The 1153433-nt window shown below is 36.2% G+C and overlaps 6 protein-coding genes across 10 annotated transcripts in view; 3 read left to right on the forward strand and 3 right to left on the reverse strand.

Moving 5' to 3' along the window:
- The window catches only part of LOC150106484 (golgin subfamily A member 7), a 174310-nt gene extending 73665 nt beyond the window's left edge, over positions 1-100645 (forward strand). Inside the window, exons 3-6 of the mRNA XM_090392472.1 lie at positions 37892-38020; positions 58953-59105; positions 82632-82733; positions 99065-100645. Coding sequence (XP_090248598.1) covers positions 37892-38020; positions 58953-59105; positions 82632-82733; positions 99065-99106 — 426 coding nt within the window. The 3' untranslated portion in view covers positions 99107-100645. The remainder of the gene's footprint in view (positions 1-37891; positions 38021-58952; positions 59106-82631; positions 82734-99064) is intronic.
- Positions 100646-138053: 37408 nt separating this feature from the next.
- On the reverse strand, positions 138054-309856 carry LOC150106485 (pyridoxal phosphate homeostasis protein). 3 transcript variants are annotated; one of them, XM_090392473.1, is made up of 7 exons: positions 309609-309856; positions 269416-269523; positions 243116-243151; positions 210498-210573; positions 210234-210368; positions 192915-193156; positions 138054-138267 (listed from the first exon to the last, which is right to left on the reverse strand). In XM_090392473.1, the coding sequence occupies exons 1-7, from the start codon at positions 309681-309683 to the stop codon at positions 138124-138126; spliced, it is 816 nt and encodes a 271-aa protein (XP_090248599.1). In that variant the 5' UTR covers positions 309684-309856; the 3' UTR covers positions 138054-138123. The 3 variants fall into 3 exon arrangements, with proteins under 3 accessions (XP_090248599.1, XP_090248600.1, XP_090248601.1); XM_090392474.1 differs by lacking the exon at positions 309609-309856 and adding an exon at positions 301179-301418; XM_090392475.1 differs by lacking the exon at positions 269416-269523.
- A 65537-nt stretch (positions 309857-375393) lies between these two features.
- Positions 375394-409772, reverse strand: LOC150106486 (uncharacterized). The gene is made up of 3 exons (XM_090392476.1): positions 409398-409772; positions 398984-399165; positions 375394-376268 (listed from the first exon to the last, which is right to left on the reverse strand). The coding sequence occupies exons 1-3, from the start codon at positions 409592-409594 to the stop codon at positions 376087-376089; spliced, it is 561 nt and encodes a 186-aa protein (XP_090248602.1). The 5' UTR covers positions 409595-409772; the 3' UTR covers positions 375394-376086.
- Positions 409773-410186: 414 nt separating this feature from the next.
- 5PtaseI (inositol polyphosphate-5-phosphatase A) lies at positions 410187-868468 on the forward strand. The gene is made up of 18 exons (XM_090393013.1): positions 410187-410289; positions 437733-437774; positions 458002-458102; positions 476131-476218; positions 486132-486195; positions 504987-505090; positions 549048-549164; positions 563529-563584; positions 595401-595485; positions 659670-659765; positions 675471-675548; positions 732621-732694; positions 743287-743398; positions 797097-797171; positions 828178-828722; positions 848873-849050; positions 849375-849894; positions 868287-868468. The coding sequence occupies exons 1-18, from the start codon at positions 410227-410229 to the stop codon at positions 868466-868468; spliced, it is 2580 nt and encodes an 859-aa protein (XP_090249139.1). The 5' UTR covers positions 410187-410226.
- Positions 868469-957354: 88886 nt separating this feature from the next.
- LOC150106488 (leucine zipper putative tumor suppressor 2 homolog) lies at positions 957355-1112721 on the reverse strand. Of its 2 annotated transcripts, none has more exons than XM_090392478.1 (5): positions 1112396-1112721; positions 1083515-1083767; positions 1043195-1043463; positions 1005311-1005847; positions 957355-958663 (listed from the first exon to the last, which is right to left on the reverse strand). In XM_090392478.1, exons 3-5 carry the CDS (start codon positions 1043438-1043440, stop codon positions 958031-958033), a joined length of 1416 nt encoding a protein of 471 aa, XP_090248604.1. In that variant the 5' UTR covers positions 1043441-1043463; positions 1083515-1083767; positions 1112396-1112721; the 3' UTR covers positions 957355-958030. The 2 variants fall into 2 exon arrangements, with proteins under 2 accessions (XP_090248604.1, XP_090248603.1); XM_090392477.1 differs by having other exon boundaries at positions 1112392-1112721.
- Positions 1112722-1135756: 23035 nt separating this feature from the next.
- LOC150106489 (uncharacterized) lies at positions 1135757-1147386 on the forward strand. Of its 2 annotated transcripts, none has more exons than XM_090392479.1 (2): positions 1135757-1135838; positions 1145826-1147386. In XM_090392479.1, the coding sequence occupies exon 2, from the start codon at positions 1145900-1145902 to the stop codon at positions 1147337-1147339; it is 1440 nt and encodes a 479-aa protein (XP_090248605.1). In that variant the 5' UTR covers positions 1135757-1135838; positions 1145826-1145899; the 3' UTR covers positions 1147340-1147386. The 2 variants fall into 2 exon arrangements, with proteins under 2 accessions (XP_090248605.1, XP_090248606.1); XM_090392480.1 differs by having other exon boundaries at positions 1135778-1135813.
- The last annotated feature ends 6047 nt before the right edge of the window (positions 1147387-1153433 follow it).

The following is a 1153433-nucleotide window of genomic DNA, read 5'->3' on the forward strand; positions in this document are numbered from 1 at the left end:
AACTGTACCATGAGTAGGATCTCATTAACAAAGCAGAAGTGTAGGAGAAAGTACATGAATCTATCTGGCATGAACTAGAGGTGACCCACATGACAAAATATAAGTGGTTTCTTCTCTAGGCTAGTAGGTGTAAAGGAAGATGTGGATGACATGCGTCAGAATAGTCAGAGTGCACAAGGAGTATTTAATTATTATTGGGGGGAGTGGGGATTTCAGCTGTGAAAACATGGATTTGGAAGGTGTGATTTGATGTTTGAGTGGTTAAATCCAGGGATAGCACTAAAAGATTTGTCTCTACCACTTTCTGTCTAATTAGAGTTTGTGCTGTTGACCTGGGAGTGGCTAAACATGCAAAATGTTTGTTTAGAAAGGGTATATGGAACTAGTCAGTGATTATGACAAACTTAGGAGACACCTTAAAGGAGCAGGGCAATGGAAAATGGTCAAGTGTGTGTGTGTGGGGGGGGGTTGATAAGGTGCTGCAAAAAAAAAAAATTGAAGGAAGTAATCTAAAATAAAATAGAAATGTAATCAACAAGCTTATGAGAGTACAGAGGGATAGAGAGTACAGAGCAAGAAGGATAATCAGTGTGATAAGGAAAGCAAAATCAGATTATAAGACTTGTTTAAGTTAAGGGATATTACATCCTATATCGTTTCTTAGCCGAATAAGAAACTCAAAGAGTTTCATGCTGAATATAGTAGAAACTATATAAAGTTCGGCGATTTCAAGCGTAAGCAAATACTTGGATACTGCAGCAACTGACCCTAAAGGTAGTGCGAGCTGAGGCAACTCATGTCTAAGGTGGAGCAAGCTCCGATCACTATTCTTGATATTTACCCATAATGTGAACTTAGCTCCTAGGAGCTGTATTTCTGTTCAACATTATGAGAGAAGGTCACTACCCAGACCGGTTTCGACCTTTATTGAGGTCTCATCAGTGAGTAGGTAGACCTAGTTAATATCAAGTTAGTAGTGAACAGAACTTACAACCCTTCTATGAGTATTGCCGAGAGGTGTCCTAATAAATTATTAGATATATGAAGAGCCAAAGGCTTCAATTCGGTGACATATGACTTGTTTCAGTTTAAGCTCAGATTATAAGGAAAAAAAAAAAAAAAAAACAGACAGTAGTCCTGCCTTATCCACGGGGGATATGTTCCAAGACCTCCAGTTGATACTTTAAACTGTGGATAGTACCGAACTCTATATATACTGTGTTCTTTCCTATACATACACATCTATGATAAAATTTAATTTGTAAATTAGGCAGTAGGAGATTAACAACAATAACTAATAATAAAATAGAACAATTATAAGAATATACTGTAATAAAAGTTATGTTAATAGAATCTTATGGAAGGGGGGGGGAGGGATTTTAAGATAAAGAAAATGACTACACAGCAACAATACTGTTGGACCTTTCAGAACTATTTGATAGCATATTGCATGAACTTTTTACATAAATTCACCAAATGGAGATATGAAGCTGGTGATGTAGTTGGGGGGGGGGGTTGACAGATTTGATGTGAAAGTAGTATATGGTGGAGTAGATGATCGGGCTCTGTACTTAGCTGCTATTGTTTAATTTGCACATTAATGATATTCAGAATTTTTGTGGGAAATATCTTGTTTGCTTATAATGTCAACTGGTAAGATGGTTGTTAAAAATGTAGAACCCGCAGGATACTCTTAATACCCGGACATTGTGGGCAAAGGATAATTGTTTAATATGGCAGAGTATAAAGCTTATGTATGCTTTCTAGGCTGAAAAAGATTACAAGCCATGTACTAGATTGATAGAATGGGAGAAGAAAGCAGGTTTCTGCCATATATTCGACTGCAGAAATTTGAGGCTAGAGATTTGTAGTGAGTTTGAAGTTCAGATGGCATATTGCAAAAATGGATAGAATAGCTCATAGGATTATTTGGATTGAAGAACATACTGACAAGTAATGATGTAGAGGATTCAGAAGCAACTGATCAAAATGGTGACCAGTCTGTGGAATGCTTCTTATTATGATGGACTGAAGGATTCTGCATTACAGAAATTGATAGGGGGAAAAGAGAGGATGCAATAGAAACTTAAGCTTTTAAAGGGATTTTTGTAGGAGCGATGGAAAAAACTTTTTAATACATGACAAGGGAGAGAAAGCAAGTCACTCTTAGATATTGTTGATGGCAAGAGCATGAATATGTTTTTTTGCTTGGAGAGTAGTTAATTGAGTAGATCAGTTCCAAGAGGCAACGATTTGTCATGAATAAGTTCAAGGAGAAGTGTGATAGGTATTGTGTGAAGATTGGTTAGTATATTCTTATCTTGCTGAGTCTTTAGACTATGAAGATGCTTGTATAATAGTAATCTTTAATTCCACTAGGAATTAAAGATTACTATTATCCTCTGCATTTTATTCCCTGAAGGAGTAGGCAGTGCTCCACTAGCCAAGACTCACTTTAAGATTAGTGGACTGCCAGACGACATCCTTCAAGCATTTATTGATGGCAAGCCTGAACTGTCAATAAATCAAAGCTTTTCAAAGGGGTATTGGGGGGGGGGGAGAGAGAGAGATAGTAAATGGCAGACAAATTCTGTCATTTTGGATTATAAAACCCAAGCTTCCAGTAGGAAAAATCCTATTTGTCCTTGCCACAAATTAACTTGAGAACCAGTCAAAGAAAGGCTTAGAGAAAGTTTCTCTAGTTAGCAACTTGAATTGAACTTAGAACAGTCATTCTTTTGGCAGTCTAGTACTATGGATGCAAATTGCATTTCCACAAATCTACACAGGCACCTACTGTGAATGCTGCAACTAGTAATTTAGTGGACTAATGTACACATTATTTTTCATACTAGATTTTAGGATTTAAAAAATACTTCGGCGACTCACTCCTCTCTTAGCTCTTAATAACTGTGGTGATATATCCAAAATTTGGAACGCAATTTTTATATTTTCAGGTTTTGGTCACTATTCCATTATTATTATTATGTAATACCTCCAAGGACCCATCTAGGGAAGGCACTTTACAACTTGGTTCCCATCATTTAATCCACCAACTAAACACAGAACTGCTACTACCATCTCCACACAACACCACCTACTGCCTATCACCACCACTGGTTTTTTTTTTTTTTTTTTTTTTGTCTGTAAATTGTGTGTGTTCTTAAGGCTGATTTTCCTGTATGCAGGATTAAAAACCTGAGTTCTCTGGGAGAAAAATCCTGCTACCTCCATATGAGATCGGCTAATTCACCTTCAATTGCAAAAACCCATATAAAAATTCTTGTCATGATGAGAATTGAACTTAAGCCTTTTCTAACTGAAGGGGGAAATGTACCGTTGTTCTTCCATTTGCGTTACAGAGGCACTTACTCCATTCATTTGTATGCATATTGTGGAAATAGGTCATCTTCCTTCGAATCACTTGTTATTCCTTAAGAATTCATTAATTTGGTATGGATACAGATACAATGCCAATTACATATTTTTGCTTTACAATACTGATTATAGACGTTTTGCTTCATGATACTCATTACACATATATTTGCTTGGAGGAAGAAACAGATGTCTTGCAATAATTAAAATTTGCATTAAATTAACTGATTTTTCTTCTGGAATATTCCGCAGCACCTAGCCTAATTTGAATAAATTTGGTTGCCTTACTTTTTTCCAAAGTCTGTGCGGCTGTCATCATGAGACTGTTGGATGAATAATGAAGATCATTCAGCTGACATTCTTCTCATTGCACTAGTTAGGACCGTAGAATTATGCCATTTTGAATGCAGTCCGTATTTGCTTTCCTACAGTTGTGCCTGTGGGCATGTGAATATCAATATTTGTCGATATTAAATCGATATTAAATTGTAATAATTTAATAAAAATGTTATTTAATTATTATCCCTAGATAATGTCTTCCTTGGAACATAAATAGGAGATTCTTGGAAATGATGTCATGAATAGCTCTGACCAATTTGATTCCCCTTTCTCTGATATTTATATGATGAATACATAGAATATAGTACACTGATGCTAACAAACTTCTTTCATTACTATCAGACCTTGCTCAGTACGTAGAATATTTTTGTTGTAATTGCTTAGTTCTTTCATTTTTCAGAAAATTAACTGAAAAATAACTTTATAATAAATAGACTGTTCTGTTAATTACATTAATATCCTCAATTTTCTTCACCCTTACATAATATAGTAGACAGCTACATTCCTAACTAACTCATTAAATGCTAACTTTAAGTGTTAGAAACATACATTAAGGGAAATATTTTAATCATTGTGTCAGTTGGCCAAGTGGTTAGTGTATCTGCTCTCCAACCAAAAGGCTGTGGGTTCGAATCCTGCCACGGCATGGATGTTTGTGATTGTATGTGAAAATGCCAGTGGTGGTGGGCAGTAGATGGTGTTGGTGTAGATAATACGGTTGGTAGATGAGTGGTGGAGACGGAGAGTTGTAGAGTAGGTGCTCTCCCTCGATGAGTCTTGAACTCCCTGGAGGTGTCAAATACTAATAATATGGAAATTATGTACAGGCTGGGTTGACAATGTATAGTTGCAACATCTTATTCCAGGAGTCACTTGACATGTTAATCTAGTGGTGATGAACCTATGGCTTACACACACAGTAATGTTTATTCCATTTTCCACTAAAATGTCTTAAGATATATATCCTATATCTGGAATAAACTTATGTTTATAAGAAAAACAACCTGTTATATTTGTTTGTAAACAAAGAATGCTTTCTCACCTAATAGTTATATTCCAGTTCAGTCAGGCCACACTTGGACTATTGTGCTCTGTTTCAGTCACCCAGTTTTCATGGTGATATGGAAATATTAGTAAGGGTTCCGAGATGGATGACTGTGGCAATATCAGGGCTCTGGAATGGTAGTTATGGAGAGAGGTTCAAGGAATTTAAATTGCAGAGTTTGATAAATAAGCTGAAAAGAGGTGATATTATAAATATTTAAGTTAGGAGATTTTATCCGATTAATACAGAGGGGGAATTGTAAAAAGAGCAGAAGGTGAGAGGGGAAGAACAAAGCTCATCCCTGGAATTTTATAAAGGTGTAATGAAGAAGGTACGTGAGGAGCAATTTTTTACATAGAAAATTGTGGCCGAGTGAAACACATTACCAGAATGCATTGTGTGAATGCTGGGAGTGGTAAGGATTTCAAGGTTCCATATAATAAATGTTATTGGTTGAGTGAACTTCCCACAATGATTCTGTTGACTTCATGGAGGTTGTTGACATGATAGTAACAACATCTGGCATAGTAATATATTAATAGTTATATTGTCAGAACATTCTATCCATTGACATAGCCCAAAGTGTAGCATGATAATTTCTTGAGATATCCATATAATAACCATATATTTAGGAAATTTTGGTTCTATTATAATACATATTTTACTGATTACTACTATTTGCAATAAATAGTAATCAGGGAAATATGTATCACAATTGCCTAGTCTTAAGTTTTTATTCCAAGTATAGTAAGTTGTATAAAGAATAAAAGGTCTGAGGAGACAGCTGATGCTCCCAATCTCAAAAATAACTGCTTCAAATTATACAGGACCTAAACATTATCTCTGAACAATAGTGCAAATTTTAGTTTATATTTGTAATTAGCTTTACTTAGAACAATAGCCCCCTTCAAATACGTAAATTCTAAAAAAGTTCATTCTGCAGATGCTAACCAATAATGTTAAAAGTACCTTGCATTTCAATGCATATATTAGCAGCATGAACAGTAGTTGGTTGTCTTTTGTTAAAAATAATTGCTTACACTGTTATGACTTGTTTTTAATTTTGTTGTTTGAGAAAGACCTGTCTTTGTGTTCAAAATTAAAAAATGTGCCTATTAAATTCTTATTGGTTTTATTATATTTGCATAGTAAAATAGTCTTTATAGGAAAGTCTTTAATCTTTAAATCATACTGCATTTTTTTGGCACTTAGGGGGACACTTTCTCCACTCTGTATTCCAAATTAATGAAGGCTTAAGTTAAATTAGTAGCTGGAATATTTGTATTTAAATTTATGAACTTATAAATCGATTTTTAAAGAATCCAAAAAGTTCGGTCTTGACAAATATGACGATATTGGAGTTCTAAAAGACAGTAGATTAATTTGGAGGAAAATTGTTAATAGGAAGTCAGTAATGATATAAAATTTTTCATGTAACTATTATAGTATCCTGTACATCCTTTGAAGGTACACATCAGGAATTTTATTATGATTCCATCAATGAAGGACTGAAAGCCTAGAGTATCTTAGTACCACACATTTGGGAAGAGCATTCAATTTTGTCTTCGACAACTTTGAAAGCTTTAAAAAAAAGTCTGTGGTGTAATGCTATTCTGTATATTCTTAATCAGCAGCCCATTATTTTGAATTGTCTCTCAAGAATGCGACATAATATAAAAGGGACATCTGCATTGGATTTTCAAAGCTGTTGGCATATGAAATTTGCTTGCTTTGGACAGAGAATGCTGGAAGGCTGCTATACACGTGGGGCTCAACCTGTCTTGAAGATAGTATCTTTTCTTTGCTTATTTTTCTGAACAAACACAAACCAGGAAGAGATTTTGAATAACACAGTTGAAAACATGCAACAAAATATTAAGTAGCTGGTCCAGTGGATAGTGTTATTTCTTACCACCAAACAAGTTGTAGTTGTATAGTCTCTGGTATGAATATTTATTCAAAGTTTATAGGTAGTAATTCATTTGCTTTGCCCATTGTAAGATCACTTAGCTTAATGGAGGCTTGAAGTGATATGAAAAAGACTTTTGGTCTCTTGAATGCTCTTCCCAAATGATTACGCTTAGCCTATGAGTAATCACTAAGATACTTTAGGCTTTTAGTCCTTCATTGATGGGATCATCATAAAATTCCTGATGTGTACCCTCAAAGTTTGTATAGGATACTATAATAGCTGCAGGCACTGTTGGTGCTAGGTTATTTTGCACCCTAGGTGCGGCGCTTATTTCATAAACTAAAATAGGTAAATTAATAGAGCTTTTTTTTTCTTTTTTAATTAATTTGAAAATTCTCTGTTATAATTCATTTACAAAAAAAAAGTTGTATAAAATACCGAAATTTAATATTTTAAAATGTTAACGTTTTAAAATATTTATCTTAACTGAATTTTAAATAGTGGTAAGTTCAAATCATTTATGTAAGGAAAAAAAAAGAACCAAGAATTAAATAGTCAAGTAGTTAGTGTGATGTGTGAGGGATAAGGAAAAAGAATCGATACCTAAATCATATATCACTGTTTAATTTTGATATTTTAGTAAAGTATGAATAAAGCATAGTTTGAAGTTTTGCATCCCTTCATGGCTTGCGCCCTAGGCAGTTGCCTAGTTTGCGTAAATGGTAGCACTGGCCCTGGCTGCAGGAAAAGTTTATATCATTACTGATTTCCTATCAACAATTTTCTTCCAAATTAATTTGTCCTTTAGGACTCCAGTATTGTCATATCTTAAATTTTGGTCTTTTCCTGCTATCCTGCAAAAAAAAAAAAAAAAAAAAAAAAAAAAAGCACTTATTTTGCTAACTTTTCCTCTCCGATTCTGTTTAAGTGACCTTACTGTGTGATCAAAGAATGACTCTGCTGACACATCATTAAACCCATTCATATCAGGAGTTTAACACTACTTTCTTTCATAATGTGAACCATGTAGATAATGCAAATAGTGTGCACCCTTGTCTTGCACCTGAATTTATGTTAACTTGTCTTCCTGTATCTCCTTTGATTCTAACTGCTGACTCACAACTTAAATAGACTGTGTATTGCTCTATACAGCTTCCCATTTACACCATATAATTATAGCATTTTTAAAAGCTTTTCTCTGGGCACCATGTTGTATACCTTTACCAGATCTACAAAACTTAAGTAAGGATGCTTGTTATATTCCCATGATTTCTCAACTAGTTTTCATAGTGTGAAAATCTGATCTTGACAACCTCTATTTGGCTTGAATCCAGCTTGTTCTAGTTTCTCTTTCAGAATTTTTTTTTTTTTTTTACCATTTTCTGAAGAATGTTTGCATAAATCTTACCTGGAACACTCAATAGGAAAATTTCTCTGTAACTCTTCCATTGTTTTATTTCCTTTTTTATAGATGGATACTATGAGAGAGCTCCACTCCACTCATCACAATTTGCCTTTCTAACCATGCCTTCTGAATTTTGTAGTATAGCCACTGAAAACTTTTATACTTCTATAAAAGCATTTCTGGTTGAATATCAACTATCTGCCTTTCCACATTTGAGGTTTTTGATGACTTTTTTTCCCCTACCTGAAATACTCTTGACTTTATTCCTCTTGAATGTTTCTATACCAGGGGTGGCCACAGTGTGGCTCTCAAGCTGCATAACTAAAATAATTGTTTTTCGACTTTAAAATTATTTTAATTGTTCAAAGTAGACTTCATTTAATGTGTTTCGAATTAAACTTTTTTATTGCAGTAATTTTTATTGACCCTGTTTTTCTCTCTCTCTCCTCTTTTTATTTTATTCCTCTTTTTCTGTTGTCTCCTCTTCTCTTTTTGTTTATTTTTTCCTGGTAGATTGTGAAGAGCTGTGTGGACACGAGCTGCATGCCATGCTGTGGCCACCCCTGGTATAGACTTGCCCACCTACAAATTAGCCAAACATTTAGTCATAGTGCTTTCTCATACTACTGGCAATACCTTCTCACATATAAAAAAACTCAGCCCATTTTAAGTCCAGTATGCAAGATCTCACACTCTGCAACACTGATCTAATGGTCAGTTTCCATGTTTCCTTATTCACAAATGTCCCACTTAAGGACACCTTTGCTCTCATCCAAGTAGAATTTCCTGCTGATAATATCTCCTTCCATTTCAGTTCATGATGAACTCAGGCTATTTTGTTTGGCAAGGAAGATTCTACAAACAAACAGGGGAAACAGCTGGGGCTCCCCTCGTTCTCATCCCTTTGAAAAGAATGCCCTAAATTCCTCTCCCCCTTAAACCTACCATTTGGCTGCACTATGTGAACAATGTGTTTGCAATTTGACCACATGGCCTTGGACACCTTACACACTTTCTGATCTCATTTGAACAACCAACATCCAGGATCCAATTCACAATAGAAATAGAAAGTAATAACAGTCTGCCCTTCCTAGACATCCTAGTTACAAGACTACGAAATGGATCTCAGACCTTTATTGTCTACAGAAAACCCACACATTCACTTTTTTTAGCCAGTGGCTACACCTCACACCAAATAAAGAGAATTCTAACACCATGTACCCACAGCCCCCCCCCCCCTTTCCAAATATAGATTACACTAAATCCATCACTATTCCTTGTATTCATGGCATTTCAGAAAAGGTGGCAAAGATTTTAAAAAAGCACAATCTTGTGACCACTTACAAAGTGCACAGAAAGCTAGCAGTCCTTATCTGCTCCTCCCAAAGACCAGCTACAGCCTCTTGATTTACCTGGAGTGTAACCGGTACCCTGCAGCTGCAACTGTTTGTACTATGGCCAGACAAGCAGGACAGCCAACATCTGCATATCAGAGCACCAAGATTACATCTGTTTCCACCACTATGTCTGCTCAGGATTAGCAGACCATGCATTGGATACCTGGCACAGGATCTTTTGGAAAAAAGCCTCCTTACTCCACTGAAGCAAATTTCAATTTGAGAGGCTTTTCCTTGAATCTGCTGCAGCTCTAACCAACTGTCCCGGCCTAAACAAATATGATTGTATCAAACTGCCTCTCATATGGGAAACCCTCATCTGCAGTCAGCCCAACACCCAACCAAAGCCAATAGGTGGCATAATTATAGGACTTTAGGTCATCCTCTATCTCTCTCCTGTTCCATCTTTGTTACTAAAGTGTGCCTAACTATAGAATAACATATATGCCACAGTCAATAACTTTTTTTTTTGTTATGTAAATAATGTACCATTAACGTCTTATGTACCACAAGACATCATCAGTACAAATAACGAACAATGATAGGAATTGAATTCAAAAAACAGTAGTGCACATGCTTAAATTGAAATCCCTCCATATATACATTTGTGTGTTCATGGATTAAAAACTACTTGGCTGAAATTAAAATTACTCAAACTAAATTAAAATATAGCAGATAAATTATTGAATACAATTGACAATAACAATTTCCCGTTGTTGTTCATTAGTTGTACTGATAATGTCATATGCTTATTATCTAGTGTACATTGTCAGTTTCTTGAAACAACACAATGCATGAGAATCTACATATAGGCCTCTACAAATGAGTATTCCAAACTTTTCTTTCTTTTTCTCTCTAATGCACATAATGATAATTTCCAGTGATAGCATTTTATTGCCTGTTGGACTTCATGGAGCAACCTCATCCTCTGCCTTAGGTTTTTGATATTAGATAGTATAATAAATAATTGTTTCATTAAGTAAAAGGGGGAACAGATAGCATCAATGGCAGAATCATATCAAAAATGAAGATATGAGAAAGGAACTTGACATAGCATTAAAGAATGTCTGAGCAGAGATAATCAAAAGTGGTATGGTCTCTCCCATTCTTAATCAGATTGGGAGAGGAATGTTAACAAAATTGCTATTGTGCCAAGATAGGAGGAAAAACACTTGATCTAAGTACACCTAGAAGAACAAGATCTAGATGGACTGATGCTGTTAGAAGTATCCTTCCTGGAAGACCAAAATGTAAGATCTGACAGTATAGGAGTCCTGTCAAATAACAGATTAAAGAAAAACTGTTGATAGGAGGTTATTAATAATGTAAATATAGCACTAGTACTATAATAGTACATGATTATAATAGAAGCACCTTGAAGGTGCTTCTATGATAGCATAGTTGGAAGAATGATGGGACATTGCTCCTTAAAATTGGAAAAGACAGAAGTTTGATTCTCGTTATGAACAGAGGAATCTTTGTGATTTTCATTGGGGAGTTAACTACTGATCTTATATGAAGGAAGATGGGAGTTTCATCCCACATACAGTAAAATTGGTCATAAAATCACATGCAGTTGACATAAATAGGGAGAGAGAGAGAGAGAGATGGTTTGGTTGTATACCCCCCCCCCCCCCATGAAGTTACATATGAAGGTGTGCTGAAAAGTAGTGATAATCATCATGAAGGAATTGAGGTAGAACCATATAACTTACAAATTATTCTACATATTCCCCAAAAAGTGTTATACACTTGTTACAATGCTGTTGCATCATTTACAATCCTCTGATAAAAAAGTCTTTCCCTTGTTGCAGATATGACTTCATTATCTGTGGTAAATTTTGTTCCTTTCAAGTGTTTCCTTAAATTTGGGAATAGGAAATAGTCAGATGTGGACAAATCTGGCGAAGAGGGTGGGTGAGGCAGATATTGAAAGCCCAAGTTCTGTTGGGTTTCATGAACAGCATTAGCAGATGTGTTCTCCTGCCTCTGCTCAGTTTCCCACAGCATTTTTCCTTCAGAGCTGTTGAATAAACTGTTGCTGTAACTGTTTCACCTTTTTTTGAGGTACTTGATAAGGATTACACCATCCATATCCCAAAAGACAATGGCAAGAATTTCCCCCACTGACTTTTGGGTTCAGAACTTCTTTGGCCATGGGGAACCTTTGTGTCCCTACTGCATTGACTGTTGTTTGGTCTCTGGGTCATAGTGATGAAGCCATGTTTCATGATGGCCCACACCTCTGTGTCTTTGAATTTCTTCAAAAATTCTTACATGTCTTCTTATATATATCCTAAAAGTAAAAGAACAAATTATTGCAATTTGATGAAACGAGGATGTTAAAAGGTTTTAAGATATGTTCTTTCTTGTGGTTATATCGGTTGCTTTAATATCATTTTGGTTCTAGGTGTTTATCAGAACTTTTCAGTTCTGATAAATACATAGGTAAACATCTGATAACCCCCCCCCCCCCGTATCAGGAATTTGATAGTATAAACAAGCTGTAATGTCCTCTGCAGATAACTCAGCGAAAGGTTATAGCTTTTCATGAGCTGAGAACTGTCTTGCAGAATACAAAAATTTTCAGTGGTAAAAAACGAATTGTAAAATTGTTGTTCATTGACAAATTATGTAGAGCAAATAACTGTTCATTTCATTTTATATTTTTTGATATAATTTTGTGTAGAAATCAAGAATGGTCCATTCGATATGTTTCTATAATCTCATTTGACTGGAGTTTCTTTGGCTGTAGATGCACATGGTTAAAGAAATTTTAAATAACTTATGTAATGGCAAACTTTTTTTTTCACTATAAGACATCTCTTCTGTTCTACTGATTGCAGTTGTTTGCAATATTTTTGGTTTTAGTGTTGTTAGGAGTTATTTACCTTTTTGATTTTATATTCATATTGCAAAATTTCCAAAATTATTTAAACCATTTTTATATTTTCTTTTGTTACAAAGGTTTTTCAGTTTATCTTTTCTCCATGAGGGAATATTTTCTCAATTCCAAGAATTTGATCAAGTATGTTAGTTCTAAAAATTAAGTAGAAGATAATTTGTTCTTTTTGAAATATTTTTTATAGTTTTTACATACCTGACCAAACTGTTACTTAACTTTTCTATTAAGAAGTTAGACTGCTTACTCTTCAAATGGAAGAATTTTGAAATTATTCCCACTGCTGTAATTTCAACCATTGCTCATGTATATTATTGACATAAAGCCAAGAGGATAATATATCTGGTTTGAATCCTATTGTAGGCATGAATGTTTTTTTTTTAAAAAAATCAAAAAACCTGCTCTGGACGAGCTTGTATACTCCTTGAATATTTGACTTTTCTTTTTAATGCTGTATATTGCAATTTCTCTTGTAATTTGTTTGAAAGCAGTAATGACAATTCATTTAATGTCAATAATTGATGCTAAACTATGACATTTTTGTTTTGTAATCTTCTTGCCAAAATATCATTACTCATTTATTGAAAAGATATAATGCAAGATATGCTTGCCTGCCAAACAAGTGCAGTGTGTAATCTGCATGATGTCCATCTGAGTCCAAGAAGTTCATATTTTAATAATTTTCAGTTTCAGGATTTTCTGCTGTACATTTTAATTTATACTGAGTTTCATTTGTTGTGGTATACATATCATATCTAAAGTTTCGCATTTAATTTATGATATCATTGAACTTATCTAACAGAACCTGTAGTATGGGTACAACAATGCTAGATAATTACATTCGGAAAATCTTGTACAAGTCTGGTTACTACCCCACACGACACCTGGCATAACATCAGAACCACCTCATAACACAAATTTTTGACCAATATTTTTTGAAGAATGTGTTATTTTCCATGTGTTTCATATGAAAGCTCACAAAATGTGAAAGTCACCATAACAACTGAGGAAGCATCAACTATTGCTTGCTAAAGTGTTCTAATTTATGTTAAACATGAAATGAACACATGCAGTGAATATGTACATTACACATATTCTAATTTTACAATGAACCAATATTTTTTGAAGAATGTGTTATTTTCCATGCGTTTGATATGAAAGCTCACAAAATGTGAAAGTCACCATAACAACTGAGGAAGCATCAACTATTGCTTGCTAAAGTGTTCTAATTTACGTTAAAATGAAATGAACACATGCAGTGAATATGTACATTGCACATTTTCATTGTAAAATTATTCTAATTTATGTTAAATGCAAAATGAACACATGCAGTGAACATGTTCATTGCACATTTTCATTGTAGAACGAAAATGTACAATGAACATGTTCACTGCATGTGTTCATTTCACATTTAACGTAAATTAGAACACTTGTGCAAGCAATAGTTGATGTTTCCTCAGTTGTTATGCTGACTTTTGCATTTTCATTTCTATTTTTTCACTTTTGTATCCTTGATAGTGGCATGGCTGTTGGCAATTCCAATAGAAATCAATCTTCCTTATTTAATTTTTATAGCTATAAAATTTAAATAAGGAAGGTTACATTAGCCTGTTTCTATTTACCAACTGTTAAACTGTATTTAATTATTTTTTTTACTTTGGTTTCAATTTTTTGGTTAACTTCTTACTCATTCTATAATAAAAGCTTTCAAATAGTGACTTGATATGAAATATTCAGATTTTTCTTTGAAGAAATTTACCTTAATGCTTTTGAATTTCCATTGCATTCAACATCATTATTTACAGTAGTTTTGGAAAGTCATGGAATGTAGCAATTTCTACACCTAAATACCAGAGTTATCCAAGAATTATCCAAGTGTGCTTGGTTTCTAGTGCACTTGGATAATTCTGAACTAAGTACCTTTTATAGTATGGGAGTTTCAGTAATTGGTAAAATATCCTACCCTTTCTACTCTCTGACACCAGTGCCCATGACAACTGCCTCAATGCTGAAGCATCCTACATAAGTTGTGACCTTTGCACATATTGAACAACCAAATTTTCCCCTATTAATGATCAGTGTACATTTTTCTTGAAAATCTTCAAATTGATTTTTGTACTAGCAATCAGGACTATTAGACAAAATTGAGTACTGTTGATGTTGCAGTTCTTCCTATTATGTTTTCATCTGTGTTATTACTTATTTTCTTGCTTTTAATAAACAACATACCACACATTTTTACAAAGTGGAAATTAAAAATACATAGAAAAATTCTCACAATCTACATTCCACGTTCCTAATATCGTTAATGCTCTCCTTTGTGCCTTCTCCACTCCATCACCTCAGAAACCAGGAGACCAGACCTGCATGCAATAGTCCAGATGAAATCATATCAAATCCCTTTTAAAGAGACAAAATAACTTATCCTTTCATGTCAATGTTCATTTCAGCATTGCAATTATTCTCTGACTTGTATTTGTAATCTTTGCCACACGATCCCTGAACTTCAGCTTCCTTTCTACTAAAACTGCAAGAAAACTATCCTTGTCAGTTTCTTCTAGAATTTGCCAATATAATATGCCATTGGAAATCTCGTTACACCGAAATGCACAACTTTACATTTGCCAACACTGAACTTACAGCCAGATATCGGCTACGAAAAGGAGAGAGAGAGGGGGGGGGAGAGAAAGAAAGAAAGATCAGCTTCAAGATGGAAAAACCAGTGAAACTGGAACAGGCAGATGCCTAATCCTTGAAGAGAATTTGTAGCCATTTTCACATTCTCACGTTTCCAACTTATTCAAATAATTCAGCATATACTATATGTCAGTTACATGCCCATTATCCCTGTCTATCTTTTGCATCCTCCGTAAGTAACAACATAGACACAGTTGAAAATATTTAATTAAGATTGATTAATTACAAATATTTCGGTTCACATATCGTGGATCATCGTCAGTATAAAAAAAAAATCTCCTTATATGGAGTTGCCAGACAGCTAGATAAAAAAAACAGTACTATTAGGATCATTTGAAGTGTGTTTGCATGTGATTATTTATTTATATACAGTTGACCCTTGAACAACGTGTAGATTAATGGTGCCGACTCCCTGCGTTGTTCAAAAATCCGCATATAACCTTTGACTCCCCAAAAACTTAACTAATAATAGCCTTCTGTTGACCAGAAGCCTTGCCGATAACATAAACAGTTGATTAACACACATTTTGTATGGTATGTATGTATTATATACTATATTCTTATGATAAAGATAGAGAAAAGAAAATGATAAGGAAGTGTAAATACATTTACAGTACTATATTTATCAGTACCATAAGCTTACTAGATGAATTATGTCTGTCAGCATCTACATTAATATTGTCTTATATGATAACACTGTAGGTGTTATACGTATTACTAACACTAGATATCAAAAATGAAAAGATAATGTGAAAAATAATTATTCATATTTTTTTACTAGTATAACGATTTTCTACTAGTATAACGATTCATGTATTGATAACAAAGAAGCAGCAGTATGATTGCTTCACCTAGCCCAATGATGGCGAACCTATGACACGTGTCAGCACTGACACACTTGAGGGTTTCAGGTGACACACCTTGGATGTTGAAAAATATTGGTATTCTGATGAAAAAACTGTGATAAATTGTGTAAGATCGCTCTCAGTTAAGGCGAAGGTAGGTTTGTTCATTGAAAGAACTTTCTACCAGTAGTCAGCAACAGAAAAGTCATTAATGTAATGTAAGTTTGTAATTTCAGTTTATTAAATTAATTGTATAATATGAATTCATAGATTTTATATCTATGTCCTATTAAATAAATAGCCTAATATGATATGTATAAGTCACTATCTATGATTATGTAGTTACATTTATAATGTATGTATGCAAGTGGCACATCAACAACGTCAATATTTAAAATAAAAAAAAAAGTTTGACACACCTGGGTAAAAAGGTTCGCCATCACTGACCTAGTCTATATACTAATGAATGAGTCATTATAAAAATTTTATACTAATTAAACTAATTAATAACGGTTAATTTTATGCAGTTATGATTTAATACTGCATCTTTACGTTTGTTTACATTTCTCTCAACAGTGAATTAACTTTTAGCAACTTGCATAGGTAAAGTTGATAAGGCTCTGTATTACTAAAACCTATTTAGGGTCTAGCTACTCACTGAGGAGACCTCAAAAAAGGTTGAAACCAGTCTGGGTAGTGACCCCACCCATAATGTATTGCAGTATACATCTTTTATTGAGATGTGCTTTACATTATGGGAAAATACTAAGAATAGTGATCAGAGCTTTACCCATCTTTACAATGAGTTGCCCTGGTGTTGTACCATCTTTAGACTTGAACTATGTTTCAGGCGCAAACTTAATTGTTTGCTTACTTGGGATTAGGAGTTAAATAACCAAGCTTATAAAATTACTTGGTAACCATAATATATATATATATATATATATATAATCATGCCAAATCTGTTATTAAACTTCATAAGAAAAGTGAAAAATTTCCAATAAATTGAGGAATGAAATGTGTACATCTCTCAAATTCTTTATATCTGTCTTAGAGGAAGTTTTTCATGAATTGAACTGGAAGAATGGATGATTTAAAATTAGAGGAGCAGGCAGGATTTAGATGGAAAGATTTTAACTCATCTATGTTTTATTGATGATATAGTATAGCTGAAGACTTGGGAAGAAAATTAAAAGAATTAACTCAGGTGTCCAGTCAAATTGAGTTGAAGATGAAGTTAAACAAAAGTAATGATGAATGACAGTTTAACACTAAAAAGAATTACACTGATAAGTGTAGATTCATATTCTTATCTGGGGGATGAGTCATAAAATTAGAAATAAAATAGAAGAAATAAAAAGGATACAGCTAGGTTTTGGATGGCTTTTGAACAGATGAAATATCTTCAAAGGTGATATTCCTGTTGATTGGCATTGATTGATGCTGTCTAGATTCTTTCTTCTGTTGAACAGGTGTTCAGTAATGATCTTTCTGCATCTTGCAGAATTTGTGACAGTAGCATACATATCATTTATAATTTTGTTTGCATCTAATCTTTGGTCTACAAGTAGTCTTTTTTGAAATCTTGTGGGAAAGAAATTTTTCACGATAAAGTGCTTATGTATCTTAGGAATGCAATTTATGATTTCAAAATTTTAATTTTAATTAGAAATCCACACCTGTGCTCTGTAGATTGTACAATAACATTATTTATATATATATATATACTGGGAGGGGCTCCCCCAAATTCTGGACTGGTAGGCCGGTTCTCCTTGAATTTTGAAGACTCAAAAGGGGGTTCTTCCCACCCCCAAAGTTCCAGACTGGCAGGCCAGTTCTCAAGGAGAACTGGCCTGCCAGTCCGGTTTCAAAATGTTTCAAAAAATGTGACATAAAAAGGCATATCATTTTATATATATAGGGTAGATATATATATATATATATTTATTTTTTTTTCTTCTTCTAGAGTTGAGTTAATAATTTGAATTTATTTGTTTGTAAATATATTTCACAGGCATGACACTAATTGATTTACAGTTTAAGCTGGGTTAGAAAACAAGTATAATAATTTCAAATTATAATGACATTGGTTTAAAATTATAATGTGATTGTTCAGGTGTATTTGTAATTTGTCCTTTGTGTAAATGTAAACTATCTGCAGGATATTACTTGTAGATTTCATAAGAAACAAAATTTCTGCATGTTTTACTGTAAATGATTAAAACCTTGTCAGGAAGATAAACATATTATTATTACAGGCTACTCCATTGATTCCTTAGACTCATCGAGGGAGGCCTTAAACATCATGCCATCCACAACAGACTCTGGCAACCTATTCCACTTAATCACCACTCTCTAAGCAAAAAATCTACTTCTAACACTGTTGCTCAGTTTCCAAAAATGGGCCCTAGTTCTCCCACCACCTTTACAGAACACCTGTTCTGTAAAATTTCCTCTGAGTTAATCTTGTAAAAACGCTTCAGTCATTTGTATGTCTCAATTTTATCACCCCTTTTTTGCCTATCAACCAGTTTCTGTAACCCACAAATCTTCAACCTGTTCTTGTAAGGTTCATTCCATAGGCCTGCTACCATCTTGGTCACTTGCCTCTGGATCCTCTTCCTCATTGCCAAGAAACTTTGGCGCCCAATCTGTGTGCACTAGTCAAGATGGGTCTTATCGAGGTTCGATAAAGAGGAACAATAACCTGCTTGTCAAAGTATTCTTCAGTAACCAAGTAATTTGATGAACTACTTTAGCCACTTTTGCTGTGCTCCCTATCCGATACAACTCCCAAATCTCTGGCTTTTTTTCTATTTCTAGAAGTATTTCTTCTAGAAACTGTACTTCTAGAAGTACAGTTCCACCAATGTAGTATACAGCTGGTAATCTTTTCACCCCAAAATGCATAACCTTACGCTTTGCCACATTAAACTGACATCCATTCCCCTTTGTCCAGACTGCCAGTCTGTCCAAATAATCCTGCAAAATTTTAACATAATCTGTATTAGCTATTGCTCTACCCAACTTTGCTTCTTTGTCAAACAATTGAACGTTCTTCTAAGATCCTTTCCTATATCGTTAATGTACAAATTAAACAGTAGCAGTCCAAGAAAAAAACCCTGCACCCACACCACTAGTCACAGGCCTTCTTTTGAACTCTACTCCTGAATAAATGACTCTCTACTATCTCTCCATCACCCACCCCGTTATCCACTTCACCAACCCTATATCCATCTCCATATGCTGCAGTTTACTGATTCCATGTGGTATCCTGTAAAAGGCTTTTTCAAAGCCCAGCAGTATCACTGTAAACCCATTACCTTTATCCAACTCAGCTGTCACTGTATTATAAAATGTGAGCAAGTTACTGAGGCATGCCTGTCACAAAATCATGTTGTCCTCTTTACAGTATCCCATTTTCATCTATATTCCTTCTTTTGGACTTCTTTTCTTCTTACCACACTGGTTACCCTTCTGGGCTGTGCTTGGTCACCTTTCTCCTTGAATTCCTTGAAATAAAAACAAATTTTTATTTTTTTTTGTAGCTTCAGCTTAATGATGATATTCATTCAGTCCACTTGATTTACTTTCCTGACTCTAGGTCAGTGATGGCAAACCTTTTTACCCAGGTGTGTGTGTCAAACATCTTTTTTTTTTAAATATTGACATTGTTGATATGCTACTTGCATACATGCATTATAAATTTAACTACTTAATCATGGATGGTGACTTATACATATCATATTAGGCTATTTATTTAATAGGATATTGATATACAATCTATGAATTCATATTATACAATTAATTTAATAAACTGAAATTACTGAAATTAGTTTTTTCATCAGAATACCAATATTTTTCAACATCCAAGGTGTGTCACTGAAACCCTCAAGTGTGTCAGTGCTGACATGCATGTCATAGGTTCGTCATCACTGCTCTAGGTTGATTCCTTCAAACATTCCTTAACCACTTTCCATGAACTATCAACATCCAACCCATGCAGTTTCACATGCCATGGCACTGATTCAAGCAATCTCCTATGCTTGTCATACTTACCAGCCCTGTAATTCCAAATATACTTCTGAACTGAAAATTCCACACAATTAGCAACCTCCCAGATCAAGACTATGTGATCACTTTCACCAATTGGCAGCAACATGGTCATATTGGTTATAGACAAATTCTCAGTTGCAGTTACTAGATCTAGCACTCTCAAACCCCCTTGTATATTTCCTTTCTCCAATGTGTCCTCTCCTCCTCCCAGTCTATGTTCCCACAGTTGAAATCCCCAATAATAATTACTCGTCCTCCACTCATTGAGCTTATTTGCCATTGCATACTATCCCCATCATCCTTTCCATTCTCTGGTCTATAGGAGCACGCAACTGTATATTTTGTTCTGCTGGCCTCTGTCTCACATCAGATAGCCTCAAATGTGGTATTTTCGCTTGACTGCAGTTGAACTTCTACTCTCTTTGGTTGCAGTTCATCGGCTATCATCAATATAACACTCCTCCCTCCATTCTTTTCTCTATATTCCCTGAATATCCCACTAACTATATCATCTTCTGTCAGCCATATCTCCCTAATGCCAATAACCTTTGGTGGGATGAACTAACCAATGCCAGAAACTCCTCCCCTTTGTTCTGAATGTTCCTGCATTAGTGTACATAAAGGGCAAAAAACTCTTAGACCCACCACTATCCTGAATGCTTTATACTATCCCATCTGGTTTGTTACCAGTGGTACAGGCATTTTATGCACATTCTTACTCAACTGTCTCACTTATATCTGCATATCCACTCAACAGCTTCCCCCTAAAAGCTCTAGTTTCCCTGATTTTGTACATCCACTTTCACTTTATTCAACAACACTTTTTTCCAAACTCTGAACATCAAATCCATTCAGATGCAAACCATCCTTCTTGTATAAGTCGTTTTGTCCATCAAACTCATCCACACATCTACAAACTCCACATTATTTCTCCTGCATAACCTATGCATTGTCATTTGCTATTATGCCTTCCTTCTTGGCTATACTCTCTCATACTGCAGCAAGAAATTCACTGTCTTAACTTTCTCACTCTTTTCTTTTGCTATGTTCAGTAATTCTTTCATATCCTCCCTCACACTATACTTTTCTCCTTTCAAATCATTCATTCCACCAATGTAGTATACAGCTGGTAATCTTTTCACCCCAAAATGCATAATCTTAGTAAGCCAAAACGATCAACTCTTTCACTTTACCCTTTTGCCCTGTAATAGCCTTACTTCTTCTTATTGTGCTATCTTCTATCGAAGGTCAGCGACCATCTTGGCAAACAAACTGCGCTCTTGTGTTAATCTGAGCAGTTGTGCACTGCTCTTTCCTGTCCACGTCTTGATGTTGTCAAACCATGATATTCTTTTTCTTCCTCTAGTTCCTTTGCCATCAGTTCTTCCTATCAAAACAGTTTGTAGAAGTTGGTATTTGCTGTTTCTCATGATGTGGCCAAGATATGATGTGTTTCGTTTCTTTATTATTTGTACAAGATGTTTAGCTTTGCCAATGGATAAGACATCTTCATTGGTAATTTTTTCTGTCCATGATATCTTTAGCATTCTTCTGTATAGCCACATCTCAAAGGCTTCGATTTTCTTGATGGTTGTCGCCTTCAATGTCCATGTTTCAACTCCATAGAGCAGAATAGACCACACGTAGCATTTCAGCATTCGGCATCTGACTTCCATGTTTAGGTCTTTATTGCAGAATAGTGTTCTCATTTTCATGAAGGACTGCCGTGCAACTTCAATCCTTGTCTTTATATCTATTTCTGGATCCCACCGTTCATTAAGCCAGCAACCGAGATATTTATATCTTGACACTTAATCAATAAGAGCCTGTGTAGCTCAGTGGATGTGGCGTTTGCACACCATCGCGCTAGGCCGCACGAAGGAAGTCTTGGTTTCGAGTCTAGTCGGCGACTAGAGGAAATTTTTCTAAGCCTTTTTTCGACCGGTTCCCGAGTTAGTCGATCTCTGGCACGGGCAAGCAGGTTTTTCCTCCCGGAAACTCGGGTTTTTCGTCCTGTAAACTCAAGAAAATCGACCGTAGAACCCACATTATTTCAGACATTAAATATATTGTGTTAGGGTTAGTCACCACGAGATGGCGGCACATTTGAGCCGTCTCTCTTCACTGCGTACCGCTTAATTAGTGATAGGCTTGGGCCATCTGTCTCTGATTGGGTACCAGTGGAGATTGAACTGCCCACTCAGTCTCCAAAAGTTAGATAGGGCTAAATGGCCTCGCCTACTCCCGTATATACGGGAATAAAAAGGCGTTAGCTGATTTTTTTTTTTTTTTTTTTTTTTTTTTTTTTTTCACTTAATCAATATTTTTCCCATTGAGTTTCATTTCCTCATCAGTTTCATTGATGAGGCTGGATATTTGCTGATGATCATGTATTTTGTCTTGTTGATGTTTATATTTATTCCCATTCTTTGGCTTTCTATGTCAATGAGTTTTTGGAGATCCATAATATTATCTGCAATTAGCATGGTGTCATCTGCATATCGTAGGTTGTTAACAGTCTTTCCATTTATTGTGATTCCCTCTGGACATTCTTCCAATGCTTTTTTAAAGATTACCTCTGCATATATGTTGAACAGGAGTGGTGAGAGTACACATCCTTGTCTCACTCCTCTTTTGATGTTAATATCACTGGTGGTAATGATGTCTAATTGAACGGTAGCTGACTGATTCCAATACAGATTTGTTATTAGTCTTATGTCTTGTTCGTCTAACCTTATTTGTTGAAGGACTTCTATTAAGTTAGTGTGTCTGACTTTTGTCGAATGCTTTTTCAAAATCTATGAAACACATAAAGACAGATTTCTGTTTTTCTATGCATTTTTGTATCAATATTTGGGTAGTACAGAAAAGGGCCTCTCTAGTACCAAAACCATCCCGAAAGCTGAATTGTGTTTCACTTAGAGTTCCTTCACTTTTTCTATAAATACGATTCTGAATTACTTTCAAAAATATTTTTAATGTTTGGCTCATTAGACTAATCAGTCGGAAGTCACCACAAGAATTCGCTTTGGGTTTCATCACTTTCATATATTTTATTAAATAGTTTTTCAAGAAGTTTGATGTTATCTGGTTCTATTAATTTTAAAAATTCTGTTTGCACACCAATCTGGTCCACTGGCTTTTCCTGTTTTACTTGTTTGTATAGCATTGTCTATTTCGCATTTCATGATTGCTGGTCCTTGAATGTTATCTTTTATATTTATAGGCTTCTGTCTAGTATCATTGAAAGTTCTGTTACATATTTTATCCAAATCTGTGCTTTATTCTCTTCTTCTAGAACTATTTTTCCATTTTCGTCTCTTAGAGACACTTTGCTTTTTCCTCAGTTTTCCAGAAATTTCGTTGATTTTCTTATACAGATTGAAATTATCATGTTTCTTCTGAAGCAGTTCAATTTCAGTACATAAATTTTTCATCCAATTTTCCTTGGCTTCTTTTATTTTTTTCTTGATGATGTTATGTGTTTCTGTATACCTGGCAAGGTCTTTGCTTTTGTACATTCTTCTTGTATCAATAAGAGAAAGAATCTCATCTGTCATCCATTTCTGTTGTTTTATATTATTCACATAACCTACTTCTTCAATACTTGTTGTTACGATGGCATTCTTTAAGCTATTCCAAAGAGATTCCACACTTTTATTTTCTTCTATGTTAATCTGTTGTAATCGCAGGTTAAGCTGTGTCTTGGCACTTTTATTTATGTTCGGGTCTTTCAGTTTTTCTACATCAATTTTCTTTTTCTTCTTTTGTGATTTTTTAGCTGATTTTAATCTAAGACGTACTTCTGCAACTATGGGATTGTGATCTGATGAGATATCTGCTCCAGGATAAGTCTTTGCACTCTTTATACTACTGTGGAATCTTTTATTTATCAGTATATAATCAATTTGATTTCTGACAATGTTATGTTGGTTATCTTGAGGCGATTTCCAAGTGTACAGTCTTCTGGGTGGAAGTTTAAACCAGGTATTTGCTATTGTTAGATCTTCTTCCTGACAGAACTGGACTAGGCGATCTCCTCTGTCATTTCTGGTGCCTAAGCCCTGTTCGCCAACAATTTCTCCATCACCCCCTCTTCCCACTTTTGCATTGAAGTCACCCATCACTATGTTTATATCATGTTTCTTTGTTAGGTTTTTAATCTCTTTTAGGTGTTCATAAAACTCTTCAACATCTTCACTTTTGTCAACTGTGGGTGCATATAATAGCCTCACTAACATCATTAATTTTTGACCTGGGATTTTTGTGTATTAGAGAATACCCAAAAAAACTGAACACTTCCTAACAACAGTTGATTTTGAAGTGTGTAACATTAATATTATAACAAAAACAGATTAGTCATGTCATTTTGTACAGGAAGCATGAACTGTTCATTTGTGCACCAAGTCTTTAGATGGTTATTGGTATAGTTTGAGATCTTGTAGGTTGCAAAGATATATCGGAGACATTCCAAACGTTAACAAAGAATGAGGCTCTGGTTCCTGTTAAAGGTGCCATGTGATCTTTACACCTCCAAGGATTCCCTGAATATCTTTGAAATGTCATCTAGATAAGGCATTGAGACAGAAGGCCAATCTGGTTCATGATGTTCTGAGAAAATGTGTACAGTGAGGCCACTTTTTTCTTTTTATGTTGAACATTATCTCTGTTTTTTTTTTTTTTAATGTTACATGTTTTAAAAACAACTATTGTTAGAAGTTTTAGATTTTTTTGCAATATCTCTAATATGTTTATCTTCCTGATAAAGCTGTTAGTTGGTTATAGCAAAACACATATAAGTTTTGTTTCTTACTATACCAAATCTACAAGTAAAATCTTGCAAATATATGTTGTATAATCTACTGTCCTTTTAGTTGTTTCGGTTGCCATAGGTGTGTGTTTCCAAAAACTTTCCCATAAGATTTAAAATGCTTTATTACTTGCTTGTAGTTCACCAGTAAATTTAACTAATATGATTAGAGCAAGACAGATGCCATCCTATAGGAACAATTATAAAGTGATAGTATAAAAAAAACCAAAAAAAAAAAAAAACCATATTAATGATTTTAATAGAGGCGGGGGGGGGGGTGTCATCTTTTCTCCCACAATGACGAATCGGCTTGAGAGAGGATTGGCAATAACTCATCTAACTAGTGTGAACATCATCGTTGATGTTATCACTCTTGCCGTTCAAAAGAGGGAAGTTAGCCAGCCTCTGTCTTTACCCAGCCTACACTGCTCTGCTTCAGAATATGTCCGAGTGACCAAGTAAGTTCTATAGGCAGCTGTCTCCACCCTGAGGGATAGCAGATCAATACATCATTGAAATATGCAAATGATATTGTAGTAATAGCAAACAACAAAAAAGAATTAGAAGAGATGATATATGAATTAAATACAAGGGTGGTCTGAAAAGTTCTCGGCCTAACAATGAAAAAACAAATTTATAATTTCAAAATTACTTTTATTTTTCAACATAATCTCCCTTAAGACTAATACATTTATTCCAGTGATGCTCCAGCACTATTATCCTGTCCCTGTAGTGGTTCTCAGTATGATCTGCAAAATACCCCTCTACAGCTGCAATCACCTCTTGATTTGAAGAAAAACAATGACCAGTGAGGAAGAGTTTTAGTTTTGGGAAGAGATAAAATTCAGAGGGAGCCAAATCTGGGGAATAGGGTGGATGTTCCAACAATTCATAGTGCAGATCCCTTAATTTTCCCATTGCCAAAACACATTTGTGGGGAGGTGTATTGATCTGATGAGAGATGATTTTTTTCTTCTGCAAACTGGGTCTTTTCTCTCGAATTTTTTCATCTAGTCTGGTTAAAAGATCGGAATAATATTCCCCGATTATTGTTTTACCATTTTCAAGATAATAAACAGAATGTCTTTAGCATCCGAAAACACTGATGGCAAGACCTTTCCTGCTGATGTAACCGACTTTCTCTTCTTTGGCTCTAATCAACCAGCTTCTGTCCACTGTTTTGACTGCTGTTTGGATTTTGGTGTGTAATGGTGAATCCAAGTCTCATCCATAGTAATAAATTGACACACAAAATCAGTTTTATTCTTGTTAAAACACTCCAAGCACTGTTCAGATTTCATGCGAGTATGGTTTTGATCTGCTGTGAGCAAGCGCGGCACCCATATTGCTCAAAGCTTTTTCATTTGCAATTCTTCGTGCAAAATATATCCTACACATTCTTTTGAAATGCCTATAGTCTCAGCAATTTTGTGCACTCTGACTCGCCGGTCATCCAATACCATATCATGCACTTGATCAATGATTTCTGGTGTTGTTACATTTTTTGGATGTCCTTCACGTGGTCATCATCAAGGCTGGTACGACCATGTTTAAACTCGACAGCCCATTTCTTAATTGTCGAAAACAAAGGAGAAGAGTGCCCATCAACTTTTATGAACTTCAAGTGAATTTCTTTTGGCATTAAACCTTTTACAAAGAATTTTATAACCGCACAATATTCCATTTTATCCATTTCAAGGGATACAGGCAGCTCTTTTGCTTCAGACAGCTGTATAAAACAAACTACTTGATAGAATTACTTGCAATTTCACATGGATGCTTATGACAGATGTACCAACTTAGAAAAAAAAATCTTGTCGATAGTGTTGCCATTTATGGTCAAGGCTGAAAACTTTTCAGACCATCTTTGTACAGTATCAAATAAAGCAAGATTATGCATAAACTACAAAAATACTAAAATAATGACAAATATTGAAGGAAACCAGATAATAGGAAATAATAAGACAGTAACAAAATAGAGCAAGTACAAGAATGGTTATACCTAGGAAGAACTTTTATATTAGCAAAAAGAAGCATCAATCAGAAATAAAGAGAAGAATTAACCAGACTTAGGTGACTTTTGTTAAACTGAAAATATTCCTGTGCAATAAAAAAAAAAATAGAGCCAAACTTTTCAACTGGTGTATCATCCTGGTTATGATTTATGGATCAGAGAAGTGGCCAGTAACCAAATTCTGAACAGAATGAGGAAAACTGAACGTAGAATGGAAAGAGCTATTCTAAACATCAGACTGCAAGACAAAATAAGCAATGGCAATATAAGAAAAATTTCTGTTAAGAAAATTATTGCATGGGTGAAAAGTGCTAGATGGACAATGGCAGTCACCCAGTGGCATCCATATGAAGGAAGACGAATGCCTGGTCAACCAGATGAAAGAATGATCTAGTGGAGATGGCTGGAGAATGCTGGCATACGAAAGCCTTCAACAGAGAAAGGTGAAAACAAATGGAGGAGGCCTATAACTTGAAATGGTTATATAAAGGACTTAGAAGTTAAAAAAATCAATTTTTATGAAGATATTTTCATTATAAAACTAATTTTCCAGTTATAGTTGTCTATCTTCTTGAAGAAATTTTTATTGCTTTTCTGTAGCAAAATATAAGCAAGAAGCAAGTATGTGCCTGCATTGTTAGAGTGGATAGCATTCTCTCCCCAACTAACACCCTGTGAGTTTGAATCTTGCCATAGGCTTGGATGTTGTAATTGTCTCATATTGATCTATCTATATGTTCACTGGTCATCCACAGATGCGATATGGTCACTCCGATGCTCGGTGATGTGCTACTAGGCCTCACCATGTAGTCCTGTTGTTTGCTTTGCTGGAGGCATCAACTCTCTGAAGATTAGTCGCTCCACACACACCATCCATCCATCTCATTGATGGATGGGGTGTGTGTGTGGAACCATGTGTTCATACTGATAGATGAATTTTATCATGTTAAGCAAAACCAGCACTGTTTATTGAAAGCTTAAAAAAAAGTTCTGTGCTTGGTTGGTTTGTGTTTAAAGTAAGGTTCCCAGATAGGCTCACCCTTTCTTATATTTTATTATTATTACATGACACCTCCAGGTAGTCCAAAGACTCATCGAGGGAGGGCACCTACAACTGTCTCCACTACTCATTTCACTGACTACAGTGAACTGCATCACATACACCAATGCCATCTACTGCCAACCACCACCACCACTTTCACAGACAATCGTAAACATGTCCATGGCAGGATTAGAACCACCTTTTGACTGGAGAGTGGATACACTCGACCAACAGCGAAAGATAAGTAATAAAATATTCCCTTAAAAAAAAAAAAATCATGGCACCTTTGTAAATAGCCAATCAACAATGACTTGTTTATTTTTCACATTTAAAAGGGTACTATAAATTAAGAACCATGATTATTATTATTGTATGGGTACCTCCATTGGAATCCAAAGACTCATCACAGGAGACCCAATCTATCATACTTCTCCTTGAACCCCTTAACAGACAAAGCAGTCACAACTGACTCTGGCAACCCATTCCACTCATTCACTATTCTCTAAGCAAAAAACACTATACAGTGGTATCTTGCTAATCTGAACTAATAAAAACCGTGCTCGTTTGGATTAGAGAATTTACCCCCAAGAGACAACGATAACTAGCGTTTAAGACAAAAATAATCAGATTCTAATGATACGTCAATTTAATTCTGTAAATAAATGAAGTAATTAATAGAAAAAAAAGCTACTGTACTGTAATGTAAAAATTTAGTTTGTATGTACTGTATTGTTGAGGATTCTGATTTAATAAAATTGCATAGTTCAGTACATAATTTAATTTGCGTAAAAAATATCACTTTCTTGTACAGAACACAAAAATAAGTTTCACAAAATAACACAAAGTTTTTTTTATTTCTTTGTAAAAAAGTCACCGATTTTCTTTTGCTTCTTGGAAGCTAAACTTTTTTTGAATGCTTCTTCTCGGAGCTGCATTAGCAACAAAATTTTGTGGAATGGCATATCATTCTGCTTAGCCCATTCTATACACATATTGAAACTGTCAACTGCCTCTCCGTGTTTTACTTTTTTTTCTTCGAGTTCTTCATCGTCATCATCATCTTCTAATTCATTCTGTAGCGTCATATTTATAATTTCAGCATCTGATTTGATTTCGAATTCACTTTCGGTTCTACCTGTAATCCATTCCTTAACATCTGTTTGTGAAATATGAACATCTGGATTTATATTTTTAACTAAATTACTCACGTTTTGAATTTCTTCTATTTTTGTGTATCACCATAGTTATCTTGGTAAATTCTAGAAGGCCACAGATTTTTCCATGATGCTCGAATTGCTTCAGGTTCGACGGCTTCCCAAGTAGCAGCAACTGAGAATGCTACATCTTTCAAATTTATATTTTTTATCAATGTGGTAACATCATAATTTTGGGAAATTACATTTAAAAGCAGGTTTTTACGATATTTTAATTTAATGGATTGTATTATGTTTTGATCCATTGGTTACAACATTGGAGTACAGTTTGGAGGCAAAAACATAACCGTAAAATTTCCATCCTTACTAATCAATTCATCTGCCGGAGGATGTCCAGGACAGTTATCCAATAATAAAAGTGCTTTCTGTTCCAAATTCTGGGATTTTGAATAAGTTTTAACAGACGGTACAAAATTGTTGTGAAACCAGTTTGAAAAAAGTTCGATGTTCATCCATCCTTTACGTTGACTTCGGTACAAAACCAGAAGGCAGCAGTTCTTAAATGGTCTTGGGTTTCTTGATTTTCCAATCATAAGTAACTTTAATTTATGTTTTCCTGAGGCATTTGCATAAGGCATTATCGTGACACGCTCTTTGTACATTTTTCGACCAGGTGCTGAGGCTTCATTTCTGTGAACTAGAGTTTTCTCTGGTAACGACCTCCAACAAAGACCACTTTCGTCTGCATTATAAATTTGATCATCGGTTAAATTTAATTCAAGAATTTTTTCTAAAAAAGCTTTTTGGAATGGTTCTATGGCGAAAAAGTCACTAGACAGTTTTTCCCCTGATATTGATAGATACCGAATACCGTGGCGTGTCCTAAATTTTTTTAGCCAACCATCACTTTCTTTGAATTTCTGATCCGGGTAAATTTGTGAATGGAAATGCTTAGCTTTCTGTTTTAAAATGTCTCCGGAGATGGGGAGTATGATGACTTCTTTCTTGATGAAACCACGTGTAAACAGCAGAATCAAGTAAAGAAAAATCACTTGTTTTCAGAGTTTGTCTCTTGCTTGGTCCTTCTTCTGTGGTTTAAACATAAGTTAAAATCCTATCTTTGTTTTTTTTTTATGTCACTAATTGTAGATTTGCCGGCATTGTATTTAGTAGCAAGTTGTATGGCTGCTTCACCCTTTTCCAGACACTGAATTATTTTACACTTATCCGACAATGATAATGTTACTTGTTTTCTTTTGTTAGGCTTCGACCCAGTAGCCATTTAACGAAATAAATTTTAGTGTTAAAAACAGTAAAATAAAAAATGAAGTTAATAAACAAAACTGTCACTTTTAAAATTTATCTGAAAAATATAATCACTTACTAAAACAATCGATAATGATTCACTGAAAACTTACGAAAACACAAAACAATAAATGACAACTCAGACAACGTTTCATTTCAATAACCAAAGAAAAACTGAGTGTTATATACAACCAGGCTTTAGGCTAAGTCGTTGTTATTGAAGGAACGTAAAGATAAACAAACACTGTGCAATAGTGGTGACTAATCAGTTCACTAGGACAGTGGTGATACATGCCGACAATACGGTACGTAATGTACAGTATAATAAAGCAAACGTGAACACACAATAAATCAAAATAGGTCTACAGTATAACCGTACAATCGACAGTATGAAAAAAATACTGTACTGTAATAATAATAATTATTAAATAAAAATAATACTACATAAAATAATAATACGTAATAAATAAAACTTTTTTTTTCTTTCAAACTGCAGTTTGGATTACTGGAGGGTTTGGACTAAAGAGGTTCGGATTAGCGAGATACCACTGTACTTGATGACCCACATACCTTCATAGTAGTGTTCTATGCTATCTCTCTAAAAAGCCTTAGCAAAATCTAAAAGTATCATGGTGTGTCCATTTCTCTTTTTTGATTCAGCAGTAGCATTATTATGTGATCTTCCCTTTGTAAACCCATGCCATTCATTGCAAAGTATAGATTCTCTCTCCTCATTTCTGCATATGAACTATTACTAACTTTTTCAAAGTCTTCACTATTCTAGAGATACTGATAGGTAAGTAGTTGGACACATCAAACTTTTCACCACCCTTGTGCAATGGGATTATCATTCATTCTTTCCACTCCTGTGAAATCTTTCCTGTTCTCTGAGGCTTCAATTATATAGTCTGGTTGAAGGAATAGCCACTTCGGCTGAATCCTCTTTTAGCATCAACGCTGATATCCCATCAGCCCATATTGCCAAATTCTTATTCAGTTTGTGCAACAGCTCTAGTCCCCACCCCCCCACACATCTGAGTTTTTTCATCCAGTGAAGAGTTTTTTTTTTATGGGGAAACCTGTAGAGAGAATTAATTACCCTATAGTACACTAGAATTGTGGATAGTAGTGAGCTCAGTGTTACATAAGTTGACCATATTTTGAGTTTTCCAAATTGGGACGCTTCTATACAAAACAATAACATGTATGACAAATATATTAATATTGACTTTTAGCTTTAAATTGTTTAATTGGCATCAAAATAATTGTACATTTAAGCACGGTTCTTCCAGGAAAAGCAAACCAAACAGGTTTACTGTTAACTTTAAAAAAAATTAAAAGTATTTTATTAATTATGTATGTTTTTTGGAATAAAACTGTTAAACTTTAAAAATAGTTTTTAGTCTATGAATGTTGATGAGATTAATGATTATTTTAAACAATGTTCGTAATTTTTTTATCCATTGCCTTTATTCCTTCTGAGCTCTAGTATACCACTTGTATTTATCACTTGAGTGAACCTTCTTTAAAAATTGTGTGTTGTTTTTTATTTTGTCGTAGAACTGTGTGCATAAACTAAAGCAAAACACTCTCGGCACATGTCAAGTTCACGTTGTGAACAGCATTTGAATCACTACTAGAATGGACGAGCAGCATTGTAAACATGCATGACGCTATATCATGGATATGTGATTTGCACGCCTGTATAGATACTGCGTGCGCACAGTTTCATAGTTAGTAGTGGTCTAGCCACAATTGAAGTGGCCTTGATGCAGATCGATTACACATATTCTAGAGTTTAGCGTAGCATTGCTATTTTTACTTCCTTCCCATTCATGATAATGTACAATAGCAATAGTAATAATATGTAATATTATGTTTTCCTGGGACATTTCACAAATCGGCCCGGACAGGACCTTCAAACCGGGACCATCCTGGTCAAATTGGGACATATGGTCAGCCTAGTGTGATAAATGCAAGTTGGTAGCTTTTAGCAAAATGAGCACTAATTAGCTTGAACAATCACTTCTGCATTTATCACATGCCTACCATCTACATTCAGTAGAGTTATTCTTTGATGCTCATTCTTTCTTATACTTGGAACATAACAATAAAATTCTTTTTGGTTGTCTTTAGCATGTAGAGAGAGTTTCTTTCCATACTCAGACTTAGCTTTCCATACAACAGTTGTAACTCTTCTGTCCTGCTCCTTATAATTTTCATAACTGACATCATCCTTAACCACGTGGTATTCCTTCCACATAATCTCTTTCTTGCAAATCTCTTGTTTAATAAGATTATACATACATTTTACTCCTATACTATTTATTTTTTGAACATTAGGGAACATTCTGATATTGCATGATTTAAGTATTTTTAAATGCATTCTATACACTGCCAATATCCTTCCATCTAGCAAACAATGGACAGAATATAGCATACTCATCAGTTGGTCATAATTTCTTGCTTTGTAGTTCAGCATGCAACCTTTTCTGAATGGAACATCCATAAATTAACTGCTTCCCAGGTCAGTGTAGTGTGATCACTATCACCAACCAGAGGCAGAACTCCCTCTGTCATTATAATTGGATTTATTTATACTCTATAATAAATTCCATACATGTCATCAGGATTCCTTAACTAAATTGAATTACTGCTATAAGAAATTGAGCATGAAAATCATCAATAAAAATTCAGCTGCATGCTGAATGGGAAACTACAGAACAAGTAAAATTGAACAATTTCCTCTATTTAGATGCAATTTTTAGTTAAGATGTTAAATTAAATCTGGAAATAGACAACACAGCAAAGCTGGTCATGGTAAGTCAGCTGCGAGAAGTGGACAAGGGCTACTGCATCAAGGGTGGGTGCGGTTAAAGAAGCGAGCCCAGCAAGTGGAGAGAATGTTGCAAGTGGAAACATTGAATGTTGGAAGCATGACTGGAAGGGGGAAGAGAGATGGCAGACATGATGAGGAAGAGGAAGTTGGACATTTTATGTGTGCAGGAGACAAGGTGGAAAGGGGAAATGGCAAAGGAACTAGGAGACGGGTATAAATTGTTCTACTCTGAAGCGAATAAAGAGGGAAGAAATGGTGTCAAAATTGTGGTGTGTGGCAGAATGAAGGGCGAAGTACTGGAAGTGGGTAGGAGGAATGATCATGCGAATGAAACTGGGTCTTGGAGAAGAGCAACTGGTCATCTTATGTGTATATGTCCCACAAGTTGGCTGTATAGCAGAAGAGAAAGATGAATTCTGGAACATGCTAGATGAAGAAATGAGGGAACTGGAAGAAAACAAGATGGTGATTGTCGGAGGAGACTTGAACGAACATACAGGGAGACAGAATAGGGACTGTGAAAGGGTGCATTGATGGCCATGGAGTGGGAAGGATGAACCAGGAAGGAGAGAGGATTTTGGACTTCGCAGTAGCGTTTGATCTGGCAATTGTGAACTCCTTTTTCTGTAAGAGGGAAGAACATTTGATAACATTTAGACGTGGCAACAACAATTCACAGATTGACTACATTTTGACTAGAAGAAAACATCTTAAGGCAGTAACAAATTGTAAGGTAATCCCAACAGATCAAGTGGCACAGCAATACTGGCTGCTCTGCACAGACTTTAAAATAAGATCGAAGATAAGAACCTTTGGAAGCCATGGGAGGAATTAAGTGGTTTCGCTTAAAAGAAGAGAGTGTGAGGAACCATTTTAGGGAGAAGGTGTTAGAGAGGATTTCGGATGGACTAGAAAGTGTACAAGATTGGTGGAGACATAATTTGAAAGCAGTTCTAAGCTGTGCAATTGAGGTGCTTGGTGAAACATCCAGAAAGATTAGAAAGCAGAAGGAGGGTTGGTGGTGGAATAATAATGTAGAAGAAGCAGTGATGGCTAAGAGGAAGGCAAAGCAGAAGTAGGACGAGTCAGGAGTGGAAGAGGACAGAGAGGAGTGCAGAAAGAAAAAGCTAGAAGCCAAGGGAGTTGTTGTACAGGCAAAGGCCATGGCATATCAAGACCTTTATGATCAGTTAGAAACAAAGGAAGGAGAGAAAGATTTATCGATTGGCAAAATGTAGAAATAAGGCATCAAAGGACATCTTACATATGAGGCAGATCAAAGACTGGAGGAAGGGTATTAAGGAGGGATGTGGATATAAGAAACAGATGGAGAATATACTTTGAAGGGTGCTTTTGAATGAAGAAAATGCAAGGACTAACAGAGAAGATGGGGAGCCTTATGAGGTGATGGTGCAGAACATTAGTAGAGTGGAAGTGAAGGAGGCTATAAAGAGATGAAGAATGGAAAATCGGTGGGCCCTGACAGGGTCCCAGTGGAGGCATGGAAGGCGCTGGGGGGGAAGAGGGAATTGACCTGCTGTGGGACCTGTTAATAAAAGTTTATAAAGGAAAATATACCCTAGGAATGGAGGGTAAGTACTCTTGTTCTCATCTATAAGAGTAAAGGGGATGCACAAGACTAAGAATTACAGAGGAATAAAGTTGATGTCTCACACAATGAAAATCCTAGAGAGGGTTCTTGATGAAAGACTGAGGAAGGAGGTGGAGATTGCAAAGGAGCAATTTGGCTTCATGCCTGGTCGAATGATGACAGATACTGTCTTTGGGTTATGGCAGATGATGGAAAAGTTTCAAGAGAAGCAAAGGGAACTACATCTGGTATTTATTGATCTGGAGAAAGCGTATGATAAGAGTGCAAAAGGCAAGAAGTCTGGAGGTGTCTGAGGGAGAAGAAGGTACCGGAGAAATATGTCAGGTTGGTGCAGGAGATGTACAGAAATGTGACAACAAGAGTTCGGACCTGTTTGGGAGAGACAGAAAGTTTTCCAATGACAGTTGGCTTGCATCAAGGGTCAGCATTAAGTCTGTTCCTGTTTAATATTGTGATGGAGGAGACGTGCCTTGGACTATGTTGTATGCAGATGACATCGTGCTGTGTGCAGAATCAACAGAAGTGGCAGCTAAATTGGAAAGTTGGAGGAAGGTATTGGAAGAGATGAGACTGAGCAGAAGTAAGACAGAATATATGTGTTGTAAAGTGGATGGCAGCCAGGAGACAGATCTGGAGCTGGAAGGAAATGCCATCAGGAAGGTCAGTGACTTTAGATACTTAGGTTCAACAATGAAAGGTGAGGCTGAGAAGGAAGTGGGATGCAGGATACAAGCAGGGTGGAGGAAATGGAGAGAGATGGCTGGAGTGCTATGCGATAAGAGGGTGCCGATCAATCTAAAAGTCAAAACCTACAGGACATTGGTGAGACCAGCTATGATGTATGCTATGGAAACCATGGCCCTGAGGAAAAATAACAGCAGGATGGAGGTATCGGAGATGAGAATGCTTAGGTGGATGTTTGGTTTGACCAGAAAGGATTGTCTGAGAATTGACTATGTAAGGGGAAATGTGAAAGTTACGAACTTAGGAGCAAAGATACAGGAGGCAAGGTTGAGATGGTTTGGTCATGTGATGAGGAGGGAGAAAGAGTATGGGGAAGAAAAGTCGTGCAGATGGATATGCAGGGGAGGAGGAAGTGTAGGTAGCCAAAGAAGAGATGGTGGAGGAGGACTTGAGGATGAAGAACTTGGATGTGGCTACAGCCCAAGACAGGAGGTTGTGGAGGAGACTCCACAACCTCTTGCCTTATTACGTGACCCCCCCCCCTCAAGGACTCATCATGGGACCTATAATTAGAAACCTATGTACAAGACAGTTCTCTGCCCAATTTTAACTTATGGATTTGAGATTTCAGTTAGAATACCGTACACCCCTTGAGGGTGCATATCAGGAATTTGATGATGATAAAACATCTGATGAAAGACTAGAGCTCAAAGATAAAAGTTGAGAAAAATTAAGGGAATTAAGAGATTACAATAATAGCTGAACCAATGAAGATATTATAAAGAATTTTACTTTTTTTCTTTTTTTCTTTTTTAACCACTCCTACACATTAGAGGCTGCAAAATCTATATTAAATCACTGTTGTGTGGGCATTGATGTATTCATTTCTGAGGTAACCATACTAGTTTATTATGTTCTAATATTTTCAAGAACTCGTTAACATTTGGTTGTAGCTTATTAGTGCCGAACATGAATACAGTAAATTTCCTTTCACAATACAGTAAACCCTCGATTTAATGGACTAATAGGTGCTAAGGTGTCTGTTAAATCGCAAATTTTTTAAAATAAAAATATCTGTAACATTATACTGCAATTTTATCTATATTAGCACTGTAATGACAAAATTGTTTTACACACAATTTTCACTTTTAGATAAGTTAATGTTCGATGTTCAGGCTCTTGGTTTAGGTAATCCTGCTTTGAAAAAATTCGTTTTTTTTTTTTTTTTTGAACTTTTGAATTCCTTTTTTTTTTTTATAATTAACTCCCTAAGATTACAAAAATGTGTGTAATAAAACTGCCGCAGAAAGTCATGCCACTTGACAAAAGAAACCAATTTCAGTGCAATTGGTGTGATCATGTCCTAATCGTTTGCCAAACATGTTTTATGAGCAGCGACTCATTTATGTCTGCTAAATTACTAGTGTTTTTCCAACATATGATGGCCTATTCACCAAAATTTGTTAAAAATAACAGGAAATTAATAACAAAAAATAACCTGTTAATTTAATTATAAGCAAATCTTGGTTAAAAGCATTTTAAAATTAACAGGATGTTAATTTTCACATGTGACATACGGACTGGAAATTTTGTCCGTTAAATCCGAAGTCCATTAAATTGAGGGTTTACTGTATATATAAAATGTTCAAAAACAATGCAAGTTGGTTCCTTTCAGTGCATGTGTCTCCAGCTGACTTCTGCGCATACTACTTCATGTCTTTTCAAATGATTTACAAATAGATGAAACTAGTAATTGAATATTATTGTTATTTGAATGATTACATGAGGAATGCTGTGTGATAATGCTGATAAATATTATGCAAATTGGGGAATACAATAGAAACAAGGATTAGTAATGAATATTTGTATTCATTAAATAACAGTGTCATCTACTGAGATGGTTTGGCCACACTACGCATGGATGCAGACAGACTTCCTAACATCCTAATCAATACTTTTCCAACTGAAAAAAAAAAGACCTGGAAGACCAAGAATTATCTGGCTGAAATTAATAAAGAACATTTCTGAATGCAGAACATATAAGGAACTTTTTCGAACAGCAAGGAATAGAATAGACTCGAAGATCCTGCTCAAGAGAAGACTCAACCCGTCTTAGATGGAAGAGAAGAAGAAGATCATCTGACCACATAGCAATCTCTGTGACCTTTGTACTAAATGTACATTACCTAAAAGTCATATACCTTTTTTCTTTTCTTCTGTATAGAAGAAAATACGTAAAGTGTTTAAATATTTGAAATAGTAAGGTGTAGCATTTCATGAATGATTTATAACTATAAGAATTAAAAATCTATGGTATCCAAGATTTGATTTCATCCAAATCACTGACAAAACAAAATGATTTTTATCCATTTATCACAAAATTATCAATCCCAAATAACTTAAGTTTTGCATTAACATAAATTTTCATTTTGTTTAAATTATATCAATTTCTCTGTAGAATCATACATCCACTGGTGAAAGGGGTGCTCCGCCTACTGGCTGTCGAAAAGTGTTTGTTCAGAGAGATTATTCTGATGGTACAGCAGTCAGATTTCAAACAAAGTTTCCACCAGAATTGGAGGGATTAGTAAGTCAATATTTATTACTGATTAGTATTATGCAAGAGTGCCAAGTTTTTTATTTTTCTATAATGTTACAGAGGCATGCAGTTGATTCTTTTGAAAATTCAGAAATTTCTATTTGAATCATTTGACAATCACATGGTTATTGGCAACTTTAGCAGCACTGTCAAAATTTTATCACAAACATATCGCTGCATTCAAAATCACTATCTGAACCTTAATTATTTACTTCTGAATCAGAATAGTCATAATGTGACTCAAGTCCAGTCAAAATATGATAAATTTCCTTGGCGGTATGTTTTGACTGACAGTTTTCTGACTTGTGACTATTTTCACAGTCAGTAAGAAGACTGTTTTACTTGAATATGCTGTATAATGTACTGGATATTGTGAATACTGTGATTAAATGTAGCTTAAGAGATGGCAATTCCTCCCTATTGAAGCTCAAGAACAACCAACGTAAATTTGGCTCTACTACAATAGTTAAAAGTTGAATGTATTTCTCTATACAGTGGCACCATTTTGGATAGAAGCTTGGTGAATGTATAGTATTATTGCTCAAAGATAGCTCAGACCCTTAAGTAACCCTGGTGTCAGGAGGATAAATTAGGTAGGAGTTAAAAGGATGAAGTAGCATCACTGAGCTGGAGGAAAAGGGGCATTGTGTGTGTGTGTGTGTGTGTGTGTGTGTGTGTGTGTGTGTGTGTGTGTGTGTGAGGGTTGTTTGAAAAGTTAGGTAAATTTCCTATAGACAGTGACACAATTCGTTCATTCATACCAGTGTTGGCACGCATCGTCTTTTTTTTCATGACCACTGGCAAAATTTGAGCATTTTTCATAAAAATGGAGAAAAACGAGTTTTGTGCAGTGATAAAACACTTTTATTTGAAGAAGCGGATGGCTGCGCAGATGAAATCCAAGTTAGATGCAATTCATGGGGACTCTGCACCAGCATTAAAGACTTTATTTTTGGATAAATGAGTTTAAACGCGATTGTAAGTCCATCGAAGATGAAGCGTGCTCTGGATGCCCGACTGAGATCACTACGAAGGAAATGATTGACAAAATCCATGGTATCATTATAGGAGACTGCCGAGTGAAAGAGCATGAGATTGCTGAGATTGTAGGCATCTTAACTGAACAGGTGTATGATATCCTGCATGAAAAATTGCATGAAAATGCTGTATGTGATGGGTGCCTTGATAGTTGACTGTCGATCAAAAACGCATGTGAAAAAATATTTCAATGCAGTGTTTGCCATTGTTTAATCACAATTCCCAGGATTTTTTGCTTTAATTCGTGGCAGTAGATGAAACTTGGATCCACCACTACACACCTGAGTTAAAGCAGCAGTCAAAACAGTGGACAATGCCCAGTGAAAGAGCACCAAAAAAAGCAAAGACCGTTTTGTCAGCTGGGAAGGTGATGGCAACTGTTTTTTTGTTCATTCCCAAGGAATTATCATGATAGACGATTTGGAAAAGGGTAAGACAATAACAGGAGTCTATTATACATCATTGCTGGACCGTTTAAAAAACATCCAAGATTGGCACACAAAAAAAGTGCTCTTTCATCAAGACAGTGCACAGTCTCACACATCGGCCATCGCAATGGCAAAGTTGCATGAATTGAGGTTTGAATTGGTTAAACATCCACCGTATTATCCGGACTTGTCCCATGTGACTTCTTGTTCCCAAACTTAAAAATTTTCTTTGAACTAGGATGTCATCAAGACTGTCAATAACTATTTTGTACAATTTGATAAATCCTACTTTTTAGATGGGATGAAAAAATTGGAAACTCACTGAACCAAATGTGTAGACCTTGACGGATACTATGTTGAGAAATAAAGGTGATTTTTTCCAAAAAAAATGTGCTTTATTTTTTTACCAAACTTTTCAAACAACCCTTATATATATATTGAGAGAGAGAGAGACTGGTCACCTTTTGTATAGTGTATATACAAAAGGTAGCCAGCATTCATGAGTAGTATAAGATACATGCTGGGAGAATGACCAGCATAAAAAAGGCAAAATCAGATTATAAGGGGAAATTGAGCAGGCCAGTTAAAATCCCAAGGAGCACATTTTGCTACATGATTAGTAAAGGATGTTGAGAGTTTATTTTACACTTGGTTAGACTATAATAAGTTTAGTTTAATCTTTTATCTAATTGTGAGCAAACAAAGTTTGCACCTGAAAGTATCTTCAGGACTGGGGTTAGGTAGTGCAACACCAGGCAACTCATTGCAAAGGTGGAGAAAGTTCTCATCACTCCTATCTCAGTATCTCCCATAATGCAAAGCACATCTCCTTGCAGATATGTGTAATGCTATGCATTAAGGCAAGGGCCACTATCCATACCGGTTTCAACCTTTATTGAGGTCTTGTCAGTGGGAGCCAGGCCCAGTAGTGGAGATACAAAGGCAGAAGCAATGAGAGGTCATCCTAACCTATAGGAGTTGTCAAAGGGTGTGCAACCTTATTATTAAATTACTCCAGATTCAGAGAAAGATGTTGAGAGTTTATTTTACACTTGGTTAGACTATAATAAGTTCAGTTTAATCCTTTATCCAAGTGTGAGCAAACAAAGTTTGCACCTGAAAGTATCTTCAGGACTTGCTTACTTGAGGCAGAAATACTTTAACATTCTGTTACTCTTACAATTTTACATCAGAATTTAATATTAAATCAATGTAATGTACAATTTGAACCGTTTACAATACTCCCATATTGACGAGACCTCAATAAAGGTCAAAACCGATATGGGTAGTGGCCCTTGCCTTAATGCATAGCATTACACATATCTGCAAGGAGATGTGCTCTGCATTATGGGAGATACTCAGATAGGAGAGATGAGATCTTTCTCCACCTTTGCAACGAGTTGCCTGGTATTGCACTACCTTAGCCCAGTCCTGAAGATACTTTCAGGTGCAAACTTTGTTTGCTCACACTTGGATAAAGGATTAAACTAAACTTATTATAGTCTAACCAAGTGTAAAATAAACTCTCAACATCTTTCTCTGAATCCAGAGTAATTTAATAATAAGGTTGCACACCCTTTGACAACTCCTATAGGTTAGGATGACCTCTCATTGCTTCTGCCTTTGTATCGCCACTACTGGGCCTGGCTCCCACTGACGAGAACTCAATAAAGGTCGAAACCAGTATGGTTAGTGGCCCTTGCCTTAATGCATAGCATTACACATATCTGCAAGGAGATGTGCTTTGCATTATGGGAGATACCGAGATAGGAGTGATGAGAGCTCTTTCCAACGAGTTGCCTGGTGTTGCACTACCTTACCCAAGTCCTGAAGATACTTTCAGGCGCAAACTTTGTTTGCTCACACTTGGATAAAGGATTAAACTAAACTTATTATGATTAGTAAAGGAAGAATGATTATCGAATGATAACTTATGAATTCTGATTACAGGAAGGTGATGGAAGCAAAAGAAATAGTTGAATTACTTGAATGATCACTTTGGAGTATGTATCAACCTGGTCGATATAATCTTATGGTGTGATAAGTATTGATATGAGAACGGAGGTAAATTAAATGGTGGTGTTTAGGGTATTAAGAAATACTCTGGGGTTGCTTAAGGGTCAAAGCTATATAACTGAGAGGAGACCTCCACATAGCCTTTAAAGGAATGCAGAGAACCGACCAGGGCTTCTGACCTAATGTCCAATCCTCACCTTCTCATGGTGGTGTACCCTGTTTAGGTATCTACCTGGATACTGAACGAACGAGGATGGGCTGCAATTTGGGATTTAGCCGACCAAATTGTATTCTTATTGGCTTAAACCAAAATATAAAATGATGGTAACACATGATAGAATTTCATGCTGGCTCGGAGTCACATGGTAAAACAAGGCCCCCATTGTTTTCAACAGGAAACCAGGGCAAACGGCGGAAAGTCAGCTACTGGAAGAAATCTTAAAACACATCCCAACTCGAAATCACCAGAGTTAAAGATCGGTACTATCAACATAAGAAGCCTGAATTGCAAAGAAATGGAGCTAGCTGAGGAATCGGATGAATTGGATAAGTACCAGTTCGACATAATAGGGATGACTGAAACAAAAAAGACAAAAACTGGTGAGATCTTTCTGAGCAATAAATACAAAATGTTATATTCAGGCAATGGCAATCAAGGAAAAGGAGTAGCTGTAGTATTCAACAATAAATGCAAGGCTAATCTTTTTGAATGGCAGGTAGTCTCAAGTAGAGTGATGTGGGCAAATAAGAGAATGGGGAACTGGACAGTGAGACATTTGTGCCTATGGTCCCACAGAAGGTTCTACTAAGATAGAAGTGGAGGAATTTTTTGATGCTTTAGAGTAGGTGTGGCCAACTTCATTCTATATGAAGGCCAATATATGATGAGTGGTAGCGTCACGGGCCACATACTTTTAGACAGAACTTACCGTAAATAAAAATAAATTCTGCATTTTTTCAAGGCAATAGTTATATGTATTGAATTACTATATTTGTTAAATCATTTTACTACTGGGAGAACAATATAAAATACGTGATCGATTTAAATATAAGTTGTTAAATCAAATTTAATTACATATTTGTTTTTTTACATGTAACACAACTTAATGAGAACACTGTGGGTGTTCATGTGCGGCAACAACTTCATCAAAGACGATTTTCAACGATAACTAATAGCTAAATTAATAATACATATAATTTAATATAATTTTTATCCTGCTGGTGGCCGCAAACGGCCTGTGGGCCTGCTGTTGGCCATCTATGATTTAGAGAAAGCAACTGACACAATGAAAAAGGAAAAGTTGGTCCTTGTTGGGGATCTAAATAGCAGAGTAGGAAATGATTGTCAGACATACAAAAATATTTTGGGAAAATTTGGAGAAAAGAGTAAAGCTAATAATAATGGCAAATACCTGTTGGATTTCTGCTCAGGACATGGACTGGTTATTACTAACACCATGTTCCAACATAAAAATGTGCACAAATTCACATGGAGAGAAGAGGCAAGGAATAAGAAAAGTCTCTTTGTCTGTGTTATTGTTGATAGTGATGTTTTTTCCCTGGTGCAGGACACCAGACTGTACAGAGGATTTGAAATCAGTAAAAAAGTTGGTAACATGTAAGAAAGTTTTAAAGCGAATAAAAGTTGAGCAGCTCTCAGATGTGAACTGTAGACTAAAATACACAAAGATTATTGAAGAATAAATGAAAGAGTTTGAGAACACGAACCAAACCTTGGAGATTCGTGGCAAGCCTTGAAGCAAACCATGAATGATTCAGCCAGAGAGGCATGTGGTGAGGTTGTCTGCAAGGATAGAAAAATCAGAACTCCATGGTGGACACAGGAAGTTAAAGAGAAAGTGAAGGAAAAGAAGAAAGCATATCAAAAGTTCATGGCAAGTAAGTCAGCTTGTGCTTTTAGAGAATACAGAGACAAATGTAAGAAAGCTAAACACTGTGTAAAACTAGTTAAACAATAGTCATGGGAGGACTTTGGCAAGAACATAGAAAGTAAATATCAAGAAGGTGGTAAAATATTCTGGAGGTTGTTGAAGAAGCTTAGAAATGGAGGAAAGAGTGCTGTAAAAGGAGTTAGAGATGATAAAGATGACATGAAAAGAGGAGAAAAAGATATGCTTGAAGTATGGAGTAATTACTTCGAAAAATTGCTAAATGAAACATTTATAATGTAATTCATAATGTAATCCATATAGATAATGAATAACAGAATAATATACATCCTGGTCTGACACCAGATTTAACATTAAACCATCTTCCTGTACTTCCTTCAATTCTAACTGCTGATTACAACTCAAATAAAGACTGAGTATTGCTTGATATAATGCCCCATTGACACCATATAACTGTAGCGTATTGAATAGCTTCTCTCTTGGCACCTTGTCACATGCATTTTTCCAGCTCGACAAAACTTAAATACAGATCTTTGTTATATTCCCATGATTTCTTGACTATTTGTCATAAAGTGAAGATCTGATCCTGACAGCCTCTATTTGGCTTGAATCCAGCTTGTTCTTCACCAAGCTTTTCTTCCATAATTCTTCTCAACCATTTCTCAAGTATACTTGCATAAATCTTGCCAGGAACACCAAGTAGGGAAATACCTCTGTAATTCTCACATTGTGAATCGAAATTGTGACCACGTGACTCACCGCACTTTCACGTGGTCACAATTTCGCCCTAGCTCCTAAAAGGATACCTGCTGAAGAAATCATGATCCAAATAGAGCGTGGAATTCGCAACCTGCCTAACCATATCGCCAACAACGTGAGACTGGATGTAGTCGGTGTTCTCACTAAAGCCAAACCTCCAAAATCCAACTTATCCAAAAACGAATATACAGCCCTACAAGAATTAAAAAACAACAAAAAAATAATTATCACCAAAGCTGATAAGGGAAGCGCCACTGTGGTACTCAATCAAAAAGACTACAAAGGTAAGCTAAATTCTTTAATACGAGACCGTACTACTTACCTCCCCATCAAATATAATCCGACCAGCTCTCAGATTAGAACTATCCACAGACTCCTTAAGAAAGTCACTTCTTGGCCTGTGGAAGTCACCAACAAACTTAAACCTTATAACTCTAGACCCCCCCCGATTATATGGACTCCCAAAAATACATAAACAAAATGTGCCATTGCGTCCCATAGTGGATGGCATTGATTCCCCCACATATAAATTAGCCAAACATTTAGCCAAAACGCTCACACACTACACTGGCAACACACCATCACACATAAAAAACTCGGCCCACTTTAAAGCCAGTATAGAAAACCTCACACTCCAACACACTGACATAATGGTCAGTTTTGACGTCTCCTCCCTATTCACTAATGTCCCACTCAAAGAAACCCTTGAGCTCATCCAAGCCAAGTTTCCTCCCGATATCTCAGCCCTATTTCAGTTCACAATGAACTCAGGCTATTTCGTTTGGCAAGGAAAGTTCTACAAACAGATAGAGGGGACAGCCATGGGTTCACCACTTTCCCCACCCTTGGCCAATTTCTTTATGGAGACATTTGAAGAGAAAGCCTTAAACTCCGCCCCACAAAAACCCACTATTTGGCTTCGTTATGTGGATGATGTGTTTGCTATTTGGCCACATGGCTCAAACACACTCCACTCCTTCCTAACACACTTAAACAACCAACATCCCAGAATCCAGTTCACCTTAGAAAAAGAGGAAAACAACACCCTCCCCTTCCTAGACACTTTAATCACCCGCCAGCTTGATGGATCATTGGTTTTCTCTGTTTACAGAAAACCCACCCACACTGGCAGATACATTCACCAGCAATCCCACCACCACCCCTCACAACAATATGGGGTGATAAAAACACTATATAACAGGGCAAAATTAATCTGCTCAGATGACAAGGCCCTGACTATGGAACTAAACCACATCCTCAACACTTTCTTAGCCAATGGCTATAACCCCAAAAAAATCCAAAAAATACTAAAACCTGTAAACCACAACCCTCCTCCCCCCCTCCACAATAAAGACTACACCAAGTCTATCACTATCCCCTACATCCAGGGCACCTCTGAAAAAATAACTAATATCCTCCAAAAATATGACCTTACTTCCTGTTACAGACCATATAAAAAGTTGGCATCCCTTATCCTCTCTACCAAAGACCAACCACTTCCCCTAGACCTACCTGGTGTATACCAGGTCCCTTGCAGCTGCAAATTGTCCTACTTTGGCCAAACAGGCAGAACAACAAATATCAGGATTTCAGAACACCAGGACTACATCCGGTTTCACCAGTACAGCCGCTCTGGACTGGCAGACCATGCCTTAGATACCCACCATAAAATTCGTTGGAAGAAAACAAAAATAATCCATCGCAGCAAGTTTAAATACGAAAGATTATTCAAAGAATCTTCAGCAGCTCTAAAAAACGTTCCTAACCTCAACAAATTTGGGTGCATGAAACTGCCCCAAATTTGGGAGACTTTCATTATGAGAACTTCAGCCCAACTGCCAAGACTACCAAATTAGCCCGCAAGAGGGCACCATTAGGACTTTAGGAACAAAATTAGTTTCTTACTTTCTTCCTCATTTGCTTTGTTAGTTCCTTAGTGCACATACCATATCGTTATGTTCCTGAAGATGGCAATGTGACATTGCCGAAATATAGAAGTGATTCATTAAAGTTATCTTTAATTAATATACTTCATATGCGTTGTTATTTCTGTAAATTAATTACCAGTTATGTCTAACCAACGTATAAGTCTTACTACTAGAATCAAAGACAATGAAAATAGGCAGAATCATTGAAAATGCCAACTGTGTTGTGAACAGAGAACTTGTGGAACAAGTAAAACATTTCAGCTACTTAGGCACGATTTTTAGTGAAGATGGCAAATTAAATATGGAAATAGACAACAGAATCAACAAAGCTGGTATGGTAGGAAGTCAATTGAATAAATTCATATGGAATAAGAGAGAAATTAGTTGGAGCACTGAATTAGCTGTATACAAGACAGTGTTCACACCAGTTTTAACTTGTGGATCTGAGAGCTGGGTCAGAAGTAAAACACTTGACCAAGAGACTGCAGATATGAGAGTCCTGAGAAAGATCAGAAGCGTTAACAGATGGCATCAATGGCAATATCATATTAAAAAACGAGGATATTAGGAAAGAACTTGACATTGTCAGAATCCAGTAATGCATTAGCAGAGCTAATCTAAGGTGGTATGGTCACTTAAATAGAATGAGCGAGGAAAGATTAGTAAAAGTGTTTTCTGCCAGGTTGGCAGGAAAACGACCCAGAGGAAGACCAAGATATAGGTGAATCGATACTGTACAAAGTGCCTTAGACGAGAGAAATATAAGATTGATAATGTTGGTGTCTTGACAAGTAACAGACTGATTTGGTGGAAAATTGTAGATAGATAGGAAATTAGTAATAATGTAAATTTTTAATGTAGTACTATCCTATCCTGTATACACCTCCATGAGGGTACATGGCAGGAATTTGATGATGAGAAATACTCTAATGATAAGTGACACTGGGTTTGATAATTTGTGATAATACAGAAAGTTAAACCGAACCCAGTGTCAGTTATCATTGTTTGGTTGAACAATCTACATACTCATTAAGAAATACTCTGTTAGGCAGATCATATGGGCATAAGTGAAGGGTGAGTGATTTAATAGACTCCCTGTTCCTCGGGTTCATTTGCCAGATAAGTTGGGCACATGAATAAATAAAATTGACATGTATGATGTCACGTACGTTTGAAGCTAAACGCACATAAACAAAGGATTTTGTGAATGTGTGTGTGTCATGAATTTTATGATTGCTCAGTTTATTTCTGTTATTATTTTTCCTGTTCTTTCTCATTAAAAGTGGTTGCTAGCATAGATGAAGCCAAAAATTTAAGCATTTATAGTTGGTTGAAGGAGGAACATATAGGTATATAAGGTAAGGGATGTTGTATTTTCAGGAAAGGTTAAATAATGGGAAGGAATATTTCTAATTATAGCAAAATTGCAACCAGCAAGAATATAACTTAAGAAGAAAGGTAAGTGTGGATTTGAAGCTATCTAATTTGAGATAAAAGACAACAGGACAAAATGTATAGTAGGTTGCTACTATAAGAAAGGGAAGCATGCAAAAGGAGATGAATATGCCCTACATTGGCAGACTTCAATTATGCAGACATAGAATGGAAGTAGGAAAAGTCTCATGGGGTAGAGGAAATGGAATATGTTATTATGGGACACCCTCAAAGTCTCATCACAGAAAAGCACTCTACATTATCTACATACTACATAATCTTACCATTCACACCATGCAATTCACTGTTCACCAATATGATACATGATCAACCACCTGCATGCCAAACATCTACTGCTACTAATTATATTTTTGTTAATTGTATCTGTTCTCTGGCCATTTACCTGTATGTCTATATGTGGGATGAAAAAAAAGTCCTCTCATCATGATAAAAAGATTAGAACTTGAGTCTCTTCCATTTGAAGGTTGCATTGTCCTGTTGTTCTTCCAGCTGTATACTGTGGAGGCAGGTGTTTAGAGATAATTACTTAAAACAGCATTTAATGAACAGGTTTGAATGTAAGAATTTTTTCCATAAAGGTAATCACATTTTCTTTGACTCCTCAGAGTGATCATGCAAACTTGACATGGAAGATTGCCAAGTATTACAAACACACGAGCCATCTTGGAGCACTGCCTTTTCATAAAAAACTGAGACAACTTTCCTATTTGTACTGAAAAATTTTTCAAAACTATAAGAAATAGATGAGGCTAGGCATTTAGAATGATGGAGTTTTGAGAATATATTGCAAAAGTGGACAGAATAGTTTAAAGGATAAATTGGATGTTAAGAAACATACTAACAAGCAGAGATAAGCAAGTTATCTCTTTATAAGGTATTGACATCATACTACGTATGGATTATTATGCACAGATTTGTTTGCTTGTATATCATGAGGATGTGGAAGTGATGGTGAGGATCTAGAGGTAAGTGGTCAGAATAGTTACTAGTCTGTGGAGTGCTGCTTACCAAATTTAGCTAGTGGAAGTGAGAGAATATGAAAATCATGTAAGTTACTACATGATTTTCATAGTTTATAGATAGATTCTGAAGAAATTTTTCGATACATCACGGAATGGCAGAGAAACAAAAAGAGGAACAAAAATCTAATTCTCATCCTTATTAAACACATTCTTGGAAGGGCATGGTAAGCAAAGGTGGGGATTTGATTTTTTTTCTTAGAGTGTGGCGAATGAGTGGAAATGGTTTACTAGAGGCATACATAAGGTGTTTTGTCAGTGACCGTTATTAAGGAGAAAGAGATGTGATAGTTATGAGTCTTCTCATGATAAGTCTTCAGACTTCATGGGATGTGTGTCAGTGTAATAATAAACTTATTTAGTATAAGTTGCTAGGTAGTGAGACAAAACTAACATATATGCATTATCACTTTGCATTTGTTTTTGCTATTTTTGGAAATCAGAAAGGTCTCATGTGTATTGCTATCTTTCTCCCTTCCCATATTCTCTGAGTTCTACTCGGCAAGCAGAAAAAAAACTAATTAGTTCTTTGTGAACCTTCTGATCTAAGGGATTTATGCAAACATACAGATTTAATAAATGAGATTTATCAAATATCACAAACCAAAGTCGTGCAGTTGCCTTCATAGCTTTAAGTATAAAAGGCTAGTAAAAGCTACTTTTTAAGATTATGAAACAATAGATGTGCCATTTTTGCAGAAAAAAATCAAACCTCATTCCATATTTTTAGTAATTTGGATGAAAAGATGCTTCAAAAAATAAAGTACATCCATCCTAAATAGGAAGAACATTTATTTCGACAACTATGCCATGTGGATTAAAGCTTACTTTAATTATGAATGAATCTTTTATTAGTTTGGCTAATTCCATTTCCAGTATTATAAACAAATGATAAGAATTGATTACCCTTGGTGGATAACCAATAATTACTGAATACAATAAAAGCATTTCTTTTATTTAATTTTAATAAGTAATTTTTTTTATATAATGGTGTTGTGACAGACATGTTGTGTAATATTTACAGAGAAGAATAATAAAATCCTCAAAAATAATGTATTACCATACCCACCCAAACAACATTGTTACTTTATAATTAAATATTAATTATAAAATGTGAAATTAATAAAATAGCACTTGTTAATTATGCTGTTATTGCTGCTCTTCATTTCTGTTCTAGGTGTTTATCAGAATTTTCCAGTCCCCTCCCTCCATACTTGAAACAAATTGTTATCACATCCTCTAAAGAAATATGGAAGTAACTTTGCCATATTTCAATTATTCTAACAGTAACTGGGAAACAGTGCAAGAAAGCCAATAGCAATAACCTTTCTGGCATGAGACTTTAATTTTCCATAATGGATTTGTTAATGGCTGCTCTCTTAATGATCATTGGAACAATTTTCACTGCATTTTATGTTAATTTATTATACAAATAACACTGAAGCTACAAGATATTTGGTAAAATATCTTGTAGAAAAACTGCTTGGTTATATTTCATTAGTGCTTAGTTTTTTAAGCAGAAAACAGTCATTTTTAGAATTTTTTTTTTCTCCCTAAAAATAACCTTATAAGAAAATGTTGTATTTTAAATATAATAAAAAATGAGGATATTTGGAAAGTACTTGCCATTGTTAGCATTCAGGAATATGTTAGGAGCTAACTCAGGTGGTATGGTCACTTAAATAGAATGGGAGAGGAAAGATTAGCAAAATAAGTGTTCTTTGGTAGGTTGACAGGAAAAAGACCTAGAGGAAGACCAAGATCATTGTTTCCACCTCTCTCATCTATCCAATTGTACCATTACCTAGAAATGAAGCTAACCTTAAATTCTTTCCTCCATTTTCTGTATGTAAATGAAAAGTCAAATCATTCTTCCTCTAGCCTCACCAGAAAGCCATCAGAGTAATCCTAAAATGTAAAGATGAATGTTTTAAAGTATTGATTTACAGTCACTGAGAGAAGGTCATTTAGATGTAAGGAGTACTAGTTTGGAAAAGGTGTATAATTGTGAAGTACTCCAGGATTCATTGGAAAATCTGAAGGAAGCTGATTTTCATGAAAAGTGGCAACATTGGCCAAGTGGGAAGGTTCGCCTTAGTGTAGTGAATATCATTGTCTCATATGAAATCATCTTGTTTATTTAATCCTTGAAATAGCTCGGAAAAATACTTTTAACATATCTTTGGAGTGGTGTTTCCAGATTACCTAGTCCTTGGCACATTTTTTTTTTTTTTTGTGAATTGCAGACTGGTATGTGCAAAAAAAAAATTAAAAAATCCTACTTGCACAAAAGCACTGTGGGTGAGGTAAGGAGCAGTTAATCTTGAAACTTTGCTTTAAAAATCATATAGAACTTTTCAAGCCACTTAAGCCTTTTAATAAGCAAGGGCAGTTTATTATCATGCACTAGATCAGGGGTATCAAACTGGTGGCCTGCGACGTCTCAAGGAAAGATACAAGAAAAAGGATGGTTCTTTTTATTATAAAACAGAAATATCGATTTGACCATTCAGTTCATTCGTTTTCATATGTCATTTATAGTTACAATGTGGATGCAACGACCTGCTATAATAAAATTTCAATAATAAAAATTTATATCACAATTTTAATGTTAGATCCCATCCTAATCAATTGTAAACTATATTTATTCTTTCATTAGTAATTTATAGCATACTATGGGTAGCACGCTGAAAAAAATTGAATTCTATTAGCTAGCTGTTCACATGACCAAAGTGGCGTGCAGCATATGCATCCATGTGAATCTAGGCTGTGCAAGTTTATAATTGCCTGCTTCGGTCAGTCAGAATGACACAAGCAATGTAATCTAGCTGTGAGAGAATCCCTTTTTTTTTATTATTTTTTATTTGCAATATTATCATGCACTAGTCTACAGTTTTGTGTTTTTATTCAATAAATTTAGTTTTAATGTAAGTAATTATATAAATACATTTTTATAAAATGTATAAATACATTTTTTTAAAATATTTATATGAATTATACATTTATATGCCGGCCTGACTGCCGACTGGTTAGCATATCCGCTCTTCAGCCAAAAGGCTGTGGGTTCAAATCCCACTGAGGACGTGGATGTTTGTGATTGTCTGTGAAAATACCAGTGGTTTGATGGTGGGCAGTAGATGCCGTTGGTGTAAATGATGATGGTAATTGCGGTTTGTTGTAGTTGGTGGATTTAAGTGGTGGAGACAGAGTTGTAAAGTAGGTGCCCTCCCTCCCTTGGACTCCATGGAGGTGTCATGTAATAATGATAAAAATTGTTATTAATAATATATTTATTTACCCAGACAATGTTGCTTTCTAAGACAACAAAAAAAAGAAGAAAAATTGCTGATGAGGGAAGAAAATTCCAAGAAAAATGGGAATTGAATTACTTCTGCACTGAAACAAAGGACAAAATTGTGTGCATTATTTGTAACGAAACAATTAGTGTCAGTATGAAGAATTCACTTCAAAGTCAAGAAGTATTTTCAAAAATTATGAAAAACAGTAATTCAGCAGTGAGAACCAGTTATGAAATCAGCTATTTATTGGCGAAACATTCCAAACTTTTTAGTGACAGTTCCTTGGTTAGGGAGTGTATGATAAAAGCAGCTGAAAACATCTGTCCCAAAATGTGCAAGTATTTACGATATTTCGTTGTCCAGAAATACTGTGGTCGAAAGAATAACGGAAACAGCGGATAATTTTTGTGACTAGTTGCAAGAAATATCTGCAAATGTACAGTGCTTTTCAGTTGCACTTGACAAAAGTTTCGATATTCACGGCATGGCTCAAGTTGCTCTATTTCTTTGGGCTTACGATGACAATATCAATATTACTGAAGAGTTCTTGGAAATGATTCCCATCCATGGACCACTACTGGAGAAGTCATTTTTGATGCCATGTGGAGAATTTTGGAAAAATACCAACTTCCTCTGAACAGGCTTGTAGCTCTGACCACTGATGGTGCTCCAACAATGACAGGGAAAAATAAAGGATTTGTACCAAGACTTGCAGCAAAGTTAAAGGGAATGTATCCAGACATTCCAAAACTGCAATCTTTCCACTGCATTATTCATCAGCAGGTCCTGTGCTCCAAAGTATTGGAAATGAACAGTGTACTCAAGGCTGTGACAAATACTGTGAACTTCATCTGATCCAGAGGCCTCAATCACCACCAGTTTGCACGATTTCTTAAAGACTTGGGGAGTGAATTTGAAGGGTCACCTTATTACACAGAAATTCGTTGGTGGTGGTGGTTGTTGTTGTCTTGTCCTTTGAAGAGTTGATATCTTCAAAGGACAAGATATTAGATGTTTTCATGTGCTTCTTGAACTGTTTTGGCTCTGTCGATGATATTGTTTGTATAGAGCTGTTGTTCAGGATTAGTGTCTATTGCTTGCAAGGCTGCTGTAATTGCTGGACAGGTAAAAATGTGAGTGGGTGTCAGTTCAGTATTAGGACAGTTATTGCAGTTTCTATATGTTCTCATATCATCCGTATTGATCTTTATTCCTCTAAATGTCCTCTTCAGAGTCTTGCTATTGTTGTGTAGACCTTTTGTCAGCATTGATTTCAGGAATTTGGTGTTGTATCCCTGATTTTAGTGGAATTAGTTTAGATTTTGCTGGTGTGTTATCATCAGCAAGAGTTATCATGTCAGTTTCTTGGTCGAGTTCTCTGGCCTCTTTTGCTAATTTATCAACTGCTGCATTGTAATGAATGTCTACGTGAGCAGGAATCCACTGTAAAATGCAACTTTTTCCCAAACGCTTTAGTTGGTTTAAGAGTTTATAGATGTGTTGTGTGAGCTTAGTATTGCCATTTTTGTGATTGCCTCCATAGCTGATCTTGAATCACTGTAAATTATAATTCTCCCTGATTGTCAACAATAAAATTATCATCTCAAGATGATAATTTTAAGTAGGCTTCAAGTGCTTTATTTATTGCACAAATTTTGCTGGTAAAATTGGAAGCAATTCTCCCAGATCCAACTTTTATTGAAAGTTTTTCACCTTTCGGGAGTAGAAGGAGAGCAGCAGTGCCTCCATTAATCGTATTGGTGTTTGACGATCCATCATTATAACAAATAACTTGCGACTCTTCTTTCTGTGACTCTTCATTTTTTAAATTTGTTGGTTATCTTGTCATAAGGTTCTAAAAAGCTGTTTTTTTTTTTTTTTTTTTTTACTTTTAGAGTAGATAAAATTGTTCCTAGAAATGAAAAAATCTCAATGTTGCATTTCGTAATGATCAGACATGGGTACAGGATCTAGTTCTTAGTTGATATTACAGGACATTTGAATGATTTAAATGTCAAACTTCAGGGGAAAGATCAGTTAATAACACACATGTATGATGCACTGGCAAGTTTTAGATGTAAATTGGTTTTGTTTCAAAAGCATTTAAAAGAAAATATTTTAAATTACTTTCCTATGTGTGAACAGCTGAACAATAAGAATCAGTTTTACCTTTTCTCACTATTGTCCCAAACTAGAAAAGATTAAAGAATTTGATAGGCGATTTTAAGGAGCAAGAATTGTTTTTGCTTTTTACTGGTCCTTTTCCCTTTAATTTTGAAAAAGCAATTTATATTCAAATGGAACTTAATAATTTTCAAACTGATTCCATTCTAAAAGAGAAATACCAGGAAATCAGTGTTACAAAAATATATACTTATTTAAGTAAAAAATATCCGAAAATAAAAAAGTTTGCAGCAAATATTCTATGTTATTTTGGAAGCACAACAAGCCAAAAAATGGCTTGTATGAAAGGTAACAAAACAGCCCACAGATCAAGACTAACCGATGTCAATCTTTCTGCCATAATGAAGGTTGTATGCTCTCAACCTTTGAGTTCAAATTTTGGCAAGCTGGTTAACAATAAACGTTGTCAAGTGTCGAGAAAGAAAAAAAAATAAAAACTACAATTAAATTACTTAAAATTATTATAATATGAAAGTACAGTAAAACCCCGAAGTTACGTGTTAGGTAGGGCCAACAAAAAGCGCTTAAGTCAAATTCGCATAACTCTGGGTATAATTTTGCATGTAATTTATATATACAAACATACAAAATATTAGTTAATTGGAACCAAAGGTTTACAGAAACACCTATATTTTTTAAGAGATACTGTATAATCATAATTGTAGTTTTTCTTACATAAAAAAAGAAAGTTATTTTGATGTTGATGGTTTCATAAAATCTAATAGATTCGTCTGACAGCATAATGTCGTTTTCTTGTCACGCAAAATTTCTTCATAGCAAGCCAGTGATTTTTTTATTCCTTGCCTTGTGGCTACAGTTCATTCCTCATTAGAATCTATGTCTTCCAAAATCTGTAAACCTTTCTTAATTAAGCTGAGGCCTTCTGTTAATTTTGCAATTGTCATGTACTTTTCTGGTAGAACAGGATCTGAGGTTTTGGTCTCTTCAGTAGTGCTTTGCTCACGCATCTCTATGAGCTCGTCGATTGTAAGCTCCTTGTTATGCGAGTCTAACAGCTTGCTAACATCTTCACTGTCGACTTCTAAATCTAATTGCCTGGCAAGGTTGACAACTTCTTCTATTGCTTCAGCAACTTGATCAGTTTCTGGCAACGTTTCCATTTCACATTTAAAAAAGGATGGACAAAGTTTTTTCCAGACACCATTCAAGGTTTTTTGGGAAATTTCATCCCAAGAATCTCCGATAATTCTTATAGCATCTAAAACATTAAACTGTTTCCAAAGCTCTTTAACAGACAGTTGCTCATTTTGCCTCATAGCTTCATTCAGACTTGCAAACGAACGCCATGTGTAGTACGCTTTGAATGTTTTGATAACTCCTTGGTCCATCGGTTGAAGTAAGCTGGTTGTATTTGGAGGCAAGAAAACAACTTTTACATATGGATCAAAATCAATTAAAGTTGCAGGAGGGTGACCAGGTGCATTATCAATAATGAGCATAACTTTAAACAGAATTTTTTAAACTGGCAATAACATTCAACTTCAGGTATGAAGTGGTGACCAAACCAGTCTTAAAAATAGAAGCTTTCACCCAAGCTTTAGAATTTGACTTCCAAATCACTGGCAAGCCAGCTTTAGATTTTTTTTTAGAGCTCGTGGATTTTCGGAGCAATAAATTAAGAGAGGTTTTAACATGCAATCACCAGCTGCATTTGCATCAAGCATTACTGTCAACCAGTCTTTGGAAGCCTTAAAGCCAGGAAACGTTTTTTCTTCACGTGCAATGAAAGTTCTCTTAGGCATCTTTTTCCAGAACAAGCCAGTCTCGTCTACATTAAATATGGTTTGACTGGTATAGCTACCTTCCTCCATTCCTCCATTCGACTGGTATAGCTACCTTCCTACCTTCCTTTTTTGAGCCTGTGGCCTGTGTGTTGGGCAAAGGTACGTCAACCACTGAGCCAAACAGAGTGGATGATAGCCTTAAGTGCCTCAGGAAAAGAAGACGCAGCCTCTTTATCAGCACTTGCCGCCTCTCCGTGATGCTGTACCAGTTACAGCGATTTTTAAATCGGTTGAACCAACCATTTTTGGCCACGAAATTTTATTCTTTGGCTGCTTGTCCAGCTTCTAATTTTAGCCTCTCAAAAATCAGCTTGGCTTGGCTACATATTGTCATTTGATCAACTGGACAATTTTTTACTCTCACTTGATTATCACACCATAATTTAAGCATTGTTTCCATCTCACCAATAATCCCATGACATTTAAGAATTATGCTTGAATTCATGATTGGGCATTTTTCACAGCAGCGAGAATTCTTTCTTTATCTTTTATGATTGTTCTTACTGTGGATTCCTGTAGATCGAATCAAACTTCTTTACTAGCTCACAAATTTTCATTCCGCCTTCAAAATCCTTAATAATGTTGAGTTTTGTTTCCAAAGTCAATGTTTTTCTTTTCTTGCTAGCTGTAGAAGAATCGAACTTGCTTCTTTTGGACGACAATATTGTTTTTTATGTGATAAAATTTTTATCAAGAACATAACATTAAACAATCGCAAGGTTTGTAGACTATAAAAATTGTGTATGAATGGAGACCGTGTGAAACACGTCAGTGCTTGTTCACAGCATGTGCGACACTGGCGAATGCGGCTGGCACCGGAAAGATACAACTAGTGGTGAGGCGTGAAGTGGGATGGGAACACGTACATGTAAGAAACTGCGTAACTCCGGATTCACGTAAGTCGGGGTATTACTATATATATATTTTTACTCCAAAATATTATCATTGACATTTAGAAAATTTCCCAAAATATAGACATTTTTTCCCTCAAAAATAGAAGTATTTTATTTCAACACAAACAAAAAAAATTTCATACTGACAGGAGGCTCTGTAAATTTTTGTGATGGTTATTAATTAGACTTTATACTTTTTTTTTTAGACTGTATGAATATTTGATTTGTTCAAATAATATTTTAATTTAGGTTTAATTTGGCTTAAATGATATATATTGTAAATATTAGTATAAAAAAAAATTCTTTATTTTTTGGAGTTGTCATAATCATTATACTATTTTAATATGTCTTGTAATGACTTAGAATAAATTAAATTTTCATTATTAATTTTCCAATTTATTTATACTCATTCTTTCACTTCCCTTCGATTCTAATTAGTGCAGCTTTTTTTTAGTCAAAATTTTTTGCGGTGTACTTGAGATACACTTTTATAGCAAATGGCTTGCGGTCCAATTGAGTTTGACACTCCTGCACTAGATGGTTAAATTCATCTGATCACCCTAAAGACATTCACAATTAGCCATGTCCAAAGTAGGATTTGAGCCTGTAGCCTGTGTGTTGGGCAAAGGTACGTCAACTACTGAGCCAAACAGAGTGGATGGCAGTTTCGGTGGTCATTTTGATCAGAGTGGATCAAAATGAAGGGATTTTGTTTATTTTTCTCTGGTATAGGATGTTTTGATTTCACAAATGTGCAGTGCCAGCCTGGTGGGATTGGGTGGATAGTGTTTCCTTCTAACTGTAAGCAAAACATGGTGTGTCCTGGATGTTTGTGAACTTTCTTGAAATGGTAGATGTGATGTTCATTGCCAGGCTCAAGATCATCCTGTTTATTTGCAGGCCTCAAGTTACTTAGAAGAGTTTTGCGTTTGATCTCTAGCTCTATAAGAATTCCTAGATTTACTTTTTATAATCATCATTCACATAAAAAACTTGTGGTGGAAGATCATTCCAGGTGTGTTGAACAAGTTGCTGCTTTTAGTTGAGGTTCTGTTAGAAGGTTGGATTCCTGTTATTGTGGAGGTGTGAAAGTGTTTTTTTGTATGAATTTTTATTTATTTATTTACTTAATGATTTTGTGGATAGTATTGGAGGAAGTGAAGAGTTGAATAGGGATACTTATTGAGAAGTGAAAGACTTGTGAATATATCTTTTGTTCAGTTAATCCTGTCTCCTGACTGATATGTTCTCAATAGTTCATGCATATATACTATAACTGTTATACTTGGTCTCCTCAGGTATGATCTAGTAGAATATGTGGACAGCCTGTAGAACTGCAGTATTGCTCTGCTCTCAAACTGGAGATTTTCTGGATCTCTGCAGCATATTTGGTACACTGATTGCATGAAGAGATGAGGGGAACATGTTCAGTCCTAACATGGAGAAGATATTTCAAATCTATAAAATGAGAGTGGTATTTCAGTGGGTGAGGTATTTTATGTTGAGTGATTTTAGCATGTTTTATTTACTTTGCTTGATGCTGTATTATCCAGTTGGGTATATATGGATCATTTGTACTTAGTTTACAAGAATGGAAGATAAATAATAATGCAAATGAACAGCTTCAAGAAAGACATACATACAGATGAAGACAGCATCTGTATTATACTTCCAAATAGGCTAGCTATTTTAGAAGTATAACTGCTACATCAGTAGAAAATCTCATCTTTTTGGAATATGACTTCCGAACAGAGAACATTGCTTGTTCACCTTTGAAATATTGTTTAGGAATAGAACATATCAGTGATTATACTAATGTCTTCAGTTAGTGTTTAGTTGCTGCCATAACAGACTGTGATGGGAGGATTAGCAGTTGCTCGAGAGAGAGAGGGATCTTAGTATTAAAGATAATTTTGTGAATGTTACTCTGTTTTGTACAGACAGTTATCTCTCACTATGCAAAAACAAATTTAGTGAACTTGCTCACTGTATCCAACTACAAAAAACTTCATGGCATCAGCTGTTGTAAAGAAAATCCACTATTAAACCTTTCACAATATCAAACTACTATCTGTTGGTCTCTGAGCTCAGCATAGTGAGGGTTTGACTGTATTAGGCCACAATACATATTAAGTATATATTAAATATTGAAAACTGTTACAAGTTTATTTTCTTTTCCATTATAGATTGAAAGGCAATCTTTTGAGCACACTATCAACACTTTAAATGCAATTTATACTGATGCAGAAAAGTTTAGCAGCAGAACTTGTTGTGAAGGTTGCTTGGCATGTCTGACTGCATACACTGTCTATCTTTGTATGGAAACATATTATGAAAAGGTATTTTTACAATAAAATTATTGAACATTGTTATTTTAAAATGTTTACTTATGCTAAAGAAACTTGGCCATCTATTTGCTTAAGATTTCCTCCCTCTTCAAAAGTGGCATTTTAGTTTTCAGTATACCCTGAAATGAATGATAGAATTTTACTGAAATATAATTTTCTTTTTACTTTGTATACTTTTTTTTTTTTTTTTTCATGAAACCACACATTCCTTGTATTTTTGTAGTTATGGAATAGGTCCATTTTCTGGGCATGCTGGCCTCCACCAAATTTCAGTTATAATTTTTCCAGACATTCTTGAAAAAAATAATCCTTTTTTTTAATTTTTTTTTTCTTGGATGTATGTTGCTCAAGTGAGACAATTAACAGTTTCCATAATAATTGATTTAACTTGTTGCATATGCGAATGGAATTGTACATAAGAAATTTTTCATGTTTTTTTTGTTTGAATATCAAACAGACATGCCATGAATTGCATATTTATCAGCACTTAAATACTGGGTGGGGATTGAATTTGTTGGTTTCCAGATATTTATTTTTTATAATTAAGAAGTTCTACAGTTGGATAAGGGTTGAATGATTACTCATGAAACCATAATCTAGGGACAAGAATCTTATGTGCATGAGTGGTGAACAGTGGCACTCAGGATTTAACCTTGGGGGGGGATGAGCTGAGTAGACGATTTGCAAATTCACACTACGCATCGCATGCGACCTATGACTGAGCATCTGCAGTGATCGCTAATTCATAAGTAGTAAAGAAATAGAAGACACGACACAACATAAATAAAAAATGAATTTTAATTAGGAAAAGATTTTTGGAAAATTTTCTAGTGTTTTTTCCTTTTCTTTGGGGGTGCCCAGGCCTCTTGCCGCACCCCCCCCCCCTATGGGTGCACTGCTGGTGGTGAATGTAAGTTAGAAAAAAGTAAGAGAATGAGTCATTATTATTAAAAAAAAAAAAAGAGATCTCTCTATGTAGTAAGGGGGACACAGATTACTAAGGGTTGGAACATATTATAAACATAATAAATAAACACATTTATTATGACCCTTCCAGATCAGAAAGTATAAAGAGAGAGAGGGATTAATTATGCAAGCAAAAAAAAAAGTATCCGTATTCGCAACTTAGTATATTGACCACAGGAAGATGCAAACCTGTGCATGTGTGCATCTCCATAGTGTGTATATTTTCAGATAGCTGTATTGAATGGATGCTGATAAGAATGGAACCTGCAGTTTAATGTTGACTAACATTCAACAGCTTATACAAAAAAAAAAAAAAAAAAAAAGAGAGAGAAATAAAACTGATTGCTACAATTGTTTGTTTCCTCGTATTGAGTTTGATCACTATATAATATCAGTTTTGCTTCACATAGATAAATATCTTCATAAGTTACAAAAACAGATTCCATTATTTGTAATGTAACATTACTTTTATGTTAATCTACAGTAAAATTGTATCATTGCAATATAGTGATATAATTTTATCATAAAATCATTTTACAAAAATTCTACTAGAAATAAGTGAAACCGGCATTCTGGGAATGTTGAATTTCCAATCTGTATACACTGATTGAGCTGTGATCTAGTACTTGGAATAAGATTGCCAATGGAAATCAGGCAGACTAGTATAGTCAATATCCTGTTTTAAGGACAATGTTTTTATTCAGATTGGGTTGGTGTAGTGATAAAAAGTACATTCTCATTGCAGGTAAGCTCTTTGCATTTATTCTGAGCCAACTACCATGGCTTTCCAATGTACTACTCGTTGTGTTTAGCCTTGAGATGAGCTTTGATTTGAAGAATTTTATTATTTAATTTGAAATGGTTTCTTTCAACACTAAACACAGTGGAGATTGGAGTTTTCTTTATCTTGTCCAGGAAAATCCCAGTTTTTTTAAAAAAATGGTATTTTCTTTTTACTCTCTTGTTTTTCTTTTCAATTTTCATTTTACTATCTTGGTGATCACTGCAACGCTTAAGTCAAGAATTTCTTCAGTCTTCATTTTTGTAAATAGGAATAAGACTGTTCATTGTTTTTTTTAAGCATTTTTTATATTGATATTTTCACAAACTTTCTTAGTTTTGTGTTTCAAAGCACCAATTTTAATCCAGCATTCCATATTATTCCTACGAAGTATATTTTAAACTGACCACCCTTGTATGCCAGTTAATCAGACTAATAAGTAAAAATATACTCTCTCTCTCTCTTTATATAAGTTTATGTAAGTTATAAATTATTATGGTGATTGTACACATGGAAACTTCCTCTCAAAAATCAGATGACCATTCCAGATTATACTTCACAACACACAGATAGCAATGTGGACCATGCATTTCTCAGAGTACAGTGGCAGCAGAGTAGCTGATTTTATGCACCGCTATACACACATGTGTATAGTGGTGCATAAAATATACAGTTGTGTCAAAATATGTATATTATTATGCTGAAATTAGACAAATTATGTAAAAACTCTTAATGGATTTTTCATCATCATCATCATGCGTATCAAGGATTTAGGCCTAGCATGGCCTGTTCCGGCCTTAGAAGTTATCATTGAATCGTTTAAGAGGATGTCCTGGTTTTCTTTTTCCTAATGGTTTGTACTTTAAGGCTTGCTTTGGTAATCTTTCTGTTTTCATTCTTAGAACACGTTCCATCCATTTATGTTTATATTTTTAATTTTTTCTATTACTGGTTCTTGGTTTAATTCTTTCATAATTTCTAATAGGATTTTTAATATGTTGTATTCTAAACTGTATCTGAAAATTTTCAAACTAAGATAAAAAAAAAAATATATATATATATATATATATATTTACTAATAAAATACTCTTACGATCCACACTTTGAGAAAGGCTGCCTTAGAAGACTGAAACATGACATCTGACAATAATGAAGCCCTTACAAGTGACAGGCTAATTTCTAGGAAAATCGTTGATAGAAGATTAGTAATAATGTAAAATTAATCATGTAGCACTATAATAACAATATCTTGCATACCTTCTTTTGAGGGTACATCTAGGAATTTGATGATCATATTCCTATTTAACTGAATTTTTAATTCTTCCTTCAGATTCTGATGGTATTACAGACTGGGCTGCTCTTAGTTATAGGAAAGACACATTCTTTGCATGTGTCCTTCAAAACAATAAGTATGGTCAGTCAGCAAACCCTGACTGACCATACTTATGATGACTGATGAATTTTTTATGTTCTTCTAGGCAGATGTTAGATCTTCCAGTTTGACCATAATAATAAAATTGATAGAAGTTTTTTCACTTGGCTATGCTACCAATTATATATTTGGTTTAATCCTTTATCCAAGTTAGAAAAGACTTAGATAAAGGAGATAAAGGATTAAATCAAATATATAATTGGCATAATAATAAAAGTTGAAAGAACAAGAAACTTTATAAATACCTGAAACTGATTAAAAAAAAAAAAAAAAAAAAAAAAACAACAGGTAGAGGATTCTTGTGAGAGTAATGAGGAAAAGCCAGCTTTAGATAAGGTTAGAATGCCATGCAGAGATTATGCTTTTTTTTTTTCTGAAGTGCCACTGATATAAGGTACAATGATAGCATTATTACAGTCAGTGTATTGAAAGGGATGCAAGGAACAATTAATTTGTTGATCTTTTTGATATTAAAGCCAGTGGACAGGAAAGTCTGGTGAATAAAGGAGAGTTCAGCAGGAATCAGCCTCAACAGAACAGAGATTGGAGGCTCTATTAACAAGAGTTTCGATGCAACCATATTGTTGGGGGGGGGGCAGTGATGGGAAATTTTGTGTATGTATCTAACTGTGTGGAGAGGTTTTCTGTAAACTAAGGAAGAAAGGGTGCCATTGGGAAGACATGTAATTAGAGTATCTAGAAAAGGTAGCCTATAATTATTTTCTCTTTCTATAGTGAACTGGATTGTTCTATGTCTATAGTGCTGTCTGTTGAGATGGAGGAGGGAGGGAGTCTAATGTGTTTGAGCCATGTGGCCAAATAAAGAACACATTATCAATGTATCTTAGCCAGACAGAAGGTTTGAGAATAACAGTATCAAGAACACGTTTTTCAAAATGCTCCATATAATAATTAGTTAGAGGGGGGAGAGCCTATGGCTATATCCTCAGTTTGTTTAAAAATAGTATCTTTTGAAGTGAAATATCCAGAGTGAATGGTAAAATTAAAAAAGATCAATGATATCTTGGGGGGTGAGGGGCATTTTTTTAATAAATTTAGTTTCAAAAAGAAGGAAACAGGTAAAAACGGACGTAACACCAAAGCTTATATTATTGTCTAAAACTAAATTTTGGTTTAAATATTTGAAATTAGTGGAATTTTTATTATATGAAGAAGAATGATTTGTGAGTGGGGTTAAGGATTTAGCTAACTCCCTCCTTCTGAAATTAAATTTACTAAAATATGTTTTCCTCCCAGATATCATTTATCTATTTTACCATTCATTCTGGCTACTTCATTTTGAAAGATACTATTTTTGAACAGATTGAGGATATAGCCATGGGCTCTTCCCCTCTAACTAATTATTATATGGAGTATTCTGAAAAACATGTTCTTGATACTGCTATTCTCAAACCTATCTTACTAAGATACATTAATAATGTATTCTCTATTTGGCTACATGATACAGACATATTACACTCCTTCTTCTTCCATCTCAATAGACAGCATTCCAGAATCCATTTCACTATAGAAAGAGAAAATAATAACAGCTTACCTTTTCTAGATGCTCTAATTACACATCTTCCCAATAGCACCTTTTCTTCACTATGAATGCTGACCACCATGAAACCTTAAAGAAAGAAAAATATCTATGGTATGCTTTCAAGGGATAGACAAATATTTAGAATTAGCCTCACTGAAGAGCTTGTTTAGGGAGAAACATTTGGACATTAGGCTCCACGTACAGTCAATATTATGGACTTACTGATATAACAATGAAGTACCTACTGCCTCACCTTGTAATTGTGAAGTTGAGTTTTAATGCTACTTTGTTGGGATGGGGGGGAGCTAAATGTGGAGCTGGAACAAACCCTAGCTTATATCTGACATATGTTTAATGGTGCCTAAAAGAAGCCAGTGCGATTCTTCTCATTAATATATTTAATATATTTCTTACTTTTTTTTAAATATACACTTAATTCTGGGAATGCTTGAACTTAAACAATACTTTACATGTTCTCACTTTTTGGTATAATTCACAATATATCTCATTCCTATTATAATTCTCTTCCAACTTCATTTTCCACTGAAAAATATTAAGATCGTGTGTTATGCCAACTACTCCACAATTTTGCATGTAGGATGTGGTATATGATGGCTCACCTCTAGTGGTAAAATATAACCCATTGGTAATGTGTGGAGGTATTGGAGGTGGGGCAGTAGGCCACTGAGTTGTATGCTTTGTGCAAGTGGACTGTAGCTAGGAAAGTGTTCTAAGGCACTTTTTCTGACTGCATCAGTCCACCTCTAAATCTTGGTCTTTACCTGGCATCAACACACTTGTTTTGTTAACCTTTCCCTTTTTGTTTATATGACCGAGATTAGCTTTGTTCACACATTCTTGAATGATAAGTGTCAGGTTCCTTCCTAATATCTTCATTTTTAATGATTCTTCCATTGATGCCATCTGTTTAAGACAGTGTTATAAAAGTTCATAAGTATCGGGAGGGAAGGATTTTGAAAAAATAATTGGTTTGTCTATTGGAACATATGTAAAAAGGGATGACACATAAAACCCACTAAACAATCATTCTCTAATTGAAGGCTCTATATAATAGTTTTAAAATGTGTGAAGTTTTCATATGTATGACAATGTCTTGTTGACATTAAGTCTAGATGCCAAATGCTTGGCAAGTTTATAGATGAGGCAATTTACAGCATCCTCATTAAAATGCAAAGTAGGGCTCCAGATTTGTGGAACTTAGTGGCCCATTATAGCCTTGGTTTGTGTTGGACATGATTTCAGTTCAGCCAACTTGTAATATTATCTAAAACTTAAGGTTTTATTTCTTATTGATACCGCAGAGTTCAAGTTCTTCATTATTGACATATCAGATAATTCTTTTAATTTTACATTATTAACATTTTACATTATAAGTTACCATTGTGGTTAAGATTGCAATGTGGTCATTACATCAAAATTTGATTTTATTTAATATCTAAGATTGACATTCAACTCTCCAATGCACAGTTGTTCTGCAGATCTGGGTTGTATATCATATTTCTAATTTTGCTAGGCAACTATTCTGCAGATGCATTTTTTCTCATTCTTTGATTAGACTTGAATTAGACTTGTGGTTCATTGACATCTCTCAGATGCAACCTAATCATTAATATATTTGTCGATGATTAGGCATAAGTATGGATACCTTGAATGATGCCTATTTTGGGGTCACACAAACACTGAGGAAGATATGTTGGACTGTGGGCTGGGAAATAAATACAGCCATTTGTTCTGGTTAAATTCCATGGTCAGCTATTCTATAGCTTTTCATCTGTAAACTTGCATGAGGTGGGACAAGGCATGGGTGCCCATCATTGATCCAGCAACTGCTATTCTGCTCAGTATCCTGCTTTTCATTCTTTGAAATACAAAGTACAGCAGTCTTCAAACAGCCTAAAATATTGAACAGTTTCCTCGATTACTGCCACCCTTCAACCAGCCCATGTTAATTGGTAACCGTTAAACAGTACATCACACACCTCCAATATCATGTATGTTGGTTTTTACTGCTATATCAATGCTATCTGGTGACGTAGAATGGGCAATTGTGAAAAAATGGTGGGTGGTCATAATATTTTGGCTGGACTGTATATGTTTGTATACGTCTTCATAAAACATAGTTCTCTTTTTTTTTTTTTTTTTTATCTGAAAGGTAATTTTTTTCTCCTGTGCTATATACTTTGAACAGTTATTTAATATTTTCACATTATTCTTTACAACAGCTCTCTCTCTCTGCCTTCTCCCGCCATTTCTGATGGGAGAAGGCAGACAAGATTCCTGACAAGATGTCAGGAATTCATCATGTGCATACATACAGGCACTTTATACGTGTGCTTGCCACTGTCACTGTCATTAACATGTGGCATTGTTCATTTCATGAAGTTCTGACATGTTAGAATTCCCTGGGGGGGGGATAAAGCTAAAATTATGTATTTTTTTCCTGTTTCTTTTGCCTTGTCATATCTGACTTGAGCAATAACAGAATCAGATATGTGCAGTAAAAAAAAAAAGCCCCTCTAGTCTTAGCTCAGTCTGTTACAGTGTTGCAAACATTAGGTGTAGATATAAGTAGTATTCAACTTTAATTCTTGGCCAATTTTATATTAACTTTAGACAGTGTTAACTAAATATACATGCTATATATACAGGGTGTTCGGGATAAATTTGACATATTTATAATTAATTATATTTTTCCGTAAGTTACATGTATTACCACACACTTCTCTTCATTTAAAAGTTTGGACCCTTCTTCATTCATATACAAGATGTCAGAAAGGATGGATAGCTGGAACCCACCTGAATCATGGAAGAGAATAACTTGTATCATGATGATTCGTGCCCGCCATCAAAATAAGGATATTATGACTGCTGCCCAATGCTCCCTGAATACAGTAAAAACAATCAGGCATGAACTAGAAACTTGCAATGGTGACTACGAGGATGTAGCAAGAAGAAAGATCCCTAGCAGACGATCTGATTGCGTTCGTACAGCAGAATTCCTCGCAAATCTGCAGGAACAGGTGTTGAAGAACCCTGGCATTGGAATTCGGGCTTTGTTCGTGGAGTTGCTAACTGTAGTCAAGCCCTGGATAACAAGGGTAGCCAATGGTAGGCCGTATGTATGGCAGCAGGATTCGGCCCCTTGCCACACCTCTGGGAAAAGTCAAAAATGGTTGTCTGAAAATTTCTACGACTTCACCAGTCCAAATGTTTGGCCTCCAAACTCCCCAGACCTTAACCCCATGGATTATTTTGTATGGGGCGCAGTTGAAAAAGACACCAATCGCACTTCCAGTAATACAAAAGCCCAGTTAATGGATAAAATTAAAACAGTTTTTGCGGCCCTTCCCAGGGAGACTGTAGCATCAGCTTGTTCGAGGTTCCGAAGCAGAATTGAAGCTGTGATCGATGCTAATGGTGGTTATTTTGAGTAAATCTTGTTGATAGTATTGTAATTAACTCTGCCTGTAATGTTTTTTTGTCAATTCATTAAATTTAATAGATACAAAGAAGATTTTCTTTTTCCTTACGAAACTGTCAAATTTATCCCGAACACCCTGTATATATATATATATATATATATATATATATATATATAATGATCTGTAATATTAACTCGGAATTGGGACATGTTCATATTTATATATACTGACTTAGATCCGAAAAAACAATTTGTTTTTTCCAGTTTTCTTAGATTGTTCTCAGTTTGTTCCCAGATAAGATTTGTAGATCACATATTTCTTATCTAGCAACACTGCACTGATGATAACCTTCAGTCTTTTTTATATCATTTAAACAACTTCCACCAAGACATCAAATTAACAATGGAGGTTGAAGAAAACGGATCTCTTCCCTTCCTGGATGTAAGACTTACTAAGACATCTGATTCTGTAAAAATCTCAATCTTTAGAAAATCTACACACACAGATAGATCCTGCACAGAAAGTGGGTATCATCTCAATTCCAGCATATCGTGCCAGATCTGTACTGTCAGATGATGAACTAAAAAATGAACTACAACATCTACAAAGAACCTTCACAAGTAATGGCTACTCGTCGAAAACTATTAATAAGCATCTATACCCGCCATCAAAACAACTCGGAAACACAAGATAACCCCAAAGATTATATCTCCTTACCATACATCAGCTCGCTCTCCACGAAACTAAGAAGAATTTTACGAAAGTTCAACAAAAAAACCTGCTTCTCTACTCTTCCTAAACTAAGATCAATTTTAAGCAAATACAAACAAGTTCACAACCATCTACAATTCCCAGGAGTGTACAAAATCACATGTGATTGCGGGAAACAATACTATATCAAACTGAAAAATCCATCCTCCTACGTCTGGAAGAACACCAGAGAGACATTGCCTACAAAAGAACTAGAGCAAGTGCCCTATCAAGCCATGTACTGTTTTCAGTAAACACAAATGATGAAGGCCGTCAACATGAGATAAACTGGACAACAACTTCAAACCTTCATATATGCCATGACGAAGTAGAACGCCGCATTGTCGAATCTAAGGAAATTGTTATGGACCCTCATCATATAAATAATAACCTTAGTTATAATCTACCAGACTCTTTCAGCTCTGCTATCCGATATTGGCACACTCTTGAAGTCAGATGCCCAGCAATAGAACTTCAACACGGACTGTAGCTATAGTTCAAAACTAACTGAATTTTATAATAGTCGTTTTTATAGTGATACAATGTTTCTTATAGTGTTTTTTATTTGCTTTCTATGTTCTCACGCCTGAAGAAGTCGGACAATCCGATGAAACATGTTTCGTTTTGAATAAATTTAATTGTTTTTTCCAGTTCTCGGATCTAAGTGTATATATAAATATGAATATATATATATATATATATACACACACACACACCTTTTAGCGCAAAGATGGTGAAAGAATCATACATAGTGCAATTTGTTATGGTAGACAATACAACACAGTTATGGATAGACTGTGTTTGTTGTATTGGATTTCTGTCACAAATAGGTTTGGTCTAAATGTGATGTACATCAACATTTTTATTGGAGTTCAAGTGTTTTTATAAATTTACAAAATTTATAAAAACACTTAAAAACACTAGGCACTCTCTTCAAACAAAGCTTATTCAATTTCCATACCCAGTAAGGACAAATTAAAGGAAAAAAAATTCAATTAAAGAAAAAGCAGTTACCCTACAAACAAGTTCATGATCAATGCATCTTCAGATGTGCTCACAAACACTAAACTTAACACCTTGTTCAAAAGTTTGAGTTTTGTCTTATCTCTGTCTAATATTCACATAAAGGCAGCTGAATTAGAAACTTTTATTTAATACCATGTTGCAGGGGTTGGCCACCCTGCTCGGCCCGCAGGCCGCATTTGGCCCAAACGTGAATTTTGGTGGCCCATAAAAGGTTGACCATATTTACATGGCATGTGGTCAGTAAAATTTTATCATCAAGAAAAGATGTTATGGACATTTCAAGAGGACGTTATCTACTGGTCAAGTGTTAGATTTTTAAGTAGAGGTGTTGTGCTAAAAATATTTTTAATTATGTGAAGAAATGGATATTTTCATGATGGAATACAAAAATACTGTCCCACAGCTATTGGATATTTGAATATATGATGGAAGAAAATTACATGATTGCAAATCAGCATCTACAGTTGGATAGCAAACACAAAAGAAACTTTTGTTGGTATTATTGAAGATTTACAAAATGGAATTTTCAATAAGATTTGTGGATATAGAATCCTTTTAATGTCAACATTGACGTACCAAACCGACTACTGATGGAAGTTTTGGAATTGCAGCACAATGAAATATTAAAGAATGCATTTTCGTTGGAAAATATCCAAAAAAATTTATCGATGCTTACCATCGATGCAAAGAAGACGATAGTCGCATTTGGAAGCACATATATTTGTGAACAAGTATTTTCTGCCATGAGTTTTAGAAAAAATAAATTTTCTTCTCAACTAACTGATGAACATTTGCATGCTTCGATTTGAATTTATATCTCAGGTTATAAAGTGGATATAAATATAGATAATTTGGCTAAGGGAAAACAATCACAAAAGTCACATTAAGTAGGAAGACATACATATTGATGCATAAAACTATATTACTTTGTTTTTACATGATAATTTTTCATCGAGTTTCATTTTAATGCTTGTTTCATATCTCGTATTCTTTAAATATTTCTGTGTTTTTTTTTAAGATTGATATAATAAAAATTATCCCCATGGGGCTTGCAACTTGCAGGCACAGGCATGTATAACAACCCGGGATCCCAGAGCTAAGTATGATCTATTTCAAAACTTTTGGTCATACTTTTCTCTAACTCTTCCACTTCCTGCTTCTACCCTCATACTAACATTCTTCCGAATGAGTATTCTTTACTTCAGGGGTGGGGAATCCCTCGCCCGCAAGTCTATTTCAATTCACCCCTTTGCTGTCTTTGCTTAGATCTGAAATGGGCAACCTCACTTACAATGGGGTCACCCATCCAGAATCTAACAGAATATGCCCCACTAAGAGAGCATACTTGTCCTTTCAACAATTAAGTTCATGTCATAGAAGAATTAATATCATGATCAATAAGATGAAAGAAATATTTAGTATAAGTTTTGATAGATCTAAATTAGAATTGTAAATGTAAAATAATCAAAGAATATGTGTAAAGATAATTACTAGTGATTTATAACTACACATGCAAGAATGTCAGTACACTGCTAAGAAAGGGCAAAGGTCGCTCAAATGCCACCGTAATATTGTAAGCGCCCGTGGGTGCTAGTTCGTGGAAAATATCCAAAAGCACGCGTTCCCGAAAATGGAAAGCCCTGTATGGCGGTGCAATGAGGTCACCCAGTTGGGGACGAATCGAAAGATCAAATATGCAAAATCTAACTCGAAAAGAGGGTGCTGGAAAGGGAGAATATATGCAGCAACACAGGATCCCTCCCATTTGTTTTGTTCCAGTTTTCTCTCCTTGTGCTCCTCAGTGGTCAACGATGTCCAACTCCGTTCCCGGAGTTGACTACCATAAGTCCCGGCAAGACATCGCAGAGTACGGCAGATAAAAATGCGGGCCATCGGCAAAGAAAGTGCGCTGATGTAATTCTTGAAGAAGCGAGCACCAAACTCGAAGAATACATGTGATTCCCACGTAGCAGCAGACCTTGAACAACAAAGTTTTTCACTAGGAAGGAAGGAAGGAACCTCCGAAAACCAGTGCAGAGTAGATAAGTACATATTACATATTCTACCTTACATATTCTTTGTTCCTTAAACATTAGGATGATTGTGAACGGAAGAAATTTTGTGTTTCAGAATGAAAAGTGAACTTTGGAGATTTAGCAGATTATGGAACATTTTGAATCTCATTAGACTGACTGTCCAAGAATTGTGAATTTGTTAAGAACCGTTTTAACCCATACGAAAAAGAAACAAGATGTGTTATGTGCCTAACGAGCACCTGATCAATTGTATATAGTATTTCAACCATTTGAAGGAAACATTCTATGTAAATGAGAAATTGTATATTTAAAGTATGAGAGAGAGAGTGAAACCTTAGATGATTTTAACTTAGTGTTGCTTACATTATGTTTATGTCTTGTATTACTTATGAATTCATTAAATATGTTTTATAGTATCGTATGTGTGTGATCTGACCATGTAGACTGACTCTTACCAGTCATAAAAATTACGAACCTGTTTATCTGTATATGCACATGGGGATACCCAGAGTAAGTTAAGAAGGAAGGGCTACGACTGCAAGATTAGAACACCTACGGCCTCTGATTTAGCTGTAACCACATTAGTGGCATCTAATTTCTGTGACCCTCCCTAGGTTAAGATATTCTCTGCACCTAAGCTCAGGCTGGCGCAGTATATAAATTCGTCTGAGAAAAACGGGGGATGCCTCACACAAGTTAGAGAGTAAGTAATCTAAGGGCCCTACATAGTAATTGATAGACAAAGTTTAGAAAGAAAAAATAGGAAGGGAATTAGAGTGAAGGGCCACGAACGAACATCGACCATAGCAATGGCAACATAGAAAAAACAGACATAACAGCTGATGTACTCGTATGTACATGTAAATAAAATTTTATAATAATTTAAATTTATTTAAATTTAAATAATTAAATATACAAAACCAAAAATAGCTATATTACATATAATATGATTGTCATACGTCTGGTAAGATATATATTGCACACTACATACACTATGTATAAGAGATAAAATTTACCAGTCACCCGTGGAAGTTTTTAAATTAGCAATTTTTGCCCTTGATACTAAAAAGGTTCCCCACCCCTGCTTTACTTAAAACTTTCTGTCTGTCTCTTTTCTTGCTTACTAACCCCAGGAGAAGGTCCTCCATTCTCCCTGAAGCTATTAGAGTATTCGAGGGCTAGGGGTGTTTCCTCCTCTTTCAACTAACCACTAATAGTTATAGTAGTGGGCCGCAGTGCTACTTGTACTTTCAAGTAGCATACATGTTACAATACTGCAATGTGGAAGGCAAGGGGAAACCACTACATTACATTCCCAAGTAAAAGCAGCAATGGAAGTTAAAAATGAAGTCAAGATTGGCGATGGAGCCTTCACTGAAGGAGAAGTTGCAGGAGAAGTTACCAGGCTTTTCAGGTCGACAGCCAATGAAATCCTGGTACTTATTAAAAAATGAAGACAAGAAATAAGCTGAACATGGAATGCAAGAACACTGCTAGAACCAGGTAAAATAGAAAATGTGAAAAAAGAAATGGAAAGACTTGAAATAGACATTCTGGGCATTAGTGAGACGAGATGGGAGGGACAGGGTGATTTCTGGAGTGGAGAATTTCGGATAATATATTCAGGACAAAAGAAGGGCGAGTCAGGTGTTGCAATAATGCTTCATAAAAAAGTTGGAAAGTTAATCACTACAATAATTAACCACAGTGACAGAATCATGGCGATAAGCATTCAGAATGAACCGGTAAACCTCAATATTATAATGGTCTACATGCCAACATTACAACATAGCGATGAAGAAATAGAAGAAATTTATGAACAAATAGAAGAAATCTTGAGCAGCTTTAAAGACAGAGACAATACAATAATAATGGGAGATTGGAATGCTATAGTGGGAGAAGAGAACAATGATAATGTTTCAGGAAGATTTGGTCTTGGACGTAGGTATGAAAGAGGAAAGCAATTAATAGAATTTTGTACACAAAAACAGTTAGTTATAGCATATACACTATTTCAAGATCTAAAAAGAAGAAGATACACCTGGAAAGCACCTGGGGATTCAAAGAGATTATATATTGGTCAAGAAAAGATACAGAAACCAAATAAAAAATTGCAAAAGCTATCCAGGTGTCGACATTAGTAGTGACCATAACCTTGTCTTAATAAAAACAGAACTGAAACATAGGAAACAAATCCAAAGATACAAACCAATAAGATGGAACCTTGAAAAATTAGAGTAAAGAAGTAAAGAGAGGATACCAAGAGGCAACTGATCATAACATTCCAGAAAACATAAATAGTCAGAATAATATTGAAAACCAATGGAATATGATTAAAAAGTTAATTACAAATTCATCAAATCAATTATTGAAAAATGCAGAAAAAGAAAAAAGAAAACATTGGATAACAGATGAAATACTTGGCCTTATGGATGAAAGAAGAAAATATAAAAATGCTGTTAAAGAAGAAGATGTGGCCAAATACAATTATCTTAAAAATCAATACAAGAAAAATGTAGACAAGCCAAAAAACAATACCTAGAAGAACAGTGTAATAACATAGATGAATTATTTAAAAAATAAAACATAAGAAAGCCTATAAAGAAATTAACAAACTGACTTTCAAATTTAATAAGAACAGCAAAAATAATGCCATCAAAGATGAAAATGGAAAATTACTAATAGAATCTGAGGATATATTAATGGAATGGAAGAATTATCTTGAAAATCTCTATAATGGCAACGAACTTGATGTTGATATCAGCATAGAAAATCAAAATGAAGATAATGTAGGACCCCCAATAATGAGAGAAGAATTTGATAAAGCACTGTCTTAAATCAGTAAGGGAAAAAGTCCAGGTGTAGACAAAATTCCTATAGAACTGCTACAAAATCTAGGTGAATGAGACAAAAACCTTACTCTATCAATTAATAGCCCAAATCTATGATAGAGGAGAAATACCGAAGGAGTTTATGAAATCAACCATAATACCAATACTAAAAAAGAATAATGCAAACAAATGCAGCCAATTTACAACAACAGCTTTCATACCACATGTTAGCAAAATTCTGCTAAAAATTATTCAAAATAGAATTTATTCAAAAATAGATTGTCTATTGGATGAAGACCAATTTGGATTCAGAAAGAATAAAGGAACAAGAGAGGCAATACTCTATTTAAAAACAATAATAAAGAGAAGATTAGACCTTAGTCAAAATACTTACATTTGCTTCCTTGATTTAGAGAAAGCGGCAAATACTCCTTAACTGTCTAACTAATATCGGCATAGATTTGAGGGATAGGAAAATAATTTATCAAATTTACAAAAATCAAAATGGACGGATTAAAATCAATGATAAGGAGAAAATAATAAATATAAATATAAAGAGTGGAGTAAGACAAGGATGTATACTTTCACCACTTTTATTTAATTTATATATTGAAAAGGCCATTCAGGAAACTAAAGATAAAATAAAATAGTGGCATAAAGATAAATGGTGAGCAAGTCATGTGTATAAGATTTGCTGATGACATAGCCCTTGTAGCAGAAAACAGAAGAACATTAAAAACAATGCTAGAATTACTAAATAATAACTTTGAAAAATATAAAATGAAAATCAACATAGATAAAGCTAAAATTATTGTTACAGGCAAAATCCCTATCAATATAGAGCATATAGACATCAGTGGGAGACAAAACAAGTGAAAAGCTTTAAATATTTAGGAAGCCTAATAACAGAATATGTCAGAACAAGAGAAGACATAAGATCAAGAATAAACAATGCAAAAGCCCAATTCTCTAAAATGAAAAGCATTTTAAACCTCAACTGTATGGATGTGAAACCTGGATTCTAGGCAGAGAAGATGTAAGAAGATTGGAGGGTTTTGAAATGTGGTGCTGGCGCCGCATGAACAAAATAAAATGGACAGGAAAAAAAATCAAACCAAGTCCTGAGAGAGATGAACGAAACAAGAACTCTAATTAAATCGATCAAAATTAGAAGGGATAGGTGGTTTGGACATATACTTCGACATGATGGACTCGTGAAAAGAATGACTGAAGGCAAAATAGAGGGGAAAAGAAGAAGAGGCAGACCCAAGGAAAAGCTTTCTTGACCAAGTCAAAGACAAACATGGGTTTGAGGAGTTACTAGGAAGTTAAGAAGAAAGCCAATGACAGAGCAGAATGGAGGAAATTGCTGCTGAGCTACCAGTCCCGAGACTGACAAATAATGATGATGACGATAAAAATTGATACCTTGAGTATTTTTTCCACTCATTATTTTCTATTAATTAAACCCTTGCGGCCCAATTATAAAAAATAAAAGTTGTATTTTGCCCTCAAGTCTGAAAAGGTTGCCGACCCCCTGCCATGTTGAATCTTATTCAGACCAAATTACAGCACAAATGCAGTTTGTCATAGATTCCACAAAGTATTGGATTGTCTGTCTTCAACGTACCAGGCATTCACCAGATAGTCCTTTAATTTATTAGATTTGATGGAAGCAGACTTTGCTCCCAGATCTGTTTTTCTACATGTCCTATACATTCTTAATGGAGTTCAGATCCAGGCTTTTTTGTGGCCAGGGAATATGATGGAAATCACTGTCATGCTCGCTGAACAATTCGTGAATGGACAGTAGCATTGTTGTCCACGAAACAACTGTCACCTGGTGGATAAAAAAAAAGTCAGCATTGTATGATGGGCTTGATTGGCAGCAATGTTCAGATATTCCTTAGAGAACACCTGACTTTCCAGCAATATCAGGGGACCCATTCTATACCAACAGAACATGCTCCACGCCATGACACCACTCCAGAACCTTGAGTTGTGTTTACAGGGCAAACTGGGTTCATTGCTTCATGGGGCTCCTGCCAAACTCTGCTATCGTTCATAGAGAACCAGGTGTACCATGACTTTTCAGACAACATTACTTGTGTTTCAGTGTCCAGTCAAGGTATTCCTGTCAGCACTGTAGGCAAAATTTACAGTTCTTTGCAGAAATCCTGGTTTCTGTATAGTCATGCAACTGCCAATACCTATCCTCTTCAATTCACTGTACATAGTTCAGTGAGATATAGGAAGAGCTTTCGTTAAAGCTTTTCCTGTGTGCAGCAATTGACTGAAGCATCAGTCAATTGCCTGCACACAGGAAGTTCTGTTTGTCTGTACAAGTCTTTTCAAACAATGGCAATCTCGATCCTGAGCGACTGTCTTAGGACCACAGTTATGCCTCTTAGAGAAGCAGTGGGGTTATTTTTCCACTGATTAAACACTCAGGATATAATACCTTTTGAGAAACCAGTCAGCTCTGCTGTTTTCAAAATCATGGCTACAGCCAGATGGAAACCCCATAATAAGCCCTTTATTGAACTCCCAAAGATAGTTTGTTTTTCCCATTGTGATCAAAATTGTGTTCTAGGCAACTATTTAAGATTACTGACCAGCAGCATTCTTAAATAGTTGCCTAGAACACGTGGTGATGCGTGTGACCAAATATTTTGCATATACGCTGTGTAAGTGACATTAACATACATCTGCATAAAGGTTTCTAATTCAGTGTGGCAGGTATTGTGTACATCCAAGATTGACATCATTGGTAATGTAGAAAAGAGACTGAGAAAATGACCAAAGGATACTGCTGATTTAATCTGCTTCTAAATAGCAGCCATACCTCTTAAAGCTAAACAGCTACATCATAAAATATCATAAAAATGGAACGGTCAGTACTCCAAAAAAATAAGAACATTGTAGTACTAAAAGTGGACAAAGGTGATGCATAGTAGTCATGAGCATGGAGAAATGTGTTTAAAAAAGGCAAAACTTGCTCGGTAACACCACCAACACCTAAAATTTATTTGACTATGATCTCACTTGGCGCACTCACAGCATGACAAACAGTTTCATTAGAGATCTTGTCAAGTGGCCTGACGATACTGAGAAACATCTCAAGTTCCCAGAATTTACAGCGCTTCTAAGGTACATAAGCAAGAAATATCACTGTTGCACAATAGTGCACTTGGTATTCATCCACCTCTCTTTTCCTGTAAATATCTCGCATAGCTGATAATTACCTATAGGCAAGATGGATATCTATATCAAACATAGGGCACTTTATTTTAAAAAAAAAATTAAGGATATCATAATAGAATCTTCTGACCTACTGGTAAATCTAAATAGTGTTAACCTGTTCACCAGTGTGTGCCTCAAACAGAAACCATAGGACTACAAGAACTGTTCCCACATACACTGTAAAGTAATTTGAACATCGTATCGACAACACATCCTTCCAATTCCAGGACAAATCCTATGAACAGAAAAAAACAAAAACAAAGGCCTAGCAATGAGCTGCCACTTTCTCCACTTTTAGCTAACTTCTTTAACCTCTTCATGGAATTGTTTGAAAAGTAGATCCTGGGGAAATTACAAATCATAACCTGAACTATGGCTATGATATGTGGATGAGGTGAAAAAAGCCTCTGCTCATCTTAACAACATTCATCCATACATTCAGTTAATTCAACAGATCCCTGCCTTTTTTTAGATGCCTTGGAAGTCTCTGCAAAAAATAAACTTGGCTATTCAGTCTTTTGGTATTATAAAAACCCTTTGACACAGGGTATATAACATTTCCAGTATGGTGAAGAAAATCCATGAACTTGAATATCACAGTCTAATCCTTCCAAAAAATGGTTATGATAAAATGGTTGAGAATATTCTAATAAGAAGCACCTCTTAAGAAACACAGCTGGACATAAAAAAAAAACAAGAATATAGGAGAGTAGTACTCCTCCCTTACATATCTGTCACAGATTCTTAAGATATAGCAAGGGTATTGTGAACAAGAAATAAAAGTTGCTTTCTTCATGCCAAACCAAATCTCAAGTCTCCTTCAACCTCCAAAATCTTCTCATTCAGTGTGTGTGTGTGTGTGTGTGTGTGTGTGTATGCACAAAACAGGTATACAAGATTACTTGTTCTTGTGGAATTTGCTATATGAGATAGATGGGCTGGTTAGGAGAGAGATGTATATCAGAGCATATCGGGGTTCTGCAGGAGGGGGGGGAAAGTAAGTCAGGACTAGTAGCACATACAAGACACAAAATATCACAAAAATGACCTACATTGACTACAGTTTCTTCATCAGAGAATTGAGAGAATCTTTGAAAATTTGAAAAAAAAAAAAAAAAATCGGTCGACAAGAAACAGTGATCTGACACGTGGATTTTCGGGTGCTCTTCTCATTACATTTTCAAAGATTCTCTCAATTCTCTTTTCATAAATATGTGATAAGTGTATACTCATCATTGTTAGTCTTTTTTTTCAAATATTCGGTGTGTGTTATTGTTTCCATTAATTTGCCTGTTAACTCAGTCGTATTTTTTATTTTGCTCCCTGTGATGAGTACATACTGCAATGTATGTGAAAGTAGTCAGTAAAATTTGTCATCAGTCATCATCATCATCATCATCAAATTCCTGCTATGTATCCTCAAGCAGTGTACAGGATATGATAGTACTACATGAAAAATTTACATCATTACTAACTTCCTATCTACAATTTTCCTCCAAATCAGTCTGTTACTTGTCAAGACTCCAACATTATCACATCTTATATTTATATCGTCTAAGGCACTTTGTACAGTATCAATCCACCTATATCTTGGTCTTCCTCTGGGTCATTTTCCTGCCAACCTGGCAGAGAACACTTGGTTTTCTAATCTTTCATTGCCCATTCTGTTTAAGTGACCAGACCTACTGAGATTAGCTCTGCTAACATTCCTGGATGCTGACAATATCAATTTCTTTCCTAATATCCTCGTTTTTAATATGATATTGCCATTGATGCCATCTGTTCACACCTCTAATCTTTCTCTGGATTCTCATATCTGCAGTCTCTAGTCTTTGGTCGAGTGTTCTACTTCTGACCCAGCTCTCAGATCCATAAGTTAAAACTGGTTTGAACACTGTCTTGTATACAGCTGATTTAGTGTTCTGACTAATTTCTCTCTTATTCCATATGAATTTATTCAATTGACTTCCTACCATACCAGCTTTGTTGATTCTGTTGTCTATTTCCATATTTAATTTACCATCTTCAGTAAAAATCATGCCTAAGTAGCTGAAATGTTTTATTTGTTCCACAGGTTCTCCGTTAACAACGCAGTTGATATTTTCAATGATTCTGCCTATTTCCATTGTCTTTGTCTTTTTATTGCTGACCTTCATACCATATCTATTACAACAATTATTCAATTTAGTCAGGAAATCTTGCAGACTTGTAGCGGATTTATTTAGAAGTATAACATGATCCGCATACAGCAAAGAGCTGACATTAACACTGCCAATTTTGATATCATGTTTAATACCACTTTCCTTCATAATGTGATCCATATAGATAATGAATAACAGAGGGGATAATGTACATCCTTGTCTCACACCAGATTTAACATTAAACCATCTTCCTGTATTTCCTTCAATTCTAACTGCCGACGTACAACTCAAATGAAGACTAAGTATTGCTTGATATAATGTCCCATTGACACCATATAACTGTATCGTATTGAATAGCTTCTCTCTTGGCACCTTTTCATATGCCTTTTCCAGATCGACCAAACTTAAATACAATCATACCCGGAGTTACGCGGTTTCTTATATGTACATATTCCCATCCCGTTTCACGCCTCACCACTAGTCATATCTTTCAGGCGCGCCGCATTCACCAGTGTCACACATGCTGTGAACAAGCACTGACGTGTTTCACACGGTCTCCATTCATACACGATTTTTATAGTCTACAAACCTTGCGATTGTTTAATGTTATGTTCTTGATAAAAATTTTATCACATAAAAAATAATAATGTCATCCAAAAGAAGCAAGTCCGATTCTTCTACAGCTAGCAAGAAAAGAAAAACATTGAATTTGGAAACAAAACTCAACATTATTAAGGATTTTGAAGGCGGAATGAAAATTTGTGAGCTATCATAAAAGAAAGGTTTACAGATTTTGGAGTACATAGATTCTAATGAGGAATGAATTGTAGCCGCAAGGAATAAAAAAATCATTAGCTTGCTATGAAGAAATTTTGCATGACAAGAAAAAGACATTATGCCATCAGACGAATCTATTAGATTTTATGAAACCATCGACATCGAAATAACTTTCTTTTTTTTATGTACGAAAAACTACAATTATGATCATATTTCTTAAAAAATATAGGTGTTTTTGTAAACCTTTGGTCCCAATTGTATGTTTGTATATATAAATTACATGCAAAATTATACCCCGAGTTATGCGAATTCGTAATCCATAACTTCGGGGTTTTACTGTATAGATTTTGTTATATTCCCATGCTTTCTCAACTATTTGTCGTAAAGTGAAGATCTGATCCTGACAGCCTCTATTTGGCCTGAATCCAGCTTGTTCTTCACCAAGCTTTTCTTCCACAATTCTTCTCAACCATTTCTCAAGTATACTTGCATAAATCTTGCCAGGAATACTCAGTGGGGAAATACTCTGTAATTCTCACATTCAGTTTTATTTCCGTTTCTGTGATGCATCAGTGCATATGTATGTGAATCAGAAAATTGAAAATCCAACCAAAGAAATGAGGCCTAGAAGTTACAAATATTTTTCTCATTTACATGGTGATCAGTATTCATCGTGTAGAAATTATGGAGACAAAAATACACATTAGAACAATTTCTTCATTTACATCTAAGAAATGTAACTCTTGCCATTTCAATCCCTATATCAAGGTCATAATCAAGATTACTAAAATACAAGTTACATTGCAATACACATAAGCTGTATTATAACTGCTTTGTTAACCATTCACACTATCCTGATCTCCGGTGAGGGGAAGAAGGAACTAAATCAATTGCTACTTGTAAACTTCTCTACAGTGCTGTTATTTTTAGATTCTGTGTGTGTGTGTGTTGGGATTCTGCCATCTTGTTCTGAATGTTCTTTACTTGAATTCTATATGGGTTGTAGTTAGATCTTCTAGACTCTTGGAATTGTTAATCCATAATTCTTGTTGAGATTAGAATGAAGAATCTGCATCTCACAAGCATCTTTGAATTTTCTTTCTAACCAAGTTTTGGTACAGTGTGACTTTCCAATTAATTCTGAAGTTTTCAATAATACAAGATTGGAAAGGCCTGTTCTACCGTAATGAAGGAATTTAATATCTTTTATGTTCTTCTTCTTTTCTTGCTGTAATTGTTCATCCTGTTTTTGCCCTGTGTAGGGCATGTTATAGGTGCGCTGGATTTTGTAAAACCTTAGGTGTGCAATTTAAGGAAAGGGGATCTTTAGATGAGTAAAGGATGCATTTTAATTTGGTAGGTAGTATGAATATCACCCTAATATTGTATCCATGTAGTGTGCTATATATTTTTTCTGATATTCTCCTAATGTATAAGGTATGGCTACATTTTTTTTTTTTTAGTAGCATTATTGTGAAGGATCCTGTAAATAGTTTTTGTTGTAGCTATTCTTTATAAATTACAAAGATTGACACCCACTTGGCATTCTCTTATACTGTGATGAACATCACAATACTTAGGGATCAATAGTGAGGAAGAGATCTAAATTTGTAGAGGGTGATCAGGGTTATCTGGTATTTTAGTAGCCATGTGAACAATTTTGAGAGATCACTGGCGAATGTTCCAGTAAAGATCTCTTTACTGGAACATTGCAAATGAGAAAGGAAACCATTTGGAGGTGTGAACATTCAAATCTCTGAGAAAGGTGACTTCACTACTAGGAAAGTGAACTGGTGAAAATTAACAGGATTGATTTCCCCACCATCCTTGTAGGCTGTGCAGAGGTCTCCGTTATCTAGCTTCTCTAAAGTGTTGATAGAAGCTAGATAACTAAATAGAGAAAGTAAGCTTATTCTGACTATGAGCTTAATTAAAACAACTTATGTAATTGAAATTTTAACTAGTAGGGAATATTAAGATGTAGAGCTAACAGCAAAGTGTTAAGCTGAAGATAGACCTAAGAGCTAGTTGAACAGTCATTTGTTAAGAGGGAGGTTAGATAAAACCTAACTTGTTATAATATAATATTGCAGAGCATTGTGATATTTCATTCTGTACTCATGTTATTTATGATGAAAAAAAATTATATATCACTTTATACGATCCTTGTTTTAACTAAGCTGCCCTTTGTAAATTACAAACTAGTATTATATATCTTAGATGAACATAGTTTTAAAGAACTTCTTGTGTTTCATATATGGTTTGTTCTGTGCACTTATTTTTATCTTTATATACTCTTACTTCTTTGCATTATATTGGCTGTTGCAGACAGTTATCTCACATTGCTAGAAATTATCTTCTTACATTTTAGTGTATAATAAGTTTTATACCTAAAAAAATACTGATAAGATGAACTTGCAATATTGAGTTTGAGTCATTTTCTTGCACACTATTAAAAAAAAAAAGTGAATATTAATTAGTTTGAAGTGGAAACTTTTGAAAAGATTTTTATTTATAGACATTAATTCAACTTATTTTCCATTAACAGTCGCTGAAAAGGATAGCATCTTTTATAGATGAGCAAAATGAGACAGTTTGGCTTCCCCGTGGCCTTCTCCTAACAGATCCAGTTGAGAGGGGATTAAGAGTTGTATCCTTTTCTTTTGGAATGTAAAATATTTTATTTTACTTGAACTCTGATTTTAATTGTTAAGGATTTAAATTCACCTTTAGTAACAAAACGAGACACATTTTCACTGTGAAATTTATTTCTAAATTCACTCACAATATCAAAGGTAAATGACTAAAAATTGATAACTTAAACATACCCGATTCTCACTCACTGTTTCTGAACATTGACACTACAAAATTAGTTTGAGATGAAAAAATATCATGCAGTGGACTTTGGTAGACATTTTAGTCTGCCAAGGTCCACTGCATTTTTTGCAAATTAGTAACTAGTTCTAATATGTCAGTCTTATAAAAGTAAAAAAACTAGTGCTCATTAAGAAATGAGTTGTAAAGCGTAATAAACTATTGCAAATATTGTTTGCTGCTATATCTTGGATTTCTACAGAATCATCTAATAGTTTTTAAGATAAACTAGGAAACTTAATCACCCAGTCATTATCTTGTCTGTCTGGTGCCAGCTTCTGTGACCAGTAACAATGAATTAGTGATAAATGTTATGATTATGCATTCATGTCTAAAATAATACCAGCTACGGATATCTTCTTTTTGATTGATAGAAGCTTATATAACATCATTCTTCATGACCACCAAAAAAATTCAGTTTGAAACTTATCAGATTTTATCTTATGGATTGTAACTTAAATATATAACTTAATATAAATTCTTAATTTGAACAAACTATTCTAAAGCTTCAGGATTATAATCTTAGCGAAGAAACAAGAAATACATGAAAAAGCATTAAAGTTGAAGTTAAAACAACTTCCAGAACAGAATTAAAGAAAAAATAGAGGCTGAAAATATAGATATAGAACAGGATGCAGAAAGAAGCTGGATATACATTAAACAGTGGATCCTGAATACTGCAGAAGAAACTCTAGGATGCAAAAAGAAACAGATTGATTTGATTAAGAATGTGCTCAAACAGAAATAAAAAGAAATAAAGCATGCAAAGAATATACTGCAAGACCAATTAGGATTATAGAAGGAAAAATATAAAGAACTGGGATGAGAGGCATCCCAGAAAGAAAGAAAAGACAAGCCCTTAATGAAAATGATATGCACAGCAAAACAAGAAATGAAGAACAAGGGCAAGTTTAGACAAGCTTATAATACAAATAAGCAAATTAAAGGAGGATATAATCTTGGGCTAGATATATTAAAGATGGAAAAGGAAACATGTTAACAAAGAAAAAAGTGAAAAACAGATGGAGAGAACATTTCCATGAATTGCTGAATAAGGATGTTAGCTCGGCAACTCAGAATTATATACCAACTAGTATTGAAGGAGATGATTTTTTTTTTAGAGCTACCATCAAGGCAAGGCATAATGATATAATACATCAAATCCCCAGAAATAGATAAAATCCCTGCAGGAAGTGAAGTAATAAAATCCGTGAAGGAAAACCAGGCTTCTCTGTCTTATCCTAATTGATGGATCTCTGATGCAGAGAAGTAGGGGGAAACGGGGAGAATATTGTTGATGTATGTTCCTGTATCAGTTAACCGATACAAGTGCGAAAATTGGGAACCTCGAAATAGCCAAAAAAAATGGGAAAATTTAAATAAATATTTAGGCATTAATGATCACTAGCCAACCAAATGAGATGGTGGAAATGCAGAATCGAATAAAGAGGGAGTAATCAAGCTTTCTATTCTCTCTTATGGGTACTCAGTTTCAAAAAATATTCATTGGAAAATTAAACTAAAACTATATAAATCAATAACATCCAGTTGTTACCTATGGATGAGAAACATGGGTATTTACATTCAAGGTGGAGAATTTGATTTCAGTTTTTGAAAGGAAAAATCCTTAGAAAAATATTTGGCCCAGTGAATGATAATGGTCTTTGTAGTAATTCATATCAATCCCAGAAAGTTGCAGTGGGCAGAAAATGTTTTTTGTTATGGAACATGACAGTTTTTAATAAGACATTAAATAGTAAAATTCTTTGCAAAAAACCAAAAGGAAAACCTAGAACAAGATGGATGGATAAACACAATTAGTGAAGCTAGCAACAACATATTACAATGTACTGTAGAAGTAAAGTTTTGGACAGATAGGGTTGGAGGCAATAAATTTAAGTGGTCAAGGCTTGATTTGGGCTATACAGCCATAAGGATTAATCTAAATAATAAATTATTTAAATTATCAGCCCAGTACCATTCTTTCTTTTCTTTTCAGCCATTTTCTGTCCACTGCTAGATGAAGGCCTCCTCCATCTCTTTCCACCTTTCTCTGTTCTTGGCAATGGTTGACCAATTTTCCCCAACAAAATTTGACAATTCCTCACTCCACCTTCTTTTAGGACGTTCTCGGCCTCGTTTTCCTTCTTTTGGAATCCAGTTTGTTAGTATGGTGGTTCATCTCATCTTCTCTTCTGATAGATGTCCAGCCCATTTCCATTTTAGTTGCTTATGGTGAAGAACGATGTCATTGATATGAGTCTGGCTTCTTATCCAGGTGTTTCGCTTCTTATCTTTTAATGTGATGCCTAGCATCAACCTCTCCATTTTTCTTTGAGTTGTTGCTAATTTATTTGCTAGTGCTTTTGTTAGAGACCAAGTTTCACAACCATGTGTGATGACTGGAAGTATACACTGGTTAAATGTCTTCCTTTTTAAACAAAGTGAGACACGAGTGATTCATTGTTTTGAGAAATGCTTTTCAATTTTCTGAATGCACCCCAGACAAGTTGAACTCTCCTATTTATTTCCTTTTGGAGTCCACAGTTTAGATCAATGAGATGACCTAAGTATGTATATGAAGAGAGACTTTCCAAGAAATTATTTTCTGTTATTATGTTTTTTAGCCTTAAATCATTAAAGCCTTAAATCGAGACGGTGTTCTCTGGCTGACTCGAGTGTGTCAGGCTGCTTGGATATCTGGGCGAGCACCAAAGCAATGGCAGACAGGCATAATAATACCAGTCTTTAAGAAGGGAGACCAGAAGGATTGCAGTAACTATCGTGGCATCTCTCTGCTCAGCCTGCCTGGGAAAGTGTATGCTAAGTGCTTGGAAAGACGGTGCAGGAGCATAGTTGAGTCAAAGTTCCAGGAAGAACAATGTGGCTTTCATCCTGGTAGAAGCACAACTGACCAAATCTTCACTTTAAGGCAAGTCTTTGAGAAATCTTGGGAATATGCCAAGAATGTCTACACATGTTTTGTGGACTTGGAGAAGGCATATGACCGGGTTCCTTGGGATAAGCTTTGGCAAGTAGTACAGGAGTATGGAGTGGATGGTCAACTATTAGCTGCCATCAAGTCCCTGTATGAATGCCCAGAGTTTTGTGTCAGGGTAAACAGCACAAAGTCTGAACCTTTCACAGTTTCTGTTGGCCTCTGCCAAGGGTGTGTTCTGTCACCCCTCCTTTTCATAATATTTATGGACTGGATTGACAGGCACAGCCGAGGCAGTGAGTGTGTCAGAATTGGAAAATGTAGCATTGGACGTCTGCTTTTTGCAGATGACCTAGTTCTGCTTAGCTCTTCCACAGATGACCTCCAGCGGACCCTGGATAGGTTTGTAGCTGTTTGTGCAGACGCCGGAATGAAGATCAGTGTGGTCTCAAGACAACCATCCCAGTGCACTCTAAATGTAAGTGGAGTCCCAATGAGACAGGTGGAGAAGTTTAAATACCTTGGGTCCATATTCACGGATGATGGAAAATGGGACGTAGAGCTAGATACTTGAATTGGCTTAGCAAGCTCAATATTGCGGGAGCTTGGCCATTCGGTAGTATTGAAGCGGGAGTTAAGCCAGAGGTCAAAGTTGGCTGTCTTCAATACAGTCTATGTCCCCATCCTCACCTATGGTCACAAGAGTTGGGTAATGACCGAAAGAATGCGGACACGAATCCAAGCCCCACAACCCCTCGAAGGAACCTGAAATGAGGTTCCTTCGAGGGGTTGTGGGGCTGACAATACTCGACAGAGTCAGAAGCTCTGCAATTCGGGAAACCCTCAATACTCAACCGCTGCTTCTCCGTGTTGAGAGATCACAGTTACGCTGGTACGGGCACCTGGTCAGAATGCCACAAGAGAGACTCCCTCAGCAGGCCCTCTTTGCCAAGCCAGAGGGTGGGAGGCCATGTGGAAGGCCAAGGACTCGCTGGATAGATTATATCCAAAACCTTGGTTGGACACGTTTGGGAATCCCACCAGAACACCTGAGCTTGGTGGCAGAGGATCGTGACCATTGGAAGTTCTTCTTGCAGCTGTTGCCCCCACAACTCAATTAGGAAGAGTGGGCCTTGAAGAGATATGTATGTATGCATGTATTATGTTTTTTAGTATTACAAAATGATTAAACACGATTTTCATTTTTCTCTGTTTATTTTTAGACCGACTTTTCTGCTTTCATGATATAGGTCTTCTATCATTATATTAAGGTTTTCTGGAGTGTTTGTAAAAATTATGATATCATCTGCATATCTTAGGTGTGTTAAGTTTCTGTTATAAATTTTTATACCAAGGTTTGTCCAATTTATATTATTAAATATTTCTTGAAGGACTGCTGTTAAGATTTTGGGTGATAGTCTCCTTGTCGGACACCTTTTTCAATTGATATGTTATTTCTACTCGTGTGATGTTGGATTATTGCTGTTGCAGTGTGGTATATTTCCTGGAGGAGGTCTATATATTCTCCAGGAACTCCCTTATTCTGAAGTGTTTTGATTATTGCATGATGGAATCAAATGCTTTTTCATAATCAATAAAGACTAAACAGAGAAGCAATTGGTTTTCTTCTGCTTTTTCTATTATTTGTTTTACTGCATGAATATGATCAATTGTGTTAAAGCCTTTACGAATCTTTCTTGTTCTACTAGTTGATTTGCGACTAGAAGAGGGGTTAACCTGTTTGTTATAACTTTTGTGAGAATTTTGTTCAGATTGGAGAGAATACTAATTGGTCTGTAGTTCTTTACTTCTTCTTTGTCCACTTTTTTAATTACCACTATCAGAGTAGCATTTTTCCAGTTTTCTGGTATCTTCCACTCTTCTAGGCATAGATTTAGTAAGTTTGTGACATGGTGAATTGTGTTGTTTCCTCTACATTTAATTAACTCTGTGATTTAGGTCTTCACCAGGACATTTTCCATTTTTCATTTGTTTTATTTCATCTGAAGTAAATGGAAGGGATGAATTCTATATGCAATGGAGAAGAGTTATTTATATTTGATTTATCTATTAAAGGATCGCTATAGAGTTCTTCATAAAATTCTTCTAGCCTGCTTAGGATTTGTTCTTGGTTCCATATTGTAGTTCCATTCTTATCTTTTATTGCAGTTATTTGACTTTTGCCAACTGATAAATGTTTTCTTAGTATTTTCATATTTTTATTGTTTTCAATTGTTTCTTTTATTTTTGTAGTGTTATAAGATCTTATTTCATTTCTCATCTTTTTCCTTATTGTTTTGCATAGTTCTGGATATTCTATTTTAGAAGTTAAGTTTTTGTCTTGTTTCATATTTCATTTCGTTTTTAGTAGTTGGAAAGTTTCCTCTGAAAGTTTATGGTCTTTTTGTTGTTTGTTGCTTTGAATTCATTGGCTGCTGAGATTACTTCCATTAGATTTTTGCTTATTTTATTTATGTCGTCTTCAAATATATTAAGTCTAGTTTTTGATTGAGTTTTTCTTCATAATCCTTCTTATTTTTTTTCCAGTAGGTTTTAAGTCAAAACTTCTTGGTTTTTTTTGTTGTTTTTAGCCATTTTATTGTTTCCAATTTGGGGTTTATTTTAATTTTGGCTCTCACCAGTCAGTGGTCACGTCCGTTTTCTCTTGATTTAGTACTGAGGTGTCTTGAACTATTTCTTTATTATTACACAGTATATAATCTATTTAACTTTTTATTTTGAGGGCTTTCTTAAAAAATGCATTCATAATGTAAAGTTTGTTACTGATAGAAAATTCTGAAAGAGCCATTCCTGAGTTGCTGCTTATACCATATATGTATGGTCCTATTGTGTCTATTTGGTGAATAGGATGACCTACTTTGGCATTAAAATTTCCCATTACAATAAAGTTTTGATTACTATTTATTTATTTATTTATTTATTTATTTATTTTTATTTTTATTTATTTATTTATTTTTTTTTGTCTAGAGTGTGCTGCAGTGAGTCATAAAATGCTTCTATCTCTTCATCATTTGGGATGAGGTGGGAGCATATATTTGGATGATCCTGATTTTAAGTTTGGAGATTAAGTTGTGATTTCTATTATTCTTTCATCTCATCATCATCATCAAATTCCTGACATGTACCCTCAAGGGGTGTACAGGATATGACAGTACTACGTGAAAAAATTACATCATTACTAACTTCCTATCTACAATTTTCCTTCAAATCGGTCTGTTACGTGTCAAGACTTCAACATTATCAGATCTTATATTTCTATCGTCTAAGGCACTTTGTACCATATCAATCCACTTATATCTTGGTCTTCCTCTGGGTCGTTTTCCTGCCAACCTGGCAGAGAACACTCGTTTTGCTAATCTTTCCTCTCCCATTCTATTTAAGTCTGTATAATTAAATTCTTGTATGAGGTGTGTAATTGTTTTCGTAATTAGAAATCCAACTCCGTATTATCCTTTAGTTTTCCCATAATAGTATAAATGGTCTCCATTTCTTAGTTTTATTAAATGTTCATCCTGCCTGCGAATTTCACTTAAACCAGTGATGTCCCATTTAACGTTCCTGCTGTAAGATGATAAGGTCTTCCTCTTCTTTAAGTGTCTGACAATTAAATGTTCCTATATAGACTAAAAGAGGATTGCATTGATTACTGTTATATTTATCATTAATGACTGTTAATTTATTTGATAATAATTTCACTGTCTTTCCCTTGAATTCTAAACGAGTTTAAGATGTTGCATTTAATGTGTATTATAACACTGGTTTTGAGTTATTCTGTTTTATTTTGACTCTTTAACTGCATGTACTAAAAAGATCTTGAAATAAGACCAAAAGTTTTACTCATATTATATCTTACTTCCTTATAGTTAAGTCTGTGACTAAGTGAAGTACCTATTTGACAAACCTTGCAGTGCTTGAAACATTCTAACAAGTGTCAAAGTCTTACACCATTCTTTGATGAGATAAGAATAGCCTGGTCACCTTCACTGCCACCAAAACACAATTCTGAGAGGGAAGAGGGTTTTCTTTTTTTTTTCCACAAAAAAAAAAAAAAAAAACGATCTCAGGTCACATTCCCTTTTCTCTGATAATATGTACACCACCAGACAAGATATTTCTTTTTTTGACTGGCATTTATCTCTATGCTTTACTAGCATAAACACATCATATCAACTGCTTCCTCACCCTCCAAAAACAAGGCATCCTTTTCTGCTCAAGTACTAATTTTTGCCTGTCCCAACTGCTAACGCTTTATAACTCCCAAATCTACCAAACTTAAAATACTGTTTGCATGTTGGGTACAGTGTGCCAAGCCTTAAAGATTCATGCTGTGTAGAGGAGTGTGGTCTGGCTTAACTAATGATCATCTCACAAATAGTCTGATTAAGTCTTGTCTTCATGAACTTCCATAGGTGCTCTTCTGAACTCCACTTTCCACTAAGCCCATTAATGTACAAGCAGCAGTTTCCCAACATTCTTTTATAGGATGTTGGGAAACATCCTGTAAAAGGATGTTTCCAATTTCAAACCCACCGAATGCTGCTACTCTTCCTTTTTCATTCATCTACCGTTGATCTTTGGAACAGCCTTCTTAATGAATGTTCCCCAACAACTTCAGCCTCTAGCATTTTTTAAGAAAAAATGCCATTAAGTTCTTATTTCCTTTACTCTTTGATCCCTGTACACATATCAATGTGCTATAGGTTCTTCTGCTTATTGTGTATGTGTTAAACTTGAGTCACTGGTTACCCTTGTTACAAGAATTGTTGGTAGGTCCATTGATCTGCTCTAACTCTTATTGACTGGCTTAGGTGCTGTGGATGTTATTCATAACTTACTTTAACGGTATTACAACAACAAAACAAAACACATTTTAATAGGATGTTTGTTGGTTAGCTTATATTTCAGTGTTTCAAACGAATATCCTCAGAACAGAAAGTGTTGTACAGTTTATGTGCAACACTGAGTAAGTCAAATAATTCAAATCGTTACAGACAAAACATCGTCAATTTCCTGATATGTGTGTGTGTGTGTGTGTGTACACAACACACACACACACACACACACACACACACACACACACCTCCAAGGAGTGTTCAGGTTACTATGACAGCATGTTAGAGATTTAATGGAATATTAACAGCACTGGCACTGAGAAAGGATTAAAACTAATTTTAATACTTCCAATATTTCGTCTCCGTCACAGAGACATCTTCGGGGATTACAAAAACTTTTTGTAACAACACACACCCACAAATACAATACAAAGTGAAACTAAAGTCCTATCTAGGTGGTGTGCCCTCTATGGGCATTTGCAGATTGCCTGGGATGTAAAGAGGGATCTCTGATAATTAAAGTTTCCCAAATTTTGGGAAGTTTAATGCAACCATATTTGTTTAAATTAGGTTGATTCCTAAGTGCAGATGCAGATTCAAAGAATAGTCTTTCTTTTTTGAATTCACTATGGTGGAGCATGGTAGTTTTTTTCCAGGAGATCCTGTGGAATGTATCCAAAACATGGTCTGCAAGGCCAGATTGACCATAATCGTGTTTGCAGATGTAAGAACTGTGTTCTTCTAACTGGATGGATGCTGACCTGCCTGTTTGTCCGAAGTAGGCAAGTTTACAGGAACAAGGTACTCTATATACACCAGGCACTGAAAGAGGAGGGAGCGGTCTTTAGTGGAGAAGATAAGGGTAGCAAGTTTACGGTGGGGCTTAAAAGCTATATGGAGGTTGTACTTTTTTAATGATCTGGCTATTTTTTCTGAAGAACCACGGATGTAAGGAATGGTGATGGCATTTCTGAAGTCCTTCTAAAGAGATGGTCAGGGAATGGGGAAGGACTTGATTATTTTTTTAATCCTGTAGTCATTATAGCCATTGGAAAAGGAGGTGTTGTGTATCTGTTTGAGTTCGGTTGAAAGGGCAGTTTTACTGGAACAAAGATTGTGGGCTCTATTGGTCAGAGTTCTAATAATGCCATGTTGATGGGAGGGGTGGTAGTGGGAGAGTTTATAAATGTATCTGCCTGTATGAGTAGGTTTTCTATATACAGAGAAAAAAAGGTTGCCATTAGGAAGGCATGTTACTAAGGTGTCTAAGAAGGGTAAACTATTGTTATTTTCCTTTTCCATCGTAAACTGGATTCTTGGATGTAGACTATTGAGGTGACTGAGGAAGGAATCTAATGTGTCTGGGCCATGAGGCCAAATAGAGAACACATCATCTACATATCTTAGCCAGATAGAAGGTTTTAGAGGGGAAGAGTCAATGGCTTGTTTTTCAAAATTTTCCATGTAATAATTGGCAAGAGGGGGCGAGAGGGGAGAACCCATAGCAGTTACCTCTATCTGTTTGTAGATTTTGTTCTTCCAAGAAAAATAACCAGAGTTGATGGCAAAGGAAAAGAGCTCTAAGATATCAGAAAGAAAAACGTTTTTTTAAGAGTGTTAAGGTGTCAATTAGGGGAATAATTGTAAACAAAGAGATGATGTCAAAGCTGACCGATATATCTGTATTATTTAAAGTAAGATTTTCAATTAAGTTTTTAAAATGGGTGGAGTTTTTTACATAAGATGAGGTAAGACCAGTGAGGGGGATCAAAGAGTTACTAACTGCTTTGATAATTTGCAGCAAGGTGCATTGGTGGCATCTACTATAGGTCTTAGAGAATTAAGTTTGTGAATTTTGGGTAAGCCGTATATCCAAGGGGGGGGGGACGAGAACCGAATAGTTTGAGTTATTTTTGTAATGTCAGGAGGCCAGGAAGAAACTTTTTTAAGTAGGTTTTTTAACTTGAGTTTTTGTGGGATTATCTTCCAGTGGTGTGTAGGTAGCATGATCATGGAGAATAATATCCATTTTCCGATTACATTTTGAGGTGTTGAGAACAACAGTGGCATTACCCTTATCAGCTCTGGTGATGACAATACTTTTTTCTTTCCGTAATTTTTTTGAGGGCAGAGAGTTGACTGGAAGATAAATTAACTTTAGGAGGTGAAGAACGGGAGAGAATGTTAGCTATGTCAATTCTGATGTTATTGGCTGTTTCTAGAACTAAGTGACAGATTCAGTGTTCGATGTTGTACATAACATCCAATACCGGAACTTCAGTAGGTGCGACGGCAAAATTGTGCCAGATGCTTAGGGCACTAACGGCATCTTTGCTAAGATAGGTTGACTAATGTATGGAGCGGTTGAACTTCAGGTAGCAGTTTAGATTTGCAAAGGTTATTTAACTTGCATCCCACAGGATCTCCTGGAAAAAAAACTACCATGCTCCGCCATAGTAAATTCAAAAAAGAAAGACTATTCTTTGAATCTGCACTCAGGATTCAACCTAATTTAAACAAATACGGTTGCATTAAACTTCCCAAAATTTGGGAAACTTTAATTATCAGAGATCCCTCTTTACATCCCAGGCCACCTGCAAATGCCCACAGAGGGCGCACCACCTAGATAGGACTTTAGTTTCACTTTGTATTGTATTTGTGTGTTGTTACAAAAAGTTTTTGTAATCCCCGAAGATGTCTCTGTGACGGAGATGAAATATTGGAAGTATTAAAATTGGTTTTAATCCTTTCTCAGTGCCAGTGCTGTTAATATTCCATTAAACCTCTAAAATGAATTCTTCATAGCACTTAAGTCTCAACACACGTATTCTGACCATTCATGGTGATGAAATAGCACGCAAAGTAAAACAATACGGTAAGTCGAAACTACGCTTATTGAGACTATTAAATCGGCTGGCTGTTTTAAAAAAGATGTCAGGAGTCGAGAGTTATTCCTAACCGTGTTAGGCTTAAAACCAAATTTAAATCTAATAAAGACCTTTGGATATATAAACGTGCTAGTCTAGAACAGATTACTGAAACTCGTGCCAGCCTCGCTACAACAAACGCCACCATTGTCTTATTACAGACAGAGCTCTCTGCTATACTCAATCCTGAACTTTGGTCTATTCTCCTTAGCATCTCAGAAGCTTCCTCCCAAAAAGAATTCCAGAAAATAAAAAAATAAGCACATAAAAAAATTCAATAACCTTTGCAAATCTAAACCGCTCCATACAGTAGTCAACCTATCTTCGAAAAGACTTAGCAAAGATACTGTTAGTGCCCTAAGCCTCGTACACAATTTTGCCGTCGCACCTATTGAAGTTCTGGTATTGGATATTATGTAGAATATTGAACGCGGAATCTGTCACTTAGCTCCAGAAACAGCCAATAACATCAAACTTGATAGCTAACATTCTCTCCCGTTCTTCACCGCCTAAAGTTAATTTATCTTCCAGTCAATTCTCTGCCCTCAAAAAATTACAGAAAGAAAAAGTATTGTCATCACCAGAGCTGATAAAGATATTGCCACTGTTGTTCTCAACACCTCAGAATATAATCGGAAAATGGATATTATTCTTTGTGATCGCGCTACCTACATACCACTGGAACACAATCCCACAAAAACTCAAGTTAAAAAATTAAAAAAACCTCTGCTAACACATTTCTGGATGCTGACAATGTCGTTCTTTCCTAATATCCTCGTTTTTAATATGATATTGCCATTGATGCCATCTGTTCACGCCGCTAATCTTTCTCAGGATTCTCATATCTGCGGTCTCTAGTCTTTGGTCAAGTGTTTTACTTCTGACCCAGCCCTCGGATCCACAAGTTAAAACTGGTTTGAACACAGTCTTGTATACAGCTAATTAGTGTTCTGACTAATTTCTCTCTTATCCCATATGAATTTATTCAATTGACTTCCTACCATACCAGCTTTGTTGATTCTGTTGTCTATTTCCATATTTAATTTACCATCTTCAGTAAAAATCGTGCCTAAGTAGCTGAAATGTTTTATTTGTTGCACAGGTTCTCCGTTAACAATGCAGTTGATATTTTCAATGATTCTGCCTATTTCCATTGTCTTTGTCTTTTTATTGCTGACCTTCATACCATATCTATTACAACAGTTATTCAATTTAGTCAGGGAATCTTGCAGACTTATAGCAGATTTAGTTAGAAGTATAACATCATCTGCATAAAGCAAAGAGCTGAGATTAACATCTCCAATTTTGATATCAGGTTTAATACCACTTTCCTTCATAATGCAATCCATATAGATAATGAATAACGGAGGGGATAATATACATCCTTGTCTCACGCCAGATTTAACAGTAACCATCTTCCTGTACTTCCTTCAATTCTAACTGCTGACTTGCAACTCAAATAAAGACTAAATATTGCTTGATATAATGTCCCATTGACACCATATAACTGTAGTGTATTGAATAGCTTCTCTCTTGGCACCTTGTCGTATGCCTTTTCCAGATCGACAAAACTTAAATACAGATCTTTGTTATATTCCCATGCTTTCTCAACTATTTGTCGTAAAGTGAAGATCTGATCCTGACAACCTCTATTTGCCCAGAATCCAGCTTGTTCTTCACCAAGTTTATTCTCCACAATCCTTCTCAACCGTTTCTCAAGTATACTTGCATATATCTTACCAGGAACAAACACTCAGTAGAGAAATATCTCTGTAATTCTCACATTCAGTTTTATATATGGGTACTATTAGAGCTCTACTCCAATCATCAGGAATTTGCCCCTCTGTCCAGGCCTTCTGAACAATGTAGTGCAGCCACTGTAAGACTTTTATACAACCATACTTCAGCATTTCTGAAGTATGGTGGTATAAAGGTTGGATATCATCTACTAGAAAAGGTCGAATATCATCTACTCCTGCTGCCTTTGATGAGTTTTTCTACTTCAAGTATGGATATGTATTCCTGACTGTATGCCTGTTGAGTGTTTTTTACCACTGTGCTTTCACTGCTTGTTTCATTTCCCAATTTTTCAAAGTAATTACTCCATACTTCAAGGATATCTTTTTCTCCCGTTTTCATTTCACCTTTATCATCTCTAACTTCTTTTACAGCACTGTTTTCTTCATTTCTAAGCTTCTTCAACAACCTCCAGAATATTTTACCACCTTCTTGATATTTATTTTCTATGTTCTTGCCAAAGTCCTCCCATGACTTTTGTTTAGCTAGTTTTACACAGTGTTTAGCTTTCTTACATTTGTCTCTGTATTTTCTAAGAGCAAAAGCTGACTTATTCGACAGGAACTTTTGTTATGCTTCTTCTTTTCCTTCACTGCCTCTTTAACTTCCTGTGTCCACATGGAGTTCTGATTTTTCTATCCTTGCAGACAACCTCACCACATGCCTCTCTGGATGAATCAATCAGGGTTTTCTTCAATGTTTGGTTCTTGTTCTCAAACTCTTTCATTTTTTTCTTCAATAATCTTTGTGTATTTTAGTCTACAGTTCACATCTAGAGCTGCTCAACTTTTATTCGCTTTAAAACTTTCATACATGTTATTCTTTTCAATATGAAATTCAGTTTTATCCTGCTCAAGGCTAAATAGTGATTGCTTCCAATTTCAAATCCTCTGTACACTGGTGTCCTACACCAGGGGAAAAACATCACTATTCACAATAACATAGTCAATGAGACTTTTCTTATTCCTTGCCTCTTCTTTCCATGTGAATTTATTCACATATTTATGTTGGAACATGGTGTTAGTAATAACCAGTTCATGTCCTGAGCAGAAATGCAACAGGTATTTGCCATTATTATTAGATTTGCTCTTTTCTCCAAATTTTCCAAAAATATTTTTGTATGTCTGACAATCACTTCCTACTCTACTATTTAGATCCCCAACAAGGACCAACTTTTCCTTTTTCATTGTGTGAGTAGCTTTCTCTAGAGCCTCAAAAATTCTTCGATTAGTAGAGCCTTCTAGACCATAGGCACAAATAAATCTCATTGTTCAGTTCTCCATTCTGATATTTGCCCACATCACTCTACTTGAGACTGCGTGCCATTCAAGAAGATTAGCCTCGTATTTAGTGTTCAATACTATGGCTACCCCTTCTTTTCCTTGATGGTCATTGCCTGAATATAGCATTTTGTATTTATTGCTCAGAAAGATCTCACCAGTTTTTGTCTTTTTTGTTTCAGTCACCCCTATTAAGTCGATCTGGTACTTATCTAATTCCTCAGCTAGCGCCATTTCTTTGCCATTCAGGCTTCTAATGTTAATAGTATCGATCTTTAACTCTGGTGATGTTGAGTTGGGGAGTGAGTGCTTTCAGATTTGTTCCAGTAGCTGACTTTTCGCTGTTGCCCTGGCAAAAACAATGGGAGGCGTGTTTAACTGGGCAAAGCCCTGGCCAGCATGAAATTTTTGTCATATTGTGCTATCATTTTGTATATTGGTTTAAGCCAATAAGAATACAATTTGGTCTGCTAAATCCCAAATTGCCAGCCCATCCTCATTCGTTCAGTATCCAGGTAGATACTCAACAGGGTGCACCACGAGGAGGGGAGGATTGGACATTAGGTCAGAATCTGTGGTCGGTTCTCCGCATTCCTTTAAAGGCTATGTGGAGATCTCCTCTCAGTTATACAGCTTTGACCCTTAAGCATCCTATTTTCAGACTTATATAGTATTAGTTGTACAGGTAAGTAGTCTTGAACAGAAAAGGACGCCAATCTCTTGGTGGCTGAGAAGTCATCCCAAGAAGAGAAATATAAGCTTGACTGAAGATCTGAATATTATCAAAAGCAAGGGGGGGGGAGGCTGAAGTGAGATTTTTACAAGAAATAGGATTTGGTAGCAATGAAGTTCAATAGATTATACTTACCCACTAGAGTAAGTATAATATTAGTGACTAATATCTTTACTGGTGAAGATATTAGCCAATAGTGATCCTCTCCACTTTCATAAATTGAGGTGATAGATTGATGGTGACATCATTTTTAGGGCAGGACTTTGATATAGCTATACTTCCAGGCTGTTGGGTAGGTGCCAGATGAGTTTGCCAGTCCTATATCTTCTATATCTTGAATAGAAATATAGGATTGGTGTTGTTAATTCTGAAGTGCAAATTTTGAATATAGTTTTGGAGAGGCTATCTGGGCCTGGTAACCTATTGATAGTCACGCTGATAATGACTTTCATGATGTCATTCTGTCAACATGCAGTGAGCTGTTCAGTATAATGGAAGGCAGTTTGATGTACAGAATAAGACTGGAAGAGGAGATTGATGAATGACATGTGAGCCTTATCCTTAGGTAATGTTACCAGGTTCTATCAGAATGTGTGTGTGCGAATGTTTCTTAGGGGTGGGAAGTATTTTTCTTTATTTCCTTCCAAATGGTTTGACTTTTTAAATTGAAAATAAAAGGGGAAAGAAACATATGAAGTTAAACTGCAAATCATCTTGCATACAAATTCATGTCTCACATATTAACTTGTTCTCTTAAATTAACCCACTACCATTTTACACATTAAGAGATTGAATCTTTAGACACTTATAACCAGAAGAAAGATGTCTTTAATTTACATACACATGCATTGTATACAATTAAAATCGATATAAATAAACTATACAATTGCTAATGTATTTTCTAAATCACAACTTTAAACAACATGAAAAAAGTCATCCATACAGCCTCCTTTCAATTATATAAGTTAACAGTTATCCTTTATGGACAGAACTTCTGAAATTTTAGTTTCTTGCTGAACTTTCTCTTTGATTTATACAGGATTTAAATTACTATGTCACTGTTTCATTAAACCTATACACTGCACTTGAACTTGAGAACAGTAAAGAATTCAGGAGCTAGAGTAAAGAAGTGAGTTGCAAATGATGAAATCAAAGCAGAAAAGGGGGAAAAAATTCTAATCCACCTGTATGTAGACATTATTGTAAGTAGATGAGCTTAAAAAATTATACTAAATCTATGAGGAAGGAATTAAACTAATTTCCTTCATGAGTCACACAACAGATAATTTCACAAAATTGCCAGTTGTGTAATCTAAGACTTTCAGTAAAAATTTTAGAGCAAACCACTAGATGTTATTTTGGGGGTGTTGGGAGAAATTATTCAGTATTTTTGTGTGTAAAACTGGTTTTATTCGTTTTCTTACATTTTAGTTATCATTATAAACTGATATTAGGCTGTGGAAGAACCTGAATTCAGCTTTGCTGAATAATAGGTCTTTTTTACTAATACTTTTATTTGTAAAAATGGTTTTGAATGTTCTGTTATTTCCCTGTTATTACTTTCTTAATATCATATTAGATTGAGATTGCAGTTTTAAATGATCCCACCTCCAGATCTTGATGCTTTTAGCTAAATTCTATATTGTATGGACCAACAATGGAATCTCTCTCATAATTATGAATATTATAAGAGACTGTAATTTCATCAGAAAGCTACATATATATACTTAAGTGCAACACAGTACACAAGAAAATCTAAAAGGATCAATTCTTAATGGGATAAAGCTTTGCTTGCAAGAACAACATATGACTGGCCCAGCAGAAATGAAAAGTGAACCGCAAATTTTAACCATATAAATATAAAGTACATCTTGCTTGTTGATATCCACTGATTTGTTTGGTATTTTGTGCTGAATTGCTATGTATTGTATTTTCTTTATCAAAGTATTTTAACTTTGTAACTAAAAATATTTTGCAACCATATGATCTGTTAAGAACATTGTTATGCATATATTACAAGAGCCTTGAATTTTAATTATAAAGGAATTTTATGCAGTTAAGCAAGGAAGGCTTCTTCTGTTTTCCTAATTTATATGTAAATTTTTAGTGAACTTATTTGAAAACTATGGCTAACCAAATACAGTTCTTTTTTTAATATTTAAAATATTGGTGGAGTAACTTTTGTGGATTAAATTATTACAAATCAGAGACGAGTAATTTCACTGAATTCATACTATAAATATTATCTAGTTTATTCTTTTATGCCATTTATATTTAATTTACATTTGCCACTTCTTTTTTACTTCACTGTTTGCAGGCAACAAATGGTGTATTTCTGAAGCATACCAGTAATGTATTATTTGACTGGTAATAATGGTTATGATAAATATGCCTAAAAATTTAAACAGCTGGATCTGGCACAGTCTTGCATTATTTGCATATATAATGCAAGAAAGATAAACAATTAATAAATGAAGTCTTTGCTCATTATGTTTATAATTTCCAAATAAAATATGGTCATTAAAAACATTCTTCCACACATTTGCCAGAAATTGCTTATCAATTGAATTAAGATGTTTTAAAAGTAAAATATCTTTTTAGTCATTGGTCTACTTTTTTTTTTTTTTCATATTCATATTTCATTTTCATGGTTCCTTAATTACAGCTGATATATGTTGGTTATTAGTTAAAATATTATCAAAGATCGACTTCCTTCATAACAAATTGAATCTTTGCTGAAATGCATTCTTTTTTTTTTTTATTATTATTACTCTGATATTTACTTGCCTCATGTTTAATTTGTGTACATCTAAAGAAATAAATAGTATATATGTGTACTTTTAAAGACAATTAAATGGAAATTATATAAATACTAACTTGTTAGTTCATAATTCTTATCAAAATAGTTTATTTTACATGAACTCTTGAATAAATTTTTCTTGGTGTACTGTGGTCAAAATCTGTGAATTAGATAAGTATATATTTTAGTAGGAATGTGAAAGAAATTAGACTTTTATCCATAATTTTTTTAAAAAAGAGCTGTTTTTTATGAAGACTAAATGTGTTTACAGTAACACTGATTAAGAGATTGTAAAATCACTTTCTTCACAGAGCTACTAGCTCATGGTATTTGAAAATGATAATAAAAATGCAATAAATATATGGTCTCAGCGTTTAATTTTAGATTCAAAACACGTTTGAGCTTGGATGACGTCTTTGTTGTCTCATCTGATTTCACAGATGCAGTTAACCTCCGATTTACATGGATTCCCTTCATGCAGTTTTTTTCTGCCACTGTCTATATGTTGCTATGCACTTGTGCGTACATCACCTCATCTGCAAATTCAAAATTTGTTGCATTACACATGAATGGAAATTAAGCGAGTGAACAATCTTTAAAGATAAGGATAAAATTAAGCAGGTGAAATGTTACTCCATTCTTGCCAAAGAAAATCTCCCATTCTCAGAGTGAAACTCTCCAAAAGTTGGAAAAACTTGTGAATTGAAGATTTAAATTAAAAATTGCTACATGTCAACATGCAAATAACAAATAAGGTCTGCCCATAAAAATGAGAAAAAATCAATAAAAAGAATGAAAACTATCCCCCGTTTTACATGGATTTTTTGGAACACATCTCCCACACAAAACAGGGTTACCATCATCAAATTCCTGATATATATATATATATATATACACACACACCCTCAGGGAGTGTACAGGATAATTATGATAGTACTCCATGAAAAAGTTACACCATTACAAACTTCTGATCAATTATTTTCCTCCAAATTAATCTTTTATCTGTCAAGACTCCAATATTATCATATATTTCTGTCTGTCTTTTAAGGTACTTTTTACTGTATCAATCAATCTACATCTTGGTCTTCCTCTTCCTTGGGGTCTTTGCCAACCTGGCAAAGAACATTTGTTTTGCTAATCTTTCCCTTACCCATTCTGTTTAAGTGACCATAACACCTGAGATTAGCTCTACTAACGCATGCTAACTATGGCGAGTTCTTTCCTAATGATCTAATTTTTGATATGATACTGCCACTGATCCCAGTTGTTCACTCCACTAATCTTTCTCAGAACTCATATCAGAGGTCTCTAGTCGTTGATCAAGCGTTTTATTTCTTACCCAACTCTCAGATCCGTAAGTTAAAATTGGTTTAAAGACTGTCTTGTATGCAGCTAATTTAGTATTTTGACTAATTCTGCTGTCTATTTCTATATATATATACAGGGTGTTCGGGATAAATTTGACAGTTTCGTAAGGAAAAAGAAAATCTTCTTTGTATCTATTAAATTTAATGAATTGACAAAAAAACATTACAGGCAGAGTTAATTACAATACTATCAACAAGATTTACTCAAAATAACCACCATTAGCATCGATCACAGCTTCAATTCTGCTTCGGAACCTCGAACAAGCTGATGCTACAGTCTCCCTGGGAAGGGCCGCAAAAACTGTTTTAATTTTATCCATTAACTGGGCTTTTGTATTACTGGAAGTGCGATTGGTGTCTTTTTCAACTGCGCCCCATACAAAATAATCCATGGGGTTAAGGTCTGGGGAGTTTGGAGGCCAAACATTTGGACTGGTGAAGTCGTAGAAATTTTCAGACAACCATTTTTGACTTTTCCCAGAGGTGTGGCAAGGGGCCGAATCCTGCTGGCATACATACGGCCTACCATTGGCTACCCTTGTTATCCAGGGCTTGACTACAGTTAGCAACTCCACGAACAAAGCCCGAATACCAATGCCAGGGTTCTTCAACACCTGTTCCTGCAGATTTGCGAGGAATTCTGCTGTACGAACGCAATCAGATCGTCTGCTAGGGATCTTTCTTCTTGCTACATCCTCGTAGTCACCATTGCAAGTCTCTAGTTCATGCCTGATTGTTTTTACTGTATTCAGGGAGCATTGGGCAGCAGTCGTAATATCCTTACTTTGATGGCGGGCACGAATCATCATGATACAAGTTATTCTCTTCCATGATTCAGGTGGGTTCCAGCTATCCATCCTTTCTGACATCTTGTATATGAATGAAGAAGGGTCCAAACTTTTAAATGAAGAGAAATGTTTGTTAATACATGTAACTTACGGAAAAATATAATTAATTATAAATATGTCAAATTTATCCCGAACACCCTGTATATATATCATCATCATCATCATCAAATTCCTGCCATGTACCCTCAAGGGGTGTACAGGATATGACAGTACTACATGAAAAAATTACATCATTACTAACTTCCTATCTACAATTTTCCTCCAAATCAGTCTGTTACTTGTCAAGACTCCAACATTATCAGATCTTATATTTCTATCGTCTAAGGCACTTTGTACCGTATCAATCCACCTATATCTTGGTCTTCCTCTGGGTCGTTTTCCTGCCAACCTGGCAGAGAACACTTGTTTTGCTAATCTTTCCTCTCCCATTCTATTTAAGTGACCATACCATCTGAGATTAGCTCTGCTAACGCATTCCTGGATGCTGACAATGTCAAGTTCTTTCCTAATATCCTCATTTTCAATATGATATTGCCATTGATGCAATCTGTTCACGCCTATAATCTTTCTCAGGACTCTCATATCTGCGGTCTCTAGTCTTTGGTCAAGTGTTTTACTTCTGACCCAGCTCTCAGATCCATAAGTTAAAATTGGTTTGAACACAGTCTTGTATACAGCTAATTTAGTGTTCCGACTAATTTCTTTCTTATTCCATATGAATTTATTCAATTGACTTCCCACGATACCAGCTTTGCTGATTCTGTTGTCTATTTCTATATTTAGTTTACCATCTTCAGTAAAAATTGTGCCTAAGTAGCTGAAATGTTTTACTTGTTCCACAGGTCTTTATTTGAGTCTCTCCATTCACAACACAGTTGACATTTTCAATGATTCTGCCTATTTTCATTGTCTTTGTCTTTTTATTGCTGACCTTCATACCATATCTATTACAACAGCTATTCAATTTAGTCAGAGAATCTTGCAGACTTGTAGCGGATTTATTCAGAAGTATAACATCATCCGCATAAAGCAAAGAGCTGACATTAACATCTCCAATTTTGATATCAGGTTTAATACCACATTCCTTCATAATGTGATCCATATAGATAATGAATAACAGAGGGGATAATGTACATCCTTGTCTCACACCAGATTTAACATTAAACCATCTTCCTGTACTTCCTTCAATTCTAACTGCTGACTCACAACTCAAATAAAGACTAAGTATTGCTTGATATAATGCCCCATTGACACCATATAACTGCAGCGTATTGAATAGCTTCTCTCTTGGCACCTTGTCATATGCCTTTTCCAAATCGACAAAACTTAAATACAGATCTTTGTTATATTCTCATGCTTTCTCAACTATTTGTCTTAAAATGAAGATCTGATCCTGACAGCCTCTATTTGGCCTGAATCCAGCTTGTTCTTCACCAAGCTTTTCTTCCACAATTCTTCTCAACCGTTTCTCAAGTATACTTGCATAGATCTTGCCAGGAACACTCAGTAGGGAAATACCTCTGTAATTCTCACATGCAGTTTTATTTCCCTTTTTATATATGGGTACTATGAGAGCTCTACTCCAATCATCGGGAATTCGTCCCTCTGTCCAGGCTTTCTGAACTATGCAGTGCAGCCACTGTAAGACTCTTATACCACCATACTTCAGCATTTCTGGTCGAATATCATCTACTCCTGCTGCCTTTCCACATTTCAAGCCTTTGATGGCTTTTTCTACTTCAAGTATGGATATGTATTCCTGACTGCATGCCTGGTCAGTGTTTTTTATCACTGTGCTGTCATCACTGCTTGTTTCATTTAGCAGTTTTTCAAAGTAATTACTCCATACTTCAAGGATATCTTTTTCTCCTGTTTTCATTTCACCTTTATCATCTCTAATTCCTTTTCCAGCACTCTTTCCTCCATTCCTAAGCTTCTTGAACAACCTCCAGAATATTTTGCCACCTTCTTGATATTTATTTTCTATATTCTTGCCAAAGTCCTCCCATGACTTTTGTTTAGCTAGTTTTACACACTGTTTAGCTTTCTTACATTTGTCTCTGTATTCTGTAAGAGTAAAAGCTGACTTATTTGCCAGGAACTTTTGATATGCTTTCTTCTTTTCCTTCACTGCCTCTTTAACTTCCTGTGTCCACCAGGGAGTTCTGATTTTTTTATCTTTGCACACAACCTCACCACATGCCTCTCTGGCAGAATCAATCAATGTTTCCTTCAGAGTTTGCCACTGAATCTCCAAGGTTTGATTCCTGTTCTCAAACTCTTTCATTTTCTTTTCAATAATATTTCTGTATTTTAGTCTACAGTTTACATCTGAGAGCTGCTCAACTTTTATCCGCTTTAAAACTTTCTTACATGTTATTCTTTTCAATATGAAATTCAATTTTATCCTGCTCAAGACTAAATAGTGATCGCTTCCAATTTCAAATCCTCTGTACACTCTGGTGTCCTGCACCAGGGAGAAAACATCACTATCAACAATAACATAGTCAATGAGACTTTTCTTATTCCTAGCCTCTTCTCTCCATGTGAATTTGTGCACATTTTTATGTTGGAACATGGTGTTAGTAATAACCAGTCCATGTCCTGAGCAGAAATCCAACAGATATTTGCCATTATTATTAGCTTTGCTCTTTTCTCCAAATTTTCCCAAAATATTTTTGTATGTCTCACAATCATTTCCTACTCTACTATTTAGATCCCCAACAAGGACCAACTTTTCCTTTTTCGTTGTGTCAGTTGCTTTTTCTAAAGCCTCAAAAAATTCCTCCACTTCTACCTTAGTAGAACCTTCTGTGGGACCATAGGCACAAATAAGTCTCATTGTCCAGTTCCCCATTCTCATATTTGCCCACATTACTCTACTTGAGACTGACTGCCATTCAAGAAGATTAGCCTCGTATTTTGTGTTGAATACTATGGCTACCCCTTCTTTTCCTTGATTGTTATTGCCTGAATATAACATTTTGTATTTATTGCTCAGAAAGATCTCACCAGTTTTGGTCTTTTTTGTTTCAGTCACCCCTATTATGTCGATCTGGTACTTATCTAATTCCTCAGCTAGCTCCATTTCTTTGCCATTCAGGCTTCTTACATTGATAGTACCGATCTTTAACTCTGGTGATGTTGAGTTGGGGTTTGTTTTCAGATTTGTTCCAGTAGCTGACTTTTCGCTGTTCGCCCTGGTTCCCTGGCGAAAACAACGGGGGCCTTGTTTAACCGGGCGACGCCCCAGCCAGCATGAAATTTTGTCATGTTGTACCATCGTTTTTTATTTTGGTTTAACCAATAAGAATACAATTTGGTCGGCTAAATCCCAAATTGCCAGCCCATCCTCGTTCGTTCAGTATCAAAGTAGATACCCAAAAGGGTGCACCACGAGAAGGTGAGGATTGGACATTAGGTCAGAAGCCCTGGTCGGTTCTCCGCATTCCTTTAAAGGCTATGTGGAGGTCTCCTCTCAGTTATACAGCTTTGACCCTTAAGCACCCCCTGTATATACAGGGTGTTCGGGATAAATTTGACAGTTTCGTAAGGAAAAAGAAAATCTTCTTTGTATCTATTAAATTTAATGAATTGACAAAAAAACATTACAGGCAGAGTTAATTACAATACTATCAACAAGATTTACTCAAAATAACCACCATTAGCATCGATCACAGCTTCAATTCTGCTTCGGAACCTCGAACAAGCTGATGCTACAGTCTCCCTGGGAAGGGCCGCAAAAACTGTTTTAATTTTATCCATTAACTGGGCTTTTGTATTACTGGAAGTGTGATTGGTGTCTTTTTCAACTGCGCCCCATACAAAATAATCCATGGGGTTAAGGTCTGGGGAGTTTGGAGGCCAAACATTTGGACTGGTGAAGTCGTAGAAATTTTCAGACAACCATTTTTGACTTTTCCCAGAGGTGTGGCAAGGGGCCGAATCCTGCTGCCATACATACGGCCTACCATTGGCTACCCTTGTTATCCAGGGCTTGACTACAGTTAGCAACTCCACGAACAAAGCCCGAATTCCAATGCCAGGGTTCTTCAACACCTGTTCCTGCAGATTTGCGAGGAATTCTGCTGTATGAACGCAATCAGATCGTCTGCTAGGGATCTTTCTTCTTGCTACATCCTCGTAGTCACCATTGCAAGTCTCTAGTTCATGCCTGATTGTTTTTACTGTATTCAGGGAGCATTGGGCAGCAGTCGTAATATCCTTATTTTGATAATGCGGGCACGAATCATCATGATACAAGTTATTCTCTTCCATGATTCAGGTGGGTTCCAGCTATCCATCCTTTCTGACATCTTGTATATGAATGAAGAAGGGTCCAAACTTTTAAATGAAGAGAAGTGTGTGTTAATACATGTAACTTACGGAAAAATATAATTAATTATAAATATGTCAAATTTATCCCGAACACCCTGTATATATATATATTTAATTTACTATTTTCGCTAAATATTGTCCTAAAGAGCTGAAATGTTTTAATTGTTTTGTATATATATATATTTAATTTACTATTTTCACTAAATATTGTCCTAAAGAGCTGAAATGTTTTAATTGTTTTGTAGGTTCAACGTTCAGGAAACCATTGATGTTTTCAATGGTTCTGCTTATATTCATTGTATTACTGATTTTCAGTCAGTAATAAAAATTTTGTAGACTTGTACTGGATTTATTCAGAAGTATAACATGGTCTGAATAAAGTAAAGATCTAAGATTAACATTACCAATTCTGATATCAGATTTAATACCACTTTCCTTCATAATGTGATCCATGTAGATAATGAATAACAGTGGAGATAATGCGCACTCTTGTCACATACTTGATTTTACTTCAATCCCTCTTCTCGTACCTCCTTTAAATCAAACTGCTGACTTACAGCTTAAATAGAGTATGTATTGCTTGATATAATATCCCATTTACACCATATAACTGGAGCGTTGTGAACAGCCTTCCTCTTGGCACCTTGTCATATGTCTAGAGATCAATGAAGCTTAAATAAAAATCCTTGTTATATTTCCAAGATTTCTCAACTGTTTGTCTTATAGTGAAAGTCTGATCTTGGCAACCTCTATTTAGCTTGAATGCAGCTTGTTCTATAAGCTTTTCCCTTCCACAATTTTTCTCAGCCGTTTCTCAAGTATACTTGTATAAATCCCAGGAACACTCAGCAGGGAAATACCTCTGTAATTCTCACATTGTTTTATTTCTCTTTTTATAGTTGGGTACTATGAGAGCTCTTCTCCAATCATCTGGAATTCAACCCTCCAACCAGGCCTGAATTATGCAATACCACCACTTTAAAACTTTTATACATCAATATTTTCTTCAGGATCTCCAAGGTTTGGTTCTTGTTTTCAAATATTTTTTCTTTAATGATGTTTGTGTATTTGAATCTACAGTTCACCTCTGAAAGCTGCTCAACCTTTACCTGTACAAGAAATATTACAGGGTTACCTGTATTTAATATTTCTTGTCAGTGCTTTTATAATATAAGCAGTATAAAAACACTGTATGGACACTATTTAATATCATTAGATTAAAAGGCCATATACTGTTCTCATCACATAGGTTCTTCAAATCACTGTTGTGATTTATCACGTCAAGGACATTTTAAGATTAAAAAAAAAATGCATGGACCTTTCATTAACCCTTTTGAGTAGTGAATTAAATATATATCACCTTCTGTAGTATACAAATATGTGGAAAAAGGGAAAATAATTGCTAAGAGATTGCAGCATCTCTCTGCTAAAACTCTATATAAATTTATGGCTTTATTATAGTTAAAACTGAACCTGTATAAATTGATCCTGTTTGGATAGAGGCATGGTCATGTATTGGGCTTTGCTGCTCAAAGGGTAAAAAAAAAAAATTATGAATTCTCAAAGAAACAATAGTGAGCAGATCTCCCATTGGAGTATAATTTATTTCACATCTAAGATTGTAACTAATAACATTATACTACATCCACAATATCCTGGTTTTGTGTGTAATAATAATTGAATGAAATGCTCACCTTAATTTCTGATGGTCGGAAACAATCTTCTGATAAAACTTGAACTTATATTTAAAATATATATATATCTGTTATTGCTTTATAGCCGAGTAGCAAAACAATGTTTGCTTTTGAAACAAATGTTCAACTGCAGAATAAGTATTATAGTTGAATACCAAGGAATTTTTTTTTTCTTAAAAGAAAAATTCTGAACAGAAGCTTGTGTGCGTGTCCTTTCCTATATCATTAATGAACAAATTAAACAGCAGTGGTCCAAGAACAGATCCTTGTGGCACACCACTAGTCACAGGCTGTCTTGTGGACTCTACTCCTGAATAAACCACTCTCTGATATCTCTCCGACAACCACCTCCCTATCCATCTCACCAACCCTATATCCATCCCCATATGCTGCATTTTACTGATTAGAATTCCATGTGGTATCCTGTCAAAGGCATTAGCAAAGTCCAGTAGAATCACTGTAAACCCATTACCCTTATCCAGTTCAGCCGTCACCGTGTTATAATACGTGAGCAAATTACTGAGGCATGACTTACCCTTCACAAAACTATGCTGTCCCCGATACAGTATCCCATTTTCATCTATCCAATCTTGTATTTTCCTCTTGACTATTTTCTCCAAGACCTTGATAACGATTCCTGTTATGCTGATTGGCCGGTAATTTTCAACAGCAGCCTTGGAACCACCTTTATGCAGCGGAATTATTTAACCCTCTTTCCACCCCCTTGGGACTGACCCAGATCCGAGGCTCAAATTAAACAAAATGGTCAAGGGCACTGACAATTCTTTAGCCACTTCACGTACGACACAAGCTGGTATACCATCCAATCCCACAGATGTATTGACATTGAGGTTCTGTAATAGACTATTTACCTCTACTTCATTCATCAAAATTCCAGTATAAGCTGTTGGTTCTTTCATTCCTGCAATGTCACCACCTGGATGATATACTCTTGCAAAGTGCTCGCTCAGTAATTCCATTATATCGACTGATTCGGTTACCTCCCTACCATCAGCAATTTTTAAAATCATTCTGCCATGAACATTTTTCCTTTTACTTGAAACACATTGAAAAAACTGTTTGGGATTCTCTTTAGCCTGCATGGCCAATTTTCTTTCGTAATCTGCTTTTGCTTTTCTTACCACCCTTGTTACCTGGCCTGAGCTTTATGCTGTTCCTGCACCTGCTGGTCACCTTTCTCCTTAAATTTCCTCCACAGTTGTTTCTTTTTTTTTTGCAGCTCAGGCTTAATAGTGTTATTCATCCATTAAACCCCTACTTGATTTATTATTTGGACTCTTGGTATACAGTCAACCATTGCCTCCTGCAAACACTTCTTAACCATCTCCCATGCACTATCAACATCCAGCCCTTGCAGTTTTACATGCCATGGCACTGAGCCAAGCACACTCCTAAGCTTGTCATACTTACCATCCCGGTAATTCTACATGTACCCTGTCTTACTTGTAAATTCCACTCCTTTAGCCACTTCTCGTCATGACCTTATGATCACTCTCACCAATTGGTGGCAACATGGTCATGTTCGTTACAGCCACATTCGCAGATGCAATTACTAGGTCAAGCACTCTCTTCCCCCTAGTATTTTCCACTACATGCTGTTGCAGATAGTTGTCCCTTAATAACCGCATAAAATCCAATTCCTTCCTTCCATGTGCCCTCTCCTCTTTCCGGTCAATGTTACCATAACTGAAATCACCCATAATAATTACCCTCCTTCCACTCATTTCTTCTATTTGCCTATGCATACTATCCCCACCATCTATTCCATCACCTGGTCTATAGCAGCACCCAATTGTATATTTAGTTCTGCTAGCCACAATCTCACACCAAATGGCCTCAAATGTGCTCTTTTCTCTATCCCGAGTTCAACTTCTATACTCCTTGGCTGCAACTCATCAGCTATCATCAATAACACTCCTCCCCCCTTTTTATTCTCCCTGTCACTGCTGAACACGCTATACCTGTCACATTCAATCCCACTAGCTTTATCATCTTCTGTCAGCCATGTTTCACTAATACCAACAACCTGCGGCCTGGAAGTGCCAACCAAGGCCAAAAACTCTTCCTTCTTGTTCCTAATACTCCTGGCATTAGCATACATGAATTGCAGAAGCCCATTAGTCCCATCCCTACTTTGATGCCTTATACTAACCATCCCATTCTGATTTGTTGTCCTTCGTACTCGCTCATGCATAACCATCCCATTCTGATTTGTTGTCCTTCGTACTCGCTCATGCATAACCATCCCATTCTGATTTGTTGTCCTTCGTACTTGCTCATGCATATTATACTCATACATACACTCAACTGCCTCCCTAAAGTCTGCAATCTACTTCCCCTCCCCTAATAAATCTAGTTTCCCCCAGTCTGTACTTCCACTTCATTCATCAACACTTTTTCAAGCCTCCGTACACCAAATCCATTCAAATGTAATATAAATCCTTTCTCCTTTCGACCATCGAACTCACTCCACACATCCACAAATTCCACGCCACTCTGCATGTGTAACCCACGCATTAAGTCATTGGCAATTATGGCCCTCCTTCTAAACACTTCACTGTCATATCGCGACAAAATACTCACCATTCTAACTCTCTCACTCTTCTCTTTTGCTACCTCAAGTAATTCCCTCACATCCTCTATCATTTCCATTTTGTCTTCTTTCATATCATTTGTTCCTGCCACATCTATCATTTCTTTCAACCTCTGTTTTTGCACTCGAATAGACTCGCTGACGTCCTTTATGTTCGCACCCGGTTGGTACTATTTCGTCAAACTGTCAACTATCACGCCTCTTAATAACGAATCTCCATACAGCACTCGCTCCTTCATTTTATTGATGTTTACGAACATTCTCTTATTTTTCATATCAGACTTTCACCGTTTATTAGTCAGTACATTCGGTACACATTTTTCCATATGCTCCAGTTGCCAGTTTGCTCTGTGTATCGCTCCACTCAACCGTGCGATTTCACTACTGCATCTATCTCGCCATTTTCATTATCATTTAAATCATCCATTTGTTCTGTATTTCTACCTTCGTTTACACTTTCAACGACGCTCTCACACCTTAGTTATACTAAGAACTTCACCGGTAATTTTTTAATATCTAATTAAAGATGTGAGAAGCAGGCAAAATAAGTTCCACACTATCAGAAATTGTGAATATCTTGAAAAGTAGTACAGTTTTATGAACTGGACTTTGTACTGCTGTTTTTAACAGCACCGAGTTCTCCAATAGTTCACATAATGATAATTATGTGCTGAATGGCTGGTCCAGAACACTCCACTTATTTGAGTAAACATAAGAAAATACCCAAATTTGTGTACTACAGAATATTTGGGAATGCACAAACCCAGTATGTGTGTGTGTATATATATATGAAACATCAAATTTGGGCATCTTGTGATGAGTGAGAGTTCTTGGGAGGGACTTGTCACACATTTGATTCAGCTCATTCCACACATTTACGGGTTTAAACACATTTAATATGTGCATTATTCTGCCAAAGGATTCTTCAGACAATATCCTTTTCCAGTTTTTTTTTTTTTGCATTATCTCACCTTGTGCCATACTCACCTCCTGTCCAAATGCCGGTCACTCCTGGTCTCTTTACAAGGCCACTGGGTGCAACTTTTTTCTACCACTCTCACATCCTGATGATATTGTAATTACCTCACCTAAAAACAAGGCCAACTTACTGGCCTCACTCTTCTCTTCCAATTCCTGCTTTGATGACCTGGGCAAAGTTTCCCTGCACTCTGCTAAGAATGGTTCTCTTTTAGTCTTCTGCCAGAAAGAAATCTGACGTGAAGAATCCTTAATAACCTGAACACAAATAAGGCATCTGGTCCTGGCAGTATCCCACCTATTGTGTTAAAAATTGTGCCCCAGAATTAACACCTATCCTTTATCGCTTCTTCAGTCTATCCTATTCAACTAGCATCTACTCTACACATAAAAACAGGCCCACATCCAGCCCAATCCAAAGAAAGGTGATAAAAGTCAAACAACGTACTACTGTCCAGTTTCTCTCACTTCTATCTAAAATTATGGAGAAGATCATCAACAACCACCTAGAGACCTGCCAATTAGTGACTACAGGATGGATTCTGCCACTTACAATCTACAGCTGATCTTGTTTTCACCATCCACATCTGTACCCAAGCCACAGAAAAATCAGGAGAAACTCGCATCGTTGCCCTCGGCATTTCATCGGGTTTGGCACAGGGATCTACTTAGCAAATTGCATCATCAACTTTCTCACTGGTTGCTGTGTCATGGTGGGCAGTATCCTCTCAGATTTCCCCACCAATGTAGGAGTACCCCAGGGTTCTGTTCTTTCACCCCACTCTTGTTCTCTTATATATATATATATATAAATGACCTGCTCTCACAGACATACAATCCTATCGATAGCTTTGCTGATGACAGCACCCTCCATTCTTCCTTTTCATTTGACAAACCTTGTAGTTCTCAAGTATTAGAATCCTCAAGATCCACCTCGACTAGTGACCTGAACTCTGATTTCCTCGTTATATCCCAATGGGGCAAGGACAAACTTGTAGACTTTAATTCATCAAAACTCAGTTCCTGTCCGATCTCTTGCAAGAAAGAGCTCACATCCCCCCCCCCCTTACCTTTAGCAATACTGAAATATCCAAATATGATCAGATTTTCCTTCTTGGACTGACCTATATCTCTGATCTTTCCTGGCACAGACATATTTCAACTACAGCCTTTGCAGCAGCCAAAAAAACTTCGTCTACTTTTTCACACAAGACACTACTTTATAACTGCAAATTTCAAATCTGCCTGACCATGAAATATTGCATCCATATTTGGAGCCATGCACCAAAATCCTCTCTAAGATTAATGATTCCTCTCATATCCACTTCAATCCCTCTCTCACAGATGTTCAGTTTCTGCCTCTTCTACAGATACTTTCATGGACAGTGCTCTGCTGAATTGGCCACTATCTTTCCTCCAAAGTCATTAGAACAAGTCAATAACCAACACCCTTTTACAGTCCATCTTGAGACTCACCATACCAACTTCACTGCCTCCTCTTTCATTTTATGTACAGTGTACAGTACTTTTGTTTTGTGGAACAGTCTTCCTCAAAAAATGCAACATTCAGCTATTCAAAATGTGAAAATTCCTCCTTCTGTTTCTTTTGCCTACATATGCACTAATATGCTTATAGGTCTTGTAGCCTTTGTGTGGATCAGATATTTAAAAAAAAAAAAATACTATCTCTGGTATGGTTCAGGGTACTGTGCATTCCAGTAGGCTTCTTGCAAACCAATGTATTGTGTTTTCTTTTGACTTGATTATGGCCCATCTATTAGATTATGATTCTTATAATCTGGCAGCCTTGTTTATCAATAAATTGGCTCTGGCCACAGAACTATCAATACCTGGATGTTTCACTGGTTGTTAGATCTTTTTTCACTATACTTCAGACATTTCGTACATGCATGCATGCTGAATCAGGATAGGTTTCCTTGATACTTGAACTGGCTGCCTTGGGCTGACCATGCCACTATCATGTTCATTTACATTAGCATTTCTCAAACTTTTCCTATGACGGAACATTTCACAAATCCTGAAATTTTAATGGAACACCTTTGTTAGAGTCGAGTATCATCAGTCTTGCATTCAATGTAAAGCTAAGTGCACACTATCGCCACAGCAGACTGTATCGCATCACATCGCAAAAATGCGACAGCGCACACTACAGACATGCCGGGCGCCGCATCACATTGCTCGTGACCACACGTTTTCTAGAATAGGTACCTCCGCACTTCAATGTACTTGGAGGTGTTAACAACCGTGGGCAGCTGAGTCAAGGCCAACGTGTGCTGGCCTTAATAGCACAATCCACACACAAAATGAGGAGCACCTGATTTTCAAACATGTTTCAAACTTCTTGCAGCAGTTATTTAAAACCATTCCAGGCTCATATTAATTTTGATAATTTTTAACGGAACACTTATTCACTTTCCGTGGGACACTGGTGTTTTGCGGAAGACAGTTTGGGAAACCCTGATTTACATCATGGTACTGGCCCATTATTGTGCTGAATTGTTGCACATACTATACTATATCTTGGTATGCTGCCTGCAAGTCAACAGTTATCCCTGGTGAAAATAATAACAGCTGTCTATCTTTTGTAATTACATTATTTTTGCTTGAAGTTGATAATACTTCCAGATAAATTTCATTTGAAACCATTCATCATATGACCATCCCTTACATGAAATAAACCTTAATGAAGTTTCAGGAGGTTTAATTATTTAATTTGCTTGTTCCTGTCTATTAAAGGTAAGCTGGAAGGACCTAGATTTGAATCCTGTAGAGGACAAAGAATTTTTTTTAAGAGCTCTTCAACCGAAAATGATTGGAAGTGGAAGGGTTTTTCCCTAAAAAATTAATTTTTTCCATCCTGAAAAGAAAGCAAACCAGGCAGTACACATGCTTTTAACAGACATAATATAGTGGCCTCATAGTTCCTTTGACTATTTCAAAACAACTGCTAAGATCAAGAGCCATCCATGGTCGCTTCTGAATAGTAACATTATTTCTTATTCATATAATATAATATGAATTATATAATAAATTATTCTGTAGAAAAAGAACATGTGAAATATATAGTTCTAACCAATATGAGAAAATTAGGACTTGTGGACCACATGATTATGTTGAAACACGTGACCCTGGTGTATCATAGTGCATATTTTTCTAAAGAATAGTGTTAAGCCTTTCTAGAAACCAAAAAAAGATTCAAAGTTCAGTCCAGCTGCAGTCATCTTTTGCTTTGATAGAATGAAATTTGAATATTCACTTAGCTACCAATATTTTGCTTCTTATTACTAATGTATGGTTTGTTCCTGTTTATTTAATATGATGAAATCTTCAGGAATGTAAGCTACTATTATTTGTAGTGTAGCCTTGTTAGAGAATATTTTCTCCCCTCCTTCAAGGACATACTTTAATGGTGAAACAGTTTAGCATACATTCTAATTCCACCCATTTTCTATACTTAATTATAATGATCTGCTACTAATATAACTTGTTTTATGGGCAGACAGTTAAGCAGATCAGCAGCAAAAAAAAAAAAAAAAAAAGCTACATAATTACAAATCAGTATGTATAAAGCAGTTCTGGGTGCCATTTACTCAACACTCCCTGCAATAAAATGGAGACAAACACTTTTGAAGTAGCTTCCATTTTAAGTTATTAAACATATCTGTGACTGGACATATACTTTACAGAAATATTACAGAAAATTTAAATAAATTTAGTGAAAAATAAAAATGCAAAAATAGAGTAGTGTGCCCTCCCACGATGAGTCTTTGGACTCCCTGGAGGTGTTGCATAATAATAAATAAAAAGAATTGAGAGACTCATTCTCAACCAAAAGCAACATCAAAACTTGTCACTCTTGGGCACATTTAATCGTGGTCTTAATTTTGCAGTTTTCTGAGCGTCAGCCTTGACACTCAAATTCTGACAGCGTGAGTTAAAAGACAACAAGAGGCATACAAATTGTCTTTCTTAGCTTACTGAGTTAGTAGGATTGTTTGGTGCACAGACCTCAAATCATGTAAAAATAATTCACTGGATTGCTTAAAGATCAAAGCAGTGAGGAATATTATTATACAAATACACCCCAATATTAGTTATTCACTTGCAGGCTGAACAAATGAGGGTAGGCTAGCGGTATGGGATGTAATCTTCCAAATAGCATGGCAGGCTACATCAGAATGTTGTGTATTTCAAATGAAGCTGAAGTATGAAAAAAAATTAAAATATTTACTGTAAACATTAGTAAAAATTTACTATATGTGTATACACACACACTATATGTACACACACACACGAGAGTGTGCTTTATAATAATCACCATGAAGGAACTCAGATAGAACCATGTAACTTAGACATTATGCTACATATTCCCCACAAAGTGTTATACACCTGTTACAACACTGCTGCATCATTTGCAATTATCTGAGATAAAAATCTTTTCCTTGTTACACAAACAAGTCCTCAGCTGCAGATATGACTTCATCATCTGTGATAAACTTTGTTCCTTTCTCAAGTGTTTCTTTACATTTGGGAAGAGGAAAATAGTCAGATGGGGCCAGGTCTGGCCCCATCTGACTATTTTCAAATAGGGTGGGTGAAGCAGACATTGAAAGTCCAAGATGATCTATTGGATTTCATGAGCAGTGTGAGCTGGTGCATTGTTCTGCAAAAGCAACATGCCTCTGCTACTGTAACAGTTTCTCCTTTTTTGATGAACTTGGTAAGGATTACACCATCCACATCCTAAAAGACAATGACTTCCTTGCTGACTTTTGGGTTTGGAACTTCTTTGGCTGTGGAGAACCTTTGTATCTCCACTCCATTGACTGTTGTTTAGTCTCTAGGCCATAGGTGATGAAGCCATTTAATCAACAGTCACAACACAAGGCAAAAAAATTTGCACTCGATTTCTCAAAATGATCTGTTTTTTTTTTTTTCTTCCCATTTAATAATAAAACTATTATTAAATGAAAAAGAACAGATAAATAGATGGGTGGAATTCTTCTCGTCAGAGAAATTTTAACAAATGATTGATGGTGACCAGAGCCTAGAATTAAATGAACAAAATGCATCATTGGATATAAATTTGAACAAAATAACAAAATTAGAAATTACAAAAGCAATAACTCAGATCAAAACAGGTAAAGCACCAGGAGCAGACAACACACCAGGTGATATACTAAAAGCAAATCCAAAACTTATAGCAGAGATATTATATCCTTTACTAAATAAGATATGGCAGAGAGAAGAGTGGCCTAAGGAATGGAATACTGGGTTACTGGTTAAATTACCCCAAAACGGGAACCTATCTGAATGCAAAAATTGGAGAGGTATAACATTGCTGAATGTTATAAGTAAAATACTAGCAAGGATAATACTAGAAAGAATCAAAATAGAAATAGAAAAACAACTAAGACCAGAACAGGCAGGATTTAGAGCCAATAGATCATGCACCGACCACATTGCTACTTTAAATTATCATAGAACAATCATTGGAATGGCAGGCAAGCTTATATTTAAATTTTATTGATTTTGAACAAGCTTTCAACAGTATAAACATATTTTCCCTATGGAAATTACTTAGACATTATGGACTCCCAGAAAAAATAATAAGAATAATTAAAAAAATGTATGAAGATTTTGAAATTAAAGTAATACATGGAAATACCATCTCAGAACCATTTAAAACAAAGACAGGAGTAAGGCATGGTTGTATACTCTCCCATACTGTTTTTAATTGTCATAGACTAGGTGATGAGAAAAGTATCTCATGGAAACACAGGATTACAATGGCTACTTCAAAATCAACTCGATGATCTAGATTTTGCAGATATCTGCTTACTTTCACATATGAAAAAACAACAACACTTGTATAAACAGCCAAAAAAGTTGGTCTTAGGATAAATAAAAATAAAACAATGTTGATGAAAATAAATGCAAAGCAAAATAAACAACAACAGAAGAAACACCGCTTAAAGAAGTAGAATAGTTTATATACCTTGGTTCAATAGTATCAATAAAAGGAGGAACTACTGAAGATATAAATAGAAGGAAACAGCTGGCTAACTCAACTTTCAACCAAGTTAGAAATATTTGGAAAAACAAAAATTTGTCAATAAAAACTAAAATGAGAATATTTAACTCAAATGTAAAGGCAATACTACTGTATGGATCAGAAACGTGGATGTTAAACAAAAAGATAGTTAACAATGTCCAGGTCTTCCTAAACAAGTGTTTAAGAATGATACTGGGAATTTATTAGCCAAATCAAATAACAAACGAAGAACTATGGCAGAGAACAAACCAGAAACCCATGTTGAAAAAGTATCAGATTGACATAATACGGGTGACTGAAACAAAAAAGACAAAACTGGTGAGAACTTTCTGAGCAATAAATACAAAATGTTATATACTCAGGCAATGACAATCAAGGAAACAAAGGAGTATCCATAATATTCAACACTAAATATGAGGCTAATCTGTTTGAATGGTAGGGGATATCAAGTACAGTGATGTGGGCAAATATCAGAATGAGGGAACTGGGCAATGAGACTAACCTAACCTAACCTATGGTCCCACAGAAGGTTCTAGTAAGGTAGAAGTGGAAGAATTTTTTGAGACTATAGAGAAAGTGACTGACACAATGAAAAAGGAAAAGATCCTTGTTGGGGATCTAAATAGCAGAGTAGGACGTGATTATGAGACATACAAAAATAATTTGGGAAAATTTGGAGAAAAGAGCAAAGCTAATAATAATCACAAATACCTGTTGGATTTCTGCTCAGGACATGGACTGGTTATTACTAACACAATGTTCCAACATAAAAATGTGCACAAATTCACATGGAGAGAAGAGTCAAGGAATAAGAAAAGTCTCATTGACTGTGTTATTGTTGATAGTGATATCTTCTCCCTGGTGCAGAACATTAGATTGTACAGAGAATTTGAAATTGGAAGTGATCACCATTTAGTCGTGAGCGGGATAAAATTGAATTTCATATCAAGAAGAAGAACATGTAAGAAAGTTTTAAAGCGAATAAAAGTTGAGCAGCTCTCAGATGTGAACTGTAGACTAAAATACACAAACATTATTCAAGAAAAAATGAAACAGTTTGAGAACAGGAACCAAACCTTGGAGATTCAGTGGCAAGCCCTGAAGAAAATATTGGTTGATTTAGCCAGAGAGGCATGTCGTGAAGTTATCTGCAAAGACAGAAAAATAAGAACTCCAAGTGGACCCAGGAAGTTATAGAGGCAGTGAAGGAAAAGAAGAAAGCATATCAAAAGTTCATGGCAAGTAAGTCAGCTTGTGCTCTTAGAGAATACAGAGACAAATGTAAGAAATGTAAACACTATGTAAAACTAGCTAAACAAAAGTCATGGGAAGACTTTGGTAAGAACATAGAAAATAAATATCAAGAAGGTGGCAAGATATTCTGCAGGATGTTGAAGCAGCTCAGAAATGAAAGAGTGCTGTAAAAGGAATTAGAGATGATAAAGGTGATATGAAAACTGAAGAAAAAAATATCCTTGAAGTATGCAGTAATTATTTCGAAAAATTGCTAAATGAAGCAAGTAGTGACAGCACAGTGGTAAAATACACTGACCATGCATGCAATCAGGAATACTTTTCTATACTTGAAGTAAAAAATGCCATTAAAAGCCTGAAATATGGAAAGGCAGCTGGAATAGATGATATTCGACCAGAAATGCTCATGTATGGAGGTATAAAAGTCTTACAGTGGCTGCACTGCATAGTTCAGAATGCCTGGACAGAGGGACGAATTCCCAGATGATTGGGTAGAGTTCTAATGGGTACTACATATAAAAAGGGAAATAAAATCGAATGTGATAATTACAGAGGTATTTCTCTACTGAGTGTTCCTGGTAGGATTTATGCCAGTATACTAGAGAAATGGTTGAGAGGGATTGTGGAAGAGAAGCTGAGTGAAGACAAGCTGGATTCAGGCCAAATAGAGGCTGTCAGGATCAGATCTTCACTTTATGACAAATAGTCGAGAAAGCATGGGAATATAACAAAGACCTGTATTTAAGTTTTATCGATTTGGAAAAGGCATATGACAAGGTGCCAAGAGAGAAGCTATTCAACACGCTACAGTTATATGGTGTCAATGGGGCATTATATCAAGCAATACATAGTCTTTATTTGAGTTGTAAGTCAGCAGTTAGAATTCAAGGAAGTACAGGAAGATGATTTAATGTTAAATCTGGTGTTAGACAAGGTTGTACATTATCCCCTCTGTTATTCATTATCTATATGGATCACATTATGAAGGAAAGTGGTATTAAACATGAGATTAAAATTGGAGATGTTTATGTCAGCTCTTTGCTTTATGCGGATGATGTTATACTTCTAAATAAATCCACTACAAGTCTGCAAGATTCTCTGACTAAATTGAATAACTGTTGTAATAGATATGGTATGAAGGTCAGCAATAAAAAGACAAAGACAATGAAAATAGGCAGACTCGTTGAAAATGTCAACTGTGTTGTGAATGGAGAACCTATAGAACAAGTAAAAATTTCAGCTACTTAGGCATGATTTTTAGTGACGATGGTAAATTAAATATGGAAATAGACAACGGAATCAACAAAGCTGGCATGGCAGGAAGTCAAATGAATAAATTTATTTGGAATAAGAGAGAAATTAGTCGGAACACTAAATTAGCTGTATACAAGACAGTGTTCAAACCAGTTTTAACTTATGGATCTGAGAGCTGGATCAGAAGTAAAACACTTAACCAAAGACTGGAGACCACAGATATGAGAGTCCTGAGAAAGATTAGAGGCATGAACAGATGACATCAATGGCAATATCATATTAAAAACGAGGAAATTAGGAAAGAACTTGACATTGTTAGCATCCAGGAATGCGTTAGCAGAGCTAATCTCAGGTGGTATGGTCACTTAAACAGAATGGGCGAGGAAAGATTAGTAAAACAAATGTTCTCTGCCATGTTGGTAGGAAAACGACCAAGAGGAAGACCAAGATATAGGTGGTTTGATACGTTAAAAAGTGCCTTAGAAGATAAAAATATAAGATCTGACAATGTTTGGGTCTTGACAGGTAACAGATTGATTTGGAGGAAAATTGTAGATAGGAAGTTAGTAGTGATGTAAATTTTTCATTTAGTAATATCATATCCTGTACACCCCATGAGGGTATATGTCAGGAATTTGATGATGATGATGATTATTAAGTAATCATAAAGTGTCATGCCTTATTAGTAAAATACTCTAGATTAGATAAAGATGTTTGAAAGTTTTTTTCACTTGCTTATACTATAAATTAAAGATCCCAAGAAATTATACTCTTGCTTAAGTATAAAGAGCTAATAAGCTTCATTTCGGCAATGAAAACATTACTTAAATTAAGGGGATATTAAATCCCGCATAGTTTTAAAACCGAATAAGAAACTCAAAGATCGGAATCAGAGAGTTTCTTGCCGAATATAGTAAACTATAAAGTATCGGCGGCACTAGCGTTAGCCAATGCAAGTGATCCTAGTACGTAGTACAATACCAGGGCAACTCGTTGCAAAGGTGGAGAAAGTTCAGATCGCTATTCTTAGGTATTTTCCATAATGTAAAAACACATTTCCTAGGAAATGTATGCTGTTATTACATTATGGAGGGAGGTCACTACCCAGACTGGTTTCAGCCTTTTTTGAGGCTTCATCAGTGAGTAGCTAGACCTAATACCAAAGTGTATAGCGAAAAGAACTTATGTACTCTGCGAACGAGTTTTCCAAACAGGTGCAACCATTAAGTTACTTAAGTATAAAGAGCTAATGAAGCTTATTAGCTCTTTATACTTATATAATTAATGAAGCTTATTAGCTCTTTAAAAAAAAAAAAAAAATCAGCTAACGCCTTTTTATTCCCGTATACGAGAGTAGGCGAGGCCATTTAGCCCTATCTAACTTTTGGAGACTGAGTGGGCAGTTCAATCTCCACTGGTACCCAATCAGAGACAGATGGCCCAAGGCTATCACTAATTAAGCGGTACGCAGTGAAGAGAGACGGCTCAAATGTGCCGCCATCTCGTGGTCCCTAATCCTACCACAATATATTTAATGTCTGAAATAATGTGGGTTCTACGGTCGATTTTCTTGAGTTTACAGGACGAAAAACCCGAGTTTCGGGGAGGAAAAACCTGCTTGCCCGTGCCAGAGATCGACTAACTCGGGAACCGGTCGAAAAAAGGCTTAGAAAAATTTCCTCTAGTCGCCGACTAGACTCGAAACCAAACCTTCCTTCGTGCGGCCAAGCGCAGTGGTATGCAAACGCCACATCCACTGAGCTACACAGGCTCCTATTAGCTCTTTATACTTATATAATTAATGAAAGTTATTAGCTCTTTATACTTAAGTAACTTAATGGTTGCACCTGTTTGGAAAACTCGTTCGCAGAGTACATAAGTTCTTTTCGCTATACACTTTGGTATTAGGTCTAGCTACTCACTGATGAAGCCTCAAAAAAGGCTGAAACGGGTCTGGGTAGTGACCTCCCTCCATAATGTAATAACAGCATACATTTCCTAGGAAATGTGTTTTTACATTATGGAAAATACCTAAGAATAGCGATCTGAACACTCTCCACCTTTGCAACGAGTTGCCCTGGTATTGTACTACGTACTAGGATCACTTGCATTGGCTAACGCTAGTGTCACCGATACTTTATAGTTTACTATATTCGGCAAGAAACTCTCTGATTCCGATCTTTGAGTTTCTTATTCGGTTTTAAAACTATGCGGGATTTAATATCCCCTTAATTTAAGTAATTATATTCTTGGTTTAAAGAAGAAAAAACAATGACAAAATAAGAGAATCGAAACCAAAGAAAATCTGGGTAATATTAGTTTGTAATGGAGGAAGACATCTGAATGGGATATTTAGATGATTTGAAGGACTAAAAAACTTTATTTATGAAATTTTAATTTTGATTTAGAATTCTAACTTCTGATGATTATGTAATACATATAAAGATCAGACACTTAAGACAAAATCTGAATGAGCTTCTGATTATGTTGAATCATACCATTGCAAGATTCTGATATTATTATTATTGTATGGGTACCTCTATGGAATCCAAAGACTTATCATGGGAGGCCCAATCACACAATCAATCATAATTCTCTTTGAATCTATTAACATACAAAGTGCTAACAACTGACACTGGTAACCCACTCCAATCATAAACAACTCTCCAAGCGACAAATCTAGTCCTCACACCCTACTAACTATGCTTTTAATTAACTTCAAAAATGACCCCTTGTTCTGTCCTTGCATTACCCTTTAGCCAAGTGCTGAAACCTTTCCCCTGCTCTAATCCTATAAAGCCCTTTGTCAATGTGGTACCGAGCTTGTAATCCATTTATCCCAAAATGCATAACTTTACATTTTTCCACATTAAACCGATACCCATTATCTTTTGCCATACTGACAACCTATCGAAATAATCCTACAAACTCTTTGAATTACCTTGATTCGCTATTGCTCTACCTAATTTTGCATCATCAGCAAATAACTGAATATTTCCTTTCATATTATTTCCTATATCATTTATGTACAAATTAAACAATAGTAGTCCTAGCACTGAACCTTGTGGCACAGCATTAGTCACTGCTTTCACCTAAACTCTGCTCCTCCATATACCACTTTCTGACCAGCAGCCATCCTCTTATCCACATAACTAGCGTAATATTCATCTCCATTGGTTCTAATTTGCATTACAGAGTTCCATGTAGTATTCTAAAATGCCTTTACAAAATCCAGAAGAATCATTGTGTAGCCATTTCCTTTATCCAACTCAGCTGTCACTCTGTTATAAAAAAGTTAGTGAATTACTAAGGCATGACCTACCCGTCACAAAGCCATGCTGCTCCTCATAGATTATCATTTTCTTATCCACTCATTCTTGAATTTTCTTTTTTGCCAATTTTTCCAGTACTTTCAAAACCACTCCTGAGATACTGATTGGTCTATAATTTTCTAATGCAGTCTTAGAGCTTGCCTTATGCAAGGGAATTATTTTGATTCTTTTCACTCCTTTGGAATTCTTCCAGAGCTGAGACTTAGAGAGCCTAGCCAGAGGCATTACTGATTCCCTTGCACAATCCTGCAAAACACGAGCTGATACCCGATCTAATCCCATAGCTATATTTACATTGAGATTCCGCAATATTTTAAGAATCTCCGATTCATCCATCTCTGTTTCCACATAAGTCTCTGTCACATGTGTCAGAGCATCAACCTCACTTGAATTATATACCCTGTCAAAGTGGTCTGCTTCTGTCACCTCATAACCATAAGGCACTCATTAAGGTTATGCATTTATAGCCATTCTTCCTCTTGCCATATAACAAAAGAACTCTTTGGGATTTCCTTTGGCCTGCTTATTCTAGTTTCTTCTCAGAATCTGATTTTGCCTTCCTTACCATACTGTTCACCTTTCTTGTCTGACCCTTGTACTGTTCATGAGTTTGCTGTTTCTGCAGCTCATGCTTCATGATATTACTCATTCATCTAACTCCTGCCTGATTAGCCCTCCTTATCTTATGTATACAATTTAATAATGCTTCCTCTGGATGCCCCTTAACTATCTCCCATGCACTACTAACATTTTTTCCCTTGCAGGATTTTAATGTGTTGCACAGCTTGTCATAATCACCTGCCTTGCGGTTCCACATAATACCTCTTCTTGACAGAATATTCCTCATGTTTTACAATCTCCCAAGTTTGCATGGTCACATTTCCCAATCAGAGTCAATGTGGCCACCTTGATTATGTATGGTGGCCACAATCCTCACCCCAAGTCCTCTCCATCATATGCTGCCTCAAATAATTATCTCTCAATAGGTGTATAAATTCCATTTCCTTCCTTGCAATCTATATATCCATAGTTAAAGTCCTCCATAATGATCACTCGAACTGCACTCATTCTACTAATTTGCTAATGTGAATCTTCCAGATCATCCCTGGAATCTCTGACCTATAGAAGCAATCAATGTATAATTTGTCTTATTGGTCTTGATCTCACACCAAACTGCCTCAAATCAACAACCAACCTCTTGCTTATTTCCTATTCTTTTTGGCTGCAATTCATCTGCTATCATTAGCAGTACTCCCCCACCTATCTTCTTTATCTTTCCTGAAAATACAAACCCTTCACATTCTATTCCTGTAACTACATCTCTCTCTGCTGTTAGCCATGTCTCACTAATGCCTGTACCTTTTGATGAGTTTGCACTAACAACCAATGCCAAAAACTCCTCCCTCTTGTTCCTGAAACTTCTGGCATTAGTATATAAAACTGCAGCATCCTTTAGGCCCCAATCACCTTTACTTTACTTTCTGAATTGACTACCCTATTCAATATTTTTGCTTGAACGACTAGATTCTGCACTTGTTTATCATTCTCACACTTACTCGCCTCAAGAGTGCCTTCACACACACACACATTCACCTGCATACCCTAATTGCTTAAATTTTTTTCAGTATATAAAACTCTCTCTCTCTCTAGACACCTAACACTAAAACCATTTAGGTACAATCCATCGGCATTATATAAATCCTTCTTTCCATCACACTCAAACCATAGGTCTGCAAATCCACATCATTCCTTCTGCATAACCTGTGTATTGATTCATTTACCATCAATGCTATCCTCTTCAATTTGCCTCGATCATGGTGCTACAAAGGACAATCCTCACCTTGCTGCTCTTAATTTTTGCTCTGTCCAACAACTCCTTTATATCCTCTCTGAAATAATACTTTTCATCTCTCAGATCATTAGTGCCAACCAAGACAATTAGTTTTTTTGCCCCTGGATGGCAGAACTAATATCATTAATTTTAGCACCAGGGAAACATGATTTTGTTATACTTTTGTTAAGTATTCCTCTGATCCTAGCATTCCCATACATAATTTTCTCCTTACCTTGTTTTTCTTGTTTGTTGACATGATCTGGATTTTTACCTCGGATCATCTGTTACTTTCCCATCTAAGTTCTGCTAATCTCTTTCTGCTTCTAGAAGTTTTCAATTTTGCACACTGTCCTGTGAAGGATAACATGTAATCTTTCTATTTCCTTATTTAGGTCTATTTCAATCTCCTGTATTTCCATCAATGCATATTCAATATTAATTCAACATTAACATTTTATATTCTATCATCGATACTGTCTACTCTACTAACAATCAGCTCATTCTCACTACCTAACTGGTATTCACTGTTGTAACACTTAATACACACTTGTACACCAGTTTCACTCTCCTTCCATGAATCCTTTAATTTTTGCAACAAATACATCACACACACTGCACTGTACAAAATCATGTATGTTCAAATTACCCAACAATGATGTCTTTACTGCTATTGTTCTACCATGCATCGACATCATTGTATTTAAACAAAAAATACAAGGTCTACTTCCAAACTAAATAACTCAGATCAATTAATGTTTGCAAGGGATGCATCATAATCTCAGTGTAATTTGCATACATAATACCTGTGAATGCCTGCACATAGGCAATAAATATAGTACTACTTCATTTATTTTAATATATATTGTCCGACCACAGATTCGAGACCCTAGTCTGGCAACTTGCCAAAAAGAGTCAATTCATGTTGAAGGGAAAAAAGAAATAAGCTGATGTACGAATTGGTCACCAACACGCAAAATCCCACACTTTATACGTAAAATTTTCCAACTGTTATACAGGTAAAATAGTTACCAATTTAAAAACTACAATGTTCATAAAAGAAAAGTTAATTTTCAGACGTGTAATAATAAACAACTTATCCCACAAGATGGATTGATTACCCTATTATCAAAATGGATTCTCCTTCTTCTGACATGCACAGAAGTATCGAAGGGTCTCGTATCTATGGGCATACAGTAGATGATATTATTACACAATAGTTACTGTTAATCAAATGTTGTAAATTACTAATAATATAAAACTGGCCCAGAATAATATGTATGGAAATATTTAGTGTTACAGCATTATGTAATTGATGCTAGGCAAGCTTATGCTGTTGATATCATTGCAGAACAGTTACAAAACCCAAACTAATTTCCATAGTGTATATAGGATTCTTGGATACATGCATAAGAAAATGCTGAAGAAAAGTGCAAATAATAAGATTTCAGTGAAGTTTTTAGAAGATATTTACCTTTGAACAAGGGCATATGATGAGTGATATTGCCAAGCACAGAGTGAGGAACCCAGATAGCCAACACAATCCAAGACATCACATAGTGTTTGTTTTGGTTAGCAACAGAGAATGCCAGAAAATAACAGATGAGGAGTTGTGAAGGAAAGCATAACTAAAGAGAGAGGGGAAAATTTGAAGCTATGAGACAATGCGCATCCAGAATTTCCATAAATTTAAGGAATAAAACAGAGGTTCTATTTAAGAAGTGCAGGGACATACAGTCCGTTAACGACAACTGATATATATATATACTGATATTTTCAAAGTATCTCTTACAGAAATCTGTTCAACTGATGAAAAGGAACAGAACAAAGTAATATATGTACTTCCATTATGTTATGTAAGAACTTGTATTCTTCATTCTGAATAGAAGCATTGTTATTTGTAATTCTCTCAACTACTGAAAGGTAGGACTATTTCGTATCTTCAGTTAAAAAATTCTCCTGCCTCATGTTAAAAGTGGAATGGATGGTTACTAATAATAAACTCTGAACTGAAAATGTAATATATATATATATATATATATATTATTATTATTATTCGTGACACCTCCAAGGAGTCCGAAGACTCATCGCGGGAGGACACCTACTGTACAACTCTCTGTCTCCACTACTACACAGAACCTCTACTACCAATCACCTACATCAACGCCATCTACTGCCCACAATCACCACCACCACCGCAGCTAGTATTTTTGGTCTGTAAATTGCGTGTGTTCTGAAGGGCCGATCTGTCTATATGCGGGATGAAAAACCCGAGTTTCCAGGAGAAAAAACCCTGCTACCTCCGTATGAGATCAGATAACTCACCTTCAATTGAAAAAGTTCATATGAAGATTCCTCCCGTCATGATGAGAATCGAATTTCTCTAATCGAAGAGCGCAACATACCGTCGTTCTTCTAATTGCACTATGAAGGCACTTAATGTGCAAATCCTCATGCAAGATCATTTATGCCATGTAACAAGTCACATGTTTGTAGCCAGTATAAATTGAGGAATATGATTGCAGGAAATGACCACTGATGCTCTCAAGTCAATGCAACTGTTTCCACGTGAAATAGCTATGAGAAGGGAACTGACAGAGTTTGAGAGGGGTTTATAGGATGCCGTGTTACAGACCTGTCTGTTCAGCAAATTATTGACAAACTGGGCCATCATTCCTCAACAATCAGTGATACCATAGTGAGATGAATATGCAGGGAGTAAACTGCAAGTGCTACCTGCAGTGGACGACCCACCACACTCACTGAATGTGAATGTAGGGTGCTACAAAGGAAAATATCATTCGTTGCCCATTCTCTAATAATATCTAAAACTGCCATTCTCTGAATGTGGAGTTCTGGGCAACAGCTGAACATGAATCTGCATGTTCAGATTCATACTCAGAACTGAGGGTCACAACATGGGTTATTATTAGTAGTAGTAGTACGGGCAACTCCAAGGAGTCCTTAGACTCATCGAGGGAGGACCTAACATCATGTCAAGAACAAGTATTCGTCTTTCACACAGTATCTATCATACCTTGCCTTAAACTCATTCACGGTCATAGCACCCACAACAGACACTGGCAGCTTATTCCACTCATTTACCACTCTCCAAGTAAAGAACCTAGCTCTAACACCCCTGTTAACCACATTTTTTCCCAGCTTCCATGTATGGCCCCTAGTCCTCCCACCACCAGTCCTATTCTCAAAAATATCTTCTGAATTAATCTTATAGAAACCCTTCAGTAATTTGCATGTCTCAATCATATCACCCCTTTTCTGCCTATCACCCAATTTCTGTAACCCACAAATCTTCAACCTGTTCTCATAAGGTTCATTCCATAGACCTGCTATCATCTTGGTCACTCGTCTCTGGATCCTCTCCACCTCCTCCCTATCAAGAAGAAACCCTGGCGCCTAAATTTGGGTACAGAAGTCTAGGTGGGAGTCTTATTAAAGCTCGATACAGAGGAACAATAACCTGTTTGTCTCTGCTCGGCAAAGTATTTTTCAGCAATCAAGTGATATGATGAGCTGATTTAGCCACTTTTGCAATGTGCCCCCCTAAACTTCAACTCCCTAGCCACCAACACTCCCAAATCCCTGGACTCGTCAATCTCCTGGAGTACAGTTCCACCAATGTGGTATACTGCTACTAATCTTTTCACCCCAAAATGCATAACCTTACATTTTGCCACATTAAATTGAGATCCATTCTCCTTAGCCCAGCCCTCCAAACCATGCAAATCATCCTGCAAAATTTTGACATCCTGCGCATTCACTATTGTCTACCCAACTTTGCATCATCAGCAAACAAATGAACAGTTCCTCTCAGATCCTTTCCTATATCGTTAATGAACAAATTTAACAGTAGTGATCCAAGAACAGAACCCTGCAGCACACCACTAGTCACAAGTCATCTTTTGGACTCTACTCCTGAATAAACCACTCTTTGATATCTCTCCACGAACCACCCTCCTATTCATCTCACCAACCCTATATCCGTCTCCATATGCTGCAGTTTACTGATTAAAATTCCATGTAGTATCCTGTCAAAGGCCTTGGCAATGTCCAGTAGGATCACTGTAAATCCATTACCCTTATCCACTTCAGCCATCACTGTGTTATAAAACGTGAGCAGGTTACTGCGACATGATCTACCCGTCACAAAACCATGCTGTCCCCCATACAGTATCCCATTTTCATCTATCCATTCCTGTATTCTCCACTTCACTATTTTCTCCAAGACCTTGACAACGATTCCTGATATGCTGATCGGTCGGTAATTTACAACAGAGTCTTGGAACCTCCTTTATGCAGTGGTACTATTTTCCCCTCTTTCCACCGCTTCGAGATTAACCCAGACACGAGACTCAAATTAAACAAAATGATCAAGGGCACTGACAATTCTTTAGCTGCTTCACGTACGACACAAGCTGGTATACCATCCAATCCCACAGATGTATTGACATTGAGGTTTTGTAATAGACCATTCACCTCCACTTCATTCATAACCATTCCCGTATAAGCTGTTGGTTCCTCATTCCTGCAATGTCACCACCTGGATGATATATTCTTGCAAAGTGCTCGCTCAGTAATTCCACTATATCAACTGATTTGGTTACCTCCCTACCATCAGCATTGTTTAAAATCATTCTGCCGTATACATTTTTTTTTATTTTACTTGCAACATATCGAAAAAACTGTTTAGGATTCTCTTTAGCCTGCACGGCTAATTTTCTTTCATAATCCGCTTTTGCTTTTCTTACCATACTCGTTACCCTTCTGGCCTGCGCTTTATACTGTTCATGTGCCTGCAGGTCACCTTTCTTCCTTAAATTCCCTCACAGTTGTTTCTTTTTTTTGTAGCTCAAGCTTAACCTTCCAACCGGCCGGTGTGGATGAAATATTCAACACTCCCTAGCTTTTTTCATGGATCAAAACTTTGTCGGCATTCTACCTTTTATCATGCCATTACCTTCCTCAGCCATTAATCTCGTTACGGCTATTCCATAGCCATTAGTGGATTAACTGTTGCTGAGTGAACTTTGTGTCCCCTTCCCCTGTCTTTACGTCTATTGTGTTGCTTAGAATTTCATTTACTGTCCTAAGTTATTTGACCTTTCTTGCTTCTAAAATGATTTATTGTATCTCTTCTCAAAAATTGAAACGAATTTCACATATGCGAAAAAAATCGATCCTGAAATGACTGCTGGTCAGCTTTTGCAATGAATCTATTTAGTGATAGTAAATTTGGTGTATTTTATTCTACAAATCAGTGCACCGGAAGAGTTGCACTCATTGTTCTTTCACTTTACATATAATAATTGAATAATTTTTTTTCAAATTTTCGAATTTTCAAATGTTTGCTTTGAAAATATTATGTCAAATATTTATATTTTTAAATAATATTTATTGAAATAAATATGTCCTTTTTCTTTCGTTTCTAGCCAAATAGCATTACATGGATCATCACATTTCAGATTTAGATACAATCGTATCTAAATCTGAAATGTGTTATTCATAAAGACAAAATAAAAAAAAAATGTTAAAATGCTAAATTGCATTACTCGGTTTCCGATCGTGTCTTTTTGGTATCAAAATTTATATCCAATGATATTTTAGCAGTAATACTTCGCCTTCGTCATTTATTTATTTATTTGTATTATGTATATTACGATAATATCTAGTGCATAACCTCGTAGATATGTTGAAAATATAATGTGAAAAATATCATATACGGAATGATTCAACATTTTTGCTCATTTTGAAGATTTTCTAATGCTTCCCCCCCCCTCCTTATTCTCTCAAGGAATCCAATTGCATAACTACTCTAAATTTCTATACAGGTTTGAAAGCTTTTCTAGACAGCATTCAAAATCAATTACTTCATTTTACATTTTGACAAAAGATATACGGCAATCAGATTATATCGTGAAGCTTCTAATTCTGTTCTATTTATTTGCAATTTAAAACCAGCTGTTCTACTGTCTGCTGAAATTATGTGAAATTTTAGAAATAATATGCTATATTTTCACCATGCAAAATTGTTCATATGGATACCACACAAAAGAAAGTTCAGTAGTATTATTTGTGTTTGTTTTTCTCTAAAAACATCTAGATATTACTTCTTCTGCTGCTGGAAGCTATTTCTGAAATAATCTACGTCTTCTAAATACTTGGTAATATCCTCTTAGCTGGAGGAAAAGCTGAAGGCTTATTACTCTCAGTGCTATTGAGAAGAAAGGGGAGAACATTAAAGTGCCTCAGGCTGTAGTGCAGAATGTGTCAAGAATGTCTTGTTTCCTTCTCGATTGTTGATTACCTATATCCTAACAGAAATAACTGATATTTCGTTTACATGCTTATACATTATTTATGCCAAAATAATTGCTTAATTTATAATGATCAGTTTAACTTTTATTATCAAAAATTAGAAATTAAATCATACAATTATCTTGAAAAAGAGGATTTGAATTATTTTCAAAGAAGAGGTGCATATGCGTTTCATAATCTTTTTTTTTGGGTGGGGGGGGTATAGACCTAATCACTCTGTGGATATTTCAGATAATTTATTTCATAAATCGTTCGCAAGACAGCTGTTACAAACATAAATCACTTGGGGAACATACCATTCATTTTAGTGTAAAATAGTAGCAAATGGTCAGTTACTTTAGATATCTAATCTAGAAGAAAATGTTATGTCTGCTGAGATTAGAATCTTACGTGAATAATTTTTCTGACATGATTTCTCTATTCGTTATAATGTAACCAATTTCCAGATTTTTTTCCCTCCTGCAGACTTCATGTTATATGCAGTGATTTCTTCTTTGTACTACAAGAAAAAAAAATCAGATAACAGGAGAAAAATATGTAGTATTTTCTTTTCCACTGGCTGAATTTACAATGTTCTTTCTTTGTGTTTTGAAGAGAAAGTGCAAATGACTTTTTTCTTACTATTTTTGCCATTATAACATCTCATATAATTATAAGAGTGACATTTTACCGTTTTTCTCCCACACGAGAAACAGAAATAAGGTAGTAATAATATTGTTGATTCTGCCAAACTTCATTGTAGCAGAAATTTTTATTACAAAACTTTGTAATATATACAGGGTGTTCGGGATAAATTTCACATATTTATAATTAATTATATTTTTCCGTAAGTTACATGTATTAACACACACTTCTCTTCATTTAAAAGTTTGGACCCTTCTTCATTCATATACAAGATGTCAGAAAGGATGGATAGCTGGAACCCACCTGAATCATGGAAGAGAATAACTTTTATCATGATGATTCGTGCCCGCCATCAAAATAAGGATATTACGACTGCTGCCCAATGCTCCCTGAATACAGTAAAAACAATCAGGCATGAACTAGAGACTTGCAATGGTGACTACGAGGATGTAGCAAGAAGAAAGATCCCTAGCAGACGATCTGATTGCGTTCGTACAGCAGAATTCCTCGCAAATCTGCAGGAACAGGTGTTGAAGAACCCTGGCATTGGAATTCGGGCTTTGTTCGTGGAGTTGCTAACTGTAGTCAAGCCCTGGATAACAAGGGTAGCCAATGGTAGGCCGTATGTATGGCAGCAGGATTCGGCCCCTTGCCACACCTCTGGGAAAAGTCAAAAATGGTTGTCTGAAAATTTCTACAACTTCACCAGTCCAAATGTTTGGCCTCCAAACTCCCCAGACCTTAACCCCATGGATTATTTTGTATGGGGCGCAGTTGAAAAAGACACCAATCGCACTTCCAGTAATACAAAAGCCCAGTTAATGGATAAAATTAAAACAGTTTTTGCGGCCCTTCCCAGGGAGATTGTAGCATCAGCTTGTTCGAGGTTCCGAAGCAGAATTGAAGCTGTGATCGATGCTAATGGTGGTTATTTTGAGTAAATCTTGTTGATAGTATTGTAATTAACTCTGCCTGTAATGTTTTTTTGTCAATTCATTAAATTTAATAGATACAAAGAAGATTTTCTTTTTCCTTACGAAACTGTCAAATTTATCCCGAACACCCTGTATATATATATCTCCAAAACAAGAAATTTGGAACTCATATCACATCAATGTTGAGTGTTGGCAAGGTGAAAATGTTCCCATTATTATTTATATATTTCATTTATTAACTAGGGGGGGGGGGGCTATGCCCAACCCCCCGTGTTCCGGTATGGTAGACCAGTTCTCCTTCAATTGTGATAACTTGAAAGGGGGTTCTGCCCCTGAATTCTGATGACTCGAATTTTGAAGACTTGACACTCAGGGTAGCCCCTGAGTTTCAAAACGTTTCAATAAACATGACATAAAAAGGCTTATCATTTTATATATATATATATATATATATATATATATATATATATATATATATAGGGTAGATTTTATTTCATTATTTTTTATTGTTTTGATGAAATACTTTACCTGGAATACTCTTTCCAGTTTCTCTGTGTCATAAAAAGAACTTAAAAATTAGTCTTCAAGATGAAAAAGAAACAGTGCATTCGGGTATCCCTCTATCAATATTTGTAGTCCTGAAAAGGACTGTTTTGATGGTCTTGAAAACAAACATTTTTTATTTCATATACTGTTCAGAATTTAAAATTCTTGAACAGCATGGAACACCTTGAAGCAAGGGTAAACACACAAAGCAGTTTTACACTCAGGGCATCAGATTTTTGTTTCCTTTCTGATATTTTTTTTATTACATACATAATATTTGCGTGCAGTTTTTTTTTTTTTATTAGCCATTGGTGGTAGATTTTCGGGATAATGGTTGGAGTTAGCAGCGTTCAACCTCAGATGTCTGGCAGGATTTCCTGTTTTTCTGCTTGCTGAAGAAGGTGCATGTGCATGCAGCAATGCTTTCGCAATTTCTATTCTGTATTCTAGATATGTTATGGTAGACAAACATTTTTTTTTGTACAGGAGGAAACTGTTCCAAATAACAAAATCCAATACATGTCCAAACACTTTTTTTGTAATTTTATGCTGTTTCCTCATTACAGAGTAGAATGATAGCTACTGATCGCACCTGTCGACTCCACCCATAGTGTCGTTGTATGCACACACAGCAATGGGTTTTTCTTTCTTCAAACCATGCTTCTCCACGGATTCTGTTGATGGATTGTGCAGGGAAGACAGCAGAAAAACATCATTTTTGTCTTTCCAACATAGTGCAAAGACTTTCCCTCGCTGATAAGTTTGGATTTCCCCCTTTGGTAGCTTTCCTGAAGCCAGATCTGGAGGCATATCTCGCCTTTTTGCATTTACAGTACCATAACTATCTGTATGATGCTGTAAAAGCAAATCAGTGAGTTCAGGACACACACACACATATATATATATATATAGTAATTATCCATTATAATGCAGTAACCTTTCCCAGTAAAGGGTCTAGTAACTGCATTACTGCATGCATCGACAAGGGAAGATCCAAATATTTATCATGCTCGATTACAGTTTGCTTTCCTGTATAAGGTTTGAAATCCCAAAGATATCCACTTTCCGATTTGCAAAGCATAAAAAATTTTACTCCATACTTCGCTTTCTTTTTGGGAATATACTGCTTACATTTCAATCTACCTTTGAATGGCATAAGGCTTTCATCTATACTCAAGTCTCTCTCAGGAATGTAGAGTGATCTACATTTCTGATGGATTTTCATCAGAAAATCATAAATTTTGCTGAGGACTGGGTAAGGATGTGTTGCCTGATCGTATTCCTCATTATTCTGAAAATACAAATACTTCATGATGAGACTGAATTGTTTTTCAGTCATAACATCACGAAACATTGGCATGTTCAGAATCCAGTCTGTAGACCAATACATTTTGAGAGCGGGTTTTCTAAATGTATTTCGAAACTTCGGGTTTTCCACTTTCTTTATTATGATATTTCATTTGAAGGATGACAGTGATTTTAAATATTAATTTCACCTATATCCGAATATATCACATAATTTCCTGATTTATAATAATCAGGAAATATGTGTATTGTCTGATTTATAATTTGCTAATTTATAATAGTCACCACATAGTTTCAGTATCGAAAAATTAAAGTTATGTGGAACAATTACTAGAGAAAAATAACGAATTAAATAAAAACTGTACCTATGTTTCATAACAGTTTTTGGGTGTGTGATAGTAATGCAACGGGGGGGGTTTAAACTATCAGAGGGAAATAAAGTTCAATTCTATTGTAAAAATATGGAAATGAAATTTCACATTTGATATACATATTTTGAATGATAAAAATAAGCAAATATATCGCTTACTTTAAAAATTGCAGAATAAAATATCTGAATTATGCAGAAAATATAAATTAAAATCATAACTGTTAATTTCATTTTGAAATGACCAATTATACAAGGAAACCAAAAAACTGAAAGTACAGATTACTATACAACATGAAGAAAAAATTTAGTAATATGATTAAAGAATTTCATGTTATTCTCTAAAAAGCAAATTTACTCAAGCGTGTCCTAAAGGAAATCTGTGAAGTATTATTCGATTGCGATGGTTTTGTACAAAAATAAAAATAATATAAACTGGAACGTCGGCAGCCGGTTTTCTTTTCTTTTTTTAAAAGAATATTTCAAATAATTATCGTGAATTAATTTCTTCGAGAACAAAGAAAAATCTTTTGTCTAGTAAGCGATTAGAAAAAAATTAGCGCAGAAAAATAAAAAATTAAATTGGTTCTCCAAGGTAAGGCAATATTTAAGTGAAGAAATTATTCAAGACCTTTATTTTGTCCAGAAATTAAAACTGTATTATACAATAAAAAGAGAAAACAAAAATATAAATAGTGTTGAAATTTTTCTTGACAATTATTCATAAGACTATTACACTTTTTTTATAATCTTTGTCAAGTAGCTTTATTTTATCCTCCTACACGTTTCGCCAATCATTTTCTATTGGCATCCTCAGGGAATACAAACTAGTAAGCTAAAATGAAGGTTACAGACTAGGTTATAACTGATAATTCTAATTCATACAAAAAATTGGTATTGTGTAGGAGGATAAAATAAAGCTACTTGACAAAGATTATAAAAAAAAGTGTAATAGTCTTAAAAATATAAATAATTTCTCTATTTTTAGTCTATTCTATATAACTAAAATCCAGTCAACCAAGCATGGAACAAGAAAGTCCGTTTCTTGTTATAGGCAACTGAGAGGCAGCTACGAAAGGGAGATAACCCGATTAACCGTTCTCTTCAGCGTGAGGGTTTATCACACCTTCTAATGGATATGACAGTCAAATTGCACTTCTTATCCAGGTTCTTTAAACAGGTGGGCTGAAACATATCCAGATTTAGTTGGACGTCTATAGACGTCTTAGCCGGTAGGGAGGTTAATGGTGTTATTTATTCATTTAACCCCTACTTGATTTACTATTCAGACTTTAGGTATACAGTCAGCCATTGCCTCCTGCAAACACTCCTTAACCACACTCCCTCCCATGCACTATCAACATCCAGCCCTTGCAGTTTTACATGCCATGGCACTGAACCAAGCAAACTCCTAAGCTTGTCATACTTACCAACCCAGTAATTTCACATGCACCTGTCTTAATTGAAAATTCCACACATTTAACCACCTCCCAAATCAAGACCCTATGATCACCCTCACCAATTGGTGGCAACGTGGTCATATTCGTTGCAGCCAAATTCTCAGATGCAATTACTAGGTCAAGCACTCTCTGACCCCTAGTATTTTCCATTACATGCTGTCGCAGATAGTTATCCCTTAATAACTGCATAAAATCCAATTTCTTCCTCCCATGTGTCCTCTCCTCCTTCCAATCAATGTTATCATAGTTGAAACCATGGAAACCAATGTTACCATGGGTTTCCATGGTAGGACTGCAATATGCAAGTCCACATTACCCAAACTACCATGCAGCACAGTCTTCAGGTCACTGCAGCAAAAGGAGGTCCTACATCTTATTAAAGTGGATGCCATGGTTGTTTGTTTTTCACACCATGGTGTGTCTCCGTTGGCTTCTTTCCAAGCAGCATATATACACATGCCTAAAGATTCAAACTGTAATGTTCTAGAGCACACACTGTTGCCATGTAACAAAAATTTCATAAGTACAATATTATGTGTATAAAATGCATACATTGTTCACTACTAAATTTTGTATTAAAATGTATTAGTGCAGATTAAAAAGTAGAAGTGAAAATAAATAAATAATATTTATTATTGATTTAGTATATTAAAGAATATTGCTAATATACAGTTTATTTTTATTTACAGTCTTTACAAGCCACTTTGGATTGGTCATTGGTAACATCCTTGCTTTCAGTTCTTTCTTTAGTAGACTTAGTAGCATAATTTCGTGCTCCAAATATAGTACTACCTACTCTCACATTAGTGCTGCCAACTTCTACCTGCAAAGAAAAAATCCATGATGGATTTGTAATAATAATCATCTCTTAATATTAAAAAAATTAAATAAAATATAATTCTATCATTTCTCTCTGAACAAATATTACTTCAAATCATCCTTAGTTGTTTGCTCTCTCTCTCTCTCTCTCTCTCTCTCTCTCTCTGTGTGTGTGTGTGTGTGTGTGTGTGTGTGTGTGTGTGTGTGTGTGTGTGTGTGTGTGTGTGTGTGTGTGTGTGTGTGTGTGTGTGTGTGTGTGTGTGTGTGTGTGTGTGTGTGCTGTTTATTATTATTGTGGGCATTTCCATGGAGTCCAGACTCAAGGCAGAAGACCAAAACCATCCACACAATCTATCATACCACTCCTTGAACCCGTTTACAGATGAAGTGCTCATGACTGACTCTGGCAACCCATTCTCTTCATTCACAACTCTCAAAGCAAAAAATTTAGTCCTCACATCCCTACTAAGGAGTGTAAGGACCATGTTTTTACTCAATTTCCAGGGATAACTTCTTCTAGTCAAGTACTGGAACATTTCTCCTGTATCAATCCTATAAAACTCTTTAATTAACTTAAATATTTCTATCATATCCCCTCTTCTTTGCCTATCAATCAGCTTCTAAAATTCACACACACACACACACACACACACACACACACACACACACACACACACACACACACACACACACACATTCAATCTTTCCTCATGGGACACACTCCATCATCTTGGTTGCTTACCTCTGAATCCTCTCCACCACTTCCTTATTCCTAAGAAACCAATGAAGACCAGACCTGAGCACAATAATTCAGATGTGGATATATCAAGGCCTTATAAAGAGGAATTACAACTTCCTTATTTCTACTTAATAATTTTAATGGGACATATGCACTCAACATTATAAAGTAACTTTGCAAATTCCACATGTACAAAAAAATTATATAGAATTTTATTTAAAAACTCCAATATATTTCATCCAATGTTCGTCAGGTTAACAGAACATTAACTACAACCAAAAGATGAATCACAGAAGTGAGTCATAATTCAAGTGCACATTCATTCACTCGTGTCTCAATTGCAAAATTACACTATTAGAGTTCAAAGGAACAATTGTAAAAAGTTGCGTAGATTAAAAAAAAAAAAAACTTATGAACATTTAATAGTGATCACTTCCCAAAACCTGGATATCTGCAGACAGTCTAATCGGTTCAGGTTTGGATGATTTCATAGAGTTTCGCATTTCTAGGAAACTTCAACTGCTAGAATGAAGAACTTTAGCTTCACTCTGTGCCTAGCTTCACTAGTATGCACAGCAAGGACTTGCCGGATTCCAGAAATCTAATATAGTCTTGATGTTCTTCCATTCTAATCAATGCAAAATGGCCAATCTGTCCAAAATAACAAAGGTGGCATGAGCAGGATACTTGTTAGATAGTAGTCAGGAAAGAGGTGGTCATGTATCCTTTGTGGATGGTAGAAAGGAAGACAGTTTCCAAGCTGGTTTGAAGGCAGTGTATCGATTAAATTTTCAAAGAAATCTTGCTATTTGTTCCCGGGTTCCTTTGGGGTGGGGTCTTGAAATTCTTTTCACATTAGACTGTAGTCTGGTGGAAGGATGATAATTATCAATAATTTTTTTGAATGTAGTCTTGTTGTATCCATTACATATCAGAATTACGTATTAGAATCCTTTAAGGTAGGGGATTGAAATTCTGCTCACATCAGATTGTAGTCTAGTGGAAGCATGGAAACAAGACTACCATTTGCAAGAATGGTAGTCTTGTTGTATCCATTACATATCAGAATTCTGAGCATGCAAAGCAAGGACTTGTCGGATTCCAGAAATTTAATATAGTCTTAATGTTCTTCAATTCTAATCAATGCAGAATGGCCAATCTGTCCAAAATAACAAAGATGGCACAAGTAGGGTACTTGATAGACACCTGGTAAGGAAAGAGGTGGTAATGTATCCTTTGTGAATGGTAGACAGTATCCGAGCTGGTTTGAAGGAAGTGTATAAATTGAATTTTTGAAAAATTATTCTGTTTTTCCAAAGTTCCTTTAATGTAGGGAAATGAAATTCTATTCACATCAGATTGTAGTCTAGTGGAAGGATAATATAAATTTTTTGCATGGTAGTTTTCTTGTATCCATTATGTATCAGATTGCTTTTCATTTTATTCAGTTCATCTAACAAAAGAGGATCAGAAAATAAGATCATATGAGCTCTATGTTTAAGACTCTTGATAATACCCATTTTTTGTGGTGAATGATAGTGGGAAGATGAGTGAATGTATCTGCCAGTAAAGCTTGGCTTAAGATAAACTGAAAATTCAACATGACCTGTGAGATTATGAATAATTAAGGTATCCAAAAAAAGTATAGTTGGTTATTGGACTCACGTTCAATAGTGAACTTGATGCAGGAGTACAAAGAGTTTATTTTCTCTAGAAACTGGAATAATTCTGAATTAGTGTAGGACCAGATTGCAAATTTATCATCAACAAAAACATAACCATACAAGAAACTGATGGAATATAGTAACAAAAGTTCTTTTTCTAGATGTTCCATAAAATAATCTGTTAATGCTGGTGAGATAGGACTGCCCATAGCTGTTCCTTCTGTTTGCTTGAACAACTTATTCCACTTCAAGTGGTGATCTCTTCCTTCTAATATTTCAAATTTATGAATTAATCTACGTTTATAGTTGAAATGTGCTTGTCTGGCTGAGGATAGCGAAATACAAAAAAATTAATTTAAAATGGTCTTGACTGAGAATGTCTTTAAAATTATTTTCCAGAAACTGAGCATTATTTAAATAAAACTGTTTCTTCATTTGCTAATAAGGTATTATTAGCAAAAATAATTTAAATGGCATTATACCCCTCTATTTATATAAATAGAAGGGTATATTCTTCTTTATTATATACATTTCTCCAAAGTGCAAGTTCTACATTCCCTTCGCAAGAACACCAATAGTGTCATTTTGAAGGCTGACAAAAGTAACGAAACTGTCGTTACAAATACCACAGAATATAATGGTAAAATTAATGTCTTACTAAGAGATAGATCAATATACAGTGTTATCAGCACAGATCCAACAAAAAGTCAAATGAATAAATTAAACAAATTATTAGACAATTTACAATCATGGGATGCCACTTCTACTGAGAGACTACGAATTCATCAAGCCCCGTCTGCCTCTTCTCTATGGTCTTCCAAAAATATGTAAGAATGAAAACCAACTACGCCCTATAGTGGACTGTATTGGATCTCCTACTTACCACATTGCAAAATGTCTCTCTCTCGTCATCTTCGGAATCTCAATGGACATACTAGTTCTTATATCAAAAACAGTCTTGACTTTAAAGACAAAATAAAATATTTACATCTCTCTGATAATGAGATAGTAGCTTCTTTTGATTTAGTCTCACTTTTCACCAACATTCCTCTAAAAGAGACTCTTTGGTTTTTAGAATCTGATTTCCCAGAGGATATTATTAACCTATTTAAATTCACCATCAATGCAGGCTATTTTAAAAGGAATAATGAGTCGTTCAAGCAAATAGAGGGAATAGTGGGCAGTCCTATCTCACCAGCTTTAGAAGATTATATTATGGAACATCTAGAAAAAGAACTCTTTGATACCATATTCCCTCAGCCTTGTATATGGTTATGTTTTGTTGATGACATATTTGCAATCTGGTCCCACATTGATTCATTACTTCAGCTTCTAGAGAAAATAAACTCCTTGTACTCCCACATCAAGTTCACTGTTGAACATAAGTCCAATAACCAACTACCCTTTTTTGGATGCCTTAATTATTCATAATCTCACCAGGATTGTTGAATTTTCAGTTTATCTTAAGCCAAGCTTTACTGGCAGATACATTCACTCATCCTCCCACAATCATTTATCACAAAAAATGAGTATTTTCTCAAGAGTCTTATACATAGAGCTCGTATGATCTGCTCTTCTGATCACCTTTTGTTAGATGAACTGAATAAAATTCACGAACTGATACATATTGGATACAACAAAACTACCATTAAAAAAATCATAAAAAATATTATCATCCTTCCACCAGACAACAATTTAATGTGAAAAGAATTTCAATACCCCACCCTAAAGGAACCTGGGAACAAATAATAAGGATTCTTTGAAAATTCAATCAATACACTAATGTAAAATCACTTGCGGTGAAAAATAGAAATATTTTTCACCTATATCGATTTTACATAGGCCATTAAAATACATATAATTAGAAATGCATGTAACCTGTTTAACGTATAATAATTTTGTAATATAATGTTAGAATAACTGAATGTAGAACCACAAGCAATTGTAACTAAAAAGCTCAGGCAGGATTAGGCTAGTAAACTGAAGGTCAACAACAGTCTCAAAAGTCACCAGACTATGAGTTTTGCCACCAAAACCTACTATAAACATTGGTGATAAGGATGCTACCAGTAAATCCGGGAATTTTTTTTGGTTATGATATAAAAGGTGGAGAATGAAGCTTGAGGGCTCTCTTAATTTTTGTTCCTTTGGCAAGCTTTTCAAGGATGGGAAGAGTCGCAATCCCACAAGCAGTAGTTTCTGGAGATAATGGGGAGTTTGCTAGCAGTATTACATGATATCCTTCCATGAAATTCTTCGAAGAATGTACCAATCCATGTGCATGCTGATTTGTAGCAGCTGACGAAGTTCCTAACATCGATGAAAAAATGCATTAAAGTTACAAGGAAGGAATCTGCAAGACGATAACCACCGGATAGTGCCCGATCACAGTCATTGCTCAAGAAAAAGAAAGGAGCCAGAGGAATTCACCCTTAACCTTTTTTTGGATTCAGGACTGTACAATGATATAGTGAGCTTGTAAGTTGCTTTATGTTAATAGCCTAGATTGTGTGTCCAGAAGAGATAGATGTTGATTCTGTTTAACTAATGGTATAATGTTTTTGAAGAGTTCAGAAAGCCGAATGTCAGTTTGAATGTGTATAATAGAATATTGTAATCTTGAATAGTGCTTGTGTTATATAATGCTCAGAATGTGTATAGTATAATTTTGCATTATATTAGTTATAATGAGAGTAAGGTTACATGTGCTAAAATACATCCATGTGTTTAATAAGTTGAGTGTGAATAATTTCTTTGTCTAATGCTTTAAGTGATTTGTTTAATGAATGTGTGCAGAAGCAGACAACATGATATGTTCTATTTACTTTTATATATTAACTGTCTAAGTTAGAATAAACATGTTTGGTTTTGTTAATAGCTTGCCTGATCTTTGATAGCCAATGCACTGTCTCATAAAACAAATCGAACCTGTGTGACCTAAGTAAAGTTACAGCCACGACTGAGTAATTCAGAGTTGCTTGAGATATTGATTTGATTTGATTTAATTTTTGAATTTAATGATTGAATTGATTTAAGAGTTATTCCACGTGCTTAGCTAAAATATTCTCTTGTATGTAAAGGAAAGATAGAAAATTCGTTTACACGATCCTTAATGGCGCAGTCATTAACAAAAATAAATTTTTAAAGATTAATACATTTGAATTTATAGCAATGTAGATTAAGGATTTGGTCCCAGCCAGAGGCTTTTCCTAAGTCTACGATACTAGCACGTGTGAGACTATACTTTGCGGCCTTAAAAGGGGGGGGGAGGAGGAGAAAGCTAAGTAGATTATGGAAGGACTAAATAAATAATAGTATTATACGTGAGTTACAGATTAGAGCACATAGGCATACTGTGCAAGCTCAAGCAACCACAAAAATAATGAAGAGGGGAAACACACAGAGAAAATGAGTAAAGAAAAAGAACAATATATTTTTAACATAATAAACATAAAACACAATATAAACATAAAATATAAATTACTAAAACATTACAAATGGCGCAGCCGACAGGATGTAAATCCACTTAAATAACACCAAGAATAGTGTGGATTTTGAGACAGCTTTGGCTAAAGGAACAGGTAGTTAGAATTTAAGCAATTGAAAATTTGTATAAAAATAAGTACTGACAAGACTAATTGTGAACTAGCATGGCCACTTTAGTGGAAGTAAAGAAGGAAATGGAGGAATTTTTCTCCATGGTCTTCCAACACTTCCCAGTGTTCTTCACAGAAGAAATCACCTCCTTGTCTTGCACAGATCTAATCGAGCATGCTGTCCAAATCACCTCAACTTCCGCTGTCCATGTGAAGCAGTATCAAACTCCCATGAAACACATGGAGCAACTGCAGAAACTATTGCAGGACTACAAGAAGGCAGGGATCATTGAGAGATCAAGCTCTCAATGGAACAGTCCATTTATATTAGTGGAAAAGCCCAAATGGGAGTTTGAGATTCGTGCTGGATCTAACGGAAGTAAGCAAGGTCACAAAATCAACTGACTTCCCCTATGTAAAATTGAGGAGCTGTTGATAGGTCTAGGGGATGCTAAATACTTTTCTAAATTGGATCTAAACTTGGGCTATTTTCAAATCCCCCTAAGAAAGGAATACAGGAAGTACTTTGCTTTTACGACAAGGTGGCAAAAATATCAACTTTGTAGACTTCTTCAAGGCACGAGAAACTCCGCCATATCTTTCCAATCTCTAATGAACACTGTTCTTTCTGACATGCTAGGGAATCTGCTTTCAGTATAATCTGCTAATATACTCACTGGATATAAGAACACACAAGGAGATTCTAATGTGTGTGTCTTAACAAAGTTAGACAGAGCAAAGCTCTCATTAAAATGTTCGAAGTGTCAGTTCTTCCTGAGAGAGGTAGAGTGCTTGGGTCACAAAGTCAGTGAGGCTGGGATAGTCCCCACCCAGACGAACGTGAGAGCAATTCTTAAGGCCAGAGTCCCAAGGACTGTAAGGCATGTTTGTTGATATATCGGGATGATAAACTTTTATAGGAAGTTCATTCCGAATTGTTCAAGGTTGATGGAACCTATAGTTAAGTTAACAAAAAAAGGGACAAAGTTTAGATGGGGAGATGAGCAGCAGAGTGCATATGATTCCTTAAACCTTGCTCTGACTAAGTCTCCAGTACTTGCCTATCCTAGGTTCGGGGAAAAGTTCTTCCTCTTTGCTGATACCTCTCATGACACTATAGCCTCTGTGCTGGAGCAGAAAGAGGGAGATGACTTCTGATCAATAGATTTTATCAGTAGGAAGCTTTCATCCTCAGAAATAAATTATTCTGTCATTGAAAAGGAAGCATTAGCGATAGTGTTCTCCCTTAGAAAACTTAAATATTTGCTACTGGGGCAGCACATCCTGATATCAGACCACCAACCTCTATCTTTCTTGTCATCAATGAGGGATAAGGACCAAAGAATAATTAGATGGACACTAGAGCTGCAGGAGTACAATATTGACATTAAGTACATCCCTGAAAAAAAAAAATGTAGTTGCTGACTACTTGTCAAGATCCTTAGACTCAGACCAAGAGGAGGAGAATCTTCTGAGAGAGGAAAATATTACTTTTGTCAATAAGATAAAAGATATAGAGAGAAATAGGAATAAGCCTCCTCATCTTCAGAACTGGGAAAAACCCCTTATTACTGAAGCTCAGAAAGTGAACCCTGTGTGGAAGAATGTGTATGATAGAATAAAAAAGAGGTGAAACGCTTTCTGAAGAGTATTTATTCCTCAAAACATTACACATTAGAGATGGATTACTGTTGTCCAGACAGGACATCATAGGGAGGTGGAAAGACAAAATCCTGGTCCCTGCAGTCATGATACCATGGGTACTTTACACCTTTCCATGACTTAGACCTGGCAAGACATCAAGGATTTAGTTGAACATGGCAACAAGTAAGTGACAGGTATCTGTGGAAAGGTATGAGAGGCGACGTTTCCTCTTATGTGTCCTCTTGTCACTTGTGCCAAAAGAAATCTGACTTTGGGGGAAGGCACCGTTACAACCCTTCCCCCCCTCCCGATCCGTCCTTTTCAAGCAGTGGCTATTGACATTGTTGGGCCCCTACCTACTACCTCGCGAGGAAACAAGTACATACTTGCAATTATAGACATATTTTCTAGATTTCCTGAGGCAATGGCAATGAAGGATCAGACTGCAAGAACGGTAGCCAACAAATTTTTTAAGCTGGTGATATCCAAATATGGGACACTCCAGACACTTTTGTCGGATCAAGGTGCAAACTTTACAGCTGAGATTATGTTGCAGCTATGCAAGCTGCTAAAGATAAAAAAAAATTGTTTACCACACCCTATCACCCCAAGGGAAACAGGATGTGTGAAAGGCTAAATAGGACACTAAAACATACTCTCGCCAAATTAGAAGACAGCCAGATATAGAATTGGGATGCATACTTATCTCACACACCCTATGCGCTTGCACAATGGCTATTCCCTCTGCAATCAGAGAGGCACCTGCTGTCATCCTATATGGGTTTGAGCCAATGTTCCCCAGTGAGTTTAGGAGCTCTCGCATCAACACTGGATTCACCGACATTGATGGGTATTTAAATAACTTAATTGAGGGAAACAAAGTGACTCACAAGATAATTGCGGAATCCAGTAGGAACAGCTCTCAAAGGACGAGAGTGTATGTAAATAAACTGAGAAAATATGAAGACTTAAGACCAGGGAATTTACAGGGAACAAAAGACAACAAAAAAAGAGGAGGGAAATTGGGAAGAAATGCTTCGGGCCCGTATGAGATTCTTGAAAAACTTTCCCTGGTAAACTTTAAAATTCGGGATAAAAAGGATCCAAAAAAGATACTTATGGTGCACTCTGATAGAATAAAACTGTATAAAAGTAGAAATGACAAATTAATATGCCTGGGAGACTCCTTGGAAAGGGTGCTGGGGGGAAGGAGGCAACCCCTCCGAAATAAATCTAGAGCTAATGGAGATTGTACAAAAAAAATGTTGCAAGTTTATTTTCCACTTGGTTAGACTATAATAAATTTAGTTTAATCCTTTATCCAAGTGTGAGCAAACAAAGTTTGCACCTGACAATATCTTCAGGAGTGAGGTAAGGAAAATACAACACTGGGCAACTCGCAGCAAAGGTGGATCAAGCTCTCAACTCCTTGTCTTAGTATCTCCCATAATGCACAGCACATCTCCTTGCAGACATGTATACTGCTATGCATTAAGGGAAGGAGGGGGGGGCACTAGCCATACCAGTTTCGACCTTCATTGAGGTCTCATCAGTGGGAGCCAGGATCAGAGTGGAGTACACCTTTGTTTGCTCACACTTGAATAAAGAATTAAACTAAATTTATTATAGTCTAACCAACTGGAAAATAAACTTTCAACATCTTTCTCTAAATCCAGAGTAATTTAATAATAAGGTGGCACACCTTTTGGCAACTCCTATAGGTAAGGATGACCTTTCCTATTGCTTCTGCCTTAGTATCTCCACTCTGGACCTGGCTCCCACTGACAAGACCTCAATAAAGGTCGAAACCGGTATGGGTAGTGTCCCTCCCCCTCTCCCTTAATGCATAGCAGCATACATGTCCACAAGGAGATGTGCTGTGAATTATGGGAGATACTAAGACAAGGAGTTGAGAGCTTGATCCACCTTTGCTGCAAGTTGCCTGATGTTGTACTATCTTATCTCAGTCCTGAAGATATTTTCAGGTGCAAACTTTGTTTGCTCACACTTGGATAAAGGATTAAACTAAATTTATTTTAATACAAAAAAAATCCCCACTGCAAAAATGCCGACTACTCTAGGAATCAGAGTGTGAGAGACTCTAGGCAGAATAATGATGGAGTGAGAAGTCCTGTACACCGAAGGAAGAATTATGAAAGAGGATGCGCCAACAACCTGGATGGAGGGAATAACATATCCCTAGAGGAAGTAACTGCGAAGTACCATAGGTTCACGGATCATGACTTCCAGGATGTCAGAATTAGGGATTCCCTTGAAATATCAAGCGAGAGAAGAAATAAGTTAAATGATGAAAATAGAGAACATGTTCAAACGCGATACAACTTGAGGTCAAGGAAAAACTAAAAAGCTGAAATAAGTCATGTCTTCTCCAGAAAATGTGAAGACACTAGGTCAAGAAAAAATTTTTTTGAGAGAGGGTAGGCCTTTATAAAATCTCTTGTGCTGAAAAATAGAAATTACTAAAACATTATATTAACTTTAAACCAGCTCGGAAACTGTCTACCATCCACAAAGAATGCATTACCACCTCTTTCCTTACTAGGTGTCTATTATGTATCCTGGTTATGTCATCTTTGTTATTTTGGACAGATTGGCCATTCTGCATTGATTAGAACTGAAGAACATCAAGACTCTATTAGATTTCTGGAATCCAACAAGTCCTTGCTTTGCAAACTAGTGAAGCTAAGCACAAAGTTCTTTGGAACCAAAGTAAACTTCTTCATTCCAGGAAATTCAAATCCGATTATCTTTTCCTAGAAACATATGAAACTCTATAAAATCGTCCAAACCTGAACCGATCAGACTGCATGCAGATATCCATGTTTTGGGAAGTGATCACTATTAGCTGTTCATGAAGTTACCTTTCTCTACTTGTTAGTGTGTTCATCAAAAGCCAAGTAATCTTATGAGCTACCTTGACAACCTTAGCAATATGCCCTCTAAACTTCAACTTTCTGTCTACCACCACCACCTCCAAATCTGTAGCTTCATCTATTTCCTGGAGTACAATTACATCAATTACAGCTTGTAATCGATTTATCCCAAAGTGCATAACTTTACATTTCTCCACATTAAACTTAAACTATTGAACTATTCTACTGTAGACCATCCTGTATTATACAATATGCTGATTTATTAGATACTGTGCGATTATTTGCCATTTAATTAATTTTCATTCTCAGCAATAAACTTAAAGATTTAAATGCAGTCAGATTTATTTAAGAAATCCTTCAAATTATTTAAGTTACAGAGAAATGACTAATATGACAAGTTGAACAGCAACTTCAAGACCTTGAACATAAACTGAATATCATCCTTAATATCTTATCAATTTAAGTCCAAAGGGTAATGCTGCATCTACAATGTTGCTTAAAGAGGCATAATGTTATTTAAGGGAGCAAGAGTTGGGACCATAGTATAAAAGGTAAGACAAGAGTTAGTGAAAATGAAAGATGAAATGAAACATCCGGAAGAGGGTATTAAACAACTAAAGAAGAGATTGACCAATGAAAATGAAGAAGAGGAAATTAGTATTACGAAGAAAGAGTCAAAGGATAGTCATATATCGATGTATGGGAACTCGATCATTAGAGGTGTGATAACTAATAAAGTGCACAAAACATGCTTTCCTGGTGGAACAATGAAGCAAATAACTGATGCATTGCAGAAAAGGAAGGAGTGGGCATAAAAATTAGTGGTAGTTGGGGAAAAAAAAGAATTTTGACACAGACTTGAAAAAGTTGTTGCAGCAGGTAAATGATAATAGTGTTGTTGGAAAAGTGTTAACATGTTACCTAAATATGACAATAGTGAATTGAGGAGAGCAGAAATATGAATAGTAAGATGACTGAGTTGTATGAAAGGGAGTTCAATTTGTAAATCTGTGGAGTGAATTTGAAGGGAAGTTGAAATGGTTTAAAGTTGATGGATTGCATTTGATTGGGTTTGGTGTTGGGCAGTTAGAAAGGCTATTGTTTCCTGAATAGGCACAGAGTCAAGAAATTAATGTATTTATTTAATATAATACAATAGTAAATGATCAGAGTCCACTTGTGAAACAGGATAGCACAACTAAATGGATTGTACAACAGAAGGAAGATAGATACGAGGTTGAAGCAGCACAAGGTGATGGAATGTATAAGGGTGAGGATCAGAGTCAGCATCAGGGAAACAGGAGTGGTCAGACTGAAGAGCGAGGTGTGACATAGCAGCTAGAATAGAGAATGTTGGTGTTGGTAGAATGGTCTCAAAAACACAGGGATTGTTATGTTATGTACACAAATGTTATGTTATGCACACAAGTGTAAGGAGTATTTGGAATAAGAGAGCTGAGTTTATTGCACTGATTGAGTAAGTATGTCCAAAGATAATTGAAATAAGTGAAACTTGGTAGTCTTAGGAGGATATGACGTCGGGAATAGAAGTGGAATGATATATAATTTTCTGGAAGGATAGGAATGTGAAAAGAAGAGGAGGAAGAAGTGCTGTCAATGATTGCAGACGAATTGTGTCCACAAAGTGTGGAAGCTGATAGTGTTTGCACAGAATTTGAATCTGTGTGGCATGAAGTTGAAATTAACAGGCTAGTATATCTCATAGGATGCTGTTATAGGCCAGGGAATGTAGAGAATACTGATTGTAAAATGTTTAGGCAAATTGGTTGGGCATGTAAAAAGAAGGTGATCCTGGTGGGAGACTTTAATTACAAGAATATAGAATGGAAAGAGGAGATAATGTATGGGAATAAGGAGAGTAAGTTTGATGAATTTCTGAGAAAGAAATATCTTAAGCAGTATATCACTGAAGCAACAAGCTTTAATGTTTTGGATTTGGTGATAATTTAACAAGATGTAGTTTTTAACGACGTGCTGACACTGCTACTGGTTAGTGAGAGTGATCATGAAGTACTTGTTTGGGAAGTGGTGAAACAAGAAAAGGTTACTGCCAAAAATGGATATACGTGGAAGTATAAAGCAGGTGATTATGGGAAGCTTTGTAGTCAGTTAACATCAGTATGTTAGTAGATGAGCTGAGCAGAAAAGATTTTGACAGTGCATGGAAATTCACAAGGCAGTATCTAACACAATAACGCAAAAGTTAGATGAGCAAATAAAGTAGGAGTGAAATGGATGAACAGCAAAATCAAGCAAGCTGTGCTGGAAAAGAAAATCTTATGGAGGAGGTACAAGATAGTTGGTGGTTATCAGATCCATGAAGAGTATAAAGTGCAGACTAGGAAGGTGATGAGCATAGTAAAGAAAGAAAAGATGCAGTTTGAGAGGAGATTGGCTGATCAGGCCAAGGTTAACTCAAGGGAATTTTTCTGCTATACAGCAGGCAAGAGAAAGAATAATTATGGCAGGTTAACACTGGCGGATAGTCATGGCAGCAGAATAACAGTTGCAAAGGTGCAATTCATCCAGAGAGGCTTGGATATCCAAGAATAGAAAAATCAGTACTCCATGGTGGCCTCAGGACGTTTTAGAGGCAGTAACGGAAAAGAAGAGAAAACCGTAAGAAAGAGAAGCACTCTGTAAAACTAGCTAAACAAAATCAGGAATAATAAAGGTGACATGAATACTGAAGATAAAGATATGCTAGGTTTGGAGTAATTACTTTGAAAGATTGCTCAATGAAACAAGCAGTGATAGTATGCTGGTAGAAAATATTCAAGAGGAATACAATCAGGAGTATATATATCAATACTTGAGGTAGAAAAAGCTATCAAAAATCTAAAATATGGAAAGACAGCTGAAGTAGATGATATTCAACCAGAAATGCTCAAATATGGAAGGATAAAGCATAATTTAGAAGACAGGGATCAAATTCCAGATGACTGGAGTAGAGCTTTCATAGTATCAGTCTATAACAAGGGAAATGTGAATGTAAAAAAGGGGAATGTGAGAATTACATAGGAATTTCCCTACTGAGTGTTCCAGGTAAGATTGATGCAAGTATATTTGAGAAAAGGACAAGAAAAACTGTGGAAGGGAAGCATGAAGAAGAACAAGCTGTTTTCAAGCCAAATAGATGTTGTCAGGATAAAATTTTCACTTTAAGACCAAGAGTTGAGAAATCATGATAATATATCAAGGATCTGTATTTAAGTTTTGTAGATTTGAAGAAGGAATATGACAAGGCACAAATACAAGCTCTTTCTTCCAAGATTATACAGTGATCAACATTCATAAGGTAAAAATTATGGAGACAATCACACAGAGCAATTACTTTACTTAAAACTAACCATTGATGTTTTCACCTCTATATGAAGGTCATCATCAAGAATACATATACCTCAACTTACGATGTAGTTCCATTCAGATGATCCAATTGTAAGTGGAAATGGTCATAATCAGAAATCACTATATGAACCATAATAATATATTAATAATTAGAAACCTAAACTAAAATGTGCAGGTCTTATTATGAGACACTTATCATGAATTGTTTCAAGCTTTCTTTCTGTTGTGTCCATTTTCCAGAAGAAAGTTTCATCAATCAGGAAAGACACTGTGCTAGGCTGTCCATGCACTTTCTGAGATTTCTGATGGAAAGGAGATACAGAGGATAAAAAAATGGTAGGGGGTGCTCAGGAATTTGAGTGCCAACTCATTGATCTTGGTTGATCTTAGCAATGTGCCCTCTGAACTTCATCTCCCTATCCACCAACACCTCCCAAGTCCCTAGCCTCATCAATCTCTTGGAGTACTGTTCCATCAATGTGGTACACAGCTGGTAATCTTTTAATCCCAAAATCACACAGAAGGCTATTTTTCTTTTCCATGATGATGGGAGTTTACTCAATAGAAGTGCTGAAACTGCACTTCAGAGCTTCAAGTGGTATGTCTGTTATAGTGTGGCTCAACGCACTCTGTTGCCACCATCTTTGCTTTGCTACCATGCCGATAAGAAATATTTTGGTGATTTGTACAGCACATAGGTTTGAGTCAGATTGCCAGAATAGTAATGGCCAAGGAAATGAGACAGAGAAACTGCAAAAATCCCCCCCACTTGGCTTTCTTATAATGCTATATAATGCATAGATGTGAGTGGTTGAGTACAGGTTTACAAGCTGGTTATTAGTAGAATTTCATTTTTCACTAGTATTCCTTTATTCTTTTTTTTTTCTTTAATAGTTGATTGTCCATGCTTCATATCCACTTTGATGTTTTCCTTCCAGCTCTTGTCATAGTTGCTGACCCTGTTCCAGCTGCATATCTGTGAGATCTGGCCAGGCTCATACACGTAACAGGAGGGAGGTGCCTTCTAACTTATTCATGGACCAATATGAACGTAGATCCAATTGTCAGGATACCAACTTTTAACATAAGTTGATTCTCTGTGTAATTATGGGTCTGAAGCAGTGACTCAATTTTCTTGGGTTAATGTTACATTGTTCAGTGAGCCTGAAAATGTGATCATTTAGAGTTGTACATTTCTGAAATAAATTCAGGATGATGGCATTATACTTTTCATTTTTCTGCCTGAATCATGTGCTGAACTAATGAGGCAGTAAGGTTGTTGAGCTGGTTGAGCTTGTTGGCGGCAGGCATGCTACCATCAAGGTACTTATTGTGTATTGCTTCAAACTTTCATTCTGTTGTGTTCATTTTTCAGAAGAAAGTTTCATCAATCATGAAAGGCACTGTGCTAGGCTGTCCACCCACTTTCCAAGATTTAGGAATTGGAACTGTTTAATGGAAAGGAGGCACAGAGGATAACAAAAATCACATAGGCTATTTTTTTCCCATTATAATGGGAGTTTACTCGATAGAAGTGCCGAAGCTCTGAAGTGCAGCTTCAGCACTTCAGAGCTTCAAGTGATCTGTCTGCAGTAGTGTGACTGAAAGTACTCAGTTGTCACTTTGTTGCCACCATCTTTGCTTTGTGCTGTAGGCATGGCTATACATTACGCTAGGATTAGAAAACAGCAGAAATATTTTTTTGGAAATGCTAAGGATAATTATTGTTGTTGGTATAGCATTCCTCAGTCTCTGAGAAAGCTACTGCTTACTTTCATTTGAAATGGAAGATTGGGTAAAATCACTTAAAATGATAAAATAAGAGCACAATTTCCAAGAAATACGATCCAAAATGTCACTTAAGGATCCTTTATCTAACACTCTGGAAAGAAAAAAAAAAGATACTTGGACACATCACTTACCTGTTTAAGTGATGTATCCAAGTATCTATTTTTTTTAATGGTAATTATGCACATAAAAAAAAGTTGTTCAACCAATAGCTGACTGATACTATGAATAGACAGACATTTGAGTAGAAAGTAGAAGCAGCTTGTTAACAATTGATTGAAACTTGCAGATTATACTCTTTAGGGATGACAAAGGAGAGAAAACAGTTCCAAAAAGACAGCAACAAAAGGAATGTATGAAGTTGGTTTAGAGATGAATTTTTATGAAGTTGGTTGTTAGTATACTGGATACCCCTTTATATACTTGTTTTAATCCTTTCTGTCAGGATAGAGATTATGTGTATAGTGGATGGATTTTTATCTTCAAACACTGAAACTAATGATAGCATTCCACTGCATTAAAATACACTGTTTTTCTGAAAAGGGAATGCTGCAGTCTCCTTTTTCATATGACAAACTCTGCACTTTATACAGCACCAAAACTTTCAAAATACGAACCTCTCAACTTCTATACTCTTAAATTTTGATCTCTATACCATTTTTCTAGAGTTTTGATAACTGTTAACTTTAAAAATATTAACACCCAGTTCTGTATTATATCTTGCAAAAAAAAAATAATAATTTTTTTGACAACATGCAAATCCATGATGATGAAAAGAATTATTGTAATCTCACATCTCCCTTGGCAAAAACATATTACAAGTATTGTTTCTTCAGCATTAAAAAATAACAACAATAAAATAAATAAAAATTAGGTTTCTGCTTTTGCTCAAGGCATTATTTTACCTCTGAACAATAACTATTAAGTTTCTGTACAAATCACAAATCCCATCTAACCACTGAATACTGTCCTAACATTTGGGAACAGTTAGTACCCAAAGAGTTTCCTAAAATATAGAATAGAACAATTAAGTCAATTAGACCCATCTTTCACAACTTTACTTCATTTATTATTATTATTATGGGTATCTTCATGGAGTAGGTAGCCTCACTGCTGGAGACCCAAACTATCAAAACAATATCTATCATACCTCCTCTTGAATTCATTTACAGACGAAGAACTCACAACTGAGTCAGGCAATGTTCTACTCGTTCACCACCCTCCATGTGAAAAATCTAGTTCTCATACCCTTGTTAACCACACTTTTCCTTAATTTCCAGGGATGACCTCTTGTTCTTCCACCACTACAACACAGCTGAAATATTTCCCTTGCATGAATCTTATAAAAACCTTTTAGTAAATTAAATGTTTCTATCATATCTCCTCTTTTCTGCCTATCAACCAGTCTCTGCAATTCACAAGCTCTCAATCTATCAATGTAGGGAGCATTTTTTTACATCACTCACGCTCCTCTGAACCCTCTCCACAATCTCCTCATCTCCAAGGAACCCAGGTGACCAGACTTGAGCGCAGTAATCCAAATGTGGAAGTATCAACGCCTTATGAAGGGGAATAATAGCCTCTTTATCTGTGGATGTTAGTGTGTTCTTCAATAACCAAGTAATTCTATGTGCAATCTTGGACACCTTAGCAATGTGCCCTCTGAACTTCATCTCCCTATCCACCAACACCTCCCAAGTCCCTAGCCTCATCAATCTCTTGGAGTACTGTTCCATCAATGTGGTACATAGCTGGTAATCTTTTAATCCCAAAATGCATAACGTTACACTTTTCCACATTGAACTGACATTCGTTACCTTTTGCCCATTTTGCTAGCTTATTTAAATCATCCTGCAAACTCTCAACATCAGCTTGATTTTTTATTGCACTACCCAACTTTGCATCATCAGCAAACAACTGAATATCTCCCTTCAAGCCATTTCCTATATCATTCATGTACAAATTAAACAATAATGGCCCAAGCACAGAGCTCTGAGGCACACCACTGGTCACCTGCCTCATCCTGGATTCTGCTCATCCATGCACCACTTTCTAGCATCTCTCCCTGAGCCATTCTCTTATCCATATCACCAGTTTAGTATCCATCCCAATCTGCTCTAATTTGCACGACAGTATTCCATGGGGGGGGGGGGGTATCCTGTCAAAATCCAGAAGTGTGATTGTGTAGCCATTTCCCTTGTCCAACTCAGATGTCATTCTATTATAAAAAGTTAATAAATTGCTAAGGCAGGATCAACCTTTAACAAAACTATGTTGGCCCCTATAGAGTATCATGTTCTGATCCACCTATCCTTGAATTCGGTTTTAACCAACTTTTCCAATACTTTTACCACCACTCCTGAGATGGTGAGTGGTCTGTAATTCTGCAGTCTTAGAGCCACCTCTATGCAAAGGAACCACTTTGCCTTCCTTCCACTCCCTAGAGACCATACCGGAGTTCAAACTTAAGTTAAATAACCAAGTAAGAGGCGTTGACAATTCCTTTGCACATTCATGCAACACCCAAGCTGATATTCCATCTAAACCTACAGTAATGTTTGCATTTAAATTCTGCAATATACTAAGTACCTCTGATTTATTAACTTCAATTCTCACATTAGTTATTGCTACAGGTACAGAGATATCCTCACTTCCGTGACAGACCTTTGAAAAGTGATCACTCAGTAACTCTACTATTACATCTGAATTGGTCACCTCAATATCATCCGCACCCACTAAGGTTATCCTTCCAAAGTCATTCTTCCTTTTACTTGTCACATAGCAGAAAAACTCTTTGGGATTACCCTTGATCTCCTTGGCTAAGGTCTTCATATTATTTCACAAATAATTTGGTTTCTGCTGCTTGCATTTTCTACAAATATTTCTATGATCCTGTTCATCAGAAATGGCATCAATAATTGTTAGCATGGGAGTTATGTCCAGACGTCCCTAAAAATATACAATAGATCAATTAGACCTATCTTCTGCTAATTTATTTAATTTTCTTTCAAAAATTCATTCATTTTCTGCTGCTTTCATTTTCTACAAATATTTCTATGATCATCTGAACTGGCATCAATACTTAATGGCATGGGATTTATGTCTAAGCAAGGTGGATATGGAAGGAGGAATGATGTCAGTAGTTTTGAGACAGTGTGGTTTGAGGTAGAGGATGAAATATTTAGTTGTATGTTATTGTAGACCAGACAATGTGGAGGGTAGTGACAAGGAAATGTATAGGTAAATTAGCATGGCAAATAAGAAAAGGTTGATCACTGTGATAATTTTAATTATGGAAATACAGAAAGGAATGAAGAAGTGGCATCCAAGGGATGGACAGAAAGCAATATTTAGTTGGGAGTTGCTGTAGACCAGACAATGTATAGACAAATTAGCCTAGAAAATAAGAAAAGAATGATTATTATGGATATTTCAATTATGGTAATATAGACTGGAATCAAGAGGTGAAAGGGCAAAAAATAACGAATTTCTCAAGTTTCTGAGGGACAACAGTTTAGTATGTAACACAAGGCACACAAGGATCGATAGTCCTGGATTTGATCCTCTCATCAGAGGATATTACTGTAAATAAGGTGTCAAATTCCCTCCAGTTAGAGTGACCATGAGGTGATCACCTAAGCTGTCGCCAACTTCACAGAGGTTAAGACTTCTGTGAGGAAAAAATGTATGCGAAATTACAAGGATGGTGATTATGAAAAGCTCAGAAAGCAGCTTGGAGCTATATCATGGAATTAGGAGTTGCTTAGAAAGCAGATCAATGTGTTTGGGCACCACTCAAGAGCAATTTAGCAGATGCAATTTCTGTATGTATTCTAAGGATCAGGTGGTTAAATACGGCAGGTTTGAAATGGATGAATTAAGAGATTAAGCATGCAATCTGAAACAAGAAGGCATTATACATGAGATGAGTGTAATAATTAGTTGCATGAGGAATATAGAGAGCAGGCAAGGATAACAAAAGTGCAGCAATTAGCTAATGATTTAAAAAGAAATCCCACAATTCTTTTGATGTGATCAGTAGAAGGATGATATTGGTTGGTGAAAATGATAAAATAATAACTTGGGAAAATAGAATGAGCAATTCATAAAGATATTTCATCTTCAGGAATAGTAGGAAAGGAGGAGGTGTTAATGGTGAGTGAGCAGGAAGTATATTGAGAATTGAATATGTTAATAAGGCAGTAAGACATTAATTGCATCTAACAGATAAGCTTAGGCGTTGATGGTTATTCATGACTTATTTTTCACGGTATTAACAACACCACAAACACTTTTATCAACAAGGATGTTTTATTAATGCTAATATTTCGCTGATTTTCAACTCAGCATCATCAGAGCACAACACACATGTAAACACGACAGTGAGTGAGTGAAACAATATAATTGCAAAAGACAAAAGATCTAAAGTCCTATTTTTGGCGCCCTCTAATGAAAAAAAAAAAAAAAAAAAGCAGCAGTTATCCAGGAGTTTTTCTTAGGATAACCGTCTTCCAAATTTTTGGCAAATTAATGCAACCATACTTGTTAAGGTTGGGAGAATTCTTCAAAGCCATTGCTGACTCAAAAAATAATCTTTCAGATCTATAACGACTCCTAAATAGCACATTCGTTTTCCTCCATCTAATCCTGTGTGAAGGAGTGTCCAAAGCGTGGTCTGCCAGTCCCGACTTGCCATAGTAATAGTAGCGAATGTATCTTTCATGTTCTTCCAGGCGGATGTTCACTGATCTTCCTGTTTGCCCATAATAGGCCAAGTCACAGTCACATGGAACTTCATACACTCCTGGGTGTGCTAAAGGGTGAAGTTTATCCTTTGGCGAGCGGATCAGAGTTGCCAGCTTGACATGAGGCTTGAAGGTGGTGCGAAGGCCATGTTTCAACAATACTTTGGCTATCTTTTCTGATGTACCTCTGATGAATAGAAATGGTCATGTTGTATTCTTGTGTATTGGGGGGGGGGCAGAGTAATGGGCCTATGTAGTATTTTTTCTATTTTGTAGGGATTGTAGCCGTTGGCTAAGAACGTATGGCGCAGGTACTGGAGTTCAGTGGTCAGAGCTGTATCGTTAGAACAAATGGCTCTGGCTCTGTGTGTAAGTGTTTTTAAAATGCTGTACTGTTGGACTGGATGATGATGTGATTGTTTATGTAGGTATCTTCCTGTGTATGTAGGCTTCCTGTAAATAGAAAAAGATAGTGATCCATCTGAAAGGCGGGTGACTAATGTGTCAAGAAATGGTAAACAGTTATTTGATTCTTTTTCTACTGTGAAGTGAATTTTGGGGTGTTGGCTGTTTAGGTAGGTGACAAAAGCATCCAAAGTGTCTTGTCCGTGGGGCCAGATGGCAAACACATCATCTACATAGCGCAACCACACTAGTGGCTTGTATGTAGCTGTGGTAAGTACTTTGTTTTCAAAGTGTTCCATGTAAAAATTTGCTAATGGGGGGGGAGAGGGGGGAACCCATAGCAGTACCATTAATCTGTTTGTAGAATTTCCCCCCCCCCCCCATGTAAAGTAACCTGCATTCATGTAAACTGAAATAATTCAAAAATATCTGGGGGAAATTTAGACTTGATTAAATCAACAGTGTCTATAAGTGGTACATTGGTAAATAGGGAGGTGACATCGAAACTAACCATTATGTCTGAATTTTTTAGGATTAGATTTTTAACCAGTGTTTTGAAATGGATTGAATTTTTTACAAAAGTAGAGGAGTTGCCAGTAAGAGGGGGCAAGCGACTTAGCTAAATGCCGGGCCAGTTTATATGTGGGACTATCTATGCTATCAACTATGGGGCGTAGGGGAACCTTAGTTTTGTGGATTTTTGGTAATCCATAAATACGGGGTGTTTTAACATGAATTGGTTTTATTTTCCTGATGATTTCTTTGGGCCATGATGTCACTTTTTTTAGTAATTTTCGGACTTTTTTCTTTTGCGACATTGTAGGGTCTTGATGTATAATTTGATACGTGGAACTGTCACATATGAGATCTTGCATTTTTTTGTTATACTTTTCTGCAACAGTTATCATGAATAACGATTTACATACATACACAATGTCATTACAATTTTCTCTAACCTATTCTTTGTTCTAAGTTGATTCACAATCTAATATAACATTACTTGAATATAGGACATACCTTGGATAAGCCTAATTCACCATTAACATACAATATCTCACAAACATAAACATATACGTCAGTATTACTTTTACTTACAATATTTGTTCAGCAGACAGTCTCTCACATCAAACTTTTGTACACACATAAGTCTTCTTCTTGTCTTTCTTTCTGCTTACTGACACGTTCCTGTTTTCCCGATAATATTTCTTCCTTGTTTGAGTAGTCGACTGTGCCTTTTCTCATTGGATCCTTAACACAACAATGATGTACAGCTACTTCCTTTCACGACAACTAGATGCAGTAGTTCGCACGTCGTGGCAATCCAGGTAGAAGACTTCAGAACTCACAATGCTTCTCTTTAGATTTCTGACAGCGATCTTGGTGTGACAGGGTCTCAGGTAAGAGGAAGCTTAGAAAACCCCAAGAACAAAATTCCTTCCTGAAGGATTATTTTATATAGGCCCTGACCTCCATTGTGCTCATGCACGTGTCTCTTGAAATTTTCTTTGAAATTCTATGTCCATGGCAACTATGATCATGTATTGACCTCTGGACACGATGTCATTCTTTGCAGGTCTTTGGAAATTTTCATCTATGGCAATTCTCAGAATTTTCTCACTAATCTTAGCATTAGACTAACTGATTTAACGTTACTTAATACTTTGCATGATGGTGATGTCATGCGCCACATTATTTTTAACAAAGACTGAATACAATAATATTACAGAAAATATAATTTCAGTCAAACTTTAACAATTTTATGAGTGCATTCTCCTAAAATTAAAAACATGTAAAACCGAACATGATAAGTTACAAAGCCACTACTTATCATGAGAGATTTTACACTATGATGAGTAGAGCAGATGTACAACTTAGAACAAGAGGACTTAAATAGACTATGTGAGTGGGACTGTCAGTACTGTGTTGCAAAGGGTAAAGTTTTAAAATTTGAGAAACGGATGCAAAACATCGGTAATGGTATCTTAGAGGAGGTAGAGGAGATAAGTGATCTCAGGTGATTGCAGAAAAGGACCCAAAATTTAGGGAACACATTGCTACTGACATGAAGTATGTATGTTACGATTTCCTTGTATAAGATCCTGATCAGGTCAAATGGATTACTTTGAGCAGATCTGGTCATCTGGTTTTCAAATAGATGATGATGATATATTGGAAAAGGCCCAAAAATGATCGACTAAGAGGGTTTTCAAGATCTCTAAAATGCTCAGTACGATGAAGATTGAGGAAATGAAATTTTCAGAGTCTAAGGGATGGGAGAATGTATGGGGTTGAATTTTATTCAGGCACATAAGTTGGTAAAGGATTTTACCAGATTAATGTAAAAGAGATTTTTTATAGGATGGGAGAGAACAAGATTCCCAGAAGCTATATAAAGGAAGGTACAAGCAGGAGATTTTTAAATGCAGAGAGTGGTAGGTGAGTGGAATATAATACGTTACCTAAGTTTGTGATGGGTGCACAGACAGTGAATGAATTTAAGGCAGATGTTTATGGAAATATGACTTCGGCATTACTTTAACCTTGGTATTACTTTTGGGTTTGGCTCCCACTGATGAGACCTCAATAAAGGTTGAAACCAGTCTAAAATAGTGGCCTTCCCATAATGCATAGCATTATACTTGTTCATAAAAATATGTGCTTTGCATTATGGGATACTAAGCAACTGACATGAAGTCATTAGCCTTTATATACAAGTAGCCCAGTCATTAAGTTACTTCACAACAAACTTTGTTTGCTTATATATTGAATGAGGGATGAAACCAAAAAGATAATTTCTTGGCATCTTTAATTTATAAACTTAAGGCAGAGTTGGTTGAGCTGTGTGTGTGACAGTGGGACCTCGCATGAGGAAACTTTTGACTCTATAAAGTTCTGATGACGATATTAATAATTCTAAACCTCAAAATCTGTCAAAATCTATTAAATCAGCAGCTATTTAATACTCCTTCACAGTTCAATTTCACAGAACAAATTTTTCTCTGACTTCACTCATTCCTTCCTTCTACTATGGTCATTTGCATCAGTTTCCCCTTCTTAAATATTTCATGCTCTAATGTTGACAAGTTTCTTCTTTCTCTGGAACTCTTTTTGCACATCCACAGAACTAGTACACAATTTAGGGAACATTCATTCGACAGCCTCTCATTTAGGGCATTACCATAAAAAAAAGGTATAATAGAGTCGATAATTCATTTTTTATTATGCTCTAAGGCTATCACTAAATGAAACATTTAAACCTTTTGCTTTCATCCTCTATAATTATATAACTATTGTCTGAAAAACATTGATCTCCCTGCCATTTTCCATTGGGATGAGGGAAAATTTTCAACTTCACTGCTATCAATAACACATTTCATGCAACGAAAATCTCACTTCATCTCTTCTTATCTTTGGTAAGAAGATCAGGAAAATCATATTTCTCTTACTGGGCTGAAATTACACCTTTAACCTTATTTAGAGAAAGATATTCCATCTATGGTGTGATGCCAGTGCATGCCTTCCATGCAAAGCTGCACTTATTGCCCTTCTCACTATGCCACTCAGCAAGCATGTCTTGTTCCCACGTTCATTTGCCACATCTCTAATAATTAAATCATCCTATGCTGCTCTTTCGACACGTTTCATACCAACCTTCAGTCTTTCACTTTTGTCTACCAATCACTTCATCACCCAAATTCTTCTCCCATTCACTTAATTCAGACCAACTCTCACTTAATTTCTTTTGACTGTACTCATTATTGCTATTTCCAATAATGAGTACAGTATTTATTTCCAACCTTTCTTTGTTCAATAAGCTACATTCTTCACATACACACTCTCTCTTTCTCTCTCTCTCTTTTTCTGCATCCTCTTCATTTAATTGTCAGCCTTCTCTCAATGCTCTAACTCCTTCATTTCTCACATTCATCTTTTATGATCTTAGATACAACATACAGTAACATCCAATTCAATTCACATGGTATGAACCAGCCTAAAACTTCATCCATCTATTCATTGGATATCTTCATTTTCCAATGAAGCCTCCAGAAAAGCATGCAACATGTATGCTTTTCTGGAGGCTTCAACTCCCTGAAGATAAGTCACTCCAGACACACCATCCATTCTCAATCACAGTCTATCCCTCACTCTTTTTCCCAGGAACTTTACTTTCTATTACTGTTTTGAGAAATCTTCCTTCCATCCATTCAATGTGTCCAAAGTATTTTATTTCAACTTTCCTCTGTCAATATCCTTAAGATTTTTGGACTATTAACTTATACGAAACGGGCATTTAAAGTAACGCCCACCATCACTAATCATTAAATCCTATACAAATTTATCAAATAAAGCTATTTCTAAGAGGTATTACTAAACAGTAAGCAAAATAACACAAATAATTACAATAAAACATTTGCTGTTTTACTCTACTTATTTGTGAACCATTTCCAAAACATTTAAAAAAAACCTGTACATTTTCAAGACGTTCAAACCAGTTTTAACTTATGAGAGAGCTGGGTCAGAAGTAAAACACTTGACCAAAGACCACAGATATAAGAGTCCTGAGAAAGATTGGAGGCATGAACAGATGGCATCAATGGCAATATCATATTAAAAACGAGGATATTAGGAAAGAACTTGACATTGTCAACATCCAGTAATGCATTAGCAGAGCTAATCTCAGGAGGTATGGTCACTTAAACAGAATGGGCAAAGAAAGATTAGCAAAACAAGTGTTCTCTGCCAGGTTGGCAGCAAAATGACCCAGAGGAAGCCCAAGATATAGGTGGATTGATACGGTACAAAGTGCCTTAGACGATAGAAATATAAGATCTGATAATGTTGGAGTCTTGACAAGTGACAGACTAATTTGGAGGAAAATTGTAGATAGGAAGTTAGTAATGATGTAATTTTTTTCATGTAGTACTATCATATCCTGTACACCCCTTGAGGGTACATGGCAAGAATTTGATGATGATGATGATGATATATATTTTTTATGGTTTTAAACAATACAAAATACAATCTAGTTGGCCTATTTTTGACCTATTTTCATAAGGTTAGTCAATCCTGTTTTATTCAGTAACTAAGAGAATAATTACAAGAGCTAAGATTAGTAAAACAACTGAGGCTATACGTAAGGAAGAAGAATAAGTACACGATATGACTGTCTTATAGAATATTTTAATGTTGGGTTGCAAAGTATATTGTAACCCCATTATAACTATTAGTAACTATTGTATACTTGACAAGAGATTATTGGATAAGGGATTAAACAAGAATATAATTTCTTGTCAAATATCATATAATAAGATGGTCTTCATTGGAATAAATGACTTGAAAGAGCTGTTCAGTGAGTCAAGAAGAAGAGCAAAAGAGTCAAGATTGTAGGTCTGCTACCATGGTATGAGAGGAGTCAGTTTAGTTGGAGAGCTGTGATTGTGAATGATTTAGCAAGTAGAATATGTTGAAGATGGTATACAGTATTATTAGAACCTAGTCAATAACAGCTAAATCTCTATCAGAAAGTTCAACCAAAATCCAAAATTTAGGATGACATAATACTATTATATAGCCCTCTACATGTAGAAAAAGAGAGAATAAAAAGGGGATGGAGAGCAATGAAGATGGGGGATGTCAGACTAATATTACAGTAGCATATCATAGTAAAGAGAAGAGATGTCATACACAAAAGAGGACAGTGTACACAAGTGGTGTAAGTAAGTGAATACTGGAAGTTGAAGTGAATAAGCAATAGGCTGACTATGTCCTTCCAGTATTCCTCAATAAAAAGTGAAATCTTAAACTTGACTAAAGACAACACAGAAGCCTATATAACAATGGTGGCCACAACATGGCTAAACAAGCCATGCTTATTTTCTCAACATGCCACAACAAGGGTTGCCACAATGTGGATGGGAGCTGCATGCAGCTCTCATCCACACGTCTTCATGCTCTACCATAATAATAAACAAAATAAACAAAAAGAGAAGAGGAGACAACAAAAAAGAGGAACAAAATAAAAAGAAAGAGAGAAGCGAGAGATTAAAACAGAGTTAATAAAAATTACTGCAATAAAAAAAGTTTAATTCAAAACACATTAAATGAAGTTTACTTTGAACAATTAGAATAATTTTAAAGTCGAAAAACACAACAATTTTAGTTACTTATTTACTAGTAGAGGCCTTCCTTGTATCCATTTTCTTAGTAAGCTCCTTAAAATTAGATGTGTAATTAGTCAAAGCAGTTCTTACAAGCTCGTTCAAATGTTTATAATTTAAAACAGATCTATATTTAGATTTAATAAATTTAAGAGTAGAATATATAGTGGTCCCAAAAAACGGAGATCAGTTTTCTGGCACACGTTGCTTAAGTGTTGGATAACGTTAGTCTGGAACTTACTTCCAAAACTCAAGTACGGAACAACCACTTTGCTTCACTATCTTCAGTCCTTTGTCCTCTTCAAGTTCCAAAAACTCCAGTTCTGCAACTGCGACATCTATCACAATTGGTTTTTAAATAGGACAACAGCGCTCAAGCACGTTTGTGAGGAAAGGATTTTCCAAAAAAGCAAATGTTGGCTTAAGTTCTTGAAGGTTGCAAAATCAATTGTTGAGTTCTTCGGCCAGATAATTTAATTTGCTAACATAAGATCCCATTTCTAATTCCACTCCTTGCAAATTTGTCAGTATTTTCTTCAGACAAATGAAGTGATTGAAAGTTTTATTCTCCAAGTCTATCTGGAAATGTTGCAGTTTGCTTTGGAAGCTTAGCACAGTCTGTGTGAGATCAGTTGTTAGTTTTTCTTTCCTTTGAAGTGAATCGTTCAATATCTGTAGACGCGGGAAAACATTGGTGAAAAATGGCATGTCTAACAGCCAGTAAATGTCTTCAAGATGAGGAAAAAATTTCTCCTTCTCTCTAAGAAACTGTTTGATTGGGTCTAACAACAACAACAAAAAAAAAAAAAAACATTGCTAACTGAGAGCCACCTTACCAAGCAAAACCATGATACGTCATTAAGAATTTTATCACATTCAACTCATTGAGAAAGCTTTTAAATTGTCAGTGTGTTTTAGCACTTGAATAAATAAAACTGAAAATTCTTAGAACTACTTCCATTACGTGTTCAAATTTAAAACACTTGGCAACTAGATGTTCCCTGTGAATAATGCAATGTAGAGGTAGGAAAGCAGGATATGACTGATCGTTCTCAAGGAGCCCCATGAGCCCTTTAGTTTTACCCCTCATAGCTGGAGCACCATCGGTTGCAATGCTGACAATTTTTTCATGTAGCTAGTTGTGGTTTGTCCTTAATATCTGTAGATTCATCCAAAGCCAGACTAAATGCAGCACAGTTTTTCAAGTTATCGTGTAAGTTATTTACAATGTCAGCATTGATCGTGAAATTCTCCTTTCAAATGTATGCCTGGAGACTGGAAGCTGTTCAATCAGTTTGAGTAGTTTTTTTAATTATCTGGGTCTAAAACTGAAATTATTTGTGCAATATTCTTCTTGACAAATTCTCCTTCTTACGGACGTTTTGCATGTGCAAGATTAAATGCTAAAATAAAACAAGCCTTGGTAGTAACATTAGCCTCTTTAAGTAAACATGGATATCAATTTACTCTGACCATGGAGTTGTTCTTTCAAAGATGAAAGTTTAGTTAGCCTCAGATCAGAACCAAGAGGAAATTCTTTACTAAAATTACTGTGATGTGTGTCATAATGACACTTGAGATTGCTGGATTTGAACTACGCAAGTGTTATTTGGCATATGGCACACATTGGTTTACTTTGTTGCTTGGCAAAAAGAAACTCCTCTTCCCACTCTGGCCTAAAACTTGTGTTCCTCTTCATATTTACATTTTTTATGTGACATTTCTAAGCACTTGAAAAAGAGTACAACAATAACAAGCACTGTCAATGGACTCATGCAACAATATGTTGAACGATACCGATAGATGAGTGCCGGAAGTACATCTAACATGTTGTGGCGGGCAGGCATAGCTTCATCCCCACCCTGGCATGCTTGCACTCAATCACTCCTGTAACATCGCATTAGTCAAAGGTTGTGGCTCTTCTAAGTCTTACTGGAATTATTTTGGCTCCAAAAGGAAGCATAGTTGGCTACCTCCCCCCTGCAATATAACAAGAGAGGGGAGGAGTCAAAGAAAAGTATTTTATGAATAATTCTTGTTTCCAGAAGTGATTTAAGAAAGACTTAATTCCCTTTAAATAATAACTGCCTACTGACAGTTATTTAAAGACAGGAAGGAGTGAAGTACTTTCCCAATTATGTCTTACTAGAGGTAGGATGAGAGAGATAAATTCATGTAGAATAACTTAAAGAAGAAACACCTTGTTAAGAAAGAAATATACATAAAAATTGTAGTGCGCATAGAAATTTTCTGAAAATTGTAAATACATGTAAATACTTTATATATATATATAAACATACCATCGACATAACCCAGAAGAAACACCTTGTTAAGAAAGAAATATACATAAAAATTGTAGTGCGCATAGAAATTTTCTGAAAATTGTAAATACATGTAAATACTTTATATATATATATAAACATACCATCGACATAACCTAGTCATTTATCTTTATAATTATGAAGCATGTTAATTAAAGTCTTTAACATTACAAATTGTTCCTATTGAATCTGCCTCACACCTCAGTACCAATATTCAGAATCTCAAAAAAAAAGTAAAACGCCCTTTATAATCAGGATACAAAACCTGTGTTCCTACCACTTGCCCCTCTCCTGTGGGGATGTGTAGCATCCCTTAAAGGAATGAAACAAGTATGCAGGTGTAAGGGGTAATTCTGATAGTCAAAAGCATTTGTACTTGCAGGATGGATTACATTTGGATGAGTGGCGTCAGATGCCAGGAGAAATTGTTGTTGTTTGGTGAAACAGGTGAATGATAGCCAAGGAAACTAGATGTGTCTTCAGAGTCACATGAAAAGTCACACAGAGAGAGAGAGAGATGACAGCAAGTTAAGAATGACCCCAGGAATGGTAGAATTAGTTGGGTCAGGAAAAAAGAAGAGTTAAAAACTGAAGAAATCAGGGAAATTTGATTGAGGTATCACTATTTGATCCTGTCATATTTTAAATGTTACCATAATTCTCATCAGTTTGGTGATTTTCTACCATACATATACACTACTGTAAGAAACAGAAATAAGTGCAAGGAGTTCTTTGCACTGAGAAACATAGTGGGACCAAAATTTATTAGCAATAATTTCCAATTATTACCAATACAGAAACAGAATGTGATGGATTTAGTACATTCAGGAAGGAGACAGACATGATAGAAAGGGCATGAAGAGTATTTAAATGACTACAGAGGAGTTAAATCCAACCCAAGTAGCAATCTGCAAAATGGTGGTAATATGAGTAAATAGAGGCAATGGGTTTTGAGGCTGTTTGGTGTGAGATAGAGGTTAAAAGAAAATACACAATTTGGTGCTACTACAGACTAAGTTTCATTAGAAGAGTGTTGTAGACTACATAGATAGATAAATCTTATGGATACAAGGAGGACTATGTTATGGGTGATTTCAATTATCTGGATGGATATATATATATATTATTATTATGGGCAACTCCAGGGAGTCCTTAGACTCATCGAGGGAGGCCCCAAATCATGTTCATCACAACTATTCGACATTCATACAGTATTTATCATACCTCACTTTAAACTCGTTCACTGTCACAGCATCCACCACAGACTCTGGCAGCCCATTCCACTCATTCACCACTCTAAAAGTAAACAACCCAGCTCTAACACCCTTACTAACCACACTTTTGCCCAGTTTCCATGGATATCCCCTAGTCATCCCACAACCAGCCCTGTTCTCAAAAATATCTTCTGAATTAATTTTATAGAAACCCTTCAATAATTTGAATGTCTCAATCATATCGCCCCTCCTCCTCCCATCAACCAATTTTTGCAACCCACAAAACCTCAACCTGTTCTCATAAGGTTCATTCCACAGACCTGCTATCATCTTGGTCACTCGCCTCTGGATCCTCTCAACCTCCTCCCCATCAAGAAGAAACCTAGGTGACCAAATCTGGGCACTGTAGTCGAGATGGGGGTCTTATCAAATCTCGATACAGAGGAACAATAACCTGCTTGTCAATGTATTCTTCAGCAACCAAGTGATTTGATGAGCTGATTTGGCCACTTTGGCAATGTGCCCCCTAAACTTCAACTCCCTATCCACCAACATTCCTAAATCTCGTGCCTCATCAATTTCCTGGAGTACAGTTCCACCAATGTAGTAAACTGCTGCTAATCTTTTCACCACAAAATGTAACCTTACATTTTGCCACATTAAATTGACAAACATTCTCCTTAACCCAGACCTCCAATCTAACCAAATCATCCTGGAAAATTTTGACATCATCGGCATTCACTATTGCACTACCCAACTTTGCATCATCCGCAAACAAATGAACTGTTCCTCTTAGATCCTTTCCTATATCATTAATGAACAAATTAAACAGCAGTAGTCCAAGAACAGATCCTTGTGGCACACCACTAGTCACAAGCCATCTTGTGGACTCTACTCCTGAATAAACCACTCTCTGATATCTCTCCGTCAACCACCCTCCTATCCATCTCGCCAACCCTATATCCATCCCCATATGCTGCATTTTACTGATTAGAATTCCATGTGGTATCCTGTCAAAGGCCTTAGCAAGGTCCAGTAGAATCACTGTAAACCCATTACCCTTATCCATTTCAACCATCACTGTGTTATAATACGTGAGCAAGTTACTGAGGCATGATCTACCCTTCACAAAACCATGCTGTCCCCGATGCAGTATCCCATTTTCATCTATCCAATCTTGTATTTTCCTCTTGACTATTTTCTCCAAGACCTTGATAATGATTCCTGTTATGCTGATTAGCCGGTAATTTTCAACAGCAGCCTTGGAACCACCTTTATGCAGCGGAACTATTTTCCCCTCTTTCCACCCCCTTGGGACTGACCCAGACCCGAGGCTCAAATTAAACAAAATGGTCAAGGGCACTGACAATTCTTTAGCCGCTTCACGTACGACACGAGCTGGTATACCACCCAATCCCACAGATGTATTGACATTGAGGTTCTGTAATAGACTATTTACCTCTACTTCATTCATCACAATTCCAGTATAAGCTGTTGGTACTTCCATTCCTGCAATGTCACCACCTGGATGATATACTCTTGCAAAGTGCTCGCTCAGTAATTCCACTATATCGACTGAATCGGTTACCTCCCTATCCTCAGCATTTTTTAAAATCATTCTGCCATGAACATTTTGCCTTTTACTTGCAACATACTGAAAAAAACTGTTTGGGATTCTCTTTAGCCTGCATGGCCAATTTTCTTTCGTAATCCGCTTTAGCTTTTCTTACCACCCTTGTTACTATACTGGCCTGAGCTTTATACTGTTCCTGCGCCTGCTGGTCACCTTTCCCCTTAAATTCCCTCCATAATTGTTTCTTTTTTTGCAGCTCAAGCTTAATAGTGTTATTCATCCATTAAACCCCTACTTTGTTTATTATTCGGACTCTTGGTATACAGTCAACCATTGCCTCCTGCAAACACTTCTTAACCACCTCCCATGCACTATCAACATCCAGCCCTTGCAGTTTTACATGCCATGGCACTGAACCAAGCACACTCCTAAACTTGTATACTTACCAGCCCAGCCCGGTAATTCCACATGTACCCTGTCTTAATTGTAAATTCCACTCCTTTAGCTACCTCCCAAGTCATGAGCTTATGATCACTCTCACCAATTGGTGGCAATATGGTCATGTTCGTTACAGCCACATTCTCAGATGCAATTACTAGGTCAAGCACTCTCTGCCCCATGGTATTTTCTACTACATGCTGTCGCAGATAGTTGTCCCTTAATAACCGCATAAAATCCAATTCCTTCCTTCCATGTGCCCTCTCCTCTTTCCGGTCAATGTTACCATAATTGAAATCACCCATAATAATTACCCTCCTTCCACTCATTTCTTCTATTTGCCTATGCATACTATCCCTACCATCTATTCCATCAGCTGGTCTATAGCTGCACCCAATTGTCTATTTTGTTCTGCTAGACTCTATCTCACACCAAACAGCCTCAAATGTGCTCTTTTCTCTATCCTGCAGTTCAACTTCTATACTCCTTGGCTGCAACTCATCAGCTATCATCAATAACACTCCTCCCTCCTTTTTATTCACCCTGTCACTCCTGAACACACTATACCCGTCGCATTCAATCCCACTAGCTTTATCATCTTCTGTCAGCCATGTTTCACTAATACCAACAACCTGTGGTCTGGAAGTGCCAACCAAGGCCAAAAATTCTTCCTTCTTGTTCCTAATACTCCTGGCATTAGTGTACATGAATTGCTGAAGCCCATTAGTCCCATCCCTACTTTGATGCCTTATACTAACTATCCCATTCTGATTTGTTGTCCTTCGTACTTGCTCGGGCATATTATACTCATTCATACACTCAACTTCCTCCCTAAAGTCTGCATATCTACTCCCCCCCCCTCCCCTTAATAAATCTAGTTTCCCTGAGTCTGTACATCCACTTCATTCATCAAATCTTTTTCAAGACTCCATACACCATATCCATTCAAATGTAACCCATCCATCTTATATAAATCCTTTTGCCCATCGAACTCACTCCACAAATTCCACACCACTCTGCATGTGTAACCCACGCATAAAGTCATTGGTAATTATGGCCCTCCTTCTAAACACTTCACTGTCATACCGTGGCAAAATACTCACCATCCTAACTCTCTCGCTCTTCTCTTTTGTTACCTCAAGTAATTCCCTCACATCCTGTATGATTTCCATTTTGTCTTCTTTCAAATCATTTGTTCCTGCCACGATTATCATCTCTTTCACCCTCTGTTTTTGCGCTGACGTCCTTTATGTTCGCACCCAGCTGGTACAATTTCGTCAAACTCTCAACTATCACACCTCTTAATAGCAAATCTCCATATATATATATATATATATATATCCATCCAGATAATTAAAATCACCCATATGAGTTGCCACAAAACTTTCTACATCTTTCTCTCATCCGGAGATTTTTATTTAATAAGGTCGAAGCACCTTGTGGCAACTCGTATAAGTAAATATAAATTCTGCATTTTTTTATTTTATTTTTTTTATGTTGGGCCCATATATAGGAGGTTGGCTGGTCAACCTATAGTACGTTAGTACTGTATATGGTTAATGGGTTGTGAAAGGAGACACTTGTTTACATTTGATTTGAATGCCTGTATATTGTATTCCTTGGGAAATACGTCAGGGGGAAGACTGTTCCACAGTACTGCAGTAGCAGGGATGAATGAGGAGGAGAAGAAACTTGTTCTGTGGGTTTTGAGGTGTACTGTAAAAGGATGCTGGGTGGCAGCTGTACGTGTTCCAATGGGCGTACAGGGTGGGGGAATTACTAATGCTGTTTCAGATGAACCTTTCCTGTGAAAGTATTTATAGAATATACAGATTGCAGAGACCAAGTGTCTATGTGAAAGTGGGGGGAGTGAGTTGGTGAGAGATGGGTCATTTATTTATCTGATTGAGTCAATATTGAGTCAAATATTTTGAGGGAGCTTTTTGGAGCCCCCACTCTGGATGTGAGAGCTGGGCGGGTTTGTGACTTGTATAGTGTTAACAGCTATTTAGAGGTGAAGCAGCGTCTTGAGCGAAAGAGAAAAACCTAGTTTTTTGGAAGCTGAGGATGCAATGGTTGTGATGTGCTTATGCCAGGAGAGGCTTGATGTCAAGATAATTCTGAGAAGAGAAATTTCGTCTTGTCTGTGAATTTGAGTGTTATCGAAAACAGTGCTGGGGGAAAATGGTTCTTTTTTGTGAGAAATAAGACAGAACTGGGTTTTACTAGCACTGAAGTTGACAAGGTTGTCTGAGCCCCATCGAAGGATGGTTTGGAGGTCGGAATTAAGGGCAGTGGTGGTTGATGTTCTGTGGGTTGAAGTGAGTTGTGTAGGGTAGGGTTTGTCAAATGAAAGGGAGGAATGTAGTGTGCTGTCATCTGCAAAACTGTGTATTGGGTTAGAGGTCAACTGAAGTAGGTCACTGATATATAGAAGGAAGAGGGTCGGTGAGAGAACTCAGCCTTGAGGGACCTCGGCATTAGTTGGATGGTGAGAGGATAGGGAGCAGCCTACCATCACACATAGTGTGCATCCAGACAGGAAGCTGGTAATTCATCTGCAGGTCCTGAGGCAGTCCAAATGATGGGAGTTGGCTTAGTAAGCCTTTGTGCCAGACTCGGCCAAAGGCTTTGGAGATATCAAGTGCAACTACTTGGGATTCGCTGAATTTCTCCATAGCGTCGGTCCAGTGATGGGTGATGTATGCGAGTAGATCTCCTGTTGAACGGCTTTGGCAGAATCTGTACTGGTACTTAATAGCCGGGTACGTTCAAGGTAGATTAGGATTTGAGAGTTGATGATTTTCTCCATTACTTTAGATAGGACTGAAGTGAGTGAGATAGGGCGGTAGTTAGATGGCAGTGATTTGTCACCCTTTTTAGGAATGGATTGAATATAGGCCAGTTTCCAGGTTTTGAAATATATACCAGTGGAGTAAGAGAGTGTGTACAGGTGACATAGGAGATGGTTCAGATGCACAGACCATCAGGATAATTAGAGGAATTCCGTCAGGGCCAGGAGACTTTTTTGTGTCTAATTTAGACAGCAGGTTTGTGATGTCTTTTTGGCAAACGGATATAGGGAGCATTGTATGTCGGGCAGTTGGAATGACTGGAGGGCATTTGCCATTGTCAGTTATGTGTCACTGGAGGCAAAGTGTGATGCCAGGAGGTTAGCTTTTTCTATGGGTGATGTTGCAAATGAGCCATCTGGGTATGATAGAGGTGGGAATAGTGTAGGGCAAAAGTTACGGTCAATTGCCTTGGCAACGGACCAAAAGGCACAGCTGCCGTTTGGACAGGCTGCAAGTTTCCTGCTTTTTGCTCATTCAAAATCTGTTTTGGAAGTATTGATAGTTTTCTTGCATTTGTTTCGGGCTTCAGTGTAGGCATTGAATGAGGATGGGGTTCTTGATTTGAGCCAGTTGTAGTATGCCTGATTTTTCATTTGTACAGCCTTGGCACAATTTTTGGAGAACCAGGGTTTAGTTAGGGGATGGCAGGTCTGAGTAGTGTGAGGAATATATGCTTTCATGCCAGCAAGGATCACTTTGGTGATGTGTTCGGTGCATATGTCTGGACTGGAAGACCGGAAACAATAGTCTAACCATGGGAATGAAACATAGTAGTCTCGGAGACTGTACCATTTGGCACTATTATAATGCCAAAATACTCTTATATGGGAGTAACTGTGTAGGTGTTGTTGCATGGGGGAGGAGATAAGCACTACGTTGTGGTCAGAATTACTCAGGGGGGGCCTTACTACATTCACTGAATATTTGGAGGGGTCATTAGTAAGGAAGAGATCTAGGGTATTTGGGGAGTAGTTTGAGTTATCTGGTATTCTGGTTAGTTTTTGAACAAGTTGCGTGAGGTCATTAGTGACTGCAAATGTTTCAGAATCTCTGCATGAGGATCTGTATGACTGGAAGAGGAAAGCCAATTGGTGTTATGGATGTTGAAATTACTCAGGAGGATGATTTCGCTGTTTGGGGAATGGGACTGGAGAAAATCAACTTTTAAGCATTACTTAAACTTCAACCTTGGTATCACCACCTCTGGGTTTGGCTCCCACTAACAAGACCTCAATAAAGGTCGAAACCGGTCTAGGTAGTGACCCTTCCCATAATACATAGCATTATACATGTACATAAGGATATGTGCTTTGTATTATGGGATACTAAAGCAAGTGATCAGAGCTTATGCCACATTGCCATGAGTTGCCTCAGACCTGAAAATACTTCAGGAGCAAACTTAGCTTACTTGCTTGTTTGCTTACTTGGGAAAAAAGAATTAAAACCAAGTTTATAAAATTTCTTGGTATCTTTAACATATATATATATATATATACTGCAGAAGCAGAATTCATGAAAGATAAAGGAAAAAGAATTTATCAAGTTACTGAGGGATATCTACCTTAAACAGAATGTCATGGAAAAGATGCAGGGCATGTCATCTCATTATATACCCTGCATTTATGCCTTCAATTGGAAAGTAATTTTTTGACTTGGAAGGTAAAAATTTATACAAAAACTTTCACCAAGATAAAGCATATTTGGAACTAACTACAAAGCAAGTAATTACAATAAACTGAGGAGTCAGCTTAAAGCAGTGTCTTGGCATGAGGAATTTCAAGCTAGAGGACACAGCAATGCATGAGAAATATTCAAAGGATGTCTGAAAGAAGTTATATATCGGAATGCATCTCCCAGAGTTATTGACCTATTGAAGTCCTATGTGAATAAATCACATAGGACTTCAATAGGTCAATAGCACTTTAAAGAAGGAGATGCACAAAATGAGAAAGGTGTGGATCCAATATTGTAATAAGAATGATGAGGTTCATGTGCAGTATAATGTGCAAGCCAGGAAAGTGATGGCTATGGTGAGAAAGGCAAAATCAATTATGAAAAGAAGTTAATGAACTGACCAAGAGAAAATCCAAGATAATTTTATAACTGTATGGCAAGTAAAAGATAGAAAAAACCATGTGATTTGGATAGTAGGAAAGTATTAGATGTACTAAAAATAGTTGTTGGTAAGGTTATCTGTAACAGTGATTCATAGTATGAACACCACTAAGATGGGGTGCTTAAGGGTCAAAGCTGTATAACTGAGAGGAGACCTCCACATAGCCTTTAAAGGAATGCGGAGCATTGACCAGGGCTTCTGACTTAATGTCCAATCCTCACCTTCTCGTGGTGCATCCTGTTGGGTATCTACTTGGATACTGAATGAACGAGGATGGGCTGGCAATTTGGGATTTAGCCGACCAAATGGTATTCTTACTGGTTAAACCAAAATAAAAAATGATGGTGCAACATGACAAAATTTCATGCCGGCTGGGGCTTCGCCCGGTTAAACAAGGCCCCCGTTGTTTTCACCAGGAAACCAGGATGAACAGTGAAAAGTTAGCTACTGTAACAAATCTGAAAATACACCCCAACTCAACATCACCAGATTTAGATCGGTACTATCAACATAAGCCTCAAGGGCAAAGAAATGGAGCTAGCTGAGAAATTAGATAAGTACCAGATTGACATAATAGGGGTGACTGAAACAAAAAAGACAAAAACTGGTGAGGTCTTTCTGAGCAATAAATACAAAATGTTATATTCAGGCAATGACAATTAAGGAAAAGAAGGAGTAGCCATAGTATTCAACACAAAATACGAGGCTAATCTTCTTGAATGGCAGTAATTTTCAAGTAGAGTAATGGGGGCAAATATGAGAATGGGGAACTGAACAATGAGACTTATTTGTGCCTATGGTCCCACAGAAGGTTCTACTAAGGTAGAAGTAGGGGAATTTTTTGAGGCTTTAGAAAAAGCAACTGACACAATGAAAAAGGAAAAGTTGGTCCTTGTTGGGGATCTAAACAGCAGAGTAGGAAATGATTGTCAGACATACAAAAATATTTTGGGTAAATTTGGAGAAAAGAGCAAAGCTAATAGTAATGGCAAATACCTGTTGGATTTCTGCTCTGGACATGAACTGGTTATTACTAACACCACGTTCAAACATAAAAATGTGCACAAATTCACATGGAGAGAAGAGGCTAGGAATAAGAAAAGTCTCATTGACTATGTTATTGTTGTTGTGATGTTTTCTCCCTGGTGCAGGACACCAGCGTGTACAGAGGATTTGAAATTGGAAGTGATCACTATTTAGTCTTCAGCAGGATAAAATTGTTCATATTGAAAAGAATAACATGTAAGAAAGTTTTAAAGTGAATAAAAGTTGAGCAGCTCTCAAATATGAACTGTAGACTAAAATACACAATGATTATTGAAGAAAAAATGAAAGAGTTTGAGAACAGGAATCAAACCTGGGAGATTCGGTGGCAAGCCTTGAAAAAAGCCGTGATTGATTCAGCTAGAAAGCATGTGGTGAAGTTGTCTGCAAGGATAGAAAAATTAAAACTCCATGGTAGACACAGGAAGTTAAGATGCAGTGAAGGAAAAGAAGAAAGCATATCAAAAGTTCTTGGCAAATAAATCAGCTTGTGCTCATAGAGAATACAGAGACAATTGCAAGAACGCTAAACACTGTGGTAAAACTAGCTAAACAAAAGTAATGGGAAGACTTTGGCAAGAATATAGAAAATAAATATCAAGAAGATGGCAAAATATTCTGGAGGTTGTTGAAGAAGCTTAGGAATGGAGGAAAGAGTGCTGTAAAAGGTGTTAGAGATGATAAAGGTGACATGAAAGCGGGAGAAAAAGATATCCTTGAAGTATGGAGTAATTACTTTAAAAATTACTAAATGAAAGAAGCATTGATGACAGCACAGCGGTAAAAAAAACACTGACCAGGCATGCAGTCAGGAATACATATCCATACTTGAAGTAGAAAAAGCCATCAAAGGCTTGAAATGTGGAAAGGCAGCAGGAATAAATGATATTCGACCAGAAATGCTGAAGTATGGTGGTATAAAAGTCTTAGAGTGGCTGCACTGCATAGTTCAGAAAGCCTGGACAGAGGGACGAATTCCCGATGATTGGAGTACAGCTCTCATAGTACCCATATATAAAAAGGGAAATAAAACTGAATGTGAGAATTACAGAGGTATTTCCCTACTGAGTTTTCCTAGCAAGATCTATGCAAGTATACTTGAGAAATGATCGAGAAGAATTGTGGATTTTTTTTTTTTTTTCACTTTATAATTTAAGGAAATTACAACTACTAGGTATACATTAAAATAAATTTTAATATATTTCAATATTTCGGCAACGTGATGTTGCCATTTTCAAGAACTGAAGTACAAGACACGTGCACGCAGGCACAACAAAACAAGTAAGTGAGGAAGAAGTAGGAAGCTATTATTTCTCCTAAAGTCCTTATTGTGCCCTCTAGCGGGCAATGTTGGTGTTCTTGGGTGATTGGGCTGAAGGTTTTCTGATGTAGGTTTCCCAAATTTGAGGAAGTCTCGTGCAGCCAAATTTGTTGAGGTTTGGATCGTTTCTTAGGTCTGAAGCTGATTCCATGAAAAGCCTTTCATATCTGTATTTGCTACAGTGTATTATCCTGGCTTTCTTCCACCGTATTCTATGGCAGGTATCCAGCGCATGGTCAGCAAGACCAGAGTGGCTGTATTGGTGAAAACGGATGTAGTCCTTGTGTACTGAAATTCTGATATTTGCTGTCCTGCCTGTTTGGCCAAAGTAGGACGGCTAAAATTGAAAAAAAATATTGAAACCAGTAAACCACAACCTCCCCCTCCCCTCACAACAAGGATTATTCTAAATCCATCACCATACCCTACATCCGAGGCACCTCGGAATAAATCACAAAAATCTTAAAAAAACATAACTTCTTGTTACAGACCATATAAAAAATTGGCATCATTTATCCGCTCTACTAAAGATCAACATCCCCCCCGCAGACCTACCTGGTGTATACCAGGTCCCTTGCAGCTGTAAGCTGTCCTACTTTGGCCAAACAGGCAGGACAGCAATATCAGAATTTCAGAACACAAGGACTACATCCATTTTCACCAATACAGCCACTCTGGTCTTGCTGACCATGCACTGGATACCTGCCACAGAATACTGTGGAAGGAAGCCAGGATAATACACCGTAGCAAATACAGATATGAAAGGCTTTTCATGGAATCAGCTTCAGCCCTAAGAAACGAACCAAACCTCAACAAATTTGGCTGCATGAGACTTCCTCAAATTTGGGAAACCTACATCAGAAGACCTTCAGCAAAATCGCCCAAGAATACCAACATTGCCCGCTAGAGGGCACAATCAGAACTTTAGGAGAAATAATAGCTTCCTACTTCTTCCTCACTTACTTGTTTTGTTGTGCCTGCGTGCACGTATCTTGTACTTAAGTTCTTGAAAATGGCAATGTGACGTTGCCGAAATATTGAAATATATTAAAATTTATTTTAATATATATCCTAGTACGTTGTAATTTCCTTAAATTATATAGTGAAAATGCATAACCAACGTCTAAGCCCTTCCACGAGAAGAGGAATTGTGGAAGAAAAGCTGGGTGAAGAACAAGCTGGATTCAGGCCAAATACAGGCTGTCAGGATCAGATCTTCATTTTATGACAAATAGTCGAGAAAGCATGGGAATATAACAAAGACCTGTAATTAAGTTTTGCCGATTTGGAAAAGGCATATGACAACGTGCCAAGAGAGAAGCTATTCAACACGCTACAGTTATATGGTGTCAATCGGGCATTATATCAAGCAATACTTAGTCTTTATTTGAGTTGTAAGTCAGCAGTTAGAATTCAAGGAAGTACAGGAAGATGGTTTAATGTTAAATCTGGTGTGAGACAAGGATGTACATTATCCCCTCTGTTATTCATTATCTATATGCATCACATTATGAAGGAAAGTGGTATTAAACATATGATCAAAATTGGAGATGTTAATGTCAGCTCTTTGCTTTATGCAGATGATGTTATACTTCTAAATAAATCCACTACAAGTCTGCAAGATTCTCTGACTAAATTGAATAACTGTTCTAATAGATATGGTATGAAGGTCAGCAATAAAAAGACAATGAAAATAGGCAGAATCATTGAAAATGCCAACTGTGTTGTGAATGGAGAACCTGTGGAAACAAGTAAAACATTTCAGCTACTTAGGCACGATTTTTGGTGAAGATGGTAAATTAAATATAGAAATAGACAACAGAATCAGCAAAGCTGGTATGGTGGGAAGTCAATTGAATAAATTCATATGGAATAAGAGAGAAATTAGTCGGAACGCTAAATTAGTTGTATACAAGACAGTGTGTTCAAACCAATTTTAACTTATGGATCTGAGAGCTGGGTCAGAAGTAAAACACTTGACCAAAGACTAGAGACCGTAGATATGAGAGTTCTGAGAAAGATTATAGGCATGAACAGATGGCATCAATGGCAATATCATGTTAAAAACGAGGATATTAGGAAAGAACTTGACATTGTCAGCATCTTGGAATCCGTTAGCAGAGCTAATCTCGGGTGGTATGGTCACTTAAACGGAATGGGCGAGGAAAGATTAGCAAAACAAGTGTTATCTGCCAGGTTGGCAGCAATACGATCCAGAGGAAGACCAAGATATAGGTGGATTGATACGATACAAAATGCCTTAGATGATAGAAATATAAGATCTGACAACGTTGAAGTCTTGACAAGTAACAGACTGATTTGGAGGAAAATTGTAGGTAGGAAGTTAGTAATGATGTAATTTTTTTCATGTAGTACTATCATATCCTGTATACCCCTTGAGGGTATGGCAGGAATTTGATGATGATATTATATATATACACACACAGGCGGTCCCTGGATTACGGACAACCTGATTTACGCTGTTCTGTACTTATGAATGGGCTCCCCATAAGAATAATTATTAATTAAATAAGTAAATTAATAATTCAGGAACTAGTGTCTTTTGAGCATGTAAACAAACCTGCACTTCGCTGCATTATTAAAGCAGCTCTTCTCGTTATTATAAGATTAGTTCTTGAACTGTTTTATTCCTGCTGTGGAACATTATTGTTCGGAAAAGAAAATTCCCTTTAAAATTCTGCTCTCGTTGGACAACCAACATCTTTAGATGACCTGAACCATAATGTAAAGGTCGTGTTTTTACCACCCAACACTACATCGTTACTACAGTCAATGGACCAGGGAGTCATTTCTGCATGTAAAGCTTATTACTTATGGCATGCATTTCTGCAAGTAGTCAGGGCTACCGAAGGTGATGTGATGACCTTGAGAGAGTTCTGAAAGAATTACAATATCCATGATGCCATCAAACACATTGCTGATTCTTCGAAGGAATGAAGCAATCAACAATTAAAGGAGTGTGGAACAAACTGTGCCTTCAATTCTGTGATGATTTTCGTGACTTCACATAAGAAGACATCGTCGAAACCAGAAAGGCTGTGGTGGATAGTGGCAATGCGCTGCAATTGGACATCAATGAAAATGATGTCATTGACTTACTAGAATTCCAATTAACCTGTAAAATTCGATGCAGTAGGAATTTTTTTCTTAACTTTGCATTTATTTCTTAACTACTTTTAAAGAGGCCACAAATATTGTATATAGAAGGATGTTGTAATTTAACACTGATTGTGGATTTTTGTTATTATGAATTTTGTATATAAGGTTTATATTAACTCTGTAGTAATAATAATTTTTGTGATTTGAAAAACCATGCAAGTATATATTGAAACGATAGGAATATTAAACTGTATATTTCAAGGGCAATGACTTAGAAAGCGGCCTTGCATTTGAAGTGGTTCCGATTTCAAAGAAATAGCTTAGAAGCTTTGTTTATAAAATGTAAAGTGCCTTCAATTGGTTGAGCTTAACCTAATGCATATCTCAAGAACAGTGCAACAAGAGGCGGTGAACATCTAAGGATTGCCCAAGGTTGGTAAATAAGATTGTTTTCTGTGTTTTGTGGGAAACAGAAGTAATCAACAACTCTGAAGGTCACATCCCCTTTTGCACAGAAATTTTAGGGATTCTCAACCCTTAATCCAGGGGCCGGAAGAGGAAGTATAAGAAAGGATCAAGAAAAACTCGAGGGGAATCCAGAGGCAGCAGATGCAGTATGTAGTAGGCGGAGGCAGTATGCAGCAATGCAATGGCAGTATGCTGGTATGCGGAGGAAGAAACAAGGAAGGAAGCAGGTATGCAGAAACGCAATCTCCTCTTGTAGTGTCTTAGGATCCAGGATCACGGGTGTGGGTCCATTGGATGTCCGGAGAGAAGTAGAGAGGTGTCGAAGGAGAAATCTAACCATAATATGCATCAAGTCCCAGGAACCCTCCACGATGCGATGCTACCAAAGATTAGGAAGCCCGTACGAATGTTGGGACACAAGACAGAAAAGCAGTCAGTATCGGTGTAATATGCTCCAAGCCCCAGAAACCTTCCACGATGCAATGCCACTAAAGAAAAGACAGCCCGCATGAGTGCTGAGACCCAGGATGGAAAAGAAGTCAGTGGAACCAGATAAGAGATGAAAGAGCCAGTTCAGATATATGTGCCAAGAGAGAAGAACTGTGAGTAAAACCTTTATGTGTATGTTTAACATTGCGGAAGATTGACTGATATTCGGCAGGACATTTACAAAGTTAAATTATGATTATTTGTTCCGGACTAAGAGGTTGAGGAATAATTGGTATAATTTAGATATGAGAAACTTGTTGATTGAAGTATATATATATATATATTGCATGAACAAATCAGTATTGGGATGAGATTATAGATTGGTGTATGATGGAATTGGTGCATGTTTTAATGTGTGCACAATTATTGAGATATCATAATTCTTAGCTTTAGATTTTTTTTGTTTAATAAGAGTCAATTCGTTTATGACACTGTGTAGTTGCATCCTACTTTAATAAATTTGTTATGTTACAGAATGTGTATTCACTGGTCCTTAATCCAATGCACTGTTTCTAAATAAAATGCAAACTTGTGAGCGAAGTTAAATAAGAGTAGCCACAACTGTCAATAGTCTGCGCGGTTAGCCTAGTGGCTATGCGCTTCGCAACCATATGCCTGGGGAAGGAGTGTCCTAGGTTCGATTCCTGTCGGTGACATGAGGAGCTGAAGGATCTTCCTCAGCCATAGCCAAGTTAGCCAGTCTTGGGCGTGGACAGCAGGGTTTTTTCCCCAGTTTATTCTGGGGTTTTTCATCCCGCAAAGCAGGCAAACTGGCCTCGAGAACTCAACACTACAGGCCATAGGATACACCGGGGCATAAGGCTGACCACCTTATCCTGTAAACGGAGTGAGGTCCGATGATCAATGGACCCTCGACACCGCAAGGTAAAAGAGGGTATAAGGAAGATGAGATGAGATGAGACAACTGTCAATAAAGCCTGAGATAGATCTAGAGCAGGGATGCACAAACTTGTTAAGGCCGAGGGCCGCATAGTTACTTATGGGAGGGCTGCCAAAAAAACTTGAAAGTTATCTACCATATATTGTTTATTTTATTTATACCTATCATAATTGTTACAAAAAAGGTAATAAAAAGTAAGTGAATTTAATTCGATGTGTGACATTGCATTGATTTTACAACTGTTTTGATATTTGGTTCGAGTTTTGTAGTAGCCAACCGCAAAATTGATTCTAAATTTTCGGTCAAGCGGTTCCTATTTTTCGATTTGTTGATATTCATGACTGAAAAAGTTTGTTCACAAATATATGTTAAGCCAAAGAGGCCTGCACATTTTAATGCATTATCTAGCAACCATTTATATTTGTTTTTATCGACACAATGATAGAAGTTAAATTGCCTTCATTAAATTTATTCGCAGGCTCTCATCGTTTTGAATGTCGATGAGTTCAAGCTGTGCTGATTCGGGTGCATTTTCGGGCAAAATGGCAAAAGGATTGCTAAATAAATCTAGCAACGGTTTTTTAAAATCAGAAAACCGATCCTTGAAGGCTGATATCAAGTTATCAATCTTTTCAACATACACAGTTTTGAAGTTGACACTGAACTTTTCAGAAACTTTCTTATAATTCCCTGACTTCAGTTGGATTTGAAATAGATTTAACTTGCACTGAAAAGACAAAATGTGGCCATAAAGTTGAGTAACCAATTGATCTTTGCCCTGACGTCACGTATTTAACGTATTTAAATGATTAGTAATGTCAACCAGAAAGGCTAAGTCATATAACCAATCCAGATTTTTTATGTCAGGGACGTTTTTGTTTTTTTCAGTCATGAAGATTTCAATTTCATCAATTAAATTTAGGAACCACTCCAATGTTTGTCCACAACTTAGCCAACTCACTTCTGTGTAAAAAATTAAGTCCCCTTATTCACTTTCAATAAGAAACTTTTTAAAATTGTCGGTGATTAAGGCCACGGGATTTTATAAAATTAATCATTGAAACACAACTTTCATGACATGTTCAAATCCAAGCTTCTTAGGGCACAAGCTCTCCTGGTGGATTATACAGTGGAATTGTATCAACTCATCATCGTGCCATCCCAAATGCTGTTTCAATAATATTACCAATCCAGAATTAGCTCCTATCATGGAAGGAGCTCCATCAGTCGTGATACCTGATAATTTTGCCAGATCTAAATCAATTTGGAACACTGTTCCAAAAGCCCAGTGAACATGTCATTACCTTTCATTTGATCTGACAATGAACACATTCCAATCAGCTCCTCACTTACCTCAAACTCTTGCGTTATTCCACGTGCAAATATTAACAACTGAACTGTGGAAGTAATGTCAGTTGATTCATCAATAGCTAATGAAAAATAGGCAAATTTCTTTGAATAAGATTAGTCCCTTACATTTTCCGACACTGCAGTAATTCTTCTTTGCACAGTCATCCTGTTTAACTGAATTTTCTCAACATTTTTGGCTGATTCAGGACAAATTTTTTTAGCAGCTATCTCAAGGCAATCTTTAACGAAATCTCCTTCTGTAAATAGTCGGCACCTTTTTGCTATAAGGCGAGATATTTCAAAACTTATTTCTGTTGCGATTTCTGAATCTTGAATAGGTTTTGTAAACATCACTTGATGACCTGTCAATTCTCATTTTAAAGATGAAATTTTTTGTTTACGTAGTTCTTAGGGTAGATTCGAAAATGTAGAATGCCGACTTTCATAGTGTCTCCTTATATTGTATTCTTTTGGTATGGCTACAGCACTTTTGCAAATGAAGCACACGATATTATTAAACGACTGCACAAAACCATATTTTTCGGTCCAGCTATCCTGAAACTGCCATTTTTCATCCTGTAGTTTGCGTTTCCTACTTGGTCCTGGCTTTATCCATTGTAAAATTTATTTTTTACCATTTTCTAGGGGTGATAATTAATTGTAACAACCGCACCTATGAAAACAAAATACTCCTATGACAAATAGACGAATTATAAAATTTGTTAACATTATTACTAACCAATTATCATAAGTAGACAGGCAATCGTGACGTCACAGCTACTTTGCTTTGTGCATGTACTATTTTTAAAAATTACCTATCATGTAACTTGTTAAAGTTAAAATAATACACGGTGAGGTGGGCCGCCAGCAAATCAATGGAGGGCTGCGGTCTGTGCATCCCTAATCTAGAGAGATACTGCAGGTAATCGTAATTATATTTAATACTTATAAAGGGGAGTCTTGGTGGCACAGTCGTAATATTAAATAAATTTTCCAAGGTTCCTAAGGTATTAGAATTTAGATAATCTGTAGTAACTTAAGTAAAAGTGTAAAGCGTAAAATTAGAGTATAAAGCAAATTAAAGTAAATAACAGTGTAATATATAGAAGGAGCCAACAGACAAAATGTTTACAAACCAATGGAGATAGAGAAGCAGCTGATAGAAACACAAGAACACAAAGAATCAGAAGATCCAGAACCGAAAAAGTTTACGACAAAAGAATTAGCTTAAGTCTTTCTTCTCATTGAAGCAGGATTTGCTAAGCTTGAAGAGCAAGATCCTAACACTGAGCGGCTTACCATGCAGTTAGTGAGAACATTAACTACTACATGACCAAAAAAAAAAAAAAATCAGTTAACGCCTATTTGTTCCCGTATAGGGAGTAGGCGGAGCCGTTTACCCTATCTAACTTTTTGGAGACTGAGTGGCAGTTCAATCTCCACTGGCAACCAATCAGAGAGATAGCTGGCCCAAGGCTATCACTGATTCATTGGTATGCAGTGAAGGCAGCGGCAAGCTAGTGCCGCCATCTCGTTGTCCCTAACCCTAACACAATATTTTTAATGTCTGAAAATAGTGTGGATTTGACGGTCGATTTTCTTGAGTTTACGGGACAAAAAAAACCTGAGTTTCCGGGAGAAAAAACCCGCTAGCCTGTGCCAGAGATCGACTAACTCGGGAACCGGTCAATAAAAGGCTTCGAAAAATTTCCTCTAGTCGGCGACTAGATTTGAACCACCAACTCCTTTCTTTGTGCAGTCAAGTGCCGTAGAGTGTAAATGCCACTTCTACTTTGCTACATGCTACAAGACCATTTATAATAAAAAAAAAAGAAAGAAAAACGCTGTGCAAACAACTCTATATATCTTTTTCAAGAAATCAACTTCAGTGTTAAGCTCCCCTCCTCCAGCAATAAAATCAAAATCTGATTCTATTCATCCGCTTCACCCACTTCATCTTCCGATTAATGTTAGCCTACCATCTTGCCTCAAAAATGTCCCTTCCAGTAAGCAAGACATTAATGCAACATCAAGGACTGTTAACCATTAATATTCGTTTTTAAAATTTCTATTCCTATTTAAACTTTTTGTATGACTGTTTTCACATTCTGTTTGTTTGAATTATAGTTTCTGTAACTTATTATTACAGTACAGGGGTATTATTATTATTAGTTTTACACTGTATTATTATTGCTACATATGAGCAATTATAGTATTACTATTACCATTTATGTGCTATTCATCAGGGATCCGAATTGCATACAAATCCAACTTAAAGATGTTCCCAGAAACGTATCTCTTTCTTAACCTGGGGACTGCCTGTATATAATTTATTAAAATTAGTAATATTTTGCTGGTTTCTATCCAGTATCTTCAGAGCACAAACTGCAATTGTGACAGTACACAGCACTCAACTAGATCATTACAGAAACAATTCAAATTGCAACTAAAAAAAAAAGAACTAATGTCCATGGAACCTCTCTAGGAGCCAGATAACCATAAAGTTAATTTTGAAATACAGGCTATTGGGTCTCAGAAAGACTGTCTCCCAGAACTTTGGCAGAAATTTAGTAGTGATTGGGGGAGTATACCTCATAACCAATGCCGATTCTAAAATAGTCTCTTAGACCTACAGCAATGTCTAATGTAGTAAAGGCATCTTCTTTCATTTAATCCTGTGTGAAGGAACATCTGGACCAGTCTGTCAGTCTTGACTTGCCATATAGATGGTCACAGATATAATTTTTGTGTTCTTCAAGGCAGATGTTTACCAATCGACAAGTTTGATCGGTAAACAAGCACAAGAAACTCCATACACTCCAAGGTACGCAAGAGGATGAAGTTGGTCCTTAGAAGAAATAATGAAGGTAGCCAGCTGAATGAAGAGTTTGAAAGTGCCATGGAGATTTTGAATAAAATAAAAGAGATTATCCAATTCGACTTGTCATTTGGTAAAGCATTCTTTTCAGACAGATCCATTATCCCTGTGGATGCTGATGGGTGGGAACTAGATGAAAAAAAAATATATATATAGATGAGTTTAGCATATTCAAGTTATTGCAAGAGCTTGATTTAAACACTGTAGTGAAGTTGGATGGTATAACAGTATGGGTACTGAAGGAATGCATGAGAGAAACAGCAAAATACTCCTGACCTGGTTACTCAACTGAGTCTCAGCATGATGATGATTAATAATTACTAATAAATGAAATGTGAGTGAGACAGAGTTGGGAATGGTGATGCAGCGAATTATAGTAAATTTAGTTTAATCCTTTATCCAAGTGTGAGCAAACAAAGCTTGCACTTGAAAGTATCTTCAGGACTGGGGTAAGGTAGTGCAACACCAGGACAACTCTTTGGCAACTCCTATAGGTGGAGATGACTTTACTAATGCTTCTGGCTGGTATCTCCACTTGGGCCTGGCTCCCACTGAAGAGACCTCAATAAAGGTCGAAACTAGTCTGGGTAGCGGCCCTTCCCTTGATGCATAACATTAGACATATCCGCAAGGAGATGGGTTTTGCATTATCGGAAATACTGAGATAGGAGTGTTAGTAGCTTGCTCCACCTTTGCAAGGAGTCATCCTGGTGTTGCACTACCTTACCCCAGTCCTGAAGATACTTTCAGGCGCAAACTTTGTTTGCTCACACTTGGATAAAGGATTAAACTAAATTTATTATATTCTAACGAAGTGAAAAATTAACTTTCAACAGCAAATTATAGATCAATCAATATCTCTGGTGTGGTCATCAAGGTATTAGAAAGAAAGGTTAGAATTGCATCCAAAGATAGAAAGACAGCACTATGATCCACTAGATAGGCAGAATGATTTTTTTGTTAAGGGTGGTTCTTGCTTTAGCAATCTGTTTGCATTCTAGAATAGAGTAAGTAACAGATCTAGATAAGAGAAATGGATATACTATGTTATCTTTGGATTTTGCCAAGGCATTTGGCAGGATTCCATATTCAAGGTTCTGCATGTAAGATATTTATAGTTTAACTTGTATATTAATGATAATGGGGATGGTCTAGAGCAGGAGTCAGCAGCCCACATGCAGCCCATATAAAGTTGACCATACTTATATAGCATGTGGCCCGTATGTTGAATTATTTAAATAATACATTTTATAATATGAATAATAAATTAAAAATAATTTTATACCTATACTTCGTGATATCACCTGTGCAACTTGGAAATACAAACAAAAGGAAACTTTTGTTGGTATTGTTGAAGATTTACAAACGGAAGTTTCAACAAGATTTGTTGATTTTCACAAAAATAGCATCGAAATGCGATTATTTTTGAACATTTTTAATGTTGACATTGATGACGTACCAAACCAACTATAGATGGCAGTTTTGGAATTACAGCACAATGAAGCATTAAAGAACACATTTTCGTTAGAAAATATCCAAAAATTTTATCAATACTTACTAAAAAATATGTGAAGTATTAATTAATTTTGAAGTATTAACAGTTTCACAAAGAAGATGATAGTCGCATTTGGAAGCACATACATTTGTGAATAAGCATTGTTTTAGAAAAAATATATTTTCTTCTTGAACTGACTAATGAACTTTGCATGCTTCGATTCGAATTTGCACCTCAGGTTGTAAAGTGGATCTAGATAATCTGGCTAAGGGAAAACAATCACAAAAGTCACATTAAGCAAGGAGACACACATATTGTGATGCATAAACTATATTACTTTGTTTTTACGTGATAATTTTTCATTGAATTTCATTTTCATGCTTGTTTCATATCTCGTACTTTAAATATTTTTGTGTTTTTTAAAATTGATATAATAAAAATTGATAACTTAAGTATTTTTTCACTCCCTATTTTCTCTTAATTAAATGCTTGCGGCCCGATTATTAAAAATAAAAGTTGAATGTGGCCGCGAGTCTGAAAAGGTTGCCGATCCCTGGTCTAGAGGATGATATTCAGTTATTTCCTAATGACACTGAATCTGATGAGTGATAAGGAAAATATCTGATACAGAATCTAATGCCTGACTTGAGCACACAAATTCTATGGATATACGTTAATGATGGTCAGTTTAATGTTTCTGAGTGCAAGGTAATGCATTTTGGAATGAGGATATTGCAAGAGAATATTACATTAATGAGAACTTACTACAGTTGAAGAGAATGCTAATTTGTAATAAAAAGTTATTCTCCATTTTACCACATCTGAACTATTGTGCACATATGGTCACTTGGGTTCCAAAGACATGAGGAAACAACTCATAAGATGCAGTGATGCAGTGTCATGTAACCAACATGAAAACTGCCCTATGAAATTGGACCTATGAGGAGACTAAGGGAATGTGGTTTTCGTTGTTTGAGGAATAGACAGAGGAGATCTGGCAGAAACATACAAGTTAATAAGGGAATCAATCATCATCATCATCATCAAATTCCTGCCATGTACCCTCAAGGGGTGTACAGGATATGATAGTACTACATGAAAAAAATTACATCATTACTAACTTCCTATCTACATTTTTCCTCCAAATCAGTCTGTTACTTGTCAAGACTCCAACATTATCAGATCTTATATTTCTATCGTCTAAGGCACTTTGTACCGTATCAATCCTGGATGCTGACAATGTCAAGTTCTTTCCTAATATCCTCGTTTTTAATATAATATTGCCATTGATGCCATCTGTTCATGCCTCTAATCTTTCTCAGGACTCCTTGTCACCTCGGTTCCTTCTTGATGGGGAGGAGGTTGAGAGGATCCAGAGGCGAGTGACTAAGATGATAGCAGGTCTATGGAATGAACCATATGAGAACAGGTTGAAGATTTGTGGGTTGCAGAAACTAGTTGATAGGCGAAAAAGGGGAGATATGATTGAGACATTCAAATTGCTAAAAGGATTCTATAGGATTAATTCAGATGATATTTTTGATATCAGGACTGGTGGTGGGAGAACTAGGGGACACCCATGGAAGCTGGGCAAGAGCGTGGTTAGCAGGGGTGTTAGAGCTGGGTTCTTTACTTTTAGAGTGGTAAATGAGTGGAATAAGCTGCCAGAGTCTGTTGTGGGTGCTATGACAGTGAGCGAGTTCAAGGCAAGGTATGATAGATACTGTGAGAATGTTGAACAGCTGTGTGAACATGATGTTTAGGGCCTCCCTCGATGAGTCTAAGGACTCCTGGAGTAGCCCGTGGTAATAATAATAATAATAATAATAATCCACCTATATCTTGGTCTTCCTCTGGGTCCTTTTGCTGCAAACCTGGCAGAGAACACTTGCTTTGCTAATCTTTCCTCGCCCATTCTGTTTAAGTGACCATACCACCTGAGATTAGCTCTGCTAATGCATTCCTGGATGCTGACAATGTCAAGTTCTTTCCTAATATCCTCGTTTTTAATATAATATTGCCATTGATGCCATCTGTTCATGCCTCTAATCTTTCTCAAGACTCTCATATCTGTGGTCTCCAGTCTTTGGTCAAGTGTTTTACTTCTGACCCAGCTCTCAGATCCATAAGTTAAAACTGGTTTGAACACTGTCTTGTATACAGCTAATTTAGTGTTCCGACTAATTTCTCTCTTATTCCATACAAATTTATTCAAGTGACTTCCCACCATACCAGCTTTGCTGATTCTGTTGTCTATTTCTATATTTAATTTACCATCTTCAGTAAAAATCGTGCCTAAGTAGCTGAAATGTTTTACTTGTTCCACAGGTTCTCCATTCACAACACAGTTGACATTTTCAATGATTCTGCCTATTTTCATTGTCTTTGTATTTTTATTGCTGACCTTCATACCATATCTATTACAACAACTATTCAATTTAGTCAGAGAATCTTGCAGACTTGTAGCGGATTTATTTAGAAGTATAACATCATCTGCATAAAGCAAAGAGCTGACGTTAACATCTCCAATTCCGATATCATGTTTAATACTACTTTCCTTCATAATGTGATCCATATAGATAATAAATAACAGAGGGGATAATGTACATCCTTGTCTCACACCAGATTTAACATTAAACCATCTTCCTGTACTTCCTTCAATTCTAACTACTGATTTACAACTCAAATAAAGACTAAGTATTGCTTGATATAATGCCCCATCGACACCATATAACTGCAGCGTATTGAATAGCTTCTCTCTTGGCACCTTGTCATATGCCTTTTCCAAATCGACAAAACTTAAATACAGATCCTTGTTATATTCCTATGCTTTCTTGACTATTTGTCGTAAAGTGAAGATCTGATCCTGACAGCCTCTATTTGGCCTGAATCCAGCTTGTTCTTCACCAAGCTTTTCTTCCACAATTCTTCTCAACCGTTTCTCAAGTATACTTGCATAGATCTTGCCAGGAACACTCAGTAGGGAAATACCTCTGTAATTCTCACATTCAGTTTTATTTCCCTTTTTTATATATGGGTACTATGAGAGCTGTACTCCACTCATCGGGAATTCGTTCCTCTGTCCAGGCTTTCTGAACTATGCAGTACAGCCACTGTAACGCTCTTATACCACCATACTTCAGCATTTCTGGTCTAATATCATCTACTCCTGCTGCCTTTCCACATTTCAAGCCTTTGATGGCTTTTTCTACTTCCAGTATGGATATGTATTCCTGACTGCATGCCTGGTCAGTGTTTTTTACCACTGTGCTGTCAGCACTGCTTGTTTAATTTAGCAGTTTTTCAAAGTAATTACTCCATAAGAGAATCAATATGATACAAATTCAGGTGCAATTTTGCAGCTTATGGCTGGTGTGTGTGTGGGGGGGGATAGACCTCAGGTTCATCTCTAGAGTGGTTAGGTTTTCTCATGGTGTGTGTTTGTGTATGTGAAATAGACTACCATTAGATACTACAAGCATTGAGAGAGAGTGAGATGATGATAGGTATTTAGATAGACTACAAAGGGCTCTTCTTAGTGAGTCCTCAAACTCTGGAGGAACCAGGATAATAATAATAATTACAGAATGTCATCCTAACATTATCATACCTTTAAAATTTCAAAGTTTAAAACTTAAATCAGTAGCATTCTAACAGTAGTGATTAAAACGTAGAATTTTTACAATTTTTTAACGTCTCTCTCACCCATGAAAGTTATAAAATAGTACATTAGTAATATGGGTAGGCTAACAATATATTTATTCATTTTTAAATTATTTTTATTTATTTTTTAAATAAATAAATATCTGCAAAACACCAGAGACCAAACATGACACATTATTAAGCCACTTCAGACCTCCAATAAGCAGGGGGTTGATAGTCTCACACTGGATGATGAAATTCATCTCCAAATTTGATTACCAAATCAAAGCAGTTTAAAATTTCTTATTACAATTCATGATCCATATGATTTTGTGCATAAGGTATTCCATACATTTTGATAATGCTCAAAGTGCATATAAATTTTAAAATATTTTAAGAATATATGATTTTACAGAATACTTACTGCATGCTCAAAGTCACTTGACATCCCCATGCTTAGTTCTACATCCTCAACTGCTAATCCTATAGTTGTGCATATTTGCTGTCGGCATTCTATAAGACTCTGAAAATCTGGATTAGGTCCCAAATTAAGATCATGGTCTAATCTACCTATTGTCATCAATCCTGAAAACTTCAAGTGTGGACATTTTTCAATAATGTAGTTTATTAAACTGTTAGCCTCCTCTGGAAGTATGCCACTTTTATCTAAGAAGTAAACCATTCAACAAATAAATAGGAATGTTTCAGAATAAAAACTTTAAAAAAGTTGTTTTCAATTGTTTGAAATATACACTTTAATTTACAGTGTAAAAATGGCTATTATCACAGCAATGGCAAACCTTTCCAGATATGTGCAAACAATTTTATACTCCAGCATATATGAAACTACATTACTGTGTATATAACATATAACAGATTTTTATTCCTTTTTTTGTTTATTCTCAGATTTTTTAAATGCAATTCTAAGTAATTCGTCTTTTCCATGTTGATTTTTTTTGTCATTGGTTTTATTCGTGTGTTTTGTTTATCGGAATGCATTTCTGCACTCAATTGTCATTATCTTGTGCTCCAACTTTTAGTTGCATACCATCATGACTCTGATGATCAAGTCTTTTGCCAAGTTTTTTACCATCTTTACCTTCAAAAATTTTCACAGGTACTGTAAATTAATATCCTTTAATTAAAACCTCATTTCATTTTATCTTTTTAACTTAGTTGTTATAAAAGGGACTGCTCCATTACAAAAAAATTAGTTTTTTTCCAACTTTTATCCGATTCTAAACAATTGTAGGAGCATTGTGATTTTTCAGTATTCAAAATTATTAAAATGTTTATGTTTTATATATTTTAAGTTCAATATGATAAGTTAAAAGCTTAAATAAGAAAGAAAACTTTGAATGATTCAGTATTATTTATAAAATTTGTGAAAATTTATTAATATTATAAATATTACAATTATTAAGATTTGCAATTTACGGATTATGTAATTCAAAAATATTGGATTTCTAATGGGAAGTATTTTTTAATCGATATAAAATGGGGAGGGGGACATATTGAGTGCTTGGCATTGCATTTATCATTATGATAGCATTTCCAGGGAGTCCAAGGACTCATCAAGAGAGGGCCCTTTTTTAGTCACCCATGCATAAACACCTCTCTCTCTCTCTCTTTCAATATATTAACTAAAGATACTCTCATAACATCTAACAGTAGCCTACACAACACAAGAAGAACCTCACATGCTTCCTGACCACATCTTTAGACAGTTTCAAGGTCTACTTGTCCCAAGTTCTCTCCCACATGCAATAAGCTGCAAAATCAGACTTGTATGTACAAAAATATGATTTATGTTTCTTTTAGATCACTTCTCTGTTGATTCCTCAAACTCTAAACAACATTCTTTCAATCTGTCCTCATATGGGAATATTTCATAGGTCAGTAATCATCTTGGTCAGCTAATGCTGAATCATTTCAAGTCTCTCCAAATACTCAGACCAAGATGACTATATCTGCACAGAGTAGTTCACGTGATCATATCAAAGTCTTGTAAAGTAGGAAAATAAGTTTTTTATTTATTTTATTTTTTTACAAGTTCACGTTCTTTTCAACATTTTAATCATCCAATGTGATGCCTTAACCACCTTAGAAGTGTGACCTTAAGCTGCAATTCTCTGTCCACCAAAACCCTTCTTCTTCTTCCCTCATCCAAATCACTAACTTCACTGAAAATTTGCAGCAATTTCCCATTAATATAAAACTGTTTGATATGTCCTCAGTCCAAAATGCACAACCATACACTTAGAAACATTAACTTGACATGCACATGCCCATAGAATTAGCCTGTTCAAGTCAGTCTGCACGGGTACTCGATTAGATATGTCTCTTATCACTTGTAATAACTTGTACAATCAGCAAGTAAATGGATATCAAACTCAAGACCCTCCTCAAAATTGTTAATATACAAGTTAAACAACAATGGCTCAAGCATAGAGCCCAGCATTGACATGCACATGCCCATGGAATTAGCCTGTTCAAGTCAGTCTACATGGGTACTCGATTAGATATGTCTCTTATCACTTGTAATAACTTGTATAATCAGCAAGTAAATGGATATCAAACTCAAGACCCTCCTCAAAATTGTTAATATACAGGTTAAACAACAATGGCTCAAGCATAGAGCCCAGCATGATCACCCTATTTTTCATAGTCTCAGCAACTACCATACATCACTTTTTTGATACCTATTAGTCAGCTAACCATGTCACAAGTCTCTTTTGCACATCTATCCCTCTGACTTTGTATCATAATCTCACATTTAGAATCCTATCAAAAACCTTAACATAATCCAGAAGTGTCATAGTATCATGGCATATCCATTTCTGATATCACCCTATTAGGGACCATGAGCAGACTGCTAAAACAAGATCCATTTTAACCTCCCTTCCGGCCGAGGTGGATGAAATAGCGAGACCAAATTGCACTTCTATTCCATGTTATTCAATGGGTGTTACAGAATCATATTCAGATTTAGCTGGACGTTTATAGATATCATGGCGGTTGGGGGGGGGGTGTTAACAAAACTATGCTGTCCTCTACAGGATCACTGTGTTATCTACCCACATTTGGATGTAATTCCTAATCAGCCTTTCAAATATAAACACACCAGAAATACTAATTGGTCTGTAATGCATTGAATCAGTCAGCTCCACCCTTCTATAATGGAATTAACTTGCTTGCTTTCCATTCATTAGGAATCATCATGTATGTGCTGAAACTCAAATTGAATAACCAGGTTCAGGGGTATTGCTATCTCTTGAACTCCTTTAGTACCCATGCCAGTAATATATCTAATCCCACTGCTTGTTAAAATCCAGCTCTTGCAATTGATTTAATACTTTTAATACATTTATTTTTTCACCCACTTTTCTCCTCAGCATCCACTTAAATTGAACACTTAACTCAGATATTTCTAGTGCATCTGACACTTTCCTATCATTACAAATTCATGAAGGCTATTTTTCCATTGTCATTGTTTTTTTTTCTTGTTACACAGCATTAAATTTCTTGGATTTCTCTCGGTCTGTTTAGCTAACTTCCTTTCATAATCTTTGCCTCCCATAGTCACAGAGTTTATCCCTGAATCTCATCATTATACCTCTCATAATATGGGATCCACAATATTCTTTTCTTTATGCAGCTCCTGCTTTTTAAAATGCTATTCATTCATTTAAATGTCAGATGATTTATTCTGCTAATTCACTAATCTATATTAGAAATAGATTTTTAATTTATTTTTTGAATAAATATTTAGTAACATTTACCCAACACTTAGTTATCAATTTATGTGTGTATTATGTAAGACTCAACTAAGAGAGATATCTTATCTCTTCTGAGCTGCATCCCAGAACTCCCCCCCCACCACCACCAGCTTCCTATTTCATGTGAAATAGGTAGCAGGAGATAGGGCAGAAGATAGTTCTATTTGGTATACAGAAAAAATTGTCCTTCGGAAAGATGTGAAACTGAGATATTACTGTATCAAATGCCATATGCCAATATTTCTTTGTTCAAACATTGATCTTGGTATGGCACATATCTATGTGCAAAATATGCATGTTTATTCAGAAGACAGAATTTAGATTCTTTATATTTCAGCATGAAAATGTCTCGTATACCATACAGGCTCAATAACATCATCACATAAATTAAAGATGCCAGGAACTTATATTCTTGGTTTAATCCCTTATCTAAGTGTAAGCAAACAAAGTTTGCATGTTAAGAAACTACACAACTGAGCAACTCATATATAACTTTCAACATCTATTTCTAATCCAGAGTATTTTAGTAATAACGTGTAACACCTTTTGGCTACTTGTATATGGAAATATGACTTCTGCGTTACTTCAACCTTGGTATCACTTCTGGGTCTATGCAAAACCAGTCTGGGTAGTGACTCTGTTGCATAATGCTGTGCATCATGGGAAGAGTCACTACCCAGACTGGTTTTGCATAGACCCAGAAGTGATACCAAGGTTGAAATAATGCAGAAGTCATATTTCCATATACAAGTAGCCAAAAGGTGTTATTACTAAACGTTATTACTAAAATACTCTGGATTAGAAATAGATGTTGAAAGTTATATATGAGTTGCTCAGTTGTGTAGTTTCTTAACATGCAAACTTTGTTTGCTTACACTTAGATAAAGGATTAAACCAAGAATATAAGTTCCTGGCATCTTTAATTTATGTGATGATGTTATTGCGCCTGAAAATCATCTAGTCGATATGCTCACTGGGTGGGTTGGCTGAGTGAACATGTCCACTCTTTAACCAACAGACTATTATATTTTGAATCCTGAAATAGTCATCGATGTTTGTGATCATCTTTAGGCAGAGATGAATTTAATGCCAGTGTTAGACCTCTTATCCCGTTTATTGGAGATTCAAAAAAGTTCCAGTTTGAGTTCTACAGAGGGATTTCTGGATTTTTTTTCAAAATAATAAAAAAAAACCTTAGCTCACCCACAGTACTAATGAACAGGTTTACAACCTTCTGTGAGTGGGAGCTACATAAATAACACCTGGCAAACCAGACAATCTTAAAGAATGTTGGACCATTCTTCCTTAATCATGAGTTTGTATCATTGTCTCCTAACTTTAAAATTAGGACAATGATAGTCAGACAAAGCATTCTCGCCCAGAGTGCAATGTGATTTATCACTCTAGTGCTTCCAATCCTCTGTGTTCTGGCTGCAACATTCTGTACATAAGCATGACCTGTACTATTTATGCCCTGAATGATGTTTGGATTATGTGTAGCTACCTTTCGGTAAAGCTTGATATTTCTACACTATCCTTTGGAGTATACATTGATCACTTGGTATTACCTTTCTAGGTGTTCCTCTGTGCTTGCTAGCTAATAGGTGGCACCCTCACATTTCTATCAGCTATCTGCAATTGATTTTCATGAGAGAGGACTTGAAAGTATTGTTAAAGGTAGAGAAAGAAAAGAGTGACAGAGTTAGAATGGTGAGTCTGTTGCCGCGGTATGACAGAGAGGAGTTTAGAAGGAGGACCGTAATCACAAATGACATTATGCGCAGGTTATGCATATGATGTGGTGTTGAATGCATGGACGTGTGGAATGAGTTTGATGGGTGAAAAGATTTATACAAGATGGATGAGCTGCATTTGAATGGGTTTGGTGTGCGGAGACTGGAAAAACTGTTGCTGAATGAAGTGAAAATGGATGTGCAGAACCAGGGAAACTAGAACTACCAAGGAGGGGGGGGGGGGGAGAGAGTGGATATGCGGACATCAGTGAGACAGTTGAGTGTAAGAATGTATATAATGTACCCGAGCCAGTACTAAGGACAAAAAATGGGAATGGGATATTTAGAATAATGTATCAAGATAGGGGTGGGACAAAGGGATCAATGCATTTCATGTATACTAATGCCAGGAGTAGTAGGAACAAGAAGGAAGAATTTTTGGCCTTGATTGGCTCTTCCTGGCCACAGGTTATTGGCATCAGTGAAACATGGCTGAGATGATATAGTTAGTGGGATAGAATGTGTAGGTTATGGTGTGTTTAGGAAGGACAGAGAGAATAAAATGGGGGCAGGGGTGCTATTGATGATAGCTCATGAACTGCAGCCTAGGAGAATTGTAATTGTATCGCAGGATAGTGAAAAGAGCTCATTTGAGGCTATTTGGTGTGAGATTGAGACTGGCAGAATAAAATATATAGTTGGGTGCTGCTATAGACCAGGTGATGGAATAGATGGTGGAGATAGTATGCATAAACAAATTGATGAAATGAGTGGAAGGAGGGTAATTATTATGGGAGATTTTGATTATGGTAACATTGATTGGAAGGATGAGAGGACACATGTGAAGAAGGAAATGAATTTTATTCAATTATTAAGGGATAACTATCTGAGACAGCATGTAATTGAAACTGCTAGGGGTGTGAGAGTGCTTGACCTGGTAATAACATCTCAGAATTTGACCGTAATGAATATGACCATGTTGCCACCTATTGGTGAGAGTGATCATAAGGTCTTGACCTGGGAGGTGGCTAAAGGTGTGGAATTTTCGATTAAGACAGAGTATATGTGGAATTACCGTGCTGGCAAGTATGGCAAGCTTAGGAGATTGCTTGGATCAGTGCCATGGCATGTACAACTGCAAGGGCTGGATGTCGATAGCGCATGGGAAGTGGTCAAGGATCATTTACAGGAGGTTATGGCTGATTGTATACCTAGGGTACAAATAGTAAAACAAGTAGGGGTTAATTGGATGAATAACACCATTAAGCTTGAGCTGCAAAAAAAGAAACAACTGTGGAGGGAATTTAAAGAAAGGGGGTGACCTGCAGGCACACAAACGGTATAAAGTGCAGGCCAGAAGGGTAACGAGTGTGGTAAAAAAAAGCAAAAGCGGATTATGAAAGGAAACTAGTTATGCAAGCTAAAGAAAATCCAAAACAGTTCTTTCAATATGCTGCAAGCAAGAAAAAATCTGTACACAGCAAAATGATTTTAAGGAATGATGATGGAAGTCACTGAATCAGTCGATATAGTAGAGTTACTGAGCGAGCACTTTACAAGAGTATATCATTCAGGTGGTCACATTGAAAAATGAAGGAACCATTAGTTTATATGGGAATTGTGATGAATGAAGTGGAGGTGAATAGTCTATTACAGAACCTTAACGTGAATACATCTGTGGGATTGGATGGTATACCGGCACCGGTCTTACATGAAGTGGCTAAGGAATTATCAGTGCCCTTGACCATGTTGTTTAATCCGAGTCTCGGGTCTGGTTTAGTCCCGAAGGTGTGGAAAGAGGGGAAAATAGTTTCACTGCGTAAAGGAGGATCCAAGACTACGGTTGCAAATTACCGACTGATCAGCATATCAGGAGTCGTTGTCAAGGTCTTGGAGAAAGTAGTCAAGGGAAAATTACAGGAATGGATTGATGAAAATGAGATACTGTACGGAGGACAGCATGGCTTTGTGAAGGGTAGATCATGTCTCAGTAACTTGCTCAAGTTTTATAACAAGGTGATGGCTGAATTGGATATGGGTAATGGGTTTACAGTGATACTGCTGGACCTGGCAAAGGCGTTTGACAGGATACCACATGGAATTCTAATCCGTAAACTACAACATATGGGAATGGATTATAGGGTTTGTGAGATAGATAGGTGGGTGGTTGATGGAGAGATATCAAAGAGTTGTTTATTCAGGAGAAGAGTCCAAAAGACGGCCTGTGACTAGTGGTGTGCTGCAGGGTTCTGTTCTTGGACCACTGCTGTTTAATTTGTTCGCTAACGATATAGGGAAGGATCTAAGAGGAACAGTTCATTTGTTCGCTGATGATGCAAAGTTGGGTAGGGCGATAGTGAATGCAGATGTCAAAATTTTGCAGGATGATTTGCATGGTTTGGAGGGCTGGGCTAAGGAGAATGGATGTCAATTTAATGTGGCAAAATGTAAGGTTATGTATTTTGGGGTTAAAAGATTAGCAGCAGTATACCACATTGGTGGAACTGTACTCCAGGAAATTGATGAGGCACGAGATTTAGTAGTGTGTTGGTGGATAGGGAGTTGAAGTTTAGGGGGCACATTGCCAAAGTGGCCAAATCAGCTCATCAAATCACTTGGTTGCTGAAGAATACCTTGACGAGCAGAGACAAGCAAGTTATTGTACTTCTGTACCGAGCCTTGATAAGACCTCATCTCGACTACTGTGCCCAGATTTGGTCACCTAGGTTCCTTCTTGATGGGGAGGAGGTGGAGAGGATCCAGAGGCGAGTGACTAAGATGACAGTGGGTCTATGGAATGAACCATATGAGAACAGGTTGAAGATTTGTGGATTGCAGAAATTAGTTGATAGATGGAAAAGGGGAGATATGATTGAGACTTTCAAATTGCTAAAGGGTTTCTATAGGATTAATTCAGAGGATATTTTTGAGATCAGGACTGGTGGTGGGAGAACTAGGGGGACACCTATTGAAGCTGGGTTTCTATACAGGGGTGTTAGAACTGGGTTCTTTACTTTTAGAGTGGTAAATGAGTGGAATAAGCTGCTAGAGTCTGTTGTGTGTGCTATGACGGTGAGTGAGTTCAAGGCAAGGTATGATAGGTACTGTGAGAATGTCATATAGTTGTGTGGACATGATGTTTAGGGCCTCCCTCGATGAGTGTAAGGACTCCCTGGAGTCGCGCGTAATAATAATAATTTTAAGTAATGCACTCTTTTAACTATATCGTGAACAAAGGACACAGATATGACATTATATGATAACACCTCTTTTAAAATCATACATTCTTTTTAATGTGCCACTGACAGCATATATAGTCAACTCTAGAAGTACCGTATATTATCGTATATAATGCGATCCACGTATAATGCGAACTAGAAATTTTGTTTGAAAACTAGCCCTAAAATGCCATGTCCACGTATAATGCGATCTGTTAATCTTGTTCCATAACATTATAAATAATACAATACGAATTAACGAAAGAAATATTTATTTTAAAATAAAATGTCAAAATCCTTTAAATTCATCTTCATCTTTTGAGTTATCAAACATTTCATTTATAAATTCATTTGTAGGGATTGTGTCATCAGTGTAGCAGTTGTCATCGTCTTCATGCTCTCCATTTTGTTGTGCATCATCCTCGCTTTCGTATGTGATGTGATCTTCGGATCCATCCATTGAATTACTTATTCCACATTTAAGAAATGAGCGTTGAATTATTTCAGCTTTCAATCGAATCCCATGCTTCTTTAACCCAGCTAGTGACTAGGGTGATCTCAGGCTTCTGAAAATTCCCATCCTTTGTCATCTTCACCAAACCAGATGACATCCATTCTCTCCATTTTTCACGTAAGTGATCTTTAAACGGCTTATTCAAGCTGACATCAAGCCGCTGCAAAACGGAAGTTAGACCACCCGGTATGACTGCTAGGTCTGTATGTAGCTCACATGCTTTCTCTTTGCTTGCCTCCGTTAAATGCACCCAGAACATATCCCAGACTAGCATGCTTTGTTGACGTAACAAGCTACCTGGACTTCCATACTTGATCCAGACACAATTGTACACCTTCTTCATCCATCCAACCTTTCTGATTGGCACAAACAATTACACCTGGTGGAAATTTCATATGCTTTGGAATTTTCTTCCTTTTAAATATCACTGTCGGCTTTAATTTGGTTCCGTCTGCCATACATACTAGGACAACGGTAAAATGTGTTTTTTCATGTCCCATTGTTTTTATGAAGACATCCCTTTCACCAACTGAGTTTACTGTTCGATTCCCAGGCATATCAAAGAACATGGGCATCTCATCCATATCCATGACACTTCCGTAATTTTATGATAAATTTATGGAAGGACAGCACTTTTTCTTCAAGCTGCTTTGGTAACTTCTGCGCAATTTTTGTTTGGTGTCGTAATGTTAATCTTTGCATTCCATAAATCTGTCGCACCACCCAGGCGAAGCAAGAAAAGATGAAATACCTGGTGTGTCTTTGAATTTACCATTCTTGAGTTGTAGAGCTTGAAAATGAATTGCAGTTCTTGTTACTATAATGACATCTTGTCGTTGCGTCAAAATCCATTCATTTAGCTCTTCTTCGAGTTCTGGAAAGGATGCTACATCTTCATGACAGGCACGTTTCGTTTTGGGGATTTTTTTCAAGACTGTCTTTTTGCTTACGTCAAAGTCTAATACTACTCTCTGCTACACCAAATTCTCTCATAGCAATACTGTTATTATGTTCTTCTGCAAACTGCATGACTCGCAATTTAAATCCTCCTTCAAAAGATGAACGTTTACGTTTCTGTTGGTTCATTTTCAGGCTAGGTTTGTTTAACGAATAATATTTAAAATAAACTGTGGTTAAACTGATATACCTAACTGTGCTCTATTATTCAGCAACCGAGCGAGTATCGTATCTGCACATAAAGCCAGTAATGTAAGTAGCTTTATGCACAGATACTATGCACGCTTAGTCACAGAATGCGAGTGGGTCAAGTAGATTTGGTTGCATAGGCATTGGGTAGTATATATTATGTGTGTAAGTCTAATAAGATGTTATATTTTTTAGGATCTGCATATAATGCGAACCCCTAACTTTAAGTAGTATTTTTTACCATACATTTTTCTCATTATACACGATAATATACGGTATATCTTTTTGCTTTATACAGCACTATATACCACGTGTGACAATAAGAATACAGATATCATATATTTCATTATAAAGCTGTGGAGTGTTGCAATACTTATTTTAGAATGATATATATATATGTATACCATTCAAAAACTCTCCTCATATAACACTGAGGAGAGTGATATCAACTAATTTAATAGATGTTGAAAGTCTCTCCACTTGGTTATACTTGGCATCTTTATAAATTAAAGATGCCAAGAAATTATATTCTTGGTTTAATCCTTTACCAAATGTAAGCAAACAAGGTTTGCACGTAAAGTAACTTCACGACTGGGCGACTCATATATAGAAGCTAATGACTTCACATTACTTGCCTTAGTATCCTGCAATATAAAGCACATATCTTTACAGACATGTATAATGCTATGCATTATGGGTATGGTCACTACCCAGACCAGTTTTGATAAGTTAAGGCAAGTGATGTGAAGTCATTAGTTTCTATATACAAGTTGCCCAGTTGTGAAGTTATTTCACATGCAAACTTTCTTTGCTTATACTTGGATAAAGAATTAAACCAAGAATATACCGTATTTGCCGGCGTATAAGATGCACTTTTTTTCTTTGAAAATAGGTCTGAAAAACAGGGTGTATCTTATATGCCGATACTCAGTTTTTTTTATTACTTTCATTTCTGGAAATTTTCTCTGTTCTGAGTTACGCGATTTTTCTTGCTTCCTTGCGATGTGTGAGAGCATTCCAGTTACGTAGAGTTCAGTGGATGCGCATGTTGTTGCGGTTGTTGTGAATGGTGATAAATTTCTGTCATTAAATTGTCTCTAAATTTCTTGGCAAATTACGGCTGAAAAATGTTGGTATTGCATACAAGCTATTTGTGATTGCGTATGCTAAAGAACATGGAAACAGGGCTGCAGAGAAGCATTTCGGGCCACTCCCAACTGAAAAAATAATAAGAACTTGGTGGAATCAGAAAGAGGATCTAAGAAAAGCAACTGACATTGAGGCAGAATTGAATACTTGGATTTTAGACCACATAAAAAAGGGACTTTCAGTGTCTACGAAAATGATTATTCATCAAGTGAAAGCGATAGCCACTAACAGAGGGATCGTCAACTTTACTGGATCAACATCATGGTGTTCAAGATTCATGAAGAGAAACCAGCTATGTATGCAGACTAAAACAAAAATATCACAAAAGATGCTAGCTGAATACGAAGAAAAAATTATTGAATTTCATCGATTCGTCATTAATGCAAGGGAACAAGAAAATTTTGAACTTGCGCAAATAGGAAACATGGACGAGGTTCAGTTGACGTTTGATATGCCCTCAAACAAAACTGCGGATTCCAAGAGCACAAAAGGCGTTGCTGTTAAAACTTTGGGACACGAAAAAACTCACTACGTTGTTTATCCTGCTGTGCTGATTGAACAAAATTTCCGCCACTATTCATTTTAAAAGGAAGATACTACCCAAAGAAAAACTGCTTAAAGGAGTGTTTGTACATGTTCACGAAAAAGGCTGGATGGATGGAGGAGGAATGAAGTTCATCATCATCATCATCAAATTCCTGCCATGTACCCTCAAGGGGTGTACAGGATATGATAGTACTACATGAAAAAAATTACATCATTATTAATTTCCTATCTACAATTTTCCTCCAAATCAGTCTGTTACTTGTCAAGACTCCAACATTATCAGATCTTATATTTCTATCGTCTAAGGCACTTTGTACCATATCAATCCACCTATATCTTGGTCTTCCTCTAGGTCCTTTTGCTGCCAACCTGGCAGAGAACACTTGCTTTGCTAATCTTTCCTCGCCCATTCTGTTTAAGTGATCATACCACCTGAGATTAGCTCTGCTAACACATTCCTGGATGTTGACAATGCTAAGTTCTTTCCTAATATCCTCGTTTTTAATATGATATTGCCATTGATGCAATCTGTTCACGCCTATAATCTTTCTCAGGACACTCATATCTGTGGTCTCTAGTCTTTGGTCAAGTGTTTTACTTCTGACCCAGCGCTCAGATCCATAAGTTAAAATTGGTTTGAACACTGTCTTGTATACAACTAATTTAGTGTTCCGACTAATTTCTCTCTTATTCCATATGAATTTATTCAATTGACTTCCCACCGTACCAGCTTTGCTGATTCTGTTGTCTATTTCTATATTTAATTTACCATCTTCAGTAAAAATCGTGCCTAAATAGCTGAAATGTTTTATTTGTTCCACAGGTTCTCCATTCACAACACAGTTGACATTTTCAATGATTCTGCCTATTTTCATTGTCTTTGTCTTTTTATTGCTGACCTTCATACCACATCTATTACAACAGCTATTCAATTTAGTCAGAGAATCTTGCAGACTTATAGCAGATTTATTTAGAAGTATAACATCATCCGCATAAAGCAAAGAGCTGACATTAACATCTCCAATTTTGATATCATGTTTAATACCACTTTCCTTCATAATGTGATCCATATAGATAACGAATAACAGAGGGGATAATGTACATCCTTGTCTCACACCAGATTTAACATTAAACTATCTTCCTGTACTTCCTTCAATTCTAACTGCTGACTTACAACTCAAATAAAGACTAAGTATTGCTTGATATAATGCCCGATTGACACCATATAACTGCAGAGTATTGAATAGCTTCTATCTTGGCACCTTGTCATATGCCTTTTCCAAATCGACAAAACTTAAGTACAGATCTTTGTTATATTCCCATGCTTTCTCAACTATTTGTTGTAAACTGTAGATCTGATCCTGACAGCCTCTATTTGGCCTGAATCCAGCTTGTTCTTCACCAAGCTTTTCTTCCACAATTCTTCTCAACTGTTTCTCAAGTATACTTGTATAGATCTTGCTAGGAACACTCAGTAGGGAAATACCTCTGTAATTCTCACATTCAGTTTTATTACCCTTTTTTATATATGGGTAACATGAGAGCTGTACTCCAATCATCGGGAATTCGTCCCTCTGTCCAGGCTTTCTGAACTATGCAGTGCAGCCACTGTAAGACTCTTATACCACCATACTTCAGCATTTCTGGTCAAATATCATCTACTCCTGCTGCCTTTCCACATTTCAGGCCTTTGATGGCTTTTTTTCTACTTCAAGTATGGATATGTATTCCTGACTGCATGCCTGGGCAGTGTTTTTTACCACTGTGCTGTCATCACTGCTTGTTTAATTTAGCAGTTTTTCAAAGTAATTACTCCATACTTCAAGGATATTTTTTCTCCCGTTTTCATGTCACCTTTAACATCTCTAATTCTTTTTACAGCACTCTTTCCTCCATTTCTATGCTTCTTCAACAACCTCCAGAATATTTTGACACCTTCTTGATATTTATTTTCTATATTCTTGCCAAAGTCCTCCCATGACTTTTGTTTAGCTAGTTTTACACAGTGTTTAGCATTCTTGCATTTGTCTCTATATTCTCCAAGAGCACAAGCTGACTTATTTGCCAGGAACTTTTGATATGCTTTCTTCTTTTCCTTCACTGCCTCTTTAACTTCCTGTGTCCACCAGGGAGTTCTGAATTTTTTATCCTTACAGACAACCTCACCACATGCCTCTCTGGCAGAATCATTCAATGTTTTCTTCAGAGTTTGCCACTGAATCTCCAAGGTTTGATTCCTGTTCTCAAACTCTTTCATTTTTTCTTTAATAATCTTTGTGTATTTTAGTCTACAGTTCACATCTGAGAGCTGCTCAACTTTTATTCGCTTTAAAACTTCTTTCTTACATGTTATTCTTTTCAATATGAAATTCAATTTTATCTTGCTCAAGACTAAATAGTGATCACTTCCAATTTCAAATCCTCTGTACACTCTGGTGTCCTGCACCAGGGAGAAAACATCACTATCAACAATAACATAGTCAATGAGACTTTTCTTATTCCTAGCCTCTTCTCTCCATGTGAATTTGTGCACATTTTTATGTTGAAACAATAACCAGTCCATGTCCTAAGCAGAAATCCAACAGGTATTTGCCATTATTATTAGCTTTGCTCTTTTCTCCAAATTTTCCCAAAATATTTTTGTATGTCTCACAATCATTTCCTACTCTGCTATTTAGATTGCCAACAAGGACCAACTTTTTATTTTTCATTGTGTCAGTTGCTTTTTCTAAAGCCTCAAAAAATTCCTCCACTTCTACCTTAATAGAACCTTCTGTGGGACCATAGTCCAGTTCCCCATTCTCATATTTGCCCCCATTACTCTACTTGAGAATTACTGCCATTCAAGAAGATTAGCCTCGTATTTGTGTTGAATACTATGGCTACTCCTTCTTTTCCTTGATTGACATTGCCTGAATATAACATTTTGTATTTATTGCTCAGAAAGATCTCACCAGTTTTTGTCTTTTTTGTTTCAGTCACCCCTATTATGTCGATCTGGTACTTATCTAATTCCTCAGCTAGCTCCATTTCTTTGCTATTCAGGCTTCTTACGTTGATAGTACTGATCTTTAACTCTGGTGATGTTGAGTTGGGGTTTGTTTTCAGATTTGTTCCAGTAACTGACTTTTCACTGTTTGCCCTGGTTCCCTGGCGAAAACAATGGGGGCCTTGTTTAACCGGGTAACGCCCCAGCCGGCATGAAATTTTGTCATGTTGTGCCATCATTTTTTATTTTGGTTTAACCAATAAGAATACAATTTGGTCGGCTAAATCCCAAATTGCCAGTCCATCCTCATTCATTCAGTATCCAAGTAGATACCCAACATGGTGCACCACGAGAAGGTGAGGATTGGACATTAGGTCAGAAGCCCTGGTCAGTTCTCCGCATTCCTTTAAAGGCTATGTATAGACCTCCTGGAATTACAGCTAATTGAGTTTTCAATTCCATGAGTTTATTTTTAACATCTTCTGTTCTGTGAGAACGAAACTGATCCCATACTAGCAGGGCAGGCTTCTTCGACAGTCTGCCAGGGCGCCTAGACAAATTTTGGGTGCTTAAGGGTCTAAGCTGTATAACTGAGAGGAGACCATTACATAGCCTTTAAAGGAATGCTTTATTACTTTATATATAAAATAATAAAGTAAATAAAGGAATGCTTTATTTACTTTACTACTTATTACTTTATATTTGAAATACTGTAAATTCATTATTATATTCAGCGATAAATTTTTTTTCCTAAAAAATGTGTACAAAAAAGGAGGTGCGTCTTATAGGTCAGTGCGTCTAATTTCTTGGCATCTTTAATTTATAGTATAACCAAGTGGAAAAACTTTCAACAACTATCTCTAATCCAGAGTGTTTTAGCAATAATGTGTGATACCTTTTTGGCTACATTTGACACCTTTCTTGTATATGGAAATATGACTTCTGCATTACTTCAACCTTGGTATCACTTCTGGATCCGGCTCCCACTGATAGGACCTCAATAGAGGCCAAAACCAGTCTGGGCAATGGCCCTTCACATAATGCATAGTATTATACTTGTTTGTAAGGATATGTGCTTTGCATTATGGGATACTAAGGCAAGTTTTTGTTTTATACAATGAAACCTGTGGTGAATTCATCACTAAAAAACACACGTACTAACCACAGTGATAAGTTTTAATACGTAAATATTTCATCCCAAGTATCTTGGGACATCCTCAGTACAGTAATTCAAACAATACTAGGAATAACATACAGTTAGGGTGCATTATTATAATGGAATCCCAATATGCGTGCAGTAGCATGTTATAGAAATAAATTAAAACATAACTGGAAAAAAAAAAAAAAAAAGATAACATATATAAAGAGATTATTTTACACAATTTTGTATTACAATTTCCCATACTTTAGGAATAGCAAGAACATCATTACAGTTTAAATTTGGTCTGTGTAGTAGGGCTTCAGCACTTTCTTTATACAAACGTTCATATTTATATAAAGATCTATGTAAAAGTTTTATCTTTTTCCAATGGATCCTATGGTTTGGGTTTTCAACTCCATGTTGAGCGAGGCCAGATTTCTACAGTTTGAAAAGACGAATGTGATCCTGATGTTCCAAAATGCATTTCGGAACATCAGGATCTTCTATGGACAGATCTACCTGTCTGTCCATAGTAAGACAACTTGCAGGAACATGGGACATCATACACACACACCAGGTAACATCAGAGGTGAGAGTTTGTGTCTTTAGGAGAAGGTAACAAGTTATAGATCTGGTTGATGGGTTTGTAGGTAGTGGCAAGATTGTATTTCTTCATAATTTTTGAAAGACGTTCGGAGATGCCTTTGACATAAGGTATGGGAATCCTATGGGCTTCTTCTTGTCTAGGTTGATGTGTGGGGAAGTGACTGATGATTTTTTGAGTTGTTTTAAGATTGTATCCATTTAGTATGGCTGTATTTTTGATTATTTCTAATTCTTGGTTTAGAGATTCTTCAGAGGAGCAGAATCTGTGTGCTCTGGTAACTAATGATTTAATGATGCTAAATTTTTGAGATGGATGATGAGCAGAAGAATTGTGAATGTAGTGACCTGAAAATGTAGGCTTGCGATAGACAAACATGGCGATGGAACCATCTTCTTTTCTTTGAATGTGTAAATCCAGAAAGGAGATACCCTGTGGAGATTCTTTTTCTAGCGTAAAGTTGATGTGAGGGTGAAGGAGGTTTATTTTATCTAGAAACAAGTGTAATTCTTGTTCGTAATGATCCCAGACTGCAAAGACGTCGTCGACATATCATAGCAAAATTTTTGGTTTGGGTTCGAATGTGAAAATTTTTTCTTCAGGGTGTTCTAGAAACTAGTTTGACCCCAAGTGATGTGAAATCATTAGCTTCTATGTACAAGTTACCCAGTCGTGAAGTTACTTCATGTGTGAAGTTTGTTTACTTACACTTGATTAAACGAATAATATAATTTCTTGGCATATTTAATTTATAACTTAATAGATGAGTATTTGTCTAATATTATGTAATGCTGTGCAACAATATTAAAGCATTATGGCAAAATATATTTTTCAGAACAAATCATACCACATAGATCTTTTTTTTTCATTTTTATTTTAAGACTGCCATAGCATACATAAAACATACAAAAGTTAAAAACTCACTTTCTTCTTTACTTGTATTTATTTGAACCATCACTTTTAGCTTTTCTTCTTTATTCAAGTTTTTCCAGGCGTTTTCAATTGTATAAGCCAACTTTTCTGAATCCACTGTTTCCACCATATACAAATTTGGAGCAGCTTAAAAGAAAAATAAATTATTATAATTATTAAAGGTATTAAGGTTATTACAGTGAAAAAAATGTGACATACTATGTGAATTCTTTACCTTAGTATCATATCTCAAACAACCAAAATTATTAGACTTACTTATTAGTTTATTTACTTTGTTCCGCTGAAGGTGACCTATGAAATGCCAATGTATATCTTTACAATGTTCCAAAATCTATATAAACATTAAAAAAAAAATCTTATCTCTTTTCTGTCTACAAAAATTTAAAAATACTTTAAAAATACACATTAAAAAGAGCAATGTTAAAAAATAAAATAACTTACATGCTAAACTTTTTTCATGTAAATGAAGCTGTCTTAAAATAGCATATCATTTGAAAATCAATTATGATTGCACAGAAACCTCCATGATGTCCAAGGGCTCATTGCAGGAGAAGCATACTGTTCATACCTCTCCTTAAATGCAATGACCAACAAAGCACTCCTGGCAACCCATTCTACTCATTCACCATTCTATGCAAAAAAAAAAAATAGTCTTCACACATTTGTAGACCACACTTTTACTCAATTTCTAGGTATAATCCCATGTTCTGCCCAAACTAGTCAAGTGCTGAAATATTTCTTGTGCATCAATCATTTCGTAACTAAAATGTTTCTATCATATTCCCTCTTTTCTGCACATCAACCATTTGAAAAATCAATCTATCATCATAGAAAGCATTTCTTAGAACCACTAGCCATCACTCACCTCTGGATCCTCTCCACCACTTCCTACCCAAGAATCCCAGGTGACCAGACCTGTATTACACTAATTCGGATGTAACCATATCAGGACCTTATGAAGAGGAATGATAACTTCCTTATCTCTTTTCAGTACTGCAGTCTTCAATAATCAAGTAATCCTATGAGCTGTCTTGGCTACCTTAGCAATTTGCATTCTGAACTTCCACTCTCTGTCTGCCAGCACCTTCAAATCCTTAGCTTCATCAGTTTTTTGGAGCACAGCTCCATTGATGCTGTGAACCGCATGTAATATTTTTATCCCAAAATGCATAACTTTGCACTTTTCCACATTAAAACAGCATCTATTATCTTTTGCCCATACTGTCAGCCTACTGAAATCATCCTGCAAGCTCTTTACATTACCTTTGTAAACTATCACACACACCCATTTTGCATCATCAGCAAATGACTGAATATTTTCCTTCAAATCATTTCCTATAGCATTTATGTGCAAATCAAACAGCTGCAGTACAAAACTGAGACTTGCAGTATAGTGCTGGTCACCTGCTTCCTCTACATACTACTCTTTGGTCAGCGACTCTCATATCCATATCAAAAATTGGAATTCAGAAAAGAGTAGATATTTCGTTATGGGGGGGGAGCATGATTTTGTAAGTCATGCCATTTACTTAAAAAGTTAGTAATTTACTAACTTTTTAAAAACAGAGCGATTGATTAATTAGATACAGTGAATTGATATAGTTTTAATTGTAACAATTTCATTAGCACTATTCCTTTTCTAATTGTATTCTCTGTATCCTCTCTGTAAATTCTATATCCCCCCCCCTCACATTCTATATCTGTAACTACATTATCTGCTCTCAGCCAAGTTTCAGTAATGCCTATAACTTTTGGCAAGGTTTCACCAAGAAATGCCAAAAACTCTTCTCTTATTTCTGATACTACTAGCATTAGTATACATAAACTGTATCATACCTTTAGACCAGTGTTTCTCAAAGTGTGGTACACGTACCCCTGGGGGTAAGTGAAAGGTCTTCAGGCGGTACGTGGCAATTTTCGGTTATGCCTCTTTAATGCATGGAATCATTATTAAGGAAAAAAGAATTATTTTAAAAGTATATATTTCTCAATAAATTATATATTATGTATGAATTCTCCTATTCAAATTGTGATAACTGCTTCATTTGAATAGTTTGCAAATTCGCAGGCGATCACTCGTGAATCTTCGTTCAGCTTCGTATATGAACGTACACTGCGAGCCTGCAACAACACAAAGAGCGTACGATAGCGATTGATAAAAAAGTAATTATATGAATCATTAGTAGATGTAATTAAGACAGTTAAGCAGATTGTGCGTCATTATTTGATCATATTAAAAATTTGTTGTTAGTTAAAATAACGATTAATAGGTTTGTACTACTTTTACAGTGATAGCTTTAATGATATACGGAAGTTATAATACCTATAATAAATATTATAATTTTTTACAAATACAGAATGAATTTCCTGAATTAACAGATAAAGCTCTAAAGTTCATTTATCCATTTCCAAGTTCATAGCTCTGTGAAGTTGGATTTTCAGCCCTTGTATATAGATGGATGTCAAACCGCATCTGAGATTGAAATTAATACTTATAGAGCCAAATTTTGCTGAAATTTTATCCCACCATAAGAAATTTCACTCCTTTCATTGATAAATTATTTAAATTAAGTAAAAATTTATAGTATCTTTATAAATTTTGTTCTATTAAAAAAAAAATCATATTTTTTGTTTACATCTAAATTCAAATAAAATAGACATTTACAATGAAATATACTTATTTATTTATTATTATTATTTTGATAAGAAGTCTTCTTCTTTCACTCTGCCTTATCCCATGTTAAACGGGGTCGGCGCACGAATCTTTAACCTTCCTCTTCCAAGTTCTCCGGTCCAGGGCATCCTTCGGACTCCATCCTTTCTCCCTACGATCCTCTGTCATCTTATCCCTCCACCTGAGCTTAGGCCTGCCTCTATTCCTCCTTCCCTCCAACTCCATATACTCCACTCGTTTACCAACATACTCCTCACCCTTCCTCTCAACATGTCCAAACCACATCAGCCTACTTCCTTGTATCTTCTTGCCAATTGGTCCCACCTTAACCGTCCCTCTGATGTAGTCATTCCTTATCCTGTCCTTCTTTGTCACACCACTCATCCATCTCAACATCCGCATCTCCGCTATCTCCATCTTCCTCTCCTGTGCCTTGGTTATAGGCCACGTCTCTGCACCATGGAGCATCGCCGGCCTCACCACCATCTTATAGAGCTTTCCTTTCCTCTTACAACTCACTCTCTTGTCGCACAGGACCCCGCTCATCTTCCTCCAATTCATCCAACCGCATGTTATTCGATGCTGTATTTCCTCATCCAGGTCACCATTACTCTTGACAACCAACCCAAGGTACTTGAATTTCTTCCCTAAAATTAGCCTTTCACCCTGGAGTACTTGGTAAGGAGTACTTGGTAATAATGAAAATTTAAGAAGGTGTACACAAATATCTGAAGTTTGAGAAACACTGATTTAAACATCAACTACCTTTACAGCTTTACTGACTATCCTGTCATTCAATTTTGTCACTTGAAAGACTAGAATCCACATATTTAGGTCATACTCATTCACCTCATGAGTGCCTTTCACACACACACACACATGTGCAAGCACACAACACACCTGCATCCACCTTAACAGCTGTAGCTTTCTTGACCTTGCACTTCTTGAGACACTTAACACTGAATTTAAATGTAATCCAACAGCATTATATAAATCCTTCTGCTAACCTTTCCTCTCAAATTCAGTCCACCACCAGCACTAATTTCCTAATCATCATAAGTGCCCAAGGATCAAAGGCTTGTTAGTGTCTGCAGCTTGTTTCACCATTGTTTGCCATTTCTTTCTGTCCATTGCCAGGTGACTCAACTCCTGCAAACTCTTTCTGCACCACTCCTTCGAATCATCTACCCACTCTCACCTTAGCTGCCCTGTTTTGTTCATACCATTGTACCAAGCATCAAGGTTGCGATCTTTCTACTGTTATACATTCTGTACTAACAGTTCATTTGTTATCTTTTTTTAGCCATCCAAATTCACAGAATATTTCTATAATATGTGCTTTTGAAAGCTGATATTTGTACAGTACCACATGAATAAGTCTGCATTATCACTACTCTCCTGTCAACAATTTTTCCTCAAATTAGTCTATCAATACTCCAATACTGTCAGTGCTTATATTTCTATCTTCTAGAGCACTACTGACTACACCAATTCACCTAGATATAAGTCTTTCTCTGAGTCTTTTGCCTACCATTCTGGCATCAAACACCTGTTCTACTAACCCTTCCTCTCTTCTGTTTAAGTGACTATACCAACTTAGATTGGTTGTGCTCACACATCCTTGAATGTTAACAATGTCAATCTCTTTTAATATCTTTCTACCATTGATGCCATTTCTTCACCTCCCCCATCGCAATTTTTCTTACAACTCTCAAATCAGTATTCTCAAGATGAAGTGCTTTATTTATAACCCAACTCTCAGATCCACAAAATTGGTTTGAATGCTGTTTTGTATACTGCTAGTTTAGAGTTTTGGCTAAATTCTCTCTTATAGCACAAATTTATTCGGTTGATTCCTTACTACAATCTCTCTCTGCCAGTTCTGTTGTCTATTTAATTCTCCATCTTCACTAAAAACTGTGCCTAAATAGATGAAATGTTTTACTTGTTATATAGATATTCCATTTAATGTGCAGCTGATGAACTTCCAAAGTTCCTGCTTATTTTCACAATCTTCATTTTTTTTTTCTTAATTGCTAATTTTCATACTAAGTTTGTTACAGTAGATATTCAATTTAATTAAATCTGAAGACTTGTGCGGGATACATTTAGTAGAACATCATCATCAGAATAAAATAAAGAGCTGAGATTAACATCTTCGAGTTTGATATCAGGCCAAATACACTTTTTTCATAATGTGATCCGTGTAGATAAATATGAAGATAAAGTGCATCCTTGTTTACACCTGATTTTTCATTAAAATAAATTCCTTTAATTCTAACTGCTGATTTACGCTTTAAATATAAATTACATATTCTTCTATATAATGTTCCATTCACTCTATAACTGTAGTGTTCTGAAGAGCTTTTTTTCTTAGTACCATGTACAGATCCTGGCTACATTATCCAAATTTCTCAACCATTTGTTGTAATGTGAAAACCTGATTCTGATAACTCTAAATGGCTTGAACCCAGCTTGTTGTTCTCCAAGTTTCTCTTCTACAATTTTTCTTAGACTCTTCTGAAGTATTTATTATCTTCAAGCAGCCTTAAAGTCATAGACTCATACAATGGTCCCTCTGTCTCTTTCACTCTCTCTCTCTCACACACACACACACACACACACAGCTCATCTTACTGTGCCTTAAATACATTCATATTCTCTACAGTTCCCACATTTTCAAGCAATGCATTCCAATCATTCACTACTCTCCAAGCAAAAAACCTGCTTTTCACTTCCTTGATCACAACCTCCTTATACAGCTTCTACAGATGACTACTTGTTCTCCCCAATTTCCCACCCTTCGATGAAAAACCTCTTCAACATTAATCTGATAAAAACGAAATGCCACCAGATTCTGAAAATGGCATTTTCTCAACTTTTCTTCAGACTCAATATGTTTCTCTAAATTTTAGGTTTTATCCACCATCATCTCTAGGTCTCTTATTTTCTTCTCCCCATCCACCCAACTGTATACTTGGCATCCCATCTTTCTTTTCCAAATTATAAAACCTTATACACTACACACTGCAATAAGTCTTATCACAGCCATGAATCCCCTGGACCATTCTCTTCCTTCTTTTGAAAACCAGGTGACCAAATCTGTGCACAGCAGTTCATATGTGACCTAATCAAGGCCTTATACAATGGAATCATAATCTCCTTTCTTATGCAAGTCACTGTCCTATGCATCACAGCCAAAATTCATTGCACTTTTCTCACAATTTTAGCAATGTATTCTCTAAATTTTAGGTCTATCCACCATCAACCCTAGATCTCTTATTTTCGCCTCCTCCTCCACTATATCCTAACCAACTGTATACTTGGCATCCCATCCTTCTTTTCAAATTATAAAACCTTATGCACCACACACGCAACATTCAATTGAGAACCTCACAGCCATCCCCATTTACAAGAAGACTTGAACAGACTGAGTGAAGCCACAACATCTTCTCTACACGTCACAGCTCTTCCCAACTTCCATTATCTGCAAACAATTGAATATCTCCAGTTTAAACCTTCCCCAATATCATTAACATACAAGTTAAACAGCAATGGCCCTAACACAGACCCCTGATGCACACCAAGTCACTTTCCTCTTACGGGATACTGCTTTCCCATCACAACTTACTGATATCCATTAGACAGCCAATCTCCAATCCAATGCACTAATCAATTATACAACCTCATATGTTCCAATTTAACTATCAACTTATCATGTGGCAATCTATCAAAAGCCTTTGTAAAATCCAAGTACACTAGTGTGTATGTGTATCCTTATCCAATATGCCTGTCACCTTATTATAATAAAATCCTGGTGCGACCATAAAGGATGTAACTAACACAGACCCCTGATGCACACCAAGTCACTTTCCTCTTATGGGATACTGCTTTCCCATCACAACTTACTGATATCCATTAGACAGCCAATCTCCAATCCAATGCACTAATCAATTATACAACCTCATATGTTCCAATTTAACTATCAACTTATTATGTGGCAATCTATCAAAAGCCTTTGCAAAATCCAAGTACACTAGTGTGTATGTGTATCCTTATCCAATACGCCTGTCACCTTATTATAATAAAATCCTGGTGCGACCATAAAGGATGTAACTGAGTCTATTAGAGAGCAAAAGGAAAGGGTAAAAGAAATGATTGTTGTGGCAGGTATGAATGATTTGAAAGGAGATAAAATGGAAATGATAGAAGACCTGAATGAATTGTTTGAGGTAGCAAAAGAAAAGAGTAAGAGAGTTAGAATGATTAGTCTTTTGCCACGGTATGACAGTGAAATGTTTTAAAGGAGAGCCATAATTGCGAATGACTTTATGCGTGGGTTATGTATGACGAGTGGTGTGGAATTTGTGGACGTGTGGAGTGAGTTTGATGGGCGAAAGGATCTATATAAGATGGATGGCTTGCATTTGAATGGTTATGGTGTAAGGAGACTTGAGAAAGTGTTGCTGAATGTAGTGGATGTGCAAATTCAGGGAAACTAGATTTGTTAAGGGGGGGGGAGTAGATATACAGTCCTTAGGGAGGCAGTTGAATGTAAGAATGAATATAATATGCTAGAGCAAATAAGGACAACAAACCAGAGTGGGATAGTTAATATAAGGCATCAAGGTAGGGTTGGGGCTAATGGGGGTCTTAATAGAAGGAAGAGTTTTTGGCCATGGTTGGCACTTCCAGACCACAGGTTATTGGTATTAGTGAAACATGGCTGACTGTAGATGATATAGCTAGTGGGATTGAATGTGATGGGTATAGTGTGTTCAGGAATGACAGAGAGAATAAAATGCGGGGAGGAGTATTGTTGATGATAGCTGATGAGCTACAGCCAAGGAGAATAGAAGTTGAATTGCAGGATAGAGAAAAGAGCACATTTGAGGCCATTTGGTGTGAGAATGTGGCTAGCAGAACTAAATATACAATTGGGTGCTGCTATAGACCAGGTGATGGAAAAGATGGTGGTGACAGTATGCACAAGCAAATAGAAGAAATGAGTGGAAGGAGGGTGATTATTATGGGAGATTTCAACTATGGTCGCATTGATTGGAGTGAGGAGAGGACACACATGAGGAAGGAATTGGATTTTATGCGGTTATTAAGGGATAACTATCTGCGACAGCATGTAATGGAAAATACTAGGGGTCAGAGAGTGCTTGACCTAGTAATTACATCTGAAGATTTGGCTATAACAAATATGACCACATTGCCACCAATCGGTGAGAGTGATCATAGGGTCTTGACTTGGGAGGTGGCTAAAGGTGTAGAATTTTCAATTAAGACAGGGTACATGTGGAATTATCGGGCTGGAAAGTATGACAAGCTTAGGAGTTTGATTGGCTCAGTGCCATGGCATGTAAAACTGCAAGGACTAGAAGTTGATAGTGCATGGGAGGTAGTTAAGAAGTGCTTGCATGAAGCAATGGCTGACTGTATACCTAGAGTCCGAATAATAAATCAAGTAGGGGTTAAATGGATGAATAACACCATTAAGCTTGAGCTGCAAAAAAAGAAACAACTATGGAGGGAATTTAAGGAGAAAGGTGACCGGCAGGCACATGAACTGTATAAAGCGCAGGCCAGAAGGGTGACGAGTGTGGTAAGAAAAGCAAAAAAGGATTAAGAAAGAACATTGGCCATGCAGGCTAAAGAGAATCCTAAACAGTTTTTTAGATATGTAGCAAGTAAAAGGAAAAATGTACATGGCAGAATGATTTTAAAGAATGCCGATGGTAGGGAGGTAACTGAATCAGTTGAGATAGCTGAGTACCGAGTGAGCACTTTGCAAGAATATATCATCCAGGTGGTGACATTGCAGAAACGAATAAACCAGTAGATTATACGGGAATTGTGGTGAATGAAGTGGAGGTGAGCAGTCTATTGCATAACCTCAATGTCAATACATCTGTGGGATTGGATGGTATACCAGCTCGTGTAGTAAGAGAAGCAGCTAAAGAATTGTCAGTACCCTTGACCATTTTGTTTAATTTGAGTCTGGGTTAGTCCCGAGCGGGTGGAAGGAGGGGAAAATAGTTCCACTGCACAAAGGTGGTTCCAAGACTGCTGTTGTAAATTACCGACCGATTAGCATATCAGGAATCATTGTCAAGGTCTTAGAGAAATTAGTCAAGAAAAGAATACAGGATTGGATAGATGAAAATGGGATATTGTACGGGGGACAACATAGTTTTGTGAAGGGTAGATCATGCCTCAGTAACTTGCTCACGTTTTATAACACAGTGACGGCTGAACTGGATAGGGGTAATGGGTTTACAGTGATACTACTGGACCTTACCAAGGCCTTTGACAGGATACCACATGGAACCCTAATCAGTAAACTGGAGCAGATGGGGATAGATATAGGGTTGGTAAGATGGATAGGAGGGTGGTTGAAGGAGAGATACCAGTGAGTGGTTTATTCAGGAGTGGAGTCAAAAAGACGTCTTGTGACTAGTGGAGTGCTGCAGGGCTCTGTTCTTGGACCACTGCTTTTCAATTTGTTCATCAACGATATTGGAAAGGATTTGAGAGGAAGTGTTCACTTGTTTGCTGATGATGCAAAGTTGGGTAGAGCAATTGTGAGTGCACAGGATGTCAAAATTTTACAGGATGATTTGGATAGTTTGGAGGACTGGGCTAGGAAAAATGGATGTCAGTTTAATGTGACAAAGTGTAAGGTTATGCACTTTGGGGTGAAAAGAACAGCAGCAGTATATCGCATTGGTGGAACCGTACTCCAGGAGATTGATGAGGCCAGGGATTTGGGAGTGCTGGTGGATAGGGAGTTGAAGTTTAGGGGGCACATTGCAAAAGTGACTAAAACAGCTCACCAAATCACTTGGCTTATGAAAAATACTTTAACATGCAGAGACAAACAAGTTGTTGTTCCTCTGTATCGAGCCTTGATAAGACCCCATCTGGACTTCTGTGCCGAGTTATGGGCACCAGGGTTTCTTCGTGATGGGGAGGAAGTGGAGAAGGTCCAGAAACGAGTGACCAAGATGATAGCAAGTCTGTGGAATGAACCTTATGAGAATAGGTTGAAGATTTGTGGGTTGCAGAAATTGGACGATAGGCGAAGGAGGGGTGATATGATTGAGACATTCAAATTACTGAAGGGTTTTTATAAAATTGATCCAGAAGATATTTTTGAAAATATGACTGGTGGTGGGAGGACTAGGGGCCATGCATGGAAGCTGGGCAAGAGCGTGGTTGACAAGGGTGTTAGAGCTAGGTTTTTTACTTGGAGAGTGGTGAATGAGTGGAATAAGCTTCCAGAGTCTGTTGTGGGTGCTACGACCATGAATGAGTTCAAGGCAAGATATGATAGATACTGTGTGAATGTTGAATAGTTGTTCCAGACATGATGTCAGGGCCTCCCTCGATGAGTCTGTCGACTCCTTGGAGTTTCCCGGAACAATAATAATAATAAGTGGATTACTAAAATGATCTTCTTTTAGTATCCCATGGTGTCCATCAAAGAGAATACCCCTGTTGTTACCCCAATTCTGGATCATGTTCCTCACTAACCCTCTGCAAAACTTTAATCACAACCAGACACACACATATTGGTTGACCTATAATTTGTAGTTGAGTCTTATCACTTTCCTTATGAAGCAGTACAATCTTGCCTTCCTTCCACTCCCTTTGGAACCTGACCAAAAGTAAGACTCATAAACAAGTATGTCAAGGCAGATGACAATGACCTAAGACACATGGTGATATATCAAGTCTGGCATCTCTATTGTTACATCTCTGTATATACGTGTCTCTTATTCTTTTATTATTATCATTTACTTTTATTCTATGCTTTACTTATCTCTCATGCATATCAGTTATTTTATTGCTGACAAATTTATATTTTTTGAATAACTGTGCCAGCTGGCAACTAAATTCTGATACTCAAACAAATAACATTAATTTATTAGGGATCACGTGATGTGCAGTCATGGTTCCCCCCCCCCCCTTTTCTTTCTTACATGAATTGCTTCCCCCTTCACTCACACAGGTCTGAAAGTTTTATAAGTGATAATTCAGTCTCAGAAAATCAGAACTCATGAACTTTGATATAAAAGAATACATTTATTAAACCACTAATATAGATACACTTTAAGTAACAATTTGAATGCTAGGTTACCTTCCTTGAATTAAATTCAGAGTCTGAACTCCCCCCCCCCTTTTTAGATTAAGATATCCAAAATTACAATCTCTTTGCTTAAGTAATGCAAATCCTATATCTCGGTCATATTATTAAACTCAGGCTCGACTTATCCATACAGGGTTACTCAATGCTCATTTCTTAGGCACAATTAGATATAAACTTTATACATGGCATATCAAACTCATTCTAACTTATATTTTAACATGGAATACAAATTCTAATTCTGCAATATCTCTATCCCCCAACATTTAAGTGAAATTTAGGCTAATATCTAACACTACAGCAAATAGCTTCTTCCTGACAAACAGTTCAAAGATCAAGTTCCCTTCTCGGCACAAGCTTGGAATGGCACCAGCTTACTTGACATAGACAATTAGTCCAAACAGTCATTAAGGCACTATGGGTAAGTTAATGTGTGGAGCTCCTCAAATCCTTGGCTCCTATTCCTCTTTACGTCTACAATTCTATAATATGTATGAAAAGGTTGTACATTACTATCTTGTCTTTGTTCAAGGAGTTTCCGTTACCCCCCCCACGCTTTCACTTCCAATATGGCAAGACTTCTGTACTTCTGAGCCACGTGTTTCTATGGCCTCTGCGACTTACTTATACTTTCTTAGAAGGTTGCCCTTCGCTGACTATACATTGGCGTGGTTCACCAACGGCTCTTTACTGGAATTCTGACTTCATTTCTTAGGTGTCTTTATTCGACATGGTACAACAGCATCCGGGAGATTGTTGGGAGACAAGCTTCCTCAGCTATCCGGGATTGGACGGGAACAGAAAACAAGAGAGCGTTTGAGTCTCGTGCGGCACCTTATATTTGCCTTCCGAGTGCCCTCTCTCGTTGACTACGTCATATACTTAGCTACGGTCGATTGGTCACCCTAACTCTGAACTATTCTAACATGGTTCTAATACACAGATCTCTTAAGCACATTAAACAACAACAATTTTGGTCCTGTAACACAGTTTTCCTTTGCTTATTTTACAGAAATAATATTAGTTTTAAACACAGATTTCCTTAGCTTACTCAGTATTAATAATTTCAGTCAAGTTGATATACCTCTGAATGCATATATATACAATACTCCCTTAGCCCTGTCCTTGGAAGTATAAGCATGTCCTTATCCTTAGGTTTTCATTGTCTCTGTGTTGGGTTGGAAACAAAATGGCTTACAAATAGTGAGTCAGCCCTTTTTCCAACACAACACTATTAACATCATTTACTGAATTCCATATACCTCCTTATCACTCATATTCACCCCCTCCTCCTCCTCTTCTGTTTTCAACTACATGTTATCACATTCATGAGGATGAAATACTTTTATGAACTACTCAGTTAATATCTCAACTATATCTTCTATAAACAACAAATTACACGATAACCACAGTAATTAACTTTAATAAAATGAAAAGTTAATCACTGTGGTTATCATGTAATTTGTTGTTTATAGTTATGCCACAGGTACTTTTAAAAACTGAACTATATCCTCTGTAGTAGTTATCCTTTTACCATTTTCACCAACCAATATCATCTTACATATCAAAATAACTCCATAGGTTTGTTTTTTCTTTTCCCTCAATAGCTAACTGTTGCTACCCTTATTAACAAAGTCACCTTCCTTGCCTGTTCTTTGTACAACTCAGTATCTGATTATTGCTACTCAATTTATGCTTCTCCATAATGCCTTTTCTTATTCCAGGTTGCATGTTTGATCTCTTCATTCATTCATTTCACACTTACCTCATTTAACCTTCTGATCCTTGGGATACATTTAGACATTGCTTCTGTTAGATAGTTCTTGATCACTCAACCAGCATTGTCTCCTTTATGCCCAATTCCTCATTCCATGATAAAGCTGCAAGCTCTCTCCATAATTCTTAGCCTTGTAGTTTCAGATATATCTCTTCCTTACAGAAGTCCTCATATAGTTGACAACCACCTAATCACTTTATGGTCACTCTCACCACCCAGAGAGAGAGATGTGACACCTTATTTATAATGACATCTTCTGATGAGATGATCAAATCCAACCTCACATGTCCTCTGTCGCATACTGTCTGAGGTAGTTGTCCCTCAAAAACTCAAGAAATTAATTTTCTTTACTTCCGGTTGCTATCTCGTCATTTCAATCTATATTGCCATAATTAAAATCAGCCATAATGATCACCTGTTTTCTATTTGGTTGGCTAATTTGCTTATACATTTCACTGTCACCACCCTCCACATTACCAGGTCTATGGCAACATTGAACCAAGTATCTATCCAGCTCACACCATACTGCCTCAAATCACTACCATTATTTCCCCCTTGCATGGACACAAATCCCTTTCTATCATTAATAGCACTCCACCTCCCTTTTTTGCCTTTTCTATCTTTAAAAACATAAAACCAGCATTTAAACTGGATCATGGAACTATACTTAATACCCTTTGTTTACAGTTAATCAAATAATCATAGCAAGAAGTGAAGATGAACTCCAGAGTTCAATACACTCCTTAAAGATAACTTCTAAAAAATTTGGAATGCAAATATCAACAGACTAAACATAAATCATGACTTTTAAAGGACCACTGCTAGTCATAAGTAAAATCATGATTGAAAATAAAATTTACTTTTGACCAGCAGTGGCTTTAAAAGCCATGATTTCTGTTTTGTCTGTTAATTTGCATTCCAAATTTTTTTTGCAGTTATGTTTAAGGAGTGTATTGTTCTCTGGAGTTCATCTTCACTTCTTGCTATGATTATTTGATTAACTGTAAATAAAGGGTATGAAGTATAGTTCCATGATCCAGTGCAGAAGAAGTTGTTTGATATCAAAATTTCAAACTTCCTAAAGATAACAGGTATGATTAATAATATTTTCAAACCTAACCAAGTTCAAAAACATACAAGAATAAGAGTTTATAAAAACGTTTCGGCAAGACCTTCTCTAATGTACAGAAGTGAATTATGAACCATAAAAACTACAGAAGAAAAAAGAATAGAAACTGGAGAAATCAAATTCCTATAAATGACAGCAGATTATACTCTCTGGAATAAAAAAAAAAAAAAGAAGCACAGAAATATGTAAAGAACTAAAAATACATTTGGTATTGGATAAAATATATGAATACCAAACGAAGTGGATCAAACATAATGAAAGAATGGATAATTTAAGACTGCCCAAAAAGATACATTGATACCACCCAGTTGGAAGATAAGTCAGGGACCAAGGAAAAGATGAAATGAGACCGGAACAGGCCATTGGGCCTAAATCCCTGTAAGGATGATGATGACAAAAAACATTACCCTTCCATCTCTAGTTCTGCCAGGAGGTTATCCAACCACATCTCACTTATTCCAACAATTTTTGTGTGAATGAACTCAATCAATGCAACAGTTTTGTTCCCCCTTATTTCTGATACTTCTAGCATTTGTATAACATAACAGCTCATTTCTGGGTATATAACAAGTTCCAATGATGGTATCTCTTATATGTGACTCCCCCATGCCTTCCCCCCAGTCATCTCTCTCTCTCTCATTACCTGTCCTAGAACCTTCTTATTGAGATCCAAATACTCCTTGCACATCCCAGGCCAGCTGATTCCTTTCTTGTGTACTCACACACATTAACTTCCGGCATCGCCCTTTCTCGTGCTATATCCCCCAGTCCCCCTGACTTTGCTGTTTCTTGTCTGTCTGTCTGTCTTGTAATCCTGTTCTTTCATCCTACCCACTTCTCCATTCATAAACAGTCCTTCAATCCAGCTCTCCTTACTCTTCTGCTCTTAAATGTCACTTCTTACTAGCTCAGATTCATTCATTCTCTGCAATCATTATCCTCCCCTTCCAGCAGCAGTCTTTCCAGATGATTCACACTAAAACCATTCAAATATAGTCCATAACTCCTATACAGTTCCATTCATATTTCAAACTCATCCCACACATTCACAAACTGCAATCTTTTCTCTTTGCACATTTTCACTAACATATCATTCATGATCTTTGCTCTCCACTTCAACTCGTCTATGTCATACCTGGGCAACACACTTTCCTACTGTTGTGTCCTGAATAATCAAAAATTGGGAAAAAAGATTAATTCTATTCAGGAACAACTATCTTTGATTGTAGGCAGAGAATGTTGTGCTTTGGCAAGGAAATAAAAATGTACATTATAACTTTATGGCAAAACTGAAGAAATGTTTAGCATAAGAAATGTGAGATTTAACCTGTTTGTATAGAGTCAAATAGAGAAATTTATATAATATTATAATTTAATTAGAGTATCCCATTTTATGTATTGTATGAATGCAAGTTGAATGTAAGCCAAAGTCCAAGGATCACACTTTAGCCGTCTAGAATAGCGTATGGCCTAAAGGAAAGAGAAATTATAAGGAAAACGAAGTGAGAACGCATTCTCGGAAGAGCGCCAGCACACGTGGGTGAGTGCTGTGCGGTAAAAAAAAATGTAGCTAAGTGCGAGAATCTCCGAGAAAAAAGGGGAAGAATATAAGGGTCAAGCTCCCCCACACGAGGCTTTTTTGGTTCCTGTTTCCTGCGCTCGTGGATGTTGGCCAGCGCCAACGTGAAGATTCTGAGTCAGCCGTAGAAGTCGTGTGAGGCCTATTGATGTTTGCGAGGAAAGGTTAGCTATCTCTTCATAACAGAGTAGCTATGCCATATCGAGTGACCGGTAATCCAGATGTGTGCCCGCGGTACCAGAGAAAGTCCAGAGCGGCACATCACCTTATCGACTCGGGGAACCAGGCCGTGCTGTTATCGTAAGTGACCTGGAGAATCGCAGAACAAAGGTGCCTTGATGTCCAGACAAGGCTGATGATAGAACAGAAAGTCATTCCATGGGACGGTAATGTAAAAAAAATGTTAAAGTATCTGAATTCCTATTAAAGATTTGTGTGAACTCTATATATTAATTTGTGTATGGACATGCTGTAGAGAACTTTAGAGATTATCCCAATTTGGCAGTGACCTGTCCCTGTTTTGAAGAATGTCTCCCAGAAGGGATCTGTGTTTGAGATAACTGAGACATATTGTGAGATATGAGTAGTGATCAGAGAGTGATTGAAGATAATGGAAAATTAAGCCAGAAGTTTGTGTGTTTATAGAAAAACTCTTTGGGATCTAGTTATTATGCATGTATTCTTGGGTTAGTAATGATATCAGAATTTTACTAGGAAAGTGATTATATTAACCATGTACTTTAATTTTCTCATGAATATCTTTTAAACCTAAATAAATATGTTTTATAGCATTCGCCTGAATCTAGCCTGACTTGTGAATTCAAATAGCCACTCATAAAATTATTATCAAACCTAGCAGGAGGGATATATGAACACAATTTGATTCTCCAGACCATGACTGCATGCAAAAACAATGCGAAGTGAAATTAGTTGAATTAGTGTTAGAAAGTTTATTACTGTGTATTACTCTGAGCGAGCCACCTTGGATAAGAGTCTCATCTATCCTATATATTGGCTGGCGCAGTAAAATATAAATTCGTCAATATTTAACAGGCGACTGTCTCAGAGGGTAGATTTTAAGGCCTTGTCCCATACTTAGACAAAACCCTTATGAGTGAAAGAATTACACGTGACTAAACTTAAGAGCAGCCTAAATTTTAGTTTGTTTAAGGATAGAAGGGTGATAGCTGATTTGCTAGACTTATTGGAAAATTATTACAAAAGGATAGAAGGGAAATAACTGTGTATGAGTGAGTAGTGGAACATTCAAATATATATAGATAGTAAAAGGTAATAATAAACAAGAAAAGGGTACACAACAAATGGCACAGCTGATAGGATAATGATAGAAGAGATTGAAGTAAGAAAGGATATAACTGAATATAGAGCATCGACATAATAGCAATAAACAACACACAACACTACTATCTACTACAAATACCTTTCCTAACAAACTATTATATTATTCTTCTCAACAACCACCTGATGTCCATTCTTTCATTCTCCTTCTTTCCAGTCAAGTCATTCATTCATACCACCACTAACAACTCTTTTGCTTATCTCTCATATCCAATATCTTATCTCAATCAGTCTACTCATCCTATCTCCAGGAAAACAAACCTTCTGCATCCTCTTGTTCATCACACTTCTAATAATCAAATCTCCATACAACATATATCTGTCATTTTCCTCTTTCATATAGCCATCATTCATTCCAGTCTTCTTTGCTCTTTCATATATATCTACAATTCTCTTTATTCCATTCTGCATATGCTTCATCTCTTGCCTCCTCTTTAATACTTCTGCTTTCAGAATGATAAATGCACATAAACACAAGAAAGATATTTAATTAACCAAATATTTCAGTCTGGAAATAGCAGACCATCTTCAGTGGTATTACAAGAACAGTTTTAAAAAATACAAGCTAGAATACTAACAATAGATCGTTAAAAATAGAACACGCCGCATGATGTTATATCACTAAGTATTAAGTATAAAATGGAACATTTTGAAGTAGAGACATGATTGAAAAAAAAAAAGAAAAAAATTAATGAGTAATCTTGATTAGACTTTCCCAGATTTTTGATATAGATATACAGTCATTACGATTCAGGTTGGGAGGATGGGTTAACGCCTCCACGCTTTCCTTGAACAAACATTCGAACCTATAACGGGATCTATGTAAGAGGCGAGTCCTGGACCAAAAGATGCTGTGGTCGGTTTCAATCCCGTGTTGAGCCAATCCAGACTTTTCAGGTTTGTTGTGAAGAATGGAGGATTGATGTTCTTGGATTCTTTTTTCAAGAGAACGTCCAGTCTGTCCACAATAGGAAAGATCACAGTTGCAAGGAATTTGATAACCTCCAGGAAGAGATAAAGTTGAGTGTTTGTCTTTAGGAGAAGGAAAATGAGAAGACAATTTGTTAATAGGTGAATACGTAGTTGTTAAATCATATTTCTTTAAAATTCTTGCGATAGGTTCTGAAATACCGGAGATATAAGGAATAGGCACTCGACGTATTGAAACTTTGTTGTTTTGTGGAGGATTATAAGAATTGAGAAGATCTTGAGTACTTTTTTTAGAAAAGCCATTGAGTTTCATGTGTTGTTGGATAGTAGAAAGTTCTTTCTGTAGATGATCAAAAGTAGAACAATTAGTTTTGGCTCTTCTGATGAGGCATTTTATAATTCCTGTTTTTTGACAAGGATGATGGGCTGATTCTTTAAAAATATAACAACCTGTGAACGTTGGTTTCCTGTATACTGTAGTTGTAAGAATATTTGAAGGTGACCGCATAAGGAGAACATCTAAAAAAGATAACCGGTTGTTTTCTTCTATTTCCATAGTAAACTTTATATGATGATGCAAGAAATTAATACTGTTTAAAAAAGAAGGTAAAGAGTTTTTGCTGTGAGGCCAAATAGTAAAGATGTCATCTATATATCTTACCCAAAAGGATGGTTGATCTCAATCATCTAACTAGTGATGAAGCTAATGCTCTTCGCCTAGAAGTCGCTTCTTCTCTACTTAAGGCCAAACTTCCTCCTTCCAACATATCTCATTCTGAAATGAAATCTTTACAGTCCTTGAGAAAAAATAATAACCTCATTATCACCAAAGCTGACAAGGGAAAAGCAACAGTAGTTATGGACGCAGCAAATTACAGAAGAAAACTTTCTCTTTTGCTTCGAGATCGCTCCACATATCAAGAAATTGATTATAATCCAACCAACAGACAACTAAAGAAATTAAATTCTCTCTTAGATGAAGTCATCAGTTTAGATAAAGACAGGATTGAAAGACTTAAAACTCATTTTGCAAGACCTCCTAGATTTCTTGGCCTTCCAAAAATCCATGATTGACTATCCTCTTCGTCCAATAGTAGATTGTATTGATTCTCCTACTTACCGTATAGCCAAATATCTAGCTAAATTATTGAAATCTTACATTGACAACTCTAATTCTTTTTTAAAAAAACTCCTCAGATTTCTTAGAAAAACTAAAAAATATCTCATTACAACTACAGATCTTATGGTTAGCTTTGATATAGAATCTTTATATACCAATGTACCTCTCAAGGAAACTTTAAAATTACTTGCTGACTCTTTCCTCAAGACATTATAAAACTATTTGATTTCGTAATACATTCTGGATATTTCATATGTCAAAATAAATTTTACAGCCAAGTAGAAGGAATGGCCATGGGAAGGCCTCTTTCTCCTGCTTTAGCCAACTTTTATTTGGAACATTTAGAAAAAGTCCTCTTCTCATCTATTTTCCCTCAACCATCCTTTTGGGTAAGATATATAGATGACATCTTTACTATTTGGCCTCACAGCAAAAACTCTTTACCTTCTTTTTTAAACAGTATTAATTCCTTGCATCATCGTATAAAGTTTACTATGGAAATAGAAGAAAACAACCAGTTATCTTTTTTAGATGCTCTCCTCATGCGATCACCTTCAAATATTCTTACAACTACAGTATACAGGAAGCCAACGTTCACAGGTCGTTATATTTTTAAAGAATCAGCCCATCATCCTTGTCAAAAAACAGGAATTATAAAATGCCTCATCAGAAGAGCCAAAACTAATTGTTCTACTTTTGATTATCTACAGAAAGAACTTTCTACTATCCAACAACACATGAAACTCAATGGCTTTTCTAAAAAAAGTACTCAAGATCTTCTCAATTTTTATAATCCTCCATAAAACAACAAAGTTTCAATACGTCGAGTGCCTATTCCTTATATCTCCGGCATTTCAGAACTTATCGCAAGAATTTTAAAGAAATATGATTTAACAACTACGTATTCACCTATTAACAAATTGTCTTCTCATTTTCCTTCTCCTAAAGACAAACACTCAACTTTATCTCTTCCTGGAGGTTATCAAATTCCTTGCAACTGTGATCTTTCCTATTGTGGACAGACTGGACGTTCTCTTGAAAAAAGAATCCAAGAACATCAATCCTCCATTCTTCACAACAAACCTGAAAAGTCTGGATTGGCTCAACACGGGATTGAAACCGACCACAGCATCTTTTGGTCCAGGACTCGCCTCTTACATAGATCCCGTTATAGGTTCGAATGTTTGTTCAAGGAAAGCGTGGAGGCGTTAACCCATCCTCCCAACCTGAATCGTAATGACTGTATATCTATATCAAAAATCTGGGAAAGTCTAATCAAGATTACTCATTAATTTTTTTCTTTTTTTTTTTCAATCATGTCTCTACTTCAAAATGTTCCATTTTATACTTAATACTTAGTGATATAACATCATGCGGCGTGTTCTATTTTTAACGATCTATTGTTAGTATTCTAGCTTGTATTTTTTAAAACTGTTCTTGTAATACCACTGAAGATGGTCTGCTATTTCCAGACCGAAATATTTGGTTAATTAAATATCTTTCTTGTGTTTACGTGCATTTATCATTCAGTCTTATGTCACAAGTATCCTTAAAACAGCAAACTTCTGCTTTCAAATCTTGCATCACTTTTTCACTATCACTTGCCATCTGGTAGTCCAAAAAAGTATTATTATTATTATTATACAAGCACCTCCATGCAGTCTGAAGACTCATGTGGGAGGTCCAAACTATCCACATAATGCCTATCATACCTCTGTTTGAACCCACTCTCACTCTCTTACTATCTATCACACGTGCTAGTTTGTTGTCAGCCATGCTTGTTATCTTACTGTTAATTGCACGTCCTGGTTTTCACCATCAGTCTCACACAATTTCTTATCATCATTTTAGTCCATCAGTATGTGAGATTTCCCACATACCTATTGCTGATACCTCTTATTCACCCACTCCACATAAACTTCTGCAACATCTTCCAATGCACACATTACACTCAAGGCACTGTACCATTCTCAAAAAATAAACACCATTCACTTTATATGTTTTTCACACCAATCTACACAACGATATTCCTCTCACCACCTTTTGTCCCCAGAGCGCTAAACAAAAAACAAAGAATTAAAGCAAAATCTAAAAAATTAAAAAAAAAACACCATATACCATCACAAACATCACACAGCAATACTCAATCTAAAAATTACATAATACCAGATCACACAATAAATATAAACTTAATATCATGCTGCAGCCCTAACTATGCCAATGTTGACTGACTTGCCACCTTGTGGCCCAAAAAAGTATTATTATTATTATTATTGTATGGACATCTCCATGGAGTCAGAAGACTCATCATGGGAAACTCAAACTATCTATACAATATCTATTGTATGGGGGGGGGGGGGGTATCCAAAAAAAAATGGAATCTGTTTCAATAAGGAAATACCGTGAGTAGACATAGGAATAAAAAAATTATAATAACAGAATTAACTCACGTAAAATACTATTTATTAGTATAATTTTCGCCTTTGTATCACAGGCATCTTCAGTACATTTATAAAGCTAATTAAACAATAGCTGACAATTCCAAAAGGCGCACCTAAGTAGCTAATGTAAGATAATTAAAAAGGTCAATAAATTTCCTAACTAAAAAAAAAAAATATATATATATATATATATCATCATCATCAAATTCCTGCCATGTACCCTCAAGGGGTGTACAGGATATGACAGTACTACATGAAAAATTTACATCATTACTAACTTCCTATCTACAATTTTCCTCCAAATCAGTCTGTTACTTGTCAAGACTCCAACATTATCAGATCTTATATTTCTATCATCTAAAGCACTTTGTACCGTATCAATCCACCTATATCTTGGTCTTCCTCTGGGTCGTTTTCCTGCCAACCTGACAGAGAACACTTGTTTTGCTAATCTTTCCTCTCCCATTCTATTTAAGTGACCATACCACCTGAGATTAGCTCTGCTAACGCATTCCTGGATGCTGACAATGTCAAGTTCTTTCCTAATATCCTCATTTTTAATATGATATTGCCATTGATGCCATCTGTTCACGCCTCTAATCTTTCTCAGGAATCTCATATCTGCAGTCTCTAGTCTTTGATCAAGTGTTTTACTTCTGATCCAGCTCTCAGATCCATAAGTTAAAACTGGTTTGAACACTGTCTTGTATACAGCTAATTTAGTGTTCCGACTAATTTCTCTCTTATTCCATATGAATTTATTCAATTGACTTCCCACGATACCAGCTTTGCTGATTCTGTTGTCTATTTCTATATTTAATTTACCATCTTCAGTAAAAATCGTGCCTAAGTAGCTGAAATGTTTTACTTGTTCCACAGGTTCTCCATTCACAACACAGTTGACATTTTCAATGATTCTGCCTATTTTCATTGTCTTTGTCTTTTTATTGCTGACCTTCATACTATATCTATTACAACAGCAATTGAATTTAGTCAGAGAATCTTGCAGACTTGTAGCGGATTTATTTAGAAGTATAACATCATCCGCATAAAGCAAAGAGCTGACATTAACATCTCCAATTTTGATATCAGGTTTAAAACCACTTTCCTTCATAATGTGATCCATATAGATAATGAATAACAAAGGAGATAATGTACATCCTTGTCTCACACCTGATTTAACATTAAACCATCTTCCTGTACTTCCTTCAATTCTAACTGCTGACTTACAACTCAAATAAAGACTAAGTATTGCTTGATATAATGCCCCATTGACACCATATAACTGCAGCGTATCGAATAGCTTCTCTCTTGGCACCTTGTCATATGCCTTTTCCAAATCGACAAAACTTAAATACAGATCTTTGTTATATTCCCATGCTTTCTCGACTATTTGTCGTAAAGTGAAGATCTGATCCTGACAGCCTCTATTTGGCCTGAATCCAGCTCGTTCTTCACCAAGCTTTTCTTCCACAATTCTTCTCAACCGTTTCTCAAGTATACTTGCATAGATCTTGCCAGGAACACTCAGTAGGGAAATACCTCTGTAATTCTCACATTCAGTTTTATTTCCCTTTTTATATATGGGTACTATGAGAGCTCTACTCCAATCATCGGGAATTCGTCCCTCTGTCCAGGCTTTCTGAACTATGCAGTGCAGCCACTGTAAGACTTTTATACCACCATACTTCAGCATTTCTGGTCGAATATCATCTACTCCTGCTGCCTTTCCACATTTCAAGCCTTTGATGGCTTTTTCTACTTCAAGTATGGATATGTATTCCTGACTGCATGCCTGGTCAGTGTTTTTTATCACTGTGCTGTCATCACTGCTTGTTTCATTTAGCAGTTTTTCAAAGTAATTACTCCATACTTCAAGGATATCTTTTTCTCCTGTTTTCATGTCACCTTTATCATCTCTAACTCCTTTTACAACACCCTTTCCTCCATTCCTAAGCTTCTTCAACAACCTCCAGAATATTTTGCCACCTTCTTGATATTTATTTTCTATATTCTTGCCAAAGTCCTCCCATGACTTTTGTTTAGCCAGTTTTACACACTCTTTAGTTTTCTTACATTTATCTCTGTATTCTGTAAGAGTAAAAGCTGACTTATTTGCCAGGAACTTTTGATATGCTTTCTTCTTTTCCTTCACTGCCTCTTTAACTTCCTGTGTCCACCAGGGAGTTTTGATTTTTTTATCCTTGCACACAACCTCACCACATGCCTCTCTGGCAGAATCAATCAATGTTTTCTTCAGAGTTTGCCACTGAATCTCCAAGGTTTGATTCCTGTTCTCAAACTCTTTCATTTTCTTTTCAATAATCTTTCTGTATTTTAGTCTACAGTTCACATCTGAGAGCTGCTCAACTTTTATTCGCTTTAAAACTTTCTTACATTTATTCTTTTCAATATGAAATTCAATTTTATCTTGCTCAAGACTAAATAGTGATCACTTCCAATTTCAAATCCTCTGTACACTCTGGTGTCCTGCACCAGGGAGAAAACATCACTATCAACAATAACATAGTCAATGAGACTTTTCTTATTCCTAGCGTCTTCTCTCCATGTGAATTTGTGCACATTTTTATGTTGGAACATGGTGTTAGTAATAACCAGTCCATGTCCTGAGCAGAAATCCAACAGATATTTGCCATTATTATTAGCTTTGCTCTTTTCTCCAAATTTTCCCAAAATATTTTTATATGTCTCACAATCATTTCCTACTCTGCTATTTAGATCCCCAACAAGGACCAACTTTTCCTTTTTCATTGTGTCAGTTGCTTTTTCTAAAGCGTCAAAAAATTCCTCCACTTCTACCTTAGTAGAACCTTCTGTGGGACCATAGGCACAAATAAGTCTCATTGTCCAGTTCCCCATTCTCATATTTGCCCACATTACTCGACTTGAGACTGACTGCCATTCAAGAAGATTAGCCTCATATTTTGTGTTGAATACTATGGCTACTCCTCCTTTTCCTTGATTGTCATTGCCTGAATATAACATTTTGTATTTATTGCTCAGAAAGATCTCACCAGTTTTGGTCTTTTTTGTTTCAGTCACCCCTATTATGTCGATCTGGTACTTATCTAATTCCTCAGCTAGCTCCATTTTTTTGCCATTCAGGCTTCTTACGTTGATAGTACCGATCTTTAACTCTGGTGATGTTGAGTTGGGGTTTGTTTTCAGATTTGTTCCAGTAGCTGACTTTTCGCTGTTCGCTCTGGTTCCCTGGCGAAAACAAAGGGGGCCTTGTTTAACCGGGCGACGCCCCAGCCGGCATGAAATTTTGTCATGTTGTACCATCATTTTTTATTTTGGTTTAACCAATAAGAATAGAATTTGGTCGGCTAAATCCCAAATTGCCAGCCCATCCTCATTCGTTCAGTATCAAAGTAGATACCCAACAGGGTGTACCACGAGAAGGTGAGGATTGGACATTAGGTCAGAAGCCCTGGTCGGTTCTCCGCATTCCTTTAAAGGCTATGTGGAGGTCTCCTCTCAGTTATACAGCTTTGACCCTTAAGCAAACTGAGTTGACATGAACTGAATGTAATACTAATCAAAATGATAATTTTAAGTAGTTTTGTTAACTAAAATGGTTTGTTCTGATGAGTTTTTGGAACAAGACTATGGGAGCTTCATAGTAACATGTCCACACTCAAAATGTGGCATCATAAGATGTTTTCTGGTAGAGAGATACCCAAAGGTGATACTGAGGAAATCTTTTTGGTTGATCAATAATTTTTTTTTTAATGTAATTCAAATATAGTAAAAGTAAAAAATAATTATGGCAAAATCATATATAAGAAAACTTACACCCAAAGATTTTTTCTTCTTCTTCTTGTCTTTATGTTTTGGGGAACAGAATTCTCCTTCCATTTTAAAAAATAATAATTATATTGACTAGGAACACCGAGAAAGGTATGATAAAAACTTTAATCAAACACAACTAGTTTCGTCGGAATGCCGACTTCTTCAGGTGTGTAAATAACTACAAAAGAACTGGAAAAAAAAAACAACTTAAAAAACATGGACTTCTCATATAAAACAAATTGGGAATAGTAGCAGTCAAATTTGAACTGGTGTCTGCATGGCAGATCTAGCGTGAGGCATACGTGAGTGGCTACTGACTCGAGAGCACCAGAATTGAATCGTTGCGCTGTGAGAGTCAGGCAAGCTGTAGCTTAAATTATTGTTCATGTGTGATAGGTCCAGAACTATTTCTTTTGATTCTAAGATATGCCTCTCTAGTTCGTCACCGCATTTATGGATAGTGGTCGTAAGGTTCCAGTCTATCTGGTGTTGGCACTCTTCTAGATTGGAGTTAGCAGAGAAAAGAACATGACTGGAGAGGTTGCTCACACAGGTTCTCTTGTAAGAGATGTCACGTTGATGCTCCTCAAGACGTAGTGAGGCAGACTTATCTGTTTGTCCATAATAAGGTTTACAGCAGCTGCAGATGATTTTGTAAACTCCTGGAAATTGAAGTTGGTTGTATTTTTGTTTGGGTTGACTCAGGAAAGAACGAAGTTTTGGTAGGGTGGTGAAGTAAGTTCTAATGTTGAATTTCTTCATAATTTTTGCCAGTTTTGGTGATAGAGAGTTTACAAATGGCAATTGAATGTATGTAATAGGATTGAAGTTATCTTCTTGCTGAGGTTGAGGACGTGGATACAGATGTTTAGTTATGCTTCGAGATGAATAGCCGTTGTTTAAGAATGTGCTTTTGAGGTGGTCAAGTTCTATTTGAAGATCTTCTTCTTCTGAAATAAGAGATCTCGTCCAATGGGCCACAGTGGAAATAATACCAAGTTTCTGTGGTGGGAAGTGATGATGAGAAGAGGCATGTAAGTATCTGTCTGTTTTATGAAAAATCAAAAATCTGAGACAATCAGGCAACCTAGTGATCTTTAAATCCAAAAAGGTGAGTATGCTGTTTCTCGAATTCTGATGTGAATTTGATGTTCTGGTGACGATTATTCAAATGATCTAAGAAAGATTGTAACTCCTTTAGATCATACTTCCAGATGAGGAAGATATCATTCATGTATCGTAACCACAGTTAAGGTTTTAAAGTTGCGCTTGAAATAGCTCTTTCTTCAAAGTCTTCTAGAAATATACTGGCTAACACCGGAGAGCTAGGCCACTTGTTTGTTTATATATTTTATTTTCAAATGAGAAATAGCTAGAGTTTATGCAATGCAGTAATAGGGCAAAAAGTTTTTTAGAAACTTTGTTTTTCAGTAGATTGAGGACTTCTTCTGTGGGCATATTTGTGAAGAGAGAGACAATATCAAAACTAACCATTCTGTTAGAATCCTTGAGTTTTAAATTTTTTATCTTAGATGCGAAATCTTCAGAGTTTTTGATATATGAGGAGGAATTACCAATGAGATGTTTTAAGGAAGAGGCAAGGTATTTGGACAGATTGTAAGTGGGAGAGTCAATACCTTCAACAATCGGTCTTAAAGGAGTGTCTGCCTTGTGGATCTTCGGGAGGCCGTACAAATGGGGAATTAGGGGATGAAGAGAGCAGAGAGAGCCTGATGTGTCTAGGAAGTTCTGAAGTGGATTTCAGAAGGTTGCTGGTTCGGTTATGAAGTTCTCTCGTAGGGTCACTTAGTAAGAGAGAGTTAAGTATCAGATGATAATAAATCCTCGATCTTGGTATGGTAATCAGATCTGTTTAGCATCACAGTTGCATTACCTTTATCCGCTGGTAGAATAATGATTTCGTTGTTATTACAAAGGTGGTGGATAGCTTTTCTTTCAGCACAGGATAAATTATCTACAGGTTGACGACTGTTGTTTATTGTAAAAATAGCTTCCATTCCGAGTAGGTTTGCTGTTTGTTTTGGTAGATGTGAGGCAACTTTTTCTACCTTGGTTAGAAAGAATTCTTTAGGAATAAAGGTGGGGGACGGTACAAAGTTGAGACCTTTAGACAGTACGCTAATTTCTGTGGAGAAAAGGGTATATGAGGATTTGTTTATGAAAACATTTTTTAGGTCTTGCAAACCAATAGGAGATTGATAAGTTTGGTCCTGTTCGAGGCAATTAAATTTCCTAATGAGAGTTAATTTATTGATGTCTTGGGATCTAGAAGCATGGTGAGAGCTGATGTTTTTAACCTCATTCCAAGAACTGTTGTCTAAAGAAGAACCCAGGCTATTTTCTAATGCATCTTTTTTTAGTGAAAGCTGAAGCTGGAATAGATTTAGTGTTTGCGATACTTTCATTTAACAGATCCAGTTTTGCTTTACGGTAGATATTACGTGCATATTTTGTGCAAATAGATTCCTTAAAATCTAAGAACTTAGGATGATAGAGTGGAACTTGCATCTTTTCAAAAAGACTAATCTGTTAATGAAAAGTCTAATCTTTTCCAGAATCTTTTGATATGCCTTAATGCATTGTAGAGTAACCTCGTCAGAAGGTAGATAGATATTACTCGGCTTGTAGACATTTTAAAAAATAATAATTATACTGACTAGGAACACCGAGAAAGGTATGATAAAAACTTTAATCAAACACCACTAGTTTCGTCGGAATGCTGACTTCTTCAGGTGTGTAAATAACTACAAAAGAACTGGAAAAAATGGCAAGTTAAAAAACATGGACTTCTCATATAGAACAAATTGGGAATAGTAGCAGTCAAATTTGAACTGGTGTCCGCGTGGCAGGTCTAGCGTGAGCCATACATGAGTGGCTACTGACTTGAGAGCACCAGAATTTGAATAATCGTCACCAGAATTAGAATCAAATTCACATTAGAACTCGAGATGAACAGCATACTCGCCTTTTTGGATTTAAAGATCACTAGGTTGCCCAAATGTCTCAAATTTTTGATTTTTCGTAAAACAACTCACACAGACAGATACTTACATGCCTCCTCTCATCACTTCCCTCTGCAGAAACTTGGTATTATTTTTCACTCTGGCCCATCAGGTGAGATCTCTTATTTCAGAAGAAGAAGATCTTCAAATAGAACTTGACCACCTCAAAAGCACATTCTTAAACAACGGCTATTCATCTCGAAGCATAACTAAACGTCTATATCTATGTCCTCAACCTCAGCAAGAAGATAACTTCAATTCTATTACACACATTCAATTGCCGTTTGTAAGCTCTCTATTGCCAAAACTAGCAAAAATTATGAAGAAATTCAACATTAGAACTTACTCCACCACCCTACCAAAACTTCGTTCTTTCCTGAGTCAACCCAAACAAAAATACAACCAACTTCAATTTCCAGGAGTTTACAAACTCATCTGCAGCTGCGGTAAACCTTATTATGGACAAACAGATAAGTCTGTCTCACTACGTCTTGAGGAGCATCAACGTGGCATCTCTTACAAGAGACACCCTCTCCAGTCATGTTCTTTTCTATGCTAACGCCAATCTAGAAGAGCACCAACACCAGATAGACTGGAACCTTACGACCACTATCCATCACACGTGAACAATCATTTAAGCTACAGCTTGCTTGACTCTCACAGTGCAACGATTCAATTCTGGCACTCTCGAGTCAGTAGCCACTCACATATGGCTCATGCTAGACCTGCCATGCAGACACCAGTTCAAATTTGACTGCTACTATTCCGAATTTGTTTTATATGAGAAGTCCATGTTTTTTAACTTGTTATTTTTTCCAGTTCTTTTGTAGTTATTTACACACCTGAAGAAGTCTGCGTTCTGACGAAACCAGTCGTGTTTGATTGATTAAAGTTTTTATCATACCTTTCTTGGTGTTCCTTGTCAGTATAATTATTATTTTTAAAAATGTCTACAAGCCGAGTAAATAGAAGCTATAATATATATATACAATTAAAAAGTTAGGAAAGATTAGCTGATTTATTATATCCCATAAAAGGGATAGACGTAAACCATCAGATCTGTTTAAGTTAGGAGAGTGAAGTAAAGTTTCACGTTTCTTTATGAAACCATTCCATGAAGAACCGACTTTTGTGAAGGACTCTATCTTGTTCCAATGAACTATGTCTAGTGATGATGGCATGTTCTGCAAGTCCAGACTGTTCAGGTTCAAGGTATTGAAGATAAGACTGGTGTTTTTCCAGCCGAATAGAGGCAGATCTTTCTGTTTGTCTGAAATAAATGCCTCTATTCGGCTAGAAGAACACGTCTTATATTCAATACCTTGAACTTGAACAGTCTGATAAACTGGGGAGAAAAACTCTGCTGTCTATGCTCAAGACTGTTTAACTTGGCTATGTCTGAGAAAGATCCTTAAGCTCATCACATCGGCAACAGGAATCGAACCAAGGACACTCCTTTCCCAGGCATATGGTTGTGAATCACGTAGCCACTAGGCTAACCGTGCAGACTATAGAATAGTGTATTACGGAAATCTATTGTTCACTCTGTCAATTATTTAAGCTTAGAAGCACTTTTGACCATGTTTAGCATGTGAAACTGTAGGAAGTAATGAAAAGAATGGGTTTTTCCTCAACACGCTATCAGACTGATAGCTAACTTGTACAGGGAACAAGAAGCCATGGTAGGAACAGGTGTTGGATTAACCAATTGACTTCAGGTTGGAAAGGAATTTAGGCAAGGATGTCTACTTTCTCCTCAATTGTTTAGTGTCTCTATGCTGAGGACATCATGCACGTAGCCAATAATACTATAATATATACTCTAAATAATAGTCCAGAGGACTACTTCAGCTCAATTCTAGCAAGAAAAAGATTATGGTTTTCAAGGGAAATACAGAAAGGGAAGCTCCTGAGAAACAAGTGTACCTTAATGGAGAAAGAATTGAGGAAGTCAGAAAGTTCGAGCACCTGGGATCCATTATTAATGTGAAGAATTACTGTTCAGAAGATTAGGAATGGCTAAAACAACATTTAGGCTTGTTTAAAATCTGGAAGAATGGATTTATCTCCATGGGAACAAAGTTGAGGATTTCTGCTGAAGCTGTTTTTCCAACAGTGACTTATGGATGTGAGACCTGGAACCTAAAGAAGTCTAATAGGAAAAGAATAGCTGCTTTTGAGATGTGGTATTACAGAAGGCTGTTGAGGATATCATATACTGAAAGGCAGACAAATAGATAGGTCTAGAAAGATCAGTAGAACTTTAAGGCTCATTAAGGATATTGACAGAAGAAAGTTGAAATACTTTAAACGCATTGAAAAAATGAAAGGAGGGCATCTCTGAACAGTAGTAATAAAAAGCAAAGTTCCAGGAAAAATAGGAAGGGTAGACCATCAACGAGGATGAATGGATGGTGTATCTGAAGTGACTTATCTTCAGAGAGTTGAAGTATCCATAAAAGCATACATCAGAACCACATGGCAAGGACTGGTGTGGCACATCACCAAGCATCTGAGTGACCATATGGAATCTGTTGATGTCCAATGAACATATGATGATAAGCATTTTTGGTGAGGTGGGAGCTGCAGACTATAATGTAATATTCAGAACAGAAAGATAAAATTCTGCCTATTCTTATTATGAAAGATTTTTCATATTGCTCCAGCTTCTTAGTTCACCATGGTATTAAAGTCAACCATAGGATGCCAGGGAAACAGTTCCAGGAAGTAAAGGCCAACTCAAGGTAGTTAACTCAGTAAAGGACAATTAACAAAGTCAATCATTCTTATGGTACCATTGCCCTTGGTAATCATTGGTAATCTTGTGGTATTTGGTTACAGTTATAAGTTTTTTGGTTGTTCAGCTGAGTGATCCTGATAAAAAAATAAACAAAAGACAGCTTTTGACTGTATGACAATATAAAAGTACTGAGACCTTTTCTCTACCTCCAACTTTTCATTTATCTCATCTTTCCCCTAATACTATCATACTCCAATATTTCTGTATCTTGGATTCATTGTACAGATCATTAGCAAGAACCAGCTTTATTTATTTTGTCAGCACCCCTCTCTAACAATTTTGAGGTACCATAAATCTATTTTAGTCTAAAGAGAATACACTCCTCCTTCTCAATGTCTGTGGATTTTATATAATCTAACCCATTTTATCCCAGCGTACTCATTTGAGTACAGTACCTAAAATGGCCTAGTGGTGACATCTCTTGCATGACAGTCAAACATCGGGGAAGGTTACGGTTTTAGCAAGCCCTATTCTGCCACATTTTTGCAAATTAAAAGTTAGGTGATGCTGTAGTCATACTTTTTCAGTACATATTCTAAAACTGACCTGTCAATTCCTGTATGATAATTCAAGTGCTTTATTTCTTGTAGTTTTTTCGAATATTTTTTCGTTGTGCTGACTTTATGTGTTACAAAGGTAAGTACTAAATACATTTTTTTATATATCAGCACCTCTGTTTTTTGTCTGTCTGGTTGAGAACGCATACAAAATGGACCTGTACTCATTTGAGAACGGTGGACTTATAAGGAGCCAATATATATATTTTTTTTGTTCTAGGTTTAGTACCTATGAAAAAATGGACCCTGATGAATTTCAGCCAATAAGTCCAGTTCAGTTTTATAGAAAGCATTACGGAACACTTGGGTTAGCTGTGGACAACGTAGCAAATTCCAATCACCAAGATATATCTGTAGTTATCATTCCTCCCGATGTTGATTATCAAACGGATAATGAGGATATTGATGATGATGATCTTCAGCCTGACCACCTTCCCAATGACATTCCAGGGTAAATAGAGCTTCATTATGCAAGTGACGAATCAGACAGTGATGATGATGATCTTCCTCTAGCCACGATAAGACAATGTTGCTTAGCTGCGCAAGGTAAAGTAAACCAATGAGCCTGTATGGAGAGAAAGATATTGCTGTGGCAGTAACTACAGGGTATATGGACCGTCTGAGTAATGTGAAGGACAAAATCCAAAATAAAACTCCAGTTGAAATATTTACCGTTATTATTGAACAGACCGATTTGTACGCTACGCAGAACAATAATCATGTATTTCAAGTAACTGAAGAAGACATCAAGGTATTCATCGCAATTCTACTTTTGAGTGGATATCACAGGTTGCCAAGAGAGCATCACTATTGATGTTTAGATGAGGATCTCCTGGTTCCCCCAGTGGCCAACAGTATGTCAAGGAACCGTTTTCAAGAAATATCTACATTTGGCTGATAATTCACAAATAGATAAAAATGATAAAATGTATAAAATAAGACCTCTAATGGATAAACTAAATAAAAAATTTCAACTGTTTGGCATATTCAACAAACGTCTCTCAATCGATGAAGTCATGATCAAGTATTTTGAGTGTCACTCTGCTAAGCAGTTTGTTAATTTTGATACCTGATCTGTCCATTGTACTCATACAAGTATACATTTTTTTTTTTTTAAATTATGCTTCTTTTTTTTTTTTTTAACTATCAGTATAGTTTAACATTTTGACACATTTTCAACTAAATAATATGAAAAAAAATGCCTTTTTAAAAAAAAAAAATTCTTGGGATCAAATGGGTTAAACTTGGATATAATCTATCCACATGTGTCTGTTTGACAGTAAATGGTTCAGCTAAACATCCTACTACCTTACTAGAAGTCCCCTTATAATAGGGTGCTTAGTATATTCCATCAGCTGCTTAAACACTAGAGATTCATTTCCTCTTTTGATGAGTAAAGATCAGTAATAGTTTATATTATTATCAACATGATTTGCTTGCATCAAAAAACATTTACATAATGTGTGATGAAAGAGAGAAAAGAAAACTAAATATCTGAATAAAAATTCTGTACCTCACAATCTGTTGCCTTTTCAACAAGTTCTTGAACCTATAAAACATTATCATATAATTATTCTTTGGTTTATTTTTGGTAAGTTGCTTTTAAATAGCCTAGTTTTAATTATAATTACTCCTAATTAATAAATTATCATTTATGATAAATAACTATTATTACTTAATCTCTCTATTTATTCACAACTCAATGCATGGTGTGAGACCACTTCCTGGCTTACTGGAGGCCTGAAGTGGCCTTGAAATTGAAAAATCCATGTCTGTCTCTAATGCAGTTTCCAAGATTACGCATGCTCTATTTGTTTTGAGGATATTTGGCAAATGACATCAGTTCATAATGCTGCAGAAAGATAAGCAAGTTTTTTCAAATTTTTACTAATAATATTCAGTTCATTGATCGTATTTATTTGTTTTCTAAGCACGCAAGATAAAGTAAGTTATTTAGATGTAAGTAAAATGTGTGTATTTCCTTAAAACTATATATTGCTAGAATTATATAGTGTAGCAGAACAATGGTGGCCAAGACGTCTTTGTTGGGAAAACTATATTTTGTGATTTTGTCTGGCATAAAGTTTGTGAGATGCATTCATCAGAAAGTTGAAAGATTTGTGGAAGGAGAGCAAAACTAATGAGCAATTGTGTAATAAATGTTTTGAGAGTGAATGTGGATATAACAAATTACAGACCAAAAAATGTAAATATTGGTGATAACACTGACAATGCAGTAGCAGAAGTTCAGGAGAACATAGAAGACCTGAATAAAGAAATAGTGTGCTTTCAATCTTGCCCCTTTGCAAGATTGAAAGGCTGCAGAAACAGCAAGAGATCAGTCGAACTAAGAACAATAAAAAAGGTCTGAAGCCAAAAAGAAAATTGTAAGAATAAATAAGAGAAAGATCATAAGCTGATACTTTTTTATGGCAATTCCAAAAAGGGGAGTACTTCATGAAAGCACTACAAAATCTAGTTTTTCTGGTGCAAAAATTAATAATATTACCAATGCTGTGAGAATGCAGAAAGGAAAGGTGAAAGAACTGGCTGTTTTGGCTGGAACCAATGACCTGAGAGGTGAGGAGTATTGTATGAGGGAGGATATGAAAGAGGTACAGGAAGAAGCAAAAAAGAAAAGCAAGAGTGTGAAGTTTGTGAGTCTGCAGTGATGCTATGACTGAGAAGAAGCAATGATATTTAATGAATCGATATGCAGGCTGTGCAAAAGGAATGATGACGAGTTTGTGGACAGAAAGATTTGTACAATGCTGATGGACTGCACTTAAATGGATTCAGAGTTCAGTGTCTAGAGAGAGCTTTGTTCACTGAGAGTGTGGAAGCACAAAGTCAGGAAAACTAAAGAAATTAGGGCAGATGCAGACAAGTGTATGTTTGCCTGCATGTGAAGGCACCCCATGAAGTGAATGAATAAAAAATGAGAAATCTAGTCGCTAAGGCAACAATATCGCATAGGAGTAGTCAATTCAGGATGTAAAGGTGGTTGGAGGCCCAAGGGGATACTAGTTTCTATATACTAATGTTAGAAGCATCAGGAATAAGAGGGAAGAGTTTTTGGCATTGCTTAGTGCAATCTCACCAAAAGCTTTAGGCATGAGACTTTCCTAACAGCAGATGACACAGAGGGATAGAATGTGATGGATTTAATATTTTCATAAAGGATAGAATAGACAGGAGAGGGGGGGGGGTATTGCTGATGATAAAGAAAATTGCAGCCAACAAGAGTAGGGGTCAGTCAGTCAGATGGCAGTTCTTTTGGGTCAATCTGGTGTGATATTGAGGCCAACAAGACAAAACATAAAATTGGTTGCTGCTATAGGCTGGAGAGTGCCAGGTGTGATCCAGAAGACATGCATCAGCAGATTAGTACAATGAGTGCAAGTCGAGTAATTATTATGAGGGACTTCAACTTCAGGAACATAGACTGGAAGGAGGAAAGATCACATGGCAGGAAGGAAATGGAATTTATGCATTACTGAGAGATAATTACTTGAGGCAGAATATGATAGAGGGGATTCAGATTATGAGAGTGTTGGATCTTGTTATAGGATCAAAAGACCTGGCCATGACTAAGGTGGCAATATTGCCTCCAATTGCGAAAAGGGATAATGCAGCTTGATTTGGGAAGTAGCAAAACATGGAAATTCCAGTTAAGAAGTATATGTGAAACTACAACGCAGGTAATTATGATCACTCACTTAGGAGCCAGCTTGAAGCAGCACTACGGTATATAGATCAGCAAGGAAAGGAGGATGTTCAAAGGGTATCTGGAGGAAGCAATATCACACTGTATAACCAAAGTCAGGAAGGAAGCTCGGATAGGAGTTAGATGGTGGATGAGTAGTATTATTAAACATGAGCTGCAAAAAAAAAAAAAATTGTTGTGAGGGGTATATAAGAAGAAAGGTGACTAACTCATGAAAAGTATACAGATCAAGCAAGAAAAGTGACCAGCATGGTGAGGAATGCAAAATTAGATTATGAGAAGAAAGTAGCAGAGCAGGCAAAAGGAAATCTCAAAATGTTTTTTCGTTATGTGGCAAGTAGGAGGAAAATGACTATGGGAGGAAAACTTGAATGAATGCATATGGCAGAAAGGTAACAGAGGCAGATGAAATTGTTAAGCTACTGAGATACGGAGATATGTTGACAATATCTTCATTATATGGCAAGACAGCGTAGAAAACCTAAAATCATTTGTGGATAAAATCAACTCAATACATAACAAGATAAAATTCACAACAACCAACTGCATTTTTTAGACATCTTGATAAAGAAACAATCAAATAGTGTCAAATTATCTATTTACAGAAAGCCCACAGATACTGGAAGATATCTTCATTATACTTCAAACCATCACAAGACACACAAACTGAGCATTATCCACATGTTGAAATATAGGGCCAGAAAGTTTATATCAGAAGAGGAGGATACCCAGACTGAACTCTCACTAATAGCCAACACATTATCACAAAATGGATATCCTCAAGACATCATCAAAAAAATATCTATATGGTGACAACCCCAGACAAGAAGAATCATGCTCCCAGCACATTTCGACTGTAGTGATCCCTTTCATCAAGTCAATTTCTTATCAAATAGCCAGAATACTAAGAGCCTACAACATCAGAGTGGTCTTCAAACCAACCACCAGCATCAGACAAGTTTTAGGATCCCCAAAAGATAAGGTGCCTTTCTACAAATATTCAGGAGTATATTACATTCTTTGCTCCTGTGGTCTTGCCTACATCGAACAAACTTCACAGAGTTTAGAAATCAGACAAAAAGAACATGTTGGTGATGTAAACCACAACAGAAGTATCTCTTCCGGCTTAGCACATCATTTCTCTACATCTAACCACATGATAGAGTGGCAAAACAGCTCCATGCCATATCTGGATGACGACTACAGACATTGTTTATTCAAGGAAGCCACAATAGTGTTAATAACCTGTGGAAACCTCAACAGAAATCAGGGTGCAATCCTAAACAGTTCGTGGAAAAACCTGATCCTCTCTCTAAATCAATCTGAACTACAGCTAGCCAGTAATCACATTACGCGTTTACAAAAAACACGCATGCGTGATAATAAATAAGAACAATAAGTCCTCTCTGTCACGCAAATGTGTAACCTGAGCTACTAGTTGGTTTACAACATTTTTTATGTTCCTTTCAATTTACATTTACTAGTTTTCATGTCTCTGTAAATGCCTTGAAAAAGCCAGACAGTTTGCTGGCAAAACTGGTAGGCTCTAATGTAGTTTTGTTTTTCGTAAATGGTCAGTAATTAATAAATAAGTTTGTATTTGAATTATATAAACGACCAAATATGTTTAGTTTAAGAAGAGGGGTTTATGAATTTGAGGTACTTAGGATATTGCAGAATCTGAATGCAATACAGCTGTGGAATTAGATGGAATATTGGCTCGTGTTTTAAGAGAATGTGCAAGAGGTGATGCCTTTGATTAGGCTGTTTAATTTAAATCTCAGCTCTGGCAAAGTCTGGAGTGAAAGGACAAAATAATTCCTTTGCATAAAGAAGGAGCTAAGGCTGTGGTAGCAAATTATAGAGCAATCAGTATCTCAGGAATGGTGGTAAAAGTACTGGAAAAGTTGGCCAAAAAGAGAATTCAGGAATGCTGGATAAGAATATGATCCTCCATGAGGAGCAGCATAGCTTTGTGAGGGGTCATGCCTCAGTAATCTACTAACATTTTATAATAGAGCAAAAGCTGATTTGGATTAAGGGATGGCTACACAATGATACTGTTGGAATTTGCAAAGGCATTTGACAGAATATCACATAGAAATCTGTGTACACAAACTGCAACAAATAGGGATGGATATGAAACCAGTGATATGGATAAAAGGGTGGCTGATGAACAGATACCAAAAAGTAGTATATGGAAGAGCAGAATCCAGGAGAAGGCAGTTGACCTGTGATGTGCCAATGGACTATGTGATTGGACCATTCCTGTTTAATTTGTACATGAATGATATAGGAAATAATCTGAAGGGAGATATTCAGTTGTTTGCCAATGATGCAAAGTTTGGTAGGGTAATAGTAGTTAATAAGAGTGATATAGAGTGAGATAGAGTGATATATGCCAGTCTATCTAAATCATCCTTGCAGGATGATTTAGATAGACTGGCAGTATGGGCAAAGGAGAATCAATGTCAATTTAATGTAGAAAAGTGTCAAGTTATGCATTTTGTGATACAAAGATTACAAGCTATGTACCAAATTGAGAGAAATGTACCCCAGGAAACTGATGAAGCCAGAGATTTGGGGGTAATAGTAGACAGAGAGTTGAAGTTTAGAGTGCATATTGCTAAAGTAGCCAGGGTAGCTCACAGGATTACTTGGCTATTGGAGAACACACTTAAAAGCAGAGATAAGGGAGTTATCATTTCATTTTATTGAGGCTTGATATGATCACATCTGAATTGCTATGCTCAGGTCTGGTCACTGGATTTCGTTTTGGGGATGAGGAAGTGGTGGAAAGGGATTCAGAGGCAAATGACCAAGATGGTGAATAGTCTGTAAAATGCTGCCTGTGAGGACAGATTGTGGGTTTGTGGATTGCAAAAGTTGGTTGATAAATGAAAAAAGGGAGACAGGATAGAAACATTTAAGTCATTTAAAGGATTTTATAGGATTAATGCAGGGGATATGTTTCAACACTTGGCTAGAGGAGGTAGAACATGAGGTCATCCCTGGAAGTTGGATAAGATTGTGGTTAGCAAACATGTGAGAACTAGATTTTTCACTTGAGAGTGGTAAATGAATGAATGGAATGGATTGCACGAGTAGTTGTAAGTGCTTTGTTTGTTAATGATTTCAAGGAAAGGTACGATAGATATTGTGTTGATTGTTTGGGTCTTTCACGATGAGTCTTAGTACTCCATGGAGGTGCCTATGCAATAATATTTATGCATACATGTTATATGTAGATTCAAAATTGATATTTAGCCATCTTCAATGTGCAAGCTCCATTTAAAGTTATGCACTTAAGAACATTTAATAAAAATATGGTAAACAACTTGAGAAAGGGTAAGCCAGTCAAACACATTATTCATCCTTCATTCTGTATCTGCGTAATCTGCCCTCTGGATTTCTTTATCACAAAATCATTCACTTCTATACTGCCTGCTTCACAACATGAATCTCCAGCCATCTTGAGTCACATTCAGGTGATATGTTACCCTCAAACCTTATAAAATTGATGATGACGATAATAAGATGATGATCCTATCCCCAGACATCAATTATAGAGGTTTCTCTTTGTTTGAATAAAAGTTTTACAAGAAAAGTTTACACTTTATATTGTTTTCTGTACTTAACATTAATAAGGAAAAATGTTTGTTATTAACTGTATGTGTAATATAATCAAGAAGAGCAAAAAGTTATTACAAATCTGAAATGTGGAAATGCAGATAGAGTAGATGATATTCAACCAGAAAAACTAAAATATGGAGGTATAAAAGTTTTACAGTAGCTACACTGCATAATTCAGAAAGCCTGTCAGAGGGTCGAGTTATTATTATTATTAACAATTGACCTCCATAGAGTCAGAGACTCATCATGGGAGGTGCACACTATTACACACAATGTTCATCCAACTGTGCCTTAAACAGATTCAATGTGTCTGCATTCACAACACACAATCGGGCAATGCATTCCACTCACCAACCACTCTCCATGCAAAGAACCGGCTCCTGCCTCTCTGTTCACACCTTCTTTATACAGTTTCCATCGATGACTTCTTGCTCTACCTCCCACTCTCCCATTCTATGAAAAATCTCTTCCATGTAAATCTGATAACAATCACTGACTAGCTTATGTCTCCCCTCTTCCTCTATTAACAAGGCTTTGCAACATACATTTTCTCAATCTGTCCTTATACTCCACATACCAAAGACCGCTGACAAAATTTGTGAATCTTCTCTGGACCCTTTCCAACATATCCTTATCACCATGAAAAATCCAGTGACCAAATGTGTGCCCAATAATCCATATGAGGCCTAATCAACCTTATAGAATGGCATCATAACCTCTTTCTTTCTGCATGTCAGGATCCTCTGCATCATTGTCATTATCTGATATGCCATTCTATGAAAAATCTCTTCCATGTAAATCTGATAACAATCACTGACTAGCTTATGTCTCCCCTCTTCCTCTATTCACAAGGCTTTGCAACATACATTTTCTCAATCTGTCCTTATACTCCACATACCAAAGACCGCTGACAAAATTTGTGAATCTTCTCTGGACCCTTTCCAACATATCCTTATCACCATGAAAAATCCAGTGACCAAATGTGTGCCCAATAATCCATATGAGGCCTAATCAACCTTATAGAATGGCATCATAACCTCTTTATTTCTGCATGTCAGGATCCTCTGCATCATTGTCATTATCTGATATGATGTCTTCACAACTTGTGAAATGTGGCCTCTGAATTTCAGGTCCGTGTCCACCACAATTCCCAAATATCTCATTTCCTCTACTTCTTCTAAAGTTTCTAAACTAAATGTATACTTTGTATCCTATTGTTGCTTACCAAATCTCAAAACCTTCACTTTGCAACATTAAACTGATAATTGCACTTACCTGCCATTCATGCAATCTATTCAAGTCCTCCTCTAAGGTCATATCATCAGATTGAGTTTGAATTGCTCTCCCCAATTTTGTATCATCTGCAAACAGCTGCATATCACTAGTTAAATCTATCCCAATATCATTAACATACAAATTGAACAACAATGGTCCCAAAACTGACCCCTAGAGTATACACCACTGGTGACCTTCCTCTTTTGGGATACTGTACCCCATTATACAACTTTCAGATATCTATCTGACAGCCAGTCACTGATCCAACTCAGAAATCTATTATCCAATTCCATCTGTTTCAATTTATATAACAGCTTGTTGTGTGACAGTCTATCAAAAGCTTTTGCAAAAATCCAAGTACACCACTGTATATGAATGTCCCCTGTCTAAGGTATTTGTCACTTTGTAATAGTACATAAGTAAGTTAGTAAAACATGATCTCCCTTTAACAAATCCATGCTGATAACCACAGAGAATACTGCTACTATAACCCATTTCTGTATCCTACTTCTCACCAATCTCCAGTAACTTCACCATTACTCCAGATATACAGATTGGCCGATAATTTGGAGCCACAGCCTTTTCATCACCTGTATGCAGTAGAACAATTTTACCTTCTTTCCACTCCCTTGGAACCTGTGCTGTTGTAAGACTCTTAATAAACAGCCATGCCAATGTTACTGCCAATTCCTTGGAACATTCCCTTAAGATGCATGGTGATATCTCATCAAATCAAATTGACTTTATTGACATCAAGGCTATTTATTTCCTCAAATACCTCCTGCTTACTCACAATTAAGCCATCCTCTCTTATGTCCTCTAAACTTAAGTTCCTCATGATTCCACTCTGATCAGGATGAAACACCCTTATAAATTAATCAATAAATATCTCAACAATGTGTTCTGTTACCATTCTACCATTTTCATCATCTTACCATGATCATTCTTCCTTCTACTCGCCACATATCTAAAACTCTCTAGGGTTTTTCTTTGCCTGATTTGCCAATTTCTGCTCATACTGCACTTTTGTTCTCCTGGCTTGTTCTTTATACTCTTCATGTAACTGATTATTACCATTATTCATCTTGCACTGCCTCCAAAGTACCTTCTCCCAGATTTCATGCTTAAGCTCCTCATTCATCCATTTTACACCATTAATATGTGAATGGACATGTTGATGCTGTAATGTATTTCTTTGTTAGTTCTCAAGCAATATTTATTTCCTTACCACTGAACTCCTCATTTCCTGCTATAGCCAAGCTGTCTTCTAACACCAGCCTTATAATTCCACATATATCCTTTCCTCACAAACGTCTGCATATGGCTAGCCACTACCCAAGTGATCACTTCATGATCACTCTCACCAACTGGAGGAAAGTGTGAACCATCACTCACAATTACATTCTCTGATAAATGATCAGTTTTTATACTCTCAATCCTTGCGTGCCTTCCTTTATATGCTGCCTGAGATAGTTATCTTTCAAGAACTCAAGAAATTCATTTTTCTTATTCCTAAATACTATCTCTTCATTCCAACCTATACTGCCATAATTAAAATCACACATAATAATTGTCCTTTCTTTCTTCCCTAATCCAAATTGTTTATACATTTCTCAAGATGATTGGAGTAGAGTGCTCTCATAGTACCTATCTATAAAAAAGGAAATAAAGCTGAATATAAGAATTACAGAGAAATTTCTCTACTGACTTTTCCTAGTAGGATTTATACAAGTATTCTTGAGAAGCAGCTAAGAAATATTGTAGAGGAGAAGCTTGGAGAAAAATAAGCTGGGTTCAGGCCAAACAAAGGTTCTCAGGATCAGATTTTGGCTTTAAGACAAATAGCTGAGAAATCTTGAGATCTGTATTATAACAACAATCTGTATTTAAGTTTTGTAATCTGGAAAAGCCATATGACAAGGTGAAGAGGAAAGCTGTTCAAAACTCACCATATAACTGGTGAGTTATGAAGATTGGTTTGATGTTAAGTAAGGTATGTGAGAAGGGTGTACATTATCTTCACTGTTATTCATTATCTATATGGATCACATTAAGAAGGAAAGCAGTATTAAACCTGAAAGAAACATTGGAGATGTTATGTCAGCACTTTACTTTATGCAGATGATATTATATTCCTAAATAAATCCACGTCAAGTCTGCTGGATTTCCTAACCAAATTGAATAACTGCTGTAATAAATTTGGTATGAAAGTCAGCATTAAAAAGAGAAAAACAATCAAAATAGGCAGAAACACTCAAAACATTGATTGCATCCTGAATGGAGAAATCTATAGAACAAGTGAAACATTTCAGCTATTTAGGCACACTTTTTAGTGAAGATGGCAAATTAAATTTGGAAATAGATAGTAAAATTAGCAAAGCTGGTATGGTAGGAAGTCAACTGAATAAATTTATAGAGAGAGAGAGAGAGATTAGTCAAAACACTAAGCAGGTTGTATACAAGACAGTGTACTAACCAATTTTAACTTATGGATCTGACAGATGGGTTAGAAATAAAACTCACAATCAAAGACTGGAGATCACAGATATGAGAGTCCTGAGAAAGATTAGGATACTGAACAGATGTCATCAATGGCAATATTATATTAAAAATCAGGATATTAGGAAAGAACTTGACATTGTTAGCAGAGCTAATCTCAGGTGGTATGGCACTTAAAACAGAATGGGAGAGGAAAGATTAGCTAAACAAGTGTTCTTTGCCAGGCTCAGAGGAAGACCAAGATGTAAGTGGATTGATACAGTAAAAAAGTGCCTTAGAGGACAGAAATACAAAATCTGATATTATTGAAATGTTAATAGGTAACAGACTAATCTGGAGAAAAATTAGTGATAGGAAGTTCATATTGATGTAACTTTTCATGTAGCACTATCATAATATCTTGCCCCCCGCCTCCAGATTTATCCATATGTCTGATATAAGACAATCCATATGAGCAAGGGAGCTAAAATTTTCCTGACAAGGAGAAATGAATCAATGATGATGTGGACAAGCTCAGAACTTTAGCAACACATTCAGATATTTCTATGACATAAGTATCTGCAAGATTTCTTCCTGAGACACAGAGATTGGAAGCCTAAAGCTGTTAAATGCTTTGACAATAAAGGACTGGTCAAAACTATTTTTTAGAAAGGCTGATTTGATTCAATTCTTTTCTTGGAGTAATAGGTCCTCTGAAGAATAAAAAGTACAAGTATGGTGTACTTAAGCCTTGATGGTTGATTTTTTGACTTCGATAATGATGATGTGATGTAGCATGGATGTAATGATTAGTATGCACTTCCTTACTTCTTGCCAGTCTGGTTGGTGAGTGGTTAGCATATCTGCTCTCCAACGAAAAGGGTGCGGGTTCGAATCTCACTGTGGGCATGGATGTTTGTGGTGGGCAGTAGATGGAATTGGTGCAGTTGCAGTTAGTGGACCGAGTGGTGAAGACAGAGAGTTGTAAAGTAGGTGCCCTCCCTTGATGAGTCTCTGGACTCCCTGGAGGTGTCACATAATAATAATTTACCCTCAAGAGCTCACTTTAGTGAGTACAGGAGTGTCGAATCCAAGGTACCTGATGCTGGACAATGCCTTATTTCATGTAATATACATCTGTTATAATATAAAATATCTATAGAATGGTAGAAGAGGAGGAGGAAGACCACAAAAGAGTTGAATGGACAACATAAAAGAACTTACTAACTTGAACTTACAATTACTGAAAAAAAGTACAAGAGGCCAAGTGGGATGGAGAGCCTTTGTTCACAAGATCACCAAGAGTCGAAAACAACTGGCTGGCACATAACAACAACAACATGCACTAAGAAATGTAACGTACCATCTGACTGATGAAAAATCAAGAAATCTAGAAAAGTTAGCTTGTCATTTTTCTCCTCCTCTAGAATCAAATTGATATAATTTATCTTAAACACTAAATTAACTAGAAAGGTAAACATAGTTGAAAAGTTTGACAACATCAGGAGGAAAATCATGTTTAAATAAATAAACAAACAAATAGCATATCAAATGAACGTAAGTGAAAAGAGATACTATATCTCTTTTCAGCAGAGACTGTGAGCTAAGCTAACCACAATATCTGATGGACCTAAATGAAGAGCACACATTTTATTTATACAGTACAAAGGGTTCTTAAAATACATGAAGCATGTTTTCCAATGGAGGTAGTTATAGTAACATGGACAGGTACCAAGAGACTTTATATATGAGACAGCCAATGCAATCAACTATGGGTCTGTAAAGAATGACAAGTTTATGGATCTTTGGAATACCATATAATCTGGGAGGATAGGCATAACAGATCATGCATTTTTTTTTCCCTTTAATTCTTCATCCCAACTTAGATATTTATCAATTTATTAATTTTATTAATCCGGTTAATAGTAGAATCAGACTAGATAGAACAGTAAGCAGAAAAATAATGAAGCATTAAGGTAATCTTCCCAAAGTATTCTTTCCTATTTTGTACAAGTAATAATGAGATCATTATTTTTCTTTAGAGATTTCAATTTTGGAAGTTAGATCTGAATTGACAATTTTGCTTTGAAGAGAATCATGGCAGATTGAAAGCAGACTCTGCTGGTAGTCATCTGAAGCAACTTACACATTATTTGTTCAAGTTTCTTGGAAAAGCTGCATAGTCATAACCTGTAGATAATACAGAAATTTCATCCTGAACGAAAGGAAATCCAGATATATTAAACACTAAATTATCCATGTTGTTCATAATATTACAAGATTAGTCCTAGATTGACTGATGAGTTAGTGAACTTCTGGTTAACACTATCACAAGTTAAATCTGTTTATAATCTGATGAAATACGGAAAATAATTTTAAAAAACTTGTGGATAACAGTTCAGAAAGACTCCTTAAGGGAACAGATTTCCATGCTTAAAAGGGCCAGGATTTTTTTGCTTCCTTGAGTTGTAATGTTAACAGAGATTATGGTAGTTTACAATTCTCAGTATTTCAAAAAGAAATGGACCTATTACTCCAAGAATTGAATTATATCATATCAGCCATTCTAAAAAATCGTTTCAATAAGCCCTTTATTACCAAAGCATTTGACAGTTTAGACTCCAAGTCTGTATGCCTCAGGAAGCAATCTCTTGTATTCCTCTCCCTTATGTTACAAAAAATAACTACCACTGGGTTTAATAGGTCCAATAGATATTTAATCAAACCTACTAGTTTTGCCACATATGCTAGTGGCTTCTTCTGGGTTAGGAAGAACAAACAAATGCACAATAAGCAAAAAACATGAACCATTACATAACTAAAAGCTGAATATGTAGAAACTGTTACACAAAAATAAAAAGCAGAAACACTCGGAGCATGGAAGCTGTCACGGGTCAGTCATTATTCAGCAGGCATGTGCACAACAGTTGGCAGAGAAGTTAGTCTGATATGTTGAAATATCTAATAAGTGACTTCCAAATGTCATATAAAATCATTTCTTGGTTTCTGTTGAGTGACTTATGAGTGGATTACCATCATAGCCTCTTCTATGCTGTGGGAGCTGAAGTTGTCTTCTATGTCAGTGCTTCCCAAACTTATGGATGCCAAGAACCTCCTTTGGTAAAATTTAAATATTCCCCCCCCCATCGAAAAAAAAATCGTAATATACACATACGAGGTGGTATCAAAAAGTTTTCGAGACTAGGTTTGTAACACGCCAACAGATGGCAGCACAAGGCTGAATGTAGAGTCACAGGGAGCATCTACCTTCATAAGTCAGTGTGCCAAAAGACATCGTCCTGTGTACATCTGGAGCTGTGCAACTGATGCTATTCTGACCACCTGCATTACCACATCTGCGATTTCATCATGGACAGCAAGTTAGAACAAAGAGCAAACATGAAATTCTGCATGAAATTGGGCAAATCTGCCACAGAGACGTTTGACATAATTCAGCAAGTTTACGACGATGCTGCAACGAGTCGTTTGAGGTGTTTTGAGTGGCACGCATGCTTCAAGAGCGGAAGAACATCACTGGAAGACGATGAGAGATCAGGAAGACCTTCAACGAGCTCAACCTCCAAAAATGTCGAAACCATTCAGCAACTTGTGCATGAGGATCGTTGGAGAACACTCCACAACATTGCTGCCATTGTCGGTGTGTCATACGGAACAGTCCAGGCAATCCTCACATGTGATTTGAACATGCGCCGTGTTGCTGCCAAGTTCGTTCCCAGGCAGCTGACCCAGGAGCAGAAGGAACACTGCGTCAAATTCTGCCAAGAACTCAGTCAGCAAGCCGTGGATGACCCTTCCTTCATGTCGAGGATCATTACCGGTGATAAAAATTGGGTGTACAGGTACGACCCTGAGACGATGCAACAGTCTTCACACTGGAAGAACCCATCATCTCCATGACTGAAAAAAGGCGAGGCAGGTCCACAGCTCAACCAAGTGCATGCTCATCATCTTTTTCGACATTGGGCATCGAGAATTCATCCTCAGGGGCCAGACCATCAATAGCGAGTTCTACTGCCAGGTTTTAAGGCATCTGAGGGAGGACATTCGGCAAAAGCGACCAGATCTGTGGCAGGCGAAAAACTGGATGCTCCACGATGACAATGCACCCTGTCGCCGAGCTCTCCTCACACGAGTTTCTCGCCAGAAATAACATAATCTCTCTTCTGCACCCACCCTACTCGCCAGATTTGGCTCCTGCAGGCTGCCCTCTTCCCGAAGATGAAGATCCAGCTCAAAGGTCACCGTTTTGACACCATTGTGGAGATCCAGCGTGAATCGCAAAAGGTGTTTGACATGCTTCGAAAAGAAGACTTCCAGGATGCATTCCAGAAGTGGCAAGAATGCTGGGAGTGCTGTATTGATATGCAAGGGGACTATTTTGAAGGTGATAGCGTGTAAACGTAGATAAATAAAGTAATTTCTCGTAAACAGAGCTAGTCTCGAAACTTTTTGATACACCTCGTATATTATTATAATATTTATTGTATTTATATTCAAGATTTTGCTTTTGTAATCTTTTTTTATGTTTCTTATCAATACCTTTGAAATATGTGCTTATATGAATAAGCACATATTTACTAATATTCATTAATCACCGAAATACGCAAGAAGCAAAATTTATGAACCAACACCAATGTGTGATTTTTTCCATAAAAAGATAAAAAAGAACAAAAAAGAAATAATAAATAATAAAAATTAAATACGTTTCTTTTAAGATTAAAAAAAAAATCTACTTAGTCTTAAAACATTTTAAATTTGTTTTCATTATTTCATGGCCCCCTCAACAAAACTTATGGTCCCCAGTTTGGGAAGCGCTGTTCTATGTAAGGCATAGGGTGTGGGAGAAATGGAACACCAGGCTTGAACTATCTTCTCCATTATAGAAAGTTTTTTTACCTTGGTATCTTTAACATACGTTAAAGATATACAAGTAGAAAAAAGGTGTTTGACCTTCTTAATAATAATCTCTCGATGAGATAAAGATATAGAAAGTGTTTTACCTTGGGTGTAATATATGTTAAAGATACCAAGAAATTTTATAAACTTGGTTTTAATCCTTTTCCCAAGTAAGCAAAACAATTGGTATCTTTAACGTATATTACACCCAAGGTAAAACACTATCTATATCTTTCTTTCATCCAGAGATTTTTATTAAGGTCAAGCACCTTTTGTCTACTTGTATATGAGATATATGACTTCTGCATTACTTCAACCTTGGTATCTCCCAGTCTGGCTCCCACTGAAGAGACCTCAATAAAGGTCGAAACCGGTCTGGGTAGCGGCCCTTCCCATTATGCATTGTATTATACATGCCTGAAAGGGGGTGTGCTTTGCATTATGGGATATATACTAAGGCAAGTGAGATGAAGTCATTAGTATACAAGTAGCTCTGACATGAATATATTTCACATGCAAAACTTTGTTTTGCTTACTTGGGAAAAGGATTAAAACCAAGTATATAAAACTTCTGGGTATCTTTAATGTCTTCTCCATTGTTACTGATATCTCCAATATGCTCCTGCCTAATTTCCAAACTTCTAGATGTTTTCCCTATGTAAGCAAGGCCACAAGAACATGGAATATTGTAAACTCTAGGATGTTTGAGAAAAGGGTTGTGGTCCTTAGGTGAATGTAACAGAGCTCATATAGTCACAATGGGTTTGAAGGTTACTCTTATGTCATGAGATTTCAGGAGACTGCCGATTTTGAGAGAAAGTTTGTCAATATAAGGGATGGAAACCGAGGCTCTGTAGCAAATGTCACTGATCTGTTGTGGATTAGGAGTAGAGAATAGTATTTTATCTCCTCCATTTTCTTAGAATATCGATTGCTCTCACCAATAGTTGGAGAAGAGAATGTAATTCTTCTATTAGTGCTCCTTCACTAAAAAAAAAATAGTACTCAAGGTTGATAAAGGCAATTCAACTGTTATTTTGAATACAACTGATTATATGTCCAAAATTTCAATTCTATTTTCTAACACCTCTACTTACACTCCATTAGATTATGACCCTATTTTGACAAACCATGAAACTAATAACCTTTTATGCAACATGACAACGGATCTTAAATAAAAAGATTGAAATCTATGCATCCCTTAACTCCACGATTATATGGAATGCCCAAGGTACACACGACTAATATCCCTCTTTGGCCTATTGTAGATGGTATTAGCTTGCCTAATTATTTATTATCTAAACATCTGGGTAATCTTCTAAAGGAGCACATCAGAAACTAATAACCTTTTATGCAACATGACAACGGATCTTAAAAAAAAGATTGAAATCTATGCATCCCTTAACTCCACGATTATATGGAATGCCCAAGGTACACACGACTAATATCCCTCTTTGGCCTATTGTAGATGGTATTAGCTTGCCTAATTATTTATTATCTAAACATCTGGGTAATCTTCTAAAGGAGCACATCAGACACATGGATGCCTACATCAAAAATTCATAACACTTTGTAGAAAAATTAAGAGAAATTTCTATCTGACCAACGGACATTCTAGCTAGTCTGAATATAGTATCGTTGATCACAAATTTACTTCAAGCGTTCACTTTAGTGAGTACGGGCATGGCAAACCCGATGTACCTAATGCTGGACCATGCCTTACTTCATGTAATATACATCTGTTATATTATTTGTAGACTGGTCCCTACCTTTTTTTTTTTTTTTTTTTCCTTTCCTTCTTTCTTATCTTCTTGCTCCTTCCCCCAATGCTATTAGAGTATTCGAGGGCTAGGGGTGAATCTTTCCTATTTTGCTATTTCATCTTATGTGGAAAGGGCCTCTGCAACTCTACCACTTTCTTCTTGCAGTGACTTCACTCCAAAATGCTAATATGGTTGTGCCTAATAATGCATCTCATGCTCATGCTGCATCGGCTGTCGCACAGAATAATCAGAGCCGCGTTCAGGGCTTAGGCAGAGGGTCCTGTTCTGTTCGAGAAGTATATTACAGTCTCCATCAAAAATCAGTGATACTGTGAATGAGCAACACAGAAGGTATAGGATTAATCTTAGAAAGGAATTTTACATAGGCACATGGAATGTCTGGAGTCTACAGATGGGTACTCTTGAGATTGTCTGTAAAGAGATGGATAGGTATAGAATTGACATCCTGGGAATTACACAGACACAGACTAGTTATTTACTCAGGTGGTGACTCAAAACATCATGGGGTAGCTGTGATACTGAAGACAGCTCAGGCAAGAAGCCTTCTTGGTTATAACCCCATTAATGATAGGATACTCTCTATTAGACTTAAGGCTCAGCCTACCAATGTATCAATTGTGGTAGTTTATGCACCCCACGCGGATAGGCCTGAAGAAGAGAGTGTGGAATTCTATGAAAACTTTCAAACTGTTTTGGACTGCCTACCAAGGAGAGACATACTGTATATCTTAGGGGACTTAAATGCAAAAGTGGGAAAGAGTATGAGAGTCAGGCCGGAGTGTGGCATGTTTGGTCTGGGTGTATGTCACACCCACGGCGAAAGACTGTTGGAATTTGCCCATGCTAACAGATTAGTTATTACCAATACTTGCTTCCAGAAACATCCACAACGGACCTATACTTGGACATCTAACATTGATAGGTCAAGGCACCAGATTGATTACATCCTGGCTCTCCAGCGATGGAAGACAAGCATCTCTGATGTGCACACTTGTCCTGGAGCAGACTGTGGTACAGACCATCAGCTAGTAAGAGCCAAAGTAAGACTAAGACTCCGAAAACTTCCAGGTCAGGCACATCCCACTAGATTGGACGTTAGAGTAATTGCTAGTGGATTCACAGAAGAAACATCAACTCGGTTGGATGATTTTTCGTAGACCAATGAAGAGAACTCACCAGAAAAGCTTTGGGAAGGAGTCAAGCTGATAATACAGGATACAGCGAAGAAGTATCTCAGCCCAATAAGAAGACCAAGAGACCCATGGATATCAGATTCAACATGGGAACTAATCAAAAGAAGGTGATTGGAAAAACAAAAAGACACAGGGACTGAAGAATACAAGAGATTGCACAGAGAAGTCAGAAGAGCCATCAAGCAGGACAAGGAAAAGTTCTATACTAACAAATGTGAAGAAATAGAGTTCCAGATGAGAAGGCACAATTATAAAAGGATGTTTCATTTAGTTCGTGACTTAAAGCACAAGTTTAAGCTTAAATTGAATGTCATCAAAGACAGGAATGGATCATTACTAACAGAAGAGTTGGAAATCAAAAACAAATGGAAAGAATACTGTGAGGAACTGTACAGCAGAGTGGATAAAGAAAATCTGGAGCCCTCCCACCAGGAAAATTTTGCTTTGGAACCTTCTCCACTTAGGCATGAAGTTGAAAGAGCAGTTAAACAGCTCAAAAGCAATAAGGCCCCAGGTGCAGATGAAATCCCAGCAGAGTTAATTAAGGCCACAGGGGATGGAGGGATAAGAGCGTTTCATAGATTGATTACAAGGATATGGGAGACAGGATCATGGCCTAGAGACTGGAAGAAGTCAGTTTTCATACCACTACATAAGAAAGGTGATATAAAGGCATGCAAGAATTATAGAACTATTAGTTTGATATCTCATGCAAGCAAAATTTTATTGAAGATCATGCTAAATAGGATTGGGGCCAAAGTTGAGGCAGAGATGCCCAAGGAACAAGCTGGTTTTAGGAAAGGTAAGGGCACCAGAGATAAGATCCTTTGCCTTAGACAGATCATAGAAAAATATAAAGAATTCAGACTCCCTCTGGTAATCTGTTTCTTAGACTACTCTAAAGCTTTTGACTGTGTTGAGCATGTGAAACTGTGTGAAGTAATGAAAAGAATGGGTTTTCCTCAACACACTATCAGGTTGATAGCCAACTTGTATAAGGAGCAACAACAGGTGTTGGATTGACTGACTGGCTTCAAGTTGGAAAAGGAGTTAGGCAAGGATGTTTACTTTCTCCTCACTTGTTTAGTATATATGCGGAGGACATCATGCATGAAGCATTGGATGAGCTCAGGGCAGGAATTAGGATAGGAGGTAGATTGATCAGTAATCTGAGGTATACTGATGATACGGTACTCCTTTGTAATGACATGGAAGAACTAGGACTAATTCTTGACAAAGTTAACAAGATCAGTAATAACAGAAGACTTCAACTCAATCCTAGCAAGACAAAGATTATGGTTCTCAAAGGAAATACAAACAGAGAAGCTCTTGAAAAACAAGTATACCTTAATGGAGAAAGACTTGAGGAAGTCAGCAAGTTTGAGTACCTGTGATCCATTATTAATGTGAAGAATTGCTGTTCAGAAGACGTCAGAAAAAGATTAGGAATGGCTAAAACAACAGTCAGAGACCTATCTAAAATCTGCAAGGATGGATCTATCTCCATGGAAACAAAGTTGAGGATTTTGGATGCAATAGTTTTTTCCAACAGCGACTTATGGATGTGAAACTTGAAACCTAAAGAAGTCAGATAAGAAACAGATATCTGCTTTTGAGATGTGGTGTTACAGAAGGTTATCATATACTGAAAGGTGTACAAATGAATGGGTGTTAGAAAAGATCAGCAGAACTTTAAGGCTTCTTAAGGATATTGACAGAAGAAAGTTAAAATATTTTGGACACATAGAAAAGATTAAAGGGGGACTGACTTCTCAGGACAGTAATAGAAGGTAAAGTTCCTGAAAAAAGAGGCAGGGGTAGACCATCAATGAGATGGATGGCATGTGTGGAGTGACTGATCTTCAGAGAGTTGAGCCTGCCAGAAAAGCAAACAGGACTACATGGCGAGGCCTGGTGTCGCACATCACCAAGCATTGGAGTGACCATACGGCATCTGTAGATACCCAGTGAAGTGAAGAAGAAGAAGATCACAAATTCATGTAGATGGAGTTATGGCACTTGTAGATAATCTGTTCCCTCAGGACGTCTCCCAACTATTTAGACATTGTCTTAACTCATATTTTTTCTGATGAAATGGGAAAATCTACAAGAAACTATCTGGCCTTGCAATGGGAAGCCCTCTATCTCCTCCATGTGCTGACTTATTCATGGAAATCTTTGAAAAAAGATGTCTTGCTATCTACAAATCCTAAACTGTTGCTTTGGTGGAGATACATATATGACATATTTATAATAAGGAAATACAGTGTAGCTGAGTTATGCAATTTTCTTTCATCAATTAACTCCTTCCCCTATAAAATTAAATTCAGTTTAGAACTTGCAAATGAAGGAAAATTACCTTTCCTAGATGTTCTAATTTTGAAAAAAGCAGGAGGCATCTCTCTTAGTGTATACTATAAGCCCACTCATACAGGTTGTTACCTACATTTCTCTTTGTTGCACCATATATCGCAAAAATTAGATATTCTACATATGCTGAAAAAAAAAAAAAAAACCAATCTCTATTACAAGAGATGAAGGAACACTAAAAGAAAAATTACATTCTCTTCTCCAACTACTGGGGAGCAATGAATACTCTAAGAAAATGGTACAAAGAATACTATTCTCTACTCCTTCTCCACAACAGATCAATGACATTTGCTACAGAGCCTCGGTTTCCATCCCTTATATCGGCAAACTTTCTCTCAATATCGCCAATCTCCTCAAAATCTCACAACATAACAGTACATATTCAGCTTTTAGTTATGCAATGGTTCATGTTTTTCGCTTATTGTATATTTGTTTGTTCCTCCTAACCCAGAAGCCACTAGCATATGTAGCGAAACTAGTAGGTTTGATTAAATATCTATTACAACCTATTAAACCCAGTGTTAGTTATTTTTTGTAATATTTTTTTTTTTGGTCAATAAAATAAACATATTCATCTTCTCTCTTATGTTCAAAAAATATCTAATGTTGCTAAAGCTCCAAGGATTCTCAACATCATAGTTTCCTTTCATCCTGGCAGGAAAATTTCAACATTCCATTACTAACATCTTTACCAAAAGACAAGCTTCCATCACTTCACTATCCTGGTGTCTATCAGATTCCTTGCTCATGTAACTTGTCTTATTTCACACAATCAGATAGATCTGCTGCTCTTTGCCATAAAGAACATAAATTTTACATTCAGTACCATCAACATGAGAAATCTGGCTTAGCTGAACATGTCACCTCTACTTAGCACAGAGTGCTTTGGAAGAAAACTAAATTCTTACACAAGAGAAGATTCCTTATGGAACGTTTATAGAATGAAAGTTGTGAAAACTTTTTTTTTTCCATCGTTCACGTTTGAATAGATCTGATGGCCTTCAGTTATTTCCTCTATGGAAATAATGTATCAATCCTCTGTTAATTCTTAATTAATTATGATTTTTATAATGCATTTAGATTTTTTTAAATTCATTTAAAATGTTATTGACCAGTTGTCTTTCATAAGTTATGATGGTACTTTTAAAACTCTTCTGTTATTTGATTTTAAGTGTGTTCTACTACTTGTTGCTGAAGACATTTTTGACACTAAGGTGAAAATTATACATTAATTAAATAGTTTCACATAAGTTTTTCATCTCATATTTTTTCTATGATTATGTCAACAACTGACATACTTTTCTTAGACAATTACTCTGGAGTTATAAAAAAAGAGCAGCGATGTGGCTGCTCTTTTTTATAACTCCAGATATTAACTGGATATTAACATAATATCCAGTTAACTGGATATTATGTTAATATCCAGTTAACAGTGTTCTATAGGGATTCTATCAAGAATGTATCCTTTCTTCTCAATATATTTGATTTTTATGTAATCTAATCTAAACTCTGAGATGATCCATCTACATTGGTCTCTTCATTGGCAAATGGTCCTTCGAGCATCCTACTAGGTATGCCCTGTATCTCTGAAAACTGAGAGAGCATCTAAACAGAAATGAATGTATAAGGCTCTCCCATAACTCTATATCACTGTTACCTTTATTTTTTTAATGAATTTTTAATTATTTTATTCTAACTTAAGTCTGCTGGACTTTAATGATAAACCAGACAGATTGCATCTGAACTTCACACATATTACAACTTACTGAAAATATTCCATAAGTTGTGCTCTGTTAAATATTTCTGTTTACAATGGAGTTAATAATATGAACTAGGAAAACTAAACTTGTTAGAAAGAAAATATTGCAGGAATGGCATTAGATGGAGATGATGGTTGTGTGAGACGTTTGGATAGCAGACTGCAAGATACATTAAACTAGGAAAAGAAATAATGCATATGGGACTCATGCATTCTGCAATGTACTACTCTACTTATATACAAAAGCCAGAAGCATTAAACATATACAGTTGAGTGAAAATATTATGACTATCCCATCCTGCAGGTGGCATTCATATCATGATGAATGCATTATACCTCATATTGGCAGTGTTCTGTTCATTTGAATTTGCTGAATGACACAAGCAAGGGATGTGATCTGATAGACTTTTGTTTCTGGTTCCCTTGTATAAGGCCTTGATTAGGCCTCATATGGATTATTTACACAGATTTAGTTCCTTGTTTTTATGGCGATGAGGATATGTTGGAAAGAGTCCATAAAATACTGAAAGTTGTAATTGGTCTTTGGGACACAGAATATGAGGATAGATTGAGGGAATACAGTTTGCAAAACCTCGTGAAAGTGAGGAGGATATGACTGAGACATTTAAGTTGGTAAAGGGTTGTTACCAGGTTAATGCAGAAGAAATTTTTAGTAGAATGGGGGAAGGAGGTAGAACAAGAGGACATGTCTGGAAGCTGTATAAGGAGGGTGTGAGCAGGGGTATAAAGTGTAGGTTTTTGCAAGGAGATTGGTTGATGAGTGGAATGTATTGCCTGACATTGTAGTGAATACAGATACATTAAATGAGTTTAAAGAACAGTTTGATGGGCTTTGTGTGTAATAGTGTGTGTGCCTCCTGTGATGGGTCTTTTGATTCCATGGAGGTCTAGTGTTAATAATATTTATTTCATATTATTATTATTATTATTATTAAAACAAGACCTCATGGAGTCAAAGACTCATCTAGGAGGTCCTTTTATCTCACACACATCTCATCATACCGGGTCTTAAACACATTCAAACTCCTTGCAGACACCACACTCTCAGGCAAGGCATTCCAATCATTCACAACTCTGCACAAAAAAAACCTGCCTCTCACTCCCCTACTCACACCCTCTTTATACAGTTTCCAGGTATGACCTCTGGTTCTCCCCTGATCTCCCACTATTCTCTGTAGAACTTCTCCACCATTGATCCTATAACAACCCCTTACCAACTTGTAGGTCTCTATCATATCTCCCCTCTTCCTTCTCTCCACTAGACTCTGCAAATTACATCTTTTCAATCTTTCCTCATACTCGACATTCCAGAGGTCAGAAACTACCTTAGTCAGTCGCCTTTGCACCCTTTCCAACATCTCTTCATCCTTCTGAAAACCAGGTGACCAAATCTGGGCACAATAGTCCATGTGTGGCCTAATCAAAGCCTTATACAATGGAACAAGAATCTCCCTACTTCTACACGTCAGTGTCTTCCTCATCATTCCCAGAAGTCTTTGTGTTGTCTTCACAATTTTGGTGATGTGTCCCCTAAATTTTAGATCCTTATCCACTATCACTCCCAGATCTCTTATTTCCTCTACTTCCAACAATATATTCTCACCAAGCATAAATTCTGCATCCCATCTTTGTTTTCCAAATTTTAAAACCTTACATTTTGCAACATTGAACTCGCATCCCCATTTGCTTGCCCAATCACTCAATTTATTCAAGTCTTCTTGCAAGGCCACAACATCTTCACTACTCTTTATGGTTCGTCCCAACTTTGCATCATCTGCAAACAACTGAATATCTCCATCCAAATCTTCGCCAATATCATTAATATACAAGTTAAATAGTAATGGCCCTAAAACAGATCCCTGAGGCACTCCACTAGTGACTTTCCTTTTCCTGGATATTGCACCCCCATACACAACTTGTTGATACCTATCAGATAGCCAGTCTCCAATTCAATGCACTAATCTAATATCCAACCCCATCTGCTCTAGTTTGACTGTCAACTTATCATGAGGTACTCTATCAAAAGCTTTTGCAAAATCCAAGTATATTACTGTGTATCCTTCTCCTCTGTCCAAGGAAGCAGTCACTTTATTGTAATAAGTAAGTAGATTACTAAAACACGACCTCCCTTTGGCAAATCCATGCTGTCCATCAAAGATTATACCATTGTTGTCAACCCAACTCTGGATCCTAGTTCTCACAAGCTTCTCCAACAACTTAACCACAACACCTGACACACAGATAGGCCTATAGTTTGATGCTTGAGTTCGATCACCTCCTTGATGAAGTGGCACAATCTTGCCCTCCTTCCACTCTTTAGGGACTTGACCAAGTGCAAGACTCGTATTAAAAAAATATGTCAAGGCAGGTGTCAACACTCTGGCACATTCCTTCAGAATACGCGGTGATATATTATCAAGTCCCACAGCCTTATTTACATCTAGTTTACTCAACTCCCCAAACACCTCTTGCTCACTTACAATCAGTCTCTCCTCCCCATCATCAACTGCTCTTAATCTCTCCATGAAGTCACATTCACAAGATTGAAAGATCTTTATGAACTGCTCATTAAGTATCTCCACCACACATTCTGCAACAGCTGCCTTTATACCATTTCCTCCAATTTATATTTATACCATTTATACCATATTCATTTGGAAGTGCAAAACCAGGGAAACTAGAGATATTGGGAGAGGATAAAATCAAGCATGTGTCTGGCCACCTCTGTGATAATGAGTATGCCGAATGGGATTTCACAGGTTTCTGATTTGAATGGGTTGGTAATGACATTACACAAAGGTAACTATGGGTACAAAAGAACGTTGAAATGCATATACACAAATGCAAATACAAAGCATCAGGAATAAGGGTGAGGAGTTTTTGGCATTGGTCAGCTCAACTTGGCTAAAAATTACAGGCATCAGTGAGACCTGGTTGGCTGAAAATGATATAGTTACAGGGATAAAATATAAAAGGTTTTGTATTTTCATGGAAGATAGAGGGAACAGGATAGTAGGTGGGGTACTGCTGATAATAGCTGAAGAACTACAACCAACAAAATTAGAAATTAAAGAGGATTTTAGGTGTGGGGAGATGGTTCATTTGAGCCTGTATAGTGTGAAACAGGGGCCAATAGCACAAAATATATTGCTGTTTGCTGCTATAGATCAGGAGGTCCACAAGAAGATGTAGATACCATGAACTAGCAGATTAGCATGGGTGCAGACCGAACAATTATGAGAAATTTCAACCATTGGGACATAGATTGGAGGGAGGAAAGGGGGGCATGGCAAGATTGAAATGGAATTTATACAGTTTCTAAGAGATAATTACCTGAAACAAAATATTATAGAGGGGACCAGGGATTTGAGAGTGCTAGATCTGGTAACAGTATCAGAAGATATATATCCATAACCAAAATAGGCTTGCTACCTCCAATCGAGAAGAGTGATCATGCAGTCTTGTTCTGGGAAGTTGCTAAACTTGTGGAATTCTCTATCAAGAAAGAGTTTATACTGAACTATAAAGCTGGTAATTATGTCAGACTTAGAAGACATCTTGGAGAAGTGCCATGGCTTGAGAAGCTACAAGGAAAGAATGTCAGTAGTACATAGAAAGTAGTCAGAGACTATTTGAAAGAAACAATATCAGACTACATATCAAAGGTCAGGAAAATAAACCAAGTCAGGATTAAGTGGATGAGTAGAGATATAAAGCAAGAGCTGCAAAAAAAGAAAACATTGTAGGGGAAATATAAAGAAAAAAGTAATCAGCATATTCATAAGCAGTACAAAGTGCAAGCAAGAAAGATGACTATTATGATAAGAAAGGCCAAATCAGATTATGAGAAAAATTAGCTAAGTGGGCCAAAATATATCCAAAAGAGTTTTTTCATTATGTAGCAAGTTAGAGGGAAATAACTATGGTAGGATGGAGACAGAAGCAAAAGAAACATTGAGTTACAGAGTGATCATTTTGTTAGTTAAATTAGAACAAATGAGGATGGATATGATGAGCTGCTAAGAGGATGGCTGAAAGATAAACATCAAAGACACAGTACATGGTAGAGCAAAATTAAGAAGGATATAACTGAACAGCAGCATTCCTCAAAGTTCTATGCTTATAGTGTTGGTGTTTCATTACTGATATCTGCATATTACTGATATCAAGGATGATTTTTGAAGTAGAGTATCCAGTTGTCTGCTATATCTCTTATATATTTCAATCTCACACCAAAGAACTTCAGAGCCATTAGATATATTGACTTCTTTTACTTCAAGTTTCAGCAGGCATAATTTCATTACTATCATACACTTCCTACTCTGTCTATATCCTTCTAATTCTGTTTTTATCAGTATATCATCCTTACTTAACTAACCTTCACATATACCAACAATTATTTGGTAAAATGATTCGATCAGAGATCATCAACTTTATTTCTGATACTTCTTCTTGGTAAATAACAATAACAGTTCATTTAAATACAAGGCAAACATATAAATGCAGAACAGATACACATTAGAAGAATGAAATAAGGCCCCAGAGCTCTATTCTCAATTCTATTATCAAAAAATACATAGAATTAGATTCATCCAAAGTTTCAGCAGAGGTAAGCTGAATCTAACAGTATGAAATCAGTGATAAAAATTAAATTACATAATTTTCACCAAAGTGCCTCTGTCTATATTTATAAGCTTCTATTATTGCTTCTTTTGGTTTTGTCTTGCTCACAGCCACGAGTCGTGGTTCTTGCTTCCTTAGTTCCTATTATAATGACAAAATTAAAATTTATTAATTACATAAAAGAAAAAGTTCTATTTCTCATTACTACATATATAAGTATGCATGCATGTGTGTATATATATATATATATATATATATATATATATGTAAAAAGTTTTATCACTTGGTCACAAATTAAATTAAACTTGTCATGAAATTATATTCTGTTCAATCCTTTACCCAAGTATAACCAAACAATGTTTGCAAGTGAAATATCTTCACAACTAGGCTACTTGCAAATCAAGGCTGATGACTGTACATCAATTGCCTTAGTATCCCATAATACAAAGCATACTTTCATTATGGGAGAGCTACTAACCAGACTGGTTTCAACCTTTACTGAGGTTTCATCAGTGGGAGCCAGATCCACAAGAGATACCAAGGTTAAATTAATGCAGTGGTCATATATTTCCCATATATAAATAGAAAAAAAGTTACGAAGATATTTCATGCACAACCTTTGTTTGCTTACATTTGGATAAAGGATTAAACAATATAATTTCTTGACAAGTAGAAGCTATAGCACATTAGAGTCACACAGGCTAGAGATTGAGAACAGAGAACAAACTTGATGTTTTTATTGATCGGGTAACATGCCATCATAACTGAAAAGGCAGTTGAAGAAGAGTGTGCGAATGTTCAAAATGTGTGTGGAAGCAATAGTGAAGAAAAGAGTTCTACTGACGATAAAGCAAGTGATAATTATATTGAAAAACAGACTGCAATTAACTGAAAAGTGGCGAGTGAGGTTGATGGTGAATAAATGTGCGACTAGAAATAAAATAGTAAGAGTGAATGATAGTGAAAAAATGATGCAAGATTTGAAAGCTGAGTTGGTGAAGATGAGGCAGATGTGGAATGAAATTAAGAGAATTGTAGATATGTAAAGAAGAGTGAAAAAAATGAAAATGAATGATGTTGGTATGAAAAGGCAACAAAAGAACCCGCGAATGGCACTGTTTGGGGATTCAATTATCAGAGGTGTGGTAAATGCAAAGATGCACAAGGTCTATTTTCCAGGAAAAAGAGTTATGTCCATACAAGGTAGAAATGCAGGGAAAATAATGGCAGTGGTTTTGAGGCAGTATAGCGTGAGATAGAGGTGAACAGAATGAAATACTTAGTTGGATGTTCCTATAGACCTGGTATTGTGGAGTGTAATGACTATGAAATGTATAAGGAAATAGGAAAAGGATGATAATTACGGGTGATTTTAATTATGGCAATATAGATTGGGATGATGAGATAGCAACCAGAAGTCAAGAAAATTAATTTCTTGAGTTTTTGAGGGACAACCGCATCAGACAGCATGTAACAGAGGGTGCACGAACATCGAGGATCAAGGATTTGATCCTCTCATCAGAGGATGTCATAAATAAGGTGTCAAATCTTCCTCCAGTTGGTAAGCGTGAACATGAAGTGATTACGCTTACCAACTGGAGGAAGCGTGAACATGAAGTGATTATCTGGGTGGTTGCCAGTCTGTGAGGAAAGGGTATTTGTGGAACCACAAGGCTGGTAATTATGAGAAGCTCAGGAGACAGCATGCAGCTGTAGCATGGAATGAGTAGTCGGATGGAAAGGAGAAAATCTTGTTGTTTGGGTGCTTTTTAAGAACTATCTAACAGACACAATGTCTAAATGTATTTCCAAGGATCAGAAGGTTAAATAAAGTGGATGTAAACTGGATAAATGAAGAGATTAAGCATGCAATACAGAGATTATGGAAGCAACATGAGTGGTAATAATCAATTCCATGAGGAGTATAAAGAACAGGCAAGGAGGGCGACTCAGTTAGAAAGTGTCGTTATACCACTTTCTCCAAATGGAGAAAGTGGTATAACGACAACTGCTGCTGATGATATAGTTGAGATATTTAATAAGCAGCTCATAAAGATTTTTTCTTCCTGTGAATGTGACATCATGGAGAGTTTGAGAGTAGTTGGATGATGAGAACAAGAGGACTAACTGTGAGTGAGCATTAGGTATAAGGGAAGATGTTGGAAGTTTTTTTTTTGTCTGAAGTCCTGAAGATACTTCAGGTGCAAACTTTGTTTGCTTACACTTGGATAAAGGATTAAACTAAATTTATTATAGGTATAAGGGAAAATGAGCAAACTTGTTGTTTGCTCATTCAGGGACTTGATATATCACCACACCTTGACATATTCGTTTAATATGAGTTTTACATTGGGTGAAGTTCCAAATGAGTGGAAGGAAGGCAAGAGATTACTGCTTAATAAGGGAGGTGACAGAACTCAAGCATAAAATTATAGGCCAATCTGTGTGTCAGGTGTGGTGGCTAAAAGTGTTGGAGAGGCTAGTGAGAACCAGGACCCAGAATTGGGTTGACAACAGCGGTATTATCTTTGATGGACAGCACGGATGTTTTAGTAATCTACTTACTTATTCCAATAAAGTGACAACTGCAGTGGATGAGGGAGACAGATATACAGTAGTATACTTAGATTTTGCAAAGGCTTTTGATAGATAACATGATAAGTTGATGGTCAAACTAGAATGGATGGGGTTGGATATTAGACTCGTGCACTGGACTGGAGATTGGCTATCTGATAAATGTCAGAAAGTTGTGTATGGGGGAGCAATATCCCGGAAGCGGAAAGTCACTAGGGGTTTGCCTCACTGCTCTGTTTTAGGGGCTATTGCTGTTTAACCTGTATGTTAATAATATTGGGAAAGACTTGAATGGGGATATTCAGTTGTTTGCAGATGATGCAAAGTTGGGACCAACTATGAGAAGTAGAGTAGATGTTGTGGCCTTGCAAGAAGACAGAGTGAATGAGCATGGCAGTGGGGATGCTATTGCTAAATGTAAGGGTTTTAAATTTGGAAAATGAAGATGGGATGCATGGTGAGGATATATTGTGGAGGTGAATGAAAGAAGAGATCTTAGCAGTGATGGTGATTAAGGATCTAAAATTTAGAGGACAAATTGCCAAAACTGTGAGGACAACACAATAAATTCTGGCAATGATGTGGAGGCTACTGACTTCTAGAAGTAAGGAAATTCTGGTTCCATTACATAAGGCCTTGATTAGGCCATATATGGACTACTGTGCACAGATATGGTTACCTAGTTTTCAAAAGGATGGAGAGATATTGGAAATGGCAGAGTGATTGACTAAGGTAGTTTCTGATCTCTAAAATGTTAAACATGAAGAAAAGGGTGACAAGATGCAATTTACAGTCTAGCAGATAGAATGAAGAGGGGCAATATGATAGAGACATACAAGTTGGTAAGGGCTTGTTATAGGATTAACGCTGAAGAGATTTTTCATAAAATGATAGGAAATGGGGAGAGTCTAATTAAATAATGAGCTTTCAAGCAGTGAAGAAAATGACTATTTATGATATCATCTGTTATTTTATAGAAAAATAGAGGTGAAGGCATTGGGTTCATGGTCTTCCTTTTTTGAAATGGGGTGAATAATAGGCTTATTTCCTGGGAAGGGATACCAGTCAAATATGAAAAAGTTTGGAGATGTTATAGGATGAACACAAGTTTTGATCACAGGAGAATAAGATGATAGTGGTGACAGGTATGAATGACTTGAGATACAGCATGAATTAAGTGCTGAGAGATTTACAGTTAATGTTAGAGGTTGTGCAGTATAAGAATATGAGAGGGAAGATAGTCAGCTGTTCACCCAGATATGATAATAGAGATTTCAAAAGAAGAGCAGAAATGATGAATGGCATAATAGCAGGAATGTGTTGAAAGACAGGCAAGGATTATGTGGATGCCTGCAGTTCATTTGATGACAGGAACTATATGCGAGATGTGTTACATTTGAACATGAAAGGATGCAGGCATCTGGAGAGATTATTGTTTTCTGAGTAAGTGAAAATATTAGGGCAAGGAAGTTGGTAGCAGGGATGGCATCTTGTAGGGATTAGTCACTTGAGAGATCAGAGAATGTATGGTATACTACAGAATCAAATGGAGGTTGGAGGGAATAAACAGTACATATAGCAATAGCGACAATGCAATGCAATGCAATGATGCTTCTCTACACAAACGTCAGGAGTATTAGGAATCAAGGGAATGAATTGCTTGCATTAACAGCCCCACCATGTCAAAAGATTGTTGGGATCACTGAAACATGGTTAACAGAAGAGAATGTCCTAAAAGAACAGAAATAGACAGATTTTTTTCATATTTCTGCAGGATAGAAAAAAGTAAATGGGATGGTGGAGTACTGCTTATGATAAATTATTATTATTGGATGTGTCTATGGAGCCAATGACTCATCACAGGAGATCCTGTGATGAGTCATTGGGGGGGGGGGGAGTACTAACGGTTTTGAGTTTATGGTGTAAGGTGTGGAAATGGACAGAGCAGTTCAGAGGGAGAAGGAACAGGTGTTCAAGCAGTTAAGTTTGACAAGTGAAAAATGAGTGGAAGATGTGCGAGATTTTAACTACAGCAGTATAAATAGGGAAGAGGAAATAACATGTAGCAGTAAGGGAACAGAATTTCTAGAATTAATGACGTGCAAATGTCTTAGACAACATGTAGTAGACGAAATGTGAGGTCCGAGCATATATTGCTTGATTTTTTCAGCAGGTTCACATTTGAATGTCTTTTCCTTGAAACATGTGAAATACAACAAAATCATCCAAACCTTAACCACTCAAACTGCATGCCAATCTCCAAGTTTTATGAAGTGATTACTATTAACTGTTCATTTTTTTTTTTAACTGCACAAACTTTTTACAATTGTTCCTTTGAACTCTAATAGTGTAATCTGTCAACTCAGTTGAGACCAAGACACAAGCTAGTAAGCACATACTATGTGATTCATTCTTATGATTCATGTTTTGAATGTAATTACCAGTCTTTCTTCCTGATGATGTCCATGTTACATTGGATGAAATACATCAGAGTTTGTGAATAAAATTCTATAATTTTCTACATGTGTAACAGTATGTGGGGAGGGTTAGTGCATGAAGAGAATGTGTTTTGAATAATAAGCAATCTGAAATGTCAATAAGGCAATAGGACTAGATGCAATGTTGCCATATGTTTTAAGAGAATGTGATAAGGAACTAATAACTCCAATGATCTGAACTTTTCAATGAAAGTCTGGCAATGGAAGGTGCATAAGGAGGGGGGGAAAGGAGTGAGATAGTGCCATTGAATAAGGGTGGTGCAAAGGAGATAATGAACTATAGGCCAGTTTATATTTCTTCTGTAGTTGTTAACATTTTGGAGAAATTAGTGAGATCATATATAGTATCGAGAAGATGAAGATTATGTATCTGAGATGGTCAGAATAGATTTGTTAAGGTATTCTAGTTTCAGTAATTTGCTTGCTTTCACAATAAGGTAACAGCAGCTATTGATGAGAAAGGCATATACTGTCATTTTTTTTGGGATTTTACAAAGGCATCTGACAGGGTCTAATATGATCAGCTGATATTTAAGTTATAACATATTGATTTAGATATTAGGTTGGTGAACTGGATTGGAGACTGGCTCACTGACAGATACCAGAGTTGTGTACAAGAGAGCAGCATTAAGATAACAGAAGGTAAGTAGGGTACCATAATGCTCAGTATGGGACCTTCTGTTTAACCTTTATGACTGTATCAGTGGATTGCAAGGGGATATTCAATTGCCTGCAGATAATGAAGCTGGGAATGCTCATTAGTAATAGTGCCAATGCCAGGGTACACAATGAAATTGTGAAAAGCTCTGATCAGACCACATCTGGAGTACTGTCCTCAGGTCTGATTGGCGATTGGTATTTAAAGAGGATAAATTATCCTTGCAGAAGGCACAGAGGCAGATACCAAAAATTATATCAGGACTGTATAATGTTAGTTATGAGGACAGACTGAGCCTGAGACTGGAAGCAGAAGGGGTCAGGAATGCCAGTGAGAGAAGAATGAATGGAGCTGTAAGGAATGCAATTATAGAGATTCAATGGTTTAGAGTGTGCAGAGTAGAGTGCTAAAGGAGTGCTTGCCTGGAGGAATGAGAAAGGGTATGGCAATGAAGTGACATAAAAACATGGAAAAGATGATAGTTATGGTTGGTATGAATGACTTGAATGTAGTGGGAAATATGTAGCAAGAGATTTGAGAATGATGTTGGGAACTGTGCAGCAGAAATGTGCGAGAGGGAAGATAGAATATGTGTTGCCTCGGTATGATAATGCAGAGTGGAGGAGAAAAGCATTGATAATTATTATTTCATGGAAATTCTTTGGAGTCCGTAGACTCATCAAAGGAGGCTCTAAACATCAGCCAAGCACTATCCAACTTGCCTCTGGATTCACTCTGCCTCCTTCTCATCCCCAAGAAACCCAGGTGACCAGACCTGTACATATTAGTCCAGATGGCGTCTTACTAAGGCTCTATAAAGAGGTATGATAACGTGCTTGTCAGGGTATTCTTCAGTAGCAAAGTAATCCAATGAGCTGCTTTAACCACTTTTGCAATATGCCCTCTAAACTAACTCCCTAATCATGAACACCCCCAAATCCCTGGCTTCATTAATTTCCTGGAGTACAGTTCCATTGATGCGGTACACAGCTGGTAATCTTTTTACCTCAAAATGCATAACCTTACACTTTGCCACATCAAACTGACATCCATTCTCCTTTGCTCATACTGCCAGTTTATCTAAATCATCCTGCAAAATTTTAATATCATCTCTGTTAACTATTGCTCTATGCAATTTTGCATCATTGACAAGCAACCAAATATTTCCTCTCAGATCCTTTCCTATATCGTTAATGTACAAATTAAATAGTAGCACCCCAAGAACAGAGCCCTATGGCACACCACTAGTCACATGCCTTCTACTGGACTCTACTCCTGAATAAACTACAGTCTGGTATCTCTCCATCAACCACCCTCTTATTCACTCCACCAACTTTAAATTCATTCCCATGAGAAGCAATTTATTAATTAGAATTTCATGCAGTATTCTGTAAAAAGCCTTTGCAAAGTACAGCATAGCAGTGTAAACCCATTACCTCTACCCAATTCAGCAAGTTACTGAGCCCAAACCTACAATTCACAAAACCATGTTGGTCCCCATTTAGTATTCCATCTGTGTATTTTGCTCTTGATCAATCTTCAATACCTTGACTACAACTCCTGATATGCTGATCAGTCAGTAATTTGCTATATCAATCTTGGCGCTTCCTTTATGCAATGGAAGTATTTTTCCCCCTCTTTCTATCCCTTGGGACTAACCAAGCGCTGATATTTAGATTAAACAACACAGCCAAAGGCACTAGCACTACCAAATTCCCTAGCACCAACTTGTAAAATTGAAGCTGGTATACTATCTCCCATAGCTGTATTCACATCAATGTTCCCTAATAGGCTTATGCACCTTCAGTTCACTTACTTTAGTTTCCGCAATAATGAGAGAGGCCTTTGCCTCTCTCGTTATTGCAATATATGCTCAGCCTGGATGACATACTGTTACGTCGTTACTTTCTACTAAATTTCTATCTGTACTGTCTCTATAATCACTATTATCTACTTTACTAATGAGCCTAAGGAATTTCTATCTAGGGTTATTTCCTTTTCAGATACTGGCAAAATTTGTATTATGCTGCGCCAGCCAGTATCCTACAGTAGATAAGATTCTTGCTCAGGGAAACAATCCTAGATCTTAAGGCATACACACATCATTATGCACTTCGTTACGGTCGTATAGATTTCTGGTATTGGCAGTCGTCACCTGTAATCTATCTTTATATACCTTCTAATTCTTCCCGCTAAGGTTCTATTTTATAAGTGGTAATTTGATCTCGTACTCAGGCTTAAGTAAAAAAACATGTTTATTGAAATTTTAAGACATGTACAACTAAGATGAATCATATATTCAAAAAAATCTCAATTTCATAATAGATAAAGTTATAGTTAATGCTAAGGAAGTTAATACATTCTAAGTTAGTCAAACACACTTAGTTAGTTTGTTAGTTTCCAAATTATTAATCAAACTAGATAAGGTAGAAAGCAAACACAATACCACATAAACTTATGATCCCCTTCTACATGCCACTCATTAATTACATATTATACATTCTGGCATTACTCAATTAAAGGCTATCTGCCATCTTAATTTCCTTATCAAACTCAGTAATACTCAAATATGAGAATAGCTTCCGAACAATTCTTTTGTTCAACGGAAACTAGCTATTCCAAATAAGTGTTCTCACTAAAGTTCTCTAATAAATTGTCCACATTTTATAATTACACACAATTTTCTTTCTTCTAATACTTCCGAAGCATATAATAAAGTTCTCTACGTTACCGAGTTCTTTCTGGAGGTCTAGTCGCTACCACATGTTGGTTCTAGTTACCTTCCGATTAGGCTGTCTCTGCGTCTGGTGTTGTGGCTACGTCGTCCTTGACCTACTGCCAGACATGAACGTGTTTCTGCCGTGTCTAAGGAGACTTTCTCCGCTCCTTCCGATGGGACATTCAGCAATGGCACGATTCTGCAAAGGCCAATAATTCATGAACAGCTCCATGTGGAATCTCTTAGGCATTGCCAGGAAAAGGCCCGCTGTCCGACATCGCAGCACCCATGCTCCTCACTCTCACGAACCACCCATCAAAACTCACCAAGCAGGAACCAGAAAAAAGAGAGAAGAGACTTCAATATGGCACGTATCACCTTATATTCTACTCTCATGCACCCCCTTTTTGCTGGGTCTTTTTCCACACGACCCTTATTGTTTATGCCCTCAAGTCGATCCCTTACTCTCCCTTTGCTCTTAGGTCGCTGTTTTCATGGAAAACGTGCTACCATCACCTTCCACATAAGCCACTGCCTCCGGCACTATGATCGACTTGTATGGTTCACATGCGATCTTTGGACTGCTACTTATTACCTGTCTGGTGATTTACAGTATACTAGATAGCTTAATGAGACCAATAATAAGACAACATTTCTCTTTATATAAATTCTCTAATTTGATTTTCTGTTAGACAGCAATAAATTTCTATACATCATATAAAAGGAATACATATTCTCACATATATTAAACAAGTTTTCTTTATTTTCTGCTGGTGTGCAGGTATTTCCTTAAGTAGTTAGATTTTGCATGTTAAATCCTGAATGAACAATTCCTTTGCAAAAATTTCTCCATTCAGGATCTAACAATACTCTTGCAAAGTGTTTGCTTAATAATTCTCTATTTCAACTCATTCAGTTACCTCCCTGCTACTGGCATTCATTAAAATTATTCTTCCATAATCATTCTTCCTTTTACTTTCAACATATAGAAAGAACTCTTTGAGATTATCTTGGGCCTGTACTTCTAATTTCATTTCATACTCTGATTTTGCCTTATTTACCATACCGGTTACCCTTTTAGCCTGTGCTTTGTACTGCTCATGTGTCTGTTCGTCTCTTTCTCCTTGAATTCCTTCCCAATTTTTTCTTTTTTTGTAGCTCCTGATTAATGATGATATTTATCCATTTAACTTCCACCTGATTTATTCTCCTGACTATAGATATGCAGTCAGTTATTACTTCCCTCAAACACTCCTTTACCATGCACTATCAACATCCAATCTTTGTAGTTTATGTGCCATGGCACTGATCCAAGCAATCTCCTAAGTTTGTCATACTTACCAGCCCTGTAATTCCATATATACACCCTCTTAACTGAAAATTCCACACATTTAGCAACCTCCCAGGTCAAGACCATGTGATGACTCTCATTAATTGGTGGCAATATGGTCATATTAGTTATAGACAAAATTTCTGGTGCAATTACTAGATCTAGCACTCTCAATTCCCTAGTACAGTGGTGGCAAACTTGTGGCATGCCTGAGAATTTTGCTGGCACATCAACGATGTACATATGATATCCTTTTATACGCTTATAAATTATTCCACTTTTTTTTAATTGTTACAATACGTACAAGTTAAATTTTGTTTTACAGGAGAGAGCAGCTATGAAGACATGAATTTGATTGGCGCAGTATTAACAAAAGATCACGCGACCCAAAGACAAATGGAACCGACAATTTTTGAGTTGAAATGCTAATTCTCTTCAACTGAATTCCATAACATCTGCAACTGTCATAACAACATTCACAACAGGGTGTTGTTTATTGTTCCAACAGAACTTCTCATTATCGGTGGGCTCAACTCATACAAAGTTTCAACCCTTGGTTGATTTTTATTGCCTTGTTTGCATTTGAGCTGGAAGGGGAACTCACACAAGCATTATTTATCGTTCCAACAGAACTTCTCATTATCGGCAGGCTCAACTCACACAAAGTTTCAACCCTTGGTTGATTTTTATTGCCTTGTTTGCATTTGAGCTGGAAGGGGAACTCACACAAGCATTATATGGCATGTTTCAATTCATGGTAGAATTTTATTTGAAGTTAGCCTTTGTGATCTGTCATAATGACATCGAGAATTTGAAATGCAATGAACCAAACACTTATTTCATGTAATTGAAAAATTGGACAATAATTTTAGTTAGATACTGTTTCCAGTGCAATATATGGTTTTGCAGGGTTTCTGTGAGAGGGGTACATGTGATTTATTAGTTTTTATTCCAGCAGTCTCTAATTGCACTATTTGTTGAGAAATATATCACACAGACAAGCCTCTGTACCTTATTCAGGGATACAATAAAACAATTTTTTTTTCTTGCATCTACAGTATATAATTGCTGTTGGGGAGGGAATGTTGTTTTTTTTTGTGGGAGGTACATATACATATATGCAAAACCTTTTAATGTCTTTTTTCATTAAAAGCGAAATCAGGGATGCCAGTTATACGCGAAGGCAAGTTATATTCGACGGTAAGCGTTTGCCGACTAGTCGACATCCTTCAGCTGCTTCCCCTGCTCCGCTGACTTCTATGGTGAGTTACAACTCATAAATATATTTCTTACTACCTTTTTTTTTTTTTTCAAACCATCATTAAAATCAATTTAATAATACAATAATCAGTTTTTTCACTGAATAATATTATAAATTATTTATAGAATATTATAAATAAATATATATATTATAAATTAATTAATTAATTACTTAAGTTAGATTCATTTTCTATTAATTTTTCCCCTATTAAAAACTGCCCGGCACATCAGCAACTCGACTGGTAAATTTTTGGCAAGCGCCGGCACGTCAGCAACTCGATTTGTAAATTTTTGGCACGCACACATAAAAAGGTTCACCACCACTGCCCTAGTACATCCATCACATGCTGCCTCAGTAATTATTCCTTAGTAACTGCATAAATTATATTTCCTTCCTCCCAGGTGCCCTTTCCTCCTTCCAATCTATGTTCCCATAGTTGAAGTTCTCCATAATAATAATTACCTGCTTTCTACTTACTGCTATTTTGTGTACTCCTTTAACAGATGCCCTCTAAAAGTTTTAGTTCCCTGATTTTGCACATTACTTTCACTTCATTCAACAACACTTTTTCTAGGCTCTGAATGCCAAATCCATTCAGATGCAAACCATCTTTCTTGTATAAGTCCTTTTGTCTGTCAAATTCACTCCACACATCCACAAATATTATTCCTCCAAATATTATACATAACCCACACATCAACTCATTCACTATTATAGCCCTCCTTCTCAGCTCAATATCATATTGCAGCAACAGACTCACTATCTTTACTCTCTAACTCTTTTCTTTTGCTATTTTCAGTAACTCTTTCATGTTCTCCTTCATACCATACTTTTCTCCTTTCAAACCATTCATTCCGGACAAAACAAATAACTCTTTCACTTTATCCTTTTGCATTCTAATATAATAGCCTCAATAACATCATTCATTTTTGCACCTGGGAAGCACAATTTTGTCACTCCCTCATCAAGCACACCTCTTATGATAGAATCGCTATACAAGGCTCTCTGCTTAATTTTTCCTTCTCTCTCTTAGTCAAGTATTCCTATTTTCTTGCACTTCTTTGTTTGTTCTCAGCTGAACCATTGTGAGAAATCTCTGCATTTGCTGCAGTTAAAACTTCATCCTGTGTATTACTCCATGTAATCACACTATCCCCCTCATTCTTTACATCTGTCATACTACTATTCTTTTTGATCATCACTTTTACCCCCTCTCTCTCAATCGTGTCACTTTTAATCTCTCTTCCAATCCTCTCTTCTGCTCCACCATTACTACTACTATCATTACATACTACTATTCTTTTGATCATCACTTTTACCCCCCCCCCTATCTCTCTCTCTCTTTCTCTCAATCATGTCACTTTTAATCTCTCTTCCAATCCTCTCTTCTGCTCCATCACACACATCTTCAAGTGTATTCTCTGTTACATCTGCTGCTTCAATCTGTCGACCTGACCTGCACTTCTGAGACTCACCTCATAGCAGTTTCAGCACAATATTCCACCACTCTTGCTTTCAAATCAAAGTTCATTCACTTTGGTAATGAGTATGTCTCACAGACATTACACTGAATGATGTCCTGGTTGAATTCATTAAACAATGATGCAGTGAATGCTACTGTTCTGCTTCACATCGGTGCTATGTGCAATGCTATGTAACTTACTATGAGGAATGACTTATTATTATTCAGGCCTCCATGGAGTCAAAAGACTCATCGTGGGAGGTCCTTCCTAAGAAACAAAGTCTATCATACCACTCCTTGAACTCATTGACCGTTCTCGCTCTCACCACTCCATCAGGCAATGCATTCAATGGTTCAACCACCCTCCATGCAAAGAACCAATATATTTAATATTTATATTTAACTATATTTAAATAAACAGTTTAACTTAAACCTAATTAACACCATGATACAATTAGTTCTAAAACAGTTTTTAACTAATATTGCTATATTTTCTAAACTAAACAACTTAGCTTTCCGAGCTTTCTAAACACAGGTCTGCTATAAAACACCACCTAAATGAGATGAGGGCGAGAATGTGTAGGGCATGGATGCTTAGAGTACACATGAGGAAAGAAGGATGCAGCTGTTTGAAGAAAGCAAGAGAGAGAGACTACTGTTTTCTGGGCAAGTGAGTGTATTAGGGCAGGGAACCCAGAATTGCAAGAGTGAAAGGTAACAGGAATGTCCTCATGTGAGGTAGTGGCTTGAGAAATTAGAGTGTATACTATATTGCAGAGATGAGTGGAGTCTGTGTAGAATAATAATAGCTATGTGAATAATGACAATGTACTGGTTTTTCTATATACAAATACCAGGAATACAGGGAATGAGTTTGTGACAATTACTGATTCAGTCTCTCCCAAGATTATTATTATTATTGGTATCAATGAAACTTTGTTGACTAAAGAGGATGTTCCTGACAGAGATAGAAACTGAAAGATACAGCATATGTTGTTAAGTTAGGAAAGGTAAATGGAGTGATGGAATGTTACTTATGGTGAAAGATAAACTGTGCTCTCTCTCAGGGAAGAAAATTAGAGGGTAGATGACGCTAATGGCTTTGAAATATATGTTGTGAGGTAGAAGTAGATATTAAGAAGTAGGACAAGATATTTAGTGGGAGGTTGCTATAGACCAAGGAATATAGACGGTGATTAGCAGGAAATGCTGATGCTAATGAGTATGGCAAGAGTAAAGTGAATATTCATTATGGAGGACTTTAGCAATATAAACTGAATTATTGGACTTCTTCAGGGACAACTGTCTTTGGCAACATGTGGTGGAGAGAACATGAGAATTAACAGTTCCAACCTTTTGCTATGTGGCAAGTAGAGGAAAAAATGATTGTGGATAGATTCCTTGTTGGATGAAAATGATGGCTGGGTGGCCAAAGCAAATGACATATTTTAGCTACTTTATTAAGGTGCTCCATCTTGATAAAGCTGGCTTTATTCTTAGAGGAATAAGGAGGGATTACGTTGGAATGCATTGCCTGATAGAGTGGTGAGAGTGTGAACGGTCAATGAGTTTAAGGAGTGGTATGATAGGCTTTGTGTTTCCTAGAAGGGACCTCCTGCGGGGAGTCTTGATAGACTTTGTTTCCTAGGAAGGACCTCTCACGATGAGTCTTTTGACTCCATGGAGGCCTGAATAATGATAATGATGATAATTACAAGTGAATAAAGAGAAATAATAAGCATTCTAGATGTCATTCTGACATCTAGAATGATTTCACTTGTTTTAAAGGAATGCACTAAGGAACTGATTATGGCATTAATCCAGCTGTTTAATGAAAGAGCCTGGAAATGGACAGCACAAGTTCTTGAGCAATGGAAAGAGGGTGAGATACTGCCATTGTATAAGGGTGGTGGTGGTGGTGGTAAAACTGACGTATCAAACTATAGACCAGTTAGTATTTCTTCTGTAGTTTGAGGAAAATTGGTAAGAACTCATATATAGAATTGGGTAGATGGTGGTAATATTAATTATAAAGGCCAGCATGGATCTGTTGATGGCTGATCTTGTTTTAATAATCTGGTTGCATTTGATAATAGACAAGAGCAAGGTGAGGTTTCTGTTTTGGATTTTGCAAAGGCATTTGATAGGGTGTCACATTACAAGCTGGTATTTAATTTGCAACATATTAATATGGATATCAGGTTAGCGGAACAGATTGGTAACTAGCTTTCTGAAAAACGTCATACAGTTGTATATGGAGAGAGCAGTATCAGGGAGTATGAATGTCACAAGTGAAGTTTTATAGAGTTCAGTACTAGAGCATTACTGTTCAGTCTTCATGTCAATATTGCCAATGGATTACAGATAGATAACTAAGTTGTCTGTGAAAGATGTGAAGCTCAGGAGGGTTATTAGTAACAGTTATGATGCTGAGACTCTTTGAGAGGATAAGTTGGAAAGATGGATAAGTGAATGGGAATATCAGTTTAATACAGCTAAATGTAAGGTTCTGAAATTTGGGATTCATAGATGAGATGCTTTGCACTCACTTGTGATGTGAGTACAAATCATTCCATCTGTACCATCACTGCAAGAAAGAACTATTTGTCATCTTGGGGATGGCAGATAGAATTTCAAAGTTTTCAGAGGACATACTGCAAAGTTTGTGAAGACAATCCAGAGAACTGCTGCAATATTGAGGAGGATGTTCTCCAGAAGAGATAAAAAAGTGGTGGTTCCATTGTATAAAGCTCTGATCAAACTACATCTGTAATAATGTGCTCAGATCTGGTCAGTGTGATTTGAAGGAGATGAAGTAACATTGGAGAGGATGGAAGCAGATACCAAAAATAACATCGACAATATACAATGCTGGTTAAGAAGACGGTGGGCATGCAAACTACAGAGTTTGGTGGATAGAAGATGAAGGGATGATGTGACTTAGATATTTAAGCTAATGAAAGGTAATCACCGAACTGACACTTGGAAGATTTTTCATCATCATCATCATCAAATTCCTGATATATACCTTCGGGGGGGGGGGGGGCGTACAGGATATGATGGTACTATATGAAAAACTACATCGTTACTAACTTCCTATCTACCATTTTCCTCAAAATCAGTCTGTTACCTGTCAAGACTCCAACATTATCAGATCTCATATTTCTATCTTCTAAGGCACTTTTTACTGTATCAATCCACCTATATCTTGGTCTTCCTTGAGTCTTTTTCCTGACAACCTAGCAGAGAACACCTGTTTAGATAATCTTTCCTCTCCCATTCTGTTTAAGTGTCCATACCACCTGAGATTAGCTCTGCTAATGATGCTGACAATGTCAAGTTCTTTCCTATATCCTCGTTTTTTAATATGATATTGCCATTGGTGCCATCTGTTCATGCCTCTAATCTTTCTCAGAACTCTCATATCTGCGGTCTCTAGTCTTTGGTCAAGTGTTTTACTTCTGACCCAGCTCTCAGATCCAAAAGTTAAAATTGGCTTGAATACTGTCTTGTATACAGCTAATTTAGTGTTTTGACTAATTTCTCTCTTATTCCATATAAATTTATTCAGTTGACTTCCTACCACACCAGCTTTGTTGATTCTGTTGTCGATTTCCATATTTAAAAATCGTGCCTAAGTAGCTGAAATGTTTTACTTGTTCTATAGGCTCTCCATTCACAATGCGGTTGATATTTTCATTATCTTTGTTTTTTTAATGCTGACATTCATACCATATCTATTACAACAATTATTCACTTTAGTCAGGGAATCTTGCAAACTTGTAGCGGATTTATTTAGAAGTATAACATCATCAACATAAAGCAAAGAGCTGAGATTAACATCTCCAATTCTGATATCAGGTTTAATACCACTTTCCTTCATAATATGATTCATATAGATAATGAATAACAGAGGGGATAATGTACATACTTGTCTGACACTAGATTTAACATTAAACCACCTATTGCTTGATATAATGCCCCATTGACACCATATAACTGTAACGTATTGAATAGCTTCTCTCTTGGCACCTTGTCATATGCCTTTTTCAGATCGACAAAACTTAAATACGGATCTTTGTTATATTCCCATGATTTCTTAACTATTCTGTCGTAAAGTGAAAATCAGATCCTGAAAGCCTCTATTTGGCCTGAATCCAGCTTGTTCTTCACCAAGCTTCTTTTCCACAATTCTTCTCAGGTATACTTGCATATATCTTACCATGAAAACTCAGTAGAAAAATAACTCTGTAATTCTCACATTCAGTTTTATTTCCCATTTTATATATGGGCACTACTCTAATCATCTGGAATTTGTCCCTCTGTCCAGGCTTTCTGAACTATGCAGTGCAGCCACTGTAACACTTTTATACTTCCATATTTGAGCATTTCTAGTCAAACATCATCTACTCCTGCTGCCTTTCCACATTTCAGGCTTTTGATGGCGTTTTCTACTTCAAATATGAATATGTATTCCTGACTGCATGCCTGGTCATTGTTTTTACCACCGTGCTTTCATCTAGCAATTTTTTGAAGTAATTACTCCATGCTTCAAGAATATCTTTTTCTCCTGTTTTCATGTCACCATTATCATCTCTAATTCCTTTTACAGCACTCTTTCCTCCATTTCTGAGCTTTTTCAACAACCTCCAGAATATTTTGACACCTTCTTGATATTTATTTTCTATATTCTTGCCAAAGTCCTCCCATGACTTTTGTTTAGCTAGTTGTACACAGTGTTTAGCATTCTTGCATTTGTCTCTATATTCTCTAAGAGCACAAGCTGACTTATTTGCCAGGAACTTTTGATATGCTTTCTTCTTTTCCTTCACTGCCTCTTTAACTTCCTGTGTCCACCAGGGAGTTCTGATTTTTTTATCCTTACAGACAACCTCACCACATGCCTCTCTGGCAGAATCAATCAATGTTTTCTTCAGAGTTTGCCACTGAATCTCCAAGGTTTGATTCCTGTTCTCAAACTCTTTCATTTTCAACTTTTATTCGCTTTAAAACTTTCTTACATGTTATTCTTTTCAATATGAAATTCAATTTTATCTTGCTCAAGACTAAATAGTGATCACTTCCAATTTCAAATCCTCTGTACACTCTGGTGTCCTGCACCAGGGAGAAAACATCACTATCAACAATAACATAGTCAATGAGACTTTTCTTATTCCTTGCCTCTTCTCTCCGTGTGAATTTGTGCATATTTTTATGTTGGAACATTGTGTTAGTAATAACCAGTCCATGTCCTGAGCAGAAATCCAACAGGTGTTTGTCATTATTAGCAGCTTTGCTCTTTTCTCCAAATTTTTCCAATATATTTTTGTGTCTGACAATCATTTCCTACTCTGCTATTTAGATCCCCAACAAGGACCAACTTTTCCTTTTTCATTGTGTCAGTTGCTTTCTCTAAAGCCTTAAAAAATTCCTCCACTTCTACCTTAGTAGAACTGTCTGTGGGACCATAGGTACAAATAAGTCTCATTGTCCAGTTTTCCATTCTTGTATTTGCCCATATCACCCTACTTGAGACTGCCTGCCATTCAAGAAGATTATCCTCGTATTTAGTGTTGAATACTATGGTTACTCCTTCTTTTCCTTGATTGTCATTGCCTGAATATAACATTTTGTATTTATTGCTCAGAAAGATCTCACCAGTTATTGCCTTTTTTTGTTTCAGTCACCCCTATTATGGTCAATCTGATACTCATCCAATTCCTCAGCTGGCTCCATTTCTTTGCCATTCAGGCTACTTATGTTAATAGTACCGATCTTGAACTCTGGTGATGTTGAGTTGGGGTGGATTTTAGAATTTGTTCCAGTAGCTGAATTTTCACTGTTTGCCCTGGTTCCCTGGCAAAAACAATGGGAGCCTTGTTTAACTGAACGATGCCCAAGCCAGCATGAAATTTTGTCATGTTATCATTCTATATTTTGGTTTAAGCCAATAAGAATAGAATTTGGTTGGCTAAATCCCAAATTGCCAACCCATCCTCGTTCGTTCAGTATCCAGGTAGATACCTAAACAGGGTGCATCATGAGAAGATGGACTATTGGACATTAGGTCAGAAGCCCTGATCGGTTTTCTGCATTTCTTTAGAAACTATATGGAGGTCTGCTCTCAGTTATGTAGCTTTGACCCTTAAGCACCCCATATGAAGATTTTCCATATGATGGGAATTAGGAAAAAAAAAAAGGACAAGAAACAAATCCCTGGAAGTTCCAAAAGGAAGTAGTAAATAAGAGGATAAGACAAAAGTTTTCAGCATGGAGAAATACATGGCGGATTTCGCACGATAAGTCTAATAACTCCACAGAGGTTCAGAATAAATATTTTTGTAGAAAAAAAGATTCAAAATTTCTGGTAAAAAACTGAGGATAACTATATGCAAATTATAGTAAAGATATTTTAAAATTATTTAAAAATGTAAATAAAGATATTTAAAACAATAACATGGAAGCTTTGAGGGCAAAGAAGCCAATAATATATAGGAAATAATCTTTTGACTAAAATATAAGTTAATGGGTACAAAGGAAAGTCACAAAAGAGGCCTATCCTATGAAGGTATTGTCATTAATTTCTCTATATACCACAAAAAAAAAAAAAAACAGAGCATGCTGTCAAAAGATTTTTCGATTTCACATTAGCTCTCCAAAACATTCCTAAGGTGAACGTAATAACCAATATTAGAGGAAAATCTGAAGAGGCCCATGAAATTTAGCAGATTCTATTTGCATACAAACTACAGTTATTTTAACTCAATGACAAAACAGAGGCTCTCAAAATATACACAATAATAAGGACATCATAATCCTTAAAGCCAATAAAGGAAATGTCATGGTGATTTTAGATATGAATACCAATATATATATCAAAGATAGATAACTTATTAAAGGAGTAAAATACACACATGGAGTGAAAGTGAACCATACATAGATCACAAATAAAATAAACAGTATGATAAATGAGCTCTGTTAACTAGCCCAAAGAAATTAAGGATATTAGTTAAATAACTTCAAAAACACCCAGTGGTCCTATGGATTTATAGAATCTATAGTTCACAAACCTCGGTGCATTTATGCCCAATCACAGATGCCATAGATTCTCCAATATACAACCTGTCAAAATGTTTATCCTAGCTGCTGGGGAAAATACATACTGGGAAAAACAAACTCATATCAAAAATTCCAGATTTTATAGATAAAAGGTATAATCCTGGAACCTATGGATCTTTTAGCAAGTCTAAACATGGTCAACCTATTTAGTAATGTTCCCTAAGGATGAAACCTTATTAGTGATACAAGAACTCTTCCCATCAAACATGGTTCATCATACAAGAATTGTTCAAACGTATATTCTTTCAACATGCAAGAATTTTTATGAAGAGAAAGGTGTAGTTATAGATTAATCAATTTCACCATAACTACCAATAATTACGTGGAGTCCTTTGAAAGTTGGGCTAAAGACAGTCAGTTAATATATAACACAAAATATGGTTTCAATACGCAGAGATATTTTCCTCATTTGGCTTGACCAGAAGAACCAGTTGAGTTCACCTCTTACCTGGGTTAAACTACCACAAAAGTTTTACACTTGAGATGGAAGAGAACAGATTACTTCCACTTGGACATATTGATCTTAATGTCAAGCTAGAATGCTGGCCTGATATCAGCTGAGTGGTTAGCATATCTGCTCTCCAGCCAAAAGGCTGCGGGATGTTTGTGATTGTATGTGAAAATACTAGTGGGCAGTAGATGGCATTGGTATACATGATGATGGTAGTTGTGGTTGTAGTTGGTGGATTAAGTGATGGAGACAGAGAGGTAGAGTAAGTGCTTTCACTCGATGAGTCTTTGGACTCCCTGGAGGTGTCACATAATAATAATAATAATAGCTAACCAATGTCATCATATACAGGAAGAAATCTAACACAAGTAGATACCTATGTACTACCTCACAATGCCATTCAGCACAAAAATTGGGTATCATCAGAATTTTAAGAGACAGAGAACATATCATATCAAGTGACAAAGAAAAGAAGAGACAAGAAACCTAGGGAAGATCCTAATAAAAAAAAAATGACTACAGTGAAAGGACAGTTAATGAGATCCTAAGATATATGAAGAAAAGCAAAATTACAATGGGATATCCACTCTACCTTACATCAAATATGTAACAAATAGAACAGACTTGATTCTGAACAAGCATAACTTGAAATGCTTTACACCACTCTTACAATCACCCAAGTGTCTACAAATGTTCTGTTCTTGTGTAATCTGTTATGTAGAACAGTTCTGGGAAGATTCACATGAGAAAAGTTTTTTTTTTTTTTTTAAAATCAATCCTGTATGAGACTCAAGATCCATAACACAGCAGCACTGTGGGGGGGGGGGGGAAGTGACTGGAGAGATAGAAGAAACAAATCTATTAAGTTGCTTACTTAAGAGTTGTAGTTTGTATTCACAGAGAAAAATGGTATGAGAAAGATTGTTCCAAAGGACAGATATATATATATATATAAAATGAAGGAAGAGAATGAAAAGTTTGTTTGGTGCCAAACCATACACTGGATGTTGACCACATAGAGGATGTATGGAGGGAGGGAGGAGACACACTAGTAAGATCTGACTTTCCATACAAGAAGTGAAGGACAAGAAGTTGTTTCGCAACAAACAAAAAATACTATACATTGAATTTAGCAGTTACGTTCGTAAATTTAATAAAGTCTCAGTGATGATTCAATGCTCAATACAACACAAAAGAAATTAAGGTCTTATTCACAACCACTTACAGTCCTCTCCTATAAGACATCTGAAATTCAGAGTAAGGATACGATATGCAATATTCTAACCAGCTCAACAAAGTAACTTGCATGTGTTATTGGATGTACGATATTGATGTGATTTTTTTTATCATTAGATGCCTTTAATTTTTTTAAACCTTTGTAAAATGTAGTTTGTTCAGTTATCAACCATCCTTTCAGTATTTTGTTTATTTCTATTGCTCAATAAAGTCTAAGAAAGTAATTAAATTAATAAAATAGTTTTTATGCAAGTGAATTAAACAGATATTACTTCAAGTATGAACGCCGATTACAGAAAATCTTTGTGATATCACAATCAAAAGATGTTTATGAAGAGTAATGTTACACTATATTATAAATGGCAAATATGACAATGGTAATCAATTGTTTTAAGGGATGATGTGTATATACTAGACATATTTATAGATACTTATACAGTTTACATATGTAGAAAAAATTGAAAATTTCATTCCAAAATCCCAATAAATTTCATCCAATGTAACATTGTCAGAGAGAAAGACCAGTAATTACATTCAAAACATGAATCATAAAAATTAGTTATGTAATGTGCAGTGATGTAGCTAGAGCTTTTGCTGCCTGGGGCAGTTCCTGAGTTTGCTGCCCCTCTCAATACACACCAAAAATACTACAAAAAGTCAAAACGATGTACAAGGAAATAAATTAAAACACTATGTTTATTTTAGTTGTAAGTATAGTTGTTAAAAACTAATTATTAAGTAATAAAAATTGCTAAGTTAATATAAATAAAATAATCATTGAAAAATAAAATTGTGTCACGTGAAAAGTGCCACCCAGGGTGGACCCCCCCACACACACTCCCAGCTATGCCACTGGTAACGTACTTATTAGCTCATGTCTCAGTCACAGCTGAGTTAACAGGATTAAACTATTAGAGTTCAAAGACACAATTCTAAAGTCTTAACTAAAAAAAAAAAAGTAAATAAATAAAAATATGAAAACAGTTAATAGTAATCACTTCCCAAAATGTGAAGATTGGCATACAGTCAGAGTTGTTAAGGTTCTGATGATTTTGCAGCATTTCACAAGTTTGCAGGGAAAGACAATCAAATTTGAACCTCCTAGAATGAAGAATCTTTCTGGTTCCAAAGAACTCTGCCTAGGTGTCAATAGCATGAAAAGCAAGGAACCATAATTAAAATCAGCAATGATTTTAATTATGAAATAGAGAACAAAATAAAAAAACTGAATTAGAGCAAAGTAAAATGAATTTCTTGTGTTTCTGATCGATGACTACATTATGCGGTACACAATAGATGATCAATGAAAGAAATTACATTTTGGAGAAGTGATTAATGTATCTGTCGATATTATTATGAAGAGTGTTGAATTCTGTCTCAAACAATTGGCTGTGACTATCATGTGCTTGCCTAGATGGTGACCACAATTTGATTAAGGAATTGCAAGGGATTTGTTTGCATTACAGCGAATATAATTAACATTATGTGGCTAGTATATTGGTATCCTGATATGTACTCTCAAGGGTGTGTGGATGTGTGGAGTGAGTTTGAGGGAAGATTGGATTTGTATAAGAGAGATGGCTTACATCTGAATGCATTTGGTATCAGGAGTCTTGAAAAACTAATAACTGGTATGAGACCTAATACAGAAAGTCAGGGAAACTAAATTATAAAGGGAGTAAATTAAGGGGATATTAGATCCCACATTGTTTTAAAACCGAATAAGAAACTCAAAGATTGGAATCAGAGAGTTTCATGCCGAATATAGTATAAAAAACTATAAAAGTATCAGCGAATACTAGCGTGAGCTGAATGCAAGTAGTCCTAGAATGTAGTACAAACACGGGCAACTTGTTGCAAAGGTGGGGAAAGTTCTGATCACTATTCTTTGGTATTTACCATAATGTAATAACAGCATACATTTCCTAGGAAATGTATGCTGTTATTACATTATGGTAGGGAGGTCACTACCCAGACCGGTTTCAGCCTTTATTGAGGCTTCATCAGTGAGTAGCTAGACCAAATTATTAACAGCAAAGGGTTTAGCAAAAAGAACATATATACTCCGCAGAGTATATGAGTTTCTTATTCGGTTTTAAAACAATGTGGGATCTAATATCCCCTTAATTTAATTAATGTTTATATCGCCGAAATGAAGCCTGTTGGCTCTTTATATTTTAAAATATAAAGGGAGGAATGGTGAGAATGCGAGTGTAAGAGCAAAAATATTATATGACTGTGTTAATAACAGGAATGGGCTTTATCATGGAAATGTTGACGAGAGAATAATTTCAACATTGTGTTCATCTGGTTCGGACCCATCAAACATGTGCAAAGATGTCTACATATATAAGGCACTAAAGAAGTATAGAGATCTGCAAGTTGTCCAACTGTGTTATGCAGACAAGAGAATACAAAAGAACATGCAGGTAGATTATTATGTCTGTACACGAATGCTAGGAGTATCAGAAACAAAGGGGTAGAGTTTGTTGCCTTGGTCAATATGTTGGGACCTCAGATGATTGCAGATATTAGTGAAACCTGGCTATCAGAATCAGGCACACTAACTGGTATCAAGTGTAACGGGTACAGGATTTTTAGGAAAGATAGAGAGCATGGGGTGTGCTGAATGATATTAGATGATTTGAATCCAGTTGAACTTATCATTGTAGTACTACTATCAACAGTATTGTGACAGTGAGTTCGAAGCCATCTGGTGTGATGTGGAATCTAACAAGACGAATTACATAGTGGAGTGTTGTTACAGACCTAGTGGATCGGTTGTTAGCGATGAAGAAATGCATCGTCAAATCGAAAAGATGAGTGCAAAAAGAGTAGTCATAACTTTAATTATCCAAATATTGATTGGGTAGCAGTAGAATCTTATGAGAAGAATGAAAATCAATTTACTGAGCTGTTGCAGGGCAACTTCCTCAAGCAGGATGTGACAGAAGGAACTCAAGGTCAAAGAGTGTTAATTTTGATTATAGCGTCAGAGTGTGTTTCAGTTAAAGATGTAATTATTATGCCTCCGGTTGGTGACAGTGATCATGCAGTACTCAATTGGGAAGGGACCAAGTTTATGAATATTCCATTCAGGAAAGTTACATGCTGAACTACAAAGCAAGAAATTATGACCAGCTGAGGAGTATACTGAGTTCAGTGGAATGGGATCGGTTGCTGGATGAGAAGAATATTGACAGTGCACGGGAAACATTTAAACAATACTTAACCCTTTAACTGCTGGCTTTATATTCTATTGACATTGTCCCATGTGCTGAATTAATTTTGCAAAAAATTTATAAATAAAATCAATTAAAATTCTTACAAGTAAGAAATCCGGATAGCATCATTACATTCTTGATATACACTTGTTCACTCACAAAAATGACAATAATAGTGTTTTATAAAATTTACATAATCTACAAAGGGTGTCCACTTGAGGGCGTCATTTTTTTCCACACTCAAGTTAACTCGACCATAGCAGTTAAAGGGTTAAATGATGTGATATCAGAATGTGTCCTGAGAGTTCGAAGAATAAATAGGGTAGGAGTCAAATGGATGTGTAATCTTATTAAGCAAAAGATTTGTAAAAAAAGGATGATGTGGAAGGAATACCGTGTGCATAAGAATGATGTCCATTATGAAAGTTATGAGCAGCAAGCTAGAATAGTCACAACTGTTATATGGAAAGAAAAGTCTGAGAATGAAAAGAAACTGGCTCTGTGTGCTAAAGACAACGCACAAGAATTCTATCAATATGCTGCAAGTAAAAGAATGAATGAATATGAAAGAATAACTCTGATAAATGCAGATGGCATGAGGGTAACAGATGCAGAAGAGGTTCAACTAATGAGTGCTCATTTTGTTAAAAGCTATCAACCTAGTGTACACAACACTGAGCTCAATACTACCTCTTCACTGGATAAAGAAACCCATGTGTATGAGGACGAGGTATTAAAGCTGTTGCATAAAACTGAATAAGAATTAAACAATAGGGACAGATGGATATCAGCATGTGCACTATGTTCAACCGAACTTTCTATTCCTTTGACCAGGCAGTTTAATATGAGTCACAGAACAGGAAAGATTCCACAGGAATGTAAAGAATGTATGGTAATTCCATTGCATAAGGGTTCTGAAAATACCGATGTATCCAACTATCGACCAATTAGTAGCTTAGGGATGGGCGGTGAAGATTATGGAAAAATTGCTTGGGGCTCATATTCAGAAATGGGTTGACAGTGAATCTCTACTTTGCAATGAGCAACATGGGTTTACTAAGGGAAGATCATGTTTTAGCAACTTGCTCACATTCTAAGACAATGTTACCATTGAACTATACAATGGAAATGAATACCTCATGATACTTATGGATTTTAGACTATGGCTTTTGATAGAATACAGCATGGTAGACTGTTGCATGAATTGGAGAATATGGGTTTGGATTATAGAATATTAGCATGGATAAGAGGATGGCTGACTGAAAGATATCAAAATGTTGTATACAGCAGATGTGAGTGTGCAAGATTTAAGGTAACTAGTGGTGTACCACAAGGATCAGTGCTTGGTCAACTGTTATTCACTCTGTACAGTAATGATGTTGGGAAGATTTGACAAGTGACATACGGCTATTTGCTGATGATGCAAAGACAGGTAGGGTAATCAGGAATGCTGCTGATATGCAGTACTTGCAGAATGATTTGAATAGGCTGGAATTGTGGGCATGGGAAAATGGGTGTCAGTTCAATGTCAGTAAATGTAAAGTCATTGACTTGGGCATGATTAGATATCCAATGTCATATTGTATTTGTGGGATTATTATTATTACGGGCAACTCCAAGGACTCCTCAGACTCATCGAGGGAGGCCCCAAATCATATTCATCACAACTATTCGACATTCATACAGTATCTATCATACCTTGCCTTAAACTCATTCACTGTCACAGCATCCACCACAGACTCTGGCAGTCCATTCCACTCATTCACCACTCTAAAAGTAAAGAACCCAGCTCTAACACCCTTACTCACAACACTTTTGCCCAGTTTCCATGGATGTCCCCTAGTCCTCCCACAACCAGCTCTGTTCTCAAAAATATCTTCTGAATTAATTTTATAGAAACCCTTCAATAATTTGAATGTCTCAATCATATCTCCCCTCCTCCACCTATCAATCAATTTTTGCAACCCACAAATCCTCAATCTGTTCTCATAAGGTTCATTCCACAGACCTGCTATCATCTTGGTCACTCACCTTTGGATCCTCTCAACCTCCTCCCCCATCAAGAAGAAACCTAGGTGACCAAATCTGGGTACAGTAGTTGAGATGGGGTCTTATCAAGGCTCGATACAGAGGAACAATAACCTGCTTGTCTCTGCTTGTCAACGTATTCTTCAGCAACCAAGTGATTTGATGAGCTGATTTGGCTACTTTTCCAATGTGCCTCCTAAACTTCAACTCCTTATCCATCAACACTCATAAATCTCGTGATGTATGCTAGAATAAACTGATGAGGCCAGGGATCTTGGAGTGTTAGTAGATAGGAAGTTGAAGTTCAGGGCCATGTAGCAAAGATTAGTATTCTCAAAATATAACTCAAAAGATAATTGCAATGCTGAAACGAACTTTCACATGTAAAGATAAGGATGTCGTTTTGCCTCTTAACAGGCCTTGATAAGACCTCACTTGCACTATTGTGCACAGGTCTGGTCTCCTAGTTTCCATTGTGATTCTGATATAGTGGAGAGAGTGCAAAGGAGTGTGTTAAAAATGATATCAGGATTGTGGAATGATTATGAAGATGGATTGAGAATTTGTAGACTGCAGACACTAGCAAACAGGAGAAAGAGGGATGATATGAATGAGACAAACTTCTGAAAGGGTCCTACAAGATTTCAGTTCATGGAATTTTTCAATTTATGGAGCGTGGGGAAAAGACAAGAGGGCATCCTTGGAAGATGAATGCTACTAAGAAGGGGATGGGCTAGATTTTTCTCTCATAGGGAGAGAGTGTGATTGGAATGGATTGCCATTGGATGTTGTAAGTGCAAGCAGTGTGAATTCAAGAATAAGTATGACAGCTGGTGCTTGTAGTATGTGGCCTCCCTCAATGAGTCCCTGACTCTCTGGAGGTCTCTCTTAATAATAATAATAATTACTCTACATATAAAATATCCTGATCATCAGTTTTAATGTCACCTTTATGATACGATATCTTTTACTGTACTCTTTGCTCCATTTCTAAGTTTTTTCAATAGCCTCCAAATATTTTGCCACCTTCTTGATATTTATCTTTATATTCTTTTCCCATGACTTTTGTTTAGTTAGTTTTACATATAGTTTTTCTTTCTTATATTTTTCTCTATATGATCTCAGAGTATAGCTGCCTTATTTGCCAGGAAACTTTCAATATGCTTCCTTTTCCTTGACTACCTCTTTAACTTTCCAAGTCCACCATGGGGTTCTGATTTTTTCTATACTTGCAGACAACCTCACCACACCTCTTTGACTGAATCAAGCAATGTTTTCTTCAGGGTCAGCAACTAAATCTTCAAGGTTTTGGAAAAATTTTTAGGAGGATAAATCAGATAAGAGTTAGAAGAATGAGTATTATCATTAAGCAGAAGCTGTAAAACATGAAAATGCTACAGAGCAGTGTTTCCCAAATTTTTCCTACGACGGAACACTTCACACATCCTGAAATTTTAACGGAACACCTTGGTTAGAGTCGAGTATTGTCGGTCTCACATTCAATGTAAAGCTAAACACGCACTATTGCCGAAGTAGGCTGTATCGCATCACAAAAATGCAACAGTGCACACAGCATGCTGGGCCAGATCATATCACATTGACCTTGCTTGTGACTGCATGTTTCTTAGAATAGATACCTCCATACTTCATTTGTACTCGGATTTGTCGACAATCGTGGGGCTGTCAGCCAGCAGCTGAGTAAAGGCCAGCGCACGCTAGCCTTAATAGCATAATCCACATGCAAAATAAGGAGCGCCTGATTTTCAAACATGTTTGAACTTGTCGCTGCATTTAAAATCATTCCAGGCTCATATTAATTTTGATAATTTTTCACGGAACACTTATTCACTTTCCAGAGAACACCAGTGTTTCACAGTTTGGGAAACCCTGCTATAGAGGATGTACATAAGGAGAACACAAGGCTCATTAGCAGTACAAATTGCAAGCAAAAAGGGTAACAAGCACAGTGAGGAAAATAAAATGAAACTATGAGAAGAAATTAACCATGCAGGCCAAAGCCAATTGCAAAGGGTTTTTTTTTTGTTGTTGTTGCTCACTCTTGGTCAGATCCTGGAGTGGGAGAGAGAGAGCTATAGTTAATAAAGGTACTGCAGAAACATTTCAGGACAATGTAAATAAATTAGTGGTTTGGGCAACAGATGACTGTCAATTCAGTGTGTCAAAGTACAAAGTTAGTGACTTGGAGATTTCAGAACTACAGGTTATGAATTGCATAAATGGAAATGGGATGCAAAAAAATTAATGGTGGACAGGGAGTTGAAGTTCACTGAACATATTGCAAAAGTGGGAAAATATTTCAAAAGATCGTTTGGATGTAACATTAAGTTAATATTGATCTTTATAAGGCTTCTGTGTGTTCACTTCTGGACTACTGTGCACGATCTGGATGCCTAGGTTTCTTAGGGATGTGGAAATGGTGAAGAAGATTCATTCTGGAATACTGTTTTCGATCTAGATGCCTGGGTTTCTTAGGGATGTGGAAATGGTGAAGAAGATTCATTCTGGACTACTGTTTTTGATCTAGATGCCTGGATTACTTAGGGATGTGGAAATGGTGAAGAAGATTCATAGGCAAGTGACCAAAATAGTGACTGAATTGGGGAGTGCTCCCTATGATAGGCTGAAGGTTTATTTCATATGTTACAAAATTTAGCTGATAGGAGGAAAAGAGAGGATATGATAAAAACATATAAGTTACTAAAGTAATTGGAAATTATAAAGTAGAAACTAAAGAAATTTTACAATACATTACTGGATAAGAGAGAATAAGGTGTAAGGACTAATATTATTCTTGGACAGTGGTAAATGATTGGAATGAGTGTTCAGAGGCAGTCAAGCACTTTGTCAGTGAATGACTTTAAAGAGAGGTATGATAAGCATTGTGTCAATAATGGTTAGTTCAGCCCATCCCATGAATCTTCTTAGAGATGCTCATGAAACAACAAAACAAATTTAGTAAACATCTAGATCACAATTAAGATTACCATGCATGGAATGACTTGAAAGAATCACAGAAAAAAAAAAATCCTTTTCTTCACAAGGACGTCTATACAACCATGGAAGCCACAGCCTACTGAAGGAACACACCATCATCTATTCATACGCTGCTGTAAAGTCACAAAATTTTGCATGATATCTAACAGTGACATAACATCTAAAATGAAAATGGTGGCAATAGGGCTCAATTTTTTTTTTTTTTTGAAAATAATTTCCAATTAATAAAGTAAATACATAAAATACTAGTCCACACGGTTAGCCCAGTGGCTATGTGCTTCGCAACCATATGTCTGGGGAAGGAGTGTCCTAGGTTCGATTCCCATCTACGACGTGAGGAGCTTAAGGATCTTTCTCAGCCATAGCCAAGTTAGCCGGTCTTGGGCATGGACAGCAGGGTTTTCCCCCCAGTTTATCTGGGGTTTATCATCCCGCAAGCAGGCAAACCGGCCCCGTGAACACACGCTGCTACAGTCAAAAAATACATCCCCCCCTGCGGTAGGCTCGGGGACAGGCCAGTTGGGGGTTGTACTAACAAAAAAAAAAAGTCACATCAAAAATGTAACACGTGGATACTGCATTGGAAGTGGGATAAATGCGCAGAGGAAAAAGAAGAAATACAGATTTATAAGATGTATTTTATACTTTTCAGTTACTCAATTCATTTTAACTGTTTTTTTTTTTTGTTGTTTTTTGTGTGTATGTGTGTTAACTTTCATAGCAGGTAAAATATCAGACATGAAAAATATACTTATTTTTCATAAACTTCCCAAGAAATATTCTTGTTTAATTCTTTACCAAAGCATAAGCAAACAAAGTTTGCACATGAAGTATCTTCATGACTGGGCTACAGAGGCTAACAACTTCACATCAATTGCCTTAGTATCCCATAGTGCAAAGCACACCTTCATTGGAATGTGAATAATGCTGTGAATTATGGGAAAAGCCACTATCCAGACCAGTTTTGACCTTTATCGAGGTCTTATCATCAGTAGGAGCCAAACCCAGAAGAGATACACTAAGATTTAATTAATGCAGAAGTCATTTCCCATATAGAAGCAGTAAAAAGGTGTATCATCTTATTATTAAAGGAAAAGGAACATGTGCCTTTGTTAAAAAGATTGGATTCAAATCTTGTCATAACAGAAGAAACCTTTATAAGGACAAGCGAAGGCTAATTAGCTGTTACATGACATGCAGTATTTTACTGCCTTATTTGCCACATAAATATATATATACTTAAAATTTTTAGCATTCCCTGACACTAAGAAGAACTTTACACAATTTACCTGTAAACTTTATGGCAGTTGTCACAACTGTTGCTTAACAGAAGACAGTGCTGCCACAGATTATTATTATTATTACATGACAGCTCCAAGGAGTCCTAAGACTCATCGAGGGAGGGCACCTACTACAACTCTCTGTCTCCAACTACTTAATTCACTAACTATAACAAACTGTAACTACCACCATCATCTACACCAGGGTTTCTCAAACTTTTCCTATGATGGAACACTTCGCAAATCTTGAAATTTTAACGGAACGCCTTGGTTAGAGTCGAGTATCGTCGGTCTTGTATTCAACGTAAAGCTAAGTGCACACTATCGCCAGAGCAGGCTGTGTCGCATTGCAAAAATGTGACGGCGCACACTACAGGCATGCAGGGAATTGTGCTATTAAGGCCAGCGCGAACTGGCCTTAATAGCACAATCCACATGCAAAGTGAGGAGCATCTGATTTTCAAACAGGTTTGAACTTGTCACAGCATTTAAAACCATAGTTTGTACAACGCTGATCTACACCATGCCATCTACAGCTGACCACCACCAATAGTATTTTTTGTCTGTAAATTGGGTGTGTTCTCAAGACTGATTTGTCAGTATGCGAGATGAAAAAAACAAAGTTTCCAGGAGAAAAACCCTGCTACCTCCATATGAGATCGACTAACTCACCTTCAATGGAAAAGTGGGGAAAAAAAAAAAAAGATTCCTCTCGTCATGACAAGAATCGAACTTAGGCCTTTTCCGATGGAAAGAAAATTTTAAGATTGTCTTTTAACTATTAAAGATAACTTTTCTTTCTTTCAAGTCTTAAGTATATCATTAAACTACACAGGATAACATATTGAGAATTATTTTTTACACACTGTGTATCTAAACAAATTTCTGCCTTTAACATTAATAGTAAATTTATGATATTTGCAATTTGATATTAAGCTTACACTAGAATATAAAAGCTTTTGGTCCATCTAAATTGAAATTATGAGAATCTTCATAAGAATAGCAAACTCATGCATCACAAAATTTATTGTTTGTATAGGTCTCTTGCACACGTACTCCACTTGCAAACTTTCATAAATGCTGTTCCACAGAACTATAATCCATCATTCCTGCACTTCATTGCCTATATGAACATGAGCAGCAGCTGCTCAACATCCATTTTTTAGCCAAACTGCAAATTGGTAAATTTACTTAAGTTAAGGGATATTACATCCCATATTGTTTCTTAGCCGAATAAGAAACTCAAAGAGTTTCATGCCGAATATAAAAACTATATAAAGTTCGGCGATTCCAAGCATAAGCAAATACCTGGATAGTGCAGCACCTGACTCATTTGGTAGTGCAAACTGAGGCAACTCATAGTAAGGGTGGAGAAAGCTCCGATCACTATTCTTGGTATTTACCCATAATGTGAACTTAGCTCCTAGGAGCTGTATTACTGTTCTACATTATGAGGGAAGGTCACTACCCAGACCGGTTTCAACCTTTATTGAGGTCTCGTCAGTAAGTAGGTAGACTTAGTTAATACTAAGTTTGTAGCGAACAGAACTTACATCCCTTCTATGAGAATTGCCAAGAAGGTGTCCTAATAAATTACTAATTATATGAAGAGCCGTTTGCTGCAAACTTGGTATTAACTAGGTCTACCTACTCACTGAAGAGACCTCAATAAAGGTTAAAACCGGTCTGGGTAGTGACCTTCTCTCATAATGTAGAACAGTAATACAGCTCCTAGGAGCTAAGTTCACATTATGGGTAAATACCAAGAATAGTGATCGGAGCTTGCTCCACCCTTACTATGAGTTGCCTCAGTTTGCACTACCAAATAGGTCAGGTGCTGCACTATCCAGATATTTGCTTACGCTTGGAATCGCCGAACTTTATATAGTTTTTATATTTGGCATGAAACTCTTTGAGTTTCTTATTCGGCTAAGAAACAATATGGGATGTAATATCCCTTAACTTAAATAACTTCATGTCGCCAAATTAGTAATTGCTAAATTTACTTTTTATGCTTCTCCTCTCGCATTTCATGTCTATCTGTGTTTGTTGGAAGAACAGCTATCCTCACCAAATATTTGCAAGGACCACAACTTCCAGCTATTCAAAATGAACAATAGGGTTTCTACACACTGTTCCAAATTTGAACCAAACAAAAACAATTTTCAAGATATTTTGACATCATGTAACCACTTACTATACTATATAACTTTACTATTAAAAATCATTTATAACATAATAACTTCTCACATATTCTACTTTCCTTAATTTCACTGTCATCTATAGTAGCTTTATTTATGAATTAATGTTATGATCAGTAGTAAAGTTTGGATCAGCATCATACTTGTCTAGAGCAATGAAATTACTTTTATTTTCTTCTGACTTTCTTGCAACAGTTTCCTCAAAATGTGATTAATATTATTATTATTATGGGCAACTCCAGGGAGTCGACAGACTCATCAAGGGAAGCCCTAACATCATGTCAAGAACAACTATTCTTGACATGATGGGCCCCTAGTCCTCTCACCACCAGTCCTATTTTCAAAAATATCTTCTGAATTAATCCTATAGAAACCCTTCAGTAATTTGAATGTCTCAATCATATCACCCCTTTCTGCCCATCAACCAATTTCTGCAACCCACAAATCTTCAACCTGTTCTCATAAGGATCATTCCACAGACCTGCTATCATCTTGATTACTCGTCTCTGGATCCTCTCCACCTCCTCCCCATCAAGAAGAAACCCTGGCACCCATATCTGGGCAGAGTAGTCTAGATGGGGTCTTGTCAAGGCTCAATTTTAATATACATAAAAGTTAATGAATAAACCAAAATCCCAAATGTTTGTGATTAGAACAAAAGTGATGAGTAAGAATCTAATAGACACTATGAGAAGTGCAAAAACAAATTTTTGCTATGTTACATAGCTTACCAGGTAACTCTATATTTTGGTTGTGGAAGTTGTTATTCTGAATTATAGTCAAAGCAACTTAAACTATGAACAAGCAATTGGAACTGTATCATGTCTATTAATTGCACATTTTTCTGATTGCTTTGCATGATGAAAATGCTGAGTTCCTAGGAAGAAAAACTTCCTACCTCCATACATGACTGGCCAGGTTAGGTGAGGTTTATAGTTTATTTGGCACAAAAACAACACAGGTCATACTGTGCCATACTAAAGGTTACAACTATATATAAGCAGTTACAGGAAAATTGTAAACAGTATGTCTGTACAAGAATCTAGTTCCACAATGCATCTACAGATAAACAGAACTGCTGCAGAGGGCACAGCAACACACAAGGTCAGAGGTTATTACAGTAGTGCAAAAACAGTTAACAATATAAGTTAATACATAAAATACGCAACACTACAAAGCCAAGGAATGCAGTATCTACATATATGTAAAATTATACCAGATGCTTTTACAGCAGTACAAAAATAGGCAAAAAGGAATTATTATACAATATTCATGGATAAAAATTAAATTTGGCAATGTAGTATAAACAGAATTTAGCAATACATATAAACAGAATTACTAGAAGGTTCACAAATAGACAAGGTGTCCTACAGCACTACATGATTAGTAGAAAAATAAATTAGTAAATAAAATGCACACACAAAATTTATGTTAAGCAATGCAGTATCTATATATAAACAAAATTACTGCAGAGGTTTCAGCAGTACATAAATAGATAACAGTACAGGTTAACAAAACAATATGTATATACAAAACAAGTCAAGGAAAGCTGTATCTACATATAGTATGATTACAACAAACATTATTATACTAATACTTAAAGAGTCAGAAAGGAATTATTATACAGCATATATGCATAAAATTTAAGTTTAGCATTATGGCATTTACATATTAACAAAATTACAACAGGGTGACACAAATATACAAGAGTATACAAATTGTCAGTCTGGTTGGTTAGCATATCCACTCTCCAGCCAAAAGGCTGTGGGTTCGAATCCCATGTGGGCATGGATGTTTGTGATCGTCTGTGAAAGTACCAGTGGTGGTAGGCAGCGGTAAATGGCGTTGGTGTAAGATTATGAAGGTTGGTGGAGTAGTGAGACACAAAGTTGTAGAGTAGATGCCCTCCATCGATGAGTCTTTGGACTCCCTGGAGGTGTGATGTAATAATAATTGGTCAAATTTAACCTAATGAATAATATGTATGTATGAAAGTTAAGCAAAACAGTATTTGCATAAAAACAAATTTACAGTGAAATGTGTTTGAATAAATTAATTCCTTCTAAAAAATTAAAAACATCATACAATTTGCCTGAGTCTGCTAGCATTTCCCTGAGTGTATATGGCTTGGTTAGATAAGTGAAAATTTCATTCCTCTCTCATGTAAATTGTTGACACTCTATCAGAATATGATAAATAGTGAGATGTGTGTTGCATTTTTCACATATGGGAGGGGCATCAGCTCTCAGTAAATAAGAATGCATAAGGTGACTACAACTTATGCAGAGCCTAGCAAGAACAACCTCCTCCTTTCTCTTTGTATGTTGACTAGAATGCCAGTGTTTAATTTCAGGTTTAATGTCATATATTTTGTTTGTTAATGCTTCCTGCCATGTTGACTCCCACTGAGCAATTAGCTTTGATCTTATAAGCTGTTTGTAGTCTGTATATAGAACTGTCAAACAGTATATAGAGAAGGTATGACTAATTTAGCAGCTGCATCTGCAGGCCTCATTTCCCTTAATTCTGATGTGGCTGGGAATCCAGCAGAACTGAACATCAAAATTAAGGGTTTTCATTTTGTGAAACAGGTGTAGCACCTCATAAAGTATTGGGTGTGGATTATACATAGGAGAGGAGATAGCCTGTAAAGAGCTCAACGAGTCTGTATAAATTATACACTTTTGGTAGCAGTTTTCTTTTATATGCACAAGTGCAAGCTGAATGGCATGTAACTCTGCTGTATAATTACTGTAGTCTGGTGGGATCTGATTTGAGATAATAACGTCAGGAAACACAGTAGCACAGCCAACAGAGGTATTAGTTCTTTAACCACTGGTATCGATGGGTAAGAAATCAGCATGTGCTGCTCTGTGTACATTAAACAATTGCAGGTAGATGGATGATGGAGTATAAGATTTCTGTAGCTGACAAAGTGAGAGGTTGCAGGATGGTGTATAAACCTGCCATGGAGAAATGCTGTTATGTTTAGTGTAGCCAATGCAGAGAGAAGATACTAGTCCATGTAGGATGATCTGGGAGAGATTTTATTTTTAGAGCGTAATTAAGTGATAGAGCCGGTTCATTTGCTTCAACATAGAGACTTTGAGTCGGTGATGTGCGAAACGCACCGGTAGCTATCCGTATACCCTGATGATGGATGGAATCTGACCAGCATGAAGCTCGATCAGCACCCCACTCAGTAGAGGATTGAGTGCAAAGGCGGTTCAAAGTTCTTTTGCACTTTTCTCTTAGTTGACGAATGTGTGCTAGAAATGTAAGTTTTCTGCCAAAGATGGGTCCCAAGATCTTGGTTTCTGTAGCTACTGGAATAACAGTATGTCCCATTCTTAGTTCAGGATCTGGGTGATGAGTGCGTTTTCGACAGAAGTGTACACAGACACTTTTTTCTGTTGAAAACCTAAATCCATTATTAAGAGCCCACAGAGAGACATGATCAATTGTTTGCTGAAGTTGTCTTTCAGTTACTCTCATGTTACATGAATGACAGTAAATTGTGAAGTCATCAACATACAGAGCATTTAGCCAAATCACCTTCAGTTGAAAGGCCTATGTTTTAGAAAAGGAAGGCAATCAACATAATATAAATATTTGGCAATATACTATGTAACTAGTTAAGAGTTAATTTGGTCAGTTGTGTAATAGCATTTTTTATATGGTAAACACATTCATTATCATGACAAATGCACAGTCTGATTTAAATAATTCATTATATAATTATTAACAATAGCACCTCCATAATGCAAATAAAAAAACAAGGAGGCATTGTACCTTTGTACTGAAAAAAGACCCAAGTTTGATTTTAATCATGATGAGAAGAATCATTATATGGGCTTTTCAACTGAAGGTGGGTCAACCAATCTCATACAGAGGCAGTAGTTTTATCTGCCAAAAGTCGTATTTTTCATTTGCATATAAGCAATATGCCAGAGACTTGCAATTTACTGACAAATACTACTGGTGGATGGTATGTAAATAGTGAATAATGCCACTAAGTGATAGAAGATTAAGCAGTGGAGACAGCAAGTGGAATGTCCTCTTGCCACGAGTCCTTGGAGATGTCATGTAATAATAACATTTTGTATAACTGAGGTACTAAAAACTACCCAACTAAAATATGTCTGCTATAGTAAACATCTCTTATACAAATTTCATCAGAATTCTTCAGACTACAGAGATGATTTTATATAATATGCATGCATACGAAATATCAAAAGCAATTATAACATATGCATAAACAACCACTGCAAAACCATCAAATTTTATGGTTGGAGCTTTTTTTTTTCAACAAACATATCATAAAATGATGTTTTATATACAACCACTTTCACCATCAACCAGAGTACCACTAAACTCAACAATGCAAACATGGAATGAAAGCTTATCAAAGAAATTTTATGCATGTGTGTGTGTGTGTGTAGTGGGGAGGGTAACATAATCATCAAAATGCTAATTATGGGTACAGACCATATTTGTCTATTCTGATCTCATTATCCATCTAATATTCTTTTTTGAGGTCTACCCTTCCTTCTCTTTCCAATTGACTTATATTTCAGTATTTGTTTAGGATATCGGGTGTTGGCCATTTGGTTTACATGTTCTATCCATTTTTGTTTATAATTGTTTAGTTTTCCTTCTACTGATTTTGTTTTTAGTTCTTTTAAGATGGCTTTGTTCCTTTTTTGGTCTAATAATGTGTATTTTGCAGTTCCTCTCATAAATCTCATTTCACTTGTTTTTATTCTTTATCTTGTTTGTTTATTGCCCAAATTTCACTGCCATATTATAATATGGGCACTGCTAAAGTATTGTATATTTTCAAGTGTGTTTCTTCTTGTACTATATTTGAACTGAGCGTTCTACAATATTTATCACACCTATAATCGGTAAAAATTTTGAAGTTTTTAATTTTATGTCTTTTTCTCTGTCATGATATTTCACATCCAAGATACTGAAAGTATTTATCTGTTCTATTATTTTATTATTAATAACTATTTTACTTCTAACTGGAGTTTGTCCATAAAATGCCATGGTTTTAGTTTTATCTATGTGAATTTTCATTCCAAACTGTTCTACTATAACATTTAAATTATATATTGCTCTTTGTAAATTGTCTTCCTTATCTAATATTACCATCATCTGCAAATTATAGCATATTTATTCTGTTATTCCAGGAAATTTCTAAACCTGGATTGTTTAAGGTATTAATCCACTGTATTAATATTTTATTAATGTAAATATTGAAAAGTGTTGAAAACAGAGGGCATCCTTGTCTTACTCCTTGGTTTATATTGTTTTTCAGACATTTTTTTTTCATTTCTTTTTATTTTATTATCTTTATATATATTTAATATTGCATGCAGTAAAATATTAGGTATATTTATTACTTGTAATATATCAAACAGTATACAACTTTTTACTTTGTCAACTGCTTTTTCATAATCTATAAACAAAAGATAAGTTTCTAAATTAAATTCTCTTCTTTTTTCTATAAGTAGTTTTAAACAGAAAGTTGTATCCATTGTAGAGGATCCTTTTCTAAATCTATTTTGACATTCTAATATTTTTTCATTGTATATTTTCAGTTTTTCATTAAGTATTCTACTATATATTTTGTAGCATGTATTCAATAAACAAATACCTCTGTAATTAGCTGGTTTTGTTTTATCCCCTTTTTTAAATATAGATATTACTATACTTGTATTCCATATTACTGTACTTGTATTTCATTGACATTTATCAATTTATATATTTTATTTAAAAATTTTAATAATCTTTGATGAAATTTTTTTCCAGTAAATTTATACAGTTTGGAGTTTATCCTATCTTCTCCTGCTGATTTGTCATTTTTTAAAAATTTTATTTAGGTTGTCCATTAATTCTTTCATAGATATTATATCATTTAATAATAAATTTAGTTTAATCCTTTATCTAAGTGTAAGCAAACAAAGTTTGCGCCTGAAGTATCTTCAGGACTGAGGTAACTCATGGTAAAGGTGGACCAAGCTCCACCTTTGCCACGAGTACCTCAGTCCTGAAGATACTTTGTTTGCTTACACTTGGATAAAGGATTAAACTAAATTTATTATAGTCTAACCAAGTGGAAAAAATACTTCCAATATTTTTCTCTAAATCCATAGTAATTTAATAATAAGGTGATAACACTTTTGGCAACTCATATAGGGAAATATGACTTCTCCATTGCTTCTGCCTCAGTATCACTACCTCTGGGTCGGGCTCCCACTGACAAGACCTCAATAAATGTCGAAACCGGTCTAGATAGTGGCCCTTAATGAATAGCATTATACACGTCTGCAAGGAGATGTGCTTTGCATTATGGAAGATACTGAGACAAGGAGTGATGAGAGCTTGGTCCACCTTAACCACGAGTTGCCTCAGTCCTGAAGATACTTCAAGTGCAAACTATGTTTGCTTACACTAGGATAAAGGATTAAACTAAATTTATTATAGTCTAACAAGTGGAAAAAATACTTCCAATATATCATTTAATATCGAATTGAAGAAAGAATATGTGAGAAGCTATTATGTTATAAATGATTTTTAATAGTAAAGTTATATAGCATAGTAAGTAAGTAAACATAAATATAGTAAGTGGTTACTTGATGTCAAAATATCTTGAAAATTGTTTTTGTTAGGTTCAAATTTGGAACAGCAGTGTAGAAACCCTGTTGTTCATTTTGAATAGCTGAAAGTTGTGGTCCTTGGCAAATATTTGGTGAGGACAGCTGTTCTTTCAACAAACACAGATAGACATGAATAAAATATTATCGAAGACCTTTGAAATTTTATGCGTGTGTGTGGGGGGAGATAACATGAGTTATTGTGCTCCAATAAAGCTTCTTACAGAAAATGCGAAACAATCGAAGCTTTGACATTACTATTAGGAAATTCCAAAAGGAAGGGATGTGTAAGCCACACTAATGATTACCTAAACCAGAGCGCCCTTCCCACTAGAATGTTTCGGTAACTCGGTTAAGCTGGCAAAAGAAACAAGCAGAATCCTTAAAACGTTGAATCTGTTTACAGAAAAAAAAAAAAAAAACGATAAACTACCACCAGCATTTCGAAATGGAACGAAAAGGATAAGATTACACCGTTTACTTATCATAACTAATATATGATACATACTAATGGTCGTTTAAGAAAAGCTGTATGGATTTTTTCTTGAACTGACTCTAGCGCATGCTGAATACTATCTTCCATTGCTCTTCGTAATGAACAACCGTCAGTTCAACCGAACAGAATTTCGCATCCAAAGTAAAAGATATTGAAGAAGCAGTTCGTATTTCATTAACATTATATTATGAGTTTAGAATCGTCATCCCCTGTAATACGCTTATACACAAATAAAACCCCTCCAAATTACATTACACGGAACCGTTGAATCTCTAGGAAATTAAACAGTTAGGAGGCGCAGCGCCTCTAAATCACTTCAAAAAACGTGATAAATATTATTTTAATACATGAAAGAAAGCCAAATATATTACGTTACTAAATAATAAAATTTTATTAACTCTTGTTATTAAAAAAAACAATGAAAAATAAAATAAAAACCTCTCTAACGCCAGGGAGTAAGAAGAATTCCTTTTTCATGACCACTTTTGGGAGATAAGGATGGCCGGGTTGGCCAAGTGGTTAGCGTATCTGCTCTCCGGCCAACAGGCTGCGGGTTCGAATCCTGCCGTGGGATTCGAACAATGATATCACATACACCTGGAAAGAAGGGGGGGAAGGAAGAGAAGTATAGACAAATGCTGTTATTTCATAATCCTAGCAGGAATATATTAGTCTGAAACAGCGTGAGTTGAATAGTCGATTTTTGAGTTGCAAGGCTAAAGCCCAATGAATAATGTAATAAGGGCCTCCAGCGTCGGTACATTGCGCCCTTCGATTGGAATAGGCCTAAGTTCGATTCTCGTCGCGACGGGAAGAATCTATCTGGACGATTTTCAATCGAAGGTGAGTTAGCCGATCTCATATGGTGGTAGCAGGGATTTTTCTCCCGGAAACTCGGGTTTTTCATCCCGCATACAGACAAATCAGCCCTTCAGAACACACGCAATTTACAGACATAGTATACCAGTTGTGGTGGCGATGGGCGGTAGATGGCGTTGATAGAGATGATTCATAGTAGAGGTTTGGTGTAGTGGTTGAGACAGTGGTATCAGTTGTAGATGTCCTCCCACGATGAGTCTTCGGACTCCTTGGAGGTGTCAGGAATAATAATAATAATAATAATAATAATAATAATAATAATAGTAATAATAATAATAATAATAATGTATAATAATAAAAAAACACTAATGCCTTTTATGCACAAAAGGGAGTAGAACCAATTTGCCCTTAATACACACATACCGGCTGCTGAATTAGAAACTTTTATTTAATATCATGCTGGTCCTCCTTTATCCCAAATTACAGTACATATGCGATTTGGCATAGATTACACAAAGTGTTCGATTGCATCTACAACATATCAAGAGTTCAGTTGATGATCCTTTTAACTTGATCAGATTTGACAGATGAGCATTTTACTACCCAATATGTTTTTTAAAACATGCCCCATACATTCTCAATAGGGCACAGATCCTGGGTTTCGCTGACCAAGTAAAATGGTGGAAGTCGCTCTCATGTTCGCTGAACCACTGTTGAACAATTCTAGCATGAAGGACAGTAGTTTGTCATGCATGAAACAGCTGTCACCTGCTTTATAAAAAAAAAAGTCAACAAAGCAGAATGGGCTTAATCGGCAAAATATGGTCAGATATTTCTTAGAGGACACCCAACCTTCCACATTATCAGAGGATTCGGACCGTACTAACAGAACATGCCTCAAACCATGACACCACCTGCAGATCCTTGCATTGTGTTTACAAAGCAAGCTGGATTCATTGCTTCATGGTGTTCCAGCCGAACTCACTGGCTACTCTTGGTGCAGAACTAGGTATACGTGATTCGTTACACCACATAAGCCCAGTCACAGTGTTCCTAATACCACTGTAGATGAACTTTCCAGTTCTTCGAAGTGGATTTCCATAACTCTATGGAAATCAGTGGTTTCCATAGAGTTATGTCACTGCCAATAGCGATCCTCTTCATATCCCCGTGCATAGTTCTGTGAGATATGAGTCGATAACAGCCGTCACTAAATGTTTCAGTCCAGTGGCGAACTCAGGATATAATCTTGGGGGGGGGGGGGACGAGCACTCAAGATTTAATCTTGGGGCAGGGGCGAGTTGAGTAGACAATTTGAGAATACACACTATGCAGTGCATACGAGCTATGACTGAGCATCTGCAGTGATCGCCAATACATGATACCAGTGATCTCCTCTGGTCCAGCTAGGGCAAACGAAGTAGCGCCCGAGCACTGCTTCATTCGCTTTGCGTTCATAGCGGCCAGTATTCCCAAGTGCTGTAGGGCATTCCGACCTTATGTGATCGCTAATTCATAAGTAGCATAGAAATAGAAGACACAACATAAATTTAAAAATAAAAAAATTTAATTAGAAAAATATTTTTGGAAATTTTTCTGTTTTTTTTTTCCTTTTTCTTTTTTTTGGGGGGGGACCCTTGGTCCCCCTCCTTGGGTGCGCCAATGTTTCAGTCAATTGCTGCACACAAGAAGTTCTGTTTATTCGTAGAAACCTTTTCAGACAACGAAGATCTCGGTCTTGATAGACTGTTCTACGATCGCAGTTACGTTCCGGAGATCCGATATATCCAGAAATGGTCAGAGAAATTTTTAATAACGGTCGTCTAGTTAGGGAATAGAATCCAACATAGAACCGTCCTTCTTTGGGCTTCATATCGCAATGAATCCACGTGGCATTTCCACTGTGTTACACAGGCTTTCTATTTCTGTTCTTTTTCTTTACTGAGCGTTCACATTCTTCAGTGAACCATTTTTACGCGACATTTACTTGGAATTCCAATTCATTTTTCTTTTATGCTATCATTGATATGAACCAGATCTTTTCGCTATTTTCATTCTCTTCTGGTTGCAAATTTTTCAATTTCTGTTTTAATTCACACGAATATTTTCTTCTTTCTTCTGTTGTGTAAAGTTTGTTAAAATTGTATCTAAGTTGATGTGTGTGTTGAAAAATATTGCCTGTTTAATAAGAATTATCAACACGTTAGCACGAGGATATTTTAATATTTGCCAAATATTTCAGTCTTAAATTAACAGATTATGATCAGTGGCTAGATAGGAACCGTTTTTGCAAGGTGGAATACAAACAACTGATCATGCAAAAGTAGAACGAGCCGCGTGATGTTACATTGTTAAGCATCAAAGAGAGGAAAAATTCATCAGAGTGATGAATAAATTATAGATATTAAATCGCAATTTCATATAACAATCTTAATTTATAAATATATAATTAAAGATAACATTAGACTAATGTAAGAATTAGGTCTCAATTGAAAAAGAAAACTTAGTGTGTTATCTGAATTAAACTTTCCCATATTTTTGACAAGGATAGGCAATCATTTCGATTCAAGTTAGGGCGTTGAAGTAAGGCATCAACACTCTCTTTGAATAGGCGTTCGAATTTATAGCCATTTGTGTAGAAGGCGAGTCCTGGACCAGAGAATGTTGTGGCTTGTCTCTATCTCGTGTTGTGCCAATCCAGACTTATCGCATTTGTTGTGAAGAATGTACGATTGATGTTCTTGTAGTCTGTTAATTTCAGATTGAAATATTTGCAAATATTAAAATATTCTTGTGCTAACATGTTGATAAGTCTTAATTTCATGTCACAAGTGTCTCTCAAGAACAGAATTGCCTCTTCAATTTCACCTTAAGAATAGCACCAATTACGAAATGGTCGTTATCATACTCGGCTCATGTGAAGCTCTGGATATTCCGAATGAAATTCCTGTCTTTCACTGATAATGATATGGTCTATTTGTTTGAATGTATGACCATCAGGAGATTTCCATGTTTGTTTGTATATACGAGCTCGTATACGTTCTCTAATCATAATCCAACTTATTATTAAATTTCTGGATGCATCCAAATTAATTCATCTTTCTCCATTATTATTCGTCTCTTCACAAAGGCTTTGGTTTCGAATATTTATTTATTTATTTTATTCTATTTTTAAGAAGGCCTGTGCTTTCACCCTCTGCGCTGAACCAAATAAAGATAGACTTTAGTTCAAATCTAGTCACCGAGTGAAAGAACTTTTTCTAAAAACCTTTCTCCGACTGGTTCCCGAGTTAAACAATTTCTGGCATGGGCAAACGGTTTTTTTTTTTTTCCGGAAACTCGTGGTTTTTCGTAACATATACGAAGATGATCGACTGCAGAACCCAAAATATTTCAGACAGTAACACATCCTGTTAGTTGTAGGGACCAGAAGATGACATCACATATATATATTATTTATTTATTTATTCTTCTTTCCCATTTTTGGATAGAAATCGTCTGATAATATGATGATATCCTTCCAGTGAAATTTTTCAACGATTGATTTTAGTTTTTCATAGAACTTATTTTTAATTTCCTCTTCTACATCTGTAGGTTCAGCAATCAACAACAACCATGGGTTCATCGCCCGTGTGTTTGATGCCATCCTGATATGATTTTTCCGTTGCATTCTATTGCAAGAAGACTCAGTTTGTGTATAGAGTTTTCGCAACATTTGACGATGACATCGCCCATTTTTGTCTTGTCTTCCTCTTTTATTCTTTCCTTCACTCGTTCCAAACAGCAGAGTTTTTAATTTTCTCTCATCGTTCATTCTATATACTGTATATGACTAGGCTTACCATATTTCCTTGAGACAAAAACAGGACATTGGGATGGCATAAACGGGACGGTGGTTATCATATTCTGTATTCATGAAAAAGTAAGACGATAAAAAAAGTTTTATTACATAAACATATTTAGCCCACTCAGTCTCCAAAAGTTAGATAGGGCTAAATGGCCTTGCCTACTCCCCGTATACGGGAATAAAAAGGCGTTAGCTGATTTTGAAACATATTTAGCTTAACATTATTCTTCAGTGATAGAATCCATACAAAAATTTAGTTAGACGTAGACGGGGACTGTATATCACCACGATCGTACCATGAATATTTCTCCGATGAAGTGATCTTACACATAAAATTTCGGTCTTTCAACACCTTATCATAAAACTTCTCACACTACATGACACATTTTTTATCTTAAACTAACATAGCCCCCCAATGTTTCAACACTTAATCGTGCGATAATTTCTCAAAGGAGAAATTATCGCACGTCTAGAAACAGAAGAAGCTCGTGTATTCGTTCAGTGGACGCTCATAAAATCTAGAATTGTGAGGCAGTTGGATACATGGAATAAAGAAAACATTCCTGTATCTGATAGATGGGTACAAATTTTTTTCGGAAATGAGCGAAAAACGCCTGGACTTTATTCTTTGACTTTCAGGAAGTACAGCACTTTTTGAGAGAATATTTTCATAACATAAAAAATTTGTACCCATCTATCAGATACAGGAATGTTTTCTTTATTCCATGTATCCAACTGCCTCACAATTCTAGATTTTATGAGCGTTCACTAAACAAATACACGAGCTTCTTCTGTTTCTAGACGTGCGATAAGTTCCTCGTTCAGGCTGTCCTGTATATCTTTCCATTCAGGCATCTCCCTTAGTAAAACCCACTTGAAAAAATTCTCAGTGTTTCCTAAACTGCATTTCCACTTTTTGACATATTCTAAGCTGATTTCATAGAAATTCTCGAACACCTCAAAAAATTCAGCCTCAATCATTTCTCCGGAATCTACTATCATTTTCAGTTTTTTTTTTTTTTTTTTTTTTTTTTGACATCAGTAGTTACAAACCCAACTTTTTAAGGGACTCTAAACATAACAGAAAGAAACTAAGAACGGGGCTCATCAAACATGGTTAAAATTCGATCAATTGATGGACCCAAGGACAAAAATCTTTTTTCCATGCTCTAATAATTTAGCGTAATTGTTCTTGCAAAGTCACAAAAGTTTTTCAGTTCTACAATTCTGACTGTGTATATATTGAAGTATTTGTATACTTTCACTGCAAAACAAATCAATATCAATTAGTAAACAGCAGAACAACACACTGGAGACAATTATGTATAATGCATGCCCCACAACCAATACCCATTGTCTGTCTCTTCAGTTCAATTTCAAGATTTTTCCAAGTCTTGCAATTACTTCCTTCAACATAGCACACTGTAGGTCGAATGTTTCACCAAGTAAGGAAATAAAGTTTATAATTTGGTCTTGAAACACAACTATTTGGCAAAAAGTACCGCACAACAATTGGAAAAATTTTGATGTCATTTTTGTTTGATGCATCTAAACTGACTATAATGTCTTTTATTTTATTCAAATCCTCTATTACTTAGCCCAATTTGTATGTGATAAAACGTTGGTAATTTGGTACGTAGTCATATGCGCGAAAACTTTGACCGTGACGCACAGTATGATAAGGAACAAGAGCTTCACTAGCTCAATTTTATCGCTTTCACTATCACCATCACGTCTCACCATAAACGAGTTGATGCTTTTAACTGAAACCAAATTCTTTTCAGCATCGTTATGTTTCTGGCTACATAGATGTCGCTTCTGCCTCCATGAACAACAGGAAAAGGACATCACAGTATTGGCATATCACTTTTGTTCCATCAATACACAGCTTGTCCAGTTTAATAAATTTGAATTCATTCTGGAGATCGTCATTAAAACTGCAGTTTCGCCACTTTGACATTTAAACCATCGGCTCTGAATAACAAAGCCATCAGTTAGCATACAGACAAAAAAAAAAAAAAAAACTAACGCTGCAGCAGAGAGCCTGTGTAGCTCAGTGGGTGTGGCGTTTGCATACCACCGCGCTTGGCCGCACGAAGGAAGGCTTGGTTTCGAGTCTAGTCGGCGACTAGAGGAAATTTTTATAAGCCTTTTTTCGACCGGTTCCCGAGTTAGTCGTTCTCTGGCACGGGCAAGCAGGTTTTTCCTCCCGGAAACTCGGGTTTTTCGTCCTGTAAACTCAAGAAAATCGACCGTAGAACCCACATTATTTCAGACATTAAATATATTGTGTTAGGGTTAGGGACCACGAGATGGCGGCACATTTGAGCCATCTCTCTTCACTGCGTACCGCTTAATTAGTGATAGCCTTGGGCCATCTATCTCTGATTGGGTACCAGTGGAGATTGAACTGCCCACTCAGTCTCCAAAAGTTAGATAGGGCAAATGGCCTCGCCTACTCCCGTATACGGGAATAAAAAGGCGTTAGCTGATTTTTTTTTTTTGACGCTGCAGCAGAAGACGCGCAGTGTTACCAACATGTATTTTTTATTTTCTTTGAATAAATCACTGCAGATATCGATATTTAGTATCGAACATTGCGACTCCATGGTTATACAAATTACTGGTATCCATGATGTTGATATACAATTATCAGTTATGAATAATAATTTATGATTGACCAATATTAAAGTATATTGATAGTTTTTATTAAAAACGAGACAAAATTGACATTTTCCTTAAAACGACGGGACGGCCGGGAAATATGAAAAAAAAAAAAAAAACGGTACTCTCCCGATCAAAACGGAACATATCTATGGTCAGACTATATATGATCAAACAGATGTGGTTTCATTTTGATTATTTTCTGGATCATGTTTTCTTTTGGTTGTATTCGTCTATATATATTTTCTCATTGTTCACTTTCTGGATCCAAATAATTCTCAAGATCTTTCTATAGCACTTCCTCTCGAATGCTAATGTCCTCCTTTCGGATTCTCTTAGGAGTACCCAGCCCTCACATCTATAGTGAATGCTGCTGAAAATGCGGGTTTCCGCAATAGGCGGTTTAGTGTGTATCTTTATACCTCGGTTCTTTCATATTTTGTACATACCTTTTAAGATAGCTGCTGCTCTGGCGATTCTAATTTTTATCTCTTTTTTGGGGGGAGGGGAAAAGCCATACATCATGTGGCCTCCAAGATATGTGAAATGTTCCACATTTTCCAGTTGAAATCCTTGTATGGTAATTTTATTCAGTAACTCCTGTTGTCCGAATATCATTGTTTTAGTTTTTTCAAAGTTGACATTTAATCCATATCTTTTTCCTTCTACATACAGTGTTTGCAGCCTTGCTGCGACTTCTTCAACCAAAATGATGTCATATGCAAAGCAGAGGTAGTTTATTCTCATGCCATTTGTTGAAATGCCTCCACCTTCTTCTTTAATCTTTTCTGGTGTTCTTCCCAGATGTGTGATGATGATGACTGGTGATATTGGGTCCCCTTGTCCTGTGCCTTGACTACTGGCAAACCAGTCTCCATTCACACCAGCTATCCTGACTGTTGCTTGTGGTTGGCTGTTTATATCTTTCGACAGGCAGATCAGTTTATTGTCCACACATCACAGGATTCCAAGATTGCCCATGTTATGTTTTGGACAATATCATGAAAAGCTTTTTTTGGAAGTTCACGAAAGAGCAGTACTTCGTTTTGTTCTTTCTTCGAGCTCTCTCTGCTATTAGTGTTAGTGAGAGTATTTGATATACTGTACTTCAATCTTTTGGAAATCCTGCTGGCTCATCAGCAAGATGTGCCTCCATATGACCCTTCAGTTGTTATATAAGTATTTTCATCAGCACTTTGTCAAGATATCTCATAAGTGCAACAGTTCTGTAATTGGTGTATTTTTAAGCATTGCCCTTCTTATGAAGAACAACCAAGACCGATTATTTCCATTCTCCGGGGGCATATCCTGATCTCCATATTTTATTACATAGCTTATGCATTTGTTTTACAACCAATTCTCCCCCATATTTTAGCATCTCTCCTATCATATTGTCATTTCTAGGACTTTCGTAATAATATATATCTGCTGGTGGTGAGTTTGCTTTTAGTTCTTTGATTACTTCTGCTGCATTATGATTTAGTTGATTTTTATATAGTTTGCACATCGACGCTTATCTGACAAACCGTCGGTCTTCCTTGAAGAGCTTGGGAAAGATGTAAGAAGGAGCAGATAAGTTATGTTTAGGCTTAGGGAAGTCTACGCTCGCCTTGACGCATTACAATCATTGAACTTCTGTGGTATTTTATGGAGTTATTTTAGTTGTCCACTAACCCACCACGTCCTGTTAGTATTGCCGCTAATTGTCCAGAACTGCCTATTAGCTATTCGCTGCTAGCCACCATCTTTGGTGGCTCTTCCCCTATCCGCAACCTGGGAGCCCGTCTGGTAGCATGCAGGTTTGCCCAGGGGGGGGGGGGAAGATCGAAGACCGGATGTAGGTGTTATGCATTAATAAAAGATATTTTGAGCCATTTTGCTTGAACCCTTAGCTTGCTTATTCTTTCATTAAAAGCTTCAAACTCGATCAGTGATTACCACAATTTTACCCTAATGATGAAACCTGTTCCAAATTAATGTTTATCAGAGTCGTTTCCACCATAAAACAGCAAAAGGTTCTATTGCTATTTTTGGATTTCCTTCTTCTCTCCATCGTACCTCTTGTATTGCGACTATATCTATTTAATTCATGTATGGTTTTTCTTGAAATGCTGCAACTGTGTAGATGCTTGTCAGATTCCATGAACTTCTTCGTAAACTATTATTCCAAGGCTCAGGTCGATATCCACTGAAGTCTGACCACTGAAGATTACTTGATACTTGTTTCCAGACTAGCTGATTTTTATGAGATGGGGTTGTCGGCCACATGCACAACCCCCTAACCTGCAGAATCAAAGCAACTATCTTTGTCTGATCCCTCAAGTGGGACCCGTCTGGCTTGGGTAAACGTGCTGGTAGGAACGCTACCGCCGGTATGGTTCACAAGTTCATTGGAATTGGCAAGCCCTCCCCCCTTCCTCCAACACAACAAGGGGAAGACATCATCGGTGTAGGTTTTGTGCACAGCTGATTTTTTTAAATTTAAAATATAGTATTTTCATTTACAAGGCAAAGTGATATCCAACATCACTTTAAATGCAACAAAAAGTGTAATTTAGCACAATAAATATCGAAATCGGATTATAAAAGAACATAAATTTATAAAGTGTTTATAATTCAAAGATTTTGCCCTTTATCAAAGAGGAGAATGCCTCGTGTTATTACCACAGTTCATAGAAATAAAGTAACAAGCACAGTAGGGTGAAGATTCTACATTCTTGTATAACTTATAAGTTGAGTTTGTACTTAGCGCTGTCCAAAGATGTTTTGTCCAACCATGGGGCATCTCAAGAGTAGAGGAAAATAAATCGATAGAAATGTTTCTGAGTAAGAAATAATAGTGTGATGCACATCGTTGTCAGTTTCTGCTAGACTCGGACATAGCTGGTTCATCAGAATACTTCTTCAGTGGCCCAAAGAAATGAAATCAAATGCAGAAACACAGTACAGCAAATCCCGACTCTCAAAACTATTCGCATAAATGACTGATGATGATGATGATGATGATGTGTGTATGTGTAGTAAAATCTTATCAGGTTTGTTCTGAGAAGGCATAATAACGCTTAATGAGAGCAAACCTGAGCGTTCTCAGCTATTGGGGAACAATTGATATTAGCATTTTGCATACACAGTGTCACCTCTCTTAAGAAACTTCATAAGAAGCATTTGCGTAAAATCTCAAAATGTTACTTCCACGACCATCTGCACTAATGAAGTCTCTTTGATTTTTATTTTTTTTTTTCATTTTTAGGACGATATAATGCACTTAAGGCCTATGTAGCTCAGTGGATACGACGCTTGTCTCCTCTATGCTAGGTCGCCCGAAGAGAGACTTATAGTTCAAGTGTAGTCGCCATCTGAAGGAACTTTTTCCAAGCATTTCTTCGACCGGTTCCCGAGTTAGTCGATATCTGGCAAGTGCAAACGGCTTTTTCCTCAGGAAACTCGTGTTTTTCGTCAATAAAATCGACCATAGAACCCATATTATTTCAGACAGTGACATATCTTGAGAGGGTTAGGTACCAAGAGATGGCATCACTTGTTTGGCGATCACTTCGCCGTTCGCCGCCTATAATTAGTGATAGACATAGGCCAGCTATCTGTAATTGGCCACCGGTGGAAACTGAATTGCCTACTCAGTCTCCAAAGGCTAGATTGGGCTAAAAGTCTTTGCTTAATCCCTATAAGAAAATAAAAGGGATTAGCTTATTATTATTGGTGCACTTAGGTTTTATCTCCTATACAGATTCATTGTTAGAGTACATGCATCCTCTAGGACCTAGATGGTGAACCTATGGAACATTTGCCAGATGTGGCACGTTCGAGAATTTTGCTGGCACATTAACGATTTACAGGTTAGTAATTTATACGCTTATAAATTATTCAATTTTTTTTAATTATTAGAATAAGTACAAGTTATTTTTGTTTTACATGAGAGAGCAGCTATGAAATCGTGCATATGATTGGTGCGGCATTAACAAAAGATCACGCGACCCAAAGACAAAGGCAACAGACAAATTGTTGAGTTCAAATGCTAATATTGTTCAACCGAATTCCATAATATCTGAAACTGTCATAACATTCACTATATATTTCCTAGTTTTAACACATTCACGACGGGGTGTCGTTTATCGTTCCGAAGGAACTTCTCATTACCAGCGTGCTCAACTCACACACAGTTTCAACCAAGGGTTGAAACTGTGTTAGAAACTTGGTTAGACCTTTTCTGAATAATTAATTATATGCTGGAATGGTTTCCCCTGAAACACACACACACACACTTACGTTTCTTGTCAATAGATGAGTATGGAAATTATTAGTTTAGAGTCAAGAGAGATGGTGGCAGCATTTAGACATTTTCTGAATAATTAATTATATGCTGGTGTTCCCTCAATTACACACATTTAAACATGAAAACTCGCTAATGTACCCCATAGTGATACTCTCTAATGTATGTATCCTATGATTATTCTTATGAAAAACTGTTCAGAATTAGAATTGCACTTACCAAAACATATGAGCAGTGAGTTTTAAAAGAGGTATACCGTAAGTAGACATATCGATACAAAATTAATAACGGAAAAAACTCACGTACAAAGATTATTTAATAGTATAATTTTTGCCCGTGTGTAACAGGCATCTTCAGTACATTAAGCTCAAATTAAACAATAACTGACATAGCTGGTGTAAGATAACTAAAAAGGTCAATAACTTTCCTAAAAAAATAAATAAATAAAATAAAATAAAAAAAAAATAAAATAAAAAAATAAATAAATAAAAAAATTTTAAAAATTAAAAAAAAAATCAATACAATAAAAAGTTAGGAAAGATTAGCTGATTTGTAAAGTACTATCTCCCACATCTTAATCATCCAGGTGTCTACCAGATTCCGTGCTCCTGTGGATTATCTTATTTCGGACAAACGGGAAGATCTGCCTCTATTCGGCTAGAAGAACACCAATCTTATATTGAATACTTTAAACCTGAAAAGTCTGGACTTGCAGAACATGCCATCTTCACTAGACACAGAGTTCATTGGAGAAAGACAAGAGTTCTTCACAAAAGTCAGTTTCTCATGGAACTCCTGTATAAAGAAACATGTGAAACTCTACTTCATTCTCCTAACTTAAACAGATCCGATGGCTTACGTCTATCCCCTTTATGGGAGATAGTACTTTACAAAATCAGCTAATCTTTCCTAACTTTTTATTGTATCGATATGAGCAGTGGTCATCGAAATCACACATACCACTTGTTATGTTTAAGTTAAACAAGAAAGATTAACTTTCATGCTTTTCAGAATCGGGCATCTTGGAACTTGCGAGGTTTTCTGAATGCCAATAGATATTCCAAAATAGTAGAATTATAACCATATATCCACAGCACAATGCACACAAGACACGAGTGTTGAAAGAACGAACGTTCTGGAAATCACCTGAAAAGCCAGTTGACTTTTGTTCCCTTAGAATTTCTGTCTGTTTGTTACTCTTCGTTAATTTCCTTCGCACTGGGATCATGCTATGTTTTTTTTTTTTTTTTCGAACGGTAGTGAGAATAAACTCAATGTGTCTTTTTTATCAGTAATATCTGCAAGCTACCGGTAACTTCACATCTCTCAATGTGGAGTTTTTGATATGGCTCTGTCTATATATATATATATATTTTTCAAATTGCTTGGTTATTTTTCTCTATTTTACTTTTAAAATTTAGTTTAACTACATATTCTAACAGAATAACTGAGCAAAATTAATAAATAAATAAACTGTATGTGAATTTTTTTTCCCACACTATAGATTTTTCATTAGTCTTGTCTTAAAGATATGTCTCATATCCGGTCGAAAGTGTTGTATATAGGTGAGAAATCGTTTGTTTGGGTTGGAACTCTTTGTTAGCGTTTTCTTATATTTCAAATGAATATCAGCTCTGTATTATACTTTGTTAATTTCTATGTTAACTTTTATTTGACTGAAATATTATTTACAATATTGTATTTCTGAATCTAACATACAGAAATTAAATAAAATGAAAAAGACACAATTTTTTTAATTTTATTTTTACTTTATGGGATACACCCACCCACAGACCTTTTTTTTTCTTTCTATCATATTCACATTTTCTAAAATAATTAACTACTGGAATATCAGTTTTTACTGATTTTTTTTCTTTCATGTAATTTTCCCCAATGTGACACACACACACACACACACACACACACACACACACACACACACACACACACACACACACACACACACACACACACCTGTGAAACTTTATTACTTCTGCTCGTGTTACTGTAGTAAAATTAATGCTTACATTTTTTAAACCAATACATATAATTCAAATCAGAATAACTGAGCAAAAAAAAAAATAATAATAATAACTGATTGTCCTCTGAGTATTAATTTTACCTTCGATTCTTTGTGCTCCTAACCTACTTCTGTAACTGAAATTTATTTATTAATTTTTCTTTAGAATTAGTAAGTTTAAGTAACGGAAATGAGACAAACAAGGTTTTGAACTCTCCGTTAGCATTTTCTTTCAGAATATTCTTTTGCCAGCACAACAAATAAATAATTATTTCTTATTATTTCAAATGAATATTAGCTCTGTAGTATACTTTTTAATTAGTTTAATATCCATGTTACCAAGTTCCAAAAATACATATTCTAATTGGATTAACTGAGCAAAATAAATAAATTGTGTGTGAATTTTTTCCCCGCCACTGTAGATTTTTCATTAGTCATATCTTGAAGATTGAAGATGACTCATTTGCTGTGACTACTTGTGACAACCTCTGCCACTTGCACTTCTGTCTTATCAATGTGCGACATTCTCTGATTAGTTTGGAACTCCTCATTAGCATTTTCTTATATTTCAAATGAATATTAGTTCTGTACTATACTTTGTAATTTCTATGCTACCTTTTACTTGACTGAAATATTATTTACAAATTGCTTTTACTTAATCTAACTTACATTAATTAAATAAAGTGAAAAAGACACTATTTTTCTTCTTTCTTTCTTATTCTTCTGATTTAACATTTGCAGTGATTTTTATAGTGTATGATTTGGCACGGGTGCGTATGTGAAATTCACGTGATTTTTCTCCATGTGACATTTCAAAACAAAATGAACTATAGTTTTTACAGGAGAAGTAGCAATTTCCATCATCTCCATTGTTTGACTCATTTCCGTTAGTCCCAATTGAGTGTTGTCCTCTCAGCCCGGCATTTATTTCACAATAGGGATATTTATATTTTAACACAGGTATTATATTAAGGTATTTTTTCCAACACAAATAAATAATTATTTATTCTTATTTCTCAGTAGTATACTTAATTAATTTCTATGTTACCAAATTCCAAACTTAAATTTGCATAACACATCAATGACACACAGTTGTTCATTTAAGTTTACACATTTTATTTGACTGAAATATTATTTACAATGTTACCTTTTTTTTTTTAATCTAACATTCAGAAATTAAATAAAGTGAAAAGTGCATTTTACTTTTGTTCCTTACTATTATTGTAACATTAGCAGTCATAGGGTATGATTTTCCAAGCTTGTGCAAAAGTTTTTTCATTTCTGTTCTTGGGAACTTGTTACTGTAGTAAAATTAAGTGTTACATTATTATTTTTTTTAAACCAATAAAAAGGCGTTAGCTGATTTTTTTTTTTTTTTTTTTAACCAATATGTATATTTTTGAGCATTGTTATAAGCACAGAATCTTTCGTTATGCTTTCAAAAACATAAAAATACACTGAATTTTTTCACGTTTCGGACACCCCAGATCATTTAAATCCACAGCAGGTCTGCCTATTAAAACTGTTAATGTTTTTGATTTTTCTCTTCCTTAGGTGAGCAATATTTGATATTTGCATTTTGATTCTATTATCCAATCTATTAGTTTGTCGAGAGATAGTGAACCAATTTCCCACTTCAGTTGACGATTATATTTTTTTAACCAAGAATTCTGTTTTTTTAACTCTTTCAGGTAATTCATTCCTACTACATGGTGATTCTGTCAATGCATAATTTACAATAATTATATTAGAAATACAAATTTCTTTAGGAAATAAATTTAAAGTCTTATTCAAAAGAAATTGTACATTAATTATACCAATGATAACTGAAAATTCGTATTTTTCACCCACTGTAGATTTTTCATATTCGTTTTCCTTCATTCTTCTTACATTACTTCATTTAGCACCACAAATAAATAGTTATTTATTATTATTTTACTGATTATTAGCTCTGATCTTATATTTTATATTAACTTTCTGTTACAAAATTCTAAACAATTAGAACTTTTCACAAAGACACTTTCAAAGAATTTTGTGGCTCACACATCATTTTTACATTACCGGACACAAAACAGCACAACACAATACAATAGCTGTAGTGGATGAACGATTGCCTTTAGTCCAAAGTCACTTGACTCAATTGTTGTTCCTTATAGTACTGGTTACCCTTACCCTAACCATTCCTTCAAAAATGAAACATCCACGCAGATGACTCACAGATCGGTAACTTCACATCTGCAAAGTTACTGGTCGCTGGCAGATATTACTAATGAAAAAGACACATTGGGTTTACATTCACTACCGTGCGAAAAAAACATAGCATGATCCCAGTGCGAAGGAAATTAATGAAGAGTAACAAACGGACAAAAAATCTAAGGGAACAAAAGTCAACTGGCTTTTCAGGTGATTTACAGAACTTTCGTTCTCTCAACACTCGTGTTTTGTGTTGTGCTGTGGATATATGGCGATAATTTACTATTTTGGAATATCTATTGGCATTCAGAAAACCTTCGCTAGTTCCAAGATGCCCGATTCTGGAAAGAATGTAAGTTAATCTTTCTTGTTTAACTTAAACATAACAGGTGATATTTGTAATTTCAATGACCACTGCTAGTATATTTTGGTAAGCGCAATTCTAATTCTAATACTGAATAGTTTTTCATAAGAGTAATCATAGGGTATGTATATTACAGGGTATCACTATGGGATACATTAGCGAGTTTTCATGTTTAAATGTATAATTGAATTGACCAGCATATAATTAATTATTGAGAAAATGTTTAAATGCTGCCACCATCTCTCTTGACTCTAAACTAAAACTTTCCATACTCATCTATTGACAAGAAGCGTAAGTGTGTGTGTGTGTTTCAGGAGATACCAGCATATAATTAATTATTCAGAAAAGGTCTAAATCATGTCACCATTTCGACACTAAATAAGAATTCCCATAATCATTAACAGGAAAGAAATATCACACACGTATTGGAAACGTCGTGCCGCCACCTATAGACAATCATTGACAAAACCTGACAACGACAGATGTGTGTCATCCTGGGAAATTCCTAGATATCGTATCTCTAAATATCACCCACAATTCCATAGGCAAACCAAAACACCATGTGATGTAACTGATACACATGTTCCCCAGAAATTTCCAAACTCATAACATCACGATTCCTTATCTCTAAACTTACCCACAAGGTCTACCGTGAACCAAACACACCATGTGATATCTCTGACAGGTGGGGCTCCCAGCGAAATTCCAAACTCTATCTTATATCTACCATCATCCACAATGCCATATGCAAACCATTTACTTATCTACAGTTCATAACAGCACACATCCTTGACACTGACGTCGCTTCCAACAATCACCCTACCCCTATTTGGTTCAGAGTGTCCCATCAATCAGGACACGAATCCTTATCCACTAATATATCTACCTTTTCTATTCAAAACAATAACGTCACTTTTTTACAACTAACAAATTATGTTACTTATCTATATCTGATAACAACACACACATCCAGGTCACAATAATAAATTTTACACTGAATATAAATTTATATCATCAAAATCATCAGCTAACGCCTTTTAATCCCTTATCACGCATAATGGTACTGACTTGATGGGTGAAGCATAAATGCTTTTCATATTCCCCTCCATCTGAAAAGGAAAGTTCTTTGGGTGGAGAATTATTGAACTTTAAGCTCGTCCTGAAAGGGCAGTGAGATTAACTGTGTTCAGTTGAGCATAGAATTGACTTGGGTGTCTTGAATTTGCAGAAATCTGCTTCATTATAGTCTGAAGCTTGGTTGATCAGTGGGTTCGGATGATTGTCTTATTGAAGAACTTTTCAGCTATGTCATGAAGAAGAGATGTGATGTAGGGAATGCTGACGTCTCTGTGAATTTGGTAGTTTCTGATAAACCATGGATCATCTAAACTAATTCTCAGACATTTGTTTTGTATTCTCTGCAGCTTCTGAATATTTGTTTTCGAAGTATGACTCCATGCAGGAGATGCATAAGTTATGACTGGGCGTATTACCATCTTGTATATGAGCAGTTTGTCTGAGTATCGAATTTTCTTTTTCTGTTGATCATGGGGTAGAGCTGTGCTATTGCTTTGGATGTCTGAACTTATGTGTTCTATATGGTTGGTGAATTGTAGTTTTTTTTTCCAGAATTACTCCAAGATATTTGACTGTATTCTGCCATGGGATTTTAACACCTAGTAAATGTATATTTTCCTTGATTTGTGGCTTTTTTCTAGTGAACAGTATGGCTGAGCTCTTCTGTGGATTGGTTTGAATTTTTCAGTCCATTCACATGGCTGGAAAGCGTGTGAATGCTGCTTTGGAGTTTCTAATTAGCTAGTTTGGAGCTGAGAGATTTTGCTAATAATGCAGTGTCATCAGCATATAATACAGTGATTGTTGAGCTTGGTTTTGAGGGATATCAGTAATATAGATAGAAAACAGCAAGGGGACCAAGAGTGAGCCGTGTGGCACTCCCGCCGGAGCCTTGCATCTGGTTGATACAGTTTCATTTATTTTGACTTGCATGTATCTGTCTCTGAGGTAAGAGTGAATTATTTTAAATAGATTAGTAGGCATATTGAATGTGATGAGCTTATAGAGAAGACTTTGATGCCACAGCTTATCAAAAGCCTTTGCAGCATCTAAAAAGACTACAGCTGTATGAAGGTTCCGGTTGAAGCCTTCGGATATGTATTCGATCAGCCTGTGGATCTGCTGAACGGTGGAGTGATTTTTTCTGAATCCAATTTGCTCATTTGGGATTATATGTAGTTGATCCGTTTGTGATTGAAGCCTAGTAAGGAATACTTTTTCTGCAATCTTTCAAAGGTTAGACAGAAGACTGATAGGTCTGTAGTTTTCAGGGAGTTGAGCGTTTTTTCCCATCTTTTTTATTGGTGTGACATCTGCTATTTTCCATGTTAAAGGGAAATACTGGAATCTGAGGATGGCATTAATTATGTTGACTAGATGTACAATAGCTTTTCTGGGGATAGATTAATTATTTTGTTTGTAATTCCATCTGAGCCTGGAGCTTTATTGTTGTTCAGATGGGATATAATGTTCATAACTTCTGTTGGAGAAGTAAGTGTGAGAGGGTCTAGGTCATCTTTTTGTTGTGTTATGTCCTGCCTAACTCGGCGGTGAATCTTGTAGATAAGATTGATGTTCAAAATTTCATATGAGGGGTTGCATTGACTTTCCAAGCTGTCGGCCAGAGCCTCTACCTTTTCTTTATCAGTGTGAGCTATTCCTTTCGAGGTTTGAACTGGGGGTAAAAGTTGTCTTTTTGTGCGGAAGGTTCTCAGAAACTTCTATATGGAGTTGTCCTCAGGGTTTAATTTTGTTAGCTTAGATTCCCATTCTTGTGTTTCGATGTTTTTGGAGGGCTTCACGTACTTGTCTGTTTAATTTATTCAAATTTGCTTTATCTTGAGAGGCTCTTGTGTTATGATACCTCTTTCTGCTTTTGTTTTTCAGTGTAATTAAATCCATAATTTCCTCGGGGATCCGTCAACTAGGGTGAAAAACTGTAGTTTGGGTAATTGACTTTATTGCATTTTTGATTTGACTGGTAAAGTTGTTTGCAGCCATTTCTATCTCCTCTTTAGTGTGAATAGTAGGGACTGGGCCAATGTGATCAGGTAGGATTCTAGAGAGTTTGTCCCAAGATATGAAAGAGTGGGGAAGGGAGAATTGTTCTTGTGTTCCAAGTTGAAGCAGAATAGGGTTGTGATCTGATGAAAGTTCATTTATTGTTTCCAGCTGATATTGGTATCTGATGTTTTTGAGGATAACTATGTCAAGTACATCTGAACTTCCAGTTGAGCTGTGATGAGTGGGCTCTGTGGGTCCGGTTACAACAATAGAATTTTGTGTTGAGTAATGATTTAAAATTCGACCTTTGTCGTTGATTGTGGAGCTATACCAGGCTGTATGTTTGGCATTGAAGTCACCAGCTATGATGATGGAGTCACTGACGCCGAGAATGGAGTCCAAGTCAGATACCAACAATGGAATACTGGGTGGATTATATACAGCATAGATTTTGATATTGCCAGAATTGTTGGTATTAACTTCAATGCCTGTTATCTCTAGGTTCTTGGTTTGGGGATTGGTCAGAACATTGTGGCTTAGGTAGTTTTTAATGTATATAGCTGTTTCTCCTCCGCTGCTGCTAGTGAGTCTATCTGTTTTGTACGTAGTATAGTTCCGTAATTTGGGATTATTACCTGGTCTGAGATGTGTTTCGTATAATAGAATAATATCAGGAGTGTATCTGTGAGTGATTTCTTGTAGTTCTAGAATTTTGTTTTTGAGTCCGTTGGCATTCCATGCAGTGATCATGAGAGAGTTGAGATGGAATTTTCTTCTATTCATTGTTGAGGGCTGTGAAAATTGAGTGGGTACCTTGTAGGAATATTTTCGTGGAGGACGGCGAAGGATTCGTCATACTGAATTCTTGTGACATGGTAGCTAGTAGGCACTTAGTACTGATGTTAGATTTGAGTCTATATGGTCATGAGATGGAGTAGCCTTTGTTCCTGCTGACTCTGGATAAGTTTTAGGCATTTGTTTCCTTTCTTGAGTTGTTGAGCTAAAGATAGTTTGGGCCGGGGTGTGACTAGCACGGCTGTCTTGAGCATCGCAGAATTGTGTTGGAAGGGTAGTTTTTTGTAACCCTCAGTTATTTCGGTGTGTAATGCATCCCTTGTAGTTTGCGGGGTGGGTGAGGTCCTCCACAATTGGCGCATTTAGCTGGAGTGGATCTTGGTTTTGTATACATGACGGTCTGGTGGCCCTCACCACATTTTAAACACCTGTAATTTGCCTTGCAAAGTTTTTGGGCATGGCCAAACCTTTGGCACCTATGGCACTGCCCAGCTGTTGACTTCTTCCTTAGTGGTTCAGTAGAAATTCTGAGGCCACATATCGTTAATTCATAAATCTCTTTCTGTGTCTTATCAGTTTCTACGAGTATCCGTGGCATTGGCGTTTATCTGCCCTGAGCATCCTGCTCACTTTCACTGGCATTAGGTTCCAACTCATATCAGTGGTGACTTCTTCACATGTGACACCCTCGGTCACTCCGCGAAGCACAACCTTGAGATTTTTCTCACTGGGTAAAGCAAAAGTATGATATGGAAGACTTGTTATCCATTAATCTTGTCAGCTGTCTGTAGTCAGTGACTGAGGCTGGTTGGATTTTGACCCCTTCATCTTGATATTTTGCCCAGGAATATGCAATTTTGTTCCCTAAGGGCTGTTGTGACAGTGGTCCATTTGTCCTTGTCCCTTAGTATTACTGGTGGAACCTTTTCGGTGTTCCTTGGGACTTCTAATGTTGGTGTGTCTTCATCCATCTGGTCTTCTACGGTTCTTCTTTTGTTAGAGTGCTCCCGTTGAAAGATGTTTTAACAGGGGGATTTTGGTGACAGAGCAGCAATGAGATCTCATTCTCCTCCTCCTCCTCTCCATCATTAGAGTGAATATTCTCTTTTATAAATCCTGGTCAGTCGGTTTCTAATTTTCTTATTATAAGTTTGAGTACCTCTAGAGACCGCTCCTTGTTAAGGATATGGATGTGATCTTTGGTGTTGTCCATATCAAAGTGGCAATTTCCTGGCAGCATAAATGGGTTAAAAGCAGTATAATAATCCCGCAGGGCCAGGGCCTGCCAGCAAAGTATCCTGTAGACCTAAACGGACTACTAGCAATGTATTATCCCACAGGGTCTGAAGCCTGCCAGCAAATGTCCTGTAGACTGAGTTAGTCTACTAGCAAAGTCTTCTTAGAACCTACTAATTTGGGAAAAGGAGAATCAATATCTCACTTGTCCACAGTTAGAAACCTACCTCCATATAACACCTTAATACCACCACTGGTCCTCATTGCGGGTGGGGCCTGCCAGCCATTTGACCTCTTGCACATTTCGTGCAGAGGGGGAGACAGAAGGAATCACACTGTGTTAGCACCAGTGTAATGTGAGATTACTGAGACACCTTGTATGCAATGTAATCAGGCTCAGTCTAAAGTAACACGTCCGTTCTCATCAAAATCGCCACTCCATCCATCCCTTCATTCATTCATCTACTTGACCATACTTCTCACTAATTAACAACACAATGACTCATGATCCAATCTCTTATAGGGAGTAGTCAAAGCCTTTATACCCTATCTAGCTTTTGGAGACTGAAGGGGCAGTTCAATCTCCACCGGTAGCCAATCAGAGATAGCTTGCCCATGTCGATCACTATTTATAACAGCAGCCGATGAATAGTTTGGCAAACAAGTGCTGCCATCTCTTGGTACCTAACCCTAACAAGATGTCACTGTCTGAAATAATGCTACTACTGTCGATTTTCTTTAGTTTATGGAATGAAAAACAAGAGATTCCGGGAGGAAAACCCGCTTACCTATGCCAGAGATCCACTAACTCGGGAACCGGTCGAAGAAAGGCTTAGAAAAAGTTCCTTCAGTGGGCGACTAGACTTGAAGTTAAGTTAAACTTCGAGAGCGCCACTTCTACTGAACTACACAGGCCTTTATATATAAATATTATAAATAAAATAAAACTTATAAAATTATAAATCATTATTTATAAAGTATTACATATTATTATAAATTAATAATTTTTCTATTCATTTTTCCCATACTAAAAACTGCCCGACATGTCATCAACTTGATTTGTAAATTTTTGGCATGCAATGGCACGTCAGCAACTCGATTTGTAAACTTTTGGCATGCGCACATAAAATGGTTTGCCACCACTGCTCTAGGCTGATGCCCCTAACTTGAAGAAAATAAAGAAAATTATAAATAAATAGATTGACAAGCGTTTTTATGGTTGAGATACCATTTTGCTGATTTTTAATTTCCTCCAAGCATGCTGCTGTTTAAAAGTTCCTTAGTTATTAAGTGAGCTATGACAGCTCTACCCCTAGTAAAAAAAGGGTTCCTTCATTATGTTAGCGAATGAAATGCATAGCAGAGAGCCTTCCATTTAAAGTTTTCTAAACTTATGTATTTTTTTTTTGTTTCAACCAAATACAACAAACTTTTTTGGGATAAAGTTACAGATGAAAGTGCATATTACCCAGTGGTATGCTAATTTCTGCAATATCAAGCATTTTAATACATCAATCTTTCCTACTAATGCATATGTGATAAATACGTTGTTTTGCTGAAACAGGCACATTTTTAGACGAATGGATTATTGCTCGCTTTGCACATCAGCCCTTGTTTCTGCAAAGACATTACATCAAACTAAACATTTCCAGTGACAGTACCACTGTTACATACACTGCTACCAACTGACAAGGAATATCAACAGTTGCAGACCATTTAACATGCATAAATTAAATTCTACTGTGGACATCCAGATATTATTGATCTTCCGGTCATCATGCTATAACGGATATAAAAAAATGAACTAACGCCTTTTGTTCCATTATAGAGAGTAAAGGCCATTTCAGCCATAACTTTTGGAGACTGAGTGGGTAGTTCAGTCTCCACTGGTAGCTAATCAGAGATAGCTGGCCAAATGCTATCACTAATTAAGTGGCATCCAGTGAAGGGAAGGCTAACAAGTGCCGCTATCTCGTGGAACCTAGCCGTAACAAATATTTTTAATGTCTGAAAACAGTGTGGATTCTGTGGTCCATTTTGTTGAATTTACAGGACAAAAAAACCGAGTTTCCAGGAGAAAAATCCGCTTGCTGTGCCAGAGATCAACTAACTTGGGGTCGAAAAAAATGGTTAGAATAGATCCTCTAGTCGGCAATTAGAATCGAACTCGTAACGCTGTTTCTTCAGGCGGTTTAGCGCTGAGTGGTGAGGCCAAATGTTATGGGCATGGCATATACCTGCACCGAAACCATATCCTAGTCATATGCGAAAATCCTTCTTGAGTAATACATTTCACATATATTGTGCTGTTATTTTATGTTGAGAAACCATCATTATCAATTTCCTAATAGTACACGATTAATTCTCATTTTACCAATCTTCAATCAAAAATCCGAAAACGGAAAAATCAGCTAATGCCTTTTACTGTCTTGAAGTAGGTGAGGAAGTTTTCATTAGTTCAATCTAACTTTTGGAGATTGAGTAGCCAGTTGTCTCCACTGGTAGCAATGGAAAATAGGTGGATGAAGACTATCACTCATTTTAAGCATCATACATAAGAGACGGATAACAAGTGCCGCCATCTCATTGTCCTTAAACGATCGATTTTCTTGAGTTTATGGGACGAAAAACCCACTTGCTCGTGCTACAGATGGACTAACTCGGGAACTGATCGAAGGCTTCCTCTAGTCGCCAACTATAATCGCACTAAGAACGCTCTTTCTTCGGGCGGTCTAGTACTACCCTTAGGAGCTACACTGGCTCATTCCAATCAACAATTTTATTCCAAATCAGTCTATTACCTATAAGCACTCCAATGTGACGATATATATACAGGTATCTCTCGATTAACGCGGTTAATTAATCCCTCGATGTTACCGAGGGATTAATTATATCAAAATTGCGGTAATCAAATCTAATGATCAACGGTAAAAAGTACAATTCGTCCCTGACCGATTACTGTACTAATAGTTCGTTTTATATGGTACGCTATTAGGAAAGATAAAAAATGAATGCAAAGTAAATGTTTATTAAATACTTGTACCTACATTAGTTACTACAATTTTTTTTAATCAAAAGAAATTATAATGAGTCGTTTGAACAGTTTTAGTTTTTTTTCTTATCGGCATAAATTCTACGATAACAAGAAAAATGACTCTCCAGACCTCGGCAAACGAGCATTTTTCGATTAACATCTGGATCCATATCCATTACTTGCTGCTTAAGCGATTCTAAACTGCGAAATATTCCATCCGGTTCTTTGACTGTTATTTCCTTTGGAACCTCATCTTCACATTCCATTTGTTCGTTGTCTTCATATGTGCGTTGTTCAATTTCAAGAAGATCGTTGTCACTGAAATCTTTTGAATTTGAATCCAATAATTCTAACATTTTCTGCATCAACACCATCAAAACAGAGATCTTCACCAATTGCAACGATTTCTTTCACCACGTTGTTCACAGGATTTTGAAAAGAACTTAAGTCATTAGCGCATTCTGGCAGGTTTTACCAAACAGCTTTCATGCAACTAGAAGACACTTGCTCCCACGAGTCACGAATGTTCTCAATTGCGTTTTTAATGTTAAATTTTTTCCAAAATTCGTGGAGCGTAATCGCATTTTCTCCCGTTATTGCTTCTACTTTGGTTAACCCAAGCCTTCTGATTCGCCCGCCAAATTACAGGCAAAGAGTTCTTGTTACATCCTTTTAAAGCTTTTGGGTTCTGAGTTCGATAGACAAGCAGCGGCTTCAATTTAAAATCTCCATTAGCATTCCCTCCAAGCATAAGAGTTAAGCGATCTTTTGATACTTTATAGCCAGGTTGCGCTGCTTTTTATATATATATATATATAAAAGTTCTAGATGGCATTTTTTCCCAATAGTCCAGTTTCATCTACACTGAAATTTGGCGGTAATCGTAATCATTTTCTTCGATAATTTTCTGCAGCTCAGCAGGAAATGTGGAAGCAGCATCTTCATCTGTTATTTTCACATTCTTTAGTCCAGCTCTACATTTAAAAATTTCAAGCCAGCCTTTGCTAGCTGCGAATTTTGAATTGTCTTCTTTATATTTAGTCTCTTTAAGTCTTGAAAACAGACTTAGAGCTTTGGCTCTGATATTATAGGCACTCATTGGAATTCTCTTTTGATTACAGTCTTCCAGCCAAATAATCAACAGATCTTCCATTTCAACCATTTACGTGTGCGTGTTACGTTTACGTCTCCGGTTACGTGTGCATTGCATACTTGCAGATGTAGATGCCACTTTACTTTGCTCGCAATGCTCATCAGCTTTGGATAAAATAGTCCGTATTGTAGACTCGTTAAAACCAAATTCGCATCCGATCTTACTTTTACTTTCACCACGTTTAAATCTTTTAATTATATCAAGTTTTGTATCTAAATTACCTTCCTCTTCCTTTTTTTTTTTTCACTTAATGATCCGACTGTAGGATTGCTCTTATTCTTCGACATGATCAATGGGCTGTAAAATTTACGAAGAACGTAATTTGTAAATACGTACACAGAACAACTGGAGCTTATAATGCACCAACTCTTAATGCTAGCAGAGAAGTAACTGGCTGGCACTCAGCCTAGTGGCGTGATTTTCTCGGGATTTTCCCATCCTCGTAGCGTGATTTTCATGATTTCCACCCGTTCAACAGCCTTTGAGAATGTCTTTTTAAGAAAATAGGCTTTGAAAGTTGCAATGACTCCCATATTTATAGGTTGTAACAATGATGTTATATTTGGTGGGAAAATAAAACTTTCACATTCTCACATAGATCATTAAGAGAATTTGGATGACCACGAAGCTAGCAGCTTTAAGGCATGAGAATGATTTTGCGTGGTAAATTTAAAGGCGCGTTAATCAAAACTCTTGCCGCGTATATCAAGGGATTGCCGCAATTAATTTCATTAATTTTGCCGCGATAATCAAATCCGCGTTAAGCACGGGATACCAGTGTGTGTGTGTGTGTGTGTGTGTGTGTATATATATATATATATATATATATATATATACACACACACACACACACACAGGTAACCCTCGTACACACACACACAGGTAACCCTCGTATAACGCAGATGTTAGGTTCCGCAGAAATGTCGCGTTATGCGAGACACAGATCACATAGAAAAAGTAGGGTTATGCTCCGAAATCGTTTTTTTTTTAAATTATATAAACAACAATGACATATCCAACAAAAAAATATATTATTTAATTAAAGTAACTCATGTAAATTAAGAAAACATAAAACTATGAAACAAATACATAGCATAAAATTATAAAAATTAAAAATTATATGTAAACTTCTCTGCACATAATGCATAAATGTTTTAGGCAAAATAAAACAAAGCACATATTTTAATCACATCCTCATCGCACGAGGATCAGTTAATAAACATTGGTTTTGTCATGTAATCACATTGTGCATTACTACAAAACATCAGAGTAATTCTATCTTTGAAAACTTTGAATCCAGGAGCTGATCTTTCATTTTTCGAAATATAGGTGCGTTTTTGCATTTTCCCCCCAATATGACCCGGATTCATCCACATTGAAAACCTGGTCTGCACTATAAATGTTTATAAACTTTGAGAGCTTTTTGTTAAATCAGATTTCCATCCAAAGGAATTTTCTTTGGAGTGCAATCTTCTACCCAAATCATTAGATTTCGCCATTTTTTTCTATTAGAATATCGTGTACACGAGCAACGCGCTTTGCACTTATCGTTTACCCAGCACTAAACACTTTTTCGGATTTTATGTTTATTTTGTTTGATTGTTCGAATTGCTGATTCATTTAAATTCAAAATCCTTGCAACAACTAGTTTTTCTCCAATTTTCAGCCGATCCATGATTTTAATTTTTTCTTGGAGAAAAATGAATTTTTGTTTCAATGTTGGTTTTTCCCTTTCGTTGCAGTTTGTGGCCATTACAATGAAAAAAAAATTTTTACATGAAAAATGCATTACATATTATGTATGTAACTCACCAGAAAATAAAGTGTTCTCAGCTTGAGATTAACACACTTATAATTTTTAACGCGCCTTCCTAGTAACAAACGAAGACAATTTTCAACAATAAACACTTTATATGGTAAACAATTGACGTAAATACGTGCTAAAGGGTATTTCCCCTAAAATATAAATTCGCTGCTTATAACTACCTACGCGATACCGGCAAACGCAAATTTAAAGAAGATAAAATTTGATTTTCAAGTCGCACGGTGAAAAACATATGAAAAGATAAAGGGTTACTACAATTTTAGACCGTGTTTTCATCGAAACCGCGTTGAACAAGGGTTACTACAATTTGTAGACCGCATTATATCGAAATCGCGTTGTATAAGTACCGCGCTATACGAGGGTTACCTATATATATATATATATATTTTTTTTTTTTTCTAGAACACCTTTGAATCAATTCAACCTTAGATATTGGGTTCTCACTGGATCTTTTTACTGCTCCTACAATCAAGCACATTTGCTAACCATTATTTGAATGTTTCATTGAACATACCATCTTATTATGCTGTGCTAACACATTATTGACATGTACACTGACAGTTTAGTGTTTGGGCTAATTTTCTCTTGTTCCATATAAATATATTTAACCTCCTCCCCATCACACCAGCTTTGCTTATTCTATTGCATATTTACTTTTCCAACGTCACTGAACACTGTCTAAATTGGTGAAATATTCAACTTCCATAGATTCTCATTGATAATGGAACTGAAGATTAACATGTTCCTGAGTATTTTCATAGTTCTGGTCTTTTCATTGCTAATTTTCATGCTAAATTTGTCACTACTGCAAATTTAGTTAGAAATCTCTGGAGACTTGTACTGGGTGTGTTTAGGATTATATCATCTGCATAAAGCTAAGCGATGCCTGATAAATCATATCCTCGTATCCGATTTAATACCACTATCTTCCTTAATGTGATTCATATAGATGAGAATATGCGTGGAGATAGTGTGCAGCATTATCTTACACCTGATTTTACACAAAATTATCCTCTTGAATTTCCAATTTCTGACTCCTGATTTACAAACTCTGTATAATGTTCCATTTACTTCTTATACTTGTAGTGCTTTGAAAAGATTTTTCAGGGCACTTGTCATGCCATTTTCAGATCTGCAACAGTTAAGTACAGATCATTGTTTTATTCCCATGATCGGAGGCGTTGCTAGAGCTTTTGCCGCACATGGAGCGATCCATGCGTTTGCTGCCTCTCTCAATACACAGAAAAATACTATAAAAAGTGAAAACGACGTATAGGGTAAGGTTCAAAGTGCTGCCCGCCCCCTCTAGCTACACCACTGTCCATGATTTCTCAATAATTTATTGTAAAGTTGACAATCTCTATTTAGTCTGAACCCAACATGTTCTTCTCCACTTCTTTTTCCAGCAGATTTCCACAGCCTTTCTTCGAGGCTGAGAGAAATTAATTTGCACAAAATGGAACTGGAACCGTTGGTAGAGAAATTACTCTGATTCTCACATTCACATTTATTTCATTATTTATATAAAGATGGGTACTGTGAGAGTACTACACAAATAATCTGTAATTCAACCTTCTTACTAGGCTCTCTAAATTATGGTGCATAGCAAGTGCAAAACTTATATACCTCTATATTTAAACATTTCTGGACAAAGGTCATCTACTCGAACTGAATTTCCACATTTCAGGTTTCTGATAGCTTTTTCCTACAAGTATTGATATATAAATATACTCCAAACTCAATTTTTTTCTATTTTCTACAGTTCTGTAACTGAACGCCTGTTTAGGTCTGTGAACACGACAGTTGTATTCTATGAGTTAGGTCGCCTAAAAACTCTTTCTATATTCAAAACCCATCTCCCCCACGAGGAATTTTTTCTAACTCTTTCTGCGACCGGTTCTCGAGTTAGTCAATGTCAGTCATGGGAAAGCTGGTTTTTTTCTCCTGGAAAATCTAGTTTATCTTTCCCTAAAGTCTAGATCAATGACCACAAAACCACATTTCACACAATAATATACTGCTTTAAAGTTAAGGAACACATTATGGTAACACTTGTCTCCCTTCACTGGGTGCCCTTATACTTACATGGTGATAGTCTGCAGCTGGTTTTCTGCCAGTTGAAAATGAACTGCTAACTTAATCTCTGGAAGTAACAAAGGGCTAATACGGCCTTGCATACTCCCTATTTTAAAAAATTCAGCAAACACATTTTATTCCCTTATAGGGAGTAGGAGAGGCCTTTAAATTTTATGTAGTTTTGGAGACTGAGTGGAGAGTTCAATCTTCACTGGTAGCTAATCAGAAATATCTGGCCTATGTCTATAACTAATTATAGGCAGCATCGATGAAGAGACAGGCAAACAAGTGGTACCATCTCTTTGTACCTAACTTTAACAGGACATGCCATCATCATCATCATCATCATGCATATCAAGGATTAGGCCTAGCATGGCCTGTTCCAGCCATAGACGTCATCGTTTAAGAGGACGTCCTGATTTTCTTTTACCAAATGGCTTGTTTTGGTAATCTTTCTGTTATCATTCTTTGAACATCTTCATCCATTTGTTTATATTTTTTAATTTTTTCTATTACTGGTTCTTGATTTAATTCTTTCATAATTTCTTTGTTTCTTTTGTGATCAAATAGGGTATACTTTGCAGTTTTTCTCATAAACTTTACTTCTGCTGTTATTAATCTTTGTCATTTTGTTTTGTCCAGATTTCACTTCCATACATTAAGACTGGTAGGGCTAATGTATACTGTATACTTTTAGTCTGGTTTGTTTTTGAAATAGGTTTGGTTTAAATATAGAGTTAATTACACCTGTTATTTTTAAATATTGTGCAATTTTTACATTTATATCTTTTTCATTTTCATATGTGATCATACATCCTAGGTAGTTAAATGAATTCACCTGTTCTAAGATCTTGTTATCTATTACTATTTTAGTTCTTGCTGGATCTTGTCCTTTAAAGGCCATAGTTTTTGATTTTTCTGTTGATATTATCATACCATAATCTTTGGATATCTTATTTAGATCTAAAATAGCTTTCTGTAGTTTATCTTCAGAATTTGTGATTATTATTTGGTCGTCGGCAAAGAGGAGAGTGTTTAAGTTTACTGTAGAAGAAAGTTTAATTCCTTGATGTAAATGTTTATTCCATCATCATCAAATTCCTGCCATGTACCCTCAAGGGGTGTACAGGATATGATAGTACTACATGAAAAAAATTACATCATTACTAACTTCTTATCTACAATTTTCCTTCAAATCAGTCTGTTACTAGTCAAGACTCCAACATTATCAGATCTCATATTTCTATCGTCTAAGGCACATTGTACCGTATCAATCCACCTATATCTTGGTCTTCCTCTGGGTCAATTTCCTGCCAACCGGGCAGAGAACACTTGTTTTGCTAATCTTTCTTCACCCATTCTGTTTAGGTGACCATACCACTTGAGATTAGCTCTACTAATGCATTCCTGGATGTTGACAATGTTAAGTTCTTTCCTAATATCCTCGTTTTTAATATGATATTGCCATTGATGCCATCTGTTCATGCCTATAATCTTTCTCAGAATTCTCATATCTACGGTCTCTAGTCTTTGGTCAAGTGTTTTACTTCTGACCCAGCTCTCAGATCCACAAGTTAAAATGGATCCGAGAGCTGGTTTGACCACTGTCTTGTATACAGCTAATTTAGTGTTCCTACTAATTTATCTCTTATTCCATATGAATTTATTCAATTGACTTCCTACCATACCAGCTTTGCTGATTCTGTTGTCTATTTCTATATTTAATTTACCATCTTCAGTAAAAATCGTGCCTAAGTAACTGAAATGTTTCACTTGTTCCACAGGTTCTCCATTCACAACACAGTTGACATTTTCAATGATTCTGCCTATTTTCATTGTCTTTGTCTTTTTATTGCTGACCTTCATGCCATATCTCTTACAACAGCTATTCAATTTAGTCAGAGAATCTTGCAGACTTGTAGTGGATTTATTTAGAAGTATAACATCATCCGCATAAAGCAAAGCGCTGACATTTTTTTTCTGACATGTTTATTCCATTTTATTATTATTTCATTTAAGTAGATATTAAAAAAGAGTTGCTGAGAGGGAACATCCCTGTCAGACCCCTTGGTTTATCTCTCTCGTATATGATAGCTCGTGATTTAATCTTATTTGTATTTGATTAGTTTCATATATACTTGTGATAGCTTTTAGGATATTATTTGGTATTTGTCTTTCTTTTAATATGTTAAATAATATGTTTCTTTTAACTTTGTCCAATGCTTTTTCAAAGTCTTTTTCAAAAGCTGTAGCCCATGAAGTTAACTGACGCACGGCTGTTGCTGTTTAACCTCAGATGACATATGAGCAGGTCTGCTCAGCGGTGGGGTGAGCCTTCCACGGGATAGAGCCAACGCTGAGAGTTCTTCGTGGCAGGGTGAGTCTGTTACTGAAAGGAACAACGCTGAGTTTTTGAAGTTTGACCTGTACTTGAACATTCAATAAAGGTCAAAACTGGTCTGGGTAGTGGTCCTTCCCTTAATGCAAAGCATTATACATGTCCACAAGGAGATGTGCTTTGCATTATGGAAGATACTAAGATAAGGAATGAATGACGAGAGCTTGGTCTACCTTTACCACGAGCTGCCTCAGTCCTGAAGATACTTCAGATGCAAACTTTGTTTGCTTAAACTTAGATAAAGGATTAAACTAAATTTATTATTATTACTTGCCAAAAGTAATATGGATGCATGACACTTCACTGACAGCAGTTAATGTATTTAGACAAACAGAATATGATGAATATAGTATTTTCAAGAAGGATACAGAGAAGATAGAAATGGGGCTGGGTAAGTACTGTTAATAACAGCAGAAATAGAGCTCAAAACAGTCTGAGTTCAGTAGAGGGTGCATTGGCAGTTTTGTGTGACAGGGCAACATGTTGGCTGCCACCACACAGAAAGTAAGTGTAAGGAAGAAAGGGAAGACATAAATCAGCAAGTTAGCACAATGAGTTCTCAAGTAGGGGTAACTATAACTGGTGACCTCAATTACAGAAATAGAATTGTATGGAGAAAGATCACAATGGCAGGAAGGATAAAGAATTCATACCCCTACTAAGAGATAATTACTTGAAACAACATGTGACAGAGGGGCATGAACGTGCTAGATGTAGTTACAGGATCAGATCTGTCCATAATCAGTCTTGACTTGGTTGGTAGTGAACGTGGAATTTTCAGTTAAGGAGGGGATATGTGGAACTACTGGGAAAGTGATTATGGCAAGCTTCAGAGGCAACATGAATCACTATTATGGCATGATAATTTGCAAAGGAAGGATGTCAGCAGAATGTGGAATATAGTCAAGGGGGGGTATTGAAGGAAGCAATATTAGAGTGTACAAGCTCAGGAGGATGAATCAATTAGGAGTTCAAAGAATAAACAGTATCACTAAGCAGGAATTTCAAAAAAAAAAAACCTAAATAAATAAATAAAAGCAATGAAAAAAGGTGATCAGAAAGCTCATGATCAGTAAAATACTCAGGCAAGAAAGGTGACCAACATAGTAAGGAATGCAAAAATCCAATTGTGATAAGAAATTAGTCCAGCAGGCAAAAAAGAAATCTAAAGGTGTGCTTTCACTATGTAGAGAGAAAGCAGAATGATTATGGAAGGATAACTTTAAAAATGACAAATGGGAGCAAGGTGACAGAGGCAAGAATAAATGGTAGATATTGTGACTACTATGCAAGGGTTGAGTTTATGGGATGAAAACCAGTGGCAGCCCGGACATAAGCACTGCGACACTTCAGCACCCCAAGAAAAAAATGAAAAAATTAAATTTTGTTTGTGTTTATAAATAATAACAATGCTTACAACATGTTAAAGGTTACAGCTTATGTTTTGACATTGATTGAATAGTTAATAATTGGAATTGTTCGATTAACGCTTTAGATTACGAAGCAAATGCACTGCGATCTTATGCCGATATTTGTTTGCTCTTGTCATTGCACCTTACGTCATTCCCAACTGTAAGTGTTCAAACGGCAGTGTATTTTTAGTATGATTACAAGCCTTATTTCTGTGAGAAATGAAACGTTTATTATTGGTGCATGTGCCTGGTGAACTATTTTTTGTAAATCTTATTTTATTTTGGTAAAATAACATAATTATTTATTTATTATAGATACAAGGCTGAATTATGAAGAGTGTCACTGTTGAAAATATGAAATGAATATTTTTTCAATTCTGTTACACGAAACAAATGCACTGTGATCTAACGCCGATATTCGTTTGCTGTCGTTGCATGTTACGTCATTAGATACACTGCTGCTTGGGCAGTGTATCTTATGACTGCGCGTTTTATTTCTGTGAGATATGAAACATTTATTATTGGCATGTGTTCGTGGTGAACTATTTTTTTTGTAAATCTTACTTTGTTAAAATAAGATATAATTATTTATTTATTATAGATACAAGGTTGAATTATGATGAGTTTCACTGTTGAAAATATGAAAAGAATTATTTTTTCAATTATCATTACACGAAACAAATGCACTGCAATCTAACACTCATATTAGTTTGCACTTGTAATTGTTATGAAACTTTTATTATTGGTGTTTGTTCATGGTGAGGATGAAATATTTTTAATATGTAAATTTATTTATTAATAAATTCGTTACTGATTAGGAAAAAAGTGTTTTTTTTTTTTTGGTATATGCAGCACCCCCGCTTAAAATTTTCACCGGCCATTGATGAAAACCCAGTCTCCAGGATTAAAAACACCCTTGCCCATGCCATAGATTGACTAACTCAGAAAGCTCTTGGAAACAAAGGCTTAGAAATATTTCCTCTAGTCAACAACAGAACTGAACTTAGAACACTCATTTCAGGCAGCCTGAAACTGTGGATGCAAACTATTTCCAGAGGGAAAGAGTTTGCATCCACACACAGAACTCAAACTATTTCATACAAAAAAAAAAAAAAAAAAAAATATATATATATATACAGGGTGTTCGGGATAAATTTGACAGTTTCGTAAGGAAAAAGAAAATCTTCTTTGTATCTATTAAATTTAATGAATTGACAAAAAAACATTACAGGCAGAGTTAATTACAATACTATCAACAAGATTTACTCAAAATAACCACCATTAGCATCGATCACAGCTTCAATTCTGCTTCGGAACCTCGAACAAGCTGATGCTACAGTCTCCCTGGGAAGGGCCGCAAAAACTGTTTTAATTTTATCCATTAACTGGGCTTTTGTATTACTGGAAGTGCGATTGGTGTCTTTTTCAACTGCGCCCCATACAAAATAATCCATGGGGTTAAGGTCTGGGGAGTTTGGAGGTCAAACATTTGGACTGGTGAAGTCGTAGAAATTTTCAGACAACCATTTTTGACTTTTCCCAGAGGTGTGGCAAGGGGCCGAATCCTGCTGCCATACATACGGCCTACCATTGGCTACCCTTGTTATCCAGGGCTTGACTACAGTTAGCAACTCCACGAACAAAGCCCGAATTCCAATGCCAGGGTTCTTCAACACCTGTTCCTGCAGATTTGCGAGGAATTCTGCTGTACGAACGCAATCAGATCGTCTGCTAGGGATCTTTCTTCTTGCTACATCCTCGTAGTCACCATTGCAAGTCTCTAGTTCATGCCTGATTGTTTTTACTGTATTCAGGGAGCATTGGGCAGCAGTCGTAATATCCTTATTTTGATGGCGGGCACGAATCATCATGATACAAGTTATTCTCTTCCATGATTCAGGTGGGTTCCAGCTATCCATCCTTTCTGACATCTTGTATATGAATGAAGAAGGGTCCAAACTTTTAAATGAAGAGAAGTGTGTGTTAATACATGTAACTTACAGAAAAATATAATTAATTATAAATATGTCAAATTTATCCCGAACACCCTGTATATATAGGGTTAGGATTAGGGATCACAAGATGGCAGCACTTGCCTGCATTACTAAACTCACCAGGTGCCAATTAAATTCAATAATAATCGTGATCTAGCTATTGTGGTTGGCTAAGAGGGAGGCTAGCAGGCCACCAGTCTTCAAAAGTTAGTTAGGGCTAAATAGCTTTGCTTACTTGGGAATAAAAGGCATTAGTGGAGTGGATTTGCAAGGGTCAATCATCCAAGTGAGGAAAGTGCTGTGACATATGCAATGGAAACTGATGTATGAATAGAGGTTAATGACTGGCGAGTATTTAAAATATTGCAGAATCTCAATGCAAATATGGCCATAGTATTAAATAGAATACCAGCTCGTGTATTATGAAAGTGCATACAGGAATTGTGATAGTCTCTGATTAGGCTATTTAAGTATCAGATCTTGTAAAGTACCAAGAGAGTAGAAGCAGGGCAAAATAGTTCTGGTGTATAAAGATGGATCCAAGACTGTGGTAGCAAATTATTACTCAGTATCCCAGGAGTAGTATGGTGATAAAGGTATTAGAAAAGCTGTCAAGGAAGAAATTCAGGAATGGGTGAATATGATACTTTGATACTACAGAGCATTCTCTTACACAAATTGGAATGAATATGAAACTAGTGATGGACATGAGTGGCTGGTCGTCGACAGATACCAAAAAGTAGCGTATGGAGGGGCAGAATACAGGAGAAAGCGCAGGTAACTAGTAGTTAACTGTTAGGCCCATTACTGTATATAATCATACATAAATGATATAGGAAATATTCAGTTATTTGCTGCTAAAATGATGCAAAACTGGGCTGTAATTATTAATCAAGGCAATGTAGAAAGCTTGTAAGATGATTTAAACAGGCTGACAGTATGGAAAATATAACGGATGCCATTTTAATATGGAAAAAGTGTAAATCATGTATTATGGGATGAAAATATTATATACTGTGTGTTATATATTATATTATATACAATATGTACCACATTGATGGAACCGTACTCCATGAACTTGATGAAGTAAAGGATTTGAGGGGTGGTAATATATATATATAGAGAGAGAATTATGGTTCAGAAGACCGCTAAGGTGGCTTAAGGCAGCTTACAGAATTATTTGGTAATTGGAGAATACACTGGGAATTAGAGATAGAGAATTCTTCTTTATAAGGCCTTGATATGACCTCATCTGGATTACTATGTTCAGGTCTGGTCACAAAGGTTTCTTGGGGATGAGGAAGTGGTGGAGAAAATCTATAGGTGGCTAAGATGGTGAGTAGCTGTGGAATGCCCTATATGATGATAGACTGAGGTTTGTGGGTTGCAAATGTTGATTGATAGGCGAAAGAGAGGAGAAGGATTGAAACATTTAAGTTGCTAAAAATGTTTTATAGGATTGATGCAGAGGAAATATTTCAACACTTGGCTAGACAAAAGGTAAGAGTGTGGGCAGTAAGGATGTGAAAATTTTTGCACTATAATATTATAGATTTGGAGAGTCATGAATGAGAAGAATGGACTGCAAGTTCTCTGTCAATGAGTTCAACTAGAGCTAAGATAGATACTGTGTGAATAGTTTGGGATTCTCATGATGAGTCAACAGACTTTGCATAGGTGCCCATGCAACAACAATAAAGCGAACCCAGACTTTGTGCTAATGTTGGGCATCACAGAAATCAATGTTTTATATTCTGCAAGCATAGCATACTGTTTTAATCAATGCTTGTGGTTATTATTTTTAAAATTCTGTTTGGTGGTAGATGAATTTCATTGTGTGGTGTGAGACCACCTTTCCCACTTACTGGAGGTCAGAAGTAGACTGAAAAAGTTCCATTTTGGTATCCAGAGCAGGGTTTCTTAGCAGGTAAAAAGTGAATAAAAAAAGATCCTTAGCTTGCCCATGATACTGATGTATTATAAGTTAACAACCTTTCAGATGGCTATAAAAAAGAGATGGTAACACGAAATAGCAGCAACATATATCATTTCTCTTATCACCTGTAAGAATACAAATTGTTGATAGAAGTAAACTTGATTACCAATCAAGAAAACTGGTCATCTATCTCAAAAGGAGGTAGAATGTTTCACTTAAATTATCTCAACAATTTTGTTATTGCTTTACAATAAATAAATAAATGTTTCAGGGTCTTTCACTAGCTGCAGAGATGGAAGATTGGGAAAAACCCTGACAACAAATAAATCTTGTACCAGTGGTTTTAGTATAAGCATCCCTCTCACATGGAACTATTGCCATTTGCCAATCTGCAGTGGGCCAGCATGGTGAATCATGGCCCAAATTTCACGGATGAATTGGATAAGAATAAAATGACCCCGATTCTCTAGAAGACAGATTGTTACTATCTACAGCAACAGGTAATTAAACATGAAGATAAACAGTAGCAAGAATCTGTAGGTAACCAAGATCATACTACCATTAGAAACTGAAGCCTTTGAACTGTAGAACTTCCAGCAGTGAAGCATGGCTAATCAAACTAACAAAAAAGTTAAAGCGAATGAAAAATGGCACATTCTTGGATTGTGAGTCAAGATAAGGAAGAATCAATAAAGTCGGATTCCTGATTAAAAAAATTGAAGATCAGCATCACAGAAATTGATAATTTTTCTATTTATAGCATATGTTATTATCGTCATCTAAAAAAAAAAAAAAAAACTTATCCGAGTCAATGCACCAATAAAAAGTCATGTTGATAAAGATCTGCATTATGATATATCACAACTTTGCAATAAAAGAAAACAAAATAAATAAATCCACTAACACCTTTTATTTATTTAGAGAGTTATGGGAATGAGAGAAGAGGAAAGAATAGGAACAATAGTAGAGGAGAGTGATTGGGAGAGAGTTATGGGAATGGCACAAGAAGAGAGAATAGGAACAGTATAAGAGGGAATGAGAGTTATGGGAATGATAGAGGAGAGAATGGGAACAGCAAAAGAGAGGGAATGAGAGAGAGTTGTATGAATGACAGAAGAGGTGAGAATAGGATAAGTGGAAGAGAGGGAATGAGTGTCAGATATAGGAATGATAGAAGAGGAAAGAATGGAAACAGCAGGAGAGAAGGAATGCAAGGGAGCACAGGGACTAGAGATAGAGTGATGTCAGGAAGGCATGTAAGTAGGGGAGCACAGAGAGAAACTGTTACAAGAGAGAGAGAGAGAGTGAGGGATGCATGTGAGCAATCGAGGAATATGGTGGTAAGAGGTGTAATATATGGGGACTCAATGATCCGTGGTGTTCAAGATAGGATGCGTGAGGAGTGTTTGCCAGGAGGAACGATAGAAAGTGTGGCTCTGGCAATTAAGAGAGGTGAAAGGGTGGATGAGATGCTTGTGATGGTGGGAACAAATGACTTGAGTGGTGGTGTAAATAGGGCAGCGAGAGATACGAGATTCTTGCTCGAGGCTGTACGAAAGAAGACACAAAGAGGAAAGATAGTGTGTGTGTGTGTGTGTGTTGCCTAGGTATAATGTCGAGCTGAGCAAAAGAGCGGTGATATTGAATGGCATAAAACGAGAATGTGTCAGAAGAGAGGATTCGAATATGTGGATGCTTGGAGTGCATTTGAGAGCAGAGAGGAATTGTATGCGAGAGACTGCCTGTATTTGAATGAGGAATGATGTAGGCATCTGAAGAGATTGCTGTTTAGAACGAGTCAGTGTGTCCCAGTCTGGATGGCAGCAGGGGTGGCCTTTTGTGGGAATGGGTACTTGGGAGAAGGGGGAAGACATCAGGTAATGCTGCGTCCAGTGGAGTCTAGAGGGGATAATGCTGGGTATAGAAACAATGGCATTTTTATGCTTTATACCAATGCCAGGAGTATTCGGAATAAGGGAGAGGAATTGGTGGAACTGATAGCATCAGCATGGCCAAAGATTATTGGGATCACAGAGACGTGGTTGACAGAAGAGGATATAATAACAGGAACAGAAGTTGCTGGGTACAGCATTTTTTGGCAGGATAGGAAGGGAAAATGTGGTGGTGGAGTACTGCTTATGATAAGTGATGACCTATGTCCTCCAAGAGTGGAGGCTTTGGAAGGCTGTGACACTAATGATTTTGAAAGCATATGGTGTGAAGTGGAGGTGGGTAAGACAGGATATTTAGTGGGTGTTGCTACAAATCAAGGAGCACAGAGGGCGGGGACGAGGAGATGTTGAGACAGTTGAGCGTGGCAAGTGCAAGAAGAACGATTGTTATGGGAGATTTTAACTACAGCAGTATAGATTGAGGAAAGGATGCTACGATGCATGTAGCAATAAAGGAATGGAATTTCTAGAATTCTTGAGGGACAAATGTCTTAGGCAACATGTAACAGAGGGAACAAGAGGTACAAGAGTTTTGGATTTGGTTATAGCATCAGAAGAGCTGATAATAACTGAGATGACATCTCTCCCACCAGTTAGAGAGAGTGATCATATGGTTTTGACTTGGAAAATGAATAGACATGCAGGAGTATCAAAGAGACAGGAACGTATGTGGAATTATAAAGCAGGCGATTATAATAGTCTTAGACGTCAACTTGGGGAAGTTTCGTGGAGGGAGAAATTGGAAGCCCAGGATATCATTAGTGCAGGAGAAATTGAGAAGGAATATTTGTTAGTAGCAATGGCAAGCTGTATTCCATGAGTGAAGAAGAGGACACAATTTGGAGTAAAGTGGATGACAAACAATATTAAACAGGAGCTACATGGGAAAAAGAGGCTACGGAAGAGATATAAGGAGACGAGTGAAGAGAAGATTCATGAAGAATATAAGACATAGGCCAGAAGAGTGACTAGTATGGTAAAGAAGGCAAATCTGGAATATGAGAAAAGATTGGCCTGTAGATCCAAGGAAAATCCTAGGGAATTTTTTAGCTATGTGGCCAGTAGGAGGAGAAATGACTGTGGAAGAATGACATTGTCTAAATCACTTAGGGAATTGAACAACGTAGATCCGAATATAAATTAAATTATACTTTAATAAATATCTCCGATATTTCGGCAACGTCAAGTTGCCATTTTCAAAAGGAACTTACAAAAAAGGCACGTGCACTACAACACAGTAACTGAGAATGAAGTGATGAAGCTATCGTTCTCCTAGAAGTCCTGATAGTGCCCTATAGCAGGCTAAGTAGGTGTTCTTGGCCATTGGGCTGAAGGTCTGCTGATGTATGCCTCCCAAATTTGGGGCAGTCGCATACAACCAAATTTGTTGAGGTTTGGGGAGTTTCTTAAGGCTGAGGCTGATTCCATAAATAGTCTTTCGAATTTGTATTTGCTATGGTGTATTACTGTAGCTTTCTTCCACCGTATTCTGTGGCGTGTATCCAGAGCATGGTCTGCAAGACCAGAATGGCTGTATTTGTGAAACCGGATGTAGTCCTTGTGTTCAGAAATTCTGATATTCGCTGTCCTGCCTGTTTGGCCAAAGTACGACATTTACCACTGCAAGGGACCTGGTATACACCAGGTAGGTCTAAGTGAAGTGGTTGGTCTTTGGTGGAGTGGATAAGGGATGCCAATTTTCTGTAGGGCCTGTAACAGGAGATGAGGTCATGTTTTTTTAAAATTTTTGTAAATTTTTCCGAGGTGCCTCGGATGTAGGGAATGGTGATGGATTTAGAGTAATCTTTGTTGTGGAAGGGGTAGCCATTGGCTGAGAAGGTGTTGAGATGTGATTTAGTTATTCAGTGTTTAGGGCCATGTCATTAGAACAGATTAGTTTAGCCCTGTTGTATAGTGTTTTCACCACTCCATATTGTTGTGCGTGGGGGGGGATTGCTGGTGAATGAAATCTGCCTGTATGGGTGGGTTTTCTGTAAACTGAGAAAACCAAGGTTTCATCAGGCTGGCGGGTGACTAGTGTGTCTAGGAAAGGGAGGCTGTTGTTTTCCTCTTTTTCCAGGGTGAACTTGATTCTGGAGTGTTGGTTGTTTAAGTGTGTAAGGAAGGAGAGGAGTGTTTCAGAGCCATGTGGCCAAATAGTGAACACATCATCAACGTAGCGGAGCCATATGGTCGGTTTTTGTGGGGCAGAGGTTAAGGCTTTTTCTTCAAAGGTCTCCATAAAGAAATTGGCCAAGGGTGGGGAGAGTGGTGAACCCATGGCTGTCCCCTCTATTTGTTTGTAGAAATTTCCCTGCCAAACGAAATAGCCTGAGTTCATTGTGAACTGAAATAGGACTGAGATATCAGGAGAAAATTTAGCTTGGATTAGCTCTAAAGTTTCCTTGAGTGGGACATTTGTGAATAAGGAGGAGACGTCAAAGCCGACCATTATGTCAGTATATTGGAGTGTAAGGTTTTCTATGCTGGCTTTGAAGTGGGCTGAGTTTTTTATGTGTGGCGGTGTGTTGCCAGTATAGTGCGTGAGCTCTTTGGCCAAATGTTTAGCTAATTTGTATGTGGGGGAATCAATGACATCCACTATGGGATGTAATGGCACATTTTCTTTATGTATTTTTGGGAGTCCGTAAATACGAGGGGGGGGTATAGAGTTAAACGGCTTTAATCTGTTGGTAACTTCTACAGGCCAAGAAGTAACTTTCTTAAGGAGCCTGTGAAGTTTTCTGATTTGTGAGATTATATTTGATAGGGAAGTAAGTAGCCCGATCTAATAGAAGAGCATTGAGCTTACCTTTGTAGTCCTTTTGGTTAAGTACTACAGTTGCATTTCCCTTATCCGCTTTGGTGATAACTAATTCTTTATTGTTCTTCATTTCCTGTAGAGCTTTAAATTCCTTGTTGGATATGTTGGTTTTTGGTGGTCTTGCTTTGGAAAGGACACAAGCTACATCCAGTCTTACACTGTTGGCAATTTGATGTGGAAGGTGGCAGATTCCCCTTTCGATCTGGATCATAATATCCTCACTGGGTATTATTGTGGGAGCAATGGCGAAGTTGTGGCCACATGCAAGCGCGTTGAGTGCTTCAGGATTCAGGCTGACTGAAGAAAGTTTGATTACGGTGTTGTTAGCATGTTTTGGATTGACGGTAAAATTCTTTTTTAATTTTTCGAATTTTTTCAAATTCTTTGTCTGCAGCGGTACACGAGATGTCATGTAAAATAGACCACAGTTCGTGATTTGAAGTGCACGAAAGTTCATCTTCGAAGGCACGAATAGCTTCGTGAATTTCCGCTAAGAGAAACCGCGTGGCGGTGATTTGTTCGTGAAGCAACGCGTAGCTAGCGCGGTTATATATACGGAGAGCTTTTTGTGAGACAAAACGGTGCTTGAATTTTACACAGTTCGGGATTACTTTATTATCCCGGCAGCGTTTCAGGAAAGTTAGACGATTTAATTGTCTAGACAGCTTCAACTTCATTTTACCATATTGGCGGGCTCTCCGTGCAATAGTATCTCCTTGGATGATGTTGATTCTCGTAGACAGGCTTATACATTGGTTATGCATTTCTAAATCACTTAGGGAATTGAACAACGTAGATCCGAATATAAATTAAATTATACTTATAACGACAACGTGACGTTGCCGAAATATCGGAGATATTTATTAAAGTATAATTTAATTTATATTCGGATCTACGTTGTTCAATTCCCTAAGTGATTTAGAAATGCATAACCAACGTATAAGCCAGTCTATGAGAAATGACATTGTGAGATATAAATGGGAATAGAGTGACTGATGCAGAGGACATAGTGGAATTTTCAATGAATACTGTATTGGAGTATTTCATCCTGGAGGAGTCAATTTGAATACTAGCGGGATAGAGCAGGTTCAGGGTTTAGAGGTGCAGAAGGAGAGTGTGTTCCACATACTGAGTACTCTGGATGTTAGTCAAGCTGTGGGATTGGATGGTATTTCACCACGAGTTTTGAGAGAATGTGCTAAGGAACTGCCGGTGCCCTTGACCTGGCTTTTCAATGAAAGTCTGGCAACAGGAAAGGTGCCCATGGAATGGAAGGAAGGTAAGATAGTGCCATTGCATAAGGGAGGTAGCAGACTGGAAGTGTCTAATTATAGGCCAGTTTGTGTGTCATCAGTAGTTAGTAAGATATTGGAGAAAGTAGTGAGGGACCATTATACAGCATTGGGCAGATGAGGGTAATGTTATCAGTGAGAGTCAACATGGATTTGTGAAGGGGCGCTCTTGTTTTAGCAATATGCTAGCCTTTTATGATAAAGTTACAAGAGCATTAGATGAGGGAAAGGCATATACTGCCATTTTTTCTAGACTTAGCAAAAGGCATTTGACAGGGTGCCACGTGATAAGCTGATATTGAAGTTGCAGCACATGGGTAGGGTTCATATATTTTTGAAAAAAAAATACGGGACATTTTCAGTTTGAATAAACCAACAAAATTTTTTTGCTTTTCTTACTTACATCAGCAAAGGGAAAAGAATTTCATTAATTATAGCAATCTTAAAATTGAACTTTAAACAATACGGCACACTCTCCCTCGATGAGTCTTTGGACTCCTTGGAGGTGTCACATAATAATAATAAATCATTGATCTTTGCCTGTGATATACTTCTCAGATGACTGTATTTTCTCAAGTAAAGAATGATTATGTTTTACCAAGTTATGAAATTCCACACAGTCCTTATTGAAAAACACTTTAACAATGAGCATAGCTTTCAGAGTTTCTACAGATAACCTATTATTTTCGTTTGTCCATAAGGAGTTCATCCAGGAAAACAGTCTTTCAATACTGGCATTTGTGCCAGGAATGCAGTAGAAGAACTCAACAATCTTCTTCAAATTTATTACCGTATTTGCCGGCATATAAGACGCACTTTTTTCTTTGAAAACAAGTCTGAAACACAGGGTGCGTCTTATACGCCGATACTCAGTTTTTTATTATTTTAATTTCTGGACATTTTTGCTGTTCTGAGTTACGCTATTTCTTTATTGCTTCCTTGCAGTGTGTGTGAGAGCATTCCAGTTACATAGAGCAGTGTTTCTCAAACTTCAGACATCTGCATTCATATGATTGGTTCGGTATTAACAAAAGATTGTGCTACTAAATGACAAAGACAAGCTGACAGTTGAGTTGAAATGCTAATTCTTTTCAACAGAATTCCTTATATAATATCTGAAACACATTCACTATATTCATATTTATGAATTTAGGGACGCAAAACACACGTGTTGAAAAAATTATTTTACTGATTAATAATAAAATAACTTTACGTTTCGACCCCTGTATTGAGGCTATCTTCAGAATGATACATGTGTATAAGAACAAGTTACATGCTGTTGCACTCTATACAAGTAAATTACACCTACGTTGTCAGCTAATCTTTTATCTTAGCCTGCCCTCTAGTGGGAAAAAAATTAAATAAAATAAAATTAAACTAAAAACTACAATAAACTCTGCTAAAGTCCTCATGTACTAGGATTCTTCTGGAATTATACAGTTTATATTGTTATATTACGATTATCTTCTGAATTTGTACAGTACAGGTTGCTATTGAATGTTCAGGAAGAAAAAAAAAAAAAAAACTTCAAGTCTTCTTGTATTGAGATTTTTCTTCGTGGTTATTATGAAGGTTGTAGATGGGTCCTCCACATTCTTGGAATTGTTAGACCATCATTTTTATTCAGATTCGGATCATGTTTGAGCATTTCACATTTTTGTGATATTTTTGCCATTTGGCCCCACGGCCACCAAGCACTAGTTACATTCTTCAGCCACCTGAACAAAACAAACACATCCAATTCACTATTGAAATTGAAAAAAACAACTCTCTTCCGTTCCTAGACACACCTGTCACACATGTTCCTTCAGGCTGTCTCTCCTTCTCAGTTTACCGCAAACCTACACACACAGGCCAGTACATAAACAAAACTTCTTATCACCACCCAACACAAAAACTAGGGGTCATAAGCACCCTTAAACATAGAGCTCAAACCATTTGTTCAAATGAACAAGCTCTTAACCATGAACATGAGACCATCAAACATACCTTTATAAAAAATGGATACAGTATAAAATCCATTCACAAGATCCTCCACAAAGATACCACTAAAAACAAAGAAAGATTTCAAGAATGCTATTGCTATACCATATGTTAGAGGCATTTCAGAAAAAATAGACAGAAAATAGACAAATACAACATCAAAACCACCTTTAAACCCCTGACAAAATTAAGACACCTACTCAGTTCTTCCAAGGATCCCCTGCCACACTTAGCCCACCCAGTGGTTTACAAAATAGACTGCACATGTAACATACCATACATAGGGGAAACAGGACAAACCATCTCAATCAGAAAGGATGAACACAAATGTCACATAAAACACCACCATTTTGGAAAAACCGGCCTTTCTGACCACGCACTCCAAACATACCACAGAATTGACTGGAAAGGTACGAAGTCCCTACACCCCACCAGAACCTGGTTCGAGCGGAAATTCAAGGAAGCATGTGAAATGCTCAAACATGATCTGAATAAAAATGATGGTCTAACAATTCCAAGAATGTGGAGGACCCATCTACAACCTTCATAGCAACCACGAAGAAGAATCTCAATACAAGAACACTTAGTGAAGTGTTTTTTTTTTTCCTCCTGAACAATCAATAGCAACCACTGTACAAATCCAGAAGATAATTGTAATATAACAATATAAACTGTATAATTCCAGAAGAATCCTAGTACATGAGGACTTAAAAAGTCCTCACGTACTAGGATTTATTGTTTATTGTATGATAAAAGAGTTTATTGTAGTTTTTATTTTTATTTTGTTTATTTAATTTAATTTATTCATTTAATTCTTTTTTTTTTCACTAGAGGGCAGGCTAAGAAAATAGATTAGTTAACAACGTAGATGTAATTTACTTGTATAGAGTGCAAAAGTATGTAGCTTGTTCTTATACACATGTATCCTTCTGAAGATGACCTCAATACAGGGGTCGAAATGTAAAGTTAATATTTTATTATTAATCAGTAAAATAATCTTTTCAACACGTGTGTTTTGTGTCCCTAAATTCATAAATATGAATGCTGATCACCACGTACCTTAAAAGAAAGAGATATTCACTATATATTTCTTTGTTTTAACACGTTCACTCAAACAAAACCATATCTTGCACAGGCAACATATGGTTTTGCTTGAGTCATACAGCATTTTCTGTGGGATGGGAGAAATGCGATTCATTAGTTAGTGCTGTTTTTATCCCAGTTGTCTCTAATTGCACTGTTTATTGAGAAGCATATTGCACAGCCTGCAGATGTCTCTGTACCTTATTCAGTGATACAATAGGAACGTTTTATGATCTCAAACTTCACGGATACATTGAATTTTATTCTATGCGTTAATGATGCATAGACGAAAATTGCCACGGACCCCCGAGGGTATGCGTACCACACTTTGAGAAACAATGACATAGAGTTCAGTGAATGCACAGTCATCGACGATCACAGCTGTGTCCTGTTCGTTTAAACTTTCCAACTGCTGTCGCAGTTGTGAACGGTGATAAATTTCTGCCGTTAAATTTTCTCTAAATTTCTTGGCAAATTATGGCTGAAAAACGTCGGCATTGTTACAATATTGCATACAAGCTATGTGTGATTGCGTATGCTAAAGAACATGGAAACGAAGCTGCAGAGAGGCATTTCGGACCACCCCCAACTGAGAAAATGATAAGAACTTGGCAGAATCAGGAAGAGGATTTAAAAAAAGCAACTCACAGTAAACATAACCTAAGAAGTGGAACTGCAAAATGGCCAGAACTTGAGGAAGAACTGAATACTTGGATTTTAGACCACAGAAAATCGGGATTTTCAGTGTCTACAAAAATGATTATTCATCAAGCAAAAGCAATAGCCACTAACAGAGGGATTGCCAACTTTACTGGATCAACATCATTGTGCTCAAGATTCATGAAGGGAAATCAGCTATGTATGCTGACTAAAACAAAAATATCACAAAAGATGCCAGCTGAATACAAAGAAAAAATGATTGAATTTCATCGATTTGTCATTAACGCAAGGAAACGAGAAAATTTTGAACTTGCGCAAATAGGAAACATGGACGAGGTTCCACTGACTTTTGATGTGCCCTCAAACAAAACTGTAGATTCCAAGGGCACTAAAAGTATTACTATTAAAACTTTGGGGCACAAAAAAAATCACCACGGTTGTTTTATTCTGCTGTGCTGATTGGACAAAATTGCCGTCACTACTGATTTTTAAAAGGAAGACGTTACCCAAAGAAAAACTGCTTAAAGGAGTGTTTGTACATGTTCACGCAAAAGGCCGGATAAATGGAGGAGGAATGAAGTTATGGATAGATAAAAGTTGGTCTAGGCACCCAGGTGGACTGTTGAAGAAACATGCCATGCTAGTATGGGATCAGTTTCGTTCTCACAGAACAGACGATGTTAGAAATAAACTCAAGGAATTGAAAACTCAGTTAGCTGTAATTCCAGGAGGTCTAACTAGTCAGCTTCAACCTTTAGATGTCTGTATTAATGAACCATTTAAGGGATTTATGAAGGAGAAGTAGAACAGCTGGATGCATTCTTCAGATTTTAAGGTTATGCCATCAGGAAGAGGCCTAGCATTTCACAAGTTTGTGAGTGGGTCAAAGCTTCATGGGATGCTGTGAAAACTGAGACAGTGGTTAAATCATTTAAGAAGTGTGGAATTAGTAATGCACTGGATGGTACAGAGGACAAAGACTCTTCCTTTAGCTCTGGAGATGAATTTCTGGGTTTTGACGATTAAAAGGTGGGTACTCTTTCCTAGTTAGATTAGGTATTTGTTGAAAGTAGACCTATTTATTACTTTATATTTTATCAATGATAAAGTTTTTTTTCTTAAAAAATTTGTACAAAAAAAGGGGGCATCTTATACGCCGGCAAATACGGTAATTCATCTACTCCAACACTGTTGAATAATTCACACCAAATTTCTCCTGTAGATTTTGCTTTAATTTCTTCTTTCTTCTCTGTAATTGCTGTTTTCAAGATCATCACCTCATCAAACAGTTCAGTTTCATTGATTTTTGGGTTTGGGCAGACCTCTTCAATAGTTGTTACACTTTTCCGCACACTTTTCCAACAGAGACTGGCTTCTGGATTCTTCAATAAAATTCAAGACAAACTTTCAAAAGTAAGAGTGTCAGAAGACCATTCTTGTATGTATTCTATACAGGTGTTATAAAATTCATTTTTATAATTACCATAATTCTTCTCAGTGATGAGTCCATCTTCAATTAATGCCTTCAGTAAGGATCGTTCTTTCCTTGTTGCAAAATCATTATCTCGGCACTGCTAAAGTTTCTCTAAGAGGCTTTCAATAATGGATTTTGCTTCAGCAAGAATGACTTTCTCACCATCAATTGCACAAATTGTTGCATGAAACATTTCAGATCGGCATTCTAGAAAAGTGGCTATTAGCTCTGAAACTGGATTACTAAAGAAATTTTTTAGAAGCAATGGTGGTTTATCAAATGAAAGAATATATGATTTGAGAACTTTGTACATCTCATTCATCCTTTTGAGAACAGGCTACAGAGACAACCATCGTGTTTTTGAGTGCCCTAACACTGTCTTGTACTCAGTATTTAAAAAGTCACAAAAACCTTTGAGTGTATGCACTCTAACAGTATAGATATAAAAATGCTGATATAATTTTTCAATGACGGCTTGAACGTCCATGGGCAATGTATCAGCTGCACATTGTATAGCATTATTTATGATATGGGATGAAGAACCAACTCCTATCAATTTACGATTCAATTTATGAAAAACATTGTTCTTTCCTCTTCTGAAACTTCCACCAAAATTTGTATTAGTATTATCTGCTGACAAGGAAACAACTTTCTTTTCAATATTCCACTTTGTCACTAGTTGCCATACACATTCTGTAAGTTGGTCTGCAGTTTCTGGTATGAAGTATCGAACTAGAACTGGAACTATTTTCAAAGCACCGTGGTTAGAACTGTCTATCATTATTGACACATAATTAGCTTTCAAGTTCATTTCTGAAAAAAAAAACAGCCATTGCATAAGGTGCTAATACACTCACAATTATAGCTTCAGTCTTCTTTTGACTGCAAGTGAACTTTTTGTCATATAGTTTCCAGATTATTTTCGATGTGCAGTCCATCGAACTGAAATTCTGGTTGTGCATGCATACATGATATGCAAATGTAGCTTCATCAGCTGTAAGATTTCTTTCCATTTCACCCATTGTTTTTCTGACACTTTACTACTTACACTTGCATTTTCTGCTAATTTGTGTCTCTTCGTAGTGATTTGCTGCATGATGTCTGACTGATCGCCATGTTGTATGCTGAATATTGCATTACATTGTGTACATTTCACTTTCTCGTCGACTTTGCAATCACAATTACAGTATAATAAAAGGGTATTCAGTCCTTAGCTTTTCTGTGAGAACACACTTTCTCTTCAGCATTTTAAAGGCACATAAAATAATAAAACTAATTACGTTTCATAACAGATCTGTGTCACATCAAATAAGCAGTGCTTAGTTATTACAACATCCGCTAGTTGCACTATTCTCGCAACATGTCAGTACTGTCAATTGATAAGACAATTTTATGATCAATAACTAATATCAGTTTCTTGTCAATTACATGTTTTATGTTTAAGAATGGGAATGTTAAACACAAATCCACAAATTATGGGTCAATTCTGCATCCCGAAGAGTTTTATTGGGATGCCAGGACACAAACTTGTAATAAGGGATGTATATGAACCCTACACATGGGTCTGGATGTCAGATTGGTCAACTGGATTCAGGATTCTGTCTGATAGGTATCAGAGAATTGTGTATGGTGGAGCAATATCAAAGAGGCAGAAGGTTACAAGTGGGGTTCCACAGGACTCAGTACTGGGACCTATATTGTTTAACCTTTATATCAATAACATTATCTGTGGATTGCAAGGGGATATGCGGTTGTTTGCGGATGATGCGAAGCTGGGAAGGGTTGTTAGTAATAGTGCAGATGTGGTAGCCCTGCAAGAGAATTTGAATAAGCTAGATAGATGGGCAAATGAATGGGGGTCGGTTTAATGCAGCAAAACGTAAGGTCTTGAGGTTTGGGAAACATCAATGGGACGCTGCATACTCTATGGAGTGTCCCATCAATGCATTAAACCGACACTCCCATTCATTTGCTCATCTAGCTAGCTTATTCAAATTCTCTTGCAGGGCTACCACATCTGCACAACCCTTCCCGGCTTCGCATCATCCGCAAACAACCGAATATCCCTTTGCAATCCACAGACAATGTCATTGATATAAAGGTTAAACAAGTATGAGAGACAAGAGATCTGGGTTTGATGATTGATAGAAACCTGAAATTAAGGAGACATATCAAAAGGTAGTGAAGGTAATGCAGAGGATTGCTGCAATAATGAGGACACTGACCTGCAGAGATAAAATGGTTATCATTCTGTTGTATAAGACTCTGATCAGACCACACTTAGACTATTGTTCTCAGATCTGGTCCCCAGGAATTGAAGGGGATAAATTAACTGTGGAAAGAGTACAAAGGTGGATAACAAAGATGGTGTTGGGACTGTACAATGTTAGTTATGAGGATCGGCTGAGGGAGTGTGGACTGCAGAGTTTGGTGAATAGAAGGAGGAGGGGTGATATGATTGAGACTTTTAAACTGTTGAGAGATGGTTACAGGGCTGACACTGGGGAGTTCTTTCACTTGGTTGAACAGCGGGAAGAAGTCATGACAAGGGACCATCCCTGGAAGTTACGAAAGGAAACTGTGAGAAGGAGGATAAGGAGTGGTTTCTTTGCATGGAGGGTGGTTGAACCATGGAATGCATTGCCTGATGGAGTGGTGAGAGTGAGAACGGTCAATGCATTTAAGGAGTGGTATGATAGACTTTGTGTTTCCTAGGAGGGACCTCCCTCGATGAGTCTTGATAGACTTGTGTTTCTTAGAAAGCACCTCCCACGATGAGTCTTTTAACTCCATGGAGGGCTGAACAATAATAATTCCTGAAATGGAGTAGGTGAGACCAATATAGCCCTAACTTTGAAGAATAGTGGGCAGCTGGTTTCTGCCCTTAGCCAGTCATAGAATAACTGACCTGAGATTTTAATAGGCATCAAGGATAGAGAGTATAGGAGACAACTGATAGCATCTCGTGGTACTCAACCATAGAACTAGCACTGTTTGAAACAATGCTAGTTCTATGATCGATTTTCTTCAGTTGACAGGATGAAAAACTCGTTTCCAGGAGGGAAAAATAATTTGTTTTGCAAGAGATTAACTCAGAAACCAGTCAAAGAAAGGATCAAAAAAGTTCCTCTCGTTAATGACCAGAACTGAACTTAGAACAGTCTTTATACTTCCCAAGAAATTTTATTCTTTAATCCTTCATCCAAGTGTAAGCAAACAAAGCTTCCATGCGAGTATCATCGCAACTAAGCTACTTGTATATAAAGACTGTTAACTTTGCATCAATTGCCTTAGTCCTTAGTATCCCATCTTGGATAAATGATTAAACAAGAAAATAATTTCTTGGCAAGTGTAATATATTTTGTAACCAAGTGAAAACACTTAACTATCTCTTAGAACAGTCTTTCTTCAGGCTACATAGTAATATGGATGAAAATGGCATTTCCACAAGACCATGCAGGCCTTCAAAGGAAAAAAAAATTCAAAATTGTCATGGACACTTTAATATTGGAATTAGTACACAGTACTTAGATGAAACCTTGGGATATTTTGGGTAAGGCTACAGAGATAACAGAGGTGCAATATTAATAGAATTTGCTGAAAAAGAAAATCTCTACATAATGAATTCTTTTTACAAGGAAAAAACCTTAGAGTGGACATGAGTCAATCCAAATGAAAAAACAACTAGTGACTTTATCCTGAGTAAAAGAAAAATATTTCACACTGTTTGATTAACAGTACCTTCAGCAAAGTGACCACTGTATGATAAGCAGTAAAATTTAAATAAACTGTCAAAAAAGAAAGAAGAAAATTGCAAGGATCAAAAAGCATAAATGCACAAAAACTTGACATAAAAAATGAAACATTCCAACTTGAATTAAACAAAACATTTTAATATTGATGACAATACTAACCTATCACCAATAATATTAACTAGAATCTTCTGCAATGTTCACTTGAAATACTGTAGCTCATACCACAGAACAGAAACAAGACAAAATTTCTGAGGAATTAAGACGTGTTATGAAGAAACAAAAAGAAATAACACAAACTGGAAGTATACTGAATGAAATTAATTATGCAAAACAATCAGAAAATATATCAAGGAAGAAATATGAAAATTCATTTAACAAATGATTGAAGCAGCTTCAAAAAAATCAAAGCAGCAATAATTAATGGCTGCAAACTACAAGATTGGATCAAGCAGAAATGAATATGCTAAAGCAAAAACATTTAAAAAATTTTACCCATTATCGGGATGACAAAACAAATGAAAAAACAACTGGTGTCACAAATTCTACCAGAAAAAGTTAATATCTTCAGAGCATCCAAAGCATGATAAATGAAAAGCTGCAAGAGAGAATATGAGGCCATAACTGAACTTCTAAAAGCAGGCAGGGACGTAAACTACAAAATTTTGATCAAACTTTTTCCTTTATGTCTGAAGAAAAATGATGTACTGAGAGCACAGAAAAAGGCTATTATTCTGACACACAAAATTATTAAGTAGATGAAATGAAGAACTATCATTCCATTATCAATGAAACAAGTCTCAGCTCATAGGCTTAATGCAATTCTAGACTATGCACAACCAGGCAGGCTTTAAAAGTGGCTTCAACAGAATGACTCATATTCTAGTTGTCCAACAGATTACTGAATGGCACAATGAATACCAACAACTCTTATTCCATCCATGTTTTATTTGTTATTAGGTAGTTTTTGATTCAGTAAAATTTTGCAATAGTTAAGCCACTACGAAATGAACAATATGTATGAACCATCACACTTCTTGACTGGAAAGGGAAAAAAAAAAAAAAAGGCTCTAGTAGCAAATGGTGGAAAAATCTGATGAAAGGAAACCATCCACTATAACATGCAATGAACAACTAGAAAGGAAGATTGCAATTCAATCACAAGGTCCAAGAGGAAGACCATAACTAGACAGCTGGTGAGAAGGCCACAATGCCAAACTTGATCCAATGCCTTGGAATGGTCGATTGGTAGAGCCTCTGCTACTAATGGCTTAAGCAAGTTTGAGTGCAGTTAGTAGCTGGATGGGATCAATTGTTCGATGCTGTTGCCACGCTCTCCCTCAATGAGTCTTTGGACTCCCTGGAGGTGTCACATAATAATAATAAAATGTCAGGAGTAATCACGTGTTTATCCAAATGTTTGTGGTTTGTATTCAAATCTTTATTTATTGAAAAATCCACAACAGATCTCCTATCTAATTTTGTTTAGATTTGGATACAAGCCATGGAAACATTTGGAGAAACTCGTGATTGCTCTTGCCATTTCCAAACTCAATAAAATGTCTTGGAAATGTCAAGAGCAATCAAGTTTCTCCAAAGACTTCCATGGCTTGTGTCCAAATCTAAGCAAGATTAGCTAGGAGATCTGTTGTTGACTCTTCAGTAAAGAAATCTATTTATTGGAAATTTTATTAATGTTAAAAAAAAAAACCAACTCTCTGAGTGATAACATGCTTCCATGTTACAGGACAACAGTTTGGATTGTTTAAAATTGTTCTTACTTCCTGGTGTGAATCGTATTGGATCCGTAATTATGGTGAAACTACGATACCGGTGCATAACGTCTCTTAATCACGTGGGTGTTAATTTAGGTGGCATAATAACATATCTAAAAGACAAAGATATAGTGAAAAAATAAATACCATTTAGAAAATCCATGGAACAATTAAAAGGACAATGAACAAAAAAGCAAGACAACAAGCACAATTAAATTTTATAAAGTAATGAACATGCTCACAATTATATGGTTTAGAAATATGGGCTATTAAAAAGAAAGTAAAATACAGGCAGCAGGAATGAAATTTTTAAGAAAAATTAAAGGATGTACAAAATTATATAATATAAAAAATGGAGATATTAGAAGAGAGTAGACATCAGTCTACTAATATAACAAAAGTGAAAAGAGTCTTTATAGAGGATTGAAAGATACAGCAGTGTACTAAAAGCAGTGGATAAAATATAAACCAAAAGGAAGTAAGGAGAGGAGAAAATTAATTGCAAGATGGAAAGACTAATGTAGCCAGTAAAGGCGCGCGCGCACACACACACACACACACACATATATATATATATATACACACACACACACACACACCTTATTCCTGATGAGAAAAAAAAATGTATCCTCCCGCTGAAAGATGAAAAACATAGCAGTTATATGTGATACTAATAAATACCAATGATGTTATAAACAAGGATGATGGAGAAATGTTTGGTGTAATTTAAAGTTATATTTTCTTTTTTTATAAACATTGTTAATCCTCTGAAAATATGAGAATTATGATGAGCCCTGGTCCCTGGAGGTCTCTCTTAATAATAATGGCAACTGTTAGGTGCATTTCAAAGAAACATGCAAGCACCTATTACATTCTTTGTCTGTACATTTATACACAATTCTGCTATTGCAGTATAGATTTTGATTAAATTTTGTATATTCACTAAAATTTGTCGAGTTATCTCAACATCTATAGAGTGAGAAAGTGAAAATCGTTAGTATTTTACCTCGCTATGATAAAAATGAATTAAAAAGGACTATGAATGCAAACGATTCAATGCATAGGCTATGTAGAAGAAATGTGTGGAGTGAGTTTAAGAGAAGATTGGATTTGTATAAGAGGGATTATTATTATTATTTTACACCTCCAGGGAGTCCAAAGACTCATCGAGGGAGAGTGTGCCAACAGCATCAAACGAGTGGCTCCCCCTTCCAATTACTAACCGCGCTCAAACTTACTTAACTGAGCCATTAGTAGCAGAGGCTCTACCAATCGACCAACATGGCCTACACCTGAATGCATTTGGTATCAGGAGTCTGGAAAAACTAATAACTGGTATGAGACCTAACACAGAGAGTCAGGGAAACTAAATTATAAAGGGAGGAATGGTGTGAATGTGAGTGTAAAAGCGACAATGATATATAACTGTGTTAATGATGGGAATGGGCTTTGTCATGGAAATGTTGACGAGGCGAGAACGATTTCGGGTTTGTATTCATCCGGTTCGGACCCATCATATGTGTGCCAAGATATCTACATGTGTAAGGCATTACAGAAGAATAGAGATCTGCAAGTTGTCCAACTGTGTCAGACAGACTGCAAACAAGAATATACAAAAGAACATGCAGGTAGATTATTATGTCTGTACACGAATGCTAGGAGTATCAGAAACAAAGGAGGTAGAGTTTGTTGCCTTAGTCAATATGTTGCAACCTCCAATTGAAGGAATTAGTGAGACCTGGCTATCAGAATCAGACATGTTAACTGGTATCGAGTGTCATGGGTACAGTATTTTTAGGAAGGATAGAGTGGATAGGAGGGGGCATGCTGCAAATGATATTGGATGACTTAAATCCAGTTAGGGTTGAGACCTATGATTGTAGTAATACTACTAACAATATTTCATGTGGCAGTGAGTTTGAAGCCATCTGGTGTGAGGTGGAATCTAACAAGACAAATTAGATAGTGGGGTGTTGTTACAGACCTGTGGATCAGTAGCTGGTGATAAAGAAATGCATCACCAAATAGAAAAGGTGAGCAGGACAAGAGTAATCATAATGGGAGACTTTAATTATCCATATATTGATTGGATAGCAGTAGAATCTCATGAGAAGAATGAAAATGCATTTATTGAGCTGTTGCGGGACAACTTCCTCAAGCAGCATATGACAGAGGGAACTCGAGGTCAAACAGTGTTAGATTTGATTATAGTGTCAAAGGGCATTTTAGTTAAAGACATAACTATTCTGCCTCCAGTTGGTGACAGTGATCATGCGGTACTTACTTGAGAAGCGACTAAGTTTATGAATGTTCCATTTAGAAAAGGTTACATGATGAACTATAAAGCAGGAAATTATGACCAACTGAGGAGTATACTGAGTTCAGTAGAATGCGATCAGTTGCTGGATGGAAAGAATATCGACAGTGCATGGGAAGCATTTAAACAATACTTAAATGATGCGATATCAGAATGTCCCAATAGTTCAAAGAATAAATAGAGTAGGAGTCAAATGGATGTGTAATCGTATTAAGCAAGAGATTCGTAAGAAAAGGATTATGTGGAAGAAATACAATTTGCATAAGGATGATGTCCATTATGAATGTTAAAAGAAGCAGGCTAGAATACTCACAACTGTTGTAAGGAAAGCAAAGTCTGATTATGAAAAGAAACTGGCTCTGCATGCTAAAGACAACCCACAAGAATCCTATCGATATGCTGCAAGTAAAAGAAAGAACGAATATGAAAGAATAACTCTTCTTAATCCAGATGGCGTGAGGGTTACAGATGCAGAAGTGTTGTTCAGTTGAGTGCTCATTTCGTTAAAAGCTATCAACCTGGCGAACGCAACATTGAGCTCACTATTACCTCTTCACTAGATGAAGAAATGCAGGTGTGCGACGTCGAGTATTAGAGGTGTTGCACAAACTAAATAAGAATTCAGCAATAGGGACTGATGGAATATCAGCATGTGTGCTAAAAGTGTTCAGCTGAACGGGCCATTCCTTTGACCAGGATGTTTAATGAGTCTCAGAACAGGGAAGATCCAGCAGGAATGGAAGGAATGTATGGTAATTCCATTGCACAAGGGTGGTGCAAAGACTGTTGTATCCAACTATCGACCAATTAGTATCTCATGAGGGTGGTGAAGATTTTGGAAAAATTGGTTAGGGCTCACATTCAGAAATGGGTTGACAGTGAATCTCTACTTTGCAATGAACAACATACGTTTACTAAGGGAAGGTCATGTTTTAGCAACTTGCTCACATTCTATAACAATGTTACCATTGAATTAGACAGGGGGAATGGATACATCATGATACTTTTGGATTTTTGCCGAGGATTTTTTTGATTTTGTAGATGATCCTCCTCTTCCAGAATATAACCATCAGATTCTTAAATATCTCATCCAAACTCACTTTCTGGGAATGGATATCACAGATCAGTTGAATGACTACCTCCACGCTGAATTCTCTGAACACTTCATGCCTCGTCAACATCAGCCTACATCTCATTCTACAATGACTTTGTCAAATAGGAAGCTGAGGAAGAGGGTCTATGCAGCTATGCAGGCCCTCTATAAAAAGAATAGAAGGCAATATGCCAAAACCATCCTTGACGGTGCTTCCCCTCCACCTCTAGCAGACTTACATGATGATTTTGTCAAATTCTGGAGTACAGTCTTTTCTGCTCCACCTCCACACTTCCCTGATTATGATGACTAACCTACGATATTGAGGTCCATTCCTGCCCTTCAAATATACCAGCCTGTCTCCACCCAGGAGATTAAAGCAGCTCTTCCATCTAATTTCTCTGCCTCAGGACCTGATGGCTTTCCTGCGTCTAGGCTTAGGAAGGTGCCGTTGAAGATTCTTCAAGACTTAGTGAACATTCTCCTTTCCAGTAAAGTAATACCACCATACTTACATGCTCAAGAACTATCTTCATTCCAAAAAAAGAAACTTCAAGCTGTGCATCAGACTTTAGACCTATTACCATCTCCCCTGTGTTACTTAGATTCTATATCATAAAACATACAGGGTGTTCGGGATAAATTTGACAGTTTCGTAAGGAAAAAGAAAATCTTCTTTGTATCTATTAAATTTAATGAATTGACAAAAAAACATTACAGGCAGAGTTAATTACAATACTATCAACAAGATTTACTCAAAATAACCACCATTAGCATCGATCACAGCTTCAATTCTGCTTCGGAACCTCGAACAAGCTGATGCTACAGTCTCCCTGGGAAGGGCCGCAAAAACTGTTTTAATTTTATCCATTAACTGGGCTTTTGTATTACTGGAAGTGCGATTGGTGTCTTTTTCAACTGCGCCCCATACAAAATAATCCATGGGGTTAAGGTCTGGGGAGTTTGGAGGCCAAACATTTGGACTGGTGAAGTCGTAGAAATTTTCAGACAACCATTTTTGACTTTTCCCAGAGGTGTGGCAAGGGGCCGAATCCTGCTGCCATACATACGGCCTACCATTGGCTACCCTTGTTATCCAGGGCTTGACTACAGTTAGCAACTCCACGAACAAAGCCCGAATTCCAATGCCAGGGTTCTTCAACACCTGTTCCTGCAGATTTGCGAGGAATTCTGCTGTACGAACGCAATCAGATCGTCTGCTAGGGATCTTTCTTCTTGCTACATCCTCGTAGTCACCATTGCAAGTCTCTAGTTCATGCCTGATTGTTTTTACTGTATTCAGGGAGCATTGGGCAGCAGTCGTAATATCCTTATTTTGATGGCGGGCACGAATCATCATGATACAAGTTATTCTCTTCCATGATTCAGGTGGGTTCCAGCTATCCATCCTTTCTGACATCTTGTATATGAATGAAGAAGGGTCCAAACTTTTAAATGAAGAGAAGTGTGTGTTAATACATGTAACTTACGGAAAAATATAATTAATTATAAATATGTCAAATTTATCCCGAACACCCTGTATATAGCATGATTATAGACAGAGAGCTTTTGTCCCTTTAGCTGGCTGTGCCGAGAATATATATCTTCTTCCTTCTCTTCTCTCTAATTCCCGACGTCACCTTAAGCCTCTATATATGGCGTCAATGGACTTCCAAAATGCCTTTGATAGCATCTCCCTTCCTGCTCTCCTTCAAGTGCAGTCTATTGCTGGATGTCCAGAACCCTTTCTTTCCTATGTTATAGAGCTATACTTGGGTAGCTCCATCACTATCACTACAGGGTCCCGTGCAACTTCTATTCCCGCAGTGCGGGGTGTTCGCCAGGGTGATCCTCTGTCTCCCCTTTTCTTTAACTGTGTCATAGATGAGTTTCTTCATTCTCTTCCTAGCCATATAGGCTACTCTCTAGGCGCTTCTTCCTTTAATGCTATGGCCTTTGCAGACGATCTTATTCTTGTAGCTTCCTTGGCTGGGCAATTGACTTCGTCTCTAATTCGAGGCCTTTCTATTAATGTAGAGAAGTCCTGCTCTTTAGCTCTTGTCCCCTCTGGTCGTGACAAGAAGCTTAAGGTCGAGACTATAGAGTTTTCCCTGCACGGGAGGCCGTTGCATGCTTTCACTATCCTGGAAGAGTGGAGATACCTCGGTATCATGTTCACCCCAAAGGGAAGATCTTCTGTCCCTTCTATCCTAGAAGCTGGGATCGCTTCTTTGAGGAAAGCTCCTCTCAAGCACCAGCAAAGACTGTTTCTCCTTTCCCACTATCTCCTACCTGTAGTAAAAGTTGGTGCTTGGTAGGACATATATCTCGATACAGTCCCAAATGGACAGGGCTATCCATTCAGCCATGAGATCATGGCTCCAACTGCCGCCTGACACTCCTACTGCTTATTTCCATACGAGGGTGAAGGATGGTGGGCTTGGGGTTCCATTACTTAGATGGCTGATCCCACGCCTGCGGCTATCAAGAATCGCGCAGTTATCACCTTCTTTCCCTATCTGCAGAGAGGCTTTCTATAGCCCATTAATACAAGAAGACTTTAGGCAGGCTAAAGGCTGGTCCCATTATCAAGGTACTTTAATCGAGTCAGCACCCGCAGAACACAAGAGATGGGCATTTCTGTTGCACTGCACTGTATATGGTGCTCCTTTAAAAGTCATATCTGGTGCCTCCCTAGCATGACTGGGTAAGGGATAGCACCACACTCCTCCCTGGGTTCGAGTATATTGACCTTATCAGGACGAGGATCAATGCCCTGCCTACTCGACCCCGCACAGCTCGTAGGGTAGTAACGACTCCAACTGTAGGGCTGGCTGCCACTAGTATGAGACAATGTTTCACTCTAGTGGCAGCCAGCCCAGTGTTGCTTCCGCAGCCATGGAGTCCACGTGAGGAGGCATGATGCCGTGGTCTCCATTCTGAACAACCGCTTTAAGAACGAAGGTTGGGAGACTGCGGTGGAACCACATTATAGGACCTCCGTGAGTTTGTGTAAGCCAGACTTATGATTACAGGGCGCCCACTAGCCTACAGCCATAATAATACAGTAAATCATTATAAAAATAACCAAGATCTAGTTAATAAGATACAGGAGGAGCATGGGACAATTCCGAGGTTTATTAGCGCAACCATCTCTTTACAGGGCGTATGGAGTGCAGATAGTTATAAGGACTTAAAAACGGCTTGGGCTTATGCAGAAGGATATAAAAGTTCTTTCCTTGAGGGCCCTACAGGGCACACTGGTGACATGGCGTTGCCACCAGAGAATGCCTACAATGATAACTAGAACAGGCATAGGGTAAAACACTTGTCAAGGCTTAGGCCTATATCAAGTCTGGACATGATGTAAGGTTAGTACTGCCCATAACCAGTACAAAGATTAATTAAAAAAAAACAAACAACAAGTGGTGTACCACAAGGATCAGTGCTTGGTCCACTGTTATTCAATCTGTACATTAATGATATTGGGAAGGATTTGAAAAGCGACATACAGTTATTTACTGATGATGCAAAATAGGTAGGGTAATCAGGATGCTGCTGATATGCAGTCTTTGCAGAATAATTTGAATAGGCTGGAATTGTGGGCATGGGAAAATGGGTGCCAGTTCAATGTCAGTAAATGTAGTCATTCACTTCAGCATGATTAGATATCCAATGTTGTATTATATTGGTAGGATTAGGCTAGAAGAAACTGATGCGGCTAGGGATCTTGGAGGGTTAATAGACAGGAAGTTGAAGTTTAGGGGCCATGTGGCAAAGATTGCAAATACAACTCAAAAGATAATTGCAATGCTGAAACGAACGTTCACATGTAAAGATAAGGATGTTATTTTGGCTCTTTACAAGGCCTTGATAAGACCTCACTTGGACTATGTGCGCAGGTGTGGTCTCCTGGTTTCTGTTGCGATTCTGATATATTGGAGAGAGTACAAAGGAGTGTTAAAAATGATATCAGGATTGTGGAATACTGATTATGAAGACATATTGAGAATTTGTAGACTGCAGACACTAGCAAATAGCAGAAAGAGGGGTGATATGATTGAGACTTACAAACTTCTAAAAAGGGTCATACAGGATTTCAATTGATGGAATTTTTCATTTATGGAGGCTGGGGAAAGGATGAGAGGGCATCCTTGGAAGCTGAGAATGAAGGCTGTCAAGAAGGTTCGAGGGCTAGATTTTTCTTTCAGAGGGTGGTGCATGCTTTGAATGGATTGCCATTGGATGTTGTGAGTGCAAGCAGTGTGAATGAACTCAAGAATAAGTATGATAGCTGGTGTGTGTAATATGTGGCCTCCCTCAATGATTCTCTGACTCCCTGGAGGTCTCTCTTTAATCTCTGCAGTGGTTCAAAATGGCCATTTCTGTCCCAAAATTAAGCATGCCAGTTCATAATGAAACACAATCATATGTTATAACTTAACAACTGGATTTCCATTATGCACAGGACGAGTGGCAGCCCGTACATAAGCACTGCAGCTAACCCAAGGAAAAAATTAAAATTTTGTTTGTGTTTATAAATAATAACAATGCTTACAACATTATATAAATGCAATACAACATGTTATTTATATAAATAACATGTTGTATTGTTAACATGCACTACGATCTAACGCCGATATTCGTTTGCACTTGTCAATGCACGTTACGTCATTCCGACACTGCCCAAATGGCAGTGTATCTTTAGTATGCTTTTGTATGTTATTTCTGTGAGATATGAAACGTTTATTATTGGTGCGTGTGCGCGTCAACTATTTTTTGTAAATCATATTTTATTTTGTTAAAATAACACATAATTATTATTATAGATACAAGGCTGAATTATGACGAGTGTCACTGTTGAAAATATGAATTATATTTTTTCAATTATCATTACACGAAACAAATGCACTGCGAGCTAACGACGATATTTGTTTGCACTTGTCATTGCACGTTACGTCATTCCCACACTGCCCAAACGGCAGTGTATCTTTAGTACGCTTATGCACGTTATTTCTGTGAGATATGAAATGTTTATTATTGGTACGTGTTGAACTATTTTTTGTAAATCTTATTTTATTTTGTTAAAATAACATATTTATTTATTATAGATACAAGACTGAATTATGGAGAGTGTTACTGTTGAAAATATGAAAAGAATTATTTTTTTTTTATTATCATTACACGAACCAAATGGACTGCGATCTAACGCCGATATTCGTTTGCGCTTGTCATTGCTATTGATAGGAAACTTTTATTGTTGGTGTTTGTTCGTGGTGAGGATGAAATATTTTTAATAAAGTAATTTTAAATATGTAAATTTATTTATTAATAAATAAATAAAATTAATAAATAAAAAAAAGGCACCAGAAACGACAGAGGAGATCGCCTAGTCCAGTTCTGTCAGGAAGAAGATCTAACAATAGCAAATACCTGGTTTAAACTTCCACCCAGAAGACTGTACACTTGGAAATCGCCTCAAGATAACCAACACAACATTGTCAGAAATCAAATTGATTATAAACTGATAAATAAAAGATTCCACAGTAGTATAAAGAGTGCAAAGACTTATCCTGGAGCAGATATCTCATCAGACCACAATCCCATAGTTGCAGAAGTACCTCTTAGATTAAAATCAGCTAAAAAATCACAAAAGAAGAAAAAGAAAATTGATGTAGAAAAACTGAAAGACCCGAACATAAATAAAAGTGCCAAGACACAGCTTAACCTGCGATTACAACAGATTGACATAGAAGAAAATAAAAGTGTGGAATCTCTTTGGAATAGCTTAAAGAATGCCATCGTAACAACAAGTATTGAAGAAGTAGGTTATGTGAATAATATAAAACAACAGGAATGGATGACAGATGAGATTCTTTCTCTTATTGATACAAGAATGTACAAAAACAAAGACCTTGCCAGGTATACAGAAACATATAACATCATCAAGAAAAAAAATAAAAGAAGCCAAGGAAAATTGGATGAAAAATTTATGTATTGAAATTGAACTGCTTCAGAAGAAACATGATAATTTCAATCTGTATAAGAAAATCAACGCAATTTCTGGAAAACTGAGGAAAAAGCAAATAGTGTCTCTAAGAGACGAAAATGGAAAAATAGTTCTAGAAGAAGAGAATAAAGCACAGATTTGGATAAAATATGTAACAGAACTTTTCAATGATACTAGACAGAAGCCTATAAATATAAAAGATAACATTCAAGGACCAGCAATCATGAAATGCGAAATAGAGAATGCTACACGAACAAGTAAAACAGGAAAAGCCAGTGGACCAGATGGTGTGCACACAGAATTTTTAAAATTAATAGAACCAGATAACATCAAACTTCTTGAAAAACTATTCAATAAAATATATGAAAGTGATGAATTTCCATCAGATTGGCTCAAATCTACATTTATCACTGTCCCAAAGAAACCCAAAGCGAATTCCTGTGGTGACTTCCTATTAGTCTAATGAGCCAAACATTAAAAATATTTTTGAAAGTAATTCAGAATCGTATTTATAGAAAACGTGAAGAAACTCAAAGTGAAACACAATTCGGCTTTCGGAATGGTTTTGGTACTAGAGAGGCACTTTTCTGTACTCAATATTTGGGTACAGAAAAGGGCCTCTCTAGTACCATGATACAAAAATGCATAGAAAAACAGAAATCTGTCTTTATGTGTTTCATAGATTTTGAAAAGCATTCGACAAAGTCAGACACACTAACTTAATAGAAGTCCTTCAACAAATAAGGCTAGACAAACAAGACATAAGACTAATAACAAATCTGTATTGGAATCAGTCAGCTACCGTTCAATTAGACAACATTACCACCAGTGATATTAACATCAAAAGAGGAGTGAGACAAGGATGTGTGCTCTCACCACTCCTGTTCAACATATATGCAGAGGCAATCTTTAAAAAAGCATTGGAAGAATGTTCAGAGGGAATCACAATAAATGGAAAGATTGTTAACAACCTTCGATATGCAGATGACACCGTGTTAATTACAGATAATATTATGGATCTCCAAAAACTCACTGACAGAGTATACATAGAAAGCCAAAGAATGGGAATAAATATAAACATCAACAAGACAAAATACACGATCATCAGCAAACATCCAGCCTCATCAATGAAACTGACACTCAATGGGAAAAATATTGATCAAGTGTCAAGATATAAATATCTTGGTTGCTGGCTTAATGAACGGTGGGATCCAGAAATAGATATAAAGACAAGGATTGAAGTTGCACGGCAGTCTTTCATGAAAATGAGAACACTATTCTGCAATAAAGACCTAAACATAGAAGTCAGATGCCGAATGCTGAAATGCTACGTGTGGTCTATTCTGCTCTATTGAGTTGAAACATGGACATTGAAGGCGACAACCATCAAGAAAATTGAAGCCTTTGAGATGTGGCTATACAGAAGAATGCTAAAGATATCATGGACAGAAAAAATTACCAATGAAGATGTCTTAAAATCCATTGGCAAAGCTAAACATCTTGTACAAATAATCAAGAAACGAAAAACATCATATCTTGGCCACATCATGAGAAACAGCAAATACCAACTTCTACAAACTATTTTGATAGAAAGAATTGGTGGCAAAGGAACTAGAGGAAGAAAAAGAATATCATGGTTTGACAACATCAAGACGTGGACAGTAAAGAGCAGTGCACAACTGCTCAGATTAGCACAACAGCGCAGTTTGTTCGCCAAGATGGTCGCTGACCTTCGATAGAAGATAGCACAATAAGAAGAAGATTTATTAATAAATTCATTACTGATTAGGGAAAAAAAAGTTTTTTTGTTGGTATATGAAGCACTCCCACTTAAAATTTTCACCGGCCGCCACTGCACAGGACAAAATTTAATTGACGAATTAAATCAATGATAAGCATTAGATAAGTACCATGTTATAAAGAGATTGGAGACATTAGTTACTTGAAGAGTAAGCAAGGTCCGCACAGTTAGCCTAGTGGCTGTGCACTTCACAACCATATGCCTGGGGAAGGATTGTCCTAGGTTCGATTCCTGTCGGTGACAGGAGCTGAAGGATCTTCCTCAGCCAGAGCCAAGTTAGCCGTCTTGGACGTGGACAGTCAGTTTTTTCCCCCAGTTTATCCTGGGTTTTTCATCCCGCAAAGCAGGCAAATTGGCCTTGAGAACTCAACACTATGGACATAGTATACACCGGAGCATAGGGCTGACCACCTTATCCTGTGAACGGTTTGAGGTCCGATGATTAATGAACCCTCGACACTAAGGTAAAAGAGGGGGGGGGGGAGAAGATGATGAGATGAGACTAAGCAAGGTCTTTGTCAGCTGCTTGTATTTTCTCAGGTATAGGCTCAAAATGCATCCTTTTCATGATTCTCTTGTATTATTTTCTCTCTCTTTAGGAGAACAGAATGAAAGGAGCTTGTGTTTACAAATAATATACCGGTAATACATATAATATATGTTTTATTTTTATGAAAATTACACAAGGTAAGTCAGTTATTTATAAAATATTACAATATGACACAGAAAACAAGGAATATATATTATAAATTAAACTGAAATATATATTGATTTTTAATTGACCAGTGATTTATAAACATACAACACCAACAAGTTTCACCAACAGGGCTGTTCTGCTTCTAACAGTAAGAGAAAACTCAAAGTGTTACTCCATTTTCTCTAATACAGAGAAAATGGAGTAACACTATCATATAAATTAAAACAGACACATAACATTATACACATGGAGCGTATTGCATTAGTCACTGTTGTGTAAGCATGCTCTGTAGTTTTGAGTGAAATTAAATTCTGGCAGACTGAGCGATCTTATTAAGGTTTTCCCATATGTCAGCTATTATCATTTTAATTTATACGATAGTGTTACTCCATTTTCTCTGTACTTGCCACTTTGAGTTTTCTCTTACTGTTATAAGCCCTGAAGAAGCCGAACAGCTCCGTTGGCGAAACTTGCTGGCGTTGTATGTTTATAAATCACTGGTCAATTAAAAATCAATATAATATATATTTCAGTTTAATTTATCTAATTCAGTGACCTAATATAGCTTAACAATGAATATATATTATATAAAATGCTAAAAAAATGAAGAGCAAAATGATGCAAAAATAACAGATGAAGGAATTATCTTGTCTCTAAATAATGTTTAATATTCTTCAGACGAGTTAAATGAGTTTCAACTATTGCTTGAATATTTATGATCCATGACAATAATTTAGGAGCATGGACAAGGAGAATTTCATGGATCTCAGTATCTTCTTTTCCATCACTATATGATGAGAATGTCATGGTACTATTAGTAAGTACTGAAAACAAAAATAAATGCGCTGTCGGAAAAATATTTATTTTGAAGTCATACTTAATGAAATAATATATACATTAGCATGTCCAAATAAAAATACAGTACACATCAGTTAATAATCTAAGAACTCAAAGATTCAAATTATAACCTGATATGAAAAAAAAAGTAATAAATAAAATATATATAAACATGAAAACCGTTTTCTCAATGGTACTAAAATTCTGAATTTTATGAGGAGGAAAAAAAAAAAAGATAAATTAATCAAACATACTGATGTGCAGTGGTTTGATCGGTTTCTGAAGGGGGGGGGAATCACCAGTGCTAGACTGGTCTGGAGTCAGTTTATTTATGGCAATTTCAGATTGCATTCCTAAAGTTTAGGAGAATAAATAAAGTAGAGATAAAATGAAAGAATTATACAGGAGCTTCTGAGAAAGAGGATGTTATTGTAAGAATCCAGCAGCACAAAGAGAATAAGATGCATGCTAAGAAGGTGACAAATATAATGAGGAAAGAGAAATTGGCATATGCAAGGAGACTGGCTGAAGCAATAAAGCAAAATCTAGAGAATTCTGCTGTTATGGTACTAGCAGAAAAAAGAGAGGTGAATATGAAAGACTGATTTTATTTGGTTTAGATGGAACACAAGTCACATCTGCTGAAGATATAGTGGAAATGTTTCAATGATCATTCTGCTAGTGTATTTCACGTACGGGATTAGGAGCAGTGTTGAATAACAACAGGAAGGAGAACAGAAGACAGTTCAAGAATAGGAAGTGTTTGGAATATTAAATAACCTTGAGGTTAATAAGACTGTGGGACTAGACAGGATATCACCATGTATATTATGGCAATGTGTGAAAGAGCTTCATTGCCTTTCACTTAGTTGTTTAACAGAACTCTGGCAACAAGAACAGTCCAAGATGAATGAAAAGAAGAAAAAAAATAGTGCCACTGCTTAAGGGAGAATCCAAGCCATGTCACCATGTCAAATGATTTTGGGTTTTGCTAGAGCATCTGATCAATGCTAAGCTACTGTTGAAACTGTATATAAAAAATGAAATATGTATGTATGTATGTATATTATATGTTTGCCAGCCTGGTTGGCTGAGTGGTTAGCATATCCGCTCTCCAGCCAAAAGGCTGCGGGTTCAAATCCCGCTGTGGGCATGGATGTTTGTGATTGTCTGTGAAAATACTAGTGGTGGTGGGCAGTAGATGGCACTGGTGTAAATGATGATGGCAGTTGCAGTAGTTAGTGAATTGAGTGATGGAGTTATGGAGCAGGTGCCCACGCTTGATGAGTCCTTGGAGGTTTCATGTAATAATAATATCAATGATATATATCAGAGTGTCAGAAGAGATATTCAACTGTTTACTGATGATGCTGAATTAGGAAGCACAATGTTAGGAAGTTCTGATGTATGTTGTTTTAAGAGGATTTGAACAGGTTGGTCTTAGACTGAAGAACGGAATTAACATATTTCAATTTTAGTAATGTACAGTTATGTACATTACTAAAATTATGTAGAGGATAGAACTAGGTTTTTCTTATTGGAGGGAACATTGCTTCAGGAGGATGCAAGAGATCTGGCAATCTTGGTAGATAAGGAAATAAAGTTCAGGGAACACAACACAAAAGTTGTAAGAGTCATCCAGCAAAGTACTGCTATAACACAAAAAATGCTGTGTAGATAGAGATTTATGTGTACTGATCTGGTCACATGGCTATATTGGCAATAAAGAAACATTGGGGAGTGTAGAGGAAAATAACAGACTCTTGGAACTTTGGAATATCAAGTATGAGAAGGATTGAGGAAATGTAGTCTTCAGAGCTTGGCAGATAGATAAGTTGGTGAGAGGAGCCAATAGACAGATACAGAGGAATTATTGCATGGGATAATGAGCACAAGAATGAGAGATCATATCTGGAAGCTGTATAGAGATAAACTGAATGAGGAAGTGAAAAGAAGATTTTTGTTTGGCAGGTAGTGAATGGGTGATGAGTGCTGCAACACTGACTGTATTCAAAGCAAGGTACAATAGTAACTGTGGTGTGTGTGAGTGTTTGACGTCCTGAGATGAGTCTTTGGATTATATGCATGCTCAGACAAAATTTTTTCATGTGAAAGACATTTTCACAAGAATATCAACAATTAGCAACTTATATATATTAAGGGGTCATTTTTTCTTCTTAATTCAAATGTCCTAGTGATAGACAAAAAGGTTTCAAAATAGAAAATAGAGAATATGATCAGAAAGAGGGAATTAAATGTTTTAAAGTTAGCACCAGCCTGGTTTGCCAAGTGGATAGCATATCCACTCTGCCAACAAGATGTAGATTTGAATCTCACTATAGCCATGAATGTGACCAGTGTGGTCACATTCATCATCAATTTCATGATATGAACCAACAAGGTGTGTTCAGGTTACTATGACAGCATTATATTATTAAGTTTACATTATAATTACATCATGAAAATTATGGAAACAACTACCGTGTTAGAGTAAAACTTTAGTTTAATATAAACCAAAATAAACACTCAACGTTTCAACCTTCACATTAAGGTCATCATCTGGAGTATACACATACAAAGAAATAAGCTGCACTACAATCTATATGGTATGCTAAAGTTACTGATCAACCATTAAAACTATTAGACTGACTTCTGGTAAGAAAAAAAACTATTACATCAAAGCTAGAGTCCTGTTATTATTATTATCTATTAGGTTACAAAATTAAATTAAGCTGGAGAGCAACATGTTCACACACACACACACACACACACACACACACACACACACACACACACACACACACACACACACACACACACACACACACACAAAAAATTGCTCATATAAGTATACATATAAATTACAATAAACCAGAATGGATAGTGGACAATAAAAGCTGAAAAACTGCTTAGAGTCCTAAGTCAGGGTTTACTGGAAAATTAAGTGGGCTGAATGTGTGCCATCCAAATTCTTGGGATTTTTATGCCACCATTATTGTTAAGATTAGGGTTAATCAAAATTTCACAGACTTCTTTAAATTTCCGTTCATACCAAGTTTTTGTATGATGTAAAGAACAAGTACTTTTCCAATCAATTTGGTGTAGGGTGTTAAGAGCATGATCTGAGAGGCCTGCTTTAGCAAAATTGTTAAATTTAATGTACTATTTGTGTTCTTCTTCTTCTTCTTTTTTTTTTTTTTTTTTTAATTTTACGGATAGGGACTATAAGGTAAGTTACAGGTGCAATAGATGCAGTAAACTCCACGAGGAGTTTAATGAGTTTAGAGGAGATGAATGTTTTTTTAATTTTAAAGGTGGCTTAAAAGTAGCATTAAGATTATTCTATAATTCTGTAAATTTCTACAATTCTTTTATTAAACATATAACATTATTATATTATAATATTATTTGTATATAATAATGTTATATTCTTATAACATAAGAATATAACATTATTATATTCTATTATAAATTCTATAAATATTTAAATTCTATAAATTTTTTCTGATAACCCTTTGATGTATGGGACAGCTATGGTTTTACTATAATCTCTATTATTTTTTGATGAAGTTTTATGAAGAACTTTATTAATAGTATTTTTGCTATAGCCATTATTTATAAATGTATTGCTAATAATTTGTAATTCTTGTTTAAGAGCTTGTTCATTAGAGCAAACTGTTATAGCTCTGATGAGAGAAGAATTAGCTCTAAATTTCTTCTCTTATAGAATAAATTTCCACCCAACATTATGACTCTCTTTGCCCACATACTACATTCCGGTTACTTCATGTGGCAAAATAATTTTTACAAAAAAGAAGGTACGGTCATGGACTCACCACTATCTCCCCATTTGCTAACTTTTATATGGAAGCTTTTGAGCAATGTGCTCTAGATTCCTTTAGAACAATAGCTTTAATTCCACATTAGCAAAATTCTGCTAAAAATTATTTAAAACAGAATTTATTCAAAAATAGATTGTCTACTGGATGAAGACCAATTTGGATTCAGAAAGATCTGAATAAAAAAACAAGAGAGGCAATACTCTGTTTAAGAACAATAATTGAGAGAAGAATAGACTTAAGTAAAAATACTTACATTTATTTCCTTGATTTAGAGAAAGCATTCGATAAAGTAAACCAGCAAATACTCCTAAATTGTCTAACTAATATTGGCATAGACTTGAGGGATAGGAAAATAATTTATCAAATTTAAAAAATCAAAATGGACTGATTAAAATCAATGACAAGGAAAAAATAATAAATATAAGGAGTGGAGTAAGACTAGGATGTATACTTTAACCACTTTTATTTAATTTATATATTGAAAATGCCATTCAGGAAACTAAAGATAAAATAAATAGTGGCATAAAGATAAATGGTGACCAAGTCGTGTATGAGATTTGCCAATGACATAGCCCTTGTAGCAGAAAACAGAAGAACATTAAAAATACTAGGATTACTAAATAATAATCTTGAAAAATATAAAATGAAAATCAACACAGATAAGACTAAAATCCTTGTTACAGGCAAACCCCTATCAATATAGAGCATATAGACATCAGAGGAAACAAATAAAACAAATAAAAAGCTTTAAATACTTAGGAAGTCTAATAACAGAAGACATAATATCAAGAATAAACAATGTAAAAGCCCAATCAATTCTTTAATATGAAAAGCATTTTAATAAGAAACTTTAACCTACGATTGAAAAAAAAAAAATCAATAAAGACATTGATATGGAGCATCACACTATATGGATTCTAGGCAGAGAAGATGCAAGAAGATTGGAGGCTTTTGAAATGTGGTGCTGGTGGCACACGAACAAAATAAAATGGACAGGAAAAAAAAAAAAAAAATCAAACAAACAAGTCCTGAGAGACATAAGCGAAACAAGTAGTCTAATTAGATCAATCCAAATTAGAAGGGATATGTGGTATGGAGATATATTTCAGCATCATGGACTTGTGAAAAGAATAACTGAAGGCAAAATAGAGAGGAAAAGAAAAAGAAGAGCCAGACCAAGGAAAAACTTTGATGAAGTCAAAGAAAGCATGGGTTTGAAGAGTTACCAAGAGATTAAGAAGAAAGCCAATGACAGAGCAGAATGGAAGAAATTGCTGCTGAGCTACCAGTCCCAAGACTGATGCAAATGATGAGTACCATCTGAATGTGACATCTCTCTCTCTTTTTATCTATCATTCTGTCCTGCTTGGTGCAGTGTCTGCATTTTCCCCCCCCTTTTTCCATTGTATTGTGACGATTGTGATTGTGAAAGACAATCACAATCGTCAATGCCCTAGGCAGGATTCGAACATGCAGCCTCTTGGGTGGAGAGCAGATACACTAGCCACACAGCCAACCAGGCCATGTCTCTCTCTCTAAATATATTTTTTTTAAAATATAGATTAAATGACTATAAGCCAAGAGATAAAAATAGAAACACTATTTTAATTAAGTATACTGCACAACTATCTTCGTCTTCTTAGAAGACTTCTTCATGTGTATAACATGAGGGAACTACCTACCAATAAACATTGCAAAAAAAAAATCTATACATTAAAGCATTAGTGTATTAACGTTTGAAGCTGTTCTGTGTATCTCTTTATTGTTGATCATGCACATGCGTTCAAGGTCTTGTGAATGCTAAAGTTGGATAGCAGTGCAATGACAGTCTGAGAGATTATAGCTGAGGTTAGTGTTGAGATGTACTGGATGGAGGACAATTTCTTTAGATTCTACAATTCTTCTTTCCAATTCATCATAGCATTGAAAGATATTTTTCAATTTGTCCCATAAGACTGGATGAATGATACTGTTTTCATTGTTAGCATCAGCAGAATTCAGAACATGGTTCGACAGAGCACTTGCTCTGGTTCTGCCATATGTGACATGTTTTATGTTATTCTCGAATGTAATTATCCATCTGGCCAAAATAAGGCATGTCACAGTTGCACCAAATACGGTAAAAGCTAGGATATTTCAGGTTGTTATGTTTTTGCTTGGGCATACTGAACAAGGAATGGAGTTTAAGTAGAGGAGTGAAAGAAGTCCAGATGTTATACTTTTTATGAACTTTTGCCAATTTTGGCAAAACAGAACTGATATATGGTAGGGATATGTAGCCTTTTTCACTATTTCTATATTCAATATGGCAAGGAGGTGGTTTAAATAGTAGCTTATTAACTGTTTGTTTTCAATAACATTTTACTGAAAGGTTGTAAGAAGAAATTGAAGTTCTTTGTTAATATCTTCTTCTTCACAGAGGAGGGAGTGAGCACATTTGCCTTGCATAGAAATAATGCCAAGTTCTTGAGGTGGATAGTGATGGAGTTATCTATTGGTATGAGTTGGTTTACTGTAAATAGATTTTTAATTTCTCAGATATACAAGTGGGTCTGATATCCAGAAATGTATGAGAGCCATCAATCTCTAATTCTGCAGTAATTTGGATTTTGGGATGTTGACTGTCGAGGTGGTCAAAGAAAGTCTTTAAAGACTCAGGTCTGTGACTCCAAATTAGGAAGATGTCATCAATATATCTTTTCCACAATCTTGGTTTCAATGGGCAAAACACCCAAGCAAAAACATAACTTGAAATATCCCAGTGTTCACCGTATCTGGTGCAACTGCAACATGTCTTATTTTGGCCAGACCGAAAACTCCATCGAATTACATCTAGAGGAACATAAACGAGACGTCACACATGGCAGAACCAAAGCAAGTGCTATGTTGAACCATGTCCAGAATTCTACTGACACTAATGATGAAAACTATCATTCATCCAGTCTTATGGGACAAATCAGAAAATATTTTTCGATGCTATGATGAACTGGAAAGAAGAATTGTAAAATCTAAAGAAATCATCCTCCATTCAGTACATCTCAACACTCTTGGCTTATAGTCGTTTAATCTATATTTTAAAAAATAAGTCTTTCAGCCAAGTAAAGATGAATTCAGCAGGCTTGATAAAGTAACAGAAGGTTCAGTTGCTGTTTGAGTAGGTATCTGGTTTCTTGCATTTGACTTTTTCCACATCGGATTTGGATTTTACAGTTTTTTTTTTTTTTTTTTTTCTAATTAACAGATATGGTGGCTGTACTATAGGCTGAATGTAAAATAGGTTTTTGACTCGAAATGCCAAATTTTTATCTTGAAGTTCTTTGACATTCTTGATAAAGATAAAATGCTTGGATAGTGGTCATGTGTTTTGCATGGAGATAGTGGAGGAAATCTCTCATTTGAGTAAGGATTGCTTCATTTATTTGGAAAGAGCAAATGCTTGGATAGGAAGAACAAAACAGTACCCGTACCATGGAAAAGAGGAGAAGATATCAGTGATATCATTCCATCTGGAATGATTATCCAGCTTAATTTCTTCAAAATAAAAGATCGATGCATGGCAATCCAATCAATTTATCTTCTATACTAACAATATGATAAAATCAACAGCCATTTTTTTCCCTTTAAGGAAGTTCACTCAACTAGCATGTCCTGTGAAGAGCAAAGTTACAGCTTTTATTCCTGTTGGCATAACAATATCTATTCTGTGACACAGGTGTTGTGCTAGCAAACTTACTGGACTGATGATTGGAAAAAAAATAAAAAAATACTGTATTAACTTGAATATAACTCGCCCTTGTATATATATCTTGCACCCATAATTTTACAAAAAAAGAAGTTAAAAAGTTGTGTATACACCTTGCACATAAAAAAAGTTTAAAACTTTAAGAAATAGATAGTGAATGTTGTTATGCAGTTTCAGATATTTTGGAATTAGGCTGAAGAAAATCAGCATTTCAGCTAAACAGCGTTTCCCAAACTTTTCTGACGGAACACTTCACAAATCCTGAAATTTTCACGGAACATCTTGGTTATTCAGTAATGTATTAATTAATAATTAATTGTTAATTTAGCTGATTTTTATTATTAATTAATAATTAATTAAACACCAATTAAACAAAACATCATTAAATTAATTTGTGCTGATTTTCATTGACATATCCCATTCTGATCACCAAAAATTTATGATATTATTAAGGTACTTATGAATGGATGCAGACTTTTTCTCCTGTGTGCTGGTACTTTTCCCCTCCTTTTGTACATCCTGGAGATCGCTTTGTAGGCTGGTGGTAGATGACTCGCTATTTGTTGCATCACAAACACCTTCAATAAGAGATTTCTTAATACCAAAATTAAACAAAGTCCCTTGTCTCTTATTCATATTAAAATTTAAATCTGCAGGCCTATTACTTTTAAAAAATCACAGCACTACGGTTTCAAAACTTTCACCCTACAACACGAACTTGCGAAGAAAGTATTCAGTATTATTAGATTTGAGAACCGGATACAGACTACTTGATCTTCAATTTTAGTGGAAAAATTTTCTTTATACTTCCTTGCTGACTGTTCACTAACATTTGCAACACAGATATTATTTCTTTCAGTTTTGAAAACAGAGGATACGCTGCCCATTGTAATCGGCAATTTTTATGACTGGTCATAAACAGCAGTATTCCCTTTCCCAAATGTTGCAAGGTTTCGATGCGTGAAAATTAACAATAATTCATGAATACTTCCATGTTTAAAAATACACGCCTTGATCACTAACATTTGTTACACAGATGTTATTAGGCGTTCTGGGTCTGAGCTTTTCGACATATTCAAGAATATTATTCTCCTCAGAATATTTCCACTATAAAATATTTATTCATGAAAAATGCTCAGAAAACTAAAATGACAAATTCCAGGAGAACTTCTCGCGTAACACTGGTGTTCTGCAGAACACAGTTTGGGAAACCCTGAGCTAAACATTTAGGCTTGCCTTTGTTGTTAATACCACACAAATCACATGCATAGAGATGGAAGTAACCACTAGAGGAAATATGGGAATGAGAGAATTGACTTCTACTCGGTGTTGGATTGCACAGGGATGGATTAAGAGACTATCATTAGAACTGTTGCAACTGGATTTTGAGAGTTTCGGAATGATTTTGTAAGAAATAATTAATTAGAGAAGCATTGTTGCTAAAAGCTTCAAATATATCGCGTGATGAAGGTGAGCAGCTGATCACGTAAATAACATTGATAATAAAAATTTAAAAGCATTCATTTTATAAATAATGTGTGCAATTATAAATTATAATGAATACTGGGGGTTTAATTATAAATGTCAATTTAGTTTTTTCCTTATTTTTGAGTAAATATGGTGGTAATAATTTACATTCAGCAAGTGTCAAGACCTTCACACCACCTTTAAGGAACGAAGAGAACAGATGATTTTGACTTCTGAACTAATCTACAATTCTCACCTTCATGTAGTGCACCTTATTAGTATGTATCCACTAGGTACTGAAAGAACAGGCATGGGTTGGCAATTTGGAACTTAGCTGACCAAATTGTATTCTATTGGCTTAAACCACAAGTAACATGAGAGTGCAACATATGCCAGCTGGAGTGTCGATCGGTTAACCAAGGCCCCTGTTTCTTTCATCAGGGAACCAGGGCAAATAGTGAAAAATCAACTACTGGAACAAACCCAGTATCAGAAGAACTGAAGATAGCAACCATCAATATAAGGAGTATTAATGGAAAGAAAATCAAGTTTGCTGAAGAACTAGAAAAGTATGCAGATATAATTGGCAACACTGAATAATAATGATAAACTAAATAATAAACTTTTTGATTGAAAGGATTTTTCAAAACACTAAAATTATATAGGGTAAATGGAACATTGTATAGGGCAATACAGTCTATATTTAATTTGAAGTCAGCAGTCAGAATTGAAAGGAACACACATGAAGATGATTTGATGTAAAATCAGGTGTAAGACAAGAATGCACATTATCTCCACTCTTATTCATCATCCATATGGATCACATTATGAAATAAAGTGGCATTAACCAGATATTAGAACTGGAGATATCAAATTTGACTCTTTACTTTATGTAGCTGATGTACTCCTAATCACACCTGGTGCTAGTCTTATTCTCTAACTAAACCAAATAACAGCTGTAACAAATTTGGCATGAAAATCAACAATAAAAAAGACCAACTATGAAAATTTCAGCTGCATTCTGAATGGAGAGCTTATAGAAAAGTAAAATATTTCAAATATTAAATTAAATTAAATCTTAGAATAAGCAAAGCTGGTATGGTGGGAAGCCAGTTGAATAAATTTATACAGAATAAGAGAGAAATTAGCCAAAACACTAAACTAGCAGGATAGTGTTCAAACCAGTTTTAAGTTAAAGATCTGAGAGTTGGGTTAGAAATAAAGCACTTGATGAATAATTTATGAGACCACAAATATGAGTGTTCTTAGAAAAATTACAGGCCTGAACAGATGGCATCACTGGAAGAATCATTAAAAATGAAGACATTAGGAAGAAACTTGACAGTTTGCAGAGCAGGTCTAATCTAAGGTGGTATGGCCACTTAAATAGAATGGGAGAGGAAAGGTTAGCAAAACCTGTTTGATGCCAAGATCACAGGAAAAACAAAGTCTATTGATCGACTGAGTCAGAAGTGATTTAGAAGAACAAAATGTTTGATATGATAATATTGGAATTCTGACAAGTAACAAACAAATTTGGAGAAAAACTGCTGTAGGAGATTATTTTAATCATATAGTGCTGTCATAGCAGTATGAACACCCCCCCTTGAGAGCACACATCAGGAAATTGATGATGATACATTCAGCATGAATGATTCTGATCACCAGTTTGTAAATACAGTTCAAATTCACTTTAGTTAATTCAGAATAGCATCACAGAATAACACAGTTATTGAGTTTGTTCCGGACTTTTCAGTACAGGAAAAATTCGCTTAACATGAGTTCGATATGTGTGATAAACAGTTAACGCAATTGAGTGAAATGATACTATTTCCCACTTTAAGCGAGTGATTAATCACGTTAACGGAAATTTTTTTACGTTACATAAAATTTTTTGTCACCAATCTGCAGTGAGCAGAAAAGCTGGAAGTCATTAAAAGACATGAGAGTGACACTAGTAATACAATGATTGTGCAAGACCTGGCATACGGCGAGTCTACAATTTGGACTATATTAAATAAGAGTAAAGAATGCAAAGAACAAGGAAAAATTGCTACTGCTTCTTTAAGCATACAGATCACCCAAAATAGAAGACATTTAATGATCGAGATGGAGCGTCTTCTATTACTCTGGATTGAGGATTTTAACCAAAAAAGAATACCTCTTAGTACAGGGAATATTCAGGCAAAAGTTCTCAATATTTTTACCTCGTTGAAAGAAACCAAATCAAATTTCAAGAGGAATGTGAAAGCTTTACTGCGAGTTTAGGATGATTTGACTGTTTTAAAAAATTTAACTAAACTGCATAACGTAAGAATAACTGGGGAATCTGGTAGTGCTGATAAAGATTCTGCGGCCAAGTTTCCTGAAGAATTGCAAAGGATAATTCAAGAGGATGATTGGCAAATATTCAACATTGACGAAATTGGTCTCTTTTGGAAGTGTATGCCAACAAAAACTTTCCTACAGAAGGTGACTTTAAACTCAAGCCTATGTTAGTTAATTGTGCACAAAATCCAAGATCTAACATTATTGAAGAAATCAGTACAATTGTAAAAGAACTTGGATTTAATGAACTGGATAATGAAGATGTGAGAAACTTGCTCGATTCCCATTCAGCACATTTAAGCGAGAATGATCTCTTTTGACTATATATTTGGCTCAATCCTTTATCCAAGTGTAAGCAAACAAAGTTTTCGGCTGAAGTATTTCCAGGACAGGGGCAACTCATGGTAAAGGTGGTATAAGTTCTCATCACTTGCCTTAGTATTTCCCATAATGCAAAACATCTCCTTGTGAGAGATGTATAATGCTATGCATTAAGGGAAAGGGCCATTACCCAGATGGGTTTCGACCATTTTTGAGGTCTCATCAGTGGGAGCTAGACCCAGAGGTGGTGATACTAAGGTGGAAGTAATGGAGAAGTCATATTTACCTATACCAGTTGCCAAAAAGTGTCACACCTTATTATTAAAATTCTCTGGATTAGAGATGAGTTGATGGAAGTTTTTTCACTTGGCTATGCTACCAATCATATATTTGGTTTAATCCTTTATCCAAGTGTAAGCAAACAAAGTTTGTACCTGAAGTATTTTCCTTGGACTGGGGCAATTCGTGGTAAAAGTCCTCATCCCTTGCCTTAGTATCTCCCATAATGCAAAGCACATCTCCTTGCGGACATGTATAATGCTATGCATTAAGGGAAGGGCCACTACCCAGACCAGTTTCGACCATTGAGGTCTCATCAGTGGGAGCCAGACCCAGAGGTGGTGATACTAAGGTGGAAGTAATGGAGAAGTCATATTTACCTATACCAGTTGCCAAAAGGTATCACACCTTATTATTAAAATTCTCTGGATTAGAGACGAGTTGATAAAGCAAGTGATGAGAACTTATACCACCCTTTACCACGAGTTGCCACGCAAACTTTGTTTGCTTACACTTGGATAAAGGATTAAAACAAATATATAATTGGTAGCATAGCCAAGTGAAAAAACTTCCATCATTTCCTTCAACTAGAAGAACAGCATGCATATGAAGAAAAAGATAAGGAGTGTGAACAAGAAGAGAATGTTACGACTAAGAAGCTAACTGCAAAAGAACTTTAGCTAGTTTTCATATATATTGAGTATTCTAAGGAAATTTTATTTGATGCTGATCCTGATTGGAACAAAGGCTTCGAAGCCTGCCAAAATCTTGATAAAACGATTGCCAGCTATCACAAATTGCACGACAAGATGAAAAGGTTGAACACGATTCAACATCTTTACTTAACTTTTTTTTTGCAGAAAAGTAGCTCAATCAAATGATTAGACATTAAATAAAAATTTAAGCAACTGATTTTTATTAACTTTGATGTTTTTATCCTCTAATATAGCTCATGCCGTAATTTTTTTTCCCAAATTTACGCTAACTGATGGATGAATTATAATTATTCCGGTTGTTTATTGTATTCGCTTAACGTGATTTTGCTTGGCTTGCATTAATTGATGGATTAATTAATCACATTAAGCGAGGTTTTCCTGTCCTTTGTGAAAATGTACAAATTTACAAAATTTGCAAATTTACTTTTATTATAGCATGCATGCATATTCTTCCATTTACTATTATAAGAAATATTTTATCAAAATGGTTGATAATTATTCAAAATTAAACAATTATGAAAATGTATGTACTCCAAACAAATAAATAAAATAGAGAGAGAGAGAGAGAGAGAAAGAGAGATTTTTTATTCCTTCACAATTTTTGTTGATTGCTCCCTCTTATTGTGCACCTGAAGAAGTCTTCTATGAAGACGAAACTAGTTGTGCTTAATTAAACATCATTTTCTACTTTTTATCTCTCGGCTTTCAGTCATTTAATCTTTTAAAAAAATATATCTATCAGTCGAGTAAATACGTTATGTCACACACGCACACAACCAATCCACAAAATCTTGATATAGCTAATTTCGATATCCAGGGATTTATCATTTATGGTGCAATTGCCTGTCATCTTACTATGGACAGACAGTAAAATCAATTGAACTACGTATTGAAGAACATGCATGAGATATTGAATACCGTAGGAGTGAAGTCTCAGCTTTGTCATCATATGTACTCTCTTCAGCTGATCTGCAAGATGCTTTGCAAATGAGATATCAGGTGTTATGGGATAAATCCAAACTATTACACCATTGCTATGACACAACAGAGAGAAAAATCTGACCAAAATATTATCGTCTAATGCCATGGAAATGGGATTAGATCCTAAACATCTAAATATTAACCCAAGTATCAACTTGTTTGAATACATCCTAGCCATCATTAGCCAAACATGTGTTCGCCAATATGTAAACACGCCCAACGTAATGAACAATGCAACAGACAATCAGAAATATTTTAAAATAACATCAGTCTCTTCTACAACTACATAATGGTTGTTATGTTGCCTTTGTTGGTCTTTACTGCTTTGTTTGCTACTTTATGCTTTTACACCTAAAGAAATCCTGTGCAATTAGGATGAACTGCCATGTTGTTAATTAAAATAAATGAATGTTAAATAAAATAAAATTACAATAAATAAATATAAACTCTCAGTTATATATATTACACGATAAGTCTTCTGATTCCATGGAGACATTTTATAATATCATCTTAACCACCTTACCGGCCGTTGTGGATCAAATACGTATCCGCATACGCTTCGTATCCATCATATATTTCATTGTTACAACAATGGTATTAAAATTTTAATAAGCACTTCGCATCCATGATAAAGTGAACGTCTATAGACGTCTTGGCCGGTAGCGTGGTTAATCATAAAATTCCTGACATGCCCTAAAGGGAAGTACAGGATATTATGAAAGCAAGAGCTTAGATCATTACTAACTTCGAATCAACAATTTAACTCCAAATCAATCTGTTATTTGTCAAGACTCCAACGTTCTATCGATATGCTGCAAGTAAAAGAAAGAATGAATAAGAAAGAATAGGTGTGAGGGTTACACATGCAGAAGAGGTTGTTCATTTAATGAGTACCCAGTTAATTAAAAGCTATCAACCTGGTAAACGTAACATTGAGTTCACTTTTACCTCTTCACTAGATGAAGAAACGTAGGTGTGTGAGTCCGAGGTATTAGAGTTGTTGCACAAAGTGAATAAGAATTCAGCAAAACAGAGACTGATGGAATATCAGCATGTGTGCTAAAAGAGTGTTCAGCTGAACTAGACCTTCCTTTGACCGGGATGTTTAATATGAGTCTCAGAACAGGGAAGATTCTGCAGGAATGGAAGGAATGTATGGTAATTCCATTGCACAAGGGTGGTGCAAAGACCGATGTATCCAACTATCACCAATTAGTATCTCAAGAGTGGTGGTGAAGATTTTGAAAAAATTGGTTAGGGTCGACATTCAGAAATGGGTTGACAGTGAATCTGTACTTTGCAATGAACAACATGGATTTACTAAGGGAAGGTCATGTTTTAGCAACTTGCTCACATTCTATAACAACGTTACCATTGAACTAGACAAGGGGAATGGATACACCACGACACTTCTGGATTTTGCTAAAGCTTTTGACAGAATACAGCACAGCAGACTGCTGCATAAATTGGAGAATATCATCATCAAATTCCTGACATGAACCTTCAAGGGGTGTACAGGATATGATAGTACTACATGAAAATTTACATCATGAATAACTTCCCATCTACAATTTTTCTCCAGTCTGTTATTTGTCAAGACTCCAACGTTATCAGATCTTATATTTCTATCATCTAAGGAACTTTGAACCGTATCAATGTTGTTAATTTTAATATCTTAGTCAACCTCTGGGTCATTATGCTGCCAACATGGCAGAGAACACTTGCTTTGCTAATTTTTCCTCGTTCATTCTGTTTAAGTGACCATACCACCTGAGATTAAGTCTGTTAACGCATTCCTGGATGCTAACAATGTCTAGTTCTTTCCTAATATCCTCGTTTTTAATATGATATTGCCATTGATGCCATCTGTTCATGACTATCTGCAGTCTCTAGTCTTTGGTTAAGTGTTTTACTTCTGACCCAGTTCCCAGATCCATAAGTTAAAACTGATTTGAACACTGTCTTGTATACAGCTAATTTGGTGTTCTGAATAATTTCTCTCTTATTCCATATAAATTTATTCAATTGACTTCCTATTGTACCAGTTTTGTTGATTCTGTTGCCTATTTCCATATTTAATTTACCATCTTCACTAAAAATGTGCCTAAATAGCTAAAATGTTTTATTGTTCCACAGGTTCTAGATTCACAACACAGTTGACATTTTCAAAGATTCTACCTATTTTCATTGTCTTTGTCTGTTTATTGCTGACCTTCATACCATATCTCTTACAACAGTTATTCAATTTAGTCAGGGAATCTTGCAAACTTCTAACGGATTTATTTAGATGTATAACATCGTCCGCATAAAGCAAAGAACATACTTTAACATCTCCAATTCTGATATCATGTTTAATACCACTTTCCTTCATAATGTGATCGTAAAAGAGGGGATAATGTACATCCTTGTCTCACACCAGATTTAACATTAAACCATCTTCCTGTGCTTCCTTCAATTCTAACTGCTGACTTACAACTCAAATAAAGACAAAGTATTGCTTGATATAATGCCCCATTGACACCATATAACTGTAGCACATTGAATAGCTTCTCTCTTGGCACCTTGTCATATGCCTTTTCCAAATTGACAAAACTTAAATACAGATCCTTGTTATATTCCCATGCTTTCTCCACTGTTTGTCGTAAATTGAAGATCTGATCCTGACAGCCTCTATTTGAACTGAATCCTGCTTGTTCTTCACCAACATTCTCTTCCACAATTCTTCTCAACCATTTCTCAAGTATACTTGCATATATCTTACCAGGAACGCTGAGTAGAGAAATACCTCTGTAATTCTCACATTCACTTTTATTTCCTTTTTTATATATGGGTGCTATGAGAGCTCTACTCCAATCATCAGGAATTCATCGCTCTGTCCAGGCCTTCTGAACTATGCAATGCAGCCACTGTAAGACTTTTATAGCCCCATACTTCAGCATTTCTGGTTGAATATCATCTACTCCTGTTGCCTTTCCAAATTTCAAGCCTTTGATGGCTTTTTCTACTTTAAGTATGTATATGTATTCCTGACTGTATGCCTGCCGAGTGTTTTTTACCACTGTGCTATCACTGCTTGTTTCATTTAGCAATTTTTCGAAATAATTACTCTATACTTCGAGGATATCTTTTTCTCCCATTTTCATGTCACCTTTATAATCTCTAACTCCTTTTACAGCACTCTTTCCTCCATTTCTAAGCTTCTTCAACAACCTCCAGAATATCTTACCATCTTCTTGATTTTATTTTCTATGTTCTTGCGAAAGTCCTCCCATGACTTTTGTTTAGCTAGTTTTACACAGTGTTTAGCTTTCTTACATTTGTCTCTGTATTCTCTAAGAGCACAAGCTGACTTATTTGCCAGAAACTTTTGATATGCTTTCTTCTTTTCCTTCACTGCCTCTTTAACTTCCTGTGTCCACCATGGAGTTCTGATTTTTCTATCCTTGCAGATAACCTCACCACATGCCTCTCTGGCTGAATCAATCAGAGTTTTCTCCAAGGTTTGGTTCCTGTTCTCAAACTCTTTCATTTTTTCTTCAATAATCTTTGTATATTTTAGTCTACAGTTCACATCTGAGAGCTGCTCAACATTTATTCGATTTAAAAATTTCTTACATGTTATTCTTTTCAATATGAAATTCAATTTTATCCTGCTCAAGACTAAATATTGATCACTTCCAATTTCAAATCCTCTGTACACTCTGGTGTCCTGCACCAGAGAGAAAACGTCACTATCAACAATAATATAGTCAATGGGACTTTTCTTATTCCTTGCCTCCTCTCTCCATGTGAATTTGTGCACATTTTTATGTTGGAACATGGTGTTAGTAATAACTAGTCCATGTCCTGAGCAGACATCCAACAGGTATTTGCCATTATTATTAGCTTTGCTCTTTTCTCCAAATTTTCCCAAAATATTTTTGTATGTCTGACAATCATTTCCTACTCTGCTATTCAGATCACCAACAAGGACCAACTTTTCCTTTTTAATTGCATCAGTTGCTTTCTCTAAAGCATCAAAAAATTCCTCCACTTCTACCTTAGTAGAACCTTCTGTGGGACCATACGCACAAATAAGTTTCATTGTCCAATTCCCCATTCTAATATTTGTCCACATAATTCTACTTGAGACTGCCTGCCATTCAAGAAGATTAGCCTCATAGTTTGTGTTGAATACTATGGCTACTCCTTCTTTTCCTTGATTGTCATTGCCAGAATATAACATTTTGTATTTATTGCTCAGAAAGATCTCACCAGTTTTTGTCTTTTTTGTTTCAGTCATTCCTATTATGTTGTAATTATCTAATTCCTCAGCTAGCTCCATTTCTTTGCCATTGAGGCTTCTTATGTTGATAGTATCGATCTTTAGCTCCGGTGATATTGAGTTGGAGTGTGCTTTCCGATTTGTTCCAGTAGCTGACTTTTCACTGTTCACCCTGGTTCCCTGGCAAAAACAATGGGGCCTTGTTTAACCTGGCGACGCCTCAGCCGGCATGAAAATTTGTCATGTTGTACCATCATTTTGTATATTGGTTTAAGCCAGTAAGGATACAATTTGGTCGGCTAAATCCCAAATTGCCAGCCCATCCTCGTTCGTTCAGTATCCAGGTAGATACCCAACAGGGTGCACCATGAGAGGGAGATGATTCGACTTTAGGTCAGAAGCATTCGTCGGTTTTCTGCATTCCTTTAAAGGCTATGTGGAGGTCTCCTCTCAGTTTTGACCCTTAAGCACCCCATTGGAGAATATTGGTTTGGGTTATACAATATTAGCATGGATAAGAGGAGGGATGACTGATGGATATCAAAAAGTGGTATATGGGGGAGCTGAGTCTTCAAGGTTTAAGGCTTAGGTCTATATCAAGTCTGGACATGATGTAAGGGTAGTACTGCCCATAACCAGTACAAAGATTTAAAAAAAAAAAAGAAAAAAAAGTGGTGTACCACAAGGATCAGTGCTTGGTCCACTGTTATTCAATCTGTACATTAATGATATTGGAAAGATTTGACAAGCGACATACAGTTATTTGCTGATGATGATGCAAAGATAGGTAGAGTAATTAGGAATGCTGCTGATATGCAGTCTTTCCAGAATGATTTGAATAGGCTGGAATTGTGGGCATGGGAAAATGGGTGTCAGTCAGTTCAATGTCAGTAAATGTAGTCATTCACTTCAGCATGATTAGATATCCAATGTCGTATTATATTGGTAGGATTAGGCTAGAAGAAACTGATGAGGCTAGGGATCTTGGAAGGTTAATAGACAGGAAGTTGAAGTTTAGGGCCATGTGGCGAAGATTGCAAATACAACTCAAAAGATAATTGCAATGCTGAAACGAATGTTCACATGTAAAGATAAGGATGTTATTTTGCCTCTTTACAAGGCCTTCATAAGATCTCTCTCTTGGACCACTGTGCGCAGATCTGGTCTCCTGGTTTCTGTTGTGATTCTGATATATATTGGAGAGAGTACAAAGGAGAGTGTTAAAAATGATATCAGGATTGTGGAATACTGATTATGAAGACAGATTGAGAGTTTGTAGACTGCAGACACTAGCAAATAGCAGAAAGAGGGGTGATATGATTGAGACTTACAAACTTCTAAAAAGGGTCATAAAGGATTTCAATTGATGGAATTTTTCAATTTATGAAGGCTGGGGAAAGGATGAGAGGGCATCCTTGGAAGCTGTGAATGAAGGCCGTCAAGAAGGTTGTGAGGGCTAGATATTTCTCTCAGAGGGTGGTGCATGCTTGGAATGGATTGCCATCGGATGTTGTGAGTGCAAGCAGTGTGAATGAATTCAAGAATAAGTATGATAGCTGGTGTGTATAGCATGTGGCCTCCCTCGATGAGTCTCTGACTCCCTGGAAGTCTCTCTTAATAATAATCAGATGTTATATTTCTATCTTTTAAGATCTGCCAGGTTGGCAGGATCTTTTTCCTGCCAACGTGGCAGAGAGCACATGTTTTAATATTTTCTCTCCCATTCATTTAAGGGACCATTACCACTTGAGATTAGCTCTGCTAACACATCCTTGGATGCTTACAATGTCAAGTTATATCCTCATTTTTAATGTGACACTGCGATTGATGCCATCTGTTCACACCCTTGATTTTCTCAGAACTTTCACGTCTCTGCAGTCTCTAGTCTTTGGTCAAGCGTTTTATTTCTAGCCTAGCTCTCAGATCCATAAGTTAAAATTGGATTAAACACCGTCTTGTATACAGCTAATTCAGTGTTTTGACTAATTTTTCTCTTATTCCATATAAATTTATTCAGTTGACTTCCTACCATAATGGCATTATTGATTCTATTTTCTATTTCCATATTTAATTTACCATCTTCACTAAAAATTGTGCCTATGTAGCTGATATGTTTTACTTGTTCTATAAGTTATCCATTCACAATACAGTTGATATTTTGAACTGTATTATGAATATCAATATTTTTCTGCATATTTTCATTGTCTTTGTCCCGTTATAGCTAACTTTCATACCAGTCTTGTACTGCGTTTATTTAAAAGTATAACATCACCTGAAAAAATAAAGAGCTGAGATTAACATCTCCAATTTTGACATCAGGTTTAATAAGACTTTCCTTCATAATGTGATTGATATAGATAATGAATAACAGAGGGGAATAATGTTCATCCTTGTCTGACACCAGATTTAACATCAAACATCTTCCTGTACTTCTTTCAATTTTAGCTGTGGACTTACAACTCAAATAAAGACAAATTATTGCTAAATATAATGCTTCACTGACACCATATAACTGTAGAGCTTTGAATACTTTTTTCTCTTGCACCTTGTCATATGTCTTTTGCAGGTTTACAAAACTTAAGTACAGATCTTTGTTATATTCTCATGATTTCTCAACTCTTTGTTATAACGTGAAAATCTGATGCTGACAGCCTCTATTTGGCCCTGAATCCAGCTAGTTCTTCACCAAGCTTCCTTTCCACAATCCTTCTCAACTGTTTCTCAAGTATACTTCCATAAATTTTACCAGCAACATTCAGTAAGGAAATACCTCTGCAATTCTCACATTCAGTTTTATTTCCCTTATTGTATATGGGTACTATGAGAGCTCTACTCCAATCATCTGGAATTCGTCCCTCTGTCCTGGCCTTCTGAACTATGCAGTGCAGCCACTGCAAAACATTTATACCTCCATACTTGAGCATTTCTGGACGAATATCATCTACTCCTGCTGTCTCTCCACATTTCAGACTTTTGATGGCTACTTCAAGTATAGATATGTATCCCTGAATGCATGCCCGCTGAGTTTTTTTTTTACCACAGTGCTATCACTCCTTGTTTCATTTAGCAATTTTTTGAAGTAATTATTCCATACCAAGGATATCTTTTTCTCCAGTTTTCATGTCACCTTTATCATATTTAATTCCTTTTACAGCACTCTTTTCTCCATTTCTGAGCTTTTTTCAATAGCCTCCAGAATATTTTGTTACCTTCCAGATGTTCTTACAAAGTCTTTCCATGACTTTTGTTTAGCTAGTTTTACACAGTGTTTAGCTTTCTTACATTTGTCTCTGTATTCTCTAAGAGCAAAGCTGACTTATTTGCCAGGAAATTTCAATATGCTTTCTTCTTTTTCTTCACTGCCTGTGTCCACCATGGAGTTCTGACTTTTCTATTTTTACAGACAACCTTACCACATGCCTCTCTGGCTGAATCAATCAATGTTCAATGTTTCAGGGCTTGCTACTTAATATCCAAGTTTTGGATATAAGTTCTCGAATAATGTTTGTCTACAGTTCACATCTGAGAGCTGCTCAACTTTTTATTCACTTTAAAACTTTCTTTACATGCTCTTCTTTTTTAATATGAAATTCAATTATATCCTGCTCAAGACTAAATGGTGATCACTTCCATTTTCAAATCCTCTGTACACTCTAGTGTCCCTCACCATCAACAATAACATAGTCAATGAGACTTTTCTTATTCCTTGCCTCTTCTCGCCATGTAAATTTAAGCACAATATTATGTTGGAACATTGTGTTAGTAATAACTAGTCCATGTTCTGAACATAAATCCAACAGGTATTTGCTATTATTAGCTTTTCTCTTTTCTCTAAATGTTCCCAAAATATTTCTGTATGTCTGACAATCATTTCCTACTCTGCTATTTAGATCCCAACTTTTCCTTTTTCATTGGCAGTTGTTTTCTCTAAAACCTTAAAAAAATTCTTCCACTTCTATCTTAGCAGAACTTTCTGTGGAACCATAGGCACAAATAAGTCTCAGTTTCCAGTTCCTTATTTTGATATTTACCTACATCACTCTACATGATATTGCCTGCCATTCAAGAAGATTAGCCTCGTATTTAGTGTTCAATACTATAGCTGCTCCTTTTTTTCCCTGATTGTTATTGCCTGAATATAACATTTTGTATTTATTGCTTAGAAAGATCTTACTAGTTTTTGTCTTTCAGTCATCCCTATTATGTCAATTTGGTGATGTTGAGTTGGGATGTGTTTGGATTTGTTTCAGTAGCTAACTTTTTGCCGTTCGTCCTGATTCCCTTACGAAAACAACAGGGAGCCTTGTTTAACCAGGCAAAGTCCTAGCCGGCATGAAATTCTGTCATGTTGTGCCATACACACACACACTAAATAAAACATAAAAATCAAACAGTAGAGTAAATAAACATGTGATGATTGGTTTAACCAACCTTCTGACCAAAAGATTGCACATTTGAATCCTTCCATGAACATGCTTAATAATGTAATTGCCTAGTGTGAGACCAGTGCTTTACTTACTGGAAGCCTGCAATAGCTCTTGAAAAACTTCCATGTTTAGTATTCCCAGATAACATTTAAAAATTCAATTTACTTTCAGTGAATTTAAGAATGTTTCAGATTTAATTGGGCTTCCAATCTCTGATCATGTTTATGCTAAACTATCCTGTAACAATAATGCATGAAGTTAAAAACCTCGTCCATATTCAACTTTTCATTTTCAATAAAAATTAATAGTAGCCAAAATTTCTATTTAAAACTTACCACATAATAAGAACACACAAGTTCTATATGATGTGCTTATGAGAAAGCTTCCCTCCATTGGCTTAACAGTTACATCAGCTGTAGTATCCACCTTTCCAACAACAGGAAGTTCCTCTGATAAGACTGCACTATATTCCCACACAGGGTAGATTCCACTATCCGACACAATGTTGATATGCTTTCTGCAGGATAAGTAGACAAATTATTACACATCAGTGCGTTACAATGACAGGATAAAAAAAAAAAAAAAAGAAAAGAATGATTTTGATCATCAGCTTACATTTACAAGCTGATGATCCAGTAATGCCAGTTACCTCATAAAATCCTAAATAATTCTACAGTCGAAATTCTAAAGCTCTCAGTCATCTCTCCATTAAAATTATTCTTGTATGATACTTCTGATATGATTCTGCTATTGCTATGATTATTTTCAAGGATATGCCATGACAACTGTTTTGAATTTTGAACATACTTTGCCTATCAACTGAATCAGAGGCTTTTGAAAAATCTATAAAGTTTAAGATCAAAGGAAGGTTTTATCTCTTTTTCCTTCTATCAACATACTACAGCAATGGATGTGTTTAACAGTGCTTCTGTTTTTCAAGAAACATTTTTGTTTTCCTAGTAGAAGAGTTATATATGGTGTATTACACATGATTCAACTCAGTTTAGAAGCATCCTGTTATAGATTTTCAACATGATCGGATGCAATATGATTCCTCTGTAATTTTCTGGGTTGTATTAAATTGTTTTTTTTAGTATTGGTATTATTAGGCCTTCTCCTCATTATGATGGAATGCTAGATGTAGCTAGAACTGTATTATATATATTTAATAGTATGTTTCCAAAACTCTTATCTCCCTTGTTAAATAGCCTATATTATCATACCTTCCAATCTAAGTACTTTCTCATTCTTTAAATTTTTAGTGGGGTTTCAAATTCTTACATTCTAAAATTGTTATACAACCATCATCATCATCAAATTCCTGATATATACCCTCAAGGGGTGTGCAGGATATGATAGTATTACATGAAAAATTACATCGTTACTAACTTCATATCTACAATTTTCCTCCAAATCAGTCTGTTATCTGTCAAGACTCCAACATTATAAGATCTTATATTTCTATCTTCTAAGGTACTTTTCACTGTATCAAACCACCTATATCTTGGTCTTCCTCTGGGTCTTTTTCCTGCCAACCTGGCAGAGAGCACTTGATTTGCTAATCTTTTCTCTCCCATTCTGTTTAAATTACCATACCACATTGAGATTAGTTCTGCTAATGCATTCCTGGATGCTAACAATATCAAGTTCTTTCCTAATATCCTCATTTTTAATAAGACATTGCCATTGATACCATCTATTCATGTCGCTAATCTTTCTCAGGACTCTCATATCTGCGGTCTCTAGTCTTTGGTCAAGTGTTTTACTTCTGACCCAGCTCTCAGATTCATAAGTTAAAATTGGCTTGAATACCGTCTTGTATACAGCTAATTTCTCTCTTATTCCATATAAATTTATTCAATTGACTTCCTACCATACCAGCTTTGTTGATTCTATTGTCTATTTCCATATTCATACCATCTTCACTAAAAATCGCACCCAAGTAGCTAAAATATTTTACTTGCTCTATAGGTTCTCCATTCACAATGCAGTTGATATTTTCAGTGCTTCTGCCTATTGTCATTGTCTTGTTATTGCTGACCTTCATTCCATATCTATTACAATTATTCAATTTAGTCAGGGAATATTGCAGACTTATAGCAGATTTATTTAGAAGTATAACATCATCCACATAAAGCAAAGAGCTGACATTAGCATATCAAATTTTGATATCAGGTTTAATACCACTTTCCTTCATAATGTGATCGATATAGATAATGAATAACAGAGGGGATAATGTATATCTTTGTGTTACACCAGATTTAACATTAACCCATCTTCCTGTACTTCCTTCAATTCTAACTGCTGACTTACAACTCAAATAAAGACTAAGTATTGCTTGATATAATGCCCCAATGACACCATATAACTGTAGCATTTCGAATAGCTTCTCTCTTGGCACCTTGTCATATGCCTTTTCAAGAACTACAAAACTTAAATACAGATCTCTGTTATATTCCCATGATTTCTCAACTATCTGTCATAAAGTGAAAATCTGATCCTGACAGCCTCTATTTGGCCTTAATCCAGCTTGTTCTTCACCAAGCTTCTCTTCCACAATTCTTCTCAAACGTTTCTCAAGTATACTTGCATATATCTTATCAGGAACGCTGAGTAGAGAAATACCTCTGTAATTCTCACATTCAGCTTTATTTCCTTTTTTATATATGGGTGCTATGAGAGCTCTACTCCAATCATCTGTAATTTGTCCCTCTGCCCAGGCCTTCTGAACTATGCAGTGCAGCCACTGTAAGATTTTTATACCTCCATACTTGAGCATTTATGATGGAATATCATAAATTTCCACATTTCAGGCTTTTGATGGCTACTTCAAGTATGGATATGTATTCCTGGCTGATTGCCTGTTGAGTGTATTTTACCATGCTGTCATCACTGCTTGTTCATTTAGCAATTTTATAAATATAAAATGAAATTAAAAAAAAAATTATATGAAAGTATAATACTACCAACAGCTCTCTATGAGGAAGAAACTTGGACCTTAAAAAAAAGGAGAGAGAGGAAACTGTTGACTTTTGAAATGAAATGGGGAAATAAACAAAACTCATTAGACAGAATATACGACTAAGTCACAAGAGCTACAATATTTGAATATTCCTAAATCAACAATTCTTCCTTCTATATGTTCACTCGGCATCCACAGATGCTGTATGGTCACTCCGATGCTCAGTGATGTGCCACACCAGGCCTCACAATATAGTTCTGCTGTATGCTTTTCTGGCAGTGTCAACTCTCTGAAGATCAGTGACACACACACCATCCATCCTAACAGTTAAAAAGCATGAACTCCACTGTTTTGTCGCACTGTGTGAATGGAATCAGATATCCTTGCCTGGTATTTGAGGGCCCTATGGAGAATAAAAGATCATTAGGAAGACCAAAATGAATTGCATAAGGCCATTAGAACTGCACTGGACTTTCGACGCTGTTGGCTCTTTCATATGCCAAGACTCAATCTGTCTTGAGGATGAAAGAGAAGAACACCAGATCTCTGGAGTCAAAACTCATCATGGGAGGTACACACTGTCACAAACAAATCTCAAACTTTTTTTTATGTCTGATCCATACACAAAAGGCCACAAGACCTATAGCACATTAGTGCCATATGTAGGTAAGAGAAATAGAAGACAGGAGGAGTCTGTTCACATTTTGTTTGAACAACTGAGGGTTGTAATCTTTGGGGAAGGTAGTGTGTGTGTGTGTGTGTGTGTGTGTGTGAGGGGGGGGGAGACTGTTCCAAAGGACAGAAGTAGATGAAAGAGGAGGTAGCAAAGTTGGTTTGGTGATTTAAGGACTGTAAAAGGGTGTTGGTTAGCAGTGGCTCTTGTTTTAATGATTTTGAAGGAGGGTTGAGATAAAAGAGTGGCCAATTAAGCAGAGCACTGTCCATGAAAGTATCTGTAGAGAAAGATTTAAATTTATTCAATGTATTTACATTCACCACACTGACACGTAACACATTCCACTCACCATACAATTTGCTCCTTATACAGTTTCCGGAAATGGCCTGTTGCTCTACCACACCTTTCTCATTCTATGGAAAATTTCTTCCGGATGAATCTGGTTACAAACTTAAATGTCTCAACCCCACAGGACAAATACCAGTTACCACCATATACAATCTTTGCTGAACCATTCTAATATATTCTCATCAACATGAAAACAAGGTGACCAAATTTGTGCACAATAATCCATATGAAATTTGATCAAGGCCTTATATAGAACCATAACCTCTATTTCTGCACATTAAGGTTCTCTGCATCACTGCTGAACTACAGGTCCTTGTCTACCACCATTCACTCCCGGATCTCGTCTCCTCTTTGTTCAAAATTTTCCCATCAAGTGAATATTTTGCATCCCATTATTGCCAACCAAATGTCAGAAACTTATGCTTTGTAACACTGAACTGAGAGTTCCACTTACTTGCTCAATCATAATTCTTGTAGAGAGGCTTATATGCTGGTTAAACATGATAACTAATAATTAAGGAATTGACAGCATACACTAGAAATATAAATTAAACTTTAATATATACTTTCCGATATTTCGGCAAACGTCACGTTGCCATCTTCTTGGGAACTTTAGACAAGTGCACGCAAATACTACATAACAGCAAATGAGAACCGAAGCTAGGAAGCTAACATTTTCCTAAAGTCCTAATGGTGCCCCCTGGCAGGCTATATTGGTAGTTCTTGGCCTTTGGGCTGAAGTTCTTCTGATAAATGTTTCCCAAATTTGGGGCAGTCTCATGCATCCAAATTTGTTGAGGTTTGGCATGTTCCTAAGGGCTGAGGCTGATTCCATGAATAGTCTTTCATATTTGAACTTGCTGCGGTGTATTACTGTGGCTTTCTTCCATCTTATTCTGTGGCGAGTATCCAGAGCATAGTCTGCAAGCCCAGAGTGGCTGTACTGGTGAAATCGGATGTAATCCTTGTGTTCTGAGATTCTGATATTTGCTGTCCTGCCTGTTTGGCCAAAGTTGGACAATTTACAGCTGCAAGGGACCTGGTATACACCAGGTAGGTCTAGGGGAAGTGGTTGGTCTTTAGTGGAGTGGATAAGGGATGCCAATTTTCTATATGGTCTGTAACAAGTGGTCAAGTCATGTTTTTTTTAAGATTTTGTTGATTTTTTCCAAGGTGCCTCGGATGTAGGGAATAGTGATGGATTTAGAGTAATCTTTTTTGTGAAAGGGGGGGGGAAGGTGGGTTGTGGATAACTGGTTTAAGTATTTTTTGGATTCTTTTGTGGGGGTAGCCATTGGCTGAGAAAGTGTCACAGCTGAGAAAGTGCCACGGATATGATTTAGTTCAGTGGTTAGGGCTTGATCATTTGAACAGATTATTTTTGTCCTGTTGAATAGTGTCTTAATAACTCCATATTGTTGTGGGGGGGGGTGATGGGATTGTTGGTGAATGTATCTGCCTGTATGGGTGGGTTATCTATAAACTGAGAAAACCAAGGTTCCATCAGGTTGGTGGGTGACTAGTGTGTCTAGGAAGGGGAGGTTATTGTTTTCCTCTTTTTCCAGGGTGAACTTGATTCTAGGGTGTTGGTTGTTTAAGTGTGTTAGGAAGGAGAGGAGTGAATCTGGGCCATGTGGCCAAATAGCGAACACATCAACATAGCAAAGCCATATGGTAGGTTTTTGTAGGGCTGAGTTTAAGGCTTTCTCTTCAAAAGTCTCCATAAAGAAATTGGCCAAGGGTGGGGAAAGTGGTGAACCCATGGCTGTCCCCTCTATCTGTTTGAAGAATTTTTCCTGCCAAATGAAACAGCCTGAGTTCATTGTAAACTGAAATAGGGCAGAGATATCGGGAGGAAATTTAGCTTGGATTAGCTCTAAGGTTTATTTGAGGGGGACATTCGTGAATAAGGAGGAGACGTCAAAACTGACTATTATGTCATTATGTTGGAGTGCAAGGTTTTCTATACTGGCTTTGAAGTGGGCTGAATTTTTTTATGTGTGATGGTGTGTTGCCAGTATAGTGTGAGAGCTCTTTGGCTAAATGCTTGGCTAGTTTGTAAGTGGGGGAATCAATGCCATCCACTATGGGACGTAATGGCACATTTTCTTTATGTATTTTTGGAAGCCCATATATGCAGGGGGGGGTCTAGAGTTATATGGTTTTAGTCTGTTGGTAATCTCCACAGGCCAAGAAGTGACCTTCTTAAGAAGCCTATGGAGTTTTCTAATTTGAGAGTTGGTGGGATTGTATTCAATAGGGAGGTAAGTAGCTCGATCTAATAGTAAAGCCTTAAGCTTACCTGCGTAGTCATGAACAAAGAAATAGTGATCACCAAAGTGGTCAAGGGGAACGCCACTGTGGTACTCGATCTTAATGACTACACAGGTAAGCTTAAGGCTTTACTATTAGATCGAGCCACTTACCTCCCTATTGATTCAATCCCACCAACTCTCAAATTAGAAAACTCCATAGGCTCCTTAAGAAGGTCACTTCTTGGCCTGTGGAGATTACCAACAGACTAAAACCATATAACTCTAGACCCTCCCCCCTGCATATATGGGCTAATTGATGACAGAAGTGCATATACCATGATTTTTCTGGATTTTACAAAAGGCAATTGACAGGATGTCACACAAGTTAAGTTGCAGCATAAGGATTTAGATATCAGATTAGTGGTGTATATTGGGAATTTGTTGCCTGACAGATATCAGTGTATTTTCTCCATACATGGTATGAGAAGGAAAGTTACCAGTGGGATTTCACTGGACTCTGCACCAAGATCAGTACTGTTCAACCTTTACATCAACAATACTGTTACTGGACTGCAGGGAGACATTCGGCTGTTAGCAGAAGATGTGAAGCATCACTAGGTGTAACTAGGAAGATCTGAAAAAACTGGAAAGGTTGGTAAATGACTGAGGGGGGGGTAACCAGTTTTAATGCTGCTTAACGTAAGGTTTTGAACTTAAAGAATCCACACATGGGAGGCTACATACTTTATTTGTGGAACTATATTGGAGGAACTAGAGGAGTATTAGAATGTTGGGATGATGGATAAGTTGAAATTCAAGGGGCATATTGCAAAGGTGGTAAAGATAACTCAGACTGTTGCTGCAATGTCAAGAAGAATGCTGATCAGCAGAGATAAAATGGTAGCAGTACTGTTGTATATGGCCCTGATCCAAATGAAACAAATTTGGAGAAGTGCAGAAGTGGCTGAAAAAAATTTTTGGACTGTGGAAAGTTAGCTATGAGGATAAACTAAAAATTATGTAATCTGGAGTTTGGCAGATAAAAGTAAAAAGGGATATGACTGACATATTTCGAGGTTGAGAAATTTTTTTTTTACACTGATCCTACGTACAAGAGTTTGAAGTACCTATAAGCAGATCTGTGCCATGTGTGAGGTGTGCATTAACATTTTTTATTCAAGAGGTGAAGTATTCCTAAACAACTATAACCTGCATAAGGTAGATGGAATAAAAGAGGAGAAGCTTGTTCGGTGTGTTTATAGTTGGAATGAAAAGAAATGCTTGGCAGCTGCTTCTCTTTGTTTTAACAGCCCCCAACAGAAAGGTTATCGGTTTAGTAGAGCAGTAACCATGGAAGTACTTGTGGAAGATACACTGTATCCATGAGACAGAGATTTAAGTCAGTCTGCAAGAGATCCCTGGGCAATGTTCTCTCTAAGCCGCATGGACACAGTTACTGAGATACTCCTCTGCACCCTGAATTGTTGCATGCAGCTGCCAGTGGACTTGGTCCCCCCCCACCCCCATCTACATGAAGCCATATAGAGATGACATTGTATGTAATAGTGGATTTTTTTTCATTATTTAAAACAAAAACCAGGATTCATATTGTTAGAGCATCTTAACGAGAAAGTCATAGTGTAGAGATGTTTTTGTTTAAGAAAAAGGAATAACAAAAGTGACTATTTTAATGTCAAGAAACAATGTAAAGGGAGTAGTTCAGCACTTTTAAGTGCCATGCTGTCATGTAAAAATTTTCCGTGCAGCCAAAAAAAAGTTAAAGGAAGCACTGTCCGTTAGCTGAAATGATCTCCTCAGGACAGCATCGAAAATTTTTATAGCGATTTTAAATGCAGCATTCTAAACACGTGAGCTGTATTCCAAGGATGGGCAGATTTGGAATTTGTATAGAGTTCATAGCTAGGTGAGTGAAAAACAGAATCTCAAATGGAAGATCATGCCTAGTTTAGAATGGTGAGGAAGCCATTAATGATGTGTTTATGCCAGGAGAGGCTGGAGATAAACATTAGTCTAAGCAAAGAGATCTGATCCTGTCAGGCGATTTGTGTATTAGTGAAAGTAAGAGTAGGCAAGCTAAGATCCCTTTTGTGAAAAAAAGGCAAACCAACATTTTGGTGGCATTAAAGGTGACTAGATTATCCTTGCCCCACTGAAGATTTTGAAGCTTGGGATGTCTGATCACTGCATGGTTTGTCAAATGAGTAGGATGAATGGATAATAATTATCATTGGCAAAACTAACAGGATTGAGAGTAGATCATTTATGTACAGGAGACTCTCTTTGAGCTTCACCACCATGACATGCGGTAAATGACCAGAGAAAAGCTGGCTATCCAATTACAGAGTGGCTGGTAGACCAAAGAATGACAATTTGTCCATCAGACCTTGATGCCAGATACAGTCAAAAGCTCTAGAAGTATGAAGAGTGACAGAACATTTCTCTGAACTTCTCATGGCAAGTGTCAGGTGATGGGCGAGCAAGAGGGTAGAGTGTGGATCTCAAATGGCAGAATCAATATTGGTGGTTGCTGATTAATTGGTGGGACTCTAGGCAACAGAGAAGTTAGCCATTGATGACTTTCTCTCTCCATTATTTTGGAGAGGATTGAGTTGATGGCAACTGGTTGGTAGACTTCTATCTCCCTTTTTTTGGAATAGGCTGGATATATGATTGCTTCCAAGCATTGGGAAAGTACCAGCTAAGCATATACATGATTGTAGAGACAATACACAATAGGAGTTAGCTCTGGAGCAAAATGTTTGAGTGCAATTGAAGAGATGCACAGGACCAGAAGACGAGAATCTGATATCTGAGTTTAGTCATTTTTTGATGTCTTTTTGTTGAAAAACCACAAGAGGCATATGGTGCTGAGATGCTGATATGGAAAGAGGCGATTTGCCTTGGTGAATTATGCAGAAGTAGAGGAAAAGACTGATCCTTTGAGATTAGTTTTTATCATTGGGTGTGAGGGATGGAAGTGCAGATATGCAGAAGTCGCATCTGATGGCCTCTGCATGGGACTAGATGGCAGAGCTTCCATTTAGACAAGAGGTAAGTCTCCTACTTTTGATTTGCATGCTTCAGCATAGGCTGAGTATCAAGCTGGGTTCTTGATACAAGTCTCCCAATTTATGTACAGCTGATATATACGGGTGTCCCAAAATTCATGCAAGATTTAAATTTAGTGCCATTTGTGCAGTAAAGTGTTGCCAACGAGAAAAAAAAAGACAGCGTGACAGCTGACAATTTATTAAAAATGACTACACACAGCAAAGAGAGTTCGTTGAATGGATTATGGAACAACAACAAGTGGATGCTTATTTTTCGAACAAAATCATCTTCAGCGATGAAGCTCATTTTCATCTCGATGGCCTCGTTAATCGACAAAATTGTCGCATTTGGGGTTCAGAAAATCCACGAGTGATTGTTGAGAAACAAATGCATCCACAACGTGTCACTGTTTGGTGCGGATTTTGGGCTGGAGGCATCATCGGTCCATTCTTCTTCGAAAATGCAGCTGGTAAGGCAATAACAGTTAATGGTGCTCACTATTGCGACATGATAATCCAGTTTTTTGTGCCTAAATTGGAAGATATGGATGTGGACGACATGTGGTTTCAACAAGACGGTGCCACATGCCATACAGCCGGAGAAACAATTCAATTACTGCATGAGTCATTTCCTGGTTGTGTAATTTCCCATTTTGATGATCAGAATTGGCTGCCCAGGTCATGTGACTTTAACACCATTGGACTTTTTTTGGGGGGGGGGGGGTTGAAGTCTAAGGTTTATGCCAACAAGCCCACGACCACCCAAGCCTTGAAGGAGGAAATTGAACGCTGTATCAACGAAATTCAGCCACATTTATGCAAAACGGTCATGGAAAATTTCGACAAAAGAGTGCGTATGTGCCAGCAAAGCCGTGGAGGCCATTTACCTGATATGCTATTCCATGCATAACCCTATACTGTATACTTTATGAATCAATAAGAAATTACAATTTTTAATTAAAAACCTGTTTTCTATCAAAATTACTTCTTGCATGAATTTTGGGACACACTGTGTGTGTATATATATATATATTTTTTTAAACTGGTCTGGTACACATTCTGTTGAACCGGGCTTGGAAACTGGACGAGAGTCTTGTATAGAATGGGGAATGCCTTCATGCGAGCAAGGATAATTTCTGCGAATTGCCCGGAGCAGCAGCAATAGTCAGGCCATGGAAAATAGAGGTAGGTGATAAAAATATCACATAATTTATTATCTTCATTAATTAATTAATAAGGACAATAAAACAGTGAAATAATCGGATGGCCAAACAATAGTCGACTTTGAAGATGAAAAGTTGCAGAATCTACTGAATTATTACTGCTGCGCGTAGGTTTTCTAAAATTCGACAGAACGATGGAATATTCATATTCTAATTACTACTTAAATGGAAACACGTATTTTAAAACATTTTCAATTCACTATATATCACTCACAAAAATGGATTCGTAATTCTAAGATGGTTGAGATCCGCAACATAATCCCACACCGTGCGTGCGGATTGTCGTTTAACAGTTACGATATATTCCCTATGGGAGTAAAATGATGGTCTAACACTAACAAACAATAGTAAGGCAATTGCACCAAAGCACATGCTTCGCTTCCCAACTCGTTGAAAAATGGAAGACCTCATTATACAGCAGCAATATAAGTGATATTAGAATGCAAAACTTCATAAGTAGCTAACAAAGTGGATACCGAATGAATATTTAATCAGCCATTAAAAAGTAGCGGGTATTGTTAAACACTAGCACATAACCCAGACATAGACGAAAATCTTAATTCATAACCATTCGTAATACAATCATTCATAATTGTTGAAGCATTCCCATGATACTGTTCGCAAGTTACATGGAGATACCAAAATAACGGAATTAAAATATTAAAGCCAAATTGCTTATTAAGACGTTAACCTTTTCCTTCTCTGAATAGCATATGAACCACATGAAAATTTTAGCACATAATATTTTTCTGTGATTTATTTAAAAATTGATAGCAAACATAGTTGCAATAATAATTTACCTAGCGTGTACTGCATCAGGATTTAAGATTGATGTGACGTCATACTGGTGGGCGTGGCAAATGGCAGTTACGACGAAAGTTGCACGATTTTGCCGTGAGCTTTGATTTTTACCGACAGGACAAGCTTACGCTGTGCGCTAAGTGAAATTGCTAACTTCTGTGTAGTGATGAAACTGGCTAACCTTTAATACTGTTTTTGCGCTTGTTGCCTGGGCTACAGGAGTGCGTTGCTTTTGGCAAGACATGGAAGAGAAATTTACGCCAGTGATGTTGGTGACAGCCAATGTGGGATCCATCTTTGAGGACGTAAGTAGATCCTCAAAATCTGAATTTCCTTGTTTAGTATATAACTTTAATAGACCAATGAGGGGAAAAAAATAGTTTCCTGATCTTTTACATTTTTGTTAATTCATCTTAGAAAGTAGACGTCATTCAGTTGGAGTATTTTAAGGTTTATTTATATCACTAACTAGTCTCTTCTAAGTTGATATCATATGATGATATTAGATCTCCAGACTAAATTTGATGGTTTATTTGATAAACTATGCCAAAAGGTGTTATACTGAACGTAGTGGTGGTGCTCTTGGCCACGTTTTCCGATTAAAAAAAAAAAAAATCAATAGCGTTTTCTGCCGGAAAGAAACCTAAACCAATTTAGAATTGCTGAGCTCGCAGCTAATACAATTATAAGAAGACTTTCGCTTTATTCTTGATTATAAGTCAAATGATTATAACTAATATAAAATGTACCTAGTAATAAATTGTTTTTCAGTTTAAAATTGTCGCAATTCAGAGAATTTTTTTAAGGAAAATTTGGAAATTTTGAACATTGTACTAATGCATTGTAATAAAGTGCACTGCAGCAGTATGACACGTAATTGAAGAATGGAAGATCTCATTATACAGCAGCAATGTAAGTGAATATTAGAATGCAAAACTTCATAAGTAGCTGACAGAGTGGATACCAACTGGATATTTAATTAGCCATTAAAAAGTAGCGGGTATTGTTAAACACTAGCACACAACCCAGACAGACAAAAATCCTAATTCATAACCATTCGTAATACAATCATTCATAATTGTTGAAGCATCCCATGATACTCTTTGCAAGTTACATGGAGATACCATATATATATATATATATATATATATTTATTTATTTATTTATTTTTATTTTTATTTTTTTTTTAAAGAAAAAAAAACTTCGGGACTTTGCCAAAACTGAGACTTAAATTAAACAGCTTAGTCAAAGGCATTACCAGTTTTCCTGAACATTCACTTAAAATGTGAGCCAATATCCCATCCAATTCAACAGCTGTATTTGAATTCAGATTCTGCAACATCCTAAGTACCTCTAATTCATCAACCTCTGTTCTCACATCAGACCCTGTCACCTCTGCCATAACAATATTTTTGCTTGGATAATATAACCTTGTAAAAGGTTATTCAGTAACTCAATAATTTCATCTTCCCCTGTTACCTCTTTGCCATCTGCACTCATTAAAGTTATCCTCCATAGTCATTCTTCCTCCTACTAGCAACATAACAAAAAAGATCTAAGGGATTTCCTTTCACTTGTTTGGCTCATTTCTTCTCATAATGATTGCTGATGTTGCAAAGTTTGGGAGAATTATAAGTAGCACTGCTGATGTTAATTCCCTTCAGGAAGATTTGAATAGACTTTTGGCTTGGACAAAAGAGCGGGGTTGTAGTTTTAATATTAATAAGTGAAGGTGTTGCATTTTGAAGTGCAGAAATATAAGACTGTGTGATATATTGATAGAGCTGTACTGTAGGAAGTGGATGAGATTTGGGAGTGATGGTTGGCACTAGACTGAAGTTTAGAGGGCATACTGAAAGTGTTGCAAAGATGCACATTAGCTGCTATGATAAGAAGTACCCTAACATGAAGGGATAAGGAACTGGTTGTGCTGCTGTATAAAGCACTAGTCAGACCACACTTGGACTGTTGTGTAAATTTGGTCACCTGGTTTTCAGTTTGATGTTTAAACATTGGAGAGGGTCCAGAGATGAGTAACTAAGACAATATCAGGACTTTGGAATGCTGGCTATGGAGAGAGGTTGAAGAAATGTGGTTGCAGAGTTTAGTAGATAGGAGAAAAATAGACGATGTGATAGATGTTTAAGTTAGAGGATTTTATCGGATTAATCCAGATGGGATTATAAAATGAGTAGAGGGTGACAGGGGAAAAACCGGAGGTCATTCCTGGAAGTGATGTAAGAATGTGGTGAAGATGGGTGTGAGAAGTAGATTTTTTTACATGGAGAATTGTCAGTGAATGGAATACATTACCAGAGTGTCTTGTTAATGCAAGGAGTATTAAGGATTTTAAGATTTGTATGATAAATATGTTGTCAGTTGAATGACCCTTCCACAGTGGACTTGCCAACTCTATGGAAAGTGTTATTTCCATAGAATCTATCTTATTCCTGGAAAAAAAATATATATAATAATAATAATAATAATAATAATAATAATAATCTGATTTTGCCTTCCTTACTATGCTAGTCATTTTATAATCCCATCATCATCATCATAATCACCTGCTTTGTAGTTCCACTCCATCACATTCTCCTTCCAATCCATGTCTCCATAATTGAAGTTCCCCATAATAATTACTCGACTTGCATTCATTGTGCTAATCTGCTGATGCACATCATCCCCCCCCCCCCGAATGTAAGAGCAACCAATTTTATATTTTGTCCTATTGGTCTTAATCTTACCTGGAATTTCCACATTTTGCTACCTCCCAATCCAAGACTACATGATTACTTTCCCCAGTTGGAGGCAACGTTCCCATCTTAGTTATGAACAGGTCCATAGACCTGTGCATAACTAACATCCAACAATTTCATACCCCAAATCCACTGTCACATTTTCCTTCCAATCTAGGTCTCCAAAGTTGAAGTCACCCATGTGTAGTGAAGATGTTGTGGCCTTACAAGAAGACTTGAATAGATTGAGTGATTGGGCACGGAAATTGGGATGCGAGTTCAATGTTGAAAAATGTAAGGTTTTAAAATTTGGAAAACAAAGATGGGATGCAGAATTTATGCTTGGTGAGAATATATTATTGGAGGTAGAGGAAATAAGAGATCTGGGGGTGATAGCGGATAAGGATCTAAAATTTAGGGGGACACATTGCCAAAATTGTGAAGACAACACAAAGGCTTCTGGGAATGATGCGGAGAACACTGATGTGTAGAAGTAGGGAGATTCTTGTTCCATTGTATAAGGCTTTGATTAGGCCACACATGGACTATTGTGCCCAGATTTGGTCACCAGGTTTTCAGAAGGATGAAGAGATGTTGGAAAGGGTCCAAAGGAGACTGACTAAGGTAGTTTCTGACCTCTGGAATGTTGAGTATGAGGAAAGATTGAGAAAATGTAATTTGCAGAGTCTGGTGGACAGGAGGAAGGGGGGATATGATAGAGACCTACAAGTTGGTAAGGGGGTTGTTATAAGATCAATGCTGGAGAAGTTTTACAGAGAATAGTGGGAGATCAGGGGAGAACCAGAGGTCATCCCTGGAAACTGTATAAAGAGGGTGTGAGTAGGGGAGTGAGAGGCAGGTTTTTTCGTGCTGAGTTGTGAATGATTGGAATGCCTTGCCTGAGAATGTGGTGTCTGCCAGGAGTTTGAATGTGTTTAAAACACGGTATGATGAGATGTGTGTGTTTGATAAAAGGACCTCCCAGATGAGTCTTTAACTCCATGAGGTCTTGGGGTGGTAATAATAATAATAATTACTTGACTTGCACTCATTGTACTAATCTGCTGATGCACAACTTCTCCATCATTCATACCACTCCTTGCCTATAGCTGCAACCAATTTTATATTTTATCCTATTGGCCTCGATCTCATTTTGATTGATTGATTTAAAAGAACTGCTATCTGTCCGATTGACTCTTAATCTTGTTGACTACAAAGAATTTCAGATGAATCTACCATCAGGGGTATCCTACTCCCTGTTCTGTATACTCTATCCACCCTGAAAATAATCGCCTACCTTAACATTTGGTGAGGTTGCACTAACCAATGCCAAAAACTCTTCCCTCTTATTCTTGATACTTCTAGCATTAGTATATAGGCAACTAACCCATCATTATTGTTGCCTAAGACAGTGCTTCCCAAACTTTTAGATGTAATGGCCCCCTTGGAAAAATTAAAATATTTCACATCCCCAGTCAAAAAAAAAGAAATTCGTATTACAGACATATATTATTATAATATTTGTTGTATTTATATTCAATACAAAACATATACAGCGAATATTGCAAAAATCAAATGCAAATATTACATTTTTAGCATCTTACAGACACATTTGACATGGCACACTTAGTCTTAAAACATTTTAAATTTGTTTTCATTATTTCACGGGCCCCCTCAACAAAACTAATGGCCCCCCCCAAGGGGGCCGCTGCCCATAGTTTGGGAAGCGGCCTAAGAGACTAGATTCCACATTTTTTGTTCATTCACACACACACACACACTCATCTGCATCTGTCCAACTGCTTTAGTTTTCCTGACTTTGCACTTCCACACACTGAATGAATATATATAATTCTCTCCAGACACTTAATCTGAATCCATTTAAGTGCAGTCCATCAGTATATCCATCAGTCCACCCCATATCTGGGATGCATTCATTCTGAGACCAGATAGCCTGACTTCTGCAAATTAACTTTACAATTATCTCAAAGAGGATACCATGTTTGGACATTAGTCTGTGTTAGATACAAATTGTTTCTAATGATTTTAGTATACTACCTGTGCATGTCACAGTTATAAGTTGTGCTCTGAAAAAGACAGATAAAAAATCAGCCAAATATTTATATAAGTTCATGTTGTAATAGATTTAACGGTATTGATATGAACACAGATGGATAAGAAAACAATTATTTATTAACTTAAAAGCTAATATTTCGTTGGTATTATATCCAGCATCTTCAGAGCACACAACACAAAGTTTGTTACAAATGCAAGACATCCACAATTTGGTGTAACAGTGGGGATAGTATAAGTAATTGCAGCGTGCAACACAAGACTAAAGTCCTAATAGGGTGCCATCTAGTTTAAAAAAAAAAAGTTCAAAGTTTTGAAATAATAGTCCAAATAATAGTCTTAGAAAGTTTGAAAAAAATAAAATAAAAGTAATAAATATTAATTTGGTCTTAAGATGACTGTCTCCCAAATCTTTGGTAGATTTATACAGCCATACTTGTTAAGGTTTGGAGTATGTTTTAAAGCTTCTGTTGATTCCAGAAACAACCTCTCTGACTTGTAGAAGCTTCTGTGCATCACTTTTGTTTTTTTCCAATTGATCCTGTATGCTGGGGTATCCAAAGCATGGCCAGATCTGACTTGCCATAGCAAAAGCAGTTCTTCCTGTCTGTCCGTAGTAGGCATGATGGCAAGAACAGGGCACTTCATAGATTCCTGGATGTGATAAAGGAGTGCATTTGTCCTTAGGTGAACGGATGAGAGTTGCTAATTTCACATAAGATTTAAATATGGTGTGCAGTTGGTGTTTGTTAAGCACCCTAGATATCTTTTCAGATGTACCTTTAATGTATGGGATGGTGATAGTTTTGTTGTAGTTTTCTGTGGTAGATAGAGGGGATTTCTGAGTAGCATTTAATGTTATCTATCTTATGGGGATTATAACCATTGGTTAAGAAGGTGCGACGTTGGTAAGAAAGTTCAGCAATGAGAGCAATGTCATTGGAACAGATTGCTCTAGCTCTATGGGTTAGTGGGTTAGTGTTTTTAAGATACCATATTATTATTATTATTATTATTCGTGACACCTCGCGGGAGGACACCTACTATACAACACTCTATCTCCACTACTACACCGAACCTGTACTACCAATCACCTACATCAACGCCATCTACTGCCGACAACCACCACCACAGCTAGTATTTTTGTCTGTAAATTGCATGTGTTCTAAAGCAGTGCTTCCCAAATTTATGGATGTAAAGGTCCCCTTGGAAAAATTAAAATATTTCACGGCCCCATCGGAAAAAAAAAATCGTAATACAGGCATGTTATAATATTTATTGTATTTATATTCAATACAAAACATACACAGAGAATATTACAAAAATCCAATATTATATTTTTAGCATCTTACATACACATTTGACATGGCACACACTTAGTCTTAAAACTTTTTAAATTTGTTTTCATTATTCCACGGCCCCCCTCAACAAAACTAACGTCTCCCAAGGGGGCCTCACCCCACAGTTTGGGAAGCGCTGTTCTAAAGGACTGATTTGTCTGTGTGCAGGATGAAAAACCCGAGTTTCCGGGAGAAAAAACCCTGCTACCTCCGTATGAGATTGACTAACTCACCTTCAGTTGAAAAAGTCCATATAAAGATTCCTCCTGTCATGACAGGAATCGAACTGTTGTTGAGAAGGGTGATGGTGTGATTGTTTGTGTAAGTATCTCCCTGTATATGTGGGTTTTCTATAAACCAAAAATGAAAAAAATGAATTTTTTTTTTTTTTATAATCTAGATGGTGTCCTATTAGGACTTTAGTCTTGTGTTGCACGCTGCAATTACTTACACTAGCCCCACTGTTACACCGGATTGTGGTTGTCTTGCATTTGTAACAAACTTTGTGTCATGTGCTCTGAAGATGCTGGATATAATACCAGCGAAATATTAGCTTTTAAGTTAATAAATAGTTATTTTCTTATTTATCTGTGTTCATATCAATACCGTTAAATCTATTACAACATGTCTGACAAACACGTAAGCCTATCGACACATTGATAAGTTCATTAAATTAATTTATTTTTTCCTCTCCTGGTATTGTTTATACTGTGATGCACTATTATGAATAATCAATACCACCTTAGTCTTCCAATACATACATAACTACAAGGAATGGCCTACTTAAGTATTTCCAGAACACCACTCTGTTTCATGACAGGCCTATAACATTGAATAAATAAAAGCCTTTAAAAGCTGCAAAGAGGCAAAGCTCCTTGCTAATATCTCAGTGTTCATTAACAGCTAAGGCTTCACCTGTGTATTTGATGCTCCAGCATAACAAGGCTGTTCTAACATCTCTCACATTCCAACATGCCCTTCACAATGGGACCCCCCCAATAAAAATGAAAGCTGTTTAACATGTATTATTAGCTGGCCAAAAATTATTTCCTCTCTTTTAAATACAGTGGAGTTTTTTTCATGTATTAATCTATCTATGTGTTGTGTGTATACACATATATACATATAGCTTTTTATATTGTTGAATTGTGAATGAAGATATTCTATATATTATAATACTTCATTCATAATTAACATGATCCACCATGTCATAAGCAAGACTTGTAAATATTATTTGTTGTTAATCTCTTGCTTGTAATATGTTATTCATATAAATGCTTGTTTTGTTTGTTATTTATTAATTGTATAACCTTAGGATATGTAATAGTAATAAAAAGACTATATAAAAATGACATTCATTTTATTTACTTTATTCAATTTTATTAAATTTATTATAAGAAACTGTGTGTATATAAATTTAAATGTACCTTATGTGAACCGTGATATATATATATATTTTGTTATTTCTTTAAGTAAAGGTAATTTTATGGAATTCTACTGATGGGATTTGATTGGCTACTGACGGAGAAACGGAGTTTATTTTAGTTAGCTCGTACTGAGAGCGTGAGCTACTGTGTATAAAGAGAAAAGCCAGTTGATAAGCTGAATGGGTTAAAACCGGATTTTGGCAGGAAAAGAAGAATGTAGTTGATTGGAAAACAAAAGTAAAAAGAGAGAAGCCCTAGAGACAGCATAGAGATCAGTAGTGAGTAGCAGAAGGGGAATTGATATATGCCGAAAACCGACTAGGAAGGAACAAGGAATTAATAGGCATTTTGTATTACTTCTATAGGAGTTCTGATACTACAATAATTTCCTAATGGTTAGTGGAAGAATAGTACAGAACTTAAGTTAATACATAGAAGAAAATAAGGAATTAGTAAATAACTTAAACCACGTGCATCAAGACTTGTGTATTTCTGTGACTATAATTCAGTTATTATAGTGGAAGATTTCTTTTGAATTGTGTTGCCATAAAGTAAAAGTCAACAAGATATTCAAATGTGCCTATGCGAATTCGATGCTTAGAAGCGGTAACCCAGTAAGAGTTGTCCTTTCTATGACTTGTGAAGCAATATCAGTTAATTCCGTCAGATATATTTTGACCTTAGCTGTATGGTCGGATGTTAGATGTACTGAAGTACTTTCTCCTCGAAACAGTAAGTGTTATGTTGTTCTATTAAGTGTTAGCTGACTGAGAAAGAATATAGTGCAGCCTGTCATAAGATTATTATTATTATTATTATTCAGGCCTCCATGGAGTCAAAAGACTCATCGTGGGAGGTCCTTCCTAAGAACATAAAGTCTGTCAAGACTCATTGAGGGAAGATCCCCCCCTAAGAAACACAAATTCTATCATACCACTCCTTAAACTCATTGACCGTTCTCGCTCTCACCACTCCATCAGGCAATGCATTCCACAGTTCAACCATCCTCCACACAAAGAAACCACTCCTCATCCTCTTGCTCACAGTTTCCTTTCGTAACTTCCAGGGATGGCTTCTTGTCATCACTCCTTCCCGCTGTTCAACCAAGCGAAAGAACTCCCCAGTGTCAACCCTGTAACCACCTCTCAACAGTTTAAAAGTCTCAATCATATCACCTCTCCTTCTTCTATCCACCAAACTCTGCAGTCTACATTCCCTCAGCCGATCCTCATAACCATCCTTGTACAGTCCTGAAACCATCTTTGTCATCCGTCTTTGTATCCTTTCCACAGTTAATTTATCCCCTTCAAATCCTGGAGACCAAATCTGAGAACAATGGTCCAAGTGTGGTCTGATCAGGGTCTTATACAATGGAATGATAACTGTTTTATCTCTGCAGGTCGGTGTCCTTCTCATTATTGCAGCAATCCAGTGTGTTACCTTCACCACCTTTGCAATATGTCCCCTAAATTTCAAGTTTCTATCAATCATCAATCCTAGATCTCTTGTCTCCCCTACTTCCTCCAGTATAACTCCTCCCATAGAGTATGCAGTGTCCCATCGATGTTTCCCAAACTTCAAGACCTTACATTTTGCTGCATTAAACCGACACCTCCATTCATTTGCCCATCTATCTAGCTTATTCAAATCCTCTTACAGGGCTACCACATCTGCACTATTACTAATAATCCTTCCTAGCTTTGCATTATCCGCAAACAACTGAATATCCCCTTGCAATCCACTGGCAATGTCATTGATATAAGGTTAAACAATATAGATATACAGGTTAAACAATAAAGGTTAAACAATATCTAATCTAAACAAGATTAGATATTGTAACATGTAACATTTGGAAGCCTTAAACTTTAAGAACTAATCTCAACTTGATTGACTGAGCATAAAGATCTGAAATATGAATGTTTGATAGTTAATGGATTGTAATTATTCTGAATACTTTAAACTGAGCTAATATATTTATGATATGATTCATCCAATTGGATAGAGAGAACTATGTGAAAGAAATACTAAAGCTTTAGAATTAAGAAATGTGATCATTAGTCATAATCCACAAGCCTAACCTAGAAGTTACTAATATCTGGATGTGAATTCTTGTAAATTCTTAATCGGATAACTTTTTGCAGATAGTTATACTTGTTTGTTTATGTTGTACCATTCCACATTAAATGTTTTCTATTGTTGAGTTAAACTTGCTGTTTGCCTGATTTTCTTTCATTGCACCGCTCATAAAATTAATCAGACCTTTGCGGAAGCCTTAAATGCTATTAACAACCTCGGCCTGAAAATGAAGTGATAATATAAATATAGTTGATGATTGATTCTTCTAAATTATTTAGACTAATCTGAATATAGGGTGGCTCAGTATAATATAAATTTCTTTATATTCAGATGAGCATCAATCAACAACTAACGAAGAAAAACGGAATTTAAAGAGGTAAGAATAAGTTTAACAAACCAACATAATTGGAACAGTCAGTTAGGTGGGACGTTCCAACAATATGAATCCCACCCACAAAACAGTTGTAAAACTATTGTATATCAGTATCATGGGTTTCAACCAGAGAAGAAACCTCAAATTACTCATATTATCATGTTAATGGTGATATGAGTATACAGGTAATGAGTTAAATCTGTTTCATGTGAAATAGAAGTTAACAGAGCAAAGTTTATAGCTAGATGTTGCTACATATTGTATCATCTGGATACCATAAACTGCAGTGACATCATGTGCCCATTTCGGTTGGGTGGGCTTATGCAAGGAAACTGGCAGTGCTTCTGACTAAGCTCTTTAATTTAAGTCTCAGCTCTGACAGAGTTCAAAGGAACCGGAAAAAGTGCAAAATAATTCCATTGCATAAGGGAGGTTCTAAGACCACAGTAGCAAATTAAACCAATCGGTATCTCAGGTATGGTAGTAAAATTACTGGAAAAATTGGTGAAAAAGAGAATTCAAGAATAGGTAGATAAAAATATGATATTGTATGAGGGTCAACATGGCTTTGTGAAGGGTCAGTCATGCCTTAGTAATTTACTAAGTTTTTATAATAGAGTAACAGCTGAATTGGATAAAGGAAATGGCTACATGATGATTTTGCAAAGGCATTTAACAGAATACTGCATGGAACTTTGCTATGCAAATAGAACAAATGGGGATGGACATGACACTGGTTAAGTGGATAAAAGGGTGGCTGCTGGACATATATCAAAAAGTGGTATATGAAGAGGCAGAATTGAGGCAAAAATGCAACTAGTGGTGTGCTGCAAGGTTCAGTGCTAGGACTATTGCTGCTTAATTTGTACACAAATGATACTAGAAATAACTTAAAAGGAAATATTCAGTTGTTTGCTGATGATGCAAAATTAAGCAGAGTAATAGTTAATCCATGTGGAGAACTTGCAGGATGATTTAAATAGGCTGTTAGTATGGGCAAAAGATAATGGGTGTCAGTTTAATGCATTTTGGGAAAAATAGATTACAAGCTGTGTATTATATTGATGGCACTGTATTCCAGGAAATAGATGCTAGAGATTTAGGGGTGGCAGTGGTGAACAGAGTTAAAATTTAGAGGAAGTATTGCTGAGGTTGCCCATAAGATTACTTGGCCATTGAAGAACATATTAGCATGTAGAGACAAGGAAGTTGTTATTCCTCTTTATAAGGCCTTCATACACCCACATCTGGATTACTGTGCTCAAGTCCTGGTCCCCTGGGTTTCTTGGGAGTGAGGAAGTATTGGAGAAGATTCAGAGGTGAGTGGCTTGTGGAATGTTCCCTATGAAGATAGAATGAAGGTGTGTGTGGATTGCAGAAGTTGGTTGATAGGAGAAAAAGAGAGGATTTGATAGAAACATTTAAGTTGCTTAAAGGGTTTATATAATAGGATTGATGCAGGGGAAATGTTTCAGCACTTGGCTAGAGGGTCCAGAACAAGGGGGTCATCCCTGGAAGTTGAATAAAGGTGTGGTTAGTAGGGGTGTGAGGAGTAGATTTTTTTGCTTGAAGAGTTGTGAATGACTGGAATGGTGTTGCCAGAGTCAGTTGTGCGTGCTTCGTCTGCTGGTGGGTTCAAGGAGAGGTATGATAGATTGTGTGTATAGATTGGGTCTCCTGCGATGAGTCTTCGGACTCCATGGATGTGCCCATATAATAACAACAATAAACCCCTTTTCAATAATATGGTGTCATCAAAATCTTTGTCAACAGAGCCTCCAGCCTCTGTTCCATCCAAGCTTCCCTTACAGTGAAACGCCTTTATTCACCAAACTTTCCTGACCAATGGTTACAATGCCAAAAAGTCTACAAATTATCTGTCCCTTCCACCTTCTCACATCCCTCTCAACATAAAGACTACAGTAATGCAATTAGTATTCCCAATAACCAGGGCACCTCAGAAGAAATAGCCAAAACTTTAAAGAAATATAATCTCTGCACTGCTTCCAAACCTCATTTGAAGCTGGCTTCCCTTTTCTGCTCTCCTAAGGATCCACTTCCTCCTCTGTCTGCTAAAGGTGTTTACCAGAGTCCTTGTTCTTGCAACTTATATTATGGTCGCACTGGTATATTTTCTAACATCTACCTAGATGAACACAAAAAATATATCCGTTGCTGCAGCTATGATGAGTCAGGTTTAGCACCACCATACTTTGCAAAGAATCAGATAGAATAGACAATTAGGCTACATCACAGTAAATACAAACTTGAAAGACTCTTTGTGGAATCAATAGCAAATTTTAAAAATCAAACTTAATCTTAATAAATATGGTTGTATTAAACTTCCCATCATTTGGAAATTGTAATGCTTTGGCCTCCCATCTGACATCTAAGGCTAGCCAACAGCATCCATACAGAACACCCTTCATAAGACTAGTCTTTATATAGACTAATTTCATTTCTTCCACTTACTGTTTCTTGTGTGTTATTACAATTTTAACATCGTATTCCTGAAGATGTCTGTTTGAAATGATTAAACTCACTATTTAATTATTGTGCAGCTACTATTCCATTAAATTGTATCATAAACTGTCACTTAAGCCTAAACTCATGTAAGCAAAGATAGTTTACACTTAAAGTATCTACATGACCAGGCTACTTGTATATCGTGGCTAATGACTTCATATTAATTGCCTTAGTATCCCATAATGCCAAGTATGTATAATGGTGTGTATTATATATGTGTAGTGTAATGCTATGTATTATGCGAAGGGTCACTACTCAGACCTGATAAGGTCGAAACTAGTCTGGGGAGTGGCCCTTCCTATAATGCAGAGCATTATATGCACCTGAAAGAATATATGCTTCACATTTGGGATATTAAGGCAATTAATGTGAAAGTCATTAGCAATTATATACGAGTCGCTTAGTTGTGAAGATACCTCATGTTCAAACTATGTTTACTTACATTTGTATCTCATCAGAGGATGTAATGATAAATGAGGTGATTACCTGGGTGGTTGCCAGCAGTGCAAGGACCCCTGTGAAAAAAGGGTATATGTGGAACTACAAGGGGGATGATTATGAAGAGCTCAGGAGACAGCTTGCAGGTGTAGCATGGAATGAGGAGTTAGTTGGAAAAGAGATCAATGCAGCTTGGGGTATTTTCAAAAACTATTTAGTATATGCAATGTCTAAATGTATTCCACGGGTGAGAAGGTTAAATAAGGTAGGTGTGAGATGGATGAATAAAGAGATTAAGCATGCGATCCAGAGAAAAAGGGCATTGTGGAGGCAGCATAAGAGAAGTGGAAGTAACCAATTTCATGAGGTCTACAAAGACCAGGCAAGGAGGGTGACTTGGTTGGTGAGAGTAGCTAAAGAGAGGTATGAACAGCAGTTAGCTAAAGAAGCCAAAAAGAATCCTAGGGAGTTCTTTCGCTATGTAGCCAGCAAAAGAAAGAATGATTATGGAAGGATGACATTGATTGGAGGAAATGGTATAAAGACAGCTGTTGCAGAATGTGTGGTGGAGATACTTAATGAGCAGTTCATAAAGATCTTTCAATCTTGTGAATGTGACTTCATGGAGAGATTGAGAGCAGTTGATGATGGGGAGGAGAGACTGACTGTAGGTGAGCAAGAGGTGTATGGGGAGTTGAGTAAACTAGATATAAATAAGGCTGTGGGACTTGATAATATATCACCGTGTATTCTGAAGGAATGTGCCAGAGAGTTGACACCTGCCTTGACATATTTTTTTTAATACGAGTCTTGCACTTGGTCAAGTTCCTAAAGAGTGGAAGGAGGGCAAGATTGTGCCACTTCATGAAGGAGGTGATCGAACTCAAGCATCAAACTATAGGCCTATCTGTGTGTCAGGTGTTGTGGTTAAGTTGTTGGAGAAGCTTGTGAGAACTAGGATCCAGAGTTGGGTTGACAACAATGGTATAATCTTTGATGGACAGTATGGATTTGCTAAAGGGAGGTCATGTTTTAGTAATCTACTTAGTTATTACAATAAAGTGACTGCTTCCTTGTACAGAAGAGAAGGATACACAGTAATATACTTGGATTTCGCAAAAGCTTTTGATAGAGTACCTCATGATAAGTTGACAGTCAAACTAGAGCAGATGGGGTTGGATATTAGATTAGTGCATTGGATTGGAGACTGGCTATCTGATAGGTATCAACAAGTTGTGTATGGGGGTGCAATATCCAGGAAAAGGAAAGTCACTAGTGGAGTGCCTCAGGGGTCTGTTTTAGGGCCATTACTATTTAACTTGTATATTAATGATATTCACGAAAATTTATGGAGATATTCAGTTGTTTGCAGATGATGCAAAGTTGGGATGAACCATAAAGAGTAGTGAAGATGTTGTGGCCTTGCAAGAAGACTTGAATAAATTGAGTGATTGGGCAAGCAAATGGGGATGTGATTTCAATGTTGCAAAATGTAAGGTTTTAAAATTTGGAAAACAAAGATGGGATGCAGAATTTATTTTTGGTGAGAATATATTGTTGGAAGTAGAGGAAATAAGAGATCTGGGGGATAGTGGATAAGGATCTAAAATTTAGGGGACATATCGCCAAAATTGTGAAGACAACACAAAGACTTCTGGGAATGATGCGGAGAACACTGATGTGTAGAAGTAGGGAGATTCTTGTTCCATTGTATAAGGCTTTGATTAGGCCACACATGGACTATTGTGCCCAGATTTGGTCACGAGGTTTTCAGAAGGATGAAGAGATGTTGGAAAGGGTCCAAAGGCGACTGACTAAGGTAGTTTCTGACCTCTGGAATGTTGAGTATGAGGAAAGATTGAGAAGATGTAATTTGCAGAGTCTGGTGGAGAGAAGGAAGAGGGGAGATATGATAGAGACCTATAAGTTGGTAAGGGGTTGTTATAAGATCAATGGTGGAGAAGTTCTACAGAGAATAGTGGGAGATCAGGGGAGAACCAGAGGTCATCCCTGGAAACTGTATAAAGAAGGTGTGAGTAGGGGAGTGAGAAGCAGGTTTTTTCGTGCAGAGTTGTGAATGATTGGAATGCCTTGCCTGAGAGTGTGGTGTCTGCAAGGAGTTTGAGTGTGTTTAAGACACGGTATGATGAAATGTGTATGTGATAAAAGGACCTCCCAGATGAGTCTTTGACTCCATGAGGTCTTGTTTAATAATAATAATAAATTAAACATGAATATAATTTCTTGGCAAGTATAATTTACTTAAAGTTCGTCCTTGTTGAAGACTGAAACAGCAGAGCAATAAAGACAAGATTTACAGAATGTGTTGGGAAAATTTGAAGAAAAGAGCTAAGCTTATAATAATGGTAAATATGTGCCATATTTCTAGATGAATGAGTCATCACTGATACCATATACCGACATAAAGATATGCACAAATTCAAATGGACAGAAGATGAGGAATACGAAAAGTCTCATTGACTACATAATTCCTGACAGTAATATCTTTGTACTGGATTACTGTAAGAGATAATAAATAGAAAGTCTTTACCATTTAGTTTTCCACAGAATAAAAATTAATATTGTACTGAAAAGAATAAAATATTTAAGAAAGTTTTAAGAATCACAGCAGAGAGGCTTTCAGAAATAAAGCTGTTGACTAAAATATACAAATATTATTCAAGAAAGAAATAAAGGGTGTGGTATTTTTTCTCGACTATTATGTATATAAACTATTACACTTTTTTTATAATGTTAGTCAAGTGGCTTTAATTTATCGTCCTACATGTTTCGCCAATTTTTCTATCGGCATCTTCAGGGAATACAAAAATAGTAAGCTATATGAAGGTAACAGACTAGGTTATAATTGATGGTTCTAATTCATACAAAAATTAGTATTGTGCAAGACAATGCGCGTGTCTCGGGAACATGATTTATTTGTTATGACTCATGATGTAATTGTCATGAAAGTTCATTTCTTTGATGTTTAATGATCTAATTAAGGCTTTCCAAATTTCTGGTAAGTTTAGATTATTGTTTAGGTTTTCAGTTGTGTGGGCAACTGTAGCTGCTTCCTTGAAGGTTCTTGAATGGTAGTTATCTTCTATATAGGGCATAAGGCTCTTATCCCACTTAATGTGATGGTTGGTAGAGGCAAAGTGGCAAGAAAGCCTGAAATGTCTTGTCTGTTGTTTCAGACACCCTATGTGTTCTTTCTTTCTTGTTTCGAAGCTTCTAAAGGTCTGACCTATGTAACTAATACCACATGAGCAAGGTATATTATATATTCCAGAGTACTTGTAGAATGGATCAGGGTCTTTCGGTGATCTTAAAAATTTTCGAATAGTGTTGACTGGCTTGAATGCTACTCTGATATTATGTGGTTTTAGAAGGTTAGCAAATTTTTTGGAAATGCTGCTTACAAATGGAATAGTAATAGTACTTATGTATTGGACGTCATCATGTTGTCTATGTGGTATATCAGTCAAGAGAATCTTGTTGTAGAGTCTTTTTGGATAACCATTTAAAGATAGCTCTCTGGATATTGTAGTTAATTCCGTTTGTAGGTATCTTGGTCTGTTGTGTACTGTATAGCTCTTTTCTTGAGAATATGGATAATGCTAAGTTTCTGAGATATATGATGAGACGAGTTGAAATGGAGGTAATGTCCAGTATTTGTAGGTTTTCTATACACAGATAGGTTGATACTATTATTGGTTTGTTTCTTTATTAGGATGTCTAGGAATGGCAGTTTTCCATCTTTTTCAATTTCTAAGGTGAATTTGATGGTATGATAGAAACTATTGATTTGGTTGAGGTAATTCATTAGTTCTTCTTTCGTATGATCCCAAATGAGAAAGATATCATCAACATATCTGTACCAAATTTTCTGTTTTGGAATGATCTGGGAAAAGATTTTATCCTCTAGATCTTCCATGAATAAGTCAGCACAAGGAGGAGAGGCTACCCATGGCTAATCCAGTGAGTTGTTTGTAGACAGTTTTTTGCCAAATAAAATAGAAGTTAAACAGTGATTGAACAAAGTAGTGATGTTTCTTGGGAACAATTGTTTAAGATGTTGATGACTTCAACCACTGGAATGTTTGTAAACAGAGATGTAATGTCCAGACTTGCTAGTATATCATCTTCATAGATAGGGATGTTTTTTAATTTATCTATAAAATGTTGTGAGTTTTTAATATAAATATTCGAGACGTGAATGTGTTGTAAAATCTTTGCAAGGTACTTGGACAGTTGGTAAGTAAGAGAATAGATTCCATCAACTATTGGACGTAATGGTATACCTTCTTTATGAATTTTAGGAACGGCATACAATCTTGGAGTTAGCAGGTGCATTGATTTTAGCTTTCTTATTACTTCTATAGGCCAGTTAGTCATTCCACGTAATAGTTCATTGGTGTCGTTATGGTTTTTTAGGGTAGGATCCGTACTGAGAACTTCATAGTCAGACGTGTCAGATAATAGATTTTTAATTTTTTCTTCATAATCTTTAGTATTTAATATAACTGTATTATTGCCTTTGTTGGCTTTAAGTATGATTATGTCTTTGTTATTCTTTAATTTGAGAAGCGTTTTTCTTTCCATTTGGTTAGAGTTGGTGTTAGGAGATCTTGATGGAGCTGAAAGGATTATGTTGCTTTTTAAATGCAAGTCATTAGCTATTGGAAGTGGTAGCAATGAGAAGGCTTTTTCTAAGTTGCAGATGAAGTCTATTTTAGGAATGGCAGTGGGTTTTAAGGCAAAATTGAATCCTCTTTTGAGAATTGAGATCTCAGGTTTTGTTAAAACGTGTTTAGATAGGTTAATTATCACTTGGTTATCTGGTAGAGACGGTATGTAGTTGATATGATTATCATTCAGCATGTTGAATTTATCAATTGGTGTCTTTTTGCTGTGGTTAAAGGTTTTGGTAAAACTGTTGCTAATCATATTATCTAATAGTTGCCATGTCTCTGCGTCAAGGTTATTAGAGATATCTGTGAATAAATTATAGCCCTGTGAGTCTATTTTGCTAAGCAAGAATCTCGAATGCAAATTCTTTCAGTGAGAAGTGCAAACGAAGTTCATTGGTAAATCATGTCAGCTTTTTTAATTTTATAATATTGCTTTAGATGAAGAAATTTTGGGATCACGCTATTGTCTCTATATCTTTTTAAAAAAGTCAGATGGTTTAAATACCTAGCTTTTTTGCATATTAAACCTTCGAGATTGCGTACTTTTCTTTTGGTGATCTCGTTGATCCTTTTCATTGTGTGGTATTTTTTCTTGACTATTATGTATATAAACTATTACACTTTTTTTTATAATGTTAGTCAAGTGGCTTTAATTTATCGTCCTACATGTTTCGCCAATTTTTGTATTGGCATCTTCAGGGAATACAAAATTAGTAAGTTATATGGAGGTAACAGACTAGGTTATAACTGATGGTTCTAATTCATACAAAAATTAGTATAGAAATGAGAAAGAAAGAACACTTAGTGTATGCCTGAAACAACAGACAAGACATTTCAGACCTTTCTTGCCACTTTGCCTCTACCAACCATCACATTGAGTGGGATAAGAGCCTTCTGCCCTATATAGAAGATAACTAACATTCAAGAACCTTCAAGGGAGCAGCTATCTCTAGCACAACTGAAAACCTAAACAAGAATCAAGGTCTAACCTTACCAGAAATTTGGAAAGCTTTAATTAGATCATTAAACATCAAAGAAATGAACTTTCATGACAATTACATCTTGAGTCATAATAAATAAATCACATTCCCAAGACATGCACATTGTCTCGCACAATACTAATTTTTGTATGAATTAGAACCATCAGTTATAACCTAGTCTGTTACCTTCATATAGCTTACTAATTTTGTATTTCGTATCGCAAATTCTCATTGAAAGAATTTGCCATACGAGATTCTTGCTTAGCAAAATAGACTCACAGTGCTATAACTTATTCACAGATATCTCTAATAACCTTGATGCAGAGACATGGCAACTATTAGATAATATGATTAGCAACAGTTTTACCAAAACCTTTAACCACAGCAAAAAGACACCAATTGATAAATTCAACATGCTGAATGATAATCATATCAACTACATACTGTCTCTACAAGATAACCAAGTGATAATTAACCTATCTAAACACGTTTTAACAAAACCTGAGATCTCAATTCTCAAAAAAGGATTCAATTTTACCTTAAAACCCACTGCCATTCCTAAAATAGACTTCATCTGCAACTTAGAAAAAGCCTTCTCATTGCTACCACTTCCAATAGCTAATGACTTGCGTTTAAAAAGCAACATAATCCTTTCAGCTCCATCAAGATCTCCTAACACCAACTCCAACCAAATGGAAAGAAAAACGCTTCTCAAATTAAAGAATAACAAAGACATAATCATACTTAAAGCCAACAAAGGCAATAATACAGTTATATTAAATACTAAAGATTATGAAGAAAAAATTAAAAATCTATTATCTGACACGTCTGACTATGAAGTTCTCAGTACGGATCCTACCCTAAAAAACCATAACGACACCAATGAACTATTACGTGGAATGACTAACTGGCCTATAGAAGTAATAAGAAAGCTAAAATCAATGCACCTGCTAACTCCAAGATTGTATGGCGTTCCTAAAATTCATAAAGAAGTTATACCATTACGTCCAATAGTTGATGGAATCTATTCTCTTACTTACCAACTGTCCAAGTACCTTGCAAAGATTTTACAACACATTCACGTCTCGGATACTTATATTAAAAACTCACAACATTTTATAGATAAATTAAAAAACATCCCTATCTATGAAGATGATATACTAGCTCGTCTGAACATTACATCTCTGTTTACAAACATTCCAGTGGTTGAAGTCATCAACATCTTAGACAACTTGTTCCCAAGAAACATAACTATTTTGTTCAATCACTGTATAACTTCTAACTATTTTATTTGGCAAAAAACTGTCTACAAACAACTCACTGGATTAGCCATGGGTAGCCTCTCCTCCTTGTGCTGACTTATTTATGGAAGATCTAGAGGATAAAATCTAATCCCAGATCATTCCAAAACTGAAAATTTGGTACAGATATGTTGATGATATCTTTCTCATTTGGGATCATACGAAAGAAGAACTAATGAATTACCTCAACCAAATCAATAGTTTCCACCATACCATCAAATTCACCTTAGAAATTGAAAAAGATGGAAAACTGCCATTCCTAGACATCCTAATAAAGAAACAAACCAATAATAGTATCAATCTATCTGTGTATAGATAACCTACAAATACTGGACGTTACCTCCATTTCAACTCGTCTCATCATATATCTCAGAAACTTAGCATTATCCATATGCTCAAGAAAAGTGCTATACAGTACACAATAGACCAAGATGACCTAAACAAACAGAATTAACTACGATATCCAGAGAGCTATCTTTAAATGGTTATCCAAAAAGACTCTACAACAAGATTCTCTTGACTGATATACCACATAGACAACGTGATGACGTCCAATACATCAGTACTATTACTATTCCATTTGTAAGCAGCATTTCCAAAAAATTTGCTAACCTTCTAAAACCACATAATATCAGAGTAGCATTCAAGCCAGTCAACACTATTTGGAAATTTTTAAGATCACCGAAAGACCCTCATCCATTCTACAAGTACTCTGGAGTATATAATATACCTTGCTCATGTGGTATTAGTTACATAGGTCAGACCTTTAGAAGCTTCGAAACAAGAAAGAAAGAACACATAGGATGTCTGAAACAACAGACAAGACATTTCAGGCCTTTCTTGCCACTTTGCCTCTACCAACCATCACATTGAGTCGGATAAGAGCCTTATGCCCTATATAGAAAATAACTACCATTCAAGAACCTTCAAGGAAGCAGCTGCAGTTGTCCACACAACTGAAAACCTAAACAATAATCAAGGTCTAACCTTACCAGAAATTTGGAAAGCTTTAATTAGATCATTAAACATCAAAGAAATGAATTTTCATGACAATTACATCATGAGTCATAACAAATAAATCACGTTCCCGAGACACGCGCATTGTCTCGCACAATACTAATTTTTGTATGAATTAGAACCATCAGTTATAACCTAGTCTGTTACTTTCATATAGCTTACTAATTTTGTATTCCCTGAAGATGCCGATAGAAAAATTGGTGAAACATGTAGGACAATAAATTAAAGCCACTTGACTAACATTATAAAAAAATGTTATAGTTTATATAGAAATAAAGGGTGTTTGAAAATAGCAACGAAACAAAGACTCAGTGGCAGACTCTGAAGAAAACATTAATGAATTCAGCGAGAGATAACTGTCGAAAGTTGGGTGAAATCTGAACTCCGTGGTGTACTCAGGACGTCAGAGGCAGTCATGGAAAAGAAGAAAATGTATTGAAAGTTTCTAGCAAGTATTTCCACATGTACTTTAAGAGAGGGAGAAAATAGGAACTCAAAGGATTGTGTAAAAGTCAGTAAACAAAGTAAATATACAGGGTGTCTGGTCTAGAGATATCCAAAAATAATGGCTTATAATGCGAGAATCGCACATTATATTTTCTTAAACTAAAATTCAGTTGATAGGAAATTTCTCCAAAATTTGTTCATGCACAAACGTAGTTGCACATGCACAAAAATAGCATAAGAACAGCTGTTGTCTCAGGTAGCCAGGCCCAACTGCTTGGCCATCTAGATCTCAAGATATGACTCCATTGGACTTTTTTGCATGAGGCTTTATTAAAGATTGTGTGTGTTCCAGAGAAAAGTTAGAGATTTAGACAATTTGAAACAATGTATCATTGCAACAGTTGCTCTAATAATGCCTCAGCTGCTGGAAAACACTTGGCAAGATCTTAAGTATTGTTTTGACATCTGTCGAGCTACAAAAGGTTCTCACATTGACTTTGCTAACCTTCATTAAAACTTGGTGAGTTACTCTGTATAATAACAAAAAATTATTTTAATAAACCTTAAACACGCTGGGATATTTGTGTGTATTTTTCGATACTTCTAGTGCAGACACGCTGTACATTGATGTATTCTGGCTGAATCCATAATCCATCAATTATTATTACCTACATGGAACATCACTACTCATCGAGAAGTTAATATCATCAATAGTTTTGGGACAACATCCCTTCAAATAATACTAGGACATATATGGCAGGATCAATACGTACTACTGTCATTATAGAAGAAAGCCAGCAAAGACCCCTAATAGAAACAATTCAAAAAAATCAACTGAGATGGTTGGGACACCAGCTTAGATATCCACTTTCACCTACGTTCAGTTGTCGTGCTCTCTACAGGCCAACTAATGGACACAAAGGAAGATTAAGAAAACAGTTTTGGCAATAAGACATAAGCAATGTTCTTTTTGAAGTTGAGGCTCATGAACCATCTGACATTTCACATTTGACACAAAACAGAACAACTTGGCTCACTTTCATCTAATAGATTTTATCTGCATGAGTTTGTTATATGAATATTTCTGTATATATTTCCCTATTTGTAAAGGAATAAATGATGATGTTTATTATTAACATCTGGCCACCATAGAGTCAAAGGACTTATCACAAGAGGGTCCATACTCTCTCATGCAAAAAAATCATTGTTGCAAAAAGATCATTATACTGTGTTTTAAACCCATTTGAGTTTCCACACTTTCAGGCAACACATTCCACTGGCCAATCATGCAACCTGCTTCTCACTCCTCCTTATAGAGATTTCAGGGATGGCCTCTAGTCTTACTCTTTCCTCCTCCTACTCTATGAATAATCTTCTTCAGATTAATCTGGTAACAACCTACCATCCACTTATGTCTCAATCATATTGACTCTTCTTCTATTCAAAAGGTTCTGCAAGTTGCATTCCTTCAATCTTTCTTCATATCTGACATTCCATAGACCTGATGCTGACTTAGTAAACCTTCTCTGCATCCTCTCCTTGAACGCTAGGTGACCAAATTTGCTCACAGTAGTCCATATGTAGACTGATCAAAGCCATATACAAGGGAACCATAACTTTCTGTTTCTGCATGTCAGTGTTTTCCTCAGTTTAGCAATGTGAATCCTAAACTTCAAGTTGCTGTTCACCAATCACTATAAAAGATAAATATGAGGAGAATAGCAAAATATTCTAGAGGTTATTGGAAACACTCAGAAATGAAGGAAAGAATGGTGTAAAAGGAATCAGAAATGATAAAGATGATATGAAAACTAATATAAAGATATCCTATGTAAAGATGATTGGAATAATTACTTTGAAAGGCTGTTAAACAAAACAAGAATGGATAGCAGAATGGTGGTACAAAATATTCAGCAGGAATGCCATCTGGAGTTCATTCAATATTTCTCAAAGAAAAGCCATTCAAAAACCTGAAATGTGGGAAAGGCAACTGGAGAAGACAAAATTCAACCACAAATGCTTAAATATGGTGATATAAAAATTTTTGCAGTGGTCCACTGAATGATTCTTAAAACAGGTTATAGAGCTGTAGCATCCATCTGTAAGAAAGGAAATTAAAGTGAACGTGAGAATTGTTGAGGAATTTCTACTGAGTGTTTGAGATCAGATTTATACAAGATTAGTTGAGAAAAGGCTAATAAAAATTATGTATGAAAACCTGGAGAAGACAAACTAGGTTCAAGCCAAATATGGGTTGCGAGGAAAATATTTTCAGGAATTTCATTTAAGTTTTATGGATCTGGAAAACGCACATGACAAGGTGCAAAGAGAAAAGCTGTTCAAAACACTACAGTTATAGGTATAAATGATTATAGGTGTGTGTATATAATTGAGTTGTAAGTCAGCAGGAAGATGATCTGATGTAATATTAGGTGCAAGGCAAAGGTGCACACTGCCCTCCACCTTAATTATTATTATTATAAACAAGAGGTCATCCCTGGAAATTAAGAAAAAGTGTGGTTAACAAGGGTGTGAGAACGAGGTTTTTTGCCTGGAAGGTGGTGAATGAGTGGAATGCATTCCCTGACTCAGGTGAGTTCTTTGTCTGTAAATGAATTCAAGAACAGATATGATAGATATTGTTTTGATAGTTTGGGTCTCCCGTGATGAGTCTACTGACTCCATGGAGATACCCATAATAATAATTATTATTTCCGGCATCTCCATGGAGTCCAGAGATTCATTGCTGGAGACCCAAATCAACCATTACTCACACACACAAATTTTATCATACCTCTCCTCGAATCCATTCACCATCAGAAAAATCGCAACCCAATCCGACAATCCACTCACTCACCATTCTCCATGCAAACGTACACCCCTACTAACCACACTCTTACACAACTTCCACAGATGGCTCCCCAGTTCTCTGACTATTTGTCATATATTGAAAAATTTTACTTGCATCAATTTTATAAAACCCTTTTAATATCTTAAATGTTTCTATAATGTCCCCTCTTTTCCACCTATCAACGAAACTTTGTAACCCACAAACCTTCAACCTATCGTTGTAGGAAGTATTCCACAGACCTGTCACCATTTTGGCCGAATCATAGTCTTATTACCTTGATGGACCTGTCCTCTCCAGTTTTCATAACCTTATAAAGAGGGTTAATAACGTCCTTATATTTGTGTGTTTTTCAACATCCAAGTAATTCGTTGAACTATTTAACCAACTTTTGCAATATGTCCTCTGAACTGTTTGTCCACCATTATCCTCAAGTCCCTAGCATCATCAATTTCCTGCAAACCAATACCATTAATAACCTTACATTTTGCAACATTAAATTCATAATCATTATCCTTTGCCCACAATGCCAATTTATTTGTATCATCATCATCATCATAACACTAATTATGGGTATAGACCATATTGGTCTGTTCCAGTCTCATTATCCATCCAATATCTTTTTTTGAGGTCTACCCTGTCTTCTCTTTCCAATTGGCATATATTTTAGTATTTGTTTAGGGTGTTGGGCCATTCAGTTTACATGTTCAATCCATTTTTGTTTATAATTGTTTAGTTTTTCTTCTATTGATTTTGTTTTTAGTTCTTTTAAAATGTCTTCGTTCCTTTTTCGATCTAATAATATGTATTTTGCAGTTCCTCTCATAAATCTCATTTCACTTGTTTTTATTCTTTGTTTACATTTATATCATCCTGCAGGATATCTACATCACCTTTATCAACTATTGCTCTTTCCAGTTTTGTATCATCAGCAAACAAATGCATATCCCCTCTTAAATCTTTCTTTATGCCTCTGATATGCAAATTAAAGAGTAGTGGCCATATTACAAAAACCTGAGGTACTCACTAGTCACCATTATTCTCCTAGACTCCATTCCACCATATACTACTCTGGTGTCTGTCCTTCAGCTAACCCCCTGTCCATGCTCCTAGCCTCATATCCATTCTCATCCTCATCAGTTTTTGTAACAGCTTTCCATGTGGTATTTTGTCAAATACCTTGGCAAAGTCAAGCAGTATCATGGTGTAGCTACACCATGATACTGCTTGACTTTGCCAAGGAGGCAAAATGGCTTTGTGAAAGGTAGGTCATACCTTAGTAATCTGAATGTTTCAAGTAGTATTTTTTATAATAGGGTGACAGCTGAGTTGGATAAATGGAATGGCTGCATGATGATACTGCTAGATTTTGCAAAGCTGTTTGATAGAATACCACATGAAACTCTATTACGCAAACTACAACAAATGGGTATGGATATGAAACAGGTGATATGGATAAAGGGTGGCTCATGGACAGATACCAGAAAGTAGTATATGGAGTAGCAGAGTCCAGGAGAAGGCAGGTGACTAGTGGTGTGCTGCAGGAAATTATCAAGCTTATTTATATTTTATATAAATATAAATAAGCTTGATAAATATAAATATGACCACATCTAGATTACTGTGCTCAGGTCTGGTCACCTGGGTTTCTTGGGGATCAGGGAGTGGGGAAGAAGATCCAGAGACAAGTGACAAGAATGGTGAGTGGTATCAGAGTATTTTAGTAATAAGGTGTAATGACACCTTTTGGCTATATGGATATATGCTTGTATATGACAATATGACTTCTGCATTACTTCACCCTTGGTATCACTTCTGGGTCTAGCTCCCACTGATGAAACCTCAATAAAAGTCAAAACCAGTCTGGGTAGTGACCCCTTCCCATAATGCATAGCATTATACATGTCTGTAAGGATATGTGCAAGTGATGTGAAGTCATTAGCCTCTATATATGAGTTGCCCAGTAATGAAGTTACTTCACGTGCAAACTTTGTTTGCTTATACTTGAATAAAGAATTGAACCAAGAATATAATTTCTTGACATCTTTATTTTATTTCTACTTCTTTACATATTAATAAACCAGCATAGCTTCCTTTTTACAGGTGTTGCCTTTGGTGATAGCTTCTGTTCTTCCTCATTGGAGGAGGCATAGCTCTGTTTTGAAGTAGACCCATTTTCAGTTGGTGGAGTTCCATATTGGCCATAGGTGTCGAGTTATTCTTTAAATAACTGAGGAAAGTTTCCTGGTCTCCATGTTCCTGAGCTAGCTCTTTCCTCTTCCTTGATGTTATTTTCTTGTGTTAAGTTGACATGGTGAACACACTTAATCACACTTTGCAGGCTAGTAGATATGTGCTACTGAACCATTTCAAGTGATTTCTCTACATTGGGGTTTTTTCTTCTGTGCATGTCCATTAGGTCCATATTCCTGAAGCATATTTTAAGCTTCCTAATACCAGTGTTATCCATTGCAGGAGCTTTTCCCCTATTTTATCATACTGCAGTTCTATGCATTTCCAATTCCCATGCTGTAAGCACCATATTGATAGGATTCAATGGATTTCAGAAAAGTTATTCACTCTCCAGAGTTGTAAGGAATGGACCTCAGTGAGTCAAATGGTTTTCTACTTCAATCTCCAGTTGATTTCAATTATGCACTCTACTGCACATATCTTTAGATGTTTATAGGAATCACCAAGAATTGGGAAATGGACTATAATGTCAACTCCTCTTGTGCTTTCCGTAAATGACCAGAGAGGTTATCAGAAATTTCATATAGAAGATATCCACTTTTGAGACAGCAGAAAAAGGGTTTCTTGAATGATGATAACATTCATGTTGTCTATATATGGAAGTTAATATTAAGAATATTAACTTCCATATGTAGTACTGTTGATTTGAAACCTCTGAAATTGAAGGTTTCAATCTTGACCATTAGAGCTTTGTTCTTGTACTGATGCTTCTCTGTACAGGTTTGTCATTTTTTCACATGTCTGTTTTCAATTGATATTGCTTAAGGCAATTTTAAAGGCCATGACTTGTTATTGAGGTCTGAGATTTGTTCTTCTCCCTACTTGAAGTCAGTTGCTTGTTCTTGTAGGTCCTTACCTTCATTGATGCAGAACTGTAGTTTTCCTAGTTCTTCCTTTACAGTAGTTATGTTTAAGTGATTGGCTTAAGAATGACTTCTGAGCTTTTGATGGTTTAGACAGGGCAAAAAGTATTTTTGTAAGATTTCACAGTTGATTTCGCAATCGACTTAAAGAATATAAATTTGTCGGCAATGGAAGAGCTGAAAATAGATAAGATAAGCGAATAATATAAAATAATAAATAACAGGAAGAACTAGATGTAACACCATCTCCCACTCAATTAAGAAATTCGCCGGTAAAATAGCCTTTCGGATTATTATCTTTGTAATATACTATTTTTGTTTTATAAGATTTCTTTCTGATATGATTTATTTTTACAGCCTCATACTTTACTAAAAATTTGGATGAAGGAGTTCTTGGTGGTAAGTTATTTTTATTGAATTTGAATTTTAAATATAATTAAAAACACACACAAATTTCATATAAATTATTTGCATCTTGTGATAGAGCTATAGAATCACTGCTCTCAAAATCAAGTTCTAAAGAATGAGTTCATTATCTTCACTAAATATCAATAAGGAAATTTTCACATTTTTTAGTTTATTTATTTCTAAAATTATCAGCCTTTGCCATTCTGCAGTTAACTCATTCATTTTAGTTTCTCTGTAAAGATTAAGTTTACATCAGTGTTTTATATGATTTGCATTATGCTCCATAATAACTAATATTTAAGGAATTGACAGCGTATACTAGAAATATAGATTAAATAAACTTTAATATATACTTTCCGATATTTCGGCGAACGTCACGTTGCCATCTTCTTGGGAACTTACTAAAAGACACGTGCACACAAGTACTAATAACAGCAAATGAGACTGAAGCTAGGAAGCTAGCGTTTCCTAAAGTCCTGATGGTGCCCCCTGGCGGGCTATATTGGTAGTTCTTGGCCTTTGGGCTGAAGTTCTTCTGATAAAAGTTTCCCAAATTTGGGGCAGTTTCATGCATCCAAATTTGTTGAGGTTTGGCATGTTCCTAAGGGCCGAGGCTGATTCCATGAATAGTCTTTCATACTTGAACTTGCTGTGGTGTATTATTGTGGCTTTCTTCCATCTTATTCTGTGGCGAGTATCCAGAGCATGGTCTGCAAGCCCAGAGTGGCTGTACTGGTAAAATCGGATGTAATCCTTGTGTTCTGAGATTCTGATATTTGCTGTCCTGCCTGTTTGGCCAAAGTAGGACAGTTTACAGCTGCAAGGGACCTGGTATACACCAGGTAGGTCTAGGGGAAGTGGTTGGTCTTTGGTGGAGCGTATAAGGGATGCCAGTTTTCTATGTGGTCTGTAACAAGTGGTCAAGTCATGTTTTTTTAGGATTTTTTTGATTTTTTCCAAGGTGCTTCTGATGTAGGGAATCGTGATAGATTTAGAGTAATCTTTTTTGTGAAGGGGAGGGGGTGGTGGGTTGTGGATAACTGGGTTAAGTATTTTTTGGATTTTTTGGAGGGGGTAGCCGTTGGCTGAGAAAGTGTCACGGATGTGATTTAGTTCAGTGGTTAGGGCTTGATCATTAGAACAGATTATTTTTGCCCTGTTGAATAATGTTTTAATAACTCCATATTGTTGTGAGGGGGGGGTGGTGGGATTGTTGGTGAATGTATCTGCCTGTATGGGTGGGTTTTCTATAAACTGAGAAAACCAAGGTTACATCAGGTTGGCGGGTGACTAGTGTGTCTAGGAAGGGGAGGTTATTGTTTTCCTCTTTTTCCAGGGTGTTGGTTGTTCAAGTGTGTTAGGAAGGAGAGGAGTGAATCCGGGCCATGTGGCCAAATAGCGAAAACATCATCAACGTAGCGAAGCCATATGGTAGGTTTTTGTGGGGCTGAGTTTAAGGCTTTCTCTTCAAACATCTCCATGAAGAAGTTGGCCAAGGGTGGGGAAAGTGGTGAACCCATGGCTGTCCCCTCTATCTGTTTGTAGAATTTTTCCTGCCAAATGAAATAGCCTGAGTTCATTGTAAACTGAAATTTGTTCATTGTAAATTTCCTCCCGATATCTCAGCCCTATTTGGGTCTTACGTGAAACGGCTAAAGAATTGTCAGTGCCCTTGACCATTTTGTTTAATTTGAGTCTCCGGTCTGGGTTAGTCCTGAGGGTGTGGAAAGAGGAGAAAAATAGTTCCACTGCATAAAGGCGGTTCCATGACTGCTGTTTCAAATTACTGACCAATCAGCATATCAGGAGTCGTTGTCAAGATTTTGGAATAAGTAGTCAAGAGAAAAATACAGGAATGGATAGATGAAGATGCGATACTGTATGGGGGACAGCATGGTTTTGTGAAGGGTAGATCATGCCTCAGTAAGTAACTTGCTCATGTTTTATAACACAGTGACAGCTGAACTGGATAAGGGTAATGGGTTTACAGTGATACTGCCGGACCTTGCTAAGGCCTTTGATAGGATACCACATGAAATTCTAATCAGTAAACTGCAACATATATATGGATGGACATAGGGTTGGTGAGATGGATAGGAGGGTGGTTGATGGAGAGATATCAGAGAGTAGTTTATTCAGGAGTAGAGTCCAAAAGACAGCCTGTGACTGGTGGTGTGCCACAGGGTTCTTTTCTTGGACCACTACTATTTAATTTTTTCATTAAATAGTAGTGGTATCTGAGAGGAAACTGTTCATTTGTTTGCCGATGATGCAAAGTTGGGTAGAGCAATAGTGAATGCACATGATGTCAAAATTTCGCAGGATGATTTGGATAGATTGGAGGACTAGGCTAAGGAGAATGGATGTCAATTTAATGTGGCAAAGTGTAAGGTTATGCATTTTGGGGTGAAAAGATTAGCAGCAGTATACCACATTGGTGGAACTGTACTCCAGGATATTGACGAGGCCACAGATTTGGGAGTGTTGGTGTATAGGGAGTTGAAGGTTAGGGGGCACATTGCAAAAGTGGCTAAATCAGCTCATCAAATCACTTGGTTACTGAAGAATACTTTGACAAGCAGAGAGAAGCAAGTTATTGTTCCTCTGTATCGAGCCTTGATAAGACCCCCATCTTGACTACTGTGCCCAGATCTGGGTGCCAGGGTTTCTTCTTGATGGGGAGGAGGTAGAGAGGATCCAGAGGCGAGTGACTAAGATGATAGCTGGTCTATGAAATGAACCTTACGAGAACAGGTTGAAGATTTTTGGGTTGCACAAATTGGTTGATAGGCGGAAAAGGAGTGATATGATTGAGACATTCAAATTACTGAATGGTTTCTATAAGATTAATTCAGAGGATATTTTTCAGAACAGGACTGGTGGTGGGAGGACTAGGGGACAACATGAGTCTAAGGGCTCCTTGGAGTTGTCCGTAATAATAATCAGCTACTGAATAATCTTGTTGCCATTGTTTGGCCAGTGTGTGTCTGGAGGGTTACTAAATAGTCGTATAGGGTGAGAGGGACATTGCTGAGGGCCGTGCATTGTAGATGAGTTTGGTAAAAATTCTCCTTATGTGTATATAGTTTGGAAAAGAATCCATTACTGCATATTCCCCATCCCTTTTAACTAAAAACATAAAATGCATCTAATCAGCTTTATTTTATTATTACAGTAATACCCCGACTTAGGCGGTTTCTTATATGTACGTATTCCTGTCACGCCTCACCACTAGTAGTATCTTTCCATGCCAGCCACATTCGCCAGTGTCGCACATGCTGTGAACAAGCACTGACATGTTTGTTCTGCATTCATACATGATTTTTATAATCTACAAAATCACATAAAAAATAATAATGTTGTCCAAAAGAAGCAAGTTCGATTCTTCTACAGCTAGCAAGAAAAGAAAAACATTGACTTTGGAAACAAAACTCAACATTATTAAGGATTTTGAAGGCAGAATGAAAATTTGTGAGCTATCAAAGAAGTTGGATCTACAGGAATCCACAGTAAGAACAATCATGAAAGATAAAGAAAGAATTCTCGCTGCTCTGAAAAATGCCCAAAATCATTGAATTCAAGCATAATTCGTAAACGTCATGGGATTATTGACGAGATGGAAACGATGTTTAAATTATGGTGTGATAATCAAGTGAGAGTAAAAAATTGCCCAGTTGATCAAACGATGATATGTAGCTAAGCCAAGCTGATTTTTGAGAGGCTAAACGTAGAAGCTGGTGAAGCGGCCAAAGAAAGAAAATTTCGTGGCCAGTAATGGTTGGTTCAACCGATTTAAAAATTGCTGTAACTGGCACAGCATCGTGGAGAGTGGAGAGGCGGCAAGTGCCGATAAATAGGTTCGTCTGCTTTTCCTGAGACACATAAGGCTATCATCGAGGAAGGTAGCTATAGCAGTCAAACTATTAATGTAGACGAGACCAGCTTATTCTGGAAAAAGATGCCTAAGAGAACTTTCATCACATGTGAAAAAAAAAAACGTTTCCTGGCTTTAAGGCTTCCAAAGACCAGTTGACAGTAATGCTTAATGGAAATGCAGCTGGTGATTGCAAATTAAAACCTATCTTAATTTATCGCTCCGAAAATCCAAGAGCTCTGAAAAAAAATCTAAAGCCGGCTTTGCCAGTGATTTGGAAATCAAATTCTAAAGCTTGTGTGACAGCTTCTATTTTTGAAGACTGGTTTGGTCACCACTTCATACCTGAAGTTGAACGTTATTGCCAGTTTAAAAACATTCCGTTTAAAGTTATGCTCATTATTGATAATGCACCTGGTCACCCTCCTGCAACTTTAATTGATTTTGATCCACGTGTAAAAGCTGTTTTCTTGCCTCCAAATACAACCAGCTTACTTCAACCGATGGACCAAAGAGTTATCAAAACATTCAAAGCGTACTACACACGCCGTTCATTTGCAAGTCTGAATGAAGCTATGAAGCAAAATGAGCAACTATCTGTTAAATAGTTTTGGAAACAGTTTAATGTCTTAGATGCTGTAAGGATTATCGGAGATTCTTGGGGTGAAATTTCCCACAAAACCTTGAATGGTGTCTGGAAAAAACTTTGTCCATCCTTTTTTAAATGTGAAACGGAAATGTTGCCAGAAATTAATCAAGTTGCTGAGGCAATAGAAGAAGTTGTCAACCTTGCCAGGCAATTAGATTTAGAAGTCGACAGTGAAGATGTCAGCTAGCTGTTAGACTCACATAACAAGGAGCTTACAATCGACAAGCTCATAGAGATGCGCAAGCAAAGCGCTACTGAAGAGACCGAAACCTCAGATCCAGTTTTACCAAAAAAAGCACATGACAGTTGCAAAATTAACAGAAAGTCTCAGCTTAATTAAGAAAGGTTTACAGATTTTGGAGGACATAGATTCTAACGAGGAACGAACTGTAGCCACAAGGTAAGGAATAAAAAAATCACTGGCTTGCTATGAAGAAATTTTGCGTGACAAGAAAAAGACATTATGCTGCCAGATGAATCCCTTAGATTTTATGAAACCATCGACATCGAAATAACTTGATTACTGTATATTTCTTTAAAAATATAGCTGTTTTTATAAACCTTTGGTCCCAATTGTATGTTTGTCTATATAAATTACATGCAAAATTATACCCCGAGTTACGCGAATTCGACTTATGCGCTTTTCGTTGGTCCCACCTACCGTGTAACTTCGGGGTATCACTGTATTATTATTATTACAGCAACCTTAATGGAGTCAATAGACTCATTGTGGGAAATCCACTTGACATCATGTCTATCATATTGAACCTTGAAATCATTTACACACTCACCAGTCATTCTCCATGCAAACTCATCACACCTGGCTTTACCACATACACATGCTTAAATACATCACTCCCACTAATATCTCTAATTTCCCTGGTTTTTCATTTCAACACTCTCAATAAAGAATACTTTCTCCAAACATCTAACTCCAAAACTATTCAAATGTAGTCCATCAATCATATATATAAGTACTTTTGTCCATCAAATTCATATTTCATGCACTCCATACCTCTATAAACTGCACATCATTCCTCCTGCACAATCTTCTCATTGACTCATAGCAGTCATGACACCTCTTCTCAACTATGTTCTATTATACCGAGGCAGTGGACTCGATCTTTACTTCCTTACTCTCCATTTTTGTTTCTTTCAACAACATTTCATATTTCTCCTCTTTCAAATAATTTTTTTCCTGCAAAACAATCAGCTTTTTCATTTCTTGCTTTTGCAGACTAACAGCTTCTCTAACATCCTCGATCTTCACACCTGGGAAATATGTTTTTGTGACTTTCTCATTGAGTATACCTCTTATCTGAATCTCCTTAAAATACCTTCTTATTTCCAATTCCTTGCACTTTTGTACTTTCCCCATTTACTTTTCTTTCATTCTTCTATCTGGTTTACTACAATCATTTCTCCAGTGACTCGAGCTCCCATTTTGTCCTGTGAAGAAACCATTCAAACATGCTGTTTCATTCCTTACTGTCAACTCATCGTCCATATTACTTTCAGCCACTACTTTCATGCTTTCATTCATATTTTGCAAACTATCATTCAATACTTTCACAATCTCAAGAACACTTTCACTATCTTTCCTTACATCATTAATATTCATCACTTCATTTTTCCATTTCCACATGACTTGCATTTCTTGTACTTACACACAAAAAACATCCACAACACATTCTCTCACCACTCTCACTTTCGTTCTGTAACTCATTCCCTTTGGCAATGGATATATAGAACATACACTACATTATACAAAATCCTTCATGTTAAACTTGGTGAGCAAGGAAGCCTTGGCTCCATTTTCCTTGTATGCATCAGTGCCTTGGAAAAAGGCTTTCTAAACGATATTCAATATGAAATTTCACACACACACACACACACACACACACACACACACACACACACACACACACACACACACACACACACACACACACACACAAAACTTTACTGTCTAAAGTAAGATATAACCAGAAATAATTACTAATATTTCTTATATTCATAAATTAAAAGACTTATTATCTGTAGGATATGTACGTTATGGAATTAGAATTTTATTATTATTACTTGACACCTCCAGGGAGTCCAAAGATTTATCGAGGGAGGGCACCAACTCCACAACTCTCTGTCTCCACCACTAAATCCACCAACTACAACGAACCGCAACTACTTTCATCATCTACACCAGTGCCGACCACCACCACTAGTATTTTCACAGACAATCACAAACACCCATCCCCATGGTGGGATTTGAACCTGCAGCCTTTTGGCTGGAGAGTGAATATGCTAACCACTTGGCCAACCAAGCCGGCAATAGCCTTTTTCTTTTTCGGTCTGTGATGAGAACCAACCAGTTTGAAACAAGTTGTCAGGCTAGTGAAATGTTAATCAAAAGCACTACTAAAGTTGTATATGAACACCTGGGTAGCACTCATGTTTGAGTGCTGATTGGAGGAAGATATCAGAAGCTGACAAAAATAATTGAACTACTGAATGACCATTTTGCTAGGCTACAACATTCAGTTTGAGATATTGTAGTGCCAGATGCACATTGACTGATATGAGAAGTGAATTATATGAATGGAAGGTGCTTCGAATATAGCAAATCTTTAATGCAGATATAGTCATGGGATATCAACCCATGTTTTATGAGAATATGCAAGGGAATTGACAGCTCCTTTGACTGAGCTGTTTAATTGAAGTGTCCACTCTGGGAAATAGCCAAGAGAGTGAAATTAGACAAAATAGTTGCATTGCATAAAGGTGGTTGCAATACAGAGATGGCAAATTTCAGAGCTTAACCAGTATCTCAGGAATTATGATATTAGAGAAGTTGGTAAATAGCAGAATTTGGAAATGGACAGGAACATAATATTCAATGTGGGGAAGCTTGGTTTTGTAAAGAGTAAGTTTTGCCTTAATAATTTTCTTTCTTTTAAATCAGCCAAAGTTTTTTATTTCCTTATGGGGAGTAAGCAGGGACTTTTAACCCTATCTACCTTTTGGAGACTGAGTGGGCAGTTCAGTTTCCACCGGTAGCCAATCAGATATAGCTGTCATGGAGGTGACACTTGCATCCTCTGTGCTAGGCTGCCCAAAGATAGACTTAAGTTTAAGTCTAGTTACTGACTGAAGGAAGTTTTTCTAAGCCTTTCTTTGACCGGTTCCTGAGTTAGCCCATCTCTGACATGGACAAGCAGGTTTTTCCCAGAAACTTGGGTTTTTCATCCCATAAACTCAGGAAAATTGACCGTAGAACCCACATTATTTCAGACAAGAATCCTCTTAAGGTTAGGGTTAGATACCAAGAAATGGCAACACTTGTTTGCCAGTCTCTTCATTGGTTGCTGCTTATAATTGGTGGTAGTCTTGGGCCTGCTATCTCTGATTGGTTACCTGTGAAGATTGAACTGCCCACTCAGTCTCCAAAAGGTAGATGCCGTTAAAAGACTTTTCCTTCTCCTTATAAGAGAATAAAAGACATTCGCTGATTTATTTTCTTACTTTTTATAATAAAGTTATAGTTAATTTGGATAAAGGTTCTGGACTTTGTGAAAGCATTTGATAGGCTATAACGTGAAATATGTAACTTGGTTCTGTTACATAAGATAGAAAACTGAAATTCAGGGAGCATATTGCAAAGGGGGTGAGGGTAACTCAGAGGATTGCTGCAATACTGAGAGGGACGCTGACCTGCACAGATAAGAGTTATCATTCTGATGTATAAGACCCTGATCAGACCACACTTACACTATTGTTCTCAGATTTGGTCCCTAGGATTTGAAGGGGATAAATTGACTGTGGAAAGGGTACAGAGGCAGATAACAAAGATAGTTTCAGGACTGTACAATATGAGTTATGAGGATCGACTGAGGGAATGTGGATTGCAGAGTTTGGTGGATAGAAGGAGAGGTGATATGATCAAGACTTTTTTAAACTGTTGAGAGGCAGTTACAGAGTAGACATTGGAGAGTTCTTTCACTTGGTGGAATGGCAGGAAGGAGCGATGACAAGGGACCATCCCTGGAAGTTACGAAAGGAGGCTGTGCGCGAGAGGGTGAGGAGTGGTTTCTTTGCGTGGAGGGTGGTTGAACCTTGGAATGCATTGCCTGAGAAAGTGGTTGGAGCGGGAAGAGTCAATGGGTTCAAGGAGTGGTATGATAAACTTTGTGTTTCCTAAAAACGACCCCCCACGATGAATCTTTTGACTCCATAGAGGCCTGGATGATAATAATAATAATAATAAATTGGAGCAAATGGGATGGATATGAAGCATGATACGGATAAGAGAGCAGCTGATGGGCAGACATCAAAAAGCAGTATACACCAGATTAAATCCTGGGGAATTAAATCTGTACTTGAACTACTGCTATTTAATTTATATATCAGTGATATAAGAAATGATTTAAGGAGAAATATCCAGTTGTCTGATGATGCAAAACTGGGAAGAGTGCTACTAGTCAATGAAGATGATATAAAGATCCTGCAAATTATTTAAATAGACTGGCAGCATGAGAAGGATTAACAACTGCCAGTTTAATGTGGCAAAGTGTCAGATCATGCACTTTGGGATAAAGAGATCACAATCTGTGTACTACATTGATGGAACTGTGCTGTACTGCAGGAAATTAATGATGTCTTAGATTAGGTCCAGGAATTTGAAGTTTAGAGAGCATATTGCAAAGATAGCTAAAATTGTTCATCAGATTACTTAATGTTGAAGAGCCCACTGACAGGTAAGGATAGGGAGATTATTATTCCCTTAAATGAGGAAATGAGTCCACACCTGGACTAGTGTGCATTGATCTGATTGACTGGATTCCTTCGGGATGAGGAATTGGTGAGATGATCTTGAATTGAAAGAAAAAGATTGTGACAGGTAATGAATGCTCCCTATAAGGATAAATGAAGGTGTGTGGATTGATCAATTGGCAGAAAATAGGGAATGTTGATAGAAACTTATGAGTAATTAAAGGTTTTTATACAAGGTATGGCTATTAAATAACAAGACTGGTTGCAAAAATGTGGTTTATTATTACAATTGTACAACTTAATTGTACAATTGTAATAATTTTCTCCTTTACCTCATCCACTGACTGAAAATGGGTGCCCTTCAATGCGGATTTCAACTTTGGAAAAAGGTAAAAGTCACATGGAGCTAAGTCCTGCGAGTAAGGGTGGATGGTCCAACATTGGGATCTTCTTATCACCCAGATACTGTTTTGCAGACAGTGCACTCTGTGCTGGAGCGTTGTCCTGATGGAGAATCCAAGCATTGTTCTTCCACAGGTCGGGTTTCTTCTTCCTCACTCGTTCTCTCAGCTTGTCCAGAACCTCAAGGCAATAATTTTTGGTAAACTGTCTGATCCTCTGGTACTCATTCAACCATTACCACGCCGTTAATATAAAAAAAAACGATCAGCATTGCCTTCAGTTTTGACTTGCTCATTCTTTCTTTTTTCATTCTCGGTGACATGGGAGTTGTTCCAGTGCATCGATTGTCTCTTTATTTCTGGATCATACTGGAAAATCTGCATCTCATCACATGTGATGAACTTCTCCTGCAAGTTCAGTATCCGCTGTCAGAACGGCCGGCTCTGCTGTCGGCCGTTCCATGATGTCAGTGCAAATTTTTTTCCAGACGTCTTTCTGCTCCTGACACAAGTTTTTGAGAACCATTTTGCACAGACTTTGTTCATGTTCAATTGCTCATGCAAAATTTGTTGTACAGTCTCCTTATCAATGTGCACCATATCTACTATCATCCGAATGCTTAATCGGCGATCATTGCAGACAATTTCATTAATTTCACAATGTTTTGTTCGGTTCCTGTAGTGACAGGGCAACCCGGTTGCTCGTCATCTTTAACATTTTCTCGACCTTCAGCAAAGCATTTGTGCCATTCAAACATTCGTGCACGTGACATTACATTATCACTATACACCTCTTGCAACAGTTTCAAATGCTCGGTCTGCGATTTTTTCAATTTCACAAGGAATTTGAGATTAATGTGCTACTCGAGTTTAACATCAATGTCACAATCATAAAAAATGAAAATAGGAAGGTGTTTATTTGTTAGAATATCTGAGCCAAGCTAACCTGAGTGGTATGGTCACTTAATCTGAATGGGAGATGAAACATTATTCCAGCAAAGCAACTTCACATGTCTTTCTTTTATAACTGTCTGCAGACTAACTACGACTGGCAGCGAACAATGCCCATCTCAACTGTTTCTAGAACTTCAACGTCATTCACGGCTTAAGTGCATCCTACTGCTACGACTACACAATTCAAGTGAAATGCACTGCAAGTCACCCACCTTCCCCTGGTTTCAGGTTTCCCTTTGATGTTTGTCCATCAGTCAATTCCATGTCATCAACTTCATATCCATCTTCATTTGCTCTAGTTTGTGTAAGAGAGTTCCATGTGATATCTCCCATTGAATGCCTTTGCAAAGTACAGCAGTAGCATCACATAGCCATTTTCTTTGTCCATCTCAACTGTCACTTTATTGTAAAAAAAAAAGTTACTAAAGCTGTAACATGCTCAAAGATTAGAGACCACAAATAGTTTTGAGAAAAATTAGATGATTAAACAGATGGCATCGATGTCACAATCATAAAAAATGAAAATAGGAAAGTGCTTAATTGTTAGAATATCTGAGCCAAGCTAACTTAAGTGGTATGGTCACTTAATCTGAATGGGAGATGAAACATAAGCAGAACTGACATTTGATGCTAGAAGATGGCAGAAAGGGATGCAAAGAATGATATAGGTGGATTGACTAGAGGTGCCTTAGAGAGAGGATCAGAAATTAAAATCTGACAATAAATTCTGCCGATAAGAATAATTCAAAAGAAAATGGTTGATCGGAAGTCAGTAATTATGTAAACTTAATAATGTAGTACTGTCACGGTATCCTATATTTCCATTATCACATTGTCTTTCATGATTCATTTCATTTTAAGTTGCTTGTTCAGTGTGGATAAAACAAGGTCATTCCTTGATCTTTCTTTAATTCAGAATGCCTATCATCCCTGCTGCTCTTCTTTAAATTTTCTTATATAGGTGTTGTATTATGTTTCTCCTTTTTAGGAGAGAATGCTAATTCTGACTTTTTTTACTCCCCCTTCAACATTTTTGTGTTCACTTCTCTGAATTTTTTCCAAATTGCATATTTGTCACATGTAATACTTGCTACATGCACAGTAAGTTTCTTAATTGGTATGAGTGGTGGTTTCCAGGATCTAAGAAGGAAATTTTTTTTTTTTTAGATCTAAGATATCCACATGCAGAATTACATCATCTTACATAGAAGGCAGTGTTATATATAGCCCTATCTACCTTTTGGAGACTGAAGGAAGAGTTCAATCTCCACTGTAGCCAGTCAGAGATAGCTTGCCCTAAACCATCACTAATTAGTGAAGGGATGAATGACAAGTGCTGCATCTTGTAGTTCCCTAATCCTAACACTATATTTGCCTGAAATAGTATTAGTTTATGGGACGAAACACCTAAGTTTGCTGAAGTAAAAACCTGCTTGCCTGTGCCAGAGATTGACTAACTCATGAACTGGATGACGAAAGGCATGGAAAAAGTTCCTCTAGTTGACAACTAGAATTGAACTTAGCTCTTTCTTCAGGTGGCTTAGAGCTGTGAATGCAAGTGCCACTTCCACTGAGCTATGCACTTTTTTTTTAATGGAAACCCATCCATGAAAAGTTATGAACCTATGCTACGTTGATATTGTGGGTGGACCAAGGATTAGATAATTCAAAAACTCCACTATAGATATCAAACACGGTACCCCTTCCACCCACTTCAGGCTTCTGATAAACAAGTCAATGACTTCATATTTGCTGGCCTGGTTGGCCGAGTAGTTGGCATATCCACTCTCCAGCTGAAAGGCTGAGAGTTCGATTCCTGCCATGGTGTGGATGTTTGTAATTGTCTGTGAAAATATTAGTGGTGATAGTGGGAAGTAGATGGCATTGGTGTAGTTGCGGTTCGTTGTGGTTAGTGGAATGAGTGGTGGAGACAGAGAATTGTAGAGTAGGTGGCCTCCCTCGATGAGTCTTTGGACTCACTGGAGGTGTCACATAATAATAATAATGAATAATAATATTGGAAATCAAAATTCTTCTGCTAGTGTAAAGAAGTTACTGTAAATGAATTTCTCTGTTACTTTAGAGAGCACTGAATCTTATGTGTTTATATGCTTTAACTCTTTTGAGAAAGAGAGGTGACAGAAAGAATGGTGGTGATTTTACACACACTCACACACACATATTCTGACACCATATAATATGAATCAGGTGATAACTTTATTAGTTTTCATTAATCAAGCATTTTAATATAGATGAAATGAATTATGAGAGACTACATGTGAAATTTAATTCCTAATAGTATGCAACATGTGAATGTTGAGTACTTTCAGACATTAGCTGTCAAATTATTCTTGTTACCTTCCTTCTGGTCTTATATATGTTTTCATGTTGTTTTATTTAAATGATAGATATAGTTTTGTACACAGTATATTCTCAGTTTTCACCTGATGACACTGTAATCAAATCCTGAATAAGCTGTGGATCTTAAAAATCTGAATATTTTATGTGGGTATTGTGAACATTATATCATCACAGTGTGATGCTAGTGAAAGAAAGCAGTTTATGTATAGGAGAAAGGTATGGGTAATAGAACCTTGGGATTTTTTTGCATTCTCTGAACAGAGAAGCTATCTGTCATAATATACATGGATGGTCAGAGAGAAAACTAGCTCCCCAGTTACAAAGGGTTCGAGACAACTATAAGATAGCAATTTGCTGAGTAGCTCTGTATGGTAAATTCAATCACATGCATCATAAATGTCAAGTAAAACAGCATAGGTTTCTCCAAACATTTGCATTGCATATGTCTAGAAGTGAGTAATGTATGCTAGGTGGGTATTGCAAAGAGGTTATTGTGAATGAACCTCTTATTTTACAGAGGAACAGGGTTGAAGGTAATGGTCTATTTACAGAATCAGCTGAATACATATGCTTGTTTCCATTTCATTGGATAGATGCCAGATTAAGTATAAAGGATATAGAGATAGGATTGGTGTTAGTTCTGAAACACAAGCTCTCAAGTACAATTGGAGTGGAGCACCATCAGAACTAGATGATTCAGTATTCTTGCAATGCCTTTATGGCAAAAGATCACAGAATGAGGTTTCTAACATGGTAGGAGGAAGTGGCTGTCTATGGGAGTTGGAGGGGAATGATGCTGGGTCTTCCTTTGTCTATAGGTGTAACTGATTTGCATGACTTTTTTTGAACAAATGTGATAACCAGGTTTTAACTCGGATATGTTTTTTTATTTATACTAGATGTATTTCCTCTACATGTTTTGCTGTCTATATGACTAACAGCATTATCAGGAGATTGCTTAACATAAAGAAACACTGACAAAAATGAAACTTTTTCCAACATCGTTTAATATCTATAAATTGAAAAGATTGGAATGATATCTAAGCACAAGTGTCATTACGCATATTATGTGCAGTTTCTACATTGTTATGTAAACTGTATGTGATTGCTGGCATAGGACAGTTTTTAATGTTACATATGTTAATTAATGACTTCCAGATGCGGTGAAGGATCATTCTTTAATTTCTATTTATTGTGCCTTTTGAGCGAATGATTTTGCAAGACTCCTTGAACAGCATGTCGAAGTAATTTTCTTCTAAATAGGTCATGGAGGATACTTGCCAATTTATGTGATGGTTCTTTCAGGATGTGTGCTATGAGTCTGGTTTTTTCTTTCCTTTTGTTTTCAATGTCACCTATACATACTTTGTTGCTGGTTTCAAAACTTCTCCCAGTCTGACCTACATATATCTTTCCACAAGAGCGCAGAATCTTGTATACACCTGGATGTTGATAAACTGGAACTTTGTGATTGGGGGGGGGGAGCATAGAAAGTTTTGTAAGGTATTGAAGTTTGAAGTTTCTGATGTTGACTGCCTTAATTATTTTGGCTATTTTTCTTGATACATTGCCAATGTACGGAACAGATACTGTGCCTTTGTAATTAATTTCTGGATTATTACAGGATGGTTCATCATAAAATAAAAGTTTCTTTTAATACCATTTTAGTATCCATTTTGGAGGAACTGATTAAATAGGATTTGGAGTTCTTGTTTTCATTTGATTTCATCATTTTTAGTATGTTTAAAGCCCTGTTTCCTCAAGATTTTGATTATACCTCATTTTTGTTGGGGGCAATGGAATGAGATTACTTGTAGGTACTTGCCTGTGTTGGATTCTTTCTTATAGACTTCTAATGATAATCCTCTAGCAATGTTTTTGTTGACAAGGATGTTTAGGAATGGTAATTTTCCTTTCTTTTCTACTTTGAATGCCGATTATTCAGAGATATATGTCTATTTCCAGATGATAAAAGATGTCATCCACATATTTCCACCATACACGTGGTTTTAAGTTTGCCTGCGCTATAGCTGATTCTTCAAATTTTTCTATGTATAAGTTGGCAATTGGAGGTGATAGAGGTAAGCCCATTGTTGGACCATATATTTTGTAGTAAAATTTCCTTTCGAAGAAGAATGAAGTTTTTTGGCAACATTGGGAAGAGACATGTGATGTCCAGAGGAAATAAGTTTTCAAGTATATTTGTTGATTTTTCAACAGAGACATTGGTAAATAATGAAACTAATCTAAACTGGTTAGTATATTTGATTGGGAAATTTGAATGTTTCAAAGTTTATCTACAAATTGCATTGAGTTTTTTTAATTAGGAGTCTATGTCCGATATGAGGCTTGAAGATGTTAGATAAGTGTTTAGAAAGCTATGTTGGAGAGCTTCTGCCATCAACTATCTTATAAGCTGTCTTATGAACTTCAGACACATGCCTTATAATCTTGGAGTGATCGAGTGTCTGTATTTCAGTTGTTTTTTTAAGGCTTTTTGTAAATTCAAAAGTACTGGAGATTAGATCATTCATTTTTAAATATGATGACCAAGTGGGATCATTGTCCATTTCCAAATATGTGGAAGAGTCTGATAACATGGAGGTGATCTTAATGTCATAGTCTGCACTATTTAAAACAACTGTTGAATTCCCTTTATCTGCCTTAAATGATTTCATCGTTATTACATAAACTTCTCAAACCTTCTTTCTCTAAAACTGTGAAATTATTTTTTGGCATGCAACTGTTTAATAAAACTGAAGCACTAAGTAATCTTGTGGATATCGCCTTGTCATAAGATGACAGAAATTTGCTTTTTCAACACTGGCCATAATGTCTACTTGGAGTGATAGCTTAACTGAAGTTTTTGTTTTAAACTGAAGTTTCTATATTAGTAAGATCAGAATTTGAAAAATTTAATACATATTTATCAGAATTCTGAAAGTTCAGTGTATGTGAACTGTATTGTATAGACACTTGAATTTTTCTGACAATCTCTGTCTATTCCTGTGACCTTCTTCGAATGTATCTATGTCATTCCATATATTTTGGGATATTGAATTGGTCAGAGTACAATGTATATGATATGGTTTTTTGCTCAGTTGAGAATAAGTCTGATCTAGTTTTTTGTATTTGTAATCACAAAAGAAAAACCGTGTGCTTTGTATAGCCTCTGAACTTTGGAAGAATGTATATTTTCTTTGATTCTTAAAAAGGCAGGGATTATGAGGTTATCTCATATTTAAGTTTTTCTTGTATTAGCTTTTCTAAGGAATGTATCTGTTTCTTTGCCTCCCTATCAAGATGATATGTTTTATGTAATTTACTATGAGTAGATTTGCTTGAATACTAAATTACAGGTTTTAACTCATATACTTTACCTAATACCTCCTCTTCTACCTTTTACGGTGTTGAGGTTTATTCTTAAACTTTGCAACCGCATCTTGAGGATAAGGTAGTTAGCCCTATGCCTCCCAGTATGTCTTATATCTATAAATGCCTGTGTTCATGGGGCCAGCATGCGTGTTCTGGAGACAAAAAGAACAGAGTTTCTGGGTGAAAAAACCCCCCTACCTTTGTATGAGACCGGCGGACTCGCTTTCTTTGAAAGAGACCAGGTAAAGGTTCCTCACGTCACTGAGAGGAATCGAAACCAGGTCTTTTCAACCAAGGGCTTTGTTTATATCGACTAATCTATGGAGGCCCTTTTAACTCCTTTTACTTATGTTAAGCAATCTCTTGCTGTTAGCCATGGAGACAAAGCCATATATACATCTAACAAAAATTAAATGTTTTCAAATGGCAATTAATATCTATAAGTTGAAATGACTGAAATGATAGTTTAATCATGAGCATCCTTAGACATGTTACATGCAGTCTCTACGTTGTTGTATAAACTCTGTATATAATTGCTGGTGTAGGAGAGGTCTTTTCATGTTATCTTAATGAAAGATTGAAAGTACAGTAAAAAGAAGTTGTGTCATTGCCGTTTACAAGAAACTAGAGGATATAACTACCACTTTTTTTAACCCCATACATACAAGAGATTACAAGACGTATAAAATGATAGTCCTATGTGAGGGTAAGTGATTACAGAGTAGAAAGGAATTTGTTCATGTGTTTATTTGAGTTATATGTTGTATTTGGTTGAGAAAATAATACAGGGAAGACTGTTTCAAATGACAGCAGTATATGGAATGGAGGTAGAGTATCAGAAGTTTAGAGAGTTTTGAGCAGAACATCATGTAGATGTTGAACAGTAGCTACCTATGGTCATACATAATTAAGGAAAATGAAGGAATGGAGATGCCCAGTTCAGTGGAGCAGAGTCCATGAAAATACCCATATAAAAATGCAGCATTCTGAGGGTTCTTAGTCAGAGGGCTGAAGACGCCATGTATGTGACATGCTTATGCTATGAAAGCTAGATGCAGGGGCGCGCCAGCAATATGTGCAATGTGTGCAACACACACACAAGTGCCAGGATAGTAAAGGCACCATATATTTCAGGTGAGGAGGAAAAGCTTTAAAAAAAATATTATTCATTAATTATATCAAAAAGAAATTACATTTTTGTTTAAATTTTAATTATATTTTATAGATTGTCTTAAACAAATTATTTATAATCACTTATTTGTTATTATTCTTTAAGATCTTATTTTATTCTGATCCTAGTTCTAACAAGTAGTTTAGCGTAAACAATTAAAAACTTGAACTTGCATGAGTTTACTGTTTACAAGATGACGGGCGTTTGAATTTGTTTAATCTTGTTCACACTCTCATTTGCTCTAAACATATATAAGAAAAGTGCTGTGGTTTTTTTAACTTTATTCTATATTCTGCTGTTATCAGCAGAATATAGGCAACGTCTTGCAATGTACCTGAATCGTCATGAGAAAAATTTAAATCATTTGAACAATTACAAAAAATGGACAGAATTAATTACATCCTTAAAAAATAAAACTTGTATTTAAATATAAAGAGCTAATAAGCTTCATTTCGGCGATATAAACATTATTTAAATTAAGGGGATATTAAATCCCACATTGTTTTAAAACTGAATAAGAAACTCAAAGATTGGAATCAGAGAGTTTCATGCCGAATATAGTAAACTATAAAGTATCGGCGACCGCTAGCGTGAGCTAATGCAAGTGACCCTAGTACGTAGTACAATACTGGAGAACTCACAGCAAAGTCGGTAAAGCTCTGATCGCTATTCTTAGGTATTTTCCATAATGTAAAAACACATTTCCTAGGAAATGTATGCTGTTATTACATTATGGTGGGAGGTCACTACCCAGACCGGTTTCAGCCTTTTTTGAGGCTTCATCAATGAGTAGCTCAACCAAATTAATACCAAAGTGTATAGCGAAAGAGTATATAAGTTCTTTTCGCTATACACTTTGGTATTAATTTGGTCTCTTCATTCCCAGTTACTGTGTTGTAGTGCCTTTTTTTTTGTAAGTTCCTTTAGAACATGGCAACATGACGTTGCCGAAATATCGGAAATATTTATTAAAGTATAATTTAATTTATATTCTTAACTACGTTGTTCAATTCCTTAAGTGTTTTAATAATATCAACCAATTATAATGAGAACATTTAATAACAGCCTTGAAATTTCTCAGTTGAATTTTCATTCTAACATACTAAAATTATATACCTGTTTCAAAGTAATTGTGTGGTTTCTTTAGTATCTTCTTCTTCTCTCCCGTAGTCCTAAATGGACCATTGGGTCATTCATGGCTGGTAGGTGATATTCTTTGTTAGCCTCCTCCAATCATCTCGATCTCTTGTTCTTGATGTCAGTTGAGAAAGGGAGGAATTTGTCCATTTTTTGATATTATCAGTCTATTTTAATCGAGGTTGGCTCCTGACCCTTGGTCCCAGAACGATTCCTTCTAGTGTTTGCTTTGGAATGCCATTAGCCCCTCTCCACATGTCCAAACCATTTCATCTGTCTTCTTCTGATGACTGTCAGAATATTTTTCCTTCTTCTCCCGTCTATTGAATCAATCAGTTTTCGGACATTTTCACTGGTTTCGTGAGTGGTATAGGGAATTCTCAAAAGTCTTCTGTAAGTTTTCATTTCAAAAGACAGGCGTCTCCTCTCATCTTTCCTCAATAAAGTCCAGGCCTCACAACCATACAAGAGTATAGAATTCACCAAGGTGTCAATTAGTCTTAGTCTGGTTGTGATTACTATTCTGTTATCTTCCCGCAATGGTTTTAGCTTCTGTAGGGCCACGATTGCCTTAGCAATTTGGTATTTAATGTCGGTTTTTGAATGACCTTCTTGACTCAATGTGCTTCCTAGATAAGTGAACTCATTTACATTCTCAATTTGTTTATTTCCAATTTGTATCTTTAAGAATTCAGTGTCTGATTTTGAGGTGATTATTGTTTTTGTTTTTTGTAGGTTTATGTATAATCCATATTTTTTTAATGTTCCGAAAAATCGGCTGGTTATCTCTTGTAATTCTTCTTCACTTTCTGCCAGAAGATCGATATCGTCTGCAAAACGTAAGTTATTTATTCTTATTCCACGACTACTATTCCAGTGTGATATTCATTAAGAGCTTCATCTATGACATATTCCAGAAAACAATTAAAAAGAAGACGAGACAAGATGCATCCCTGTCTTACCCCCCCCCCCCCCCATTCTTCCCAGAAACGGTTCACTGCTGTAATTTTTAATTTCAATTCTCATATCAGATGAGGAATAAAGAGATTTAATAATCCTAATGATTTTGTTGTCAATACCATAATGTTCTAAAATTTTCCATAATGGCTCATGCCATATTTTTAGACCTTCAAAAGCTTTTTGAAGGTCTAAAAAGTTGACAGATTATTTTGTTATGCTCTATGTATTTTTCGCCTAGTATGTGTATTGTAAAAATATATTGTCGATTGTACTTCTGGACTTCCGAAAACTCTTCTTTAGTATACCTTTGAGAAAATCAAATGTTTGGTCTTCACGAAAATGGTTTTTTCTTATAGTTTTCAGTAGCTCAGTTGAAAGTCATCTTTGTAGTTTGATTTAGAAAATCTATGTCCCGTGATTTCTTACAATCTCTCTTCTTCCCCATTCCTCTCCAGTCTTCTTTCTATAAATTGTTGATCTATAATAGGAGTTGGTGATTTTCATTTAAAAGCTAACATAAAATAATTTTTAAAGTAATTTTTAGTCTAAAATTACTTGATTCTGTTTAGACAGTAAAGCACCTCCAGCCCAAGTTTCTAGCAGTACACTGCCAAGAAGTGGGTGGAAAAAATTATGAAGAGTCTATGAGGCATGTTGAAGACTTTGTGAGGTGAGACTATTATTTCTTTTCCATTGAATGTTCATTAGCAGTTGCATTTCAACAAAATGAATTGATCTGATATATCAGACAGCTTTTGTAATGCTATAGGTTATATTCACTATATGCCAGTTCATTTACACACTTTAATTGCTCTTTATCATTAAGACATAACATCCCATTTTTCTACTTTGTCCTTTTTCATGGTACTACTGCCTATATATTCATTCCTACTCATTCTCAAGGGAAATTCAGACAAAAACAAGATTTAGGCTGTCCAAATGCTACATATGGTCAATACTGCTATATGGAGCAGAAACCTGGACAATATCAATATATTGTGAAAATAAACTAAAAACCCTTGAGATGTGGATCCTCAGAAGAATTCTTAGAGTACAATGAACTGCCAAAAAAACTAATTTAGAAATATTAGAGATGATTGAAGAAGATAGGAATCTGTTGAAAACCATTAAGAAAAGGAAACCCACCTACCTTTGTCACATACTAATGCATGAATTCCTACAAAAACCACTTCTAGAAGGAATGATACAAGGAAAAAGAAGAAGAGGAAGACAAAGAACAGATTGGATGGGAAATATTAAGGACTGGACCTTTTTGTCCTATGAAGAATGCAAAAGAGAAGCACAAAACCGAACATGGTGGAAGCTCATGGTAGTCAACCTCCTGGTAGGAGATGACATCTGACAAGACAAGATTCAATTATCTTGCATATATAATCATTCCATTAGTTTGAAGGAGAGCATTTCCTTTTTTTTCCAGTACCGACATTAGCTTCGCTCCCATTTATCTCTTTCATTGTAATTGTAATTCATCTGCCTATATAACTACACTGGTGTCCAAAACCTAAGGATAAGCACTATTTCTAAAGATTACAACCACAAATGCAGATGAATCAGCTAGTGATAATTTGTATAACCAATTTCAAATAGAAAGCATGATGATTTGAAATAAAAGGCAAAAGGCTGTGCTAAGAAAATTGTGTTTGAAGAAATAAAGTTGCAAACTTAAATATTTTATAATATCTCAAAGATATCATCTAGATGATTTCACTCAGGGCAGAATTATTGAAAAGCTTGAAGACAGTTGCAGAATTACTGATATTGCCAGAGAGTTTGGAATTTGACATAGCATTGCATCCAGGCTCTGGGCAGCATTTCAAACCAGTAAATGTGTTCCAGACATTTGCTAAGAGATCACCCTCGCTCTACCACAGCGCATGAAGAGAGATTTTTGGTTATAACAGTAAAACATAATCGACACACCACAGCGGGTCAGCTTGCAAGTTGACGCCATTCAAACAGTAGTAAGACATCTGCGACAAGTAAGCCTGTACACTCAAAGGCCTGTAGCCTGCATCCCTTTATCTATAGCTCATTAGAGCACATTTTCTGTGATGTAGCTATAAAAATTGGATGAGACACCAATGGACTAATGTACTTTTTACAGATGAGTCATTTTAGTCTTTCCTCCAATTCTAGACGACACTTGATCTGGTGTGAAAGTGGTACTGCTTACAATTGCGATAATGTTCTTGAAAGGGAGAGATACAGCAGTGCTTGGATCATGGTGTGGGGAAGGCATTATTTTTAATGGATGCATCGAGCTACAAGTGCTGAAAAAGGGACTATGCTTGGTGAACAATATTGCAAATTTTCTTCAATGTCACATTTAATTGTTCCATGGTGCTGTAGGCAAAGAATTCATATTTATGGATGACGATGCCACCACATTGTACACGAGAAGTGGAAATACTTCTGGAGATCGAGGATATTAGTTGAATTGAGCGGCCAGCACACTCCCCCCAGATCTCAATCCCATAGAACACATTTGGGATGCAATAGGAAGACACATTGCTGCTTGAAATTCCCCTCCAGAAAACAAACAAGGCCTTATCCTTGCTCTGATGCTCTGAAGGAAAAGTGGGCCGGTTTGCCTCAAGAACTTCCGAATCACTTGGTGCCAAGCATGGTTCGACATGAGAGCTGCATTGTAGTTTGGGATGAACGTATTCCATACTGAAGTGTCTCTCCGCATAGCTTTCTGTAAGTACTCTACATTAACTTTAACTACATTCATAGGAAATTAGTAACTTTTGCCAAAAACGTGTGCCAATTTAATTTGTATGAAATTTATAACACGTTTTTTGTGTAATATAATTTATTAGTATGCTCGCAATACTAATATATATATATATTAGTATTGCCATATATATAAATATATATGTCTATATTTGGCTGTACTCACAAAAATTTTTTCATATACAAGTAAAAATGTAGTTCATGCTTAACTTTTGAACAAAAGTGTATTATGCATAAGGAATATTAAAATAATTTTCTCAAGTTTGGGAATAGAACTTCTTTAATGCTTTAGTTACTATACAGATTTATACTATAATCCTAAAATGGGGTGTAATTTGAGTATCACTGTGTATTGGCAAATAGTTATCACTCCATTTCCTGGTATTCTCAGATCAAGCTAGTAGTATTTTTGCTTCCACAAAGCAGGAAATCCATCTGGTGAATGTATTCATATGACATACACTGCTTGTAAAGAAGTCCATGGGCAAGGTGCATAGTGCCATGTAATGGTACTCTTCACCAAATCAGTACAACTGTGTCTGGGTGAAATAGCTGCGAGAAGGGAACTGACAGAGTTTGAAGGAGGCATTGTGATAGGATGCCATGTTCCAGGCAAACTGTTCACAAATTGAGCTATCCCAGCTCAACTATCAGTGACGCCATACTGTGACTGTGTGTGTGTGTGTGGGGGGGGTGCTACGAAAGATAATATGTTAAAACCGCCATTCTTTGGTTGATGTGTGGAATGCAGTGTTCCAAGCTTCGACTGGAAGATGAATCTGTACAAAAACATTTAGAAAAGAGGCTCACAACATGGGTTTCCATAGTACGACCACAATATGCAAGCCCCATGTTACCCAAAGCAACATGCTGCGTTATCTTCAGCGATACAAAGAGCATGTACAGTGGAACATGGAAAGCTGTGTTAAGAAGCAGTAAATCATGCTACACCCTCTGCTGAGCAGATGGACAGGTGTAGGTGTGACAGATGCCTGATGAATGTCTTTTACCAGAGTGTAACCGCAACTATGAAATTTGGAGGTGGAGTTGTGATAGTACAACCATGTTTTTCCTGGTTTGACCTTGTCCCTCTGTTTGTGGTGCCAGGAATATTGAACTTCAAGTAGTATCTGAACGTTCTGGACAATGCAATGCTACCTACTTTGTGGCATTTATACAAAACTGATTATTGTCTCTTTCAGAAAGATAATGCACTGTGTCATAAGGCTGCTGCTGTAACTGCGTGGTTTGTGGACATGAATGTCACCACATTTGATTGACCTTCAAAGAGCCGTGATCTCAACCCTATTGAACATCTGTGGGATGAACTGGAGCATCAGTGAGGTCAAGGAACATCCACCCCACAACAGCTCATACCTCAAGTGATATGTGGTATATCTAGCCATCTATGACTTCTTTTATTTTATTTCAGTGATCATAAACATGAAACATTCTTTAATTTGCAGTACACTAGAGATTAAGCAACGAACGGATAGCAACTGGTGATGTGTCTTGATAATTTAAAAATCAACAACTTAGACTAATCTGATGATCAACAGCCACAAAAAAGGTTTTTATCTAAATTATTACCAAAGCATTACATAAACATGTACATACTTGTTGCTTTTAATTAAAATAACACCAGGAATGAAAGAGAATGTAATTCACAGGACATTGAAGAAATCTGAGTATTCTGCAGTTGTTCAGCTTGGTTATAGAGATGAATGTTATTTTCTGAGTAGAGAAATGAGATCTAGTGGTCTGTGTACAAGCGAAATCAATCTCAGCAAAGATGATCAGCTTGCTTTACTGTATTTGATAGGCTTTGGGCTATGTCATACAACTCTAGCCAATTTAAGGTGGAGGAAGTTGATTCATACATGTGGTTGATCGCAGATTTTTATTGTGAAAGTTGTAAAAAAACAAAAAATTGGAAGAAACCAGACAGAATTGAAGTTTAAAAATGTTTAGCTGCAGTAGTTGCCAGTATAAATCCATTGTTGCTACCAATGGAATGATGATGCACCAGTGTTTTTATCATTAAAACTTCTAAATCATTTCCCCTCCCCATGGAGCACCTGTTTGTGGTGGAGGGGACCTCCCAGTGATGATACTGGCCCTTTTCATTCTTTCCCTTTTTCTTTACTTTTCTTCCCATATTCTTTGCTCTACTTCTCCTGAGTCTCTTTTCACTATTCCTTTCTTTCAGACTACCATCAGTGAGATTTAACGGCTTGTTTGCTGTGCAGCTCAACCCATGGACGCCCCCCAGAAAAGGGGATCCTCATAGTCTTGCACCGCTTTGGCCTCTACTTTGGCAAGATGGGTAGTCCTGAATATCCCGGCCATGATCAGTCGGCTAGCGGGCTTACCCACAAGGGTCAACAGTGTTGTAGTAACTTTCTCATCCCATGGTCCAAGGTCTGGATCCAAGGCTTGCTGTGCTGCTGGTATAGCATCCGGAGTAACTCTGGTGTTCCATTCCCGAGCACAGTCTTTGCTTGCCAGTCATTGGGCATCCATGTGTGGCTCCATGGTGGGTGAGGAGCTCTGGTGCTAAACCAAAAATCTTTTGAGCATGAATTCTTCATCCTTTGCTAGGGCCCCCTTTCAGGGGGCCCTAGCAAAGTCCCAACCAAATATGGTAGTACTTGGTTGGGACTTTGCAGAATTTCTTACAGGAGTAAGAAAAAAAAGATATACGATACTAGTATAAATGTACTAATGTTTTTGATCATCCACACGACAGGTGAAAAGCCTGTAGGGAAAATGTCACCCTTCTTTATTCAAAAGGATTTAGAAGAACTGGCAGGTGATATCCTTATGGGAACATCGTGTCAGCAACATTCCGAGAAACTACTGGGAGCAACATCAATGGGTGGAATATCAGTCACAGTAGCACCTCATAAAACACTCAACTGTTGTAAAGGAGTGATATCAGAATGGAATCTCCTTGATGTTCAGAGCTTAATGATCAGGGAGTGACAGATACATAGGGATATTCACCTGTTTCCGACCAGGAACATTAGTAAAGAGCATGATGACAAATCTTGCTCTGAAAAAAAGTTAAATCTGCCAACTGTCAGGGAGATCATGCAGCTTACTCTTGTACATGTCAGAAGTGGAAAGATGAAAAAGAAATACAAAGAATTAAAACGGAACACAGTATATCCTATCAGGATGCAAAAAAGGAAATTAACCACTGTTACACCTGTTCTGATGACCTCTTATGCTGAGAAAGTGGTAGCTAAGAAAATGTCAACAGTATCTTAAACATGTATGTCTATTCCACCATCTTATAATTTCACATACCTGAACTTTATGATCATGAGTTGAGCACATCAATTGCATGACATATGGTCTTACTCCAGAGACAACTCCAAAAATAGTTCCATTCAATGAGAACCCACTTGTCAAAAAATTATGGCAAAGATATCACTTGAAAATAAACCATCAGACACCCCCCCCCCCACAGAAAACATGGATACTGTTTTCCATGTTTTCTGTGAAAGTAAATTAAACTTGCCAGTTGACCCTGACACATCAGATGTATTGAATATTTTACCAGAAGAAGAGATGGACACTGACCATCCACACTTCGCAAAAATAATTGATAAATATAAACCTGACAAAGGTAAGCCCTCAACATTCCAAAAACCAGACAAGTCTTATTAAAGCCAAAACAATAGGAAAATTTTTTACAATGGAACTGTAATGGGTTTTACCAGAATAACGATATCAAGATTTTGCTGCAGAAACACAAACCTTTCTGTTTCTGTCTGCAGGATATTCCTTAAGACCTAATGAGGATCCTATCTGAAGGAATGTCACTATTGTACACAAAGACAGAACCTGAGGTGGTTCTGCTCAAGGAGGAGTGGCTGTCCTAGTGAGCAGTCATATTCCTTTTCATCATGTCCAGACTAATACTGCTCTGGAAGCAGTAGTGATTTCCTTATCCATGGGATTTCTTATTACAATATGTTCAATTTATTTACCACCAAGTGCTGAGTTAAACGAAATAGATCTTAATAATCTTATCTTGCAACTGCCTGAACCTATACTTCTTACGAGTGACTTTAATGGTAACAATACTCTATGGGGTAGTACCAACACAAATAGATGAGGCTGTATCATTGAATGAATCCTTGATAATAATGACCTCTCCCTTTTGAAATAATAGATTCAATACTTTCTTCCATATGCCTATCCACTCATATTCTATGATTGATCTTACAATCTGCTTCTCTTCCATTCTTCCACTGCATGAGCAGTGGAAGAATGGAATTTTTTCTTTTTTATTTATTTACATGGCTAATCAAACATTCACAACACTGAAATTCTAAAAATAAACCCAAGACATGTTCTTACAATCACGAACATGTGGAAATGTATGAAAACTGTGGTGCTGTCATGAAAACACTGTCAAAAACAATGAAATACCAAGTGACAGTTCTGATGTATTATTGAATATAAGGAGAGAACCAAAGAACCATTATATCTACAAGAACCGAGCAACAGTCTTAAACCTAATATAAATATCAAAAAAGAACCAAAGCATTTAGTTTCTTTTTGATTTTTAGGTAATCTGAGATAGCCTATGAAGGAGTTTGGTTCATCAACATTTCATTATGAAACAGGTCAGCTAACATTTTGGTTCTAATTGCAAAATTTTTTTTATTATTCTGATGTCACTTAGTCCCTTTCTGATAAATATGGTCCATTTAGAATGTTTACTAAAAATTGACTGAGTTTTGTTTTCAGCTGGACTATTTTTAGTACCAAAGTTTGGCATGATAGTTCAAAATGATACAAAGGTAATAACTCAAATGGGATTTGTGTTATTACCTCAAATTGGTATTTGAGGAATTTCAAATGTTTGTCAGAATGATTTCAAATAATACAAATTATATATGTTGCATGTTACTTCCTGTTCTTTGCGCAATGTCTTCGCAGGAACCATGTTCTCCTACATGGATTCCCATATGAAAAATGGATTAGGCTGACTGGAACAATTCTCATCTTGCAAAATTTAATGTTGATACAGTCAGTTAAACACCAATCACTGAAGCAGTCAAGTATGTAACAGATTGCATTGTCCAAGCAGCCTCCGTTCCAAGAACATCATCTCGATTTCCACTCTATCCAAAACCTTGGTTGAACCTAGAATGCCAGACAACCAAAAAAGATCAACACAGAGCATGGGGTATATTTTGTACGTGGGCTGTTCAATAAGTAATAAGACTAATTTTACTGTGGCGAAACCACTCATCACAATATTAATTTCTGTGGAATAAAGAAATGTTGCTGTATGTATTAACAAAAGAGGTTGATAGATGGCGTATATGGGCTGATGTGCCAGAGTGTCACGTGACTAAATGCAAGTGCTGATTGGCACGCCTACGAGGTGCGACCAGTCTTCGAAATGGAAACGTCCTTGGAACAGGACGATGAAACAATGTCGAGGTCAAGTGTTTTTCGCTGGGATAAAACTTTTAAGGAAGGAAGGCAAAATGTGGACGATCTTGAACGTGAGGAAAGACCTTCAACGTCCATCACAGAGACAATGATCAACACAGCAGCACAGCACGTTAAAAGGAAGCATCCATTGCTGAAGAATGGCTTCTTATTGCACCACGATAATGCAAGGTCACATATTGCTGGTTGTGTAGTGGACGTTTTGCAGAAGAACAACACAGATATCCTACCACACCTGCCATACAGTCCTGATCTCGCATCGTGCGATTTCTGGTGCAGTCAAGAGCAATCTTGAATCCAATTTACCTCATCAATTAATCAAATGACCAGTTCAAATATTATAGGGTAAAATCCAGAAAATGGAAGGTAGATATACACCCTGTGTCCAAAAAGAAACCCAACTTTTGATAGAAAATAAGACACAGGCCAATTATAATTATTCAGATCATTTATTTCAATCAATATACTCTCCCTCAGCTTTGATACAGCGTTTGGCATGGTCAATTAATTTGTTAAATGAGTTTTTTATATCGGGTTTTTGGGATACTGTTGAGGATCGTGGTTACTGCAGCTTGAACATTTTCAATGGTGTCTTATCGCTTTCCTTTCATCAGCAAATGAAGTTGGGGGAAGAGAAAGAAGTCACAGGGTGCTAAATCAGGTGAATACTGTGAGTGATCCAACACACAAACTTGGTTTTTGCTCAAAAACTGTTTCACAATGTTTGAATGATGAGATGGTGCCTTATCGTGCAAAAGTGACCAGCTGCCTGCATCACGATATTCATCCCATATGTGATGAATTCTCGCTATCAGTCACTTCAAAACTTTGAGATAAAACTCACCATTGAACTTTTGGCCAGGCGGAACGAATTCTTTGTGGATAATGCCCTTGGAATCGCAGAAGCAAATCAGCATTGTCTTTACTTTTGACTTCTCCAAGCGACTTTTTTTTCAGATGCCCTTCTTCTGTGGTCTCCACTCAGCACTCTGGTGCTTTGTTTCGGGCTCATACTCAAAACACCACATTTCGTTACCAGTAACGATCATTTCAATTAAGTTTTTATGAGCGGTTTTAATGAGGTCCTTGCAGTGTTCAATTCGATACATTTTTAGGTCATTGATCAACTTGTGAGGAACAAATCGCGAATTCAATTTATGAAGGCCTAAACTCTCGGTCAAAATGTTGTGCACAATTGCTTTTGGAATCCCCAATTCATCTTTAATCAATCTCATGGACGATTTCGGGTTTTCTTTGATGAAATCACACACTTTTTGGATGTTAACTTCGCTCAGTCCAATTTTTGGATGACCCGGCTTTTTGTTGTCCTGAAGTGTCTTGTGACCACTTTGAAATCGCTTAAACCACTCGTAAACTTGAGTACAGGATAATCATTCATCACCGTATGCTTTTTGAAGCATTTGATGCATTTCGGTAAAACCTTTACCAAGTTTAACACAAAAGTCAATTACAACTCTCTGTTTGAAACTCATTTTACGACCGTTCGTCAAAACACACTGTCACTCTTGGCACTATAACTCAGCATCTAATGAAACAAATGTCATAAACAGTTGACACAACACTAATGAAGGTTGCTGCTTTCAACAACAAAAAGAAACAACAGGTGGCGCCACTAGTTTCTTCTATTTTCTAAAAGTTTGGTTTCTTTTTGGACATAGGGTGTAGAACACACCATTCTACTTTAGACCATATTGGAAGTGTTATTGCTGATTGCAAAGCTATTGCAGACACTTTGGGAGAAAATTTTGTCAGAATCTCAGTAAGAGCTTCATATCCTCCTGAATTTTTAATATTGAAAGAGCAGCAAGAGAAACAAAGGGTAAATTTTTCTACTAATGGGCTTGATCCATACAGTTAGCCATTTGTTAAGGAGGAACTAAAAAGAACCCTTTAACTGTCTCACCCTAGTAAAGTAAGGCCTGATGACATCCATTATGAAATAATGAAATGTCTGCCATCATTTTCTATGGATCTCCTTTGCTTAACAGACAACAGAATACTTGCAGAGGAAGAATTTTTGGATTTTTGGCATAAGTCAGTTGTCATAGCTATCCCAAAACCAGAAATGGTTCCAACACCAGAAGATAATTATTGACCTATTGCTCTGACCAGCAGTCTTTGTACGATATTAGATAAAATGGTTAATGCCAGACTTCTCTGGTATTTAGAAAGCAACGATCTTCTCTCCAATACACAATGTGGCTTTCATGCACATCGTTCAACTTTATACCATTTGGTCTGTTTAGAATCTCATATAAGAGATGCATTCCTGAAGCAAGAACATGCCAAAGAAAACTGGTTTCAGTTTTCTTTGGCATGGAAAAAAAACTTATGATACAGCTTGGAGATATGGCATATTAAAAGACCTCTATAACTAAGTCTCAGAAGACACCTTCCTGTATTTATTAAAAAATTTCTGTCCAGGTGAAACTTTTAAGTTAGAGTGGGAACTATGCTATCTCAGTCATATCATCAAGAATAGGGTGTTCCTCAAGTCTCTGTCTTAAGTGTTGCACTTTTTGTTATCAAAGTTAACTCCGTCACTTAATAGCTTCTTCTCACTGGAGACAATACTTTACATGTTGGATGACTTCACAATTTACTGTGACTCTCATAACATCAGGGTAATTGCAAGACAACTTCAGCTAGCAGTTTATCATGTTTCTCTATGGGCTTTTAGTAATGAGTTCAGTTTTCAACAGAAAAATGTCTCTGTGCACACTTCTGTCGAAAATGCACCCTTCACCCACATCCTGAATTAAGAATGGGACAACTATTATTTCAGTATCAACAGAAGTCAAGTTCTTGGGAACTCATCTTTGATAGAAAACTTACATTCCTTGCACACATTTGTCAACTAAGAGAAAAGTGCAACAGAGCATTGAATCTCCTTTTCACTCTCTCTCAACTCTATTGAATGGAGTGCCAATCAATCTTCATTGCTTCATCTTTATATGCACTTATACATTCAATGCTGAATTATGGGTCTCAAGTCTATGGTTCTGCAAGGCAGTATAACCTGCAATATGGTTGGATCCAGTAGCACACGCAGGATTTAATCTTGTAGGGGGGGGGGGCTGAGTTGAGTAGATGATTTTTGAATACACACTACGCATCGCATACGACCTATGACTGAGCATCTGCAATGATCGGTAATTCATAAGCAGTGTAGAAATAGAAGACATGACACAACAAAAATAAAAAAATCAAGTTTAATTAGGAAGAGATTTTTGGAAAATTTTCTAGTGTTTTTTCCTCTTTCTTTGGGGAGAGGGCAGGGTCCCCCTTGATCCCCTCCCCCTGTGGGTGCACCACTGGTTGGATCCCATTCATCTTCAGAATATACAGATAGCTACTGGTACCATTCACACATTACTCACATAAACTCTGTTGAAGCAAATGAACTAGCTTTACCACTTAGATGGTAACAGTTGTCTTTTAATTACGCCTTAAAGATAGTCTCTTCCAGATCATCCTACATGGACTAGTCTCTTTTCTCTGCATTGGGAAGCTCAATGTCACATACGTCAAACTGCCATATATTCTTTTGGTATGTGTATTAAAGAGACTATGCAAGCTGTTAGCATGAATGTTGACAACATTGCTTACATTAAACATAACAGTATCCTTCCATGGTAGGTTTGCACTCCATCCTACAAGCTCTCACTTTGTCAACTGTAGAAGTCTCATATTCCATCATCTGTTTACCTGCAATTGTTTAATGCACACAGAGCAGCCCACTCTGATTTCTTACCCATCGATACTGATGGCTCAAGAGATGAAACCTGTATTGACTGTGCTTCCTGCCATTACTATCTCCAACAAGATCTCACCTAATTCATGATTTAGCTTGCACTCGTGCACTTAAAAATAAAACTCCTACGAAAAGTGTTAATTTATTCAGACTCTTTGAGCTCTTTACAGGCTATCTTCTCTTCTATGCATAATACACATCCAGTGCTGTGCAAGGTGATACACCTGTTGTACAAAACGAAAACCCGTAATTTTGATTTTTGATTGGATTGGATTTTCAGCCACATTGGAATTAAGGTAAATGATACTGCACATGCAGCTGTTAGATCATCTCATACTTTTTCCATGTACTGTTTGATACCATATACAGACTACAGACAGTTTATAAGATCAAAACTAATTGTTCAATCGCAGTCATAATGGCAGGAAGCATTGACAAACAAATTACATGACATTAAGCCTGAAATTAAGCAAAGGCCATCCCTGGAAACTGCATAAGCAGGATGTGAGCAAGGAGTCATGGCAGGTTCTTTGCATGAACAGTGGTTGGTGATATTGGAATGCATTGCCTGAACATGTCTTGCGTGTAGATACATTGGATGAGTCTGAAGTATAGTTCAATGAGCTTTTTGTGTGACAGTTTATACCTCCTGCGATGAGTTTTTTTGGCTCCATGCAGGTGTGGTGTTAATAATATAGTAACATGCAACTGTTTGCTGATGATGCTGACTTGGGAGAACTAAGGAGTAGCACAAATATTGTGGTCTTGCAGGAAGATCTCAATAGACTCTGTTCATGGGGCAAGTGAGAGCTATTGGTTTAATGTTACAAAATGTAAAGTCTTGAAATTTGGTAGACAAGGTTGGGATGCAGAATATTTTACAGTTAATGATGAAATTTTGAAGGGGAAAGAAGAGATGAATAATCTGGGAGTAATAGTGGACAGAGACTGATTTGAAGTTTAAAGTTCACATTATTCAAGTTATAAGAGGATCACTAGCGATTAATGCAATGATGAGGAGGACTTAGACATTAAGTAGCAAAGAGGTTATGGCTCCTTGTATAAGGCTATATATGGACTGCTGTGCAGATTTGGTTGCTTGCTTTTCAAGGAGATGAGGATATCTTAGAAATTGTGCAGAGAAGGTTCACTAAGTTGGTGTTAAGTCTTTGGAATATGAGGACAGATTGAGAGAATGTAACTTAGAGCCTTGTGCATAGAAGGAGAGGGAGGGATATGATTCAAATATAAAGTTGGTGTGTGGTTGCTATCAGATTAATGTGGGGGAGATTTTTCATAGAGTAGAGGGCGAGAAGAGTAGAACAAGTGGCCATCCCTGGAAGCTCTATAAGGAGGTTGTAAGCAAGGGAATAAGGAGCAGGCTATTTGTAATAGAGAGTAGTTGGTTGAGTGGAATGCATTGTTTGAAAGTGTAGTGAGTGCAGAAACTGTGAATGGGTTTAAGCATGGTTTGATGATCTTTTTGCATGAAAGTGTAGACCTCCCATGATGAGTTTTTGACTCTCCAGAGGTCTGATATTAATAATAATAGTGATGAATACAAACCTTCATTGTATGGTTGTCCTGGTACTGTACAACATAAAAGGCAACACAAGAAGCCATTTTTGTTAGCATTTCAGTGGTTTTATGGATATGACAGCTGCCGTGAAATTTTGGTTTTCATCAGCATCAGAGACAAGAAATCCAGAATATCATAGCAGCTCATGTTTGAAACTTGTGTTATTTATTTATTTTTTTTTTATGTAAACTCTGTATCAGTATGTAAATCATTGCCATTGAAGAAAAGAACCTAAGAGTGCAGCTTAGTACATTAAAAATTAATACGTATTTTTTTATGATTATGTGCAATCTTTTCTTTACTTGATTTCATCATAAGGATATATGATGATATAAGTTTTGTAAGTGATCACAATGTTACAAAAATACAAACCTGTTTATCACAAGTAGTAATGTATAAGATTGTTACAAGGTGATTGACATTATGGCAGAAGTTTGGAGACTGTTGTTATGCTGGAGTAAATAACTTTAAAATAACATAATTAGCTGAAGTTTTGAACTTCATTTTAGTCGTCATCATCTGAAATACACAAAGAAATCCAACTGCATTACAATTCCCCACAATATACTACAGCATTACTAATTTAGCTAACCATTGACCCTGGTCTAACCTCTGAGAGAACAATAAATTGTTATTAAATTATATCAGTAGTTGTTGGCTGTAGTTTAATTACCTACACTCCTGTTATTTTAAGATAGCTGGTTCTGATTTATAGGATACTGATTTAATGCAAGCATCATTTCAACATAGTGATGGTGTATAGTCCTATTCTTGCTAGGTATCAGCACCCATCTTTGTAATTTTATATATTATATCCCCTCCCCCCCCTCACCAGAGATCACGCTATGGTCATCAGTTAGCTAAATTAGTAATGCTGTTATACAGGGTAATTGTAAAGCCTTTATACAACTTGAATAACTTTGGATGCACACATGATAGAAATACATTATAAATGGCACTTAAAGGTCCATTAAAATGAGTCGGCAATTTTTTGTTGATTAATTTATTTTCAACTCCTTTAACTGATTGAAAATGACAACAGTGGAAGAAAAGGTTACTATGTTATGGCTTGCAGAACTGAAGTTCATACTAGCCATGAGAAGAAGATTCATGCTTATTACACCACATTAGAACCCAGTTAACAATTGGATGAAAAAGTTTAGGGAAACTAGGTCAGTGAGTGACATTGTGATCCTGAAGGTCAGTGAGGAGGCTGTGGCTATGGTTCAGGAAGCAGCTGGAAGGACTCCTTAAAAATCGATGCAGGTTGCATCTTCTAACTAAATGTTACTCCATCAACAGAGTGCAAAATTCTGAAAGTGAAATTGCATTATTGTGCTTACAAGTTTCAGATGGTTCAGATGTTATAGAAAGAAGGGACTACTATATCAGACTGGATTTCTCTCAACATATGTCAAAAATTACTAGTGTTTTTAACTGTTAATATTTTCTGAAAAGACAATTTTCCACATCAGTGGTAAAGTCAACCACCAGAATTGCTGCATTTGGGGGAAGAGGGAGACCTCAAGAAGTCTGACAGCATGAAAGAGACTTAACATTTTTTTATTTATTTCGTATCCAAACACAAGTGATAAGTAGTTTGTACAACATTATTTACAGCAAATTAAGATACATTACAAAAGAGGACAACTTAAATTTAATAGATAAATTATACAGGTAATAATAGATAAAATATGAAGGAAAAAGAAATTATATACAGTAAATATGGCCATATGTTTCTCTATTATCTTGTGCAATCAACTGCTCTTTTTGTGCAGGATGTGAGGTTCTCTTTTGTGCAAGGTGATTGAAGAAGGCAATTTCAAAAAATTAGTCTGGTACACCTGTAACTAAAATTTCTGCTGATATTATATAATAATATTTTTGAACATGTCATTCTGTAATTTAATTTTATATCGTCTTCTTACATGTGAATTTTTTTTTGTCAGTATTAGCATATAATACACTGACTATGAGGCCCTTAATGGCAGGTACAGCACCATCTTATTAAACCACTATAATTGCCATTGTTATCTTGTAATTTTGTGTTTGTAAATTGCAAGTAAGCTAATCTCTGGCTGTTTTTTTCTCTGTTTTAAGATGAAAAACGGTAGTTCTTGGGAGGAAAAATCCTTCCCCTTTGGACTGGTGTAGCCACCTTTAGTTGAAAAGACCTTATAAAGATTCTTCATGTCCTAGATGATCTTCGAACCCAAGTCTTTCCAGCTGAAGGGCAATGTTGTTAATGACTGAGATATGAAGGTTCTTTAAATCACAAGGATGAAAAGCATTTAAAAGACTTGAACTTGGTATTGAAAATTATCAAAAGAAAGGCTAATAAATGCAGTGATGCTTTTGCACTGATTATAATGCAATATTAGAGAAACTCGTATTTATATTTTCATAAGCTGTAAATCATTTTTAAAGCTTTAAAGGACAAATATTTTCTTTTCTCAGTCTAAAAATCATGATTGTCATTCAGTATTCATCCTTTTAATAATTTTCTGATGACCAGATAAAGGTCTATAGCAGTATGCTTTTAATTATCACTTTACTACATGAATTATGTATTTTAAGTATTTTCACAATGGCATGAGACCGGAACAGGCCACATGACCTATATTCCATGATAGGAAGAAGAAGAAGTTATGGAACTTTTTGTGAGTTTCTAAAGAGGAATTTTGGAGGTTCTGCAACCAAGCATTCATTTTATGAGAAAAGGTGTAAACCAGACAACTGGATACAGTTATTTGGTTTACATCTTAAGAACTGAAATGTCACATCTTACTAGCTTAAGCATAATATAGTTTTAGCATACATATATACATACTACTAGAAACATGATCCTTGATTACTTTTATGGCTATTTAGCCTATTTTTGTTTAAGAGGGCCCTTTTTATAATGTCATTGGCTTTTACTAAAATTTTAGGGTATTACTGATGTTTTATTTAGATAGATATATGAAGAATATATCTTGTCCTATCCCATCCTAATTTACACTAACATGTAGACCTACACTTTTACCGTGTAGGCATTCAAAACCAAGAATACGTAGGTTACTCCTTGTTCCAGGAATGACTTATGACTAGCCATGTATGTTCACAGGGCCAGTTTGCCTATTCTCGGGGACGAAAAACCAGAGTTTCTGGGAGAAAAAAATCCTCTACCTCCATGTGAAACCGGCTAACTCACCTTTAGGCGAAAGAGACCAGATAAAGTTTCCTCACATCACTGAATGGGAATCAAACCCAGGTCCTTCAGACCAAAGGGCTTCTTCTATACTGACTGAGCTACGGAGGCTCGAAGAATATATAAGAGGAATAATCCAGACATACCTTTATATTCTTATTCAGCAGCATCCCAGTGTGTGGCAATATGCATTCATCTGCTGTTAAAAGGAACGGGGGTTGGAAAATGTGAGGATAGAAAGATGTGGGAGAATAATTGGTGAGGCAAGGGGTATGTGAACTTTTTGAAAAATCCAGGTTTTTTTTTATGTTATTAAAGGTGGGTAGAGAATACTTTGGGAGGGGGTGAAAAATAGAAATTTTTGGGGAAGGAGATGGATATGATGGGATAAGATCAGGAGTGGGAGTAACAGGGTGTGAGCTGTTTCGACAGTGGATCATCTTAGGAGCTTTTGGGGGAAGTGGAGGCTATGTCATGCTAGCTTGGTGTTTCTGTCTTTAGTGTATCCATATTGTTTCCTATTGGTTGGAGTCGTGACCTAATTTTTATGTTATGGAGCTTTCAACTCTTAGAGATTATCTAGGGCCAATGGACGTTTAGTGAGTTTTTGTCACATTTAATGGTTATCATTTCCGATATTCTAAGCATTGTGTCATTTTCTTGTATATCAATTATTATGGCCTTGTCGATTTGTGGGGTATATTTATGTTCAAGTGCATGGACTGCTATTTCTATTTTTCTTATATTTTGTGTTCTGTTTTTCTTTTGTTGGTTTTTTTTATTGTTTAAATGTTCTGGAATTGGGATGGTGCAGTCACAGAAGTGTTCTTGTTGTCTTGCCCATAAAGATCTGATAGTAGAACCTGTGTAGATGACATCACAATCTTGTTGGGAAGGAAATTTGTAAACCACATTGTGGTGTTCTAATATTTCTTTGTGTGTGTGAGATTTTGTAGGCTTTAGAGTTGTTGCCAATTTTTGGTTCATGGTGAACAATTCAAAATCTCACATACACAAAGAACACCACATTGTGATTTACAAATTTCCTTGCCAACAAGATTGTGATGCCACCTACACAGGTTCTACTATCAGATCTTTATGGGCAAATAACAGTCCACTCACTTGAACAGAAACATACCCAACAAATCGACAAGGCCATAATAATTGATATACAAGAAAATGAAACAATGCTTAGAATATCGGAAACGATAACCATAAAATGTGACAGAAACTCAATAAACATCCATTGGCCCTACATAATCTCTAAGAGTTGGTAGCTCCATAACATAAAAATTAGGTCACGACTCCAACCAATAGGAAACAATGCAGATACACCAAAGACAGAAACACCAAGCTAGCATGACATAGCCTCCACTTCCCTCAAAAGCTCCTAAGATGATCCATTGTCGAAACAGCTCACCTGTTACTCCCACCCCTGATCTTCTCAAATCATATCCATCTCCTTCCCCAAAAATTTCTCTGCACACCTTTAATAACATAAAAAAACTTGAGTTTTTCAAAGCGTTCATACCTCATACCTCACCAACAATTCTCCCACATCTCTCTCTACCTCCACATTTTCCAATCCCTTTTCCTTTCAATCATACTTCCTCCTTTTAACAGCAGATGAATTTTATTACCATATGCTGAGATGCCACTGAATAAGAAGATGGCCAGCAACATCCTACAAAGGTATGTCTGAATTATTTCTCCTATATATTCTTCATATATATGTCTATATAAAACATCAGTAATGCTCTAAAATTTGAGTAAAAAGCCAATGACATTATAAAAAGGGGCACTCCTAAACAAAAATAGGCTAAATAGCCATAAAAGTAATATTTTCTTAGAAGAGTAACATGGGAATTTTCCCAGAAATAATACTTATATGATCCTTGATTACTGGAGTTCATTTTTAGGATGCTGATGGCAAGTGAGGAATTGTTAAACTTTGGCCAGGTACGAGTATACCTTGATGAAGACTTCACATGTACAGAAAAGTTTACAGTAAGTTATTTGAAATAAAATTAATTACTCTTATTTGATCTTTTGAACTCTGCAAAAGATTCTAATCATATTTTTCTTATATATTTATATATTTAGAGATACCTTTTTTGATTATTTATGTCGCATGTTGTCTATTCATCTGAAATTTTCGCCATCTGGAACTTTGTTTCCAGTTTTCTATCTCAAACATTTTCAGGAACTGTTTTCTTTTAGTAATACTTTCAAAATAGATTATGTATAATGATCTCTTCAAGTTATTGTTATTGGTATAGTATAATCCCAGCACATCACCATATGGAGCACAAAAAATTATGCTGACTGGGTTATTATGTAACCTAAGGATGACAAAAAATTTTAATACTTGCTTTGCATATAGATTAGATTTTCTTTTATACAAATGAATAAATTAAAGATACCAAGAAATTATATACTTGGTTTAATCCTTTATCCAAGTGTAAGCAAACAAGTTTGTATCTGAACTATTTTCAGGACTGGGGCAACTCATATAAAGACGCTAATGACTTCATCACTTGCCTCAGTACTTAGTAATTAAACCAAGTATATAATTTCTTGGTATCTTTAATTTATAGTATAACCAAGTGGAAAAACATACAAATGAATGTTTACTATGCTACAATACATTACTGCAAATGTTTATTAAACTATACATAGACTAAAGCTTAAAATTTTATTATTGAGAGCATAGTAATAAACTAGTACTGTCCAACATTTATAGAGCTGCAGGCCAAGGTTTTTTTAAAAGAGATAGAGATGATTTTTTTTTTTATATATGTATGAGAGTGGAAAAGCAGAAAAGTTCTGATAAACATGTAGAACAAAAATGATATTAGAGCAACTTATAACCACAAGAAAAAACATATCTACAACTCCGTTAACTACCATGTTTCATCAAATTGTAATAATTTGTTCTTTTTCTTTTAAGATATATAAGGAGACATGCCAGAGGTTTTGAAGAAATTCAAAGACACAGAAGTGTGGGCCATCATCAAGTTTTTTGTGCTGCATGAAAAGTCTGCAACTGAGATTCATTAACTTTGCATGAGATTTTATGGGATTGTACCCCCATCATATCCAACAGTTGCCAGATAGTAGCCAAGTTTAAAACTGGGCATCCTGAGATAACAGATGCCTCCAGGTCAGGAAGACCTTCCACAGTGATCACACTTGAAAACATCGATGCAGCGCATGCCATAATCCTTGATGATTATCAAATACCAGCCAGAAACATTGCAAAGACTCTGGGGATATCCAGGGAATGAGTTGGAGTCATTATCCACCAACATCTGGACATCAGAGGCTCTCACTGAAGTTGGCCCCACAAATGTTTGAATGCTGACCAAAAGAGAGTACATGTCATCTCAAAGGATTTTAGATCATTTTGAGAAATCAGGTGCAAATTTTTTAGCTCATATTGTGACTGTTGATGAAACGTGGCTTCATCAATATGACCCAGAGACCAAACAACAGTCAGTGGAGTGGAGACACAAAGGTTTTCCATGGTTAAAGAAGTTCCGAACCCAAAAGTCAGTGGGGAAAATTCTTGCCAGTGTCTTTTGGGATATGGATGATGTAATCCTTATCAAGTACCTCAAAAAAGGTGAAACAGTCACAGCACAGTTTATTCAACAGCTCTGAAGGAAAAATGCTGTGGGGAAACTTGAGCAGAGGCAGGTTGCTTTTTCAGGAGAACACACCTGTTAATGCTGTTCATGAAACCCAGCAAACAATACACAACTCGGGCTTTCAATGTCTGCCTCACCCACCCTATTCTCCAGATTTGTTCGCATCTGACTATTTCCTATTCCCAAATTTAAAGAAGCACTTGAAAAGAACAAAATTTACCAGAGATAATGAAGTCATATCTGCAGCTGAGGACTGGTTTGTGCAACAAGGTAAAGACCTTTTTCTCAGAGGATTGCAAATGATGCAGCAATGTTGTAGCAAGTGTATAACACTTTGTGGCGAATATGTCAGTTACATGGTTCTACCTCAATTCCGTCATGGTGATTATTGCAACTTTTCAGCACACACACACTCATGTATAATTTTATGCAAATATAAAGATGTCCTTCTTACTTAGTTTACTAAACCTCTAAGCTCTTTTAGGGAGCTTAAAGATTTGAATTTAACCTCCCTACCGACAAGATGGATGAAATAGTGAGACCAAATTGCACTTCTTATATATGTTATTCAGTAGGTGTTACAGAATCGTATCCAGATTTAGCTGGACATCTGTAGACGTCATGGCCGGTTAGGGGGGGTTAATATGTGCACTCTGAACAATTAAACTCCTAAAAGTTGTTGCATGTCCAGTTGCTTGTTATTGAAAGTGTGATATAAAAGTTGCGATAATCACCATGACGGAATTGAAGTAATTGTTCAGCAGTAGCATTATTAATACTGTTCCTGCGTTTTGATTTTGCATACTTTATCATCATCATTATCAAATTCTTGGCATATACCCTCGTGAGGGGGGGGGGGAGACATAAGGACATATGTCATGTCAGAAAATGCCCTTTGCATAGTATTAGTACTTCCAAACATGGAATAATATTTTTTTTAATCCCACATCTCTTAAATATGCGTATTTCACTGTGGAAAAAAGTTTAAATAATTCTTCAGTTTCTGTTCGAGCTCTATTCAAGTCATCTGTTTGAAGTCCACTTAATTCCACTTGATAAATGAGATTTATGCTTTTGGTATCAATATTCAGTGGATTGCTGAACATATTTTTGCTTAGTTTGAGTTTATCGAATTGTTTATATCCATCATTAAAAATCTTAATATGAATGTCAAGCTGAAAAATGAATACTTTAAAATCTATAGTTTTACCAATCTAACAGATAAGCTTAGGTGTTGACAGTTATTCATGTCTTGTTTTTTGATGGTATTAACAACACCAAATAATTTTATTAAAAGATGTTTTATTAACTGTTTATATTTCATTGAATTTCAAATCAGTATCATCAGAGCACAACACCACGTGTATATGCAACAATGAGTAAGTGAAACAATACAAGTGAAACAATACAACAATACAATTCATGGACAAAAGATCTAAATTAGATCTTTTGTCCATGAATTTTTTACAATATTAGAGGGTGCCAAAATAGGCACCCTCTAATATTGTAAAAAAAAAAAAACAAAAAAAAAAAACATTACAGCTATGTGGGAGTTGCTTAAGATAAGTCTCCCAAATTTTTGGTAAATTCATACAACCATACTTCTTCAGGTTAGGAGAATTCTTCATAGCCATGGCTGACTCAAAAAATAATCTTTTAGATCTGTAACAACTTTTAAATAGAACATTCGTTTTTCTTCCATCTAATCCTGTGTGAAGGGGTGTCCACGGCAGACCATGCTTTGGAAGAAGAAGAAGAGCAATAAACTTCTACCTCCAACCAGACAATACATACACTGTATTTATATCTTATTTTAATGATATTAAGAACACTAAACAAACTAATTTATAAAAAAAAAAGTTTATTAACTGCATTATATTTCACTCAATTTCAAACCAGCATCTTCAGAGCACAAAAAGAGCATGTTATAATTAAGATGAAAAGCCAAATGGCTATTTTTTTCTGGCAAGGTTGATAAGTTAAGGGGGATAAAAATCCCTTATTGTTTTTCAGCCAGTAAGCGAAACTAAGATTGAAAACTACGATCTGAACGTTTCGTGCTGACGAACTGTCGGCGGATCCAAGCGTAAGTGACCACTTGGTAGTGCCAAACCAAGGCAACTCGTTGCAAAGGTGGAGCAAGATCCCTCACTTTTCACTTAAACTCTGATATTCTAGGTCTAATTACTCACTGATGAGCCCTCAAAAAAGGTTGAAACCGGTCTGGGTAGTGACCTCTCCTCATAATGTAAAACAGTACTACATCTCCTAGGAGCTGTGTGTTTTTACATTATGAGAAAATATCAAGAATAGTGAGGGAGCTTGCTCCACCTTTGCAACGAGTTGCCTTGGTGTGGCACTACCAAGTGGTCACTTACACTTGGATCCGCCGACAGTTCGTCGGCATGAAACATTCAGATCGTAGTTTTCAATCTTAGTTTCGCTTACTGGCTGAAAAACAATAAGGGATTTTTATCCCCCTTAACTTAGAGCATGTTATAGTTTACGTGCAGCCATGATTAAGTCAGACAATTCAAATTGCAGTGGACAAAAGATGTACAGTCCTAATATGGCACCTTCTAATGTTGTTAAAAAAATAATAAAAAAAAGTGTTACAGCCATATAGGAGTTGATCTTAAGATAAGTCTCCCAACTTTTTTGGCAAATTCATGCAACCATACTTGTTCAGGTTAGGAGAATTCTTCATAGCCATGGCTGACTCTAAAAATAATAATTGCTATCAGCAACGACCTTACACAAATAGTTCACAAGCCGACCAGAATACCAGATAACTCAAATCACTCGCCAAATACCCTAGATCTCTTCCTTACCAATGACCCTTCCAAATATAAATTGAATGTAGTGAGCCTCCTGGGTAATTCTGACCACAATGCTCATCTCCTGTCCCATGCAACAGCGCTTACACAGTCACACCTGCATAAGAGTAGTCTGGCACTATATCAGTGCCAAATGGGACAGCCTCCGAGACTACTATGCTTCATTCCCATGGGTGGACTATTGTTTGCAGTTTTCCAATCCAAACACTGAACACATCACCAAAAGTAATCCTCACTGGCATTATAAAATACATTCTCCACACCACTCTGAACTGCTTCCCCCTATCCAAACTCTGGTTCTCCAAAAGATGTGCCAAGGCTGTACTAATGAAAAACCAGGCATACCACAACTGGCTCAAATTAAGAACTCTATCATCCTTCAATGCCTATACTGAAGCCTGAAACAGATGCAAAAAAAATCATCAATGAGTCCAAAACAGAATTTGACCGAGCAAAAAGCAAGAAACTTGCAGCCTGTCATAGCGGCAGCCATGCCTTTTGGTCTCTTGCCAAAGCAATTGGTCGCAAATTTTGCCCTACACTACTCCCACCTCTATCATACCCAGATGGCTCAATTGCAACATCACCTACAGAAAAAGTTAATCTCCTGGTTTCATTGCACTCCTCCCTTTCATTTGAAAAACCTTACCCTACACAACTCACTTCAACCCACAGAGAATCAACGACACCTTCCCTTAACGCAGACCTCCAAAACATCCTCCGATGGGGCTCAGGTAACCTCGTCAACTTCAACTCTAGTAAAACCCAGTTCTGGCTTATTTCCCACAAAAAAGAACCATTTTCCCCCAGTATTATTTTTGATAACACTCAAATCCCCAGACAAGATGAAATTTCTCTTCTCGGAATTACCATGACATCAGGCCTCTCCTGGCATAAACACATCACAACCATTGCATCCTCAGCTTCCAAAAAACTTGGCTTTCTCTTTCGCTCAAGACATTACTTCACTTCAAAGCAGGTTTAACCTTATACAAATTGCAAATCTGCCCAGCTGTCGAATACTGCTCTCACATTTGGAGCAGGGCTCCTAAAAGCTCCCTCAAAATGCTTGACTCAATACAGAGGAGAGCATTTAGACTGATAAATGATCCATCTCTTACCGACCCCCCCCCCCACACTTTCACATAGATGCTTAGTCTCTTCAATTTTTATATTCTACAAATATTTTCATGGAAAATACTCATCTGAAACAACATCAATAATTCCCCCACTCTGTACTAAACCCATTGGAACATGTACAGCCACCTCCCAACATCCCTTCACAGTACACCTTGAAACCCACAGAACAAGTTTCTTTTCCTCCTCCTTCATCTCTGCTACTGCTATACTGTGGAACAGTATCCCCCCCCCCCCCCCCCCCCCGAGGTATTTCCAAAGGAATACGATATACAGGCTTTCAAATCGAATGTTAACGAGTTCCTCCTTCCCCAACCCACTACTCATATATGGTACTTAATACTATAGGTTGACCAGCCAACCTCTCTTATATGGGCCCAACATAAAAAAAAAAAAAAAAAAACTACTACTAAATAGCACATTTTTTTTTTTTTCCATCTAATCCTATGTGAAGGGGGTGTCCAAAGCATGGTCTGCCAGTCCTGACTTGCCGTAATAATGGTAGCGAATGTATTTTTTCTCCTCAGAGACAGTTAACAGATCTTCCTTTCTGCCAATAGCAGGCCAAGTAACCGTCACAAAGAACCTCATACTTTCCAGGATAGTGGATGGAATTTATCCTTAGGAGAGCAGATCAGAGTTGCTAATTTAACATGTGGCATAGACCATGTTTTATTAGTACTTTGAGTGTATTTTCTGATGTTCCTCTGATAGGGAATCAGAATAGTGATGTTTTGTTCGTGTGTGTTAGAGGAGGAAGAAGTAATGGGCTATGTAGTATTTTATCTATTTTTGTGTGAATTATAGCTGTTGGCCAGGAAAGTGTGGCACAAATATTTAAGTATCTTGTCCATGGGCCATACATGGATATACACATGGTCATACAAAAGTGCAATAGATAAATTGAGCTTCTTCCTAAAACAGCATAGAATTAGAACAGTATACAAGCCTCTGAATGAATTTCTGCCTTCCTGAGACAAATCAAGAATTGCCAGGATTATTTTCCACACAAAGATAGAGAATCCTGGCAATACTGGATGGTGTCCTTGGGGGATACTGTAGATACCCTTACCTGGATGGTGTTGTGGAACTCAGTATTTTAGAGAGACAGGATGGGACTACCTTGGTCAGAAATGAAAGAACATAAAATACATCTGATATGGACAACCAAAAAAATGGATTAGCATAATATGCCCTAGAGGCAGGCAATTTCATCACATGGAAATAAGCTTTATTATTTTACAAATTTCATTTAAATCAGAGAAATTATTGTTGATCTTGCATAGATTTTGGCACATTGCTCTAGCTTCCCATCAATATTAATAACAGAAATTACCTCAAAGAGCACCACCGTTACCCTCAAGTACATGACTGTCCTCATTATTATCGAGGTCATTTCATTCCCTGTCTTCACTGACTGTGTATTGTTAAAGTGTTGAAATTGTCAGCTTGTATGTAAGTAATTTATTCATTAAATTGTTTATTTGCATTCTGATGTCACTTAGTTTTTGTTTCACAAACTTCAACATAAATCATTAAGTCTATGAAACTAAATAATTTTCAATAAATAAAACATCAGTTATTTATTGAAAATTTATAATTTTCAATAAATAAAACATCAATCCCACGAAACTAAAAGCTTGCCATATATTCATATGCCCAATTTTAATTTTTGCTTTACTTATTCTTGGGAATTTGTCATTTAAATGTCAGAAATCATTATTATTCTTATTTGGAACCTTAATAGTTTTCATTAAACCAAGTTGTACATGGGGGCAGTGACAAGAGAATTTTTTTCAGTCTTCATATTTGGAGGATGCCAAACCTGGCACTGAACTCTGTTGAAGTAGTCCTTTTTGCTTTATAATAATGCAGTTATAAATATAAAAGTAATACTATTTTGTGATGCTAGTCTGCATGCCCATTTTAAGTGCTATCACTTTGAGGTTGCTGTAGATGTTCTGCAGAGGCTTATTATTTTTTAATTTAAATTATAAAAGCAAATTTGCAAAAAAAAAAAAAAAAATCAGAGTAGAGTTGGGCTGACTTCTGTTTTCTCAGCAGTGAAAAAGTTAAGGAGAAACAAAGCCATATTCTTAGGGATTCCTTCATATGAATATAATATGTTACTGGAAAAGAGGAATACTTATTTCTATCATAACTTTGTTTGAAGGCTGTGGAATCATGGCCTTCAAACTAAGCTATGATGCATTTGTAATCGAATGCATTCATCTGATCTTCCTCTTCTCTGATTTTCTCCCCATTGTTTCCATTATTCTGTTCACATTAATTTAAGCAGTACTTTTAAATCAGGCAATGCTTCTGCCCTTTTGGAGGAGGTTTCAACCTTGCAGTCTATATCATAAGATTTTTTATCTTCTGATCTCTCACAATATGATTCAGCTTGGTTTGGGTTATCAAATGAGGTACTTGCATAACTGACAGCCAAAAATGTCGATCTGATTAATGAGAACACGATGCCTCAATTTCAGGATCCATTAGATTTGTCTCATATGGGTATATTATTACATGTTTTGACTTTTCAGAAAAGCTAGAAATGTTCATTACACAGAATAAATAGCAGTGGTGTCTAGGCTCTTTCTGTGTTGTGATCAGATAGCAAATAGTATTAGTGAATATGCATATTTTCTCATAAAATACTCTGAACATCTGATTCAACAGATGTTGGGAAACCCATGTCTCAGTTTCCCATTTCACAACTAAAGAGATAAAAGTTATTTGCTGAAGTGGTATAATATAGTAACTATAAGGTAAGTTTTTATTTATTTATATGGGATTACCCCATTCCTCCACTGGTTGAGCCCTCCTAATGAGGGAGTAAGTATGTATTTTATGATTGTAGATGTGTGTGTGTGTGTTCATTTGTTCGTGTTCACTGGCTGGTTTGCGTGTTCTGAGGGATGAACAACCCAAGTTTCTAGGTGAAAAAAACTTCTACCTCCATATGAGACCAGCTAACTCACCTTTAGTTGAAAGAGACCAAATAAAGGCTCCTTTCCTCACATCATGGACAGGAATCAAACCCAGGTCTTTCTGACCAAAGGGCTTTGTCTATATCAACTGAGCTACAGAGGCTCTATAAGGTTGGTATAAATATACGATAAAAAAGTACCATTTACAGTTAATAAGAATTGACGTTCCCTAATTTTTGATAAGTAAACAATCATTCTGGTTAAAGTTAGGGTAATGTAGTAGTCCTTCATTACTCTCTTTTAATATTTGTTCAAATTTTCAAATTTTCAAGATTTATTCAATGTTTATTATTATGCTTAAGCACTTCTATTACTACTGCATTGCCTTAACTGGAATGGCTGTATTTCCTTTCCAAAAATTTGAGAATGTCTGATTCTTATGTACTGTAAACTATATATATATATATATTTTTTTTTTTTTTATTTTATTTATTTATTTATTTTTAATTGTATATTTGTATCAACCTTATATCTGTTGTACTATATTGTTGTAGCATGCAGTTCATATCTATTTTTGTTATTCTACCATTTGAATTATCAGTTATATCAAAGAAGTTTTAGATTGAAATATTTATTTATATACCTTATTCATAATCTTTATTTATAGACTTATTCAATTGAAAGTGGTCCCATCTCATATAGAGGTAGCAGGATTTTTTTCTCCCAGAAATTGTTTTCATCTGTTACAAATGCCTTTAAAAATTCATTTGGAAGAGGGGGGGGGGTCTAAATGGAATCATTAGGAATTTTAGTTTGCATGGAAAACAGCCAGCCTGTTTGGCTGAGTGGTTAACGTACCCACTTCCCAACCAACAGGACACAAGTTCAAATTCTGCTGCTGCATTGATGTGTGTGATTGTCTTACCTTGTGTACCACAGTATGACCTTAGCTGTCCTTGTGCCATTAAAATCATAATCATCATCACCACCTTGCATGGAACTGTTTTACCTCCCACAGAACAGCAAACTGGTTTGAGAACATGCACATTTACTAATTTAATGAATAAATATATCCATTGCCCCTAAATTTTGATTCAGTGTTTCATTTGGAGCAGATGATTTGTTAATGGTGAGTTATTCCATTGATTTCTGTGATGATCTTTTATACTTCAACAAGGATGTATTTTGTTTGATTTCTAGTATAGCAGATAATTTATCTTTCTTAATGGTTACCTAATAAGACATATATATTGAGATGAAGCTTAAAAACTTTCATTATACTGTTTTTTTTTTTTTTTTTTTTTTATCAAAGTTTTTTTACTCTTAAAATAAGAAGATTCCTTACTAAATTGTATGATTTTAGGCGCTTGGAAATTTGTACTTCGTACATAATTCTCTGAAGAATGTACAAATTTGGGACTTCAAAGGTGAGAAATCATTTCTTTAAATACTTTCACGTTTTGGATTATATTCAGAAAGAAAAGTTTATATTTTGTAACTTATTACTCATATTGTTTATTAAGGGATAAAAACGATTATAATTAAATATTTATGTAGCTACAAATATCTCTACATATTTCACAAAAAGACTGCAAAATCGGGATCAGTTAAAATAAGCTTCATAATTCTGGCTGTGTTTTAGTCAGAATTAAGAAGAATACCAGGCTAAAAACTAACAGAATTTCAAGGTTAGACTTCTCTTAATGATAGTGGAATGAAGTTGATCCTTTGAAGAGAAGATAAGTGTAGCTATTGGCTAGTGGTTGCCATATTGTTGGGAAGGTGGATGGTGCAATTGTTTTTGGATGTATCTGCTTGTGTATTGTGTGTTCTGTATGTAAATAGATGCGTTGGATTGTCCTGGATATGTCATAGGACAACATATTCAAATTTTAATTGTCGTACTAAAAAAAAAATGTGAGAAAAACAACTTGATTTGAACTACAATAGTTAAACTATACTTCAAAAAAAAAAAAAGTGTTGTAAACTTGCAAGTTTAGGCAATTGCATTTTATTATTACATTTTATTACATTGCATTTTAGGCAATGATGATTTTTCTTGGTTCTGTTGTAAAGTGTGTTAAAATATATATATATATATATATATATATATATATATATATATCTTAGGTTCAGTGAGTGAGATCGTGTTATTGAGCGGAGTGATACAAAGAGCAAAGCAGCAGCTAGAGCGTCTGAACAAAAGTCGACTGAGTGTACCAGCCAATAATAAAAAGTATGATAGGAAAAATATGCGTATGAGTGTGAACGTAAACAAAATGAAGGAGAGAGTGCTGTATGGAGACTCGTTAGTACGAGGTGTGTTAGTAGAGGATTTGACAAAATCGTACCAACCTGGTGAGACCATAAAGGATGTTACTGAGTCTATTAGAGAGCAAAAGGATAGGATGAAAGAAATCATTGTTGTGGCAGGTACGAATGATTTGAAAGGCGATAAAATGGAAATGATAGAGGACCTGAATGAATTGTTTGAGGTAGCAAAAGAAAAGAGTGAGAGAGTTAGGATGATTAGTCTTTTGCCGCGGTATGACAGTGAAATGTTTAAAAGCAGGGCCATAATTTCAAATGACTTTATGCGTGGGTTATGTATGACGAGTGGCGTGGAATTTGTGGACGTGTGGAGTGAGTTCGATGGGCGAAAGAATCTATATAAGATGGATGGCTTGCATTTGAATGGATACGGTGTAAGGAGACTTGAAAAAGTGTTGCTGAATGTAGTGGATGTGCAAAATCAGGGAAACTAGATTTGTTAAGGGGGGGGGGTAGTAGATATACAGACCTTAGGGAGGCAGTTGAATGTATGAATGAGTATAATATGCCCGGACGAATAAGGACAACAAATCAGAATGGGATAGTTAATATAAGGCATCAAGGTAGGGATGGGGCTAATGGGGGTCTTAAATTCATGTACACTAATGCTAGGAGTATTAGGAACAAGAAGGAAGAGTTTTTGGCCATGGTTGGCACTTCCAGACCACAGGTTATTGGCATTAGTGAATCATGGCCAACTGTAGATGATATAGCTAGTGGGATTGAATGTGATGGGTAGATTGTGTTCAGGAATGACAGTGAGAATAAAATGGGGAGAGGAGTATTGTTGATGATAGCTGATGAGCTGCAGCCAAGGAGAATAGAAGTTGAATTGCAGGATAGAGAAAAGAGCACATTTGAGGCCATTTGGTGTGAGATTGTGGCTAGCAGAACAAAATATACAATTGGGTGCTGCTATAGACCAGGTGATGGAAAAGATGGTGGAGACAGTATGCACAAGCAAATAGAAGAAATGAGTGGAAGGAGGGTAATTATTATGGGAGATTTCAACTATGGTTGTATTGATTGCAGTGAGGAGAGGACACACATGAGGAAGGAATTGGATTTTATGTGGTTATTAAGGGATAACTATCTGCAACAGCATGTAATGGAAAATACTAGGGATCAGAGAGTGCTTGACCTAGTAATTACATCTGAGGATTTGGCTATAACAAATATGACCACATTGCCACCAGTTGGTGAGAGTGATCATAGGGTCTTGACTTGGGAGGTGGCTAAAGGTGTGGAATTTACAATTAAGACAGGGTACATGTGGAATTATCGGGCTAGAAAGTATGACAAGCTTAGGAGTTTGATTGGTTCAGTGCCATGGCATGTACAACTGCAAGGACTAGAAGTTGATAGTGCATGGGAAGCAGTTAAGAAGTGTTTGCATGAAGTAATGGCTGACCTGTATACCTAGAGTCCGAATAATAAATCAAGTAGGGGTTAAATGGATGAATAACACCATTAAGCTTGAGCTGCAAAAAAAGAAACAACTATGGAGGGAATTTAAGGAGAAAGGTGACCGGCAGGCACATGAACGATATAAAGCGCAGCCCAGAAGGGTAACGAATGTGGTAAGAAAAGCAAAAAAGGATTACGAAAGAGCATTGGCCATGCAGGCTAAAGAGAATCCTAAACAGTTTTTTAGATATGTAGCAAGTAAAAGGAAAAATGTACATGGCATAATGATTTTAAAGAATGCCAATGGTAGGGAGGTAACTGAATCAGTTGATATAGTTGAGTTACTGAGTGAGCACTTTGCGAGAATATATCATCCAGGTGGTGACATTGCAGAAATGAATGAACCAGTAGATTATATGGGAATTGTGGTGAATGAAGTGGAGGTGAGTAGTCTATTGCATAATCTCAATGTCAATACATCTGTGGGATTGGATGGTATACCAGCTCGTGTTGTACGAGAAGCAGCTAAAGAATTGTCAGTACCCTTGACCATTAGTTTAATTCGAGTCTCGGGTCTGGGTTAGTCCCGAGGGGGTGGAAAGAAAGGAAAATAGTTCCACTGCATAAAGGTGGTGCCACGACTGCTGTTGTAAATTACCGACCGATTAGCATTTCAGGAATAGTTGTCAAGGTCTTAGAGAAATTAGTCAAGAAAAGAATACAGGATTGGATAGATGAAAATGGGATATTGTATGGGGGACAACATGGTTTTGTGAAGGGTAGATCATGCCTCAGTTACTTGCTTACGTTTTATAACACAGTGACGGCTGAACAGGATAAGGGTAATGGGTTTACAGTGATTCTACTGGACCCTTGCCAAGGTCTTTGACAGGATACCACATGGAACCCTAATCAGTAAACTGGAGCAGATGGGGATGGATATAGGGTTGGTGAGATGGATAGGAGAGTGGTTGATGGAGAGATACCAGAGAGTGGTTTATTCAGGAGTGGAGTCTAAAAGACGGCTTGTGACTAGTGGTGTGCTGCAGGGCTCTGTTCTTGGACCACTACTTTTCAATTTATTCATCAATGATATAGGAAAGGATCTGAGAGGAAGTGTTCACTTGTTTGCTGATGATGCAAAGTTGGGTAGAGCAATTGTGAGTGCACAGCATGTCAAAATTTTACAGTTTGATTTGGATAGTTTGGAGGACTGGGCTAGGAAAAATAAAATGGATGTCAATTTAATGTTGCAAAGCCTAAGGTTATGCATTTTGGGGTGAAAAGAATAGCAGCAGTATATCACATTGGTGGAACCGTACCCCAGGAGATTGATGAGGCCAGGGATTTTGGAGTGTTGGTGGATAGGAAATTGAGGTTTAGGGGGCACATTGCAAAAGTGGCTAAATCATTTCATCAAATCACTTGGCTTCTGAAAAATACTTTAACATGCAGGGACAAACAAGTTATTGTTCCTCTGTATCGAGCCTTGATAAGACCATATCTGGACTACTGTGCCCAGTTATGGGTGCCAGGGGGTTTCTTCATGATGGGGAGGAAGTGGAGAGGATCTAGAGATGAGTGACCAAGATGATAGTAGGTCTGTGGAATGAACCTTATGAGAATAAGGTTCATTCCACAATCTATATGGTCGATAGGCAGAAAAGGGGTGATATGATTGAGACATTCAAATTACTGAAGGGTTACTATAAGATTAATCCAGAAGATATTTTTGAAAATAGGACTGGTGGTGGGAGGATTAGGGGGCCATGCATGGAAGCTGGGCAAGAATGTGGTTAACAAGGGCGTTAGAGCTAGGTTTTTTGCTTGGAGAGTGGTGAATGAGTGGAATAAGCTGCCAGAGTCTGTGGTGGGTGCTACGACCGTGAATGAGTTCAAGGTGAGGTATGATAGATACTGTGTGAATGTCAAATAGTTGTTCTTGACATGATGTTAGCGCCTCCCTCGATGAGTCTGTTGACTCCTTGGAGTTGCCCGGAATAATAATAGAATAATAATAATATACATTTTTTTTTTTTTTGTCTCCCATCCATGAAAGGTTTATTTGTAAACCTATGATACATTCATACCATGAACGGACTAAAGATTTTTTTTTTTTTCATTTTTATTTATTTTATTTAATTTTATGTTTTATTTATTTTTTTCCATAGTCCAGAAATCCTGCTCTAGAGACCAAACATGGAATGTTTCCAAGATTCTCATTACAGTTTAATGTGAATTTTGCACATTTATAGGTTTTTTCCAAGTATGATAAACTGTAAATCAAAAAGATGTTCTTTTTTCTTTTGGGAAATATCATGTAGTACACCAACCAATATCCTGATTTGTTATATGACAAAGAATAAATGTCGGAATGAATTAAAATTCTTTGCAATACTGCTTCTTAGTATCCAGAAACCCCTCTACATAGAGTTAAGCTAGTATGGGTAGGCATTAAGCATACCATAATAATAGACATTGAGGCGTCCCTGAATCAGACTAGAGAATGTGAAGTTATTATGCCGAACAAAGTGTGAACAACAATGCAGAGTGTAAGAATGTGATTAGCAAACAGAAAGCATTGGTGTGAATGACAGTGATAAAATAATGCACGACTTGAAAGCAGAATTAGCGAAGATGAGGCAAGAGATGACATTTTTGTAGAGTAAATGAATTGGATTGTAGATATGCATGGAATAATGAAGAGGAATGAATGGAAGATAATTTGCAAGTGAGACTATGAAATTCAGTTATTAGAGAAGAGGTATGGTGAATGAGAGGGTGCACAAGGTTTGTTGTCCTGGAAGTAGAATGATGAGTAAGTGAGCAAAAAGAGTTAGAGTAGTAGAAATAAATGATTTTATTGGAAACAAGGAGAATGGATATCACGAAGTATGAAGAGAGGAAAATTTTTTAATAATAGAATAGTAGGAAAGGTAGTCAGTGTGTTGCTCATGTATACTAGTGCTAGTTAAGATGATGAGCAGTTCCTGTGAATTGAATGGAACTGTTTTAAATAAGGAAATAAAGGAGACATGCGTGGATGAGGATGGCATCTTGACAGGGATAGAGATGGAAGGGTATAATGTTTTGGAGAAAAATAGAAAGGGCAAGAAGGGAGAGGGAATTCTGTTGATAATCGCAGAGGACTTATGCCCATGCAAAGAGAAAGTAGCAGTATCAGTTTTGATGCAGTATGGTGTGAGGTGGATATGGACAAGAAAATATTTAATTAGATGTTTCTGTAGATATGATAATGCAAAGGACATTGAGAAAGAATTATATAAGCAATTAAGAAAAGGGTGCTTTTCATTTTGCTAGTATAGATTGGAAGGAAGAAATGGTGTCCTGGGACAAAGAGAACAAAATTTTTGAGGTTCAGCTGTCTTAATACAGCACATAATAGAAGACATGAGGGTTGATGATCTTGAATTTGATCATTTCATCAAAATATGTTATTGTAATTGGAGGTGTCTAATCACTTTCCAGTTGGTGAGAGTGATCAGAATTCATTGCATAGATTGTCAATCAGTCAGTCATATGATGATTTCTCTAGGGCAAGAATATATGCGAAACTACAAGGCTGATGAATATGAAAACCTCATGAGGGAACTTGGAGCTATATGCGATCAGCAATTGGATGGGAGGGGAGGGAAAGGTGATCACTGCTGCTTGGGCACTATTCAAGGAATGTTTAGTAGAAACAATGTCTGATGTATTCCAAGGATCAGGAGGTCAAATAAGAGAAGTGTGAAATGGTTGAACGAAGAAGTTAAGCATGTATTCTGCAAGAAGGCATTATGGTGGTAACATAAAATAAGAGTAATAATCAGTTCTATGAGTAGTGCAGAGAGCAAGCCAGGAAGTTGATTCACTTGGTAAGGATAGCAAAAAGTACAGTTTGAACAGCAACAATTAGCTAATGAGAAAAAAAAAAATCGAGAGAGTTCTTTCAATATGCTTGGCCAGTAAAAGAAAGAATGATTATGGAAGTATAATATTGGTCAGTGAAAATAGTGGAATGATAACCATTAGAAAGGATATAGTTGAGATATTAGATGAGCAATTCATAAAGATATTTTATCTGTATGAGTGTGACATATGAAGCTTGAGTACTGCAGGAAAGAAGGAAGAGGGACTGATGGTGAGCAAGCAAGAATATGGGGAATAAACTAAACTTGATGTTAATAAAGTGGTTGAGATTGATAACATCACTGAATATTTAGAGGGAATGTTCCAGTGAGGTGACATCTGTCTTAATGTACTGATTCATTATCTGTCTTGTAGTGGGCCAAGTTAAAAAGAAGTGGAAAGAGGACATAATTGTTCTGCATTATGAAGAAGGTGATAAGACAGAGGCTTCAAGTTATAGAGCAGTTTGTGGAATTGTGGTAGTGTTGGAAATGATTGGTGCCAAGATTCAGAATTCGGGTGATAGTAGTAGCAGCATTCTCCTTGATGAACAGCATTGGGTTTGTTAAAAGGAGATCATGTTTTACATCTACTTACTTAATCCAACAATATGAGTAATGCATTGGACAAGTGAGAGTGCATATACAGTGGTATATTTAGATTTTGCAGAACCTTTTGATAGACTGCAGCATAACAAGTTGATATAGTGCACTGGATTGGAGATTGGCTGTCTGATAGGTATCAGTGAGTTGTGTATGGGAGAGCAATATCCTGACTGAGGAAAGTCACTAGTGGTATGCCACAAGAATCTGTTTTGGGGCCATTGGTGTTTAATTTGCATGCTAGTGATATTGGGAAGGATTTGAATGGGAATGTGGAGTTCTTTGTAGATGATGCAAAGTTGGGAAACCTATGAGAAGTAGAGCAGATATAGCTTTACAAGAGGACTTGAATAGACAAGGTGAGTGGACAACTGAATGGGGTCACCAGTTCACTGTTGCAATGTGCAAAGTTTTAAAATTCAGGAAACAGAGATGGGATGCAGAGTATAAAACTAGTGGAGATATATAGAAGGTGGAGGGGATAAGAGATCTGAGGGTAATGGTGGATAAGGACCTAAAATTTAGGTGTTACATTACTAAAATTGTCAGGATGTCGTAGGATTATTGCAATGATGGAGAGATATTGGCAGTAGAAGTAAGGATGTTATGGTTCTATTGTGATAAGGCTGTGATCAGGCCACATGTGGATTATTATACACAGATTTGATGACCTAGCAGAAGGGAGACGATATATTGGAAAGGGTAGGTTAACTAAGGTGGTTTTTGGAATGTTGGATATGAAGAAAGATTGAAGAAATGTAATTTGCAGAACCTAGTAGATAGGAGGAGGAAAGAGGGAAGTGTGTGATTGAGACATATATGTTGGTAAAGGGTTATTACCATATTAAAGTACAAGAGATTTTTGATAGAACCAGCGAGAACAAGAGGCCATTCTGTAAGATGCATAAGGAGTGGGTGAGCAAAGCAGCAGGTTTTTGCCATGGTCATTGGTGGGTGATTGTAATGCATTGCCTGAGAGTGTGGTGCATGCTGAGATGATGAATGAGTTTAAGGCATGGTTTAGTGAGTTTTTTATGTTACAGTAGGACCTCCTGCAATAAGTCTTTTGACTCCATGTAGGTCTCATGATGATAACAATAAATTGCAGTCAAGATTTGTAAAGAGTTGTGGTCTGCATCTACCCTTGAAACCTCACATCAAGTTGAAAGTTTATTTTTCACTTGGTTAGAGTATAATAAAATTAGTTTAATCCTTTATCCAAGTGTGAGCAAACAAAGTTTGCGCCTGAAAGTATCTTCAGGACTAGGGTAAGGTGGTACAACACCAGGGCAACTCGTTGCAAAGGTGGAGCAAGGTACCAACACTCCTATCTCAGTATCTCCCATAATGCAAAACACATCTCCTTGCGGATATGTCTAATGTTATGCATTAAGGGAAGGGCCACTACCCAGACTAGTTTCGACCTTTATTGAGGTAGAATGGGAGTTCATGTCTTTCATCATCAGCCTTTGGAGTATAAAGATTGCTGAGGGTCAGCCGGTAGTAATAGGGGAAGTTAAAGAAAGGTAGAGTAGGATAGTAGGAGGTAAAAAGAGGCCTCAGTCAACCTGTTTAGCTGTATAACCCAGAGGTTGTGGCTAAAAGGTCTGTAAAACATAATCTCCTTGCACCTGTTCGAAAAAAAAAACTTAAAATTTACATTTCATTTTACCCGAAAAAACATAACTTTCGATTACATTAATCTAGGTGTCTGGAGACGTCATCTCGTAACCCCTAAAAAAATAAAGAAAAATGTTTGTTAAAATTTGGAACTTAGATTATTCTTAGACTATGCCTTACAACTGAAAAAAATAAAATAAAATAAAAAAATAAAACTGCGATAACGGGATCCGTATTGAGGTGGATTTTATCACCCAGAGAACCGAGAGTTGGGGGAAGAGCCCGGCCCGAGTGATGCAGCCCACAAGGAGCTGCACCGCCTCGCTGTAGGCCTTCGCAGCTCGGGTTCTCAGGTCTACCCCCTCCTATGTGGACTAAGTGTGGATACACAGAAACAAAACCAAAAGAAAAAAACTTAGAAGGGGCTTTTTTTTTTTTTCTTTTAGGTCATATTTGCCCTCCAATTTTTAATCGCTATCTCAAAGTCTTTTACTACGTTTTCCATCACTGTGAGTACTTGTACTGACTCTTCATCATTTAGTTTCCATATTCTCTTCAAGCTTTCATTCCATTTCGTTCGGTGGTAATTGAAGTTATCCCACTTCATCCATATACTAAGACTATCTAGCTTGCCTTTACATTGCAAACAAGCGTCTCCTTTTTCCTCTATAGCTGTGTGGACTTTGTGCCTTATCTCGGGTTTGTCCCTAAGATCGAGTAGGATTCGTCTTGTTATATTCGAATTTTCGTATGGGGGATTTTCTCCTTCTACCGGTTTTGTAATGGGGTGAGAAGAACCGGTATTTGTATCTTCTGGTTTTGGATCGTTTCCTTGCTCTGTGAAACCTCATCAGAAACCTCTTCTGATGAGGTTTCTTCCTCATTTTCTTGTTGTTTCGTGTTATTATCTCATTTCCTTCCTCATCTTCTTCCGAACTTGAGGCTTCTATTTGGCTTTCAATGTCTTGTTTATTTCGTTTCATTTCTCCTTCTTCTGGCGTGATGGGTCGTTTTGTTGAACTGGTATTGATTTCCATTTCCTCTGTTTCTGTGCTGTTATTGTTGCTTTCCATTTCAATGGTGTGAGATTTCTTAGCGTTTCGTTTCTTTTTCTTCCTAGTGTTTCCTACTGCGTTGTTCCCGCTTATTGCATGGTTTCCTAACGTAGGCGTCGCGTTAGCTGGGGGTTGTAGGGCTGGAAACTCTTCTGATTCAGTTGTTTGTGGTTCGTTTACTGTTTAGCCTGTAGCTTGAGAGTCCTGTGTTGTGAGCTTAGGATTGATTACTGGAATGGCTACTGCCGCAGGTGTTATGGCACCTCCTGCTCTTTCTGCAAGGGTCCTGTTAGGACAAACGTCTATTTCATGGGATGTGTTCCCACATTTACGGCACGGTGACTCACATTGATTCAGTGTGTGTTCTGTCGATAAGCAGTAGCGGCATGTTGTTTTTCGGGCAGTGAGCGCTAAGGTGGCCCAAAGCGGTGCACTGAAAACATTGTTTTCTTACACCTGGATAATTGACTATTACTCTTGCTGAGCCTAAAAAAATCAAGTTAGAGACCTCTGTTTTCATCTCGATTGAAATGCTCACTTCCCCTGATTTCCACTCTGGGATATCTGCGTCTTATCCGATTGTTACGTTTCAGACAGTCCCCCACTTGGAGAAAATGGTTTTAATGATTTCCTCCCCTTTCTCTAGATATTCTAGAGGAAACCTGTCAATTTTTACGGATTTTAAAATACTCCCGACTAGGAAGGGTAGGTATTTTTTCCCTTCACATTCTACGCCTTTAAGGAGCGTTTCTCTTGTCTCTATGTTGTTCGTTACTATTTGGAATCGTCCCCCCCCCCTGTAAGGGGTAAGCCCGTAAATGCTTTCTGCTTTTGTGACGTTGAGAAGAGCTCTCACAAACGTCGCTTTCTCTATGCTTGGGTCAATTTCAATCCCGAGAGTACGAACTCTTGGTAAGAATTTAGACATTGTTTAAAGGCAAATATTTTTCCCACAGTAAAAGAAAGTTGAGTCCCCGAAAAGGGAAGACCTTAAGACAGGCCTGTACCGTTTGGCACGAAGCCACAATGAAAACCAACGAAAGAAAAACTGTATGGGTTCTTACCAAAAGATACTGCAATAGGACCTCTCTCTCGGGATCTTGTAAATGGCAACTGGAATCCACAGCAATGGCACCTTTGTTGTAACAGGACTGGAATAGGAGCTCTCTCGGGTTCTGGTAACTGGCAGGTCTCTTCATTGGGAGCCAGGCCCAAGTGGAGATACCAGGCAGAAGCATTAGCAGGTCATCTCTACCTATAGGAGTTGCCAAATGGTGTGGCACCCTTTTTTAATAAATTACTCTGGATTTAGAGAAAGATGTTGAAAGTTTATTTTTCACTTGGTTAGAGTATAATAAAATTAGTTTAATCCTTTATCCAAGCGTGAGCAAACAAAGTTTGCGCCTGAAAGTATCTTCAGGACTGGGGTAAGGTGGTACAACACCAGGGCAACTCCTTGCAAAGGTGGAACAAGCTACCAACACTCCTATCTCAGTGTCTCCCATAATGCAAAACACATCTCCTTGCAGATTTGTCTAATGTTATGCATTAAGGGAAGGGCCACTACCCAGACTAGTTTCGACATTTATTGAGGTCTCTTCAGTGGGAGCCAGGCCCAAGTGGAGATACCAGGCAGAAGCATTAGCAGGTCGTCTCTACCTATGGGAGTTGCCAAATGGTGTGCCACCCTTTTTTAATAAATTATGTTGGTAGCTTGCTCCACCTTTGCAACGAGTTGCCCTGGTGTTGTACCACCTTACCCCAGTCCTGAAGCTACTTTCAAGCACAAACTTTGTTTGCTCACGCTTGGATAAAGGATTAAACTAATTTTATTATACTCTAACCAAGTGAAAAATAAACTTTCAACATCTTTCTCTAAATCCAGAGAATTTATTAAAAAAAGGGTGGCACACCATTTGGCAACTCCTATAGGTAGAGATGACCTGCTAATGCTTCTGCCTGGTATCTCCACTTGGGCCTGGCTCCCACTGAAGAGACCTCAATAAAGGTCGAAACTAGTCTGGGTAGTGGCCCTTCCCTTAATGCATAACATTAGACATATCCGTAAGGAGATGTGTTTTGCATTATGGGAGATACTGAGATAGGAGTGTTGGTAGCTTGCTCCACCTTTGCAACGAGTTGTCCTGGTGTTGTACCACCTTACCCCAGTCCTGAAGATACTTTCAGGTGCAAACTTTGTTTGCTCACGCTTGGATAAAGGATTAAACTAATTTTATTATACTCACATCAAGTTAGCTGCTCTTATCTGCTTTCCAGAAGTTAGTAACTTCTTTGGCTCCAGGAGTTGACAGTTTTATGCATGACTGTAGGCCTAGTTACTATCTTAGAACGTTATGCTATTCATTTCTGTTTTGTGTTTTCTGACATATACCTTGTGGTTTTGCTTATATATCTCTTGATAGAGATGAAATGTCAGAATTATTAAATGAGAGTTTAATTATATTCCTTCTAAATTTAAGAAATGAATTAAAATTTCTTGGTAAAGGGGGTGGGGAATCATGATAGTGAGTCTTAAATTTCCTTTATTCCGTTGAAGAATTATGTGTTGTCATGCATCAGTATGCAAAGTTGAAGAACCTGAAAGGAGTTATTCTTACGAGGGAAAATTCTTAAACCTAATTTTTTCCCTTCTATATATATATATATATATATTAGTGATCTGCTTTTGACTGAAAAACCCATTTAGAATCTTTCGGCTGATAGTCTATGCTATCTACAGGTAGTTTTCTCATTGACATGTAGATTTTTAGAAGAATCAGTATCAATAACTTAAGTCTTAACCAAAACTTCAGACTGTCGTATCACTAATGAAGTGAGTTTTTGATTTTTCAGCAGTATTGGTTTCACTCCAGAGGCATCTTTATTTATGTTAAAAAATTTTTACCCATTGATATATTTTGTCATTGGGATGTTTCACCTGTTATATCATTGTTTTTGTATAAATGATGAATCAATTTTCCTGTAAGCTGTGTTTCTTATTATGTATGATTTACCAAACCTTGTGGTTCTAATTACAGGGTGTTCGGGATAAATTTGACATATTTATAATTAATTATATTTTTCCGTAAGTTACATGTATTAACACACACTTCTCTTCATTTAAAAGTTTGGACCCTTCTTCATTCATATACAAGATGTCAGAAAGGATGGATAGCTGGAACCCACCTGAATCATGGAAGAGAATAACTTGTATCATGATGATTCGTGCCCGCCATCAAAATAAGGATATTACGACTGCTGCCCAATGCTCCCTGAATACAGTAAAAACAATCAGGCATGAACTAGAGACTTGCAATGGTGACTACGAGGATGTAGCAAGAAGAAAGATCCCTAGCAGACGATCTGATTGCGTTCGTACAGCAGAATTCCTCGCAAATCTGCAGGAACAGGTGTTGAAGAACCCTGGCATTGGAATTCGGGCTTTGTTCGTGGAGTTGCTAACTGTAGTCAAGCCCTGGATAACAAGGGTAGCCAATGGTAGGCCGTATGTATGGCAGCAGGATTCGGCCCCTTGCCACACCTCTGGGAAAAGTCAAAAATGGTTGTCTGAAAATTTCTACGACTTCACCAGTCCAAATGTTTGGCCTCCAAACTCCCCAGACCTTAACCCCATGGATTATTTTGTATGGGGCGCAGTTGAAAAAGACACCAATCGCACTTCCAGTAATACAAAAGCCCAGTTAATGGATAAAATTAAAACAGTTTTTGCGGCCCTTCCCAGGGAGACTGTAGCATCAGCTTGTTCGAGGTTCCGAAGCAGAATTGAAGCTGTGATCGATGCTAATGGTGGTTATTTTGAGTAAATCTTGTTGATAGTATTGTAATTAACTCTGCCTGTAATGTTTTTTTGTCAATTCATTAAATTTAATAGATACAAAGAAGATTTTCTTTTTCCTTACGAAACTGTCAAATTTATCCCGAACACCCTGTATATATTTTTATTAGTGATCTCACAAATGTATGCTTTATATTACACACACTACATTTAGCCAAGTATTTTATTTGTGTATTTTTCCCTCTTAATAATAATAGTAATAATAAAAACTGCTTTTGAGCAGTTTTTATTAACAGTCATTTCTATCTTGAATTCAGCTGAGTAGGTTAACTGCAAAAACTACATTTCTTCTCTGTTTCTATAGTGTTATCATGTATTCTGTACACTACAGTTTAAACTGTAGTGTACAGAATCTTGGAGAAGACTCATAACTCATGATGAGTTTCATTAGCTGTAATTCAGAAGTAGAAGAAACAGAACTTAAGATGACATAACTTCAGTCTCTCTCTTTTACACATTCATGATATGTGTGTGTGTAAAAGAGAGAGACTGAAGTGTGCTTACGTGCATGCAGCAGCCACAAGAATATTTTATATCCACCAATTGACAGAGATATAACATCTTCCATACATTTTTCTTCATCCATTCCATGCTCTTTGGAATAATCTGCTTTCCTAAGTGTATTTCCAATGTCCAATTAACAGTACTCAAAAATATTAATTAGATTTCATATTCCACTCAACCACAGTAGTATACTGTAGTTTAAAAAAGCATGTTTTGGATTACTGTAATTAAAACTAATTCTACTGTTGGCTGCAGTTTCACTTACGTAGCACTTATGTTAATGAAACATAAAAAAAATATTAACCTCTTCTTTCAATAACACAGACTAACAGGAAACATTTAGACCATTCACGACATCATCGGTTAGTTATATTAGGAGAATGTTTGAAAAAAAAAAAAAAAATACTCTATAGATACCAATTACATTGAATCCACCTTCCTATAAGGTGGTATTCACACTAGCTTTCCTTATCCTAAAGATGAAATCCACCCTCAGTTCCAGTACACATAATACACTGATGATGTAAACTTCTCTGTTATAAATACTGTGCAAAATCTGCAGTAAAATAAGAATACCAAAATTATTTATGAATCAATCCAGAAAAGCAGATCAACAGATCTTGTGCATTGACACCCTTCATGTAATCAGCTGGAGATAAAACACTTAATAAAAGTATACTGCCTCAGAATTAGATGAACGGCTTTTCTAAGAATCAACAATACATTCCTGAATTTAATAATTCATGGATGGGGTGCTTAAGGGTCAAAGCTGTATTACTGAGAGGAGACTTCCACATAGCCTTTAAAGGAATGCAGAGAACTGACCAGGGCTTCTGACCTAATGTCCAATCCTCACCTTCTCGTGGTGCACCCAATTGGGTATCTACCTGGATACTGAACAAACGAGAATGGGCTGGCAATTTGAGATTTAGCCAACCAAATTGTATTCTTATTGGCTTAAACCAAAATACAAAATTATGGTACAACATGACAAAATTGAAGATCAGTACTATCAACATAAGAAGCCTGAATGGCAAAGAAATGGAGCTAGTGGAGGAATTAGATAAGTACCAGATTGACATAATAGGGGTGACTGAAACAAAAAAGACAAAAATTGGTGAGATCTTTCTGAGCAATAAATACAAAATGTTATATTCAGGCAATGACAATTAAGGAAAAGAAGGAGTAGCTATATTCAACACAAAATACGAGGCTCATCTTCTTGAATGGCAGGCAGTCTCAAGTAGAGTGATTTGGGCAAATATCAGAATGGGGGAACTGGACAGTGAGACTTATTTGTGCCTATGGTCCCACAGAAGGCTCTACTAAGGTAGTAGTGGAAGAATTTTTTGAGGCTCTAGAGAAAGCTACTGACACAGTGAAAAAGGAAAAGTTGGTGTCCTTGTTGGGGATCTAAATAGCAGAGTAGGAAGTGATTATGAGACATACAAAAATATTTTGCAAAAATGTGGAGAAAAGTGCAAAGCTAATAATGATGGCAAATACCTGTTGGATTTTTGCTCAGGACATGGACTGGTTATTACTAACACCATGTTCCAACATAAAAATGTGCACAAATTCACATGGAGAGAAGAGGCAATGAATAAGAAAAGTCTCATTGACTATGTTATTGTTGATAGTGATGTTTTCTCCCTGGTGCACTACACCAGAGTGTACAGAGGATTTGAAATTGGAAGTGATCACTATTTAGTCTTGAGATAAAATTGAATTTCATATTGAAAAGAATAGCATGTAAGAAAGTTTTAAAGCGAATAAAAGTTGAGCAGCTCTCAGATGTGAACTGTAGACTAAAATACACAAAAATTATTGAAGAAAAAATGAAAGAGTTTGAGAACAGCAACCAAACCTTGGAGATTCATTCGCAAACCTTGAAGAAAACACTGATTGATTCAGCCAGAGAGGCATGTGGTGATGTTGTCTGCAACGATAGAAAAATCAGAACTCCATGGTGGACACAAGAAGGAAAAGAAGAATGCATATCAAAAGTTCCTGGCAAATAAGTCAGCTTTTGCTCTTAGAGAATACAGAGACAAATGTAGGAAAGCTAAACATTGTGTAAAACTAGCTAAACAAAAGTCATGGCAAGAACTTTGGCATGAACTTAGAAAATAAATATCAAGAAGGTGACAAAATATTCTGGAGGTTGTTGAAGAAGCTCAGAATTGGGAAAATAGTGCTGTAAAAGGAGAAAAAGATATCCTTGAAGAATGGAGTAATTACTATGAAAAATTGATAAATGAAACAAGCAGTGATAGCACAGTGGTAAAAAACACTCAACAGGCATACAGTCGGGAATACATATCCATACTTGAAGTAGAAAAAGCCATCAAAGGCTTGAAATGTGAAAAGGCAGCAGGAGTAGATGATATTCGACCAGAATTGCTTAAGTAGGGTGGTATAAAAGTCTTACAGTGGCTGCACTGCATAGTTCAGAAGGTGTGGACAGAGGGACGAATTCCCAATAATTGGAGTAGAGCTCTCATAGTACCCATATATAAAAAAGGAAATAAAACTGAATGTGAGAATTACACAGGCATTTTCCTGCTAAGTTTTATGCTAGTATACTTGAGAAACGGTTGAGAAGAATTGTGGAAGAAAAGCTTGGTAAAGAACAAGCTGGATTCGGGCCAAATAGAGGCTGTCAGGATCAGATCTTCGCTCTACGACAAATAGTCGAGAAATCATGGGAATATAACAAAGATCTGTATTTAAGTTTTGTCGATCTGGAAAAGGCATATGACAAGATGCCAAGAGAGAAGCTATTCAATACGCTACAGTTATATGGTGTCAATGAGACATTATATCAAGCAATAATAAATTTAGTTTAATCCTTTATCCAAGTGTATGCAAACAAAGTTTGTGCCTGAAAGTATCTTCAGGACTGGGGTAAAGGCGTACAACACCGGGCGACTCTTTGCAAAGGTGGAGCAAGCTACCAACACTCCTATCTCAGTATCTCCCATAATGTAAAACACATCTCCTTGCGGATATGTATAATGTTATGCATTAAGGGAAGGGACACTACCCAGACTAGTTTCGACATTTATTGAGGTCTCTTCAGTGGGAGCCAGGCCCAAGTGGAGATACCAAGGCAGAAGCATTAGCAAAGTCATCTCCTCCTATAGGAGCTGCCAAACCGTGTGCCACCTTTTTATTAAATTACTCTGGATTTAGAGAAAGATCTTGAAAGTTTAAACTTGCTCTCCACCTTTGCAAGGAGTCGCCCAGTGTTGTACCACTTTACCCCAGTCCTGAAGATACTTTCAGGCACAAACTTTGTTTGCAAACACTTGGATAACGGATTAAACTAAATTTATTATAGTCTGACCAAGTGAAAAATAAACTTTCTATATCAAGCAATACTTAGTCTTTATTTGCGTTATAAATCAGTAGTTAGAATTGAAGGAAGTACAGGAAGATGGATTAATGTTAAATCTGGTGTGAGACAAGGATGTACATTATCCCGTCTGTTATTCATTATCTATGTGGATCATATTATGAAAGAAAGTGGTATTGGACCTGTTATTAAAATTGGAAATAGAAGTCTGCAAGATTCTCTGAGTAAATTGAATAACTGTTGTAATAGATATGTTATGAAAGTCAGCAATAAAAATACAATGAAAATAGGCAGAATCGTTGAAAATGTCAACTGCGTTGTGAACGGAAAATTTGTGGAACAAGTAAAACATTTCAGCTACTTAGGCACGATTTAGTGAAGATGGTAAATTAAATATGGAAATTGCAAAAGAATCAACAAAGCTGGTATGGTAGGAAGTCAATTGAATAAATTCATATGGAATAAGAGAGAAATTAGTCGGAACACTAAATTAGCTATATACGAGACAGTGTTCAAACCAGTTTTAACTTCTGGATCTGAGAGCTGGGGCAGAAGTAAAATACTTGACCAAAGACTAGAGACCACGGATATGAGAGTCCTGAGGAAGATTAGAGACGTGAACAGATGGCATCAATTGCAATACCATATTAAAAACAAGGATATTAGGAAAGAACTTGACATTGTCAGTCCATGAATGTGTTAGCAGAGCTAATCTCAGGTGGTTTGGTCACTTAAACAGGATGGGCGATGAAAGATTAGCAAAACAAGTGTTCTCTGCCAGGTTGGCAGCATAACGATCCAGAGGAAGACCAATGTATAGGTGGATTGATATGGTACAAAGTGCCTTAGACGATAGAAATATAAGATCTTATAATGTTGGAGTCTTGACAAGTAACAGACTGATTTGGAGGAAAATTGTAGGTAGTGAGTTAGTAATGATGTAAATTTTTCATGTAGTACTATCATATCCTGTACACCCCTTGAGGGTTCATGACAGGAATTCGATGATGATAATGATGGTTGATGAATAAAAAAAAAAACTGCCAAAGATTTTGGAGACTATCATTCTCTGACAAAAAAGACTAGAAAACTGACCACTCTTGACTGCATTCAGACTGCATAGAAAACATTAGGATTGCTCAATCAAATATTGTAATTGAGTAATCATTGGCAAACGCACTTGCTCGCGTGCATGCACACACACACATTCTGACCGATTGTTCAATTCCAATGTGTGATTGGGTAATCCTAATGTTCTTCATGAATTGTATTTTGTTTGTACAAAACCTGGTTAGCTATAAAAGAAAGTTTTATGACTTGTTATCCAGTTCAAATTTGTTTTGGTAAAAACAAATACTTTCAGTGAATTTTAATTAAAAAAAAATTAGAACAGTTGCATGAACACTGTACACAGAGTAATGAATAATCCAAGAAATATATTAGGACTTATGTGATTCTTCATAGTGTTTTATAACTAAAATAATGTAGTAATCACAGCTGTTGTTTTTGTATTATACACCTAAAAAGTAACTTGGAAATGTTTTCATCTAGATAACATTTATAACAATTTCAGATCACGAGTTTTCCCCAGTTGAGGGGAAAGAAGTGCATTCTGGAAATATTGAAAGAGTTACAACTAAAGAAAAGGCAAAGTTTCCTCAGGATGTCTTTCCAGAGGTACATTTCCTTAAATTTATTTTGTGATGCAGTTGATTCTTGCTACAGCATAATGCTTTATACAGAGACCATAGTAATACTGGATAGTTTGCTGTAATGAATTTTTTTTAGAATGGTATTGTGTCACTGGATCTTTTGTGGACTTTTCAGTAGTTTGTTATGGTGAATTTGTTATAAGCATGTTTGCTATAGTGAAAGTCAGCTGCATATGCAGTTAAAGTGCTTCTCTGATACCATACTTGTGACATGGGAATAAGACATATACACAAGAATTAAAGCAAAATTATTTATTTCTAAATATTTCAACCTGAATATTACAGGTCATCATCATTCTACTAAGTTCTGTTACAAGATTATTAAAAATTACAAGAACACCAGTTTTACATCATTAACAAGAAAACCGAGAATAGCATGAATAGCGAGAATAGTCACTTCTGGTCTAAGCTCCACTGTTGCCACTTCAAGTGTGAACATTTATTTACAGAGTGCCAAAGCCCTGTTCTATTTTCTTAACCTGAATTATTTGCTTTCTTTTAGTGTTGCACGGTAATCAGCATTCATTTTAGAAATTATGGACTTTACAACTGTATTATAAATAACTATTTTAATTTCCCGGCATTTCGACCTTCCTATTAAGGTCATCTGGAGTATATACAGATATACAAGGACAAGCTTAGTTGCATTTCACACAATATGCTGAAGAAACGATGATTTGATCACTGGTTATTTTACTGGCATGACCTGTAGTGAAAGAAGAAAAAAAAATAATAATAATATATATATATATATATAGGGTGGTTCAAAAATTCCACATACAAACTTTGAGGAGAGGTAGAGAACATCAAAATCAACCATATTCACATAGAAAAGCATGACCGGAATCACCACCGGAAGGTACTAACAGAGACACAAAGATAGAGAAATAACACAAGGCAGCAAGTAGTGTAAAAAACTTTATTAGGTGTAACCGAACAGTTCAATAGTAGTTGGATACATAATATGGTTTCACTTCAGGTCCTCAAAGTTATGACCATTAGCTGTGATGCATGCCTGACTCTGACGACGCATTGATTGCCGTACATTTTCGAAAATACCTGGAGTTTCACGGATATTAGCAGTGGCGATGCCGATTCTTACCACGAGGTCCATGTCAGTGGCAACAGGCGTTTCATACACCATGGCTTTAAGGATCCCCCACAGAAAGAAATGAATGCTCGATAAATCAGGTGAGCGTTGGGGCCATGCCATGGGTCCATCAAGCCCCAAAGGACCTGTCCAAATACCGACGCACAGAAATGCCAAAATGGGCTGGAGCCCCGTCGTGTTTGAACCATATCTGCCGATGCACAGTCATTGGAACATTGTTCAGTAAATCCGGCAGAACTTCTTCCAGAAAGGTCTGATACTTGTGGGTGTCCAGTTGGAACATTGTTCAGTAAATCCGGCAGAACTTCTTCCATAAAGGTTCGATACTTCTGGGTTTCCAGTTGGGATGGTAACAGGTGTGGGCTGACTAAACAGTCAGCAACGATACCTGCCCATACGTTAATGACGAAGCGTTGTTGTTGTGCAGCATGTGATCACACAGCGTGTGGGTTCTTATGGGCCCACACATGAGCATTGTGGTGATTGAAGACCCCTTCGCGGGTAAATGAAGCTTCATCCACGAACAAAACACAAGTTGGAAAATTGGGGTCTACGGCACTTTTCTTCAGAAACCACTGCACGAATTCCACACGTCTAGGATAATCTTCAGCCATCAGTAACTGGACCTATTGCAGATGAAATGGATGTAAGGACTCAGAGTGCAAAATGCGCAATACACTGAATCTAGATACTCATATAGCAGAGGCAATGGCACGTGTTTTCTTGTCTCTGGATTATTGTCCATCACATGCAACACTTCCTCTTCCATAGCAGGATTTCGTGTCGATCGTGGCTGCCCAATATCATGCCTGCAATCCCTGAATGATACATAGTCACACCAATTCTGATGCAAATGCACAAACATTTGGTGATGCAGTACATATCTGTTTGGGTACCTTTCACGATACATTCATACAGTGGCTCATCCATTACCTTCAGCTACTCCGTAAACCAGGCACATGTCTGCCATCTCAGCGTTTGTGAAACGATGCATGTTCTTCGTATGATGTCGAAAGGTTGAATGAAGAAGCCCCAATTGCTCACCTGGAACGCTGGCAAACAGCGCCACCTATCACTTTCCGGTGGCATTTCCAATCATGCTTTACTATGTGAATATGGTTAATTTTGATGTTTTCTACCTCCCCTCAAAGTTTGTACGTGGAATTTTGAACCACCCTATACACACACACATAAAATTAATTAATTATTTAGAAACTACATGAAAGCTAAATTCTATTTAAGATAACATAAGAGAAACATTCTTTCATATAGATAGTTTTCTTACAGTTACAATGATGTCCTATTTTTAACATGACGATTGTTATATTAGATTTAAGATTCTGGATTATTTACAGTCCTGTTTATAGTTAACTCTTAGGGAGAAAGGTTCCGTTTGTAGAATATGTGCCTTCCATATGCTTGGGATTTTTAGACCATCATTATTGTTCAGATTGGGATGGTTGATAAGAATCTCACAGGCTTCCTTAAATATACGTTCATATCATGTTTTGGTCAGTATTATGGAGGGATGTGGGCATAAGAAACAGATGGAAAATATACTTTGAGGGACTTGAATGAGGAAAATGCAAGGACTCACAGAGAAGATGGGTAGCCTTCTGAGGGGATGGTGCAGAACATCAGTAGAGTGGAAGTGACGGAGGCCATGAAGAGGATGAGGAATGGAAAATCGGTGGGCCCCGACAGGATTCCAGTGGAGGCATGGAAAGCACTGGGGGAAGAGGGAATTGACCTGCTGTGGGACCTGTTCATGAAAGTTTTCCAACAGGAAAATATACCCGAGGAATGGAGGGAGAGTACTCTTGTCCCCATCTACAAGGGTAAAGGGGATGCACAAGACTGTGAAAATTATAGAGGAATAAAGTTGATGTCCCACACAATGAAAGTCCTAGAAAAGGTTCTTGATAGAAGATTGAGGAAGGAGGTGGAGATTTCAAAGGAACAATTTGGCTTCATGCCTGGTAGATCAACAACAGATGCTATCTTTGGGTTACGGTAGATGATGGAAAAGTTTCGAGAGAAAGAACCTGAGCTACATCTGGCATTTATTGATCTGGAGAAAGCATACGATAGAGCGCCAAGGCAAGAAGTCTGGAGGTGTCTGAGGAAGAAGAAGAAGGTTCCGGAGAAATATGTCAGCTTGGTGCAGGAGATGTATAGAAATGTGAAGACAAGTGTTCGGACCTGTCTAGGACAGACAGAAAGTTTTCAAGTAACAGTTGGCTTGCATCAAGGGTCAGCATTTAGTCTGTTTCAGTTTATTATTGTGATGGAGGTGGTGACGGAGGAGGTGAGAGAAGATGTGCCTTGGACAATGTTGTATGCAGATAACATCTTGCTGTGTGCAGATTCAAGAGAAGAAGTGGGAACTAAACTGGAAAGATGGAGAAAAGTACTGGAAGAGAGAGATATGAGACTGAGCAGAAGTAAGACAGCATATATGTGTTGCACAGTGGGTGGCGGCCAGAAGACAGATCTGGAGCTGGAAGGAAATGTCATCAGGAAGGTGAGGGACTTTAGATACTTAGGTTCAACAGTGGAAGAAGATGGAGGAGCTGAGAAGGAAGTGGGATGCAGGGTACAAGCGGGTTGGAGGAACTGGAGGGAGATGGCTGGAGTGTTATGCTATAAGAGGATGCCGATCAAGCTGAAAGGCAAAATCTATAGGACCGTAGTGAGGCCAGCCATGACGTATGCTATAGAAACTGTGGCCCTGAGGAAAAATAACATCAGCAGGATGGAAGTAGCAGAGATGAGAATGCTTAGGTGGATGTGCAGTGTGACCAGAAAGGATCGTCTAAGAAATGACTATGTGAGGGGAACAGTGAAAGTTACGAACTTAGGAGCGAAGATATAGAAGGCAAGGTTGAGATGGTTTGGTCACGTGATGAGGAAGGAGGATGAATATGTGGGAAGAAGAGTCATGCAGTTGGATGTGCAAGGAAGGAGGAAGCATGGGCGGCCAAAGAAGAGATGGAGGGCTTGGATGTGGTGACAGCCCAAGACAGGAGGATGTGGAGGAGACTCATCATCAACACCAGTGACCCCACTTAAGTGGGAGAAGCTGCAGAAGATCATGTTTTGGTGTGATGTAAACATCTGGTGCTTTTCCAGTCAATTCTATGTAAAGTGTTCAGGGCATGATCAGAAAGGCCAGCTTCACCATAGTTATTATATTTAATGTGTCGTTTATGTTCCTTTTGTCTGATAGGAATTGTGCGTCCTGTTTCCTCTATATATGGTAGATTACAGGTGCAATAAATTCAGTATAATCCAGGGTGGGCCAGCAGATGGAGTGGGTCTTTGGGTTGAGTAAGCTTTTTAATTTTGCAGGAGATTTAAAGGTGGCTTTGAGGTTGTATTTCTGTAGTATTCTGTTTATTTTATCTGATGTCCCTTTAATGTAAGGAATGGTTATAGTTTTATTGTAGTCTGGTTTATCTTTGTTTATTATTAAGGTCTTGTAGAGAATTTTGTTAATAGTGTTTTGGCTGTAACCATTTTTTAGAAAAGTATTGCTGATAACTTTAAATTCGTCTTTCAGTGCTTGTTCGTTGGAGCAGATCTTCAAAGCCCTGTTTTTAGAGTATTAATGACACCTAGCTTTTGTGTTGGGTGGTGGTGGTAGGAGTTTATGTGTATATATTGGCCAGTATGTGTCAGTTTCTGGTAAACAGTGAAGGAGACTGCTAGAAGGAAGATGTGTGACAAGTGTATCTAGAAACGGAAGTGAGTTCTGTTTTTCAATCTCAATTGTGAACTGTATGCATTTGTGTTGTTTGTTTAGGTGGCTAAGGAAAGTGTCTAGCAGCCATGGGGCCAGATCGTGAAAACATCGTCAACGTATCTAAGCCAGACTTTGGGTTTTAAAGGAGAGGAATCTAGAGCATGTTGCTCAAAATGTTCCATATAAAAGTTAGCAATAGGGAGGATAATGGCAAGCTCATGGTTGTGCCTTCTTTTTGTAGGTAGAAAGTGTTTTGCCATACAAAATAACCAGAACGTAATACATGTGCAAAGAATGCCGTGATATCGGAATGAATTTGTTCTGTAAAAGAAGGATTGTGTCGTTGATTGGGACATTTGTAAAGAGGGCAGAGACATCAAAACTGACTAATAAATCATCTTTTTCTAATGTAATGTCTTTGATTATGTTTATGAAGTGTTGTGTGTTTCTGATATAGGAGGGGGAATGACCTACCAACTCCTTGAGTGTTGCCGCTAATTTCTTAGCTAGGTGTATACTTTAGATGATGACCTTAATATGAAGGTCAAAACGTCTGGAAATTAAAATAGTTATTTATAACATGGTTGTGAAGTCCATAATTTCTAAAATGAATTAACCTGAATTGTATTTACTGAATATCTTTACCAAAATTCTGGGAAAGTCAGATTCTCATCAGTGGCTTTTAGATTGCTACATTATGTCCACATTGCATTGTTCCTTATGCCATCACGCAGCTCTTATGTTTAAAATAGTTCTGCATTTTACTTGTTAGCCTAACAACCACTAATGATGACCTCTAATATTTGTATTGGAATATTTGTAAATAAATAATTTTACTTTAATTTCTTGTATACATGTAATATTGTCTTATGATGCCATAGCTAATTCAAGTATTAATGATCCCTATAAATAAAAGTTTGTAATCTAACATTAAATGTTTATTGATATGTTTAGTTAGTATTTATAATGGTGTATTTTATCTGGTTGTATAGTATCGTTTATCCTTTTTGTTACTCCTACCCAAGAAACGTCTGTTTAAAATATCTGTTTAAAATCAATACTGTAGATGGGATAAGGTTTGTTCTTTTCTTTTTCTTTATATAATTCACAAACTGCTCTAGATAAAAAAACATGAAACTTTTTTTGAAACCACTTCAGGTCTGTGGTAATTAGGGTAGGTCTCACACTAGGTGATGAAATTTATCTCCCACCTAAAGACATTTGCAAACATTTATGCCAGTAGTGGGATTCAAACCACAACTACTTGGTTGAAGAGTGGAGACACTATCCATTCTACCAACCAAGCTAGCAATAATCATCATGTTTGTTAATGAATGCATCCAGTTTTGTAAAATAAGTGGACCAGACTTTGTAACATAAATTATACAATCTCTTTTATTATAATAATTACTTAGAGTAAGATCCATTCAGTGTTACCATTGTCACTGATTATGCATAAATAGTACTTCAGTATTTTGTTGTACATGATGAGAACATCAGCTCAGTGAGTGCATATATCATAATGGGAAGAAGGTGCTTCAGAATGCCGCACTTTGTCAACCTAAACTGTACCCGAAGTTGCCAGATACCACTCATTAGGTCAACAACCACGCAGCATAGATAGTCAATATCTACTATAGCAATAAATCCTACACTACTTATTCCAACTTAAGATACTTAAATTAAATGCCATTTGAAAAATATGTGTTCAGCACAGTGCAAATATTATATGCAGGTGTTCTGAAAAGTTCTCAGCCCAAGAATGAAAAAATGAATTTATAATTTTAAAATTATTTTTATTTTTCAACATAATCTCCCTTAAGACTAATACATTTATTCCAGCGATGCTCCAGCACTTATCCCATCCCTGTAGTGATTCTCAGTAAGATCTGCAAAATATCCCTCTACAGCTGTAATCACCTCTTGATTCGAAGAAAAACGCTGAAGAGTTTTAGTTTTGGAAAGAGATAGAAGTCAGAGGGAGCCAAATCTGGGGAATAGCTTGGATGTTCCAACAATTCATAGTGAAGATCCCTTAATTTTCCCATTGCCAAAACACCTTTGTGGGCAGGTGCATTGTCCTGATGAAAGATGATTTTTTTCTACTATAAACCAGGTCTTTTCTCACGAATTTTTTCATCTAGTCTGGTTAAAAGATCGAATAATATTCCCTGGTTATTGTTTTATCCTTTTCAAGATAATTAATAAACATAATGCCTTTAGCATCTCAAAACACTGATGCCATGACCTTTCCTGCTGATGGAACTGACTTTATCTTCTTTGGTGCTGAACAACCGACTTCTGTCTGCTGTTTGGATTCTGGTGTGTGTAATGGTGAATCCAAGTCTCATCCATAGTAATAAATTGACGCACAAAATCAGTTTTGTTCTTGTTAAAACACTCCAAGCACTGCTCAGAGATTTTCATGCGAGTGCGTTTCTGATCTGCTGTGAGCAAGAATGGCACCCATCCTGCACAAAGCTTTTTCATTTGCAATTCTTCATGAAAAATATATCCTACATGTTCTTTTGAAATGTCTATAGTCTCAGCAATTTCATGCACTTTAACTCGCCGGCATTCAATACCATATTGTATATTTGATCAATGATTTCTGGGGTGTTACACTTTTTTGGACGTCCTTCACTTGGATCATCTTCAAGGCTAGTACGGCCACATTTAAACTCGGCAGCCCATTTCTTAATTGTCGAAAATGAAGGAGAAGAGTGCTCATAGACTTTCATGAACTTCGAATGAATTTCTTTTGCCGTTAAACCTTCTTTCACAAAGAATTTTATGACTGCACGATACACAATTTTATCCATGTCAAGGGATACAGACAACGCTTTTGCTTCAGACAGCTGTATAAAGCACACTACTTGATAGAATGACTTGCAATTTCACACGGATGCTTATGACAGATGTACCAACTTAGAAAAAAAATTGTGTCGATAGTGTTGCGATCTGTGATTGAGGCCAAGGACTTTTCAGACCACTCTTGCATATCTAGCAGATGTAGGATTAAATGGAATCTTGGCTAATTAACTGGTTTGCTCTTAACTTTCCTGCCTTCCAGGCAGGAAAATTAAGGCTTCATCATCAAATTTCTGATATATGCCCACATGGGGTGTACAGAGTAATTATGATAGTACCACATGAAGAAGTTACACCACTACTAACTTCCGGTCAACAATTTTCTTCCGAATTAATCTGTTATCTGTCAAGACTCCAACATTATCAGATCTTATATTTCTGTCTTTTAAAGAACTTTTTACTGTATCAATCCACCTACATTTTGGTCTTCCTCTAGATCTTTTTCTGCCAACCTGACAAAGAACACTTATTTTGCTAATCTTTCCTCTCCCATTCTGTTTAAGTGACCATGCCATCTGAGATTAGCTAACACATTCCTGATTGCTAACAATGGCAAGTTCTTTCCTAATATCCTCATTAGGAAAGAACTTGAGAATTAGAAAGAATTGAGGTTCACTCCACTAATCTTTCTCATATCAGAAGTCTCCAGTCTGAAAGTATTTTATTTCTTACCCAACTCTCAGATCCATAAGTTAAAATTGGTTTGAATACTGTGTTCTGTACAGCTAATTTACTGTTTTGACTAATTTATTTCTTATTCCATATAAATTTATTCAGCTGACTTCCTACCATACCGTTAAAACGCCATCATTGTTATATATTTATCTTTATGGTTCTTATCTTATTTCTCATGGAAACTCCTCTTTTATATACTTCTTTATGTGTGCCTAACTCGACCCTACCTAGGAATGATTCCTTTTCAGACACCGGCAAATTTATATTTTTATGCTGCGCCAGCCAGTGTCCTATAACATGAGTTTATTCAGGTTTAGGGAATATTCCTAGATTGGTTGGCATTCACTCTAACACACTTTAAATAGATATCGGTACTAATTGCAATCGTCACCAATGATCTATTACTTAAACACATTCATCAAAATTCCCTCCCGTATGGTTCTAATTTTTGCAAGTGGTAATTTGAAATCTCGAAGTCAGGCATGAGTCAGGTATATGTAACAAAACATGTTTATTGGAACAAATGACAATTACAATTAAAATTGGATTAAAATACTAAACTTCCAAATCTCTCACTAGGTTAATATCTCATGCTACGCTAGTTACACAGTGCTAAACTTATCAAAATATACTCAGATCACAATACTAATCATACAAAAAATAGAATTAAATGATGATATTACTCTAAATCAATTCTCTTATGCATGCTACTCTTAAAGACATCTTATACAACTTGTTACTATCTGATAAAGGTCATCCACTAAATACAAATACACATATAATTTCAGTCACATGCAACCATATAGATTCATTCCAGACATTTCTTTGTTCAACAGAATTATGCGATCTCAAATTACGAATTCTTATCAGAGTCCTCTATGGATTGTCCACATAACTTAATCTAACATTAATTTCTATCTCTTTCAAAACATACAGTAAAGGTCTTTACATTACCCAGTTCTCTCCGAAGGTCTGTTAACTGCCATGTGTTGTTCGGGTCATCCTTCGATCTGTTGTCTCGGCGCCTGGCTTATGGCTACGTCGTCCCTTCTACATTTTTTGAACTCGAACTTATTACTGCCTCGACTGAGGGTTATCTCCACTGCTTATTGAATGAGACATCCAACGACTGGCACATTTTCTCCATAGGCCGATGATTCGTGAGCGGCTCGTTGTGGGATCTTGTTCAGCATACTCAGAACGACTGCCCGCTATCCAACATCATAGGACCGTGGCTTGTTCTTTTTCCGTCCACTGGTCAGGAATCCTTGAGGAGGTCAGGAACAAAAAGCCCCGCAATATCATGCGTATTGCGTTATATTTTGCCTTATATTCTCTCTCTTCTTTTGTGCACGACCTGTAATTTTTATGCCCTCAAGATGATCCTCAATTTCCTTACTGCCGTTAGGTGCTTTCTTCTAGGGAAATGTACTTGCGTCATCTTCCATGTATGCAGTACCCTGCGGTGTTACGGCCGACACGTGCGTTTCAGATGCGACCTTTACACTGATGCTCTTTACTGTCTGGCGATTTTACGAAGTTCCAGACAGCTTAATAGGACAAAATTTAACTACTATTTCCCTCTTACAAAAATTTCATAAATCTGATAATTCTCCAGTTTAGTTTTCAACTATAAATATTTTTGATACAATTCATATACTATTACACAATTTCCTATACAACAATTCAGAACTTTTTGCTGATGAGCAGGTATTATCTAAGTTAGCTGGAATTCTCATGTTAGATTCTGAATGAATAACTTCTTTAAATTCATCCATTCAGGATCTAACAAAACCAGTTTTTCTAATTCTGTTGTTTATTTCCATATTTAATTTACCATCTTCACTAAAAATTGTGCCTAAATATCTGAAATTGCTTCTATAGACTTGCCATTCAGGATACAGTTGATGTTTTCAATGTGTCCGCCAATTTTTCATTCCAAATTTATTACAACAGTTATTCAATTTAGTCAGGGAATCTTGCGCACTTGTAGTAGATTTATTTAGAAGTATAACATATATGCATAAAGTAAAGAGCTGAGATTAAAATCTCCAATTTTGATATCAGGTTTAATGCCACATTTCCTTCACAATGTGATCTATATGATAATGAATAACAGTAAAGATAATCTGCACCCTTGTTGCATACCCGATTTAACATTAAATCATATTTCTGTACTCAAATTCTACTATGGTGTGTGTGTGTGTCGGAGGGGGGGGGATTTTCTAGACTTTTATGAAACATTAAAATTAGTTTTACATGGAGGCAAAGGATATTCTTTTCTCTTTCTCTCAACTTCTCTCTCTCTCTGTCCTAGTGACTCAATGTTTCCGCATAACAATGAAAACTTGATGTCTAAATCTGACCATGGTGTCTATGTATGTTCCGATCAATGCTTTATATAGTGGTCAACCATCTCCTTATCATAGCAGCATGTGTTGAATACAGATTAGAAAAGTAGATAGTTAGTAATAAAAATAATAATAATAAAGTTTAGTTATATAAATCAAAAGTGGTTCAGTATACACCATAAACATATTACTTCATTTAAGACATTTAATTATTACTACATTTAATTCTTCAACTTCAATAAACTAAATTCTCCAGTAACCTTCAGAAACATTTGTCCAGAGGCTTTTATTATTTCTCTTTTTGTTTGTTTATCAATCTCAGATACTAAGATTGATCTTCTTCTTCTTTCACTGTGCGTTATTCCCGCTTCCTATGCAGGATCCGCGTGTTACTTAGATGCAACTTCTTGTTAGTACTACTCCCAACCGACTGGTCGCCTGGTCTGCCACTGTGTGTGGGGGGTATATTTTTGACTGTAGAGGCGTATGTTCATGGGGCCAGTTTGCCTGCTTGCGGGATGAAAAACGCCAGATAAACTGGCGGGAAAAAACCCTACTGTGCATGCCCAAGACTGGCTAACTTGGCTCTGCCTGAGGAAGATCCTGAAATTCCTCACATCTACGACAGGAATTGAACCTGGGACACTCCTTTCCCAGGCATATGGTTGTGGAGCGCAAAGTCACTAGGCTAACCGCGCGGACTCAGCTACTAAGATTGATTAACAACATATTTACAATTAAATTTAGTGATTGTCCGTACAAGAATACCTTGAGTGTTTTTGTTCATCTATCCATTCCTGTAAATTTTATGGCCTGTTGGCAAAGAAGAGTATTCTCTTGCAAACTAAAGTATTCTTTAGCAACTTGCATGATCAGCAAAAATGGAAACATTAACAAGGCCAGTGTATGTTTACCTAGGGACTTCTTGTATCTTAAGAATTCATCATTCCTTGTTAGAAATTTTTACTGATTCTTAGAAATTAGATTTTGAAAAAGAAGTGTGGTTCTTTTTTTATGTGGAAAACATTGAGCACATTCATTACAGCATTTTCACTTAAACACAACTCTGCTGAACTCCTGCTATAGCAGACTCACAGGAACCAGAGGAATAGTTTGTTATAGAAAATTTGCAGTATTCTGAAACTGACTTTTCTGTAGTTTATTAGAAAATCACTTGTGGAGAACAATATAGAGTAATGGATAGTTTTATGCCTGGGCCACATGTGATCTACAAATGTTAGGTAGTCTTCATTTTTTGTATGGTAATCTTGATTTGAAGATGTTGGCTGATAATCAGCATCATCAGTCAAAAAGGCAGTTAAGATTTTTATTTCCATGACAAATGGTGAAGACTTCCCCTGTCACTAGGTGGCAAGTTTTGTGTTTTAGATGATAACCAGAATTTGTATTCCAACTCTTCCATGAAGTAGTTTGAATAATGGAAAACTGAATAGCAAGGATGTACTTTCTAGAAATCTATTTATAAAATTTCTTGCCATATCAAGAGGCTGAATGAATTGCACCACCACCACCCCCATTTTTTTTGGCTTATATGCTAAAGAGATATTAGACACTACGATAGCACAGTTACTATGCCATTACAAGTTTCTTAACAATGAGTCCCTTTTTACTTCTAAAGCACCTAATTGCATCAATCCATCAGTGTCTTGGTCTTCCTCTAGGTCTCTCTTGCCATTTTTATGAAACCGGACACCTGTTTTGACAATTATTCATACCTCATTCTGTTATGACTGTACCAGTATAGATAAATTCTGCTTTCAATTCTTGAATGTTAAGTCGAATTCATTTCTAACTTCATTCTTAATGTGGTTTTGCCATTATGCCATCTGTGGAGTCCAGTCTTTGATGAAGTATTTTATTTCTAATCCAGCTCTTAGATCCTTATGATAAAACTGATTTGAGAAATTTTATGTATGAACTTGGTGTTGGGCTGGTTTTTCTCTTATCTTTATTTAATTACAAATGGTATAGTGAACTCCCTCTTACTCACTGTATCACTCCGTAGCACAGATGTTAGTATTCGCTCTTCATTTGGAAAGACCCAGATAGGATTCAAGGAACCTTTATATGTGCATTTTTCAAATGAAGGTGGATCAAGTAGTTTCATGTGGATGCAGAAAGGTGTTCCTGGCTGGAAATTTGGGCTTTTATTCCTGAAAACAAAAACCTGCTAGAAGGCAAGAATTCGACAGGCATACTATAATGGCTTATAGTCTTAGTTGCTTTGGCTATAATTCCAAACAATGATGATACTAGCTAACTTCTCTTAATTTGAATTCTGTCTAGTACTTGACCGTACTAGACAGAATTCAAACTCAGGTCTTTCCAATCCAAAGGGACCTCTGAGCTATAGAGAGAAGACTAGGTTTAATTATCACTTTTCTTCATAATATAGTTCATATACACTATAAATAACAGGAAAAATAATGTACATCCATACAGCTGATTGAACATCAAACCATCTTCCTGTGTATCTATCAGGTTACTCTCTATATAGTTCCATTTAAAACCTTGAAGTTTTAATGTTACAATCAGTTTCTAACTTGATTCCTTATCATATGATTTTTTGATATCAAGAAACTTAGAAATCCATGTTATAATCCCATGATTATATTCACCAATGTTTATTATTATTTTCCTGACCTCCATGGAGTCTTAAGACTCATCAGTCTATCATACACATTCCTTAAACTCATCCACAGTCTGCAAGTTTACCACCCTCTCAAGCAATGCATTCCATGCTCCTATCACTCTCCATGCAAAAAACTTACTACTTTTATCATTTTACTCATCATCTTCTGTTGTAACTTCCAGGGATGGCCCCTTTTCTTGTTCCTTTCCCATGTTCTTCCATACGAAAAATCTCCTAACTGTTAATACTATAATAATCCTTCATCAGTTTAAATTTTTCGATCATATACCTCTGCCCATTGGCATGCCTTCAGTCTCTCTATAATCAACATTGTACAGTCCTGATATCATTTTTGTTATCTGTCTCTGCATCGTTCCCCAATGTTACTTCATCCCCCTTCAAATCCCACTGACCAGATCTGAGCAAAAAATCCAGATGTGGTTTTATCTAAGCTTTATACAATGGAACCAGCACACTTTTATCTCTTGTGGTCATGTTCTCCTTAACATTGCTGCAATTCTCTGAGATGTCTTCACAACTTTGCAGTATGTCCTCGGAACTTCAAATCTCTATCCACAGTCACTCTAAGATCTCTTGCTTCCTCTACTTATTCCAGTTAATTTCCCTCAATTGAGTATGAAGCATCCCATTTGTGGAACCCAAATTTTAAAACCTTACATTTAGTTGTATTAAACTGAAATCCCCATGCCTTTACCCACTTTTCCACTTATTCAAATCCTCTTGAGGAGCCAAAACATCAGCACTATTACTAATAACCCTCCCAAGCTTTACATCATCTGTAAAAAAATGAACATGTCCCTGTAGTCCTGTGACAATTCCTCCTAGTGAAGGATCAATTATATATTTTATGAACTAGATCAGTGTATGTGGTCTTGGGCTGGTTTGCCTGTTCTGAGGGACAAAAAACTCAAGTTTCTGGGTGAAAAAAAACCCCTCTTTCCCCATATTATACCAGCTAACTCATCTTTAGTTGAAAGAGACCAGATAAAGGTTACTCAACATCATGGATGGGTATCGAAACCCAGGTCTTTCCAACCAAAGGGCTTTGTCTATACCAACTGAGCTACAGAGGCTCTAAGCCTGTAGTACCAGGATGGAACACTCTAATAAAGTTTCCATTAAATAGCTCCACAATGTCATTTGCTATGATTGCCTGATTCCCATCTCCACCCCTACAAGATAATTTGGCCACTATCATTTTTCCTCCTTCTTGCTACATAGCAAAAATCTCCTTGGATTGCAGTGCCGGTCTCCTCTCACATTCTAATTTTTCTCTCCTTACAGTACTAGTCTATTTCTTAGCCTGATCCTTATATTCCTCATGCAACTGCTCTCTACCTTTCTCTCTCTCTCTTTATATGCCTTCCATAATCTCTTTTTCTTCTGCAATTGCTCTTTTATTCCTTTTGTCATCCATTTGACTCCAAATTGCTTTATCTTTTCACTCAAGGTATACAATCTGTCATTACTGTCAACAATTTTCTTAAGCATCTCCCATGCACTAACGACCCCCCCTTCTGATTCTTTCATGCATTGTACTACTGCAAGCTGATTCACATAAATTCCTTCTGTTTTGATACTTTCACATGCATATTCATCCTCCAAGTCAGGACTACATAGTTATTCCCACCAATGGAGACAAGTATACCATCTCAGCCACAGTCAGGTCCTCTGATGCTATGACCAAATCCCAAACTCTTGATTCTCGTGTTTTCTCCACATGCTGCCTAAGTCAGTTGTCCCTCAAGAAATCTAAAAATTCGGTTCCCTTATTACTGCATGCTGTCTCCTCTTCCTAGTTTATATTGCTATAGTTGAAATCCCTCATAATGATCCCTCACTTTGCACTTGCCAAACTAATTTATTTAAAGATTTCCTTCTCATCACCATCTATATTCCCTGGTCTGTAGCAACATCCCACACAGTATCTTGTTCTATAAGCATCTATCTCACACCATAATTTCCAAAGCCATTGGTGTTATTTTCACTGAGATTCTCCACCCTGAAAGTGCACAGTTAATCTTTTATCATGAGTAACACTCCACTATATTTACCTTCCCTATCCTGCTGTAATATGCTATACCCTTTGATTTCTATCTCTGTTAGAACATTCTCCTCAGTTAGCCAAGTTTCACTGATACCAACAACTTTGGAGAGATTGAGTCAATCAATGGCACAAACTCATTCCCTTTATTCTTAATGCTCCTAGCATTTAGGAATAAAGGGAATGTGTTTGTCTTTTAGTTCCTGAAAATTTCATACCCTTCTGCATTCAAATGTAATCAATCTCTTGCATACAGCTCTCTTCTATTATCAGATGTACTCCACACATCTACATATTCCAGACCTCTTTTTCTGCATGTTCTCACTATCATCTTATTTGTCATCACTGCTCTTCTCCTTCATTCTGCATTATCATACCAGGACATGCTCACTATCTTTCTTTAGGCACTTTTCTGCTGCATAATCTCTAACATCAACCTCAAATCTCACACTACACAATTCACACTACCTCTCAGGTCATTCATTCCAACCATTACTATCATCTCCTCTACATTATCATCCCTCTTTGCTACCACCATTGTGACACTGTCATTCCACTAAGCAAGCACTCCTTTGGTACTCTGCACGCCCAAATCATAGAATCTCTTCATAATGACACTCTGAACAGATTCATTAATCCTTCTCTCATTGGTATCTCCAAATCTTAAAACTTTCACTCTCTCTCATCTCTCTATCCTTTGCTTCCGCATTCTGTCAGTTTTCTGCAATTTTCTATCTTTAACTGTCTCTTCCATTTTCTTGCCTTCCTTTCTCCCTTTCTCAGCAGTTCTCTTTCTCTCTCTCCACACATTCTGCTTTCAGTTTACATTTGTGCACACAATCATGGCCATCAGACAAACCCATCTGCATCTGCTAAACTGTCCAATGCTAAATCCATATGTACAGCTTTAAAAATTTTCCACCCTCCAACACATTACTGGCATCCACAAACTGAAAATCACCTGTTTCTGAAGCACTATCTCCATTGCCTCTAAATCCAGAGAATAAGACACTTATGCCTCCCAGCACCTGCCACTTCCTATCCTGCCAAATTTTTAAACAATAGGATGCATGCATACTGCATGTGTGGTGAGCTACAAAATCAACTGTGTTACAAATAAACATAGTCTTTAAATGCTGGGGTGCTAGGTGTAGTTCTAAAACTGGCAGCCACCATGTTGAGTACAATTGATACATGTGGAGATGAAAATCCTAACAAAATACCATACATTCATTCAAAGAAATCATTAATTTGAATAGCATTAACTGAGAAACCAGTATTATTATGAAATAAATACAACAATGTCTTTCCTTACTACTAATACTTACCTTTTTTTTAACAGCTTGTGTCACATGTTGAATCCATCTTTGTGCACTAGCAATGCCCTTCACCTTTTCAGCACCCTTTTCCCCTTTCACTAGTATTTTCTCAAGTATACTTGAATACATTTTTCTTGGAACACACAAGAGGAAAATGCATCTATTGTTGTTTTCTAATTTTATGTAGGTATTTTCCTTTTTTTTTTTTTTAATAAATTGTTACAATGTGAGTCTACTCTAATCATGTAGGACCTAATTTTTTAATAAGCCTTCTGATTATGCAGATTAGCCACTATAAAACGTTTATCCTTTCTTGTTTAAGCATTTCAGGTTGGATGCCATCTACTCCAACTGCATTTCCAGTTTGTAATTTCTTTCTCTCTAGGTGAAATATACTCATGATTATATTCCTTTTGGATGTTTGCCATCATGATTTTGCCAGTTACCTCATACATTAATTTTTCAAAGTAGTTGTTCCAGAAATCAAACATTCTTATGTTTAAAGAGAGTATCATCATCTTGGAAAGAATCAAAGAGTTACCTTTGATTTAACTTCCTTGTCGACTACTGAGATCTCATTTTTCAGTCCTTCCACATAACTTTGCATTTCTCTGGCAGAGTCATTCATTGTTATCTTTAAATATTCAGTTTCTGAAGTCTTCTTTTGTTTTAAGCTCCTTCAATTTTTTCACAATCATGTTTGTATATCTGAAGCTACAGTTCACATCTGAAAGATGTTCATTTTTGATATTTTTCAAACCTTTATTATTTCTTTTCATTGTACTTCTAATTTTTGTCCTGCTCAAAACTAGATAGTGATCACTGTATTTCAGATATTCATGGGTCAGTTGGAAGATATCACTATCCTAATTAACATTCCATGTTCCACCACCAAAATGTGTTTGAACATGGTATTAATTATGATGGGCACAGGTCCTCATTAGAAATATAATGGGAACTTATCATTACAATTTGCCGTGGCCTCTTTAAATTGTTCCAGGATGTATTTTTGTCATTTCCTGATTTGCTGTTTAGGTTTCCAAGAAAACACAGCTTTTCTTTTTCTTTTTTGAATAAAAAGAAAAAATTAGAATAAAAATTCCTCTTCTTCTTCTTTTGTAATGACATCTTCAATTAGTTCATTACCACAAAGTTAGCCTTTAGTGGACAACTGAAGTGCATTTTTCCTCCAACCAGTGTTGATTCAAATCCCATAGTGGATATGAATTCTCATAGAAAGGCTTATACGTTGGTTATACATGATTACTTAAAAACTTAAGGAATTCACAACGTACACTAGAATATAAATTCAATTAAACTTTAATATATATTTCCAATATTTCGGCAACGTCACATTGCCATCTTCGAAGGAGCTTAAGATAAAGACGTGCATGCAGGCACTATACACAGTAAATGAGATGAATTTTTATTCTAATGTACGTTGTGAATTCCATAAATTATTTAGTAATCAGGATATGAATATATGTGAATGTCTGTAGGTAGCAGATGAATTTCATTGCCCATTTTGAGACATTCACATATATTCATATCCTGATTACTAAATAATTTATGGAATTCACAACGCCTGTATACAATCTTTTCTGGGTGGGATTACATTAAAAAGAGTAGTTATATTTCCTTGTAGGCCATTTTGATTGTCGACATGATATGTATAGGATGTCTACTTTGAATGACTTCTGCAAATTCTTAAAAACAGAAGAGTAGAAGACCAAATGGGAAAAAAGAAAATGGAAAGAAAACATCAACAAGAAAACAGGAGTGAGCTTTGACAGAAATCCTAAATAACATGACCTGCAGATATACTGGACTGAAAAAATGTTGTTCATGGTAGCCACAGCCTGACTTTAGGCAGATGAGGATAATGATGACCTACTGTCAAATATTATAACTACTTCCTCTTTCCTGAGCCTTGTTGAGTAAATAAATAATCTTTTACTTATTATTTAGAAAGAAGTGTCATCTGTTTAGTGTTCTGCATCTCATTAACTGGTCATGTCACCGTGTAATCTCTCTGCTAGCCACCTCTCTTTTCCATTAATCTTTCTTTTGTTAATTGCCCTGTCCTCAGTTTTGTTGATGTTGAATTTATACTATAGGATAAATTTAAATTAGCAGCATCCTTGTAGAACAGGGCAGCGAGGCAGTTTGCACAATTATAATATAATTATTTCATTTCATTGATAATAATAATAGAGGAAATTCCTTTTCTTTATTACATATGGTTTCTTTAAATGGAAGAGTTTTTTGTAAATATGGATTAAAATGACAAAACTAGTCACAAGATCATTACTGTTCATGATAAATGATTTTATTCCAGTCAGTGATATTTTTAGTATAGGAAGTTTTGGAGTTGGAGGAAGATTTATATTATGTAGTTAAGGAATCAGTTTCAGTCAGTCACACTCAACTGTGACTGGCTGAAAGCCTATTTGGGTGTGTGTGTGGGGGGGGGGGGAGGTGTTACTATTTACAAAATAGCCCACTATCCACTTCACTATGGAAGCAGAAAAAGGACAGTAAATTAGTCTTCTTGTACATCTTACTTTCCCATTCTCCTTCTAGTTCCATTTATTACAAACCTCCCTTCACTGGCTGCTACATACAGAAGGAGGAAACATACAGAGGTGGAAAGTATTTTCCTGAGGAAAACACCTGCCACCTCTGTATGCAACTATCTAACTCACCTTCATTTGAAAAGCCTTCATAAAATTTCTTTGCATCCTAGACATGAATAACCATTATCTAGTTTCTTAGATGGGATTCGAGCCCATGTTTTTATAGCTAAAGTGCTTCATCTATACTATCTGAGCTACCGATGCTTTGAGTGGCTTATACTCTAAAATATTTTGTGAATGGGAGTGTTCCATGCCAAGACATGTTTTAATGTGTTTTGAATTGCACCAGAAACAGATATCTTTAATGGAAAAAAATGCATGCTCTGCAACACACAAAATAGATATATTACACAACAGAGTTTTTTCTTATTCATAAAGTTTAAAACGGGTCGTAAAGTCACTAATGAAGAAGTGACCCATGGTAAATGAAAATGGTGAAAAGGTAAGAAATTGAGTTTTAATAAATGCTTAACTATATGATTAATATTTAGAGAAAGAGAGATTAAATAAAGAACCAGGCAAAAATTTTGCTAGAAAAATTGAACATAAGAACAACTTTTTATTCTAATCGACTTTTCACCTTGCATCAAAAGTCACTTATCTCATTGCTTTATAGCAAAGCCTTGTCATCATCCTCAATTTCTGACATACGTCAAGGAACACATGATACCATTGATGATCAAACATGATTAAGATTTCATACTAATTTCTTATCAACTACAGCACATCCCATTTAATTTGAACTCTGAATTGATCATCTCCTTGAATCCCAACAGCTCTAATTTTATGCCAACTGTGATTGTATCCTTTTCAGTTTATTTCAAAATATGCTTAATTTTTAATCTGAATACAGACTTGCAGGCTTATTGACTATGTAGTTTTAATTAATTTGAAGTTCATATCAGGGATAACTAGAAAGTAGAATGTTTATTATTAGCGTAAACTCCATGGAGTCATTAGACTCATCACAGGAGGCCCTCTCGACCAGCAACATGTCTATCATAATGAACTTTGAAATTATTTACACTCCCTGCACCCACAACACATCATGTCAATGCATTCCATTCACTAACAGCTCTTCATGTAAAAAATCTATTCTCACACCCTTCTTCACTACTTACAGGAATGGCCTCTCATTCTTCCTGTTTTAACCTCCACTCTATTTATAATTCCTTCTGTATTAGTCTGGTAGAATTCCATTAACTAAATTGAAGGTCTTTATCATATCTCCTCTTTTCTCTCCTATCCACCAAATTCTGTAATTCATATTCCCTCATCTGCTCTCCATAACCAAAACTCCAGAGTCCTGATATTGCTTTGGTCATTCATCTTTGGACCTCTCTAGTGTTTCCAAATCACAGTGCAAACTAGGAGACCAAATACGAGTACAGTAGTCCATGTGTAGTCAGACCAGTGCCTTATATAGAACCACTACCACCACCTTATCCCCACATGTCAATGTACTTTTTCTATCATGGCAGTAATATGATTTATGTCTTTGCAACACTTGCAATGTGGCCTCGGAACTTTAGTCCACTGTCTACTATCATCCTAAGATCCTGAATGTTATCCATTTCCTGAAGTACAGTTCTATCAATACAGTATATAGCCTTATATCTCTGCATCTCAGAGTGTAACGCCTTGTATTTATTAATATTAAAACTACAATCCCACTTATCTGTCCAAGCAAAAAGTCTCTTCACATCTTCCTGTAAATAATTAACATTAGCAACACTCCTGATAATGTTTTCTATCATCAGTAAACATTTCAAGATTCCTGATCAGCCCACCTGAAATACTATTAACAAATAAGTTGAACAGTAGGATCCCAAGAACCCTGAGGAATGTCCCTGGTCACCTTCCTTTTCTGAGACACTGCTGATACACAACTTGCTGGTGTCTTTCAGAAAGCCAATCTTCAATCCTTCTAACAATCTGTTATCTAATCCCATCTTCTGCAGCGTATATACCAGTTTGTCATATGGTAATTTATCATATGCCTTTGCAAAGTCAAGAACATCACTGTGTATCAATCTCTCTTATCCATTCGTCACTTTATCATAAAATGTAAGCAGATTTGCTAAAACAAGACCTGTCCACCACAAACCCATAGTGACCATCATAGAGAATCTTATGTCCATCAACTCAGTCCTGTATTCTATTCCTAACTAATTTCTCCAACACTCTTACCATAACTGCTGATTTACAGACTGGTCTATAATTGGAAACTTCTGTCCTAGAACCATGCTTGTGGAGAGTTACTAGCCTTCCTTTTTTCCACTCCGTAGGAACTTCCTCATTACAAGGCTTTCATTAAATAACCAGGTCAAGGGCATGGCTAACTCTTTTGCACAATCCTTAAAAATACGTGGTGATATGCCATCCATTCCCACAGCCTTATTAACATCTAATGCAAGCACCACTTGATACACATTTGATTCTTTTATCTTTAATTCTCCTAATACCTGCCTCCCTTCTATATGTTGCACAATATCATTCACAAACTGATACAGTGTTCATTAAATAATTCCACTATATCATTTGCTGTGGTAGCAGAGTTATTCAGCAGTGTCGTGACGGGTTCTCTTGACGTTCGAATCTGCCATCTTGCTAAAAGTCACTTTCTTAAAATAAAGGAAAACTAATTGCAAATTAATCACTGATCTAAGGGTAGAGAAATTTCTATTATACTGCGCCACTCTATCCTTAGATAAGTCTATATGAATTAGTAGGATTAATTCAAAATTAGTTAGCAGTCTATTCATTCATTCAGGCCGAAGTATTTATTTTCCTTCTGGGATTCCTGCTAGATTCGAATTTTTGTGAACGGTGCAGTAAAAGGAAATTCAGGCAAATACAATAGTTAGATTAACAAATGAAACATTTAATATAGGTTGCATAACACATACATAAATATTACTTCTAATTTTTATAGCAGAAACAGTCAAACATTAAGTCAAGTTAATCGCATTAGCACAATCTTCTAAGTCTTCACATGCACATTTTCAGCTTCTGGCTTACAAAGTTTCTACACTTAAATTAAACAAGCAGAATATCCAATCTAGTCAGTTTTCACGCAATTCTCAGTCATGCTATAAGTTCAAAATATTACAGGATCTAATAGCTGAAAATAATCTTTCAAACAATTCCTATCTCCAACTCTCAATCACGAAGGGTTTCCACAGTTAAAGTTAACAATTCACTATGATAGACCTTACCCGAAATGGTTCCTAGAACATCTATTATGTTGTGAGCAAACGTCTGGAATTCACTTATCACACTTAAAGAATAAAAACACATTTACAAAAACTTATCCGCAGTTATACTTAAAGCACTATCAATTACGCTTCAGAGTTCTTGACATCAATTAGGGCACTTCAACTATCGTTATTACCACTCATAAATTAATTAAAACACTCTGAGGTTCTCTTTAGGGCAAATCGGAAATAAGCTGCAATACTAGATCAGCTGGGTTTATTCAGAATTCTTCCTTGAATGTTCAGCTTTTTACTTTATCTGATTGTAGCTTTAAATTTCCTTCTATTACTACTGCTGATTTCAATTTCAGCTAACTATAAAATTCATTACGTTCTTGCTCACTTATAAAAATTATCCACTTAACTTCTACCCTTAAGAACCTTTTATTTACTTCTACTTCTCTAGTTTTCTTCCTTGTTACCTTTTAGTTCCAAAGTTCCGTTCCGACTTCCCTACTACGTATCTATTTTCTCTTCTTATTCTCTACAAACGCTCCCCTTCACACGCGCTCGTTTATTTCCACACGTCTCTATGACAACGGATAGACGTAAACATTCTCACGAATGTTACATTAGGCTATACAAGTACATTGAGTTATTACATAACATTAAGCTTTTACAAAAAGAATAAATAGAATAATCGCATTTCAACAAATGCGTAGTTAAATTACAAATATAAGACTTTATAATATTGACATAAGAACAAATAAAACAGCTTATTAATATATAATACAGAACCTCTTTATCTTTAACACTTTCTTTTGATCAAATAATTAAAAACTTGATATAATTAGGGCAGTTATATGATATCAATTATAATTTACGCTATTTACATTAAATAATATTTACAAATATAGTTCTTGTGACGGAAAATCATGTTGGATTCTGAATCAAACAACATTTATTCTAATTTCTACATAATTAGAATCCAACAGCAGTGTTAACCTGCCATAATTATTTTTCCTCTAGTTTGCCACATAGCAGAAAAATTCCGTTGAATTAACTTTGATCTGACTGGTTAATCTCCTTTTAATTAAAAAATTAATTTTACTTAATTGGTTAATAGGATTGCATTTTATATTGAACTACAGTTGATTCTTGAACAGTGCAGAGGTCCGCTTTCCCCCACAGTTGAAAATCTGCATATAACTTTTTACTTCCCAAAAACTTAATTACTAATATCCTACTGGTGACTGGAAGCCTTACGAATAACATAAACAGTTGATTAACACATATTTTGTATGTTATATGTATTCTATACTGTATTCAATAAAGTAAACTAGAGAAAAGAAAATGTTATCAAGAAAATCATAATGAAGAGAAATACATTTACAGTACTGTACTGTACTTGTCGATACTGTCATCTCTATACAAGGTTTGTCATCTCTATACAAGGTAAATCATCTGTCTATCAGTGCCTACATCAATATTGTCTTATACGATACAAAACGCTGTACATGTTATATGTGTTACTAACACTAGACATCAAAAATGAAAAAAGATAACTTGAAATTTCAAGTATAATGATTCATGCAATGATAACGAAGAAGCAGCAATATGATTGCTTTATGGTAGCCTAGCCTATACACTAATGAATTAATCATTATAAAGTTTTTATTTTATGCTAATTAATTAATTAAATGTAACTAATTAATAACAGTTAATTTTATGTAGTTATGATTTAATACTGCATCATTGTTTGTTTACGTTTCTCTTGACTGCGAATTGTGCCGTGTATAGTCTTAAGTGTTTGTGTGCATATGTTTTGATAAATTTAAAATTTTTATAATAGATTTGGGTATATTTTATGATAGTAAATGATAAAATAGACTATTATCTATATATATTTTATGCATCCATGACATATCTAACTTTTTCTTAATTTTTTCGATATTTCTAAGCTACACAGTTCATCTGCATGTTTGTTTTATTCAAATTGTTGCAAATCTCGAAAAAAAATTTCAATTTATTTATTGGAAAAAATCTGCATATAATTGGACCGGTGCAATTCAAACTCGTGTTGTTCAAGGGTCAGCTGTAATTGTTTAATAGGATTGTAGGTGTTTTGATTCATGTGAATGTGTCTTTGAAGTAAATATACCCCTGAATAGTATGTTCAATATTCAACACTATACCAATGCATTTAGTTGATGTAAACAGGAAATTTTCTTCCTGTGGGTATGTACACCTACACATGTATATAAGGCAATTTTTTTCATAAAATAATAATTTTCTTTAAATATGTATTATAATGTGTTCATTTGTAAAAGAAAATTGAAAAATTTAGAAAAATTTCAGTAAAGAAGCAATATTTGTAATCCTATAAAGAACCTTTATAAGGACTGTTAACTTAAAAATGCATTCTCTTATGGAGTGGAAAGGTCGCCTCATCCTGGCTCAGTTTTTTTTCCCCTCTTGCAAACTAGACAGTCTGACTGGAGAAGACACACAATTAACAGAAATAATAGATTGGACTCATATTCAACTTAAATCTAACCACTGCCAACAGTCTGTATTAGAACAGCTAGTCATTTTGGACCATTCATAATAAACCTTTATAAACACTGTATCAACACAAATTACTTGAAACAAAAGGATAATATGTATTAAATCACACAAATATGGACTAACAATGGAGTGGAAAGGTCCCCTCATCCTGGCTCAGTGTTTTTCCCCTCTTGCAAACTAGACCGTCCAATCTATTATTTCTGTTAATGTTACACAATTAACAGAAATAATAGATTGGACTCATATTCAACTTAAATCTAACCACTGCCAACAATCTGTATTAGAGCAGCTAGTCATCTTGGAACATCCATAATAAACCTTTATAAACATTGTATCAACACAAATTTCTTGAAAGGAAAGGATAATATGTATTAAATCACACAAATATGGACTAACAATGTTACATTATCATATTACCATTATCACAGCTAGTAGACCTATATATGTACATAATTTTGAACAATTATGCTTTAGTTGCTGCCAATTGCAAGGCAGCACATTAGTTAATAAAATGTAATTGATACACTAATCAATAATACCTCAAAAATTCATGTCTTACTGACAAACAAGTTATCCTAGTAATTTACCATAATGATCTTACATTAAACATCATGTATTGCAAACCATCATAGACAAGAAGGTACATATGTGTCATCTCCTACAACCATCCCATGAAAAAGAAAATTATAAAAAAATGTTACAGCAATGCACTAAGCTGATACAAGGAAGACAAGTAGAAAAACAAACTGAATTTCATCTCACAGCAAGTACTTCTCAGTGGCTACAATAAAAAAGTTTTTAAATAAAGATGCTTTTTAAATTATCATCCTTGATTAGAATCCCACACATATAGAGGAATAGCTGTAATTCCTATATGTCACAATATAGTTTGAAGCAGTACAGTTTCAAACTGTATTGCCACGTTTAAACCCATCATGATATTCTAGTTACTGTTGTGATCACCTAAAGGCCCATGGTTACCAATGAAATTAACACACATGACCACACATAACTGTAAAAAGCCTAAGTAAGATCATTTGAGTGAATGCATAAGGATGTTGTAAATATCATTAAAGAAAAGAAGAAACAAGCCTTGTAGAAGGACACGAAATGGACTGACATTACATTACATTTAGGAACAGTATATTATTATGAATATGTGTCAAAGAGTCAACAGAAGCTGATACAAGGAAGGTCAATGGTTTGTTAATGGTTTGTAAAACCATGTTTTTGGCAACTTTCTGTGTAATTTTCACAATCCATAAGATCAGTAAATATGACAAAATGTATGTAGACACATATTTAATGGAATTCTTAACATGAGTTAGTGCTAGAGTTATACATTTTAGTTTTTTTTAGATTCCATCCAACTATTAAAAGTGTGAGCCAACAAAGTTTGCGCCTGAAAGTATCTTCAGGACTGGGGTAAGGACTGGGGTCTTCTCTCCAGCTCATCATAGCATCTTAAAACGGTTTCTGATTTGTTCCAGGTTACTGGATGAGTGATAAAATCTTGATAATTAGGGGTTAGCTGTAGTGCTGGCTCTAATTCTGCCATATGTAATGTCTCTCACATGTTCTTGCATATGCAACTCAATGGATTTCTCTGTTTGACTGAAATGGGCACATTGCAGTTACACCAAAGATGATAAACTCCTGGATATTTTAGACTATCATATTTCAGTTTAGGTGGACCAAGTAAAGAAGTAGAGGAGAAAAAAAAAAGTGCGAATTTTTAATTTCTTGAAGTTTAGCTAACTTACGTGAAATGGAGCTGATATACAAGTGTGTAAAATATTTTGCCAGTTATGTTATTATTATTTTTTATATCAATGTCGGTTAATTTTAATTATTTTCTATGTCTACTTTAACTTCAAACTCTCTGTTCTTTACCTTATTCTATTCTAACCTAATTAACTTTGTTCCCGCTTACAATCCTTTATACTTCCTACAAGTGTTAGCGCTGTTTGCGAAAGGGTCTCTGAAATAGGCATTTCACGGTTACTGTTAATTACATCCCATGCTATGTAACTCAAGAAAAATTTATTTTTTTTGTCGGCTACACCATCCCAAATTAATTTTATAGCACGAGAAGATTAGTTATAACACTTATAGAATAGATCATAATAAATTTAGTTTAATCTTTTATCCAAGTGTAAGCGAACAAAGTTTGTGCCTGAAAATATCTTCAGGACTGAGGTAAGGTGGTACAACACACTGGCAACTTCTAGCAAAGATGGACCAAGCTCTCATCACTCCTTGTCTCAGTATCTCTCACAGTGCAAAGCACATCTCCTTGCAGACATTTATAACGCTATGCATTAAGGGAAGAGCCACTACCCAGACTGGTTTCGACCTTTATTGAGGTCTCGTCAGTGGGAGGCAGACCCAGAAGTGGTGATGCTAAGGCAGAAGCAATGGAGAGGTCATATTTATCTATACAAGTTGCCAATAAGGTGTACCACCTTATTATTAAATTACTCTGGATTTAGAGAAAGATGTTGGAAGGTTATTTTGCACTTGGTTAGACTATAATAAATTTAGTTTAATCCTTTATCCAAATGTAAGCAAACAAAGTTTGCCCCTGAAAATATCTTCAGGACTTGCTTACTTGAGGCAGAAATACTTTAACATTCTGTTACTCTTACAATTTTACAATTTGAACCTTTTATAATATTTTATAACTTATGAACAGTTCTATATCATTCTTTCAATCACTTACCTTTACAAGTTTACAATCAGTATTTAACTGTTAGAATACAGTAATGTACAGTTTGTTCTTTCCACATGATTTATGACCTATGTAAAATTGATGTCGGAAAATTTTAACAAAATTTCACCGTATCGAATTTTACAAAGGCCCACTCTTTCTCAAAAAAAAAAAAGAAAAAAAAAAGACACAACTGTGGATTTTTTTTTTTTTTTCGTGTAGTCACTGCCTGTTCTCTGGAGAGGACATGAATCAGTTTAGTTTTCATACCCTGACCTTAGAATTTATCCTGTCTGAATGTGTTCTTTCCAATGAACTGGTTTGACATTCTAGTCCTGGGAATACTGAACTCTTCATGATCGCACCAGTTGTTCACCTTCAATCTCACCCTGTGTCTTTCACTTTCATTAAGTATTATTATGTCTCCCTCCTTCCATTACTATAATAATTTCTCCACACACGTTTTCTCCTGTGTGTTGTAAAAGCATGTGGCTTTTCACAAACTTGACAGTGAGGATATCTGTTGTTGATTCTTTCTTTTTTCTCAATTGTATGTACCCCGAATTCGTTATCATTGTTTCCCTCAACTGGTTTTCTCTCTTCTTGTAGACCGTCTGCTATTTTGACACTCTAGATTAAATAATCTCCATTTAATGTTTCGTCATGGTGAACTTCTTCTACCGTGGAATCGGATATAGTGCTAGACTGGTCAATGTGACACACATCTCTACTTTCTTTTGCTTGTTTATCACTTCTACTATTGCTGTTGTTCACTTGTTCCCTTCTATTATTAGTTTTTCTTGTCTGAACCTTTTGTATGTTGCCCCCTTCTATTCCAATGTCTAATTCAGGGAAACTTCTTTAGTGCTAAAATTTCAGGAGAATTTGTATCTTTCTAAGAAGTCAGTTCCTAATATCACCTGAATGCTTGGGTGAGATCTCTGGGAGAATCAATAACTCTTGTGAGATGCTAAGACAAAAATCAGGTAATCTCATACTGACTCATCTTCCTCGGAGCATACATCGTGGGATTTTAAATTCCTGTTAACTTGATTGGTCTCCTTAGCTTAGTCACACAATTCGAAACACAGGAGCTTATTTTCTTTTGAAAAATGTCCCGGTTATTATGGATACTTGGGAACCAGTGTCGAACACATTACAAGATACTCCCTTAATTTTGCTTCAAATTATCATCATGGATTTTGTAGGTAGTGCTCTGATTTCCTTCCTTATTTTCCTTGGTCTGTTTACAGGACAGCAGTGAGTAAACAACATTACTCATACCATGTATCTCTAGTGGAGAGTCTCCTATTTCTGAAGCAGTTCCGAGCAATATGCCCATATCTGTTACAAATGGAACACTCGTGGGGGGGGGGGGGGGGCTCTTTCCCTCATTATTCTCTCGTCCCTGACATGAGGTGTCCTTCGAGGTTTTTGCCTTGAGTTCTTCCAGCTGCTTCTGCTTTATAACTGAATCAAGCCATTCAATCATAGGCCGATTTGATCTTTCCACCTCCTGTTTAATTAGTGATCGCAATTCCCCCCCCCCCCCCCATGCCAGTGGAGTCTTAACTTTGTTATGGTTAGTTTTTCGTCCTCTAATTTGTTAACATTAAATGAATTGTCTCAGTCCTCATTTTTCTCCCTTCAATCTTTATTGGACTTTCCCTTTGAAGTATCTGGGTCCTTCTCGCACTTAGTGTCACAGTTAGAATCATTTTCTTTCTTTATAGCATGCACTTGACTGGTGTTAGAGGTGGGATGGAGGTCGCCTAGCCTCTCCTCTCTTTCTTTTACTGCATGGTAGCACTCTTCTAGATTCCTAATCGTTTATTTGTACGCAGCAGTGGCAGCAGGTGAAATTTTAAGTGGGGGTGCTGTCTATACAAAATAAAAAAAAAATTATTTTTTTTTTCCTAATCAGTAACCAATTTATTAATAAATAAATCTACATATTTATTTATTAATAAATTGGTTACTAATTAGGAAAAATATAAAAATTTTTTATTTTATTTTGTATAGGCAGCACCCCCACTTAAAATTTCACTGTCCGCCACTGGTATGCAGTCTCCCTAAGCTCTTCTCTTCTCTTACTCTTAACCTGAATTGTTGGAATACAGCCCAGTCAAGATGGGGTTTTTCTTTCTTGGAGATGCTCAGACCATTTGCCAGGTTTAATAACCGATTGTAAAATTCTGAGACAGTCTCCTTCCTTTCCTGAGCACATTTTTGTAGTTTCTATAAGTTAGGACTCATGTTTCGTACCTTGGAAAACTGGGAAATCAGGGTGTCCTTGAACTTAATGTATTCTGATGTGTCTCGGAGAATAGGAGACGAATGCAAAAAGTTCATGGCCATTCTGACCAGTTTATTCTGCCACAGAATCAGAAGTTGAAAGTTCGACCAGTTTCCTAAATTCCTTAACTCTTCAACGATTGTAAAATTGAAAAAAGATTAAACGTCATTATTGTCGTCTCCAGAGATTGTGGGATGATGAGGTGAGGATTAACAGTTCTGAAGAACTCCCTATCACCCATCGTGGCAGTACTATTAGAGTCAGAGTTCAACCTATCGACATTCATGTTTTAAAAAAAAATTACAATTTCTAAATATCTTACACTTCTAACGCCTTGATCTTTATCCAAAACTGTCTCAATCCACAATTGTACAATTTAATTAGTGTGGATTACATCCTGCTGACTAAGCCATTGTAAAATAATTTTGGTTGCACCATTGTAATATTTTGGGTTATGTTATTATGTTATTTTTCTTCTTTGTCGGCCGGCTGCTGTGCCTTTGTATTATTTTTACGCTTTTGTCGTTATCCTTTCTATGTCTACTCTAACTTTAAACTCTGTTAAGTTCTCTTTATCTTATTCTAATCCAACCCAATTAACTTTGTCCCCACTTACAATCCCTTATACTACCTACAAGTGTTAACACTGTTAGAAAAAGGGCCTCTGAAATAGGCAATTCATGGTTACAGTTAACTATCTCCCATGCTATGTAACTCATGAAAAATGTATTGTTTGTCGACCGAGAGTCTCAATAGATCACAGTATGGTGGCTGCTCTTCTAAGCACGACACCCAAACCAGTACCTAGGTTATCTGCGATTTGGTGCCTGCACATCACACCCAAATAGTGCGGTGTAGGAAGCAACTGCCACTTAGTCTCAACAGCTGCTTCGATGCTTCCATTCTAGTGGCCTCATCACCAGAGCGATTGCACCGTAACAGTATGAAAGCAACTCCGGCTAGCGCTGCCTTTTAACATGCCTTATTGCCACTTCAATTTGCACCACAATATTCTCAAATATTTGACCAGCACATGATTTCTTGTTCCCAACTTAATCTAACTTACACACTAGCTTACATCTAGGAACTAAATTCCCACCTACTCCTATCAGAGAACTTCAAATACAACACATTCATTTTACAGAGTAATTCATTATTGGGTCTGCCGACTCACCAAGTCCCATGATCTACAAAATTTTGTTCTTTCCATATGATTTATGACCTCTGTAAAATTGATGTCGGAAAATTTTAACAAAATTTCACTGCATCGAATTTTACAGTAAAGATATAAAACCTTTTACTTCACTACAATAAACAGGCAGATTAAATAGCAGCTTATTAATACATAACGTTCTCTTGATTCTGCCAGTCTCAAACTGTCTGTTTGGTTAATTATTATTGTTATGATTATGTGACACCTCCAGAGAATCCAAAGACTCATCGCGGGAGGGCACCTACTCTACAACTCTCTGTTTCCACTACCTACAATGAACTGCAACTATACTGTCACCATCTACCGTCCACCACCACCACTAGTATTTTTACAGACAATCACAAACATTCATGCCCACGCATAGATTCGAACCCACAACCTTTCTGCTGGAGAGCAGATATGCTAACCGCTCGGCCAACCAGGCCAGCAATGATATATTGATATGTTATATACATGGCTCATACACATTAGACTCTTTCTTCCTTCACCTCAACAGTCAATACCCCAGAATCCAGTTTACTATTGCAAAAGAAAACAACAGCTTGCCTTTTTTAGATACTCTAATCATGCATCTGCCCAATGGCATCCTTTTGTAGTTTACAGAAAACCTACCCACACAGGTAGCTATATACATAAACTTTCTCAATAATATGGTGTCATCAAAATCTTGTCAGGAGCTCCAACCTCTGTTCCACTAAAACTTCTCTTCCTCTGAAACTTGCCTTTATTTGCCAAATCTTCCTGCCCAATGGTTTCAACACCAAAAAGATCTACAAATTATCTGTCCCTTCCACCCACCTCCTCACATCCTTCTCAACATAAAGATGGCATTAATGCCATTACTATTCCCAAAATCTGAGACATTTCAGAAAAATTAGCCAGAATTTTAGAGAAATATAATCTCTGTACTGCTTTCAAACCTCATTTGAAGCTGGCTTCCCCTGTCTGATCTCCTAAGGATCTCGTGCCTCCTCTCTTTATTCCAGATGTTTACAAGGTTCCTTGTAAAACTGCGATATCTGCTAACATCCAAATAAAAGAACACAAAAAAAAATGCATCTATTGCCACTATGGTCAGTTATTTCAGGCAGACCATGCCTTTGGATACCTTAGATCAGGGGTCAGGGAACTTTTTTACCTATTACCCCAAAATATCTTTATTTACGTCGATGTTACCCCCCCTTGATTTGAAAGGGAGAATCATAGATTATTTAAATTCAAAAGGTTTATTGAATCTATTTATACGGAGAATGCAATTATAAATATAAAAAGTATAAAATAAATGCGATAAAATAAATTAATATCCTCATTATAAAACAAAAGGATTTCTTTGAAAACTTTTTCACTTCAGGTTTTGGAGAAATGATGTTGTTTCATTTTTGATACAATAACATCAAAATTGGGGCATTTTGATGTCAGAGCAATTTGGATACTGTCTCCGGGGTCTAATCGATTTCTCTGCTTAGTTTTCATGTTCATTAGAGTGGAAAATCCTAGTTCGCAAAGGTAGGTTGTTGCAAAAGGCAGCAACTTTTTGACTGCCTCCTCATGTGCAATTTTGAAAGCCTTTGCAGCTATTGATATCCAAAAATATGACAGATCTGCTTTGTTTTCAAATTCAACATGTGCTTCATTATTGGATCAAAGTGCCTCTGCCAACCCTTGAGGCTCTTCTGGTACATCAGCAATTTCACATTTAAAGGGATCTACAACCCAACTGGCAGTATGTGAATCAAGATCTGAAAGTAATCAGAGAACCGCTCTTTGAGTTTGGTAAGATGCCTTATAACTGTATCCTTGATGTCATCAAAAGTAATATTTTCACAATCTTCCAAAAACAAAGCTAACTTTGAAAAGGCAGCTATCTTGTTTTGTTCTGCTTTCTGTCTCCAATATAAAAGCTTTGATCCAAATCTGAAATCTTTTCTCTGGTTGAAATTATATCGATGTTTTTTCCTTGCAATTCTTTGTTCAATGCATTCACATACTTAAAAATATCAGCTAAATATGTGAGATGTGCAACCCACGAGGAGTTTGTAAACTTATCTGCAAGAACATGCTTTTGATCAACCATAAAAATTTCAAGTTCAGTTTTGAGAGACCACACTCTGTTCAGAACATTTCCATGTGAGAGCCACCTCACTTCTCTATGATAGGTCTGTATATTCAGCCTCACTATCTTTACATAATTCACGAAATAGTCGCATGTTTATTGCAACCTTGATACATCATGCGTGACGGCTTCCAGTGCAGGTTCCAAATGTTTCACAAGCAGTGCCTGGCAGTGGATCATACAGTGGTTAACTTCAATTTTTGGATTGTTCTCTCTTGCCAAGCTGAAAAACCACTTACATGACCCAACATAGCTAGAGCTCCATCAACAGACACAGCAATGCAGTCTTCCCACTTTAAATTAACGTTATTAAAGTATTCATTAACTTTATTGAAGACATCACTTCCATGAGATCGCAACTCGAGAGGAGAAGAAAACAACAATTCCTCTTCAGTTGCATGTAAACCTTTGTAGCAAACATACACCATTAGCTGCGAATTACTACTGACATCTGTAGACTCATCAAGCTGAATAGCAAAGCATTTACTCTCTTTTATTGAAGAAATAACTTGTTCCCTCACATTTTCTGCTAAAATAGAAATTCTTTCTTTCACAACTTTTGCAGACAAGGGCACTGAATTTAGTTTCATGGCTTCTTTCTAACTACACATAATCTCTGCCATTTTCAAAGCTGCTGGTTTAACCAATTCCTCACCAATAGTATATGGTTTCTTGTTTCGGGCAATCAACCAGGCCACTTCAAAGCCAGCCTTTGATGCTGAATGTTGATCGAACGTACCTCTCAAGTTGCTGTCCAGTTTTTTGTAACTTTGGAAATGTCTTTGTCTTTTGACAGACATTTCCAAAGTTACAAAATATTCCTGCAGTTTGGAAGACAGATGTGGGTGCAAATTATCAAAGTGTTTCTTCAATTGACTCTTTTTGAAAGATTCTGCAGTCAGTACTTTCAAACAGACAACACACTGTGGTTTCATTATTCCTTTGTCTTCTATTTGTGTAAACCCATAATTGAGGAACTCTTCCTGGTATATTCTTTTTCTATTTGATGTCATCTGAAGGGTAAAAAAATACAGTGCTTGAATTTAATTTTTTTAAAGTTCATTTAAATTTACAATAATTTAATTGGTAAACATGGCACTAAGCCATGTCCTCAAGATGATAATGGTGTTTAATTATTTTATTGACCATCGAAAATTAATCGAGCAAGGAGAAAATATATTAATCAAATTATCGTGAAAATCTTACACTTAAAATAGAAAACTATTGAAATAAATTAAATTAAATAACTGCTTAAATCAACTTAAACTAAGCAAAAACACGTGTCAAAAAATAAGTTTAAGGCGATTAATAGTCAACTGACAAATAATATCTGTTTAGCCACTTGACAATGCCTTAGCAACCAAATTGTTTGGAGTACAACTTGGCATGACGTCTCCTAAACACGTATATTACATTGGCCAGATGCAGTGTTACCAGAAGAAAAATTTCTGTTGTAACAAGGAACGTGCTTTTTATATAATTTTATTTATGTCTATTGAGTCCTCATTACCCCCAAGAATTTCATTTTTGCCCCACTTGGGGTAATTTACCCCGGTTTGCTGACCCCTGCCTTAGATAAACATATTTATCTTAAAATGAGAGGAGACCTCCACATAACCTTTAAAGGAATGCAGAGAACCGACCAGGGCTTCTGACCTAATGACCACTCCTCACCTTCTCGTGGTGAGGAGTGGACTGTATCTACCTGGATACTGAACGAATGAGGATGGGCTGGCAATTTTGGATTTAGCCGACCAAATTGTATTCTTATTGGTTTAAACCAATATACAAAATGATGGTACAATGTGACAAAATTTCATGCCAGCAGAGTCGTCCCCCCAGTTAAACAAGGCCCCTGTTGTTTTTGGCAGGGAACCAAGGTGAACAGCGAAAAGTCAGCTACTGGAACAATCTGAAAGCACACCCCAACTCAACATCACCAGAATTAATGATCAGTACTATCAACATAAGATGCCTGAATGCCAAAGAAATGGAGCTAGCTGAGGAATTAGATAAGTGCCAGATTGATATAATAGGGGTGACTGAAACAAAAAAGACAAAAACCGGTGAGACCTTTCTAAGCAATAAATACAAAATGTTATATTCAGGCAATGAAAATCAAGGAAAAGGAGTAGCCATAGTATTCAACACTAAGTACGAGGCTAATATTCTTGAATGGCAGGCAGTCTCAAGTAGAATGATATGGGCAAATATCAAAATGGGGAACTGGACAATGAGACTTATTTGTGCCTGTGGTCCCACAGAAGGCTCTACTAAGGTAGAAGTGGAAGAATGTTTTGAGGCTCTAGAGAAAGCTACTGACACAATGAAAAAGGAAAAGCTGGTCCTTGTTGGGGATCTTAATAGCAGAGTAGGAAGTGATTGTCAGACATACAAAAATATTTTGGGAAAATTTGGAGAAAAGAGCAAAGCTAATAATAATGACAAATACCTTTTGGATTTCTTCTCAGGACATGGACTGGTTATTATTAAGACCATGTTCCAACATAAAAATGTGCACAAATTCACATGGAGAGAAGAGGCAAGGAATAAAAAAATCTCATTGACTATGTTATTGTTGATTGTGATGTTTTCTCCCTTGCTCAGGACACCAGAGTGTACAGAGGATTTGAAATTGGAAGTGATCACTATTTAGTCTTGAGCAGGATAAAATTAAATTTCATATTGAAAAGAATAACATGTAAGAAATTTTTAAAGCGAGTAAAAGTTGAGCAGCTCTCAGATGTGAACTGTAGACTAAAATACACAAAGATTATTGAAGAAAAATGAAGGAGTTTGAGAACAGGAACCAATCCTTGGAGATTCAGTGGCAAGCCTTGAAGAAAGCCATGATTGAGTCAGCCAGAAAGGCATGTGGTTGAGGTTGTCTCTAAGGATAGAGAAATCAGAACTCCATGGTGGACACAGGAAGTTAAAGAGGCAGTGAAGGAAAAGAAGAAAGCATATCAAAAGTTCTTGGCAAATAAGTCAGCTTGTGCACTTAGAGAATACAGAGACACATCTAAGAAAGCTAAACACTGTGTAAAAACTAGCTAAACAAAAGTCATTGGAGGACTTTGGCAAGAACATAGAAAATAAATATTAAGAAGGTGGCAAAATATTCTGGAGATTGTTGAAGAAGCTTTGGAATGGAGGAAAGAGTGCTGTAAAAGGAGTTAGAGATGATAAAGATGACATGAAAACGGGAGAAAAAGTTATCCTTGAAGTATGGAGTAATTACTTTGAAAAACTGCTAAATGAAACAAGCAGTGATGACAGCACAGTGGTAAAAAACACTGACCAGGCATGCAGTCAGGAATACATATCCATACTTGAAGTAGAAAAAGCCATCAAAGGCTTAAAATGTGGAAAGGCAGCAGGAGTAGATGATATTCGACCAGAAATGCTGAAATATGATGGTATAAAAGTCTTACATGACTTTTATACTGATATATGGTGGTATAAAAGTCTTAAATGGCTGCACTGCATAGTTCAGAATGCCTGGACAGAGGGACAAATTCCAAATGATTGGAGTAGAGCTCTCATAGTACCCATATATAAAAAGGGAAATAAAACTGAATGTGAGAATTACAGACGTATTTCCCTACTGAGTGTTCCTGGCAAGATTTACGCAAGCATACTTGAGAAACAGTTGAGAAAAATTGTGGAAGAAAAGCTTGGTGAAGAACAAGCAGGATTCAGGCCAAATAAAGGCTGTCAGGATCAGATCTTCACTTTACGATAAATAGCTGAGAAAGCATGGGAATATAACAAAGATCTATATTTAAGTTTTGTCGATCTGGAAAAGACATATGACAAGGTGCCAAGAGATTAGCTATTCAATACGCTACAGTTATATGGTGTCAATGATGCATTATATCAAGCAATACTTTAGCAAAACGAGGATATTAGGAAAGAACTTGACATTGTCAGCATCCAGGAATGCATTAGCAGAGCTAATCTCAGGTGGTATGGTCACATAAACAGAATGGAAAGATTAGCAAAACAAGTGTTCTCTGCCAGGTTGGCAGGAGAACCACCCAGAGGAAGACCAAGATATAGATGGATTGATACGGTACAAAGTGCCTTAGACGATAGATATATGAGATCTGATAATGTTGGATTCTTGACAAGTAACAGACTGATTTTGAGTAAAATTGTAGATAGGAAGTTAGTAATGATGTAAACTTTTCATGTAGTACTATCATATCCTATACATCCCTTGAAGGTACATGTCAGGAATTTGATGATGATGATCTTAAAATGCTCTTTTTGGAATCAGTGGCAAATTTGAACAACCAGCCTAAGCTTAATAAATATGGGTATATTAAGTTTTCCAAGATTTAGAAAACTCTAATTCTTAGACTTCCCTCACAACTTCTAAAGCTAGCCAACAGCACTCATAGAGGGTGTCGCTCATAGACTTTAGTCTTCATTTTGTCCAATTTTATTTCTTCCATTTATTGCTTTTGTGTGTGTTATTACAATTTTAAGTACAATTTAACATTTTAACCTGGAAATGTCTCTGTGATAGGGACAAAATATTGAAACAAGCCTGCTGTTTAATTATTTCTCTTTGTGCTATAATTATTTCATTAAACTGTATCATGAGTGTAAACCAGTAGCTTATTCTAAATGCTCATTTAAATATTCTTATATTATGTATCGAACAGAAGAACATTAATAGATTGACTTTTATAGTTTGATATAGGGATAATGATATTATACCAAAGAAGTTTGTTAGACTTAAACACACATTCCATTCCATTCAGCCAAAGAAGAAAGAATTATAATAGAAAAGAAATAGCACTTTTTAAAGAGAGAGCTGCAGCTACTAGATTAGAATTTTCAAATATTGTTCAGGATACATTAAATGCATACACAGAATTAGCAATGTTATTACTAGCAGAATTATAAGACTTTATTAGATGCTCTTGCATCCAATAAAGCCTAGTCTTTTTTTTTTTTTTCAATAGGAAGAAATATAATTTCAACAAAAATTTCATCTAACTATGACAGCGAAAAACACAAAAACACAGAAAATAACCTTTTAGCTAGAGGTTTTAACTTTGCATTAAACATTGTAGCACACAGAGATGGAGTTACTCCATCTTCCAAGAAATTTTGCAGCCTTTATTGACATTCAGACCATCAAGAAATATCCCCAAATCAGAATTAAGGGCTCTCAAAGAATTGCAACAAAAATATTGTGATAGTTAAACAAGATAAAGGAAATGCAACAGTGGTGATGAACTCAAATCAAATAAAAAATAAACAACCTGCTAGAAGATACCAATACCTACACGACCTTAGATTGAGATTCACATGGCATATACATAATGAAACCAATGAGTTAATTAAAAAGTTATTCATTTGGCCAGAAATACTGAAGAAATCTCCATATAAACATCCTGTACGTCCAAGAATTTATGCAGCACCACTAAAAAATTCCATAAACCAGATATTCAATTACATCCTATCATAAACGCGAGATTTCCCAACCTGAAACTTAGCAAAATATCTGCCAGGGCTTGTAGCTCCAGACATAGGGATAGAATCATATGTGAAGAATAGCTTACATTTTATGGAAAGTTTACAGGATTTAAATATAGAACTCTCAGATATTCCAGCAAGTTTAGATGTAGTCAGTCTGTTTACTGATGTCCCTAGGGACAACACAGTGAATTTTCTTAAGAAACTTTTTCTTTCAGACACAGGTATTATTCAGGCATTGCATGGAAAACACATTCATTACATTTCAGGTTAAATGATGGGAATAAACAGGGCTTGCTATCTGAACCCATTTGTCATCAGTCCTGGTAAATCTCTTTATGGAAAACTTTGAAAAATAATGCTATTGAAAAATATCATAAAAAACCAAAAAGTTTTGTGTGTTTTGTTGATGGCATTTTCATTATTTAGTTAGGAACAATGGAAGAATTAAAGCAACTTACACAGTATCTGAATAGCTTGTACCCAAACATAAAATTCGCTCTTGAACTGAAGATCACAGAAAATTACCATTCTTTGGCATACTTCTCAAAGTATCTGAGAAAGAAGGGTTGATTTTTTTTTTTCTTTTTTTTTCTTTTCAATATACAGAGAATCAATCGCAACTGGAACATTTTCCATGCTACTTCACATCACTGTCCTTCACAAATGATAGGCATGAATATAAACAATATGGAACAGAGCCTACGACATTTCCAGTACTTCAGGGGGAAAAAAGGAATGAAGAACGTTGTTGTCTTAGGCATACTCTCTTTTTCAATGGGTACAAACCTAAGACCATCATCAAATTTTAGACATGCCTCTGTGTAATGAACAAGATTTAAAAAATGCAATTGCATTAAATTCCTCGATTAAAGGTACTATGAGTTGATTACCTTACATCAAGAATGTTACAGACAAAGTTGTAGCATTGTTTCGCAATTACTTTACCACCAAAACCTCCACTTCCTCATGCAAATTTTTTACCTTTGGGGCATTTGCTATATGTAGGCTAGATTGCAGGGATGGTTAGGAGAGATCTGCATGCCTGAACACACAAAGTATATCAAGAAGAAAAGAAAGCACAGATTAGGATTATCCTCCCACACAACAGATATAGTCCAAGTATTTTGACAAAAATTAGAAATGCCATATATTGATCATAACCATTTAATAGAGAAATTTAGAAAAACCCTCAGAAATGTTCCATACTCTCACATACTATAACAAAAACTAAGGTTCAGTCCTACACCAAGTTTGGTCTGCATTCATCAAAAATCTAACTACTGTGAAACATGAATATCAAATTCTTTATGCCAGAGAAAATGACAGCAATAAATTAGTTTTATTTGAATGCTTGCACGTTAGTTACTCTAGCAGTTTTTTGCCATCATTCTGTTTGTCTACTGGTTTTTGTTGAAGTTTGTGAAACATCTGTTGTAATTATTTTTACTAGAGTTTTTCTAAATACAAATCTTTTATCCATGTTGATGTAAGTCCAACAACTTGTGAAACTTATTGTTTCACAATTGTTCAGTGATATTGTTTATTTTAATAAAATATATTCTTGTTTAGAAACATGTGGTCTCCATACTGAAAATTAAATAGAAATAAATACTCTTGTTTAATCCTTTACCCAAGTGTAAGCAAACACTTGGGTAAAGGATCAAACAAGAATATTTAGCAGAATGCAAAATGATCCTTTCTCAGGAACAACGAGTTGTTATTTTGGAATTTTATTTTGCCTATCGCTTTTACACAAATGTTCTGGAGGAATTTCACCATAAGTATCCTGACTCTGTTGTTCCTCAAAATTTGAGAGTTACAAGATTAATCAAATGCTTCTGGGGGAAACGGTATCAATTGCAGACAAACAGCGGTGTGGAGGACCTTCCATTTTGATTGAGATTAAAGTGACTGCATACACAACGTTGCAATGTTCACCTTCAAAGAGGCTTAGAAAACAAAGATTGCACAAGAAGTATTTTCATATCTGAGCTGCTTGTATATAGAGGTTCTTGCCTTCACATCAATTGTCTCAGTATCCCATAGCCAGCCTGGCTGGCCGAGTGGTTAGTGTATCCACTCCCCAGCCAAAAGGCTGTGGGTTCGAATCCTGCTGTGGGCATGGATGTTTGTGATTGTCTGTGGAAATACTAGTGGTGGTCATCAGGGATAGATGGCATTGGTGTAGTTGAGCTCAGTTGGTGGATTGTGAGTGGTGGAGACAAAGTTGTAGAATAGATGCCCTCCCTCGATGAGTCTTTGTACTCCTTGGAGGTGACTAATAATAATAATAATAATGCAAAGCACACTTTCTTTCGGACCTGTATGTTGCTATGCATTATGGGAAGGATCACTACCCAGACCAGTTTCAGCCTTCATTGAATATTTCATTAGTTTAATATCCTCAGGATTCCAAAAACCCAGAAGCAACCTAGAGACTACTCTCTCATATAGCTCAAAACAAAAATATCCATTCATCTCTTAACTTGGCCTGAAATGTTGTGCTGAACCTCAGACCTGTAGCTATTGGCAGAGCTTGCTGCCATGCCAAGCCCCAGCACTATGCAATAACTGACTACAGTCCAAGCATCTGCTCCACATAGTAAAAACAAAGCCTGCCAATGCACAAAGGCCTATTGCTCTACTAGAGAATGAGAGGGCAGCTCCTAAATGGACATGTGAATGTCATCAATGGGAATCAGACCCAGGAAGATACCAAAGTTGAATTAATGCAGAAATCATATATTATCCATGTACATGTAGCAAAAACATGTATCACCTTATTATTAATATACTCTGGATCAGAGTTAGTTGTAGAAAGTGTTTTCACTTGGTTACAGAGTAAATTATACTTGCCAAGAAATTGTAGACTTGTTTAATCCTTTAACACTTTTGAGTCCTATCGATGTAAATATACGTTGATCGCGCATGAACCCAGAATCCTATTGATGTATATTTACATCGTTAAATTAAAAATTCTGAAAATAATAATATATGCTTGAAATTCATTATCAGACTGTATACTGTAGTTAAATTTGAATTTCAGCTTCATTATCCATGAGGATGGTTGACTTTTATCAATTAAAAAGAAGTATTTATATTAGTATATTGTAACTCCTACCCATCGGCTGTGTCATGTATGATTGCATGTGTTCACATTTATATTATATCGCAGCATCATAACTCTGGCTTCTCCGATCTAAACAATATAAGGGATTCACGACACTCTTCTTGTGACCTGAGCGATCAGTTTGAATTTCTCTGTCACCATGGGTGCTAGGGTCAGGAGGAGAGTAATCTGTTGATATTCTTCTTAAACAGTTGGATGTTGTTGTCCTTTGGAAATACTTTATGGACAAGCTGTTTCCACAGAAATGAAGTGGATTGAATGAAATGGAATGGAAAAAATGACAGAGCATAGGTTTGGTGAGTATGCTGTTGAGTTTGGTGATATGGATAACTTGTAGAACAGCAGTTCATTTTTCAACTTGGCTTCATAAGTTCAAGAATAGTGTATGAAAGATTTTTATACTGTTTTGAATAATTTGGAATAATATATGGTATGAGCTAATATATAGAGTATGGGCTGCATAAAACCTGCATGCAATACTACAAATTCCTTTGCATTCACCCAAAGTTACTGTCTGGTGTGGATTTACAGCTTCATTTATCATTGGACCATTCTTCTTTGAGGACATTCACCAATTAGGTCCTGTGACTTGCTCAGTTACTGCTGAGAGGTATCATGATATGATAAAAAATTTTGTTGTGTCACAGCTACAGTAGTGCCTGTACATGGATTCAGTCATTTTCATGCAGCATAACTGTGCCTCCACACATCAGTCGATCCATACAGAAGGTTCTTCGAGAACATTTCATGGAAGCCAGAGTGATCAGCTGTGCATTTCCCACTGCATGATGTTGGAGGCTTAATGGATTTTTTACACCACTCAAAAAGAATTAAAATAGAATTTAATACTTCCTATATTTCGTCCTAGTCACTAGGACATCTACGGGGATTACAAAAACAATTAATGTAACATATACACAAATAACAAACAATACTAAGCCCAACCACGTGGGTGACACTAAAGTCCTATCTAGGTAGAGCGCCCTCTAAGGGCAGTAGTAGGTAGCCCGGAAACCCAGGCCACCTACTACTGCTCAATAAATTCAGTTTCACTCTTCTCATGAGATTTTACTGCTAGCCAATCAATATTTGATTATTAAAGTCTCCCATTATGATTACTTTTTTTCATTTGGTCACTGCCATACCTTGGTAACACGAACAGCCTTTCCAATCGTACTGTTATCTTTCATTCTCCTTAACAACTTGCTGATGTCCATCCTCACTTTCTTATGTCCAACCAAGCCATTTGTCCCATCAACCACTAAATCACTTTCTTGGCAGCTTCTCATATCCAACACATCAATTATCCTGCTGATTCTCCCTTCCTGAAAATGAAATTCCATACACCTTATGGAATCTCATTTATTGCTATTCTCGAGTTATTTGTCATGACTTTTCTCCACTTTCCTTCATCCTAACCTTCTGCACTCTTTCATTCTTATCCACCATATAACTGCTCTTCATGGTGTCACTTGAATCATAAATGTTGTCATTTCATTCAGTATCAGATGGCTATATGCCTGAGAATTTGTTGGTATTGAATAATAAAATAATTACCATGGAAGTAGTGTTATGAAATGACTAATTCCAGAATTGGATCTTGAATAGTACTTATATGTTTTAATGCATTTCTTAGGGTTATTAATATAATGTAAGCAATGCTTTAGTTTTAATTAATATAAACATAATTAATATTAATATTGATATTTTGGTATTATTTGATAATATTGATATTAATATTTTGATTAATAATAATATACTTTTTGTTGCTAGTGTAAATGGTCAAGGAAAGGTTTTATGAGGACAAGATGGAACATTAATGGAACTACTTTTGACCTTGTCAACATTCATTTGTTTCATGATGCTTCCAACTTTATTGCAATGGAATCAGTAAGTGTTACAAAAATTATTTTTATTCATTTAAATATTAATGTTTTTACTTAATTTGATTTTTTTTAGATCACAAGGTGGAAATACTCTGAATGAATTTAATTTAGAGCTAGCAGAGCTAATTACAGAGTAACCTGTACAGTTACTCTGGTCAAACTAGGCAGAAGGCATAGCATTATCTCCATTTTAATTATTCCTCAGTGAAGAACATAAGAAATTGATAAGACTTTACAGAAATCCTTTGATGTCTTTATTTATATAAGTATAGAAAGTGTATCAGTACATTGAGATTTCATTGCTTATATAATAGAGGTTTAATTCTCATGAGTGGGAGTCACAAAAAATAAATAAACTAACTAAAATGATAAATAGGATTAATAATAGCAACAAATCTTCTATTTTGTTATTTCCCAAAAGGAATATTTGGCTTTTAGCCTAAACTTTTGAAAATCAATTGGCAATCCAGTATCCACCTTCAGCTTTGTCAGAGGGGGTAACTGCATTTCCAACCATTGAGAATAGGCTGGTTGACAGATATATGGTAAACAACATGTCAATATCTTGTTTTCCTCATTATAATTGGGAACACAAGATATTGACATGTATGTTCCACATTCAGTTTCTGGATACTCATCATAGCGAATAAGCTATTCATAATCTTTCATTTGTTTCATTGAGCTTTTTCCTCAGCTTAACACAAATTTGATGCTCGCACATTGTTTCATTGGGCTTCAAATAATACAAGATAAACAAAAGCATGTGTATATGAAAGAGCAGTGCATCCAGACTGTGATGATAAGCATTCTGCTTATCATCACAGTTATAATGTTGGAGGTTTAATGGAGTTTTTACAACACTCAGAAAGGATTAAAAAGAATTTAATACTTCCTATATTTCATCCTAGTCACTAGGACATCTACGGGGATTACAAAAATAACTAATGTAACATAACACAAATATCATACAATACTAAGCCCAACCACGTGGGTGACACTAAAGTCCTATCTAGGTGGAGCGCCCTCTAAGGGGGGTTGTAGGTGACCTGGAATATAAAGTAGGATCTCTGGTGATCAGTGTTTCCCAAATTTTCGGAAGCTTAATGCAACCGTATTTATTAAGATTTGGTTGATTTCTAAGAGCTGCTGCTGCTTCTAAGAATAGTCTCTCTTTCTTGAATTTGCTGTGATGGAGCATGGTGGTTTTCTTCCATGATACTCTTTGGGTGGTGTCCAAGACATGGTCAGCCAAGCCTGAATGACCATAGTTGTGTTTACAGATGTAAGACTTGTGTTCCTCTAAGCGGATGGATGCTGATCTGCCTGTCTGTCCAAAGTACGCCAGCTTACAGGAACAGGGTACTTTGTAAACTCCAGGCAGAGAGAGAGGAGGGAGCTGATCTTTTGTAGAACGGATAAGGGTAGCAAGTTTGCGGTGGGGTTTATATGCTGTGTGTAGGTTGTACTTTTTTAGAATCTTGGCTGTTTTTCGGATGTGCCATGGATGTAGGGTATGGTGATGGCATTTTTAAATTCTTGTTGACGAGAAGGACCGGGAATGGGAGAGGAACTAATTATTTTTTTGATACTGTGATCGCTGTAGCCATTGGAGAGGAAAGTGTTATGTATGTAGTTAAGCTCAGTAGTGAGGGCGGTTCCACTGGAACAAAGATTGTGGGCTCTCTTGATAAGAGTTTTAATAATGGCATATTGTTGAGAGGGGTGGTGGTGTGAGAGTTTGTGAATGTATCTGCCTGTGTGTGTGGGTTTTCTGTATACAGTGAAGGCAAGTGTATCATTAGGCAGGTGTGTGACTAAGGTGTCTAGGAAGGGTAAACAATTGTTCTTTTCCTTTTCCCTAGTAAACTGGATTCTTGGATGTAGGCTATTGAGATGACTGAGGAAGGAGTCTAATGTGTCTGGGCCATGAGGCCATATAGAGAACATATCATCTACGTATCTTAGCCAGATAGAAGGTTTGAGTGGGGCTGAGTCTATGGCTCGTTTTTCACTAACACGAACTTCACAGCACTTAAGCCTCTATACACGAATATCATCACAGTTGTCATAATCATATTTAAGTGTATCAGTAGTTGTCACTTTCAGAATGATACTCATTATTCATATTTGTTGTCTTGTTCCTTGTCATATGAGAAAATTATCTTCATATGTGGTGTTGAATATTATAGCTAATCCTTCATTTTTTTTATCGTTCTAATCTAAAAACAACATTCTATAGTTGAAGAATTGCACCTGTGGTTGTGTTTTTTGTTTCAGTAGCATCAGTTATGTTGAATTGTATCTGACAGTTTCACTTCTTTTCCATTAATGCTTCTTATGTTGATTGTACCTGTTTAAATTCTATTGATGTTTACTTTTAGTTTTCTCTTTTAGCTGACTTTTCACTGTTTACTCTGATTCTCAGACTTAAACAACAAGGGCCTTAATCAACTGAGTAATATCCCAGCTTACATGACATCATTATGCTGTGCCATTGCTGTCTTTTGGTTTAAGTCAGTGCAGAATATAACTTAGTTTGCTAAATCCCAAATTGCTAGGTCATCTAGCAATTTGGGATTTAGTGTTCAGGTATACCTGCTTATGAGGATGCATCATGAGGTAATCCTGAATGGCAGGCAATTTCATGTAGAATGATGTGGGCTCAAATGGGGAACTGAACAAGGAAAATTACTTGTGTGCATAGTCCACCAAGAAAGAAGTGGAAAAATTGTCCAAGTCATTAGAGAAGCCACAGCTGACATAAGGGGGGGGAAAAGTTGGTCCTTGATATTTCAACAGCAGATAGGAAATGAATACTGACATTTAGAAATCTCTTGGAAAAATTTGGAGGAAAGAGCCAAGCTGATAATGGTAAGTACCTGTTGGATTTCTTTTTAGGACATGGACTACTCATCACTAACACCATGTTGCAACATAAAAATGCATACAAATTCATATGGAACTGAAGACCCAAGAAAGCCAAGATGCATTAACTCTGTTATTGTTAATTGTGATATCTTAAATCTGGTTCATGATAAAAGACTATACAGGAGATTTGAAATAGGAAGTTACCATAAAATTGTTTTGAGCAGGATAAAAATGAATATCATATTGAAATGAAGAGGTCACTTGTTTTCATTGTGATGTGGAAATACTAGAGAGGGTCCAAAGATGAATAACCAAAGTGTGTTGGTTATGAAGAGCGTTTGAGAAAATGTGGATTACAGAGATTGGTGGATAGCAGGAAAAGAGGAACTTTGTTATAGAGACCTTCAAGTTAGTTAAGGGATTCTGTTGCATTAATACAGAAGAAATTATAAAAAGAGTGGCTGTTAAGATGGGAAGAACAAGAGGTTATCCCTGGAAATTGTATAAAGATGTGGTGAAAAAGGGTGTGAGGAGTAATTTTTTTACATGGAGAGTTGTTCGTGAGTGGGATGCATTGCCCTGAGTACGTTGTGAGTGCAGGTAGTGTAAATAGCTTCGAAGCTCATTATGATAGACATTGCTGATTGAGTGGGCCTCCCATGATGAGTCTGTTGACTCCATGGAGATTACCAAATAATAATAATTTCAAGAAGGTCTGAAAATAATTAAAGTTGAGCAACTTTCAGTGGTGAACTGTACATTCAAATGTATAAATATTGTTAAAAAAAAAAATGAGAGTTTGAAAACTAGCTCTAAGGAAAACATTGAGTGATTGATTAAGGCAGGGAGGAATGTGATAAAATTGTTTCAAGATAGAAAAATCAGAACTCCATGGTGGACTCAAAAGTTAATAGTTAAAAGAGGCACTACTGAAAAAGGAGAAAAGAGCATGTCAGAAGGTTCTATCAAGTAAATCAGCATGTGTTCTGAGAAAATACAGAGAAAAAATAAGGATGTGAAGCAACGTTTAGAAGTAGCTAAACAAAAGTAATAAGAAAATTGGTAATATAGATTATAAATATCAAAATTATGGGAAATGTTCTTAGAAATGGAAGAAAAGTAATGTAAAAGAAATTTGAGATGATAAGGGTGATACAGATATTCTGGATGTCTGGACTGATTATTTCGTAATGTTAAATGAAGCAAGAAGTAATAAAATGGAGATACAAAATATCAAGAGAAATGCAGTCAGGAGCACATATCACTACTTGAGGTAAAGGGGGGAATCTGATATATACCGTAGAAAGATAGTTGGAGTAGCTGATTGTTCAGAAATGCTAAAATATCATTATTATTATTAAGAGAGACCTCCTGGGAGTCAGTGACTCATTGAGAGGAGGCCACATACTGCATGCACCAGCTAATCATACTTTATTCATGAATTTGTTCACACTGCCTTCACACACAACATCCAGTGGCAATCCATTCCAGTCAGGTACCACTCTATAAGGGAAAAATCTAGATCTCACCCCTTCTTAGTTGCATCCATTCTCAGCTTCCAAGAATGACCTCTTGTCCTTTCCCCACCCTCTATAAAATAAAAAATTACATCAATTGAAATCCTGTAGGACTATTTCAGAAGTTTATAAGTCTCGATCATATCAGCTCCTCTTTCTCCTAACTGGTAATTAGTTTACGGAATTAACAACGCAAATGAAGTATATTAATTAAAGGTAACTTTAATGAATCACTTCTATATTTCGGCAACGTCACATTGCCATCTTCAGGAACATAAAGATATGGTATGTGCACTCAGGAACTAACACAAAGCAAATGAGGAAGAAAGCAAGAAACTAATATTCAGCAGCTCTAAAAAACGTTCCTAACCTCAACAAATTTGGGTGCATGAAACTGCCCCAAATTTGGGAGACTTTCATTATGAGAACTTCAGCCCAACTGCCAAGACTACCAAATTAGCCCGCAAGAGGGCACCATTAGGACTTTAGGAACAATATTAGTTTCTTGCTTTCTTCCTCATTTGCTTTGTGTTTAGTTCCTGAATGCACATACTATATCTTTATGTTCCTGAAGATGGCAATGTGACGTTGCCGAAATATAGAAGTGATTCATTAAAGTTACCTTTAATTAATATACTTCATTTGCGTTGTTAATTCCGTAAACTAATTACCAGTTATGTCTAACCAACGTATAAACCTTGCTACTAGAATCCTCTTTCTCCTGTTTGCTAGTCTCTGCAGTCTACGAATTCTCAATATGTCTATGAATACTGATTATAAAGACAGATTGAGAATTTATGAAAATCAGTATCCTGATATCGTTTTTAACACTCTACTTTGCATTCTCTCTACTGTTCAGAATCGCAACAAAACCAGACCTGCACACAATAGTCCAAGTGAGATCTTATCAAGGCATTGTAAACAGACAAAATGACATCCTTATCTTTACATGCCAAAGTTCGTTTCAGCATTGCAATTATCTTTTGAGTTATATTTGCAATCTTTGCTACATTACCTCCGAACTTCAACTTGCTATCTACTAACACATACATGGGTGGTCTGAAAAGATCTCTGCCCAAGAATGAAAAAACGAATTTATAATTTCAAAATTATTTTTATTTTTCAACATAATCTTCCTTAAGACTAATACATTTATTCCAGCAATATCCCATCCCTGTAGTGGTTCTCAGTAAGATCTGAAAAATACTCCTCTACAGCTGCAATCACCTCTTGATTCAAAGAAAAACACTGAAGAGTTTTAGTTTTGGGAAGAGATAGAAATCAGAGGGAGACAAATCTGGGAAATAGCTTGGATGTTCTAACAATTCATAGTGTAGATCCCTTAATTTTCCCATTACCAAAACACCTTTGTGGGCAGGTGCATTGTCCTGATGAAAGATGATTTTTTGCTTCTGCAAACTGGGTCTTTTCTCACGAATTTTTTCATCTAGTATGGTTAAAAGATCGGAATAATATTCCCCGGTTATTGTTTTACAATATTCAAGATAATTAATAAACAAAATACCTTCAGCATCTCAAAACACTGATGCCATAACCTTTCCTGTTGATGGAACCAACTTTGTCTTCTTTGGCGCTGAACAACTGGCTTCTGTCCACTGTTTGGATTCTGGTGGGTAATGGTGAATACAAGTCTCATCCATAGTAATAAATCGACGCACAAAATCAATTTTATTCTTGTTAAAAGGGTCCAAGCACTGTTCAGAGATTTTCATGCAAATGCGTTTTTGATGTGCTGTGAGCAAGAGCAGCACCCATCTTGCGCAAAGCTTGTTCATTTGCAATTCTTCATGCAAAATATATCCTACATGTTCTTTTGAAATGCCTATAGTCTCAGCAATTTCATGCACTTTGACTCTCCGGTCATCCAATACCATATCGATGATTTCTGGTGTTGTTACACTTTTTTGGATATTCTTCACATAGATCATCTTCAAGGCTGGTACAGCCACGTTTAAACTCGGTAGCCCATTTCTTAATTGTCAAAAATGAAGGAGAAGAATGCCCGTAAACTTTTATGAACTTCTAATGAATTTCTTTTCCCGTTAAACCTTCTTTTACTAAGAATTTTATAACAGCACGATACTCAATTTTATCCATTTCAAGAGATACAGACAACACTTTTGCTTCAGACAGCTGTATAAAAAAAACGAATTGATAGCATGACTTGTGTTTTCACATGGATGCTTATGACAGATGTACCAACTTAGAAAAAAAAATCTTGCTAATAGTGTTGCCATCTATGATTGAGGGCGAGAACTTTTCCGACTACATTCATATTTGTATAGTTGTGAGTGCTGGGTAAAGATATGAAATGAATTTTTTATTCATTTCATATCTTAAAAAAACACGGATCTAAACAATGTACATCCTTTTTTGGACAATATTCTGGAATTTGTCTGTTTCCAATAACTTTCACTCTATTGATTTTTCATAGGAGGAAAATTAAACGCTGAAACATCTGCTATCTGATTATTAGCAATGTAAATGAGTTTTTTCTGTATCTCTAATCACGAATGAATTTACTTTCTATATGAAACTCTCAGCATCATCATCATCAAATTCCTGCCATGTACCCTCAAGGGGTGTACAGGATATGAGAGTACTATATGAAAAATTTACATCATTACTAACTTCCAGTCTACAATTTTCCTCCAAATCAGTCTGTTACTTGTCAAGACTCCAACATTATAAGATCTTATATTTCTATCGTCTAAGGCACTTTGTACTGTATCAATCCACCTATGACTTGGTCTTCCTCTGGGTCGTTTTCCTGCAAACCTGGCAGAGAACACTTGTTTTGCAAATCTTTCTTCGCCCATTCTGTTTAAGTGACCATACCACCTGAGATTAGCTCTGCTAATGCATTCCTGGATGCTGACAATGTCAAGTTCTTTCCTAATATCCTCATTTTTAATATGATATTGCCATTGATGCCATCTGTTCACACCTCTGATCTTTCTCAGGACTCTCATATCCGCGGTCTCAAGTCTTTGGTCAACTGTTTTACTTCTGACCCAGCTCTCAGATCCATAAGTTAAAACTGGTTTGAATACTGTCTTGTATAAAGCTAATTTAATGTTCCGGCTAATTTCTCTCTTATTCCATATGAATTTATTCAATTGACTTCCTACCATACCAGCTTTGTTGATTCTGTTGTGTATTTCCGTATTTAATTTACCATCTTCACTAAAAATCGTGCCAAAGTAGTTGAAATGTTTTACTTCTACCACAGGTTCTCCTTTCACAACACGGTTGACATTTTCAGTGATTCTGCCTATTTTCATTGTCTTTGTCTTTTTATTGCTAACCTTCATACCATATCTATTACAACAGTTATTCAATTTAGTCAGTGAATCTTGCAGATTTGTAGCAGATTTGTTTAGAGATATAACATCATCCGCATAAAGCAAAGAGCTGACATTAACATCTCCAATTTTGATATCATGTTTAGTACCGCTTTACTTCATAATGTGATCCATATAGATAATGAATAACAGAGGGGATAATGTACATCCTTGTCTCACACCAGAATTAACATTAAACCATCTTCCTGTCCTTCCTTCAATTCTAACTGCTGACTTACAACTCAAATAAAGACTAAGTATTGCTTCATATAATGCCCCATTGACACCATATAACTGTAGCACATTGAATAGCTTCTCTCTTGGCACCTTGTCATATGCCTTTTCCAAATTGACAAAACTTAAATACAGATCCTTGTTATATTCCCATGCTTTCTCCACTGTTTGTCGTAAATTGAAGATCTGATCCTGACAGCCTCTATTTGAACTGAATCCTGCTTGTTCTTCACCAAGCTTTTCTTCCACAATTCTTCTCAACCGTTTCTCAAGTATACTTGCATATATCTTACCGGGAACACTCAGTAGGGAAATACCTGTGTAATTCTCACATTCAGTTTTATTTCCCTTTTTATATATGGGTACTATGAGAACTATACTCCAATCGTTGGGAATTCATACCCTCTGTCCAGGCATTCTGAACTATGCAGTGCAGCCACTGTAAGACTTTTATACCACCATACTTTAGCATTTCTGGTCAAATATCATCTGATATTTTGACCATCAAAAATCATGCTGCCTTTCCACATTTCAAGCCTTTGATAGCGTTTTCTACTTCAAGTATGGTTATGTATTTCTGACTGCATGCCTGGTTAGTGTTTTTTACCACTGTGCTGTCATCACTGCAAGTTTCATTTAGCAATTTTTTAAAGTAATTACTCCATACTTCAAGGATATCTTTTTCTCCCGTTTTCATGTCACCTTTATTATCTCTAACTCCTTTTACAGTACTCTTTCATCTATTTCTAAGCTTATTCAACAACCTCCAGAATATTTTGCCGCCTTCTTGATATTTATTTTCTATGTTCTTGCCAAAGTTCTCCCATGACTTTTTTTTAGCTAGTTTTACACAGTGTTTAGCTTTCTTACATTTTGTCTCTGTATTCTCTAAGAGTACAAGCTGACTTATTTGCCAGAAACTTTTGATATGCTTTCTTCTTTTCCTTCACTGCCTCTTTAACTTCCTGTGTCCACCATGGAGTTCTAATTTTTCTATCCTTGCAGACAACTTCACCACCTGCCTCTCTAGCTGAATCAATCAGGGTTTTCTTCAAGTCTTGCCACTGAATCTCCAAGGTTTGTTTCCTGTTCTCAAACTCTTTCTTTTTTTCTTCAATAATCTTTGTGTATTTTAGTCTACAGTTCACATCTGAGAGCTGCTCAACTTTTATTCGTTTTAGAACTTTCTTACATGTTATTCTTTTCAATATGAAATTCAATTTTATCCTGCTCAAGACTAAATAGTGATCACTTCCAATTTCAAATCCTCTGTACACTCTGGTGTCCTGCACCAGGGAGAAAACAGCACTATCAACAATAACATAATGAGACTTTTCTTATTCCTTGCCTCTTCTCTCCATGTGAATTTTTGCACATTTTTATGTTGGAACATGGTCTTAGTAATAACCAGTCCATGTCCTGAGCAGAAATCTAAGCAAATACCTGCTCAGAAATCCTGAGCAGGTATTTGCCGTTATTATTAGCTTTGCTCTTTTCTCCAAATTTTCCCAAAATATTTTTGTATGTCTGACAATCACTTCCTACTCTGCTATTTAGATCCCCAACAAGGAACAACTTTTCCTTTTTCATTGTGTTAGTTGCTTTTTCTAAAGCCTCAAAAAATTCCTCCACTTCTACCTTAGTAGAACCTTCTGTGGGACCATAGGCACAAATAAGTCTAATTGTCCAGTTCCCCATTCTGATATTTGACACATCACTCTACTTGAGACTGCCTGCCATTCAAGATTAATTGCCTCGTATTTTGTGTTGAATACTATGGCTTCTCCTTCTTTTCCTTGATTGTCATTGTCTGAATATAACATTTTGTATTTACTGCTCAGAAAGATCTCACCAGTTTTTGTCTTTTTTGTTTCAGTCACCCCTATTATATCAATCTGGTACTTATCTAATTACTTAGCTAGCTCCATTTCTTTGCCATTCAGGCTTCTTATGTTGATAGTACTGATCTTTAACTCCGGTGATGTTGAGTTGGGGTGTGTTTTCAGATTTGTTCCAGTAGCTGACTTTTCGCTGTTTGCCCTGGTTCCCTGGTGAAAACAACGGGGGCCTTTGTTTAACCGGGCGATGCCCCAGCCAGCATGAAATTTTGTCTTGTTGTACCATCATTCTGTCTCAGCATACTTTGCTTAAGAAATAATAAGAATTACCTCCTAGATGAGTCTTTGACTCCATGGGATCTTGGGATAATAATAATATATCAACAGTTTCAAATCATTTTTCAGTCTGAGAATGTTTAAACAGCTACTAAAGTTCATAAGTGGCAAAGTAAACTTTACTCAGCTTGTTTCTATTCCTTAAGTTTATTTTAACTGAAGATGCCATTCATTGAAAAACAGCTATAATAAACTTCAGAGCTGTATTTTTTATCTGCTTGCATCAGATCATTGCACTGAGAGAACCTGTAAGAAAAAGAAAGTTATTCTCCAAATTTACAAGACTTTATAGTAATCCTGACAATATCTGGATAACTAGCACAGAAATGGTCACTTGATTCTGAGGAAATGAGAAAGACAGTTAAGAAAATCCAAATTTGTGTTTTGATTAAAATTTTAATTGGCTTATGGAATTGCACATGTGAAGACAGATTAGAAGAATGTGGTCTTCAAAGTCTCACAAATAGACAGATGAGAGGAAACTGATACAAATGAGTTAATGTTTGTAAGAGGATCTTATAGATTTGAATGAGATTTAGCAGCTTATGACTGGTGCCGATAGAACTTGATATCACTCTTGGAAACTGTCTAAGAATGTGCCTGAGAAGCATGTACGGTTCTTGCTCCTCTTCTGAGCCTTTTTCCTGGCATCAAACACCTGTGTTGCTAAACTTTCCTCTCCCATTCTATTTATGTGACCATACCACCTTAGATTAGCCCTTCTCACACATTCATGAATGCAAACAATGTCAGGTTCCTTCGTTATGTCTTCATTTTTAATATGATCCTGCCATGAATGTCATCTGATCACTCCATTAATTTTTCTTAGAACTCAGAACCTGTCTCGTTTTTGATCAAGTGTTTTATTTCTAACTTAACACTCAGATCCATAACTTAAAACTGATTTGAACACTGTCTTATATACTTCTAGTTTAGTGTTTGGGCTGATTTCTCTCTTATTCTATATAAATTTATTCAGCTGGCAACCCACATACCAGCTTTGCTTGTTCTGTTGTCTATTTCCAAATTTAATTTGCCATCTTCACTAAAAACTGTGCCTAAATAGTTGAAATATAGTAGTGGTTCTGTAGATTCTCCATGGAGAATGCAGCTGACATTTTTTTCCCTGTCTATTTTCATAGTTTTGTTCTTTTTATTGCTGATTTTCATGTCAAATTTGTTACAGCTGTTATTCAATTTAGTTAGAAAATCCTGGAGACTTGCACTAAATAGATTTAGAGTACATCTGTATAAAGCAAAAAACTAAATTTGATATCTCCAATCATGTCATCAGTTGTATTCCACTTTCTTTCATAATATGACCCATATAGATGATGAATAATGGTAGATATAATGTGTATCCTTGTCTTACATCTTTATTTTGTCTAAAGCAGCTTGTTCTTTTCCCAGTTTCTGCCCCACATTTTTTTTTCTCAGTCTCTTTTCAAGCTTTCTCGATAAATTGCACTTGGAACACTTAATAGAGAAATTCCTCTGTAATTCTCACATTCAGCTTTATTACCCTTTTTTATATTTGGGAACCATGAAAGCTCTCTGCTCATCTTCTGGAATACTACAATCCTAACCATGCCCTCTGAACCACACAGTGTAGCTACTTCAAAACGTTTATGCTTCCATATTTGAACATTTCTGGTGATACTCCAGCTATCTTTCCACATTTCAAGTGTTTGACTGCTTTTTCTACCTCAAGTATTTTTCTGAGCCTCTTTTCAAGCATGCTTGACATTTCTAAGCTTGAAAAGAGGCTGAGAAAAATACATTTCATTTAACAGTCTTTCAATGTAATTACTTCAGCCATCTAAGATATCCTTATCTTCATTTTTTGTGTTAACTTCTTCATCTTTGATTCCTTTTACAGTTCTTCCCTCCATTTCTAAGCTTTTTCAATAGCCTCCAGAACATTTTGTCATCTTCCTGATATTTATCTTCTATATTCTTATCAGTCTTCTCATGACTTTTGTTTAGCTACTTTCACATAGCTTGGCTGTTTTACATTTTTCTATGTCTTCTTCTAGTACATGTGCTGATTTATTTGTAGGAACTTTCACTATGTTTTCTTCTTGTCTGAGATTTCTTCTTTAACTTCTTGTGTCAACCATGGCATTATTTTTCTATCCTTGCAGCTAACTTCACCACATGCTTCCCAAGCTGAATCAATTGCTGTTTTCTTCAGAGTTTGCCACTCCAGGGTTTGGTTCTTGTTTTTGAAGTGCTTCATTCTTTCTTTAGTAATGTTTGTATAGTTGCTGATCAACTTTAATTCATTTTTAAAACTTTCTTACATGTTGTTCTTTTCAATGTGATATTCATTTTTATCCTACTTAAAACTAAGTGATGGTCACTTCCAGTTTCAAACCCTCTGTACAATTTTGTATCCTAAGCTAGCATGAAGATATTGCTATCAACAACAGCAACAACATAGTCATTGAGGCGGCCTTCTTAATTCTTGTGTTATCTCTCCATGTGAGCTTGCCTTGCCCTTTTCACCAAATTTTCCCAAAACATTTCTATATGCCTGGTGGGATTCACTTCCCACTCTACTGTTTAGATCTCCAACAAGGACCACTTTTTCCATTTTTTTTATGTCAGCTGTCTGCTCTAATGACTCAAAAAATTCGCCTACTTCTTCCTTAGGATAACCTTCTGTGGAACCATATGCACAAATAAGTTTCATTGCCTATTTCCTTTTTTGCAGTTTGCCCACATAACTTTGCTTGAAACTGCCTTCCAATCAGGAAGTTATCTTCATGTTTGGTGTTGAATGCTATTGCTATTTCTTCCTTTCCTTGATCATTATTGCCCGAATATAACACCTTGTACTTATTATTTAGTAAGATCGCATTTGTTTTTATCTTCTTTATTTCATTGATGCCCATTATATCTGCATTTTACTTTTCCAGTTCTTCAACAAACTTGATTTCCTTTATATTAATATTCCTTATATTGATGGTTGCTATCTTAATTTCTACTGATATTGGGTTTATTCTTCTTCTAGATGGTGAACTTGAGTCTGTTCCAATAGCTGACTTTTCACTGTTTGCCTTGGTTCCCTACGAAAACAGTGGGGACCTTGTTAAACCTGTTGATGCCCAAGCCAGCATGCAATCTCACCATATTATTTGTGCTTTAAGCCAGTAGAGAGGACAGTTTGGTTGGCTAAATCCCAAATTGCCAGCCTATTCCCATTCGTCCAGTACCCTGTGGATATCTATTAATAGGAGGCACCAGCTGAAGGTGAGGATGGGATATAAGGTCAGACGCCCCCCGTTGGTTCTCTGCATTCCTTAAATGGTGATGTGGAGATCTCCTTCCAGTTTGACTTTGACCCTCAAGAGCAACCCAAAGATGATAACTGGTTTATGATGCACATGTGAAGGGATATTGAAGGCATGTGGTCTTCAGAGTGTGAAAATAGATGAGTGAGAAGAAATATAATAAAAACATACAAGTTAGTAAGGAAAACACAGTACAGGTGTGTGTGTGTGTGTGTAAATCTTGCATTAGTAACAATGTTGTGGTCAAAGAGAATACTTCCAGAGTGCAGCTCATGCATGTGATACTGATACCTGTTAAAGTCCGACCACAGAAGAGAGAGCTGTCGTTGGCAGACTGCCAAGAAGAGTCAGTTCTTGTTGAAGGGAAGAAAGAAATAAGGTGATGTATGAATTGGTCACCAACACGCGAAATTATGTGCTTTATACGTAAAATTTTCCAAATGTTATACAAGCAAAATAATTACCACTTTAAAATCACAGTGATCATAAAAGAAAAGTTTAATTTTCCGACGTGTAATAATAAACACTCATCCCATAATACGGATTGATTACCCTATTATCGGAATGGATTCTCCTTCTTTTGACATGCACAGAAGTGTCGAAGGTTCTCATATCTGTGGGCCTACTATAACCATGAAGAATGTAAACACCATCTCATATAGCAGAACAGTAGCATAAGTCCAATAAAACAATGAAGTGGATGAGCTGAAAGAACAGTATAAACCTATTTTGCTATTATTCAAAATTATACATGGTTAAAGTGGTAACAATTACAAAATATGAAAGATCGGTTATTCTAATTTTTCATAGAAAAAAAAAATTAAACTATAAATTATATGAATGATTTTGTTCATTGAATATGTTTTTCAGATTTATATGCAGTATTGAATTAATTAAAAACTCTCTTTGTTTAGTTCCCTTCAGCATATACCAAGAACAGACAACATGCGTTAGACTACACTTTGCATAGGTAAGTCTTTTAAGCTTTGTGTAGATATTTTCAAGTGGATGAGATATATCATAGCTCTTTTACTTATCCATGCCAATAAGATATACTTTGAATTAATACTTAATTCTCTTTTGTTAAAATCAGAATCACCAAAGATGTTTTATTATTATTATTAATAATAAAATGTGTGTCTGTCCAGACCTCCATGGAGTCTAAAGCCTCATCGTGGAAGGCAAACATTGTTTCAACAAAGCCCATCAAACTGTGCTTTAAACTCATTCAATGTATCTGTATTCACCACAATATCAGACAAAGCATTCCACTTACTCACCACTCTCCATGCAAAGATACTACTTATGCCCCTGCTCACACTCTCTATATACAACTTCCAGATATGTCCCCCTTGTTCTTCTACCTCCTTCCCCATTATACGAAGAATTTCTTCACATTACCCTGGTAACAACTCGTTACCAACTTAAGTGTCTCAATCATAACCCCACTCTTCTTCCTCTTCACAAGGCTTTGCAAACTGCATTCCCTCAATATCTCCTCATATTCCACATCCCAAAGTCCAATTATGATCTTAGTGTCAGTCTTCTCTGGACCCTTGTCAACATGCCCTTTGCCTCGTATGGATTGCTGTGCACAGATTTGGTTCCCTAGTTTTCATGGTGACCAAATCTGTGCATAGCAATTCATATGAGGCTTGATCAGTGCCTTATACAATGTAACCAGAGCCTCTTTGTTTCTACAAGTTAAGGTCCTCCGCATCATTGCCACAATCTGATGTGATGTCTTCACAACTTGTGCATTGTGACCTATGAACTTCCAATCTTTGTCTACCACCACTCCAAGATCTTTTATCTCCTCAATGTCCTCTAAAATTTCCAAATTTTGGTAATTTCCAGAATTTCCAAACACCACCAAGTGTGTGTGTTTGGCAATTTTGCATCCTGTTATTGCCTACCAAATTTCAGATCTTTACACTTGGCAACATTGAATTGATAGCTCCATATTGTTGCCCACTCGTACAATCTATTCAAGTCCTCCTGTAAGGCCACATCTACTTGATTCTTCATCACTCTCCCTTGTTTTGCATCATATGCAAACAGTTGTATGTCACCAGTTAAACTCATCCTTATATAATTAATATACAAATATGCATCTCCCTTGTTCAATAGATTTATTACCTTGTTATAGTATATAAGCAAGTTTGTAAAACAAGATCTCCCTTTAACAAACCCATGCTGACAAGTGCGAAGAATATCACTGTTATCAACCCACTTTTGTATCCTATATCTCACAACCTCTCCAAAATCTAACTACAACTCCAGATATACTGATCAGCCTATAATTTGTTGCCTTAGCCTTATCGAAACCTTTGTGAAGTAGCACAATTTTGCTTTCCTGCTTTTCCACTCCTTTAGGACTTGTGATGTTGCAAGACTTGTTATATTCCTTCTCTACATTTCCTTCTCCACACTTGAGCTTCTGATTTCACACTAAGAATGAAACACCTTGATGAACTGCTCACTGACACCTCAATTATGTCCTCTGCAGCAGTCACCAATCTCCTACTTTTATCCATTAACTGCATCTTACCATGATCATCCTTCCTCCTACTTGCCACATATCCGAAAGACTCTTGAAGGTTTTCTTTGCCTGATTTGATAATTTCTGCTCATATTGCACTGTTGTTGTCCTTACTAACTGAGTCACTCTCCTGGCCTGCTGTTTATCTCTTTGTGCAACCATTATTCATCTTGTGCTGCCTCCTAAACGTCTTTCAGATTTCATGCTGAATCCCCTCATTCATCCATTTTACACCTATCTTATTTAGCCTTTTCACCTTCAGAATACATTCGCACATTGATGCTGTTATGTATTTCTTTGTCATTTCCCAAGCAGCATTTATTTCCTTACCACTCAATTCCTCTTTCCATGTTATAGCTCCAAAATGTCACCTAAGCTTTTCATAATCACCTGCCTTTTACTTCCACACATAATTTCCTCACAGAAGTCTTCATATTGCTATCTGTAACCCATGTGATCACTTCACGATCACTCCCACCAACTGGAGGGTAGTGCAAAATCCCACTCATAATTACATCCTCTGATGAAATGATCAGATCTAAAACTCTCATTCCTTGCCATCTCTCCTTTACATACCCCCTGCGATAGTTGTCTCTCAAGAACTTGAGAAATTAATTTTCCTTATTTCCAAATACTATCTCTTCATTCCAGTCTATAACCACCATAATTAAAATCATCCATAATAATCACCCTTTCCTTGTCACTAACTGAAGTTGCCTATATATTTCTTTATCACCACCCTACACATTCCCTGGCCTATAATAGCAACATCCAACTAAAAATCTCTTCCTGTCAACTTCCACCTCATATCACCCTTCCTCAAAACTATTGCCACTATTTCTCTCATTCGTGTCTACCTTTTGTAGATATAATTTCCCTGCTATCATCAGCAACACTCCACCTCCCTTCTTGTCCTCTATATCTTCATGAAAAACAGTGCACCCTTCCATTTCTGTTCCTGTTAGGATATCATCTTTATTCCAGTGGTTTTGGAGCAAATAAACTCAATCAGTGAAACAATTTCATCTGTAACTGTAACACATCAGTTCACTTTTAGGTCTATAACCAGTCCTACCCAAGCCACTTTGTTGGCTGTGATTTCCCCACCACATTTGCCCTTGCCCAATTACCTTTATTACCACTTACTACATATATCTACTCAGTCTCAACTACTCCACTCACATCCTGATCTATTTGATTTCTATGCCGATCATCCCCATACATACATTCACTACTACTGCTACTTCCAACATCCACTTACCCTATTCCATATCTCCCTGTCCACCTAGTTTCCTTGTTCCTCCTGCATTCCCATTCTCTTTTCATCTCTCACACTACTACTGTTTTCATTGCCAAGCACTCCAGTCTCTTCATTACCACTCTCCTGAACTTTCACTTCACATCTTACTTCAGATCTCTTGCTTTCATCACACACTGCACTTCCATCTAGCAAGTTTCTCTAGTTTACTCACTGAGAAGCCATTCAAATGCAATCCACCATGTCTTTATAATTCTATTCTTCCCTCAAATACTTGCCATATGTCCACAAACTGCCAATCCCTTCTCCTCAGACAGCTCTGCCAGTATACCATTTATGATTCTCTCTCCCTGTCTCAAATCATCATTGTCATACCTCAGAACACACTGAAAACCTTCACTATACTGTTATCTTTCACTCTCCTCAAAAACCTCCTGATGTCTGCCCTGACATTGTCCTTATGTCCACTTAAATCATCGGTCCTCACAACTACACTAATTCTCTTGCTCATTTCCTCCTCATGTCCAATGAAAGCATAAATTGTCTTGCTTATTCTCCTTCCTGGATTACAGACTTTATGGACTCTCTCATTAACCAATTTTCTAACATAGGACTCCATATCCTGCTATTCTTAAATCACTCATCACCTCTTTTACCCTTTTTTCTTTCATGCTATTCTTTTGAACACTTTCACTTGCTTTCATTAAATATATAATATTACTTATCATATTCCTCATTTCATTTTTTCCTTTGAAAATAACTCTTTGTTCATATCTTGCATTCTAGCAATTTCAATCTCTTTTGCTCCCAGTCTCGCTACCTCTCTTTCTGCCACACCTTACTTCTGTTTCATCATTCATACTTCCTTTTGCTCCCTTATCACATACTTTCTTTTCTTCATTCTTGTGTTCTTTCATTCTCTCAGGCCACAATAGCTTTCGTTCCATTTCCCTTTCTTTCATTTATGCTAATTTTCATTCCTTCAGTGTGTTAAACATTCATTAACTCATAGGCTAACAAAATATCGCACTTTCTACAAAGCTATACTTTCTCTCATCTCCTGTTCAGCCTCTCCACAAACACATCATCAAACTCCTGACATGTACCCTCAAGGGGTGTACAGGATATGATAGTATTACATAAAAAACTTATATCACCACTAACTTCCTATCTACAATTTTCTTCCAAATCAATCTGTTACCAATCACGACTCCAACATTATCAGATCTTATATTTCTGTCTTCTAAGGCAATTTTTACTCTATCAGTCCACCTGTATCAGGGTCCTCCTCTGCTTCTTTTTCCAGCTAACCTCGCAGAGAACGCTCGTTTTGCTAATCTTGGCTCTTCCATTCTGTTTTAAGTGATCATACCACCTGAGATTAGCTATGCTAATACATTCCTGTATGCTGACAATGTCAAGTTCTTTCCTAATATCCTTGTTTTTAATATGATATTGCCATTGATGCTATCTGTTCACATCACTAATCTTTCTCAGGACTCTCATATGTGTGGTCACTAGTATTTGGTCAAGTGTTTTATTTCTTACCCATCTCTCAGATCCATAAGTTAAAATTGGCTTGAACATTGTCATGTATTCAGCTAATTTAGTGTTTTGATTAATTTCGTTCTTATTCGTTATAAATTTATTCAGTTGACTTCCTACCATACCACCTTTGTTGATTCTGTTGTCTATTTCCATATTTAATTTGCCATCTTCACTTAAAATCATGCCTAAGTAGCAGAAATGTTTTACTTTAACTATTTTCTGCTACTTAGTAGCAGAAATATTTTCAATGCTTCTGCCTATTCGCATTGTCTTTGACTTGTTATTGCTGACCTTCATACCATATCTATTACAACAGTTATTCAATTTAGTCAGGGAATCTTGGAGACTTGTAGTGGATTTAGTTAGAAGTATAACTTCATCTGCATAAAGTAAAGAACTGAGATTAACATCTCCAATTCTGATATCAGGTTTAATACCACTTTCCTTCATAATGTGATCAATATAGATAATGAATAACACAGGGGATAATGTACATTCTTGTCTCACACCAGATTTAACATTAAACCATCTTTCTGTATTTCCTTCAGTTTTGACTGCTGACTTACAACTCAAATAAAGACTAAGTATTGCTTGCTATAATGCCCGATGGACACCATACAACTGTAGTTTTTAATAGCTTTTCTCTTGGCACCTTGTCATATGCCTTTTCCAGATCTACAAAAATTAAATACAGATCTTTGTTATATTCCCATGATTTCTCAACTATTTGTCGTATTGCGAAAATCTGATCCTGACAGCCTTTATTTGACCTGAATCCAGCTTGTTCTTCACCAAGCTTGAGCAGCATATTTGAGCATTTCTGTTCGAATATCATCTACTCCTGCTGCCTTGCCACATTCCAGGATTTTGATGGCTTTTTCTACTTCAAGTATGGATATGTATTCTTGATTGCATGCCTGTTGAGGGTTTTTTACCACTGTGCTGTTATTGATCGTTTCATGGTGCAATTTTTTGAAGTAATTGCTTCATACATCAAGGATATCTTTTTCTCCAGTTTTCATGTCACCTCATCTCTGATTCCTTTTACAGCACTCTTTCCTCCATTTCTGAGCTTTTTCAACAACCACCAGAATATCCTGCCACCTTCTCTTGATATTTATTTTCTAAGTTCTTACCAAAGTATCCCCATGACTTTTGTTTAGCTGGTTTTACACAGTGTTTAGCTTTCTTACATTTGTGTCTGTATTCTTTAAGAACACAAGTTGACTTATTTGCCAGGAACTTTTGAAATGCTTTCTTCTGTTCCTTCGCTGCCTCTTTATCTTCCTGTGTCCACCATTTTTCTATCCTTGCAGACAACCTCACCAAATGCCTCTCTGGCTCAGTCATGTTTTCTTCAGGATTTGCCTCTGAACCTCCAAGATTTGGTTCCTGTTCTCAAACGCTTCCATTTTTTCTTGAATAATATTTGTATATTTTAGCCTACAGTTCACATCTGAGAGCTGCTCAACTTTTATTTGCTTTAAAACTTTCTTACATGTTCTTATTTTTATTTTTTATTATGAAATTCAATTTTATCGTGCTCAGGACTAAATGGTGATCAGTTCCAATTTCAAATCCTCTGTACACTCTAGTATCCTGCACCAGTGAGAAAATGTCACTATCAAGAAAAACATAAATTAGTCAATATGATTTTTCTTATTCCTTGTCTCTTCTCTCCATATGAATTTGTGCACATTTTTATGTTAGAACATTGTTAGTAATAACCAGTCCATGTACTGAGCAGAAATCTTACAGGTATTTGCCATTATTAGCTTTGCTCTTTTCACCAAATTTTCAAAACATATTTTTGTATATCTGACAGTCATTTCCTACTCTGCTATTTTGATCCTCAACAAGGACCAACTTTTCCTTTTTCATTGTGTGAATTGCTTTCTCTAAAGCCTCAAAAAATTTCTCCACTTCTACCTTAGTAGAACCTTATGTGAGATCATGGGCACAAATAAGTCTCATTGTGCATTTCCCCATTCTGATATTTGTCCACATCACTCTACTTGAGACTGCCTGCTGTTCTAGAAGATTAACCTTGTATTTAGTGTTGAATACTATAACTACTCCTTATTTTACTTGATTGTCATTGCCTGAATATAGCATTTTGTATTTATTGCTCTGGAAGATCTCACCAGTTTTTGTCTTTTTTGTTTGTCACTCCTCTTATGTTGATCTGGTAGTTCCATTTTTTTGCCATTCAGGCTTCTTATGTTGATAGTACCAATCTTGAACTCCGGTGATGTCGAGTTGTTCCAGTAGCTGACTTTTTTGTTGTTTGCCCTGGTTCCCTGGCAAAAACAATGGACACCCTGTTTAACCAGGTGGTGCCCCATCCTGCATGAAATTCTGTCATGTTGTACCATCATTTTATGTTGTGGTTTAAACCGATAAGAATACAATTTAGTCAGCTAAATCCCAGTTGCCAACCCATCCTCTTTCGTTCATTATCCAGGTAGATACTTAACAGAGTGCACAATTAGAAGTTGAGGATTGTACATTTGGTCAGAAGCACTGGTCGGTTCTCCACATTCCTTAAAAGGCTATATGATGGTCTCTTCTGAGTTATACAGCTTTGACCCTTAAGCAGCCTGCTCTGCAAACACATTTTTCACATTTCGCCATGCTTAATTTGCACTCACAACATTGAATCATTTTTGAAAAATGTATATGCCATTAATGGCATTTGATTTTCACCACTTGCCCAGTTGACCTTGTGCATAATGCCATTGTTCCATTCAAGGCAAGATGAAAAAAAGTCGGTAACAAATCTGTTTTAAATTGTAATTATTCAGTCTGCTTCTGGGGCCATCAGATATCATCTAGTTAATCACAGCTGCATACAAAACTGAAAGTCAAAAAAAATATCACATTGTTGAAAGTATGGTGGATTCATGATTAACCAATGTTATATTTTAACCACTGTGAAAGTTAGAATGGTATCATAGTCTTCTTGTACAGTAATGCAAAAGGAGTAGCTATTCAATTAGTATTGCTAGAAATAAAGCTTGAAAACAAGGTAATCAAATTTCTCATTTACCCTTAGGGGTTATACAGGATATTATGATAGTATTATATGAAAAAATATTAGATCATTACTAACTTCCTACCAGAAAGTTTCCTCCACATTAATCTGTTATCTGCCAAGACTCCGACATTATCAGATCTTATATTTCTGTCTTCTAAAGCTCTTCTTACTGTATTGCTATGTACAGCAAGATTCCGCACATTATCCATCTCAAAAAACAGGCAAATCTTGTCTCAGCTGAGCACATGTTATCTGTTTCAATTCCCAACCCCCCCCCCCCACACACACAACAAGAATTTTGCACCATCCACTGCATCTTACTACTGAATGGTTTCACCTCAAGGAAGCTTAAATGCATCTTAGTCCTTTACAAACCCATCACCAAGAACCCTGAACCTGTGTGGCAAGTCCCTATTCCATTCATCACTGGTACTGGCATCTCTGAGATGAATGTTACTAAGATCCTGTAAAAGATTCAGTTTAGTTCCTACATTTCTCCCTATCAACAAAATCTGCTCATGGTTACCATCCACAAAAGTTTAAGCCCTCCTCCCTTATGTACCAAGTTTAATGTGAGTGCTTCTGCTCATATTTTGAACGTTCTGCACTTTTACACTACCCCAGTAAATTGGAATGACTGCTTCTCTATTGCCAAGATTTGGGAGAGTGTCATCCTCATAAATGGCAAGCAATACTGAGGTTTCCCCCCCCCCCCCATTCTAATTACTTTTTTTTAAATTAAATTTTAAATTTGGGCCTTAATTGTATTACGGATAAAAAAAACAAAACAGCAACTCTACTCTGTAGATCAAATACAGAAATAATCACTTTTGGCCTCTAATTGAAAAGATGGCAGTATATTACTGGGTCATGAAAGACTTCTGCTACTTAGACAGAGTAGGCGTTTGTGTCAGAGGGACACTTCATAAACATAACAGTAAGTATAACCACCCACTAGATGTCATCTGGCATGTGACTAAGCTGTGTAAATAGGATTAACATTCTTTGTTCTATCTTCATCTTGTGATTTTGCTAATGCATTGATGATAACCAGTTAGTTTTTGAAAACTAACTGGTTATGGAAAACTAACTTTTGAAACATTTGCAGTAATAAAATTATTATATTCTTGTGAATACATATGTCTAATAAACATTATTATGCCACAAGTGGCGTTAAAAATTTGAGTACTATTAAGTGGCTGGCCTGCAAAAGTAATTCTTTATTGTTCCCTCAAATGAGAACGGTACTGGCTCCATTAATTATGGCGTGTAGGGTACAGCCTTTTGAAGGGTGTTATGGGTGAGGTGGAGGAGAACAACAACAAAAAAGCAGCATCTCTACTCTGTATATCAAATACAGAAGTAACCACTTTGGGCCTCTAAAAAAAAGATGGCAGTATATCACTAGGTCATGAAAGACTTCTGCTACTTAGACAGAGTAGATGTTTGTGACAGAGGGACACTTAATAAGTATAACAGGTATGGTTAATGATAGGAATATGTTAATTTGTGGAAGATGTAATGATATTATTATGGACCTCTTACTTCTTTAAAAGATGGGAATTTTAATATAGAGAATGCAACAGAAAATTCAATGGTTAGTACAGTTTTGGATAACTTTGTGGTTATCCGAAGTAACATGTACTTGAACTTGCCAAAAGGAAATGGCATCTTAGATTTTGTAATAATATCAAAGTAATTTCATTTGTAAAGGATCAGATTGATTACTTGAAGTTTTAATGTGAGTGGTCATTTGGCCTTGGAAGGTGAAATTAAGAACTGAGCAAGGAAATGAAAGTTAAGAATTATTAATTAGTAAGCATTATTTAATGTGACTTAATGCAAATTTCTAATGTTGAAATTTATAATTTATTTACATAATTTGATATTTAACCTTATTCCAAGAAGTAAATTTCATAATAAATATGTAGTCATTTGAATTATTAATCAACTTTTCAAGAAAAGAAAAAAAAGGGATTAGCAGGAAAAGAGATGCATTTATGTATCTCTTCAGCTATATAGTCATAAGTTATTTTCCTCGTACTTCTTTAAAAGGTGGGAATTTTAATAATGTTAGGCCTCTTCCTTCTTCCTGAAAATATGAAGACTGCATCCAGCTGTTCCACTTCTCCTTCATAAATCCCTTAAAGGGTTTATTAATACAGACATCTAAAGGTTAAAGCCAACTAGTTAGACCTCCTGGAATTACAGCTAACGGAGTTTTCAATTCCTTGAATTTATTTTTAACATCTTCTGTTCTGTGAGAATGAAACCGATTCCATACTAGCAGGGCAGGCTTCTTCAACAGTCTGCCAGGGCGACTAGACCAAAGTTTATCTATCCATAACTTCATCTCTCCTCCATCCACAGCTTTTGCGTGAACATGTACAAACACTCCTTTAAGCAGTTTTAAGCACATCCACTGAACTCTACATAATTGGAATGCTCTCACACACCGCAAGGAAGCAAGAAAGAAATCGCATAACTCGGAACTGAGAAAATTTCCAGAATTGAAAGTAATAAAAAACTTAGTATCGGCGTATAAGACGCATCCTGTTTTTCAGACCTGTTTTCAAAGAAAAAAAGTGCGTCTTATATGCCGGCAAATACTGTATATATATAAACAAAGGACATTTTTCTGTTATTATTAAATGTACTTAAACAGTAAAAATATTGATATCATCTTAATTACATGTCTTTATCATTTTACCTATATATGTCATTTTTTTAAAATTTTATGTTGACATTTGTAATTTATTGAAAATATTCTAGCTTACAATTTTGCATTTCAAATGACATCATTTGGTTTGAAGCAAATAGTTGAAAGGAAGTGGATTCATATCTATTTCAAAATGCAAGGTCAAGTGTACCATTTGGCTGGAAGTTTGTTGCCAGTTGAACCAAATGATCATAAATTTTTACAAGTTTATTTCATTTCAAACCTACACAAAGAAGTAACTTTCCATTGTAGACAGATCACAGGGTTGAACTCAGAAATTGTATTCGATTTACAAAGAATGTTACATTCACATAACATATGTATACAAACGTTTAAGTTGGCTATAGAGAATGCTAACAATGTGCAAGAACTAAGACTGGCTATACATGCAAACCAAGTACCAACAGGATATCATGCAGACAGATTCATTGCACCTACAGCTAATGAAGTAGCAGTTGTCATTGCTGGGTAAGAATTTAACTGCAGAGACATAATCTTATGTGTCATGATGATAGACTGAAATGGATATGTGAGACTCATAGAGCCTACGATGTACTCCACTATCCACTTTTTTTTTTTTTTTTGCAAAGGAGAAGATGGATATTGCATGGATTTACCACAAATGAATCCAGGAAGTGGAGAACCTACAAGTATAAAAAAAAAGCCATTTCAGCAATGAATTTTTATGCTTATCACATGATGGTATGGATGAAAAGACAAGCACAACATCATTGCAGGAGTTTTTCATAGCAAGCTGAAGAAATTGATGAATCTCATCACAAAGAATGGCAAAAAAGGGGATTGCCACATGCTCACGTAATGATTTGGCTCAAAGATAAAATCGAGTCATGAAATCGATTCTATTGTAAGCACCAAGATACCTTTTCCTCAATGTTACAAAGAACTGTTCAATATCATAACAAAACATAGTGCACAGTCTATGTGGACCTGTTAATCCATGCTCAATGTGCATGAAGTTAGGAAAGAGCACGAAGAGATATCCAAGAACCTTTATTATTATTATTATCTAAGACCTCCAGGGAGTCAAGAACTCATCGAGGAAGGCTATAAATCAACCAAACCAGCTGTTATACCATTCCTTAAATTCATTCACATGAGATGCACTCACTATCCCTAAACACAAACTATTCCACTCATTCACTGCTCTGTGAGAGAAAAACCTAGATCTTGTCCCTTTCTTGACTGTGAATAAATTTATCTTCCATGGATGCCCCTGTGTTCTCTCCCCACCTTCCATATAATGAAAAATTTCATCTGACGCTATCCTGTAATACCCATTCAAAAGTTTATAGACCCTATCATATCACCCCTCTTTTTCCTGTTAACCAGAGTCTATAATCCACATACTCATTATCTGTCCTCATAATTTAAATAGCATAATCCAGATATAATCTTCGTAACTCTTCTTTGCACCCTTTCCACAGCTTCTTTATCCCCTTGGAATCTGGGAGATCAAATCTGCTCACAATAATCCATGTGTGGTCTTATAAAAGCCTTAAAAGGGGCAAAACGACTTCCATATCCTTACATGTTAAAGTTTGCTTCAACATCATAATTGTCCTCCGAGTTGTATTTGCAACTTTTGCTATGTAACCTTCGAACTTCAAATTCCTATGCCAAGATCCCTTACCTCCTCAGTTTCTTGTAGCATAATCCCACTAACATAATATGGTGTTGGAAATGTAATCATAATCAATGTAATCAGAGTACATAACTTTACACATACTAACATTAAAACCGACAGCCATTTTCGTTTGCCCAAATTTCCAGCTGAATATCAGTAGCATTCCTGATTGCCATGCCAATCTTTGCATCATCGGCAAACAGTTGCACATCTGATGTTAGATCCTGCCTAATGTCATTAATGTATAGATTGAAAAATAATGGCCCAAGGTCTGAACCTTGAGGTACACCACTGGTCACCTTAAATCTGGCAGTTTCACACCCACTGTATACCACTTTTTGATATCTGATCCAAGTCAAGAGTTTATATTCCATTCCCATATTCTACAGTTTATACAACAGCTTTTTGTGTGGTATCCTATCAAATGCCTTAGCAAAATCCAAAATTATCATAGCGTATTCATTCCCTTTATCCAACTCACCCATAACATTGTTATAAAATATGAGCAGATTGCTAACACGTGACCTTCCTGTAGTAAACCCATGCTGCTCCTTGCAGAGTATAGTTTGTTTGTTTATTAATTTCTGTATGCAAGTTCTTACTGACTTCTCTATAATTTTCACTACCACACCAGAGATATTGATAGGTCGTTAGTTAGACACATCAGTTTTTGCACCAGTCTTGTACGTTGGAACTGTCACACATTCCTTCCATTCCTCCGGTATCACTTCTGAGCTGAGACTTAAGTTTTACAAACATGTGAAAGGCTTAGCCAATTCGGCTGACATTCCCTTAGCAAACAGGCTGATGTTCTATCTGTCTCTTTTGACAAATTCTTATCCAGCTTATGTAACAGCTCTTCAACCTCATTTTCACAAATCTCTAACTCTTCATCCAATGTAACAGTAGCACTGTACACCATGTTACATACATCTGGTTGATATATTTTAGCAAAATGAGCACTCATTGATTGAACAATCTCATTAGCTTCCGACACTCGAGTACCATCTGCATTCAATAAAGTTATTCTTTCACATCCATTCTTTCTTTTGCTTGCAGCATAATGATTCAATTCTTTTGAATTGCCTTTAGCTTTCATGACCAATTTCTTTGCATACTCCTATTTAGTTGTCTGCACAATACCCATCACTTTTCTGGCCTGAGCTTTATATATTTCATAACTCCTCACTGTTATTCTCATGATATTCTTTCCACATCATCTTCTTCTTGTGGATCTCTTGCTTAATAAGGTTGCACATCCATTTCGTTTCCAACCTATTTATTCTTCGAACACTAGGAATACATTCAGATCATTTAATTACTTTTTCAAAGATTTCCATGCATTGTTGACATTTCTTCCATTCAGTAACTGGTACAATGGGACCAAAGGTAGTTATCTTCCAAGTTGATCATAATTTCCAGCTTTGTAGTTCAGCATGTAACCTGTTCTAATCAGCACATCAATACAATTCGATACTTCCCATGAAAGCACAGCTTGATCGCTGTCACCAACTGGTGGTAAAATAGCCATATTCTTGACAGAGATCCCTTCGGGCGCTATGATCAAATCCAGCACTCTTTGACCTCGAGTTCCTTCTTTCACATGCTGCTTGAGAAAGTTGTCTGACAACAATTCGGTAAATTCCTCTTCTTTCTTATCATGAGTGAGATTTCTCTTCTATGCAATCAATGTTTGGAAAATTAAAGTCATCCATAATGATCATTCATTTGGTACCCATAAGGACAAAGAAATGTATAACCAATTTAGCCTTATGGCTAAATTGGCTATATATTTCTTTGTCCCCTGAAACTGAGCTGCCAAGTGTTGCAACATCCCACCATATACAGGTAATTCTCTTTTTACATGGGCTTTTTTTACAAATTTTGAAATAACACAGTTTAAAAAACTAGCAATTCTATTTTTACTTGGCATATTTTGATTTTGCATGGTTCATCATCATAATCATCAAATTCCTGCCATGTACCCTCAAGGGTGTATAGGATATGATAGTACTACATGAAAATTTTACATCATTACTAACTTCCTATCTACAATTTTCCTCCAAATCAGTCTGTTACTTGTCAAGACTCCAACATTATCAGATCTTATATTTCTGTCGTCTAAGGCACTTTGTACCATATCAATCCACCTATATCTTCGTCTTCCTCTGGGTCGTTTTCCTGCCAACTTGGCAGAGAACACTTGTTTTGCTAATCTTTCCTTGCCCATTCTGTTTAAGTGACAATACCACCTGAGATTTGCTCTGCTAATGCATTCCTGGATGCTGACAATGTCAAGTTCTTTACTAATATCCTCATTTTTAATATGATATTGCCATTGATGCCATCTGTTTATGCCTCTAATCTTTCTCAGGACTTATATCTGTGGTGTCTAGTCTTTGGTCAAGTGTTTTACTTCTCACCTAGCTCTCAGCTCCATAGGTTAAAACTGGTTTGAACACTGTCTTGTATACAGCTAATTTACTATTCCGACTAATTACTCTCTTATTCCATATGAATTTATTCAATTGACTTCCTACCATACCAGTGTAAAAATAATCATAATTTAAAATTCTGAATATTTTTACAAGTTGTTTATGTTAGAATGTTTATTAGTTTTGGTTTCATAACATGCATTGTCGGCACTTGCAATATGCCCATTATTGAAATTGTTTTGTCAAAGTGATATATAAAGCATTTAAAAAATTTATGTATTTACTGGATTTGAATAGCTGCATTACTTTAAAAAATTTTATAGTAGTTTAAAATATTAAGTGTTATGTTTTGAAGAAACATCCTCTTTATGCTAATGTGATCTACTTGTCAGCCATTATACCTAACTTCTTGCTTGCCAGTTTCATGGAGTGCACATGCTCACCGAGAAGTTTGATGTGTGTTTGACAGCTGACAAAGAGGGTATTCGGTATCAGAGTAACGGGTGTAAACAAGACAGCATGCAGGAAGAAATAAGAACACAGGCTGCAGATATTTAGATTCGGAGGAACTTAAGTTTTTTTTTGTGACAGTCGGAGGAAAATTAATAGTATATTCCGAAAAAGGAATCGTGGAACTATGAAGTTTCAAAGTGGAATAAGTATTGATAAATAAAAAGAAAATATTGCCATAGATGTTTTAAAAGGAATATTTGAGGAAACGCTAATTGGAAGATTAGTAGATTAGTAGAATTAATAGTAGATTCCGAAAAGGGAAAAGTAGAACTGTGAATTTTTTAAAGTGGAAGAGTTAAGACTGTCAATAAGCATTAGTGAATAAAAGAAGAAATTGCTATTTATGTTCTAAAGGATTGTTCGAGAAAACTCTGATTAGGAAGTTTCATCTGTCTTAAGGATGCCGGATCTAACTATTATTTCTACTAAAAAGAGAGTGATAAGAAAGGATCCTGTGAAAATGAAGAATAAAGTTATATATCTTCGGAAAAGGACCTTGACAGAGAGAGAGAGAGAAACTGGCTATAAACATTTTGTCATTGTGAAAACAAAGTGTTTAGTCTAGTCTAGTCTTAAGTGTAAGTTTATTTTTAAAAAGGCCTTGGATCCAATTAAATTTGTAGTTATGTAATATTGTTTGAAGTGTATATATATTGTTTTTGTTTTATTAAATGTGTTTATTTTGTATTTTGCTCGAGTCAGTGATTTTTTTGGATTCTGAAAGAAACAGTAAAAAAAAGAGGTCATTGCACCATCGGATGAGTCCTTGTGCAAATAAATAAATAAATAAAAGCACTCAGAATTAAAAAAATAATTGTTAGAAATAAAGAGATCAAATAATAATAACAATGGTGCAGTCTAAAGGATTAAATAATTTAAAAATCTCTAAACTTTTTTTACACCAGCTTTGTTGATTTACATGGTTCAAATGGTGCTAATTTTTAAAATTTCTGTTTGAATTCAGTTCTGTTAAAAAGGGTATTTCCATTATAATTACCATTTCCTAGAATGGTACATATGTACTTAAACTTGAATTCTGGTGAACCCCGTTGATGTTTTAAATATCAGGGATTACTCTATACTAAGAATGTAGACAATTGTTGGCAATGAAAAAAATCAGTTTTTTTGTAATTACGATTCCCCCGAAGTTAAGCCGACAGATTATCCGTTATATTCACTTGCCGTTGGTTCTTGGAAGCAGAAGGGTGCTATGCTGTGATTCCTTGAAGTTAAGTTGGTCTGTTACCAGAGGCCCGTGTATATAAGGCTACTTGGAAGGAGTTAAGCTGTTTGCTAAACAATAATTTCTTATTTACAATTCAAAACATTTACATGTCTTGTGTTTTGTTCATGAAAGTGTTGTTCATGCAATAAAGTTATACAGGTATATTTTAAATTTTGAAGTTTTGTATGCATAACATCAAATTAGTAAAATTATTGTTTATTTTCAAATATTTTTGTAACATTACCCCATTAATCACAATGTCAGATAATTCAGTTAGAAGAAGAAAAGAAAAGCTATTTCTTTAGAAATTGAGATCCAAATTTTAGATCGTTTAGCAGCTGGAAAAGGTTCAACATCCTTAGGGAAATATTTTGGACTGAACGAAGCTACCATGAGAACGATTAAGAAAAATGAAGAGGCCATTAGAAAATCTGTTCTTTATGGAAGAAACTTAGGTGCCAAGTCGTCATTGTATATGAGAGACATTATAGAAATGAAGATGGTAAAGGCCCTAGTGATGTGAATAGAAGATTGCTCACAAAAAGGGAATACCTTTAGATGAAAATGTCATCAAACAGAAAGCATTACGGTTGTACAAACCAATTCAGGAAAAGGAGCCAACAACATCAATCAACAATTGTGATTTTTCTACAAGCACAGGTTGGTTTACAAAATTTTTCAAAAGATACATGTTTCATAATGTAAAAATAAAAGAAGCCACTTCAGATGAGCTGACAGCTAGGGAATTTCTTTCAAAACTGTCCAAAATTATTTAAAATGGTGGCTACATTCCTGATCAAGTTTGGAATACAGATGAGACCGGCCTTTTTTAGAAAAAAATGCCGTGTAGAACTTATATAGCAAAATCACAAAAAAAGTGTTGGTGGCTTTAAAGCAGCTGAGGATCGTGTGACTTATTTTGCAGCAATGCTTCAGGAGATCGTATGTTAAAACCATTACTCATTAATTGATCCCTAAGACCGTAAGTAATGAAGAGTGTGGATTTTAACATGTTACCAGTGCACTGGAAGGCAAACAAAAAAAGGTTGGGTTACAAAAGAAATTTTTAATGAATGGTTCCATCATTGTTTTGTTCCTTAAACTCTATTTGATGGAAAAAATCTGGACTTAAAAGTTTTATTGATTATAGACAATGCATTTGGCCATCCTGTTTTAGAACACCTGAATGTGGAATCTTGTTTTCTGCCACCTAATACAACATCCTTAATACAACCACTAGACTAGGATGTGATCGCTACTTTCAAAACTTACTACATAAGAACATTCCAATACATTTTGGATAAATTAGATAAGGATAATTTACTAATGGTTATTGATGTATGGAAGAAATTTTCTATTTTGGATTGCACCAAACTTGCTAAGTTGGCATTATCAGAATTGAAACCATCAACTTTAAATGCATGCTGGAAAGCTACTTGGCCAGAATATGTGAAAAAGAAAAACCCTGTGCCTTTGCATACAACTAAATATCCCAATATCATCAGATTAGCACATGCAGTTGGCAAAGAAGGATTTGATGATTTTTTCATCTGCAGATATTGAAGAATTAATGGCTGACAGTGCTGTTAGTGATGACGAAATAATAGAAGCTGTCCTTGAGAATCTCGATGGAAAAGAAAAAAGTGATGATGATGAAGAGATTCCACTCGCTGCAGGATTACTTAAAGAAGGGCTTCAAATATCTGGTAAATTGCAAAGTCATTTTCTTACACATGATCCAAATACTGAGCTAGCTGAACAGTTTAAACGTGACCTGAAGTCATGTATGGTGCGATATTAAGAATTATACAAAGATCTAGTCAAAACAAGATCTCAACGATTAACCTGTCATTAGTAAGGTGGGGTGTCACAGACCCCAAAGATATAGAAAGAAATAACTGTGACACCGTCGCCACCTTACTAATGCAAATTTAATTACAGATTTTGTGGTAAAAAAAAAAAATAAAAATAAAAAAATAACCTTCAGAATTATTGGAAATTAGTGCTAATTTAGTTCCTTTTACTGAAGAAAACATTTCGCCATTGCAGTATGAACAAGAAGGCCGAAGTGTTTCAAGTGATGGAAGTGATTTAATTCCAGTCTCACACAAAAGAATACGGCTACTGTCAGAAAGTGATGGTGAATAAAATTTAACTAATAACCATATGTGCCGTGTATGTGAGCCTTTGCGAATTTCTGTTTTTTTAGTGACACACTATTTTCTTTAAAAAAGATACATATGTATATACTTTAAATAAGTATTTAAAATAAAAAAAATATTCCATTAAAATTAAATAGAGTTTTATTCAACGATTTTTCAATATTTTGTTTGAAAATAACTTATTGTTTGTATCGGGTTTTCACATCTGGAACCATTCTTTTATTTTTTTTCATGTTCACTATATTCTTTTTTACGTGGTTTTCATATGCATGGTTTTTTCTGGAACCAATCTACCATGTAAAAGGAGAATTGAGTGTATTTCATTCTCTTAACCTCTCCTTCACACCAGATAGACTCAAACTCACTACTGCATGGGACATTGTTACCGTGATTGTTTTCTTGTGTTTCTATTCTCACTGGACTTAAGTCATCTGATATCATTCATAGTACTCCTCCTCCTCCTCTCCTATCTCTTCTGTCATTCCTAAAAATAGTATACCCATTACACTCAATCTCATTTCAACAATCTTAGGCAACATCATATTCAATAAAACAATGAACTCGACCCCCCTTTGGTTCTGATACTCCTGGTAGTTGTGTATAGACATAATAAATTACCACCTAGCCTATTCTTATAATTAGATATGCAATCTATTTGGGGATGGAGGGATAAGAGAGTTTCATAGATTTATTACAAGGATATGGGAGACAGGATCATTGCCTAGAGACTGGAAGAAGTGAGTTTTCATACCACTACATAAGAAAGGTGATATGAAGGTGTGCAAGAATTATAGAACTATTAGTTTGTTATCTCATGCAAGCAAAATTTTATTGAAGATCATGCTAAGTAGGATTGAGGCCAAAGTTGAGGCAGAGATGCCCGAGGAACAAGCAGGTTTTTGGAAAGGTAAGGGCACCAGAGATCAGATCCTTTGCCTTAGACAGATCATAGAAAAATATAAAGAATTCAGCCTCCCTCTGGTAATGTGTTCCTTAGACTACTCTATAGCTTTTGACTGTGTTGAGCATGTGAAACTGTGGGAAGTAATGAAAAGAATGGGTTTTTCTCAACACACTATCAGGTTGATAGCCAACTTGTATAAGGAGCAAGAAGCCATGGTAAGAACAGGTCTCGGATTGACTGACTGGCTTCAAGTTGGAAAAGGAGTTAGGCAAGGATGTTTACTTTCTCCTCACTTGTTTAGTATATATGCGAAGGACATCATGCATGAAGCATTGGATGAGTCAGGACAGGAATTAGGATAGGAGGTAGATTGATCAGTAATCTGAGGTATGCTGATGATACAGTACTCCTTTATAATGACATGGAAGAACTAGGACTAATTCTTGACAAAGTTAACAAGATCAGTAATAACAGAGGACTTCAACTCAATCCTAGCAAGACAAAGATTATGGTTTTCAAAGGAAATACAAACAGAGAAGCTCTTGAGAAACAAGTATACCTTAATGGAGAAAGAATTGAGGAAGTCAGCAAGTTCAAGTACCTGGGATCCATTATTAATGTGAAGAATTGCTGTTCAGAAGACGTCAGAAAAAGGTTAGGAATGGCTAAAACAACAGTCAGAGACCTGCCTAAAATCTGGAAGGATGGATCTATCTCCATGGGAACAAAGTTGAGAAATTTCGATGCAGTTGTTTTTTCAACAGCGACTGATGGATGTGAGACTTGGAACCTAAAGATGTCAGATAAGAAACTGATATCTGCTTTTGAGATGTGGTGTTACAGAAGGCTGTTGAGGATATCATACACTGAAAGGCATATAATTGAATGGGTGTTAGAAAAGATCAGTAGAACTTTAAGGCTCTTTAAGGATATTGTAGAAGAAAGTTAAAATATTTTGGACACACAGAAAGGATGGAAGAAGGGACTTCTCAGAACAGTAATAGAAGGTAAAGTTCCTGGAAAAAGAAGAAGGGGTAGACCATCAATGAGATGGATGGATAGATGGTGTGTGTGTGTGTGTGTGTGTGTGTGTGTGTGTGTGTGTGTGTGTGTGTGTGTGTGTGTGTTGGAGGGACTGATCTTCAGAGAGTTGAGGATGCCAGAAAAGCAAACGACAAGACTACATGGCGAGGCCTGGGTGGCACATCACCGAGCATCAGAGTGACTATACGGCATCTGTAGATGCCCAGTGAACATAGAGAGGAAGAGAGAGAGAGATCTATTTGGTCTTGTTCTAGAACTTATCAATGAAACTCAAACAGGTGAGGATGGATATGCACGATATCGTTGATATACTCCTTCAGGTGGTGGCTGAATTGCTACCATACATGATCGCCAAGAAACTTTTGAAATTGATAATCACTATATATAGTGTCTTATAATTCAGTTTTGTTGGGAACCTTTAATGCACACATGTATGTTGAAATTTGCAATTTCGTGAAATTTATCAAATATATCAAGTATATCAACAAGGGCTCAGACAAAGCTACGTTTTGTTTTCAAAATAAATGTAGTGAAGCAGATCTATACCAAAATAGACGATACATCAGTACCTCTGATGCTATTTTGCCAATTTTATCTTTTGATTTTTGTAAGTACCATCCAACCATAGTTCATCTCGAAAATGGTCAAAGAGAATTACTTTCTGTGAAGTATACTCTGACTATTTTCGAGATAGTGGAGTCACCAAGGGACACAACATTAACAGTCTTTTTTAAAGCTATGAATTGAAGATATTTTTCCCAAACACTGACCTATAACGTGGTACCTACATACTACACCTGGCATCAAATTAAATTGCAGTGAAGAAGAAGACAGGGTGCCACCGTTATCCTGGTGTGAAAAACAGCATTACTCTAGGCTGTGTTTATAGTGTACATCCCAATAATGCTGAATGCTTTTATTTACGAGTGCTCTTGATGAGTACTAAGGACCAAAATCGTTTTGTGACCTAAGAACAGTAAATGGTGTAGTACATCCAACATACCAGGATGCTTTGAATTTGATAGAAGATGCTTCTCACTGGTCCGTCCAATTGTCTTGGTGATGCAATAATTTCAAACTCGCTATCATCTTTTCACCTTTTGTTCGCTGTAATGTCAGTTCACTACAACATGACTGATCCTCTATCACTATAGTCAACTTACAAAAATAATTTTTTGGAAGATATCTTACACCAAGAACATTCTACTCATTCTTATGCTCAGTATAATGAGGCAATACTAAGACTTGAATGAATTCTTAAGTCAGTAAGTGACAAAGGTGTTAAAGATTACCATCTTCTGATTCCGAACAATCCTTTACCTCTAGATGCAGATTTAATCTGGGAAACCTCATAATATTTCAATGAACCTCAGGATTTATTAAGTCGGCATGAACAATCACTAACTTCAGTTCAATCACAATGTGTGAATGTTGTGTGAAGTTTTTCACAATGTGTGAAAAACATATTGTGGAAACACATTTTTTTTTGTTTTATGTGTTTCATGTGTTTTACACTAAATATGTAAAACATATTTAGTGTAAACCTAAATGTGTTTTACACATTTAGGTTTCTCTAAATCTATCAGCTATTTGTCATAATTCCAATATTATCATCATCATCATCAAATTCCTGCCATGTACCCTCAAGGGGTGTACAGGATATGATAGTACTACATGAAAAAATTTACATCATTATTAATTTCCTATCTACAATTTTCCTCCAAATTCAGTCTGTTACTTGTCAAGACTCCAACATTATCAGATCTTATATTTCTATCGTCTGAGGCACTTTGTACCGTATCAATCCACCTATATCTTTGTCTTCCTCTGGGTCGTTTATTATTTTAATGGTATAATAGAACACAGAAACTAAGTAAATAATTAATTTATTAACTTGATGCTGATATTTCGCTGGTATTATAACCAGCATCTTCAGAGCACAAAAACACTGTTTGTCACAATACGCGAGACTAAAACAACATGGTGTACTTAAACAAAATTGTAGCAGCAACACAAAGACTAAAGTCCTGATTTTGGCACCCTCTATCTGAAAAAAAAAAAAAAAAACAACTATCATATATTACTAGAGTCCTAGAAAAGTGCTAGTTTTTTCTTAATATGACTGTCTCCCAGATCTTCGGCAAGTTAATACAGCCATATTTGTTGAGATTTGGAGTGTGTTTTAGGGCTTCTGTCGCCTCTAAGAACAATCTAATCTTACCTCTAAGTGACGATAGATTCACGACGACGAGGTCTTGTTGTAATTGTGGTCGTTGTATGGTGTTCCGTTGTTGTAGATTTTCGAACTTATTTTGGTGCCGGTTTTTGACTCTGTCGAATTCTTTTTTTGCCGTTGCGTCGGTGATGTACTCTAAGATCTGCCAAAGTTCCGTATTTAGAATATTATGCAGTGATTCTCGCAATGCGCTGATGGTTGTATTTGCTTGTGCTAATTCCTGGCGAGTGGTGTCTATCGTCACTCACCTTAAGCAAAGAGGCCACGACTGCTTAAGTCGAGGGCACAACTTTGCCATAACTCCCAAGCAAGTTCCAAAAGCCGAAATAATGGCGTCCATCGAACGAGGAATATACGACCTGCCTCCAACAATAGCTAACAACATACGTTTAGATGTAGCCAACATCCTAATCAAGTCCAAGCCTCCCAAAAATAATATCCCACATAAGGAATTCATTGCTATAAAAGAGTTACACAACAACAGTCAGATTACCATAACAAAAGCAGACAAAGGAAATGCAACCGTTCTGATGGACACAACTGAATATGAAAACAAAATGCACACACTATTACAAGATCAGTCAACATACAAAATTATAGATCGCAATCCCACCAACACACAAAAGAATAAGGCACGAAAATTATTAAAAAAAGTCATTTCCTGGCCCAAAGACACAGTTAACAAACTCAAACCCTTCCATGTTAAAACACCGAGGATCTATGGATCACCAAAAATTCACAAACCAGGCACACCCCTACGCCCAATTGTGGACAGTATAAATAGTCCCACATACAAACTGGCTAAACATTTAGCGAAGCTACTAGCCACTCTCACTAACAATTCTCCCTCCTTTGTCAAAAATTCAGCACACCTAAAAAGCATCTTACAACACCTTACCCTAAAAAGCTCAGACTTAATAGTAAGCTTTGACATCACTTCACTATTCACAAATGTACCACTAATAGAAACCCTCAATCTACTGAAGTCACACTTCCCCCCTGATATATTTGAACTATTCAAATTCACAATACATGCAGGATATTTCACATGGAAAGGGAAAATATACAAACAAATTGATGGGACAGCCATGGGCTCCCCCCTTTCCCTCCCAGCCAACTTCTACATAGAACACCTGGAAAAACAAGCAATCAATACAGCCACTCTCAAACCAAAACTTTGGCTATGCTATGTTGATGATGATGTGTTTGCTATTTGGCCACATGGCCCTGAGACATTGAAAACATTCTTAGCACATTTAAATAACCAACATCCAAAAATCCACTTTACTATGGAACTGGAAGCCAACAACTGTCTGCCCTTCCTGGATACACTCATCACACGTCTCCCAGATGGTTCCTTATCATTTTCAGTTTTTAGAAATCCCACACATACAGGCAGATACTTACACAAACAATCACACCGTCATCCTTCTCAACAATATGGCATATTAAAAACGCTAACCCATAGAGCGAGAGCAATCTGTTCCAATGACAAGGCTCTTACTACTGAACTGACTCACTTACGCCACACCTTCTTGGCCAACGGCTACAATCCACATAAAATAAACAAAATACTAAACACTCCTAAGAAACCCCTCCCACCATCCACCACAGAGAACTACAACAAAACAGTCACCATCCCTTACATTAAAGGCACATCCGAAAAGATCTCAAGAATTCTCAATAAACATAAACTACGCACTACATTCAGACCATGTAGCATATTAGCCACCCTCATCCGCTCACCCAAGGACAGCATTCCTCCTTTATCACATCCAGGAGTCTACCAAGTACCCTGCTCATGCAATCAAGCCTACTACAGTCAAACAGGAAGAACTGTGAATATCCGCATCAGCGAACATAAACGATACGTCCGGAATTATCATTATGGGAAGTCGGGCCTAGCAGACCATGCTCTGGATACCCCTGCACACAGGATCAACTCGAAAAACACAAAAGTACTACACAGAAACCTGTATAAATCAGAGAGATTGTTCTTAGAGGCGACAGAAGCCCTAAAACACACTCCAAATCTCAACAAATATGGCTGTATTAACTTGCCGAAGATCTGGGAGACAGTCATATTAAGAAAAAACTAGCACTTTTCTAGGACTCTAGTAATATATGATGGTTTTTTTTTTTTTTTTCAGATAGAGGGCGCCAAAATCAGGACTTTAGTCTTTGTGTTGCTGCTACAATTTTGTTTAAGTACACCATGTTGTTTTAGTCTCGCGTATTGTGACAAACAGTGTTTTTGTGCTCTGAAGATGCTGGTTATAATACCAGCGAAATATCAGCATCAAGTTAATAAATTAATTATTTACTTAGTTTCTGTGTTCTATTATACCGTTAAAATAATAAACAACATGTTCGACGAACACATAAGTCTGTCCACACGTTCCTCTGGGTCGTTTTGCTGCCAACCTGGCAGAGAACACTTGTTTTGCTAATCTTTCCTTGTCCATTCTGTTTAAGTGACCATACCACCTGAGATTAGCTCTGCTAATGCATTCCTGGATGCTGACAATGTCAAGTTCTTTCCTAATATCCTCGTTTTTAATATGATATTGTGATGCCATCTGTTCAAGCCTCTAATCTTTCTCAGGACTCTCATATCTGCGGTCTCTAGTCTTTGGTCAAGTGTTTTACTTCTGACCCAGCTCTCAGATCCATAAGTTAAAACTGGTTTGAACACTGTCTTGTATACAGCTAATTTAATATTCCGACTAATTTCTCTCTTATTCCATATGAATTTATTCAATTGACTTCTCACCATACCAGCTTTGCTGATTCTGTTGTCTATTTCTATATTTAATTTACCATCTTCAGTAAAAATCGTGCCTAAATAGCTGAAATGTTTTACTTGTTCCACAGGTTCTCCATTCACAACACAGTTGACATTTTCAATGATTCTGCCTGTTTTCATTGTCTTTGTCTTTTTATTGCTGACCTTCATACCATATCTATTACAACAGCTATTCAATTTAGTCAGAGAATCTTGCAGACTTGTAGCGGATTTATTTAGAAGTATAACATCATCTGCATAAAGCAAAGAGCTGACATTAACATCTCCAGTTTTGATATAATCTCCAATTTTGATATCAATTATATTTTAGTCTTCTAGAGATCTTCTACCTGTATTATATGTATAGAAAGGCTTAGGTGTCATTGATGATTCATAATAATGCTTTAGAGTATAAACAACACCAAGAGCGGGGAAAATATTCATTAAGCTCACTAATATTTTGCGGTGTTTTTAACTAGCATCATGAGACCACAGTTATGTAATTGAGGAAAACAGTTTAAATTATAACAATAGAAGTAATGTCCTTACATAGTGCCCTGTATGGGTTGGATAACCATGAAGTTAATTTAGACAAGTCAGGCTATTAGGTCTTAAAATGATAGTCACCCAGATCTTTGATAAATTAATGCAAACTTACTTGTGTTGAGGTTGGGAAGATGCTTTATACCCGATGCTGATTTTATAAATGGTCTCTCAGACCTTTAATGACTTCTGTGTAATAATAATAATGATGTTTTCCTCCATCTGATCCTATGTGAAGGAGTATTCAGAGTATGATTTGCCAATCCTAACTTACCATACAGATGATTGTGGATATAATTTTTGTGTGTTCTTCAAGGCAGATGTTAACAGATCGAATAAATCTGAAAATATCAACATCCTCTTGAACATCCTGAAGTGTGTATAAAGTTCCCTGTGCCTGCATTCTTATCCTGTTCATAACTAAACAGCGAGCTCTTCTTATTTCAAATCCACTGTATACCCTTGTTCTGAACCATGGTGAAGATATCACTATTTACAATAACATAATCAATTGACTCTCTATGTGAATTTGTGAACATCTTTATGTTGGAACATGGTGCTAGTGATGACTAGTCTGACTCTGTATCCCAAACAACAATCTAGGTATGTCCTGTTATTATTAGGTTTGCAATTTTCTTCAAATTTTTCTGTATGCCCTATATTCATTTCTTGCTCTGCTGTTTAAATTTCCAAAAATAGCACTTTTTATTATTATTATTATTTTTTTTTTTAGCCCATAAGCACAAATAAGTTTCATTATCCAGTTCCCCATTTTGAAATGCACCCATATCACTACTTAAAATTGGTGAGTGGTAGAATGGTGTTATGTGTTGATGGTAGTAATCATTAGTGGTGTGGTTGTGTAGGTGGAGGATTGAGTACAGGAGATGATGAGTTGTGTAGAAGAGTAGTGTGCTCTCCCATGATGAATCCTTAGACTCCTTGGAGGTACCATACATGACCAATCTCAAATTGCTGGACGCCTCCACACTGTTATCTTTTATTCCAGCCTTTCTCTCTCTTCCATACATACCTGTTATTTTCCTCATTTCAATCTGCGTTTGCTTCATCTCTTGCCTCATCTTCACCAACTCTGCTTTCATATCCTGAATCACTTTCTCACTGCTCTTTGCTGTCTCTACCAGGTTGGTCACACTTTCATCATCGCTATCTATCATGCTCACTTTCTTACAGTCCATTTGTTTAACTTTCTTATATCTTACCACTACTTTCAGGCACCTCATTTATATTCTCTTTCACTATCATTTAAACCTGGAACTCCATTCACTACAACACTTTCAATTTCACAGCTTTCAGCATTAACTTCAGTTACTTCATTTTCCCATTTCCAACAGGTCTCTCATTTTAATTAAAGTATTATTACTTGTCTGTAAGCTCATGTTCATGCTATCATTCATTCTGTTCTTCTAAGGTACTTCGAACTGTACCATCTAGATCTTGATCACCTGCCTTTTTCCAGCCATCAAACTTGTTTTTAACCTTTCTTTCCCTTTTTGTTTAACCATAACCAATCTTATTTTAACATTGCTTTATTTTTGACTGCTAACAATGTCAAGTTCCTTTCTGATATCTTCATTTTTATATGATGTTGCCACTGATGCAGTCTGTTCACTTCCTTAATTTTTCTCAAAAGCTAAAATTGGTGTGAACAATTCCATGTGAATTTATTCAGTTGATTCTCTACCATACAAGCTTTTATTTTGTTAACTGTTTCCATGTTTAATTTCATATCTTCATTAAAAATGGTGTCACTCATTCTGAAATAATTTATTTGTTCTACAGGTTCTCCATTCATGATGCAACCGATTTTCAATGTGCCTGATTATTTTCATAGTTCTTTCTTTTTATTTTATCAGTGATAAAAATATAAGAACAATGTTACAGTTCTTGTATTTTTATTACTGATTACCATGTCAAATTTGTTACATCAGTTATTCAATTTAGTTACAGAATCGTGCACACTTGTACTAGATTTATTTAAGAGTATAAGATTATCTACAGGGATGCTTAAGCGTCAAAGCCATATAACTGAGAGGAGACCTCCACGTAGCCTTCAAAGAAATGCAGAGAAATCGACCAAGACTTCTGACCTAATGTTCAATCCTCACCTTCTCGTAGTGCACCCTGTTAGGTATCTACCTGGATACTGAACGAATGAGGATGGGCTGGCAATTTGAGATTTAGCCAAACATATTGTATTCTTCTTGGCTTAAACCAAAATTTCAACTCATGGTACAACATGACAGAATTTCATGCCAGCTGGAGCGTTGCCCGGTTAAACAAGGCCTCTGTTGTTTTCGCCAGGGAACCAGGGCAAACAGTGAAAAGTCAGTTACTGGAACAAATCCTAAAACTTGCCCCAACTCAACATCACCAGAGTTCAAGATTGGTACTATCAACATAAGAAGCCTGAATAGCAAAGAAATGGAGCTAGCTGAAGAATTAGATATGTACCAGATCGACATAATAGGGGTGACTGAAACATAAAAAGACCAAAACTGGTGACCCTTTCTGAGCAATAAATACAAAATGTTATATTCAGGCAATGACAATTAAGGAAAAGAAGGAGTAGCCATAGTATTCAACACTAAATATAAGGCTAATCTTCTTGAATGGCAGGCAATTTCAAGTAGAGTGATGTGGGTAAATATCAGAATGGGGAACTGGACAATGAGACTTATTTGTGCCTATGGTCCCACAAAAGGTTCTACAAAGGTAGAAGTGAAGGAATTTTTTTGAGGCTTTAGAGAAAGCAACTGATACAATGAAAAAGAAAAAGTTGGTGCTTGTGGGGATCTACATAGCAGAGTAGGAAATGATTGTCAGACATATAAAAATATTTTGGGAAAATTTGGAGAAAAGAGCAAAGTTAATAATAATCACAAATACCTGTTGGATTTCTGCTCAGGACATGGACTGGTTATTACTAACACAATTTTCCAACATAAAAATGTGCACAAATTCACATGGAGAAAGAAGGCAAGGAATAAGAAAAGTCTCATTGACTGTGTTATTGTTGATAGTGATGTTTTCCCACTGGTGCAGGACACCAGAGTGTACAGAGGATTTGAAATTGGAAGTGATTACCATTTAGTCTTGAGCAGGATAAAATTGAATTTCATATTGAAAAGAAGAACATGTAAGAAAGTTTTAAAGAGAACAGAAGTTGAGCAGCTCTCAGATGTGAACTGTAGACTAAAATACACAAATATTATGTATTCAAGAAAAAATTAAATAGTTGGAGAGCAGGAACCAAACCTTGGAGATTCAGGGGCAAACACTGAAGAAAACACTGATTGATTCAGCCAGAGAGGCATGTGGTGAGGTTGTGTGCAAGGTTAGAAAAATCAGAACTCCATGGTGGACACAGGAAGTTAAAGAGGCAGTGAAGAAAAAGAAGAAAGCATATCAAAAGTTCTTGGCAAGTAAGTCAGCTTGTGTTCTTAGAGAATACAGAGACAAATGTAAGAAAGCTAAACACTGTGTAAAATTGGCTCAACAAAAGTCATGGGAAGCACTTTGGCAAGAACACAGATAATAAATATCAAGAAGGTAGCAGGAGGTTGAAGAAGCCTAGAAATTGAGGAAAGAGTGCTGTAAAAGGAAATAGAGATGATAAAGGTGAAATGACAAACGGGAGAAAAAGATATCCTTGAAGTATGGAGAAATTACTTCGAAATATTGCTAAATGACACAAGCAGTGATAGCACAGTAGTAAAAAACACTCATCAGGCATACAGTCAGGAATACATATCCATATTTGAAGTAGAAAAAGCCATCATAGGCTTGAAATGTGGAAAGACAGCAGGAGTAGATGATATTCGACCAGAAATGCTCAAGTATGGAGGTATAAAAGTTGTACAGTGTCTGCACTGCATAGTTCAGAAGGCCTGGACAGAGGGACGAATTCCAGATGATTGGAGTAGAGCTCTTATAGTACCCATATATCAAAAGAGAAATAAAACTGAATGTGAGAATTGGAGAGGCCTTTCATTACTGAATGTTCCTGGTAAGATATATGCAAGTATACTTGAGAAACGGTTGAGAAGGATTGTGGAAGAGAAGCTTGTAGAAGAACAAGCTGAATTCAGGCCAAATAGAGGCTGTCAGGTTCAGATTTTCACTTTACGACAAATAGTTGAGAAACCATAGGAATATAACAAAGATCTGTATTTAAGTTTTGTAGATCTGGAAAAGGCGTATTACAAGGTGGAATATAATGCCCCATTAAAACCATATAACGCTACAGTTATATGGTGTTAATGGGGCATTATATTAAGCAATACTTAGTGTTTATTTCAGTTGTAAGTCAGCAGTTAGAATTGAAGGAAGTACAGGAAGATGGTTCAATGTTAAATCTAGTGTCAGACAGGGATGTACATTATCCCCTCTGTTATTCATTATCTATATGGATCACATTATGAAGGAAAGTGGTATGAAACCTGATATCAAAATTGGTTTTGATATCAGGTTGCTCTTTTCTTTATGTGGATGATGTTATACTTCTAAATAAATTTGCTAGAAGACTGCAAGATTCCCCTGACTAAATTGAATGACTGTTGTAATAGATATGGTATGAACGTCAGCATTAAAAAGACAAAGACAATGAAAATAGGCAGAAACATGGAAAATATCAATTGCATTATGAATGGAGAAATTATAGAACAAGTAAAACATTTCAGCTACTTAGGCACAATTTTTAGTGAAGACGGTAAATTAAATATGGAAATGGACAACAGAATCAACAAAGCTGGTATGGTAGAAAGTCAATTGAATAAATTCATATGGAATAAGAGAGAAATTAGTCGGAATATTAAATTAGCTGTATACAAGACAGTGTTCAAACCAGTTTTAACTTATGGATCTGAGAGCTGGGTCAGAAGTAAAACACTTGACCAAAGACTAGAGACCGCAGATATGAGAGTCCTGAGAAAGATTAGAGGCTTGAACAGATGGCATCACAATATCATATTAAAAACGAGGATATTAGGAAAGATCTTGACATTGTCAGCATCCAGGAATGCATTAGCAGAGCTAATCTCAGGTGGTATGGTCACTTAAACAGAATGGGCGAGGAAAGATTAGCAAAACAAGTCTTCTCTGCCTGGTAGGCAGGAAACGACCCAGAGGAAGTCCAAGATATAGGTGGATTGATACGGTATAAAGGTGCCTTAAATGATAGAAATATAAGATCTGATAATGTTGGAGTCTTGACAAGTAACAGACTGATTTGGAGGAAAATTGTAGATAGGAAGTTAGTAATGATGTAAATTTTTCATGTTGTACTATCATATCCTGTACACCCCTTGAGGGTATATATTAGGAATTTGATGATAAGATCATCTGCATCAAGTAAAGAGTTAAGATAGTGTGCTCTCCCATGATAAGTCATTGGTCTCCTTGAAGGAGGTGTTACATAATAATAAATTGCTTGCCAATCAAGTAGTTTATCCTCATATTTAATGTTGAATACTGTAACTACTTTTCTTTCCCTCATCACTTTTGCACAAATATGACATCTTATATTCATTATTTAACAGGATCTCACTTTTTGGTCTTTTTCCTTAATCACACCATTTATGTCGATGTGGTACTCCACTAGTGTTTTTCTGCCAGTTCATATTTTCTATTAATAGTTATATGAGCTTTTATATAAGCTCATATATGACAATGCATATTTTCAGCTCTGCTGATGTCCAGTTTGTTCTGGTAGTTGACTTTTCACTGTTTGTCCTAGTTCCTTCTTGAAAACATCAAGAGATCTTGTTTAACCAAGCATGCCCCCCCCCCTTTCCCCCACTGGTGTGAAAGACTGGCTCATTCATCATAATGAATGACAGTCCATCCTCATTCATTTAGTATCCAGGATATTAATGGAGCACACCATGTGAAAGTGAGGATTGGACATTATGTCAGAGACTTTGGTCAGATCTCTACATTAGTTAAGGGTTATGTGAAGGTCTCCTTCCAGTTATCTAGCTTTGAGTTGTAAGCAGTTATTCTATGTAATTGAAATAGCAAGTGCTCAAAGTACAATGAAAAGCACGTGTGTTAATGGAATCATTACAAGCTTCATAAATCTTTTTAAAAAACTTAACTGTGTCCTATTTAAGAGTATTTATGTCATAAGTGTATGCTATATATATTCATATATTCTGAAATATTTCAGGTTTCAAACGGACGAATATGACAAAGTTCCATTTTTCATATTTGGAGATTTTAACTTTAGGCTTGACACACAGGGAGTTATTCAGGTAAAGTTTTTAAATTTGTTGTGTTAATAATAATTCATGTTGCAGAATGTTAGTGTGTAATATACGTTTCAAACATTCTTGCTTGCCATGGGAATCATCCATTTGTGAGTATCATGGCATCTCTCTGCTTACCTGATCATAAAAAGATTAAAGAAATTATTTTCAGCATTCCTTTAATCTTTTTATTGCTTATTTTCATCCCAAATTTATTATAGAGTAGTTAAAGAATACTGAAGATGTAATCATTTGCTGCTCCTTATAGCACCTATGGGACTTCTTGGTAGTTTGTTGTAGTGAGGGAGTAAGTTTGTTATAATGGCATGTGCTGTAATACAAGTCTGGATTTATTAATTAAGTATAACATCTACATAAAGTGAAGAGCTGATTGAATATTTCTGATTTTGATATCAGGTTTAATGCTACTCTCCTTCATAATGTGATTTATATAGATGATGAAGAATAATGGAGAGAGTGGGCATTTTTCTTACACCTGATATCTCCAATATCTTCCAATATTTCCTTCAATTCTATCAATTTATTTACAACTTAAGTACAGGTTGTATATTATTTTGTATACTGACTCATTTATACTATATAATTATAGTGTTTTTAACATCTTTTATAATCAACTTCTTATCCCTCCAGATCTACAAAAGCTAAATATAGGCTGTTATTATCCCAGATTTCTTGACCACTTATCTTAATGTAAAAATCATCATGACAACTCCTATTTCACCTGAACCCAGATTGTTCTTTTCCAGGATTTTCTTTGTTTTTCTTAGCCTCTTCTGATGTATTCTTGCATAAATATTATCTGAAACACTGAATAGAAAAGTTCCTCTGTAATTCTCCTATTCATTATTTCCCCTTTCTATATACACTGAGTTAGCTTAATAATGCTTCGGTCCTCTCTGTACAATTGCGGATCACAGACGCCTAGGAACAGAATATAATCTTCATTTTTTTAATCCACAAGGTGTCAAACATCCTCCATGTGTAATTCAACTCATGTCCACTGCAGCAACTCTATCAGTTCAGAGTATTACCATTCATGTGTTGTCTCCTATTTAGGTGGTTGACTACCATGATGTGACTCATGGTTAACTACGGGCATGATGTGGTGAGAACCCTATCTCTTCCACATATTGTCATAAGTATTCATGACTGTTATCCATGTGTGTTCACGGGGCTGGTTTGTGTGTTCTGAGGGACAAATTTTTATCCCTCAGAACAAAAAACTCTCTGACCAAAAAACCCAAGTTTCTGGGTGAAAAAACCTCTCTACCTCTGTATGAGACTGGCTAACTCATCTTTAGTCAAAACAGACCCAGATAAAGTTCTTCATGTAGACGGGAATCCAACCCAAGTCTTTCTGACCAAAGAGCTTCGTCTATACCAACTGAGCTACGGAGGCTCAGTTCAGAATATAAAATACATAAAAATGAATATTTTATTTTATTTTTTATTTTTTGACATCAAAATGGTTGAATAATGAATGAAATGAAAACAAAACCCACTTATTTATTCTACATTTGTAAACTGTCATTAATTAAAATGTGAACATTGTTGTATTACAATAAGTCATCATCTCTGTTATTTGTACTGCAGTTATATCCATGTAAACAGACTTTCATACCACACATACTGCAGGAGTGTTGTTAAAAAAAAAAAGTTGATTAATGATTGAGTTTTTTTGCACTGACATCAAATTGGTTGATTGTCAAATTACTCTATCATCAAATCAGTAGTATCAAATGGGACACGATTCCTTTATTGATGTTTTCCTAGTTTTCCAAAATCATCATTCTGTCTCTGCTTTAATTTTTTTTCCAGAAAGATCAGTCGATTTGATCCATTTAGACTATAAAAGTCTTTCTATCTAATTGTAAATTCATCTACCCATAGAATATGCTTTTTATATCTGAAAGATATCTGCTCCTAAGAGCACTCTAAAAATTCTTTATTTCTTACTGACAAGAATATCTGATGATGATTAAGAACATCATCATCATCATATTCCTGACATGTACCTCCAAGGTGGTGTCAAGGATGTGATGGTAATACATGAAAAATTTACATCATTACTAACTAGTAGCTACAATTTTCTTCCAAATCAATCTGTTACCAATCAAGACTCCAACATTATCAGATCTTATATTTCTGTCTTCTAAGGCACTTTTTACCATATCAATCCACCTATATCAATCCATCTCTGAGTCTTTTTCCTGCCAACCTGGCAGAGAACACTTGTTTTGCTAATCTTTCTTCTTCCATTCTGTTTAAGTGACCATACCACCTGAGATTAGCTCTGCTAACACATTCCTGAATGCTAACAATGTCAAGTTCTTTTCTAATATCCCTCGTTTTTAATATGATATTGCCAATTATGCCATCTATTCATGCCCCCTAATCTTTCTCAGGACTCTTATATCTGTGGTCTCTAGTCTTTGGTCAAGTGTTTTATTTCTAACACAGTTCTCAGATCCATAAGTTAAAAATGGTTTGAATACTCTCTTGTATATAGCTAATTTAGTGTTTTGACTAATTTCTCTCATATTCCATATACATTTATTCAGTTGACTTCCTACCATACCTGCCTTGTTGATTCTGTTGTCTATTTTCATATTTAATTTACCTTCACTAAGAATTGTGCCCAAGTAGCTAAAATGTTTTACTTGTTCTATAGGTTCTCCATTCAAATGCAGTTGATATTTTCACTGCTTCTGCCTATTTTCATTGTCTTTGTCTTGTTATTGCTGACCTTCATACCATATCTATTACAACAGTTATCCAATTTAATCAGGAAATCTTGGAGACTTGTAGTGGATTTATTTAGAAGTATAATGTTATCTGCATAAAGCAAAGGAATAACATTAACATCTCCAATTTTGATATCAGATTTAATACCACTTTCCTTCATAATGTAATCCATATAGATAATGAATAACAGAGGGAATAATGTACATTATTCCCTCTGTTATTCATGATACCTTAATGTTAGACTTAATGTTAAGTCTGATACCAGATTTAACATTAACCCATCTTCCTGTACTTCCATCAATTTTAACTGCTGACTTACAACTCAAATAAATACTAAATATTGCTTGATATAATGCTCCACTGACACCACACAACTGTAGCATATTGAATAGCTTCTCTCTTGTCACATTGTCATATGCGTTTTCCATATCTACAAAACTTAAATACAGACCTTGTTCTGTTCTCATGATTTCTCAACTATTTGTCGTAAAGTGAAAATCTAATCCTGACAGCCTCTGTTTGGCCTGAATCCAGCTTGTTCTTCACCAAGCTTTTCTTCCATCATCCTTAGCCATTTCTCAAGTATACTTGCATAAATCTTACCAGGAAGTAAGATTTCTCATTCAGTAGAGAAATACGTCTGTAATTCTCACATTCAGTTTTATTTCCCTTTTTACATATGGGTATTATGAGAGCCCTACTCCAATCATCTGGAATTCGTCCGTCTCTCCATGCTTTCTGAACTATGCAGTGCAGCTACTGTAAGACTTTTATACCTCCATAGCATTTCTGGTCAAATATCATATCATCTACTTCCACTGCCTTTCCACATTTCAGGCTTTTGATGGCTTTTTCTTCTTGAAGTATGGATATGTATTCTGATTACATCCTTTTCAGAAGTAAATATGACCTCTCCATTGCTTCTGGCTTAGTATCGCATCTCTGGGTCTGCGTCCCACTGATGAGACCTCAATAAAAGTCGAAACCGGTCTGGGTAGTGGCCCTTCCCTTAATATATAGCAGTATACATGTCTGCAAGGAGATGTGCTTTGCATTATAGGAGATACTGAGAAGGAATGATGAGAGCTTGATCCACCTTTGCTAAGAGTTGCCAGGGGATGTACCACCTTGCCTCAGTCCTGAAGATATTTTCAGGTGCAAACTTTGTTTGCTCACACTTGGATAAAGGATTAAACTAAATTTATTATTTTTTATGTTGGAACATTGTGTTAGTATAACTGGTAATTAGTTTACGGAATTAACAACGCATATAAAGTATATTAATTAAAGGTAACTTTAATGAATAACTTCTATATTTCGGCAATGTCACATTGCCATCTTCGGGAACATAAAGATATGGTAGTGCACTCAGGAATTTGGGTGCATGAACTGCCCCAAATTTGGGAGACTTTCATTATGAGAACTTCAGCCCAACTGCCAAGACTACCAAATTAGCCTGCAAGAGGGCACCATTAGGACTTTAGGAACAATATTAGTTTCTTGCTTTCTTCCTCATTTGCTTTGTGTTAGTTCCTGATATCTTTATGTTCCCGAAGATGGCAATGTGACATTGCCGAAATATAGAAGTTATTCATTAAAGTTACCTTTAATTAATATACTTTATATGCGTTGTTAATTCCGTAAACTAATTACCAGTTATGTCTAACCAACGTATAAGTCTTACTACTAGAATTGTGTTAGTAATAACCAGTTCTTGTCCTGAGCAGAAATCTAACAGGTATTTGCATTATTCACACCAGTTAATTCCATTTTCTTTTCACATAGATGTTCAGTTTCTGCTGCATGCATGCATTTTCTAAAAATATAGTATAATGTAAAAAAAAAAAAAACTGTTATTTTTTAACTTTTATTATTTTTACAAGTATTCGAATAACTACAGTGATATTTGTTATGGAGTAAACAAGTTAATTAACAAATAAGTCTGTATTTATACATTGTGATATGTACATCCAAAACTATCAGTGGAATTTTAGTCACATAAAGCATTAACAATGGTAGAGTACGTGATTGAAATGGGTACCTTGTCTTTCAAGACAGGCACGTGCAAAGGTTCTCCTCTGTCATCTTGGAGAATAAGAGTTGGAACATCTGCTGGACATATTGTGTTAATATGTCCAGCAGATGTCCTGGTGGGTCTTGGTGGAATGCCGTTCCTTTAACATATGCCAAACAAAGGCATCAAGTGATGTTAAATCAGGAGAACGTGAAGGATATGGGTTCTGTGAACCTAAATGAGCCTCTCAAAGTGTTTTGATAAATAAGATCTAGACCCACGCAATGTGTGTGAGGTTGCTCTGTCCTGTTGGAATATCTCTGCACAAAATGGAATTTTTTTTTCCTTGACACATCCTAGGCAAATCCTGGGCACATGGAACCAACACATTCTCGATGTAGCGTCTGCTATTTGAGGTCACAGTTACACAACTCTCTTCAATTGAGTAGGGCCTGATTATGCTGTGGCCAGAAAATGCACACGCACACGCACACACACACACACACACACACACACACACACACACACACATGGTGACCTTGAGAACCAGACATTATGGAAGAAGGACGAATCTTCATAGAGATTGGCCAGCATGTACGTATGTACAGTATTCCCACTGTGCAGCATGATTCATTGCTGGTAAACATTGACATACCTGAATGATGTACAAAAAGGCACCCAGTTCCTTAAGGATTCTCTATAGGGACTGCTTTGGTATCCCAAGTTTTACGACTGTTCTACGTTGCCTGTGTTTCGGAGACTACCACTTGCTCCAGTACATGCCTGTGATTCTCATTTGTGTTAACAGTTTGTGGTTTCCCTGAATGCCCTTTGCATTGTGGCAGAACACTCCTGGTATGTTGGAACCTCTCAATTAAGGCAATGACAACACTTGTTTAGGGCATGCTCATGGAAACGATGAACAAGAGTTGGTTCCATTGGACAGCAGTTCAATGGAACCAATTCAAGTCCAAAAAAAAAAAAAATTTAATACACCTCTTCATTGTTCTTAGTAATATACCTTTAGTGGTCCAAATACTACAGATATTACCATGTTGTCGGCTTCTTGGGCCATTTGCTCTACCAACTCCGTATGAATTAAAATAATGCTCAACAACAAACTCTTTCTTTCACTGTCAATACCATTGCTACAGCTAAATATTATGGCATAGACTCTACATCTGCTCTTCTATTAATGTGCATGCAGTGAACAGCATATGTCATACTTTGTGAACTGAAGGGGGTGTCGAAGTTCAGTACTTTTTCTTTCTTTCTTTCTTTTCTTTTTTTTTTTTTTTTTTGTGCCAAACGGAGCATTCCTTTTCAGTATGACTACAAACAGATCAGACCTGCTTCTCCTTTTCCCCATTTATTCCATATGCCTATGTCCTCTGCAACAGCCTTCTTCATAATGTGTTTCCCAACAACTTCATCCTCCAGCTATTTAAGAAGAATGTCAATAGATTTCTTCTTTCTCAATCCTTATCTGCACCTCACACATGGCACTGACGTGCTATAGGTTCTTGTATCTCTGATGCGTGGGATAAATGTAAAATATTTTTCAATACAGTCAGCTAAATGATTGGCAATTATATTTTATTAATAATAATGTGAATTAATGGATTCATAAAATTAATTAATTTCACCATACATTAATTACATCATTACCCTTTGTGACTAGAATTTATACTGAATTTATTAATTCTCCTTCTGATGGCATTTTAATCATCCTGAGCATTCAGTTATGATAACCCAATCTTTTTGTGGGCTCAAGGGAGCAGATATCAGGCAATGCACTATATGCTTATTTGGTTCTCATCAGTGGTAGATGAATTCATCACTTGGTATAAGACGGACATCCTTCTTATTTTAGATGCATGAAGTGACTTTAAGAAGTTCTATGTTTAGTCTCATGAACAAAATTATCTAGTCCTTAGGCTACCAACATACTATAGGTTTACAACCTTTCGTGGAATGGGTTTCACATAAAAAAGTAGTCAACAGTAAAATTTTTTTGTTTATTACAGCAGTTCAATGGAACCAACTCAAGTCCAAAAAAAAAAAAAAAATCTCATACTCTTCTTCATTGTTCTTAGTAATATACATTTAGTGGGGTCCAAATACTACAGATATCACCATGTTAAATGGAATCAATCAACAACTCATGACTAATAACATGGGGTAGGCATGAGCTGTAAGTAGACTGCAGACCTCTGGGTGATATTAACTATTCAACTCTATATGTGATAATGGGCAAAAGTCATGGGGTATATTAGTGGGAGCCATAGGCTGATGAGAGCATCTCAGAAACCACTGTCCTGCAAGGACAGCCACATGCATGACATACCACTTATATAAAAATAAAATCCGAATGACAGGAAAAAACAGTAGAATTGATAGGACTATGAAGTACAGCACAAATTATAATTAGTCAAATGACTGTGCATTTCAACTAAAGAGCAAAAGCTATCAGAATGCAACTTGTATTGACACTGTTCCATCTACAGCATAACAGGTTAATAATCTTGTTTGTGCTGGACAGGAGAAAACTATTAAGAGAATACAATGCCTGTCCAGCACAAACAAGCTTTGGTTAAGGTGGAGAAGAAACATCAGCAGTGGACACCAGAGGAATGGAAAACAGTCACATGAAGCGATGAGTCGCTTGTGATTTATAAGTATAATTTATAAATATAAACAAAAATGGTTAAAACATCTAAATCAAACAGACAATAGCAGACTGCCAAAAATACTATATGGATATAAATGGAAAAAGAAGAATTGAAAGACCAAGAAAGTGATAGCCTGAGACTGGAACAGACTACTTGGCCTAAAATTCATGATAGGAAGAAAAAGAAGAAGAAGACAAGTAGTAAAAAGGTGTATCACCTCATTATTAAAATACTCTGTGTTAGAGATAGTTGTAGAAAGTTTTTTCACTTGGTTAACATTATATGCAAGCATTATCATTATCAGTTGCATTATATCATATCATATCATATGAGGCACTGAGGTAATTGATGTGAAGTTAATAGCTTCTAGCTTTGGTCTGGATAGTAGCCGTTCTCATGATACACAGCAATACACACTTTTAAAAGGAAGTGTATTTTTACATTATGAGCTAATGAGACAACTAATGTGCAATCAATAGCTTTTATATACAAGTAGCCTGGTTATGAAGATACTCCACATATAAACTTTGCTTACACTTGGATAAAGAATTAAACAAGAACATAACTTCTTGTCAAGTTTAATTAACTTTGTAACCAAGTGAAAAAATGTTCCACTTAAATGTATAGATGGTAAATCTGGTGGAACTGAAGGAATTCATTATGTCTTCCAGGACATAGGATAACTATAGAATATTTCTGAAACCTTGTGGAGTTGATGACCTAATGTCTATCTGTTTGTCCATAGTATGAACAGTTGCAACTGTAGGGTACCTGGTACACTCCGGGGGTAAATCCAGAGATTGTAACTGGTCTTTGGGAAGCAGATGAAGGTTGCTAGTTGCTAAGGTTGCTGCTGTAAAACTTAACATCAAATATTATAGTATATTCTGTGTAATATACTATAATACAATCTTATAATGCTGTGATCAGGTAGGATAGCTGGCATATGAATGTTGGAGCACCAGGATTACACCCGTTTCCACCATTACAGCTGCTCAGGATTAGTAGACCATACCCTGGATACCTGGCACAGGATCTGTTGGAAAAAAGCCACCTTACTCCACTGAAACAAGTTTATATTTGAGAGGCTTTTCCTCGAATCTGCTGCAGCTCTTACCAACTATCCCAACCTCAACAAATATGGTTGTATCAAACTGCCGTATATGGGAAATCTTATATGGGAAATCCTCATCAGCAGACAGTCAGCCCAACAGCCAAGAAAACTTAACCAAAGCTAACAGGTGATGTAATTATAGGACTTTAGGTCATTGTGTATCTCTCCTGTTCCATCTGTATTACGGAAGTGTGCCTGCATGCACATGTTTGATACTAGTGTATTAATCCCTGAGGATGCCAATTTAACTTTGCCAAAATATAGGAAGTAATAATTAACTATTTTTAGTTATTATCTAGTCTACATTGTTAATTTCCTTAAACAACACAATGCAGTTTACAGTATAGTACATTAAAAGTCCTATTAATAAACAAATTATTTTCTTATTAATTTCTTATTTCGAATTATTATTTTATTGAAATTAAACGAATTATTTTACATAATTCATTTAATTTCAATAAAATAATATGTATTTTGCTGCATGCATATATATCTCAACATGCAAATATACATAAAATCAGCCACTATGTCACCAAAGTATGCTGAGAAATGTGCTGAGCAATGCTATCCTACTTGTCATTCGACTTAATTTTTTTGTTCCTGTGAAAAATATTAAGGTTGTATGTTGTACCAACTAACCCGGAATTTTATACTTAGGAGCTGCATACAAAAGCTCATCTCCAGTGCTAAAATATGAACTACTGTTGAAGGATGATTGGGTATGGGGACTAGTGGGCCACTAAGTAAATAAAAAAAAAAAAGTTAAGTTAAAAGAGCTTTTTTGTGTTTTTTTTTTCAAACTATTAAGCTTCCAAATAGGTGCCACGAAATGCATTTATTACCTAAAGACATTCACAAACTGTCCAAAGTTTAAGAATATTCAGGATATGCATTTACTTATTTTCTACTTGGTGCAACTGTCTGAAAATAAACAAATTCTTCATTTGAGCAATTTATTTTTATAGCTGTAAAATTTCTCCAGATATTGTTCTGCAGCATTTTAATTCAGAACATTTAGCTTAAAATAGCAGAAACCAGGTTTAATTTACAATCTTGTTTCAATTATTAGAAACAACTGATTCTTTTCAGCTATGACAAAAATACATAAAGTTTTCCCCAAAAACTTTCATGTGAAAGAATCTCTACTGTTTTTCATCTCAGTTTTATAAATCACTCTTTTCTAACAGCTGTTCCCTTCTAATTTTCTCACTTCCTATACTCTACCAATGTGGAAGTATGCAAAGTGAAATATGTACAATACTACCAGGTGCTTCAATCATTATGGTAAGTTTATATGTTTATTCAAAGCAGAATGTACAAATCAGTTAAGCCTGCAATGGAAATGAAGTTTCTCATCAACATGAGAATGAAATTCACTCCAAGTATTATGAAAGCTTCTAAAATAATACTGTAATTTCATTAACAGCTCAAGTTCTTCTTGTTAATTTCAGAAATTTTTGCAGTAAAAAAATTTTATGATGGTCTTTGAGTTATGATAAAGTATTACTTCCAAGCCTCCATGGAGTCCGAAGACTCAGCAAGAGTTTGAACACTCAAAGACCACAGTAACTGTCATACCTCACCATACATTCACTGTTGTAGTACTCATCACCCACTCTGGCAATTCATTCCTCTCATTAACTGCCTCACCCAGCAAAACAATCTCATTTTTCACTTCCTTACTCACATGACTTTTGTCCTCTCATCCTCATATTACTCATTACCCTAAATAATAATTCTCTGGCATTCCTCTCACCAACTTCTCAATCATATTACCCCCCTCCTCCTCTTGTCTGCCAAGCTGTGAATATCACATTCCTTCTGTGTGTGCCCAAAATTACACCGACTACCTCTCAAGATATATATATGAAAACTATCACTCTCATGCAAGGAGACTACAAGGTCTATGGTCATAAATGCCACTTGTGGGAAGGAGTTAAGAGCAAGGTAATCTGCTAATATTTCTCTTAGAGAGTAGAGTTTGAATTGGTAGTTCTTGGAGAATGAGGAAGGCTGTTTCACAGAACAGCGATAGATGGAATGAAAGACAACTGGGAGTAGCAGAGTAGTAGTAAGTCAACAGTTCAATAGTAAAGGGATGCTGGCACCTGTTGTTGGTGTTGCTGTAGGTTTAAGCAGAGATAGAGAACATAGATACTACTTCTGCTGAACATCGTCCATGGAAATATCTGTAAAAGAGACAGAATGTGGAAACTACCTATGAGATAGTGACTGAAGAGATCCTCTGTGAGAGAAGGATTGTCAAAGCAAACACTGAACAGCATCAAGAATTTTTAGAGAGGTTTCAGGTGCACCAAGCCCAATGGTGAGAGCAGTATTCCAAGAATGGGTGAATTTTGGATTTGTACAAAGTCAATAACTGGACAGATGAAAAGTATCATCTTGAATGACAAAGGATTCCAAGTTTTTTGGAAGCTGAGGATGCTATAGAAATGATGTGATTATGCTGGGACAGACTACTGGCATAAGAATCGGTCTGAGAAAAGAGATATGCACTTGACTGTTAAGCTGAGCATCATCAGAGTAAAGGATGGTAGAGCTGAATTTTGTTTGACACTTATTAAAGATGATTTGAGGCTTAAGATGTCTGAGACCTGCACGGTTTGTCATATGACTAGAATGAGTGGAGAGTGCTATCATCAGCAAAACTGTGAATTAGTTACTGTGAATATATGGAGTCCAAATATATCAATTTGGCATAATGAAGATATTCAAATTGAGGATATTATGTGTCTAGCCATATTTTATAGCTAAATATAAAAAGAAGCTTATTTAAGTTAAGGGATATTACTACCCATATTGTTTCATAGCCGAATAAGAAACTCAAAGAGTTTCATACCGAATATAGAAACTATATAAAATTCGGCGAGTCCAAGCATAAGCATATAATTAGTAATTTATTAGGACAGACACCTTCTTGGCAATTCTTATAGTAGAGTGTGTAAGTTCTGTTCGCTACAAACTTGGTATTATCTAGGTCTACCTACTCACTGATGAGACCTCAATAAAGGTTGAAACCGGTCTCTGTAGTGACCTTCTCTCATAATGTAGAACAGTAATACAGCTCCTAGGAGATGGGTTTCACATTATGGGTAAATACCAAGAATAGTGATTCGAGCTTGCTCCACCCTTACAATGAGTTGCCTCAGTGTTGCACTACCAAATGGTTATGTGTTGCACTATCCAGGTATTTGGACTCGCCAAACTTTATATAGTTTCTATATTCGGCATGAAACTCTTTGAGTTACTTATTCGGCTATGAAACAATATGGGATGTAATATCCCTTAACTTAAATAAGTTCATGTCGCCAAATTGAAGCCTTTGGCTCTTCATATAATTAATAAAAAGAAGCATTAAAAATTTTTTTAATTTACCCAGACAGCTTATGAGAATATAACCTTCAGCATAACAGTTGCCTTTGTATGCACTACTTGAAAGACACAAGCTCTGCCAAGGAAACTGTAGGTTTTATTAGTTCTTAAATTAGGTTTCACTGGCCTGACAGCTGTGTCAAACTGGTGGTTCTCATCAGAGACCAGGCAGAAATACAAAGAGCAGAAACTCGCTCAATACCATAGCAGTCCTATGTCAGAAAGATTCTGTTATTAATTGTTTTATACTCTAATCGTTTAGATTAACTTCTATTGCTTTATATCTTTCTTTTATCCTATCGTTTGCGCCATTTGTTATAATGTTTCCTTATATCCTATCCTCGTTCTTATAGCAAGCTCACCACTAATCTTTACTTATTTTTCCTTTCTCTCTCTCTCTCACATGTACGTAACTCTTTTTGTCTCTTATCAAATTAATATATTTCTTAGGATCTCTGCAGTCTTATTGGCCTTTCTATGCTCTAAACGTCAATTTATCACACTACAATCTGATGGAGTTCACCCTATAAGTATTAACACATTTTTTTCTTTTGCTGCGCCAGCTAATACCTAGGATAGAAAGGATTCTTGCTCAGGGTGACCCCTTCAGAGAGATAATGATAATTTGATCAAGATTAATCTTATTCCTCTGTTTGCTTATTTCTTTCTCACAGTCGTAACTCGCTTAATATATTTATACTCATGGGTTTATCCTGCTTAGTTCGTTGATGATTTTATGAGCGGTAGTTTTGAATTCATATAACATAAGCAGATCAGGCAAGTACATGAATGAAACAATTTAATGAGCTTCAAGATGATACACAATAATACAATTTAAGCAGGTTAATATGGTAGCACTCAATTTAGTTCAAAGGCTCTAATTAATTTGTACTAATCACACATACTAAATTGCAAATAACACTAATACGATCATAAAGTATAAAATTCATAGGTCATCATCATGCCATTATGATACATGTGGCCATCAGTTAACACAATAGCACAATTTACACATTAAGTTTAACATAATCAGATATCTACTCGGCCTCGTGGGCTAACAAAATTTTAACACTGCTTCGGACCTATGCCTTTGTAGGCTACTCTTACAGTCCCTTAAGTTCAGTCCAATATAAATGTCCTCACAAGGAATTCACACTCTTCTATAACTGGAATTAGTATTTCAAAAGTCTACATTACCATGTCTATCCTTGAATTCTTAAGACTTGTTCCTGCCTTGTCTGGTCATCAAGGCCTTCAATATAGTCGCTTTAGAGGATATCTTCCGAAGATCTGTGCGAGTAGAATCTCTGCGGGAAAACTGGGAGGTGGCACGGTAACATCGCCTTGAGTGGACGGCATCAATTTAGTTCCTCCGTCGCACGACAATGCACAGCTATCCTAGAGCATGGACATAGCTTGGCCCAATACGAACGCTACGACAGACGAACTAAATGCCTTCCGCGACTGGCCAGGAATCTTCCCCAACGTTGACGAGCTTGACCACTCTCCGAGAGATCAGGAACCAGGAATCCAGGAAAAAAAGATTTGGAATCGTGCTTGCAAGGCCTTTTTGTTTAACCCTTTCCTCTCGGCAAATCTCGAACTTCGCGATTCGCGCCAACGCGGTCACGTGTGCTAACGTTGATCACCTTAGCTCCCCTCTATTTATTTTCGCACGTGTGTCTGCCTTCCTTTCTTGGAAGATGCTTAGGCTTCCTTTTCCAATACTTCTCTTCCTCCCTTCTTTTCCATAATGCAGGACGGCAAAAGTGACCCTTGAACCCTGACTCATAGGCCTTGCTAATTTAGTACTAGAGACTGGCTTTTCAAATGGATTTGCCAGCTTACACGGATCTCTATATCTGGTTCACACTTAATACAGATTATATATAAAATATAAAAGCTTTCTATACAAATTCATGAAATTCCTAAATTTTAAGTGTTTTGTACTTGTAAACAGCTTACACTTATCCTATTGCCAACGTTCCATATTCTCTGCCTTAGTTGTATTTAAGGTTGTGACCTGAATATTTTATAATAAACATTTCATAGCTTATTCCGGACACAACAATTCTTCATCATAAGTGATTTCGTGATAGGTGCATAAACAAATTATTAAAATATAGAGAAAGGCTGCTTTTAGCATAATTAGGATGTTCAAATGAAAAATATTATAGAGCTTGCTATATTTCATTGCCAAATATAAAACTTTACGAAGTTTTGAAAATTTACCAGAGAGTGTATGAGAACATAACTCACATAGTATGTGAGTATTAAGTAGTGCATACAAGACAACTCTGATGCTGAAGGTTACTTTTTCATAAGTGTTCTCTGGTAAATTTTCGAAACTTTGTAAAGTCTCTTTTTATATTTGGCAAAAAAATATGGCTGGATCAATAATATTCTTCATTTGAATATCTTGAAATTGGAGAGCTTTTTTCTATATTTTAGTAATTTGTTTATGCGCTTACTGAAAGTGCACTTATGATGAATTTAACTTTCTGGTATAGGACTGCTATGATATTTAGAGAGTTTTTGCTCTCTGGGTATCTACCTGGTCTTTGCTGAGAACCAAACAATTCAAAAGAGTTGTCAGACCAGTGCCACCTAATTTAAGTACTTATAAAAGATGAACATATGGACTCTTAGACAGAGCTCATGTCTTTTTAAATGATGCATATCAAGGCAACTCCAGTGCCAAAGGTTATATTCTCATAAGCTCTAGGGTAAATTTTTGAAACTTTTTAAAGCTTCTTTTTATATTTGGCTATAAAATATGGCTGGATCATAATATCCTCCATTTGAATAATTGTGAATAAGGTTTGATAGGTCAGTGAGAGCAAGTCATTTTTGTATGTAAGGAAGAGGTAGGTAAAATAACAGGACCCTAAGGACCACTTCATTAATAGGAAAATCTGAAGATAGAACACTGTCCATTGTACATAGTGTGAATGACCTGAGCAAAAATTTTCAATTCAATTACAAATGGAGAAAATCAGTTTTCATCTCATCAAATTGACATCTTATGTCAATTTGATGAGAAGTCCTCAATGCCAAATCCTATCAAATACCTTGGAAATATCAAGTGCAACAGCAGAGCTTTCTCCAAACCTACGGCATGTATATTTATATGTAGATTTGCCGTGGATCTTAATTGGTGAAATCCATATTGATGGTCACTAATTAGATGATAGTTCTCCCAGTGTCAAAGAAGTTGACTGTCAATGACTTTCTCATTTAGGCAATGCTGAGGTGTGAGCAATATGTCAATAGTTTATGGTAGACATTATCATCTTTTTTGGAAGTGGCTGCAATGGCTTGCTTCCATGCTGTAGGATACATGCTAGCTGAGTATAATGTGGTATATAACTGATAAAGAACAAATATTAGTTCAAGAACAGATTCAAAATCCTTTTTGTATAGAGGTTAAAGATTCTTTTGATGTCTTTCTAGCAGAAGGAAATAGGATGCATGCAGCCCATCATTCCAAGTAAAGAAGGTAATCAGCTATTCAGGAGTTGGAGGAAAAGAACAATGTTAGGAGACCAACTTTGTTTTTTTAGTGATGTTGTAATTACCATTAGGATGAAAGAGAAGTGGAAGCACAGAGACAGAAGTTGAGTGATCAGAAGGCATGATGACTTCCACTGGCATAAGTGTTTAGTTTTTCTGCATTTAGCTCTTTCAAACTCAGAATTAATCTTATTTAGCTGGTATTACAGGATTCAGTGTAGGATATGAATGAAGCTCAAGTATTGTCTCGGTTTAGCCACACTTTATAAATCATGGCTTGAGTGCTTGGTGGGAATTTCGAACAGAGAGGGTAGTGAAGACCATCATTCAAACATGGATAATTTCTGTAACAAGATCTCAACAAATATATGGATCTGACCATACAAAGGAGAAGTGAAAGTCTCACACATCTTGTTTTGTTGTAGTGTCAATGTACAACCTCACATACTTTGCCACTACAACAATCCCAGGTGGGTTGTAAATGACTAAAAGGAGGATATTCCACTAGAGATGAAACATGGATGGGATTATGATCTAAATTAACAAGAGAAGTGGTCAGCCCAGCAGTGTACCTGGAAGCAGAACTGGTAAAAGATTCAGTGTTGGGTGAGTGGAGAGGGTTGTCATGAATTAGAAGATGGCAAGAAGATGAACAATTTGTTTTAGTTCACTGCTTAGAGCAAATATCTCTACTGCTTTTTCTGCATGGGTAGTTAAATTGGAAAAAAAGGGAAGAAAGTTAGGCAAAATGACTTCACCGTTAGGGAATATGGATTATAGGATATCAGACTTCAAGGATAAGAAGTCAAATAAATGAGAATATTCACAACTGTGGGAGCAGTAGAGACAGCAGTATGTAACGAGGCAAGGAAATTTTTCACTATATAAGGTGAAAAAAGGGAGATTCATTTTCTCAGATGGAAACTGGGTTTAGGATCTCAATTAAAACTCACCAATTCATCAAATTTATCACTTCATGTTTGGATTCAGCAGAACCAATCATTCACAATACAAAACAAGATTGTCTACAGAACAACCACTGAGATAATGAAGGATACCTACATAAAAACACAATCACGAGGCTCATAATTTTATGATTATTGACGAACTATTTTTTTATGTGGTTCCTGCCTAAGAAAGGTTGTAAACTTATTGTACCTTAGTACCATCAGTGTGCTAAGAAATTTTTTGTACCATTTATTTATTTTTTACATAATCCAGAAGCCTTGCTCTAGAGACCAAACATGAAACCTTTTTCAAGCAACTTATGCTAAGCAATGAAATTCTTCTCCAACTTAAAAACAGTTACTTGACTCATCAGGCTGATTTTTTAATTTATTTTTGTATTATTTATTTATTTTGTACATAATACAGAAGACCTGCTCTAGAGACCAAACGTGAAACCTTTTCAAGCCACTTTAGGACTCCAGTAAGAGCCTAGCAATGAAATTCTTTCGCAACTTAAACAGTTACGTGACTCAACACGCTGACTCAAAAATTGTGTCTAACAGGACATTTCCATACTTGTTTCATTATTATTATTTAAAACCAGTACATATCTGGTCAAAGCATACAGTATTTCACTATTGCTTTGAATACTTAAGCAAAACGAATAACTATTGGAGCAATTAAAATTTTAGTGCTTAAATTTTACCTTAGTATAGTATGAAATGATAGCAGATAATCATGAAATTGAATTTCTTAGTATTTCAAAACTCTGTCAAATCTTACTTTGTAAGATATGACAGTATAGATCTCCCAAACCTCACAGATCTCCAGCATCAGTTGCACGGATAAGGATTTATCCACCATTACACACATTATGTGCAACCATAGAGACTGGGACAATTCAATTCCAGAAGTCATAAAATGGACTGTACGATTGAAGCTAACATATTAAGATTTTGTGTCAAACATAACCAAATGCCTTACACATATGAAGAGCAATGTCAAGATTCCTGAGATTTTTTTTCACAGCATTTTTTTCCAAAGATATAGTTGACTTAATCAAGAAGATTTCTATCTGATCAACAGATGTGTTTTTAGAGGTTTTCAGATAGCTGAGAGATTTGGGTTAACTTCCAAGCTACAGACATAGCAGTAAAATACGAAAGAATAAAGAAAGAAAGCTCTGCGACATGAACCTTCAGAATATTCAGAGAAATGCCATCCAGACTAGAAGTATTCGATGATGAATGGTTAGCAGATCTTTATTTAATTTCAGGTATGACAGTCACATTTCTAACATAAATAGATTTATTAAAATAAACAATATAACCAGAAACGTTTTACAAGTTGTCAAACTTACACCATCAGGGGTATAAGACTTGGAAAAAAAAAAATTACACATAACAGATGTTATAAGAACTTCAACAGAGTTCTTATAACATCTAGTACACATGAACGGGGTGACCAAAAAAAAAACTGTCATATTAACTAATGTGCTAGTATTTGAACAATGTTAGCTTGCTGTCACATTTTATGTCATAAATCATGTCATATTCCAATACTCCAAGATTTTTGATGAATGCATAGAACAAGTTTCTTCTAATCACTTTCTTTTAAAAAATTGAAGAGGACATTGATGAGTGCAAGCCTAGAATGGCACAAGAACTTTTACCAGGACCATGAATTGAGGAAAAGTAAAAAGCAAGAAGACAGGAGATTGACTTTCTTCATGGGTAATGATCAAACAGAACCATCTGAAAGCAAATGGTTTCTAGTGCCTTACCAAAAAGATCAGAGAGCATAAATTCTATTTGGAGACATTGGATGATTCCTGTTTTGGGCCACTCATAAAGTTTAAATACTGTACATCATCATCATCAAATTCCTGCCATGTATCCTCAAGGGGTGTATACAGAATATGATAGTACTACATAAAAAATTTACATCATTACTAACTTCCTATCTACAATTTTCCTCCAAATCAGTCTGTTACCTGTCAAAACTCCAACATTATCAGATCTTATATTTCTATCTTCTAAGGCACTTTTTTTTACCATATCAATCTACCTATATCTTGGTCTTCATCTGGGTCTTTTACCTGCCAACCTAGCAGAGAACACTTGTTTTGCTAATCTTTCCTGTCCCATTTAGTTTAAGTGACCATACCACCTGAGATGAGCTCTACTAACAGATTCCTGGATGCCAACAATATCAAGTTCTTTCCTAATATCCTCATTTTTAATATAATATTGCCATTGATGCCATCTGTTCATGCCCCTAATTTTTCTCAGGACTCTCATATCTGCGGTCTCTAGTTTTTCGTCAAGTGTTTTACTTCTGACCCAGCTCTCAGATCCATAAGTTAAAATTTGTTTGAACACTGTCTTGTATACAGCTAATTTAGTGTTTTGACTAATTTCTCTCTTATTCCATATAAATTTATTCAGTTGACTTCCTACTATGCCAGCTTTGTTGATTCTGTTGTCTATTTCCATATTTAATTTACCATCTTCACTAAAAATCATGCCTAAGTAGTGTAAATGTGTTACTTGTTCTATAGGTTCTCCATTCACAATGCAGTTGGTTTCAATGTTTCTGCTTATTTTCATTGTCTTTGCTGACCTTCATACCATATTTATTACAACAGTTATTCAATTTAGTCAGGGAATCTTGCAGACTTGTAGTGGATTTATTTTGAAGTATAGCTTCTCTCTTGGCACCTTGTCATATGCCTTTTCCAGATCTATAAAACTTAAATACAGATCTTTGTTATATTCCCATGATTTCTCAACAATTTGTCGTAAGTGAAAATCTGATCCTCACAGCTTCTGTTTGGCCTGGATACAACTTGTTCTTCACCAAGCTCCTATGCATGAAGCAAAGAGCTGAGATTAAATTTCCAATTTTGATATCAGGTTTAATACCACTTTCCTTCATAATGTGATCCATATAGATAATGAATAACAGATTGGGATAATGTACATCCTTGTCTGACACCAGATTTAACATTAAACCATCTTCCTGTACTTCAATTCTAACTGCTGACTTGCAACTCAAATAAACAATAAGTATTACTTTATATAATGCCCCATTGACACCATATAACTGTAGTGTTTTAAATAGCTTCTCTCTGTCCCCTTGTCATATGCCTTTTCTAGATCTAGAAAACTTAAATACAGATCTTTATTATATTCCTATGATTTCTCAACTATTTGTCATAAAGTGAAAATCTGACCCTGACAGCCTCTATTTGGCCTGAATCCAGCTTATTCTTCACCCAACTTTTCTTTCACAATCCTTCTCAACCGCTTCTCAAGTATACTTGCATAAATCTTACCAGGAACACTCAGTAGAGTACTTTTATACCACCATACTTGAGCATTTCTGATCAAATATCATCTACTCCTGCTGCCTTTCCACATTTCAGGCCTTGGATGGCTTTTTCTACTTCACGTCTGGATATGTATTCCCGATTGCATGCCTGTTCAGTGTTTTTTACCACTGTGCAATCACTCCTTGTTTCATTTAGCAATTTTTCAAAGTAATTATTCCATACACCAAGGATATCTTTTTCTCCAGTTTTCATGTCACCTTTATCATCTTTAATTCCTTTTACAGCACTCTTTTCTCCATTTCTGAGCTTTTTCAATAGCCTTCAGAATATTTTGTTACCTTCCAGATATTTATTTTCTATGTTCTTACAAAGTCTTTCCATGACTTTTGTTTAGCTAGTTTTACAGTGTTTAGCTTTCTTACATTTGTTTCTATATTCTCTAAGAGCATGAGCTGACTTATTTGCCAGGAACTTTCAATATGCTTTCTTCTTTTCCTTTGCTGCCTGTGTCCACCATGGAGTACTGATTTTTCTATCCTTGTAGACAACCTCACCAAATTGCCTCTCTGGTTTGAATAAATCAGTGTTTTCTTCACGGCTTGCTACTGAATCGCCGAGGTTTGGTTCCTGTTCTCAAATGCTTTCATTTTTCTTCAATAATGTTTGTGTATTTTAGTCTACAGTTCACATCTGAGAGCTGCTTTTTGTGCTTTAAAACTTTCTTACATGCACTTTTTACTTTTTTCAATATGAAATTCAATTTTATCCTGGTGAAGACTAAATGGTGATCACTTTCAATTTCAAATCCTCTGTACACTCTGGTGTTCTGCATCAGAGAGAAAACATCACTATCGACAATAACATAGTCAGTGAGAGTTTTCTTATTCCTTGCCTCTTCTCTCTATGTGAATTTGTGCACATTTTTATGTTGGAACATGGTGTTAGTAATAACCAGTCCATGTCCTGAGTTGAAATCCAACAGGTATTTGCCATTATTATTAGGTTTGCTCTTTTCTCCAAATTTTCCCAAAATATTTTTGTATATCTGACATTTCCTACTCTGTTATTTAGATCCCCAACAAGGACCAACTATTCTTTTTTCATTATGTCAGTTGCTTTCTGTAAAAATAGTCTCAAAAAATTCCTCCATTATATTTCTCCATTAACCTTCTGTGGGACCATTGGCATAAATAAGTCTCATTGTGCAGTTCCCCTTTCTGATATTTGCCCACATCACTCTACTTGAAATTGCCTGCCATTCAAGAAGATTAGCCTCATATTTAGTGTTGAATACTATGGCTATTCCTTATTTTCCTTGATTGTCATTGCCTGAATATAATATTTTGTATTTATTGCTCAGAAAGATCTCACCATTTTTTTCTTTTTTTGTTTCAGTCATCCCTATTATGTTGATCTGGTACTTATCCAATTCCTCAGTTAGCTCCATTTTTTTGCCATTCAGGCTTCTTATGTTGATAGTACCAATTTTGAACTCTAGTGATGTTGAGTTGGGGTGTGTTTTATTCCAGTAGCTGACTTTTTGCTGTTGCCCTGGTTCCCTGTCGAAAACAATGGGGGCCTTGTTTAACCAGATGGGCCCCCTTCTGGAATGAAATTCTATCATGTTGTACCATCATTTTATATTTTGTTTTAAGCCAATAAGAATACAATATGGTCGGCTAAATCCCAAATTGCCAGCCCATCCTCGTTTGTTCAGTATCCAGGTAGATAACCAACAGGGTGCACTACGAGAAGGTGAAGATTGGACATTAGGTCAGAAGCCCTGGTCGGTTCTCCCTGCTTTCCTTTAAAGGCTATGTGGTGGTCTTCTCTCACATACAGCTTTGACCACCCTTAAGCACCCCTGTTTAAATATATTAATAATTTATTTGCAACTAGGCTGAGTTCTTAGTGTAAACAGAAAAGAAAGATAGAGATTTGAATAAACTGATAGATATGTTTGATAGTTCTCTTGTGAACAGCCTTGTCTCACTTGGAAGACTAAGACAAAGGAATAGAATGGGGAATGAATGTTTTTATGCTGATAAGAATTGTTTCTGTGTAAATGTTTCTTCAGAAGACTGAAATGAAACAAAGATTGTCTTACTCAAGCAATCTGTGCCTCATTTCTTTGATCAGATTTCTTATGGTGCTATACTACATGTGAATCAGAATGGTTATGTAAATATTGCTCCATGAGAGATGGAATCAACATAAGATTGTGATCTGAATAACCTAGATCAGAGATTCCCAAAGTGTGGGTCACAAGCTGATTTTGGGTGGGTCACGTTAAATATTAAAACATGAGAGTAGTTTACTTGTTCATTAGGAGAGTTTAGGAATTAAAAACAAATTTCAAAATAAACTTCAGTTATCAAACCTTGCATTTGATAACTGCAAGGTTTGACATGAAAGATATCATCAGCAAAATAGAAAACAAGCCCATTCTTCACATACACTTCACTATGTATCTGATTAATAAATTTATCTATTAATTAAGTGTATTCAATAAAAAATTTAAAAGTAGTAAAACAATATTCCCCCCCCCCCCCACACACTCTTTTATTTTTTTAAAATATGCATTATATATGAGTGGGGGTGCAAAAAATTTTCATTTTTGAAAGTGGGTTTCGATCCATAAAAGTTTGGGAAGCCCTGGCCTAGATGATGAACAACATCTACAATATACTAGTGAGGAAAAGATCTAATATGTTTAGAGAGTGATTAGGGTAATCTGATTGGTAAACATGTGAACAACTTGTGCAAGATCACTGGTGATAGTTATGTTTCACTGAAACATCTCTACCTGCTAAATCGGTGGAGTTGGAAAAGAGAATCCAGTAGAGGTTATGGAAATTAAAATATTCAAGGAAAATGATTTTGCTATTAGAAAAGTTTGACTAGAGATAAAATTATATGAAAGAAATTGAGTATGTAACTGTGAAAAAAGAAATAAGTGCTCAGAGAAGCTAAAATCTGAGCTTATGTTATAAAAAATAGTGTGGTTCTGCAGACTTGAAATAGTCATCATTAAGGCTGTATATAACACTATATACACAGTTCTTGCCATAAATACTGGTACAACTTCAGCACACCCATGTGCTGCCTACAGAATTGCACGAGCCCAGTTCTGTTAGAGGTTCTGTGAGCAGCCAACATTCACATGTTTTTCAGCAGAGAGGGAGAGAGAGAAGGGGGGGGGGGCTCTAGCTATACAGGTTAACATGCAGTGGGGAGATTATGAGAACTGTGTAGCTGTAATAGCACTTCATAAGGTTGGAATGCAGCCACCTTATTATTTTCAACATACTAAAACCACTCGGCATCAGTAGGATGTTTATGTATTGGACTATTATCTGTTATAACAATACAGAAGATGTATCTGACTGCCAAAGAATAGGCCAACCACACTGCATTAGGGCACAACAGCTTGCAAGGCAGCGAAGGCACATGTCCACATAATTCTGTGAGAATGCAGAAAGTGATGTTTCAAATGAACATTTTGCAGAGAACAGTGTCGTGTACTAACTGGTGACCTGGGGACGAGAGCCTATCTTCATTCTGCTGCACACTTCCTAAAACAACTTATGTAGCAGAGGGTGATAAAATCAAAGGCACTTCTCTTGCAGTACACAAACAACAGACATAGAGATATCCTCTTCTCAGAAGAAAAGATTTTCACCATTAAATAGTTGTTTAACCACAAAAACAGTCAGGTTGCCCCGAGTGGTCACACAGCACCTGTGATTCAGAGATGTCATCACCCAACGGCAGCGATGATTTGGTGGAGAATGATGTATCGTTTGGGGGAGGGTATTCAAGTTGCATTTCTACAAGAAAGAGGTCAAAACCAGGATGGTATCAAGACACTGTGCTGGAACCTATGGTATGGCCCCTGAACAACAGCTTATTTCATTGTAGGCAGTGGACTTTCCAACAGGACTCAGTCCCTGCACACAAGACGAAGACCACACAACAGTGGGTGGAGGCAAATGTGCCCGACCACATATCACCACCTGATTGGCCATCTGGAAGTCCCAATCTGAATCCATTAGACTTGAAATTGTAGTTGGAGCTTGAGAGTAAGTAGTGTGCAAGAAACGACACCCCAACATTGCTGGGGTACCTTTTTTTTTTGCAGGCTACTCTCTTACATATGGAGCATGAATTCCTTTGTTCCCATTTCAGCAAATATTCTCCACACTCCTGATTTTGTATAAAATTACACCACACAGTTACGTTCTGTTTGTTCTTATGCCATAGCTAGAAAGATTTATACATTTGTACTCGTTCTAACTAAAAAACTAGAAGATATAGGAATTTACTCTCATTTATATTAATTTTATTTACATACGTTGTGCTTCTAAAATTGAGTTGAGAGAGAAATTTGAGTTCTAGAATAACAACCACAGTTGGTTTTTGTCAGTGTCTCATGTCATGTCTATATCTCTGATTTGTAACCTAAGCATATGAATAATGCTTAAGAGAAAAGGCAGTACTAGCCAGCTTGCAATTATTTCATTAGTAAAGGAATTTAACTGCCAGTGCCTTATCTGGGCATTACTTATATTCTCAGATCGCAAAGTAATTTTGCAAATTAGAATATTTTAGAATCATCTATGCACTTCAACATTATACGTGAAGTTTTAGATAGTCATTGTTTGACTGGCTTGATGGCCTTTTCTCCTTGGAGAAGAATTAAATATAATAACTAAGGGTAATAATTGTAATGATTTAAGAAAACTATCTGTTAATTAGGTGGTGGATGAATTTTTTGTATAGTGGCAAGGGCATAAGACAGTAATCATGTGTGGTGGTTGCTATTCTTGATCTCTATCCACTGAATTGCTTTAAAAAAAAAAAATCTGATATCACATGCATGTATTTAAGAAATCGAGTTGAAGGTTTGAATTAGTAGAGTGAGATCGGTAGTAGCTGTGAGTAGTGCCATATAATGAGTATGTAAAGTTCACATTTCTTTCAAATTTTCACTTCCTCCATATATAAGTCAAATCACATTTTTGTATCCCATTTTTAGGAATAAATTCCTTGGCTAATATGTGAAGAATTATGGTAATTTCTTTTCTTGCAGGTAAATTATACAGTATTCTTCTTATTAATTCAGTTTACTAACAAATAATATTGCCAATAAATCCTAACATAACTGGAGGGGAAAAATAAAAAAAAAAAAGGAAAATTATATAGACTTCAGATGAACTTGATAAACTCCATTTGAAAACCATGGCATACTTTGCCATCCTTTTTCTTAAAAGATATTAACCGATATTGCTTTTCAAGTTTTTATATTTGTGACATAAAATTTTTCTTTTTTTCAGTCTGAGCCACCTTTTTTTAAAAAAAAAAATAAGAAAGATGTCTAATTTTATTTTGTAAACTTATCAGTGGTGGGCTTTAAATTTATCACCCATTTTCAAAATCATTCCTTTCAAGCTCTTGTGTTGTTTGTTATATAAACTAGTGATAATATTTTTTTCCCTTCTAGTTTTGCTAACTTCAGTGACCATTTGATTATAAAACCAAACTCCTTGATGCTAGTTCCTGGGGATTTCATGTGCATCACTGCTAATTGTGCTTTTTAGTAAACATCCAGGGATGATCTCTTGTTTTCTTCTTTATCTAAGAAGAGAACAAGAGATCAATTATTGAAGAATTTTGTCTGCTTCAATGCTATGAAATCCTTTTATCATCATTCCTCATTCCTTCAGAACCTTACCTGTTTAATCAACCTTCTTCTACCTGATGGTATAGAGCAGGCGTTCCCAACCTTATGCCGGTGGGCACCATAGTGCCCTTCGACCAATTTGTGTGTGCCTGCTGCTGTTCAACCATGTGCCGTATAGTTTGAAATAATCACGTGCACATCACGCTATATGATGCATGCGTTAATGACACATGACGAGTATTAAACGCATATAATGTAAAGTAGGCGCACATTCGAAATTGTTCATTATCTGTTTGCTTGAAATATTCAAATAAATTTGCTAAAAAATAGATGGTGCCCATTGCCCTACCGGTATTTTAGAATGTGCTCTAGGAAACAGAAAGGTTGGGAACCCCTAGTGTAGAGTATGCCACTTCTTTTGATTTGTGGCTGGTACCTTGGCATTATTCCATCCCACTCCTCTCTCTCAGTGTGTTTTGGATGCTCCTCTCCCATGGCTGCGTAGTTCTTCCTCTGGGTCTTTTCCCTCTTTGGTATTGCTTGCCAGGCTTTCTTTGAATAATCTCTCATTTTGGATTCTCTGAACTTGTCCAAACCATCTGATTTGTGTTTCCTGGATAATTGTTTTCTATTGTTTTACTTCTAAACTTATTCTTATAGTTTTGTTTCTTGTCTTTTCCTTCTCTCTTCCTTAGAAGTTACTGATCTCTTGTGGTTTGCAGTTGGCTGAATGACCATGATCCATATTTCAATAGAAATATAAACTGTGAGGGGTAAACTGACAATTTGTTTTCTTATTGATTTCCTTTTTAATTAAAAAATTCCTATTTAGCCTATTATAAACCTTCCTACTGATGCAATTCTGCTGCGGAGTTCTGACATTTTCCCTTTTTCTTAAGCAGAAACTGATCCTAAATATTTAAAGTCGCCTACTTGTTCTACAATTTTATGCTGAAAAAGCTTAATTACAATTTTTTTTTTATATCATCCTGAGCTATAATCTTTTTTTTTTTCCCCTCGCTTTGGCTAATTCTCATATTTCGAACATTTCTCCATTTCAGTTATTTAAATTACAGTGAGGGTCTCTTTCTGATTTTGCTAATAATACCACATCATCAGTGAAAGAATTCTGAGACTTCCAGAGGTTTCACCAGTCAGTTTCTTCTTTGAAATGGTCTGGTTTTTACTCTTCAAGTCATGATGATACTTCCATCAGTATAGTAAACAGTATTGGACTGAGAGTGTGTCCCTGTCTTACCCCTGTTGTTGTTACAAATTTCTCTGATTGCCAGTTCTTACATAGTCTTCACAGTTTTGGTAGGGGTTTTGAATTCCTTTCTTTCATATAGCACTTTCTGCAGTTCATTTTATACTACATTATCAGATGTTTTTTTTTTTTTTTTCAAGATCCAAAAAAACATAAGTGAGCTTCTTTCCCATATTCTATTATTTTCTTATTTATCTGCCTGAGAATTTTCTATCTCAGCTTCTGTTGGATGAGAACTCACCCTTCAGATTCTTGAAGATCAAACCCGAGTGCGTAGTAGTCTGTATGGTTTTATCAAGGACTTGTAAAGAGGCACAATGACTTCTTTATCCTTGCATATTGACATTTATTCTTCTTAGCATCAGTATTATTCTCTATATTATTTTCACCACTTTTTCAATATAGTTCCTAAAAAATTGAACAAAATGCCTAATTTCATTAATTTTGTCAATATAGTTTGCCTTCTGGAATATTTCTAACCCAACACATGATGACTTTGCATTTGAACTGGTGTGTATTATTACTTGCTCATAGAACCATGCTATCCAGATCCTTGTGCAATCATTTCATGTTGAATTACTACTTATCATCCTACCCAGCTTAGCATCATCAGCAAACAAGCAGATATCTCTATTCAAGACAGTCACAATATCATTAAAATATATGAACTGAACTGAAATAGTGTGAGAATAATCTGTGCAGTTCATCTTAGATATTTATAGTTTAATTCACAATGCAAGACCATAATAAGAAATTAAATAATATATTTATTTACTTAGTTACTGATATCTTTCTGGTTTTATGTCTAGTATCTTCAGAGAAAAACAGTTTCTCAATATGCAAACATAAACAGCAACAATTAACAGTGGGAATAGTTTAAAATTGTAATTGACAATACAATGAACTAAAGTCCTAATTGGCCACAGCTATTGTTGGATAAAGAGAGGTTTACAAGTATTAATTTGATCTTAAAATGACTGACTGTGTCCCAGATTTTTGATAAATTGATAGTTCATCTTGTGAGGTTTGAGAAATGTTTTGTAGCTGCTGATGATTTCAAAAACAGTTTCTCCAACTTGTAATGATTCTATGTAACACTTCAGCACATAGAATCACTACAAGTGCTACAACCTTTTATGAAAGGATGCCTTAATCATGGTCTGCCACTCCTAATTTGTCACAACAATGGTGGTGAATACATTGTTTATCTTCTCCAAGCCATATGTCGGCAGATCATAAGCACAGGGCACCTCCTTGTATATTTCTGGATGTTGATAAAGGATAGAGTTTGTTCTTATGCAAACAGATAAGGGTTTCTAGTTTGATATATGGTATAATGTGATGTAGAGATTATATTTATTAAGCTCTGGATAGCTTTTCAGATGAATATTGGATAGTAAGTTTTGCTGTGGTCTGGTGTTTGGTGGAAGGCATTTCATTGTTTTATCTAGTTTTTGGAGATTATAGCATTAAAAAAAAGTCTGGCAAAATAGGTGAGTTCAGTGGTAAGAGTTCTATCATTGGAACAGATAGCTCTGGTTTTGTGTGTTAGTGTTTTTAAGGATACCATAATGTTTGTCCTCCATCGCTCAGTTAGTTTCGATGATGCCCTTTGGTTGGAAAGACCTGGGTCCAAGTCCCTTCTAGGTATCAGGGCTTTTCAACTGAAATCTGAGTTAGCCAGTCTCATATGGAGGTGGGAGGGTTTTTCCTTGGAGAAACTCGGATTTTTCATCCTGCGAAATAAGCAAACATACCAGCCATTAGAACACACACACACACACACACAATTAACATACATGATACACTGGCCTCATAGCTTGAATTGCTTTGGCCTTAAATCCAGAAATATAAATAAATGTTCGGCTCAATGATGGTGTGATCAAAAAAAAAATCAAAATCATCTAACGCCTTTTTATTCCCGTATACGGGGAGTAGGCGAGGCCATTTAGCCCTATCTAACTTTTGGAGACTGAGTGGACAGTTCAATCTCCACTGACACCAATCAGAGATAGATGGCCCAAGGCTATCACTAATTAAGCAGTACGCAGTGAAGAGAGATGGCTCAAATGTGCCACCATCTCGTGGTCCCTAACACAATATATTTAATGTCTGAAATAATGTGGGTTCTACAGTCGATTTTCTTGAGTTTACGGGACGAAAAACCCGAGTTTCCAGGAGGAAAAACCGCTTGCCCGTGCCAGAGATTGACTAACTCGGGAACCGGTCGAAAAAAGGCTTAGAAAAATTTACTCTAGTCACCGACTAGACTCGAAACCAAGTCTTCCTTCGTGCGGCCAAGCACCGTGGTGTGTAAACGCCACATCCACTGAGCTATACAGGCTCAAGATGATGGTATGATTGTTCGTGTAAAAAAAAAAAAAAACTTCTAGTATGTGTTGGCTTTCTATGAATAGAAAAAAAAAAAATAATAATGAATTATTTGACAAGCATGTGACTAGTATATTTTTTTTAGGCCATGCAGTATTCATTGGTTATCCTCAATCTATTATGACTTTGTTCCCCACACTATACTCTGATACTGTTTTTTGGTAATCACTAAATCATCCTCGTATCCATGGAACTGTATTTTGTCTCACCATTGCTCTGGTTTATACAGTGTGCATTTCTTTGTGCAGGGTAAAGTGAGCAAGACAAGATAGTGTCTCAACTAAGCAATGCTTTTCCTTACATAGTATTGATACTATACATCTTTTCCCAAATTTTGACTTTATCAAATTTTTAAAACCTCAACCACCTCTACAGAGATAATTGGTTGGCTTATAATTTGTACATCTGTTTAGGCACCACGTTTTGTGCAACAAGACTAACTTTCCATTCTTCAGGATTACACATTTATTAAAACTCAAACAGCCACTTAAGGGTCATTACTAACTGGCACATATTCTCCAACATGCTGAAATCTCATCTCATCTTCCAATTTTTGCATCAGGATGTTTCTGTATTTCTTGTAGTTCACTCATTTACGTATATCCTATCATCTCTTCTACTGCCACTAGTTCCTTCCCATTTTTGTTCTGCCTGAATCACACTCCCTAACAAATTGGTTGTACAATAATTCATCTGTCTTCTGTAGTCCTCATCATTCTCTGTCCTCAGCATCCACTAGAATTATTCTTTCACAATTATCCACAAATATTCTTTCTTTTACTGAATAGCAACAGAGCTCTCGGGGATTTCCTTCAGCCCATATTCTCATTCATCATTTCTCTTGTTCTTCTTTTCAGCCATTTCTGTCCACTGCTGGACGAAGGCCTCCTCCAGTTCTTTCCACTTTTCTCTGTTCTTGGCAATGGTTGACCAATTTTCCCCAACAAAATTTGATAATTCATCACTCCACCATCTTTTAGGATGGCCTTGGCCTCTTTTCCCTTCTTTTGGAATCCAGTTTGTGAGTATGGTGGTCCATCGCTCATCTTCTGTTCTGGATAGATGTCTGGCCCATTTCCGTTTTAGTTGCTTATGGTGAACAATGATGTGAGTCTGACTTCTTATCTTTTAATATGATGCTTAGCATCAACCTCTCCATTTTTTCTTTGAGTTGTTAGTTTATTTGACAGTGCTTTTGTTAGAGACCAAGTTTCACAACCATATGTGATGATTGGAAGTATACACTGGTTAAATGTCTTCCTTTTTAAACAGAGTAGGACATCATTGTTTTGAAAAATGCTTTTCAATTATCTGAATGCACTCCGGGCAAGTTGAACTCTCCTATTTATTTCCTTTTGGAGTCCACAGTTTAGATCAATGAGATGACCTAAGTATGTATATGAAGAGACTCTTTCCAATTAATTTTCTATTATTATGTTTTTTGGTGTTACAAAATGATTAAACATGATTTTAGTTTAACTAAGATGAAAAGCCAAATGGCTATTTTTTTCTGGCGAGGTTGATAAGTTAAGGGGATAAAAATCCCTTATTGTTTTTTCAGCCAGTAAGCGAAACTAAGATCAAAAACTACGATCTGTAACGTTTCATGCCAACGAACTGTCAGCGTATCCAAGTGTAAGTGACCACTTGGTGGTGCCACACCACGGCAACTTGTTGCAAAGGTGGAGCAAGATCCCTCACTGTTCTTGATATTTTCTCATAATGTAAAACACACAGCTCTTAAGAGATGTAGTACTGTTTTACATTACGTTATAGATCGTAGTTTTCGATCTTAGTTTCGCTTACTGACTGAAAAAACAATAAGGGATTTTTATCCCCTTAACTTATGATTTTAGTTTTTTCTGTGTTTATTTTTAGACTAACTTTTCTGCTTTCATGATACATTTAGCAAGACTTAAATGAGCTTACTTTATGCACCATATTTTTTCTGTTCATGTTTTGTTGTAACCCTCTCCCTATTGTTATCTTTTTTGTCACTCTTTTCCCTAATGAGACTACCGATTCATTTAACTCCATCCTTTTTATTTGTGTAACCCTCAGAATGCAGTCGCTGCTTCCACCATACACTATTTTCACTTTTCACTATTTTCTATGCACTCTGACTTCCTTTCTCTTGCAATATTAGCCACTGCTTCAAGCTGTTTCCTGAATTTTCATAATTTTTGTCACTAAACTGCTTAGAACTATATAATCACCACTTCAGTTGTGGAAACATCCACTGATGCTGTTACAAGATTTAATTGTTTGTGACCTTAAGTCCTTCCCTTCTGCTATAAGTTGTCTAAACTAATTTAACCTCAGTAACTCTCCAAATTCTCTGTCTTCTCAATTGCTTTTTTCTTCCACTTATTCTATTATGAAAATGAAACTCCCATAATGAAAATCACTGCTATTGATTACTGGTCTTTTACACACTGTGGAAATTTACTGATATGTTTCAAAATCACTGAATTCTGATATTTCCTCTGTCTATAATAACACTTATTTATATATTTTCATCTTGTCTACTAACAGTCTAAAGGCTGCTTTCTTCTACCATGCTCTCACTGGATAACTTCCCTTGTAGGATTCAATTCCTTAACAGTGATTAGCAGCATTCTGAAAATAAGTATATTCTCATTTGCCATTTAAGTTTTGCTAATGGCAATAATTTTTTTTCTTTTTTTCTTTTCTTTTTTTTTTTTTTTTTTTTTTGATTTCTGTTAGCAAGAGCCCATGCCAGTTCTGTGGACTTGATGGATGGAGAAATCCGTGAGAAATGTATAAACTTTAAGAAAGAGAAACAGGTAAATCTTGTTTCTTCCAAGCCTTTCTGTTTTCTATATATCAGCTGTATGAATTAATTAGTAGTATGTTGAAACCTGGATTACTCACTCATTGCAGAAGTGACCAGGAAATGATTACAAAGAATAGGAAGGAGGTTGACTCAGTTTCGTAATTGTAACAAATGTGCAGTATGAGCAGCAGCTAGCTAACGAAGCTAAAAAATCCTAGGAAGTTCATTTAATATGTAGTCAGCAGAAAAAAGAATGATTATGATAGGATTGCATTTACTGGAGAAAATGAAATAAGGGTAACTGCTGCAGAGGATATAGTTGAGATGTTAAATGTGCAGTTCAGAAAGGTATTTCATCCTTGTGAATTTGACAGCATGCAGAGTTTGAGAGCAGCAGAAGAAGAGGAGAGAGACTGACTGTGAGTGAACAAGAGGTATATGTGTAATTGAGTAACCTTAATGTTAATAAGACTATGGGACTTGATGATATATCACCATGTATTTTGAAGCAATGTGCAAGGGAGTTGACATCTGTCTTGACATACTTGTTTAATATGAGTCTTACATTGAATCAAGTTCCAAAGGAGTGGAAGGAAGGTAACATTGTACTGCTTCATGAGGAAGGTGAACAGAACTCAAGCCTAAAAGTATAGGCCAAACTGTTTGCCCAGTGTGTTGATTAAAGTGTTGAAAAAGTTTAGTGAAAACCAGCATTCAGAACTGGGTTGACCACACTGATATTCTCTCTGATGGACAGCACAGATTTGGTAAATGGGGGTTATGTTTTAGTAATCTGCTTACTTCAGCTAAGTCCAGTGCAGCTGACATCTTATTACAATAAGATGGCAGCTGCACTGGACAAAGGAAATGGATGCACAGTAGTATACTTAGATTTTGCAAAGGGTTTTGATAGATTACCACATACTAAGTTGATAATTAAACTAGAATGGATAGGATTGGACATTAGATTAGTGCATTGGAAATTGGCCATTTGATAGGTATCAGCAAGTTGTGTATGGAGGAGAAGTATCTTGGAGGAATAAAGACACTAGTGATGTGCCTCAAGGGTCTGATTTAGAACTATTGCTGTTTAACCTGTATGTTAATGATACTGGACAAAGTTTGAATGAAGATATTCAGTTGTTTGCAGGTAATCAAAGGTGGGAAGAACTAGGTGTTGTGGCTTTAAAAGAAGACTTGAATAGCCTGAATTGGCACTCCATTGCCCCCTTCACTCATTGTTGCAAAGTATAAAGTTTTACTTTGCAGAATTCAGAAAAGAAAGATGGAATGTAAAGTATTATATACTTGGTTGGGATATATTGGAGGAGGTCAAGGAAATAAGAGATCTGGGAATGTTGGTAATAGGATGGCCACATTGCTAAAATTATGAAAACAGCATAATGAATTCTGGCAGTGATGCAAAGGACACTGACTTGTAGAAGGTTCTGGTTCCATTGTATAAGGCCTCGATTTTTTTAATTATTATTATTATTATTATTTTTTTTTTTATGTTCAGTCCATACACAACAGGTTCGCTGATCCGCCTGTAGTACAATAGTACCATATATGGGTTGGGAGGGGAGGAACTGGTTTACATTTGATTTAAAAGACTGTATATTGTATTCCATTGTTTTTGCCAGGAAACCAGGGCAAACTGCGAAAAGTCAGCTACTGGAACAAATCCTAAACACACCCCAACTCAACATCACCAGAGTTAAAGATCGGTACTATCAACATAAGAAGCCTGAATAGCAAAGAAATGGAGCTAGCTGAAGAATTAGATACGTACCAGATCGACATAATAGGGGTGACTGAAACATAAAAAGACCAAAACTGGTGACCCTTTCTGAGCAATAAATACAAAATGTTATATTCAGGCAATGACAATTAAGGAAAAGAAGGAGTAGCCATAGTATTCAACACTAAATATAAGGCTAATCTTCTTGAATGGCAGGCAATTTCAAGTAGAGTGATGTGGGTAAATATCAGAATGGGGAACTGGACAATGAGACTTATTTGTGCCTATGGTCCCACACAAGATTCTCCTAAGGTAGAAGTGAAGTAATTTGTTGAGGCTTTAGAAAAAGCAACTGACACAATGAAAAATGAAAAGTTAGTCCTTGTTGGGGATCTAAATAGCAGAGTAGGAAATGATTGTGAGACATACAAAAATATTTTGGGAAAATTTGGAGAAAAGAGCAAAGCTAATAATAATGGCAAATACTTGTTGGATATCTGCTCAGGACATGGACTGGTTATTACTAACACCATGTTCTGACATAAAAATGTACACAAATTCACATAGAGAGAAGAGGCAAAGAATAAGAAAAGTCTCATTGACTATATTATATGTTGATAGTGATGTTTTCTCTCTGGTGCAGGACACTAGAGTGTACAGAGGATTTGAAATTGGAAGTGATCACCATTTAGTCTTAAGCAGGATAAAATTGAATTTCATATTGAAAAGAAGAACATGTAAGAAAGTTTTAAAACGAATAAAAGTTGAGCAGCTCTCAGATGTGAACTATAGACTAAAATATACAAACATTATTCAAGAAAATATGAAAGAGTTTCAGAACATGAATCAAACCTTGGAGATTCAGTGGCAAGCTCTGAAGAAAACATTGATTGATTCTGCCAGAGAGGCATGTGGTGATTCTGTAAGGATAGAAAAATCAGAACTCCATGGTGGACACAGGAAGTTAAGGAGGCAGTGAAGGAAAAGAAGAAAGCATATTAAAAGTTCCTGGCAAATAAGTCAGTTTAGCTTTCTTACAAATGTAAGAAAGCTAAACACTGTGTAAAACTAGCTAAACAAAAGTCATGGGAAGACTTTGGTGAGAACATAGAAAATAAATATCCAGACGGTGGCAAGATATTCTGGAGTTTGTTGAAGAAGCTCAGAAATGGAGCAAAGAGAGCTGTAAAAGGAATTAGTGATGATAAAGGTGATATGAAAACAGGAGAAAAAGATATCCTTCAAGTATGGAGTAATTACTTCAAAAAATTGCTAAATGAAACTAGCAGTGATGACAGCAGAGTGATAAAAAAACACTGACCAGGCATGCAATCAGGAATACATATCTATGCTTGAAGTAGAAAAAGCCATCAAAAGTCTGAAATGTGGAAAGGCAACTGGAGTAGATGATATTAGACCGGAAATGCTCAAGTATGGAGGTATAAAACTTTTACAGTGGCTACACTGCATAGTTCAGAGGGCCTGGACAGAAGGATGAATTCCAGATGATTGAAGTAGAGCTCTCATAGTACCCATATATAAAAAGGGAAATAAAACTGATTACAGAGGTATTTCTCTACTGATTGTTCCAGGTAAGATTTATGCCAGATACTTGAGAAACGGTTGAGAAGGATTGTGGCAGAGAAGCTTGGTGAGGAACAAGCTGGATTCAGGCCAAATAGAGGCTATCAGGATCAGATATTTATGACAGTTAGTTGAAAAGTCATGGGAATATAACAAAGATCTGTATTTAAGTTTTGTAGATCTGGAAAAAGCATATGACAAGGTGCCAAGAGAGAATCTATTCAAAATTCTACAGTCGTATGATGTCAGTAGATCATTATATCAAGCAATACTTAGTCTTTATTTGAGTTGTAAGTCAGCAGTCAGAATTGAGGGAAGGACAGAGAGATGGTTTAATGTTAAATCTGATGTCAGACAAGGATGTACATTATCACCTCTGTTATTCATTATCTATATGGATTACATTATGAAGGGAAGTGGTATTAAACCTGATATCAAAATTGGAGATGTTAATGTCAACTCCTTGCTTTTTGCAGATGATGTTATACTTCTAAATAAATCCGCTACAAGTCTGCAAGATTCCCTGACTAAATTGAATAACTGTTGTGATAGATATGGTATGAAGGTCAGCAATAACAATACAAAGATAATGAAAATAGGCAGAAGCATTGAAAATATCAGCTGCATTGTGAATGGAGAACCTATAGAACAAGTAAAACATCTCAGCTACTTAGGCACAATTTTTAGTGAAGATGGTAAATTAAATATGGAAATAGACAACAGAATCAACAAAGCTGGTATGGTAGGAAATCAACTGAATAAATTTATATGGAATAAGAGAGAAATTAGTCAAAACACTAAATTAGCTGTATACAAGACAGTGTTCAAACCAATTTTAACTTATGGATCTGAGAGCTGGGTCAGAAGTAAAACATTTGACCAAAGATTGGAGACCGCAGATATGAGAGTCCTGAGAAAGATTAGGGCGGTGAACAGATGGCATCAATGGCAATATCATAATGAAAAGGAGGATATTAGGAAAGATCGACTTTGTCAGCATCCAGAAATGCATTTACAGAGCTAATCTCAGGTGGTATGGTCACTTAAACAGAATAAGCGTGGGAAAATTAGCCAAACAAGGCTAATCTTTCCTCGTTGATAGGAAAGATTATCCTTGTTGGTAGGAAAAAGACCCAGAGGAAGACCAAAATATAGGTGGATTGATATGGTAAAAAGTGCCTTAGAAGATTGATATATAAATATAAGATTGGACAATGTTATAACTTTGACAGGTAACAGATTTATTTGGCAGAAAATTGTAGGCAGGAAGTTAGTAATGATGTAAATTTTTCATGTAGTACTATCATATGCTGTACACCCCTTGAGGGTAAATATCAGGAATTTAATGATGATGATGATATATTGTATTCCTTGGGAAACACATCAAGGGGAAGACCATTCCATGATATAGCAGGGATGGGGGAGGAAGAAAAGAAACTTGATCTGTGGATTTCCAGGGGGACTGTTAAGGTATGTTGAGAAGCACCTGCATGTTACAACAAGCTTAGTAGTAAGTGGGGAATTATTGATGCTATTTTAGATGAACATTTGCCATAGAAATTTTATAGAATACACATATTGCAGAAACCAAATGTCTGCAAAAGTGGGAGTAGTAAGTTGCTAAGAAATGGATCATTAATAAGTCTAATTGCTCTCCTCTGTATTGAGTGAAGCATTTTCAGGGTGCTCTTAGGGGCACCACTCTAAATGTAAGAGCAGTATTCAATAGCTGGGTGGATTTGTGATTAGTATAATTAATATCTGTTCAGAGGTGAAGTAACGTCTTGAGCAATGGAGAAATCAGTTTTTTAGAAACTGATTATGCAATGGTTGTGATGTGTTTATGCTAGGAGGCTTATGTCGAGGTAATTCCAAGAAGAGAAATCTCATCTTGTCTGGAAATTTAGATGTCGAAAATAATACTTTGAGAAAATGGTTCTTTTTTTCTGAGAAATAAGACAGAACTGGGTTTTACTAGCATTGAAATTGACGAGATTATCTGAACACCATTGGAGGATGGCTTGGAGATCAGAATTGAGGGCAGTGGTGGTGAGTTGTGTAGAGCAAGATTTATCAAATGAACAAGAGGAGTGCAATATGCTGTCATCTGCAAAACTGTATTAGGCACAATTTTAGTCATTGGAGGTCAACTGAAGTAGGTCGTTGATATATAGCAGGAAGAGGGTTGGTGCGAGGATATGGTACCATCTACCATCACACACATAGTGTGCATCCAGACAGAAAGCTGGCAATCAAACTACAGTAGTTTTGAGACAGATGAAATGATGAAAGTTTGCTTAGTAAGTCTTTGTACCAGACTCAGTCAAAAGCTTTGGAGATAACAAGTGCAACCACTTGAGATTCACCAAAATTCTCCATAGCATTTGTCCAGAGATGGGTGACATATGTGAGCAGATCTCCTGTTGATCACCAGCAATAGAATCCATACTGGTGGTCATTTTTTTGCTGAGTGCCTTTAAGGTAGTGTAGGAGTTGGGAATTGATGATTTTTTTCCATTGCTTTAGGCCGAGGTGAGTGAGATAGGGTGGTAGTTAGATGGCAGTGATTTGTTGTCCTTCTTGGGAATGCATTGAATATAGGCCAGGGTGTGGGACAGATACCAGTGGAGTAGGAGAGTATATATATATATATATATGCGTCATAGGATAGGAGTCAGTTGTGGTGTACAAATAGCATCAGAGCCAGGAGACTTTATGTCTAATTTGGACAGTATTTTTCTGATCTTTCTGGCAAAAGGATATAGCGGGCATTGTATGTTGGGCATCTGGAATGGTTGGTGGGGAGCATTTACCATTGTCAGTTATGCGTGCATTGGAGGTGAAGTGTGAAGCCAGGAGATTGACGTTTTCTGTTGGTGATGCAAGAAGAGCCATCTTGATATGACAGGTGGGAATAGTGTTGGGCAGAAGTTATGACCAGTTGCTTTGGCGAGAGACCAAAAGGCTTGGCTACAATTTGGACACACTATCCTAAGTTTCTTTCAAACTTTGTTTTGGAAGCATTGATAGTTTTCTTGCATCTATTTCGGGCTTGAGTATAAGCACTAAAGGAGGATGTAGTTCTTGATGTGAGCCAGTTATGGTATTCTTGATTTTTCATTTATAAAGCTTTGGCACATCTTTTGGAGAACCACAGTTTAGTTAGGGTGGCAGTTCAGAGTAGTGTGGGGAATGTATGTTTCCATGCCAGTGAGGATTACTTTGGTGATAAGTTTGAGTTGGAAGGCCAGAAGCAATAGTCCAATGATGGAAATGAGGCATAGAAGTCATGGAGACTATCCCATTTGGCACTGTTATAATGTCAAAAAACTACTCTTGTATGGAGTGGCTGTGTAACGTTGTTGCATGGTGGAGGAAATGAACAATAGATTGTGGTCAGAATTATCTAGCAAGGCCCAACATTCACTGCGTATTTGGATCGGTCATTGGTGAGGAAAAGATCTAGGGTGTTTGGAGAGTGGTTCGCGTTATCTGGTATTTTGGTTGGCACATGAACAAAGTTGTGTAAGGTTGTTGGTAATGGTAAATGTTTCAGCATCTCTGCCTGCAAGATCTGTACAACTGGAGGAGGAAAGTGTCAGTTGGTGTTGTGGACATTAAAATCTCCTAGGAGGACAATTTTGCTGTTGGGAAAGCAGGACTGGAGAAAATCAGTTTTTAAGAGGAGGACATTAATGAGCTCATAGTGGTTGGGAGCAATAGAGTCAGCAAATGAATTTGATTTGACTGAGTGGTGGAGGGATATTTTCAACCAAAGAAGGTGGATGCTCTCTTTTAAGTTACATCAGAACAGATATATGCACAGATGCCTTGGAAGGTTGAGATGAATAGTGCTGGAGGTAGGTGAGGTTTGAGTTTCTGCCAAAAAAAGTAGATAGAGTTTAGTAGATTGAAGATGGTAGTGAACACTGTTAAGTTGGAATTGAGGCCGCAGATATTAGTGAAGTGGATATGCAAGGTTCTGTGGGGCATATATTTGACTGCAAGGGCGGTTCACATTTTCTGTGCAGTGCCTGCAGACTGGTTTCCATGGTGGCTACTAGTGGCATCACTTGATTTTTGCACTAATTTAGTTTGTTTGTAGTCTGTGATCCAATTGTTTTCTCCATTTTGACATTTTTCTTCTAGTTGTTTTCGAAGATGATGACTTTGTTCTCTCTGGGCAAATGTTAGGTCTGGTTCAGCACATATGCACGATTGGGACAAGTGTCCTTGAACTTGTTGTTAATTGTTGTTATTAATTTAGATATGCTTGTCACCGTGTCACACGTTACTTTTACAAGGCATGGAAAGTTCATTCCATCCTTTCTTTTATTTACGGGTCTGAAATGATGGCACCTGATGATATTTTTAGAATTGGAATCTGCTAATTTGCTGAGAAAATGCCATTTACAGAGTCTAATGATAAGAGCAGGAAGGGTGATATGATAGAGATGTACAAGTTGATAAAGAATTCTTATAAGATTAACATTGAAAAAGTTTTTCATAGAATGGTGTGAGATGGAGATAGAACAAGAGATCATTTCTGTAAGCTGTATAAGGAGGGCGCGAGGAAAGGAGTAAGAAGCAGGTTTTTATGTGAATAGTGGTGAATGATTGGAATGCATTGCTGAGAGTGTGGTGTCTGCATAGAATTTGAATGTAAATAAGTCACTGTGGTGAACTGTGTATATGATAGAGGGACCTCTCAGAATGAATCTTTGACTCTATAGAGGTCTGAGAATAATAATAATAATAATAGTAATTAGATTTTGCCAACAGTGAGCATAAAAATTTTGTTTAATGCAGCTTATAATTTGCTAACAGATGCTTATTGATTTTGATTTAATAGCAGATATTAAACAGATCTCACTTTATTGAAATGTTTAACAAAGACAACAGTAATAAAGAAGGCTGCTAATGATCATGTAAAGTTTTCATTGGTATATTACTTCATTAGTAAAGTAGAAATTAATTATATGTCTAAAAAGTTAATATTCATGTTTATAATATATTTTTTATACTTCTGTACAATGATTGAATTATTATTAGTAGTAGTATTATTATCATTATTATTATATATATATATATATATATATATATATATATATATATATATATATATATATATATATATATATATATATATATATATATATATATATATATATATATATACACATATAAGATTATCATCATCATCATCATCATCAAATTCCTGCCATGTATCCTCAAGGGGTGTACAGGATATGATAGTACTACATGAAAAAAATTACATCATTATTAATTTTCTATCTACAATTTTCCTCCAAATCAGTCTGTTACTTGTCAACACTCCAATATTATCAGCTCTTATATTTCTATTGTCTAAAGCACTTTGTACCGTATCAATCCACCTATATCTTGGTCTTCCTCTCAGTCGTTTTCCTGCCAACCTGGCAGAGAACACTTGTTTTGCTAATCTTTCCTCTCCCATTCTGTTTAAGTGACCATACCACCTGAGATTAGCTCTGCTAACGCATTCCTGGATGCTGACAATGTCAAGTTCTTTCCTAATATCCTCGTTTTTAATATGATACTGCCATTGATGCCACCTGTTCACGCCTATAATCTTTCTCAGGACTCTCATATCTGAAGTCTCTAGTCTTTGGTCAAGTGTTTTACTTCTGACCCAGCTCTCAGATCCATAAGTTAAAACTGGTTTGAACACTGTCTTGTATACAGCTAATTTAGTGTTGCGACTAATTTCTCTCTTATTCCATATGAATTTATTCAATTGACTTCCCACCATACCAGCTATGCTGATTCTGTTGTCTATTTCTATATTTAATTTACCATCTTCAGTAAAAATCGTGCCTAAATAGCTGAAATGTTTTACTTGTTCCACAGGTTCTCCATTCACAACACAGTTGACATTTTCAATGATTCTGCCTATTTTCATTGTCTTTGTCTTTTTATTGCTGACCTTCATACCATATCTATTACAAGAGCTATTCAATTTAGTCAGAGAATCTTGCAGACTTGTAGCGGATTTATTTAGAAGTATAACATCATCCACATAGAGCAAAGAGCTGACATTAACATCTCCAATTTCGATATCATGTTTAATACCACTTTCCTTCATAATGCGATCCATATAGATAATGAATAACAGAGGGGATAATGTACATCCTTGTCTCACACCAGATTTAACATTAAACCATCTTCCTGTACTTCCTTCAATTCTAACTGCTGACTTACAACTCAAATAAAGACTAAGTATTGCTTGATATAATGTCCCATTGACACCATATAACTGCAGCGTATTGAATAGCTTCTCTCTTGGCACCTTGTCATATGCCTTTTCCAGATCGACAAAACTTAAATACAGATCTTTGTTATATTCCCATGCTTTCTCGACTATTTGTCGTAAAGTGAAGATCTGATCCTGACAGCCTCTATTTTGCCTGAATCCAGCTTGTTCTTCACCAAGCTTTTCTTCCACAATTCTTCTCAACCGTTTCTCAAGTATACTTGCATAGATCTTGCTAGGAACACTCAGTAATGAATTATTATATAGATAATTATTATTATTATTAGTAGTAGTATTATCAACAGACTTCCATGGAGTAAAATGACTCATCATAGAAGGTTCCTCTCTCACAAGCACACCCCATCATTTCTCAACTTAAATGCCTTCACTGTTCCTGCACTCACCAGACTCTCAGGCAATGCATTCCAATCACCCACCGCTCTCCATGAAAAAATCTATTGCTCATACCTACCTTATACAGCTATTGTTCTCCCCCTGTCTCCAGATATTCTATGAAAAATCTCATCCATGCTAATATAGTAATTATCCCTTACCAACTTATACATCTCAATCATGTCTGCCCTCTTCCTTCTATCCACTAGGCTCTGTAATTTGCATTCTTTCAATCCATTATATTCCAGAGACTAGAAACCAAATTAGTTAATCATCTTTGGACCCTCTCCGATATCTCATCATCCTGGTGACCAAATCTGTGCACAGTAGTCCATATGTGGCCTTATCAAAGTTGTGTACAATGGAATCAACACATGATTACTTCTACATGCTAGTGTTCTCTGCAGCATTCCTATAATCCACTGTGTTGTTCTCACAATTTTAGCAAAATGGCCACAAAATTTCAAGTCCCTTTCCACCACAACTCCCAAATCTGTCATCTTTCCCTACCTCCTCTAAAATATCCCCAACAATCATATAATCTGTTTCCCATCTTTGCTTCCCAAATTTTAAAACCTTACACTTTACAACATTAAATTGTCATCCCTATGCACACACACTCTCCCATACAGACTTTGAACTTAAGTCCTCTTGCAAAGTTACAACATCTGCTCTACTTCTCATAACTCTCCCCAACTTTACATCATCAGTAAACAACTGTGTATCACCATTTAAGCCCTTTCCAATGTCATTTACATACAAATTAAACAACAAATAAAGGCAGTTAACAGTAATTAAATCTGTAGTTTTCTCTTACAATTTGTCACGTAAAGTTTTCATTGGTATATTATTTCTTTAGTAAAGTTGAAATTAATTCTCTGTTTAGAAAGTTAATAATCATATTCATAACATATTTTTTTATACTTCTGTACAATGAATTATCTAATTATAATACTACTTTGTAGTACACAATATATCTATAAATGTGGTAGTGGTCAGGGATTGTTTGAGAGAAGCAGTATCGTAGTGCATACATAGGAGGATAAACCAAGTCTGGCTTAAATGAATGGATAGTGATGTAAATCAAAACTGCCAGCAAAAAAAAAAAAAAAAAAGAGAAAACATTGTGGAGGGCATGTAATGATAAAAGTGTTTGGTATGCTCATGAGCAGTGCAAAATTCAGGCAAGAAGGGGAGTACAGTATATGATAATTATGGCTAAGTCAGATTATTGGAAAAAATTAGCTGTATAGACCAAAGTAAATCCAGAAGAGTTTTTATGCTGTGTAGTGAGTAAAAAGAAGAATGATTATGGAAGAATAACATTAATCAATGACAACAGTAGGAACAGGATAAAAAGAAAAGAAATAATTGCGCTGCTAATTGATCATCATCAAGATGGAGACCTCAGTTACTATTCTCACTGAGACTAATGTGAGAATTGAGGAAGACAAAATGGAGCTACTTAGCATATTGAAAAATATCAACATAATACAGCAGTGGGATCGGATAGCCTATTTGATGTGAAAATGTGTGGTTGAACTGTTTATGCCTCTGATGAAGGTGTTTAATCTTAGTCCGCAAGGCTTCAAGGGAGTGGCTTCATTACACAAATGTGGCTCCAAGACAGCCATAGTAAATTAAAGACCAATTAGTATCTCGGGCACAGTGGTTAAAGTTGTGAAAAAGTTGGTTAAAGGTAAAATTCAGGAACAGGTGGATAAGAATGATACTCTATGGTGGACAGCATGGCTTTGTAAAAGGTAGGTCCTACCTTAGTAATTCATTCACATTTTATAATAAAGGGACAGTGGAATTGGATAAAGGGGTTACACCATGAGTGAAATCTAGGGAAATGAGGGTGGCTAGTGGAGTGCATCAGAGCTCTGTACTAGAGCCACTACTGTTTAATTTGTATATATTATAATGATACAGGGAATGATTTAAGGCTACTATTCAGTGGTTGCTAATGATGCAAAACTGATGAAGTTGATAAAGGTGATGTGGATATCCTGCAGAATGATTTAAATCAATTGGCAGTGTGGGCGAAGGATAATGGTTATGAATTGAATATAAGATTATGTACTTTGGGATGAAAAGATTGTATACCTTGTATCATATTGATTGTACTGGATTCTAGGAAATTGATGAGCTACAGATTTGGGGGGGGGGAAGGTGAACAGAGGAGTTGAAGTTCAGAAGATTGATTCAGAATCAATTCAATCTATCTTCTGAATTCAGAAATTCAGAAGATAGATTGAAGAAGACATAAAATTACTTGGATCCTAGAGAACACATTGACAAGTAAAGATAGGGAGGTTATTATTTCTCTTTATAATGCAATGATTTTGCCACATCTTGACTGCTTTGCACAGATTTAGTCACCTGGATTTCTTTGGGATCAGCAGGTGGCAGAGAGTATCCTGAGATGAATGACCAAGCTGGTGACAGGTCAGTTTTAATGCCCTATGAGGGTTCAGGAGCAAAAGATCGGGGTCATAATTCTATAAGACTGACACAAAAGAAATTTTCTGATATGTGATGATTAGGGTGCAAACAAGAGGTCATCCTGTTAGTTGTGTTAAAGTGTGGTTAGATTTTTTAGTATAGAATGGATTTTTTGAGAGTGGTCAGTCAGTAGAATGGATTGCCAGAAGTAGTGAGTACCCTGACAAAGAATGAGTTTAAGGAGAGGTATAAAAGGTATTTTGTGAATAATAGTTAGCACGGATCTTCCACAATGAATCTTTTGACTCCATGGTAATATCTTTATATAATAATAAATATAATAAATTAAAGATCCCAAGAAATTATATTCTTGGTTTAATCCTTTATCCAAATATAAGGACACAAAGTGTGCACCTGAAGTAATTTCAAGACTGGGCAATTCGTATATAGAAGCTAATGACTTGACATCACTTGCCTTAGTATCCTATTATGCAAAGCATATACCTTACAGACGTGTATAATGCTATGCATTATGAGTTGAAGTTTCACTACCCAGACTGGTTTTTCGACCATTATTGAGGTTTCATCACTGGGAGCCAGACCTAGAGGTGATACAAAAGTTGAAATAATGCAGAAATCATGATAGACCTGAAATTACTTCAGGTGCAATCTTTGTTTGCTTACCCCCCTCCCCCCTCCGGTGCACCACTAATTAGAGCTCGAGGGCTATAGGGTGTTTCCATTTCTGGCTTATATTTATGTCCTCTCTAAAATCTACTCTTTCCCCTTTAATATGCCCCATTTCTCCTATGGGGCATATTAAAGGGGAAAGAATAGATTTTGATTAAATTTGGAAGAAGGCAAGTTCAGAAGCCTTAAGGTAGCAGTCCTACCACTGGACTATCCATCACCAGGCTAATAACCTGACACGGAGAACACTATTTATTTCTAAGCTAATAGAGAAAGGTATTTGAAATGGAAAGAAATAAGTAATATATAAAAATTGCTGATTTAAGTCATGAAAAAAAAATAAGAATAAACACAAGATTTTTGCAAAAAAAATAACTTAATCCATAAGTTGAGTAAAAATAAAAAAAGTGTGTGAAAATAAATATTTATGTTTCATCTCCAGAGAGATTGCTCACGCAATTTACATTTTTTTTAGCTGGAAATAGAAGAATAGGCCTTTTTTTTTTTTTTTTTTTGAAAGGATTGATTAACTAAAATAAATAAATAAATAACAGCCATTAACAAAAGATTGGAGCAATATGTCTTTTATATATTTGTGTTAGTGTTACTTGAGGTCAAAAATCAAACTGAGGCCATTCATTTTTTAACTTTAGATGTAAATTTGGATTCCGTCTTAGATCAAGAGAATTAATTTTAGAGTAAACTAAAATTAATTTACTCGAAATCACTCAGATGCCATGCAATCTACTACGATTTCGGGCGGGGGGGGGGCTCCCTTGTCATACCCTAAATGCCATGTATTGTATTTTTAGGTTACAAAAATTTACTGAATTTTTGTAACCTTTTAATTTTTATAAATTAATGAATTTATTAGTGAATATATCCATATATTAGGGAATAATTTTCATATTTCAATTAATAAATTTACTTACAATAAACTATACTTATACAACCTCCTGTATCAATTCAGATCACTTCCACAGATTTTTTTATTAAAAAATTTTTTTTTTTAATTATACAGTTTTTGTAGGGTAGCCTGATATGCGTGTGGTTTGGCACTACATTTTTATAAGTGAGATATAACAAACACACAACTCATAAATTATGTCAATGATGCTGAAAGCTGCCAAAAATTGGATGTCATAACTGTTGTTGTGTTTGTTAATTAGTTGCAAGTGAATATTATAAGTTACAAATCATTAATTGTTAATTATGTTACTTTGCCAACTTTTGAAAAATGCTTGATCTCCAATAAAACTAAAATTCTTATTTCAGATCACAGCATTTCACTGAAATGCTATGTGAAACAGCCATAACAGGAATATGTTGATTTCCTTAAAACCTATAGGAATTTGTAATTTTTGTGATGGTATTAGCATTTACAACACAAAGTGTATACAAGAAGTTTAGTTATCCAAAATTTGTCAGTTGAATGTTTATTTTTGCATTTCTTTAGGGACAAATTGTTTCAGCATATTTCTTAAAGTGTTAATTGTTTATAATTTATGCAGTATGACCAAATTGAGGAATAGGTTATTAACAGTTAGAGTAGGTATGAGTATTGTATTCTGAGATTTATTTACAATGTAGGAATAGATGTAGCAAGTTTTCATTTTCTTTATATTCTTGTTTATTTTTACCCAAGTGTGAGCAAACAAAAGTTTACACATGAAGCAAGTTAATAAAATCCTCACTGTGGCGCTTTGTTTAGGGCCCATACTCAAAACACCACATTTCGTCACCAGTAAACGATCGTTTTAAGGAAGTTTGAGTCCTTATGAGCAGTTTTAATGATGTCCTTGCAGTGTTAAATTGTATACTTTTTTGGTCATCAGTCAACTTGTGGGGAACAAATCACGAATTCAATTTACGTACGCCCAAACTCTCGGTCAAAATTTTGTGCACAGTTGATTTTGGAATCCCCAATTCATCTTCAATCAATCTCACGGACGATTTTGGGTTTCTTTGATGAAATCACATGCACTTTTTGGATGTTAACTTCGCCAGGCCATCTAAAAACCAGTTTTTAGATGGCCTGGCTTTTCGTCATCCTCAAACATATCACGGCCACTTTGAAATCACTTAAACCACTCGTAGACTTGAGTACGGGATAAGCATTCATCACTGTATGCTTTTTGAAGCATTTGATGCATTTTGGTAAAACTTTTACCAAGTTTAACACAAAGTTCATTGCAGCTCTCTGTTTGAAACTCATTTCCCTACCGTTCATCAAAACACACTGCCACTCTTGGCACTATAACTTGGCTTCTAATGAAACAAATAATAAATGGTTGACACAACACTAATGAAGACTGCCGCTTTTGACAAAAAAGATACAACAGGTGGTGCCACTAGTTTCTTCTGTTTTCGAAAAGTTCGGTTTATTTTTGGACAGAGGGTGTACATGTAGGTACGCACTAAGTAATGAAGCTGAAAGTAGGCCTAAAGTCCTAAATAGTACCCCCTAGTGGGTATCCTTAAGATACTACCCTGACCTCAACAAATTTGGTTGCACGAAACTGCCCCAGTGGAAGTTCTCATTTTCCATACTTCAGCCTCAACATCGAAGAGTGCCCAATTTAGCTCACTAGGTGGAGCTATTTAGGAATTTGCTTCAGCTTCATTACTTAGTGTAGCACCGGTGTGCTCATATCTTATTATATTTTGTTCCTTGATGATGGCAGTTTGACTTTGCAGAAATATTGGAAGTATTATTTAAATTTATTTTAGTTAATATATTAGTCTGTGTTATAATTTCCTTAAAAATGTACAGGTAGGAATACTGGTTATGAGCAGATCAAGGAAATGCAATCTGTAGCTACATTTAATGCAGGTAATATAATTGGTAAGTAGGATGAGAGTTTGTGATTAAGCCATGCCAGCTGTTGAGAAGTGCTCACTAAATAAATACTTCTTAGAGATTCTTCAAACAGTAAAACGGTGGGAAGTGACAATGGGTCATCCCTTAAAGTTGCTCTCGAGAGTGAGAAGTAGTTCTTTTGCATTCCTTGGAGAACACAATAGGGGGAAGACTGTTCCATAGTATAGCAGTTTCAAGGATGAAGGAGGAGAAGAAACTTGTTTTGTGGTTTCAAGGTGCACTGCTCTGTGAAGGGATGTTGAGCAGCAGCTGGACATGTTCCAACAAGCTTAGTACTAAGTGGGGGAATTATCGATGCTATTTTTGGATGAACATTTTCCATGGAAATAGTTGTAGAATACACATAGTGCAGAGACCAATCGTCTGTGCGAAAGTGTGTGTGTGTGGGGGGGAGTGAGTTCATAAGAGATGGGTCATTAATAAGTCTGATTGCTCTCCTCTGTATTGAGTCAAGCATTTTGAGGGATCTTTTGGGCCCCCCCCCCACCCATATGTGAGAGCAGTATTTCAATGGCTGGGTGGATTTGTGATTTGTATAAGGTAAACAGCTTGATGTCAGAGTAATTTCAAGAAGAGAAATCTCAAATTGTCTGGAAATATGGGTGTTGTCAAAAATGATACTGGGAGAAAATGGTTCTTTTTTATGAGGAATAAGACAGTACTGGATTTTATTAGCATTGAAATTGACTAGGTTATCTGAGCCCCATTGGAAGATGGCTTGGAGATCAGAATTGAGGGCAGTGGTGGTTGACATCCATCCATCCTGTATATGCTGTCTACCACATGTATCCAACAACATGGAAGCAAGCATCATTATCCAGTTTGTCCCTAAAGAAAAAAGGAGATAAAAGTCATCCATCAAAACTACTGTCCCATTGCTCTCACCTCAGTACTCTTGAAAGTGATGCTGATGGTCATCAAAAAACCCTTCTCTTCGCTACCTGAAGATCTGTTCATTAATTAGTGATCATCAGTATGAATTTCCTCATTCTCATTCTGCAATAGACCTCAACACTGACCTTACCCCTTTGGAGGTTGCTGCTGTTTTTTTCAGGGCATCTGAATGTGTCTGACATTCAGGACTTCTTTTTTTCCTCCTTTCAAATGTGTTTCCACTATGTAACATGTTATAGATTGAATCCTAGTGCTAAAGTATCTCCTGATGGCATTGCTGGAAGGCAATCACAATAGTTCTTCAAGCAAGATACTTCCTGTAAGGAACTTCAGTTAAGTTAAATAGAGTGTTATTGTTAGTGTCCAGTAGTAGAGTGGCAGAAAAGGTTGAATATTTTCATATACAGTAATACCTCACATAATGCAGTGTCAGACAGCCTGGATTTCCCTATAATTCAGTTTGTAATTACTGTAAAATGCATTACAGTACATTATGGTAATATCATCAGAATGTCAGTTATATTGAGTACATTTTACATTGATAGTTATTCATCATCAGAATGTCAATTATATTGAGTACATTTTATATTGATAGTTATTCATTACACTGGAACACCAGTGCGCTTAAAAGTTAAGATTGAACATGTTTCTAAGAAACTTTTCACACATTCTGTTTCCAAGCTTTCCAGAAAGTTCTTCTCACATTCTTGTTCATATTTTCTGCATTGAAATATCTAACTACAGTACAGTATTGCAGCAGCAAAAACAGGCTTTAAAAACTTTTTAAAGTCATTAGATTGTAATATTTATAAAATATTATTCATCCATATCATCCAACCATGTCTTAAACTGGAAGCCTGAAACCTCCATCATTCTTTGATTGATGTAGCAATTCCTTAGCTTCTTCCTAGATTGGCTGGACCAAACCTTTCAGAGGTTTACTGCATAGTTGTATTTCTTTGACTTCGGTGATATGTGTGGTTGACTAGGAAAGATAGTTTTAAGTGCTCTGAGTTTGGAAATAAAGTGGTTAATTTTCCATACTTTGAGCATTTGTTTTGTTGTTATTATTATTATTATTATCCCAAAACCTCCAAGTCCCTTAGTCATATGTACACAGAGCTCATTATATGCCTTAAATACACTCAAATTCTCAGCAGACACCACACTCTCATGCAATATCAAATCATTCACAACTCCATAGAAAAAACCTTCTTCTCACACCCTCCTTGTACAGCTTCGAGGAATGACCTCTTGTTCTACCCTCTCCCACAATTTTATGAAAAACCTCTTCAACGTTAATCCTATAACAACCCCTTGCCAACTTGTACATCTCTATCATATCACCCCCTCTTCTCCCCATCCACTAGACTCTGCAAGTTTCATCTTCTCAATCTTTCTTCATATTCAACATTCCAGAGATCAGAAACTACCTTATTATTAAAGATGCCAAGAAATTATATTCTTGGTTTAATCCTTTATCCGAGTGTAAGCAACCAAAGTTTGCACCTGAAGTAATTTCAGTACTGGGCAACCCGTATATAAAAACTAATGAATTCGGTGAAGTCATTAGATTCTATATATGGGTTGCCCAGTACTGAAATTACTTCAGGTGCAAACTTTGGTTGCTTACACTCGGATAAAGGATTAAACCAAGAATATAATTTCTTGGCATCTTTAATTTATAGTATCGCCAAGTGGAAAAACTTCCAAGAAACTACCTTAGTCAATCGCTTCTGTATCCTTTCCAGTATCTCTTTCCTTTTGAAAACAAGGTGACCAAATCTGTGCACAGCAGTCCATGTGTGGCCTAATCAAGGCCTTATACAATGGAACCAGAATCTCCTTACTTCTACAAGTTAATGTGCCCTACATCACTGCCCTAATTCTTACTGTTGTCCTTGCAATTTTAGCAATATGTCTTATAAATTTTACATCCTTATCCACCATTTCCCCAAGATCTCTTATTTCCCTCACCTCCAACATTATATTCCCATCAAGTATAAATGCTACATACCATCTTTGTTTTCCAAATTTTAAAACCTTACATTTCACAATATCCAACTGTTGTCCCCACTCCTGTGCCCATTCACTCAGTCTATTCAAGTCTTCTTATAAAGCCATAACATCTGCTCTACTCCTCATAGTTCTTCCCAACTTCACATCATTTGCAAACAACTGAACGTTGCCATTCAAATCTAACTCGATATCATTAACATACAGGTTAAACACCAATGTCTCTAAAACAAACTTCTGAGACACACCAGTAGTGACTTATCACCATTCGACCTCCATGGAGTCAGAGACTCATCCTGGGAGGTACTCACTATTGCATACAATGCTCATTCAACCGCATCTTAAACTGATTCAATGTGTCCACATTCACAACACACTCAGGCAATGCATTCCACTCACCAACCACCATCCATACAAAGAACCTGCTTTGCACTCCTTTGCTCACACCCTCCTTACAGTTTCCAGCAATGGCCTCTTGTTCTATTCCCCTCTCCCATTCTATGAAAAATCTCTTCCATGTATACCTGATAACAACCCCTGACTAACTTATATGTCTCAATCATATCTCCCCTCTTCCTCCTATTCACGAGGCTCTGCAACTTACATTCTCTCAATTTGTCCTCGTACTCCACATTCCAAAGACTATCTTTGTAAATCTTCTCTGTACCCTTTCCGACATATCCTCGCCACCATGAAAACCTGACAACCAAATCTGTGCACAATAATCCATATGAGACCTGATCAAGGCCTTATACAATGGAATTATACCTCTCTATTTCTGTATGTCAGGGTTCTCCGCATCATTGCCATTATTCGATGTGATGTCTTCACAACTTGTGCAATGTGGCCCCTGAATTTCATGTCCTTGTCCACCATCTCTCATCTCTCTAGAGCTCTCATCTCCTCTACTTCTGTTAAAGTTTCCCCACCAAGTATATACTTTGTATCCCATCATTGCTTACCAAATCTCAAAACTTTACACTTGGTAACATTGAACTGATAGTTCCACTTATCTGCCCATTCATGCAATCTATTCAAGTCATTGTAAGGCATTAACATCAGCCTGACTGTGCATCATCCGCAAGCAGCTGGATGTCACTACTTAAACCTGACCCAATATCATTAACATACAAATTAAACAACAATGGCCCCAAAACTGATCCCTGCGGCACACCACTGATGACCTTTCTCTTTCGAGATACTGCACCCCCCCCCCCCCCCATATACAACTTTCTGATACCTATCTGACAGCTAGTCACTGATCCAACACAGAAGTCTGTTATCCAATCCCATCTGTTTCAATTTATTTAAAAGCTTGTCATGTGGTAGTCTATCACAAGCCTTTGCAAAATCCAAATACACCACTGTGTATGTATAAGTTAGTGAAACATGATCTTCCCTTAACAAACCCATGCTGATAACCACAGAGAATACTGCTGTTATCAACCCATTTCTGTATTCCACTTCTCACCAATCTCTCCAGGACCTTCACAACTCCAGATATACAAACTGGCCTATAATTTTAAACTACAGCCTTATGCAGTGGAACAATTTTACCCTCCTTCCACTCCCTTGGAACCTGTGCTGTTGCAAAACTCTTATTAAACTGGCTTGCCAGTGCTACTGCCAGTTCCCTGGAACATTCCCTTTTGATGCGTGGTGATATGTCATGAAATCCTATCGTCTTATTAACATCAAGGTTATTTATTTCCTCAAATTTCCTGCTCACTCACAATTAAGCTATCCTCTTAACTTAAGTTCCTCATGATTCAACCCTGATCAAGATGAAACACACTTATAAATTGATCACTGAATACCTGAGCAATGTCTTCTGCAGCAGTTACCATTCTACCACTTTCATCCCTTAACTTCATCTTTCCATAATCATTCTTCCTTCTACTTGCCACATATCTAAAAAACTCTCTAGGGTTTTATTTAGCCTGATTTGCCAATTTCTGCTCATACTCTACTTTTGTTTTCCTTACTAACTGAGTCACTCTCCTGGCTTCTTTATATTCTTCGTGTGACTAATTACCATTATTCATCTTGCACTTCCTCCGAAGTACTTTCTTTTTCCAAATTTCATGCTTAAGCTCCACATTCATCCATTTTACACCTACCTTATTCAGCCTTTGGGATACATTCATACATTGATTCTTTAAAGATACTTGTAACATTAGGATTATAAAATATATACATGTTTACACAAGAATGTTATTTAATTTGATAAATATTTCAGTCTGAATATTACAGACCATCTTCAGTGGCTACATAGGAATAGTTTTAAAAACAAGGTGGAATACGAACAATTGATCATTCACAAATAGAACGAGACACATGATGTCATATTGCTAAGTATTAAAAGAGTAAAAAATTTTTATCAGAGTCATGATTAAATTAAAGATATTAATTCAGAAATTCATGTAATAATCTTAAATAACATTAGACTAATATAGGAAATTTAAAAAAAAAAATTAATGTGTTATCCTGATTAAACTTTCCCAAATTTTTGATACAGATATACAGTCATTACGATTCAAGTTAGGTCGTTGAAGTAAGCCCTCCACACTTTCTTTAAATAAACGTTCAAATTTATAGTGACATCTGTGTAGGAGGCGAGTCTTGGACTAAAGGATGTTGTGGCTTGTTTCTATTCTGTGCTGAGCTAATCCAGATTTCTCGAGTTTGTTGTGTTGAATGGATGATTGATGCTCTTGAATTCTTTTTTCTATAGAGCATCCAGTTTGTCCAAAGTAGGAAAGATTATGGTTACACAGAACTTGATATACACCAAGTAGAGACATAGTTGAGCTTTTATCTTTAGAAGAAGGAAAATGGGTGGATAATTTGTTAATAGGTGTATGGCTGTTAAATCATATTTCTTCAGAATTCTTGAAATTGGTTTTGAAATCCCGGAAATGTAAGGAATTGGAACTCAACGTATTGAATCTTTGCTGTTTTGTGTTGGATTGTAAGAATCGAAAAGATGTTGTGTACTCTTTTCAAAGAAGCCATTTAGTTTAATGTGATGTTTGATAGTCGAAAGTTCTTTCTGTAATAAACGAGAAGTTGAACAATTAGTTTTGGCTCGTCGGATTAAACATTTTATGATTCCTGTTTTTTGACAAGGATCATGGGCAATTCTTTGAGAAAATAAAGACCTGTGAAAGTTGTTTTTCTATAAACTGTTGTTATAAGAATACCTGAAGGTGAACGGATGAGGAGGACGTCTAAAAATGATAACTCGTTGTCTTTTTCAATCTCCATGGTAAACTTTATATGAGGATGTAAGGAATTGATACTGCTTAAAAAGGAAGGTAAGGAGTCTCTGTTATGAGGCCATACAGCAAAAATGCCATCTATATATCTAACCCAAAAGGATGGTTGAGGGAATATAGATGAGAACAGGACTTCTTCTAGATGTTCCAAATAAAAGTTGGCTTGAGCAGGAGAGGTGGACTTCCCATGGCTGTTCCTTCCACTTGGTTGTTGTAAAATTTGTTTTGACATAAGAAATATCCAGAGTGCATTACGAAATCAAATAACTTTATAATGTCTTGTGGGAAGATGTCAGCAAGTAATTCTAAATTCTCTTTGAGAGGTACATTTGTATATAAAGATCGTATTTCTTCAGAATTGTTGAAATTGGTTCTGAAATCCCAGAAATGTAAGGAATTTGGACTCGGCATATTGAATCTTTGCTGTTTTGTGTTGGATTGTAAGAATCGAAAAGATGTTGTGTACTCTTTTCGGAGAAGCCATTTAGCTTCATGTGATGTTTGATAGTCAAAAGTTCTTTCTGTAATAAATGAGAAGTTACAGATCTTATGGTATCAAAGCTAACCATAAGATATGTAGGTTGTAATGCAATATTTTTTTAAATTTATTTAAGAAATCCGAAGAGTTTTTCAAAAAAGAGCATGAGTTGCTTATGTGTGATTTCATTAATTTAGCTAGATATTTGGCTATGCGATAAGTAGGAGAATCAATACAATCCCTATAGTGGATTGTATTGATTCTCCTACTTATCGCATAGCCAAATATCTGTCTTATGTATTTTAGGTAGACCATAAAACCTAGGCGGCCTTGCAAAATGAGTTTTTGCCTTTGAATCATGTCTACATCCAAACTTATGACCTCATTAATTTCTTCAGTTGTCTGGTGGTTGAATCATGATTGAGTTCTTGGTATGTTGAGCGATCTCGAAGTAAAAGGGAAAGTTTTCTTCTATAGTTTGAAGAGTCCATAATTACTGTCGCTTTCCCCTTGTCAGCTTTAGTAATGATGAGGTGACTGTTGCTTCTTAAGGAATGTAGCGCTTTCTTTTTAGAAGGAGATATGTTCAAAGGAGGAAGCTTGGCTTTAAGTAGTGAAGAAGCAACTTCTAGACGGAGAGAGCATTAGCTTTTTCACTTGAAAAATGAATGAGGTTCAGTTCGATGTTAACTAGGAAATCTAGATATGGAATCTTTTTAGGGACTGTAGAGAATTCATGTCCTTTTGAGAGGATGAGTGTTTCACTATTAGTTAAAGGGTGACCAGATACTTTGACGATCCAATTATCTGGAATTTGGAATGGCTTGATTTGTCTAGAAACAAGAACACCATATTTGCAGTTTAGATGTTGATTCTGTTTTTTATATGAATGTTGTATAGAGCATTTAGCTATATTCAGAACTGTAGTTCTAAGTTTGTGAAGATATAGGTACGGAGATCAGAAACTTGATGAATGTTAATAGCAAGATCATGTTTAGCTGCTCTAAGTTGATTACGGATTAAAGATAAACTGGTGTTCCTGTAAATATTATGAGCTCCAGGAGATTTAATGGTTTCTTTAATCTTAGCGAAATTAGGAATAATTTTGTTGTCGTGGCATTTTTTTTTTTCAGAAAGATGATCCTTGCTCACAACTTACCTTGTGTTACTGATAGTTTACCTAATTTACCGTTTTTTTTGGTGAAGTTTTCCCTGTGAATGAGTAAAATTTGATTCTTTAAAGATACTTGTGACATTAGGATTATAAAATATATACACGTTTACACAAGAATATTATTTAATTTGCCAAATATTTCAGTCTGAATATTACAGACCATCTTCAGTGGCTACATAAGAATAGTTTTAAAAATCAAGGTGGAATATGGACAATTGATCATTCACAAATTTTGAATGATTGATTGACTACGCTGTTATTTTTCACTCTTCTCAATAGCCTCCAACTTTCCTCTTCTAGGACAGTACTTCCCAAACTGTAGGCTATTGCCTACAGTTTGACACACATCCTTTATGGGGGGGGGGGGGGGAAACCATGAAATAATGAAAACAAATTTAAAATGTTTTAAGACTAAGTGTGTATTGTCAAATGTATATGTAAGATGCAAAAAATGCAATATTTGCATTTGATTTTTGCAGTATTTGCTGTGTATGTTTTGTATTGAATATAATTACAATAAATATTATAATAATATATGTCTGTATTAAGATTTTTTTTTCGATGGGGGCTATGAAATATTTTAATTTTTCCAAAGGGGCCTTTACATCCATAAGTTTGGGAAGCACTGTTCTAGGATAATGCTCCCTCATACACAACTTGTTGATATCTATCAGGCAGCTAATCTCCAATCCAATGCCCTAGTCTAATATTCATCCCCATCCACTTTAGTTTAAACTATCAACTTATGTGGTAATCTATGACAAGCCTTTGTGAAACCTAAGTATATTAATATATATCCATCTCCTTTGTCCAGTGCAGCTGCCATCTTATTGTAATAAGTAAGCAGATTACTAAAACATAACCTACCTTTACCAAATCTGTACTGTCCATCAAAGATAATACCACTGTTTTTAATCCAATTCTGAATCCTGGTTCTCACTAGCCTCTCCAACACTTTAACGACAACAGCTGACACACAGATTGGAGTATAATTTGATGCGCGAGTTCTGTCACATCCCTTATCAAGCAGTATAATCTTGCCTTCCTGCACTCCTTTGGAACTTGATCCATTGTAAGATTCATATTAAATATATGCCAAGTCAGATGTCAACTCCTTGGCACATTCTTTCAAAATACATGGTGATATATCAAGTCCCACAGCCTCATTAATGTCAAGTTTGCTAACCCCCCCCACCCCATACCTTTTGCTCACTCACAGTCAGTCATCTCCTCCTATTCCACTGATCTCAAACTGTGATATCACATTCAAAAAAATGAAAGACCTTTATAAACTGCGCATTAAATTTCTTAACTATATCCACCATAGTATCCTTATGCCATTTTCTCCAATCAATGTTATTCTACTGTAATCATTATTATTATTATTATTTTTATTTATTTTTTGTGCTGGCTACATATTGAAAGAACTTCCTAGGTTTTTTTTTTATATATAATTTATTAGCTAACCACTGCTCATACTGCACTTTTGATGCCCTTAACAGCAAAGTCATCTTCCATGCCTGTCCTTTGTGACCCTCATGGAATTACGTATCGCTACTCAACTTATGTTGTCTTCTTTGTCTGTACTGCATGCTTAATCTCTTCATTCATCCATTTCACACTTATCTTATCAGCAGCTTGCAGATGTAGCAATTCCATGCTACATATGCAAGCTGTCTCCTGAGCTTATCATAATCACCAGCCTTGCAGTTACACATATGCCCTTTCTTCACAGAAGTCCTCATATGGCTGCCAACCACCGCGATAATCACTTCATGTTCACAATTACAAACTGGAGAGAGATTTGACATCTCATTTATGACATTCTCTGATAAGATGATCAAATCCAAGACCCCCAATATTCGTTTGCCCTCTGTTACATGTTGCCTGATGTAGTTGTTCCTTCAAAACCGAGAAATTAATTTTCTTTACTTCCAGGTGCTATCTAATCATCCCAACATATATTGCCATAAGTAAAATCACCCATAATGATCACCCTTTTCCTGTTTGCTTGGCTAATTTGCTTATTCATTTTATTAGTAGCAAGGCTTATACGTTGGTCATACATAACTGTTAATTAGTTTACGGAATTAACAACGCATATAAAGTATATTAATTAAAGGTAACTTTAATGAATAACTTCTATATTCTGTCCCCTCTATCTGTTTGTAGAACTTTCCTTGCCAAATGAAATAGCCTGAGTTCATTGTGAACTGAAATAGGGCTGAGATATCGGGAGGAAACTTGGCTTGGATGAGCTCTAGGTTTTCTTTGAGTTCTTCCTCTGATAGTGAATAGGGAGGAGATGTCAAAACGGACCATTATGTCAGTGTGTTGGAGTGAGAGGTTTTCTATACCGGCTTTAAAGTGGGCTGAGTTTTTTATGTGTGATGATGTGTTGCCAGTATAGTGTGTGAGCGTTTTGGCTAAATGTTTGGCTAATTTATATGTGGGGGAATCAATGCCATCCACTATGGGACGTAATGGCACATTTTGTTTATGTATTTTTGGGAGTCCATATAATCGGGGGGGTCTAGAGTTATAAGGTTTTAGTTTGTTAGTGATTTCCACAGACCAAGAAGTGACTTTCTTAAGGAGTCTGTGGAGAGTTCTAAATCTGAGAGCTGGTACGATTATATTCAATAGGGAGGTAAGTAGTACAGTCTACTACTTAAGCATTAAACTTACCTTTGTAGTCCTTTTGATTTAGTCCCACAGTGGTGTTTTCCTTATCCGCTTTGGTGATTACAATTTTTTTTTTTGTTATTCTTCATTTCTTGTAGAGCTGCATATTCGTCTTTGGATAAGTTGGTTTTTGGAGGTTTGGCTTTAATGAGAAAACCGACTACATCCAGTCTGACGTTGTTGGCGATATCGTTAGGCAAGTTGTGACTTCCACGTTCTATTTGGATCATGATTTCTTCGGCAGGTATTCTTTTAGGAGCTAGGGCGAAATTGTGACCACGTACAAGTGCGGTGAGTGCCTCAGGCTTTAAAACTACAGATGAGAGGTTGACTACTGTGTTGAGTGGCAGCTGTGGTAAGGAAGTAGAATTCTTTATCAGGTTTTTGTATTTTTTCAAGTGCCGACTTCATATTTTTTCGAACTCTTTTCTTGCCGATGCGCATGAGACGTCATAAAGGATCGTCCAAAGATCATGGTCGAGTGTATTCGAAAGTTCTTCCTCTAGCGCCCGTACGGTTTTGTTTACGTCGGCAAGGAGAACACTCGTCGCAGAAATTTGTTCTCTTAACAGGGCGAAGCTAGTGCGCTTATAAATGCACGTAGCTTTCTGTGAAGTAAAACGGTGCTTCAATTTAACACAATTAGGAATTACCTTGTTATCCCTGCAGCGTTTTAGGAACGTCAGATGATTTAGTTGTCTGGATATCTTCAACCTCATTTTGCCCTATTGACAAGCCTTTCGTGCGATGGAATCTCCGTGGATGATCAAAATTCTAGTAGCAAGGCTTATACGTTGGTCATACATAACTGGTAATTAGTTTACGGAATTAACAGTGCATATAAAGTATATTAATTAAAGGTAACTTTAATAAATAACTTCTATATTTCGGCAACGTCACATTGCCATCTTCAGGAACATAAAGATATGGTATGTGCACGCAGGCACTAACAAAAGCAAATGAGGAAGAAAGCAAGAAACTAATATTGTTCCTAAAGTCCTAATGGTGCCCTCTGGTGGGCTAATTTGGTTGACTTAGCAGTTGGGCTGAAGTTCTCAAAATGTAAGTCTCCCAAATTTGGGGTAGTTTCATGCACCCAAATTTGTTGAGGTTAGGAACGTTTTTTAGAGCTGCTGAAGATAAGGCAGACCATGTCTTAGATACCCACCATAGAATTCATTGGAAGAAAACAAAAATAATACACTGCAGCAAGTTTAAATACGAAAGATTATTCAAGGAATCTTCAGCAGCTCTAAAAAACGATCCTAACCTCGACAAATTTGGGTGCATGAAACTACCCCAAATTTGGGAGACTTACATTTTGAGAACTTCAGCCCAACTGCCAAGTCAACCAAATTAGCCCACCAGAGGGCACCATTAGGACTTTAGGAACAATATTAGTTTCTTGCGTTCTTCCTCATTTGCTTTTGTTAGTGCCTGCATGCACATACCATAGCTTTATGTTCCTGAAGATGGCAACATGTAACGTTGCCGAAATATAGAAGTTATTTATTAAAGTTACCTTTAATTAATATACTTTATATGCGTTGTTAATTCCGTAAACTAATTACCAGTTATGTATGACCGATGTATAAGCCTTGCTACTAGAATTTTGATCATCCACGGAGATTCCATCACACGAAAGGCCAGTCAATACAGCAAAATGAGGTTGAAAATATCCAGACAACTAAATCGTCTGACGTTCCTGATATGCTGCAGGGATAACAAGGTAATCACTAATTGAAGCACCGTTTTACTTCACAAAAAGCTCGCCGCATTTATAATCGCACTAGCTTCGCCCTGTTAAGAGAACAAATTACCGCGACGCGTGTTCTCCTTGCCGACGTAAACAAAACCGTATGGGCGCTAGAGGAAGAGCTTTCGAATACACTCGGCCATGATCTTTGGACGATACTTTATGACGTCTCATGCACATCGGCAAGAAAAGAGTTCGAAAAAATACGAAGTCGGCACTTGAAAAAATACAAAAACCTGATAAAGAATTCTACTTCCTTACCACAGCTGCCACTCAACACAGTAGTCAACCTCTCGTCTGTAGTTTTAAAGCCTGAGGCACTCACCGCAGTTGCACGTGGTCACAATTTCGCCCTAGCTCCTAAAAGAATACCTGCCGAAGAAATCATGATCCAAATAGAACGTGGGATTCACAACCTGCCTAACCATATCGCCAACAACGTCAGACTGGATGTAGTCGGTGTTCTCACTAAAGCCAAACTTCCAAAAACTAACTTATCCAAAGACGAATATGCAGCCCTACAAGAAATGAAGAATAACAAAAAAAATAGTAATCACCAAAGCGGATAAGGGAAACGCCACTGTGGTGCTAAATCAAAAGGACTACAAAGGTAAGCTTAATGCTTTAGTACTAGACCGTACTACTTACCTCCCTATTGAATATAATCCTACCAGCTCTCAGATTAGAACTCTCCACAGACTCCTTAAGAAAGTCACTTCTTGGCCTGTGGAAGTCACTAACAAACTAAAACCTTATAACTCTACCCCCCCCCCCCCCCCCGATTATATGGACTTCCAAAAATACATAAACAAAATGTGCCATTACGTCCCATAGTGGATGGCATTGTTTCCCCCACATATAAATTAGCCAAACATTTAGCCAAAACGCTCACACACTATACTGGCAACACACCATCACACATAAAAAACTCAGCCCACTTTAAAGCCAGTATAGAAAACCTCTCACTCCAACACACTGACATAATGGTCAGTTTTGACATCTCCTCCCTATTCACTAATGTCCCACTCAAAGAAACCCTAGAGCTCATCCAAGCCAAGTTTCCTCCCGATATCTCAGCCCTATTTCAGTTCACAATGAACTCAGGCTATTTCGTTTGGCACGGAAAGTTCTACAAAGAGATAGAGGGGACAGCCATGGGTTCACCACTTTCCCCACCCTTGGCCAATTTCTTTATGGAGACCTTTGAAGAGAACGCCTTAAACTCCGCCCCACAAAGATCCACTATTTGGCTTCGTTACGTGGATGATGTGTTCGCTATTTGGCCACATGGCTCAGACTCACTCCACTCCTTCCTAACACACTTAAACAACCAACACCCCAGAGTCCAGTTCACTTTAGAAAAAGAGGAAAACAACACCCTCCTCTTCCTAGACACTTTTAATCACCCGCCAGCTTGATGGATCTTGGTTTTCTCTGTTTACAGAAAACCCACCCATACTGGCAAATACATTCACCAGCAATTCCCCCTCCCCCTCACAACAATATGGGGTTATGAAAACACTATATAACAGGGCAAAATTAATCTGCTCAGATGGCAAGGCCCTAACTACTGAACTAAACCACATCCACAACACTTTCTTAGCCAATGGCTATAACCCCAAAAAAATCCAAAAAATACTCAAACCAGTAAACCACAACCCCCCTTCCACAATAAAGATTACACCAAATCTATCACCATCCCCTACATCCAAGGCACCTCTGAAAAAATAACCAATATCCTCAGAAAATATGACCTTACTTCTTGTTACAGACCATATAAAAAGTTGGCATCCCTTATCCGCTCTACCAAAGACCCACCACTTCCCCTAGACCTACCTGGTGTATACCAGGTCCCTTGCAGCTGCAAATTGTCCTACTTTGGTCAAACAGGCAGAACAACAAATATCAGGATTTCAGAACACAAAGACTACATCCAGTTTCACCAGTACAGCTGTTCTGGGCTGGCAGACCATGCCTTAGATACCCACCATAGAATTCGTTGGAAGAAAACAAAAATAATACACCACAGCAAGTTTAAATACGAAAGATTATTCAAGGAATCTTCAGTAGCTCTAAAAAAACGTTCCTAACCTCAACAAATTTGGGTGCGTGAAACTACCCCAAATTTGGGAGACTTACATTTTGAGAACTTCAGCCCAACTGCCAAGTCAACCAAATTAGCCCATAGGACTTTAGGAACAATATTAGTTTCTTGCTTTCTTCCTCATTTGCTTTTGTTAGTGCCTGCATGCACATACCATATCTTTATGTTCCTGAAGATGGCAACGTGACGTTGCCGAAATATAGAAGTTATTTATTAAAGTTACCTTTAATTAATGTACTTTATATGCGTTGTTAATTCCGTAAACTAATTACCAATTATATTCATTTTATGATCTCTACCCTCCACATTACCAGGCCTTTAGCAACATCCAACTCGGTATTTCATTTTGTTCACCTCTCTCACATCATTCTGCTTCAGAACAACTACCACTGTAGCCCACTTACATCTCTATCTTATATAGACATAGCTCCTTTTCTATCATTAATAGCATTCCACCACTCCCTTTCTATCTTCATGAAAACCATCATACCCTTCTACCTCTATTCCTGTCAGAACGTCATTCTCATCCAACCATGTCTGTCTCCCTTTTTCTATGTATATTTTATGTAATGAATTCTTAACTATTGGACAGATGAAAAAGGAAATTCCAAGTATGATGAGAGGCTCTTCTCTCTCTCACTCTTGTGGGATCAATCCAAAGGGAATGCTTTCAAGATTCTACCTTGAGTGAATTTTTATCTTTGTCTTGTCATCATCATCATTTGGTCCATGGAACATATTGAATTATTTTCTCTATAGTTGAGATCGTGTAATGTGGGGCACTTACACAATTCTAGGATTGTGTAAGTGCTCTACATTAACTGTATGTGGTAATTCTTTGTTTTTCCTATATGACTGATGAAATTGTTATCCTTACATGGATATGGGTTGTTGAATTCCTGGGGGAAAAAAAAAAACCTCTTGCAACCAATGCAATGAACAACAGGCTTTAAGGATAATCTTGTTTGACCCTTCTTTGTATTTTGACTGGGTTCAATGGAACTGATTGAAATAAAAGACCGGTATATTGGCATAAACTCCTTGAATGATGGATTGCAACTTTTTCACCCACCTCAGCTTATCTATCTGAGAATATGGAAGAGAAAGGGAGTGCTGGATATTGTCAAATGCTTGAATCAGATCCACTAAAATTATCTCCATTGGAGATAGTGAGGGATAAGTCAGTGGTTGAATATACCTTAGATAAGAGATAGTTAGAACATGTTTTTTTTTTTTTTTTTTTTTTTTTTTTTTTTTTTTTTTTTGCTGGATCAGGAAAAATATATGATACATACCAGAATTTATATTCTTGTATTCTTGGCTTGCATGTAGAGTTTCCTTACAACTAGAAACTTGCAACAAGTATTGCTAACCGATATTTAATGACATAATTTTCCATTTTGCTACTCATGTGAAAATATTACTTTCTACTATTGAATTCACTTACTGATGAGATCTCACTAAAAGCGAGAACTGATCTTGATAGTGTTTCTTCCCATAATTCACTGCAATATCCATGTCTGAAAGGATATGTATATTGCAGGTAATTTGCATTATGGATATACAGGAACAAGTAATTTAGTCATCATATTTCATGTGTAATCTGTTTCTCTCACTTGGGTAGAGGATGAAAAGAAGAATATAATTTCTTGTCAAGTAGATTTTGTTTTTGACCTAGCAAAATAAATAAATAAAAATAACTTACTAAAGGATATACAGGGCAATAGTTTGATTTTATATCACACTATCTTCTTTTACGTCCTTCAGTTCTAACTTCTGACTTTAAATATATATACTCCATTTACATCATATAATTGTTTGATTAATTAGTTTAATTCTTAATGATATATAATAGTAAAGAGATATATTTCATAATTTTCTCAGAAAGTGACAGACCAAGCTACTCCTATCCACATCAAGAGTGCCAAAAATGGAGAAATAGTGAAAGTTTTATACCGTGATCCTGTCAATGAGAATAAGGTGGATTTTTTATATATGTATACACATTTATGGAAATTTGCATTATTTTATTTTGTATATAATTGTTCTAAACCTAATTGCTTTAATACAGACAGAATATCAAAAAGGCTGGAACCATATTATGTAAGACAGTGTTGTTTCTTAACCTGTGGTCTTTCAGGGGCTGTGACTCTAAAGGAAATTGATTCATTTATCCCAGCATATTAATAAATATATATATATGTAAAAAGCATTTCCATTCTTCACCACCTATTTCTGAAATGTGAAAGAGCTTTTTTATGTACTTAAAAATAAATACTGAAACCACTCGAGAAATGTTGACTCTGACCCCAGAATTTAACACTGAGAAATAAAACCAAATATTAAAAAAAATTAAGTTTCTGAGGTGCAGCATTAAAATTATAAAATTCTTGTATGATTGTTATATATCTTTTGTATATTTTTTCTTTAGTGAATTAAATGTTTTATATTTTTGTTTTTATAAAAAAAAAATTTTTTTTTATAAAATTTTATATTTATTTTTATAATTTGTGTATTTGCTTGTTGCATATTTTTGTGTTATTATCCTGAGGTTCAAATTATGAAAATTATAGGGGACTGCTGCTTCCAGTAGTGATTCAGTGGGGATCCACAGAAGTCAAATAGTTAAGACCTGCTGGAATAAGATATGGATTGCATAAATTCTAAAAATAGCAAGCAATCCAGAAATAGGATAACAATGTTCCTATGTGCTCAAACTCCCCATCCCATTTCTTTTTTTTTCTGAAGTTGATTTGATGATATCACAACTGTCCCATAAATGCTGTTATTTTCTTTTTGATTTTGATTTCCAGATTTAAGCTTTCATATTTTTTATTACAGACTTGTTCCACTGCATTAAAGTGGCAATAAGACTGTAGCTTGAAATTGTAGACCAGGTCTATATATCTAGAGTTATGGTTGAAGGTACTGGAGAGATTGGTGAGAGGTAGGATACAGAAATGGGTTGATAACAGCAATATTCTCTGTGGTTATCAGCATGGGTTTGTTAAGGGGAGATTATGTTTCACTAACTTACTTATATACTATAATAAGGTGAGAAATACGGATTTTGCGAAGGCTTTTGATAGACTGCCACACGACAATCTCTTAAATAAATTGAAACAAATGGGATTAGATAACAGACTTCTGAGTTCGATCAGTAACTGGCTGTTAGTCGGATAGGTATCAGAATGTTGTGTAAATATAATCATAATTTAAAATTCTGAATATTTTTACAACTGGTTTATGTTAGTATGTTTATTAGTTTTGGTTTCATAACATGCATTGTCGGCACTTGCGATGTGCCTGTTATTGAAATTATTTTGTCAAAGTGATATGTAAAGCAGTTAAAAATTTATGTACTTACCAGATTTGAATAGTTGTGTTACTTTAAACAATTTTATTGTAGTTTAAAATATTAAGTTGTGTTTTATGAAGACATTCTCTTGTCGCTAACGGAGACAACGTGTCAGCCATTGTATTTAGTTTTTTGCTTGCCACGTTCAAGGAGTGCGCATGCTCGCTGAGAAGTTTGATGTGTCATTGACAGCTGACAAGGAGAGATTTCTGTATCGAAGTAACAGGTATTAACAAGAGACCATTTGCGAAGAAATTAGACACAGGCCGGCAGACATTTAGATTTGGAGAAAATTAAGTTTTTTTTTATGTGACAGTCGGAAGAAAATTAATAGTAGATTCCGAAAAAGGAATCGTTGAACTATGAAGTTTTAATGTGGAATAAGTATCGGTAAATAAAAGGAAAATATTGCTATAGATGTTTTAAAAGAAATATTGGAGGAATTGCTAATTGGGAGATCATTAGTAGATTCCGAAAAGGGAATCATAAAACTGTATAATTTTAAAGTGGGAGAGTTAAGACTGTCAATAAGCATTAGTGAATAAAAGAAGAAATTGCTATTTATGTTCTAAAGGAATGTTCGAGATAACTCTGATTAGGGAGTTTCATCTGTCTTAAGGACACCGGATCTAACTATTATTTCTATTGGAAAGGAGACAGAATTGAGTCATCAAGAATTAATGTGTGCTACATGAGTGATGAGAAAGGATCCTATGAAAATGAAGAATAAAGTCATATATCTTTGGAAACGGGCCTTGACATAGAGAGAGAGAGAAACTGGCTGTGAACATTTTGTCATTGTACAAACAAAGTGTTTAGTCTAGTCTTAAGTGTAAGTTTATTTTTAAAAGGCCTTGGATCCAATTAATTCTGTAGTTAGTTATACTTACGTTTATTATAATAAACGTAATATAATATTTTACGTTTATTATAATAAACGTATTATATAATTAATATATTTGTAGTTATAATATTGTTTGAAGTGTGTGTGTGTGTGTGTGTGTGTGTGTGTGTGTGTGTGTGTGTGTGTGTGTGTGTGTGTAGTTTTTGTTTTATTAAATGTGTTTATTTTGGTTTTGAGTCAGTGTTTTTTTTTTGATTCTGAAAGAAATAGTAAAAAAAGAGGTCATTGCACCAATCGGAGACCTGCAAAGAAATAATAAATAAAAGAACTCGGAATTTAAAAATAATTTTTATAGAGAAATCTTATAAAACTGAGGATTATAGATTAAAATAATAAAATATTTCAATAACAGTTGTATATGGGGGTGCAGTATCCTGAAAGAGAATGGTCACTAGTGATGTGCCGCAGGGATCAGTTTTGGGGCCATTGTTGTTTAATTTGTATGTTAATGATATTGGGATGGGTTTAATTAGTGATATACAGCTGTTTGCAGATGATGCAAAACTGGGGAGAGCAATGCAGAGTCAAGTAGATGTTATGGCCTTACAAGAGGACTTGAATAGATGGCATGAATGGGCAGGTAAGTGGAACTGTCAGTTCAGTGTTGCCAAGTGTAAGGTTTTGAGATTTGGTAAGCAATGATGGGATGCAAAGTATGCACTTGGTGGGGAAATTTTAAAGGAAGCAGAGGAGATGAGATATCTAGGACAAGGACCTGAAATTCAGGGGCTACATTGCACAAGTTGTGAAGACGTCACATCGGATAATGGCAATGATGCAGAGGGCTCTAACATGCAGAAATAGAGAGGTTATGATGCCATTATATAAGGCCTTGATCAGGTCTCATATAGATTATTGTGCACAGATTTGGTCACTGGGTTTTTGTGTGACAAGGATATCTTGGAAAGTGTCCAAAGAAGATCCACCTTTGTGGATCTTCTTTGGACACTTTCCAGAGTTTTAGAATGTGGAGTATCAGGACAGATTGAGAGAATGTAAGTTGCAGAGCCTCATGAATATTAGGAAGAGGGGAGATTTGATTGAGACATAAGTTAGTCAGGGGTTGTTATAAGGTTGACATGGAATGTGTAGAAAGGCTTATGTGTTCGTCATGCATGGTGATTAATTTTGACAGTATAGATTAGAACACAGACTGATAAGTAAATAATTAATTTATTGACGTATTGTTTATATTTTGCTGGTATTCTAACCAGCATCTTCAGAGCACTAAAAACAGTTTGTCACAGTGCACGAGACATCAACAATCTGGTGTAACAATGGAACTAGTTAGAACAATTGTAGCTACAACACAAAAGCTAAAGTCCTAATTAGGCGCCCTCTATGTTTAATTTAAAAAAAAAAACACAAGAGATAACAGGTATTAGTTATGTCTTAAGATGATTGTTAAGATGACTCCCAAATCTTAGGCAAATTTATAAAGCCATACTTGTTGAGGTTCAGAGTATGTCTCAAGGCTTCTGTTGATTCTAAGAACAATCTCTCTGACTTGTAAAAGCTTTTGTGCAGTACTTTATCTGGAGTGGTAGAACAGATTTAGTTTTCTTCCATACTGGAAGAAAGCTAAAGATTACTAAAGACTAAAGAAAACTAAAGTACCACACAGAAGTTTTACAAGTCAGAGAGAGATTGTTCTTAGAATCAACAGAAGCCTTGAAACATACTCCGAACCTCAACAAGCATGGCTGTATAAATTTGCCTATGATTTGGGAGATGGTTATCTTAAGACATAACTAATACCTGTTATCTCTCGCACTTCTTCAAAAAAATTAAACATAGAGGGCACCCAGTTAGGACTTTAGCTTTTGTGTTGTAGCTACAATTGTTCTAACCAGTCCCATCATTACATCAGATTGTTGTTGTCTCGACACCATGACAAACTGTTTATTGTGCTCTGAAGATGCTGGTTAGAATACCAGCAAAATAGCAATAAGTCAATAAATTAATTATTTACTTATCAATTTGTGTTCTAATATATACCATCAAAATTAATCAACATGGTTGACATGGAAGAGATTTTTCATAGAATGGGAAAGGGGGATAGAACAGAATGCTATCGCTGGAAACTGTATAAGGAGGGTGTGAGCAGAGGAATGAGGAGCAGGTTTTCTTTGCATGGAGAGTGGTTGGTGAGTGTGTTGCGATTGTAGACACATTGAATCAGTTTAAAGCACATTTGGATGAGCATTGTGTGCAATAGTGTGTACCTCCCATGATGAATCTCCGACTCCATGGAAGTCAGATGTTAATAATAATAATAATCATGCATGGTTTTGGTTTACAGATTAGACTCTGATTCTTTCAATTATAATACATGCTTCAGTATTTTATGCTATCAGATTTATATATTTATCAGGTCTTTTTGACAATGCAATTATGAATTTGTGTGTTTCCCGTTTCTATTACTGCAGTCTCATATCCAATGGCATAGGAACCTTTTCACAGTGGGGCGGTTGTCAGGGACGCTAGTGTTCGATGGGTGCCAGCAGCAAGATATTTTATCATTTATCGAAATTGTCACATGATTTAATGCACTTAGTTGATTTTGCCAAAAGAACTAAAATTTTAGCTATTCTGCTATTCAAGTAATCTTGATTTGCTTTTAATATAATGTTTTGGTTTATTCACAAACCTATAACAAAGTGGTTTGGAATTTTGGGAGTTTGTTCTATATGCTATAAGCCTGTTGTATTTTGAAGGGGAAAAAGAATTTATATTAAAAATCAAATTTGGGATTTGATTTGGCAATATGAATAATATTGGACAATATAATTCATAATATCCATATAGTAATTACAACAAGTGCTAAATAAAAATGGTTCAGATGGCATAGCCTTTTGATACATATATATTCAAAGTTGCAGTTAAATATTATCTGTATTAAAATACAGACCATAGCAGTTAATTGCATAAATGCCTATTTGCATAAAAAGTAAAAATTGTATACTGTTTAAAATTTCTAATTACAAATTTGTCCAGTTAATTTGGTAAGATGGTATGATGCTTGTAAGAATCATGCCAGGGCCAAGTCAAATTTCATATTTTCTAACATTTTTTAATGGTTAATTAAATACATAGGTTTTTTCCTAAAAATATGTTTGTTTTTTTTAAAAATTGACTTCAGAAATATTTCACTTTGCTGGTTAATGGAGATGTTAACACACACATGCACAGTATGACCAACATAATACAGTACAGCAGTATTCCTACTTTACATAAGTGATTGTTGTAACAAGGTTCTTCCTTATGTTGTAAAACAGCTTTGTGTAACCTAGAGTTGGTTGCACTTACTTGAATCAAAAACACTGAACACATAAATTAAAACATTTTAACTTATTCATCCATATTTTACTCAGTGATGTCACAATAGTGGAGATTTTGTCAACTTAGTTAAGTGGATAGTCAGAATTCTTGAACCAGAAGATCATTATGGGTTCGAATTCCACTCTAGGCATGGATATTTGTGAATGTTTTGGGTCTACGTTGAGAGGACAGGTAAGTGGAGTTTCCATTTCAATATTGTAAAGTCATGATCATCAGTTTCCTGATATGTACCCATAAGGGTTGTACAGGATGCTGCAACAGTACTATATGACCAAGATGGGATGCAGAGTATAAAATTGGTGGGGATATATTACAGGAGTTGAAGAAAATATATCTGAGAATGACTGTAGATAAGGAGCTAACATTTTGAGGGCACATTGCTAAAATTGTTAAAATATACAATGGATTATGGCAATGATGTAGAAGTAATGAGGTCATGGTTTCCTTGTTTAAGGTCTTGATCAGGCTGCATGTGGATTATGGTAGTCAGATTTGGCCACCAGAGAATAAGGATATATTGGAAAACATTCAGAGATGATTGGCTAAAGTGGTGTCATATCTTTACAGTTTTGCAAAGAAAATCCTGCTGTGGGCATGGATGTTTGTGTTGTCTGTGAAAATACTAGTGGCAGTAGATGGCGTTGGTGTAGTTGCAGTCAGTTGGTGGATTGAGTTGTTGAGACAGAGCTGTAGAGCAGGTGCCCTCCCTCGATGAGTCTTTGGACTCCCTGGAGGTGTCAAATAATAATAATAATTAAAAAAAAAAAGACTGTGGAAGTAAAATTACAGATTCTCATGGATAGGTAGAGGAAGAGGGGAAGATAAGATTGAGGTATATAAGTTATTAACTGATTGCTACTAGATTAATGTGGAAGGAATTAAATTATGTAGGTAAATCAAGAGACAATCCCTGAAAATTGTATAAGAAAGGCGTAAGCATGGGATTGAGCAGATTTTTTGTATTGGTGAGTGGAATGTATTGTCTGAGAGTATTGAATGTGGAAACTGCAAAGTTTTAAGTCATGATTTGATTAGCTATATACATGACTGTGGAGCCTCTCATGATGTCTTTTGACTCAGTGGAGGTCTAATGACGATGATAAAAATAATAAAAACTCACTCACTCTTCTATTTTTCTCAGCCATTTTCTGCCCACTGCTGGAGGAACCCCCCCCCCCCAAATAATAGTAATAATTCCCCACCCTTCTCTTTCTCTCTCTCTCTCTCTCTCTCTCTCTCTCTCTCTCTCTCTGTTGAGCTTTTCTATATCACTGAACCAGCCATCTCTTTATTTTTCCTACAGCTTACCATCTGGATAGCATTTTTGCTCATTTTGAGTGTTGTTTCTTGCAGTACACCTCTCCCATTGCCACTTAATCTTTTAATGGTTATTATAATATCTCTTAATCTGCCCTGACCATTAACCTAAGCATTTGATTTTCTTTCTTAAAGGATGATTTTGAACACTGATCTCTCAATTTTATTTTGAAGAACAGGAATTTAAGTAAACATGATTGCCACAATAATAAGCAATGGAGGACTTATGTGAGAGATTTTTTATTTTATGGAATTTTCACCCAGTCATGAAGGGCATCATTGGTATGAAATTTAAATTAAACAAGTATAAGTTACAAAAATGAAGATTCAACAATGAGAATGTGGGAACTACACATGAATGTGTAGTTCCTGCATAAGTTAGTCTCAAGCAGCACTCTGGAAATACAATTTAAATCTACTAGCCACAAAACAATTATACTTATCCGAGATATTTGGTCTACATTATATAAATACTGTCATAAGAGATGTTTTTAAATCTAAATGTTATGATGAGAGAACAAAGTAATATATTCTTTAATTCTCAGCTCATCACAATTCAGTTTTTATCTTTCATTTATTGTTCATAATGAAGGATAAATTTATGTGACTTCTCCATAAACAATAATTTAATAGGAAAGACAAATATTAAAATTCCTGAAAGCAAGAAAGCTACTTTGCTTTGCGCATGTACCATTTTTAAAAATTACCTATCGTATAACTTGTTAAAGTGAAAATAATACACGGTGAGGCGGGCTGCCAGCAAATCAATGGAAGGCCATGGTCTGTGCATCCCTATTCTAGAGGATCCGATACTTAGTGGAGATGGTATATTAGCCACCCAGATTGTTCAAGATCATGGGCTCTCACATTGTCAAAATGGTCATTATGACAAACAACTGTAGATATTTCAGTTTAAAAATAAGGTCTAAAAAAGAAACATGATTGACTAAGCAAACACACATAATAACCACAGTAATAAGTTTTAATAAGTAAATATTTTATCCTGAATATCTTAGGACATCGTCAGTACAGTTAATTCAAACAATACTAGGAATAACATACAGTTAGGGCACATGATTACAATGGAATCCCAATATGCATGCAGTAGCATGTTATAGAATAAATTAAAATATAACTGGAGGGGGGGGGGGAGTTACATTAAAATAAGATAACATATACAGTAAAACCCCGAAGTTACGCAGTAGGTGGGACCAACAAAAAGTGCGTAAGTCGAATTCGCGTAACTCGGGGTATAATTTTGCATGTAATTTATATATACAAACATACGATTGGGGCCAAAGGTTTACAAAAACACCTATATTTTTTAAGAAATATAATCATAATTGTAGTTTTTCGTACATAAAAAAAAAGAAAGTTATTTCGATGTCGATGGTTTCATAAAATCTAATAGATTCGTCTGACGGCATAATGTCTTTTTCTTGTCACGCAAAATTTCTTCGTAGCAAGCTAATGATTTTTTTATTCCTTGCCTTGTGGCTACAATTCATTCCTCGTTAGAATCTATGTCCTCCAAAATCTGTAAACCTTTCTTTTATGATTGTTCTTACTGTGGATTCCTTTAGATCAAACTTCTTTGCTAGCTCACAAATTTTTATTCCACCTTCAAAATCCTTAATAATGTTGAGTTTTGGTTTCAAAGTCAATGTTTTTCTTTTCTTGCTAGCTGTAGAAGAATCGGACTTGCTTCTTTTGGATGATATTATTATTTTTTAAATTTTTATCAAGAACATAACATTAAACAGTTGCACTATAAAAATCGTGTATGAATGGAGAATGCGCGAAACACATCAGTGCTTGTTCACAGCGTGTGCAACACTGGCGAATGCGGCCAGTGCCTGAAAGATACGACTAGTGGTGAAGTGGGACGGGAATACGTACATATAAGAAACTGCATAACTCCGGATTCACGGTTTCAAAGTCAATGTTTTTCTTTTCTTGCTAGCTGTAGAAGAATCGGACTTGCTTCTTTTGGATGATATTATTATTTTTTAAATTTTTATCAAGAACATAACATTAAACAGTTGCACTATAAAAATCGTGTATGAATGGAGAATGCGCGAAACACATCAGTGCTTGTTCACAGCATGTGCAACACTGGCGAATGCGGCCAGTGCCTGAAAGATACGACTAGTGGTGAAGTGGGACGGGAATACGTACATATAAGAAACTGCATAACTCCGGATTCACGTAAGTCTGGGTATAACTGTATAAAAAAATTATTTTACACAATTTTGTATGACAATTTCCCATACTTTAGGAATAGAAAGAACGTTTTAGTTTAGATTTGGTCTGTGAAGTAGGGCTTCTGCACTTTCTTTATATAAATGTTCATGTTTATATAAAGATCTGTGTAAAAGTTTCGACTTTTCTCAATGGATCCTATGGTTTGGATTTTCGATTCCACGTTGAGCGAGGCCAGATTTCTGTGGTTTGATAAGCCGGATATCGTCTTGATGTTCCGAAATGCTTTTATGAACAGATCTACCTGTCTGTCTATAGTTAGACAATTTACAGGAGCATGGAACCTCGTACACACCAGGTAGCATCAGAGGTGAGAGTTTGTCTTTAGGAGAAGGTAACAAGTTATAGATCTGGTTGATGGGTTTGTAGGTAGTAGCAAGTTTGTATTTCTTCATAATTTTTGAAAGACGTTCGGAGATGCCTTTGACATAAGGTATGGGAATCCTATGGGCTTGTTCTTGTCTAGGTTGATGTGTGGGGAAGTAACTGATGATTTTTTGAGTTTTTTTAGGATTGTATCCATTTAGTACAGCTGTATTTTTGATTATTTCCAATTCTTGGTTTAGAGATTCTTCAGAGGAGCAGAATCTGTATGCTCTGGTTACTAATGATTTAATGATGCCAAATTTTTGAGATGGATGATGAGTAGAAGAATTGTGAAGGTAGCAACCTGAAAATGTCAGCTTGTGATAGACAGAAGTGGAGATGGAACTATCTTCTTTTTTGAATGTGTAAATCTAAAAAGGAGATACCCTGTGGAGATTATTTTTCTAGCGTAAATTTGATGCGAGGGTGAAGAAGGTTTATTTTATCTAGATAACAGGTGTAATTCTTGTTCGGAATGACCCTAGAAAGCAAAGACATCATCGACATATCGTAGCCAGATTTTTAGCTTGGGTTTAAACGTGAAACTTTTTTCTTGAAGGTATTCTAGAAACAGGTTTGCTAAGTTTGGCGATAAGGGAGACCCCATTGCTGTTCCTTCCTCTTGCTTCTAAATTTTTTTCTTTCCAAGTGAAGTAACCAGACATAATAACAAATTTAAAATTCAACAATATCAGATGGAAATTTTTGAATTAACCAGTCTACCGTTTCCTTATGGGGAATATTAGTCAAGAGGGAGACAATGTCGAAGCTAATTAGCATGTCAGTTTCAAACAGTTGGATGTCTTTTATTTTTGCATGAAACTCTGTGGAATTTTTAATTGATGAGGCTGAGTGGTCTATGTGAGGACGGAGAAGATTAGATATAAATCTTGATAACTTGTAAGTCGGGCTGCTAATAGAATCCACGACAGGTCTGAGTGAAACGTTAATCTTGTGAAGCTTAGGTAAGCCACATATTTTAGGAGGTCTAGCATGGTATGTCCTGAGTTTTTTTTATTGTTTCTTCATCTAAGGAAGTGGTTTCATCAAGTAACTTGTTCAGTTTCTTGAGCTGTCTTTTTTTTTGGATCATAATCAAGTTTGGCATAAGTATTTAGATCTCAGAGAAGTAAATTCATTTTTCGGTTATATGAATTGATATCTAGAACCACAGTGGTATTTCCCTTGTCAGCTCTGGTGATGATTATGTTTTTATTACATTTTAAGAAGGTAAGAGCTTTCAATTCTGATGGGGGGGATATTTAAGTTCGAAGGTTTGGCATCATAGATTATTTTGGCTATTTCGAAACGAAGTCTGCTGGCTTCAATACGGGAAAGATGGCTGATGTTTCTTTCAACGTTGTGTATAAAATCTAAATATGGAAAGCATTTAGGTGAAATGGCAAACTTATGACCTCTTGCTAGAACATTTAATTCATCTTCTGTTAGTGGACTGTTAGATAAGTTGACAACCCATTTTTCAGTCGGTAATTTGTTGGTATTTTTCTTAGATCGATTTAACAAATTAAGCCATTTTTTTATGTAGATTAATATTACTTTTATCAAAATTTTTGAGACACTAATAATCACTTGTAGTAATACTTGATTTAACGTATTTGACAATTCTGCTTCTAATTCTGTAATTTTTAAATTATTTGTTGCCAATTCATGTTTAGAAACTCTTAACTGATTAAGCAGTAAGGAATCGCTTGCTTTCTGATAGATTTTATGAGCACTTGGTGAGGTGATTTGATAACTTCCTTTAGTTTAGCAAAAGTTACAATGAGTTTATCGCATCTGCACTTTTTTAAAAAAGAGATTCAGGCACGTAGCTTACCCTGTTTCAATTGAAGTTTGCTTAGTAAGTGCTTCTTCTGTGCTGTCAGTTCCCCATGCAGGAATAAGACTTTATTATACAATGAAACCTGTGGAGAATTCATGACTAAACAAACACATGTAATAAACCATAATAAAGTCTTATTCCTTCACGGGGAACTGACAGCACAGAAGAAGCACTTACTAGGCAAACTTCAATTGAAACAGGGTAAGCAAAGTGCCTGAATCTCTTTTTGTTACACCTGTTTCTAGATAAAATAAACCTTCTTCCTAATTCCTAAAGTATGGGAAATTGTCATACAAAATTGTGTAAAATAATTTTTTTATATATGTTATTTTAATGTAATTCCCCCCCCCCTCCAGTTATATTTTAATTTAATTCTATAACACGCTACTGCATGCATATTGGGTTTCCATTGTAATCATGCGCCCTAACTGTATGTTAATCCTAGTATTGTTTGAATTAACTGTACTGATGATGTCCTAAGATAAAATATTTACTTATTAAAAATTTGATGAAATATTTATTTTGATGAAAAATTTGATTAATATTTATGAAAAGGATGAAATATTTACTTATTAAAACCTATCACTATGGTTATTACGTGTGTTTGTTTAGTCATGAATTCTCCACAGGTTTCATTGTATAATAAAGAAATATGATTATCCTCTTTCACTTCAAGAGTGCATTGATCTTTGTAATGAAATCTTGAAACTCAAAATGAGAACCTCTATACTGCAAAAATATCATCTATATATATTGAGCAGTTGATAGAAGAGACACAAAATCCAAACTGGTTAAGAGATTAACGAGATATAGATGAAGCTCTGAAATTTTTTCTTTATATTATGAACTGTTCTTAATAAAGATGTGCTCTTACCTGTAAAGGCTAAAAAGTATATCAGACAGGCATCTAACAACTTTATAACATGGTGAAACGCTCAGCAATAGGTCATAATGAAACATTTGTTTTGGGGCCTTTGGGGAGCCAGTACAATAGGACAGTGACATAGGCTTTCAGTAGTTTCATCATCCCAGCAAGAGACACTGTTGATAAGTTTAGATCTAAGTATCGAGATGTAAGCAGACAATGTAATCATAAAATTATAGAGGAATGGAATTGACACTTAGGATAGAAAAAAATTATTTAACATTTGTAGAGTTTTTGTCTAGATTTCCTATCCATTGTCATTACAGTTTAAAAGAGATAAATATAATAAGAACAACACTTCAATTGCAAATGCATGACAATATATATGCTATAAACTGCAGAAGACTAACTCCATCCACAACTGTTAGAATTCAAGGAAATAAATCTAAATAATTACAATTTTGAGAAACACAGGAATGAGGAGTACAACAACAAGAATAACATGGTAACCACAGTAATGAATGCTAATGAATAGCACAGGCATTTTGTACTGAAAATAAGTATGTCATCAGTGTATAGTAACAACAAGCAATTCAAAGAAAAGGAAACTACATAGTAAATACAACAATCGGTTTATCAATTTAAAATGGTTGTTGCATGGTAGAAAAATACAGGTAACTCTTATTATACATGGAGAATGCACTCTCAAGAATCACCGCAGACATTGAAAATGCATGAAATGGGAGGCTTATAACATGAGATAATAGACTGTGTTCTCAAACAAGCAAGATTCCGATTCTTCAAGATTCATTTAAATGAAAATGCACCTATTTTTTGTACATATTAAGGCATAACAATAGTAAATCATATATTCAATATGTATAAACACGATTAACATGTCATAACCACAACTTAAACGCACCTTCTTTAGGTGGTATGCTCAAGTTGAAGACTCATAGGAGGTTGAAGGCTACTTTTTCAAGTATCTCTCATTGGAAACCTGACTTGCAGTTTCAACTTCTGATTGTAACACCTAAGTGTGTAACCTTCTCCTGTTTCTATCTTTGCTTTGAAAAGAAATTCATGAATTCTGTCACTGCAACCTTGCCAGTCATGTTGAGATTGTGGAATGCATAGCAACTCTTATACTGATCGAACCATCCACAACCTGCAGGTGTCAGTTACTTTTGTCATCTTTTGTCAGATCTTCATACAACTCATTCTCTTTTTCTTGTATGACAGCCCAGACAAAAGCCTGTTCTGTTGGTTATGATGCTTGATCCATATAGCCAACATCCTTTCCATTTTCTCAATTGTGCATCAGATTGAGATTTTTTTTACTCTGGTCACACTGTGATTTGCATACAGTTGAGCACTCTTGTGAACTGTATTAGCATTATCACTGTAGAATCATTTAGTCCTTTGGCCCTTTAAATGTCAGTGCTTCATTTTCCTCTATTAAGCTGATTCAGAATTTCAAAATTTACCTCTGAAGAATGGGATTTCCTAGGCCTTTTCTTCACTTGGTCTTTATTCACATTCTTCTTTTTACTCTCAGTTTCCTTTGTTTTTCTCTTGCCAGACATCTTGCTCGTAAGGCACAGAAATTATTTACAGATAAAGACAATACTGCATAGATCATTAAGGCAGTAAGGACACAAAATGAACACAGCCACTGAGCACAGTAGACCAGGGGGAAGGGGGAGGAAACAAGGTGCATGTACAGAAGCTTCCACCCTTGGATAGGAAACAGCTTAGTCCTTATGTATATAATAATGAAAAACGTGAATAACGAAATTGCATATAGCAAGAGTTACCTGTAATATTAAAAACAATAAAAATAATTAAAAACAATTTTTGAAATTTACATAAGATGGGAATCTCTCATACGTTTGGCAGGGAGAGAGAGAGAGAGAATCATTCTGATTCAGCTTAGGATAGTGTAAAATGGTTTCACAACTTTCTTTGAAAAGGCATTAATATTTAAAACTGCTTCTATGGAGAAGATGAACTTCATTCCACAGGATACTTTGTTTATTATCAATACCATGCTTGTGCCAGACCAGGCTCTTGAGATTTCATGTATTCAATGTAATATATTGACGTTCATTAATTCTATGCTTCCACAGAATGGTCTGTGTGCCCAAAGCATGTCAAATTATATTGACAAGGGATCTGATAAACACCAGATAAAGATAGAGGCAACAGTTTGTCTTTTGTAGATGGTAACAGATAAGAAATTTTGTTGATAAGAAAATATGTGGATTAAATTGATACCTCTTTAAAATTCTACCAATTGGTTCAGAGATACCAGAAATATAAAGGATCGGAACCTTGTGTCTGTCAAAGAATCTTTAATTGTTGGAAAGTAATAGTTATCTGTTGGATTTGATGAGGATTGTAACCATTTATTACTATTATTATTATTATTCATGACACCTCCAAGGAGTCTGAAGACTCATTGTGGGAGGACACCTATTGTACAACTCTCCATCTCCACCACTACACCGATCCTCTACTACCAATCATCTACATCAGCACCATCCACTGCCCACCACCACCACAGCTAGTATTTTTTTGTCTGTAAATTGCGTGTGTTCTGAAGGGCCAATTTGTCTGTATGCAGGATGAAAAACCCAAGTTTCCGGGAGAAAAAACCCTGCTACCTCCGTATGAGATCGGCTAACTCACCTTCGATTGAAAAAGTCCATATAAAGATTCCTCCTGTCATGACGAAAATAGAACTTAGGCCTTTCTCAATCGAATGGCACAACGTACCGTTGTTCTTCCAATTGCGCTATGGAGGCACATATTAATTCCATTAAAGTTTTAATAGTGAAAAGTTCTTGTTGCAAGCCTAAGGAAGAAGAGAAAACATTGTGCTCTCTATTAACTAATGACTTCACAACAGTGATTTTTTGGAAGGGTGTGATAAGCAAACTTTTGATAAATATATCTGGCAGTAAAGGTAGGTTTCCGATAAACACTGGTTGACCAAGGCTATGGAAGAAAGAAAGATGTCCAAGCAATACCAGCCTTTTCTTTCCACATAATTCATAATTTTCTCTATATAAATATTAATAGAAATTGTAGTATATAGACAAAGAAAAATATCTAGATTATTCATAATGTATAATTTCATTCACCATGGAAATAAATATTACTTCATGTATTAATTTTTTTTTTTATCTTGCATTATACTTGATCATTATGAAAATAAAATTATTTTATTATTTTTTATCAGTAGATATAGTGGTTTTCAATGTTTTAATACACTGAGAACATGGAAATGCCTAATAGCAAACATTTACAGACTTTTTTAAATTTTAATATCACTTTTCATCTCAGATTGTAAATTAATATTTCTTATTTTTAAAAAATAATTACGCTGAAAATGAATTCTGAAAGATACTTAACATTTTCTACAGGTTGTACTCACCCTGGAGAAAAAAGTATTTGATCTTGAAAACCATGAAGAGATAATTCTGAGGAATAAAGGAAAATGGGTAAGAGACTGGGTCTCATGATTGTATCAAAATCAAAGTATGATTTTAATTAGCAACAACAAACACATATTTCGCAGATTATGTTCATTCTCAGTCATGGAAAAAAGCTTTAGGATGAAATAAATAAGCACACTATATTTCATTTGAGATTTACCATTAAATAAATTGAATATATCCAGCCTTTAATTTACATTTGACTCTGATTACAGCATACTTATATGGACCACAGAAATAATTTCTTTAGATATAATACCATTAAAATCTCAGATTGTGTCCAACTATTGAAGGAAATCATTATGTTTGATGCTGTCTTGTGTTGAAGAAAAACAATCTGTGTGGGCTCTGCAGAGTTCTTTTAAATTGTTTAATTATTGAAGTGCATTTCAAGATCAAAAGGAACGACAAATCATTAGCGTGATTTGTGGTTCCTTTTCACAGCTTTTCAACCTTCCACATCCCACTGTAAATGCTCTTTACACTGAAGATGATGCTGCATGTTGGTTTGGGTGATGTAGGGTTTGCACATTGTGGAGACTGCTCCACAATATGCAAGAACTGAGACTCGCCCATGTTGCAGGCCTCAGTTCTGAATGTTTTTTGTGCAGATTTGTGTTTATGACCAGATCTCCGCATTCAGTGTGTTAGCCGACAAACAGCAGATTTTACATTTTATCCTCATAGCAGCCTATGATCACATTCGGTGAGTGTGGTGGATTGTCCACTGCAGGTAACACTTGCAGTTGACTCTCTGTGCTTCCATCTCAGTATGATATCAGTGATTGTGACCTGGAATGGCCCAATTTGGCAAAAAAAAAAAAAAAAAAAAGCCTGCAACATGGCATCCTCTAGCAATGCCTCTTTCAAATTCTGTCAGTTTTCCTCCCACAGCTATTTCACCTGGACACAGTTGCAATGACATGGGAGCATTATATTCCTCCAATTTATACCAGCTACAAACATGTGACTCGATACATGGCATAATGCATCTTGCCCATTGGGGTGTCCATTGAATTCTTTCCGAGAACACTCTCTCTCTCTGTGTGTGTGTGTGTGTGTGTGAGAGAGAGAGAGAGAGAAAATAGAATATATATATTCATAAACTGCAGGATCTCAAATAAAATGTAATAATAATAAAAAAAAATACTGAAATTATAAAGAATGGTGAAAAAAATGGGTTAAGACATTCATTCCCCATTCATATTTTTTTCCCCTTTATTCTTGGTTCTCCAAGAAGTGTGTCAAGGCTGTTGACAAAAAAGATTCAAGTATACTTTTCTTCTTTTAGTAATCTGGTTACCTTTTACAATAGAGTAACAAGAGTAAATACAATGTTATTTTTTAAATTTTTGCAAGGTAGGTTGCCACAGGACAAGTTCATTTTTAAGTTACGTTACATAGTTTGAATATCAGGTTAGTGGATTGGGTTGGTGATTAGTTCTCTTATAGATATCAGAGAGTTGTATATGGCGGAGCAGTAGGGATAGAAAGGTTACAGGTGGAGTTCCACAGGGTTCAGTCCTGGAACCATTACTGTTCAGTCCTTATGTCGATGATATTGGCACAGGAATACAGAGAGAGATGTTCAGTTGTTTGCAGATGATGTAAATTTGGTAGGATTATTAATAATAGTGCCGAGGATTTGAATAAGCTGGAAAGGTGGACAAATGGATGGGGATATCAGTTTAATGCAGCCAGTTATAAGGCTTTAAAATTTGGGATCTACAGATGAGATGCTTCATGCTCACTTGGTAGAGTTATACTGCAATAAGTGGAGGAAGCAAGGGATCTTGGGGTGATTGTGGATAGAGATTTGAAGTTCCAAGCACATACTGCAAAGGTTTTGATGACATATCAGAAAATTGCGGCAGTGTTGAAAAGAACATTGGCCATGAGAGATTAAAGTGTGTTGGTCCCATTGTATAAAGCTTTGATAAAACTACATCTGGATTTCTGTGCTCAGATCTGGTTACCGGAATTTGAAGGAGATGAAGTAACCTTGGAGCGTATGCAGAGATGAATAACCAAAAATTATATCAGGACTACAATACTGATTATGAAGACAGGCATCATGAAGAGTGCAGAGTTTGGTGGATAGAAGGCAAAGGGGGCAGGTGGTTGAGACATTTAAGCTGTTGAAGAGTTATTGTCATATTAATGCTGAGGAGATTTTTCATAATAGAATGAGGGAAAGAAGCAAGGACAAGTGGCCATTTCTGGAAGCTGCAGAAGGTGGTGAGTAAAAGGGTAAGAAGTAATTTTTTTTGCATGGAGAGAGAGTGATAGAAGCATGGTGAAATGCATTGCCTGAGAGGGTGGTGAATTTGCAAAACTGGATGAGTTTAAGGCATGGTATGATACACTTTGTGTTCACTAGTATTAACCCTCCACAATGAGTCTTATGACTCCATTGAGGTCAGAAAAATAATAATGATGTTCCATGGAGTACAAGAGCTTTAACTTAAATTTTTAACATGAGTCTTAGATTAGCCCAAGTTCAAAAGGAGTGGAAAGATGGAGAAATTGTTCTGCTTCATAAAGGGGGTGATAAGACTAAGGCTTCAAATTATAGGCCAATCTGCTTGTCTGGAGTTGTGATCAAGTTTTTCAAAGTTTTTTCCCATAGGTTATACTATAAATTAAAGATGCCAAGAAATTGTATTCTTGGTTTCATCCTTTATCCAAGTGGAAACAAAGTTTGCACCTGAAGTGACTTCACGACTTGGCTACTTGTATATAGAGGCTAAATGAAAGGCCACTACCCAGACTGGTTTCAACATTATTCCCACTTTACATTATGGGAATAATGTATAAATGCTAATCTGTAAGGGTATGTACATTGCATTATGGGATACTAAGGCAATTGTGTGAAGTCATTAGTCTCTATATACAAGTAGCCCAATCGTGATGTCCCTTCACGTGCAAACTTTGTTTGCTTACTCTTGGATAAAGGATGAAACCAAGAATATAATTTCTTGGCATCTTTAATTTATTATATTTATTATTATATAAAGATATTACGGGGTACGGGAAAACTGTCTCAATCCCCCCCCCCCAAAAAAAAAAGAAAGAATATGAACAACTAGGTTGCAACTCAACTTATGATAATGTAGTTCTTGAATGATGAAGTGAAAGCCAAAGACAAGTTTAAACTCCTTGTCTTTTTTTTTGGCTAAAACAAACAGGTACTCGTGTTTTTATGCCAAAAAAAAAAAAAAGACTGGAAGTTGAACATTAATGCATCTGATGGGAGTTTGATTGATCCACATAATTTATCATGTCCTTTCTACATTGGGCAGATACATTTTTATCATTTTAAAAAATATAATTACTTTCTGTATTTCTATATTATGTCTGCGGTTAGCTTAGTGGCTGTGCACTTCACAACCATATGCCTGAGGAAGGAGTGTCCTAGGTTCGATTCCTGTCAGTGATGTGAGGAGCTGAAGTATCTCCCTCAGCCATAGACAAGTTAGCCAGTCTTGGGCATGGACAGCAGGGTTTTTTCCCCAGTTTATCCTGGGGTTTTTCATCCTGCAAAGCAGGCAAACCGGCCTTGAGAACTCAACCCTGCAGGACATAAGATACACCAGGGAGTAGGGCTGACCACCTTATTCTGTGAATGGTTTAAGGTCTGATGATTAACAAACCCTCGACACCGCAAGGTAAAAGAGGGTAAAAGGAAGATTAGATGAGAAGAGATTTCTGTATTATTTCTTTAATTATGTTTTATTATCTTTTTTCATATTTTTATTCAATTTAAATTGAAATTAAAGTTTGAAAATATGAAAATATAGTTTGGTATCAGGAGTCTTGAGAAACTTGTAACTTGTAAAATTTAACACGTTGTCAGGGCAACTAAATTATAAAGGGAGGCATGGTGAGAATATTAGTGTAATAGCGAAGCATTATGTAACTGTGTTAATGATGAGAATGGGCAGTGTCATGGAAATGATTACGAGGAGATAATGTTTGTCCGGTTCGTTTGGGTTCATCCGGTTTGCATCCATCAAATGTGTGCAAAGATGTATACATGTATAAGACACTAGAGAGGAATAGAGATCTGCAAGTTGTCCTACTGTGTCATGCAAACAAAAGTATACAAAAGGACATGCAGGTTGATTATTTTGTCTATACATGAATGCTAGGGGTATCAGAAACAAAGGCGGAGAGTTTGTTGTCCTGGACAATATGTTGAGACATTGTATTGTAGGCATTAATTAGACGTGGCTGTCAGAATCAGATATATATACTAACTAGTATCGAGTGTAAAGGGTGCAGTATTTTTAGGAAGGGTAGACAAGATGGAGAGGAGGGTTAGGCTACTAATGATATCAGATGACTTGAATCCAGTTAGTATTGAGATCTACGATGGTAATACTAGTAACAGTTTTTCATGTGGTAGTGGAGTGTTCTCTGCATTCCTGAAAAGCGATGTGGAGGTCTCCTCTAAGTTATTTGGCTTTGACCCTTAAACAAAACTGTTTGGAATCAGAAGTCTTGGAAAACTAATAACTGGTATGAGATGCAACACAGAGTGAAGGAAACTAAATTATAATGGAAGGAATGGTGAGAATGTGTGTGTGTGTGTGTGTGTGTGTGTGTGTGTGTGTGTGTGTGTGTGTGTGTGTGTGTGTGTGTGTGTGTGTGTGTTAGTGAGTGAGAGAGAGAGAGAGAGACAATGTTATGTGGAATGGGTAATATCATGGAAATGAGTATGAGGTGAGAACAATTTCGCCTTTGTGTTTGTCTGGTTCAGACACATCAAACGTGTGCAAAGAAGTCTGCACATATAAGAGAGTGAGACACATACGTCTGCATATATCTTCTCATGCAAGTTGTCCAAATGTGTCATGCAGACTACAGACAGTATACAAAAGAATATTCAGGTAGCTTATCGTGTCTGTACACAAATGCTAGGAGTATCAGAAAACAAAGGAGTAGAGTTTGTTGCCTTGGTCAATATATTGGGACCTAAGATTTTAGGCATCATTGAAACCTAACTCTTAGAATCAGATATACTAACTGGTATCGAGTGTAAAGGGTACAGTATTTTTAGCAAGAACAGACAAGATAGGAAAGGAGGGTATGCTGCTAATGATATCAGACGACTTGAATCCAGTTAGTGTTGAGTCTATGATAGTAATACTAGTAACAGTTTTTCATGTGGCAGTGAGGTGAAATCTAACAAGATAAAATACACAATGGGGTATTGTTTGCCGCATTCCTGAAAGGTGATGAGGTCTCCTCCCAGTTATTTGGCATTGACCATTAGGTGATCCCGTTTGGAATCAGGATTCTTGAAAAACTAATAACTGGTATGAGACCCAGCACAGCATCAGGGAAACTAAATTATAATAGGAAGAAATTACACACCTGGTGGATTGGTTTCTAGTGATGAAGAAATGCATCACCAAATAAAGACGATGGGCATGAAAAGAGTAATCATAATAGGGAACTTTAATTATCCAAACATTGATTCGGTAGCAGTAAAATCTCATCACAACTTCCTCAGGCAGCATGTGACCAAACGAACTTGAGTTCAAAGAGTGTTACATTTGATTATAGCTTCAGAGGGTGTTTGAATTAAAGATTTAACTATTCTGCCTACGATCGCTGATAGTAATCATGCAGTACTGACTTGCAAAGTGGCTAAGTTTATGCATGTTCTATTCAGCAAAGATTATTGTATGCTGAACTACAAAGCAGGAAATTATGACCAACTGAGGAGTATACTGAGTTCAGCACAACGGTATCGGTTACTGGATGAAAAGAATATTGACAGTGCATGGGAGGCATTTAAAAAATACTTAAATGATGCAATATACAAATGTGTCCCAAGAGTTCAAAGTATAAATAGGGTAGGAGTCAAATGGATGTGTAATCTTATTAAGCAAGAGATTCGTAAGAAAAGGTTGGTGTGGAAGGAATACCGTGTGCATAAGGATGATGTCTGTTATGAAAATTATAAGCAGTAGGCCAGAAGATTCAAAACTGTAGTACAGAAAGCTAACTAAGCCTGAGTGAAAAGCAACTGGCAATGCAAGCTAAAGACAACCCCCAAGAATTCTATTGTTATGCTGCAAGTAAAAAAAAAAAATGAATGAATTTGAAAGAATAACTACTGAATGCAGATAGTATGATGGTGACAGATGCATTAGAGATTGTTCAACTAATGAGTACCCATTTTGCTAAAAGCTATCAACCTGGTGTATGGAACATTGAGTTCACTGCTACCTCTTCACTGGATGAAGAAACTCAAGTGTATGACGAGCAGGTATTAGAACTGTTGCGCAAACTAAATAAGAATTCAGCAATAGGGGCTATTGGAATATCAGCATGGGTACTAAAAGGGTGTTCAGCTGAACTGGCTATTCCTTTCACCAAGCAGTGTAATTTGAGTCTGAACATGGAAGATTCCACAGGAATGGAAAGAATGTATGGGAATTCTATTACAGAAGGTGTATCCAGCTATCGCCCAATCAGCATCTCAGGAGTGGTGGTAAAGATTTTGAAAAGATTAATCAGGACTCGCATAGCATTCAGAAATGGTTTGAGAATGAATCTTTGCTTTGCAATGAACTGCATGGGTTTACTAAGGGAAACAACTTGTTCATTGGCCATGCAGCGAAGATTGCAAATACTACTCAAAAGATAATTGCAATGCTGAAACGAACTTTCACTTATAAAGATAAGATGTCATTTTGACTCTTTACAAGGCCTTGATAAGACCTCATTTCGACTATTTGGCACAGGTCTGGTCTCCTGGTTTCCATTGTGATTCTGATATAGTGTTGAGAGTGCAAAGGTGAGTACTAAAAAATGATATCAGGATTGTGAAATACTGATTATGAAGACAGGTTGAGAATTTGTAGACTGCAGACACTAGCAAACAGGAGAAAGAGGGGTGATATGATTGAGACTTACAGACTTCTGAAAGAGTCATATAGGATTTCTGTTGATGGAATTTTTCAATTTATGGAGGGTGGGGAAAAGACAAGAGGGCATCCTTGGAAGCTCAGAATGAATGCAGCTAAGAAGTGGGTGAAGGCTAGAGTTTTTCTCTCATAGAGTGATGCATGATTGAAATGTGTGCAAGTAGTGTAAATGATTTCAAGAACAAATATGATAGCTGGTGTGTGTGTCGGGGGGCCCTCCCTTGATGAGTCCTCTCCCTGGAGGTCTCTCTTAATAATAATAATATTTTATTGATTATTCTGTTTTTTTTTTTTAAATGTTAATTTTTTTTTTCCTTGGATACTACTTGCTCTGATGACAGGATATTAATTTTTTACAGCCACTGAGACCACCAAATTTAAGAAAGAAAGAAAATATATATATATATATATATATATATATGTATGTATTTTTTTTTTTTTAACTGAACTAATTCAAAAGATCAGGTGCTTTCAATTATAGGATACCCATGTATTTTGGAACGGACTTCACTTTTCCTGCATAATAAAGAGATTAGGATGACTAAATTTGTTTTACAGGGCCAGTTTAAGACTTGTATATGATACAAGTTGTTGTATCATATACAAGTTATTATATTAAAGGAAATGATGTTCAAATTGCATAAATCCGTTCACTATCTGCTTAAGGCAAAATTCCTTCGAAAATTTCTAAGGTAAAATTTCTTTGAAATGAAGAAATTTTAAAATTGATATTTGGTAATATTTGTCTTATTGATTAAAAAGACAAAAATTAAATTCGTAGCTATTTAATTCTCTTGTGAGCAGTTCAAAAATAAACTGTAATTTAAAATATCTGTAGTTGATCTGGTTGGCTGAATGGTTAACATACTCACTTTCCAACCACACAGTTAATTAATTAGTTTGTGAGAATTAATTATGTATTTCTCTTTGGAAGCATGCACATATACTTTAATTGAGAAGACAATTATTTAAAATATCAATTTTAAAATTTCTTTGTGTCATATAATACTAGTATTATATGACAATAGGGAAATGAGGTGATGATGACTAGTATTTCAACAGCAGACTTTTAGCATCATTTTCTTTAATATAATTACTCAGAGGTGCACATATAAATCTTAAACTAGCCCTGTAAAATAATAATAGTCTTTATAATTTGTTTACTACACATGAAAAGTGGAGTCAGTTACAAAATACATCGGTATCTTATAATTGAAAGCACCCCATCTTCTGAATTAGTTCAGTAAAATCAGATTTGGATTCTTGTGTGCTGAAAAATAGTGAAAAGTTACAGAAGTAAATAAACATTCTTAAATTTGATGCCCTTATTCACTAATCACTTTAATGAAGTTCGTAAAAAAATTATTATCCCATCTACAGAACCTGAAGTATCTAAAAGGGAAAAAATAAAAAGATTAACATCTTGAGAAATGAATAGAAATTAGGGCACTCATCAATCAGTAAAATACAAAATATTAATTTTACTTTATATAGAATAAAAATATTATAAAAAAAAGCTAAATAAAATATAATTAAATAAATAATACAGAAAGAAACTATATTTTCTTAAATATTTCTTATTTTCCCTTTGCTTTTCATTTATATGTGTATCATTACATTATTATTTCAATTTTCTATTGAAGAATTTTCCCATAATGAACTGTGTGAAGAATTGTGTGGACATGCCAGTTCTAATTTATTTATTTTTTTGATAAAATTTTTGTGTAATAATATTTATGAATAGGGTTGTTTTCATGTTATAGAAAATATCTCAACAGTATTTTTTCATAGTTTATATATGAGGGATTTTCAAAAAGTAAGGTAACACTTTTTTTTTTTTTTTCTTGAGGATGTTTTATATTAGGAAGTTAAAATTATACACCAAGAAATAAGAAAGCAGTGAACATGCACTGCTTCTCCACAAAGTCTCTAAATTTATTGATGCACTTGGTTCAATGATGGATCAGTTTATCAATACCAGTAGTGAAGAAGTCCATGCCCACCCAGTAATCAACATTGCACTTCCTGATGAACTTCCTCATCTGTAGTGAAAGGTGTTTCTTGAAGGGACTGATCAAATGGAAGTCTGAAGTAGCTAAGTCTTGGCTGTCGGAGGGGGGGGGGGTGTTGGCAGAGTTTCCCCCAACAATTACAGTTCTACCACTCATAAGTAGTGTGCACAGTGTGTGTAAAGTAGCTTATCATGCACCAAAATCATGCCACTTATCAGGAGTCCTGGTCATTGTGTCGAATATTGGCTTTACGTTTGTTCACCGTTGCACAGTAAATCTCTGGATTGATTGTTCCTCCCTTTTGTAAGAAGTTCACCAACACAATGTGAGCCCAGAACACTGCGGCCATGCTTTTCAGACAGTGGGAACTTCTGAGATGTCCAAGAGAATGTACCAAAGTTCAAGATTGAGGATTGCTGAGAGCTCAGATTGTACTTGGACATCTCAGAAGCATCTGCACATAAAGAATTCCTAAAAATAAAAATAAAGAAGCTCATCAACACGCTTCATAGAGTAGAATCTATCTTTGAAGAGTCTCAACAAAGGTGCCATCAGCGCCCTAAGCCTGAGCCACAATTTTGCCATTGCACCAAAAGAAGTGCTGTTGCTGGAACTAATGTACAGCATAGAACGTAGAATCTTTTACTTAGCTCCCAAAATGTCCAACAACATCAGACTTGATGTTGCCAATATTCTCTCCCACTCATTGCTGCCAAAAAGTAATCTTATCTTCTGGTCAACTCGCTGCTCTCAGAAAGTTATGGAAGGATAAAAGTATTGTCATCACCAGAGCATATAAGGATAATGCCATGGAATTTAATAGAAAAATGGATATTATACTCCAAGACATCTCTACCTACATCCCACTAGATCACTCCTACAAAAACACAAGTTAAAATAATTTTAAAAACTCACTTAAAAAAGTATCTTCCTTGTCACCTGACATTACGAAAAAAACTATAACCCTTTGGTTCTTCCCTCTCCCCAACCCAAATATGTGATTTTGGGCAGAAGGAATGAGAAAACTACCCCCCCCCCCCTCTCAAGACCTATAGTAGATGCCACTGATTCTCCATGCCACAAATTGTCAAAACAGCTGGCAAATTCTCTTACCTTTCCCTCACTGGACTTACCACATCCTATATCAAAAATCTCTACCCATTTAAAACCTTAATTGAGAATCTAGCTTTAAACAATACAGATATATTGGTAAGCTTTGACATCACCTTGCTGTTTACCAGTATTTCCTTAATACCATCATTTCTGGTTATCTTTCTTGGCAGAACAAAATTTACAAACAGATGGAGGAAATTGCTATGGTCCCCCCCCCCTCCCCCCAACCACCACCAATTTTTACATGGAAAATTTTAAAAAACGAGCCATAGACTTAGCCCCTCTCAGATCTTTTATCTGACTAAGATACGTAGATGATGCATTCTCAATTTGGCCTCATGGTCCAGACAAATTAGACTCCTTCGTCAGTCACCTCAATAGTCTACAACAAATAGACTTAGCCCCTCTCAGATCTTCTATCTGACTAAGATATGTAGATGATGCATTCTTGATTTGGCCTCATGGTTTAGACAAATTAGACTCCTTCGTCAGTCACCTCAATAGTCTACATGTGAGAATCCAATTTACGATGGAACAGGAAAATGACAATAGTTTACCCTTCCTCGACACCTTAGTAACACGGCTTCCAAACGGTAACTTTTCTGTCACTGTATATAGAAAATCCACTCACTCAGGTAGATATATCCACAAACTTTAGTACCACCATCCCTCTCAACAAAATGACATCATTAAAACCCTAACTAATACGGACTATAATCTTTTTTCCCAGTGGAACCTCTCCTTCAACTGAACTCAACCGTATACACAACACCTTCCTATTGTTAGATCTTGAATGAGGACCTTTTCATCAAAAGAGTCATTCATTCAAGATTTAACAAGAATACTTGTACTATTATGAAGAAAACAAATTGTAAAAAGAGAACATATTTGATTTTACCTTAAAGGAAGTAATAAGGAGAAGAAATTTGTCTGTCTAAATAGAAATTTTGTTGTTTAAAAGCATTAGTGATTAAAATATACTCTATGCAAAATGTATGTCAAAATGCTAACAAAGGTCCAAAGGTTACGTGCAAGTTACCTACAATAGCGTACCACCCAAGGCAAAAGCATTCGTGGAAAGCGAATCGAACTCGCGTTCTACGAAAAGAGCGCTCTTCAAAGAGAAGAATTGTGACGTGAGGGTGAATAGGAAGGCGGCATCAGAAATTTCTGTAACCAAAAGAGGGTGCGACAAAGGAGAATAAATGCAGGTTCGCATGGGTTTCAGCCCCCATTTTTTCTGTTCCTGCTCTTGTTCAGAGCTGATGATACTGACCAGTGGAAGGAAGCTCTGTGATGACCGATGGCAAGCCTTTCCCTGTTGCTGACTAACTAGTATCAGACGAGCTGTACGCAAGACCAATTCGAGCCATTTGTAAAGGTTTTTTACTGGGATGAGACAGTGGAGGTTTCCCTCTGGAAGGAGATCAGGCTAACGATAGTGACCAGCGAGACAAGCATTTGCCAAGCAGAGTGCAAAAAAATGGCTATGTGTGATGAGCAACGTGACCTCCATGTGGACGCAACCCACTGAAGCAGAAAGGTATCTAAGGAAAAAGGACCGATGAAAGGGAAACAGCAACCTCAAATGGTGGTGGTAATGTACAGAAATTTCTTATTCAATTAACAATTAGCTTTAGAGGAAAAGAGTGAATGAGAAGTTAGTTGGAAAGGAAGATGGACAATTATTTAGAGAACTTTTGAGTGATTAATGCACTTAGTGATTTGTTAGTTCCATTGGACTGGTAGTCTGAAGATTTAAGATTTTGTGCGAGACCTAATTAATGTGGAGGGGCCTATGGTGGTGATTGAAGTTAGAAATTATGAACATGTATTTTATACTAAGTGTGTCTTTATTTATTTAACCTAAGGATATGAGTTGTATGTTTATTAATTAGAGTGTTCTTTCATTGTTTGTCAATTGATTTAGTAATGATAATGTGATATGCTTTTGATATGTTTAAACCTATTTGTGAACTCATTAAATTCTTAATAAACATGTGATGCTATGTAAGCCTGAGCATGAGACTAATTTTACCACTCATAAAAGTTTGAACCTATGCATAAGGGGAAGATAAGGGAATTTTAGAGTAATAACAAGGAGGAAGGACATAACCAATTTGAAGGATTGTTACGAAGCAGTGAAGGAAAGAGAACAGCTGCTTAGGGATCTTTGTCCCGCAGCCATGGTTGGATCAGTTAATGTAATCAAGGAAGGTAAAGACACTGCTAGGGATTCCAATCCTGTAAAGGAGGGCTTGGAAGGGAAAGAGAAACAGAAGGTGCAGAGAAGGATTAAGGGGAAAAAGACCGAATGAATATGTAGTGTTGCTGTTGGTGCCTGTGATTTTAGCATGGTTCACTCCTTAGTTAGGCAAGAGGTGGAGAAGTTGCAACAGCCTGTCATGGAACGTCTTGACACAGTTCTCAGTCAATTGACGTCAGGCTCTCCAAAGGATCAGGAGAATTTTTCCCTTCAAGAAGATAGGATAACAAATCTCATTCATAGAGAGGTTGAAAAGTTACAACAACCAATGTTAGAAAAGATGGACTCGTAATGCAGAAGCTGACAAAACTGTCTGCCAAGTGCAACACGAACCTCCTTTGTCCTCGGGCAGAGAAGTTAAGAGGAGTTATCGTCGAGAAATTCCTAGGTGCTACAGTTGCAACAAATGGGGGCATTTTGCCTGAGACTGTTTTGTCACACCAGGAAACTCGAGAGGAAGATATCAATTAGAAACAAGGTCACATATTTGCACTAGGCAATCTGACGAAAGGGAGCAACAGGGTCAGGGACAATTCCCTAGAATGACAGTGAATGGAAGAATTTGTGGGAGGAGTTTCAGGGCATTCATTGACACTGGTTTCCAAGCCTCCATTATCTTGGAGAAATATCTCAAGGAACTGGAGCCCTACGTAAAGAGAAGAATCAAACGTCTTAGAAGAACTACCAGACTTTTAGGGGTATCCCCTTCTACTATTCATGTATATCTCATGTATATTCATGTAGACTGAGAGTGGGACTGCCCGATTTTGGCTTGCATGTGTGGCATAACTTCATGGACCTACCCAGAAACTCTCTCTCATCTGAGGTTGATTCTAGGGGAGGACTTTTTAAGAAAGTATGGTTTCTCTTGCAACTATTCGAGAGAGGAGGTTTGTTTCCTTGGAAGAAAGAAATTTACTGTGACAGATCAAAAATCTCAAGCTCAGAGTAAGGGAGGCATACCTCTGAATAACAAGTCTCAGTGCATGAAAAGTGGATCTGACTAAGGAAAGGGAGAGTCATGTGGCATGCACTCAATCAGGATCAGATGAAACTTCCTTATCAAAGGGGGAAGAAAATCCTGATGCTGGCAACACGGAGGAAGTTAAGATACCAGAGGGTAGCGAAATCAAACGAGAAGCAGAATACCACCTACAAGGGGACAATAGAAATTAACCACATCAGCATGGGTAATATGACTAAGAGATCTTACAGCAGGATAGCTAGTGACAAGTGTATGTCTAGTGGAAAGCAATGTATTCTGGCCCAAGCGTGAGTTTGAATTAAGATCAAAGTGGAAGAGTCATCTCCAGAGAAGTGAGGAAAAACTTAGAAAAAAATTTTAGGAAATTTTTTTTTTAGTACAGGGGGGGGGGGGGGGGGGGGGCTTTTTTAGATCTTGAATGAGGATCTTTTCATCAAAAGGGTCATTCACTCAAGATTTAACAAAAATACAATACTGACCAAGAAATACTTGTATTATTATGAAGAAAACAAATTGTAAAAAGAGAACATATTTGATTTTACCTTAAAGGAAGTAATAAGGAGAAGAAATTTGTCTGTCTAAATAGAAATTTTGTTGTTTAAAAGCATTAGTGATTAAAATATACTCTATGCAAAATGTATGTCAAAATGCTAACAAAGGTCCAAAGTACGTGTGAGTTACCTACGATAGCGTACCGCCCGAGGCAAAAGCATTCGTGGAAAGCGAATTGAACTCGCATTCTACGAAAAGAGCGCTCTTCAAGGAGAAGAATTGTGACGTGAGGGCGAATAGGAAGGCGGCATCAGAAATTTCTGTAACCAAAAGAGGGCGGGACGAAGGAGAATAAATGCGGGTTTCACCCCCCCCCCCCCCCGTTTTTTCTGTTTCCGCTCTCGTTTGAAGCTACAATGCTGACCAGTGGAAGGAAGCTCTGTGATGACCGACAGCAAGCCTTTCCTCATTGCTGACTAACTAGTATCAGACGAGCTGTACACGAGATGGTGGCATCCACCAATTCGGGCCATTGGTAAAGGTTTTTACTGGGATGAGACAGTGGAGGTTTCCCTCTGGAAGGAGATCAGGCTAACGATAGTGACCAGCGAGACAAGCATTTGCCAAGCAGAGTGCAGAAAAATGGCTATGTGTGATGAGCAACGTGACCTCCATGTGGACGCAACCCACTGAAGCAGAAAGGTATCTAAGGAAAAAGGACCGATGAAAGGGAAACAGCAACCTCAAATGGTGGTGGTAATGTACAGAAATTTCTTATTCAATTAACAATTAGCTTTAGAGGAAAAGAGTGAATGAGAATTTAGTTGGAAAGGAAGATGGACAATTATTTAGAGAACTTTTGAGTGATTAATGTGCTTAGCAATTTGTTAGTTCCATTGGACTGGTAGTCTGAAGATTTAAGATTTTGTGCGAGACCTAATTAATGTGGAGGGGTCTATGTTGGCAATTGAAGTTAGGAATTATGAATACATGTATTTTATGCTAAGTGTGTATTTATTTATTTAACCTAAGGATATGAGTTGTATGTTTATTAATTAGATGTTCCTTCATTGTTTGTCAATTGATTTAGTAATGATAATGTGATATGCTTTTGATATGTTTAAACCTATTTGTAAACTCATTAGATTCTTAATAAACATGTTTTGCTATGTAAGCCAAGCATGAAACTAATTTTACCACTCATAAAAGTTTGAACCTATGCATAAGGAGAAGATAAGGGTATTTTAGAGTAACAAGGCCATGACTGCAGGCTAAGATTTCTACAGACACGTTAAACTTTTAACAAGATTAAGTAGCTCTAGAACTCTGGGAGGTTTCTCTGAGGCAAGAATTCTTCTGTCCTAGAACTCTGACTGGCGCAACTTAAACAAACAAATTTGTCAGTGTTCGAAAAGTAAACGATCTCAGAGAGATAGATTAGAGATCTCATTCTTAGTTGGCATGAATGCAAATAATAGAATAAAGTTATAAGAAAAATCAACAACGTAACACTATCCAATGGCTGCAGTGATTACAGAATTAAAAAAATAAACAGTTCCTCCCCCATTCCTCGGCCATCTGTTCATATGGATTTCAGAAATGCCATCATCATCTATGTCTGTGGCACATCAGAAAAAATAGCCAGGTTGTTAGAAAAAACCTTTACACAGCTTTTGAGCACCACAGGAAACTTGCTATCCTTATACTTTCTACCAAAAATCAGCCCCCTCCTCTCTCAGTACCTGGAGTTTATAAAGTATCCTGTTCCTGCAAGTTGGTTTATTTTGAACAGACAGATCAGCCACTGTCTGTTTATATGAACACACAAATCTTACATCTGCAATCACGACTATGGTCAATCTTGCCTTGCAGATCATGTATTGAACACAACTCACTGGATCTTCTGAAAGAAACCGCCATGCTACAACACAGTCAATTTAAGAAAGAAAGACTGCTTTTGGAATCTGCAACAGCACTCAGAAATCAACCTAATCTAATCAAATATAGATGCATAAAACTTCCCAAAACTTGGGAAACGATAATCGTAAGATGTCTCAGCTTACATCCTAGGCTGCCTACAAACATCCATAGAGGGTGCATCACCTAAATAGGACTTTAGAGTCACCCACATGTTTCATTTAGTATTGTGTTACAAGTGTTATTTGTACTCACTGAAGATATCTCAGTGACTGAGACAAAATATTGGAAGCATTAAAATTAGTTTTTAATCTTTTCTTAGTGCTGTCATTGCTCCATTAAACCTCTAACATGGAGTATTGTTTGCTTTCCTGGCTAAAGAAACAAACCCACGTTTCGCCTCCTGTGGCTAGGCAAGTGAGAAAAGTCTTGCCTTGGTTGCTGTATCGCAACAGATTCTCCAGACACATTCCCATGTGTGTTGCCTTGCACTCCTCTAACAATTGTCAGAGCACATCTTTCAAAAGCCAAGGACATTGTGAACTATTTTCGGAATCAGTGAATTTACTCACGTTCACCACTTGTGCAATTTTATGTAGCTTCACTTACCAGTCTTCAAGAATGATGCCCTCAATGCATGAAATGTTGTCTTCTGCCCGTCTCGATGAAGGCCTGCTCACCCGCCCAATGTTGATTCTTCAATATCACCACAGCTTGCTTTAAATTCATTCCACCAAAAATACAGCTGCTTCTTTGACATCACCTATCCGCCATACGCAGCAACCATTCACAGTGAATGTCACTCAGTGAAGCGACTTTTGCTTCCAAAAAATGACTACTTCATGGACATCTGTTTTGGACCACACTCACACAGTAGCTGCCATCTTGCAACTGGAATTAGCTGTGAGGTGATACCAGTGCCACACTGCAGTAGCAGTCAGTTTGAACGTTATTAATGGGCCTGTCTGTCCACTTTGCTTTATCTTATTCCCTTTCACCTGAAAAGAAAAAAAAAGTTACCTTACTTATCGGAAACCCCTCGTATTTAACACGTGCTTTTAAAATATCATGTGTACCTTAAATGGGTTCATTTCTTCAACAAGAGTATATAAATGTCTATTGCTCATCATCAAATTCCTGACATGTACCCTCAAAAGACGTACAGGATATTATGCTAGTACTACATGAAAAACATCATTACTAACTTCTTATCAACATCCTCCAAATCAATCGGTTATCTGTCAAGACTCCAACATTATCATATCTCTGTCTTCTAAGGTGCTTTTTACTGTATCAATCCACCTATATCTTGATCTTCCTCTGGTCTTTTTCCTGCCAACCTCGTGGAGAACACTTGTTTTGCTAATCTTTCCTTTCTCATTCTGTTTAAGTGACCATTACCACCTAAGATTAGTGGTACTAATATATTGCTTGATACTAACAACGTCAAGTTCTTCCTAATTTCCTCGTTTTTAATATTATATTGCCATTTGTGCCATCTATTCATGCCCCTAATCATTCTCAGGACTTTCATATTTGTGGTTTTTAGTCTTTGGTCAAGTGTTTTATTTCTAATCCAGCTCTCAGATCCATAAGTTAAAATTGGTTTGAACACTGTCTTGTATACAACTAATTTAAATGTTTTGCCTAATTTCTCTCTTATTCCATATAAATTTATTCAGTTGACTTCCTACCATACCAGCTTTGTTGATTCGGTTGTCTATTTCCATATTTAATTTACTGTCTTCACTAAAAATTGTGCCAAAGTAGCTAAAATGTTTTACTTGTTCTATAGGTTCTCCATTCACAATGCAGTTGATGTTTTCAGTGTGTCTGCCAATTTTCATTGTCTTGTTATTGATGATTTTTACACCAAATTTATTACAACAGTTATTCATTTAGTCAGGGAATCTTGCAGACTTGTACTGGATTTATTTAAAAGTGTAACTCATCTGCATTAAGCAAAGTGCTGAGATTAATATCTCCAATTTTGATATCAGGTTTAATACTGCTTTCCTTCATAATGTGATCCATATAGATAATGAATCACAGACGGAATGATATACATTTTTGGAAGTTTTTTCACTTGATTATACTATCAATTAAAGATGCCAAGAAATTATATTCTTGGTTTAATCCTTTATTCAAGTGTAAGCAAACAAAGTTTGCACCTGAAACAATTTCAGGACTGAGCAGCTCATATATAGAAGCTAATGACTTCACATCACTTGCTTTAGTATCCCATAATGCAATCTTGGTATCACCTCTGGAGCCAGATGAGGTCTCATCTGGCTCCAGAGATGAGACCTCAATAAAGGCCGAAACTGGTTTAGGTAGTGGTCCATAATGCATAGCATTACAAATGTCCGTAAGGATATATGCTTTGTATTATGGGATACTAAGCCAAGTGATGTGAAGTCGTTAGCTTCTATATACGAGTTTTCCAGTCCTGAAATTACTTGTGTAAATTTACTTTGCTTACACTTGGATAAAGGATTAAACAAAGAATATAATTTCTCGGCATCTCTAATTTAATGTACATCCTTGTCTAACACCAGATTTAACATCAAACCATCTTCCTGTACTTCAATTCTAACTGCTGACTTACAACTCAAATAAAGACTAAGTATTGCTTGATATAATGTCTCATTGATACCATATAACTGTGGCGTTTTGAATAGCTTTTCTCTTGGCACTTCGTCTTATATCTTATACCTTTTGTATGTCTACAAAACTTAAATACAGATCTTTGTTATATTCTCATGATTTCTCAACTGAATGTTGTAATGTGAAAATCTGATCCTGACAGCCTCTATTTGGCCTAAATCTAGCTTGTTCTTCACCATGCTTCCCTTCCAAAATTGTAGTCAACTGTTTCTCAAGTATACTTGCATAAATCTTACTAACTCAAAACACTCAATAGGAAAATACCTCTGTAATTCTGACATTCAGTTTTATTTCCATTTTTATATATGGCTACTATGAAAGCTCTACTCCAATCATCTGGAATTTGTCCCTCTGTCCATTCCTTCTGAACTATGCAGTGCTGCCACTGAGACTTTTATACCTCCATACTTGAGCATTTTTGGTTGAATATAATTTACTCCCACTGCCTTTCCACATTTCAAGCTTTTGATGGCTTTTTCTACTTCAAGTATGGATATGTATTCCTGACTGCATGCCTGGTCAGTGTTTTTTACCACTTTGCTATCACTGGTTGTTTCATTTAGCAATTTTTCAAAGTAATTACTCCATTCATCAAGGATATCTTTTTTTCCAGTTTTCATGTCACCTTTATCATCTCTAATTTCTTTTGCAGCTCTCTTTCCTCCATTTCTGAGCTTTTTCAATCACCACTAGAATATTTTGCCGCCTTCCTGATATTTATTTTCTATGTTCTTACCAAAGCCTTTGCATGACTTTTGTTTAGCTACTTTTACACAGTGTTAAGCTTTCTTACATTTGTCTCTGTATTCTCTAAGAACACAAGCTGACTTATTCACCAGGAACTTTTGAAATGCTTTCTTCTTTTCCTTCGCTTGCACTTTATCTTCCTGTGTCCATCATGGAGTTCTAATTTTTCTATCTTTGCAGATACCTTCACCACATGCCTCTCTGGCTGAATCAGTTTATGTTTTCTCTAGGGCTTGCTACTCAATCTCCAAGGTTTGGTTCCTGTTCTCACACGCTTTCATTTTTTCTTGAATAATGTTTGTGTATTTTAGTCTGCAGTTCACATCTGAGAGCTGCTCAACTTTTATTTCCTTTAAAACTTTCTTCCATGTTCTTCTTTTCAATACGAAGTTCAAGTTTATCCTGCTCAAAACTAAATAGCGATCACTATCAATTTCAAACCCTCTGTACACTCTAGTGTCATACACCAGTGAGAAAACATCAGTATCAACAATAACATAGTCAGTGAGACCTTTCTTATTCCTTGCCTCCTCTCTTGATGTGAATTTGTGCACATTTTTATTTTTGAACAGTGTGTGTTAGTAATAACCACCCACTCCATCTCCTTAGCAGAAATCCAACAAGTATTTGTCATTATTATTAGCTTTGCTCTTTTCGCAAAATTTTTCCAAAATGTTCTGTATGTCTGACAATCGTTTCCCACTCTTCTAGTTAGATCTCCAACAGGGACCAACTTTTCCTTTTTTGTTGTGTCAGTTACTTTCTCTGAAGCCTTGGAAAATTCCTTCTCTTGTAGAACCTTCTGTGATACCATAGGTAAAAATATGTCTCATTGTCCAGTTCTCCATTCTGATATTTGCCAATATCACCCTACTTGATATTACCTGCCATTCAAGAAGATTAGCTTTGTGTTTTGTATTGATTATCTCTCCAGTGTTGACTATATATTTAGTGTTGAATAAATATCTACTGATATTTCTGTTTTATAATTATGCTATTGCACATTACCTACAAAATCAAAAGAAAACAAAGGTAACCATAGTAATCAGTAGTTCACCCTCTAGAAATATAGTTGTTCTTGCATATGATAATATAATTGCTTTAACAAATATTTTCTACGACTTTTTTTTTTTTATTTAATGAAACATTGCTTTCAGAAAGAGAGATGTGTACTCAAATTTTGCATGTGTAATTATGAATAAATTTATTGAACTGGCAATTATTTTATATACTGGTGCTGAATATTACTGTTTGTGTAAATACTATTTCCATTCTTATTTCCCCCTCCAGTACACTCATCAGAAAAAAATGAAACACCATATAGAAAAACCTGTTGTTCCTTACATACAATATTTGTATATTTTCTTTTTTATATCATATATCATTTCAAAAAAAAAAAAAAAAAAAAAAAAAAAAAAAACTAAAAGACAGCTGACTGTATAGGAGATGTATTTCTCATATATGATATTATATTTCATGATATGATATTTCTCATATATTTCAGTCTTAAATAAAGTATCTGATACTTCAACAAGTTTGGAAATGCATATTTTGCATAAAATGTTCACAATTCTTTATTCTAACTCACATAATTTCCTAATCCAAGCATTACTAAACTTTTTATGATTAGGCAGGCTTTTCATAGATTTCTTGAAAGTAAATTTACTCCAAAAACTTAAGTGCGTAGAAAGTATTTTTAACTTGGGTATAATTATGTTAAAGATACCAAGCAATTTTTAACCTGGTTTTACTCCATTTTTCCCAAGTGAGCAAACAGACAAAATGTCAAGTTTGCGCCTGCAATTGATGCAAGACTAGCTGATCCCACAGGTAGTGCAAGACCAAGGCAACTCGTGGTAAAGGTGGAGCAAGCTCTGATCACTAATCTTAATATTTACCCTTAATGCCAAAACACATCTCCAAGAAGGGGATGTATGATGTTTTGTATTAAAGGGGGCCACTATCCAGACTGATTTCAACCTTTATTGAGGTCTCATCAGTGGGAGCCAGGCTAGAAATACCAAGATTTAGTAATGCAAAGCTTATAAGTATTTTACCAAAACAAGTTACCATAAGGTGTTTTAACCTTATTAAATAAAAATCTCAGGAGGAGATCTAAATGTTGAAAGTATTTTTAACTTGGGTATAATTATGTTAAAGATACCAAGCAATTTTTAACCTGGTTTTACTCCATTTTTCCCAAGTGAGCAAACAGACAAAATGTCAAGTTTGCGCCTGCAATTGATGCAAGACTAGCTGATCCCACAGGTAGTGCAAGACCAAGGCAACTCGTGGTAAAGGTCGACTTAAGTGCGTTTTCTTTCTTTGGGTTAAACAATAGAAGGATCAGATGTGAGATCAATTCTTTTGTTCTCACATCTTTTGAAAATTCTTTTGTAATTTTTCATTTATCCTAATCCTAACCCAGAAGAGGCCACAAGTATTATTATTATTATTTTTATTATTATGTAAACAAAGTGGATATTAGATCCAGCATTATTTCATAGCCGGATGTAGAAACTATAAAAGTTTCTACATTCGGTTTTGTACATTATGGTTTTTCATTACATTCTTTCTACATTCTGGTCAACTTACTAAATTCGTAAGTTGACCAGAGACTTGCAGGAATACATTTCTCGGCATCCCCAAGTTGCCTTAGTATGTACTACTTAAAATACATTGGCACTGCCCAAGCACCTATATATTTGCCTTTTATTAGTCCATTTTGATTAGTTTTCCATGGATGGCCCTTAGTTCTCCCACCACCAGACCCATTTTGAAATGAGTCAAAACTAGTCATTTTCATTTAATTGTTATAATAATAAGCCAAATAAGCCCAATCTTTTCCTTCTTATAAGTTTCTCTTATCCATTATTTAAAAATAGGTTTTAAGGGTATTTTACTGTTATAGTAAAACTTCTACTTTGTTTTGCTTGTGCCTGTGCAAGGTGTGGTTTGCATGTTTTGGGGTGGATTTATCTGCTATTCATAAGTTGTTCATAAACATGAAAACTTTGTAAAATGATGTATGATATACTGGTATTCAGTAAATAATTGTGGGTATAAAAGAAATTTGCATACTGCACATTTCTAGATCATAAAATTATAGATACGTGAATGAAAGAAAGTTATGTATGAATATATTACTGTGGAAAATTGTAACATAACATTATACATATTGATTTGCTCATTTAGTATAACTGATATTATGTGATCACACTTTACAATTTTATGATTTGAAAGAACACAAGAGTGCAGAGTGGTAACAGTGTCAAGTTTTCACTCCTCTTTCTCAGTCAGTCATTTGCTTAAATTAATTTAATAATGCACTCAGGTAATTCTTCTTGTCAAAAATATAGATACAAAAATCACTCAAATCAATCAAGTATTTTCAGGAATATGAATTTGAGAAAACTATGTGATCGACACTGGTAATACTAAACCAAGAAAACAAAGATTGTCACCATTGAAACTCACAAGTACTCAAAGTAACCTGATTTCTATACGTGATGTGGAAATTAATGAAAATCTACATAATACCAGCTCTGGTAATATTAAAACTTTGTATATAGAAAAGGATAAATGAAAGAATTCTTAATTAATTTTAGAGAACAAATACAAAAATATATAAACAGTATATAAGAAGATGGAAGTTTTTTCCACTTGGTTAGACTATAATAAATTTAGTTTAATCCTTTATCCAAGTGTAAGCAAACAAAGTTTGCCTGAAGTATCTTCAGGACTGAGGCAACTCGTGGTAAAGGTGGTGACCACCTGTGGGTCTGGCTCCCACTGACGAGACCTCAATAAAGGTCGAAACCGGTCTGGGTAGTGTCCCTTCCCTTAATGCATAGCATTATACATGTCCGCAAGGAGATGTGCTTTGCATTATGGGAGATACTAAGACAAGGAGTGATGAGAGCTTGGTCCACCTTTACCATGAGTTGCATCAGTCCTGAAGATACTTCAGGTGCAAACTTTGTTTGCTTACACTTGGATAAAGGATTCTAGTAGCAAGGTTTATATGTTGGTCATACATAACTGGTAATTAGCTTACGGAATTAGCTGGTGTTCTCACCAAAGCAAAACCAACTTATCCAAAGACGAATAAGAAAAACAAAAAAAATAGTAATCACCAAAGCAGATAAGGGAAATGCCACTGTGGTGCTCAATCAAAAGGACTACAAAGGTAAGCTTAATGCTTTAGTATTAGACCGTACGACCTACCTCCCTATTGAATATAATCCTACCAACTCTCAGATTAGAACTCTCCACAGACTCCTTAAGAAAGTCACTTCTTGGCCTGTGGAAGTCACTAACAAACTAAAACCTTATAACTCTAGACCCCCCCCCCCCCCGATTATATGGACAAAAAAATACATAAACAAAATGTGCCATTACATCCCATAGTGGATGGCATTGATTCCCCCCACATATAAATTAGCCAAACATTTAGCCAAAACGCTCACACACTATACTGGCAACACACACCATCACACATAAAAAACTCAGCCCACTTTAAAGCCAGTATAGAAAACCTCTCACTCCAACACACTGACATAATGGTCAATTTTGACATCTCCTCCCTATTCACTAATGTCCCACTCAAAGAAACCCTAGAGCTCATCCAAGCCAAGTTTCCTCTTGATATCTCAGCCCTATTTCAGTTCACAATGAACTCAGTATTTTGTTTGGCAAGGAAAACTCTACAAACAGATAGAGGGGACATCCGTGGGTTCACCACTTTCCCCACCCTTGACCAACTTCTTTATGGAGACCTTTGAAGATAAAGGTCTTAAATTCCCCCACAAAAATCCACTATCTGGCTTTGATACGTAGATGATGTGTTCTCTATTTGGCCACATGGCTCAGATACACTCCACTCCTTCCAACCACACTTAAACAACCAACACCCTTAGAAAAAGAGGAAATCAACACCCTCCCCTTCCTATACACTTTAATCACTCGCCAGTTTGATGGATCTTTGGTTTTCTCTGTTTACAGAAAACCCACCCATACAGGCAGATACATTCACCCCCCCCCCACAACAATATGGGGTTATGAAAACACTATATAACAGGGCAAAATTAATCTGCTCAGATGACAAGGCCCTAACCACTGAACTAAACCACATCCTCAACACTTTGTTAGCCAATGGCTATAACTCAAAAAAAATCCAAAAAATACTAAAACCAATAAACCACAACCCCCCCCCCCCCCCACAATAAAGACTACACTAAATCTATCACCATCCCTACATCCGGGGTACCTCTGAGATGATAACCAATATCCTCAGAAAATATGACCTTACTTCTTGTTACAGACCATATAAAAAGTTGGCATCCCTTATCCGCTCTACCAAAGACATACCTGGCGTATACCAGGTCCCTTGCAGCTGCAAATTGTCCTGCTTCGGCCAAACAGGCAGGACAGCAAATATCAGGATTTCAGAATGTACTGGCGAAAGCTGTACTGGTGAAATCGAAGACTACATTCGGTTTCACAAGTACAGCCACTCTGGGCTGGCAGAGCATGCCTTGAATACCTGCCATAGAATTCGTTGGAAGAAAACTAAAATAATACACTGCAGCAAGTTCAAGTACGAAAGATTATTCAAGGAATCATCAGCAGCTCTAAAAAACATCCCAAACCTCAACAAATTTGGGTGCATGAAACTACCCCAAATTTGGGAGACTTACATTATGAGAACTTCAGCCCAACAGCCAAGACAACCCAATTAGCCTGCCAGAGGGCACCATTAGGATTTTAGGAACAATATTAGTTTCTTGCCTTCTTCCTCATTTGCTTTTGTTAGTGCCTGCATGCACATACCATATTTTTATGTTCCTGAATATGGCAACGTGACGTTGCCGAAATATTGAAGTTATTCATTAAAGTTGCCTTTAATTAATATCCTTTATATGCGTTGTTAATTCCATAAGCTAATTACCAGTTATGGATAAAGGATTAAACTAAATTTATTATAGTATATAAGAAGAAAAATCAAAGGGGACAATTCCAAAATAAGGGATCAAATTAATGAAATTATAAACTCCATAGAAAACTGTTACAGAATAAAGTGGCAGCCCTAGAAGAAGAAAACAAGAAAGAAACTAGCAAAAAGAAAACAGATATTAGCCACTTTAAATTTAGGCTAAACAGCCTAGAAATATAATCTAAGGAAAGTGATATTGAAATTCTAGGCATTCTCGAAGAGCCAATGGAGAATATTCCAAGTATCCTCAATAAAATCTCCAACATCATGAAATCTTGAATAAAATCAAATCTCAATAAAATCTTGAAGATAAGAATGAAGTATTGGCTACTTACAAAGTTCCCATAATAAATAAAAACAAAATCAAGCCAGTTATTGTTGGGTTGTGCTAGACATCAGGACTAGAGACACTTGGATTAAAAAAGGCTAAGGAGTACAAAGAAACTCAGAGCTTCAGACATTAATACATATTTGAAGATATTTTAATATATTCATTAATGAGCATACAACTATTTGCTATCTTGACTTATTTTATGCTGTAAAACAATTCAAGATAGCAAACAGTTATCAGTTTGCTTGGATTAAAGTGGTAAAATGTTTTGACAAAGGAACAACACAGCTAAAATACACTCAATAAGGGCCAAAGAAGATTTGAATTATATTAGCTCTTGATGGATGAGGACACAGAAGATTTCAACAGGATGTTTAGAGGATACGAAGGACCACTTTAGAAATGAAAACCTTTATATCTGAAACTGACTAACTTTATATACTACACATAAACATTAGGAGACTAAGACAAAATCTGGATGAGATTCTGATCGTGTTGAATCATATCAATACAAGGCCTGATATGATCATGTTGTCTGAGATATGGGTCAAAGAGGAAGAGATAAAAGTATGTTTGCTATTCCTGAGCACCTCTTATTTTTTAGCTATAAAACATATAACAAATCAGGTGGTGTTTTAATTTTTTTTAATGATAATATGCAGAAATCTAACTCGTAACATGAATATGAGTGCTTACAAATGCCTGCTACATGATAAGGAGCTGCTAGGAGTATTGAAAAATATCAAACATGATACAATTTATTACCTAGAGGATGTAAACATAGACTTGCTAAAAATATACCTAAACATAATATCCCAACTAGGAAAGTGGGAAATGAAAGTTCATGTATTGAACACATCTTCATAAGAAGCACAACTGATACAATAATGAAGTCAGAATATGCACATAGCAGATCATTTCCCAATACTAATCGAAATAAACCCACTATAAAACAGGACAAAGTCAAAAACAAGACATACCTACAGAAAACAAAGACAGTAGGATAGCAATTAATTACACAAAATATGACAATAAATCAGTAGATTCACACTCAGTTATTCCTCATATGAATAAATAAATGAGAAAGAAAGAAAAAACCCTCAGAAATGCACACAATGAAATAGAATACAAATAATAATAAGTGTGAAGATTGAAATCCAAAGGAAGTATTCTTCCATCCTGAATTTTCAAACTGCAGAAATGAGCTGATAAAACAATGGAGATGCTTGGATTCCTTCTGAGTAATCAGGGTAAACAGTAAGTATTCCTTGCTTACATTACTTTGAAAACTACAGTAAATGAAATGAATTCATTCTTTATAAACAACAGTGCTCGTGTGGCAGAAAGCTCTCAAACCTTAACAGTTGGCTGTATAGGAGTGAGTGTAAACTTCATATTCCTGTCAGAAATCTCAGTACATGAACTACAATTAATCATAAGCAGGCTAAATACCAACACAGCTGTAGCACAATGGAGTAACTGTAAGAATGACACAGACATTTACTAAATACAACCTGAGATTTCTCCTTCATAAACTAATCCTTTTCAACTGGCAAATTCATAACAGACTGAAAAAAAAAAAGCAACAGTTATATCCTACTTTTGAGAGAAACTTGTGACATGCAATTACAGACAAACTAAGGATACATTGTTCCTTGTGCTAACCTGTTGATTGTTGATAATTCTTAACGGTTATATCTATTTTTAAAAAAAGGTGATATCAATAATTACACGAACTATAGACCACGCTCTGTTTTACCAGTTCTTTCAAATTAATAAGTCTCTTTGCTGTGTAAAAGACATTCATTTTCTAAATTCAATAAACTTCTTTAATAAAAATCAGATTAACAATGGTAAAATGCATTAACAATGGTAAAAAAAAAAAAAAAAAAAGAGAGAGAAGAAATTTTCATAGACATACAGATTTGACTCTGTCAATTATGCCATATTAAAAAAAAAAAAAAAAAAAAATTGCATCCTGTAGGTATTATGGGAAAGTGTAACCATGGTTTCAATCTTATTTAGAAAACTGGTTGCAACCAGTTCAAATAAATAGAACCTTGAGCAAATACTAATTCATCAAAACTGGGATTCCTCAAGGCTCAGCTCTGGAACCTATCTTATTTCTGATTTAGATAAATGACCTCTATTCATTGGAGTTGAAAGGGAACCTAATCAGCTATGTTGATGTATTGGCAGTCATTGTCTCCTCAAGCAACCTGCCAACCTTAAAGAGTAACGTGATTTATTAAGCCTGCACAGGCAGTTCAGTGAAACCAAAATCAAAAGGAACATTCAGAAAACTTAATTTATCCTATTTCAGCTGAAGGGCAGAGAAGCATCTCGCCAGTTAAATACCATTCCACTTTCTGCGATCCCAGAAGTGACTGAAGCTGTGATATTATTCAGAGGGTGCTCAACTATTAGTATCCAGGTATATATGTGGATCACAATCTGAAATGGAAAACCCATATTCGAGCAGTTATGGACAAACTAAGGATACGTTGTTCAGAATACATAACATTAAACACATAGCATCTCATAAATTTTTACAGACTCTGAATTATTCAATAGTATATTCAAGAATTTCGAATGGAATTTGTAGCTTGATGGGGGGGGGGGGTTAGAAAATATCCTCGGAAAATTACAGGATATTAAAGAAAATCTTCAATTGTAATCACACTGCAACTAACAACTCTAATTTAATCCTCCTCAATGGATTAAATTAGAATTGCAACATTACTTATAGCATACATTGAACTAAACACTGGATTATTCTCAGTGACCAGTATCCTCAGGAAAAATGGTATACTTTTCCAAGTACCTCGGGTGAAAAAACAGTATCCTGCAGCAGCACATTCCCATTAAGATGGAGCCATAAATTAAATGATGCTGAAACATTGCTCACTTTACTTAGACAAACATTAATGCCCTTCAAAATAGTGTTTTGCTAATGCTATCAATGTAAAGTAATAATATATATTCCTAATGCATAATAATTATTTCTAAACTGTACTACTTATTTTATATACTAGGTGTTTCAAATTAAAATACCCCTATTCAGAGCAATCTGTAGATTTGGTACCCACCAAATTTGATGGATAAAATACCATCAAATTTGGTGCGTACCTTAACTAGATCATGGGGAAGAGCTTTCGACAATAAAAAAAAATTAGTTCAAAAAATAGTCGGTAGGAGAAATATGGTGCTATGATTGAGAAAAGATAGTGAATTTTGCATACCACATGGGCCATAAGGCAGTATAAACAAAGGAGTGAGACTGAACCTATACTCATTTGACTTGCACGATGGGTTTTACTTTGCCTGAATGTGCCGTGCTTGTGAAGTGTTATTTCTTCATATTGTAGGAATGGAGAAAATGCTACAGCAGCACTTTAGAAGTATAATTGCCTACAGGCTCAATTTGATAATCCAACCAGGAAGAGGGCATAAATCTGAAATTCTGAAAATGATTGAAGATGTTGCAACTGAAGTTGTTGACCAGTCAAATGAGAATGTTGTAATTCATGCAGTGCACATGCTATAGCAAAACAATTAGATTTGCCATACACAATGATATGGAGAACTTAATGCATAAAGGTTTGCAATGCTACCTGTATAAACTCATCCAAGAGTTGAAATGGGAGATGTCAGTGTCCACAAAATGTTTGCATGTATGTTTCTGGAATTCGTGAAGATGGACAAGGATTGACTTTGGGGTGATGATAGCTTTGGAGTAAAGATGGATGAGGATTGGCTTCACATCCTATGGAGTGATGAAGAGCATTTTTATATTTGTGAAACAGTAGACACTTAAAACTGCTGCATCTGGGATATAGAGAATCCTCATCATTTCAACCCGTTCCCATTTGCTAAAGATCATGGTATGGATAGGATTTACAGTCAAGTTTATTATCAGGCCATTTTTCTTCAAAGACACCCATCAAACTCGACCTGTGACCTTGCATGGTAATGGCTGTGCATTATTGGAACATGTTGAGCAGTTTCATCATCCCACAACTGTAACAAAGAGGGTATCTGAACATAACAGTATTGATGCAAGATGAGCACCTCCCTACATAGGATGTGAAGTTCGACAATTATTTCATCAACATTTCACAGAGGATAGAATAATCAATTGCTCATTTTCTATGAAATGGCTGTTGCATTCACCAGATCTTAATCCCTGTGACTTTTGGCTTTGTGGTTACCTCAAAAGCATGATATATTGGGGCAAAGTTCTTCATCTGGCAGATTTAAACAACAGAATCACACATCATGCACAAAATCTTTGAACAGATCAGTTGCATTCCACTGTAAACAATGCTGTGTGGTGGTATCAACTATTGGTCCTGTACAAAGGCTAACACATTGAACTCCACCTTCATTGATTGTCTAGATCTCCTTGGCAGCTTTTTGCAGCATGTCAGCTCTATGATTTGTTTTTTGTGTTGAATCATTTTGCAATCACATGCTATCCAGTTCACATTAATGTAATTTTCCTTCACTCGCAGCACCATATTTCACCTATCAGTCATTTTTGAACCAATTTTCTTTATTTTCAAAATCTCTTCCCCATGATTTGGTTAGGGTATCCAAGTTTTGAGGGTATTTTGTTTATTGGCTCTCTCTACAAATTGTTCCAAATAAAGAGATTTAATTTGAAATACTTAGTATTAACTTACATTTCACTAAAAATATATTAAGTTAGTTGAAATGGTGACTCTAGAAGTTTGAAGTATACATAATAATACATGAATCTTGGATGGATTGTGTTGATCCCTTAGATTCATATTGTAGCGTTCTAGAGCACACCATTGCTGTCCTGTGTAATAATGCAAATCTCGCAATTACATTGATATGAGGGTGATCTGAAAAGTTCTCGGCCTCGACCATAGATAGCAACAAGAGGGCGCTCGTGAGTCAAGCACAGTGACATGTATTAGAAGAGCTCCTGATTGGGATAAGTTTTCTAGGCATAATTAAATAAATATATATGCGTAATTGTTTGAGTAAGAGAGGCTGTAAACGTTGTGCGCAACTGATTTTATTAGTGTGGTGGATTTTTTTTGCCAAAACTTAATTATGAAATCATTATTATTAGACTTAGTAACCTGCAAAAAAATGGCGGCGGCATTGTCATTCCATGACTTTAATTTAGATTTCAGTCGTTTCGTTAAGTATGAGGTCTGTTATATGTATTCTTTCGATTACATAAATGATTTGTGGATATTTGGTGAGGATGGAAGGAGGGTGTGTGCAAAGTGTGACCTGAACGAGGAATTGATGAATGCAAATATGAAATTAATGACAGAAAGTGTTAGTAGCGAGATTGTCACGGGGAAAATGAGTGCACGTTTGAAATAGGATGGTGAGAGAGAGAGGCGAAAAAATGTTAAAAAATCAGTAAAAAAGAAAAAAGAGCGATTTGAAAACCATAACGGATGTTAAAAGGGACGAAAGTGAGGTGAGAGAGTGGCTGAAGGGAATGAAACTAGAAATGGCATGACGCAGAAATCGAAAGTGAAAAAAATTGAAAGAATAGACGATAGCGAAAGTTCGATGCATGTTGGACTGAAAGTACAGAAACAAAGAAAGATGAATGAGAGTGCAAGTGAGAAGAGGGGATCGAGAGTTAGAAAGATTGAATGATAGAGAGAATGTGTTGCGAGATTCAGAAGTTGAATTGGATTAGATGAGGCAAGAAATGAAATGGATGCGGAATGAAATTAAGAAAATTCGGGTAAAAACTATTAAAATAAATAATGATGGCATGAAAGAGTTAATAAAAGATGAGCGAGTGGCATTGTATAGTGACTCCTTTATTAAAGGTGTGCTGGAGGATAGAATGCACAAGGTATGTTTTCCAGGTGCTAAAATGAGTAGAGCGATTGAGGCATTGGATGTGAGGCAGGAGCGAGCAAAAGAGTTAATAGTATTAATAGGTACAAATGATTTGAGGGAGGACAAAGAGTGTGTCAGAATGGATATCAGGAGGCTGTTTAGAAGGATAAAAGAGAATAGTGTGACAGAAAGAGTAGAGCATGTTGCCTAGGTATGACTGTGGTGAAATGAGGCGGAGAGCAAGGATTATGAATGATATGCTGGTTGAAATGTGTGAGGAGACGGGAGTACAGTTTGTTAATGTGTGGAATGAGTTTGAGGGAAGAAGTGAGCTGTATGGGAGCGATGGACTGCATTTGAGTGGTTGTGGTGTGAGTCGCTTGGAGAGACTGCTGCTGGAAGGTAGAGAAGTGAATAGAGAGAATGAATCAGATCGAGTGGGAAGTGATGTGGAAGAGCGGGAGAGTAAGACAGGAGAGATTGAAGAAGTGGTTATGAATGGGGAAGTGAGTGGTATGAGTATAGAAAATGAGAGAATGGGTGTGCAAGAGGAGCAGGGAAACAGGGAGGCTCAGGGTGGACAGGGGTACACAGCATGAGAAAGGTGGATGCTCCAAGAGGAGGTGAGTATGTGTAGGCAGGAAAGGAATGGGATGACCAGGGATCAAGAGGAAACAGTTGGAATTGAAAAGGGTTTTAAAATGAAGAAGCAGAAAGGGAAATGGCCCCAGTCGATCATGGAGAGATCACATTGAGTGAGAGATATCAGTGGAACTAGCTGTAGATCCAGAAATGAGCTGTTGTGTTTGTATACAAATGCTAGAAGTATAAGAAACAAGGCAGATGAAATGGTTGCACTAATTGCATCTGTTCACCCAAAGATTGTCGGAATAAGTGAGACATGGTTGTAAGAGGATGACATCCTGACAGGAATAGAGATGGAAGGGCATGATGTGTTTCGTGAGGACAGAAGTGGTAAAATGGGAGGGGGAGTGCTATTGATGATAGAGAAAGAGTTATGTCCATATAAAGTAGAGATGTAAGAGGGAAATAGTGCCAGTGGTTTTGAGGCAGTATGGTGTGAGATAGAGGTGAATGGAGTCAAATACTTGGTGGGATGTTGTTATAGACCAGGTAATGTGGATGGTGGTGATAATGAAATGTACAATCAAATTAGCCAAGTAAATAAGAAAAGGGTGATCATTATGGGTGATTTTGATTATGGCAATATAGACTGGAATGATGAGATCGCAACTGGAAGTAAAGAAAATGAGTTTCTTGAGTTTTTGAGGGATAACTACCTCAGACAGTATGTAACAGAGGGCACACAAGGATTGAGAGTCTTGGATTTGATCATCTCATCAGAGGGTGTAATTATAAATGAGGTGTCAAATCATCCACCAATTGGTGAGAGTGACCATGAGGTGATCACCTGGGTTGTTGCCAGCAGTGCGAGGACCTCTGTGAGAAATGGATGTATGTGGAACTACAAAGGGGTGATTATGAAGAGCTCAGACGACAGCTTGCAGGTGTAGCATGGAATGAGGAGTTAGCTGGAAAAGAGATCAGTGCAACTTTGGGGATTTTCAAAAACTTCCTAGTAGATGCAATGTCTAAATGTATTCCAAGGGTGAGAAGATTAAATAAGGTAGGTGTGAGATGGATGAATAAAGAAATTAAGCATGCAATACAGAAAAAAAGGGCATTGTGGAGGCAGCATAAGAGAAGTGGAAATAACCAATTCCATGAGGTCTACAAAGACCAAGCAAAGAGGATGACTTGGTTGGTGCGGGTAGTTAAAGAGAGGTATGAACAGCAATTAGCTAATGAAGCCAAAAAGAATCCTAAGGAGTGCTTTCGATATGTAGCCAGCAAAAGAAAGAATAATTATGGAAGGATGACATTGATTGGAGAAAATGGTATAAAGACAGCTGATGCAGAATGTGTGGTGGAGATACTCAATGAGCAGTTCATAAAGCTCTTTCAATTTTGTGAATGTGACTTCATGGAGGGATTGAGAGCAGTTGTTGATGGGGAGGAGAGACTGACTGTAGGTGAGCAAGAGGTGTATGGTGAGTTGAGTAAACTAGATGTTAATAAGACTGTGGAACTGGGACTTGATAATATATCACCATGTATTCTGAAAGAATGTGCCAGGGAGTTGACACCTGCCTTGACATTTTTTTTTAATGAGTCTTTGCACTCGGTCAAGTTCCTAATGTGTGGAAGGAGGGCAAGATTGTGTCACTTCATAAAGGAGGTGATCGAACTCTAGCATCAAACTATAGGCCTATCTGTGTGGCAAGTGTTGTGATTAAGTTGTTGGAGAAGCTTTTGAGAACTAGGATCCATAGTTGGGTTGATAACAATGGTATTATCTTTGACGGACAGCATGGATTTGCTAAAGGGAGGTCATGCTTTAGTAATCTACTTACTTATTACAATAAAGTGACTGCTTCCTTGGACAGAGGAAAAGGATACACAGTAATATACTTGGATTTTGCAAAGGCTTTTGATAGAGTACCTCACGATAGGTTGACAGTCAAACTAGAGCAGGTGGGGTTGGATATTAGATTGGTGCATTGGATTGGAGACTGGCTATCTTATAGGTATCAACAAGTTGTGTATGGGGGGAGTGATATCCAGGAAAAGGAAAGTCACTACTGGTGTGCCTCAGGGGTCTGTTTTAGGTCCATTACTGTTTAAGTTGTATATTAATGATATAGAGATAAAAATTTGGATGGAGATATTCAGTTGTTTGCAGATGATGCAAAGTTGGGACGAACCATGGAGTGTAGCGAAGATGTTGTGGCCTTACAGGAAGACTTGAATAGATTGAGTGATTGGGCATGGACATGGGATGTGAGTTCAATGTTGCAAAATGTAAGGTTTTAAAATTTGGAAAACAAAGATGGGATTCAGAATTTATGCTTGGTGAGAATATATTGTTAGAGGTAGAGGAAATAAGAGATCTGGGGGTGATAGTCGATAAGGATCTAAAATTTAGGGGACACTTCACCAAAATTCTGAAGACAACAGAAAGGCTTCTGGGAATGATGCAGAGGACACTGACGTGTAGGGAGATTCTTGTTCCATTGTATAAGGCTTTGATTAGGCCACACATGGACTATTGTGCCCAGATTTGGTCACCGGGTTTTCAGAAGGATGACGAGATGTTGGAAAGGGTCCATAGGAGACTGACTAAGGTAGTTTCTGACCTCTGGAATGTCGAGTATGAGGAAAGATTGAGAAGATGTAATTTGCAGAGTCTGGTGGACAGGAGGAAGAGGGGAGATATGATAGAGACCTACAAGTTGGTAAGGGGTTATTATAGGATCAATGGTGTAGAAGTTTTACAGAGAATAGTGGGAGATCAGGGGAGAACCAGAGATCATACCTGGAAAATGTATAAAGTGGGTGTGAGTAGGAGAGTGAGAGGCAGGTTTTTTTCGTGCAGAGTTGTGAATGATTGGAATGCCTTGCCTGAGAATGTGGTGTCTGCGAAGAGTTTGAATGTGTTTAAAACACGGTATGATGAGCTGTGTGTGTGATAAAAGGACCTCCCAGATGAGTCTTTGACTCCATGAGGTCTTGAAGTGGTAATAATAATAATAATGATTTTTTTTTTCTAAGTTGGCATATCTGTCATAATCTTTAGAGGTACTTGTGGCATAGTATATTTAATAATAAAACATGTAAATACCATAATCATAACTTTTAATTAATAAAGGTACAAATATTTTGTACTGAAATTAACAGTACATCTTCAGTGTCATACAAACAGTTAAAAGAATGGAATACAAAGTAAAGTACAGTCAGTGGATCACCAATTAACATTGTTGCTGCGTACTAGGAGATTAATTACTAAATATTATTAAATAATCCTTTAAAGATAATTAATTTTTATTGATGGTTGCATAAAATAAAAGTCTCCCAGATTTTTGAGAGAGTAAGACAGTCATTTTGATTTAGATTTGGCCGATGTAAAATAGTTCATAGCTTTCTTTAAAGAGGTGTTTGTATTTGAACCTGCATCTATGGAAGGGAAGAGCTTTATCCCACTGGATATTATGAGTAGTGTCACTGCTGGGTTGTGCTAGACCTGACTTATGAGGTTTCATGTATTCAATATAATATTGATGTTCCTTAATTCTTTTTTCCACAGAACGGCCTGTTTGTCAGCAACAAAATTTCTTATTTATTGCCTTCTACAAAAGATAAACTATCACTTCTATCTTTGGCGGATGTTTACCAAATACCATGTGAATGCAGTATATCTTATTTTGGACAAACAGGCCGTTCTGTGGAAAAAAGAATTAAGGACCATCAATATTATATTGAATACATGAAACCTCATAAGTCAGATCTAGCACAACACAGCATTGATAGTACTCATAATATCCAGTGGGATAAAACTCTTCTCCTCCATAGATGCAGGTTCAAATACGAACGCCTCTTTAAAGAAAGTTGTGAAGCTATTTTACATCGGCCGAATCTAAATCGAAATGACTGTCTCACTCTGTCTCAAAAATCTGGGAGACTTTTATTTTATGCAACCTTCAATAAAAATTAATTATCTTTAAAGGATTATTTAATAATATTTAGTAATTAATCTCCTAGTACGTGACAACAATGTTAATTGATAATCCACCAACTGTTCTTTACTTTGTATTCTTTTAACTATTTGTATGACACTGAAGATGTACTGTTAATTTCATTCTATTTTAACAAATAGTTTATTTTATACAGCTGTCTGAAGCAAAAGTGTTGTATGTATCCCTTGAAATGGATAAAATTTAGTATCGTGCAGTTATAAAATTCTTTGTAAAAGAAGGTTTAACACCAAAAGAAATTCACTCGAAGTTCATAAAAGTTTATGGGCACTCTTCTCCATCATTTTCGACAATTAAGAAAAAGGCTGCCAAGTTTAAACGTGGCCATACCAGCCTTGAAGGTGAGCCACATGAAGGATGTGCAAAAAGTGTAACACCGCCAGAAATCGTTGATCAAGTGCATGATATGGTATTGGATGACTGGCGAGTCAGAGTGCATGAAATTGCTGAGACTATAGGCATTTCAAAAGAACATGTAAGATATATTTTTGACGAAGAATTGCAAATGAAAACGTTTTGCACAAGATGGATGCCGTACTTGCTCACAGCAGATCAAAAATGCACTCGCATGAAAATTTCTGAACAGTGCTTGGAGCATTTTAACTGGAATAAAACTGATTTTGTGCATCGCTTTATTACTATGAATTAGTCTTGGATTCACCATTACACACATCACCAGAATCCAAACAGCAGTCAGAACAGTGGACAGAAGACGGTTGCTCAGCGCCAAAGAAGAGAAAGTCGATTCCATCAGCAGGAAAGGTCATGGCATTGGTGTTTTGGGATGCTAAAGGCATTTTGTTTATTAATTATTTTGAAAAGAGTAAAACAATAACCGGGAAATATTATTCTGATCTTTTAACCAGACTAGACGAAAAAATTCGTGAGAAAAGACCCGGTTTGCAGAAGAAAAAGTCATCTTTCATCAGGACAATGCACCTGCCCACAAAGGTGTTTTGGCAATGGGAAAATTAAGGGAACTGCACTATGAATTGTTGGAACATCCTCCCTATTTCCCCAGATTTGGCTCCCTCTGACTTCTATCTCCTCCCAAAACGAAAACTCTTCCTTACTGGTCAGCGTTTTTCTTAGAATCAAGAGGCAATTGCAGCTGTAGAGGAGTATTTTGCAGATCTTAGTGAGAACCAATACAGGGACAGGATAATGGCATTGGAGCATCGCTGAATAAATGTATTAGTCTTAAGGGAGATTATGTTGAAAAATAAAAATAATTTTGAAATTATAAATTCGTTTTTTCATTGTTAGGCTGAGAACTTTAGACCACCCTCGTATGTGAATATCATATCATGCAATATCCTGTGCAGAATTTTGTATTTGTAAAATGTAAAAATTTTGTATTAGTAAAATGTAAATCAAATGTTAATAAATACATAAATAATAATAATTTTCCTGTAGGCATTACTAAGCTGTTAATATACACAAAAACTATTTATTATTGGTTAGCTATTTTTTTGCAAAACAAATATCATAAAACGGCGTTCTCAAATAAAAGCCTTTCATAAATTCACTCATGCATAACACTAGAACTTATACTTCTTCTTTCCCAGATTTCATCATGAACATCAGAAGTCTGTAAATGCTTTCCATCGGTTCCTTATCCTTCTGCTGGGCTTAGAGAGTTTATATGATGACATGTAATTAGTTCCCTACCACAGTAGGGAACTGTGGTAGGTGTAGTTCCCTAACACACCAAACTACTGCTGCACCTGCCCATCCTGGATTATACCAAACTTCTTAATACAGATGTGAATATGAGTAGTTGTATGACAGCAGATGCATGCATCTACACTATTGTGCAACCACCGAAACATCTAATATTCGTAACTGTTATACTCACTCTTCCATCAAACAATTTCTTCAATCACCTAACACCAACTAGTTCATTGAGAACATCAAAATCACCCTCCATCAACTCACACACACTCCATTTCATGTACATAATCCATGCACTGAATTATTTGTAACCATAGCTATGGAATAACATGTATACCACAGTAAATAACTTATATTATTATTAAGTAAATATTTCGTTATATCCACAGTACATCAGCTCACCGTTTATCTCAAAAATATGGCATCATAAAATCATTAGTATTCAGAGTACACAAAATTTGTTCTTTGGAAGAATATCTAAAACAGAATTGGAAATGATCAAAGAAACAGACTTACTAAATGGATATAATCTAATAGTAGCCAAAAAAATAATCAACCACTCTCCTATAAATCAACCCAGACAAGAAGAAGCCTGAAAGGACTCCTATACCATATATTAAAGGCATCTCTAAATGAGTGTGGAAAAAATTATGATAAAAATATCAACCAAATTCACAACTTGCTACCTTTCTCCAAAAGACCAACTCTCACTAATGATGCTGCCATGCGAAGTACCATGTTCGTGTAACCTTGTCTTGCTATGGACAAAAAGGAAGATCTACAAATAAACGTATCTCTGAACATCAAAACCATATCTGTCTCATCAGACCTCACAAGACATCTGGCCTTGCCCAAAATGGTAATGAAAATGCTAACCACAGGATCCAGTGGCAAAACGCTATGCTACTACATAGATCCATGTATATAAACATGAACATTTATATAAAGAAAGTGCTGAAGCCTTACTTCATAGACCTAATCTTAATTGGAATGACTGTCTCACTATTCCAAATGTTTGGGAAATTGTTATCCTCAATTGTATTAAATAAATTTATCTGTTATATTTTAATTTAATTTAGTTTTATTTTCAACCCATTAGTTTTAATCCATTAACACTCAACTGTATATATATATATATATATATATATATAGAGAGAGAGAGAGAGAGAGAGAGGGATTCCAATTTAAGCATGTGCACTACTGTTTTTTAATTCATTTCCTATTGTTTGATAATTGTACTGATGATGTTTATGATACATAAGACAAAATATTTAAATAATAAAAAAAAGTTATTCACTGTGGCATATGTGTTATTCTATAGCATAGGTTCCCAAAGTGGCGGTACTGTCCCTCAGTGGGCGCTGAAGCCGTCCTGGGGGGGGGGGGGGGCTATAGTGGGATCAGAAACATTCGGGGGCGGTCTAGGGGTCGGTGGCTCTTTATAGAAGAAATTAATATATATTTAAAAATTAATTGTTTTCGTGATTTTGCGATTAGATAATCATGTAAAATTTAAATATTGCATTTTAATTCATCTTATGCCGTCTTACACGATCAATTTTTTTTATCAATTTTCTGTTTCAATTATTTAATCATTTGAAAATTTACCGTGTCAGATAGAAATAGATGTCAATTTTCTATGTCAATGAGAAAATAGAGCATGTATATATATGTGTGTATAATAGGTTATGTTTATGGTATATATTCGTTATATATTCATTATATATTCAAATATATTCGTTATATTTCATTTCAAAATATATATAAAATATATAAAACCACTTTTATATATTATACTGTTTTCTGTGGTTATGTTTTGTAGGTTTGTTGTTTATATCTTGTGTAATTATTTTATTTATTAATTATTATTTATAATTATTCGGTCAAAACATGGAAAACTGTTATAATGGGGTGGGGCGTTACAAAATTTATGTCTTGCAAAGTGGGCAGTGGCCCGAAAATGTTTGTGAATCTATGTTCTATAGCTATGGATACTCCACGGGTTTCACTATATAAGAAAATTCGTAACCATAGCTCTCTACCTCAGCTGAGTCCTGTAACACTATGGCAACAATGATACAATCTTGACTGTTTTGCTCTTCTTTTTCATTTCGTGCCAAACTTATCTCCATTTAAGTCATTTATTCCAACAAGACATTGATATCATTTACTTGTTCCTTACTTATATCTAGATTTTGTTACATTAAGCATTTTCACTCCCAGAAAATACTTGCATCACATTTCAACAAGCATGACACTAAACATTGAATTACCAGAAACCACCACTTTCTTCTTTACATCTTCTATGCTTCTTGTACCTTTTTTTACGTCACATATTTAATTTCCTATCTTTCCTGTTATTTCCAAACATTGTCCATTTAATAATGCAGAAGGATATTTAGTGAAATCATCAATACAATAGGTGGAGGAAAAGTATGAGACTAGAAGATTGTTTTTTTCTGTGGGAAACAATGCAACAGAACCATCTGTAAAAGTGACAAAAAAACCAATCCAAAGAAACTATGAGTAATTTTCTTAGTTTCTTTTTTCTTTATTATAAGAATCCATTTCATTTGAGACTGCAATTCATAATAACACAATCTCAGCCATCATCTTTGACAAGGGATTACAAAGCATGATTGTCATTTAAACATAAAACATTCCTAGATTTGATCCTTTTAAAATCATTATTGGATGTGTCAACTATTTCCAGCCTTTCATATAGGTAGAAAATATTTCAGGGTTCACACTGCTTTCCACATTTCAGGTTTCAGAAATGTGGAAAGGAAGCTGGAGTAGATGATATTGCACCAGAAATGTTCAAATATGGAGGTATGAAAGATTTACAGTGGCTGCACTGCATAATTTAGAAAGCCTGGTCAGAGGGTCGAATTCTAGATGATTGGAGAAGAGTTCTCATAATACCCATCTATAAAAAGGGAAATAAATTGAATGTGAGAATTAGAGGAATTTCCTTCCTGAGTGTTCCTGGTAAGATTTATTCAAGTATTCTTGTGAAAGAGATAAGAAACATTATGGAAGGGAAGCTTGGAGAAGAACAACTGGATTCAAGCCAAAAAGATCTTGTCAGGTTCAGATTTTTACTTTAAGGAAAATAGTTGTAAAATCATGGGAATATACAAAAGGATCTGTAGTTAAGTGTTTTAGATCTGGAAAAGGCAATTGAAGGATGGAAAATAGTTTGATGTTAATTCATGTGCAAGATAAGAATGCAGCATATTTTGACTGTTAATCATCATCTATATATGGATTGCATTATGAAGGAAAATGGTATTCAACCTTATATGAAAATTGGAGATGTTAATCTCGGCTTTATCTTATTCAGATAATGTTATACTTTTAAATTAGTCCAGTACAAGTCAGCAGGATTCCTTGACTAAATTGAATAACTGTTGTAATAAATATGATATGAAAATCAGCAATAAAAAGACAAAATAACAGAAACATTGAAAACATCTGTTGCATAATGGAGAACCTATAGAACAAGTAAAACATTTCTACTATTTAGAAACAGTTTTTAGTGGCTGAAAATTGCTATATAATAACTAGCTGTATACAAGAATCTGAGATCCATAATACAATAATTATGAATCTCAGAGATGGGTCAAAAATAAAACACTTGATTAAAAACTAGAGACCACAGATATGAGAGTCCCGAGAAAAATTAGGAGATTGATGGCATTAGTGGCAGTATCATATTAGGATAGAACTTGTTGTGAGCATTCAAGAATGTATTAGCAGAGCTAGACTCGGGTGGTGTGGGCATGTAAACAGAATGGGAGAGGAAAGGTTAGCAACACAAGTGTTCTTTACCAGGACGGCAGAAAAAAGAATGAGAGGAAGACCAAGATCTAGATCAATTGGCACAGTAAGTGCCTTGGAAGACAGAAATAATATTGGAGATCTTGATAATAATATTGGAGTCTTTATAGATAACATTAATTTGGAGGAGAAATGTTGATAGGAGGTTAGTAATAATGAGGAATTAATAATCAGGAATTAGATGATGATAATGTTTTTGTTGGAAGCCAGTTGTGAGATATTATTATCAACAGTCTTTCATGTAGTTAAGAGATTCCTGGGAGATCCCACTCTCACATGCACTTCAGGTTGTTGAAGAAGCTCAGAAATGGAGGAAAGAGTGCTGTAAAAGGAATTAGAGATGATAAAGGTGACATGGAAACAGAAGAAAAAGATATCCTTGAAGTATGGAGTAATTACTTTGAAAAACTGCTAAATGAAACAAGCAGTGATGACAGCACAGTGGTAAAAAACACTGACCAGGCATGCAGTCAGGAATACATATCCATACTTGAAGTAGAAAAAGCCATCAAAGGCTTAAAATGTGGAAAGGCAGCAGGAGTAGATGATATTCGACCAGAAATGCTGAAATATGATGGTATAAAAGTCTTACATGACTTTTATACTGATATATGGTGGTATAAAAGTCTTAAATGGCTGCACTGCATAGTTCAGAATGCCTGGACAGAGGGCAGAAACATTGAAAATATCAACTGCATTTTGAATGGAGAATCTTTAGAACAACTAAAACATTTCAGCTACTTAGGCACGATTTTTAGTGAAGATGGTAAATTAAATATGGAAATAGACAACAGAATCAACAAATCTGGTATGGTAAGAAATCAACTGAATAAATTTATATGGAATAAGAGAGAAATTAGCTGTATACAAGACAGTATTCAAGCCAATTTTGACTTATGGATCTGAAAGCTGGGTCAGAAGTAAAATACTTGACCAAAGACTAGAGACTGCAGATATGAGAGTCCTGAGAAAGATTAGGGGCATGAACAGATGGCATCTATGGCAATATCATATTAAAATTGAGGATATTAGGAACAATTAACATTGTGAGCATTCAGGAATGCGTTAGCAGAGCTAATCTCAGATGGTATGGTCACTTAAACAGAATTTGAGAGAAAAGATTTGCAAAACAAGTGTTCTCTGCCAGGTTGACAGGAAAAAGACCCAGAGGAAGACCAAGATATAGGTGGATTGATACAGTAAAAAGTGCCTTAGAAGTTAGAAATATAAAATCTGATAATGTTGGAGTCTTGACAGGTAACAGACTGATTTGGAGAAAAATTGTAGATAGGAAGTTAGTAATGATGTAATTTTTCATGTAGTACTATCATATCCTGTACACCCCCCTAGAGGTTATATATCAGGTATTTGATGATGATGACCTCCTAAAATATCTCCAACATCCCATGTTTGCTTTCCAAATTTTAAAACCTTACACTTTGCAAAATTAAATTGACATCTCCATACACACATGCACACACACACTCACCCATTCAGGTGGTCTACTTAGGTCCCTTTGCAAAGCTACAACATCTGCTGTACGTCTCATAATACTCCCCAACTTAACATCTGAAAACAACTGTATATCACCATTTAAGCCCTTTCCAATGTTATTTATATACAAATTAAATAAAAATGGTCCCAAACAGACCCCCTGAAACAAGGCATTAATGACTTTCCTCTTCTGCGATATCACTCCCCCATACACAACCTGCTGCTACCTGTCAGACAGCCAATTCCAATCCAAAGGAATAATTTACTATCCAACCCCCATCTGTTCCAATTTAACTACTAGTTTGTCATGTGGCAACCTATTGAAAGCTTTTGCAAAATCTAAACATACTACTGTTTATGCATCCCCTTGCCCAATATATTTGTTACTTTGTTACAATAAGTAAGCAGATTGCTAAAAGATGATCTTCCTTTCTTGCTTCTGTTAGATACTTCCTGGGTAGAGACCAAGCAGCATTGATTTCCTTCCCCTGCAATTTTGCATTTCATGATATCACTGCAAGCTGCCTCCTGAGCTTACCATAATCATCTGCTCTTTAGTTCTGCATATTATCCTTTCTAACAAAAGCCTGATATGGCTGGCTACCACCCAAGTGATCACTTCGCGGTTCACATTCACCAACTGGAGTAAGATGTCGTGTGTTGAGGCTTAAGTGCTGTGAGGACATCAAGTTGGAGGCTTAATGGCCCAGACACGTTAGACTCCTTCCTCAGTCATCTCAGTAGTCTACATCCAAGAATCCAGTTCACTATGGAAAAGGAAAAGAACAATTGTTTACCCTTCCTAGACACCTTAGTCACACGCCTGCCTAATGATACACTTACCTTCACCGTATACAGAAAACCCACACACACACAGGCAGATACATTCACAAACTCTTCCACCACCACCCCTCTCAACAATATGGCATTATTAAAACTCTTACCAAGAGAGCCCACAATCTTTGTTCCAGTGGAACCGTCCTCACTACTGAGCTTAACCACATACACAGCACTTTCCTCTCCAATGGCTACAGTGATCACAGTATCAAAAAAATAATCAACTCCTTCCCCATTCCCCGTCCTTCTCGTCAACAAGATTTTAAAAACGCCATCACCATACCCTACATCCGAAAAAATAGCCAAGATACTAAAACAGTACAACCTACACACAGCATATAAGCCCCACCGCAAACTTGCTACCCTTATCCGTTCTACGAAAGATCAGCTCCCTCCTTTCTCTCTGCCTGGAGTTTACAAAGTACCCTGTTCCTGTAAGCTGGCGTACTTTGGACAGACAGGCAGATCAGCATCCATCTGTCTAGCAAGTCTTACATCTTCAAACACAACTATGGCCATTCAGGCTTGGCTGACCATGTTTTGGACACCAAGCACAGGGTATCATGGAATAAAACCACCATGCTCCACCACAGCAAATTCAAGAAAGAGAGACTTTTCTTAGAAGCAGCAGCTCTCAAAAACCAACCAAATCTCAATAAATATGGTTGCATTAAGCTTCCGAAGATTTGGGAAACACTCATCACCAGAGGTCCCACCTTACATTCCAGGCCACCTACCACTGCCCTTAGAGGGCACTCCACCTAAATAGGACTTTAGTGTCACCCACGTGGTTGGGCTTAGTATTGTTTGTTATTTGTGTACATGTTACATTAATTGTTTTTGTAATCTCCATAGATGTCCTAGTGACTAGGACGAAATATAGGAAGTATTAAATTCTATTTTAATTCTTTTTGAGTGTTGTAAAAAATCCATTAAGCCTCCAACATGATGGAGTAAGATGGGACACTTCATTTACAATATCTTCTGATGAGATAATTAAATTCAATCCATGCATGTCCTCTGTTACATACTGCTTAAAGTAATTATTCCTTAACAATTCAAAAAAGTGATTATTTTTTTATTTCTAATGCCGTCTCTTCACACATCTATACTACCATAGTTGAAATTGCCCATAATGATCATCTTTTTCTTATTAGTCAGACCAATTTGTCTAAACATTTCCTTCTCACTGCTTTCCACCCTATCAGGTCTATAGCAACATCCTACTGAACATTTCATCCTGTCCACCTTCACTTCAAACTATACTGCTTCAAAACCATTCAGTGTTTGTTCCTTGCATCACACCCTAAATGGGCCCAACTCCTCTGTCATCATCAATAACACTTTTCCTTCCTTTTTGCTTTGTCTATCTTAACAATTTGTATATCCCTCCATCTCTATTCCTATCAAATTGTAATGTCATCCTCGTTCAACCATGTGTCACTTATACCAACAATTTTTAGTCAAATGAACTCTGTCAACACTACAATTTCATTCTCCTTGTTTTGAACACTTCTAGCATTTGTAAACATGATACTAGCTCATTTCTGTTTCAACAAGTCCCACTAACCCCACTTCTCAGATTTGATCCCCCCCCCCGCTGTCCATTCCTGTTTATCATCACTGATATTGCATCCCTTTCCAGACCTTAAATGTCACTCCCACATCCTTGACTATCTTAATCCTTTCTTGCACATGTTCCTGAAAAACCACCTTCTATATTTTCACGCATTGGTCCAACCTGACCCACCATTTTACTTGTCCACTCTGTGTTCATTCTCTTCACTTGTGTCACTCACCTCTGAATTCGCAAACTTGCCTACCTTATTCTCCTGCTCTTCTACAACACCTCTTGCTTCCTCAGATCTTACATTCACTTTAGTTATTCTCTTTCTTGCAGCAACAGTTTTTCCAACTGACTCACACCAAATCCATTCAAATGTAGCCCATCTCTTTTATACAGCTCTATCCACTCTTTTGAGAATCAACATGAATTTAGTCATTTTTAGAGATGACAATAGTAAAGTTGAAGTGGTTGTAATGATTATCCACTTCATCATTTTATTTTATTTTTTTGCCTGGTTAACTAAGAAATTTTTCCTGCCTTTTAGCATCAAATGCATATTTTGATAACCTTTCCTCTCTCATTCTGTTTATATTATCAAACTACCTTAGATCAGCTCTGGTCACATACTCTTGTGACCAGAGTTCCTTCCTAATATCTTCATTTTTAGTATGATACTGTTACTGATGCCAGTCTGTTCATTCTGCTGATTTTTCTCATATCAGTGTTCTTTAGTCTTTGATCAACTGCTTTATTTCTAACCTATCTCTCAGATCCATTGTTAAAATTGGCTTGGATGCTGTCTTACAGATGCTAGGTTTGGGCTAATTTCTTTTATTCCATATAAGTCTCTTCATACCAGCTCCTCACCATACCAGATTTATTTATTTATTCTATTTCCATATTTAATTTATCATGTTTGCTACTACAAAATTGTGCCTAAGTAACTGAAATATTTTACTTATATATGTTCTCTGTTGAAGATGTTGAAAATGTTCTCTGTTGAAGTGAATTTTCTTCCATGTCTCTGTCCCTGCCTCTTTTCATAGTTTTTATCTCTTTATTACAGATTTTCATATCACATTTGATAGCAATTATTTACTTTAGTTAAGGAATCCTTCAGACTTGTATTGGAATTTATTTAAAAGCATCACATCACATGATCTGCATAAAGTAAAGAGCTAAGTTGAACATTGGCAATATTAATATCAGGTATAATGCCACATTTCTTCATAATGAGATCCATATATATCCATCATGAATAATAGTGGAGACCATGTACAACCTTGTCTTACAGCTGATATTACATCTTACCTTAATCATCTCCCTTAATTCCAAATGCTGACTTTCAGCTTAAATATAGAATTGCTTCATATAATGTTCCATTTAGCCCTATAACTGTAGCGATTTTCAAAAGCTTTTCACATGGCACCTTGTCATATGCCTTTTCTAGATCTAGAAAGCCTAAAAACAGATTATTATTATATTCCCTTGATTTCACAACAGATTGTCATAAAAAGTGAAAATGTGATCTGACAACCTCTATTTGCCCTGAATTCAGCTTGTTTTTCTCCAAGAGTCTCTTCTGCAGTTTTTCATAGCCTCTTTGTGATATGCTTGCACATAAATCTTGCCTGGAATACTCAGTATGAAAATTTCCCTAGGTTTCATATTTAGCTTTATTTCCCTTTTTATATGTACTGTGAGAGTTATCCAGTAATTCACAATTCAGATCCATTCATTCTTTCTGATCTGCAGTGCAGCCAGTGTACAATGTTCATACCTCTACATTTGGATATTTTTGAATATATAATCTTCTCCAGCTTTTATTCATTTCATATGTTTTTCCTATCAACAATTTGTCTCCAAATCAATCTATTACTTATGAGCACTCCAGTATTGCCATATCAAATGTTGTGCTTCTAAGGTATTTCTGACTGAATCAATCCACCTAGACCTTGGTCTTCTTCTTGGTTTCTTTCCTGCCATCTTGGCATCAAACATGTTTGCTAACATTTCCTCATTCATTCTATTTTAGTGGCCATACCAAATTAGGTTACCTCTGCTGACACATTCTTGAATGCTAATAATGTCAAGTTCCTTTCTAATATTTTTATTTTAAATATGATTGTCCCATTGATGCCATTGGTTCACTTCCTTAATTTTTCTCAAAACCCTCAGATCTGTGCTCTCTAGTCTTTGATTAAGTGCTTTATTTCTAACCCAACACTCATATGCATAACTTAAAATTGGTTTGAACACTGCCTTGTATACTGCTAGTTTGCTGTTTTGGCTAATTTCTCTCTTATAAATTTATTCAGCTGGCTACCCACCATACCAACTTTGCTTATTCTGTTGTCTATTTCCAGGATTTAACCTGCCATCTTTACTAAAAACTCTGCCTAAATAACAAATATTTTACTTGTTCTATAGGATCTCCATTCAGAATGCAGCTGAGTCATCTATGCCCTTGCCTATTTTCATAATTTTGGTCTTTTTAATACTCATTTTCATGCCATATTTGTTACTGTTATTGAATTTAGTTAGAGAATCATGGAGACTTGCATTAGATTTGTTTAGGAGTACAACATCATCTGCATAAAGCAAAGAGCTAAGTTTGACATCTCCAATTCTAATATCAGGCTTAATGTCACTTTCTTTCTTAATGTGATCCCACATAGAGGATGAATAATCATGTAGATAATGTGCATCCTTGTCTTACCTCTGATTTTACATCAAACCATCTTCCTGTATATCCTTCAATTCTAACTGCTGACTGACAACTTAAATATAGACTGCATATTGTATAATATTTCATTCACCCCATATAATTGTAGTGTTTTGAAAAGCTTTTATCTGGGCACCTTGATCAGATCTACAAAACTTAAGTACAGATCCTTGTCATATTCCCACGATTTCTCAACTATTTGCCTTAAAGTGAAAATCTGATCTTGACAACCTCTATTTAGAACCCAGCTTGTTCTTCTCCACGTTTCTCTTCCTCAATCTTTCTCAGCCTCTTTTCAAGTATGCTTGCATATATCTTATCTGGAACACTCAGTATAGATATCCCTCTGTAATTCTCACATTCAGCTTTATTCCCTTTTTCATAGATGAGTACTATGAGAGCTCTACTCCAATCATCACGAATACAACCATCTGACCAGGCTCTCTGAATTATGCAGTATATACATACCACTGCAAAACTTTTATACCTCCATACTTAAGCATTTCTGGTCAAACATCATCTACTCCAGTTGCCTTTCCAAATTTCAAGTTTTTTAATGGCTTTTTCTACATCAAATATTGATATGTACTCCTCTTTCCATTCCTCTTGAAAATTTTCTATTATGGTTTTGTCACTGCTTGGTTGGTTTAGCAGTCTTTCTAAGTAATTACTCTAGGTATCTGGGATATTGTTATCTTTAGTTTTCATGTCATCATTATCATCTCTGATTCCTTTTACAGTACTCTTTCTGCCATTTCTAAGCTTCTGCAATAGTTACCAGAACATTTTGCTAGTTTTCTGATATTTATTTTCCGTATTCTTATCAATCTTCCCATGACTTTTGTTTAGCTACTTTTACACATAGCTTAGCTGTCTTACACTTTTCTCTGTATTCCCTTAGAGCATCTGCCAACTTATTTGCTAGGAACTTTTGGTATGCTTTCTTCTTTTCCAGGACTGCTTCTTTAACTTCTTGTATCCACCATCCAGCAGTATCACTGATTAGCCATTCCTTTTATCTGACTCAGCTGTCACACTATTATAAAAAGTTAGCTTATTAATGCATGAATCAACCCTTCACAAGCCACGCTGCCCTATATAGAATATCATATTCTTATTCATCCATTCCTGAATTCACATTTTGACCAACTTTTTCAGTACCTTTACTACCAATCCTGAGATACTGATTAGACTATAATTTGTTATCACAGACTTAGATCCTCCTTTATGCAAAGGAGTTTTTTTGCCCTCCTTCCACTTTTTTATTATTATTATTATTATTATGTGACACCTCCATGGAGTCCAAAGACTCATCAAGGGAGAATGTGCTAAAAGCATCGAACAATTGAATCCCTTCCAACTACTAACAGCACTCAAACTTGCTTAACTTTTTGCGAGCCATTAGTAACAGAGACTCTACTCTACCAATCGACCAACCTTTGCTGGCAACTTTCTTGGGACTTTTGCCAGAGCTGAGATTTAAATGAAAAGCCTAGTCAAAGGCATCGCCATTTACCCTCCACATTCTCATAAAATGTGAGGCAATATCCTATCCAACTCCACAGGTGTATTTGCATTCACATTCTGCAGTATCCTAATTACTGTACCTCCAATTCATCTACCTCTATTCCTGCATCAGTTCCTGTCACATCTTCCATAATAATATCTTCAGTTGGATGATATACATTTGCAAAATGGTCATTCAGTAGCTCAACAATTTTGTCTGCCTCTGTCACCTCTCTATCATCTGCACTCATTGAAATTATCCTTCCAGAGTCATTCTTCATCTACTTGCCACATAGCACAACTCTTTGAGATTCCCTTTCTCCTGCTTGGCTAATTTCTTCTCGTAATCTGATTTTGCCTTTCTTACCATGCTGGTTACTTTTCTTGCCAGATCTTGAGTTCATGTTCATGTGTTAGTTGTCACCTTTCTCCTTATATACCTTCCACAACATTTTTTTTCTTTTCAGCTCATGCTTTAATACTACTCATCCTTGGGTATGTGTGATATTGCTTCTTCCAGATATCCCTTGACTATCCCCATGCACTGTGACCATCCTTCTCTTGCTGATCTTTATGCCATGGTGCTGCTTCAAACTGGCTCCTAGATGTATCATAATTACCTACCTTGCAGTTCCACATATACCCCTTCTTAACTAGAATTCCCACAAGTTTGGCTACCTCCCAAATTCAAGCCCACATGATCACTTTCCCCTTCCTCCTTTCAATGTATGTCTCCAAAGTAGAAGTCCCCCATAATAATTACCCAACTTGCAGTCATTGTGCTAATCTGCTGATGCATGTCATTCACATCATCCCTGACACCCCTTGGTTGATGGTGGCAACAAATTTTATATTTTGTCCTATTGACTTCAATTGCTGCCATCTGCCCCGACTGACTACTACTCTTGTTGGCTGCAGTTCATCTGCTAATATCAGCAGTATCCCACCTTCTGTCCTTTCTACTCTATCCTCCCTGAAAATACTCCATCACATTCTATCCCTGTAACTACACCATTTGCTGTTAGCCAAGTCACACTAACGCCTATAAATTTTGCTGAGGTTGCAGTAACCAATGCTAAAAACTCTTCCCTCTTGTTTCTAATGCTTCTAGTATTAGTATATCAAAACTGTAGCATTCTCTTAAGTCCACAACTACCTTTACTTCTGAATTGACTACCCTATTTGATATAGTTGCATGTGAGACTAGATTCCACATTTTTTGGTTCATTCACATACTCATTCGTTTCATGGGTGCTTTCACACACTCATCTACATCCATCCTAATTGCTTTAGTTTTCCGATTTTGCGCTTCCACATTCTCAGTGAATAAAGCTCTCTCCAGACAACTAACTCCAAATCCATTTAAGTGCAGTCCATCAGCATTGTATAAATTTTTCCATCCATCAAACTCAGGCCATAGGTACATCATTCCTTCTGGTTGCATTAATTTTCGAAAGATCTGAGAACATTCATTTTGAGACTGGATAGCCTGACTTCTGCAAATTAACTTTATGGTTATCTGTCCATAAAGGACACTATGTGAATGATTTAGGATAGTGCTTGTCACTGGTATAATTTGTGCTCTGGAGAATACAAGTAGAAAACCAGTCAAATATTTGTAAGTTCAATAAATTAATTTATTTTTTCTTCTCTGGGTATTATCTATACTGTGAAGCGGTATTATGAATAATCAACAATACCTTAGCCTTCCGATACATAGACAACTACAAAGAATGTCCTACTTAAGTTCTTCCAGAACACCACTGTGTTTCATGACAGGCCTGTAACATCTGAAGAAATTAAAAAAAAAAAGCCTTTAAAAGCATCCTCTTAGGCTCCCAATCACCTTTTCATCCTGAATTGTCTACCCCATTGAATATTGTTGCCTGAGAGACTAGATTCCACATATTTTGTTCATTCACATGCTCATTTGCTTCATGGGTGCCTTCACACACACACACACACACACACACTAATCTGCATCCACGCTGATTTTTTTAGTTTTCCTTTGTGCTTCCACACTGCTAGTGAACAAAGCCCTCTATTTATCTATCTAGACTGCTAACTCTGAATCTGTTTAAATCCACTTTTGCACAGACATTTGGTTTCTGCAATATGTGTATTCTATAAATATTTCCAGTATAAACTGAAATAGCATCAGTAATTCTCCAATTTAGTACTAAGCTCGTTGGAACATGTGCAGCTGCTGCTCAACATCCCTTTACAGTGCACCTTGAAACCCACAGAACAAGTTTCTTTTCCTCCTCCTTCATCCCTGCTACTGCTGTATTGTGGAACAGTCTTCCCCCCTGATGTGTTTCCCAAGGAATACAATATACATTATTTTAAATCAAATGTAAACAAGTTCCTCCTTTCCCATCCCACTACCCATATATGGTACTAATGTACTATAGGTTGATCAACCAACCTCTTGTGTATGGGCTCAACATAAAAAATAAAATAAATAAAGTGCAGTCTGTCAGTATTGTATAATCTTTCCCTCCATCACACTCAGGCCAAAAATAGGTCCACAAACTCTACAGCCTGCATATTGATTCATTAGTTGTTATCACCCTCCTCCTTGGTTTGCCTCAAATTTATCTGCTTGGGCTCTTTCTCTTATTTATTCTTACAATTTTCTCTTTGTCCTTGCTTTTTTCTGTTCTTAGTTTGACTCATGTCTTGCTGTTTCTGCAGCCTTTCAATCTTGTGCTTTGTGCTGTGAAGGACTAAATGCAAGCACACTATTTCTGTATTAATGACATTCACCACACATCCTACTAAGTGTATCATAATCACTTGCCTTGTAGTTCTACATGTATCCCCTTCCCTTTCCTTTTCTTTTTTTGCTTTATGATACCTACCTATTTAACTCATACTTGGTTTATCTTCCTAACATTGGGTCTGCAATTGCACTGTTAGCATTCATCCCTTGTAGTGTCTGATGCCATGATGCTCCAAGCTGCCTTCTGAGTTTCTCATAATTGCCAACTTTGTAATTCCACATATACCCTTTCTGAACTAAGACTTCACATGTTTATTATTATTATTATTAAACAAGACCTCATGGAGTCAAAGACTCATCTAGGAGGTCCTTTTATCTCACACACATCTCATCATACCGGGTCTTAAACACATTCAAACTCCTTGCAGACACCACACTCTCAGGCAAGGCATTCCAATCATTCACAACTCTGCACGAAAAAAACCTGCCTCTCACTCCCCTACTCACACCCTCTTTATACAGTTTCCAGGGATGATCTCTGGTTCTCCCCTGATCTCCCACTATTCGCTGTAGAACTTCTCCACCATTGATCCTATAGCAACCCCTTACCAACTTGTAGGTCTCTATCATATCTCCCCTCTTCCTTCTCTCCACTAGTCTCTGCAAATTACATCTTTTCAATCTTTCCTCATACTCGACATTCCAGAGGTCAGAAATTACCTTAGTCAGTCGCCTTTGGACCCTTTCCAACATCTCTTCATCCTTCTGAAAACCAGGTGACCAAATCTGGGCACAATAGTCCATGTGTGGCCTAATCAAAGCCTTATACAATGGAACAAGAATCTCCCTACTTCTACACGTCAGTGTCCTCCTCATCATTCCCAGAAGTCTTTGTGTTGTCTTCACAATTTTGGCGATGTGACCCCTAAATTTTAGATCCTTATCCACTATCACTCCCAGATCTCTTATTTCCTCTACTTCCAACAATATATTCTCACCAAGCATAAATTCTGCATCCCATCTTTGTTTTCCAAATTTTAAAACCTTACATTTTGCAACATTGAACTCACATCCCCATTTGCTTGCCCAATCACTCAATTTATTCAAGTCTTCTTGCAAGGCCACAACATCTTCACTACTCTTTATGGTTCGTCCCAACTTTGCATCATCTGCAGTTGAGCAGTTGCCCAAGACAAGATTGCATGGCCACTTTCCCTGATCAGAAGCAGAGTGGTTTTATGCTTTATGTATCACCTTATGATGCTTTTATCAGATCTTGCACTCTCTCAAACCCCAGATTATCTCCATCACATACTATTTCAGGAAATTATCACATTGTAATTGCATAAGTTTCATTTCCATCTTGCTTATGCACTCTTTCCTTCCTCCAATCTGTGTCTCCATAATTGAGGTCCTCTGCAATAATTGCTTAGCCTGCACTAAGTTTGCTAATGCATGGCATCAACATCTTTCTATGCATTCCAACCTGGTCTCTAGCAGCAACCACCAGTATATTTTTGTGCTGTTGGTTCTATCTCTCATCATATAGCCTTAAATGAACCATCTCCTGAAGTTCTGAAATCCCTCTTCGCTTCTACTTTTGCTAATTATATTTCTTCAGCTATCATCCCAAATACATCCTCTTTGCATTATTTCATCTCTCCTCCCTTAAAAGTATACAATACCCCTTGCATTCTATCCCTATAACTATATCATTATCTTTTAACCAAGTCTAACTGATGCTGTTAATGTTTGTCCATGTTAAGCCAACCTGTGCCAAACAGTGCTCCCCGTTATTTCTGATGACACTTCTCACATTTGTATACATGTTTCAGCATCTGCTTGGACACACAATTACTCTTCTGTGATATAATTATCAAATTATTCAAATTTGGAATGTGAAACTGCACTCAGCACTGAATGATCTTGTATCCACTCATTTGGCCCAGGAGTGACTAAACACACACTTGACAGCATTCCACCTCTCCCAACACCTCTAAATTTCACTTTCAAGGATGCTGTTTCTCTGATTTTGCATTCTAATCTCGTACTGAACAACACTTTATTCTATTTTATTCAAAGAAAGTAGTTCTGAATCTTTATCCAACAAATCAGATCTCAACTGCAGTGGTGGACTTACTGTTGTAAAGTCTGGAAATAGTAAATTTTTAACTGAATTCACTTAGTTATTTTATTATTAGATTTTTTAGTGCTTTTAAATGTTTTAATCCTGTAGACTCCTAATAGTGTTGTTATTTTAACTTAAATGGAAGTATAAGAAGACATTTTATTTTGCTACCAAAAATGTGATACTTTGTCCACTTCGAGTTCCTTAAGATGGATGATTCCATGTAGAAAAATATTCTAACAACAATTAGAAATCTTATTGTATTATTTCCCATCATACATTCAATAACGATTGCAAAAGATTATGAACTCATCATCATCATGCGTATCAAGGATTTAGGCCTAGCATGGCCTGTTCCGGCCTTAGAGGTCATCATTGAATCGTTTAAGAGGACGTCCTGGTTTTCTTTTTCCTAATAGCTTGTACTTTAAGGCTTGTTTTGGTAATCTTTCTGTTTTCATTCTTTGAACGTGTTCCATCCATTTATGTTTATATTTTTTAATTTTTTCTATTACTGGTTCTTGGTTTAATTCTTTCATAATATCTTCATTTATTTTGTGATCAAATAGGGTATACTTTGCAGTTTTTCTCATAAACTTCATTTCTGCTGTTGTTAATCTTTGTTTGTCTTTTTGTTTTATTGTCCAGATTTTGCTTCCATACATTAAGACTGGTAGGGCTAATGTATTGTATACTTTTAGCCTGGTTTGTTTTTGAACTAGCTTTGGTTTAAATATAGAGTTAATTACACCTGTTATTTTTAAATATTTTGCAATTTTTACGTTTATATCTTTTTCATTTTCATATGTGATCATATATCCTATGTAGTTAAATGAATTAACCTGTTCTAAGATCTTGTTATCTCTTACTATTTTAGTTCTTGCTGGATCTTGTCCTTTAAAGGCCATAGTTTTTGATTTTTCTGTTGATATTATCATACCATAATCTTTGGCTATCTCATTTAGATCTAAAATAACTTTCTGTAAGTTATCTTCAGAATTTGTAATTATTATTTGGTCGTCGGCAAAGAGGAGTGTGTTTAAGTTAACTTTAGAAGAAAGTTTAATTCCTTGATGTAAATTTTTATTCCATTTTTTTATTATTTCATTTAAGTAGATATTAAAAAGAGTTGCTGAGAGGGGACATCCCTGTCAGACCCCTTGGTTTATCTCTCGTATATGATAGCTCATGATTTAATCTTATTTGTATTTGATTATTTTCATATATACTTGTGATAGCTTTTAGGATATTATTTGGTATTTGTCTTTCTTTTAATATGTTAAATAATATGTTTCTTTTAACTTTGTCAAATGCTTTTTCAAAGTCAATAAATGCAATATGTGTTTCTAAATTATATTCTCTTCTTTTCTCTATTATTAATTGTAGGCATAAGGCTGGGTCTATACATGATCGTCCTTTTCTTAATCCATTCTGTACTTCTAGAATAAAGTTTTCAGAATATTTCATTAGTTTGTTATTTAAGATTATGCTATATATTTTGTAACAGGAATTTAGTATACTGATACCTCTATAGTTTTCAGGGTCATCTCTATTACCTTTCTTAAAGATAGGAATCACAATTGCTTTTTTCCATTCTATTGGGGGGATACCAGTTGAGTAAATTTTATTTAAAAATAATAAGAGTCTTTCTTTGAATCTTTTTCCTGCATATTTATATAGTTCTGAACCTAGCTTATCTTCTCCAGGTGATTTTCCATTTCTTGTTTCTTTCAGGCTGATTTCTAATTCTTCTTCAGTTATTTCCTTTTCATTTTCGTTAATTGTTTGCCAGTTGTCATTTTTAAAATATTTGTCTGTTCTGTGTAGTAATTTAGAAATTCTTCTAATTTCAATTCAGTGTTTAATTTTATGTTTTCTTTGGTATCTGCATTTAAGTGTTACAAAATCTTATATACATTGGGTCTTATTTTATATAAATCATGTTCTAAATTAGAAACAAATTTATTCCATGATTCTCTGTCTTTTTCTGACTTCTCTTTTAGCTATGGCTCTTATTCTTTTATATTCTATTTCATCTTCTAATCTTTTGCTGCTTAACCATTTGTGATAGGCTTCTTTTTGATTATTTCTTTGATTGTATCATCCCAGATCTTCAGTTTTTTCTTTTATTGAATTTTTTGGTCTTTCCTAAGCTTTCATTTGCTGCTGCATTTAGTATCATTTTTTATATTAAGCCATTCTATTTCTATTTCTTCATTTTGTTTTATTTTATCTGGATATTGGTTAATTCTTTGTTCATATAGCCATTGTACATTTGTGTACAATGGCTATATGAACTTAAATTTGAATTTGTGTCATTCAATAGTCTGTATAACAAGAATAATAAGTTTTTACAAACATTTTTTATAAAATAATTTTTTATAAACAAGAAGATTATGAACTGAAAAATAATAATAAATAAAATAAAAACCTAGATAATTCTTAAATAAAAGGTGGGATGCTAAAGCTCATGTGGTTGTATTGTGATCTCTTTCTTACTATCAGAAGATACTTATATTCCTTTTTGATTTCTTTGTTGAAGAAATGTTAATTTTAGCATTGTTTCAATTCTTCAAGACATCTACTTTGCAGTACTGTATTATTTTTATGATAGTTTAATGATATTATTAGTTTTAATTTGAGTTGCATTTTATAGTTACAGGAATATGACAAAGAACTCCAAGTATTCCAAGATCGTTTATTTGAATTTGACATAGATTTTCCTCCCAGGTAAAAATGCTTTTTCCAGTTTATATAAAATTATTTTATTTTGGTAATCTAAATTATAATATATTGTCATAAGTATTTGGATAGTAATAAATGCAGACAAATTTGCTTTAAGTACTCATATTTGCTTTAAGATTTTATAGTTACAGGAATATGATAAAGAGCTTCAAGTATTCCAAATCAGTTGTTTGAATTTTACATAAATTCCTATCCTGGGTAAAAATGCTTTTTAAGAAATGTCAGAATCATATTAAAAACCAATATATTAGGAATGAACTTGATATTGTTAGCATCCTGGAGTGTGTGAGCTGAGCTAACCTCAGGTAGTATGTTCACTTAAACAGAATTTGTGAAAAATGTGTATTTTCCCAGGATGCCAAGAAAAAAACCCATTGGAAGATCAAGATTTAGGAGTTAAAAGTTCCTTAGCAAGCAGAAATATAAAATCTGATAATATAGAAATCCTGACAGATCACAGATTATTTTAGATAAAAATTATTGTTAAGAAATTAATAATAATGTAAACTTTCCATGTAGTAATATCATATTAATCTGTACCACCCTAATCCCCCCCCCCCAGAAAAAAAAACGTACTGAGGGTACATACACGGAATTTGATGATATTAAACGTTTTTTTTGTAATCTGATTTACACTATATCCTCATATGTACAAGGGTGATATGAAAAGTTCTCGGCCTAACAATGAAAAAAACAAATTTATAATTTCAAAATTATTTTTATTTTACAACATAATCTCCCTTAATACATTTATTCCAGCGATGCTCCAGCACCATTATCCCATCCCTGGAGTTTCAGTAAGATCTGCAAAATATCCTTCTAGAGCTGCAATCACCTCTTGATTCAAAGAAAAACGGTGATCAGTGAGGAAGAGCTTTAGTTTTAGGAAGAGATAGAAGTCACAGAGAGCCATATCTGGGGAATAGGGTGGATTCCAACAATTAATAGTGCAGATTCCTTAATTTTCTCATTGCCAAAACACCTTTGTTGGCAGATGCATTGTCCTGATGAAAGATGAATTTTTTCTTCTGCAAACGGGTCTTTTCTCACGAATTTTTTCATCTAATCTGGTTAAAAGATCGGAATAATATTCCCCAGTTCTTCTTTTACTCTTTTCAAGATAATTAATAAACAAATTCCCTTTAGCATCCCAAAACACCGATGCCATGACCTTTCCTGCTGATGGAATCAACTTTCTGAACAACTGGCTTCTGTCCACTGTTTTGACTTCTGTTTGGATTCTGATGTGTAACGGTGAATCCAAGTCTCATCCATAGTAATAAATTGATGCACAAAATCGGTTTTATTCTTGTTAAAACGCTTCAAGCACTGTTCAGAGATTTTCATGTGAGTGTGTTTTTGATCTACTCTGAGCAAGTGCGGCACCCATCTTGCACAAAATGTTTTCATTTGCAATTCTTCGTGCAAAATCTATCCTACACATTCCTTTGAAATGCCTATAGTTTCAGCAATTTCACGCACTTTGACTCGTCGGTCATCCAATACCATATCATGCACTTGATCAATGATTTCTGGTGGCGTTACACTTTTTGCACATCCTTCACGTGGATCATCTTCAAGGCCGGTACGGCCATGTTTAAACCCGGCAGCCCATTTCTTAATTGTCAAGAATGAAGGAGAAGAATGCCCATAATCTTTTATGAACTTCTAATGAATTTCTTTTGCCGTTAAGCCTTCTTTTCCAAAGAATTTTATAACTGCACGATACTTAATTTTATTCATTTCAAGGGATACAGACAACACTTTTGCTTCCGACAGCTATATAAAACAAACAAACTTGATAGAATGACTTGCAATTTCACATGGATGCTTACGACAGATGTACCAACTTAGAAAAAAAATCTTGCCCATAGTGTTGCCATCTATGGTCGAGACCGAGAACTTTTCAGACCATCCTCGTATTTGTATTTTTATGTATGAATATGTATATGTATTTGTATGAAATATTGATTCTTTTTCAAAACATTTTTCTATTTTGTAATAAATAACCATTTTTAATCTGCTAAAACAAGATCTGATTTTTTCCTTTTTCATCTTTGTGCACTATGTATCCTAGATCAATCTAATGATATCACTATCAATAACCAATAAGACTTTTCTTGTTTTGTATAAGTACTATCCATGTGAATTTACATAATTTTATGTTATATCATGGTGTTAATCCTAAGCAGAGATCCATTATGAACTTTTCATTCTTCTCCAGATTTTTCCATAATAATTCTGTAAGTATGGGATCTGTTTACTACGCTGATGGATTACCAACAAGAATTTCAAGTCCCCCCCCCCCACTTTTTTAAATGTCGGTTACACTTTCTAATGACTTGAAAGGTTCCACTATATAGCACCATAGGCACAAATAAGTTGCATTATCTAATTTACTATTTTGGAATTTGACAACACTAGTCTACTTAAACTGACACCTATTTAAGGAGTTTATTTTTGTGATTAATATTGAATGTTTGGCATGTCTTCCTTTCTTCAATCACTTTTGACTGAATAAATTATAAAATTACTATCTGGATCTTTCATCTATTTACACTATATCCTCATATGTATTTATATATGTGTTCTTTATCTTGGTAACACTATTTTGTCAATATGACGTGTTTGTAATTCCTCTCATAGTTCCAAAATTCTTTTTGATTGATGCTTTACACATCCTGATAACACTTACCTGCAATTCCATAGACTTTTCAACTGACTTTTTTTTTCCCTCTAAGTTTACATTTATTTTATGATAAAAACTGACAGGAAGGAAGGAATTTAGTAGTTCAGTCTCATCATAATGCAAGAATGCATGACATTAGATTATGCTGTATGTAGTTTAAGTATGTAGTATGCATTTATATATACAAATACATAGGAGGATATAGTGTAAATAGATGAAAGATCCAGATAGCAATTTTATAATTTATTCAATTAAAAGTGATGGAAGAAAGGTAGAGCAGTCAGACATTCAGTATTAATCACAAAAATATACTTCTTAAATAGGTGGCAGTTTAAGTAGACTGTTGTTATCAAATTTCGAAATATAAATTAGATAATGCAAGTTATTTGTACCTATGGTGGTATATAGTGGAACTTTTCAAGTCATTCATTAGAAAGCATTAACTGACATTTAAAAAAGTGGGGTGACTTGCAGTTCTTGTTTGTAATCCATCAGAGTATAAACAGATCCCATACTTACCAGATTATTATGGAAAAATCTGGAGAAGAATGAAAAGCCCATAATGGATCTCTAGCTCAGGATTAACACCATGATACAACATAAAATTGTGTAAATTCACATGGATAGTACTTATACAAAAACAAGAAAAATCTTATTGATTATTGATAGTGATATCATTAGATTGATCTAGGATACATAGTGTACAAAGATGAAAAAAGAAGCAATCACATTGTTTTAGCAGATTAAAAATGGTTATTACAAAAAAGAGAAATCTCTATGAAAGTTTTGAAAATAATCAAAATTTGAATATTTTTCAGATTTAAACTGCAGTTCAAATGTTATAAATGTTGCTGAATAAAAAGAAAACTATTCAAAACAAGATACAAAACTTAGAGACTGAATAGAAAAATCTGAAGGAATGACTGACAAACTCATCCAGAAGCATGTACACTAGTTTCATAAATTATGTAAACCAGTGTTAAGAATGAAAGTGACAATTAAGAAACAAAAAGAAAAATCATAACTCAAAAACTGTATGATAAATTTTTACACAATTCGGTGAAAAGCAGTGTGATATGAGATGTGAAAGAAACACCCACAAAAATTGTAAATAAATACTTTAATTCAGTAACAAATGCATGCATGAAGACAATGGTCAAAAACAAAAGGTCAAAATGAGATTGTCAAACAAGAGACATTATATTTATACAAAAACATTATATTTATACAAACATTTACTTCAGGTTAGTAATTACTTCTAATCCAGGTACTGATGAAAAGAATGGCACTTACCTGAGCTATTTATCCATTCTACTATAGATTCACTGCTTTCAACAAAAAAAAAAAAAAAAAAATTGTTTGCATATATCCCAAGTTCGGGCTTTTTTTGAACACGGCTTGTATTAAATTTGAAGTTGCTAATGTTTAAAAAATTTGGACACTCATTAACTGATTAAAGTCATTTGAATTCTGCATGGAAACTATCTGCTGTAGGATTTTTGCACTGAATTAACACAGGTAATACAGAAATTGTTTGCATCTAATACATTAAATATAATATGATTTACATATTTAATATAAATATCATAATAAATGATAGGTTTAAATAGCTAATAATATCAACAGATCTGAGAATTGTGATACAAATGGAAAGGAGTCGATGAACACCATAGTATGAGGAACAAACAGCCATGGTGCCCATCTTAATAAGATGGAGGACCCCCTTTCACTGTGATGACTACAGAAATCCTACGGGGCATACTTTCCAAAAGCGTACGATACCAATCAATGGGAAGTTTGGACCGTTCTTCCTGTAGGCATGTAGTAAGGTCCTAGACTGTTGTGGGTAGGACATCCCTTGATCTCACCGACGTTCTAGTTCATCCCACAAATGTTCAATAGGGTTGAGATTCGTGGATAGTAGAGGGATGATAATATGTCCCTGGTTCTCTCCAGATCAGAGCATGCCTGGTATTGTTTTATAGAGCAAATCATGACTCATCTGTAAACAATACTTGATCCCCCTTTGGTCTTGGATCCAGTTGATGTGGAGCCTGGCCGTTTTCTCTTGTGGCGTCGGGGAGATAGAGGCATGCAGACTACTACCATCTAGCATACAGATCACTTTTGTGAAGCCGTCTGCACACAGTAAAAGCAAATGCCATTGCTCCTGTTTTGGCAAGCAGATAATTGGAGATATCAGTCACTCTCTGTGCTTGTAGCCTATGGCCTTCCTTCACTGTATTCTCTTGGACATTGTTTGTGACTATTGAAATTGTTTCCATGGTCTGTGAACCACAGAATGACTAACATGCAACCATCTGGTTACCTCCACCTGACTTTGTCTGTCCTCTAGTCTTATGATGACTCACCACCTGAATTAATCAGTTAAATGATTGTCTTGCAACTATATTCATGAATTTTGCTATCACGAAAAGTCTTTTGCTTACTTTGAGACAGGAAATGGAAAAAATAAATTTTAAATGCCTACTTTAATGCCATGGCTCCTTTGCTTGTACCACTGACATCACCACTCATTTATATATGATAACCAGACTCATCGTCACATTTTTTCATTATGTACCTCACTTTCATGGGTTTTTTTCTTTTCCTCCCAAGTTATTGTGAATTGTTCTGTTTGTTTCTTAATTTATGGAAAACAGTGTGTAAGATTGCTTGCAATGACAGAGTAGCAAGCACAAAAATTGAAAAGTAGTTCATGAAATGAATATCATATACTGTAATATAAATCAGATATGCCTTTAGAAAAATTTAAGAAAGCAAAGTTATGCATGAAAGTAACTAAACAAAAGCTATGGAAAAATTTGGCAAGAATATAGCAAATATCATGAAGGTAGCAAAGTGTTTTAAAGACACTTTAAGAACTTTAGAAATGGAAGAAAAATTACCACAAAAGAATTCAAATGTGATAAATGTGACATAATGGTTGGCTGTGTGGTTAACATATCCACTCTCCAACCAACAGGCTAAAATCCTGTCATGGATGCTTGTGAATGTCTTTAAGTGGAAAATGAATTTCATCACCTGGTGTGAGACCTCCTCTCCATTTATTTGGAGGCATGAAGTGTCTTGAAAATGTTCCATGTTTGGTCTCTAGAGCAGGGTTTCTGGACTATGTAAAATAAATAAATAATAATGATGATGATAAACATATAAAAAACCATTAGCTTACCCACAGTATGAATGTACTATAGCTTACAAAAATCTTGCACCAGTGGGAGCCACACACACAAAAAAAAAAGTTATTGGATATCTGGAGTAATATCCAGATAGAAGAATTACAAATTGAGATAATAGGAAATAGAACAGCAGAAAAAAAATATCAGAATATTATGAATGTGATCTTGAATACAATACAGTACTGGAAGTGGAAAATAAGCAAGGCTATAGAAATCCACTCGTGCACACACAGGCAAGTAATTTTTCAACCAGATTTTAAATACATTCAAAATATATTATTTTCTTTACATAATTCATACTTTTTTGAAAACATCATATCATTCACTAACTATCAAGTTATTTGATCTTATTAAAGTTTTATTTCCAATTAGGAGATAGCACCTTATGTAATTACAAAGGAATTAACTTGCTAAATTAATTTAACTAGTATCAAAAGAAAATGTCCAATAATACCGAATAAACTCATGTAAATTATCATGTTTTTATTAGTATAATTTTTGCCTAAGTATCGAAGGCATCTTCAGTATCTTCAGTACAAGAATGTAAAAAGCTAAATGAACAATAATTGACAATTCCAAAAGATGCCACCTAAGTAGCTAATGGAAGATAACTAAAAAAGGTCATTAAATTTCCTAACTTATTAAAAAAAATAAATAAATAATAAAATAAAATTATACAATTAAATAAAAGAAAGTTAAGAAAGATTAGCTTGATGCGTTTAAATGTTAGGTCAAAGAATTGGATTAGGGATTGGCTGTCTGATAGGTATCGGAGTGTTGTGTTAGGGAGAGGTATCAAAGAAGCAGAAGTTTAGAAGTGGGGATGCCACAAGACTCAGTACTGAGGCCTGTATTGTTTAACCTCTATGTCAATGGATTGCAGGGAGATATTCAACTGTTTGCAGATGATGTGAATCTGGGAAGGATTATTAGCAATAGTGCAAATGTGGTAGACCTTCAAGAGGATTTGAATAAACTGTACAGATGGGCAAATGATTGTGGTTGTCAGTTTAATTCAATTAAATGTAAAGTCTTGAAGTTTGGGATACATCAGTGGGAGGTTGCATACTCTGTTGGTGGAACTGCACTGGAGATAGTAGGGACAGGAAAAGAGAATCTTGGAATGATGAAGATTGATAGAAATTTGAAATTCAGGAAACATTGCAAAGGTGTTGTTTTTGAAAGGAAACCAGGGAGAACAGCGAAAAGTCAGCTGCTGGAACAAATCCGAAAACACACCTCAACTCCATATCACCAGAGTTGAAGATCGGTACTATCAACATAAGAAGCCTGAATAACAAAGAAATGGAGCTAGCTAAGAAATTGGATAAATACCAGATTGACATAATAGGGTTGACTGAAACAAAAAAGACAAAAACTGGCGAGATCTTTTTGAGCAAGAAATACAAAATGTTGTATTCAGACAATGACAAGGAAAAGAAGGAGTAGCTATAGTATTCAACACTAAATGTGAGGCTAATCGTTTTGAATAGCAGGCAGTCTCAAGTAGAGTGATGTAGGCAAATATGAGAATGGGGAACTGGACAATAAGATTTATTTGTGCCTATGGTCCCACAGAAGGTTCTAATTCCTCCACTTCTACTCCATGAGTAGAAGTGGAGGAATTTTTTGAGTCTTTAGAGAAAGCAACTGACACAATGAAAAATGAAAACTTGGTCCTTTTTGGGAATCCAAATAGCAGAGTAGGAAATGATTGTCAGACATACAAAAATATTTTGGGAAAATTTGGAGAAAAGAGCAAAGCTAATAATAATGGCAAATACTTGTTGGATTTCTACTCAGGACATGATCTGATTATTACTAACACCATGTTCCAACATAAAAATGTTCACAAACTCACATGGAGAGAAGATGCAAGGAATAAGAAAATTCTCAATGACTATGTTATTGTTGATAGTGATGTTTTTTCTCTGGTGCAGGACACTAGAATGTACAGAGGATTTGAAAATGTAAGTGATTTAGTCTTGTGCAGGATAAAATTGAATTTCATATTGAAAAGAACATGTAAGAGAGTTTTAAAGCGAATAAAAGTTGAGCAGCTCTCAGATATGAACTGTAGACTAAAATATACAAACATTATTCAAGAAGAAATGAAAGAGTTTAAGAACAGGAATCAAACCTTGGAGATTCAATGGCAAGCACTGAAGAAAACATTGATTGATTCAGCAAAGCGGCATGTGGTGAAGTTGTCTGCAAGAATAGAAAAATCAGAACTCAATGGTGGACACAGGAAGTTAAGAGGCAGTGAAGGAAAAGAAGAAAGCATATCAAAAGTTCCTGCAAATAAGTCAGCTTGTGCTCTTAAAGCATACAGAGACAAATGTAAGAAAGCTAGGGTGGTTGAAGAAGAGATATCAAAGAGTGGTTTATTCAGGAGTGGAGTCTAAAAGACATCTTGTGACTAGTGGAGTGCCACAGGGCTCTGTTCTTGGACCACTGCTTTTCAATTTGTTCATCAATGATATTGGAAAGGATCTGAGAGGAAGTGTTCACTTGTTTGCTGATGATGCAAAGTTGGGTAGAGCAATTGTGAGTGCACAGGATGTCAAAATTTTACAGGATGATTTGGATAGTTTGGAGGACTGGGCTAGGAAAAATGGATGTCAATTTAATGTGGCAAAGTGTAAGGTTATGCACTTTGGGGGTGAAAAGAATAGCAGCAGTATATCGCATTGGTAGAACCATACTCCAGGAGATTGATGAGGCCAGGGATTTGGGAGTGTTGGTGGATAGGGAGTTGAAGTTTAGGGGGCACATTGCAAAAGTAACTAAAACAGCTCACCAAATCACTTGGCTTCTGAAAAATACTTTAACATGCAGAGACGAACAAGTTGTTGTTCCTCTGTATCGAGCCTTGATAAGACCCCATCTGGACTTCTGTGCCCAGCTATGGGCACCAGGGTTTCTTCGTGATGGGGAGGAAGTGGAGAGGGTCCAGAGACGAGTGACCAAGATGATAGCAGGTCTGTGGAATGAACCTTATGAGAATAGGTTGAAGATTTGTGGGTTGCAGAAATTGGACGATAGGCGAAGGAGGGGTGATATGATTGAGACATTCAAATTACTGAACGGTTTTTATAAGATTGATCCAGAAGATATTTTTGAAAATATGACTGGTGGTGGGAGGACTAGGGGCCATGCATGGAAGCTGGGCAAGAGCGTGGTTGACAAGGGTGTTAGAGCTAGGTTCTTCACTTGGAGAGTGGTAAATGAGTGGAATAAGCTTCCAGAGTCTGTTGTGGGTGCTACGACCATGAATGAGTTCAAGGCAAGGTATGATAGATACTGTGTGAATGTTGAATAGTTGTTCTTGACATGATGTTAGGGCCTCCCTCGATGAGTCTGTCGACTCCTTGGAGTTTCCCGGAACAATAATAATAATAATAAACAGTGTATAAAACTAGCTAAACAAAAGTCGTGGGAATACTTTCTAAGAAAACATAGAAAACAAATATAAAGAAAGTGGCAAGATATTTTGGAGGCCGTTGAAGAAGCTCAGAAATGGAGGAAATAGTGCTGTAAAAGGAATTAGAGATGATAAAGATGATATGAAAACTGGAGAAAAAGTTATCCTTGAATTTTGGAGTAATTACTTCGAAAAATAAATGAAACTAGCAGTGATGATAGCACAGTGATAAAAAACACTTCCCAGGCATGCAGTCAGGAATACATATCCATACTTGAAGTAGAAAAAAGCCATCAAAAGTCGGAAAGGCAGCTGGAGTAGATGATATTCGACCAGAAATGCTCAAGTATGGAGGTATAAAAGTCTTACAGTGGGTGCACTGCATATTGCAGATGGCCTGGACTTTGGGATGAATTCCAGATGATAGGAGTAGAGCTCTCATACCCACACATAAAAAGGAAATAAAACTGAATGTGAAAATTACAAAGGTATTTCAATACTGAGTGTTCCTGGTAATTTATGCCAGTATACTTGGATAATGGTTGAGAAGGATTGTGGAAGAGATGTTTGGTGAAGAACAAGCTGGATTCAGGCCAAATAAACTCAGCGACAGCCCCAGGCGGCAAAAGCTCTAGCTACACCACTGTGTCAGGATCAGATCTTCACTTTACTATAAATAGTTGAGAAATCACCTATAACAAAGATCTGTACTTAAGTTTTGTAGATCTGGAAAAAGCATATGACAAGATGCCAAGAGAGAAGTTTTTCTGAACACTACAGTTGTATGGAGTCAGTGGGCTTGTGGAGTGGTACTATTTAGCCTTCTTTCCACACTCTAAGATTCTTACCCTGCAAGACTTTCATTAAGGGTCTGAGTATATCATATCATAGCTAACTGTTGTGCACATTCCTTAAGAATACATGGTAATATGTCATCCATTCCCACAGCCTTATTAATATCTAACCCAATCAACACCTGATAAGCCTCTGATTTTTTTCACTTCCAATCTAATACATATCTCCCTTCTACATGTTGCTTGGCATCATTTATACCAGTATGATATATGCTGATAAAGTGGTCATTCAGTAATTCCACTTTCTTTTCAATGGTCACTAGAGTGACTGTTACAAAGGGCGTGTGTGTTTTTAAGGAATGTTATTTTTTTATAAAATACAAATGGTTTAAGCTTTTATGTTCAGTATAAACAGCATATGCACAATTTTTTAGTAATGAAAGGTGTATTTATATTTATTATACCAGCTATCCTTATGAAGAAGACATCGACAGCGGATGCAACTATATGAGAACAAGGTGTCCTTCATGGTGTGATCGAATCCTCCTTAGTAAATCTGCTCGATCATTAGTATGCATGGTGAGATAAGATTTTCATATCTTGACTATGTAATATATTTTACTAAGTTGCTTTCATATTTTATAATAAAAGGATCTCTTGAAATGTTTTTATTTTTATGAGGATTGGATAAAAATAATTGAAAAAAATAACTGAACTTTTATCATATCTAGAGTCCATATACCTCTCAATACATTCTCTGCTTTGACAATATAAATGGATAAAATATCTTAACAAAGTTAATCAATACTAAGTTATCCTTTGCAAAAAAAATAATAATATTACTCAGTCTGTTTTCTTAACTTATTCAAGATCTGGAAACTATTTGTATCACTTGAGTTAATACCATTCTTACTCAGTTAGAAAATTTGTTGTATTAACTCAGTTTATTAATGCTTATAAATTAACTGTCTGTGACAAAGATTTACAGCATGAAATGAATTTACTGAAATTCTTTCAAAATGAAGAATATCATAGCTGATTTGTGAGTCTCACAAAAAGCATTGCATGTGCATATGACATTCAGTGATCATTCAAATAAAGGAATTATTGACACACTTATTGTAGTTTGAATTACACTGATTCTCTAGGCTATTGGTAAGAGTCTCAGCTTTGTTTGCATCATTGTAAACCACACTACATTCACCATGGATTGGTGGGAGGGGTTTACAGTTTGTGCATAGAGCTTTGATCATTTTCCAGACCATCTGGTTCTCTCTCTAAGTTTCGTTTCTCGCTATTGATTTTGATAGTCTAAATGCATATTGAACTTCATTTGTAGTTCTATTGAGCACTTATCAGTGTTCTGGGGCCTGCATTTTATGGTATTGGTTCCTGGCTCTGTTTTTCATTGATGACGTTTTTGATCTAGTCATTTAGAGCTGGAGCGTAGTACGTTAGTGGTAGCATCTGTTATCTGCTTTCCTAAGTCCAAAATTAAGTTCTGATTGTTATTTGGTCTAGGTCTTGCCACGCTGTAGTACTGCAGGTCTCAGAATCACGATGTTCATGGTGTAAGCAATCATTGAGGATTCTGTCTTTTCAGTTTGTACTTTTGTCATGCTTGGCTTTCAGGTCCTGCTACTAGCAGTGCTTGCTTGTGGCTAATATTTCAATTAAGTCTGTTTCCAGTAACTTTTTTTGGAGATTAGAAAGAATATATTTCCAGTTGACCTACATTTGCAGTTTGGACCTCCATCCCTGTGATTTCTGTGTGGGTAGTGGCCGGATTTAAAATTCCTTTGTGTTCTATGTTGCATTTGACAATGATTCATCCCCCCCCCCCCACACACACACCTCCTGGCATTGGGCATGTCATTTCAGTATTGAACATAATTCTCAAGTCTTGGATTGTTGGCTGGTTGGAGTATGTTTCTTTTACAAGGGTTACTTCAGCACTATAGCAAGTTGTAAATTCTTGTAGTTCGCACATTTTATTTCCTAGACTGTTGACATTCCAGAACACAGTCTATAGGAAGTTAGCCCTTCTGCGTGTGTTAACTATCAATTAACATAGTAAAGATTATTTATGTATATCTCACAAGCTTATTCATGGAGTCCTGGCTGGGTTTTTTTTTGTTGAACTTGAATAGTATCTTGCTCAAAGTGGCTGCTGTGATTGCAACTTTGCTGGTTGCTGTGGTTTGGTGTTTTTCTGCTGGGGATTTATCAACAAATACTGATAACTCCTCCAGTGGAACATCACAATACTTAGGTAGCCAAGCATTGCATTCATTTCATCCTCTGTAGTTTGTGGAATGTGGTCCACTACAGTTGGCACATTTAGCTGCCGCTGTTTTTGACTTTTTTGCAGGACACCATTATGTAGTTTTCTCCACATTTAATGCAGCGGAAATCAGTCTGACAGCATTATTGTACATGGCCAAGTTTTTGACAATTGTGGCATTTTCTACTAGATGCCTTCTGTCTTAATGGTTCTGATGTTATAGCTTGGTCACAGATCTCGGTGTTGTTTGCTGATTTCCACCAGGACAAGAGGCATTGGCCGTTTATCTGCTCAGAGCATACAGCTGACTTTAACAGGATTTAATCTGTGGTTTTGGAGATGTCTACAGTGATTCCTCCATGGTTATGGATCTGTTATGCCAGTACTACCACTTGAAGTTTTTCTCACTTTCTAAAGTGAAGATGTGGTATGGGATGTTTTTATTGTTTAAGAATTTGGTGAGCACACAGTACATGTCTATCATCTCTAGCTGTATTCAGGATCCTCCTTCCCCATTTTTTCATTTTTCTGGTTTGTGTGAAATCAGTTTTGCAGATTTTGAGTGGGCTGCTGCCATCCATTGCTCCTTAGCTTACAGGTACTCTTCATTGTAGTGGTTCATTCTTGCTTCCAAGGAGTTTGCAGTTTCAATGCATGATGGTTCCTTCCATCATTTTTTTGCTGACTTCATGGAACCCATCTTGTTCACCTTTTCTGAGTCAAATCTGAGCCAGTTAGTGGTATGAATTCTTAGACTTGCATCAGTTGTCAGTGTCTAGAATGACTGTTGGCCTCCCAAACTCAACCTCCAGTCAGTTGGACCACTTCTTCTGCACAAATTCATAGAGACTTATAAACATTGTTGCATGCTTGAAATCTAGTCGTTCCCATTGAGGATTGCACATTTGGAGTCGATAATGCAGACTCATCTTCTAAAATCATGTAGATTAGCCAGTAGGTGACACTCAGTGTAATCTGAAAGAAAAGAAAAAGAAGAAAATATAGGACATAACTAACAGGTACTTACCTTACTCACTTACAGAATAATTACTGAATAAATATCTATATCAATCAATATCTGAATGAGGAATTCAGATACTGAGGTTAAATCAGTGCTGAAGTCATATGTATTTTACTGTTATTATTATCATTATTATTTGAGACCTCTGGGGAATGTAGAACTCATCAAGGGTCACCAAAACGTCACCCAAACTAGTTGTCATACCTTCCCTTAAATTCATTCACACTAGATGTGCAGTCACTATTTCAACAGGCAAACTATTCCACTCACTCAATGCTCTGTGAGAGAAAAATGTAACTCTTATGCCTTTCTTAACTGCAAACAAACTTCACTTCCATGGATGCCTCCCCGTGTTCTCTACCAACCTTCCATATAATGAATAATTTCATGAGACATTATCCTATAACACTCATTCAGATGTTTATACACCTCTATCATATCACCTCTCTTTCTCCTGTTAACCAGAGTCTGTAATCCACCTACTTGCAATCTGTCTTCATAATATAAATCCCATAATCCTGATATAATCTTTGCACCCCTTCCACATCTTTTTTTTTTTTTTATCTCCTTGGAATCCAGGAGACCAAATCTTCACACAGTAGTCAGGGTGTGGTCTTATCAAGGCTTTGTCAAGAAGCAAAATAATTTCATCCTTACATGTCAAAATTCCCTTCAACATCACAGTTGTCCTTTGAATTGTATTTGCAATTTTTGCTATGTGACCTTGAAATTTCAAATTCCTATCCACTATTACAACAAGATCCATAGCCTCTACAGTTTCTTGTATCATCACCCCACTAATATAATATGCTTCTGGAAATTTCATTGCATAAACATGTACAACTTTACAATTACTAACATTGAACTGATAACCATTTTGATTTGGCCATATTTCCAGCCTATTCAAATCATTCTGTAAAGTACTGGATATCAGTAGCATCTCTGATTGCGCTGTCTATGTTTCCACCATCAGCAAACAATTGAATACCTCCTGTGATCCTTCCTAATATCATTAATATATAGATTGAACAACAATGATCCAAAGACTGAACTCTGGAATACATTACTGGTCTCCTTAAATCTGACAGATTCACTCCCAGCCTATATCACTTTTTGATACCTGTCTTTCGACCATCCACTTAACTTCCAAACTCATATTCTCCAACGTATGTATGCTACAACCTTTCATGTGGTGTGCTATCAAATGACTTAGCAAATCCATTTGATAGCACACCACATGAAATAGTATACATACACTGGAGAATATGAATTTGGAATATGAACTTGACTGTAACATTCTTATAAATGAACAGATTGCTAGAACATGATCTCCCTTTAGTAAGCCCATGCTGTTCCTTGTAGAGTATAGCTTGTCTGTCAACCCATTTCTATATATGAGTTCTTACCAACTTTTTTAAAATCTTCACCACCACAGTAGAGATACTGATAGATCAATAGACACATCAAATTTTGCACCACCCTTCTACAACAACTATTGTATGTTCTTTCCATTCCTGTGGTAGCTTTCCTTAGCTGAGACTCAAGTTATACAAACATATCAAATGCTTAGCCAGTTCATCTGAATATGCATTTAGCATACATGCTAATATTTCATTTGTCCCTATTGTCAAATTCTTATCCAGGTTATGTGACAGCTCTTCAATTTGATTCCTACACACTTCGATCTCTTCATCCAATATAGTAGTCATAGCACTGTGCACCATGTTACATACACCTGGTTATATAACTTAACAAAGTCAGCACTCATTAATTGAACAATCTCATTAGCCCCTGACACTAGAATACCATTCAGTAAAGTTATTCCTCCACATCTTTCTTTCTTTTGCTTGTGGCATAATGATAAAATTCTTTTGGATTGCCTTTAGCATGCATAGCCAATTTCTTTCATACTCTGATTTAGCTTTCCACACAGTACTCATTACTTTTCTCACCTGCACATTTATACATTTCATAACTTCTCTCTCTCTCTCTCTCTTATTCTCATGATATTCCTTCCACATGATCTTCTTCATATGGATCTCTTGCTTAGTAAGGTTGCACATCCATTTAACTCCCACCCTATTTATTCTTCGAACTCTAGGGATACATTCAGATTTTAGAAATTTTATCTCATTTAAGCACTTTTTCATAGATTCCCATGCATTACTGATATCTTTCCCATTCATTAACTGATATCAGGGGAATCTCTAAGTTGGTCATAATTTTCAGTTTTATAGTTCAGCATGTAACTAAACTAATTGGAACCTGTTCTAATTGGAACATTTAACCGACCAAATTGTATTCTTATTGGTTAAACCAAAATAAAAAATGATGGTACAACATGACAAAATTTCATGCCGGCTGGGGCGTCGCCCGGTTAAACAAGTCCCTGTTGTTTTCGCCAGGGAACCAGGGTGAACAGCGAAAAGTCAGCTACTGGAACAAATCTGAAAACAAACCCCAACTCAACATCACCAGAGTTAAAGATCGGTACTATCAACGTAAGAAGCCTGAATGGCAAAGAAATGGAGCTAGCTGAGGAATTAGATAAGTACCAAATTGACATAATAGGGGTGACTGAAACAAAAAGACCAAAACTGGTGAGATCTTTCTGAGCAATAAATACAAAATGTTATATTCAGGCAATGACAATCAAGGAAAAGAAGGAGTAGCCATAGTATTAAACACAAAATACGAGGCTAATCTTGAATGGCAGTCAGTCTCAAGTAGAGTAATGTGGGCAAATATGAGAATGGGGAACTGGAAAATGAGACTTATTTGTGCCTATGGTCCCACAGAAGGTTCTACTAAGGTAGAAGTGGAAGAATTTTTTGATACTTCAGAAAAAGTAACTGACACAATGAAAAAGGAAAAGTTGGTCCTTGTTGGGGATCTAAATAGCAGAGTAGGAAATGATTATGAGACATACAAAAATATTTTGGGAAAATTTGGAGAAAAGAGCAAAGCGAATAATAATGGCAAATATCTGTTGAATTTCTGCTCAGGACATGGATTGTTATTACTAACACCATGTTCCAACTTAAAAATGTGCACAAATTCACATGGAGAGAAGAGGCTAGGAATAAGAAAAGTCTCATTGACTATGTTATTATTGATAGTGATGTTTTCTCCCTGATGCAGGACACCAGAGTGTACAGAGGATTTGAAATTGGAAGTGATCACTATTTATTCTTGAGCAGGATAAAATTGAATTTCATATTGAAAAAAATAACACGTAAGAAAGTTTTAAAGCGAATAAAAGTTGAACAGCTCTCAGATGTGAACTGTAGACTAAAATACACAAAGATTATTGAAGAAAAAATGAAAGAGTTTGAGAACAGGAATCAAACCTTGGAGATTCAGTGGCAAACTCTGAAGAAAACATTGATTGATTCTGCCAGAGAGGCATGTGGTGAGGTTGTGTGCAAGGATAAAAAAAATCAGAACTCCATGGTGGACACAGGAAGTTAAAGAGGCAGTGAAGGAAAAGAAGAAAGCATATCAAAAGTTCCTGGCAAATAAGTCAGCTTTTACCCTTACAGAATACAGAGACAAATGTAAGAAAGCTAAACTGTGTGTAAAACTAACTAAACAAAAGTCATGGGAGGACTTTGGCAAGAATATAGAAAATAAATATCAAGAAGGTGGCAAAATATTCTGGAGGTTGTTGAAGAAGCTTAGGAATGGAGCAAAGAGTGCTGTAAAAGGAGTTAGAGATGATAAAGGTGACATGAAAACGGTAGAAAAAGATATCCTTGAAGTATGGAGTAATTACTTTGAAAAACTGCTAAATGAAACAAGCAGTGATGACAGCACAGTGATAAAAAACACTGACCAGGCATGCAGTCAGGAATACATATCCATACTTGAAGTAGAAAAAGCCATCAAAGGCTTGAAATGTGGAAAGGCAGCAGGAGTAGATGATATTCGACCAGAAATGCTGAAGTATGGTATAAAAGTCTTATAGTGGCTGCACTGCATAATTCAGAAAGTCTGGACAGAGGGACGAATTCCCGATGATTGGAGTAGAGCTCTCATAGTACCCATATATAAAAAGGGAAATAAAACTGAATGTGAGAATTACAGAGGTATTTCCCTACTGAGTGTTCCTGGCAAGATCTATGCAAGTATACTTGAGAAACGGTTGAGAAGAATTGTGGAAGAAAAGCTTGGTGAAGAACAAGCTGGATTCAGGCCAAATAGAGGTTGTTGGGATCAGATCTTCACTTTACGACAAATAGTCGAGAAAGCATGGGAATATAACAAAGATCTGTATTTAAGTTTTGTCGATTTGGAAAAGGCATATGACAAGGTGCCAAGAGAAAAGCTATTCAATACGCTGCAGTTATATGGTGTCAATGGGGCATTATATGAAGCAATACGTAGTCTTTATTTGAGTTGTAAGTCAGCAGTTAGAATTGAAGGAAGTACAGGAAGATGGTTTAATGTTAAATCTGGTGTGAGACAAGGATGTACATTATCTCCTCTGTTATTCATTATCTATATGGATCACATTATGAAGGAAAGTGGTATTAAACATGATATCAGAATCGGAGATGTTAATGTCAGCTCTTTGCTTTATGCGGATGATGTTATACTTCTAAATAAATCCGCTACAAGTCTGCAAGATTCTCTGACTAAATTCAATTGCTGCTGTAATAGATATGGTATGAAGGTCAGCAATAAAAAGACAAAGACAATGAAAATAGGCAGAATCATTGAAAATGTCAACTGTGTTCTGAATGGAGAACCTGTGGAACAAGTAAAACATTTCAGCTACTTAGGCACGATTTTTACTGAAGATGGTAAATTAAATATAGAAATAGACAACAGAATCAGCAATATATGGAATAAGAGAGAAATTAGTCGGAACACTAAATTAGCCTGTATACAAGACAGTGTTCAAACCAATTTTAACTTATGGATCTGAGAGCTGGGTCAGAAGTTAAACACTTGACCAAAGACTAGAGACCGCAGATATGAGAGTCCTGAGAAAGATTAGAGGCGTGAACAGATGGCATCAATGGCAATATCATATTAAAAATGAGGATATTAGGAAAGAACTTAACATTGTCAGCATCCATGAATGTGTTAGCAGAGCTAATCTCAGGTGGTATGGTCACTTAAATGGAATGGGAGAGGAAAGATTAGCAAAACAAGTGTTCTCTGCCAGGTTTGTAGGAAAACGACCCAGAGGAAGACCAAGATATAGGTGGATTGATACGGTACAAAGTGCCTTAGACGATAGAAATATAAGATCTGATAATGTTGGAGTCTTGACAAGTAACAGACTGATTTGGAGGAAAATTGTAGATAGGAAGTTAGTAATGATGTAATTTTTTCATGTAGTACTGTCATATCCTGTACACCCCTTGAGATTATATGGCAGGAATTTGATGATGATATAATTATCTACTAATTTCCCATATATATGTTTAAAATGGTGTTTCACCATATTTTTAAAATATTCAAGATCCAAGATAATAGTAGGAGGTTACTTGATTATCAATGAAGTAAATTATAAGATTAAAATCCATAGACAAATTATATTCTTGTTTTAATCCTCTATGCCATCGGTTCCCAACCGTTGGTACGCATACCCCCCCCCCCCCCAGGATACGTGTTATTGACTTTAGACGTTATTGATGAGTATAAGTAAGTGTGTTACATTAAGATAGGCACTGAACAAAAGTGCCAGTATTTAAAAACAGCTATTTTAAAAACAAGGGGTACAATTTATAGAAATAGGTTTAAAAGGAGCACACAAGTGGGAAAAGGTTGGGAACCACAGTTCTATGCAAACATAAGCAAAGTTTGCACTTGAAGTGTCTTTATGTCTAGGTACTTGTATATACTTCAGTTCCAAAAACATCTTGATTACCGTGGTGTTACCCTGAACGCAAAATAGCAAAAAAACATGGAATTCAGGGCATGGCACCCTGCTATATTGTGTCTCATACCTGTTATAAAAAATGCTTTAGCCAAAGTATATTGTTAAATTTCAATAAGAACTATCTCATTCGAGATTTAACAAGTTTAGAACACAAAGGGAATATGCTTGTGTCTAGGTAAAAATTTGAATAACTTAAAAATCTGTAAAGTAACATATTTTGACAAATTTTGATAAGTATATATGTATGAAATTACTACCTAACTTTGTATATTAGCAATGGAAGAAAGTTTTTGTAAATTATGTGTAACCAAGTAGTAATACAAGTTCAAAGTTTGCAAGCCAGACACCGGGATTAGTGAAATAGCCTAAAGTAGTCACATATGCACGGGGCACGTAGCGCACGCGGGGTTCTTGGAAGACGCTACGGGAGAAAGTTAGACCCTTGCGCGGAAGAATTCATTACCGTGTGGAAATACATGATGCAAAAAGGGTGCCGTTAGGGGTAGATATATAAGAGCTGGGACCACCCAGCAAAGTTCTCTTGTTCTTGCTCTCGGGTTTGACATAGGCGCCCGTCATTCAAGGGTTGCTACCGGAGTCATTCATGACGACGAGCGGATGAAAGGTTCAACGTAGCGGTGTACAGACAGAGAAGTAGCAGCCAGGTAGCGAGGTAAATGAGTGCAGTTTCATCAGCGTGTCAAGAAAGCCTGCATAAGCTGATCAATGTGCAGTACCATGTGGACCAACCTAGGCTGAACTATTCCCATCTACACCAGAGAGGAAAGATTGTTATACCGAGATCCAATCCAGTCCCAGGAGAATCAACAGTCTGGACAACGAGTTAATATGCTGAAGACAAGAAATTAAAGGTTGAGAGAAGAGCTTGATGAAATCGCAGATCTGGTAAAGTACAAACCTTTAGTTATTTTTGTATGGAAAGAAGAATTGTTGTGTGTTAGAGAACAAGGACACTCATTAATAGAACTCTAGTTAATTTATAGGCAGGACTGTAGTATATATTCAAATAGTTGAATGCTTCAGATCTAGTAATGTGTTTCAGTGTATGTTGTGAATGTTAATTAAGTTTGATGTGTTATAGCATTGACCATAAGAACAGATAATTAATCTAATGCCTGAAGGAAATTGTAGATAAAGGAATTGAAAGGGCAAATCACTATAAAGTTTGATAGTAATGTTTCTTGATAAGGTCTTACTGTATAGATTACAGTTTATTACATGTTAATTTCTCTAGTCTCGGAATACATGAGCTTAATGAAGTGAAAATATTTTGCTGAAATGTATAATTTGAATTTTCTTAATAAACCCTTGTGCTTTTACCTAATTAGTTGCCTGATTTAATAAATCCAATGCACCACTCATAAAATTTCGAACCTAAACGGAAGTTAATTGTTTAGTTAAGACCACGACTGCAAACAAGGTTAAATACAGAAGGTATTGATATTTGGAAACTAGGTATATATGTAGAACGATTGATCAAGTGCCTGTCTGAGAGTTCACTCCTTGATTCAGAAGTTTTCCAATCTAAGGGCTCTGGGTGGCGCAGCAGAACAAATAAATTTTTCCAGGACCTTAAGAGGAGGTAACTCCAGATTTTTGCAACTAAGGAATTGGCTCTACTCAGAGACAGTCCCTTTGTTAATTTAATTCGCGCACGTGACAATCTACGTGGCAGAAGTACACATAGATCTCTATATGACTATATAACTAAATTAAAATAAAGAAGGAACAAAATAAAATAAGAAGAACAGAGATAAGAGATCATAACAATATTATATTAGACATCAGATCCAAATGGATCCATTTTGCATCATCTAAAGTTTATGGAATCTGGAGCTTGAAGACACCCTAGATTAGAGTTTTGCTAATCAGAAACTCCTTCATATCCTCAATAAACTTCTGATCATTAAACAATGACAAGAGAAAAATTAATTTAATTTCTCTTCGAATGGACTAGAGCCATATAATCAGTGATTCATTATGGAAGAACTAAAAACATCATTCTTTATCCATGTAAATATTGCAGGGGATGACTACTATGAGTATTTCTACTATTCAGATTCCATAGTTGTAGCGATTTATGCTGAAATTTTTGGAATAACACACGTAGAGACGGAAAGGAAATAACTAATTTAACATCTAAATTAAATATTTACAATCTGATGTTTCACCAAATGGAGACAGGAATTATGACCTCCAGTATAGGTACGGTGACAATAGGGCTCTCTACAGTAATGTTTTGTGATTATTGCTGATGGATAGATAGGGCTGTGCACTAAAATTTATGTAGAATTACATCACCATTTCTGTTACAATTCAACAGATTTCATAGCAATATGAGCCACTTCTAGAGAGTCTCTGTAGTTTAAATCACAGAGACCATTTCTAGAAGTGGCTCATGTTGCTACAAAATCATTGAACTGCAACAGAAATAATGGTATAATTACACACAAATTTTGATGTTTTAAATCACAGAGACTATTATGAGATGTAAACCATCTTCCATTATCTTCTGTGAATTTACTCTTTATAATGGAGTACCTACTCAGTAGCAATTTCTGGATTCATTGCAATTGGTATTGTCTTCCAAAACCAGTAATAGAAAAACCTTGCATTTATTTTTGTACACTCAATATAATAGAGCCTCTGTATCTCAGTTAGTATAGATGAAGGATTTAACCCTAGGTCTTTCAAACCAATCTAGGACATGAAGAACATTTATTAGGGCTTTTCAATTGGAGGTAAGTTAGCCAGTCTCATTTAGGGGTAGCAGGGTTTTTCCTCCTGGAAACTCAAATTTTTCATCCTGCAAAACAAGCCAGACCACATGCAATTTACAGCCATAATAGACAATGTAGATCCAATTAAGTACCCTGTCTCTTCCACATGTTGGCATAAGTATTCATGGCTGTAAATCCATGTGTGTTCATGGGACCAGTTCTGGGGGACAAAAAACCTGAGTTTCCAGGTGATAAAAAAAACCCTATGTCTGTATGGGACCGACTAACTCACCTTTAGTCTAAAGATTCTTTCTTTTAGTAGCAATTACTGGATTCATTGCAATTGGTATTGTCTCCCAAAACCAGTAATAGAAAAACCTTGCATTTATTTTTGTACACTCGTTAGTCTAAAGAGACCAGATAAAGGTTCCTCACATCATGGACAGGAACCGAAGCCAGTTCTTTCCATCCAAAGGGCTCGTCTATGCCAACTGAGCTATGGAGGCTCATATTATCTAAGAAATGTGTATTATGATGATGGTGGGCAATTGAGCTTAGCATGAAGGGGAAGATGAAGACTTGCTATAGCGAACTCATAGGGACCATAATAGGGAAACGGTAGCTTCCTTGCTTCATTTCTCATTTGCTGTTATGTAGTACTTGCATGCACGTGTCTTTATCTTAAGTTCCCATGAAGATGGCAACTTGACATTGCCGAAATATCAGGAAGTATATATTCAAGTTGATTTAATTTATATTACTAGTGTACGCTGCCAATTCCTTAAGTATTAATTATCATGTTTAACCAGCGTATAAGCCTTTCTACAAGAATTATTTTTCAGTAGTTTGTTATAGTGGTGTTTTTCTATAGTGAGAGTCTCTCTGCAACAAAAAGCTGTAAACTTATAGTGCATTTAGTGTTGTGTGTTGGCTAATAGTTAGGTATTTGGAAAATACTACTCTAGAAGCAATGAAATATTTTCAAGTCTATTCAGGCCTCCAATAAGCAGGGTGGTAGTCTCACACCAGGTGATAAAATTTACCTACACTTAACTTTACTTATAATTTATATTGCATTTTTATGGCTATTTAACCTATTTTTTCCTATTTTATTTTATTTTTATTCTATTATATCCTATTTTATTCTTTCCTATTTAGCCTATTTTCCCAGAAACAATATACCTACATTTTTATGTGTTTACATGGTTATATAATCTACAGAGTACATAGATTTAAACGATACTGATTCATATTTGGTAACCTTTATTTTCTATGCAATAAATTAGAATTGCAAATCATTCAACACATTTTCTATGATTATTCTAATTTTTTGATTCAGAGACAGTGTCAATCTATGTACATCTTTGTCTTCCATTGAGTCTTTTTCCTGCCAGGCAAAGAACACAATCTTTCCTCTCCAATTCTGTTTGATTGACCATACTACTTGAGATTAGCTCTATTAACACATTACTGAATGCTAACAGTGGCAAGTTCTTTCCTAATATCCTCATTTTTAATGTGATACTGCCATTGAATCTTTCTGAAAACTCTCATATCAGAGGGTTCCAGTCTTTGATCAAATGATTTATTTCTAATCCAGCTCTCATCTCCATAATTAAAATTGGTTTGAACACTGTGATTTATACAACTAATTTACTGTTTTGACTAATTTCTTTCTTATTCCATATAAATTTATTCAGCTCTCATCTCCATAATTAAAATTGGTTTGAACACTGTGATTTATACAACTAATTTACTGTTTTGACTAATTTCTTTCTTATTCCATATAAATTTATTCAGCTAACTTCCTACCATACCAGCTTTACTCAATCTGTTGTCTATTTCCATATTTCATTTAACAGCTTCATTAAAAATTGCCTGAATAGCTGAAATGATTTACTTGTTTTATAGGTTCACCATTCAGGATACAGTTGATATTTTCACTGTTTCTGCCTATTTTCATTGACTTTGTCTTTTTATTGTTGATTTTCATACCAAATTTATTACAACAGTTATTCAATTTAGTCAGGGAATCTTGAAAACTTCTACTGGATTTATTCAGAAGTATAACATCAGTTCATAAAGAAAAGAGCAAAGATTAACCTAACCAGTTTTGATATCAGATTTAATACCACTTTCGTATATAACACGATCCATATAGATAATGAATAACAATGGAGATAATGTGCACCCTTGTCACACCTGATTTTACCTCAAACCATCTTCCTGTACCTTCTTTAATTCTAACTGCTGTCTTACAGTTTAAACAGAGACTATGTATTGCTTGATATAATGTCCCATTTACACCATATAACTGTAGTGTTTTGAAAAACTTTCCTCTTGGCACCTTTTTGGTGCCAAGAGGAAAGCCTCATAGAGAAAAACCCAAATAGAGGAAACCCTCTATTTGGCCTGAATCCAGCTTGTTCTTCACCAAACTACCCTTCTATAATTTTTCTTAGCCATTTCTCAAGTATACATGCATAAATCTTATCAAATACATCTCTGTAATTCTCACATTCAGTTTTACATCCTTTTTTATAGATGCGTACTGTGGAAAGTCTGCTCCAATTCTGGAATTCGACCCACTGACCAGACCTTCTGAATTATACAATGCAGCCACTGTAAAGCTTTTGTATCTCAATATTTGAGCATTTATGGCCAAATTTCATCTACTCCAGCCTTTCCATATTTCAGGTTTTTGATGACTTCTTTCTACTTGAAGTATGGATGTTATTCCTGACTGCATTCCTGTTGGGAGTTTTCCCTCATGCTGACACTGCTTGTTTCATTTAGCAGTCTTTCATAGTAATTACTCCAGGCATCTCCAATGTCTTTACCTTCTGTTTTCACCTTTATCATATCTGATTTTAGTAGCTTCCAGAATATTTTGCTACCTTCCTGATATTTATTTTCTGTGTTCTTGCCAAAGTCTTCCCATGATTTTTGCTTAGCGAGTTTTACATGGTGCATTGCTTTCTTACATTTTCTCTGTATTTTCTAAGAGCACAAGCTGACTTACCAGGAAATTTCAATATGCTTTCTTCTTTTTCTTTACTGTCTCTTTAACTTCCTGAGTCGACCATGGGTTTCTGATTTTTGTGTCCTTATAACCTCACCTCTCACTGCAGACTCTCTGACTGAATCAATCAATGTTTTTTTCAGGATTTGCCATTAAATCTCCAAGGTTTGGTTCTTGTTTTAAAATTGTTTCATTTTTTCTTCAATGATGTTTGTGTATTTTAGTCTACAGTTCACATCTTAAAGCTGATCAACTTTGATTTGTTTTAAAACTTTCTTAAACATTCTTCTTTTCAATATGAAATTCAATTTTATCCTGCTCAAAATGAATAGCGATCAGTTGTAGTTTCAATTCCTCTGTATACTCTTGTGTCTTGAACCAGCAGGAAAACATTGCCATCAACTATAACATAGTCAGTGAGACTTTTCTTATTTCTTTCATCTTTTCTCCATGTGAATTTGTGCACATTTTTATGTTGGAAATGGTGTTAGTAATAATTAATCGATGTCCTGAACAAAAATCCAGCAGTTATTTACCATTATTATTAGCTTTGTACTTTTCTCTAGATTTTCCCAAAACATTTCTATATGTCTGGTAAGCATTTCTTTCTCTGCTACATAGATCTTCAACAAAGATGTCTCATTGTCCAGTTCCCCATTCTGATATTTGTCCACATCACTCTACTTGATATTGTCTGCCATTCAAGAAGATTATCCTCATATTTAGTGTTGAATATTGTAGCTACTCCCTCTTTTCTCAATTGTTATTGCCTGAATATCACATTTTTTATGTTGCTTAGAAAGATCTCACCTGTTTTTGTCTTCTTTGTTTCAGTCACACCTATTCTGTTGATCATTGCTACTTATAAATCTTCCTAACTTTGCATCATCAGCAATATTGGTTGGTCTTCTTCTTATGTTGAGGGCACTAATCTTGAACTCTGTTGATATTGAGTTGGGACCTAGGATTTGTTCCAGTAGATGACTTTTTTCTGCTTGCCTTGGTTCCCTGATGAAAACAGTGGGGTCCTTGTTTAACTCTGCAGTGTCCCAGCCAAAATGAAATTCTGTCATGTTTTACCATCAGTTTGCATTGTAGTTTAAGCCAATAAGAATATAATAAGAAGCCGACCAAGATTACTGATGATGCAAAGTTAGGAAGAATTATAAGTAGCACTGCTGATGTTAATTCCCTTCAGGAAGATTTGAAATAGACTTTTTACTTGGACAAAAGAATGGGGTTGTAGTTTTAATATCAAGGTGTTGCATTTTGGGTGCAGAAATATAAGGTTGTGCACTAGATCGAGGGTGTTGTACTGCAGGAAGTGGATGAGATTAGAGATTTGGGAGTGATGGTTGACAGTAGACTGAAGTTTAGAGGGCATATTGCTAATGTTGCAAAGGCTGCACATCATAGTGCTGCTATTATAAGAACTACTCTAACATGTAAGGATAAGGAAGTGGTTGTGCCACTGTATAAGGCACTGGTCAGACCACACTTGGACTGTTGTGCTCAGATCTGGTCACCTGGTTTTCAATGTGATGTAGACATTGGAGAGGGTCCAAAGACAAGTGACTAAGACAATATCAGGACTTTGGAATGCTCGCTATGGAGGAGAGGTTGAAGAAATGTGGAGTGCAGAGTTTCGTGGATAGGAAGAAGAGAGGTGATATGATAGAGATATTTAAGTTAGTGAGAGGATTAATCCAGAGGGGATTATAAAATGAGTAGATGGTGAGAGGGGAAGAACCAGTAGTCATTCCTGGAAGTTGTGTAAAAGTGTGATGAGGAGGGGTGTGAAGAGCAGATTTTTTATGTGGAGAATTGTCAGTGAATGGAATGCATTACCAGAATGCGTTGTTAATTCAAGGAGTGTTAAGGATTTTAAGATTCTATATGATAAATATGTTGTCAGTTTAATGACCCTCCCATGATGAGTCTGCCAACTCCATGGAGGGTGCAATAATAATAATAATAATAATAATAATAATATTTTGGTGGCTAAGCTCCCAATTGCCAGTCTGTATGTATTTATTCAGTATCCAGGTAGATACCTAACAGGGGGATGCACCATGAGAAGGTGAGGATTGAACATTAGATCAGAAACTCCAGTGGGGTCTCTGCATTCCTTAAAAGGCTACATGACGGTCTCTTCCCAGTTATACAACTTTGACCCTTAAGCATCCCTGGAATATTAGAAACCAATAATAAAGGCAATTTTATATTTGGTTTTTAATTTAAATTAAATCAAAAAGATGTAAATATGTTAACTGACAGTAACGAGACATGACTGTGTGAGAATTATTGGCAACTATAAGGAGAAAGAACAGGTATGAACAGAAATATTTTCATTAGAGACAAATTATTTACTATTAATTTACATTTGTGGTATTATATATGTGTGTGTGCATGCATGTGCGTGCTTCAATAAGTTGCTGGAATGGAGCAAATTACATGTGATCTTGTAATCTCTAGGCATGTATATTTGCATTTATCAAAAAATTTTAAAAAATCAAATTTAGAAATTAAAAAAATAATTAAAATTAAATAAAAAATTTTAAAAAAATTTGAATTTACCTGACTACCTTCTGTACAAGCTTTGCTGGTATGGGCGGGTAGCCAGCTGAATAAATTTATATGGAATAAGAGAGAAATTAACCAAAACACCAAATTAGCAGTATACAAGACAGTGTTCAAACCAATTTTAAGTTATGGATCTGAGAGTTGGATTAGAAATTAAGCGCTTAATTAAAGACTAGAGACCACAGTCAGACCACAATTAATTAAAGACATGAGTGTTCTGAGAAAAATTAGCAGAGTTAACCGATGGTATCAATGGCAGAATCATATTAAAAATTGGAGATATTAGAAAGGAACTTGACACTATTAGCATTCAAGAATGGGTAAGCAGAGCTAATCTAAGGTGTTATGGCCACTTAAATAGAATGCGTGAGGAAAGGTTAGCAAAATAGGTATTTGATTCCAAAATGGCAAGAAAAAGATCCAGAGGAAGACCAAGGTGTAGGTGAATTGATTCAGTCAGAAATGCCTTAGAAGCACGGAACATTATATGACACTATTGGAGTACTCGCGAGTAATAGGCTAATTTGGAGGAAAATTGTGGATAGGAGATTAATAATAATGGAAACTTATTCGTGTAGTGCTGTCATAGACCTGAACACCCGTTGGGTGTACATATTAGAAAACTGATGCTGATAATGATGATAATTTAAAAAAAGAAGAAAAAAAACACTTATAAAAATTTATAAAACATTTATAAAAAACACAAAATAAATAATTAACTAATGATGTTAGTTGATTCATGTAGGCATGGCAGTGTAGTGTGGGAAGTAGTATTTTTTTTACTTTTTTTGTGCATATAATCCTGTTGCACGATTAGTAAATACTTCCTGCATTCCAAGTGGTTTAGCTCTTAATTCAAAATAAAAAGAAAACAACTGTGCTAAACTAAAAATCCAACTAGCACACAGATCCATATCCTAAGATATCACTTCTTTATTAGGCTATATTACCCCAGGATTCAGAGAAGCCATCATCCCTTGTCAGTGATGTGAGACGTGACATATTGGGGTGTTCAAGTTGTATTTCTGGAAGAAAGTGGTCAAAACCTTTACCAAAATGCTGGAACCTATAGTACAGCCACCGAACAACACCTTGTTTCATGGTAGGCAGTGGACCTTCCAACAGGGTGAGGACCACACAACAGTGGTTGGAGGCAAATGCGCCCAACCACATATCACCATCTGATTGGCCATTTGGAAGTCCTGATCTGAATCCATTGAACTTCAAGTTGTGGTCAGCACTTGAGAGAGTAGCCTGCAAGAAACGACAGCCCAGCATCACCAGTCTAAAGGTGGATTTGGAGTGAGCAGTGGCAGTGTTTCTGTTGGATGTTGTGCATGCCGCCATCGATATGTGGCCTCACAGATTTTGGGTGCATGTGAAGGGTGCTAATAGGTTAAAGTTTTATTCTATATTCTAGTTGTAACAGTATTTATGGCTAGACTAGGTATATGCAGTCTCATCAATGCTTTATACAAAGGAACCATAATCTCTTTGCTTCTGTATGTCAAGGTTCTTCTCATCATTGTCATAATCATCTGTTGTGATGTTCTTGCAATTATAGCAATGTGGACCTTGAACTTGCTGTCCACCATAACTCAGAATCCTGTCAGCTGCCCCCAATTTATGTTATATCTCTGTAAAGAGATTGTTTTTACAGCACATGTCAAATAAAATATACAAGAGTTCAATCCAACTGGTGCAGTGACTTTTAACTCTATTATTTTTAGAATCCAGGAAATAATTGACTTGATTTATTATATATATATTTAATGAAACTAAATAAAACTATATTCATTGTAAATTAAATTAAATTAATAACTACAAAATTAACTGGATCCAAGACCTTCTAAATTAAATTTATACTTTAGATAATCTTTAAAGGAATATTTTCATTCTTTCACTGGCTCATGTTTTGTTTAACATGTGCTTAATCATTTAAATATTTGGACTAAACATTTTGTTTTCACAATAAATTCCTACAAACAATAAATGTTCATTAGAGTCAGTTCTTTATCAGCCCTTTATTCAAAATATAAAACTTCTTAACTTACATAGGGCTATGCACTGTGTCCTTATTTAGTTTATATTGTTCCATTCATCCTCACTTTTTAACTGAAGTAAAAATATTTTTACCTCAGGCAGTTATGTTACAAGAAGCATAAATCATAAATTCATTATTAGAGAAAAACAGTTTCCTGTACTATTTTATAAACACTGTATCAAAGTAGAACTCTTCATTAAAGCCACTTTACAGTTTAGCGTTTCTTTGAACATTGAAACAGAACATCTACTTAATATCTCATTTTATTTATTATTCACTTATTGGCAACCCCACTTTTCCAGTTAAAGGATTTACAATGCTACGATTCCTTTTTCAGAATCTTCTATTAATTTATTCCGACCGTTAAGTTTCCTTAAAAACTTCCTAAAACAAAATTCTCTGGTCTGCATTCTTAAACTTCCCTTCTCTCTTTCTTCTTGTTTTCTTCCATTACCCAGGTGCCAAACATTCTCACTGGCATCTGTCAATCACCCATCAGTTTCCTTGGTGAGCATGTGCACTTCATCTAAATGGCAAGGAAGATGTTGGATAGGTAGTAATGTCTAACATGTTGTGGTCGTTAGCAAAAATAGAATGTCTTTATGATGAATGACAGATATTACAACACTTGACAATTGTGAATTACAATAAAGAACACTGAAATTATTACAACTATCGGGTATCTGGTAAGTACAATAAATCTAATGTACTTTACATTTCATTTTAGCATAAATATCATTACTGGGCACATCACAAGTGCCGATTATACATGGTTACAAAACCGAAACTAATAAAATACTAATGTAGATAAACAATTGTAAAATGCTTCATAATTATAAATTATGAATATTTTTATGCTCTGCATCCCAACCTTGTTTGCCAAATTTCAAGACCTTGCACTTTGCAACATTAAACTAAATGCCTCTGTTCATTTGTCCACCCACACAGTATATTTTGATCCTCCTACAAGGTCAGAACTTCTAATAGTTCTTCCCAATTTGCATCATTAGCAAACAACTGCATATCTCCAGTTTGAACCTGTTCAGCAATATCATTAACATACAAGTTAAATAATAATACTTGCAAGACAGACTGCTGTAGTACGTTGCTAGTAACCTTCCTCTTTTGACATACCATTCCCCCATATACAACCTTAACTAACCTAACCTGCTGATGCATATCTGACACCGATTACCTATCCAACTCACTAGTCTCTTATCCAAACCAATCCTTTTAGTTTAGTTACCATCTTGTCATGTTGGTCTGTCAAAGGACTTTGAAAAATCAAAGTATGTCACTGCATATGCATCTTCATTATCCAGTGAATTTGTCGCCTTGTAGTATGTATATAATCAGATTGCTAAAATATGGCATCCTCCTAACAAACCCATGCTGACCATCATAAAGATGCTGCTGCTGCTATCTATCCAATTCAGAATCCTAATACTCACCACCTCTCTAAACACCCTAAAAATAACTCCAGATGCATGCACACACAGATTGGCTTGTAATTTGTAGCTTCAGTCTTATTGCCCACTTTGTGAAGTAGAACAATTTTTCCCACTTTCCACTCCTCTGGAACTTCTGCTGTTGCAAGACTCATGTTCAACAGGTGTGCCAAGGGTGCTGTTAATATACTGATTATCAAAAGAACTCACTAGGATTTTTCTAGGTTTGGCTAATTTCTACTCATACTGCTTTCTACTACTACTAATTTCTACTACTTCACCTTCTTGGCCTGCAAATTTTGCTCTTCATGCAACTGGTTATTATCAATATTCATTGTGTTGCCTCCACAGTGCCTTCTTCTTCTTCCAGATTTCATGTTTAATCTCCTTATTCATTCATTTTACTCCTATCTTATTTAGCCTTTTTGCCTTTGGAATACTCAGGAATTGCTGAGAAATTGTCAAATAGCTCTCAAGTGGCATCTTTCTCCTTTCTACTAAATTCTTGTTTCCTTACTACAAATTAAAGCAAATTGTAAGCAAACAGTATCTACTTGTGTATGGGAAATATATGACTTCTGCATTACTTCAACCTTGGTATCTCTTCTCTGGCTGCTCCCACTGATTAGACCTCAATATAGGTTGACTAGTCTGGGCAGTGGCCCTTCCCATAATGCATAGCATTATACACATCTGAAAGAGTGTGTGCTTTGCATTATGGGATACTAAGGCAATTGATGTGAAGTCATTTTAGCCTCTGTATATACAAGTAACCCAGTCATGAAGATACTTCACATGCAGACATCATATGCTTTCACTTGGATAAAAGATTAAATCAAGAATATGGTTTTTTGGCATCTATAATTTATAGTATAACCAAATGGAAAAACTTTCAGCATCTTTCCATGATATAGCTCCTAGTCGTTTCCTAAGTTTTTCATAATCACCAGCCTTATAGTTCCACATATATCCCTTCTTCACAGAAATTCTCATATGACTGACAAAATCCCTGGTGATCACTTCATGATTCATTCATTCATTCATTATGTATGGTGATTCAACAGCCATGGGCCCCTTTTACAAGAAGGTACAGCACCACCTCAAACCCCCCTATTTTTATCTGGGCTCGGGATCTGCATATCTGACAATTTAGACCTATGGCTGGAGGAATTGTCTTAAGTATTCCTGACTGTATCTGTGTGTATTCATTGGGCCAGTTTGCCTGCTTGTAGGATGAAAAACCCCAGATAAACTGGGCTATGACTGAGGAAGATCCTTAAGCTCCTCACGTCAGCGACGGGAATCGAACCTAGGACATTCCTTCCCCAGGCATATGGTTACGAAGTTCATAGCCACTAGGCTAACCACGTGGACACTTCATGATCAATGTTGTCCACTGGGGAAAGATTTGACACTCGGTACACAAGCACATTCTCTGATGATATGACCAGATCTAAGACTTTCAACCATTGCATACCCTCTGTTACATATTGCCTAAAATAGTTCTCCCCTAAGAATTCAAGAAATCCATTTTTCTTGTTCCCTGATGTTATCTCTTTATTCCAGATGATATCACCATGATCAAAATCATCCATAATAATCACTCTTTTCTTGCTTACTAAGCCTATTTAGCTACATTTCTTTGTCTCCATCCTCAATGTTCCTCAGCCTATAGTAGCACCCTACTACATATTTCATTCTGTCAACCTCCACCTCATACCATGCTGTTTTAAGACCACTCCTACTCTTTTCCCCCTTGTATCTCAACCTGCAGATATAATTCCTTGAAGAAAGAGAGTGCTAGCATCATCCTTAGTAGCAGCTGCCATACACATTTTGCTCAGTTAAGTCCTTATTTTTAGTCAATATTAGCAATATTGTTAAATATAGTTGGTGTTATTTTCTTTATTTTTGACTGTGTTGTTTAATTATGATGTGATATTATTTCAAAGGGATTCTACTTTATGACACTGATGAATACAAGAAAAATGGCAGCCAAGACGTTAACGTTGAATGACATTAATATACGGAATATTGTGCAATGTAGTGTGTGTGTTTGATGTATTTATTGCTGAGAGGGAGTGTTTGTGGTATGAGAGCAAGAATGGAGATAATGTTTGTTGGAAATGTTACATCAGCAAATGCAAGAGCTGTGAGTCATGTTGGGAGCAAAAGAATGAAGTGATTGATATTATGGATATAAGGCAGGATTATCAACGTGTTGTGGAGAATGTAGCAAAAGCACAACATACGAATGAGAGTTTAAAGAAAGCAGATGAAAGTAATAATGTGGATGATGAGATGCCAGTGTCCAAAGAAATTGCACACTTATGCAGACTTCTTCACAGGACAAAACGTGAGCTCAAGTGACTGGAGAAATGATTCGTGTGTGGTACCAGAAGGGAGAAAGAAAGAAAGAGTGAATGGGAAAAGCGTAAAAGTGCAAGAAACTGGGGGAGAGAGAGAGAGAGAAGGAATTGTATGAGAATTCAATGATAGTGAGCATGTTTCCCAAGTGCAAAGATAAAAGATATTTGTAAGGTTGTAAGTTTGCTGAACAAAGAAGTGAACTAGTTAATTGTTTTGGCAGGCACAAAGGATTTGGAAGGTAAGAACTATGCAATAAGAGAGGATATGAAAGAGTTGTTGGAAGAAATGAAAATGAAGAGTAAGAAAGTAAAAAATTGTGATTCTTCTACCTCGGTATGATAAGATAGAATTGAGAAGAAGGGCCATCGTTGCCAATGAGAAGACTGTGTTGAAGGAATGGTGTGCAGTTCATAGATATGTAGGGTGAATTGAGGGATGAAAAGACCTGTTATATGTCTAATGGATTGCATTTGAATGACTGTGGAGTTAGATGCTTGAAGAAAATATTGCTCAGTGAAAGTTTGGAAGTGCAGAACCAGGGAAACTAGAGATATTATGGGTGGAAGCAATCAAGCATGTATCTGGCCACCTCTAGGACAAATGAGTGTGTGAATGCAGTGTGGAAATAGCCACCCCTGGATTAGATGAGTATGAGTACATGAATGATTGTGAAGAGCTGAGTACAGTTTCCTGGGTTTCAAATCTGAATGGGCAAGTAATGACATTATATAAGGGTAAGTGTGGGCCCAAGGGGATGGTGAAATGCATGTACATGAATATCTGAAATATCAAATGAAGTATCAAAAATAAAAGAGAAGAGTCTTTGGCAATTGGTCAGCTCAACTTGGCCAAAAATTATTGACAACAGCAAGACCTGGCTGTCTGAGAATAATGTATTACAGGGATTGAATGTAACGGATATTGTAATTTCAGAGAAGATAGAGGAAATAGAGCAGAAGGAGGAGGAATATTATTATTGATAGCTGAAGAACTTCGACAAACAAAAATAGAAGTTAAGGAAGATTGTAGATCAGAGGGAATTGGTAAATTTGAGGCTGTCTGGTGTGAAATAGAGACCAATAGGACGAAATATATTGTTTGTTTCTGCTATAGACCGGGGGGGGGGGTTTGCAGAAGATATAGATGACATGCTATCAGCATGTGATGGAGTGTACCAGGGATTTGAGAGTGTTGGATCTTGTAATAGCATCAGAAGATTTATATAACTACAGTAGCAACATTACCTCTGATCAGGAAAAGGACCATGCAGTCTTGTCATGAAAGGTTGCTCAACATGTGGAATTATCAGTCAAGAAAGGGATATGTAGAAATACAAAGCTGGCAATTATGACGAACTTAGGAGGCAACTTGGAGTTGTGCCATGGCATAAGATGGTACGTGGATTAAATGTCATTAGTTCATGAGAACTGGTCAGGGATAGTGTGAGTTAAGGTAGTATCAGACTGCATATCCAGGGGGGGGGGGGAAAAAACTGAGAAATGAATAAGTGGGTGAGTAGCAGTGTAAAGCAGGAGCTGATAAAAAAGAAAGCTGATAGTAAAGAAAAAAGCTCATGAACAATATAAAGCATGAGAAGGGTAACATGCATGATAAGCAAGGCTAAATCAGATTTTGAGAGAAAATTTGCTAAGTAGACAAATTAGCAAAGTAAATGCAAAAGAGTTTTTTCACTATGTAGCAAGTAAGAGAAAGTATGATTATGGAAAGATAACTTTACTCAGTTCTGATGGTGAGAAAACGACAGAAGTAGAAGAAATAGTTTGGTTACTAAGTGATCACTTTGCAAGAGTATGTCCAGGTGGTGACTTTGCAATTACTAACATGACAAAGACTGATGAGAGAATTGAGGTAAATGAACAAGAGGTACTCAGTATATTGAAAAATATCAATGTGAATACAGCAGTTGGCCTGGACAGCATATCAGCTCATGTGCTACGATAATGTTCAAGTGAACTGGCAGTGTCTGTGACAAAGTTGGAAGTCTCAGCTCTGGCAAGGTTCCAAAGGAGTGGAAAGAGGGTAAGATAGTTCCTTCATAAAGGTGGCTCCAAGAGATAGAAGTAGCAAATTGCAGCCGGTTAGTATCTCTGGAGTGGTGAGTAAAGTATTAGAAAAGTTGGCTAAAAGTAAAATTCAGGAATGGTTGGATAGTAATATGATATTCTATAGGACAGTGTTTCTCAAACTTCAGATATCTGTGTATCCCTTCTTAAATTTTCATTATTACCAAGTACCCCATAATTAATTAATTAATTAAATAAATTCATTAATAAAAAACAAATTAATTTAAATTAATAAATTAATTTAAAATATTAATTAAAATTAAATATCTATTTTATTTGAATTTATATGTTCATGTAAACAAAATATATGATTTATTTTTAAATTTTGGTTCTCTAGATATGTCAGACGACACACTCATCAATTTCTTTTGATCCAGATGCAATATCATCGTTTTCTTGTTGCTTACAGCTACTTGTATTTGCTATATTGCTCTCTTTTGGGGGTTTTATAAATCCAATGATCCATACGTAAGAATTTGAAAGCTAAAAAAAAAATATATTTACTTGAATATAATAACTTTTTTCCCAAAATTAAAGCTAAAAAATCGTGTTGCGAGATACATACGGGAATTTTCGGAAACTAAAGTTTTCAAAAAAAAAACTGAAAATGGTGCGACTTACCAAGAAGCTTCTACTCGCTAATACTTTTGGCATCGAGAACAGTTTCTTTGTGTGCATCGTCAAAGTCATCTACCCAAATAGCTTCATCTTCTTTCCCATTATTTCAAGCAAAAATTACCAGTAATTTACAGGAATTGAGATACGTAGAGCAGCGAAGAACTGCATATGATTGGTGTGGTATTAACAAAAGATCGTGCGAACCAAAGACAAATTAGCATTTCGACAGTTGAGTTCAAATGCTAATTCCCTTCAGCTGAATTCCATAATATCTGAAACACATTCAGTATATATTTCTTAGTTTTAACACGTTAACGACGGGGGTGTATCAAGCAAAACCATATGTTCCACTGGCAACATATGGTTTTGCTTGGTCTATAGAGCAGTTTATGTTGGAGAGGGGATGGGATTCATTAGTTAGTGTCGTTTTATCCCGGTTGTCTCTAATTGCACTGTTTGTTGAAAAATAGAATGACTCCTATAATTATGCATAGCCGAAAGTTGCCGCGTACCCCCACCCCCCAACGACCTTTCGTGTACCCCCCAGGGGTACGCGTACCACACTTTGAGAAACACTGCTATAGGTGTAGCATAGCTTTTTAAAAGGGACATCCTGGCTCAGTAATTTATTCACATTTTATAATAAGGTGGCAGCAGAATTGAATGAAGGAAATGGCTACACTGTGATACTGCTGGACTTTGCAAAGGCATTTGATAGAAGACTGCTTGGAAAATTATTACATGAGTTGGAACAAATAGGAATGGATATGAGGTTGGTGGCATGGTAGGGGTGGCTGATAGATAGACATCAGAGAGTGTGTATGGTGACTGGAATCGAGAGGAATGAGGGTGACTAGTGGAGTGCCCCAGCGCTCTGTACTAGGACTGCTACTTTTTGATTTGTACATTAATGATATAGTAGATTTGCATGATGTTGTTTGCTGATGATGTAAAACTGAGGAGGGCAATAGTTGATAATGGTGATAGGATCTTGCAGGATGATTTAAATAAATTGACAGTGTGGACAAAAGGACAATGGTTGTCAATTTAATGTTGTAAAATGTAAAGTAATGCACTTTGGAAGGATTACATACTTTGTATCATATTGATGAAACTCAATTACAGGAAATTGATGTGGCTAAGGATCTGGGGGGTGATGGTGGATAGAGATGTGAAATTCAGAGGACACATTGCAAAATTTGGCAAAATAGCATAGAGGATTACTTGGATGCTGATGATCACGTTGGCAATTAAAGATAGGGAGGTTATTATCCCTCTTTATAAGGCTATGATTTGGTCACGTGTTGACTGCTGTGCACAGATTTGGTCACCCACATTTCTTGGGGGTCAAGAGTTCTGGAGAGGATTCAGAGATGAGTGATAAAGCTAGTGACAGGTCTGTGGAATGTTCTCTATGAGGATAGATTGAGGGTATGTGGGTTTCAGAGTTTAGCTGACAGGTTGAAGAGAGGGGATATGATAGAAACTTATAAGTTACTAAAGGAATTCTATAAGATTGACACAAAAGAAATTTTTCAACATGTGGAGAGTAGGAGGAAGGTAAGGGATTCCACTTGGAAATTGTCTAGAAGTGTGGTTAGCCAGGTTTTTTACTTGGAGAGTAGTAAATGAATGGATTGAATTGCCAGATTTAGTTGTGAGTGCTCCAATAGTGAATTAGTTTAAGGGGATGTATGATAGATATTCTGTTAATGAATAGTGTGGATCTTTCACATATATTATTTATATGGGAAGTTCTGATATAAATAATAATAATAATAATCACAAGCAAATCCCCATCTGTTCTTGCCCTTCCTATACTCCTGATAAATCATACCTTTCCACATCTATTCTCATCCAAACATATTGCACTTATTCCAACCATTTTTTGGTAAATAAACTCAATTAATGCAACAATTTCATCCTCCTTATTTCTGATACTCCTGTCATTCATCAGTAAACATAGCAATTCTCTCTCTCCTCCCTGACATCTTCATTTCCCTGTCCAAGTTGCATTCCTATTCTCATCTCTCACACTACTCTCATCTCCATTCACAATCACTTTAGTCTTGCTTAGTTCACTTTCCTATTCATTTACATCACCTCTGACTGCCACTGATATCTTGTTTGCATCACTCATTGCACTTCTTTCCACCAGCAGCCTTTCCAGATGACTCACCCCAAATTTATTCAAATGCAGTCCAATCATCACTTTTGTAGCTAATAATTTTATCTTATAAATTTTTAAATTATTGTAGGTGATGTATACATAATCCACTTTTATTTTTTTATTTCAAAATTATTAATTCTATTTGTGAAAATTATCAGATCATTATGTTGCTATGAAATGTCACTATTTGCATCACCTAATTGCAGTCAGTGTTTAAAAATATTCTTTAGTTCTTCTGAACATAAATAGTGTGTTTTCCTGCACATGCAGCTGTGAGTAGAACATGCATTATAAACACATGATCTGATGATCATGTGTTTATAATGCATGTTCTCAGAATAAACACATGATCTGATGATCATGTGTTTATTCTGAGTATTCTTTAATAATGTAGTTTTACCCAGCTTCTTAGCACATTGTCTGAAGATGCTCTTGTAATAAGCAGCAAAATAACTCAACTCTCACTATACTTGTAGGAAGCATAAGAAATGTTTGCTATAGTGAATTTCTTTTAGAATAGCATTGTACTTATTGTGCTATGGTAATGACTTTTCAGTGGTTTTTTTATAATGGTGTTTTGCTGTAGTGAGAGTCAACTATACGAACCAGTAAGTCCTAATTTTCGCATGTTAAGCAACTGTTTGTATGTTTAGTAAATCTGACACATACACATTGTGCTAACCCAGTGGTTCCCAAACTTATTTGGCTTACTGCTCCCTTTTTGCAAAAAAATTTATTTAGCACACCCCTGGAAACTACTTTCAAAGACCTGACCAGCTCTATCTGATACATATAAAAGAAAATCGGATCAGCAGTTCTCAAGTTTTAAGCGAACAAACAGATAGATACAGAAACAAATTTGCATCTTATTATGCATCTAGTAAAGATTTTTGAAGTTTGGAAATGAGATACCTTGGAACTGAAATTTTAAAACTATTTATTGAAATCAACAAAAGAAACATAAATTGCATATAAGCATAGGACAAGTTGGAGCTGAAAATCTAATAACACTGTTAAAATTAAGAAAACAAACATAAATTGCACATATGTAAAAATCACACATAAAATAGTAACTAATGATCAGTAATATTAAAATCAATCCTAATGAAGAGGATGAGCCTGGTGTGCTGCTACCAGTTCATTGATATTTGATTCTATATTTGTCAGCAGCATTCTTAAATCACTGCTATGATTGCACTGAACCTACGTTCCACTAAATATGATGGTGATTTGAAACTTTTTTACTACGGTCCACAATCCAGGATAAAGTATGGGCATCTGCTTTTGCAACCAGAACTATTGGTACTTGTTTTTGAATTTTGATTTCAGTTCCTCGTTGTTACTTTTGTCAGTTTTTCTTGTAATTGTAAAGATTCTTCTGTGTTTGTACCTTGAAAATGGGTCCAAAACCCAATCAGGTATTTTCATTTCAAGAATATCTTTAAATCGTTGGCTGAAATCACAATCGGGAGCCTCGAAGCGCTGACAGTAGTTAAGCACGTCTGCATCTCATTTTTCCACTGTTGATAGATTTGGAAACTGGTTGAATCCTCCCTGTCTTAAGTTTCGTTTATACAGGACAAGTTTTGACACAAACACAGAAGTAACAGCTTTTGTTTTTTTATTAAATTCAGCTCATCTCCTTGGAGCTGTAGATTTGTTTCATTAAATTTGTTAAACAAGTTGGTCAAATAAGCTATGTCACTTTTGAAATTAATCAAGTTGGCTCGTAAAGAATCATCTGTGTTTTCTAAAAACTGTAGCACTGAATCAAAGAGTTTATAAAATAGATTCAAACAGGCATCCTTTGATAGCCAACGAACTTCTGTATGGAGCAGCAAGCAATTGAATTCTTCATCATTTTCAGTACAAAAGTTATTCACACAATCAGTCATTCAATGAATGACTTTTGATTTTGTTGACTGCTATAATTACGTAATGTAGTGACCTGTGTACACGATCACTAAGGTATTTGTCACTGCCTCTTTGAAATATGCAATAAAACCACAATAGCGCCCTACCATTGCTGGAGCACCATTGGTAGCAACTGACAAGTTATTATTCAGAGGGATATCTTTTTCTTTAAAAAACTCTTCCAGCATGAAATATTGATTTTCCTTTAGTGTCAGTTAGCAAAATTTTAGCAAATAATAATTCTTGGAAAATTTTATCTTCTTTTATGTTTTGTACATATTCTAAAAGTAAGGCTTCATTTCCTGGTAAACTAGACTCATCAAGTTGTATAGAGAGTTGGGTTGTTTTTAAATACTCACATAATGAGTCTTCAACATCCTGGGCCATTTCATCAATTCTTCATTGCACTGTATTATTGCTCAAAGGAATTTTCTTGATAATATCAGAGGCTGGCTTGTGCAGTACAGTGCATATGGCCTCCCTAACAGCTGGTAGGATTAGTTCTTCACCATATTATGCGGTTTTCCTGATTTAGCAATCAGTAAGGAAATATTGTAAGAGGCCAGCAACCCATCATCATCTAGTTTGGATGCTGCTGAAAACATACCTGCCAGTGTTGGTTGTTTCAAAAATTTTTCTTTAAGTACTTGAAAATACGATAAATCCTTATCTTTTTTATCAATATGAACTTTGTCAAATGTTCTTCTAGTCTTGAAGGCTTTATAGATTCATTTGAAAAAACTTTTTGGCAAATCAGGCACATTGGTAATGTTTTGTTTGCAGGTGACTGAATAAAGCCGTATTTCAAACATTCAATATTATATTGTCTACATTTCTTCTTGGGTTCAGCCATATTATCTTTAAAAAAAAGTTAAATTTACAAAATTGCTAGAATGCAATTTCTCTCGTACCTAAACCAAGTTTTTTTTACAAGAAAAGGTATAAAAATACTCACGTGAAACCTGCTGTTTTATTGGAACAATAATAATTTGCTTTGTGTGTAATCCATGTAAGCAAGGTACCGACTAGGTATCGAATATGCACTACATCAAATTGCTAACTGCTTGTCACACAATTCAGAAACAATCTAAAACTGATTTCATATGTCTCACGTATTTATAGTATTATACAGCGAACAAGTCATAACATACACATGTTCCTGCCGATGCATACTGGATTTGTAAAATCCTGATCACTTGAAAGTGCATGTCCGCTAACACTTTGCTTGTTAAGACCTGTTGTCGGACTTCAACACCGATCAGCTATAATTTGCATTTTGTATGTTTCCTTGAAAAATAAAGCAAAAGCAACCATTATGACCTTTGCTTATGCTTATGTAGTTATATCATCAAAATTTTTATGATAAATTTTTTTCAGTACCTAATAATTTTTGTCCTTTATGCTTTCACTGCCCCCTTACTTCAATTCAACACCCACTTTTGCTTATGAGGCCATTACCCCCCCCCCTCGATTATTCCGGGGGGGGGGGGTAGAACCACTGTGCTAACCTATGTCACTGTCTGAACTGTCTTGTCCATAGTGATTTTTTAGATAGAGATTTTACGTTACTAGATAACTTGAAGAACTAGAACATAAGGCACTATAACTAATTAAACATAATACAGATTTCACATACGTCATTTTTATTGGCATTGAATTTACACCTCAGTATCAAAGACATCTTTAGAATAATTTTCAGATTAAACAACTAGAAAGTTGTTTAATCTGAAAATCTACCAGTTTAATCTGGTTGTTTAAACTGGTAGATTCAACAAGGAAAATGTGTGAACTACACGTACATGATATAGAAATACGTCATTTCTATATCATGTTTTTAGGTCGAAACGTCGAATTGTAAATTTTAGTAATATTAAACTAAAGTTTTTATTCAAACTCAGTAGTTGTCTCCATAATTTCCAAAAATGCATTCGGATCACCGTGCAAGCCTAAAAGAAAGGTTTCACAACTTTCTTTATATAAGCATTCCATGAGATGATTACTTTTATGTAGAACCTTAATTTTCTTTCAGAGGATTCAGTGTCTGGTGGAGATAGTGTGTTTTAACCAAACAGGCAGAACGGCAGCCATGCTTCATAATTTGTGCAACATTTTATTAATCCTACACTTTGTTTGCTGATCCTAGTTACTTCCTTGATGACTGTCCAGTCGTTCTCACTTCATCTTAAGCCTGTAATCTGTTTCTTTTTTAAATTAATTTTTTATATTGGAGGTCTTCAGTAGTTCAATATTCCAATTTTTCCTCCTTATTCTATATATTTTCTTATATTTTATTTTACATTTTGTGATAATGAGTAAGTAGTCACTCTCTATTTCAACTCCTTGGTAGCTGTATCATCACTTAAGTTGGTTTTTGTATCTCTGTGTAATCAATCTGGAATCGTGCAACATCTGGTAATTTCCATGTATAGCATTCTTGTTTTGATACTTCAATATCGTGTTACCAGCTATAAGGCCATGAAGTTTACAGACATGTAACAATTGTTCTCCTCTTGTATTTCTTTCCTAGTCCAAATTGTCCACTTTCTTCACATTCACTGTCCTCTCCAACCACTGCATTAAATTAAAGATGCCAAGAAATTATTCTTGGTTTAATCCTTTATCCAAGTGTAAGCAAACAAAGTTTACACATGAAGTAACTTCATGACTGGGAAGTCATATATAGAGGCTAATGACTTCACATCACTTGCCTTAGTATCTCATAATGCAAAAGCATATATCCTTACTGACATGTATAGTGCTATGCATTATTAAAAGGGTCACTACCCAAACTAGTTTCGACCTTTATTTAGATGAAAAATTAAATGGTGCTTATCATAGCTTAGAGTAGTTAATATAGGATGCAAGAGAAAGCCTGATAGTATTAGGAGAAAGAAAAGACAGAGTGATAGATAGTATGAGAAATAGAGAAAAGGCTTCAGCTCTTTTATATCATCATTTAGCCAAAGGCTATCAGTTTTCCTTTTTCACCAATCTCATATAGATGAATGACCAAAAGACCAATTGAAACTAAAGCACAAAGATTACTGATATCCAGGTGGTTAGCCTTCTCTGTCTGGGATTGCTCTCCAGTCATCCCTGCAATTGACTATAAGACACATTGAATTAAAAGGATGAAACTATTTAAAAAAAAATCTCTTATATCAAAAATAGACAGAATTTATCTCCCTCCCCCAGTGAATATTGCATAATGTGGGTGGTCTACATCATCTAGTGGTAAATTTGATATCTCCTAGAATATTTCTTTCTAAACACAAAAATCGTCTGACTGAACAATAAAATTTCCACAGTACGATATTATAAAGCATTTCGACATCATATTGCTGGTTTTCAAATCAATATTTCTTTCTAACCTTCCATAAATGGTATTTTAATTCAATAATTATAAAAATCAAAATTCTCTTCCCATTGATGACAGGTGGTGGGTATTGCAAAAATATAACCTGTTCTGTTACAAGTAATGGAATGCCCAACACATTACATAATCTGCTCCAAATATAGATGCTCGCATTTGATAAGGAATTGTATTGTATGTTTGGTGCGAGCATCGTACACGTTTCAAACGCATGATGACGTTAGGCAGTCACGTGGCCCAACAGTCTGCCATTTTGTCACCTTAAAGTTGGTAGTTATGATAGCGAGTGAGAAGTTTTCAAAGACTGATCGTAATTCATTGCAGTAAAGAGTTGTATACTCTTCTTCAAAAATGAACAAAGAGAAAAATAAAGCTTACAAGCAAAACTTGAGGAGGGAGTGGTTGCAAATGGGAATGTATAGTAAATGGTTGTGTGAAGTTCCTGGTGATGCTACAAAAGGGCACTGTAAGTGTTGCCAATGTGATATAGCTGCTAAATATTGTCAGCTTGTAAAACATAAGAAAACTAAGAAACATCTTGCTGCAGTTCCATATAAGGCTGTTCCTATTACAAATATGCTTGTGAAAAAGTCTGTTGAGACCGCGAACTTTGAAGGTAGGTTAGCATTATTTCTTTGTTGTCGCTCATCATTCAACAGTTGCGATCATCTAGTAGATCTTTGCAAAAATATCATCCCAGACAGTCAAATTATGCCAAAAGTAAAAATGCACCAAACTAAGTGCTCTGCAATTGTAAAGAATATTCTAAATGAGCATTTTGAAGAAGATCTAATTGCAGACATTGGAGATGAAAATTTCAGCTTGCTAATAGACAAATCGAATGAATTTGTCTATTAGCAAGTGAATAAGACTTTATTCACTTGGTAATCACAGTGAATAAGATTTTAGGAATAGCCATCATTTATTATAGCAAGAAATTCAACAAAATTATGCATACATTTCTGAGCATGGTGGTTCTAGAAAAGTGTCATGCTTGTGGTATTGTGGCTGCACTGAAAAAAGAGCTTTTGACCAAGAAACTGGACATTAAAAATCTCATTGCAATTGGTACAGACAATGCCAGTGTTATGATTGGTGTCAATAATGGTGTTTATGAACAACTGAAGGCATATATTCCATCCTTAATTTTAATTAGATGTGTATGCCATTCATTACAACTGGCAATGTCTCATATTTGTGCAGTATCTCTCCCAAGAAAATTAGAATTTTTAGTTGCCGAAATGTATAAGTGGTTTTCACATTCTTCTTCAAGACAAGCAGCATCCAAACAGCTGTATGAAACTATCAACGTAAATGATGCGCCTCTGAAAATTGTAAGCAATTATGCAACAAGGTGGTTCTCCTTTGAACCTGCAGTAGACAGAATTCTCAGTCAGTGGTTGGAATTAAAAACTCACTTTGAAGTCATGAGTGTGACTGAGAAATGTTACAAAGCTCAAATTTTGTGGGAGATGTGCAAAGATGAAAGGAATCTGTTGTACTTTTTATTTTTGCATTCTGTTCTAGTTCAGCAAGTTAACAAAATTTTCGAATCTAACAGTGCTGATAAGATGAGATTATTTGAAGACCTTTCTCGTTTGATTCGCTCTATCGGTAGCACACTCAGGATTTAATCTTGGGGGGGGTGAGTTGAATAGACGATTTGAGAATACACACTACGTATCACATACGACCTATGACTGAGCATATGCAATGATTGCTAATTCATAAGTAGTATAGAAACAGAAGACACGACACAACATAAATTTTTAAAAAATGAATTTTAATTAGAAAAAGTTTTTTGGAAAATTTTCTAGTGTTTTTTTTTTCCTTTTTCTTTTTTTTTGGGGGGGGGCAGATCCCCTTCTCCCCCTCCCCTCTGGGTGTGCCACTGTGCTCTGTTGCTAATATATTAGTGCTACCATCATTCACAGTCGACCCTCTAGAGTCAGAGATTGATGACTATTTGAATCCCAATCCAAATCTTGGTTACAGATTTGAAAGAAAAATTTCAGAGTTGATGATACAAAAGAAAATAATGCAAAATGATGAGCGAAATCTTAGAAGTAGAGCAAGACAGTTCCTTCTTGGTCTCTTCAAACAGCTTAAAGCAAAGTGTGCCTGAAAACTTGATTATTTTAAGAATGTCTTCTTTTTCCATTGACAATACCCTAAAACATAAAGAGAACCTGTTACTCCCATCTTAGAAATAATGCTGAAAACAGAAAAAGATGTTGCTGCTGCTGAATACCAGTACAAATACAGAAAACACTGAGCTATTCTGGAAGTACGAGAATATAAAGATGCATCTGGAACAAATCCATTTAAAGAAATTGCTCAGTGTGCAATAAATTTATTAATACTACCAAATTCGAATGCAGAAATTGAACGAATTTTTAGTTCCATGAATGTAGTTAAAACTAAATTAAGAAACAAGATGGAATTGCCAGATTCCATCTTGTTTCTATTTTGTCAGTCAAGTATGGCCTCAAGTGCTGTACAGACTATCATTTATTGGAACGATGGCCACATATAATAAAGCTGAAAATCTCTTATATGTGGGTGAATTAAGCACAGAAGACCACATGGAAGATGTATTTAGCCACTTATATGCAAGTATCAGCTACTACTTTCAAAATTTTAGCTTCATATTTTAAGATTTAGCTGTTTTTAGTAATTTTCATTTGGCAACACTACTAAGAAGCAAGTTTCTGCATTTTGTCCTTTCAAAATCAAATTTGGATTCATTGATTGGTGTTGTAAATCTGCTGTATACTTATGTATAGGCTGAGAATAAAACTAGTTTGCCTTGTCCCGTCATGTGGGATATGTTGAATATTTTTCTTTGATTACCTTTTCCCAATTTGCATTTGAATCTTTGTGGAAAGTTTTTTCATTTAGTTATAAATTAAGTTAAAGATGCTAAGAAATTATATTCTGGGTTTATCCTTTATCCAAGTGTAAGCAAAGTTTGCACATGAAGTATCTCATATCTCTACTTGTATATAGAAGCTGATGACCTCACATTAATTGTCTTAGTATCCCATAATGCAAAGCACACATCCTTTTGAGTATGTATAATGCTAAGCATTATGGGAAGGGCCACTATTCAAGCCGTGGTATCCTCTGGGTCTGCCTCCCACTCATGAGACCTCAATAAATGTCGAAACTGGTCTGGGTAATGACTCTTCCCATAATGCTTTGCATTATACACACCCAAAAGGATATATGCTTTGCATTATGGGATACTAAGGCAATTAATGTTGAAGCCAGGGGGAGTAGAGAAGCTCTGCTTGGTAGTGGATGTTTCCCTGTCACTGAGTGAAGCCAGTGCTGATTTTCCCATCCTGGTCTGGATTCAGGTAAGGAGTGTGAATTTGATAGTGATCCTTTAGGGTCACTCAGTGAAATTAAGAGTGATCTTGAAGATCACTCAAGAGTTTTTGGAGAGGTATACCCTGCATATTAACATTATTATTATTAAGAGAGACCTCCAGGGAGTCAGGGACTCATTGAGGGAGGCCACATACTACACGAACCAGCTATCATACTTAGTCACTCTAGCCCTCACTCCATTCTTTAGCGGCATTCATTCTTAGCTTCCGACGATGCCCTCTTGTCCTTTCCCCACCCTCAATAAATTGAAAAATTCCATCAACTGCAATCTTGTATGACCCTTTCAGATGTTTGTAAGTCTCAATCATATCACTCCTCTTTGCTACTGTCTGCAGTCTACAAATTCTCAATCTGTCTTCATAATCAGTATTCCACAATCCTGATATCATTTTTAACACTCTCCTTTGCGCCCTCTCCACTATATCAGAATCACAATGGAAAAAACAGAAGACTAAATCTGCACACAATACTCCAAGTGAGATCTTATAAAGGCCTTGTAAAGAGGCAAAATGACATTCTTATCTTGACATGTGAACATTCATTTCAGCATTGCAATTATCTTTTGAGTTGTATTTCCAGTCTTTGCTACATCACCCCCTAAACTTCAACTTCTTATCTACTAACACTCCTAGATCCCTAGCCACATCAGTTTCTTCTAGCATAATCCCACAATATAATATGACATTGGATATCTAAATACACTGAAGTGAATGGCTTTACATTGAACTGACATTCATTTTTCCCATGCCCACAATTCCAGCCTATTCAAATCATTCTGCAAATACTGCATTTCAGCAGCATTCCTGATTACCCTATCTTTGCGTTATCAGCAAATAGTTGTATGTCTCTTGTCAAATTCTTCCCAATATCATTAATATACAGATTGAATAACAGTGGACGAAGGACTGATCCTTGTGGTACACCACTGGTTACCTTAAATCTTGCTGACTCACATCCTCCATATACCACTTTTTGATATCTGTCAGTCAACCATCCTCTAATCCAGACTAATATTTTAAAATCCAAACCCATATTCTCCAGTTTATGGAACCATCCTCCATGCTGTACTCTGTCAAAAGCCTTAACAAAATCCAAAAGTATCATGGTGAATCCATTCCCCTTGTCTAGTTTAATGGTAACATTGTTATAGAATGTGAGCAAGTTGCTAAAACATGACCTTCCCTTACTAAACCCATGTTGCTCATTGAAAAGCAGAGATTCGTTGTCAACCCATTTCTGAATGCGAGTCCTAATCAATTTTTCCAAATTCTTCACCACCACCACTCTTGAGATACTGATTAGTCGATAGTTGGATACATCGGTCTTTGCACCACCCTTGTGCAATGGAATTACTATACATTCTTTCCATTCCTGTGGAATCTTCCCTGTTCTGAGACTCATATTAAACAGCCTGGACAAGGAATATCCAGTTCAGCTGAACACTCTTTTATGACTGATATCCCATCAGTCCCTATTGCTGAATTCTTATTTAGTTTGCGCAACAGCTCTAATACCTCATCCTCATACACCAGAATTTCTTCATCCAGAGAAGTGGTAGCAATGAGCTCAGTGTTGCGTACACCAGGTTGATAGCTTTTAACAAAATGGGTACTTGTTAGTTGAACAACCACTTCTGCATCCGTAACCTCATGCCATCTGCATTTAGAAGAGTTATTCTTTCAAATTCATTCTTTCTTTAACTTGCAGCATATCAATAAAATTCTTATGGATTGTCTTTAGCACATAGAGCCAGTTTCTTTTCATACTCAGACTTTGCTTTCTGTGTACAACAGCTGTGACTATTCTTGCCTGCTGCTTATAATTTTCATAACATACATCATCCTTATGTACACAGTATTTCTTCCACGTTATCCTTTTCTTATGAATATCTTGTTTAATAAGATTACACAGCCATTTGACTCCTACCCTATTTATTCTTTGAACGCTTGGGGCACATTCTGATATTGCATCATTTCATGTAAGTATTGTTTAAATACTTCCTGTGCACTGTTGATATTCTTCCCATTCCAATGAACTCAGCATACTCCTCAGTTGGTCATAATTTCCTGCTTTGTAGTTCAGCATGTAACCTTTTCTGAATGGAACATTCATAAACTTAGTCACTTTCTAAGTGAGTACCTCATGATCACTGTCATCAACCGGAGGCAGAATAGTTACATCTTTAACTGAAATGCCTTCTGACACTATAATCAAATTTAACACTCTTTGACCTCAAGTTCCTTCTGTCACATGCTGCTTGAGGAAGTTGTCCTGCAACAGCTCAATAAATTCATTTTCATTCTCATTCTTCTCATGAGATTCTACTGCTGCTCAATCAATATTTGGATAATTAAAGTCTCCCATTATGATTACTCTTATCATGCTCATCTTTTCTATTTGGTGATGCATTTCTTCATCGCTAGCAACCGATCCACCAGGTCTGTAACAACACCCTACTATGTAATTGGTCTTGTTAGATTCCACCTCACACAAGATGGCTTGAAACTCACTGCCACATGAGATACTGTAAGTAGTAGTACTACAATCATAGGTCTCAACTCTAACTGGATTCAAGTCATCTGATATCATTAGCAGCACGTTCCCTCCTTTCTTATCCTCTCTAAATTTTCAAAAAATACTCTACCCTTTGCACTTGATACCAGTTAGCATGTCTGATTATGAAGGTCAGGTTCTTACTGCCTACAATCTGAGGTCCCAACATATTGACCAAGGCAACAAACTCTATTCCTAGCATTCATGTATAGATCTAATAATCTACCTGCATGTTCTTTTGTATACTGTCATCTGCAGTATAGATCAAGCAGTGCTGAGTAGGGCCCTTCCCATAATGCTTAGGCATTATACACATGCAAAAGGATATGTGTTTTGTATTAAGGGTACTAAGGCAATTAATGTGAAGTCATCAGCTTCTATATACAAATAGCTTAGTCAGGAAGATATTTCATGTGCAAACTTTCACTTGGATAAGGGTTAAACCAAGAATAGAATTTCTTGGCATCTTTAATTTAATTTTATTTGAATATTTGTTTGTACCATGATTTTGGATAAAAGATAAGGCTGTGAAGATTGTGGTGATTAGTGCATTGCTGGTTTGTCAAATGAAGGGTAGGATTGCAATATGCTGTCATCAGCAAAACTATGTATTGGGTGGAGTAAGTCATTTATATATAGAAGGAATAAGGTGATGAGAGAACAGAGCTTTTTGGGACCCCTGTATTAGTTGTATACTTAGAAGATAAGGGATCATCCATCATCATCACCCAAAGTGAGTGTCCTGACAGAAAGCTGGCAGTCCAACTGCAGAAGTTAGGAAGAAGACCAAATAATGTTAGTTGACTGAACAGGCCTTTGTGTTCAGTCAAAAGCCCTGAAGATATCAAGGGCAACAACTTGAGACTTGCCAGACTTTCCATATATTTGTCTAGATATGGGAGATATTAGTGATTAGGTGACCTATTGGCTGACAGTGCCAGAAACCATACTGGTAGTCATTTATTTGCTGAGAAGCTTCAGGGCTAGTGCTGTTGACTGTTGATAGCTGTTTCCATTGCATTGGAAAGAGCTGGAGAAATTGGACAGTAGTTTGAGGGTATAGATTTCTCTCCTATTTTAGGGATAGGTTGAATTGAATATGGGCTAATTTCCATACTGCACTATAGATACTAGCGGAATACGAGTGTGTAGAAGACGACACAGATTGGGAGTCAGCTCTGGAGCACAGACTTTTAAGACAATTGAAGGAATGCCATCAGGCCAGGAGACTTTTTCGTATCCAGTTTGACCAAAATTCCCCTCTTTTCTTTTTTGTGAAAGGACACACTGGGTACTGAGTGTAGAGCACGTGGAATGGTTGTGGAACATTTACCAAAATCAGTGGTAAAAAAATTGGAGAAGTAGGAAGCCAAGAGATTGGCTTTTTCTATGGGTGATGCTTCAACAGTAGTGGAAGCAGTGTTGGGCAGAAGTTGTGACCAATGGCATTGGCTAGAGACCAAAATGCACAGCTGTGATTTGGACAGGATGCAAGTTTCCTTCTTATAGTTTTCTCAAAATCAGTTTTTGACGTATTGATGGTTTTCTTGCACCTATTCTGGGCTTTGGTATAAATAGTATAGGTGAATGGAGTTTTGGATGAAAGCCAGTTATAATATGCTTAATTCTTCTCTTTTATGCTTTGGCACACCTGTGGGAGAACCAAGGCTTAAATAGGAGATGGGGAACTTGGGTGGAATGGGGAATAAACGTTTCCATGCCGATAAGAATTATTTCAGTAATACATTCAGCACATAGGCTTGGATTAGATGACCCAAAAGGTTAGATAACTGGGAAACCTGAGATGAGTCATGCTTGGGGGAAATAGAAATTTGACTTTATACCAGGAAAAGTAAGTGAAGTTTTGCAGACTGGAGATAGGGATGGATATCGTTGAGGTTTGAGCAAACCTTACATATTGCTGTAGTGTATTAGGAAATTCTGCAAGATTTGCTGTTGACTACATCAGTCATGCAAGTTCTGTGTGCAGTGATAGAGTTCAAGTTTCCACCCTGAATGGTAGTAAGACTGGATTTTCACATTAGTTTTTTGTGATTAATTGTCCATGCATCGTCTCCACTTTGTCATGTTTCTTCCAGTTGTGGTTGTAATGTTCTACCTTGTTCCCCGGTACGTAAGTGAGATTTGACTAGGCTCATACACATGGCATGGTGGTGATACCTTCCGACATGTTATTCACAGCAGTTATGAATACCAATCTGCTTGCTGGCATAGGCTCTGTGTGTTCATAGACTCAAAGAAGTGATACCTGACAGTTTTTCTGGGTCAGATTTGCATATTTTGACAAGCTTACAAATGTTGTCATTTAGTGTTGTGTGTATTTTGGAATGAAGGTTCAGTATAGTGGCATTGTAAATTTTATTCTCTGCCTCCATAATGTCTTGGGCTGACATGGCAATGAGGTTATGAATTTCAGTGGTAGGCATGTTAAAGGTCAAGTCATTGATTGTGTTTTCTAAACTAATGCATCAGTTTTATGAAAGAAAGTATCATCAAGTGTAATAAGGTGCTGTATGCTGTACATGCATTTACCAAGATTTAGAAACTGTTCAATGGAATGGAGGCACAGGAGACAAAAGAATGGCTGGCTGAGGTTGGCCAGGACTCAGCTTTGTTGCTGCCATCTTTGCTTTGTACTGCAGGCATATCTATATGTAGTGCATGGGTGCTTGCTTTGGCCAATATTAAGGTAGAAAAATATCTTTTTGTTGAAAGTTTATATACTTACAGGTGGTATTGAGTTCTTCAGTTCCTTTATATCTATTGTACTGACCTTTGGGAGTTGTGTTCATCTGAGTTCATCTGGCGTGTATGTATTTGTCTGAGTTAATCACCACTGTTGAATTTCCTTTATGGACTCTGACAAAAAAATGAAATTTTTTGTCGGAGTCTCAGAAATACTTCATACCTCTCATGCAGTCTAACATAAACCAAAGCTTAATTCTACACCAGGTTTTGAGAGCATTTATTAAAAATCTAACTGCTGCAGCTATGACATGCATGATGCTACAGAATGTGACTAGTTTTGTTTTATCACATGCAGATTGTTTAATTCAGTGTTTTTTTTTCATTCTGTTATATGTACTAGACTGTTTAAGTTAGTGAAAAATCTCTCTTGGTTAATTATTCTGTGTAGTTTTACTATCATTTAATACAAGTCCTGTTCCTCTGATGTAAGTCCATTGACACACGAAATATGTCACCACCACAACTGGACAGTTAAGTCTAGCTGACCATGTTTGGACACATTACACACAATCAAATGGAAGGGGGGATTACACTACTTATGCTTCACCATGGCAATATAAACTTGGAAGACTTTTTTTTTTTTTTTTTTTTTTTTTGTTTTGGAATCAGCTGCATCTTTAAAAAACCAACCAGCTTCTAGTTAATGGATTTCCAAGTATTTTTGTCAGATTTTATTGTTATTTTAACAAAAACTAGTTCTCATTACTAAATATGTAGTCTCTATACTAGAAGTCTAATGAAAATATGCTAATCCACGGGAATATTACGTCATTAATTGACAAAGGTGGTTTCTGGTCTCTTGAATGTTGATTATGAAGAGTGATTGGGGAAATGCAATTTGCCAAGTAAATAGCAAGAGGAGGAAGATAGATGTGATTGAGACATGTAAGTTGGTAACAGGTTATTGGAAACTAGCGGATAGGTTTCATGAAGTTTTCATAACACACTGGTATCTATTTACTCTAATTTCTTAGAGTAAATGAAGTGGAATGCAAACAGTACAGTGAAATAATTAAACACAGGTTCAGTAGTTAGAATATTTCATCTATGTTATGACATCACCTGGAATGCAATATAAAAATTGTAATAAGACACACACACACACACACACACACAAAAAAAAACAATAAGCAGAAAATGTTGGACTAGAAGCCTAAAGTCCTAATAGAGATATCCTCTGTAGGTCCTAGTAGCTAGCATTGGCTGTTCCTCAAACAAACTTTCCCATAACCATATTTATTATTTAGATTTGGTTGTTTTTTTAAATATGCTGTTGGTTCCAGAATAGTCTTTCAATTTTATATTGCTGTAGTGAAATACAGTAGGTTTTGCGTGCGTGTGCACCCAAGGCATGGTCAGCTACACCTAATTGACCATGGTGGTTTGTGGAAGACAGTGCAGAAATATTTTTCTAAAGTTCTGGCTGTTTTTTCCTCTGAGATGTGCCAGATATATGGAATGGTAATAGTATTACCATAATCTGTATTGAGTAGAACATGAGGTAATGGAAGGAACAGTTATTTCATTAATCTTTTTGGAATTGTAGCCATTCAGTAAGAAGGTACAGTGAATTAAAGAGAGTTCTACTGTAAGGGAAGTCTAGTTAAAACAAAAGATGCTGACTCTGTTAACAAGGGCTTTCATGATACTGTATTGTTGGGAGGAGAGGAGGGAGGTAGAATGATGGAAATGTTTGTGTATGTATTCTGCTGGGTAGGTTTTCTGTAAACCGAGAAAGAAAGCATGCTATTGGAAGATGTGATTAGAGTGTTTAGAAAAGATAAACTGTTGTTCTTTTTTATTTCTTTAGCAAACTGGATTCTGGGATACTGGCTGTTGAGGTGGAGGAGGAATGAATCTAATATGTCTGAACTATGTAGCCAAATAGAGAACACATCATTAGTATGTCTTACCCATAAAGGTGTGAGAACAGCATCAAGATCACGTTCTTCAAAATGCTCCATTTAAAAATTGGCTAAGAAGAGAGAGGGGGGGGAGGAGGGTTGCATTTTTAAGTAAAGTTACATTTTTGTATGCATTATTATTTTTATATTGTATCCCAGATGATGTCTCTATGACAAAAACAAAATATTGGAACTATGAAACCTATGTTTAATTATTTCATTGTGCTGTTTTCATTCCATTAATGAAAACAGCACGTTTTCTTTAATGGAATGAAACAGAATAAGCAGCAGATCACCTCTAGGAGACAGAGCTTCCTTAGCTCAGTATTGAATGACAGATGACCTTGTATAATTTTTTTTTCCAGATTAGCCAGTTTTAATATAGATACGGCAGGGTTTTTTCCTCCTCCCACAAAACAGACAAAATGGTGAGACAAACACACAATTTATAAACATCTTCTCATAGCCCTAGTTGCTTCATCTGTAATTTCCCAACAATAGCTGCCTCCAAGAAATGGAATTCTTTCAAGTGTGAGTATTTGTGAATGAGCAAGTGAGATAATGACTCTTATGTTCGTCTTTTTTAATTCCTTCATTAAATCTTTGATAACTCCTCTCATACCATACATATTATTTCCTTCCAAGTCATTTGTTATTTTTTCATTTTTTCAAATTTCTTCATAATTTTCAGATGAATTTATGTTTGATTTTTTTTTAAGTTCAACAATAATCACTCATATTTCTTTCAAGAAAGAAACAGCTCTCTAAATATAATGAACTTTTTATTAAATTATTAATATTTTGCCTAGGTTATATCGTCATAGGCACAAGAAAATTGAATATGCACATGCATGCCTCACGTAGTGAGGCCAGCTATGATGTATGCTATAGAAACTGTGTCCCTGAGAAAAAATAACATCAGCAGAATGGAAGTAGCAGAGATGAAAATGCTTAGGTGGATGTGTGGTGTGACCAGAAAGGATATCGCCTGAGAAATAACTATGTAAGGGGGGGGGGGGGGAACAGTGAAAGTTACGAACTTAGGAGCGAAGATACAGGAGGCAAGATTGAGATGGTTTGGTCATGTGATGAGGAGGGAGGACGAATATGTGGAAAGAAGGATCATACAGATGGATTTGCAAGGAAGGAGGAAGCATGGACGGCCAAAGAAGAGATGCAGGGAGCTGGTAGAAGAGGACTTGAGGATGAAGAACTTGGATGTGGTGACAGCCCAAGATAGGAGGATATGGAGGAGACTCATCATCAACAGTGACCCCACTGTTGATGATGAGTGGGAGAAGCTGCAAAAGAAGATGAAGAAGAATGCTGCACAAGAAATTGACTCAGTCTCTTTCCATTCAGTTTGTAAACTTAATACCTTCTTTATCTCTCCTAAACACAAATATTCTCCTCTTTCTTATCCTGCTCTTTTGGCTTATGATATTATGGACAGACTGGTTGTTCCACACAGATTCATCTTCAAGAACATCAAAAATATAACTTAAGGAACCATGTATTATCTACAAAACACAGCATTCTGTGGAACAAAATTAAACTGTTACATAAAAGATATTTTCTTGTGGAAAGACTACAAAGAAAGCTGTGAAGCACACACATTCACAATGGAGACCTTAACAAAAATGATTGCCTTAAACCTTCTCAATTTTGGGAAGTTATACTGACTAATACTCACCATTCATGTGTCCCATAAATTGCAATTATTTGATTGTTTATATTTAAAAATATTTTATTAACTAATTTATTTTATTGTAATTATTTTTAGATATCTTTTAATGCAGATGGAGCTATTTCCCTGCAGCCGATACTGCATATAATATCATGCACTTTCAAATTTATTGATTCTCTTTTTTGCAAATTTTTTTCTTATAATTGTATTGAAAATGGCTATGAAGCATAGCTGAAAATTCTACGAATATTATCCTAAGACCCCCCATGGAGTTAAAGACTCATCCAGGAGGTCTTTGTATATACACAGCTCATCATACCATGCCTTAAACACATTCAAATTCTCTGCAGACACCATGCTCTCAGGCAATACATTCCAATCATTTACAATTTTCCATGCAAAAAACCTGCTTCTCACTCCCTTGATCATATCCTCCTTAAACAGCTTCCAGGGATGACCTTTTGTTACCCCCCCCATCTCCCACCATTTTATGAAAAAACCTCTTCAGTGTTAATCCTATAACAACCCCTTACCAACGTGTACATCTTTATTTTATCACTCCTCTTTTCCTATCCACTAGGCTCTGTAAATTGCATCTTCTCAAACTTTCTTCATATTCAACATTCCAGAGATCCTTAAACTCATCATCATCATCAAATTCCTGCCACGTATCCTCAAGGGGTGTACAGGATATGATAGTAATACATGAAAAATTACATCATTACTAACTTCCTATCTACAATTTTCTCCAAATCAGTCTGTTACTAGTCAAGACTCCAACATTATCAGATCTTATATTTCTCTCGTCTAAGGTACTTTGTACAGTATCAATCCACCTATATCTTGGTCTTCCTTTGGGTCATTTTCCTACCAACCTGGCAGAGAACACTTGCTTTGTTAATCTTTCCTTGCCCATTCTATTCAAGTGACCATACCACCTTAGATTAGCTCTGCTAATGCATTTCTGGATGCTGACAATGTCAAGTTCTTTCCTAATATCCTCGATTTTAATATGATATTGCCATTGATGCCATCTGTTCATGCCTCTAATCTTTCTCAGGACTCTCATATGTGCGGTCTCTAGTCTTTGGTCAAGTGTTTTACTTCTGACCCAGCTCTCAGATCCACAAGTTAAAACTGGTTTGAACACTGTCCTGTATACAGCTAATTTAGTGTTCTGACTAATTTCTCTCATTCCATATAAATTTATTCAGTTGACTTCCAACCATACCAACTTTGTTGATTCTGTTGTGTATTTCCATATTTAATTTACCATCTTCACTAAAAATCGTGCCTGAGTAGCTGAAATGTTTTACTTGTTCCACAGGTCCTCCGTTCATAACGCAGTTAACATTTTCAATGATTCTGCCTATTTTCATTGTCTTTGTCTTTTTATTGCTGACCTTCATACCATGCCGATTACAACAGTTATTCAATTTAGTCTTGTAATTCAATTTAGTGTTGTAATGCCTATTACAATAGTTATTCAATTTAGTCAGGGAATCTTTCAGATTTGTAGGGGATTTATTTAGAAGTATAACATCGTCAGTATAAAGCAAAGAGCTGACATTAACATCTCCAATTTTGATATCATGTTCAATACCACTTTTCTTCATAATGTGATCCATATATGTAATGAATAACAGAGCAGATAATGTACATCCTTGTCTCACACTAGATTTAACATTAAATCATCTTCCTGTACTTCAATTCTAACTGCTGATTTACAACTCAAATGAAGACTAAGTATTGCTTGATATAATGCCCCATTGACACCATATAACTGTAGCATATTGAATAGCTTCTCTCTCTATCGACAAAACTTAAATGTAGATCTTTATTATATTCCCATGCTTTCTCAACTATTTGTTGTAAAGTGAAGACCTGATCGTGACAGCCTCTATTTGGCCTGAATCAAGCTTGTTCTTCACCAAGCTTTTCTTCCACAATTCTTCTCAACTGTTTCTCAAGTATACTTGCATAAATCTTGCCAGGAACACTCAGTAGGGAAATACCTCTGTAATTCTCACATTCAGTTTTATTTTCCTTTTTATATATGGGTACTATGAGAGCTATACTCCAATCATCGGGAATTCGTCCCTCTGTCCAGGCTTTCTGAACTGTGCAGTGCAGCCACTGTAAGACTTTTATACCACCATACTTCAGCATTTCTGGTCAAATATCATCTACTCCTGCTGCCTTTCCACATTTCAAGCCTTTGATGGTTTTTCTACTTCATGCATGGATATGTATTCTTCACTGTGTGCCTGCTGAGTGTTTTTACCACTGTGCTATCACTGCTTGTTTCATTTAGCAATTTTTCGAAGTAATTACTCCATACTTCAAGGACATCTTTTTCTCCCATTTTCATGTCACCTTTATCATCTCTAACTCCTTTTACAGCTCTCTTTCCTCCATTTCTTAAGGTTCTTCAACAACCTCCAGAATATCTTACTACCTTCTTGATACTTATTTTCTATGTTCTTGCCAAAGTCCTCCCATGACTTTTTGTTTAGCTAGTTTTACACAGTGTTTTGCTTTCTTACATTTGTCTCTGTATTCTCTAAGAGCACAAGCTGACTTATTTGCCATGAACTTTTGATATGCTTATTTCTTTTCCTTCACCGCCTCTTTAATTTCCTGTGTCCACCATGGAGTTCTGATTTTTCTATCCTTGCAGACCGCACCACATGCCTCTCTAGCTGAATCAATCAGGTTTTTCTTCAAGGCTTGCCACTGAATCTCCAAGGTTTGATTCCTGTTCTCAGACTCTTTCATTTTTTCTTCAATAATCTTTGTGTATTTTAGTCTACAGTTCACATCTGAGAGCTGCTCAACTTTTATTTGCTTTAAAACTTTCTTACATGTTATTCTTTTCAATATGAAATTCAATTTTATCCTGCTCAAGGCTAAATAGTGATCACTTTCTATTTCAAATCCTCTGTACACTCTGGTGTCCTGTACCAGGGAGAAAACATCACTATCAACAATAACATAGTCAATGAGACTTTTTTTTTATTCCTTGTCTCTTTTCTCCATGTGAATTTGTGCACATTTTTATGTTGGGACATGGTGTTAGTAATAACCAATCCATGTCCTGAGCAGAAATCCAACAGGTATTTACCATTATTATTAGCTTTGCTCTTTTCTCCAAATTTTCCCAAAATATTTTTGTATGTCTGACAATCATTTCTTACTCTGCTATTTACATCCCCAACAAGGACCAACCTTCCCCTTTTCATTGTGTCAGTTGCTTTCTCTAATGCATCAAAAAATTCCTCCACTTCTACCTTAGTAGAACCTTCTTTGGGACCATAGGCACAAATAAGTCTCATTGTCCAGTTCCCCATTCTCATATTTGCCCACATCACTCTACTTGAGATTGCCTGCCATTCAAAAAGATTATCCTTGTATTTAGTGTTGAATACTATGGCGACTTCTTCTTTTCCTTGATTGTTATTGCCTGAATATAGCATTTTGTATTTATTGCTCATAAAGATCTCACTAGTAGTTGTCTTTTTTTGTTTCAGTCACCCCGATCTGGTACTTATCTAATTCCTCAGCTAGCTTCATTTCTTTTCCATTCAGGCTTCTTATGTTGATAGTACCAATGTTTAACTCTGGTGATGTTGAGTTGGGGTGTGTTTTCAGATTTGTTCCAGTAGCTGACTTTTTGCTGTTTGCCCTGGTTCCATACCAGGGTGAACAGCATGACAAAATTTCATACCAGGCGACGTCCCAGCCGGTATGAAATTTTGTCATGCTGTACCATCTATTTTGGTTTAAGCCAATAGGAATACAGTTTGGTCGGCTAAATCCCAAATTGCCAGCCCATCCTCTTTCGTCTCTCCTCATCATCCTCTGCTCTTAAACTTTCCATGATGCCACATTCAGAAAGATGAAAGTCCTTTACAAACTGCTCATTAATTATCTCAACTATATCCTCTGGTCCGCATGGTTACCCGAGTGACTATGCGCTGCACAACCATATGCCTGGGAAAGAGGGTGTCCTGGGTTTAATTCCCATCGCCAATGTGAGGAGCTTAAGGATCTTTCTCAGACATAGCCAAGTTAGCCTGTCTTGGGCATGGAGTGCAGGGTTTTTCCTCCTGCAAGCAGGCAAATCAGGCCTGTGAACACATGCATCGACAGACATTGGACACACTGGGAAGCATAGGGCTAGCCACATTATCCTTTGGACGGATACGGCTTAGAAGGGCTAAGGATAGCCCCATAATAGGCCACTTGGCCTAATACATGAAGGGAAGAAGAAGAACTATATCCTCTGTAGCAGTTGTCCTTATACCGTTTTCTCCCATTCGTGTCCTTCTACCATAATTTTTTTTTGCTGGCTACATATCGAAAGAACTCCCTAGGATATGTTTGAGCTTCATTACCTAACTCCTGCTGATACTGCACTTTTGCTACCCATACTAAATGACTCACCCTCTTTGCTTGTTCTTTGTACTCCTCAGAAGTGATTATTACCACTAGTCTTATGTTGTCTCCATGCTTAATGAATGCTTAATCTGTTCATCCATTTTTGTACCTACCTTATTTAGCCTTCTGTTTCTTGGAATACATTTTGCTTCTACCAGATAATGCCTGAATATCAGTTAAGCAACATTGATCTTCTTTCCACCCAACTCCTCATTTCCTGCTACAGCTGAAAGCTATCTCCTGAGCTTCTCCTCATAATTACCACTCTTATAGTTCCACATATACCCTTTCCTCACAGAGGTCCTCACATGGCTGGCAACCACTCAGGTAATCACTTCATGGTTACTCTCACAAACTGGAGGGAGATTTCGCACCTCATTTGTAATAACATCCTGTGATGAGATGATCAAATCAAAGAACCTCAATCATTGTGTGCCCTCTGTTACATACTGCCTGAGGTAGTTGTCCTTCAAAAACTTGAGAAACTCATTTTCTTTGTCTGTTGCTATCTTGTCATCCTTATCTATATTGCCGTAATTAAAATTACACATAATGATCACCCTTTTCCTATTTTCTTGGCTAATTTGCTTATACATTTCATGGTCATTAATTACCCTTCACATTACCAGGTCTATAGCAACATCTAACTGTTTCATTCTATTCATCTCACACCACACTGCCTCAAAACCACCTGCTACTATTTCCCCTTTGTATCTCTATTTTGTATGGACATAACTCTTTTTCTATTATCAATAGTACTCCACCTCCCTTTTTACCCTGTCTGTCTTCACAAAATATATCATACTCTTCCATCTCTGTTCCTGTCAGGGTATCATCCTCATCCAACCATGTCTCACTTATTCTAACAATTTTTGGGTGAACGAATTCAATCAATGCAACCATTTCATTTCCCTTGTGTACGAATTTGTACATATACAATTCCTTTGTGTACAAATGCCAGAAGTATTCTGGCATTCGCATACAAACATAATATCTCATTCTTGGATGAGATATTATGTTAGGTATAGAGAAGTCACATCTTATTAGATGTGACTTCTCTATACCTTCCTTGAACTGTTTCTTCTTACTCATCCCATGGGATGAGTAAGGAGATTCTTCAGACCCAATCCAAATAAAAAGGATTTGAATTAATATAAGTTACCATTATTAATTAGTTATAATGTATTCTTTCACTTACATCTCAATTTTTAAATCTGTTCAAAAACTAGTAATGTTAGGAATGTTTGTTTATGGATAGAATCAGTAATTTAGCAATATAATACAGTGCTATGCAACAATAGATTGGTCTCTGAACAGGATTGACGTTAATCAAATTCAGAATGATTGAAGATCACTGTGGTGTCACACTTAATTTTTAGTGATAATGTTATTCTTGTTCTGACATAGCTTCTCAAGTATGTTGAATTCAGGATGAGATTTTTTTCCCCCCCTCCTGTAGGGTTTGCATTTTTTTAAGGAGTTGACTGTGTAGCTAGATATTATTGGAAGTTTGGGAAAGGAAGTTATAGATGCCTTGCTCTACTGTAGACATCAATTGAGACTAATATATGGTTAACATATTGTGTCGTTATTGATCTGCTCTCTTAAAAGAGTGAAGCTGGTCCTATGGTAAATGCTTAGAGCTTGAGGAGACTTGATTTAATTTGAACACAAGTGGGAATAATACCTTGGTTACAGCATTGTTTGAAGAAGATCAGTCTCAGTCTAATTTATTGAGAAGTCTTATGAATCTGATTTTACACTTAACAAACTGATGTGCTTTTCATACTTATAACTTTCCATATAATATCATTAATGATTAGAATACTTAAATGCTGATTGTTGCCCATGTTTTTATTTCAAGGAAGAAACAGACATCTAGGGATAATGCCTTAAATTATTAACATGCATTATCCCTAGATGTCTGAAGACAATTAATTATGATTTTTTTCTGGAGGCATTTGAGGCTTTTTTTTATCTTTCTAGCCAGATTAGTAAATACTTTGATATGAAGTGTTTGCTTTTTTTGAATTCTTTTTTGCACTAAAGTGTTGAAAACATTAAATCTGAATTATCCACAAAGTTTGAGAGACCCTACATTAAAGAGCTCATCTTGGAACTTCGAGTGTTGTTAGTGTCGGATAACATGGCTTTCATGTCATCAAACTGTGTCTTATAAAAGAATGAAGCTAGTCCAATGGTAAATGCTGATCTTTTAATTAACTTTTAATAAAAGTTAATTATTATTCCTAGACACCTTCCATGAAACAAAATGAGTAATAATCAGTGTTCTAATACGTGTTCATACTATGTTAGTGATCAACCTGGTATTGCCCTTTTCTTGATCATTTCATTTTTATGGACTATATTTTATTTTACCTGTTTCATGTGAAAGCAGGAATGAATGAGCATGCCATATCAAAAACAGTTCAGTATAATGCTAAATCATCTTTGTTAAATACCAACAAATACCAACAAAATGGGTATTTATTTGTCCACACACATATGAGCAAATATTTACATCATTATATTTGTATTTTAACAATTAACAAGTGAATGATCCATCTATAATTAAAACTTTAAGAAAATGGTCCTTCATTGTTTTTTTTTTAATTTAACAAGGAATTCTAAAAAAGTTTAAACCAGTCATTTAAAATTATTTAAAATTATCATAAAAAAATATTACTATTGTACTTTTAACACTGCATTTGCATCCATCCATATGTTGTTGCTAGGTTTGCACTTATTCAAGTGTGCAGACACACACACAAACAACACAAAGAGAAATGCTTACTTGCATATGAAGCAATCTGCCCACTTTTATTTCCCATATTTTTTTTGTATATACATAAGAAACACGAACACACAGAATCATACTGTCACTGTTGGTTAATTTTTGCAAGAAAATTTACATAGGAAATCACCACAGAACAACAACAAAAAAAAATCTTGAACTATGTGCTGAATGAGCTCATGGTTGGTTTTTCCCTATCTAAAGTTTGATGAACGTCCACAAAATGTCCAGCACACCACCTTCATGCTGCTGGCTTTGTATGTATTACAAGTTTCTTTGTTCCTTTTTGTTCTTTAACTTTTTAGTTCTTAAAATTTTTAATTCTTAACTTTAAAATTGACAGTATATTGGATTCATTATCTTGTTTCATTCCATCCAATAAAATAGAAATATACATCCAATATATTTCAATTATTGGGTATATATTTCTATATGCACATTTTTCCCCCCTCCTATTCTCTGGCTCAGTAACATGCATAGCCAAATACTGTATCATCCCTTCTTTCAGAAGATACGTATCCAGGTATGTCTTTTTAACTTTTTTTAATATATAAAAATTGTAATTAATTAATGTTTGGTTTCAGCCTTAGGTCAGAATACACAAGCAGCTGTATCACTATAAAATGTTTTTTGGTTCATTGTCTGAAATAGGCGTTATATGAAAAATTGAAGAAAATCCTAACATTCACCACAGAATATTAGTAACTGCTTAGTTTTAAAAAGCTACTTTGAGTTCAAATATGATAAATATATATAACCAGCTAATAGTTACTGCTTTGTTTTGAGTTTAATATTTTTTACACTTCACAGAAATGGATAAAATGCAGACAGAGAGCTTCATATATAAGTCATGTTGTAAGATTTCTTTGTATGTGCACACACACACACACACACACACACACACACACAACACACATACCGAATGCTGGTCTGCTTGCATGTTATTATCGCCAAAACAACACAACTAAGGCTATAAAGCCAAAAGATGTTTGCACATGCTCTCTCTCTCACTTTCTGTGTGTGTGTGCGCGTGCGCATGTGTGTGCGTGTGCACACTCCTATATTCAGTAAAGATTAACTACTGCATGGAATATTTAATGGATTTATTATGATTAATGAAATCCTCTACCCATCCACTCTTTTTTTTTTTTTTTTTTTTTTATATATAGAATTCTGATAGCTGTAATCCTCCCCCAATCATATACCAGTTAATTGGAAGTGATGCTGCCATGGGAGACCACAAGGTGAATATGTTATGATTTTTTCATTATGCACTATTTTTAAAATATTCTATTTAGAAACTAGAAGTAAAACTTAGTCTAAAAATCTTATAAGATAACTATTTTGGTAAACTTGTTTTCCCTCCCCACCCTTCTACCACATACATTATCATTTATCCAATATTTTTTGAGATGTTGATTTGTTTGTTTGAAGATTTAAAGAATATTGACTTGAAGTAATACTGCATGCAATTGAGGAAAACATTGGTTGTGCTAACGAGTGTTATTTCACATTATTGTAAATTAAAATATAATCACTGAAACTTTCACTTGGTTGTTTCAATAAAAAAAAAAAAAATAGTGAATCTTTGGCATGATAGCTTTCTCACAAGCAAACAAAATAAGAGTACAATTAGTAGCTTTTTCATAACAACACACTTTGACAATGAATATGAAAAAGCTACTAAGAGTACTAATTATTATTATTAACATCTGACCTCCATGGAGTCAGAAACTCATTGTGGGAGGTACACACTGTCACACACAAAACGCATCCACCTGTGCTTTAAACTGATTCAATGCGTCTACATTCACAACACACTGAGGCAATGCATTCCACTCTCCATCTAAAGTACCTACTCCTCTGCTCTCACCGTCCTTCTATAGTTTCCAAGAATGACCTCTTGTTCCCCCCCCCCTTCCCATTCTATGAAAAATCTTGTCCTTGTCAACCTGATAAAAACCAATGACTAACTTATATGTCTCAATCATATCCCTCTCCTCCTCCTATTCAATGAGGCTTTGTAATTTACATTCTCTCAAACTGTCCTCGTACTCCACATTCCAAAGACCATTGACCACCTTTGTGAATCTTCTCTAAACCCTTTCTAACGTATCTGTGCGCAATAATCCATGAGGCCTGATCAAGGCCTTATACATAGCATCATGACCTCCTTATTTCTGCATGTTAAGGTCCTCTGCATCATTGCCATTATCTGATGTGACATCTACACAACTTATGCAATGTGTCCCTTGAATTTCAGGTCCTTGTCCACCACCACTCCCACACTTCTCATCTCCTCTACCTTCTTGAAAGATTCTCCATCAAGTGTATACTTTGCATCTCATTGTTGCTTACCAAATTTCAAAACCTTACAATTTGCAACATTAAACTGACAGTTCCATTTACCTGCCCATTCATGCAATCTATTATAGTTCTCCTGTAAAGCCATGACATCTGCTTGACTCTCCATTGCTTTCCCCAATTTTGCATCATCTGCAAACAGCTGCATATCATCAGTTAAACCTATCTCTGTATATAAATTTGTTGTTCAATTGAACAACAATGGCCCCCAATACAGACCCATGTGACTTTTCTCTATTGGGATACTGCACCCCCCATATACAACTTTCTGATATCTATCTGATAGCCAGTCACCAATGTAACTCACTAGTCTCTTATCCAATCATATCTGTTTCAGTTTATTTAACAGGGCATTTATTTATCATGTGGCAGTCTATCTATCAAAACCTTTTTTTCAAAATCGAAGTATATATACCACTGTATATGCATCTCCCTTCTTCAAGACATTTGTCACCTAAGTAAGTCAGTAAAACATGATCCCCTTTAACAAATTCTTGCTGATAACTACAGAGAACACTGCTGTTATCAATCCATTCCTATATCCTACTTCTCACCAATCTCTCTACTCCCTTCACCAGAACTCCAGATATTCCTCAAATGCCTCTCACAATTTTGCCATTCTCTCGTATGTCCTTTACACTTAAGTTTCTTATGATTTCTCCTGATGAGGATGAAACAGCCATATAAATTGATCACTGAATACCTCAACAATATGTTCTGCAGCAGTTACCTTTCTACCATTTTCATCCATTAACATCATCTTACCATAATTATTTGACCTTCTACTTGCTACCTGTTTAAAAACACTCTCTAAGGTTTTTCTTTGCCTGATTTGTCAATTTCTGGTCATACTGCGCTTTTGGTTGTCTTTACTAACTGAGTCACTTTCCTGGCTTGTTCTTTATACTCTTCATGTAACTGAGTATTACTGTTATTCATTTTGTCCTGCCTCCAAAGTGCCATCTCCTTCCAGATTTCATGCTTAAGCCCTTCATTCATCCATTTTACGCCTACCTTATTCAGTTTGACCTTCGGAATATATTCACACATTGATGCTGTTATGTATTTCTTTGTAATTTTCCAAACGTCCTCTAAGTCAACTCCTCATTCATGCTATATCTCCAAGCTGTCTTCTAAGCATGTTACAATCACCAGCCTTGTACTTCCACATATATCCTCTCCTCATAGAAGTCTACATATAGCTAGCCACAACCCCAGGTGGTTACTTCATGATCGCTCTCAACAACTGCAGGAAAGTGTGAAACCCCACTTACTGTTTCATTCTCTGATGAAATGATCAGATCTAAAACTCTCAATCCTTGCATGCCCTCCTTTACATACTGTCTGAGATAGTTATCTCTCAAGAAATTTATTGTTCTTATTCCTCATTCCAGTCTATGCTGTCATAATTAAAATCGCCCACAATAATTACCCTTCCTTTGTTCACAAACCCAGTTGTTTATGCATATCTTCGATACCACCCTCCACATTCTCTGGTCTATAGCAATATCCAACTAAATATGTCTTCCTGTCAACCTCCACTTTACACCACACTGCCTCATAACCATTGCCACTACCTTATGTGGACTTTCTTGTCTACCTTATGTGGATATAATTCCCCTACTATCATCGCAAAAAATTCTGTATCCATCCATTTGAATTCCCATTAGGATATATTCATGCAACCATGTTTCACATATTCTAATGATTTTGTGGTGAATAAACTCAATCAGTGAAACCGTTTCATCATCATTATTTCTGATATTTATAGCATTTGTAAATAAACACAGGAGTTCATTTTTAGGTCTATAACCAGTCCTACCCAAGCCACTTGTTGGTTGTGATTTCCCCACCACACCTGCCCATGCCTAATCACCTTTATTACTGCTTACCACATATATCCGTTCAGTCTCAACTATCCCACTCACATCCCAATCATTCCATTTCTGTGCTGATCATATCCATACATGCATTCACTACTATTTACAACATCCATTTCCCTATGCTATGAGAGTGCCTGGGAAGCACTCTCCCGTTTCCCTGTTTGTCCTCTATTCCTGATCTTTCACTTCATATCTTACTTCTGATCTCTTGCTTACATCACACACTGCACTTCCATTTAGCAATAGTTTCTCCAGTTCACTCACTCCATAGCCATTCAAATTCAATCTATCACATCTCTATCATTTATTCTTCCCTCAAGTACGTCATACATCCACAAACTGTGCTCCCTTCTCCTCGCACAGATCTACTAGCCCACCATTCACACTTCTGCTTCTCCATCTCAACTCATCGTTGTCATACCTCGGCAACACGCTGACAACCTTTCCCACTACACTGTTATCTCTCAAGAGAAGTATGAAGAGAGTTAATCACTACAAAATGGTAAACAAAATTCTTTAGTTTCATGTGATGCGTTTAGTTTCTAATAGAAAGCTGGTGTTTTCACTCTTTATTGCTTATAGATATCAGCTCACTTCTCTTCAGTTGGAGAATTCTAAACCTGAAAATGGTTTAATCCTCATTTATGGTAATGTCTTCCTGTGACATTACATCAGTATCCTATCCAGAGCCTCCATAGCTCAGTAGGTATAGATGAACTGTTTTGGTCAGAAAGACCTGGATTCATTTCCCGTCCATGATGTGAAGAACCTTTATCTGGTCTCTTTCCACTAAAGATGAGTTAGCCAGTCTCATATGGAGATAGAGGGTTTTTTCCATCTGGAAACTCGAGTTTTTCATCCCTCAGAACAGGCAAACCTCAGAACAGGCCCTGTGAACACACACACACGGATCTCTAATTATATTTTATGACTGTAGATCCATATAAACACACACATGGATCTACAATCAAAATATACTTAATTCCTCATTAGGTCTCAACCCATCCTAATGGATGGAGGAGGAAGGAGGGAACCCTATACAAAATAAAAAATCCTATGTGATGTATTCTGATATATATATATATAGCTTCTAAAGAATGAGAAGAAAAAGATTATAAATATGTGAGGAAAATGACAAAATAATTAGTCAGTAAACCATAATTATCCACAATTTCAGTTTTGACCATTTAGAAAATCAAAAAAATTTGAACTTACTCTGACTGAAAATCTATCATTTAATACTTTCTCATTCAACTGATTTTTTACTATTTTTTTTCTTGCTGTATCATCAAGTAATAAGATTTGGCATAACATTCAGCATTTTTCCTTCCTGCTAAAATGTTTTGCCCTTTTTATATGACATCAGGCAATAAGGCATTGAAACATGTTGATTTCAACCATGAAAAATTTCAAGTTTTTACTAGTAGCTTTTTATTTAGACTAAGATATAGACTTACTTCCTTTCTAAAATATCTTATGTTTCATAATACCGCCAAAGTAATCTCTTTGCATATCACATCCTGATGAAAAAAAAATGACTAATGTTAAAAACTACTGATATTTAGTTGCAAATTAAATGCATGCAGTATTGATACACTTCAACAGGTAGAAACCAATCAACTATATACAATAATCATCATGTAAAAGTAGAAGTTATCGGAACAGTGGTGCTTTAAACTTATGAGGCACTGTGTTATATATTGCAAGTATGAAAAAAAAAATTATGTATGTTTAGGGTTGTGGCATTTTTAAAATCAGATGTTACTAAGGATCTGTCATGTAAAATTAGAAGTTTTTACTGCATGAAAATATCACAAGCCAAAATCTGATCACCTAACCTATTATGCATAACAGTATTACAAATATTGTTATGCATAATAGGTGACCCAGTACTATTAATCTATTCTGCATTCAATATAATCAATCTGTGAATCTATTATATATTTCTGAAATGACTGTGTTTCATATTGAAATGCCAGTAATGTTCAAACGAGCTTTCTGAAAATTAACTAGTTTTGACTGGGTGAAGCATATCGTGCTGCTAAGAACTGACTACACTATAAACACAAAAGTACCCTATATAATCTCACCTTCTTGGCAATTAAATAAAATATATTATTTCTGGGTACTCTCAAAGCAACCCTGCCTCACTTAACACCTTTTTCTCATTAACCATGTGATAAGTTCAGAGCAAGTTGTCAAATTCTCTATTATCCGATGATTATTTCTTCAAAATGACTAGCACCAATATTCCTGCTAATTTTTGTCTTCCCATGTGCACATGAAAAACATTTTGTGCACATGTTTCCAGTCTTAGATTCAATGTGTGCACTAATGTAATATTTCTCATATTAATGTTGCATTTATTTTTCATCTACCTATAACCTCTAAAAATGCAGGTAGCAAATTAATTCACTTATCCACATAGCTGCAAAAACTTATCACTATTTGCACGGGTTCCAAGTTCAAGTGACTGTTCTGTCTAGACAGTACACACTCTAAACAAATATACCTCCACAGCTCAGATCTTTTTCATTTATTTATGTTTCATTCTTGCTTTTATTTACTTATTTATTGGTTCTATATCTTCATGTTATTTCATGTTGATTTCAGCAGCAGCAGCATCATATTCAGTATCAAATGTAATATCATTAGCAAGAAGTAAGTTACTGGAACATATCCTCAACATCAATAGTTCAAGATTGCTATCATCAACATAAGAAGCATCAATGGAAAGAAATGGAACTCAGAAGTCTTGGATAAGTACCAGATCGACATAATAAATGTGACTGAAACAAAGAAGACAGAAACAAAGAGGGTGCTTAAGGATTAAAGCTGTATAACTGAGAGGAGACTTCCACATAGCCTTTAAAGGAATGCGGAGAACCGACCAGGGCTTCTGACCTAATGTCCAATCCTCACCTTCTCGTGGTGCACCCTGTTGGGTATCTACTTGGATACTGAACGGACGAGGATGGGCTGGCAATTTGGGATTTAGCCGACCAAAATGTATTCTTATTGGTTAAACCAATATAAAAAATGATGGTACAACATGACAAAATTTCATGCCGACTGGGGCGTCGCCCGGTTAAACAAGGCCCCCGTTGTTTTCGCCAGGGAACCAGGGCAAACAGCGAAAAGTCAGCTACTGGAACAAATCTGAAAACAAACCCCAACTCAACATCACCAGAGTTAAACATCGGTACTATCAACTCAACATCACCAGAGTTAAAAATCGGTACTATCAACGTCAGAAGCCTGAATGGCAAAGAAATGGAGCTAGCTGAGGAATTAGATAAGTACCAGATCGACATAATAGGGGTAACTGAAACAAAAAAGACCAAAACTGGTGAGATCATTCTGAGCAATAAATACAAAATGTTATATTCAGGCAATGACAATCAACGAAAACAAGGAGTAGCCATAGTATTCAACACAAAATACGAGGCTAATCTTCTTGAATGGCAGTCAGTCTCAAGTAGAGTAATGTGGGCAAATATGAGAATGGGAAACTGGACAATGAGACTTATTTGTGCCTATGATCCCACAGAAGGTAGAAGTGGAGGAATTTTTTGAGGCTTTAGAAAAAGCAACTCGCACAATGAAAAAGGAAAAGTTGGTCCTTGTTGGGAATCTAAATAGCAGAGTAGGAAATGATTGTGAGACATACAAAAATATTTTGGGAAAATTTGGAGAAAAGAGCAAAGCTAATAATAATGGCAAATATCTGTTGGATTTCTGCTCAGGACATGGACTGGTTATGTGCACAAATTCACATGGAGAGAAGAGGCTAGGAATAAGAAAAGTCTCATTGACTATGTTATTATTGATAGTGATGTTTTCTCCCTGATGCAGGACACCAGAGTGTACAGAGGATTTGAAATTGGAAGTGATCACTATTTATTCTTGAGCAGGATAAAATTGAATTTCATATTGAAAAGAATAACACGTAAGAAAGTTTTAAAGCGAATAAAAGTTGAGCAGCTCTCAGATGTGAACTGTAGACTAAAATACAGAAAGATTATTGAAAAGAAAATGAAAGAGTTTGAGAACAGGAATCAAACCTTGGAGATTCAGTGGCAAACTCTGAAGAAAACATTGATTGATTCTGCCAGAGAGGCATGTGGTGAGGTTGTGTGCAAGGATAAAAAAAATCAGAACTCCCTGGTGGACACAGGAAGTTAAAGAGGCAGTGAAGGAAAAGAAGAAAGCATATCAAAAGTTCCTGGCAAATAAGTCAGCTTGTGTTCTTAGAGAATACAGAGACAAATGTAAGAAAGCTAAACAGTGTGTAAAACTAACTAAACAAAAGTCATGGGAGGACTTTGGCAAGAATATAGAAAATAAATATCAAGAAGGCAGCAAAATATTCTGGAGGTTGTTGAAGAAGCTTAGGAATGGAGCAAAGAGTGCTGTAAAAGGAGTTAGAGATGATAAAGGTGACATGAAAACGGTAGAAAAAGATATCCTTGAAGTATGGAGTAATTACTTTGAAAAACTGCTAAATGAAACAAGCAGTGATGACAGCACAGTGATAAAAAACACTGACCAGGCATGCAGTCAGGAATACATATCCATACTTGAAGTAGAAAAAGCCATCAAAGGCTTGAAATGTGGAAAGGCAGCAGGAGTAGATGATATTCGACCACAAATGCTAAAGTATGGTGGTATAAGAGTCTTACAGTGGCTGCACTGCATAGTTCAGAAAGCCTGGACAGAGGGACGAATTCCCGATCATTGGAGTAGAGCTCTCATGTTACCCGTATATAAAAAAGGGAAATAAAACTGCATGTGAGAATTACAGAGGTATTTCCCTACTGAGTGTTCCTGGCAAGATCTATGCAAGTATACTTGAGAAACACTTGAGAAGAATTGTGGAAGAAAAGCTTGGTGAAGAACAAGCTGGATTCAGACCAAATAGAGGCTGTCAGGATCAGATCTTCACTTTACGACAAATAGTCAAGAAAGCATGGGAATATAACAAAGATCTGTATTTAAGTTTTGTCGATTTGGAAAAGGCATATGACAAGGTGCCAAGAGAGAAGCTATTCGATACGCTGCAGTTATATGGTGTCAATGGGGCATTATATCAAGCAATACTTAGTCTTTATTTGAGTTGTAAGTCAGCAGTTAGAATTGAAGGAAGTACAGGAAGATGGTTTAATGTTAAATCTGGTGTGAGACAAGGATGTACATTATCCCCTCTGTTATTCATTATCTATATGGATCACATTATGAAGGAAAGTGATATTAAACATGATATCAAAATTGGAGATGTTAATGTCAGCTCTTTGCTTTATGCGGATGATGTTATACTTCTAAATAAATCCGCTACAAGTCTGCAAGATTCTCTGACTAAATTGAATAGCTGTTGTAATAGATATGGTCATATAGGTCATAATAGGAAGGTCAGCAATAAAAAGACAAAGACAATGAAAATATGCAGAATCATTGAAAATGTCAACTGTGTTGTGAATGGAGAACCTGTGGAACAAGTAAAACATTTCAGCTATTTAGGCATGATTTTTACTGAAGATGGTAAATTAAATATAGAAATAGACAACAGAATCAGCAAAGCTGGTATGGTGGGAAGTCAATTGAATAAATTCAGGTGGAATAAGAGAGAAATTAGTCGGAACACTAAATTAGCTGTATACAAGACAGTGTTCAAACCAGTTTTAACTTGTGGATCTGAGAGCTGGGTCAGAAGTAAAACACTTGACCAAAGACTAGAGACCGCACATATGAGGGTCCTGAGAAAGATTAGAGGCGTGAACAGATGGCATCAATGGCAATATCATATTAAAAATGAGGCTATTAGGAAAGAACTTGACATTGTCAGCATCCAGGAATGCATTAGCAGAGCTAATCTAAGGTGGTATGATCACTTAAATAGAATGGGCAAGGAAAGATTAGCAAAGCAAGTGTTCTCTGCCAGGTTGGCAGCAAAACAACCCAGAGGAAGACCAAGATATAGGTGGATTGATACGGTACAAAGTGCCTTAGATGATAGAAATATAAGATCTGATAATATTGGAGTCTTGACAAGTAACAGACTGATTTGGAGGAAAATTGTAGATAGGAAATTAATAATGATGTAATTTTTTTCATGTAGTACTATCATATCCTGTACACCCCTTGAGGGTACATGGCAGGAATTTGATGATGATGATGATGACAAAGAAGACAAAAACAGGTGAGATCTTTTAAAGTGACAACTGCAAAATGTTATATTTAGGCAATGACAATTAGGGGAAAGGAGTAGCTATAGTATTCAACACTAAATATGAGGATGATCTTGAATGCCAGGCTGTAACAAGTAGAGTGATATGGGCAGAATATCAGAATGGGGAACTGGGCAGTGAAACTTATTTGTGCATATGGTCCCACAGCAGGTTCTACTAAGGAAGAAGTGAAGAAATTTTTTGAGGCATTAGAGAAGGCAGCCGACACAATCACAATATAAAAAGGAAATGTTGAGCCTTGTTGGTGATCTAAACAGCAAAGTAGGAAATGAATTACCATACATATAGAAATGTGGAAAAATTTGGAGAAAAAAGCAAAGCTAATAATAATGGGAAGTATCTGTTGGATTCTGTTCAGTACATGGTCTAGTTATTACTAACACCTGTTCCAATAAAATTGTGCACAAATTTATATGGAGAGAAGATGCAAGAAATAAAAATGTCTCATTGACTGTGTTATTGTTGATAGTGATGTTTTCTCACTGGCTCACGACAGAAGATTTGAAATTGGAAGTGATCACCATTTAGTTTTGAGCAGGATAAAATTGAATTTTGTATTGAAAAGAAGAAGGCTTTGATTAGACCACACAGACTTTTGTGCACAGATTTGGTCACCTGGTTTTCAAAAGGATGAAGAGATGTTGGAAAGGGTCCAGAGATGACTTACTAAGGTAGTTTCTGATCTTTCTGGAATATCGAATATGAGGAAAGGTTGAGAAGATGCAATTTACAGAGTTTAGTGGATAGGAGAAAGAGTGGTGATCTGATAGACCTACAAGTTAGTAAGGAGTTGTTATAGCATCATTGTTGGAGAGGTTTTACAGCAAATGGTGGGAGATCAGGGGAGAACCAGAGGACATCCCTGGAAGCTGTATAAGGAGGGTGTGATTAGGGGAGTGAGAAGCAGGTTTTTTTTGTGCAGAGTTGTGAATGATTGGAATGCCTTGCCTGAGAGTGGTCTTCAGAGAATTTAAGTGTGTTTAAGGCATGGTATGATGAGCTGTGTGTATGACCAAAGGACCTTCCCACGGGTCTTTGACTCCATTGGGTCCTGGGATAATAATAAGAAGAAGAATGTTTAAGAAAGTTTTAAAACAAATCAAAGTTGAGCAGTTTTCAGATGTTAGCTGTAGACCAAAATGTACAAACATTATTCAAGAAAAATGAAAGAATTTTAAAACAAGAACCTAACCTTGAAGATTCAGTGAGAAACCCTGATGAAAACATTGATTGATTGATTCAGTCAAAAGGCACATAGTGAGGTTTTCTCCAAGGATAGAAAAATCAGAACTCAGTGTTGGATTCAAGAAGTAAAGATGAATGAAGGAAAAGAAGAAAGCATGTCAAAAGGTCATGGCAAGTAAGTCAGCCTGTGCTCTTAGAGAATATAGAGATAAATGTAAAAACAAAGCACTATGTAAAATTTGCTAAACAAAAGTCATGGGAAGACTTTGGTAAGAACACAGAAAATAAATAGCAAGAAAGTGGCAAAATATTCTGGAGGTTATTGAGAAAGATTAGAAATGGAGGAAAGAGTACTATGAAAGAAATTAGAGATGATAAAGGTGACAAGTAATCTGAAGATAAAGATAATCTAGATGTCTGGAGTAATTATTATTATTATTTCTGTAACCTCCATGGAGTCACCAGACTCATTGTGACAGGCCTACTCAACCATCAACATGTCTATAGTAATAAACTTTGAAGTTCTTTACACTCCCTGCATTCACAACACATTCCAGCAATGCATTCCACTCACCAATAACTGCACATAAAATGTCTACTTTTCACACCCTTCTTCACCACATCTTTATACAACTTTTAGGGAAGCCTCTCGTTCTTTCCATCATAACATCCATTCTTTTGATAATTCCTTCTGTATTAATCTAGTAAAATCCTCAACTAACTTGAAAGTCTCTATCATATCTCCTCTTTTCCTCCTATCCACTAAACTCTGCAATCCACATTCCTCAAACACTCTTCATAACCAACACTCCATCATCATCAAATTCCTGCCATGTACCCACAAGGGGTGTACAGGCAAGAGTCCTAATATCACTTTGATGATTCATCTTTGGACCTCTCTAGTGTTTCCACAACACAATTAAAATCTCTCCATTGACTCACTATTGACCATTTGGCCAGGCAGAATGAATTCTTTGTGGATAATGCCCTTGGAATCGTAGAAACAAATTAGCATTATCTTATTTATGCAACTTATATCCACAACACAATGAAAACCAGGAGATCAAATCTGAGCACTATAGTCCACGTGTGGTCAGGTCAATACCTTAAAAGGCACAACCACCACCTCCTTATCCCTACATGTCAATGTACTTTTTATCATAGCAGTAATATGATGTGCAGTCTTTGCTACAGTGTGCCCTTGGAAATTTACTCGACTATCTACCATCACACCAAGATCCCAAATTTCATCCACTTCATGAAAAACAGCTCCACCAGTACAGTATATATTAGTGGAGCTGTACAAATTACTTTGAAAGATTGCTAAGTGAAACAAGCATTGACAGCATTGTGGTAGAAAACACTCAATATGCATGCAGTCAGGAATGCATATCAATGCTTGAAGTAGAAAAAGCCATCAGAAACCTGAAATATGGAAAGCCAGCTAATCTGAAATAATGAAAGGCAGAATAAAACTAAATGTGAGAATTACAGAGGTATTTCCCTGTTGAGGTTCCTGGTAGGATTTATGCAACTATACACCCTCTGTCCAAAAAGAAACTGAACTTTTCGAAAATAGAAGAAACTAGTGGTGCCACCTGTTGTATTTTTTTGTTGTCGAAAGCAGCAACTTCATTAGTGTTGTGTCAACTGTTTATGACATTTGTTTCATTAGAAGCCGAGTTATAGTGCCAAGAGTGACAGTGTGTTTTGACGAACGGTCGGTCATCACGATATTCATGCCATACGCGACGAATTCTCACTATCAATCGCTTCAAAACTTGAGATAAAACTCACCATTGACCGTTTGCCCAGGCAGAATGAATTCTTTGTGGATAATGCTCTTGAAATCGTAGAAACAAATCAGCATTGTCTTATTTACGCATATGACTTTGTGAAACTGACAAGTGAAATGTACAATTATAATCTCCAGAAACATGATGAAAATCTTAACACGTAAAAGTCGTTACATAAAAGGCACGAACTGCATTCCAAGTCTTCCTTTTTTTAAAAAAAAAAAAAAAAAAAGCAAAAGTAATGTGTTATAATCAAGTCAGGGAAAATTATCATCCTACTGCACCAAATATGACAAGACTGCATGTTCTCTCAACGTATCACAACACAAATGTAGCTGTATCCAAGGTTTTATTAAAGAGCAGTTGTGACTATTGTGAAAACTTGATCCATTAGAGAAAAACCCATTTCACTTTGCATCATCATCTTCTAGCACGAGGAGGAGGAGTTCTGCTGATACTTTGACGAGGACTATGAGAGCAGCTATGAGAATAACATCTTCGTGGTGAACGGGACCTTGAATCGTCTATTTCCTCCATAACTACCGCCGCCAACTACAGGTCAATGTCCAGACTGGAAAACCAAACCAAGGCCTCATCCGTCACCTTGTGGATGTCCTGTAGGCCACCACCATGAAATTGGTGCCTTGGGCAATCATTCACAATATGAGTAATCGTCTGATCAACGGGAGAACAATCACAATAAGGGTGGTCACACAGCCCCCATTTATGTAGTAGGCAGCCACATCTGCCCTGGTTAGTTCTGATCCTGTTGATTGATGACCAAATCTTCCTAGGAAAAGCAAAACCAGGCTGCAGAGCACAGGGATCTTCTACCAGGAAGCTGTTTGTTGGGAGATTGTTGGAGCAGTATTCTCTCCGCATGTCAGGTGTTGATGGCAGGGTAGCTGAAAAGAGTTCGTCCATGGCCCAGAGAGGCCTTCTAGATTTTAGGCGAAGACCAGGTGGATTTATAAGAGTCTGGTGCAGGGACAGGAGTGGGTTGCTCATTGCTTTATTAAATTCTTTAAACGAGGGTTGTCTTCTCCGTATGTTAGATAGGATAGGCAGCGAGAAGAGAGGGGTGCTTCTCACTGTCCCACTAATTGTGCGCATGTTAGAGTTTAGCTGAGTTCTATAATATTAGTATGAGCACTTCTTTCTCAGACAGGGGTACAATATTCTGCTGCAGAGAATGCGAGGGCTAATTCAGACGACCTTAGGACTTCTGCACCACAACCCCAGGTTGTTCCAGTGAGCCTTGAAATGATATTGTTTCTCGTTTTAATTTTGTTGGACAGGTTGGTGATGTGTCTTTTATAGGTTAGGCTTCTGTTCCAGGCTCACTCCAAGATATTTCGGGTGGGGCTTGTGCTCTACCATTTTTCCACAGAAAGAAAGGTTGAGGTGTCGATTCACCTCTGCATTGTTCATGTGAAATACTGTGGACACAATCTTCAAGTACCATTGCTTGAAGTACTCTTCCAGGATGTTCAGGTCTGTGTTCAAGGTTGATTCCGAGGTAGATTGATGTAGGATCACTTGGTCATCAGCATACATATACTTGCTTGAGCTGGTGTGTGTGGTAAGTCGTACACGTAGATGTTAAAAAAAAGTAAAGGGGATAACACAGAGCCCTGAGGGAGACCATTGTGAAGGAATCTGGGCCTGCTCTTTTTTCTGCCAATATGGACCCAGATCTTTCTATTGGAGAGAATGGATTTAAAAAGCTGGAAAGTTTTTTTGCACCTTATAATATTTCCTAGCTTGAGGAGGAGGCTGCCTGATCCAGACTGTGTCATAAGCTGATGCTAGGTCAATGAAAGTGGCTCCAGATTTAAGTTTCTTCTGAAAGCCTGCTTCACTCTGTGTTGTCAGGGACAGGACCTGGTCACAGCAACTTCCCGTCCTGAAGCCAGCTTGTTCAATTGGGAGTGCTCTTTCGATGAGTGGTGAAATTCTTTTAAGGAGAATTCTTTCAAAGAGCTTAAAGATGGTGGAGCAAAGCAAGGAGATAAGTCGTAGATTTTTCACATCATTTGGATTTTTCCCTGGTTTGGGCACTGCAATTATTTTGGCTTCCTGCCACAGATTTGGTAATTTACCAGTCATTATAATTTCTGAGAAAAGGGCAGCCAGCCATGTTTGGCCATGTTGACCGAGATGTTTTAAAAACTCAGGGAGGATACCATCCACTCTTTCAGCCTTGCCATTCTTGGTAAGTTTTAAGGCTGCCTGTACCTCTTCCTGAGATACTGGGTGTACAAGTTCAGGAAGCTCGGGTCCTGTCTTCAGGATTTGTCTGATGGAAGATTGTACAGCAATTTTCCTGATAGAGCTGGGATGTATCTTAGATGTTTTCAATAAATGATTAGCCATTTGATCAGGCGTTATCTCTGTTGTTTTGTGTGATGTTGGTTCTGCTCCACCTAATTTTCTTAGAAGTGACCAGCTTTTCTGGCTAGGTATGATGAAATCGAGTTCATGGATGGTTGAGATCCATCTTTCCTTTCTGTTTTTATCCAGGGTTGCTATGAGCTCCTTAGCAACATTTGGGTCTTCTGTTTCCTCATATTTGGTTAAAAGTTCCTCTGTTTCTCTACTCCAGCATGGAATATATTGTTTTCTGTAGCCTCTAGGAATAGAGGCTTTGGCTGCAGTTTTAATTAGTTTAACAAATCTAGGATAGCAATTAGGAGTGGGTGGAATTGCTCTAATAGTTTGCTCGATTTGTTTCTGAAATACATTCCAGTTGGACCTATGAAGGTTCCATCTAACGATTGGTGTTCCACTGATGACTGGAATTGATGTGCCTGTTTCTATTACTGTAGGACAATGCTGACTATTAAGGAATCTATTGAGTATGGTTTGTCTTTACTTTTGACTTCTCCAAGCGACTTTTTTTCAGATGCCCCTCTTCTGGTGGTCTCCACTCAGCACTCTGGCACTTTGTTTCGTGCTCACACTCAAAACACCACGTTTTGTCACCAGTAACGATCGTTTCAAGGAAGTTTGAGTCCTTACAAGCGGTTTTAATGAGGTCCTTGCAGTGTTGGATTCGATACATTTTTTGGTTGTTGGTCAACTTGTGGAGAACAAATCGTGAATTCAATTTACGAAGGCCCAAACTCTCAAAATTTCAAAATGTTGTGCACAGTTGATTTTGGAATCCCCAATTCATCTTCAATCAATTTCACCGATGATTTTGGGTTTCTTTGGTGAAATCACGCACTTTTTGGATGTTAACTTCACTCAGTCCAGTTTTTTGGATGGCCTGGCTTTTCGTCGTCCTCAAGCATCTCACGACCGCTTTGAAATTGCTTAAACAACTCGTGAACTTGAGTACGGGATAAGCATTCATCACCGTATGCTTTTTGAAGCATTTGATGCATTTCAGTAAAACTTTTACCAAGTTTGACACAAAAGTCAATCGCAGCTCTCTGTTTGAAATTCATTTTCCTACCGTTTGTCAAAACACAGTGTCACTCTTGGCACTATAACTCGGCTTCTAATGAAACAAATGTCATAAACAGTTGACAACACTAATGAAGGTTGTCGCTTTCGACAACAAAAAGATACAACAGGTGGTGCCACTAGTTTCTTCTATTTTCGAAAAGTTCAGTTTCTTTTTGGACACAGGATGTACCTTAGAAATAACTAAGGAAAATTGTGGAAGAGAAGTTGGAGAAGAACAAATTCAGGATTCAGGCCAAATAGAGGGATCAGATTTTCACTTTAAGACAAATTTGCGAATATAACATGGATTTGTATTTTAAGTTTTGTTCATCTGGAAAAGGCATATGACAAGGTGGCAAGAGGAAAGCTCTTCAAAGCACCTCAGTTATAGGTGTGAATGAGATATTGTATCAAGCAATTCTTAGTCTATTTGAGTTCTAAGTTAGCAGTTAGAATTGTGGAGGTACGGGAAGATGGTTTGATGTTAAATCAGGTGCGAGAAAAAGATGTACATTATCTCCACTGTTATTCATCATTTATATGGATCACATTATGAAGGAAAGTGGTATTAAACCCGATATCAAAATTGGGGATGTTAACTTCAGCTTTTTACTTTATACAGATGTTGTTATACTTCTGAATAAATCCAAGTCTGCAAGATTCCCTGACTAAATTGAATAACTGTTGTAATAAATTTGGTATGAAAGTCAGCAATAACAATGAAAATAGGCAGAAACATTGAAAACATCAACTGCATCCTTTTCTACACCTACATTGCACAGTTTGTTCATCTTGCCGACTTCTTTTAGAAGAAATAAAACAAAACTCACTCTAGTCTAATAAGGCATCAGGGACTTACACACAGATGAAGATATCAAAGTATACAGTTTGAGATTGCATAGATTTTGTATAAAGCTAAACCTCCTCCTCTAAATATTTCATTACCTGAATGTCAAGCTCTCCAATTTTTATGCTGAAATACTAAGATTGCTATACCAAAAGCAAACAAAGGAAATGCAACTGTTTTGATGGATACCACTGACTATAATTGCAAAGTTAATGTTTTACTACAAGATAGATCTTCTTAGAGTGTAATCAGCAGAAATCAAAAGCTAGCTAAACAAATTAAACAATTATTAGATCTAACATACTACTTAAATGCTAATACTATTGAAAAATTTCGATTCATCTTGCTCATTCCCGACACATTTATAGCCTTCCTCACATGCACAAATCTGGTTATCCATTAGTTGATTTCATAGGATCTCCTACTTATTGTTTGACAAAATATGTTTCATGTCTTCTACAAAACTCCACTGGCAAAATCACCTGTTATATCAAAAATACTTTTGACTTCTATCACCTCGCTTTAGATGATTACTTTATGCAGTACTTAGAGGACTGAATTTCTAACACCATTTCACCTCTACCTTATATTTGGCTACATTTTGTTGATATCCAAAATTGCAATCTGGTCTCAATCTGAAAAAGAACTACGTCAGTTTTGGCACAAAATTAACTCCTTATACAGTCGCATTAAGTTCACTATTTAGTGTGAATCTAACAACAGTCTTCCCTTTCTAGATATCCATTGTGTCTCTGCTGGCAGTACTGAATTTTCCATTTACAGGCAGCTATATCCATGCAACTCCACATCATCATTATTCACAAAAAGTGGTGCACAAAATCCTCATGCACTGAGCATGCACAGTTTGTTCATCTTTCCCACTTCTTTTAGAAGAAATAAAACAAAACTCGCTCTATATGGATATAATGAAACCGTAATACAGAAAACCATTGATAATTATCACCAGACTGCAATCTTATGTTAAAAGGATTTGCATACCCTACCCTACCATAAAAGGACTTTTGAACTAACAGCAAGGACTCTTTTTGTAAATATAATCAGTTTACCACCTTCAAACCAGACTGGAAATTATCTTCTTTCTTGCCACCTGTTGAGGATAAATTATCACCTCTATACTTGCATGGTACTTATCAAACAGAGTGTTTGATAAATACCCCATAAAATCACCATCTTTGCTACTTTGGACAGACTGGCTGTTCTGCTGAGATTAGAATCCAAGAACATCACAAACATTTCTGGAATTAGAAGATTCAGGTCTTGCTTCTTATGCTATCAATATTAAAAACAGAGTTCACTGTAATCAAGCAAAGATGTTGCACTACAATATGTTTAAATTTGATCATCTCTTTCTTGAATCATGTAAAGCCCTAGCCACCATCCTAATCTTAATCAGACTGTATGCCTATCTCTAAGTTTTGAGAAGTAATTGCTATTAATTATTTATAATTTTAAATTACATAACTATACCTGTTTATCTGGAACTTGAACAGTGTTTCCTCCTACTCATACAGCTACGACCAAGACGCACAGAAGTAAGCACATGCTGTATGACCTGTTCCTGTGTTCATTATTTAAATTGTAGTCAATTTTTCTGCTTTCTCCCTGAATGATACTCATGATATATTGAGTGAAATATATAGGGATATTTAATAAATTCTAGTTTTTTTTTACATGTTCAAGACCATTATTTAAAAAAAAAAGGTATTATTATTATTAAGAGAGACCTCCAGAGAGTCAGGGTAGCCACATACTAAATGCAACAGCTATCATATTTGTTCTTGAATTCATTCACACCGCTTGCACACACACAACATCTAATGGCAGTCCATTCCAATCACACACAACTCTATGAGAGAAAAATCTAGATCTCGTCCCCTTTTTAGCAGCATTAATTCTCAGCTTCCAATGATATCCTCTTGTCCTTTCCCCACCCTCCATAAAATAAAAATTCCATTAACTGAAATCCTGTATTACCCTTTCAGATGTTTTTAAGTCTCAATCATATCAGCCATCTTTCTCCTGGTTGCTAGTGTCTGCAGTCTACAAATTCCCAAACTGTCTTCGTAATCAGTATTCCACAATCCTGATATCATTTTTAACACTCTGCTTTGCACTCTTTCCACTGTATCAGAATCACAATGAATACCAGAAGACCAGACATGCACACAAGAATCCAAATGAGATCTTATAAAGGCCTTGTAAAGAGGCAAAATGACATCCTTATATTTATATGTTAAAGTTTGTTTCAACATTGCAATTATCTTTTGAGCTGTATTATGCTAAATGACCTCTGAATTTCAACTTCCTATCTACTGACACTACAAGATCCCTAGCCTGATCAGTTTCTTCTATCATAATTCTACCAATATAATATGATATTGGATATCTAATCATGCCAAAGTGCATGACTTTACATTTACTGATACTGAACTGACATCCATTTTTCCATTCCCACAATTCCAGCCTATTAAAATCATTCTACAAGTGCTGCATATCAGCAGCATTCCCTGATTATCCTATCTTTGCATCATCATCATCAGCAAATAGCCGACGATGATGCAAATATATCACCTGTCAAATCCTTCCCACTGTCATTAATGTACAGATTGGATAACAGTGGACCAAGGACTGATCCTTGTGGTATACTACTACTTACCTTAAAGCTTGTGGACTCACATATCCCATATACCACTTTTTGATATCTGTTAGTCAACCATCCTCTTATTTACGCTAATATTTTATAATTCAATCCCATATTCTCCAATTTATGCAACGGTCTTCCATCCTGTATTCTGCCAGAAACCTTAGCAAAATCCAAAAGTATCATGGTGTATCCATTTCTCTTGTCTTATCTCAGTGGTAACATTATTATAAAATGTAAGCAAGTTGTTGAAACATGACCTTCCCTGCTGTCAACCCATACTTCAGTAAAGAGTTGACAGAGGTTCTCTGTCAATCCATTGCTGAATGCAAACTCTAATCAAATTTTCTAAAATCTTCACCATCACTCCTAAGATACTGATTAGTCGATAGTTGGATACATTAATCTTTAACTACCCTTGTGCAATGGGGATTACCATACATTCTTTCCACTCCCTGGAATCTTCCCTCTTCTGAGACTCAAATTATATAGCCTGATTAAAGGAATAGCCAGTACAGCTGAACACTCTTTTAGTGCTGATATCCCATCAGGCCCCTATTGTTGAATTCTTATTCAGTTTGTGTAACAGCTCTAATACCTCCTCATACATCTGAGTTTCTTCAAACAGTGAAGAGGTAGCAGGGAACTCAGTGTGGCATACAGTAAGTTGATAGCTTTTAGCAAAATGGGCACTCATCAGTTGAACAACCTCTTCTGCATCTGTCACCCTCACACCATCTGTATTCAGTAGGGTTATTCTTTCATATTCATTCTTTCTTTTACTCTGAATATCAATAGAATTCTTTGGGCTATCTTTAGCTTGCAGAGCCAGGTTCTTTTCATACTCAGACTTTGCTTTCCGTACAACAGCAGTGACCCCTCTGTCCTGCTTATAAATTTCATAACAGATATCATTCTTATGCACATGGTATTTTATTCTCATCATCCTTTTCTTATGAATCTCTTGCTTGATAAGATTACACATCCATTTAACTCCTACTTTATTTATTCTTCAAATTCTTAGGACAAATTCAGATATTGAATAATTTAAGTATCTTTTAAATGCTTCCCATGTAGCAACCGATGTCATTGTGCTGAACTCAGTATACTCCTCGGTTGATCATAATTTCCTGCTTTGTAGTTATGAATGATCCATTCAGCATAACCTTTGCTGAATGGATCATTCATAAACTTAGCCCCTTCCCAAGTCAGTACCGCATGATCACTGTTACCAGCCGTAGTCAGAGTAGTACATCTTTAACTAAAACCCCCTCTGATGCTATAATCAAATCTAACACTCTTTGACCTCACATTCCTTCAGTCACATGCTGCTTGAGGAAATTGTCTTGCAACAGCTCAATGAATTCAGTTTCCTTCTTCTCATGAGATTTTACTGCTACGGAATCAATGTTTGAATAATTAAAGTCTCCCATTTTGGTTACTCTTTTCATGCCCATCGTCTTTATTTAGTGATGCATTTCTTCCTCACTAGCAATCAATCCACTAGGTCTCTAATTTCCTCCCGTTCCTGCCATTATAATTTAATTTCACTGACTCTGTATTGGGTTTCATACCAGTTATTAGTTTTTCAAGACTCCTGATTCCAAACAGGGTTGCTTAAAGGTCAAAGCCAAATAACTGGGAGGAGACCTCCACATCACCTTTTAGGAATGCAGTGAACAACACCCACTGCATATTTTATTTTGTTAGATTCCACCTTACTGCCACATGAAAATAAGTTAATAAATAATTATTTACTTATTATTCTGTGTTCTAATATATACCGTTAAAAAATAAACAACATGTACGACGAACGCATAAGTCTGTCTACATGCTGTATATTGTGAAATTGGTAGTTGAATTGCAAATAAGTGAATAGGTTAAGCTTATAAGAATTTAAATGAATTAATTCAGTTCAATCATATTGCCTCTATATTGCAAAAAGATGACAGTTAAACATATTAAATGTTTTATTTTTTATAAAGTCCAAATGAACTAAAAAATGATATTTTATGACATGCTGCAAACAGTTAAGAGTCCAGTTCTTTTGATGGAGTTGAAGAATCTTATTATTTCTAGATTAGTTGATTTCATGAACAGTGTCATCTATTTCTTCACTCCAGTCTTCTTTGCTGTTTCCTTCTAATGGTGGATTTGTGGTAGTAGTTGTGGTCTTTGTTTTTCTTGGAACCTTCAAGTTCATTATCTTCTGAATCAATTATTTCCCTTACAGCCCAAATTCCTAGAGAAGATATGCCTGTTCCAGGCATACTCTTCTCTCATATGAGCTATCTAGTGCCCATATTACTATATGATAATTTATGATAATAATTATCATAAATTTGGCCTCGCCTTCTTAGAATGTTCCTTCAGAATCTGGCATTTCTTAAATCAATGTTCATTTCTATGAAGACTTTTAAGTTTCTGTTAATGTATTGTTCTGTTGGTTGGATAATGGCATTACAGTTTGTGGCAGACGTGCAAGATGAATATTCTGACTGGAAAAATTCTTAAGTTCTGGGGGTTCTGGTCTTATCAAATAATAAACTACAGTAGTGATTGTCAGAAATATAATCCTTTATTCTGGATACAAGATACAAAATCATTCATGAGCCATTCTTGCAATATCTTGTCTTCATCCATGTATTTTTTTATTTTTGTTGATGCTAAACATGATGAGGTGAGTTTTCTATAGCAACTGTTTTATTTAATTTTTTTTTTTAATGCCATTCCACCAGCAAAGGTTGTAAAACTTACAGAACATTTACCACTGTAAGTGGACTAAGGGTTAGATAATACAGACATTCTGCTTTCAGTACCAAGCTACTTGAAAATGTGGGCTACTACAGAAGAGTTTAATAATTTTTTTTTTCATTACAGTATTTACTTATATGCATATGAATTACAGGTAACCCTTGTATAATGTGGATTCGATATAACGCAGTCTACAAATTATAGTATCCCTTGTTGAACGCGGTACTTATACAACACGGTTTCGATATAAGACGGTCTTATATCGAAACTTCGTCAACTTTTCGAACTTTTCAACTCTTCATCAAATTTGCATCTGCCTGTATCGCGCACGCATGTATACGTCAATTGCTTACCACATAAAGTGTTTATTGTTGAATATTGTCTTCGTTTTCTGCCAGGAAAGCAGATTAAAAATCATGTGTGTTAATCTCAAGCTGATCACTTTATTTTTTTGTGAGTTACATACAATATGTAATGCTTTATTTTATGTGAAAAATTTATTTTTATAGTAATGGCCACTTAGAGTGCTTTTGCGATATGGTTGAAAACGAAGTTAGTGAATTAATTGATGGGGAAATAGATTTAAATGAGGAGGACTGGTACAATTAATAGATGACATCGAACCAAATGGCAGGGAAAGTTCTGCCGAAGATTCTGATCATGATGAATCCGTTAAAGAATTAAGTTTAAAGAAATTAGCAGAAGGATTGAACTTGGCAAGAAAGTTATTTTATGGATAATGATCTCTCAGTGAAGTGCTCCAGAAAATTCATGAGACAGTTGGATATTTGTTTAGCTCCGTATTATGAACTTAATAAAAAATTGCAGCATAGTGGTAAGCAAGGTCTTATTACTGACTTCTTGATAACTAAACCAACCGAAATATGCAATGAGAATTATACAAATGATGTCCAAGAGATTTCAAGTGATGGTGATGTCCGGCCACTCGTAAATAAAGAACATCTACGAAATGTTAGTTTTGAAGAAAGCGATGACGATTAAAATATATACTTTCTTTTATTTTGCCTAAAACATTTATGTTATATGCAATGAAGTTTACATACAGTTTATAATTTTATACTATGTATTTGTTTCATACTTATTAAATAGCTTAAGGAAATTATAAGGTACAATAGAATATACATTAAAATAAATTTTAATACACTTCCAATATTTCAGCAGCATCATGTTGCCATTTTCACAGGAACTTAAAAACAAGACAAGTGCACGCAAGCACAACACACAGTAAATGAGGACGAAGCAGGAAGCTATTCTTTCTCCTAAAAGTCCTGATGGTGCCCCCTAGCGGGCAATGTAGGTATTCTTGGCCATTGGGCTGAAGGTCTTCTGATGTAGGTTTCCCAAATTTGGGGTAGTTTCATGCAACCAAATTTGTTGAGGTTTAGATTGTTTCTTAGGGCTGAGGCTGATTCCATGAACAGCCTTTCTTATTTGAATTTATTACAGTGTATTATCGTGGCTTTCTTCCACCGTATTCTATGGCGGGTATCCAGAGCATGGTCTGCAAGACCAGAGTGGCTGTATTGGTGATTTTAATGTACACACACGGACAAAGAAATTAGCATACCAAGAAGGAAGCATAGGATTCAATTGAAATTTTATTGTTGTAATGATATAGGTGAGTGATGTACATGATGGCAAAAACAGAGCTGAAGGACAATTACAAAGGGATCTGTGGTACTCAATCCAGTCATCATCAATAGTGCGTTGCACCACCTCGTGCGGCATTACATGCCACAATACGGTCCGGCATGGTGGTGAACAGATGCCTGATGTTGTCCCACATGTGTTGGACGCTGTGCTCCAAATCCCGGATATTGCAGCACAGTGGGAGCTGGCATTTCAGCTGCTCCCAAACATGCTCGGTAGGGGACAAGTCTGCGGAGTGGGCAGGCCATGGAAGTGTCTGTACACGACATAGGCAGGCCTGGGAAACCCGAGGCGTGTGCCGACGGGCATTATCCTGCTGGTATAGCGCTCCTGGTATCCCGGCCAGGAATGCGAGAACGTGGGCCATAGGATGTTGTCCACATACCGCTGCCCCGTCAATGTACCAAGTACCACTACGAGGGATGATAGGCTATCGTAGGCTATGGCTCCCCACCAGACCATAATGCCTGCAGTGCAGGAGGAGTGGCGCTTGATAGCGAGGTCGGGATTGTGTTCTTGACCAAGGGTCCTCCATACCCGGACACGATGATCATCTGTCCCCAAGACGAAGCTGCACTCATCGCTGAAGACCACACATCGCCAGTCTGTGGCGTTCCACATTGCTCTCGCCTGGCACTACTGGAAACGGAGTCGGCGATGTTGCAGTGTTAATGGGAGCACGTAAACGGCGCTGGGATCGTAGATTCGCCGCCGCGAAGCATCAGGAAATGGTTCGTAGGCACACAGGAGTTCCTACATCTGCCTGTATAGTGGACGGGGTCACTGTGGGATCCCTCCGTACTTGCTGCCTGATCCGACCAGTGCCACTCTGCCGTGTGGCAGTGCCGGGACATGTCCACAGCTCCCGACACTGTTGGATGGTATGATCAGAACGGTCGTGTGCACGCCTATTCGGCGTGCTGACCACCCTTCGGTTTTCAGGCTGATGATCATGCCTCTGTCAAAGTCCGTAAGTTGCTTAAATCGACGTCTCTGGCATCTACCTGGCATTATTGTCACTCTGTACTCTAGCTTGCATCGGCCAGTGCTTTTCGCTTTAATCGGCTATCGACTACATGCCAGCTTTATAAGACTGCCGGTTCATGCTTGCAGGGTGTGTGGGCATGCACAATCACACCAAACTTGGATCATTTGCATACCACCCCGCACTCTAGCTATTTGCTTAGTTTCGCCGTTGTACCATGTTTTCTTCCAGGTGCGCTAATTTCTTTGTCCGTGTGTGTATATTCTATTGTACGTTGTAATTTCCTTAAGCTATTTAATAAGCATGTATAACCAACGTCTAAGCCTTTCCGCGAGAATTATTTGTTACATAGTTTATGTTTTCTTAACTTACATGAATTACCTGAATTAAATAAAAATATATTTTTGTTGGGTATGTCATGTTTATATAATTAAAAAAAAAAAACAATTTCGGAATATAACCTTACTTTTTCTATGTTATCTGAGTCTCACATAACGCGATTTATATAACGTGGCATTTTTATGGAACTTAACATCCGCGTTTTACCTGTACCGATTTTTAAAATTATAAAAATTCATTATGGTTATATTTTATTATTTTTTTTATAACAGGGCAGTAAATATACACTCCTTAGAAAGAAATCAATGGACACTATAATCTGAGGAATAGACAGTCATGGTGCCCACCTTAATAAAATGTAGTACCTCCTTTCACTGTGATGACTTTCCACAAGCATACGATTTGGCATACTTTCCACAAGCGTACAATAACAATCAATAGGAATTTTGGACCATTCTTCCTGTAGGCATATAATAGGATATTCGACTGTTGTGAGGGGAATGCCCATTGATCTTACCCAACCCTCCAGTTCATTCCACAGATGTTGGGTAGCATTGAGATCAGGGCTCTGTGTGGGCTAGTCAAATGTGGTGATGTTCACACCCACAAATCACGCAGTTACAGCAGCAACATTATGACATGGTATTGGTTCGCTGAAAGAGACAATGGTCAGTACTATAGAAACACCACAAAGTAGGAAGCATTGCATTATCCAGAATGTTCAGATACCTCTTGAAGTTCAATGTTTGTGGCACCACAGAGGTCTGAGGCCTAACTAGGAAAAACAGGACCATACCATCACACTGTCACCTCTGAATTTTATAGTTGGGGTTACACACTTCATAAGAGATGTTTCCCAGGCATCCACTACGCCCACACTGTCCATGTGCTCTGTGGAGGGTGTAGTGTGAGTCGTTGTTCCATAACACAGCTTTTCAAGCTTCCGCATCCCACTGTACACACTCCCACCACTGAAGATGATGTTGCATGTTGGTTCGGATAATGTGTTGCTTGCATATTGCAGTCCTACCATGGAACACTATTTGTGAGCCATGGTTCTGAATGTTTTTATGCAGATTTGTGTTTCAGTCGATCCCCAAAACTTTGCATTCAATGTTCTGCCGACGAATGGAGAGGTTGTTACATATTATCGTTCATAATACCCTACAGTTATGTTCATTGAGTGTGATGGGTCATCCATTGTAGGTATCACTTGCAGTTGACTCTCTGTGCTTCCACCTCAGTATGGTATGACTGAATGTTGACCTAGTATGGCCCAATTTGTCAACAATTTGCTGAACAGATAGGCCTGTAACATGCAATCCTATCATACCGCCTCTTTCAAAATCCATCAGTTCCCTTCTTGCAGCCATTTCACCCAGACACAGTTGCACTGACTTGGGAACATCATATTCTTCTAGTTTATACCAGCTACAAACATGTGACTCATAACATGACAAGATGCACCATGCCCATGGATTTGTTGACTAATTTCCAAGCAGTGTATAATGTGAGATCTCATAATTTTGTATTTTGCCGTTATGGCCCTTCGCTCATAAGGTTATATATAATGTATTTGTGTGTGTGTGTGGGTGTGTGTGTGTGGGTGTGTGTGTGTGTGTGTGTTGATTATCTATTGGAGGTATCTTTTTCTTGACACTTAAATCACATTTTATATTTATTATTTTTATTTATTTTATTTCTTCCTTTGTGATTTAGCTCACAAGACAGCTTGCAGGCATATTGTGGAATGAGAAGTTGGATGGAAAAGAAATCACTGTTACTTGGGTGGTATACAAGAACTGTCTAGTGAAAGCAATGTCCAAATGTATTCCACTGCTGAGAAGCTTAAATAAGGTAGTTGCGAGATGGATGAATGAAGAGATTAAGCAGAAAATGCAGAAGAAGACAACATAAGATGAGTAGTAATACTCAGTTCCATGAGGAATACAAAAAAAGTAAAGAGAGTGACTCAAGTAAGGGTAGCAAAAGTGCATTATGAGCATCAATTTGCAAAAATCCTCTAGAGAGTTCTTTCAGTGTGTTTCCGGCAGAAAACAATGATTATGATAGGATAATAATGAATGGAGAAAATGGTATAAGAATAAATTCTGCAAAGAATATAATTCAGATATTAAATGAGCAGTTCATAAAGGTTTTTCATCTTTGTGAATGTGACACATGCAGAATTTGAAAACAGTGGAATGGGAGGAAGAGGAGAGACTAAGTGAATAAAAGGTAGATCAGGAATTGAGTAAACTTAATGTTAATAAGGCTGTGGGACTTGATGATATATCACCATGTATTTTGAGGGAATGTATCAGAGAGTTGACATCTGCCTTGAACATATTGTTTAATATGAATCTTACATTGGTACAAGGTTATACCACTTCATAAAGGAGATGATGGGCCAATCTGGGTGGTTAAAGATCAGGGTGGTTAAAGTATTGGAGTGGTTAGCAAGAACTGAGATCCAGAATTGGGTTAACAACAGTGGTATTCTCTTTGATGGACAGCATGGATTTGCTAAAGAGAAGTCATGTTTTAGCAGTAATTGACTTATTACAATAAAGTGACAGGTCCGTTGGACAAGAGAGATGAATAATACACAGTGGTATGCTTTTGAAAGGTCTTTTGGTAGTTCACATGCTAAGCTGATAGTTAAACTAGAATGGATGGATGGGGGTTAGCTGTTAGATTAGAGCATTGGATTGGAGATTGGCTAGCTGATACCTGTCAGATATTGTCAGGGATTGGATGGTATACTGGCACGGGTCTTGCGTGAAGCGGCTAAGGAATTATCAGTGCCCTTGACCATGTTGTTTAATATGAGTCTCGGGTCTGGTTTAGTCCCGAAGGCGTGGAAAGAGGGGAAAATAGTTTCACTGCATAAAGGAGGATCCAACCGACTGATCAGCATATCAGGAGTCGTTGTCAAGGTCTTGGAGAAAGTAGTCAAGGGAAAAATACAGGAATGGATTGATGAAAATGAGATACTTACATGGGACAGCATGGCTTTGTGAAGGGTAGATCATGCCTCAGTAACTTGCTCAAGTTTTATAACAAGATGACGGCAGAACTGGATAAGGGAAATGGGTTTACAGTGATACTGCTGGACCCTGGCAAAAGCGTTTGACAGGATACCACATGGAATTCTAATCCATAAACTACAACATATGGGAATGGATATAGGGTTGGTGAGATGGATAGGTGGGTGGTTGATAGAGAGATATCAAAGAGTAGTTTATTCAGGAGTAAAGTCCAAAAGATGGCCTGTGACTAGTGGTGTGCCGCAGGGTTCTGTTCTTGGACCACTGCTGTTTAATCTGTTCATTAACGATATAGCGAAGGATCTAAGTGGAACAGTTCATTTGTTCGCTGATGATGCAAAGTTGGGTAGGGCGATAGTGAATGCAGAAGATGTCAAAGTCTTGCAGGATGACTTAGATAGATTGGAATTCTGGGCTAAGGAGAATGGATGTCAATTTAATGTGACAAAATGTAAGGTTATGCATTTTGGGGTGAAAAGATTAGCAGCAGTATACCACATTGGTGGAACTGTACTCCAAGAGATTGATGAGGCCAGGGATTTGGGAGTGTTGGTGGATAGGGAGATGAAGTTTAGGGGGCACATTGCAAAAGTGGCTAAATCAGTTCATCAACTCACTTGGTTGTTGAAAAAGACTATGGCGAGCAGAGACAAGCAAGTTATTGTACCTCTGTACCGAGCCTGATAAGACCTCATCTCGACTACTGTGCCCAGATTTGGTCACCTCGGTTCCTTCTTGATAGGGAGGAGGTGGAGAGGATCCAGAGGTGAGTGTCTAAGATGATAGCAGGTCTAGGGAATGAACCATATGAGAACAGGTTGAAGATTTGTGGGTTGCAGAAACTAGTTGATAGGCGGAAAAGGGGAGATATGATTGAGACATTCAAATTGCTAAAAGGATTCTATAGGATTAATTCGGAGGATATTTTTGAGATCGGGACTGGTGGTGGGAGAACTAGGGGACACCTATGGAAGCTGGGCAAGAGTGTGGTTAGCAGGGGTGTTAGAGCTGGGTTCTTAGATGTTCTTTACTTTTAGAGTGGTAAATGAGTGGAATAAGCTGCCAGAGTCTGTTGTGGGTGCTATGACAGTCAGCGAGTTCAAGGCAAGGTATGATAGATACTGTGAGAATGTCAAATAGTTGTCGATGAGTCTAAGGACTCCCTGGAGTAATCCAAAATAATAATAATATGGGGGGGGGAGAATATCCTGGAAGAAGAAAGTCATTAGTAGTGGCCTCAATGGTCTATTTTAGGGCTATTACTGTTTAACCTGTGTATTATTGTGATATTGAGGAAGGTTTGAATGGGGATATTCATTTGTTTCCAGATGATGTGAAGTTGGGAAGAACTGTGAGGAGCAGAGCAGATCGTGGCTTCACAACAGGACTTGAATAGACTGGGTGAATAGTCACAGGAGTGAAGATGCCAGTTCATTGTTGCAAAATGTAAGATTTTAAAAACAAAGATGGGATGTAGAGTTTACACTTTGTGAAGGAAATAAGAGACTGGAGGTGATGGTGAATAGGGATCTAAAATTTTAAGAACACAATGCTAAAGCTGAGAACAGCACAATGAATTCTGGCCATGATGCAGAGAACACTGACTTGTAATGAAATTCTGGTTCCATTGTATAAGGCCTTAATTAGGCCACATATAGACTATGCACAGATTTGGTCACCTGGTTTTCAAAAGGATGAGGAGATATTGAAAATGGTTTAGAGGCTAGTGACTTAAGTGGTTTCCAGTCTCTGGAAATTTGAGTATGCTGAGAAGATGCAGTTTACAAAGTCTAGTGGATAGGAGGAGGAGGAGTGATATGATAGAGATGTTCATGTTGGTAAGAAGATTAATGTTGAAGAGATTTTTCATAGAATGGTGGGTAGGGGATAAGAAGTCATCTCTGTAAGCTGTATAAGAAGGGTGTGAGCAAAGGACTGAGAAGCAGATTTTTTTGTATACAGAGTGGTGAGTGATTGGAATGCATTCCAAGAGAGTGTGGCATGTGCAGTAAATTTTAATGTATTTAAAGCACAATCGGATGAGTTGTGTGTTTGACAGAGGGACCTCCTACGATGAGTCTTTTGCTCCCTGTGGGTTTGAGGATTGTGATAATATTAATAAAATGCCTCAATTGCTGTAGACAAAATGTTAGATTAAAATGTTGAGTTTTTTTTTTTGTTTGTTTTTAAATATGTTGTGCTATTAAGCCATCAGAAGTATCTTATTAACATGTGTAACCTACATACAAGTTTAAATAGTGCTTTGATCCATATCTGGATTGATGATCTTAGACTGGGTTGTCTGTGTTTCTTGGGGATGAGGAAGTGGTGGAGACAGTTTTTCACAGGCAGATCACTCATATAGTCGCTGCTCTATGGAATGTTCCCTTTGAGAATAAAATGAAGATTTGCAGGTTACAAAAATTTGGCTGATTGGCAAAACAGAGTCATTATGATAGAAACATAAATTACTGAAGTGGTTTTTAGAATTGAAGCGAAAGAAATTTTTCATTACATTATGCAATAGGAGATGACAAGGGGGGGGGGGGGGGCATCACTGGAAATTGTTTTTGTTTAAGATTGTAGTTAGTGTGTGTGAGGACTAGACTTTTGTTTGTAGAGTGATTAATGAGTGGAATAGATTGCAAATATTAGTCTGAATAAGTTCAAAACCTGTTGATAGATATTGTGTGGATATTGGTTATTGTGGGACTCCCATGAGATAATAATAACGATGATGGTAATAGCTGATATTATTACTAATTTTACATTTCATGCTGAAGTATTGTTGTTCTGTTATGTATTATAATTTGTGGCAGTGTATTGTATCTTTAACTGCATTCTACAAACAAAGACATTTAACTTTTATTGCATTTTCTTAAGAAAATGGAATGGTATTTAAAAGAAAAAAAATTCAATTTTTATTTTCTGAAACTTATCTATATGACTTAAATAATCTTTATAATTTAAAAAATTGTACATCTGATAATTATTTTCTTTTTCTTCATTATTTCAGCCTGTTTTGCTCTGGTTCAGGCTTCTTCCACCAACAGGTAGGCACAGTATTTCCTGCTTTCCTCCCTTTACACCAGCTTCTCTGCTCTTGCAACCAACTTGTAAAATTCAAACTTCTAAATTGATCCCAAATATATTGTTTAGTAGTCAGAATGAACTGGATGACTCTGTTTATTGGACAATGAATGATATTGTATACCAGATAAATTCTCCCAAATGTGCTTCAGTGTTCAATGAAGATTTTGATTCAAACAAGCTCTCACTTAGTTGGCATTCTAGTCGACTAGTCAGTCATCACTCTTCTTCTTCTGAAGAGTGGTATTCAGATGTGCATAACTCTCAAAGTCAAAGAACTAACATTCATAGTAATAGAAATGAAAAATACAATTCTGGAAAGAGTGTGCTAGATACAGGTCAGGGCAGAAGTCCAGATTTGCTGATGAGTGTTTCTCACCAAGATATACAGAACAAGAGTACTGCAATTCAGCCAAATGACTCCTCCTTTTCTCCATCCAGCCTGGCCAGTTCAGAGAATGAAAGGACATGGTGCTGTTTGCATGAATGTGTTATATTATGACAATGGTATCCTCTGCATGCCACCTGTGAATGCCTTCCTTTTTTTTTTCCCCTCTCTTTTTTTCCCCCTCCATCTTTTGCTTTGATGGAATTTTGTTCCGGATCTACCTCTGGTAAGCATGCTTAATACTTATATTCTGTTTAGAAATTTTTGTTATTTTTGTTGCATAATAATAATATGCAACTTTAAATTTGCATGTATTTAAGATATAATGATCACAACAGTGGATACTAAAATAGTGTGATGTTAGCTGGCATCTGCATGCATGATTGTTTAATAATTTTAATTATTTTATTCTATACAGTTTTGTTGTGCTGTATACTTTTTTGTTTTTCTATATACTTTGTTTTATTGTTTCAGTTTATTATTGACTAAATTTACTGTTTATTTTATTTATTTTTTATTTTTTAAAGATTTAACCTTGTTTAATAGTCATTTATCCTCACTGTTTATTTCTGATTTCAAGGCTCACCCTATGTGAAATATGTTCAGTTTGGGATTTAAAAATAGATTCTTGAAAAATACTGTTGAGACATTTATGTGATCTGTTCTAAAAGCATAGAAAAAGAAGATGCTAAACATTACAAACATGTTGTAGTCTTAGCATAAAAGATTATGCCTATTTATCTCCAATAAGTAGATAAAGTGTAATAAATTTTATATCTATAAAATGCAAGATATTTAAATAAATTTAAATATCTTGCATTTTAATTAAGAAGGATCTGTAAAGAGGGGTTTGTAGATATTCATATACTAGATTATGGAAGAATATGCAGATTATTATGGCTAATAGAATAAACTTTAAAAGTCTGAAAAGCTGATGTAACTGATGTTCAGGCCACTTCATATTGACTATACTAAACTTAGTGGATTACAGTCAGTCTGGAGTATAAAATCTGTCTATGGCTTCAAGTTAGCATGCTTCAGTAGTTCTGGATTTGCCTCCTAGTTGAGTAGATGTTAGACCATCATTCTTGATTGAGAATAATTTCACAGAAGCAAACTAACATGGTTACAGGTAATATTTGTTGATTGACACTGATAATTTTATTATCTATGTCAGTTGTTCCCAAACTGTGCACTGCAGCTCACAGTTTGAAATCGAAAGAACAAAAAAGTACATTTTGTAAAACAAGCATTAGAAATATTAAGAAATGATTTGCTAGCATCCTACAAGTATGTGACACTGTATGACACAAAGTTTGAAAAGCCTAGAGATGCCCTGAAAAAAAAAAAAAAAAAAAAAAAGAGAAACACTAAAGGCACCGTGAACTAAGAAAATTTAGGAACCCCTGACCTATATAATACCACCAATTTGATTACTGAGGACTTGAGGTAAGCAAAATCATGTTTGAATTCAGAGCAAGGGTCACTTAAAAGCCAAAACCAGATAACTGAAAGGACACCTCTTCTTAGTTTTTAAAGGAATGTGGAAAACTAATAAAGGTTTTTGACCTAATATCCAATCCTCACCTTCTTGTGAAGCATCCAGTTAGTAGATATCTACCTGGATAATATTTGAACAAGGATGGACTGTCAGTTTGAGAATGGCTAACCAAATTGTGTTCTTATTGGTTAAAATAAATACAGAAATGATGTTAAAACATGATGGAATTTTATTCTGTCTGTAGCACCATCTGATTAAACAAGGATCCTGCTGTTTTCATCATTGAGCCCAGGCAAACAGTGAAAGTTGGCTACTGGGATAAACTCTGATCCATCCTCATCAGAATTCATGATAGCACCATTAACATAAGAAGTATTGATGGAAAAGAAGTGGTCTTGGAGAAGAATTAGAGAAATACCATGTTGGCATAATTGGGGTTATAGAAGACAAAAACAGGTGAAACTCATAAATACAAATACAATGTGTTATACTCAGGCTATAATGATTAGAGAAAAGGAGTAGCTATAATATTCAACACTAAACACAAGAATAAAATTTGAGATGTAAACAGTAGAGTGGGAAATGAATATCAGACATACATGTTTGGGGAAATGGAAAAAAGAAAGCTACTAATAATGGTAAGTACCTGCTGGATTCATTATAACACCATGTTCCAACATAAAGATATACATAAATTCATATAGAGAAATACAACAAATAAGAAGTCTCATCGACCATGCTGTTGTTGATAGTCATATCTGTCTGCTGGTTCAGGACATGAGAATGTTCAGGAGATTTGAAATAGGAAGCAATCACCATTTAGTTTTGAGCAAGATAAAAAGGAATTTCATATTGAAATGAAAATGTTTAAATAAACTTTTAAAGACTCAAAGTCAAGCATCTTTCATAGACAAACGGACTCAAATATTCAAGAAAAACATGAGAGTTTGAAAAAGAACCAAACCTTGGAGACTTGTTTTGCACACTCCAAAGAAAACATTGAGCCACATTTTCACTTTCTTATATTCTCTTATTTCTATATTCTTCCAAAACACATTCTGACTTACTTGCTAGGAACTTTTGATCTAACTTCCCCGAATCCAACGTGGCATTCTGATTTCTCTATACTTGCAGACAACTTCACTACAGGGATAGAGAAATCAGAACTCCATGAGAGAAGGTTGCACTCCATGGTGGATTCAGGAAGTTGAAGAGGCAGTCACGTAAAAGAAAAAAGCATATCAAAAGTTCCTATCAAGAAAGTTAGTATATGATTTGAGGAATGTATAAAAAAATGTACAAAAGGAGTATGTAAAGGTAGCTAAGTGGAAATCATGGGAAGATGTTAATATGAATATGGAAGGTAAATATCAAGAAGATAGCAAAATGTTCTGTAGGTTATAGAAAGCATAGAAATGGATGAGAAAGTACTGTAAAGGAATAAAAAATTATAAAGATGATATGAAGATAAAGATATTCTAGATGACCAGAGTAATTACTTTGAAAGATTGCCAAATGACACAAGAAGTGATAGAATGGTAGTAGAAAGTATTCAAGGGGAATGCAATCAGAAGTACTTGTCAATTGCTTGAGGTAAAGAAACTAGACATGTTCGGATGTGGAGGTATAAAGGTTTTACAGTGGTTGCACTGCATAATTCAAAAAGGCCTGGTCTGAAGGTCACATTCCAGATGATTAGCCAGAGTTCTCATAGTACCCATTCATAAAAAAGAAAAGTAATCTGAAAAGTATCAGATTTTCATTTTAAGACAAAGATTTAAAAATCATAGGAATATAACAAGGATCTGTATTTAAATTTCATAGGTATGACATGTGACATATGATATTCAAAGGCATATGACATGGCACCAGAAGAAAAGCTGTTCACTATGCTACACTTTTGTGGTGCAAGTGGGACATTATATCCAGCAGTACACAGTACATATTTAAGTTACAAGTCTGCAATTAGAATTGAAAGGAGTGCATGAAGATGGTTTGATGTAAAATTTAGAGTGAGACGATGGTGCATGTTAACTCCACAATTATTGATCATCTTTATGAATCACACTATGTAAGAAAGTAGCAATTAGGCATGATATCAAAATTGGAGATGTTCAACTCAACTCTTTACTTTATGCAGATGATATTATACTCTTAAACAAACTCAGTATAAGTCTGCAGGATTTCTTAACTCAATTGAATAGCTACTATGACAAATTTGGTCTGAAAACTAGCAGTAAAAAGACAAAGATTATATACAAATATGCAATGACATTGAAAACATCAGCTATATTCTGAATGGGAAACATTTCAACTATTTAGCCACAATTTTTAGAGAAGATGGAAAATTAAATATGGAAATAAACAGTAGCATAAACAAATCTGGAATGGTAGGGCATCACTTGAATAAATTTATATAGAATAAGAGAGAAATTAGCCAAAACACTAAACTAGCAGTATACTGAGAGGTGGATTGAAAATGAAACATTTAAATCAAAGACTATAGACCACAAATATGAGAGTTCTGAGAATTAGGAGCATGAACAGATGGATGGCATCAATGGGAGAATCTTATCAAAAATGAAGATATTTAGAAGGAACTTAACATTGTTAGCATTCAGCAATGTATGAGCAGAATTAATCTCAGGTCGCATAGTAATTAAACAGAATTGGAGAGGAAAAGTTATTGAAACAAGCATTTTGCAAGCATGGCAGGGGAAAAGGCCCAGAGGAAGACAGGGATCTATGTGGACTGATGCAGTTCCTTCAAAAACCAAAATATAATATATTATATTATATTTAATATAATATAATATATTATATTATAATATAATATATGACAGTATTGGAATCCTAAATTAGTCTGTTACAGATAACAGGCTAATTTAGAGGGAAATTGTTGAGAGGAAGTTAGTAATAATGTGTAAATTTTTCTTGTAGTGCTACTATAGTATCCTGTATACAGAATATACATATATCAGAAATTTGATGCCGTTTTCTTTCTCTTTTTTGTACTTCTCCAACCATGTACTATGATTAATCTGCTCATGATTATGCCATCATATGGAGTCCTTAGCAGATGTGTTTTGAATGCCTGTTCAACTAAATTGTATACTGGACAGACTGATGTGGTAATGGCCATACATTAGGAAGATTCCAGATTAGCTAGAGAAAAAAAAATAATAGTCTTGTTACTGTTCTGCCTGTTGTGCCGTGAGGTAGTCTGAATATTGTTCTTAAGAATAAGCTATCAAGACCACAACTTATAGGTAATCAGATGAATTATGCTACTTATGTATGAATTCATTTGCTACACATCCCATTTTCAGGATATTCCATTTTCCACAGGTGGATTGACACCCACACATTTGGACAGATACCATGGAAAAATTTGGGTTGTCCTTGAAAAGTCTTAGTGATTTTAACTTACCATTAATAAGGGAATAAAATCTGAAATAAGGATAGATTATCCTCTAGGCCTAACTCATATAAAGTTAAGGCACTATCACTAGTCCTTTATGGTGATTTGAATACACTGAGAATGTGGTCATAGGATAATGGTTGCATTTTAATGTGGCAAAGTGTAAGGTGGCACTTTAGGCTGAAGAGATTGCAAACTGTGTTATGGGATTGCACTGCAGGAAATTGATGGAGCTAAGAATTTTAAGATGATGGTGGTAGACAGGGGTAGTCAAAGCTCAGAGGACCTATTGCAAAAGAAGGCAAAATAGCTTAAAGCAACGGTCGGCAATCTTTTCAGACTCGCGGGCCACATTCAACTTTTCTTTTTAATAATTGGACCGCATGCGTTTAATTAAGCGAAAATAGTAAGTGAAAAAAATATTTGTGTTATCAATTTTTAGTATATCAGTCTTTAAAGACAGTGCTTCCTAAACTTATGGATGTAAAGACCTGTTTGGAAAAATTAAAATATTCCACGGCCCCCATCGAAAAAAAAATCGTAATACAGACATATTATATATTTATTGCATTTATATTCAATACAAAACATACACAGTGAGTATTGCAAAAATCAAATGCAAATATTACATTTTTAGCATCTTACATACACATTTGACATGGCACATTATCTTATATTTTTATATATACATAGATAGATAAATAGATAATATCTATCTCATTAGTCTTAAAACATTTTAAATTTGTTTTCATTATTTCACGGCCCCCTCAACAAAACTAACGGCTCTCAAGGGGGGACGCGGCCCACAGTTTGGGAAGTGCTGTTTAAAAACACAGAAATATTTAAAATACAAGATATGAAACAAGCATAAAAATGAAACTCATTGAAAAATTATTATCACGTAAAAACAAAGTAATATAGATTATGCATCACAATATATGTGTGTCTCCCTGCTGTTTTGGCAAGCATCGAAAAATATTTTGGATATTTTCTAACAAAAATGCATTCTTTAATGTGCGCCAAAATCTCGGTTGTCATCAGATGAAGTCGCCTTTGTAGATTATTTAAATAATTCAACATACAGGCCACATGCCATGTAAATAAGGTCTTTTATGGGCCACCGGTTGCCAACCCCTGGCTTAAAGGATCACTTGGATGTTATGAAACACATTAGCATACACAGATATGGAGGAGATGTTGGACAGGGAGTGTGCATAGATTTGATTGCAGAGTTTCTATATGTAGAAGTATGGAGAGGATTCAGAATTGAATGACTGGTTGGTGAAGTGCTTTTGATGAGGATAGACTGAAGGTTTGACAGTTCCAAAGTTTAGCTAATAGATGGAAAAGAGGGATATGATAGAAATATATAAGTAAGGGGTTTTATAGAGTAGATTCTAGAGGAATTTTCAATACATGTCTGGATGGGAAAGAACAAGGTATAATTGGAGGTTGTGAATTGTTTAGTTAGTAAAGCTTTTTTTTTTCTGCATGAAAAGTAGTGGATGAGTGGATGGCCTCTGGTTCCCCTCTCACCAGAAGAAAATAAATTATTTATTTTGTTCTATTAGTGTTGTTTATACCTTAAAGCACTATTATGAATAATTTTCAAACATGAATGCCATTTACATTTCATGTCAGTCACTGTACTGGTTTTCAAAAGTACTGGAAGCATCCAATAAAACTTGAAGTAGTACTTCAAGTACTGTTCAACACTGCTTGTGTGTTTTGAAGAATAATTATAAAATTGCTAATACTTTAGTATGTAATGATAAGGATTATCATGCCTTCCTTAGGCATAATTCTAATCATTTTTATTATCTCTTTTTGTTAAGTTTTTAGCTGAATGAAACCTCATAGAACGTTGTGTTTCTTTATCTAAAGAAAAAACAAATTGGTCCACTAAATCAATTTAATTTTTATAAAATAATTTAATAAAACTATCTACAAAGGTATTTCCAAAAATAAGTACTTTTATGTGAAAGACTTCATTACTGTAGAAATAAATGCACATATGACATAGGTTGACTTGAGTATGCATATTACTTTCCTGTATAGTTACCAAAGATATTTGTGCATTTGAATCACAATCTCAAGGCATCTCTCCAGATATAAGAAATTAAATATTTTTAACAAGGAAGCAACAGCATGCTGTACATAACTAATGGCTAAAAAATTGCTTGCAGCTGGATGCATACTTTTGGTTGTTCATAAAGATGGAAATCAATGGACAAGATCAGGACTGTGGTGGCAGACATTAAAAGACAATACACTGAAGTCAAATCTATTTCTGTGATATGATGTTTGTTCTACATATACTTCTAAAATACTTCCACACTATATGATGTCGATGTGATGTTGTTACCTTATTTTTTAGAATGTTCTTTTCTTTTATTCTGCCTATCTTGAATTTTAACTCCTTATTGTGCACAAAATATCAAAATTATTTTTATTTTTGACATCTTCAATTTATTTGCTTTCATTTTACTGAAAGGAAATAAATCAAGAGTCAATTCTTCATGAGTCATTTCCATCCGACAGAATTAATCCTTCTTTTGTCTGTATAACAAACAACTTTTATTATTAATAGGATAACTCAACTGGCTTTTATTGGTCGGAGTTTGATACAACTGGTAACCCACTAGTTTCACCAAGTTAACTAGTGGCGAAACTAGTTAGTTACTAGTTGTATCAAACTCCGACCAATAAAACTCAGTTAAGTTATCCTATTAAATTAATTTTGTGGTCGAAAACAACACACTGATCAACTTTTATTGTTATTATGACTGTGTGTCCGTAGTGTTGCAACTCATTATTGGAGTTTCATTCTATGAGATCCAAGTCAGTCATATAGCATCTAGTTGTTTGTGACATATGATGACCTTTTAACATAGGTTCTCTCTCTCTCTCTCTCTCTCTCTCTCTCTATATATATATATATATATATATGTCTTTTCCTTCAACCATTGTAACTTTATAGTAGTAAGTTCCTTTACACTGTTCATCACAAGTATTTTGCTATCTTCCTTTCTTATCATGCCCTCTATCTTCCATAATATAACTGCTTTTCCAGTGTTTCATCTCCTTGATGAGTATGTCTAGAATACATTAACTTCTTAGCAATCAATGCTTCCAAGGAACATTACATTTTCATGTTCTCTAAAACCTTTTTTAGTTGTATCCACAAATTACATAATTTAGATATTATTTCTGGAAATTTTCCATATTACTCCTCTAAATTAATATTAATTTTTATGGCTATTTTGCTATTTTTCTTTAAAAAGGGATACTCCTAAAGAAAAATAGCCATAAAAAAATTAACATAATTTAGTTTGTTTCCTTTTTAGTGATCCTACTTTCATATTCATACATCACCACCAGAATGATCAGGGCTCAAATTATGCAAAACCCTACTCACCAGACAAAAAATGCCCAAGATTTGCTGTCTTTTTTAATGATGTGTCCCAGTAAGAGCCACCATAGCGATGCCCTTTGATTGGAAAAACCTGAGTTCACATCCTCTCTAAGATGTGAAGAACCTTTATCAAAACTTTTCAACCTCAGTATGAAACCAACCAACTTACCTTCATAACTGAGGTAGAAGAGCTTTTCCTCTCTGAAACCTGGGTTTTTCCATCCTGCAAAGCATACAAACTGGCCAGAAGAACACATGTAATTTACATATATGGAATACTATGGAATAAGGATTAACCATCCTATTTCATCAGATCTGGTTGCAAAAACTTCATAGTTTGCGAATAAAGTAAAACAGGAAGGAAGGAAGGAAAGATCACTCAATAAATCATTAGGAATTCCACAAAATGATTAATAGTTCTGTACAGTAGTGGGAGAATTTTTTTTTATTAAATAAAAAAAATATTCTATTTTGTCCAGTGTGCAGCTGCTTGCTAGGGCTAGCAAAATGTACTCATCGTGGGTGAGTGGATTTATCGAGCCTGGGAATGACTGTTGCTTTCCACTAGTAGTGATATATGGTATGGATAAATAATTCCAGATTTTGTGGTCTCACTAACATCTTTATCTTTCATAAATTTTGTCAAAATTTAACAGTACTTTTTCTTCATAGCTATCCTTCTTTGAATTTAATTTTCACACATTCCATCATTTGTTATTCTCTCTCCCAGGAAATCATAACTTTCAGCCACTCTATTTATCTCCCTCAGTTATAAATTCATCCAAGTTTCCAGAAGCCAGCACTTTTGTCTTACTGATATTTAAATTAATCTTTCTTTTTTGCTTTCCTTCTTACCTAATGGAATCAGCCACTTCAGATATTAGTTTCTTCCATGAGGATTGAATCATATACATATTTTAGATTATTTATCTACCTTAAATCTTAATTCCTGCTAGGTCTTTATTTGAATCAGTAATTCTCATAACATATCTGCAAGATTCCAGGTAACCAGTGGTGTGTCTGAAGGATCAGTCCTTGATCCATTGTTATTCAATCTGCAGTTTGCTGCTTGTTTGCAGCTATTTACTGATCATTCAAAGATAGGTAGGGTAATCAAGAATGCTGCTGATATGCAGTACTTGCAGAATGATTTGAACATGCTGCAACTCTGAGCATGTGAAAATGGCTGTCATTTCAATGTTAATAAATGTAAGGTCATGCACTTTGATGTGATTAAATATCCAGTGTCATATTATATTGGTGGGATTATGCTTGAAGAAACTGATGAGGGATTTTGGAGGTTTTAATAGACAGGAAGTTGAAGTTCAAGGGTCTTATTGCAAAAATTGTAAATACAACACAGAGAATAATGGCAATGCTGAAATGAATCTTGACATGTAAAGATAAGGAAATCATTTTGTCTCTTTACAAGGCCTTGATAAGACCTCACCTGGACTATTGCATGCAGGTCTGGTCTGGTTTCCATGATGATTCTGATACAGTGGAGAGAGTGCAAAGGAGAGTGTCAAAAATGATATCAGGATTGAGGAATATTGATTATGAAGACATTTGTATGCTGCAGATACTAGCAAACAGGAGAAAGAGGGGTGATATGATTGAGACTTATAGTAGATAGAATTTTTTTATTTTTTGGAGGGTGTGAAAAGAATGAGAGGGCATCCATTGAAGTTGAGAATGAAGGCTGTCAAGAAGGGGGGTGTTGGGGATAGATTTTTCTCTCATAGTTTCTCTCATAGAGTAGTGCGTGATTTGGAATGGATTGCCTTGGATGTTGTGTGTGTACAAGTCATGTGAATGAATTCAAGAACCGGTATGACAGCTGGTGTGAATAGTATTTCCACCCTTGATGAGTTCCTGACTCCCTTGAGGTCTCTCTTAATAATAATAATAATAATAATAATAACTCTCAGTATTTTTTTATAAGGTTGTATTATATACCCCTCCTCATTCCTTTTCCAAAGATTGTTTTTTTCTTGTTGATAATACAGTTCTTTGATTAAGTGAATTAGATGTCCAGATATTCCATTTACTCTCATCACATTGCCTATTACAATCAACACGGTTTCTCTAAGTAGAGAAACTCGATAATTTCTCTACCTTGCCTAACACATCTCTCTTTTTCTTTTGACTTTTCTCTATTCACATATGTTTCCAGCCATTTTTGATTACTTATAATTTTACTTGCATGTATGAATTATTACAATATTACAGAATTATTGCATTGCAATAATTCTGTAATTCTCACGGTCTCGGATTTTACTCTATTGGAATTCGAATGAATCTGATGTTTTCCAGTCACAAGGTCATTATATTTTCTTCCAAATCTTTTGACAAATTTCAGTTAATATCTTTACTACTTTGTCTCCTTGACTGTTGTCAGCAGTCCACTGATGCTCTGTCAGCTGCAGGAGATTTCCCTTTTTGCCAGCTGTTCCAGAGATTTCATCATCTCTGCATCATGAAATGATGTAGAGATCATGATCATTAATCTTTACATCACTTCATGATGTAGAGATGATGAAATCTCTGAAACATGAATTATTGAGAGATCATGAAATCTCTCCTACCAAATTCTCCATCAGTGTCAATATCTTATACAATTCCTCTATGCTCTCTCTCCACTCCATGGTGAGCTTGAGATAGGAGTGTTGGTAGCTTGCTCCACCTTTGCAAGGAGTCGCTCGGTGTTGTACCACTTTACCCCAGTCCTGAAGATACTTTCAGGCACAAACTTTGTTTGCACACACTTGGATAAAGGATTAAACTAAATTTATTATTATACACATATATTACATAAAAAAAAATGAAGTATGTAATAAAAAATGCTTATATTTTGTGATGAGTGTTTCATCACATCAAAGTGAATATATACACACACACACACAAAAAAAAAATGAACAATCACATGAAGTAAGAATGGAATATAATAGCAGGTGTTAAAGAACTCTCCAGCCAGTCACATGATACTATTGGGAACCTATTGGGAAATTGTAGATATAGTTATTATCACACAACAATAAATAAATAGCCAGTGAGCAAAGACAGCTCGTTACAGAGATGAAAACTAAAATGACTTTAAAATAATGGATTTAGTAAATGCTTTCTTTCTACCCCTCTCTGGCCAGTCACTTGATACTATTAGGAATCCCATGGAAAATTGTAGATATAGTTATTAAGACACAGTAATAAATAAATAGCCAATAGACAAAGGAGCATACAGCTGTCGTTACAGAGAAGAAAACTAAAAAGACTTTAAAAGGAAGAATTTAGTAAATTAAAAATAAAATTAGATTAAAAATTAATTTATGCTATTTGCATAAAAATTGTATATCAAGTACATATACAATTAATAGATTATTCAAGTAAATCAGACACTGACTTGTAGAAGTAAGGAGATTCTAATTATGTTGTATAAGACCTTGATTAGGCCACACATGGACTACTTTGCTCAGATTTGGTCACCTGGTTTTCAAAAGGATGAAGAGATGCTGGAAAGGATCCAGAGGCAATTGACTAAGGTAATTTCTGATCTCTGGAATTTTGAATATGAAGAAAAGTTGAGAAGATACAAATTACATAATCTTGTTATTATTATTATCTCCATGGAGTCAGAAGACTCATTGCGGGAGATCCAAACTATCAAAACAATATCTATCATACCTCTTCTTGAATTCATTTACAGATGAAGAACTCACAATTGAGTCATTCCATTCATTCACCACTCTCCAAGCAAAAAAATCTAGTTCTCACACCCTTGTTAATCACATTTTTCCTTAATTTCCAGGGATGACCTCTTGCTCGTCCATCGCTATCACACAGCTGAAATATTTCCCCTTCATCAGTCTTATAAAAACCTTTTAGTAATTTAAATGTTTCTATCATATCCCCCCCCCCCCTCTTCTCTGCCTATCAACCAACCTCTGCAATCCACAAATTCTCAATCTATCAATACAGGGAGCATTTTTTAGACCACTCACCAACTTAATCATTCCCCTCTGAACCCTCTCCACCACCTCCTCATCTCTAAGGAATCCAGGCAACCAGACTTGAGCACAGTAATCCAGATGTGGAAGTATCAACACCTTAAGAGGAATAATAATCTCTTTATCTCTGGATGTTAGTGTGTTCTTCAATAACCAAGTAATCCTATGTGCTATCTTGGACACCTTAGCAATGGTCCCTCTGAATTTCAACTCCCTATCCACCAACACCCCCACGTCCCTAGCCTCATCAATCTCTTGGAGTACCATTCCATCAATGTGGTATACACCTGGTAATCTTTTAAACCCAAAATGCACAACTTTATGCTTTTCCACATTGAACTGACATCCATTACCTCTTGACCATTTTGCCAGCTTATTTAAATCATCCGGCAAACTCTCAACATCAGCTTGATTTTTTGTTCTGCTACCCAACTTTTGCATCATCAGCAAACAACTGAATATCTCCCTTCAAGGCATTTCCTATATCATTTATGTACAAATTAAATAATAACGGCCCAAGCACAGAGCCCTAAGGCACACTACTTTCTGGTATCTCTCCATGAGCCATTCTCTTATCCATATCACCAGTTCAGTGTCATCCCCATCTGCTCTAATTTGCTCAACAGTATTCCATGGGGTATCCTGTCAAAAGCCTTAGCAAAATCCAGAAGTATCACTGTGTAGCCATTCCCCTTGTCCAACTCAGATGCCATTCTATTATAAAAAGTTAATAAATTGCTAAGGCAAGACCGACCTTTAACAAAACCATGTTGACCCCTATAGAGTATCATATTCTGATCCACCCATTCTTGAATTCTGTCCTTAACCGACTTTTTCAATACTTTCACCACTACTCCTGAGATGGTGATTGGTCTGTAATTAACTTCCGCAGTCTTAGAGCCACCTTTATGCAAAGAAACCGCTTTGCCTTCCTTCCACTCCCTAGGGACTGTACCAGAATTCAAACTTAAGTTAAATAACCAGGAAAGAGGCATTGACAATTCCTTTGCACATTCGCATAACACCCATGCTGATTTTGAATTACCCTTGATCTCATTGGCTAAAGTCTTCTCATAATCTGATTTAGCTTTTCTTACTATGCTGGTAACCATCCTAGCTTGAGCCGTGTACTGATCACCTTTCTCCTTGTAAATTCTCCATAACATTTTCTTTTTTTGCTGATCGAGTGTGATACTACTACTCATCCATCTAACGCCTACCTTGTTTATCTTCCTGACCATGAGAATACATTCTGATATTGCCTTCCTCAGATACCTGCTGATTATATCCCATGCACACTAACATCTTTCCTCTACAATATTTTCTGCCATGGGACGGCTATAAGCTCACTCCGAAGCTTGTTATAATTACCTAACCTGCAATTCTGTATATATCCCTTCTTAAGAGAGAAATCCACAAATTTTGCAACCTCTCAAGTCAATACCACATGATCACTCTCACCAATCGGAGGTAACGAGGACACCTTATGCATATGTCCTCTGAACCTATGACCAGATCCAACACTCTCACACCACATGTCCCTTCAGTTATGTGCTGTTTCAAGTAATTATCTCTTAGAAGGTGTATGATTTCCATTTCTTTTTTTGCCATGTGATATTTCTTTCTTCCAATTGATATCATCATAATTAAAATCTCTCCATAATAATCACTAACCCTGCACTCATTGCTCTAATTTGCTGATGCATAAATTCAACATCACCCCTTGTGTATCCCCTGGCCTATAGCAGCAACTAGCTGTACATTTGGTTGTGTTGGTCACTATTTCACACCAGACCATCATTCACACGTCTATCCTCTTGATATACTATGTTTTTTGGCTGCAACTTATTATAAGATTAACTTCGAAGAGGTTTTTAATAAAATGGTGGGAGATTGGGAGAGAACAATAAATCATCCCTGGTAGCTGTATAAGGCGTAAGGGAGTGAGAAGCAGATTTTTTGTATGGAGAATTGTGAATGATTGAAATGCATTGCCTGAGATTGTGATGTCTACAGAGAATTTGACAGTGTTTAAGGCATAATGTGATGAGCTGTGTGTATGGCAAAGGGACCTCCTTGAGGCTTTAGGATAATAATAATAATAATTTAGTTTAATATTAAACTTACACGTGTATACATTACACACAACATATGTAATAGATAATCTATTTAAAAATAATAATAATTATACTTGTTAAAAAACGTTTAATTTTCTTGACCAAAAAAGCTCTGGAAAAACTTTTATTGGGATTATATTGATCAAGTGTATATAATAAACAACTAAGTTATACCAACTAGTTTCACCAACCAAGTCTGTTGGCATCTTAAGGGTACATAACTGATGTAAGGCACTAAAAAGTAAAAAACTGTTACAAACTAAAATCAACCGATTCCAATATTGGAAATAAATAATCGATTCCAATATTGGAATCGGTTGATTTTAGTTTGTAACAGTTTTTTACTTTTTAGTGCCTTACATCAGTTATGTACCCTTAAGATGCCAACAGACTTGGTTGGTGAAACTAGTTGGTATAACTTAGTTGTTTATTATATTCACGTGATCAATATAATCCCAATAAAAGTTTTTCCAAATAATTATACTTTCTTGCATTTATAATTTTATCAGCAAAATAAACCAATAATTATAAACAATTAAACTTGGCACATTCTAATTAAATACTGAGTATACAGCAGCGAATAAATTAATCCAAACACTCACATTTTAAACAACAATTTTAATTTCACTAGAAAATAAGTACAAAAATTAAACTCCAACTTTACCTAATAATTTATATGTTCTCCTCTGTTCTTAATAAGTTCATTAACTTGCTTAAGCATGGATTCTACCAACATAGAACACATTTTTCTTATTTCTGCATCTTGAAAACATACTTTTATAATGGATTGTATTAAGTTATCCTTTGTATTACAATTTAATTTTAAGTCTCTTTTTCACCCACAAATTTTCTATTGGATTAATGTCAGTAGAGGTTTCCTAGCCATTGAGGAACCCTTTCACTTTTTTTTTTTTTTAAGCATGGTATGGAGCGAGTTCCTGTTGGAAGATGAGTTCTTTGTCTTTCTGAACCTGTGGGACCACTTTTCTCTAATATTTTCATGCATTACTCACTTTTCATCATACCATCAACGGGCATAAGTGATCCTGGACAGTCATGTGTAAAACAATCCCAGAACATCTTTTTAGCTGGGTGTTTAAGAGCTTGTTGAAGATGGGCGGGAGAAGTTTTCCCAGCCACTGATTTGTGAACATAGAGTACTCGCTCTCCTTGGATAGAAATGGCTCTCATCTGAGACTATGACCTTTTTCCACTTCTCAACAGTCCAATCTTTGTACACTTTTGCCCACTGGAGCCCCATTTTCTGCATAGCAGAAACAGTTGTTTTCTTTTTTGGTCTGTTTGCAGGCCTCCCTGATTCCTACAATTTTCAGCAGACTGTCATGTCAGAAACATTAATTTCACTAGCTGCCAAGTCTCTATATATGCAACAGACAATCTTGGAGTCATTTTGCTTTATCTAACTAGTAAACAATCTTGGGTAAGTGTAGTTTTCCTTTTCTGTCAGGAGAAAAGATACTTGTCTCCTTAAACCCTCTTTAAAATCACATTAACAGTACCCAAACCAACACCACACTCATTGGCAATTTGTCATTGAGTTATGATGTGTGCTGAGAAAGAGTATATCTTTTTGAACACTTTCTTGGAGATGTATCCATTTTATGGCTACACAACATGAATAAAACACTATGAATGTCAACTTGTTTACACTATTAAAAATGCACAATACTATAAATAAACATCTTAGAGACAGTTAAAACATGCAACAATCAACCAAAATAGTGAACTAAAACCAAAACCGAAAATTGAAACAAAACAAAATTATTGTGAACTGAAACAAAAGCAAAACCAAAAACTTGACAAAAATTCAGCTTGTTCAGATGTACTTGTTCTCTACTATATCTATGTGACTTATTCTTTGAACACCTTTACCTCTTAAGTAGGTACGCAATTGTAATATAGTATTGTCCTAAGCTTAGTTTCACAGCTCCCAACATGAATTAGTTTAGTGTAATTAAATGCATGAAAATTTTACATAACTCAGATCCTTTTTAATACTGTTATTTAAAAAAAAATATCTTGCAAAGACAAGTCAGACAGGATCGTGTGACTGAGTGCATTGTCAAAAGTGAGTGGCTCCACATTGAGTACTACTACCTACTTTCTTGTTTTTATGAATTTTATTATTTGTCTTCTGTGTTAAATTATTGTTTGTGGATAATTTATATAAATTCACCCTTAATCATGAATTATAACAAAAGAAAAACAGAGTTGTGATGAACTGTGTCACATATATTTTAAACCCATCTTAAAGGAAAGAAAGTCTTTTTCTGTATAATTGCATGTAATGTATAGTGAGAATTAAAGAACATTATCCACTTATATTCCATGATGAGATACTCATCATGGAATATAAGTGTTTTATATTAAATACTTTTATTTTTCTTTATAAAAGTAAAATAAAATTTGTTTGTATATAAGTTAATCATGTCTGTGAATTACATTAGTCATAATAATCGTACTCTCTCCATCTGTTTTTTACTTCTGTCAAATTTTTCCCAAATTACTTTTTATGATGACTCCCAATTTCCATCAGATTAAACTTTCCTGTAACTGCATTTATCTTTCTTAAAAAAAAAAAAAAAAAAAGAAAGAAAGAAAGAAAAAAGAAAAGAGCTCTTCTCTTCTTGTGATGTTACTTTCTTTAGTTTTCTTGAATCTTTTGTTTAAATGCTTCTCTTTATCTTTCCTAGCATGTCTCTAAATATCTGCATTCAAATAGCTGTGAAAACTTTTCTTTGTTTCTCTGAAGTTTTGATTTTTTTTTCTTTGTCTGTTATTTGAATAGCCTCTTCTGATGTGCATACTTGCATTAATTAAAGTCTTTCTCATTGATTTAATTAGTCCTTCTTTGCTTCTTCTCTTAGTGTATACAGTAAAAACCTCATTTTACAGACCTACTTCGTTCCAGAAGGCTGTTCATATAATGAAAAGTTCATAATGCAAGACTCATAGTAATTAATGTAAAATAAATTAAGCCATTCCACATGAAAAATTTTCACCTATTATCATAATTAAAATAAAATAAAATAAAAATAGGAATACAACATGAACCTTACCTTTACTGAAGATATATGGAGAGGGGGAGGGAGGAAATTATTGTTTTCAAAGTGAGTCACCCTCCATAAAATGTCATGTAACTGTGTCCCTCTGGTGTCACTGCTCTTTTCTGTCTTTTTCTGAGCGTACTACATTGTGATTCTTTAGCTTTCATTACAAACTTATCTAGAGTTGTCTGGGTTTGTCTTGTTCTTAAAATTTTTTCTGAAATATGTAATATTATCATCATTAACCATGTTAACACTGTTATTAACCATAGGTACATCAGGGTGCCACTTTTCTACAGTGGTTTGAATTTTTTCACAATGGAAGCATAGCTCTTTAATTTTAGTAGTGGAAATGGTTCACTTACTGCCCCCCCCCCTCTGAAAAGTAGTTCCTTAACAACGTCCTCATGCTGCTCCTTTTGCAGTTCTTTCAGCTCCTCAGTGGTAAGTTCCCTTTGATGATCTTCCACCAACTCCTCTACATTAGCATTGTCCACTTCTAATCCCATGGATCTGCCCAGACACACAATTTCATCAACCACAGATTCTGCTGGCTCTGCAGGTAAATCTTCAAAATCTGTGCCTGTCGCACACTCAGGCCACAATTTTTTCCAGGCTGAGTTCATAGTTTTCAAAGAAACTGCCCCCCCCCCCCCCACCGCCAATGCTTTATTTATAAGCTTTAAGCAATGCAAGATGTTAAAGTGCTTTTTCCAAACATCCCTGAGGGTCAGTTGTTTGTCAGATGTCACTTCGAAGCACTTTTGAAAAAAGCCTTTGTATAAAATTTTTTGAAATTGGAAATGACCTGCTGATCCATGGATTGGATAAGAGGAGTGGTATTAGGAGGTAGAAATTTGACTTTTATAAAGTTGAGCTTGCCCAAATCATCCTCCAAGTTGGGGAGGGGGGGCATTGTGCAGCACAAGAAGTACTTTAAAAGTAGATTATTCTTTTCAAGGTAGTTTTTTTACACTGGAGACAAACAATTCATGGATCCACTCTATAAAAAACTGCCTTGTTACTCAAGACTTACTGTTAGATCTCCACATCACATCTAGTTTACTTTTTATTGCATTGTTTGATTTAAACACTCTGGGATTTTCTCAGTGAAACACTAACAATGGTTTAATTTTATAGTCACCACTAGTATTGCCACACAACAAGAGAGTTAATCGTTCCTTCATCGGTTTGTGTTCTCGCAGTGCTTTCTCTTCTCGTGTGATATAAGTTCACTTAGGCATCTTTTCCAGAAAAGTGCTATCTCATCACAATTAAACACTTGCTGAGGAATAAATCCCTCCATCCCTGAATAAGTTTTAAATTCATCCACAAATTGATTAGTAGACTCTTTTTTAGCACTGGCAAGCCTCTCCATCCCATATTACACAATGAATCCCAGTTCTCTTTTTAAAACGCTCAAACCATCCCCTACTAGCTTTAAAATCATCACTGTCAGTGCTAGATCCTGGGGTTGAATGCTTAAGGTCACTATATAGTTGCTTAGATTTTTCACAAATTATTGCCTCTGAAATACTGTCACATGCCATTTGTTTATCATTAATCCACACTAACAAAAGTTTCTCCATTTCCTCAACAACCTGAGATCTTTTAGGATACAAAGTTTTCACTCCTTTCGCCACATCAGCCTTTTTAATCACATCTCTATTTTTAATAATAGTACAGATTGTCAATTTTGCCATGTTATAATCTTTAGAAAGTTCAGAAATATGAGTTCCATTTTCTTATTTACCTAAAAGTTCTTTCTTAAGTTCAATAGTTGGTCTGGGTGCTCTCTTTTTATTTTCATCACTGCACTTTTCAGGAGCCATATTAACTAATTATTAAATAAACACAACTGAGAAAAAAAAACACTTTGAATTAGAGAGTAAATTGGTCAAAATTATGATATACACTAAAGAGTGGATTCACCACACTTGAATAGAACCAAACACACTGACACAAACCAATCAACAACTGCAAAGATAATGCCACCTCATGTGATCGTCAGTGCATTCGTAAAATGAACAACGTTCAACAATCAGTAGAATTCTATTTCAATGAAAAAGTTTGTAAACTGCTTTGTTCATAATTGGAGGTGTTCGTATAAGGAGGTTTTACCGTATTTTGTTTCTTTATGCAGTTTTTCTGAGTAACTACCCATCTTATTTAGACTTTATAAATTCATTTCAACTTCTGTTTAAATATTTTCCAATTATGTGATGTAAATAATCTCAATTTATATCATTTATATTTAGATTTATATAATTCAAATCAATATTGATTTTCCTGAAGTTAAAACATAATAACATATATGTTCTACAGTTATTAGTGTTTTTGCTGCTTTGTTATCTTCTTTTTTTGCCTAATAACAGTACAATATATCTGATTTCTGTATTCATCATTTGGTAAAGTCTGTGTTCAGTCTGCTTTTAAATTGTTGAAAGTAACTACAGTAGTTCCTTGAGATACGAGTACCCCAACATACGAGTTTTTTGAGATACGAGCCGTCACTAGGTCGATTTTTTGTCTTGAGTTACGAGCCAGAATTTGAGATACGAGCCTGCATCGGTGACGTCACAACCACCACTCTGCTCAGATTCCCGAGTCTTGTGCGTCGTTCAGTTCACATGTTTATCTCACCAAAGAAGCATTTCTGTCGTGTTGAGTTTTAATTTTGTATTTTTTTTTTTTTTTGTATGTACAGTTATTTAGCTAATTTTTTTCGTATAACTATGAGTCCAAAGAAAGTGAGTGTAAAGAACAGTGATGAGAAAAGGAAAAAGGTGATATCCATGGAATTAAAGCATGAGATAATAGACAAACATGAGCAAGGCGTAAGAGTAATAGACTTGACAACGCAGTACGATCGCACTACTTCTATGGTATGTACTATTCTGAAGCAGAAGGACTCGATAAAGGCTATAACTCCTTCTCGTCCTTGACAATGCTCCTGCCCACCCACCAAACCTTGAGGACGACATCCTCAAGGAGTTCAGCTTTATAAAGGTTCTCTACTTTCCACCCAGCACCACCCCTATCCTACAGCCCATGGACCAACAAGTGATCTCCAATTTCAAGAAACGTTTTACCAAACACATGTTCCAATGCTGCTTTGAGGTTAGAGCACAAACCTCACCCTTTGAGAGTTCTGGAAGAACCACTACGACATTGTCATATGCCTCAAAATTATTGATATGGCCTGGCAGGGTGTTACAAAAAGGATCTTGACTTCTGCATGGAAAAAGCTGTGGCCTGAGGCTGTGGTTGAAAGGGACTTTGAAGGATTTAGACCTGAACAGGAAGTGCTAGAGGAGATTGTGTCCCTCAGAAAATCTTTGGGCCTGGAGGTGGATGAGGGAGACATCGAAGACCTTGTCGCTGCACATTCCGAGGAATTGACGACGGAGGAGTTGATGGAACTACACATGCAGCAACATATGGAGGTTCTGCAGGAGATTGGTACAACCTCAGAGGCAGAGGAAGTTATCTCTTCAAGTGAGATAAAGAAAGTGTTGGCAATGTGGGAAAAAGTTTCGGACTTTATTGAAAAGAAACGCCCTGAAAAAGTTGCAACTGGTCATGCAGCGGCGCTATGTAATGACACTTGCCTAACTCATTTCAGAAACATTCTAAAAGGGAGGAAGAAACAAAGCTCCTTGGACAGGTTTCTATTGAAACACCCTGCAGATGAAAGTGATGAAAGCGTGGCAAAAAAGAAAAAAACTAGTGAAGAAGAAAATTAAGTTAAGCAAAAACTTAAGTCAGGACTCTAGCCAATCTTCAGCTAGTATTAGAAACCATTCCATACCAACTGGCTGGAATGTACATGATGTTAATATATGTATATAGATAGATACTTGTTGTTGTTGTGCCCAATGTATTTCTACAACCATAACACTAATAATAGGACTCTAGGGTTGATGTATAATTTTTTTTTTTTTTTTTTTTCACCAGAGGTCAGGCCAACAATTGTTGTAGTGGTTGGTCAGTGTCTGTAACAAGCCAGTTTGATTGTATTGTAGCTTGTTTTCTGTGTATAGTTGTATGCTCCAGAAAATGACCTTGACATAAAGGTCTAAACATCGAATGTAGATTTTAGTTATATTAAACTAAAGTTTTTATTCAAACACAGTAGTTGTCTCCATAATTTTCAAAAATGCATTCGGATCACCGTGTAAGCTTAAAAGAAAGGCTTAAGCAAAAGTGAAATGAAAGAAAAAATGAATACCATATGCTAATCGGCTCCACCAACATCTGTTTATTTCTTTAGATTCTCTTTTACATGTATGTACGTACAGTATTTGGGTTTATTTTGTTTGTATACAATATTTGTTCATTATAAATACATTATTAAAAAAAAATTGGAGTAGTTTTTTGTGGGCTGGTATGAATTAATCTCATTTTAATTAATTTCAATGGGGAAAATTGATTTGAGATATGAGCATTTTGACTTACGAGCTCGATCATGGAAGGAATTAAGCTCGTATCTCAAGGTACCACTGTGTTTGCAATAAAACTGTTTAGTTCACACCAAAAGTGTCTTCCCAATAAATAATAAAATAATAATAAATCTACCTTATCAGTACCATGCCACCTCCTATTGCGGTCTACATAATTTTTTGAGCAGTCGTTTATTTGAAATAAATAGTCATAAACTGTTACAAATATTAAGAAATTCACAGTGCAACTGTAAATCAGATAAGGCGAGCATTGCTATTGAACACATCTTGACTGGTCATTAATGAAGAGATAGTAATGTGATTCCTTATGCAGAGCCTGTGATGGAGCATCTGCATACATTTTTAATGGTTGGAGGTGAGTGGAGATTAAGTAGCACTCTTGCTGGCACATTTGTGTGGGAATAAAAGGCATTCAACAACATGGGTAGCGTAGTTCTGCTCAGGATATTACTGACAGCCAAGAAGGGAACTGCAATTAGTTATTCCTTGCAGTTTCCTGTTAGATGACTGTATTTTTTTTTTAAATAACTGACATTTATTTTTATCCTGATCGTCAACTCAAAACAGTGTTGAAGATATTTGTGCCCACCTTTTTTAAATCAAGAATATAAGGTCAAGTTAAGAATTATTAAAGATGATAAAAAAATAAATAAATGTCTGCCTCTTCCAAATTTGTACAGCGTTTACATCTTAGACACAGAGCAAAAAATTGAAGTGATGTATAAATAAAATGGCTTTTTCTTGATAAAGTAAGTTTTTTAATACAAATTTAATCAACATCATCATCATCAAATTCCTGACATCTACCTTCATAGTGAGTATAGGATGTGATAGTACTATATGAAACAATTACATCGTTACTAACATCCTGTTGACAATTTTCCTCCAAATCTGATATCTGTCAAGACTGTAGTATTATGAGTATTATTCTTATATTCTCTCTTGTAAAGCACTTTTTACTGTATCAATCCACCTAGCAAAGAACACTTGTTTTGCTAATCTTTTCTCTCCCATTCTGTTTTAAGTGGTCATACCACCTGAGATTAGCCATGCGGACGCATTCGTGAATGGTAACAATGTCAGTTCTTCCCTAATATCCTCATTTTTATGTTGATTAATTGTAACGGTATAGATGAGAACACAGACTGATAAGAAAATAACTATTTATTAACTTATTGCTGATATTTTGCTGGTATTCTATCCAGCATCTTCAGAGCACAAAAACAGCTGGTCACAGTGCGTGAGACAACCACAATCTGGTATAACAATGGGACTAGTTTGAACAATTGTAATGTACAACACAAAGACTAAAGTCATAATTATGTGCCATCTGTGTTGGGGGAAAAAAAAAAAACAGAGAGAGAGAGATAGCCAGTATTCATTTGGTCTTAAGATGACTGTCTCTCAAATTTTTGGCAAATTTATACAGCCATACTTGTTTAGGTTTGGAGTATGTTTCAAGTCTTCTGTTGATTCCAGGAACAACCTCTCAGAGTGGATTTTTGGGTGTTGGCTATTTAAATGCACTAAGAATGTATCCAATGTGTCTAGGCCATGTGGCCAAATAGCAAGCACATCATCAACATAGCATAGCCAAAGCCTTGGTTTGAGCATGGCTGTATTGGTAGCCAGCTTTTTTCAAGTGTTCTGTGTAGAAGTTGGCTGGGGGGGGGGGGATAGCTGTCCCATCTGATTGTTTGTATATTTTTCCTTTCCATGTAAAATAGCATAACCTGCTTGTACTGTGAATTTTAATAATTGAAATATATCAGGGAAATTGTGACTTTAGTAAATGAAGGGTTTCAATTAATGGTACATTTGTGAATAGTGAGGTGATATCAAAACTCACCATTATGTGTGAACTTTTTAAGGTATAGGTTTCTAAAATACTTTTTAGGTGGGTAGAATTTTTAACAAAAGAGGGAGAATTGTTTGTGAGAGTGGCTAGTAGTTTGGCTAAATGTCTAGCAAGTTTGTATGTGGGACTGTTTATACTCTCCACAATGAGGCATAAGGGGGTACCTTTTTTGTGAATTTTTGGGCTCTACCCACCTAAATGTTGTACGTTACAATTGTTCAAACTAATCCCATTGTTATACCGGATTGTGGTTGTCTCACGTACTTGGACAATCTAATTTTGTGCTCTGAAGATGCTGGATAGAATACTAGCGAAATATCAGCAATAAGGTAGTAAATAGTAATTTTCTTATCAGTCTGTGTTCTCATCTATACCGTTCAAATTAAGCAACATGTACAACTAACACATAAGCCTTTCCACACGTTTGAGGATCCTCATTTTTAATTTGATACTGCCATTGATGCTGTCTATTCAGTTTGTTAATCTTTCTTGGCAATCAAATATCTGTGATCTCCAATCTTTGATCAAGAGTTTTATTTCTAATCTAGCTCTCAGATCCATAAATTAAAATTGGTTTGAATACTGTCTTATATACAGCTGGTTTAGTGTTTTGACTAATTTCTCCTTTATTCCATATAAATTTATTCAGTTCACTTCCTATCATACCAACATTGCATTTTCTGCTGTTTATTTTCAAATCTAATTTGCTATCTTCACTAAAAATTGTACCTAAATAGCTAAAATGTTTTACTTCTTCTATAGGTTCTCCATTCAGGATGCAGTTGATGTTTTTAATGTTTATTACTATTTTCATTGTCTTTGTCTTTGTCTTTTTAATGCTGGTCAATTTAGTCAGTACTGGATTTATGTAGAAGTATAACATTATCTGCATAAAGTAAAAGAGCTAAGATTAACATTGCCAATTTTGATATCGGGTTTAATACCACTTTCCTTCATAATGCGATCCACATGATGAATAACAGTGGAGATAATATATACCTTGTCTTATACCTGATATAACATCAAATCATCTTCCTGTAACTCCTTCAATTTAACTGCTGATTTACAACTCATATATTGACTAAGTATTCCATGATATAATGCCCCATTTACAGCACATAACTGGAGCATTTTGAACAGCTTTCCTCTTGGCACTTTGTCATATGCCTTTTTGCAGATCAACAAAACTTAAATACAAATTCTTGTTATATTTGTTAAGATTTCTCAACTATTTGTCTTAAAGTCAAAATCTAGTCTGACAATCTCTTTTTGGCCTGAATCTAGTTTGATTTTCTCCAAGCTTCCCCTCCACAATTTTTCTTAGCCATATCTCAGGTATACTTGTATAAATCTTACCAGTAACACTCAGCAGGGAAATATATCTGTAATTCTCACATTCAGTTTTATTTCCCAATTTATATATGGGCACTATGAGTGGTCCACTCTAATCATCTGGAATTCGGCCTTCTCACCAGGCCTTCTAATTATTCAATGTATGCATTGTAAAACTTTTACCTCCATATATATATATTCCTGATTTCATTCCTGTCAAATGTTTTCTACCACCATCCTGACACTGCTTGTTTCATTTAGCTGTCTGTCAAAGTATTTACTCCAGACATCTAAAATATCTTTATCTTCAGTTTTCATGCCACCTTGATCATCTCTGAATTCCTTTTACAGTACTCTTTCCTCCATTTCTGAGCTTTTTTTCAATAGCTTCCAGAATATTTTCCACCTTTTTGATATTCATTTTCTATGTTCTTACCAAAGTGTTCCCATGATGACTTTTTTTAGCTAGTTTTACACAGTGCTTCACTTTCTTACATTTTTCTCTGTATTATCTAAAAGCACAAGCTGACTTATTTACCAGAAACTTTCAATATGCTTTTTTCTTTTGATGATTTTTAATAATGTTGTGTTAGAACAGCACTTCCACTGGATAATCCACTGCATGTCACTGACATGCACCCTATATGAGTGTGATGTTCACTAGATGTGCCTTTATTCTGATTTGGATTATTCTGTCAGATGCTAGATAGTATCCAGAAATGTATTTTTCATACCCTCTTATGCCTATAAATACTATTACATTTCCTTTACTTACCTTCCCATCTAAGTTCATTAATTCCTTAAATCTTAACCTGAATTATTCTAATTTCCTTATTTACTAATTCCAGTTTTCCTTGATACATACTTCATATATTCCATGTTCCTGTTTTATGTAAATCAGAAAAGCATGAGTATACTATAAAAGCATCCACTTTCTGCTTATTCATCTCTCTCTCTCTCTCTCTCTCTCAGTTAAAGCATTTCACATTCATCATTCTTTAGATAAAAAGTTACTTCTGATTCCCTTCTCAACTTTTCTCTGTGAGAAGCTGCCCCCCCCCCTTTGTATTGCTCTTTTGAAAATTTCCTGGTTTTTCATTTGGCAAATGCTTCATAACAACATATATATCTCACTCATGTTATTCCCTCTATTCCTCTCATCTGAATTCTGCAGATTACATTACTACCTCAGTTGGTAGTAATGTTATCTTTGTAATCTGCTTGTTTATTATTTCTAAAGCTCTCTCAACCTCAACTGAGCAGAACTGTCCATAGTACTCCATCTGTTCACCAGAGCTACCACAGATTAATCTCTGCTGCTCGGTGTCCTTACCATCACAGCACCACACTGAGTCGTCTTTGCCACTTTTGCATGCCATCAGAACTTCATGTCAGCCATAATCAGAATTCCTTATCTCCTCTCCCTCCAGTATAGTTTCACCCACAGAATACACAATTTTTGAATTCTAAATTTAAAATCATATAAATTGTTCTCCACACTTATTTGCCCACTTTTCCAGCTAATTCAAATTCTTCTCTTCAGCCAGTACATTAGTGGAACTTCTAATTAAAGGAGAAAATTATGTACGGAGACTCAGTGACCAGGGGAGTACTTAACGAAAGTGAGACAAAATTGCGTTTCCCATGTACAAAAATTCACGGTAAGTTGAGGGAAACGATTGTCTTGGTTGGTACAAATGATTTGAGAGGTGAGAAGGATTTTATGATGGAGGATGTAAAGGAGTTGTTAGAAGAGGCAAAACTGAAGAGCAAGAAGGTGAAGATTGTAAGCCTCCTTCCACACTATGATAGAGGCGAACTGAGGAGGAGGAGGGTGTTGGTAGCCAATAAGTCTATACATAAATTGCACAGAAGATGTAAGATTTGTTGATCTGTGGTCTGTGTTTGGTGGAAAGAAGGTTTTCTACAATGCTGATGGACTGCATCTAAATGGTTTCAGTATTAGGTGTCTGGAGAGAGAGCTTTGTTCACTAAGTGTGCTGAAGTGCAAATTCAGGAAAATTTAAGCAAGTAGGGTGGAAGCAAATGAGTTTGTGTGAAGGCACCCACGAAGCAAGTGAGTGTGAGAATGACTAAGTGAAGAATCTAGTCTCTCAAGCAAAAATATTGAATAGGTTAGTCACTTCTGAAAGAAAAGGTGGGTGGGTGCCTAAAGGGATGCTGCAGTGTCTATATACTAATGCCAGAAGCATAAATACAAGAGGAGAGAGTTTTTGTTCAACCTTTACAAAAGTTATAGGTATTAGTGAGACTTGGTTAACAGCAGATGTTGTAGTTACAGAGATTGAATGTGTATGGTGCAGTATTTTCTGGGAAGATAGAGAAGATAGGATGATGGAGTACTGATGATGATAGCAGATGAATTGCAGCCAAAATGAATAGGAGACAGGTAGGAGGTGGCTGTTCATTTGAATCAGTCTGGTGTGAAATTAAGGCCAATAAGATAAAATAAAATATGCAGTTGGTTGTTGCTATAGGCCAAGGAGTTCCACAGATGATCTGGAAGACATGCATTGCCAAATCAGTACAATGAGTACAGATTAAATGATTATTATAGGAGACTTCAACTATGGAGATATAGATGGAAGGATGAAAAATCACATCACAGGAAGGAAATATAATTTATACACCTACTAAGAGATAATTACTTAGGGCAGCATGTGATGGAGGACTAGGGGTGGGAGAGTATTGGACATAGGATCAGAAGAGCTCTCCATAACCAAGGTGACCACATTGCCTTTGATTGGTGAAAGTGACCATACGGTCTTGACTTGGAAGATTGTAAAACATGAGGAATATTCTGTCAAGAAGAGGTATATGTGGAAATACAAGGCAGGTGATTATGACAAACTTAGGAAGAAGCTTAAATCTGTGCCATGACATAAAACACTGCAGGGTAAGGATGTTAGTAGTGCATGGGATATAGTTAAGAGTCATCTAGAGGAAGTAGTATTAAATTGTATACCTAGGGTAAGGAGAGTTAATCAAGTTAGGAGTTACATGGACAAGTAATATTATTAAGCACAAGCAGAATAAGAATAATATGCTGTGGAGGGTATATAAAGACAAAGCCCAGGCAGGAAAGGTGACCAGCATGGTCAAGGAAAACAAAATCAGATTATAAGAAGAATCTAGCCGAGCAGGCCAAAGGAAATCCCAAAGAGTTCTTTCTTTATATGTCAAGTAAGAGGAAGAATGACTATGGAAGATTAACCTTAATGAGTGATTATGGTCATGGGGAGACAGAAATGGATAAAATAGTTCAGTTTCTGAGTGACCACTTTTCAAGGGCATATCATCCTAGTTCATTCATTTCGTATGGTGCTTCAATGGCCGTGAGCCCCTTTTATGGGGAGGTACGGCACAACCTCAATCCCCCCTATTTTTAACCAGGCTCAGGACCATCATAGCTGACAATTCAGACCTATGGCTGGAGGGATTGTCTTAAATATTCCTGACTGTATCCATGTGTGTGTGTGTGTTCACGGGGCCTGTTTGCCTGTAAATCTTCATGTAAATACAACTGTGCTGTTAGATGGGATATCAGCTAGTGTTTTGTGAGCATGTATAAGGGAATTGGAAATGCCTTAGACTAGGCTCTTTAATTTAAGTCTCCACTCTGGTTGAATTGCAAGAGAGTGGAAAGAGGACAAAATAATCCCCTTGCATAAGGGAGGTTCTAAGACTGCAGTAGCAAATTATAGACCAATCAGTATCTCAGGCATGGTGGTAAAAGTACTAGAAAAATTGTTCAAAAAGAGAATTCAAGAATGGGTAGATAAAAATATGATACTGTATGAGGATCAGCATGGTTTTGTGAAGGATCAGTCATGCCTTAGTAATTGACTAACTTTTTATAACAGAGTAACAGCTGAGTTGAATAAAGGAAATAGCTACACAATGATTTTGCTGGATTTTGCAAAGGCATTTGATAGAATACCACATGGAACTCTGTTATCAAATTAGAACAAATGAGGACAGATATGACACTGGTTAAGTGAATAAGAGGGTGGCTGCTGAACAGATATGAAAAATTGCTATATGAAGGGAAAGAATCGAAGCAAAAACAGGTGACTAGTGGTATGCCGCAAGGTTCAGTGCGGACCATTGTTGTTTAATTTGTATGTAAATGATATAGGAAATATTCATTTGTTTGCTGATGATGCAAAATTAGGTAGAGTAATAGTTGCTGAAGACAATGGAGGACGATTTAAATAAGCTGTTCAGTATGGGCAAAAGTTTAGGATATGGGTGTGTATGGGTATAAGTTTAATGTGGAGAAATGTAAAGTTATGCATTTGGGGATAATAGATTATAAGCAGTGCATTACATTGATGGCACTGTACTCCAGGAAATAGATGAAGCTAGAGGTTTAGGGGTGGTGGTAGACAGAGAGTTAAAGTTTAGAGAACATGTTGCTAATACAACCCATAAGATTACTTGGCTATTGAAGAAAACGTTAACAAGTAAGGCCTTGATATGCCCACATTTGGACTACTGTGCTCAAGTCTGGTCCACTGGACTTCTTGGGGATGAGGAAGTGGTGGAGAGGATTTAGAGGTGAGTGGCATGTGGAATGTTCCCTATGAGGAGAGATTGAGGGTGTGTGGATTGCAGAAGTTAGTTGATAGAAGAAAAAGAAGGGATATGATAGGGACATTTAAGTTGCTTAAAGGGTTTTATAGGGGAAATGTTTCTGCACTTGACTAGAGGGACCAGAACAAGGGGTCATCCCTGGAAGTTGAATAAAGATGTTGTTATTAGGGGTGTGAGAACTAGATTTTTTGCCTGGAGAGTGGTGAATGAGTGGAATGGGTTGCCAGAGTCAGTTGTGACTACATTTTCTGTTAATGGATTCAATGAGAGGTATGATAGATTGTGTGGATAAAGCTCACCCGCAATGAGTCTTTGGACTCCCTGAAGGTGCGCGTATAATAATAATAATAAATATTATTATTATTATTATGTGAGAAAGTGGAGAGAGAGCAAGGGATAATTTTAAGTTCATGTACAGTTGGAAAGGGGTGAGATATATATATTTTTTTTTTTCTTTCACATTGAAGAGAGCGGGTGGAACAGTTTGCTTGGTGAAGTGGTGAGTACATCCACTGTGGATGAGTTTAAGAGAAGGTTTGACATCTGGTGTTGGTGATCTATGGTCTCTCTTGATGAGTCCTTGACTCCATGAGATCTCTGTTAATAATAATTATCCTGCATGCGAGAGATAGGAGAGTCTATAAGTGCATCGTTGCTATATGTGGGGTGTAGGTGGGGGATTGAGAAAAAAGAAAAGTGTTGACTCTTTTTTGGAGAGATGGAGGTAGTAGTTGTTGAGAAACACTTCATAAGGAAGGCTGTTCCAAAGGATAGAAATAGATGGAATAAATGAGGAAGAGGAGAAGCAGGTTCACTGTGCTTGCACTTGTACTGAAAAGGATGTTGGGCAGCTACTGCTCTTATTTTAAGATCCAACAGAAGTTAAAGAATGATGGTTGCCATTTCCATGGAGTAATGACCATGGAAGTACCTTTAGAAGAGAGAGAGAGCTAAAATTGTTCATTTTTGAAATAAAGGTTGAAGTGTGTCTGTGAGAAAGAGATGGATCATCTGTGAGCCAAATAGCTCTTCTCTGGACAGCATCATGATTTTTTAGTGAGGTTTTTTTGGTGAACCACCTCATACGTTGAACAGTCCTTTCTTTCATAGTTATATGGTGATCAGTATTCATTATAAAAAAAAAAATAGGGAGACAACTACTGTGTTAGAGTATATATATAAAGAGACAAGCTATTTTATATTATGCATGGTATGCTCAAGTCACGCTAATTTGGTCAACTGTTAGCACTACTAGCCTGAATTGGTTCTGGGGGGACTGATAACTACATCGAAGCTGGCCCTGTAATCTGTTGGGCTAGAAATTACTAACAAATGAATTAACAAAAGTTAGGCTAGAGATTACTCACAGATAGATTAGAACAAAAACAGTACTGATGGCCAGTATGATATAACAGCTGAAATTATTGCTTGGAGCTCTAAAGTTTGCTGGAGAATTTGAAACAGAAGTTATATGGGCTGAATTGTGTGATATCCATATTATTAGGATTTTTTAAGCCACCATTATTGTTTAAATTAGGATGATTGGTCAAAATTTCACAGTTTTTCTATGATGTATGGAAATAAATTCTTTTCCAAACAATTTGGTGTAGTATGTTAAGTATATGTGTGAGAGAGAGAGGGGGAGGGGAGTCTGGTTTACCAGAATTGTTAAATTTGATGTGTTGTTTTGTGTTCTGTTTTACAGATTAGAATTGTGCATCCTGATGCACCAATTTGAGGTGAGTTGCAAGTGCACTGTTATTCAGTATACCAGTGCAAGTGGGGGATCCTTGGAAGAGTTAAATGTTTCTTAATTTTATAGGGAAAAATGCCTTTAATAGAAAATGGAATTTATCAGAAATAAAATGGACAGAAACCTCAAGAAAAGACTAATAAAATGTTATGTGAGGAGTGTTGCCCTCTATGCAGCTGAAACTTAGACATTGAAGAAAGAAGAAATTAAGATTTTGGAAAGCTTTGAGATGTGGATTTGGAGAAGGATGGACATATAAAATAACTAATGAAGAGGTCCTAAAAATAATAGAAGAAGAAAGAAGTCTGTTAAAGAGCATAAAAGAAGAAAGGGAAACTGGATCAGACATACTCTGAGAGGAAATGGAATCATCGGAGATACCATCGAAGGAAAAATAGACAGAAAAAGACCCAGAGGAAGAGTAAGGAAAACGATGCTAGATGACATGCTGAATGGAGAAAGGTGCACAACCTTGAAAGAGAAGGCTCAGAACAGAAGAGAGTGGAAGGAAAGTTTTTGCTACTAAGAGAAGAACCTGCTCATTTGCAGAATACTTAAAAAGAAGAAGAATTTTATAAGCAGTTTAAAAGTAGCTTAATGGTATGACATTCTATTTATTTTATCTGATATCCTTTTAATGTATGGAATATCAATGATTTTACTGTAATCTACATCATTTGTGTTATTAAGTTTAGTGTTGAGAAGAACTTATTGATTATTTTTGCTATAGCCATTGTTTATAAATGTCACTAATCTCATCTTCCTTTTACCCTCTTTTACCTTGCGTTGTTGAGGGTTTATTAATCATCGGAATGCAAACCGTTCACAGGATAAGGTAGTCAGCCCTACGCCCCGGTGTATCCTATGTCCTGTAGTGTTGAGTTCTCATGGCTGGTTTGATTGCTTTATGGGATGAAAAATCCCAGGATAAACTGGGGGGGAAACCCTACTGTCCACGCCCAAGACTGACTAACTTGATTATGGCTGAGGAAGATCCTTCAGCTCCTCACATCACCAACAGGAATCGAACCTAGGACATTCCTTCCCCAAGCATATTGTTGCGAAGCATACAGCCACTAGGCTAACCGTGTGGACAATGTTGCTATTTATTTGTAATTCTTGTATAAGAGTCTGCTCATTATAGTGTTATTGCTCTGTTTTTGAGGGTATTAATGACTCCAGGTTTTTCTGATGTGGTAGTAAGCGTTAGCATGTGTGTGTATTCCAGTGTGTGTGTGGGGGGGGGGGCTTGCAGTAGACAGAAAAAATAGACTGTTTGGGGAAGACTTGTGACAAAGTGAATTCAGAAAAGAAAGTGGGTTTTGATGTTCAATTTCAGTGGTAAATTGTATATGTTTGTGCAGGTTGCTGAGGAAAGCATTTAAAGTTTGGCTGCTGTGTGGCCAGATAATGAATACATCAGTGAGATATCTAAGCCTAACTGTAAGTTTCAAAGTAAAGGAATCTAGAGCATGTTGCTCAAGTGTCCATATAAAAGTTAGCAATAGGGAATAGTGCGCTTATTGCAGTACCTCCTTTTTCATAGGTAAAAATTATTTTACCACATGAATTAACCAGAACGTAGAATGTGGGCAAAGAGAGCCAAAATAGTAAGCAGAAATTTGTTCTGAAAAAGAATTGTGTATTATAACATTGCTTGCTTGCCTGCATGTGTGTGTGTTGTGTAATTGAAGCTGAGAGATACCAAAATAGAAAAATATTTATTATCTGAATGCACAACTAGTTTTGTCTTCTTAGACTTGATCAGATGGGGTGCATAACATGATAAGAGAAATACAAAAAATATACATCACAGGAGAACAACAGTTATAAATTAAGTTGCAAATGTATTGTTGACATTTGAAGGCATTCTGGACGCCATAGTATTATTAGACACATTCACATAGATATGATCTCGTGGGCACCAAAGTTGGATAGCTGAAGAGTGACAATCAGTTAGGTTATAGCTAAAGTTAATATTAAGATGTACTGGATTGACGACAATTTCTGTTGATTCCACAATTCTTCTCTCAAGCTCATCATAGCATCTAAAAATGTTTTCTGATTTGGTCCGGATCACTGTAAGAGTGATAGAATCTTCATCATTAGGGTATTAATCATGAAGAGTATTCTATCACTCATGAGCAGAATTAAGAACGTGATTCAATAGTGCACTGGCTCTAGTTCTGCCATACATGTTGTCTCTCACATTCTCTTCCATACACAACTCAATGGATTATTCCTTCTGACCAAAATAGGGCACATTGCAGTTACACCAAATATGGTAAACTCCAGGATACTATAGGTTGTCATGTTTCAGTTTAGATACGCTGAGTAAGGAACAGAGTTTGGATAGAAAAGTAAAAGAAGTGAGGATTTTAAATTTCTTGAGAATCTTAGCTAATTTTGGTGAAACAGAGCTAAATATGGTCAGGATATAAAGCCTTTTACAGCAATACTATCTTCAGTATAGTGAATAGGAGGATTAATTAGCAGCTTACTAACAGTCTGTTTAGGATAACTGTGTTTCTGAATGGTTGTAAAAAGAAACTGTAGTTCTTTGGTGCTCTTCTTCTTTCACTGGGGAGGGAGGGAGGGAGCACATTTACCAAATGTAGAAATGATGCCAAGCTTTTGGGACAGATAATGATGAGATTGCACATGAAGGCACATATTGGTATGAGTGTGTTTTCTATAAATAGAGATCTTCAGTTTTTCTGGCACATGAATGAGTTTGACATCCAGGAATGAGGGGGGGGGGAGAAATTCCACTTGCAAGGTAAATTGTATTCTTAGATATTGATGTTGAGATGGTTCAAAAATTTCTTTAAGGAATCTGGTCTATGGCTCCAAATTAAGAAAACATCATCATAACCTTGGCTTTAATGGGAAGAAATTGATTGCTTTTCCTCAAAGGTTTCTAAATACAAATTTGCTAATATAGGAGACAATTGGGTTGCCCATGGCCAAGTTGAAGTTCTGTTTGTAAATACTATTTTTAAAAAGAAACTAACCAGAATTTATGCAATGGGTCACGAGTGGCAACTTTTTTTGATAACTTATCTTTTAAAAGAATTAAAATCTCTTCTGTAAGCACATTAGTAAAGACAGAAATAACATCAAAACTTGCCATAATTTCGTCTTTTTGAAGATGCATGTCTTTAACATTCAAAACAAAGTGTTTAGAATTCTTGAGAAACGAGGTGGTCGAGTCTGTTAAACTTTTTAAAACATTTGGCCAAATGTTTTGAAAGGTTGTATGCAGGAGAATCAGTGTCATAGTAGATTTAGTAGAGTGTTTTCCTTATATAATTTTAGACAAACCATATAATCAGGGGATGAGCGGATGAAGTGAACAAAGAGATAATCTTAAATTTCTAGGAAATTCTGTAGTGTTCTCAGGGGAATGTGTTAATATGATTATGAAGTTCACAAGTTGGATCCCTTTCAAAAATTGAATAAGCGCCTCTTTGTAGTAGTTGTAACATTTTGTTGTTGTATTCTTCAGTATCTAGTATGAGAATCAAGTTGCCTTTGTCTGCAGGGAGAATTATAACATCTCGATTTTTCTGTAGTTTTTTTAAGGCTTAACTTGATATTCTGCCATAGTAACATTATCTTGGTGGTTTGCATTGTTGATTGTGAAGATGGATTCCATATAAAGTAAATTAGCATCTTGAGGTAGAAGGAATGAACTTGCTTTCTCTATTTTTGGAATATTCTATTAAGAATATTCTTTTCATCATCAGAAAGATGAGTAACTGGATTTGTTAATGATAATCTTATCCAGAGAGAGAGAGAGCTGAAATTTAGATTTGGATGATTTTTTTGCTGATCTGACTTGAAAGCTTCAAATTTTGTAATTAATTCAGCTTTGTTGGTGTTCTGAAAATATTAAATGCCTGTGAGAGTTGACCATATCTTTAATATGTTGCCAAGTATTGGTATCTAAAATTTGTTCAATGGCAAAAGATAAATCAGCTTTAATGGGGTATTAAATGTGCTAAAGTATGTTTAGTATCAAAAATTCTAGAAATACAGCCAGCAACACTATCTAATCACATATTTAATGTTGCTCACTCTAATGATGAAGATTCTATCACTCATCCAGTGATCTGGAGCAAATCAGAAAACATTTTTTTAGATGCTATGATGAGCTTGAGAGAAGAATTGTGGAATCAACAGAAATTGTTCTCAATCTGGTCCATCTTAATACTGACCTTAACTGTAACCTATCTGATTGTCACTCTTCAGCTATCCAACTTTGGCATACATGAGATCATGCCTGCATGAATGTGCCCAACAATACTATGGCATCCAGAATGCCTTAAAATATCAGCAGTACGCTGTTGTTCTCTTGTAAATGTATATTTTTTGTATTTCTCTTTTCATGTTATACACATGAAGTCTTCTAAAAAGACAAACCTAGTTGTGCATTCAAATAATAAATAGATTTTTCTATTTTGGTTATATCTTGCCTTCTAGTCATTAAATTTCTTCTATTATGTCATAAATCCATTGCTTCAAAGTTTGTTTGTTTGTGTTTGTTATTTGGTAACTTCCATGGAGATAACAGACTCATCATGGGAGGTGATTTGAAGGTTAAAACACAGAGTGATTATTTTGGTTTATATTATATTGTAATTGTCTTCATAATTTTTTATAATGAATACATTGAACAGTATTCTAAGGATAAGCAAATTTGGGGTTTGTGTAGTATAAGTAAGTAGCTGGGTGGATGAAAAATAACATCTTGATTTGAAAAGAATGCCTAGTTTTTTAGAGGCATCGGAAACTATTTATGTGATGTGTTTATGTTATGAAATAGCTGATCATATCCGATGATTTTGTATATTATCAAGGATAAAGGAATTGTGAGAGAGAGGGTAAGGCAAACTGCATTTTGCTGGCATTGAAGTGACCAGGTTATCCTGGCCCATTGAAGGATGTACAGAGATCAGTGTTTAAGATATTGTTGTAATGATCTTGAAGCTTCAGGTGTTTCTAAAGAGTGGGATGAATAGAGTGTACTATCAGCAGCAAAATTGTGGATAGAATTAGAGGTGATTGAGAATGAAATAGGTCATATATATATATATATAGGAGAAAGAGGGTAGGTGATAGAATAGAACACTAAGGCACTCTTGCATTGTAAGAAAGGGTGCCATCCACCATAACCCACAGTTAATGATCAGAGCTGAAGCTGTCTGCTAGAATCAGAGCTACTTTTCCTATACAAAACGGACCTATCAATCAGTTGACATAATTTACAGATACGATACATGTTACTACCCAGAGATTAGCATACCTCTTCATAATAAAGCTGCCTTGACATTATTCTGAATTATCCAAATCTTAACTGAAGAATGTTTGTAGAATTCGAGTAGCCTTATACTTGTTATTGCTTCTTCCTAATTCCAGCTCTGATAACTCAGATATCTGACATGTGATGTCCTATCCAGCCTTCCATGCTCATTGCTGTATTCTTTACCTTTCTTCTTTCCCTTATTTATCTTCAGTGCTATAATTAGATATTTTCACACTGGAAAAAAATTCAAATTAGACATTCTTACAAAAATATTACACTTGAGGTGAAATACTAATTATCTATACCCTTTCCAAATGATGGATGTCTCTCAGGTTTTAATTTTTATTTAGAGATTGTCTGTCCAATATAGTACATTAATAAATATTAATACATAAAATAACAAAATATATATATATATATATATATTTATTTATTTTTTTGCTGTATTTTTATATAAATGATTGCACTCCTGATTTCTGTGCCTGAAGTGAATGACCAGCCACTCTTATCATCTTAGTTGTAGCATTCATCTTAACCGTTAAAGAGGAGAAAGAGAGAAATGTACACTAGCACACTAAACAACATCATCTCTCTAATAGACAAAAATTTCTATAGTTATTTTTCTACACAGTATCTTCTCCATCAGTTGCATCCCAGATATTCACTTGTTTGAAAACTACCTTTTGGTATTGAGCGGGAGATGGTAAATCCCGTTTTATTTTATTTTATTTTTTGTTTTGACTGTCATATTTGTTATATACAAATATCTTCATGCTGTTTATACTCCTAAGTCATTCAGACCAATCATCAACTTCATTTCATCCACGTTTTACTATACCATCCCTCTTCATAGTAAGGTTGTGCTTGTGTAGAGGAACATGAATGTTCCTCTACACAAGCACTTCTTGGACACACTCTTCCAATCATAGAATCCTTGTGCTTTACTCTCTTATCTTGAAGATCCACTACTAACTTCTAATGCTCTCACATGAATTCATATATTCATTCTTTCCTTTAACACATTCTCTCTATTTCCCTTCACTCATTCTCTATATTTGCCTTCACATTCTTCTTTATTCATTATAACAAAGGACTAGGGATGAGATGAGATGGTGGATCTTCTGTTTGACTGTTTTAATTTCTCCATGCTAAACCAAATATATTTTTTTTTATCCTGTTTCTTGTATTTCATGTATACTGAAATACATGAAACAACTCTGCAACCATAGGATGGAGTAATCTTGTGTGAAAGATTCTTTTTTGTTTGTTTCTCCCATATTTTGATTAGTTTGTCTTTCACAAAAATATTCCAACTGTCATTTGGTGTAAATATACAGCCTTATATAAAGACATTATAAGAGTCCCAGAAGATTATGATACAATGTTAAATTATTCCTTCAATTCATATGCTTAATTATCCATAATCCTTTGAATAATTCATTATTATTATTATTATTATTATGGGTATCTCCATGGAGTCAGTAGACTCATTGCAGGAGACCCAAACTATCAAAACAATATCTATCATATCTGTTCTTGAATTCATTTACAGATGAAGAACTCGCAACTGATTCAGGCAATGCATTCCACTCATTCACCACCCTCCAGGCGAAAAACCTCGTTCTCACACCCTTGTTCCCACACTTTTCCTTAATTTCCAGGGATGACCTCTTGTTCTTCCATCACTATCACACAGCTGAAACATTTCCCCTGCATTAATCTTATAAAAATCTTTTAGTAATTTAATTGTTTCTATCATATCCTCTCTTCTCTGCCTATCAACCAACCTCTGCAATCCACAAGCTCGCATCTATCAATGTAGGGAACATTTTTTACATCACTCACCAACTTAGTTACTCTCCTCTGAATCCTTTCCACAACCTTCTCATCTCCAAGGAATCCAGGTGACCAGACCTGAGCACAGTAATCCAAACGTGGAAGTATCAACGCTTTATAAAGGGGAATAATAACCTCTTTATCTCTGGATGTTAGTGTGTTCCTCAATAACCAAGTAATCCTATATGCAATCTTGGACACCTTAGAAATGTATCCCCTGAACTTCATATCCCTATCTACCAACATCCCTAAGTTCCTAGCTTCATCAATCTCTTGGAGTACCATTCCATCAATGTAGTACACAACTGGTAATCTTTTAATCCCAAAATACATAACTTTACACTTTTCCACATTGAACTGACATCCATTTCCTTTTGCCCATTTTACCACCGTATTTAAATCATCCTGCAAACTCTCAACGTCAACTTGATTTTTTATTGCCTACCCAACTTTGCATCATCGGCAAACAACTGAATATCTCCCTTTAAGCCATTTCCTATATCATTTATGTACAAATTAAACAACAACGGCCCAAGCACAGAGCCCTGAGGCACTCCACTGGTCACCTGTCTCATCCTTTCATGCATTCGTTCATTTTGGTAAATCATCATAAAAGCAGTTTTTCCCATTTTATGTTTGTAAATATTAGGATGAATGAAAAATCTTGATATTGCTTATTATTTTGAATAATATTAAAGTTAATAATTATTAAAAATATTTTAGAAATATTTTTAAATGTTTAAAAACTCTTCATTTATATGATGACATTCAGATTTTCCTTTTAAAATGTTGCTTTATTTGGTATGGTTTTATGTGTTTAATATTACTTTTAAAGTTAACAATTTTGATTTTTAAATTTTCTCTATAAATTTAAAAAAAAAAAAGAAAAGCTGAATTGTAATAGCAAAATTTCTTGTGATACAGAAAAGAATAAAGCCCATTTTTCCTTTATAGAAATCTCCTGCCACCAGTACCAGTCATCACCCCCTCATCTACCCTGTGAAAGTCTTGACCTCAACTTGCCCCGTATCAGCCTTACCATGCCAACCAGCCCAGATTCAGCCACCTTTACCCGCTACATTCATGTTAAATACCCTGGTTCACCCGTTCGTATATTTCGTGAGACTACGGTTTAGGTGGTTCTAGTTGTTATATGTGTAGGCAGGAGCGGCTGTGTAAGAAATGCATTTGATAATTTATTTGTAAGTTATTTTGGCTGTTATTGCTCATCATTTCAGTATAAACTTTGGCAAGTAACTGCTTTGGATAGCAGATACCAATATGAAGAAATTGCTAGCATTTCATCCCAAAGTAAATTCCATCCTTGTATTCCACCTTGTTTTATAGAATCAATCTTCCATATAGGAATGTGTAAATAATTTTCATCATTCCTGTAGTTCAGTTATGTGCCAAACATTGTATATTAACTTGTATATTGTCTTGACTGGCACAGTCTATGTTTTACAGTAACCAGAAGGATCAGCCCACTGGCAAATGGGTTTGAAAGTTACCTCATTATCTCTTGGATGTGGAGAATAAGTTTACATTTATCAAGCTACCTCTTCTTGAATGTGTCAAGTTCAGATGTGGGATGAGTTTAAAAAATATCTATGAGGTTGAAATGAATGTAGCTTCACTTGTTATTTGATAAGAGTAATATTAATTCATTCATAAATTATGATACATAGTAAAATCTGTTTTTATCAGCTACAGTCTAGAATACCATAAATTATAAATTTACAGATTTACAAGTGTACTAAATTGGTCTTTATGTTTGTCATTAATTATTTCTAAGTTATAGGAAGTTTTCTATTTTTTTATATTAAGGTATGCTTTGTTAGTATTTTTTGAAAACAAAATAGTAGGCAACAGTTGCTTGCTGCAAATCATGCAGTACTGAATGCATTGTTAGCATATTTTGAAGCTGAGAAACATGCCTTCTAGTTGGTGTATTTTTCATTGTTTATAAAATCAGTATCAGTAAGTATGTCAGTAATTCAAAAGCTGACAACCAGTTCAAAGTTTTTATTGTCATCTAGAAGTTAATGCCAAATGAGAGCATTACAAGGACCATTTACAGAATTTTAATTCTGTAAATCATTGCTAAAGCAGATTATGAAACTCATTGTATGAAAAACATCTTCCAGTCATATTTTAGATACAACAAATCATTTGCTCAATTTCTTTTTAAATAATTAGTTTTGTTTTTATTTTTTTAAATAAAATGCTGAGTTTTTGTGAAAACTGCATGATTTGCAGCAAGCAACTGTTGCCTACTATTTAAAATTTGCTAAATTTTAAAAGTAAATGCAGAGAAATGAAATGATTTTTTAATTAATTGAAAATATGTTTGAATGATGCCATACTTCCAAGCAAGATGAGCACAAGCACAATGAATAGTGCAACAAGCCTATATCCACAAGAAAACCTTCCAATCATAATTTATTAAGGCATACTTAAAAGGGAATTATTTGTTCCTTTGTAGGGACTGTTCAATTATATATTTAAAGTAAGTTTTGAATATATTAGTCAATAAGAAAACATCCAATTACTTAAAAAAATTAATTTTAGAGGAATATTTTTCAATCTTTTCCTGTCCAGAGTGTTTTTTAAGCATAATAGCAGTGCCTTTTCTTAGCATATTACAATTTATTCCACTCCAACTATCAATCCTTTATCCTTTAACTTTGATCAATATGAAAAAAATCACTTTCATCACTTATTTACCAGTTGAGTCCAGTACATGCTGTTAGGTTTTGTATGTAAATATATCTTATGGAATCAGCAGTCTAATATTTATCATTATTTAAATTTTAAAAATGTTAAACATATCTTGATTGTTAATATAAAGAAGCACATTTTTTTAAAATAATTTATTATTAAAAGCATTGCTTGCATGGTTGGATGAGCATCTCCACTTGGCTGACAGTGTCTCTGCTCTCTGATCTAGAAATATGGGTTCAAATCCCATTGTAGAATGAATGTTTCTGAATATCTTTAGATATTAGATGATTTTCATCATACAGTGCATTACCCTTGTGTAGAGGCTTAAGTGCTGTGAGGACATTATGTTGGAGGTTTAATGGATTTTTTACAACACTCAAAAAGAACTAAAATAGAATTTAATACTTCCTATATTTCGTCCTAGTCACTAAGACATCTACGGGGATTACAAAAATAATTAATGTAACATGCACACAAAAACTTACAATACTAAGCCCAACCACGTGGGTGACACTAAAGTCCTATTTAGGTGGAGAGCCCTCTAAGGGCGGTGGTAGGTGGCCTGGAATGTAAGGTGGGACCTCTGGTGATGAGTGTTTCCCAAATCTTCGTAAGCTTAATGCAACCGTATTTATTAAGATTTAGTTGGTTTCTGAGAGCTGCTGCTGCTTCTAAGAAAAGTCTCTCTTTCTTGAATTTGCTGTGGTGGAGCATGGTGGTTTTCTTCCATGACCTCTGTGGGTGGTGTCCAAAACATGGTCAGCCAAGCCTGAATGGCCATAGTTGTGTTTAACGATGTACGACTTGTGTTCTTCCAGGCGGATGGATGCTGATCTGCCTGTCTGTCCAAAGTACGCAAGCGTACAAGAACAGGGTACTTTGTAAACTCCAGGCAGAGGAGGGAGCTGATCTTTTGTAGAACGGATAAAGGTAGCAAGTTTGCGGTAGGGCTTATATGCTGTGTTCAGGTTATACTTTTTTAGTATCTTGGCTATTTTTTCCGAAGTGCCACGGATGTAGGGTATGGTGATGGCATTTTTAAAATCTTGTTGACGAGAGGGACAGGGAATGGAGGAGGAATTGATTATTCCCCGTCCCTCTCGTCAACAAGATTTTAAAAATGCCATCACCATATCCTACGTACGTGGCACTTCGGAAAAAATAGCCAAGATACTAAAAAAGTATAACCTACACACAGCATATAAGCCCTACCCCAAACTTGCTACCCTTATCTGTTCTACGAAAGATCAGCTCCCTCCTCTCTCTCTGCCTGGAGTTTACAAAGTACCCTGTTCCTGTAAGCTTGCGTACTTTGGACAGACAGGCAGATCAGCATCCATCCGCCTGGAAGAACACAAGTCGTACATCGTTAAACACAACTATGGCCATTCAGGCTTGGCTGACCATGTTTTGGACACCACCCACAGAGGTCATGGAAGAAAACCACCATGCTCCACCACAGCAAATTCAAGAAAGAGAGACTTTTCTTAGAAGCAGCAGCAGCTCTCAGAAACCAACCAAATCTTAATAAATACGGTTGCATTAAGCTTACGAAGATTTGGGAAACACTCATCACCAGAGGTCCCACCTTACATTCCAGGCCACCTACCACCGCCCTTAGAGGGCGCTCCACCTAGATAGGACGATAGGACTTTAGTGTCACCCACGTGGTTGGGCTTAGTATTGTAAATTTATAGTATTGACAAAACCACACTGAAAAACACAATTCCCCGCACCACACGCACCCCTTGTATGTTCAGACAAATAAAAACCCACAAAGATGGGTACCCGATGAGACCAATAGTCTCCTACAAAAATACCACCACAGCTCCTTTATCAAAATTCGTAGCAAAACTCCTCAAACCTTTAACCACAACATCTAACTTCATGATAAAAAAACTCGGATGACCTTTTCAAAAAAATAAAAAACCTAACCCTATCCCAAGAAGACATCCTCACTTCTTTGGATGCGGCCTCTTTATACACTAACATGGACGTCCCCAGAACTTTAGACATCGTACACACACTACTCACAGAAGACCACACCCTACACTCTCGTACTAAACTAACGCCCATTGACATTATTAACTAAATAAACTAGTAATCTCGGCAAACTTCTTCAAGTTCAACAACAACATGTACATACAAATCTTCGGACTCCCCAGGGGCCAAAACATCAGTGGACAACTAGCGGAATTATTCCTGGCACATATAGAATCACTTCTACTCCACCCTTCCCTTCCCCCCGGCATCACCTTTTATGGCAGATACGTAGGCGATATTCTGTGCATTGGTAATCCCACACACATCACCACCTTAAAAACATCCCTAAACAGCTACAGCAACAGATTAAAATTCACCACAGAAACCGAACAGAACAAATCCATCAACTTCTTAAACTTGACATTAACCAGAACACGCAACAAAATAGCCACGAAAATATACCACAAACCCTCACACGTCGGAAACTACCTCCATTTTCACTCATACCATCCGTATTCTGTTAAAAAATCCGTCATCTTTTCACAATTCATAAATGCTTACAAATTTTCAACCAATCAAAATAGTCTAAACGCTGAAATAAAAAAACTAACACAGATCTTCTTAAATCGCAACTATCCTACACAACTGATTAACTACGCAAACAAGATGGCAAAAAACTGCCAAAACAACCCAATTACCAAAACGAACTTCCCTACACAAAAAATTATCAAACTACCATACACACAAAACACATACAAAGCCTATAAATACATCTTCAAACATACTGACTACAAACTGGTATTCACCACAAGCCAAAAACTGGCAAACCTCCTAAAATCCACCAAACCTCACACACAAAAAGAAATATTTGAACAGCACAATGTAGTCTATAAATTTCCCTGCCAAAAAGACTGTGACATCACCTACACAGGTTCCACCATCAGGTCTTTATGGGCAAGACTACAAGAACACTTCCGTGACTGTAACATCCCTATTCCAGAACATTTAAACACTAAAAAACGCAACATCAAAAAGAAAAATCGTATACAAAACACAGGAAAAACGGAAATAGCTGTTCACGCCCTTGAACAAAAACACACCCCGCAAATAGACAAGGCCATCATAATAGACAGACAAGACAATGAAACAATGCTCAGAATATTGGAAACAATAGCTATAAAGTGTGATGCGAACTCTATCAACGTACACAGGCCCTACATAATCTCCGAGGTTTGGAAGCTTCACAACATAAAATTGAGGTCACAACCCCGACCAATAGGAGACAACACAAACACCTCTAAAGCAGAAGCACCCACCCAACCTGACATAGCTTCCACTTTCCCAATGTGTTCAGATGACGACCACGAATAGTCGAAACGGTCCACACCCCGTCAACCACCTTTCCCCTTTCCCCTCCCTATTTTAAAAAATTAACCCTTTCACTTTTTTCCCCACCCTATATAAAAGTATATGTTTCTATATATTACGAAAAAAACCCGGGTTTTTCTAACTTATTCTACCAAACTGCCTACCCCCCCCCACACACACACACGCTGCATTTTTCGACATCGCAGATTGAGGAAAAGCCACAACACCCAGAAAAAGGTATGTGCAATTTTCTATTCCTTAGGCTACATATACTTTTTAGTACATCTACACTCATAATGCCCTAAGAATCCATGAGTAAATAGCCAATAACATTTAAACAGGGGTACTCCTAAACTGAAGCAGGCAAAATAGCTGTAATTATAATAATTAGTATCGTAAGTTTTTGTGTGCATGTTACATTAATTGTTTTTGTAATCCCCATAGATGTCCTAGTGACTAGGATGAAATATAGGAAGTATTAAATTCTATTTTAATTCTTTTTGAGTGTTGTAAAAAATCCATTAAACCTCCAACATAAAGTGCATTACCCTGCTTACCGGAGACCTGAAGTAGCTTGAAAAAATGCCATTTTTGCTAGAGCAGACCTTACAGATTATGTAACTCTTAGCCCATCCACAGTATACTAATATATATATATATATAGGTTTAGCCTTTCATGCATTGAATTAATAAGAAAAACAAAAATATTCATTACTATATTTCTTTTACAAGGCTAATCAAGGATTTAGTGTTTCTATCCCCTTGTTTAACAAACAATGTTAATACCTTAGTTTGTTTTTATGGGCGTTTTCTAATATTACTCGTGCTCGCTTCTGGCTTTCGTTTTTCTGTTTACTGCTAAGTAAACAGAATAATGTAATTAAGTAAAACCATGTGTTTTACTTAATTTTACAATATTATACCTTATAGCCATTTTGCATAATTTTTTCCTTATTATGGTTATGGCATAATAGGGAAAAAAGATATCCCTATTATGTCAAATTATACCACCTTTAGTTTTATAATGTTACAAAGTATTCTGAGTATGTTTTTTGCTGTTCTTATTTTTCTTTATCATAATATATGGTGCTCATTAATATAAAAATTTATCCTTCATTTGAACACTATAGTTATACTTTTTTGAAAAAAATAAAATAAATAAATAATCTTGTTTGAAGTACTATTCACCATTAGGATTTACAAAGCAAGGTGTGATAATTCTGATTCGTTCTTAACAATGTTTCTCATATTTATTAATATTTTCATAAGTAAATGCTGAATAATAAATAAAACCTAAAATAAAATATAAAATGTTGTTCCCCAACTTTTATTTATATTAAGCACTTGATTGAAAGAAAAATCCATAGTACATTTATCCCTAAGAATGACATGTTCCTCTGATCGGAAATGATCTTGATTGCTCTCATCATGAAGCAAGGAATCTTTATATTGGTGATTTTTTCAAGAGAAGGTGAGCTAACTATTTAGTCTCATAATGAGGTAATAGTTTTTCTCTCCTGCAAACAGGTAAAACAGCCAGAGAACACATGCAGTTAATAGACAAAAATATTGTCACAGGTTCAGTTGTATGGAATGTTGTATAATATAGTATTGAGGGGCCTCCCACAATGGGTCCTGGGACTCCATAGAGGCACCATGGAATAATGCTAAAATAAACTTACCAGACAGATATGGGTAATTTTTTCCTGAGAAGTACAGATATGAATAACTGTCAAATATTAATAATAATGTGTGAAAAACATAAGACCTTTGCAAATAATCTCCATTTGAAGATTATTAAGAAAAATTAGCAAATATAGCATGAATTAAAATATGAAATAAGAAAGAATGGGAAGGAAATTCACAATAATAATCACAATGAAATAAAATATAGCAAAGAATAATGGCACAACATAATATTATCATCAAATTCCTGGTGTGTGTGTGTGTGTATCACTAACTGCAGAAAGGAAGTATGTCCATTTTTGCCAACTTAACCTTAAAAGAACAACCAAAAACTGTATAAGTTGATTTATTGCACATTTTTGATTTTTGAACTACTTCAGTATTTTCTAGAGCCTGATATCTTTATAATCCATAGCTTTCAAAATCTGTGGTATTGTTCAAATTCAATCAGCTGATTAATTTTCTTTATGGATGTCTCCTTTCTGCAGTAACAGCAAAGTTTAATAAAGAAAACGAAAATAATTTCCCAGAATATGATATTAATTTGAACAGTTCCTTGCTTTTAATTTATGCAATATTAAATCATTATTATCATAATATCATAATCTGCCTGAAAAGGCCTGAGTTTGATTCCTGTCGTGACGGGAAGAATCTTTATATGGAATTTTTCAATTAAAGGTGAGTTAGCCGATCTCATACGGAGGCAGCAAGGGTTTTTTTTCTCCCGGAAACTCGGATTTTTTCATCCCACATACAGACAAATTGGCCCTTCAGAACACGTGCAATTCACAGACAAAAAAATACTAGCTGTAGTGGTGGTAGTGGCCAGTAGATGGCACGGATGTAGTTGATTGGTAATAGAGGTTTGGTACTGCTGGAGACGGAGAGTTGTACAGTGGGTGTCCTCCCGCGATGAGTCTTCGGACTCCTTGGAGGCATCACAAATAATAATAATTACAAACTTATTATATCAGATACAATATGACTCATGATATCTTGTTTCCCATTTAATAATTTTCTCCTAGAACCCTGAATTAATCCAGAATGTACTTGATTGTTGTTGTTTTTTTAATATTTTAAATTCTTTTTTACTGTTTATTGGCAATCTCTATGAATATGCCTTATCTGTAGAATGTCTCAAATTGCTTGTAGTGTTCCTCAATCTAAATACATCTTCTACAAAACTGATAAATTCCTTACAAATTATTTTTCTCCTATTATGAGATGCTGGTGCAGGGAAAAATAAAATATTTTCTTGTCACATTTTGGTACAGATTTTCCATAGAAGTTGTTACTCAAGCAAGATTTCTTATAATACTTTAGCCACGAGTTTTTGAAATTCCGAATTTTGGTCTATTTAATTTATTTTAACATAAAACGTTTCAGGATTTTTAGGTGCACTTGCTACAAATATGTACTCATTGAGAGTATACTTTCTTTCCTTTTTGTTGCTCTTCTTATCTAGCCAAAATCCCAGTTGCAAGTCATAAAGGAATGGCCTCTGGGGGAGGGAGGAGGGGGAGTATTATCGAATTTCCTTAAATTCACTAGATTTGACCAAGCTAATTAAGAAACATCATCATGTTATTTTTGTTTTGGCCAACATAGTTTTCACAAAAAAAATGTGCAGGCAGGCTTTTTGTATGTTGGTTAATTTTTTTCATCAAGATGGCTTTTCAAAAAAAAGCACACACTTCATTTGCTGATTTACCAGATTTCCCTTCATGATAAACATGCCATTTCAGTTTCTTTGTTTTTAAAATATATATTCTGAAAGTGCTAACTGTGAGCTTTCAAAAGTAATACATATCGTGGAGAGGTATCTGAGGTATGTCATATTATTGTTCACATGTAAAGATAAGGATATCATTTTGTTTCTTTACAAGACTTTGATAAGACCTCACATGGACTACTGTGCGCAGGTCTGGTCTCCTGATTTACATTGTGATTCTGATATATTGGAGAGAGTGCAGAGGAGAGTGTTAAAAATGATATCAGGATTATAATTTTCAGGACTTGATATCAGGATGATATCAAGACAGATTGAGAATTTGTAGACTGCAGACACTAGCAAACAGGAGAAAGACGGGTGATATTATTATTATTACATGCGACTCCAGGGAGTCCTTAGACTCATCGAGGGAGGGCCTAAACATCATGTAAACATAACTATACGACATTCTCACAGTATCTATCATACCTTGCCTTGAACTCGCTGACTGTCATAGCACCCACAACAGACTCTGGAGCTTATTCCACTCATTTACCACTCTAAAAGTAAAGAACCCAGCTCTAACACCCCTGCTAACCACACTCTTGCCCAGCTTCCATAGGTGTCCCCTAGTTCTCCCACCACCAGTCCTGATCTCAAAAATATCCTCTGAATTAATCCTATAGAATCCTTTTAGCAATTTGAATGTCTCAATCATATCTCCGCTTTTCCGCCTATCAACTAATTTCTGCAACCCACAAATCTTCAACCTGTTCTCATATGGTTCATTCCATAGACCCGCTATCATCTTAGTCACTCGCCTCTGGATCCTCTCCACCTCCTCCCCATCAAGAAAAACCTAGGTGACCAAATCTGGGCACAGTAGTCGAGATGAGGTCTTATCAAATCTCGGTACAGAGGTACAATAACTTGCTTGTCTCTGCTCGCCATAGTCTTTTTCAACAACCAAGTGAGTTGATGAGCAGATTTAGCCACTTTTGCAATGTGTCCCCTAAACTTCATCTCCTTATCCACCAACACTCCCAAGTCCCTGGTCTCATCAATCTCCTGGAGTACAGTTCCACCAATGTGGTATACTGCTGCTAATCTTTTCACCCCAAAATGCATAACCTTACATTTTGTCACATTAAATTGACATCCATTCTCCTTAGTCCAGACCTCCAATCTAATCAAGTCGTCCTGCAAGATTTTGACATCTTCTGCATTCACTATTGCCCTACCCAACTTTGCATCATCAGCGAACAAATGAACTGTTCCTCTTAGATCTTTCCCTATATTGTTAATGTACAAATTAAACAGCAGTGGTCCAAGAACAGAACCCTGCGGCACACCACTAGTCACAGGCCGTCTTTTGGACTCTACTCCTGAATAAACTACTCTCTGCTATCTCTCCATCAACCACCCACCTATCTATCACACCAACCCTATATCCATTCCCATATGTTGTAGTTTACGGATTAGAATTCCATGTGGAATCCTGTCAAATGCCTTAGCCAGGTCCAGCAGTATCACTGTAAGCCCATTACCCTTATCCAGTTCAGCCGTCACTGTGTTATAAAACTTGAGCAAGTTACTGAGGCATGATCTACCCTTCACATAGCCATGCTTCCCCCCCATACAGTATCTCATTTTCATCAATCAATTCTTGTATTTTTCCCTTGACTACTTTCTCCAAGACCTTGACAACGACTCCTGATATGCTGATTGGTCAGTAATTTGCAACAGTAGTCTTGGATCCTCCTTTATGCAGTGAAACTATTCTCCCTTCTTTCCACACCTTCGGGACTAAACCAGACCCGAGACTCAGATTATACATGGTCAAGGGCACTGATAATTCTTTAGCCACTTCACGTAAGACCCGTGCCGGTATACCATTCAATCCCACAGATGTATTCACTTTAAGGTTCTGTAATAGACTATTCTCCTCCACTTCATTCATCAAAATTCCCATATAAACTAATTGTTCCTTAATTTTTTCAATGTCACCACCTGGATGATATACTCTTGCAAAGTGCTCACTCAGGAATTCCACTATATCGACTGATTCAGTGACCTCCTTACCATCATCATTCCTTAAAATCATTCTGCTGTGTACAGTTTTTTTTTTTTTTTTTGCTTGCAGCATATTGAAAGAACTGTTTGGGATTCTCTTTAGCTTGCATAGCTAGTTTCCTTTCATAATCCGCTTTTGCTTTTTTTACCACACTCGTTACCCTTCTGGCCTGCGCTTTATACCATTCGTGTGCCTGCAGGTCACCTTTGTCTTTAAATTTCCTCCACAGTTGTTTCTTTTTTTGCAGCTCAAGCTTAATGGTGTTATTCATCCATTTAACCCCTACTTGTTTTACTATTTGTACCCTAGGTATACAATCAGCCATAACCTGTAGATGCACCTTGACCACTTCCGATGCTCTATCGACATCCAGCCCTTGCAGTTTTACATGCCATGGTACTGATCCAAGCAATCTCCTAAGCTTGTCATGCGTGCCAGCACGGTAATTCCACATATACCCTGTCTTAATCGAAAATTCCACTCCTTTAACCACCTCCCAGGTCAAGACCTTATGATCACTCTCACCAATAGGTGGCAACACGGTCATATTCATTAAAGTCAAATTCTCAGATGCTATTACCAGTTCAAGCACTCTGAAACCCCTAGTATTTTCAATTACATGCTGTCTCAGATAGTTATCCCTTAATAATTGAATAAAATCCATTTCCTTCCAATCAATGTTACCATAGTTGAAATCCCCCATAATAATTACCCTCCTTCCACTCATTTCATCAATTTGTTTATGCATATTATCTCTACCATCTATTCCATCACCTGTCTATAGCAGCACCCAACTGTATATTTTGTTCTGCCAGTCTCAATCTCAAACCAAATACCCTCAAATGAGCTCTTTTCACTATCCTGCAATACAACTTCAATTCTCCTTGGCTGCAGTTCATCAGTAACACTCCTCCCCCTATTTTATTCTCTCTGTCCCTCCTAAACACATTATAACCTACACATTCTATCCCACTAACTATATCATCTTCCATCAGCCATGTTTCACTAATGCCAATAACCTGTGGCCAGGAAGAGCCAATCAAGGCCAAAAATTCTTCCTTCTTGTTAATACTCCTGGCATTAGTATACATGAAATGCAGAGGTTCCTTTTGTCCCATCCCTATCTTGATGTGTTATTCTAACTATCCTATTTCTATTTCTTGTCCTTAGTACTGGCTCGGGTACATTATATACATTCTTACACTCAACTGTCTCACTGATATCTGCATATCCACTTTCTCCCCCTCCTTGGTAGTTCTAGTTTCCCTGGTTCTGCACATCCATTTTCACTTCATTCAGCAACACTTTTTCCAGTCTCCACACACCAAATCCATTCAAATGCAGGCCATCCATCTTGTATAAATCCTTTCGCCCATCAAACTCATTCCACACCACATCGTCTGCGTAACAGGTTGAGACTTTATGAAAGGGTCATACAAGATTTCAGTTGGAAGTTTTCAGTTTATGGAGGGTGGGAAAAGTACAAGAGGGCATCCTTGGAAGCTGAAAATGAATGCCACTAAGAAGAGGGTGAGGGCAAGTGATACATCTTTAACAGGATGTCCAATGCCTAAATTAAAATTTTCTTTCAAATATTGCAGACAAAATTTGTAAATTACTTTGCCATTTGGAAATTGTCATTTGTAATTCAGAAAAAGTTAAAACATTGTTTTGATTATTAGTTTTGCATAGAAATAATGAATTTGTTTGACTGTATAATAGGATACTTTTCTTGGAAATGACTCAATTTGAGTACATATGTCACACTATCCTGGTATAGCATTTCCACTAACATTTTTACTGTGTTTCTCATAAGCTCTTATTATCATATTAAAGCACAAAAGTCTCTCATGTTGTTTCTTTTTCACTCCATGAACTAATAAAAATCCTTGTTTACATACAATTTGCTTTCTGGCCTGTAGAACAAAATAATTCACTGAAACACCTTTGGGCTCCCAGAATCATCACAGACTCTTTTTCTACTCCTCTGAACTGGTCTTGCTCATCTTTCTTACACATCATGAAATAGCTGTAGTATTTGCATTTTCTCATTAAATTGATAAAAACTAACAATTACTTTTTCATCGAAAACAAAATGAGTAAATTGGCTAAGGCAGAAAAAATAAAATCAAAAGAAACAAACAGGAAAGAAAAGAAACTTATCCAACTCATCACTGGAAGTTTAGAAGGTACCACTTTTTCCAGCATAATTAATGTTCTCCTCTCCACACAGCTTCAAAAAAGACTCCTAACTAGAAATAGTGTTCCTACTTGCATATGTTTAAAATATATAACAGTTTTGAACTTTAAAAAAATCATTATCATACTTTTAAAATCAGAATTTCCAACATTTTTGACATGGAATATACATTGTACCTTTTAAGTCAGTCATATAACAACTTCAGAACTTTCCTTAAACAGGTATTTATGTCTAAAACTGCTTCAGAAGATGAGTTTTGTGTCTTTCCAAAGAATCCTACGCTCAAATGTCTAGTCAGGCTCGACACAATGTTGAGCCAAGCCAAATTTGTGCAGTTGACCATGTTGAGTTTACTGTGTAGTGTTGGTGTTTGCTAGTCTTCCTGTCAATAGAGCAACCAGTTTGAGCAAAATAATGAAGTTTGCACTCACATGGAACCTGATACATACTGAATAAAAAAAAAAAAAAAAAAAAAAAAAAAAAGAGGAGCTTCATGTTGAAGTTTCTGGGGCAAAAAACTATGTGGAAACTGAAATTCAAATAAATTATTATTACACGACACTCCAGGGAGTGTCCAAAGATTCATCGAGGGAGGGCACCTACTCTACAAATTTGTTTCCACCACTCATCTATCGACTGACCTCAACTACACCACAGCATTTGGAAAGGCACACTCAATATTAAGTTCAGCATGACTGAATCTTGTTTTTACATTTTTTGTTGAACTGAACTTATGGCACACATATGAGTGAAACTGCTGAAGCTCAGCTGAGAAATTAGTGTTCAAGTCCTGTATGTAAGCATCAATCAGCTTTTGACAACACTGAGAATACCTTTCAATTTCAGTAGATGATAAAGTCACTGAAGTAGCAGTGACTTTATCATAGCAGTGATATATACAAAGAAAATCTCTGATATTTCTTTGTATATATCTCTCCTCTTCTTCTCATCTCAGTTTCAAGTTTGTCAACAATTGTGTAAAAGGTGGTAATACGAAATTAACATCTGGCATTCAGATATACTTTGGAGCATCTCCTTCATTGGGTACCTTCTTTCTGATACGTTTGCGAGTTTGAACTGCCTTGTAATCAACATCTGGTAGCACTTCCTTTGTAGCTGCTTCATATCTTTCAAATTCATTTCGTGAAGTGCACAATTGGTCAGCTAATGATCATACAGATCTGCACATGTTTTTAAGTCGACATCCTCATTCTGTAGAACTTGGCTTACTCTATGAATATTTTGCAAAATCTCATCCCAAAAATTCAACATAAAAACGAATTCTAGCTCTTGCATCTTTTTGCAATATTATCTGCTTCTCTTCTAGTGTCTCCCTTTTGTGACTGGTCTTCGGCTATACAGTCTAATGCTTCTAAAATTTGAAGGAAAGATTTCAAAATTGCTGCTGCTGTTGCCATAGCATGTGCCTCCCATCTGGTATCAGAGAGGGATTTTAAGACATTTTCATTTCCAATACAACCTTTACGAATTGTCCACTGGCTGGTTGAGACTGAAAAAAAGGCATAGAGCAACCGCACTGTAGAGAAGAAGTTAACCGCCTCTTGACAGCAGTCAACAATGCTTCGGCCTACCGAATTTAGTGAAGCTGCACAGGGCACATATATAGCAAACTTGTTTGTTTCTAAATTTTTTGCTGCATCCCCTTATAATGCCCAGACATGTTAGCAGCATTGTCATAAGACAGACCCCCTACATTTTGAAAAGTTTAGCTGACAAACTTTACGTAAGTATTGCACACCTGATTTGCCATTTCCTCACTGGTATGGCTTTTCATTTCCAGAAAGGTTAAAAAGCGTTCAATAGGCTGTCCATCTTTTAAGTACCTAAGTACAACACTTAACTGGTCAATATGTGATAGATCTGGTTTTGAATCACTGACAAACTAAAATAACCAGAAGATTTTACTTCATCAACAATAAGCACGTGGACCTTTTGAGCCATCAGTTGAATGAGTTCCTGACAGGTGGCTTGGGACAGATAAGAAGGATTTCCTTTGCCACAATTTCCATATTTCGCAATGTGACCTGCTAAAAATGAATCAAACTGACTTATGAGCTCAAGCAGCCCTAAAAAGGTCCAATTTTGCAATGATCCAAATCTTTCTTCTGTTCCTCGAAAAGCCAAGCCATGTTCAGCTAATGTACGAATAACAGCTATGACATGCCTCAGGACATGTTCCCAGTAATCACACTCTTCCTGAATTTTTTTTTCCAACTGTTTTTCCAACCCAACACCTTGTCTGCGAGTTAAGTATGTTAGCATAGAGTCTCGGTGAGTAGTGCTTTTTTCATGTTGATCAATTACAATAGTATTTCACCAGTCACTGAAACCTTCTCTTATAACAAAATGTGAGAAATTTTTAGGAGCAAACAGTTTACAAACAAAACAATAAAGTGATCCCATTGATGGTGAATACAATAACCACTCTCTCTTGTATTCCTCACTTGGCTTTTGTTTCAACAAAAAGTTTCTGCGAACAGTATCTTACTGGTTTACCACTACTGAAATGTCGGTAAGATTTGTCAAATGGCCCATTGTGGTGTTGACAGTCACTGGGTCCACAAGCAGTTCAATAAGCCATGTCATCAGCAGAGAAATCAAGCTACAACCCTGGATCTATTGCTATATTTACTTCATCTTTTGCAGACTGAATCATTTCACCACCATCACCATCGCCCACTAAACTTTCATTTTCAGCAATTATTTCAACCTCAGAATATTTTGTAAAGCAACTTGCATCAACATTTGCAGTAGAGATATCAAGAGAATTTACAGACAAAGTGAGGTCAGTAGTGAGATATGTGCTAGATGAACCTGCTTGTGACACCTTGATGATTCCAACATCATCATATTTTGATTTTGAAGTGATCAAAGTGGTATTTGTGTTCACTTCTGATGACGGAGATTGGCTCTGATCAGGAATTGGTATATAATGTTGTGGAACGTGTGTGAAGAAATCAGTCAGCTTTGCAGTCTGGGAATCAAATTCCAAAGTCTCCTCTTGTTTCTTTTTTGATAGTTTCACTTTTGTGCACCACTTAACTGAACACGTTTCATCTTGGTTCTTGGGATCTGTTAAATACAGAAATAAAAAGATTATTTTGTTGAATATTAGGTGACAATCAACGCAGTTACACATATCACAGGCAAAATCATACAAACAATTTAATTAACTCTTATTTTACCGGAGTCGCACTTCTGCGACTAGGCCTTTTACCGGAGGCGCGTTTCTGAGACAATCACATGATTTGTTTTATATTTGCTTCTGGAGCCTTTTATAAGACATAATTTATTAAAACAAGACCTAAAACAGATAGGAAAATAAAAAATAAAATGGTTACGTTAATTATAAAAAATTACCTCATTTGACGCAATGGTAGTGCCAGAAAGCGTTGTGAGCGATAATACGGTGTAAACGACCCGTCATGCACGTGGTTAGAGTTTTATTAGTCCTTCTATACATCATTATTTATTGAAAAAAAAAGTAGGTAACAGTAAGAAAAGATAAAAACAATGAAAAACTAATTAAAAGTTAATTTAAAATAAATTCGTCATCTAACTAAAGCAGAAATTCTGTGGTGCCCCCCCCCCTTTCCATGATGCCCTAAGCACGTGCTTATTTTGCTTAATGGTTAATCCAGCCCTGCATTCCCCACTCAAAAAATCTAGCAAACTTTTATTAAACACACTCTTACACAACTTGCACAGGTGACCTTAGTTCTCTCATTATTTGTCAGGTATTGAAAATTTTCCATTGTGTTAATTTTATAAAAAAATTCTCACAGGGAGCATTCCACAATCCTGTCACCAACTTGGTCATTTGTCTCTGAATCCTCTCTGCCATCTCCTGATCCACAAAAAACCCAAGTGACCAAGTTTGTGCACAGTAATCAAGAAGTGGCTAAATCACAGCCTTATACAAAGGAATAATAGTCTTACTGTTTTTACTTCTTAGTGTGGGTTTCAACATCCAAAAGTAATCCTTTGAGCTATTTTACCAACTTTTGCAATTATCCCACTCTGAACTTCAACTCTTCATCCACCATTACCCTAAGTCCATAGCCTCATCAATTTCCTGCAATGTAGTACCATAAGTATGGTACACAATATCTAACCATTTCTACCTGAAGTGCATGACCCTTAGATTTTGCAACATTAAATTGTCAGTCATTATCCTTTGCCTACAATTCCAGTTTATTTAAATCATTCTGCAGGATACTACATCACCTTTATCAACTATTGCCCCTCCCAATTTTGCATCATGAGCAAACAACTGAATATCCCCCATCCTATATCATTGATATATAAATTAGAATAGTGGTCTTAGTACAGAACCCTGAGGTACTCCTCTAGTCACACTCATTCTCTTAGATTCTACTCTACCACATACTACTCTCTGGTACCTGTATGTCAGCCCCCCTCCCATGCAAACGGCTTCGTATCCATTCCCATTTGCTCCAACTTTGGTAATAGCTTTCCATACAGTATTCTGTCAAACGGCTTTGCAAAGTCCAGCAGTATCATGTAACCATTTCCTTTATCTAATTCCACTGTCAATTTATTATAAAATGTGAGTAAATTACTGAGACAGGACCTACTGTTTACAAATCCATGCTATCCATTACAAAATATTGTATCCCTATCCACCCGCTGTTGAATTTTTAACTTTAACCAACTTTTCCAGTACTTTAACAGCCACTCCTGAGATATTAGTTGGTCAGTAGTATTTCTTAGTGTCATCTTTATCTAATGGGACTATCTTCCCTTCTTTCTACTCCCTTGGAACCTTGCCAGAGACTTAGATCGAACACTGGCAGTTCTCTTGCACATTCACGTAGTATTTTGGCTGACATGCCATCATTTTTAAGATGCTGAGCACACTCCTGCTCATTTACTTCAATTTTTTTTTCACAAATGAAAAAGACACATGGATAAGACATCTTAGCAAAATGATTAATCAGCAACTCAACTGTTTCTCCTATCACCTTTTTACCATTGGCATTGATTGAAGTCATCTATTCATAGTCATTTTTCCTCTTATTTGCTAGATAAGAAAAACACTCCTTTGGACTTACTTTGGTCTACTTAGCTAATTTTCTCTCATAATCTGATTTGGCCTTTTTTTTACCAAAACTAGTCATCCTTCTCGCTTGCACTTTGTACTGCTCAAGAGTATATTAATCACCTTTTTCTCTATATGCCTTTCCCCCACAATGTTTTTTTTTCTATAACTTCTCAAGCCATGAAACTGCTCCAAGATGTGCCTCCTAAGTGTGTCATAATTATCAGTTTTATAGTTCAACATAAACCCCTTCTTGACAGAGAATTCCATATGTTTAGCAACTTCCCAGAACAAGACTTCATGGTCACTTTCCCTGATTGGAGGTGTAACATTTCAGAATGTCTATCTTGGTTATGGATATATATTTTCTGATGCTATTACCAGATTGAGGACTCTCAAACCCCTGATCCCCTCTATGACATGTTGATTCAGGTAATTATCTCTTCTTCTTATGGCGCTATCTTCTATCGAGGGTCAGTGACCATCTCAGTGAGCAAACTACGTTCTTGCATTGATGTGAGCAGTTCTACGCTGCTCTTTCCTGTCCACTTCTTGATGTGGCCAAGATTTTTTTTTTTTCCTGTTTCTTGATTGTATGAGATCATTTGCCAATGGATTTTAAGACATCTTCATTGGTTATTTTTTCTTTCCATGATATCTTTAGCATTTGTCTATATAGCCACATCTCAAAGGCTTCAATTTTCTTGATGATGGTTGCCACCTTCAGTGTCCATGTCTCAACTCCATAGTGCCAAATGGACCAGACATAACATTTCAGTATTCTGCATCTGAATTCTACGTTTAGATCTATATTGCAGAATAATGTTCTATTTTCATGAAAGACTGGTGTGCAACTTCAATCCTTGTCTTTATATCCATTTCAGGATCTCACCACCTTTCAACCAAGATATTTATACATTGACATTTGAGCAATAGTTTTCCCATTGAGTGTCAATTTCATTAATGAGGTTGGATGTTTGCTGATGACCATGTATCTTGTCTTGTTGATGTTTATATTTATTCCCATTCTTTGGCTTTCTATATATACTCTGTCAATGAGTTTTTGGAGATCTGTGATTTTATCTGTAATTAGCACAGCGTCATCTACATATTGTAGGTTGCTAACAATCTTTCCATTAATTGTGATTCCCGCTGGACATTCTTCCAGTGCCTTTTTAAAGATTACTCCTGAGTATATGTTGAACAAGATTGGTGAGAACACACACACATCCTTGTCTCACTTCTCTTTTGATTTTAATATCACTGGTGGTAATATTGTCTAATTGAATGATATGTGATTGATTCCAATACAGATTTCTTATTAGTTTTATGTTTTTTCGCCTAGCCCTATTTGTTGAAGGACTTCTATTAAGTTAGCGTGTCTGATCGTGTTGAAAGTTTTTTCAAAATCTATGAAACACGTAAAGACAGTTTTCTGTTTTTCTGTGCATTTTTGTATCATTATTTGGGTACAGAAAAAGGCCTCCTAGTACCAAAACCATTCCGAAAGCCAAACTGCATTTAACTCTGAGTTTCTTCACTTTTTCTATAGATGCAATTCTGAATTACTTTCAAAAATATTTTTAATGCCTGGTTTATTAGATTAATAAGTCGGAAGTTGCCACAAGATTTCGCTTTGGGATAGTGATAAATGTAGATTTGAGCCATTCTGGTGGAAATTTGCCACTTTCATATATTTTATTGAACAGTTTTTCAAGAAGTTTGATGTTATATGGTTCTATTAATTTTAAAAATTCTGTTTGCACACCATCTGGTCCACTGGCTTTTCCTGTTTTACCTGATCTTATAGCATTCTCTGTTTCACATTTCAGAATTGCTGGTCCTTGAATGTTATCTTTTATATTTATAAGCTTCTTTCTAGTATCATTGAAGAGTTTTGTTATATATTTTATCCAAATCTTTGCTTTTTCTGAATTTTCCGGAAATTTCGTTGATTTTCTTATACAGAGTGAAATAGTCATGTTTCTTCTGAAACAGTTCAATCTCGGTACATAAATTTTTCATCCAATTTTTCCTTTGCTTCTTTTATTTTCTTCTTGATGGTGTTATGTGTTTCTGTATATTTGGCTAGGTCCTTGTTTTTGTCCATTCTTCGTGTATCAGTAAGAGAAAGAATCTCATTTGTCATCTATTCCTGTTGTTTTAGATTATTCACATAAACTACTTCTTCAATACCTGTTGTTACAATGGTCTTCTTTAAGCTGTTCAAGAGAGATTCCACTCTTTCACTTTCTTCCATGTTTATCTGTTGTAATCACAGGTTAAGTTGTATCTTGGCTCTTTTATTTATCTTTGGATCTTTTAGTTTTTCTACATCAATATTTTTAAAATTCTTTTGTGATTTTTTGGCTGATTTTAATCTAAGATATATTTCTGCAACTATTGGATTGTGGTCTGATGAGATATCTGCACCAGGATAAGTCTTTGCACTCTTTATACTACTGTGGAATCTTTTTATCAGTATGTAGTCAATTTGATTTCTGAAAATGTTATGATGGACCGATTTCCAAGTGTACAGTCTTCTGGGTGGAAGTTTAAACCAGGTGTTTGCAATTAGATCTTCCTGGCAGAACCAGACAAGGCAATCTCCTCATTCATTTCTGGTGCCTAAGTCATACTCTCCAACAATTTCTCCATCACCTCCTTCATTAAAGTCACCCATCATAGTAATGGGTGACTTTAATGAAGTCACCTATCACTATGTTTATCTCATGTTTCTTTGTTAGGTTTTTAATCTCTTTTAAGTGTTCATAAAATTCTTCAACTTTTGTCAACTGTGGGTCCATAAGCTTGGATGATATTTATATTAACAGGATTTCCCTTAAGTTGTAATAGCATTATCCTTTCAGAAAATGGGATACAATTTATTACTGATTTATTGATTTCTTCATCTACTATTACAACTACACCATGTCGATGTTTGTTCTCATCATTCCCAGAGTAATATATTGTCATATTATCTTGTTGACACTTTCCAGATCCTGGCCATCTTGTCTTGCAAATCCCCAAAATCTGGACACCCAGTCTCTTCATTTCTCTTATGACATTTCTTAACTTACCAGCTTCATATAGAGTTCTGACATTCCAAGTTGCGATTTTAAAAATGGACACCATTTTGAATCCAGAGATTCTTTTCACCCCTTTCCCATATAAGGGATGTCAGGAACTTGGGGCCAATTTGCTTGCCATGGTGGTTGTTCTGGAGGTAAGATAGAGCAGTAGTTTCTCCATTTGCTTTCTACTCCACAGTATAACATACATAAACAATATAATCATATTGCCATCTGCAAATCTCTGATCACAAGCTTTTGGCTTCAACCTTGTGTCAGTACTGACAATGCTGCTTCCCACTGTCATGGACAGTGGCTCCAGCAGGTGGTTATTTAATGGCAGCACTACTTGCCATGTCACCGAGTTGTCATTGGGCTTTGTGAGGTTTTAAGTGAGACAGAGTTGCGACTTTTGCTCCCCAACACCATGATAGCTCAGTCGCTGTTGATCAATGGCTGCTTATTTGCCAGATTGCTCTGCTTATATCACAGCTAGCCTCCAAATCTGAAGACCATTCCTTGATCTGCCACCTAGGGACATGACCAGTAGTAGTCAGCTCTCCCCCCTCCCCCCCAGGAATTATCTCTTAGAAACTGTATAAATTCTAATTCCATCTTGCCATGCCCCCTTTTGTCTCTCCAATCTATGCCCTCATAGTTGAAGTCCCCATAATAATCGCTCAGCCTGCACTCATTGCACTAATTCACCAATGCATGGCATCTACATCCTCCTGTATACCCCCTGGTCTATAGCGGCAAACATCAATATACAGGTATTTCAAAAGGGAGTATTCAACTTTGTTTGTCAATGGAAGGTAAATGTCAATAGCTAAACAAGTTTTATTACCATGCAAATGTAGCGTAACACTTGAAGTTTCACCATGGACAGTTAAAGTTCGATATTATTGCCTCCAGTAATTCTGCAGATGTCCCATCTGTAATCAGTTTCCTCCCACATGTGGCAGAGAATATCTGCTGTAACTTTGGCAGGAGTAATATTGGAATGCATCTCATCCAAATTGGCTGGTGGTGGGGGTACAAACACTTGATCTTTCATAGAGCCCCACAAGAAAAAATCTAATGGTGTAAGGTTGGGGGAACGTGGTGGCCATGCTATAGTGACCCCTCTACCAATCCATCTGCCTGGAAAACAGGTGTCGAGGTACAACCTACCTCTTGCTGGAAATGTAAGCATCCATCATGGTCATCGTTGTCTAATTGTGGTATTAAGTACCCTTGTAGCATGTCCAGATACACATCACCAGTAACGGTAGACTCCAAAAAAAAAAGAAGGATCTATACACTTTCTTCTTGCTTATGGCACAAAAAAACGTTAGCCTTTGGGGTGTGGCGAACATTCTAGGACTAACTTCAGTTGCCTTTCTTCAGCTTCATTTGCTTAGTGTTAGTGCCTGCATGCACATATCATTGTTTTTGTGATTCCTGAAGATGGCAATGTAACACTGCTGAAATATAGGAAGGTATTGATTAAAGTTTTTAATTAATTTTCTTGTATACGTTGTCATTTCCTGAAAAAATTAAAAGTTATGCATAATCAATGTACAAGTTTATCTACAAGAATTAATGCTACATGAAGCAAGAAAGAAGTAAACAAAAGTTACAGAATGATTCTGTTTTGTCACCCTCCAGCCAATCATGTGATACTATTAGGAACTTGGAATCTGAGAACATTGGCATTAGTATGCTTATAAATAAACATAGCTGAAAAGCACAGGAGTGAAAAGTTCATTACAAGATGTAAAAGTGTATGATGCAGAGTAGATTAACAAGAAAAATCACTAAATTAAAATTAGAACTAAAATTAAATTGACATTGTCATATATAATTTCTTTATATATATATATATATATAATAAAAAAATATTATTCACTTATCAACCCTGGAAAACATGTTTATATTTAAACAGTCGGCCTGGTTGGCTGAGTGGTTAGCATATCCGCTCTCCAGCCAAAAGGCTGCCGGTTCAAATCCCACCATGGGCATGGATGTTTGTGTTTGTCCGTGAAAATACTAGTGGTGGGAGATGCTGTTGGTGTAGATCAGTGTTTCTCAAAGTGTGGTATGCATACCCCCGGGGGTACACGAAAGGTCTTTAGGGGGTGCGTGGCAATTTTCGGCTATGCATAATTAAAGGAGTCATTATATTTTTCAACAAACAGTGCAATTAGAGACAACCGGGATAAAATGACACTAACTAATGAATCCCATCCCCTCTCCAACATAAACTGCTCTATAGACCAAGCAAAACCATATGTTGCCAGTGGAACATATGGTTTTGCTTGATACACCCGCGTCGTTAACGTGTTAAAACTAAGAAATATATAGTGAATGTGTTTCAGATATTATGGAATTCGGTTGAAGGGAATTAGCATTTCAACTCAACTGTTGAAATGCTAATTTGTCTTTGGTTTGCGCGATTTTTTGTTAATACTGCACCAATCATATGCAGTTCTTCACTGCTCTACGTATCTCAAATCTTGTAAATTACTGGTAATTTTTGCTTGAAATAATGGGAAAGAAGATGACACTATTTGGGTAGGTGACTTTGACGATATGCATACAAAGAAACTGTTCTCGATGCCAAAAATAGTGATAGCGAGTAGGAGCTTCTTGGTAAGTCACGCCATTTTCAGTTTTTTTTGAAAACTTTAGTTTTCGAAAACTCCCGCACGTATCTCGCAGCACGATTTTTTAGCTTTCATTTTGGGGAAAAAGTTAGAGTTATATTCGAGTAAATACAGTATTTTTTTTTAGCTTTCAAATTCTTACGTATGGATCATTGGTTAAAGATTGGATTTATAAAACCCCCAAAATAGAGCAATATAGCAAATACAAGTAGCTGTAAGCAATAAGAAAAAGTAGATATTGCATCTGAAATTGATAAGAGTGTGTCATCTGACATCTCTAGAGAACCAGAATTTAAAAATAAGTCATTTTTTGTTTACATGAACATAATGAATTCAAATAAAATAGATATTTAATTTTAATTAATATTTTAATTAATTTATTGATTTTAATTAATTAATTTATTTATTTTTAATTAATTAATTAGGGGGTACTTGGTAATAATGAAAATATAAGAAGGGGTATGCAGATATCTGAAGTTTGAGAAACACTGGTGTAGATGATGAACGTAGTAGTGGTTGGTGGAGAATTGTAGAGTAGATGCCCTCCCTCGATGAATCTTTGGACTTCCTGGAGGTGTCATGTAATAATAATAATATGTAAAAAAAAAGTCAGGGGGTAATAATTAAGTATATAAGAAAGAATCTGTTGCATACATAGGTTGTATATAATGCAAGTTTGTTTATATATGTGTATGTAATGAACATCTTCAAAATATGTTAAAAGTATCGAGTACAATTTTCATTATCAGATTTTGGGGAAAATTGATGCTGAAAAAAAGAAGTTCTGAGTTCTGTTTTTCTTTATTAATTAATGCTTAAATTTACGACTTCATTTAAAGTGTTAATATTCATTGTTCATAATTAGTAAAATGAAAGTCTAGATCCCTTGAAAACAAAAACTATTAATTCATTAGCTTTTTGCTTTCAATGAATCTGGATTTCTGTGAGTTACTTTTCTTCAAAGATAAATTGCTAAGAAAACTAATTGGTGATCCTTGTATTTTTAGACTCTTTCCATACCTTCAAAATCAGATTTCTTGTCCAATTTCTGTTTTTCTAGGCTTTCTCTGCCTTGACAGGAGGAAAATAGAAATTAAGTAATCACTATCACACAACAGACCATATCATTAAGATCCATTGTTAATTCTGCTAATCATCATCATGCATATCAAGGATTTAGGCCTAGCATGGCCTGTTCCAGCCTTAGAAGTCATCGTTTAAGAGGACGTCCTGGTTTTCTTTTTCCTAATGCCTTGTACTTTAAGGCTTGTTTTGGTAATCTTTCTGTTTTCATTCTTTGAACGTGTTCCATCCATTTATGTTTATATTTTTCAATTTTTTCTATTACTGGTTCTTGGTTTAATTCTTTCATAATTTCTTCATTTCTTTTGCGATCAAATAGGGTATACTTTGCAGTTTTTCTCATAAACTTCATTTCTGCTGTTATTAATCTTTGTTTGTCTTTTTGTTTTATTGTCCAGACCTCGCTTCCATACATTAAGACTGGTAGGGCTAATGTATTGTATACTTTTAGTCTGGTTAGTCTAATTCTGCTAATGGTTTTGATAAATCCACAACTGTTACTTTCTCCTCTAGTGAGTTTAAAGACAACATGTTCCTTTAAAAAACTATTATGTACCTATAAGAAATTGCTGTCTAGTCTATTTATGATCATTCCATTCTCACATATCACTAGTATTAAAACTGCCCATTATTAAAAGTTTTCTTAACTCACTAAATAACTGCCCATAGTATTAACACCATCTTCTCTGCTGGTTACTGCATGCTCTCTCTCTTATTTTTTAGTTTCCATGGTTTCCTTTTTCTAATAAATTACCTTTATCAAGTCACAGATTTCCTTATGATCTGTACTGTTCACGGTATCTAATATGTTGTATCCAAAAAACAAAGTCGCAGTGCAGTCGTAATCTTTCTGTTTTCATTCTTTGAACGTGTTCCATCCATTTATGTTTATATTTTTCAATTTTTTCTATTACTGGTTCTTGGTTTAATTCTTTCATAATTTCTTCATTTCTTTTGCGATCAAATAGGGTATACTTTGCAGTTTTTCTCATAAACTTCATTTCTGCTGTTATTAATCTTTGTTTGTCTTTTTGTTTTATTGTCCAGACCTCGCTTCCATACATTAAGACTGGTAGGGCTAATGTATTGTATACTTTTAGTCTGGTTAGTCTAATTCTGCTAATGGTTTTGATAAATCCACAACTGTTACTTTCTCCTCTAGTGAGTTTAAAGACAACATGTTCCTTTAAAAAACTATTATGTACCTATAAGAAATTGCTGTCTAGTCTATTTATGATCATTCCATTCTCACATATCACTAGTATTAAAACTGCCCATTATTAAAAGTTTTCTTAACTCACTAAATAACTGCCCATAGTATTAACACCATCTTCTCTGCTGGTTACTGCATGCTCTCTCTCTTATTTTTTAGTTTCCATGGTTTCCTTTTTCTAATAAATTACCTTTATCAAGTCACAGATTTCCTTATGATCTGTACTGTTCACGGTATCTAATATGTTGTATCCAAAAAACAAAGTCGCAGTGCAGTCCAAGTTCTGACTTTCTGTGTTGGTAAAATAGTTCATAGACCATATGCTTTTTTTTTTCCCTTTTACAGAACAGGTCTGCATAGTATTTTCCTCTCTGTTTCCTTTCCATGATTAGTACTCTCATTGCATGATCTACAAGCTTCTTTACGACAACTGTCATATTGATATTACTTCCTAGCCAGTTTCCAGATATTCAGAACAACCTTTTTTTGGCTTACTTATAACTCTTTCATTTTAAATGTAAGAGTTTACAGATGTAATATTGCTCAATCCCAGATTTCTGTATTGTTTATTTTAGTTCTAGAGCTGCCATACATTGCTTGTAGGTCAGCATGGCATCTTCTTCTCTGTTCCCTTCACTGCACTTCATATGATCTTAAACTCTCTAATATGGCAATGTCATGTTGTTGTCCTTCCCATCTAGTTTCCAATCTTCAGAGCAACCTTTCTGTATTTTTGTAATTCTACTAATGTCAAGTATAATAATTTGATCAAGGTTTATTTCTTTAGGAGAAAAAAAAGATGTGAGTTTAATATTAAATTCATGTCTTAGAGTGCTGTGACTGCTGTTTGAAAATTAAAAAACAAATTTTTGTGTTAGTCTGCTGGTCGAGCTTATACACTGATTATTCATGCTGGTATTTTTAGGAAGTATATTACAATATTGAAGATATATTAATTAAAATAATTATTACTCTCATTATTTCACCAAAGTCAAATTGGCATCATGAGAGAACTGTGTACAGATAAATACAAGTGCTAAATTGAGTAAAGGAAGCTGAAACAGAGCAAACAAAAGTAGGCAGTCCTAAATAGTGCCACCAAGTGGGATAAATTGGGTGTTCTTAGTCATTGGGCTGATGGTCTGAGGATGAACATTTGCCAGATGTGAGGGATATTCCAGCAATAGTTAGTCTCTTGTATTAGCTATGAAGAAGTAATGTGGCATTTTTCCATGAAACTATATCAAATCAAAACTGCTCATCCTCAAACCATCATCCCAGTGTCCAAGAACATCCAGTCTAGCCCACTGTGTGGCACTATCTAAAACAGGGGTGGCTAACCTTTTATAGTTCATGCATCAATGTTTTCATTTTTTAGTTAAGATGCGCCATACAAACGTATACCACTTTTCAGCCCTTTTAAAATATGGTAATATGGATATATTTAACAGCTATGCATAAAATGATTTATTATATATATGGTAATATAGACACTTTTAGCAGTTTTAAATAAAAGGATTTCATATAAAGACAAGATAAACATTAATTATTTTATTGAGACTTTTGAAATTGCTTTGCTTTTGCTAAGCTTGTAATGTTTAGAGTTAAATCAGTTACAGAAAGCATGAAACAGTTTTTCAAATTTGAATCAGTCAGTCGCGACCGTAGTTTGTTCTTAATCCTTTTCATTGATAAAAATGCTTGTTCACATCTGTATGTAGTTCCAAAATGACAGATATAACTCTGAGCAAATTTTCTCAGTTCTGGAAAATATTCACAGGGCAACAATAGCCAGAAATTAATTATATCAGAAGTATCTGGGAGTGATGGAAGTTCATTAAATTTCATTTTCAATAAAGAATTGATTTTGAGGTCAATAAGTTCCATTTGTATGTTACTAGGCATCATCAAGATTTTTTGTTCAATAAGTGAAAAGGGATTTATAAATGCAAGTATGCAGTCTTCTTCTTCGGCAAAATCGCTAAAACGACTGTTAAAGGACTCTTGCAATAATCTGAGTTTCTCGGTATATTCTGTAAAGTTGCCATTATCTTTAACAGATTCACTATGTTCTTCTAAATGTGGAAATTGACTTAAATCCCCATTTTCTAACTGGTAGATGAACAGTTTTAATTTCATTTTGAATGCGCTGATGTCATTTACTAAGCTAGGAAACAATTTGTTCTTGCCCTGCAGTTTCAAATTTAGATCATTGAGGTGGCTGGTAACATCAACTAAAAATGCTAAATCAAATAGCCATTTCTCATCACACTACAGGGCTTTTTCCTCATGCAGCTCATCCTTCTCTTCCAGAAAATTACGAACACTTTCTTTCAGCTTCCAAAATCTACTGAGAATTTGTCCTTTAGAAAGCCAGCGCACCTCACAATGAAGGATGAGATCACCATATTCCATATCTAGCAGTTCACAATATTCTCTGAATTCTCTTCTGTTTAATCCTCTTGCTCTAATTTTATTCACACACTTTACAACTGGTATCATAACATGCTTCAAATTTAGAGTTTTTCCACACACAGATTGTTCATGTATAATACAGTGATACTTTAGTTGAGAACGACCTAAAAAACCTTTCAAGTAAAGTTACAGTCCCAGAAACTCTATCTACCATTGACGGTGCTCCATCAGTGCAATACTGATGAGCTTACTAGAATCTAGTTGTTGATTTTCTAGACATGACTTTACTTTGTCAAATATGTCTGACCCTCTGATTTTTCCATGAAGTGACTCAAGACAGATAAGTTCTCCAAAGATGTTAAAATTACCATGAATTCCTCTTATAAAAATGCTTAATTGGGCTACATCACATATGTCAACGGATTCGTCCAAGGCTAAAGAAAAGAAAGAACAAGCATGAACATGGTCTTTCAATTGCTCAGTAACATCATGGGAAAGTTCTTCGATGCATCTTGTAATTGTTTGCTTGGACAGAGCAATTTGGTTTACTTTTCTTTAAACATTCTTATCACCAAGAGATTTTGCAAATTTTTCAAGACAGGGCTTAACAACTTCCTCTCCATCAGAGAAAGGCTTGTGATTTTTAGTCAACACAAAGCCAATTTCATAAGACGCCTCCAGCATTGCCACACTTTCACAACTTCGTTTCACAAATATATTTTGCCTTTTTTTTATTTCTTCCTTTTTCTTAACCACATATTCTTTCCGCAACTCAGACTCAGGAACTAACTTCAGTTTTCTTCTAATTCAGCTTGATGTTTTCTATAGTGTCTGTTAAGATCATGTCTTCTATTATCTGAGAGAATGCTTTCACAAACAATGCACAACGGTTTTCCTGAAGGACCTGCAATAAATAAGAACTCACTTTCCCACAGTTCATTAAACCGGCGCTTGCTATCACCTTCTGCTTTTCTTCTGCTCATTTTCTTTTGCAAAGTAATGGGTAACTGACTGTAAAAAAAAATTTCAAAAAGTAAAGCTCATTATTAAATAATTTATTTAAATTATTTTATCGTTTTAAACATTATGAACATTCAAAAACAGTTCTACAAGTTTAAGATAAGATTCCTGTTTTTCATGAAGGCCTAATACAGTTCTATAAGTTTAAAAATCATATATATATATTTTTTCATAGAGAGTTTTCGTCTCTCTCTCTCATAATATATTATGTCCAATGAAATATGAGATTGCTTCCTGCCATAAAACAGTTGATCAGCTGGCAATCACACACACAACCCAAACATCCTCATTACGAAAGCTTTGCTGATGATCAGTTAAATTTTAGGAATAAACCTACTATACGTAAATAAAAAGGAAAGATATTGTATAAAAAAAACATAAAAACACGCACATACAAATACACCGAATAATTGCAGGTTTCAGTAATCAGCAAATTAGGGGAGTGGGCAAGAACTTGACGTATGCGTTCAAAATGAAAAAATGTAATTTTAAATTTACAGAACTATAAATAAGATGAAAAGCTATTTTTTCTGGCGAGGTTGATAAGTAAAGGGGATAAAAATCCCTTATTGTTTTTCAGCCAGTATGCGAAACTAAGATCGAAAACTTCTAAATGTTTCATGCTGACGAACTGTCGGCGGATCCAACCGTAAGTGACCATTTGGTAGTGCCACACCAAGGCAACTCAATGCAAAGGTGGAGCAAGCTCCCTCACTATCCTTGATATTTTCTCATAATGTAAAAACACACAGTTCCTAGGAGTTGTAGAACCTTCTACAACTCCTAGGAGCCTTCATGAAAACAGAAATATTATCTTAAACTTAAAGAACTGTTAATAAAAACATATACGTTCGAAAACACAGAATTGTTCACTCATATCGAATCAGAAGTTCATCGAATGTTATGACACGAGAGTCAGCTGTAAACTGATTGAGTAACTGGTGACGCATATCAGCATTTGCCGGTGCCTGTTGCTTCAAGATCAAACAGGTATAATAAGTGCACACTCTAGAATTCAGTGGTAGTTTAATTGTGTGTTTATATATATATATATATATATATATATGAATTGTATACAAATTTTTTTTTAATTTTTCTCTGGGGTTCAGTGCACCACTTCTAATCATGCAATGCGCCACTTTTGGCACATGCGCCGTAGGTTGACCACCCCTGATCTTGAACTTTGGGCCAACTTTTGTTTGCCTTCAGTTGCTGCATTGTTTATCTGATAATGTCAGGTTGACTCCCCTGAAATATTAATTAAATTATTTTAATTAGTATATCTTCTGTGTTTTGGGTTCAAGGAGTGGTATGATAAACTTTGTGTTTCCTAAAAACAGCCTCCCACGATGAGTCTTTTGACTCCATGGGGTCCTGGATAATAATAATAATAATAATAATAAATAAAAATATCAGTATAAAATTTATATGTTCCATTTGTGGATAACAGTTTCCCTATTGAGATGGATATTGAATCATTTTTGTTTAGATTCATATGGTCCATATGCTTTTTCCTTTTAATTTTTTCTATAGAATAGCCCGTCCATCCATAATAATTTAAATTGCATGAAAAGACTCCTGAAAGAGACCATGCACAACCTTATTCATAATAGAAAGAAAGAAGAGTTTTTAAACAGGAGAAAATAAAAGCAAAATAATAGATGTTAATAAGGCTGTGGGAATGGATAACATATCACCACGTATTCTTAAGGAATGTGCAAAAGAGTTAGCCATGCCCTTGTACTGGTTATTTAATGAGAGTCTTGCAGCGGGTAAGGTTCCTAAGGAATGGAAAGAAGGCAAAATAGTACCACTCCATAAGCATGGTTCGAGTTTCCAATTATAGACTAGCCTGTATAACTGCAATTATGGTCAAGGTGTTGGAGAGATTGCTTAGGAATAGAATACAAGATTGGGGTGATGGACATAGTATTCTTTATGATGGTCAGCATGGATTTGTAAAGGGTAGGTGTTGTTATAGCAATTGACTTGCATTTTATGATAAGGTAATGAGTGTCTTAGATAAGGGAAAATCATATACAATGATATTCTTGGATTTTGCAGAAGAGTTTGATAGATTACCACATAAGTTGGTGTACAAGCTGCAGAGGATCGGATTAGATAGTATATTGGTTAGATGGATCAGAGATTGGCTCTCTCTCTCTGAATGATATCAGCAAGTTATGTATAATGGAACAATGTCTCAAAAAAGGAGAGTAACCAGTAAAGGAGAGTGCCTTGCCCCAGGGTTCTGTTCTTGGGCTTGTGTTTAACCTGTTTGTAAATGATACAAGATCTTCAGTTGTTTACAGATGATGCAAAGTTGGGGAGAATTATAAATAGCACTCCTGATGTCATTTCCCTTCAAGAAGCTTTGAACAGACTTTTGACTTGAACAAAAGAGTGGAGTTGTAGTTTTAATATTAATAAGTGCAAGGTGTTGCATTTTGGAGTTCAGAAATATAAGGCTGTGTACTATATTGACAGTGCCATAAATGGCAGCAACGCAGGAAGTGAATGTGATTTGAGATTTGGGAGTGATGGTTGACAGCAGACTGAAGTTTAGAGGGCATAGTGCAAAATCTGCACATCACAGTGCTGCTATGATAAGAAGTACTCTAACATGTAGTGATAAGGAAGTATTTGGATCACTGTATAAATCACTGGTCAAACCACACTTGCATTATTATGCTCAAATTTGGTCACCTGGTTTTCAGTGTGATGTGGAAACACTGGAGAGGGTCCAGAGACGAGTGATTAAGACAATATCATGACTTTAGAATGCTGGCTATGAAGAGAGATCAAAGAAATGTGAAATGCAGAGTTTGGTGGATAGGAGGAAAAGAGGTGATATGATAAAGACATTTAAGTTGATGAGAGGATTTTATCGAATTAATCCAGATGGGATTATAAAAAGAGTAGAACGTAAGAGGGGGATAACCAGAGGCCATCACTGGAAATTATATAAGAATGTGGGGAAGAGGGGCATGAGGAGTAGAATGTTTACATGAAGAACTGTCAGTGAATGGAATGCATTACTAGAATGTGTTGTTAATGCCAGAAGTGTTAAGGTTGTTAAGATTTGGTATGATAAATATGTTGTCGGTTGAACGAACCTACCACGATCAGTTTGCTGACTCCATGGAGAGTGTAATAATAATAATAATAATAATTATTATTATTATTTTCCTGATCCCCATGTAATCACAAGACTCATTGCAGGAGGTCAACACTAGTGAACATGATGTCTATTATACCACTCCTTAAAATTATCCACAGTCTACACATTTATCACCCTCTCAGGCAATGCATTCTATGCTCCTGCCACTCTCCGTGCAAAAAACTTTTTCTTACCTTTTTACTCACTACCTCCTTTTGCAACTTTCTTGCAAGGACTAGAGGCCTTCCAGGGATGGCCTCTAGTCCTTGTTCCTTTCCTTCATTCTATCATATAAAAGATCTCCTCAGTGTAAATATGATAAATAACCCTTCAACAGCTTAAATATGTCTATCATATCCTCCCCCCTTTGTCTTCTGTTCACAAAACTCTGAGGTCTGCATTCCTTCAGTCTGTCCTCATAGTCAATGTTGCACAGTCCTAATATCGTTTTTGTTATCCATCTCTGCACTTTCTTCAAGGTTACTTCAAATCCCAATGATCAGATATTAGCACAGAAATCCAGATTGGTCTAATCAAATCTAATCACTTTATACAATGGGCCCAGCACACTTTTATCTCTCATTGTCAATGTTCTTCTCAGCATTGCCACTGTTTCCCTGAGATGTCTTCACAACCTTTGCAATATGTCCCCAAAGCTTTAAATCTCTGTCCACAATCACCCCAAGATCCCTTGCTTCCTCCACTTCCAGTATAATTTTACCAAGTGAGTATGAAGCATCACTTTCATGGATCCTAAATTTTAAAGCCTTACATTTAGTTACAGTAAACTGATGCTCCCCGTGAATTTGCCTGTTCCTCCAGCTTATTCAAATCCACTTGAAGAGCCATCCTACAAGATAATCTGGCCACTATCATTTTTCCTGTAGCAAAAAAAAACATCAATGCTATTACTAATAAATCTCCCAAGCATCACATAATGATTGACCAGCAACTGTCCCAGGACTGAACCCTGTAGAACTCCACTTGTAACCTTCCTACTCCCTGATACTGCTCACTGATATCTATCAGATAGCCAGTCACCAATCCAATCCACTACTCTGATATTCAAATCCACATGATGCAACTTAGAAATCAACTTGTCAAATGCCTTTGAAAAATCCAAAAACAAATGACTGTATGCTTTGCTTTCATTCACTATCCTTGTTACTCTATAGTAAAAGGTAACTAGATTACTAAAACAAAAGCACCCTTTAACAAATCCATTCTGGCCTGTATAAATAACATTACCCTCATATACCCAATCATAAGTTCTTATCATTCTTGCCAATTAAGAGTTCTTACCAATTTCTCCAAAATCTTAACAACCACAGGCTGAAGCCTGTGGTTGTTAAGATTTTGGAGAAATTGGTAAGTCTCAGTCTCAGCACACATTCTGATATTGCATCATTGAGGTATTTTTTTAATTACTTCCCAATACACTGCTGATATCTTTGCCATCTAGCAATGAATACCATGTGATCAAATCTAACGTTTATAGCATTCCTTGATCTGAAAAATTCTTTGATTGGGTTCAGTGGGGAAAAACTCTGAAAAAGTTTGGAAATGATAGGCATTGGAAAAGAGAAATAGTGATGAACTAGAATATGTTGATTAGTTTAAACACAATTCTTACATTTAAATAAGTAATTCAGAGTCATTTGCGTTTAATAATGGACTTCGACAAGGAAGTGTCTTTTCTCCATTGCTGTTCATTGTGGTGGTGAACAATTAGTGTTATCTATATATGTGTGTGTGTGTGTGATTAGTGACCAGAAAAGGAGAAACAGCTGACTTTACAGATCGGTGATTTGAGTACATTATGAAGAAAGCTATGGAAGAAACTCAACAAATGGAATAGTATGATATAGAAGTATCTGTTACATATTAATAGCAGTAGAAGTGAGAGCATAGTTTTAAATCGGAGAAAATATGCAAGTTAATGGTATTAGACTCAGTAGCCAAGTCTTGAAGAGTAGTAAAAACTTCAGATATTTGGGAATTGTACTTTCTAATTTCATTGGGTCGAAGGTTTTTTAAATACATTTTAGTGAGGTCCCACTAAAATGTAAACTTTTGATTAACCGAAGTTACTTTTTGCTCATTTTGTCTTATGTGGCATTTTGAGCAGTACTGGTTAACAAAAAAAAAAGAATAAGAAATATGGAAATTAGAAATGCTTTTGGACATATGATGAGAAAGAATATCATGAAGAACGTATGAAATGAAAATTGGTAGGAAGAGGCCAAGGGGAAAGAAGACCAGATAAGAGAAGATTTAGAAAAAAAAAGTAACTTGATCTGGAACAGTGTTCATGAAGAAAGAATATATGAGGATAAATAGACATGGAGAACTTTGATCTGCTTAACTTGGCAATTTCTTTCGGAGCATTTACTGATGATCTGATCTATGGACAACAAATGTTAAAAAAAAAAAAAAAAAAAAAAACGAGAATCCAACACCTTTTAGATTGTGTGTTGGTGAGTTATGACAGGAGAATTATTTTTACATGCTGAAGTGAAGAGTAACTATTGGTTTCACATGGCTTAAAAACAACTTAAACTGATTGAATTCAAATAAAGTATGTTATAAATTATACTCTCTTGGATCAGTGCATTTAATAATTTTATTAATTGGGATCGTTATTCCTGCTTGATGAAGCAAATAAGAAAATCATAAATATTAACATATAATAATAGCATTCTGTATAGGGACACCATTCATTATCACAACTCAATCTGGAACTGGTTTGTTTATACGTATTGCAGATATATTTATTTATTTTATTTAAATTTAGATTTTGTCTGATTTTGCCAATAAAAATGGTCTGATTAAAACATAAATTGCATTAAAATTCCATCCAGTCAAAAGAGACTCTTTTGTAAGATTTTTTTGAGATAGTTTGAAAACCATCTCAAAATCTAACCTGGGGACTACAGCGGATGAAGAATTAAAGTTTAGGGGATCCACATTGCTGAAGTGGCTAAGTCATCTCATTGGATAACTGCACTTTTTTGAAGAGAACACTAACTTATATGAGAACAACAAGTGAGAGAGAGAATAAGACCACATCTGGACTGTGATTAGATGTCGTCACCTGAGTCCAGAAGAGATGGAGACAGTTGAATTGATCCAACAGCTGTTAATCAAGATAACTGACCTACAGTTGTACATATGAGGACAAACTGAGAGAATGTGTTAAGGAGGATAAGTTAGTATAGATATAAGTAAGATTTTGCAATTTTTGTTAGGTGGGAGTAGATCTCTGGGTTATCACTAGATGCTAACTAAAAAGTTAGATCAAAGTTCTTCTCATGGCATATGATAAGTGTGAAATGGGATGCCGTTATGAGTACATGTTTGGTACATGTGTTTATAAAGAGATGTGATAAGTAATTAGTTATGAATGACTAAAAGAGCCCTTGCTTGATGAATTCTTGGACTGTCTGGAGGAGCCTACATAATAATAATAATAATATGCATATTATGTATATTATTTCTGGGAAAACTCCCATGTTACTCCTCTTTATAAACTATTATAATACAGCTATATTGCCTGCTTCAGTTTAGGAGTGCCCCTGTTTAAATGTCATTGGCTATTTACTCATGGGTTCTTAGGGCATTATGAGTGTAGATGTACTAAAAAGTATATGTAGCTTAAGGAATAGAAATTGCACATACCTTTTTCTGGGTGTTGTGGCTTTTCCTCTGTCTGCGATGTCGAGAACTGCAGAGTGTGTGTGTGGTGTGTGTGGGGGGGGGTAGGCAGTTTGGTAGAATAAGTTAGAAAAACCCGGGTTTTTTTCGTAATATATAGAAACATACACTTTTATATAGGGTGGGGAAAAAAGTGAAAGGGTTAATTTTTTAAAATAAGGAGGGGGAAGGGGAAAGGTGGTTGACGGGGTGTGGACCGTTTCGACTATTCGTGGTCATCATCGGAACATATTGGGAAAGTGCTAAGAACCCATGAGTAAATAGCCAATGACATTTAAACAGGGGCACTCCTAAACTGAAGCAGGCAATATAGCTGTATTATAATAATAATAATATGCAGTTATATACAATTACCAGGTGCAGATCCTTAGCTCTTGCAAGTCATTAGAGTTCTTCATAATAGGCATTACCATTTGTCTATCAGAAGTCTATGTACTTAGAACTGAAGAGGACTTACCAGTACCAGGAGTGATAATTTTGTGTAGACTAATTCATTCTCTTTATGTAGAGATCTGGATTGTCGACATCAGCCCTTTTTATTGTAGAAACCATCTGTTTAAATCTGCTTAGTAACTTCTGAAATATGGGGTTTATTATTATATGCTGCAGACAGTCCCAAAGAGAAGGCTGGCTGATGGTCTCAAATTCTAAAGAATTTAAGACCATCATTTCTGTTGAATTATCTTTCTGTTCTGTGGATGTTGTGTCCTGTTCCACTTGCATAATTTGAAAGACCAGCTTTGCCATATTGCTTACATTTTTATTCCTACAGGGATTTACTTTTTGATACTATTGGTGTTTAATGGTCACTTGTGGTTGTGGTCTTTCATAGATTGTGAATAGGTATCTGAATTGTGGGGATGTAGAGAATATATCATGGAATATCTGCACTATATTTTCAGAAATGCATGCATTGTAAGTGATGGCTGTTTGCATTTTGTATTTTAAGTTTGTGTATTCAGAATTGATGTTTATTGGGTGTTCTTATTAGCATAACCACTGTTAATGGAAAATATTATTTTATATTATATAAGTTTATGTTCAAGATGGTTGTAGTATCAATCCTTGTGTGTGTGCGCATGCGCACACACACGCATATGGGTGGACTTGGACTTACACAGTGGTTGGACATTTGGAAGATAAATGGTATGGTTCATTCCTCACATACGTTTTAACCCTGAATGGTACATGCCATTTAATACTGAAAGGAAAGGGGCATACACTGCTTCTTAGATGATCAAAGACTAGAAATCCGATGTAATGTTATATATTTGCATAATTAAAAACCAATATGAAACTCAGTATAGAGAAATATACTACTACATTATGGAGGGCTTTCAATTAATTACATTTAATTCGAAATATAGCAGACATAAGAATGATATGTTATGCTCAGTTTCTTTTAGAATAGTGTCAATGCTATATAGCTTTTAGTAGAACTTTTTGTAGTTTGTTAATAGTGGGTGGACATAGTTCTTTTTTTTATCCCACTTAATTATTTAAAAAAATAAAAATGAATACTTTCACCATAAATGAAACTCTTGAATGTTAATCCCATACATGAAAGGGTATAAATCTAGTACATTAGAACCAGGTGGATCAAGGGCTAAATAATTTGGAAACTCTACTCTGGAGATACACACATGGAATTTTTTCAAGCCATTTCACACATAGTCTGTTTTGTCAGAGTGCAGATGTGCTATTCACTCTGCCAGGCCAGGAAAATAAGTATGAGACACCTCCAACGAGTCCAAAGACTCATTGTGGGGAGGTACACAATTAGGCATACATTATCTTATCTGACTGTTACTGTATTTTTATAAATAAAAATGCAGCCAATCTGTGAAAATTTAATTTAATGATTGGCTACTGCACTTATAGGCCTAATCAGTATCGTTTCAAACAAATGCAAATTAAAAAGGGGATTTTCTATTTATTTTATATTTAGCTTGCTATATATCGCCATACTTTTTATTTTAATTTGTATGCATTCACTAATTTTATATTTATTGCTGTTAAGTGCTTTCCTGCACTATATAAACAGATGATATGTAAGTATAAAATATATAGATTATTCATTTTATTAGTAACTAAATTCACAAGGAAGTGCTAGTCTACAAATGATCAAGATGCATAAATGCAGAAATAAAATTATTAGTCACACTGCTATTATAGGGATATCGAGATGTTTTGTAATTTATACAAAAAACATTTCAGAATATGAGCATGTAAACATGGTACAGTAGTCCGACTACATGAGGAAGGTAATTTGACATTCGGATAATTGGGACACAACGTAATCTACCATTTTTCAGCCCTTCAAAACAATGATCCTTCAATTAACCAACCCATATATGTTAAGCGACTTATGGAGTACCATGTAATTGTATTTCATTTATCTGAACCTCAATTATCAGAATGCAAATTGCCTTCCCACTTTTGTCAGATAAATTGTAGCTCACAAGGTTAGATAGTTGAAGTACAATTACTTGGTGTTGTACCAGAAGTTGGTTGTAATGCAAGGGTCAGTTCATTGAAGTGTCATTGTTTTGAAGGTTGGATAAATGGTAGATTACTGTATTATCAGTAACTGAATAATTTTTTTGATGTACAACTAAACCATGGGAAGGACATTACAAGGAAAGGCAGCAGATAGAGGAAATTTTGACAATATACACTCTCTCTATCTCCCCTCCCCTCACACTCGCACACAGATGTTTCACTTTGGTGTGATATCTCTCTCACTTTTTTTTTGTGCATCATGTGTATATGGGTCAGCTATAAACCTATGCAATAGTTTAAGAGAGAGGAATTTTTCTAACAACATTTTATTGTATTTAAAATTATATGGAAGGTATTTTATTAACATGTTTTATAAACTATATTACATAAATTGGGTTCACTAGTTTAAAACAAAAAAAAATAATAATAATAACACAGAATTAGACAAAATAAAACTTTGCTGATAGTAGGAAAATACCAAATATCAGCAAAGTTATCTTCTATAATCATTCTTCCTCTTACTCACTACATAGTTAAAACTCTTTAGGATATACTTTAGCATGCTCAGCTAATTTCCTCTCATAATCTGATTTTGCCTTTCTTATTAAGCTAGTAACCCTTCTTGCCTTGTACTGCTCATGAGCTTTCTCCTTATACACCCTCCCCAACATTTGTTTTGTGGTTCCTGCTTAATGATACAACACATCAATCTAACTACCTGATTTATTTTTCTTTGACATACAGTCTGATATTACATCCTTCATTCACCCTTTAACTATCTCCCATGCACTGCTAATATCTTTCCCTTGCAAATTCTTATCTATATACTGCTTCATGCTGTGTCCTAAGCTTGTCATAATAGCCTGTCTTTTAGTTCTACATCTATTCATATCTTCCTCCCCGATCAGAGGCATTGTGGCTATCTTGGTTGTGGATAGATCTCTGGTGTCTATTACCAGATCTAGTATGCTTGGACGTTGAGTCACATGCTATTACAAGTAATTATCTCTTAATAGGTGAATAAAATCCATTTCCTTCTCACTATGTAATCTTTCCTCCTGCTAGTGTATGTCCCATAGTTGAAGTTCCCCATAATAAATTTTTAGCCTGTACTTATCATGCTATTCTTACCAGTGCATGTCATGTACATGTTGTTTCCTTGCACCCCCCCCCCTTGGCCTGTCATAGCAACCAACTGTATATTTTTTTCATTCTTTTTAAAAATAATATATGAGTATGTTTCTGCTATCTCACTTATTTAGCACTACTGTATTTTAAAGATAAGGTATTTGAGCAATGCAGAAGTTTATCAAACTATTCTTGTATGATACAAGAAGTGAAAAAATATTACAAATAATAAAGTATTGCATATATGTTAAACAAAAAATTAATTATATCCTTGAAAGTATGCCCACATTTTCCTTAATTTGTATTTTTTTTAATAATGAAGAATGAAATAAGAAACTAAGAATATGCTTTTCCTAGCTAGAATAGTTCAGTTTCAGATTAGCCAGTGGGTTGTCTTTCTGTTTTCTTTCACTTTGACCACATTTACCTCGACTTTGTGTTTGATCTCTCTCTCTATTTGTGATGTGTGAGATTTACAGAAGTGATTCTATTGTAATTTACATATAGTGATGGTTAGTTGCCTCAGAGGGTTCTTTTCTAAAGAACATTCAAATTAGATAGCAGTGTGTGTGTGTGTGTGTGTGTATATGTACATGTTTATTTTATATTGAAGAGCAGTATATGTTAAAGCTGACATAATAGTGAAAGTTTTGTGCTCTGTTATTATTCTCTTTTGTAAAATAAAGATAATATCTTTCAAAATTGTAATCACCAGATAGAAATGATAAGTACTTTAGCAAAGTTGGTTATTATTTCTAAAAAAATACAGAATATGTGTTGGAAAAATAGCAATTTTAAATCTGTATTAGTTCTGAGTATTATTGGAAAAGTAGGAATCCTGCAATTTATTATAAAATAAAATCAAAATCTCAGTCTTGTCTAATTCTGATTTATTGTCAAAAGTTGGGCCACATTTTAAGTATCTTAAATAATATAATAAACAAAATGTTTCTTTCTGGCAACTATAAGTTTTCCACAAAGTAATGTTAGTATGTATGTAAAGTTTTTCATTTTAATTAATTTAATTTTTTTTTGTTTGTTTTGTTTGATTTTGTAAATAATATTTGCAAATTTTATAAGTGGCCAGTAGTAATAAATAAACAAACCAGACTTAACTTTTTGCACTATTCTGACAAAGCAAAACCATAGGTTATTCATTTGTATAAATGTACACATTTAAATGATTTTTTGTGAATTTCCTATAATACCCAAAACCTGTTTACTTTTAATTAAACAGTTGTGTAATATAAAATGTTGTTATGGGAATACCTAGCTTGCTTAAAAGCAAATGTTCAACACATGTAAATGAAGTTATTTCATGTGTAGTTTAAAAAAAGATACCTTTATAAATAGGCTAAATGTTGTGTCCTGTCCAAACTAGACTTCGTCATTGTATTGATTTCATTAATATGAACTTTTCATGATATCATAATTTTCATTGTGAAGCAATACAGCTCTTGTATATCTAAGTATACACAGCAAGCCTCATTGATTCATCTGATATAAAAAAAAAAAAAAAGTTGATGTTTGATCTAACAATGAACATTTGAAAGGTATTTCGAAGCTTGAAGAAATGTCACCTCTATTGCTATGCATGTTTAATCTGCTGATGACTATCTGTGCCAAAATACTGTGAATTTTTGATGTGTCCTAAACTCTGTTACTTTCAGCCAATATTCATATGCTTTTAAATTGTAAATACTGCTCATCTAGTCTGACTCTGGTCATACCGTGTCTACTCCTTGTGGATGAATCCACTGAATATATGTACAGCTGTTAAAGAGTTTGTGTAGTAAATATGTTAAAAAGTTGTTTTGTTTTTAATTTGTTTGCAATAAACAACAAAAATTTAAAAACAAAATACTTGGATTATCATATATAAGCATAATAAAACATCAGTAACATTTTGATTGCACTATAGCATCTTCACTTCATCTTCAAACAAAACTGTTTATATGTGTTTGTCAGCCCTTGATTGAACAAAGATTAGTATATCTAATCTCCAACTAACAGATTTCAAGATTGAATCCCACCTTGGACATGAATATTTTGTGAATGCCTTTATGTGGAAGATGAATTTTATCACCCAGTGTGAGGTCACTGGCCTGCTTTATTTGGAGGCCTGAAGTAGCTTGAAAATATTTTGTTTGGTTGTTAGAGCAGAGTTTTGAGATTATGTTAATAAATAAATAAAAATACAGAAGTATATAAAATTAATAAAAATAAGAGGAAAAAAATTCTTACCCCACCCGCAACGTTCTATAGGTTTATAACCTTTTGTGGGTGTAATCGCATAAAAATATAGAGAGAGATTTAAGCACTAATTAGATGCTTAGATTTCAGCTTTTTTTTTTGACAACAGTGAGTGAATGAAATAGAGAGAGAAAATTTTACTTCTTATCCATATTATTCAACGGGTGTTACAGAATCATATCCAGATTTAGCTGGACATGGCCGGTTGGGGGGGGGGGTAAATCTATTTGTGCACACTAGCTTTTGAAAATAGGAGGAAGAGAATCTCCATCCATAACCAATCACACAGACAGTTTGCTCAAGACTACCAGCGATTTTAATTCACACCTGGGGAAGAGAGTACAGTAGATAACTGCTGCAATCGCATGGTCCTTAAATCAAACTATATTATTGTCTGAAATAGTGAGTGTTTATGGTCAGTTTAGTTACAGGATTAAAACCCCAAGTTTCCTAGAGAAAAATCTCTACTTACCTCCAGAAAACTTGGGGTTGTGCCAGAGATCAACTGATTCAGAAATCTGGCTGAAGTAAGGGCTTAGGAAAAGTTCCTCTAGAAATAAACTTTTTTTTAGTGGGGGGGGGGTTAACTTTGTGCTATGGATGCAAATGACATTTCTGCAGGGTTATACAGTACACATACAAACGTTTTAAGTGTGATGATCATTACAGTTTTTTTATATGAATAGGGAAAAATATATTATCTACCAATAATTATCCAGGCACTAGCAATTTACAGTTGATACCAGCAGGCAAACCCTAATATTGGGTATGTCTACCTTTGGTTTTGATCACCTCCTGCACCCTTTGAGGGAGGCTTTCCACCAATGTGTGGCCAACATCAGGTGGAATTTGTTGCCATTCCTCATCAAAGCAGCACTGAGTTCAGCGACAGACTGAGGGCATGCTGCTCTGGACCTCAGTCACCTCTCCAATTTGTCTCACATGTTCAGTGGGGGTTGAAGTTAGGGCTCTGTGCAAGTCAGGGCAGTCATTTAACATCCATCTCTTTATACCATTCCATAACAGATGCAACTTTATGGCATGAAGCATTGTCATCTTGATAATAACACAGGTCTGTTCCATAAAAACTCCATAATATAGGCAGCACCTGATTATCCAGAATATTAAGATACTGAGCTGCCCTCATGGAACAACAGACAACAACCGGTACCACTCCAAACATGCTGAATGCACCCCACACAATATCATTACTCCTACACCACCAAACTTGACTGTTGGTACAACACACTATGGTAACAAGCATTCAACAGGCTGCCATCAGACTGTAAATTTAAAGATACCAAGAAATTATATACTTGGTTTACTCCTTTATCCAAGTGTTAGCAAACAAAGTTTGCACCTGAAGTATTTTCAGGACTTGGGCAACTCGTGGTAAAGGTGGTATGACTTCACATCACTTGCATTAATATCCCATAATACAAAGCACATCTCCTTGCAAACATGTATAATGCTATGCATTATGGGAAGGGTCACTACCCAGACCGGTTTCGATCTTTATTGAGGTCTCATCATGGGAGCCATATGAAAATATGACTTCTGCATTACTTCAACCTTGATATCACCTCTGGGTCTGGCTCCCACTGATGAGACCTCAATAACGGTCAAAACCAGTCTGGATAGTGACCCTTTCCATAATTCATAACATTATACATGTCTGCAAGGAGACGTGCTTTGCATTATGAGATACTAAGGTAAGTGATGTGTAGTCATACCACCTTTACCACGAGTTGCCCCAGTCCTGAAAATACTTTAGGCTCAAATTTTGTTTGCTTACACGTGCATAAAGGATTAAACCAAGTATATAATTTCTTGGTATCTTTAAATTTATAGCATAACCAAGTGGAAAAACTTTCAACAACTACCTTTCTCTAATCCAGAGTATTTTAATAATGAGGTGTGACACCTTTTTGGCAAATCGTATATGAAAATAAGACTTCTGCATTACTTAAACCTTGGTATCACCTCTGGGTCTGGCTCCCACTGATGAGACCTCAATAAGGGTCGAAACTGGTCTGGGTAGTGATCCTTCCCATAATGCATAGCATTATACATATCCCAAGGAAATGTGCTTTGCATTATAGGATACTAAGGCAAGTGATGTGAAGTCATACCACCTTTACCACGAGTTGCCCCAGTCCTGAAAATACTTAAGGCACAAACTTTGTTTGCTTACACTTGGATAAAGGATTAAACCAAGTATATAATTTCTTGGTGTCTTTAAATTTATAGTATAACCAAGTGGAAAAACTTTCAACAACTGCCATCAGACTGGAAACAGATGAACCTTGATTCATCGCTCCAGAATACCATTTTCCATTGGTCAATTTTCCAGTTCTCACGCTCTTTGCACCAGGCCAGACAAGCCACTTTGTTCGTTGTTATGATGTTTGGCTTGTGCACTGCTTCTCTTCCATAGAAATCCAGTAATTGGAGTTCTTTTCATACAGCATTAGTGCTCACCATGGTGTTACTGGTGCTCTGGAACTCATCATGGATAGTCTGTGCCGATTGTAGTCAGTTTTTGCATGCCACCCTTTTTAACACCCTCCTGTCCCTGTCTGTCATTTTCGGTGGCCGCCTTGGGTGTTTTCCTGCACTAGTGATGCCAGGATGTCTCCATGTGTTGATCACATCGCCAGCTGTTGATTTTGGATGCTCTAATTGAGCAGGAATGGCATGTATGGACATGTCACCAATGTGACAGCCCATGATGACACCTCTCTCAAAGTCACTGAGTTTACGCCGTGTTGCCTTACAACCTGTATTCAACTACTACAATGAAATACTGCTTCCTACTATCTGTACTCTGGTTTTTATTTTATTAACATAACATAGCAACAGATCATGGAAAAATCAAGTCTGTTAAATGAAGTGGACCCACATTGGTCTATTATGTGGCAGCTATTAAATATCTGTTGGTGTATGAGTCTCATCTTCAGAAGAACTTTGCTTACATACTGTCAAAACTGCTTTTTTGGCATTGAAAAACTAAGGGCACTGAACATAGGCAAGAGTGGAAGTTGCTGTTCTAACCACCTTAGATGATTTTTCTGAATTTTTTCTATTACAGGTCTTTGGTAGCTTTCTTCAAGGATAAATGATAGTGTAGGGGAATATTGTCTTGGCAGATCAAAAGCATGTTTTCCCAAAGCTAGCAATATTAACTGCATATTGAGTAATGTTCAATGTCTGGGAACCTTAAACATGATTTGACTAGTGGTTTTTGTGAATTTTTGGTGTTTGTTGTTGAAGAGCTTAGCTTTTAAGATGTTTGTTAGACCTTTCTCAAATTAAAGAACTTTATGCTTTCTTTTCACTGTGTCAGTTATAGTATCAATGTAGGAACCAAGGTGCTGAAAATCTTCTCCTCTCTCAAGTAATGATTTTAGTATTATTGCTTTTGCCCATTAACCCAATTAATGGTGCATTTTTACACAGGTTATCTAGTTGGTTTTGAGTGATCTGAATGTTGGAGTTGATTAGCACTGCATCATCTGCAACGTACAGACAGTTTTTTGGTTTTGACTTGTCAGATTTTCTAGAGTTACTAAATACTCATTTCCTATGAGCCTGAAAATGTAGGCAACAGTACTAAAAAAAAAAGTATAGTGTTGGAGAGTCTCCCTGAGAATTTTAAACACTCTGTGTCTGTTTTATTATTATTATTATTTTCTTGACCTCCGTGGAGTCACAAGACTCATTGTTCGAGGTCAGTAGAAAGTCTATTACACCACTACTTAAACTTATTCACTATTTGCACTTTTGCCACCCTCTCAGGCCATGCATTTGATGCTCCTACTATTCTCCATGCAAAAAATTTGCTTCTTACCCTTTTACTCACCACCTTCTTTTGTAACTTCCAGGAATGGCATCTTGTCCTTGCTCCTTTCCCTTGTTCTACCATATGAAATCCATATTAGTGTTAATATGATAATAACCCTTCAACAGCTTACGAGGGTGGTCTGAAACGTTCTCAGCCTAACAATGAAGAAACGAATTTATAATTTCAAAATTATTTTTATTTTTCAACATAATCTCCCTTATACATTTATTCCAGTGCCATTATCCCGTCCCTTCAATACTGTAACTAACATTGTACAGTCCTGAAACCATCTTTGTTATCTGCATTTGTACCCTTTCCACAGTTAATTTATTTCTTTCAAATCCTGGGGACCAAATCTGAGAACAATAATCTAAGTGTGGTCTGATCAGAGACTTATACAACGGAATGATAAATCTTTTATCTCTGCAGGTCAGCATCCTTCTCATTATTGCAGCAATCCTCTGTGTTACCTTCACCACCTTTGCAATACGTCCCCTAAATTTCAGGTTTCTATCAGTCATCAACCCCAGATCGTTTGTCTCCCCTACTTCCTCCAGTATATCTATTCCAATAGAGTATACAGCGTCCCATCGATGTATCCCAAACCTCAAGACCTTACATTTTGCTGCATTAAACTGAAACCCCCATTCATTTGCCCATCTGTCTAGCTTATTCAGATCCTCTTGCAGGACTACCACATCTGCACTATTACTAATAACCCTTCCCAGCTTCGCATCATCCGCAAACAACTGAATATCCTCCTGCAGTCCACTGACAATGTCATTGATGTAAAAGTTAAACAATATAGGTCCCAGTACTGAGCCCTGTGGGACCTACTTGTAACCCTCTCCCTCCTTGAAACTGCTCTACCATACACAACTTTCTGATACCTATCGGACAGCCAATCCTGAATCCAGTTGACCAACCTGACATCCAGACCCATGTGCTGCAACTTAAATATCCGCTTATAATGTGGCACCCTGTCAAATGCCTTTGCTAAGTTCAGGAAAATGGCAGTATATGCCTTTCCCTCATCTACTGCTCTTGTAACTTTATTATATAAAAGGCTAGCATATTACTGAAACGAGCACTCCTTTACAAATCTATGTTGACTCTCACGGATAACACCACCCTCATCTGCCCAATGCTGTATATGGTCCCTCACTAATTTCTCCAAGCTTTTAACAACTACTGATGACACAGAAACTGGCCTATAATTAGACACTTCCAGTCTGCTACCACCCTTATGCAATGGCACTATCTTACCTTCCTTCCATTCCCTGGGCACCTTTCCTGTTGCCAGACTTTCATTGAAAAGCCAGATCAAAGGAGCTGTCAGTTCTTTATCACATTATCTCAAAACTCGTGGTGAAATACCATCGAGTCCCACTGCTTTACTGACATCCAGAGTACTCGGTATTTGGAACACACTCTCCTCTAAACCTCGAACCTGCCCTATCCCTCTAGTATTCAAATTTACTCCTCCAGGATGAAATACTCCAATAAAGTGTTCATTGAACAATTCCACTATGTCCTCTGCATCAGTCACTCTATTCCCATTGAGATGAAATATTAGATGTATCTAATGCTGTATTGCAGATATTTAATAATTATTTCCAAGGCTCCTCTCCTTCATATTTAATAACCACTACCATTGCACCATCCAGTCCAGGCGCTTTCTGATTCTTTTGAGTTTTATTGAGGTCATTTTTCTTAGTCTCCCTTTCCATCAATTTCATGGTAATCATGGTAATAACGTGTTGTTTAATTTTGAACGGTATATATCAGAACACAGATTTATAAGTAAATAATTATTTATTGACTTATTACTGATAATTCGCTGGCGTTATACCAGCATCTTCAGAGCACAAAAACACAGTTTGTCACAGTACGCGAGACTGTAACAACATGGTGTAAAAGGGACTAGTTTAACAAAATTGTATCAACAACACAAAGACTAAAGCCCTAATTAGGCACCCTCTATCTAAAAAATATATATATATATATATTGTAGCAACAACACAAAGACTAAAGTCCTAAAAAAACAGAGAGAGAAAGCAGGTACTAATTATGTCTTAAGATGACTGTCTCTCAAATCTTAGGCAAATTTATACAGCCATATTTATTGAGATTCAGAGTATGTTTTAAGGCTTCTGTTTCTTCTAAGAACAATCTCTCTGACTTGTAAAAGCTTCTGTGCTTTTGTTTTCTTCCAGTTGATCCTGTGTGCAGGGGTATCCAAGGAAAGGGAAAATATACAAACAATTAGATGGGACAGCTATGGAATGGATTCCCCCTTAGCCAACTTCTACATAGAACACCTGGAAAAACTAGCTATCAATACAGCCACTCGCAAACCAACACTTTGGCTACGCTATGTTGACGATGTGCTTGCTGTTTGGCTACATGGCTCAGGCACATTGGATACATTCTTAGCACATTTAAATAGCCAACATCCAAAAATCCACTTTACAATGGAACTGGAAGCTAATAACTGCCTGCCCTTCGTGGATACACTAATCACACGTTTTCCAGATGATTCCTTATCATTCTCAGTTTTTAGAAAACTCACACATACAGGGAGATATTTACAAAAACAATCACACCATCACCCTTCTCAACAGTATGGTATCTTAAAAATCTAACCCACAGAGCGAGAGCAATCTGTTCTAATGACAATGCTCTTGCCTACTGAACTGGCTCACGCCACACCTTCTTGGCCAATGGCTATAATCCGCATAAGATAAACAAAATACTAAATGTTCCTAAGAAACCCCTACCACTATCCACCACGGAGAACTATAACAAAACAGTCACCATCCCATACATTAAAGGCACATTGGAAAAAATATCTAGAATTCTCACTAAACATCAACTATGATGTACCCTGATCAAGCCTACTACGGTCAAACAGGAAGAACTGTGGACATCTGTATCGGTGAACATAAAAGATACATCTGGCACTATCACCATGGCAAGTCAGGCCTAGCAGACCATGCTTTGGATACCTCTGCACACAGAATCAACTGGAAGAAAACAAAAGTACCACACAAAAGTTCTTACAAGTCTGAGAGATTGTTCTTAGAAGCAACAGAAGCCTTAAAACATACTCCAAATCTCAACAAATATAGCTGTATAAATTTGCCTAAGATTTAGGAGACAGTCATCTTAAGACATAACTAGAACCTGCTTTCTCTCTTTGTTTTTTTAGGACTTTAGTCTTTGTGTTGTTTCTACAATTTTGTTAAACTAGTCCTTTTGTTACACCATGTTGTTTTAGTCACGTGTACTGTAACAAACTGTTTTTGTGCTCTGAAGATGCTGGTTATAACACCAGTGAAATATCAGCAGTAAGTCAATAAATAATTCATCATCATCAAGTCTTTCCCTGCCTACTGGCACATAAGGCTGCAATGCTGGTTTTCCATCTGCCCCTGTCCCTCGCAGTTGCTCTTGCTTCTGCCCAACTTGCCCATCTTGCCTCCTTCATTTTGGATTCCATCATTCTTCTCCAAGTTAATTTTGGACGACCTCTAGAACATCTTCCTTCTGGAGCCCAACTCAGTGCTACTTGGGGAATTCTGTTTATCCCCATGCAAAGAACATGTCCGGTCCATTTCCATCTTCTTAGGTGAAACTCCTCATCTATTGACTTGGAAAAGGTTTTCTTTAAAAGTTCCTCATTAGTAATTGTATTTAGCCGGAAGATTTTTAAAATTCTTCTTAAACACTTGTTTTGGAAAATGTCCAATTTATTACTTTGTGCTTTGGTAAGTTTCAGAGCCATATAGCAGTATTGCTTGCACAATAGATTTATAGACATTAATTTTCATTTTAACTATAATATTTGATGCTTTCCATAACTTGTTTAGTGACCTGAAACAATTTTGTGCCTTAGCATTTCTTTGTAAAACATCTTCGTCAATGTCCCCTTGTTTATTTATTACTGATCCAAGGTATGTAAAAGTATCAACATCTTCAATTGTTTCATTTTTTAACTTAATTTCTTTATTTGATTTTTCATTTATTTGCATGACCTTGGATGTAAAGTCCCAACAAATTCCTCTCTTGTGATGATTAATTGAATTTTTCATATTCCAATCAATTAAAATTATAAATAATAGACCAGATAACACACAGCCTTGCCTAATTCCAGTTTCAATGATAAAGAAATCTCTAAGTTTTCCATCTACTTCCAAGCAAGACTTGCTGCCATCATACATATTCTTAATAATGTTGATAAATTTATAAGGAATTCTGTATTCTTCTAATATTTTCAAAAGTTTCTCTCTATTTACTGAGTCAAATGCTTTACTGAAATCGATGAAGTTTAGGGTAAAGTGGGGCTTGAAATTCTATACATTGTTCAATTATATTTCTAAGAGGGAATATTTGTTGAATGGTTCTGCAACCAGTTCGAAAACCTGCCTGTTCTTCTCTTAGTAAATTTTCAATTTCTTTCTTTAATCTATTAATTAAAATTTTAGTAAAAACTTTTGCGGGAATTGACAGCAAACTTATTCCTCTCCAATTTTCACATTTAGTCAGATCTCCTTTTTTAGAGATATTTATAATTACTGCTTCTTTCCATTGTTCAAGAATTTTTTTTTTCTGTCTTCCATATTTCATTGTATAACCTTTGTAATTTGGCAGTAGTTGTGTTGAGGTCAGCTTTTAACATTTCGGCATTGATATTATCATTTCCACATGCTTTGTTAGATTTTAGTGCCCTCAGGGCATCTTTGGCTTCGCCCAGTGAAAGCTCGTCTTCGGAAATGTTCAACGTGGGTGTTACACCCACGTTGAACATTTCAATAAATAATTATTGAAATGTTCAGTAAATAATTATTTATTTATAATTCTGTGTTCTGATATATATATAGTACGCCCACACTTTCGAGACCTTCACTTGGTGACTTGCCAAGAATAGTCGATTCATGCTGAAGGAAAGAAAGAAATGAAAGACATATGAATTGGTCACCAACATGCAAAATCATGTGCTTTATAGGTAAAATTTTTTCAACTGTTATACAAGCAAAATAGTTACCACTTTAAAAACTACAATGATCATAAAAGAGAAGTTAATTTTCCAACATGTAATAATAAACTCATCCCACAATACCGATTGATTATCCTATTATCGGAATGGATTCTCCTTCTGTTGACATGCACAGGAGTGTTGAAGGGTCTCGTATCTGTGGGCTTACTATACCATCAAAATTAAACACTATGTATGACAAACACATAAGCCTTTGTACACATTTATGGTAATAATGTGTCTTACTACACGTTATTACCATGAATGATCTAGTGGTTAGCCAAAGTTGGAACTCCTATATAGAAACCAACACTCCAAGGCACTCCTAAATAAAGCACTCCAAGCCTTATTTATTATATTACAACATTAATGGTTTTTTTTTTTTTTTTTTTCAAATAAGGAGGAATTGTGTATGGCATTTTCTGTGAAGATGGAAAATGCCATACACAATTCTAGGAATGTTATTCTTAACATTTCTAGCATTTGTGTAAACAGCGACTCATTTTGAAGTATGTGTCCAGGTAACCAAAGCTATGCACAAGTTTGGTCACCTGGGTGTCTTGGAAATCAGAAAATACAGAAGTGAGTAACCAAGATGGTGACCTTTAGCAGAACTTAAAACCTTCATGAAGGGAATAACATCAGTTATTCCCTTCATGAAGGTTTTATATATATATAGCAGTTATAGCAGTTACAGGGTGATTTAAATAGGCTGGAAGTGTAGGCAAATGATAATGGCAATGAATTCAATATGCACTTGAGTGAGATATTCAGCAGAATATTATACTGGTGGGATTATGCTTGATGTAACTGACATGCTAAATGTCTTGGTGTTATTGTGGATAGGAAGTTGAAGTTCAAGAGTTGCATAGCAAAAATTGTAAACTCAGAGGATAATTGAACTGATGTTGAAACAAACATTGACACATGATATGGAAGTCATTTTGTTTCTTTAAAAGGCCTTGATATGAGTGAACCTGTACTACTGTGAGCAGATTTAGTCTCCTGGCTTCCAAAGGGCTAAAGAAGCTGTGGAAAGGCTGCAAAAAAGAGTAACAAAGATGATATCAGAATTATGAAATGTAAATTACTGGAATAGGTTGAGAATATGTTGGCTCCAGACACTGATAGACAGGAGAAAGAGGGGATGATATGATAGAAGTCTATAAATTCTGAGACGGTGTTATAGGATATCAGTTGATAAAATTTTTCATTATATTTTTTCACCACAGGCTTTGAGAGAGTGTGCTAAAGAGACGGCGCTGTTGGCCTGGCTTTTCAATGAAAGTCTGCCCACACTCACTCTACTCCCTGGAGGGAGGGTGGGATGGTGCCATTGTGTGGGGGCGGTGGCAGACTTGGGCCAGTTTGTGTTTCATCAGTAGTTATTGAGATCTTGGAGAGATCTCAACAACTACTGATGAATTGTAAACAACTACTGTTGTTGACAATTCATATAAGAGTCAACAGTAGTCAACAACTACTGTTGACTCGTATATCATGAGAGTCAACATGGATTTGTTAAGGGGCGCTCTTGCTTTAGTAATGTGATTGCCTTTTATAATGGGGGTGACGAGGGCAGTTGGTGAGGGAGGGGCATGTACTGCCATTTTTTTTTATTTTGTAGGGATATTTGATGGTGTGCCATGTGATGGGCTGATATTTGGGTTGCAGCACATGGGTTTGGATGTCAGGTTAGTCAAGTGGATTCAGCATTGGCTGTGTGATAGGTGTCAGAGAGTTGTGTATGGTGAGGCAGTATCGGGGAGGTAGAGAGTTGCAGGTGGGTCCCACAGGGCTCAGTGCTGGGACCTGTATTGTTTGACCTTTGTGTCAATGGATTGCAGGGGGATATTTGGTTGTTTATGCAGATGATGTGGGAGTAGGGGGTATTGGTGATAGTGCAGATGTAGCAGCCCTGCAGGAGGATTTGAATAAACTAGACAGATGGGCAAATGCAAATGAATGGGGGGTGTCAGTTTAATGCAGCAGGGTGTAAAGTCTTTGGGTTTGGGATACATCGACGGGAGGCTGCATGCTCAGTTGCAGGAGCTGTGCTGGAGAGGGGGGGGACAGGAGATCTTGGGGTGATAGAAAACTGAAATTCAATGAACGTGTTGCAGGGGTGGTGAAGGTGGCCCAGAGAATCAGACTACACTTGGACTATTGTTCTCAAATTTGGTCCCCAGGATTTGAAGGTGATAAACTGTGGAAAGGGTATAGAGGCAGATAGCAAAGATGGTTTCAGGACTGTACAATGTTAGTTATGAGGATTGGCTGAGGGAATGTGGATGCTTCTTCTATCTACCAAACTGCAGAGTTTGGTAGATAGAAGAAGGAGAGGTGATATGATTGAGACTTTTAAACTTTTGAGAGGTAGTTACTGGGTTGACACTGGGGAGTTCTTTTGCTTGGTGGAACAACGAGAAGGAGCGATGACAAGGGGCCATCCCTGGAAGTTGCAAAATGAAGCTGTGAGCTAGAGGGTGTGGAGTCGTTTCTTTACATGGAGGGTGGTTGAACCATGGAATGCATTGCCTGATAGAGTGGTGAGAGCAAGAATGGTCAATGAGTTCAAGGAGTGGTATGATAGATTTTGTGTTTCCTAGGAAAGACCTCCCACGATGAGTCTTTTGACTCTATAGAGGCTGGAATAATAATAATAATAATATGAAAGATGGAGAGAGGACTAAGGGACATCTGTGGAAGTTAAGTTTGTGTGTGGTTAAGAAAGATTGAAAACTCAATTTTTTTTTCTCTCACAGAACCATGATTTAATGGAAAAGTTTGCTTGTTGAAGTAATGAGTGCATCTAGTGTGAATGAGTTTAAGAGAAGGTATGAAAGCTGGTATGAGTGATGTACGATCTCCCTCAATAAGTTCTTGACTCCCTGTAGGTATAGTAATAATAATAAAAGCAGCAATGCATGTAAAAGCTTTCATTAAGAAGGGATATACGGGATATAAGGCAGGTGATTATGATCAACTGTGAAGGCAACTTGCAGCTGTGTCGTAGTATGAGAAACTACATGGTAGAGGAAAATAATATTAAAATTAGTTTTGTATTGTGTGGGATGTTTGAAGGCAGCTATAACTTACAGTGTGAAATGAATGACTGCTGATTTATAGCATGAGCTAGATAAAAAAAAAAACTACTATATATATATCAGGGACAAATATTCCGGGTGTGCAGCACATCCAAAAATAACAATATCACTGATATTATATTTTTGCATTTATTTCCATTAAAGACTCTCCTAATTGTTTCCTGGCTTTGCGTGATTCCTGAAATTAAACACAGTATACTAAGGTTTCATGAAGAGACACATTTTTGACTCTTAACCATTGCATCACATTCGCATTAATATCCCGATTGTGTGGTCACGAATACATACACCTTTGAGCCCTGTGAACAGGCATAACTGGTCAAATTCTTAGTGTTCCAGTGCTTTTAAGCAGCCCAGAAGGCGAGGCAGGATAAGTGCTGAGACAATAGCACCTAGTGGCTGTGATTGGATATTGTGTCTGATGCATTTCTCTCCATGCAGCATAGTCTGCTGGAGAGAAATGTTAAGTGTCTTAACAAGATCTACCTTGTTAAGGTAGATCTTGTATTACCAATCTATTCACAGTTTATAACAAAGTGATGACAGTAGATTTGGATAAGGGGAATGGATATACAATGATCCTTTTAGATTTTGCAAATAGCATTTGAGAGCATCTCATACAGGATTATTATTATACAAATCCAAATGTAAAATAGGTTTGTGGTGTGGACTGGAGCATGGTTATCTGACAGATATCAAAGAGTTATATCTGTCAGAAACGTGACTGACTAAAGTAGTTTCTGACCTCTGGAATGTCGAGTATGAGGAAAGATTGAGAAGATATAATTTGCAGAGTCTGGTGGACAGGAGTAAGAGGGGAGATATGATAGAGACCTTCAAGTTGGTAAGGAGTTGTTATAGGATCAAGGAAGTTCTGTAGAACTTCCTTGATCCCCACTTAAAATGGTGGCAGATCGGGGGAGAACCAGAAGTCATCCCTGGAAACTGTATAAAGAGGGTGTGAGTAGGAGAGTGAGAGGCAGGTTTTTTTCATTCAGAGTTGTGAATGATTGGAATGCCTTGCCTGAGAGTGTGGTGTCTGCAAGGAGTTTGAGTGTGTTTAAGGACACTGTATGATGAGCTGTGTGTGATAAAAGGACCTCTCAGATGAGTCTTTGACTCCATGAGGTCTTGGATGATAATAATAATAATAATAATAATCACACTCCAATTCATTTTGGCTGAATAAGAGTGACCTTCTAGTCATTCTCATCTAAAAGAATGAAAGTAACTAGTGAGTTACACAGAGATTTTCTCCTTGGACAATTTTTGTTTTCTTGAGTATTAATGACATAGGAATGGTCTGGAAGGAAACATTCAATTAGATGCAGATGATGCTAATTTGGATCAGGTGATAAAGAACATTTCTGATACAGAATCCTTGCAGTTGGACTGGAACAAATTAATTCTATGATTATTATTATTATTATTATTATTATTCAGGCATCCATGGAGTCAAAAGACTCATCATGGGAGGTCCTTCCTAAGAAACACAAAGTCGATCAAGACTCATCGAAGGGAGGTCCCCCCCCCCCCCGAGAAACACAAAGTCTATCATACCACTCCTTAAACTCATTGACCGTTCTCGCTCTCTCACCACTCCATCAGCCAATGCATTCCATGGTTCAACCATCCAACATGCAAAGAAACCACTCCTCGCCCTCTTGCAAACAGTTTCCTTTCGTAACTTCCAGGGATGGCCTCTTGTCATCACTCCTTCCCGCTGTTCAACCAAGCAAAATAATTCCCCAGTGTAAACCCTCTAACCACCTCTCAACAGTTTAAAAGTCTCAATCATATCACCTCTCCTTCTTCTATCCACCAAACTCGGCAGTCCACATTCCCTCAGCTGATCCTCATAACTATCCTTGTACAGTCCTGAAACCATCTTTGTCATCCGTCTTTGTATCCTTTTCACAGTTAATTTATCCCCTTCAAATCCTGGGGACCAAATCTGTGATCAGTAGTCCAAGTGTGGTCTGATCAGAGACTTAAAATGGAATGATAACCCTCTTATCTCTGCAGATCAGTGTCCTTCTCATTATTGCAGCAATCCTCTGTGTTACCTTCACCACCTTTGCAATATGTCTCCTAAATTTCAGGTTTCTATCAATCACCAATCCCAGATCTCTTGTCTCCCCTACTTCCTCCAGTATAACTCCTCCCATAGAGTATGCAGTGTCCCATCGATGTTTCCCAAACCTCCAGACTTTACATTTTGCTGCATTAAACTGAAACCCCCATTCATTTTCCCATCTATCTAGCTTATTCAAATCCTCTTGCAGGGCTACCACATCTGCACTATTACTAATAATCCTTCCCAGCTTCACATCATCTGCAAACAACTGAATGAAAAAAAGTCTTTAATATTGCTGAGTGGAAGGATATGCATTTTTGGCTGCATTGCAGACTAAGTATTATATTAATGGGAATTTGGAAGTAATTGATAAAGCTATTGACTTTGGGATAATGGTGGACACTGAGTGAAAGTTTAGAGGCCACATTTCCAAGTTGGTTAGGACCTAAAATTGGATTACTATAGTATGAACAAAAACACTAACTTATAGGAATAAGGAAGTTCTTTTCCCACTTTTCAAGGCCTTGATGAGGCCACATCTGGATTACTGTGCTCAGATATGGTCGTCTGGATTCCATGTAAAACATCCCATCCATCACTGGCTAACCAAAATTATCGCTTTTTTTATATATTATACCACACATGAAAGGTCATAAGACATATAAGGCAGATTGGTGCCATGTGTGGGCAAGAGGATAATTAGAAAGAATCTGTTCACATTTTTTTTTGAGCAGCTGAAAGGTGTATTCTTTGAGGAAGGCAAAGCAGTGGAAGAATGTTTCAAAGAACAAACAGATGGAATGAAAGAGGAGGCAGTGAATTGTTTTGGTGAGTTTCAAGATGGTGCATTTTTGAAAATATCGATGCAAAATATTCCATGGTTGGGCAGATTTGAAATTTTATAGAATTAGATATGAAGGTATGAAGTAGTGTCTTGTGTAAAAAAAGTACACCAAGTTTTTTGACAGCTGCAGAAGCTATAGTTGAAATGTGTTTGTACCAGAAAAGATTGGAGGTGTAGGTCAGTCCATGAAGGTCAGTCTGATTGTATTTGGATATTTGGGCATTGTTGAAAGGAGTAGGGATTCAAGATCTTTCTTATGAGAGATCTGAAAGGAGTGAGTTTTGTGACATTGAAGTCTACAATGTTGTCCTTGCCCCATTGGGATATAGCTAGGAGATCAGAGTTCGGGCTACTGATTGTGATAAATCTTGAGGATTCTAATACCCGAGCACTACAAGATTTGTCAAATGAAAAGGAGGAATGGAGTGTACTGTCATCAGCAAAACTATGAATAAGATTGGAAGTCAGTGAGAGCAGTTCGTTTATATACAAGGGGAAGAGAGTGGGTAAAATAATGGAACCATGGGAACTCCTGCATTGCTGGGGAAATCTGAGGAGAGGAAACCATCTGCTGTAACATGTAGTAAGCAATCAGTGAGAAAGTTGGCAATCCAGTTACAGACTGTGGAGGGTAGATCATAGGATGCCAGTTTGATAAGTATTCCCCTGTGCCAAACCTGATCAAATTCCTTTGAGATGGCAAGAGCAACCATGTGAGCTTCTCTAAATTTTTCCATGACTCATGTCCAGAGGTGGGTGGTGAAAGCTGGAAGATCAGCTGTAGATTGTGAGTGGTAGAATGAGCAAAGAAGGTGATAAAAGTCAACCGATGATTATCCATTAAGTCTAAGTGGTTCAAGAGTTAATGACCTTCTCCATAACTTAAGAGAGAATAGAAGTAAGAGCATTTGGATTATAGATCATTGGTTGACTTTTATCACCTTTCTTTGGGATGGGCTGGATGTGGGCCTGTTTCCATGTTGTAGGATAGATGCCAGTTGAATAAGATAGAGTGAAGATGTGATAGAGAATAAGTGTTAGTTCTATGGCACAAGTTTTTAACACTTGGTTCTGGTGGGATACCATCAGGACCAGATACCTTGTTTGTGTTCAAGTTATTAAGCAATCTTGAGATTTCTTTCTGGCAGAAGCCTATATATCGGTGACATGGAGTGGAGGGAACTTTCCAGGTCATTAATGCAGGAATTGGAGAGACGAGTGATGCCAGTAAGTTGGCCTTATCTTTATGACAAAGTACCATTTGAATGTGAGAGTGGTAGAAATCTGGGTGGGCAAATGTTGTGCCCAGTGACCTTAGCAAAGGGCAGGAAGTGAGTTTGCAGCATTTGGCACCCTTTCAAAGTATGATTTGGATTTGGTGATGATTCTTTTTTAGCTGTTGCAAGCTGCAGTACAGGTGGAGTGAGCAGCTGGAGTTTTGGTCTTGAGCCATTTATGGTATACAGAGTTTTTTCTTTTACTGTGTTGGCACACTTTCTTGAGAAACCATGGCTTGGATGGTGGCTGTGAATTTGGAGTGGAATAAGAGATGGACTTCATTCCTGTGAGGTTGATTTCTGTTATTCAGTGGGTCAAAAGAACTGAAGCAGTATTCAGACCCAGGGAAGGAGGAATAGAAGTCACAGAGGTCATCCCAATCCCATTTGATGCCCTTGTAGTGCCAAAAGACAAAAGACTGAGAACTAGTGAGTGAAGGTTGGTCTGTGGCAAAAGAGACTTGTATGAGGTTGTGAACTGAGTTACCAAGAGGAGAACTGATATCTACAGTATACTTGGAAGAGAAATTAGTTAGTTAGGAAGAGGTCAAGTGTATTGGCAATTCGAGGGGGCTCTCAGGTATTCTGGTAAGGAGATTGATGATCTGTAATAGCCCATTGCTAATGGCAAACACCTTGGCTTCTCTGCTTGTTTGATCAGTGAAACTAGAGAAGGGAAGCCGATGTGAGTTGTGGACATTGAAGTTCCCAAGAAGGATGACCTCACTATTAGGGTATTTCAACTGCGGAAACTTGAGCGTTGGAGAGCGAGAGAGAGAGAGAGAGATAGACATTTCAGGAGATCAGAGTGGCTGACAGAGTTTGGAGAGCAACAGAGAGAACATTTGAAAATGGCAGGCTGTTTAGGTAGGGAAATTTTGAGCCAAAACAAATCAAACAGGGGGGATTCGAGGTTTTGCAATCTCTGAAATGGCATGTCAATTCTGATGAATGCACAAGTGCTGTCCTTGTGTTGGAAAGAACTGTGTGATGTGTAGCTTGGGCATTTGAAGTGGATAGTGGTTGTGAAGTTGCTAGTTGGGGTTCTGATGAGAATAGTAATTCTGGTTTAGATTACTATTGGCAGTGCACATTATTTATGTTTAGGCCATGAATGTTGGTGAAGTAGATGCAGAACTCTTTTTTTTTTGTAAGATGATTTATTATGTTGGATTTTTTTTTGTTGGATTTTTGTCGTTTTTTATGATTTTTTGGTTAGATTTTTTCTAGAACCTCCATAGCTCAGTCGGTATAGACAAAACCCTTTGGTCAGAAAGACCTGGGTTCGATTCTGTCCAAAACATGAGGAACCTTTATCTGGTCTCTTTCGCTAAAGGTGAGTTAGCTGGTCTCATATGGAGATAGGGGGTTTTTTTTACCCGGGTCTCGGGTTGAAAAAACCCTCCAGTACAGGCACACCTACAGACATAGGACACACCAGGAGGCATAGGGCTAACCACTTTATCCTCAAAGAGGTCGTAGTTTCGAATCGTAATAGGCCATGCCTAATACGAATATAACTGGCCACTCGGCCTAAATACATGACAGGGGGATGATATTTTTAAGCTATTTTTTATGGGAGAATTTCATAATCTGCAGTAAAGTGGCATTTATTTAGGTTGTGATACAGTGTATTTGGTGAGGAATAGATAAAAAGGAAGTGATTTATGGAATGTGTACATAACGATAGGCTGAAGGAATGTGGCCCTCAACGTTTAAGAAATAGGAGAGGAAATATTCTTGAAATATACAAGCTAGTAAGAGGTTCTTATGGCATAGATACAAGGGAAATTTTGCAGTTCATGGCAGGTGGGGAGAGAACTCTGGGACAACACCAGAAACTGAGTAAGAGTGCGGTTCAGGTTCATGGTTCATTCATTTCACATTTATTTATTCACTTAACTTTTGGTGTTTAGTTATGAATTGTTTGTGTCATATGTTGCCATATCACTTTCTATGCTGTGTTAACTTCTTTTCTACATAGAAAAGTCCATCAATTACAGAGCTTCTCATACTCACCCACCTTATAATACCACACATATATCCCTTTTTTTGATATATTTTGATACAGCAACCTTTTTCCTGCTTGACCACTTCCAAAACCAGTACCTAATGATCATTCTCACCAAGTGGCAGCAATGTTGATATCTCATATCAATTACATTCTATGATAATTGATGAAAATGTGAAACGTGGGAAATTGTGAAAGAATATTTGTTAGCAGCAATGATAAGCTGTATACCACGAGTGAAGAAGAGGACACAATTTGGAGTAAAGTGGATGACAAACAATATTAAACAGGAATTGCATGCGAAAAAGAGGCTATAGAAGAGATATAAGGAGACAGGTGAAGAGAAGATGCATGAAGAATATAAGACACAGGCCAGAAAAGTGACTAGTGTGGTAAGGAAAGCGAAACTGGAATATGAGAGGAGATTGGCCCTAAGATCCAAAGAAAATCCTAGGGAATTTTTTAGCTATGTGTGCAGTAGGAGGAGAAATGACTGTGGAAGAATGATATTGTGGGATAAAAATGGGAATAGAGTGACTAATGCAGAGGACATAGTGGAATTATTCAATGAACACTTTATTGGAGTATTTCATCCTAGAGGAGTCAGTTTTAATGCTAGAGGGATAGGGCTGGTTCGAGGTTTAGAGGTACAGGAGGAGAGTGCGTTTCAGATACCGAGTACTCTGAATGTCAGTAAAGCTGTGGGACTGGATGGTATTTCACCACGAGTTTTGAGAGAATGTGCTAGGGAACTGACAGTGCCTTTAACCTGGCTTTTCAATGAAAGTCTGGCTTCGGCAAAGGTGCCCAGGAAATGGAAGGAAGGTAAGATAGTGCCATTGCATAAGGGTGGTAATAGACTGGAAGTGTCTAATTATAGGCCAGTCTGTGTGTCATCAGTAGTTGTTAAGATCTTGGAGAAAGTAGTGAGGGACCGTATACAGCACTGGGCAGATGAGGGTAATGTTATCTGTGAGAGTCAACATGGATTTGTGAAAGGGCGCTCTTGTTTTAGCAATATGCTAGCCTTTTATAATAAAGTTACAAGAACATTAGATGAGGGAAAGGCATATACTGCAATTTTCTTAGACTTAGCGAAGGCATTTGACAGGGTGCCACATGATAAGCTGATATTTAAGTTGCAGCACATGGGTCTGGATGTCAGATTGGTCAACTGGATTCAAGATTGGCTGTCTGATAGGTATCAGTGAGTTGTGTATGGTGGAGCAGTTTCAAGGAGGCAGAGGGTTACAAGTGGGGTCCCACAGGGCTCAGTACTAGGACCTATATTGTTTAACCTTTATATCAATGACATTGCCAGTGGATTGCAAGGGGATATTCAGTTGTTTGCAGATGATGCGAAGCTGGGAAGAATTATTAGTAATAGTGCAGATGTGGTAGCCCTGCAAGAGGATTTAAATAAGCTAGATAGATGGGCAAATGAATGGGGGTTTCAGTTTAATGCAGCAAAATGTAAGGTCTGGAGGTTTGGGAAACATCGATGGGACACTGCATACTCTATGGGAGGAGTTATACTGGAGGAAGTAGGGGAGACAAGAGATCTGGGATTGATGATTGATAGAAACCTGAAGTTTAGGGAACATATTGCAAAGGTGGTGAAGGTAACACAGAGGATTGCTGCAATTATGAGAAGGACAATGAACTGCAGAGATGAGGGTTATCATTCCGTTGTATACGTCTCTGATCAGACCACACTTGGACTATTGTTCTCAGATTTGGTCCCCAGGATTTGAAGGGGATAAATTAACTGTGGAAAGGATACAAAGACGGATGACAAAGATGGTTTCAGGACTATACAAGCATAGTTATGAGGATTGGCTGAGGAAATGTGCACTGCAGAGTTTGGCGGATAGAAGAAGGAGAGGTGATATGATTGAGACTTTTAAACTGTTGAGAGGTGGTTACAGGGTTGACACTGGGGAGTTCTTTCGCTTGGTTGAACAGTGGGAAGGAGTGATGACAAGAGGCCATTCCTGGAAGTTACGAAAGGAAACTGTGAGCAAGAGGGTAAGGAGTGGTTTCTTTGTGTGGTAGGTGGTTGAATCGTGGAATGTATTGCCTGATGGAGTGGTGGGAGCGAGAACGGTCAATGAGTTTAAGGAGTGGTATGATAGACTTTGTGTTTCTTAGGGGGGGGGGGGCTTCCCCTCGATGAGTCTTGACAGACTTTATGTTCTTAGGAAGGACCTCCCACGGTGAGTCTTTTGACTCCATGGAGGCCTGAATAATAATAATAATAATAATGTCACCAAATTCAACACTAAATCCTTTGGATTTAGGGTGAATAGTGGTGTTTTCCAAGATCAAACCTTGGACAATTGTTGTTCAGTCTATATATTAATGATATGTTGCTTAAGTTAGTTATCCCTCGAAAGTTCAACAAATTCACTCTCCTTGTTCCCCATAAATATTCTGAAAATTAAAATCTCCCATTAGGAGATTTTAATTTTCAGAATTAAAAATTGGTTGGACATGTAATTCTCTTTCCATGGGAAACCAACCACTTTGAGGATAAAGTGGTTAGCCCTATGCCTCCTGGTGTGTCCTATGTCTGTAGGTGTGCCTGTACTGGAGGGTTTTTTCAACCCGAGACCCGGGTAAAAAAAAACCCCTATCTCCATATGAGACCAGCTAACTCACCTTTAGCGAAAGAGACCAGATAAAGGTTCCTCATGTTTTGGACATCCATTGCAGTATACAGTGCTTATTTTTCAAATTTAAGTTTGTTAGTTGTTCATGAATTTCCTGGGTGAGTTTTGTTTTTCAATTCTTTTAATGCTTCAAGTGCAGATTTAGAGGCGCTTAGATGTAATGTTTATGACTGGATTACAGAGAGAGACACGAGGGTGGTCTGAAACGTTCTCGGCTTCGACCATAGATGGCAACACTATTGGCACGATTTTTTTTTCTTAGTTGGTACATCTGTCATAAGCATCCATGTGAAATTGCAAGTCATTCTATCAAGTAGTTTGTTTTATACAGCTGTCTGAAGCAAAAGTGTTGTGTGTATCCCTTGAAATTGATGAAATTGAGTATCGTGTGGTTATAAAATTCTTTGTAAAAGAAGGTTTAATGCCAAAAGAAATTCATTTGAAGTTCATAAAAGTTTATGGGCACCCTTCTCCTTCGTTTTCGCCAATTAATCAATGCACTGCCGAGTTTAAATGTGGCCGTACCAGCCTTGAAGATGATCCACGTGAAGGACATCCAAAAAGTGTAACAATTCCAGAAATCATTGATCAGTGCACAATATGGTATTCGATGACCGGCGAGTCAAAGTGCATGAAATTGCTGAGACGATAGGCATTACAAAAGAACATGTAGAATATATTTTTGATGAAGAATTGCAAATGAAAAAGCTTTGCACAAGATGGGTGCCACGCTTCTTCACAGCAAATCAAAAACACACTCACATGAAAATCTCTGAACAGTGCTAGGAGCGTTTTAACAAGAATAAAACTGATTTTGTGCATCGATTTATTACTATGGATGAGACTCGGATTCACCATTACACACCAGAATCCAGCAGTGAAAACAGTGGACAGAAGCCAGCTGTTTGGCACCAAAGAAGACAAAGTCAGTTCCATCAGCAAGAAAGGTCATGGCATCAGTGTTTTGGGATGCCAGAGGCATTTTGTTTATTAATTATCTTGAAAAGAATAAAACAATAACCGGGGAATATTATTCCGATCTTTTAACCAGATTAGACGAAAAAATTTGTGAGAAAAGACCCTGTTTGGAGAAGAAAAAAAATCATCTTTCATCAGGACAATGCACCTGCCCACAAAGGTGTTTTGGCAGTGGGAAAATTAAGGGATCTGCATTATGAATTGTTGGAACATCCATCCTATTCCCCAGATTTGGCTCCCTCTGATTTCTGTGTCTTCCCAATACTAAAACTCTTCCTCACTGGTCAGCATTTTTCTTCAAATCAAGAGGTGATTGCAGCCATAGAGGGTATTTTGCTTATCTTACCGAGAATCACTACAGCAGGCATGAACAACCTTTCCTAGTTCGGGGGCCAAATTATCATTCTATTTCCGAGTCAAGGGCCGGACCAAATTATTAAATAAAATAAATTAATATTAAATGAATTAAAACAAGTTGCTACTTCTTATTTCATTTATTTATAATATAATGCTTTGATATAAAGCTCTACATAAATTTTATAATATAATGAACGACATAACAATTTAATGTGAAGATTGGCCTTGTACTTCAACTACGAGACTATCAATATTGACGTTAATATTACTTAAAGATAATCACATAGAATTTTTGAGGTTTTCGTCCATTATTCTTGTCCGAATTTTTATACTGGCTACTATAACTTCCATAACATTTGTGAATTTAATCGATTTTGCACACAGATTTTGTTGGTGGATAATGCAGTGAAAATTTGTTAAATTTTCGTAATGGATCTGTAGTTCTATTGCTTTCATGAACTATTCCAATCAATCCCTTCTGTGCACCAACCATTGCAGGAGCTCCATCAGTGCATATCCCAGATAGTGAACTCCATTTAAGCCCAAATCTCTCAAAGACTGTGTTGACTGTTTCAAATATATCTTCACCGGGTTGTTCCTTTTAACGGCCGAGCACCAATAATTCTTCTGTGATGTTGAAATCCACATCAACTCCTCGAATAAATATTGCTAGTTGTGCTGTATCGGAGGCATCGGTGCTGTCATCCAAAGCAATTGAAAAATTCTCTTTTAAATCTTCTCTTTTAAACGTTTTTTGATATCATCAGCCATAATTTCTATCCGTTGGACACCGGTACGTCTCTACACACGAATATTCTTGAAGTATTTTTTCTTTTCAGGACATATTGTACTTGCAACATCCAGCAGACATTCTTTGATAAATTTTCCTTCACCAAATGACTGAGAATGCTTAGCGATTTTTTCGCTTACCACAAAGCTGGCTTTGACAATGCTGTGGTGCTGTGTTCTTTGCTTTTTGAACATTTGCTGCTGGGTATCCAAGTCCTTCTTCAACTTCTGTATTTCATCTTTTCGTAGTTGTCCATCAATTTTTGGGTGATCCACATGTCTCGAAGTAAAGTGTCTCTTCAAATTGATACGATTCGTTGCACAGCAAACATACAGGCAAACCTTTATTCAGAATAAAATAATAATCCTCTGTCCAGTGTTCTTGAAATTGACGATTCTCTGCATCTACTTTTCTTTTTTTTGCAATAACCCCTCACATTGTCCCAAATTTATAAGCGATATTCAGAACTGTCAAACAAAACTGTCTTCTACACCGCAAGCACGGAACAGAACACAACATCAATGCAGGCACCGAACAGAACATAACATCAATGGAGGTGAGTACTCTATTGCATAACCTCAATGTCAATACATCCGTGGGATTGGATGGTATACCAGCTCGTGTCATACGAGAAGCAGCTAAAGAATTGTCAGTACCCTTGACCATTTTGTTTAATTTGAGTCTCTGGTCTGGGTTAGTCCCGAGGAGGTGGAAAGAGGGGAAAATAGTTCCACTGCATAAAGGAGGTTCCAAGACTGCTGTTGTAAATTACCGACCGATTAGCATATCAGAAATCGTTGTCAAGATCTTGGAGAAATTAGTCAAGAAAAGAATACAGGATTGGATAGATGAAAATGGGATATTGTATGGGGGACAACATGGTTTTGTGAAGGGTAGATCATGCCTCAGTAACTTGCTCACGTTTTATAACACAATGACGGCTGAACTGGATAAGGGTAATGAGTTTACAGTGATTCTACTGGACCTTGCAAAGGCCTTTGACAGGATACCACATGGAACTCTAATCAGTAAACTGGAGCAGATGGGGATGGATATAGGGTTGGTGAGATGGATAGGAGGGTGGTTGATGGAGAGATACCAGAGAGTGGTTTATTCAGGAGTTGAGTCCAAAAGACGTCTTGTGACTAGTGGTGTGCCTCAGGGCTCTGTTCTTGGACCACTACTTTTCAATTTGTTCATCAATGATATAGGAAAGGATCTGAGAGGAAGTGTTCACTTGTTTGCTGATGATGTAAAGTTGGGTAGAGCAATTGTGAGTGCACAGGATGTCAAAATTTTACAGAATGATTTGGATAGTTTGGAGGACTGGGCTAGGGAAAATGGATGTCAATTTAATGTGGCAAAGTGTAAGGTTATGCATTTTGGGGTGAAAAGAATAGCAGCAGTATATCACATTGGTGGAACCGTACTCCAGAAGATTGATGAGGCTAGGGATTTGGGAGTGTTGGTGGATAGGGATTTGAAGTTTAGGGGGCACGTTGCAAAAGTGGCTAAATCAGCTCATCAAATCACTTGGCTTCTGAAAAATACTTTAACAAGCAGAGACAAACAAGTTATTGTTCCTCTGTATCGAGCCTTGATAAGACCCCATCTAGACTACTGTGCCCAGATATGGGTGCCAGGGTTTCTTCTTGATGGGAAGGAGGTGGAGAGGATCCAGAGACGAGTGACCAAGATGATAGCAGGTCTGTGGAATGAACCTTATGAGAAGAGGTTGAAGATTTGTGGGTTGCAAAAATTGGTCGATAGGCAGAAAAGGGGTGATATAATTGAGAAATTCAAATTACTGAAGGGTTTCTATAAGATTAATCCAGAAGATATTTTTGAGAATAGGACTGGTGATGGGAGGATTAGTGGCCATACATGGAAGCTGGGCAAGAATGTGGTTAGCAGGGGTGTTAGAGCTAGGTTTTTACTTGGAGAGTGGTGAATGAGTGGAATAAGCTGCCAGAGTCTGTTGTGGGTGCTACAACCGTGAATGAGTTCAAGGCGAGGTATGATAGATACTGTGTGAATGTCGAATAGTTGTTCTTGAAATGATGTTAGGGCCTCCCTTGATGAGTCTGTAGACTCCTTGGAGTTGCCCGGAATAATAATAATAATAATAATAATGCAGACACTGAACAAAGCACAACACCAACGCAAGTACCGAACTGACACATTCACACACGCCGCTAGTCAAAGTGAGAAAGAGACCTTGGTTGGAGAAAACATAGTTTGTTTTGCGCAAGTCATATGACATCAGCTTAATGTGAGTTAGTAGAACACACCGTGTTTTCTCCCACCATGATTCAGACAAACTTCGCTGAAATAGATTAGGGCCGGATCCGGCCAACAGGCGGGGGTTGCCCATATGTGCACTAAAGGGACAGGATAATGGTGCTGGAGCATCGCTGGAATAAATGTGTTAGTCTTAAGGAAGATTATGTCGAAAAATAAAAATAATTTTGAAATTATAAATTTGGTTTATCACTGTTAGGCTGAGAACTTTTCAGACCGCCCTCGTGGAACTTGAGAGCTGTTTGTATGGCTGTTAATTCACAAGTGAAGTTTGAAGCTATTTTTCAGCTGTGGTTTTGATTTGCATTTCCTTGCCTCCAGGTAGAGTTAGAAAAACCCCTGAATCTCCTTGGTTGAGTGCTTCATCAGATGATCCATCAGTGTAGGCAATGACATGGTTTAAATTATTTAAGTGATGTATAGTGTCAAGTACTTTTCTTTTATTTTCTTCTTGTGAATCCTATTTTGAACAAGGTTCTAGGAGATTTAAGTTTATCATTGTGTTTTTGTTAGAATAGTGGAAAATGGAATGGCTCTTTACTTATTTCGGTGGACAGGTGTTCTAAGTTGATCTGTTTTCTAATTTCATGATCGTATTGTAAAGTGGATGATTTCTTTAGTGTAGATTTTCTTGTCCAGGCATCGAAACTCCTGAGTGAGAAATGATCCTGTTGTTGGCTCCTGATTCTGTTAGTGAATTTAACTGTGGAGAGTTTTCTTCTGTCTTCTAATATGTGAAGTCCACACTCTTGTTGAGCTTTTAAATTATTTGTGGATGATACTGCACCTATAATAATTTTTACTGCTCTTGATTGTATGTGTCAAGTTTTACTTTTGAGAGAGTAGAAGCTGGAGCCCAGATTGATGAGGCATATTCCATAGCGAGTCATATGAGTGCAGTATGTGTGGTTTTGAGTGTCTTCAGTTTTGCACTCCACTTTGTTCCACAGAGACTTTTGATGATATTAAGCTTTTTAAGAGCTTTATTAGATATATTTGTAATATGAGTTGTAAATCTCAGTTCAGTATCTAGGGTTAGGCTTAAGTATTTTGGAGACCCTGTTTTTTCTATTTTGGTATTATATATTTTGATTTAGGGGTTTAAAATTGTGTCTATTTTTTCTATCAGAGGAGAAGATGCTCAGTTTTGTTTTTTCTGGGTTTATCTGTCATTTAAGTTCCTTTGTCCATCGTTCTAAGCCTTTTATTGAATTATTTAGGACATTTTCAGATTGTTGAGGATTACTGCTTGTGTGCCAGATTGCTATTCGTTATTCTACTTGACAAATATCAAAGAGCACACTAGGATTTGTCTAGTTGCTGTTCATACTGCACTTCTGCTGTCTTTCCCAACCAAGTCACCTTCTTGGCCTTCAATGTTTACTCTTCATGCAATTCATTATAACCAGCATTCATCTTGTGTTGCCTCTATAGTGCCTTCTTTTTTCAGATTTCATGCTTAATTCCGTCATTCATCCTACCTTTTCACCTTTGGAATATACTCAGACATTGCTGCTGTTAAATAGTTATCAGTGCCCAAACAGCATCTGTCTACTTTTCACTCAGTTCCTCTTCCATGCTATAGCTCCCAATTGCCTAAGTTTTGCATAATCACTAACCCTGTAGATCCATGTATATTGCTACTTCCTGGCAGTTCCATATGACTGGCTACAACCCAAATCATCACTTCATCACTCTCATCAACTGAAGAGAGATGGAGAAATTAGACACTCAATTTACGATCATATCTCTCTGATGATATGATCAGATCTAAGATTCTCAACCCTCATGTGCCCTCCATTACATATTGCTTATGATAATTGTCCTAAACTCAACAAATTCATTTTTTTTATTTCCCAATGCTATCTCTTCCGTCCAATCAATATTGCCATAATTTTCTGGCAGATAAACTGATTCAACACAACAATTTCATCTCCCCTATTTCTGATAATCCTGGCCTTTGTAAATGAGCACGAATTATTTGCTGGTCTATATCAGTCCTATCCATGTCACTCCTCCTCTGTGATTTCTCTGCACCTGCTCCTGTCTACTTACCCTTTGCTCATATATCTCCCCAGACTCAATTACTCCTCGAATCTTAAGCCATTCCACTCCTATACTGACCATCCTCATATATGCATTTATTACTGTTTCTATAATCTGCTTTCCTGACATTGTGTCTCACTAACCTTCTGACTCCTCCCATTTCTCTGCTCAACTTGCATTCCGTTTCTTACAGTCTTATCTCTCACAATACTTTCATCTCCATTCACAATCACTTCAGTTTCATGCAATCCACTCTCCTGCTCATTTACATTACCTCTGACTTCTGCTGATACCCTGTTCACTTCGCTCATTGGAATTACTTCTAGAAACAGTTCTCCAGTTGATTCACACCAAATCCATTTAAATATGAACCATCTCTTTTATACTATTCATGATTTTTGCTCACTGTCTCAACTCATTACTACACTGTCTCAACTCATTACCACACAACTACTCTTCCTACCACCTGTTGTCTTTCATTCTCCTCAATAATCTCCTGATATCCACTCTGACATTCTCCCTATGCCCAACCAAATCATCTGGTCTTACCACTAACTCTCTCTCACATGCTATCTTTTCATATATAGGCATCAGTCACCCTGTTCATCCTCCCTCCTGGAAAATAGACACTGTGCACCCTCTCATCCTGCACCTTTTTACAGTAGAATCTCTGAAGTACTACTCTTGAATCATTTGACACTTTGTTTTCTCCACTCTCTTTCAGATATTAATGAACTCTTATAAATTTCCCCTTGTGCAGCGGCACTATTTTTAAATTTCCACAGGAATGATCCAGACTGCATTAATACTTGATGAAGAATTGATGTAATTATTTAGAACATAGTGACTGATGTTAGTTCTTAATGTTGTTTATGTCAAGGTTGAGGAATTGGAATTATGAAACCAAAAGTAATTCCCATATTGTGTGGAAAGGTTTTGCAACAAATCACAAAAAAATGTGAAAGAAAAGTTAAAAATTATAATCTTTCAGTGTTAAGTTTTAAGAAGATTTAACTCATAAAATTTCCAAGTTTGAATCTCTAGCAAAGATATGTAGTGAAAACAAGACTAACATTTGATCTAGCAATTGGTATGATATAATTCATGTCATGTTGACTGGGAAATGGAGCACACTAATGAATAACAGAGCAAAAAGTAGTGAAAAATTCGAACATTATGGGATAATGTGGATTGAGACTTGCCATAAAATTAAGGCTGTGGAAAATGGAATTTTCATCCATAGCACTAGGCCACCTTAAGAAAGACTGTTTTAACTTCGATTCTGGTCTCAGGATTACAGGAATTCTAAGCCATTCTTCAACCAGTTCCCATAGAACTCACTGGTTCAGACAATAATATATATACTATCATGACTCTCTGGCTGAATTAATCTTTTCTTCATAGGTTAACACTAAGTCTCCACGGTTTGATTTTTGGTATCAAACTCTTTCATTTTTTCTTGAATAATATTTGTATGTTTGAGTTTTCTTAAAAGAGGCAATAATGGCAACTGTGATTCTTTTTAACACTTTTTTTACACACCTTTCTTTTCAATACGATATTCAGTGTTATCCTACTCAAAACTAAATGGCAATGACTTCCTCTTTCAAATTTCCTGTATACTCTTGTGTCCTGAACCAGCATGAAGGTATCACTATCAACAATAATGTAGTCGAGACTTATTTTTTGTCTTCTCTCCATGTGAATTTGCGTACATCTTTATGTTGGAAAATGGTGTTAGTAATGGTTATTATTATTATTATTATTATTATTATTACATGACACCTCCAGGGAGTCCATGGACTCATCGAGGGAGGACACCTGCTCTACAACTCTCTGTCTCCATATACAACAAACCGCATCTACACCAATGGCATCTATCGCCGACCAACCACTAGTATTTTCACAGACAATCACAAACATCCATGCCCACGGCGGGTTTAGAACCACAGCCTTTTGACTGGAGAGCGGATACGCTAACCACTCGGCCAGCCAGGCTGGCGATTAGTCCATGTCCTGAACAGAAATCCTGCAGGTACTTACCATTATTATTAGTTTTGCTCTTTCTTCAAATTTCCCCAAAACATTTGCGTGTGTGTGTATATATATATATATATATATGATATTTCTTTTCTACTCTGCTGTTAAGATATTCAACAAGGACCAACTTTTCCTTGTCTTTAGTACCTTCTCTACTGACTCAAAAAATTCCTCTTCTTATTATTCCTTGGTACAACTTTCCTCATGAATAATATAGCTACATCTTCCTTTTCCTGATCATTATTGCCTGGATATAAATATATTATGTTTGTTATTTAGAAGAATCTCACCTGTTTTTTTTTCTTTGTTTTTGTAGCACCAATTATGTCAACCTGATTCTTCTCCAATTCTTTTGCAGGCCCCATTTCTTATCCGTTGATGCTTCTTACATTGATGATCATCATAATCTTTAATTTTGCTGATGGTGATCTGGAGTTGTTCCAGGTGACTTTACTGTTTGTCCTGGTTCCATGAGCAAAACAGTTTTTTTTTTATGGGGGGAGGGGGGCTTGTTTAACCAGGTGACACCTCATCTGGCATGAAATTCATCATGTTTTACCATCATTTTGTTTTGGTTAAAGCCAATAAGAATAACATTTGGTATCTTAAAGAATAAATTGTCAGCTCATCCTCATTCATTCAGTATCCAGGTAGATATCTGTTAATAGAGTGCACCGCAAGAAGGTGAGGGTTGAACATTAGGTCAGAAACCCCAGTCAATTCTCCAGTGGTTAAATGGCTATTTGTATAGGTCTCCTTTCAATTATCTAGCTCTGACTGCTAGACACTGTACTTGTAAATTTGAATGTTCATTCAACGAAAGTTCTGAAGCCTTACTCTATCAGCTTAATTATTATTATTATTATTATTATAACGGTGTCTCCATGGAGTCAAAAGACTCATCGTGGGAGACCCTACATTGACACACTAACCATTATTTACACAATACCTATCATACTTCTTAAATTCATTTAAAGACGAAGCATTCACAACTACCTCTGGCAACGCATTCCACCCATTCACAACCCTCCAAGCAAAAATCTAGTCCTAACACCCTTGTTAACCACACTCTTACATAATCTCCAGGGATGGCCCCTCGTTCTCTCCCTTCCTGTACTGGTCTTAAAAATGTCATCAGTATCAATCCTATAAAATCCTTTTAATAATTTATATGCCTCTATCATATCTCCTCTCCTATGTCTATCAGCTAGTTTTTGGAGCCCACAGATCTTCAATCTATCCTCGTAGGGAACATCCCACAGACCTGCAACAATCTTTGTAACTCGCCTCTGAATTATCTCCACCATTTCTTCATCACCAAGAAATCCAGGTGACCAGATCTGCTCACAATAGTCCAAATGCGGTCTTATTAATGCCTTATAAAGTGGAACAATAACTTCCTTATCCCTGCTTGTTAGTGTGTTCTTCAGCAACCATGTAATTTGATGTGATGTTTTGACAATCTTTGCAATATGTCCTTTAAACTTAAGTTCTCTGTCCACAATAACTCCCAAGTCCCTTGCCTCATCAACTTCTTGTAGTTCAGTTCCATTAATATAGTAAACAGCATGTGATCTCATCCGCCCCTAGTGCATCACCTCACACTTAGCCACGTTAAACTGACAACCATTTACCTTAGTCCATACTGTCAGACTATTTAAGTCATCCTGCAAAATATCTACATCATCTGAATTGACTATCGCTCTTCCTAATTTTGCATCATCAGCAAACAAGTGGATATTTCCTTTCAAAGTATTCCCAATATCATTGATGTACAAATTAAACAATAGAGGATCAAGCACTGAGCCCTGAGGTACACCACTAGTCACCTGCCTTCTCCTGAACTCAGCTCCTCTATAAACCACTCTTTGATATCTATCCACCAGCCACCCTCTAATCCAAATCACCAGCTTTGGATCCATACCCATTTGCTCTAATTTATGCAACAGAGTTCCATGTGGAATCCTGTCAAATGCCTTTGCAAAGTCCAGCAGTATCACTGAGTAAGGATTTCCTTTATCCAACTCCACAGTTACTTTATTATAGAAAGTAAGCAAGTTATTGAGGCAAGACGTACCCTTCACAAAACCATGTTGCCCCTTATAAAGTATCATATTGCAGTCCACCCAGTCCTGAATTCTAATTTTTATCGATTTCTCCGAAACCTTAACCACCACTCCAGATATATTGATTGGTCTATAATTTGCAGCCTCTGTCTCAGAGCCTCACTTATGCAGAGGAATTATTTTCCCCGCTTTCCACTCTAGTGATACCTTACCAGAACTGAGCCTTAAATTAAACAGCCTGGTTAGAGGAGGTGCTTCTCTTGCACATTCTCATGACACATAGGCCAATATGCCATCTAACCCAATGGCAGTGTTAGCATTAAGGTTCTGTAATATATTAAGCACCCCTATTTTGTCTATCTCTAGACTCTCATCAGTCAACGACACATTCGACACTGCAATATCACAACCAAGATGGTACACTTTTGCAAAATGATCACTAAGCAACTCAATTATTTGATTTGCTTCTGTAATTTCCCTACCATCAACACTTTTTAAAGTAATCTTTCCATTGTTATTCTTCATTTTACTTGCCACAGCGAAAGAACTCTTTAGGGTTTTTTAGCATTCCCATGAGCAGTACCTTGTACTGCTCATGGGAACGCTCATCTCCTTTTTCTTTATACTTCCTCCACAACCTTTTCTTTATCTGCAACTCCTGCTTAATAATATTATTCATCCATCTTACTCCTACTTGATTTCTCCTTCTGACTCTGGGAATAAAGTCTGATACAGCTTTCTTTAAATACTCCTTGACAATCTCCTATGCACCATCAACATCTCTCCCCTTCAACTTCTCATGCCATAGCACTGCTGAAAGCTGACTTCTCAGCTTGTCATAATCACCAGCCTTGTAATTCTACATATAGCCCCTTCTTAACAGAATATTCAGCACATCTTACAATCTCCAAGGTCAAGACCACATGATCGCTTTCCCCAAGTGGAGACAGTGTGACTAAATTACTTATTGATATGTTCTCCGATGTTATGACCAGATCTAACACTCTTAAATCTCTTGTCCCTTCCATTATATGCTGTTTCAGGTAGTTATCTCTTAGCAACTGTATAAACTCCATTTCCTTTGTTCCTTGTGACCATTTCTTCTCCCAATCTATGTCCCTAAAGTTAAAATCCCCCATAATAATTACTCAACCTTCACTCTTCGTGCTAATTTGCCAATACATACTATCCACATTCTCCCTTATACCTCTTGGATTATAACAACTGATTACATATTTCGCCCTGTTGATCTCTATCTCACACCAAACATCTCAAATGAACTGCCCTCAACATACCTGTCACTTTGAGGCACTTCTACCTTTTTTGGCTTTAATGCTTTGTCTATCATTAGAACCCCCCCCCCCACCCCCACCCATTCTGTCATCTCTGTCCTGCTGGAAATACTGTTCCCCTTACGTTCAATCCCTATAACTATATCATTCTTAGTTAACCAAGTCTCACTAATTGCTATAATTTTTGGCCAAGTTGTACTAAGTAATGACAAAAATTCTTCACACTATTCCAAATACTTCGAGCATTAGTATACATAAAATGCAATACTCCCTTCCTTCCATAATCTCCCTGTGTATGAATTAGCCCACTCTGTGTACTGTTAATTTTCTACGAACAATTAATCTCAAATTCACAGCGATTAATGACCTTAGCACTATTTACAGCTGACTCTATCACCTGCCTCCCTAGCAAATCCCATTTCCCTGTTTTTGACCATTTGCTCTATCCTTTATCAATAAATGTTCTAAATGCCAAGTGCCCAATCCATTTAAGTGCAAACCATCTCCCTTAAATTACTGCTTTCTTTTATCAAACTCATCCCAGACATTCATAAAATGAATATTCAGTTTTACTTTTTTACTAAATAGCTTAAGGAGATTACAACGTATACTAGGACGTACATTAAAATAAATTTTAATACACTTCCAATATTTCAGCAACGTCACATTGCCATTTTCACAGGAACTTAACAGCAAGACACGTGCAAGCAAGCACAACAAACAATAAATGAGGACGCTATTCTTTCTCCTAAAAGTCCTGATGGTGTCCCCCTAGCGGGCAATGTTGGTATTCTTAGGCGATTGGGCTGAAGGTCTTCTGATGTAGGTTTCCCAAATTTGGGGCAGTCTCATGCACCCAAATTTGTTAAGGTTTGGATTGTTTCTTAGGGCTGAGGCTGACTCCATGAAAAACCTTTCATATTTGAATTTACTACGGTGTATTATCGTGGCTTTCTTCCACCATATTCTATGACGGGTATCCAGTGCATGGTCTGCAAGACCAGAGTGGCTGTATTGGTGAAACCAGATGTACTCCTTGTGTTCTGAAATTCTGATATTAGCTGTCCTGCCTGTTTGGCCAAAGCAGGACAGCTTACAGCTGCAAGGGACCTGGTATACACCAGGTAGGTCTAGGGGGGGGGGGAGGTTGGTCTTTAGTAGAGTGGATAAGGGATGCCAATTTTTTATATGGTCTGTAACAAGAAGTTAAGTCATACTTTTTTAGGATTTTTGTAATTTTTTTCCAAGGTGCCTTGGATATAGGGTATGGTGATGGATTTAGAGTAATCCTTGTGGTTTATTGGTTTCAATATTTTTTGGATTTTTTTGAGGAATATTCAGTTTCGTTTCTTTGCAAAAGCTTATACACAACCTTGACATCATTCCATTTACTATAATTGCTCTTGTGTTTAATTCATCACTATCAAATCTTGGTAGCAACTTAAATCATAATAACTGCTGTTCTGTTCCAAAAGGATGAGAAATTATCCTCAGTTGTATATATAACTTATTTTTATTCTCTCTCTCTCTCTCTGTATATATATGTATAATATAAATTAATAAATAAATCATTGACCTCCTCAAGGTTTCCATGCCCCACTTAATGACATTCATCTGCTCCAAACTCTGAAAACCACTCAAATCCCTTCACCTTCCTCTTCATGAAGCGGGACTATCTTAATTCCAGTTATAAAAACAGCGAAGTCATATTCCTAGGTGATTGGAATGTCCACAACAACTCAAACTGGCTCACCTTCTCCAACACTACTGATCAGCCTGGAATGATATAACACAAATTGCATATCTACCTACCCGAATTCCCAATAATCCCCTCTACTTCCCCAATATCCTTGATCTTTATTAACTCGTTCTCCTTCCACCACACACACACACACACACACACACACACACACACACACACACACACACACACACACACACACACACTGTACAGGTCACCTCTCCTTTCAGCAACTCAGATCTTGTACAAGTTTCCAGTCTCACACAATGCCCCCTCCTCTGATCACACCCAACCTTGTGTCCTTTTTCCTATTTTCCCCTATTTATCCTTTCCATGACTATTGCTTCTGCTACTCTGACCCAGACATGTGCACTGAGCAAGTCACAGAAATCATCCACACTGGCATGCAGGGCCCTAATCTCTCATTCCGCTTAAAAACAATTATCTCCCTTCCAAGCCAGTCCAACAGGAGATGCATGAAAGCAGATGAAGAAAAAAACTCAGCTTATGTGGCTTGCATAAAAAATCCCAGCTTCATTCTCAGCATATCCAGAAATATGCAATAGGTGTAATCAAAATCCAACTTCATAAAGACCAATAGCAGAAAACTAGTCTCTTGCCCAAATGGAAGCCATGCCCTCTGGTTCATTGCAAAAGCCATTGAATGCATCTTTTGCTCACTTGCACTTCCACCTCTCTCTCTCTTTCTTATCCACTGTTACAGCACCCAAGGGTAAAGCAAACTTGGCATCACTCTTTCTCTCTAACTCCTGCATAGATGACAAAGCAAATAAACTCCTTCCATGCCAGAAACTGAGTGCTGATATGCCTGCTCTGGTCTTTCAGCAAAAAGAGAAGAATATTAGACAACCTTTATACTACAAAGTTTTCTGGTCCCAATGGTATCTCTTCAATCTTTAATACTCAGCTGGCACCTATACCATCATATGGAAACAAGCATATGTCTAACCATTCCAAAAAAAAGGGAGAAAAAAAGCCTATCATCCAACCTACTGCCATCACCTCAATCTTCTCCAGAATAATAAAAAAAAAAAAGTTATCAAGTCAACTTCTTCACTACTAGAAGTTCACCAGTTAATCAGCAACACCAGTACTGATTTCACCAATGATCTCTTAGCCTATAATCACCCACCATTGACACATGCCATGGAAAGATTCAGAGAAACATGCTGTCAACCTTGACATTTCCAGGGGTTTCAATCATGTTTGGCATTGAGGCCTACTTTGCAAAGTGACTACTTTGGCCTCCCTACCACCTTCTGTAATTGGATAGCCAGCTTTCTTTTCGGTTGTTTGCTGCATGTCATGGTCAATGGCACCCTCTCTTCAAGCTTCTATTACTTAACCTGTTTTTCTTATACATAAATGACCTACTTTCAATCACCACCAATCCTATCCACAGCTTTGCTGATGATATCGTACTCCATTGACAAAACCATGTGGTTCTCAGACATTCTTAACATCAAGATCATCTGCAACCAGTGCCTTAAATACTGATCTCCATACCATCCTTGAGTGGGACAAGGATAATCTGGTTACCTTTGAGGAAAGGCTTGCTTCAACCTCTATCTCACAGATGTAATGTTTCAGTGTGCCTCTGTTTCTGTGCTTCTTCTACAAGTACATCCTTGATCACTGCTCCAGTGAATTGGCAAACATCTTTCCTCCACTTACTGTTGGGCCTTTTTTTTTTTTAATGTTGATCCCACCCATGAAAGGCTATTTGCAAACCTATAGTCTAGGCTATCTGGTGTCGCAACGAGAAACAAGAAGTAACATTGTTATAAAAAGTGTTTTTTTTTTTCCTAAATTATATTATGTAGATTTGTATAATAGTGCTTTTGCATGATAGTTAGACTGGCTATCACTGATATATTGGACTATCACTTATATTGGACTATTACTGATTATCATAGAAGTGCTCATTAACACTACAAAAATGTTGGCAGTAGCAGCAAAAAAGCATATGCCAGCAGCGGGAAAGGTCTCAACTCTGAGATCAAATTTTTCCCTGGACTTTTCACAGTGAACAAGATGTGACACTTGTTTCATGTATGGGTCAAAAAACGTTAATTTATGCAGTGCTAGATGGAATGATACTAAGGAACGTATTATAGCATGTGAGAAGTGCAATAAATGGCTAGGATGTTCCAAATATGAGAAAGGTGTTACCAGGAATAATCAGGAAATGAATGGGAGTACTTGTGACGTAATAATAGATGTGATGTGGAAGAGCTTAGGCAAGATATAATGAAAATGAAGAGCCAAGTTAAATGTATGTTGGAAGAAATTGAATATTTAAAGAAGAGCTTAACTGGTGTAACTGACAAGTTAATAAGAAGCAGCAAATACCTAAAGATGATAAGGTTGCTTCATATGGTGACTCAATCATTAAAGGTGTGGTAAAAAAATAAGGTGTACAAGATATGTTTTACAGGTGGTACAATAAAACAAATATCATATGCTTTGCATAGAAAGAAGGAACGGTCATCAGTATTAGTGGCGGGCACAAATTACTTGAATAGTGAGACAAAGAATGTGGAAAGGGATTTTATTATTATTATTATTATTATTATTATTATTATTATTATTATTCCTGATACCTCCAAGGAGTCCAAAGACTCATCGTGAGAAGACACCTACAACTGTTTCAACCACTACACCGGACCTCTACTACGAATCATCTCCATCAACGCCATCTACTGCCCACCGCCACCACAACTGGTATTTTTTGTCTGTAAATTGCGTGTGCACTGAAGGGCCGATTTGTCTGTATGTGGGATGAAAAACCCGAGTTTCCAGGAGAAAAAACTCTGCTACCTCCGTATGAGATCGGCTAACTCACCTTCGATTGAAATTGTACAGATAAAGATTTTGAAGAAGTTTTTGCAGGAAGTGAAGAATAATAGTGTCATTGAGAAAGTGATTTGTTGCCTAGATATGACAGTAGTGAACTGAGAAGGAAAGCAATGATACTGAATGACAAAAGGGCCGAATTGTGTCAGGCAGAGAGTGTTCAATATCATCCTCAATTAACCAAGTTTCACTTATGCCAATTATCTTTATGCATACTGATCAATCAATGCTACAAACTCAGCCCCTTTATTTCTAATATATGGACTGAATTTAAAGGGAAGTTAGAATGGTTCAAAGCTGATGGAATGCATTTGAATGGGTTTGGTATTGGTCATTTGGAGTGATTATATTGTTTAATAAGAGTGCACAGGGTTCGTATAAAATTAGTACCGCTAAGAGTCAGAGAGAGGTTGAGAAGCAGGTTGTGGAATGACAGGAAAAGGATGGATACAAAGGTGAGCAGTGATTATAGCAGAGCAAAGTGATTCAGTGCATCACTTTGCTCTGCCATCAAAGGGATGGCTCAAAGAGTAGAGAATTGTTATGCTTGTATACTAATGTATGGAGTATTAGAAATAAAGGGACTGAGTTTGTAGCATTGATTAATCAATATGCATAAAGATAATTGGCTTAGGTTAAACTTGGTTGACTGAGGATGATATACTGTCAGGACTTAAAATGGTAGGAAAAACGAGGGTATTCTGAAAAGTTGTGTTAATCACCATGAAGAAATTGAGGTAGAGCCATGTAACTTACACAGAATTCTACATATTCACCATGAAGTGTTATACTTGTTACAACGCTGCTGCATCATTTGCAATCTTCTGAGAAAAAAGTCTTTCCCTTTTTTGCACAAACTAGTCCTCAGCTGCTGATACAACTTCATCATCTGTGGTAAATTTTGTTCCTTTCAAGTGTTTCTTTAAATTTGGGAATAGGAAAGAGTCAGATTGGGCCAGGTCTGGTGAATAGGATGAGAGAGGAAGACACTGAAAGCCCAAGTATTCTTGTATTATGTTGTGTATTCTCTGTGGGTTTCGTGAGTAGGTGCATTGTCCTGCAAAAGCAACATACCTCTGCTCAGTTTCCCACAGCATTTTTCCTTCAGCACCTCCTTCAATTCCTTCAAAGCTGTTGAATAAATCGCTGCTATAACAATTCACCTTTTAATGATCACAATAATAATCATTACTTGGTAAGGATTACACCATCCATATCCCAAAAGACAATGGCAAGAACCTTCCCTGCTGACTTTTGGGTTTGGAATTTCTTTGGCCGTGAATAACCCTTGTGTATTCACTCCATTGACTGCTGTTTGTCTCTAGGTCATAGTGATGAAGTCATGTTTCATCAACAGTCACAATATGAGCCAAAAAAATTTGCATCTGATTTCTCAAAATGACCCAAAATTCCTTGAGATGACAGCATACATTCTCTCTCTCTCTTGGTCAGCATTCAAACATTAGAGGATCCACTTTGATAAGAGCTTCTGCATGTCCAGATATTGGTAGATAATGACCCTAACTCATTCCCTGGATATCCCCAGAGTCTTTACAATGTTTTTGGCTGATATTCATCTATCATCGAGGATTATGGCATGCACTGCATTGATGTTTTCAGGTGTAATTGCTGTAGAAGGTCTTCCTGACCTGTTCCAGTTTTAAACTTGGCAACTAGCAACTGTTGGATATGCTGGGGCACAGTTCCTCTAAAGTCTCACACAAAGTTTAGTAAATCTCAGCTGCAGACTTTTCTTTCTGCATGAAAAACTTGCTGACAGCCTGCACCTCTGTGTCTTTGAATTTCTGTTCTTGAGCCCCTACTGTTTAACTTGTTTGTTAATGATATTTCATGTGGATTGACTGGGAATTTTCAAATGTTTGCTGATGATGCAAAGTTAGGTAGAACTATCAAGAGTAGTGCCAATGTTAATTCTCTACAGGAAGATTTGAATAGACTTTTAGCTTGGACAAATGAGTGGGTTTGCAGTTTTATAGTTAATAAATGAAAGGTGTGTATTTCTTATACACACCTTATATCTCTGTATTCCACTTTGGGATACAGAGATATAAGGCTACGTACTGTATTGTGAAGCTGTACTTCAGAAAGGTAGATTCAGATCTTGGAGTGATGGTGTATAGTGGACTGAAGTTACAAGGGAAGATTGCACGTGTTGCAAAGTCTGCACATCGTATTGCTACTATGATAAAAAGTACATTGACATGTAGGGATAAGGTGGTGGTAGTGGTGCTCTATATAAGGCACTGGTCAGACCACATATGGATGATTGTGCTCAGATTTGGTCACCTATTTCATTGTGATGTGGACACACTAGTAGGGGGGGGGGTGTCCAAAGACGAATAACCAAAGTGATATCAGGACTCTGGAGTGTTGGTTATGAAGAGTGTTGAGAGAATGTAGATTACAGAGGTTGGTGAATAGGAGAAAAAGAGATATGATGGAGACCTATAAGTTAGTTAAGGGATTCTATCAGATAAATACAGAAGAAATTATAAAAAGCGTGGCTGTTAAGATGGGAAGAACGAGAGGTCATCCCTGAAAATTGTATAAAGATGTGGTGAAAAAGGGTGTGAGGAGTAGATTTTTTACATGGAGAGTTGTTAGTGAGTGGAATACATTGCCTGAGTGCAGGTAGTGTAAATAACTTCAAAGCTCATTATGATAGACATGTTGCTGGTTGAGTGGTCCTCCCACAATGAGTCTGTTGACTCCATGGAGGTTACCAAATAACAATAATAATAGTATAATTTGTACCATAGGTGGGCTGAGGATTGTTTTTTTTAATTTTATGAATTTTATTATTTTTTGTATTTTTAATTCATTTTATACATAGTCTGGAAAACCTGCTCTAGAGACCAAACGTGGAATTTTTTCAAGCCCCTCCAATAAACAGAGCTGAGCTGTGGTCTCACACCAGGCAATGAAATTCATCTCCTGCCTAAAGACAATCAGAAACATCCACACCCATGGCACGATTTGAATCCACAGCCTGTTAGTTAGAGAGCGGGTATGATAACCACTCAGCCAACCAGGCCAGCTGTTAAAACAAGAGCAGCAGCTGCTAACATCTCTTTTCAGTAGAAATACACACACATTAAACCTGCTTCTTCTCTTCCTCATTTGTCCCATCTACTTCTGTCCTTTGGATTGGCCTTCCTTATAATGTGTTTCCCAACAACTTCAACCTCTAGCTCTTTAAGAAAAATATCAACAGCTTTCTTCTTTTTCAATCCTTATCTGCACCTTACACACTGTACTGATGTATCATAGAATTTTGTACCTCTCGTGTGTAGGATAAAAATTAAATAAACAAAATAAATTAAGACAAAGTCTTAAGAAGCAGTTCACCCCCCCCTACACACACACGAAGTTCTCTATCGCTTTCTAACCTCTACTGAATTCTAACTCCAACATTTTCTAAGATTTTAGCAGCCATTCAGAAATACTAACTGATCTATATTTTGCTGCCTCCATTTTGCCACTGTCATACTGCATTGAAACTGTCTGACCTTCATTTCTTTGATACTGTAAAGTTGAAATGAAGTAACCGAACTACGAGGGTGGTCTGAAAAGTTCTCAGCCTAACAATGAAAAAACGAATTTAAAATTTCAAAATTATTTTTATTTTTCAACTTATTCTTCCTTAAGACTAATACATTTATTCCAGCAATGCTCCAGTGCCATTATCCCATCCCTGTTGTCGTTCTCAGTAAGATCTGCAAAATACCCCTCTACAGCTGCAATTACCTCTTGATTCAAAGAAAAACGCTGACCAGTGAGGAAGAGTTTTTAGTTTTGGGAAGAGATAGAAGTCAGAGGGAGCCAAATCTGGAGAATAAGGTGGATGTTATAACAATTCATAGTGCAGATCCCTTAATTTTTCCACTGCCAAAACACCTTTGTGGGCAGGTGCATTGTCTTGATGAAAGATGATTTTTTTTTCTTCTGCAAACAGGGTCTTTTCTCACAAATTTTTTCATCTAATTTGGTTAAAAGATCGGAATAATATTCCTTGGTTATTATTTTATCCTTTAAGATAATTAATAAACAAAATGCCTTTAGCATCCCAAAACACCGATGCCATGACCTTTCTTGCTGATGGAACTGACTTTGTTTTCTTTGACACTGAACAACTGGCTTCTGTCCACGGTTTTGACTGTTATTTGGATTCTGGTGTGTAATGGTGAATCCAAGTCTCATCCATAGTAATAAATTGATGCACAAAATCAGTTTTATTCTTGTTAAAACACTCCAAGCATTATTCAGTGATTTTCATGCAAGTGCATTATCTTGCACAAAGAAAAGCTTTTTCATTTGTAATTCTTCGTGCAAAGTATATCCTGCACATTCTTTTGAAATGCCTATAGTCTCAGCAATTTCATGCACTTTGACTCGCCGGTCATCCAATACCATATGATGCACTTGATCAATGATTTCTGGTGTTGTTACACTTTTTGGACGTCCTTCACGTGGATCATCTTCAAGGCTGGTATGGCGACGTTTAAACTCAGCAGCCCATCATCTGTCTTCTACCGATCCAGCATCTTGAAGGCTACCATGACACACTACTAGCTCATTGATGACTTTCATAGACTAATAAAATACTAGCTTGCTTATTGGAAGTATGAAGTAGTCATTCCAAACATAGGGAACCAGAATCTCTTTCCTTTGAGAGTAGAGCATGAAAGTGATTCTGTGTGACAGGTTCTAGATATGCATAGGACTGAGCCTGATGGCACCATCAGGAGGCTACCTCACAAGCTGGTGAATAAACCGGCTGCTACTTTGCAAGGTCATTCCTGGAGCATGATGGATACAAAAGGAACCAGCATGGCTAAGCAATGGAGAGATGTGGTGCTCTCTTTTTGAGACATATGCTAGCAGGTCTTTGTCCCCTACAGTTGCATATCTCTGCTATTTAATTAACTTTTCCTCAACCACACAAGGCATCATAACACTATGGATAAAAAAACCCTCCTTTAAAAAATAACACCAAATATAATTCCTAAAATAACACTTCCATATCCACTTCACCAACACTCATGGTCATAACTCCAACATAAACAATGTGCGCCACCACTTGCAGGCATTTATACCAGACACTATTTCTAAGGAACCTAAACGGATTGCCACAACAACTACTGTCAACCTCAACTTTCTGTACTACACTCTGAATGATTTTTTCCATCACAAGGATGAAAGTTGGGCATATTTCAAATCTGACATTTTCTGGCATTCTATATCAGAGATTAATCAGCCACTCTGTCTTATGTCCTTTGGCATTAAAATGGTATGACCTCCGTAAATTTTTTAATTTTTATTCCTCATTTTCTTAGATTGATTAATGTTTGTTCTGATCATACATATCTAAATGACGACCTTCATCCCCTATTCCATTAATAATTTCTGGCCACTATGCAAAACTTGGTTTTTGAACAAACATGCCAAGGTACTCCAGGAAAAAAAAAAAAAAAAAAAAAGGGGGGGGGGGGGAATGGCATATTTTGGAAATGCCTTTTTTGCTGATTATCCCACCAGATTCCAACAGAATGGTTCTTTTGGTCTACTGAGACCCCTGGAAACTACTGCCCTTCCATGTTCTCATCTCTCTCTCTCTCTCTCTCTCTCTCTCTCTCTCTCTCATATCCAGATGGTGGTACCTTCATAACATCAGAAAGATAAGGTCACCCCTGGCATCATTCTTTCTTGCATAGTTTGCATAGACAAAGTACTTTTCCCTTTACCAAGAAAAGATTGCTACATGCTTCCTGTGATCATTTGTCAGAAAGATGTCAGAAGAATTCTCGAATAGCTTTGATACCAATAAGCCTTCTGAATCTGATGATATCCCACCAGTTATGCTCAAAAACATGTGCCCCAGAATTAATGCCTATACTATTTCCAGTCTGGCTGGCCAGGTAGTTAACACACCTGCTGTCCAATCAACAGGCTGTGAGTTCAAATCCTGTTGTTAGGGAGGAATTAATCAAGGTACTCTTTCCTGGAGTACCTTGATTAGTTTGAAAACATTCCATGTTTAGTCTCTAAATCTGGGTTTCTGGACTCTGTAAAATATAAATTTTAAAAAAATGCAAGAAATAAATAAAAATTATAAAAAATAATCCTTAGCTCTGTCTATAGTACTGATGTATAGGTGTACAAATCTTTCCTGAGTTTGAGACATATTAAAAAAAATTCATCTTTACAGTTTTATTGCTTGCTTTCATGTCATCTGATATCTACCATAGAAGCAAGCATGTACTCAGCCTAATCCAAAAAATGAAGATAAAAGTCAGCCAGACTATTTTCCAATTTTCTCGAGATTTTTGAGAGATAACTCAGTTATCTCTGATAATTATCAATTATCTTGTGGTGATATTGCAAGAATAAAGGAACCAATAGCTTATACGGGAATTGTGGTGAATGAAGTGGAGGTGAATAGTCTATTACAAAACCTTAATGTGAATACATCTGTGGGATTGGATGGTATACCAGCTCGGGTCGTACGTGAAGCAGCTAAAGAATTGTCAGTGCCCTTGACCTTTTTGTTTAATTTGAGTCTCGGGTCTGGGTTAGTCTCGAGGGGGTGGAAAGAGGGGAAAATAGTTCCACTGCATAAAGGAGGTTCCAAGACTACTGTTGCAAATTACCGACCAATCAGCACATCAGGAGTCGTTGTCAAGGTCTTGGAGAAAGTAGTCAAGAGAAAAATACAGGAAAGGATAAATGAAAATGGGATACTGTATGGGGGACAGCATGGATTTGTGAAGGATAGATCATGCCTCAGTAACTTGCTCACGTTTTTCAACACAGTGACCGCTGAACTGGATAAGGGTAATGGGTTTTCAGTGATACTGCTAGACCTTGCTAATGCCTTTGACAGGATACCACATGGAATTCTAATCAGTAAACTTCAGCGTATGGGGATGGATATAGGGTTGGTGAGATGAATAGGAGGGTGGTTGATGGAGAGATATCAGAGAGTAGTTTATTGAGGAGTAGAGTCCAAAAGACGGCCTGTGACTAGTGGTGTACCACAGGGTTCTGTTCTTGTGCCACTACTATTTAATTTGTTCATTAACGATATAGGAAAGGATCTGAGAGGAACTGTTCATTTTAAGTTAAGGGAATAATAAATCCCTCATTATTTTAAAGCCGGATACGAAACTCAGAGATCGAAATCTAAGAGTTACATGCCAAAGAACTATCGGCGAGTCCAAGTGTAAGTCATCACTAGGGTAGTACAACACTATGGCAACTTGTGTCAAAGGTGGAGCAAGATCCGTCACTATCCTTAATATTTTCTCATAATGTAAAACGCAGCTCCTAGGAGGTGTATTACTGTTTTACATTATGAGGAGAGGTCATTACCCAGACCGGCTTTGACCTTTATTGAGGTCTCATCAGTGAGTAGATAGACCTGGAATACCAAGGTTTAAGTGAACTGAACTTACATATATATCCCTAATAACGAATTGCCAGACCGGTGTACCCATATATTGTTTATTATTACTACGATAAAGAGCCAAGAGGCTATTTTTCCAGCAGCGTAAATTAAGTTAAGGGGATAATTTCGATCTCCGAGTTTCATATCCGGCTTTAAAATAATGAGGGATTTATTATCCCTTTAACTTAATTTACGCCACCGTAAAAATAGCCTCTTGGCTCTTTATTGTAGAACTGTTTATTTGTTTGCTGATGATGCAAAGTTGGGTAGAGTAATAGTGAATGCACATGATGTCAAAATTTTGCAGGATGATTTGGATAGATTGGAGGACTGGGCTAAGGAGAATGGATGTCAATTTAATGTTGCAAAATGTAAGGTTATGCATTTTGGGGTGAAAAGATTAGCAGCAGTATACCATATTGGGAGAATACTCCAGGAGATTGACGAGGCCAGGGATTTGGGAGTGTTGGTGGATAGAGAGTTGAAGTTTGGGGGCACATTACAAAAGTAGCTAAATAAGCTCATCAAATCACTTGGTTACTGAAGAATACGCTGATGAGCAGAGACAAGCAAGTTATTGTTCCCCTGTATCGAGCCTTGATAAGGCCCCATCTTGATACTGTGCCCAGATTTGGGTGCTAGGGTTTCTTCTTGATGGGGAGGAGGTGGAGAGGATCCAGAGGTGAGTGACCAAGATGATAGCAGGTCTATGGAATGAACCTTATGAGAACAGGTTGAAGATTTGTGGGTTGCAGAAATTGGTCGATAGGCGAAAAAGAGGTGATATGATTGAGACATTCAAATTACTGAAGAGTTTCTATAAGATTAATTCAGAGGATATTTTTGAGAATAGGACTGGTGGTGGGAGGACTAGGGGCCATCCATGGAAATTGGGCATGAGTGTCGTTAGCAAGGGTATTAGAGCTAGGAAGGTTTTGTACTTGGAGAGTAGTAAATGAGTGGAATAAGCTACTAGAGTCTGGTGTGGGTGCCATGACTGTGAATGAGTTCAAGGCACTGTGTGAATGTTGAATAGTTATTCTTGACATGATGTTAGGGCCTCCTCGATGAGTCTAAGGACTCCTTGGAGTGGCCTGTAATAATAATAATAATAATAATAATAATCTCTCTTGAAATAATGGAGAAAGAAACTGGTAGATGATTTCGCAAACCAGAGAAGGTTCACTAATACATGGTTCAAAGATATTGGATTAAAAATGTACTAGAAAGAATCAAATTTTAGTAATAATATTTTTGGTTTACAGATCAAGTGTTGATCAATTTTATTAACTGAACCAACTAGTTTTGCTAATACTAATTTCCCTAATAACTAATTAATAAAATTGATCAACACTTGATCTGTAAACCAAAAATATTATTACTAATTCTCAGGATCAAAAAATAAACCTTCATCATGAACCAAATTTTAGTTAATGTAGCATAAATTATGTAAAATTTAGACAATATAAAAGAGATTGAAGATAAAACAATTTTTAAAATTAATAGTATTTTTGAATCCTTAAATTTTTTTCTCTGAAAGAGAATGATTACAGTTTTTTATTTAAAAAAAAAATGCGTTTATTACTTTTATGTGCTGTATCACATATTTTGTAGAATTGCTTTGAAAAAAAAAAATATAATTATAATTATTATAAATATTATTAGATTATAATTTAGTACTAAAATAAATCTGAGTTGGATATAATCAATCCTTCAACAATCAACATCTTTGCTCATATTAAGAATTTTTATCACAAGTACCGAAGAGATGGAAAATTTTGGCAATAGAAATTTATACTGTTTATTTTACATTAATACTCCTAACAAATGAGACTGAATAATTGATAAAACTGTTTAAGTATAAAATAATACAGCAGCTATTTTTTTTGAAGATTTTATATACAAAAACAGCTCATATTTTTCCCTTCCCATTATATACATAAAAAAAACAACTTTGGCACAAAGCAATTAGGAAGTTCATCCTAATTTAATTTGCTCTGCTAAAATATTATTCAGTAGGTGAAGTCCTAGGTAGCATTTTCATGTTACTACTCTTCTCTAGTTATTGTCAACATTTCATTTGTGAATTTTGGTTCATTTAATATAGTTTCTTTGGTAATGATGCTGAAAATTTGCTAAGCAGTTTATAAATGAGGAATATGCAAAAGCAGAAGATCTTTAATCTTGTCTACTATATAAAACAATCAGCTATCACTTTAATTATGTAACAGCAAATTCGTATTGACTTTTTTACACATTAGTCAGGTATCACAGGAAGAACTAGGAAAAACTGAAGAAACATTCAAAGATGAATAACACATAACAATGCAAGGAAATTGCTGTTTGATTGCAACTAATGCATTTTTCTCTTATATGGTTTTTGAAACTATCGGCTAGCAATCTTTTGCTTTTTGTTAATAGCAGATGAAAATAAGAATAACTTAGTCAAGTCACACCCCATATTTTATCACTGCTTCTGAATGATATGTTACAGTTAAGTTGAATTAATCACAAAGTTGTTCATAAACTCATCAACATTGTGACTGTTGATGAATCAGAGTTTTGAAACAGGTTTCCTCTGTATCCAATGCACATTTCTAATTGTAAACACATACACAATGCCGTCAAATCTTGATATGAAAAATATCAATTTTATTTCTTCTAGTTGCAAAAAAGAGATCTATTCACGATAATAACCTTACGCCATTAAATGTCTCTGAAATACTAACTCAGGATTCATTAGAAAAAAGTGTCATGTAATCTCTAGATATTCACTTTCAAATTTTTTGAGTTAACACTTGACTTGAAATGATTAATGGGTCACACAGTAGGAAACTTAACAGTGTGACTCATCTTCTCTCTCTTCCCGTCCACCAAGCTCGAGGGTCAGATTCTGAACTTCTGCCTCTAGTGCTCTGTTCCTCCGATACATTTGAACATAGTTAAGTTGTAGCTGTTTCTGATACCTAATCACTTTCTCCTTCTCTTCTACCCATTGCATTCGTTCTTCTTCTATTGTATCCCGAATAAGAGATAGCTCTCGTTCAGTTCGGCTGAGTTCTGACCGTAGTCGTTCTACTTCTTTCAGCTGTTCCACAATGTTTGTATCATTTTCATCTCGTGGCTCATCACATATCCAGTTATGTACATTCAGTAATATATGTCTCCGATTTTCACTATCATAATCATTCCTACTCGACAGACTTTCTCTCAGTATGTCTTGATGATCATCTAACCGGCAGTCTTTAAATTGTGTTCTAAGAATATTAAGGTCACCTCCACGTCCACAGGCATCCTTTAGCTGAGATTTCAGCAGAGTTACTTCACTTGTTTTCTGACAGAGAGTCCATTCAGATTCTTTCAGTTGATTTCGGAGAATGCTCAGCTCTTGTCGAAATTTCTCTGTTTGTTCTTCTGCTATGATCTTCTGCCTTTTGGACTCTTCTAACTTTTTTCTTTCCTGTTGCATCTAGAAAGAGACAACATCTTTAGCTTAGCATGTTTTATGTGAATATAAATAAAAGTTAATCTCTGATATTAAACCTATATTTATTTTACAGTATGTTCAACCTAGAGTGCAATAATTTACTTATGAGAAAACAAAGATAAAATTTTTCATTTCAAATTCATGCTGTTTCCAAATATCTTATTAGTAGTACTTGTGGTCACATGACTCATATAGTCATAATGAACACCTTAGCAAACACCCTAATCTGATAATCGCTGACGGTGTGTAGTAATTTCACGTTCTTAGACCTGTTCATTCTACTAGAGGTAGGGAGGAAAGCAAGTTCAAGGGAAAATTAAGAATTTGGATGACTGTAAATGCTACAGCATTAGTTATATCAGAAATCACCTATATTTCTTAAATGGATTAGGAAGATTGTTATATTGCTTTTTTGTGAGATTCTTTTCAATCTGTAGGAAAGATGTGACATAGCTTTTATGGTTTTTCAAGGTGCTGAAGGGCAGTTGTGTTTTAAGAGCTTGATTTGCTCCAAGCATGTTATTCCCATCTATATCCAACCTATATATTAAAGTCAGTTGTGGAGTAAGATAACAATATATTTTAATTTTATTTTAATTGGTTAGAATGTGTTCAGATTTGTATCTGTGATGGTGCATTGACTTTAGGATCAACATGTGTATATTCAAAGAATGAAGCTCTTGTTTATAAAAATTTAAATTGTTTACTGTAAACATAAGAGCCTCCGTAGCTCAGTCAGTACTGTCGTGGGAACATCAGCAAGTAATTCCACCGTACGTAGTATGGCTGTTGCTAAGGAGAATTCCAGCAAAATAAATGGATATAAAAAAAAATTATTGGAAAAAACTACAAGTTCTTCCATGGAAACCAATGTAGATATCATGTCATCAACAAACCTGCCTGAGGAACTGGACTGGACTAAAGCCTGCATTCTACAGTGTGACCCAGCTGGCACCCCATACACTGAGGAAGACATAATAGAAAGCCTCAAATCTAAGGTAAGAGGTTCAGATGTCTGGCACCTCGGCGTCCTCAAATATAATTATATTTTCCTTATTAGCTTTAAGACACTTGCTGTGAAAGAATCATTTGTAAATTTTAAAGAATTAGATGTATGTAAACTAAAATGCAAAATTTTACCCACATCCAAAAATCGTAAACTTGATATTATTATACACTGGTTACCCCCTAAAATCCCAAACAGACTTATGTCAATGCACTTAAATTCAGAAAGATAGAATGCATTGAACATGTCACCAGTAACACGAGGGACAAAGATTGGGCACATGTCCTTTCTAACAAAAGAAAAGTAACCATTACATTGAATGAAGGGACCAAAACTGAAGAAATACCGTATGTTATAAAAGTACAAAAAAGTGACTGGATTAGTCATCATCCCAGGACGTCCCCCTGCATGCTTTCAATGCAGGAAGATTGGCCATTTAAGAAATCGTTAATGATTGCACTGCACCGAAATGTGAGCAGTGTGATCGAATCAGTCACAACATGAAAGAATGTCCTGGGAAGACATACGCAGCTATACTAGTCAAACAAACAGCAGTAGACCAACCAAGTACCAATGAAAAGTACCTAGTACCTAGAAAAAGCAGACGATGTTCAAGATAACAACTTAGAAGAAATGCAACTGAACTCAGGAAGAATGATGAAGAAGAGCATACAAGTCCTGAAAAACTGGGGGAAAACAAAAAAAAGCCCAAATGCATTCACCCCAGTTAGAAGGAACAAAATTAAAATTACACCTAATGTAAAAGCAAAAAGAGATAAAGTAAAAACTCAGAGAGGAAAGAACTACTAATTCCAAAAATTATGAAGAAACCAATTAATATAATGAGCATTAATTGCAATGGGTTAAACAGCCAGAATCACAGAAATTATTAAGAAACACGATACATCAGAACCACACAGACATTGTAATGCTACAAGACACAAGAATACACACAGACTCAGAAACAGAAGAAAAAAAAATTCACAGAAGCCTGCAATGTCATTGCCACATTGTTGGCGACCCAGCCCAAGGTAATGGCATTGCAGGCTTATTAACACTCATAAGAAAAAAAAGCAACATACAAATAATATCCCACAGCACCATAATAGAACACAGAGTGCTCAAGGTTGAAGTGGTTTGGGGAGATCAAATAGTGTCGTTAATCAACATCTACGGCCCTACTGATCACAACAACAAAAAACACTTCTGGGAAACACTTGAAAATAGAATGCTAAACATAAAAAATATCATAGCAGCCGGGGATATGAATTTTATTGAAAACAGCAGTATAGACAGGGAAATTAAAAGCATTTCAACAAAGAACAACTTCACACACATAATACAGCGATGTCATATAAAGGGCACATTTCGCATACTATATCCTACACGGAGGGAATACACACACTTCTCCCCTACCAATGCCTCACGGCTAGACAGAATATACATAAGCCAGTATCTAAAGTCCACTGTTAAGGAAGTTTGCCATACCCCTAACCTTTAGTGACCACCATTTGGTCAAGGCTAAACTGTCCCTTCAGACCTCAGACAGCAACACATACACTAACAGAAACTACCCGCTATGGAAACTAAATAACAGCATTATTTACACAGACCAGTTTACATCAGAAATTACACAAATACTAGACAATATAAAAAAAATAACAAACGCAATGGAGGCATGGAACAAGTTTAAAATAAAAGTAAAAAAAACTTCCATCAAAATAGGGAAACATCAAAAATACAACACAAACGAAGAAAAGTTAAACATAAAGAATTAATGCAGAAGTACAACACAGACAGAACACTCCCAGAAAATAAAACAGCCATCCCATCAACGCACTCAAAGCAAAACTAACACAAAATGAAATAAAAGAGGCTGAAGGGGCCTGGGTTCGTGCTAAAATCAAAACAGTGGAACAAGATGAAGGAAGGACCAAAACTACGTGGCTCTTTGAACAACAAAAAAAAAAACAGAAAGCAACTTTTAATAAAATAAAACACGAGGGTACAGAAATCGAGGGCGATGCAAATCTCCTCCGATTCTTACAGTACACGAATACGCTCTCTGAAAAAGAAAATGACGAAACAGAAACACAAAACTTCTTGAAACAACTAACAACACTCACAGACAAGGAAGCAGAAGACATTGACTCACCAATCACACCAACCGAATGCAAGAAAATTATAAAATCTCTATCACAACACAAATCCCCAGGACCCGACAGCCTCACCGCAGAGTTTTACAAAGCGTACTACCCCCTGTTTGAGACACTATTTGTGAAAATGTGATCCAAAATACACAATTCATAGAGTATCCCAGAACATTTCAACTTCGGCTACATAGCATTAATACCAAAAAAGAAAGACACAACAAACAACGAAGAGACACAATGGAAAGGAATCACACTCCTCAATACAGACCAAAAAATTTTAACTAAAATTATTTCTGAAAGAGTACAGAAACACATAACCCAGATCATATCCAAATCCCAAACCTGCAGAATAAAAGGCCGAAAAATAGAGGACAATATCCTGCAAGTTCGATGTATATATGAGCACTAGCAGGCAACACAACAACCATGCTTACTGGTAGGTCTCGACATTGAAAAAGCCTTTGACTCAGTGAATGATCGTTACCTAAATGAAGTCATCAAAACCGCAGGTTTTGGGAAAAAACTTCAGAATCTGATTTCAAATATTTACACCAGCAGAGTCGCGCCAAATCATAAACAAGAAACTGTCTGCACCGGTCAGTACATTGCTCGGTTAGACAGGGAGACAGCCTCTCTATGATCCTCTTTGCTCTCGCATTAGAACCGGTGATATGAGAAATATCAAAACATCCCGGCATAGCGGGTACTCACATACGAGGTGAAGGAAAAACAAAAGTGCTCACATATGCTGACAATGTAACATTAACTGTAACTACAGCCAAGTCCTTCACACTCGCATACAACATACTCAAAAATTTTGAAAAAGCGTCAACACTCAAAGTAAACCTGCACAAGTGCCATGTGATGTTCGTCGGCAGGTGGGTAAAAAGGCCTACCATGCCGAACAACATAAAAATAAACAGACACCTACCACTTCTGGGGATTGTCATAGGGGAACAAATCCAACACAACACAACACACAATGGGAGCTTGCACATACAAAAATAACCAAGAAAATTTCACAGATGAGACACAGACAACTATCACTAACAAGTAAAGCTAAAATATGCAATCAATACTTACTGTCTAAGATATGGTACCTCATGAACAATACTAACTACAACAGTCAAGAAGTAGACAGAATACACAGAGAGTGCACAAAATTCATCTGGGGTTCCAAATACGAACCCATCAGAAGATCCATAATATTCTTAACTCTTTCCAGAGTGATTCGGATAACGTAAAAAAACAGTGCAAGAATGAGAGAGTTTCTGAAATGAAGGAAAGAGTGTTGTATGGTGACTTGTTATTAAGAGGGGTGATAGATGGCAGTGTAATTAAATCGTACTTACTGGGTGGGAAATTTAAGGATGTAAGTGAGAGTATTAGAATGCAAAAACAGAGGGTGAAAGAATTAATAATTGTGGTGGGTACGAATGAATTGAAAGGTGATACATTTTTTATGAGAGAGGACTTGAAAGTATTGTTAAAGGTAGCGAAAGAAAAGAGTGACAGAGTTAGAATGGTTAGTCTGTTGCCACGGTATCACAGAGAGGAGTTTAGGAGGAGGGCCATAATTGCAAATGACATTATGCGTAGGTTATGCAGACAGTGTGGTGTGGAATTCATGGACGTGTGGAATGAGTTTGAAGGGCGAAAGGACTTATACAAGATGGATGGCCTGCATTTGAATGGACTTGGTGTGCGGAGACTGGAAAGAGTGTTGCTGAATGAAGTGAAAATGGATGTGCAAAACCAGGGAAACTAGAACTACCAAGGAGGGGGAGGGAATGGATATGCAGACATCAGTGAAACAGATGAGTGTAAGAATGTATATAATGTACCCTAGCCAGCACTAAGGACAAAAAATGGGAATGGGTCATTTAGAATAACGTATCAATATAGGGGTGGGACTAAGGGATCACTGCATTTCATGTATACTAATGCCAGGAGTATTAGGAACAAGAAGGAAGAATTTTTGGCCTTGATTGGCTCTTCCTGGCCACAGGTTATTGGCATTAGTGAAACATGGCTGACCGAAGAAGATATAGTTAGTGGGATAGAATGTGTAGGTTATAGTGTGTTTAGGAGGGACAGAGAGAATAAAATGGGGGGAGGGGTATTATTGATGATAGCTGATGAACTGCAGCCAAGGAGAATTGAAGTTGTATCGCAGGATAGTGAAAGGAGCTCATTTGAGGCTATTTGGTGTGAGATTGAGACTGGCAGAATAAAATATACAGTTGGGTGCTGCTATAGACCAGGTGATGGAATAGATGGTGGAGATAGTATGCATAGGGAAATTGATGAAATGAGTGGAAGGAGGGTAATTATTATGAGGGATTTCAACTATGGTAACATTGATTGGAAGGAGGAGAGGACACATGTGAGGAAGGAAAAGGATTTTATTCAATTATTAAGGGATAACTATCTGAGACAGCATGTAATTGAAAATACTAGGGGTGTGAGAGTGCTTGACCTGGTAATAGCATCTGAGAATTTGACTGTAATGAATATGACCATGTTGCCACCTATTGGTGAGAGTGATCATAAGGTCTTGACCTGGGAGGTGGCTAAAGGTGTGGAATTTTTGATTAAGACAGGGTATATGTGGAATTACCGTGCTGGCAAGTACGACAAGCTTAGGAGATTGCTTGGATCAGTGCCATGGCATGTACAACTGCAAGGGCTGGACATCGATAGAGCATGGGAAGTGGTCAAGGAGCATTTACAGGAGGTAATGGCTGATTGTATACCTAGGGTCCGAATAATAAAACAAGTAGGGGTTAAATGGATGAATAACACCATTACGCTTGAGCTGCAAAAAAAGAAACAACTGTGGAGGGAATTTAAAGAAAGGGGTGACCTGCAGGCACACGAACGGTATAAAGTGCAGGCCAGAAAGGCAACGAGTGTGGTAAAAAAAGCAAAAGCGGATTATGAAAGGAAACTAGCTTTGCAAGCAAAAGAGAATCCAAAACAGTTGTTTCAATATGCTGCAAGCAAGAAAAAAACTGTACACGGTAAAATGATTTTAAGGAATGACGATGGTAAGGAGGTCACTGAATCAGTCGATATAGTGGAGTTACTAAGCGCGCACTTTGCAAAAGCATATCATCCAGGTGGTGACATTGAAAAAATGAAGGAACCATTAGTTTATATGGGAATAGTGATGAATGAAGTGGAGGTGACTAGTCTATTACAGAACCTTAATGTGAACACATCTGTGGGATTGGATGGTATACTGGCATGGGTCTTGCGTGAAGCGGCTAAAGAATTATCAGTGCCCTTGACCATGCTGTTTAATCTGAGTCTCAGGTCTGGCTTAGTCCCGAAAGTGTGGAAAGAGGGGAAAATAGTTTCACTGCATAAAGGAGGATCCAAGACTACGGTTACAAATTACTGACTGATCAGCATATCAGGAGTCTTTGTCAAGGTCTTAGAGAAAGTAGTCAAGGGAAAAATACAGGAATGGATTGATGAAAACGAGATACTGTACAGGGGACAGCATGGCTTTGTGAAGGGTAGATCATGCTTCAGTAACTTGCTCAAGTTTTATAACAAGGTGACGGCTGAACTGGATAAGGGAAATGGGTTTACAGTGATACTGCTGGACCCTGGCAAGAGCGTTTGACAGGATATCACATGGAATACTAATCCGTAAACTACAACATATGGGAATGGATATAGGGTTGGTGAGATGGATAGGTGGGTGGTTGATAGAGAGATATCAAAGAGTAGTTTATTCAGGAGTAGAGTCCAAAAGATGGCCTGTGACTAGTGGTGTGCCGCAGGGTTCTATTCTTGGACCACTGCTGTTTAATCTGTTCATTAACGATATAGGGAAGGATCTAAGTGGAACAATTCATTTGTTCGCTGATGATGCAAAGTTGGGTAGGGCAATAGTGAATGCAGAAGATGTCAAAGTCTTGCAGGATGACTTAGATAGATTGGAGTTCTGGGCTAAGGAGAATGGATGTCAATTTAATGTGACAAAATGTAAGGTTATGCATTTTGGGGTGAAAAGATTAGCAGCAGTATACCACATTGGTGGAACTGTACTCCAAGAGATTGATGAGGCCAGGGACTTGGGAGTGTTGGTGGATAGGGAGATGAAGTTTAGGGGACACACTGCAAAAGTAGCTAAATCAGCTCATCAACTCACTCGGTTGTTGAAAAATACCTTGACGAGCAGAGACAAGGAAGTTATTGTACCTCTGTACCGAGCCTTGATAAGACCTCATTTCGACTACTGTGCCCAGATTTGGTCACCTCGGTTCCTTCTTGATGGGGAGGAGGTGGAGAGGATCCAAAGGCGAGTGACTAAGATGATAACAGGTCTATGGAATGAACCATATGAGAACAGGTTGAAGATTTGTGGGTTGCAGAAACTAGTTGATAGGCGGAGGATGGGAGATATGATTGAGTCATTCAAATTGCTAAAGGGATTCTATAGGATTAATTCAGAGGATATTTTTGAGATCAGGACTGGTGGTGGGAGAACTAGGGGACACCTATGGAAGCTGGGCAAGAGTGTGGTTAGCAGGGGTGTTAGAGCTGGGTTCTTTACTTTTAGAGTGGTAAATGAGTGGAATAAGCTGCCAGAGTCTATTGTGGGTGCTATGACGGTGAACGAGTTCAAGACAAGGTATGATAGATACTGTGAGAATGTAATCGCATAGTTGTGTGGACATGATGTTTAGGGCCTCCCTCGATGAGTCTAAGGACTCCTGGAGTCGCCCGAAATAATAATAATAATAATAATTCCATGACATTGAGGTGGGAAGACTCGGCTTAATAAACATACCTAAAAACTCTAAGTGCGAGAGCAAAAATCATAGAAAGAGTTTACACAGAGGAAAAAGCGTGGAGCACATATATAATATATTATATGCAGAAGATAATGCCAGACAAAGTAATATGTTTCCTTCCGCATTCGAGTGGCAAAACACCAAGAATGTTCTACGATATTGCGGAAGGCTACAACTTTATCAATAAATACATAGGAATAAACGAATTCTTGAAGATGAGACCTAAAGCAGCACACATCAAACTCATGTGCACAGTTATACCACCACCACCACAACACCGGGAAATTGAAAGAGAGACATTAAGACTATCAAACGCACTAAAAAAAAGCTTTCAATCTGCCCATAAATCCAAAATTAAAAACCTTCTACTACAAAGTACACCACGCTTGTTTGCCCACCAAAATATGGTGCACAGCGAAAGGCATCCCACTTCAAGGCACCTCCAGATGTCATTTTTGCTCCCAACCAGAAACACTTTACCATTTAATGATGTTTGCTTTGTGCTGATCTTTCAAAATTAATTTCATATCCTGTTTAAAATCACTCCTTCTTTGACATTCAAATATCCACATAAGCATATTAAAGGAACTTAAGACTTTATATTTCTAATAGGATAAAGTCTTTCCTATTAGACTAATAGGATAAGACTTTATATTTCATGCAAAATATTTCAACAGTTAATTAAAATTTATTCACTCTCAAAGAAATGAAAAATTTCTCCATCAAATATAATTTTCAAGGGCGAATCCAAAAAGTATCTGGAATGATACAAATAGAAAAAGAATATGGCATTCATGCATACTAGTTTTTCCAAAATAAGGGTTTGGACTATCCTTAAAAGTAAGCACCTTTTCAAGCTACATATTGCCCATTGATTCTACCATAGTTTAAAACAAGCTTTCAAACACATTTTGAAGCTGGTAGGTTGCATTACATTTTTTTCAATTATCTCATGCTTAAAAATTTCTGTCTCTTTTCAGGATACAGTTTGATTAAGCCAGAGCTCACAGTGCTCTTTTAAATTAGATTTAATTTGTTATGTTCAGATCTGCAGACAAGATAAAATCAGATTTCTCATTATTCTTAAGGTTTTCTAATTCATTCCAAGGAGCCTTTGTAGCTCAAAGGCTCCTTGGAATGAATAGACAAAGCCTTTCATTGGAAAGACTTGGGTTCAATTCCCATCCATGATGTGAAGAACCTTTATCTCATCTCTTTTGACTAAAGATGAGTTAGCTAATCTCATACAGAAGTAGGGGGTTTTTTCCACCTGAAAACTTGAGTTTTTCATTCCCCAGAACAGGTAAACTGGCCCCGTGAACACACATGAATTTACAGCCATGAATACTTAAGACAATATGTGGAAGAGATAGGGTCCTCACCACATGTTGTAACACTTGTAGTTAATCCTCTCATGCATATGAGGACACATATATCTTCCCTCATAATAATTATTCATTCATAATTTAGTGCTACTGTATGCATGTAGTCCTCATCTGGGGAGATCAAAGTGTTCTTAGAAACCATACCAGATGGCAGGAGTTTCAACAGAGTTACAGGAATACCAATCTCTCTGCAGTGTATAGTGGTATCAAGGAGGAAGTGAAAAGCTGCTGTTCTGTTGATTTGAATTTGGTCATTTTATGAGTCTTCTGGAAAGGTTAGTATGGTTTTGTATATTGAACACCTTATAGAACACCTTGTAGATGAAGTGTGAATATTTAATTTCTTCATGTTTATTACCATATTCATAAAACGAACTTGAAAACAACCTGTCCTCACATGAGGACAATATGTTTGTAAGGTAATCTATGAGGCAAATAGTTTGAGGTTAGAAAGTTCTTGTACAATATTTTTATAATTTTATTTATTTTATTTTTGTAAACATAAATGAATAGTAAGTGTGTTAATTAACATTATCATCTCTTTTACAGATGATAACCAAAAGCCAGGTCCATCAGGCATAAAAGAGGCCTATTACCACAAGAGACTTACCGAAGAGGAGATTGAAAAACTGTTGGAGGAATCTGAAGATGGTTTGGAGCTGAGTGATTCTGATGATGATCACACATACCAGCAGCCACAAAATGATCCTACAGAGAGTGACAATTCAAGTGAAGACAGCGATGTTCATTGTTCTTCCCCTGTTGGTCAGACTCACAATGTTCAAAGTCCAGCTAGTGTGCAAAATACAACTGTTGCTGGTCATATTCCATTGCAGAGACAACCAGTGTGGTTTAGTGAGAAATATAATCCCTTTGCTGGTACTGAACCACAGTTTAGAGGAAAACACCAAGTAAATATTCACGGAGAGAGCCCTGTAGATTATTTTTCACAGCGGTTTCCAGATGAATTGATGGATGAAATTGTGAAACAAACTAATCTGTATGCATGCTCTACAAAACAAGTTGTACACCATACAAAATGAGGCATAGATAATAAGACTGTTCTATATTTACATAGCTCTACTGCAAATTCTAATTGTTCTGCTTTTTTATATGTACTAAGTAATCCAAATTTTGATCATTCATGCAGTGTTTCAGCAAAATATAAATTGTTTATAATATGTTTTGTCATACTTGTAATGTCTTTCAATGAAAATAAATTCCTTAGTAAGTTTAGTTTAATCCTTTATCCAAGTGTAAGCAAACAATGTTTGAGCCCGAAGTATCTTCAGGATTGAGGCAACTCGTGGTAAAGGTGGACTAAGCTCTTATCACTTGTCTTAGTATCTCCCATAATGCAAAGCAAATCCCCCCCACTTGCTGACATGTATAATGCTATGCATGAAGGGAAGGGCCACTACCCAGTTTCGGTTTCATCAGTGGGAGCCAGACCCAGAGGTGGTGATACTAAGGTGGAAGTAATGGAGAAGTCATATTTACCTATACGAGTTGCCAAACGGTATCTCACCTTACTATTAAATTACTCTGGATCAGAGAAAGATGTTGGAAGTTTTTTTTTCTCCCCCACTTGGTTAGACTATAATAGATTTAGTTTAATCCTTTATCCAAGTCTAAGCAAACAAAGTTTGTGCCTGAAGTATCTTCAGGACTGAGGCAACTCGTGGTAAAGGTGGACTAAGCTCTTATCACTTGTCTTAGTATCTCCCATAAGGCAAAGCACATCCCCTTGTGGACATGTATAATGCTATGCATTAAGGGAAGGGCCACTACCCAGACCGGTTTCAACCTTTATTGAGGTCTCGTCAGTGAGAACCAGACCCAGAGGTAGTGATACTAAGGTGGGAGTAATGGAGAAGTCATATTTACCTATACGAGTGATAAGTGAGTCACTTGCTATTCCCGATCTTACTCAACTTTTGGGAATGTCCTCTTTGTTTTATTCCCCACACTATGTGAAAAAAAAATCTGTCTATCCTGCGATAGGTTGTGTAAAAAAGCTCCCAGTTCAGGCAAGTTTTTTTTTTACTAATTAATTGTAAATAAGTGTATGTTTATGTGTAAGAGTTGAGTTAGAAGTTGAACTGGCAGTGTATAAGCATAAACAAACTTAAATAAACAAGTTTGTTTACAAAATCATTAAACTTAGCACACTGATACAACTTGGCAGTGAAAGGCAAGTTGCTGCGTAGGTCTGCGCAAAAGACAAATAAGGTAGATAGCATAGATTTCTCAAAGATGGTACAGTGCCATGGGTGTAATATGCATGCATGGGGAGATGTCGCAGATATTAATGTGGAGAGGCTGAATAAGAGAAAAGAATGGTTGTGGGTATCTAGAAAGTGTGATATTCTGATGGACCGTCAGGCTTGCTTAAATATGAATTCAAATACAAGTAGGGAACATGGCATCATAACTGACACAGGAGTTGAAGATTGTGCGAACGTTCAGGGAGGGGGCGAGAAATGACAGCATGAAAAAAGTTCAACTGACAATAAAGCAGGTGATAATTTATGCCACATTAAAAAGCAGAGTGAAATTAACTATAAAGTGAGCAATAATGACATCAAAAAACAAAGTGTTAACGGTAAGATGATGTCATTATTGCCCACTTTATAGTTAATTTCACTCTGCTTTTTAATGTCGTATAAATTATCACCTGCTTTATTGTCAATTGAACTTTTTTCCATGCTGTCATTTCCGCTCACTCTCTGAACGTTCACACAATAAATATGAATTCAAATACAAGTAGGGAACATGGCATCATAACTGACACAGAAGTTGAAGAAGTGCGTGTGACTGGCAATAAAATAGCAAGAGTGGATGATAGCAAAAAGAGACAAGATATGAAAGCTGAGTTGGTTAAGATGAGGCAGATGCAGAACGAAATGGAAAGAAATGTAGATATGTATGGAAGAGTGAAGAAGAATAAAATAAATGGTGTGGGTATGAAAATGGTAACCAAAGATCTGCTACTTCTGGTGAGTGGCATTGTATGGCAAGTCAATTATTAGAGAAGCTGCACAAGGTTAGTTTTCATAGAGGTAAAATCAATAGTGTGATTGAGGCATTGGATATGAGGACTAAGTGAGCAAAGGAGCTGGTAGTGGATAGTCAGTGTGTTGCCCAGGTATGACAGTGATGAGATGAGGCAGAATTCAAGAATTTGAATGATAAGTTAGCAGAAATGTGTGAAGAGAAAGGAATGCAGTTTGTTAATATGTGGAATGAGCTTGAAGGAAAGACTGAACTGTATAAGAGTGATGGCCTGCATTTGAATGGATTTGGTGCCATTTGAAGAGCCTCATACTGGAAGGTAGAGTAATGAGTGCAGAGAATGAATCTGAGCAAGTAAAAAGAGATGTGAAAGAGTGGGAGAGTGAGGAAGGAGAGATTGAAGTGGTACTTATGAATGAAGAAGTGAGTAGAATGAGTTTAGAGAATGAGAGAACAACTGTGCCAGAGAAACAGGGAAACTCAGAGTGGACAGGGGAATGAATGAGAAAGGTTGATGCTCCAAGAGGAAGTGAATGTGTTTATAGACAAAAAGTGAAGGGATGCAGGGAAAACAGTTGGATTTGAAGAGGGTTCTGTGATGAGTAAGGAGAAAAAGAAATGCCTCAAGAAAAGTATGGAGGGTGGTCACATCTAATGGGTGGTATCAGTGAAACTTGTTATAGATCCAGGAATGAGCTGCTATGTTTGTATATAAATACCAGGAGTATCAGAAACAAGGGAAATGAAATGGTTGCAATAATTGATTTTGTTCATCCAAAAATTGTTGGCATAAGTCAAACATGGTTGGATGAGAATGACATTCTGACAGGAATAGAGATGGAAGGATATGATGTATTTTATTATTATTATTATTATTATTATTATTATATGACACCTCCAGGGAGTCCAATGACTCATCGAGGGAAGGCACTACAATCCTCTGCCTCCACCACTCAAGTTCACCAACCAGCTACAATTATCATCTACACCAACGCCACCCATTTGCATCCCCTCTGCAGACACCTATGGTAGGATGGCATTGATTGGAGAAAATAGTATAAGGACAACTGTTACAGAGGATATAGTTGAGATATTTAATGAGCAGTTCATAAAGATCTTTCATCCTTGTGACTGTAAGAACATGGAGAGTTTCAGAGCAGTGGATGAGGAGGAGGAGAGAAAATGATTGAGTGAAGAAGAAGTATATGGAGAATTAAGCAAACTTGATATTAATAAGGCTGTGAGACTTAATAATACATCACTGCATATTTTGAAGAAATGTGCCAGAGAACTGACATCTGCCTTGATATAATTAACATGAGTCTTACACTGGGTCAAGTTCCAAAGGAGCCTCCGTAGCTCAGTCAGTGTAGACAAAGCCCTTTGGTCGAAAAGACCTGGGTTCGATTCCCATCCATGATGTGAGAAACCTTTATCTGGTCTCTTTCGACGAAAGGTGAGTTAGCCAGTCTCATACAGAGGAAGGGTTTTTTGCCAGCCTGGTTGGCCGAGTGGTCAGCATATCTGCTCTCCAGCCAAAAGGCTGCAGGTTTGAATCTTTGAATCTGTTAGGCATGGATGTTTGTGATTGTCTGTGAAAATACTAGTGGTGATGATGTGCAGTGGATGATGATGGTAGTTGCAGTTCATTGTAGTTGGTGGACTGAGTGGTGGAGACAGAGAGTTGTAGAGTACGTGCCCTCGTTCGATAAGTCTTTGGACTCCCTGGAAGTGTTATGTAATAATAATAATAAAGGAGGTGACAGAAGTCAAGCATCAAATTATAGACCAATCTGTGTGTCAGGTGTTGTGGTTAAAATGTTGGAAAGACTGGTGAGAATCGAGATCCAGAATTGGGTCAACAACAATGGTATTATCTTTGATGGACAGCACAGATTTGCTAAAGGGAGGTCATGTTCTAGTAATCTACTTACTTATTACAATAAGGTGACAGCAGCACTGGATGCAGGAGATGGATACACAGTAGTATACTTAGACTTTGCCAATGCTTTTGATAAATTACTGCATGACAAGTTGATAGTCAAACTAGAGCAGATGTGTTTGATATTAGACTAGTACATTGGATTGGAGATTGGCTGTCTGATAGGTATCAACAAATTGTGTATGGAAGAGCAATATCCCAATATCTGTTTCCCAATATTAGGAAAGTCACTAATGGTGCTCCTAGGGAGTCTGTTTTAGGATCACTGCTGTTTAACCTGTATGTTAATGATATTGGGGAAGATTTGAATGGGAATATTCAGTTGTTTGCAGATGATGCAAAGTTGGAACAAACTATGAGGTTGTGGCCTTACAAGAAGACTAATAGGCTCAGTGAATGGGCACTAGATTGGGGGATACCAGTTCAATGTTGAGAAATGTAAGGTTATAAAATTTGGAAAGCAAAATGGGATGTGGAATTTACTTTTGTTGGGAATATATTGTTGGAGGTGGAGGAAATAAGAGATCTTGGGGTGATGGTGGATAAGGATGTGAAATTTAGAGGACATAGTACCAAAATTGTGAGGACAACACAACAAATTTTGGGAATGATGCGGTAGACACTGATTTGCAGAAGTAAGGAAATTCTGGTTCTATTGTATAAGGCTCTAATTAGGCCATATATGGAGTACTGCACACAGATTTGGTCACCTGGTTTTCAAAAGGATGAAGAGAGATGACTGACTAAAATAGTTTCTGATCTCTGGAATGATGAATATGAAGAAGAGTTGAGACAATGCAATTTGAAGAGTCTAATGGATAGGAGGAAGAGGATGGATTGATTTCATAGAGGCATACAAGTTAGTAAGGGGGTTGCCATAGAATTAATGCTGAAGACATTTTTCATAAAATTGTGGGAGAAAAAGAGGTCATCCCCGAAAGCTATATAAGGAAGTGGTGTGAGAAGGAGCGTGAGAAGAAAGTTTTTTTGCATAGAGAGTTGTGAATGATTGGAATGCATTGCCTGAGAGAATGGTGTCTGCAGAGAATTTGAATCTGTTTAAGGCGCAGTATGATTTTGTGTGTATGACAATTGGGACCTCCTAGAAAGAAATAACTACTTTCAGAGAAATCCATAGATCTGTGAATGCATTCCTACAACCCTTTTTTTCTGTCAATATGGGCACCCATAACCACACATTACTGATGTTTCTTTCATCTCTACCTAAATAGCAATCTGTGTATGTGCTTGACAGCTTCAAACTCGCTGGTACAGGCTGAAAGTAATCCAGTACTTGAATTATAAACATGTTTAAGTCCATGAGTTCTTCTTCACTGCCGTTATGTAATGTTGCTGAAGTTAGCAATACATTAAACAAACTAAAGTTACAATAGTTATAGTACATAACATTTTACAAAATGAACTGACATAACATTAATTTTTTATTTCATTGTGGAGACAAAGGCAAGTGAATTTATTATTATTTTTAATATTATTATTATTAATATCTGACCTGCATGGAGTCCGACAAATCATGGAAAGTACACACTATCACATTACACACACAAAACTCAAACTTAATCTGATTCACTGTGTCTACATTCACAACACACTCAGGCAATGCATTCCACTCACCACTCTCCATGCAAAGAACCTGTTTCTCACTCTTCTGCTCACCCTTCTTATACAGTTTCTAGGGATGGCTCTTGTTCTATCCCCTCACCCATTCTATGAAAAATCTCCTTGTCAACCTAATAACAACCCCTAACTAACTTATATGTCTTGTTCATATCCCACCTGCTCCTCCTCCTCACAAGAATTTGCAATTTACATTATTTCGATCTGTGTTCATACTCCACATTCCAAAGACCACTGACCACCTTTGTGAATCTTCTCTGGAACCTTTGTAACATATTCTCCTTACCATGAACACCCAGTGAGCAAATCTGTGCATAATAATCCACGTGAGACCTGATCAAGGCCTCATATGGATATTATGACAGCCAGTCACCAATCCAACTCAGATGTCTGTTATCTAACCCCATCCATTTCAATTAATTTAACAGCTTATCATTAGGCAGCCTATCAAAAACTTTTGCATAATCTAAGTATACCTTCTATATATACATATGTATGCACTAAGTATAGGCATCTCCCTTCTCCAAGACATTTGTCACCTTGCTATAGTACAAAAGTTAGTAAAGTAAACATATCTCCTTTTAACAAATCCATGTTGATAACCACAGAGAATACTGCTGCTATTGACCCATTTCTGTATCCTAATTCTCACCAATCTCTCTCTAGTACCTTCATCACAACTCCAGTACAGACTGGCTATAATCTGTAGCCACAAACGTATTATCACCTTTATGTAGTGGAAACATTTTAGCTTCTTTCCACTCCTTTGGAACCTGTGCTGTTGTAAGACTCTTATTAAACAGGCATGCCAGTACTACTGCCAATTCCATGGAACATTCCCTTAATATGCCATGGTGATATGTCATCAAATCCTATCGTCCTATTTACATCAAGCTTATTCATTTCCACATATACTTCCTGCTCACTCACAATTAAGCCATCCTCCACTATGTCCTCTACACTTAAGCATCTTATAATTTCACCATGATGACGATGAAACATCCTTATAAATTGATTCACTGAATACCTCAATGATGTCTTCTGCAGCATCCATTAACATCATCTTACCATGATCATTCACCCTTCTACTTGGCACATATCTAAAAAACTCTCTAGGGTTTTTCTTCACCTGATTTGCTAATTTCTGCTCATACTGCACTTTTGTTGTCCTTATTAACTGAGTTACTCTCCTGGCTTGTTCATCTTACTCTTCATGTAACTGATTATTACCATTATTCATCTTGTACTGCCTCCAAAGTACCTTCTTCTTCTTCCAGATTTCATGCTTAAGCTCCTCATTCATCCATTTTACACCTATGTTATGTGGCCTTTTGACCTTCAGAATCCATTCACACATTGATGCTGTTATGTATTTCTTTGGCAGTTCCCAAGCAGCATTTATTTCCTTACTGCTCAACTCCTCATTCCATGTTATAGCTCCAAGCTGTCTCCAAGTTTGTCATTATCACTAGCCTTGTACTTCCACATATATCCTTTCCTCGCAGAAGTCTGAGGAAACCACGCTAACCACGATCCAGGTGATCACTTCATGAAAACTCTTACCAACTGGAGGAAACTATGAAACCCCACTTACAATTACATCCTCTGATGAAATGATCAGATCTAAAACTCTCAAACCTCATGTGCCCTCCTGTCTGAGATAGTTGTCTCTCAAGAAATTCATTTTCCTTATTCCCAAATGCTATCTCTTCATTCCAATCTATCCTGCTATAATGAAAAGCATCCATAATAATCACCCTTCCTTTATTCACTAATAAAAGTTGTTTACACATTTCTTCAACACCTCCCTCCACATTCCTGGCCTATAGCAACATCCAACTAAATGTCTTTCTGTCAACCTCCACCTCACTGCCTTAAAACTATTGGCACTGTTTCCCTCTTTCATGTCTACCTTATTATTATTACCCACAAGACCTCATGGAGTCCAAGACTCATCTGGGAGGTCCCTTGATCACACACAGAGCTCATCATACCATGTCTTAAACACACTCCTTGCAGGCACCACACTCTCAGGCAAGGCATTCCAATCATTTACAACTCTGCACGAAAAAAACCTGCCTCTCACTCCCCTACTCACACCCTCTTTATACAGTTTCCAGGGATGACCTCTGGTTCTCCCCTGATCTCCCACTATTTTCTTTAGAACTACTCCAACATTGATCCTATAACAACCCCTTACCAACTTGTAGGTCTCTATCATATCTCCCCCTCTTCCTCCTGTCCACCAGACTCTGCAAATTACATCTTCTCAATCTTTCCTTATACTCAACATTCCAGAGGTCAGAAACTACCTTAGTCAGTCACCTTTGGACCCTCTCCAACATCTCTTCATCCTTCTGAAAACCAGGTGACCAAATCTGGGCACAACAGTCCATGTGTAGCCTAATCAAAGCCTTATACAATGGAACAAGAATCTCCCTACTTCTACATGTCAGTGTCCTCCGCATCATTCCCAGAAGCCTTTGTGTAGTCATCACAATTTTGGCGATGTGTCCCCTAAATTTTAGATCCTTATCCACTATCACTCCCAGATCTCTTATTTCCTCTACTTCCAACAATATATTCTCACCAAGCATAAATTCTGCATCCCATCTTTGTTTTCCAAATTTTAAAACCTTACATTTTGCAACAATGAACTCATATCCCCATTTCTGTGCCCAATCACTCAATTTATTCAAGCCTTCTTGTAAGGCCACTACATCTTCACTACTCTTCATTGCTCGTCCCAACTTTACATCATCTGCAAACAACTGAATATCTCCATCCAAATCTTCACCAATATCATTAATATACAAGTTAAACAGTAATGGCCCTAAAACAGATCCCTGAGGCACTCCACTAGTGACTTTTCCTTTCCTTGATATTGCTCCCCATACACAACTTGTTCATACCTATCAGATAGCCAGTCTCCAATCCAATGCACTAATCTAATATCCAACCCCATCTGCTCTAGTTTGACTGGTAACTTATCATGAGGTACTCTATCAAAAGCCTTCATGAAATACAGGTATATTACTGTGTATCCTTCTCCTCTGTCTAAGGAAACAGTCACTTTATTATAATAAGTAAGTAGATTACTAAAATATGATCTCCCTTTAGCAAATCCATGCTGTCCATCAAGGATAATACCATTGTAGTCAACCCAACTCTGGATCCTAGTTCTCACAAGCTTTTCCAACAACTTAACCACAACACCTGACACACAGATAGGCCTATAGTTTGATGCTTGAGTTCGATCACCTCCTCTATGAGGATGTGAGTGGCACAATCCTGCCCTCCTTCCACTCCTTAGGAACTTGACCGAGTGAAAGACTCGTATTAAAAAAATATGTCAAGGCAGTGTCGACTCCCTGGCACATTTCTTCAGCATACGTGGTGATATATTATCAAGTCCCACAGCCTTATTAACATCTAGTTTACTCAACTCCCCATACACCTGTTGCTCACTTACAGTCAGTCTCTCTTCCCCATCATTAACTGCTCTCAATCTCTCCATGAAGTCACATTCACAAGATTGAAAGATCTTTGTGAATTGCTCATTAAGTAACTCCACCACACATTCTGCATCAGCTGTCTTTATACTATTTTCTCCAATCAATGTCATCCTTCCATAATCATTCTTTCTTTTGCTGGCTACATATCGAAAGAACTCCTTAGGATTCTCTTTGGCTTCATTAGCTAACTGCAATTCATACTTCTCTTTAGCTACCCTCACCAACCAAGTTGCCCTCCTTGCCTGGTCTTTGTAGACCTCATGAAATTGGTTATTTTCACTTCTCTTATGCTGCCTCCATAATGCCCTTTTTCTCTGTATCGCATGCTTGTTCTCTTTATTAATCCATCTCACACCTACCTAATTTAACCTTCTCACCCTTGGAATACATTTAGACAACAGTTTTTGAAAATCTTCCAAGCTGCATTGATCTCTTTTCCAGATAAGTTCCATTCTCTCTTCATCTCTCACACTACTGTTTCCATTGTCAAACACTTCAGTTTCTTCAGTATCACTCTCCTGTTCTTTCATTTCATCTCTTAATTCTGATCTCTAGCTTGCATCACACTGCACTTTCTTCTAGCAACAGTTTCTCCAATTCACTCACTCCAGAGCTATTCAAATGCAATCCATCAAGTCTATATAATTCCATTCTACCCTCAAATACATGCCATACATCACAAACTACACTTCCCTCTAATATACCATTCACAATTCTGTCTCTCTGTCTCAACTCATCATTGTTATACCTCGGCAACACAATAACAACCTTTCCCACTGTACTGTTATCTTTCATTTTAATTATAAGTTATAATGCTAAATTAAATTCTGTGACAGTGTTAAAAGAACTATTACATTACTTTAAACAGGGGGGTATTACATTTAATTAACCCAATTTCTTTTCAGTTCTTTTTTTTTATTAACACTGCATAATACATAAGTCACCTAATAAAAAATAAATAAAAATGTGAGGTATCTGAATGAAATTCACCAGATACTCTACAGTATGCAACTTTTCCACTCAAAATATAAAATCTTAAATTTGGCATCATTAAATGGGTGCATACCATACTTCTTGAGATATGGATGTGGTAAAGAGGATCCAAAGGCAATTGACAAAAAAAAAAAAAAAAAGACTAGTCTGCAAAGTGATTGTACGAGAAAAATTATTTGTGAGTTATTAGTTTAGTTGATAAGCAGGAAAGGGGGGAGGATATGATAGTAAATGATAGTAATATATCACTAACTTAAGAGTTTTAGAGAGAAAATGCAGAAAAGTCCCCAGTGCAGGATAGGGGAGAATAAGAGCATGGTTAGCAGAGGAGATTTTTTGCTTGAAGAATGGTGAACAAGAAACTACTTCTGGCAACCATTTCTCTCATTAAGGAGAAGTATGATATGCATTGTATGAGTGATGGTAAGTATGAACAACCTGTGATAAATCTTCAGATTCCATGGAGGTTACCATGTGATAATAACAATCGTTTATTTCAGCTGACCAGTCTGTTGAAGTCTTTTGAAAGGAATTTCATCAGCATAATTTTTTATCATCTTCCTCAACTTTGCATCTTCAACAAACTGGAGATTGTCCACAGACTATCATTCACATCCAAATTAGACACTAATAGCACAAATTGGGACTTTGTGGCATTTTAATGTCACCTTCATTCTCTTTGACTCTGCTGCTCCATACAACCACTCATGTTTCTGTAATACCAGTCTAGGAGCCTCTGTAGCTCAAACAGTATCAATGATGCCCTCTGGATGGAAAGACATGGATTTAAATCCCATCTGCAATGCAAAGAACCTTTATAAATGCTTTTCAACTGAAAGTGAATCAGTTGTGAAGGTGATCTAATATCGGGGTTCTGGCTCCTGAAAACTTTTCATCTCGCAAATCAGAGATAGACAATTAACAGACTATCGACATACTGGTCCCATAACCTTTTCTGTTTTTTTCTATAATTCTAAACATAAACAACTACTACCAGCCCTATTATTCATCTCACCTACTATAGGAATTCAGTCAAATGCTTTTGCAAAAGCAAAGACTATAATAGTATAAGTTATTCTTATATAATTATCATATATTGTTATAAAACATGAAAGATTTCTCAGTCAGCACCCACATTAGTTTAAAATCCTGCTGTTTGCCTTTATACAGTTCTATATTATTATTATTATTACCACCCCAAGACCTCATGGAGTCAAAGACTCATCAGGGAGGTCCTTTTATCACACACACACAGCTCATATATCTTTCTACTAATTCATGTACACCAATAAACTGTCCATGATCTTCACCACCATTCCAGAAATACTATTTTAGAAATACTGTTTTATCATAAATCACTACAACTATTTTGCATGACCCTTATTTAATTTGAATTTGTGTTTTGATCAAATAACAAAGTCAAAGGTGCTGCCAAGTAATTTGAAAATTTCTTACACTGATATTCCATTTTCTATTTACATTAAGCATCTGCATTATTCCTAAAATCCTTATTACATGTATTCTCTTAGAAATATCTACTAAGGATATGCTTTCTCTATCACTATTCCCTTCACTGAACGAGATATCATGCTATTCTTGGATGATATCCCACAAGACAGTGGTTCCCAGAGTTTGTCATTTCATGGCCTGACCCATTACCCAAAAATATTTCTGTGACCTGTCAAAAACTCCACTTCTCCCTTCTTCTCTCTCTCTCTCTCTCTCTCAAGTATGTATGTTCAAGTAAAAAAACTTTTGTTTTCATTGCAGTTCTGGATATCCTTATATCCTTATTGAATTCTTATGCAGATAGATTAAAGGTGTGCGTGTGTGTGTGTGTGGGTTACAAAGTTTAGTTGATAGCAGAAAAGAGGGATATAATAGAAATTTACAAGTTACTTTTATTTATTTATTTATTCATATGGAGTTTCCTCCCTTTTCTCCCCTGTCCCTATTGGGGAGAGTTGAGCCCCCTCATGGGGGTTAAGTATTTATGGCTGTAGATCCATAAATACTTAATGTTCATGGGGCCGTTTGCCTGCTTGAGGGATGAAAAACCCTACTGTCCACGCCCAAGACCGGCTAACTTGGCTATAGCTGAGGAAGATCCTTAAGCTCCTCACGTCGGTGACGGGAATCGAACCCAGAACACTCCTTCCCCAGGCATATGGTTGCGAAGTACAAAGCCACTAGGCTAACCATGTGGACTACAAGTTACTAAAGAGGGTTCTATAATATTGACACAAAAGAAAATTTTCAATACATGCTGAGAAAAGAGAAAACTAGGATCTCTCCTGGAAGTTGTTGTGTAAGAGTGTGGTGGTTAATAAAAGTTACAGAGTACTTTTTTTTTTTTTGCTTGGAGAGTGGTGAATGAATGAAATGGATTGTCAGAGGTAGTTGTGAGTGCCCTGACAGTGAATGAGTTTAAGGAGAGGAATGATGGGAATTGTGTGACTGGTTAGTGTGGATCTCCCATGATGAGTTTTCTGACTCGATAATAATAATAGTAATTAATAATGGAATACAAACGCAAAAGTGGAATCCAAAGGAAGAGGAGTGTTCACGATTCTTTCATTAACCAAAATATAGTCGTAACTGTGAAAGTGGACGATAAAAACCAGAAACCATATCAATAATATAATGATTAGAAAAAGATTTTGAACTAGTAGAGTGGCAAACAAAAATAAAAACTCAGACCCACATTCCAGCTGCTATAAAATTAAAGTAAGACTAAAAAAAAAACAACTAAAAGTAGAAATAAAGAATTTTATCTGGATTTTAATTACATAAAGAAAAGCATGCAACAAAATTTAGAAGTTATTTTGAATGCATCAGAAAGTTTTATTTAGAACATGAAATGCTACTGATAAGAAATGGAAGATAGAAAAAGAATGGACAAATTTCAAAGAGATTTATAAAGATGCTGCCTATGACTGGCCTGATTAGCCGAGTGGTTAGCGTATCAACTCTCGAGCCAAAAGGCTGCGGGTTCGAATCCTGCCGTGGGCATGAATGTTTGTGATTGTCTGTGAAAATACTAGTGGTAGTGGTCGGTGGTAGATGGTGGTGTAGATCTGTTGTTCCCAAAGGACGGTAAGACCCCTCATTGGAGGTGCTGGAACAATCCGGGGGAGGGGGGGTCGGTAGTGGCCTCATGAGCAAAAGGGGGCATGAAAGCATAAAGGATAAAAATTAGGTACTGAAAAAAATTTATCATAAAAAATTTTGATGATATAACTGTTTTATAACATAAGTAAAGGTCATAATGGTTGCTTTATTTTCCAAGGAAAATGTACAAAATGCAAGTTACAGCCGATTGGCATTGAAGTCCGACAACAGTCTCAACAAGTGTTGGCAGGCACACACTTTCAAGTGATGAGGATTTTACAAGTCCAGTACGCATCAGCAGGAACATCTGCCTGTTATGACTTGGTCATTGTATAATACTATAAATGAATAAGACGTATGAAATCAACTTTAGATTGTTTCTGAATTGTGTGACAAGCAGTTAGCAATTTGATATAGTGCATAAAAATTTTAGTGCATATTCGATACCTAGTCGGTACCTTACTTACACGGATTACACACAAAGCAAATTATTGTTGTTCCAATAAAACAGCAAGTTTCATGTAAGTGCTTTTATACCTTTTCTTTAAAAATAATTTGGTTTAGGTATGTGAGAAATTGCATTCTAACAATTTTGTAAATTTAACTTTTTTGTTTTACAGATAAAATCATGGCTAAACCCAAGAAGAAATGTAGACAATATAATATTGAATATTTAAAATACGGCTTTATTCAGTCACCTAAAAACAAAACATTATCAACATGCCTGATTTGCCAAAAAAAGTTTTTTTTGGCAAATCAGGCAAATCAAATTTTGGCAAATCATTTGACAAAAGTTCATACTGATAAAAAAAAAAGATAAGGATTTATCGTATTTTCAAGCACTTAAAGAAAAATTTTTGAAACAACCAACATTGGCAGGTATGTTTTCAGCAGCATCCAAACTAGATGATGATGGGTTGCTGGCCTCTTACAACATTTCCTTACTGACAGCTAAATCAGGAAAACCACATAATATGGTGAAGAACTAATCCTACCATCCTGCCAGCTGTTAGGGAGGCCATATGCACTGTACTGCACAAGCCAGCCTCTGATATTATCAAGAAAATTCCTTTGAGCAATAATACAGTGTAATGAAGAATTGATGAAATGGCCCAGGATGTTGAAGACTCATTATGTGAGTATTTAAAAACAACCCAGATACAACTTGACGAGTCCTCTTTATTTTTTGAATTATTATTGCTAAAAATTTGCTAACTGACAGTTAAGGAGAATCGATATTTCATGTATTGGAAGAGTTTTTTTTAAGAAATCCCTCTGAATAATATCTTGTCAGTTGCTACCGATGGTGCTCTAGTAATGGTAGGGCGTTATCATGGTTTTATGGCATATTTCAAAGAGGCAGTGCCAAATGTATTCACTGTACACTGTGCAATTCATCGTCAACATTTAGTTGCCAAATACCTGAGTAATCGCCTATACAGGTCATTACATTATGTAATTACAGCAGTCAACAAAATAAAGTCATTCATTGAATGACAGATTAATTTTAGGTATGTGAATAAGATTACACCAGGTTTTTTTGGACCAATAAATTTAATGAGAAATTATGCCAACAAGTTTCACCAACTGGGCTGTTTGGCTTTAGGGCATACAAACGGTAAAGACAACTCAAAGTCGCTAGTACATAGAACAAACATAAAATATAACAAAATTAAAAAGACGCGTAACATCATACACATGGAGCATGTGTTTCATTAGTTACTGCTGTGTGTGCATTCTCTGTAGTTTCCAGCAAAATTAAATTCTGGCAAGCTTAGCGATCTTATTAGGGTTTTCCATATGTCAGGCAGGATCAATCCTTGATTTCTGTTTAGGCTGCTTTCAGAATGAAGAACCACTTCTTTGAAATTGCGACATCAGAAATTTTCTTCTAGATAAGGTGTGGAACTTTTGTCCCATTCAATGGTGGCTTGTATTGAAGAAGTGGAGGACTAATCCAGAACTATCTATTCTGTTGTTTTTAACATCCCCCTATGTGTTCCTTTTTTCTTATTTCAAGACTTCTTGATGTCTGACCTATGTAGTTTAGACCACAAGAGCAAGGGATGTTGTATACTCCAGCATATTTGAAGAAGGCATTGCTGTCTTTTGGTGACCTTAATATGTTTCAGATTGTCTTGATCAGTTTGAAAGTTACTCTATTTTCAAAAGGTTTGAAGAATGTTGCAATCTTTTTTGACACTGTTCCTGCATAAGGGACAGCAATTGAGGATTTATATTGAGTCTTGGCAGATTGTTATTGTGTGGGGCTGCTATGAATAATCTTTTTAATTAAATTTCTTGGATAGCCGTTGTTTATTTACCAGGGTCTGTGATATACGAGTTAATTCGTCCTGGAGGTCTTTTTCTTCTTATATGATGCTGGTGGCTCTATTCTTGAACATGTGTATGATGCTAAGTTTTTGAGAAATGCGGTGAGTAGATGAGAAGTGGAGATAACGTCCAGTATGGGTTGGTTTACGGTGGACTTTAAGGCTGATATGTCCACCTGCTTGTTTTTTGATTAGGTATCTAAAACAGATTATAAAAAAAAATAAATTAATACCAATATTTTGTCTCTAGTTACTGAGGCATTTTTTTAGGTTCAGCATTCAAAAAGTAATTACAAACACATGCAGAAATGAGTAAAGGTAAAATATTCAAAGTAGACTGTCCCGATACCCTGACTGCACTATCTGGTGGTTGTCATGAATGGCAGTTTTTTTGTTATTTCTGGTGGAGGATGACAGTCTTCCAAATCTTTGCCAATTTCATACAGCAAAATTTGTTTAAATTCAACATATCTAGTAAAGCATATGCTGATTACCAGAATAGTCTTTCACTATGAAGCAACATGTTTTTTTTAAAGTTACAGTTTTTTTTTTCTCCAGTTGAATGACAATTACTGAAGAGATTATATGCTATGGTCTTATATGGTCATATATGGTCTTATATGGTCTTTGGTCAAGTGTTTTATTTCTAACCCAGCTTTCAGATCCATCAGTATTTGTCGAGAGCTCCTGATAAGATAAGTGTTATTTTAAGTTATCATTGACAATTTTGCTTGAATATTATGTAGTTTTGTTTTCTTTTCGTATCTTAGTGTGTCTGTGTATTTTTGGTGTTGTTTCAATTATTAATTCGATAAGATATGATAGCACATGGCTCCAGTAAGAAGAAAAATGGCGGCTAATAATAATGGTTCACTATCTTTGTTCAATAACGGTAACATAAAGGAGATTATTCAGTGTACTATCTGCGAAATGTATGTGTTGTGGAGAGCGGTTGGAGTATGGTTAGATGATGATAGTGGAGTGAATGTGTGCAGAAAATGTAAGGAAAATGAGGAATTAAAGTGTGTTTCAGGTCGTGAGTGTGATATTTTTGTCAAATTTCAGAATATAGAAAATAGCGATATGATAAGAAATTGCGAGGTTGTACCAGAGAACTGTGAGGGCGTGAATGCAGAAAGTGTGAATGAAGGTATTAATACAGAGCAAATTAATGGTTTAACAGATAATAAAAAAGATGAGATAGATGCAATGAGTGAGATCGCGCTGTTGAGTGGAGCGATACATAGAGCAAAGCGGCAGCTGGAGCATATGCACAAATGTCTACCGAGTGTACCAGCCAATAAAAAAAAGTATCATAGGAAAAATAAGAGTATGATTATGAACGTAAACAAAATGAAGGAGCGAGTGCTGTATGGAGATTCATTAGTACAAGGTGTGATAGTAGAGAATTTGACAAAATCGTACCAACCTGGCGTGACCATTAAGGACGTAAGTGAGTCTATTAGGAAGCAAAAGCAAAGAGTGAAAGAAATGATAGTGGTGGCAGGTATGAATGATTTGAAAGGAGATAAAATGGAAATGATAGAGGACCTGAATGAATTGTTTGAGGTAGCAAAAGAAAAGAGTGAGAGAGTTAGGATGATTAGTCTTTTGCCGCAGTATGACAGTGAAGAGTTTAGAAGGAGGGCCATAATTGCAAATGACTTTATGCGTGGGTTATGTATGACGAGTGATGTGGAATTTGTGGACGCGTGGAGTGAGTTCGATGGGCGAAAGGATCTATATAAGATGGATGGTTTGCATTTGAATGGATTCGGTGTAAGGAGACTTGAAAAAGTGTTGTTGAACAAAGTCGATGTGCAGAATCAGGGAAACTAGATTTATTAAGGGGTGGGGGAGGTAGATATGCAGACCTTAGGGAGGCAGTTGAGTGTATGAACGAGTATAATATGCCCGAGCGAATAAGGACAACAAATCAGAATGGGATAGTTAGTATAAGGCATCAAGGTAGGGATGGGGGCTAACGGAGGTCTGCAATTCATGTATACTGAAGATGGATAGTTGATGAGCTGCAGCCAAGGAGTACAGAAGTTGAACTGCAGGATAGAGAAAAGAGCACATTTGAGGCTATTTGGTGTGAGATAGAGTCTAGCAGAATAAAATATACAATTGGGTGCTGCTACAGACCAGGTGATAGAACAGATGGTGGGGATAGTATGCATAGGCAAATAGAAGAAATGAGTGGAAGGAGGGTAATTATTATGGGAGATTTCAACTATGGTAGCATTAATTGGAGGGAGGAGAGGACGCATGGGAGGAAGGAATTGGATTTTATGCGGTTATTAAGAGATAACTATCTGCGACAGCATGTAATGGAAAATACTAGGAGTCAGAGAGTGCTTGACCTAGTAATTGGATCTGAGGATTTGACTGTAATGAATATGACCACATTGCCACCAATTGGTGAGAGTGATCATAGGATCTTAACTTGGGAGGTGGCTAAAGGTGTGGAATTTACAATTAAGACAGGGTACATGTGGAATTATCGGGCTGGTAAGTATGACAAGCTTAGGAGTTTGATTGGTTCAGTGCCATGGCATGTAAAACTGCAAGGGCTGGATGTTGATAGTGCATGGGAGGCAGTTAAGAAGTGTTTGCAGGAGGCAATGGCTGACTGTATACCTAGAGTCCGAATAATAAATGAAGTAGGGATTAAATGGATGAATAACACCATTAAGCTTGAGCTGCAAAAAAAGAAACAACTGTGGAGGGAATTTAAGGAGAAAGGTGACGTGAAGGCACATGAACGATATAAAGCCCAGGCCACAAGGGAAACAAGTGTGGTACGAAAAGCAAAAGCGGATTATGAAAGAACATTAGCCATGCAGGCTAAAGAGAATCCCAAACAGTTTTTTTGATATGTTGCAAGTAAAAGAACAAATGTATATGACAGAATGATTTTAAAGAATGCCGATGGCAGGGAGGTAACCGAATCAGTTGATATAGTAGAATTACTGAGTGAGCACTTTGCAACAGTATATCATCCTGGTGGTGACATTGCAGAAATGGAAGAAACAACAGCTTATATGGGAATTGTGGTGAATGAAGTGGAGGTGAATAGTCTATTACAAAACCTCAATGTCAATTCATCTGTGGGATTGGATGGTATACCAGCTCGTGTTGTACGAGAAACGGCTAAAGAATTGTCAGTGCCTTTGACCAATTTGTTTGAGTCTTGGGTCTTGGTTAGTCCCAAGGAGATGGAAAGAGGGGAAAATAGTTCCACTGCATAAAGAAGGTTCCAAGGCTGCTGTTGAAAATTACTAGCCGATCAGCATATCAGGAATTGTTGTCAAGGTCTTGGAGGAAATAGTCATGAGAAAAATACAGGATTGGTAGATGAAAATGGGATACTGTATGGGGGACAACATGGTTTTGTGAAGGGTAGATCATGCCTCAGTAACTTGCTCACGTTTTATAACACAGTGACCGCTGAACTGGATAAGGGTAATGGGTTTAACAGTGATTCTACTGGACCTTGCTAAGGCCTTTGACAGGATACTTTCTCAATGTTCTTTCAGCTCTTCTTCTGCAAACATGGAATTCTAATCAGTAAACTGCAGCATATGGGAATAGATATAGGGTTGGTGAGATGGATAGGAGGGTAGTTGATGGAGAGATATCAGAGAGTGGCTCTGTTCTTGGACCACTATTTTTCAATTTGTTCATTAACGATATTGGAAAGGATCTGAGAGGAAGTGTTCACTTGTTTGCTGATGATGTGAAGTTGGGTAGAACAATAGTGAGCACACAGGATGTCAAAATTTTGCAAGATAATTTGGATAGTTTGAAGGACTGGGCTAAGGAAAATGGATGTCAATTTAATGTGGCAAAGTGTAAGGTTATGCATTTTGGGGTGAAAAGATGAGCAGCAGTATATCACATTGGTGGAACCGTACTCCGGGAGATTGATGAGGCTAGGGATTTGGGAGTGTTGGTGGATAGGGAGTTGAAGTTTAAGGGCACATTGCAAAAGTGGCTAAATCAGCTCATCAAATCACTTGGTTGCTGAAAAATACTTTCACAAGCAGAGATATACAGGTTATTGTTCCTCTGTATAGGGCCTTGATAAGACCCCATCTAGATTACTGTGCCCAGATATGGGCGCCAGGGTTTCTTTTCGACAGGGAGGAGGTGGAGAGGATCCAGAGACGAGTGACCAAGATAATAGCAGGACTATGGAATGAACCTTATGAGAACAGGTTGAAGATTTGTGGGCTACAGAAATTGGTTGACAGGCAAAAAAGGGGTGATATGATTGAGACATTCAAATTACTGAAGGGTTTCTATAAGATTAATTCAGAAGATATTTTTAAGAATAGGACTGGTAGTGGGAGGACTAGGGGCCATCCATGAAAGCTTGGTAAGAGTGTGGTTAGCAAGGGTGTTAGAGCTAGGTTTTTTACTTGGAGAGTGGTAAATGAGTGGAATAAGCTGGCAGAATCTGTTGTGGGTGCCATGACTGTAAATGAGTTCAAGGTGACGTATGATAGATACTGTGTGAATGTTGAATAGTTGTTCTTGACACGATGTTGGGCCTCCCTCGATAAGTCTAAGGACTCCTTGGAGCTGCTCGTAATAGTAATAATAATAATAGTCTTCATTTTCTAAATAAGTGCATGGATAGTTGGTTTTAGTGTTCTTTTCTTTGAGCTTCAGATCTGCCAGATTCTCCCAGAAAGCAAGTTTACACTGACAGTGGATCTTGTAATCCTACTACTGATAATGGGTGCATTCCATCTCTAGGAAACCAAATGAGGTTACACTAGTTTAAATACTGGTTTAGAGGTGGTTTGTATTTGATATATGTTAAGCATTTTGTTTATTTCTTCAGGAGTCTCCATAATATAAGGAACTACTACTGTTTGATGTTTGAAGTAGTGTATGTGTTCTGCATGTTATTAGAATATAAGATTATTCAAGTTTTTCCAGAAGAGATGAACAGGATGATTCATACTTTGGATATGAGAAGTAAACGAACAAGATAGCAGTGGGTGCGAGAACAAATAATTTGGTTGGACAGAAAGAGAATGTGATGCTGAAGAATGTGAAAGATGCAACTTGGTAGAAAAGTTGTCAGTGTGTTGGTGATGTATTATGACAACAAGTTAAGACAAGAAGAATCAGAAGAATTGAATGGCATATTGGCAGAACTGTGTGAGGAGAAAGAGGTACTTACTAATATGTAGGATACATTTGGAAAATATGGAATTGTACAAAAGTGATTGATTTCATTTAAATATATTTGGTGTGAGTCAACTGGAGGGACTGTTACTAGAAGCAAGTGTAATGGATGATGTGAACACGAGATCAGATAAAGTAAGAAGTGGTGTGAAAGATCAGGAGAATGGAATGTGCTGAGTGCTTATGAATGAAGAATAGTAATAATAGCAGTAGTAGTAGTAGCAGTAGACGTGAGGAGCTTAAGGATCTTCCTCAGCCATAGCCAAGTTAGCCGGTCTTGGGCGTGGGCAGCAGGGTTTTTTCCGCCAGTTTATCTGGGGTTTTTCATCCCGCAAGCAGGCAAACTGGCCCCGTGAACACACAGGTTACAGTCATAAATACTTACGGCAAGGAAGGCAACGGGAAACCACCTTGCTCATAATCATCTCTCCCTAGAATGGTAGCATATAGCTACCCTCCTGCGGCCGTATGGCAGATGGGAACCAGAAGAAGAAGTAGTAGTAGTTGCAAGAGAACAGGAATGCAAAATGGTGTAGAGTTCCACCTGGAGTACAGTTCCACCATTTGGTGGAATTGTATGAGTTTGAATTGTGTTGAATCTCACCATTTGGTGAGATTGATGAGGCTAGGGACTTGGGAGTGTTGGTGGATAGGGAGATGAAGTTTAGGGGGCACATTGCAAAAGTGGCTAAATCAGCTCATCAACTCACTTGGTTGTTGAAAAATACTTTGACAAGCAGAGACAAGCAAGTTATTGTACCTCTGAACCTTGATAAGACCTCATCTCGACTACTGTGCCCAGATTTGGTCACCTAGGTTTCTTCTTGATGGGGAGGAGGTAGAGAGGATCCAGAGGCGAGTGACCAAGAGATGATAGCAGGTCTATTGAATGAACCTTATGAGAACAGGTTGAAGATTTGTGGGTTGCAGAATTAGTTGATAGGCAAAAAAGGGGAGATATGATTGAGACATTCAAATTGCTAAAGGGTTCTATAGGATTAATTCAGAGGATATTTTTGAAATCAGGACTGGTGATGGGAGAACTAGGGGACATCTATGGAAGCTGGGCAAGCATGTGGTTAGCAAGGATGTTAGAGCTGGGTTCTTTACTTTTAGAGTGGTAAATTAGTGGAATAAGCTTCCAGAGTCTGTTGTGGGTGCTATGACAGCGAGTGAGTTCAAGGTAAGGTATGACAGATACTGTGAGAATGTCAAATAGTTGTGTGGACATGATGTTTAGGGCCTCCCTCGGAGGGAGGGAGGCCCTAAACATCCTCCCTCCCTTAGACTCCCTGGAGTTGCCCATAATAATAATAATAATAATAATAATAATAAATGGACAGGAAAGTTGGGGGGGGTAGGGATAGACAAGTAGGCATGGCATAAGGTGAGTATATGCTAGAAGCAATAGTAAATGTGTGTATGAGGATGGCCATCATAGTAATCAAATGGAATGTAAGAGATTTATTGGGCAACAGCTGTGATGAAGGTGAGTAGGCATGGGTGTAGACCTAAAAATAAAATGCTATTTATTTACGAATGCCAGGAGCATCAAAAATAGGCAAGACAGAACTGTTTCACTGACTGAAGTTATTTGCTGTAAAATTGTTTGGAGTAAGTGAAACATGGTTGGATGAGTATGCTATCCTGATGGGAGGGGGGGGGTGAAGAGGAAAGAAGGAATGCAATGTTTTTCGTGAGGATAGGAAGGACAGCACAAGAAGGGAGGAAGAGTACTGTTGATGATGGTATAATAATTATGCTTGCACAAGGTAGAGATGCAAGGTGGAAAACTAGCAGTGATTTTGGGGTAAGATGAAGATTAATGGATGTTACTGTAGGCCAGGGAATGTTGAGGATGGTGAAGAAATGCATAGAAAATCTGTGTTAGGGAAACAAGAGAAAGATGATCTTTATGGATGATTTTAATCAACGTTAGACAATGAGATGGTAGCATCTGGAAATAAGAAAAATGAATTTCTTAAGGAACAACTATCATATTTATTTGTTTCTAAGATTTTTTTTTCACATTCTGAAATTGAGATGCATGTTACAATTGATGGCATCTTACAGGGAAGGAGGAGTGGTCACCAGGGGAGTCTTACTCGTCTATAATCAGCTCACATAAATATTTGTTCATCCTGTTGCCACTTCAGTTGAGTGTCACATGTTGAGTTTAAAAGTCGATCTCCAAATGCTTTTTAAAATGTCTAAAAAACTTATCCTATAACACATGACACTTTATTTATTCGTATGGAGTTTCCTCCCTTTTTCTCCTCCGTCCCTATTGGGGCAAGTTGAGCCCCCTCATGGGGAACACATGGCACTGAAATATTATTATACACTATCTGATCAAAAGTATCCAGACAACCCCCTCTGTAATTCATAAACTGATTTCTAGATGTCCCTACGACCTCACTTTCTAGTATAAAAGGAGGCATGGAGCTGTGTGTTGTTCAGTGATAAGAAGTACAAGCAGAATGGGTAGGTCAAGGGAGCTCAGTGACTTCAAACGTGGGCTAGTTATTGGTTGCCACATCAGTAAGAAATCTGTCAAAGACATTTCAATCCTCCTCAAGTTGCCCAAGTCAACAGTTGATGATATGATTGTGAAGTGGAAACATGAAGGCACAACCACAACAAAACAACGGTCGGGTAGGCCAAATTTAATGACAGACAAGGGCCATCGAGCATTGAAGAAAGTGGTTCATGGAAATCGCCAGAAATCAAATGAAACAATCACCCAGGAGTTCTGCTTACTGATGTGGCAACCAATAACTAGTCCACGTTCAAAGTCATTGAGCTCCCTTGACCTACCCATTCTGCAGTGGCAATAGGATGAACTGTCCAGCCAGCACCATGACCGTGCGTCATGTTAAAAGGAATGGAGTTCCATGGTCAAGCAGCTGACCATAAACCAAGCATTTCTCCTGTGAACGCTAAGCGCCACCTGCAGTGGTGTAAAGAGTGATGTCACTGGATAGTGGACAACTGGAAATGTGTGATTTGGAGTGACGAATCGTGCTTTACCATGTGGCAGTCACTGGGAGTGTCTGGGTGGTGAATGCCTGGAGAACGATTCCTCCAAGCGTGTGTGTAGTGTCAACAGCAGTGGTGGCCTGTACATAAGCACTGCGACACTGCAGCACCCCCCAAGGAAAAAATGAAAAATTTTAATTTTGTTTGTGTTTATAAATAACAACAATGCTTACAACATTATGTAAATGCAATACAACATGTTAAAGGTTACAGCTTATGTTTCGACAGTGATTGAATAGTTAATAATTGGAATTGTTCGATTAACGCTTTAGATTACGAAACAAATATACTGCAATCTAACGCAGTGTCGATATTATCACATTACAGCCAGTCTCACCAATTGCAGCCAGACTCGCCAATATTCATTTGCACTTGTGACTGCACGTTACAAGTCATTCCGACACCGCTCGGTTGAGCAGTGTATCATATGCTTTCGCACATGATTTCTGCGAGATACAAAACTTTTATTATTGGTGCGTGTTTGTAGTGAGGGGTGAACTTTTTTTTGCAAATCTTATTTTATTCTGTTAAAATAACATATAATTATTATTTATTATAGATACAAGGCTGAATTATGACGAGTGTCACTGTTAAAAATATGAAAAGAATTATATTTTTTCAATTATCGTTACACTAAACAAATATACTGCAATCTAACAAAGTGTAAGATTTATCGCGGTTTGGCCAAACGCAGCAGGACTCGTTTGCCGATATTCGTTTGTGCTTGTGATTGCATGTTACAAGTCATTCCAACACTGCTCGGTTGAGCTGTGTATCGTATGCTTGTGCACGTTATTTCTGTGAGATATAAAACTTTTATTATTGGTGTTTGTTAGTGGTGAGGGTGAAATATTTTTAATAAAGCAATTTTTTAATATGTAAATTTATTTATTAATAAATTGATTACTGATTAGAAAAAAAATAATTAAAAAAAAAAATTTTTTTTTATATATGAAGCACCCCCAGTTAAAATTTTCACCGGCCACCACTGGCCAACAGTGAAATTTGGAGGAGGTGGCATTACAGTGTGTGGAGGTATTTTTCATGGAATGGACTTGGCTCTCTCGTAACACTACACGGAAATCTAAATGTGGAAGGGTACAAGGACATTTTGACCCGTTGCATACCGTCTATGGTAGAAGATTAATTCTGTGATGACTATTGTCTGTATCAGCATGACAATGCTACCTGCCATAAAGCAAGGTCTGTTAGGGAATGGTTTGTGGACAATAATGTTCCAGACATGAACTGGCCAGCCCAGAGTCCTGACCTGAATCCCACAGAACACTTTTGGGATGAATTAGAATGCCAAATTCGCTCCAGACCCCAATGACCCACATCACGAACTGCTCTGACTACAACACTTCAGGAAGAATGTGCTGCCAGTTCTCTAGAGACATTCCGACACCTGGTAGAAAGTCATCCAGCAGAGTTAGAGATATCATAGAAGCAAAGGGTGGACCCACCCCGTATTAATGTCCACTACTGGAAAGTGTGTCAATGGGAAAATCTGATTGCAGTTTTGAGTAGGTGTCCGGATACTTTTAATCAGATAGTGTATTGCAGAAAAATGTGTCACTAAGATCAATTTATGGACCATAAATTGATATTAGTGAAGCAAATATTCATTACTGGAGAAATTACCTCAATTCCATATTCTCTTGCAAAGCAACAACCAAGGCTTTATGGTATCTAAGAAAGGAAGATATTGACAAGCAGATGAAGTTGTGTTACATTTTGTCACCAAGACATATGCAAAGGATTGCCTATCACATGCCAAGCAGTGCTGAAGGCTTAATAAATTGTCAAATCTCTTGGAATAGATGAAAAAAATTTCAAAGCAGTAAGAGATATGGCAGACTGAGTATGGTCAATTCATGCATCATGTATGGCTGTTGTTAAGGCACTCAATGTCTAATTTTCAAAACCTTCCTGCTGCCTTTGAACAAAAGCCACTTAAATCCAGCACCGTATGATTCAACATTAACAATGCACATTTTAGAAGTACATCACTGTCCCCCAGCATTTCATCTGCATTTCCTATTGTTGTGTCAGAAATAACTGGCCCACTAAAAGTCGGCCATTTGTTTCAAACACAACATGAGAAAATAGTATCTTAACATAAAGACATGCTTAAACTCTCAAGAGTAGGGGTAGAGAGGTATTAAATAACTTGTAATTGAAAGGTATATTAACTTAATTGATAATGTAATTGTAGTGTAATCCAAATACTGTTTAGAATCATACCCAATACAGGGAAAATTATGTTAACCAATCAGCAGAAGGTCTGATCACTACGCAATAGTCCGTGACAGCAGAAAACCCGAAAAGTCATCTGGCAACACCTGCAGTAACAGTTCCGTCGAGAAGGGCCGCCGAGGAAAGGACATGACCTCATTGTTATCTGACGAATCAAAGACGGCTGAGTGAGTGATGTAGACAGAGAGTGAGGGTGCTCGCTGTTGAGATATAAGGAGCGGCGCGCACTTCAAACGCTCTCTTGTTTTCTGCATTTTTCGGTGTTCCAGTTCGAAGGCCGTGAGGGCTGAGGAAGCTTGTCGGTGGTGTCCAGCAACTTTCCACGTTGCTGTGGGACCCAGTGTGTACAGGACATCCAACTGAACAGCAGGGAAACTGCAGACAGGGCCATTGGTGAGTTTGCGGCCAATGTGACGATAGCGAAGGAGCCACATTTCGAAAAGAATGAATAAAGATAGACAGCAGAGCAACAAGGAAATCTTGCCACGTCCGAGGAAGGACCAGATCTAAAACAAAGGAACCATCTCGTTAAGGAAAATAGCCAGTAAGGTGCATATCTTTTACCATATATATATATATATATATATATATATATATATATATATATATATATATATATCAAGTGCTGTAAAAAAACCAGAGAAAGCAAAGGGAGGAGAACTTTAAGCATAGCCCTGCTCAACCCAAATAGAAGACCCGTTTTTGGACTGAACTTCTTGATAGGACTTTCCTATTGTAATATGTGATTTTGTGTTCGAGTGATACTATAATGGGACAGTTAAGAGATGATTTATTATATGAGATATAATGAGTGAAGGCACTGCTTTGTACATTAAGCCTGTGACTTGTAAAGGATTTATAGCAAGGAGTTTATTTTAACAAAAATAGTAATTGATAAAATTGAGTGAATATATCATGTGTAATCTAGTTAACTTTGTATTGCCAAAACTTGCATAACCACTGGAGTATCATTTAACCTTAACGCAAACCACAGAAATAAGATTGATTAACTGATGCTCCTGGAATATAATTGTATGAGCCTGCATATTAAAAAGTATGTGAAAGGGATTGAGTGAGCTTATTGCAGTTGCGTGAGCATTCGTGCATGAACTTATTTCTTTTATATTATTATTATTACATGATTTCCTGTATATGATTTTTAGTTGTATTAAAATGCATTATTCTAAATCAAAGTTTGTACGTTCTGTTGTTTGAGACTGACTTACCACTTATAAAAGTTTGAACCTGTGTAAATGGAGGAGAGACATTTGATGTAAGAAAGTAAAAGGGGGGAGCTGCAACTGCACGCCATGTGTTCCCAATGCTAAATAACATTGTCATATTGTCAAGATAGTTAGTAGAGTAGACTTAAGTATCAGGAACTAGTTACTGGCTGGCGCAGTCGATCTAAAGTAAATAAATTTGTCAGAAGCTAACTTCTGGTACAAGTAACCTTAAGGCATAGAACTAAAAATAGAAGTAAAGAAAAGAAAGATAGTAAAACGAAACCAAGAGGAACCATAGATGTAACACTATTAAACTATGAGGTAAGTCAAATAGGAAATGCAGATGAAACCCTGGAGGTCACTGATGTGCCTCAAAAATGTGCACTGTTAATGTTAATTACGCATGCTAAAAGTCCTAAAGAGGTCACAAGCATGGGTTATGAAGAATAGCATTCGCTGTGATGTTAACTCCTGATGACTCAAAGTTGCCTTCTTATTTAATTTTAAACTGGAAAATGATGCCTAAAAATGTATCTCCAAAAAGTTATACATGCACAAAAAATGGATGGATAACAGATGAGCTAATGGCAGACTGGCTAAAGGTTATCTGGAATAGACATCCAGGATCTCTACATAACCCACCTAGTATGTTAGTTTTCAATGCATTTCATGGATATTTATCCAAGTGGTTAAAGAAGAAGCTCAGTGAAAAGCATTCTCACGTAGTTGTTATTCCTAGTGGAATGACTAAATATGATCCTCAATGATTCAGTGAACAAACCATTTAGGAATCATTTGAGGATGGAACATGAGTCCTAGCTGTTGTCTGTAAACATTTTTTGACACCTTTTGGTAAGATAAAGAGAGTACCTGCATCAAAACTTCAAAATGGATGTCAACTGCTTAGAAGAAAATACCAAAAACATTAGTCACTCACTAATTTAAGAAATGCTGCATTAGCAGTGCTGGATTGCACAGAGAATGATATTTTGTGAGAAAATGCAGACATCAATGACTTTTGAATATAAACAAGTTTTGGTCTCTAATAGTGACACTATATAGTATATAATATGTATATGTATGGAGTGTAATATGTATATGGTTAAATATTTTCTATTGTTTAGATATTATCAATAAATTTTATTCTACTGTAATTTTTTTTTCTTTGAGTAATAATGAAAATAATGCACTCTTACACTGAATGGCATCTTACAATCAATACATAATCTGGGGCAGCATATAACAGATGCATGCATGCGGACGCACGCACACACACACAAAATGACTGAGTCAGATCTGATATCAGAGGATGTGACTGTGAATGAAGTGTCACATAATTGGCAAGTGATCATGAAGTGATCACCTGGATGGTGTTCAGCCATATGAAACCCTCTGTGAGGAGAGGATATGTTATGGAACTACAAGGCCAGTGATTATGAAAAGCTTAGGACACAGATTGGAGCTATAGCACAGAATGAGGAGTTAAGTGGAAAAGAGATAAATGCTGCTTGGACACTGATTAAGAACTGTTTAACTGCAGCAACATGTGGATGTATTCCAAAAGGTGTAAAGGGCTGAATAAAATAGTTGTAAATTGGATGAATAAAAAGATTAAGAATACAGCATGGAAAAAGAAGACACTGTGAAGGTAGCACAAGTTAAATGCTGTAATAAGCAGTTGCATGAAGAGTACAAAGAACAGGCCAGGAAGGCAACTCAGTTAGTAAGGACAGCAAAAGTGTGAACATAAACATGCCAGTCATACCAAGAAAAATCCTGGAAAGTTCTTTCAATATGGCAAGTAGAAGAGAGAATGATTCAGGTAATAAGATGTGAATGGATAAAAATGGTAGAATGGTTGTAGTTCAGAAAATCAGTAAGCATATCATTAGGGTATTTTATCCTCATAACTGTGACATCATGAAACGCTGCTTGTGTGTAGAGGAAATGGTAAAGGATTGACTGATGGTGAGTGAGCAAAGATATATATGAAGTAATAAAGTAAACTTCATGGCATATTACTGCATATCTTAAGGAAATGTTTCAGGGAATTAATTAACTCCCTGAAACATTCCCCAGGTACACCATAGTGTAACTGTTTAGATCTTGTTACAAGGAAAGTCCTGCAGGAGTGGAAAGAGGGTAAAATTGTTCCACTTCACAAAGGTGGTGATAAGATTGAGGTTACAAATTATAGGCAAATCTGTGCATCTGGAGGTATGGTTAAGGTGTTGGAGAGGTTGGCAAGTGCTAGGATACAGAATTAGGTTAATAAAAACAGTGGTCTTTGTAATGGTCAGCATGGATTTGTTAAAAGGGAGGTCATGTTTTATTAATTTACTTTTGCACACCAAGGTGACAAATGCATTGAAAAAGGAGATGCATATACATTGGTATACTTAGATTTTGCAAAGGCCTTTGACAGATTGCCACACGATGGGTTAGTAGCCAAATAGGAACAGATGGGATTAGATACTAGATTAGTAAGTTATATAGGTGATCAGCTGTCAGATAGATAGCAGCAAGTCATGTATGAGGGCATGGTATCTTTATCTTGAAATAGAAACTCACCAGTGGTGTGCTGCAGGGGTATGAACGTTTTTATGTGGCTTCCATCTCATTCATTTGTATCATGGGTGGGCTAAGGATTGTATTTTTATATTTTTTTAATCAGTTATACACATATATATTATTTATTAATTCATTTTTTTTTTGTATTATTCTATTTTTACATAGTCCGGAAACCTTGCTCTAGAGACCAAACATAGAACTTTTTCAATCCACTTCAAACTTCCAATAAGCAGTGCAGTGGTCTTACACCACTGCACCTAACGATCACAATCACAAACATCCATTCCACAGCAGGATTTGAATTCACACCCTTGGTTTGAGAGCAGATATTCTAACCACTCAGCCAACCAGGTTGACAAATTGAATATTTATGATATATTACTGAAAACAAAACCAACTCAACATCACCAGAGTTAAAGATCGGTACTATCAACGTAAGAAGCCTGAATGGCAAAGAAATGGAGCTAGCTGAGGAATTAGATAAGTACCAGATTGACATAATAGGGGTGACTGAAACAAAAAAGACCAAAACTAGTGAGATCTTTCTGAGCAATAAATACAAAATGTTATATTCAGGTAATGACAATCAAGGAAAAGGAAGGAGTAGCCATAGTATTCAACACAAAATACGAGGCTAATCATCTTGAATGTCAGTCAGTCTAAAGTAGAGTAATGTGGACAAATATAAGAATGGGGAACTGGACAATGAGACTTATTTGTGCCTATGGTCCCACAGAAGGTTCTACTAAGGTAGAAGTGGAGGAATTTTTTGAGGGTTTAGAAAAAGCAACTGACACAATGAAAAAGGAAACGTTAGTCCTTGTTGGGGATCTAAATAGCAGAGTAGGAAATGATTGTGAGACATACAAAAATATTTTGGGAAAATTTGGAGAAAAGAGCAAAGCTAATAATAATGGCAAATATCTGTTGGATTTCTGCTCAGGACATGGACTGGTTATTACTAACACCATGTTCCAACATAAAAATGTGCACAAATTCACATGGAGAGAAGAGGCTAGAAATAAGAAAAGTCTCATTGACTATGTTATTGTTGATAGTGATGTTTTCTCCCTGGTGCAGGACACCAGAGTGTACAGAGGATTTGAAATTGGAATTGATCACTATTTAGCCTTGAGCAGGATAAAAATGAATTTCATATTGAAAAGAATAACATGTAAGAAAGTTTTAAAGCGAATAAAAGTTGAGCAGCTCTCAGATGTGAACTGTAGACTAAAATACACAAAAATTATTGAAGAAAAAATGAAAGAGTTTGGGAACAGGAATCAAACCTTGGATATTCAGTGACAAACTCTGAAGAAATCATTGATTGATTCTACCAGAGAGGCATGTGGTGAGGTTGTCTGCAAGGATAAAAAAAATCAGAACTCCCTGGTGGACACAGGAAGTTAAAGAGGCAGTGAAGGAAAAGAAGAAAGCATATCAAAAGTTCCTGTCAAATAAGTCAGCTTGTGCTCTTAGAGAATATAGAGACAAATGCAAGAATGCTAAACACTGTGTAAAACTAGCTAAACAAAAGTCATGGGAGGACTTTGGCAAGAATATAGAAAATAAATATCAAGAAGGTGACAAAATATTCTGGAGGTTGTTGAAGAAGCTTAGGAATGGAGGAAAGAGTGCTGTAAAAGGAGTTAGAGATGATAAAGGTGACATGAAAACTGGAGAAAAAGATATCCTTGAAGTATGGAGTAATTACTTTGAAAAACTGCTAAATGAAACAAGCAGTGATGACAGCACAGTGGTATAAAACACTGACCAGGCATGCAGTCAGGAATACATATCCATACTTGAAGTAGAAAAAGCCATCAAATGCTTGAAATGTGGAAAGGCAGCTGGAGTAGATGATATTCGACCAGAAATGCTGAAGTATGGTGGTATAAGAGTCTTACAGTGGCTGCACTGCATAGTTCAGAAAGCCTGGACATAGGGACGAATTCGCGATGATTGGAGTAGAGCTCTCATAGTACCCATATATAAAAAGGGAAATAAAACTGGATGTGAGAATTACAGAGGTATTTCCCTACTGAGTGTTCCTGGCAAGATCTATGCAAGTATACTTGAGAAACGGTTGAGAAGAATTGTGAAAGAAAAGCTTGGTGAAGAACAAGCAGGATTCAGTTCAAATAGAGGCTGTCAGGATCAGATCTTCAATTTACGACAAACAGTGGAGAAAGCATGGGAATATAACAAGGATCTGTATTTAAGTTTTGTCAATTTGGAAAAGGCATATGATAAGGTGCCAAGAGAGAAGCTATTCAATACGCTACAATTATATGGTGTCAATGGGGCATTATATCAAGCAATACTTAGTCTTTATTTGAGTTGTAAGTCAGCAGTTAGAATTGAAGAAAGTACAGGAAGATGGTTTAATGTTAAATCGGTTGTGAGACAAGGATGTACATTATCCCCTCTGTTATTCGTTATCTATATGGATCACATTATGAAGGAAAGTGGTATTAAACATGATATCAAAATTGGAGATGTTAATGTCAGCTCTTTCCTTTATGCGGCCTGCTACAAGTCTGCAAGATTCTCTGACTAAATTGAATAGTTGTTGTAATAGATATGGTATGAAGGTCTGCAATAAAAAGACAAAGACAATGATAATGGGCAGAATCACTGAAAATGTCAACTGTGTTGTGAATGGAGAACCTGTGGAACAAGTAAAACATTTCAGCTACTTAGGCACGATTTTTACTGAAGATGGTAAATTAAATATAGAAATAGACAACAGAATCAGCAAAGCTGGTATGGTGGGAAGTCAATTGAATAAATTCATATGGAATAAGAGAGAAATTAGTCAGAACACTAAATTAGCTGTATACAAGACAGTGTTCAAACCAGTTTTAACTTATGGATCTGAGAACTGGGTCAGAAGTAAAACACTTGACCAAAGACTAGAGACCGCAGATATGAGAGTCCTGAGAAAGATTAGAGGCATGAACAGGTGGCATCAATGGCAATATCATATTAAAAACGAGGATATTAGGAAAGAACTTGATATTGTCAGCATCCGGGAATGTGTTAGCAGAGCTAATCTCAGGTGGTATGGTCACCTAAACAGAATGGGCAAGGAAAGATTAGCAAAACAAGTGTTCTCTGCCAGGTTGGCAGCAAAAGACCCAGAGGAAGACCAAGATATAGGTGGATTGATGCGGTACAAAGTGCCTTAGATGATAGAAATATAAGATCTGATAATGTTGGAGTCTTGACAAGTAACAGACTGATTTGGAGGAAAATTGTAGATAGGAAGTTAGTAATGATATAATTTTTTCATGTAGTACTATCATATCCTGTACACCCCTTGTGGGTACATGGCAGGAATTTGATGATGATGATGATGATAATCCCGTATATATTAATGATAATTAAAAGTTTTCTGAAATCTGTATGTTAATAATATTGGAACAAGTTTTAACTTTAGATATGCAGCTTTCTGCAGATGATGTAATGTTAGGTAGAACACCAAGGAGTCAAACAGATGTTATTGCCCTACAGGAGAATCTGAATAGTCAGTATGAGTGAGCAAGTGAGTGGAGCTACTAGCTCAGTGTAGCAGAGTTTAAGGTTTTGAAATTTAGTAGGTAAGGATGGAATGCAAAGTATAAAACTGGGTAGGAAATTCTGTTTCCTGGATATCAAGGAGGTGAAGGAGATAAGAGAGATCTGTGAGTGGTGGTGGTGGATAGAAACATGAAGTTTAGGAGTCACAATGCTCAAGTTATGAAATCATCACATTGGATTATGGCAGTGATGAGAAGAATCTTGATATGTAGATGTTATCAGATCTCATATGAATTACTGTGTGCAGATTTGGTCACCTGGTTTTCATGGGAATAAGCACATATTTGGAAGGATATAGAGAACATTTAATAAAGTTGTTTTCAGTCTGTGTTATATGCAGTATGAGGAGACACTCATTTGCAGAGCCTTGTGAATAGGTGGAGAAAAATGTATATGATTGAAACTTATAAGCTGGTAAAGTGTTGTTACTAGATTAATGCTGAAAAGATTTTTCATAGAATGGAGGGGGACTGGTTAGAACAAGAGGCAATCCCTGGAAATTGTAAAACAAGGGAGAGGGGAACAGCAAGTTCTTTGCATTGAGAGTTGTTGGTAAGTGGAGAATGAACTGCCTGAGCGTGTGATGAGTGTGCAAACAATGAATGTGATTAAGGCACTGAACTCTGTGTAGTAGGGGGGGGGGAACCTCCTGCAATGAGTCTTGACTCAATGGAGATCTTTTGCTAATAATAATGAATTTAGTGATCAGTATTAGAGAACTGCTATAGTAATCTTTTTTTTTTAATATTAATTACTAATGAAACTAGTTAAGAAGTATTCTAATAAGTCTCGAAGTATGTTTTTTTTTTAATTTTTATTTTAGGTTCTAAACTGTTTAAGTATGATAAAAACAGATCTAGCATGTCTAGGCCACATGGCTAGTGTATATTGTTTTACCTGCTGTAGAGTGATAAGCCATTAAATCTTCTATGTATAACCAACACATAAGTCTAAATACTTTTGAACATCATCCATAAAATCCAAGTAGGATGAAAAGCAAATATTTTAGATAAGGAGAAACTCAAGCTTGCAAATTATCTGAAATGACTTGTCTTTCTCAAAACATGCCAGGATATCAACGTGCATTAAAATGCATGCACAAGCACACTCGATCACTCACTCCTTACCAAATTAGATTGCTAAATTTTATAACAAACTGAACATTGTTAATTTATTTATTATCATTTTACTGTAGTAAGCTGAGTGATTTTTTTTTTTTTTTTTTGTCAGCTTTCTTGAAAATTGACAAAAGAGCACCTGGTACTGAAACAGGTATCTATATCATACACACATACTTTTAAAATGCTGCATATCTTTATGCTTTTCTCTTTTATATTTCATCATTTAAAATAAATAATTAGCTTAATGCTTTATTCTGAACTGATAATTATTTTAAATTTTAATTTTTCAAAGAATTTAGCCATTGTTAGAAAAAGATTTAAAAAAACTCTGCTGCTGAGTTTCCTAATAACCTTTCTGTTGTTTTTTTGCTTATAGAATACTAGAGAAATTTGATATGATCTGCCCCCACCTCCCATATTGTTGTTTAATTCTTATATTAATGATACTGGGGATGGAGTAGTAGAGCAGAGGTCAGCAAACGTTTTTGTTAGAAGGGCTAAATAGTAAATATTTTATGCTTCACAGGCCAAGAAGTAAAAGTAAGTATATCACGTACTTTTATAGAAAACAAAATTTCCCAAAATTTTTATTAACAAAATATAGAATATAATGTACAAACTGATTTTTTGTAAATTAGTGCTAAGTATGGTATTTTTTATGACACACAACTTTATAACCACATATAATTGGGATTCAAAGTTAGTGTTCCCAATCACCAAATGCTTTCTCTGAAATTTTGCTAGAAAGATATCAGAAATATACTCAGTAGCCTTAATATCAATAAGTCTCCTGGCCTTGATGTAATTCTCCAGTTGCACGGAAAGCTTGTGCTCCAGAACATGCACCTATCTTGTCTCTTCAGTCTCTTATACTCATCTTCCAATAGCTTGGAAGTAAACTTTTATCCAGGCTGTCCCCAAAAAAGGAGATAAGTCAACCATCAAACAATTGGCTTATTGCTCTGATCTCAGTACTCTCAAAAATAACGGAAAAGTCATCAATAGCCAATTAGTTCACTACTTGGAGACTAAGTGATTAATTACTTAGTGATCACCAATGTGGATTTTGCCATTCATGCTCCACAGCGGATCTCCTAGCCAACCTCGCCCACCTCTCGATGCAGGCCTTGGAAAAGCTTGGAGAAACTCGTGTAGTTGCTCTTGATATTTAGAAGGCATCTGATTGAGTTTGGCATTATCGCCTTCTTACCAAGCTACCATCTTATATATTTCTCCTTCCTTTGAGAATGGATTGCCAGCTTCCTCTCTACTTATTCACTGTAGTTCATTGCAGATCATGGTGGATAGTTTCACGATATCTCCTCTCCTCATTTTCCAAGCCTGTCTAATCTCAGCAGGTACATCAACATGATAGGTACATTGCTAGTTAAATGGGCATTCCACAATGAGTCTGCTGACTCTATGAAGGTTACTGTAATAATAATAATAACCACTATATTGTACTGTATTCAACATTTCAAGTGTGAGTATTAATGTTGTAAATAATTTTCCTCTTAAGTGATTCTAATTTAAAAGGCTATATATATATATATATTGTTACTCTAATAATATAATGGAAAACATGTACATTTCTATATCAAAATAAATACTTCTTGCAATCTTGTAACCCAAAATCTTATTTCATTATAACTGAAATATAATCAGTCATTAAATAATTTGAAATTTTACTATATGCTGCATTCTGCTTAATCTTTTTAACCTACCTGGTATGTATGAAGACTGAGCAGATTTTCTAATTTTAATAACTTCTGTTCACAGTTTCTTAGCTTCATCTCATAGTGTCCTCTGATTCTGTGTAATTCTCTCCGCCAACCTTGTTCCTTCTCTTCATACACTTTAAATATCACTTGTTCATTCTGCTCCAGTGTCTCTCGCAAGTAGGAAATTTCTGAATCCTTTTCACGCAGCATGGCTTCCAGTTCAGCCACACCACTGTCACTGGGGGAAGGAGTACCCAAATGGTCAAGATGTAAAGCAGATCCACGTCCCACATGTGATGATATACATGAGACAGAGGTATCAGAATGTCGAAGACAACTATCCACAGAATAGGTGATAGAGAGGGGATCGTCATCTCCAAGAGGATAATGACTGCATGATCGTGACTCTGACTCACATGAATATGGACTTGGTTGAGACGATCGACGACCAATACCATAAGTAGGTGTAGAATACTGAGGACTTACAAATGCAGCTGTTATAAGTGGTCTACAAGCAACAGGCCGAATAACTGTTTTTGTCTAAAAAAATCAAGCAGATAACAGAAGAAAATAAATACGGTTGTTATTAGAATTTTTTACTTTATTCTTATTTCATGCATTTAAACACATGAAGGTAATCAATAACTTCTGTCGTTTAATAATTATAGTTAATTATTAAAACTATATCCTCCAACACATCATGAATTATTAAAAGCTGTGGATAATAAAAGTTTACTTAAACACTGTATATAATTCTCAAAATTAAATTCATATACAAAAATTGTTATTCTAGAAGTTACTATACCACAGGAATAATACTTCTAGTATTCCTCTGGTATAATATTATTATTATTTATTTATTATTATATTAGTATTATTATTATACCTGAGTATCTCCAATGAATCAGAAGGCTCATCGCAAAAGACATGCATTAATCTTTATGCATATAGTACCTATCATACCTCTCCTTAAACTTATTCACTATCAGAGCACTGAACTAATTCTGGCAATTCATTCCATTCATTCACTGCTCTCCAAGCAAAAAATCTGGTGTGAATACCCTTACTAACCAAATAGTAAATAAAAAATATCATCCAGTTAAAAAAAATACATGATATAATATGTTGCCTAAAATTATGGAAAACTTGACCATTATTCCCCTCACCAAAAAAAAAAAAAAAACCGAAATTAACTGAGATGTGGTTACTCATTTTACAGACCAATTAGCTTAATGAGCAAGGCCTTAAAATAATTCCTCAGAACAATACTGGATTAATGTCAAAACTAATAAATAAAATAACAACTAGAGAACAAGAATGAATTTGAAATATCAGATTCTACACCAAAAAAAATGATATTTCACTATAGATATTGAAAAACATTTGTCCTTCTCTCTCATGATAAATTTATACCAATATTACATAACATTTGTCTGGACTCAAAAGATTTAAAGATAAAAAACATATCTTGGAATCAACACCCTGCAATAAAAATAAACAACACACTCTCGCAATGAATATATATATATATATATATATATATATATGTGTGTGTATGTGTGTGTGTGTGTGTGTGTGTGTGTGTGTATGTATACACGCTGCTTGGAAAGAAGTCAATAGACACCCATGAGCAACGTGCATCATACCATGTAATGAGTCACATGTTTGTAGCTGATGTAAATTGGAAGAATATGATGCTCCCAAGTCAGTGCACTATGTCTGGGTGAAATGGCTGTGAGAAGGGAACTGATGGAGTTTGAAAGAGGTGTTGCTATAGGATACCATGTTGCAGGCCTATCTGTTTGGCAAACTGTTGAAATTGGGCCATCCCATATCATATTGAGATAGAATTTATGACAGTATCCTTGTTGGGATGATAACAACCTAGTCAACTTCACTGCTTCCAAAATACAGCTTTACTTGTTTTCTCACAAAATATATATGGCACTGCTTAAATTTCAGAAGCCGAGCTTACTTTCGCAAAAATTGTTTTGATTTGCAACCAGCTTCCTGGGTTTTTTTTAGTAACACTTAGCTCACTGTTTTGCATATCAGATAGTTTTATGCAATATCAGACTTTTTTTTTAGACGAAATTGGCAGTTGACTGTGCCAAAATTGTCAATGGGGATCTTAAGCATGCTGACCTTGTTCAATGATAGGATGGCATATCTGCTCTCCAAGTAAAAGGCAATGGGTTCTAATCCCATGGCATTGAATGTCTGGTAGTATGTCAGTTTCATCACATAGTGTGAGATCATCACTCCTGTTCAATAGAAGCCTGAAGCAGCTTAAAAAAAAGTTCCATGTTTTGTTTCTTTAGAGCCTTATATAATATATATCAAGATAAAATATCTGTGAAGTACAATAATTCAACATCAAGCTGGAAACCAATAAATCAAGGAGTACGTCAGGGTTGCTCTCTCTCACCAATTTTATTTAATATATCTTCTTCTTATTGTGCTATCTTCTATCGAAGGTCAGCGACCATCTTGGCGAACAAACTGCGCTCTTGTGCTAATCTGAGCAGTTGTGCACTGCTCTTTCCTGTCCACGTCTTGATGTTGTCAAACCATGATATTCTTTTTCTTCCTCTAGTTCCTTTGCCATCAATTCTTCCTACCAAAATAGTTTGTAGAAGTTGGTATTTGCTGTTTCTCATGACGTGTCCAAGATATGATGTTTTTCATTTCTTGATTATTTGTACAAGATGTTTAGCTTTGCCAATGGATTTTAAGACATCTTCATTGGTAATTTTTTCTGTCCATGATATCTTTAGCATTCTTCTGTATAGCCACATCTCAAAGGCTTCGATTTTCTTGATGGTTGTCGCCTTCAATGTCCATGTTTCAACTCCATAGAGCAGAATAGACCACACGTAACATTTCAGCATTCGGCATCTGACTTCCATGTTTTAATATATACATAGATAAAATCATAAAAGAATGGAAGATAACTAATGAAGGAGGATTCAAGATAAACTGTAACACCAGATTAGCTACTCTGCTTTTTGCTGATGACCAAATAATCCTTGGAAAAAATGAAGATGAACTACAAAAATCATTTTGGAGTCTAAATAATCTGATAAAAACATATGGTATGGAAATATCAACTAACAAAACAAAAGTCATGGCCTTCAAATGTGCTAATCCAATAAGAAGCAAAATAGTAATAAACAACAAAATAATAGAGCAAGTAAATACATTCAAATATTTAGGTTGCACAATGTCATATGAAAATGAAGCTGATATAGAACCAAAGATATCAAACTTTTTAAAAGTAACAGGCATTATAAATAAAATTTTTAAACCCAATTATGTACAAAAACACATACGAATAAGAATCTACAATACAGTAGCTAAACCAACCTTACTTTATGGCAGTGAGATATGGACAATAAAAAAAGCAGATGAAAGAAGAATTGAATCATCCGAAATGAAATCTCTGCGTAGAACTGAAGGAGTCACAATAATGGACAAAATGAAAAGCAGCGAAATCAGAAAAAAACTTGGAATTACAACCTCCCTAAATGAAACAGTTATTTACTATAGAGAAAAATGGAAAGAACACATACTAAGAATGAATAGAAGCTGAATACCTAAACAAATTCTAAATTACCACCTAAAAGGTACTTGATGCAGAGGAAGACCCTTAAAAAGATGGAATTGAGTCTGGAACAGGCCACTTGGCCTATAAGCCTGGAAAGGAAGAAGAAGAAGAAGATGTTTTGTTTCTAAAGCAGGCTTTCCAGATTATCTAATCTTTAACTCAGAAATGGTGAATGTACCCAAAGTGATACCCACATTATCATGACTTTTTCTTATAGAAATGCATGTTAAATAATCATGGCTAAATCTGACTGACCATGATTTTCTACAGCGTGTAATTTTTTATTCTTCCTTTCTCCAGTAGAAATTAGCGAAATATATACACCTATTAGCAACAGTGTATGTACAGTGAATTCTTAATAATTCTTAATAATAGGCATATGAGAGTAACTTTTGCATCTTAGCTTTTCTTTGGTTGAAAGACTAGGCACTCACACCAGACAGACAGACACATATACACACACACAAAATAAAATAAAATCTGCAATTCCAATAAATGACCAATCAACAATTCAGCAAAACAAAATGAGAAAATAGCAGACTATTGAGTTTAAATTCACATTATTTAAATACCTTAAATTAAGAGGTCACTGTACTTTGGAGTGCTATAAAATAAATAAATAAATGGAAATTGCATTCAATGACCTTTTATCAAGCCTACCAAAATTTGATCCATTACTCTGTGTATTTATTTTTTGTATTTGAAACGCAAGTGTTTTGGGACCATTGTTTAACTTGTATGTTAATGATGTTGAGACAGGCTTAACTGGAGATATGTAGCTGTTTGCAGATGATGCAAAGTCAGGAAGAACTATGAGGAAGCGAGCAGATGTCGTAGCCCTGCAAGAGGATCTGAATAGGCTATGTGAGTGGATAAGTAAGTGGAGCTGCCAGTTTCATGTTGTAAAGTGTAAGGTCTTGAAATTTGGTAGGTAAGAATAGGATGCAGAGTATACAATAGAGAATTTTTGAAGGAGACAGAGGAGATGAGAGATCTGGAAGTGGTGGTAGACAAATAAATGACATTTTGGGGGAGGTCACATTGCTAAAATTGTGAGGACCTCACAACAGACACAACAGATTATGGCAATGATGAGGAGAACCTTAGCATGTATAAGTCATGTCTCTGGAATGTGAAAACAAATTGAAGGAATGCAATTTGTAGATTGCTAATTTGTAGATTGCAATTTGTTATGGTTTCCTTAACCTCACTGTTTATACAGGCAAAGAGGTTTTGACTCTCTTCTACTGTATAAGGCCTTGATCAGACCACATATAGATCAATACTGTGCACAGATCTGGTCACCTGATTTACACAGAGATGAATATCTTAGAGAGGATTCAGAGAAAATTTGTTAATTCATTGTCATGTCTCTGGAATGTGAAAACAAATTGAGGGAATGCAATTTGTAGAGCCTTGATGAATGGAGGAAGAAGAAGGAATATGATGGGAAAATAAGATGGTGAGAGGAGTTGTCATCAGATTAATTTGGAGGAGATATTTCATAGAATTGAGGGAGACATGGATAGAACAAGAGGCTATTCCTGGAAGTTGTATAAGAAGGGTGTGAGATATGAAGCGAGGAGCAGATATTTTTGCATGGAGAGTTGTTGGTGAGTGAAATACATTGCATGAGAGTGTGGTGAGTGCAGAAACTACAAAAAAGTTTAAGATGGTTCAATGATCTTTTTTGTGTAAGAGAGTGGACCTCTTGCAATGAGTCTTTGCAAGAGCTGTACATATGTGGAATAGCAAGAACCTGTGTGGGTAGCACTAAAGTGAAAAGACATGCAAGAAAACATCCACTGGTCACAGGTATCATGCACTCTCAGAATACATACAGATGTATGTTTTGTTTAGGATTTCAAAACATGAAATTTTGATTATAAAAAAAAAAAAATATATATATATATATATAGCAGCCAGATCAGTTTGAAAGCACCAGTTCTCGTCTGATCACTGAAGTTAAACAAACTGAGCTTAGTTAGTATTTGGGAGGGTGTTGAGCATGGCAAGTGCAAGAAGAATGATTGTTATAGGAGATTTTAACTACAGCAGTATAAATTGGGAAAAGGAAGATGCATGTAGCAATAAGGGAATGGAATTTCAGAATTCTTGAGGGACAAATGTCTTAGGCAACATGTAATAGAGAGAACAAAAGGATCAAGAGTCTTGGATTTGGTCATGGCATCAAAAGAGTTGATAATAACTGAGATGACATCTCTCCTACCAGTTGGAGAGAGTGACCATGTGGTTTTGACTTAGAAGATGAATAGACATGCAGGAGTATCAAAGAGATGTGAACTTATGTGGAATTATAAGATGCATGTAGCAATAAGGGAATGGAATTTATAGAATTCTTGAGGGACAAATGTCTTAGGCAACATGTAATAGAGGGAACAAAAGGTTCAAGACTCATGGATTTGGTCATGGCATCAAAAGAGTTGATAATAACAGAGATGACATCTCTCCTACCAGTTGGAGAGAGTGACCATATGGTTTTGACTTGGAAAATGAATAGACATGCAGGAGTCTCAAAGAGACTGGAACGTATGTGGAATTATAAGGCAGGTGATTATAATAGTCTAAGACGTCAACTTGGGGAAGTTTCATGGAGGGAGGAATTGGAAGGCTGGGATATCATTAGTGTGTGGGAAATTATGAAAGAATATTTTTTAGCAGCAATGGTAATTTGTATACCACGAGTGAACAAGAGGACACAATTTGGAGAAAAGTGGATGACAAACAATATTAAACAGGAATTGCATGCGAAAAAGAGGCTGTGGAAGAGATATAAGGAGACAGGAGAAGAGAAGATGCATGAAGAGTATAAGACACAGGCCAGAAGAGTGACTAGTATGGTAAGGAAGACGAAACTGGAATATGAGAGGAGATTAGCCCTAAGATCCAAAGAAAATCCTAGCGAATTTTTAGATATGTGGCCAGTAGGAGGAGAAATGATTGTTGAAGAATGACATTGTGGGATAAAAATGTGAATAGAGTGACTGACGCAGAGGATATGGTGGAATTGTTCAATGAACACTTTATTGAGTATTTCATCCTGGTTCTAGGTTTAGAGGTGCAGGAGGAGAGTGTGTTCCAAATACTCAGTACTCTGGATGTCAGTAAAGTGTGGGACTGGACAGTATTTCACCACGAGTTTTGAGAGATTTATTATGTTGGAGGTTTAATGGATTTTTTACAACACTCAAAAAGAATTAAAATAGAATTTAATACTTCCTATATTTCGTCCTGGTCACTAGGACATCTACGGGGATTACAAAGACAATTAATGTAACATGCACACAAAAACTTACAATACTAAGCCCAACCACGTGGGTGACAATAAAGTCCTATCTAGGTGGGGCAGTAGTAGGTGGCCTGGAATGTAAGGTGGGACCTCTGGTGATGACTGTTTCCCAAATCTTTGGAAACTTAATGCAACCGTATTTGTTAAGATTTGGTTGGTTTCTGAGAGCTGCTGCTGCTTCTAAGAAAAGTCTCTCTTTCTTGAATTTGCTGTGGTGGAGCATGGTGGTTTTCTTCCATGATACTCTGTGGGTGGTGTCCAAAACATGGTCAGCCAAGCCTGAATGGCCATAGTTGTGTTTAACGATGTACGACTTGTGTTCCTCCAGGCGGATGGATGCTGATCTGCCTGTCTGTCCAAACTACGCAAGCTTACAGGAACAGGGTACTTTGTAAACTCCAGGCAGAGAGAGAGGAGGGAGCTGATCTTTCGTAGAACGGATAAGGGTAGCCAGTTTGCGGTAGGGCTTATATGCTGTGTGTAGGTTATACTTTTTTAGTATCTTGGCTATTTTTTCTGAAGTGCCACGGATGTAGGGTATGGTGATGGCATTTTTAAATTCTTATTGATGAGAGGGACGGGGACTGGGGGAGGAATTGATTATTTTTTTGATGCTGTGTTCGCTGTAGCCATTGGAGAGGAAAGTTCTGTATATGTGGTTAAGCCCAGTAGTGAGGGCGGTTCCACTGGAACAAAGATTGTGGGCTCTCTTGGTAAGGGTTTTAATGATGCCATATTGTTGTGAGGGGTGGTGGTGGGAGAGTTTGTGAATGTATCTGCCTGTGCGTGTGGGTTTTACAGGTCCTATTTATACAGTGAAGGCAAGTGTATCATTAGGCAGGCGCGTGACTAAGGTGTCTAGGAAGGGTAAACAATTGTTCTTTTCCTTTTCCATAGTAAACTGGATTCTTGGATGTAGGCTATTGAGATGACCGAGGAAGGAGTCTAACGTGTCTGGGCCATGAGGCCAAATAGAGAACACATCATCTACATATCTTAGCCAGATAGAAGGTTTGAGTGGGGCTGAGTCTATGGCTCGTTTTTCGAAATCTTCCATATAGAAATTGGCAAGGGGGGGTGAGAGGGGGCAGCCCATGGCGGTTCCCTCTATCTGCTTGTAGATTTTGTTATTCCAAGCGAAATACCCAGAGTTGATGGCGAAGGAAAAGAGATCTAAGATGTCAGAGGGAAAAACGTTTTCTAAGAGAGATAAAGTGTCAGTTAAGGGAATATTGGTAAACAAGGAGGAGATATCAAAGCTTACTAATATGTCTGTATTATTCAAGGTTAAATTTTCTGTGAGGGCTTTAAAGTGGGTCGAGTTTTTTATATAGGAAGCTGAATTTCCAGTGAGGGGGGACAGAGAGTTGGCAAGCTGTTTAGACAGTCTGTAACAAGGTGCATTGGTGGCATCTACTATAGGCTTGAGTGGGGAATTAGGTTTGTGGATTTTTGGTTAACCACATACACAGAACTTTCCTCTCCAATGGCTACAGCGAACACAGCATCAAAAAAATAATCAATTCCTCCCCCAGTCCCCGTCCCTCTCATCAACAAGAATTTAAAAATGCCATCACCATACCCTACATCCGTGGCACTTCGGAAAAAATAGCCAAGATACTAAAAAAGTATAACCTACACACAGCATATAAGCCCTACCGCAAACTGGCTACCCTTATCCGTTCTACGAAAGATCAGCTCCCTCCTCTCTCTCTGCCTGGAGTTTACAAAGTACCCTGTTCCTGTAAGCTTGCATACTTTGGACAGACAGGCAGATCAGCATCCATCTGCCTGGAGGAACACAAGTCGTACATCGTTAAACACAACTATGGCCATTCAGGCTTGGCTGACCATGTTTTGGACACCACCCACAGAGTATCATGGAAGAAAACCACCATGCTCCACCACAGCAAATTCAAGAAAGAGAGACTTTTCTTAGAAGCAGCAGCAGCTCTCAGAAACCAACCAAATCTTAACAAATACGGTTGCATTAAGCTTCCGAAGATTTGGGAACCGGTCATCACCAGAGGTCCCACCTTACATTCCAGGCCACCTACTACTGCCCTTAGAGGGCGCTCCACCTAGATAGGACTTTATTGTCACCCACGTGGTTGGGCTTAGTATTGTAAGTTTTTGTGTGCATGTTACATTAATTGTCTTTGTAATCCCCGTAGATGTCCTAGTGACTAGGACGAAATATAGGAAGTATTAAATTCTATTTTAATTCTTTTTGAGTGTTGTAAAAAATCCATTAAACCTCCAACATAATGTCCTCACAGCACTTAAGCCTCTACACAAGAGTTTTGAGAGAATGTGCCTGGGAACTGACAGTGCCTTTAACCTGGCTTTTCAATGAAAGTCTGGCTACGGAAAAGGTGCCCAGGGAATGGAAGGAAGGTAAGATAGTACCATTGCATAAGGGTAAGAGATTGGAAGTGTCTAATTATAGGCCAGTTTGTGTGTCATCAGCAGCTGTTAAGATCTTGGAGAAATTAGTGAGGGACCGTATACAGCAGCGGGCATGTGACGTAATCTTATCTGTGAGAGCCAACATGGATTTATTAAGGGGTGCTCTTGTTTTAGTAATATGCTAAATTACAAGAAATTATAATAAAGTTACAAGAGCAATTGATGAGAGAAAGGCATATACTGCCATTTTCTTGGATTTAGCGAAGGCATTTGACAGGGTGCCACATGATAAACTGATATTTAAGTTGCAGCACATGGGTTTGGATGTCGGGTTGGTCAACTGGATTCAGGATTGGCTGTCCGATAGGTATCGGAGAGTTGTGTATGGTGGGCAGTTTCAAGGAGGCAGAAGTGGGGTCCTACAGTGGTCAGTACCGGGACCTATATTGTTTAATCTTTATATCAATGACAATGTTAGTGAATTGCAGGTGGGATATTCAGTTGTTTGCGGATGATGTGAAGCTGGGAAAGGTTATTACTGATAGTGCAGATGTGGTAGCCCTGCAAGAGGATTTGATAAACTAGACAGATGGACAAATGAATGGGGGTGTCGGTTTAATTCAGCAAAATGTAAGGTCTTGAGGTTTGGGACACATCGATGGGACACTTCATACTCTATTAGACTGGAGGAAGTAGGGGAGACAAGAGATCTAGGGTTGATAACTGATAGAAACCTGAAATTCGGGGGACATATTGCAAAGGTGGTGAAGGTAACACAGAGGATTGTTGCAATACTGAGGACACTGACCTGCAGAGATAAAACAGTTATCATTCCGTTGTATAAGACCCTGATCAGACCACACTTAGATTATTGTTCACTAATTCGGTCCCCAGGATTTGAAGGGGATAAATTAACTGTGGAAAGGGTACAGAGGCGGATAACAAAGATGGTTTCAGGACTATACAATGTTAGTTATGAGGATCGGCTGAGGGAATATGGATTGCAGAGTTTGGGGGATAGAAGAAGGAGAGGTGATATGATTGAGACTTTTAAGACTGTTGAAAGGAGTTTACAGGGTTTACACTGGGGAATTCTTTTGCTTGATTGAACAGCGGAAAGAAGTGATGAAAAGGGGCCATCCCTGAAAGTTATGAAAGGAAGCTGTGAGCAAGAGGGTGAGGAGTGGTTTCTTTGCATGGAGGGTGGTTGAACCGTGGAAAGCATTGCCTGATAAAGTGGTGAGAGCGAGAATGTTCAATGAGTTCAAGGAGTGGTATGATAGATATGTTTCCTAGGAGGGACCTCCCATGATGAGTCTTGATAGACTGTGTTTCCTAGGAAGGACATCCCAAGAAGAGTCTTTTGACTCCATGGAGGCCTGAATAATAATAATAATAATAATAATGATGATATAATTATATATATGCCAGCGAATCTGTTTAGAATCCATTTTTTGCATGCTGATTTGATATTTTTTCATTTAATTTTTTTTATAATTTCCAAGTTTTTATTTTAATTAAATTCAGTGGATAATTGTGTTTATAAGTATTCAATCATTTAATTACCTTTTTTTGTTTGTTTTTGAGCAGGCTTCCAAAAATATTCATTTTTTATTTAAATTTCTCATTTTTTTTATTATTATTATTAAAGTGTAATTTACAGTTGTGTTTTTATTATTATTATTATTATTATTCAGGCCTCCAAGGAGTCAAAAGACTCATCGAGCGAGGTCCTTCCTAAGACATAAAGTCTGTCAAGACTCATCGAGGGGAGATCCCCCCCCTGAGAAACACAAAGTCTATCATACCACTCTTTAAACTCACTGACCGTTCTTGCTCCCACCACTCCATCAGGCAAATGCATTCCACGGCTCAACCACCCTCCACACAAAGAAACCACTCCTTACCCTCTTGCTCACAGTTTCCTTTCGTAACTTCCAGGGATGGCCTGGAAGTTATATATTTGCATATATTTTTTCTTGAAAAAGCAACTTTTCTTATAAATCTTATATACATACATCTGTTATAAATAACAGTGACACAAAGTAACAATTTAGATAATTTTCTTGAAAGAATAAATAAATAAAATAACCAGTCATGATACTCTCGTATCATGAAATTGCTTATGGCAACCTTTTTTGGTCCCAGTTAAACACAATAAATGAATGTGTTATTTATTTTCATGGTACTGATTAAAACACAGAACGATAAGAAAATAATATTAACTGATTTGCTGATATTTCACTGGTATTATATCCAGCATCTTCAGAGCACAAAAACAGTTTGTAAGAGAATGCGAAATAACAATTTGGTATAACTTCCATGATAAGTTGACAGTCAAACTAGAGCAGATGGGGTTGGATATTAGATTAGTGCATTGGATTGGAGACTGGCTATCTGATAGGTATCAACAAGTTGTGTATGGGGGGTGCAATATCCAGAAAAAGGAAAGTCACTAGTGGAGTGCCTCAGGGGTCTGTTTTAGGGCCATTACTATTTAACTTATATATTAATGATATTGGTGAAGATTTGGATGGAGATATTCAGTTGTTTGCAGATGATGCAAAGTTGGGACGAACCATAAAGAGTAGTGAAGATGTTGTGGCCTTGCAAGAAGACTTGAATAAATTGAGTGATTGGGCAAGCAAATGGGGATGTGAGTTCAATGTTGCAAAATGTAAGGTTTTAAAATTTGGAAAACAAAGATGGGATGCAGAATTTATGCTTGGTGAGAATATATTGTTGGAAGTAGAGGGAATAAGAGATCTGGGGGTGATAGTGGATAAGGATCTAAAATTTAGGGGACACATCGCCAAAATTGTGAAGACAACACAAAGACTTCTGGGAATGATGCGGAGGACACTGACATGTAGAAGTAGGGAGATACTTGTTCCAATGTATAAGGCTTTGATTAGGCCACACTTGGACTATTGTGCCCAGATTTGGTCACCGGGTTTTCAGAAGGATGAAGAGATGTTGGAAAGGGTCCAAAGGCGACTGACTAAGGTAGTTTCTGACCTCTGGAATGTTGAGTATGAGGAAAGATTGAAAAGATGTAATTTGCAGAGTCTCGTGGAGAGAAGGAAGAGGGGAGATATGATAGAGACCTACAAGTTGGTAAGGGGTTGTTATAGGATCAATGGTGGAGAAGTTCTACAGAGAATAGTGGGAGATCAGGGGAGAACCAGAGGTCATCCCTGGAAACTGTATAAGGAGGGTGTGAGTAAGGGAGTGAGAGGCAGGTTTTTTTCGTGCAGAGTTGTGAGTGATTGGAATGCCTTGCCTGAGAGCGTGGTGTCTGCAAGTAGTTTGAATGTGTTTAAGACACGGTATGATGAGATGTGTGTGTAAGATAAAAGGACCTCCTAGATGAGTCTTTGACTCCATGAGGTCTTATTTAATAATAATAATAATAATAACAGTTGGACTAGTTTAATAAAAAATTGTAAAGACAACACAAGGAACTAAAGTCCTAATTAGGCACCATCTATGTCAAAAAAGAGAGAAAGCAAATATTTATTAGATCTTAAAATTACTGTTACCCAGATTTTTCGTTAATTTATACAGCCATACTTGTTGAGGCTTGGAGTATGTTTCGATGCTTCTGTTGATTCCAAAAACAATCTCTCTGACTTATGACTTCTATGTAGCACTTTTGTTTTCTTCCAATTGATCCGATGTGAAGTGGTATCCAAAGCATGGTCTGCTAGACCCTACTTGCCATAACAATAATGCCGGATGTATTTTTTATGTTCACCAACGTGGATGTCAATAGTTCTTCCTGTCTGTCCATAGTAAGCCTGGTCACAAGAACAGGGTCATAAACTCCTGGATGTGATAAAGAAGAGAGTTTGTCCTTAGATGAACAGATGAAAATTGCCGAATTGACATAAGGTTTAAATACGGTGTGTAGCTGATATTTATTGAGCACTCTAGACATCTTTTCAGATGTGCCTCGAATGTATAGGATGGTAACAGTTTTGTTGCAGTCTTGTGTGGCAAGCAATGGAGGAGATTATAGCCATTGGCTTAGAAGGTGTGAAGTAAGGGAATGAGTTTAGCAGTAAGAGCATTGTTATTGGAACATATAGCTCTAGCTCTTTGAGTTAGTGTTTTTAGGATACCATACTGTTCAGCTGGATGATGGTGTAACTGTTTGTGCAAATATCTCCCTGTATATGTGGGTTTTCTACAAACAAAAAAGATAAGGAACCATCTCGAAGCCATGTGATTAGTGTATCTAGGAAGGTCCCTGTGGAACAAGTAAAACATTTCAGCTACTTAGGCACGATTTTTAGTGAAAATGGTAAATTAAATATGGAAATAGACAACAGAATCAACAAAGCTGGTATGGTAGGAAGTCAATTGAATAAATTCATGTGGAATAAGAGAAAAATTAGTCGGAACACTAAATTAGCTGTATACAAGACAGTGTTCAAACCAGATTTAACTTATGGATCTGAGAGCTGGGTCAGAAGTAAAACACTTGGCCAAAGACTAGAGACCGCAGATATGAGAGTCCTGAGAAAGATTAGAGGCATGAACAGATGGCATCAATGGCAATATCATATTAAAAACAAGGATATTAGGAAAGAACTTGACATTGTCTGCATCCAGGAATGCGTTAGCAGAGCTAATCTCAGGTGGTATGGTCACTTAAACAGAATGGGCGAGGAAAGATTAGCAAAACAAGTGTTCTCTGCCAGGTTGGCAGGAAAACGACCCAGAGGAAGAGACCAAGATATAGATGGTTTGATACGGTACAATGTGCCTTAGACGATAGAAATATAAGATCTGATAATGATAATATTGGAGTCTTGACAAGTAATAGACTGATTTGGAGGAAAATTGTAGATAGGAAGTTAGTAATTATGTACATTTATCATGTAGTACTATCATATCCTGTACACCCCTTGAGGGTACATGTCAGGAATTTGATGATGATGATGAGGAAGGTCAGACAGTCAGCAGCTTCCTATTCCATTGTGAAATGGAATTTTAGGGTGTTAACTATTTAAATGCACTAAATATGTATCTAATATCTCTGGATCGTGTGCCCAAATAGCAAACACATCATCAATATAGAGTAGCCAAACCACTGGTTTGTGAGTGGCTGTATTCATAGCTAGCTTTTCCACGTGTTCTACATAGAAATTGGCTAAAGGGAGGGGGAGGGGGGGGATTGCTGCCCCATCTAGTTGTTTGTATATCTTCCCTTTCCATATAAAATAACCTGCATGTACTATAAATTTAAACAGTTCGAATATATCAGGGGGAAAATGTGACTTTAGTAAATCAAGGGTTTCAATTAACAGTACATTTGTAAATAGTGAAGTTATATAAAATCTAATCATTGCATCGGAACTTTTTAAGAAATGGTTTTCTGAAATACTTTTTAGGTGAATAGAATTTTTAACAAAGGAGGAAAAATTATTTATGAGGTTGGCTAGTAATTTAGCTAAATGTTTAGCAAGTTTGTATGTGGAACTGTTTATACTACCCACAATAGGGCCTGAGAAGGAAGAGGGGAGATATGATAGAGACCTACAAGTTGGTAAGGGGTTGTTATAGGATCAATGGTGGAGAAGTTCTACAGAGAATAGTGGGAGATCAGGGGAGAACCAGAGGTCATCCCTGGAAACTGTATAAGGAGGGTGTGAGTAAGGGAGTGAGAGGCAGGTTTTTTTCGTGCAGAGTTGTGAGTGATTGGAATGCCCTGCCTGAGAGCGTGGTGTCTGCAAGTAGTTTGAATGTGTTTAAGACACGGTATGATGAGATGTGTGTGTGTAAGATAAAAGGACCTCCTAGATGAGTCTTTGACTCCATGAGGTCTTGTTTTAATAATAATAATAATAATAATAATAATAATAATAATAATAAGTTACCTTCATAACTCTACTACTAGTATGTTCTTTCTTGTGATCATATCAGTTGTTTTAATATCATTTTTGTTCTAAGTGTTTATGAGAGCTTTCCAGACCATACCCTTGTATACTCAAAACCTGGTCAGCAGTGCTATCTATATCAAGGTTGATTTGGCTGGTTAAGTGTTTACTGACACAAGGACAGCAAAGATACTGCACCAAACCAGGGTTACAGCAGTACTCAAGGTAATAATACACAGTAATATTATTATTACTATGTATTTTTATCTTTAGTACTACTATAAGGTGATAATACACAGTAATAAACAGAAAAATTAGTAAATAGCATGATATGTAAAAAGAAAACATTTTTTTAAATGTTTATTAAGTAAAGCAGTACTATACATAAACAGAATTTTTAATGAAATGTGTTCATTATAAGTTAATTCTTTTTAAAATGTTAAAAACTTCATGGAATTTGTACAGGTCTAATAAGATCTGCCTGAGGGTATGTGGCTCAGCCAGATTTGTGAAAAATTTATTCCTTTCTCGAGTGAAGTGTTCACACTCTACCTAAACATAATAAATGGTGAGACACGTGTTGCATTCTTTACACACAGGTGGGTCATCAGCCTTCAGTAAATGCAAACGAATGACAGCTTAGCAAGAACAACTTCCTCTCCTCTATTTCTATTGACTATACTGTCAGCGTTAATTTCGAGTTTAATTTTGTACAATCTATTTTTTGTCAATCCATCCTGTCTGTCTGTGGTCTGTATACAGGACTGACAAAAAATATGTAGGAAAATTATCAGCTGATCTGGCAGATGCATCTGTGGTTTCATTTCCATCAATTCCAATGTAGGTGGGAAGGGCACCCAGTGGAAAAGCTCCACTGAAAGGGACCTCCAATATTTTTGATAATTTTTGTTGTCATCATTGCTGCTATTATTACAGGTATCCTCCATAAAAATTCCCTATTTTGAAATTTTATGTACCATAAAATGAGGAAAAAAAATTCTTCTCTTCTTCTTCCTAACACGGATGTTAGGCCAAGTGGCCTGTTCCGGTCTCATGCCATCTTTCTTGGTCTTCCGATTCATCTTTTTCCACTTATTTTGTATCTGTATAATATTTTTGGTAGTCTGCTGTTGTCCATTCGATTTAAATGTTCTAGTCAGTTTTGTTTATACTGTCTTATGTAGTAATTAATTGGTTTTATTTTTAAGGATTGTAAGATTTCTTCATTTGTTTTGTGGTTCCACTTGGTATATCCAGCTGTTTTTCTGAGGAACTTCATTTCAGCTGTTTGAATTCATTTTTCATCTTTCCTTTTTATTAAGTAAAGTAGTATGTACACATAAACAGAATTTTTAATGAAATGTGTTCATTATAAGTTAATTCTTTTTAAACGTTAAAAACTTCATGGAATTTGTTCAGGTCTAATAAAATCTGCCTGAGGATATGTGGTTCAGCCAGATTAGTGAAAAATTTATTCCTTTCTCGAGTGAAGTACTCACACTCCACCAAAACATGATGAATGGTGAGACATGGAAAAAAAAATTTAAAACCTTAAAAAAACAGAATCAAGAATTTTGTTTTAATTGTTCTTCTGTGACTTATTTGAAAGAGGAAAAAATTGTATAAACTTAGGACAGAGTATGACTGTAGAAAACAGAAATGTTATATCAATATAGCAGGTACATTAAGAGTCCTTAAATTCCTAGTCTATAGTTCCATATGGAATGAAAGTTCAAAATGGTCCTCTTCACTTGTGGAACTCCTTTACCTGTGATGCCTGGGGGCAGGGGCCCGGTGTATTTCTCCTTTTGCATGGCCTTGCCTGAAAAGGTGCCTGCATTTCAATATCTCTTAATTTTAATGAAGAAATATTAAACTCTTCTGTTAAATACTGGCAGTATTTTTCAATGAATGGTACTGGGAAAATTTCAGATGGAAGTTTAAATTCCTGATAATTAAATAAAAAATATCAGCTAAGAGCCACTTCTACCAATGTCCTGCTTTCTCAGTACCTGGGTCACTTTTTTTAGTTTATTTACTATGAGATATCACTCATTTTATTGATGAAATAGGTAAACAAGATGATTAATGGTTAAAATTTTGGATTAGTTGTCTCCTGGTGATTACTTCTTTTTGATCGACAGAGAATCATCATCATCATCATCAAATTCCTGCCATGTACCCTCAAGGGGTGTACAGGATATGATAGTACTACATGAAAAAAATTACATCATTATTAATTTCCTATCTACAATTTTCCTCCAAATCAGTCTGTTACTTGTCAACACTCCAACATTATCAGATCTTATATTTCTATTGTCTAAAGCACTTTGTACCGTATCAATCCACCTATATCTTGGTCTTCCTCTGGGTCATTTTGCTGCCAACCTGGCAGAGAACACTTGTTTTGCTAATCTTTCCTCGCCCATTCTGTTTAAGTGACCATACCACCTGAGATTAGCTCTGCTAACGCATTCCTGGATGCAGACAATGTCAAGTTCTTTCCTAATATCCTCGTTTTTAATATGATATTGCCATTGATGCCATCTGTTCATGCCTCTAATCTTTCTCAGGACTCTCATATCTGCGGTCTCTAATCTTTGGCCAAGTGTTTTACTTCTGACCCAGCTCTGATCCATAAGTTAAAACTGGTTTGAACACTGTCTTGTATACAGCTAATTTAGTGTTGCGACTAATTTCTCTCTTATTCCATATGAATTTATTCAATTGACTTCCCACCATACCAGCTTTGCTGATTCTGTTGTCTATTTCTATATTTAATTTACCATCTTCAGTAAAAATCGTACCTAAATAGCTGAAATGTTTTACTTGTTCCACAGGTTCTCCATTCACAACACAGTTGACATTTTCAATGATTCTGCCTATTTTCATTGTCTTTGTCTTTTTATTGCTGACCTTCATCCCATATCTATTACAACAACTATTCAATTTAGTCACAGAATCTTGCAGACTTGTAGCGGATTTATTTAGAAGTATAACATCATCCGCATAAAGCAAAGAGCTGACATTAACATCTCCAATTTTGATATCATGTTTAATACCACTTTCCTTCATAATGTGATCCATATAGAGAATGAATAACAGAGGGGATAATGTACATCCTTGTCTCACACCAGATTTAACATTAAACCATCTTCCTGTACTTCCTTCAATTCTAACTGCTGACTTACAACTCAAATAAAGACTAAGTATTGCTTGATATAATGCCCCATTGACACCATATAACTGCAGCGTATTGAATAGCTTCTCTCTTGGCACCTTGTTATATGCCTTTTCCAGATTGACAAAACTTAAATACAGATCTTTGTTATATTTCCATGCTTTCTCGACTATTTGTCGTAAAGTGAAGATCTGATCCTGACAGCCTCTATTTGGCCTGAATCCAGCTTGTTCTTCACCAAGCTTTTCTTCCACAATTCTTCTCAACCATTTCTCAAGTATACTTGCATAGATCTTGCCAGGAACACTCAGTAGGGAAATACCTCTGCAATTCTCACATGCAGTTTTATTTCCCTTTTTATATATGGGTACTATGAGAGCTCTACTCCAATCATTGGGAATTCGTCCCTCTGTCCAGGCTTTCTGAACTATGCAGTGCAGCCACTGTAAGACTCTTATACCACCATACTTCAGCATTTCTGGTCGAATATCATCTACTTCAGCTGCCTTTCCACATTTCAAGCATTTGATGGCTTTTTCTACTTCAAGTATGGATATGTATTCCTGACTGCATGCCTGGTCAGTGTTTTTTACCACTGTGCTGTCATCACTGCTTGTTTCATTTAGCAGTTTTTCAAAGTAATTACTCCATACTTCAAGGATATCTTTTTCTCCAGTTTTCATGTCACCTTTATCATCTCTAACTCCTTTTACAGCACTCTTTCCTCCATTCCTAAGCTTCTTCAACAACCTCCAGAATATTTTGTCACCTTCTTGATATTTATTTTCTATATTCTTGCCAAAGTCCTCCCATGACTTTTGTTTAGGTAGTTTTACACAGTGTTTAGCATTCTTGCATTTGTCTCTATATTCTCTAAGAGCACAAGCTGACTTATTTGACAGGAACTTTTGATATGCTTTCTTCTTTTCCTTCACTGCCTCTTTAACTTCCTGTGTCCACCAGGGAGTTCTGATTTTTTTTATCCTTGCAGACAATCTCACCACATGCCTCTCTGGTAGAATCAATCAATGATTTCTTCAGAGTTTGTCACTGAATATCCAAGGTTTGATTCCTGTTCCCAAACTCTTTCATTTTTTCTTCAATAATTTTTGTGTATTTTAGTCTACAGTTCACATCTGAGAGCTGCTCAACTTTTATTCGCTTTAAAACTTTCTTACATGTTATTCTTTTCAATATGAAATTCATTTTTATCCTGCTCAAGGCTAAATAGTGATCAATTCCAATTTCAAATCCTCTGTACACTCTGGTGTCCTGCACCAGGGAGAAAACATCACTATCAACAATAACATAGTCAATGAGACTTTTCTTATTTCTAGCCTCTTCTCTTCCATGTGAATTTGTGCACATTTTTATGTTGGAACATGGTGTTAGTAATAACCAGTCCATGTCCTGAGCAGAAATCCAACAGATATTTGCCATTATTATTAGCTTTGCTCTTTTCTCCAAATTTTCCCAAAATATTTTTGTATGTCTTACAATCATTTCCTACTCTGCTATTTAGATCCCCAACAAGGACCAACTTTTCATTTTTCATTGTGTCAGTTGCTTTTTCTAAACCCTCAAAAAATTCCTCCACTTCTACCTTAGTAGAACCTTCTGTGGGACCATAGGCACAAATAAGTCTCATTGTACAGTTCCCCATTCTCATATTTGCCCACATTACTCTACTTGAGACTGACTGCCATTCAAGAAGATTAGCCTCGTATTTTGTGTTGAATACTATGGCTACTCCTTCTTTTCCTTGATTGTCATTGCCTGAATATAACATTTTGTATTTATTGCTCAGAAAGATCTCACCAGTTTTGGTCTTTTTTGTTTCAGTCACCCCTATTATGTCGATCTGGTACGTATCTAATTCCTCATCTAGCTCCATTTCGTTGCCATTCAGGCTTCTTACGTTGATAGTACCGATCTTTAACTCTGGTGATGTTGAGTTGGGGTTTATTTTCAGATTTGTTCCAGTAGCTGACTTTTCGCTGTTTGCCCTGGTTCCTTTTTGCTGTTTGCCTGGAAAAAAAAGAGTGTATTTCTCCTTTTGCATGGCCTTGCCTGAAAAGGTGCCTGCATTTTAATATCTCTTAATTTTAATGAAGAAATATTAAACTCTTCTGTTAAATACTGGCAGTATTTTTCAATGAATGGTACTGGGAAAATTTCAGATAAAAGTTTAAATTCCTGATAATTAAATAAAAAATATCAGCTAAGAGCCACTTCTACCAATGTCCTGCTTTCTCAGTACCTGGGTCACTTTTTTTAGTTTATTTACTATGAGATATCCCTCATTTTATTGATGAAATAGGTAAACAAGATGATTAACTGTTGGAAATCGACCTGCAGCATTTCAGTTTCTTCTCTCTTCTTTACTAAACCCAACTCCTATTTTGTAATGGTGCTGAAACTGCATATCGTTCAATCGATTTTGACTGAACGATACGAACTCTGTGAGTGTCTGCGTATGATAAGGAGAATAAGAGAACCGACGCCTTTTGATCACTTTCTCACTATTGGGAATTTAATGGTTAAAATTTTGGATTAGTTGTCTCGTGGTGATTACTTCTTTTTGATCGACAGAGAAGACAATCGATAATGTTAACAGCTGCTGTTGTAACTGTTAATAACCAACAAACTCTAAACGTTATTTTAATATGACTAATTTTCTATTGTGAAATTCGATGGCCCAAAATAGGAGAGCTAACAACAGATGAAGGACGTTTGCTTTTTTATTCTGGATGTAACTGCAGTGGAAAAGAAGGTGTCGGGTTTTTGATACACAAATCATCACGAAATTCTGTCATGGAATTCAACCCTATCAATAGTAGAATTGCTCTAGTCTGCTTGAGAGGAAAACTACTCAATATCACTATCATACAGGTCTATGCCCCAACGACAGATAACGAGGACTCTGAAGTAGAGGAGTTTTATGGTCAACTTAATGCAACAATAACCAGAGCGAATAGAAAAGCCCTTTTAATTTTACAGGGCGATTGGAATGCCAAAATTGGAACAGACATTGGCAAGGATTATCTCCCATTTGTCGGACCGTATGCTATGGGGAGACAAATGAAAGAGGTTTTGAATTGATCAATTTTGCCTCACAAAATGAACTTATCATTACTAACACTCTATTTCCCATAAACCTTCCAGAAGATGGACATGGACTTCCCCTGATGGTAAAACACACAACCAAATTGACTTTATCCTTGTAAGCACAAGATTTAAAAACTCCATCAACCTCACAAGAACCATATCATTTCCTGGAGCCGACATTGGCAGCAAACACAACATGGTCATTGCAACTGTGAATATGAAAATGAGGGAAAGATTACCTACAAAATCAACTCATAAAAGATATAATATAGAAAAATTAAAAGATCCCCAAATAAATATACTATATAAATACAAATCAAAACAAATTTTTGACACAAGCTTCAAGAAATATAATAGTATCGAATCTAAAACCAAATACTTCTCACAAAAGATAGCTGAAGAAATCCTTGGATACAAAAGGAAAATAAATAAACCATGGATAACCAAAAATATTTTGGACCAATGCGACGAAAGAAGATATTTGAAATCTCATATTAATAGCAGTGATAATAGAGAACAGTATAAAAATATTACTAAGATTATTAAAAAAGAAATCAAACATGCTAGAAACTTATGGATATTGGATGAATGCAAAATTATAGAAGAGGACTTGAATAAAAATAATTCTAAAAGTGCTTTTCAAATTATCAATAAGTTAACCAAACTTTTTACTGCAATTAATTGGAGCATAGAAGATGAAGATGGAACTCCTATCACAGATAACCAGAAAATAGTTGCTAGATGGAAATGTTATGCAACCAAGCTTTTTCAAAAGGACCCTCAACTGACTGATGATAGTTTGGACGGAATTTTGCCAGGAGGTTCGAAGGAAGGAGATTACCTGATATTAAAAGAAGAAGTTATTGCAGCAGTTAGCTCCTCAAAAATAGGAAAATCACCAGGAAGTGATGGTGTCACAGTGGAACTGATACACGAAGGAGGTGACATCATCATAGACACCTTGCTAAATTTATTCCAGGACGTATGGAACACAGAGACTTGGCCCTCTGATTGGCAGACTTCTGTCCTTGTACCTATTCCTAAAAAGGGAAACAGCAATAAATGTAGCAACTATAGAACAATAAGCCTTATTAGTCATCCAAGCAAACTCCTGTTAAAAATGCAACTGTCAAGAATTGAAAAGAAAATAGAAAGCAGACTATCAGATGAACAAGCAGGTTTCCGGAAGTCCAGAAGTACAATTGACCATATTTTTACAATACACATACTAGGCGAAAAATACATAGAACATAACAAAATAATCTGTCACAACTTTTTAGACCTTCAAAAAGTTTTTGACTCAATATGGCACGATGCATTATGGAAAATTTTAGAACATTATGGTATTGACAACAAAATCATTAGGATTATTAAATCTCTTTATTCCTCATCTGATATGAGAATTGAAATCAAAAATTACAGCAGCGAACGTTCCAGGCAGAATGGGGGTAAGACAGGGATGCATCTCGTCCCTTCTTCTTTTTAGTTGTTTTCTGGGATATGTCATTGATGAAGCTCTTTATGAATATGACCAGGGCCGGTGGAAGCAGACATTCAGAGCATGTAGTGCATGCTGATGCCACCGCTGGGGCACCGTTCATAAGTTCATTTTTAAGAAACAAAATTTTTATCATAAAAACAAAAAAATTCTTAGAATGATCAATATTAAAATAAATAATGCCAGATACACCGAATAAAAATTTTAAAAAATTGTATATTGCCGCCTCTTTGATCAGCCGGCTGTTTACAATTTTGCAGTGAAAGCAGGCTAAATACTTGCCTGCAGAATGTTGTGTACTACAGTCTATCTAAAGTGAAACGGTGAACAGTTTTTATGCACAGAAACGAATTTTCATACAAAACATTTGTTGCTAGTTAACCAGTCATATGGTATGCATCTCAGTAGGCTACTGACAGCAGTGCAGTGCAGACTATTGTTTCATCTCTGTGTCGTGTTATTATTATTATTATTATTATTATTATTAAACAAGACCTCTGGAGTCAAAGACTCATCTGGGAGGTCCTTTTATCACACACACACACACACATCTCAACATACCATGTCTGAAACACACTCAAACTCCTTGCAGACACCACACTCTCAGCCAAGGCATTCCAATCATTCACAACTCTGCACGAAAAAAACCTGCCTCTCACTTCCCTACTCACACCCTCTTTATACAGTTTCCAGGGATGACCTCTGGTTCTCCCACTATTCTCTGTAGAACTTCTCCACCATTGATCTTATAACAACCCCTTACCAACTTGTAGGTCTCTATCATATCTCCCCTCCTCCTTCTCTCCACTAGACTCTGCAAATTATTATTATCTAAAGATCTTCTCAATCTTTCCTTATACTCAACATTCCAGAGGTCAGAAACTACCTTAGTCAGTCGCCTTTGGACCATTTCCAACATCTCTTCATCCTTCTGAAAACCCGGTGACCAAATCTGGGCACAATAGTCCGTGTGTGGCCTAATCAAAGCCTTATACAATGGAACAAGAACCTCCCTACTTCTACACGTCAGTGTCCTCTGCATCATTCCTAGAAGTCTTTGTGTTGTCTTCACAATTTTGGCGATGTGTCCCCTAAATTTTAGATCCTTATCCACTATCACCCCCAGATCTCTTATTTGCTCCACTTCCAACAATATATTCTCACCAAGCATAAATTCTGCATCCCATCTTTGTTTTCCAAATTTTAAAACCTTACATTTTGCAACATTGAACTCACATCCCCATCTGCTTTCCCAATCACTCAATCTATTCAAGTCCTCTTGCAAGGCCACAACATCTTCACTACTCTTTATGGTTCATCCCAACTTTGCATCATCTGCAAACAAAAGAATATCTCCATCCAAACCCTCGCCAATATCATTAATATACAAGTTAAATAGTAATGGCCCTAAAACAAATCCCTGAGGCACTCCACTAGTGACTTTCCTTTTCCTGGATATCGCACCCCCATACACAACTTGTTCATACCTATCAGATAGCCAGTCTCCAATCCAATGCACTAATCTAATATCTAACCCCATCTGCTCTAGTTTGACTGTCAACTTATCATGAGGTATTCTATCAAAGTGTTGTGTAATATGGTACTCATCTCAGTAGGCTACTGACAGTAGCGCAGTGCGGACTATTATTTCGTCTCTGTGTCGTGTTGTGTAATAATTTCTTGTGGGTATAAAATAGAAATGGAATCAAAAATTAAAAAAAACAGTTATCCGGTGCACAAAATCATAAGCATCATGCTGCAAAAGAAGCAGATGTTACGAAACAAACTGGGGCTCTTAATAAATTTATTAAAATATTAAAATATTCTGATGCAGAATGTAACCAACTCGATATATCAGAAATCAGAGTTGAAGAACCATGCACATCATCCAGTTTGCATGAAAGTACTATTGCAACTATTGAACAAGATAACAAGATGCATGATTTAAGTGAAAAACAGTTAGGAGAAATTTAGTTGTAGTTGACCACGAAACTAACACATTGTTAGTCTCTGTGAATGGGGAAATATTGATGAAAAATTACGAGTTGTTTTAATTGAAATGGGGCCTGTTCAAAATAAAAATAATATATCCCAGAAATACATATGGTCGTAAATTTGGCAACACATATTATAATAGAAAAATGGAAAACCGGGAGCTTGTGTCAAGAACATGGCTCATTTATCCCGAAACCTCAAATTCTGTTTTTTGCTTTTGTTGCAAACTTTTCACACCTACTGAATCAAGTAGTCTTGTAGAAGGTTATCAAAGGTTATAACGATTGGAGGAATGTAAGTACAACTTTGCATAGACATGAGACTAGTTTAACTCATATGAAAAATTTCTTAAAATGGAAAGAACTTGATAAAAATTTAAAAAACAAAACTACTATTGATTGCCAAACTCAAAGCATGTATGAAATGGAAAAGAAACATTGGACGAGTGTTTTAGAATGCGTGATTGAAATTATAAAATTCCTTGGTAGCCAAAATTTAGCTTTTTTGCTGATCATCTGATAAATTATATGAAAGGAATAATGTAACAGCAATTTTTTAAAATGAGTCGAACGGCTTGCGAAGTTTAATCCTGTTATGGAAAATCATGTTGAAAGGGCCCTACAACGAAACAATAGAGTACACTATTTGAGTAAAGACAGTCAAAATGAAATATTGGAAACTTTAAGTAATGCAATCAGGGATACAATTTTATTATCAATTCGAAAATCTAAATATTATTCCATAATTTTAGACTGCACACCTGATGCAAGTAAGACAGAACAAATGACCATTATTATTTGCTTTATTTCCTGCGACAATGGAATTGTCAAGATCAGGGAAAATTTTTTAGGTTTTGCAGATATATAAGATTCCACAGGACGTGGTTTATGTGCAACAATAATGGCACATTCCCATTGAAGACATGTGAGGTCAAGGGTATGACAATGAGGCAAATATGAAAGGGAAAAAATATGGGCTCCAAAATTTGCTTTTGAACAAAAATCCTCGAGCTTTTTACGTGCCATGTGTTGCTCATACTCTAAATTTAACCACACTATCGGCCACGATATGAAGTGCATATTAAAATTGTACTACCATTGATATTACATTGAAATTTATGATAGATAAAGCTTTTGAGGGTGCGTATTTGATCTTTAATGGCTGGTAAGATGGTTAATCATTAACGATGCAGCCAAAATGAATGCAGATACAATTAGTTTCTTTGAAATTATTCATGAAATATACAATTTCTTGCAATTCTCTTACAAACATTGGGCAATCCTTTTAAAGATCATAAAAAAATGAATATTGAAACAGTCATCAGAAACACGATGGGAAAGTAAAATTAATGCAATAAACCGTCTACAATATCAGTTAGGAGAAATTTATGATGCACTTTTTAAAATTTCAAATAATGAAAATTTTAATAAAGAAACTCAGCATGAAGCACAAACATTATGTGTTAAAATAAAGGACTACAAATTTATTTGCTCTCTTATAATTTGGCATGATTTACATAACAGAATAAACAATGTGAGTAAAATGCTTCAAGACATAAATATGAACATTACACTTATTATTATTTTTTTATTATTATTATTATTTATTCAGGCCTCCATGGAGTTAAAAGACTCATTGTGGGAGGTCCTTCCTAAGAAACACAAAGTATATCAAGACTCATCGAGGGGAGGTCCCCCTTCCCCAAGAAACACAAAGTCTATCATTCCACTCCTTGAACTCATTGACCGTTCTCACTCTCACCACTCCATCAGGCAATGCATTCCATGGTTCAACCACCCTCCATGCAAAGAAACCACTCCTCGCCCTCTTGCAAACAGTTTCCTTTCGTAACTTCCAGGGATGGCCTCTTGTCATCACTCCTTCCCGCTGTTCAACCAAGCAAAAGAATTCCCCAGTGTAAACCCTCTAACCACCTCTCAACATTTAAAAGTCTCAATCATATCACCTCTCCTCCTATCTACCAAACTCGGCAGTCCACATTCCCTCAGCTGATCCTCATAACTATCCTTGTACAGTCCTGAACCCATCTTTGTCATCCGTCTTTGTATCCTTTTCACAGTTAATTTATCCCCTTCAAATCCTGGGGACCAAATCTGTGATCAGTAGTCCAAGTGTGGTCTGATCAGGGTCTTATACAACGGAATGATAACTGTTTTATCTCTGCAGGTTAGTGTCCTTCTCATTATTGCAGCAATCCAATGTGTCACCTTTATCACCTTTGCAATATGTCCCCTAAATTTCAGGTTTCTATCAATCATCAATCCCAGATCTCTTGTCTCCCCTACTTCCTCCAGTATAACTCCTCCCATAGAGTATGCAGTGTCCCATCGATGTTTCCCAAACCTCAAGACCTTACATTTTGCTGCATTAAACTGAAACCCCCATTCATTTTCCCATCTATCTAGCTTATTCAAATCCTCTTGCAGGGCTGCCACATCTGCACTATTACTAATAATCCTTTCCATCTTTGCATCATCTGCAAACAACTGAACATCCCCTGCAATCCACTGACTATAAAGGTTAAACAATATAGGTCCAGCACTGAGCCCTGTGGGACCCACTTGTAACCCTCTGCTTCCTTGAAACTGCCTCACCATACACAACCCTCTGATACCTATCGGACAGCCAATCCTGAATCCAGTTGACCAATCTGACATCCAGACCCATGTGCTGCAACTTAAATATCAGCTTATCATGTGGCACCCTGTCAAATGCCTTCGCTAAGTCTAAGAAAATGGTATATGCCTTTCCCTCATCTAATTCTCTTGTAACTTTATCATAAAAGGCTAACGTATTGCTAAAACAAGAGTGCTCCTTCACAAATCAATGTTGACTCTCACAGATAACATTACCCTCATCTTCCCAATGCTGTATACGGTCCTTCACTACTTTCTCCAAGATCTTACTAACTACTGATGACACACAAACTGGTCTATAATTAGACATTTCCTGTCTGCTACTGCCCTTATGCAATGGCACTATCTTACCTTCCTTCATGGGCACCTTTCCAGTAGCCAGACTTTCATTGAAAAGCCAGGTCAAAGGCACTGTCAGTTCCCAAACACATTCTCTCAAAACTCATGGTGAAATACCATCCAGTCCCACAGCTTTACTGACATCCAGAGTACTCAGTATTTGAAACACACTCTCCTCCTGTACCTCTAAACCTTGAACCTGCCCTATCCCTCTAACATTAAAAGTGACTCCTCCAGGATGAAATACTCCAATAAATTGGTCATTGAACAATTCTACTATGTCCTCTGCATCAGTCATTCTATTCCCATTTTTATCCCACAATATCATTCTTCCACAATCATTTCTCCTCCTACTGGCCACATATCTAAAAAATTCCCTAGGATTTTCTTTGGATCTTAGGGTTAATCTCCTCTCATATTCCAGTTTTGTCTTCCTTACCATACTAGTCACTCTTCTGGCCTGTGTCTTATACACTTCATGCATCTTCTCTTCTCCTGTCTCCTTATATCTCTTCCACAGCCTCTTTTTCGCATGCAATTCCTGTTTAATATTGTTTGTCATCCACTTTTCTCCAAATTGTGTCCTCTAGTTCACTTGTGGTGGTATACAAATTACCATTGCTGCTAAAAAATATTCTTTCATAATTTCCCACACACTAATGATATCCCAGCCTTCCAATTCCTCTCTCCATGAAACTTCCCCAAGTTGATGTCTTAGACTATTATAATCACCTGCCTTATAATTCCACATACGTTCCAGTCTCTTTGAGACTCCTGCATGTCTATTCATTTTCCAAGTCAAAACCATATGGTCACTCTCTCCAACTGGTAGGAGAGATGTCATCTCAGTTATTATCAACTCTTCTGATGCTATAACCAAATCCAAAACTCTTGAACCACTTGTTCCTTCTATTATATGTTGCTTAAGACATTTGTCCCTCAAGAATTCTAGAAATTCCATTCCCTTATTGCTACATGCATCTTCCTCTCCCCAGTTAATACTACTGTAGTTAAAATCTCCTATAACAATCATTCTTCTTGCACTTGCCAAACTCAACTGTCTAAACATTTCCTGGTCCCCACCCTCTGTACTCCTGGGTCTGTAGCAACACCCCACTAAATATCCTGTCTTGCCCACCTCTACCTCACACCATATGCTTTCAAAATCATTAGTGTCACTGCCTTCCAAAGTCTCCACTCTTAGAGGACATAGGTCGTCACTTATCATAAGCAGTACTCCACCACCACACTTTCCCTTCCAATACTGCCAAAAAATGCTGTACCCAGTGACTTCTATTTCTGTTATTATATCCTCTTCTGTCAACCACATCTCAGTGATCTCAATAATTTTTGGCCAGGCTGATGCTATCTGCACCACCAATTCCTCTCCCTTATTCCGGATACTCCTGGCATTAGTATATACCATATAAATGCCATTGTTTCTATACCCAGCATTATCCCCTCTAGACTCCACTGAGCTCAGTGTTACCTGATGTCGTCCCCCTTCTCCCAAGTACCCATTCCCACAAGAGGCCACCCCTGCTACCGTCCTCCCTGAGACACACTGACTTTTTCAGAACAGCAATCTCTCCAGATGCCTACGTCCTTCCTCATTCAAATGTAAATGGTCTCTTGCATACAATTCCTCTCTGTCCTCAAACGGATTCCAAGCATCCACATATTCCAGTCCTCTCTTATCACACATTCTAGCTATTATGTCATTCAATATTACCGCTCTTCTGTTCAGTTTGTCATTATCATACCTAGGTAACACACACACTATCTTTCCTCTCTGTGTCTTCTTTCGTACCACCTCAAGCAAGAATCTCATATCTCTCGCTGCCCTATTTACACCACCACTCAAGTCATTTGTTCCCACCATCACAATCATCTCATCCACCCTTTCACCTCTCTTAACCCGCCAAAGCCACCCTTTCGATTGTTCCTCCTGGCAAGCACTCCTCACGCATTCTATCTTGAACACCACAGATCATTAAGTCCCCATACATTATACCTCTTACCATTCCCTCTCTCCTATTGTTTCAATTTTCTCCTCTTCTTTCATTCCCATACCTCTCTCTCATTCCCTCTCTCCTACTGTTTTCATTTTCTCCTCTTCTAACACTCCCATACCTCTCTCTCTCATTCCATTCTCTCCTCTTCTACCACTGCCATATCTCTCTCTCATATTGTCTCTCCTACTGTTTCCATTCTCTCCTCCTCTAGGCACTCCCATACCTCTCTCTCATTTCGTCTCTCCTACTGTTTCCATTCTCTCCTCCTCTAGGCACTCCCATACCTCTCTCTCATTCCATCTCTCCTACTGTTTCCATTCTCTCCTCTTCTAGCATTCCCATACCCCTCTCTCCTACTTGCTTTAGAATCTATCGAAAACTTAAAAATATTCTTACAAGAGTATCGATCAGATACAAATTTTAAAGAAGTTCTAAAAACGGCAAAAGAACTGGGTGAAGAGGTGGATGGAGAACAAGAATTTAAAACTGGTATGGAAGTTCGACGACGAAAGAAGACACGACAATTTGACTACGAGCTTCATGACGAAACGCCACAATCGCCAGAAGATAAATTTAGAGTAAATCTGTTTTATACACTTCTAGACGTTGCAATGTGTTTGTTAATAGAACGTTTTGAACAACTAAAAATATTTATGATTATTTCAATTTCTTGTATAGATTACTACAAATTAATAACGAAGGTTTACGAAAAAAATTGTGACGATTTAGAGATTTTTTTGAAGGACGGCGACAATAAACACGTAAATGCAATAGAACTGTATGTGCTTTCTGGGATATTTTTCGGAAGGATAATTTAAATATTCAAAATCCTATCGATATTCTTAATTTTATTGTGTCCAATAATTTATCTTTCCCTAACTTTTCAATTGCTTTAAGAATACTACTAACCTTACCTGTTAGTGTAGTGAGCAGTGAACGTTCCTTTTCCAAGTTGAAATTGATTAAAACCTACTTAAGAACAAGTATGCCAAAAAAAAGCTTGTTAGTTTGTATTGAAAATGATATATGTGCGGAATTAGACGTTAAGAACATTATTTCTAATTATGTAAATATGAAATCAAAAACCCTAAAATTTAAATTAAAACATTTCAAGTATATTTATGTAATTTAATTTTATTTTGTTATTCTGTAAAGATGTTATTTTTTGAATACTTATATTAAATGTTCTAATTATTTCTGAATTCTTTTCTTATTTTCTCATCTATCTTGAGTTTCTTTTATTTTCCTAAAAGATAGTTCCACTTATAAAAATTATTAAAAAAATTTTACAAGTTACTAAGAATTTAGTAACTTGTAAAATGCAAGAATTTTTTAAACTTTAGTTCAAATAAATTTTAACTTTAATTAAAATTCGTTTTAATTTTGTTAGCGATTTGGCTCGGTGAGAAGGCTATAATCTCTGTATCATTATATTCAACGATTAAAGTGAAGTAGCTTTATCAAAATTTGCTTTATCTTTTGAGAATTTTTTTAAATATTCGGGTTTTTAACGATTATCCTTCCTAGTCAACACCCCCAGTTCGTTACATTTAGCGAACCAACATGTGGCTGTTCTGTCAAAATTTATTTAAGAAATTTCAAATAATTTAAATTTTTTATTATCGTAAAAGAACCACACACGCCCAGATCGTTACAGGGGCGCTTAGATAGAAATTGTATACGGGCGGCAAAGATCCTAGCATCGGTTCTGAATATGACAGTGGAATAGTAGTTGGCGGACTAAGAATAAATAACTTACGTTTTGCTGACGATATCGATCTTCTGGCAGAAAGTGAAGAAGAATTACAAGAGATAACCAGCCGTGTTTTCGGAAATTAAAAAAATATGGATTATACATAAACCTACAAAAAAACAAAAACAATGATAACCTCAAAATCAGACGTTGAATTCTTAAAGATACAAACTGGCAATAAGCAAATTGAGAATGCAAAGAAGTTCACTTATCTAGGAAGCGAGTCAAGATGGTCGTTCAAAAACCGATATTAAATACCGAATTGCTAAGGCAACCGTGGCCCTACAGAAGTTAAAACCATCGTGGGGAGATAACAGAATAGCAATCACAACCAGACTAAAACTAATTGACACCTTGGTGAATTCTGTCCTCTTGTATGGCTGTGAGGCCTGGACTTTATTGAAAGAAGATGAGAGGAGACTCCTGTCTTTCGAAATGAAAACTTACAAAAGACTTTTGAGAATTCCCTATACCGCTCACGAAACCAATGAAAATCTCTGAAAAGCGATTGATTCAATAGATGGGAGAAAAAGGGAAAATATTCGGACAGTCATCAGAAGAAGAAGACAGATGAAATGGTTCGGACATGTGGAGAGGGCTAATGGCATTCCAAAGCAAGCACTAGAAGGAATCATTCCGGGATCTAGGGTGAGAGGCCGACCTCGATTAAAATGGACTGATAACATCAAAAAATGGACAAATTCCTCCCTTTCTCGACTGACATCAAGAACAAGAGACCGAGACGACTGAAGGAGGCTGGCAAAGAGTATCACCTACCAGCCATGAATGACCCAACGGTTCATTTCGGACTACGGGAGAAGAAGAATTTTCTATTGAGAATTAGCGAAAAGGATAGTATAACAAGCAAGTATACCTTTAATTTTTGTTTTCGAAATATAAAAATAAGTCTGATGTGCACAACTTTGCATGCCGATAAGACAAATGTCAACCCATTCGATCTAATAATAATATCACGTACTAATAATACCGTACTCAGTGGAGTACTATACAAATTTTAACCCGTTCTTCCTAAAACCTTATGTAATAGCGATGCAAAACACGTGTAAGTTCTGGTCACCCCTAATGGCGGAATATAATTCATGATTTTTATTAGTCTCTCTCTCTCTCTCTCTCTCTCTCTCTCTCTCTGAGCATAAACTAATTTCAACTGTTTACTCTGAAATAATTAGCCAAGTTTTATAAGGCTTCCATTATTCCTGAAAAAAAAAAAAAATCACATTTTATGTATTAATGATGTATATTGGATGGAAACGCATCAAAATTCTGTTCATGAACTTATGGTGAAGGCGGATTGACCCTTAATAAATCGCTTCATATAAAAGAATATTTTGACCTTCCTGCCGCGGCGTCTTAAAAACCCAACCTTCCATAAAGGTTTAAAAAGTAACGACGTTGCTATTTTCGTTAAAGATGGAGAAAATCACTGGGTCTTTGCCGCCTATACTGACTATATACAAACGAAAAAATAATTAGTATGCACGCAGAGAGTAGAGTGAGAGAGAGATTTGCAATGAAATGTCAAAATGAAATAATATTCCACTTTTAGAACATACTTCTGACCCCAGATTTGGATTCGGCATCTTACTGGATAGTTGCCGTAATTTCGGAAAAAATACAACTTTGCAAGCCAAATATTTGCCTTTGATCATTTCAGTGATTAAATTTTGATTGCCATGTCTGAATAAAATACATAAATCGTTACAAACAAGTTACTTTTCTTTTGGGCAGGTCATTCTCATATCAATCTCTGTTTTTACTTGCCATTCATATTATTTAACGTATTTCCATACATTGTAAAAACTGAAGAGATTTAACTAGAGAGGAAAGATAGCAAAAGCACTCGCCCGCGACTCAGCAAAGTCAGAAATGTAACACAAACAGAAATACAGTACAAATTATTTTTTGTTGTCGTTGTTATTTTACGAAATCAAAGTACACAGTTAAAAAATTAAGATGAATTCTCCGGTTGAAATGGAATACACAATCATTATTTCTCCCTGGGAGCAACATTTTGAAGGGCGCGTTTAATTAGTGATGCTCACCAGCCCAAAAATATCTTTTTTTTGGGGGGGGGGTGATAAAAAAAAGTATTTTATAAATAAAATACTTTTTTTTTATTTATTTAAAATACTAAAATGTTATTCCTGGAATATTAACAAAATTATGCTTTGCTATTAGTTGCTTTCTACTCTGACTTTCATATTATTTTGTCATTGTTCATGTTAATAAGAAAGAAGCTTATCTGACTCATTCATACCATAGAAACATAACATTATAGTGGAATATTAAGACTAAAATAAGAATTTTTAATATGTGAAAGCTGCTAACGCATTTTTGTTTAAATGGAATAACTGATTCATGCCGGCCTGGTTGGCCGAGTGGTTAGGGTATCCACTCTCCACCCAAAGGTTTGCAGGTTCGAATCCCGGCATGGATGTTTGTGATGGTCTGTGATACTAGTGGTGGCGGTAGATGGAGTTGGTGTAGATGATGAAGGTAGTTGCGGTTGGTGAAGACGAAGAGTTGTAGAGTAGGTGTCCTCCCTCGATGAGTCTTTGGACTCCCTGGAGGTGTTATGCAATAATAATAGTAATCACTGTTTCGGAAAAATTTGGTGTATTTTAATTCTTGCAAAGATTATGAAGGATATATGCAAGTAATTCAAAAACAGAAAAGAGAAATAAACGCGATCGTAACTGTAGTCGGTACTAGCGATAAGGTCAGTATGAGAGAGGACATGAAAGGGTTGTTGGAAGAGGCAAGAGTGAGAAAGTGAAAATAGTATGTATATTACCTCGATATGATAAAAACGAATTAAGGACAAGGGCTTTGGTGGCAAGTGATTTGATGCGCAGGCTGTGTAGAAGGAATGGATGCGAGTTTTTGGATGTGTGGAGGGAGTTTGAGGGAAGATTGGATTTGTATGAGGGACAGTCTGCACTTGAATGGGCTTGGCATCAGGAGTCTTGAAAAATTATTAATCGATATAAGACCTAACACAGAGAGTCAGGGAAACTGAATTCGGATGGGAGGAATCATGAGAATCTGCGTGCAAGAGGTATAATATTAGGTTACTGTGTAATGATGAGAATGGTTATTATTATGGAAATTATGAAGGGAGAACGAGTCTGTGTTCGTCCGGTTCGGACCTAACGATGTCTGCATAAGTAAGGAACTAGATAAGAACAGAGACCTGCAAGTTGTCGAATTGTGTCATGCAGACCACAGACAAGTGTATGTAAAAGAGCATGCATGTAATTTATTATGTCTGTACACAAATACTAGGAGTATCATAAACAAAGGAGTAGAGTTTGTTGCCTTGGTTAATATATTAGGACCCCATATATTATAGGCATTAGTGAGACTTCACTATCAGAAGACGTACTAACTGATGTAGAGTGCAAAGAGTATAATATTTTTTAGGAAGTTGTACAGAATTTTTTAGGAGTTGTACAGAATAGGAGAGGAGGGATGTAATATACTGCTGATTATATCAAATGTCTTGAATCCAGTTAGAGTTGCGACCTATGAATGCAATACCAGTAACAATTTTTCATGTGGCAGTGTTTGAAGCCATCATGAGAATGCAGCATGAGGGGTATGCTGCATTCTGTGGCATGATATCAGTTACTGGATGGGAAGGATATTGACAGTGTGTGGGGAGTGTTTAAAAAATACTTAAATAATGCACTATCAGAATGTGTCCCTAGAGTTCGAAGAATAAATAGAGTGAGAGTGAAGTGGATGTATAATCTAATTAAGCATGATATTCTTAAGAAAAATACGATGTGGAAGGAATATCGTGTGCATAAGGATGATGCACACGCTAATTATAAGCAGCAAGCGATGTTACGATAATTATAAGCAACAAGCCAGAAGAGTCATAAATGTTGTACAGAAAGCTAAGTCCGAATACGAAAAGAAACTGGCTCTGCAAGTCAAAGGAACCCAAAAAAATTCTATCGTTATGCTGCAAGTAAAAGAAAGAATGAATTTAAAAGAATAACTCTACTGAATACAAATTGTATGCGAGTGACTGATGCAGAAGTGATTATTCAACTAATGAGCAGCGATTTTTCTAAGAGCTATCAACCTGGTATATGCAACATTGAACTCACCGCTATCTCTTCACAATATGAGGAAACTCATGTGGATGAGGAGGAAGTACCAGAGCTGTTGTACTGAATAAGAATTCTGCAACAGAAATTGATAGGATATCAGCACGAATGCTAAAAGAGTGTTCAACTGTACTGTCTATTCCCTTGACTAGGCTATATAATTTGAGTCTCAAAACAGGGAAGATTACAAAGGAGTGGAAAGAATGTATGGTAATCCTATTGCACAAGGATGGTGCAAAGACCGATATATCTAACTATCGACCAATCAGTATCTCAGGAGTGGTGGTGAAGATTTTGGAAAAGTTGGTTAGGACTCGTATTCAGAAATGGGTTGACAGACAATCTCTACTTTGCAATGATCAGCATGGGTTTGCTAAGGGAAGGACATGTTTTAGCAGCTTACTCACATTATATAATAATGTTACCACTGAGTTAGACGAGGAGAATAGATATACCATGAACGCTTTTGGATTTTGCTAAGGCTTTTGACAGAATACAGCATGGAATACTGTTGCATAAATTGGAGAATATGGGATTGCATTATAAACTATTAGCATGGATAAGAGAATAGCTCACTGATAGATATGAAAAAGTGGTATATGGGGGATCTGATTTCAAATTACCAGTGGTGTGCCTCAAGGATCTGCACTTGGCCCATTGTTATTCAATTGTAATGTGACATACAGCTATTTGCTGATGATGCAGAGAGAGAGAGGTAGGGTAATCAGGAGTGCTGCTGATGCAGTACTTGCAGAATGATTTGAATTGGCTTGAATTGTGGGCATGTGAAAATGACTGTCATTTCAATGTTAATACATGTAAATTCATGTACTTGGGTGTGATTAGATATACAATGTCGTATTATATTAGTGGGATTATGCTTGAAGAAACTAAGGCTGAGGATCTTGGAGTTTTAGTCAACAGGAAATTTGAAGTTCAAGCGTCATATAGTAAAAATTGTAAGTACAACTCAGAGAATAATGGTAATGCTGAAACGAACCCTGACATTTAACGATAAGGAAGTCATTTTGCCTCTTTACAAGGCCTTGATAATACCTCACTTGGACTTCTGCGTGCAGGTCTGGTCTTCTGGTTTCTGCTGTGATTCTTATACATTAGATAGAATGCAAAGAAGAGTGTCAAAAATGATATTAGGATTGTGGAATTCAGATTATGAAGAAAGAGAAAGAGGGGGTGATATAACTGAGACTTACAAACTTCTGAAAGGGTTATACAGAATTTCAATAGATGGAATTTTTATTTTATGAAAGGTGGGGAAAGGACGCAAGAGCATCCATAGAAGTTGAAAATGAATGCCCTCAAGAAGGAGGTTAGGGCTAGATTTTTCTCTCATAGAGTAGTGCGTGTTTGGAATGGATTGCCGTAGGATGTTGTGTGTGCAAGCAGTGCGAATGATTAAAAAACAGGTACGACAGCTAGTGCGAATAATATAACCTCCCTTGATCAGTTCCTGGTTCCCTGGAGGTCTCTTAATAATAATAATAATAATAATAATAATAATAATAATAATAATAATAATAATAATAATAATAATAATAATATCAGATTGTATTCTGTAACTGTTAGTATCAGAAAATATGCTTGCTTATTAAAAATGCAGTCTCCATAGAGTAAAGAAATTCATTTGAAATAGTTCCATGACTTGTATTGAAGTACCTTTGAATATACTGTAGAAGTGATTTACTACAGGGGATTTCCCATTTAATTTGGCGAATGTGTTCCTGAGAATTCTGTATTCACGACTGTATAACAAAAAGGCAATAAGTTATAAACACTGTAAAACAAGAAGCCGTTTAAACCTTAAATTTATAATCACCTTTATTTTTTTAAATCCTTATTATGACCGAACTCATCCCCTTAAGATTCGCCATCTAAACCTGTTAAGCTGGTATAATTTCTTAGATTCATAGATTACATTAAAAAGTTTATTAGTCAATATATTATCACCTGTGTTAAACATTACGACGTACCTGTGATCCTAAGACACCACTTACAGGGGCAAGTTTTGGTGGAGCTTGTACATCAATGTCTTCGTAGATATGAGATTCTTCACTGCTGTTTCGAGTACTTGGATCATTACTATGATTATTATGAATGCCATGTGTGCTTTCTGAGCTTCCCATACCACTCGATGGTGGTGAATAGGGACCTTCATGGGCACTCCCTAGACAATTGTCAATATAGGGAGTAGCCCCAGAAGGATTCACAGTAGTCATGATAACCAAGCACTAGTGATCATCTATAAAAGAATAACAAAACATTCTTAGATGCGTAATTTTCTAAATGAAATTCACTCATACATTTATTTATAATTGTTGTCAGAATGTAATTTATAATTATCGGTATGATGATTACTTAATTTTTTTTCATAATAATATCATAGTCATGTGGTATTTTCTCCAACTGTGAACTAAAACACTCTCCTTTTTGCCGACGACCAAATGATAATTACATATTCTGAAGATAACTCACAGAAAGCTATTTTAGATCTAAATGAGATATCCGAAGATTATTGTATGATAATATCAACAGAAAAATCAAAAAATATGGCCCTTTAAAGGATAAGATCCAGTAAGAACTAAAATAGTAACAGATAACAAGATCTTAGAACAAGTGAATTCATTTAACTACCTAGGATGTATGATCACATATGAAAATGAAAAAGATATAAACCTAAAAATTGCAAAATATTTAAAAATAACAGGTGTAATTAACTCTATATTTAAACCAAACCTATTTCAAAAACAAACCAGACTAAAAGCATACAATACATTAGCCCTACCAGTCTTATTGTATGGAAGTGAAATCTGGACAATAAAACAAAAAGACAAACGAAGATTAATAACAGCAGAAATGAAGTTTATGAGAAAAACTGCAAAGTATACTCTATTTGATCACAAAAGAAACGAAGAAATTATGAAAGAATTAAACCAAGAATCAGTAATAGAAAAAATTAAAGATTATAAACATAAATGGATGGAACACGTTCAAAGAATGAAAACAGAAGGATTACAAAAAAAGCCTTAAAGTACAAGCCATTAGGAAAAAGAAAACCAGGACGTCCTTTTAAAAGATTCAACGATGACTTCTAAGGCCGGAACAGGCCACGCTAGGCCTAAATCCTTGATATGCATGATGATGATGATGATGATGTGGTATTGTTTTTCACATAAATGGAGAGAGTACATTATTTTCACATGCTCTCATCTAAATGAAACCAGCAACCATAAAAACTATGTTGCACTTTATTACCAATTCTATCAATTTGCAATAAGTGCAACAGGCAAGAATAAAGTTGAAATAATATGGCCGCTTATCTTAGGTTGAACACTGAGGACATCCTTAGGTAAATTATCAAAAGTTTGGTATTATCAACGACCTCGACAAGTAGACTACTAATCACTGTCTGTTTTGAACCAGTTGCAGAATAATAGCTACTATGTCAGTAGCTAACAGTCATGCAACCTTTAAAAGCAAACAGTTTATGAATTCAACACGGAATCGAAGTAACAGCACATTTTAGGATGGAAATAATTAAAAATATTTTTAGCTCTTGCATATGCAAGTGTTCACATGAACGAACTGAATTCCGAATCAAACTGCATATTATTCCTCTAAAAGCATTTCGCATGGTCTCGACCTAGTAACAGAAAAGACAACCTCCATTGCATATGTACAGTGATTACGTATAGGAAATGGCTCACGAGTATAAATCGAACTGTACAATGCATTTATTCCCTCCGTGTTCAACCGCATGGCCAATATCAAGAAGATCCAACGAGTTCATAGTAGCCATGAGGTTGAACGTTACATTATATATCCGAGTGTTTAGGGAATTTTAAAGCTCCAAACATCATTGCTAACAGAAAGTAAAAAACCAATAATAGTAATCACAAGTCTTACCAAACAACATCACACCATAGCTCCAGCACACTTAATTAGAAGATCCAGTAGCGCACGGTAAACTGGTGAACTATGGTCCACAAACCCAGCCGCAGTTACAATGTTGTGATCACTGAAAAGAGAAGATTCTAGAGGAATGCATAATTCTCCAGAGCAACATATCTTTCACCACTCAGTTTCATTCCGTGGATGATTCTAACTGGTGAGAGGCCTACAAATGCTACCAAGAAGACTGTATTCGCCTTACTGTGAAGTATAGTGATAATATGTTTGAGATTACTGTTAACGATATAATGAGCAAAGTGTAATACTTTGACAGTAAGGTAGCGCATTGGACTCCAATGATTAATAAAAAAAAGTAATGCAAAACATGTTAACCAAAAACCCATTTGTAGGAAAAAAAACTAAAACTTTGTAATTATTTTTAGCGATTTTATTGTTTCCTGCACATCTTTTGCACATTCACTTGTTTGCTCCTGAGGCGCTAAGCGTTAACAACAGTGGTGCGTCACAGTTGGTTTACAGTTGATACCCGTGCGGTACGGAACTGTGCTTGGTTCGTCCTTTGTGAACATTTGCAGTTTTTTACTTTTTCGAAAATTAAGCCTTGTTTTTATATTCAATTACCCATCATACTGCAAAAGAAAAACAGAAGGTGATAGTAAGCGTGAATTCAATGAACAGTGGGAAAATGAATTCTTATTTATAGCGAATGCGTCAGAAAAACCGTTCTGCATTGTTTGTGAAAACACTTTCTCACATAATAAAAGACATTATCTTAATAGACACAATAAAGCACAACATCAGGCTGAAACAGAAAGAAAAACTGAAGCTAGTGCTTGGGTCTGAGTTATAACGAAGACAGAGAATCTTGTTTTCATATTAAATCAGTATATCATGTCTATATTAACAAATTTTTACTGGGAGTTTTTAAGGGTACAAGAGTTGTATGACGCATCTGAACTCGTAAGTGAAAAAAAAATTGGCTCATCGAACGTAAATGGTTGGCACCTCTTTGACTTAGAGCATCACAGACATTTTCAATAGGATTAAGTCGAGAGACCTGGCTGGCCAGTCCGTACGTACGACAGCCTATTCTTGAAGATATTGGTCCGCGAGTTTCGCTCGATGAGGATGAACATTACCGTCTTGTTAGATAAATGTCTTCCCTATAGTACCCGCATATGAATGAACATAGGGGTCCAGGACCTCGTCTCATCGTAGTCAGATCGTAGCTGATTCAGGGTAGTGCGACCTGGGTAGATTCAGGTAGTACTGTTTCGACGAGCAGGTAATCGGATATATCGGTCACCCAATGCAGCTGTTGCCCGCGGCTTTCCTTCCTTCACTATATTTCCGAGATGCTGTTTGTGACTGTTGGAATTGGTTCAACCGTCTATGAACTATGGAACGACTCACATGCAACTATCTGGCTACCTCCGCCTGACTTTGGAACAGTCTCTAGTCTTACGATGGCTCGCCACCTGAATTCATGGGTTAAATGATGTGCAGACATATATAAGAACGAAATGGCTCATTCTCACTCCAGACACGAAATTGAAAACCACTCCAAACCGCTGCTGTTATGTCGATGCTCATTTACATATACCGCTAACAGCACCAAGTATTTGTATACGACAACTAGATGCTGCGTCACATTTTACATAGTGTATAGTACGCCCACAGATTCGAGGCCCTTCGACACTTCTGCGCATGTCAACAGAAGGAGAATCCATTCCGATAATAGGGTAATCAATCCGTATTGTGGGATGAGTTATTTATTATTACACGTTGGAAAATTAACTTCTCTTTTATGATCATTGTAGTTTTTAAAGTGGTAACTATTTTGCTTGTATAACAATTGGGAAATTGTATCTATAAAGCAGGTGATTTCACGTGTTGGAGACCAATTCGTACGTCCTTCGTTTCTTTCTCCCCTTCAGCATGAATCGACTATTCTTGGCACGTCTCCAAGCGAAGATCTCTAAAGCGTGAGCATACTATACCAGACTTTCATATGCCCCCCCCCCGAGTTCTTTGCCATTGCTTTCTTTGTTCTTTAATTTATTGAAACCAATGCAATACCTTCTGGATGTTGCGCTGAACGGATGTTACGCATTAGATGAGAAGGAAATTACTTGAGAGAAAAGAGAGACCTGGATGGCCATTTCAGCCTCATTTCCTTAGGTCTACAGATGTTAATTTCATTAACAGTAATATTACCTAGCGGCTAATTCAATAGCCACTAAGTAATAATAAATCTGCAATCATTCAATCTGCTCTTCCAAACTTGTTGAAAAAAACAACGAGGAAGGTATACATCCAATCAGTGGTCCTAAAAGAAAGTTGTAGCTCATATTTCATCAGAAATGGAAGCTATAATTTATCATATTTCCTCAGGTTTTGGAGTAACCAGTAGGATGAACGGTTTCACCAGGACATATGATATGAAAACGGAGCAACGATACCGTGACTCAACGTTTGAATTGTTTGGAAATAAGACCAAAGCAACTAAGGCTATAAGACCAGTATACCAAATACTTCTCCTTATGTATATGCTCTTTTGGCTAGTTTGTTCGTTTTGTGGGATGAAACATTTCCAGAACGGAAAAACCACTACCTCATAGGAAATCAGCTGACTCACATTCAGCTGAAAAACCCTTATAAAGGTTCTACGTGCCCAAGCGAGATTTAAACTTAGGTTAATTTATATTGATTTATTCAGTGGAAGCAGCGTTTGAACCTACAGCAGCACTAGGTAACCTGAAGAAGGCTTAAGTTCAATACTAGTCGCCCTCTAGACAAAATTTTTTTAAGCCTTTCTTCGACTGGTTTCCAAGTTAGTCAATCTCGCACGGGCAGGCGGGTTTTTCTCCCTGAAACTCGGTTTTATGTCTTGTAAACTCCTGAAAATCAACCGTATAACCCACACTACTTCAGACAATAAAAATATAGTATTAGGATTAGGGACCGACCATGAGATGACGGCACTTGTCAGCTGTCTCTTATCGGATTACGTTTATAATTAGTGATAGTCTTGGGCCAGCTATCACTGATTAGCTACAGGTGGAGACTGAACTCATTCTACAAAAGTTATATATGGCTAAAACCAGGACCGCGCCAACCCGAGGGTGCAAGGGGTGCACCGCACCCGGGCGACAACATTGATAGGGTAGCATTTTATGTAGCTAATATCTAATTTGGATTATACAATGCAGTATTAGGGGCGGCCGATAAAAGTTTGCACCCGGGCCGCAAAGACCCTTGGCGTGCCCCTGGCTAAAACGGCCTCGCTTCCTTCCTATAGTGGAATAAAAGGTGCTAGCAGATTTATTTATTTTGTGTATTTTATTATTCATTATTAACTTTTATAAAATAATAATACATTATTAGTAATTTATCGTAATGCTTTACAGTATGTTAATATCTTTAACTTATTATGACTGATTAATCTACTCAAAACGTTTAACTAATCATGTAATGAATACAATATATCGAAAGTATTAGATTCATAATATAAGCTAGTTCATTAAAGTTACAAATTCATTATGGTGACGCCATCTGCAATTTCATTTTCCTCATGAGCAATAATTATCATTGCTTTATCTTTTCTTGTAGATAGAACAGCGATAGGCGTGTTGGCTTAATTTGAGATCGGATTTAGAAAAATGCACATACTCTTTAGTAGTATGTGCATTTAAACATATTTAAACAGGCGAAATTAAACATATTTTACTTGTTCCTTCTAGTTACTGAATTTCTTAGAAATAAAAGAAATAAAGAAATATTTCTTTATTTAAATTATATTCCAGTTTTGATTTGCTATTTGATTATAATGTTTATTATAAGAACATCACGGTGTTTAAATACCTAACCTTTAACTGTCGGATAAGGATCTGAAAGCCTTCATTTGAAAATTCACAAATATTAAATTCCAGTTGACATAGTAGAGAAGGGAAAGAACTAAAATCTGTGACCAGCAAAAACAGTCACCGAATAATGGAAATTTATTTTTAAAAAATCAAGAGTTCCTAGATTGTATTACTACTACTACTACTACTACTACTATTACTACTACTACTACTACTACTACTAATAATAATAATAATAATATACTACTACTACTAATAATAATCACTGGAGACGGAAAGCTTTTCCTGTTAAGTATTATATTTTTGAACGGCCTATCATAGAACCAGATCCTTCTGCTAAGAACGTTACATAATTTTCTCCTCCTTTATCCATCTCTTAGTTCATTTCTGTGTCTCTTTGGAGCAACTTTCCTTAACAACAGGTTAATAAGTTTCTTCTTTCTTCCCAACCTTAAACTCAGCATTAGCGTCAGTCTACTATGAGATCTGGTTTCTTTATATGAAATAGTGCTATCAAAATAAGCAAAAAAAATATTATTATTATTATTATTAAGAGAGACCTCCAGGGAGTCAGAGACTCATCGAGGGAGGCCACATACTACATACACCAGCTATCATACTTATTCTTGAATTCATTCACGCTGCTTGCACTCACAACATCCAATGGCAATCCATTCCAATCACGCACCGCCCTCTGAGAGAAAAATCTAGTCCTCACACTCTTCGTGGTGGCCTTCATTCTCAGCTTCCAAGGATGCGCTCTCGTCCTTTCCCCACCCTCCATAAATTGAAATCCAGTATGACCCTTTTGAAGTTTGTAAGTCTGAATCATATCACCCCTCTGTCTCCTGTTTGCTAGTGGCTGCAGTCTACGAATTCTCAACGGAAACCAGGAGACCTGCGCACAATAGTCCAAGTGAGGTCTTATCAAGGCCTTGCAAAGAGGCAAAATAACATCCTTATCTTTACATGCGAACGTTCGTTTCAGCATTGCAATTTTCTTTTGAGTTGTATTTGCAATCTTTGCGACATGGCCCCTAAACTTCAACTTCCTAGCTATTAACACTCCAAGATCCCTAGCCTCATCAGTTTCTTCTAGCCTAATCCCACCAATATAATACGATATTGGATATCTAATCATGCCGAAGTGAATGACTTTACATTTACTGACATTGAACTGACACCCATTTTCCCATGCCCACAATTCCAGCCTATTCAAATCATTCTGCAAAGACTGCATATCAGCAGCATTCCTGATTACCCTACCTATCTTTGTATCATCAGCAAATAACTGTATGTCACTTGTCAAATCCTTCCCAATATCATTAATGTACAGATTGAATAACAGTGAACCAAGCACTGATCCTTGTGGTACACCACTTGTTAACTTAAACCTTGCAGACTCAGATCCCCCCGTATACCACTTTTTGATATCTGTCAGTCAGCCATCCTCTTATCCATGCTAATATTGTATAACCCAAACCCATTTCCTCCAATTTATGCAGCAGTCTGCCATACTGTATTCTGTCAAAAGCCTTAGCAAAATCCAAAAGTATCATGGTGTATCCATTCCCCTTGTTCAATGGTAACATTGTTATAGAATGTGAGCAAGTTGCTAAAATATGACATTCCCTTAGTAAACCTATGTTGTTCATTGCAAAGTAGATATTCACTGTCAACCCATTTCTGAATGTGAGCCTTAACCAATTTTTCCAAAATCTTCACCACCACTCCTGAGATACTAATTGATCGATAATTGGATACATCAGTCTTTGCCATCCTTGTGCAATGGAATTACCATACATTCCTCCCATTCCTGCGGAATCTTCCCTGTTCTGAGACTCATATTAAACATCCTGGTCAAAGGAATGGCCAGTTCAGCTGAACACTCTTTTAGCACACGTGCTGATATTGCATCAACCCCTATTGCTGAATTCTTATTCAGTTTGTGCAACAGCTCTAATACCTCGGCCTCACACACCTGCGTTTCTTCATCTAGTGAAGAGGCAACAGTGACCTCAATGTTGCGTTCACCAGGTTGATAGCTTTTAACGAAATGGGCACTCATTAACTGAACAACCTCTTCTGCATCTGTAACCCTCACGCCATCTGGATTTAGAAGAGTTATTCTTTCATATTCATTCTTTCTTTTACTTGCAGCATATCGATAGAATTCTTGTAGGTTCTCTTTAGCACGCAGAGCCAGTTTCTTTTTATAATCAGACTTTGCTTTCCATACAATAGTTGTGACTATTCTAGACGGCTGCTTATAATGTTCATAACGGAGGTCATCCTTATGCAAACGGTATTCCTTTCACATCGTCCTTTTCTTATGAATCTCTTGCTTAATAAGATTACACATCCATTTGACTCCCACTATATTTATTCTTCGAACTCTCGGCACACATTCTGATATCACACCATTTAAGTAGTGTTTAAATGCTTCCCATGCACTGTCGATATTCTTTTCATCCAGCAACCGATCCCATTCCACTGAACTCAGTATACTTCTAAGTTGGTCATAATTTCCTGCTTTGTAGTACAGCATGTAACCTTTTCTGAATGGAACATGCATAAACTTAGTCACTTCCCAAGTGAGTACCGCATGATTCACTGTCACCAACTGGAGGCAGAATAGTTATATCTTTAACTGAAACGCCCTCTGACACTATAATCAAATCTAACACTCTTTGGCCTCGAGTTCCTTCTGTCACATACTGCTTGCGGAAGTTGTTCCGCAACAGCTCAATAAATGCATTTTCATTCTTCTCATGAGATTCTACTACTACTACTCCAATCAATATTTGGATAATTAAAGTCTCCCATTATGATTACTCTTTTTGCGCTCACCTTTTCCATTTTTTAAATATTTTTAAAAAGAGAAATCATTACCTAGTCTTTGTAATAATATACGTATATGATGAAATACTGTTCTTCTGTAATACAAATTCTAATTGTTATCCCTACACACATGAGTATAAACTAATGTGTCATTTGATATGGACCTCAATAAACCCTAATGATGAATCGATTGGCTTTTAATAAATGAAGATGAAAGAAAGTTTCAGTGTATGCAAATAGAGAAAGTTTGTAAAGTAAGGTTTACGCCTACTTTGGATCTAAAAGATCAATTAAAAGAACAGACAGTGCAAAAAGAAGTACCGAGAGAGCTTTCTTCTTTTCTTTTTTTTTTTTATTCCTCGTCTCTTACCATTACAGAGGATTGGTGTCGTTGTCCTCTTTCTGTCAACTAGTATCACGAACCTAACCGACAAAGCAAAGCGGTGCATGTTTTTTTTTCTTAAAAAAAAAAAGTGAAAAAAAAGAAAGTCATTATACTATGCTCTTAGCAATATGTGACACCCAATTACAGGCCGGTGCAGAAAGCTGGCAGGTGCTCACCCTGCTACAGGTAATTAATTACAAACTAATTACTAAAGAAGTAGAGGTTATTGACGCAGTTAACGTGCTGGCTAAAAGAAGTGAAATAAAAACACGTCGAATTGGACACCCCACTGTTAATTTCGTTCTTTTCAAGTACCGTGTCTCAAAGTTTAATAGTGCCTAATAGCTGAATAGGCTCGCAAGAATATCATAATATGGTAAGAGCATTAGGAGTAAAACAAAACAAACTTAATCAAGTAATCAAGTCAAAGTAATTCTGAAAGCTTACCTGGAAAAGAAAAAATAAATAAATAAAAAGGAACTTCATTCAGGAAACATTAATACATATATGTGTGCGTGCGTGCGTGCGTGCGTGCGTGCGTGTGTGTGTGTGTGTGTGTGTGTGTGTGTGTGTGTGTGTGTGTGTGTGTGTGTGTGTGTGTGTGTGTGTGTGTGTGTGTGTGTGTGTGTGTGTGTGTGTGTGTGTGTGTGTGTGTGTGTGTGTGTGTGTGTGTGTTAAAGATACCAAGCTATTTTAAACCTGGTTTTACTCCATTTTCCAAGTAATCAAACAGACAAACAAGTCAAGTTTGTGCCTGCAAGTGTTGCAAGTCTAGCTGACCCCGCACGTAGTGCAAGACCAAGGCAACTCATGGTAAAAGTAGAAAAGCTCTGATCACTAATCTTAATATTTACCCTTAATGCAAAGCACATCTCCTGGAGGAGATGTATAATGCTTTGTATTAAAGGCAAGCGGCCACTACCCAGACCGGTTTCGACCTTTATCGAGGTCTCATCAGTGGGAACCAGGCTAGAAATACCAAGATTTTTGACAATTGACAATTGACATTTATGTCTTTAGGGGTGAAGCAAGATGCTTTTCATATTCCCCGCTATCTGTTGTGGTTACAGTGAGGGTAAAATTTATGAGCAGTTTGCTCGCCCTGCATGGTCATGGAGATTATGCATCGCTATGGGATGCTAATATAGCTTTTGGTCTTCTATATTTGAATATGTCCGTTGGTATTCTTAACGAATATGTACAGTATTCGTTAGATGTCCTTCCTATCATCGCTTCAACACATCGATGGTCCATTTCTAAAACCACGTGGACAAAGTGTCATTTCAGTAAAAATATTGGAATATTTCGCGGTCCCCAGGGCGCAGGGGCGCACAGGTTGGTAACCACTAGGCTAGGCTACCATAAATCAATCATATTGCTGCTTCTTTTATCAATGCACGAATCGTTATACCTGTAAATAAATATGAATTCTTTTTCACATTATCCTTTCATTTTTGATGTCTAGTGTTAGTAATACGTATAACATCCACAGTGTTTTGTATCATATAAGACAATATTGATGTAGGTACTGACAGACGATTCATTTTGTATACAGACGACGTAAACTTACGGTATAGATAAATACAGTACAGTACTGTAAATGTTTTCTCTTCTTTATGATTTTCTTAATAACATTTTCGTTTCTCCAGCTTACTGTATTGTAAGAATACAGTATATAATATATATAACAAAAAATATGTGTTAATCGACTGTTTATGTTATCGGCAAGGCTTCCGGTTAACAGTTGGCTATTAGTAGTTAAGTTTTTAGGGTGTCGAAAGTTATACGCGGATTTTCGACTGCGCTGGGAGGGTCACCTAATCCCCCGCGTTGTTCAAGAGGCAACTGTAAATCATATTTTGAGAAACAACGCGCAGTGATTCTGATTGTTAAACACCGATGAGAAACTCGTGTCATCGTTTTTCAAATATAAAAAAGGATAAACAAGCGAATTGGCATTCAAGATGAACTCCAAGACTGGAACGTCATCTTAAGCATACTTGACTCTTCTAATATATTTGCTCCAGAAGGATAATCAAGATTAGAATATAAACTTCCGTTATTAGACCTGTTTCGAATCCGGGCTTCTGCTGCCATCCCGGACTATATACTGATAGTCGTTGAGAAACTACTCAGCCATGGAGATGTGGAAGATCTATTAAAATATTATTACATTAACAAACACTGAAAATGCAAATTTAGCGTTGTACAACACCAGAAGAGTACACTGATACCCGCATTTCTATCAGCATATTTCAAATGATATCTTAGATGCTTGGCTGACAATCACAGTTGAAAATAATAGTAATCCGAGCTTATAGGCTTTTAAGGCCCATGATCTGCCAAACTTGGTTTTCGTAACCATTATTTTGGGATTGGGTGGCATAATCTTATGCCTAAATACAGTATATACATACTGTACTTTTGTGTATTAAATTGCATGGGTCTTCCTGGACGGTTTGCATTGTTCCGGGACGAAAAACTCGAGTTGCCGGATTCTTCAATTGTCTTCAATTGTAAAGTGCTGATAAACGTTTTCTCTTCCTAGACGGGATTCGAACTTTGTTGGGAAGCTCTGTATTAAAACAAAAACGAAAAACGAGGCATCAACTTTCAGGGGTGGAGGGGAGAGACGTTTGCAATTTCCTAAAAACTATTTTAAAATTATTTTTAACGACCTAAAATTCACTATTTTGATTACAAAATCTGTTAATGCAAAGTGGAACAAAATTAGCTATTTAAAAAGATCCTTGCTTACCCGTTACGATATTTTAATATAAAGTATTTGTGTTTGTAACACCAGAAAGGAACAATAGTAATGTGGGATAAAATGGTAAATTCTAAGTAAAACAAAAAATACGCATTTTTTTTTAATCATAAGAAAGTGTAATTTGGAGTAAAATACACAATAAATATATCAAAATTTGCTTTCTTGTGACTTCTGTGACTTCAAGTGCAAACTCGAAGTCACAGAAAACAAAGTATGCAATAAAGATAACCAAAGTGCTTTGTTTTGTCCTAATTTTATATTCTTCTTCTTCAACGCAGTAATTAAACGATTTTAGCTGTTCAAACTTTCCAGTATAAATATGAAAATAATGATAAATTTTCACAAGAATATTTCGCACGTCGATTGACAGACAACCTACGGAACTTTGCATGCCATTGCATATGATGTAGGTTGCATTTCCTATTCTAATGATATTTCTCTTTGTAGTTCCCTACTTTTCACAAATACGTTCTTCTTTTCATTTCGTTTGGAAAAGAAAAGAAGAACGCTGAGAAACCAATATTTTTTCCCAATAGCTTGAATTTATCCAGAACATTTAAAATCTGATCGGTGATTAAATCAGATGTTTCTCCAGATAAATTAATAAATTCCAATACTTTTATTTGGACTTTTTTTTTTTTTTTGGTAGTAACGAACTGGTACCAATTTTATTTCAATAAGATGATTGGAGCTAACAACTAGCAGGGACAAATTTAACTTTATTTATATCAGTAATTACTCGTTCCGTTATGTCCAATGCAGCTCACATATGCAAAAATCAACGTTTCGAGTTCAAGTTAAATAAAATGATACCGATTAATTGGTTGGTTAAGATTTTGCTGAGATAATTATGGCCATGAGGCGAGAGATTATGTCTCTCAACTCTGAATTCTATGGTATATTCGACTATAGAACAATCTCAATAAATCCAAATCGGATTTTATAAAGGCCAATAGCAGAAAACTTGCCTGTCCAAATGGAAGCCAGGCCTTCTGGTTCATTTCTAAAGCCACTGCAACTTCTGCTCACATGAGCTTCCCCTTCTCTATCATCCAGATGGCATCACTGTTCCAGCACCCAAAAGATGATGCTTGCTTCTTGCTATCACTCTTCTTCCAAACCCTGCATAGATCAGCCAGGCAAATCGCCTCCCACCATACGAATCTGAGCATCATGTGCCTCCTGGGGTTTTTCGGCAAAAAGACATCAGAAGAATACTAAATAACTTGGACATTAAAAAATGTTCTGGTTTTCACAGCATCTCTACAATTGTAATCGAATATTGTGCTCCACAGCTAACATCTGTCCAGTACCGTCTCTATAATCTTCTATATTACCTGGCACTTATCCCAAAGAAGCAATCATATATCGAGCCTACTCCAAAAAAAAAAAAAAAAGAAAGAGAGGGAGAGATCTACCATTGCAATCACCTTAATTCTTTTTAAAATAATGAAAAAAGGTCATCAACTGTCAACTTCTGCACTACCTAGAGGTAGGTGAAGAAGTGCCAACTTCTTCACCTACCACTGGAGAAGTACTATGGAAAGGTTTGGAGAAACATGTACTGTTATGTTAACCACTCAGCCACGCAGCCCGACTCGCAAAGTTAGTTCCATAAAAGAGAATACGAGGGACTGGAAGGTTCTGATAAACACCTAAAACAAAAATGATATTAAAGCAACTGATATAACCACAAGAACAAACATACGAGAATATAAGAACTTAAGTTACCTTCCTAACTCTGCTACTAGAATGTCCTTTCTTGTAGTTATGTCAGTTGCTTTAATTTCATTTTTGTTCTATGTGTTTAAGAGAACTTTCCATCCCCTCCCCTCGTAAATAAATAAGATACAACTCATTCCTTTAATATAATCACTATCCACACAAAAACAGAAAATTAATCTGTGGTGGTGGTGGTGGTGGTGCTCAAAATGTCCCGGTGATAATGAAATGCCTTTTAATAAGAGTTTTTTTTCCCTTTTAATGGAAATCATAATCATGGATTAGATCACTTCAGGAAAGTGGGGATGCATGTTTAAATGTTTTCCAATTTTGTGTCGGTTCAGAAGTTGCTGATGGATTCACCAATATGGCTTCATGCATTGTTATACAATGCAATGGTCCAAGTATCCAAGAAACAAACAACAATACTCTGCAAAAGAGCATTACGAAGAAAACTAACTTCGGAATTATAGTCAACAATCAGCAAACCCTCCAATTGCTTTTTTCTTGTCAGAGGCTCTCTCCCCTAGTTCTCCTATTGCGAAAACTCTTTTCAATTCCGGTTCATTGATGGAACCTTGTTTCAAAATACTTCTGATCGAGTTAGGCCCTCCTTGATCATAAACACTGTTCTAGTTTTATGAATACATGACTATTTACTTCTACCTTCGCCTACTGCTGCATTTGCTACGGTCACAAATGTCATAAAATTCAAACGACCAGCGCAAGCCATGCTATTGAGGATATATCATATAACAGGCATATGCACATTCTCAGATTATTCACGTTAGTGTCTTCTCCAACTTATACCCACAACTTATTGAACCAAGTAAAAGTGAAAGAATAATACTTCGATAAAACGCACATTATTTACGCTGTGAGGTTTTTCTATTACATTAATGGGTTCATAATATATTATCGAATTTCTGATCTTCGAAACATTCGGTTTTTGTATTTCATAGCTAAGCGATACCTTAATTGTCTTTATTTAGGTACTGAATGTGAAGCTGTTGAATCATTTCAACAGTTTCACATTCAGTACCTAAGTAAAACTGTTGAAATGATTCGCGAACAATCCGTGCGGTTACCAAGGTAACGAGCTTTAAAGATCACACACAAACACACGGGCATGCATTGTATGCATTTACCTGTGTTGGAGAGAGAGAGAGAGAGAGAGAGAGAATTTATCAACGTAGCTTGGTTCAGATTTTCTTGCTGATGACTATTTCGAGAATTTTTATTTAAAAAAAAAAAAAAACAGTTTCAGTGGCTGTGCAATACACAAGGGGTGCAAAAGTAGGTAAACAGTTTTTATTATGAAAAAAAAAAACATGCTGATGATTACAAAGTGAAGACTAATACAATAGCTTTATTAAGTCACAATAAGTATCGCACAATTGCAATTAAGTACAATCTCTAAGTGCTCAAATTGAGAACCTTCACCATTTACACATTCCTGTAGTCTAGTTTCTACACTCAAACACACTCTGGCACAGAGTTCTTTATTGTGATCAATTTCTTGGCATGCTTCTCTTATGAATTGAATCATGTAATCAACAGTGAGTGGTTTTCTTGAAAATAATTTATCTTTGATAACACTCCAAAAGAAGTCCACTGTGGTGAGGTCTGGTGATCGTGTGGCCATTCTACTGGGCCCTCGTCGACCTATCCACCTATGGGGTAATTCTTGGTTAAGAAAGTCAGACACGGTTACAGCCTACTTGGGGAGAAGCCCCATGTTTCTGAAAACAGAAGTTCGTATACCTACTTTTGCACACACCCTGTATATATACCGATGCGTCTAACTGCAAATATTTGGGACAGAAGGACAGAAATTTCAACTGGAAATCAATGACTAAAATTGGTTTTAATACAGCTGCGGTTACATTTTCAATTTTTTTCCCCCCAATTCATTCTACATAAGTTACACGCAGACACCGTTGAAAAGTTATTTAATTATGTCTTTAAGTGAGATTGTCTTTAGGTAGGAGATGAATTTCATTGCCCGGTGTGAGACCACTTCCCCTTTAATGGAAGCCTGAAGTAGCTTGAAAAAGTTGTATTTTTGGTCTCTAGAGGAGGATTTCCGAACTTGTAAAAAATTCAAAAAATTATAAAAATTATTAGAAATAAAAATAAAAATAAAAATCCTTAGCACACCCACAGTGCGAAATGTACTATAAGTTTGCAAATAACCTTTCGTGGGTGGGAGCAACATAAAAAAAAAACAAAGAAGAAGAAGATGGAAGAACGTCGGCAAGTTGCACCCTTCGATTGGAAAAGAACATGAGTGACGAGAGAACTATTTTTATGGTCTGTTTTAAGTGAAAGCGAGTATTTTCCTTCCCGGAAACTTGGGTTTTTCATCCCGCATACAGGCAAACCGGCCAGGAGACCGTACGCAATTTACAAACAAAAAACGTTTCCCAAAAATCTGGGTATTTATTATTAAGAACTGTACTGTTTAATTATATAAATTTTTATTACATGTGCACACATGCTTCGTTTTTTTTTAATCACACGCACGCATACTTCATTTGATCCGAATAGTAATAGTTTTCACCTGGATGTCTTGCAACTGCATATTTCTCTCCTTGAAAAATAGTCTAAAAGTTGCTTAATTTAAGGAGAGATTCCATCCTCCATATAACTTCACTGTTATTTATTTTATTTTTTTATTTCCAACCTTGTTACACTGATGATGACGCATGATACGTGAATCGAAATATTTGTAGCTAGCATATCTTAATTAAATAATTTGTATTGTGTCTACGTGTTAACTTATGAGGAATTATCAATAACGCACAATTATATGGTAGCAAACGTAAAAGATTTTTTTTTTTTTTAATTTTACGATTACTCGCAAAATAAAGATACCCCATAATCTAGACAAACATATAGATTTGTGTAGAATATTAAATAGGATAAAATATTAAAGCTAAGCACAATAAAAAAAAAAAAAGTCGATTTTTTTCTTTATGTGCTTAGCGAATTATAACAGCGAAAGTTACCTTTGGGAATCATATTCCAAAACTCGTTTGTACATCTTAAGTTTCCTGGAGAATGCAGAATCATCCTAGCCATCCTGATTATTAAAATCTCTCCTTGAGGAATAGTCTAAAGGTTGCTTAATTTATAATAATGATAATAATATTCAGGACTCATTGTGGAAGGATAACACATAAACTATTATACCATTGCTTAAATCTGTTCACGGTCTGCACTGTTTCGAAACTAAACGAAAAAGAATACTGAATCTAACACTTTGCCTTAATCGAGCCCAAAACTTTTCAGTTACGAACTATCTCACCATACTGTGGGAAAAGTTATATCAGAAATTCCAACGAAGCGCCATGTTGAGTTCTCGCAATCGAATAAACTGACGACGCGGATGAGCCACATTTTTACTGTCGAAGTCTTTATTCAACTTTGATGGTGCCCTTTCTTAATGAGGAATGCAGATAAGTTATTTTAAGATCGAAGAGGGAAGGGACCTTTGTGCAGAGCCTAAAGAGGCACAATAAACAATAGTACAGTGGGATACCAATTCACGATATGAGACCTGATGTGGGCAAAATATTTTATCTTCATGGGGTTTCGGTTTAATCTCCTTCGAAGTATGTCCTTCTTTCTACAACCACAAGCATCTCTCACGTTTTCTGCTGCTGTTGCAAATGTTTGATAAGCAGTAAAAGAACTAAAAACTGTTCGCAGTTTGTTGCACGATTTCTACGTCAGCACAGAATCTTCGTTTCAATGTTTTATTTAATCAGTGGGGGGGGGGGGGTCATATTTCGTGAATATAAAAGGGCGTAGAATATTCGTCAATCTTTAGTTAAAATTATCTATGCCAATATTTGATTAATATTATCTATGGTGAAACATTCGAGGATGCGGATTTCCACTTTATTTTACTTTATTTTATTGATTTTTGCCAATTTCGCCGTTTTACTACAACTAATGATTGGTCGCCTTGCATTTTCTCTGTTTCATTCAAGGAGGGCTATTAAATAGCGTCCAAAATGTTCAATGACAATGATCCACTGTCATTCTTTAAAGCAACAATACTATTAAAAAATGTTGGCACAGATTGCTCTGGACATTCGGATATAACGAAAGAGGAGGTATAACAAACGATCTTACTTCAGATAGTTGGAAACCTGAGAAACAACACTGGACGCAAATCATTCAGAAGATTTGACTTGTTCAGATTAGGTCAGCAAAGACATGCGCTCACGAAAATTATTTTGTATGACAAACACGAAGCCTTCATTCAATATTGTTATTTAAATATACAACATACACACACACACACACACAAGAATCTTGGACGGATCATTTGATCTCTTAGATTCATAGATTTTACTGTAGCACAGTAGAGTACACACCAAGGTGTAATGTGATAATCAGCATAGAATTTCGTAGGAAAAAGCGAAATATATGTAAATAAATATACGTAAATATAATGTAAAAATCAATATAAGTAGTACAGAATTTGTGAAACAGAAACACGATATCAGAATTTTATCAAAATTTCATAGTGAAAAAGATGCCTGTAACCTCTATAGTACTTGTACTCTCATTATTACACGTATGCATAATATAAACAGTAGATGTGAAAAAGAAAAAAAAAAAAACAGTTTGCAAATTATCTGCTCCTCGAAAACGATGGTATGTATTAGCTAGTGTACTATCTGGTCAGCAAATAGGCTAGTCTTCGAAGCTCTTTTCATCGTTAAATCATCAATGACTTTTTCGGGATGTCACTTTTATGGTATGGCATACTGCTGTTCCCATACATTTCTAGTTAAATACATTCCTAAACCAAAATTTTTCAGATCTAGCCACCGAGATCTGGATCAATCTCAATCTGTTCGTATATAATATGTCCTGCAATTCCAATGAAAACAGATCCCCGTAACCAAATATTAAGAAACCCTAAAACTAAGAGACGCTGAATTTCGCAACTGAGGGATGTTATTCAAACGATATTTATGTTCATTCCAGAATATATAACTAGGGTCAATTTTCGCAAAGCTGTGAATTTGATACAATTAAAAAAAAAAAGTTTAATAATAAAGTTCGACAGAGTAAAAATTATGCAAACTTACAACATTTATTTATGCTGTCGTGTTTAACAGGATCGCTCTTTTCTTACGGAATGTTCTAAAACGACATAATGCGACAAATATTTTCTTGGTTATGCACTTGAAATAGGGTATTAACAGATAATAATAATAACAGTAAACATGTGCACAACAACTGTATATTTATCTAATAACAAAATTAAGTAAAACATAAGAACCTTTTTTTTTTACATTTTGTTTTATAAGATCATATAAGATCAATAAGATCATAAGAACATATAAGATCAAAAAAGGCGTAATAATTAATGGACGACTAGCAAAGTATTTAAGAGGAACACTAGTCGCAAGAAAAATATTTAATTAATTAATCAAACCTATAAATATATAACTCGATATTAAAAAAAACATTGCTATCGAAAAAAATGTTACGGATGTCCATAGGATTTTTTAAAGGAGAGAATCACTAAAGACGCGTAGCAACATAAAAAAATAATAATTTAAATTAATAAAATAAAAACATTAAGTGTGGGGAAATTAATAAGTAATCCTATTGGGAAAAAAGTTTAGAAATTGCTCCTATTATAAATTCACTTCAGCCCTCGTATTACGAATTTATATCTGCGATCACAAAAATACGAATGACTTCACTGTGGTCGGAGTTAAATGTGCCGTTAGTTCAAAAGGTCTTTTGCACAATAGCGATACTGTCGTCATGTGAGACACTCCTGCTTCTGGTCTCTTCAACTGTATTGGAAGTGATAAAATATTCTACAACCTGACACAAGTGAACGAGATATATGTATTGTAGAACAAAACAAAGGTGACCTCCGTTCTAGCCGGACACTGTTAAGAGCTTCCTTGTTACTGACTATTACCAGCGGATATTGTGAAGAATTGGGAACTCACATAGTAACATAATACGCTACTGTAATAGTAGTTCTTTTTCTCGATGTCAGATACTCTTGTAATAGCATCAGTAACACGGCCAATTGTTTTTGCAATTGTTCTTTGGTCTATCTTCCCAGGTAATCTTAACGTACCTGAACTGACACGTTCGACATTACGTTGTTCTACAAACCTCGAATATGCCTACAAAACAAGCTTCCTCAAAACGTGAGAGTTTCGATCTTGAGCATGCTTTAGTTATTCTGCCTTAACAGATCAAATTACACAATCTATTATCATTGCAAATCAGAAGGATGCTTCTTGCTGTTATATTAAGAGATTTTTAAATTATTAGATTTCTCTCTCTCACGACAAGAATTCGTGACATAGATGCAGCTAAGTTAGAATATCATAGAAAAAAGAATTTCTACAGATAAGTTCAAATACTTATCTTCCGATAGCATTCATTAAATCGACAACTATAGTATCTAACCCCTTTGGACATTTAATTAATGGAAACTATTAATTAACAAAATGAAAATTATTAAATGGGAAAAATTATATTTAATACTGTAGACAGTTTAACTATATTAAAAGGACAATGTGAAATCAAACTAGTAAAGGTAAGTGAGATCTTAACGTGTCGGGGTAGAATACTGGAATTTTTTTACAGACTATATAGTATGCTGTGCAATTAAAAGTTAGTTAAATCATTTTATCCTATGAAAAACTTAATGGGTTTTCTCTCTTTTTTTTTTATTTCAAGTTTATTTATCTGTTATCAGATTCGCTTTGTTGGTATATCTGATTTAATAATTTCATCTCTGCTTAAAAATTAGTTATGTGTATTTTGTAGATGCTATAAATATATGTACCTATTTCAATCTTTATTTAGACATGTCACTACAAATGGTGTTCTTTTCTCTTGAATTTTTCATGGAATACAAGAATTAGTAACTGCATTATATATCATGCTGCAAAAATTAACCTCTACCCATTTTTCTTGAGTACTGCTGAGTAGTGACAAATCGCGTGCAACAGTAAGGTATTATATGAAGACAAAGGTATATTGTGCGCAGTACCAGAAATAGGATGTACTGTATTTAGTAAATATATTTTTTGTAAATAATGTTTAGTTAAACAGTAGCAGTATGTGCAGAACTTATGAAATGATGAAGGGAGGGAATTATCCCATATCATTTTGAAATGGCCATCGTATCTAGGAAAGGATTTATTTATTTTTTATTTTTTTTATTTTTCCACGTTGCTGGCTCTTCTACGCTGTATAGTCAATCTGTACCTCATATTTTTTATTTTTTATTTTTATTTTTATTTTTTTTTGAGAGTGGTCTTCTAATAGCGGAAGACGTCATAGAATCTTAATTCCCTTTCCACAGAGAATTAATAGGAGAATTTCAAAAACCCACCACACACATGGTGGGATTCGAACTCCCAGCTTAGTGGATGGAGAGTAGATACGTTATCACCTGACCAACCAGGGTGTGACGCAAAATCCTATGATGATGGGGGGGAGGGGGAATATTTCATCAGGTTAATTCACCAGTGTCTTTTTAAAATGAACCTTGTAACCAACTAAAAGAATAAATTTTGATAACTATCGTAACGCAAAACCATACGATGAAAAGGGAAAGAATGGGGGGAAATTCCTGATCAATTCTGACCCACTGAAGGCTTGCAAGGAATAAATTCCATGTCATACCTTGCAACATGGAAGAACTATTACTCTTCTCTCAGTTTCTATTTTAAGTTTGATCTTCTTGACTAAAAATTTCTGATTCTTCCTACAAGTATATATTACTATTTGACTATACGCAGAATGATACAACTTTCGATATATCCCAAATATAAACACTTCTCTAAGCATAGGCACGCAAAGTCAGGTCAGCATTGCATGCACAGTTAGCTTAAATAAGTGATTCTCAAACATATGAATAACTCATAGTTTCAAAATCTTTCCGTCTCTGAATTATTAATAATATTATCGGGCATTACGTGACCTTAACGACTTGAATTGATCGAATGTAGTTTTCGCAATGAAAATAAGTATCTCCCTTAATATTTTTTTTTTAAAAAATAATTTCTCTATCTCTCTTTCTTCTACCTATTATTGAAGAATCTGAAAATTCTCCAAGAGCAGGAGTTTTCATATTTTTTATGAAATATAAATAGGTAAGGATTTTTGATATGGTTAATTCTACACTCCTTTGTTTCAACTAAGAAAGCTAGTCTTAAAAAATATCTATTAATAAGAAGTTCTCTTTGAGATGGAAGTGACATCATGAGTACCGCATTATATTTAGGATTTATATATTTCCACTATAATCTATAAATTAACATCTTAAATAGTTAAAGATATATGAAAAATTCTAAATAAATAAATATAGTACCTTAAAACATTCCTCTAGAAAAGAAAGGATTCAGAGGGGAACGACAGAGTTTGTGAAATTGATTATGATGATAGATTGAGGGATTGTAATTTGCAGAGCTGGTAAATTCTTAAGAGAAGTTTATAAAATTACCAGAGGAGTTTACCGGCTTACACCACTGCAAACAGTGGTGTAACTATCCTGATGCAAAACTCTACGATGGAAGGAGAGGAGGGATTTCAAGGGAATTCTCCCGTATTATTTGAGGAAGGAATAGGGACAAGAGGCCAGTCTTCGAAATTGTGAAAAGGTGTGGTGAATGTGGGAGTGAAGCATATAGTTTCTGCATGGAGACTGAATTCATTGGTGAGTGGAATGTGTTGTTAAATGAGATGACGAGTGTCCAAACTTTGCATTAATTTAAGGCAAGGTATGAAAGATACTGTGCCTGTTTAGTTTAGATGCGTTAGATAAGTCTTTGACTCCTTCCTAAATAAAATAATAATAGCAAAATAATTATGACAGAACTCTCGAAAAAAAATTACATCAACTAATAGCGTCTGATATTATGAGAAAAAAAAAAAGTTATCAGAATCACCATTGCTGCATCCGCGCTTGGAAGAATCTAGTTTATCCTGGTCGTGGTTGGTCAAGTGGATAGCGTCTCTTCTCCCCACCAAAACAGGTAATGGGTTTTGAATTCATTATGTTTGCGGAAATCTTTAGATGGAAGATGATTTTCATTTCCTGGCGTCGGATTATCGCCCTGCTAATCGGAAGCCTGAAGTTGCTTGAAAAAATTAAGTCTTGTAGAGCGGAATTCCCACATTATTTAATCCTTGGCGTATGTTAAACAGTTTCTTTCTTTGAATTGACTTAAACAAGTATAACGCCATGCTTTCACAACAACAGGTTCTGTGCTATAGTTATTACCGTTGAGTAAAAGGAAACGTTCTTACATTTTCTAACAATTTCTGTATCGCTATACTGTGATAAAAAAATCTTTCGTTTTTATCACAATTCAAAACAGAATGGTAAAAAAAATGCGATTTTTTAACTACCAGCGAGAAAAGGAGAATTCGTAATTTGCAATTGTCAATAATGTGATTGTAGATTAAATCGATTAATAAATAATATTTCATTCTCTAAAAAGTACAAATTATGACGCTATAGGACTCAATTATGACATTTTATTACTCCATAAAATGTATGGAGTAATACTTAGTAAACTGGATATATTTTTCAAGGTAATTTAGAAAAAAAAAATTAACTTGCAAGAATGGATTGAATTATCACAGCTGATCTGAGCAAACTTGTAGCGTGATAACACGATCAGTACACAAGTCTATCATTGTAATAGATTATTATTCATGAGACTGAAAATTCTTAATAATCCTAATGATAACTAACCATCCTTTCGGTTGGAAAGACTTAGGTTTCAATCCTATTTATGATGCCAAAAACCTTTTATAAAGGTTTGTTCATCAGAAGAGCTAATTATCTGGTCTCATGAACGTGATAACCTTTCCTTGGAAACTCGGGTTTTTTTCATCCAGAAAACAAGCAAGTGCCGGTTTTACACACTTGATTTTAATATACCGACTTAGCCATGGTTGCTCGGCCGTAATTGAAACCAAACTAAACACCATTGCATTCTTTCTTTTCCTAACGCCAGAGCAGCTCTGTAGTTGTCGCAAGAACTCTTATGAGATTGTTTGTAACTGTTTCAGTCCAAAAACAAGTTCTCTATAGGATACGACTTCCAGATTAGGTAATCGACCTTTTGCATGGAGCGCCGGCTCCTTTCATTCAGTATTTTAGGCTTGATCGTATCTTAGACTCAGTGTCACCCGTAGACTTCCAATTCTGCGACACATTTCATCCGGACTTCGATATTCTTAATTGCAGCGCATGGTGTCATACAAACGTCTTCCTCAAATGACATCCGATTATTTTTTATTCCCTTCTGAAACAATACTAACTGACCTAGTGAGCGAATCAATGAACTCATTTATAGGCCACAATATTGAATACAGCCAGAGGAGGGTCCAATATCTTTTGATACGACAGGGTGAGTACTGCACCGAAAGTGCTGAAAATTAGACCACTGCTTATATGTTAATTCTGACTTGAAATACTGATATAAAGTCATGAAAGTGAGACGGAGTCGTCATAAGAGAAAAGCAAAACATTGTCTGTGCAATCTATTATAAATTATACATCTCATAGAGAATCTTGAGATGTAAGTGTATATTAAATATGATCGCTTCAATGGTTTTCTGTAAAGTTAACGAATCTTTAAGTCTCCTAAAATGATCAAATGCATTTCACTTTGTTCATGACACAGTTAGTCCTTATTTTATATGTATATAGCGTGTGGGTGTGCGCGTGTGGGTGTGCGTGCGTGCGTGCGTGCGTGAGCGCGCGGAGGGAGAGAAAGAGAGAATATTATCATCCAACCAGCTAGGGTCGTGAGACAAATCTGTGAATTGCATATGAGGTGAAAACCCAGAAATCGAAGATTTATGGGAGACCACTGGTTATGCATCTGGGACACTGAATTGTACTGTTTTTAAAAATTTTCTATTACACATTTTAGGGGAATTAAAGTACGCAGGTTAGAAGAAAAGGCAATTTAGGGAGAAGTTCAGCATTTACGAGAGATCTGCATTCAGAAGTGGAATGGGAGTTAGGAACCAGGGAAAAAAAAAACTGACCTTAACATCGGATCGGAGACAAAATTCCTGGAATAAGTGGATTTGAACAAGTATTCCAGGTTTACAATATACCAGATTGGCCCCAATTATGGATATTTGTTGTCAGAACAACAGAGGTAAAAATTAAGTCCCCTGTCTCATAAGGGACTAAACATTATATATATATATATATATATATATATATAGTTTTATATATATATAGTTTTATGAAAAAAATTTGAATGACTAGAACCGAGATTTAATTAAAAAGGTTTTAATATAAACACACTACTAGTTTCGGCCTGTAACAGCCTTCTTCAGGTGACATTATAAAAGAAAAAACACTAAACATTGAGGGTTAAAAGACTATGAACAACATAGACAGTCTTTATACATAATTAGCATGAAAACGTTGTAGTTGTATTTGAAGCTGTTCTTTCATTTGTTGCATTGTTGGCAGGGTGCGTGCTTGCTGCATCACGTGAACGCCAGTACATGATTACAGCTGAATGACTATCTGGGAGGTTGTAGCTTAAGTTGTTATTTAGATGAACAGGATTGAAGATGATTTCTCTCGATTCCACAATTTTTCTCTCTATTTCGTCACTGCAACGGAAGATGTTTGTAGATTTTTCCCAGCAGACTTTGTGACTTTGGTTATCATCATTAGGATTAGCCGAGAAAAGGATATGACTTGATAATGCACTTGCTCGCTGTCTCTTGTAAGTAATGTCTCTCATGTGTTCTTCCATACGCATTTCGACAGATTTGTCTGTCTGCCCGAAATAAGGAATATCGCAGTCACATAATATTTTATATACGCCAGGGTATTTGAGTTGATGATGACAAGGTTTTGGGTGGCTAATTAAGGAACGGATCTTTGGAAGTGGAGTGAACAAGGTTCTGATATTGTATTTTTTTAGAACTTTTGCTAATTTATGTGAAACAGTACTTATGTAAGGAATAAATATATTGCTTTTGAATCTATTTGTTTCTTCTGAGTGATGTCTAGGAGGATTAAGAAGGAATTTGTTAATGATTTTCTTGGAATATCCATTAACTTCGAAAGAAGTTTTCAGATGGTTTATTTCTGTAAGCAGTTCATTTGGATCATCAAGAAGAGAACGGGCTCTATGTCCCAAGGTGGAAATTATTCCAAGCTTATGAGGAGGGAAATAATGGGACTGACTGTGCAAATATCTGTTGGTATGTGTGGGTTTTCTATATATCGATGTTTTTAGTTTACCAGAAGAGCGAGTAAGTTTGACATCAAGAAAAGGCAAGGAATTATCCGTTTCAAGCTCAGCAGTAAACTTAATACTTTGATGTCGGCTATTGAGATGTTCGAGGAAAACCATAAGGGATTCATGTCCATGGCTCCAAACAATGAAGACATCATCCACATAACGTTTCCAAACTTTAGGTGTTAAAATAAAGGAAGAGATAGCCTTGGTTTCAAAATCTTCTAAGTAAATATTTGCAAGAACCGGAGATAAAGGATTACCCATAGCCAGTCCATGATTTTGTTTGTATATATTATCTTGAAATTTGAAGTAACCGGACCTGATGCAATATGTAAGCAAGGCTAACATTTTTTTGGATAACTTGTCCTTGAGTAATGTTAGGACTTCATCTGTTGGGACATTAGTGAACAAAGAAGTTATGTCCAAGCTAGCCATGATGTCATTTTCATCTACTGTAATATCCTTGATGTATGTAACAAATTCTGTAGTGTTCTTGATAAAGGATGGTGATTTCCCTGAAAAACTTTTGAGGTATTTGGCAAGGTATTTTGAAAGATTGTATGTAGGAGAATCGATACCTTCTACAATTGGGCGTAATGGGGTGTTCTCTTTATGGATTTTAGGAACACCATATATGCGAGAAATTAACGGATGGAGAGAGCGTAGAGATAAACGGACGTTTCGGGATAATTCAGTTGTTGTTTTTAATAAGTTGTTTGTACAATTTTGAAGTTCACGAGTTGGATCTCTCTCAAGTATTGAGTAGGTATCATTATATCTATATCTAAAACAACTATATCTCTGTTGTTTTTTAAACTTTTAATAGCTTTGCGTTCAGTTGAAGTAATGTTGTCTGCAGGTGGTTTTGGGTTATTGATAATAAAGATTGATTCAATACGTAGAAGGTTTGCATCTTGTGAAGGGAGAGAAGAAGCAGCTTTTTCTATTTTTGTAAGTAGTGTCTCCTTTGGTATTAATTTTGGGGAAGGAATGAAGTTTAGACCTTTACTAAGGATGCTTTGTTCTACATCTGAAAGTATATAGGAGGATTTGTTGATAACGACTTTCTCAATATTGATGTGTGGTTTTGAGTTCCTATTATTTTGAAAATGACATCATGGCTAGCTTGGACATAACTTCTTTGTTCACTAATGTCCCAACAGATGAAGTCCTAACATTACTCAAGGACAAGTTATCCAGAAAAATGTTAGCCTTGCTTACACATTGCATCAGGTCCGGTTACTTCAAATTTCAAGATAATATATACAAACAAAATCATGGACTGGCTATGGGTAATCCTTTATCTCCGGTTCTTGCAAATATTTACTTAGAAGATTTTGAAACCAAGGCTATCTCTTCCTTTATTTTAACACCTAAAGTTTGGAAACGTTATGTGGATGATGTCTTCATTGTTTGGAGCCATGGACATGAATCCCTTATAGTTTTCCTCGAACATCTCAATAGCCGACATCAAAGTATTAAGTTTACTGCTGAGCTTGAAACGGATAATTCCTTGCCTTTTCTTGATGTCAAACTGACTCGCTCTTCTGGTAAACTAAAAATATCGATATATAGAAAACCCAAACATACCAACAGATATCTGCACAGTCAGTCCCATCATTTCCCTCCTCATAAGCTTGGAATAATTTCCACCTTGGGACATAGAGCCCGTTCTCTTCTTGATGATCCAAATGAACTGCTTACAGAAATAAACCATCTGAAAACTTCTTTCGAAGTTAATGGATATTCCAAGAAAATCATTAACAAATTCCTTCTTAATCCTCTTAGACATCACTCAGAAGAAACAAATAGATTCAAAAGCAATATATCTATTCCTTACATAAGTACTGTTTCACATAAATTAGCAAAAGTTCTAAAAAAATACAATATCAGAACCTTGTTCACTCCACTTCCAAAGATCCGTTCCTTAATTAGCCACCCAAAACCTTGTCATCATCAACTCAAATACACTGGTGTATATAAAATATTGTGTGATTGTGATATTCCTTATTTCGGGCAGACAGACAAATCTGTCGAAATGCGTATGGAAGAACACATGAGAGACATTACTTACAAGAGACAGCGAGCAAGTGCATTATCAAGTCATATCCTTTTCTTGGCTAATCCTAATGATGATAACCAAAGTCACAAAGTCTGCTGGGAAAAATCTACAAACATCTTCCGTTGCAGTGACGGAATAGAGAGAAAAATTGTGGAATCGAGAGAAATCATCTTCAATCCTGTTCACCTAAATAACAACTTAAGCTACAACCTCCCAGATAGTCATTCAGCTGTAATCATGTACTGGCGTTCAAGTGATGCAGCAAGCACGCACCCTGCCAACAATGCAACAAATGAAAGAACAGCTTCAAATACAACTACAACGTTTTCATGCTAATTATGTATAAAGACTGTCTATGTTGTTCATAGTCTTTTAACCCTCAATGTTTAGTGTTTTTTCTTTTATAATGTCACCTGAAGAAGGCTGTTACAGGCCGAAACTAGTAGTGTGTTTATATTAAAACCTTTTTAATTAAATCTCGGTTCTAGTCATTCAATTTTTTTTCATAAAACTATGTATGTTAACCGAGTCAATGATCATTCTGCTATATATATATATATATATATATCTTTAGTCCCTTGATCCTTTCTTTATATATTCCTTAATCTGTGTGTGTGTGTGTGTGTGTGTGTGTGTGTGTGTGTGTGTGTGTGTGTGTGTGTGTGTGTGTGTGTGTGTGTGTGTGTGTGTGTGTAGCATGAAGTCATATCTTAATTATAAGAAATCCAACACCAGTAGCAAATTGCCCTAATCAGTCCCATTGCGATCAAAAGCCCATAAATAACGATATCGTATATCACTATTTGAATTAATTTTCAGTTTGAATCTTTCCATAAAAACACGAAAAGAGTTTTTATGGGAAGATTTTCGAAGCATGTTCATGCGATCTACTTAACCTCCGGGTAGCTTGACAAAGCCATGAAGTAAGCATTTCTAACCGTAAGTCTTGTAATATCAGTGTTGCAAGTCTGAGTACTATAACTGTTCCAAAGTTCTGTTTCCCCCCCCCCCCTTATTTCCCCTTCGAAGAGAGGGGGGGTCGTCATCGAACTTTCTCCACTTGTTAAGCCAGCGAACAAAGGTCTTGCAGCCGGTGTGAACAACCGAGGTTTTCTAGAGCGACTAGCCGCTGGAACTGGTTTCTCCATAACAGCGGTTGTATGCAGCAGCGCCTTGCCGTGCTTTCAGCTGACCTCGTGGTGTTTGCGAATCCACCCTCCCTCCCCTCCTTCCCCTTCAGAAACAGTGAGTGAATGTACTTACAGTTTGCTAAGTTTGGGCCTTTAAGAATAAACAAGAAATCCGCATGGGGCGAAACCCATTACATGCAGGTATACAAAATGTCTCTTAATTCATAAAGATATTTAATACTTTTCTTAAAGCATGCTTCCATTAATAGGTAGCCCCTTCATTAAGATTTTGCCGAAAAAGACAGCGGTTGAAGACAATTATCATTTTAACTATGCAATGCTTGATTTTGATGGAATCTTTCACTACTATTCTAATATCAAAACCATGATAACCGTTAAATTAACTCGAAGGCTAATTTCGAAGAAATTACACTTTCTCCACTCATACTATCCGACTGCCATATTACAACTTTCTGGTTAATATTATTTAACTGTTCATGTTTACTCTCATCATTCCAAAGGGTTACAAAATGGCGAATGCTGTCACATAAGATAACATGATATATCCAAATACATTCATCGTACTGAACCTGCTGCTGTGCTCATATACAGCACTTAACGTCAGTAAAAAAGAGCCCAAAGGTGATCATTGAATATGCGAAATTGACTTGCTTTTCTTTCCTCTTCAGATTCATATTAGTAAAAGTGCATTATTCTGCTCATGAATCTTGCCTTTCTTTGCTTTATTGGAATATTGCATTTTCAAGTGATTATGTTATTTCCACCCCACACCCCCCGTTTAGAAAGGGATGTAAAATTATCCAGTTGCTACTAGTTGGTAAGTCAACTATGTAATATTAAAGTTCACTTATTATTATTTTTTTTTTCTTTTTCAAATCAAACTCTCTCGCCTTAATAACCGTTCACTTTACAAATGAAATATATATTAAGTTTAACTTTCTTGTTCGTTAAAGCATATATGCTTAACGAGAATTTAACTGCACTCAGACTAAGTAAATAACGGCGCACATATCTCAACAGTTACGTGTGCGTCACTTGTGATATTATCCAGCTAATACTGTTAAAAATAAATTTTTAATTTTTGTCGTAGTAGTCAGTAGCTAGTACCGCGAATTTCCTCTTCAGATGAAAGCAGCAGTGTCTTTTCACAGCAATTTTCGTTAAGAAAAAGCCTCTGCTTGCCTAATAAGCAGAACAGGTTTTTCCCCCTTTTCGAGAAAAAAAAAAAAAAGAAAAGAAAATGAAAAACTTGTCCTGCAAGATAGTATTTAAAACTTCAGTAAAGAATAGAGATATACGATGATACGATTGGTAAATGGGTCACTGAGATAAAGGATCACTTTCATTTAACTAGAAAGCCTGGAACATCAACCAAATTATACCATCAGTGCTGTCATTTAATGTTTGAAGTGGAAATAATTCTTAACATCACAGTAGCCGTAGCCAATACATATGATTCAAAACCCGCTTATACGTGTACCATGTTGCAAACTTTTCCTTCAATAAATTATTAATAAACATTAAATGTAATACGGTTGAAAGAAATGGAACACAGTTTAAAGTTAGTCGTCCAGTAAGGTGTTGGCATAGAGTTACTGCTATATTTGTCATCACTTAGTTCGTGAGATTGCAATACAAGCAGAGCATTATTGGAGATCAACTACAACTGGCTTTATTATAAGATGGAAACGTGATGGGGAAAAGAAACTTCGGAACAGTAAGGGACGCCACAAAGAGGGAAAACTAACAGAGGGAAGGAGTGTGCTGAAAAGATTGTGCGGTCTTCCGCCATGTTAATGAATTCGATCAACCAAAAGTGCAGGGTGTCTAGAGGTGTTGAACTTTATGCTGAAAATTGTGTAGTAAATAAATAAGCCTCTAAATATCACAGCACACAATGTCATATTTATCTTGGATCGAATTGTGGAGCAGACCTGTCCTGGCTTGAACTAGACTACCTTATTGGAGCATGTAGAAAATGCACATCGAATTATATTGACATTCTTAACAAGTGTGTGTTACGTGCACTTAGTGGTTCCATGGAATAGATCTAGTTAAGTACAAAAAAAAAAAACGCCCCAAGGTTTTCGAGTACCGAGCACAAAGTTACTATTTGAATCCTACATACCGTAGTATATTTGGAAGACTAGGAATACTGATTGAGCATAAGCTCAACATGTCCAACTTCACTACAAGAACTTATTGCCATTTTGGTGGAAGAACAGGATAACATACAAGTCTCTTTACCAAAATTTAGTGGAAAGTCTATAAATTAAGTCTGAGTTGATACCATTTTTTTTTTTTTAATGTTGTTGTAAAGCTCTATATCAATCTGTTTCCTTTTGGAAAACTGTGAGCCATCTGATACTTTGAAGGAACACTAAGATAGTAGAAGATACTAATGACAATTCCCGATTTCACAATGAATCGTGAAAGCCTCGTTTGCAGCTCTTACCATGCGATGTTATACGTTTACGTTTCCATCACAAACCGGAATAATTTTCACATATGAATATTTCAACAAAATAAAATAGCAATAAAATCGCTAACGCTTTTTGTTTCTCAACGGGAGTAGGCAGAGAGCCTTTAGCCCTGATAACTTTCTAAAGATAAAAGAGCAGCTAGTGCCAAGAGAGAGAGAGAGAATGTGTAAGGTAGACAACTTCCGCTAAATATAGTGATTCTAAATCTAATATTCGTGTTATTATCTGTAATAATGTAAGTTTTACAGTCGCTGCGTGATTAAAAATTCGAGTTTCCAGAAGAAAAATCAAACGCGCTCGTGCCAAGGATCGATTAACTCGGGAAGAGCTGAGGAAAGACTTAGGGAAAAAAGTTCCTCTGGTCGATAACTAAAAGGGAACCTATAATGGTATTTCTTTGGGCGAAAAAATTAACTGAAGGCCAGGTGAATATGCCAGACACTGATACCATCTCGTGTTCCTAATCCTGACCAGTACTGTACTGTATTTTGCGTTTAAGATGTATGTATTCTATGATTGATTTTTGTAAAAATTAACAATTCCTGTTTTTTCTTCCATAAAATAGCCTACTTAACTGCTTAAACGATTGTCTAACTCAGGAATCGGCTGAAAAAAAAGTTTCTCTAGTCAAGTAACTAGAATCGAATCTATTAGTCTTTCTTCTGTTAATTTAACTTTATGGAAGTTCTCACGAGGCTACTATACAAATGCCTAAGAGCTTAAATGGATTTCTAATTTTTAGAAAAAGTGATAGTTAAGTGATATTTTTGAAATAAAAAAGACTGTTCATAATAACTATTATGTGTGTCAAATAAATAATTCAATCAAAGAAAAAACAATCATGTCATAAGTGGTTCGCATGATCTCAGAGTCAGACCCCTTGTCAGTTAAAAACAAAAAGATTTTAACTTCTTCTGAGTTCATATGCTTCCTAACCATCCCATTACTTTATTTATTTTTTTTTCAATTTCATTGTACTTAAACTTCATTATACTGAAATCCATTGCTTCATCGGAAATAGTTTCACGTTTTTGTCCGGGCTGTGCCAAAAGTATAAATTACTTCGAACGCTATATGATAGGCAGTGCTGCTGAGTACCACGGAAGCTTCTTGCTCAGGTATTCACTCGCAACAGTATCTAGTGTACCGACAATGATCCAATAAGCAAAAAAAAGATTCATTCAACGGCAGTCTGGAGCAAAAAAAAAAAAAAATGTCGAAGTGAGAGAGTGCATTCCCACAAATGTCTCGTAACTGGTCAAATAGCAAAGCAATACAACAGTTTACAAAAAAGAATATCAGAAGGTAAACTGCATCTGACTCCTTTTACGGATGGGATATACAGTGATTGTTGTCTAGAACAGGCGTGGCTAACTTCATTCTATACGCGGGCCAATATATGATGAGTGGTAGCGTCACGAGCTGCACAATTTTAGACAGAACTTAAATAAAAATAAACTCTGCATTTTTTTTCAAGGCAATAGTTATATGTATTGAATTACTATATTTGTTAAATTATTTTACTACTGGGAGAACAATATAAAATACTTGATTGATTTCAACATAAGTTGTTAAATTAAATTTAATTACATATTTTTTTTTTTTAGATGTAACACAACTTAATGAGAACACTGTGGGCGTTCATGTGTGGCAACAAGTTCAACAAAGTCGATTTTCAACGATGACGACGACCTTCGTAACAAATCCACCTTCGTAACTGAAGATGGTCATCAGTTAGTCAGCTTTCTTTGTGACGATTTAACCGCCCTCATAGTTGAGAAAGTGCATTCTCATATGTATGTGCTTCCAAACATAGATGCAATTTTCAAGTTGAAATCACTCAATGCAGGATATTTTTCCCTTGGTACAAGTTTCCAAAAGTCAATGCCTATCTCCACCCTTGACTGGAAAAAGGGGGTCACTTTGAAGGTCACACAACTCCAATTGAATAGTGTCATGCTGCTCTGAAATATCGCATTTCATTGGGTTGTTAAATAATGTCAGTTGTGGCCACATGTCACTGAAGTCAGAAAATCGCTTACTGAATTGCTCCAAAAGTTGGTCTAACATTGGCACAGAAAACTTGAAGTCAATGTCATGGCTCCCCTCCATCGACTCCCTGCACGAAGGGAAATGTACCAAGTTTCCTCTGACTAGGGTGAATTTAAAAACCTTCACTCAACTTATGAACCCATCTAGGTGTCCAACTAAATCTGAGATTGTTTGGTTACGTCCCTGTAACTTCACGTTGAGTTCATTCATATGGTGTGTGATGTCTGTTAGAAAGGCGAGTAAGCTGTTAAAATGAGGATCACATAGTTTTGTGTTTAGTTCTTTGTTTGTCTTCTCGTGTTCCTCTAAAAACTGTTTTATTTCCTTTCTCAAAGCAAAAAACCGTTTCAAACAGTTCCCTCTGCTTAGGCAACGTACTTTTGTGTACAACACTAAATCGTCATATTCTGCCTCCATTTCTGTTAGAAAAGAAAGAAACTTGCGGTGTATCAAGGCCCGATTTCCGTCTTTAATTAGATTCACACACTTCTTTACAGTTTTCATAACATCCTCTCTCTCTCTCCCTCCAGAATTTTACCACACAGAGCCTCCTGATGTATAATGCAGTGCAATACCAATTGATTCCAGCCTTCCTTAGTAAGCCACCTGCACCTGTTTGAGTACCACGCATTGATTTGGCGCCATCTGTCACAATAGCTGTGAGATTGTTGATGTCCCCAGTACCATTTACAACCTTCATAACTGCATCATAAATGTCTTGACCTTTGGCTGTGTTATGCCATGAATCTAATGCTAGTAGCTTTTCATTAGTAACAGTCTTTGGAAACAGTTCGAATGAAAATTAGAAGTTGAACAGTATCTGTTATGTCAGTTGATTCATCCAGAGCCATTGAGAAGTAAGCTGAATCTGTAATAACACGTTTTAATTTATTTAATATGTGAGAACCTATTTCCTCGACTCTTTTTGTTACAGTTTGTTTTGACAGTGAGACGCTTTCAAACTCACTGGCAATTTTATCTTCCCTAAATGCATGTGCCATTTTCACAGAACAGTGTTTTACAAATTCACCATCAGATAATGATTTTTTTGCTTTTGCTATCTCTGCGCTTACAACAAACGATGCCAAGAGTGAGCTTTTTGTATTGGTGTTGGTTTATTAAAAATAGATTTCTGAACACTAACCTTTCTCTTCAAATTACGTACAATTTTAGTACGTACTTGTCCAACGTATTCTTGGTATATAGCGACATAGTATTGTATGTAGTGGCGTTTGAGGTTATATTCCTTGTGCACAGACAATACTTGCAAACATACAAGCCACTGTGGTTTGTTGTCGTTATTGTTTATAATTTCTGTTTATAAACAGAAAAAAAAAAACTGAAATGACCTGTTTTCTTCACAGATCTTACGTTTCTTACTCATAGTACACAAAGGCTGAAGTAACTGACCAGAGGACACAAAGGCTGAAGTAACTGACCAGAGGACACAAACTGCAACAATAACACTGTTAACCGTGGAACTGAGTCTCTGAAACTGATCGCTGTCACCAGCAGAGCAAGTGACTTTCAATGATGCGTTACTCTGGAGTGCATAGAAATCTACCACTCCCACCACTACTACAACTCGCACAGAGAAGCAGTAGGTTTTATAAATTGAGTAATCTTTTTAAAAAATTTTGATTCGGTGTTGAGAATATAAATTGTTTCAGTCATCAGAAATAATGAATATAACTAGCAGTGGCGTAGCTAGAGCTGTTGCCGTCCGGGGCGGTTCTTGAGTTTGCCGCCCCTCTCAATACACACCAAAAATACTACAAAAAGTCAAAACGACGTACAGGGAAATAAATTAAAACACTGTTTATTTTTGAAGTAAAACTTTAATTTCAACATTCTAAAATTATTTTTTTAGAATGTTGAAATTATTATGTTATTTTTCTTGCTTTTCTGTTAGCAGAATCATCGATGACATTGGCGAAGTCTATTTCATAGTAATGTAAGTAATTCTTAATCAAATTTTATTTAGAAAAACTCCTCTCACAACTAGCAACACTTATAGCATTTGTGAGGAAAATTCGCAGTGGTATTACAATATTTGGAAGTGAGTTCTCGAAACTGTATTTTAGAATTAACTGCAAAAGTTCAAAAAGGCTCAAAGTGCCGCCCGCGGAAGATCTCCTCCTCCGCATCCCCCTAGCTACGCCACTGATAACTAGTATATCAATCAGAAAATCTGCAATCGAAACTAATAGCTAAATTGATAATATATATAATTTAATATAGTTTTTGTCCTGCCGCGGGCCGCACAAAATCACGTTGCGGCCCGCGTGCCTGCTGTTGGCCACCTATGGTCTAGAATAGTGTTTCTCAAACTTCAGATATCCACGTACCCCTTCTTAAATTTTCATTATTACCAAGTACCCCCTAATTAATTAATTAAAAAAATTAATTAAAATGAATAAATTAATTTAAATTAATAAATTAATTTAAATATTAATTAAAAATTAAATATCTATTTTATTTGAATTTATATGTTCATGTAAACAAAAAAATATGATTTTATTTTTAATAGAACAAAATTTGGAATAGGTTCCTCTTCATTTCCCGTCCATGAAAATCCACATTTCAAGTAATTCATATCATGCTTACGAAGAGTTTCATCCCCTTCCTAGTTGGTTCTCTAGAGATGTCAGACGACACACTCTTATCAATTTCATTTGATCCAAATGCAATATCAACGTTCTCTTATTGCTTATAGCCACTTGTATTTGCTATATTGCTCTCTTTTGGGGGTTTTATAAATCCAATCTTTATCCAATGATCCATACTTAAGAATTTGAAAGCTAAAAAAAAATATATCGTATTTACTCGAATATAACTCTAACTTTTTTCCCGAAATTAAAGCTATAAAATCGTGTTGCGAGATATGTGCGGGGATTTTTGGAAACTAAAGTTTTCAGAAAAAAAGTGAAATTTTTTTCAACTGAAAACTGAAATGCACACAAACAGTTTCTTTGTGTGCATCGTCAAAGTTATCTACCCATATAGCATCATCTTCTTTCCCATTATTTCAAGCAAAAATTACCAGTAATTTACAAGACTTGAGATACGTAGAGCAGCGAGAACTGCATATGATTGGTGCAGTATTAACAAAAGATTGCGCGAACCAAAGACAAATTAGCACTTCAACAGTTGAATTGAAATGCTAATTCCCTTCAACCGAATTCCAATATTTCTGTTGGAGAGGAGATGTGATTCATTAGTTAGTGCCGTTTTATCCCTGTTGTCTCTAATTGTACTGTTTGTTGAAAAATACAATGACTCCTTTAATTATGCATAGCCGAAAATTGCCACGTACTCCCTAACAACCTTTCGCGTACTCCCGGGGGGGGGAGGGTTCGCGTACCACACGTTGAGAAACACTCGTCTAGAAGAACCACCGAAGTTACTAAGACTATCAGGTCAGCATATTATATCCGTTAATTGCGTGTGTTCTTTTGACCAGTTTGCGTGTTTTTAGAAATGAAAAACTTGAGTTTCCGAGAGGAAAACCTTTTCATCAACGTATGAGACCGAGTAACTAACCTTCAGATGAAAAGTTTTATAAATTCTTCGCTTTCTAGACGGTTGATTCGAATCAAGGTAGTTCCGCCTAAAAGGTATCCTCAATAATGAATAAGCTATAGTGGTTCTGATATAGCAACACATGATCTCCAAGTTCGCCCGTCAGTTAAAAACAAGCAGTTACGAAGACACTGAACAGCTGAAGAGAGGAAAAAGTTTGCCTGATCCGATGAATCCTAGTTCTAATTGCTGCATGCCGATGATAGGCCCAGAGTTTAGCAGGAATAATTGGGCTCATTGTCAATGACAACACTGCGGACTTGTAGTGGTGATGGTGGTGGTGGGGTAATAGTGTTGGGAGTGCTCTCTTGACACACTTTAGATCCCCACATCACTGAATAAGATTTGGATGCTACCTACTTCATCGTTACTGCCAATCAGATGGTCTAAGTTCTAAAGGGTGTTTGTTAACTGCTATCACGAAAGTGTATATAATCAATTGGCTACTCAGTGTACGTATATGGGACATTAGCAAAAAACAGTTCTGGAATATTTTTAATGAGACCTGTAGTCATTTAACATTTCTAACTATTTTTATTTAATATTCATATTTTTGCCTTTAAAATAATGCAACCTTAAATGTGTAGCAATGTCACAGTATCCTATATACTCTCTACAGGAAATTGATGATAATGACTTTTAAAATAGTCACCAGGCGACCTTATATGGCAATCTGCGACTCGCAATAAAAACTTGAAATGCAGAATATACTCAAGTGTATTCTGTATTTTATCTGAATCACATCACGAAACCTCTTTTCCTCAAGTAATAGATCCTCTGAGTTGAACTTAAGTATCGTCGATAATGACTAAGTTATAGTGGCTCTGATATACTAACACACAACCTTTGTCAATTAAAAACAAGCAGTTACGGAGACATTGAACAACTGAAGAGTGGGAAAAAGTCACCTGATATATATATATATATTTTTTTTAGTATAGATTTATAGTATAATATATAGATTTTTAGTATAGATATATATAAGTGAAAGATCAGGTGAATGTTATATATATATATATATATATATATAAGAGAAGGTGAGTTGTAGTGGAATAGTGTGCCCTCCGACGATAAGTCCTGGGATTTTTTGGAGGCGTCACGTAATAATAATAATAATAATATAAGAGAGATAGATCACAGCAATGTTATTCAGGCCGTAATTATTAAAACGATCGACGTATGCTCAAGATCAGGTTAATCTCTTTGACCAAGAACTTCTTGTTGACTGTGCATCAGTCAACATCATGAATAAATTATAGTTATACACTATAGCGCATAAATTAAATTGATAGAGCACACTATAGGAATAGAACGCTATAAGACAAAATTGGTTTGCTAAACTTTATCCCAATGTTAAACTTCATCTGCCTTCTTTAACCATATAGACATATGGTTAAAGAGGACAGATGATGTCTCTGACTTATTCAAAGAACTTCTTTTGTTCATATTTAGAAATACAATCTAAACATACATCTAATAAAATAAGATTCACAGCAGTCGTTTATTTAAGTATATTTGTATTGCAGGTAACGAAAAACTTTCAATCCTAAATCATTCTAATTTCAAAATAAATTTGATAACTTCAAGATAACTTTTATTCCTGGGAGAAATGCTGTCTTCGATATTTGTTTAGAGTTTTGCAAATTTTAAACCTAAAGAAGTATACAGGAAACCTATGCATTTTGCGGTAATCTTTTATCTGACACTTTTTTTGTGAAATGCAAAGATAAAACAAGGCATTAAAAGTTACGACCATAATTTAATAATATACAAGAAAATAATAATTATGTTGAATATCTGTAGAACTAATTGACAGAATTCGGAACCCATGGTTTAGGCTGGGAGAAATCTCTCAGTTGGTGGTATGGATTCATTACCATCAACTGAGCGATTTTTATGAGCATCTTCAGTAATGCAAAGCATGGATTACTTACAATTATCAAAAAAAGTTATTCCCTTATAGGAAGTAGGCAAGGCATTTTAATCCTATCTAACTTTTGAAGACTGAGAGGACAGTTCAGTCTCCACCGGTAGCCAATCAGAGATAGCTGGCCTGTGACTATCACTAATTATAGGCGGACAAACCGATGCAGAGATGAACAAACAGGTGTTGCCATCTCTTGGTACCTAACCCTAACAAGATATGTTACTGTCTGGGTTCTGCAGTCGATTTTCTTGCGTTTACAGGATGATAAACCAGAGTTTCTGGGGAAAAAAAATGCTTGCCCATGCCAGAGATCGACTAACTCAGGAACCGGTAGAAGAAAGGCTTAGAAAAAGTTCCTCCAGTCGGCGACTAGACTTGAACTTAAGGCCATCTTCGGGCGGCTTAGCACAAAGGATGCAAGCATCACTTCTGCAGAACTACACAGGCCTTTACTTACAATTATTATTATTATTAGCAAGAAAAGCAAAAATAGAAAAAAATTACCAATTTTTGTGGACCAGAGATGCCAAGATATTCATAAGGAAGTCACAAACTTCAAAGCTGATGCAAATTAAAAGCTCAGAAGACATAGAAAGGCTGCCACTGTGAAAAAAAAAAGCCTCCTAATTAGCTCAAAAAGAAGCCCACAATAAAAAAAATAATGTGAGCCATCAAGACAGATGCAATAACACAGGATATATCGGCAATTTCACTTTGATCAGACCTTTCAGATCATTCATTTGACCTCCCAAACACCTGCCTACTTCCAACACAGCAATCAACTTGCTTGTTTACTTGTAGTAAACAGAAAATGTGATAGTAATATTTCAGTTATATATTTAAATTTAAAATTATATATTTAATTTATATATTTAAAATTTAAAAAAAATTATGTAAACTGCAACATAAGTAATATTGTTTAACTTGCGTAATTGTGAGTTATTAAGTGTAAAGTATTACTATGATTATTATTAATGGTAATAATACACGCTTTTTACTCATGTCAATGAGAAATTCTGCAAATGATAATGATATTAAGAGTAATTATAATTTTTACTGAACCATTTACGAGAAAAAGTTGTATTGTTGCTTAAATTTTAGTATATTCATGTAATTATTTGAGAAATAATAAACTATTATTATTATTAAAAATATATATTATTATTAAACTAAAGTAATCAAACTTAACAATGATTTTTTTTTTCAAGAAATTAATCTGTTAAATAAATTTACAATATTACCTGGTTCAAATTGCTCCTGCTGGAACCTCTTATTAAGAGCTTCTTGGTAAGTCAGAGCTTTCATTTATGAAAGACGTTCTTTTACATGCTGACCGCTTTATGAAGTAGCTTCTTCAGTATCCAAAGAAATACCATCGGTCTGAGCTTTACTCAGTAATTTCCAATCCTTTGTCCATCCATTCTCTATTCCTTTCCGACTTCTGTTTAGGTGTTATACGATACGAAGAATCTGTCCCGCTTTCTGAAATATAATCTACAAAATACAAAAAGCAATCTAATGAATGATAAGTTGCATAAATCAGAAACATGCATTAATCGTACAAAATGCACTCAGGCCAGCGCCTCCCAAGGAACTATATTTGACAACCTGTCTGTATTTGACAGGTTGTCAAATATAGAGGATGACGTGTTTTTACCAGCTTTGTTTCAGTCTGCTAGCTGTATACATTTACGCTTTCTTTTTTATTTTTTTTTTTAACGACAGAAAAGAATTTACTTTGTTTCATACTTGCTTATTGGTACGTTCTGCATATATCTTAAATTTAATTGTGGCATGCTAGTTATGTGTATTTTACATTTAAACATAACAATACACATATATTGCGAAAAAATTTACACTTCATTTCGTTAACATAATTTTATAGGAATTTACTGGATATTCATTTATCCATAAATAATTACATATCTAGGCGAGGGCCTGGATGCAATAAATGTATTCTAAAAGACAAATACGCATATGCAAAAAAGCAAGGGCAGTATGTAAAGCTCTAAGTGAACAAATAATTATCGTAACACTAAAGTGTTACATTTTTAATAACTATACATGCTTAAAAAAATGGGAAATTGTCGAATAGGTTTGCATTCAAATTACATATGATGCCTAAGTTAATCAAGCTGATTTCAATTTATTTTTATTTTTATTTTATTTCTTTATTTCTTTATTTTTTTGGAGGGGGAGACTCCAAATGCAAGAAAAAAAGAAGAAAATGAAGCAATGTTTATATAATAAATTAAGTGATTATTCGGAATCCCACTTTTTTAAAAAGAAAATCTTATATTTTTTATCTGTAGATTATCATTTATGTCATTTTTTTATTTTATGCACTGGAAGTTTCCCTTTTCAAACGCCGTAATCTATTATGCTGATTTTACAGCATTTCTGGATATTATCCAAGATGTAATCAATTCTAGCGTCTTGAATCTGGTTCGAAAAACTAACACTCACAGGGAAATATCCTAAATTTATGTGAGCAAGAAATAAATCCCTTAAGCTCATGTCGGAATAAATTCTGCAAATTCTTAAGCATATCTTCAGCTATGATTTTAAAATACAAATGTCTTCCCCCCCACCCCCCAAAAAAGAAGAAGCTTCATTTCTGTTGTGATCATTCTTTCTTCAAACAGTTCGTCTGCGATTAATCGTCTGATTCAACGAGCTGGAAAGACTAAAAAATCGAAATTTCTAGCAAACATTCATAATTGTCTAACGACATAAGCAACTGATTATGGGAATTTTAATTAAATCTCATTTTACTTGTGTTTGAAATGAATAAATCTTCATTTGGGGCTTCAAAATTATTCACTGTAAAATTTCTCTCTTTGGCTACCAATTTTGTCGCAGAGACGATGGGGTTTGTTGCCACAATCATAAAAACATGGTATTTGATCGTAACTAGACTGCTGCCCCAGAAATACACAGAGAATTTTAACTTTCAAATCTCTTCAGGTTTATTATTATTAGTAGTAGTAGTATCATTACGTGACACCTCCACGAAGTCCAAGGACTCATCGCAGAAAGCAATCCTCAAAGCTACCATTTTCCACACCAGCCATCCACCACCCACTAATAATATTTTTGGTTGTCAACTGTATGCTCTCGGGCCAATTTTCCTGTATGTTGGATGGAAAACCGAATTTAGCATGCGGAGTTAGCAGGAAACACCCTGATAACTCCGAATGAAAAAATCGGCAGGAAAACAAAAAAAAAAATATATATATATATATATATATATATATATATATATATACACACACACACACACATACCATTCGTATTCTTTTTATTTTACTTAATCAAGAAGAAATTAAAATATTTTTCAAAAATCTCTTTTAAGTAAACATCATTGGCGACTGGGAAGAAAGCAAAACTGTTGCTATTTTATAGAATACTTTTCAAGATTCTTTGACATGAATCGATGAACAACCTCCGTTGGCTTAAGTCATATACAGGGTGGCCATAAGTAAACTTCCCCTTCTTAGAGCCTTATGCAACTCGATTTAATAATCGGAATGGCACCAAAAGATTATCTTTCTGTGTTGCATTTATGATAACACAGCAATAAAACATTTAATAAAAATTTAATTTAGCACAGCAATTACTGGATTACAGTTACTGGAGCATAAGTGTTGTCACAAACTTGTTGCACAACTCGAGCACATTGAGTTCACCCATGCGAAAGAGGGCCCGGTTCAATGTGGCCGCCACTGTTCTCTTGGACAAGAAATTGCATCCTCTACAGAATTCTCAACAGCAGAACATAACATGCCTGAAGGAATGTTCGTCACAGTCTGTGGTACGTTGTCCTTTAAGGTCGCCAAGTTCGAGACACCACCACGATAGACATTGGTCTTCAGGTAACCACGCAACCAAAAATTGCATGGAGTAATATCAGAGGGAGTGAGCCGGCCATGTAACTGAAAATAAGCGACTAAGTCTTTTTTCTATGAAGTGATGCCGTAGAAGCTACTGTTACCGGTCGTGCAATGTGGGGAGATGCTCTATCTTGCATATAAATGGTCTCGTTTTGCATATCTTGCATAAAAACTGTTCAGCACAACCCGATATTTCCTTACGGTAATGGAAAGCGTTACTGGTCCTGTCTGAGTGATGTCCTCAAGAAAAGAATGACCCTTCACCTGATGTGAAGCAACACCAAATGGTAATTTTCGGTGAATATAATGGGAGCTCCTGGAGCACGTGGGGTGATTCAGAAGCCCAAATTCGCCAACTTTGGGTACTTATAATCCCGTTCAGATAAAAATACGCCTCGTCTCCTCACATAACTTTCAGTCGACCTCCAGTCCGACAAGAAATCAGAGTAAATGTCAATCGCTTATCATAATCATCGTGTAGCAAGTGCTGTACGCTGTTGATCTTGTATGGATAAAATGTAATCATTTTACTCAAGAGTTTCCATACCGTGGTATAAGGCATACCCTATTGTTGCACTACTCCACGGGAGCTGTTACTGCTAGCAACATTTTGTGATCTGTCGACAATCGCGGTGGCAACTTCTTCAATCATCCATGGCGGCACTGGTTTCCGTCCTCTGCCAGGTCGAACTTCCAAAGATCCTGGTTCTTCAAATTTCCGAATCATCGATCTAACTTCGTCGACTGACTGACAGAGGACCTTTACGCAAGTTCTGGCAGGTGTTAAACTCAAGAAGAGCAGTTGATGCATTGCACTCGTTAAGGTAAGATAACTTTAGAAGTAACGCGCTATTAGATAAAATGAGGCGCATATTGAACACGACTATCTGTTTGTGAAATTTTTCCTTTACTTTATAGCTCCTATGATGTCAGCAAAACAGGCACTCAACTTTGTTTTATGCAAATTTTCGGCAAATTTTCACCAAGCGATGAAATCATCGCTTGATGTGAGATTGCCATCTTGCTTAGTGAATATCTGAAGTGCGTGAAAAATATTCCATTTTCGGTCCAAAAATTCCTGTTTCAAAATCGATTTTTGGAACAGGATTTCCGGATTATCTAACCCGTAGCTCACCCACAGAACTAATGTAAGATAGGTTTGCAATCTTTCTTGAATCAGATTCACAGACATACAAATTAAATAAATAAAATAAAATCTGCGTAAGATTCATTGAGTGAGGTTCAGTTTCAATAACTTATTCAACTGCAAAATCCAAGGTATGTTGGAAAACTATATTTCCTAGACAAGCTCCAGTGTACAGCTTATGCAATCCGATCATGCCTCTGTTTATAGTCTCTATAAGCAATCTTGCTGAAATCAGCATATACTATCATTACAGGTGTTTTCAATATTGGCATTCGTTGTATTCTTTACAGCAAGTATTGGACCTTATGATTCTTTCTTGATGGTGTTCTGCTGAAGCCATTGCCAAGTTAAGTGACTGTCAATTTTCCCTCCAATATCCTTCAAATATTGATCAGAGAGTAACTTATTTTTCCAGTCTTCTTGATTTGTTATTTTTCTCTTATACTGCTTTTTTGGAATATACTACATTCACTGCTTTTTCTTTGTGAGCTTCAATTAGCATCTTTTCTGTGCTTACCTTGATATAATAATGCAACACTCTCTTTAATTCTTCTGCTTACTTTGTAAAAGTCCACTCTTTTTGGCTATGTGTAATTGATCTATCAGCGAGTGGATGAAAAGCATGATTAATTGTCGTTAATGTTCGTGTTTTGCGATCAAATGCATCCAAATCTGTTTGAATCCAATCAGTTATCCCTGCTGTGTATCTGATTGAGCATGGCCAAACTGATTGGTGTTACCATGTTGTCTTCATTCAGTTTGGACTTTACAACTTTTCTGACTTGATATTCCCACTCTCTTTTCTTTTTGATTTCTGAATAGAAAATGTTGTTTATTTCAGGAATTTCTAAGTATTTGTAGATGCATCCTGGGAAAAGTTTTTAATTTTCTTGCCATCTACAAATGCGATTCCTTTACTATTTGCTAATTTTTCTAGAATTATATAGAGCGTTTTGCTTGTCAAGTCCAAGTTCCATACAACTGTCTTCAATGAAGATTCGGAGTGTATTGAGAAGTGATTGAATTTCTCTGGATGGTTTTCCATATAGTTTAAGATCGACCATATATAACTAATGTAATGTTTTACTGCTTGCTTTGATATTTCATATCCGAAGCCAGTTTTCTTTAGAATTAATGTTAGAGGAATCGGGAGCAAGAATAGTAGAGGTTATAATGAGTCCCTTGGAAAATCCCTCTCCTGATATTCACTGCGCCCAGATTGTCTCCATTGGATACTAGTTGGGTTTTCCATGCAGTCATAACAGTTGCTTAAAATTTCCTGATGTTTTTACTCACACCAAAAATTTCTAGACATGTTATAATCCAAGTATGTGGCAAGGAGTCAAATACTTTCTTGCAATTAATTCATGCCATATAAATTTACTTTTCATCTTTTCGAAATCATTTTGTCAATTTACAACTGGCCTTTTGTTCCTCTGGCGTTTCTGCAATAACCCCTGTATTCAATAGACAGAAGTTGATGTCGCAATAAATATTCCCTAATGGAATTACTGGAAGTCCTGTAGATAACTTAAATGCTCTTGTCATGAAAGTTATTGGGCGATAATTACTTGAAATAGCTACTTGTTTTCTTTGTCTCTTTCAAACTCAGAAATATCCTTCAGGTTGTCCACTGGTTGTTCAATGGAGCCTTTTTATTTTGCCATTATTATTATTGTTATTATTATTTTTATATTAATTTAAGATAGTTCACTGTTGACACATGAAACAGCATGTTTCTTGTTTCTCTTTCTAACAAGGAATATGAAACAGCATAATGAAAGGTTTAAACTGGCAAATGAGTCCAAGTCAGTCCTTATCCAACAGCCTAGGAATCAACTACATATATATTCATCATAAAATGCGAGATGTCCCTAAAAGTGCCATTTTCTGGAAGGATCCGGAGGATCAACTTTGCAAATTTTCATAAATGCTTGGTATTGCTCCTAGCGCTCCTACAACAATTGGAAATGTTTCTGCTTTCTTGTTCCAAATCCGGTGAATTTCGATCTCTAGATTACTATATTTGGTCAGTTTCTCATGCACTTTCTCTTCTACTCTACTATCCCCTGATATTGCCATATCAATAAACCACACATATTATGTTTCAGATGTCATTCCCACAAATGACAGCCGCAAAGTCTACAGCAAATAAATGTTGTGTGTTACCAGGCTACAAGAGAAAAGTAATTCCTCAAAGGCTACAAAAACCTACATCTTTTCTTTTTGAAAAGCTGGAGGCTTTGTAGTCTTTGAGGACTACTTCATGGGGAAGGCTGTTCCACAGAATCAAGTAGGTGGAATGAAAGATGAATGGGTATAACAGGGTCGGTGAGATAGCAATGAACAATGTCCATGGAAATATCTGTAGAAGACACATAATGGAGCAACTGACAATCTGTAAAACAGCGGCTGGAGAGAGTTTGTGAGAGAGAGAGAGAGAGAGAGAGAGAGAGAGAGAGAGAGAGAGAGAGAGAGAGAGAGAGAGACGTCATCAATTAGCTGAAATGTCCACTTCCGAACAGCATGAAGAATTTTTAGAGAAATATTAGGTACATCACCAAAAATGTGAGCGCAGAACTCCTGAGCGAAAAACGGTAGCATTTTTTTTAAGCCAAGGAGGATGCTATAGAGGTGCGTATGCCAGGAAAGGATAGTATTGAGATCTGTGTTTATGGCACTGATAGTAGATGATCTTGAAACCTTAGATGTGTGTCCTGCAAGGTTTGTCATATTACAAAAGGTAGAGGCAGACCATAATATGGCAAATTGCTAAGTCCTTGATGCAAAAGCCTATCAAATGCCTTGGAAATATCAAATACACCAGTAAAATTTATTGCTTTTGCAATAAATACATGTAGAGATTTATTAATTATTAAATAAAAATTTGCAATCCAATGAAAAAACAAAAAAGTGCAAATAAACTTATTTGCTAGAGAGTCGCATCTTCTATTAACGTGTTAGGTGCAACTGCTCTCTGGCTAGTTTGTCTGTTTTACAGGGAAATGATAATAACAATAATAAACAATACATAGACCGGAAGTGACATGAAAAAAGTGACAGGTTTAATGTTTAGAAGCAGGACTTTCGATAGGGCCTCCACAATAATAATCTGTGAGAGAGAGAATTACGATCTTTATGGAAGGAACTTTAATTTAAAAAGACATTTAAAAACGTGTCTTTTTAACCTCTGAGTATTTCCAATAAATAGGAGAACGTCTCCCACAAATGACTCACTGCATGTCGGATGCAGAGTCCAATATTTGACAACCTAATACAGTCATTTTGTATTATGTGTGGTGAAATGAATCTAAATCTGCTTAATAACGGAGCCTACAACGTATATGCCTTCCCTCCAATCAAATTATTTCATTTTTAATTCATTAAATTAAACAATCATTTGTATTTTTAAAAAATACAGCTCAGTGGAGGAACTGATGATACCACATTGTCAGCATACTTTTGCCGTCTTTCCCATCATCGACGTACTCGGGAACCAGTCGAAAAAAGGTTTTAAAAAAAGATTCTCTAGTCAGAGACTAGATTCAAAATGAGGACCGCTTTCTTGGGGGGTGACTAGAGCTATGGATGCAAACGCCATCTCAACAGAACCATAGAGGCCCATCCTAAATTTATTTAGGAGTACAATACAATCTGTAAAAAGCAAAGGATTCTGTTGAATAGCTCCGATTTAGACATCAAGTTTAATATCACTACCATTGTAATGAAATCTATATAGATGAATAACAGTGATGTGGGGAAGGCATAAACCTTATATAATTTTAAATCGAATCATTTTCCCATATGTCCTTCAAGTTCTAAATGCTATTTACAAATTTTAGTCTCCTCATCACTTTTCTTTACATGCTCTGCATATAAAACATTTTTATGACATTATGACACTTTTTGACATTTTTCTCATTATTTTCTAATCTCCAAGACATGCTGGCTTACTTTGTCAGAAACTTTCGATATAATTTCTTCTTTTCGATGGATGCACTTTTAACTTCTTAAAGATGCATCCATGACTTTTCTATTCTTGCAATTTCACCACATGCCTCCCTCAGTGTATGAATTAATGTTTGCTTCAAATTTTGTCCGAGTTTATCACAAAAGGTTCTTGTTTTCAAATTCCTTCATCTTCTTCTAAAATAATGTTTTCTTATTTGAGTTTACAGTCGCTTCTAAAACTGCTCGACTTTGATTCTTTTCGAAATTATTTTACATATTTTTATTTTCATTGGGACACTAAATTTTATCTTGCTCAAAACTAGGGTGATTACTTTCTTAAATCAAATTCCCTGTATATAATTTCTTGTGCGTTCTCTCCATGGGCACAAATTTATTTTTGAGCATATTAATAGTGACCAGCCCATGTAGTGACTATCCTGCAGGTAAGTGGGTGATCTCAAAAGTTCTCAGCCTCAACCATAAATGGCAAAACTATCGGCAAGATTTTTTTCCAAGTTGGTACACATGTCATAAGCATCGATGTGAAATTGCAAGTCATTCTATCAAGTAGTTTTTTTATATAGCTGTCGGAAACCAAAGTGTTGTCTGTATCCCTTGAAATGGATAAAATTGAGTATCGTGAGGTTATAAGATTCTTTCTAAAAGGATTAACGCCAAAAGAAATTCCTTCGAAGTTCATAGAAATTTATGGGCACTCTTCTCCTTCGTTTTCGCCAATTAAGGCTGCCAAGTTTAAACGTGGCCGTACCAGCCTTGAAAATGATCCACGTGAAGGACGTCAAAAAGTGTAACGACACCAGAAATCATTGATCAGTGCACGATATGGTATTGAATGACCGGCAAGTCAAAGTGCGTCAAATTGCTGAGACTATAGGCATTTCAAAAGAACGTGTAGGATACATTTTGCATGAAGAATTGCAAATGAAAAGCTTTGCGCAAGATGGGTGCCGCGCAGATCAAAATCTCGCATGAAAATCTCTGAACAGTGCTTGGAGCGTTTTAACAAGAATAAAACTGATTTTGTGCGTCGATTTATTACTATGGACGAGACTTGGATTTACCAGTACGTACCAGAATCCAAACAGCAATCAAAACAATGGCAGTGGACAGAAGCTGGTTGTTCAGCGCCAAAGAAGACAAGGTCATGGCGTCTGTTTTTTGGGATGCTAAAGGCATTTTGTTTATTAATTATTTTGAAAAAAACAAAAAAATCATCTAACGCCTTTTTATTCCCGTATACGGGGAGTAGACGAGGCCATTTAGCCCTATAAATGAGGTAAAACAATAACTGGGGAATATTATTCCCATCTTTTAACCAGACTAGACGAAAAAATTCGCGAGAAAAGACCTGGTTTGCAGAAGAAAAAAAAATCATCTTTCATCAGGACAATGCATCTGCCCACAAAGGTGTTTTGGCAATGGGAAAATTAAGGGATCTGCACTATGAATTGTTGGAACATCCACCCTATTCCCCAGATTTGGCTCCCTCTGACTTCTATCTCTTCCCAAAACTAAAACACTTCCTCGTTGGTCAGCATTTTTCTCCGAATCAAGAGGTGATTGCAGCTGTAGAGGGGTTATTTGCAGATCTTACTGAGAACCACTACAGGGGAGGGATAATGGCGCTGGAGCATCGCTAGAATAAATGTATTAGTCTTAAGGGAGATTATGTTGAAAAATAAAAATAATTTTGAAATTATAAATCCTTTTTTTTTGTTGTTAGGCCGAGAACTTTTCAGACCACCCACGTACTTTGGTATTATTAACTTAACTCTTTTCTTTAATTTTCAAAAAAAAAAAAAAAATCAGTTTCATTTCCCACTCTGCTGTTTAGGTTTCGAACAAGATCCAGCTTATCGCTTTATGTCATATGCCCTTTCTAATGAATCGAAAAACTACTCTGCTTCTCTATTTGAACCTTCTGTATGACCATAGGCACAAATGACACTCATTGCTTAATTTCTGATTTTGAAATTTACCACTGTTTGTCATGCAAGAAGTTATTTTCGTGTTTATTATTATAGTTACTCTTTCCTTTCCATCATCGTTATCAGTTTTTATCTGAATCTTATCCACGTACATGAGTACTGCAGATGGACTAAAGATTATATAATTAAGAATCCTTGCTCTATAGACTTAACAAAATTTTTCCAAACTACTTTAAAATTATATTACACCTTCCAATAAGCAAAGTAGTCTCATACCGGAGATGATATTCATCTGTCACCTAAAAACATTCAGAAATATCCATGGTCACAATGCCCTAGCGGTTGGCAAGTGGAAGCTCTCCGCTCAGTCCACTAGACCAGTATCAAAATTTTTCCAAACTACTTTAAAATTATATTACACCTTCCAATAAGCAAAGTAGTCTCATACCGGAGATGATATTCATCTGTCACCTAAAAACATTCAGAAATATCCATGGTCACAATGCCCTAGCGGTTGGCAAGTGGAAGCTCTCTGCTCAGTCCACTAGACCAGTATCATAATGGCCGCCAAATATAACATTTTAAAATTATTTACTTAGAAGTATCTTGTTTGTCTTATTCATTTCGGTACCACCAATCAGGTTAACATGGAATTTGTATAATTAATCTTCTCTTTTCCATTGATGTTTCTTATGTGCTGTTGTTGGCCGTTTACTATCACACTTAACAAATTAAATGTAATTGTTCCAATAGCTAACTTATACACTCTTTGTCTTGTTTCCCAAACAAAAACGTAGTCTGTGTGTGTGGCGGGACCAGGGATGCCTAAGCTGCTATGGTTTAAGCCAATACAGAATAGATAGCTAAGTCCCAAATTGTGAGCCCATTCTCGTTCTTCCAGTATTATCAAGTTCATCATCATCACGAACCATGGGCTCACTGCCCGTTGTGTCCGATGCCTCCTTCACTATATTCTTCCACCTTTCTTTGTCCAGTGTACAGTGTCGCAGTTTCTGTACACCCATTCCACACCAGTCCTTTATGTCGTCTATCCATTCTCTGTATGGTCTACCTCTTCTGTTTACACCATCCATCATACCAAGCATGAATGTCTTTATCTTCCGGTACTCACTCATTCTACAGATGTGTCCAAATAATTGCAGCTTGCGTTTTATAATCTTCTGCATTAGATTCTCCTTTGGTTTGTATCTTCCGATAGAGCTCTTCATTTGTAACTTTCTGTACCCATCCTATTCTTAGAATCTTCCTGTAACAAGTTCTTTCAAGTTGAACATCAATAAAGGAAGGAACCGTTATTAGTAGGCGACAGAGAAGACTCATCATTGGGTCAGAAGTCGCTGTCAGTTCTCAATAGTCTTTGCAGTCTAAGTGAAGGTCTCTTCCCAGGTATCTAGCTTTGATCTTCGAGTGACCCAACTTTTATCACTTAAATTTCACAGCTGAGGAAATGCTAAATTATATGCTTGTAATAATATTATTATACCAAAATCTATTAATAGTGAAGTTTTAGGTTATTTGTCAATAGATTGTGTTTGTTTCGTGTTGTTGCCATGGAAACAGAAATGGCTATAAAGTAGTCAGGATGTGTATTTGAATATTGACATACCACGACAATGCACAAAATGCGATACATATTCATTCAGCGACACGTGGTAGACAAGGGGGTGAAAGAAAAAATCCTCAAACATTTTTGGAAATACAGGTCTCGTCCAAAAGTTTCAAAGATAACTTCAGTCAAAGAATTTTTCTATAGTATCAGTATAAAAGTACAACTCCGCAGATTTATTTTATTTTATTTTTAATCATGTGGATGACGTAGATGTTTGTTACCGGGTATGTGTGTAGGGGAGGGGGGGTTAGGATAGTATAGTTCATCGCATCTAGTGCTGTCAAAGCTTTAATCTAGCCAGATTTTCGTTCAGGAGATTTTTTCCCTACCATTTTACTTAGAATTTCATTCGGTGTCACGGCACATTTTAAAAAATTCCAGTTAATTCTTCCTGGTTGTATTAATAAGTCTCAATAGAAAAAAGTTGCTCATACAGTTAATGTCCCAGTGGGTTCAATTAGCAATTAGTGCTTTTTATTTTTATTACATATTGTATATTTACTTTTAAAATCCACGCGACTTTACAAATATGGCATGTACATGTTACACGAAAAAAGTTTAATGTGAGTACTGTATATCTTAAACAGTGTTCACACTACTGTTTCGCTAAAGATAATTTTAAAAATATATAACACTTCAATGTGCGGATTAAATAAAAAAATTTTTTTTTAATTACAACTCCAATTCCAACAAAAATTAGAATTAGAATTTTCACTTTTGTGAAATTTCTAATCTCAAAATGCTGAGATCGGAATTTCAAATTTACTTAACTTGTTTATGATTCTGCACTATACAGAAAGTTTCATATACTCCATTAACGGAGTACAGCTTTTATCATTACATATTCTTGTTGTCGCCGTTATACAGTATAAAGATAATACACACGCCAACTTGGTTAACCGAGTGAGTAAAATCTTCGCTCTGCAATTAATAAACTATAAATCTGAATCACACTGTGGCATGGATGTTCATGAAATTCTTGAGGTAGGTGACGGTTTTTGTCTTCTGGTAAGAGACCACCACTGGCATTATGCATATTAAGGTATTAAGTTACTTGAAAAATCGCCATCTTCAGTCTCTAGAGCTGGGTTTCCAGAATAGATTTAGCTCACCCGCTATTGGCACTAAATGTGCTAATAAACACACACAATATATTGGCAATGAAGCCAATATATTGTTTCTAATTTGAGTGTGTTCTTCTAGCCGGTTTGCTGTTTTGCGGGATAAAAACCCGACTTTCCGGGAAGAAAAACCTATCACCTCCATACGATCAAATAAGCAACGTGATAATTAAAATTAGTTGAGTATCGACATGATGCAGGCCATGACATACTGCAATGGATGAGGTCAAATAGTTTGAGGAAATGAGAGTGTGTAGGTTAAACCAGCCAGTATGTGTGAGCATTTGTGTTCTGAATTTTCACAAAACATCAGTACCTCCTTGGTTGGGCATCAGTACCTCCATATGCAATCGCGTATACTACTAAAGTGCTACTGCTACTATTGGATACTAGAATCCCCAGTTTAGCAACATTTCCACAAAATGTTGCTAAACGTATAGATGGTTTGGTCCATTTTTCAACTAAAACGACAGTCATATCCTTTAATGAAGTTGAAAGCGTTAGTCTCGTCCTTTATAGGTATTCTAACTTTTTAAGGCACTCTACTCTGTGCTGGTTAGGCTAACCTTTGCAATCCCATGGCCTCAAATCATGTCGCCACATCATTTGCGGTATGTCGTGGCATTGCATCATTTTAATGGAAGTGCAGAAGTGTAATTAGTACAGAATTATGCAGAAGGAAATATAACGGTCAGCGGTTACTTTTTCCGGGAACTATTTTTCAGATATTCTACTATAAATCAGAAAAACCATCTCCTCGTCATATCATAAAACTACCGCCATTACATACAACGGATGACACGATACAGTATGGGAAATGACATTCTCCTAGCAACCACTGTAATCGCTTCATACCAGATTTTCAAGCTAACGTACACCACGGTGAGCTTGTTGATGTGATGTCTGAAATGTAGGCAGCAGTTCGTACGCAGAAATCGCTGATAGCCGAAGGGATTTCGGCACTCCTTCTCAGCACTGTTCCTTTCCAATTTTTCATATGGTATGCGTGATTAGGTTTGTTTTCGCCATCACGTTTCTTTCCATATCACGTCATCCACATTGATCTCTCTTGTTCTAATTGTGCTGCATTCACAATGAACTGACTGATGACTAATGTAATACTTCTGTCACCTTATGGGAAAATAGGTTAACTCTAAATCACGTCTCATTTCCAGACAGCTACTGTCATTTAGCGTACCTCCCTCGATTTTATAACGTGCAGTACCACGCAATATAGTACGGGTACGATTGGTATTCCAGAATAAAATAAAACAAAGCACCCCCCTTGAATTTGTGTGTGTGTGTGAGACACACGAACCAAATTTTAATTTTAATTTTCCATGATTCTTTGGACTCCCTAGAGGCATCACGAAAGAAATAATAAAATAATAATAATAATAATATATCAACTTTTACATACGAGAAGCCAAAACACATTCATATTCATCTTTGTGCATGTAGGTTCGTCCCAAATTCTTTTTTCAACCCTCCTATTTAATGCTAATCAGCAATATAACTGCCGGCCTAGTGGGTCTACCAGAGAACACCTCCACTTTCCAACCAACCAACCAACCAACAGGATGTGTGTTCGAATCCCACTATGCTATAGATGTTAGTAAAAGCCAATTATCGTTTCCGATTATCAGACAACTATCTCAATTATTGGAGGTATGAAGCGGCTTGAAAAAGAGTTCCATGTTTGGTTTCTAGAGCAGGCTTTTTAAATTATGTAATCCATATGAGTCAGATTATCCGGATAATCCACCCACAGTACTAAAATATACTCTAGGTTACTTGGATAGGATCAACATAAAATAAAAATGAACTTAGTATTTTTCCCCCCTCTCTCTCCAGTGCAATGATTTTAATTTGAATTTGTTGAAATAATCGTAAGAACCATGACATTACAGAAATAGTTAAATGTTTCTGAAAACAATTTTAATAGAGAGAGTAACAAATAAAAAGCCTCCGTAGCTCACTCGTCATAGATAAAGCCACTTTGTTGAAAAGACCTAGGTTTAAATCCTGTCTAGGACGTGAAGAACCTTTATCAGGGCTTTTGAAGTGAAAGTGAGTTAGACAGCCTCAAATGTGTTCATCAGGTAGAAGAGTTTTTCATCCTACAATCAGGCAAACTGCTCAGGAGAATACACGCACTTTACATATACATTATTACGTAACACCTCCAAGGAGTCCAAGGACTCATTCTTGATGGTGATGAATAACAGATAAAGGCCTCACTTTGTGTAGACTTCGTAGCATTACCGCAATTTGGATTAACGAATTTTTGTTTGGAAAACTTAAGAAAAGGTATAGAAAACTGCAGTATATTTTCAGAAACCTATAGTACCAAAGAAAGCAAGGTGTTTTGGTTTCTTATATTTGCTTTCCTAGGCTCACATTATCGCTGATACGTCACTAATTACACTGTGTGTGTGTGTGTGTGTGTGTGTGTGTGTGTGTGTGTGTGTGTGTGTGTGTGTGTGTGTGTGTGTGTGTGTGTGTGTGTGTGTGTGTGTGTGTGTGTGTGTGTGTGTGTGTGTGTGTGAACTGTGTTTCTTGCGATTAAAAACCATCAGAAACTTATGACAGAAAATCTTCGAGAAAAAAATTGATAAATGCGTTCAGGAACATATTTGATTGACAGTTATATATATATATATATATAACAGTTATATATATATATATATATATCCCTGTTTTCCTGCATTTCGCAGTTGCAATCTTCCCACACTCATTTTTTTTTAAAAACAAAATTAAAGAATAAATATTTTCCACTAGCTATTTCAAATGCGGATATTCTTTCAGGAAATAACGCCTGTCACGCTTACTGAATATTCACAGTAAAAGAAACGTGTGCATTACTGGCCTCACAGCACAGACCCGCTCCGAGTAATAAATGAATCACATCGCATTAATGGGAAAAGCTGACTGAGTCGAAAGCACTGAGCTGTAATAATCGTCTTATTATTATGAGAAAAAAAAAAAATTCTCACTTTACTGCGGTTCCACCTACTGTTCCTAATTGGCCTTAGTCTTAGCCAAGGAATATAATCACAATACTCAATAAAATAAATATTCTTGTTAGAGAAAATGCATGCACTGTGTTCTGAAAAGTACTTGTAATTTTTAAAGACTGGAAAAGCAAAAAACGTATATCATCTCCAGACTTTCGAAAAGATTCTAGTTCTAGCTGTTCCGTAAATTAATAATTAACAATAACCAAATTATATGCGAGTTTGGTTAGAATTACGGGGATGGTTGTCATTACAGCAAAAGAAACTAGGCCTACGCTGTTTTTACCATAATTAGGTCTGTTAACTTGTTTTCAGCATCATAATGCTATTCTTTTTATTATTAATTTTTTAACGGAGACACGAAGACATTAAAGAGTATTCCCCCCACCCTCCCAACTGATCTCCTCTCAACAATATATAAAATTGAAAAAAGTGTTATTACTAACACGATATAAAACAAATAAAATTTATATATATATATATATATATATATATATTGACACACTTATGTCATGTATAAAAAATTTCAGCTGAATCTATAAAATCAGAAACATATATAGATTCCGATTTTTTTTTTTTTAAAAAAAGGATAATTAGAACAAGGAGTTGTAAAAACCTATATTATTATTGTTACATAACACCCCAAGAGTCCAAGGACTCATTGCGGATGGATGGAAAAACCTAGGTTCGAATCCAGTCTAGGACACGAAGAATTTTTACCAAGACTTTCAAATGAAGGGAGTTAGCCGGTCCCATAAGGAGGCGACAGAGGTTTCCCTCCCGAAAATTCCAGTTTTCATCCTGCAAAACGGACAAAATGTTCAGCGGAAACATTTAGAGAAAACATTTAAAAATCTGCAAAAAATAGAAAAATTACAATAAATGGCAAAAGCTAAATCCTCTAATATTTGCAAATGGCAATATAAGGCAACTCGGCAAAATAATTTGAAGAAATGGTCGATGAACTGATTATAGAAAAAGACTTGGATATAATAACTTTATTGTATATGTTTACTTAGGGCAAAAAATTATAGAAAGGAAGGGAGATTGTACGGAAGAGGTTATAGTATAATTCAACTTGAATGGGTAGCCTTTGGTAAGCATCGTGAAACGTTCAAAAGGAACATCCCAGTCAGCCTTAAAATAAAAATATTTGATAGCAGCATACTTCCGATCATGACATATGGAAGTGAAACATCAAAGTACTCCGCCAAAAAAATGACTGACAAGCCGAAGACTACATGGAGAGATCAGCACTGCTCAGTATCACTCCTGGAGATATTTGGGTTAGAGCTCAGTCATGGTGAGATACATTATAACAATTATTAAAAGATCTTAAAGGATCTATGTGGGCATGATGCAGTGCAAGACGCAACACTCAAAAATGAACTAAAAGCATATTTGAATGCTAGGGTCGAATAAAAATAATTTGGGAAGAAGAGATTAAGAACACTGGACACATGTCATGGAGAGGTTCGGAGAAACTTGTGCTGTTGCCCTCGACATTTCCAAAGCTTTCGAGTGTGTGACATCGTGGTTTAACAAATTATATCCTTTGGTCTCCCTGCCATCTACCATGATTTCCAGAGAATGATCAGCCTCTTTAGGCTGATCATTCTCTGGAAATCATGGTAGATGGCGTCCTCTCTTCGAGCTTCACCATCAATGGTGGAGTGCCTCAAGGCTCTCTCCTATTGTACACCCACACTTCATAGAACTGAGCTTGGCAATGTGCCAAGAATAGTCAATTCATGGTGAAGGGGAGAAAGAAATAAAGGATGTACGAATTGGTCACCAACACGCAAAATCACGTGCTTTATACGTAAATTTTTCAACTGGTGTACAAGCAAAATAGTTACCACTTAAAGAACTAGAATTTTCATTAATGAAAAGCTAATTTTCCCACGTATAATAAACACTCATCCCACGAAACGCATTGATTACCCTAATATCGGAATGGATTCACCTTCTTCGGACATACGCAGAAGTGTCGAAGAGTCTCGCATTTGTGGGCGTACAGTACCGTATATATTCTCTTTCTCCTGTTCATGAATGATTTCCTCATACCCTCTCCCCAATCCCATCCGCAGTTGCAGACAATACTACTCTCCACTCATCCTACTCATTTGACAAACCATGCAGTACTCTGATATCCTAAGCTGCAAGATCATCTACAACAAGTGCCTTAAACATTGATATTCATGCTATCCTTCAATGGGGAAAGGACAACCTTGTCACGTTCAATGCCACCAAAACACAGTCTTGCCTTTTTTCTCTCACAAAAAGAGATATCAGTTCACTTACCCTAACCCTCAGTAATAACAAATCACCAGACAAGATCAAATATTCTCCTTGGATAACGTTTACCTCCGGTTTCTCCTGGCATAAACACATCACATCAATAGCCTCTTCGGCATCCAAAAAAACTATACATTCTCCTTCGTTCAAGAGACCATTTTACATCCAACCAACTATTAACTATATACAAATCACAAATCCGCTCATGCTTAGAATACTGTTCACACATTTGGAGTGGTGCACCTAAAACTTCCTCAAAAATTCTCTGTCCAGAGCAATTAGGATAGATGATCCCCTTTTGCATATTCACTTCAACCTCAATCTCACAGATGCAGTATTTCAACACTATCTATTTTACAGGTACTTCCATGGTTACTCCAGTGAAATGGAAACCATCATTCCTCCACTTTCTGCTGCGCCTATTAATACAATAGCAGCAGCTGCCCAGCATCCATTTACTGTGCAACTGCAAACACACCGAAACTACTTCTCCTCCTTCTCGTTTATTCCGTTCCGTCCACCTTTGTGCTCTGGAACAGTTTTTTTCATGAAGTACTCCCAAACTACTACAACCTGCAACTCTTCAAAAAAAAAAAAAAAAAAAAGAAAGAAAAAGAAACCTTCTTTCGCGGTCTGTATCCCATCACTGTACATCTGCACCCCACACACACGCAGCACTGATGTGCATGTAGGTCTCTCGACATCTTGTGTATGGGATCAATAAAACAAAATTACATCAGTATGGAGCAGCCAAGAAAGTAAGAAGTATGGAGTGGCCGTACCAGATAATATGTAATGGAACAATAAAGAATTGATAGGCCTCCCATGATGATTCCTGGGGTTCCATGGAGATGGCATGTAAATAATATTATTATTATTTAAAAGTTTAATGGGTGCAAAGAAGTTTAAACCTATAGAGACATCCCGCGAAATACACAAAGACCAATTAAGGAAGGATTTCGTCGAGAGGTTATATAAATTAATAATTATTTTAAAATAATAATAAAATTTAATTTTTACTAATTTGAATGTAGGAGACTTTATATTAAAAACAGCTATATTTTGCAATAATATCAAAATAGTAATCGCAATAAATATTTTATGTAATATTTTCAATTCATCGATGCTTTTGGGCAGCAAACTCTTAAATTCTGTCACATAACGTCTTCCATGGGAAGAATTTTCTATAAACTGCAATATAATAAAATGTTAAAAAATATAAGACTTATTTATAAACTGACCGTAGATTTTTAATTCGTACGTATATTCGCACAATATTGCCTACCGGTTTCGCTAGAAACTGACTAGCTTTCTCAAGGCTTGCACAGTACAAAAAAATGATAAATGCAAAAAAAAGATTTCAGAATACAAAAAAAGTTAGTACCTGTTAGGTAGCTAAGGTAACACGTTCGCGTGACATTATGACTTTCTACTAAGTATCATGAACACGCGTTACATGCAAACTCGTAATATGATTATTCGCGTAATGTAGTTCTGTTGAACTCAGGGAATTAATTCGATTTTTCCAAGTATCGTTCAGTATGGCCCTTTGATTTCTGTTTAGGTTGCTGCCTGTACTTAGCACTACTACTGCTTCTTTGAATAATCGATGTCGGTATTCATTATCTACGTATGGCATAGAACTGTTATCCCAGTCTATAGTGTGGTTCGAAGTTGAAAAGTGATGTGCTAAACGGAGGTGATCGTTCTGTTGTGATTTACATCGCCAACATGTTTTTTCTGTCTTATTTCCAGGCTTCTCGAAGTTTGTCCAATGTAGAAAAGATCGCACGTACACGGAGTATTATACACACCTGGATAGTTATAAAATCGAACACTGTCTTTAGGAGATCTTAGAACCTGTCTGATGCTAGTAGTTGGTTTAAATACAACCCTGATGTTATGGGCTTTTAACAATCTCGCAATTTTGGTGGAAATTGAACCCATAAAGGGGATGACTGCTGTTGAAATTTGCTGGGAGACTGTTCTTTCTTGTTGGTTATCTTTGTATAGAAATTTGTTGATTATGTTTCGAGGATACCATTTTGCGATAGTGTAACAGCGATTTGGGACAGTTCTGTCTGAACTTCTTCATCGTCGGAGATAAAGTTTTTGGCTCGATTTCTCAACATGTGGATGATGCTCTGTTTATGTGACCTATGATGGTTTGAAGAGTAATGTAGATATCGTCCGGTATCCGTAGGTTTTTTTTTGTATATGGACAGTTTGAAATTACCTTGTCTTTTAACTAGTATGTCCAAGAAGTGTAGTTGTTCGTTGTTTTCTACTTCTAGAGTAAATTTGATTTTATTGTGGAGTGAGTTGATTCTATTGACAAACATGTGTAGGTTTTCCATGTTGTCCTGCCATATGATGAAGATATCATCCACATCTCCACCATATTGAAGGTTTAGGAGTAATGTTGGTGAAGATTTCATTTTCAAATTTCTCCATGAAAAGGTCTGCACATGGTGGTGACAGAGGGCCGCCCATGGCTAGGCCTTCTAATTGTTTGTATACTTTGTTAACTTTGAAGAAATTTGATTGTAGGCAGTGTTTGAACATCTTTGTAATATCAGCAGGAAAGAGATCTTTGATAATGTTCATGAGTTTATCAATGTAAATTTGTACAGTTAATTTAGCAATCTCCGAGATATTCCATTTTAGTTCATAAGAAATAAAAATAACGACAAAAATTCCCTCGTCACTTTAAGGAAGGAAGAGAAGACTTTTTTCTCCTAAAAATTTCAGATAACGTATCAGTCGAGGTCTTTGCACTTGAAAATCTTGCATTCCTGATATATTCATACACCGTGAAGTTTAAAAATCAAAAACCCAGCATATGCCATACTTCACAAAGCATGTCAATCAGACAAAAAAAAAGAATGGAGCAGAAGAAGGATACAGCAAATGCATAAATGAACTAAATCGAGAGGGGGGAAAAGGGGGGGCATTATTCACACTGAACATCTATTGGTAGATTTAGATACAGTTCGAAAGAAACATTATCATATATGAAATAATCAAATAACTATAAGTAACATATTGAATGAGACTATTTCTATTACAAACTACAAAAATGATCGAATATCAAAATGTTATCAAACTATTGTTTATTCATGGTATTTGTAGTGATATAAAGTTTCGAAATAATGAATGAATTTTAAAGAATGAATTCTCGTAAAAGAAAAGTTAAGTTTGAATACTAGTGGGAATGTGCAGCATTAACAAAGTATGAAAATGTATTTTTTATAGATCCTTGACATAAGTACTGTTCTGCCCATTAACATCCGGATGAACAAAAAGTTAAATAGGAAGAAGTTTGAAATGCTCATATTCAGTAGCGAATTATGTTCCTTTGAGGCGCAATTTTGTTATAAGGCCCTTTATGTAAAAATGTTTTTTTTATATATTAAAAAGACAATAAAATCCTTAAATAACAAGTTTTTAATATGTTCCTAATTTTTTTCCTATATGCAATAAAAAATAAAATAGAAAATAAATATTAGCTATCTAAAAATATATTATAAAATAAATAAATAATAAATATAAACGTTCCCTAAATTTAGAGGCATGTTATCTTTTTGCTATATAATTTTTGAGGCCCCTCGAGACGACGAGGCCCTAGGCGCGCGTCTAGTGTCCCTATTGGGTAATCCGCCACTGCTCACATTGGTTTTGGAATTAAGTAATATGGTCATACAACCAGGGAAATGATTTCAGCGAGTCAAAGCTAGGTTTTAGGGCTTTGGAGGAAAAATTATCTGTTGTATTAATAATATTTTTTTATTTGATCTCAAAATATTTACATATATACAATAACAGTTTTATGTGACATTCCAACATGTTATTGTACAAAGTATTGCAACTAAGTGCTGCAGATTATGGTTCATTTTCCACATTAGATTTCTATAAAAAAAATGAATAATTTTTATTATTAAAATTGTGATTATATATTATGTGTTTACAAAACACTGTTCTGTTTTTTTTTTTTAAACAATGAAATTCTTACAAATTTTAATTTTTTTTTGTATAATATATTAATAGTAGTTACTGTAGCTGGTAATTTATAGTTGCGATTGAATAAGATTACATTTTTATAGTATTTATACAATAACAATAAATTATATATATTTATAATTTCTGCTTTAATGTATTTAAGCACTGTAACTACAGCACTTAGAAGTAATAAATGGATTTTTTTTTTATTTGTGTTGATCTTGTTTGAGATGCAATGTCTCAAATTTGCATCATCGAAGCTTTTTAGTAAGCTTATCTGAGGATGACACCTAATAATAATAATAATAATAATAATAATAATAATAATAATAATAATAATAATAATAATAATAATAATAATAATAATAATAATAAATTTCACAGAAGACGAAATCTGTACCAAGTTACGAATTGACCATATCGGTATAACAAATACAACACTTCCTATTATACTGCAACATTATTAGTACTGGCAAAAAAACAACTGAGTATTATGAGAAGGGATAGAATTAATTTCTGATATTAAATATTAGACTGTTGAAGATATTTCGAAATATGTGAAAAAGAGTTGCCTTGGTCATCAGCGCAAGACTTTGAAAATTATGAAGCCAGAGGTCAGCTATCATCTTTTGATTTTGTTGTAGGAATTGCATATGAGTGTTTGATTTAACGGAAATCACGGCCCAAAATGAATTAAAGCTATGAGACTAGTGTATTACATTGTTTGTAATATGTATGTGTTCTCCATCACTTTTTTCGATGAAAAACTCGAATTTATGGAAGGGAAACCACTGCAACCTTTCGTATGAGATTGGCTATCGCGCTTTCATTTGAAAATGATTCTAACACAGGCAAGTCGCGCTGCTCTCGCGACTGTGCAACGAAGCGCTCCTATTGATGTAAAAGGGGAAGAGAGAAGTACATATTACGATGATTTCTTTAACAAAGTATTGGCAGGCATGAATATTATTGGAAATCGGGCAGGTTCTCCACTAAATCTTTACAAAATTACCGGGATAAGCTGCTTCCACTTTTACGAATTTTCTTAAATAGAGAGGAAATTGAAATTTTTGTTTTGGGTCAGTTACGGGCAGCGTCGATTTTATTGCAAAATAATTTTGTTGTCCTTAGTGTACCAAGGCTTGGATAAGGAAAAATTCAAGGTGAAATAGAGGAACTCACGCCAATGAAAATAATACCAGTAATTAAGAGCAAGTGTGATGAGATCAAAAACTGAAAGAAAGAGACCAACTAGAGGAAGAAGAAAAAAGTGGTAATCGGACATGCTATCCAGCACTACTATAATGGCAAATGACATTCGACTCAGAGAGTAAATCTTCCACAGAAGCGGAACCGGGCCAAGTTATGAATTGAACTGATCACAGAAAATACGACATACAACATTAATGCTGCAGAAACAATAGATCGAATAACACGAGAAAATTTTGAAACAAAAAAAAAAAGAGTAACTTCTGAATTAGGCAGAGCAGGTATCCAATTGGTTTCATTAAAATTCATCGAAAATCTACATCGTCATCATCATCATCACACCTAAAAACAATTTATCGGAAGGCAATTCACTATCAAAACCACAATCCATCAATTTAAAAACAATGAAATCCTTTTCATTATTTATGGAAATTTTTTGTGTGAAATATTGGTTTGATGTATTCGTTAAAATTATCTAACATTACATAAGATGCCAACAACATGATTAGGTGGTTATCGAGAATTTGTCCTAGATGGCCACAAATAGAACTAAATAGTTATTCAAAAATAACGATTTTTCTTGTATTCTACAATATTATTCTGTAATGTATATGCATTACTTCATAGCGAGTCTACTGATTAATCCTTCGGTACAAGCAATATATTAAAACTTATAATTCACTGTTATTATAGGACAGAAACTGAAGAGTACTCCGCAAAAAAGTATAAATCAACTGAATTGAACAAACATACAAATAAAAAACAAAATAACAAAAAAAAAAAAAAAAACTTCACCTACTACGGATTTTTCCAGATTGTTGTTTGCGAAAATCCCAATATCGTGATAACTGCTAATCATAAAACCTAACAGTTTTATCATTTTTGGTTCAGAAAATAAAGCATAGTTCTACGACTTTTTTTAATGCTAATTTACAGATGTAAGCATATTCATTCAGTATCAGTAGCGTAGCTTTGTAGGGGGAGAGGTGTTACTCTTTACCCCTGGGAACGACTGATGATTCTGCTGTCACTTGGCCATGAAATAAGTGCTCCCATATTAAGTTATTTGAGTGTTATATACATAAATCAATTCCACTGGTTGCCAATCTGTACTGCATGCGTATAAAATAAATAAGAAACTAAAACATAAACTTGTAAATTGAGCATTTATAAATCTTGTTATATTAAAATTCTTATTCAGTGATTAATACGTATGCTGTACTTTTGTCAAAAAATTGTTGATTCTCAATAATCCAGAGAAGTTGTTAAATTATTTTCAGCTTGCCAGCAATAAGAGAATCTAATTGTACATTTTGACCATTATTTCATTTCCTTTTCTTTGTTTGGTTAGCTTGTTCTTGTTTCTTTGATTGCCATAAGAGTACAGAACAGTGAGAATGAGTTGTTAATGATAACAAAATAACCGTGTCTTTACAAGCAGAAAAGCACGGAGTAGAAGTTAAAATAAATAAATAAATAAAAAATAAACAGTGCTGAAAATATTTTAGATCTCAGTCAATCACTGAAACCTAATATGTTTTTGTCAATCACTGATTTTTCATTAAATTGCCTTTCAATTCATGTTTTTATTAATTGTAGTTCGTTTCAATCAATTGCTTTATCAATTAATTATTGTTCGATGAATTGTCGTTCGATGAGCTATCTTTTAATGAATTTTCTATATATCATCCAAACTAGGTGACGCCAGAGTGCACATAATTTAAATGTGGGTTTTTTTTATTTATTACAGTCATTATGAATGATTGTAGTTGAGGCTATGAAATTCTGATGCTGGTAGCTTACTTCCACTTCATTCAGGCTATAAGCATGAATCAAGGATAGTGAGTAGAATAATAACTATTATTATTATTATAGCGGTCACGTAATAAAGAATATTATTACGAGACATCTCCAAGGAGTTCAAGAAATCATCGCGGGAGAGCACTCAACTCCACTATACACAACTCACCGTCTCTCCTACTTAATCCTCCACCTACCTACTACTACTACCACTACTACTCCATCAACACACACACACACACACACACACACACCATCATCTACCGCCTACCACCACTAATAACAGCAGTATTTTTTGTCTGTAAAGTGCGTGTGTTCTCATGGCCGATTTATATGAAGCAGGGTTCTAAAGTTTGCATTAATAGATTACTGCTCGAGTGTTCAGACCTTTTGAAGGGCACTGTCGATGCACGCATGAAAATCATCGAATGGAAGTGTTTGTAGAAAGACATAAAACAAGTATCTGCTCTGTTCTGTACTGTACTGTACGGGATGAACAACTTTGTGTAGAGACGTTAATCACTCTAATTACTCCTTTGTTGAACTGCACTAGTATATTTAAGAGGGAGGGGAGTAGTGTGTAACCACTTTATTACTCAGGTGAAAAAGTCGAGTATGTGCAGCAAAACAAGGAGGCCTAACTATTTTGAATGTAAAAGTGGCTACAAATGTAATACATTGATGTAAAAGTAGAAATTCCTTTTTTTTTTTTTTCTGTAGAACATGTGAGAACGTTTTTTTGGAGGATATGAATCGATTACCTTTCCTCAGTAGTAGCAAACGGTTACGAAGATTAGCATTTAGAAAATTGGTTGCAGATATCCTTGAGATCTTTGAAGTTATGCCGAGGTTTTGGTACTCGTTCCGGTCAAATGCAATGGAAATATCAGGAGCAACAACCTAGTGTGTGTGTGTGTGTGTTTTCCCACATTTTTACATTACCTATCCAGAAGTCCTGAATAAACAATGGAATATAAGGCGTGGAATATATAAAAAATCCATAATTTTTGATAAGGTCCACATTACAAAATCATAATTTGAAGTTATACAGAGCATGGCATATTATCAAATTTAACATTTAATGAAATATCATAATCTAATGTCTTCTAGCAACCAGTGAAATGGATTGTCACGGCACTAAAGTCTAATCTTTGAAGTTTTTTCACTTGTTCCTTAGTTACTTCCTGTAATTCGAAATATATAAGAAAATTTTGGTATTTCCACTCAGCAGTCATAAATTAATATCAAAATTATTAAACTGTTATCGGCGATTGATTTTCATGCGGATTGTTGAGACTAGTCATTATTTAGTAATCCATGGAATTACTTCCTTGTGGGAATATTTATATAACAAAGCCTTTATGTCAGACTCATAAATTTAAAGGAAGCCTTGGAATATAAGTCCTACTTTGAGTTTCAAAGGAGATATTATTAATGACCACTATTCACTTAAACTGTAACTGCACCCACGAAAGGATACTATGGACTGTATTCTGTAATCTTTGCACAAATCTCTACTATTTTTAATACTTTCTTGATTCAGCAAAGCAATAAAAAATATCACATTCTACATTCGTATGCTACAGAAGCATGCTTCGGTGGCTGTCTCGCTCAGAAATAAGACCTGGGTTCAAATCCAGAAAGTTGAGTCTCTCAGCATACAGAACACATAAATCTTCTTGAAAAGGTATGCAGATGAGAGACAGGAATTCGTCTATAGATTCGCCTTCGGGAAAGGCGAGGACTCAACTTTTTTCTTTCTTTTTTTTTTTTTTTTTCAGCTAGTAAATCATTATAGACCATTTGGACTCATACAAAGTCGGTATTTTAAAGGCAGATATTTTTCAGACCAAAACGTGTCATTCTAATCAGTTAGTGTCAAGATAGGGCAGTTGAATAAAAAAACAAAAAAGCACTGTGTTTTATGGAACATAAAAGTTAAATCAGTGAACGGAGTTGCTTAGCTGGAATTACAACCAAAGCCACTAAAGTTATGAGGTCAGTATATTATGTCTGTTAATTGGATGTATTTTTCAGTTTGCCACTTTACGGAATGAAAATTTGAATCAATGATTCCTGTTTAACGAGAATTTAGACCAAACTGTTAGTTTAATTGAAAAAAACTGAAAGCATTGGGAGTTTCTAAACTGCCCGAGTTGTCAATTATTACGTAACACCTCATCGGATTCATCGGGAAAGAGTACACTACTCACGTTTACACTACTCAATCCTTCATCTACCCTCATACAAGCACTGATAATATTTTTTATGCTTGTAAAATGTGTGCTCTCAGGACTATTTATCTATATGCGGATGAAAAAGCCGAGTTTCGGAAAGAAACATATCTCACCTTCAAGTGAAAAATCTCATATGAAGATTCCTCTATTCACGACGAGAATCAAACTCAGATCTCTTCCAATCGAAAACTGCGATGTCCCGTGGTTATGATATTTTGCTACGGAGGAACAGTTGTCTATAAGATGTCCGAGAAAGAACTTCTTTGGATACCTATTTCCTAAACTGATCATTTTCTACCCAAGGTTGTATAGCAAAGGAGCCAAGTTCTTAGCCGCCTTCGTAGTCTCAGAGTTCCACCCTTTTAAATTGAAACTGTTCAGTTTAAAGGTTTTTTTCCTCCTAAAAACTAGAGTTTTTCATCCCGCAAACAGAAAAATCGGCAGGAGAACACACGCAGTTTACAGACAAAATATTAGCGATGTAGATGGTGAGAAGTAGATGGAGTTGTGTGTGTAATTGGAGAATTAAGTAGCGGCGACAGTGAATTGTGTGTAGTTGGAGGTAGCAGAGGAAACAGTGAGATGTAGGTAGTGGAGTAGCGTACCCTCCAGCGATGAGTCCTTGGAGGTGTCACGTAATAATACTAATATGTAAAGGATATTATGTATCCTTTAAAATAATGACATCATGAGTTAAAAAGGTGAAATGAAGTCGTTGTAGCTGCTCCACAAATTCTGGATTTACCATGGCAAGAGTGGAGTTACAAGTCGGATGCAACCGAACTATACATGGAGCTTACATTGAACTCGTTCACTTACGGCTTACGCTGACCTACTCAAGAAAAACAATACTTTGTACTTCTGGCTACTCTGCAATAAGGCTTTGTTCATAATTAATTTCGCTACCTGGGTTCATTCCTTCTGGATTGTCACTGGTCATAACAAATTAAAAAACAGCTCCACGCAAAAAAAGATGCATACTGGACAACATAAAACCTGAACCATTTCCCGCGATGTGTGTGTGTGTGTGTGTGTGTGTGTGTGTGTGTGTGTGTGTGTGTGTGTGTGTGTGTGTGTGTGTGTGTGTGAGAGAGAGAGAGAGAGAGAGAGAGAGAGAGAGAGAGAGAGAGAGAGAGAGAGAGAGAGAGGAAATCTGGTTATTTGTTCGCGAGTCACATAATAATAATAATAATATATTCGACATAACATCACTAGTGATCTGACGGAATGTGCACGTGATCATCAATGTGAGGAGAGAGATAAAGAGAGAAAGCGTAGTGATTTGTCATGATTTGGAGTGAAGTGTCTAAAGAATAGCTGACATCTGTACGGCAAATATATCTTCAACAGAAGATAAAGAATCATATTCAATATGATGCACGCACATATATTTACTTAACAGAATATACGCACTGTAGTTTGTGTGTGTGGCCGAAAAAGAGAAAGGAAGGAGGTAAATTTTTTAAATTCTTACATAATATCGCTTTCCAAAACTAAATAATAATATGGTAGATTTGATTGTTATGTATAATATGACAAGCTTATCTTATTAGCTAAAAAAAAATATACATTGTGCAGTATTTTCAAGTGCATAGTGAAATATGAGTACTTTATTAGATGATGATGATTATTATTATGCATACACAAAAATTTACAAAATTTATAATCTGAATAATTATCGAAATTAGTTCATTTTCTGCTTTACGCATTAGTGGACATACTGATGCTATCTGGAGAAAATATCACGAACAATACTGCAAACTGTTTCGAGCTAATAATGACAATAGTGATTAATGCACTAAAAGCATAAACACGTGTCTGCGACAGAAGACTCGTTTCTAAAGAGCAGAAACAAAACGCTACTTACATACTCTCTTTGTTAAATCACCTGAGGGTACAATTGCTCCAGACTGCGGTCGGCGCCGCTAGCAGCTTTTCGTCAGTGTTCTTAGACTGTGTGCGTCTCTTAAAGCTGACCAGCCAGACACCTGGCTGAATTATAGGCTTCTGGAGACTACAGGACGTTCAGCTATTTAAACTACATGTGCACAGACAACAGAAAATGTATACGGATACACTATGCACTTTAAACGTGTCATTGTATAATCTTTACAACAAATTCCACTAATCATCGTCTCTAGGCAAATGGAAGTTTAAGAACAGTCAGGAAGTGCCCCAGATACAACACAAGCTTACCACTCTCACTCGGTTCGTCTGCTAGCGACGGTGAGAAGTAAGAGCTATAGCAACCCACGCGGACCAAGCCATTGTATTTGAGGTATGGAAGGTTGGTTACTTAAGATGCGTAATTATTACAAAGGAATGAAGAAAAGCAAAACTGTTAATTCAATTATAAATATGTAATTTGAAGGATAGAAATTTATAAAAAGTAACAATACTTACAAGAACTCATTCCTGACGGCATGTTTTAAATATTAATTGTAAGAAATGTTTTTGTTATTAACATTAAAACTTGTAGTGCCATCTTGTTCGTGTACGTGTAGCGTCCAAAATCTTAAATGAGCTACTAAATGACATTTAAGATAGCGGCTAGTTTAATGATAACAAAGATTTTGTTTCTAAGTTTTCGATGCAGTTTTTTAATTCCTTTGTTTGCTTTTATTACTTTAAAAAAAAATAGGTAACTGCACTTTTAAAGAAGGATGGATGAATATCTATGGACCCGTGCTTCATTTGCAAAATAAAGTCATATCAAAAGTTTGCATCACTGAGGCAATGTTTTCTTGACTGATTTGTGACATTTTATTCGTGATTACTACTTTCTTCCTTCATACAACAAAATACTTTTTCTTACACCTAACGCTTCTGTTTCGGGGGGGGGGTGAATTGGAGAGACATACAGTATATATATATAAAGAAGTGTGGGACAGGTTTTTTTTTTTTTTTTTTTTTTTTTTTTTTTTTTTTAATGATTGAATGTGAAATTGTAACTAGAACAACAACAACATAAATATGGCATTTAGAATTATTTTTTACATTCTTAAAAACTCAGCGTTCGGAAAATCAGGTTTTTTTTTAATTTTATTTTTGCTGAGGATATTATAGCATGCATTGCAATGAGTTAGCGTATTGGCCACAGTCCTAGGCAATTTAAAAATTATGTGTGACTAAAAAATGAACTTTGATCATCAGTGTTTAAATTATCGTCTTAATGCTCTATGTTTAATGACAATTTAAAGAAAGTTATTGAAAGAAATGGAATTTGGCCAGATAATTACGGAATTTGGATCTGTCAAAGCTAGAAAAACGCAACATTATTTTAAAAATTTAGTTATTATCATGTTTTCTTTTTATTGTTATTAAAAAGTGAATAATGAAATGAAGTTTTTCTTCTCAGTAATTAATTCTGTTTTTTGTTTTTTGATTATTGCGCTTGATAGATTAAAAACGGATCTCCTGAGAACTATTTGCGCCAGGATTCCACACGCCCTTAATTCGGCATTAACCCTAGGGAAAAATAATAAATTACAACACAAATTGTAACCTCAATCCTATACAATAATAATATTCTAAAAATAAATATTAATTAAAATTCACTTAAACATAAATCAAATAAAGATTAAACATTAAAAAAATAATACTATGAAATCTTCATTTCATAGTATTATTATTAAGCCTGGACTTGGTTTTAGCAATTATTATTATTTATAAATAATTATTACTTTTTTTTTTTAAGTACCAAAATGATTTGCCTAGTCGAACAGATCAATATGATCTATTTTTTTTTTTTATATATATGACTCCCACTCACGAAAAGTTGTTAACCTATAGTACATTAGTGCCTGCTCTGATCTAAAGCTTTTGTCTGTTGAGTTTATATAATCCGGAAGCCCTCTTCTAGAAACCGAACTTGGAACTTTTTCCAAACTATTTCAAGGCTCCAGTAAGCTGGGTAATGAAATTCATCTCCAGCTAATGACAATTAGAAGCCCTCGGTAGGATTTGAACCGCTGCCTGTTAGCTGGAAAGCGGATACGCTAACTACTCGACCAACCAAGCCGGTTCATTCATTCATTTCGTATGGTGATTCAACGGCCGTGAGCCCCTTTTTACGAGGAGGTACTGCACCACCTCAATCCCCCCCCCTACTTATGGCTGGAGGGATTGTCTTAAGTATTCCTGACTGTATCCGTGCGTGTTCGTGGGGCCGGTTTGCCTGTTTGTGGGATGAAAAACCCCAGATAAACTGGTGGTGGGGTGGGGGGGGGGACCCTGCTGTCCACGCCCAAGACCGACCAAGCCGGTAATGACCTTTCTATTTTGGTCATCATTGGATTCCAAATGCAATAAATTTTAGTGTCCATTAATGGCTTAGCAGCTTCACTCGAAATGAATTTATTTTCATTCGCTTTTCTGATTAATTTGTGAAACACATGCGAACTCAGTGCGTTGAAGGCTGTATTTACGCGGCGATAATACGTTGGGCGGGGGGGGGAACCCTTTCATAGTGAAAATGCATTATGTTACACTTCACTTATAAACAATCCTCGTTGGAAGGATGCATTAAGCGGAGACCACTGAATTTCATTTTCATGATCATTACTTGAAAGTTATGTGTTCGAATCCAGGATGCAAAGGGACTTTATAAAAGCTAACTCACCTTCAGTTTATTATTATTATTATTATTATTATTATTATTATTATTTAAAGATAAATTAGCAAGTCTCATGCGGGGAAGATAGTAGGGTTTTCCCCTTACAAAACTGGAAAATCGGCTAGAGAATAGATGCAAGTCATACTATAAACAATGAGTCCATAAGTTTCGTTTATTCGGCTGTAATTCCAAACAAATATTTTCAGGGATCTAGGTCAGCAAAGCAGGTGCATGCTTGCCTGAGAAAGTACATTTACAGGGCAGTATTCCATCAATGTACAAAAAAAAATCAACAAAAAAACAATAATGTTTTATTTTGTTTTAATATTTATTTATTTATTTTTGTAGCCCTCAAGATTGTAATTTGATAATTGGGATTATATTAAAACAAAAATGACTGCATTAGAAGAAAATGTTTAAACGTAATGAAATACAAAATTTCTATTTTAATTTGAAACAGAAATTTTATATTTCATGTATTTTAGTAGTGTTTAAAAACCTTAGTTGTTGTGATCTATCAGTTCATTATAGAAAGCAATTAAGCAATATTTTCAATATTATACGTATTACCGAGGAAAGCACAAAAGCTAGTGGGGTATAGTTCATATAGTGTCGATGGAAGAATGAATACGGAGAAGCTAATAACCTGCTTGCATATATTACCAAAACAACTTGGTACGATGCAACCACTAAACAGGCTTACCATCCTGTATGTTGAGAACTAATGAGACTTGGTTTTCCAAAAGAGAACTCAGAAACTGAAACCGGGTTTTTCCTCTCTGAAAAATCGGCCGGAGAACGCATAAAATTGGAAGACAAATATATTACGCAGTGAGTTGTTCGGAATTATAGCATAAAGTAGCTAATGCTATGAGGCCAGTGTATTATTTCTATTAATTTCGTGCGTTCTTCCAGTAAAAAATAAAAAATAAATAAATAAATAAAAAATGTGGGATGAAAAGGTCGATCATGCGGTTTCGTTTGAGAACTCATCTTCAATTGAAAAAACATTCTTATAAAGATGCTTCACATGCAAGAGGAGTTCGAAGGCCATCGTTGATATCGACTGAGATATGGTAGTAGTAGGTGTAGTGAGGATACTGGATCATTTAATGCTAAGTGGCCTCCGGGGATGTCCCGGAACCCACGGAGGTGTCATGTAATAGGAATAAGAAACTGTTAGCAATTCTGAAATGCAATGAGATTGTTTTATTTTAATTTTTAAAATAAAATTATCCGAGAAGTCGTATTTTTCTTATCACTGCATAGCAAACCGACAAACAAGTGATGATAGTCATAACACGCTATCTGTCAATTGTATGTTATTTTGTCTGTCAACTGCCGATCAGGAAACTCAGGGATCAGGAAGCTACATTAGTGTAAGTACTAAGCTCAATAACATTTTCGATTTTGCATTCACTTAGCAGACAATTTCCAAATTGCATACTGTGATAAATATGAAATTGCTATTAATTAGTCATGCCAAAGAAAATCTACATTCGGATGTTTTCCAATGCATCTTCTCAATATTTTACCTTACCCATTGTTTTAATGGCTCTTGATACAGAGCTATAATAAGGACTAATAATAATAATAATAATAATAATAATAATAATAATAATAATAATAATAATAATTTACAAGGATGTTACCGGATATTGCTTATATTGGTGGCATGTGATCAAATGATCCAATCAATAAGAAAGCATGACGCACTGACCCACTTTCTTCGGATTTTATGGAAATAATGATGAGGCAACTAAGGCTATGAGGAAGGTACTGGCTCCCTGATTAATCAGCGTTAGACATTTCCAAGAAATGTAGAGGGTAAAACCAGAGACCCTACTGGAGACCAAACATGGAAATTGCCATTCCAGAATTTTCACTAAGAAAAGCGATTGCGTTTCATCAGGCAATGAAAGTCCCCCCCCCCCACTTCCACATATACAGGAAATGAGGAAATCTGTTATACCGCACTGCTGGTGTCTTACTTTTAGTACGCTGATAAGTGATCCTCTTATTTATTTGTATGTATAGAGCTTTCTGTTAATTACTTTCGTGTAATTTGTTAAATGCTACAATAGATTTGCCTTTTCGTACCAAGAAACAGCAGAAGTTCAACGGTAGAATTTCCCGATATTTTGGTTTATTAATTAGAGTTATTAATATTAAGGTGGAGAGAATATAACTAATAACTATGGTATTAATAAAGAATTACCAGAATACGTCACACACATTACCCCATTCATGTAATAGTATTTTTGTCTGTTAATTGCTCATGTTTTCTGACCGATTTGTCTGTGTGTGGGATGAAAAACCCGTAAGAAATATTTCACTACGTCCATATGATATAATCTAGCTCACCTTTAATTGTAAGAGCCTATACATAAAGATTCCTTTCTTGTCATGACGAGGATTGAGCTCAGGTCTTTTCCAATAGAAGGGCACATTATTCTGTCGTTCTTCCAACAGCGTTACAGAGACGCCTTAGGTACATTAGACATATGTTATGTACTTTTGTTTCCATCTGTAATTATTTATTAAAAAAAGAAAGAAAGAAAAAGAAAAAACTCTAGAAGTCAAACAACAGCAATATCAACAAATGAATAACATTTAAAACTCTGAGCGGCCAGAATTTTAAAGATAAATAAAAAATAAATAAAATCATTCCACGTGCATTGGGGAAGAAATAAAAAAAAAAAGTTAATTGCGCTGATTTTCCTCAAGACTCATGCAATGTTGACAAGCAAGAACGGATAGTAGAGAAAATACAAAGACTGGGGTTCTGAAACTTGTATACTATGCGTTCCACTTAAAATATTTTTTGAACATTCATGTTTCTCTTGTAGAATAAATGCCAATAAACAGAATTGAGAAGAAAATTAGTGATGAGTGTGAATATTTTTTTTGTATTAGAGAGCTAGTTATAAACTTGTCAAATATAAGATACTGCTGCAAAGTTGCAAACTTCTTATGTGTTAATATGAGTCCTCAGAGGTATCACTTAATAATAATAATAATAATAATAATAATAATAATAAAAAAATAAAAAAAAAATCCAAATCTTCTTTGCATTCTGCTAGCAAGATGGTATCATCTGCATACCTCAAATTATTAATATTTCTTTTACCAATTTTAATTCCAACTTAAAACTCCTTCAGCCCTGCCATTCTTAAAATGTATTCGCTGTACAAGTTAAACAGGTACAGAGATAAAATACATCCTTGTCTTACCTATTGTGAAATACTCAGTTTTTCCAAGATCTAATAATAATAATAATAATAATAATAATAATAATAATAATAATAATAATAATAATAATAATAATATCGGCGAATTTAAATTTCAAAAATACATCTGAAGTTTATAAGAACAAATATTGTCGTTTATTTTCTAAAGCTGCTGTGTCTGTTTGACAAATATACCTCAATCCAGCAAAAGATTTTAAAGTTTCTCCATATATCGTTTTCAAGTGTCTCACACACACACACACACACACACACACACACACACACACACACACACACACACACACACACACTTCCCACTTCCCCAGAAAACCGCTTGCGCTCCCCAAGGAGACTACCGCTTTGAGAACCAGTTATATAAGAAACAGGAAATACCTTTTTTTTGTTGTTGTTTGTTTGAATTCTTCATATTCTTTCGTCGTACCTCATATCTCTTCTCTGTTATACTGCGCTCTATGAAAACTCCGAAACTACACAATTTCAATAAGTATAACAATATTCTGCGGGTCTTCGAAGCTTCCGAGGTGTGATTATGAAATTCACTTCCTTTGGATGGGAACATGTTTTACTCTTGTGATGGATGCATGGAAAGTTTTTCTCACTTTTTTTTTTCTTTTGAGAGAAGCTGAATTAACCGATCTCAAACTGTGTTCGCAGCTATTTTTTTATTCGATAAGCTCTCTTTTCTAACAACAACAATTAACTATTGCATGGTGATAGCTACGCCGGCGTTATTTCAGCTAATGGTTACACAAAGATATGCCCGTTATTTTAAAGAGTTTATATTCTTTTATTTCTTTTAAAGTTATGTTTATTACTAGCGGTGTACCCGAATAAAATTGTTACTTTTCATAGCGAAAAGTAACAATTGTCTACAGTGTCGCCTTTAGTAACCACGACAACTTACCCATCACTTTGCAAGAAAAATTTTGACTTGATCCAAGGGTATGGAGACATTCTGAAAACATTCAACTTTCATTGCATTATTAACCTCAATAGCTGAGACATACACTGGTGTCCTAAACCAAAGACGAACACTATTTCTGAAGATTACAACTGAAATTCAGACGAATCAGCTTATGGCAATTTGTATAACTGACGATTGCGATTAGAAAGGGGGTACATACACATTCAAATTTTCGAATATCGCGCGCAAAGGGGTCACGTGGTAGCACTCAACAGGATTAAAGGAAAAGCTGCGCTAAGGGAATTGTGTTTGAAGAAATAAAGTTGCAAACTAGGATGTCTTGTAATGTCTCAAAGATATCATCTAGAATCTAGATGATTTCATGCGGAGAAGAATTATTGGAAATTGGAAAGCTTTTTGGAAAGCTTGAAGAAGGCTACAGAACACTGATATTAGCAGAGAGTTTGGAATCTCACATAATGTTGTATCCAGATTCTGGGCAGCGTTTCAAACCAATGGAATGTGTTCCAGATGTTTGCTAAGAGGTCGCCCTCGCTTTACTACGGAGCATGAAGACACACTTTTGGTTATAACAGCAAAACGTAATCGACGCACCACGACAGGTCAGCTTGCAAATTGGTTCCATTCAAACACAGGCACGCGAATATTTCGACAAACTTTAGCAAGTCGTCTGCGACAAGTAGGCCTATACGCCGAGGGTCTATAGTCTGCATCCCTTTATCCACAGCTCATTAAAGCATGTTTTCAGTGGCGTCATAAAAATTGGACATCCAATGGACTAATGTACTCTTTACAAATGAGAGTCGTTTTAGTCTTTCCTCCGACTCTAGACGACACTTGATCTGGCGTGAAAATGGTATATTGCTTACAATCGTGAGAATGTTATTGAAAGAGATAGATACAGCAGTGCTGGGGTGATGGTGTGGGAATGAATTATGCTTAATGGATGCATCCAGCTACTGGTTGCAACGAAGTTCTTCAACGTCTTGTTCGATTGTTCCATGGTGCTGTAGGTGAATAATTCATTTTTATGGATGACAATGACACACCACATTGTACACGAGCAGTGAAGATACTTCTGGAGAGCGAGGATATTGATCGAATCGAGTGGCCAGCACACTCCCCAGATCTCAATCCCATATAACACGTTTGGAACACAGTAGGGAGAAGCGTTGCTGCTCGAAATTCCTCTCTAAAAAACAAACAAGGTCTTATCCTTGCTCTGAGGAGGAGTAGGCCGACTGAGATACAGAGGCTCTTACGTCATACCATATTTAGCACTAAGTGATTCAGCAGTCTTGAGGCAAGATAGTGGAATTATCTGCCGAACTCTCTTCCTAGATGCTACTTAAAATCACTGATAGACCTGGGTTCGATTCCCGTCAGTAACGTGGGGAACCTTTATCTTGGTTTCTTGGTATCTTTCGACGAAAGATGAGTTAGCCGGTTTTTTCACCTGGAAAGGTTTTTCGTTCACCAGAACAGGCAAACCGGCTCCGTGAACACACGGATTGCAATCATGAACATTTCCCTTAGAGGATGTAGCAGAGGAGTGATGACTTGATGAGCCGGTTACATTAATTCATCGTAAGCCCCTCATTGGGGGTCTCAACCCGTCCTAACGGACGGATGAGAAGGATAGGATAGGATGGCATGGCGTTGTGAGTGCTGCATCGCAGTTTAGGATGGACATATTCCTTACTGAAATATCTTTCTGCATAGTAAGGAATATGTCCATCCTATATATGTCCATCTGTAAGCACTGTACATTAATTCCTTAACTCTCCTTAAGGAATTTATAACTTTTGCCAAAAACGTGTTTTTTTGTTTTTTTTGTGCGTGTGCGTGTGCGTGTGTGTGTGTGTGTGTGTGTGTGTGTGTGTGTGTGTGTGTGTGTGTGTGTGTGTGTGTGTGTGTGTGTGTGTGTGTGTGTGTGTGTGTGTGTGTGTGTGTGTGTGTAATATAATTTATTTATTAGTATGAAGGCAATAAATTTATGTCCACATTTGGCTGTAGTCATGTACTTTTTTTCATATACTAGTAATAATGTAGTTCGTCCTTAACTTTTGGACACCGGTGTATAAGTATAATTACAGTACTTACATTTTCATAAATATGATACAAGTTCATCTGGGTCACAGAGTATTCATATCTGATGGGCGGAAAAGTGTTAATCAGTTGTGATATGGATTTTCAAGAATGAAATTAATTCTCGCGGGAAGTGATGACGCTAATTATATTTTCAAAAGAATGACTTGCATTGTAGTTACTGAGTACCATTAACATTACCATTATCATTACTGACAGGATGGGTGAAGCACTAGCGCTTTTCATATTCCACTTCATCTGTAATGAGAGTTGTTTGGAAATGGGAGATTTGCAAGCAATTAAGCTCGCCCTCTGAGGGCAGTTGTGTTAGCTATGATCAGTTGAGAGAAGAATAGCCTTCGGTCTTTTGTGTTTGTAGTAATCAGTCTCATTGTAATTGACAGCTTGTACGATTAGTGGGTTTGAATGTGAACTTGACTTCAAGAAGAATTTTTCTGCAAGATTACGAAGAAAGGAGGAGATGTATGGAATGCCTGTTTCTCGGTGAATCTGTGAATTTCTGATGAAAACCACGGTGCATCCAGGATCATCATAAGGCATTTGTTTTGGATTCTATGCAATTTTGAAATGTTTGATCTTGAAGTGTGACTCCATGCTGGTGAGGCGTAGGTAATGACTGGGCATATTACTATCCGGTAAAGAAGCAATTTATTATGTAGGTTCAATTTGCTCGCGGTTGATCAGTGGTTAGAGCTGTGCTATTACTTTGGAAGATTTGGAGCCAATGAGATTGATGTGCTTGTTAAAAAGGAGTTTCTTATCCATTAATACCCCAAGATATTTGGTCTCTGATTGCCATGGGATCTTATGACCAGAGAGCAGGATGTCTTCCTTATTGCAGACCTTTCTTCTTGAAAACAGCATGGCTGAACGTTTGATGGGGTTCACTTGAATCCTCCAGTTGGTGAACCAGTTTGCTAGCTCATTGATACTTCCTTGGAGTCTAGAGATTTCTAGGCGAGGGCTTAGCGATCTAGCTAGAATAGCGGTGTCGTCGGCATAAAGGGCCGTAGTAGTTGTTCTTGAATTGAGAGAAATATCTGCTATGTAAGTTGTGAAAAGTATTGGGGCCAGAAGAGAACCCTGAGGTACTCCAGCCAGAATTTTGCGCTTTAAAGACACAATTCCGTTGAGTTTTACTTGCATGTACCTTTCATTAATATATGAATATATCAGTTTCACTAGTTTAATTGGGATATTGTTTTCAATTAATTTGCAGATAAGGCCTTGATGCCAGACCTTATCAAAGGCCTTGGCAACATCTAAAAATACAGCAGCAGTGTGAAGGTGCCAGCTAAAACAATAAGTTATATGTTCTGTTAGTCGGTGAATTTGTTGTACTGTGTTGTGAGCTTTGCGAAACCCAAATTCCTCATTTGGGACTATTTTCTGTTTGTCCACTGCTGATTGTAGTCTTGATAGGATGACCATTTCTATTATTACTTTGCCAAGACAGGAAAGAAGACTGATGGGCCTATATCTTTGGGGAAGTTGTGGGTTATTACCAGACTTTTCAGAAGTATAATGTCCGCGATTTTCTAATCTGTGGGAAAGTACTGGAATCTTAAAATGGAATTGATAATATTAACTAGATGAATTGTGGCTTTCCGTGAGAGTAGCTTTATTATTCTATTGGTAATGCCTTCAGGGCCAGGAGCCTTTTTATTCTTCAAATGGGAAATAATATTTATTATTTCTGTTGGATATGTGGGGATGATGGTTTCTGAATCATCCTTAGGCTGTCTTAGTGCATTTCTAACTTTACGATGAACTTTGTAAATGAGATTGATATTTAAGTTTACATAAGATGGGCTGCATTGATTTTCCAGATTTTCAATTAGGGCTTCTACTTTTTCTTCATCTGGGTGTGCAATTCCAAGATTGCTCTTCAAAGGGGAAAGTGGTTGTCTTTTGGTACGAAGAGATTTTACAAATTTCCACATAGAGTTATCTTCTGGGTTGATTTCCCTGAGTTTGGATTCCCATTTGGAATTCCTGTGCGTCTGGAGGGCTTCTCAAACCTGTCTGTTCAGGTTGTTTAAGGTTGTTTTGTCCTGCAGGGCTCTAGTGTTGTGATATAGCTTTCTGGCTTTGTTTTTGACCCTAATCAGGTCAATTATCTCTTCCGGGATCCACTTGGGAGCGTAGAAGACAGTGGTTTGAGTGACTGATGCTATTGCTGTATAGATTTGCCTAATTAAATTGCTTACAGCTTGGTCTATTTCTTCTTTTTTACGAATGACAGGGGGTGGACCGACGTAGACTAGGAGAATCTTAGAGAGCTTGTCCCATGGTAAGAAAGAATGATGGGGAGAGCTGATCTTGAAGTCCTAACCTGAGCAGGATGGGATAATGATCTGAGTTAAGCTCTTCTAATGTCTCAAGCTGGTATTGATATTTGATGTTTCTGAGAATAATTATGTCTAATACATCAGGACTTCCTGATGGGCTGTAGTTGGTGGGCTCAGTGGGTCCAGCTACTATTGATGAGTTGAGTGACGTGTAGTGGAATAAGGTACGGCCTTTGGTGTTGACGAACTGAGCCAGGCCGTATGTTTGGAGTTTAGGTCTCCTGCTATAATTATGGAATCTGTGGTGCTGAGGATGGAGTCTAAGTCTGCTGTCAATAGTGGAATGCTGGGAGGATTGTACGCTGCATAGAGTTTGAGTTTGCCTATGTTATTAGTGTGCACCTCCACACCTGTCACCTCAAGGTTTAGAGTTTGGGGGTTGGTCAGCGAGTTGTGGCTCAAATAATTTTTAATAAAATAGCTGTGCCGCCTCCACTAGATTTAAGTCTGTCTGTCCTATATAAAATATAACCTCTTAGTTTTGGGTCGTTTGATAGTCTGAGGTGGGATTTACTGATCAAGATTATGTCTGGATTAAATCTTTTTGCGAACTCTTGGAGCTCGAGAATTTTATTTGTTAAGCCATTGGCATTCCATGCTGTTATGATAAGGGAATTCGGTTTAAATTTTTTAAACATTATAGAGAGCTATTAATATGGATTGGGTTTCTAGATAGAATCTTTTTATGGAAGATGGTGAGGTGCTTGCTTTGCTGAATTCATGCAGCATTGTTGCAAGTGACGAGGTTAAAGCTGATGTGAGATTAGAGCTTGTTTGCTCTTGCGATGAAGGAGTTTGTGTTCTTACCGCTTCCGCATATGATTTGGACATGAACGAAGGTCGAGTGCCTTCCTGTGTTGCCGAATGTGAGGTATTATGATTTGGAGGGCGACCTGTTTCGTTGTTGTTTGTGTCATTGCTTGGAGGAGCGTGGTTCGTTCTTGATCCATGGTTTTTGGGATGGAAAAGGCATTCCTTGTAATTAGAGGGATGTGGTCCTCTACAATTGGCACAGCAGGCAGGTGTGGATCTGGGCTTGGTGCAGGAGTTAGTTTGGTGACCCTCACCGCATTTTAGGCATCTGTAGGCAGCTCTACACAGTTTTTGGGCATGCCGGAATCTGTGGCACTGCCCTGCCGATGCCTTCTTCCTTAGAGGTTCGGTTGTAATTTTAAGCTTACAAATGTCGGTAACTTCATAGATTATTTTTTGTGTATTGGAGATTTCGTCCAACACCAGTGGCATTAGTGTTTTATCTGACCTTAACATCCTACTGACTTTGATTGGGGTCAATCCTTGACTGATGAGGTCTGCTGTGATCTCATCAGTTGTGATGCCCAGCCACTTCTCTTAGAACCACTTTTAAGTTCTTCTCGCTTGCTAGCGCAAAGGTGTGGAAGGGCAATTTAGAGTTGTCCAGCATTTTCGTCATCATGCGATAATCTGTGACAGTTGTAGGATGAATCTTTACACCTTCTTCAGTATTTCTTGACCAGGAAAAATTGATATTTTGCTCCCCTAGGGATCTCGAGACTGAGGTCCATTTATCATTATCTCGAAGGATAACTGGAGGGACCTTTTCTTTTCTATCTTGGGTGACCTGATTTTGGTGAGTTGTTACATCATCTTCCATTCCATCTTCCGATGTTCTGCGTCTTTTATTAGATTGTTCCTCCTGTGAACAATCGAACTGTCGGGGAGTCTTTGTAGGTGGAACAGGTGTAATGTCCTCTTCGATGTTCAAATCATCATCTTCAGTGTCATTTACTTGAGTGAAGAGATTCAAGCAACCAGGATAATCCGTTTCAAATTTCTTTAGGATGAATTTGAGAATGTCAAGTGACATATCTTTGTTTAAGTGTTGAATGGCGTCCTTGATATCTTTTACATTCTCCATCCTTGTGTACAGTGAGGGAAGATTCCGATGTCTAATTCCTGACGATCTAGGAGGGTGGTCTATTGACAAATCCCTTAGACTCACGCAAGAGTCTACCAGCTAAGAAATGTGTAATCACAAAAATAGACAAAAGGAAGATAGCTCACCTCTAAATATATCATTCGGAAGTCCCAACAATATCACACTAATCAAAAGAAAACGCGAGCAGCTAATTCATAATCATCCACTAGCAGTTTTACCTTGCATTTTTCCCCTCTTTCCTCATTCTTTAGTTACTGAGTAACTACAATGCAATTTTTTTGCTACACCTTTTTGATCCGATTCCAAAGTTAATTTATCTTTAGCGCAGGCGAGCTGAATTTTTTTTTTCTACCAGAAGAAAGTCAGGGTCTATAGCATCACAGTTCAGCAAAATCACCAGGAGAACACGCACACGAACGCAGACACTGACACACACAGAAAGATTATTTTCCCTAGGAAAAGCTCAGGCTTTCAATCTTGCAATCCAGTAAGACTGAGGTAGAATGCACATATCATTGCCAGGTTGACTAGGTGAGTGCAATCAATCGTGAGGAAGACTGCCTGGCTTCCGATTTTCAAATACCTAGGATCCTTTGAGGAAGTAAAATGTATTAAATGATGTATTTATTTATTTACAGGTGTACATGTTTTGCACCAAATACAGAAGTCTAATATTAACAGCCTCTCTAGTTAAAACCATCCATTCAGAAACAAACCATGATTTAATTTATCGGTTTCATTTTGGCTCTGTCGTTGTTGAATAGTACAATTTCATCTTCTTACCATTCCTGTGGTATCCTTGTAAACATGTTATCTATGGCAATAATTATCTGTGATCTGTGGTAATAATTCTTGTATGATTTACATTATTTACTTGCATTATTTACATTATCAAAGCAAGTTATATACATGTAAGGCTTATAGTAAATTATCCAATAATGTAACAATTTAATTTACTATAATCATCTTGCTATGATATGCAGTCACCAAAAAAAAAAAAGATAAGTTCCTAGAGAATATTCTTCTACAACTTATGTAACAGTACATTCCACTGGATTTTCTCTTTGGTTTGCATTATCATCATATATGTTTCCTTTCTACTTTATTGTTATTATTTTTCAAAATCCAGAAATATCACTGCATCTGAATCATCTCTATCCACTATTGTAGTAGCCCTATTATAAAATTCTAACCAATCACTCTAAAACCTCAAGTATCAGTCCAGAAATGCAAACAAGTCTGTATTTCGAAACATCTTCTGTCCTTGGAAACAACTTCTCCTTTATCCACTCATTAGGTATCGTTCCAGACCCAAGGTCTGGAATGATACCTAATGAGTGGATAAAATAAACAACCAAGTCAATGTAAATGCTTTTGCATAAATTCTTGCACAACACTTGGCGAATTCCCATCCATTCTAACCACCTAATTCACATGAGTATCACTTAAAAATGTAAAGACTTCCATCTCAGTCACCTTACAGGAACTATGTTGAGGTACTGATCCCTCAAGTTCCGGCTTCCTTAAAACAATTTTCTATCACTATGAAAAACCTTAAAAAATTGATCACAAAATAGTTCTACAAGTAACTTCGCTTTGTTTGTTCTAACATCATTTTGATCTACAGAGTTATCCTCCTGTAATAAATATTTTTCTTGCTAGCAGCATAACGAAAAAACGTTTTAGTATTTTTTCTGGCCCCTTTCGCTAGTTTCTTCTCATACTCTAACTTCTCCTTTCTTGTGACACTTGTAACACTTCTAGGCTGCTCTTTATGAGTTTCATATAATTATTCACTTCTAAGTTTATACTTCCTCCACAATATTCTCTTCTTTTGTAATTCGCACTTAATCTCCCTAGTAATCCATTTGACTCTTAATGTTCTTGCTCTGAATTTATGCAACAGTCTGTCATTGCCATCGTTTCTTAACTATCGCCCATGTATAGCCGGCAAAGATTGGTCGATTGGTAGAGCCTCTGTTACTAATGGCTCAGTTAAGTAAGTTTGAGCGCGGTTAGTAAGTTGGAAAGGGACCAATCGTTCGATGCTGTTGGCACACTCTCCTTCGATGAGTATTTGGACTCCCTGGAGGTGTCAAATAATAATATTAATCTCTTTCCTTTCACATTCCTTTATTCATGTGATTGCAGCAAGCTTTTCGAGAGCCTTTTATAATTTTCTGCCCTTGGGAAACATTTCAACTAAATATCAAAATGGCGTTATCTGCATTGAAAGTAGAATAAAGCACCAGTGGGAGAGAAAGAAAATACGAAGATCTAAAAAAAAAAAATTATCTAACCTATAGCTCTACTTGGGTTCTCGAAAAATTAAGGCGAATTTAATGGCCCCAAACAATAAGAAAGCGGCCCCTGGAACACTAGAGCGCCTCGGGCCCCGCCAGCCTCGAGAAAAGTGTATGGCCCTGCCTATGTTACTCAGACAGAACAAACAGACAAGTAAAAACATAAATAGAGCTGTTAAAAAATAAACTAAAAGAACTTGAAGGAAATAGAAAGTGCGTGAGGATGGGCACGTTTAAAGTTATCAAGAAGATGTAGACTTACTGATTGAGAAATCAGTAAGTCTACATCTTCTTGATAACTTTAATAACTTGATAACTTGATAAACAGAGCAGTAAAGTGTCTCATGAATACTTTACTGCTCTGTTCACAGAAAGAAAAAAAAAAAAGGAAAAAAAAAACGATACCTTCGAACAATTTACTCAAGCTAGCCTGTAGGGAAGCAGAAGAAATTCACGCCCCATTACAATCGCAGAATACACGAATACAATAAAGCATCTTCCAAGAGTAAAACTTCCCATAGCAGCTGGTTTAACCAGTGAATTTTACAGAACGTATTTTCAAAAGTTTGAAAACTTATTTATGAGGATGATTAATGAGATGTTAGAAAGACAAACACTGGCGGCTCGTGGCTTGAAATCGTGGGAGGTGTTGCAACTTTTGAAATATACATACACACTGTAAGTACAGTGTGTATGTATAAAAGTGTGTTTGGATAAAATATCAAAATTATGGTAAAAATTTTTAAAAAAATTAAACATAAAAAAATATTGTTTATTATCGATAAATTTATATAGTTTGGTATAATTCAAAATTATTTAAAAATAAAATATATTCTTGTTTTGTTTAATGAAAAATATTGTTTATTATCGATAAAATTATACACTTCAGTATAATTCAAAATTATATTGTTAACAACCGTGGAACTGCGCGAAGGACAGAGCCGCATAGTGAGATGTTGCACGTCATAGTGAGATGCGAGCATATGCTTGCGCGCGTAGCAATATGACACTGTGGTAAACATAGTGCTGCTAGCGTCCTTCGCCCTCCTAAGTGTTACAAGATGGATTTTTATTATTTTTTATACAAAATAAGAGAATTGTGTAGGATTGTTGATGATAAAATTAAATATTACAAGCAAATATAAATAAATTAATAATTATATTTATATATCGAGAAAAATTGGGGGTACTACAGTTTCGCAGTGCCTATGCACGAGCCGCCCCTGAAGACAAGCTAAATCAGAGAATTTCAACATTGGATACATCACCTATCAAAGGTTTCTGATCCAGAAAAAATGAACGATATAAAAAAGATGGAGCAGTATAACATTGTTAAATACAGATTATTATTATTACATAACACCTCCAGTGAGTTCAAAGACTCACCGAGGGAGGGTACCTGCTCTACAACTTTCCGTCTCTACCACTCCACCAGCCGCAACTACCTTCATCATCTACACCAACGCCATCTACTTCCGACCACGAAATTATAAAATAATTTCAAAAATCATCACAAACAGAATACAGTAATATTGCTTGCTGAAACATGCGCAGTAAAAGGAAGAAATATAACAGATACTATAACACATCTGACTAAAACAAGAAATAACAATAATAGACAAAATCCAAGAAAGAAGACTGCGATGGTTTAGCCATGTGACCAGAATGGGAACAGAAAGACTACTATCTAAAGACTTGAATAAAACGATGGAAGTAAAAGATCCAAAGGACGGCACAGAATTAGATGGATAGACTAAATAAAAGAGGACCTGAAAACCAAATCACAACAAGAGACACCAAACTGGACAGAATTGTTCGGACTCTCCCGGGACAGACAAAATTGGAAAGAGTTCATTCGTCCTCATCATCATCCACATAGGTGAATGAAGAGAGAAGAAGAAGAAGAATAACACATCTGAGATATATATACGAATATAATTGACCAACAGTCCATGCATATTGCTAAGTACAGACAGCACAGACATCGGAAGAGTATTTGACACACACTGAGACATGAATATATCTTTGAAAATGTAAAAGAAATAGCTTTTGAAGCAAACTTCAAGCCTGTGTTGAAATTTTTTTTACATGAATGGCTGTGTAATCATACTTAAAACAAACTCTTTGCACCTTTCCAAACTGATTATTTGGTACGACAAGGCTCTCTCTCTCTCTTTCTCTCTCTCTCTCTCTCTCTCTCTCTCTCTCTCTCTCTCTCTCTCTCTCTGTATATATATGTTAAAGGTACCAAGCTATTTTATATGTATATAAATATATACTTGATTTTAATCCATTTCCCAAGTAAGCAAACAGAGAAGTATTACTTAAACCTTGGTATTTCTAAGCCTGGCTCCCACTGATGAGACCTCAATAAAGGTCGAAACCAGTCTGGGTAGTGGCCTCTTGCCTTTAACGCATAGCATCATACATCTCCTCAAGGAGATGTGCTTTGCATTAAGGGTAAATACTAAGAATAGTGATCTGAGCTTATTCCACCTTTACCACGAGTTGCCTAAGACTTGCAATACGTACGGAGTCGCCCAGACTTGCACAACTTGCAGGCGCAAACTTGACTTACTTGTCTGTTTGCTTACTATATATATATATATATATATATATATATTGTGTGTGTGTGTGTGTGTGTGTTACGGTTAAAGTAATAAATCCGGTTATTATTAATAATTACCTGTTAAAGTGAATAATTTAAGAGAATTAATCACTTTAACCGGTTAAAGTGAATAATTCCTAGAGGAGTCTGGTAAATGTAAAAAAAAAAAACATATTTATAGGTTTTATATATATGGAGCCTGTGTAGCTCAGTGGATGTGCCGTTTGCACACCACCGCGCTTGGCCGCACGAAGGAAGGGTTGGTTTCGAGTCTAGTCGGCGACTAGAGGAAATTTTTCTAAGCCTTTTTTCGACCGGTTCCCGAGTTAGTCGATCTCTGGCACTGGCAAGCAGGTTTTTCCTCCCGGAAACTCGGGTTTTTCGTCCTGTAAACTCAAGAAAATCGACCGTAGAACCCACATTATTTCAGACATTAAATATATTGTGTTAGGGTCAGGGACCACGAGATGGCGGCACATTTGAGCCGTCTCTCTTCACTGCGTACCGCTTAATTAGTGATAGCCTTGGGCCATCTGTCTCTGATTGGGTACTAGTGGAGATTGAACTGCCCACTCAGTCTCCAAAAGTTAGATAGGGCTAAATGGCCTCGCCTATTCCCGTTTACGGGAATAAAAAGGCGTTAGCTGATTTTTTTTTTTTTTTTTTTTAGGTTTTATATATAGGTTTTCATTCTCAATAGAAATTCTAACAGCTTAGGTTAGGTTAGGTTAGGTTAGTTTATAATGAAAAAAGTAAGGAAAGTACTTCTTTTGCACTCAAGGAAATCAGAAATCATTATAAACTCATCTAACCTAAACTAACCTAACCAATAAAGGTTAGGTCAGTTTATAATAATTTCTGATTTCACTGAGTGCAAAGGAAGTACTTTCCTTACTATTTTCATTATAAACTAACCTAACCACTAAAAGTTAGGTTAGGTTAGTTTATAATGATTTCCAACCGATAAAGGTTAGGTTAGGTTAATTTAGGTTAGGTTAGTTTATAATGAGTTCTGATTTCATTCAGTGCAAAAGAAGTGTTTTCCTTACGTTTTTCATTATAAACTAACCTAACCTACCTCGCATGAAAATCTCTGAACAGTGTTTGGAGCATTTTAACAAGAATAAAACTGATTTTGTGCGTCGATTTATTACTATGGATGAGACCTGGATTCACTATGACACACCAGGATCCAAACAGCAGTCAAAAGAGTGGAGAGTAGCTGGTTGTTCAGCGCCAAAGACGAAGTCGGTTCCATCAGCAGGAAACGTCACGGCATCGGTGTTTTGGGATGATAAAGGCATGTTGTTTATTAATTATCTTGAAAATGATAAAAGAATAACTGGGGAATATTATTCCGATTTCTTAACCACACTAGACAAAAAAAAAAATTCATCAGAAAAACCTCGTTTTGCAGAAGAAAAAAATCATCTTTCATCAGGACAATGCACCTGCCCACAAAGATGTTTTGGCAAGAAGAAAAATAATGGATCTGCTCTGTTGTTGTAATATCCACCCTATTCCCCAGATTTGGCTCCCTCTGACTTCTATCTTTTCCCTAAAGTAAAACTCTTCATCGATAGTCAGCATTGTTCTTCGAATCAAGAGGTGATTGCAGCTCTAGAGGGGTATTTTGCAGATCTTACTGAGAACCACTACACCACTACAGGGACAGGATAATGGCGCTGGAATAAATGTATTAGTCTTAAGGGAGATTATGTTGAAAAATAAAAATAATTTTAAATTATAAATTCATTTTTTCATTGTTATGCGCTCACCACACTCTCGGGCAATGCATCCCAATCACTCTCCACTCTCCATACAAAAAACCTGATCCTACTCCCTTGCTCACCCCCTCCTTATACAGCTTCTTGGCACGTTTAAAGTTTCCATTAATTTCTGCAAATTGCATTTTGTCAATCTCTGTGCATAGTCAACATTCCAGAGACCAGAAACCACCTTAGTCAATCGCTTCTGAACTTTTTCCAATGCATTTTCATCTTTTTGAAAACCAGGTGATCAGATCTGTGCACAGTTATCCATATGTGGCCTGATCAAAGCCTTATACAAAGGAACCATAACATCTTTACTTCTAGAAGTCAGTGTCTTCCGCATCTTTTCCATTATCTGCTGTATTGTCTTCACAATTTTAGTAAATTTTAGTAACGAAATTTATAATCACTACCAGATCTCTCATCTCCTCTATCTCGTCCAAGATATTTCCACCGATTGTGTACTTTACATCCCATCTCTGCTTTCCAAATTTCAAAACCTTACACTTTGAAACACTGAATTCACATCCCACTAATTTACCCATTCAGCCAATGTATTCAACCCCTCTTGCAAAGCTACAGCATCCGCTCTACTCCTGATAGCTCTCTGCAACTTTTTATCATCTGCAAACAATGCATATCACCATTCAGACCTCTTCAAATATCATTTACATACAAATTAAACAGCAATGGACCTCAAAACAGACCCTTGTCGTACACCACTAGTAACGTTTCTCTTCTGGGATATCGCTCCTCCATAGACAACTCGTTGATACTTATCAGCCAGCCAATCTCCAATCCAGCTAACTAATCTACTGTTCGACCCCAACCGTTCCAATTTAATTACCAGCTTGTCATGCGTCAATTCATCAAACTATCTAAATATACTACTGTGTATGCCACCCCCTTATCCAATGCATTTATCACTTTATTATAAAAAGTAAGCAGATTGCTAAAGCACGATCGTCCTTTAGTAAATCCATGCTGGTCAAAGAGTATTTTTCTGTTGTCAACCCAATTCTCAATCTTATTCCTAACTAACTTCTCTAATACCTTAACCATAACTCCAGTCACACAGACTGGTCTATAATTTAAAGCCTTACTCTTATCACCTCCCTTATGAATTGGAACAATTTTACCCTCTTTCCACTCTTTTGGAACTTGACTCAGTGAGAGACCCATGTTGAAAAGATATGCAAAATGTGTTGTTACCTCTCTGGCACAGTCCCTCAAAACACGTGGTTAAATTGCATCAAGTCCCACAGCCTTATACATCAAGTCTATTCAATTCCTCATATACCTCCTGTTCACTCACTAGCAGTTCCTCCTCCTCCTTCTTTCCCACTGCTTTCAAGTTCTGCATGATGTCACATTCACAAGAATGAAATATCTTTATAAAATTGCTCACTAAATATCTCAACTATATCCTCCGCAGCGGTTATCATTCCTCCGTTTTCACCAATCAATCTCATCCTACCATAATCATTCTTTCTTCTACTGGCCATATATCGAAAAAACTCCTTAGGATTTTTTTTGGCCGCCTTAGCTAACTGCTGCTGATACTGCATTTTTGCTACCCTTATCAAGCTAGTCACCTTCGTCACCTGCTCTTTGTACTTCTCATGCAACTGGTTGTTATAAATACTCATTTTGTGTTTCTTTCATAATACCTTCTTCTTCCAGACTGCATACCTTATCTCTTGATTCATCTATTTGACACCTACTCTATTTACTCTCTTAACCTTTGGAATACATCCTGACATTGCCTCTATCAAATAGTTTTTGAGTATGGCACAAGCATCATTGATTTCCTCTTTCAATTTATTATCGCAAGCAGTTTCCTGAGCTTTTCGTAATTACCAGTCATATAATTAAACATATATCTATTTCCAACAGACGTCCTCGAATGACTGGTTACCCTGCAAGTGATCACCTCGTAGTCACTCTCACCAACTGGTGGAAGATTTGACACCTCATTTATAATAACATCATTTGATGAGATGATCAAATCCAATACTCTTGATCCTCGTGTACCCTCCGTTATGTGCTGCCTAAGGTAATTGTCTTTCAAAAACTCCAAAAATTCATTTTCTTTATCCCCAGATGCAGTCTCTTGCTTCCAGTCTATGTTACCATAAGTAAAATCGTCCATAATGATAACTCGTTTCTTGCTAGCTAGGCCAATTTGGATATACATTTCCTTCTCACTATCCTCCATATTACCAGGTCTATAGCAACACCCAACTAAATATTTCATCCTGTTTACTTCTATCTCACACCATACTGTCTCAAAACCCTGACCACAATTTGCACCTTCCAAATCCACCTTAGATGGGCAGAACTCATCTGTTACCATTAACAGTACTCCTCCTACCTTTCCTCCCTGTCTATCTTCACGAAAAATATCATATCCGTTCATCTCTATTCCTGTCAGAATGTCATCGTCATCTAACCACGTCTCACTTATACTAACAATTTGGGGTGAATAAACTCAAGCAAAGCAACAATTTCGCTCCCCTTATTTCGAATACTTCTAGAATTAGTGAATAAACATAAGAAATCATTACTGCTTCTACAAGTTCTACGAACGTCACTCCTACGATGTGACGTTCGTAGGAGTATCTTCCCCAGTCACTTCCCCTATATTACCACCAATTCTTCAACTTTCATCACACCTAAACTCTTTCCACGCATCCCGGGCCGTCTCAATCTGTGTTTGCCCGCTCAAATATTCACCTCCCCGTCCACCTGACTGGAAGAGGTAGAGGAGATGAGAGATCTGGGAGTGATTATAGACAAGGACCTAAAATTTCGGGGACATGTTACTAAAATTGTGAAGACACCACAGCGAATAATGGGAATGATGCGGAGGACACTGACTTGTAGAATGGAACTGGATTGTCTGTAACATGGAAATTATATTGCATTGGATATTAAATTTTTTGCCTAAATAAAATTACCAAAATCATTCACTTTCCCATTAAAGATAATCTGGATCCCTCCCCGTAACCCTGTATTTTGTGCTGTTATTCCTTCCATTTCTTCTATAACTGGCACTGCACATCTTCCTTTTTATATTCTAAGCTTTTCTTTATCCTTTAGCATATTATTTTTTTTATAGATTTTTAATATAAGTTGGCTGGCGGAAATTAATTAGCTTTGATAACAGGAGCGTTCTAAGTATGATCTTGACACCTTTACTAGAAACCACGTTTGTACCACATGCAGTATTTACTGTATTTATTTAGGGATACATTTTGACATTCTAGGGATAACAGCAACAAAAAAATAATAATGATTGGGGGATAGTTATGGTTGCTACTGTGTTGGAATGTTGGCTTGATTTTTCTGTGCGTTTGATGTTTAAATATAAACGAATTTGAAAAATATGTTACATGTATGTTTGTTAATTAACATTCATATAAAGCTTAAAACAAGTATGACTTTTGGTTTGTATCTGCGGTATGTTTTTTTTTTTTTTTTTTTTTTTCCCGGCATTAATGGTTAATATGTTTAATGTTTAAGAATACATTAAATTTATTAATGTATTCTTCGTTTTCTCCTTTTAATTTTTTTTTTTTTTTTTTTTTTTTTTTGCAAATAAATTCATTTCTGCCATAAAAATTTATATAAATAAATTTTTTTGGCAGACTCTATTTCAACGTGCTTCTGCTTTGTTGGAATGGAAAAGAACAGCGGTTTTGATCATGTTTATTAGATATAAACTAATTGGTTTATATAAAGCTTTTGGCTCTTCATATAATTAGCAAGATATAAACCTCTCCCTCTGTAAAGTAATTCTATTTCAGTAGAATGGATGAAATATTTATACATTGCTGCATTTAGTTCAGATTTTAAAGACGGAAAGTCTTTAAGCTGTTTATTTTAAAACTATTTTCAGCAAACCAAATCGTTGGTATTCTCTTTATTTTGGGTTAAATATAAGTTTAATTTAAAATAATAATAATATCAAAGTACTGTACAACCCTCAAGTGTCTTCACCGTCACTGCTCGTTTTCTACAAAATGTTCACAAAATGCCTATCACTTTGTATAGCTATTTTAACCCATAAATATGAGATGCATGTTAGTTTATGGAAAACACAGTTCAGCAACTAACATCTATACTGAGTATTTTTCCCCTCTCTGAAATTTTGGCGCATTTCATTTACCATTCATGACTTGTCAGAGGATAAGTTTAGGCATCTAGAACTACCAGACAGAAGATTATTAAAAGGAGGGCACCTGGAATATTTTTTATATATTCTAATAACATAAATTATCTACATAAGGAGAAGTATTATTTATTAAATACACTGCCAAAATTTCATTTTGAAACTAACAAACTATCATCAGTGGCCTGAACAACATTTTTTAGAAGGTAGAATGCAAACAATTGAATTATTCAAAATAGTATGAGTCACGTGATGTTAAATCACTAATAGCATTATGCTTCACTGAAGATTAGGTTAATCATAAAAGTGATTATGAAATAATTATATAAATCACTGTTATGATTAACCTTTTCTTCAGTGAAGCATAATGCTGTTGACGATTTGACATCATGCAGCTCATACTATTTTTGAATAATTCTATTGCCTGCATTCTACCTTCTAAAAAATGTTGTTCAGCCCACTGATGATAGTTTGTTAGTTTCAAACTGAAATATTTGGCAGTGTATTTAATAAATAATACTTCTCCTTATGTTGTTTACATGTAAATAATTTATGATACTATGGCACAAGTTTTCCTCAAAACTAGAAATTCTAGTAACATTTATAAACAGCATATTTCCTTCATTCATTTTTAATAAATTGATAAGCCAGCAGTTAATTCATACACCAATAACAGTTATATCTAACTCTGGCACAAAGCATTTGAAAGGTGAGAAATGCACAATGCTGGAAGATATGAAAGGATTTCTGGAAGAAGAGTGAGAAAGTAAAGATTGTGAAAGTCTGCTGCCAGGACAAGGCTGAATTGAAATAGTCCATGATTGCAAATGAGCAATAAGAAGATTATGCAGGAGGAATGGTGTGCATTTCCATTTCAGATTTTCATAGCTGTTATAGTAATTACTGTTGATTTTTATTCTAGTTTCTATGTAATTTTTATTTCAGAAACATCAACAGGAATGGTGTGCAGTTTATGTATGGAGTGAATTTGAAAAGATGTATGTGCTTGATGGACTGCATTTGAATTGTTTTGGAAATAGATGTTTGGAAATGTGCTACATCTGTTAAGGGTATCTAGCAACCCTTGGAACATATGGGTGCAAGTACAGAAATGATCATGAAATGCTGAGTACAGTTCCCCAGGTTTAAGAATCTGGGTTTATAATTACATTATATGAGGGTAATTGTGGGCCCAAAGGGATGTTGAAATGCACATTTGCAAATGCCAGAAGTATCAAAGGTGAAGAATCTTTGGCATTGGTCTGCTTGACTTGACTTGCTGAAATTATCGACATCAGTAAAACCTTGTTGACAGAAGATGATGCAAGGATAGAATGTAAGGGATATTGTATTTTCAGGTGGGATGGAGGGAGCAGAACAGGAGGAGGAGTGGTATTACTGATGATAGCTGAAGAACTTCAACCAACAAAAAGAGAAGTTAAGGAGGATTTTAGGTCTGAGAGAGGTAGTTCATTTGAGGTTATCTGGTGCAAAATAGAGGCTAATAGGACAAAAACTATTGTTTGCTTTTATAGATTGAGGGTGTGTGTGTGTGCACAAAATAATGCAGATGCTATGCATTGGCAGATTAGCTCAGTGAGTACAGGCTATGCAATTATTATGGGAGGACTTGAACTATGGCGACATAGGAGGAAAGGACACATTGCAGGATGGAAATTACATTTATATAGTTACTAAGGAATAGCCAGCAAAGATTGGTCAATTGGTAGAGCCTCTGCTACTAATGGCTCATGGAAAAAAGTTAAGCAAGTTTGAGCATGGTGTTAGTAGTTGGAAGGGGGGGTCAATCGTTCGATGCTGTTGCACACTCTGCCCTCGATGAGTCTTTGGACTCCCTGGAGGTGTCATAATAATAATTACCTGGAACAGTATTTGATGGAAGGGACCAACTGTTTGAGATTGCTGGATCTGATAATGGTATCAGTAGGTATATTCATAACTCCACCACCACTTATTAGGGACTAATCATTAAACAGTGCTTAAATTTCCATGTTCACATTTATCAGAATTGAAGTAAAATTAAAAAAAAAATACAGTACAGTTGAATTATTTTTTAATTTAATGAGCACATTTTGATCTTTTAGATTTTCTAATACATTTAAAATTTTTTTGTAAGGTTGCTGATCAACATGCATCGCTCTCTAGCCCCAAACATACCATACCATCTTGTTCTCCTTTTTTTTGTCCCTTAAGAATTATAACCTCCATTTCTTGTTGACTACTTTTTGCATGTGGCAATAATGACTAAAGGTGTTTGTAATTTCTTGTATGTGGGATTAATATTTAAAAAAAAAAATATATATATATATATATATATATTTCTAAATATAGGTACCTGAGTACAGTTCCCCAGGTTTTGATTCTTAATGGGTTTATAATTACATTATATCTTGTAGCAACATTTCTGTTTCCACAATGCTAAACTGCCAAAAGAAACACAGGCCATTACAGGTTTATTTTTAGTTGCCAACCAGGGAAACTTTTTGAGTTTTTTTTTTTTTTTTTTTTTTTGGCATAAGCAAGTAAGGTTTTTTTTGCATCAAAGAACTCTGGTTTTAATCCCATAATTCATAAAAACATCTGTACTATTTGAACTATTTCAGATAACTATGAGTTAGGGCTTAGGATCACAAGATGCCAGCAGTAGTTAGTTTGCTGCACACTAGCATCCCATTGCCTTCAAAATGAGTAGAGCAAGCTATGAATTGCAAATAAGGGCGAAAACTAGCTGCCCATCTGTTCAAAAAATTTAGTTGGGACTGAAAGAGTTCTGCCTACTTCTTTTGGCAGAGGATAGGAGTTAGAGCATTTATTTATATTTTCAAAATATAAATAACATGTAAGAAAGTTTTAAAGTAAATAAAAGTTGAGCAACTCTCAGATGTGAGCTGTAGACTAAAATACACAAAGATTATTGAAGAAAAAATGAAAGAGTTGGAGAACAGGAACCAAACCTTGGAGATTCAGTGGCAAGTGTTGAAGAAAACTCTGATTGATTCAGCCAGAGAGGCATGCGGTGAGGTTGTCTACAAGGATAGAAAAATTCAGAACTCCATGATTGACACAGGAAGTTAAAGAGGCAGTGAAGGAGAGAAGAAAGCATATCAAAAGTTCATGGCAAATAAGTCAGCTTGTGCTCTTAGAGAATACAGAGACAAATGTAAGAATGCTAAACACTGTGTAAAACTAGCTAAACAAAAGTCATGGGAAGACTTTGGCAAGAACATAGAAAATAAATATCAAGAAGGTGGTAAGATATTCTGGAGGTTGTTGAAGAAGCTTAGAAATGGAAGAGAGATTGCTGTAAAAGGAGTTAGAGATGATAAAGGTGACATGAAAACAGGAGAAAAAAAGATATCCTTGAAGTATGGAGTAATTACTTCAAAAAATTGCTAAATGAAACAAGCAGTGATAGCACAGTGGTAAAAAACTCAACAGGATAAAGTCAGGAATACATATCCATACTTGAAGTAGAAAAAGCCATCAAAGGCTTGAAATGTGGAAAGGCAGCAGGAGTGGATGATATTAGACCAGAAATGCTGAAGTATGGCAGTATAAAAGTCTTACAGTGGCTGCACTGCATAGTTCAGAAGGCCTGGACAGAAGGACAAATTCCTGATGATTGGAGTAGAGCTCTAATCATCAGGAATTCGTCCCTCTGTCATATACCAACCGAGCTATTGAGGCTCCAGTATAGTTTACCTCTTATCAAATACAATTATATTTCTTATAAACTGCATTATCCTAGTTTCAAGGATGTTAGAGCCTGTACTCTGGTCCTAACATCTCTGAAACTAGGATAGTGCAAACTAGGATCTGGCATCACTAATCAAACACTGGAAGGTCCCTTAATCCTCATGGTATCTATTGTACCTCTTTTTGAATTCATTCAATGAAGAAAAATATTCTGCATCTGTGCATGTTACATACTCTTCCCAATAAAAACCCCTTACTAAGTTTCATATTTCTGTTATATCTCCTTTCCTTCTTCTAGTTACAAACTTTGAAGCACGTATTCATTCGATCTTAAAATCTTAATGGTAAAGCATTGTGAATTTAGCCTTGAAACATGGCATTCATAATGGATTACGGGGAAAGTCTGACATAGTCATAAGAAATGTGTTGTGGAACATACTTATGAAGTTAAATGAACCAAATCAGCTACCTTCAGTAACTTGTTCAGTCACTCTCCATCTGCTGTTGAATATATGCCTCTCCCAAAAATTTCTCTGTTAAAGCCAGCACTTTCTGAGCTTTTTTAACTGTTTAAATTATCACAATATCGTATACAGAACATTGTTGTATATTTCTTTCACTGATGTTAATTCTACATTTCCCATGATTCATCTGTAAACACTTTCTAACAGGAGAGAAACAATCGAAAAGATATTGAATCTCCATTGAGAGAGGAGGATCACCTCTTCTCTCAGTGCCAGATTTTCTTCCTTGGTATTTTAACTTTATGTTGGCTGTTGAGTTTTGATATATAATTTCCAACAGTTTGATGTATTTTTCAGGAATAGCCTGTTATTTTAAGCTGTTTATTATTTCTTTTGATGTACCTACAAATACTAAATATACATTAAGTTGATATTTGTTTACTGGGATGAGAGTGTGGATATGATCTATTGTAGAGAATCTAGCTCTAAACTCTGCTTGCTCCTACGACTAATCTTATAATAAGATTATTCATAATAATCTTATTATATGGTTTGAAAATAATGGATGTAAAAATTTTGTACAGTTGCTATAATAAATTGTGATTGGCCTATAGTTATTGATATCATCTCTTCTGCCTTTTTTTATATAATAAGGTAATTATCGATTTATACCACTGTTGTGTATTTTTTTTTTTTCTGGAGTTAAAATATTGTTGAACATCCAGTATAACCTGATTAAATTGGAGCTTCCTGATTTTGTGTGTGTTTTGCTGATATACTACCATCTGCAAGACTTCTATTATTATTTGCAAATTATGGTGGTGGTTCAGTATCCATCTCATGTGTTTTTTATTATTATTATTATTATTATTATTATTATTATTCGTGACAAGGAGTCGTAGACTCATCACAGGGATGACACCCACTGTACAACTCTTAGTCTCTACCACCTCTACTACCAATCATCCACATCAATGGCATCCCCCCCCCTCCACACCACCACCACCACTAGTATTTTTGTCTGTAAATTGCGCGTGTTCTAAAGGGCCGATTTGTCTGTATGCGGGATGAAAAACTCAACTTTCTAGGAGAAAAAACCCTGCTACCTCTGTATGAGATCGTAGTATTTAGTATGGAGTTTGTAACTGTTTCCCTGCATTTGTATAGACATGTGATAAAAATTGCTGCATATTTTCATTTATTTTTTACATTAATGTTTTCACTTTTGAAATCCAGTTTTTCATTACATAATCCTTTTCAGTGATTTTTGTTTTTATTTTCTATTATGTTTGTATTGTTTTCATATTTTCTGATGTCTTTTCTAACTTTTGCATATCTACAAATTCTGTATTATTCTTTTTCAATGTCCTATGCAATTCTTTCTTCTTTACATCTCCATTCAAAGTTCTGATGCATCATTAAAGATTAAGTGCTGGACAGCAAGTTTTTCTCTAAATTTCTGTTTGCTGCTAATTTTCTTAAATGCTTAATAACTTCCATTGTTAAAGCTATTTCCTCCATTCTTTCAGATACATTTGGTTCATTTAAGCTTCTGTCTTTCTACTTTTCTTCCATTATTTTCTTAAACTTTTCTTTATAGTTTATTATATCTTCACCTTCTGCTGCAGCCTTTTTCGATATTAGTTTCAATCTTATTCTCATGATGTTTATTTTTATCCTTGCTCTCATTAGCCTATAATTGCTATCATAGTTAAACTGGTTAATACAGTTTAACTATGATATTTTAATGGAAACTTTTTTTTCCATTTGATCTCCAGATCCACTTTCATTTGTTTTTTCAAGACAATATTTCCAAAATCCAATCCTGACTTTTCAAATTTGGTCTTTGTCCTTTCTCATTTCTTTGACCTGTGCCTTACACACCTAAAACACTTCATATAACCCTATTGTTTCTTCCCTCTTTTACAATTAATCTACCATTATGACTTTTCATTGGTGTGCATTGTCTCTAATAAGTCAGCCTCTGTAGCACATTCTGTATAGACGAAGCCCTTTGGTCAGAAAGACTTGGGTTCGATTCCTGTCCATGATGCGAAGAGCCTTTATCTTTCAACTAAAGGTGAGTTAGCTGGTTTCATACAGAGGCGGAGGGTTTTACGTCCCTCAGAACAGACAAACCTGCCCATGAATACATGTGGATCCACAATCATAAAATATATACTTCATCCCTCATTAGGAGGGCTCAACCAGTCCTAAGGGATGATCGAGGAAAGGAGTGCAACTCCACACAAATAATTAAAATCTCTAATATGTGTTAGAGAGAGAGATCCCTAGAAGTTGTCAATTCTTCATTAAAATAACTGTAGGTAGGTACATATATCTGTATTAACCTTAGATTCAACCTGGTTTGGTTTTTCAACCTAAAAATTTTAATTCATTAGAAGGTTGTTTTCAAGGAGGTTATTTTTCCATCTTCTTGCTTGTTTCAGTAATTTTTTTTTCCCTTGTTTTCTAGTTTCAGAAAGTCCAAGTATATCTGCATTACTTCAACCTTGGTCACTTCTGGGTGTGGCGGCCACTGATGAGACCTCAGTAAATTAAAGGTGCCAAAAAGTTATATTCTTGGTTTCATCATTTATCCAAGTGTAAGCAAACAAATGTTTAAAGTTTTTTTCACTTGGTTATACTATAAATTAAAGATGCCAAGAAGTTATATTCTTGGTTTCATGCTTTATCTAATAAGCAAACAAAGTTTGCATATGAAGTCACTTCACAACTTTATCCAAATCATAGTCACTATGCTTTATCCAAGTGTAAGCAGTGATCATGAAGTGATCACATGGGGTTGTGACTAGCCATATGCAGACTTCTGTGAGGAAAGGATACATGGGGAATTACAAGGCTGTTGATTATGACAAGCTTAGGAGACAGCTTAGAGCTATAGCATGGAATGAGGAGTTGAGCAATAAGGAAATAAATGCTGCTTGGGAACTGACAAATAAATACATAACAGCATCAATGTGAGAATGTATTCCCATCTTTTCAAATTTGGTCAGAAGGTTGAATAAGCAGGTTCAAAATGGATGAATGGGTTTAAGCATGGAATCTGGTAGAAGAATGCACTTTAGAGGCAGTACAGAGCTATAGCATGGAATGAGGAGTTGAGCAATAAGGAAATAAATGCTGCTTGGGAACTGACAAATAAATACATAACAGCATCAATGTGAGAATGTATTCCCATCTTTTCAAATTTGGTCAGAAGGTTGAATAAGCAGGTTCAAAATGGATGAATGGGTTTAAGCATGGAATCTGGTAGAAGAATGCACTTTAGAGGCAGTACAAGATGAATAATGGTAATAATCAGTTACACAAAGAGTATAAAAAAACAAGCAAGGAGAGTGACTCAATTAGTAGAGACAGCAAAAATTAGCAAATCAGGTGAAGAAAAACTAGAGTGTTTTAGATACGTGACAAGTGGAAGGAACGATGATTATGGTAAGATGGTAATGGTAGAATGTTAACTGCTGCAAAAGAAATTGAGGTATTCAGTAATCAATTTATAGGGGTATTTCATCTGCATCAGGGTGAAATCCTGAGTAACTTAAGTGTAGCAGACATAGGAGAGGCTTAATTGTAAGTGAGCATGAGGTATTTGAGGAAATAACCTTAATGTCAGTTAGGTGATAGGATGTATATGATGACATATTACCATGCATCTTAGGGGAATGTTCCAGGGAATTGGCAGTTACACTGGAATGCCTGTTTAATAAGAGTTACATGATCACAGGTTCCAAAGAGAATGGAAAGAAGATAAAATTGTTCCACTGCATAAAGTTGGTGATAAAGCTGTGGCTACAAATTATAGGTCAATCTGTATATCTGGAATTGTGAAGGTACTAGAGAGATTGGTGAGAAGTAGAATACAGAAATGGGTTGATAACAGCAGCGTTCTCTACTGTTACCAGCATAGGTTTGTTAAAGGGAGATCATAAGTAAAGATGCCAAGAAATTTTATTCTTGTTTTCATTCTTTATCCAAGTGTTAGCAAACAAAGTTTGCATCTGAAGTAACTTCACAACTGGACTACTTGTATATAGAGGCTAATGACCTTACATCAATTGCTTTAGTATCTCATAATGCAATGCACATATTCTTATAGACATGTATAATGCTATGCATTATGGGAAAGGCCACTACCCAGACCAGTTTCGACCTTTATTGAGGTCTTGTCAGTGAGAGCCAGACCCGGAAGTGATCGCAAGGTTGAAGTAATGCAGAAGTCTTATTTCCTTATACAAGTAGTCAAAAGCTATTACACCTTATTACTAAAATACTCTGGATTAAAGATACATGTTGAAAGTTTTTTTTTATTTGGTTATACTATAAATTAAAGATGCCAAGAAATTATATTCTTGGTTTCATCCTTTATCCAAGTATAAGCAAACAAAGTTTACTTGTGAAGTAACTTCACGACTGCACTATAGAACTGATTGCTTCACATCACTTGCCTTCTATCAACATTTATCTCTACTAATCCAGATTATTTTCGTAATAAGGCGTGACACCTTTTGACTACTTGTATGTGGAAATATGACTTCTGCATTGCTTCAACCTTGTATTACTTCTGGGGCTGGCTCCCACTGATGAAAGCTCAATAAAGGTCAAAACCAGTCTGGGTAGTGCCCCTTCCCATAATGCATTCCATTATACATGTCTGTAAGTATATGTGCATTGCATTATTGGATACTAAGGCAATTGATGTGAAGTCATTAGCCTCTATATACAAGTAGCCCAGTCGTGAAGTTACTTTGCATGCAAACTTTGTTTTCTTAAACTTGGATAAAGGAAGAAACCAATCAAAGTTTAGGTTAATGAAGAGGTTAACAATTGCCATCTTAGAGTAATGTGGTATTGCACATTCTCCAATATATATTCATTATAAGCAACTTGTTGACTGTTATGTAAATTGAATAGATGTTAGATATACATATGAATAGATGTTACATTTCATCATTGTGGTTTGGTTTCAGTAATATATCATGCAAATATAAAATGTATGTGTGATATCAAATAATATAAAATGAACATAAAATATAAAATGTACTGTATATTTATTTATTTATTTATTTTTAGGTACCATGATAACCAGTTGACATATCTTAAAAAAGGTCTGAAGACTTGTTTTCATATTAATAATACTGAGTGAAATGTGTATGGATAAAGCCGTATCTTCACTGACAGCAATGAATTTATCTCATGATGTGCTCAGTGATCTTGATTCTGGAATTGCAGGTGGTTATGAATCTCATGGTAGCATTACATCAGAAGCATCATTAAATCTGGAAAAAAATGTTACAAAACCACATCCTTTTTGTTTCTCCACAGCAGCAGAGACTTCTTTGTGTGAGGCTAGTGGGAATTCCAGTTCCTCCAAACTCAGACAGTTAACCCTGGATGATATGTTTTTCAAGAAATCAAATCTTCAAATTAAAACAGTTATATCTGGCATTCAAAATGATATGTATATAGTTCCTAAAAATACTTCATTCCCTAATGAAAACAAAAATAATTATGCTATATCATTCAGTGATTGCGCTGTACTACAACCAACAGATGCAGCAAATAAAGTTGAACATGACCTGCCTATTAATAAAGACAAGAAACAATGTAATAGAAGCTGGCAAGAAAGAAAAGAGAAAAATCATATAAATAATAAGAATGAAAGTGGATCTGCTACAAATAATAATAGTAAGGGTAAAAAAAGAATGAATAAAAGTATTTCCACCTGTCCTGAAAATAAAATTGAAAAGAAAGAAATTGATAAGCAATGTTTAAGAAACTCCATGCATAATTCTTCACATAGTGAACTTAAAAAATCGAATTCACGTGGAAAAGTAAAACGGCATTATCAGTCGCTGTCAGTCCTTGAAAATCATTCTAGTACAGATAGTGATACCACTGGTAACTCTTTTTCAGTTGGTAAAAGAAGAAAATATACAAAGTTAAGAACTTCTACTTTACCTTCACATCATAATGATTCTTTATCATGTCGGACTAATTTAAGGCCAAAACTTGAAAGAAGAGAGAAAATTCTGCATGTAAATATTGATGAAAGTGAATCTCCCAAATTTTGTAATAATAAGAATCGAAAAAGAATGAACCAAAATATTTCCTCCTCCCCTAAAAATAATATTAAAAAGAAAAAGATCGATAAGAAGCAAAGTTTAATAAACTCTTCACATAGTGAACTTAAATCTTTTAAAATGTTGAATTCTCATGGAAAAGGTGTTAATGATGAACTAAAACCAACTGATTTCTCAAATCATAAATTTAATGAGTTGAAAAATCAGTTTGATTCTATTGGGCTTAATCTGGATGAAGTTTGCAAAAGTGTCAATATTAACAAGTTGAAATCTGCATTAAGAACTGCAGGAGATGGTGGGTCATTAGCTCTTTGCAGATCACATTATTCTTCATGTCATCATATGATTAAGTGTCCTTCACTTATAGTGTTGCCATATGCATATTCCTTTCTTAAATTTAAAAGACAAAAATCGGTATTAAATGATAGTGAAATATCCAAGTATCAGGTAAAGCCAGTTTCAGTTACACTGAAAAGATTAAACGCTAAAACAGATGAGAAGTGATATCCGTTGAACTCGAAAGAAGAATAATTTCATTTATTAAATGCTAAAAAAGCACGTTTTTCATTATGAATTATAAAAAATAAAGAACTTATAAAAATTTTTGTAATAATATAAAAAGTTTATATTTTATAACTCGTTTTATGTGAAAATGAGTTATAAATAATTTAATATATTTACAGACATATATTTCCTTCCCAAAACTACTTGTGAAAATTACACTTTTGAAATGATCATTGTTATTATTTTCTTGACCTCCATGGAGTCACAAGACTCATTGTGGGAGGTCAGCATTAGCCAATACAAAGTATTGTGCCACTCCTTAAACTCATCAACCATTTGCACTTTAACCACCCACTCAGACAGTGCATGCTTCTACCACTTTCCATTCAAAAAATTTACTTCTTACCCTTTTACTTACTATTTGTAACTTCCATGGATGGCCCCTTGTTCTTGTTTTATCATATGAAAAATTTCCTCATTGTTAACATGATAACCCTTATATAGACTAAATCTCTCACTCATTTTCCATCCTTTGTCTTTTATCCATCAACCTCTCCAGTCTGCATGCCCTCGGTTTATCCTCATAATTAACATTATAGTCCTAATGTCATTTTTGTTATCCATCTCTGCACCTTCTCTGAGGTTTGAAATATAGCAATTTCATTTAATTTAAAAATTTATGTCTCATAGATGAGTAAGATAGGAAATAAGATGAGGCATATATAAAATAAGATTACATGTTTGGATATGAATGGAAGAGTTAAAAATATATATATACCAACTATTTTAAACCTGGTTTTACTCCATTTCACAAGTAAGCAAACAGATATACAAGTCAAGTTTGCACCTGCAAGTGTTGCAAGTCTAGCTGATCATGCACGTAGTGCAAGACCAAGGCAACTCATGGTAAAAGTAGAAAAGCTCTGATCACTAATTTTTAATATTCACCCTTAATGCAGAGCACATCTCCTGGAGGAGATGAATGATGCTTTGTATTAAAGGCAAGGGGCCACTACCCAGACCGGTTTCGACCTTATGAATAAGTAAAGCCGTCTCTAAAAATTCGGATGGTCCCTAGGCCACTCAATTGTGGGCAAAAGACCGTCCATCTCAGTGTTGACTCCACTCAGTGATGGCCTTCCACCCACCACCGAGCAGAACCGTTCATATTTCGAAGAAAAGCATTCACAGACAAAGCCCCTCACCGGGCCATGCCGGTAAACACTTTCCCCAGAGACTCAAATTGCTCCCTTAAGGCAAAAACCTTAAGAGAGCAAACTCATAATAACCCCACACCGGTTTCAACCTTTATGGAGGTCTCATCAGTGGGAACCAGGCTAGAAATACCAAGATGTTAGTAATACAGAGTTTATAAGTATTTTATCAGAACAAGTTACCATAAGGTGTTTTAACCTTATGGTAATAAAAATCTCAGGAGGAGATATAAATGTAGAAAGTATTTTACCTTGGGTATAATAAATGTTAAAGATACCAAGCTATTTTAAACCTGGTTTTACTCCATTTCCCAAGTAAGCAAACAGACATACAAGTCAAGTTTGCACTTGACTTGTATGTCAAGTGCAAACTTACAAGTGTTGCAAGTCTAGCTGATTCTGCACCAAGACAACTCATGGTAAAAGTAGAAAATCTCTTATCACTAATCTTAATATTTACTCTTAATGCAAAACACAATTCTTGGAGGAGATGTATGACGCTTTGTATTAAAGGCAAGGGGCCACTACAATATTAAGATTAGTGATCAGAGCTTTTCTACTTCTACCACGAGTTGCCTTGGTCTTGCATTATGTGCAGGATCAGCTAGACTTGCAACACTTGCAGGGCTCAAACTTGACTTGTATGTCTGTTTGCTTACTTGGGAAATGGAGTAAAACCAGGTTTAAAATAGCTTGGTATCTTTAATATTTATTATACCCAAGGTAAAATACTTTCTACATTTATATCTCCTCCTGAGATTTTTATTTAATAAGGTTAAAACACCTTATGGTAACTTGTTCTGGTAAAATACTTATAAGCTCTGTATTACTAAAATCTTGGTATTTCTAGCCTGGCTCCCACTGATGAGGCCTCAATAAAGGTCGAAACCGGTTGGCAGCTATTATGCGTTCGCTCTCTTAAGGGACCAATTTGAGTCTCCGGGGAAAGTGTTTTCCGGCACGGCCCGGTGAGGGGTTTTGTTGGTGAATGCTTTTCTACGGAATATGAGCGATTCTGCTCGGTGGTGGGTAAAAGACCATCACTGAGTGGAGCCAACGCTGAGAAGGACAGTCTTTCGCCCACAATTGAGTGGCCTTGGGATCGTCCTAATTTTTAGAGACGGCTTTACTTATTCATAAGGTCGAAACCGGTCTGGGTAGTGGCCCCTTGCCTTTAATACAAAGCATCATACATATCCTCCAGGAGATGTGCTTTGCATTAAGGGTAAATATTAAGATTAGTGATCAGAGCTTTTCTACTTCTACCATTAGTTGCCTTGGTCTTGCACTACATGCAGGATCAGCTAGACTTGCAGACGCAAACTTGACTTGTATGTCTGTTTGCTTACTTGGGAAATGGAGTAAAACCAGGTTTAAAATAGCTTGGTATCTTTAACATTTATTATACCCAAGGTAAAATACTTTCTACACACACACACACACACACACACACACACACACACACACACACACACACACACACACACATATATATGTATATGAAATGTAGTGGAGAAAATGAGATGGGAAATGATTTAAAAGTGATACCATATGGCAGTTCTATTATTAAAGGAGTGGTGGATGAGAGAGTGCCCACAGCTTGTTTTCCAGTAGGGAGTATTTATGTGATGATTGATGCTCTGGATATGAGAAGGAGATGTGCAAGATCATTATCTACTTCTCATATCCACAGCATCAATCACCACATAAATACTCCCTACTGGAAAACAAGCTGTGGGCACTCTCTCATCCACCACTCCTTTAATAATAGAACTGCCATATGGTATCACTCTTAAATCATTTCCCATCTCATTTTCTCCACTATATTTCATATACATGTGTGTGTGTGTGTGTGTGTGTGTGTGTGTGTAGAAAGTATTTTACCTTGGGTATAATAAATGTTAAAGATACCAAGCTATTTTAAACCTGGTTTTACTCCATTTCCCAAGTATTCCACTACTATTCCCTTGTATAGGTAAACCAAAAGTGATTTGGAAGGGCACAAAGAAAATATGAGGATGGTGTTAGAGAGCATTTCCCAGGTATGACGATCATAAGTCGAGATGTTAGGCAGAAATTATGAATGCTATGCTATTGCTGATGTGGGGAATGCATTCAAGGAATGAATGGAATTGTATAAAAGATAGATTTGGTGTGAATTAGCTGGAGATTTTCGCTAGAAGGAAGTGTAAGTTGTTTTTAAGCAGTACAGTGGAGTTGAGAGGATGATATACTTAGCTTAATATTGCTGTAAGTCGGAGTGCCAAAAAATGGATCACAGGAAGTTAGAGGCGGTGTGAATTAGTAGGATTGCAGAACAGGTAAGGCCGAAATGATTGTGAATGGAGAAGAAAATAATGTGAGATATGAGAATATCAGAATTGGAATGCAAGGTGGACAGGGAAATAGGAAGGGGATAAATTTGGGATGATAAGGAAGACAGTTTAAGGAGAGGATTCTGGGAGCAGTAATGAATGTGTCTATGGGATTGGCCTACATAAGGATGGAGTGATATGTGGGATAATAGGTTATAAAGACAAGCAAGGGTATTTGCAAAGAAGTCACGTCAGTGCTGACATAGATAAGACTGATTATACATCAGGAAATAAATTACTATGCTTATTTACATGTCCCAGGAGTATCCGAAATAAAGGAAATGAAATTGTTATTACTTGACACCCCCAAGGACTCTTCAAGTGAAGGCACTCCACAATTCTCCATCTCAACTAACTACACAGAATACCACTACCATTGTCCACACGTCATCTACTGCCCACCACCACCATTACGAATATTTTTGTCTGTAAATGACGTGTATTCTCATGGCTGCTTTGTCTGTATGTGGGGATAAAAAAAAAAAAACTAGTTTCAGGGGGAAATGAGAGACAAAACAAAAGCTGGTTACAACTTAAAATCGAATTTAGGCCTTTTGCTGTCAAAGAGCACACATACAGGCGTTCTTTCAATTGTACTATGAAGGCGCTTAAAAATGTTGCATTCATTGAATTTATATTCACCTGGAAATATGGTGTGATGATAATGATATCCTGATAGGAATAGAAATGGAATAATATTTTTTTCATGAGGACAGTAACAGATGCAGGAGAAAGTAGCTGTTGATGAGAGCAAAGAATTATATCTGCACAAGGTTGATATATAAAGGAAAATAGTGGCAATGATTTTTAAGCAGTATGGTGTGACTTGAAGTTTATGATATTTAGTTGGAAGTTTGCTCTAGGTCAGAGAATGTGAAGGATGTGAAGAAATGTACACTGCTTGGAAAGAAGTCAGACACCCTCAATGGGCAAGGTGCATCATGCCATGTAACAAGCCAGGTTTTTGTATATAATTGGAGGAATATGATGCTCCCAAGTCAGTACAGCTGTGTCTGCGTGAATTGACTGAGAAGGGAATCGATGAGTTTAAAAGTGTTGTGATAGGATGCCATGCCACAGGCCTATCTGTTCAGAAATTTGTTGACACATTGGGCTATCCCAGGTCAATAATCTGATACTATACTGAGATGGAAGCACAGGGAGTCAACTGCAAATGTTACTTGCAGTGAACAACCTACTTCACTCAACGAATACGACCTTTGGATGCTATGGTTTCCATGGTGGCACTGCAGTATGCAAGCCACATATTACCTGAACTAACATGCAGCATCGTCTGTGCAAAGAGCGTGTACATGGGACATAGAAGCTTGGAATGCACATTACAAGGATAGACCAAGTGTAGGTGGACTGCAGACACTGATAGGCAACAGAAGGAGAGATAATATGATGTCTATAAACTTTTAAGAGGGCCTTATGGGATATAAGGCCCTGATAAAATTATGTGGAAGGTGGGAAGAAGACAAGGGGCATCCGTGGAAGTTAAGTTTGCATACAATTAAGAAAGGGGTGAGCTAGATTTTCTCTCATAGAACTGTGGATGATTGGAACAGTTTGCCTGTTGAAGTAGTGAGTGCATCTAGTTGGAATGAATTCAAGAGAATTCATGACAGCTGGTGTTGATGTACACCCTCCCTTGATGAGTCCTTGACTTATTTGAGGTCTAATCTAATAATATTTCAGCAATTCGCATCGTATTTTCGAAGACAAAATAAGTTAATGCCTGAAAGGCAGATTGCAAGCAGAATCCTCTGGATTTTTTTCCCTCAGTCAATTCCAGAGTTATTTGATCTTTGGGAGTTGATATGATTTTTTTTTTCGACTGTAGAACACTCATAATTCACACGGTAATACTCTTTACTATTAGGAATACGAGATGGCAGCATTGAACTCCTCCATCGCTCATGTAGACTGATGCAGCACATTTGGGAAAAGTTAGAGCGTTGTTGAGAAAAATCCCACACACGTTCATTTTGATTACAGAAACGCCGCCATTTTGTTGGCAGAATGCTCTGTTTATTTATCAGCATTTAGTGGAAATTCCGCCCAGAAGAGTGATACGCGTAATCGTGCTGAAACATAGGCGGATAGTGTGTACTGAGATTTGTGAACTTCTGATCCGAATGATTTTTGCAACATCGTCTATGTGAGTAAAATTTTCCATGAGCCACTTATTTTTCTGAGAGGTATTCATTTTATTAATCTTATAGCTTTATGACCATGTTTTCAGTTATATTATTTATATTTCATTAAAAGTTATAATTTTATTCACTTCACTTCAAAATATCAAATATTTTTCGATTTGCCAAGTTATCCTGGAGTATTTTCTATGGCTTGTCTTAAAAAAAATTCTAGTGGCAAGCAAAATTCAGATTTGAAGGTTCGTTTAAAAGAGTTAATTTCATAGATTCTAAGTACAGTGTGGCCATGAATTAACTTTCTCTCTCTGGAGGCATCTGTAGCTAAAACTAATAAACGGAATGAGAC

This window comes from Typopeltis vanoorti, chromosome 5, assembly GCF_054136105.1.
Source record: "Typopeltis vanoorti isolate ZY-2024b chromosome 5, IOZ_Tvanoo_1.0, whole genome shotgun sequence".
In the NCBI taxonomy this organism is placed as follows: Eukaryota; Metazoa; Arthropoda; class Arachnida; order Uropygi; family Thelyphonidae; genus Typopeltis; species Typopeltis vanoorti.

Bases quoted from the DNA above. Each gene is read 5' to 3' on its own strand.
- LOC150106486 (XM_090392476.1), bottom strand. From the start codon at position 409,594: ATGAGGTCTTCCATTTTTCAACGAGTTGGGAAGCGAAGCATGTGCTTT. The intron at 399,166-409,397 runs GTGAGTGATATA...CTTATCCTGCAG, and splicing joins AGAATTACGAATCCATTTTT to AAAGCATATCAACATTGTGT. The intron at 376,269-398,983 runs GTAAGTTTTAAA...TTTTGTTTTCAG, and splicing joins TTGTGTGTTCTTATTATGTG to TACTTACTAATAGTACCATG.
- LOC150106489 (XM_090392479.1), top strand. From the start codon at position 1,145,900: ATGTGTATGGATAAAGCCGTATCTTCACTGACAGCAATGAATTTATCT.
- LOC150106485 (XM_090392473.1), bottom strand. From the start codon at position 309,683: ATGGAAGATAGTATTCAGCATGCGCTAGAGTCAGTTCAAGAAAAAATC. The intron at 243,152-269,415 runs GTAATTTAATTT...AATGTTTTATAG, and splicing joins GGCACTTTGGTGAAAATTAT to GTTCAAGAACTTGTTGAAAA. The intron at 138,268-192,914 runs GTAAGTATTCTG...TTTTCTTTGCAG, and splicing joins CAAGTGACTTTGAGCATGCA to GTAGAAGTTGGCAGCACTAA.
- 5PtaseI (XM_090393013.1), top strand. From the start codon at position 410,227: ATGGAAGAGAAATTTACGCCAGTGATGTTGGTGACAGCCAATGTGGGA. The intron at 476,219-486,131 runs GTAAGTTATTTG...GTATGATTTTAG, and splicing joins CATGTACAGAAAAGTTTACA to GCGCTTGGAAATTTGTACTT. The intron at 595,486-659,669 runs GTAAAGTTTTTA...TAATTTTCTCAG, and splicing joins ACACACAGGGAGTTATTCAG to AAAGTGACAGACCAAGCTAC.
- LOC150106488 (XM_090392478.1), bottom strand. From the start codon at position 1,043,440: ATGACTACTGTGAATCCTTCTGGGGCTACTCCCTATATTGACAATTGT. The intron at 1,005,848-1,043,194 runs GTACGTCGTAAT...TGATTTTTTTAG, and splicing joins GTGGTGTCTTAGGATCACAG to ACAAAAACAGTTATTCGGCC. The intron at 958,664-1,005,310 runs GTAGGTTAAAAA...GTCTCTTTCTAG, and splicing joins TCAGTCTTCATACATACCAG to ATGCAACAGGAAAGAAAAAA.